Source organism: Aspergillus luchuensis, chromosome 8 (genome assembly GCF_016861625.1).
Source record: "Aspergillus luchuensis IFO 4308 DNA, chromosome 8, nearly complete sequence".
Lineage (NCBI taxonomy): Eukaryota > Fungi > Ascomycota > Eurotiomycetes > Eurotiales > Aspergillaceae > Aspergillus > Aspergillus luchuensis.
In genome coordinates, this window is record NC_054856.1 from 1,251,249 (window position 1) to 2,123,080 (window position 871,832).

At 48.7% G+C, this 871,832-nt stretch overlaps 315 protein-coding genes and 14 non-coding genes across 329 annotated transcripts; 141 read left to right on the forward strand and 188 right to left on the reverse strand.

The window, feature by feature from the left end:
• Positions 1-279: 279 nt before the first annotated feature.
• AKAW2_80445A (uncharacterized protein) lies at positions 280-3,051 on the reverse strand (the record flags this gene model as incomplete). Its single annotated transcript, XM_041681466.1, has 1 exon — positions 280-3,051. The coding sequence occupies one exon, from the start codon at positions 3,049-3,051 to the stop codon at positions 280-282; it is 2,772 nt and encodes a 923-aa protein (XP_041548406.1).
• Positions 3,052-4,293: 1,242 nt separating this feature from the next.
• AKAW2_80446A (uncharacterized protein) lies at positions 4,294-5,274 on the reverse strand (the record flags this gene model as incomplete). Its single annotated transcript, XM_041681468.1, has 5 exons — positions 4,294-4,624; positions 4,686-4,745; positions 4,799-4,879; positions 4,936-5,161; positions 5,220-5,274. The coding sequence occupies 5 exons, from the start codon at positions 5,272-5,274 to the stop codon at positions 4,294-4,296; spliced, it is 753 nt and encodes a 250-aa protein (XP_041548407.1).
• Positions 5,275-7,170: 1,896 nt separating this feature from the next.
• Positions 7,171-7,470, forward strand: AKAW2_80447S (uncharacterized protein; the record flags this gene model as incomplete). The annotated part of the gene is made up of 1 exon (XM_041681469.1): positions 7,171-7,470. The coding sequence occupies one exon, from the start codon at positions 7,171-7,173 to the stop codon at positions 7,468-7,470; it is 300 nt and encodes a 99-aa protein (XP_041548408.1).
• A 5,945-nt stretch (positions 7,471-13,415) lies between these two features.
• On the reverse strand, positions 13,416-14,597 carry AKAW2_80448A (uncharacterized protein; the record flags this gene model as incomplete). The annotated part of the gene is made up of 6 exons (XM_041681470.1): positions 13,416-13,581; positions 13,641-13,671; positions 13,723-13,790; positions 13,840-13,960; positions 14,009-14,384; positions 14,439-14,597. The coding sequence occupies 6 exons, from the start codon at positions 14,595-14,597 to the stop codon at positions 13,416-13,418; spliced, it is 921 nt and encodes a 306-aa protein (XP_041548409.1).
• Positions 14,598-15,440: 843 nt separating this feature from the next.
• Positions 15,441-16,955, reverse strand: AKAW2_80449A (GIY-YIG nuclease family protein; the record flags this gene model as incomplete). The annotated part of the gene is made up of 2 exons (XM_041681471.1): positions 15,441-16,870; positions 16,949-16,955. 2 exons carry the CDS (start codon positions 16,953-16,955, stop codon positions 15,441-15,443), a joined length of 1,437 nt encoding a protein of 478 aa, XP_041548410.1.
• Positions 16,956-21,630: 4,675 nt separating this feature from the next.
• On the reverse strand, positions 21,631-22,820 carry AKAW2_80450A (HNH endonuclease signature motif containing protein; the record flags this gene model as incomplete). The annotated part of the gene is made up of 3 exons (XM_041681472.1): positions 21,631-22,302; positions 22,338-22,495; positions 22,547-22,820. 3 exons carry the CDS (start codon positions 22,818-22,820, stop codon positions 21,631-21,633), a joined length of 1,104 nt encoding a protein of 367 aa, XP_041548411.1.
• A 746-nt stretch (positions 22,821-23,566) lies between these two features.
• Positions 23,567-24,376, reverse strand: AKAW2_80451A (gamma-glutamylcyclotransferase family protein; the record flags this gene model as incomplete). Its single annotated transcript, XM_041681473.1, has 1 exon — positions 23,567-24,376. The coding sequence occupies one exon, from the start codon at positions 24,374-24,376 to the stop codon at positions 23,567-23,569; it is 810 nt and encodes a 269-aa protein (XP_041548412.1).
• Positions 24,377-25,388: 1,012 nt separating this feature from the next.
• AKAW2_80452A (putative importin beta-4 subunit) lies at positions 25,389-28,956 on the reverse strand (the record flags this gene model as incomplete). Its single annotated transcript, XM_041681474.1, has 3 exons — positions 25,389-26,301; positions 26,518-28,846; positions 28,911-28,956. 3 exons carry the CDS (start codon positions 28,954-28,956, stop codon positions 25,389-25,391), a joined length of 3,288 nt encoding a protein of 1,095 aa, XP_041548413.1.
• Positions 28,957-29,958: 1,002 nt separating this feature from the next.
• On the reverse strand, positions 29,959-33,915 carry ncr1 (sphingolipid transporter NCR1; the record flags this gene model as incomplete). The annotated part of the gene is made up of 3 exons (XM_041681475.1): positions 29,959-30,062; positions 30,123-33,576; positions 33,640-33,915. 3 exons carry the CDS (start codon positions 33,913-33,915, stop codon positions 29,959-29,961), a joined length of 3,834 nt encoding a protein of 1,277 aa, XP_041548414.1.
• A 3,073-nt stretch (positions 33,916-36,988) lies between these two features.
• On the forward strand, positions 36,989-38,432 carry IPL1_2 (spindle assembly checkpoint kinase; the record flags this gene model as incomplete). The annotated part of the gene is made up of 2 exons (XM_041681476.1): positions 36,989-37,081; positions 37,143-38,432. 2 exons carry the CDS (start codon positions 36,989-36,991, stop codon positions 38,430-38,432), a joined length of 1,383 nt encoding a protein of 460 aa, XP_041548415.1.
• A 491-nt stretch (positions 38,433-38,923) lies between these two features.
• AKAW2_t80013A lies at positions 38,924-39,048 on the reverse strand. Its single transcript has one exon. It is a non-coding gene; the product is annotated as a tRNA-Leu (tRNA).
• Positions 39,049-39,385: 337 nt separating this feature from the next.
• Positions 39,386-40,360, reverse strand: AKAW2_80455A (uncharacterized protein; the record flags this gene model as incomplete). Its single annotated transcript, XM_041681477.1, has 3 exons — positions 39,386-39,660; positions 39,724-39,826; positions 39,881-40,360. The coding sequence occupies 3 exons, from the start codon at positions 40,358-40,360 to the stop codon at positions 39,386-39,388; spliced, it is 858 nt and encodes a 285-aa protein (XP_041548416.1).
• Positions 40,361-40,389: 29 nt separating this feature from the next.
• AKAW2_80456A (uncharacterized protein) lies at positions 40,390-40,740 on the reverse strand (the record flags this gene model as incomplete). The annotated part of the gene is made up of 1 exon (XM_041681479.1): positions 40,390-40,740. One exon carries the CDS (start codon positions 40,738-40,740, stop codon positions 40,390-40,392), a length of 351 nt encoding a protein of 116 aa, XP_041548417.1.
• A 76-nt stretch (positions 40,741-40,816) lies between these two features.
• Positions 40,817-41,357, reverse strand: AKAW2_80457A (uncharacterized protein; the record flags this gene model as incomplete). Its single annotated transcript, XM_041681480.1, has 3 exons — positions 40,817-40,819; positions 40,894-41,253; positions 41,310-41,357. 3 exons carry the CDS (start codon positions 41,355-41,357, stop codon positions 40,817-40,819), a joined length of 411 nt encoding a protein of 136 aa, XP_041548418.1.
• Positions 41,358-43,417: 2,060 nt separating this feature from the next.
• Positions 43,418-44,653, forward strand: AKAW2_80458S (uncharacterized protein; the record flags this gene model as incomplete). Its single annotated transcript, XM_041681481.1, has 1 exon — positions 43,418-44,653. One exon carries the CDS (start codon positions 43,418-43,420, stop codon positions 44,651-44,653), a length of 1,236 nt encoding a protein of 411 aa, XP_041548419.1.
• Positions 44,654-45,395: 742 nt separating this feature from the next.
• AKAW2_80459S (HET domain-containing protein) lies at positions 45,396-47,383 on the forward strand (the record flags this gene model as incomplete). Its single annotated transcript, XM_041681482.1, has 2 exons — positions 45,396-45,741; positions 45,795-47,383. The coding sequence occupies 2 exons, from the start codon at positions 45,396-45,398 to the stop codon at positions 47,381-47,383; spliced, it is 1,935 nt and encodes a 644-aa protein (XP_041548420.1).
• A 294-nt stretch (positions 47,384-47,677) lies between these two features.
• On the forward strand, positions 47,678-49,039 carry AKAW2_80460S (uncharacterized protein; the record flags this gene model as incomplete). Its single annotated transcript, XM_041681483.1, has 1 exon — positions 47,678-49,039. The coding sequence occupies one exon, from the start codon at positions 47,678-47,680 to the stop codon at positions 49,037-49,039; it is 1,362 nt and encodes a 453-aa protein (XP_041548421.1).
• A 2,364-nt stretch (positions 49,040-51,403) lies between these two features.
• On the reverse strand, positions 51,404-52,521 carry AKAW2_80461A (E3 ubiquitin-protein ligase; the record flags this gene model as incomplete). Its single annotated transcript, XM_041681484.1, has 2 exons — positions 51,404-51,513; positions 51,585-52,521. The coding sequence occupies 2 exons, from the start codon at positions 52,519-52,521 to the stop codon at positions 51,404-51,406; spliced, it is 1,047 nt and encodes a 348-aa protein (XP_041548422.1).
• Positions 52,522-54,222: 1,701 nt separating this feature from the next.
• On the forward strand, positions 54,223-54,408 carry AKAW2_80462S (uncharacterized protein; the record flags this gene model as incomplete). Its single annotated transcript, XM_041681485.1, has 1 exon — positions 54,223-54,408. The coding sequence occupies one exon, from the start codon at positions 54,223-54,225 to the stop codon at positions 54,406-54,408; it is 186 nt and encodes a 61-aa protein (XP_041548423.1).
• Positions 54,409-55,081: 673 nt separating this feature from the next.
• Positions 55,082-56,511, reverse strand: AKAW2_80463A (uncharacterized protein; the record flags this gene model as incomplete). The annotated part of the gene is made up of 3 exons (XM_041681486.1): positions 55,082-55,507; positions 55,566-55,772; positions 55,828-56,511. The coding sequence occupies 3 exons, from the start codon at positions 56,509-56,511 to the stop codon at positions 55,082-55,084; spliced, it is 1,317 nt and encodes a 438-aa protein (XP_041548424.1).
• A 5,005-nt stretch (positions 56,512-61,516) lies between these two features.
• rfeD (putative transcription factor RfeD) lies at positions 61,517-63,452 on the forward strand (the record flags this gene model as incomplete). Its single annotated transcript, XM_041681487.1, has 5 exons — positions 61,517-61,639; positions 61,874-62,042; positions 62,099-62,250; positions 62,310-62,717; positions 62,775-63,452. 5 exons carry the CDS (start codon positions 61,517-61,519, stop codon positions 63,450-63,452), a joined length of 1,530 nt encoding a protein of 509 aa, XP_041548425.1.
• Positions 63,453-63,941: 489 nt separating this feature from the next.
• AKAW2_80465A (uncharacterized protein) lies at positions 63,942-64,970 on the reverse strand (the record flags this gene model as incomplete). Its single annotated transcript, XM_041681488.1, has 1 exon — positions 63,942-64,970. The coding sequence occupies one exon, from the start codon at positions 64,968-64,970 to the stop codon at positions 63,942-63,944; it is 1,029 nt and encodes a 342-aa protein (XP_041548426.1).
• A 1,051-nt stretch (positions 64,971-66,021) lies between these two features.
• Positions 66,022-66,682, reverse strand: AKAW2_80466A (uncharacterized protein; the record flags this gene model as incomplete). The annotated part of the gene is made up of 4 exons (XM_041681490.1): positions 66,022-66,247; positions 66,335-66,363; positions 66,437-66,543; positions 66,616-66,682. The coding sequence occupies 4 exons, from the start codon at positions 66,680-66,682 to the stop codon at positions 66,022-66,024; spliced, it is 429 nt and encodes a 142-aa protein (XP_041548427.1).
• Positions 66,683-67,283: 601 nt separating this feature from the next.
• AKAW2_t80014A lies at positions 67,284-67,355 on the reverse strand. The gene has a single exon. It is a non-coding gene; the product is annotated as a tRNA-Gln (tRNA).
• Positions 67,356-68,614: 1,259 nt separating this feature from the next.
• Positions 68,615-69,975, forward strand: AKAW2_80467S (TauD/TfdA family dioxygenase; the record flags this gene model as incomplete). The annotated part of the gene is made up of 4 exons (XM_041681491.1): positions 68,615-68,890; positions 68,962-69,227; positions 69,291-69,551; positions 69,612-69,975. 4 exons carry the CDS (start codon positions 68,615-68,617, stop codon positions 69,973-69,975), a joined length of 1,167 nt encoding a protein of 388 aa, XP_041548428.1.
• A 157-nt stretch (positions 69,976-70,132) lies between these two features.
• AKAW2_80468A (anaphase promoting complex subunit 2) lies at positions 70,133-73,029 on the reverse strand (the record flags this gene model as incomplete). Its single annotated transcript, XM_041681492.1, has 2 exons — positions 70,133-72,448; positions 72,508-73,029. 2 exons carry the CDS (start codon positions 73,027-73,029, stop codon positions 70,133-70,135), a joined length of 2,838 nt encoding a protein of 945 aa, XP_041548429.1.
• Positions 73,030-74,196: 1,167 nt separating this feature from the next.
• Positions 74,197-74,724, reverse strand: PKR1 (V-type ATPase assembly factor PKR1; the record flags this gene model as incomplete). The annotated part of the gene is made up of 1 exon (XM_041681493.1): positions 74,197-74,724. The coding sequence occupies one exon, from the start codon at positions 74,722-74,724 to the stop codon at positions 74,197-74,199; it is 528 nt and encodes a 175-aa protein (XP_041548430.1).
• A 2,177-nt stretch (positions 74,725-76,901) lies between these two features.
• On the forward strand, positions 76,902-78,025 carry AKAW2_80470S (uncharacterized protein; the record flags this gene model as incomplete). The annotated part of the gene is made up of 2 exons (XM_041681494.1): positions 76,902-77,427; positions 77,508-78,025. 2 exons carry the CDS (start codon positions 76,902-76,904, stop codon positions 78,023-78,025), a joined length of 1,044 nt encoding a protein of 347 aa, XP_041548431.1.
• Positions 78,026-79,173: 1,148 nt separating this feature from the next.
• Positions 79,174-81,526, forward strand: AKAW2_80471S (putative C6 transcription factor; the record flags this gene model as incomplete). Its single annotated transcript, XM_041681495.1, has 6 exons — positions 79,174-79,272; positions 79,325-79,437; positions 79,502-79,587; positions 79,636-80,321; positions 80,450-81,207; positions 81,271-81,526. The coding sequence occupies 6 exons, from the start codon at positions 79,174-79,176 to the stop codon at positions 81,524-81,526; spliced, it is 1,998 nt and encodes a 665-aa protein (XP_041548432.1).
• Positions 81,527-82,609: 1,083 nt separating this feature from the next.
• Positions 82,610-83,455, reverse strand: med7 (mediator complex subunit MED7; the record flags this gene model as incomplete). Its single annotated transcript, XM_041681496.1, has 1 exon — positions 82,610-83,455. The coding sequence occupies one exon, from the start codon at positions 83,453-83,455 to the stop codon at positions 82,610-82,612; it is 846 nt and encodes a 281-aa protein (XP_041548433.1).
• Positions 83,456-83,761: 306 nt separating this feature from the next.
• AKAW2_80473S (phosphatase PAP2 family protein) lies at positions 83,762-84,889 on the forward strand (the record flags this gene model as incomplete). The annotated part of the gene is made up of 4 exons (XM_041681497.1): positions 83,762-83,908; positions 83,968-84,061; positions 84,125-84,464; positions 84,517-84,889. 4 exons carry the CDS (start codon positions 83,762-83,764, stop codon positions 84,887-84,889), a joined length of 954 nt encoding a protein of 317 aa, XP_041548434.1.
• Positions 84,890-85,059: 170 nt separating this feature from the next.
• AKAW2_80474A (NAD(P)/FAD-dependent oxidoreductase) lies at positions 85,060-86,437 on the reverse strand (the record flags this gene model as incomplete). Its single annotated transcript, XM_041681498.1, has 2 exons — positions 85,060-85,280; positions 85,345-86,437. The coding sequence occupies 2 exons, from the start codon at positions 86,435-86,437 to the stop codon at positions 85,060-85,062; spliced, it is 1,314 nt and encodes a 437-aa protein (XP_041548435.1).
• Positions 86,438-87,480: 1,043 nt separating this feature from the next.
• Positions 87,481-90,398, forward strand: optE (small oligopeptide transporter, OPT family; the record flags this gene model as incomplete). Its single annotated transcript, XM_041681499.1, has 12 exons — positions 87,481-87,753; positions 87,808-88,044; positions 88,107-88,253; positions 88,308-88,506; positions 88,563-89,077; positions 89,121-89,342; positions 89,397-89,450; positions 89,508-89,589; positions 89,643-89,759; positions 89,818-90,002; positions 90,060-90,110; positions 90,165-90,398. The coding sequence occupies 12 exons, from the start codon at positions 87,481-87,483 to the stop codon at positions 90,396-90,398; spliced, it is 2,316 nt and encodes a 771-aa protein (XP_041548436.1).
• A 624-nt stretch (positions 90,399-91,022) lies between these two features.
• On the reverse strand, positions 91,023-91,112 carry AKAW2_t80015A. The gene has a single exon. It is a non-coding gene; the product is annotated as a tRNA-Pro (tRNA).
• Positions 91,113-91,132: 20 nt separating this feature from the next.
• On the reverse strand, positions 91,133-91,204 carry AKAW2_t80016A. The gene has a single exon. It is a non-coding gene; the product is annotated as a tRNA-Arg (tRNA).
• A 528-nt stretch (positions 91,205-91,732) lies between these two features.
• Positions 91,733-93,538, forward strand: AKAW2_80476S (Zn(II)2Cys6 transcription factor; the record flags this gene model as incomplete). The annotated part of the gene is made up of 1 exon (XM_041681501.1): positions 91,733-93,538. The coding sequence occupies one exon, from the start codon at positions 91,733-91,735 to the stop codon at positions 93,536-93,538; it is 1,806 nt and encodes a 601-aa protein (XP_041548437.1).
• A 455-nt stretch (positions 93,539-93,993) lies between these two features.
• On the reverse strand, positions 93,994-94,865 carry AKAW2_80477A (uncharacterized protein; the record flags this gene model as incomplete). The annotated part of the gene is made up of 3 exons (XM_041681502.1): positions 93,994-94,071; positions 94,142-94,198; positions 94,293-94,865. The coding sequence occupies 3 exons, from the start codon at positions 94,863-94,865 to the stop codon at positions 93,994-93,996; spliced, it is 708 nt and encodes a 235-aa protein (XP_041548438.1).
• Positions 94,866-95,598: 733 nt separating this feature from the next.
• AKAW2_80478A (uncharacterized protein) lies at positions 95,599-97,535 on the reverse strand (the record flags this gene model as incomplete). Its single annotated transcript, XM_041681503.1, has 5 exons — positions 95,599-95,623; positions 95,704-96,023; positions 96,091-96,955; positions 97,021-97,427; positions 97,491-97,535. The coding sequence occupies 5 exons, from the start codon at positions 97,533-97,535 to the stop codon at positions 95,599-95,601; spliced, it is 1,662 nt and encodes a 553-aa protein (XP_041548439.1).
• A 1,392-nt stretch (positions 97,536-98,927) lies between these two features.
• AKAW2_80479A (uncharacterized protein) lies at positions 98,928-99,439 on the reverse strand (the record flags this gene model as incomplete). The annotated part of the gene is made up of 3 exons (XM_041681504.1): positions 98,928-98,992; positions 99,049-99,207; positions 99,265-99,439. 3 exons carry the CDS (start codon positions 99,437-99,439, stop codon positions 98,928-98,930), a joined length of 399 nt encoding a protein of 132 aa, XP_041548440.1.
• A 1,037-nt stretch (positions 99,440-100,476) lies between these two features.
• Positions 100,477-101,562, reverse strand: AKAW2_80480A (uncharacterized protein; the record flags this gene model as incomplete). The annotated part of the gene is made up of 1 exon (XM_041681505.1): positions 100,477-101,562. One exon carries the CDS (start codon positions 101,560-101,562, stop codon positions 100,477-100,479), a length of 1,086 nt encoding a protein of 361 aa, XP_041548441.1.
• A 706-nt stretch (positions 101,563-102,268) lies between these two features.
• Positions 102,269-103,803, forward strand: AKAW2_80481S (uncharacterized protein; the record flags this gene model as incomplete). The annotated part of the gene is made up of 2 exons (XM_041681506.1): positions 102,269-102,393; positions 102,447-103,803. The coding sequence occupies 2 exons, from the start codon at positions 102,269-102,271 to the stop codon at positions 103,801-103,803; spliced, it is 1,482 nt and encodes a 493-aa protein (XP_041548442.1).
• A 1,250-nt stretch (positions 103,804-105,053) lies between these two features.
• AKAW2_80482S (uncharacterized protein) lies at positions 105,054-106,319 on the forward strand (the record flags this gene model as incomplete). Its single annotated transcript, XM_041681507.1, has 1 exon — positions 105,054-106,319. The coding sequence occupies one exon, from the start codon at positions 105,054-105,056 to the stop codon at positions 106,317-106,319; it is 1,266 nt and encodes a 421-aa protein (XP_041548443.1).
• Positions 106,320-107,104: 785 nt separating this feature from the next.
• Positions 107,105-107,731, reverse strand: AKAW2_80483A (nucleotide triphosphate diphosphatase NUDT15; the record flags this gene model as incomplete). Its single annotated transcript, XM_041681508.1, has 3 exons — positions 107,105-107,257; positions 107,347-107,552; positions 107,644-107,731. The coding sequence occupies 3 exons, from the start codon at positions 107,729-107,731 to the stop codon at positions 107,105-107,107; spliced, it is 447 nt and encodes a 148-aa protein (XP_041548444.1).
• A 1,391-nt stretch (positions 107,732-109,122) lies between these two features.
• Positions 109,123-111,112, forward strand: AKAW2_80484S (uncharacterized protein; the record flags this gene model as incomplete). Its single annotated transcript, XM_041681509.1, has 2 exons — positions 109,123-110,277; positions 110,324-111,112. The coding sequence occupies 2 exons, from the start codon at positions 109,123-109,125 to the stop codon at positions 111,110-111,112; spliced, it is 1,944 nt and encodes a 647-aa protein (XP_041548445.1).
• A 436-nt stretch (positions 111,113-111,548) lies between these two features.
• On the forward strand, positions 111,549-112,739 carry CAP1 (F-actin-capping protein subunit alpha; the record flags this gene model as incomplete). The annotated part of the gene is made up of 7 exons (XM_041681510.1): positions 111,549-111,605; positions 111,673-111,691; positions 111,778-111,893; positions 111,949-112,038; positions 112,094-112,146; positions 112,207-112,344; positions 112,394-112,739. The coding sequence occupies 7 exons, from the start codon at positions 111,549-111,551 to the stop codon at positions 112,737-112,739; spliced, it is 819 nt and encodes a 272-aa protein (XP_041548446.1).
• Positions 112,740-113,019: 280 nt separating this feature from the next.
• AKAW2_80487S (PEX11 domain protein) lies at positions 113,020-113,804 on the forward strand (the record flags this gene model as incomplete). The annotated part of the gene is made up of 3 exons (XM_041681512.1): positions 113,020-113,176; positions 113,237-113,400; positions 113,460-113,804. 3 exons carry the CDS (start codon positions 113,020-113,022, stop codon positions 113,802-113,804), a joined length of 666 nt encoding a protein of 221 aa, XP_041548447.1.
• Positions 113,805-113,926: 122 nt separating this feature from the next.
• Positions 113,927-116,001, reverse strand: AKAW2_80486A (uncharacterized protein; the record flags this gene model as incomplete). Its single annotated transcript, XM_041681513.1, has 2 exons — positions 113,927-115,567; positions 115,621-116,001. 2 exons carry the CDS (start codon positions 115,999-116,001, stop codon positions 113,927-113,929), a joined length of 2,022 nt encoding a protein of 673 aa, XP_041548448.1.
• A 223-nt stretch (positions 116,002-116,224) lies between these two features.
• Positions 116,225-117,461, reverse strand: AKAW2_80488A (uncharacterized protein; the record flags this gene model as incomplete). Its single annotated transcript, XM_041681514.1, has 6 exons — positions 116,225-116,490; positions 116,551-116,842; positions 116,895-116,976; positions 117,029-117,240; positions 117,302-117,372; positions 117,428-117,461. The coding sequence occupies 6 exons, from the start codon at positions 117,459-117,461 to the stop codon at positions 116,225-116,227; spliced, it is 957 nt and encodes a 318-aa protein (XP_041548449.1).
• Positions 117,462-117,884: 423 nt separating this feature from the next.
• Positions 117,885-118,326, reverse strand: AKAW2_80489A (uncharacterized protein; the record flags this gene model as incomplete). Its single annotated transcript, XM_041681515.1, has 3 exons — positions 117,885-117,987; positions 118,044-118,187; positions 118,238-118,326. The coding sequence occupies 3 exons, from the start codon at positions 118,324-118,326 to the stop codon at positions 117,885-117,887; spliced, it is 336 nt and encodes a 111-aa protein (XP_041548450.1).
• Positions 118,327-120,537: 2,211 nt separating this feature from the next.
• Positions 120,538-123,779, forward strand: AKAW2_80490S (putative NRPS-like enzyme; the record flags this gene model as incomplete). Its single annotated transcript, XM_041681516.1, has 3 exons — positions 120,538-121,553; positions 121,603-122,605; positions 122,655-123,779. 3 exons carry the CDS (start codon positions 120,538-120,540, stop codon positions 123,777-123,779), a joined length of 3,144 nt encoding a protein of 1,047 aa, XP_041548451.1.
• A 1,144-nt stretch (positions 123,780-124,923) lies between these two features.
• Positions 124,924-126,514, forward strand: FPR4 (FKBP-type peptidyl-prolyl cis-trans isomerase; the record flags this gene model as incomplete). Its single annotated transcript, XM_041681517.1, has 4 exons — positions 124,924-125,013; positions 125,077-125,523; positions 125,579-126,251; positions 126,309-126,514. 4 exons carry the CDS (start codon positions 124,924-124,926, stop codon positions 126,512-126,514), a joined length of 1,416 nt encoding a protein of 471 aa, XP_041548452.1.
• Positions 126,515-127,089: 575 nt separating this feature from the next.
• On the forward strand, positions 127,090-130,150 carry AKAW2_80492S (uncharacterized protein; the record flags this gene model as incomplete). The annotated part of the gene is made up of 3 exons (XM_041681518.1): positions 127,090-129,255; positions 129,308-129,370; positions 129,422-130,150. The coding sequence occupies 3 exons, from the start codon at positions 127,090-127,092 to the stop codon at positions 130,148-130,150; spliced, it is 2,958 nt and encodes a 985-aa protein (XP_041548453.1).
• Positions 130,151-130,864: 714 nt separating this feature from the next.
• Positions 130,865-134,812, reverse strand: AKAW2_80493A (DUF3591 domain-containing protein; the record flags this gene model as incomplete). The annotated part of the gene is made up of 4 exons (XM_041681519.1): positions 130,865-130,952; positions 131,391-131,570; positions 131,656-131,712; positions 131,766-134,812. The coding sequence occupies 4 exons, from the start codon at positions 134,810-134,812 to the stop codon at positions 130,865-130,867; spliced, it is 3,372 nt and encodes a 1,123-aa protein (XP_041548454.1).
• A 1,790-nt stretch (positions 134,813-136,602) lies between these two features.
• Positions 136,603-138,092, reverse strand: AKAW2_80494A (GMC family oxidoreductase; the record flags this gene model as incomplete). The annotated part of the gene is made up of 2 exons (XM_041681520.1): positions 136,603-136,811; positions 136,880-138,092. The coding sequence occupies 2 exons, from the start codon at positions 138,090-138,092 to the stop codon at positions 136,603-136,605; spliced, it is 1,422 nt and encodes a 473-aa protein (XP_041548455.1).
• Positions 138,093-138,520: 428 nt separating this feature from the next.
• AKAW2_80495A (uncharacterized protein) lies at positions 138,521-138,901 on the reverse strand (the record flags this gene model as incomplete). The annotated part of the gene is made up of 1 exon (XM_041681521.1): positions 138,521-138,901. The coding sequence occupies one exon, from the start codon at positions 138,899-138,901 to the stop codon at positions 138,521-138,523; it is 381 nt and encodes a 126-aa protein (XP_041548456.1).
• Positions 138,902-139,837: 936 nt separating this feature from the next.
• AKAW2_80496A (GMC family oxidoreductase) lies at positions 139,838-141,499 on the reverse strand (the record flags this gene model as incomplete). Its single annotated transcript, XM_041681523.1, has 1 exon — positions 139,838-141,499. One exon carries the CDS (start codon positions 141,497-141,499, stop codon positions 139,838-139,840), a length of 1,662 nt encoding a protein of 553 aa, XP_041548457.1.
• A 1,299-nt stretch (positions 141,500-142,798) lies between these two features.
• AKAW2_80497S (uncharacterized protein) lies at positions 142,799-145,205 on the forward strand (the record flags this gene model as incomplete). The annotated part of the gene is made up of 2 exons (XM_041681524.1): positions 142,799-143,816; positions 143,881-145,205. 2 exons carry the CDS (start codon positions 142,799-142,801, stop codon positions 145,203-145,205), a joined length of 2,343 nt encoding a protein of 780 aa, XP_041548458.1.
• A 215-nt stretch (positions 145,206-145,420) lies between these two features.
• AKAW2_80498A (RNA methyltransferase) lies at positions 145,421-146,321 on the reverse strand (the record flags this gene model as incomplete). The annotated part of the gene is made up of 3 exons (XM_041681525.1): positions 145,421-145,665; positions 145,728-146,173; positions 146,236-146,321. The coding sequence occupies 3 exons, from the start codon at positions 146,319-146,321 to the stop codon at positions 145,421-145,423; spliced, it is 777 nt and encodes a 258-aa protein (XP_041548459.1).
• A 218-nt stretch (positions 146,322-146,539) lies between these two features.
• AKAW2_80499S (putative Golgi reassembly stacking protein) lies at positions 146,540-147,698 on the forward strand (the record flags this gene model as incomplete). Its single annotated transcript, XM_041681526.1, has 3 exons — positions 146,540-146,713; positions 146,780-146,863; positions 146,916-147,698. 3 exons carry the CDS (start codon positions 146,540-146,542, stop codon positions 147,696-147,698), a joined length of 1,041 nt encoding a protein of 346 aa, XP_041548460.1.
• Positions 147,699-147,980: 282 nt separating this feature from the next.
• Positions 147,981-152,161, reverse strand: AKAW2_80500A (NACHT domain protein; the record flags this gene model as incomplete). The annotated part of the gene is made up of 2 exons (XM_041681527.1): positions 147,981-151,769; positions 151,829-152,161. The coding sequence occupies 2 exons, from the start codon at positions 152,159-152,161 to the stop codon at positions 147,981-147,983; spliced, it is 4,122 nt and encodes a 1,373-aa protein (XP_041548461.1).
• Positions 152,162-152,891: 730 nt separating this feature from the next.
• AKAW2_80501S (cytochrome P450) lies at positions 152,892-154,615 on the forward strand (the record flags this gene model as incomplete). The annotated part of the gene is made up of 3 exons (XM_041681528.1): positions 152,892-153,214; positions 153,270-154,119; positions 154,169-154,615. 3 exons carry the CDS (start codon positions 152,892-152,894, stop codon positions 154,613-154,615), a joined length of 1,620 nt encoding a protein of 539 aa, XP_041548462.1.
• Positions 154,616-155,088: 473 nt separating this feature from the next.
• AKAW2_80502S (uncharacterized protein) lies at positions 155,089-155,771 on the forward strand (the record flags this gene model as incomplete). Its single annotated transcript, XM_041681529.1, has 2 exons — positions 155,089-155,603; positions 155,666-155,771. The coding sequence occupies 2 exons, from the start codon at positions 155,089-155,091 to the stop codon at positions 155,769-155,771; spliced, it is 621 nt and encodes a 206-aa protein (XP_041548463.1).
• A 439-nt stretch (positions 155,772-156,210) lies between these two features.
• AKAW2_80503A (MICOS complex subunit MIC26/MIC27) lies at positions 156,211-157,103 on the reverse strand (the record flags this gene model as incomplete). Its single annotated transcript, XM_041681530.1, has 3 exons — positions 156,211-156,852; positions 156,919-157,011; positions 157,077-157,103. The coding sequence occupies 3 exons, from the start codon at positions 157,101-157,103 to the stop codon at positions 156,211-156,213; spliced, it is 762 nt and encodes a 253-aa protein (XP_041548464.1).
• Positions 157,104-157,424: 321 nt separating this feature from the next.
• On the forward strand, positions 157,425-159,824 carry OCT1 (mitochondrial intermediate peptidase; the record flags this gene model as incomplete). Its single annotated transcript, XM_041681531.1, has 1 exon — positions 157,425-159,824. The coding sequence occupies one exon, from the start codon at positions 157,425-157,427 to the stop codon at positions 159,822-159,824; it is 2,400 nt and encodes a 799-aa protein (XP_041548465.1).
• An 844-nt stretch (positions 159,825-160,668) lies between these two features.
• Positions 160,669-161,859, forward strand: AKAW2_80505S (uncharacterized protein; the record flags this gene model as incomplete). Its single annotated transcript, XM_041681532.1, has 1 exon — positions 160,669-161,859. The coding sequence occupies one exon, from the start codon at positions 160,669-160,671 to the stop codon at positions 161,857-161,859; it is 1,191 nt and encodes a 396-aa protein (XP_041548466.1).
• A 490-nt stretch (positions 161,860-162,349) lies between these two features.
• AKAW2_80506A (M protein repeat protein) lies at positions 162,350-166,322 on the reverse strand (the record flags this gene model as incomplete). Its single annotated transcript, XM_041681534.1, has 2 exons — positions 162,350-162,375; positions 162,527-166,322. The coding sequence occupies 2 exons, from the start codon at positions 166,320-166,322 to the stop codon at positions 162,350-162,352; spliced, it is 3,822 nt and encodes a 1,273-aa protein (XP_041548467.1).
• A 1,466-nt stretch (positions 166,323-167,788) lies between these two features.
• Positions 167,789-170,167, reverse strand: AKAW2_80507A (uncharacterized protein; the record flags this gene model as incomplete). Its single annotated transcript, XM_041681535.1, has 1 exon — positions 167,789-170,167. One exon carries the CDS (start codon positions 170,165-170,167, stop codon positions 167,789-167,791), a length of 2,379 nt encoding a protein of 792 aa, XP_041548468.1.
• A 378-nt stretch (positions 170,168-170,545) lies between these two features.
• On the forward strand, positions 170,546-172,042 carry RRD1 (serine/threonine-protein phosphatase 2A activator 1; the record flags this gene model as incomplete). The annotated part of the gene is made up of 3 exons (XM_041681536.1): positions 170,546-171,177; positions 171,225-171,576; positions 171,626-172,042. The coding sequence occupies 3 exons, from the start codon at positions 170,546-170,548 to the stop codon at positions 172,040-172,042; spliced, it is 1,401 nt and encodes a 466-aa protein (XP_041548469.1).
• A 183-nt stretch (positions 172,043-172,225) lies between these two features.
• AKAW2_80509A (Saf4/Yju2 family protein) lies at positions 172,226-173,352 on the reverse strand (the record flags this gene model as incomplete). Its single annotated transcript, XM_041681537.1, has 2 exons — positions 172,226-173,283; positions 173,340-173,352. 2 exons carry the CDS (start codon positions 173,350-173,352, stop codon positions 172,226-172,228), a joined length of 1,071 nt encoding a protein of 356 aa, XP_041548470.1.
• Positions 173,353-173,948: 596 nt separating this feature from the next.
• On the reverse strand, positions 173,949-174,848 carry AKAW2_80510A (uncharacterized protein; the record flags this gene model as incomplete). The annotated part of the gene is made up of 3 exons (XM_041681538.1): positions 173,949-174,102; positions 174,160-174,237; positions 174,316-174,848. The coding sequence occupies 3 exons, from the start codon at positions 174,846-174,848 to the stop codon at positions 173,949-173,951; spliced, it is 765 nt and encodes a 254-aa protein (XP_041548471.1).
• A 532-nt stretch (positions 174,849-175,380) lies between these two features.
• AKAW2_80511S (uncharacterized protein) lies at positions 175,381-178,446 on the forward strand (the record flags this gene model as incomplete). Its single annotated transcript, XM_041681539.1, has 1 exon — positions 175,381-178,446. One exon carries the CDS (start codon positions 175,381-175,383, stop codon positions 178,444-178,446), a length of 3,066 nt encoding a protein of 1,021 aa, XP_041548472.1.
• Positions 178,447-181,729: 3,283 nt separating this feature from the next.
• AKAW2_80512S (uncharacterized protein) lies at positions 181,730-183,486 on the forward strand (the record flags this gene model as incomplete). Its single annotated transcript, XM_041681540.1, has 5 exons — positions 181,730-182,374; positions 182,437-182,629; positions 182,705-183,042; positions 183,121-183,381; positions 183,439-183,486. 5 exons carry the CDS (start codon positions 181,730-181,732, stop codon positions 183,484-183,486), a joined length of 1,485 nt encoding a protein of 494 aa, XP_041548473.1.
• Positions 183,487-183,910: 424 nt separating this feature from the next.
• Positions 183,911-184,321, reverse strand: AKAW2_80513A (uncharacterized protein; the record flags this gene model as incomplete). The annotated part of the gene is made up of 1 exon (XM_041681541.1): positions 183,911-184,321. The coding sequence occupies one exon, from the start codon at positions 184,319-184,321 to the stop codon at positions 183,911-183,913; it is 411 nt and encodes a 136-aa protein (XP_041548474.1).
• Positions 184,322-184,712: 391 nt separating this feature from the next.
• AKAW2_80514A (fungal specific transcription factor domain-containing protein) lies at positions 184,713-186,418 on the reverse strand (the record flags this gene model as incomplete). The annotated part of the gene is made up of 5 exons (XM_041681542.1): positions 184,713-185,154; positions 185,207-185,439; positions 185,496-185,915; positions 185,977-186,287; positions 186,337-186,418. The coding sequence occupies 5 exons, from the start codon at positions 186,416-186,418 to the stop codon at positions 184,713-184,715; spliced, it is 1,488 nt and encodes a 495-aa protein (XP_041548475.1).
• A 1,218-nt stretch (positions 186,419-187,636) lies between these two features.
• AKAW2_80516A (SDR family oxidoreductase) lies at positions 187,637-188,565 on the reverse strand (the record flags this gene model as incomplete). The annotated part of the gene is made up of 4 exons (XM_041681543.1): positions 187,637-187,804; positions 187,868-188,024; positions 188,088-188,195; positions 188,258-188,565. 4 exons carry the CDS (start codon positions 188,563-188,565, stop codon positions 187,637-187,639), a joined length of 741 nt encoding a protein of 246 aa, XP_041548476.1.
• Positions 188,566-189,086: 521 nt separating this feature from the next.
• AKAW2_80515S (FAD-binding oxidoreductase) lies at positions 189,087-190,797 on the forward strand (the record flags this gene model as incomplete). The annotated part of the gene is made up of 6 exons (XM_041681545.1): positions 189,087-189,474; positions 189,545-189,751; positions 189,811-190,143; positions 190,197-190,366; positions 190,431-190,649; positions 190,702-190,797. The coding sequence occupies 6 exons, from the start codon at positions 189,087-189,089 to the stop codon at positions 190,795-190,797; spliced, it is 1,413 nt and encodes a 470-aa protein (XP_041548477.1).
• A 1,140-nt stretch (positions 190,798-191,937) lies between these two features.
• Positions 191,938-196,326, reverse strand: AKAW2_80517A (uncharacterized protein; the record flags this gene model as incomplete). The annotated part of the gene is made up of 1 exon (XM_041681546.1): positions 191,938-196,326. One exon carries the CDS (start codon positions 196,324-196,326, stop codon positions 191,938-191,940), a length of 4,389 nt encoding a protein of 1,462 aa, XP_041548478.1.
• A 1,451-nt stretch (positions 196,327-197,777) lies between these two features.
• AKAW2_80518A (uncharacterized protein) lies at positions 197,778-198,608 on the reverse strand (the record flags this gene model as incomplete). Its single annotated transcript, XM_041681547.1, has 1 exon — positions 197,778-198,608. One exon carries the CDS (start codon positions 198,606-198,608, stop codon positions 197,778-197,780), a length of 831 nt encoding a protein of 276 aa, XP_041548479.1.
• Positions 198,609-199,848: 1,240 nt separating this feature from the next.
• Positions 199,849-201,028, forward strand: AKAW2_80519S (uncharacterized protein; the record flags this gene model as incomplete). Its single annotated transcript, XM_041681548.1, has 3 exons — positions 199,849-200,332; positions 200,421-200,666; positions 200,739-201,028. 3 exons carry the CDS (start codon positions 199,849-199,851, stop codon positions 201,026-201,028), a joined length of 1,020 nt encoding a protein of 339 aa, XP_041548480.1.
• A 1,142-nt stretch (positions 201,029-202,170) lies between these two features.
• On the reverse strand, positions 202,171-202,981 carry AKAW2_80520A (uncharacterized protein; the record flags this gene model as incomplete). Its single annotated transcript, XM_041681549.1, has 2 exons — positions 202,171-202,447; positions 202,527-202,981. 2 exons carry the CDS (start codon positions 202,979-202,981, stop codon positions 202,171-202,173), a joined length of 732 nt encoding a protein of 243 aa, XP_041548481.1.
• A 1,187-nt stretch (positions 202,982-204,168) lies between these two features.
• AKAW2_80521A (uncharacterized protein) lies at positions 204,169-204,783 on the reverse strand (the record flags this gene model as incomplete). Its single annotated transcript, XM_041681550.1, has 1 exon — positions 204,169-204,783. The coding sequence occupies one exon, from the start codon at positions 204,781-204,783 to the stop codon at positions 204,169-204,171; it is 615 nt and encodes a 204-aa protein (XP_041548482.1).
• A 1,331-nt stretch (positions 204,784-206,114) lies between these two features.
• On the forward strand, positions 206,115-207,020 carry AKAW2_80522S (uncharacterized protein; the record flags this gene model as incomplete). The annotated part of the gene is made up of 3 exons (XM_041681551.1): positions 206,115-206,653; positions 206,716-206,793; positions 206,855-207,020. 3 exons carry the CDS (start codon positions 206,115-206,117, stop codon positions 207,018-207,020), a joined length of 783 nt encoding a protein of 260 aa, XP_041548483.1.
• Positions 207,021-207,651: 631 nt separating this feature from the next.
• AKAW2_80523A (uncharacterized protein) lies at positions 207,652-212,150 on the reverse strand (the record flags this gene model as incomplete). The annotated part of the gene is made up of 6 exons (XM_041681552.1): positions 207,652-208,246; positions 208,303-208,917; positions 208,968-209,312; positions 209,365-211,025; positions 211,074-211,917; positions 211,990-212,150. 6 exons carry the CDS (start codon positions 212,148-212,150, stop codon positions 207,652-207,654), a joined length of 4,221 nt encoding a protein of 1,406 aa, XP_041548484.1.
• Positions 212,151-213,643: 1,493 nt separating this feature from the next.
• On the reverse strand, positions 213,644-213,993 carry AKAW2_80524A (uncharacterized protein; the record flags this gene model as incomplete). Its single annotated transcript, XM_041681553.1, has 3 exons — positions 213,644-213,723; positions 213,788-213,922; positions 213,981-213,993. The coding sequence occupies 3 exons, from the start codon at positions 213,991-213,993 to the stop codon at positions 213,644-213,646; spliced, it is 228 nt and encodes a 75-aa protein (XP_041548485.1).
• Positions 213,994-215,210: 1,217 nt separating this feature from the next.
• Positions 215,211-216,242, forward strand: AKAW2_80525S (zinc-binding alcohol dehydrogenase family protein; the record flags this gene model as incomplete). The annotated part of the gene is made up of 1 exon (XM_041681554.1): positions 215,211-216,242. One exon carries the CDS (start codon positions 215,211-215,213, stop codon positions 216,240-216,242), a length of 1,032 nt encoding a protein of 343 aa, XP_041548486.1.
• A 461-nt stretch (positions 216,243-216,703) lies between these two features.
• AKAW2_80526A (uncharacterized protein) lies at positions 216,704-218,044 on the reverse strand (the record flags this gene model as incomplete). Its single annotated transcript, XM_041681556.1, has 1 exon — positions 216,704-218,044. The coding sequence occupies one exon, from the start codon at positions 218,042-218,044 to the stop codon at positions 216,704-216,706; it is 1,341 nt and encodes a 446-aa protein (XP_041548487.1).
• Positions 218,045-219,211: 1,167 nt separating this feature from the next.
• AKAW2_80527S (uncharacterized protein) lies at positions 219,212-221,070 on the forward strand (the record flags this gene model as incomplete). Its single annotated transcript, XM_041681557.1, has 8 exons — positions 219,212-219,352; positions 219,406-219,430; positions 219,479-219,583; positions 219,644-219,719; positions 219,777-219,941; positions 220,010-220,367; positions 220,426-220,665; positions 220,720-221,070. The coding sequence occupies 8 exons, from the start codon at positions 219,212-219,214 to the stop codon at positions 221,068-221,070; spliced, it is 1,461 nt and encodes a 486-aa protein (XP_041548488.1).
• Positions 221,071-221,481: 411 nt separating this feature from the next.
• AKAW2_80528S (uncharacterized protein) lies at positions 221,482-222,670 on the forward strand (the record flags this gene model as incomplete). Its single annotated transcript, XM_041681558.1, has 2 exons — positions 221,482-222,071; positions 222,169-222,670. The coding sequence occupies 2 exons, from the start codon at positions 221,482-221,484 to the stop codon at positions 222,668-222,670; spliced, it is 1,092 nt and encodes a 363-aa protein (XP_041548489.1).
• A 2,155-nt stretch (positions 222,671-224,825) lies between these two features.
• AKAW2_80529A (uncharacterized protein) lies at positions 224,826-226,757 on the reverse strand (the record flags this gene model as incomplete). The annotated part of the gene is made up of 3 exons (XM_041681559.1): positions 224,826-224,921; positions 224,980-225,045; positions 225,099-226,757. 3 exons carry the CDS (start codon positions 226,755-226,757, stop codon positions 224,826-224,828), a joined length of 1,821 nt encoding a protein of 606 aa, XP_041548490.1.
• A 3,369-nt stretch (positions 226,758-230,126) lies between these two features.
• Positions 230,127-231,597, forward strand: AKAW2_80530S (uncharacterized protein; the record flags this gene model as incomplete). Its single annotated transcript, XM_041681560.1, has 2 exons — positions 230,127-230,240; positions 230,296-231,597. The coding sequence occupies 2 exons, from the start codon at positions 230,127-230,129 to the stop codon at positions 231,595-231,597; spliced, it is 1,416 nt and encodes a 471-aa protein (XP_041548491.1).
• Positions 231,598-233,877: 2,280 nt separating this feature from the next.
• On the reverse strand, positions 233,878-234,720 carry AKAW2_80531A (diacylglycerol/polyprenol kinase family protein; the record flags this gene model as incomplete). The annotated part of the gene is made up of 1 exon (XM_041681561.1): positions 233,878-234,720. The coding sequence occupies one exon, from the start codon at positions 234,718-234,720 to the stop codon at positions 233,878-233,880; it is 843 nt and encodes a 280-aa protein (XP_041548492.1).
• A 425-nt stretch (positions 234,721-235,145) lies between these two features.
• AKAW2_80532A (uncharacterized protein) lies at positions 235,146-235,920 on the reverse strand (the record flags this gene model as incomplete). The annotated part of the gene is made up of 2 exons (XM_041681562.1): positions 235,146-235,850; positions 235,918-235,920. The coding sequence occupies 2 exons, from the start codon at positions 235,918-235,920 to the stop codon at positions 235,146-235,148; spliced, it is 708 nt and encodes a 235-aa protein (XP_041548493.1).
• A 1,441-nt stretch (positions 235,921-237,361) lies between these two features.
• On the reverse strand, positions 237,362-238,257 carry AKAW2_80533A (uncharacterized protein; the record flags this gene model as incomplete). Its single annotated transcript, XM_041681563.1, has 2 exons — positions 237,362-237,675; positions 237,741-238,257. The coding sequence occupies 2 exons, from the start codon at positions 238,255-238,257 to the stop codon at positions 237,362-237,364; spliced, it is 831 nt and encodes a 276-aa protein (XP_041548494.1).
• A 1,198-nt stretch (positions 238,258-239,455) lies between these two features.
• Positions 239,456-239,752, reverse strand: AKAW2_80534A (uncharacterized protein; the record flags this gene model as incomplete). Its single annotated transcript, XM_041681564.1, has 1 exon — positions 239,456-239,752. One exon carries the CDS (start codon positions 239,750-239,752, stop codon positions 239,456-239,458), a length of 297 nt encoding a protein of 98 aa, XP_041548495.1.
• Positions 239,753-239,826: 74 nt separating this feature from the next.
• Positions 239,827-240,072, forward strand: AKAW2_80535S (uncharacterized protein; the record flags this gene model as incomplete). The annotated part of the gene is made up of 1 exon (XM_041681565.1): positions 239,827-240,072. One exon carries the CDS (start codon positions 239,827-239,829, stop codon positions 240,070-240,072), a length of 246 nt encoding a protein of 81 aa, XP_041548496.1.
• A 222-nt stretch (positions 240,073-240,294) lies between these two features.
• On the forward strand, positions 240,295-240,699 carry AKAW2_80536S (uncharacterized protein; the record flags this gene model as incomplete). Its single annotated transcript, XM_041681568.1, has 1 exon — positions 240,295-240,699. One exon carries the CDS (start codon positions 240,295-240,297, stop codon positions 240,697-240,699), a length of 405 nt encoding a protein of 134 aa, XP_041548497.1.
• Positions 240,700-241,084: 385 nt separating this feature from the next.
• Positions 241,085-242,444, reverse strand: AKAW2_80537A (uncharacterized protein; the record flags this gene model as incomplete). Its single annotated transcript, XM_041681569.1, has 2 exons — positions 241,085-242,243; positions 242,311-242,444. 2 exons carry the CDS (start codon positions 242,442-242,444, stop codon positions 241,085-241,087), a joined length of 1,293 nt encoding a protein of 430 aa, XP_041548498.1.
• Positions 242,445-243,794: 1,350 nt separating this feature from the next.
• On the reverse strand, positions 243,795-245,325 carry AKAW2_80538A (putative LysM domain protein; the record flags this gene model as incomplete). Its single annotated transcript, XM_041681570.1, has 5 exons — positions 243,795-244,258; positions 244,318-244,473; positions 244,527-244,696; positions 244,750-245,057; positions 245,110-245,325. 5 exons carry the CDS (start codon positions 245,323-245,325, stop codon positions 243,795-243,797), a joined length of 1,314 nt encoding a protein of 437 aa, XP_041548499.1.
• A 558-nt stretch (positions 245,326-245,883) lies between these two features.
• Positions 245,884-247,221, reverse strand: AKAW2_80539A (ankyrin repeat domain-containing protein; the record flags this gene model as incomplete). Its single annotated transcript, XM_041681571.1, has 1 exon — positions 245,884-247,221. The coding sequence occupies one exon, from the start codon at positions 247,219-247,221 to the stop codon at positions 245,884-245,886; it is 1,338 nt and encodes a 445-aa protein (XP_041548500.1).
• Positions 247,222-247,584: 363 nt separating this feature from the next.
• On the reverse strand, positions 247,585-248,348 carry AKAW2_80540A (uncharacterized protein; the record flags this gene model as incomplete). Its single annotated transcript, XM_041681572.1, has 4 exons — positions 247,585-247,598; positions 247,670-247,780; positions 247,856-248,167; positions 248,231-248,348. The coding sequence occupies 4 exons, from the start codon at positions 248,346-248,348 to the stop codon at positions 247,585-247,587; spliced, it is 555 nt and encodes a 184-aa protein (XP_041548501.1).
• Positions 248,349-251,979: 3,631 nt separating this feature from the next.
• Positions 251,980-252,082, reverse strand: AKAW2_t80017A. Its single transcript has one exon. It is a non-coding gene; the product is annotated as a tRNA-Val (tRNA).
• Positions 252,083-255,354: 3,272 nt separating this feature from the next.
• Positions 255,355-256,011, forward strand: AKAW2_80541S (putative choline kinase; the record flags this gene model as incomplete). The annotated part of the gene is made up of 1 exon (XM_041681573.1): positions 255,355-256,011. One exon carries the CDS (start codon positions 255,355-255,357, stop codon positions 256,009-256,011), a length of 657 nt encoding a protein of 218 aa, XP_041548502.1.
• A 550-nt stretch (positions 256,012-256,561) lies between these two features.
• On the reverse strand, positions 256,562-256,849 carry AKAW2_80542A (uncharacterized protein; the record flags this gene model as incomplete). Its single annotated transcript, XM_041681574.1, has 1 exon — positions 256,562-256,849. One exon carries the CDS (start codon positions 256,847-256,849, stop codon positions 256,562-256,564), a length of 288 nt encoding a protein of 95 aa, XP_041548503.1.
• Positions 256,850-259,002: 2,153 nt separating this feature from the next.
• Positions 259,003-265,489, reverse strand: AKAW2_80543A (uncharacterized protein; the record flags this gene model as incomplete). Its single annotated transcript, XM_041681575.1, has 8 exons — positions 259,003-263,077; positions 263,134-263,493; positions 263,550-264,179; positions 264,235-264,259; positions 264,319-264,492; positions 264,542-264,709; positions 264,759-264,866; positions 264,928-265,489. The coding sequence occupies 8 exons, from the start codon at positions 265,487-265,489 to the stop codon at positions 259,003-259,005; spliced, it is 6,102 nt and encodes a 2,033-aa protein (XP_041548504.1).
• Positions 265,490-266,343: 854 nt separating this feature from the next.
• Positions 266,344-266,655, forward strand: AKAW2_80544S (uncharacterized protein; the record flags this gene model as incomplete). The annotated part of the gene is made up of 1 exon (XM_041681576.1): positions 266,344-266,655. The coding sequence occupies one exon, from the start codon at positions 266,344-266,346 to the stop codon at positions 266,653-266,655; it is 312 nt and encodes a 103-aa protein (XP_041548505.1).
• Positions 266,656-267,758: 1,103 nt separating this feature from the next.
• Positions 267,759-270,451, reverse strand: AKAW2_80545A (beta-glucosidase; the record flags this gene model as incomplete). Its single annotated transcript, XM_041681577.1, has 3 exons — positions 267,759-269,345; positions 269,392-269,643; positions 269,693-270,451. 3 exons carry the CDS (start codon positions 270,449-270,451, stop codon positions 267,759-267,761), a joined length of 2,598 nt encoding a protein of 865 aa, XP_041548506.1.
• Positions 270,452-271,400: 949 nt separating this feature from the next.
• Positions 271,401-272,624, reverse strand: AKAW2_80546A (uncharacterized protein; the record flags this gene model as incomplete). The annotated part of the gene is made up of 3 exons (XM_041681579.1): positions 271,401-271,774; positions 271,845-272,462; positions 272,528-272,624. The coding sequence occupies 3 exons, from the start codon at positions 272,622-272,624 to the stop codon at positions 271,401-271,403; spliced, it is 1,089 nt and encodes a 362-aa protein (XP_041548507.1).
• Positions 272,625-272,975: 351 nt separating this feature from the next.
• MEU1 (S-methyl-5-thioadenosine phosphorylase) lies at positions 272,976-274,125 on the reverse strand (the record flags this gene model as incomplete). The annotated part of the gene is made up of 3 exons (XM_041681580.1): positions 272,976-273,373; positions 273,428-273,937; positions 274,008-274,125. The coding sequence occupies 3 exons, from the start codon at positions 274,123-274,125 to the stop codon at positions 272,976-272,978; spliced, it is 1,026 nt and encodes a 341-aa protein (XP_041548508.1).
• A 422-nt stretch (positions 274,126-274,547) lies between these two features.
• AKAW2_80548A (6-phosphogluconate dehydrogenase, decarboxylating) lies at positions 274,548-276,083 on the reverse strand (the record flags this gene model as incomplete). Its single annotated transcript, XM_041681581.1, has 1 exon — positions 274,548-276,083. The coding sequence occupies one exon, from the start codon at positions 276,081-276,083 to the stop codon at positions 274,548-274,550; it is 1,536 nt and encodes a 511-aa protein (XP_041548509.1).
• A 524-nt stretch (positions 276,084-276,607) lies between these two features.
• Positions 276,608-277,681, forward strand: AKAW2_80549S (sugar phosphate isomerase/epimerase family protein; the record flags this gene model as incomplete). Its single annotated transcript, XM_041681582.1, has 1 exon — positions 276,608-277,681. The coding sequence occupies one exon, from the start codon at positions 276,608-276,610 to the stop codon at positions 277,679-277,681; it is 1,074 nt and encodes a 357-aa protein (XP_041548510.1).
• A 171-nt stretch (positions 277,682-277,852) lies between these two features.
• On the reverse strand, positions 277,853-279,745 carry prnC (delta-1-pyrroline-5-carboxylate dehydrogenase prnC; the record flags this gene model as incomplete). Its single annotated transcript, XM_041681583.1, has 4 exons — positions 277,853-278,981; positions 279,030-279,391; positions 279,448-279,555; positions 279,608-279,745. 4 exons carry the CDS (start codon positions 279,743-279,745, stop codon positions 277,853-277,855), a joined length of 1,737 nt encoding a protein of 578 aa, XP_041548511.1.
• A 990-nt stretch (positions 279,746-280,735) lies between these two features.
• On the reverse strand, positions 280,736-282,626 carry AKAW2_80551A (uncharacterized protein; the record flags this gene model as incomplete). Its single annotated transcript, XM_041681584.1, has 5 exons — positions 280,736-281,098; positions 281,147-281,943; positions 281,998-282,107; positions 282,163-282,175; positions 282,242-282,626. The coding sequence occupies 5 exons, from the start codon at positions 282,624-282,626 to the stop codon at positions 280,736-280,738; spliced, it is 1,668 nt and encodes a 555-aa protein (XP_041548512.1).
• A 1,928-nt stretch (positions 282,627-284,554) lies between these two features.
• Positions 284,555-286,046, forward strand: PUT1 (proline dehydrogenase family protein; the record flags this gene model as incomplete). Its single annotated transcript, XM_041681585.1, has 2 exons — positions 284,555-285,141; positions 285,197-286,046. The coding sequence occupies 2 exons, from the start codon at positions 284,555-284,557 to the stop codon at positions 286,044-286,046; spliced, it is 1,437 nt and encodes a 478-aa protein (XP_041548513.1).
• A 598-nt stretch (positions 286,047-286,644) lies between these two features.
• Positions 286,645-287,691, forward strand: AKAW2_80553S (putative proline utilization protein PrnX; the record flags this gene model as incomplete). The annotated part of the gene is made up of 1 exon (XM_041681586.1): positions 286,645-287,691. One exon carries the CDS (start codon positions 286,645-286,647, stop codon positions 287,689-287,691), a length of 1,047 nt encoding a protein of 348 aa, XP_041548514.1.
• Positions 287,692-288,227: 536 nt separating this feature from the next.
• Positions 288,228-291,030, forward strand: AKAW2_80554S (Zn(II)2Cys6 transcription factor; the record flags this gene model as incomplete). Its single annotated transcript, XM_041681587.1, has 7 exons — positions 288,228-288,316; positions 288,417-288,551; positions 288,639-288,910; positions 288,975-289,060; positions 289,112-289,746; positions 289,798-289,968; positions 290,016-291,030. 7 exons carry the CDS (start codon positions 288,228-288,230, stop codon positions 291,028-291,030), a joined length of 2,403 nt encoding a protein of 800 aa, XP_041548515.1.
• A 278-nt stretch (positions 291,031-291,308) lies between these two features.
• On the reverse strand, positions 291,309-292,785 carry AKAW2_80555A (BUD22 family protein; the record flags this gene model as incomplete). The annotated part of the gene is made up of 2 exons (XM_041681588.1): positions 291,309-292,436; positions 292,534-292,785. The coding sequence occupies 2 exons, from the start codon at positions 292,783-292,785 to the stop codon at positions 291,309-291,311; spliced, it is 1,380 nt and encodes a 459-aa protein (XP_041548516.1).
• Positions 292,786-293,412: 627 nt separating this feature from the next.
• NUO31 (complex I 30 kDa subunit family protein) lies at positions 293,413-294,401 on the reverse strand (the record flags this gene model as incomplete). Its single annotated transcript, XM_041681590.1, has 3 exons — positions 293,413-293,463; positions 293,520-294,169; positions 294,239-294,401. 3 exons carry the CDS (start codon positions 294,399-294,401, stop codon positions 293,413-293,415), a joined length of 864 nt encoding a protein of 287 aa, XP_041548517.1.
• A 566-nt stretch (positions 294,402-294,967) lies between these two features.
• On the forward strand, positions 294,968-301,007 carry NOT4 (CCR4-NOT core ubiquitin-protein ligase subunit MOT2; the record flags this gene model as incomplete). Its single annotated transcript, XM_041681591.1, has 5 exons — positions 294,968-295,386; positions 295,465-295,833; positions 295,896-297,535; positions 297,722-297,829; positions 298,756-301,007. 5 exons carry the CDS (start codon positions 294,968-294,970, stop codon positions 301,005-301,007), a joined length of 4,788 nt encoding a protein of 1,595 aa, XP_041548518.1.
• Positions 301,008-301,230: 223 nt separating this feature from the next.
• On the reverse strand, positions 301,231-302,304 carry AKAW2_80558A (zinc-binding alcohol dehydrogenase family protein; the record flags this gene model as incomplete). Its single annotated transcript, XM_041681592.1, has 1 exon — positions 301,231-302,304. One exon carries the CDS (start codon positions 302,302-302,304, stop codon positions 301,231-301,233), a length of 1,074 nt encoding a protein of 357 aa, XP_041548519.1.
• A 1,509-nt stretch (positions 302,305-303,813) lies between these two features.
• Positions 303,814-305,880, reverse strand: AKAW2_80559A (uncharacterized protein; the record flags this gene model as incomplete). Its single annotated transcript, XM_041681593.1, has 1 exon — positions 303,814-305,880. The coding sequence occupies one exon, from the start codon at positions 305,878-305,880 to the stop codon at positions 303,814-303,816; it is 2,067 nt and encodes a 688-aa protein (XP_041548520.1).
• Positions 305,881-309,193: 3,313 nt separating this feature from the next.
• Positions 309,194-309,494, reverse strand: AKAW2_80560A (uncharacterized protein; the record flags this gene model as incomplete). The annotated part of the gene is made up of 2 exons (XM_041681594.1): positions 309,194-309,421; positions 309,480-309,494. 2 exons carry the CDS (start codon positions 309,492-309,494, stop codon positions 309,194-309,196), a joined length of 243 nt encoding a protein of 80 aa, XP_041548521.1.
• Positions 309,495-311,306: 1,812 nt separating this feature from the next.
• AKAW2_80561S (terpene synthase family protein) lies at positions 311,307-313,191 on the forward strand (the record flags this gene model as incomplete). The annotated part of the gene is made up of 5 exons (XM_041681595.1): positions 311,307-311,553; positions 311,746-312,143; positions 312,212-312,326; positions 312,381-312,673; positions 312,736-313,191. 5 exons carry the CDS (start codon positions 311,307-311,309, stop codon positions 313,189-313,191), a joined length of 1,509 nt encoding a protein of 502 aa, XP_041548522.1.
• A 277-nt stretch (positions 313,192-313,468) lies between these two features.
• Positions 313,469-314,269, reverse strand: AKAW2_80562A (SDR family NAD(P)-dependent oxidoreductase; the record flags this gene model as incomplete). Its single annotated transcript, XM_041681596.1, has 3 exons — positions 313,469-313,658; positions 313,707-314,115; positions 314,185-314,269. 3 exons carry the CDS (start codon positions 314,267-314,269, stop codon positions 313,469-313,471), a joined length of 684 nt encoding a protein of 227 aa, XP_041548523.1.
• A 3,506-nt stretch (positions 314,270-317,775) lies between these two features.
• Positions 317,776-318,739, forward strand: AKAW2_80563S (uncharacterized protein; the record flags this gene model as incomplete). Its single annotated transcript, XM_041681597.1, has 2 exons — positions 317,776-318,478; positions 318,549-318,739. The coding sequence occupies 2 exons, from the start codon at positions 317,776-317,778 to the stop codon at positions 318,737-318,739; spliced, it is 894 nt and encodes a 297-aa protein (XP_041548524.1).
• A 901-nt stretch (positions 318,740-319,640) lies between these two features.
• AKAW2_80564S (O-methyltransferase) lies at positions 319,641-320,448 on the forward strand (the record flags this gene model as incomplete). The annotated part of the gene is made up of 2 exons (XM_041681598.1): positions 319,641-320,160; positions 320,237-320,448. The coding sequence occupies 2 exons, from the start codon at positions 319,641-319,643 to the stop codon at positions 320,446-320,448; spliced, it is 732 nt and encodes a 243-aa protein (XP_041548525.1).
• A 1,990-nt stretch (positions 320,449-322,438) lies between these two features.
• AKAW2_80565S (Zn(II)2Cys6 transcription factor) lies at positions 322,439-324,279 on the forward strand (the record flags this gene model as incomplete). Its single annotated transcript, XM_041681599.1, has 2 exons — positions 322,439-322,531; positions 322,588-324,279. 2 exons carry the CDS (start codon positions 322,439-322,441, stop codon positions 324,277-324,279), a joined length of 1,785 nt encoding a protein of 594 aa, XP_041548526.1.
• Positions 324,280-324,568: 289 nt separating this feature from the next.
• Positions 324,569-325,522, reverse strand: AKAW2_80566A (PLP-dependent cysteine synthase family protein; the record flags this gene model as incomplete). Its single annotated transcript, XM_041681601.1, has 1 exon — positions 324,569-325,522. One exon carries the CDS (start codon positions 325,520-325,522, stop codon positions 324,569-324,571), a length of 954 nt encoding a protein of 317 aa, XP_041548527.1.
• Positions 325,523-326,538: 1,016 nt separating this feature from the next.
• Positions 326,539-327,988, forward strand: AKAW2_80567S (uncharacterized protein; the record flags this gene model as incomplete). Its single annotated transcript, XM_041681602.1, has 2 exons — positions 326,539-326,618; positions 326,674-327,988. The coding sequence occupies 2 exons, from the start codon at positions 326,539-326,541 to the stop codon at positions 327,986-327,988; spliced, it is 1,395 nt and encodes a 464-aa protein (XP_041548528.1).
• A 1,118-nt stretch (positions 327,989-329,106) lies between these two features.
• AKAW2_80568A (uncharacterized protein) lies at positions 329,107-330,654 on the reverse strand (the record flags this gene model as incomplete). Its single annotated transcript, XM_041681603.1, has 1 exon — positions 329,107-330,654. The coding sequence occupies one exon, from the start codon at positions 330,652-330,654 to the stop codon at positions 329,107-329,109; it is 1,548 nt and encodes a 515-aa protein (XP_041548529.1).
• Positions 330,655-340,286: 9,632 nt separating this feature from the next.
• Positions 340,287-342,187, reverse strand: AKAW2_80569A (uncharacterized protein; the record flags this gene model as incomplete). Its single annotated transcript, XM_041681604.1, has 7 exons — positions 340,287-340,599; positions 340,651-340,815; positions 340,872-341,149; positions 341,217-341,244; positions 341,304-341,716; positions 341,773-341,839; positions 341,901-342,187. 7 exons carry the CDS (start codon positions 342,185-342,187, stop codon positions 340,287-340,289), a joined length of 1,551 nt encoding a protein of 516 aa, XP_041548530.1.
• Positions 342,188-342,450: 263 nt separating this feature from the next.
• Positions 342,451-344,105, forward strand: AKAW2_80570S (uncharacterized protein; the record flags this gene model as incomplete). The annotated part of the gene is made up of 3 exons (XM_041681605.1): positions 342,451-343,217; positions 343,273-343,506; positions 343,565-344,105. The coding sequence occupies 3 exons, from the start codon at positions 342,451-342,453 to the stop codon at positions 344,103-344,105; spliced, it is 1,542 nt and encodes a 513-aa protein (XP_041548531.1).
• A 1,253-nt stretch (positions 344,106-345,358) lies between these two features.
• Positions 345,359-346,499, reverse strand: AKAW2_80571A (uncharacterized protein; the record flags this gene model as incomplete). The annotated part of the gene is made up of 2 exons (XM_041681606.1): positions 345,359-345,760; positions 345,846-346,499. 2 exons carry the CDS (start codon positions 346,497-346,499, stop codon positions 345,359-345,361), a joined length of 1,056 nt encoding a protein of 351 aa, XP_041548532.1.
• A 1,609-nt stretch (positions 346,500-348,108) lies between these two features.
• On the reverse strand, positions 348,109-348,606 carry AKAW2_80572A (DinB family protein; the record flags this gene model as incomplete). Its single annotated transcript, XM_041681607.1, has 1 exon — positions 348,109-348,606. The coding sequence occupies one exon, from the start codon at positions 348,604-348,606 to the stop codon at positions 348,109-348,111; it is 498 nt and encodes a 165-aa protein (XP_041548533.1).
• Positions 348,607-349,289: 683 nt separating this feature from the next.
• Positions 349,290-351,020, reverse strand: AKAW2_80573A (fungal specific transcription factor domain-containing protein; the record flags this gene model as incomplete). The annotated part of the gene is made up of 1 exon (XM_041681608.1): positions 349,290-351,020. One exon carries the CDS (start codon positions 351,018-351,020, stop codon positions 349,290-349,292), a length of 1,731 nt encoding a protein of 576 aa, XP_041548534.1.
• A 19,964-nt stretch (positions 351,021-370,984) lies between these two features.
• On the reverse strand, positions 370,985-372,687 carry AKAW2_80574A (MDR family MFS transporter; the record flags this gene model as incomplete). The annotated part of the gene is made up of 2 exons (XM_041681609.1): positions 370,985-372,241; positions 372,307-372,687. 2 exons carry the CDS (start codon positions 372,685-372,687, stop codon positions 370,985-370,987), a joined length of 1,638 nt encoding a protein of 545 aa, XP_041548535.1.
• A 700-nt stretch (positions 372,688-373,387) lies between these two features.
• AKAW2_80575A (uncharacterized protein) lies at positions 373,388-374,662 on the reverse strand (the record flags this gene model as incomplete). Its single annotated transcript, XM_041681610.1, has 3 exons — positions 373,388-374,200; positions 374,285-374,341; positions 374,405-374,662. The coding sequence occupies 3 exons, from the start codon at positions 374,660-374,662 to the stop codon at positions 373,388-373,390; spliced, it is 1,128 nt and encodes a 375-aa protein (XP_041548536.1).
• A 611-nt stretch (positions 374,663-375,273) lies between these two features.
• On the forward strand, positions 375,274-376,356 carry AKAW2_80576S (zinc-binding alcohol dehydrogenase family protein; the record flags this gene model as incomplete). The annotated part of the gene is made up of 1 exon (XM_041681612.1): positions 375,274-376,356. The coding sequence occupies one exon, from the start codon at positions 375,274-375,276 to the stop codon at positions 376,354-376,356; it is 1,083 nt and encodes a 360-aa protein (XP_041548537.1).
• An 893-nt stretch (positions 376,357-377,249) lies between these two features.
• Positions 377,250-377,840, reverse strand: AKAW2_80577A (EthD domain-containing protein; the record flags this gene model as incomplete). Its single annotated transcript, XM_041681613.1, has 2 exons — positions 377,250-377,588; positions 377,685-377,840. 2 exons carry the CDS (start codon positions 377,838-377,840, stop codon positions 377,250-377,252), a joined length of 495 nt encoding a protein of 164 aa, XP_041548538.1.
• A 1,022-nt stretch (positions 377,841-378,862) lies between these two features.
• AKAW2_80578S (putative hybrid PKS-NRPS biosynthetic cluster) lies at positions 378,863-390,877 on the forward strand (the record flags this gene model as incomplete). The annotated part of the gene is made up of 6 exons (XM_041681614.1): positions 378,863-379,791; positions 379,844-380,219; positions 380,270-380,914; positions 380,976-382,528; positions 382,585-385,657; positions 385,718-390,877. 6 exons carry the CDS (start codon positions 378,863-378,865, stop codon positions 390,875-390,877), a joined length of 11,736 nt encoding a protein of 3,911 aa, XP_041548539.1.
• A 434-nt stretch (positions 390,878-391,311) lies between these two features.
• AKAW2_t80018A lies at positions 391,312-391,383 on the reverse strand. The gene has a single exon. It is a non-coding gene; the product is annotated as a tRNA-Glu (tRNA).
• A 310-nt stretch (positions 391,384-391,693) lies between these two features.
• On the reverse strand, positions 391,694-392,656 carry AKAW2_80579A (uncharacterized protein; the record flags this gene model as incomplete). Its single annotated transcript, XM_041681615.1, has 1 exon — positions 391,694-392,656. One exon carries the CDS (start codon positions 392,654-392,656, stop codon positions 391,694-391,696), a length of 963 nt encoding a protein of 320 aa, XP_041548540.1.
• A 1,135-nt stretch (positions 392,657-393,791) lies between these two features.
• Positions 393,792-395,847, reverse strand: AKAW2_80580A (uncharacterized protein; the record flags this gene model as incomplete). Its single annotated transcript, XM_041681616.1, has 3 exons — positions 393,792-394,590; positions 394,650-395,317; positions 395,371-395,847. The coding sequence occupies 3 exons, from the start codon at positions 395,845-395,847 to the stop codon at positions 393,792-393,794; spliced, it is 1,944 nt and encodes a 647-aa protein (XP_041548541.1).
• Positions 395,848-398,459: 2,612 nt separating this feature from the next.
• Positions 398,460-399,875, forward strand: AKAW2_80581S (flavin-containing monooxygenase; the record flags this gene model as incomplete). The annotated part of the gene is made up of 6 exons (XM_041681617.1): positions 398,460-398,721; positions 398,773-398,837; positions 398,900-399,119; positions 399,170-399,216; positions 399,273-399,613; positions 399,686-399,875. 6 exons carry the CDS (start codon positions 398,460-398,462, stop codon positions 399,873-399,875), a joined length of 1,125 nt encoding a protein of 374 aa, XP_041548542.1.
• Positions 399,876-401,283: 1,408 nt separating this feature from the next.
• AKAW2_80582A (beta-mannosidase mndA) lies at positions 401,284-404,296 on the reverse strand (the record flags this gene model as incomplete). The annotated part of the gene is made up of 5 exons (XM_041681618.1): positions 401,284-403,583; positions 403,636-403,862; positions 403,916-403,996; positions 404,050-404,056; positions 404,113-404,296. The coding sequence occupies 5 exons, from the start codon at positions 404,294-404,296 to the stop codon at positions 401,284-401,286; spliced, it is 2,799 nt and encodes a 932-aa protein (XP_041548543.1).
• Positions 404,297-407,306: 3,010 nt separating this feature from the next.
• On the forward strand, positions 407,307-409,988 carry AKAW2_80583S (uncharacterized protein; the record flags this gene model as incomplete). The annotated part of the gene is made up of 2 exons (XM_041681619.1): positions 407,307-409,512; positions 409,573-409,988. The coding sequence occupies 2 exons, from the start codon at positions 407,307-407,309 to the stop codon at positions 409,986-409,988; spliced, it is 2,622 nt and encodes an 873-aa protein (XP_041548544.1).
• An 851-nt stretch (positions 409,989-410,839) lies between these two features.
• AKAW2_80584S (uncharacterized protein) lies at positions 410,840-411,959 on the forward strand (the record flags this gene model as incomplete). Its single annotated transcript, XM_041681620.1, has 3 exons — positions 410,840-411,195; positions 411,263-411,588; positions 411,643-411,959. 3 exons carry the CDS (start codon positions 410,840-410,842, stop codon positions 411,957-411,959), a joined length of 999 nt encoding a protein of 332 aa, XP_041548545.1.
• A 786-nt stretch (positions 411,960-412,745) lies between these two features.
• On the forward strand, positions 412,746-413,770 carry COQ5 (class I SAM-dependent methyltransferase; the record flags this gene model as incomplete). Its single annotated transcript, XM_041681621.1, has 2 exons — positions 412,746-412,932; positions 413,010-413,770. 2 exons carry the CDS (start codon positions 412,746-412,748, stop codon positions 413,768-413,770), a joined length of 948 nt encoding a protein of 315 aa, XP_041548546.1.
• A 682-nt stretch (positions 413,771-414,452) lies between these two features.
• On the forward strand, positions 414,453-415,802 carry AKAW2_80586S (uncharacterized protein; the record flags this gene model as incomplete). The annotated part of the gene is made up of 2 exons (XM_041681623.1): positions 414,453-414,839; positions 414,903-415,802. The coding sequence occupies 2 exons, from the start codon at positions 414,453-414,455 to the stop codon at positions 415,800-415,802; spliced, it is 1,287 nt and encodes a 428-aa protein (XP_041548547.1).
• A 1,130-nt stretch (positions 415,803-416,932) lies between these two features.
• On the reverse strand, positions 416,933-417,932 carry AKAW2_80587A (nicotinamide/nicotinic acid mononucleotide adenylyltransferase; the record flags this gene model as incomplete). The annotated part of the gene is made up of 3 exons (XM_041681624.1): positions 416,933-417,205; positions 417,267-417,540; positions 417,634-417,932. 3 exons carry the CDS (start codon positions 417,930-417,932, stop codon positions 416,933-416,935), a joined length of 846 nt encoding a protein of 281 aa, XP_041548548.1.
• A 2,348-nt stretch (positions 417,933-420,280) lies between these two features.
• Positions 420,281-426,512, forward strand: UFD4 (HECT-type E3 ubiquitin transferase UFD4; the record flags this gene model as incomplete). The annotated part of the gene is made up of 8 exons (XM_041681625.1): positions 420,281-420,375; positions 420,711-420,986; positions 421,042-421,136; positions 421,230-421,873; positions 421,944-423,555; positions 423,608-426,058; positions 426,113-426,262; positions 426,316-426,512. The coding sequence occupies 8 exons, from the start codon at positions 420,281-420,283 to the stop codon at positions 426,510-426,512; spliced, it is 5,520 nt and encodes a 1,839-aa protein (XP_041548549.1).
• Positions 426,513-426,916: 404 nt separating this feature from the next.
• On the reverse strand, positions 426,917-427,833 carry AKAW2_80589A (PaaI family thioesterase; the record flags this gene model as incomplete). Its single annotated transcript, XM_041681626.1, has 2 exons — positions 426,917-426,943; positions 427,030-427,833. The coding sequence occupies 2 exons, from the start codon at positions 427,831-427,833 to the stop codon at positions 426,917-426,919; spliced, it is 831 nt and encodes a 276-aa protein (XP_041548550.1).
• Positions 427,834-428,844: 1,011 nt separating this feature from the next.
• On the reverse strand, positions 428,845-431,245 carry mak5 (ATP-dependent RNA helicase MAK5; the record flags this gene model as incomplete). Its single annotated transcript, XM_041681627.1, has 3 exons — positions 428,845-429,699; positions 429,748-430,959; positions 431,012-431,245. The coding sequence occupies 3 exons, from the start codon at positions 431,243-431,245 to the stop codon at positions 428,845-428,847; spliced, it is 2,301 nt and encodes a 766-aa protein (XP_041548551.1).
• Positions 431,246-431,485: 240 nt separating this feature from the next.
• AKAW2_80591S (tRNA methyltransferase TRM7) lies at positions 431,486-432,784 on the forward strand (the record flags this gene model as incomplete). The annotated part of the gene is made up of 1 exon (XM_041681628.1): positions 431,486-432,784. The coding sequence occupies one exon, from the start codon at positions 431,486-431,488 to the stop codon at positions 432,782-432,784; it is 1,299 nt and encodes a 432-aa protein (XP_041548552.1).
• Positions 432,785-433,173: 389 nt separating this feature from the next.
• Positions 433,174-436,311, reverse strand: AKAW2_80592A (sulfite reductase subunit alpha; the record flags this gene model as incomplete). The annotated part of the gene is made up of 1 exon (XM_041681629.1): positions 433,174-436,311. One exon carries the CDS (start codon positions 436,309-436,311, stop codon positions 433,174-433,176), a length of 3,138 nt encoding a protein of 1,045 aa, XP_041548553.1.
• A 429-nt stretch (positions 436,312-436,740) lies between these two features.
• Positions 436,741-437,572, forward strand: FMP52 (uncharacterized protein; the record flags this gene model as incomplete). Its single annotated transcript, XM_041681630.1, has 2 exons — positions 436,741-436,779; positions 436,910-437,572. The coding sequence occupies 2 exons, from the start codon at positions 436,741-436,743 to the stop codon at positions 437,570-437,572; spliced, it is 702 nt and encodes a 233-aa protein (XP_041548554.1).
• A 300-nt stretch (positions 437,573-437,872) lies between these two features.
• AKAW2_80594A (uncharacterized protein) lies at positions 437,873-438,340 on the reverse strand (the record flags this gene model as incomplete). Its single annotated transcript, XM_041681631.1, has 1 exon — positions 437,873-438,340. The coding sequence occupies one exon, from the start codon at positions 438,338-438,340 to the stop codon at positions 437,873-437,875; it is 468 nt and encodes a 155-aa protein (XP_041548555.1).
• A 2,891-nt stretch (positions 438,341-441,231) lies between these two features.
• AKAW2_80595A (uncharacterized protein) lies at positions 441,232-441,555 on the reverse strand (the record flags this gene model as incomplete). The annotated part of the gene is made up of 1 exon (XM_041681632.1): positions 441,232-441,555. One exon carries the CDS (start codon positions 441,553-441,555, stop codon positions 441,232-441,234), a length of 324 nt encoding a protein of 107 aa, XP_041548556.1.
• A 733-nt stretch (positions 441,556-442,288) lies between these two features.
• Positions 442,289-442,507, forward strand: AKAW2_80596S (uncharacterized protein; the record flags this gene model as incomplete). The annotated part of the gene is made up of 1 exon (XM_041681634.1): positions 442,289-442,507. One exon carries the CDS (start codon positions 442,289-442,291, stop codon positions 442,505-442,507), a length of 219 nt encoding a protein of 72 aa, XP_041548557.1.
• Positions 442,508-442,766: 259 nt separating this feature from the next.
• AKAW2_80597A (uncharacterized protein) lies at positions 442,767-442,952 on the reverse strand (the record flags this gene model as incomplete). The annotated part of the gene is made up of 1 exon (XM_041681635.1): positions 442,767-442,952. The coding sequence occupies one exon, from the start codon at positions 442,950-442,952 to the stop codon at positions 442,767-442,769; it is 186 nt and encodes a 61-aa protein (XP_041548558.1).
• Positions 442,953-444,109: 1,157 nt separating this feature from the next.
• pre9 (proteasome core particle subunit alpha 3) lies at positions 444,110-444,880 on the reverse strand (the record flags this gene model as incomplete). Its single annotated transcript, XM_041681636.1, has 3 exons — positions 444,110-444,539; positions 444,605-444,789; positions 444,857-444,880. The coding sequence occupies 3 exons, from the start codon at positions 444,878-444,880 to the stop codon at positions 444,110-444,112; spliced, it is 639 nt and encodes a 212-aa protein (XP_041548559.1).
• A 369-nt stretch (positions 444,881-445,249) lies between these two features.
• Positions 445,250-447,024, forward strand: AKAW2_80599S (FF domain protein; the record flags this gene model as incomplete). Its single annotated transcript, XM_041681637.1, has 2 exons — positions 445,250-445,319; positions 445,373-447,024. The coding sequence occupies 2 exons, from the start codon at positions 445,250-445,252 to the stop codon at positions 447,022-447,024; spliced, it is 1,722 nt and encodes a 573-aa protein (XP_041548560.1).
• Positions 447,025-447,374: 350 nt separating this feature from the next.
• AKAW2_80600A (uncharacterized protein) lies at positions 447,375-448,199 on the reverse strand (the record flags this gene model as incomplete). The annotated part of the gene is made up of 1 exon (XM_041681638.1): positions 447,375-448,199. The coding sequence occupies one exon, from the start codon at positions 448,197-448,199 to the stop codon at positions 447,375-447,377; it is 825 nt and encodes a 274-aa protein (XP_041548561.1).
• An 814-nt stretch (positions 448,200-449,013) lies between these two features.
• On the forward strand, positions 449,014-452,018 carry AKAW2_80601S (putative PHD finger domain protein; the record flags this gene model as incomplete). The annotated part of the gene is made up of 2 exons (XM_041681639.1): positions 449,014-449,967; positions 450,030-452,018. 2 exons carry the CDS (start codon positions 449,014-449,016, stop codon positions 452,016-452,018), a joined length of 2,943 nt encoding a protein of 980 aa, XP_041548562.1.
• Positions 452,019-452,791: 773 nt separating this feature from the next.
• LUC7 (LUC7 domain-containing protein) lies at positions 452,792-453,775 on the reverse strand (the record flags this gene model as incomplete). The annotated part of the gene is made up of 3 exons (XM_041681640.1): positions 452,792-453,250; positions 453,337-453,668; positions 453,733-453,775. The coding sequence occupies 3 exons, from the start codon at positions 453,773-453,775 to the stop codon at positions 452,792-452,794; spliced, it is 834 nt and encodes a 277-aa protein (XP_041548563.1).
• Positions 453,776-454,237: 462 nt separating this feature from the next.
• gpi16 (GPI-anchor transamidase subunit GPI16) lies at positions 454,238-456,130 on the forward strand (the record flags this gene model as incomplete). The annotated part of the gene is made up of 3 exons (XM_041681641.1): positions 454,238-454,596; positions 454,658-455,052; positions 455,103-456,130. The coding sequence occupies 3 exons, from the start codon at positions 454,238-454,240 to the stop codon at positions 456,128-456,130; spliced, it is 1,782 nt and encodes a 593-aa protein (XP_041548564.1).
• Positions 456,131-456,373: 243 nt separating this feature from the next.
• On the reverse strand, positions 456,374-456,934 carry AKAW2_80604A (uncharacterized protein; the record flags this gene model as incomplete). Its single annotated transcript, XM_041681642.1, has 3 exons — positions 456,374-456,389; positions 456,485-456,687; positions 456,770-456,934. 3 exons carry the CDS (start codon positions 456,932-456,934, stop codon positions 456,374-456,376), a joined length of 384 nt encoding a protein of 127 aa, XP_041548565.1.
• Positions 456,935-457,779: 845 nt separating this feature from the next.
• AKAW2_80605A (uncharacterized protein) lies at positions 457,780-459,004 on the reverse strand (the record flags this gene model as incomplete). The annotated part of the gene is made up of 2 exons (XM_041681643.1): positions 457,780-458,460; positions 458,510-459,004. The coding sequence occupies 2 exons, from the start codon at positions 459,002-459,004 to the stop codon at positions 457,780-457,782; spliced, it is 1,176 nt and encodes a 391-aa protein (XP_041548566.1).
• A 988-nt stretch (positions 459,005-459,992) lies between these two features.
• Positions 459,993-461,750, reverse strand: AKAW2_80606A (putative nuclear membrane fusion protein Kar5; the record flags this gene model as incomplete). Its single annotated transcript, XM_041681645.1, has 6 exons — positions 459,993-460,015; positions 460,071-460,389; positions 460,435-460,491; positions 460,538-460,735; positions 460,781-461,598; positions 461,648-461,750. The coding sequence occupies 6 exons, from the start codon at positions 461,748-461,750 to the stop codon at positions 459,993-459,995; spliced, it is 1,518 nt and encodes a 505-aa protein (XP_041548567.1).
• Positions 461,751-462,224: 474 nt separating this feature from the next.
• Positions 462,225-463,126, forward strand: AKAW2_80607S (mitochondrial 54S ribosomal protein uL6m; the record flags this gene model as incomplete). Its single annotated transcript, XM_041681646.1, has 3 exons — positions 462,225-462,498; positions 462,571-462,684; positions 462,753-463,126. The coding sequence occupies 3 exons, from the start codon at positions 462,225-462,227 to the stop codon at positions 463,124-463,126; spliced, it is 762 nt and encodes a 253-aa protein (XP_041548568.1).
• A 205-nt stretch (positions 463,127-463,331) lies between these two features.
• AKAW2_80608A (3'(2'),5'-bisphosphate nucleotidase) lies at positions 463,332-464,585 on the reverse strand (the record flags this gene model as incomplete). Its single annotated transcript, XM_041681647.1, has 1 exon — positions 463,332-464,585. The coding sequence occupies one exon, from the start codon at positions 464,583-464,585 to the stop codon at positions 463,332-463,334; it is 1,254 nt and encodes a 417-aa protein (XP_041548569.1).
• A 25-nt stretch (positions 464,586-464,610) lies between these two features.
• On the forward strand, positions 464,611-465,273 carry AKAW2_80609S (uncharacterized protein; the record flags this gene model as incomplete). Its single annotated transcript, XM_041681648.1, has 1 exon — positions 464,611-465,273. One exon carries the CDS (start codon positions 464,611-464,613, stop codon positions 465,271-465,273), a length of 663 nt encoding a protein of 220 aa, XP_041548570.1.
• Positions 465,274-465,425: 152 nt separating this feature from the next.
• On the forward strand, positions 465,426-466,879 carry LSB5 (LSB5 family protein; the record flags this gene model as incomplete). Its single annotated transcript, XM_041681649.1, has 4 exons — positions 465,426-465,440; positions 465,594-465,745; positions 465,796-466,815; positions 466,867-466,879. 4 exons carry the CDS (start codon positions 465,426-465,428, stop codon positions 466,877-466,879), a joined length of 1,200 nt encoding a protein of 399 aa, XP_041548571.1.
• A 1,142-nt stretch (positions 466,880-468,021) lies between these two features.
• AKAW2_80611A (uncharacterized protein) lies at positions 468,022-469,926 on the reverse strand (the record flags this gene model as incomplete). Its single annotated transcript, XM_041681650.1, has 1 exon — positions 468,022-469,926. One exon carries the CDS (start codon positions 469,924-469,926, stop codon positions 468,022-468,024), a length of 1,905 nt encoding a protein of 634 aa, XP_041548572.1.
• Positions 469,927-470,984: 1,058 nt separating this feature from the next.
• AKAW2_80612A (MDR family MFS transporter) lies at positions 470,985-472,692 on the reverse strand (the record flags this gene model as incomplete). The annotated part of the gene is made up of 2 exons (XM_041681651.1): positions 470,985-472,429; positions 472,482-472,692. The coding sequence occupies 2 exons, from the start codon at positions 472,690-472,692 to the stop codon at positions 470,985-470,987; spliced, it is 1,656 nt and encodes a 551-aa protein (XP_041548573.1).
• Positions 472,693-474,593: 1,901 nt separating this feature from the next.
• On the forward strand, positions 474,594-475,102 carry AKAW2_80613S (uncharacterized protein; the record flags this gene model as incomplete). The annotated part of the gene is made up of 4 exons (XM_041681652.1): positions 474,594-474,600; positions 474,669-474,773; positions 474,835-475,014; positions 475,086-475,102. The coding sequence occupies 4 exons, from the start codon at positions 474,594-474,596 to the stop codon at positions 475,100-475,102; spliced, it is 309 nt and encodes a 102-aa protein (XP_041548574.1).
• A 396-nt stretch (positions 475,103-475,498) lies between these two features.
• Positions 475,499-476,628, reverse strand: AKAW2_80614A (DUF2011 domain-containing protein; the record flags this gene model as incomplete). The annotated part of the gene is made up of 3 exons (XM_041681653.1): positions 475,499-475,867; positions 475,954-476,482; positions 476,603-476,628. The coding sequence occupies 3 exons, from the start codon at positions 476,626-476,628 to the stop codon at positions 475,499-475,501; spliced, it is 924 nt and encodes a 307-aa protein (XP_041548575.1).
• A 1,036-nt stretch (positions 476,629-477,664) lies between these two features.
• Positions 477,665-478,392, forward strand: AKAW2_80615S (LAMTOR1/MEH1 family protein; the record flags this gene model as incomplete). The annotated part of the gene is made up of 3 exons (XM_041681654.1): positions 477,665-477,715; positions 477,863-478,023; positions 478,083-478,392. The coding sequence occupies 3 exons, from the start codon at positions 477,665-477,667 to the stop codon at positions 478,390-478,392; spliced, it is 522 nt and encodes a 173-aa protein (XP_041548576.1).
• Positions 478,393-479,505: 1,113 nt separating this feature from the next.
• On the reverse strand, positions 479,506-480,202 carry UBC8 (E2 ubiquitin-conjugating protein UBC8; the record flags this gene model as incomplete). Its single annotated transcript, XM_041681656.1, has 4 exons — positions 479,506-479,642; positions 479,697-479,878; positions 479,931-480,045; positions 480,100-480,202. The coding sequence occupies 4 exons, from the start codon at positions 480,200-480,202 to the stop codon at positions 479,506-479,508; spliced, it is 537 nt and encodes a 178-aa protein (XP_041548577.1).
• Positions 480,203-480,313: 111 nt separating this feature from the next.
• On the reverse strand, positions 480,314-480,618 carry AKAW2_80617A (uncharacterized protein; the record flags this gene model as incomplete). Its single annotated transcript, XM_041681657.1, has 3 exons — positions 480,314-480,431; positions 480,493-480,500; positions 480,586-480,618. The coding sequence occupies 3 exons, from the start codon at positions 480,616-480,618 to the stop codon at positions 480,314-480,316; spliced, it is 159 nt and encodes a 52-aa protein (XP_041548578.1).
• Positions 480,619-482,151: 1,533 nt separating this feature from the next.
• ATG12 (ubiquitin-like protein ATG12) lies at positions 482,152-482,906 on the forward strand (the record flags this gene model as incomplete). The annotated part of the gene is made up of 3 exons (XM_041681658.1): positions 482,152-482,404; positions 482,594-482,793; positions 482,847-482,906. The coding sequence occupies 3 exons, from the start codon at positions 482,152-482,154 to the stop codon at positions 482,904-482,906; spliced, it is 513 nt and encodes a 170-aa protein (XP_041548579.1).
• A 301-nt stretch (positions 482,907-483,207) lies between these two features.
• On the reverse strand, positions 483,208-484,318 carry AKAW2_80619A (3-methyl-2-oxobutanoate hydroxymethyltransferase ECM31; the record flags this gene model as incomplete). Its single annotated transcript, XM_041681659.1, has 2 exons — positions 483,208-483,828; positions 483,890-484,318. 2 exons carry the CDS (start codon positions 484,316-484,318, stop codon positions 483,208-483,210), a joined length of 1,050 nt encoding a protein of 349 aa, XP_041548580.1.
• Positions 484,319-486,297: 1,979 nt separating this feature from the next.
• Positions 486,298-488,516, reverse strand: AKAW2_80620A (protein serine/threonine kinase activating protein nimO; the record flags this gene model as incomplete). Its single annotated transcript, XM_041681660.1, has 3 exons — positions 486,298-486,423; positions 486,474-487,856; positions 488,001-488,516. 3 exons carry the CDS (start codon positions 488,514-488,516, stop codon positions 486,298-486,300), a joined length of 2,025 nt encoding a protein of 674 aa, XP_041548581.1.
• An 885-nt stretch (positions 488,517-489,401) lies between these two features.
• AKAW2_80621A (aminopeptidase P family protein) lies at positions 489,402-491,479 on the reverse strand (the record flags this gene model as incomplete). Its single annotated transcript, XM_041681661.1, has 11 exons — positions 489,402-489,431; positions 489,517-489,643; positions 489,694-489,812; positions 489,863-490,084; positions 490,134-490,167; positions 490,215-490,258; positions 490,309-490,701; positions 490,756-490,883; positions 490,936-490,968; positions 491,035-491,199; positions 491,272-491,479. The coding sequence occupies 11 exons, from the start codon at positions 491,477-491,479 to the stop codon at positions 489,402-489,404; spliced, it is 1,503 nt and encodes a 500-aa protein (XP_041548582.1).
• A 557-nt stretch (positions 491,480-492,036) lies between these two features.
• On the forward strand, positions 492,037-492,895 carry AKAW2_80622S (pyridoxamine 5'-phosphate oxidase family protein; the record flags this gene model as incomplete). The annotated part of the gene is made up of 2 exons (XM_041681662.1): positions 492,037-492,100; positions 492,159-492,895. The coding sequence occupies 2 exons, from the start codon at positions 492,037-492,039 to the stop codon at positions 492,893-492,895; spliced, it is 801 nt and encodes a 266-aa protein (XP_041548583.1).
• A 548-nt stretch (positions 492,896-493,443) lies between these two features.
• On the forward strand, positions 493,444-494,456 carry AKAW2_80623S (SIR2 family NAD-dependent protein deacylase; the record flags this gene model as incomplete). The annotated part of the gene is made up of 2 exons (XM_041681663.1): positions 493,444-493,774; positions 493,840-494,456. 2 exons carry the CDS (start codon positions 493,444-493,446, stop codon positions 494,454-494,456), a joined length of 948 nt encoding a protein of 315 aa, XP_041548584.1.
• An 857-nt stretch (positions 494,457-495,313) lies between these two features.
• Positions 495,314-498,757, forward strand: AKAW2_80624S (putative SNF2 family helicase/ATPase; the record flags this gene model as incomplete). The annotated part of the gene is made up of 2 exons (XM_041681664.1): positions 495,314-498,304; positions 498,353-498,757. 2 exons carry the CDS (start codon positions 495,314-495,316, stop codon positions 498,755-498,757), a joined length of 3,396 nt encoding a protein of 1,131 aa, XP_041548585.1.
• Positions 498,758-499,109: 352 nt separating this feature from the next.
• On the reverse strand, positions 499,110-500,481 carry AKAW2_80625A (phosphotransferase family protein; the record flags this gene model as incomplete). The annotated part of the gene is made up of 2 exons (XM_041681665.1): positions 499,110-499,570; positions 499,650-500,481. 2 exons carry the CDS (start codon positions 500,479-500,481, stop codon positions 499,110-499,112), a joined length of 1,293 nt encoding a protein of 430 aa, XP_041548586.1.
• A 1,209-nt stretch (positions 500,482-501,690) lies between these two features.
• AKAW2_80626S (uncharacterized protein) lies at positions 501,691-503,947 on the forward strand (the record flags this gene model as incomplete). The annotated part of the gene is made up of 5 exons (XM_041681667.1): positions 501,691-502,118; positions 502,175-502,422; positions 502,473-502,497; positions 502,632-503,213; positions 503,272-503,947. The coding sequence occupies 5 exons, from the start codon at positions 501,691-501,693 to the stop codon at positions 503,945-503,947; spliced, it is 1,959 nt and encodes a 652-aa protein (XP_041548587.1).
• Positions 503,948-504,022: 75 nt separating this feature from the next.
• AKAW2_80627S (uncharacterized protein) lies at positions 504,023-505,674 on the forward strand (the record flags this gene model as incomplete). The annotated part of the gene is made up of 3 exons (XM_041681668.1): positions 504,023-505,084; positions 505,142-505,301; positions 505,355-505,674. The coding sequence occupies 3 exons, from the start codon at positions 504,023-504,025 to the stop codon at positions 505,672-505,674; spliced, it is 1,542 nt and encodes a 513-aa protein (XP_041548588.1).
• Positions 505,675-506,270: 596 nt separating this feature from the next.
• Positions 506,271-507,823, forward strand: AKAW2_80628S (cytochrome P450; the record flags this gene model as incomplete). Its single annotated transcript, XM_041681669.1, has 2 exons — positions 506,271-507,345; positions 507,402-507,823. 2 exons carry the CDS (start codon positions 506,271-506,273, stop codon positions 507,821-507,823), a joined length of 1,497 nt encoding a protein of 498 aa, XP_041548589.1.
• A 1,463-nt stretch (positions 507,824-509,286) lies between these two features.
• On the reverse strand, positions 509,287-510,139 carry AKAW2_80629A (alpha/beta hydrolase; the record flags this gene model as incomplete). Its single annotated transcript, XM_041681670.1, has 2 exons — positions 509,287-509,634; positions 509,705-510,139. 2 exons carry the CDS (start codon positions 510,137-510,139, stop codon positions 509,287-509,289), a joined length of 783 nt encoding a protein of 260 aa, XP_041548590.1.
• A 611-nt stretch (positions 510,140-510,750) lies between these two features.
• Positions 510,751-511,962, reverse strand: AKAW2_80630A (uncharacterized protein; the record flags this gene model as incomplete). Its single annotated transcript, XM_041681671.1, has 4 exons — positions 510,751-511,025; positions 511,103-511,185; positions 511,251-511,732; positions 511,795-511,962. 4 exons carry the CDS (start codon positions 511,960-511,962, stop codon positions 510,751-510,753), a joined length of 1,008 nt encoding a protein of 335 aa, XP_041548591.1.
• An 891-nt stretch (positions 511,963-512,853) lies between these two features.
• On the reverse strand, positions 512,854-513,372 carry AKAW2_80631A (uncharacterized protein; the record flags this gene model as incomplete). The annotated part of the gene is made up of 2 exons (XM_041681672.1): positions 512,854-512,860; positions 512,918-513,372. 2 exons carry the CDS (start codon positions 513,370-513,372, stop codon positions 512,854-512,856), a joined length of 462 nt encoding a protein of 153 aa, XP_041548592.1.
• Positions 513,373-514,260: 888 nt separating this feature from the next.
• Positions 514,261-515,008, forward strand: AKAW2_80632S (oxidase ustYa family protein; the record flags this gene model as incomplete). Its single annotated transcript, XM_041681673.1, has 2 exons — positions 514,261-514,654; positions 514,716-515,008. 2 exons carry the CDS (start codon positions 514,261-514,263, stop codon positions 515,006-515,008), a joined length of 687 nt encoding a protein of 228 aa, XP_041548593.1.
• A 676-nt stretch (positions 515,009-515,684) lies between these two features.
• On the reverse strand, positions 515,685-516,829 carry AKAW2_80633A (class I SAM-dependent methyltransferase; the record flags this gene model as incomplete). Its single annotated transcript, XM_041681674.1, has 3 exons — positions 515,685-516,045; positions 516,134-516,263; positions 516,340-516,829. 3 exons carry the CDS (start codon positions 516,827-516,829, stop codon positions 515,685-515,687), a joined length of 981 nt encoding a protein of 326 aa, XP_041548594.1.
• Positions 516,830-517,407: 578 nt separating this feature from the next.
• On the reverse strand, positions 517,408-518,373 carry AKAW2_80634A (uncharacterized protein; the record flags this gene model as incomplete). The annotated part of the gene is made up of 1 exon (XM_041681675.1): positions 517,408-518,373. The coding sequence occupies one exon, from the start codon at positions 518,371-518,373 to the stop codon at positions 517,408-517,410; it is 966 nt and encodes a 321-aa protein (XP_041548595.1).
• A 1,149-nt stretch (positions 518,374-519,522) lies between these two features.
• Positions 519,523-521,969, reverse strand: AKAW2_80635A (uncharacterized protein; the record flags this gene model as incomplete). Its single annotated transcript, XM_041681676.1, has 6 exons — positions 519,523-520,466; positions 520,516-520,649; positions 520,705-520,861; positions 520,911-521,286; positions 521,346-521,728; positions 521,804-521,969. 6 exons carry the CDS (start codon positions 521,967-521,969, stop codon positions 519,523-519,525), a joined length of 2,160 nt encoding a protein of 719 aa, XP_041548596.1.
• A 706-nt stretch (positions 521,970-522,675) lies between these two features.
• On the reverse strand, positions 522,676-523,202 carry AKAW2_80636A (uncharacterized protein; the record flags this gene model as incomplete). The annotated part of the gene is made up of 3 exons (XM_041681679.1): positions 522,676-522,769; positions 522,836-522,980; positions 523,100-523,202. 3 exons carry the CDS (start codon positions 523,200-523,202, stop codon positions 522,676-522,678), a joined length of 342 nt encoding a protein of 113 aa, XP_041548597.1.
• Positions 523,203-524,057: 855 nt separating this feature from the next.
• On the reverse strand, positions 524,058-524,757 carry AKAW2_80637A (uncharacterized protein; the record flags this gene model as incomplete). Its single annotated transcript, XM_041681680.1, has 2 exons — positions 524,058-524,651; positions 524,713-524,757. The coding sequence occupies 2 exons, from the start codon at positions 524,755-524,757 to the stop codon at positions 524,058-524,060; spliced, it is 639 nt and encodes a 212-aa protein (XP_041548598.1).
• A 4,546-nt stretch (positions 524,758-529,303) lies between these two features.
• Positions 529,304-532,376, reverse strand: AKAW2_80638A (uncharacterized protein; the record flags this gene model as incomplete). Its single annotated transcript, XM_041681681.1, has 7 exons — positions 529,304-529,518; positions 529,584-529,856; positions 529,912-530,115; positions 530,174-530,180; positions 530,231-530,457; positions 530,512-530,806; positions 530,856-532,376. 7 exons carry the CDS (start codon positions 532,374-532,376, stop codon positions 529,304-529,306), a joined length of 2,742 nt encoding a protein of 913 aa, XP_041548599.1.
• Positions 532,377-532,883: 507 nt separating this feature from the next.
• Positions 532,884-535,059, forward strand: AKAW2_80639S (uncharacterized protein; the record flags this gene model as incomplete). Its single annotated transcript, XM_041681682.1, has 5 exons — positions 532,884-533,068; positions 533,141-533,465; positions 533,529-534,060; positions 534,125-534,232; positions 534,287-535,059. 5 exons carry the CDS (start codon positions 532,884-532,886, stop codon positions 535,057-535,059), a joined length of 1,923 nt encoding a protein of 640 aa, XP_041548600.1.
• Positions 535,060-535,597: 538 nt separating this feature from the next.
• Positions 535,598-536,094, reverse strand: AKAW2_80640A (uncharacterized protein; the record flags this gene model as incomplete). The annotated part of the gene is made up of 2 exons (XM_041681683.1): positions 535,598-535,603; positions 535,654-536,094. The coding sequence occupies 2 exons, from the start codon at positions 536,092-536,094 to the stop codon at positions 535,598-535,600; spliced, it is 447 nt and encodes a 148-aa protein (XP_041548601.1).
• A 1,356-nt stretch (positions 536,095-537,450) lies between these two features.
• On the forward strand, positions 537,451-538,249 carry AKAW2_80641S (oxidase ustYa family protein; the record flags this gene model as incomplete). The annotated part of the gene is made up of 4 exons (XM_041681684.1): positions 537,451-537,727; positions 537,784-537,894; positions 537,945-538,081; positions 538,145-538,249. 4 exons carry the CDS (start codon positions 537,451-537,453, stop codon positions 538,247-538,249), a joined length of 630 nt encoding a protein of 209 aa, XP_041548602.1.
• A 91-nt stretch (positions 538,250-538,340) lies between these two features.
• On the forward strand, positions 538,341-538,565 carry AKAW2_80642S (uncharacterized protein; the record flags this gene model as incomplete). The annotated part of the gene is made up of 1 exon (XM_041681685.1): positions 538,341-538,565. The coding sequence occupies one exon, from the start codon at positions 538,341-538,343 to the stop codon at positions 538,563-538,565; it is 225 nt and encodes a 74-aa protein (XP_041548603.1).
• Positions 538,566-538,891: 326 nt separating this feature from the next.
• Positions 538,892-540,027, reverse strand: AKAW2_80643A (malate dehydrogenase; the record flags this gene model as incomplete). The annotated part of the gene is made up of 4 exons (XM_041681686.1): positions 538,892-539,238; positions 539,306-539,645; positions 539,727-539,737; positions 539,808-540,027. 4 exons carry the CDS (start codon positions 540,025-540,027, stop codon positions 538,892-538,894), a joined length of 918 nt encoding a protein of 305 aa, XP_041548604.1.
• Positions 540,028-542,115: 2,088 nt separating this feature from the next.
• AKAW2_80644S (uncharacterized protein) lies at positions 542,116-543,353 on the forward strand (the record flags this gene model as incomplete). The annotated part of the gene is made up of 2 exons (XM_041681687.1): positions 542,116-542,218; positions 542,269-543,353. The coding sequence occupies 2 exons, from the start codon at positions 542,116-542,118 to the stop codon at positions 543,351-543,353; spliced, it is 1,188 nt and encodes a 395-aa protein (XP_041548605.1).
• A 217-nt stretch (positions 543,354-543,570) lies between these two features.
• On the reverse strand, positions 543,571-544,753 carry AKAW2_80645A (D-mandelate dehydrogenase-like dehydrogenase; the record flags this gene model as incomplete). Its single annotated transcript, XM_041681688.1, has 3 exons — positions 543,571-544,316; positions 544,369-544,444; positions 544,508-544,753. 3 exons carry the CDS (start codon positions 544,751-544,753, stop codon positions 543,571-543,573), a joined length of 1,068 nt encoding a protein of 355 aa, XP_041548606.1.
• A 767-nt stretch (positions 544,754-545,520) lies between these two features.
• Positions 545,521-546,897, forward strand: AKAW2_80646S (uncharacterized protein; the record flags this gene model as incomplete). The annotated part of the gene is made up of 1 exon (XM_041681690.1): positions 545,521-546,897. The coding sequence occupies one exon, from the start codon at positions 545,521-545,523 to the stop codon at positions 546,895-546,897; it is 1,377 nt and encodes a 458-aa protein (XP_041548607.1).
• A 337-nt stretch (positions 546,898-547,234) lies between these two features.
• AKAW2_80647S (MFS transporter) lies at positions 547,235-548,959 on the forward strand (the record flags this gene model as incomplete). Its single annotated transcript, XM_041681691.1, has 4 exons — positions 547,235-547,253; positions 547,358-547,440; positions 547,499-547,905; positions 547,978-548,959. The coding sequence occupies 4 exons, from the start codon at positions 547,235-547,237 to the stop codon at positions 548,957-548,959; spliced, it is 1,491 nt and encodes a 496-aa protein (XP_041548608.1).
• Positions 548,960-549,787: 828 nt separating this feature from the next.
• Positions 549,788-555,181, reverse strand: nscA (non-reducing polyketide synthase nscA; the record flags this gene model as incomplete). The annotated part of the gene is made up of 1 exon (XM_041681692.1): positions 549,788-555,181. The coding sequence occupies one exon, from the start codon at positions 555,179-555,181 to the stop codon at positions 549,788-549,790; it is 5,394 nt and encodes a 1,797-aa protein (XP_041548609.1).
• A 627-nt stretch (positions 555,182-555,808) lies between these two features.
• Positions 555,809-556,810, forward strand: AKAW2_80649S (uncharacterized protein; the record flags this gene model as incomplete). The annotated part of the gene is made up of 2 exons (XM_041681693.1): positions 555,809-556,018; positions 556,067-556,810. 2 exons carry the CDS (start codon positions 555,809-555,811, stop codon positions 556,808-556,810), a joined length of 954 nt encoding a protein of 317 aa, XP_041548610.1.
• A 401-nt stretch (positions 556,811-557,211) lies between these two features.
• On the reverse strand, positions 557,212-558,456 carry nscC (FAD-dependent monooxygenase nscC; the record flags this gene model as incomplete). Its single annotated transcript, XM_041681694.1, has 1 exon — positions 557,212-558,456. One exon carries the CDS (start codon positions 558,454-558,456, stop codon positions 557,212-557,214), a length of 1,245 nt encoding a protein of 414 aa, XP_041548611.1.
• A 451-nt stretch (positions 558,457-558,907) lies between these two features.
• AKAW2_80651S (uncharacterized protein) lies at positions 558,908-559,648 on the forward strand (the record flags this gene model as incomplete). Its single annotated transcript, XM_041681695.1, has 1 exon — positions 558,908-559,648. The coding sequence occupies one exon, from the start codon at positions 558,908-558,910 to the stop codon at positions 559,646-559,648; it is 741 nt and encodes a 246-aa protein (XP_041548612.1).
• A 391-nt stretch (positions 559,649-560,039) lies between these two features.
• Positions 560,040-562,538, reverse strand: nscR (Zn(II)2Cys6 domain-containing transcription factor nscR; the record flags this gene model as incomplete). Its single annotated transcript, XM_041681696.1, has 4 exons — positions 560,040-561,350; positions 561,404-561,910; positions 561,966-562,103; positions 562,161-562,538. 4 exons carry the CDS (start codon positions 562,536-562,538, stop codon positions 560,040-560,042), a joined length of 2,334 nt encoding a protein of 777 aa, XP_041548613.1.
• Positions 562,539-564,503: 1,965 nt separating this feature from the next.
• Positions 564,504-564,821, forward strand: AKAW2_80653S (uncharacterized protein; the record flags this gene model as incomplete). The annotated part of the gene is made up of 1 exon (XM_041681697.1): positions 564,504-564,821. The coding sequence occupies one exon, from the start codon at positions 564,504-564,506 to the stop codon at positions 564,819-564,821; it is 318 nt and encodes a 105-aa protein (XP_041548614.1).
• A 1,173-nt stretch (positions 564,822-565,994) lies between these two features.
• On the forward strand, positions 565,995-567,047 carry AKAW2_80654S (PhzF family phenazine biosynthesis protein; the record flags this gene model as incomplete). Its single annotated transcript, XM_041681698.1, has 1 exon — positions 565,995-567,047. The coding sequence occupies one exon, from the start codon at positions 565,995-565,997 to the stop codon at positions 567,045-567,047; it is 1,053 nt and encodes a 350-aa protein (XP_041548615.1).
• Positions 567,048-568,008: 961 nt separating this feature from the next.
• AKAW2_t80019A lies at positions 568,009-568,149 on the reverse strand. Its single transcript has one exon. It is a non-coding gene; the product is annotated as a tRNA-Leu (tRNA).
• A 116-nt stretch (positions 568,150-568,265) lies between these two features.
• On the reverse strand, positions 568,266-568,380 carry AKAW2_t80020A. The gene has a single exon. It is a non-coding gene; the product is annotated as a tRNA-Leu (tRNA).
• Positions 568,381-569,090: 710 nt separating this feature from the next.
• On the forward strand, positions 569,091-569,202 carry AKAW2_t80021S. The gene has a single exon. It is a non-coding gene; the product is annotated as a tRNA-Leu (tRNA).
• Positions 569,203-572,666: 3,464 nt separating this feature from the next.
• On the forward strand, positions 572,667-574,689 carry AKAW2_80655S (serine/threonine-protein kinase; the record flags this gene model as incomplete). Its single annotated transcript, XM_041681699.1, has 8 exons — positions 572,667-572,709; positions 572,766-572,888; positions 572,952-573,063; positions 573,134-573,338; positions 573,395-573,550; positions 573,601-574,055; positions 574,110-574,139; positions 574,191-574,689. The coding sequence occupies 8 exons, from the start codon at positions 572,667-572,669 to the stop codon at positions 574,687-574,689; spliced, it is 1,623 nt and encodes a 540-aa protein (XP_041548616.1).
• Positions 574,690-577,507: 2,818 nt separating this feature from the next.
• AKAW2_80656A (uncharacterized protein) lies at positions 577,508-577,993 on the reverse strand (the record flags this gene model as incomplete). Its single annotated transcript, XM_041681701.1, has 1 exon — positions 577,508-577,993. One exon carries the CDS (start codon positions 577,991-577,993, stop codon positions 577,508-577,510), a length of 486 nt encoding a protein of 161 aa, XP_041548617.1.
• Positions 577,994-581,949: 3,956 nt separating this feature from the next.
• AKAW2_80657S (FAD-binding oxidoreductase) lies at positions 581,950-583,643 on the forward strand (the record flags this gene model as incomplete). Its single annotated transcript, XM_041681702.1, has 3 exons — positions 581,950-582,012; positions 582,071-583,101; positions 583,154-583,643. 3 exons carry the CDS (start codon positions 581,950-581,952, stop codon positions 583,641-583,643), a joined length of 1,584 nt encoding a protein of 527 aa, XP_041548618.1.
• Positions 583,644-584,340: 697 nt separating this feature from the next.
• On the reverse strand, positions 584,341-585,512 carry AKAW2_80658A (beta-ketoacyl reductase; the record flags this gene model as incomplete). Its single annotated transcript, XM_041681703.1, has 3 exons — positions 584,341-585,011; positions 585,066-585,237; positions 585,288-585,512. The coding sequence occupies 3 exons, from the start codon at positions 585,510-585,512 to the stop codon at positions 584,341-584,343; spliced, it is 1,068 nt and encodes a 355-aa protein (XP_041548619.1).
• A 115-nt stretch (positions 585,513-585,627) lies between these two features.
• On the reverse strand, positions 585,628-591,907 carry AKAW2_80659A (type I iterative PKS; the record flags this gene model as incomplete). The annotated part of the gene is made up of 5 exons (XM_041681704.1): positions 585,628-585,881; positions 585,935-590,801; positions 590,857-591,198; positions 591,249-591,517; positions 591,568-591,907. The coding sequence occupies 5 exons, from the start codon at positions 591,905-591,907 to the stop codon at positions 585,628-585,630; spliced, it is 6,072 nt and encodes a 2,023-aa protein (XP_041548620.1).
• Positions 591,908-592,663: 756 nt separating this feature from the next.
• On the forward strand, positions 592,664-593,461 carry AKAW2_80660S (uncharacterized protein; the record flags this gene model as incomplete). Its single annotated transcript, XM_041681705.1, has 2 exons — positions 592,664-592,802; positions 592,851-593,461. 2 exons carry the CDS (start codon positions 592,664-592,666, stop codon positions 593,459-593,461), a joined length of 750 nt encoding a protein of 249 aa, XP_041548621.1.
• A 275-nt stretch (positions 593,462-593,736) lies between these two features.
• On the forward strand, positions 593,737-594,220 carry AKAW2_80661S (uncharacterized protein; the record flags this gene model as incomplete). Its single annotated transcript, XM_041681706.1, has 2 exons — positions 593,737-594,114; positions 594,176-594,220. The coding sequence occupies 2 exons, from the start codon at positions 593,737-593,739 to the stop codon at positions 594,218-594,220; spliced, it is 423 nt and encodes a 140-aa protein (XP_041548622.1).
• Positions 594,221-596,286: 2,066 nt separating this feature from the next.
• AKAW2_80662S (type I iterative PKS) lies at positions 596,287-605,469 on the forward strand (the record flags this gene model as incomplete). Its single annotated transcript, XM_041681707.1, has 8 exons — positions 596,287-596,457; positions 596,518-596,662; positions 596,730-596,998; positions 597,081-597,437; positions 597,498-598,461; positions 598,519-599,669; positions 599,729-604,387; positions 604,783-605,469. 8 exons carry the CDS (start codon positions 596,287-596,289, stop codon positions 605,467-605,469), a joined length of 8,403 nt encoding a protein of 2,800 aa, XP_041548623.1.
• A 229-nt stretch (positions 605,470-605,698) lies between these two features.
• Positions 605,699-607,508, reverse strand: AKAW2_80663A (F-box protein; the record flags this gene model as incomplete). The annotated part of the gene is made up of 2 exons (XM_041681708.1): positions 605,699-606,684; positions 607,346-607,508. The coding sequence occupies 2 exons, from the start codon at positions 607,506-607,508 to the stop codon at positions 605,699-605,701; spliced, it is 1,149 nt and encodes a 382-aa protein (XP_041548624.1).
• A 1,479-nt stretch (positions 607,509-608,987) lies between these two features.
• Positions 608,988-611,172, reverse strand: AKAW2_80664A (uncharacterized protein; the record flags this gene model as incomplete). The annotated part of the gene is made up of 4 exons (XM_041681709.1): positions 608,988-609,344; positions 609,417-609,708; positions 609,755-610,178; positions 610,227-611,172. 4 exons carry the CDS (start codon positions 611,170-611,172, stop codon positions 608,988-608,990), a joined length of 2,019 nt encoding a protein of 672 aa, XP_041548625.1.
• Positions 611,173-611,592: 420 nt separating this feature from the next.
• Positions 611,593-612,743, forward strand: AKAW2_80665S (uncharacterized protein; the record flags this gene model as incomplete). The annotated part of the gene is made up of 2 exons (XM_041681710.1): positions 611,593-611,665; positions 611,722-612,743. 2 exons carry the CDS (start codon positions 611,593-611,595, stop codon positions 612,741-612,743), a joined length of 1,095 nt encoding a protein of 364 aa, XP_041548626.1.
• A 1,009-nt stretch (positions 612,744-613,752) lies between these two features.
• On the forward strand, positions 613,753-614,666 carry PRX1_2 (peroxiredoxin; the record flags this gene model as incomplete). Its single annotated transcript, XM_041681712.1, has 3 exons — positions 613,753-613,933; positions 613,990-614,171; positions 614,229-614,666. 3 exons carry the CDS (start codon positions 613,753-613,755, stop codon positions 614,664-614,666), a joined length of 801 nt encoding a protein of 266 aa, XP_041548627.1.
• A 651-nt stretch (positions 614,667-615,317) lies between these two features.
• On the forward strand, positions 615,318-617,909 carry exg2 (putative exo-beta-1,3-glucanase; the record flags this gene model as incomplete). The annotated part of the gene is made up of 3 exons (XM_041681713.1): positions 615,318-616,382; positions 616,432-617,444; positions 617,498-617,909. The coding sequence occupies 3 exons, from the start codon at positions 615,318-615,320 to the stop codon at positions 617,907-617,909; spliced, it is 2,490 nt and encodes an 829-aa protein (XP_041548628.1).
• A 254-nt stretch (positions 617,910-618,163) lies between these two features.
• On the forward strand, positions 618,164-620,448 carry AKAW2_80668S (uncharacterized protein; the record flags this gene model as incomplete). The annotated part of the gene is made up of 10 exons (XM_041681714.1): positions 618,164-618,315; positions 618,374-618,387; positions 618,468-618,482; positions 618,539-618,694; positions 618,763-619,130; positions 619,187-619,448; positions 619,501-619,926; positions 619,973-620,079; positions 620,128-620,227; positions 620,306-620,448. 10 exons carry the CDS (start codon positions 618,164-618,166, stop codon positions 620,446-620,448), a joined length of 1,743 nt encoding a protein of 580 aa, XP_041548629.1.
• Positions 620,449-621,907: 1,459 nt separating this feature from the next.
• AKAW2_80669S (uncharacterized protein) lies at positions 621,908-622,645 on the forward strand (the record flags this gene model as incomplete). The annotated part of the gene is made up of 1 exon (XM_041681715.1): positions 621,908-622,645. The coding sequence occupies one exon, from the start codon at positions 621,908-621,910 to the stop codon at positions 622,643-622,645; it is 738 nt and encodes a 245-aa protein (XP_041548630.1).
• Positions 622,646-623,135: 490 nt separating this feature from the next.
• On the reverse strand, positions 623,136-625,002 carry BFR2 (AATF family protein; the record flags this gene model as incomplete). The annotated part of the gene is made up of 3 exons (XM_041681716.1): positions 623,136-624,663; positions 624,749-624,854; positions 624,945-625,002. 3 exons carry the CDS (start codon positions 625,000-625,002, stop codon positions 623,136-623,138), a joined length of 1,692 nt encoding a protein of 563 aa, XP_041548631.1.
• A 296-nt stretch (positions 625,003-625,298) lies between these two features.
• AKAW2_80671S (Mrp/NBP35 family ATP-binding protein) lies at positions 625,299-626,463 on the forward strand (the record flags this gene model as incomplete). Its single annotated transcript, XM_041681717.1, has 4 exons — positions 625,299-625,355; positions 625,411-625,546; positions 625,610-625,729; positions 625,799-626,463. The coding sequence occupies 4 exons, from the start codon at positions 625,299-625,301 to the stop codon at positions 626,461-626,463; spliced, it is 978 nt and encodes a 325-aa protein (XP_041548632.1).
• Positions 626,464-626,768: 305 nt separating this feature from the next.
• On the reverse strand, positions 626,769-628,864 carry AKAW2_80672A (lipase/esterase family protein; the record flags this gene model as incomplete). Its single annotated transcript, XM_041681718.1, has 2 exons — positions 626,769-628,809; positions 628,854-628,864. The coding sequence occupies 2 exons, from the start codon at positions 628,862-628,864 to the stop codon at positions 626,769-626,771; spliced, it is 2,052 nt and encodes a 683-aa protein (XP_041548633.1).
• A 1,714-nt stretch (positions 628,865-630,578) lies between these two features.
• AKAW2_80673A (uncharacterized protein) lies at positions 630,579-632,494 on the reverse strand (the record flags this gene model as incomplete). Its single annotated transcript, XM_041681719.1, has 5 exons — positions 630,579-630,890; positions 631,025-631,506; positions 631,573-631,858; positions 631,912-632,390; positions 632,452-632,494. The coding sequence occupies 5 exons, from the start codon at positions 632,492-632,494 to the stop codon at positions 630,579-630,581; spliced, it is 1,602 nt and encodes a 533-aa protein (XP_041548634.1).
• Positions 632,495-633,736: 1,242 nt separating this feature from the next.
• On the reverse strand, positions 633,737-635,159 carry AKAW2_80674A (uncharacterized protein; the record flags this gene model as incomplete). Its single annotated transcript, XM_041681720.1, has 4 exons — positions 633,737-633,980; positions 634,042-634,403; positions 634,460-634,757; positions 634,819-635,159. The coding sequence occupies 4 exons, from the start codon at positions 635,157-635,159 to the stop codon at positions 633,737-633,739; spliced, it is 1,245 nt and encodes a 414-aa protein (XP_041548635.1).
• A 608-nt stretch (positions 635,160-635,767) lies between these two features.
• AKAW2_80675S (uncharacterized protein) lies at positions 635,768-636,709 on the forward strand (the record flags this gene model as incomplete). Its single annotated transcript, XM_041681721.1, has 3 exons — positions 635,768-635,802; positions 635,850-636,127; positions 636,204-636,709. 3 exons carry the CDS (start codon positions 635,768-635,770, stop codon positions 636,707-636,709), a joined length of 819 nt encoding a protein of 272 aa, XP_041548636.1.
• Positions 636,710-637,316: 607 nt separating this feature from the next.
• On the forward strand, positions 637,317-638,398 carry AKAW2_80676S (uncharacterized protein; the record flags this gene model as incomplete). The annotated part of the gene is made up of 2 exons (XM_041681723.1): positions 637,317-637,721; positions 637,796-638,398. The coding sequence occupies 2 exons, from the start codon at positions 637,317-637,319 to the stop codon at positions 638,396-638,398; spliced, it is 1,008 nt and encodes a 335-aa protein (XP_041548637.1).
• Positions 638,399-639,178: 780 nt separating this feature from the next.
• On the reverse strand, positions 639,179-641,383 carry AKAW2_80677A (uncharacterized protein; the record flags this gene model as incomplete). Its single annotated transcript, XM_041681724.1, has 6 exons — positions 639,179-639,200; positions 639,258-639,747; positions 639,802-640,417; positions 640,489-640,554; positions 640,621-640,772; positions 640,822-641,383. 6 exons carry the CDS (start codon positions 641,381-641,383, stop codon positions 639,179-639,181), a joined length of 1,908 nt encoding a protein of 635 aa, XP_041548638.1.
• A 360-nt stretch (positions 641,384-641,743) lies between these two features.
• On the forward strand, positions 641,744-643,119 carry AKAW2_80678S (uncharacterized protein; the record flags this gene model as incomplete). Its single annotated transcript, XM_041681725.1, has 2 exons — positions 641,744-642,221; positions 642,275-643,119. The coding sequence occupies 2 exons, from the start codon at positions 641,744-641,746 to the stop codon at positions 643,117-643,119; spliced, it is 1,323 nt and encodes a 440-aa protein (XP_041548639.1).
• Positions 643,120-644,072: 953 nt separating this feature from the next.
• AKAW2_80679S (NAD(P)-dependent alcohol dehydrogenase) lies at positions 644,073-645,269 on the forward strand (the record flags this gene model as incomplete). Its single annotated transcript, XM_041681726.1, has 1 exon — positions 644,073-645,269. One exon carries the CDS (start codon positions 644,073-644,075, stop codon positions 645,267-645,269), a length of 1,197 nt encoding a protein of 398 aa, XP_041548640.1.
• Positions 645,270-645,374: 105 nt separating this feature from the next.
• Positions 645,375-646,721, reverse strand: AKAW2_80680A (putative zinc metallopeptidase; the record flags this gene model as incomplete). The annotated part of the gene is made up of 2 exons (XM_041681727.1): positions 645,375-646,633; positions 646,703-646,721. 2 exons carry the CDS (start codon positions 646,719-646,721, stop codon positions 645,375-645,377), a joined length of 1,278 nt encoding a protein of 425 aa, XP_041548641.1.
• A 2,540-nt stretch (positions 646,722-649,261) lies between these two features.
• Positions 649,262-654,157, forward strand: AKAW2_80681S (uncharacterized protein; the record flags this gene model as incomplete). Its single annotated transcript, XM_041681728.1, has 8 exons — positions 649,262-649,456; positions 649,521-650,302; positions 650,361-652,096; positions 652,168-652,478; positions 652,553-652,716; positions 652,789-652,838; positions 652,955-653,351; positions 653,407-654,157. 8 exons carry the CDS (start codon positions 649,262-649,264, stop codon positions 654,155-654,157), a joined length of 4,386 nt encoding a protein of 1,461 aa, XP_041548642.1.
• A 266-nt stretch (positions 654,158-654,423) lies between these two features.
• Positions 654,424-655,494, reverse strand: AKAW2_80682A (DUF3425 domain-containing protein; the record flags this gene model as incomplete). The annotated part of the gene is made up of 2 exons (XM_041681729.1): positions 654,424-655,298; positions 655,350-655,494. The coding sequence occupies 2 exons, from the start codon at positions 655,492-655,494 to the stop codon at positions 654,424-654,426; spliced, it is 1,020 nt and encodes a 339-aa protein (XP_041548643.1).
• A 1,156-nt stretch (positions 655,495-656,650) lies between these two features.
• Positions 656,651-658,741, forward strand: AKAW2_80683S (uncharacterized protein; the record flags this gene model as incomplete). The annotated part of the gene is made up of 1 exon (XM_041681730.1): positions 656,651-658,741. One exon carries the CDS (start codon positions 656,651-656,653, stop codon positions 658,739-658,741), a length of 2,091 nt encoding a protein of 696 aa, XP_041548644.1.
• A 701-nt stretch (positions 658,742-659,442) lies between these two features.
• On the forward strand, positions 659,443-664,430 carry AKAW2_80684S (uncharacterized protein; the record flags this gene model as incomplete). The annotated part of the gene is made up of 11 exons (XM_041681731.1): positions 659,443-659,649; positions 659,702-660,454; positions 660,511-660,790; positions 660,851-661,084; positions 661,138-662,031; positions 662,091-662,429; positions 662,493-662,616; positions 662,690-662,761; positions 662,818-662,924; positions 663,027-663,651; positions 663,749-664,430. 11 exons carry the CDS (start codon positions 659,443-659,445, stop codon positions 664,428-664,430), a joined length of 4,317 nt encoding a protein of 1,438 aa, XP_041548645.1.
• Positions 664,431-666,020: 1,590 nt separating this feature from the next.
• Positions 666,021-668,755, forward strand: AKAW2_80685S (OPT family oligopeptide transporter; the record flags this gene model as incomplete). Its single annotated transcript, XM_041681732.1, has 8 exons — positions 666,021-666,326; positions 666,390-666,950; positions 667,004-667,120; positions 667,170-667,451; positions 667,501-667,764; positions 667,818-667,995; positions 668,055-668,344; positions 668,420-668,755. 8 exons carry the CDS (start codon positions 666,021-666,023, stop codon positions 668,753-668,755), a joined length of 2,334 nt encoding a protein of 777 aa, XP_041548646.1.
• A 628-nt stretch (positions 668,756-669,383) lies between these two features.
• On the reverse strand, positions 669,384-670,213 carry AKAW2_80686A (uncharacterized protein; the record flags this gene model as incomplete). Its single annotated transcript, XM_041681734.1, has 2 exons — positions 669,384-669,778; positions 669,850-670,213. The coding sequence occupies 2 exons, from the start codon at positions 670,211-670,213 to the stop codon at positions 669,384-669,386; spliced, it is 759 nt and encodes a 252-aa protein (XP_041548647.1).
• Positions 670,214-672,775: 2,562 nt separating this feature from the next.
• Positions 672,776-672,848, reverse strand: AKAW2_t80022A. The gene has a single exon. It is a non-coding gene; the product is annotated as a tRNA-Lys (tRNA).
• Positions 672,849-675,049: 2,201 nt separating this feature from the next.
• Positions 675,050-675,649, forward strand: AKAW2_80687S (uncharacterized protein; the record flags this gene model as incomplete). Its single annotated transcript, XM_041681735.1, has 1 exon — positions 675,050-675,649. The coding sequence occupies one exon, from the start codon at positions 675,050-675,052 to the stop codon at positions 675,647-675,649; it is 600 nt and encodes a 199-aa protein (XP_041548648.1).
• A 2,919-nt stretch (positions 675,650-678,568) lies between these two features.
• AKAW2_t80023A lies at positions 678,569-678,641 on the reverse strand. Its single transcript has one exon. It is a non-coding gene; the product is annotated as a tRNA-Lys (tRNA).
• A 495-nt stretch (positions 678,642-679,136) lies between these two features.
• On the forward strand, positions 679,137-679,455 carry AKAW2_80688S (mitochondrial 54S ribosomal protein bL33m; the record flags this gene model as incomplete). The annotated part of the gene is made up of 2 exons (XM_041681736.1): positions 679,137-679,149; positions 679,286-679,455. 2 exons carry the CDS (start codon positions 679,137-679,139, stop codon positions 679,453-679,455), a joined length of 183 nt encoding a protein of 60 aa, XP_041548649.1.
• A 634-nt stretch (positions 679,456-680,089) lies between these two features.
• On the reverse strand, positions 680,090-684,423 carry AKAW2_80689A (uncharacterized protein; the record flags this gene model as incomplete). The annotated part of the gene is made up of 8 exons (XM_041681737.1): positions 680,090-680,127; positions 680,174-681,650; positions 681,699-681,749; positions 681,798-682,518; positions 682,575-683,599; positions 683,650-683,681; positions 683,732-683,964; positions 684,017-684,423. 8 exons carry the CDS (start codon positions 684,421-684,423, stop codon positions 680,090-680,092), a joined length of 3,984 nt encoding a protein of 1,327 aa, XP_041548650.1.
• A 1,187-nt stretch (positions 684,424-685,610) lies between these two features.
• AKAW2_80690S (uncharacterized protein) lies at positions 685,611-686,286 on the forward strand (the record flags this gene model as incomplete). Its single annotated transcript, XM_041681738.1, has 2 exons — positions 685,611-685,929; positions 686,009-686,286. 2 exons carry the CDS (start codon positions 685,611-685,613, stop codon positions 686,284-686,286), a joined length of 597 nt encoding a protein of 198 aa, XP_041548651.1.
• A 756-nt stretch (positions 686,287-687,042) lies between these two features.
• On the forward strand, positions 687,043-688,192 carry AKAW2_80691S (putative NAD binding Rossmann fold oxidoreductase; the record flags this gene model as incomplete). Its single annotated transcript, XM_041681739.1, has 2 exons — positions 687,043-687,369; positions 687,452-688,192. 2 exons carry the CDS (start codon positions 687,043-687,045, stop codon positions 688,190-688,192), a joined length of 1,068 nt encoding a protein of 355 aa, XP_041548652.1.
• Positions 688,193-688,831: 639 nt separating this feature from the next.
• Positions 688,832-691,064, forward strand: AKAW2_80692S (putative glutaminase; the record flags this gene model as incomplete). Its single annotated transcript, XM_041681740.1, has 2 exons — positions 688,832-689,267; positions 689,332-691,064. The coding sequence occupies 2 exons, from the start codon at positions 688,832-688,834 to the stop codon at positions 691,062-691,064; spliced, it is 2,169 nt and encodes a 722-aa protein (XP_041548653.1).
• A 638-nt stretch (positions 691,065-691,702) lies between these two features.
• On the forward strand, positions 691,703-694,192 carry AKAW2_80693S (uncharacterized protein; the record flags this gene model as incomplete). Its single annotated transcript, XM_041681741.1, has 4 exons — positions 691,703-691,711; positions 691,879-692,035; positions 692,131-692,242; positions 692,362-694,192. 4 exons carry the CDS (start codon positions 691,703-691,705, stop codon positions 694,190-694,192), a joined length of 2,109 nt encoding a protein of 702 aa, XP_041548654.1.
• A 192-nt stretch (positions 694,193-694,384) lies between these two features.
• AKAW2_80694S (uncharacterized protein) lies at positions 694,385-694,873 on the forward strand (the record flags this gene model as incomplete). Its single annotated transcript, XM_041681742.1, has 1 exon — positions 694,385-694,873. One exon carries the CDS (start codon positions 694,385-694,387, stop codon positions 694,871-694,873), a length of 489 nt encoding a protein of 162 aa, XP_041548655.1.
• Positions 694,874-696,358: 1,485 nt separating this feature from the next.
• Positions 696,359-698,267, reverse strand: yap1 (putative bZIP transcription factor AP-1/Yap1; the record flags this gene model as incomplete). The annotated part of the gene is made up of 3 exons (XM_041681743.1): positions 696,359-696,509; positions 696,571-697,727; positions 697,791-698,267. 3 exons carry the CDS (start codon positions 698,265-698,267, stop codon positions 696,359-696,361), a joined length of 1,785 nt encoding a protein of 594 aa, XP_041548656.1.
• Positions 698,268-700,778: 2,511 nt separating this feature from the next.
• AKAW2_80696S (uncharacterized protein) lies at positions 700,779-701,761 on the forward strand (the record flags this gene model as incomplete). The annotated part of the gene is made up of 3 exons (XM_041681745.1): positions 700,779-700,829; positions 700,885-701,620; positions 701,673-701,761. The coding sequence occupies 3 exons, from the start codon at positions 700,779-700,781 to the stop codon at positions 701,759-701,761; spliced, it is 876 nt and encodes a 291-aa protein (XP_041548657.1).
• A 315-nt stretch (positions 701,762-702,076) lies between these two features.
• Positions 702,077-703,466, reverse strand: AKAW2_80697A (uncharacterized protein; the record flags this gene model as incomplete). Its single annotated transcript, XM_041681746.1, has 4 exons — positions 702,077-702,482; positions 702,561-703,005; positions 703,058-703,094; positions 703,158-703,466. 4 exons carry the CDS (start codon positions 703,464-703,466, stop codon positions 702,077-702,079), a joined length of 1,197 nt encoding a protein of 398 aa, XP_041548658.1.
• A 572-nt stretch (positions 703,467-704,038) lies between these two features.
• Positions 704,039-705,872, forward strand: AKAW2_80698S (flavin-containing monooxygenase; the record flags this gene model as incomplete). Its single annotated transcript, XM_041681747.1, has 4 exons — positions 704,039-704,874; positions 704,927-705,460; positions 705,515-705,669; positions 705,736-705,872. The coding sequence occupies 4 exons, from the start codon at positions 704,039-704,041 to the stop codon at positions 705,870-705,872; spliced, it is 1,662 nt and encodes a 553-aa protein (XP_041548659.1).
• A 979-nt stretch (positions 705,873-706,851) lies between these two features.
• AKAW2_80699A (uncharacterized protein) lies at positions 706,852-708,315 on the reverse strand (the record flags this gene model as incomplete). The annotated part of the gene is made up of 4 exons (XM_041681748.1): positions 706,852-707,647; positions 707,701-707,809; positions 707,867-708,005; positions 708,058-708,315. The coding sequence occupies 4 exons, from the start codon at positions 708,313-708,315 to the stop codon at positions 706,852-706,854; spliced, it is 1,302 nt and encodes a 433-aa protein (XP_041548660.1).
• Positions 708,316-708,935: 620 nt separating this feature from the next.
• On the reverse strand, positions 708,936-710,797 carry AKAW2_80700A (uncharacterized protein; the record flags this gene model as incomplete). Its single annotated transcript, XM_041681749.1, has 2 exons — positions 708,936-710,163; positions 710,217-710,797. The coding sequence occupies 2 exons, from the start codon at positions 710,795-710,797 to the stop codon at positions 708,936-708,938; spliced, it is 1,809 nt and encodes a 602-aa protein (XP_041548661.1).
• A 923-nt stretch (positions 710,798-711,720) lies between these two features.
• Positions 711,721-712,965, reverse strand: AKAW2_80701A (uncharacterized protein; the record flags this gene model as incomplete). Its single annotated transcript, XM_041681750.1, has 1 exon — positions 711,721-712,965. One exon carries the CDS (start codon positions 712,963-712,965, stop codon positions 711,721-711,723), a length of 1,245 nt encoding a protein of 414 aa, XP_041548662.1.
• A 2,628-nt stretch (positions 712,966-715,593) lies between these two features.
• On the reverse strand, positions 715,594-716,929 carry AKAW2_80702A (uncharacterized protein; the record flags this gene model as incomplete). Its single annotated transcript, XM_041681751.1, has 2 exons — positions 715,594-716,864; positions 716,926-716,929. The coding sequence occupies 2 exons, from the start codon at positions 716,927-716,929 to the stop codon at positions 715,594-715,596; spliced, it is 1,275 nt and encodes a 424-aa protein (XP_041548663.1).
• Positions 716,930-719,852: 2,923 nt separating this feature from the next.
• Positions 719,853-720,911, reverse strand: AKAW2_80703A (uncharacterized protein; the record flags this gene model as incomplete). Its single annotated transcript, XM_041681752.1, has 1 exon — positions 719,853-720,911. One exon carries the CDS (start codon positions 720,909-720,911, stop codon positions 719,853-719,855), a length of 1,059 nt encoding a protein of 352 aa, XP_041548664.1.
• Positions 720,912-724,781: 3,870 nt separating this feature from the next.
• On the forward strand, positions 724,782-725,369 carry AKAW2_80704S (uncharacterized protein; the record flags this gene model as incomplete). The annotated part of the gene is made up of 1 exon (XM_041681753.1): positions 724,782-725,369. One exon carries the CDS (start codon positions 724,782-724,784, stop codon positions 725,367-725,369), a length of 588 nt encoding a protein of 195 aa, XP_041548665.1.
• A 239-nt stretch (positions 725,370-725,608) lies between these two features.
• On the reverse strand, positions 725,609-726,675 carry AKAW2_80705A (S1/P1 nuclease; the record flags this gene model as incomplete). Its single annotated transcript, XM_041681754.1, has 3 exons — positions 725,609-726,202; positions 726,295-726,386; positions 726,438-726,675. 3 exons carry the CDS (start codon positions 726,673-726,675, stop codon positions 725,609-725,611), a joined length of 924 nt encoding a protein of 307 aa, XP_041548666.1.
• Positions 726,676-727,641: 966 nt separating this feature from the next.
• Positions 727,642-728,736, reverse strand: AKAW2_80706A (uncharacterized protein; the record flags this gene model as incomplete). Its single annotated transcript, XM_041681756.1, has 1 exon — positions 727,642-728,736. The coding sequence occupies one exon, from the start codon at positions 728,734-728,736 to the stop codon at positions 727,642-727,644; it is 1,095 nt and encodes a 364-aa protein (XP_041548667.1).
• Positions 728,737-729,848: 1,112 nt separating this feature from the next.
• AKAW2_80707S (T6SS phospholipase effector Tle1-like catalytic domain-containing protein) lies at positions 729,849-731,202 on the forward strand (the record flags this gene model as incomplete). Its single annotated transcript, XM_041681757.1, has 3 exons — positions 729,849-729,882; positions 729,945-730,121; positions 730,184-731,202. The coding sequence occupies 3 exons, from the start codon at positions 729,849-729,851 to the stop codon at positions 731,200-731,202; spliced, it is 1,230 nt and encodes a 409-aa protein (XP_041548668.1).
• A 1,015-nt stretch (positions 731,203-732,217) lies between these two features.
• On the forward strand, positions 732,218-733,585 carry AKAW2_80708S (uncharacterized protein; the record flags this gene model as incomplete). The annotated part of the gene is made up of 2 exons (XM_041681758.1): positions 732,218-732,393; positions 732,451-733,585. The coding sequence occupies 2 exons, from the start codon at positions 732,218-732,220 to the stop codon at positions 733,583-733,585; spliced, it is 1,311 nt and encodes a 436-aa protein (XP_041548669.1).
• Positions 733,586-733,875: 290 nt separating this feature from the next.
• On the reverse strand, positions 733,876-735,141 carry AKAW2_80709A (uncharacterized protein; the record flags this gene model as incomplete). Its single annotated transcript, XM_041681759.1, has 1 exon — positions 733,876-735,141. One exon carries the CDS (start codon positions 735,139-735,141, stop codon positions 733,876-733,878), a length of 1,266 nt encoding a protein of 421 aa, XP_041548670.1.
• Positions 735,142-735,939: 798 nt separating this feature from the next.
• Positions 735,940-736,815, reverse strand: AKAW2_80710A (uncharacterized protein; the record flags this gene model as incomplete). Its single annotated transcript, XM_041681760.1, has 1 exon — positions 735,940-736,815. The coding sequence occupies one exon, from the start codon at positions 736,813-736,815 to the stop codon at positions 735,940-735,942; it is 876 nt and encodes a 291-aa protein (XP_041548671.1).
• A 995-nt stretch (positions 736,816-737,810) lies between these two features.
• Positions 737,811-738,542, forward strand: AKAW2_80711S (uncharacterized protein; the record flags this gene model as incomplete). The annotated part of the gene is made up of 2 exons (XM_041681761.1): positions 737,811-737,862; positions 738,409-738,542. 2 exons carry the CDS (start codon positions 737,811-737,813, stop codon positions 738,540-738,542), a joined length of 186 nt encoding a protein of 61 aa, XP_041548672.1.
• Positions 738,543-738,703: 161 nt separating this feature from the next.
• On the reverse strand, positions 738,704-740,214 carry AKAW2_80712A (uncharacterized protein; the record flags this gene model as incomplete). The annotated part of the gene is made up of 3 exons (XM_041681762.1): positions 738,704-738,766; positions 739,093-740,028; positions 740,089-740,214. The coding sequence occupies 3 exons, from the start codon at positions 740,212-740,214 to the stop codon at positions 738,704-738,706; spliced, it is 1,125 nt and encodes a 374-aa protein (XP_041548673.1).
• A 1,471-nt stretch (positions 740,215-741,685) lies between these two features.
• On the reverse strand, positions 741,686-745,224 carry AKAW2_80713A (pyridoxal phosphate-dependent decarboxylase family protein; the record flags this gene model as incomplete). Its single annotated transcript, XM_041681763.1, has 7 exons — positions 741,686-742,283; positions 742,338-743,362; positions 743,421-743,529; positions 743,592-744,153; positions 744,206-744,574; positions 744,633-745,002; positions 745,063-745,224. The coding sequence occupies 7 exons, from the start codon at positions 745,222-745,224 to the stop codon at positions 741,686-741,688; spliced, it is 3,195 nt and encodes a 1,064-aa protein (XP_041548674.1).
• Positions 745,225-746,247: 1,023 nt separating this feature from the next.
• Positions 746,248-746,800, reverse strand: AKAW2_80714A (uncharacterized protein; the record flags this gene model as incomplete). The annotated part of the gene is made up of 2 exons (XM_041681764.1): positions 746,248-746,413; positions 746,517-746,800. 2 exons carry the CDS (start codon positions 746,798-746,800, stop codon positions 746,248-746,250), a joined length of 450 nt encoding a protein of 149 aa, XP_041548675.1.
• A 317-nt stretch (positions 746,801-747,117) lies between these two features.
• AKAW2_t80024A lies at positions 747,118-747,191 on the reverse strand. The gene has a single exon. It is a non-coding gene; the product is annotated as a tRNA-Val (tRNA).
• A 484-nt stretch (positions 747,192-747,675) lies between these two features.
• Positions 747,676-749,046, reverse strand: AKAW2_80715A (putative MFS monocarboxylate transporter; the record flags this gene model as incomplete). The annotated part of the gene is made up of 2 exons (XM_041681765.1): positions 747,676-748,460; positions 748,527-749,046. The coding sequence occupies 2 exons, from the start codon at positions 749,044-749,046 to the stop codon at positions 747,676-747,678; spliced, it is 1,305 nt and encodes a 434-aa protein (XP_041548676.1).
• A 4,098-nt stretch (positions 749,047-753,144) lies between these two features.
• Positions 753,145-753,216, reverse strand: AKAW2_t80025A. Its single transcript has one exon. It is a non-coding gene; the product is annotated as a tRNA-Arg (tRNA).
• Positions 753,217-756,124: 2,908 nt separating this feature from the next.
• On the reverse strand, positions 756,125-757,037 carry AKAW2_80716A (uncharacterized protein; the record flags this gene model as incomplete). The annotated part of the gene is made up of 4 exons (XM_041681767.1): positions 756,125-756,269; positions 756,356-756,464; positions 756,528-756,606; positions 756,663-757,037. 4 exons carry the CDS (start codon positions 757,035-757,037, stop codon positions 756,125-756,127), a joined length of 708 nt encoding a protein of 235 aa, XP_041548677.1.
• A 974-nt stretch (positions 757,038-758,011) lies between these two features.
• On the reverse strand, positions 758,012-759,124 carry AKAW2_80717A (alkene reductase; the record flags this gene model as incomplete). The annotated part of the gene is made up of 1 exon (XM_041681768.1): positions 758,012-759,124. The coding sequence occupies one exon, from the start codon at positions 759,122-759,124 to the stop codon at positions 758,012-758,014; it is 1,113 nt and encodes a 370-aa protein (XP_041548678.1).
• A 255-nt stretch (positions 759,125-759,379) lies between these two features.
• Positions 759,380-759,742, reverse strand: AKAW2_80718A (uncharacterized protein; the record flags this gene model as incomplete). Its single annotated transcript, XM_041681769.1, has 1 exon — positions 759,380-759,742. One exon carries the CDS (start codon positions 759,740-759,742, stop codon positions 759,380-759,382), a length of 363 nt encoding a protein of 120 aa, XP_041548679.1.
• Positions 759,743-760,284: 542 nt separating this feature from the next.
• On the reverse strand, positions 760,285-760,749 carry AKAW2_80719A (uncharacterized protein; the record flags this gene model as incomplete). Its single annotated transcript, XM_041681770.1, has 1 exon — positions 760,285-760,749. One exon carries the CDS (start codon positions 760,747-760,749, stop codon positions 760,285-760,287), a length of 465 nt encoding a protein of 154 aa, XP_041548680.1.
• A 59-nt stretch (positions 760,750-760,808) lies between these two features.
• On the reverse strand, positions 760,809-761,392 carry AKAW2_80720A (uncharacterized protein; the record flags this gene model as incomplete). The annotated part of the gene is made up of 2 exons (XM_041681771.1): positions 760,809-761,328; positions 761,388-761,392. The coding sequence occupies 2 exons, from the start codon at positions 761,390-761,392 to the stop codon at positions 760,809-760,811; spliced, it is 525 nt and encodes a 174-aa protein (XP_041548681.1).
• Positions 761,393-761,904: 512 nt separating this feature from the next.
• AKAW2_80721S (tautomerase family protein) lies at positions 761,905-762,369 on the forward strand (the record flags this gene model as incomplete). The annotated part of the gene is made up of 1 exon (XM_041681772.1): positions 761,905-762,369. One exon carries the CDS (start codon positions 761,905-761,907, stop codon positions 762,367-762,369), a length of 465 nt encoding a protein of 154 aa, XP_041548682.1.
• Positions 762,370-764,938: 2,569 nt separating this feature from the next.
• Positions 764,939-765,127, reverse strand: AKAW2_80722A (uncharacterized protein; the record flags this gene model as incomplete). Its single annotated transcript, XM_041681773.1, has 1 exon — positions 764,939-765,127. The coding sequence occupies one exon, from the start codon at positions 765,125-765,127 to the stop codon at positions 764,939-764,941; it is 189 nt and encodes a 62-aa protein (XP_041548683.1).
• Positions 765,128-766,088: 961 nt separating this feature from the next.
• On the reverse strand, positions 766,089-766,565 carry AKAW2_80723A (uncharacterized protein; the record flags this gene model as incomplete). The annotated part of the gene is made up of 1 exon (XM_041681774.1): positions 766,089-766,565. The coding sequence occupies one exon, from the start codon at positions 766,563-766,565 to the stop codon at positions 766,089-766,091; it is 477 nt and encodes a 158-aa protein (XP_041548684.1).
• A 3,163-nt stretch (positions 766,566-769,728) lies between these two features.
• Positions 769,729-772,687, forward strand: AKAW2_80724S (putative C6 transcription factor; the record flags this gene model as incomplete). The annotated part of the gene is made up of 2 exons (XM_041681775.1): positions 769,729-771,101; positions 771,157-772,687. 2 exons carry the CDS (start codon positions 769,729-769,731, stop codon positions 772,685-772,687), a joined length of 2,904 nt encoding a protein of 967 aa, XP_041548685.1.
• A 621-nt stretch (positions 772,688-773,308) lies between these two features.
• Positions 773,309-773,389, forward strand: AKAW2_t80026S. Its single transcript has one exon. It is a non-coding gene; the product is annotated as a tRNA-Ser (tRNA).
• Positions 773,390-774,320: 931 nt separating this feature from the next.
• Positions 774,321-777,860, reverse strand: AKAW2_80725A (uncharacterized protein; the record flags this gene model as incomplete). The annotated part of the gene is made up of 2 exons (XM_041681776.1): positions 774,321-775,259; positions 775,347-777,860. The coding sequence occupies 2 exons, from the start codon at positions 777,858-777,860 to the stop codon at positions 774,321-774,323; spliced, it is 3,453 nt and encodes a 1,150-aa protein (XP_041548686.1).
• Positions 777,861-780,879: 3,019 nt separating this feature from the next.
• On the reverse strand, positions 780,880-781,513 carry AKAW2_80726A (uncharacterized protein; the record flags this gene model as incomplete). The annotated part of the gene is made up of 6 exons (XM_041681778.1): positions 780,880-780,922; positions 780,984-781,025; positions 781,083-781,191; positions 781,250-781,286; positions 781,341-781,381; positions 781,447-781,513. 6 exons carry the CDS (start codon positions 781,511-781,513, stop codon positions 780,880-780,882), a joined length of 339 nt encoding a protein of 112 aa, XP_041548687.1.
• Positions 781,514-783,654: 2,141 nt separating this feature from the next.
• AKAW2_80727S (uncharacterized protein) lies at positions 783,655-785,191 on the forward strand (the record flags this gene model as incomplete). The annotated part of the gene is made up of 2 exons (XM_041681779.1): positions 783,655-783,693; positions 783,743-785,191. The coding sequence occupies 2 exons, from the start codon at positions 783,655-783,657 to the stop codon at positions 785,189-785,191; spliced, it is 1,488 nt and encodes a 495-aa protein (XP_041548688.1).
• Positions 785,192-785,375: 184 nt separating this feature from the next.
• On the reverse strand, positions 785,376-786,900 carry AKAW2_80728A (uncharacterized protein; the record flags this gene model as incomplete). The annotated part of the gene is made up of 4 exons (XM_041681780.1): positions 785,376-785,842; positions 785,902-786,103; positions 786,159-786,197; positions 786,256-786,900. 4 exons carry the CDS (start codon positions 786,898-786,900, stop codon positions 785,376-785,378), a joined length of 1,353 nt encoding a protein of 450 aa, XP_041548689.1.
• Positions 786,901-788,923: 2,023 nt separating this feature from the next.
• AKAW2_80729S (uncharacterized protein) lies at positions 788,924-790,107 on the forward strand (the record flags this gene model as incomplete). The annotated part of the gene is made up of 2 exons (XM_041681781.1): positions 788,924-788,983; positions 789,037-790,107. The coding sequence occupies 2 exons, from the start codon at positions 788,924-788,926 to the stop codon at positions 790,105-790,107; spliced, it is 1,131 nt and encodes a 376-aa protein (XP_041548690.1).
• Positions 790,108-790,832: 725 nt separating this feature from the next.
• AKAW2_80730A (cupin domain-containing protein) lies at positions 790,833-791,285 on the reverse strand (the record flags this gene model as incomplete). The annotated part of the gene is made up of 1 exon (XM_041681782.1): positions 790,833-791,285. One exon carries the CDS (start codon positions 791,283-791,285, stop codon positions 790,833-790,835), a length of 453 nt encoding a protein of 150 aa, XP_041548691.1.
• Positions 791,286-791,624: 339 nt separating this feature from the next.
• AKAW2_80731A (uncharacterized protein) lies at positions 791,625-792,026 on the reverse strand (the record flags this gene model as incomplete). The annotated part of the gene is made up of 1 exon (XM_041681783.1): positions 791,625-792,026. One exon carries the CDS (start codon positions 792,024-792,026, stop codon positions 791,625-791,627), a length of 402 nt encoding a protein of 133 aa, XP_041548692.1.
• A 2,468-nt stretch (positions 792,027-794,494) lies between these two features.
• AKAW2_80732A (uncharacterized protein) lies at positions 794,495-795,316 on the reverse strand (the record flags this gene model as incomplete). The annotated part of the gene is made up of 1 exon (XM_041681784.1): positions 794,495-795,316. One exon carries the CDS (start codon positions 795,314-795,316, stop codon positions 794,495-794,497), a length of 822 nt encoding a protein of 273 aa, XP_041548693.1.
• A 1,163-nt stretch (positions 795,317-796,479) lies between these two features.
• On the forward strand, positions 796,480-797,214 carry AKAW2_80733S (YukJ family protein; the record flags this gene model as incomplete). Its single annotated transcript, XM_041681785.1, has 1 exon — positions 796,480-797,214. The coding sequence occupies one exon, from the start codon at positions 796,480-796,482 to the stop codon at positions 797,212-797,214; it is 735 nt and encodes a 244-aa protein (XP_041548694.1).
• Positions 797,215-798,689: 1,475 nt separating this feature from the next.
• AKAW2_80734S (cytochrome P450) lies at positions 798,690-800,521 on the forward strand (the record flags this gene model as incomplete). Its single annotated transcript, XM_041681786.1, has 5 exons — positions 798,690-798,920; positions 798,971-799,187; positions 799,237-799,305; positions 799,364-799,963; positions 800,097-800,521. The coding sequence occupies 5 exons, from the start codon at positions 798,690-798,692 to the stop codon at positions 800,519-800,521; spliced, it is 1,542 nt and encodes a 513-aa protein (XP_041548695.1).
• A 742-nt stretch (positions 800,522-801,263) lies between these two features.
• Positions 801,264-803,115, forward strand: AKAW2_80735S (uncharacterized protein; the record flags this gene model as incomplete). The annotated part of the gene is made up of 5 exons (XM_041681787.1): positions 801,264-801,439; positions 801,511-802,201; positions 802,270-802,429; positions 802,487-802,797; positions 802,861-803,115. The coding sequence occupies 5 exons, from the start codon at positions 801,264-801,266 to the stop codon at positions 803,113-803,115; spliced, it is 1,593 nt and encodes a 530-aa protein (XP_041548696.1).
• Positions 803,116-803,727: 612 nt separating this feature from the next.
• AKAW2_80736A (SDR family oxidoreductase) lies at positions 803,728-804,665 on the reverse strand (the record flags this gene model as incomplete). Its single annotated transcript, XM_041681790.1, has 2 exons — positions 803,728-804,578; positions 804,644-804,665. The coding sequence occupies 2 exons, from the start codon at positions 804,663-804,665 to the stop codon at positions 803,728-803,730; spliced, it is 873 nt and encodes a 290-aa protein (XP_041548697.1).
• A 1,806-nt stretch (positions 804,666-806,471) lies between these two features.
• On the forward strand, positions 806,472-813,994 carry AKAW2_80737S (type I iterative PKS; the record flags this gene model as incomplete). Its single annotated transcript, XM_041681791.1, has 3 exons — positions 806,472-806,642; positions 806,695-807,450; positions 807,506-813,994. The coding sequence occupies 3 exons, from the start codon at positions 806,472-806,474 to the stop codon at positions 813,992-813,994; spliced, it is 7,416 nt and encodes a 2,471-aa protein (XP_041548698.1).
• Positions 813,995-814,218: 224 nt separating this feature from the next.
• Positions 814,219-814,839, forward strand: AKAW2_80738S (uncharacterized protein; the record flags this gene model as incomplete). Its single annotated transcript, XM_041681792.1, has 1 exon — positions 814,219-814,839. The coding sequence occupies one exon, from the start codon at positions 814,219-814,221 to the stop codon at positions 814,837-814,839; it is 621 nt and encodes a 206-aa protein (XP_041548699.1).
• Positions 814,840-817,200: 2,361 nt separating this feature from the next.
• On the reverse strand, positions 817,201-818,834 carry AKAW2_80739A (uncharacterized protein; the record flags this gene model as incomplete). Its single annotated transcript, XM_041681793.1, has 3 exons — positions 817,201-817,559; positions 817,630-817,916; positions 817,975-818,834. The coding sequence occupies 3 exons, from the start codon at positions 818,832-818,834 to the stop codon at positions 817,201-817,203; spliced, it is 1,506 nt and encodes a 501-aa protein (XP_041548700.1).
• A 2,691-nt stretch (positions 818,835-821,525) lies between these two features.
• AKAW2_80740S (fasciclin domain-containing protein) lies at positions 821,526-822,768 on the forward strand (the record flags this gene model as incomplete). Its single annotated transcript, XM_041681794.1, has 3 exons — positions 821,526-821,747; positions 821,812-822,406; positions 822,464-822,768. 3 exons carry the CDS (start codon positions 821,526-821,528, stop codon positions 822,766-822,768), a joined length of 1,122 nt encoding a protein of 373 aa, XP_041548701.1.
• A 549-nt stretch (positions 822,769-823,317) lies between these two features.
• On the reverse strand, positions 823,318-823,921 carry AKAW2_80741A (uncharacterized protein; the record flags this gene model as incomplete). Its single annotated transcript, XM_041681795.1, has 3 exons — positions 823,318-823,414; positions 823,467-823,754; positions 823,821-823,921. The coding sequence occupies 3 exons, from the start codon at positions 823,919-823,921 to the stop codon at positions 823,318-823,320; spliced, it is 486 nt and encodes a 161-aa protein (XP_041548702.1).
• A 1,271-nt stretch (positions 823,922-825,192) lies between these two features.
• AKAW2_80742A (uncharacterized protein) lies at positions 825,193-825,577 on the reverse strand (the record flags this gene model as incomplete). The annotated part of the gene is made up of 2 exons (XM_041681796.1): positions 825,193-825,289; positions 825,348-825,577. 2 exons carry the CDS (start codon positions 825,575-825,577, stop codon positions 825,193-825,195), a joined length of 327 nt encoding a protein of 108 aa, XP_041548703.1.
• Positions 825,578-831,138: 5,561 nt separating this feature from the next.
• On the forward strand, positions 831,139-832,590 carry AKAW2_80743S (uncharacterized protein; the record flags this gene model as incomplete). Its single annotated transcript, XM_041681797.1, has 1 exon — positions 831,139-832,590. One exon carries the CDS (start codon positions 831,139-831,141, stop codon positions 832,588-832,590), a length of 1,452 nt encoding a protein of 483 aa, XP_041548704.1.
• Positions 832,591-832,644: 54 nt separating this feature from the next.
• On the forward strand, positions 832,645-833,166 carry AKAW2_80744S (uncharacterized protein; the record flags this gene model as incomplete). The annotated part of the gene is made up of 1 exon (XM_041681798.1): positions 832,645-833,166. One exon carries the CDS (start codon positions 832,645-832,647, stop codon positions 833,164-833,166), a length of 522 nt encoding a protein of 173 aa, XP_041548705.1.
• Positions 833,167-833,533: 367 nt separating this feature from the next.
• Positions 833,534-835,352, reverse strand: AKAW2_80745A (uncharacterized protein; the record flags this gene model as incomplete). Its single annotated transcript, XM_041681799.1, has 5 exons — positions 833,534-833,809; positions 833,886-834,548; positions 834,607-834,862; positions 834,924-835,142; positions 835,204-835,352. The coding sequence occupies 5 exons, from the start codon at positions 835,350-835,352 to the stop codon at positions 833,534-833,536; spliced, it is 1,563 nt and encodes a 520-aa protein (XP_041548706.1).
• A 1,153-nt stretch (positions 835,353-836,505) lies between these two features.
• Positions 836,506-838,248, reverse strand: AKAW2_80746A (uncharacterized protein; the record flags this gene model as incomplete). Its single annotated transcript, XM_041681801.1, has 3 exons — positions 836,506-837,458; positions 837,527-837,680; positions 837,733-838,248. 3 exons carry the CDS (start codon positions 838,246-838,248, stop codon positions 836,506-836,508), a joined length of 1,623 nt encoding a protein of 540 aa, XP_041548707.1.
• Positions 838,249-840,428: 2,180 nt separating this feature from the next.
• On the forward strand, positions 840,429-841,088 carry AKAW2_80747S (glutathione S-transferase family protein; the record flags this gene model as incomplete). Its single annotated transcript, XM_041681802.1, has 1 exon — positions 840,429-841,088. One exon carries the CDS (start codon positions 840,429-840,431, stop codon positions 841,086-841,088), a length of 660 nt encoding a protein of 219 aa, XP_041548708.1.
• Positions 841,089-843,221: 2,133 nt separating this feature from the next.
• Positions 843,222-843,662, forward strand: AKAW2_80748S (uncharacterized protein; the record flags this gene model as incomplete). The annotated part of the gene is made up of 1 exon (XM_041681803.1): positions 843,222-843,662. One exon carries the CDS (start codon positions 843,222-843,224, stop codon positions 843,660-843,662), a length of 441 nt encoding a protein of 146 aa, XP_041548709.1.
• A 728-nt stretch (positions 843,663-844,390) lies between these two features.
• AKAW2_80749A (acyltransferase family protein) lies at positions 844,391-845,653 on the reverse strand (the record flags this gene model as incomplete). Its single annotated transcript, XM_041681804.1, has 1 exon — positions 844,391-845,653. One exon carries the CDS (start codon positions 845,651-845,653, stop codon positions 844,391-844,393), a length of 1,263 nt encoding a protein of 420 aa, XP_041548710.1.
• A 699-nt stretch (positions 845,654-846,352) lies between these two features.
• Positions 846,353-848,002, reverse strand: AKAW2_80750A (glycosyltransferase family 2 protein; the record flags this gene model as incomplete). The annotated part of the gene is made up of 6 exons (XM_041681805.1): positions 846,353-846,623; positions 846,679-846,863; positions 846,935-847,165; positions 847,222-847,589; positions 847,662-847,787; positions 847,846-848,002. 6 exons carry the CDS (start codon positions 848,000-848,002, stop codon positions 846,353-846,355), a joined length of 1,338 nt encoding a protein of 445 aa, XP_041548711.1.
• Positions 848,003-850,758: 2,756 nt separating this feature from the next.
• On the reverse strand, positions 850,759-851,203 carry AKAW2_80751A (uncharacterized protein; the record flags this gene model as incomplete). Its single annotated transcript, XM_041681806.1, has 2 exons — positions 850,759-851,085; positions 851,144-851,203. The coding sequence occupies 2 exons, from the start codon at positions 851,201-851,203 to the stop codon at positions 850,759-850,761; spliced, it is 387 nt and encodes a 128-aa protein (XP_041548712.1).
• A 2,773-nt stretch (positions 851,204-853,976) lies between these two features.
• Positions 853,977-854,747, forward strand: AKAW2_80752S (FMN-binding negative transcriptional regulator; the record flags this gene model as incomplete). Its single annotated transcript, XM_041681807.1, has 1 exon — positions 853,977-854,747. The coding sequence occupies one exon, from the start codon at positions 853,977-853,979 to the stop codon at positions 854,745-854,747; it is 771 nt and encodes a 256-aa protein (XP_041548713.1).
• Positions 854,748-855,660: 913 nt separating this feature from the next.
• On the reverse strand, positions 855,661-857,217 carry AKAW2_80753A (cytochrome P450; the record flags this gene model as incomplete). Its single annotated transcript, XM_041681808.1, has 1 exon — positions 855,661-857,217. The coding sequence occupies one exon, from the start codon at positions 857,215-857,217 to the stop codon at positions 855,661-855,663; it is 1,557 nt and encodes a 518-aa protein (XP_041548714.1).
• A 593-nt stretch (positions 857,218-857,810) lies between these two features.
• On the forward strand, positions 857,811-858,624 carry AKAW2_80754S (SGNH/GDSL hydrolase family protein; the record flags this gene model as incomplete). The annotated part of the gene is made up of 4 exons (XM_041681809.1): positions 857,811-857,949; positions 858,005-858,044; positions 858,103-858,130; positions 858,226-858,624. The coding sequence occupies 4 exons, from the start codon at positions 857,811-857,813 to the stop codon at positions 858,622-858,624; spliced, it is 606 nt and encodes a 201-aa protein (XP_041548715.1).
• Positions 858,625-859,361: 737 nt separating this feature from the next.
• Positions 859,362-860,978, forward strand: ITR2_3 (myo-inositol transporter; the record flags this gene model as incomplete). The annotated part of the gene is made up of 2 exons (XM_041681810.1): positions 859,362-860,256; positions 860,314-860,978. The coding sequence occupies 2 exons, from the start codon at positions 859,362-859,364 to the stop codon at positions 860,976-860,978; spliced, it is 1,560 nt and encodes a 519-aa protein (XP_041548716.1).
• A 1,261-nt stretch (positions 860,979-862,239) lies between these two features.
• On the forward strand, positions 862,240-863,584 carry AKAW2_80756S (uncharacterized protein; the record flags this gene model as incomplete). Its single annotated transcript, XM_041681812.1, has 3 exons — positions 862,240-862,272; positions 862,324-862,633; positions 862,716-863,584. 3 exons carry the CDS (start codon positions 862,240-862,242, stop codon positions 863,582-863,584), a joined length of 1,212 nt encoding a protein of 403 aa, XP_041548717.1.
• A 1,243-nt stretch (positions 863,585-864,827) lies between these two features.
• Positions 864,828-866,339, reverse strand: AKAW2_80757A (prolyl hydroxylase family protein; the record flags this gene model as incomplete). The annotated part of the gene is made up of 2 exons (XM_041681813.1): positions 864,828-865,999; positions 866,054-866,339. The coding sequence occupies 2 exons, from the start codon at positions 866,337-866,339 to the stop codon at positions 864,828-864,830; spliced, it is 1,458 nt and encodes a 485-aa protein (XP_041548718.1).
• A 677-nt stretch (positions 866,340-867,016) lies between these two features.
• On the reverse strand, positions 867,017-867,810 carry RPL26A (60S ribosomal protein uL24; the record flags this gene model as incomplete). The annotated part of the gene is made up of 4 exons (XM_041681814.1): positions 867,017-867,256; positions 867,314-867,346; positions 867,600-867,712; positions 867,792-867,810. The coding sequence occupies 4 exons, from the start codon at positions 867,808-867,810 to the stop codon at positions 867,017-867,019; spliced, it is 405 nt and encodes a 134-aa protein (XP_041548719.1).
• A 1,346-nt stretch (positions 867,811-869,156) lies between these two features.
• On the reverse strand, positions 869,157-870,977 carry AKAW2_80759A (MFS transporter; the record flags this gene model as incomplete). The annotated part of the gene is made up of 1 exon (XM_041681815.1): positions 869,157-870,977. One exon carries the CDS (start codon positions 870,975-870,977, stop codon positions 869,157-869,159), a length of 1,821 nt encoding a protein of 606 aa, XP_041548720.1.
• Positions 870,978-871,832: the final 855 nt, after the last annotated feature.

The window sequence follows — 871,832 nt, forward strand, 5'->3', positions numbered from 1 at the left end:
CCTTCCGGGCCTAGCGCCCCTCCCCGTGACAGCGGCCCCGGACCCGTGACTAGACATTTGCTAGATATACGCTACGGTTGCGGGTTGCTATAGTCATCATATCTATGATCTACAATACTGACTCGCTCACATTTAAGGTTGCTAACTCTGCCACAAGTACTGCATATATCCGATTCATTATGAAAAAAAATACCCGATGAAACAAGCATATCTGCTAATAACAATTGCTGATAATAAACCTTTCACAGAAAGCGAAACAAAACAAGCATCCCAAACGGCTCATATGCTAGTAGTATGTTCAAGACAAAGAACATTGCACACCCGACCATGGAAGCCTTCTAGTCCCGAAGACTGGCTAGACCCTTGCGCAGATGCCAGCGCTGCTGATGTTCCGGGCATCAGAAGGACCCTCGATCCAATTTCGATCCACTCAACTGACGATACAAATTCGAATGTGATCTTGATATCGCCTTGTCCTGGGTTGATAGACGACTGTACCATCTCTTGTACCCCTGGTTCGTGACCACGTTCGTGGCCTGAAGTGTCGCCGTCAAATCTGAAGAACTCCGGTTCAGTCGGTGACGATGGCCGGGAGAAGACCTCATCCTCTGCAAGAGACATGCTCGACAACTTCACTGTCGTGCGAACATTGGCCACATATACTGTGGCATTACCTCCCAGCAGCACCGGCGGGGACAGCGGAGACGCGAACTCGCTAGACGGGAAGCTGGCTACGAAGCCAGTGTGAAACGGAAGGGTTCTTGGTATAGAAGCAGATGGTGTTGCCAGTTTGAGCAAGATGGAACCCTTTCGTATTCTTCCCAGTCGTGGCGCCTCCCCATTCGCAGTCAAGGGCAACGGTTCTATTCCGATCGTTCCCACTTGGTCTTGTGTCAGTTTTTGAACTGGGAGTCGCAGATTCCGCACACTGACTGCGCGGACACGTTGCCAGTATGCCTGCGGTGGGAAAGATGACTTCCCAGGTAGTGAGCCATGGACAAAAGAGGTTGAGAAATCCCCAGAAACGGGTCTGCTCCGATTCGCGCTAGAATGCTGAAGGCTGTCCAGCCGTTTCTCTGATCGACTCCTCTGCCTCTGTAAGCAATTTCCCGAGTCAGACGTGCTAGGCATCAAAGGTCCGACGAGTAGCTCGTCTCCTGCTGAAATGGATCCGTAGCGCACCAGTCCACAGAGAACCACGCCATGAGCTTCCTTCCTTTCTTGCTCCGCAGTTACTGAGTATACCTTGGAGGGCGGAATAGCGAAGACTTCGTCAATATCAAAGATATCTTCAGGGAGGGTGTAAGCAGCTGGTGTCTTCGACAATGAGATGTCCCGTGATGGGGGCTTCGCGGGAATGGGGAGGTATCGAAGAAGTCCATGAAGTTTTCCTATTCCTGAGCCATCCACCGCACTCGTTAGAAGGATCGGGACAGTCGATTCCCAGCTTTCTGTATTGGAAATCAACTTCCGCACCTCTGCTGCATCCTTCGGCTCCGTACGCTGTAGATCCACTGCCTGGGCGGTTGGAACGGACATCATCGCTGGCTTCTTGCCAGATGATTTGAGAGCCGATAGTACTTTCGCAAGATTATTCCGCAGGCCTGAGCGGGATGCCATGTCCATCTTGGTAATTACAACAACAGTAGGAATCTTCATCTTAGCACAGAGTTCCAGGTGTGATAACGCAAGTGTCATGTCTGCGGGCTGCTCAGCAGATTGGCCAGATTCCGCAGTAGCCTCATCATCGCAAGTTGCTGGGATGCAGAGAAGGACATAATGAGGGGCCCAACCGACCAGTCCTCGTAACGTGGACTTCATATAGCGTACTGAACCTGGTAGATCAGAGACAAACGCTAGACGCCCACCCTCCGAGGCGGCGTGGATATCATCCCAAGCTGCAACGTTGCCACAGGCATAGTTGATTACCTCAACAGTTTGTGCCTGTGGTTCATCTGCGGCATATCCGATCAATTCATGAGCAACAGAGCTGGTGATCCCTGACGAGATTTCATGCCGATGTTTCAACAGACCTAATCTGCTTGTTCCTCTTCCATTGTCAAGCACAGACGAGGTTAAAGTACCTAATAGAGAAGACTTGCCGGCCGCGCTGGGGCCAGCAATGGAGATACGGATCTGCTCAGTACTGGAGGAACTGCCTAGCGAGTCTCCTTCCTTCGTATTGTCAGGAGATGAATCATCCTGCGTCTGGCCTTTATTGGGAGACTTGACCCGATAAAAGTCCCAGTCAGGGCTTACCAACGCTTCTGCAACCCAAAGGCGCTCTGCATGGACCTTACTAGTATCCACGTTCTCAGAGTAGGGATCTTCAGCCCATTCGCAACTGCCAACATTCACTCTGCGTAGGACATCTATCTTGCATCCTAAGCTGGCGGCCATAACTTGCAAAGTGGACAAGCTCTCCTCCAGCTCATCTTGAGTGAGTCCAACAAACGTTCCATCATCAGCAACGCCGACCTCATACAGAGCACCCTGGCTCTCCTCTAGCCCGGGAAGTAAGCGAGCAGGTTTCTGTGCCTCCCCTAGCTGGGTTGTTGCTTCTGGAAGTACTGGTAGTACAAGATTTGCAGTCGTAGACGAATGAAAGGGCGATGACTGCTGTAATCGCCACAGAAGCTGCGTTGTGAGATGCTGCAGCCTTTGCTGACGGCTTTCAGTCGAGCGAGTCTGCTGCGGTTTCGGGTTTGACTCGTAGCTGGAAGGCGTGGGACTATCGGCTGACAAGCTTGCCCGGGAGTGATACGACCCTCCCACGAGGTGGCTAGTAGACATGGAAACATATGGTCGCCGAGGGCGTAAGAGCAAATGAAGCTTGTACTCTGTGGGGCCCTCTTGGGGTTCAGGGTCCAGTTTGGTGATCCCATAATCGGAGAGTGAATCAGGATCCGCGCGGTCCAGGTTCGTACTTGAACGTGCTCGAGGCACCGTGCGATTGCCAGTTGCTGAGAATTGAGGGGTCGAGGACCCTGATGTGGACCACGGAGAAGAGACCCGCGGAGGGTCAGGATCGTATGTGAACACAGATGCCATGATGGTAAATACAAGCTCGACAGCAATCAAAGGCCGGCAAATGTAGGTTTATAGACAAAGAATGGCTTGATATCTAACAGTGGGCTATCATTAAGACTCCTCGGTATATTCGGTGTGCTCGTAACTGTTTTGTGCTCAATAAATGTACTTTTCCTCGTGTGTAGTTGGTTGATGCTGTTAGAGTCATTTTGAGGTTGAATTGTACTTTGTCAAAGATTGATGAAGGGCGCGGATAAAGCCGTCGGAAAGTGGATGTATTCTCCAAAGAAGGAACCAGAAGAAGACTTAGACAGTTTTGAGGCGAATTGCAGCAGCTGGCGGTTAGCAATGACGCGACATCTTGGAGGGGAGGCTGATGGGTGAGTCACTTGTCCTTGGGATGCGACTATCCATCGGAGTAAATACACGGTGCCCCGATCGAGTACCCGCCTTACGACATGACTGGGTCAGGTGACGGGCCCAGTCATCCACACGTGCTAGACGTGAGGGGTTACTGCCTGAGGCCCTTAGTGTGGCTAAGCCGCATCGTATTTCGGCTGCAGGGGCTTTGGTTTCAGATAAAACGAGTAGAACAACAGTTGTCGAGGGGAACTAGGAAGCCTGGTCTCTTTTAGTGCTTATGGTCTTTGACCCAGCCTAACACGGCAATGATGCGTCCACTACTGCACTTTGATTAATGGAATGTATTTGGGGTCCGTGTTTGAAGCCCGCTTGTGCGCTATCTGTCTTTCGCCAAAATGTGTCATTAACTCGGTTTCTTCGTTCTCCACCGTGCTAAGAGACAGCCGGAAATGTAAATGGCGACCGTCCTTACCGCAGTATGCTTTCGGCAAGCGGACAATCCGATGTAGATGAATTGAAACTCCCATCCAAAGTGATCAAATGGCTATCCAGTGTAAGATATCTCACAGGGTATTAAACAAATGCAACTAAATAATACGACACATGCAAGAATATTCGTTCCGAGAAGTTGATATGCAAAAAGTGGACACTCCTCGCAGTGTCCATCGGCCCAAGTCCGTGGTGTGGGGCTTTCCCTCTTCTGATCCACCCATCATCTGTACACTGTACAGATCTGTGCTCTGTTCTGGGTCCGTCGCCTAGACGGTGTACTGTTAGAATACGCTGCTGCCCGAAACCCGACAGTAAGCCCGCATTCACGAGGTTCGGCGATGTCCTAGCCCATGTACCAGACGCTCATGCCATGTCCATGGCCCCTGACGCTAGCCTCTGTGTGGGGGTTTATTCGGCAGACGGCTCCCTTGCTACCCCCTTGCACTTCCCCTGAGCAACATGGATGTTTCTGGCCGTGGTGCGTGTGAACACAGCACCACAAATGGGACACTCTGCTTTGGCAACCACTCCCGACTTCTCTCGTTGGTGGCGGAGCAGGTTGCTGAAGGTAGAAAATTCACGCCCGTTGCATCCGTGGTCCCAACATTGAGGTTTTGGCCGAAAACTGAGAACGCGAACTTGATCTGGATCTGAGGAACTGGGAGCGGACTCGGGTGAGGAATACACTGTCCCTGATGGCATCAGGTTATGTGGTTGGGGAATAGAGTTGGGGGTTTGCCTGGTAATGCAATATGGTTAGTAGGTGGAACGAAGACTTGATGGCTAACGTGGCCACTCACGAGAGTGAAGAGTTCGGCGTTAGGTAGTAATCTGGCTGATTGACTAGGTATGAAGGAGGTCTAGAAACAAGTTAGCCATAAGATTCGTCTTCTGATGCACTCGGTCTCCTCACGTTGATGTAAAAGAGGGATCTGGCATGGTAGGTGGGCTGCCAGATACGGAAGCGCTGGGATAAGGATATGGAATGGAAGAACTATGAAATCGATCAATTTTCATCACAGTTAACTCAGGTAGTACGGATATTGGTACCTTCGAGGCTGATGTCGGCTCTGGGGCACACCCGGCTGTGGGGTGAGGTAATGTGTCGACGGGAGTCCTGGCTGATAGTAACTCTGTGAGGTGGCATGCTGAGGTGGATATGCTGCTGGGTAACCGGATTGTGGTGGAAGTGTGTGTGCCTGGGGATATGATTGTTGATCCATAGGCATTGAAGTCGGATGGAGAGGCTGGGGTGGCCTGTTTTGCCAGCCGTAATCTGCTCCTCGTCAGCGCCAATAATTCAAAGAGCTTGGAAGCCATGCTTGCGAACATACTCTGAGAGTTGTGTGCCATGTTGGTCGTCAGAAATGCTACTGATCCGGGATGCATCGACTGAGATAACAATGAAGAATCTGACGCCCTGGAGGGAAACGTCTTCAGTAAGTAACACTCAGAAGAGAAGGTCGTTTCTTTCAATACATACTGTGATGTTTGTGAGGAGGCTTGCGAGGGACTCCTTTGGGCCAGTCTTGAAGATGAGTCTGCTGGTTCAAGATCCCGAGAGATGAACTCGGACGGAAAAGGCGCCCTGCCTAGGTACTGATTCGGAGGAAGAGGCGATAGATGACTCCGTCCTTCTCCTGAACTGATGCTGGATATTTCGCTCCGAGGAGAGCTGTAGACTGAAGCAGGACTCGGTGTACCAGGAAGCCAGCCTGGAAGAGTAGACGCAGGTGCGGTATCCGATGGGGTTGTCTCAGACTTTAGCGGAACCGAACCACCATCAGAGTGAGTAAGATCAACGACGAAAGGTGCCGAGGCTGGTGATGGTACTCTCCAACTTCGTGGAATAGAATCGCCCAGCTGTCTGTGACGAACGAACGAGTCGCCTGGTGAGTGATAGAATTCACTGGAAAACATGGGTGCTCGATTTAAGTACGCCAAAACCACAAGAACAAGAGAAGCGATCAACAACTGAGCGAATAACAAGGATGAAGATAATGGATCTTTTAGGAAGATGATTCAAGAAGAAATGGAAATTGCAGAAGATCAACGATGGGGGGGGTGGGTTTTATTAAGATGTTGGAGAGATGAAGGAAGAAAAGGGAAATGAGGAAAGAAGTACAAAAACCAACAGGTGCTAAGTAGATCGAAGGAAAACAAATCAGGGTACGGAACATACAGTTAGTTAGGTAGTAGGCTTAGGCAGAGAATCCTTCCGGATTGACAGCAACTATATCCACCACGGGAGTCCAGGGAAAGTAAGTAGTGTGGTAAGTAGTAGGTTGGCCAGGACGGCGGACGGGTAGATGTAGGTAGTAGTAAATCAATTCGATAACCCTTTTTTGTGTTCCAGAAGCCCGGCTAGAAGAGAGTATTTAACGCCTGGTGGCCTAGTGATAGCCAGACGAGCGAGAGACCGAATAAGCGCAACGAACGGGGGCCGGGGATTACCTGGTGGTTCGTCTTTTGGAAACTGGCAGCTTATGGCGGGTGGGCAATGCGTGAGAGAGAACGAGGGTGGGTGCTGTGTGTATGTATTTTACCTGGGCTTATGCCACTAGATCGGAATAGTAATTACGCTTATCCTGGATTTTTTCGTATACGAATTACCGTGGATTTTCTCGCTATTTTTAATTTGTAGCTGAAAATTGAAAAAAAATATTGGTTCCCCCTGTTTTGATTATGGAGTTTTCCTGACAGGTCGGGATATTATTGTGGTTAGTATTATTTTTATTATTATTATTATTTCAAATCCTCTCCCGCGCACTCGATGAAAGGCGTTATGTGTGTGTCTGTGTCTGTGTCTGTGTGTGCTCTTTTCACTGCCACACATCGGATGCTCCCATCTAACTAGAGGGCCCTCTTTTTATTCTTATTTTTATTTGATTTTATTGTTTTACCTTTCCCTGTGATCTCCAACCCAACAATCATGACTGACCTGCGCGTTACCTCCTTGGATAGTTCTTGGACGTGGGGACGATCCCATCTACGAAACTTCCCCTTCATCTGATCATGTCCATCGGTCGCATTGTTGGTAGCCACAAGCTTCCCCCATTTGTGGTCTGATGATTGTAGAGCATGGAGAACCATCCATCTCCATCATCGTGTTAAGCGGGTCCGTCATTGAAGAACGTTCCTGTTGTTGAGCTAATATTAGTCGTTTAAACGGTGACCCAACGCCGTCGGACTTCACCACCCACCACCGTCACCACTACGACTACTGACTACTAACTAGTAGGATCGAACCCGGTTCATTTTCTGAGTTTATTTATTCCGGACAAGATGGGCCACGCCAGTCGGATTATGCTTCCCTCCGGCTCTGAGTCAGGGTACTCAATAGGGGATAGTCCTGCACCATCGCCACGTGAAGGTCCCAACAGCTCAATCGCACCCGGCCTGGTCAGCTTCAGTAGCCTCGAATTAGTTTGGATTGCAAGCGCCCCCCTGTCCCCTCGCTACTCCACTCTGGGAATAATGACGGGGTTAAAGGAGACCTTAGCAATTGACATCAGCAATCGTATCGCCCTAACCGGCCCGTCGATCGATACCAACACTTCTTTTCGCGAGCCACGAGAGGAATAGACTCGGAGATGGCGGGCTTGGGCTGAGAGCCGCCTGAGAAAGCAGAAACAAGCTCCTATCATAGTGGAAGAGCCGGCTGAAACTAGTTTACTCGACCCTAACCCCCTCTCGCCTCCCCTCTCTCTCCTCCCCAGTCTCCATCGGTTGTGGAAAGTTTTAGGGGGGGGGGGAAACAACTCCAGCCCCAAAAGGCTTGAGGGCGTTGAGCGTCACCGCCAGTAACAGGAACCGAGTGAATGATTAACAAGCCCCCCGCCCGATGATGCTCTGGTTTGTTTCGGCTCATCTTCCTTCAGAGGCGGCGTCGATGGATTTGTCGAATCCGCATGGTTTGGGGGCCAATTTCAGGATGCGAAGGACCTTCAATTCCCTGATTCGTATATCCAGGCGGGTCTGAAAAGTGTCCGCCGGGGCTAAAGGCAGTCCTGGCTGGGTAGCTAGTTGCGAACGACGCCGTCTGACATACGTGGAGTCGTGCGAGATCGTCATGATAGCAAGGCATGGCCTTTTAGATCCGGAACCACATGGCGATAAGCAATGGGCGGTTCAATTAATTCCTTCCCCGGGGCGATGCATGCTTCCTTCCCACATCCTCCTACCAGGGATTGCAATGTAGGGGAGCAGGGGGAGCCGGGACCCATACCACCAACCGTCCCCTCGAGGATTCCCTTCCCTCCCACGATCACTGGGAGGCTTTCCCGCGCGCACCACGCTGAGCAATAAGACCCGATCATTGTTTCGTCTAGCGTGCCTAGCCTCTGGCGAATGCATCAGGCTCAGAACTTTTGTTCTGTTCTTTTTTGGCCCCCACTGCCTTAGCGGCCGCCAGCCACGCTATGGATCCCGATTCTTACCGCTTCGGGCTTACCAATGGGCCATCGCGTGTTTCTGGCTTCGTCTCCCCTTTCATGGCCCGGCTTTGCAGACCTAACTAGAATCAGGCGGAAGAAAAGAAAAAGGGTCTTTCTGGATTATTCCGCCAGATGGCCCCCCCTTAGACACAGTGATGCGCCGCCCCTCCAGCAGAGCATATGCCCACTTACCGTTTTTCCCATACGCCGTAGAAGGGATGATTGGATACATCCTTCGTACTATATTCTGACAATGCTCAAACGCAATGCGCTGGGGAGATCGACAGGTTTCGTTTCGAAAGGTTACTTTCTGTGACGACAGCTTGGCGCATCGCTGCAAGCTCACGGATCCTCCTGTCAACTCCAGAGGATCGCTGTAATCTCCATAAATACTGTCTGGGCTATTATCACATCCCTGAGGCATTCTAGACCCCAGGTATCAGCATGTCTTACTACGGCCCAGTTTCTTTTTCCCCATCATTCTTCCCTAGTGTGGGTTGGAACGATCGAGGAGCGAGAGGTACCAGCAGATTGGGTGCGAGAAGATGCAGGGACACCAGAAGGACCAGAAAGCTCACCATATATTCTTCCAAAGTGACCGGGGCTGTAAGATCCGGAGGATCGCAAATATTGCCTGTCCTGAAAGCAGCCAACGGTGAAACGGTGGTCCGAAGGTGCTAGGTCGCTCACAATGAGGTCAAGGTTGCTGCTAACTGTTAGGGGAGGCGCTTTGGCCGACACGGTCAGACTCAGACCCGTGGACCGGCCCTAAGCAGGCTACCAATTACCAGTTACGTGACACGTTTATTTGCGCCCCTCAGAGTCCGGAGCATGGCGAGCGCCCGATTGTCCGATCCTGTGATTGCCTTGACCGCCACGGAAATGATCGGCCAGGATCAAGAACCTCGCTCTCTCACGGGAGGCAGTGGATGTAAATTGGTTTAACCGCCCGCTCGCCAGACGCTCGAGTAACCGAACAAATCCTCCTCGAAGGCACTGCCATTGATCCACCTTGCCAAATTCCCGTTCTCCTTATGGGGGAGAATGGCTGAGCAAATGAGCAATATTTTCTGAAATGAGTCTAAACCCAAGGTCAAATAAATTAACTCGCCCCTCCAAATATCGCGCTGATGGAGAAACAGAAGGGAGGCGACAGAAAAATTAAGACAAAAAAAATAAAATAAATAAGAAAAAAAAAAAAAAAGTCCAATAAAATCCCCTAGTTGTCACGAGGAATCTCCGTTTACGACCAAGGACATGAATCCTATTGACCAATTTCCTCCGTCCGTTTAGCTTCGCTGCCTTGCTCCACCGGAGGAAAGCCATGGGCACTGGCGGTTGACACTTGGAATGGTTGGTTGGCAGGCCGGCAACAGCGTCATTGAATTATGGGGCCCGTTCTCGGCGACCGCCATCCGAAGCGCCTGGGATCTTTTCCGCTCTTCACGGTGCCTGATCCCCTCGTGGATGTCGTGCGGAGACAGGGAGGGAACTGTGCACAGTCCAGCGCTTCGACGTACCGGCCGCAGCCAGCTGTCGTTGGGGGATTTGCTCCCTCCTGGCCGGGGACCACGCAGCGCTCCCCGTTGGGGAGCACCCGGCGATACGCCTGCATCGCATCACCAGCATCCGGGAGGCTCTCAATTACAATTACTACTTTTAAACGCTCTTTTTGACTGCCAGGCTAGCCAGGATCCGGCGATCGGGTCATAAACTCCACGTGCTGTGGCACTTTTATTGATCCTGCTAGGATTCCGCATGTGGCCGAGATGGGAGCCGTTCGAGGTGGGTAGCCGGCCACATGGTTGAGGTAACACCTTAAACCAAGTTAGCACTGCTACCTTGCCTCCCAAACTACTACCAATCTGATCGGGGTTTCTCACTACTAACTAACTACTAAGGCTTGCAGGGGTGGTCATAGTCTACCGGGATAAGAAGGGAAGCGAAGGAAGGAAGGGATGGGAGGGGGGTGAGAAACACACTCTTCCACGATCGCATGATCTGCTGGCTCCCTGACCGGGCTTCACTAGTTTCCTTTTTTTTTTCATTAGAGTAAGAAGCCATTTCCTCTCGACTCATACCAACCCCCTCCAATCGAATGACCACCTTTTGCCGGCCGCCGTTCGGCTCCAACTGATCTACCCATTCGACCCCTCTTTGTCTCCTGGACTAAAGCTGCTCTCCACGCCAACCCACATGTCTTGGACGTACGCGAGCTTTAAGCGCCAGGAATGAGCGGCTGAGAGAGTTACGCCATGCACTTTCGGGGTGCTAATGAGCCTCCAGCAAGAAGCGCCGTACGATCATGACATCGCCAATCCGATTCCAAATTGCTCGGGGTTCCCTATCAGCAGACAGTCCTGACCCGCCACCACCAAATCGTGCGCCTTATCGCAGCCAGCCTTGTCTCGTTTGGGTCACTACCACCTGCAGGCAGAGACTAGACTCGATCAAAACTAATAAAAATTAAAAGGCTGTTTTCCACCACGACCAGAAAGGCAGTCCCAGCCAACCCAACCAGAGCAAAGCACTAATGCCAAGCAGACAACGGCGGCAAACCGTGCCCTCCCAAGATCAGCGACGCACGTATGAACCAGCCTGTAGGTACCAACATGCATGACCGACCAACCCATCCAATCTACCCTGCATCACGGACCACCCAACTGGAGCGACCAAGCGCTCGGTTGATGTGATGTATAGAACCCATACTAGTAGATAGTATCTAGCTAGCTAGCCAGCCAGCAAAGATACGTAAGTCTAGACTCTTGACGTGTCTGGAACATGGTCAAAGCCCACCACCACCACCACAAAGCATGCACAGGAAAGATGCGAGAGATGCGCCAGGCTCCAACCAAAGAGATCATTGATGTGTGTAATAAAAAAACTCACCGGACCTTGAAATGTCAAATGCAAAATGTAAAATGTCCAAGCGTCGCGTTTCCAATCGATTAGTTTTACTAGACAAAGTGCAAAATAACCCCTCTCTGTCTGATTCTCCCTCCACCTCGGCTTGATTACTATAAACGCCTAGTTACTTGGTAGACTACTACGTACGTAGATAGATAACCAACTCAACTAAAACTAACTAAGCTAGTGATCCAGTCTAACATACGCACGATTTCGTCATCATCATAATGTTTTCATCTCTCTCTCTTTCTCTCTCCCTCCTACCCTCTGGTCCCCTCTCTATTGTGGGGATGTGTGGTTAGGTTCTGGACGATTGCGTGGTGGGGTAAGTACTAGACTAAAACTAGATATGCCGCATTCCATTCGATCTTTCGCTCTTTTCCCGACTTGTGTGTGTTTCTCCGGCCGGGACTGCATTTCCAAAGTTCCACTGCGAACGGTTTGAGTGAGACATTGGGCCGACTGTCCTTGGCTGATCTGATACTTTAGTACAAAGTTTGATTGATTAAATATGCCATATCTTGTTTTTTTTCTGTGTGTACTTCTTAGACAGATTCTAGTGAATAAAAAGAGAGGAATTTAATTCTCCGGTGTCAGTGTACCTGAGTAATAATACTATGGAGTAAATTAGTTAGTAGTTAGTATTACTTATGTCGCACTCATAAATGAGTGAGCGGATGATGATATATATTTTGAGCTACTGCTAATGCTAGTCACACTCCTACTTACTGTGCCACAAACGCAACGCATGTCATTTCAATCTGGCACTTCAAAATAGTAACTACTACTAAGTAAGTTACTAGTTGGATTACTACTACTAGCCACATCACAATTCTAAACCGAACTTGATCTATCAGTTACTACTTACTACTATAGTGACAACCACTATGATCGCACTTCCATAAGTAACCAGGGGTCAACCAACTAAACTTATAACTCCCTAGTTTCACCGACTAGTAAGTAGTCAATCAAACATATCAAATCCTTACTTTTTACTAGTAAATAAGTGAACATTAGTACCAATAACAAACAATTCAAATACTAATTAAAAATCACGAAATAAAAATGTCATAATCATAATAATAATAATAAAAGAACGATCAACACAACGACCCTATCGGCCCTCGCCGCGCCAAGAAAGATTCTTTGCAGATCCAAGGCCCCAGCCAAATTCCGTACGTACCGCTTCTACGTTATTTACCCCTGGATCGACTATAATAAGTAAAGTTTTAAACTCATATGGAAAGAAGATACATATACGTAGTCTAGGTACCGTACCCAATCTAGAAGATGTTTTGTTTTGTTGTTTCGCCGAAATAACCCCGAAAATAGGTTTTATTCAGGCGGGTAGTAGAACTACTTACTAGCCATGTCAATCATGAGAGAAAATGGAAAAAGTATCTAGCTAGGTACTACTAGGCGTAATTGCCGAGCCGTCGAATAGAATTTTTGTCTTTTACTCTGTGGAATGTGGATTATGATCGTGTTCTTGTGGATAATGCAATCAATTAGTGTGAAACGGGGGAGGGAAAGATGGGTTGACTACGTAGCTAGCTAGCTAGCTAACTTAGCTGGTTCGCTAGGGTATGGTTAGTTTGGTGTGATGGCTGAGGTGAGCTGAGTAAGACAAGAGTGGCTCCGATCTTCACTAAGTTAGTGAGTTGTTTGGTCTGGGGAGGGGAATTTAGGGACTGATTGGGTATGCTGGATGTTTGATCTTGGGGGCGGATTTTCAATGTTGTGATTGTTACCTGGATAGGTAGGGATTAAGTCATGGGTGTTGATGGAGGGAGTAAGTATTTACTGATTGGGAAATATTTGACGCTCGCCTTCTGTAGTATGTACTGAGTGGATGGCGTGACGTATTATTCTAAGGAGGGTGGATGTTTAGTATAAATATATGTATGGGCTTGTGAATGATGTGTTGTGCTGATAAACTGTCATATGATTATCTCTGACTCAATAGGCAAGTAGCAATATGCTCATGATAAGTAGGCGTGAATCTTATACATATTTTTACTCCAAACTATATTGCATGCTACTATAGTTTGCTTCAAATATACTCTTGATGATGGTTCGAACGTCATGGTATCATATACTCCTCATATAACAATACATATAGTACAATAAGCATCCTCCCAATCGACTGACTGCCTGCCAAGTCCCAAATCTCGTATTGACCGTGCCTTAACAGCTAGATTGCATCGACTCATTCTGCTTCGTCTCCTGTTCCCGTGGCCGCATTTGGTCCACAAATGAGCCTAGCCGGATAGAACTTCGGCGATATACATGCTTGAAGAACACTTTCGTAGGTGGTATACAGCTGACAATGAATACGACCCACATTTCGGTTCTGTAATCTGTCGTTAGAGCGATACGTATGGCGAGATAGAGAAGATGAGTGCTACTCACTGGTTCCAAACAATGACTGTTCCGATCTGCTCTATTATGTCTGTTAGCTCTCATGTCGCCGTGGACGAACAGTACTACTCACGGCTCGGATCTTCGATTTTCGTCAGAACAGTCAATTGAACAGTTTTTACTATTGCACATGCCCCTGCCCTGTTCTACGTCAGCATTGGTTCATTCGATAAGAGGGAAGGTGCAGTACACGACGCCAAATCCCATTAGTACGCAGAGACCGATCCGAGTCGCTATCGAGAAAGCGTGGACCCGAGCAAGGAAAGAAACGGGATATAACGCGAGTGCAAAGTCGCAAACAGCGGACCAAGCTGTCAATGTTAGACATGAACTCACGGAAGCGGAGAAGATACACTCACGCCCTTGAATATAACCGAATATCTGTATACGGCTGCGATAAGGACAATACCCCTTAGCATATGCTTCCCACAGCATCCTCCTCGGCGAGCATTGAAGCATCATGAGGATGGCAGCGACACAGTTCACGACGAGGTTGCTGCCCGCCAAAGACCAAAGAAATATGCTTCTGGCTTTGGTCTGATAACCTTGGACTTGTTCGAGAAAGGCGACAATGGTAAGCTTCCCCAACCCAATCGCAACGAGGGCAAGCAATTGGTTAACCCAGCCATATAGTAGTGCCATCTTGCTCTCGTTGAATGTTAGCATGTCTTGCGGAAGACCAAGCCCGTATGTAGCTCCGACAGTGATCATCGCCATGCTTGCAGCTCCCAGGGTCTGTCGCTTCGATATTAGCAGCAATATGGTAAGCTGAGGTAGAAGAGTACTCACAAATGTTGCTATCGCCAAATACAGGTCTTTCGCCACATTATGAATAAGTTTGGACGCAGCAACGCATCGAGCGATCATGAAGATGATCGCCAACCCAAATTCGACCCATGTCACAATGAAGAATGGCTGTCCGAAGCCATTTGGGTGCTCGTCGCTCATTGACTGTTGATTGCGAAGTATGCTAGTTTGTTACTATGGCGCAGTCGCTGCATTTCTAGTAAAACCAAGACCAACTTGAGTTGCTCGGCCAGTCGGGTGTGGTTGACGTGGAAAGAGATATAGTGTTGCTCGGCACAACGCAATTCTGAGTGCCCGCCACGACGAAATACAAGCTACCACCGCCTCATAAGTCGAAAGTAATAAGAAGACGAGGATTGTGACGAACCTTCCGGTGGATCCCAAGTTGAGATAGCTGCAATTGGGTTGGCTGTCAGGTGACGGACCGCCTACGTCAACACCCAGGGTCTTGGGTTTCTCCACAATAATAGAAAGTTTCTTTGAAGAGTCGCTGTTCCTGGCTCCTGAGAGAGATCTGGTATCACAAATCCCGATTTGCAGATACAGTGTGAGGTCGAGCCTCAGCTGTGCCTTGCAAGCATCCGGGTGGGCCGGGAATCCCTATTGACATCATCGCGGGTGGGTATCCCAGCATAACCTCGGAGCTACACACCAGCCCGCCATGACCGTCGCCCAGTGTTCGTTTGACAACCTAGTTTCGTAAAGAACAGTCGCTGCAACGATGGATGGAGCATATCCACGCCGATGACAGTGGTGTGTCGCGTAGATCACCGTATACAACATAGTGCCTATTACGAAGAGGAATGGACTTTGTTTTTTCCGACTTGCCCTGTTACTGGCCAGAGCGCATCTCAAGTTGCTTGTTTCCAATGGCATGGAATATTTCGACAGGATGCGCTGACCCAAAACATTCCATATGCGACAGAATGACTTTGTTTCTTTTGGTGCAGCGACAGACCGACGTTCCCGAATCGTTAGAAAATGTTATAATTGCTTTCTCTTTTTTGCAGGAGTATCTTCTTGGCCATGTCTGGTTGAGGACACCCCTGGAGATATAATGGATTGTCCCGAAGCTGACGTAGCTCTCTTACCGGTGTACTTCGTCTTAAATTCGCCCTGTGGTGCCTTGTTTTGGGAAAGGTGACAGAAGAGGGCGCATATGCATATAATAATGTCAGTCACGATTAACCCTCCACGAAGTTCGGAACTATGCAAAAGAGCAAAGATCATCGGCGCAATCAATCTGCCCCACACCATAAGGAAGAAACAGGTTGACAGTGCGGGTGTGCGCTCCCATACGGCCTCGGCATAATAAGGACAGTAGTACTTAACCTTGTCTAACGTCCTTGGTTCTGTCCACACTTTCCATCCTCTCTGAAGACATTCCTGGCAAGCAACGGGACTGGAATCTCGCTGTGAGCATGTAGCTTTCCTGCAGTTGAAATAGAACGAGGCCATTTTGTTATCAGTGAAACATTCAAGGCGATCGGACCAGAAAGGCTTCAGCTCGCTCTTCTTGTCATATGGCTCGTGATTTACTAGCCACCGCGACCAGCGTCCTAAGACCTCAGAGGCAGTAGCGTTTGAGCCATAAAAGTACTCCCGATGTTTCATACCATCACCGGGGCATATAGTATCACATCTGAAGTTCTTCAGCTCACTGTGGGCGAGCCTTTCGAGTCGTTTATACTCCCAAATAGGCATTTTAGGATCCTGTACCAACTCCCAGCCCTTGAGTTTGCATTGCTTGTCGAGCTCTTTTTTGCGGTCTTCTGGCCGATCCGTCGATCCAATCTTGAAGCGCTGACATTCATCCTTACTGTCTCGGTAAACGTAAGCATATCCCTTGTTGTTTTCGTTGTAATGACCCCGAATGATGTTGTGCATGTTAGAAAGAATAGCCTCTGTCGTAACTTTTGGTTTGTCGCCCTCTGCAGGACCCTGAATCTGCTCCTCTACAGCATCCTGAAATACATCATTCATTCCTGGTGATACGGCAGCACTCACAATGCTACCGCTGATCCTTGGTGTCTCACGTGATCGTGATAGAGAAGAAGGAGAGCCGGCCATTAGTCGCCGCAAAGCGGTTAAATTCTGGTCAGCTGGATCGGAATCTAACATGTATTGCTGTACTGTCATAGACTTCGGTGACGTAGAGTTTCCTGGGCGTTCTATATGTTCAGCTGAGGTTACAGAAGCCACTCCTCGTCTAAATTCCCGCCTAGCTGCAAACTGAACCGAAGGGCTTCGATCCCCGGGGCTTGTAGGTCGAGCAGGGTCACTCGAAATAGTAGCCACATCGGTAGGCGAAGGAGAGTCGGAAGCCTCGTCATTGTCGTCCGATAGCAGGCGTGAAAATAATGGAATGTTTCGAGGGAACGAAGGAGTGGAGAAGGGAGATGTCATAGTTGTCTCTGTGTCGAAAAATAGTTTGAACTTTCGCGCATGGGCAGATCGACAAAGAGGAGGGACTGTGGGGGATTCAAATAGACCAGCCATGACAGGGATTAACAAGGCAGATTCAGAGGTAGGCCCTGAGTATGATTATGCAAATCAAGAGAACTGTTAGTATGCGGCTGTGCTGGGTTCATCTTTTTTCCCTCACCCAAACCAGTCAGAATAGCTACCTCCCCTCCTATAGCCTTACACCAGTGTAACTTCCTTTACCCGAAAAGTGCATTGCATCGCTACACCATGCAGTAGTTGAGACGGCGGTAGTGTTAGCGCATTGCTTAGTTCGTCCGGACCACCCAAAATTAGACCCGTCGGCGCTTGGGAATGTGGCTTATCTCGAGACAACGGGGCGGAGATATTTCCCGCTTAGAACCGATCATATCAATGCTCGAGAAGCTTGAGCACTCTATGGCTGATTTGCTATGTGACTATGCTGAAGTTCCGATGCGTGAAGGGGGCATCCTTGTGTGGAAGTTGTAGATCCGGATACGTGGAGCGCAAGCAAGCGAGACGGATGCTGCCCCAAGGGTGTTACGGTTGTTAGGACTTAGGGTCGAACTGTTTCCCCTCACAAGATGTCTAATACTGACTCGCGTATGCAGCCTATTGTGGCTGGACAGGCATGCTAAACCCATCGTTGCTTAGCCTTAGACCATCCGGACGGCGCTAGTCTGGGGTCCCCTGCTGTTGTCTAGTTGGTGCCACATCTCAAGGCATCATATGGCAGGCAAATATGAAAATACTATCAACATTGCAGCCTTTATTCAAGATGACTGTAGGAAAGGCACCGACAAAATATTTGAGGCCTTGACTCTGAGGCTCGCCGTAAACCTTACACCACTAGTCAGGGGATTGAGAGCAAATTCTGAATAGCCCAGCTTAGAAGCTGGAATTTCAAAGCAGATTGATTAATCTGTGCTAAGACTTTTGCTATAGCCAAATCAAAGATGTATAAACGTGGATGGCAAGGGGTGGCATCAGTAATGGATGTACCCACTGCCTCCGACAGCCCATGACAAACTCCAAGTGCGCCCATTGAAAGTCGTATGTATCATCAAATTCGGAAAATAGCCCACAGGTTATTTGGACGCTATAGACATGGCCCGAAAATCAACGAGCGTTGGTTCTGCAAAAATGGGTTACTAAAGATTCTTGTTTATGGATCTGGGTCTTTGATTGACATACCACATCACAGTGCAAACGCAGCAATCGCATTCTTCATCTCCGCAGTCGCAGCCAAAACAAGGCTTAGAGACAGTCTTGATAGGTCGCTTAATGGAAGAGCCAGAACTGGAGGAAGGAAGGGTGAAGTTGACAGCGGAGGAAACGGACGAGGCAGCCATCGTGAGGTGCTTTTGAGATTTGATGCCTTGCAAATGTAGAATATTGTGATGAGGTTGAAAGCCGACCAGAATTAATTCTTGTATTTCACCTGGGAAAAAGAAAGGATCAGGAACGAAGCCAGACCAAGAACCAGAGATGACCCAAAAGTCGAGGAAGAAGAGAAAAGACGCCATCAACGTCACTGACCAGCTCAGGACCCACTAGACCCTTCTGGGGTTAGCCGAGCCGATCAGCTCAGGCAGCAAAGATCCACCGCCCATCTGTTCTCCACTTCCACTTTGACTCCTTCATCCGTCTACTTCCGTCCACTGCTCTCTCAGCTTCACACGCTGTAATCAGTCACTTTGCGGGATACTATATATCTCAGAGTCTGTACTCTCAGCTACCTCCATAACCTAGGCTAGGAACTACGTCTCCTGTGTATATAGGGCAGGTATTGATGAAAGTCTCCCATCTAGCCGGCGACAGCATCGGGGCGGTGCAGTACGGCTCGAAACCCAATCCGTCCAAATGCCTATCTAGCTGCGACATTACACTATCGCACGCTTGGCACTCCATATCATATTGAGATGCCTACTGAGCCTCAGCTGCTCCACATACCAACTTGAGTCGTTCCTCACCGCTCCGGCTTCATATAGCGCCAGAAAATTGGGATCAACATCCGCATCAACGGCTGCCTCATACGCCATCCGTTGGCCTATAGCCAGAAGCATGGGGCGACAACGGGGTAGTCCTAGACTGTTATATTCAGGAGTTCTATGGCCTTTGGCCCTCTCCAAGGACTCTCTCATCTCCGCAATGAACCCTGCCTCGTGTCGTCCCAAAAGGGTTGCATCTTTTGCATGATTATTGACGTCAAGTTCGTGATCTTTCCAGCTGGACACTCTACTGCCCTTATGGGTATCTCAAACAAACCTCCAAGCTTCTAGAGATAGGTAAGGTATGCTTGGAATAGTGTTCTATTCCAGATTCTGTACCAAGTAGAATTGAGACATTTTAGTCTTTTAGTAGATACCAGTATAACTAGTATTTACTTTCCCCCCTAATCCCAGGGAGCACAGTATTCTCAGGTGTACTGTCTGATGAGTTCAGAACCAACAAATCCTAATGCTAAAGCTGTAAGCCTTCCGCTTCGGGTCCAATTTTGGCAAAACCATTGTACCCGGCTAATCTCATTAGCTGATATATCCCTTGAGGGCTTTATCAAAGCCGTAATCGCGGAATCGAATGCATCGATAAGTGCATTACTGATTTTCGAAGCTGTCTAGCTGTCACCCGTCCTTCTGGAAGAAATGGCCGCGGAACCATTTGTTTTGCTATACTGTATATAGTGCTATACTCCAAAGGAGTACTGTTTCGGAAGATGATACATAGGCCTTTCTCTGTGTAAGCTGCATATTTGGCTCAGGATAGACGTTTTGCAACCGAAGGCAGAGCAAAGTGCGACACCAAATCCTGCAATGCAATGCTTATACTGAGAAAGGCGTTTTCTGTACCTGAAAAGTGTAGTACAGCACCCCACTTGGTCTTTCCAAGGCGCTTAGAAGTGGGTGAAATCTTCACCGGGCCACCAGTATCAGAGAAAAGTATTTAGCCTTATATCGATAAGGGCGCTGGTCTGTCATGACCTATTACACGACCCAGTCGAGACTTTGTCAGGTCGTGTAGGGCTTCTAGCGCGCACAGCCCCTAATACATAATAGATTGATTTTAGATCATCTGGCCAAATCGGGTCACTCACAAGTTTAGCTTGAGAGTTGTATTTCCTATAAGTGAGGGACAAGGAAGCTGCAGGGGCTTTGATATCTTTATTTCCTGATTGCTTGATCTATTTTGGTGCTCGGTAGAGTGTAAGAGCTGGGTGGTTATTCAAGCAGCTCTGTACGCGCCAGAGCAGTAGATAGCAGGTCAGTTTGTGATTATGAACCTTCTCTTGCACTCGAAGATGGCTAACTGAAGTCGATAGACAGTTTTGGGTGCTCTAGTAGGAGCACCATCCCATTCCACAAATAGTAGTCTTTGAATTTGGGTCATGGCCACAATCTTCACGGAGAACGATCTCGAAGCGGCTGTATAAGATCTAATGGACCGGGATTGGCTGCCCGACAGCAACTGGTACATCGGGATCATCAGAAGCGAGGACACAATCCTGAACTTGAAGTTCATATGGGGGCCACGGCTGATCCCTAACATGGCATTGAAACGCCCTGCGCTGTGGCAGTGAACATCTGCATGACCTAGTCAATTTGGCACGCGCGATAGAGGGTAACAGAGACGGCTATGTACCTGGCTAGATTCAAGATGAGCAAATATTCTTCTTTTTCCCTTCTTCCTTTACCTGGTGTGGTATCGAATGTCTCCTGCTCAATTATTTGGAATAAGAACGTGCTAATTTCCCTTCGTATATGTTGGCTGTAGTTTTTATCTTCATAAAGTGTATTCGGTTCTTTCTGGGTGAATTCATATTCCCATGGTATATGTGGATATACAATGAAAAATAAGGAAACTGATGATGGCTGTATAGAAGAATTAGTATGAAGGTAGGTCTGTAGCTACCTGGCAGGTTGTAGGAAAGAAATTGGTTGCTCTGAGAGGAAAGATGGGCAATTCATAAGAACGACCGAATGTAGAACGGTGAATCGGACTTGTGCTTTGCAAAACTGTGAAGGTATATACCATGCCCAGGGAAGAGGCACAGATTGAAGGGGGCAATATTCAACGATTGTAGAGTGATAGAGGCGATAAGTGAAATTCGCAGTGAAGGTTTGGGATATTCATTGTAACAAGTGCTTAGGCTGCTAACATCTGGAGGAAATTAGCAGCTGGTTATGCCAAATTCATTATTCATCTCTCTTGAATTAACGTGACGGATACAAAGGAGGAGACTTATTTGTCAAGCATTTGCTTGTCTAAATAGCTACCTTAGCTGTAGCGGACTGGAAGGACTTTATAGGGTTTATGCGGCTACGTCTCTCATAATCTGGACGGCAAAGTCCGTTTACGTGACGGATGACGGATATCTCCTGGTTTACGTGGTGGATGCGGTATTTGCCGGTAGATATTGTCATCAGAGCGTCTTCCAGCAAGAGGAATCTACCCTTTCTACTCTCCGGCATATTGTCTGGATGATAGAATATACCTATGAGAGAATTTAGATACGGTAGACATCCACCTGGCTGGAGTTTGCAGGGACGATATTATGTGCGGTCTGCTGATGAAGCTAGGAATATTCGTTCTGTTTCTGGCTATACTGTGGAGGTAGATAGTTCCTACTTCTGCTTCTAGTAGTCAGCAACAATAATGTGATGGGCTAGTTGGGATGACTACCTATTCTTTCCCGCAGAGTCTCGCCCCCTGAGTCTTCCACTTGTGCATCTCAGAAACCTTCCTCGCTATCCCAAAATGAGCCCTCATTCGACGAGAAATCGGGATAAAGCTCTTCGTCTGTGGCGTAAGTGGCACCACTGAGGGCAAGAACTCGATTTAGGACCCACTGCATGTCTAGCAACTCCATGGATGGAAGGGGGTGACTGTTAGGGTCGTTTGTTTTGAAGGTAAGAATGTCCCCAGAGCATAGCTTCTTATCTGTGGCAATATTAAACAGCATGGTTTCTTTTCCATCAACGGTTGTTCCGGAGAGCTTGCGAGACATACGACTGGGGACTTCGGTTGCGGGAATTCTCGAACGGTAGTTATAAACCGGGAGCCAGTAGAATTGCACCTCAAGTGATCTCCGATCCTCACTCAAGGACAGAGGTTTCAAGGCAAAGCGCGCTTTTTTCCATAATTTATGGGCCATATCCGTCATGCACAGGAGGTTCGAGCAGGCCTCTGTGGCTTCTGGGCCTGCAGCCTGATTCATCCATGCCATGACCCTCTCTTGGCTCCAGAATCGGTGCAGAGGAAACCAAAAGTTCTGGAGTACTTCAGAATTTATTCTTCCAAGACCGTTGGGGAGTATATGTGCGATTTCGACCGGATCACGGCAACCGGTGACCACGCAAGTGGCATTATCTCGCTCAGTGCACTTGCTGAAGTTAGCGGAGGACTGACCTGGTCGTATCGAATGTGGAGTTGGCTTACTAGTTTATTGGCTAAATGAGTGGCTGCTTCTTCTGCAGAACTGGGACTCTCTTCTGTGTTCAAAGTCAACCGACGCTTCTTGATCGGAGGCCCCTCGGTATCTGATTCTTCGTCTTCATAGGCCTTCTCCAATTCTTCTTTGGGCCGTGAAACCGCCCCTAATATTGTATTAGCCTAAGTCTGTTTGCAATGTATCAAACCCCACTTACAGGCATCAATTACTTGTGTTTTATCCTCACTCTTTGAGAGCTCGCGGTGCATCATAAAACCGTACGGTGAATTCCCTCCACAGGATGACACGAGACTTTCTAATTTCGAGACATCCGCAAACCACAAACAAGCCCAGGTGATTGAATCAAGCTTGGTAAGCTTTGCAGCACATACCAGCTGTGCGATCAGGCCATGCCGCTTTGGTTCACGAAGCTCGCCCGCGGGGCTTGGAATAGCTGCTTTACGTCGATTGGAGTTGTCTGCGGAGGCCATTGTAGCCGTCTCGGCTTGGTCAAAAGTAAGATAGGTGCCCTTCCAGGGTGACAGGACAATCTGAACCGATATCCGAAGAGGAGAATCAAGGGACGGATATAGTTCTGTAGATAATGCTGCGGACAGCAGAGACAGTCGAGACTATGACGAAGGACTTGGCTCCCAATCTTCTTACAGAGCAGATAAAAGATAACTGCGAAATGAGAGGTCGGATGGAGGCGAACGATGGTGCGCTAGAGCGAAGTATTCTCTAGGCAGTCGACAGTCACGATGATGTGACTATGAGTGTACATTGTACCCGGTAGGACAAGTAATGAGCCTCTAATAGTGACGTCGTGACCTCAGCGTGATGAAGGACGGGCTAGACAAATAGGCGCCATTTATCTTGTTCACAATAAGAGACTCGACTCGACTTGGATAATTTAGGCCCCTCCCTGCCTGTATACAGTCTTAAATGGTCAACACCGCATACCTAGACGGGCAAACGGCAGGCCCCAATTGATTAGGAGGGAATTAGGGTTGCGGTATTAATGGTAGTATCTACTTTGACAGAGAAAGAAGGTGCAAGCATCCCAGAACCTCCGAACCCGTGATCTATCTAGATATCTAGATGAAGATAAAGCACATCGACCAACCCGAGTTGCATCTCCAAGATCAAAATGGTCAAAAGATCGACAAAGATACAGATATACAGATACCCAAAAATTGACGCCAAAGGACACCCAACAACCCTACCAAAGCAAAGCCTAATCAACATCCCCCACAAACCTAAATACCAGCCCCTTAATAACCTCTCCAACATCCACCATACAAATATCACACCTCACCACCTCATAGCAATCCGTCTCATAATACCTCAGCATCTCCTCATCCTCCTCAGATCCCACCTCATACGCCCACCCCTCTACCCTCGCCGACGCATCTCCATCAACCAAAGCCTTATACTTGCCCCCTCCCCAGGTCCTCAAAATACCTCCCTTGACCACTGCCTTCTGATACGTCGGGCTCTCATCCAACCCCAGACTTTCAGTTAGAGTCTCCGGCACAGCCAGATTCCCATGAAAGAAATACCACACGGGGTACTCGCCCTGCTTCGGAAGAAACACCTCATCGGCATCGGTAGCTCGCTTCTGCGGAAGAATAGGGTCGATCTCACTACCCAGACAAGGTGCGATGCTATTTGCAGAGAGATCTTTAGGGGAGAGATTGATTCGGACAAATGTTGCGGAGAAGGTGCTGCCTGCGAGAGCTGAAAGGATATTGAGCTTCATGGCGCCGGAAATGAGGCAGAAGTTGGCAGTGGAGGTTTCGCCTACTCCTTCTCTAAGGATGGGGATTGTGAGAGACTTGGATAGCACTTGGACTTGAACGGGAGTGCTTAGAGGTCCTTCGAGCTTAACGAGGAAGGTCGAGTTCTTGTCCTTAGGGTGCAGGGTGGTGAGGGGATGGGATGTGTGGTTGTAGTACTGGTTATTCGAGGCAGTTTCGAGGATGATGCCGTTGTCTTCGTTGCTAACTGTAACAGCTAGTATCTCGAGCTTGGCTAGGAGGTCCATTGTTGGATCTTTTGTTCTTGTGAGTTTTTGAGGGTCTTGGAAGGATTGTATGGGTGGGAATGATATAAGACTAGTAGACATTCTTCTTGCCTTCTAGGGACGCAACTAGTAGGAAGTATTGAGTGATAGTGTAAATAGTTGAAATGGATGTTTAGAAGGGAAATATTGGATTAATTGATTCAATGCCTCATTTTCATCCATACCCAGAGTAAAGATATGAATATCTCTACGTAATGATAAGGCTTCGAGTGGAAAATATAGGTGTAATGACGTCGACAGGGTCGGGTAGACCATGCGAAAGGTGTCATGAACACCTAGATGAGTCCTGGAATGAATGTATCGTTCTGTTGTAAGCAGTGGTTGGGCTTCATTATGAACTTAAGGTACATCAACAATGAGGAAAAAGAACTGTGAGATACGTGTGGCCAACTCCCTGTTACTACTAATATATATCTAGTACTAGATTCCAAGAAAGAGGAAGCAGAAGTTCTATGATTCACTATTACAAACATCGTTTACATCACACGGGACTCAGTTCTTCACCTATTAATGGGAAGAATAGCAGTAGGCCCATAAAATCAAGTACCATGTTTGGCTGTTCCAAGAAATAAGTGGAGGACAAGTTATGAAAACGAGAAAATCAACCAGCATCATGGAGCATGAGACATGGGACATAATTTCCATAGAGTAGACTTAAAACATGCCACCGACAGGGGGCTAGTTCAATCGATTACCGACATTACACGACACATTACGAAAGAGATAGTACAAAGGCAACATGAACATACGAATCGGAATTCGATTTAACTCATAAAATATATACACCACTTTTGTTCATAATTCATAGCATGTCCAGCCATATTCTATAAGTTGTGGGTTCATCGCTCATTGGCTCCCCAGGGGTATCTTCTAACGTCGTCCATAAGAGTCCTCGTAGAGAGACCCGATCTATCCATTAAGTAGTATTTGGTCATCAAGCTGTCGTCATCCATCCTTTGTTTTTTCATTGCCTTTACAGCTGGTCGGCCCAAGGGGCAGCACCAGGCTGCACCTGGTTCAGCCACTTGACAAGCTCAACGAGCTCGGCCCGACGCTCCTCCTCCAGCTGGTCCTCATCGCTGAGAACAGCCTGGAAGATGGGAACGAGCTGAGGAGTGAGCTCACGGACAGTGGGGTCCTCCCACTTATAAAGCTGGCAGATCATGTGGTACAGGGGATCGTTCTCCTCGTAGTCGTTCTTGAGGGGAAGGATGGTGAGAAGGACAGGAAGGACATCCTTGATGGGAACGTTCTCGCGGTGGCGGAGGATCATGCGGCTCAAGCAGCCAGTGGCATTGTCCTGAAGACGGGAGACGTTCATATGAAGGCACTGCTCCAGACGAGACAGGATGGTGGGGAACTCCTTGACGATCTGGTCCTTGGCCTCGGAATGCTCGACGAGACGGCCAACGGCGTAGGCAGCGTTGGAGCGAGTCTGAGTATCCTCATCACCAAGGCGGTGGACAAGGAGCTTCAGGAAGCTAGCGGTGTAGGGGGTGACAGCAGAACCCATGCCGTTGATGCACTCGGCAATGACACCGACAGCAGTGGCGCGCTCAAGAGCCTCGGTGCTGCCGGCATAGCGCATGACAGTCTTCTCGAAGACCTTCCACAGCTCGGCAAAGCTGGCGCCAAGAGCAGCAGCCATACCAGAGACAACATCAAGACCGGTGTCAACAACAACCCAGTCGAATTCAGAAGTCTCCTCACCGGCTTCGAGGGTCTCCTCTTCAGGGCCGAACTCGAGCTGGCAAGGGTGCTTCTTGGTGATGATGTCAGTAATCATGGTGATCACGTTGTGGAGGGTGGTCTCGTTCGAGATCAAGGAAGGACCGCAGTAACGCAGGTTCTCAGCCATGTTGCGGTTGATGTCGGCGACGGTAGCACTAGTTGTCTTCTGGTTAGCTCTTGTAACCATGATGAAATCATACAGCAGAATGAATGTGTAGATAAATATCAGAAGGTTGTGAGTAAACGTGTTTCACATCATGCACGACTTTTGCGTGTCGGAGTGAGCTGGGTAAACGTGGTGATCATCATTTAAGATAGCCCGAGGGCGGGTATGAATAGGCATTGAAGAAAGAAAATTTTGGAATACATACCGATCGTCTTCCTCAGTCCACATCTTGACAGTGGCGGTCATGAGAATCTCACCAAACTTCTGGACCTCCTTGGCAGGCTGGACCTGAAGGGGCAGACCAGGCTGCCACTTGGCCATCTGGCCGCTCTCCTCAGCAATGCAGTACAGCATGGCGTAGGAGCGGTGCAGGGTGCTGATGGTGCTCTTGCGGACACCCTCGTAGGGGTGCTCAGCCAAGGGAAGAACCATCTCAATGGTCTTCTCAAAGTAGGGAAGGTAGGCAGACTTGGTGTGAGTGACGAGATCACCGATCACCTCGACGGCGATTTCCTTCTCCAAGGACAGAGGGGTGGTGGCAGTGATGTCATCCCAAGCGTCCTCATCGTCAACATCAACATCCTCGATATCACCATCCTCTCCGGTGGGCTCGTCATCATCATCATCGGCATCGGCAACACGGACCTTGCGGCCACCAATGGTCACTTCCTGACCGATGAGATCCTTGGCAGCGGCACCAAGCGAGACATCGAGATCAGTCTCATCCTGCTCGATACAAGCAAAAAGACCCTTGACAACTCCGTCAAGGAAGGGAGAGAAGTGCTCAACGTAAACCTTGGACATGGCACCCCAGAAGATGTAGGTGCTCTCCTTGAGGCGGGAGTGACCAAGGTGAAGAGCTTCCTCAGTGGCGCGCATGAGGGGCTCAACGTAAGGCTGGTAGCGCTCAGGACCGGCAGCAGCGGCCATCTCACCCATGGCGTCAGTGACGCTAGCACGAAGGTCGAGCTCTTCCTCGCTGTCCTTGACGGTAGCAAACTCCTGGAGGAGGTGCATGGAATCATCGAAGAAGGGGAGGAAAGAGTCACCAGCGGAGGAGGCGAGGGATCCCAGAGCTCCAGCAGCCAAGCCCTTGATACGGAAGTCGGGGTGCTTGAACAGGTTGTGAAGGATCGGGACCAGTTCACCCTGGTAAGGGGCAACATCCTTCTCATCAAGACCATCGACAACAGCGTCAATCGCACTGATACCGGCCTTCATAATGTCAACGGTAGGACCATCCTCCTCACCCTTGTACTCCTGCATGGCGCTGGCCAAGTTCTTGAAGAGGAGGGGCATAAGTCTCTCGTGCTCCTGGCTGAGGTCCTCGGCCAAGTCGTCGGCCAAACGAGCGACGGCGTGCAGAGAGGCCTGGCGAACCTTGGGCTCGGGGTCAGCAAGCAGCTGCAGGACCATAGGGAAGATCTCCTGCATCTGAGTGCTGATGAAGTCGGGAGCACCCTCGACACACATGCCCAGAGCCATGATACCAGCGCGGCGGTAGTCGGGGTTGCCGTTGTTGAAGTACTGTCCCAGGGTCTGAAGCAGAGGCACAACAACCTGGCTGGGAGGCAGGCTCTGTGCGAGGATGTCGAGGAGACCAAGAGCAGAACGAGCAGGAGTAATGTCATCATCGGCAGGGGAAGCATCTCCGAGCTCGGTGACGACCTGCAGCGCCGTGCGGGTCAGCTGCTCACCGATGCGCATACCCTGGATCTTGAGCTTGCGGTACTGAACGCACTGCATCAGGAAGCTGATGGCCTGGGTACGGACATCTTCCTCCTGCTCTACGTTGCCGGCCAGCTCATTCATGAAGATAACGAGGTCCTTGAGGTGGACGGTCAACAGAGCGGGGTCACAACCCAGAAGAGTCTGGAAGACCTCGAAACCCTGCATGATGCCGTCATCCTGCTCACGAGTGATAACATCCTTAAGGACGGCGACCATAGAGGGGATCAGGTTCTGGAAAGCCTTCACAGGAGCAACGCTCTCCTCCGAGTCGAGGTACATGGCGAGCTTGCTCAAGGCCATGAGGGTGTTCATGCGCACCTCCTCGCTCTCGGGGTCACTGATGGTCTTGCTGAAAAGCTGGAAGAGCTCATCAAACTTCTCCTCAAAAGCATCGCCCAGAGTCTCCAGGATGGTGAGCAGGATGTAGATGCTCACGGCACGCTCTTCCTTGTTACCGGTGCTAGCGGCCTGGAGCAAGAAGTTGGGAAGATCAGCCCACTCGCCATCGTTCAGGTCGATCTTAGCAATGGCAGAGATGACACGAGCAACCGAGTGGCGGACGAGAGAAGAGCTCTCGCCAACAGCAGCACGCAGAAGCTGTTCACGAATCTGGGGCTTCTGGCTGGCCTGAACGGAAACCCAGTGCTTGACAACCAGCGTCCGACTTTCGACGGCCGCCAGCTGCCTCAGGTTCGGATCCTCATGGCCGGTGGCGATCTGGATGAGGAAAACGAGAGATTCGGGGCTCTTATAGAACTCGCGCTGGAGAACGCCCGTCGCTTCCTTGACGTTGCCCTGGGAAGCTGAAGCAAAGAGTCAGCAATGCCTTCTTCGAAAGATAATCAAAAGGCAAGGTGCAATACTCACGGTTCAGGACGATCTGAAGCTGCTGCAAAAAGCGTTGTTGATCCATGTCGGACTGAGCAACTGTACTTTTTCTTTGCAATGATTTGTTCAAAAAAATAGCCTTGTGCAAGACAAGACCAGCACCTTCGTTTCAGAAGGTCCTAGGATTGAATGAGCTGACTGCACACAAACAGACAGCCCACAGGGTATCAAAAAAACACAAATATAGAACAAGAAAGAGATAAACACAAAGGAAAAGAAAGGTGTGAGAAGAGGAAGAGGGGGAGGAGTGAGAAAAGGAGAGAGAAGAAGGAGAAGAAAAAAAGCGAATGGAGGGGAAGAAAAAGGGAGCCGAAAAAAAAATTATGTTCGGGTGGGCTGTTTTACGGAGATACTCATTTTGCCTACTGTGGTTTAGCGGTAATTCTGGCTGGCTCGGGATGCCAATCAGGGGCCGATTCACAGGACTGGTAACATACCATACTGCTCTGACTCGGTGCCCAACTGAGATCGGCCACCGTTTGTATCCACTCGGTCCTTTTTTTGACTTTATTATTGTATTATTGAATTTTTATTTGTGGCCTGCAACGGTTCAGGAATCATTCACTGCGTGCATATGTAAACCACAACAAGAGTTCGCGTCTGCGTATGCGACGCCGACTCATAATTACCAAAAGGGCGGGACTGCCGCGCCTGCTTTTCTCCGTTACACAGGCGGAACAATAGTAAGTCCGGGATATTCGGTACAACCCTCAGGATAGATCACGCGTCCCAGCAAGAAGCCCCCCATGATTGTTTATCCGAGTAAATCCTACGCGTGTGGATGCTACTCCTACTATCCAGTGTACACCGAGTAACCAAGTTGCATTGACCTAACTCCGATTTAACCGTGCTAACTCCCGATCATCTTGGTATAACTTTCAACAATATATAGATGTGGTGTACAGCTTCATTTGACGAATCCAGTTTCAGGTCGCATCCGTTGATGATGGTAGAGTTATCAACGGTTCCGTAAGACGTGATTTCGTGTACTGCTGTATAAGACGGTGCGTTCCGGCGCTACGAGCGTCTAATATTCGTCAGAGTCGTAATCGTCGTCGCCCAGCAGGGAACGGTAGCCCCTGGACGCAAGATTCTCTTCAAGGCCGCCATCAGCCCCTGGGTCGGCATATCCTGCGTGGAGATAGTCAGTAAGTGGTCTCAAACTAGAAGAGATTTTGTATGTAAACATACCTTCGCCACCAAAATAGCTGAGTGCTACTGGCAAGAAGATGAGGGCATGGGTGGCAGCAAATAAAATCAAAGCCAGCCACACTCGGAAGTAATAGATCTCAAAAATCTTGCTGCGAGTGAAGGCCAACACGCATACTCCCAGGAGCTTGGTCACCGTGATACCACTAAAAACGCTGCCGCCTACATTGACCAAAGCTGTCCACGCACGCGCGTCTTTGCCCCGGAATTTGGTCGGCACCTTCTCCATAATAGCACGGGAAGGGAACATGAACGCGCGAGCAATATGTGCGCAGAATTCTACTGCGATGCCCACGCAGATAATCAGATTCACCAGTGAAACTGCGTTAAGCGACACGCCAGCTACAGCCATGGCACCCATAATGTCAACCAGGATCATGACGACGGTCGTAGTGACCACCGCGCCAGTTGCCACGGATCCAAGGATCGTGGAAGTCAATGCAAAGATAATCGCGACAGCGAAGCCCAGTAGTGTACCCGTGAGCCGTATGATGGAGACATATTGGTCGAAGAAGATGTAGGTTTTGGAATATGGGAATACATCGATTCCATGCTCTTTAGAGATGCCATCAGCTATACGGCGGGCCGAAATGTACGACTTAATGAAGTCATCTTGCGTCCTCAGGGGTGTGTGTGTGGTCCGGAAATGGCTGGCGTTGGTCATGACGCGCTTCTGATCGATAACTAGGGCATTGCTGTACGGAGCCTTGCCTCCCAGAGGACATGATGCATCGGTAGGAGATTCGATCCACTTCTCCACGTAGTGAATGAATTCATCTCCTTCAGGCATGCCGTAGAGCGAGATATTCCAGGCGGGTGTCCTGTCTTCGAAACAGATCTCGCCATCCTCTTTGCAGCAATCTTGTTGGGGGTTAAGCCAGTAGAAGAAATCATCGATCCAGCTAGCCGTTGATCCTGAGATATACGAAACATTGGACCGCTTCGACTCCTGTTCGAGTACAAAGGGCAAAGAGAATTCCTCGCATGTTGTAAAACGTCCGCATAGTTGTTGCTGGTGGTGACGTTCAGTGACATTTACGTTGCGTGTCACGAAGTAAACTGGAGGACCACTTCCAAAGTAAGCGTTCAAGTCGTCAAAGTATTGGATGAGATAAGAGTCGCTTGGAAGAGCGATGCGTTGGTCCAGGCCAAGAGCCACCTTTGGAATCAAAGCAAGTCCTGCAGTCAAAAGGCCAAGAAAGGTAATCACGACGATGACTTTGACCCTACGTGCAAGGAGTGAAGATGCATACACCTTGCGTACAAACACCTGCAAAGCGCTTTCGCCCTCCTGGTGATCGAGAAGCTGGTCTTCGGACATGCCGGAATGCGCTTTGCGAACGGTCAGGCACGGAATGCAATCGGCGCGGAGGCTTTCGACGCGTCTCTGGTTCAATGCGAGAACCGAAATGAACATGGTGATTTGCAAGACTGCGTTGATGAAGACTGCACCAGCGGCATAAACGGCAAAATTCCTCACAGCAGGCATTCCTACAAAGACTCCCATGACGAAAGCGACAGTCTCTGTAAGTGAAGATAGGAAGATACTGGGGCCAATTCGGCCCAGAGCACGGGCGATCCTCTCATCAATCTCTTCATCGGGATGACTCACGTTGATCCTTTCGAACTCGTGAACGATCAAGAAAATATTGTCGACACCCACTGCCAGAACGAGGAATGGAATGACCTCGGCAATGATCAGGGTGACCTTTATGCCAGCTGCAGAAAACAGCCCAACCGACGCTGAAACTGACATCAGAACGATGAGGATACCGACGATGCCCAGGGTAAATTTGGACTGGACCAATGCGTTTGCAGGATTGGTAAATAAGGATTTCCACGTAACTGTGACCGAACCCAAAGCCATGGATGCATATAAGAACATGATGATATAGCTGATGACCACGATTTTTGCGTCGGTGTTCGTGGACTTGTTCAACTCTTGCTCAACGCTGATCTCGGTAGTGAACGAGACACGTAGTCCACGCTCCTTAGCTTCCTCTTGTACCACTTCCAGGATGCGCCTGAGACTATTTTCCCAGTCAATGGCATTAGCTTCACCTTCTGTCCCCTGCGCGTGGTTGTCCACAACCCATGTTGTGATCAGTGCTTGGGCGTCTAAGACATCTCTTGATTCTCCATAGCCACCCAAGATCATTTCTGGCCTTAGTGGTTGTCCGAAGTCTGGGAGACAGCTCACGTCACCTGGTGAATCCGCGCAATGCTTAAGTCGAGCTTCCCAGGTGTCTGGGTCTAGGTTTGCCACCGATCCTCCAAAGTAGCCCGTCAGAGACTGGATGACACAGGCTTCACCGGTTGGCTTAGTGCAAATGTCATCGAGAATTAACCCTCGGTCAAGAGAGATCATGCGGTGCACACGAGACTCCACATCAAACCACCAACTCAAAGTGTCATAGCTCAGAACGCTCCCATCCCCTGACGATGTGTCATTAACAAGAAACGCTTGTTCTGCCCGGTAGAACGGTCCAAAATTGGCATCAAAGTAGGCCTTTTCTTGTGCCGCTGCTGAAGTTGGACTGACCCAGAGACGGACTGGGTCTGTCTCCACGGCGAATCGGAACCAACCAAGACTCAACAGAACGACCATGACAATACTGGACCCAATGGTAAAGCCCGGAAACCGAGCACAGGCACCACCAATACTGTTGAATACCCTGTCCAGCATAGAGTTCAACTTATACACATCGTTGGGCTGCTCAATATAACCACCTGCGCGAACAATATCACCTTCGTCCTCATCGTCACTGGGAGCGGGATCCTGCAAGAGTCTGACACGCTCGGGTTTCCGGTAGCGGCGTTCTCGGTAGGTGAAGTAGCTGGAGAAAGCGACGATAACCAGTAAGAAGACCGAGTAGATGAGGAGGACAGCAAACGACAGACAAGGCAATAGGCCAACATGGCAGTACTTGTCCGTTTCTATGGCAGGTAGCTCTGGACATACATCGGGGCAGTCAACGCAAGAACAGCGGAATGCCTCATCCGCGTCGTTGCACGCCTTCGGTTTGATCGGCAGTGGCTTCATTCCTTCAGGAACAGGGCCAGCAGGCTCGGTCTTGAAGTTAATCTGAAATGGGCTCCCTAAGAGCTTTTTGTCGCCCAGGAACTTCAGGAACTGAGTGTAGTTCTTGGCGCCGCCACCGATGAAGTCGATGGCTTTACCACCTGAAGCGCCATTCTTGACATTCTTGCAGCTGTCATAGAACCCGCTTTGATACTCTTCCGACCAAATGTTATCAATTTCGGTGACAAGTTGTTTTCCGCCCCGGGCCTCGTCGATATCGGTGACGTTGACGAACAAGGACTGGTCTGGGGAGCAGGTGAACGTGCAGAAGATGTTGAAGAAATTATCCTTGCACGCGGGACAGGACGCGATGATACCTTCGGCGAGTTTTAGATTCTTGGAAAGAGCATCGATCTATAGCACAACAAGTCAGCAGGGTCCAATGATCCGAGGATGTGGGGCATCCATGGAGCTTACTTGCTCATCCAGGCAGCAAACAGGACCTTCTTCCCATTTGCTGCCACAGAGGTCTACCAGCTTCTTTCTCACCGCTGCTTCGGGCTCCTGTGCCAGGCCATTATCCGGACAAGGAAGCTCTCCACCGAAGAATGACTTCTTCCCGCAATGGCCTCGGATCGCACAGCGACCAGGTTCATGGATGTTGGTGAAGCCTAAGCTCGGTTCGTCCCGGGCCCACGACTGAGGGAGAACGCCAAGACTTGCGATGAAGGGGATTAAGCGGAGTCCCCGCATGATTGGGGGCGTAGCCGGTCAGAGAAGCAAACGGAACGATCGATTACATTCAACAATGATGGAAATAAGGCGCGAAAGAGTTGAGAGATGAGAATGAATGAGTCGGGGTTGGAGAGGAAAGGAAGTAAATAGAGGAGGCGCAGGTCGGCAGGGAGCTTCCGGGATGACGATAAGCGGCGATGTACGTAAGCGGCGGTGGTTGGCCTCACCTGTCGGGCGCTAACGTCAGGCACTCCCCGCGATCATCCAGGAACTCTGTCAGGGACTGACAAACGGACCAGAATTAACTAGGACATCTGTGGACCTTATACGAGTAGGTTGGATCGGCTGAGCTAATTTACTCATTCTACAATTTAACCGAGCAATTTGCATGATCCCTGACACAGAGTTGTATGCTTATTTGAACTATACTACTAGTATGATATATTGCCGACTTGATCGGACTTGAGATTGACTCACCAGACCATCAACTACTAACTACTCGTCATGCGACACTCACCTGACTGAAAGCTCGGTCACACTACTAGAATAAGTCGGATGATGATACGTGGCCAGGTTGACCAAGTTGTCTTCTCTGCTGCCTCTCAGCAAGGGAGGACCGTCCATTTGGCAATGGCTATTAGTTATTAACATAATGACTGTGACATGTCATCACCGTCCCGAAGCTCCGATAAGGTTCGCTTAGGGCACTACTACCTGAAACAGCAGATCAACTAGAACGGCCTAGGCGACTGCGCCCTATCGGCCTGTGTCCATGTTCATACTAGTAGGCTGTTAATCACACTGTCCTGGCCGCATCGCACCTGTGTTGAACATTACTGGATCACGCAACCTTACAACAGAAATACCTGAAAGATGCCCATCTTATCGCGGCCATCGATGGTTTTTGCATTCAGTCACTACCCGAAGCAAGGGCTGACGGCTCATGCTCTTCCCATCCATTGTCTTGCTCCTGGAGCCTGCAACCGTTGGCCTTGTCTATCCCATAAGAATTGAAACCAGCTTCCCTGCTTCCTACAAACTATTCCGCAGCTAACGGCCACAATGTTTCTATTGCTTTCTCAATCTCAACACACCGCTGTAGCCTCAAGCTTAATCACTCATTCTTGGCTGCTCACTCGCGTTATAGTTCTATATGCCTGCAAGAACGCCGAATCACACTCTGGATCGCAGCTGAGATTACATACTAGTACATCACATGGAGCTCAAGTATGTGTTCATGTGTCACGGGGACTGACAACATAAAAACAGGGTTACGGCCTGCACCAATCCCGATTGATGCGTAAGAGAACACTACAAAGGTCTACCATGAGGATCTGCTTCAGCGATGAACTCATATAGAATTTCACGTCTGGAATGCGGTAGGAGACTTGATACCACTTTCAGAATCTGAACAATAACTCAAGCTGATGGCTGACATTTTAGCCATTCACAAGTGCCAAATATCCACATTGCAATCATCACTATTCTTAGTTGCTTTCCCATAGGGGAACCAGCCCCTGATTTCCATAGAACTGCCTGAAACAGATGATTACATCTATAGACTTGTTTATATGTGTCACATACAACCAAAGCAATACAGATCTGCACCAATCAGCCTGTCTCAGAGACGCAAGGGAAGTAGTACCCATGACTTACTTGATTGGAAGGGTGATAATTCACACCACCTAATATCGACAAGCGTGACCGTAGTAACGGAGATATATGGGATGGTTATACAAGATCTTGATCACCAGGCTACGAGGGGTTTATGAATAGGAGGCACAAGTATTTCCTCGCGCGTCGATAATGTCGCACTTCAAAGATTATTTCCAAAGAGCCTAAGAGACCGACCTCTTAAATCACAGCAGATACACTTCTTAAGCCACAAAGATGGGATCAGTCACCAAGGTTTTATTGGAAGACGGAATGTCGGCCTCGGTGACATTGAATTCTTCCTACGGTTTGGAAAGCTACCCTGTGAACCCGAACCACCTTGTCAAGCTCATTGAGGATGCAACCAACCGACTTGAAAGTCGTGTTGTGCGTACACCAATGGTTTCTCTGCACTGGATGAGCAATCCGTCATGGCGTGTATATGCCAAACTATAATGTCATCAACATACTGGCTCCTTCAAGTTTTGGGGCGCTTTGAATGCCACAGAGCTGACGAAGGCACAGTCTGTCGTAACAGCATCCGCAGGGAACCACGCATTAGGTATCTGTTGAGCCACTAAGATGCTAGGGATGATATTAGATCCGCACTATCTCATTTTGCTGATATTGCTTATCCCACCCAATGGAGACAATACGGCTGGGGCCATGGTGGAGCTTTGGTGACAATTGATTTCATCGATGGGATATTGAACAACAAGGGCTGGACGCATGCATCGAGTTTGTTTTATAATTATCAAGGAGGGAAGGCTTTCCTATCATGAAAGGTGCTGGATTTGGGTACTCTGTTTCTCGAATATCGGCCAGTCCAACCATGGCAGAGGACTCGGATCCTTTCTTGCGCATCTCTGATGGGATAGAGAGTGGCGAGGTTGACGCTTTGGTTCTTGTGGTCACTAGAGCGGCGTTGCAGTATGTGAAGAGATACTCAGGATGAGACATATAACTCGTTGATGAAGGACGTCTGTTATGTTGTTACGGTAGATTTATGCCCCTCTACACTGCATTTTACAATGTTTGGGGTCATGCATTTTCATTTGGACGGGCTGAGTGGAGCTGTGGGGTAGCAGATCAGAACAGGTTGGGGCACGGCGCTACTAAATAATTAGTCCGTCCCACACTGTATATATATATAGGGCAGATCAAGACCTAGAAGAGTTGTCTATACCTCGTAGAATTCTAAGTTATTCGTGATACAAACTTTTCATGTTTGCATCAACTGCGTACTTGACAAAGATGCTGCTGGTACATGGATTCCCTAGTTACCGCGGCAACGTTGATGCAGCTCGCATGACATGCTTACACATTGGCTTTCTACCAGTTCCCAAGCATAGCTCATACTGCACAAAGAGCCTCAATATTATCAGTCCCTGTCGGTTTTGTCCAACAAAGAAGCACCGTCACCGCAAAGGATCTAACCATGGTGACCGTCGCGCTTGAGACTCGGTTCAAGCATATGGCCATTGTCGATGAGAATGCTCACGATAGTGCAAAGCTCCAACAGAAAGCCAAAGTACGTTCGATCTAATCACCCATTAGCTGAATATGAGTCCACGAATGACGACAGAAAGCAGAGCGCAACTTCGACTACACGGCCGGTGAACCGAGTTCTACGACCCAAGAAGTCCGACGCTGTTCCTCATAATCCTACAACCACGAATCCTACCGAGACCGCGCCAACAAACATCCAACGAACTCCCCCGAAGACAAGTCATCCCCTCGCCTCTGTTGCATCGCAAGACACAGACGATGCTGCAAATCAAAATGACCAACATGCCACCACCGATTCCAAGACCCAAGCCACCAGGCAAAGCTCCGCACCCTCTCAACCTCCCCGACAGAAAGAAAGGCAAGCATCTACATCACAAGCTCGCCATCCTCTCTCCGTTCTATCCCAAGCACCGAACGCTACAGTTAAGCGCGAACAACACTCCACCAAGCTCACAAAACAACCAATACCAAGAATAATACATCTAGGCATGTTCGAGATCGGCAAAGCGCTGGGCAAAGGGAAGTTCGGGCGAGTCTATCTCGCTCGGGAACGAGACAGCGGATTTGTTTGTGCTTTGAAAGTACTTTACAAGAATGAGATCCAACAAGGGAGGGTAGAGAAACAAGTGGCCCGTGAGATCGAGATCCAGAGTAATCTGCGACATCCGAATATTCTTCGGCTTTTCGGACACTTCCACGACAGCAAACGGATAATCCTGATATTGGAGTTTGCGGGAAAGGGAGAGCTATACAAGCACTTGCAGAAGGAAAATCGGTTTCCGGAGTGGAAGGCTGCGCAGTACATTGCGCAGATGGCGAATGCTTTGCAGTACTTGCATCGCAAGCATGTTATCCATCGGGACATCAAGCCTGAGAATATTCTAGTGGGGATTCATGGAGAGCTGAAGATGTCGGACTTTGGTTGGAGTGTTCATGCGCCAAGTGGTCGCAGGCTTACGAAATGCGGGACGCTGGATTACTTGCCTCCTGAAATGGTTGATCCGAAAAAGTGCGATAAACCGTATGATCAGAAGGTGGACTTATGGTCCCTTGGGGTTCTATTGTATGAGTTTTTGGTTGGGAACGCGCCGTTCGAAGATACGCCAGTCATGACGCAGAGAAGAATCATGAAAGCGGATATGATAATCCCTTCTTTTGTGAGTTGTGAAGCGAAGGACCTCATCAGGAAGGTAAAGCAACCGTCCTCCCTTCCATGGTTCAGCATTATGCTAACAGAATCTAAGCTTCTTGTCACTGATGCGGATAAAAGAATCACTCTGGAACAGGTCCGACAACATCCTTGGATTATCAAGTACTGCTTCCAACATGTACAGGAGGAAAAAAAAGAAAATATACCTGGTCAAAAATCCTGAGTTAATAATACCCCTACGGGTTTGAAGCGAAGCCCCATATACTGCTGGCAGTAATCCACTATATAATAATAGATAGCTGGACTAGACAAGTCCTTTCAAACTTCAGCCACTGGCACTTGCTCGACCCAGTCTCTTCATGATTACTTGTAGTATATATAGTACGAAAGAACAGATTCACTTAATCAAGTCAGTTCAACCGAGTCCTGGTAATAGCATCGAACCAGATCCTTGGACCAGGGGACCTAAACACCATTACATGGCTTTCTCTATCACTTTAATTTCCCTCTCTCGTTCCGTCAGGGGATTAGTTCCCAACCAGGTCAACTTGGGGTAAAGTAAAGATATAAAGTATTGGAATCCTGCAAGTCCTTTCATATAGTACAAAAAAGCCCTTCCCATCTTCGAAATAATTCTTCGATGTAAAAAAGTATCTGTAGAAGAAAGGAAGAAACCCCAGGCCAGGAAAAAAAAATTCAAGTAGGAAAATCAAATGGTAAGACTGGGGTTCGAACCCAGGCTGACTTTCGTCAAGCGGAGTTTTAAATCGTAACCGAATAAGTAAAATTCGGAAACAACTCTCTTAAGCCGCTCGCCTTAACCACTCGGCCATCTTACCAGCATTGTCTACGGATATATCTTATTTGCTTTGTAGCACACTGGGTCATTGCGCTCGGATATATCCGCAGGGAGTAGTTAGCCGATAGCACTTCGCTGTCATATTGTTTGCTGTTTAGGTTGGAAGGTCTCTTTTTTGAATGGTGTATCAATAGTGATTGTCGGCTTGTTGTACTAGTGTAGGATAAATGCTTTTATTGGGCTGATGATGTAAGAAAAGGGGGACAAGTTCCATTTTGTAGCAAGGGTTGAAGGAGATTTAGTTGAACTGTAGGTCATGCAATAGTACGAGATCTAATCATATCATTGTTCTTTGATGAGCATCTGATAAAAAGTAGCTACAAGAAGTCGGTTCTTGATAGAACATTGGTATCTGTATATGGACAGGCGGCTAGCATATCCATGTTATCATTGATGAGATCCCAAAGCGATATTTCAGATGCGTTCAATCGTCGATAGCCAGTCTTGGATCTACAGAAGAGACTGTTATGCTCTGAAAAGTGGCCTTCGTGAGAGAATTCCCCCCAAGCGAGTACTGTGAGGTCAGGGAGACCCTCAGCACTGAATGCCCACTCCGCAAACTCGTATATGTCAAGGGGGTGGTACAATGGGTCTATCTCGGTGTAAGTCTTTGTCCCTTTGCAATCATTGACATTGGCATTTGAAGTGCACATACCACAGATATTCGAACGATACATATTCACCATAGCCGGTCCAGTAGCTCTGATGTGTAGAAGCTTGCATGAAGGTCGAGCCTGCAAGCCTTGTAACTGATTGACCTTGTGGTCTGGTTAGTGGTAGCTACAGGACATTCGATCACAGTATGTACATACTAGTTCACGGGGTGGTGTAGAGGTCCCAAAACAGGCCAACTGTTTATCCTGCAATAAGTGTTCCAGACCCGATGGCCAAGGCATGCCTTCGCCACCGAGAACTGGGTTACGTTCGTCCGCTAAACTATGCATGACGAGACGTTTCAGAGAGCTGCAACGGCGAATTGTGCTTATAAGGGTCTCCCGATTGATAGGTTCGCGGAGCATGAGACATAGAGTCTCTAATTTGGGAGCACTATGAATAAAGTTGCAGATTATCTTGGTTGTAGTTGTAGGCCCGCTATTGGTAAGGACAAGCTCAAAGTATTTAAGCTCCGTCCACTTCCCCGAGCTTGATGCTAGTTCTAGCAAGTTGAGGGATCCTAAGCATTTCCGCAGTTTCAAGGTTCTCAGATTCTCAGCATTGAACAAGAACGGCACCTCGGCGTCAGCATGCTCAAACGAAATAGCCGACAAGTCAAGGTATTCGAGCGACTGCATGATTATTCTTTCATTTCCAACTTTTGCATTCATAATCCTCTGAACAAAAAGTTGTTTGGCATTCCTTCGTCGCTCTGTCGGCGAAACTCATGAGTCCATCGATTCTTTGCGTGATCCCAATTAATAAGATCCAGTGTAAGCGAAAGTAGTTGAGGACCATGAGCTCTGATACACTCTTTGAGGCACTCAAAGTCGCTATACTTGTTCAGACCCTTCCAGCAAAGGCTTCTCAGGTCTTGAAACTGCGCAAGGTCAACGGAGCCCACACCTTCATGGCAATAAGCATCCGTGTAGAGTATAAGAGATCTTATCTTCTTCTGCTTTCTAAGAAGAGAGAACTCATTAGAAGAAAGTATCATATTTGGAATGCACATTCCCATATTCCACCGAAAAGTTCGTAATTGATCATCGAGGAACTGCAAATCGTTCAAGGCATGTATCAGATCAACAAATGAGTCACTATCGTCGGGCGTCTTTAATTTAGTACGCGTTCAATTCACTGACAGAGTAGAGCATGGCATTGTTTTGCTAACCCTGTCATCTGCATTTTTTACTTCTATTCCATCTTCAATACCACATTCTAGTTCATCTTCCATATATTCAAAGTAGTCAAATAGTGAGTCCTCGGTGTCGAATGCGTCGTCATCGTCTAACCACACATAGTCGTCATCCATTTCGTGATAGCAGTTTCGATAATGGATCGGAACCCTCAATTCAATGTCTCGTATATGCGACGCGTATCTTCTGGGAATTGAGTTTACGGCCGCAGCCGACTCTTTGCATGTCGCTTCCGGATCGTTGAAGACCAGGCACTGATAAAGGCAGGGTATAGCACAGTCCCGCAGGCGGGTGCACACCTCACATAGTTGCTTCAGGTCTTTGTGACTAGTTACCTTTAAAGATTAGCGTGTGAAGTCAAAGGGTCTTCAAAGAACCGTTTAATACTCACATAGCTCAGTATCATATTCAATATTTCCGTGGGGAGTTTGTCTAGCATGGTGATGACAAGGATTGTTTAACTTTGACGAAAAGGCGTGTAGGATTCAAATTGATGTGAGAGTTAGTGAGAGATGGAAATGGCAGGGAACACAAGGAACCCAGTGGGTCGAGGACTTAGTTGTCGGTTGTGGAGGATGGTTGGTGAAGGAAAAGTAAAATTGAGCAAAGCCGACAAAAGGGGGGAAGAGGTCAAGTGACTGCTGACTAGAAAAGCTAACTGAAGAAAATTCCTAAAACAGGCGTGGAGTGAATGGTCAGAAGATACAGAAACTTCATATGTCTCTCTTCTCTCACAGTTCTTCGGTGTTCATTTCGACTTCAATTTTTTAGTCTCTTGCTCTCCAGCTCTGATTAGCTGTTACTCTCAATAGTCACGGGAACATAATCAAGTCGAGACGATGTCCCTCTCTGGCAAGTCAAAGTCAGGAAATCAGCCACCCCTCATCTTTCACACTCTCCCTGACATAGATGAATCCCACGAAGCACCAGCTGCCTTCCTGCCCCGATTGCCGAGGTGCAATCGAAAAGCGACTTTCATAGCCTAGAACAATCTAACGTCGGATTGCAGTTGTACGGCCTTTTAAGAGGAGGGGGGGGGGGGGGATCCTTGACACCATCCTTTACGACCGCTCCTGAGTTTGAAGAGCATACATATTTATGCCTGGGCTGCATTGGCCGAAAGGTACTGACGCTTGCGCCATACTTCTCCTGACTAAGTCGGTCGCCATGTTCGAAGTTCATTGCTTGAATGACACTGCCAAAAAGTTAAAGAGAGTGTTATAATCTCCTGAAAATGTGAAGTCTACCGCCCAAGATGGGAGCCCTTTGATATTCGACGATTTATGGCTTTGGAACCAGCTTCAAGAAGCCAAGGATACCAGTCAAGGCTATAGATGCAAATATATTTGTGCTAATACCTCAGATATAGGACTTCATGAATCGGAGTGATCCACTTTAGGTTCCATCTCTGGCAAAGACGACAGGATGCAGAATACCTTGTCCTGTGGCTTAAGAGGCCGGGTCTTGATGAGGACAGACAGCAGTAGCCGAGTGAAGATCTGGCAATATATGGGCTCATACTCATCGCCAGGTTGTATAACCTCAAGTCTCTTCCCGCGATCGGGATTGATCAGAACGTCGGATGAATAGAACGATGATGGTCTCACAAACCGCGAACTGTCCATCGTGGTGGAAGGACCAGTTCAGAGGGCGTTATTCGGGGAGGAAGCAGTATTTTTAAAATGAATACGAGATTAGTAGCATGTCTTAGTGCTGACGGATTATCTCATAGGGGACCAAATATCCTGGCCTGTTGAGGGGATACGAAGGGCCATACCGAGAATCAACAAAGATCTACATCCCATCCTTCACTCCTTCCTGCGCACCCTTGGCTTTCATCGTTCTTGACATTCAGTCACACCAAGCGGTCAAAGCTTATTTCCCAATCTTCATCGATATCCATAACCCGGTCCAAGCGCATATCCGACCGATGCCCCGCATCCTATTCCCTAGTAGGTGCGTCACTGGGATGCAGAGGTCGATATTCGAGTCGGTTTTGGTTCAGCTGAGATCTAAAAGCTCTGAGATACACTATTTTATTGACAGCCTGGTGTTTACTGCATGATCGGGCTGTGAATTAGACGTGCTGTTGTTGGCGCGTTGTCCTTCCCGCCCAATTCAGCCTCGCTTAACACCCTTTAGCTTCGGCCATCATGCTTGCTTTTCCCACTATCGTGAGGTCTGCGTATCCGTAGATCACGATAATTCTTCACCTTCTTTGCCTTAAAAGAGTTCACCCGCTCAAAAGCTAAAATGCCTTCAACAAGGAAGCAGTATCACTGCTGTGTCGATCTGCGGTGTGTGATAGTCCCGCTCCCAGCCCGTACTTAGCCATTAGCCACCGCCAGCTAGTCCGATGCCCTGCATGATAGCCCGAAGCCCAACATGAACCGGCGCGCACTCTAGTTCCGTTTATTATAACTCTCGGGCCATAGCCTCCATGACCCCGGAAATTTGTCTCAAAGTTTATTGTGCATCTTACATCCACCACAAACGACCATGGTGTCCCCCGCTCAAAGCCTTCGGGACCAGTGGAAGGAGCCTTCCGACATTTTCACAGTCCTCCTAATTATCGGTGGAGACATTGTCCAGCAAGCCTTGGGGGCCGTATCAGGAGGATTTCTCACCCCGGTCGCATTTTCCTACGGATGGGTTGCATACGCCGTGTCAGCCCTTCTTTCTGCCACTGGTGATGGCCGGCTCATGCCTGAGACCCCTATCACTAATTTACGGGTGATTAATCTCAAGTCTGGCTACTGTCGCTGGAATCGATCATGGGTGCTAGGTCGCGTGTTTCAGGACTATGAGCATTGGATGCCGAGTGCGGTGCGTGAGCGATTGGAAGAGCATCCAAGTCAGAACAGTGACGAAGAGAAGAAGGTTCCGGGCTTGCTTCCGGGGGGTCGGCAGCCAGAGGTGGCTCTATGTGTGGCTGTCTATCACTGGTCTACTGAGGGAAACTCTCTGGCGCGTCCTGGCCATGACTGGGTTTGGTGGACAGGACTGCTGGTCTCACTCATTCAAATCGCCATCAGTGCTGTCCCGTTTGGGATCTACGGGGACTGGCGAGTCTTCTTGGTGACGGTCAGCGGGACCGTCCTGGCGTATGCCGCAGGGGCTTTGCCGGGCTGGCGAAAAGAGAAATGGGCGTGTCGGAGAGGGTCAGGGAAAGACGTGGCATTGACGCTGGGGAATGGAACCACCCATGTGGTGATTGTGCATGGAGGCCATCCCGATGGACTGGATTTGGAGGATCTGGCGGGAGCTGAGGTTCGACACTCAGGAGCAGCGACCTCGAACCGTCGATCTATATCCCGAATGATCGAGTCATGTAACACGACACGATTTCTGATTACATTTCTTGCCATTCTCTGGCTCGTTCTCTTGATTACTAGCCAAGCCATCGAAAGCCATACCTGGTACCTGGTAGGCGTTGGGGGGCTGGGCATGATCCAGAATCTCATTGTCGCTGGGGCACCGCGCTTCCCTGAGATGCTGGGGATTTCGATCGAATTGAGCGAAAGCTCACAGGGTACACCTTCAGTCTTCGCCGAGTACAAGGTGATGTACACGCTCATGGAGCTGGAGTTGGGGTATAAAGGATTCGGAAGAGCACTCTTGGCGGAGTTCTTTCCTGGCAAGCTGAGGGATTGGGAGGAGAATTGGTGGGCGCTTACGGATAATGAAGAGAGGCGAGTGATATTGGATGAGAAGAAAAGAGGTTTGCAACGATGATGTGTATTGGTTTTCTCCCATGTGTTGAACCTTGGCGTCTGAAAGATAAAGTAGTTGTTCCTGTGATAATAGATTATCATATTTTGACAACATTTTCCCCAGTGATCTTAGGTTTCCTGTGACAGCATTCGAGCAAAAGGCTTGCTGAGGTGCTCCACTCTCAACACGTCACAGCTGTTTGTGCTGACCCATTTTCATGCATCGGACGGCTGATAGCACAATGAATTTCTCCAATTAAGTGTTCAGTTCCATATCAACATCGGGTAAACGAGGCGGAGGCCCACTTTTCTGTGTCCGATGTATGCTTCCCAGCACCAAGTCATTTCCACTGTTAAGCACTTATCCAAATCACATTGACCCGGCTGAAACAACCCAGGAAACTGGACACATTCTATCGGTCATCCCTTTCGTACAAGGCTGAAAATCAACCTTGGTCTGCATTATGGTCGTATTCTTCTAGCCTGGAGACGAGAGGAGTATAATTTCACGTGACATTTAGGCCTCTAAGTTGAGAATTGGGCAATCACAATCACATCTTTGTAACGTTGCTGTCAAATTACTTGCCATCAATATTGAAAATACCCAGGAGACAATATTTTGAACCGTCTGCATTTGGATATCATCGATTCTAGGCTAGATCTTGGCCGTGATATCCTTTTTCCGCAACAAGCATATTCAGTCACCATCAATGTGTGGACTCATACCCCCGTCAATAGTCCGTTTCTTCAATGCTTTTCGTGGCATGACGTCGCATCCTTCTGTCTGCCAGCGTTGCTGGAATAGCCTATTTTTGAGAAACGGTTTCCAAGCTGCCTGGAAGGCTCAGTTTCAACCTCACGTGTCAGGCTTCTCCTACAAAGTGAGCCTGGGAGAAATCGCCATCTCTGCCAAACAGGGCTGCAAATGGTGCCAATTTCTCAACGAGCAGATTCCAGCTCAGGTTGGGACAGACGGTCCCCTTCATGCCGAGGCAGAGTATACAATCGCTGTGAGATTCCGCATGAGGTCGGGGCAAGAACAACGTACCCTTCTGGCCCTCTCGTTGAATGACATCTGGAGTCAAACCTTTGAGGTACATACAGTGGATGGTTTGTTCTACATGTCAGTAATTGTACCAGACTAGTGCAGCTAATTCTGACAGGTAATCCTGCTGCGGAGTTCATCCCCACACGCGAGGTCATTTGGCAGGTCAACTCCCCAGCTACATATGCTCATGCTGCTGAGCTTATCAGCGAGTGCACGACTGGGGGACATGACCAGTGTCATCATCGAGAGACCCTTTATCTGCCGACTCGAGTAGTCGATTGTTTGGATCCGGAGCATCCAAAACTTCATATCACTCAAGGGGGAGTGCCAGGGAAATACACAGCTCTGAGTTACCGCTGGGGAGAGGCCCAGCCACATCGAATGCAAACCCACAATCTCCAGTCATATTGTCAAGAGATCCCAGTCCATTCACTCCCTCAAACAATCCAAGATGCGATCCATTGCACTCAACAACTCGGGATCAGTTTTCTATGGGTCGACAGCCTGTGCATCATCCAAGACTCTAAGGAGGATAAAAGTCGCGAGATCCCACAAATCCGCAAAACCTTCCAAAACGCATTCGTGACTATCGTCGCGGCCAGTGCATCTCAAGTCAGCCAAGGCTTCTTGCAAGACCGTGAACCCCCACCCAAAGCAGTTTCGCTACCTTTCCGCTGCGACGACAACCGCATCGGCAGTATGTGGATCAGGGAGGGCACGATTGATCCCCGCGAGCCAATAGATACCAGAGCGTGGTGTTACGAGGAGAAGCTTCTTACCCAGCGTGCTTTGATCTTCACAAGTCGAACCGTGCGGTTTCAATGTCAATCGCACTACCTTAACATCGGAAACTCCAACATTGCAGCATGGAATGCAGACACGCGCCTTCCGAGCACAATGATGGAGCCAGAAGAAGGGGACTGGGCTCCGCTAACGTACGAAGAGAGTTCCGCTCTTGCGATTGAAAATACATGGGCCTCGGTACTCGCAGAATACACGGCGCGCGATATCACACAGTTTCGCGATCGTCTCATCGCATTCTACGGCATCGCAGAAACTTTTCATCGCACTTGGACTCATAGCCAGTACCTCGCTGGATTATGGAAACATAACCTCCTGGAAGACCTCCTCTGGGAAGCTGATCCGCCGCTACATCCCCGACCCGAGAACTACCGCGCCCCGTCTTGGTCCTGGGCTGCAGTAAATGGCAAGGTGCTGCGTGCGAATACTATGCACTTCTGGAGAGAAGATGTACCGGAATGTGAGATTATCGATTGTCAAATCACCTTGGCAAATGAGAAGATGCCGTACGGTGAGGTTACAGACGGACGGTTGCAACTGAACGCCTCGATGAAGAGTATTATTTGGCACCCCTCACAGGGGAAGTTCTATGCTACCAGCCAGAGGGATTCAGACAAGTCGGAGGAATTACATCCGGGCACATTACTGGGTAAATGCTATCCAGATAGTTTGCAAGAAATTGAGTCGGAAGGAATGCAGCAGGCTTATGCTATTCCGCTGCGGTCTTCCCGGAAGACATACCATGTTATCCAAGGCTTAATAGTTGTGCCATGTCAAGGGGATCATGAAAGCCAGTGCTTCCGCCGGGTGGGCAGGTTCGATGTCCCGTTGTTGAAGCTCTGGGGTGACTTTGATCCTGATACATTGTTTGGATCTACCCGGCAGCGTGTTGTTATCGTCTGATCATATTCCAGATTTTCGTCAAGCACGTAGCTCTTACACTGACAGTGGTTGGTCCAGTTAATGTGAGCAGTGTCGGAACTGATATGAATAATGAATTATGGAAGACATGGTGTAGGGGCAAAGGTGAAACACTGAGCAAGTAACCGCCCGGTCGGGCTCCCAATCGGGCCTGTTTAGGCGTCCCGGGGCTTGACCACTTCGGGTTCCCGACGGCGACGACACCCATACTTAACGATCTTGGATGCGTTCAGAGCAACAAGCTTTCAATCAGACTATACACTACCGTTTTAATTAATGAATGAAGTCATGGACACGAGGACTTATGAATTATCAGATCTTGACAAAGGAGGCTTCACCAAGACTGTAAAAGCCGTCCTCTTCTATGATCTCCAGGCCGCCACTGTTGAACCAGAGAGTGTGGTTTCCTCCTTATTGGAGGGAGTAAAGCACGCAACCCGCCAACTAGTACCATTCATGGCAGGCCATCTGGAATTCAAGGAATCCAAAAGGCTTTGTATCGTGACTTCCCCTAACAGCACGGTGGAAGTCAGCGTACGCCGATACACAGGCACCGAGTGCGAGCCTTTCCACGACTTGGCTCAGGACTCGTTTTCTCCCAGCAAGCTGGATTTGACTCACTTTCTACCGAAAGATCCAATCGCAAAGCACCCCGTCTGCTTAATCCAAATTAGTCTCATTCAAGGAGGGCTGGCCGTAGGGTTTCGAGTGGACCACGCAGCCGGAGACTGGGTATCTCTCAGCACCTTCATATCGCTCGTCTGTCAAAGCAGCAAGGCACATCGCGAAGGCCTGGACATGCCCACCTACACTCCAGACCTCAAAAGAGATCCTTACAATGCTCCTGCCCTAGATTCTACGATCTCGCAACAAGACCGACTCGCTCAACTCCCCCTGTTCCACATCATCGAGAAGAGCAAGTTCCAATTCCAGCCACCACCCCCAATTCGCGCCGGCATCTACCGCATCACAGAGCCCACCATTCAACAGCTCAAAGCTCGATGTACCCCTCACCTAGACCAGGTCGAGTACATAACATCCTACGACTGCATCTCGGCCCTCCTGTGGAGGGCACTCACCCGGGCCCGTCTACACATCCACCCCGACCAAGTCAACACTCCATCCCGCTTCGTCCACCCCATCGACGTCCGATCCCGCGACCCAGAGCACAAAACATCTCTCCAGTACTTCGGCAACGCTGTAATCGGTACCCTCGCTGGGCCAGTACCCGCCACCACACTCATATCCACCGGGGACCGCGGCCTTGCCGCAGCAGCTACCAAGATCCGTCAATCCATCCAGGCCGTTGACATATCTAAGATTGAACATCTCACGGCACTGCAAACCTCCCTCGCAGACACGGAGATGCTTATCCCAAACGCGGACTTTGCAGGCATGGATCTGTTCATGAACACATGGTATGCAGGGAGCGCAGCCAAGTATGATCTGGGAGCGGCGACAAGGCCCGTGGCGTTTCGGGTGCAGGCGGGGGTACCGGGGGCGTGCGCGATTATTCTGCCGGATCTCTCTGAGAGTGATACGAGGGTGTTTGAGGTTTTTGTGCAAGCGCCGGAGAAGGAGTATGAGGCTTTGGTGAGGGATGTGGACTTTATAATTTGCTTCGAACAGGTTGCGTGATTAATCAAGGAATATCATAGGCAGGGAATGAGAAAACGTCATTGTTTCTTACTCGTGAAAATTGTTATGCAACGTCAGGGAACTAGTATCAGTATCTGACAGTGCATACGTTTTCAGGTGTTATATTGGGCATGAAAGTGTTACAAGATAAACCTAGCACTCATCAAATATCCTTCATAGATCTGAAGGGGATGTTCTATTTTTTTTTGGAGAGAAAGGAGGAGGAGAAGCACGATCTTCAATCCCGCAAACGATGGCATTTTCCGCATCCATGTGCTGAGCGCTATTAGCTCTTCTTTTGTAAGGGCCCTTGAGACATGAACAGCGAAAAGAGCGTGGTAATACGCGGGAATAGCTCGCGGGTCTACCGTTCTATGTCCGTTGAGTGGTATATTGACTGAAGCTGCACCAACGAGCAAGGCATGCGTGGGTCTCACTATAGTCGCTGATCGGGTGAGAGCCCTTTCGAAGTCCGCAGTCTTGGATTCTTCGCTCATGTTTTCCGCAATGCTGAAAGACCCATTTTTTGGTTGTTCCGTAGCCTGCACAATGGAAAATTATCAAGTTGCGTTCGTTGTTGAGTCTCGCTTTCGCTGTATCTAAATCGGCATTTGTGTCATCCAGCTCCCATCTCACAGCGATCGAGTAGATGTTCTGATACTGCTGGCTTCGCTATTGGATTTCAGTGTTGGTGACGGACTCCATTTCCATGGATATCGGAAAGACCATGCGGGCATGGAGGGTAGTGTAGCAGCTACACGTAGTGTTTGTATGATTATTGTGTTGATGGTAGAAGTAGCGGAGGATGGGGGGTCGATAGCTATACTAGATGGTCTAACCATACAGAATAGGAAAGAACATGTAGTCATGTGACAGGTAGACAGCCTTGTGGCTGGAACCCTGACAGAAGGTGAATATATCAAATGTCCTTGATTCACGATGTGAAGAAACCAAATTCACAAAGGCAATCACACAACGACACTGGACGTGGGACAGTGCTAAGGAATCCAGGAAAATTTCAATGATCAATTTCGTTTCCGGACACGTCACTATGAGAATGAACACAGTCTTACCTCCGCTAGATCCCCAAAGCGACCCTATTTGTAATCACTGATAGGAGGCTCAGCATGACGTGGCTCCCGAGCTTTTTCCCTCCTTGCATTCTATGTAGATGGCTCTTACCTCCAAAGGTACTAGGTGAAAGAAAGATTGACGGCTGGAAGGAGGATTCATCATAGCCTGTAGAACCCCATGTCAGTTCGTCACCACAACCGACAAGAGGATCAATCACATGTCGGAGACTGACCTAATAAGAAGCTACAGAATAAAATATTTCCCTACTGACTGTCCCCCTTCTTTCAATAGCTTGACCAAGGACCCGTTTAGAAAACTGCTTTTCGTCACACTCATCAGGTGGTTCCTGTGAGCCTCGTCGTGAAACCTGCCTCTATACGACTGTCGACTTTCCAAAGGCATCATTTCTCCTGGACCATGGCGCCAATCTCGAGCTTGGGAATCCACGACTAGATACACGCGTCAGTTAGGTTCGATTTGCCAGCGAAGGTTGGATTGAAGTTTATTTGGCTATCCTTGTGAGACTTGATACATTAGGCAGCCTACCAGATTGTATATATCTTACATTCATTGAGAGAGTTTAAAGTGCAGTAGTTAGAGCACCATCATGTCATATAGTTTCTAGAAAAAGGTGATAGTTATTTGTAGTAGACTGTTAGTCATGGCCTTTTAATCAATGACATTTACTAGAACCTGAAAATATCCTCTTTGCTCTAGCGTAAGCTCTCTGAGTGATTGATTGATCGCCAAAGCCCTTTCGTGGCGAGGTGGCAGCTCCGCCATATGGAATTGAACATGACACAAAGATAATGAGATCCCGACAAGGCAGACATGCGCACATTCTAGGACTACAACTAATACTTCATCTGGACATGGAACGAAACAGCATCTCAGGTAAACATAAGTACTCCGCTACCTATGAAGCTCGTAAAGTACCACACTCTACACTGACCCTACCCAGCCACCCTTGAAACAGCATTTCTGGTAACAAGTCATCAAACACTCAGTTCTCCATCAATCAGTCAACAGTTTTGTAACCTTCTACGCCGCATCAAATGCGATTCCGTCGGCAGTTCTCACAAACTACGATCTGGCATTGGCGACACTCCAGGATGTACTTCCGGTGGCGTGCTCCACAGATCTCGCATTGAAATCCTTCCAATCCTGAACCTTCAAGACGCCGAAATCTGCCTCGGTGTTCGCACTCGTGATTCTCCCTCAGATTTGCCCGCATTCTTTGAACTAGGATATCGCGGATCGGGGGTGCTAAGGGCGCTGGGGCCTGACGGTCTACAACTTCTGCCGCTCTGGCGAGTAGTCTTCCCTCGTCCCAAGTAACGCATTCGCATGTCTTCCATTGAAGACCGCAGAGGTAGCAAAACTCAGCGCGACATTTGCACCTGTTTGTGAACAGGTAAGTAAGTAGAAGTGGGAAATGTGGAAGAAGTATATGCATACGTTATGTGGTAACAGCCGAACCCCAGGTCGACGAGAGCCCTGCAACGGAAGCACCGTTGCCATCCTTGGGCACTGGCTAGCGCCAGTGTAGCTTGCAGATCAGTATCCTTCACACAATCGTCGATGTGAAAAGCCTTTTTGCACATGGCACAGGTATTCAGGTTGCAGTGGGGGCACTCAGCACGGCCGGCTGTGATGTTTTGCGGTAGTATGAACTTGCCGCAGCTGGTATTGCTGCAATAAGTGCGGTCAGTGGTGGAGAACTCAATTTCCGCGCTCTTGAAATCAGACACCTCAGTCTGTGACATATGCTCCTGGACAGCTTCTAGATGAATCGGCATACGGCAGCATCGTGGAGGAAAGAGAGTTGAGTCCTTTGTCGCTCTTAGAAAGAGATCTTTGAGACAATCGTCACAGTAATTATGGTTGCAGTCCAATTGCTTCATCTTATGAGCGAAGAAACTCTCATAGCACACGCAGCACCGAGTTTCCGTGGCGGCAGACTTCTCCAATTCCAAGGCCTGTCTTTCTCTGTATGTCATCGAGGGGCCCGCGATGCACTCATCGTCACTGGACTGGGGCTCTGTGGCCGCTTGAGGCTGCTCCACAGCACAATCGGTTGTGGAAGTGTCCGAGTCATCGTTTCTTTCATTTATTCTGATTGCCAGACGTCGATCATCGCTTGCCTGAGCTTCTTCCCGTGTAATAGCAGCAATAACACGACTGTCGGAACGTACTGCCACAGCAATGCTCCAGGCGAGCTTGTTGTCCTCCAGTGACCTTAGGTGTGCTCTCAACTCTTGGCGATATGCTTGTAGATAGTCTTCGTCGTCATCGGCCCGACCTTTCCCTTTTTGAGAGTCAAGATACTCTTGTAACTCCTGAAGTTGCTGGGTGACAACGTAGATTTCGTCGTCCATCTGACTGCTTGATTGGTAGTGGAGTTCCATTGTGTAAGGCAACTTTGAGCGACTGTAGCAGCAAGACAACCGTCAGAAATTACATGGATGGCTGGCCATGCCTTTTACACATGATGAGGGATACCTTACTTGTCAACGTGACTGATGATGAAAGCTCAGAGATGGAGATAAGATTTATTGGATGAGTAGGTGATAATCTTTATATCCAGATGGCGTTTGTTAGGAGGCGAATGTGTGAGAAGAAATGGGAGACGGGGAGTTTCCGTGGGAAGTAGAAAAAACAAACAAAGTTTCAGCGTTTGTATGTGTCCCAGTCACTGGACATAAAAGAAATGAACTCCGCCCTCACAGCTCAAGAAGTAATGATATGGCCCAATCGGCACTGAGATCCGGTATGGTAAAATAGAGGAATTTTATCGCAGCCAACGGTTTTGAGACCATACGGTCTCATGAGGTGAGGTGTCAGTTCCGAGCCACGATCCACATCATTGCTGATTGTGGCTTCCGTAAGTAGATAGATGGTCCAGATGGAAAGTAGATAAACAGCGAGTAGTGGCTGCGAGCATGGCCTGCAGCTCTCAGGAGGAAATCACTTCATTTGTGAGATGTGTGTCAAACCAATTGACAAGTGAAGCCATTCGATCATTCATAGCACCCGTCATTCACTATAGCTTTCAAACAACCTCATGGCTCAGACTACAATTCTTTCTGTAGCTTCTCAATTCTTTCCACTCACTCGGCTCATTTGCAAGCTCACCTTTAAGAAGTCATCATAAGCTGACAGTTATATCCAGTCAAGATAACTCACAGAGCCAAGACCTGGGGTAAGTAGATGATAACCATAGACCCACTATATCAGCCGTCTCCACATTTTGTATGTCGGCTATGCTCATCACGAAAACTGCCAGCGAAATGAGGGCGATTTCACTCAGAAAGCATTGTACAGCTGCGTTACTAAGTGAAAGATGGAAGTGACCATCTATATTTCTAGAAGATGGTCAAACTGTAATGATCAAGCGGCGAGCAGATTTCCCATCCGGATACCCCCCTGACTGTAGACCAATGCACAGTATCGCTCTATCACCATCAGAACAACATTACGCCACTAGACACATCAATCAAGAAAAAAGAATGAGACGAATATGTACTCATTACATCTCCAACCCTGATATCCAATATAAATTCCTACCCCCTACCCCCTCCCCCCAACTCCAGTCCCAGCCCACCATCTGAACCAACACCCACCACCCCCAACCCAATAAACCCCCATCGGAAGCTCTCAAGGCGGTCAACATCCGAAAGTCCCCAAATTCGAGTCCTCCCCAAAGTTCGGGGGCTCTCGGCCGTTAACCCCCGAACCGAAGAAAAACATATACCAACAATCCAAACAGTCCAAACACACCAAACATTAGTAATATGTGAATTGCACTGTTTGCAATCAGAATGTAATTGGAGAACAAACATTCCAGTTTGCCCACCGCCCAGCATTGGGAAATGCGGGGAACCAATCAATGAATGAATGAGCGGTGGAGGCACAGCACGCCATTATGCGAATCATTTGCATTGTTTGTTGCGCTGAAGACCGTCTGTGTCCCTGCAGGGCAGTGGTTGTGGCATTCTTTCTTTTGACTCCTTTTCTTCTTGATTATATCTTCGAGGTTTTCTCAAATGGTTGATTTATTGATTATTAAACTGTGAGACTTGTTTGTGAAGAAGAAGAAAATTAACATCATGGCGACGCATTTCCACGACCCCGCATTATCGCCCTACAGTCCCATTGAGAGCCTGATGAATCCCTTGTCGTTTGTCTGGGAGTGGTTAGCGTCTTTCAGGTCAGAGGGAGTTCAGGATGAGCAAGTGACTCCTGATTCTAAGTCAGAGAATGCTGCTGTTCTCTGCAAGGAAGACATGATGTGACCGATTTTATGGATCGTTGCAGGGTGTGTATAAGTCAAGGTATGCCCCCCATATTGTGGAAGAGGAGGAAGAAGAAGGTCCTGGACTGGACTCTATGTTCATGGACAGAATCATGCTAACATCATACGTAAGTAGTTCATATCTCAGATAACCACCCACGACCGACTCCAGCAATATCTAACTATTCTATGATACCCCGATTGATTGTGTACGAAAAACAGAGAATGATGTCATTAGTGAATTCGGTGCTGGCCAATACTTCATGTTGAAGAGATTGAAGTCTGTGGAGTTGGACCATCATTATTGCTGAGCTGTCCTGGTGCTTCCTTCTTATTTTAAGTGAGAACTACTGGTACGGTTTATTACATGTGCTAATACTGAACAATGCCGCATAAGGCATGTATGTATGCTGTGGAACAAATGCAGGCTTAGTGCTATATACCTACCTATTATCATAATCTCCTAGGACCAATATTAATGTGAATTCAGTGTAGTACCGCTGAACAAACCAAAGGTCTCAGGATAACATGATAAGAATGAATTAATCTATCCAACAAACACATGCTAAACAAACTATATATCTCGCTAGAACCCATAAATAACACAAAACAAACCCTCTATCATCGTACAAACCCTTCTCTCAGAAGACTACTAGTAGTAGTAGTAGTCATACTCACAACGAAGCCTTCTCAATCCTTCTCCCCAACGCCCCCCTCGCCTCCTCACACATCTTGCCAACATCCACATTGGCAATAATCCCATTCCGATAGTTAATCGCCTCCTCGATCTTCTTGAAATCACTTCCTACCCCATCAGCCCTCCACTCATAGCAATCGCCAATGAACCGACTACTCTGCACCAGCCACTGAGACCGCTCGCGTCGGTTCTCATCGAACGCCGCCAACACTGCCTGGAGATCCTTGTGCGTTTGCACGCGCTCGTCTTCCAGCAGTGTTGCCAGCACGGCTGTATCCTCGATACAAAAGCCCGCGCCGGCGCCGTGGTGCGGCGAGGTAGCGTGCGCGGCGTCGCCGGAGATGCCGACGCGGCCTTTGTAGAAGGTTGGGACCGGGTGGTCGCCTAGGTCGAAGATGGCCCACTATTTACTCATCAGATTTTATTGTCTAAGGTAAATGGGGGATGGGGGAAATGCATACCACGCTGAGCTGAGGATCAGTCAACTTAAGCAAGTTGGTCACGTTGGGCCCGTAGCCGGCAAAGTCGCGGAGAACTTCATCACGGGTACCCTGGCGGGTGAGTCTGGGGTACTCGGCCCATTCGTCAGTGGTGGTGTGGAAGGCGACGATGTTGAGTGTTTTGCCGGCGTTCACGGGGAAGGTGAGCATGTGGCCGCCGGGGCCCATCTACACTTGTCAGTATTGTTTGGGTAGGTTAAGATCAGAAGAACTGGCCACTCACATGCATGCAAGAATTCGAAGCCAATTCCTCCCCGATCGCCTCAACCGCCTTATCCATCGGCACGAGACCCCGGTACGCATACTTGTGAGTGTACGACGGCTTCGCAGAAGGATGGTCCGCACCGACGATAATCTGGCGCACCTGGGACTTGATTCCATCACACCCGATGACCAAATCAGCTTCATCCTCGGATCCATCGGCAAACTTCATAATCAGCTTGCCATCGCTAATGCGCTCGTGAATATCATCCAGGTGCTTGTTAAAGCGGGAAATCTCCTTGGGGACGAGCTTGATCATTTCGTCGAGGAAATGCGCGCGGTGAACGCCGTTCTGACCGAGGCTGTTGGAGATGGTGAATTCGATTTTTTGGTGGCCGTTTTCTTCTTGACTAGTGTTCTTGCTGTTGTATCCGTCCAGATAGTCGAACCACACTTTTTGCTTGGTGGGCCAGAGGTTCCGCGTGCAGACTTTCTCGAAGGCGTTGTAGATGCCATCGTGGCAGTATTTCATGGCCTGGACGGCATTGGGGCTGAAGGAGACGCCGGCGCCTACTTCGCCGAATTCGTGCGCTTGCTCGTAGATGGTTACGGAAATGTTGCGGTGGTGGAGCGCAATGGCTAGTGTGATGCCTGCTATGCCGCCGCCGATGATGGCGACGTGGAAGTCTTTCTTTGTGGGGGACATAGTGTGGTGTGGTGTAGATGAATTGGAGAGGGTGTTGGTTTTAAGGTGAGGTGAAGTGATGGGAGTTAGCAGCGGCCAGGGTCCTCCAGGTCTTTTATCTACTAAGGCTAGAGGCTACAGATAGCTTGTTTTGAACGATGTCATTGCTTGAGATGCGTGGCGCGGAGAGTCGGATGCTGATGAGGCACGTCGGTACCAGGGGGACAGTGACCTCAGAGTCCATCGGATGCTGTCTGGCTGATCCCCGTGGGGCATCGGACACGGATATACGGCACTGCTGGCGCCGTAGCCGATGGACTATTCCATGATGCTGTCGAGTTGTGCTGATGGGTGATGTTATAAGCGCGCAACGGCAAACAAGCTTGCAAGTGATCGGAGCTAGTTGGTAGCTTATATGGAGGATTATAGGAATGTTGTGAGGGTGTTGCACCTCATCTGCGGACTACAGTCGGTGGTTGTGTGACGTGCCATATCCGATGGTAGGTGCGCTCCGCACTTCAACGGCCACCGCTATACAAGCTTTGCGGCAAGGCTGGCACACTTTTCTTCTTCTTTGTCTGTCTCGGATAGAGGAATGAGGCGGGTCAGCCCGGTATACGTGCGATTGTGCGATGTGATTCTGTCATTGTCTTGGTATCGTATGGTCGGATATGGAAAATTTTAAGGCAATTCGGCAGATGCGCCAGTGTTTCTAGAAGTGCGATCCGCAGTCTTGCACTGCCAATGTATACTCTGCAGTTGGCCGTGATGCAGTGCGACTATGATTGATAATATCCACGATGAAGATATCGTTTGTGGGATAGCACATATCACGGTTTGCCGATAGCGTTGACCTTCATCGGTTGAATGACCCAGACATACGGATTCCTACTCCATGAATTCCCCAGATACTTCCGAGTTGAATCTCAATGGTGGCACTTCAATTTCCATGGATCGATATGCATCTTCAATGCAGTGTTGAAAATTCTGATGAAAAAGGGGGCATCCCACTCGAGGAAGTATGGGAGGCTGGACTGTGGCTAGCAAAGCGAACCATACCAGGCAAACATCCGTGGGGGGCAATGCTTAGTTACGGTATGGTAATATGTGTAACGGGAATGGAAACAAAAACGTGCCGAAGTGGGGGGTGAGTAAGCAGAAAGGGTATCAAGGTCTGATTGGACGATCCATTGCCTATCAGCCGGCCTCTAATTGGGTACCGTGCATCATCCCCTGCTGCCAAACCATCCAATCATGATGCTTTGCGCACTGCAATATGCCCATTGAGGAAAGTGACCAGCTGCCGGCAGAACTGCTGCTGCTTCGATGTGCAATTTTTGGCGCCACCAATGCAGGCGGCTCCCCCAGAGACCGCGGCTTGGGAACCTCTTCCTGTTGGAACGATGCATGGTCCCCTGCGAGGAGTACGATGTACCTATCGTCCTGCATGAACATCGGCTGTGGTATTGGCTGGGTGAATGCAAGGGATCAGAGAAACAATAGCACTGTCAATGTTATTGTCAGCTCTTCTTGTCCTACAGTAGTCAGTTATGTAGTATCCAGTGTTAGTATAAGTCCCGCTCGGCCATAAGCCATGGTCATGGTCAGCGACACACTAATTACCAAGTACGGCCGTACATCGCAGTAAGCCTTGACTCGTGCTATGATAAAACCCAGGGGTCGAACCGCACGCTCTGACTGGCGGGCAATTGGAGGTTCATTTTTCCAAGAATAGAATTTTCTCCGCACGGAATGCGAAACTTTTTCCAGGCCAACTCTGTGTCGGTGAGGATTTTGGTAAAGCAACTGAAAGACCAATGGCAACCATGTGGATTATAGACCAGGTCAGAGAACAGGCATTATTCCTTGCATATCGAATTAGAGCCGTGGATTGTCGTGAACATTCCTCTGCAAGACTAGCGGCTGGGGGGAACAATCAACCATATCGGCTGAAGTCCGTAGGTGTCGAACCGAAGCTAAGCAGGCTACAGCAGGGCCGTCCCCTCATGTCGCCGAGCTAGAACCTCTTAGCCGCGTGTGCAGGTGCATAGACTTTCTTTGCCCCGACAAAGTACCACTACTTTGACCATTGACTTAGTATCCATAGAGGGTCAAAGACAGCACGGCCAACGGATCAGGATTTAAACAAGGACGGAGCTTTCCCCTCCCTTGTGTGCAGTCCAGCTAAGCGCGGGAATTCACGGCAACCAGTTTCGCTTAAGGGCAACTTGGGCATCAACCCCTCCACACCGGTGACCTGCGATAGTGTGATTCCGAGGCACCACTCTTCTCGGCCGTTGGACTGGTCCCTTGAAATCACCGGATCATGGGTGTTGTCTTTCCCAGGTCTCAGGTAGTAGAAACTATTTTACCCCTTTTTCTCTTTCCTCTCCCGGAAAGCGGAATTCCGCATAGCCATCAGCATCGGGGGGGGATTTTCCAGAGTCCAGACACAGTTAGCCAGCGATTTGCCCCAGCCTCCCATGGAATCAGCGGTGGCCACTTGTTTCGAGAAGATGGAAAAATTTCCTCTCGCCCATCGCCTGCTAAGGTACACCCGTTTCGAGAGCCCCACTCAGACGGGAATAAGGAACTGGAGTGGCGTCGCGCTAAACTAGATTGGACTCGCCACTAGTGGCCTAACTGCTTTGGTCTTAGGCCCTTTCCACTGGAAAGCTCCAGCTGGGAGCTCTTGTGCTTGGGTTGCATGGAAGCTCAACCTAGAGCTGGGGAGAGCTGGTGGTTGTGGTGGTGGTGGAAAATGAACCAGAACAATGAGGGGTAGGTCGCACATGGCCGGATGCCCAGCTTGTTCACTCACCACGTGATTCTACAATAACCCATTGGAATTGCCTAAACTGACTACCTGCGAGCAATGTGACCATTGTGTTGCATCGGTCATCATCCATCGAGGCCAACCCCCCATTCATCCGTAGTCAATACTAATTATGCTAATGCTGCAGCTGTCGCAAACCCCCTCAAGAATGGAGGGGTTCCACCGGCATTCCCGAAGTGCTGGTCATCGTTACCATACCGTATATATTCATGTATTGTATGGTATTTGACCAGCTTAGCTAGGTCAACCTGCATCTGTCTGAGGGACGGAAGGCTCGGTCGACCAAGACCCCGTCAAAGTTCAGCTGTTTGCCCTTTTCAAACGCGGACATGAATCGCACGGATCATATAGGATGGATGATTGCTGCTGGAAGTCCTTGCCGAGTAGCCATGTCCTTAAGTTATACCCTTGACTGACCTACGGAGGTGTCCGCCATCCCAACTAGGAAGGCAGTGCCCCTTCCCCATGTCACCCCTCCTTTGGCTCCGGTAATGTAATGTAAGCTTGACCCGGCTCTGAGCTCCAGTGGAGTGTAAGTGTCACAGACTTATCAGCAGAGTAGATCCGGATCCGAAGCCTTCTACTAGTGCCTCACTGTACAAAATGGACTGTCTAGTGATACTCCAATATACTGCTATAAAAGCAGTAAAGGATGAGATCTTGATTAACATTCTTTTTAGCAAGAGTACGCTCTTCAAAAAGAGTAATGTTCGCGACGAAGCGAGGACCGAAATTTCATGTGTGCGGATATCGCGCTGTCCCACACTTTATCGATAGGCGCAACCGGCATCAGATACCGCCACGGTACGAAATCGTATTACCGAGAAAGAGCACATGCTGTATCACCACCAGGATGATAATGCCTCATAGGGATTGATCGGATGAGAATGGCTTGAAAGACTTTTCTCCTGCTGCTTGGCTAACAAGCTATCGTCGTAGCTCCATGTAGCAAGCAGTCTAGTAATAACTTCTGGATACCTGCGTAGCTTAACAAGCCAACCAATATCTACAATCTCCCCCAAGAGCTTCCCATCGGATGTCCGTTATCTTGCCCGTGAGCTTCCCTCTTTTTTGCGCCCTCTCATCCGCGGTACGGGCTGTAGTAGTATGCTTATCGTGTCACCCGATCCAGTGCTCCGTGATACCTTATCCCAGCGCCTCGAGACCTACAAGTCCAGTTACTGATGCACGAGGACGTTTTCTGGATTGTTCACTAATCCTGGATCCTCCGATCATCCTAGCCAGTCCAAGCTACATGGGACAAGCCACGCGGTCGGAGTGCTTCGGACTAAATCTTCCCACTTTTTTTTTTCTTTTCCTTTTTCTTTCTTTCAATCATTCTTTGACTTTTTGTCTTGTATTGTATGTAAAATCATGTAATTTGTATGTGGATTACCATTCCCACCCTCCTTTTTTCGTTTTTCCCCTCCGGACAAGTCGCCTGCTGGTCGCCCTTTTTCACTTTTTCTCTCTTTTTTCCTTCCTTTTTTTATTTTTTAGGTCAGATTTCTGTTTTTTGCCTAGTGGGTCTTTGCCATCCCCCAATCCTTTGGCTGTCAATTTTCTTTTTTTCGAGGTCACTAGCCTATTCGTAGACTAGCTTGGCTGGACAAGACCTGTAATCGGCCTAGCTCCTTGACCTTGACCTTCCCCCCCCTCCCTCCCCCTTCCTGGACCTGACCGATTCCTCGATTGTGATGCTTTAGTTTCCTGCCAGTACGCCGGACGTGCTTTTGACTACTACTTACTACTAGTAGTACTGCTGCTGCTGCTGCTTCGGAGTACATTTTTTGATCTTACTACATTGATAGTAACTACCGCAACTGGCTCCGAAAAAGAATAGCTCAGCCTGGACAGCAACAACTAGGGCGAATTTATCTCCATATTACTCATACACTCTATTACTTTGCCGTCTAGCTTTCTCGACCACGGATTCCACCTCTTCCCCGATCCTTTTTCTCCTTCATCTTTTCGCCTCTCCAAATTACTTGCTGCTTGACATACTCATCGATTCTTTACCTTCTCCTTCTTGCGCTGTACATTGGAGCATGCGTTGGGAGGGTTGACGGTGCCCTAACGAATTGATCCTGATCTATTACTATCTAGTTCAGTGCTCCCATTCAAGCTTGCTTGTGTGCTTGTGCTGGCTCGCTGGCTTGACCCTCCAACCCACCCCGCCAGGACGGATCCATGCAGACCATGCCGCCGCGAGCATCGCTAACCAGCTCCTTCTCGGTCACCGACGTCAATAATGAAGTGGTGTGTCCGTTGAAGAATAACGATGGCTCCAATTGCCGGAAGAGATGTCTGGGTGTGAGTAGTACTCCTTCAGCTCGCTTTTCCCCCTCTCAGCTTTCCCTCCTGCTCCTTCTTCCCGCCCGCTATCGATCCGAGCCCCACTTTCATGCAATGGTCAGCAAGCAGCCTGCGCCTCTGTGCGAGGACCAGTGCGGGCGCAAGCTGGAGAGAAAAAAAAATAATATGATCTGTCGCATTACTATCCAAGCCTAATAATGCTTGTGGTTAACATGTTGTTCTGCCCTTCAGGAGAAGCGCTATCGCTCCATGCAGGAGCACATCCGGAGAGCCCACCCGAACCACTACATTCCGAAGCTCCCGGCAACCGAGGAGAGCTTCATCTTGATGGTGACCACCCCTCCAGACCAACGGGCCCATCTATCTCCCTCAACTCAAGCTCCATCTCGGCGACGCAATGGTCGGTCATCATGGCTGGAATGTGTGGCTCTCAGAACGTCAACTGACTGGCTATAGAAATTGCTGATCGGGATATCTACGTTGCTGACGCTAGCTCTCCGGCAACCCCGCGGGGCATTGACGAGACTCACCCCGCGGCAGCGACCGCCGCCGTCGCATTGGCGCAATTGCACCACAACCGTCTAGCTTCCGACTGGGATACGGACATGGTATGCTAGACTACTTTGTGAGCAGTAGAAAAGCCAAGATTGCCTAACTGGTGCGCTAGGAGACTCACTCGGACAATGACCGAGACCGCCTGCGATCCGTTGAACTGCCTTCCCTGAGGGAGCACTTCAAGCAGGAGGCTTCGCTGCCTCCATTCTCATCCCCTCGTCCTCGCGAGCTTCTCCCGTCCATTCTGACGCACTCCCCGCCCGGTCGCTCTTCCACCCTGCCTCCCATCCAGCATCGAGACAAGCTTCCTCGTCCTCGCAAGTCGTCCATTTCTAGAGCTAGAAAACCGAAGCATGAGCGGACCAGATCCAAGGAATACGGCCGACGCCCTAGTCTGGGCGATCGCAAGGCGCTTTCTGCGGAACCACAGACTGCCGCATGGGCCCAAGGCAAGCGCTGGGAAGACCTGATTGAGGCAGCTACCTCGGCCACGGAAGCGGATGACGATCACAACTCGGATGTACGTGCCTGCTATTTCCGCAGAACAAGCTCAGACATGTGCTAATCTCAGCCACAGGTTGGTCGGTCGCCTACAATGCCCCCGTTGATCTCCAACATCACTTCGGCGCCTTCGGTCGGCAATCACCGGTCATCGCTACCACCGGCTTTTCAACCCTCACCTGGACTGCCGCCACCGACCTCTCATCGGCCTTTCCCTCCTCCCGCCTATGCGGCGTCACCGCTACACAAGTCTTTAACGCCGCCGCCATTTGACACCGCACGCAGTCGCGATAGTGATTTGGAACCATTTCCCTCCATTGAATCCTCGCTGGATTCGGCATCGACGGCGTCAGGGAAAACCTACGCTTTTTCGAGTCACATGAGCACCTCCAACAACGAGTCTAGCCCGGTATTGAACATGTATCCTTCTTCTGCATCTCAGCGCCAGCATCATCGCTTTTCCAACCCCACCCCGGCGTCATACCGCAACAGAGAGATCCAAATCTATTGTGCCAGTTGCAAACGCCCGTGGGTTTTGAATGAATGCTACGCCTGTACGGAGTGCATCTGTGGCGTGTGTCGAGAGTGTGTCGGATTGTTCATCAGCAGCCCGCCCGCCTCTTTTAGGAATGTGACGTCGAGTCCGGGCAGTGCGATGTCCCACGGACCAACAAGCTATCCCAGTCCCCGAGGCTGCCCTCGCTGCCGCACTGTGGGTGGAAAATGGAAAGCTTTCCAGCTCGACTTCAGGTGAATACACCCTTATTCTTGATGTCTCCAGAGTGAAGCGCACTCTGGTGAGCTTCTGATTGAATTCTATGTTTTACGGATGTTACGATTAATGGCTTTGAGGGTGCACGGTTACTCAAAATTATGGAGCAATGACATGAGCCAGGCACATGAATCACCCAGTGGTCGATGAGTATATGATGTCGCCCTTGACTGTTTATATCTCGGAACGAGTTATTGAAGGGCTGGCCCGACCATGATTCTCACATGCCATGATAAGGAAATCTTATGAAAATCCGGGATTTTGGGTGTTTGGTAGGTATACAACAACGCTGGGCGGGTATATATACTACATGGTGGCATTGGTGTTTTGATCATGACAATTTTGGTTTATGTTTTTTGGATGATTTACGTGGGTCGCATTTACGAATATATTGAATATTGATGTAGTTTGATTTGAATAGATGGTGTCGTCATCTTTTCCCAATACTTCCAAGGCTTCTATACTACTCTCTTATGCCTTGCTGGGCCACCAGCTCCCACCCATCAACTGGCCCACCAGACCACCAATTAATCTGGTTACTCCCACGCTCTTCTCATCCTGTGCCTTGATCATGTCTTGCTTGTCATGCGCGCCATCTTCACCCGCAAAGAATCTTACCAGCACCTCCGCGGCTAATTTGGAGTCATCACCGCTTCCGTCCACGTCTCCAATTGCCGTCACATACTGCTCGACAAGCTCTTTCGCCCACCCCAATCTCCCTCCAAAGTCGACACATGTCTCACGGTTGACGAAGGAGTCGAATTCAAAATGACCTTGATAGGACAGAACACGTCCTGGACAATACAAGCCTTGAATAGGGCAAGGCTTTGATCCCCCAATGTTCATCCAAGGCGAGGGAAGCGCTTTCTCAGGTGAAGACTCAACCGTCACCCAATCCCCATGAATCATCTGCAGTCTCAACGCGCGCTTTCCCCTCAAGCAGGGAAATGCGTCCACAAACCCCTTTGTGAGTTCAACCTGCGCCAGTCCAGCTTCTTTTCCATTAGGACAACATCCCACCTTGACCTCATTGGCCGAAGCAGATCCCGCAAGCAAAGCCTCTGCAAGCGCCTGGTGGCCAAAACAACTTCCAAAGATCCGCACATGCGGATACTGCTCATACACAGTGGTAATGAACTCCAGCAACGGTGCAACCCATGACTGGTACTCAGCACCATACGTGGACGCCACTGACCCCGTAATCAAGATACCGGTGATAGGCAAAGCCAGCGGATTGATAACCTCCCCAGCCTTGGTCACTGTGGCAGTAGGCTGCGTGCTTAAACTAGCCAGCGACGGCAAATTACCACCAAGAGTGTCGAACGCAGTGGTGTGGATCTCAATATCTTCACCTCTTCCTTCATCTTCTGCAATCCGCCCCGCAGCAGCCCGAAGCAGCTTGCGAAATTGGGTACTATAAAGACCGCGAGCGTAGTAGACGTTCGGAACCGGGACGTCGACGTCCAGGACGGCGATGTGGAGATGTTTCTGGGTTCTCATTGTGTTCTGCGTGCGTGCGTTATAGGTTTATTGAGGGGTTTCGGGGAGTGGTGAGGGGTAGATGCGTCTGATAGAAAACTATTATCTAAACAGATTGGGACTTTGATAAGGCGAGAAAGAAAGTGTGGAACCGCGGACCCTGGGGATCGAGTTTCCTCTTTCGGTAGGTGATCGAGACGCGGGCGCGCCGCTTTAGGGTTGAATCTCGCTGGTTCGGGGAGGTTATTGCGATTTGGGTTGAGATGGCATTAAATTACTGCTTGTCAGAATGTTATGCCCATAATATTTATTTCAAAGGTCTATGGGTCCATGGGCGAGATAATACGTTGGATGTATCCAAGTTGGGGGTGTTCGCTACAGTTACTCTTGTACTACCTTCCAGCGGACTCAACTCGAACTGTCGTAAAAGAGCATATTTGAAAACAAAGAACGATCAATCCGAATAAAGAGGCAACACAAGTCATACTTCCATCAGCATTAAGCGACAAACATGTCATAATCATCATCCTGATCAAAGTTACCCACGCTTCAATAACCTTAACGCCTCATCCAAGCCACCATCCACGATATAGAAAGTCAAAACTATAACCTTGACCAGGTTTTCAAACATGTTCCTAGTCGGATTATCTCCTGCTGCGGATATAGTACGCTACGCAACCAGTATTACAGGCGTCTTTCTCTGGTTCGGGGTTATAGCCCGGAACTTAGTGAGTGAGATCTTCTAGCAAAGTCTACATTTATAGATCTTGTGGTTTAGTTGCAATGGATGTTGCTTTGATCGGAGTAGGTTGGACAAGGGACGCGCTGCTGTGTAGTGGTTACTACTAGTGTGGATGATACATATTGATGTGCGCTATGTTAGAATCATTGTGATTACATGAATAGTATTCTCATGTGCTATTCACCTTCCTAGGACATAACGCAAGTCTAAATGCCCACACAGCATAACTGAACTCACGGTTCGAAAGAAGACGAATGAAACAAACAAGAAGCTATGCCAACGCCAAATACAAACGCTAAATCAATAACTCCACACAAACACAACCACTATCTAGCAGGAAGATCTACTCACTCTCCCCTGCATCGCCCTCCTTTGAGATCCATCCCTCTCCTTACGCAAAACAGCCTTTCCCGCCCGCGAAAGAAACTCTTTCCAAGTGCCGTCGCCGTGAGCATGGATGGACAAGTATCTCGTTCCATTCCGGGCATGGAATCCAACCGTGACGACTTTCTGGCCGTCGGCTTTGTCTTTGCTTGAGAGGTGGGGTGTTGTTCCTCTAAATATGTATCAGTACTGATGAGTCAATGCATATCGAATATGGCATTCGGCAATATCATAGTAGCAGGTAGATAGATATACTCACTGGATTCTCCCCTCAACGACGCGGGGATACTAACAATCCAAACAGTGTTATTGTCTATTTGCCCAATACCTTGCTCCCAATTGTAATGTGGGATAAACTCACCCTTCTCTTAATAGACGTCCCCGCAAAATCTACTGTATAACTATACGCTACCCCGGCCTTTGCAGATAGCGTCTCCAGAGAGGTTTGTCTGTATGCTATTCCTAGGGCTATCGTGGTTTAGAGTGCCTTTTTTTTTTTTACGAGACTTGGACCAAAGGATTAATGGGGGTGATACTAACCCTGCGAGAGCGGATGTATCCAATGAGTAGTTTTGTATATTCCTCTTCGTCGCAGGATGTCAGCCATCGGGTAGGAAGTAGCTACTAGGTGGTTGTAGGTGAGTTGTGTTGCTCATTCGAGGAGAGGAGGTAGATGGTTCATTTAGATGGTAGGTATCTGGTTATTGGGGATGTAGACGTGGACACAAAGACTGTGCGATATATACAAGGGATATCAGAGGCATTTCATCTCGATACCAAGACGTCCTTTGATTAACTGAGTGGTACATGGTGGCATGGATGACCCCTCAACGTCATGCGGAGCAATGTACTGCCCGTTCTGACCGCTCATTTTCACCGCCAAGAGCGGCAGAACTCCATCGACCTCGCAGAGAAAAGTGCGGATATAAGCGGATATAGGCGGATAGAGTTTTTAACAGCTCCGAAAAAGTGAGCTCGGATTCTGTATATTTTTTGACCGCCTTCAAGAAGGTGGCAGAATCTGTTGTCATGACGGATGCTTCGCCGAATACTTAGATGGTAAATTGTGATTCAATTGGTTGGCTTGGTGCCTTTTCGACTATTATGAATGGTATATTAGATTCGGTGTGTGAGAGGAAAATAGTAGAAAGTGAAGAGCAAAAAGAAGAGACTCTCTAGACATCTCAGATGGTAAGTGGAAGGCAAAAAGGTCGTGCCCGGGATCGAACCGGGATTGCTGGAATCAGAATCCAGAGTGATAACCATTACACTACACAACCTGTTGTTGTGATAGTTGTCCCTACAATAGGATAAATAAATAGAATAATGATGTACAAACAGCTGTCGGAGATCAAGCTGCCTCTCCTCATAGTTTTCATGTCAGGATTGCGACTAATTGTATATACTTTGTACTTTATACCCCTTCAAATTATACTAGGTCTAGAATTGACTAGTCCATGCTTGATAGTGATATAACAGATCCTGTCGCCTTGCCTGATACTCCTTGATGCGAAGCAACCGGCATTGTAGTAGACAAAATAAATCAACACCATGGATCTTCAATCCGCATGTGAATGGAATTGAAGGGACTGGGTTACATGAGAATTATCACATTGTACCCAATTATATCAGACACAGTCAATCCACGCAGTGAATAAGTAATTAGTCGTAATCAGGTACCATCGCTCCGCAATAGAAAAGCCTACTACCCGATCAGGAAACACATGCCCTCATCCCATCCACTATCATGACGACCCCATCATCTCAAAACACCAATAAATGAGAAACATACGATCATACTTATCCCATCTCTCGCCCGAGAAATTCATCTTCAACAGTAATTACTACTACTCACTACCGGCCTACCGGCACTTTCTCCGCTGATCATCGCTCTCATATACCCGACCCTCCATGGTCTAGCCATCCACCAGCCATCGTCTTCCTAATAGTAAGTAAATCCTAACATCAATACGACTTCATCCACCAACTAGATAAACCAACTATCTCATCAACAACTACAACATACACCACCAAGAAGTAATCCAACACTCATCTAAGTATATTCTATGCATACCAAAATTCCAGCGGAATCAATTACAAGCCTTTCTTTCCCGCGGGCATCACAACAACCACAGCCGAGATTGCGCCATCGGCAAATCAACATTCGTGATCGCCGACCAACACCCGCGGCGCACTCCTCCTATGAGAAGTCGCAGATGGTTTCAACGTATAGTCAGGGCGCACGCAATTCCCCTCCACTGATGGTTACATCGCTTATCGTTCCGAACATGCTCGGCGAGTTGGCCAGGGGTTGAAGTGGGATGATGACTAGGATATGAGGGGGGAGGGAAAGGTTTCTGGAATGAGGGGTATATAAATACTACTGGTGTATCCTTTCTCTTGCAGCTACTTTCTTTTGTAAATTAGTACTGAATTACTACTACTATCACTACTACTGTTGGCGTTGGTATCAATCTCTGATTGATAAGATCTCATTTATTTATTTATTCCGTCTACTCTATTGAATTCCGACTCCATCATGGCTCTAACCCAACAACAACCCGCCACTATCCCCCTAGACGTCTTCCCCGACGGACTAAAAACCACTGGTCAACACCCTCCCCTCTACGAACATATCCATCCCTTCGATAAATTCCCCAAGGAGATTACTGGCCCCACGGTCTGGAAGCCTGAGGATTACAGCAATAACCCGGAGAAATGGACGCATCGGTTCACGGAGGAGGAGATCGAGGAGTTATCCGCCGCTGCGGATGGGTTTTTGGAGGCGAAGATTCCCATGACTGGTATTAGCAAGGTAAGCCACCTGTCTACTATCTTTGTTGGTTCTTCTGTGGTTCCAAGGTAATGTGTTAACGACGATGGTAGAGCAACTTCCCCCTCCCCAACCTAGCTGCCCGCCTGCACGAACTCCGCGCCGACCTCCTCGACGGCAAGGGATTCATCCTCTTCAAGGGCTTCCCTGTTGAGAAGTGGGGAAACCACAAGTCTGCTGTCGCGTACATGGGTCTCGGCACGTACCTCGGGTACTTTGTTAGCCAGAACAGTCGGGGCCATGTGCTCGGCCATGTGAAGGATCTGGGCGAGGATCCGACGCAGATCGATTCTGTGCGGATTTATCGCACGAATGCTAGGTGCGTATCACATTCCAGCTGTTGCTTCCGTGCCATCTATGGAGAGGGTAGCTAATTGTGTAGACAATTCTTCCACGCAGATGACTCCGATATCGTTGGCTTGCTTTGCATCCACCGCGCCAAGGAGGGAGGTGAATCTGACCTGTGCTCCTCGCACAACGTCTATAACGTCCTGGCGAAGGAGCGCCCGGATGTGCTCAAGACCCTCACGGAACCGATCTGGTACTTCGACCGGAAGGGCGAGACGAGCACGGGACAGGAGGAGTATATCAAGACGAGTGTTGTATATCTGGAGCGTGGGGAGAACCCTCGCGTTTATACCAAGTATGTATCCATTGTCTTCGATGGTTCGATGAGTGAAGGACTGTGCTGATACTTTTGCAGGTGGGACCCCTACTATGTGCGCTCTCTCACTCGCTTTTCCGACGCTGGAATCATCCCTCCGCTTTCGGCTGCTCAGGTTGAAGCTCTGGAGGTCCTTGAGGCGACTTGCAACCGCGTCAAACTGCACATGATCCTCGAAGTCGGCGACATTCAGTTCCTGGCCAACTCCCATGTGCTGCATGCACGCACGGCCTATGTTGATCACGCTCCGCCTACGCCCAGACGCCATCTCATGCGGTTGTGGTTGGCCACGCCGGAGAGCGAGGGCGGATGGAAGCTGCCGTTCTGGGATAGCAATGAGAAGAAGAGAGGTGGTATCCAGGTCGATGATCAGGCCCCGGTGGCTCCTCTGGATGCTGAGTAACGGGTCAAAACGACTCGATGATATTCATGTCTGTAATGTGTACGTTTAGCTTCAATACCATGTTAAACTAGTTATGAGAGTTTTGCTATACCTCAATGTACCTCATTATTCATGATTCATACAAGCTTGCCTTTTATGAGATAGATATAATATGCAATCACTGCACAATCTTGTAGCTGCCTCCGCTGATGATCTCCAGCTTTCCCTTTGACACCATCCCGGCTAGGAACTCTCGCAGCTCCTCGTTGCTGTATGGGAATCCTCCCGGAACGGCGATCTTCAGCATCATCACGATCCGTTGCAGTGGCATTGCGCCCTGGTTGGTCAACATGCCCACAATAAACTGCCAATACAGATTCATTTTCTCCATCGCCGCCGCTTCGGCCGTTTCCTTCGCTGCCGCTGCCGCCGCCGCATCTGCCTCGGCTGCTGCTTGTGCTGATTCTGCTGACTGGTCCTCTGCATCACCTGCTCCAGGTAATCCAGGCTCTCCGCTTGATGCATCGCCCTCTTCGCTCGGAAGGACCTCCAGGACTCGGAATGTATCCCGCTGTGTTTCCACGAGAATACGCTTGCTTACCCAGAAGAGACATGCGCTGCGCACGAGTGCAGTCGACATACCGAGTTCGCTGGCGAGTCCATCCGTTGTCTTAGTCACGGCCTCGTCCGACGACGAATTAAAGGCGTAGATCACTGTGGCTTGCCAGGTAGTAACCTCGTCCATGAACACGCGGTCCTCGAGATCCAGCTCCACAGTGACCTGTCCGAGTCCGTTCAACCAGGTGAGCTTGCGCGACTGCTTCAGCGATCCAAACCCTTGCGCGTAGCGCTGCTGGAGCGAGGAAATCTCCTCTGGAACATTGAACTCTAACCCTTGGATTTCAGGCCAGAAGAAGTGCGAGAGGATCTTGGCGTGAAGCTCTGGCATGTCTTCTTCATCCTCTGTTGCTCGTCTGCCGTCAGGAGTAACTGGCAGTTGAGCCTTGCGCTTTCCGCTCAATCCTTGGTCATTGCGTATAACGGCGTCAACACGGCGGGAGTCGAAGATATCCCGCAGCATGACTTCACAAGCTTGCAAGGCATTGTCACCAAAGCGTACCTTGAGAAGCTCCAGAACGGACATCTCCTGGTCAAAGTCGGCACGCTTCTGTAGTAGTCGCTCACCCAGCATGTTCTGCATCTCCTTGACGAACATCTCCTTGGACTCGAAGAGACTGATAAGGCTTCCAATAACGTCAGACGTTTTCGACTTCCGATAGTCTGGTGCCGCGTCGACCGGGTCGGGAACCCAGTTCATATCATCCCAGTCGAGTTCTCCGCTGTCGGCTCGCAGCGAGTTCTGGTGTGCTTTCGTCAGTTCGGCTGACAACTCCACCAGTGTGTCCGTGTGAGAAGCAGTTTGTCCATCAGCATCGGCCGGATCAGACAAGAGCCCGCCAACGATGACCTTGACGGTGTCATCGCGGTCGCGAAGGTATCTGCGAATGGGCCTAGCAATTCGATCCAGAAGCACCCCCTTCGGATCTAATAGGTTGAATGCCCGTATAATGGAGATATACACCTGCAGAATCTCGACAGTAGATGCACCTGGGTGCAACAATCGCTGGTTGAGAACGGCAATGAAAGAGTGCGTTAGATGGGATCGTGCTGCCGGATACGTAGTAAAGTGCCGTAAATCTTCGATAGCTCCACTGCTCGCAGGCCACTCAACAATGATATCAAAGAGTTCGCCTACCCGGAGAGCCCCAAGGCGAGAAATACCAATTTCCTGCCACTTCTCCACATCACTCAGATTCACATCGAGACTATCCGGTTCCCTGATCCCAGACTCTGGAGTGTTAATTATGGCTAGGACTTGGACGACCAGCCGCGCGAACACGTTCTCAATCCAGTGCCGTAAATGCTGGACGACTAGTGAAGGCCCTTCCCATTGCCCGGTGTATGCCGCTCGAATGAATTCGCTCAGCATGGTATCCATGACACTAGCAAAGACCTTCTGCGCCTTGTCGCCGCCCATGCCAACCATCTGTAGCCCATCAAAGAGCACCAGAAGGACCTCTCGAGACGCACTAACACGCGCATCCTCTCCAGCCATCAGGCTCATCCTGGCCTCGACAGAGGGCTCATTTCGCCAGTCCTGGTACGAGACCGAGAATTGCCGATCGACTTCCATATCATCAACGCTCCCTGACTCGTCATCTCTCTCCTCACCCAGAGTATCAATCCCCAGGATAACTAAAGCCTCCGTAGTAATAACATGTGTCAGCAACGTAGACCTCAACGACCACGGCAACGCATAAGCGACCATCATGTGGAACGACGTCCGGAGCTTGACGAACATAGGCTCTTGATCGGAAGTATCGAGAAGCGGCAGTAAGTATTCCATCAAATGCGAAAAGTATATCCTCCTTGCCAGCTGCAGGCATTCCACGATCTTATGTAGCAACCTTTCTTTCTGGGGATAATTCAGAAGCTGCATACTCCACGATCAGTACCACACATAGCTGGAGACAGCTTGGATGTGAGACTTACCTTATACAGCCCACCCCTGAAATTCTTCAAAAAGTGCCTCCGCATCTCATATGCATACCAATCCAGGATATTCCTTTGCGCCATATCCTCCGTCACATCCAAACCCATTGTAAAAGGCTTCATCAAGTACTCGAGGGCGTCCATCACCTCCCGTGTAGGTTTCTTGTCGCGATTCGTCAAGCGCAGAAACTTCGCCTCTCCTATATCCTCATATCGGTAGAGTATATCGAACCCGCAATCCGGGATGGCAAGGAACTTTGTCGCAACCTGCCAGGCGCGGTCCAATGTCACTTGGTCCATCCATGGCTCGTCAATATCGGTTTTATCTGACGTTATTGAAGATCGAAACTGCGAGCTGCTATCGCGGGTTTTCGTGCCGGAGGAGAAATTCGGAAAGAGAGTGGAGGTTGTAGGTCCGATTGCGAGGCCGGCGGATGGGAAATCTTCTAGGGACGCGGAGGGGAGGACGGAGTTGAAGACGCGTCGGCGACTGGTGTGGATGGTTGTGGTTGTGGATGGCATGTTGGCGGTTCAGCAATGGCTCACTCCATCATTGATCTGGATGAGTCGCGTCTGAGAGCACTCCTTCACCAGGATGCCATGGCTTGAGGGGTGTTTGTTGATGCCGGTGTTTGGCACCATCATGGATAATGTGCTTAGTCATCTGATCAACATGCTTATCGATAAGAGTTCCGAAAGAGGAAATGTGCAATCAGATGCATTGCATAGAGGAGCTTCAGAATATATAGAGCTAGCTTTGGCCTTGATTCCCGCCAGCATTAATTGCTTTGTATCTATTGAATATAGTACATAGGTTTAGTCTGGTCAGTATCTCGCATTTTGTGAAAACTGTTGATGCCACCAGCATTCTCAATCTTTGAACATTTGTAATTGGAATATATATAACGAGGTGCTACTATCAATCCAGCATCAAGCATTTTACTGAACTCAGTATGATGCTCTCGTGTCCTTGAGAAGGAAGCAAAGAACTGAGAATGCCCAAAACAGACCAACCAGGCAAATACAGCACCTTCTGCATGCATCTACATAACCTCGTTCTAAGTGTGGGTGGAGAGAAGGTCATGGTGTACATCCTCCTAGTCAGATGATAGACAATTTATGAGTCGAGACCTTTGCTCAGTAGCACAGCAATACTCAGCTCTCTCTCATATCTACGGCCATGTCTAGATTGGTCAATCCCATCGTGCCCCGGCGGGGTTTCCATGCAGCTTGAAAGCGGGGATCAAAACTTTGCATGAGATATCAGCAACAACACCCGCCCTCATTCATGTGAACGGGCAAAGGGATATCCGGACTACATGCAAGACCGGGCTTATAGCTTTGCCGCGGGACTTTGTTGCTAGAAGTCATAGTGGAAGCAAGAAAGTATCGCGGCCACCAACCTGGTCATACTATCCTGTATGCTGGACCATCAAAGTATCAAGTAACAGGTCTACATTTCATTCCATTGCCCGGCATGTATCAGTCATCTATAGGGTATCTTGCCGGTGCAGCAAACAGAATGCCTCTCTGGTATCTATATGGGACACAGACGGAAATGGTGTATGGCAACGAAGCCGTATCGGCCCATGTCCGACGCAGGATGGTCAAGAAATAAGTCGGGACACCACACGGGCCCCTAGGCTGATGTACTAACAATCCCTGACAATGATCCAATCCCGTGTACGCCTAGGCCGCCTTACCGTCATCTACCTTCTCCCACTCGCTATCGGTGCTTTGGTAACCAGAGCTCTCACCGCTGACGCTCAGGCGCTTCCGAATTTCGCCTTGTTCCTCCGGTGGCCGAAGTGTTGCCGATGCAGCAAGAGACCGAGGAGCGGAAGCGGTGGCAGCAGCACCCTTGTGCTCCGTTAGAAGTTCTGTTTCCGTATCGCTCCCGGCACTGTCGAGAGTCGCCGGGGTTTTCCGACTGCCGTCTGACTTGGCTTGGCTCTCTGCAGGCTCTTCCGATTGTTGCTTTTTCTCCGCCTCCTCAGCTTGCACCTGCCTAAGCTCCTGAGCGAACCAGTTGATGGACCACCATAGGGCGCCGGACAAGATAGACAGGACGAAAAAGTGGATGCTATAGGTGGCGAGGAGGAGGGCGAACAGGAGAGCCTGAAGGGCAGCGAAGGTGACGTTGGTCGCGATGAGGAGGGAGGGGGTGGGACCCGGGGTAAAGATGCTAGACCAGAGGTCCTCCATAAACGAGCCCATAATTTCGGATTACGCGCGATTGCGGCTAGTTGCGGGGAACGGCTGGAGACTTGGGGTCACAGAAAGCGGCTCTGGGGTAGGGGGAACTGTGTAATGACGTTGATGTCGGAAACTGGAATCCGTTGTTGTTGTTGAGTTTTTCTTCTTTCCCTGTGGACGGATAGTGCAACAACCTGTTAGCAAGGCCGGGATGTCGGGGATCGAGGATGACAAACTATGCAGCAAACCGGGATCTCAGTCGCAACTGCGGACCGGTGGCCAAAAACAAAATGCCGTTCGGAGGGGAGACGAGAGGATGCAGATGGGAAGGTAGGACGAGACGACCGGTAGTCGACCGAAGCAGGCAGACGGTCGGCGTTTGAGTCGAGGTTCAAGGTGGGGAAAAAGAGGAGAACGGGAACTGGATCCTAGGCCGATTTGCCAGGAGCTAATGGTGAAGTTTAAATCCCCGTGGGGAGAGATACAGCTGCTAACTATCGAGAGAAAGACACGGGAGGTAAGAATGAGAAGCTGGTGGGCTGTCGAGAGGGAGGAAAAGAAGGAATGAAGATATTGAAGGGGAGTTGACTCTTTCTGGGGGTGAGTTTGGAGAGCGTCACGTCACGCCCGCCCGACGGAGGGGCAGCTGCCCTTTCTTTTCGCCGTAACGTTACTACTCATTAGTTACTAATTTACGATTTAAGGCAGCGATGGGTGTGAAATACCCGGTTTATCATCACGGGACTCTCCCTTCAGGCATCGATCTCTCATGATCATGACCGCTGGATGGTCGGAATGACCGATCCCCAACTCACGACGGATATGCAGTGATAATGTTACTTCATTATACCTATCCTGCTAACTAAGAAAGCGCGGCATTTTGGGTTTTTGGGCCCGAACATCCCAAAGCCAAGTCAAGCTACAACTGGATGTATCTTCTTCCGGTAACCTACACGGCTACTTTGGTTAAACTTCCCTTGGATTGGCCCATCTATCAAATACCGCTGATCGGCTTTCGACCTGATGGCTTCCGCTTCGATTGCCGCATTCCGCCGTTTAGATGATGTAGTACTGAGTAAATGCTGGTAGTAGTTGCTCCTGCGGCACCTCCTGCACCCGCTTTCGGACATCCCAGAAAACCTTGTGATTGGCAGACTGAAGAGGTATCATCCATGAAGATGCCAGTGTATGATCCACGGCTGTTGAAGTACGATGACGAGGACATGGGGTGTCTTATCGAGTATATATCGGGGCACTCTCATGCGTCCAGCTCATTCGACCATGCGTTTAATAGCGGGCCTGTAGCCATGCGGATGCGGAGACATCCTAAAGGTAATCCTGGGGTTTGTACTCCGTACCACAGTAGTAAGTAGCTGGGAGACAACCGACTCCCAGATAGGACGGCTTTACTCCGACACTAAAACTGGGTGAGACAGGGTGAGACTTTCGGTCAATTCGCTCATCTGGTCGGAATGCGAGATGGTGATGTCCGCACGTGTTGCCGTCACGGGATGTCCTGCTTTCCTCAATTGGGAAACCGAACGAATATCTAGTCACAAAGTAATCAAAAATGACAAGCAAGGTTAAATCTTGGTGAGCTTGTCAAATTGGCTATATATCCTCTGAATTGGAAGCTGTTCGCTCTCTAAAGACCAAACCGGCTTTCCATGTAGTTCCATCCCATGCCTGCGCTTTTCTTGTGGATTCGAACCAGGGTGACTGCGATACGCTAAAACGGACCACAGTTTGGCCTCACCACCTCCACTTCACAACTTCCCTGACGGTCTCCGCCCGCCGGCCCACTTTCACCCAGACATTACGATTCGACATTGGCCTGCAGATCGCAGCTTAGGGTTCTTTTCTTCTCCCCCCTTCTGCTTCATGGCTATGGAATCGTCCGAATCCTACCGTGCTGTCTGCTGCGAATCACGTCGCTTCCCGGCCTCTTGAATTCCTTGGGCATCTGGTTCCTTCTGGTTGGCTGGCCGGGTTAACTGTAGTCAATTGATGTATCTATATAAGCTGCGGTGTAACTCGCGTCTCCTCTTCGCTTTCTTGGTAAATCAACTGTAAATCAACTCACGTGCTATCTTGATAGCGACAACAGGCATCGCTTTTGCGATCAAGCCGGGCCTACACCCATCCCTTCTCCTTGAATCAATCATCTCTCCTCTTTCTTACTCCCTTTTTCATATCCCATGATGGATAAGAAGCCTATAGATCCTGCAAAGGAGCTGTCTCCGGATGGTCGTTCATCCATCCAGGGGGGCATTGCTCACCATGCAGAGGACCCTCTCCCCGAAAGGGAACCTTATGGACCCCCAGGTATTAGGGGACTCATAGCAAACCCATTCGTCCTCATGTGTGCTGCTTGCTCGACGCTGGGAGGTCTCACATTTGGGTATGATCAGGGTGTAGTCTCGGTCATCCTAGTCATGGACCAATTCTTGGAGCGTTTCCCCGAGGTGAACTCCGGCTTTTGGAAAGGTTTGATGACAGCGATGATCGAGCTAGGGGCATTCCTTGGTGCCATGAATCAGGGTTGGATTGCGGACAAAATCTCTCGCCGTTATTCGATCATCGTCGCAGTTTGCATTTTCACGGTTGGATCAGTATTGCAGACAGCAGCGGTCGACTATGCCATGTTGACTGTCGCACGACTGATTGGTGGTGTGGGGATTGGTATGCTGTCAATGGTGGCTCCCTTGTATATCTCCGAAATTAGTGAGTATTATGACTGTTCCATACCGGGCTGGTTTCATGACTTGTACATTGAGCGTCAGCTGACCTGTAATTTCTGATAGGTCCTCCCGAGTGCCGTGGTACACTTCTGGTCATGGAAGAGTTGTTCATCGTCCTTGGAATCGTCATTGCATACTGGATCACCTATGGCACTAGATACATGTCTGGAGAGTGGGCATGGCGCCTTCCCTTCCTGCTGCAGTTGATCCCGGGTTTCATCTTATCGGCGGGTGTTATTGTACTGCCTTTCTCTCCAAGATGGCTTGTTGCCAAAGGAAGGGTCCAGGAGGCTCTTCAGAGTCTATCGAAACTGCGTCAGTTGCCTCCATCCGATAAGCGCGTCAGACAGGAGCTTCTGGACATCAAAGCCGAGGTTCGCTTCCATCAGGAACTCAACGCAGAAAAGCACCCCAATCTGCAGGGTGGGGGAATCAAGAATGCAATTTTGCTTGATCTGGCATGCTGGGCCGATTGCTTCAAAAAGGGTTGCTGGCGGAGGACGCACATTGGTGTCATGATGATGTTCTTCCAACAGGTGAGCAGCAAGATGCCTCAAAAAATCATCCCAGAAAGCAACTAATAATTCGGGGATAGTTCGTCGGAATCAATGCCCTCATTTACTACGCACCTACACTGTTCGAGACGATGGGTCTAGACTACAGCATGCAACTCCTGATGGCGGGTATCGTGAACGTGGGACAGCTGGTGGGTGTGATCACCAGTATTTCCACCATGGATAAATTCGGTCGCCGGGCTCTTCTGCTTTGGGGTGTAGCTATCATGGCAATCTGCCATATCATCGTGGCCGTCTTGGTTAGCCTCTACTCCGACAACTGGCCCGCACACCGCGCACAGGGTTGGGCCAGCGTCGCTCTTCTACTTTTGTATATGGTTGCTTTTGGTGGCTCATGGGGTCCAGTAGGATGGGCGCTGCCAGCTGGTAAGTGTCCACCCTCATTGAATGTTGAAAAGCCACTCGTGTCTAACCCATCGCAGAGGTGTTTCCTTCTTCTCTCCGTGCCAAGGGTGTGGCCCTTTCGACCTGCTCTAACTGGCTGAACAACTTTATTATTGTGAGTTAACCCTGGAATAACAGCAAGATACAGCGCAGTACTAATATGGATGTTAAATAGGGCCTGATCACGCCGCCGCTTGTTGAAGATACCGGATACGGCGCCTACGTATTCTTTGCAGTCTTCTGTTCGCTGGCCTTCGTATGGACACTCTTATTCGTACCTGAGACCAAGGGTAGGTCTCTGGAAGAGATGGATCAGGTCTTCAAGGATAACTCGAGCGAAGCAGAGCAGGCTCGTAGACGTGCTATCGAGGCAGACCTGTTGCATGAGGAGGAGCAGGCCGTGATAGAGGCCTAATGTTGCCTGTGAAGACGGTTGCACTGATCTACTGGTAGATCCAGTGCAGTTCAATTCTTTGTGTATAACATGACTATTTAGTTAGGACTTACGAATTTATGAGTGACATGAAATGAAATTTGCAACGTTGAGTAGATTACTGGTTGCTATTCTTGTCGGAAGATTTGGTTCTAGACCATCCTTATCTCCGCTTACTAACCTGGTAATTCCGGCCCACAGTTGCGTGTTTGTCAGCGGGTCGGAAGCTTTTCGCCTTCAGCACATCCGTCAGATTCCTATCTCCTTGCTATTGCCTTCTCCTTTGGATGCTACTGATCTACTACGGCATATATGTTCATTGCGGACATCATATAACATGTATCACTCTCCGGCACCTGCTGACAGGTCGGAAGAAGACTCCCAGAAGCATAGGAAGCGTATATCGAGGGCCTGCGATTCATGCTACAAAAGAAAGGTCGGTCTTGCTCTCTGAACGTGCTTCGGAGTAAATTTCTGACCTTCTGTAGATTAAATGTGATGCAGCTGTGCCTCAGTGTAATTGGTGCAGTCATCATGACATTCCGTGTACCTTTAACCGGGTCATTACTCGGAAGCGGAAAGCCAAGAGCGATGCAAAAGGGTATATCTCTTGTCTCCTACTAAAAGAAAATAGTAGCTGGAGCCTCATCTGACAGTGTATCCAGATCTAGAGAGAAAGAAACTCCCGGACTGGCTGAGCGTATTGAGCGCATAGAAAAGTTCCTTACGGAGAATCTTCTCAAAGAGCCTAGTCAGTATGCCGAGTCAACGACTAATCTCCATCTACTAACATACACAGCTCCCTCTGCAACACCACCTAGTATCGATTATCATGAATCTCCTATAGGGTCGCGATCTTCTGAATATACCCACGACTTTTCGAGAGAATCTTCGACCTTCAATGAGAAGTCAGGTTCTTCTTCGGTGCCTCTACATTTCGCAGGTCGCGAGTTGGGATGCATAAACCTGTTCACGGGCATTCCGTTACTGCTCCCAGAGGGCAAACAATGGGTTCAATCACGGACCGGACAAAATATTGCGCTCAGCAAGTTAGTCAGTTCCAACAAGCCGCCGTGGGAAAGACAACGGGCATTAACATCCAATGCGCTGGTGACGAATCCCCATCCCGAAAGCGCATTCGACCTGCCTGATCGAAACGTCATAGACACTTACTTCAGGCTGTTTTGCATGTCCTTTGTAAGGCGTATATTTCCAGTTGTGGATCCTGTTCTCTTCAAGGAAACTATTGAAAATGCTTATCAGCAACCACGAACAAGGCTTTCGTATGGGAAAGTGAGCACCAAGGCATGTGTGCTTGCCTTTGCCGCCTTTACATCTTTAGTACCACCTCTCGAATTTGAGCATGAGTTCCGAAAATATGCCCCTCTTAACAGTGAGACCTACTTCACGAGAGCACAATGCTTACTGCCTCAGGTTTTGCAAGAGTCTGCTTCGGTGGAGGGACTACAGGTGATATCGATGATGGTGAGTTCCTAATCCTCTAATCCCGCTTGGCCTCTGTGCCCATCCATGTCGGTTGCGCTATTCTTATACAAAGACCACACATCCCAAATCTCTAATTATACTTTCTCATTCGCTGACTTCATTGATAGTCACTCTTCGAGCTAGTAACCGGCAACTTACAGTCAGCCAGCTACTACGGTTCAATCGCAGCACGCATGATTTTCATCCTAGGCGGACACACTGCTAGTTCAATGCCAGAAAACCCGGAGACGCCGCAAAACGAGATCGCCATGAGGTCACAGAGACAAATCCGATATCTCTTCTGGCTCGGTTACACGATTGAAAAAGATGTGTCCCTTCGGACTGGACAGCCCCAGCTCTTTACGGAAGATAACTGTGACTTAACAATACCCGCCAGTTACAGTGAGACTCTATTCAATTTCCCGCTCGACTGCCGGCAAATACCTCCAGAAGACATGCCCGAAGATCCAGTCTTCCCAGTGGACATCCGCCTGAGTATAATCAAGGCTCGTGCCTACAACGCCCTGTACTCTTTCAAAGGTCTGAAGAAAACGGACGCCGAGATCCTGAAGGAAATCCGCGAACTGGACGACGAGCTCGAAAAATGGAGACTGTCGATACCTCTAGCATGGCGGCCTACATTATCCTTCGTGAAAGAAACCCCCGACCCGAACGCCAACATGCATTCAGTCATACTGCGGCTAAACTACCATCTCTGCATGACAATCATCCACCAAGCCAGTGGCCGATGCAGGGACTGGTCTAAGGAAGAAGGTGGAATCATGCACGGCGTCAACTCCAGCTTAGCTCTGTCCGTCGAAGCCAGTCGTTCAACACTACTCTACCTTCAAGCATCAGAACATGTCCTGATCGACGGTATGTTCTGGTACGTATTCTTCCCTCCACCCCACTCTTCAACAGCACCCTTTACTGACAACGATATATTCAGGACCCTCATCTTCTACCCCATGTCCGCCCTGCTAGCCATATTCTGCAACATCCTCCAAAACCCCTCCGATCCCCAGGCCACCAAAGATCTCGGCCTACTCAAAACGGCAATGAGCATGCTGGAAAGGATTTTCCTGCGCCAACCGTCCTCGGTCCATGAAATCGTGCATATCAAAATGATTGCGGATTTTGTGGCTGAGTTGTATAGACTGGCTAGCTGTGCGATTGAGAAAGCGTGGCATGAGCGTTCTGGCTAAGGATGGGTTCATCATATATGGGATTATTTGTGTTCTATGGAGAGGTGTACAGGTTATATACAGCTAGGGAAGACTTGGCTTGGCGTTTGGTTATATTATCTTGGAAGGGATAACTGTCAGGGGGCGCCCAAGGAGGGATTCAACATTGGGGGGGGGGGGGTGCTATGTTTTATCGATAAAAAAATGCGATTGGCTAAAATATAGAGAATATTTACACTTTTTTACGAGAAGAATTTTGGTTTCAAGAGATAATATATTGATGAACTATCATAATAGTAACAGAGTAGAAACCTAGATCTTGAACAAAGTCAGCAAGACAGTTCGAACATTCTTGTTGTGATTGCAAGCAAAGCAACAAAAGCGATAAAGCTTATTTCAGATATTATATGCGCAGTTATAATCAAAGAGTACAATTTGTACTTTCAGATGGGGTTGAAACAAAGATAATACGCAAATCATCATATAAGCCAAAGTAGGGAGACATATTGCTCGACTTACCAATACTCTGTGAATGTAATGTCAATTAAGCCAAAAGCTGGACCTAAAGGTTAAGCAGCATGTGAAGCATCATTAAGCTTTCCAATACCGCTCAGTCCTCAATGAACTAGCTTGGCCATTGTCGAATCTTCGTTGTTGTATGCGTGAAGAAAAGTTGCGGGAGAAAATTTGGTGGGAATTTAAACGCGCGCCGTTAGCGCCGCACGTGATCTTAGCGGAACCATGTTGTTCCCGACCGCAGTGTGGAATTTATGGGTATCGAAAAGTGGATGCTTTCCGGTCTGTGGTGCCCGTGAGGCGTGTATGTAATGTCTGGATGCTTGGGCCTTGGTCACTGTGGATTGTGTCTGCCTGTATTTGGCTTGATCGCCGGCCCTTGTTGAGCGGACTCAGTCCAGACTTGGTCGCGATAGTATAGATGTATAGCTCGTAGATTTCGCAATTTGGTCATATTTCCACCAGTACTCAGTACTGACATTGCTGATCTGCACCTGGGCTGTAGAATGGCAGGTGATGTAGCAGAAGCTAATAGCTCCCTCGTGGGTGGTTCCCGGATGAGCACGAGGTTATCGGCACTCGAGATCTTCAACCCTCAATCTTACCGTCCAGGAGATCCCAAATTAATTGTGCATCTTCGATGGTCTTTTGACTTGTTTCCGAGTCCTTTTTGCTGTCCTCGTCGGTCTGCTGGGGATGTGACTGCGCAGCGATGCCATCTGCTTCCAACCGTTCTAGAACACCAGTGATCTCGGCTTTCAGTTTGTCCATCTGCTGAATTTCTCCCTTGGTTCGACTCAATTGCTCTTCCATCATCATGATCAGGGATTCCCTAGCTTGGTGTGGTCTGTACAAATTCAGGAGATGGTGTGCGTTGATGAAGAGGTTGCGCAGGTCCTCCACTTTGGATTCGAACTGCTCCGGAGACACGGATAGAACGCCGACAAATTCGAGAAAGTTTAGGAGGAGAGATTTGCTGATTTTGAGGAGGTAGTATGCGTGGTTGAGCGGCCGGGATGGCCCCGAGGGCGATTGACGGTCGGTATCTGCCGGAGACGACGAAGGGTACAGCTGGGTGATGCCTTGATCTTTCAGGGACGGTAAAGCAGTTGAAAGCTGTGGGGATGCGTGATTAGCAGCGTTACGGCGAGGCAATGATCGAAGACTTACGTTCTGAAGCTCTCCGAATACGCTGTAATGACCGGTGTCAGGGATCGCTGGAGGGACGAGAAGCCGAAGCTCTGGTGGCAGATCAAGAGCGCGCAATTCGGCAGGTGACCACTTCTTTTTCTGCGGTTTCCCATCCTCACCTTTGGATGCCTCTTTCTTGACCTCCTCGAGCCTCTGCAGATTATCGGGCGTGAAGTGTTTCCATAGCGGAGGCGGCGGGGCAAAGGCAGTCGCGAGCGTCCGTTGCTGTGCGGCGTCGGCCATGGTTCTCTCGCGAAATTGACAGCTGTAGTGCGATAGATGAGTCGGGGTAGGGCTGGTAGCACGCGATGGACACGAGATCAAGAGGTGAATGCAGGAAAGAATGTGGACAGTCGAGTCGGCGGCGCAATGCGGAGATGTCCGGTGTTGTTGGCCCGTGCTCATGCCAGGCGGCCACTTGCTCTTGTTCATCATCCACTAACTAACCACGGCCTCCGTTGCGCAACTTCCCAACCACTCTATCCAGCCAGGCGCTGACTCTTCGCTGGTTTCTCATGAGCGTTGTAGATACGAACTGAGCGCCACAAAATGCCTCGCAGTGGACTTGCTGCTGGCTCAGCAAGCCCTCGCTCTCCTGTGAGAGAAGCAACTAGCACAATGTCCCGCTTGTATCAGCGCTCATACCCGGTCGTCGACGCTGTCGCGCTGGCGTGCATTGTAGCTGCTTGGATACTGGTACGCCATCAGACCTGCCGTTTGACTAAATCATGCACTAATCAGAATGTTTCTCACAGATTCAAATTTTTGCGACCCCATTTCATCGCATGTTCTCCCTGGACAATAAAAGTATCCAGTATCCCTTCGCTGTTGTGGAGAGGGTTCCAGTCGGTGAGATACTGCACCTGCCCTGTCAACGTCGACTTTTCCTGGATGCTTACTATCGGTTTACAGTTTGGTCTATCATTTATGCTGGCGTCATTCCGTTCCTTCTCCTCCTCGCCTGGGCAGCCGTGTTCCGTCCCTACCCTCACAAGGTCCAAGTGACTTTGCTGGGCTTTCTCATCGCACTTATGCTAACGAGCCTTATTACCGACATTATCAAAAACGCCGCTGGCCGACCTCGCCCTGATCTAATTTCTCGCTGTCTACCAAGGAAAGGGACCCCCAAGGACTTGCTGGTCTCATGGACGGTGTGTACTCAAACCAACGAGCACATCCTCCAAGAAGGATGGAGGAGTTTCCCCAGTGGCCACAGTAGCTTCTCATTTGGTGGGCTCGGTTATATGTCACTGTAAGCTTGTATGCCGCGACAACCCATAGAATAGCGCTAATCGTTTACCCAGGTTCCTTTCCGGTCAAATGCACGTGTTCAGACCGAGGACCGACCTCTGTCGCTGCCTCGTAGCCTTTGCTCCGCTTCTCTGCGCTTTGTTAGTTGCTATCTCTCGCCTGGACGATTACCGCCACGATGTATACGATGTTACTTGTGGATCGCTCCTCGGGTTGATGGTAGCCTATTTCTCGTACCGACGCTATTATCCAGCCCTTCGGTCAGTAACCTGCGACTGCCCATATGGGAGAGACGATATCATCGGACCAGATGGATTCTCCAAACTGCCTGGTGATGAGGAACAGCAGCTTCCGGGCTCAGCATCTGTTGCGCGTCAGTGGGATGCTCGGGAGTCATATCAACTTGCAGAATCTACATCCTCCTAGAGGTGGATGTCATTTGCCACATTTTCACCATCCTGTTTCTTTCTGTGATACCCTAGATTTTTGTGTTGTTGATGTACCGTTACTTTGGACGCTCGCCCTTATAGTAGAGATTTTATTGTATTGTGCGCTCAATGTTGTCAATTTTGGATATTCATTACTCATACCTATTCTTACAATTTGGAAATGTCCCTATGCTGTACACTGGTCCATTCCTTGACATCGTGGAAGTCCATCACCTTGTTAGGGCCTCCAAATCGTCCCAGAGTGTCGCTCCAGTTTCTATCCGAAGCAATCTCTGGGCTCCATTTGATGAGATCGTGGACCTTCTGAGGAACTTTACCCTCCATGGCATCGACAATCAGACTCCCGATGGACGGTAGGTATTTGTAGCCTATTAATGGTGCACGTTAGTAACGGAAACGCATCTTATTTGGGGCTATGGCGTGGCGTCTTACCTCTGCCAGAAGCACCACATCCCAGAATCAGTGATTTGTGCTGTGGGTGACGGTCAATGATGAATTCGCGGTTAGCGGTGTCTGCGCACCAGCAGATTCTCGCGAAGCTGAACGGACGGTCTGCCAATTGAGGCACAGTTTCTCTGAGAAGCGCGCGAACCCTCTTCTCGGATTCCAGGGGCACTTGTGTCTTCTCGAAGGGAAGACTTTGCAGCTTCCCATCTTGTGATCTGACCATGTTTGTGTATCCGGGATGCTCATCGCAGATCTTGATCTCCCCGCGCTCCTCATCCGGCTCAAAGAAGAAGCCCTTTTCGATATTGAAGATGACGGGCATGTCCTTGTATTGTGCACGCTCCTCGGGCTTCAGAGCGATATGTACAAGCGTCCAGGCAGTTGGGCGCAGCTGGTCCTTGAAATCCAAGAACTGCCCGGCATTTGCACCAGCACACAGGATCGTCTGCTCCGCACGCCAGATTTTGCCATCAGCAGTAACGGCACCCTTCACATCATTGTTCTCGAAAATAAGGGTGATGACTCTGCCTGCCGGCGAACCAGCAACGAACTTGACACCAAGTCTCTGTGCTTCCCTGGCGGCCGCGACGAGAGCATTCCGGGCATGAGCCCAGCCGGCACCGGAGCGAAGAAAGTAACCCTTCCACCCAGGGAAATCTCCCTTGAGCACAGCCGGAGCAAGATCACGGAATTGTTCTGGCCGCGACATCTCCACCAAGTTCGGGTCGGCTTCGGGCCTTACTCGGACACCAAGGCGGTCCAGGCCAGCTGATGTGCACGCAGACATGAGGAGGCCGACATCGTGGTAGTAGGGCTGGAAGAGAGGGTCGTTCTTCCATCCTTGGAACGCTTGTTCTCCCAGAAGCTCGTTCACCTCAATCTCATCTTTTCTGTTGCTGTATTGGCCGGAAGAAATGACTTTGTTGACGTCGTTTCCTGCAGAAATAGCGGAGGGGACAGGGTAAGGATCCAGGACAGTCACATTGGTGTAGCCTCTGCGAGCCAGGTGTAGGGCAGTAGAGCAGCCCCAGGTGCCCGCACCAACAATCAAAATGGAAGAAGATTTGGTGATTGCCATTGCGATGTAGTTTGGGCGCGGTCAACGATGTTGGAGGGGTTGAAAGAGAGATCGCTATGCCGCACCAATTGGATGGCTCTTGACCTGCACAGCTTTCCAAGTGAAGCAACTCTTTGACGGGATAAGAGAATCCTATGAAGGATATACGAGACGTGGCCTTTATACTACAGCATTACAATGGCGACGACCAGGGCATTGAATCATCAGATGTCGGGCTTGTCTTACCCACCGATAGGCAGGAAGGTCCACGCGGTGGTTATCGAGCGGTAGCGACCGCCCGGTTACCCTATGGGACCGATAAACACAAAATCTCCCCCCGCGTGCACTGTCCAACGCGTCTTATCCTGGCCCACCAAAGCTCAAACTCCAATCCTAGCTTTATCTTTGCGTGCTTGAATGGCCCGCCACTCCGCCGACGTCGGCCAACCAATTCGAAGTGTGTGCGGAGCAAGACCGAGAGCCCCCTCCCTGCCGGTAGTTGGCATGTCGAATCATCGCCACGAAACTATGCTAGATACTGGCGGATGGAACAGAGGGCTGCATTAGCCTAAATGCGAGATAGCACCAGAATGACCAGACTTTGGGCTGGTCGCAACAAAGTATTAGCCACTAGGTGCATACCGGCTATTCGTTCGCTTGGACCTTACCTTATTATTCCCCCACCCGTACAATCGTCTTGTGGCTTGCTTTGAGCTTGTCATGGGTCCAATAGCAGGCGTTGCCGCATATCTACTTCTTCACTTCTTTAAGTTCTTAGTCTCTTGCCTTTGCACGGCAGGCTGTCCTACGGGGATAAGCCTACTGTACAATGTATACTCTATCTCGTCGCTGCCCTCGGGCCCTATCTACACAGCGACATGAAATTCCGTTGATATGAGATGCCGGAAGAAGCCAAGCCGGCAGTATCCCGTTATAAAAGGAGGAATGGCCACTGTTGGTTGTCTTGCCATGCTTCCCCATGGCATCGGGAATTGTCTCTAAAACCCTTTCAAATTTCATTCTTCAAGGGACCAGGCAACCTTTGAGTGCCTGATAGCAGTGTCATGGCTCGCTATATGTCAGAAACCTCGCACGATGCAGACGTTGAGGAATATGCAGGGGACCCTACATTGCGCGACGACGGAATTTCCAAGAAGCCCGTGGCAAGTGCAGATGCCCTAGATATTGCCCTTGGCGACAGCAGCAATGTTGAATATACTATCGACTCGGACAATTCTCCTTACTTGGAAGTGCGAGCCAACGTTCCAAACACCGATGACCCTACTTTACCAGTCAACACATTTCGGATGTGGTTTTTGGGGGTTGTCTTCACCCTCGTAGGTAACCCAAGAGACATGTAATTGTATCTGGCACACTGACTTTATCCAAAGCTTGGTACAGGCGTCAATCAATTCTTCTCTATGCGGTATCCCAGTGTGACAATTACTTCATTGGTGGCGCAGCTGCTTAGTTATCCAGTGGGATGTTTCTTTGCCAAAGCCCTGCCTATTATGAGGGTGCGCTTGTTTGGGCGCTGGGACTTGGACATAAATCCGGACCACCACTTCAATATCAAAGAACACGCGGTAATTACGATCATGTCTAACCTCAGTTTCAACCAATCTTGGGTGAGTTGTCTCAAGTCACAGAGTGGCCAGAGTGGATAGGAGATACTGACAATATGTGATAGGCAAGTGCGATTATCCAGGCACAAAAGGTGTATCTCAAGATGTCAACACCTGTAGGATATCAGATCTTGCTCTCGCTGTCGATGCAGTTGTTTGGTCTTGGGCTTGCTGGGCTGTCATACAGATACATCATTGAGCCGCCTCAAATGGTAAGTGTGGGGAGGACAAACTCTGGGAAGATCTACACTAACCAGATCGCTCAGATTTGGCCTTCGACACTGGCAAACGCAGCCCTTTTTCAAACACTGCACAGTGGAGCGAACCCAATCGCCGACGGCTGGAAAATCTCGCGATACCGGTTTTTCCTTATTGTCTGCATTGGAAGTTTCTGCTGGTATTGGTTTCCTGGATATATTTTTACTGGACTAAGTACTTTTGCCTTCATTTGCTGGGCAGCTCCTAGTATGTTGGAATATACCTTGACTCGAAGAAGGGCTCTGAATTAACATGATATCTAGATAATAAGGTCGTCAACAATCTCTTCGGTATGACCACGGGTCTGGGATATATGCCCACAACATTTGATTGGAGCCAGATTGCGTATAACACATCTCCCTTGACCATCCCGTACTGGGCGCAGGCCAATGTCTTCGCGGGTTGGTTTCTGATATACGCCGTGGCGGCCCCAATCCTTTACTATACCAACACGTGGTATACAGCGTATCTCCCTCTCACGAGCTCTGATGCGTATGACAATACGGGAGGTATTTACGACTCGAGTCGTATCCTGAACAGCGAAGGAGTCTTTGATGAGGACAAGTACAAAGCGTATAGCCCCCTTTTCTTGCCTGTGACCTTCTCCTTGAGTTACGGCGTAGGCTTTGCAGTCCTGACGTGTTTGATCACGCACGTACTTCTCTATCATACGAAGGATATCATTCAGACTTTCCGGGGAGAGAACAAAAAGGATATCCATGCCAGGTTACTTTCCCAGTACCCTGATGTACCATGGTGGTGGTACGGTGCCTTGACTGTAAGCCTTACTTCCCTCTGATACGAACAAGCTAACAGTGTAGGTTATTATCGTTGCTCTTGCGATCATGACGCAGTATGTCTGGCATACGGGGCTTCCCTTCTGGGGCTTGTTTATCACGTTGGCTCTGGCAGCGATTTATGTGATCCCAGTTGGAACAGTATATGCTGTGGCAAACCTTAACAGCAACTGTCTGACCGTTCTGGGAGAGATCGTATCCGGCTATCTGTTGAAAGGAAAGCCACTCGTTCTCTTGATATTCAAGGTGAGATCTCAGGCTAAGACATTCATCTGCGAAGTCATCATTGACAAATAATAGTTTTATGCGTACACTGGGCTGAGCCAAGCCATGTATTACGGCGCAGACATGAAGGTTGGTTGGGCCTCCGGACATATTTGATAAGTGTCTCCTGTTGATGAATATCTGCAGCTTGGAATGTACATGAAGATCCCGCGGCGAACTCTGTTCGTTGCCCAGCTGGTTGCCTGCATTCTGGGAACTTTGACGCAGAGTGAGTGAATACTATACGTCCACTTTTTGACTGCAGACCGCTGATTCGGAAAGACGGGGTCCTGCTCTGGATGCTTGGAAATGTGCAAGACGTGTGCTCGGAGGACCAAGCGGACAACTTTACCTGTCCGCAGGGTCGGGTCAACTACAACAGTGCCGTTCTATGGGGAGGTATGGTCACTCTGTCGCTCCCACCGGCTTGCGCAGGAGTTTACTGACGATGGTACAGCTATCGGACCTACCAGACTATACAATATTGGAAAGATTTATTCCGGTCTGCTGCACTTTTTCTGGATCGGAGCACTGCTTCCTATCATCACCTACGCCTTGCGCAAGAAGTACCCCAAGTCCCGGTTCCTGGATGCTATCCACTGGCCAATTTTCTTTGCCGGCACGGGTAACTTGCCTCCTGCAGTACGGAAAACCCCCCCTTTGCCAAGAGTAATTTTCTATGCTAACTGATGACGGTAGACGGGTATCAACTATTCCACGGCGTTTGTAGTCAGTCTGATTTTCAACAAGGTGAGTCATCTATCTTCACGTTATGTTGAAGTGCGACATTCTGACCGCTTATAGATCATCAAAGGTCGCAGGCCTCACTGGTGGGCCAAATACAACTATGTGCTGTCTGCAGCGTTAGATTCAGGAGTTGCCGTTGGAGCCATCGTGATCTTCTTTGCTTTGACATTCCCGGGAATTACCTTCAACTGGTGGGGTAACACCGTCAATAGTGGGACGGTGGATAGCAAGGGCACGCCGTGGCTGGAGTTGAAGGGAAATGAGACTTTTGGGCCGGCGACATGGTCGTGAGCAGTATGAAGAGCAATTTGAGACACAATCAGAGGCTATTGGGTGGGTGGAAAAGGTTAATTAAGCTCGTGTGGGATGTTATATGGTACTTGTTAAGCGATACATGGTTTTTACTTCGAGGCATTGGGCTGATTGATTGCTTCTATTTATTTTGGTCGAGCCTCCAGAAATACTGCCAGAGGCAATGCAGATATTTATTTATTAAGATATAGGTAATACCCTTTACGCAGATTGTTATGGAAAATCATGATTTAGTGTGCGTAGTATAAGGAAATACAGTCTGCAAGATATGTCTGTCCCATAACTTTAGAAAATCTTGCAATCACGAAGAACTATCCAAGTATATCGTATATAGAGCCTTCCTAAGCTCCTATCTGGTACTGGATATATATATTCAATCCACTCATGCCTTCTTCGATGTGGGTTATGGTAGTTGTGGAACTCCCACCTAGATCCTGTATTGTTAATTTGAATGTGTCTTTACGCCATTGGATGTCTCTCCAATGCCATTCAGAGAGGTTAATTAATATCACTCCTTCATTCCTAGACCGCTCCTCCCTCCTTCCCCCTCCCAATAAAAGAGCAAACAGAAGAAATAAAAAAAACGAAGGTTATCTTTTTCAAGGCCCGAGCCGCGGATCGAACGCGGGACCTCTCGCAGATATGCTTGGGTTAAATCCCTAAGCGAGAATCATACCACTAGACCACCCGGGCTTGATGGAAAGAATAACCAATGACCTACGCAGGACTCGAACCTGCAATCTCTTGATCCGTAGTCAAGCGCCTTACCATTGGGCCAGCAGGCCATTTGATGAAAAATGGCCGCACTTTACGGCACTAAGAGCTAGAAAATAACAGATCTGCCCTATAGATCAAGTCTCCATCGGAACGGAATAAATCATAATTCCTGTTATCGGGAATACCCCATGTGTAGTCAGGCATTAGTCATAAGTGACTATCAGCGCCATGATCCCCTCGGGGATTGTGATAACCAACTATCTAAATCACTAGTCATAGTCTCGATAAGCCTCGCAGCCTCTTCAGATTAAGCCACGGCAGCTCTTATCCGGTCAGCTCGCCAGGCCAATCCGAGTGCTCATCACAGGGATCATCTCAAGCCCACCGTTGCCCCTCTTGGGTTCACCGTTCGGGGCTGTCCGCTGTGATCTCGCCACGGCTGGTGGTGGCTTCGACGCCGAGAGTGCACCTCTCCCTCCGAGCGAGGAGTTTTGTTGCTCTTTCGCTCCTGCAACCCGGAGCCAGAAGGTTTCCTTCCCCTTCTATTACTCTGGACCTTTGCCCGGCCATGTAAAGACGCCCCTCCCCTTAGTCGGATGCCGCGCAAGAAGGCTGCAGACCGCGTGGGTCCGGTCAAGACCCGAAGCCGCAGTGGCTGTAAAGAATGCCGCGCCAGTCGAGTCCGCTGCGATCTGAAGAAGCCGATCTGCAGCAGATGCCTTGAGAAGGGCTTAGTATGCTCGACCCAACTCGTTCTCAAGTGGGAGTCCGAGTTCGTTAGCCGCGGCTTGGCTTTTGGTAGAGCCGGCGTTTGGAGTAAGGCTCGGGCTGCCGGCGGACTTCCTCCTCCTCCTGGAAAGTCTTCGGCTGCGTTCCTCCTTCGCGATCAGGAATGGTGTCCTATTCCGCTTATCGAGTCGTGGGGTTTCGTCAATAGTGGGGTGTCGACTTTCGAACAGCCTTATGAGGTTAATGTTGCTTGTGATGAGTTGAATGCCCTTGTTGTCCGGGACAAGGGGAAGAACCCGGCGCTGGATGACCTGTTGGATGAGAACGCAGACTGGTCGTTATCACCATCGTCGTTGTCGTCTCCATCCTCAATCCGTGAGCTCTCCGATTGCTGCTCGCCTGTCCCACTTGTCTCCCCGCACCTGGCCCCGCCTTTGTCGATGTTCCCCAGTCTATCGGACTCCAATCAGGGTCGCCTCTTTGATTACTATCTCCAACAAGTGTGTCCCCGGACCACCGCTAGCTCGAAGCTATCTTCCCCTTTCGCCTCCATCATCCTTCCCTTCTGCATGTCCGCATCTCCAATTCTTTTCAAAGCCATTCAAGCTCTCGGAGCATGTCACTGGTCCCGCTTCGACTCAACTTACAGCGTGATTGGGCTCCGCCTGAAGTCCGAAGCCCTACGGGGCCTCCGCCATCGCCTCTCAACCGAAGGCTCACTCCTCTGCTCCGCAGACCCCGAGGTCCTGGCAATCATGATGATGCTATGCCTCTACGAGATTGTCGACAACTGCGACCAACGCTGGACAATTCACCTGAAAGGCGCCAAAGAATTGATCCGGATCCGTAGACAACAGCAACAACAACTAACCCCCTCCCGACCTCGCCAATCCCTCGACCCCGTCTCCGCATTTGCTGAGCTCTTCTTCGCCTTCCAGGACGTCATGGGACGCACCGCCTGCGGCGAAGAAGTCCTCTTCGGAACAGATTACTGGCAAGAAAACAACCGCCACATTGACCTCTGGATGGGCTGTAGCCCGGAGCTAGTCTCCATCCTTTCCTCAATCACCGAATTGAGCCGAACAAGACGCCAACTGACATCGGAAGCCGCTCGCAAAGCATTCTCCCACCGCGCCGCCTCTCTAGGCCGCAGACTCGAGAACCTCGTCCAGGAAACAACCGACGATGACGACAATAGCGATGACGAAAGCCTCCGTTCCGCCGCTGAACTGAAACGCCTAGCAGCCGTGCTATACCTTCACTGCGCACTATACGGCGCATCACCCTCCACACCACTGGTGATCGGCTACGTCCGACGCATCCTGCGCCTCGTATCTCACCTGCTTGACTCTGGTTCCCTCGTCAGCATGACCTGGCCTGTCTTCGTAGCGGCCGTTGAGCTGGACCCACTTCACGACGAAGTCTGGCGTGATGACACCGGCGAGAGCGTGGTCTATGGCCGGCCGTTGGTGTTGCGTGCGTTGGCAGCTATGGCCGAGTCGAGTGTGTCGAATGTAGCAAGGACGAGAGCTGTTATTGTGAAGATATGGCAGGCGAGGGACAGTGATATGCTGAAGGGCTCGCCGGTGGATGCGGCGGATGATAGTGTTGCGGGGTGTAATGACTGGGAGTGGTATGTTGCGCCGATTAGTACGGCGATGAGTTTGGCTTGAGGCGCCCTGTTGAAAAAATGAGGAAGTGTTGGATGCACGGGTCACCCCTGACATGTGCTATGCAGCTGCGGTGGGCAGAAGAAAGAGGGCATAGCGCTTTGTTTTGATTACTTGAATGACTATATGACTTGGAAGGTTTTTGTAGAATTAGGGATACTGTTTTGGGATTTTGGATTCAATGTATAGTGACTTGACTCAGATTGATATACTGGACATATTCATTCTTCCTTTACTTTATCCCCTTATCCGTAACAGCATAATGAGCCCAACTGACTTTTGATACTGGAAAAAGAGCGCCCCATAAAATAACATTCCCGAATCTCGCAAAAATTATATTCTTACCAGTAGATACAGCGATCGTCAAGACGTACAAACATAAGCACATAGGTATGTATATACGAAGCCCAAGCAGCATCAGATCAAGCGCATACTTCCTCCAAGCTCCCAATTAAGCATCACAAAACGCCATCGACTGTGTCCTCTTGACGCGTTTCAGAACCATCACCGCTAGCAGGAAGGGTATCAAGAGCCATCTACATCAACCAGTGTCAGAATAGCGTCAAATATGCCCCCACACATCTAATCCGATATGGAACAGCTCACCTCATCAACCGAGACCTTTATTTCCACATCTTTCACACAATTAATCCATCCAGGAAACTATCAGAGCATGATGATCAGCACCACCACCCGTAATAATAGTCTATCAATCAAGACTACTACTACTATTATTGTAGACTAGACACACACCCACCTGTGTGCGAGCCCAAACGACCAACCGATCCCCTTCTTCAAGACAGGACAGGAACTCAGCTTCCTCACCACCATCTTCCACTCTCCAAAATACAACATGTTGTTGCCAGGACCTTTGGATCTTATTCGAAGCCACTCGCTTCGCAATGGCCCCCGGCCTGGCTGGGTCTGGGTCTGGGTTTCCTTCTTTGGGGATGTCCTTGAAATGCAAGCCCTGGTCCTGCAAAACTTGGCGGAAATCTTCGGGTTTAGGCTTGAGATATGATGAAGGATTATCCGACAAGTCAGAGAGGAAGGAGGAAGTATCGTCAACATCACCATCTCGCTCAGAGCACAAGATGGACACATCGAACCATGACCAGATGCCCTGGCTTCTATCGCTGCACCATCCTTGGTCGTGGCTCGTGATGTTAAACTGGACGGCAGAGACTCCGCGCGGAAGGGGTGGTGAGATAAGGTACATTGCTGTCCATGGGTGAGAAGTCATAATTTCACTGCGTGGTGGTAGGAGCAGGATCTCTGATCGGCTGCCGTGTGGATGGAAATTTCTATGGCTCTCAGGAGGAGATGTCATTGATGGTAATGGAGACCTGGTCTCTTTGGTCGTACAAGCCACTGGACAAAAGGTTTTGGCGCTGGATGCTGAGTGGTAGGTTGGTGAGCTTTTGAGAGAGGAATTGAAGTGAAGAAGGGCCTTGGGGATGGGTTTGCCTTACTCATAAGCGTTCCTCGCAGCCTTGTCTTCTCGGCCTTGTCTTGCGGCAGGAATTAATCTGGCACTGACAGGGATCCTCGGATAGCTGCCACCTTATTGGACGCCTCATGTACTGTACTGAGACACCACCTACCATTGTGTGGACGGAGGATAAATCCCGCAAGGTGTACGCATAGCCTTGTGAGTTATGGATGTTTAACGGGTCATAATTGACGCTTCATTGATTGCGTTTTGACTCAATATGGAGCAGCGCTATGAGATAAATACACTGTTCCCTAGCTTGACCAAATTCCATACATCTAGGAATATATGCGGACGATGGAAGTATTGACCTCTTTGTAGAGGGAAATGAGGTAATTGTAATATACATCAATTTTAATGATACGCCAGATGGGATACCGCCGAGGTTTCCTCACTAAGAAGATATAGATAGTCACAAAGTTTCTGATACTGATCACTATTTCACCTTTGGTTTGTCTCGCACGCCCTCTGCTTTATTCGACCCTCAATGGTATTGATTTTCTAGTTAAGCTTCTGTGCCAGAGAGGAAGAAAAGGACTATAATCAGACCTGAGTCTGCCTCTCAAAGGCCTTACACGTAGCGATCAAATAAGGTACTGAATCAGTCCGTCAGTCCGTCGGTCCGTCAATCCATAAGCTATCATCGTGCCGACATGCATCTAAAGCACAACCATACCGCCGAAATAAATCGAATCGTTGGCTGCGGCGCCGAATAACGCAACGATATCCATCCTCGTGCTGTGCATCTCTAAAGTAGAACACATCGCTAGGCTGCATGGATACGAAGGCGTAATGCCCCACCGCTTGAAGTTCAGGGGGGCCTTCGGGTCCAAATGCCCATGCCAGGAAATGACGAAACGATGGCAGCTTCTTATCGCTAATATCATCCCAACAGTCGGAGTTTATCAAGTATGACTGATCGTAAAATTCTTCGCACCGTCTCAGATGGAGAACACGAATATTTGCTTTGAGACCTGGCGAGGTCAGAATAGACTTCTAAAATATGATCTATGTATTAGTCATTGCAAAAGCAGTTGAAAATATGAATAAAGTTGACGCGTACCAGGGTATCGAAATCATTGCTGGAGATGCCTAAAAACTCAAGCTTGGGACCGACGAATGGATTTTGGTCAGCACCCGTCAATTGCTCAAGAAAACCGGTTGCACCCAAATAAAGACCATGTTCCTCGGACAGGTATCCATCAATATGTAATTGCTGGCATACGAGCTTTCTCAATGTTTTCTTGTGGGTAAGCACAGATTGCCATATTGGAACTGGGCTTTCAAAACAAAGGACCGAGATGTACAACTCTTCTAGCCCCTCGAATAATTTAAGGAAAGCTGGTAGTGCAAGAACACTAACTTCTCCAGCTCGCCTCATATCAGTCTCTAGCGTCAAAGTCTTCAAGGCGATTCTGGATCCAGAGTTGAGAAAGTTGAGTAAGGCATACTCCCAGGATTTGCATAGACGCAGACTCAAGGATTGAAGTGAGGTGATGTTGAAGATAGATGAAAGCACGTGGGATATCGGAGTCAGATCCATGTAATAAAATGAGAGATATTGAAGAACGGGAAATTGAAAGGCTGTTCTCAAATCATACATGTCCAAGATCTCTTTGGCAAGCATTGATTGTATGGATTGCGTTACTTCATCACCAGCTATATCCGTGACTCCCAAATCCATTTGGGTAAGGTGGAACGCATTCGACTTAAGTGCTAGACACAGTTCACGAACATGATGTTCATAACATAGGTCAGGCCATGATATGCTTCTTAAACACGCAAACTTTGATAGCAAGATATCGCTGCCGCCAGCGGCACAAGAGCTACCTGTTCTTAGATGGATAGCTACAAGCTTGCGCTGATTCAGTATTAGATTTCCAGAGTCACCGAGAATTTCGCTGGGTAGACACGTTCCAACGTTCCAGCTGTGGTATAGCATTCTTATCTTAGCTGGTCTTGCTTTTGAAGATAAGAGATACTCTAAGCTTACCTAAATCTTTGGAGCCTATCCGCTGCACATCTTGAGAACACCTGCAGTAGCTTGGAAGACAGATAGCGTATTTCATCCCTATATATTCTTTCTTCCTTGTGATAGTCGTGCGCGTCTTCGTCCAATTCGTTGTTCGTCCATATAAATTGTCTCAACCATGTATAGTTGTGTAAACACCCATTACCGGGCGAGGAGCGGTTTTCCTGAATCTCGATATCTCTCATGTGCACTAATAAGTCAACGGGGAAAGCAGGTGCTTGGAGTAGAGAGTCAACATGGTTCCATGTCTCGCTGATTCCAGATCTATTGGAAGTTAAAGTTACAGACTTGTACAGAAGTGGAACTGCAATAGCGTAGAGGTGCTTGGAAACGCGGCACATGTTGTTGAGATCGTGGCGGGGTACGTACTGTGATATGTCAGCCGGCTTCGAAAAGGCCAATTCAAGCTGTTAGGCGCAGATTTCACTTACTTCCAGTGCTATGAGAAGAACCTCAGGGGGTAGTCTGTCAAGCATATTGATATTGACGATGAATTGCGCTATTCTTAGCGTGAAGTTGTCCTTGTCAGATTGGGTGAAGTCAGGACAAGAGGGGTTGGTAGCTAACAGTCGAGGTGCAGTATTTGAGTCTCTAAGACAGCGCAGGTTTCAAAACACAAGGTGAGAACGCGTAGCCGATATATTCTGAGGCTTCTTGAGACGTATAAGACTGACCAAGGTCGGGAAAATCTCATCACAGCAGCTCGTGAGAAGTGAATTAACACTGGATATTCACTCTAGTCTGAAGAATTTTCGAATTACCTGATGCAGCGTTCGCCCCGAACTGAGGCGTCGGAAGCGCAGTTTAGTGATAGGAGATGAAAGAGTGTTTGTTTGTATGTGTCTGATAAAGAAGAAGATCTAAATACATGCAGTAAAACAGATGAAGGAGATGTTGTGTTCGACCTCCCTCCCAGAGGGGAAGGTGCCCGTGGCAGCTGACCCCATGCTATATCTTGTGGCCTCTTTATGGCTCACCATAAGAACCTATAAAGTCATATATTCATTTAGTGAATGAAGGCGAATGATTGAACTCTTAGATGGTTATGTGATCTGAATAGTTTAGAAACCTACGTTGTATAACATACTATATTGGTAAATTACTGCAATACGAAGCTTCTACTACCGGATTATATAACAATAGATGGACAAAGTACTGTACTAGATATTCAGTAATAAAGTGCAGTAAATTATGGCTCATGGTTTTGGACTGTTTTTCTTTTTCTGGCATTTCCTCTCATCACGGGGAACACGGTGAGGATGGAAAGAGTTAGTACTATGAAAGGAATTAGAATAGTGTTTGCTTATCACGAATTTCACGTTTGTGATGGCAAAGAACTGTACAAGTCTGGCCATTACAACACCAGTAGTCAAAAAAGCCCAAAGAACAAAAACATACTTGTTCCGCCGGTCTGGATAACGGCTTTACCGAAGATCCCCACCAGCATGAAGGATTGCCAGAACATGGAAAGGTTGGTAAAGACCCAGATAACACCACCAAGCACTGTCAGACTATGTTAAATATATATTGGTCAACATCTTTCCCCAAAGAACCATGGTAATGGCCAGAGGGCACTAGCATGTCAACAGACTTTTGTCTTTTAGCTAGGGGTTAATTAGTCTTACTAGCCTAGCAGTTGGCTGCCGAGCTGACAGTCTATCCCAACTTGGCCGAGACAGCTGCGTTGGATATCATTGCTTCTATAGTTTTGCAGTATGCAGGGTATTGGAACTCTACTTCAAGTCCAATTTTGTTAGATTATGCTTCCACATTTCTTTGCTTATAACTAAGAGTACCCCGAGTCCGCCAAAACCCAGTGCCCTTATCTCCATATCTTGTCTTCATCTCTGAAAGAACATATAACCCATTTATTGCTTGTCACCAAAGCTCTCGGCCGGTTTGCGGCCGTCTAACGCCTTCTGGGGCATGCTACCTATGGCAAAATAATCAATGGGCAATTCTTATCATGGTGGAAGGAAGTAACTGTACATCGCTTCATAAATACTGCCAGTTTTAAGCAAAGCCCGAGAAAGAAGAGACCTGCAGAGACCAACAAAAGGATGCTAGAAGCGCTACCAAGGCTAGCATGGAGCTCCTTGATCTGTGCCAAGATAGGTCCCAACGGTTCGTTCTTCAAGCATATAAGACCTGTCACAGAATGAGTCTTTGAGCCAGATACGGAGAGAACATATTAGATCACTGTACCTCGCCATATAAGTGCCCACATAAAAAGACTGACACCACAGAGATAGAGGATAAGAGCAAGAAAAGAAGCAATCTTCTGTCCTCTACTCAAACCAGGGGACCTTTGCGAAGCCAAGACTGCTCGTCCCCCTAACACGAGGGCGAATATTGTGAATGCGGTGATTAGATCAAACATTCCAGGCAAGACTGTGTCAACGATGATGCCACCGGCGTTTGTCGTAGATGTATGTATGAGTGACGGATATTCAACGATAACGCGATACAGGGCTCTAAATATCTCGAGATGGATTGTAATCAAGTTGCACGTGCGAATTTAATCCAAAATATACTCTTGATATCCAGAAAAATTCCTCGCATGGACTCAAGGCGCGTAAAATGGCAACCTGGTGGTTTCCACCCCACCGGTCCTTATCTACAGAGGTAGTGGGTCTTAGACGCGTAAGCTGACTGGACGACGAGCAAGTTATATGTGCAAACTTCTGTCTCCCTCGCGCTTTGTTTTGTAGAAAGATTTGATCATAGCTTTCCCGAGTATTGGTTACCCATCTAAAGACGTGCTCCTAATCAGCGATACATGAGGCCCTTACATTGGACACCGGAAAAGTCCCAACTCTCCTCATAATCTTTAATACAAGGATTTAGACTATCTCCTGTTTCCTAATTGGCCAGAATAATACAGATTGATAATTATCAAATTCTGAGCCTACACCGGTATGTTTTCTACATCAATATATTATTTCATTATAGGCCGTATCAACCGGATAGTCAAGGCCATGCTGTCTAGTATTCAGCTAGAAATCTTTATTGAATGTTTCAACTATTATAGTCTAGCTGTACTCTGTTTTCTACCTCATACTCTATTCTCACCTTGTTCAGATCTTCAGCCTATATTTGCTACTGCATATGCACTGATCTTCGAGCCAGTACGATGACTTTCGCTTTCTGTTTTAGTGCTCATCTCTCGCCACTTTTTGCTAAATGAGTAGACCCGAGCACACATTGAGCGACCTGAAGGGATCACTAAGCATGGAGTGAGCGGAAAATTAAATGCCCTGAGCGAAAAACCTGAATAAATTGTACCCTAACTAAATAGTGATGTTCCCCTATCCCGTTCCTCCACTTCTAGTCCACGTTTGCCTGTCATACTCCCTAATAATCCAGCCTTGACATCACGACATCACAAAAATGATGAACGACTGATAGGTGAAACTATCATTTCTTCTGATGCTCAGAGGGCCCCTGGGTTTCAACGTCGTCACGAGTGAAATAATTATATGCCCAGTACGTCCCAGCAACGCCGAGCCCTATCAAGGCACCGATTTGACCTGCAGGATGAAGGAGATTGAATGAAAGAGCTAGTCCTGCACTACTTGGGACGACAGTAACACCTCCTGCCGTGGCTGCCCCCAGGGCCGCCCCTCCTCCCATTCCGAGTATCGCAGTCCCGGGGTCTATACTATTCGTCTTTACCGCGTGATCCCATTTTTGGCGTGCCTCCTTTGGCATGGGATCTTTTGGTCCCAAGTCAATAGGTGGGACATCCGAGGGCAAATGAACCTCGGGGAACCGGATCCCGTCGCCAGTTGTTTGCTCCGATGGCTCGGGGGTGCCCTCATCGGGAGTGCCCTCATCGGGGGTGCCGACAGGACAACCGAAGCGACTGGGATCGGGACAACTGAGGTTAGCCTTCTCCTGATCCGAGTAAGCCGCGTTATCGACCATCGAAGGTTGTCCGGGGAATAAAGCACCGCCCAAGCAGACAGCCTCCCTAGTGATCTCGGGGTCGGCGTAGCGGTGCATGTCCTTGAGAGGGAACTTCTGCACCTGGTGCGCCGCGTCCTGTATCTTCATCTCATGCCAGTTGGGGGTGTGTGCGAGCTGCCTGTAGAAGAACCCAGCAGACGTCTTTACATCCATGCGCTGCTCCGTTGTGAGTGGCACATTTCGGACACTCGCGGGATTCAGCGGACTCCGCTCATGAAATCTCATGGTTTGTTGCAGCATGCCGGTGGCCGAGCTATTGGGGTTTTTAGCTTCCGGGTTGAAATCCGACTCGCGATGTGCGGTCAGTATCACTATTTCGTAGGCCTTGCGGGCGTGTTCGGGTTTGATATGGCCAGCTCTCACAGCTTGCTGTATCTCGGTCGCGCATGCTAAGGCGTGTCTCTCTTTCTCCGGGGTGAGCTTTTGTCCTGGGGCTCTTCTCGCCCAGTCGGTCCATGCCTGGTGGTGTGCGTCTACATCCTGACGCGGAGGCACAGGCAGGTTTGAAGCACTTTCGGAGGTACTGGTAGACATATTGTCGGCGGAGTTGTATGGTGATATGGTCTTGGATAGATATGATAGGAAGGTCAAGGTAAGGATAAGATTTAAGATGATAGAAATGTCGGCTTGCTTTGTGACTTTGAGAGCCAGAAAGGAGTATGATTGAGAAGAGGAACACGCCTGGAATACACGGCCTTCTAGACATCTTATAACCTTCAATACCCAAGGTGAATGTAACCCTTCTTTGCTGTATACTTGAGCAACTGATGCCGCCAAGAAATAAGTTGAACTGATCAGACAGACCACTGCTTCATACGGACTAGCTGGGAAATAAGCGAACAAAAGTGTCGTGCATTAGCGCCATGCTATTCTCAAGTCGGCCAATCGAGCCTTGCCACGCCACCCTTCTCCGTCCGATAGCAAGCCTCACTGGACATTGGTGCCACGTCGGAATGGACAAAGTCTTTGGTGTTGGCTTCCTCAGTCATCCTATGAGGCTGGCGCTTCATTTGGTGTTAGCTCGCAAGAAGCCAGAAAGTTGAAGCCTCATGATCAATTGAACAAGGAGCCATCTGAATCAGATGCCTCAAATGATGTCCCTCCTACATCTTGATCCAACAAGATAGTCAATAATTCCTTTTTCTACCGCTTCCAGCAACATTCCGTGTATTATTAGAGCATATAACCCAATCTAATTAACCACGAGCACAGGTGGGCTAAATTGTTCTTGGTGTCGAGTATGGAACGCGCAAAAGCCTACGAAAAACACCGCTCGCTCATCTTTCGACTCTTCGTCACCGAAGGCTTGACGCACGAGCAGGCCAAGCTCGAGTTTGAGAAATTGGTACTGGAATCCCGGTTGACGTAAGTGGTCAGATGCTAACTATACGCTTATACTTATCAATCCATCCTGCCAGGATGAACCAATGGAAAACCTTGCTACGTAACTTGAGAATCTATAAAAACATCCGGGGCGAGAGCGCCGCTGACGCTCAAACTATCCTCAGTCAAACGCCTGATGATGGACACTGCCTAATCTTTCAGAATGGCGTGCTTCAAGATAATCATGACATTGCCCAGCATAGTCGCAGAAAACAGAAAGAGCCGAAGAAAAAGAAGAAGGCCACTTCTTCAAAGACTAAACGAATCAGTCTACCTTTCAATATCACCGCTCTCAGCAACCCGTCCACTTTCAGAGACTTCCAGTACCTTCTTTTCGCTACTCGAATCCATTTTGAGTGCTCGTTTGACACTGGTAAATGGGCGCCAAACCATCAGGGTCTTTATGCTAGGAGCCCGGATTTCCAAGCCCAGGTGATGGTGCTCAGTAAGCTACATAATCGGATATTCCATGCGTTGAAACACTTAAGAGAGGGACAAAATGACAAAGCTCAAGAATTATTACAAGAGACCTTCCCTCTACACAGATCAGTTGTGAGGTGCTCTCATCACCGACAAATTCCAGACATTCTTGGAATTCTTGTTATGGTCTGGAGATCGGGAAACAAGAAGCTACAACATTCAATTAGGGATGATCTGGTTGCTTTGGCAGCACAGAGCCTCCCGCAGAATGATCCGCGCAGATTGATGCTTGAAAGCCTCGGAAGGTTGGACTTAGACCAAATACGCCCTCTTTACTTAGCATTCGATGCTTATTGCCGTTCATTATGGATGGAACGAGCATCTGGCAGCATTATCAAAGCATATATCTCGTACAACCAAGCCCACTTCCCAAGAACAGACGAGGGTGGATTCTACAGCCTGTACGAGGGAATGACGCTCGGGAGTATTCAAAACACTCTAGCTCAGGTGGACGCCGAGTTAGAGCGATACAGCCATGAGAACATGCTGCTATGGCACACCGCAATCCAGTACCTCTGGAGTAGGAGAAGATACACAGAAATGAGCTACATCTGCGCACATTTATCCAAACGCATCAATCAGCTTGGAACAGACTTCGATTATACTCAAAACAGGCAACTGAACCAGGATGCCGCTACCACTTTTCTTCTTCTTGGTCTATCGTATGAAGTCCTGGGATATCCTTATAGCGCGAGATTGGAATTCGAACACGCGGCTCAACTTCGAGATAAAGTCATTTCTACTGACATGTGGGACCCAACAAGAAAAGCCGCTCTGGATAAGTGGGTCGAGATAGACAGACGGATTGGAGAAACACACACCGCCACCATCAGCAGTAGTTTGATCAAAAAGATGTACAGAACTGGTTCATCTGCCGATGAGCGCGTTCCGGCTCCACCCGCCACAACCTGAAGCCACCAACAGATTCAGGGGATGGGAAGCGTGTGGTTACTTGCTTGTTTAGCCCTAGATGGCCGTACTGACTGGAGTCAGCGACCTGCAGGTAGGTCAGTTCCAGTCATCAGCTTGTTAATGTTAAGTCTGGCCAAAAGTCCAGCTTCCTTGGTTTCTTATGTTCAACTTCCTATATTTTCATTCTCTGTTATCTTACATTCTGGATTGACGAATGGTTCGTCGGAGCTACTCACTACGATTGAGCTAGCAACATCCTCCTCAATCCGAAACTCATCTATCACCGGCGATTCATGTCCAGAGCTCTAGTGTAGAATAATTAGAGAAATATCAATGAAAAATCTGGAGGAAGACTGGATAACAGGCTGACCAGACGAACACATCAGTGATTGATTGCTCTTTGACTCATAGAGCCTGCAAATTAGAAAAGACCATAGCACCATTAGTGAAAATTGCTATCTGTGGCATTACATTAATAATAAAGGTGCTAAGGAGGAAGTTGTGCAGAGAATGGAGGGAGCCTTATAGCTCCTATCTTGTTGCTTTTGCGAGTAGTAGCAGAGGGGCCAGCAAGGGAGGGTTTAGTAAGGGGTTCTTGACGTGGCCAGAAAGACAATGATTTTTCGCATGATGCAGAGCAACTTGCGCACCAAAGATGGCTGTTATCGTACTTTGTAAATATAAATGAAATGTTTTCGGAAGGGTTACCCTCGGATGCAAGATGACAGACAGCAGCTCGTTAAACTATGCATTGTAACGCATTTCTCCTCTAACCTCAGAACGGATACGGTGAGCAGGTCTCATGCAAGGACTCCTTTACGAGCTGGCGTTGGGTGAAATTTAAGATTGGAGGTTCATAATGTACCCCTATATATGTTCAGATTAGTCGGCCCGGGGTTCATATATTGAATCTGGAATGAGACCTGTTGCGCTCTCGCGTCCCATGTGCGAGCTAATTTTACAGAATGTTACCTACCTCACGCTACGCGAATATCCGCTGCTCCCACATGCTCTCATCATGTAGCATTTCAAGGTATAGTACACTATCCTATCAATATCCAAACTGTTTACTGTTTCACCGCAGATCCCTCATCTCACGGGAAGTGAAATCACGATTGGCTAATAGAAGTATACTGATGTGTAGGACAATATTCAGAGCACCGACCGTTCGTCGATCTTCTTACTCTACTGAAGTTCCCAAACCATGGGAAAGAGTGTCTGAGAAGCAATACACCAGACCTCTTGATGGCATGGAGGCTGTAATGAGACAAATCTCTATCAGCCACCCGCCTGGTCGCCGAACATACGACGTTGCTGCTGCTGTCAAAGTCCGGACGCGCCTCACTGCGGATGAGCTAACCAAGAAGGGGCGACTAGCCTGGCAGAACCTACGATACAAGCATCCGTTAATGGCAAGCGCTATCGTCGACGGCAACTGGATATACAATGTGCCATACGGCAAGGAGTTAGAAGCCTGGACCGAAAAAACCTTCCTGTCCGTGGACTCATCCCCAAAAAGGACCGAGGATGTGCTTAATAGCTTGGGTCCAGCGGAACTTCCCATGTTGCTCCATCTCACAGACCGCAATGAGTTCTTGTTGAAATTTACACACTGTCATGCAGATGGCCAAGGGATTGCCATGTGGTACAATGATTTCTTACATGGGCTATCGCGTCCTACAACAGACACCACCCAATGGAAACCTGGAGAAGAGGTCAAGAACCTCCCTCCTGAGACGTGGGATGCGGCTGAGATCCCACGGCTCCCACAATCATGGGTTGAGGATCATCGAGGGTTCTTTCCGAAGAAGCAGCCCAAAGCACCGAAAACCTTATGCTTAGAAGCAAATCCTACAGAAGCGCATCGTCCGTCGATATACGAGTTCGAAAGATACCGATTCTCGGTTAAAGACTCAGAAACTATCATTGCCGGGGCGCGTAAGCGAGGAATCACGCTTACTCCGTTTGCTCATACAGCCATCGCCCTAGCTGCAAAGGAGCAGGCCAATCTACCTGATGGTGTCCAACATAACACAGTCCTGGTTTCAAGCCTCCGGGGACAATGCAAAGGACGGCCTGAACTTGGTAGTCATGCGGTTGCACTGCGCTTTGGATTGTGGCCTATTCAAGTAGGAATTCACGATTTCTCGAAAACGTCCAAGGAGTTGATGAAGTGTTATTCTTCCTACAAGAGCAATATGACGTCGTATATACCGATTATGACAAATGTTTTGGCCGACATGGATCCCGATGTCGTAAATGATGTGATGTCTACGATTATCTTTAGTAGCGTCGGGGACTTGTCGCCCTACATGAGGGCTTCATATGGCGATATTGAGCTGGAGGATTATTGGGCTATCAATCTTCCAGCAAATTCATCAATATTTATCGCTATGGAGTCCCGGTTGGGTCAATTGGAATTGAGGGCTTGTTATAATGGCGCTTTCTATGAGTCGTCTCGCATCAGGTCTTCCTTGGATTTAACAGGCAGGTTTCTTTTGGAGGCTGCTACATGAGCGTAACACTTTGGCATTGGTTCCTAGTTTCAAGTGTTTTCTTTCCCTCTCATACCTGACGAAGGCATGCATTGTAGTATGTGAAGAGTAATAATAATTGGAATGGATTGATGTTCACAAGACGACTCACATGTGTGAGCACCCATGTCGCTATATGCTAGATGACTTGGTAAGCAGACCTCGCTATGGAAGGTGGCATATAAAGCAACTCATGTCTACTTAAGAGTAATGACACATGTATCAGAAGACAGAAGACACAGAGCCATTACAATGACCAGAATCTACATGAAGTTCAGACAACCCCCGACGCAAGATCCTCTGGCAACGCGGCAGCAGCATAATTCTCAATAACCATCGCAGCGACGGTACCACGAAATAGCCCGCACCCATCCCCTGCAACAGAGACAGGTTTGTCCAACAGCCGAAAGTCCCCGATCCCTCTGGTGTACCATTCTGCAGCCTCCAGAGTTAGGTCAATCAACTTAGCCTCGCCGTCCACACCCGTGTCTGGGGACTTATCAGCCAGACGTCATGACTAACCGCTCAAACACCTTGTCAAATTTAGCTGTCACAGACGTATCGCCTTTGTGAAGACCATTGATGGCAATCTTAGAATTAGAGTTGGGCTTCATCATGGCTTTGGTTTCCGGGAAGGTTAATTGGAAGCCAAGACTAGGGACTAAGAATATCAACTGTGTAGTCACTAATAGCTAGAGACTCCCATTAAATACTTTTATGTAGTACAAGTAACAAAGTGTTTTCCAGCACTAAAAGAGATGAAATCATCATCGTCTAACAGGATGAAACCCCGGTCTCTGCTCGAGCAGATTGACCAAGGGTATGAACAGCGTGTGGTTGGAGTCTGGATCGCTATGATACGAGGAAACTTCTTCCCAGGTCACCCACTTCCACTGCTCACATTTGTGGGGTTCCAATAGCTGAAAGGAACGGTTAGCTGAGGGTGTATCAAGATAGCGTCGTTCTGGAGAATAAGGCCTTATGTGAGTTATGTTGCAATAACACTAACCTCCGGCTGCGCATCATCCCCCACAACAGTACAGCCCACAAAAACAGTAACATAGTGCTTCCCCTCTTCTTTCATGATATCATTCGTCGCTGTGAGGAACTGTATGTCGCGGACTTTGAGACCCGTCTCTTCTAGTACCTCACGTGCTGCGCAGTCTTCGAACGACTCGTTGAATTCGAGATGTCCGCCAGGAAGGGCCCATGTACCTGTGTAGAGGCATCAGGAACAGAATTGAGCTTAATGGTACCATCATACGACCAGAACGAACACCCGAACTCTAGATGGGGACTTACTTACCAGCACCATGACTGCTTTTGCGCTGACCAAGAACGATTTGTCCCTTGGGATTGATGACGAAGACGCCTACGCCTACTCGGGGATTCATAATGGGAGTGATTCGTAAGTGCGCATTGATTGAGAGAGGCGTGGAAAGTATTATTCTAATATGAGCCAATTGTGCGAGTTAGAGAGAGTAGAATATCGCTATGTTTCCCAAAGAAGGGACTTTTTACATGATATTTTGCGTCAGATAAGGCGGGGGTGAGAAATGGAAATTCCATTGTAAATACCAGATTGTATTAAATGGCGGGGTTGGGATGGAACCAAACTTGGGCTTATCAAAGCCGAGGTTAGCTACTGTAGTAAATTAAAGACGATGATCTACAGCCATTCGGGTGTCAGGTAGGATGCAATTTACAGGCCCAGAACAAGCAGTATTGTACTTTTCACTAAGGATTAGAATTACGCTCACAGAGAGATCTGTTGACACTAGCCTACATTGGTTGATGGCTGCATGAGGTGGCTAGCAAATACCGAGACTCGTAGTATAAGATCAAAATTAGCACCTAATGTAGACACACTATGAGATCTTCTTATGGAAGTCCTCCAATGAGACATGGGCGCTAAAGTGTATCATAGATTAAAGCCCTGGGATCCAGACTCCTCGTTAACCGCAAGGACAGAGTCCTAGGAACTAGCTTGTAAGATGGCTGGTAGACCATAATGCCGATCACGACCGCTTCTCTGACCGCCTAAAGCGGCAGAACCTAGTCAACCTCGCAGAAAAAAAGTACGGATATAAGCGGATATGAGCGGATATATTTTTGAACAGCTCCGGAAGAGGCGAGTTGCATTCTGTATAATTTGTGACCGCCTTGTTTGACCGCTCCAGGCCGCGGCAGAATATAATGCCATGTGCATGTGAGCCATTGCGGTCATAGGATCTTCACTAGTATGGTAAAGATACCCGGGGATCCAAACATGAATTTGAGATCGAGTGCCGATGCTCTAGCTCTACACTAAACTGATAGACTACTACCACTACAATAATGATTATAATGCCTAAGGCACCAAGACGATCAGGGTCCGCGCGCCAATCATAGGGCGAGCCTAAAGGCGGGGCAGATGACGGCTGATTGGCCGGAAGTGGCGGGCAGGACGTCAAGGGCGTCACCGGACTGGCGGAGGATTGGCCAACCTGAGGCAGGCATGGGCGTGCGGATGGCCTCAACCGCGTCTGGCGCTTTGCTTGATCTTTCCATCATGTGCTGATGTTTATCTTCGTCTCTCATCCATCCGGACCATAACAATAACTGCCATCCCACGTCTTATCCACGCCACACTGTCTCGGCTGTTCAAACCCTCTCCTTATCGTGAAACCTACCACCTAACTAACCGCCCCCGGGAGAAATTCGTGAGAACCTCATCATGTTCCATGCGGTCTGATACGCACAACTGCCACCGTGACACGTGTAAAAAGTGGTCTCAGTTGCAAACATGACGTCGTCTAGCAACCCTTCAACTCTATCCCATAGCCGGGCTATCCCATTCGCGAGTCGGCTCAGCGAACAACTGTCGCAGCGGACCGGGCAAACCAGTTCAGGCACCGATCCCGACCATGCCGGCGACAGAAACACACCTACACTTGGGCCTCCATTGCGTCCTTCACCGAATACTCGCTCGCTGAGCGATGCGGGAAAACCAGTTTCCGCCATGCCGATCAATCACGATGATTCCCGCCCGCCCAGCAAAGATGACTCCTCCCTCTCCTCCACCCCCGAAACGCCCCAGCGGCCGTCCATGCAGAGTCTCTCGTTGAACCTCTCTGCCAGATCCTCCGGACCTTTATCCTTATCCAATCGTGCCCCGCTTTCCCCGAAGCTTGATTCCTCGGCCATCTACGGCTCGCCGGGCTCCGTGCTGCCCCGTCGTTCCCGAGGCCTGGACTTCTCGCGAGCTTGCACCAATCTCCATCACTCGACCCTTGCAGAAGCGTCCCCGGACTCCTCCCCGACTGTTGGCGGGCGCGGTGTAAATATCCCGCAGCGGCGCGGCTCGCCAGCTTCAGTCTCTGGCCTCCAGTTCTCCACCTCGAACCCCGCCGACAAGGCCACAATCTCGAGCTCGGTATCCAGCGTCAACATGATGGAATCCGATACAAGCAGTAGTGAGGAGGATGACGAACCCATGATTGGCGACCGCGACGATATGATGATCACCAATACACCCCAGGCGAAGCGGTTGGGAGGTGGATTGAGTCCGTTTGCTGTAGGGAACGTCTCCAGCCCGGGAAATGAGTGGATGGGCGGCTATTCGCAAGCAGCCGCGAGTCTTATGAGCTTCCAGCGGGCCCGTTTCCGTAAGGGACGAAGCAGGCACAGCTCTAGCAGTGCTAGTGGCAGTTCCAAGCAGAGTCCGGGTCCTCTCTCACCACCCGTGATGAAGAGTATCGAAGGCCAAAATGGGGGCTACTTTGGCGCAGGTGCCCGACGGGCTAGTCTCAGCATGGGTACGCGGGATTTGCGCCTTTCAGATGTCAGCGACGAGGGTGAGAACCGCGGTGCGCGTGGGCAGAGCCCAAGCACGTCGAACTCCGAGGGCGGGCCTTTGGGGGTGATTCGACGGGCCGTTACCCGTCGTGGGAGCTTACTCGTAAGTACTTTATTCCGATCACATAGGATGCATCTGACTCTGTTAGCCAAAAACGAAAACCTTTGCGCGTATCCGGGCGGCATTAATGGAGGAGTCTGCTCCAATTGATAGCGAGGCCAAGCGAGAAGCGGAAGTTATTCGACAAGTCAAAGAGAATGAACCTGACGTTGAAGCGAAATCGCCGCTGGGGGATTTGTCGGCTCTTGACACGTCCACTCCTGTTGCTCACGGGCAAACCCCAGAGGAAATCCCTCCAAAGGCCGGATTGACGACACCGGACGAACCAAAATTCATCGACCAGGCCAACCGAAATTCGGGAGGAGTCGAGTTCTGGAATTCGTTCGACGAGCGCTACCGCACGCCGCCCCCACCCCAACGCCGACATGGAGCTTCATCGGTTTCGGAAGATGACCTTGCTATGGACATCACACCATCTACCACTGTAGGATCGACTACAGAATTTGCTAAACCGAGCGAACGACCCGGCTCGCGCAGTGAAGCATCTCAAGGCGCCCCGGCTGGGTTTGTTGGCGAGTTCAGGAGGAAACGCCGTCGGGATGATGATTTCGATCCGAACCTCTTCAAGCGGCGAGCGGTATCGCCAAGCATGAGCGCACAGAGTAGCCCGGTCATGCCTAATTCACCGGTGGTCAAAGACACGAGTCCCAGCATCTGGGGGCCACCAAGGTCGAACCTTGGCTCGCTGTTCCCCGACCGGCCTGTCACCGAAAATGGACCTCGCAATGGTAACAACCATACCGGAACCCTGAAACGAGTAGGACTGCATGGGATGAATGAAACCAGCGATGGCTTCATGAACATGAGCATTGAGTAGGTTGGCTGAGCCTGTCTACATCATTAAAACTATTAAAACATTCTTCGGTATCGACTAAGGATTCAATGCTGTTAGCGGGATCGGTTGAGTTTGGCGTTATCTTTGCATTTATTGGTGCTATACTTGGGACATAGCTTAACTGCATTATATCTAATCATAATTAACATTATACTGCACACTGAAGTGAATGCATCAGAGTTGCTTGTTAAATCTTAGTGATATAGTAAGTAGTGTTGTAGAAATGCTATACGGACAGCGGCAGGTCAGGGGCCACGTGCGGGCTCGGCGGGACTCGCGCTAACTCCGTGTTGACATCGGAGCTCCATCTGCTCACCCATCCACTGCCCCTCTATCCTTCGTGCTTAATCCCTTACTAGCTTACCTTTACCCTTTAACATACTCAACTCTGGCAGCTGAGTACATTCCATAATCATCCATGGCATCCACAACCGAACTCGCATCCTCCTTCATCGAGGGTGCCCCGCCCGGCGAGGTAGGCAGCTACCCCCTCATGCTCCTATACCTGCATGCCCCCGATCATAGCTAACAGCATCTATTAGCTCGCAGACGTCGTCGCAGGTATGCAATGCAATTCAGACCCTTCATTTCGATCGTTGCCATCAGCATCGTACCCCGCACCAAGCCCATACTAAGCAGCTCTACAGACGTCAAGGCTCTCACCTCCGACGGTCCCGACATCATCCCCTCCCTCGCACCGGCCTTCGAGCGCTACAATGAGACACAGCTGACGACCGTGAAGCTTCCCGGTGCGAGCCAGGAGGTACGCAGCCACATTCCTGATGGTGGAGTCGACCGTCCGTCCTGACAACCTCTAGGTCCTGATCAGCGAATACAACAAGCTCGAGGGAAACCGGTACTTCGATGTGGAAAGTCAGACGTCGTTTGAGGTGGACCATGTCACGCAGGTGGGTGGACATAAGCCATTAGCCATTGGGAAGACAAGGAATTGACAGGGAATAGGAAGCATCGGCAGCACAGTCATACGTCCTGGAGTCTCAGAATGCAGATTTGATGTGCGCACTTTCCCCTTGTATCTGACTCAGTCACAGGGTGTATTGCTAACAGGATTGCAGCAAATCTCTCCTCAAGTCCCTCTCCGCACACGCCACCGAACACTACCGCACCTGCAGCTACGGCGTCTACCCGATCGAGGACGATACCGCTGTGGCCATTGTCCTCGTTGCGAACCGCTACTCGCCCAATAACTTCTGGTACACCACCATTTCAGGTTCTGGATGATGAAATACTAATTGGCGACAGGAACGGTCGCTTCCGCGCCATCTACACTCTCCCCGTGAACTCCTCTTCGACCACCATCTCCGGCCAGATCAAGGTCGATGTGCACTACTATGAAGACGGCAACGTGGCTCTCAACACCAACAAGCCGGTGAATCTGTCGGTGCCATCCGTGGATGCCAGTTCCATCATCTCGCGCATCGCGGCTGCGGAGCGGGATTACCAGGAGGAGTTGAACCGGGCGTTTGTGAGCACGGCCGAGGGAGTATTCAAGGGGCTGCGGAGACAGTTGCCGATCACACGGCAGAAGGTTGAGTGGGAGAAGGTCGGAGGATACCGGCTGGGACAGGATATTGCGGGAGGACGGTGATTGTTGTAGATGTGTAGATTAGCGTTGAACAATTGTGTGAATTTGAAAGTGACATGTCACGTACATCATCCTCGTTGTGATCCTGATGGGGTGAATATGATAGATAAGCGGATACCGAGCCGATATCGCGTACCCGCCATACCAGCAGCCCCTTGGCAAATAGCCTAATTTATTCCTAGTACTTAAAGCGCGTCGTTACCCACCGCCGCCAAATAACACATCTACAATAGACCTTATTACCCCCGCACATATACCCCCAGAGCAATAGAAAGAAGCCAGAATGTTAGACCATTTATACCGCTTCACGCGCACCACCCCAGGTCTCGAAAAGACCCTCCGTCTCGTCCAATCCTTCTGTGTGCTTGCCCTGCAAATACCCACTCTGGAAAATGAGTCCATTTCGCGATTCACCACCGCCAAGACACAGTTTGCTTTGAGTTAGTTCCTCCATAACCCTACGTGGATACCAACATCAACTAGTATTGAACATCAAACAGCAAGACGCTTCCTCCGCTTCTTCAACTTCATCGACTGCTTCAACAAGGCGTTTGCCTTGCTGGGCAGTCCCTCTTCCGCTCATGGTAATGTCATCAAGACAGTCATTGAGATAAGTAAATGGTCCTGCTTTGGATGTTACTTTCTTCTGGAAGATTTGACTCTCGTATGTACTCCCTTCCTTTACTATGTGATCCATGATATAATACTAAAGCGACATGAAAGTTACACGCAACATCCATCTACCCAAACCCATACAACAAAACCATATTAACAGAAGCGAACAAATTCTGGTTCTATGCGCTGGGGTTCTCGATCTTGGGTGCTGCTTTTGATATTACGTTCTCTTCGGCGTCATCTGCATCTAAGACGAAGGATGAGAAGGAGAAGAAGCAAGCTCCTTCTTTAAACCGCTTCTCGCTACTGAAGAAGATGCTCTGTGTTGATGCTTGTGATCTGCTTATCCCTGGTACCTTTTTGGGGTGGATTGAAATGGGTCAGTTAGGGGTTGGTGTTGGGATGGTGATTAGTACCCTTGTTTCGGGGTGGGATATGTGGAAGGCTGTTTGATCTACCGGAGGGGTTAGTGAGGGTATATAGATCTTCATATCATGGTAGATATAGAGTGGAGAGGACAGGTGATCTGCGTAGAGATCTGAATAAACCAGTATCTATCTACTTAGTTCCTAGCTCTATACACCCACCCAGTCCTCCCTCCTCTCTTCCCCAATATCAGGAATCCCCATATCGCCAAATAAACTATTGAACAAAGCCACATCCACCGCATGCAAATCCCATTCTTCACTTCCACCACCACCGCCACTCCCTATGTCATCATTATCACTCCTCTCAAACCCAATCGTCCCATAATACGGAATGTATACATGCAAACTCCTTCCTCCATCTCCTACCCTCCCATCATACTCCCTTCCTCCCTTCCCATCCTCACCCATATTCTCCCTAGCCACATATCCAACGCCCCCAGCAGCACTCTCCTCCACCCCCAGTAAATGCCTCATTATACCCGCCAATTTCCCCGCAATCTCATCCGTCCCTGACCCTGACTCCACCATTTTCTCGATAATAGAGAGTGTCCGCTCCATCATCCCGCGATCACTCGGTCGACTATGCGCGAGGAAACTGACCACTGGAGCTACTCCTTCCTGATGCTCGTTTTGGAGACGACTCGAAGAGTCAATATGCGCAATACACAACACCGTCATCGCAACAAAAGCGATGAAATCCACCCCGCGGCAATAATAGTGCGCTGGATTGGAGGAGCGGAAAGCGATATACCGGGCCAGGATTTCCCGGCTTACGGTTATGATGGTCAGTTTGCTTTGGTCATATGCTGTAGTATCGTGTGATGAGCGGAGCATGTAGGGGACGTGCAGACGGAGGAGGAGCTGATAGTGCGTGAAGTGGGCGTTTAGGCGGAGGGTATTCTGGATGATGGTGGTTTGGGTTTGGTTGGGTGTTAGGTCTGGAATGAGCCACCACTGAGGAGGCATCTGGGCGGCTGCGTTCTGGAGCATTTGGTCAATGTCGTTCGTCAGAGAGAGGTTGTTGATGTCATCGTCTGTGCGGTGGAGGATACGGCCAGCTACGATGCAGTGCATGCGGTGCATGCGGTCTTGGGGTGTGCATGATTTTAAGGATTTTGGGGAGAGGCACCGTGGTTCGAGATTGGTAGGTGGTAGGCCGAGCATGAGGGAGAGGTAGTGGTCCATTTCGACGAGACGGAAACATAGGTAATCTGGATTCAGAGTGTTGCAGGTTGCTGGGTCGAGAGTCTTTAGGGATGATGTGGGGAGTCCGCGGTGGAGCGACAGCATTTGTGCGATGGCTGTGGCTCGGCGGATAGCTAGCCAGGCTTGATGGAGGTTACCAGCGTAGTTCTGGTATTGGGCTTCGAGCATGATGCATTGCAGGCCTTCGATGGAGGGCGTGAGCTCGTCGTTTGTGGTTACTAGTCTGGTGGCACGGGTGACGGCGCGGGTCATGATGTCGTGGTGGGAGATGGATAGGTTGAGGGTTTGGATGGAGGATGGAGGGATGCCTTGGAGAAAGATTGCCAGGGTGAGGAGTTTGCGAGCGATTAGGACGGGGTGGGAGTTTGGTGCTGGTGAATAGAGCATTTCTTGGGGAGTTGGTAGTTTGTCGTCTGTGGAGAGGGAATTAGGGACCCAGATTTCGTAATTCATATATACTGATATGCCAACAGGGAGATTGTAGATATGGTTGAGCTCCCTCTGGCTGGGCCAGGCCGCGAGAAGGTCGCGGTTTATGCTCTCATACGGGCCTCCGGGAATGTTGTTGGTTGGGGACGGCTCCTAGAGGTATCAGCATTGGAAAAATGAAATAAGTATTCGAGGACTGTGCTCACTTGATCTTCTTGGCTGCAGTTTATACTATAGTTGTCGAGTGTTCCGGAAGTTGGGGGAGTTTCGGGGCAGTCCCCAGGAGATACAGCTTCCGTGGCGTTTGAGCGAACCAGCTGTTCCAGGATCCTCTCCACTCGGTCAATTCGCGAATCGACCATATCTTTATTTGTAGTTATAGGGCTATCTGGGAGCTCCTGACTGATGCATTTTGATCCCCGTCGTCTGCAGTTATCGCAGTTGGCATTGGAGTAGGAGCTGAAGATACATCGAACCTTGCGCCGCTTGCATTCCCAGCAGCTCCTTGTGCCCTTGCGGACATTTCTCCGTTTCGCTTGTGAGTGCTCCTCCATGTTCGTTTCAGTCACTATCAAGCAGGCTTCCATGTCTCTCGGTCGAAACTTGAGGGGGCAGGGAATGAGATGCTCTGCGGAAGGATCTCGGACTAAGCTGTTGGATTCGCCCGAACTCGGCGGAATAACGCCATGCTCACATCAGCCCTAGTACAATACGCTATGACGGGAATAATGTCTCGAAAGACGTGTTATATTTACTAAGCTAGATAAACTTCCCCTCTGCGTATCCGTATCACTCTTCTCAGCCGGGTACTCAAGCCTTTCCTTTCCACGCATCAGTCAAAAACTTCTCGACGGGGGTAAACTCGAAGTCAGGCAGGAGATTATTCCATTGATCCGGAACAGCATAGGATCCAGCATTAACCGCCAAAAGGATCCTGCTGGTCATATATTTTGAGGCCACTACCGCCTGCTCGGGCGGAATGGAAGGATGATCCACTGTTGGTGTCCACGACGTCTCCCACGCCCCAGCTTCCAAGTCCTCCGCCTTCACTCGCTCAATGGTAAATGGGAGCCCACCTGGAGATAATGAGTCAGGACATATTTTTATGTATGTAAAGTTGTAGGAAAGAGACCCACCGCGAATTCTCTCCCCTAGAGCGATAAATTCACCGATGGAGATGTTAGAACCCTGGATACCTCCAACCACTGGCCACTCGCCTTCATATTCAACAGCTCTGGCCACAACTCTAGCAATATCCTGAACTGCCGTCAAGGTGATACGGATTCCATCGTCACCATCCACCAAGATCATTCGGCGGTTGGCAAAGTCGAAGGGGGTCCCGATTGAGGGCAGGTGGCGGGCCGATTGATGTGGATGGGTTAGATAGTTGACGAACACGCCGGGCTGAAAGAGGGTATACTCGAGGACCTGATTGAGTTGGGTTAGATGTTCCGCCTGGTGGGATGTTGTACGATCGTACCTTCTTATCCTTGTTCAGCTCTTGGAGATACCGGCGCGTTTCGCCTTTGTAGGCATACCAGTCCAGGTAGTCCAAGCGGGAGCTGTACAAGGTTAGTGTTTGGATGATAGTAGAAGTGGAATAAAAAATCTCACGAAGCCCATTCACTCGGCGCAAAGCGCTTCACTCCCGCCTGAACAGCCGCATCGATGAGGTTCTTCTGAGCGGTGCTTCCGGGATCATCCTGCGTAGTGATAAAGGAGAGAACGGTGTGCACTTCTTGAAGAGCCTTGGTTAGTTGAGTGGTGTCGTTGTAGTCGACATTGATCCAAGTGATGCCTTCGGTAGGTTCTTGGGCTAGAGTATCCTGCATAGACTGGTTATTGTAAAGATACTTCCATTGACTACGCTGCCCGGACACGACGAACCTTTCTAGTCAGAACAATGATTGTATGCTTCTTCGCAGCAATAAGGGCGTCGATAACCTCTCGGCCAACACCTGTTCGAGTGTCAGTGATATAACTGGTAAGACCAGGAACGATGGAAAAGTTCACCGCCGGAGCCTCCAGCAATTGCAACCTTGACCATTTTCGAAGTGGGAATGAGAAAAACCGTTGAAGTATAGAAGTCAATAACTCTTATGGTTTGTGCGAACTGGAATTGTATCTGTTGGGCTTAACGGTGCCGGAGACAGCTTATTTATATATTAGCTTGGACCGAGAGTTCGGCCGAAGTTATGGCACCATCGAATATCGAATCTTGAATTGATCTCATCCTTTGTATGACAAATTTACTTGCTTTGATGATTAAGATAGCTTCTACAAGGAAGTTTCGGTCGAATATCGGAGATAACATCACTACATACTAGCAGTTTTTTGCTTAAAGGTCAACACTACTGGACATCCGACGGCGATTGGCGTATCGTAGACATCAACCTTCTCAACGATTCAAGCTAAATCACAATCGAAGATACCCTGTGCACTGCAGCAAGTTCAGTAGCTCGGACATCAACTAGAGATCAGCATTGTTTCTAACGTCAATGCAGAACAGCTCTGTCTCAGCATAGATGTTCTCAGGGTCTCCACAGGCACTAGCCCAAAGGCGATAGTTGCAACTAGGAGAAAATATTAGCACGCATGTCTATTAATAATTATATCAGGCATAGCATACTTAAGAGGGACATCCATCGGTCCAGGTGGAGGGATGGTAACCTCATCTCGACCCATGACCGCGTATCGCAGGACTAGCTCGGTCACTGGAGGATAGTCAACGCGGTTGGTAAGGTAGATGCAAAAGGTCTTGTTCTCCTCTCCACTGCTTCAGTCAGCAAGTGTAAAGAAATAGCTCTGAGGGCAAAAGCTCACGAGACATGGGACCATTTGACCGTCAAGGGCTCCTTGAGGTCCCAAGTAGTCTGGGCTGGTTCACCGCCACCTGGCTTTTCCCAAAGCATGTTGATAGATCGATAATGATAAACTAAATATGTGAAATATTTTGAGTCTGAACACAGGTCAGAACGATGGCACGATATTGAGAGCAGAAAATGAGCAAGAGGAACTGCTCAATTATATACCCGTGGGTTTGCACAATGCCTTCGACAGAGGCAGGGATCCAGAAGTGCTTTGACCGAAGGTGACGACAATATATGACTACAATTGCAGTTAGTATATTTATTCAACTGTTGGTCTGTTAAACAGTGAGGTAAATCACGATGTAAATGTCCATCAGAGGCTGCCTAGGCGAGCGGAGATGCGCAACAAGGTGTAGATGCTGCCTGAGAGATGCAGATACGAGCATTTCACAGCATCCTATGGTTGCAGCTTGCGTTACAGAGGCCCAAGCATTGTCCATGGCGCTCTCCCTCCAGTACATGCATAGGTAAGATGTCGAACCAGGACGTACGTTTTATGGGAGGGCGTCTGCGAGATGCATATTAGGTCCATCCAGAAGCTCGTCGCCGCTTACACAATTGGCTGGAGGATAAAGCGTTCGGCTATCTAAGCTTCAGATATAAAACCTTTTGCTTCCCAGAGCTCGTTCCAGCAAGGATCTATAAGCTTACTATTGATCTGATTACCCCACTGTGTAACAATGGATGCAAAGGGTCCCTTGTCAATCTGATGAGCTCTACTCCAGTTTCGGAATGTGTGAACGCAACCCATAAATAATTTCTGTGTCACAGTCCATCGGCGAATAACCTTCACATTTCTCAGTATGCCCGAGACTCTCACACTCGCCACTATAGAATCATAGTACGTAAAGATCTGAGTCCTCACGGCTCGTAGTTCGAGGAATCCGGTTATTTTGCAGCCGGTCGCTACCAAACCTTCGAGAACTCCGACCAGAGATAGAACCCCAGACACGTTAACAGCTCCGATAGTCTGGGAGTGAGAGAAGATTCATTGGAGGGGGGATACCTCGAGGCTAAACAGGGGCTTATCACTTCGCGACATCTTCCATACCATACACTTTCCTACACGTTAAGAAATTCCTCTTCTAGGTCTTCCGCCATCTTTCATGTTTTTTCCTTATTCCTATAAAGCCTCCAGTGTCAATCAATGGCCTGTATTTGAATTGCTAACATTCCGAAGACTTCAAGTTACTTTCTGCACACCATAGCAGTTAGCACCATGCTAACTTTGAAGTCGTCATTGATGACCACCGGTGTGGTCTTCCCATGCGGTTAAAAGCCCTCAGTTGCCTTTCTTACCTGGCATCTTCTAGCAAGAATTTGGCCGATTCCAATTGCTTTCATATTTACTAACAGTCACCGAGAGACCTGGTAGAAAATGCGGTCTTCTGAACTGCTATCGTCACTTAAAAGATGCCAGAAACCTTTCGCAACATCAGCACAGAGATGAAAAAATAATTCTAGTCCCGATGAAATATGCTAATGTCAACAATCGATAACATGAGAGTGCCTGTGCCGTTCCCCGCCTGACAGAACTTTCCATGGAATTTTGCTTGCACGTGGTTAGTAAATAGCGGATATCCCCTCTACATATCCTGTCAGGGCAGGACATGCATCCGTAGCCAGTGGGATAGTGGCAAATGATTCCCGGAGAGGAATCCGCAGTGGATCTTCATGATCGGCTCACACCCCGCATTCGCCTTGTGAATATTCTTCCCTCTATGCTTCTTGTCATCTCGGAAACTTCTCCTTTATTGCATCGTCTGCCCCCATCTTGATATTCCATATTTATCTCACGGTTCCAGAACTACTCGGTATTGATTGCTCGGAAAAGTTGTTTTGTAGCTCAAGTATGCAATCGTGCAAACCCTACCCGGAAAACTAATTGAATTCACTCGAGTTGTAACCATAGTTCTGAAAGTCAAGACCAACAATATGACCTCTTATCACACTCCATTTACCCCATTTATTACATTAAATAACATTCAGATCTTTATATACTACGGCGTTCGATGAGTGAGTGCACTGTCTCCGGTGATGTTCGCGCAGAGGCAGTGACCGGATAAATATCCGATCAGCACTAGCATTTCCGAGCCCTCCATCACAGCATCGGACATCGTCTTCATTGAACAATAGGGTATCTGGGACTAATTTAAATACTGACATTTCTTCAATGATCGATCCAAGTTATTCAAGATAGAATTTGCTTACTAAATATCTTGTCTATGTAACAACAACAACCTAAAGATCAAGATGCTCTCTACAATCGCACCACACCCACCCACACTACAGGAGCCTCTGTCTAAAGGCGATGTCACTTTGCCTTTGGAATCCCAAGAGCCTTCGACAATTGACGAGCTTGTTCGTCAGCGTGCATCACTTGGGGCCGCTCAGCCCATCATCTCCTATCCGAGCCCCGGCATCGAATATGCGGACTATCCACTGCAGCAACTGGATGTCTTCGCATTCCGCGTCTCCAAGGTGCTATCAGATCGCATTCCGCCCCGGAAGTCGTCAGCTGAAACCCCCAAAGTCATCGCTTTACTGGGGCCATCTGACCTCAACTACCTGGTGATGCTGCTTTCCCTAGCTAAGCTGAGTCACAGTGGACTGCTTTTATCAACCAGGATATCCGTGGATGCTTACGTCTCGCTACTGGAGAAGACCGGGTCAAGGCATATCTTCATTCATAGCTCTTTCCGGGACACCGCTGAAGATATCAAGAAGCGGGTACCTGAGCTTGTCATTGATGAGATTCTGACTGAGGAAAACTATCACCATCCCATTACGGAGGATGTCGACACGAACCTGGTCCCGCACCTTGACCCGAAAATTGAGTCGAAGCATATCGCATGGATTATTCATTCGAGTGGCTCGACTGGACTTCCGAAGCCTATTTTCCATACCCAATCTGCCGCACTGAAGAATTACTCGGGACATATGAACATGTCGGGGTTCGTTACTTTGCCGCTGTACCACAACCATGGAATCAGCTGTCTCTTCCGGACAATTCACGCTAAGAAACAGCTGCATCTCTATAATGCCAATATTCCATTGACCAGGCAGTACCTGCTTGAGATTATGGGCTCGAACGCTTTCGAGATCTTCTATGGTGTGCCGTATGCACTGAAGTTGTTGGCTGAGACACAGGAGGGAATATCCGCTTTGGCTAAGCTTAAGGCCGTCATGTTCGGAGGGTCGGCATGCCCAGACTCTCTGGGCAACTTGCTGGTCGATAATGGTGTTCATCTCATCAGTCACTATGGATCGTGAGTGCTTCTCAACCGCATTGGAATATTCTTACTAACACACATGCAGAACTGAGACCGGTCAGCTCATGATGTCCACCAGGCCTCGCGAAGACAAGGGATGGGACTGGCTCCGCCCCTCTGACTATGTCAAGAAATTCTTGAGATTTGAAGAGCGCTTTCCGGGAGTATTCGAACTAGTGTGTCTAGATGGCTGGCCCTCCAAGGTCATGACAAACCGGCCGGACGGCTCCTACGCCACCAAGGACCTGTTTATCAAACATCCCACCATGGAAGCATACAAGTACTATGCTCGTCTGGACGATACAATCATCCTATATAATGGAGAAAAGGTCAACCCACTTGACCTGGAAGGACGAGTCCGGCAGCGCAGCACTGTTGCCGAAGCCATTGCGTTCGGAGCAGGCAAAGCTCAGATCGGACTGGCTGTCGTCCGCGCACCTGGCACCGAGTCACTCTCCGATGAAGAGGTCATTGACAGTATTTGGCCAGCTGTTGAGAAGGCTCATGAGGCGCTACCTGCGTTCGGACAGCTCTCGAAGAACATGGTTCGAGTGTTGCCTGCAGACACTCCCTACCCTCGGACTGACAAGGGCACCATCATCCGTCAAGCCTTCTACAAGAACTTCCAACCTCTGATTGAAGAAGTTTATGCCGCTGTGGACGCCATGACGGGCACATTGGTTATGTCCGAGTCTGAGCTGAGGGCCTTCCTTAGAAAGCAACTTCTCCAGATCCTGCCCCTCAAGGATTCCAGTCTGCTGACCGACGATGCCGATTTCTTCTCCCTGGGCATGGACTCCCTACAGGCCAGCCAGCTGCGCACTGTGCTCGTCCAGAACTTGGACACCAAGGGGCATCAACTGGGGCTCAACATTGCCTTCGAGCAGCCCACTATTGCCGTGCTCGCCCGCTTTCTAGCCGCTGTACAGTCCGGAGAAGCCCTCCCAGATTTTCAACCGATCCCTGAACAGATGCGTGCACTCATCTCACAATTCAGCCACTTTGAACCACATTTTCCACTTCCCAATGACCTTCCCGGTCGTTACGTCGTAAGTCACTTTTACCATCTCAACAAGTACATCCTCCTAACAATCACAGGTCCTCACCGGCGCCACCGGCTCCCTCGGCAGCCACGTTGCACATCAACTCGCGCAGAACCCCTCCGTGAACAAAGTCTACTGCCTTATCCGCGCCTCCTCTCCCATCGAAGCCTACAAGCGCGTCCACGACGCTCTCCAAGCCCGCCACCTCTACACCCCTCTCTCATCTTCCTCCAAAGCCAAGCTCATCGCCCTCCCCGCCCCAGCCCTATCCCACCCAACTCTCTCCCTCCCGGAAGAAACCTACAACACTCTCCTCACCGAAACCACCGACATCATCCACTGCGCCTGGCCCGTCAACTTCAACCTCCAGCTCAGCAGTCTCGCACACGACACTCTCCCCACCCTGCACAACCTCCTCACTCTAGCCCTAAAAGCCCAGCGCCCCGAACCCGCCACCTTCAACTTCTGCTCCTCCGTCAGCAGCGTTGTCAACAGCACCGTCTCCCCCATCCCGGAATCCCTGCCGGACTCCCTCACCGCCGCGCAATCCATGGGCTACGCACAATCCAAGCTCATCGCAGAACACATCTGCGCCAACGCCACGCCCTACCTGGATGCCCGTGTCCTCCGTATCGGGCAAATCATCGGCGACACCAAGCACGGGGTATGGAATGCCACGGAAGCAATTCCGCTGATGCTGAGGGCTGCGGTTACGGTGGGGGCGTTGCCGAGGCTAGATGAGAGGATGCGGTGGGTGCCGGTTGATGTTGTTGCTGGGGCAGTAATGCATATTACGCTTCACCAGGAGGAAAGTGCCGGGAGGAAGAAGGGGGTAGATGATGTGGAGGTGTATAATATTCTGAACCCGTACAGCTTCCATTGGACAAAGGATCTGCTTCCTGCTCTGAGAGCTGCCGGGTTGGAGTTTGAGGATGTGGAGTTCGGGGAGTGGATTCAGCGGGTGAGGAATGTGGCGGATCCGGAGAGGAATCCGCCGATTAAGTTGGTCGGGTTCTGGGAGGGGAAGTATGGGAGTAAGAAGCCGTTCAGTGGTTTGGAGTTTGTGACGGACAAGGCGAGGGAGAGGGCCGAAGGGTTGAGAGGGTTGAGTGTGGATGGGTTGGAGGGGGGGTTGGTGGGCAGGATGGTGGAGTGGTTTAGGGAGGTTGCGTGGGTTTGAAGTAGTATATATGGTATCAGTCAGTGGTTAAGTGTGTTACTGTGTTACTCATGTGGACTTTCTGGGATAGTCTGTTTTGAGATGATTATTTATATGGATATACTATGACTTTAGTGCGAGGTGAAGGCAATATTTAGACTATTTACTAGTAGGATTGGACATAGGTTGAATTCTATTTGCGCAGTCTCTTCGGCTTACAACAGTATTATGATTCTACTCGGCTAGAGTTCCTCAATACTGCTTTGAATACTAGACGAGGCCCATAAATTTAGTTAGAAGAAAGCCATCACTGTACTTAGTACTAGAACTTATGATGCTATAGCACGGGCTGGTGCTGGCGCAGATATATATAGACCACAACGGATCATAGTACCAGTAAGTATATTATTGAATACTAAGTGGTAATGGTCTATGAACTCAAGATCCTGATTACTACTTATACATCGAATAGAGCACATACCCACAATATAAAGGATTTACCGGCACTGGCTATCGCATTTAGAGGAGAGATGGAGAGCTGTGTTTACCTATATAGTAATTGTGTGCATGGGAGAGGAACAGGAAAATGAGTGGTAAATCACCATAACCGCGGCACTGAGCGGTCACTACTGGCATTATTTGATAACTGGTAGTAAAAAAGGCATTGAATTAAGTGGATCAGCAGCATGCATGAACCAATGGGGTCTGGCACACGTTCTTGTGGTGATAGATCGATTATCTGAAGTGACTGGAATGTTCTTATCCCAAACAGGAAACAAGCTCATCATGTGATGCCTGAAAGCGGTGAGCTGTTTCCACGTGACGTGGCAGGATCCACAGCGGTGAGCCGCGGCAGATCCGCCTTTTTGCTGTCGGTGATTGGCTGCGGGAAAAAGTCAGTAGCAGAAAAAAAAATAAGAGCAGCGGGAAACGGTTGCCATCGAAGCGGCGGGAGGTCTGCCAGCATCAAAACTTTTCCCTTCTTCCTCTTCTTCCTCTCCCCTTCACTTGCTTTTCCTCGTTCTTACCACGCTTTTCCGGGTAGACGATCTTTCTTTCTTTCCCTTGCATCATTTCTTGACCATCCATTCTTTGGTCTGATTTTTCTTCTTCTTTTTTCTTTACTATTATTATCTTGTTCGCATCTGTATAATATCTTGTCAAGATGTCCGGTGTTACGCCCGTTGCTGTCTACGCCCTGCGCGTCCCCGCCAATGGCGCTCTGATCCCCGCCGTTCCGGAGTTCTCTGCCATGGTCAGTAGTTGAAATTGCAGCCAGTGAGCCTATTGTATTCCTGTTTCTAACCGTTTGCGACAGTTCCGTGTCAGCATGGCTGCCATTGACCCCGATGAGGCTCCCGAGTACGAGGACGGTTTCGACTCCAACAAGCGCCCCCGTGCTACCCTGAAGCTTGTGCGCGCTCCCCCTGGTCTCGACCTCGAGGGCGAGGATGATGATGACGAGGACTGGGAGGACGACGAGGATGAGGATTCCGAGGATGATGAGGAGGTCAACGGTGGTCCCAGCGACAAGGAGAAGGCCCGCAAGCTCAAGCTGGCTGCCGCTCGCAAGGAGCTCGAGGATGCCATGGATGAGGATGATGACGAGGAGGACGACGAGGAGGGCGAGTTCGACCTCAAGGCCGCCATCTCCAAGCTGATCAAGGGCAAGGCCCCCGCCAACGATGATGAGGAGTCTGATGCCGAGTCCGATGAAGGTCTTGAGCTCGACGAGACTGTCATCTGTACCCTGGACCCCGAGAAGGTATGCGAAACTTCCGAATCTTTTTGTGCGAGTATGCGCGCTAACCCCCATGTAGAACTGCCAGCAGCCTCTCGACATCGTTGTTAACGAGGAGGAGCCCGTCTTCTTCAAGGTTACCGGTACCCACACCATCTACCTGACCGGTAACTATGTCATGCCCACCGACGACCACCACCATGACCATGATGACGAGGAGTCCGATGAGGAGGACTACGACCTTTCTCCCGATGAGGATGAGCTCGACATGGAGGACCTGATCGGCGAGGATGACGAGAGCGATGACCTCGACGACCTGGAGAACCCTCGTATCACCGAGGTCGACAGCGAGGAGGAGGAAGCCCCCAAGCTCGTTGAGTCCAAGGAGACCAAGGGTAAGGGCAAGCGCGCTGCTGAGCCCGAGGAGGCCAAGCCCGAGCCCGCCCTCAGCAAGAAGCAGCAGAAGAAGCTGAAGAAGAACAACGGCGAGGCCGCCCCCGTTGAGGAGAAGAAGGAGGCCAAGGAGGGCAAGGAGGCCAAGAAGGTCCAGTTCGCCAAGAACCTTGAGCAGGGCCCGACTGGCTCCACCCAGCAGAAGCCTGCTGAGAAGTCCACCGGCACCCTGGGTGTCAAGGAGGTCAAGGGCGTCAAGATCGACGACAAGAAGCTGGGACAGGGTGTCGCCGCCAAGGCTGGTAACACCGTTGCCATGCGCTACATTGGCAAGCTCGAGGACGGCAAGGTCTTCGACGGTAAGTCACGAGTCCTATAATAAGAGCAGAAGGTTCTGGTGCTAACTCTCCGTGTAGCCAACAAGAAGGGCAAGCCTTTCACCTTCAAGCTCGGTAAGGGCGAGGTCATCAAGGGTTGGGACATCGGTGTCGCCGGCATGGCTGTCGGTGGTGAGCGCCGCATCAGCATCCCCCCTCACCTCGCCTACGGCAAGCGTGCTCTCCCCGGCATCCCCGCCAACTCCAAGCTGATCTTCGACGTCAAGCTTCTCGAGATCAAATAGATCTGAGCCCCCCTACTAACATCTAGCTGTCTGTGTCTGTTACTCCATTTGGGTTTGCTTCACCGGTGTTTGGGGGTTCGTTCAATCTGACATCAGTCCTGTGATATCCGACTTGTTTTTCTCTTGCACAGCCTTCCGATGCATATTGGCAGGGATGAGGATATTGCAAGCCATCCAACTATCTTTGTCTAATAAAAAGTGTTTGGTTTGATTCATTTGGGTGCCGTCCTTGCTCTTGTAGTGTCTAAGTAGATGATGTTCAAGTAGAGCTTGCTCTGTTCCTGCCCTAAATGTGCAGTCTTCGTCCCGTCGTGCCTGCCGTGGATGAAGCCCTCTGCAGAGTACTCTGCCTTGTAGAATTTCTCACCATCATTCTCATATGTTCGTAAAGATGGTATGCCGACACATGCAGTATCTGAGTCCAACGTTGCTCTCTGGGGATTACCAATACCGCACATATCCCCAATCTCTCATTCATACCACTCTCTTTCGCTAAGATACATTATAAACCTCTTCAGGAAGCGCATGATTTATTCACTGGCCCGACTCACTCAGTCCCTGGATCCTCCATTGCGATGATCGTCCATCTCATGCCCGACACCGTCTCTTCCACTCCCCGTGGCAGCCCAGCACACCCAGACCTCACCATGGAGACCACCGTGGAACTCTCCGGCAGCGCCTCAACCATCTCAGCCGATGCAGAGTATCAGGTAGCCCAACACAAAAGCAATGGCATCCGGGATCGCATCAAGCAACGGAGCTCTAGGATCCTCTCTTTATTGGGGCTTCGAGGCCCCGGTGGTGGTAGGGCTGTGAATTATGATGAAACAAACATCCGAAGGCTGACATGGGACCTAGTATTGAAAACAGTGACAACGCGTGAAACTACTGTCCCGCAGAAACCTTCGAGCGATAGCAACCCATCACAGTCTTTTCACTCTCTTCCAATTGACAACCGAGCCCCATCTAGCAGCACCGCCACGGAGGAAGAGGAAGGCCATGAGGGCCTGCTGACTTGCATCACCCACAGCTGTACGACTCCATTGCCTGAGACATTTATGACATCTGTCACTCCGAGGGAGGCAGGTTCTCCAAAACAATCAGGCGATACAGCACGAGCACGGAAGTCGGAGACGCCTGAGCTACAGAGCGGTTCAGTAGCCGCGGTCAAACGAAGCAAGTCAACGCCCGCTGTCCTGACTAGTATGGTGTCTACAAAACTGTCCACGACATTCGGTAATCCCACTGTCATTCGTCGCTCGCATCTTCGTTCGCCGCTTAACATAATGCCAGTGCATTATGCAGCTTCCTCACCAGGTTCAAGCAGATTGGTGGAGAGCCCCAATGACAGCTCGAGTCCGTCGACATCTCCCATAAGCAGTGTATCTCCGATGGGTACACAGTCCACTCCTCCCACTTCTGAGGACCCATCACGGGGTTCGAAACAGGCCCTTGGCGGTCCAGCCACAGCTTTGCCACATCCTTCTCCTTCACCCCATTCGGTGGAAGAAGCTTTGAGTTCGACCGAAGTTTCAGGGACGTCGCCGTCGATTGTTACAGTCGAAGCTGCTGCCAATGCCAAGGTTTTCTTCGAGACCTACTTTAACAACGTCTTCTGCGGGACAGACCCCCGTTCACAGCGTCGCCAGGAGCTGGAACAATACATGTATGGACTGCCACTGAGTCACGAAGAACGAGCACGCATCTGGGACAACTGGATCACCCAGGAGCGCCATTACCTCCGCCAATGCCGCGTCCTCAAGAGTCGGTCCCATGGCGGCGGTAGCCATGATACGACTGTGTCTCTCGCTGGATTTGAGGTCATCAAAGTGCTTGGACGGGGCAGCTTTGGGGTAGTGCGCCTTGTGAAGGAAGAGAAAGCAGAGGTTACAAACTACGACGGCGACACGGAAGATAAGCTCTTGCGCTGGAGAAATGAAGCTACAAACACCCGAGCAAATGGGCCAGATTCCCTTCGGTCTACGAGTGAGGGAACCAAAAGCAGCCGACGTAGAATCATGACCGGCGTGAAGAAGGATGTCTTTGCGATGAAGGTAATTCGCAAGTCGGCGATGATCCGTAACAGCCAGGAAGGTCACTTGCGAGCCGAAAGAGATTTCCTGGTGGCGTCGGCAAAATCTCGCTGGATTGTACCCTTGATAGCTAGCTTTCAGGATCAGAACCACCTTTACCTCATCATGGACTACATGGTGGGCGGGGATTTCCTCGGCTTGCTGATGCGTCGAAACATGTTGCCCGAAACAGTTGCCCGATGGTACATTGCTGAAATGATTCTCTGCATTGAAGAGGCTCATCGACTGTGCTGGATCCATCGCGATGTCAAGCCGGACAACTTTCTGATCTCGGCCTCGGGCCACTTGAAGATCTCGGACTTTGGTCTGGCCTTTGACGGGCATTGGGCACACGATCAGGTCTACTACAATGACCACCGCCACACCCTCCTCAAGCGACTCGGGATCCGGGTAGACGGCGATGCCCTTGACCAGACCGAGGCGAAAAGGATGGCGGAGTCTTCCAGTGCGCTGGATCCGGTATCAGTTGACGACTCCGGGTGGACGCCCCCCACTGCTGGTCTCCTAGGATGGCGCGATCGCACACAGAAACGGCGGTTAGCTGGAAGCATCGTCGGGACCAACCAGTATATGGCCCCCGAGGTGGTTCGTGGAGAGCTGTACGACGGGCGATGTGACTGGTGGAGTATTGGCATTATCCTGTACGAGGTAAGACATACCCTGTTGCTAAGGAGGCTACAGATATTGATACCGGCACCAGTGCCTATATGGCTTCACTCCCTTTGCTTCGGATGATCGCCAGAAGACGAAGTTAAAAATCCATGTAAGCACCCCTTCGCTGGTGTGCAGGTGAGGGATGACTGAGTGCTTGAAGCATCATCTCCAAACCCTACATTTCCCAAACCGCCCATCCGATAAGCTCATCTCTGCTGAAGCAATCGACTTGATAAACCATCTTCTGCAGGAGAAGGAACACCGCTTGTCCTCCAGCAAGTATCGCGTAAATGACTCCGTCACCTTTCGCCTGGCAGCCAAGCATCCCCTTTATAGTATGGATCCCCGCAATAGAAACTATCGCGGGTTCTATGTATACCCCAATGACGCAACAGACATCAAGAACCATCCCTTTTTTTGCTGCATCAACTGGAATGAAATCCACCAGTCAATGCCCCCGTTCATCCCCAAGGTCAAAGGCTGGGAAGATACCCGGTACTTCGATGACGCGGGATATGAGCATGGTCACGACGAGGCCTCTGCAGCCTCAGACGCAGAACATGCTGAGCCCTCCAGCGAGGCAGACGAGCGAGACGAGTGCCACCAGAATAAGGGAGACCCGCCTCGATATCAGGATATTGACAGCCTGCTGAGTCCCGTCGCAAGCAAGCCACCCCAAAAAAACCGCCGCAAGGGGAGAGACAAGAAGCGACCCAGGGACAAGTTGCTGCGAGACCGCAAACTACGCATGACGGTCTTGGAGATGCGCAAGAGGGGTGCATTCTTGGGATATACCTATCGCCGACCTCATGCCGTTGCGATGGCATTGGCCCCAGACCGCGGGCGAGGACTGCTGGCACGAGGCCATTTGTCGGAGCTGTACGGATAGAGAGCAGGTGTTCTGATCTCCTCTGATATTCCTGTACCTTGTCATGAATCACGATGTATTCTTCGCACCGTATTCTTGCCTCTCATCGTTACTTTGGCCATAATTTCCTATCCAAACAAAACACACTTGTCTGGCTATGACGTACTATTGATTATCTTGCATGACAGATGCACACGCTATCTTTCACTGCAATGTCCAGTGCTAATGAAAATTTTTATCAAGGGAAAGGAAAGGTATCTTCCATTTTTCATAACTCAGACATCATAGAAAACATCCAACCATCCATCCCCGTCGCCTTGAAACTCCAGATGCAAGTGTCAGTCTGTCAAAAGCGACCCTCAATAATCCACCCAATGCAATGTTTGCAAGGCGAAGAAAGTAAACAAAGTATGAACTTGAAAAAAGAAGCTGTATTCTAACACCCACATATATGGAAGTGTTGCGTTACCTTGAATGGCGAGAATTAGGCAGACCAGCGAAAACAGACGCAGGTGAGAGTCGGTAGGTAGATATGTTGGAGTCGAGAAAAAGGTAGGGTATCACGAGAGAGGGGTAGGGAGAGAGAAAAGATACGAATTAGAGCGGTACGAGAGGTGGTCTTTCTGCATACGCGTACGGCGACGGCCGGAGAGGGAGAAGAAGGGGGGTGAAAGAGAAGATAGAGATAGGTATATCGTGGAGGAAGGAGGCGGAATGGTGTATGTTGTGAAAGAATCACAGCGCGGGCGGAGCACCCATCGCGAAGGCGGAATCGGTGACACGGTCTTCGGGTTTCATGGTACCATTGAGAAGGGGGCAAAGTCTGTAGGCGAGAAGAAATTGGTGGAAATTGGTTAGCGCGCTGCTTGTTTGTGATTTTTCCTTTTGCTTTTTGCTGCTGTTCTTGTGTATGAATTGTGTTTTGGTTTGCGCTTTTGTGTCAAATGCATATGTTGCATGAAAAGATCAATCCTTGCAGTGCGGGGGTGGGAGAAACTGCTGGTAAGTTGGCAGAAGGGGGTATGCTAGATGGGGGAAGTGTAGGATAGGGTAAGGGAATAGTCCTCTGTCTCTTGGGCCATAGTAGTCGGCGGGACCTCGACCTGGGCTGAGAAGGGCTAGCACCAGGAAATTACGAAGCCGAACCTGACAGTACGGGATCCCTGGAAAGGACTACGGGTTCTTGGTAAAGAAGGGGAGGTCGAAATCTGAGGGGTTGTTTGGAAATCCAAAGGAGGGACCTGATTTATGGCATACGCACTTTTTGTTTGTCTTGATGTGGCCGACTTGGCCGCAGTTAGCACACTTCCGTTGTGTCCCAGCGGATTTGCCGCCATCGGCCGGGGAGTCGCCTGCAGATGCGCGGGCTGCGCCCTTTTGCTTCTCGCGAGCGAAGCGTCGTTCCTTGTTGCGGTTGAGACGGCTGAGTTCGGCTTCCAGGCTGTGGGGGGTTAGTGCGTGAGTTGGTTTTTGGAGGGGATTGGGTGTAGGGGAGGTTGTTAGAATTTGGTGTATTTGGAACGTACAGCTTCTTGTTACGAGCGTCGATCTCCTTGTCGCCCGTTGGCTGAAGGGACTCAAGTCTAAGAAGGTCAGTTAGTCTGATAAATGTCAAAGGTCGATAGGGTGTGCTTACTTGGTGGTCAGTGCCTCCACCCGGTGCCGATGCTGGATGTAGTGGCGAATAACCCGGGGATCCCAGATCATTTGTTCCTTCTGGTAGAGCTGACCCTTTTCGTCTCTGAGCGTCCGCATAATGCGCAAAACCTTGCCCTTTTGGTCGGCGGGCATACTCATCCTGCTGAATTGACTCATCGTCTCGTCGTCACGGCGGAAAGGAGCAGGAGTGGGAGCCTCTGATCGTGGGGTTGGCTTGCCGAACTCCTCCTCTTCCTCGCGGTCAATGTCGCTTTCCTCGTCCGAATGTTCGACTGTTGAAGACAGACTGGCCTTCTGGGAATCCCAGATGCGTCGGATGGACGTTTCATATGACTTTTGCTGCCGGGCAACATTGTAACTGTGGCCCCCAAGCTCTTTGAGCCGCTGGGCATCGAGCTTATCTTCCACACTCTCGCCAACCGCCTTGAAGCCGCCCTTCATTGATGTCTTGATGAAACTGAAGCCTTCGCCACGCCCCGTAGGATCACCTTCACCGTGTAGCTTGAGCATTGCTTTGCCCTGCGATGCTAGGAGGAAATTGCGGGTTGCCTTCCAAGGTGCCATCTGTTGCTCGAAGCTCTCCCCTTCCTCGTCGCCATCTCTGTCTTCGTCTTCCCGTTCCTTTTTCTCGCCTTCATTTCCGGTTTTCTCGGCATCATTGCCGAAACCAGTGTCGTGCAGATGTTGCTGACCGACCTGCATAGATTCAAGCAGACAAACGTCCTCGGGCTGGACCCACGACCGAATCACGTCCTGCTCCGGCACAGGTTCCATCGGCACCCAGTACTTGGAGTCTTTGTCGTGCTGGAGGAAATCCTTGACTTTTTGTCGATTTTGCATATCGCTGGTTCCTGGGATGTGTGCGGTGACATCGCTGATAGAGAGCCGAAGGTCTGGGCTCTTTTTCAACAGGCGGTATACCAGCATCTTCATCCGGTTCTTGGCCACCGTTGTGACCTTTCGTGAATGGGGTCCAGGAATGTCTACCGACGGGAACTGTTGACCAGCAACATAGAGGTTCTCGATGTTACGGATGTAATAATCGCTACCACCAGAGCCAGTACTGCTACGCACGATCAAGAAGTCGGTCTTCTTGGCTTCGTGCACGAACAATGGGGCACGATACATAGAATTAGATATGGCCGGCGTCACCTCGCCAGGATCCACGTGTCCGAAGATGGAGAAGGGGCTCTTATCCTGAGGGAGGAGAACCGCGGTTTCGCCAATTTCGGCCTTGGGGCGAGTGGGGTCTTCCATGCTCTTTCTCCGGTAGTAATTGATAATCCGATTTGACATACCGAAATTCGACAGCACGAGTGGAACCTCTTCGGAGTATTCCACCAGCAGAACGTTGGAGTTGTCAGCCAAAGAGAGCGACTTTGTAGAGTCGTAAAGTTGCTTGACGTCCTTGCCCTTTTGGTGCTTTCGTTTGATATAAGCTGGGTTTTTAAACCAACAGGTCTGTCCAGGCCGGAAAGAGAGAGCAGGGCGATGGTAAGAACGCGCTTCGGCCTTGGACAGCTCGGTCTTGTAGTAAGGCCATTGCAGACGCAGGGCAGGCATACTGTGCTCCAAGGTAACGTTGCCCAGGGTACTGCGAACCTTGTTCTGATGGTTCTGTTTCAGCATATCGTATGCCTGATCGTTCGAAATGTTGTAACGTGAGGTCAGACGTTTGGTGACACTGGCATCCAACTCGTCCCGCTTGAGAGCACCCAGCGCCTTTGGCTTCTGCGCAGCAGCCTCCGCTCCTCGCTCGTCAAGGAGAATATGAGGATCGTTCATGTCAACGGTCACCTTTTGAGCAATGCGGGAAGTGGCTTGTTGCGGGTCGTCAATCACTGGTACATCAATATGGGACAAGGCGACGATTTCAAGCGGATCTCTTCCAATTTTCCGTTTCTTCGCGGGGCGAGTGGTTTCTAGAAGCCAGTCGTCTTCCATATCAACATCGGCTTCTTTGACCTCCGCCTCCTCAACGTCCATGATGGAGAAGTCATCCCTCACATCCCAGTCCGCGCAGACAACACGAAGGTCATGATGGGTTATACCCCCAGGGAGCACTTCCTCCGTATCTGTGTCCTGATCAAACTCTTCCTTGATCTCCTGTTCCTCCTCCTGGGCCGCCTCCAAGACGGGAACCACGCCGGAATGCTCCGACTCCAGCGAACGTTTGAGCGACTGGCCTCCAGACTTGAACGATCGCTCTTGGTCATGAGCCAATTCGATATTCACCTTGTTAGGGATGACCGGCTTCGGGGGCTTCAGAGGCTGCTTTCCGACAAAGAAGGCCTTCTTGTGGGGGATCAGCTCAAGGAAACGCGGAAGAGCATTCTTGTCGAACATTGGGAACAGCGACTGCAACAGCTCCTCGACATTCTCTGGCGGCGCAGGCACGTTTTCCGGACCATAAGACGACATAGCAAACAGAGCCTGTTGGAGCTTCCAGGCGCGAAGAGAAGCCGGGTCCATATCCTCCGCTGTCGGACTCAAGGCCTCATCTTCCTGCATAGGTTCGTCCTCGTCTTCGTCCATCGGCACGGGTTCGGGCTGCGCGGGCGCGGATTCGACAGGCTCCGGAGCCTCTGCTGGCTTCGCACTCTCACCTTCCTCCTCGAAGAACAAATCTCGTGTTGCGTCGGCATGTTCCGCTGGGGGAGAAGAGGGGCCATCGCCGAATAGGTCGTCCAGTTCATCGCGCGGTGGTTGTTGATTTTCGTCCTCCTGGCCACCGAAGAGATCATCCTCCTCCGCTTCAAACAAGCCTTTATCTGCGTCGTCTTCTTGTTCCCCGAGTCCATTTTCGGCGGGCGGTCCGGTTCGCTCTTCTTCTTCGGGTAGCTCGTCGTCATCGAAATCTTCGTAGTCCACCGCGTCGTCTGCCTTTTCGCCGGGTTCCAAGTCGCGGGAGAGGAAATCGAACGACATGTCGCCTTCCCCGAAGGGACCGTTCATCTGTCGCATCACATTCTCGAAGGCGGTATCCTCCGCGTCGGGCGCGGGGGGCTCGGTTGCGTGAGGCATTTTGATGATGAATTCTGAGATGGAGGATGGTGAGGTGAGAGATAGCTGGGAAAGAGAGTAGATATCAGCGCCCGGGAGACAAGGTGGTGAAGACGCGGGGCATCGAGTGGTGAATGTGAGGTGAGATAGAAAGGGCGCGCTTGTGAGATGGCATCGAGACGACCCTGTCTACCAGAGACCTGGACGGGTTAAAGGCGATGAAAAGGATAGCTCGATGAGCTCAACCTCGACTGGCCGAGACTCGGACAAGCAATAATGCTGTCTCTCCTTCGCTCCCGTCGGAGATTCCGGCTGGCTGCTAAGACCAGTCGCGCAACACTCCGGCTGTTTTGAGAACGGTTCGTGTCACGAGGTGCACTAGCTGGATTCGGTTAGTGCGATCTGCGGTTCGAGACAGCCCTCGACAACATCAATGATTCTCGCCCTCTACTTCCCTCAATCTGGAGTCCTGCTACTACGCACAATTCTGTCAGTAAACAGAACTTGGATCAAAGTCTCTTTACGTTTCACGCTTGACATTAATTGGCCTATCATCTCTTGATTCACCAAACTAAACCCATTGAAGGGTTAAAATATACTTTGCACGTTGCAAATATATATAGCTTTGAGCTAGTAATTTCAATGTCATTATCTTTCTCGCTGTAGTGCCCGATAACCTTTCGATTGATATGCTAATGGTACTAGAAGTTGTACTTGTAGTAGGGGAGGAAGCTGTAATAAAATGAAAGCATGATACTCAACTCCGAGCCATTACTACTGTGTGTAGAAGTAGTATACTCTGCCAATTAGGTTGTAACTCACATCATGCATTTATCAAAGCTCAAATGATTGAAGGGATCCGAAGACAGTATTTAGGTAGAAGTTGGGAAAGAGAGAGCCGACTACGAAAATAAGCAAAGGTTGAGTGCCCTAACACCCAAATACAAGTTTACAGCATTACTCTGTAGTATAAGGATAGCCGAGCCATGGTTCTATGTAGATGAGAATGCAGGGCTGAGTCATTGAATACTCTCGTGGATAGGGGGATGATCATATACACATTTCTCAGAGGATTTGGCTGGCTGAGATGCAGCACATTGGGCCTACAATCAGAGAACTGATGCTGGTATTTCGTATCTGACTAGCTTCTACAGTTCCCTGCGATCTATCTGAAGCCATATTTCGAAATATTCAAATTCCAATGCTTTTCCATCTTCAATACTAGGACCAGTCCATGATGATGGTTGAGCTTTTTACTCAATGTACCACAAGACTGGAAAAGAAAGCAATCTGGCGGTAGCTGTGAACGATTGTGGTGGGAGGTCGCGTATAAGTACGACTGAATAGATGATTGGATATAGTAAAAGGAGAGAACAGAAAAGAGAGACTGAGGAGAAAACATACAACGAGAAATAAACATCTGTACTAGTGGTCCTAGTCCTTAGCCACCGAAGGCATCTAATGATATGCATTTTTACAGGCCTTATTGCCGCTTTCTGGTTACGCTGTAAATACACATCACTATCAGAAAACCAGACTTGTAGTATTTCTCTATGAATGTGCCGCAGTAGGCATTGATATTTAATCCTTTGACACCCTTCAGCTGTAGTTGCTAGTTCACTACATTCTTTTAACTTAGCCGCCTGGGTCGGATCATCTTCCCATCCCAGACCGTATCCCCGGACAGAAAGTCGCTCAAGGATGGAAGAATCTTCCGATTGCAGTTTGTGGACTGGTGCTAATATCCCGTCTATATCTGTTTGTTGTTGTGACTGAAATGTCTAACTGGCACACTGCTTATCATCTGTAAGCTAGTAACTTTCCTTAATGAGATCGGAAGCCCTCTCAGCGACAGCATACAGAGTGCTGGTCAGATGGCCGCAGAGCTGGAATGGCAGGACTGATGCATCGACGACGCGAAGATTCTTGGTGCCATAAACCTTCAGCTCGGGACTGACAACGCCACCCTTCTCGCGGGGAAGCATGCTGGTGGTGCCGACGGGGTGGTAGTTTGTTCGGTCTGCGATAAATAGGTAAGTTAGCGACCATGCTGCAGATTTCCGTTTCGGGTTAATTATAAAGGCTTACAGTTTTGCTGAACCCACTTGGTCCAAGCGGCACTGGAAGCATCAGCGGGAAGCACGTCGAGGCCAGGAGTAACTTCCTCTCCTACAAGGCTGTTGAGAGGTGCAGTTCCCAAAGCCTTCCGAATGTATTGCGCCACCGTAATCTGAGCCTCGGCATCCTGGCTGAACATGAAGTAGTTGGGATTGATGGCAGGATAGTCAGAGGCGTTCGCGGATTGGATGTGTACGCTGCCGCGGGAGAAGGGAAGAAGAGGCCAGTACTCAACGGCGAAGGATTGCCCACTGGGAGCGAAGACGATCTCCGTATAGGGGACCTGGGACTTGAAAATCAGGTCGTACTGGTGCTCGAAGGCCTCCACGAGGTTAGCCTCCTTGACAGCGCCATTCGAGGCGTCAGCGACAGTCTTAGCATAGCTAGCAAGCTGGGACTTGACGTAGGAAGCCAAGGCAGTGGCGTTATCGCCGTAGAGCTGGTTCACAGACGGCAGGACGGAGAAGGTTGCCAATCCAGTGAGGGTGTCAACACCTTCCCAGGACAGGGCGTTGTTGGTCTGATCTTGTAGGTTTTCGCCGACCGTGGTGATGTTGACCTTAACGGGGATGTTGTGCTTATTAAGGATGTCGGGGTTTCCGATACCAGACAGCTCGAGCAGGGCAGGGGATCTGAGCGCGCCGGCCGACAGGATGACCTCCTTGTCAGCGTAAATGGTTTCCGTGCCGTAAGCGTTAGTAACTTCAATGCCGACGGCAACAGCCTCTCCTTGGGTGCAGTTGGCCCAGATGACCTTGTTCGCACGAGTATTGGAGATGATCTTCAGGTTCGAGCGGGCTTCATATGGCCAGTAATAAGCCCTGGCAGCATCTTCGCGCACGTTCATCTCCGGGTCCAGGGTGTCAGGGTGGCTAGTGAATCCGACCATCTTGCCGCCTTCAGAATCGGGGTTATGCTGAACGCCGAGTTTCTCAAAGGTTTGTTCGAGAACTGGGAAGACGCTGCCGTTGGTCATGGAAGTAGGCCAGCCGACCTTCAGAGGGCCGTCCAAACCGTGATAGCTAGCATTGTAGCTGGCACCTTGAGCGATCTGGTCCTTAGTGGGCACCTGGAAGCCTTCCGATTTCTTATAATATTGAAGCAAGTTCTTCCAGTTCCAACCCTCGTTCCCGAGCACTTCCCAAATGTCAATTTGTACGTCTTCGGCCCGAGTATAGGACATTCCTAGGGAGGCGCTACCGCCACACCAGCCAGGCTTCCTCCACACCGGCCTCCGCTCATGCCACACCCTCTACCTTCCATTTAGGATAAGGCTCGTTCCCTTTTAGGTAAGACTTGCTTTCTGGGTCAGGCAGAATACTACCGCTTACCACCTCAGGATTATTATCACCTGAGGCATAAAGTTTAGACCTCAGGCAGTAAAGGTTCAGACCTCAGGCAGCACATATCTAAGATAGGAAGGCGGTGGGGTTTTGCCTGACCCAAAAAAGCAAACCTTACCTAAAAGGGAGTACGCCTTACCTACTAAGGTAGGCGGAAGGCAGCTGGAGGGTGTGGCATGAGCGGAGGCCGGTGTGGAGGAAGCCTGGCTGGTGTGGCGGTAGCGTCCCCCCATTCCTATTGTAGGAGATTTAGTCAATACCAAAGTATCTACCTTGTGTTTGTAAGGGAAAGAAAGAATGACTTACCATTGATTGTGCTTGTACCTCCAAGTGCCTTTCCGGCACGGATAGTCTGCTGCAAGCCTCCTGCATATGTCTGGTTCTCGGTTTGGTAGGCCCAGTCCACCTCCGTCCCGAATGCCGTGCTGTAGCCCATGACATTAGACACATTGAAGTTGTTCAATGCTGATTCACCGGCCTCAATGACGGCCACAGTGACATCCTTCAGTTCCGAAAGCCTGTTGGCAACAACCAAACCACTGGTGCCTCCGCCGACGACGACAAAATCATAGTGAGGGGATGAGCCGGTGTGACTTTTGGCGGCTGCGCCTAACGAGAAGGCCGCGAGAGCAAGAGAGGAAAAAAGCATCTTGGTGATAGATGCAGGAGGGGTTGGAAATTATTGAATGCCTCCCTAATGATTACACTTGATGAGCAACATTACGATCAGAGACAGACCTTGTCTCTTTATACAGGCATTGAAGAGGGCTACATGTCTACTACCGATAGAGAGACTTCTAGAAAAAAACCTTAGAAGAATCCTAATGCTAAGACCGTGACCCACCCAATGTAATGCCGTTAGACTCTCGAACCGCTGTTCATCGTCAAAGTTTCTTCTCTTCAGCAAATGTCAGTGATCGGTCATGATTATAAAACAGCGGGTTTCAAGGGTCTTTGGGTCTCGCCACGCGGGAAGCTCCATATCAAAGTGGATACTCTGGTTATAACCAGCCAACCCGGAAGGACGGGTTCCTGAAATACGGATTTGTAATAGACTGATTAATCCTTAAACCGAGAATTGTAATCCCGGTTCTCTAATTCCGCTCCTCGGACTTGCCGCAGACCGAAATGAGGCGTTTTTTTGCATGCACGGCAAACCGATTTCAAAGCGCTATTGCCGGAGTGAAACCGAATCTATATCCGGCTTTCCGAAGCGGCATCCCGATTCCATACTTCAGCAGCGTAGGCAGCATTTCCGATCAGAGAGCACCTGTCGGCCCCCTGCGTATCTCATGAAATGTCATTCGGTTCGCTTCCGCTATATTCTCCGCCAGGGAACTACTTGAGGGATTTATCCGTTCTTACAACGGTCCATGAAACGAGGGAGTTCGGAGCTAGATCATTTTAGTGTAAGCGTGCCCTTCGTACCTCGGTGGCTGAGCAATGCCGGTAATTGCTAGTTATCATTATAGTTGTCAGCCATGACTACTTCTACAATGAACTAGGGTTCGTATGGGATAGAGAGAGAAAGACAACAGATTCATTCTCGTCAATTTTCCGACTAAGACCACAAACGTCCTACAGCCTAGTTCAATAGTAGATCCGCCGCCTTTTCTGCCACTGCATAAAGGATAGCCTGATAGTGCGCCGCCAGAGGCACAGGCAGCACACTAGCATCCGCAACTCGCAGTCCTTTCACGCCCTTCACTCGGAGTTGAGTGTCCACGACCTTGCCCATGGACGCCGAGCCACCTGGGTGAAAGAATGTGATCGCACCACTCTTGATGTTGCTGTCGATTTCCTCATCGGTGGACTCGAGTGTGATGGGTTCACTGCCCGGTCTGGGTACTTCGTGCTCCACCATATCTTGACCCTCCGGCGTGTTTAGGATGAGCTTGGCCACTCGCCGGATTCCGTCTCGGAAAATCGCTCGGTCCACTTCCTTGGAACAATAGTTGGGATCAATGACGGGTGCACTTTCCGGATTTGCATTAGCCAGAGTGATCTGGCCTCGTGCTGTAGGGGCCATCAAGAGGACAGCCGTGCTGATGTGCGTGCCATCCATGGCTGTTTCAAAGCCAGTTACGGCGCGACTCATCGGTGCGTAAATGACCAGAACCTCAGTGTGCGCAAAGCCCGCCTCAAAGTATGGGTGATCTTCGGGTGGATTTTGCCCGTCGTCTGCTTTGAACGCCTTGATCAACTCCTCTGCAGGAGTCTGTAGCGTCACGTTCCAATCATAAGGTACCCCCATGCCATACGCTGGACTATCCCAAAGGGGAGTTCCCATAGAGAGACCCTGTTCAGGGTGACGCAGTTTCCACCATTGGGGGAAGCACATGTGATCATGGAAGTTACGGCCCACTTCTGGGGCATCCACAAGCTGTAAGATGTTGTGTTTCACCAACTCTTCTGCAGGTCCAATTCCAGAGAGCATGAGAACCTGCGGGGTGCGGTACGCTCCAGCAGAGATAATCACTTCTCTTATGGCATGGTATTCTTGTCCATCGACGACTTGAACTCCTGTCGCGACCTGCTCACCATCTTGGCCTTTGAGAACCACCTTTGCGACCAAAGTATCGGTAACAGTGGTAATGCCTTGATGCCCGGACAATCCGTACGCCTCACTAGCAAGTTGACGCTGTCCTTCACGCCAGTTCTCTCCAAAGTGAGCTAGGCCGAGCGGGCTTCCAGCGTTGGCATCAGGGTTGAACTTCACGCCAAGTCGTTCCCATGCAGAGCGAACAGGCTCTTTGAGGGGATACTTCCGGTCCGGGCTGGTGAGCTCGACAATGGTATTGGTGATGGGGCCGCTGGTACCGTGAATAGCCTGGTCAACATTGGGATCGTAGTGTGTCTCGACGCGCCTGAAGTAAGGAAGTAGACCTTCGTAGCTCCAGCTAGAGTCCCCGACAAGCTTTGCCCAGAGGTTGTAGTCGGTAGCGTTCCCGCGGGTCCAGGTCCCGTAGTTTATAGCTGTGCCTCCACCCAGTGCCTTTCCTGCCGCGTTGTAGCATTCGCGATTGTTAAGATGTTTCTGTGGCACCGTGGTGTAGTCCCAGTCTAGAGGCGAGTGATGAGCACCGAAGCATGCCAACGGAGTGCTAGTGAGAGGATGATCGACCACGTTAGGTCCGGCTTCAATGATCAAGATCCTTAGTGACTCGTCTTTCTCAGCCAGCCGACCAGCTAGTGCACAGCCCGTCAGACCTCCGCCGACAATGATATAATCATAAGAGTTAGACATGGCTAGTATGATTTGACTATTATGACTAGTAACCGGAAATTGAAGAAGATGTGGATTTGCAAAGACGAGAGTAGGGCTATGTTAAAGTAGTGAATCTGTTGACAATCAATAGGAGGGTGCGGGGCTTACGGAGGTATTTAACTGTTCATCTCACGCAAGGCTGACCAGGCCAGCAAAGCCAAGACAGCTACGGAAGGTCGTAAGAGGACATTCCGTCTATTCTTGAACGTAGTACAATTCCAAAATATTCTCAGAGAATTAATTGGTTCTCATACTGCGGTAAACCCCTCTTCGTTGGCAGTCAACAAACAATTACAAGGAACAGACAAAGAAATGCGGCCGCACCAGCTCTAAGCCAGGCGCATTAGCCTGCAGTGGCACATATTGAACCCTGACTGCTATATCCTATCACCGCTTATGGGGACCGGTTTTGTTGCACTAGCATGCACTCACATAGGGCAGTCAAACAGCCATGTTACTTTGATTAACCAAGACTTACAGGTGCTTTGTCCTGTCACAAGAGGGGACCTAGTACGCGTTACACCCAATTATCGAAAAGGCTTATCCCAACAGCAGGCCGTACATCATGCCAGCTGGCAACGAACGTCGTCGATCATCGTGCCAACTGCAGCTATCCGCCAGACTCGCTATTTGGAATCGACGACTCATCATGTCTCGTGGCCTTTCACACGAATACAAACCCGCCCCATACAATAGTGCTAGCATACGAATGTAGCGTCAAGCCATATCCGGGATTAGTGAGTCGAGTGTTGGAATCATCGACGTACGTAAATTCATTTGGAGACATTAACTCATCTCATGTTGCAGACTATTAGAGAGAGCTCTCGACTCTAGAGAATGAGCTTAAAGAGATGATGTGAGCTTTAAATACATTGTATGGTTTAAAGGAACATACGTCGACAGATATCAATCTACCTGGATTCCAGGAGACCGGGTATATTCGGTTCGAAATCTCTGCCTCCGAAAACCCCAGGGTTCGGTATGAAAAGGTCTGGGCGGTTTATTATAACTTGTGCTTATGTTCATAGTGTTTCGGACAAATTCTAGGAATTTGTTGTAATGCCACCGTCAAGCGCAGATTACCCCTCTCCTACGGCGCCTATTGCAGCTTTGTGGTTGGCGGATGCGATGAGTCGATGAGGCTGAGGCCGCAGTATGCCGTTTACCATCATCATGAATGGAGCGACAAGCCACCTCACAAATTCGAGTTTTGACGAGGAATTTACAATACGATAAAAGAGGGTGAATATTGTTTTGCCGGTCATATTGAAAGGTGGAATGCGCCCTCGAACTCGAGACATGTTCACAATCGCAATATTTTGCTCCCTTCCCGTTGAGGCGGAGGCCATTGAATGCCTTTTCGATGAATCCTATGACCGGTTGAGCAAGTATTACGGGAAGCAAAAAGGTGATACCAATCTCTACATTAACGGGAGAGTCGGTAACCACCATGTCGTTCTTTGCTATATGCCAGGAATGGGAACTACCAACGCCGCGGCTGTCGCCTCAGCATTGCGAGCCAGCTACCCCAGGATTCAGCTTGCCCTAGTTGTCGGTATATGCGGCGGGGTCCCAACGGTTTCAAAGAGTGAGAATATCTTCTTGGGTGATGTAGTTATCAGTGACTCTCTGATACTGTATAACTTCGGCAGACAATATCCTGGGTCTTTCGAAAGAAAATCCGAGGTCCAGGAAGCTCTCGGAAGGCCAAACGCAGAGATACGAAGTCTCCTCAATGCCCTGAGATCAACTCGTTCCCGTAACGAATTTGAATCTCAAATTATGCAGTATGTTCGGAAACTACAAAAGTCAGATAAGAAGTGGTGCCATCCACAAATTGATGATATCCTCTTTGACGCTTCTTATGTCCACAAGCACCACCAAGAAGACTGCAATGCCAGTTGCGCCTGTCTAGTGAGTGAGACACTCGATGATATTTGTGAAGATGCTCTAGCAAAAAGCTGCGATGATCTCGGATGCGACAAAAGCCAAATAGTCCGCTGTCTAAAACCTGTGGAAAAAATCGGTGTCTCGGCCAATATTGGAACAGTTGCCTGCGCAAAGGCAGTGATGAAGTCTGGATATCACCGCGACAAAATTGCGAAAAAGGACAAGATTATAGGGTTCGAAATGGAGGGAGCAGGGGTGTGGGATATCTTTCCGTGTGTCGTGATAAAAGGTGTGTGCGACTATGCGGATAGCCACAAAAACAAACTATGGCAAGCATACGCTGCAGTGACAGGAGCCTCTGCAGCGAAGGCATTTTTGGGGTACTGGAGGCCTCAAGCTCGTCAAGGTTAGTGATGAATGATCCACCGATCTGACTTTTGGCTCACTGTTCGATCTTCTTATATAAATAGCAGAGAAGGGCTTGTCTCGTCACTTTTCTGTCCCTTTTGGCAGAAATCATCGTTTTGTGGGCCGCCAAGACGAACTTGCCCAGTTGGAAGAATGGGCTGTCAACCCTGAAGAACGAGGAAAACTCGCAGTTACTGGATTGGGCGGCATAGGTAAGACACAGATAGCTCTAGAGCTAGCATATCGCATGCACCACAATGGTTCCGACTGTTCGATCTTCTGGATCCCATGCAAGAACAACGACTCTTTTCGACAAGCCTGTATGACCAATGCACAAACGTTAGGGATTGAGGATGTAGATCCAGCAAAAGTGGAGGAGCAAGTTCAGGCCTTTCTCAGCCAGACAAATGATAAGTGGCTGTTAATCCTGGATGGCGCCGATGACATGGATATGTGGATGAACGGCAGCGGTACAACTGCACCTCTCAAGAACTTCCTTCCTTCCAACAGGCACGGTCGTATTATCTTCACTACTCGCAACCGGAAATTAGCCGTGAAGCTTGCATCGCATGATGTGATACATGTGGGAGATCTCGATGAAGCGGCCGGAGTGGGACTACTGGAGAAATCCTTGATCCAACAAGACCTAGTCGAAGATAAAGACGCCACGACCTATCTCGTCAAACAATTAGCCTTCCTTCCACAGGCTATTACACAAGCCGCGGCATACATGAACGCAAATGAGATAGGAGTATATGACTATCTGATGCTTCTCCATGAGCAGGAAGAAGACGTTGTGGAGCTTCTGAGTGAAGATTTCGAAAATGATGGGCGCTACGAAGCTTCTGACATTCCAATAGTCCTGACTTGGTTTGCCTCGTTTCGTCAAATCGAGAGGCTCGATCCGCTTGCTTCCGAGTACCTCTCACTATTGGCCTGTCTCGGCCAGCAAAGTATACCGGAATCGTTTCTTCCACGACCATTGTCGAGAAGAAAGATGGTTGAAGCCCTTGGGCTTCTAAAAGCCTATTCATTCATTGCTATCCGACCAAGTGATAAGTGCATAACCATGCATCGTCTGGTGCATCTAGCAGCTCGGCAGTGGTTGAGGAGTCAGGACCGCATGGAACTTTACACGCACAAGGCAGCAGAGCGGCTGGGTGAGGTTCTGAATGATGACGGTATCAACGAGAAACATCGGAGACTATACGTACAACATGCTGAATTCCTACTTCATGAACTTCATGTTATGGCAGTTTACGCGCACTGGAACATACGTGTCAGCTCGGGTGGTGATAAGAGTGGAGCAGAGGAAGAGGGACTGCTTTTGCAGGGGAGGAATACATTGTCCCATAGCCTGGAGCCATGGGATCCGAGATGTATGTAGCATACAGATGGTACTGCATTAGCATAGCCAAAGCCAGCAAACTGGCGAAATCGGAAAGAGAATGGAGCATGACATAGATACTGGGAACGGTACTGTACAATTAACGGCATGCGAGGACTCCAAGCAATGTTGGGAAGATTGTCCGATAGAAAAATAGAATGGGACAGAAGTAGTAGCAAAAGAAGAGAAAGAAGGGGATATCAATGTGAGCATCATTATTCAAGATTAAAGCCACCATAATAAACACACAACGCCTTGCTAGCACCTTCCATGCAGTAATGCATCACCACTGACTTTTGACCCTCCTTGACAACCTTGGCCATCTGCTTGACGTCCGATGTCCTGGGGAGATACAGAACCATGTGTTCTGTAAACATGGAGTACTCTTTGTAGAGCTTCGCTAGTGAGTATGGCTCCATTGTACTCAGGTTGAACACCATGTCAGAGCGATACCCGGGGCCTATAACAGATCAGCTGGCTCCCAAGACACCTACAAGGTTGAAAAGAAATGTGGGCACATACCACCCCATGGCGGACTAGCAAACAAGACACTATACGGTGCTAGATCCTTCAGCTGATTCTTGATAATCTCAAAACAATCACCCTCAAACCAGGTGATCTTATCCGCCACGCCGTAAATCTTGGCGTTGTGTTTAGCGCACTGTAGGACAGCGGGATTCTTCTCGATAGCGTAGACGCGCTTCCATCTACCGGACAGAGCAAAAGCGATGGAGTTGCCGCCCGCGCCGGCGAATGCATCTACTAGGATGCTGCGTCCTGCGGGGGCGGACTGAGCCATGTGTTCTGCTATTTTGCTGCATTGATGAATTAGTTGCTTAGCTCCTGCTAGTGGAGAAGAGAACACGTACTTTGCCACAGGCTCCGGTGTTACACCAAACCAGGCATCATCTGTCAGCCAGACACCCTCATCGTACTTGGAGAAGATCTTGTAGCGTTGCGCCCAGTAGCTGTTCCGCAGTGTTAGTCGATTTCGGTTCCGCAGCGTATAGACGAGGGATGATGATATTACTTCTGAATATCCCACGGCACCTCGCCAAGATCATTATAATGGTGTACCTCTGGAGGAGGAACCTCCACGGTAGGGTCCCGAGCCATGATCGCAGTATAAATGAAAGTTGATCAAGGACTGAAGCTAAAGGCGGAGCGCAATCGCATCGCGACGATATCAGCCATTGCGATAAGCGATAACCGGTGTTTGCAATGTTTGCAGCGCCGGGCAGCTCTCCACGTTGCGCATCTGGCTTTCCTCCGCACTGCCCAATGCTCCCATCCTCTCTCCCCACAAACATATACCCCCCTCCCTCGCAGCAGACATGTTCGGGGCTCTGAATCGGTTTATTGGCTTGGATGCCGAGCCTACCCGACAGGCGCGGGCCCAAAGCACCAGCGACAACTCGTTTGGCTTCCAAGTCCTCCGCAACAAGGATGCGGAGCTCCCTCTGGAGCCGTGGTTCGATTTCATTGTCGGGATTAATGGGCGGTTAATAGTGAGTAGACTTGACTCCTCAGACAGAGCTGTCTCTATGCGCGGGCTGGACTAACTACCTTATCAGGAGGACCCCGACCCCAACCTCTTCGCTACGGAAGTGCGCAACTGCGCCGGATCCAGCGTGACCTTTGAAGTCTGGAGCGCCAAGGTACAAACACACCCAATAACCTCCTCTGTACTCGACTAATACTATCATGAAGGGCCAAAAAACACACACCGTCTCCATCCCCGTCCCCGCATCCAACCCCGATCTGGGTCTGGCGCTCCAACTGGCCCCCCTCTCCTCTACCCAAAACATCTGGCACGTCCTCTCGATCCCATCTCCACTCAGCCCCGCCTACCGCGCAGGTCTCCTTCCACACTCCGACTACATCATCGGCACTCCGAGCGGGACATTACGCGGGGAATCAGCGCTCGGGGAACTCGTCGAGGACCACTTGAACCGCACACTAGTCCTATGGGTATACAACAGCGAGTTTGACGTGGTGCGCGAGGTCGAGCTGGTGCCGACACGGGGTTGGGGAGGGGAAGGAGCGCTCGGTGCGGAATTGGGCTTCGGAGCACTACACCGGTTGCCGGTTGGGTTGGGCGAGGAAGTCGAGGGACCCGGTGAGGTCGTCTTCGAGACGCGGGATGACGGCTCATCCGCACCGGTAGTGGAAGCTCTGGGTCAGGGACCCCCGCCATCTGGGCATTTCCTCGTCCCGGCGAATATGACCTCTCCTCCGCCGTTGTCGGGACCTCCGAGAAATCTGGCGGCGTCACCCGCTAGTCACTCGTCTGCGGGTCGTCGGCATAAGACGCGTCATACCGGGTCAGCTGCGGCTGTGTCGTTTGATGACTACTTTGCGGAGGGCGAGCAGAAGAGCAAGGAGCAGGACTTTGCGCCGTCCCGCAGGGGAACGCCGCTACCGCCTCCGCCCAAGGCTGGGGTGCGGTCACCGCCTAGCTCGGGCAGTCCGGCGCCAGCGGCTGCCCAATAGACTAGGGCTAAGAGATCAATTGTGTACAGTAGTCATGAAGATCGGTTGTTATGATGGCTTAATAAATCCTGTTATGCATTGTTTCCCAGTAACTAGGCCACTATTGCACTGCTGCATCAGGAAAGCGATATCAAGTTGATTTCTCATTCCCAATTCCGATCAAGGCGTGACTTGGCAGCGTTCGTTTTGGCTATTCAGTCACGGTGATCCACTTGTAGTCTTGCAGATTGGCCATATAGCAAGGGTAACCCGATCAAACAGGCTCAGGCGTTATGCCAACACTTATGTGTGATCTACTGCCTCGAGCACATTGACCACAGCTTCATGGCCGGCCTGCCGTGCAATCTCCAAGGCGCTTTGGCGGTTTCTATCCACTTGAAACAGTTCCACCCCTGGAGTACTGGCCAAAATGGCCACAATGCTCGCATGGCCCATCTTCGCCGCAATCCCTAGCGGAGTATACCCCTCTCTATCGCGCTGGTTGAGCTGGATGTCCGGGCAAGCTACCAGCATCTTCACGACGCTTGTGCGCCCATTACAGGAGGCAATCCACAGAGGTGTCTGCTCTGTGCGAAGATTGTATACAGGGGCTGTGCCATTCACATCCACGCCGATGTCGATCGAGAATCTTACAATATCATCATGTTCTTTTGCCACGGCCGCAGACAGGGGTGCTGTACCATCAACATCCACACTATTGATATCCACTCGGCCAGTATTTACCAGAGCCTGGACGATGTGATAGTAGCCTTTCGATGCAGCTCTCCAGAGCGGCGTAGTACCTGTCGCGTTGGGGCATTCCACATCGACCCCATCAGTGCTTGCAAGGATGTTGACAATTTTAGTATGACCATTGTCCGCAGCGGCCCACAGTGGCGTTGTGCCGTTCTGATCCTTGCGATTGAGATCGACTTGGCCGGTGGAGATCAGGATCTGGACTACTTCCACGTGTCCCTTGAATGCCGCTATCCCAAGCGCTGTATCGCCATGCATGCGTGGGAAGTTCAGATCGATTCCTTTCGCATTAACCAGGATCCTGACGATGCCGCTGTGGCCACGGCTCGCAGCTGTCCACAGTGGTGTTACGCCTCGACGACCCCACCGGTTATGAGGGATCCGACGGGTAGAGACGAGCATTGCCACAATCTCCTCGCATCCTTCCTCGACTGCTAGCTGCAGGGGCGTTGTGCCAATATGGGCTCGTCGATTGACTTCTGTTTTCTCGTGTCCAATCAGTAGCCTGACTATCCTCTCGTTTCTCAGGCGGATGGCTGCTTGCAGCGGAGTGGCCGCTCGAAATCCGCTGTGGTTCGGGTTTAGACCCTTCATGGTAATCATAGCTTGAACTACATCTTCGTGGCCGTTAAATACCGCTGCCCCCAGGGCAGAAAGACCAGCTATGTTTAGATGGTTAATATCCACGCGACCTAAGCTCTCAAGGTATCTGACAATCTCTGTGTAGCCATTGGAGGCCGCAGCCCAGAATGGGGTTTCCCCACGAGCATCACCCATGTCTAGTTCAAGGCCAGGATATTGGAGAATTGACTCGACAACTTCCATGTGCCCATTAGCGGCTGCTAGCCATAAAGGGGTTTCCCTGTTTTTGTTGCCCATTGACACGGCATGAGAGCCTTTCTCCTCTAACCGCGCCTGTTCGTGAAGAAGATGAAATATTTTTGCATGGCCCTTGTTTGCGGCAGCCAGATGAAGGGCCGAGTCTCCGGATGGAGCCATGGCAAAGATATCGGTGTGCGGGCCCGACAGAAACATTGGGATTGCTTGCACAAAGTTGAGGAGCGTAGCGGCTATTAGGGGGGTATAGCCGTCGGAATCCCTCTGGTTCCGATTTACCCGGTCACAGCCAAGAAAGCATTCGGTCATTTTGACATCTCTCATGAGTATTGCAGATGTGAGAGGTGACTTTCCTGACGGACCTACCACATTAGGATCCACAACATCACTCTGCAACAGGGACTCAACAACAGTGATATGCCTCCCATTGATGGCCCAGAAGAGCGGGGAATGTCCGGAAAGATCGTCGGTATGGAGAGCACCATGGACAAGGAGCCAGTCAACAAGATGCAGACTCCCCCATTGGCAGGCATGGGATAGCGGCGTCTGGCCAAATGAGTCCGGTTTGTCATAGCCGTGCGCCTCCAATAGGTTTATCAGGAGCTTGTGTAGATTTGGCCTAGCGGGGTCAAGACTCCAAATATGCTCCTGCCACCATTCCACTGCATATTGGTAGAGGGCCCAAGGCACACTGTCAGTTGCCCTGGAGGCTTTCAGGTATTGCATTAGACTATGGCCAACATCCTTATCATTGCTCTTCTTCGATCTCAGCAGCTTCAATGCAAAGTTCTGGGATTGGCGACGAGCGGGAACCGTCGAGTTGACCACCGCTGCTGTCACTGAGCTGGAGCTAACTTTAGGTGCCTTCACTGTCGACAACTGCCTAGAGAACACATTATAATTCAGGTAGGTGACAATAATCTCTGCCATGGTTTGATTTGCACGATTCGCATCAAGACCTCCTCCGGTTTGGTCGAATAAATATGTTTTCACACTATGATGCACTACTCGAATACTCGAGCTTTCTTCATCCACAGTAAGCAGGCTCCCACAGCAGCTTAATGTTGCATGCATGTCATTCAATCTCCTCGCGGGGTCCCAAGATGTCTTCCAAGGAATCACACCAAGGGCTTCTGTCATTTCCTCTGTAGTCAGTGGCCTGCATGCGATCGCAACCAAATCCAGAATCTTGGATTGATACGTGGCACCGGAGACGCTTGATCTTCTCAATATCGTGGTGTATAATGCCGACAGATCTTTAGGCAGATTTGCAATGGCATCTCGCACATCAGCGTCTGTTCTCTCCAGACACAGGGCTTCTATCTGCAGAGACGCCCACAGAAACATTCCCTGGGCTCCTTGAGAAAGGCTATCCCGGATCTCGAGAATAAGGGCAGGGTTGTTTATTACAAGCTTTTCGGATTCGAGACATCTCACCAACTCGGCGTTAATGAAAGCATCGATGTCGGATTTGTTATCTTCCACGGAGAGAAACTGCCGGTTCGGAAGCTGATTTAGTTCCTGTAGAGAGCCAGCGGGCTCTGGCCTAACAGACACACACAATGACAGCTTGATAAATTTCTGGATCTCCAGTAAAGATGTCAGAATGACTTGTCGCGCTTCCGCATCGCAGTGCATCAAGCCATCAAGGATGAAAAAGGCCTCGAAATGCGTCGGAAGTAGATGCTTTAGCAAAGTCACAATATCGTCAACCTCAAGAGAACGCTTGTCTCCGAGAAAATCGCGTGCAGCATCGAAGTCATTTGCCGATTGCAATAGCTGTCGCACTAAGGACCCTATTACTGTTTTGGGAGCCAGACTTTGCGTCGAATCATGCTGGCAGAAGAAGTACGCCACTACTGCCTTCCTTCCTACATCCAAATTGAGGTCATCCACCATATTGGCGAGAACGACGGACTTCCCCGATCCCAGCTTGCCTATGCACACGAGTGTACGCGATCGTAGCCCTTGTGGATCTTGTGGGGCTTTGCAGTGCTTGTACACAGCCGAGGTCTCCAGAATAGTCGTAGTACCAAGCTTGCGTATCCGCTTCCAGTCCTGTTCATAGTCATACGTAGAACAAGCATCCATTACGCGCTGGCGCGCCCTCAGCTTTCTTGCGTACGATTGAGATTCGAAGCGTTTAGTGACTTGAGACCTGAACCATGAATTATCCTCAGCTTCTAGGGATAATTGCTGTACCATAAGTAAGTTCACTTCTTCTTTGATGGCGGTCGCCCAGAGTTCAAGGTCGGATTGGTAGCCTTTCAGAGAAGCCGTCAAAGTAGAAGCCCACTGGCCGAAGGCTGTCTTCCGACTCAGCTTCATGACATGATGACATAGCTGCACAACGGTGATGAAGTATTCCAGCATTGATGTTCCAAGCCGTTGGGATTTGGGATAGATAGCACCCATCAGTTGATAACGAGGTGCAGAGCGGCCCACGGCCATGAGCATGGACGATAATTGTTCAAAGTAGGTCGAGTACTTGACAATGGACTGAAGACCCTATCAGAGAGGCTTTCCACGGAACGTCATACATGCTACAGAATACTTACCAGAAGCGACATTCGTACCACAGCCCAGATGCCACAGGCTAGGAGGCTCTGCGAGGCGCCCAGGACAATGTCCCCAAGTGCAGCGAACTCCTGCACCGCCTGAAGAATGTTTGTTAGCCGCGACCCGAAACATCGTACTTGAAGGCCAGCCGATCGGTTAATCTCCGCAGTCAACTGCATCACGTCACGAATACTTGGTGGGATTCCAGCAGCCTGGTATGATCGCAGGGTGGCCTTTTCCCGCGATGAGCAGTCGGCTTGAAATTCGGAGATAGCCTGTCCCAGACGAACTTCGGGTTTCAGTCTCGCAGCTTTGGTGAGAGCGGTCGCCATCGTGGACCCGAGCTGCGAGAAGAGTGACGATACATAGACCACTCCAGCAGAGATGGACAGGCTATGGTGGGTTTAGAGAAGGATGGATGAAGATGGTGAGCCAGGAAGACACGCAAGGCTGTGGTGGTGGAGGAAGGAAGGCAGTGCTGGTGCCGCCACTAAAGATGGCCAATCACAGCAGATTTCAGCCGTCATCGTGGAATCGAAATACTATTAATTAGTACTAGTAGACGAGATTGAGAGATCTTTCGTCAAATTAAACCAGTCTTCTTGTCGATGAAGGATTGATGGACCATCGATGGGTAGTAGTACTATGTGAGAGTAAGTACTACTGGTCGAGGTGGATAACCCGATCGCGGAACCAGCCCTGATACTAATAATGCGCATCCTTCGATTGGCCAACCCACCGCTGCTCCAACCATCGCAGCCCTGATCCTGTATAAGCCAGTAATTGGGCTCTCCTGGGAAGATAGTCGTGAACTGGACAAAGAAAATACCCATCAGGTACCAAGATCTGACCCATCCCAAAGCAGGAACCACACCAGGATTCCCACCAGTCAAGCTTAGTGCTGACACGCTCTTCCTTTGAGTTAATTTGACCGCCTCTGGTTCATGCATATAAGTAGCTCAGCTGTCATTGTCGCTGACACTTTCCGGAACCACCGTTGTGTCTCACTATTTGCATTCTCCTTCCCCCTGCAGCTCCCTAACGCCGTCAGCCCGGTCGGCAATGGCGGAGATGAGGCTGCGCACCGCCCTGGCCATCTTGGCCGGAATCTATCTCCTCTACAAACTTCTCTCCTTTATCCGCTTCTACATTATCGGTCGTCGCAGCGGATATCCCTTAGTCGTGACCCCTTTGTTCACGCGCCACTCGCTCTGGCAGATCGTGGGTCCGACCTTTCAAGTACAGCTGAAGCGCTATTTTCCCACATGGCTCTACGAACATCTGGACATCCACATCCACGGCTGGGAGTTTCGTCACAAGAATGCTATGCATCGTCGTTATGGCAAGATTTTTGTTATTGTCTCGCCTGATGAGTGCTCACTATGGTAGTCCATCGTTCCCTTGTACATTTGTTTTGACATCGTTCTGACTCCCATATAGGATCGCCGACCCGACCGTAGGCGCAACCGTCTTGCAGCGACGCAAGGATTTCGACCAGCCCGAAGTCGTAGCCAAATTCATGGGCTTTTTCGGACCAACCTTGATTCAATCCAATGGTGAAGACTGGAAACGCCAGAGGCGCATTATCGCTCCCCAGCTCAATGAAGCCATCATGGGTGAGGTGTGGGAAGAGGCCTGTCGCCAGGCCCGTGCTATGCTTGAGTATCTCCTGCAGCATCCTGGCGGCGAGACATTGACCGGGCTTCGCAGTATCGCCATCAACGTTCTCGGCCAGGCTGGGTACGGACAGAACCAGCCATGGTCACCTGACTTTGTCGAGACTCTGGGGCAGGATTGGCAGGACGCCAGAGTCTCGTACTTCAAGACGATTGCTATGGTCACGGACCGGTTCGTGGAGGCGGTCTTAATCCCAAACTCGCTGAAAGTGATGCCATTCATGCCCGAGTCGATTCGTCAACTGGGTCGCCAGATGTTAAAGGTGCCGGAATATGTCAGAGAGATTTTGGGCGAGGAGCGCAACACTAAATCGAGTGAGGTGTCTAAGAAGCGCCACAATCTGCTAGATATGCTGGTGCGATATGCGCAACATGGAACGGAGAGCTCTGCGAAGCTGTTTCTGTCAGAGGCAGAAATCAGCGGCAATCTCTTCCTCTTTACCGCCGCTGGCTTCGACACGACAGCCAACACAATGGGATATGCTGTGATGTTCCTCGCGCAGTATCCCCAGTGGCAGGACTGGGTGCGGGAGGAGTTGTCTCAGTTGGACGCCGATGTTTCGTCTTGGGGATACGATGTGTTTGCTCAATGCCCACGAATGCTGGCTGTCATGGTATGTGATTCAATATAGAGCAGTAAGGAATATCTGCTAACCCTGTCAGTATGAAACCCTCCGTCTCTTCACACCTGTTCTCCACTCCACACGCTGCGTGGTAACGACGCAGCAGATCGCCGATGCGGACGGCACACACGTGCTGACGCCCCCGATGGACGTGTTCATCTCGCAGCAAAGCATCCACCGGGACCCAAATGTCTGGGGAGCGGACGTGGATGAGTTCCGGCCCACGCGGTGGATCGACGACGCCGGTCAAGTGGTGACTCCGGCGAAGGGCACGTTCATTCCATGGTCGGGAGGGCCCAGAATATGTCCGGGCATGAAGATGTCGGAGGTGGAATTTGTGGGGACGATGGCGACGCTGTTCCGGCACGCGCGGTGCGAGCCGATGCAGAAAGGAAAACTGCAGCAGCAGATGGAGGACTCGATATCAAAGTTGACGCTGCAGGTGAGGGAGCTCCGGGAGGTGCAGTTGCGGTGGGTGCCAGCCTGATTATCTTGACAAATGAATATGTCGATATCCACCAGTAAGCCAATCCATCACAAACAATTAATCATACCCTAAACGAATAAGATCGATAAGATAGCAAATCACCCACCATTTCATCCTCTTCACGGGTTCGGCACTCTACTCCTCTATGGGTATTGGCCAATCATACGCCCGAGCATCCCGAATACTCGCAAACTCCCCCTCAAAACATACTAGTCTCTTTGACTCTCTCCTCTCTCTCCTCTCCCATCTTCGTCCACCATCACCACCGTAAGCTCAATTTGGTGCACCGGTCCTAACAAGACCCTGATCAACCACTGATAAATTTCCGATGTCTGTAGCTTAGACTACTTCCACCAACCATCCAGACCAACTAGTAGAGAAACACCATAGGATAAATATCAGCCCATCTTCCCCCTCAACTACACCCATCCAACCCCATCGACAGCATCAACCCACACACACACATAACCAGAATGTCCCCTCCCCACCTCCCAACCACACTCACATCCCTCCTCACCACCCTCCTCCTCCTCACCTCCTTCTCCCTAACAACCTACACCCTAACGACCTACCTCCACCTCGCGCACACCGCAACATCCCTCGTGCCCAAGGTCATCATCCACGACACCGCCATCATCGCCACAACATCCTACCATATCTTCACGACGATCCTGACCTGCCTCACATTCATCACGATCTACTTCCTCTTCCCTAAATTCTTCACAAAGTCAAACAGCAGCAACAGCAGCAACCCCTCATGGATCCAAAAGGCACTTACATCCCTCGCAACCCTCCTTCTCACGACAAGTCTCCTCGCCTTCACGGTCATCCTGGCTACCAGAAAGATGTCCTTTGGGGACGTGGGCCCGCGTGTTACTGTCTATTTAGATGAGAGTCTGGGCGAGGAGAGTCTGGTTTATAGGGATGATGGGAGGGGGGTTGCCGGGTTGGTGGTCGGGTGGGTTGGTTGGATTGGAGCAGCGGTTTTGTAAGTTGAATTCTGAGATTTGGATGGGTTTGTTGGGTTGTTGGCTAATTTTGTTACTCTAGGTGTGGGTTGATGATGGTTGGAGGGAAGAAGGAAGAGAAGAAAGGAGATGAGATGTGGGTGGAGAAGGGGGAGGTGGAGGAGAGTAGTAGGGCGGAGAGTGTGTAGGTGTGTTTGGTGGATATTAGGGATTTTGATGGATCAGGTTGTGTGGGTGTGGTATGATACTTTAATGAGGTGATGGGTTATGAGTGATGTTAGTATATGTCTAGTATGATAGTATCAGAATATATTATGTCGATCAATATACTACCACTAGTATACTACTTGGTTGTTTCTTGGCATATTGTTCGGTTATAGCAGTAGTACTGGTTCAGTACTGAATTGAGAACATCTGATGGTACTAGACTCGGTTTGAATAATCACACATAAGTAATACCCACTTTGATATGAAATAGGGAACAATGAACGTAATCCAGTGTTAACAGTGCTTTACCTTACTCTGTCTCCTGAAACTGCATAGTAAACGCTCATTCGTCTACTTAAAGTACATATGCAAGAACTAGATCAAATCAACCCATTCTAAAACACTGACACAGAGGCCAATTTAATGACCCTTGCTCACCACCTCCTCCAACTTCTTCCGCACATCTCCGATCTTCTCCTCCATCATGGCCCGCGCCATACCGCTGTGCGCAATCCCCGTGTACCACAGGTGCTCAGCCTTCTCGCGCACCTGCAGATGCGTGTCCGCCACAGCCGGAACCTGCTTCTCGTACTCCCAGACCAGATCCGACACGTTGCGCATGGTCACGGGCAGCAGGGTCCAGGCAGCCACGGTACCGAAGGCCAGCGGGGACGCCGTGCGCAGGAGGATACCGCGGTTCCGCGACACGATGGAACCGGCCATGGCAGCCACAACGACGTAGACTCCACCGGGGAGCAGACGTTCACCGGACTCGGGCGACGGGGCCAGGGAGGCGACGGTGTTGGTGAAGGCGTTCTCGATGTGCAGGGCACGCGACAGGAAGTTGTTGAACTTAGTCTCGACGGCCAGGGAGTTCTCGTACAGGAAGAGACGGGCCTGACGGACCTGAGCGGTCAGGATGTCGGTGGGCGTAGGGGAAGAGGGAGAGGAGAAGGGAGTGGACACCGGAGCTGCCGGGGTGGTGGTGGTCGGGGCCGGAGAGACGACGGGCTTGGAGACGGCCGGGATCTCGGTCGGGAAGTCATCGTAGATGGGTTTTTTCTGAACGTGATATCAAGTCAGAAGCGGATTCGAGCGAAAGCAAGCAGGGATATTCCAAGCACGTACAGCATCGCGAGGCTCCTCTGCAAAAGCCGTCTGCCGGGGGTAGAGGGCGATACCGCCAGCCAGAAGGGTGGCCGCGATGGGGGCCACAGCCCGCTGGAAGGAGTTAGCGGAAACTTCTTCAAGTTGCAGACGGAAGAAACAGGAGCTGAGGGATTTACCTGCTTCAGCATTGGCCGGAAAGACATGATGGGGGAGGCCAATGGAGGGAAGAAGTGAGGGAGGGAGGTGGAAGAGAGAGAGGCTAAGTTGGAGGTTCAAGATGGAATGACGGCCTGAGGTCGGCCGCCAAGCCTTTTTTTTTCGTGAGTTTGGCGGCTTTGCGGCTCGAGCCTCCGTCATCGTCCGCTTCTCTTTCTCTCCTTCCTCTTTCTCTTAACTTTCCCCTCACTCTCCTTTTAACCTTCCACCACCGTCTCGTGTGGTTTAATTTCTACCGTTATTTATTCTACTCATGGTATAATCTCCATGTCGACTTCCTTTCCCGTTGCCTCCCCCTGAACGCCATCATGGGAGCTCCTCTGCTGCTCCCACTCCGGCGTCGGCCGTGGACTTGCAGGACCTGTCTGCTGCAGGCCCGTCGCTCGCTCGAGACGGCCGCCTCGCCGGCGACTCATCGCACAGCCTTCGATTACCTTCCGAGTAAGAACGATGCCCAAAAGAAGTCCGATGACGACACCCTGCGCTGCGTCTTCGACTCGCAGCCGTTCTGGCGCGAATTTAGCCAGCGCAGTGCTGCCCACCTCAAACCTACCGGTCTAGTCCAAAATCAGTACCTGACCAGTCCCGATGGTTTCCGCGTCTTTGCGACCACCACCCTGCAGAAGTGCCAGGCTATCGTGGCCAAGGTGCTGGCCGGTACAACGCTGGAGGATTACCGGAGTATGGCCCGCGATCTCGACCGCCTCAGCGACTTGCTGTGTCGAGTCATCGACCTATCGGACTTCATCCGAGTCATCCATCCCGATCCGCGCGTGCAGGAGGCCGCGACGCAGGCGTACGCCCTCATGTTCGAGTACATGAACGTCTTGAATACGACTACCGGCCTCAACGACCAGCTGAAGAAGGCCGCCGCCAATCCCGAGGTTACGGCCCGTTGGTCCGACGAGGAGAAGATCGTCGCCCAGATCCTCATCAAGGACTTTTCCAACTCGGCCATCCACATGCCCCCGCATGCGCGACAGCGTTTCGTCAACCTGTCCAATGATATCAGCCAACTGGGAAATACTTTTGTCAACGCCGCCGAGCCGGCCAAGTCGCACGTGACCGTGAGCGCCAACAGCCTGCGCGGCCTCGACCCCATCCTCGTGCAGCAGATCAAGCGGTGGAACCGGACAGCCTCCGTGCCCAGCATGGGCCTGATTCCGCGCCTGGCGCTGCGGTCCGTCCACGACGAGGGCGTGCGGCGGGAGGTCTACTTGGCTACACGCACGTCGAGCGCCCGCCAGATCCAGCGGCTCGAGCAGCTGTTGGCCAAGCGCGCCGAGCTGGCACAACTTTCGGGCTACGACAGCTTCGCTCACATGACGCTGAGCGACAAGATGGCTAAGACTCCTGAGGCAGTGTCTAACTTTTTGACCTCGCTGGTGGGCAGTAACCGACCCTACGTGCAGGAGGAGCTGGCGCAGCTGCAGAGCATGAAGGGATCCGCTGGTCGGTTGCAACCATGGGATCACGCCTACTATGTCCATCAACGGGTACTGCAGTACTCGCAGTCGCGCCGGTCGCGGGAGCTCAGTGCGGTGCCCGAGTTCTTCTCCCTGGGCACGGTCATGCAGGGACTCTCTCGGCTGTTCGATCGACTCTACGGCGTTCGGCTGGTGCCCCAGGAAACGGCTGCCGGGGAGACCTGGAACTCGGATGTGCGCCGATTGGACGTGGTCGATGAGGCGGACCGCCACATTGCTGTCATCTACTGTGACCTGTTCTCCCGCCCCAACAAGCACCCGAACCCGGCCCACTACACGCTGCGGTGTGCACGTGAGATCTCCGCGGAGGAGGTGGCCGAGTGCGCCACGACGATGGATGCTTCCGCCCACCCCAACGATGGCATGGCCACGGCCGTTGACCGCGACGCCAAGACGCTCCGCCAGCTGCCGACGATCGCGCTGGTGTGCGACTTCCCGGAGCCGCCTGCCACAGGAACGGGCCGCCCGTCCCTGCTCAGCGAGCACAGCGTGCGTACCCTGTTCCACGAAATGGGACACGCGCTGCACTCGATCTTGGGACAGACGCGGCTGCAGTCCATCTCGGGAACGAGATGCGCGACCGACTTTGCCGAGCTGCCTTCAGTGCTGATGGAACGGTTCGCGACCGCTCCCGAAGTGCTGGCACTATACGCCCGTCACTGGGAGACGGATGCTCCTCTATCGGAGAGCATGATGCAGCATATGGAGAAGGACCGCACTGCGCACGGGTCAATCTACGGCGCGATGGAGAACGAGTCGCAGATCCTGATGGCGCTGGTCGACCAGGCATACCACTCCCTCCCTGCCGGCCAGGCCGCCTCCATCGACAGCACGGCAGTCTTCCACCAGGTCTCTGCCGAGCACTGCACCCTTCCCGATCCGACCGATACTAAGCCCCCGACCTCGTGGCAGGGCTTCTTCGGTCACCTGCACGGCTACGGCGCCACCTACTACAGTTACATCTTCGACCGGGCGATCGCCAACAAGCTGTGGGAGGACGTGTTCCAGCAGGGCAAGGCGGCGGTGGATCGCCGGGCCGGAGAGCGGTACAAGAATGAAGTGCTGCGCTGGGGCGGTGGCCGCAACGGCTGGAACTGCGTGGCGGGCGTGCTGGGCAGCGCCCATCCCGCCAACGCTGATGGCCGACTTGTTGAAGGCGGCGACGAAGCTATGCGGGAGGTGGGTCGCTGGGGATTGGGACGCGATGGTGTCTCTGAGTAATTTCATTGGTCATGTGTATGTATACTATTCAGATACAAGTGACATAGGCAATAGATATCCCTGTAATGTTATTTCAGCAATGATCAACCTAGTTTATCTTCACCGCACTACACAATACACACAACGGTATGCCACGCGAGCCCAGCCTACAATATGCCGGTAACTATGCCGCCGTGGCACAAATGCAGCGCCAGTACGACCTTGATCTCGCACCGTTAATGCTTTCTGCATGTGAGATGCATCCTCTGCCTACCTGCACCTGCATCCCCAGTTAATGAAAGAGGGGGAGGCGGGATGAAACCTACCAAGACAAACTGCAGCATGCCAGCCCCTGCGATTGGCGGGATAGAAAGCAAGGTGGTGCTGCTGACTTTCTATTAGGGTATATGATAAACCCGGTTTTGCCCTTGATTTAGGCATCTGTTCTCTATCCCTGTCGGGAGATCAACCAGTCTAGACTCTTATTTAACTCCCTTCTAGTCTAACCCTAGCCACTGAGAATACTGTAGTGCTGCTATGCTAATATTGGCGACTATCACGAGGTAAAATGAAATAATCAGTTAGTAGACCCTTGATGCTTGGCTTGGCTAGGAATACGTACGTACATGATTGCTTTGTTTGCTTGGTGGCTGACCTGAATGACTAGGTCTGACTCCTTGGATGAAATCTCAACTAACTACTACTACTACCATATTATCTTTCTTTATCCCTTGACAACTTCTTTCTTCTTTCTTCCTTCCTTCTTTCTTTCTTTCTCTCTCTACTTCGTACCCTCACCATACCACATACATAGCCATTCTCTACACTACTCAATCCTATTGATACATACATTCATACTATCACAATGGCAACCGTCACCTTCAAAGACGACCTCCCCAACACCACAACCACCACCACCACAACAACTCCAAAGAATAAAACAACCACCCTCCGCCGCTGGCTCACCTTCTCAACCTCAACCTCATCATCCCATCGCCGCCGCTCCTCCTCCCCACGCCCAAAACCAACACGCAGACCTACCCCAAAACCGACCATTAACACCACCACCAGTACATCAACATCAACATCAACAACAACCCGTCTCTACAGAAGAGTAACCCTCCCGCGCCGCTCCTCCAAATCCAAAACCAAGACGAGAACAATCCATCTTGATGACGATACACAACCTACATCGCTACTTACATCCATAAACACCACTACCAACACAGGCACACCCACGGCCCATCCAACAGATACTACAAACCCAATCACACCCCCACCCACCAGCCCTACCTCCCCCTCAAGCACTACCAATAACAAAATCCGCGCACGCTCCCCCCTCTCCCCCCTGTCACCCCTAAGTCTCAACTTCAGTACACTATTCAATCTATCCCCACGATCGAAAACCATCGAGGAATCGTCATCATCGACATATTCATCGTCATCGGCATCGGAGGTACATATCCCCCCGCCGACTGTCTCGCATGAGCAGCTGACGAGTTCGTATGCGGAGTATTGTGAGGCGTTTACGGAGGGGCGGACGGAGGAGAGTTTCCTGTATCAGGAGGAAAAGGAGGAGGGGGAAGATGGAGATAAGGGTGTTCGGCCGGTGAAGGAGATTGTGATTAAGGAGGAGAAGGGGTGTTTGGAGGAGAAGGGGTGTTTGGAGGAGAGGTGTTTGGGGAAGGAGGGTGGAGGGGGAGGGGGACAATGTGTGGACGATACAAAGGAGGAAGAAAGAAAGGGAAATGGTGATGGTGACAGGGCTATTCCGTGCAGTGATGATCAGAGGGAGATTCTACATTGGTTACGGGAGTCGGATGAGGAGCAGGATAGTGGCAGCAATGCTGAAGATGTACCGCTGCGGGTGTCTCCGCCCGCGAGGATCCTCACGCCGGCTCGATATGAACAGTCGCGGCGGGCGGCGAGACAACCTCAGCATGGGAAGCAGGAGCACCACGAGGATCAGCGACATGCGTGGTGGACTGCACTCCGGGTGGGGTGGACGCGCATGCGCCGCCGAACCAGCAGGGCTGCCAACCCCGACTACAATTAGACTAATTCCACGCTGCACTGCATAAGACAAGAATCAATCAATAAATTCGTGCAACGTCGCTAGCCCAATGGGATCCCCAGAAATGGCCGCAAGGGATGTCGATGCACCCGTCGGTTGCAATCACAAGAAACGCGCACACAGGGGTATCCCGAGCATCTTATTACATACAGCCTATGCCGATACAACAAAGGAAAAATGCCGCGACAAAGGAAATCTTCGTCCCCTCTATTCATAGCCTCACCATTGGTCATGCAACATTCCTTCACGAGGATCCCTCGTCCGCACCCTGCTCCGACGCACTGCTCGCCTTCTCCGGCTGCGGCGTCGTAGACTGGCTGGGTGGGTTAGGCGTGGCCCGACGCGACATTTCCGCCAGTTCGCCTAGGATTCTAAGACAGAGTCAGTAATCGAAGCCCTCCACACATGCCATAGGGAGGGGTCTTACCGTCGGTGTTCGTCATACCAGTCATCGTTGGACGTCCGGATGTGCTTAAGCTGTTCCTGAATGCTTGCCATCTACCAAAACCATGCCAGTCAGTAACCATGCCGGGTCAGGGAACGGGCCGTTGTCAGGTAAAGGGATGAAAGTGGGGAAGTCCTGTGGTAGAGGACGAAGTTAAACGGGGCAGTCCCACCGTTCCCTGGATGGATGAGCCAAGATCCTCACCTTCCGCGGCCTCCTCCTTCTCGCCCGCCCAGCGGCTACCCTCCAGCCCGACCGATCCGCCCTGCGTATCCTTCTCGGCCTTCAATGCCGCGACTTCGGCCTCCAATTCGCGCACCCGCTTGCGGTTGGCCGCGATCGACGAGTCCACCTCGCCCAGCTGGTTGAGGAGGGACATGTTCTTGTCAATCTGGCTGTTCAAATCGCGCTCGCCTTGCTCCAACTTCTCCTCCATGGCCCGGTTCTCCGTCTTGCACGCCTGGAGTTCACTCGACAGTGTTTCGTGCTGGCTCTTCAGGTTGGACAATTCGTCCTTGGACGCGGCCAGTTGTTGCAGGACAGCTTCCAGCTCCGACTTGGCGCTCTCCGAAGCAGCAAGGGACTGCTCGAGCTCCGCCACCCGGCTGCTCACGGCCTGGTGTTGCTGCTCCAACTCGTTCTTCTCGGTAAGGATGGAAGAGAGATCGGCGTTGTGCTTGCCCGCGAGCTCCTTGGATTCCGCAGCAGACTGCTCGGCTTCGTTCAGCTTCTTCTCCAGATCAGCAATGGTCAGCTTCAGACTCTCAAGGACCGAAACATCCTGAGCGGCGGCGTGAGCTTCGGCCAGCTGGGCGTGGACCTCCGCAAGGGCGGCGTCGTGAGTCTTCTGAAGCTCCTCGATCTTGGCCTGGTTGGTGGCCTCCAGATCAGCCCGAAGGCCAGAAAGCTTCTCGTCTTGAATGGTCAGGAGCTGTTCGATCGCCTTGCTGTGCTCAGCATCAGTTTCAGCGGACCGAGAAGTCTGGAGGGATTGCAGTTCAGCCTGGAACTGGGCCTTGGCCTCTTCATGCTGCTGCTGAAGCTCGGCAACCTCCTTAGCACGGGTCTCGGTATGCTCCGCGATCTCCTGGGCATGGCGCTGAAGAGCGGACCGGAGCTCGGCCTCAAGAGACTCGATATGCTCAGCGTGCTTGGACTCCATGTCACGGAGGGTGGACATGGACGCCTCATACTTGGCCTGCAGCTCGCTAAGCGCCTGCTCGTGGGAACCGCTAGCATTGGTCTTGACATTCTCGAGCGCGACGGCGTGCTCGGCCTTCAGGGACTCGAGCGCCTGTGCGTGCTGCTCGGCAACAACAGCGGCTTCCTTGACCTTCTCCTCCAGCTCCCGGCCGGCAACGGCGGCCTTCTCTTCCAAAGACTTGAGCTGGCTTTCCTGCTCAGCATCCTTGGCCTTGGTCTTGTCCTCGAAGGCATCCAGGCTCTGCTGCAGCGCCTCCGCCTGCCCTTGCTTGCTCTGGATCTCGTCCTGTAGAGACTTGATCTCGCCCTGTCCGGTGGAGAGCTGGGACTCCAGAGCCCCGACCTTCTCCTTGAGGGACTCGATCTCCTGAATGGCAACGTCCTGAGCAGAGCTGTTGCCGTTCTCGAGAGCTTGACGGGCCTCCGCAAGGTTTTGCTCGGTAGCCTCTAGTCTCTGGTTCAGAGCATGCATCTCGGCTTGGTGGGCAGCATCAAGCTCGGCAATCAGCTCCTCCTTGTCCTCGGCAGCAGCGGACTCGGCCTCCTCGAGCTTCGCACGGAGTTCCTCGAGTTGCTGGGAGTGAGAGGTTCCAGCGGACTCAGCGGCCTCCTTCGCAGCGGCGAGTTCCTGCGCGTGAGCTGCAGCGGCAGTAGCCAACGCCTCCTCATGGGCAGCCTTCAACTGGGCAATGGCGGCCTCGTGAGATGCTTCCAGCTCCTTGACCTTGTCGCCAAGCCCGTTCTCAGCAGCCGCAGAAAGTGCCTGTTCGTGACTAGCCTTGAGATCCGCGATCGTGGCCTCGTGAGCGGCTTCGAGCTCCTTCTGCTTCTCGCCGACCTTGCTCTCGATCGCCGCAGTCAGGGCCTGTTCATGTTCAGCCTTGAGTTGGGCAATGGCGGCCTCGTGGGTGCCTTCCAATTCCTTGACCTTGTCGCCCAGTCCACTTTCAGCGGCCGCAGAGAGGGCTTGCTCATGGGCGGCTTTCAGTTCCGCAATTGCAGCCTCATGAGCAGCTTCAAGCTCCTTGACCTTGTCGCCAACCTTGCCCTCAACAGCGGCAGCCAGGGTCTCCTCATGTTCGGCCTTGAGCTGAGCAACGGCGGCCTCATGAGCGGCCTCCAGCTCCTTGGTCTTCTCTGCGATCTGGGCTTCCGCATCCTGGCGGCCCTGCTCCAGTTCCACGTGCGCCTTCTCCAACGCGTCCTTGAGGTCGGCAATCTCCTGGTCTTTCTCGGCCAAGCGGGCGGCCGTCTCTTCGTTACCTTCGCTGGTCGCAGAACCCGCAGCGGCAAGCTGGCTTTCGAGCGATGTCACCTTGTCCTCCAGGGCTAGAATGGCATGCTTGGCAGCCTCCTCGGCGGCCCGAATCTCCTGCTGCTTGGCTTGGTCCAGCCGGTCCATTTCCATGTGCAGGTTTTCGACCACCTGGTCACGTCCATTGAGCTCGCGCTGGAGATCTTCCAGTTTCGCAAGGGTCTTGTCCAGGTTGGCACTCGCCTCGGTCAGCTGGCCTTTCTGCAGGTCAAGCTCGGCCTTCAAAGAGTCGACTTGCTCGGCATATCCGGCAGCTGCTGCCTTCTGCTCGGCGAGATCCTTCTCCAGCGCTTCCAGTTGGGCTTGGTGCGACTGCTTCAGTTCCTCCAGGGCCGCAGCAGTCTGGTCATCACCCTGAGCCGCAGCGGACTTGGCGGCGTCATCCAATTCCTTGACCGACTTCTCCTCCAGCTCCTTGTGCTTCGCCTCGACATCTTCCAACTGGGCACGCAACGCCTGCAGCTGCTCCTGATGGACAGCGGTCAGCTGTTCGATTTCGGCGGTATGCTGCTCACGGAGCGCCTTGGTGGCCTCATCGGCATTCTCGGAGGAATCGTTCGGGGCCAGAGACAGCTCGGTCAATTTGAGGTTGACTGCATCCAAATCCGCCTTCAGGCTAGTCACCGTGGCTTCGCTCTCGGCCAGCTTGGTCTGAAGTGACTGCAACTTCTCCGAGTCTTCCTCGGCACCCTTGGGGGCGGTGCTCAACCTTTTGGAGGCGGTCGTCGCTGGCCTCGTCACCGTAGACGTGGGTCTGGTGGTGGTACGAGTAGTAGCGGAGGAGGAAGTAGTCGGACGAGAAGTCGAGGTGGTGGTCGCCGGCTTGGTCAGGGGCCGCACCGTGGAGGCCGTGCTAGGGCGAGTGGTAGATGTTCTCTTCTCCGCCGTAGTCGAGCCCGCAATGCTGGAACGTCGGTCCAGAGTGGAAGTAGTGGACTTGACGGGTGCTCTCGTGGCCGAGGTACCAACCAGCGACATGCGCTTGGCGGCTGTGCTGGAGATGCCTCGCTTCTCATCTCCGGAGCTGGCCACCGACCGGTGGGACTTTTCGTCTGCGGAGCTGCTGACGGAGGCGCGCGACCGATGGCCGGCTGTGGTGGTGGTGGTAGAGCTCAGGGGCTTGCGGACCGTGGTGGTAGTCGCGGGCCGGGTCGGAGGCCTGTTCAGGGTGCTGCCGTTGGTCGCGGCGGAGCGTGTGGCCGAAGTTGTAGTTCTGGAAGGCCCGGACATGGAAGTGGGACGCTTAGTGGTGGTGGTGGTGGTCGATCCAGACAAGGGACGCCTAGTGCTGGTCGTGGAGGAGGGACTTTTCTTGACCGGAGAGGCCTTGACGTTCTCCTTGTCCTTGGAGACATCCGGGCTCGTGACTGGCTCCTCGCTGCCCGAGAGGATGGTCGAATCGACTGGAGTCGCAGGGGGCACGATCTCCGGCTCCACCTCCGCAGGAGCAACTGGGGTGACAGGTTCCTCTGTGGACGCCATGCTGTGGAGAAGGAGTTCGTCTGAGATTGGTGTGTAGGAGGGAGCAAGGTTCGCAGCGTTCGGCGTGGTTTAAACTTAACGAGGCAGTCTAACGAATTGGGAGCGTCCACGTTAGCTGATCCGACAACCAGAAGCAAAGACGTATGCAAGATCCCCAAGATGGAGGGGGCGGGGGAAGCGTTGGTGCGAGATCAATAGATATTGGATGTTGCAACCAAAAGAAAGAGCAACAGGTAAAGGGGGGCAAGACGATGTAAAGAAGGTCTCCTGGGGAGGAAAAAAAAGCACTTTCAGAAAGTTGGCCTCGTGGAGGGAAGCTGCGACGGAATAGCCGAAGCGGGTCTCCTTTTTTTCTGGCAACTCCGCAGACCACGGCGCAACGGAGAGGATCACGCAACACAGGACTGTTGGAGAGTCTCAATGGCAGAGAAAAGTGCAGAGGATGATTGCAGGCAGCTTGGGGGGTGGACGACAAGAGTAGAGGGTTTGAGGGGGAGCAAAGAGGCACGGTGGCATGGTTCTTGCAGGACCCCGGAAGGTGTGCAGATCAAAACAGTTGGGGTTCCGTAGTAAGTAGTAGTAGCAGTAGTAGTCACTCACCAGGAACTGCCGGGAGGGAACCAGAAAACCAACAACGGGCGGGATTAGAAAAGGGGGTAGCGGGGAGAGAGGGGGGATCAAAGAATTACAAAATGTTAAGTAAACAAGAAAAAGAAGCAGGGAGGGAAAACAAATACAGAGAGGTAAGAGAGTAAAAAAGACACAAGAAGATGGGAGGAGAGAGAGAGAAAAAGAGGAGGAGAGAGGAAGAGGAGAAAGGGGAGTAAGTTTAGTGTCTCTAGTAAATTTTGGGGGAGGGAAAAGGGTAGGGAATAGTCGAACCGGAGGAGAGGGAGAGAGAGAGAGGAGGGGGGGGGGGGAAAGGCGGAAAGAAGGGAAGAATGGAGAGAACCCACCGTATTGGCCTCAGGCATGGAATGGGCGGTCAGTCAGGAGGTCAACTGATCTATTGCCTGTCACCTCAATATAATAATATAATTCCCACTCACTATCCTCACTATCGCTTGTCTAGCGATCTACCATCGGGTGTTCGTCTCGCGTTCAGACCACTGCGCTCCTTGTCACTACCAAACTCAGTACTTGCAGCTGTTGTTGCTGCTGCTGGCCACGGTTGGCGTCTCCCAGCTAGGTTGATCCCATGGTTGCCATTGCTGGGGCCTCCGCGTGTTGTCCCCCCTAAACCGGCCGTAGAATAAACAATGCCCGTTGTTGGTTCCATGGTTCCGTCCACGTAGACTGACAATCACATTCCAATTTTATTCACGCAATTAGAGTACCCTGGCAGCAATCGCTAAGACTAACACCTAATACTAAAAAGGGAGAAAAACCACAAACTCCCGGGGTATATGACACGACTGCACTCAAAAATATCATTACCGCAGCCAACATAAATATATTTTCCATCCTCACTCCACCTTCAACAACCACCCCCAATCCCAGTGGTCTTCTCCCCTCCGCGCCATTTCCCGGATTTGCGGGAGCATTTGGTGATACAGTCTTTCGCTTTGTTCACGCACTTCCCTCTCCCCGCGTTGACCGATGCCATCGTGGTAGAACTCACAGATTTGATAGTAGCGGTCCGGACCTAGATGCATCTTGTGAGCATGCCGCGCTGCGCCTTCCTTCCTGCCAAGCAGATGAGCTTGAAACTTACCCTGGAATCGTTGCAAACCCTCGACAAGAGCGTAGCCCTCTTCATCTGTCCAAGCCTGTGCCGGAGTGGTCGGCTTCGTCGGTTTTGACTGGCCCTGCTTAGCAGTTCTTGTCGGCGCCTTCGCATGCCTATCAACCTCCACATCATTCCGTCGGTGGCCCTTTTTCAGGCGCCCGTTTTCAAGCGATTCAAGGAGTCGCTTCAGGGGCAGACGCAAGCCCGGGCTGACGGCCCGGCACGCCACATACTTCCCCCGAACAAGACCGCCGATCTGATTGCATCGCCCTAGCAGTACTCTCATGGCATGCTGAAAATGGCCGTATGCTTCCGGGAAGAGTCGATGATCCACGTAGTAAGCTTCAAAACAGACGAGAACCAGCCGCACTAACAGCGGGAAGATTTGGATCTCAAATTCTTCCACCAGTGCCCTGCCTCCCACCTCATCCCCTTGAGTCGAGAGTGTGTAAGCCTTCTCCAGTTGACGGCGTCCTTGTCTGTCAACCGTTTCAAGCATCTCGCTGCAGCTGCGCACGTCATACTCTGGCGGTCCAATATCAGACGCCAAGTACTCGATAATCCCTTTGTAGGCCTGGATTAGGGAGGATAATTCACACTTCAGAGGCTCAAACTCAACGTCAACTTTCTTGACATTGAAAGCTATGTTTCGAGGGTGCATGCTCTGGATGACCTTTTTCCAATTGGAGCCCTGGCTGTCAAGTTCAGAGGCTTCCTTGAACCACGCGCTATCTTCGGGGCGTTCAGCCCCATGACTCTGCTGATCCGGGTTCTCTTGGGTAGGTCCGTCCTGGGTGGCAGACCTGGCTATGGCTCCCGGGGAAGCAACTTCCGTAGCATGTCGTTCCCCACGGTGGTTAGCTTCACGGGAGCGCTGGGGATCATCGGCGGGACTCTCTCTGGGAATAAAGGAGCTGGCCTGCTGACGAGCAGTGGACGTTGAGTGTTCGGGCTCTATGTTCTGTACTCTGGCCGTACCCTGTGAGCTCGTAGTCGAGTGTCTCCGTTTCGTGGATTGCCGTGGTGGGTCTGAAGACCGCGGACTTGCTTCCGCAGAATGATGCTGAAGGTCATCCTTGGATGAGCTAGGTTCAGGAGAAGGCACCGATGATGAGGATGCCTCTGATGGTTGGTATGGTGGGTCATTGTGCTGCGTGGTGCCGACGACATTGGCTTCTTGTTCTAGTGTTCGCGTTTCATTATCCCTCGATGGTCCATCCGCTTGATGGTCCACCGTTTTTGAGATATTAGATGATAAAGGCGTTGCTGTACTTATCTCGACCGCAATTGTGGGAAGTCGCTTTGTCGCTGAAGCATCACTGCGGCTGGAGTCTCGCCTATCGGCCGGCTGTTCGGATGCATCTCTCCACTGATCGTTGCTCGTATCTTCATTTGATGCTACTAATGTTGGCTCTGAAGCTATGTCGCTGCCAGGCTGTGTCTTGGGTTTACGACCAGGAGTCTCCTGGCTGGAAGATGGCGGTGGGCTAGGCCGGCCGGTAGACTGGTGGGCGTCTCCATCATTATTTGAGAAAAGTTCCACTTCTGATGCCAGATCTTCGCCATCAAGCATCTCTTCGTCATTCTGGGACGATATATGATCGCCTTCATTATCACGTTCAGCGTCGCTTGACGAGTATTCTTCGGAACTTGGGCGTGGGGAAATTACGTGAGTGTTATCCCCGAGACCCTCTTCTGCCTTTTCTAAAGACTGCACCTCACCTGGCTCATCTGACTGATCGCCAGACTCGTGCTTGGATTCTGGGCTTTTGGGAGGCTGCAACATTTGATCGCTCCCATCCCCAGTGGATCCATCGGGCACGGGTTTCGAGAACCTTAATGACCGACGGGGAGTGACTTCAATCGGGTGGGCGTGTCTTGGCCTTTGGGGGACAGTTTGAGAGACCGGACCAACCTCATCAATCATGTCGGTAGCATCTCTCCTGACAGAGTACGTGAGCCGACGCGAGGGACGCGGGGTGGCGGGACCGGGTCGATTCGCCCCGGACGCAGTCCTCTGCGTGTTAGTATCCATGAGGCCATTCAAAAGGTCGACCGCCTGCAGGGTGGAATCGCGCTTCCTCCTCCGCTGCACAGGACGCGGCGAGTCCGACATATTGAACGCCCATGAAATGCAGAGACAGCAGCAAAGCAAAGCAAAGCATACCAGCCCCCTTGGAAAACAATAACTGGACCTAACTGGACCTAACTGGACCTAACTGGACCTAACTGGAGCTGTCAAGCCCGTCGGGAATCAGGGACGGCGGCGAAGGAGCTGGTTGGTGGGAAGCTTGGATCGCGAGGTGCTTCCCGTGATCGGCGGGCGTCATCACTTGGCCGCCTTATCGATAAGGCCCCGCCCCCTGCCAGATTGCGAGCCAACCTTCCTCCATCCTCCCCCCCACCATCCTTCATTTCCCTTTTCTCTCCACCTGCTTCCACACACGTTTGGATACCATCTATCCAATTCCTTTCGCACGCGCTTGGCTACATCATGGCCGCGGACCTCCCTTCAGTCCGTGTGTTGCCCACCCTCGACCCCGCGGTGGGGCACACATTCGCCGAGCCCACCAAACGCATCCACGAGCACAGCGATGTCTCCGAGTTTCTGTGTTCTAAAGCTTATGTCGACCTTATGACATTTCTCCTCCAGCTCAACCGGTCAATGTTTCCATCCAAGCTTGAGGATGGGCGCGTTCAGACTTGGCCCTTGAACTCTGATGCTGTGGAGTACTCCGCGCCGGTTCGCCAACTCCAGCAGCTGCTCTCCAAGCTAGAAGCTATTCTCGAGGAAGCTCCCCCAGATAAAGGCCCCCGTAGATTCGGCAACATCAGCTTTCGGAGGTGGTACGAGATTGTTGAAAGCCGTGCTTCCAGCCTCCTCGAGGAGTGTCTCTCTCCGGAGGTCCTCAATCGCAAGTCAGCGGACCCCGAGGGGCCTACGGCGGCAGTAGAGCTCAAGGCATACTTTCTGGGAAGCTGGGGAAGCCCTCAACGTCTAGACTATGGTACTGGTCATGAACTGAGTTTCCTGGCCTTCCTGGCTGGGCTCTGGAAGTTGCATGGATTTCCACAGAGCACTCCTGGTGTCGAAGAGAGAGCCATTGTTTTGGGTGTCATCCAGCCGTGGGTATACCGCTAGTCTCTGATTGAACGACACTGATTATTGCTAGATACCTTGAGCTAGTGCGAACAATTATCAAAACCTATACCTTGGAACCCGCCGGTTCCCACGGCGTGTGGGGACTCGATGATCACTCTTTCATCCCCTATATTTTCGGCTCGGCGCAGTTTGCTCCAGCTATATCTGAGACGGATCGAGTGCCAGAAGAAGGTTCTTTGCCGGATGCGCCTGACCCGACCGGTGTTGCCAAGGTGAACGTGGTGGAACGGGAACGTCGTGGAAACCTCTATTTTTCTGCCATCGGCTTCATCTACGACGTGAAGAAGGGCCCGTTCTGGGAGCACAGTCCAATGCTCTACGATATTTCTGGCATCAAGACCGGCTGGGCCAAGATTAACAAGGTATTTGTGGTGCAGGTGGGGATGTACTCTGTACACTAACTGGAGACAGGGGATGATCAAGATGTACAACGCCGAAGTGCTGTCCAAGTTTCCCGTGGTACAGCACTTCCCGTTCGGCTCTCTGTTCAGCTGGGATCGAGATCCAAACGCCATACCTCAGCCCTCTACCGTCCACACGTCGTCCGCGCCACAACCTCGACAAACCGAAGCTCCCCAGGCATCTGGTCCCGGAACTAAAGCCCCATGGGCTACATCTCAAGCTGTCCCTCCAACCAGCGGAACTGCCGCACCCTGGGCAACAGCACGCGGTCCGGCTAGAGGACCAACTCTGCCCGACACGTCCCGGCTACCGCCCGGCCCGATGGCCCCGACGAGGGCCCCATGGGCAAATGCAGCCCCAGGGCCGGCTCCTGGTGCTGCCGACCCTCAAGGGGACGTAACGACTAAGGCACCCTGGGCTAAATAATTGGCTACTCCTGCTTGATCGAGCATTTTCTGTACTTATACCCTTGCATGATATCATTTGCATACATAAGTGAATCGTAAAAAGTTGACATGCCGTTATGCCATAACTCCAAACCCGGGGTATCATCCGTTTTCAAAACCAACGCAACGCCTCGTAGAGATGCAAGAACTACCAGACACACATTCACTCCGAATCCGACGCATAGCTCACCAACGCAAGACTCGGACGGGGTGTCTCTCCCACCTCCCCAGAACTCTTCTCCATCTCCGAGCCATTTTCAGCACTCTCCTTCCCATCACCAGACTTACTTCCAGAGACAACCTTCCTCCTCTTAACCTCAGGCCTCCACGTATCGGAATCACCACTCAAAAACGGATCCACCGCAGCCCTCGTATTCCCTCTCAGCTCACTCCGAAACGCAGCCTTTCGATCCTCCAGCACCTCCTTAGCCTTCATCCTCTTCCCCTCCTTCTTCCCCCCACCAGCCCGCACCTCTTCCTCCCCAAACATCGGCTTCATCCTCGCCCTCCGTCCATCCACCGCACCCTCCCCGAAATCCACTAACCCGGCCCTGACCCGATCACTCTCAATCTCATCAACAAGCTCAATCCCCAAACTCAACTTATCCTTCAACTTCTCCCTCTCCTCCGCCTTCCTCTCCAACCCCTTCCTCTCCGCCCGGAAAACCTTCCTAATCCTGCGACTCTTCTCATACGGATCCTCCCAATCCCTCTTCTGTCTCTCCTGCAACTCCAAAATCCGATCTCGTTCCTCATCCCCGCGCTTCTTATCCACCACCTTCCCCTCTAACCTCTCCAACGCATCCATCTTCCCCTTACTATCCCCCCCAGTAACTATCTCCCCCACCTTCCTCCCCTCCTCATCAACTCCATAATCCCTCCTCCGCGCCCCCGAAATAACCACATACTCCGTGTTCTTCGGGTCCGTGTGTATCTCGATCCACCCGCCACAAGCCCCGTGCTTCATTCGAAAACTGTATACCGGGGTGCTGTAGTAATTCCCGATTTTCTTTTTCTCGGCGTTGAAGCGGACTCCTTGTCCGATGATGGTCTCGTGCGGTTGGCATGTCGTGCACCAGATCGCAAACGGCATCTCGAAACGGACGGTTAGAGCGCCGGTGGATTGTAGGTTGCGAGCGCGTGAGCCGAGGGGGTGTTTGTTGTGGAGTTTGTTGCCCGTTGTGAGGCCTTCTAGGTCTGGGGGGACGTAGCGTCCCATGTCTGGGGGTGGTTAGTGGGATGTGGATGGTGAGCGGAGGGGGGTGTATGGGACGTACTGAAGCCTTGCATGGTGGGCGGGTGGGTGTGTAGAATGTAGTATGTGGTGGTAGGGAGGGTATAGAGATAGTGCTCGGCGAGCCAGCGCGACGGCGGCGGTTTGGGGTGTTAGACGTGACGATAAGGTTGATGCGATGCGATGCGCATGCGATGCCGCTGCCTTGTTCCGAGGTGGTTTTGTGCTGATGAGTCAGCTGCATTATCGATGTGCATAAATTGCGTAGGTTTCAACGTCATCTCTCGGAATTGAGTACCGAAGAATCATGGCTCACGAGACTTAAGTAGTCAGGGGTGAGAGATATTGATTTAGGAGATGGAACTACAGCTTGATTAACTTTGGTTTTTCCAGTCTACGCAGATACTAATCGTACATTATCTGTGTCCAAATTCATCAGTGGACTCCTGATATCTTGCAGGCTTTCGAATTTATGTTATTACTCAAGATAGTACTCATGACTCGCAAACGATTAATCAAATCATATATTCTTTTGAATGTAGCTAGTGTTAAGATAGGAAAGTAACCCACGGTCAACGCCGACTTGATATCGCCACCTGGGAAACGTCTCCAGACTCACCGGACATCTTCTTTTATACGGAGATCAAAATCCTCAACCCTGCCAGCCTTCAACACTATTATTCCAAAGCTGAATAGAGAAAGTCGGGGACGCGGGAGGCTTGAGGAGGCCAGAGCCGTACAAGATTCCCTCCTTCCAATTGCACGGCGCGACTACTTCGGTGGGCATAAACCAGTTCACGAAAAACCTAGGCGGACTTGGTGAGCTTGAGGGAATTCCTCAGGAGTAATCTAGTATAACTTACAGGGTAGATGATTCGGGGACCCAGACCAGATCTTCACAGGTACGATGAAAAGGAAGCCATCCCCAGCTAGCCATTTTTCTTGAGAGAGCAGTTAGTGATTGTCTTCGGGTTATCTAACAACTAATCGGATAGTCAGGGATATGGAGGTCAGCTTACAGGTAGTTCTCCTTGAAAGAATTGCGAATTTGGTCACGGACACAGTACTCCATTGACCAGAAGATATCGTCACTCTCTTCGTCTCCCAAGCGAATACCTGAGACCTCCTCGGAGACCACCCAGACCATGAAACCCCCAGGCACTAGGCTGCCGGCCTCTTGTTTTCCCTCCGAGCTGTCCAAAAGTTTGGGGGTAAAGGTTGAATTCTTGAGCATGAGCTGGCGGTATGCTCTGACCTCACGGGGAACCCAAACGTTCGCTTGCTTGGCTCGTACTTCGGGGCGGTCGCCGACTGTCTCCTCTGTAGGTATCTGCTTGTAGATCCTCATATTTCCGTAAACTGGCGGCTTAGAGCCCACTTGTCGTACCTTCAGCAAGATGCAGGCATATGAACGACACTGCTTGACAGTTCTTTGCTCGCTGCCCTGCATAACCACCTCCTCTTCGTGACTCACAATGCGCCATCGCTTTTCTTCCAGCTCGACGACGACGCCTGGGCTCACCTCCTCCCGACCAAACCCGCGAGGAGACATGATTGTCACTATGGATGACCATGTTTCAGTACTAATAGGGATGGTGGAGGTATACTGGTCGCTGTGAGAATAACAGGCTGGGTTTTATGGTTTGTAGTCGTCATCATTACATGTGGAGGTGCGAACTACAGTGAAGAACAAGCGAAACAGCAAAATGCAAGCAACATGAAGAAAACGAATGGAGCAATAGAGTGATCGTATTGACTATATAGAGCGCGATGAGGTGCTTTGTTGTGGCGGCCTGAGCGCCAACCAGGTTGACCAAGCCTACATGACTGCCACAACATTACATTGTATGTCGCCAAGTGAAGCTGTGTGGACCACGAGTGATATTCAGGTCTTCATGTATAGATTGATGCTGTTAATAATGTAGTGGCTTCATGAGCAGCGCAATGAGGGATCGGCGCGCTAAGCCCCGCCTCCGCCCTCTCTCCAGCCCGAAAGAGTAAATGACAAGGCTGACAGGCGCTTCACGAGAGAATATGAAGGCCTGCCTCTCACTCCACTTCTTTTATTCAATTACACTGCGAGAATGGCAGGTTCCATCCAAAACATAGTGGCAACTCCGCTACATGCTGTTGCCGAGTCGAACATTGCTCTTGCCCATTTGAACTTTGATTTCTCACTGGTCAAAGTCGAGGCGCCTGCCGAACTTCAACCCGTGGGAAGACAGCTTTCTCAAGCCCGGCGACAGTCTGCGGAAGACGGGTCATTTCATATTCTGGCCCGGCGCCTAGGTGTGCTATTCGATGATGTTCTGCCGGACGTACCACTACTATTGGAGGCGTATGGGACTCGTGCTAGTGAAATAGCCCAAGAGACTTCCCAGAAATTACACCAACCGAGAAACATCGTGGATGGGTTCTTTGGAACTCATCTAGGCATTGATAGCACGACAATATGGGCTAGTGCAACTAGTGGCAGGTCGGTACTTCGCATTCATCTTCTCGCATGTTTTTTGGCCCGCATCTGGACTCATCAGGAAGCAACGGGGGTTTGGAAAGATATTGTAGAACATCGTCAGGCAATGATTAGAAGACAAGCTCAATCATCTGAAATTATGGATAACTACTTGGCGCAATTAGCTGCCGCCCATGAAATCGATGAAGCGCTACTAGCAAGCTGGGATTCCAGTGCTCGAGCCTGGTTACAAATTGCAGACCAAGCGAAGAAGAAAGAGCAGATCCAGGTGCAGTTAATTGTCAACAACCGTTCAGTGGCAGTAAAGGACCAAGAAGCTTCCGATGACCAGCCATCTCCGAAGCCAAACAGCTATGACAGTGTTATGTCTAACTTTAACCGCGCCCTGACTGCGATGGAAAGCTTGATCAAGGGGGAGCCCCAAAGAATAACAGACGCGGGAATCATGCTCGGCTTAACCTCGTGGCATCTCTACCCGGATTTGGTAGTACTTACATCAAGTACAAAGGAGATATCCCAGAAAGATCAACTGGTGAAGGAAGGTGGAATCGTCACTATTGCAATCGCTCCTGAAACTGGCCCGCGTGCAGATGGAGTATATTGGTCTTTGCCACTGGCGAGTCTTCGTTACTACGGCACTGTTACGCGAGAACGATCGACTATGCATGACTCCAGAATCTCAGTGGAGCAACTACAGGCCTTAGCACTTGGTGCTTCTTTGGGCTCCTATGATAATGCAGTTTCTGCTGCAAAATTCATAGGGTCACTCTGGAGACTCTTTCATTATATATACCAACTCAAATTGCATCAGATCGCCGAGAAACCACTGGAGCTTCCCGAGGACTTATCACGGTATAGTGTGGTTGACCTCATCGACGATCGGGAGTCGCTTAGGTCAATCATGAAACTGCTACAACTGATGTTCCCCCTCAGAGATGGCATCGAATTGCTGCTCTCGGATGACTCTGGAGAGAGACAGATCGCAATGCAACTCTTGCGATACGGCACCAACTATGGAAGATCCTGGCTTGGAAACGATGCAAGCTCATTGTCGGTGTTCCTTTGTCTAACCCATCTGCAACCCCTGCTCGGAATGATCGGATACTCTGGTGAACGAATCAATATTCTTCGCACGCTATGCTCCAAGCATCAGCTCAACCCGTCTGAATATGTGATTCGCTTCCGAACTCGGCACAACTCGTGGGCATTCTCGCCTATATTACACAACCATCCCGTAGGTGTTCATGGTGGCATGAAAAGGAAGCGGGATGAATATGAGGCATCAGATGCAGATATTATTGAGTGCGTCGAAGTCCCACCAGGAGAGGACTGGATTTGCATTGGTACGCCAGCGACATCGAGGGAACATGCTGTTCCAACCAGCGCACCTGTTGCCTTCGAGGACATATTTGCAGAGCTTATGGAAGACAATCCGCAGACCAGAGAATCCGTTCTATTTGACTTTGTGTTCGGTGATCATAACCTCGCAGCCGTTTACAGAAGGCGAACCATCCAGTCACCACCAAGTAATAAGCCACTTCCGAACACAGTTCCATTGTCAATGGTCCAAGATCTGCTTGATAAAAATGCTTTGATGCCCGAGAAGGTGGCCGAATACATATTGGACCGGTTCGGGTCGACACAAGCTCTTCATGAGAACTCACTTCTCGCTCTTGGACGGGTAATAGACTACTACAAACACTACTTGCCTCAGGTTACGGTATCTATGAGCGTCATAAAGAGCCCTGTGACCTCGTGGAAATGGGTCCCATCATTGTTGCACCCGCTTGATCTATCAGCCTCTCTCGCCACGCAGCAAGCTCGCGAAGGATCTATTCCTAGCTCCGTTTATTTGAGTTTACTATCTCGAGAACATGCATTTGCAGCAATCCTCCAGTTCGAGTCCGGTATAATCAGCCTGGATACCCCAGACCTTGCAACGGTGTTTGCAATTTCTAGTGGCAACTCACTTTTTATTGCGAAGCAACTACTATACGATCCTACTCCAGCAGATAGAATTGCGCCCTATGCTGTTTCTCATGCCATCGGAAATGTGGGGAAACCGGGCATTGCTATCCTCGTTTCCCCGCCCGAACTGGAGATACGAGAACACACGCTTGAGCGGTGGCGCCTTGTCAACCATCATCCATTTGATGGAAACCCAGTGGGTGGAAGATTTGACGGTACATCGCTGCATTTGTCATTTACTGGATGGGATGGGCCTGTGAGCTTGGATTCAACCAGCTACAGAACCATGGAAGCCTACTATCTTCAAACAACCATCTCCGTCAATGATGGCGGGGAGTGGGTGGGAGATGTGGATATCCTCAAAGGACTGACTGATGTTCAGTTCCTAGCTTATCCTTCTTTCTCAAGAGGATCATGCAATCACGATTCTAGCTTCCAGACAGCCCTATTAAAATCGGCCGGAATGGTGTCTATCGATTGTTGGGAGGAGATTTTGGATCCCCCTGAAGGTGTTCTCGTGCTCCGTTCGACACCGGTAACATCTAATGACTCCAGGAAGTGGCAATGGATGGTTCGATTAGCCGCTATAAGCATGGCGTCTTCCAAGGGATACAAATGCTTCTGTTTACCTCTAGATAGAGACATTTGCTGGACCTGTATTGTCGGACAGATAGGCATTGACGGAGGGAAGCAACTTGTCGTGTGCTAAGTTTGCGACATGATGCATATATAGGCTTTACCGGGAAAAAAAAAATGAATGATGGATGTATCAGGCAACAAACGTGCATTATCGAATGAGCACAAGCAACTCCACACGGTCATGAAACATTTAAATCTGACTCTGCCCATAGACAAGAGTGGGGAGCTTCGAATAGTTCATTGTCAAATATGAAGAACGGCAAACAAGCGAACACCATACACACGATGCTGGGAAAGATGCGTATAATAGCCCAAGTACCACAAATAACAACACCAAAGCCAATGAAGTGTCCGAAAGAACAGCAGAGTGACGAACTTAATTCGTTAACTCCCGGAACCAGACACCATTTATTCAACCGATCGCTCGACCAAGTTATGACTCGTTCTAGGATGCGGATCGATGTACGGAGCAGCCACGCCTTTCAGCCCTATCAACCATGTCAGCATGTAATCACAATATAACATATCCTAATCGCGCTCACCCTTTGAGAAATCAAGTATATCAACCGAGAAAAGTACGCCCATCTCTACCAACCACAACATCATCCGGCACCTTGAAGAAAAAAGATGCCAAATCGGACCCGCCACCCGTGGCGCCCCCCTTACTTGCAATTCCTCTATTCGCCGAGATATCACCGGTCCGGGTGGTCCTGTTCCCACTCTTACTGTAGTGGTGGGCGGTTGCAGTATCGGTCCATGTGGTCACATTCCTACTGCTGTTGTAGTTGGTGGTCGTATTACCGCAGTTCTCCGAAGTCGTGTTGCCACAGTTAGTCGAGGTGGTATTTCCGGTGTTATTGTTCCAAGAAAAGCTGTTGTGGCTTCCACCGTAGGGGGAGCCGCCGTTCCAGGCCCATGGGTTTGGAGTGTCATATCTACCTCGCTTCCAGCTTCTGTGACACATGATGTGGTGAAAAATCTGAGTATTGGGGATGATTCAATTCAGTGTTCAAGTAAGCACGAAGTAGTAAGTGAGAGAGAGGTGAGCTTTGGTTGGAGAAGAATGATCAATGCCTGCCATCTATGTGGCTTTGATTCAATTTATGGCCAGATATCTCATTACATCATTGCAGAGGCCTGGCTGCACAGGTACCTGAGTGGCTACTTTGGTGGCAAGTAGCTGAGGAGTTGGGTACAAGGCGTTCAGGTAACTCCGAAGTAGGGACGCAGATGCCGCAGCGAACTCAGCTTGGTGTACGCACAGCCACAATGAATGTATCCTGGGGGAATAGATATCGTACCAAATGATGCAATAGCACTTCGGAAGTGAACTGCACTGCCCGGCACTTTGAGCTGAATTCGTCCCTAAATCCATCAAATCTTAGAGCAGTACCGCAGAGCACACGAACTTCTCAAGTATAGTTCAATTGACGAATTAGGACAATTGCAGTGTATCTTTGACTGGCAATTCCGTTGCTCTCTTCCGAATACACATCTTTACTCTACAGCAAGTCCGATGAAGAAAGGCGGGCTGGTCCCAATTGACAGGGATGTGCTGGCTAGCTGCATATGTCGAGTCATGCCCTGTTGATCCCTACCGAATGGTCAAAAAGAGCATTAGCTAATATGCATCTCTATGTTGGCTGCAACAGATTAGAAGGCTTGGGTAGTGTTGCATGTTATAATACCAATATGGCGGTGGAAGTGGATCGGATATGTCTGTCCGATACGCCGATCGCTGGGACGATTGGACTACTCCTATTCCACGGCCACTCCGTAGACACGTCCTACACATGCATACGCTAACCATTGCTGCTCGCAAGCTGTCTAACAATGCCCGCGATCTTTCACTATGTTAGGGCAAGCTCATCGATCTGGCAAGATATACCCCGCGGAGAAGGATGAACAAATAGAAGAAAAAAAAAACATAGAGTGTGGCGATTGCTTCTCCACTTCGGTCAAGCTTCAAATCATCTAGCAGCCAATGTGCCGCATCTTGTCGATTCAAAGGGTCTTATTATCCACCGGCTCTCTATATTAACTCGCTCTTTACTCTCACTTACTTTGCGTCTTTCGCTTAAGGAATCAAAATGCTAATCAGACCGGGTATTTCGCCAGAGGTTTCCATCACGTGCAGACTTCGGACAATGTCAAGGGTGGAGATGGTGGCACGCTTGAACTCTGAGTACCCTCATTAGTCAAGAGGCCATGTGGCTAAGCGTGAAGGACACGGGATTTGTATAGCTGGTTCTATCAATGTTCCATGTTCTGGTGGCTATGGCACAATCATACATTAGAATTGTGAAGCAAACCTTATAGAGTGCGACAAAAGCTAGACACTAGTGCATTGTATTGTAGGCTACAATGTTAGCGTATTGGTGATACCATAGGCTAAAGGAACAGGCATGGAGCCTTATTCATATCGGTATATCAGTGGTATGTACTTAGGGTCATGTATGGATTTTCAGTTCGAACGCAGAATTCAGCAGTATAGAACGCTGAGGCGAACACCGAGGCGAACCAGGCTCGGCTGGTCTACAGCGAGACAGTTGCAATATTTGCAACGAGCAGACCCCTCATGGCTGCCTGACTTATGTACAGCGGTAAATCCAGAGACTGGCAGTGAATGCAACCCAGAACCAATAAACGGATGCAATAATTACAAATATAGCATATACGTGCAGGATTAGCCGCAAGATTCGGTGACATATGATGTGACAGGTACTAGCCGGGACTCAGCTGATTCTCAACTCCTGCGTTTGCGGCAGGACAGACAGACTCTCCCCAATCTCAAAATGTGACCTCCTATCAGATGTCGTCATCAAGATCGGGGAGCTGCTAACCCCGAGGGTGATTGCAATGTCGCCGAGTAAATTAAGTGTTACTTTGACGGGTGATCGACCGTCACAAGTAAGCCTTATCTGCAACCCTCCCGAGGACGGCTTCCCGTTCAGCAGCTTCCATTTTGAACTATTGGGGAATGATGGAAGGGTTTACCCTGTCTAGTTTGCTGCTACTTACGGTACGCGTGGCTAAGCTGACACCTCCTGGCTCGCCTTCGCCTTTCGGGTAGGATTTACTTGCTTTCATAATTCCTTCTCCCAGATACTTCGGGAATCAGCTGAATTAACGAAAAAGGACAAGCCTTACTAATAGAGACTAAACTTAGGACTGCGAGGTCTGGAGCATTAACAGAATGTATAAGGCGGCTGATCTCCCAAGCTATGTCACGATCGATCTTCTCTCCATTGTGCTCTTTCCACTTTTCACATACCGCACCACAGAATCATCGCGCCGCTTCCAACCCCCCAACCCCCAACCCCCTCTCCCCTGGTTATCTGAAGTCCTAAGCCATGAATTACCGTATCAAGAAGAAGTTCGGAAAACTTCACACCAAACAGTGTAAAGCACTCGCAAAACATGGTGGCAGGTGTAAGAAGCGCGCAAAGAGTTCCGGCTCATATTGCCAACATCACAAACACCTTATGCTGGAAAAGGATAAAGATCTCCCCCCACGCCTAATCGAAAGTCAAAATGAGGGAGGTCCTACATTAGTGGTGCACGATATCACACCAGATGAAATGGATATGTCTGACAGCACTGTATCGAGCGTTCCACTTGAAACGAACTCTGAAGATGATGCGCCAATGCGGGGTACGCCAAACTCGGATGCCGAGCCATCATCAGCCAACCCTGACCAAGATGGCTCTCAACGACAAGATTCAGTGACCGAAGAAGTTAGTACCACGAAGCCGGCCGGACTCACTGAGGGCAATGACAATACTGGCGCAAACTCATACCCGCTAAGGAGTCTCGACTCTCCACCCGAGGTTGACTTCGCGGAAAAGGAGGCTAAACGAAGTAACAACGAAAACCCTGGCTTCTATTCGTCAATCAATCAAAACAGTGGGAACACGATGAATATGAACTGCGGGAACACGATGCAACAGAATTGCGGAAATACCACCACGAATAACGATTCCTCACGAAATATTCGCGTGAGTATATGGCCGTGTGCTACTTGTTGTTTATTAGGATATATACTAACAGATTCACTCAGGTGGCTCGACAATATAAAACCGTCATCATCAATAAGTACGGCGGGTTCTTCAAGGAGGATGACCCGATTATCGAACAGCTGGTGCGAAAGGCAGCAGCTGAGATGAGGAATTTTATTCAACAATACAATGTGCCTGCTGGCAAAGAAACGGCCATGGTGGAACTGGCATTATTTGATATGGTTGTTGTCTGTGGTGAGTTTATTGACAATGCAGGGAAGGCTCGACCAATACCACTTCTGATGAACTAACATCCTTTGCGTGTTCTAGATAATAGTCTCTCTATGTATAAGTACAAGAAGGCCATGCAAAGGACATTGCGAGAACTTGTCAAGATCTCTTCTCTTCTCTTGCCAAAAGGAATTACGATCCAGTTTCTCAATACCAACGGCGACAAAAAGGATCTGTACGAGAACATCAATACGGGCGATAAAGTGGACAATATATTCAAGGATGCTAGTTTCCTCGATATCAAGAGAGTGGTTTGGAGCTCTCCAGAGATAGGCGACGTTGTCAATCGGGATATTGTCCATCCTATGATTATCAGGAAAGCCCGTGCAGGGGAGCTTAAGCGGCCGGTGATAACTATAATGCTTACTGACGCCGAGGTGAGGAAATCCCAATCTACAATAAGTCGATAAGGCTGTTGATATCTGTGCTGACAAGATCCGTAACCAAAATAATAGATACGTTCAGCTCAAGGCCGGCAGACACTAAAATCAACCATCCGCTCTTGTAAAAATGCACCTGAACTGAAGGAGTATGGTAACAACGCAGCACTCTTTGTTCTCTCTCGAGTCGGCAAGAGCAAAGAGGGAAAGGACTTCGCCAGCGAGCTGGAGAGGGATAGTTCAATTAATGATATCCTACACTGTTCTACAGACAGTCTGAATAAGTGGGAGGCAGACTGTCTGAAGATGGGCAACGAGACAAGGTTTACAGGCAAGGTGAGTACATTTGCACCCTTTCCAGTCTTCTACGCATCAGACACTGATTGCACACAGCTCATTGAGCTTTTTCTTACTGCATTGGACCGCAATGGAACTGCCTGATCGGGATCAACTTCCCCACATCATTCCACCAAAACCAATGCAGTTGATTTCAGACAATTTCTTTGGATTTTCCAGAAGTGTATAACACTTTCTTTCTTGAGAACCTTTCGTTCTTAATACAATCTACCAAGTATGATATTCAAGAAATTATATAAGGTGCGATTATAAAGCAATGCAATGAATCGGGAGAAACGAAAGTGTAGTGAGAGTGTGGTAAGAGACAAGTAAACCTGTAATACAGAGCAATATAAAGGATATAAATACTGCTGAATAACTGGATCTTCCTTATTTTATGGCCATAGATACATTCATGATTCATGTCTAATAGCTGATATTCTTCGCCACATCATTCCAACCAAAACCAATGCAGTTTATCTCAGACAGTTTAAAAACCCAGTATCAAATCTAACCCCAATACCTCAACCTATTTTGCTCTCTCTACCATACCCTGCAACATCGCCACATCCATCGTATACAAATCCGACCCATCATCAGCCAAAAACACCGAAGGTCCTCTGCTAACCATCAAAAGCTCCGTTTCATGCTCAAACGGGAGAGGATCATGAACGGCTCCCTTGCTCTCCGAAACGTAATCCCCCTGAGCAAACGCGCCTGTCTGAGGGTGGGCGCCACTTCCTTTGAGAACGTAAATTTCGGCACTCTCAACATGCCGATGGCGAGGAAGGAGTCCACCGGGTTCGGCGCGGACCATGATTGTGTATTCTCCGGTCTCGGGAACTAGCTTGACGATTTTGATGAATACACTCGGGGCAAGCGGAAGCCATTCCAGGCTGTCGCAGTGGACCGTGAACCCTGCGTCGTTCTCTGAGTGCATGTTGGGCGATGATGGGCTGTTCACTTTTTGTAGGGTGGTGGTGTTGGCTTGCTTCGGCTTTGGGATTGGTTAGTCGCTTGTATGTGAGGGTTGGAATTTTCGGGGAGTATTGGGTGCGTACTTGAGGGTTTTGAATGGTAGTATTGTGTCCAGGTAATCTTTAAATTATTTTTGTTAATTATCTTATGAATGTGAGATATAGATTTGTGATGATGGACAAGGTAAAGTGGAGCTAAACTTAATATAGAATAGCCGACTACCCGAGCCACCGGAATCCCGAACGAAAGAAGACAGAGTCCGAATGCCAGTCGAGACGTCCGCTGTGATCCCGGCTGACTGATTCCGCCCCGCCCCCTATCCCCGGGAGAGAAGAAGAAATGGAAACCTCCATTCATATTTCAAAAGGGTCCATACTACTACTAAGCCAACCCGCTGGAATCTGGCTATTGAAAAGCTGCCACATCAGCCAGTCGGCTGAGGCGTCCAATTCCGAGTTCGGTATCGGTTCATCATTTAGCCCGAAATTGCTATCGAAGGAGGCGCTCGGAGGAATGCCATCCATAGTGACAGGTTCCATTACTTGATTCGGGGACGATGCACGGAGGTTTGATGATATATTTTCTGGGCCAGAAGCCCCTTCTTGGAACAGCGGTTCGCAGAGATCTTCCAACGACTGGAGAAGGTTTAAACGTTTTCCAAGGTGTGGATCTTGCTTGAACTGTGACAAACTCTGCGTTATTTGTTGAAGCAGTTTGAAATCGTCATGATCTAAAGTTCCGATGATATTGCAGATGACCACAAAGAAGGCGCTTAGTGGGTAGAAGAACAAAGTCCTGTTCAATAGTCAGCAAATGAAATTGAATATGTCCAGGAATTTCAACGAACCATGTCAAGAATGATGGATATGGCTCTTCAAATCCCGGCATTTCCTCCGCATGCTGCTGGATAAAGTGAAATGCTCCAAGTGACTGTCTGGCATGTACGAGACATTCCCTGTGTATCACTGGACTAAACGAGTTTTTCAAGCGTGTTCGGTCGATCTCGACCATAATCGCGTAGTAGCAGAAGTCGACCGCAACCCAATCATGTTGTACCATTTTCGGGAGGGATGCACGATTCTAAATGGAGCGTTGTCAGGGGTGGAAGCAACTATATGTGGTCCCGGTACACGTACCGATGGCATTTCTCGAAGAATGCTCTGCATCCTGGACTCAAGGAGCTGACAGGTCTCCAAAGCCTGGCTATCCGGAGTATTCCTCGTGTCGGAAGATACTGCATGTAATTTCCCCTGAACCTGTGCGAGGTCAAGCAGGACACGTAAAAGAGTATCATATGGCGAACATGGGTCTAATACAATGAGATCCGTCGGGGATACATCAAGATCAGGCAATGACGGAGGGCGACTGAGAAGGGAACTTAACGTCCGATCCAGATAGTAGCACCAGTATACCGCACTATATACCTCTAACTCCGAGTCTGAGCGCGCTGGTACCCTGCGGATCTTGTGGTAGTTAAGAGATGCAATCTGTCGGGCAGCATAAGAGGTAAGGACCCAACATTGGTTCAGCCTCCCCAGGTGCTGCATAAGCAATGCCTACAGATACGATGTCAATGAGGGAGTCTTCGCCAGAGATGTCTGCGACTCAGGGACTTACACTCGAGAGTAGAGCTTGTATGGTCGAGAGGTCTGGCTGTTTGAGTATGCTCAGGTTCTCAATGCTCCGAATTGTCGCTGCGATGTAAGTCGACCTAGATTGGGACAGCTGTGATTTCAGGAGCGGGCTGCGCACGGTTCGTGACACCTGATATATATGAAATATTGCTTTCACATATATGCAAATGCTATACTGATGGAGACGTTGACCTTGTAGCCGAGGCTCACTTCGTAACAAGGCTGTAGCCATTTCTTCATATGTTTTGCGCGAGATGTGATCCGGCCACTGAATGCACATCGATTCCGGCGGCCCTAATTTCATCAACTATGATCAAGACATAACAATGCAAGAAACTCATACCTTGTAGGAGCATAAACAACAGCTCTCGAGGGGGTGCATCAGGAATCGAAAGGGCGGGATCGTTAGGCTGAAACTCTTCCATGATTTCGTCCGAATGTTGAGGCTCACTCTCTGCAATTTGGCTCACGAGTTGGAGAGCAGAGCGAAGTATGGATTGTCTCCCACGGTCGACATGCCTTGAGTCATTTAATTCCAGTTGGATTATGTTTTTCGCCTGTATTGCATGATAATTGGGGCCCTCGACGCTGGGTGTCGAGTGCGTAGGCGTGGTTAAGGATCGCTCCCTTGAGTCCAGAACTTGGTCGTTAGGCTGGCTGTGCTCTATAGCGGTACTTCTATTCACGTTTCTTTCCGCTGCCCTACGGCCTGATTGCCGGTTGCTTCTGTAGTTGTTCAGCGCACAGAACCCAGAAAGACGACTGCGACAAGCTGTCACACTTTACCTTTGTGTCTGTGGCGGCTGTCTTTCAAACGTTACTATGTTTTCTTGGGGCCTTAGGGTGCTGCCGTTCATTATCAGTTACTTCGTATGTATAGATTACCCTTCAGCATGACATGAATGACAGCAAACCTTTGGTTTCTCTTCTTAGCTGGCCGTCCGCGCCGCCGGCGTTCGCATTCCACACCGGCATCTGCACAATTGGCACAGTGCGCTCGACGATCACACTTTATCTGTTACATTGTACTGTTGTCAGATTCAATAGGTGGTTTAAGCCTGGTATTCACGGTATTGCAACCTTCTTCGCATGACATAGGTCACACTGTTTGCTCTGATTAGCGTCTACAGCTTTCCCTGAGTATTCCGGCCTATGGGGGTGAGCAGAACATACCGCGGGCAGAATATCCCCAGTGACTGTGAGATCTTCCGGCATTGGCAGCAAGCTTTACCGGAAGTTCTGATGTTCTCATGACCGACTGCAAATATCCTGAAGCTATAGTTGCAAGAAATGCTGAGTGTCGAGCGTGCGGAGCGGGAAGGGAGGGGAAAATCAACTACCCGGCCGGCTTGCTGACTGAGCATTCCAATCGCAACCACCAAAAAAGCAAACTCCTAGCCACATACTCCCTAGTACTATATCATGAGATTTCAGCCTTTTTCAATCCAATTTCTAACAAGTACATAGTGCGGAGCTAATTAAAAAGCTCTGTGGGCTGTTGCTTTTTCCAAAATGGTAACAAGATGTTTCGATGCCACGTTTGATTCCCTACTGTGTAGTTGCGCAAAATTCGGTCTCTGGTCTGTTCTATCTGGACATATGGTGCTAATAATACATAGGGGAAATTGATCTGCGCTCCCGAACTACCAGGGGACGTCCTGGCCTTTATAGGCCTCCCACCCTGGGACATGAATATTTTTGAACCGGCCATTGTCCACACGGTCTGCGGACATAGCGATGTTTAAGACCGCCTCTGCACCTTGAGGCACGGTCAGGTCGGCATGCTTCCCACCCATGTCACTTTGCAGCCACTTTTAAGTGTCATTAGCTTCTCTGGTATTGATTTCCCAGTAGATCGGCAAGTGAGAACTTACTCCAGGGCTGACTGCGAGGAAAATAAATCCTTCATCTTGGTATGACAGCGCGTATTGGACCGTTAAGGCGTTCAGTGCTGCTTTGCTGATCTTGTATGCCGGGCAAGGAGCGTATGATACTTCGCGCGCACTGGTAATCGAGCCATATGCACTCGAACTGTTTAAAAAGCTGTAAGCACCTGGTCGAAAATATACCTATCTCATTGCATCTTATGCTTACATATTGATGATCTTCTTGACCTTGCTGTTCTGCATCAAGGGAAGATAGTGGCGAAGGACGTTGTGTGTTCCAGTTACATTCACTGACAACTGGTAGTCGAGGTCGGACCTATTAGGTTGAGGTCAGTCTCGGAAATGCTCCCAAAAAAATGGATCCACTAGGCTACTTACATTGACGCTAGTTTTCCATGTGTCTCACTATGAACTCCAGCGCAATTAATCAACATGTCCAGACTGTTTTCGTTTAACGCTGATCTGACTTGCTCGGCTGATTCAGCGATCATTGACTCCTCAGAAATATCCAAAGCAACAAAGACAATGCACCCATTGGACTGAGCGATAAGTTCTGTAAGTTTCGGGCTGCATTTCCGCGCCGTTGCAATAACCAACCCTCCTTCGAGGCAGGCTCGGGCAGATAGCTGCCTCACTAACTCTAAGCCTAAGCCGCGGGAACTGCCAGTAACGAGAAAGTTCGACATCTTGGAAGGTAGCGTCTGTATGACGTTCGATCAGTGAATCTTATTTCAAGAAGCGCAAGGCATCAAATTCTGTAGCAGATTTTATGGAATTAAAAATGAGCGTACAGCGAAATGTCTTGCCCCCTCGCCTTGGAGATCTTCGTCGCCAACGGTCCGGTCTTCCGAACTGGAAGGGTAATTGGTAACTAATCTGCGGGCCCACTTTCCCGATGTGTTCGGTCTTCCCTTCACAAATGTACCATATCCGACAACAACGTCAAACCACGGCGGTCTGGCCGAAGAAGCCTGTTATTGCAAGACCTGAAATGTAAAATCAAACGAAAAGAGCAGGCTCTCCTGAAGGTGAATGCAGATCTTCAGCGCTCTAGTATGACGCAAATTCAAGGAACAATGCTCTTTCGGCCGCGGACCTACCACAGATATATAACCGCCACAGCGGGGTACATATTGCATACTACTACACAAGTCCATTTCGCAGAAGTCCGATTCACCAATTGATTGAAACCAAGCACACCCTCAATATGGCCGAACCATGCACCGTGCAGAATCATCTCAAGATGCTGGAATCATTCCTGCATCCAGGTGAAATAATTCGTCCTACTTCCCCAGATTACCAATCGAGAATTGAGACCTGGGCTGCCCAAAAACAACTGAATCCTCACATTGTTCTTCGACCCACATCTGTTAACTCTTTGAGCAAGGCAATCGCCTACCTTTACTCCACCAATCTGGACTTTGCTATATACGGCCATGGGTTCATGTCCGCATCCGCAAGCGATGTGTTGGTGAATATGTCGGCGTTCGATGGCTTTCACCTCGATAGAGATTCGGAACTCGCTACGATCGGAGCTGGACAGACATGGTCAGATGTCTATCAGAAGCTGAGTGAAGTCGCACCGGAATATGGAAGTGAGGATTCTACCTTCAATCTTCCAGATCACGTATTCTATGGGCGGATACTGACACAAAACTAATGCAGTCGTGGGAGCCCGCACCCCTTGTGTGGGCGTTGCAGGCACTATCATCAGCGGTGGCTTTTCATGGCTTTCCAGAGAGTACTCGTGTGTCTCAGACCCAGCGAATATGCTGGATGCAAAAGTTGTGAAGTATGATGGCTCGGTTGTTTGGGCATCCTCGGAGCCAGATCTTTTGTGGGCATTACGTGGCGGCGGAGGTGGCTTTGGCGGTGAGCAATACAAAGTCTTTTATATTTGGAATAAACAGTTACTAACGCGCAAAATGTAGTCGTCGTTGAGGTTGTGCTACGAGTGTTCCCTTATCCCCAGAATATTTGGGCTGGCCCGATTCTGATACCGCGAGAGCAGCTCGAGGTAACAGCAGACGAAATTGCCAAGTTTGTTTCTCGACCTCTTGATCCGAAGATCTCCATGTTTTTATACGTCGTGAAGAAGCGGCTGCTAAAGTCCATCGGGGCGGACTCAGATATGTTGGTACTTCATGCTTTTGATGCCTGCGGGGAAGCGCATGGTCGGGCCAACTTCCAGTGGGCACTAAGCATCCCCGGAGCTATTGACCATACCAAGGTCACCACCTTTGCTGGTGTTGCAGATTTACAGGGTAAGGCCACAAGCTTGAAAGTGCTGGTAAATGTATGCTCATTATTAGACAAGATAAGGTGCATATTGCCAAAGGCACCATGAAGCAGTTCTGGTCGCCGTTGCTTCTACGAGAACTTTCAAAGGACACCATCATCAACGCTGTTCAGTGGTCTGAAGATATCGGAAGACTGGACGAATCGCTCGGTGACTGCACCTATTTGATCTTTGAGCTGCTGTGTTCGGTAAGTCACAGGAACCGATAAATCCGCAGGAAAATACTTCAATCTTACATACTGAATGCTCCAGCGCGACCCCCCGGGAGGAGTAGCCAGCTGCGCCTGGCCACGACCTCAAGGGGTCAAGCATATCTTGCTTATGGGTCCCGGATGTCCGGCTGATGCAGGACGTGACCACGAAGATCTGGTACGAGATCTTGCTATCAAGGCAGGCTCCACCGTCTTGGGGGAGAATGCAGATCTGCATTACCTTCCTAATGGGTATGAAAAGTTCTATGACGCGAGAAAGGTAAGTCTGAAGACACAATAATCGTCTGACCTGCTGCTCATTCGGGAACTAGATTTGGGGACCACATTTCGCTCAGTTGCAAGATTTGAGAACAAGATATGACCCGCTGGGCAGATTCAAGGGGGCAGTTACTCACTCTCATAAATAACTCACTAGTCAACTATGTTATTGGACGCATATGACGACAAAAAGGGGAAAGGAAAGGGAGAAAACAAGAAAAGAAAAACAAAATCAGAACCTCAGGATTTGCTTGGGCAGTGAAAGCTAATGGCATGAAGTGATTTTCTTCGTGTGCAGGAAGTCTATACTCAGGATAATCGGATTCAGTAGTTAGTCACTCTCCTGGGCCTCCAGTATGACTACACCTTTCATTGCGATATCGGGACCCCGCTAGTTTAGCATGAGCATTAGTTAGCATAACCCAATGCTTAGTCACGCGTATAAAGTTTCCGGCGCTAATCTGCACAGCGGACCCTGCAGATCAGTGGGTTTCAGACAGCTCCATCTTATCTTAGCCGGTCACGCATAACAACGGGATTGACTTCTGGGCCGGCCCCACCCTGAAAGTCGAACGCCCGTGGGGCGTATTGTAACACTAGCGTATACGAATGCGCCCGCACGCAACCTCTAGTTTAAATTAACAACATTTTATAAATGAAGACACTGCATTGCAGAAGTTAATGTATCTGATATATGCAACGGATGACAAACCCATCATCTGTTAGCTAGGAACACTACAATCAGGCACAACCCCAACAGCTTGGATTCGTGCTGCCACAAAGGGGAAAAGTGTCTACTCCCTAGTGTTTCCCGCAAAGACGCAGTGAAGCTTTGGGTGAAATCGTTGTTCCATGGGAGTGCGAGAGGTACGAGAGAGCTGCTAGTGCCAGTGTGTCTGAAGTATGTAAAGTTCCCTTCTGGGCTCAGGGGGGTGGCAGTACTTGAAGCGTGATTGCGTTACTGAAGTAAACTCCGTGTGTAGTACCATCTACTATAGATAGTGTTGAGGCGCGATTTTACGTGTGAAGCAACAAAAAAAATGCAGACACAACGAACGCAAAGATGCAGCAAAAGAGTGGTTGTATTAGCTATCTAGGTGCGCGCAGCGAAACAACGCGAGATGGTGCTTTGCGTCGGCGGCCTGCGTGCCACGCACGTGACTAAGCCTACATGAATGCCTCAACACATAGTATATAACATCACATTCTAGTCAAACAAACATCTCCATCTCCTTCGCAAGATAAGCCGACCTGTCATTTTCGGCCAGTAGTATAGCGCTTACAAATTCCTAGTATATCCCCCACAGCACCGGCTCACTCTTTACATTACCATTGCAATCCATGTTTCCCTTTGCGCCGATCAGCCCATCCCTAGCAAATTTGTCGATGGAATCATTGATAATATCAATGACATCCTGCCCGCCGACCTTGAAATTGACATTTCCGTTGGTCTTAGTAGCCTCAACGCCAAAGTGACAGGATGCGTGACTGGCAATCTCGCGCTGGTTATGGCCGACAACCTGGGTCGTCCAGCTAGTGGATGCATCGCCCTCAATGTTCTTGATGATCTGGCGGCAGTCTTCTACCTTTGGTGATGCATCGCTAGTTTGGTCCACAAAGGTTGACTCACCGCACTCATCTTTACCAGGCGGGATATCGCAGGGCCAGTTCGGGCTTGAGTCTCTGTCGGCCGTGTCCCAGGATTGAAAGGCGCGGGCGGGGCTACAAACAGGAATCCGCATGAAGCCGGGCGTTGTAACATCAACGTCTATCAGGTCGGACATGGTGCCGTGGTTCGTAGGATCTGCTATGCTAGCGCCGTTTTCCCTCCCGTTAGCTATCCAGGTCCGGACAGAGCCCTTGACCAGCTCGTTGATAGTGATGCCGTAGTAGCTGTTGTCGCCAGAGATGTATTCGATTCCCTCGGGAGCAGAGAATTTGCTGTCTCTGCAGACCGTTTGACAGGGGCCGGAATCGTTGATGATCTTGCAAGTACAGTCAGTCGCATGGCCATCCGGATATGCGAGGTAGTATTGTCGATTGTCAACGCAGACACCCGTGGCATCAATGGTATCGTCGTCCAAATACTCGCTGATGTTCGGGTCATCGTCGCAAGACTGACCTGAATCAATGATAAACGTATAAGATCCAGCTTGGCGCCACAATGCGGGCAATGCAAAGCCGACGACGCACTTGTTAATATTGGCGATGAGCTCATTCTGAGGATTTACAGTGTCAGGGGGATCAACATTCCTCTTACCCTCGATGAGCTTGCCATCTGATATGACTTCCCATAGGGTTTTCATATTTTCTGGAGAACCGCCGAAAAGACGTTGAAGCGTGCGGGAGGTGGTATTGGACCAGCCATACACGACCTGCCCCATATAGGCTGAGAATTCGTCCTGGTCTTCAGGCGACCAATCGGCCTTACCCGGAGGTAGTACGTCCTTGGCGGTAGTTGTACCTTGTCCCAAGAGGGTCATAGTGGTATCTTTTGCATTGTCCAGGGCGCTGCCAGAAAACCAATCGAGATCCTTCAGCATTGTGTTGAACAAGGGCCCAGCGGAGCCTAGAGCGCCAAGTGTGACCATGTCTATGAGAATATTGAGCCAAGTATCGTCTCTCTCAGGTGGGACGGGCGCGAATTTGTTCTCCATATCATCGAGTGCCGTACCGACAATACTGAGAGACTGGAATAAGCCATCGTAGTATTTCTTGTACATATCGTGAATTTGGGCCATTGAGTAAAGGATGAGAAAGGCTGCGGGACCAGACTGGCCTCCGTTTGCACCGTCTTCGCAACCAATGGAACTGCAGCTTGTGGCCTCTACGTCATCGCAGGCATGATACTCGAAATGGGTGGTGCTCTCAACAGATTGCATGAAACTGATATGGCGCGGGTGATCGGTGTCATTCCAGATTCGGATAATGTCACTCCATGCTGTATCTGTATCCATGTTCTTCCACCGTTGTGAGGGTGTGAAGTCGAATAGATTTGCAACATTATCGTCAGTGCAGTCATACGAGGTCCAGTTTCCGGTACGCGTTTGGTCAGCCTTAGGGTCCTCCCCTGCTTTGGCGAGTTGGATGAAGTTGGCCCAGCTTGTCGCCGGCTTGGGAACATCATGATAGGTTTGCAGGTCGCTGGCCCAGTCAGAGGTTCCACCCAAGCCCCAAGCGCTATACAGGGTGGTGCGCGCCTTTTTTGTGGCGGCGCTCATGTAGCCGACCCATTCATCCTTGTCGTAAATGAGAATGTCGCTATTGCTGGTCGTGTCAACATAGCTTTTGACGACCCGAGAGGGATCTTTTATAATATCGTCAATTTCCGCCCCAGCAAGGTAACCAGCTGTATTAGTACATTTGCCCTTCTTCGCGTCAGAATCTAAGCGGTCGCCAGTGTAAAGGCATTCCGGGCCCCAGCAATTAGGGTCTGCCATCTTGAAAGAACGACCGTAGCTTGTCACACCAACAATAACCTTTGCGCCAGGGACACCTGCCTTGGTAATCATTGCCAAAGACTGTTTCGTTTCCGTCAAATTAACCTGGCTGCGCAGACAATTACCCGTATCACAGCCTTCCTGTGAGTTGCTGTTATGCGCATCCCACTGGCCGTGAAGGTCATAGGTCATATAGACAATGTAGTCGACGATCCTAGCCATGTCCTTTATAGGAAACTGCTTCAGGTACCAGTAGGATGCCGGTGCGGCAATGGAGACAGACTTTCCCGGCAAGAGATTTTTGAGAACGACAAGGAATGCCAGGTAGTTGGGACCGTCTTCCTCCGTCCCAGGGTCATTTTCAGGAAGGTCAGGCGCCCCCGGATATTCCCAGTCGATATCGACACCATCAAGATCATTGTCCTTGATAAAGTTGGCAATATTTGTCGCCATCGTTAGCCTGTTCGCCGGTTTGACACCATTACGGAAAATCTTGTATGTTTCAGGCATGGTTGAGAAGTCCCACCCACCAATCGAAAGAATTCTCTTGGTTCCTGAGATTTTCTTGAACTCGCCAAAATTGTAGGTGGACAATGTATCCCCTGTCTCGACCTCCCAAGAGTCGGTCAGTGTTCCGAAGCCGAAATGAAGGTGCGTGTATTGCGAGGTATCAATCTGCGAGGCATCCTGAAAGAGGCACTCCCTACTGAGGCAGTAGCCTTCATAGTAGGCAATTTTGACATCCCCAGACCCAGATCCTTTCACAACATCCATCCCACAATTCGATATACAGCCGTAGGTTCCTGGCTCAGCCGTTCCCGGGGCCCCAGTGTTTGTATCAACGCAGAAGTCCGCAGTTATGCCGCATTGGCCCCATATATTACAGCATGCGTTGAGCGGACAAGGGTTGAGGTCGGCAATGTTCGAGCCATTTGTTGGCGGGATTGTGCCTGGCTTTTGGGGACCACACTGAGCGTTGGAGATCTCTGCGGGGAAGGGCGGAGTTCCTTCACTCAAACACATAACCGTATCTTTGAACAGAAGCTCGCAGCCATTCCAACCCCAGGTGTCCTTGTTAAAATTCTCAAGATCATCGCTGCTCAAACTGTATTCCGCAGCGAGGCTGTCGCAATTGTCATCGGCCTGGACCTGGTATGCCCTACAGGAGCCGTCTTCGTTGGGCTGGGGACGAAAATCAGGAAGATTTCCATCAGAGCAGCAAACATGCTGCTTAGGCTTCAACGTGGAGCAGAAATCATTGGCGGGGTTGTACTTCGTGAAGTCAGCGCCCGAAATGCCGCATTTCACTGCCAGGTCTGCACAGCTGTTCCCAGCGTCAACCTGTACAGTTGTACACTCGCCACTCCCCCTTGTAATTATCTTCCGAACCAGATTGCGCCCTAAGTAAGTGGAATTGGCCGCGGTAGTGTGGTTGCCATTCAGGAGCGGCGTAGTGAATTTCACCGAGCCCGCAAGCTTGACAGATCCGGGGAACGATAAGCACGTCGCATTAGCCCAAGACTTGATTGCACTTTGTATGGGAGCAAAGGTTCCATTGCTCGTCGCCATAATACCGAATACATGTGTGCTATCGTAGCCTTCCTCACAGAGCTGCATAGCTAAGCTAGGGGTGGAAATGGCAAGATTGCCCAGGTTGTCCTGGAAGAGCTTGAGCGCAGACTCGCTGAGCCCTTGTTTCAGCAGACCCTGGCCAACATACAACCCGATTGTAGCTTGACCAGACTGGCCATATATGATAGATGGCCTATCGGACTTGCCATGCTCTCCATCGGCATAGTGGCGCATCTGCCTAACAATTGACCGCATCCCAGCACCCGCCAGACCGAAACCCTCCTGCCACCACCCAAGTTCAAACTGAACATCAACGGGCTTGCTAGAAGTAACATGAGTGGTAGTCGCCGGAGAAGTGGCGAAGTCCGGCCCGTATGAAGAGCAGGCCTGAATGCGGTGGGTTCTTTCCCAATCATCAACATTGTCAAACAGGGAGAAGTCATAGAAGATCGTTTCCTTGCACTTCCGGATCTGCTTGAAGCCCGAGTACACCGACCAGTTCCCCGTATTGGGCCCAGCATCACGGCAGCGCTCAGGACAGGCGGAAGCACCGCTATTGTAGCTCTGGCTGGCAAAGCTATGGAAGCTAGGGCTTGCGATAGCTGAAGGTGGCCATGCGGTCAGCACGAAGGCTGCTGCCACACCGAGCCAAGTGAGGGCCACCATGGAAAAGGAATAAAGATAGAGAGAACCTTGATGAAAGAAAAAGAAATAAAAATAGGAAGGAAAAAGAGTCAATAGGTAGGAAAGAAGAGGAGATGTATCAAGGCAAAGACCGTGTGTGAATGAAAAGAGAATTAAAGGAAAGACTGTGTGGGCTGTGCCGGAAGGAAAGAGCGTGACTGAAGTAGGAGTCGAACCATGGGAAGGAGAAAGGATACCGACAATGGGAAAATATATACTATTTATATAAGAAACAATAACCAGGATTCCAACATCGAGCACATGGAAGTCTCTTGCTTCCAAAGCTCCGAAAGCGGATTTCACGATCCATCTCGACCGGGCGTTGCACGCGACCCCCCACGGGTCTGTTCGTCTTGCGGCAGGGACACATAGCAATCTAAGACATACCATGGTTGCTGATTGGGTTACTGTCTATCTTGCAACTGTGTATGAGTGGTGGCTTCTCGCGAACCGACACCTTAGTTATCCTTGGCGCAATTTCTCTGTCAGCTCGTAAGTCGAAATTGTTGGGGGTAGGGCGGCGTTATGACGGGTGGCAGTAGCGCGGGAAATTCCCCACAACTGCGGAGGGCGAGCTTCCTGATCTGACAATAGCGCAGGGTAGGGCGATACCTAGATAGACCGGAGAGGTCTGATGACATCCAGGCACAGGGAAAAAGGGGGGTTAGAATATACCTAGCTGAAAAGCAGTCAGAATTGCGAAGAAGACTATGCTTATGAGACAGGAGAATGGGTTTATATGGATTAAAGTTGATGAAGGTTTTGTTCCGTGTCTTGACATAGTGAAAATCCCAACATTGACGCTCATTAATGAAAGGAGATCCAGTGGTGTTCCAACCAACTTGAGTGGACTTCGCAGGCATGAAAGGGTCTCTGATATTTCCCCCCTCTACCGTCGAATCTCCCATGTGCTATTATAAGCTGTGGGTCTGTATCTTGACCGTAAACTCTAAAGGTTGCACTAAATTCTTGAGGCACAGTCCGGCATGGAAAGGATGGGAATGATCGGTGCGCACCGGCCTCCGTGATATCAGCCCACACCAAGGCCAGGTAGCGGAGGTAGGACTCAAAATGAATGTGAAATGCGGGTAGTGGGTGTGTGGTGGAGGCCAAGACAGTAGTATAAACTAGTGTTAAAACCGTTCTGGCCCCATTTACAACTCTTTTGATTACTATTACTTGATAGTGTGAAGATAGCCTTAGAGAAATCACTTGTGATCTACGTAGGTTGGATATCACACATTGTGTTAACCAGATACCCTTTATGTTCTATTATTGTGGAATAGAGGCGGTAAGATTCAAGAAAATTATGTGAGTTTCACTAAAGATATGCTGCTGACTATCGATTCCTTGGTGCTTTTGAAAGACGATAGGCGTAGGCACGAAGAAAGTTTATCCATGTTGGCCTGAGCTACACATCAGCAAATATCTATCTACAAGACGGCAAGGCCCAAAGCTCCAATTACCGTTAGCATTCCACATACACCAAGTATAGCCGATTGTGTAGCCCCATTCTCCTCTTTAGAACAGTTATCAGGGGGAACCGGAAGGTAGCACAAGCGCTGCTGCTGAGTGGAGGCCATGCTCTCGGCGGTATCCTCGTCTATCGCAATACGACAGGGGTCTGGGGTAGAGGTTGTAGGACTGGCGGTTGTATTTTTGGTAACAACGCACGTGTCGCGGTGTGCAGAGTTGACCCACGGAAGCGTACTCATGACCGTGTCGGTCACATTGATGACAATCCCGTCGGGGCTTCCGGGGCAGGTTTCATTTGCCGTTGCTGCGACAAGATCCACCTCTTTGATGCTAGAATTGTTGATGTAGAAGCCGTCCGTCCAGTGGTAGTAATGTTCAGAGACTCCATTAGAATCAGAGCCCCGGTTCAGCGCTTCCACATTGCAGCTTTGCCAGTGCAGCTCCCATTCAATTATCCAACTACCGGATGTATTGAAGTCGTTTTGGATGTACTCGTAGGCCAAATAAGGGTCTGCACTGCCAGACCAGTTTGTCCAGCTGAGATCATGGCTGCCGAGAATCTGGTCGTCCAAGTCTGCGAGCTCATCGCCCTTGCGGAGCATGTAACTGATCCGAAGGTTGAGAAGCTCTGCCTTTTCCGTGTTCTGCACAGCAAAGACGAACGGGAACCACTCGGCTGGAGAGTATGAGGCCTCGTTGCGAGGGAATACCAAGTCAACCTCGACCGCAGGCGAGGAAGTGATCAAGGCTCCGAATACTATGAGCCATTTTGGTTGGAGAAAATGCATGGCTGACGGGTGTGACGGGCCGAGCCAAAAGCGGAAGTTGAGGGACTTGAATAGCGCAGCTAGAAATGGGAGACGCGCTGACCTTGCTCAATAAGACGTTCTGGCTCTTAGGGACTTCCGGTAACTAGTAGCAATGAGGCAGGGAATATTGAGAATATTTGTAAAATATGTGTGTCGGGGAAGGGAGTGAAATAGGGGTCCTTGGCAGGTAATCTCCCGACCCCTGTCGCCCGAGACTAACTGATACGTCTTGAGAGCGCACGAGCGGTTCCTCCGCCCGAACTAACAGGAGATAGCGCAGGTCCGGTCTTGGACTTGGGTCAGGTCATCGCCTCCGCCAAGGTGACATGGCGCGCCAAGACGATCTAAAGAAACATCGGAGCGGAGCGAGGAACCATTCAAGCCTCTGTTTTCTCGGCCAAGCCTTGGCGCTGCGGGTAACGTTACATTCGTTTCCCAAAAAGTGCGCCAAATGGTCCCTGGCTACTCTTCCATTTTACACGGGCCTAGCCTTGTAAGGTAGTCGTAGCCAATGTGGACAGGCGCTAAAGGGAAGCCATGATCCCAGCCTTGCCGGCTGCTTCCGCTCCTTCCTTACCATACTGGGAAGGTCGCTATTGCTAATTTCGCTTACATTGGTGCTTCATTAGTTCATTCTGAATTTTCGCCTCCTGCCTCACGATTATATCCATTGGACAACTGATCCCTCGCCAAGGAGCCGTTACTGCGCTAACGCAGCATACACACCACATGTACGCTACATGCTCTTGATCGAGGTCATCCCCGTATCAAATTCTGATCATGTGCACTATGGTCTTACCCATTGACTGAGTCGTTATCAACCGGGTGTCTTGGTTTTAATGCCTAGTGTCGTAGACGTCGTCCCCTCCAGTCCATTCAGCGCAGGAACTATCATTTAACGCCCCACCATCATAGATAGTTGTCCATTTAGTCATGTAGACTGCGCGGATACAGGGATAAAGATGATAGGACCCAGTCTAACAGTCCCGGTCTTCGGCTCGCTGATTGACAATGGGAAATGACACATTCGACGTGGGGGAACAAGTCCATTGGCATCAAGCCAATACCAGTGGAATGGTTAGTTGTGTCCAGATGAGTATATAAGCCAGTGTATACCCTTCAAATGTTGCTGATCATTACCTCATTCTCTTCGGCTATCCTCTATAGGAGGCTCGTATCGCCCTGAAACTAGCAAGACGCCGTTTCCATACCAAGAGAAATGCAACTCAAGTACCTCACTGTCGCTGGACTTGCTCCAGGCCTAGTCTGTGCGCTGTCCAAACGTACAATTGAGTGCTCCTTTACCACGGCTGCTAGCAAAGGTGATACCTGCGATAGCTTTGCTGATGTTTGGGGGCTATCTATTGAGGGCCTTCAGCAGCTAAACCCTAGTATTACCTGCCCGGATCTTGATACGACCAAGTTGTACTGTGTCATCGGAACCGTCAGTGACGATACATCAAGCGCCATGTCTACGACAACGATGTCTTCGTCTACGACGTCTAAATCTTTAGTCACAACTCCCAGCACCATCACAACCACCACCGCAGCTGTGCCTACCAATTCGCCTGCTATGCCAGGCATTGTCGATAACTGCGATGGGTTCTACAAGGTCTCTTCTGGCGATCATTGTGACACTATCGCCGAGACATATGGTATTACCACGGCTCAGCTGTTGAGTTGGAACAGTGAGATTAATGATAGTGAGAAAGCCCTACTGGCCCATTTTTTTTCATTGACGACGGGAGGGACTGTGATATTTTGTTACTGACATGCAACTCATTCAATTAGGCTGTTCAAACCTGTGGTTAGACTACTATATCTGTATACACGTCCCGGGATCTACCACAACCACTCCTGAAACGCCCGAGCCGACCGAAGACCCGGGTTCCAGTCCGACTCCCCAAATGCCCGGCATTGTCGACAACTGCGACGAGTACTATAAGGTCGCATCTGGCGACAATTGTGAAACTATCTCTAAATCCTATGGCATTTCCACGGCCCAGTTCAAGAGCTGGAATACCAAGGTCAACGATGGTACTCATGCCTCCCTATTCTCCCTCTACGCTCACATAGCAGCAATCTAACATATTCTGTCCTAAACCCCAGACTGTTCGAATCTTTGGCTTGACTACTACGTCTGCGTACACACCCCCGGCACAACCACCACAACGACAGCAGCCCCAGGCCCCACGAACGACCCCTCAAGCCCGACGCCTCAGCTGCCGGGCATAGTCGAGAACTGCAAATCCTTTCATCTGATCAAGGATGGAGAGAACTGTTGGCCCATCTCTAATGAAGAGGGAATCACACTTGCGCAACTCCGCGAGTGGAACACGGACCTTAATGCAGCATGCGATAATTTGTGGTTGGGATACTATGTCTGCATCGGTGTTTGATTACGCCCTGGCGTCCAAATTTGAAGGTTTTGTGTACCCATACATTTGACCGCTCTTAGTATAGTGTAAGATTTGAATGAGTTAACCAAATAACTGATTGCTTCTTCTACACAATGAAAACAAAACCGGAAAGACGTTCGCAGATCCCAGGGCCGCCCCATCTGTAGACCCGCCACGGGCCGAGCCGCATCCTTGAATCCAAGCCGTGGCTGAACGTGGAAATTCAGGGTCCTTCCAATTTCACGTCGTGTATATTTCCATATTCCTCCACGCTTTGAGGGGCCTTAAGCCAACAAATTTTTGAACAGTTCTGAATAGAGAACCGGGTGGCGCATTTTCTGGATAGATAACGAGTGGCCTATGACAATTTAGTCGGTGTTCACTCATTCCCGACGCTGGAACTCTGATTATTCAAGTTGTGTAACAGGAGTTTCAGTAAGCTGGATATTTCAGGTCGCTCTTCTAGGTTAAGAAGATTGACTGAGGCGTCATCTATGATCTGGTATTGTAGTGTCCACTTTTCGAACATCGATATTTAGGAGAGCATGAACAGATTGGTAGTTTATTGGGCCGATACAAGGTCTCATATTTTCTCTCGGTCGCCATGAGGCTTCAACTCTCTGAATTTTTGCGAGCTAACATCAAATAAAGTGCTAGCTTCACAGGATGACTGAGTAAGCCAACACCAAACGCTTTCCCCATTTCGACGTGGCAAGGCTCTTTGCAGTCTCCTGAAATCTGCTGGGAATAAAAGGGGCATGTGTACGAATGAAAATGTATCCTGTCTTGAGCACAATGACAATATCTGTCTGGCTAAATGCATAAATTCTATGTGGCAGATGAGACCCAGTATTGAGGTATCTAATGGCAATTTAACCTGGATAACAGTAATTGATCTTAGTAATACCAGTATAAAATGCCATCCAAACTTGAGATTAAGATACGAATAACTTGTACATAGAGCCATTGCATCCTGCGTAAACTTGGAGAACCTGGCTAGTATCACCTGCTAATATAGCGACGCTGAGGGATTCCTTCGCCTAAGATTTACGGCAGGCATCCCTTGCAAAAAGAACGCAATGTTTAAACTAGTCAGACTGAGGTCCGTAGACTCCAGTTGTTTTCAATGCAGCAATGCTAAATCAAGTCTTCCTTGGGGGCTGCTTCTCCTTCTTAATAGGCTGATGGGACAATGGAATGTCGCCGGACTTCGGGGTTCGCTTAGGCTTCGAGTACTCCTTCCGCCAGATGTTGAATGCTGTCACGTACGGACTGTCCTCGTCGATCCGATAGGATGTGGCTGAGTTGGTATATCCAAGGCCCGCAAGATCTACTAAATAGAGCCTGTCTGCCCGAGCATCGTAATGAAGGTAGCTTGGGTGTTGCTCAGTCAGTTTGTAGTCATTCTGGCGCATGAGCCTGCCAGATAGTCAGTATGCGTTAGTTCAGAATGGAGAAAGCCCTTTATTTTCTGTAGCAGGATGCGAATTTAACTTACTCTAATAAATGCGCTAGTTGCTTTCTGATACTCCTGCGCTGGGTGTCGGTAAGCTCCTCTAGGATATCATCAACGTTCTTCCCAGGAGGAAACTCCATAACGATGAACTCAAGGTACCCTCCAGGAAAAGGCATCCAATCAGGCTGTTCGTGGGTCTCGTAATTAAGATACTTCGGCCCATATCCGTGTGTAGACAGAAGGTCTATAGCCTCCACTTCATGGCAGTAGTGCTGTTCAGCAACCTTCAAGGTCTTGTCCAGATCTTCTATGTCACAGTCTTCCGGGTCAAGTTGATAGCGTATTTTGAGCAGGTACTTTTTGTCCTGTCGCTTGGCTATTGCTAGAACCTTGCGCTCACCAACTTCCGCATCGTCATCCTCGGTCAGCTGCCTCACCACTTTGAAATCTTCCCCCTCGATATCGAAAATTCGGTCTCTGAAGCTGAAGCTCCACATGGTTTAGATCGTTGTATGATGCTCTGCCCGCTCGAGGAAAATAGAGTTCGACTTTATGCCTTAGGCATATGAAGGCGTGGGACAGGGGATGTGAAATTGAAGGGAGGAAATCGGAGACAGGGGATCAACGGGGCGGAAGACCTTCAGTGTTCGTATGTGAGTCACTACCCGCATTCATTCACTATGACACTCTACCAATGTCATTATAGGTACGTCACTATCCATAGATTGCTCTATTCTTACCATTACTTATTTCGATTCTCATTCAAACAGGCCTCATTGACATTACATGGTGCATCTTCGGTCATTACTGCTTAGGGGGACGCAAAAAGACCTGTTACTGCTACCTCCGAAAACGTGATATATGGCCTTTTTGCTCTGACGAGCATGGTATTGTCTCAATCAGTCAATCAGACCGTGGCTAGTTAATCCGGCTTAGAGTGTATCGCTTATCACCCTCAGTCTGCCTAGGGTCAAACAGTACATTCGGAGGCTGGATGAAGGTCGGCCTCTTAGTGATTTTGTCGTTGCTATGCGTGTGATGGTTACTATCAGAAGATGGAGTACAGAATTTCTAAGAAATCTGAAAATCGTTTCTGGCTAAGGTGCATGCCTATCTAACTCCAAATACTCCCCCTTCCCTCTACCAGATTATCTTACGAAAGCAGAAATGATCAACTAAATCAATGAACTTCCGATTTCAACGCAAACAACCCAAAGGTTAGCTCACAATGCAAAACCTCAAACTCAGAAGAGGTATTTCGAGGGATCAGCTCTTGCTAATTTCTGTCATTCCGAGGTTTCATGACACTGAAGTTAGGAGGACCTCCCTCTTAGATTAGGTGGGTTTCTCGATCATGGTGTGCCTTCGAGTAGTCTGGTTATACTGTTAGAACAATTTCGAAGCACAAACAGACTACTACTTACTAAAGGTTTGCCATATCTGGCAGGGTAGTAGCTCCTTTCTTCATCAGCGCCCGCGATGACAAGAGCCAGTAGGCATTCCCGGAGCGATAGGGCAGTAGACGTTGAGACAGAACTGGCACTTATTGGCTGAGACACGGCCAAGTGGGTGTCATCGACCCTTTTCAAGAACCAAGTATACTCATAGACCGTATAGATGCCATACCTGCAGTGATGGTCGTCCATGTATCGAGCGAGCTGGCCTATTCATTCAAGAACCTGGGTCAGAATACTGACTTGGATAACCCAGTTAAAAATGAGGAAGACTCACCAGACTTTCGAGCTATGAAACTCTTCCAAGTTTCTTCCTTTCCTGGCTCAAACGCCCAGTGCGTCTTTACCTCGCACAAGGCTCGGATCGTGTGACGCTCGTCCTCAACGATGACGATGTCTGAAACCAGAGTTCCCTTCTTTCCCCCTTTCTTGACCACCTCATCTTCGCTCTCGTCACGATCGTGCTTCTTTTTCTTGTCACCCTTCCGGTGGTTAACCCCCCACTGTGAGTCACCAAAGAACATACCCAAATTCAGGTAATTCAAGGCTTCACCCACGGGGTGTAGGGCGCTTTGGACGAAATGACCCTGCACCTCTAGATCATTTGCTACACCAAAGGTCTCGTTTGGTACAGCGGGCATAAAGGGATAATGATTCCCACAGTAGGGATTAGACAGAACCTTTATCTCTTGGGTGAAGTTCTCCCAATCCAGGAGTTGATCTCTGTGGAGTCTGAACTGTGAACCGTCGGGTTTCAACGTGCGGCACTTCTCTTCGTTGCGTAGGTGAGGTAGAGGCGCCCAAATTCGCTCAAGATGGCCGCGTGGCAGTATGTTATTGGTCATCGTCTCGATTTTCTTCGACTGAGGAAATCTACGTTTCAGTTCTGAGTTCGAGAAACTTAGCTGACGGAAGCACGAGGCACAGAAGCTATTGGAACAAAAGAAATGATCAAAGGTCTGCAAGAAGAAGAACCATTTGCCCGTGCTTTTACATAGACAGTGCTATTCATATATAACTATTCATTTCAATGGATAGCTTCACTCAGAATGTATTCACTTCATCTCCATGTATTCTCATTGAATATATCTCTTTCCATTAGAGCACGACTATCTTCTCAATTCAATATTGAAGACCTGATTGATACATGATGACAGCCAAATTCGACCTATTGTACGCGGATGCCTTCGTAGAGTAAAAGTCAAGGGGCTTTGCGATACACGTGTATAACTGTTCGAAATGACGTTTCCGATGAGAAAGATGATAGGATAAGTAGTAGTAGCATAACGGGGCTTGACTAGTTGCCTCGATCTGCAGGTTATTCTCTAAGCCGCTCGAGATCAGTCTATGTACAAAACGCTAAGATGTGACAAACCATGGTGTTGACCATGGTCCGTAACTCGCCATACCATGTCCATGACAGAACCTGCAGGTAGTTCTGTGGTAGAAAGTCATCAGGCAACGCTGTACAGAATTAGATCATTTATGGACTAGCTTTGCAGTATGAAGGTTACGAATGCAACTCTTTTTATGGGCGCAATAGTCTACTCAGGGCATCCGTTTTTAGGACAGACCTGATAAAAAAGGGAGGCGCTACCGCCACACCCACCAAGCCTCGTCCACACCGGCCCCTGCTCATGCCACATCCTGCTGCCTACCTTAGAAGGTAAAAGATCACGAACGCCATGAGGTGCTTGTTATGGCGGCTCGAACATTAACCACCTGACCAAGCCTACATGGATGACTGCCTACACATCAACCGATAACTATATTGTAATTTCTGTTAAGAGACGATATACCTTTACATAATTGAGGTGAGTGGTTACTATTCATATGTCAATACAGGTAGATTGCAGCTAACCGGAGTATAGGTCACCTCGCGGCATACATGACGGACCCGGAATTGCAGGCTGGTTTTCGCAGCACATACAAGGAAGGACCATTCACCTGCCAGCATAACCAGACAGTCAATCAATACTTGTTAATTGTTGGTAGTGAAGCTTGACCTATCCTCAAAGAAGCATTGTTCTACATCGGCATTTAAGCGGCAACATATAATGTAATAATGACGACTATAAACTCTAAGGCCCCGCCTGTTATTATGACAACGGTGAATATACCTCTACCATCCCCTCTTTTTTATTCTTAAGAGAAGTCACTTAATGTGAAGCCCATCATGTCACCTCGCTGGTTTGGACAGGAAGAAGTCCGCCCAGGCGTCGTCATTGAACTCGAAAAGCGATGGCGCGTTCTGCGCCGGAAGGAGGAGCATGCGTTTCAGGGCAGCGAACAAGACGATCCTCGGTGGAGTGGGCCATCGTACGCTTGCATCCAGCTCAAGGTACAACAAGTGGGCTCTAGGATCATTCCGCCTGTGAATGGATACATGAGGATCTACAAGCAAATTCCTACGGAGGAGACTGTAGCTGACCGGCCCGAAGTCCGGGCACAGCAAGCTAAGACCGTTATTCCCCCTGAACTTGATGCATACCGCCAGCTCATGGACAAGGGCTCAACCTTTACACCAAGGCTTCTGGACTCAATGGAACAGAAGCAAGATATTTATAGCTTTGTGCCGGGGGGTTTTGTGGTATGGATTGTCACAGAGGAAGTCTCGGGAGTGCGGCTAGGAAATGCGGTTGGTAATGAGACTTTCTGGTCAATGGAGCCATTTGTGCGTGAACAAATTCGCGTTTCGTTCAAGGAGAGCTTCATGTAAGTGGTCTGTCTAAAACCAATTGCTATAGCTGTTGATGAGCTGTCCACCCCCTTTTCAGAAAAATGACTCGCTGGGGCTGGATTCCCTTATATGATCGCTGTAGTAATCTTGTCTGGGACGAGAACTCCTCGACTGTGTAAGTTAAATCAGTTCCTAACTCATGCTACGTTCATTCAAGCTAACAAGTTCTATCTTAGCTTCTTCGTCAATTGGTTCCAGGCAATTAAATTAATCACACCCCAGGCCTGGACTGAACTCCGTTATTCTAGTTCTGGACTTGCTAAACTTCCTGATACTGATACTCAAGACTTTCGGTACTCATATTCAAGTTTCAATGGGAACACAGAGGGTTGGGAATGGTAATATAATCAATTCTCAGACAGGGAGTCGACGGTGTATACCTAGTCGTGAGGTATTGGGGTCTTAAGCCTGGGTTGTCCATCTCAAAGGTAGCATAGCCGACAAATGGATTCGTGGAGGCGACGGTGTGGATGATATTTGAAATAAAGGCGTAAGCAAAACGATAGGATTGTCATGTAATGAAAGCAGAGAATACAATGAGAATGACTTTACTACGAAAGAGTTTATCTTCGCAAACGTTTGGCCGCTGCTGATATTTATCATATGGAGCTTGATTAGTGAAAGCGGCAAGGTCTAAATCTAGGCGAGACGATTTTTCGAAGTCTATATATAGCCATTTACAAATAGCTCTCCTGTCGCGGCAATTTCAATGTCTCGTTCGCAATGTGGAAGGTGTGAAAACAGACAGGGTTATCGTCGTCAACCAGCCGAACAGTCAGTGCTCGACTGAGGGATTCCCTGTTAAATGGACCCTGACTTGGGAATGTATTTCCGCTGGCGGCGTTCACGACGAGTCAAGGAAATCGAAGTATGCGGTGTCTGCATGCAATGTGCCAGACCTACTCCGTTTCTGGAGGTCGAAGTCGGCAACGACAGGGTCCATCTGAAGCGGGTAGGTGCGTGATTCTGTGAATTATAGGTCACCCAGGTCTTGGGCCTCATGTCCATCATCAGATAGCTCATTCGCAATTGTATCATTTGCATCGCAGGCTGATATGCTGTCGCTGCGGCAACTTGACCCTCGTATAGCATGGCTGTTCTCAACAGAGGTCTGGTCGGTAGGATTGGAAGCGTCAACATCGACACCGGACAAGTCCTCCGGTGTCTCAATGGGGACTATACCAGCCCTATCTAGGATAAGAGAAACATACTCTACCGGCGCCTGTAGAATACTTTTCATTAGAGTTAGTGCCTTTTCGCTGTACGGTTTAAATATTGCCGTAGACGGCTCCGTCAGAATCCACTCCAAGAGATCTTTGTGTATTCTGTCCAGGAAGCAGATGTACTGGGCTTTCGCATCCCACGGCACATAGATGTGCAGCCCATCCGTTATTTCTTCGATATGTATCTCGCCCTCCGAGACTTTCGCTTTGATTTCCTTCCCATCCTGCTGTAGATGTAGTTCAGAGGTGATCCCATCGGTTTCGCGAACATCGATGTTCTTTAGTAAGTCGTAAAGCGCCCGCTCTCCGTCCGCTAGTCGTGGGCTCTTATAATGTACGGCAATTCTGGTACTGATGTTAATGGGTTTGCACGTTCTTGCAATTTCATCGATGGAGCTCACCGCAGTAGCCCGTAAGCCTTCTGAGATAACTTTCGATCTGGAGACGTCAGCGACCTGTAAGAGTCGCCCGTATAGCAGGAAATCTCCTTCACGCAGGACGAGATATAGCGTGCCTCAATCTTAGCCCATTCGATGAAAGGCTCTAGCTGCAATACCTCTTCAGTACTGAAATCAAGGAACAGGACTTTGTCGAAGAAATATTGTGACAGATGTTTTCGGTCAGAGATGGTGAAGTCAACTGTAGAGCTGCGCAGCTCTACGACACCGTTGGGATACCTCACTGGGAACACTCTACTTTCGAGTAGGCTAGTCGAACTAGGTGGATCTTCTTCACTCTGTAGGTACGAATTCAGAAGCCAGATTGTATCTTTGACCTCGTTGATAGGTGTCATCCCGCGTCCCTGCTCAAGGAGCTTGCTGTACACCATTTCCGCTGTCAATGTTGGAACACCTAGTAGTTCGACAAAGAAGTCTTGCAGGTCTTTGTACAGGTCCTTGAGCGTTACGATCCCTCTGGTATTGGTGACAGTCGACCACAAACATTGCGATGGGCTATGCCATTCACCTGTGGCTTTCCCGTTACTATAAATAAGTTCCCTCATTTCGAAGTTCCGCCTAGAAGATGTAAGTTTCACTGTCATCGAGCGGCGATATAGATGACTTACCGGACTTTTTCTGCAGTCTCCTTATTCATCTTCGGGCGGCACTTATCTATTTCTCTGTACAGGATTAGGATTCTGTCGACATTGTCGCAGCCCTTTGCAGATAAAGAGTTCAGCTCTTTCAGTAAGTCATTCAACCCAACGTTTGGTATACCTAGCGTTTTGTTGAAGAGCTTGGCAAGACAACTTCCATGCTTCACGTGGTTGTACTTCCATTTTAGAGGGATCTTGCATTCCATGGCTTGGGGCGCTTCCCACAAGCAATTGCCTGAGGACTCCCAACACGGCCTTTCTGCCTCGTCATGTATGTGTGGTACATAAATGATGTTTTGAGAAGCGAAAGCAGTCCTAAGTAGACAATCAACATATCGAAAACCCCTCGAATGCATTTATACTATACCGAAGCAATGAACGACAATAGTCTGGTGTTGAGGTCTCACTGTACTGAGCCTGGATGCGTGCATACAGATCGTAGACACGCTCGGTCTCATTGAGTGTTGCATCATTACCATCACTAGATTCCTTGATAGACTGTAGAGCTCGCAGGTAGGCTTCCAACTCGGATTTTGGAAAGCCGAAACCCAATGCTTTAGCCATATCGTTCAGTTCAGAAAGCCAGGTATTGTCGATTTTAAGCCATGGGAAATCATCTTCCTTCCGAAGAAATTGTCTGAGGTATGAAAGCTCAGGAACCGGGACATATGTCTCGCCCAGACAATAGCTCGATCCACTCTCACAGACAACTTGAAGTTTTAACAACTTATCAACCAGCTTCTGCTTTTCCAGGAGAGCAGCATCGAATTTCCAGTTTTTGACCAAGAACCCTACAAGTCTCTCAGGATGATGCTCGGCTATGAAGGTACACTCTGGGCTCAACCGGGTTGAATCTGTAATTGGAACGGTGTTGCGGACCTGCAGTGACTCTGACAACCACGTCATCCATGTCCGGCGTTCCCCAATTGGCTTTATAGGGCGGGGTTCCATATAGCGACTATGTAGGATGTAAACGCTGGGCCTTGAACTCTTCCCGGTCCCGGCAGGTTTCGTCGGCGTGAGTAATTGCTCGGCACTGTACAAGTCCTTTCCAGGAAAGTAAAAGGTATGTGAATCCGGCTCCCGGTATCTGTTCTGCTGGTCTATGAGATCTATGTCGCTGTAGAAATGCGCAGAATCATTTCGGCGGTCAAGATGGGCCGTAAGGTGGAGAAATTCCAGCTGTGCTCGAGAAACGTCGAGGTCAACCGTTTTGTTGTAATTGGTACGGATAATAGCATCTCGAACCCGAGATATCTTCGGATTCTTAACACCAAGTTGACTGAATAGTCTTTCTCGGTCGGGGTTCTTCTCAGCTCGCGGGTCTACCAAACGCATGTTCACTTCGGGGATGAGGTAACCGTTACAGTGAGAATGGTAGATGCGATGGGCCTTTATGGAAGTTGAAGATCTCCATTCGCCGTTAGTCAGGGGGATAATAGCAAGCGCAGACACCGATTTGGGCCTCTCCTGGTAGGCTGACATCAGGACCCTAGCCACACGCGAATGCCAATCATCATCTTTGACACTGGAAGATCTTATCAGTGAGTCGTCGCGGCTAAGATCCTGGCGAACCCTTTCCAGGAACCCATAATTGCTCATATAAACAAGACCGTACCCCGTCAACAAATTCAAGTCTCTTGGACGATACTTAGGGGAGAGATACTGTTCCGGCTTCAAGTCTCGCAACAGAGGATCTCCATTGCTATCGAGCATACTAGAAGGTAGTCTTCGCGTACGTATGATAGGGTGCAGTTCGCTATGAGTTCTTGTCCAAAGAACATCAGACATATTTAGGTGAGCATGGATATGGGCACTCAGTTCTTGCGAAAAAGAACCACGGGAGAGCTCATCGCGTCTTGGGAGGTATCTCATCCATTGATACTGTAAGGTTGGGTGTTGGCAAAATTCCTGCACTGCTGTAGCAAGCACCAGGCCTACATAACTGAGTAAAGTGGTATTCCGGGTTGAAGACAGAGGTATGTCCTGTCTGCTGGCGTCGGTATCAAAATCTGCATGAATCAAAAACTGAGACAAATTAGTGATGCCCTTGAATGCTTAGCCGTAGTGTCTCACTGGAAGCCCCATATTTCTTATCGGGAGAAAGGCATAAAGTAGCTGTGCTTCAGTGATAGGAATGGAGGTTGCAGTCATTGGGAATGCGAGAACGACCTCTGACTTTGTAGAAGCCTCTGGGCACTTTCTGTTCTCGCTTACGGGAAGTTTGTCCAACGTGATTTTGGTGATATGGTAGTGTCGAGTATCCACGTGAATATGACCGTTCTCCCTTTTTTCGTCCAGGAGTTTACCCCGAGATTTGCACAGGTATTCCAGTGAGTAGAGCATACTACACGTTTCCTTACTTTCATCATCATAGAAGGCAACGTCGATTCTTTCAATGTTTTTCATAAACAGAAGAAAGGTCGCCTGAAGCTCTTGGAACTGCTGGCGGGTCGTCTCGCGTTGTTTGGCAAGGATTTCTTCTGGGCCTCTCTCGTGCAAGAACAGCGTAATTCGAGTTATGTCATTTGGCACCTCCTCTTCTCTTTCCTGCCAGATGGGTGAAATCATGCCCATCCCCGAGTCGCCAATCCTGTGCTGTAAATAGAATGAAAGTTCTCCCGACTGGATGAGAACTTTCCACGCGACCATGAATACTGACTTAAACCCAATGTCTTTTTCTCCAATATATCCTTGGACACTAGTCTTTGAACTCTTTCCGATATTGCAGATGGCGATCAGATCCTCTGGCGTGAAGCCATCCTCATTACATTCAAAAACAATTTGTCGCGGGTAGACGCGAAATGAAACATAGGGTGCTTCCGAACGGGATTTGGCCTTAGAGTAACTGTTATCATCGGCATTCTGTAACAGCTCGAACACAAACCGAGCACTGCTATTATAAACATCTTTGGCTAATCTTTGATGCCAGTCAGATCAGCAATTTCCTTCCAATATGAGAGTGCTGGGGGTAAGGATTCAAAATTCATACGTCAACACAGAAGACCCTATCATCTCGTCTTTTTTCAGCATGGCTTCCTCGACCTCTCGACGGGTATCCTGGTCCATCCGTTCCAGTATTTCCTCACTCAGATAACCACGGCCCCTAGCAATGCTCCTAACGAGCTCACGGGCGCTTTCACGGGATTCCATTGTTAAAAATGCCTGGTACGATGGATTATATTGGGTCAGTTAAGCTCTGCATTCAGCGATTGCCCTCAAATGGACACGATTTCGGTTGAGGAGGGCCTAATACACGGCTCGGTGCTGGGTGGGGGATGTTAATTCCCAGACCTCGGACTAGAGGGCACTTATGTACCTTGACACGAACTACCAACCAGTCTACCGCCATGAATCGACCGACTGCTCTTAACCCCGCCCCCAAAGTCTTAGTAGTTCCTTCACCCCTGATACGGGCCACCTATCAGCTTTGGACAGTACTCCACATCTGTCTTGATCGTCCTCGAGCCAACAGCTCATTGGGTAATCCAGGTGATTGTACTGACATTAGTTTAGTGACCGATAATGAGTCAATTCCAAAGGACCAAGACTAATGGGCCGTTAATGTTAATCATTACGAACTTTGAGGCACATGACAATAATTCCGCTTACCTCCGGTCTCCCGAATCGGGTAAATCGCGAGGCTGAGCTACCACCTTCTTTATTGCTGGAGGCCCCGTTCCTCCCCTCCGCCACTCGACTGTAGGCACTGTCGCCATCATAACAGTGGATGTTTCATCTTCCAGGGCTTTGTAGCGATGTGAGCATTTCCTGTCATCGACGAGCCCCTCGCCAATACCGGCCTTTCTAGTCATTATGGCCGAAGTCGGGAAACTTCTCCAAAATAGTTTTGGAGGGCATCAGCTTCCCATTGAGACTGGTGTAAAGATTTTTGACTTTGTTACCTAGATTCCTGGTGGTTCGTGCATACAGCGGTACGGCAGTTGAATCGCAGGCACGCCATGGGAGCAAGGTCACCTCCGCAAAAGTGCTGCGCAACCCGTTTTGAGCCGGAATGTTCGCTATCAGACGCGACCCGTCCGGTAAAGGCATTCCATGATCCCAGCATGGTAGTCGAATATTATCATCGAGAATGAAGCAAGTATATGGCCATCTGTGTCACTCTGAGCGGCAGCGTGACAGAAGCTGCACCGTAAAATCTCAACGTGCCCTGCTTGAAATAGAGCATGCTTTGGCAAACCATTCTATGAAAGCAAACTGTTTGCTGATGACAATCCTCAATTCCAGATACTTTCAGGCAGATACGTATTGCGTCCGTGAAAAGCGCCGGATTTGATGACAACAGGTGTGCTATCTGACTGAAGCACACTGCACGAAAGGCCCACAAATGCGTCATTGCTGTGGCGACGGGGAGGCTGTAGAACCACAAAGACCCGGCTACCGCCCCATCAGACCTTGGCTGGGACGGAAATGGCTTTACTGGCCAGCTTAGCGGGCCAATTATCGTAGCTTGCAGAGACTGTTCCCACTTGTCAAGATCCTGCAGACTATTTATCAACTCCGCAAGGACTCCTTCATACAGGTGTCCCTTTTCTTTGAGGGGGTGTGAATCTGTAGTCTGGACTCTTCGTAAGATAGAGGGCAAAATAGAACCGTGACTCAATAGTGTTTGCAATGGTGATGGTTCATGAAATGCAAAAGGTATTGTCCGCCACTCGACCGAAGAAAGGAACGTGTCTTGACGGGAGATGCACGCCTCCAGTATCTACTTGTATATTAGTCTTGATGGATAAAACACGTAATAGTTGGGAGGGATGTGTCATGCGTACAACTAGGGGCCGGAAGCCGATAAAGAGCTGGTGCGCGATCGGTCCAGTAAATGACTCTGGTCCACACATTTCCATCATCCGGCCAATCCCTCTGATATGAGCGATCCAGCCCCCACGGGAGGTAGGTACTAACCACTTGCAGGTGTCAATAGCCAATTTTACTCTGGTTGAATAAAATGAACGTTTTGCCTACCTCGGCTAGACATAAGCACATAAAAGCAGCAGCGGATTCATTGCAGCCACCGTCATCTTCGGCGATTTTATTACTCAAAGCATGGACAGCTTTCGTGTATGACTCGGCGCGACAGAGGTCCCATTGACTGCGTCTACTGTCTCTATTTCCCTTGGCTATAATTGAGTAGCCTAAGGTGCGGAGCGACACTGACAAAAGGGTTGCACTTCTGCTTGTGTCCAGAAGCAGAGGGACAGTCTCCAACCAGGGGCTACACAGGGTTGAGAAGTGCTGTTTGGGGCGGCCATATCGCTCCTGGCTGTTATAGTCGGGAGTAAAATACTCCGTCACTAAAGCAAAGAATTCCTCATCTGTCGACCATCGAAAAGCCGAAAGATTTAGTATGAGACACCCGGTTGACGATCCGGAAAGTGATAGCGACGCCTCACGTGATATAGGGCTTTCCAGTGGTCCAGAAGAGATGATTTGTTGTCCAGAAGTCTTGGGCGGAAGAAAAGTCACCTCTTCATATCCCGGGCAGTCTCTCTTCGTTGATATGCATTGAGAACAGGAAGGACGTTTTCCGTCGCACTAAGGATTTCACATTAGCGAATCCTTGTCGCAGAATATTTGAGTTGAGTAGTACAAGAGATTTGACCGCGTCGGCGTCGGCGACTCACCGAATATTTCCTTTGCCGACAGTTCTGACATACTGAGCGGCTCTTTACTTTCATTTTGCACCTACTCCGTACTGCAGTACGGCGGAAGGCGGAGGAGCTAGCATGGCGGGAGTGACACAACCAAGCAGAGAAGCCGAGACGCGGGTCATGTGGTTGTGAGGCGGTTGAGATTTGGCGAATCCCCAGGATTAGCAAGTCTTGGCACCGAATACTTCTTCTTATGGTTAGCGTGTAGTGTGGGTCTGTGGATCTCGGCAGCTCAGTCGGAAGAATCGCCTGCCTTTTTTTCCATTATCATTCGACAACATGGCCCATTTCCGCTCAAAAGAATTCGAAAGAGGTTGATTTTGAATTGCGATGATGGAAGATGACCAAGCATACATCAGGAGCCATTTTGCTCGCAGATATCACAGCGGCAGTTCTGGTTTAGTTGCAGACCAAAGATGCTATATAAACTGTGCGATGTCCGCATGAAAACCTCTCACCAATCCCTGACTTTTTCAATTACTATTTTCTTTATCACCTCGTTCATACATCCCACTGTTCATTTCTGCTACTAGCAACTATCAAAATGAAGGAAGCACTTGTCTTTCGCAAGAATGGGCCCATGGAGGTTAAGATTCACTCCGTGCCTATTCCCAAACCCGGACCGGACGAGATTCTGATCAAAGTCGTCGTTAGCGGCACAAACCCCAAGGACTGGAAATTCCCTGACTGGATGGATGCATTTGACGGGAAAAACACAGGTGACGATATTGCCGGCTATGTACACGAGGTTGGCAAAAAAGTCTCTGAGTTCAGAGTCGGAGACCGAGTGGCTGCCTTCCACGATTATATGACACCGCATGGGAGCTTCGCAGAATACGCCATTGGGAAAGTGCACGCTACCTTTCACATCCCACCACATATCTCATTCGAGGAAGCAGCTACGGTGCCTTTGGCTGCATTGACCGCCTCGATCGCACTGTTTGCACGCTTGGGCCTACCTGAGCCATGGCTCGGAAACAAATCTTGGGCCACCAAGCCTGCAGGAGGAATTCTTGTCTACGGTGCTGCGACAGCTGTCGGATCATTTGCGATCAAACTGTTACAGAAAGCAGACATTCATCCTATCATCGGCGTCGCTGGAAGGGGTATGGATTATGCTAGGAGTTTGATGAACAGTGAAAAGGGTGATGTCGTTATTGACTACCGGGACGGCGAATCTGCGATCGTACGGGGAATCCGAGATGCCATACCCGCTGGTGAAAGTCTTCAATATGCACTAGACGCGGTCAGCGAGGCATCGAGCTTCCAGGTGGTTGAGAAGGTTCTGGACCAGACATCGGGCGCAGTGTCACTCGTGACGCCGGAGGCACCTGAACATTTATTCAGCACGATACGGGTTGAGTTCAGCAACGTTGGAAGTAGCCACGCGGATGACAAGGATTTCGCTTATGTGTGGTCGCGAATGATTAGCAGGGGCCTCAGTGAGGGTTGGCTCAAGCCTCATCCCCATGAGGTAACGCCAGGTGGTCTGGAGGGTGTAGAAACCGCTCTGAATACCTTGAAGGCCGGGAAGGCTAGTGCTGTGAAGTATGTTTTGAGGGTTACAGAAGAGTGAAGGAAGGTAGAACGCCAGTCGGACTTTCACTATAGTTTCAAATCTAAAACCATTATAACTTATCTCTGTCCCAAAAATGACTACCATGATTGTAAAAGTTACAAGAAGACCCCAAGCGCCTCGCGATATTCAGAACTACTTCAACAGCCAGGTCAATTATCGAAAGGGCATCTACGCAGAGTATGTCCACAGCGCTCTGAAACGGTAAAAGCGCAAGAAAAATAACCATTATCCCCGAGAAAATACGATTTGATGAATATATGAGATAATATTAAGCAGCCTTTTTGGGTACCCCAGAGAAATGCTTTCGTGTGAATTAGCTTCCCTTTGCGCTTAGGTTTCATGTCGCATGCAAAGCAATAGCCCGGAGGGGAAATGGAGTTATCATATGAATCTCTATTGAATGGTTTCGGGCGATCATAAGTCGCCATTCGATGTAAAGCAAGGTTTGTTCACCGGTTCTAACTACGGCAGGTATCGTACAGAGGATCAACCGACAGCCAGTCTGCGTTCTTGGAAACAATACGCCCATCCTTGAGAATAGCCACAAGATGATGTTGTATGCGATCAAGGATGGTAATGTCTTCCGAAGGATTAGATGTCAGGATTAGCATGTCCGCAATACTTCCCTCTCTAATGCACCCGAGTTGGCCTTCCATTCCCAGATACCGCGCTGCATTCACAGTTGCAGATTTCAGAATGTCCTTCGCACTGAGAACGCTGGACCTAATCGAGAATTCTTGGTTCTGTAGGGGATGCAGGCCAGCCAAGAGGTCGGAACCATAGCATATCATTGCGCCTGCCTTGTGCAAGATTGACAAAGCTTCTAGACCACTATCCAGAACTTGTTGATTCTTCGCCTGGCTGAAATCATCCAGGAACTTGTCAAAGGGTGGCTTGGACATGCCATAATAGGTAACCAATGTTGGAGTAAAGACAACGCCCAGATTTGCACAATACGCCGCAGTTTCCTCGTCGATGAAATTACCATGCTCAATGCCTCGAACACCATTATCAACGGCATGACGGATAGCCTCCACAGTGTAGGCATGTGCCGTGACGTAGGTCTTGGACTGCCTCGCCGTCGTTGTGATTGCGCGAATCTCTTCGGCAGTAAACTGCAACATATCAAGCGCATCCGACGGTGTTGCTACACCACCACCGCACATAATCTTCAAGAAATTGGCTCCTTGTCTGAGCTCGTCGCGGGCAGCCTCCAAGCACTCGGGGACACCATTGCATACCCGTGCCAGTGCCGGGCTGTGACCGCCACAACATTTATACTCGGACCCCTGATAATTGGCTCGCAAATCGCCGTGTCCACCAGTTTGCGAGAGTGCTTTGCCAGCAATGAATAGCCGTGGCCCTGCAAGCAAGCCTTCTTCGATGGCTTCGCGGAGGGAGTAGTCGGCACCACCGGTATCGCGGACCGTGGTGAATCCTCGGAGAAGCATCTCGCGTGCAACAAACGTGGATCGATAGGCGATGGTATTTGGACTGGCAGAAAACATATCCTTGAGAGACGGAGAACCTGGAGTTGCCGTAATGTGCACATGGCAGTCGATTAAGCCGGGGCAGATATACTGTCCTTTTAAATTCACTGCATCGGGAGTCGCTACATCCCCAGTCGATACTTCCATGATACGCCCATTCTTGATATGAACAACAGCATCAGGAATTATGTCACCAGCTTCCACATCCACAACATTGGCATTGTAAAATATGATTTCCGGGGCTGCGGCTCGAGGCAACCATGGCTTGCTCTTATTGTTGCTACTCATTGAATCAGCGGGTAAATGCATGTTGAGATACGTTTGATGTCAGGAAAGAGACGCAAGCGATAGATTGCAACCTGGTTCATGGAATTCAGGACGGATTGATAAGGCCCTTTACTCCCTCGTTACTGAATTGCGGAATTCTATCCCGACTGTGTGTTGAATCACTTAGTCTCCCGGTTACAACGACGGGAATGTTGAATCATACCCCTCATCTGTGTGCGGGGAAACACTGATAGCGGAATTAATACTGCCAACCGAGGCTAGCTCGCCTTAAAGTCGGCCGAGGATAACAACGGTTAGCGATATGAGATGGCGTAGCTACTGACATTCTTGGCGTCTTGATAACGCATAAGTCTGGCAACTGTAGATGGGGTGTCCCTCACGTCGATCCAAGTCATGCCAATTTAGTGTCTCTTAATTTCACTGCCTGTATGCACCATTATTCTAAGCCATGTCTCGTAAATATCGCTGTCAATGCCAATTACTATCCTCAGCATGACACGGCCGAATCCTGGACGGTTTTGTAGAGGCATACACGAGGTGGGGAAATACAATCCATGGGAAAATGAGGACCGCCTTATTACTAATTACCAATAACCCCAAGACACGATAGGCTGTGATCTTAGATAGCCGGAAAAGAAGTGATCAGATTTGTATGATAAGAATAATACACTGCCTAATTCTAGGGAATGAAATGAAATGATCTAAATTGTAGAGTCAAACGTTGATATCTGGGCTTTGGCATGATAAAGCCTTTCACGCTGTGATCTTCTCAACAAGTAGCTCTTGCATAGTGTCATCTACTATCATGACGGTGTCACCTTTGGAGCAGCATTTGCTCAGGCGGATTCTGAGTCAGAATCTTGGTCACAAAAGCTGCACTCTCGATCTGCACCAGACCATTAAGCTAGCAATATCTTTATCAGCTGCAGATACCCAATAAGGTACTCCGGAAATATATCCGAGTGCCACCATGTCATGTAGTTGCAGAAACTTGACACGTACTCCCATTTGCCGAGAAGTGATCATATCTCAGTGTTGGGAGATTTACCCCGCATGTCACGATCAAGAAATGTACAACGCACTGGGTGACAACATAGCTGCGCTGGCCTGCATAACTGTAAAGGTCATTCCCACTTCGCCGGTAATTTCACACTAATCACATCACTCCAAGAGTTACCTACCATACTGATGATGGAATTCGAACTTAAGACGGCGGAGCAAGATGCAACGAAAGATCTTAACATCGATATCGGGACTATTCAGTTACATTTTACGGCGGAGGAAGAAAAACGCGTAGTTAGGAAGATCGATTGTTTCATTCTACCATTGGTTGGTGATCCCTTTCCTGTAATCCCGACTTCATGCTAACACCGACTTCAAAGATGTGCTTGGTGTTCTTCTTTCAATGTAAGTAGCCGGATGAGGACTTTAGGTCTGCCCTGGCTGACATTTCAGACCTCGACAAGCAGAGCCTTAGCTACGCGTCGGTATTCGGGCTTATTGATGACCTTTCTCTGGAGGGTTCTGAGTATTCTTGGTGCTCATCATTATTTTATCTCGGTAAGAGATACGGTTGTTCTGTTGTAGGATTAGCAAACTGATGCGCGATGCTCTCTCCAGGTCAGCTAGTTGCAGAGTATCCCTTCATATACTTAATGAGCCGGCTGCCTCTTACAAAGTTCGTTGGTGCAACAATGTAAGTCCGCGGCTAGAATTGACAATTTCGTTGAATTCTAACCAGGTTCACCGACAGCGTTCTCTGGGGTGCCGTGTGCATGTGCCTTGCGGCGCCAACTAATTTTGCAGGGTTCGGGGCTGTAAGGTTCCTCCTTGGAGTTACGGAAGGGGCTGTCTCTCCAGCATTTGTGACCCTCACTAGCATGTGGTACAGAAAACAGGAACATGCTTCAAGAGTGGGGTAAGAAATCGAATTCAGAAAGGCTCCGTTGAGCGATACAATTTACTTACGTCATAATCAAACTATAGCATCTGGGTGACGATGAACGGCCTTGCCCAAGTCCTTGGAAGCCTGCTCATGTACGGAATTGGGAAACAACACTACCCGCGGCTGGAACCATGGAGGGTTCTCTTCCTCGTCTGCGGTGCACTTACAGCCGCCTTTGGTGTCGTCTTCTACTTCCTAGTGCCTACCGGTCCTCAGAAAGCATGGTTCCTATCCGACAGGGAGCGAGAGGTCCTACTGGCGAGAATGGCGCAAGACAGAGAAGGAGGTGATAAGACCGATTTCTCAAAGTCACAGGTGAAGGAGACTTTATTAGATGTCCGAGCTTGGTTTATCTTCGCTTTCGGCATCCTCGTCACGATGCAGTCGCCAGTTCTAACGGTATGCCTTCATTTACTCTCTAACCATTTCCTCGATGAAGAAAGCTCACGCAAATCAGTTCGCTTCCTTGATTATCAAGAACCTCAACTACGATAAATATCAAACGATGTTGTATACCTCCCCATCAGGAGCCGTTCAAATTGTCGCGATCTGGATCGGTGTACTCGGCTGCCAACTCCTTCCCAATAACCGTAGCTTGGTGGTCATTCTACTCTCCATCCCTCCCTTGATTGGCAACATACTTCTCTTAAAGCTTCCACTTACGACAGGATGGGGACTGATAGTGTCTTCTTGGCTAGTACGTTTTGACCCCTCTGTCTCATATGAAGCGTGCGCTTACCCGTGATGCTAGGCGTCCTGCATCTCAGATGTGATGGTCATCCTTCTTAGTCTGAGCGCATCAAATGTAAAAGGGAATACGAAGCGGGCGATGGCCAACACGATGTATTTCATTGGCTATTGTGTTGGCTGTATCGCAGGTCCGCAGCTGTGGCAGACAAATTCCGCGCCCAGATTCTTTGAAGGGGTAGTTACTGCAATTGTAACCTGGTGTGTGCTGGTACTAGTTATGGTCCTTTATTGGTACTTGTGCAGGGCTGAGAATCTGAAGCGAGACCGGGAAACCAGCACTTCTGCCGAGGTGGTTTTGCATACCGAGGATGTAACAGATATTGAAGATCGACTCTTCCGCTACAGTTATTGATAAGACTCTAGATTTGGAGGACTGTTGGGGTGGGTCCGCCATGCTGAGCAGTATTGGATCAGTGGCTTTGTGGATCTAGGAGACAAATACGGATACAGTCAAATATAGTCACTAGCAATCTATCTTAATTATGTTTCCTGGTCGCTAGCAATTGCCACAGCAGTCAAAGATACTTTGACCAAGGAGAAGGAACAAAAGAAATTATCTTCTCCAGAAGGCCGGGAGTTACATTAACCAGTAAAGTTCGATAAGTTAGGAGCTAACCAACCAACAAGCCTTACTAGCTCTAGCCCCCCCCCCCCGTCCCCCTCCCTGTTTCAAACCATCCTTTTACCCCAACACTTTGTTTATCTAACATATAACTCCATCTGTCTCCATTCCACCCCAAACCCACAAGAAGAAAGAAGGAGGATGCCCCCCAATATATTCTCCAAGCTTCTCCGTCCTCTCAAGAAGGACGCAGACCCAGATCCCAACCCTCCACCCCGCCGCACCTCCCCGGAAGCCCCCGGAATCCTTGACACCAGCTGCACCATTATTACCCAAAACCAAAAGCAAAGACGGTATAAACTTCCTATCCCGGACCCCGAGTACCGCCAGCGCCAACTCCAAACCCTTGCCACATCATCTGCCAGACCTCAAAACCCACAGTCTCAAAGCGCATTCTTTTCCAGGCTACCACTTGAGGTCCGTAATATAATTTACAGGGAGCTATTTGGTGGGAGGAGAGTGCACATTGATTATCTGTGGAAGAGACCGTCTGCTGTTGTCGCGCGGCCGCCGACGGGAAAAGACAAGGGGAAGAAAGCCGATGCTCATTGGCAATGGTGGCACCGGGTCTGCGCGGTCAGCGATGAGTGGGTGGATGATCGATTCGAGGAGCGATGTGTGAATGCGCTCTATGAGCGGGACGAGACGCTGGCTTGGGGCTGGGAGAAAGCAGCACCCCCGGGAACCAAGTTGCAAGGCGTGGCGGCGATGCTGACGGTTTGTCAGATGGGGTGTGTGTGGCTTTCTTGTTCCTTTTTCCTTTACCCCTTATTTCCTATTCCCTTTGGTAATCTTGTGTGAGGCCCTCTCTAACTACAGACAAAAAAGATACACCGAATCCCTGCCCATCCTCTACACCACAAATACCTTCGTCACAGGCCCCAGCATGGACACCCCCTTCATCATCCGGCGTCTTCTTGCGCCCCCCTACACAGCCCTCATTACCGGCATGGACATCGCAATCACAATGGTCATGCCCTACACTGCGCCTCCGGATCTTCCTGGAAACTGGACGACGGTTTATCCCGCGTTCTTCGATCTGCTGCAGCATTCGTTTTCCGGTTTGCGTCGCCTGCATTTAACTATTTACCTTAACCCATGGGAAAAGAGCAAGAAGCCTGTTACTGAGGAGTCGCTAGAGGGGTTCTTAGCGCCATGGAAAGAACTTGAGGCAAGTCGCGAGTGGACAGAGTTATGTTTTTTTGTGCCGGGGGATTGGTTTGAGCTTCTGAGGGGGAGGTTTGAGACGCAGCTGGAGAGGCAGACTGAGAGGAGGTGGGCGTTGAAGAGGACGAGCGTTAGGCCGCTGGTGGTGGGGAGTTGTTTCTAGGTTTTAGGTGGGAGTGTATTGTTTTGCTTGAACTTATATACTCATAGCTAGATGAAATCTTAATTCACTACTCTAACTTTAAAATTTTAATAAGAAGAATATTTAGTACCCTTTTTAAGAGAGATAGTTAGACAACGTAAAAATATTATACTGTGATTATTTATATTGATACAAATCTACAGGGTAAGCACTTCATAAGAATTTATATTATATACTTTATATTCAGGAGAACCTGCAGATAGTCTTGAGGTTATAAGAAGCCGCCCATAACACTGAACACACTGTGTATCTCTCGGTGCTCCTCATCTCCGGTGGTGATCATGCCTGCTACCCGCCGGCAGTACCGGGTTGCCGTACTCCCGATTATGGTAAAGTAGATGAATATCACTTTCCTCCGTCCACTCCACTCACCTCACTCAGACTTATGCAAGATCTCCCGACGGGCTGGAGCTGCACATTTACCCCGCGAAATCTTGCCTTCCCCGGAAAGTTGGGGTAAGCGGGACCGGGAAGCCAGCACTTCTGCCGAGATCGTCTTGCATACCGAGGACGTCACAGATATCGAATATCGGCTCTTCCGCTACAGTTATTGATAAAGCTTCGAGCGTCGGAAATCTGTGGGTGTAATATCGAGTCCTTGGGTGTTCAACCGAGGACTACCTGAGTATGCTGAAATGCTGGAACAAGTATCGTGCACGTAAGATCATGAAGAATGAAGGATGCTTGATTTTGCGGACATGTGCATATCATGACACCGTCTATTTTGATTGGTCATCTGTGATTCTACTTGCATCGTTGTACATGTGAGATAGATACACGCGGCTTATCACGAGTTGTAAATCTGTGCTAGCTTCAGATTCAGCCTGCTGATTCAAGATAAGTAATACGCCGCTCGCGCACAAGCCTACAATCACGGATCTGACTACTAATGAGGCTAATTATTGTATCGCGATTCAGCAGGACCTTTCTTGCCTGGTATCTAGAATTACTGGAATTACCCGCTAATTTGAGAAAAATATTACAAAAATTGAAAATACGTAAAAGAGATTTTGTTCATGTTTCTTTGCCTTTTCCTTTGTCTACAGCCCTTATATACCCAAATACATTTTCTTATTTCTCAAATAAGGTATGATATCATTGTTCTTCTTATATCCCCTTGTGCCTGGTATGCCTATGCCGTTAATCTTGAATGTACGTATCTAGTCTTGCTGTCCTGATTCGTCTATTTTGATCATATAATACTTTCCGAAAACTTCTTTTGATGACGTAGTAGTCCTGAAATCAGTTTTAAAAAGTGTTGATGAAACCTGGTACATCAGAGAATTAGAATAAAGAAACTAAAGGTATTAGAAGAGTATATCAGATTTTCTTAATGAATTATTATTTATAAGTATGCATGTGTGGGAGTGGTAAACACACGAAGCATAGATACTGTCTTCCTGTCATATCTTAACAGCAATGTTAAGTACATACGACCACGGGACAATGGTGAGGTGAATTGGGGTGAGTTACACAGTCGCAAGGGCCAATAGGCTATGGCTCAATGAGTCTCGCTTTCCTTTCATGGATCAATTATCGCGCTCCATACGGTAAGACTCACGACACTCGGATGATGATTTGGTAGTAGCACAGCTCATGGTTATGATCTGACGAAGCTTCTGCCCCCATTCTCCAGGTCAAAATAGTGTCCATCAGTTTGGAATGCTTCAGTGTTTAGCATCCAGTCCACGTTTTATCCCGATTACCTCTGCGAAGATTGAGTTATTGTCCGCTTCTTATAGCATCTAGCTACCGATAATTAGCAGTAATATGTTTCTGTGGACTAGCAGGTAAGGGCCAAGGTGAGTATTCATCAAGTTCAATCTAGTTCATCAATTTATGCGAGCTTGTTTGAGGGCTGTGTCCATTTGGGACCTACGGTCTGGCAGTGTAGATGCTTGGTAATCACAGCAAGATCCCAAACTAATAGCAATCCTCCAAAGTAAAATATTGAGATCAAAGCAACACATCGGGAATCGCAAAGTAGCCGCCAAAATCAAACAGATATTGACATCGAGTAGAACTAAATGACCGTTCTCTAATGTTATTGGGCACAAGGTACTCCTTGTACTTCGAGTAGTCGTTGATCTCAAGCTCAGTCGAGGTGCTATACACCCTAGTGACCTTCCCGTATGCGGCGGGTGTGCGCAAAAAGTTCTTCCTGCATATCTTCGGCGATCCATTGCTTGATGATAATATAGTTGCCGTCATTCTAGACATGTTTAGAACTAATTCAGCCTCGCTTTTTGGTAGTTGTATACGGAGCTCACCTCATCCCAGTCCCATGGAAGGTGGTATGCCATCAGCGTGTCTGGAAGAAGATACTTGCGGTGAACCTGGAGTTGAAGATCAGAAATGATCGCATGGAAAATTGTCTGAGTGAGCTTACCTTGATCCACGTATCGCGGCGCTGCTGCTCGTCCTCGTCCCGTCCCTTGTCTTTCTTTGATGTCTCTGCTCTCTTCCTCACGATCCTTTCAGTTTCCTCCTCGGTATAACCAAACTCATCCCTCAGGTGCTCCTTGGATTCATTCAATTCATTTTCACGTCTCTTGATCTCAGCAAGCTTCCACTCCTCTATGGCTGCTTGCTTCATCTTACGCTCCTTCGCTATTCTTTCTTCTTCTTCCTTCCTGAACTTCTCCTCAAACTGCGCCCGCAATGCTTCCTCCTCAATGGCCCTCTGGTACTCTTCTGCCACTTCGAGACGCGGCCTCTTCATTTCCTCATTCTCAGAACTCTTACTTTCGGCGGCCTCAAGTCTCTCAAGAAATTGGAGCTGGTGCTCACTGGGCTCGAGTCGTTCAATTTCCTCCTGGAGGCTAAGATCTTCGAGGTCTGTTCGCCGGTCGATCTCCTCCTGCGGCCGAAGGTGATCGAGGGCTTGTCGCAGCCGTTGAGTTCGTGGTGGAGAGGCACTCGCAGGGGCCGCTTGACGGGATCTTGCTCGGTCTCGTGCTCTGGGATGTCTTTCTACGTTGCTTGATCCTCCTGTAGACATTCTTCGGCCTCGAGTTTCAGGTTCTTCCGCGCCCTCTGGGGCAACCACATAGGGATCGAGCCCAGTAGCTTTTGTAGCTGCATCATCCCTACCTGAAGGTCTCTTAACGTCCAGGGTCAAGGTCCCATTTTCGCCAGCTCGCACACTGATGGTCTTCCCTCCCAAAGACCCTTTGGGAAAACACATCGTTTTCCCATTCAGCGTCATGAAGATATCATCGTCTTCTCCAAGCTTTGCACCACTTTCGGTTTCCTGGCCGCTATCCGATTCTCCATGCTCTGGTTCGTCGTTCCCGGATTCATCGTCGAGGACTTCATCATCCTCTGTGCCCCGAGGTAGCACGAACAGAGACAGCTCTTCCAGATGGCGACCAACGTGTTTTTCGAAAGAAGCCATCGGAAGCAAATCTTCAGCACATAGCGGACATGCGTAGCTTCCTCGTACATCCTGGCTCGCCATGTGTGTTTGACGAATATGGCGATACCAGGCCTTCCGGCTCTCGTAAAGTTTGTTTTGTGTCGGACAACCGGAGAAGATGCAAATATACGGCGATAGGTCGCGGAATATATGCCTTGCCCAGGCCTGCCGGTCTTTCAATGTAATGATATAGTAACAGTAAGGGCATTCAAACGGTCTTCGTTCTGCGGCTTCTCTTGGAAATGCAGGAATTGCCAGTTTCTCGCCTCCGGACAGCAGACTGCCTGCGTATGAGGTGAAGGACGCATCGGAGTTGCTCATCAGGTCATCTGATTTCTGACCGGGTGTCTCCAGTTTGAATGCACTTGCGACAGTCTCTGATAGTTGTACTGTGGTATTGTCATCGGCTCCAATGTTCAAGCCCTGATTGAGTTTTAGGTGATGTCTCTCTCGGTATTTCAGGATCGCTCTTTGCCGAGCCATTGCAGAGCTAATTCGCTCAACAAGCTGATTCTCCGCCTGTGGATACTTATGTGACACATGCTGATGAAAATTAAATTTGAAGGGCTCTGCATCGCTCTTCTCGGTTCCGATCAGACGGTCTTGTTGGGCGGGCTTGCGGACCGTCATGGAGATGTCGAACAGCTGTGATACCTTGTTGACCAGGCTCTCGTGGGCCTCTGAAACAGTCAATATTGAGTCTGGCGGATTATCTAGATTCAACTCTGTGATGAGGCTTTGCAAGTTCTCATCCAGCTGGTCGTCTTCTACATCTTCCTTTTCTCCACTGAGGCTGTTTCTTAACTCTGCAAGGAGTTTCTTTATCGCCTCTAAAATTCTAACGGTCTGGTTCTTGATATGCGAAGCATCCCTCAAGCGATAATCCAGGGATGACTGGCCAGTCTGACGAGCTCCGATGTTGCCAGCCCAGAGGCGCAGACGCCCGAGTTCGTCTTTCCACGCCCGCAGTGGCACTGCACTCTGACTCTGAACGAAGGCACCGGAAGTGATCAGCTCGTGGAGCTCCTTGAGACAAGCCCGGGTCAGGTCAGATATTGTAGACACGATATAGGTTGATGCGGAGAAGTAAAATGGAAATTATTCTTATTATTACTGTGATTATGATGCTTATGCGCAGTGCGCGGTGCGCGGTGCGCTATTGGGCTATACCCACTACGGCGACCGATTCAGACAGAAGGGTCAATACTAGAATACAGCGTAAGCACTAGTAACTGCTTACATTTCTGCCAGCAGAAAATAAATTGACTTGCTTAAATTCACCGTACAACTGGCTACTTGTCCCGAACACCCTTGCTCATGTGTTGTACAACAGGACCCGTAAAAGTGGGGCGCTGGGTCCTCAATCTAGCAGACAAATGGGAGCAGAAATATCATATTTACCTGACAGGATGATTGGAATGTCTTTGTCCCTTCTTCTTCCCCTTGCCTCTCGTCTAATGGGATTGGAACCTCCTTATCAGCCTCCTCTTTCTCGAAGTTGATTGGACGAATGACAGCCTGTCCTCGTGCATTATCCTGTCCTAATCAGGAAGACCTAGCCTCTGCTGCCCTAGCTCCACCCAAAATTCATCTCGTATACAGTACTGATGAGCCCGGCCAGGCCATTTACTATTTGCGCATTCCCCACCGAATTCGCCTGGTACATGGCGGCATTTGGGAAGGGGGCAACAGCGTCCTTGTACGCTGCGGCATGTGTACAAGGCTGGACATGTCGTACGCCCCTTGATTGAAGTAGCAGATAATCGATGTACAAGGGACGATGCTGCTCTATATTCCTGGTTGATATTCTGCCACGGATCTAAGGAAAAGGTTGGGTCAGCAGCTGTCATTCTGCGTCGGTGCGGACATAGGCATATCGGGCGTGCGGTGGTGGTCGTCGTCGCCGTCGACGTCTTTGTTGTCTTGGTAGGCACTGGCAAAACCCTCCGTAGGTTTTTGAGGGCTTGGTGAGAAAGGAGCGGATGGAGTAACTGTGACAGAAGGTTGACATCCTGCCTTCCTAAACCAAGGATCATGTTGAACTAAGCTTTGGGATTGATTAACATGTCCAGATATATCTAACATTTAATTTCTAAAGGAAAAGGTCATATGCAGGCTGGCAAACTCTAATAAGGGGATTTAGGTCCAGCTATAAATTTTACCTACTGAGATTTTTACCTTTATCTATTATACCATTTGGTAAGTGATCTTATTAGAGAATAAAAACATACCATATTCTCGTACATTTGTGCAAAGCCTTAACAAGCTCCATATTAGACTAGAAACCCTGGTACTTCACTCCTGCAGATGGGAATCTACGATTTACACAAGCCTTCCACAAACTAGATGTGGGCGGCTAGGTTGCACCTAAGTTATGGTCATGCCAAGAATAAACAAAGGAAACAATTTGCAGGCAGACATGAAGAACATAGATGGCATTTAAACCAAACCTGATTAGCAAACTAGAGGTTTGAATATAAAATATAACTTGGCTTGCTAAAGACCATATATATATTCCTACTTCTTCGAGTAGTCTAGTATCAAGTAGTATTAGGCGTACAAAGACTCAGTTTATATTGGTGTATTAGTCCACTGGATTTTATGGCCAGTACTCGTACCTAAAGATAGCAATCACTTACTTGAATTTACAATAGAGACTATTGAAGTTCATGCTGGGCTTCAGAAAGTAGGACTGCTTCTCAACTCTGGCCTGGCCATGCAAAGCAAGACTGATGTTGAGTAACCTTCAGGGTCTCCAAGAACTGTTAGCGAGCGCTTACAGCTTTGGGGGAGCTGATACCCATTGATCCATATAATATACCAAAAATATGCATTAAGAGCAGCGTATATCTCAATACCGTACGGGGCTAGCTTAAGGTATCCATCAATAGACGAGAAGAAGTTAGGGCCAGGGGTAATATAAGCGCCACGATGCTGTTGGATATTTTGCCACCGGTAGTTTGTAGCCATTGGTGCTAGTTCTCTGGATGTGGAAACAGCCGGTCACTTGTACGCAGTTGTCTAGCTTATGAGAGGTGTACATATTGTTCATTATACCTGGCGATAATGAACCTTTTACTTTGAAAATGTTAATTAAGCATTCTCATACCATTTTCCTGAATTTGACCGATTAATGCACCGTGCGGAGTTTCCATAAGACCTCATTAACAGTTGCTAGGTTAGCAAAGGTATTTGTGGTTTGGCGGAGGAAACCCTGGGGCTACCGAACGAATCGCAATTTACGAGCTTGGATATCAAAGCCGTCTGAACAGAGAACTTGAAAGATCTTTTCCTCACCCAGGCCAACTGGTACATAAGGATCTTAATCCGATAATGCAGCATTTCAGCAGTCCATGCCGTACGATTTTAACTTGGACATTGTATTGATTAGAGGGTAACTTAGCAACAGAACTAGGGACGTTGCCTATTTGATAGAGATTCGAGATCTCTTCCCGATAGTGCTCTAGGACGATAGTTGGACGAGCCATTATAAACATTTTAGAAACAAGAACTAAAAATAAAGTAAGCGGTTAGAAAGGCGGTATGCAAATGCTTAGATTGTAATTCGGTTTTTCCCTTTTGTCCGGATAGTACGCCGTAATTCACAGTGAGGCTGAGCTAGCTGATGCGGGGTCAAGTTTGTCGTTATCGTGATGAGATTCGACACCAACCCACATCTCCCGAAACAAGGGATTACTGCGTTGCCATGGTCTCGGGTGTTGAAGCAGTCGGGCTTGCGCTCGCTCTTCTCCCCTTCTCCCGCTCGTTGTGAACCAGCTTGACAACTACGCCCACGGCATCGAACAGATCAAGAGGCTGAGTCGCTACCAGCGCACACTGGAGGACTTTGCGCTGCAGCTGGGCACTCAACATAGGATCTTCCAGAATAGTCTCCAACATGTCCTCGATGAAGTGGTCGACGACGACAACCAGTTACGCGATTTAATCGGCGACCCGGATGGGGACGGCTGGAAAGAGCCTTTGCTGGAGAGAAGTCTCATGGCTAAGCTGGGCCGCGATCATGCCTACTTCTTTGCTAATGTCGTAAGCCTGCATGATATGCTCAGACGTCTGGCAGTAAAACTGGATATTGATGTTACCAGGGGACCGCAGGTATGCCCTAACTTTATTTTACTCGAGTGACATCTGACCTACGAAATATTTTCAGAATACGCCTCCTTCAAAAATGCAAATTGTCCTCTTTCTGAAGGTCCTTTCAAAGGCCACGTATGAGGATATGCTGCAGAGAATTAGGAACCTGAATGACGTCCTCAGAACATTGTTAGACCAGTCTGCACAGCTGGAGGCGAGTCGGCAGAAGCGCAGTCCGTGGCGACGACTGCTCCCTCGATTTCAAGAAGCACGAAAGAACGCAGAGGGTCTATTCAGAGCCATTGTCGGTAGTTCCAACTGGAGCTGTCGGTGCCAGAGCTCCCACAGCGCCCATCTGCAGCTCCAATCCAACCCCTTCGCCGAGACCCCGAAAGTGGGCAAGACAGCAACCTACCGGATAACCTTTTCCAATTCAGACAACGGTACAAAGAATTCGTGGACATGTAGGGAGGTCGAATTTGAGCCGTACACATTTGATCAACCTTTGGCACCAGTCACCAACCATGCCCTACCGACATACAGGTCAAACCAACAAAAGCCGCAAAAGCCTAAGGTTCGCTTCAAAACAGTCGAAGTGGATTTTTTTGAGTCAAAGGAGAAGTCTTGCAATGTTCCTCCCATCGCAGACTTCTGTACTGTACTGTGTCGCGGTGGGGCTCACACACAACCGCCGACACAGGCCGTGGGCTTCATTGCCGATCAAGTGAGCTCGAATGTTCGGTACAATATGTACTTCATCAAATGCTACCCAGAGCCCATCCGGCTTCAAACACTGCAGCAAACATTGCCAAATAGTAGTAGACGCCATCGGCTGTATATCGCCGCCGGTCTTGCGTGCGGAGTGCTCCAATACCACGGCAACTGGTTGAAGAAATACTGGGACAGTTCTGACATCCAATTACCTGCAGATGATGGTGACGACGACGATGCAACCGATGACGTTTTACCAAGCGATCTCTACCTCCCCTGGTCTCTAAACTCCCAGAATTCTCCATCAGCACCCACGGATATCAAATATACGCAACAATCCCCACTCGTCCGCAATCAAGTTCTCTTCCCACTCGGCATAGCTCTGACCGAACTCTCCCTGGGAAAATCTATCACCTCTCTCCGACGACCCCAGGATGAGCAAGGAAACGAAGACTCAACCCGGTTCATCACGGCATTCCGCGTCCTCAACAGAGTGCAGCAGGAAAGTGGCTCAAACTATAGAGACGCCGTACATAACTGTCTTTGCTGGCTGGAGGTAGATTCGCCTTGTTTGGATGATGAGAAGTTCCAGGGTCGTGTGTTTAATGCTGTCGTTGCTCCGTTACTTAGGGACTTGGCGCACTTTGAGGGAGTAGGTGCGCTATGAAATACTACAACATACACTTTGTCTGATAAGAGCTGGTCTAAGTATAATGGAATGAAATTCAATTCCTGATCAAGTAGTCTTCTCTCTCGTTCTGCTTCAAGGCTCAAGCTCAGGGCGCTTCAAGTTGGGGAAGGGCTACCCGCGCTGATGGTTATTCTTGTGCCTGAACCAGAAGAAAATACTGTAAGCACAAGCTGGTGGTCGACGTTGCGGTTGATACTGATAGGGCGCTCATACAGTGAACACTAAGGACGTAACAGATATTGAGGATCTTCCACTACAGTTATTAACCAGGCTATAGGTGCGGGAGCACAGTCAGGGCGGGTACGCAATACTAAGCAGTATTGGATCAGTAGCTTGTATATCCAGGGAACAGATAAGAGTACAGTTAAATATAATCAGTAGAAATTTATCTTAACTATATTTTCTGTTTACTAGTATTACTATAGCAGTCAAAAAGACTTTAACCAAGGAGAAAAAATAAAAGAAATTATCTCTTATAGAAAATTATGTTCTTATAATAAACTCATTTCTAGATTAAAAATCTAGGACTATTTATAAATAATACAGAAAGTTCACTGTACTTATATTTATATATTCCTGAAAAGAAATTGAGCAGCAAGGTCCACGTCATATACCTTGACCAAAATCTAAACAGCTATTTCTAATAACTTGGCATAATATATCTGTGACTGTACAATCCTCCAATACTAACTGTTCAAATATTATATGTCTTTTAGTACCTCTCATTACTTCAGCTCATACTGGAATGTTGGGGACAAACTAGAATAGTTTAGAATCTTCAAGAATTCATCATGATAAGTTTCATTACAATATGGACATCTTCAGATGCAGATGGGTTTTCCACGTCATATTTGGCAGTATAGTAGTATACAAAAAACATATTCATTTTTCTTGCCCCAGATGCCATGCAATACCAGTAGGCTGCTGGATGGTGAAGACAAGATATGTGGCCATGTCGTACGTCGTAACAATCAGATTCAGAATTCGATAGAAGGTCGAAGAGCCCCAGATGTGGGATTGTGCATCTAATACATTTGGTAGGCAAGTTAGTCGGGGGTAGTTATGCTTTCACCTTACCTTAGGACTGGGAACTTAGCAGATCGCTCTCAACAAATATATGTTAGTGGAAGTGACCTGCAGAAATGCTGTTTGACTAAGTTTGTATTTTGTTCAATTGGTACAACTCATACTGTCAACGAGGCATAGAAAAACGTGTCTTTCACAGGACGCCACTTAGGGCGAGGCTGAAGTCATTTTTGGATAAGAACTGGAGAGAGCAATATCCCGAGGCATACTGTTGTGGATATGGTACCTTATTTGAATCCACAATAGGTCTCTGATTAGCTACATCAAGTACATACGACCATAGGGTGTGGAAAACAGGGCTTCCCGTCCGCTCAGCCGTACTTAAGCCACACGCCGGGAGGTTAGTAGTTGGGTGGGTGACCACCAGCGAATCCCTTCTGTTGTATGTTTTTGATAGCTTTTCAGAATTCTGATTGCTATGCAACAACCTGAACAAGATTCCAGAATCGCCATCATCAGTAGTGGCAACCGGTGCTGAGTGTTGTGACGATATTAAGGTGCAAGTAGTTTCCATTGTGATTGCGGTCGCTACGTTCCACACATTATAACCACTCAATAAAGTCAGGTGCTTATAGATTGATACACCGTGAAGAGGGAAAAATGAATGAGGAGTTATTTTGATTGGTTCACGGAAGAGATGAATATCCTTTTGCTCAATAGTTCAAAACGGGTATGGAATTAAGCTCAGCTTCCAGGGTACGACCCAGGTCCCAGTAGTATGATTTACTTGCGCCACCAACAAGTACTGTGTATGGATATGAAAGTCTTCAAGAAAGCATTGACTTGCGCCACAGTTTAGAAACGGCCAGCCGATCAGAGCAGCGAAACCGAACAACAACACCAGGCTCCGTGGAGACGGGACTATATGCGTTTTCAATTATTGCGTTTAATATTTCACAATTGGGCCTCCGATAGCCCGAAGGGGAAAGCATCTTGTGGAGATGGAAGCGGAAAAATTACCCCCGCAGGGCTTTGTGCCAGCGTTTAATGTTCATGCTAGTACAGCAGGCGATTGAAGATGAGTTTGACTTTAAATCCATTCAGCTCTTCAGCGACTCCATATTATATGACAAATTTCTAAAAAAGTGATCTCTTCTTTGAACATACATTGTTGATTTAATGGCCAACTGCCTGCTATCCGCCTGTTCAACATATAAATGAAGAAAACCCCTAAGCACTACCAGTGCCCCCAAAGATACTCAAGAAAAGCCATATGCCAAAGCAACTTAGAAGCGGAATGGTCAGGTTATCATCGCATCCCAAAAGATTGACAAATTCACTCCCTGCCGCGACAAGCCCGGTTATAATACTCATAATTACGACAGCCCAGGGACCTGTGATAGCCGAACAGTCCGGGTGTGGTGGCATTCCTTTAGCATCATGGCAAAATGAAAGAGATCCATCGAACATAGACGTCCGTTCAAGGCGGTATTGATCAGCCCCAACATAGCTCCAGAATGCTGCAGCAATCAAGCCCGCAGAAATACAGGCGGCAAGAGTCCCAGCCAAACTTTTGCCGTCGCGTAGGTAAACGGTCTTGGTGGCGTATAGGCGCCCGAATGTAGCAGCCGCTGTGTCCGCAAAAGATAGAATTAATATGCCCATCATGGCAACATCAACTGGGAAGATGCGCATGACAAGGTAGGTCCCTAGCAGATAATATATTAGGGAATTGTAAGAGTTGGCTTCTTCCAAGCGCATCAGAAAGCCAACCACCCGGCGGTAGATGGCGCTGATGGAGATGAAACGGTGACGCAATGTGTCGCCGGCAGCGAGGATAATTAATGCGTTAAGATTCCGGTTGAGGATCTTTTCGATAACAACCCCTTGAATGTGCCAGTAAAAGATAAGAACGCCGACTGAGATATGGAGTAGCTTGCGGGATATCTCGTAATTTTGAACCGTGTTGTAGAGAGCTTCATTCGTCGGAGACTTTGGTTGCGTTGAGGACAGTAGGTGGCCTAGGTGTGCATGCCACCGGGAACTTGAGAAAGTGATGTTTGTAGATGCCATATTGTCGATCAGTCTAACATGGGGTTCTTTCATTTCGGTCCGGTCATACGGGGCTTTGGTGGGATGTTATAGTAGCAATTAGTAAGCGTACCCTTGGGGACGAGGCCTGATACTTTCTCGGCGTCCTGGTCATGAATCATGAAGATAGGTACATGCTTCCTCGCGGTTACACCATCGCAATGGATGTGCATTTTAGAAAATGTAACAGTGCATCTGTCAGACTGGGACTGCGGGTCTCAGGCTAAATTCTACTGGGAAACGGGTTCCCTGGTATCAAGGACTACCCATGATTCACAATCGAGACTTGTAACAGTGGAAGACACTCGTTGGTATTACTTTTTACTCTTTATTTCTTCTTGTTTATTATCTGAGCGAGACTGATAGATGCGGCAGGGAATGGGCACTCCAATGGCCTATAAATGTATTCAAGACTGTGGCTGTGCCCTAGAGGCCTCTAACCGATGGTTTGATTCAAGAGGTCTATCCATGCTGCGCGTAGCAATCGCTACAGTGCACACCAGTCCCGCCCCTCCAATAATCGTCAGGACTATGAAGACCCAACGAAATCCATAAATGAGCGCTTCCTCAACGATCCGCCGCTGTACGGGAAGCGGTGAATTCATTTGCAGCGCTGCTACATAACTTGTAACATTTTCTGCGATGCTGGCCGCAACCGCAACGTCAGAGTCTGCAAGGCGGTTTGTAATGAAGTTCTGCAGCAATGTCCCTTCAATGACAACACCAAGGGTGAAACCAAGAGCCCGCGTGGTTGTGTATATTGCAGTCGCGTATGCAACATCTTTGCCTGGTACCACTGCCTGAGCGGCGAAGAGGAGCGAGTTTAACAAAACTCCATGACCAGCGCCCACTGCAATAAGCTTTCCAATAGAACCCGCAGTTGAGCTTTGCAGACTGACTGAACATAGCAGTCCAGTGCCCAGCAATGTTGAGACCCATCCGACGAAAAGCCAAGGTTTGTACCTTCCTAAGCGTGTCATCAGCAGAGATGCCGCAAGAGCGGAAGGAATCATGGTTCCCAGCATAGCGAGCAGTATAGCACCCGTGACAAGCGGTGAATATCTTTTGATGCCCTCAAGATATAGCGAACATGCATATAGCGTGCCGGATAGCTGCATGCAGGACTATATCAATTGACTGATCATAAAAGCGTGACTCGACAAGAATGTATGCACTAACCATTATGCCTTGTATGATAGATGCGAGATATGAGGCTAAGGAGGAGTGATTTCGAAGAACCGTAGAACTCTGGTCCCAATGGCCCCAAAGCAATGTGAATGCAAGGCCAGCAGCGCCTATGCACAACGGGAGCAGTGTGCGGAAACTGCCCCAACGGTACAGGATCCCGCCCCACGAAACTGGTACCAACAGACACATCAAACTACCCCCAAGGAGTATACTGCTGACCCAACTAACCCTGTGCTTTTTATCCAGGATATGCAAACGCAAAGCTAACCAAATAGTAAGGAAAGCCCCAGTGCAGACGGGGAACGTAATGTAGAAGATCCATCGCCAGCCTTCGTGGATATTCTGAGCTAGCGCACCCCCGCTTACTGGACCTAGCATCATGCCGAGCGCTGAGGCAATCTGGAGTAGACTCGTGTATTTTGGTCGCTGTCTGAGCGGGAATATATCTGTCGTTATGACTTTTGGAAGGGATAAGAGGCCTGCACCTCCAATCCCTTGGACTGTACGACCGGCAATGAAGGGTCCTATACTTTCTGCCACTGCAGGACCAACCGCACCGGCTGCGAAGAACAGTATGGAAATTAGCAATACGCTTTTACGCCCGTATACCTCTGATAATGAGCACATGACTGGCTGTAGAGAGGCCGAAGGCAGAAGGTACGCTGTCTGTCCCCAGAAGCTGGCCGTGGCACCTGCATGGAGATCTTGGGCAATCACCTGCAGAAATATTATGAGCCGCGGCGTAACCAGATGCTGTAATGTAGGATGTGCTTACTGAGATTGTCGGAGCAAACGCAGTGGAGTTAAAGGCTGTAAGTACGCTGATGGTAGATAAGACTAATATGGTGGCATACTCGGCGCGCCCTGCTTTCCAGTCTAATGCAAGATTCGTCGTCGAGTTAATTTGCCCTTCTTCCTCAAAGTTGGCGTGCACGATAGCTGAGTTCCTATCCTCGGACTTGGAGATCGGAGACATCTTTCAGATGGTGTAACACTTCATCGCCGTAGAGGTACATGCGATATCATATATTCCAATGTCGTTCCACAATTGCGAGATGTTGCTCATCTAGCGGCAGGGTGACAGTTACATGCCGATCCATATTAAGACCCTGATAAGTGACTTTTTCCGCGGAGGTTTCGTTATGCAACCATGGTAGTACTGCGAATAGTTTATCAACATGACTAAACTGCTTTTTGTCGGAAGCACTGGTCACTTGCGTAACCATGTTTCTAGCCCACGTTTCTTATGGAAATGGATAGTTACAAAATGCTAAACAATCTTCCCGTCATATCTAGTTCGACAAGATACCAGTCCTCAATGCAACATGGCAGGATCAGGATGCAGTGCAACCTTGGTTCCATGCTTGCTTGCGCATGTAAACGTCAATAACTTCTGCCACTCATGAGGATCGCGCTCGCACACGCGATCGAAATGTTATACCATTCGCACTGTCGTATACGTTGCCTGCATAAAGCCCATCCGTTGGCCTATACACAAGCGAGGACCGCCACCAAAAGGAATATATCCCCAACCGGGTCTAATGCCTTCCCATCTCACTGGTCTGAACTCCTCAGCATCATCTCCAAAGGTGTCTTTGTTTCGGTGTAGACTGAATAGGTCAAGAACGACTGTCTGGCCTTTGGCTACCAAGATAGGACTGTTTCCGTCCCTTCCACCACCAGTGGGTAGAAGGGTATCCTTGACGGCGACTCTGGCGCTTCTTGGAACTGCGGGATAGAGCCTGAGAGCTGTTCGGGCATGTTTAGCTGAAATACGTCACATCAATGGCGTGTTTAGATTAGTATTGACGTACATTCCTTGACAACTGATGAGACATATTTCAGTCTTTTTATCTCTTGTATGGACGGCGGCTTTCCGTCAAGGGCTGCTACATCGTCTCTTAGCTTCGCCCAAATGTCTGGGCGACGAGCTAGTATATGAAACTGAATACTGAGAAGGGACGCCGTGGTATCTCTTCCTCTCACGAGCACACTAAACAGTTGATCGACTAGTTCGCTTTCATCAAAAGTATCACTGATTAGCTGTTTTAAGAGAGAGTCTGGTAATGGCTTGTCCATCCCTTCGGCTTCGTGTGTGCTCAGAGCGTTCTGCGCGAGCCTCTTCACAAAGGCACGGCTTTTGGTCGTAGCAGACAATACCCGAAATTTCTGCGAGGAGCTCAAATACGTGAGACGCCCCCATTTGATCATGTGGAGTGCGCCGGCCTGAGCTTGATCATAGTCTCTACGGAACTCAGCAGATGAATCACAACCACTTGTTTGCGAAGACTCTGCTAGCTGGCCAAATATGATGTCGCAAATGATGTCCATCGTCTAGAAATGAGAAAAACTGCAATGTCAGCTATTTACTCTGCACTCCCGGGCCGTAGAAAGGAACCTCACCATTGAAAAGAAAAGCTCCTGCAAATCGACCGTTTCATCAGCTATTCGAATTTGTTCGAGTAACCGCGTAAAATGTCTTTCATAGAGCTGATAGTTTACAGCTTGAATCCGTGTCAATCCATGCTTTAGTAGTATCCGTGACCGCTTCGACGGCTTTTCTGTAGCGGCTAGAGCCCCTCCTCCAAGGAGTGGACGGAGAGCCCTGATCCTTGATTGTCCGATGCAGTAATCGCGCGCATTTGTTGAAAGTATAGTTTGAATATTTTGAGGATCAACTGTGTAGGGCCTTTTACTGGTAAAAACAAAAAGCGCGGAAGGTGGCTTCGTGGTTTTAAAATCGCCTATAAGATTCAGATAGGAACAAATGGGCTTGCGAGACACCATATAGCTTTTGAAATCTGTCAAGCCCAAGAATGGGGTCCTTGTTCTTATCGGTAGGGGGCGCTAAACAGCCCTGTTGTTTCCGCCATCGATATCCTTTGATAGTCAATACCTGTCGTTCGATGGGGCAAGAAGGGCTTGCGGGAATTAGGGTATCCACCTCCTCCGCAGTTTCCGAAATAAAACTACTAATAGTAGGTAGAGTGTTGTTAATTGAAGGCACGCTATCCAAAAGTGTATTTGCATATTGCACTCTAGTGATTGGGATCGATCGTCCAGTATAGGTTATCGTGTAGTGAAAAAGGGTAAGTGTGGAAACACAAGCTGTCAGTAAATCGTAGAATGCTATTCAAACTCCTCCTCAGTCATAGATTACACATATGGGAATTTAGATGAGCTAGCAATGTAGCAATAAGCAAGATAGATTAATTATCAAAAAGACAGTCTAGACTGCAATGTAACCTAGATATAAGGTTAATAGCCAGCAGATCGATACTACGTTACAATTACCCACCGTATTACCGTTGATGGTAACCATAGCTCTCGGAGATGTGACCATAGTTCCTCCGCGGACAATATGAACTTCTCTGTTAGCTGACTCGAAACTAAGAAGTATTAATATCGGGCTAGCATTTAGTGGATCAATCTATCGCAAGTGCCATCAGTACACCTAGATTTGTGCCTTGTGTCCCCAATCGAAAGATGTTCGTCAACACAGAAGCCCACTTCTCCAAAAGACAGTCAGTCAGTCGAGAGCAAGGTGGTAGTGGATCACCAACATATCGCTTTCCAGATCCTCCGCAGCCTTGCCAATACCCGTCATGCCTGCTTGGATTGTGTGCCTTTGTAAGGGGGTGCGATAAATTACATATATCGAGCGGCTCTTAGCTGTCCCCTTCATGACCAAAAGGAAACGGTTGTTTTGAAGCATGGACTTGGGCATGCGGCTAAATTCGTGATTTTGAGACACCCGTGATTCGATGCGTGAGATATCACCCATGTCTCCATCTTCGATCTTGCCGTGTTGACCCTTTCTTCCCATAGTTCGCTGAAGCAGCAGCACTTGTCAAAGCCCTCAATAGCCTTGATTCTGGTATTACCAGTTCCAACGGAATAATGGTGCGAACACCTCGCCTCTATGACTTCGTAAACGATCCATGTATTCTTGTTTTCGAGGACTTCAGCGGATCCATGACTTTGCAAAATTTCTTCAACGACCGGCCTGAAGGATACAATGCGGCCATTGCAACCGCGATTGGCAATTCCCTTGTCGAGTGGCCGTCGTGGTTCCATACTGAATCACAATTTGCAACAACCGAAGAATTGGCGATGACTGTCAAGATGAACAGCAATGCCATATGAGAAAGGTTGATGTCATGGTACCTGAAGAACTTCTTTGATAAAGTACAGGCATCACAGGCACTGTCAGCTGACAGCCTCATGCGACTCGTGACACATGCCAAGGCTTTCCTGTCAAAGGAATTGGACCAAAAGAGCGGGAATAACTCAGGCTTCATCCACGGGGAATACTCGCCAAGAAAGTATGAATTTCCCTCTCCTATCTAATAGTCCCGCTTCTGACATATGTACAGCACGCTCATACAGTACACTGCAGAAAATTCGAATGATATTACTCTCTGTCTTGTTGACTGGGAGACATGCCAGTTCGGTAGCTATTTGCAGGACATTGCTCGCTTCATAGCGGATGTATATGTCCTATCACATTTTAATGGGAATGATTTCAGCGTGCAGCTTATGAATGGTATTATGAAGGGTTATAGGCGACTAAATGGAGAAGAAATCTTTCAACTCGCAGCCTATACTGGCATACTTCTTCTGAATTGGGAGTTTGTGATTGTGGACGACGGCCCTGGTGGAAACGAGTTGAAGATGACGATCGCCGCATTTGCGGCAAATGTCTTTTTGAAAGCTTGCGGAAAGGATAGAGAATGGTTCAAAAATGGCGATCTGAGATGTCTGTTCAACTAACACCTATTTTTGCTTTCTTGGAAACTCATCCTACCTTTCACTTCCAGCTTTATATCAAATTCAGGCTGGGTCGGATGAAATTCATCGGCTTGTTTTGTTTTGGCATATTAGCAGATGCCTACGTATTGAATCTCAAGTGCCATAAGAAACTTCCCATCCACCATATAATGCGTACTGGTGCATTTCGACCCTCTTCTGGTCGAGAATATCTGCAGCGACAATACTGGAATTGGTTTGCACTTTGTCGTGGTCGCATTGCAACAAAAGGCTCTCAGTATGTCTTTAGTCACATTGGAATTTTGTTCTCAATAGTATGACGCGTATATTCCTACAAGAGACTTGTCAACAGGAAAGCTTTGTGCGCCAAATAAAGAACATCATTTTGTCAACAAGACCAGACAATCCAGGAAAATACACGAAGAAGCACATTCATCCGCCTTGAAATCACAAATGCACATTCCTGAACATCCCGGTGCCGAGAATATAATTCATATGGTCCTGCGTCTGCTGTCTTGAATAAGACAAAGCCCTGCAGGGCTTCCTTGGGGCTAGAATCTCGTAGTGCGACCGTCCTATGCTCAGAAAAGGAGAATGATGTACCGAAAACCTTGAACAGTTTACTAATCCAATGCTGCCCCTCGTAATGCCAGCTTTCATACAGCCAGGCGACACGAGGGGCCCAAGGAAGCTTCCTCAAGGCAACGATGGCATCGTATAGTTCCTTCATCGAGATCCTCCCGACTTTGCCACTCACCGCGTGAACACAACCCGTGGTTCCGTGCGCTAAGTGAACGAGCAGACGGTCGACAACAACGTCAACCGGTACTTCGTCTATGGTCGCGTGATTTGCGGGATCGTGCATAGTACTGGCAAATTGTAACTCAACGGCCGGAACATTTGCCAGCGCAGCCGCGACGACGGTAATTGGTGACGATGTAAGGACATTGTAGCCAGTGAATGGGAAGTACTCTGCGGGCCCAATGATTGATGGACGCACAATGAGTAATTGGTCGTATCTCTCTGCTTCTGTGAACATGGCCATTATCAGTCTCTCTGACAGGTGTTTGGCATAGCCATATGCCCAGGGGAAATCATTGACGGCGTATTCAGAAGTAGTTCCCAAGGCTTGCAATTCCTTATATTCTTCCGAGACCGGGCGAGAGGCCTCATTGGAGAGAGGATATATTCGCTCTTCGACGGTCACGTCCTCCTCGGATGACAACATGTGCAGGTGAGAATTCGCGTACGCTGTCGAGACATAAACAAATCGACTCAAGTTGTAGCATTGCAGGCCAAACCTGGCAACTGCCTCCGATGGCTGGACGATTTGTTTACAGGCTTTCGGAAGAGTCTGTGTCAGATTGATTGACGACGCTGCATGTATCATAATGTTCACTTCATCGCGTAGCAGGTTTAATTGATCATGGGTCAAGGCAAAATCAGGCTCGGATATGTCTCCATTCAGCACTGTTAGGCGATGATGTTGAAGCAGCCAGCCTACAGTTGCGGTCGGCAGGGATTCACCCCACTTCTGCCTGCCTCGACTAATGAAATAATAGTCAGTAGTTGAACGTCACAAACATATCTCTCAATCCACACGTTGCCGATTACCTTTGGCCTCCGCGAAGGAGGAGGTATATGCGCTTGCATTTCGCATCCGACAACAGACGCAGCAGCACCGCCGTTCCCAAAAAGCCAGTGCCTCCGGTGAGGAAGACCGTCTTCTTGTCGTAGTATTCCCACATGTTAGCAAATAATTGGGTTTTGCGGTTTCCGAGACTTAAGTGGATCAGCAAAATATCGGAATTATATGGGAGCCCTGTCACGACATAACCTTTACCTCTCTACCTTACAGTGTTCGGATTTATATGGCCTCGACAATACGGCTTCACCCGCCTGGTGTCTCTGAGCTCGTTTTCTGGCTTGAATTGATGATTTCGGTAGGGGGAACGTTAGGGTACAGGCTATTCCAATATTGTCAGGTAGTATCAAAGCAGGTCGAGGCGGAGGACATAGCAAAGACCCACATCAAGACGGAGATCGTTACACAGAAATGCTACCACTACCACCTGAGTTAAGCTTGAGTACTGGCATCCACGACGAGTCAGTGTGTAAGAGGCGCTATGGTTTCGCCGGTCTTAGGCGCGCATCGCATTTGGCTGACTAATCGGTATTTTTGTCCCCGTTGAACTTCGGTTTCTCAGGATGTTTTCCCGTTGTCTTGGTCACGTCAATGGTTTCAGTTACATATGGCCAATTTTTTAAGAACCTAGACTGTAACGCTAGTAAGTATCACTCTCGAAGTAGTACCATGAATGGTCTTCGTCCGGCCATAGTGGATAAGAATAAGGTGGTACTGGTAGCATAATGTTTCGGTCCCGTTGGATACTCCTAGTGATAGTAGTAGTCCGCGGAGTGGGGCTGGTAGCGACATGAGAGTGCACTCCATGATGATGTTGCAAAAGCTTCCTCGATTAAGTTTCCTTCGTATCATCATTTGGCAAACAAATTGACGACCAAAGGATCTGGAGGTGAAGTCAGCCAGGGTGGAATTTTTATATAGCGCAACGGGAGTTTGGCGACACCAAACCGCTTAGGAATCTGCGCCACCGACACTATGAGTATATACACGATTTTGAGAGGCTTTTTACATATATAATCTCCGAGAAATCTCTCTGCTTCTAAGTGTAGACAGTATTATACTGAATTGTATTACAATCGTCATTCCGGATTCGTGCTCGGTTGCTGTTTCATTACTAGTAGTACATAGTACGTACTACCAGGAGTTCTACGGAATATATATCGTGCTCTGATGGCGTGAACCGTAGTCCTAGCAGAGTGAATGTCTACTACACTATAACTGCCTCAGCATTGAAGTCATAGTATAGTGACTGTTGAAACTGTCTTCATTTCCTAGAAATTACTCGTTCAGCCTAACCTGATTATTTCATTTGATCGACTTGGTTACACAGTCGACCTAGCGGTCCGGGCCGTGAGTGCCCTAACCCTGTGTGACCCAGATGTGGCAATTATGATTATGAGTTTATCGTCCCTGAACCTTGATTCGAAACCAAACCCGCAACCCTGAAGAACAATCAAACACCCACACAAACCCAATACCCCAACCACAGGTTCGCACACGATGAACCCACGTACGGATTCCACGTATTAAACTGACCCGCAGTAATACCTGCGTCCTGCTTTATCGACCAACAATTGTCCTCATCAGCTACCAAATGCCACTTATTGCATGTATTGATCGTGTCTGGTATTGTCGCCTGCTTCTGTGTGGCAACACAGTAATAGTAACCTGGTTGCAGGTTACTACAGTCTGACCTGACAGCTGGATTCCACTCTTCGAAGAGGGAGGTGGTCAGGTAGGTGTATTTGTCATTGACGATAGACCAGCAGCTGTCGCCGGATCTGGCTTCGTAGTAGGCTGAACAGTCATCTACTAGGCCCGACTGGGTAGGAGATGGAGCGCTGCTGGTAGGTGTGGTACTGCTAGCTGTTGATGTGGATGTGGAGGTAGGTGTTGTGGTGGTTGCGGAGGTACCACCTGGAGTTAATTAGTTTGCCTTGCAGAGAGCAGGCTACCGAGGCGGAGAGTATACTCACCAGATATACCGACGCATACCCAGTAATCAGCTTCCAGGTTACTACACGTTGTTCCTACAGCTGGATTCCAGGAGTAGAAATCGCTTAGGCTGATGTCGTAATTGATAGCAATGTCAGAGCAAGTATCGCCGTGTTTAACATAATAGTGTTTATTGCCTGCCGTGAATTAGTTGAAGTCGGGCGGCGATGATGATGGAAGGGGATTATACAGTTTGATGCGATTCCCGTCTGCTCGGGTAAGTAAGACCCTGTAGTAGTAACCGCTGAAGCAGTATTGGTAGCAGGAAGTGTAGTCTGCGACGCCACAGTGGTGGACCCAGTGACACCGATACAGACGTAATAGTCTGGCTGTAGGCCGGAGCAGTCGGACTTGACGGCCCTGTGCATCGTTTTAGCTGTTGAAAAAGTCTCAATCAAGTGGTACGCTCTTACGGGTTCCAGGAGTAAAACTGGTTGAGCGTAAAATTGCCGTACGAGTTGACAATTGCCCAGCAAGAATCGCCCGATTTGACGTAATAGAATGCATCACAGCTCGAGCTCAGGCCGCTTTGAGTCGGGGAAGGGCTACTCGCACTAGTGGTTATGTCTGACGCAGATGTCGCCGTGGTAGTAGGCAGGAGCGTGGAAGATGTTGTAGACATAGTGCTGGTGAACGAGGGTGTGGTTGATATAGCTGGTGCACTAACACAGTAGCTCCAGCCTTCTTTGAGGGCACAGTTAGTGATTGAGAGAGAAGGGTTCTGTAATCCATTAGCCTTGTCCGTCTTCATGATAGGAAGGACCTCGTCTTACCCAGAGAGTCAGCTGTGTAGCCGTGATTCCGTAGTAGCTCTCAAGGTCCGCACAAGTATCTGTTGAGCCAATAGAATTCGCCCAGTATGTACATGCACTGGCCACATTGGGGTCAGTATTACCAGTTGGGAAGTCACCATTGTCAAATCTCTTGTTGATGGCAAAACCATGGACGGATGCGAATATGGCGAGGGTGAAAAAAGGAGTGGAAATCATTCTGTCCAAACAATTGAAGCTACTCGATTACTTGTCTTTCGTTAGTAAGAGTAGGAAGGGGAACCGAATTATAGACCTAGGGGCCATGGCTAGCGGTGTTACATATATATCTCAGTCTTACTCCGATGCCGGCTCTCCGTGGCTAACAATTATCAAGATAACCTGGAAAAGTGTTTAATTGCTACATATTGCCCACCTGCATTACCTGCATTAGTTCGCTTAGTGCTACTACCTCGCTACCTTGCTCGGCTTTTCGGCAGCTCCCGCAGAGCCGAATCTACCCCGTGGCCACCGTGTCCTTCATCTACGGATAGGGCTCAATAATCATACGATACTATGAGTTTCCGAAGTAAGCACTTGAATAGGGGGCTTAGCACCAAGAAATTATCTACCTTTATTCCTTAAAAATTAATCAGGTAATCACTTAATCTTTTCCCATTATGTGGCCTTTCTACAAAATTTCTCTACTTCTCATCAACCATTATGAGAATCTAGCTAAGTTCTGTATACATAGAATTGAACCCTCCTTGCCCTTGCTGCTGAGTTATCTTGCGGTTATTAGGACACGTAGAATCTACTATACTCGCTGTTTCTCCAATACTCTCGTTCGAGTTCCGAATCGTAGTCACCGTCAGAGTCGTTGTAATCATCATTAGATACAGCCGTAGCCCACAAGCTCTCTGGCTCTGGCTCTCTAGTTCCAGAAGTATCAATAATTCCCTGTCTCCGAGATTTAATATCCCACATGGATCCATCCCGGGGCCTGGGATTATTAGGGTCCCATCCAAAGGCGTGCCACATGTTGATAACGTTTCCGTCATGTAGGTCGCGTTCTGCGAAAGGTGTCAAAAGCGACACAGCCTCGGTAAAATTCCTTTCAGTGGCAAGTTCCAAGTCTCGTGGGCCGGGAAGGAAGCCTTTGTCGAGGAGGAGCCTCAGGATGTCAAGCCGCTCATACAATATAGCCATAGCAACGGCGCTATACGCAGTACCGAGAAAGAGACCAGACGGCGGATACAGCTCACAACATACATCCTTGATGGCCCCATTATCGATCAGCAATTCAGTCATTTCGTAGTGGCCGTCTCGAATAGCTGTGAATAGGGCTGCAGAACCGTAATTCACCAGATCCATGCCGTATGCGAGCAAGAGCCGAAGCGTATCGCGATCGTCTTCATGGGCAAGGTGACACACCGCATTATCACCGTATAGGCCAAGGCCATGATCTAGCAGCAGCCGTATAACTTCCGGCTGCTTGGTGACAATAGCCCGCTCGGTTGGGCACGGGCACTCACGAGGCCCCGGACGTGCGCCAAGAGCCAGAAGTCGGGGGAGGATGGCGTTGTAGCTGGCGGCCACGGCGACTCCGAGGGCAGATGGGGCGCCGCTTGATTCTGTTGCAGGATCCAACGGGGCCTTGTGAGCAAACATTAGCTCGACTAGCTGTTCATCGTGCTGGCGCAGCGCCCAATGCAGGACCGACCGCAACTGTGCCGGCGATGCCGTTTGGCCCGACCGGGTCTCCCCAAGAAGTGTTTTGAGGATTGCGGTGTGGCCCCCCTGGGCTGCGTATAACAAAGCATTATTCTTGGCCCACGGATCGATGTCCCTACTGTTCCGAACCTTCCTTTCCACGTACCGGGGAGAGGGAGAATAGGCAGAAATGTCGGCCCCGGCAGTGAGGAGCTTGGTCACCAAGCGAGTCTCTCCCTTTTGGGCAGCCCAAGGTAAGGCGGAGCTCTCGTCATGTTGAACATTGTATTCGCAGAGAATAGAGTGTATCGCGTGATACAGGCGCTTATTCGTCTGCGTCAGATGACTGATATCGCGTTGAGTGGTTAGGTATTCAGCCACCCAGCGTAAAAGTTCTAAAGGGAGGTTGCTAAGGGACGCCATCGTAGTAACAAGTTGTTTTGCAAGAAATTGGGGTGGCGGATGGTGAGGAAGGGCCAACAGTCATTTAAAGAAGCGCCCGACCGATGGACTAGTTGCTGCCCACTAATCCACTAACTAACTAGTACGTAGATAGCTCCCGCTCCCTAATGAACTAACTAGCACAAAATCTATTTACCCAGCCGGGCTATGTGGCCCTGACCAGCTAACTAACTAGTTAACGACACGATTAACCCGACTACTTCACGTAGAATAATCTATATCCATATACTCTTGTTTATCTTGACTCCAAAAGTCCCAAAAGGGTTTTTCCCCGCAAATTCCCCGCGACCAGTTACAGGCGGAGTAATACATGGCTAGGGCGAATTACGTGATACTGTCTGGCCCAGCTGTCAGCAAAAGTGCGGGAATCCTTACATAGATAACGGTAGTTGGGCGGAGACTGTATTACCTACGTTGCGATGAGCCCCAGCTGGATCAATTTTTGACACGGCCCAGACGCCGTTTCGTTGATACCCATCGATGAACGGACCTAGTGGGAAAGGTCGAAGCCTTAGGTCCTCTGAGATTTTATCCTCCCGGTTAGTTATCCGGGAAAAAAAAAAACCTTTTTCTCGTGAGAACCGGGACAGCTTACTGGTCTGGTCGTCCCCAAGGATGCCACGGCAATGGGATAGCTCGTGTAGTAAACTGCCTGCTGCGGTGAATTTCTTGATGTAATCGACATGTCGCCCTTTCAGGGTGTCAACAGTATTGTCTAAACTGCTCAGAGTCTGCGACGTCTTTGCATTGTCGAAAACCCTCGGGCAGATGCAAATTTCGTCTTCTACAGTGAGCTTGTTCCAGATCTGCCATCCGTTGCCACCCCCATTCTCGTGGCATAGTCTTCCGGGCTCCGGCAATATCATATAGGGCTGGGACTCTGTCGATCTGGTATCTCGATACACGCCTGGTTTGGACTTGTACGTCAGGCAGGGGAAGGGAAATGTGGCACTGAAGGGGGAACACTAACGGGTGTCCTTGGTACTGAAGTCTTTATCAAAGACATAGAATTCATCACCACAGTGGATGGTAAGGTACAGCGTTCCATCCCGCAAGGCGTTGCAGATGCGGCTGTAGACACCTATCATGGAACCTCCGATGGTCAGATTTTAATTATGGTCATTAATGGTGGATGCATTGTAGATCCACGGTTGAAGATAGCAGCACGCCTTTCCCGTTAGGGCTAATGAGCAGCGTTAGAGGAATATGCTCCTGAATGGAGCTAAATTAGGCGTTAATCCGTCAATGCTCATGCTATGTGGGGCTTGTTTTCCCCTCAAGCTTATTCTTGGTCTGACCCAGTGGTACTTCAGCTTGCCAAGCGAACCTCGTCTCCGCTCATTCCCGACCAACTTCCAAGGTTCTTGGCATTGTCTCCAACGATTCCACTCCGCCAGAACGTCTTGAATTCTTATTTTTCTTTTATTTTCCCTCTTTTTAATTACTATTTATCGACGCTCTCGTAGATCCGAACGTATGTACTTACTGCCGAGCATGTATGATGATTTGTGAGAAATGCTGAAAAGGGAAAAGTGGAAAATTCGAATCAGAAACATGATCAGCGGTCATAGCGCATTGCTCTTTGACCTGCGGAAACACAGATTTGGGGGGAAGAAAAAAATTGTGTCCAGCTGGTCATTCGGGATATACCAGCAATGCTGATCTAGGCTGGCTTCACTTACAGCATCCTCAATCACCAAGGAAAGTCTGCTGAAACATGTTGCTGGTAAACGTTCAGTGTTGGCCTTCAGCAGAAATACCTACATTGAGCTAAGATCCTGTGTACGGCATAAGGCACCTCGACCATACTCACAGTCCTGGAACATACCACTCAGAAGAAAAGCGATGTATACCAACTCAGGCTATGTCTATACATGCAATGACTCAAGAATCTGAGACGCACATCTCTCAAGACTTCTTTCGCATATTAAGTCCTTTCATCAACCAGGGGTCCATTAGAAGTTCTACAGCGGTCGGGCGATCTTCTGGATTCCACTGCAAGGCCAATCGCAACCATCTCAGAAACCCCTCGACATCTTCACCTCGGATATCGGCGGCTAGCTTCTCGAATGACCGGTCGGGTATAGGTACTAGATTTTTCCAGTTCCCTGATTCATCCCAGAAAACCCAGCTCATGTTTGCTCTTTTCACAAGTTCGGGTGATAAAGGCCCAAGCAAGACTATAAGTTCTGCAATATGAGCTCTGTTGTCCCAAGTGTCATCTACAATCTTGCCATCAATGATTGTCTTGGGGCTGATAATATTCCAGGCCTTCTAAAATGGGTAAGTATCATGTGAAAGCCAAATAAAGAATAGGGTAGTTACTTACTACTATTCCAATACTTCAAATATCCACCTTATAATCCCAATTGGATTTGAGAATCACTTCAGGAGCACGATAGTAGTCTGGCATGATATTATTATACTGTTCCTCTTCAGTAAAGCGGGTCTTACCTAGGTTACTGAGAAGAGGAAGACCATCTTTGGTAGGAAAAGGTGAGCTTGTATAAATCATTTAATCTTGTAGAATCTTCCTCAGAGCTGGCTTGAAATATATTTGCTCTTTGAATTCAGATAGTACCTCGGGCAAAGGCGCAGGGAGGAGGAGATTCTTAAGTTATAAATCTTTATTTGGGATTAGATTTACAGGATAGTCTAGATGGAATAGGCATTTCTTACCTGTATAAATAATGTGTGCCACGGAGTGTAGAAAATCTAGAACACTGAGAAGTTGGTGAATGGCTGGTTTTATTCCTTCAAGAGTCATTTAGTAGCCATGTTTGAGCTGCAGGAGATTGGATGTATTTATTCCAAGAGCTTGGTAGACCAGACAAAAATAGCAGCCTTGAGTATTGCTTATGTAAAAATAGTCTAGTAGCTTGTAGATATACTTCTTGCCAGGATGGTCTGTGTTGATAGAGTTGATGTGTTTATAGATATTAAGTTCATAGTCTCTTCCTTGGCCGGAGATATATATCTTTAGGATAATATTTATAGATTTACTGGTTGCTCAGCACTGATAATCTGTAAAGATAAATGGGATAATATACGCCAAGTTATGAGCGAACCAAACAGTAGAAGTCACCCCGAATCCTATTTTAGCGATGGCTTGGTATCTGTTGTTGAATATTTCTCCCTGCCGGACAGGATAATATTTTTCAGGAAAATATGTTGGCAGTCTTTCTTTCTCAATCTTGATTCCCGGATCAAGAAGCTGAAATTCCGAAGTCGGAAATGTCCGCGGAGAGCATTTCCATTTTAGTGATGACATAGCTGTGCTAGAGCGTGATCGGGTGTGGGGATAGGGGACTAAGAGGGTTATTCTGGTGGAAGTAAGGATTGAGAAGCGCGATCGAGTCAAGATACGGGAAACGTATCCTGGGCAAATGTTCCAAAGGTTTGTCATAGTTACAGGATTAAAGGAAGGGCCACTAGCAGTTGTGCTTTACTAAGGGAACGGAAATAACATTTAGAGCCATGGGCGAGTCCGCCGTGAGCCAACATGCTATGGTGTTGGCGGCTATATCGCCACGTGATTACGCCGCCATCACCTGACTGCTCGCTGGGACTTGCAGACGAAAAAGAAATGCTCAAATCTTTAAAAGATACTTTATATAGATATGCCCGAGCTGTATCCGACGATCTTCTGGGAAGAACCGTGCGCTTTTGTGTGTACTCATGGGATGGGTAATGAGTGACTACTTTATAGGGTAATAGAAGGGTAGCTGGCGCGGTAGTAGGGAACTAAGTTAGTTATTTTATTTGCTGCTCAAGGCAGGCTAATGTTCAGGAATAGCAACTGTCAATATAAGGTTTGAAAAGACTCAGTGTCAGTTCTTTTGGGTCAAATAGTATGCACGGATGAGATTTTATCAGTCCCTTGGCCTCGACGGTCGCAGTCCAGGCCTTCGAGAAGTGCTGAAACACTCAAACTTTATATATAAATAACACTGATTTGTGTAGTTCATTCAGCTAACTTATATTGATATTCTCCATCAATAAATCTCGCTATGTGAGCTTTGCCTATGTCATCACGGCCAGCAAAGTAGATAGCAGTTACTCGAATCGGCCCTTGGCTTAGAATATATTTTCCCCTGAATTATGAAGCACATCTGGCCACAATCTACTTAATGTGAGACCCGGGTCATCCCATTTCCATATCACGTGACCTACCAACCTCCAAGCATTGCGTATGGCAAATTCCCGAGAGATAAATCAAGAAACAGAACTTACTAGGAGGTAAGACGGGACAGGTCGAGGGGCCCATGGGAAGTGCCGGATTACTAGAAAGAAAGTTAGCGAGGGAGATAGGTGAAATAGGAAGAACCTGCCGAACGGGTATTGAGTCCCAAAGATATATAAAGTGGCTCGATCCCAGAGGAGAAGATACTAGTTTTCCTTTCTTTCTCCAGAATTGTTATTCTTTGTGAAAGACACAGACTTCTTTTTGGCCTGTTTAGTCAGCATATTCTTCAGGCTGTCACACTCAATGGATCCTTGGACCGCAGCGAGTATGATAGGATGGAAGGTATCGAATGATGAGTGAGCGCAACGTATTCTAATTCACGCTCTCAAATGCTTGATGATACCATACAGAATGTATAAAGAGCGAGCTGCCGTTGTTACAAGGTCATGAGAGTACGCTGCCTTGCCGTTCTCTGATAGTCCTTGTAAGAAGGACGAGGGGGACAAAAAAGTTCTTGGAAGGGTAAAAAATGATGACCAATGCAGGGATCGAACCTGCGACCTTCTGTGTTCACATTTATGTAACAATTATGTTGCTTATGTAAGACAGATGCCATAACCACTAGGCCAATTGGTCTATTTCTTATAAAATTGTAAGAGTTCTTAACCTACAAAAGCAGTGGCAAACAAGGTAGGGAACTCGGTACGGACGAGTGCGACCCAAACTCCCGCGAGGGTAGTATAAGCGCTGACTCGGTGCAAGGAGAAGCCGCCCGAACAGAACAAGAATTGAATAATCAATCCCAAAGCTAGAATTACCCGAGCAACAAACTAGCCTCCTGAAAGCTACATACTAAGATTTCGACTTGGTAGATGGCGTAAGAAAGTGCGGTATTCCTGTATGTCCTTTGAGACACACCTGGCTCGAGATATTGCATCTACCAGTCAGAAACCATAAGTCCAATCCGACCTTACAAATATTGTACTCCCAAAATGCACACAGAAGTTTGTCTCCGGTGCTGCGGGCGAGCTGGAGGCTCTAAAGCAGCAAACTGAGAGTAGGCCCAAACACACATGGGTAATTGACACAGAGGTTTACGCTCGGAAAGGAGGCATGTATCCTATCCGCTTCCAGATTGCTAATTCATAACTAGACGGGAAGATATTACTCAGACGTTTAGGGACCATGTCACACAATGGGGAACAATGGAGAGGTATATGCCGATATTGTTCTGGCGGTATAATGGCGACAACGGCTGCAACAGTGGTGAGGGTTGTCCTCGGAGTAAGAGTGTCTGGCTATAATCAAAGGCACCTTTACTGGTCGCTATATCATGTAGGTGGCCAAGGAGTCATGTAAACAGTCGGTGCTATTGTGGACATTGTAGTTCTTGTTGAGAGTTTACCCGGATGGAAGGCTGGATGGAATTGGGGTCTCCAAAATTACAGATGAGCGCTTTCTGACCGCTGGGCACGCTACTGGCCGGGTAGGCTCTTCCAGAAGGGTTGAAACCAAATTATCCAATTGCAATGATAAGCTAGTCACCTTCCCTACATCGGCAGACAACATTGATGTTGTAGTAGAGCCAATAATCTGAACGATAATCCCACATACCCCACACGCGCAATTATCGGATGCTCAACCCTGATGTCATAGAGCCAGGTGATGTATAGCAAATAGCTACATAAAGAAAGGAAGTGTCCTGAACAAGGTCTAGACTTGAGGGAGCATCAACTGTTCTGTGTAGCCCATGAAGGTTCAGACACATGACACCCATGGGCTACACTCATGGATGTTGGCTAAACCGGGCCTGGCGTACTAGCTTTAATGGTATACCACATACTCTGACAGCTAGCATTGTTCACTACTAGGTAGGCGCAACCCCGGGGGCTATGTTAATCTGCGTGTATTTGATTATAGCCTGGGAAATATTGCGAGGAATATGGCAGAAGACAATTTGGTGGTTACCATCAACTTTCCAAGTGTACTCTGTCATTCCAGCATCATAGTTTGAATGACTAGACTAAGATACGGGAACACATAGGCGGTAACCGCGACGTATGACAGTACAAATTATGAGGCAAGATAACTGCAAATGATTCAGGCGTATGACGCAGATGAGCCATTCCTACAGGAAAGAAAGATTCAAGAAAGAAACCGAGAGTCGAACCCCCGCCTACGGTCCAAAAATTTTAGCTTCCCGATGTGTCTGTCTAAGGTGACGGTCCATCGCCATACCCAGGCCGCTGGACTATATCTCTGATTATATACTATTTCAGTGGAACATAGCCTATTACCGGTCTGGATTCACATAGTATGGCCGTGAAGATAAGGTATTGCTTGTCTTGAGTCAGGTTTGATACTATCTCGAGCCCAGGCTCTCAGGATATGAGATGCCGTTCATCGCTCGTCGTATGTGAAAGTAGTAATTGCAGTAGCCTTGAGCCCTTCAATGCTTACGTTACATTAATCAAAAATGAGGCTACCTATATGGGGACCTTATATTGGTGCGTGAGGGCTTGCCTACGGCAGTAGAATACTACCAAGACGAGGTTATATTGATTATCCAATGGCCAAGTGAATGCGTGAAGACAGTGTCTTTTATATGTGGAGATAACTTACATGTAGGTGCTGGTATTCACTTTAAGAGAGTGGTAGCTTATTTAATTCTTATATTGGGCAGAATCAGTCCATATTATGCGAGCGTGTACTATAATTTACCTTATAAGTAGCCCGGACATTGGCCATCTTCATGATCACTTATCCTCTTTCACAAGTACTGGCCCTTTTCTTCCGCCAAACAGAACTCTTAAATACTAAGCTTGATGAACAGGTTGAGTAGAGCGATCTTGCTAATATTAAACTTAAATAGAAGAGAGGTTACCCTGCCCCGTTCTTACTCCCTCGCGCGCCGGCCTCAGGTTAACTGACCGATTAGCTGATAGTACTCAACCTATAATCAAAGAACAGCAATAATCTCCAAGTGGAGTACAGTCTTCCCTGCAATGTTACGCCCTCAATAAGCCGCACTTGCAAGTGTTATGGGCCCCAGCATGTACTACTGTCACAGTAGCACTTGTGATAGTTCTAATGATAGGTATATTGCATATTTGATATCGAGGAAAGATATGGTTATTTTAAGCATAAGCAGGGCGACGTTAAAAAACAAAAACTGTTGTTGCCTAGACAGATGGCCGCGCTGATGACTCACCATGCGCACAGCCTTATCTTTAATGCCATGTGCTCAGCCAATAATGCAATGACACAGTTTCACCATGACTGGACGATCAAACAAAATAGCAGACCGTCTTATCTAAGCTTCAGCCTCTTTGATGTTACATATATTCTTCATTGCTTGCCAACCTAATTTAATAACAACACTGCCCCCCGGAACCCTTTTGCCCTCAGACCAACAAAATGGCATCCTGCACAACCATCCCTGTGACAATCTCAAAGAATAGCCATGATGGCCTACTACCAAAGGCCACAGCTAAAACCATCATCAGCACATTTTTGCCCCGCGAATGGCCGCATGTGGACCCAGACACCCTCACAGTGACACGCACCACCGGATACGCAAATACAAACTGTATAGTGGAGCGACCGAACACACCGGGCAATACAACATACTTGGAGCCATTGAAGGTATTCATTAAGATCCACGGTGAATTTGACGGGAAATCGAAGTCTTCGAACATCTAGTTCCCTCCAAACACGAAGAAGCGCAATTAAGCTTCGAGTACGGCCAATCTGGCCATGGCGCAAAAGTGCTTGGCTTTTTCCAAAGTGAGAATGGCATCTTCGGAAGGGTTGATGAGTACTTGGATGCACGTACCTTGGTACCACAAGACGTTGAAAATCCCGAGATCCGAGCCGATGTTGCGAGAGCTCTTGCCACCTTCCATACTATGAATACGACCTTACTGAGGAAAAATTCGGTCCAAACGTACTATGATACTGTCACCAGGGAGCTTGACAAGTATCATGGAAAGGACAAGCTGAGGAGACTAGCTCATGAAGGGGGTGTCTGTTTGGACCACCTCGTGGATTATGACTTTGTGTCTAGACTCCGACGGGTTATAGATAAACTGGAATCCATCGGAGCGAAGGAGGGCTGGTGCATCCATGATTTCCAATTCATGAATGTCTTGGTGAGGAACAATCCAGAAGTGGGAGAAGGCAAAGTGGTTCTTATCGACTTCGAATTCGTCTTTCGCAACTACCGGGCGTTCGATATCGGTGCACACTTCCTGCAAAAGATGTTCCAGTGGTTCAACGAGGAGAGCCAGATAGCGGATTGTCGACCTTACTCAGAGGAGGAAAAGAGGCACTTTTGTGCAGAGTATGCAAGCCAGTGGAATGAGAAAACAGGTGACTCGGATACAGGAGAGGAGGTCTTTGAGGAGGCTGAGCTCGGGTATATGCTGGCTATTACATTCGAAATCCACAATATGCTTTGCTTCATGGATCAGGATGATGACAAAGATCCGTTGAATCTTCTGTCGCTTGACAAGCTTCATAAAGAGTTCACCGACCAATATGCGAAGCTCGGGTTGGGACGCTGAACAGTGTATGCTAGCGTGATACTGAGGTTTTACTTAGCTGCCGCTTAAGGCGTCTACACTAAGCCTTATGAGATCCTCCTTGACAATACGCCCTTAAGTGTGTTTGGTGGATTATTCTATTCGACGGCGTCATGCAAGTGTCAACTGCAGGGCGTACGAGCCACATGGCCGATTGGAGGCGAACAGCCCACCCAAGTCTGCATTACAAATCAGACACATATGGCAGTCTCACTACGTACCTACTGGCCATTGATTTGTATGCCTCATTGTTTCAATTATGACAGAATACTCTTACATATCAACAGTCACATGTAATACTAGATCCCTCCGACAGAGGAGACATGGCTTGATTGCATTATTAAATCTCATTCACGCGAAAGCTACCCACCATGCATGTACGCCTGCAATTAAACAGCCAGGTTATCCCTACTCCGCATCTCCTCAACCAATTCAGCATAATCACCATCCCCTTGCTTCGCCAACTCCTCGAACTTCGGAGCATTAGACTTGAGCCAACTACCAACCTCTCCAGCATATAATTAACACCCGATTAGCCTAATCCCAACAAAGACTGCTTTCCACACTTAAAGCCAACGTCTGCATGATCAAACAATAGTATCTGTACCCGCGGCAACAGAAACCCGCTCTCCGTGCCTGTCGTGATTGCACCCAACACAAACACGGCATTCAGTTGTCTCTCCTTGGAACCCTCTCCATTCTTAGTGGCAACTTTATCCCAAGCCTCCAAGAGACGCTGTGCAAGGTCATCAAAGTCGGCCATTGTTCGTGTCCCACCCGTCCGAACATACGCCATGATGAGGTTGATGGCACGCTGCATCTAAGTATTCAATTCAATTCAATTCATATTCTTATACCTGATCAAGCCTGCTAAGTAAGATGCTAGCTATGCAGGTGCTTCACCGTTTGAAGTAAAGAATATGACTCTGAACACCTAAAATCCTTAAACTTGCAGCAAAACATGAAGCAACACACGCTGCGGCGTAAGAAGATCACTGCTGCAGCTAAATATAACTAAATATATACTAAAACAAAGCATAGTTATACAGGAATGGATATAAATAAGTATTATAACTGGTTGGCTAGTTATCTATAAGTCTATCCTCTCTATTCTTTGTCTATGTTCCTGCTTCCAACATATATATTCTATCTGATATATATACTCTTTCTGCTGACTTAAATAGGATATATTTATTTCTTCTATCTAGTATTTTTAGTATTTATCCCCATGGCCCTGAGGCCTACGTGTTTCTGGCCAGAATCAGGCTTTTCAGAATTAAGTTTAATCTGGCTGAATTGCCCGAGCAGGCCTGTTTAAAGTATAAATTCAGTGATATAACAAATTGCCTGCGGGTCTGATATAATTAAATTATAGTCAGTAGTAGGCCCCAGATCTATATTTGCGGTGATCTTATTAAATATCTAATTATATAGTCCTATAAAGCGGGAGCACATTAAAAGTATATACTTAGAAATCTAGAACTCCTTCTTACAGCCGTACCAGTTACTCTCCTGCACCTTAATCTTGTAAAGAATACATATAAGTCTAATCCTCTGTATGCGCATCTGTATAACTATAAATATATATGCCTTAAAAATATCCTTGTAAAGTATTAATATTTTTTTCTCAGAGAGGCTTTCTACCAGCCTTCTTATTAATACTGCTATATATTCTACTTTCTACTGCTTAGCCCATCTTTCCTGGAATTTACTACAAATAGTTCTCTTAGCAGCGGATGCGAGCCAGATTATCTGTTATTCTGGCCCGGCCCTGTATTCCACCGCCTGCTTTACCTTAGAATCTGTGATCTTGTTTCCCTCAACCCCTATATAGACAGGAATCCAGTGGATTGTTAGGTTAGTGAGGCCTGCACCTTGCAGAGCTCTGAACCTGTTGTAGATGGCCCTCACGTATAGCTGTCCAGATAGACGGCCGGGAGCCCCTACCGCCTGGATCGCAGCCTGACTGTCAGTGAATAAATGTGTCTCGCCAGGGCTGCACCTCGGCAGGGTGGCTGCATCTAAGTAGAGATGTTAAACGACCCCACTTCTCTGGTAATATGGACTGCTAGTTACTCACCGCCTTGCCCGACACATAATTATACCGGATATTGGCATCTATGAAACGAATGTTCACGAACAAGCTAGGTGTGGCAAACTAGTGAGTGTGGATGTGGGTGATGGCCTGGACAAGTTCATCACGCTGTAATTTGTTCAGGAGGATGCTGTGCTCGATTTCATACAATGGCATTTTGCTGGGACTGCTGCTTGGTGGCGTCTAGTAGAGAATTTATGTAGCCTGGGACAGTGCTGGCTGTGGAAGCGTGATTATTGTGGTTGTGATTTACATGGGGTGCGCAGGGAACCTTAGGTATTCGGACTCCCCGCATGGCCCCTCACTTTGGACAGGGCACTGCATATTAACGTCGCCTGGGCTTATCATATCCATACTGATAGCAAGATCATTATACACTCCGATATCTTTACCGCGGCTACCGACAAGTACCCTGGGGTGTACAACATAGACGAAATACCTATGTAGTCATGCTCTGCAAGGAATGAGGTAAACTAACCGTGAACCAAAGGAAGGAATGAGACTTCATCAATCTGAATCCTGCAACTAATTGTCATCAGTGCAAGTATCCTGTGCATTATAATCACCCACAATCAGTTCATTATCTGTTGAGGCATCCATATAGGCTTGGTCATGTGCTTGGTGCTCAGGCCGCTACACAAAGCACCATTTTGTGTTGTTTTACTATGTGTACCTAGATAACTAATACAATCACTCTTTTACTTCATTAGTTTGTGTGTGCTTTTGCTGTTTTATTAGTTATTACAGATTATTGTCTACGAAGAATTGTTTATAGTTTTATTCAATCTCTTTCTGTATGCTCTTTCATTCGGTAGACTGTATTAAGAGATTTATATATATTTGATTAATGCTTAGCACTCAGACTACTATATAGAACATCATTTCGTGTTGTGTCGCTGCACGCATCTAGATAGCCAATACAACGTCTCTTTTGCTTTGTTTTGCGTGCATCGTTGCAGTTTCCTTGCTTTGCCGTAAATTCGTGCCTTTGTATTATCCCCCATGAGCATCCGTATCCCCAACTCATTACCAATTCTCTCCGCAACCTGTAAGGCCGTCCCAAACTCTCCTCCCTCGGCATCGACATCCGCATCCCACTCTAGGAGCACTCTCGCAACGCACCGATGACATTCCAATCTGCAGGGTTCTATGAACTGAGCCTGCCAGCAATCTTTTTCCCACTCCTGTGCCATTACCGCTATGAGCGGCGTACCATAACTCCCACCCCGAGCATTGACATCTGCACCTTCAGAAAGCAACAACTGCACTGTTTTCCAGGACCCAGAGACGGCTGCTGCATGTAACGCTGTCCCATGCTCTCCTCCCATGGGATGAACATCGGCACCATGCGAGATAAGGACGTCGGCTCCTTTACTGTCCTTCTTCATGGCGGCAATGTACAATAGCGTTTCTCCCGTTTCGGGGTCCCTAGTGTTTGGGGATACCCCTTGCTGTAGCAAATACTCGATCATGGGTTCCGTGTTAAAGGGGAAACAGTGTTTGATAAGGCGAGAGCATATAGTTATTAGCTCGGATGGATTGTCAAATTGCGAGTCAAGAATTAGTCGTGCACAGGCGACATGGTCGCGACTAATGGCGACTTTCAACGCTGCTTCAACAGTTGAAAAACTGTGTGTCGCGTACTGGAGCAAAACAGAGACGATCTCGGTAGATTCTTCTCTCGACGCAATGACTAAGGGCTCACTATCGCCATTTCCATCGACGCCTTTGCCGAAAAATAATGGCGTCTTGAGCCTCATCAGTGCCTTGATAGGGGATACGTTGTTCCGTACTCCTTCGATAGCAGCAATAACGGCTGACTTGATATCCTCGGTTGAAGGGTCATATTTGTCAGCCACGTAATTGATCTTATCAAGGTCGCCAGTTTCCGATGCCCAAATCAGGAACTGAGGATACAGTTCAGGGTCGTTCAGCACCTCATGTTGATGGTAGTCCAATGCCTTCCAAGCATCAAGGCTCCCTCTTTGTACAACGTCGGGGACGATTTCTCTGATCTTGTTTGGCAGATCATTTGAGTCTGCCCCTGCGCAAAGCAAGATCGGGACTATATCTATCCAGTTTGGTGGGTTGAAACCCCGCAATGTGTGAGGCTCGAAACTGTGCCAGGTATGACCAGGGTTTCTGACCTTCTCAATTGCAATGTCAAGCCAGAGATTGCCATGTTCGTCACAGGAGTCCATGTTAGCCCCATGTTGAAGTAAAGCTTTGACAACAGCACTTCTGCCCCGCTTCGTAGCTACCGATACTGCATCTGGCCAATTCTCCAGACTACAATGCTCCAGTATTTGTGTCACAATCGCAGCGTATCCTTCCGCACAGGCATATTTGAACACACCGTCAAGTTGTTCCGCTTTGAATCCTGCATTAAATGCTTCTTGAACCAACATTGTTGAAATGTACTCCTTCTTACGGGCAAGGCTCGCCTCTACGGCTGATGTGAATGTGTCACGAGACACATATCCCCACGGGTCATATTGAAATAGCCGCCTCGCCGTGGACTCATGGCCCGCAAAGCATGCCGCGAACAAAGGGGTCCAATGTAGTCTTCTGAGATCATCTTCACTAAAGGAGACGAATCCCTCCAGGCGCAACTTACCTTTCGCATGAACAGTTGCTCCACTGCTGAGAAGAATTGCGACGGCAGATTCCTGTCCATAAATGGAGGCGTGATGCAAAGGTCTTGCAACAATTTCGTTATCACGCTCGGGCTTGCCGCCTGAATTCAAGTCGCCGAGTCCTTCGCTGGACGACAGGACGGAAGTGCCATCGACTTTAGCTCCTTGTTGGAGCAGAAATTTCATCATGTGCTCGTCCCCATTCTTTGCAGCCAGGCAAAGCGCCGTTTCAGAATTGCTATCGGCTTCGTCCACTCCTATACCATGATGGACCAGCAGCTTCACTATGTCGAGATGTCCGGCCAACGATGCAGCTTGCAGCGCATTGCCGTTTTTTCGTCCAGGCGACCTCACATTGGCTCCCCTGTCAAGTAGCAACTTCACGATATCAATGTGTCCTGCATTGCAAGCTACCTGGAGTGCATTTCCGTGCTCGCCTCCACGATCTTCAATATTCGCTCCACGCTTCAGTAAAAACCTGACTGCCTCATTATGTCCTCGCTGGCAAAAGACCTGTAGGCAGGATCCAAACAAGTCCCAATGCATATCTATCCATGCACCTCGGGACAAGAGAACATCTGCAATACCGAAGTGACCCCCTGCCAAGGCCGCCTGAAGCGGAGTCCCAAGTGTCTCTCCTTCCGCATTAATATCGACTCCACTATCCAAAAGACACTCCACCACAGCGAGGTGTCCCCCAAAAGCCGCAATCTTTAGTGCGATGTACGCAAACCATTTGCTATAATCATCTCGTTTCCTCGCGTCACGAGAGTCGATAATTGTCCCCTTAGCTAGGAGCAGTTTGACTGATTTGACGTCGCCTCGTCTAGCAGCGACCTCTAGCGGACCTAAGTCCGTAGGAATGTCCAGCTCCTCACTTCTCTCTGTCCAGGGGTCCAAGGCCGATGGACATGCCCTATCACGTGGCCCTAGGTCGAGCCTAGCACCAGCTACGAGAAGGATCTCGACAATTCTTTCATGGCCACCGTATACGGCAGCTTGCAGTGCGTCTCGATACCGGCCCCCGTAGTTCAATGAAGCACCATGATCAATCAAAAGTCGAACGGCCTGCTCATGACCATTGAAGCAAGCAGCTTGTAGTGCATTGCCAAAGTGCCCTCCACAACCATTTACAGATGTATTGTGGGACAGCAGCAAAAGCATCATGTCTAGTTTCCCAAAGGTGGCGGCCGCTTGAAGTGGGTCACCTAACTCGTTATCCTCTATATTGGGGTCAGCTCCTTTATCAACGAAGTATCTCGCAATGTCAAGCTGATTGGCTATTGCGGCAGCCCGCAACGGGAAGCCAAAACGTCCGCGAGCGTTAAGATCTGCTCCGGCGTCGACAACCAACTGCACGAGAGCAAATTTACGACCAGCGATGGCGGCAGCGAGAGCATTTCCAAAGTACCCTTTTACTTCATTGACATCAGTGCAGCTCTGTAGCAACCGTTTTGCTTGCCTTGCTTTGCCACCGAAGAGAGCGACCTGGAGAGGGTCAGGGCGGATATTAGGTGTGAAGCTGCCAGCCTTGCCGGCTAAAAGTCGCTCCACTATCTCAGTAGATCCTTTGAAGCTGGCGGTCTCTAGCGCATCATTGAATTGGATTTGTGTGGCAAGATGGGGACCACTGTCAATCAGGATTCCGGCAATATTATCATGGCCACTTGCTAGAGCTGCTTGAAGTGGACTTGAGTACTCGCCTTGCTCAGTCGGAGGGGCAGTGACACCGCGGTCAAGCAGAATTTTGACAACGTCTTTATGGCCACCAAATGACGCTGCTTGGAGTGGACTTCCATATTGATACCCGGGTCCGTTGACATCAGCGCCCAGTTGAAGTAGTTTCCGGACTACTTCACTGTAGCCCCAGCGAGCAGCCAGATACAGGCCTGAAGTTCCATGTCTATTCGTCTGATTCACATCAATTATTCTGATGATCTCTGGACACTCTAGAGCTTCGGAAAGACCAAAGCAGCAGACTGTGAACAGGGTTGACGGTGGCGAAGCCAAGCACGCCTCGAGCTTCCTCTCAAGCGCGCTACTCCATTTGTAACCCCGCTCGACTGGACGTTCATCAAGAAATTCAATCCAGTCTTCGAAGTGCTCTTCTTCAGTGAGAAATTCGATGATGGGTTTCTGAATTCCAAGTCTTTGGGATGATCCGCTGAGCTGCTCCACGTGGGCGGGCCAGTACTGGGTTGCATATTGTAATAGGCCGTCCTCGCTGAAGTCTCCCCAAAGGTAAGTGCCTAAGCACCTCTGGGTTATTGTTGAGTCAGCTTCAAGGATAGAGTTATCGGACAATGATTCGAGGAACCTGTGTATAAGCCGTCAGCACAATATCTGCTCCACTCGTTTAGTCCAGAATCTTACTCTCGGACCGTGGCATGGGCAAAGCGGAATGTGTCTGCTACGTTGTCGATGACAACCAGATTGCAGCAGTAATCCATGATGAGTCCTGGTGAAATGGGAGTAGAGCCCATAGGGGACCTGCTTACAGCCGCAAGAAATTCGGAGACTGAAAGCTTTCTTTTTGCACATAACAGCCATTGAAGACTCTGCAGGGCGACCGTCTTCGGACCTTTACCTAAGCCTTGGATCCGTTCGTAGATGACTTCGTAGGATTTATTCAACGTTGGGGGAAAAGATGTGATTGCTTGACGGATACTCTCAACATCTTTGATTCGATCAGTGTCACTGATACTTTCGAGCTGGAGCCTCACCCAGAGAAACCTGACACAATTAGCATCAAAGCCCTGTGACGACGATAAGAATCGGGCTCTTCTCACATTCCTTGTGCACCTGCCACGAGCTTGTCTATAATCTCTTCCTCGAGCCGCTGCAATAACGGTATAGGCTCTTCGTGCATTCTTGACCATCTGTGCATGTAAGAGTGGACTTCGACCCGAATAAACTGGCTTATATCTTCTTCAGTAACGGTAGGTGTGATCTCAAAGATCTCTCCTCCCTCGAAGTGAGCTGCTATGTCCGTTTCATGTCGACTAGACACAAATATCTTAACAATATCTCGACACTGTCGTCGAATCTCTTTGAGAGCTTCAATAAGAATGCCACGTTGCTGCGAGCTGCACTCATCCAGTGCATCTATGACAATAGTAAGCGGCGTTCCTCGGCCAATCTCGCATATCAGCTCAACGCATTCTTCGACTGTTAGTGGTGCTGGCTTTTCTCCAGTGTGGCTTGCTTCTGCTCGTCGTACTTGATAGGCTTCGACTGATGGGAGCCTTATTGTCCTTTCGCCTTCGATCAGCGAGACCTGTTTGAGCAAGGATCGAAGTATTTCGCGTGCGTCGCTACGTTCCGGCTCTGCGGGGCTTTGCGAACAGAAGAAATGAGCAATCGGTGCTGGTTTGGATATACCACTGCTCTGCCGGTGTAGATATTTGACTACAATCGCGCTGAGGTCATAGGACATCAGTAGGCATAAGTATTCTCACTGCATTGGAAACTTACGCCAACTTGGTTTTCCCACAACCCGCTTTATTCTCAGTCAGCTTGTAACTGTGAATATACAATGAATGTTTGGGTGCGACTTACGGATTCCATGAAGCCAGAAAGATTCAGAAATACTCGAATCCTTCCAATTCACGAAGCATGGCTGCTTCAAAAGCCACTCCCCGGAACCCGGGAGTACAGATGCCAAGGTTTCCCTGTAGTGTTGTTGTACGGAGATAGTAGAAAGCCACTGTAGGAGCTCGCTCCTCTCGTTTTCTGCTTGAAGTCAGTTCCGGTAAATCATATGGCTTCTTAGCCATGGTACCTTTGAGCGCAATGTGCAGGTCTGACATCTCATCCGCAATCCTAACTATAGGTTTATCGAGGTCAGCTAGTGCTTCATCCAGTCGCGTCTGCATATTGTCGACACCGTCCGCGACAGAGGTCACAGTAAAGAGTATTTGCGAAATGCTATGATCGATGTTCTGGATCCCTGAAGAAGAATTAACAGGTTGATGCGAGGTCATCTTGTAAGGACTCACGGTCGCTGTCAACTAAACCCTTCATCACTAGTACCTTCTGCTCTGCAGCCTCCATTTCTTTGACCGATTCTTGGAGAGACTGCCGAGAAGTCAGGTTCCACACACGTTCTATGATTGCATTGTCAACAGACAAGACCTGGGCTCTACCTCACGGAAATATTCCACCTACTCATGCGAGACCCATCATAGTGTTTCTTGGCCTTGCAAAGGAATCCCAGGACCGCCGAATACAGCTTCACCAGTTCCTCTTCTAACCCCACCTTCGCACCAGTCGTTCCACTACTATGCCGGATGACTAGGGCTTCAATAATCCCGCATCTGGCTATCAGTCGGGTTGCTTTTTCGAGGCCCTCGACGATGGCACCAAAGGTCTCGAATGCGTTGAATGTTAACTGCAGCAGTAAGCGCACACCTGCCCATGGCAGTGCGGCATGGACAGGATCATATTGGACAGCCGCGTCCACCACCTGCATGAATTTCTTGACGTGGGCAGCAATTTTAGCGCATACATCGCGAATGACGAGCTCTTTGCCCCCGATGCTGATAGTGGTCCATTTGTCTCTTTTACATCGGTCGCGTTGGGTTTCGAGGGCTGCCAGTATTTCGGTCAAGATATGCTTGGTATCCGGTGATGATGTATTGGGGATCTTTAGAACCCGCCGGTCCTTTTCTGAGAGAGAGGATAATGCGGTGGCCCAGAGTGAGGGCGTTGAGTTTGCAAAGATGCTCATTGCGAGACTCGTTCTCTCGAGCGCTCACCATCAAAACTAAGCTCACTGCGTCACAATCACAACGAATTAGGAAGGAGCGTTGTGTCACATTTGTCGAGAAAAAGGCGGGGAGGAATGAGAGTAGCACATAATATATGTGAGGAGGGGTGAGGCAGTGCATGCAGGCTGACAGTCACATTTGGAAGGAGAGCCTCGCCCGATGGTGCCCGATGCCGCTCGGATCCAATGGGGGTGGCCTAATCCTGCAATTCCATCTCATCACCCAAACACAGAATAGCCTCAGCTTTACGGACGTACTTCATAAGGCCCTAAGCACCAGAGCAGTGAAGTGTTGCATATGATAAGGTAAGAGACTTGCCCGTGATCAAATTTAGGGTTCTGCTTCCAGGAAGTATACGAAACCAAAATACCTTATCAGATATATTACCGCATGGGTGTGTTTTGATATACAACTCATCACACTGGATACCATAAAGCATCGCAAATGTGTTTCTCGACACACTGACATGAAAGGCGTCTAGACTGCAGGAACTAACGACCTATCTTACTTCATATGCAGCAGAGAGGCGGTCGCCATCGATGTATGAAATTGACATATGATGTTGCTATCATCCACCAGCAGAAATTATTCTCCATGCTAATTCTTGCTATTTCATAAACCCGGGGTAGACCTGTTCGAGTTCCTCACCTCCTCACGTCATACAGGGTAATCGATATGAAAGAAGCCTTCTTGATCTATAAATGCCATCCACTACCCCAGTCACCTCCCCTCAACGATCCATCATCCAAACACCCTCACCCTCAACTCATACCATTACTACCCCAAAAGAACTAACACCATCTAAAACCACACAATGTCCAAAACCTTCTCCACAGACCTCTACAGCGACCACAGCGGCCGCCACCCCTCCATGGGCGACCTCAAGAACCGCCTCTCCGTGCAAGTCAAAGACAAGCTTGCTAATGAAGTCGCTGAAGACCCTCGTATAGCCTACATTAACTACGAAGGCAGGATCCGAAAGGTCAAAGAGCACGGCAAGCTTTACGAGAACCCGTCGCACGAGGAACTCACCTTTGGTCCGGATGGTTCTGATACCGGCAGACATGGTTGGCATGGCTGGACTACTGCCCATTTGCGGGTGACCTTTGATGCTGAGGATATTTGATTCGTCTTTACTTTATGTTTCTTGGAATGGGAACTGAGGGATGAGGAGGGGAAGAGGGGGGTGGGGTTAAGTGTTTCGGTACTTTGACGCAGAGAAAATGGCCTTGGATGGAGGAAGGTTTAGGTGAAAGTTTGAGGGAGATTGAGGTTTTAATACTTTCAGGCTCTCTAGTCACCTTGTCTTATTGTCAATTTTATTTGAGTGGGAATGTTCATCTTAGTAAGGCTGGAAGTCTAGCTATAGCAGAGTGTTCAGGTTTGTTTTTTTTTTTTTTTTTTTTTTTTTTTTTTTTTTCTCCATGTTGGCCACTTAACACGTATATATTATCTTATGAATGATATCAGTATTATGCTAGTAGTAGTGTGGGTGGTTATTCAGAGAGTATAATTGTCCGCAGTAGCTACATCATTATATATACTTTCGGGTTCCCTGGCAAGGAAGGCTTCGACGAAACCGGATATGGGTCTGCTAGGCTGCAAGGTCACAAATCTTATCTTGAAAAGCTTTAACTATAGTCTTGTTTCTCGATTTCCTCGCAAAGGTTATATTTGTCTTAGCGGAGACTACAGCCGAATGCCCGCTGACGAGAGGGCATACTTCACCCTTACCATGGTTCTCGGCCTTGAACACGAGCTAATGGGGTGTGCTTGCATGGACCCTGATTATTACCGCGTAATCTCGTAAGTCAAAATATGACCTACAGAACGTTTCGAAAATTTACTTTTGGTAGGCTTAAATGAGTTTAAACATACGAGTCGGTGCCATGGGACGGAGGCATCTCTAGTGTTGGCTACTACTACGGGGATATACAACTGCTTCACTAACCACCACCACTAGGCATATCACTTCTTGTTGGTAAGTTGAACCAACTATCGTAGAGCTGGCGGATGCGATGGTAATGCGAGCCTTGGGCTTTCACTTGCAGAATCAAGTAATGAATCAAGTACGACCATTTTCATCTTACTATCTGTTAGTCGGAAGTAGAAATGTGGTCCTTCAAACGGACATACCTCGACAGCTACTATTGTAGGTATCAATAATGTATATGGAAACACCACATAATTGAATCCACTTCAATAACAGAATCCAAACACTACACCCACCTACACCCCCTCACACCCAGCCCCCACCAAACAACTTCCCCTCAAATCCCCCAAACTCTCTCCCACCCAGAACCTCACCCCCTCCCCACCAACCGGAACCCTCCAATCCTGCACCTCTACATCCCAGATACTCACATCCTTTCTCGTGACATTCATCACGACCGTCTCACTCTCCCCGGGCTCCAAAATACCCGTCTTCTCAAACTGTCTCAGCTGTCTTGATGGCGCATCGACCCCCAATGCATCAGTCGGTAATTCCACATATAACTGCGCAACAGCACGACCACTACAGTTCCCACTGTTCGTGATAGTAACTTCCACCGCGAATGCAATGTCCCAGAGAGCGGGATTGCCGCCGGCACCGCCTCCAGCTCGGGGTGCGGGTTTCGGAGTGGTGGAGTAGCCGGATGGGTAGGGGTATGAGGATGAGGAGGAGTTCGTGACTGATTGGGGATTGTCGAGGTAGGGGTACAGGTAGCGCCAGATGCGAGAGAAGGAGGAGGGCCAGGCGACTTCGGATGGGTTGGGGATGGCGGTGGAGTATGATGGTGTTGGGCCTTTGGATGGACGGGCTGGGGGGTAGGCTGTATCTAGCTCAGTGACGGTGGTGAGGGATGGAGTGGAGTAGGTGAAGGTGGTGTAGGAGAGGCCGTGACCGAAGGGATAGCGGGGGGTGATGTTGGCTTTGAGGAAGTGGCGGTAGTCGATGTACAGGCCTTCGGTGAAGTCGTCTTGGATTTGTCCGAAGGCTTGGTCGAGGAGGCCGACGCTGGAGGGGTAGTCGGATTCTTTGTAGGGGATGGTGTAGGGGAGGTGCCCGCTGGGAGAGGATGAGCCGAAGAGGATGTCAGTCAGGGAGTAGCCGGCTTCTTGGCCGGGGAGGTGGGCAATGAGCACGGCTTTGACGGGGTCAAGGTCAATCCAGTTTTCAAGCAGGATGGGGCCGACGGTGTGGACGATTACGATCACGGTGGAGAAGACGTCCGCGGCGGCTTTGACGAGGTCGTCGCCGTTGTGCCAGGCGTAGAGGTCGGCGGTAGTGCGGTCGCCTGGGTTGTTTTCGACGGTGATGTAGTTTTCGCCGGAGTCGGCGTTGATGAAGACGAGAGCGATGTCGGAGGCGTTGGGTTTGAGGTTTGAAGGGAAGGAGTCGGTGATGTAGAATTCGGCGGAGGAAGAGAGGTTGGCGATGGCTTGTTGGGGGGTTACGAGATATGGGAGACGAGATGTGCCGCTGCCCCAGCCCATGGTGAGGACGCCGTTGTCGCAGCCCTGGTCGGTGCAAGAGTTGAGCCCGTTGGAGTTGGGACCAGCGTCGGTGCCGAAGATCTTGAGGGAATCGGTGGTTGAGAGAGGCAGCGTGTTATTCTCGTTCTTGAGAAGGGTGATGGCGTCGCGAGCGATGGCATGAGCGGTGATATTGTGGTTGCCCTGGACGTTGACATATTGGTTGACCACGCCGCTAGGGGAGAAGAGGGCGCCGGGATAAAGAGGGCCAGTCTCGTCGAGGGTGTTACTAGAGAAGTTCGGGAGAGGATAGTCCTCGTCCTGGCCCATTTTATACCAGGTCGCAACGATGCGCGTGACCTGGGAGTGTGAGAAATGTCCCTGTGAAAGAGGTGGTGGTACTCACCATGTCATTGAGGCGTTCGACAGGGACAGTACCGTTCAGAATAGACCGAGAGAGCTCCGAGCCCCAGTAACTATCTCCAAGGAGCGGAATGCTGCCATCGCCCGGCATACTCATATCCAAACCAGCCAATGCAGACGAGACACCACCGAGTTGAGCGAGCCAGTCTGTCACGACGAAGCCTTGAAAGCCGAGTTCATCCTTGAGGATGCCATTGATGAGCATACTATTTTGGCTGCACGCTGAGCGGTTGACCTTAAACCCAAATTAGCGAAAAGTAATCGAGTCGGAGAAAAGCACCAACATCATTATACGCCATCATCACAGACCCCGTCCCAGCACGAACACCCTCCGCAAACGGCCACAGATACAGTTCATGGAGTGTCCGATCATCAATATTTGAAGAATACCCTTGCGTGATGACACTACTCATGCGATGCATCTCCTGCTCATTACCGATGAAATGTTTGAGACTCGCGATCGCCCCCGTACTCTGCATGCCCTGGATGGTCAACGCACCGCCGATGGCCTGAAGACTGGGATCCGCGCCGAATCCCTCCCAGTTACGGCCTCCCCTGGGCTTGCGAAATGTCGGACCGACAACAGGGCCCAAGAGTACATTGACACCCTTGCCGCGAGCCTCTTCTCCGAGCTCGACACCGCGCTGGTACATCAGCTCTTTATCAAACGTTGCGCCCACCGTAACGCCAGGAGGAAAGGCGGTGTTATGATCCGAGTTGCGGATGCCCAGCGGGGAGTCATGCAGACAGAGATTCGGGATACCGAATCGAAGCGCGCTTCCTGTTTGGCCCGCACAGGGGCCCATGAACATGCCGGTTCCGGTAGTGAGATTCACCTTCTCCGCCAGTGTCATGTTGCTCACGACCTTTTGCGCCTTTTCGTACGCACTGGCCCAGTCGGAAAGCCAACCGCCGTTGGGGGCTGGGTAGTAGGGGGGTGAGCAGGCGCCATCGTCTCGAGTGTGTAGGGGAGCGGAGGAGGCAGTCGACCAGGGGATAATACCTGCCAATAAGGCTAGATACAGAGGTGATTTCGCGCCCATGGTTGACTGTGCATGCGACGACGGGGACGTACAAGAACTGGAACGTACCCGGAGACGTCAGTGCGGATACCAGGCAGGAGATATACGCCGACGTGCTCAGTTCCTTTCTGCCTACAAGTTTCCAGACTAGACTGGGTCTACCTGCCATGGATCATGGGGTCCCAGCTGGATAAATACAAAATCGTGGTCATGCCACAGCACAATCGGGTCAGGCCCAATGACAACAAGGCCAAGGGGTGTAATGGCGACGCCATGTGCGCACGCCAAGGAAGCATAGTACTGCTCGGTCGCAAACAAGATAGAGGCATTGGGACGGGAAAACGCAGGGACTGGGGGAAAAGAGCAAGTGATCAGCGGGGATGGCGAGGAGGGCCAACCCGGGGATGGAATGTCGGAGGGAAGATCCGTGTTTGCGGGCGGAGCAGATGATGAGGAACGGTTCATTATTGCCCTCATTTCAGCCGAAGCAGGGAAAGGATCATCCTGGCTACACATTAGCCGAAGGAAGAAACTGGGCCATGACAGCGCGGGGAATCTGCAGGATGGCTGCAAGTTGGTTGCACGGGGGACGTTGCAGGTTGCAGCTGGCGTGTGACGATCAGCCGAGGCTATTGTTAGACATATGCATGACTTCGCTTGCGCCGTTTGGGAGATGATCATCGTCCACTATCTTCATGAAGGCGATGTGAATGGAGAGTTACGGTCCGTGAGATCTTCAGGGGCAGTGGCAGACAGCCATCCATGGTTCGATTCGAAAGGAAACAGGAGCCACTGATATTCAAGTACCTAACTACCAACCAGAAAGAACTATTCGCCGTTCCTATCAACGCCTGGCCTATCCATGCATCCAACTCAGTCGTAAAAACCAACCAGCAGCAATATGTCATGAAAGAAAACAGAAAACTCCATGTTAATGCCCAACCATGAGCCTAAACCAAAGCAGCGCCCGTCAAAGGCCGCTAATCACCCAGTCGTAGTCCAGGCCGGTCGCTTCCACATCAACCTGCTTCATGAGGTCACTAGTCTCCGGAAACAATGCACAGGGGCCCCGGGGACAACCCAAGTCTTCATGAAACAGGCGGGTGCACTGAGGCTCGCCCACATCCGAAAGGATTCGTAGCAGATATTCAATGCTCCATCCCTCAAACGGGGCCTCGGGTGGCGGGAAAAGATCCTTTGGCTTCATCTCTGTCATCAGCTGTCCAACGACCATCGCGTCGCAGGCCGCACAGCAGCCGCCTTCCTCGAGGATAGATTCCATGCGCTGGTAGAGCGAGATGACGAGGGCGTCGACGTGCTTCTGGCGAAGGTTATCGATGTGTTCTATTCATGTCATAGGTCAGCGTCTTGCAATGACAATTGTTGAAGTAACGAAAGAGAGAATGATACGCACCCAGCAACAGATCAAGAATCGGCAGTCCTTGTTTCAAGATCTCCCCGGTACTTCCTCGGATAGCGACGCGAGTGATATGCCAAAAGAGACTACGATGACGGAACACCCAGGCGATGTAAATCCACTTGACCACATCATTGTCGTATGCCTTAGGGATCGAATCAGACATATTCATGACCCAGATTTCGCTGTAAGCCATCATGTTATTGTAACATCCAAAGTGCTCAGTCAGGAGAGCAATCATGCACAGGGTGTCTGGGGTAACGTGGCGTGGGACATTTGGGGCGCGACCGTGAACGGCATTAAGCAAGACGAGCAAAGCACCAAGGTTATTGAATCGAGGGGGAAGAGCATCAGCTTCTTTGATCTTGTCCTCACTGTTGATCTTCACTTGGAAGTAAGGGCAGGTGTGGGCGAGTTGATCTGAAGATACTCTGATTCTAGCCTGCACGGTGCGGTTCTGAGAGACACTGTTGGTGGCTTGCTGTCCATGGTTGGAGCCAATCAGTTCATGTTCGGGTGGAGCTGGGGCACTGCTCCGTCTGGGGAATTTGCTGATGGTGTCGACAATTCCCTGGAAGTAGGTTGGAACAGACCGGGTTGTGCGGTGGGTGGGATCTGAACAGTGAAATGGTGCATTAGCATGAACATGAATACGGGATGACTGATAGATCGGCACTCACTGAATCGTGTCAGGCGCGTATACATCTGCTCACCATCCGTTTCGACCACGAGGAGCATGTCCCCGCGGGCGTCGATGGTCGTATAGTTCAGATCCATGGTGATCCGGACTCCGGTGCCGCGGTGTGACTATGGGATGATGAAGATGCAGGTAAACATCAAGATCGCCGGGGCGAGCAGAACACTGAACTAAAATGCAGGAGAGGCGCTGGATTTACCGAGTTGTCTGTGAACCAGTGAATAGCTTGCCAGTGAATAAGGGCACACTTCAGTCATTACGCAGTCGACCATCATTACACAATACGATATCTAATACTTCTTCGTGACATGGTATTGTATTCTTTGTATTCTCTATATGCCTCGCATCATGCATTTCGTAAGTCATGATGACCATAATCTATCTATTCATAGATATCCACTCGTATGCCAGCCCGCCGGTCATCGGTGGCCCTAGTTGAAGTAGCCAGGGAACAGCCAGTTCATCCGCTCGCGAGCCTCGGGGCTCCAGTTGGGCTGGGCAGTGCTCATACCGAACTTGACGGATCCCTCGATGTGCTTGGCCTGCACCAGCTGCGAGTTCTGCTCCGCGGCCAGCTCGTCCAGCACAGCAGTCACGAAGCGCTTGGCGTTGACGGCGTTGGCCTTCATGTTGCCCATGACCATCTCCACGGTCACATCGGCGGTCGACTCGTGCCAGCAGTCGTAGTCAGTGGACATGCAGATCATCTGGTAGGCGATCTCGGCCTCGCGGGCCAGCTTGGCCTCGGGCAGGCAGGACATGTTGATGACGCTGCCACCCCAGGAGCGGTACAGCTTGCTCTCAGCGCGGGTGGAGAACTGAGGTCCCTCTATTTGGTAATCAGTAATTGCGACCCTTATTCCAACAGACCATTATCACATACCCATGCAGATCAGAGTACCGCGGTCGTGCAGGACGACACCCTCACCCTCCAAGCTGTGTCCACAGGCCCTGACGACCTTGGCAACACCCTCATCGAAGGGGTCACCGAAGGGAACGTGAGCGACGACGCCGCCCTCGAAGAAGGTGAAGGGACGGATACCCTTGGTGCGGTCGATGACCTGGTCGGGAACGACAAAATCACGGGGCTTGATCTCCTCCTGCAAGCTACCGACGGCGGAGAAGGCGATGATGGTGCGGACACCGATGGAGCGCAGAGCGGCGATGTTGGCGCGGGCAGGGACCTCGTGGGGAGCAATCTGGTGGTGCAGACCGTGACGGCTCAGGAAGGCGATGGCGACCGTCTGGTTGTTGTGGGAGCACTTGTGGTGCAGGATGGTAATGGGGGAGGAGGGGGTGCCCCAAGGAGTCGAGATGTTCAACGACGCAACCTGGGTGAAGCCAGGGAGCTCACGCAGACCAGTACCGCCAATAACGGCGATACGGACGGGCTCTATGATGGTAAATAGCGATCAGTATGGATTTGTCAGGAGCAGGATGCGCCGGGCGGGGATCGGACTTACCGTCGTAGGTGGAGGGAAGGGCGGCCATTCTTTGGGCGAGTTGCTTTGCGGACTCGATTCTCCTGAGGGGGCGGGATGGAAGAGTGGACAACAGACGGCGCAGGGCAAGAAATGGCATACAATAAGAGGAGAGAAGGAGGGGAGGAGACGGAGTGATTTGAAGTTGGAGACAATCGCAAATCTTCCATAGCGGGGTCATCGCCCAATCGGGTAATCCGTTTCCGCCTGAGGCGGCAATCTTTCATTGCGCCCCACGTGCTGTGTCCTCAGGCATCATTCGTCCATCATCTCTATTACTTGACTGGCTTTACTCCTGTCGCTCCAACTCTCTTATTTTTCGCTTTCTATTGTACTTTATGTTCCATACTTTTAGGTTGTATGACTGACCACAAACCCTCTATAGTCTGTATTTGACCCATATTACGCATATCGAAAGAGGACAGAAATCCCCGAATCTATATACTATGGAAGTATCATGACATGTGAATGTCTCTCATTACAGCATTATCTTCTTCCCTATACAACGATTACATCTCTGCATTAGGCTGGACGCCACTCGTAGTGGTGAGGTCCCTTCTTCACCGGCCCCGGATCCTCTCCAGGTACACCCGGTATGTAGTAGGCGTGGGCGCCAAACAGATCCATCTGCGCCTCCATGAACTTCGTAGGCAGCATCGTCCCTCCTTCATACTTCAGGTACTCTAACGTCGCAGACAACGCGGGAATGTACTGATCTGCCACTGTGGCCGCCAACACCACCTCCTTTAGCGCGTCGAAGTGCTTGTGCAGCTCTCGAGCGACCTCGTCCAGGAACTTCATATTGGTCAGATCAGGACGCATGAGCGGTTGCAGGAGATCAGCAATAGCTTCAGACTGAATAATACATCCTCCACGCCAGATCTGAATACACTTGCCGAGATCGACGTTCCAACCCTCATCCTTGGATGCGCGCGCGATCAACTCCAGTCCCTGGCAGAACGAAGCCAAGAAAGAGCAGTAGACGGCGCGACGCAGTTTCTCGATGAAGTCTTTGCGATCCTTGATCTCTATAGACCTGGGGCCGGGGATGTTGAGCTTCTTGGCAACCTCCAGTCGCTCAGCGCGATTACCACTAGCGATGCGCATATAGTGTGCCGTGGCGAGCGTAGGACCGGCCACATGTCGGTTCGCAGTCTCCATAACCGACCAGTAGGGCGTTCCTTCGGTGTCATCGTCGTCCTGTACGACTTTGTCGAGCACGTCATCCAGCACGTAACCGCCGTTCTGACTGGCGCCTTCGCCTTGGTAGTCGCCTTGAGGAGTCTTCTTCGTGCGCAGGATCTGCACACCAATGTCGAGCAGAAAGTTCTTCCGCAGCTCTCCCTTCGTATTCCAGTCTTCAAAGATATCAGAGATCTCCTGATACTCCAACCCCCACCCCCAATGAAGCAAAGCCCAGGCCTCCGCCGTGGTAGACAACATCCCCCCTTCAATACCATTATGGACCATCTTCACAAAATGACCCGAACCAGCAGGTCCCACATTCGTCACACAAGGCTTGCCGGTCTTTTCATCCTTGGCAGCATACTGCTCCAACAACGGCAAGACAAGCTCAATCGCTTCCGGATCTCCGCCAGGCGATAAACTCGGGCCATGGCGGGCCGATTGATACCCGCCCGAGACACCCATGCCGATCCAACTGACGCCGAGTTCCTTGCACCGTTTCTGTCGCTGCTCAGTTCGTCGATAGTTCTCATTTCCACCGTCCAGGATGATATCTCCCTTCTTCAGATCATTCTGGATCATATCCAAAACGGAGTCCGCGGGATCGCCATGGGTGATAGAGAAGATAAAAAGTTTCCGTTCCCCTTGACCTTCCAGACTCTTGGTGAACTTGTCGATCTCGTAGAAGCCTTCCACTTTCCCCTTGCCGCTGAATTTTCCTTCGTCGTACCATTTCTTGATCCCGTCGACGTTTTCGCGCTTCACGTCCCAGATGGAGACGTCCAGCCCGAGCTCCGTGAAGGCGAAGCTCATCATCGAGCCCATGTTGCCGGCTCCGACGATGCCGATTCGCTTGAAGGAGTGAGACGGCATTATTATTGATCGATTTTATTGGAAGTATATTTAATTGCGTTTACAATGAAACATTGTTGAGGGGTTGTGTGAAATGAAGCATTTTTAAGAGCTGCCGGGGCGCGGATAGACCAGGCACTACTACTACGCACCCGTTACATCATGGGCAGACGTCATGGCATACTACTATACAACCCATCCTGATAGATTATAATTATGGTATGATCATTAAGTATAATACTCATATAATAATTCCCACTTATCCGATCAAAACCTGCTGCACAATCCACTACAGTATCCAAAGTACCTATCTGGAAGCACCGGAAGCCCTAACCTCAATCAACGGCCCGGTTACATCATCCTGAACGAACCCAAACCAACCAACTCAATTGCGACCATCCAACTATCATCACAGCCAAATTTACCTGGCAATCTTTATAACTAATCATTACCACAATTAAACAACTCCTACAACTTCAATTCCCAAACACCACCACTCCCACAAACAACTAAATCACAATACCAACATACCAAGAACAACAACAATGTCCCCCACACCAAACATCGACATCGACATCACCTCCATCCCCCTCAGCTACGCAACCTGCTCCCTGGGCTCCCCCAGCACAACCCCGCTAGAAACCAAACTCACCACTCTCCGCTCCGCCTCCTTTACCGGCATCGAGCTCGCCTTCCCGGACCTCCTCGCCTACGCCAACACCCACAACCCCGGCACCACCCAGATCCTACCAACCGACTACCCGGCCCTCATCCACGCGGCAGCCTCAATCCGCTCACTATGCGAATCCCACAACCTGCGGACCATGATGCTCCAACCCTTCGCCAACTTCGAGGGATGGCCTCGCGGTTCCGCAGAACGAGAGGACGCGTTCTCCCGTGCAAAAGGGTGGAGTGAGATTATGGAAGCGTTGGGGACGGATCTATTACAGATCGGGTCGACGGATACTCCGGAGGAGAAGCTATGTAGAAAGAATGGTGGTGTGGATAGGGAGGCAGTGGTGGAGGATCTGCGTGAGCTGGCTGATTTGCTGGGGAGGAAAGGACAGCGGATCGCGTACGAGAACTGGTGTTGGAGTACGCATGCACCGAATTGGAAGGATGTATGGGAGATTGTTAGGGATGTGGGGAGGGAGAATGTCGGGTTGTGTTTGGATACGTTTCAGACGGCTGGGGGAGAGTGGGGGGATCCGACGGCTCCTGAGGGGGTGGTTAGTGGTGGTGAGGATGATGTGAGGAAGAGGTATGAATATAGTTTGGAGGAGTTGGCGAGGACGGTTCCTGCCGAGAAGATCTTCCTCTTGCAGGTGTCGGATGCGTATAAGCCACTTACTCCGTTTGAGGATGAGGTGGTGGATGGGGCGAGGCCGAGGGCGCGGTGGAGTCATGATTTTAGGCCGATGCCGTATCATGGGGGGTATTTGCCTATTGAGGAGGTGGGGAGGGCGGTCTTGAGGACGGGGTTTAGGGGGTGGTTTAGTATGGAGATTTTTGATGGGGGGAAAACGGGGGAGGAGGAGATTGGGGATGTGGAGGGGTTTGCGAGGGAGGCGATGGGTAGTATGAGGAGGTTTTTGGAGAGGTGTGCGGAGGGTCTTTAAAGTAGTAGTGTCAGTCTAGTGTAAATTTACAGGTATAAGTTTCCGGTGGACTGGATATATATTAACTAAACTATTCATACAACAATTTTACCGAACGCCACATATGCAAAACTCGTGGGGAATATGGAATATGCCAAATAACCATCTCTCATCACCATCCTACTCACCCTCCTAAGCATCGTTGCTAGGGTAGGGAACCTTGTAGGTAGGGACAAACTCCTCCTTGATCGACCGCAGACTCACGAAGCGGGACAGCAGGTTACCACTGCCGGCCTTGTCGTTGGTACCACTGGCACGGGCACCGCCGAAAGGCTGCTGGCCAACAACAGCACCAGTGCTCTTGCAGTTGATGTAGAAGTTACCGGCGGTGTTGCGGAGGGCATCGTCGGCGGTGCGGAGAACCTCACGGTCCTGGGCGAAAATGGAGCCGGTCAGACCGTAGTCGCCGGTCTGGTCAACCTTCTCGCAGATCTTGGCAAAGTCGGCCTCGGTAGCGTCAGCGTAGGTGTGGATGACCAGGACGGGACCGAAGAGCTCGCGGGAGAGGAGAGGGTGGTCGGGGTTGGTGGTGTGGTAGACGGTGGGCTGGATGTACCATCCCTTGGAGGAGTCGTAGCTACCGCCGGCCAGCAGCTCGAGCTCGGGGTCGTTCTTGGCCTCGTCGATCACATTGGCCAGCTTGTTGAAGGAGGCCTCGTGGATGACGGGACCGCAGAAGTTGGTGAAGTCAGAAGGCTCGCCAACCTTGATGTTCTTGGTCTCGGCAACGACGTTCTTGATGAACTCGTCGGCAATGGAAGCGGCCACGTAGGCGCGGGAGGTGGCACTGCACTTCTGGCCCTGGAACTCGAAAGCTCCACGGACAGTCTGGACGGCAGCGTTGCGGACATCGGCCGACTTGTGGACCAGGTGGAAGTTCTTGCCACCGGTCTCACCAACAATGCGGGGGTAGCTGCGGTACTTGCCCTCGGCAACGCCGTTGGCGATCTGGCCGTAGAGGCTACGGAACACAGCGGTGCTACCAGTGAAGTGGAGGGCAGCAAAGTCGGGGTGGTTCAAGACGGTGTTGGTGACCTCCGCGGCATCACCGGGGACGAACTGGATGACGTTCTTGGGCAGACCAGCCTCGAGGAGGATCTGGTGGACGAGCCAGTTGGAGGCGATGGCGGAAGGAGAAGGCTTCCAGACGACGACGTTACCCATCAGGGCGGGGGCACCAGCCAGGTTACCGCCAATGGCAGTGAAGTTGAAGGGACTGATGGCGTAGACGAATCCCTCCAGGGGGCGGTATTCCACACGGCTATTTAGGTTAGCTATGATCCCTTGACTGCTGGTAAGAGTCACTCACTTCCACACGCCAGGAGCATGGTGAACGGGCTGCTGAGCATACAGGTCCTCGGCGTACTTGACACCGAAGCGGAAGAAATCGCACAGCTCAGCAGCAGAGTCGATCTCGGCCTGCCAGGCATTCTTGCCCTGGCCGTGCATGGTCAGAGCCATGATGTCATAGCGGTATTTGGTCGAGATCAGGTCAGCGGCCTTGAGAAAGATGCTGGCACGATCGGCGAAAGAGGTGGCAGCCCACGACTTGCGAGCCTCGAGAGCGGCGTCAATAGCAGCCTGGACCTCGGCGGCGGAGGCGTTGGAGTAGGTAGCCACGGGCGCATGGGAGGCGGGGTTGCTCTGGGTCTCGACCTGGGAGCTCTTGATCTGCGGGGAGTTAGAATTATCCAATTGTTTCGGCTACTCGCATGTCTGCTACTAACCTCCTTGCCGGCAATCACCAAAGGCACATTGAGGGGACCGCTCTGCTTGGTTCTGGCGAGGGCCTCCTCGAGACCGCGGCGGTCAGGAGATCCGGGGGCGTAGTGTTTCTGCGATTGAGTCAGTAAGCTTGACGATGAGCGCGATTTCATGGTTACTCACGTTAGGCTCGTTGTCAATGCGAGGAACCTTGAAGGTGGCGTAAGAGCCCATAGCACGAGCGCTCGTGCGGGCAAGGGAGAGGGAGGGGCATTTGGCGAGGGAAAGGCCCCGAGAACGCAGGAGCAAAGAGGACTGCATGATGGATTGTGCTCTTCCGAGTCGTAACAACTGGATGAGGACTGAATCCGAGGGGATGAAAAGTAGGAGAGATGAGGAGAAAGTGAAGCAGACGCGGGGAAGCTCCGGTGATATAAGAGGCCCGGTTACTGCCGGCCGTGGTTAGTCAGCGCGTAGGATCCTCCCTGGGTGGCACAAAGTACACTGCAGTTCAGAATTCAGAGAGACAAGGTCCAATCCAGCTAACCAACAAGTGATTGTCCTTGCAGCGTACCGGCAACCAATGGGCCGGGCAGGAAATGCAGGTAGATCTGATACTCTGCTGTCGCGCTAATCAGTACCGCCGGCTGGATTCCGGGTGGAGCTGCCCACCGGCCCGGATACCTCCACCGGCTGCTGGCCTTCCGCTGGTATTCATTTAGTAGGCAGATGGTGCTGGACACGCACGAAAATCATGACTAACAGGAACCTGTCTTTGTTGGATTTTCGCATCAGTTATCGCTAAGTGAATTATGTGAAACTGAATTGAACTGTGTTGTGGTCTGTGATGCCAGCGGTAGTCTGCCTCCGCATTGATCCCCCGCATTACGAGCGATCGCTCTGGATTCTCCGCTGTCTGACTCGCCTCCAGAAGCTAGAAGCTGGTTTGAATGAAACCCAGATATGAGACACTAATTACCTTACATGGCGTCAATTGAGAGCTCAAAGCACCTCTAGAATTCATGACGAATGCCGAGTTTGATCCATGCATGATGGCTGCATACCGACGAAATGACCAGAATACGTGGAGCGGCAAAAAGAGGCGGCGATGAATACCGCAGCAAACCGACGCGTGACTTGACCACCTGACCTCTCTGCAAGACAGCTGCTACTCTTTTCGGTAATTGTGAACAATGACAAATATACAAGCCATAAGGCTTCCATTCTTGGCTATAACATTCAATCTATGTACATGTGTCGTGCCCAGAGAAGTTGCAAATATATCCTTCTGACTCAAGTGGTGAATCCTGCTCAAGCAATCCACCACCACACCCTCTCCAGCCAATTACGCGGCTTCCGCTCAAAGTCGTTCTCGCAGAGCCGGTCGATCTCCTCCTTGCCCGTGAACACGTCAATCTCCGATACCTTGGTCATCCATGGGGTCCGGTACCACACTTTGTGGCCCACATAAAGGGCCAGGAAAATGGCTATCACGATATACGACACCAGAAAATCGGCAGCAGTGAAGTTTCCGGGGAAGAAAACCGCGTATCCGTTGGTAATGGTCAGGAGGGACACTATCAGAATCACGTAGTATGTGCCGTAGGGCTGCAGAGGAGTCTTGAAAGTGAGCGTGTCCATCAGGCCGTGGTAGGTCAATGCTTTGCGGAAACGCTAGATTTCGTCAGCCAGGTCTGCTAAAGATCGACGGAAATAACTTACCAAATAAGCAATACCAATGAGCACCCAGTTGATGAACCCTCCCACTGTGGTGATGTTCGTGAACCAGTAGAAAACATTTTCTCCCGAGTCCGACAGGTTCAGGAAGGACAACAAGCCGACTACCCAGGTGATGAGAACTGCCACGTAGGGCACGCCGTTGCGGTTGCACCGGGTGAAGATCTTGGGGGCCTGGCCGCCACAGGCGAGCGAATACAGCGTTCGAGAACCAGCAAACAACCATGCATTACCCGAGGACCAGGCTGAGATTAGAATAGCAGCGTTGACGACGTGGTTCAGACCAGAGATACCGGCATTTTGAATGGCAATGACGAAAGGACTGGCACTGGCGCTCGAGCTACCGCTGGCAACCGCGGACATGAGTTTGGGATCATTGTAAGCCACCGTGACACCAATCACAAGGGTTCCCAGAATGTAGAAGGCGAAGACTCGGTAGATGAATCGGTTGGTGGCTTTCGGAATGTTGCGACGGGGCGCTTCAACTTCACCAGCAGCAGTGGTGATAAGCTCGGGGGAGAAGATAAAGGAGAAGCCAGACTTGATGAAGGCGGTCCAGAAGTCGAGGAAGCGACCGGTGTTTCCGCCCACCAAGTAGGGCTTGAACGCGCCCGGTGTGTCCCAGTAGCGGAAGCCGAGTCGATCATGGTTAGGGCCACCACCAAAGAAAAGCACCACGCCCAGGATAATTAGACCAATGATGGCAAGAATCTTTAACGTTGCAAACCAGAACTCGGCTTCTCCATACCATGACACCGCAACGATATTTAGAAGCAGAATCACTGTGGTTGTTAGAATCAATCTAAAAATGCGAAATAGATTAGTGAGGGACATACCGAGGAGGATGATGGTGATCCACACCCCAACATTGATGGAGGTAGTCCAGTACTCGATGATGATCCCGGCAGCCGTCACTTCACTTGCCAGTAACATGGCAAACGAGTACCTAAGAGGCATAGAGATTAGATTGTGTTGGTGAACGGAGAATAATGTCAGCCTACCAATAATTGTATCCTAAATCAGAATTAGCTTATTACTGCAAAACTAGCATACACATGTCAGGTACAATGTCAAACATACCAGCAGCGAATCCGATACTAGGCTCCGTATAGCGGCCAATCACATAGGGCACCGAAATGCCCTTGATGGGCAGATAGGTGGTCATCTCGCCCAGCACGTTCATCACAAACCACACCACCGTGGACATGGCAAAATAGCCCATGAACAGTGGTGCTGGGCCCACCGTCGACAGCGTGGATCCGGAACCTACGAAGAGACCGGTGCCAATACAACCACCGAGAGCAAGCAGCTGCAGCTGTCGAGAGGACAAACCACGCTGGGTGTCTGTGTTTGGCCCATGGTGGATCTCGCCCTTGAGGGCCTCGGGGTCTTCATCAACATATACGGGAGGAGATGTCACTTCATTTGCGGACTTCTCAGAGTCCTTGAACGTCGGTGCACCCATTCTGGTGTGTACAAAAACGAATGACACACTGAGGCGAGTGAATAGAACAGTCGCAGATGGAAATTGGCTACGGACGTCTTATATGGGAGCCGCAAAGGCGACCAGCTGGCCCGTCTCAGCAAACATGCTTATCAGGACCAACACGAAATGACTTTGAGCTACGGCCCGATGGCGCAAAGTCTTCCAGAAGGACACCATCATTGGCTCCAAAGGACTTTTGGGAGGCGACATGCGGGGGTTTGACATCTTATCTCTAGTTTGGGTTTACATACGAGCAGTGTTTCTCGTTAGAAGATGGGAAGGTTTGGTGGCTGCCACAGGTTCCCTTATCTGCCTGGCTGGCGGGCGGGGATCGTCCGACGCGGCAGGGACATGGATGCGATATCAGGTTATCTGGCTTGCTCATTGTTTGATATGGATCGGGTTTTCCATTGACGATTTAAGCTTCTATAAAGCTGTCAGAAGCCGGCGGCGTTCCTCGTGGCATTAGAGTAGTATTAGACTGCTGCAAATCCGGGGTGGTTCTCCGCACCACTGTGGGCGTATTCTAGAGCGTGAAAAGAGCTGAATCCACCGCGAGGTTGCTGTGACTAAGAGAAACTGCAACATTGCCAGACCTGTTGATGGAGTCATTCTGTTACCTAATGGCATGGTTCATCTTTGCTCGTTTGGAAAGCTTGACCCATCCAGGCTGGCCATCCGCTGCCATTATTGGTGTGTCGGGTGCCTCCCGGTGGAGCTTGAATGGAACCTTCCAGCACTAAGCCAAACAAGGCTAGTAATACATTAATGCCTGACTCTACAGGCATCATAGAATATGGTGCCTGGTGGCGACATTTAAAGGCAGATTCCGTAGCTGTTTCTACTTTGTACCCAGTACACAGTAATAGCCAGCAACAGCGATGTTGTTCAAGAGGTAAGAGGGCGTGATACTTTAACCTGACTACAGACATGATCGAAAAATACAGTATATATCTATCAGTGAGATCGGCCTGCCTGTATGCCCTGCCAGGGGTACACATTAATTTTCATGCTGGCATAGTAACAATGGTCTCTAGTGAATCTGTAGCCCAGCAGCACGACCGGGCCGGTCAAGCGGCGACAGCTCCGGTGGGGATGAACCCACCGGCCCGCCTTCCGGTCATCGCCAATCTCTTATCGACCACTTATCAGGGTTATCGCCAGATCGATAACCTGGACTTTTTTTGACCCCTCCAAAAAGTACAGGAAACAAGGATGGTTAGGGTTTTGGGCACGGGACCCTTGGTGCTTTTGTCTATAGTTGGAGATACTTTCTCATTTGCTAGGAAGCGTAAGGCGTAGTCAAGATCCAGTCAGAACGCTCCTATGAAGTAGTGACACACACCACCCCAACTCCAGTTCATCGGTAAGCTCGAGCGAAGCCTACAGTAGCGGGCGATCAGGCGTAGATCTAGACACAACTGGCCGGGTCAGGTGCAACAATGTTATAGTTGGCCACCCTTTCACTGCAACGCCACCCGCATAATCTCCCAAGTCACGGCTAGCCAGTTTGCATTATCTAACGTCACGGGGATGGGCAGCCCCGACAAGAAAAAAAAGAAAATGAAAATGATAGTAATGCCGTGTCCGGGTTGTTCCTGACCAGGAGAAAGAAAGCCATTGCTGACCGGCTTTCAGTCCACTTCCTGCCCGGTTTCCACCGGTACGGGAACCGCTTCTTTCCATCCCCCAATCTACTAGTTACACTAAAGAAAGATCCTCCACTTGCCATACTTCCATTCCCTTGCGATGCATTTCATACCACTACAAATTCCCCTCCTTTGTCTCCAGACCGAAGAACTACTTATTTCTATCACCGCTGCGTGACTCTTCAGTCTTCCACACTCATCCTCCCCTCCCCTTCTTGCCACCTTTCTTGTATACTCGCCACTTAATCTACCATCATCATGAAGGCTGCCCGCCGTCCTATGCGGGTGCTCTCGAGCGTCCCCTCTACATACTCGTCCGCCAGATACGTTAGCCGCACTAGCAACCCCAAATCTTCCGCCGCTGCGTCCACCCCCACCAACAACCTGTTGCAGCAGCAGGCTACCGTTCCCTCCAACGATGCATCGGGATCTCCCCTCGCTAAGCTCCCCATCTCCTCCGTCCTGCGGTCGCTGGTGATCCTTTCCGTCTCCTCTTCCACCCTCCTCTTGAAGCCGTGCATCTTTGCGCTCTCGACCCTCGCGCACCCCAAGACCCCCGTTCTGGACGTCGCCAAGAACCCTCTGTTGAACGCGCTCGTCAAGCACACCTTGTACAAGCAGTTCAACGCCGGTGAGAACAAGCTCGAGGTGCAACAGTCGATCCAGGCCATCAAGCAGTTGGGCTACCGGGGTGTTCTGCTGGGTTACGCTCGCGAGGTCCTGGTGGGTGAGGGCAATGTCGACCCTCGCGATGAGAAGGCCGCGCGGGCGGAGATCCAGACCTGGCTGGATGGTACCCTGCAAACCGTCGACATGGCCCAGGAAGGCGACTTTGTGGCCCTGAAGTAGGTTTTCTCCACATCTTACTCGAATTGGATCATGTACTAATCTTTTTCACAGGTTCACCGGTATGGGTACTCAGGTGCTCGAGTTCTTGCAGAAGCAGGCTGCTCCCTCCGAGTTCATGGATTACGCTATCACAAAGGTCTGCGACCTGGCCATCTCGCGCAACGTGCGCCTACTCGTCGATGCCGAGGAGCAGGCTGTGCAGCTGGGTATCGAGAAGTGGGCTCTGAAGTACCAGAAGTACTGCAATGCGAAGACCCCCGGCCACGCCATTTTCTACAACACTTACCAGGCCTACCTCCGCTCGACCCCGGCCACCATTGCCAAACACCTTGAGGTTGCTCGCCAGGAGGGTTACACTGCTGGTGTGAAGCTGGTTCGTGGTGCTTACCTGAAGACCGAGCCTCGCCACCTGATCTGGGCTGAGAAGGAGGAGACTGACGCCTGTTACGACGGTGTCGTCGAGGCTCTCCTGACTCGCCGCTACAACTCGATGCTGCAGCCCGCCTCCGAGGAGCACAAGACCGAGCTGCCCCCTGTCAACGTTATCATCGCCACTCACAACCGGGATTCTGTTCGCAAGGCCCACGCCATCCGTCTTCAGCAGGCTGCTCGCGCCGAGAAGCAGGGAGTTGATCTCAGCTATGCCCAACTTCAGGGTATGGCCGACGAGGTCAGCTGCGAGCTCTTGCAAGGCTTCTCCAGCGCCGATGGGCCCGCTTCCCAGGAGACCCCGAACGTGTACAAGCTTCTGACCTGGGGCACTGTCAAGGAATGCATGGGCTTCCTGATGAGACGTGCTGTGGAGAACACCGAGGCGGTTGGCCGTACCAAGCAGTCGCAGGAGGCTATGCTTGGAGAGCTCAAGCGTCGCGCTCGTCGCGTGTTTGGCTTGGGTAACTGATGTTGTTCTATGATACCTCTTGACTCGCATATTTGTTTTGGCTTTTAGCCTTTTTGGCGCATTGTGTGGTTTTGTTGGCTGATTCCCTAAGCGTGAGCATGCATGTAGATGGCGTTAGAAATCTGATTTACTCTTTCATGATAACGAAGCTCAACCTGAACTAGTTTACTTGGTGCTATCATAGTGCGGCATAGATAGCCGCTAAACCACGTAGCGCGCGGCGGTGATGTCAAGAGGGACAGTCGATCCATTCCCGACCCCGCGTTCCTCGCATCTACAACGTATTCCCGACTGCAACTTTCGATCGCAACAGAAGGCCATCCGACATTAGTGCCGGCGAACTAGACCTTTCTTCGCGGTACTGATGTCCGATGATATCCGTGTCCCTTGACATCCAGGCACTTCAGTTGGTCTATCTCCGACATCGCTTCCCCGGGTGCCGAGGGGCTATCTGTCTATAAAGGCTGCTGACCATCTATCAGGCACACAACTCACAACCAATATAACTATTGGCTTCCCATTTTCTATACTCCATATCTCGCAACCCAGTTGAATATTACTGTATAGGGTTGTTACATCGCCAACATCTTCCTCCATAATGCGTCTACTCCCTGAGCCAGCGGTCGCCCAGATCCTGCGACAGTTGACCCCTACACAATGCCATGACCTTCTTGACGCCCTCTGCGAGGGTCTTACGACTGTATCTTCAGAGTCCTCCACACCCAGCCATGAGCGACTCATCCACCAACCGCTCCGCAGCACCATCGTCACCAAAGACCACAATCTTTCTCTCTTCATGCCTGTGTCCAACACGGTGCACACCGGCTTCAAGGTTGTAACCGCCTCCCAGGCCAACGGCATCATCGGCGTCATCAACATCTTCTCCCCAGAAGGTAAACTGCAAGGTCTCCTCAGTGCTGCGGAGATCACAGCCTTCCGCACCGCCTTGGCGGTGATGTCGCTGTTCATTCGCTGCACAACCATCAAGAAAGAGCACATCTTGATCTTTGGCTCTGGACGCCAAGCGGAGTGGCATGCTCGACTAGCCCTGCTGCTCGTTCCGGACCAGACTAAGAGAATTACATTCATTAACCGCGGTCGCCGGCGACTGGAGGAGCTGGAGCGAGATGCGATCGCTGATCTACGGGCTGCTCATCCCGACAAGACCTTTGCTACGCTGGTCAAAGAAGATACTCCAGATTACGAGGAACAGCTACGGAATGAATTGGGTGCTTGCGATGTGATCTTCAGTTGTACGCCGGCGACCGAGCCAAACTTCCCGTACACCTATCTCCAGCCGTCCAAGCAGCGGTTCATCTCCCTTATCGGCTCGTACAAGCCGCATATGCGAGAGATTGACACTGAGACACTGCTGTCGGGCGGAGGGAAGGTCTACGTGGACTCGAAGGAGGCGTGTCTGGAAGAGTCGGGCGAGTTGATTCTGGCGGAGGCGAAAGAGGATCAATTGGTTGAGATTGGAGAGCTGTATGGTCAGATTGATAAGGGTGAGACTGTTAATGTGCCGGAGGGATGTAATGTGGTGTTCAAGTGCGTGGGGATGGGAATTATGGATTTGGTGGTCGGGAATAAGCTGTTGGAAGTTGGACGGGCCAGAAACATTGGTATGGAAGTGGATGGGTTTTAAGAAGCATATTAGCTCTGCTACTAGAGCAAATAGCCCCCCTAAATGGGCCCGATCATGGTTACTGTAGTGATGATCCATCTATATCCGTCCTCCCCAGTTGTGATGGCTGGCCGGGCAGCCCTGCAGCGGCCAGTTGAGTCACGCGAGCACCCTATTTAGGTACAAAAGATAGCTTAACCCATTACCCAATGACCGGCAACTATCTGGAATGCGCTAACTCCCATAAATTTAGAAATTGTAAAAAAATAAGAAGATTGGTAAATGGAAGACATTCCCCGGAGGTCTCGGCGGTAGATCGGCGAAGGCATGGCTGAGTGAGTGAGTGTGCCGCCTTTTCTGATCTTATCAGTAAGAAAGAAAGATTGGGAAGGGCCAGAGGATCCCCTTCTCCTCCTCCTTCGAACCCCGGGGAAATTTTCTTGTCCTCCGCAACCCACGCAACCCCAACTTGATCCTCTCCCCTCTTGCCTTATGCTTTTTCTATAATTCTACGATGCGCCTGCCTCTCCATCGGCCTCCCTGAACTCGAAACTGCCATGGATGTGGGCCCTGCTACCCCTGCTGGTCTGGGCCAGCAGAAACGACCCCGCGTTTCCGAGGAAAACCGCAAAAGAGCGGTGCGAGCGTAAGCTGCATCCATCCCCCGATTTTATCCCCAAAATGCCCCCGTCGGGATTATCGGGGATTGTTGAGATCTCTTGGAAATGTATTACTGACTAGTATAGCTGCGATGGATGTCGTCGCGTAAAGGAGAAATGCGAAGGAGGCGTCCCCTGTCGCCGATGTCTCCGGTATCGTCGGCAATGCATCTTCACTCACCCCGATCAGGCCGAGAAGCTCGCTCGCTCATCGTCCGTCTCGTAAGTCGCCTGATACCCTCTTTCTCAATGGTTATGATACTGCAATGTGAGTTGTGGAGGCTGATAGACAATTTGCGATGGGGTTAGGCTCCTAGACCGCACCGTTGCTTTCAACCAACATGAAATGCTCGAGTCGGAACGTGTCCGCTACATGGAACGCATTCTTCAACACTATGTCCCAAACATCTCGTTCGATATACATTCTCTTCGGAAGATGGCGGAGGAGCTAAAACATAAGCATCGTCCCGCTGGAATGGAGGGTGGGCCGCCTTCGATGCAGCTGGATGGCGAGGAGCTCGAGGATTTGGCCATCGATGATGAGGACTTTACCATCAAGGCTTTGCCGGATAATACTACCCGTATGACTCTCTGACTTGTTTTGGGTTTATTGTTGCTGGTGCAGGCTATCTGACTGGTCGGCAGAATACTCGGGAGAATTCTCATACCTGAATTTCTCCATGAAGATTAGACAGAAGATTGACGAGTGGATGAAGACGGCAGCTCCGGAGGTAATCACAATCCTTCGCAGCACTCTTATTCTATTGCGCTGACGGTGATAGGCATCGACCGAAACCGAACCGTTTGAAGAGCGATGGCGAGCGACTCAGCTACAGTCGGGTTCAACTTTGGTATCGACATCAGTCACCTGTCTTCCGCCCCGTTTTGTCGCCGACTTCCTTGTCCAAATATTCTTCAAATATGCACAGACCAATAATTTTTACGTCGAAGAAGATTGGCTGCGAGATAAGCTTAATACATGCTATACAGATCCGTCCTGCTTGTCGTCGAAGGATGCCGGCTCGGTTTGCGCCATCCTGATGGTCTTGGCTGTCGGAACACAATTTGCGCATATGGAATCGTCCATTCCCGTCAATCGTCTCTCTTCCAACTCGGCTTTCGATGATGACCATCACTTTTCCGAGGACGATGTCGGTCTCACTTTCTACCAGTTCGCATCGAAGCTGTTGCCAGATATTATCGCCACCGCAAATGTGCGAAGCGTGCAGGCCTGCCTACTGATTGGAACGTATTTGTTGCCACTCGATACGTCTGGACTATGCTATACCTACTTTGGTCTGGCGCTGAAGATGGCGATCCAGAATGGTATGCACCGGAAGTATACGGGGGAAGGACTATCGCCGCGGATGATTGAGATTCGAAACCGTGTGTTTTGGACTGCGTACACGATAGAGAAGTAGGTTATATGGCAGCCCCCTTGATTTCATCCGTGCTTACGATTTTGTAGGCGTGTCAGCATTCTTCACGGAAGACCAGTGTCCTTGTTAGACGCAGACGTCGATGCCCCTTTTCCCACTGACTTTCAGGGCTTGACGCCATCGGGACATGTTTCGAACGATACGAACATGGTGACACTCATCAAGCTAACCCTCAAACTCGGAGAAGTCGCGAATGAAATGTATGTTTTGACTCCAAAGGGTACTTGAATATTGCTAACGCTAGTAGATCCGTCCTTCGCAAGTCCCGAAAGAACCAGCAACAAGATTGCTTGGAGAGGCTCCTGAATCTGCGGAAGAACCTAGTCGACTGGTGGGGAACGCTGCCCGAGGAAACCAACTGCAGGGATCTCAACCCAGCAGGGCCACTATTCCGCTCGAACGTGCACTTGAAGCTCGACTATTGTCTGACGCGTATCTTCCTGGGCCGGCCGTTCCTCTTCAGCACCAACCGGGCAGTCAGCTCCGCCACATTACCTGGTGCTCCGGTCAAGACACCATCAGGTCCCGCTAAGAACCGCTCCACATTGATTACGGATTGTGTAGAAGCCGCTCTCGAGATCATCGACCTATGTCGACTCCTTCGCGACGAGCGCGGTCTTGCCCGTGCATCCTTCACCGAGTTCAGCTCGTGTCGGGCTGCTTTACTCGTTATCCTAGCCCAAAGCTTGACCAAACGCACCGAGCGCCTCCGTGAAGCCTTGGACAAGGGTATGGCATTGATCAAGATCATGTCCATGGGCGTCGGCTCTGCCCGCGCTGCAGTAAGCGTCATCGAAACGCTAGAGCGAGCGATCCGTCGTCTCGAAGAATACAGCCAGACCCAACCCCAAGGCAGTACCGGTGTCATCGAATCAGCATACGACCGGTTCAAGAACTGGGAAATGCTATGGAAGACCGGGCCCATCTCCCCGGAAATCGTCCCATTCCAAGAGCAGCAATATCATCATACTAGCAACGGACTCGCCCCCGTTATGACCCCTATGACGGGTGGTGCATCCACTGCGAACGAGCCCGTGGAAGCCGATGTGGGCAGCGCGAGTCTTCCCGACTCCTCGGAGTTCTCTGTTTCACATCCTTTATCGCAGATGCCGCACTTTGGCCTCGATCACTTTGTCTCTAATCTGCCCCAGGAGTTGGGAGAGTTTACTGCCATCCCTTGTTTTGAACCTGACGGCCAGCCGAGCCTTTCTGGGGAGATGAAATCGGCAGATACGCGGTGGATGAATTTCATGAATGATTAATTGCCTTTAGGCAAGTCGACTTTCGTTGTGATTGAATTCAGCGTTTCCGTTTGGCTTTTCACGGCTGTTATATTGTGTTGCGTTGTTTATATGTTGATCCGTGTGTAAGAACCGGATTTCAGTTTCAAGATACCTAGACAGTATGTATATATTGTTTCACAACTACTAGTGGAAATAGCAGGACAATAAATATTTCAGATAATTTTTCAACCATGATGATGGTGATGATATAACAATTATCTACAAATGCTCTACATACGGAAATAGGATATCTCCCACTAATCAAACGTAACCTTCTTACCCTGGAAAGCAGCAGTGGCCTTCTGCTCCTTCGCCTTCCTGGCCGCCTCCCACGACGGATGCAACGGCTTGTTATCTTCGGGCTTCTTCGCTGGCGGTCCACCACGCTGCGGCCGTCCAAACTGCTGGTGTTGCTGCTGCGGTCTCCCTCTATTACCATGCTGTCCACCGCGTCCCCACCGCTCACTCCCATCAGTCGCACCCCGCCTCACATCCCACCCACTATCACGTCCCCCTCCCTTCCGCTTATTCTTCTCCTGCTTAACATGATTCGCTCCGGCTCCGTACTTCTTCTCCCACAGCGCCCGACGTGCCTGCTGACCCATGCGGTTCTTGCGTCGTGGGGGCTCGTTCGCTGCCGCGCCGTCTTCTGCCTCATCTTCGGACCCGGACCAGTATCCGCCCATTGTGAGTGAGGGGAGGAAGGTCGTGCTGGTCGCGGGCGTGGAGGAGGCTTTGCTGGTTGCTTTAGGCTTTTTGCTGGGTGGGGAGGAAGGGGAGGGGGAGCGGGAAATGGACATGTTAGAGGGGATTTCTTGGTCTTCGTTGTCTGATTCTTCTTCTTCCTCCTCCTCCTCCTCCTCTTCTTCTTCTACGTCGCTGATCTCGTTCGGATCGAGATCTTCGTCGCCTTCGGATCCGTCTTCGTTCTCGTCGCCGGAATCGGGCGCCAGGCGCGCGTCGAATTGTGCGTAGTCGATGCTTTCTGCGTCGGAGCCGGCGTCGTCCATGTTGATGTCTTCGTCGCCGCTTGGCGAGGCAGATGCGCTTGTCCGAGCTGTGTCGGCATCGGCCTTCTTCTTGCTGCTGCTCTTCTCTTCCTTGGAGGATTTCTTTTCATCCTTCTTCTTCTTCGCATCCGCAGGCTTATCCTCAATGCCCAATAACTTGCGTATCCCCTCCATAATCCCCGGAAACACATTCTTCACTGGCGTAGACTTATACAACCGTGCCGTGACGTTCGCTTCGGCCGTACTTTTCGGTCCCTCCGCGGATAACTTCTTCTTGTCTTTGAATTGGATGAAGAGCGGCGACTCGGCGATGCGTTTCGTCTTGAGGAGTTGCTTGAAGAGGTATTTCTCCGCGGTGGCGTGGGGGTCCAGTGTCTATTATCATTTTTGATTCAAATGTTAGTGTTAAAATCAAGACGTAGAGATTGTTGATATGTGAAAAGATAGAGAGGTGATGGATGGATGGATGTACCTTAACAACCTGAATCTCCTCCGCAATCCGACTCAACGTCCCCTCTTTCTTCTCACCCTCTTCCTTCTGCGCCGTCTTCTCCCTCCGTCCGAGCTTCTGGCGCTCGAAGCCCCGCGCTACCTTGAGCGCTTTGGATAGCGTCATCACGCCATATTCGAATTTCTGGAATAGTCGGGTTACTTGCAAAGATTGGCTCCGGTCGTGTGGTGTGTATGGCGATTCGGAGAAGTCTGCGAAATTGCGCTTCCCCATTTTGCTTGGTTTGCTTTTTAGTCTTGGAATTTGTGAGGATGATGTGTGTGGTGTTTATGTAGTGAGAAATGATGTAGTCGGTTTATATTCGCGGTGAGGGCAATATGCGGGGATATAATCTGGGTTATGGCTTCCAATGTTGATTTCAAGATTATGATAGATTGGAGTAGTTTTTCTTTCTGGTCAGGGAACTTTTTCTGCCGGTCGGAGGAAAGGGCGGTGCCAAGCGATGGAATGGGATGGCTTCGCCGCCTTTTGGTTCAGTTTTGGGACGTGAGGTGGACGGGGCGTTTTGCCGTTTTGGGTGTCTTATTTTTGGGGGATGGTTATTGGTCCGTTTCACGGGGGATGATTTCATGGGGGTTTGTTGATTTTATCTTTTGATGTGGGGTGGAATTGGGTCAATTGGGTGTAGATGTAGTACTCTACAAATTTTTGAATGAGAAAGTTTTCGAATTGTGTGCAATGTAAGGATATAATTTCATAATCTACGATATCATAGCGCGAGTCAACCTACTTTGAGAATTGGCGACCCACGTTAGAAGTTTGCGCGAAACCAACGTCAAATTCAACACACGGTATGTACATACAGAACCAGTAAGGAAAGATAATACGATTACATCTCCTCTATTTCTTTTCCTCCTCCTTCGGCTCCGGCTTGGGGGTGGGCAGCTTGAACTATTTCATCAGTTAGCATCATCCTCACTATCGCACAACTTGATATATAGACATACCGACTCAGGAGTTCTGTCAGTACCCGCACTGACAGGCTCCCAGGCAGTAGTACCACCCTCGAAGTTCCGGAACGCCTGCGTAAGCTCCAGAGGCTCAATGACAATGCGCTTCTTCTCCTCACAGTAGCGCAGCTCCGTGTATCCAGTCAAGGGGAAGTCCTTGCGCAGCGGGTGACCGTCGAAACCGTAGTCGGTCATGATACGGCGCAGATCGGGGTGGCCGGTGAAGAAGACACCGAACATGTCGTACACCTCACGCTCGTACCACAGAGCACCCTCGAACAGACCGGTAACACTGGGCACGGGGCTGGCCTCGTCGGCGTAGGTCTTGACACGGATACGCGAGTTGTAGCGAACGCTGAGCATGTTGTAGACGACCTCGAAGCGCTGATCGCGGGTGGGGAAGTCGACACCGGTGATGTCCGAGATCTGGGTGTATTCGGCCGCGGTGTGGTATTTCAGGAAGGTCATGGTGGGGATCAGGCCGGAGGGAGGGACGTAGATGCAGAGCTCATCCTTCCACACGGAGAACTGCTGGACGTGCTTGGGCAGGCACGACATGATGTACTGGCCGTACTTGTGCAGACTGTCCGCCTTGTCCTGGTACTTGTCGGCCGGGTTGATGACGGGGGCGCGAAGAGGTCCAGAGGCTAAAGAATTGTGTTAGTGGTGTAGATCCTGCAGTGTCAATGGTCGAATCCAGGTGCCATTGGACATACGGGGACGCTGGGCCTGGCGCATGTTGGGAACATCCTCTGAGATAGGCGCGGTCGAGGCCTGAGTGGCCTTCAGAGCGGTCGTGGTGAAGGTACGGGTCGACCGGACGGCGGTGGCCAGGGAGCGGCCAGATCCCAGCCGCATCAAGGAGCGAGCAGAGGCCATGATGACGGACAATTGCGGGTGTGAGACGACGGGGAAGGTGGAGGGAGGGGAGAGCAGCGGAGGTTCCTCATCCAAGGAGCTTTTGCCGGTCCAGGCGAAGTTGTCGCGGTCACGTGAGTACTGCAGGTTTGGCTGCTGGAGATGACATAAGCGGCGCGGACAGCAACAGCAACATATATACGCCTCAGGCTGCAAGGGCAGTCAAACAGTGCAAACCCGCGCAAACCCCATCAATCAAAGCTTCACTTCTCTTTCTCGCTCTTCGCCTCCAACTCTCCCTCTTCCTTTGCGTCTGTGTCCCTCCGTGCTCCTTCTTCTTGTCCTCCTCACCTTTACCCCACGTTTCGTCGATCTACCATCTTCTTCCTCCCTCGGACTCTTCTTTTCGTCCCTTTTCCTATCTACCTCTCCTGTCTCGTTTGACGTTCTTTTTTTTCTACCCGCTTTTCCTCGCCCTCTACCTGCTGCCCCCCCTTCCGCCCGGGTTTGGTTGATGGGTGTTAGTCTTGGACTGTGATCGCCGTCTTGTCCAGTCGTCGTACCGTTGCACAGCTTCGTCACTCACAATGTCAAATCGCCAACAGATTGACTCCGTCATCGATGATGACGACGAGTTCTGGTGCGTCCGCTTTCCACTTTTCCTACCCGTCGGGTTGTCCTATGACTGGTCAGTTGGGCTGACATCTTCGTCTTCTTTAGCCCCCTTTGCATCGAAGAATTTGATCTTTCGGATAAGAACTTCAAGCCTTGCCCCTGTGGGTATCAGGTACGCATCCTTCTCGCCTTGTACTCCCTCGCGAATCAACGGCCCGATCAGGAGATCGCTCGCGTCGTATGCGATCCGGAGCGTCGCTAACAGACCCCTCCAGATTTGTCAATTCTGCTACAACAACATCAAAACCCACAGCGAAGAAGGCCGGTGCCCCAACTGCCGACGGGTCTACGATGAGAGCACCATACAATACAAGGTTCCCGATGCCGACGAGTATGTGGTCACTCCTCGCTCTTGTTCCCACTGTCCCTTCCCGCGTCTTGGCGCTAACATAGCAACCCGCAATTTTAGATTCAAAGCCGACCTGGCCTTGAAACACCGCAAGGCTGCCGCCGCGAAGAAGAAGGAGGCCGAGAAACGTGAAATCGAGGCTTCCAGTCGCAAGAATCTTGCCGGTGTCCGCGTCGTGCAGAAGAACCTGGTTTACGTGATCGGTCTCAACCCCACGATACGTGACGAGAATCAACTCCTCCTGACTTTGCGCGGTCGAGACTACTTCGGTCAATACGGCGACATCGAGAAGATCGTCGTGAGCAAGGCAAAGCCTGGTGGCAACCCGAATCAGGGCATTGGTGTCTACGTCACGTACGCAAGGAAGGCCGACGCAGCCACTTGCATAGCAGCTGTGGATGGGTCAGCCAACGGTGACCGGGTGCTACGGTAGGTCGAATTGTCTACCTTCTTGATGTTCTGTTCACAAAACAACGTACTGACCGCTCTAGTGCCCAATATGGTACGACCAAGTATTGTTCTTCCTTCCTGCGTAACGAGCAATGTCATAATCGAAACTGCACCTTCCTGCATGAGACTGGTGAGGACAGCGACAGTTACAGCCGGCAGGATCTCTCTTCGATGAACACCTTGTCGAGTCAGCGTATCAACGGTGCCCCCAGCGGTCCCACCCACTCGATCCCTCCGCACGTTGCCCGGTCCTCCGCTCAACCGATTTCGCAACCTATGCGCCGTCAGCCTAGTAGGGATGACGCCGCTGGTAGCCGGCCACCTGATGGGTCTGCCCTGCCATCGTCGGCAAGTTGGGCGAACAAGGACGCCGTGCTCAGCAGGACGAGACGAGCAAGTTTGACCGGCAGCCAAGCCTCGCAAAGTCCCCGACCCGCCATCGCCACGGTGTCGCCCGCGGTGGAGGAGGCGAAACGCGTGGAGAAGCAGTCTACAAATGCGCAGGAGCGTGCTCAGGCTCAGGCCCAGGCCCAGGCCCAGGCCCAGGCCCAGGCTCAGGCTCAGGCTCAGGCTCAGACACAGGCCCAAGCTCAAGCTCAAGCCCAGGCTCAAGCTCAGGCGCAGGCGCAGGCGCAACCGTCCCCCTCTTCTGAAGCACGATCCTCTCCGTCCAGTTCCCCCCCGACTGTCCAGACGCCACCTAAGCCGGAGACGCCTCTGTTGGATAACTTGGTCAAGGCTGTCAACTCTCCAGACTTCAAATTCATTTTCTCGGCGGCTGGTCTGCCTGCGGAGGAGGTTGCCCTTATTGAGAACCACCCTTCGTTCATCGATCCCTATGGTGGTGTGAAACGCCGAGCTATGCGTGAGAAGGCGGAGCAGGAACGTGTCCGGCGAGAGCAGGAGCTACTGCAGTCTGCTGCTGCGGAAGAAGAGAGCCGTGAGAGCGGAAGCCTGCAGCTTGGTGGCGAGCCGGATGACGCAGTGCCTCCGAGAGGCCGTAGTGGTCGCGAATCTCATGGTGCTATTCAACCTCCCTCTCAGCAGGGCACGACGACAAACTCCGCGGTTGGCTCCCCCGTCTCGGCAACCAGTCACCAGTTCCAGCAACTTAACCTGGCAGGCCGTAGCTTGACCCCTCTGCAGCAACAGCAGTTGCTTCTCTTGAAGTCTGCCGGCAACCAACAGGCTGGCCTGGTTGATCAGCTGCAGGGTGGACTCAACTCCGCTGCTCTTGACCAAGCAGCCCAGGTCCGTCAGGGTCTACTCCAGAGCCAGATGGCACAGTTCAATGCTCTGCAGGCCCAAAGTCGCCAGAACTCTCGTTTCACCTTCGCCAATGAGGCCAATGCCAAGAACATCCCTAATGTGCGCATGTTGAGCCAAATGCAGGCTGGTACTCCTAACCCGCTCGCAGCCCCTAGTCCTCAGCATGGTCTTGCTGGCAACTACTTCACTAGTGGCGTGCAGGGTCCACCCCCCGGGTTGAAGACGGCGGGTACTCCGCCTATCAGCGGCGGCGGCATGTTTGCCCAGGGTCACGGTTTCACAACGAATGCCAATGTCGGTTTGGGATCCAACCTCGGAAAACAAGAAGCCAATCCAGAGTTGATGCGTGAGCTGCTGAGAGGCCGCAGTAGCGCAAATGCCGGTGGTTTGCAGGGTCAAGAGGCCGCTAAGCGTGAGTTCATGTTTCCTTTCCTCCAACAGCACCAAACTCCCCCTCCCCTGACTCCCGGCAATGGCCTTCTCAGCTCTTTCTATGGTGCTCAGGCGGGAAATTATTCCGAGTCTGGTCCACAGAAGCAGAAGAAGAAGGGGAAGAAGCACAGACACGCTAACACTTCCTCCGGTGGAGGCGGTGTAGTAGATCTTGCGGACCCGAGCATCCTACAGGCGAGGATGCACCAGGTTGGTGCGAATGCTGCCGCTGCTGCTGCTGCTGGGCAGGCGCTGTACGGGAGTCAGGGTCAAGGTGGGTACAATCAGGCCATGATGTATGGCAGCGGCTTCAACCGCTGGTGATTGTTTGCCCCCCTTTTTCATAATTCATTAATAACCCTCCCTCGCCTTTCACTTCTATCCCTGTTGTTTATGATGACTACCCTTTTTGCATTTTGTTTCTTTTTGCCCATGCTCCTTTTTCTGTCTCCCTTGTTATTTGATGACATGATATCATATTTCTCTAGATGGGCGTGGGATATGATTCTTATGTTTCAGTTTTCTGGACTCATTGATTCGATGTTGAAAACTTTGCGACATATTTCCACTCTGCAACGAAAGCATTAAGCAAACGGCTCTTGAAAACAACAAGAATTCGGGCTAGGCGTGCCTTTGGCGTTTATCTTCATGATTGTTTTTTTCTTGTTTTCATGTTTCTTTGTTCTGCCACGTCATGTTTCTTTTTTGCGTTTTGTCTCCGGCTTCCGTGTGGATGGGAGGCGTCCTTGCACTTTATGGGCACATCGTGTCTTCTAGGTCCACTGCGCTTTGGTGGCTGTCGTATACTTTGTTCTTTTGCATCCAAGCTGGGTTGATCTATCAGCATCTTGGTGGCCCATTCGGTCTGGTCATGGCTTTATGTACGTTAACCTCCCTGCCCTGGCTTTCGATAAACACGAGCAGGGCCCTCTATGCGAAACCAATTTCTCACAATTATTGTTCTATAGACAATATGCCTTGTGTGTCCGTCTGGTTGCATCGGCCGGGACATTTGTGTAATTAATATGCCTGCCCTTCCGTACCTTTGTCGTCTCGTTTTGTTTCTAGGAGTCCACGGGCACGCCCTTTTTCTATCTGTTTCTGCTTGTCTCGTTGGGAGGGGTTCCTTTGCGTTATTCTTGTCATCCGCCTCACTCACACATCGTCTTGCAGACGTCAAGAAGCTAACAGCGCTTCTAGTGGACGAAGAATTCCCTCCTCTTGGAGCTCAGCCAAAGGACAAGCGTCCGGTTGACAGCTTTGGCTATCTCGTGCGCTCGCATTTCTCCAGTGACTCGCAAAGCTCGGCCCGTGCTGGAACCCCTACCCTGCCTCCGGGACTTCCTCTACCACACGCTCATCCCGCATCTGCCTTGTTTCAAAGTCCGCTCAATCCATCCAGTCCGGTCTCGTCGCCATCTGTGCCGCCAGGTCTTAATCCGCCTTTCCATCGGCTAGGCACGCCGGGCCAAGGACTACAGGAAGGCTCTCGCCAGGCCTCTCCGGACTTGAAGGACACTCCTGACAATGCCCCTACCTCAAGTCGCGTCAAGAATGCGTCCGAAATATCACTCGGCTCTCCTGTGCCAAAGTCAGCCAACAAGGCTCGCGCCCAGCAGAAAGGAGATTTGACGGTCGCTGCTGACAAGAAAGCTGGCTCTTCGAAGGCTGGAGACAACAATGAGAAAACCTCGGCGCCTACGGGCAAAGTTAAGCCCATAAAGCTGGAGCTTCCCTTGGGTACTTCTCAATCTCATGATGCTCCAAAGCCCGATACACCAAGTCAATCCCATGCTCATGGCCCGGTGCCCACTTCGACGATTGGTTCCCGTCCGAATACACCTTTGACTGGGGTCTCCCGTGTTTCCGACTCGTCCGCTCCCCGCCAACCTCGAGTTCTCCGTGTGGTTGACACGCCGAAGACTGAAACTCCGCCGCCCCCATCTGCCACCCAGTCTGTCGCGTCCATACCTGCGGCAACAAAAGCGCGTTCCAGACGGCCAAGTATCTCCTCGCTCAGCAGGCCCGATACGCCCGGCGACCTGGGTTCGGAAGCCGATCTTTACACTTCGGCATCCGTGTCCCGTGCTAACTCTCCTCCCGCTTCGTCCAGAATTGGCTCTGCACCTGTCCGGGCGATGACCAAGAGCCAGGCTAAGAAGGAACGGCGACAGAAGGCCAAGGAACTGGAAGCCAAGAAACAAGAGGCCACTGCCGTCGTTGAGGAACCCGTGCAGGCCCCGATCATCGGTCGAAAGCGCAAGACCAAGAAGACTCCTGTTAGCTCGAACGACTCGCCGGCTACAGCTCCGGATAATACTGAGACTGGAAAGTCTGCCAACGCCGCAGGCTCCGATAGCAATGAGAAGACTAGCCAGCGGACAGAAGCGGCCAAGAAGAACAAATCGAATGAGAAGGCTACGAAGGACTCCAAGGCAACTGTTACCGAGGAGAAAGCTACGGCTGAACAGAAGGCACCTGCTGAAGCATGGCGTTCTAAGAACACGGTTGAGCAGCTGATGAAGGACGCCGAATCCAGCGGGGTCCCGGTCAAGGAGCTCTTCGCGGAACGCACGTCTCCGTTGCAGGTGCTTCTTGCTCAGCTTCACAAGTCTGCTGAATTAGATCTGAACAATCATCCCCTTTTCAACCCAGCCAACCTAAACCAGCGCTTCGACATGAAGTGCACTGCGGATGATTACGACATTCTCAAACAGCCCATCGAGTTGACCGACGAGCATCGCAAAGCATTGATGCGCGGAGAAGCCATCCGTGTTAACTCGGATTCGAACATGCTGAAAGACCGATGCTTAATCAGTCCCCGCGGGTGCGTCCTACACCATCTGTCGCCAGAGGAAGAAGAGCGGTACCTCGCGCTTGAGAAGAACATTGCCTGGGCAATTGATACCTTCCAGGAGTACTCGAACGTGCCAATCACGGAACCAGATGTGACCAACCGCGGTGGTGGCTTGGACGCACTGTTTGCTACCCCTGAGAACTTCAACATCTGCTGGGTCGACGAGACCTCGGCTGGCCTCACCTCTGGCTCTCCTACTGCCGGGATGTCCCTCTCTGACGCGAGTGGCTCCACTATTCCCGCGCCTCCCAACGTTTTGTCGGCCATGGAGGCGGACAGCACTCGCAGCCATAACTGGGCCATTGCCAACACCGCCGAGCTGGTCAATGCCACTGCCACCTCTGTGCGGTCCTTCGCTGCCGCTACTGCCAAGCACATGCTCGGTGCGGCGGGGGTGGTCATGGGCAACATCCCAGACCTGGACGATGTGGTTGGAATGACCAATGAGGAGCTGCGGTCGTTCGCTGTCAAGTCGCAGAAGGATCTCGAATCGTCTCGCAAGGAGCTAGACACGATCGACAAGAAGCTCAACGCCCTAGTGAAGCGGAACCGCAAGCTTGCACAGCAGGCTCTTGCGACTACCGTTGACGCGTGAACCCCCGTTCTGTCCCTATGACGACTGTATTTTAGTAGATCTCTTTCAGCATGTTTCCTGCTTTCTTCTTATGCTGGCTTACTACTACCCCTGTATTCTGAACCTGGTTTCTGTTCATGCTGTATGATGCTTGTCTCCGTAATTAGACTTTACAGGGGAATACACGAATCAATAATAATACATTAGACTATACGGATCTTCATTTATATACTAGTAACTCTATCTACGCACTCTCATTAGGCCGGAAGACCACCTTCTCTCCGGAAACACCCTCCTTATTCGTCTTCAATGCCTCCTCAACAGCCCCCAACCCACCAGGCACCACCCGCACACGATTCGGCACAAACAAGCCCTTCGCAATCCACCCATCCTCACCCCCGAGCGCCTTCACCATAGGCTCACTAATATGCCTCAACTTAGGCGAAGCTCCAATACCCAAAATCGGCCGAATCTCCACCTGATGCTCCCCCTCCTTGCCCAGCTCCTCCGCCTCCTTCTCCGCACCCAACACCGTAACCACCGCCTTCGCATTCCCCTTACTCTTCTTCGCAATCTCCACGCCCAACACCTGCGTCTCCTTCATCGAAATCGCATCATACACATAACAAATCGGCACCTCCCCAGCGGCATCCACAAAGTCCTGCGCCTTAGCCACCTTCCGATCCAGCACCACATGCGCCCCCAACCCCTCCAAATGCTCCTTATGCACAACACTCGCATTCGTGATAATCTTCGTGAACCCGCTCAACCTCGCAAACTGAATCGCATACTGTCCCACACTCGACGCTCCGCCCAGAATAGCAATCGCCTTGCCCTTGCCTGCCTCGGATCCGCCCTCAGCCCATGGCGCAGGCGTGATCCCGTGCCCTGTGCTGTCGTACATACCCGTCACAACGGCCACACTGGCTAGACTGATTCCCGCGGCTTGCTCGTCGGAGATGTTCGAGGGGGTCTTGGAGACGAGTTCTGCTGGCATCACGCAGTATTGTTGGAAGGTCGACGCGGCGTAGTTGCCGATTATGCCCTGGAAGAAGACCCGGTCGCCGGGCGTGAAGGTCGAGACGTTGGGGCCTACGGCGGCGATGGTGCCCGAGGCGTCGGACCCGAGGATCGCCGGGTATTCGGTTAGGAAGAAGTTGTAGTCTCGCATTTTCCAGTCGACGGGGTTCACGGCCGTGGCGGTGATTTTGATTAGGACTTGGTTGGTCGAGGGGGTCGGGAGGGGTTTGGTGGTCAGGGTCGTGGGCGATTGGGGGGTGGGCACGGTGGCCGCGAGGTAGGTGGAGGGGAGGGACATTGTTGTTGTAGTTCGTTAGTTGTTGGTGGTGGTGGAAGTGGTGTGGTTGGTGGGATTTGAAATAGAGTGCTGACGGGCGTCAGTGATATGGAGATCAGATTATAGCTCGTGAGGGGTAGGGTTAGGGGTACTTTAGTTTAGATGATGATGTTATATAGGAAGCCAGTGTCTGATTTGTAATGAGGTCATGGACATTAGTCATCGACTCCACTGGGGCTGTTGTTGATCTGCGTGGGCTTTGTTATGCGATGGATGTTATGGATAGAAGTATAGTGTCATTGAGCTGACGGCCAAAAGGAGGCTGTAAAGAGTATGAGTATACATCTGCATGCCACCAAATACAAATATGTCGTGTACATTTTGTAGAACTCAAAGTCATGACTGCTGAATTGCAGAACTGTGAGCCGAAGAGTAACCAGCACATTTGAATGAGCGTTCAATACATGCAATCATTCTAACGACAGTTCTAGCGACGTATTTCTAGTAGTTTCCATTACTAGGTACGGATCTCTTGCGGAGTGGTGAGTGAGACTGGTGCCGGGGTTTTAGTCTTGTGTCGGGATCTATGGCAAGCAGCTGCAGTCAGATAACGTCTTTACTCTTTTGTTTGGGTTTGGCATATAAACCATGCAACCCAACATGGTCAGTGCAACAGTAGCATATTAATATTAATAGTATCAGATTAATAGCAATTGCTACACTGACCTGCATTTTAGTCAAGGGGAATGCAGATGCTGTTTGAAATTGTTGCCTAGGTTCTAGAGTCAGGGTTATGAGTACTGCTAGTTGGAAATATATATTATTGCGTCAGTACTACCAGTTCATCCGCATGTCATGATATCTAGTACTCAGCTAGTACTATTGCAGAAGCAGTCAGTAGATCAAATTCAGGAAAGTTGTACCGGGAAATTAAGTAGAAAAAGGGTCAATATCAGCAACAGGATCGATGATACTGAGGAATACAATCGATCTCTGACAGGCTTTCTCGGCCGATTCCTCTCTTGGCAAGTGTGGCTTGACGGGGAAACTTAGCCGCAGCATTTGCGGTAAATTACAGTACGACGTGTCACATAAATACCGCCTAACCCGATATGAAGTACAGGCCCTAAGTATGCCCGAGGCGAGCCACAGTGTGGACAGACCGACTCAGGCTATAGTAGCAAAAACGAAGTGTTTCTCAGTATGATAGACATACAGAGTAATATCACGAAGGTCGGGGATAGCAGAGTGAGAACTTAGAGAATAGGTACTATATGTGGAAAACTGCGGCAGGGGGAGTTTGTATTTCAAGTCTACAGGTCGCACATTCTTGTTGATCTAGAGAGAAAAGAGGAACTCCTATTCTTAGTAGTAGCCTGGCGAAAAACCTGACCACGTTTCGAGACAAAGTAGACGCAAGGTAAGCATTTGAAGATTGTAAGTATTATAAAGTGAATCTGAAGTAATCATTCCTATAACTAATGCTGTATGGAATGTTCTATCCTAGTCTATCACCCTGTTGCAACAGAATTAACTCCAAGTAGTGTCTGACAAGTCCTTGCGAGCCCTATCGCAGTTGGACAGTCCAGCATGAGTATAGCAGAGACCAGCCACTCCCGACGCCCACAGCGCACCGGACTCCCACATAACGATAGCCAGATCCCACATCTCGAGGATCTTCTGATCCTGGGGGTAAGCCACCTGGGCAGCGAGGGTAGCTCCGACATATTCATTCTCGGAGGGTAAGGTATCACCGCCCCTGACGTAGGCGAGAACAGGCTTGACGAGAAGGTCAATGACAGCACGAGTCTCCGGCAAGGGCTTAGAGGCAATGAGGGCCTCAAGACGGGCCTCGGCGCTGGCAATGGCACGCTCACCACGCTCGATCTTGGTGCCATTTGCCCGGAAGTGCTCCAGGGGAGGTCGCTCGTCAGGGACAATCGGAACGACGCCTGCATCGACAGGGAGATCAGTGCGACCGAGGAGAGTGACAGGGCGGTGGCGGCAGTTGGAGAGTTGCCACCAGTGGGTGAAGAGAAGGCAATTGGCTGCTGGGTTGTAGGGGTCGTTCTCCCGGTACCAGATCATAGCGCCTGTTATGCGGGCGTAAACCTCGGCCAAGGGGGCTTCCTCCAGGGATCCTCGTGTCAGCGAAGGGATGATGTTGCTGACTTCACCGCATGCTACATCGGCTCCGAGATCGATCCAGTCGTGTGCGACACAACCCAGACCGGCGATGGCGGCCATGTGCTCGCTACCACCTTCATCATAGTAGACGTGACAGAAAACTGCGTCAGCCAACTTGTACCGGGCCAGGCGGGCAAGATCGTCCCACACAACGATGGTAGGACGAGAAGGAATTGGATGGGAGTCCTCAATGACGGTCTTCTGGCGCAGACAGGAGTAATTGCAGCCCTTAACGAGGCTGATGTCGGTAATGTGCGGGCCAGCATAGGCGGACTTTTCAGCAGCAGCAGCTGCATCAGCAAAAGCAATAGTGAGTTTGTCTGCCATGGCAGCGCTGTGGACACCAATGGAGTAATCCATGACAAAAGATGCGTCCATGGTTGACCATAAACCAGAGATGGAACCGCCGTAGACACCACGGTTGTATCCACTTGTCATGGCAAACACACTGGTGTTGAGGATGGGGCCCTGGCAGTCCTCCCCGGCAAACAGGTTGACTGCGGTTGGATCGGATGCGACAGCCACACCACTCAGCTTGGGTGCGAGAGGCTTGCGGGCAGAGCACCAACTGGGCATGTCGACTGGACGCACCTCGGCAAACACGACACGCTCAGGAGCGCCGGTCGCGATCATTCTGTCGCGGGCCTCCAAAAGAGTCGAGGCGTCTGCGAGCAAACCGGCGGCACAATCAACGGCATCTGCAACACGTGCGTTGCGCATCCATGAGACACTGGAGACAGCAGCCAGAACACCGTCCGTTCGAGGCGTATCCTGGCGGCGTGCCACGTTAACGGTTGTCGTGAGGGTGTCGGTTTCAGCGTCATACTGCTGAGAGAACTTGCTTGCTCCGGGTTTGGCAGGACCAATACCGTGTGATTTGAGTGACCAGGCGTGAGCTCCTCGAGGGGAATCCATGTTCACTCCCTCTGCCGCGACATGGGCTGTACCCCAGGTAGAGGTAAGCCGGACGGTAGCAGCAGGGTCAGTAGCTGAGAGCTCGCCCGTGCGGTCAGCCCAGTGGGAGAAGACAGGAAGACAATCGAAAGCAGGCGAGCGACTGAGACCACCGCTGACAACCAGGCCCGGTACCAGGTCAGAAATGGGCTGCTTGAGGTTCCTGACTGGCATACGCTGTTTGATCTCCTCGGAGCGCGCGCGGAACTCGTCGATCTTGGCCTGGCTCTGAATGGCAGGCTCGCGCAACCGCATGCCCAAGCTGGTGGGCTTAGTGGCAACACCTTGAATTCCAGATCTCAAGGGAGAGGCATTGGCCGGGTTGGAAACGAACTCGTTGACATCCCGACAGGACATGCGCTCGAAGAAGAGAGGCTGGTCCTCAGCTCGTGGGTCGACGAGACCACCCTTACGAGCAATATCGGGGAGGTCATTTGTTCGCGCAATGTATCCCATATTGGGAAAGGAATGCTTGAGAGATGGAGTGGTCTCTCGGTGGCAAGGGTAGGGCAAGGAAAGATGAAAAGAAAAATCACAGAAAAAAAGAGGGCGGAGAAATCGTTCTCTCAAAGAGTTTCAAGACAATGACTTTTCTTGAAGCCAGATATCTCTGAGATGTCTGGGTTGATTCCTATTCATGGCCACAGCCATGGTTGGACTCTTTTATAGATCGAAGGAGGCTCGCCAAACAAAGGTCACAGCCGATTCAACCGTTCAGCCCATCCTTCCGTCGAGCCAGCCGTTCAGCCCAGACACGGGCCAGCCTGTGAGCCATGATTCAAGAACCACTTCAGCCAGCCACCAGTGCCTTGAGACAAGCAGGTCAAGCATAAGTGTGAACTCTAATGACAGACTCCTTGGGTTTTTCTGGTGGGGTTTTCTCGATTAATCCCCGGTCAACAAACCCCACATATTTAACATTATGCTATAAGATGGCCACTCTACAGAAGAAAATAGAAATGAAAATTAAACAAGTAAATGAATAGAGAAAAATGAAAGAAAGGAAAATATACACAAATCATGTCAACATTGTCTCCCTACAAGAGATGTATGGGGCACCGCGTGTAACCCTTCTCCACCACGGTGTTTCCGATCGAATCAAATGCATCAGAAACCTCTCCCTCGACCAGCAGTGAGCAGCTCCACCCGTGTGTGCTGACATGTTGCTATCTCCACCTGCTTTGACAGACTGAGAATAGCGCTGCAACACTCGAAACCGCAACGACACTCTACAGTCTGTGCCCCTCTTCGGCAGGCTGTCATATCTTCTCCCTTGTCGGCACCTGTTCGATTAGCTTCCGAAAATCGCTAAGTTCCAGAACAAAGACACCTATCGTGGATATGAGCAAGTCCTCGTGCTCCCCTCATCAGACCAGTTAGAAGCTTGGATCTCGATTGAAATTCGTTCATAATCTTGCCTAGTCACCCCCTGCTGTCTTGTTTGTATTGGCCATTTGGCACAGCCCCCTTCCCTTCTCATAGCCCCGCAGGGCAAGATTTCCCCATTCCATCCTCCTTTGCAGTAATTACAGTTGTCTCTGAAGTGCATCCCTTCTACACAGCATGGTCCAGGCGCTTCTGCAAATGAAAACTCTGCTGAGCATCGTAGGAGATTATCTGGTCGTCTGTATAGCCTGTCACAGGTGCCTCGTTCACGCCACTCCAAGCTGAAGCTGAAAAAGACCCACCAGCTGAAAAGAAACTAGAAGTTGGGGTATGCAAGCCTTGCAACTCTTTGACATATTACTATTTTTACCCTCTCTCCCTTTTCGGACTTTTTCTGAACATGCATCAGCTTTTCGTGTTGTGCTCTACACCGAAAATCGGCCAAGGGCTTATCGTAGACAATATCCCCCCTAGCTATCAAACCAGTCGTACGCTTCAGACAAGAAGAAATTCGCCACCTAATCTGACCATTACACAATATTACCTGGCTAGATTCAACTTGCAACTGATTCTGCGACGATCAAGCCATGTCCCCGTATACCCCACTATTGAAAACGTTGATATAATCGTGCCAAAACCTCAGCTGATATGCAATCCCCACCATATATAGTAGCCTACTCCTTATCTAGCCAAGTGGACGGGTTTCATAACCGCCCTAACCGAAGACCAAGTACGCCCTGTCTCTGTTCTAGGGCGAAATACAAGTCAGTCTAGCTCACAACTTTGGTCGTCTTTACGATACACTCGTCCTATTTGCAATCATGTTTTCAGCATACGTATGCTCCTCGGCGTTCTGCTTTCTGGCGCCTACACCAGTCCTTTGCTTAACCGGTCTTTTGATCATCATCCTGATGTCGCTCTTTTTTCGGTTTGTTCTCAGGACTGAAAAGGTCGAAAACATTCCCAGCGATGCGATAATGAGCAGGCGACGTATTCGCTACGGACACGCCAATCACACCAGCTGGGCTTCATGAGGGGCTTAGGTGGCTACTCGCATATTCCAAATAGTACGTAATATGCTTCCCTTAGTAGTATCATTCAGTGTGCTATAGCTGGCAAGTTGAGTTGACTAATCTAGTCCTAGAATATTGACGAACCGCACAAGTCTACGACATCGCTCACCTCTGTTTGTTCAGACCATAGGGGCTTTCCTTAATAGTCACGAAGTTTTATACATCACGACTAAAGGCAGCTGTTGTGTTAGCTCTTGTTTCCTTTATTATACCGTTGTTCAAGTCGAGTCGAAGCACAATCTTAACATATTCATTCCCAGCCCTTCCTCGTATAGACTGCCGAATCGTACGCCCTCTTTATCGAATACCCATAGTATCAGCTCGTACTTTTCCACAGTAAGAGTCAACTTCGTTTCGTTAACATAAGGAAAATTGGGTATCATACATAAATTTCAGTGCATTATTCCACCGGAGTCCATTCCAATTCGTTCCTTCCGGTTGGAGGTTTTAACCACGACATGACTCAGATCCACGAATCAGCTTGCAAGGAATGCTACATCCGACAGATAGATCTGCACCACTAGATTACTGGACTGTCAGCCTCTTAAAATCTAATAGTCGCGCCTGTTACTCATCTCAACGAAGAGAGCACATTGAGTATAATGCCATCGCTCGCAGTCTGCTGTCAATTCAAGGTTATGTCCGATTGACCCTTCACGCAGCCGCAAGTTTTGTTGGGATTGTGGAACTGTTCTCCGGCTGAACTTTCCTTGCGTGATGGCACTGCATGCATGTGTGATGAATGACGCATGGCAGTGCTGCATAATGCATGTATGTCCCACCACGGTCATTCGTCGGGTTGATGTTGATCAGACTGCGCCACAACACCCCCCACCTCCGCGGAACCTGTTATCCCTTGCGCGTTGGAAGTTGGGGAGCGTTCGTGAAGATTATATTTAGGTGATCTAATTAATCACTATGAAAAGGAGGTTCCAGAACAAGAAATGTACCTCATAACTGATTTTTTTGCATGCCCGGTAAGTCCGAAAAGAATGTTGTCATCTTACTGCAGATACACTCTATGTAGAACTCTCTCTAGAGATGTGCTGTAAAGATTGACGTGCATCTTGACTCAGGTGATGATCGTTAAGGGCCTGACGCCTGACCTTTGTTCGCGAAGTAGCAGATAAAGAAGATGCAAAAATTCTGAATACTAATGAAATTGAACTACAACGGGAAAGGTGTTCCCCCCTCATAATTCAAAATGTATGGTATGGTCCTCATTCGCCTCTCCCGCTGTGAAATATCGCTCCCCGGTGTAGCTAGCAGTAATCAGTAGAATGCAAAATTTATCAGCAAAGATATATGAATTACCTCCAATGAGTGAGCCCCATGACAATGTTTCTGCATCCTTCAATGAAAATATCCGCAACAGCGCGGTGTCTTCCCTTGGCAGTCTGCCGCATATCATCAGCCACTTCATAGAAGCCCCTTGCTGATTCCTGAGCCAGCATGAAGGCCACTTTCATTGCCTGGTTGGCTCTCAGGTTTTCGTTCAGCATGATTATCGGAACGAGGTTCTCGACTTGTCCATCTTTCTGTTACACAATGTTAGCTGTTCACAACACGACAGCAAATTGACAGGTACCCATATACCGCTTCCTTCCTCATTGAAAACATATCATTTTGCCTGTGCCAGCTTAGCAAAAGGCTAGTACGATATTTGCTTGAGCTCACGTGTGGACAAGATACGAGGTATGCTTTTGAAGTAATCTCATGTTCGTGTCGTCTAGATCTCGGCCTGAGATATCAAAGCCATAGATAAAACTACGCAATTGTCAGCCCCTGCTCGACACAATATTTATGTCGACATACGGAATAGTAGCGATGACAGGATAAACTCCAGCCGTGCGTTCTCTTCGACACCAGTACTGCTGTAACGATGGAATTTCATCATCGGAATAGATCGAATCCACACAATCAACACTCGACACATAGTCTATCATCGCTGCTAGCATAACTTTGCGCGTCACTGGTTTGGTGACAGTCAGTATAAGACGAAAAACAATTGGGGAGGGGCTCAAAACGTTCTTTTTGAGCACACTTGGCGGACATGTTCTGCTATCTCGTCCCAGCAGTTTAGTGCATTCTGGAGTTCTTCGGAATATTCAGATAGGTCTGGATACTCTGCTTCATGACAGAGGACATGCTTGAAATACTCGATAGTGGTCTGCTTGTACTTCTTGATAGTCCCTTGGTCGTGGGTAAGAGAACCACAGTCAAATACTTCATAGGTGTTTCAGCTCAGTATAGCGCTGGGGCATAGCAGACGGGAACCCATACAATCATCCCATATGAAGTACTTGAATCATAGTCAGCCGAGTTTCAAAACTCTGGAAGGCACTCTTACCCAAGTAAACCACTTGGCCACCGTACAGAGTCTTTCAAAGGAAGAATTTGCGCACATGATTGCCGCAAATGTTGTGCAATCTGCTTTCTGGAGCTTCCGACATATATCTGGGTTCTTAACAAACCTTTTTGGTGTGAGCTTGGAATTTGCTTGTTCTCAGAATTTGTGAAGCGCCGACGTACCGTTCAATCCACGGATCAGTAGAGTCATCTCGAGCTCTCGCATATTCGGGGTGCAACTTAGGAGTCTCGTCCGGGAACGAGGAGCAAAGATTTGGTAGAACAGCACATTGGCCTTTGAGTGATTGACAAAGCTCTTGGCGTCGCTCCATGGTGAACTGCTCATTCTACTTGACTTAGCATTCGATAGTTGTTTATGCGAGATACGTTTAGTATTTGTAATTCTGGATGTTATGCAGGACTACCGATGTTATGTATTTGGAGGTATTAAGGGACCCATACCCAACTACCTACTTCAAAAGTCGCAGCTCTGGTGGGAGTGATAATACATCAGCCAACAGCATTCTGTGCTTTCGAATGTACTGATTCTGCTATCTGTATTATTTAGCACATGCCCCTTGAACTTAAGCTTTCAGATCTGCGCTCTGTCTTAGATGAGAGATAAGGTCATGACTGTCCACACCGATTTAAAGCGCGGTTACACAGCGTAAATGCATCTACCCCTTGTTTCCTTGAGCCCGGCGTCCAGCCAATCTGGCTTTGCAGAACGCTCGTATCCTAAGTCACTGGGTGAAAATGGTCATCTTTTATAATAGCCGCAGTTCATTTCGGCGTCGTGTGACCGTAAGGCCTTCATACCTTGCAGACCACATCAGAGCGGTCAGGAGTTCGCAACACGTAGCCAAGGGATCACGTCGATCGTGACTGCCGTATGAGAACAATAAATGGGCGCAAGATTCAAGACCTGAGTGAAGCCATATCATATCATTCGAAAGTACAACATTCCGTGAAAGTTCATTGACAAAAATACTATTTTTGTTCTCCTTATCGTTGCCGATTTCGGTGTATCCCTTACTGTTAACCTTTCTAACGAGCTTCTGACTGAAGCCCAGTATGAGCTCCTCTATACTAATTCAATGTGCCCAAGACCTCGTTGCCAAGGTCGCCTCTGATTCAAAGTCACAATATGGATTGTCCTCTATGGCTCCATCTATCTATGACACTGCATGGCTCGCTATGGTCGAGAAGAAGAAGGACGAGGGGTACGAATGGGTCTTCCCAACCAGCTTCGAGTACCTCCTCCGCGAACAAATAGATGGTGGTGGCTGGGATCCCCTCGAAGGTGTTACCAAAAGACACAGTGAATACCCCGAGAATATCTGGATCTAAGATTGTGTCGTCCATTCGTTGGCTGCCCTACTCGCATTATGCAGACATGTCCGGCGCTCTTCATCGCATTACAAAGAACCGTTACCCGATGATATCCTGTTCAGACTGTTCCGTGCTAAGTCGTTTCTTGATGCCAAACTGCAGAAATGGTAACCGGACGAAGCGATTCATTTCACGGTGGAACTGATTGTTCCGGTTCTACTCCGCCTTCTGAGTGAAGAGGGTGTGGATTTTGACTTTCCTGCAAAAGTGGACTTGCTGAGCAAGTATGCCGCAGCAACTAGCATTGACATTAGTTGGCTATACCAGGGCCCTTGCAGTATTCCATTGTTTTCGCTGGAAGGGTTCGTGAGGCAGCTCGAATGGAATAAATTGGGAAGTCTCGTTACTTCTGCAGGTATCACAGCCTCTCCTGCCTCTGCGGCCGCGTATTTGATATACTCTCCTACGTGGATTGATGAGTGTGAGGCGTATCTTCGTCACATTGTGTCACAAGGCCAAGGGAAGGGAAATGGTGGTGTCGGGGGAGTATATCCTTTAGAGGTGTTCGAGCCCTGCTGGGTAAGTTGCATTTACTGAAGCGAGATAAACAAACCAGCGGAGTGTGCTTCTAACACATTAATCTGTAGGTTCTGTCAACGTTGCTAGAAAGCGGCTTCACAGTCGACAATTTGGGTACGGAAAACGTGGGCGATCTGATAGAGTTGATTCATAGATCTATGCCGCATGGCGTGGCCGGTGCTAGTAGGTATAAACCAGATACTATATCTACCCCATAATTAACTCGTAATCCTTCAGCGAATACCTTCCTCCCCGACGCGGACGATACAGCACGTGCTTTGATGGCACTCAATAACAACGGCTATGAAGTTAGCCACGCAAACCTAATCAAGAACTTCGAGGGGGAGGACTGCTTCGAGACTTTTGATGACCGAATGCCCCAACGTGTGACGAGCGTGAGCGTCAACGGAAACGTTCTAAACTGTCTGCTATCGTCACCCGATCCCAGTGCATACACCCCACAGATAGAGAAGATTGCCAAGTTCATGTGCACGAAATGGAGCAAGGAGAAGATGCTTAATGATCATTGGGTAAGTGGGCTGATATGTAATATTGCTTTTGTCTGGCTTGGCACTGATCAATTGTTCTTTAGAACTTCTCCGAGTACTATGGAATCATGCATATGGCCCAATCATTGGTCCCGGCCAGGGTCCTTTGGGATCAGGGATGTCTACCGGGTCTCACAGAAAATATCATTCAAGACCGTATTCCTCAATGTCTGCAAGAGGTATTGAACCGTGTGATATGCGGACAGAATAACAATGGCTCCTGGGGTAACATACACGGGGCCGAGGAGACAGCATACACAATCATTACTCTTGCCCAACTAGCGTCGCATGCTGCAATTGCCAGTGACTACAGTAAAGCCGACCTGGCTATTGCTAGGGGAAAGCAATTTCTGTTAGAGACCTGGACCATGGGACAGAAGCCGGACAGGATCTGGACGGGGAAGGTCATGCATGGCATATCGTATGTGCATGATGCGCATGTGCTTGCTGCTTTGAAAATTAATCGGGTAAATTTGGCTGGAAAGCGAGGGTTCTTCTGAAGAAGTGTGTACAAACCCATCGTGAAAACAAAATCATTCGTTCATAGTACTTGAGGAAGTTGCTGTTTGAAAATGTCCCGGTTCATATCGTACAAAAATTCCATATCGGTTCAAGACACATAAGGCTTCTGCAATTGCTTTTCGAGACTAGCGAGTTCAGTCTAGACAGGCTTTAGATAAACAAATAAAATTGTGCAGCAGACTCCCAACAATCTCACATGCCTATACAAACCACAAATATGATCCAGTCAATGATTACTGAACCCGTTACTGCAGTTCAGTACAAATAGCCCCCATCCACAGGGTATGTAGACCCCGTCACAAATGAGGTTTCCTGGCTGAGAAGAAAGGCGATCACGCTCGCTACTTCTTCCGGTTTAGCGAGCCTCTGCATATCCGACATTAAATTCTCGGGGATTTGATGGTCTTTGAGTGTCTTCTCAGTAAGTGGTGTAGAGACCACCGCACTGAGGAGGTCAGTGAGACACCACAATTGGCAAAAGAGGACAACTTACGGTGCCACGCAATTCACCCTGATATTCTTCGGCGCCAAATGCTGAGCAATCCTCCTCGTCAATCCCACAACTCCATGTTTACTGACTGTGTATGCCAGCCCGACCCCTGCAACAGCTGTTAACCCTACGATACTCGAGACATTCACAATAGATGCGCCCTCAGAAGATGCGTTCCTGGCCTGCGCCCGGACACAATGCATCACCCCCGTCAGATTAGTCCCGATTATATGATCCCAATCTGCAGCGTCGAGGGGATCGCTCGATAATTGCTTTTCAGCGACTCCTGCAACGTTAGCTGCTCCGTATAAAGGACCCAGTTTGTCTGTGCTTTTTTTGATCCACGAGTCGACCTGTGCGGAATCGCGGACATCCAACGCTGTTGTTAGAATTTGTGACTTAGGGCTGTTCTCTGATTCTATAAGTGCCCTTGCTTTTCCAAGTCCTTCGGCGTTGATGTCTGCTAGTTATAGGGCTGCACCACGTTGGGCGAGTAATCGAGCGGCGGCTAGGCCGATCCCAGAGGCTGCGCCCGTTACGGCGACAAGTTTGCCAGCAAAAGACATGATAATCGATCAAAATATATGCTGAAGGGGTGAGGGTATAATTTCTTATGGATGTCAAAAACCTAACGGCATTATATCTGTGCGGAGCGAGCAATTTATGCGAGGATCCGACTCACCTAACCCTTTGAACGCAATCTCACATGCCTTCTGTTGCGAACAAGCATGATCTGCGTCTGTACGTGACCTGATCGGGAAATTCGAAATGTGCTGTGAAGGCATGTTTGCACTACAGCATGACAGGCCAGGACTAATTCCTTTAAGAACAGATGCCACTCAAACTCGTGGTAAGATGCGAATATTTCTCGGTGTACACACCATACCAAGAGATCTATCATTTTGGGCTGCTGCCAGAGTCTGGCATTGCACCATCTTTATTTTTGGTGTTTCAGTGCGGAATAACAAAGCCTTCATTCCTTCAGGCATCTTAAGTGGAGCAGATATGTAAGTATATATATATATATATATATATTATGATATAAGCATGCTTCCGGAAAGCACTAAGTGGCTAATATTCTATGAAAGAAATAGTCGAGCCTACTTTCTTTGAACCTTTCTGAAAGGTTAATAAAGCAGCTACTCCATTGCGGAGTAGCTCTTGGGCGTGTTGCTGACAAGAAGCAAGAAAAAAATCATTATTGACAAAAGCTAGGTCTGCAAGTCTTGATATTCAGAATTCAAAGATATAAGTAATTCAGTTAGAAGTAGATCAGAACAGCATTCTTGTTGGCTAGATCCTGAAGTATGTCTATCAGTAGCATAATCTGAGTGGTCCAAATAACAAATGATCTGATGAGCCGGTCTTTCTTTCAGGGACTTACTCCAGATAAACTTTCTCAAAGTATTGATTCTTATCCATAATTCATACCATAGTGTCATCTCTTACACTGAAAAGCAAAATTACATGTCTGATTATAACGTAGCCCACGCTCGAGCGCGCCACCCCTTGAATCGCCCACCACCACGACCACCAACCTACTTGATGTTTTTTGACCTCGATGATTATTCTAGAGAACAATAGCCTTGACATGGTCAAACTACACGAAATGATGGTCTCCTGGTGCATGTTATTCTTTTCATTACCGTAGCACTACCTAAGTGTTGCTGGTGAAAGCGAGGAGGGGTGCATGAGGGAAGATGATGGGAACTCAACACTTAGGCTTCTTGGCTTCATGAGGATGTACTCCTAGCTATAAGACTAATAATAAACCGAACTAGGATTATAGGCCTCTAGACCATGGAGTAAATAAAAACTTCTGTTATAATACATATTGAAATTACTGGGAAAGAATACATAAAACTAAATACAAATATGTAACAGAAAGATTGGCTGCCGATTATTTTTCAAAGGTCATGGCTCTGCACTCGGCTGTACCTTCTAATTTGGGATATGATCTTTTACCAGGCCAGGACTTCCGGTGCGTCAGTAGTAAGTTAGTCTTATGACATACCCATACGCCAGAGTAGTCCATCCTGAATAACTGGTATGTTAAAATACCAGCTATGTACTGCTTGTTATATGACAAAACCAAGGCTTTCTAGGAAATGACTAGCACTAACGAGCCGGGGCTTTTTCCCTCCCCTTTCCCCTCTTTTACTTTCCGAATCCTCTCTGTATTAATTGTGTAGTATATTATTTTACTTCAAGATAATAGATGCTCTTACCTGCTGGATCATACTTTATTGACTTGACCTAGGTTACTATAAAGTACTGATATCTGGAATATATAAGGTCTGGCATTGCAAGCGGGGAGGTCAAAGTACAAATAAACAAAAAGCGCCAGATACTTTCAGTGTGCGATGTATAATTTATGCGTCCAAAGTGATGTTACTAACTGCGATTATCTGCCACATACACAAGATTTAAGCTCGCTATAAAGTAGTAGTAGTCTATCCCCACTCGGTATACGAAACAGTACTAGTTAGACTGCTGATAGTCTAGTAAACTTAAATTTTACTTTAACATACTCTGATGTTCTACAGTAACCGTCTAAGATGCCAAGCTGAGGATTGTCTGTCCGGACCTTAGTAAACTCTCTTAAGTGGGTATTTGAATACGACTTACTCACAAGAGTCCCGGATAGTTCGGATATCTAGTCCTGTTGACCACCTTCTGGAACGCACTTGCCATATTAGGTCAGATATGAATTCCAGAATAATACTGTATTTATCCATATTTAGTTACTAATAAAGGTTATTGACTTGCTGAATATACCTCATTAGTTATGTCAGATGCGACTTGGAGAAACTGCAAAGTAAAAAATAAACTAAATATAACTCAATCTATTTTTTTCAAGTATGTACTAATTTTCATGTACTTTTATAATCGGGCCAATGTTGGAGTGAGTAATAGCTTCAGCGAAGTAGCGATAGATATACACACCCAACATTCTATACAATCTGGTAATCTACTACATTAAGTCATAACATGGTCACGTATTGGACCAGATTTCAAGAGACTACGTCAGGCAGTTAGCGGGATGATGTGTGCTGCGTGAACATGTGGGAAGCTGGATCATGCATTCAACCAGTAGCAATTACAAAAGTTGATGGGGCAGTAGAGATGTGTACGACAACGTTTTGGGCAGTGTTCAAGGACGTTTAGGCGTGTTACACGCCACCATACCTACACCTTGCCCCGGGCCGAACCATAGAGAGTGTGAAGAAGCAAAATTACGTAGATGGAGCCATATTCCAGAAATTAGCCAAGAGGTTCACGCCACCATATCTAAACTTTGTCCGGGCCGAACCATGGAAGAATTCAAGGCGGTGACAGTGATAGATCAGGGGGAAATCAACTATAACCTTCTTTTCGCGGCGTAGATCAGCTCCTCAGTTGGATGACGACCGAAGAAATTGGCTTTAGCTTTAGGTCCTAATTATAACCGGGGACCATCCGGAGCTCCCGAATCTGTGTACAACTCAATTGGCCAAGTCACATAAGTAGGCCGGTTCGTCCAGCTGCAAAAATCAGGCATCATGCAAAAACTTATAATAACTTATCTATCCAAGATGACAAAACCCCAGGATGGGAATCAGCCTGAACGGCGCTCAACACGGACTACTCTTCAGGAGACGAGCAGCGACAACACTGTTGATGTCCGGCCTCCCAATGGTGGATACGGGTGGATTTGTGTGGGCTGTATCTGTTTGATCAATGCCCATACTTGGGGAATCAATGGCGTGAGTCTACACACTCTTCTATACTCGAGTACTTAGACTGATTTGAATTTGTTTCAATCAGTCCTACGGCGTGTTTCTGGCACATTACATCTCTGCTGATGTGTTTCCCGGAACATCTTCCCTAATTTATGCACTGATTGGAGGCTTAACGGTGTCAATGTGCCTTGTTATCTCTCCCGTGGGTGTTCTAACCACTCGTCTCTGGGGAACCCAGACGACACTTCTAATCGGCGTTTTTTTTTCAAACCGCGGGCCTCGTGGCGGCGTCCTTCAGTCATAAAATCTGGCAGTTGGTTCTCAGTCAGGGCCTATGCTTTGGATGGGGTATGGGACTGATGTTTGTGGCTTCTTTCGGGATTCCCGCGCAGTGGTTTACCACCAAGCGCAGTCTTGCCAGTGGATTTGCGACCTGTGGTAGTGCCTTAGGGGGCCTCATATACAGCCTAGGCGCAAATGCTATGATCGAAAACATCAGTCTGCCCTGGGCGTTTCGTATCCTCGCTATCGTTTCCTTCGTCGTCAACACCGGAAGCTCCCTACTACTTCGTGACCGCAATACGCAGACCAAAAATCGGCCCGCCATATTTGAAATTCGTCTCTTAAAGAACTACAATTTCCTTTTAGTTCTCCTTTGGGCTGCTTTCAGCTTGATCGCTTATACAATTGTGCTGTTTTCGATCCCCGACTACGGAGAGAGCGAAGGTCTTTCAGCGGACCAAGGGGCGCTGCTAGGGGCACTGGTTAACCTTGGGCAGGTGGTGGGGCGGCCGGGAGTTGGCTTTTTGAGTGATCGATTTGGCCGTCTGAATGTGTCCTCAGTGATGACCTTTCTCTCAGGCCTCCTTTGTTTCATCTTCTGGATATTTGCCAGGGAGTATGTGTCTATCCTAGCCTTTTCGCTGGTCATTGGTTTGTTCGTCGGGACCTTCTGGGCCTCTTTGGCTCCCATTGTTGCTGAGGTGCTAGGACTGCATGAAACAATCAATGGGCTGAACATTTGCTGGATGGTTCTGGTAAGTCCAGTTACTGGTAAGTTCTAATTTCTTCCTTGATCTGATGACCTCTTACCTCTTCTTGTATGCTCTAATCATGGAAACAGTTTGCGAGATCATTGGCCTAGTTCTGCGAAAGCCCGGCGGGAATGAATATTTACATGTCCAGATCTTCACTGGCGCACTGTATGTGGCTGCCTCGCTTTGTTTGCTCCTCCTGCGTAGGCAGATGGTGCGAAACCGTGACCTGAGCAAACCCGGCGCCGCTGGACTTATATTTGGATTCACCAAACTGTGAGACAAAAGGCATGGCTTTCTGCGTTTAAGTTGCTTTTCGCACGTATACCAAATAACGCTCTTCATCGAGTCGGAGAAACATACAATGGAGGAAAGGCAAGCGAAGATTTTGAAGCCGGGCGCCATAGGGTACGCGCCAAAAGTTTTGAGGCACTTAGGCCAGTACAGGCCTTGACGAGCGCACTAAGTTTGTCCGGATGTTTAGTGGATATAGCAGCAGATAGACTATTTCAATATGGCGGGTTTTCTCTGCATATTTTTCAGGATGAAGAAGCTTCATGCGGACAAGAGACCAGTTGATTGACTCAGTTAGGGTAAGAGAACCAGAGGAGTTGAGGAGTGAGAAATCGCCTAATAGAGCCGATTTTCACCCTCGTACTGAGCATGGTGGATACATGCAGGCAAATAACAACATACAGAGCAGGCTAGGTTCTAGGAGAACATTCCTTTAATTTGGCTTAGTTGTGTCAACCACAGATAATTTCCACTCGAGCAGGGGTCAAGCGCAGGCCTTCTGCAGGTGAAGTACTGCTAGGAAGGCATAGGTCCGCGGAGATCTTTTCTGCCGGCTCCAGCCGAGAACAATCTGCGTTTTGCCTTCATGCGGAGCACTTGCAGAACTCCGAAGTTAGTAAGCAGACCCATACAAGTGCGCCCTATTTATGTCATGTTTTGACTCAACATTTAGTAATGATACAAAGGTGTTAAAGTATTTCGGTAATTTTAAAAGCCGCAATGCATGGTGTCTGTCATGTTTCCCCACCCGCGGGCAGGTACATAAGATGCCATCCAATCCACTACTAGTCAGTTAGCTGTCACTCATCAAACTACAGCATACAATTGCCACTCATCAACAAAACAAGCCGTAACAACCTGCACGCGTCCCTTGCACAAGTTCCATCATGTCTTCCCCCGTCGACGCCGCCGCGCACATCCTCAACCTTCTTTCCAGACTTCACTGCATCTCCCTCGAGCAAGAAGCCGCCATCTCCCGCACTGACAAAGGCAAAGTCTTCTCCTCTGACGTCCTCGGTGATCTTGAGGATAAAGCCCAAGAGCAGAATCCCAGAGATGCATTCGATCAGCTCATGCTAGACAAATTCATCGCTCTGGACGAGGACAAGTGCCAGTTTGTTTACCAACTCATCAACGCTATGGGAGCTACGAATGTTGTCGAGGCAGGGACGAGCTTCGGCGTTAGTACCATTTACCTGGCGCTTGCTGTTGCAAAGACCAAGGCTGCTACAGGGAAGGAAGGCGTTGTTATTGCTACTGAGAAGGAAAAGGAGAAAGCTGAGATTGCAAGGAAGTACTGGGCGGAATGTGGTGCTGTAGTGACTGATCAGATTGACTTGAGAGAGGGAAACCTGCTCGAGACGCTTGCACAAGGATTGCCGCAGGTTGACCTTTTACTTTTGGATAGTAAGTCTGCACCCTATTCAATATTTGGGATATTTATTTCGGCGAGGGGTGAGCTGACAAGTGGGTTTGTGTATAGTCTGGTCTGCACTCTCTCTTCCAACTCTCAAGATAGTCCAGCCTTACCTTCGCTATGGTGCTGTTGTTCTCACCGACAATACGATTTCCGGTGCCAAGGGGTATGCCGACTTGCTGGCGTACATGCGAAACCCGGAGAATGGGTTCCGGAACATGACTTTACCTTTTAGTAATGGCTTCGAGATGAGTGTATATATGCCAGATGCCAAATAATCTGCTTGCTTGGAAGGCGGGGTTTGATAGTCGAATCGATCTCTATGTTTTCTATTACGGTGAGTTGTACTGGCAAAAGACATGCGAAACAAGTTATTAGATAAATTCCCCTCTGAATCTGCATAAATATTGATACTCATGTGTATGCTATTCTACTACGTCAACTGAGCTTGTAACCAAGTTATATAACCACAATGATATGTATAGTATACTGCGCTTTAGCACTGATGGTAGCAGTGGATACCACAAGGGTCAGCGGCAACACCACCAATTCCCAAAGAATCTGTACTACAAAGCAGAACCATGTATTTCAGATAATAGTGTGTTTATTGGCTGCATTACAACTTCAAAAACCGCATTTGCCCGATACCATGATCGACAGATTATCGTATGCTAAACCTGATCCCGTTAGCATCGTTCCCACACACCCGATCGGGGCAAGCTCCTTCCCATCGGGTTGAAGCTCTGGTCCTGCCAAATACTGCTCAATTCTAGTTACTCGTACTTTATGAGACTTGTCCACTTAATAGTTGGCTTTGGCCTCCTTGATTCCACTAGTGCTCGTAATATAATTGCCTCAATCGGCAGACGAACAATCCGAGAAAGGAGTGCAAACTGTTCATTGAGAATTACCGTCATGGTGGACTGAAAGTTACGCTTCTTCCTAGGCAACCCTATCGTCTGCCCGATAAATGAGGATTGCTTGTACCGCGGGCCAAAAATCCACACTCTCACTCTCTCTTATTGCCTAAAGCATTAAGTTTCCTGGTCCTACATACCTGCCTACGTGCATTGCTCAAGTATCTGCTGGCGGTGAGTATTCTGTAAGGTGAGTAACGCGGCACAAAACGAAGGTCACAGGAATGACTCTGACATAAGGCAGGCATCGTGGTTATGGACTGACGGGGCTCTTTCATGACTATAATAGATTCACCTTTTGTACGCTTTTGCTGCTTCGGAGTCAATACTCGCAGCAGAGATACGCTATTTAAGCATATAGTTCCTTGAGTACACAATCTGGAAGGATCTTATTTTCTCACTGTGGGTAAGGTAGGGGAAGTCCCCGTATCAGTGTTGCAGAATTGTTAGTAACACTATTTGAAGACGTTTATAGAGGAAAGTATTTTTATGATGCATCGTTTACTGACATCAGAAAGTTAGCAAGCCCAGTGAATTTGGCTTTTGAAGGATGAAAGTATTTACCAAACATCTGGCTTGTAAATGTCTACTGGAGGCCAACAATAAAATTAGCTGTCTGTTGCGACTCCTTTTTGATCTCGAACGACACGTACCTGAGGTTTTCTCAAAGGATGGCCGGTATTATCATCCATCGCTCTACTGATAGATTCGCGCGCCGCCATGCTCCGACACCTGCAGGCATTTCAAGATACAAGCTAATGAGAGTGCTTATCGGCCCCTTCAGGGACTGAATTAATAGTGGTTCTAGCCGATGCTAAGCCTTGCAATCCCATTATACATCCCGGTATTCCATCGTACATTAGATAGATGGACGCATCATTGATTTGAGAGACCATACAACACTGGGCCAATGTCAATCCTTCCCACACCGTAAATAACAGGAGAGATGTCTGTATTTGATCTTCCAGAGCTTTGTGAATATCTTCGACTGAATGATACATCGTTGGGTTTATACGCGTCATGTTTCGAGCGAGCAAGCCTGAAAATAGTATAGATGATAGTGATGCTCGAATTATACCTTCATAAGGCGGGTGTATGGCCATATAGTTACTTTCAAGTCTGAGTCTCACATGAAAGATACCAATTACATGCTTATTTCCCCTAATTTTTACCGTTGTGCTGAGGTTGTTAATATGCAGCTCCGAGCCATAGATCTTTGGAGGTGCTTGACATACATCACGTGACTTGCCACCCCTCCCCCTCAGGGACAATTTCTCTCGAGCCAGACGATGCAAACCATTATTGACCGTATTCTCTTTTCCCTTCTGATGGACGATTCCTAGTGGCTTTCATGATGTATCTCCCTGTCAGATCTAGACCCAAGAAGACCGATATTATCCGGTCACGCAATGGGTGCAAGAGTTGTAGGCAGAGGCGAACCAAAGTGCTTCCCCCTGGATATGCTAGACACGGCTCTTTTGATAACTGACATAAGGCTAGTGCGATGAAAATCAACCCACGTGTGGGACCTGTGCCAGGTTAGGCAAAACATGCGAGCGCTTTTCTGAGGTTGTGCAATTCCGTGTTGTGACTTCCTCAGATCCTCGAACCCCAAAGAAGCTGAGAGGTAAAGACCGCCCTCATGCACCTCTAGGGCTAAGTCACGCAGAACCTGGGAACGTCTGTTGTGGCAGTGTGGATCTGATAAGGTCGCTACAACATACAGAGCGGGACGTTTTCTACCTTACTTACTGGGAAGATCAGTGCCTGCCAAGTCTGCATCCCATACTCTGCACCTTTACTCAGTCAGCAGCGGCAAACGCAATGTTGAAGAATACAATGCTAGCCCTGTCAGCATGTAATCTCAGCCGCCTCAGTCCAGAAGACAGAATGCGCTCGGAGAGCTCTCACATGGGGAAGTTCAGACCCAACTTAATCCATCAGACCAGAAGTCAGCTTTACTATTCAGCTGCAATAAGCAGACTGATTAACACGCATCAGCTTGATGACCGGCGGGTAGCGATAACTGTCTTAGCCGTTATTGTTATCCTTTCGTATATGGAGTCTTCAATGGCTAACTTTACGGCCTTTTACTGTCATATGGATGGGATCTCTCGCTTTCTCACCAATCTGAATGATTATGTTCATGACGAGACAGTTCGGGGTCTTCTCATCACATGGATGCAAAGCCGGCTTTCGGTTTGGTGGACGCGATCCTACTTTAGCTCGGTAAAGCTGCAGCGACTTCTGCCATCGATCCCTCTGCCACGAATTCTTCAAGGACAGCCAAAGTCCTTGCATGAGCGCCGTGTCGAGATTATCAGTATAATGTGTGACTCGCATTATTTGAGTACTGCCTGCATACTTCGACACTGGGACTGTGATCAAAGCATCGAGACCGTAATTTCTGAACCATCAGATGAACCCGGCACTGATGCAGTGCATCACCACCTGCTCCTCACCCAACAAGTCCAACGTCTAGATCGCTGGATCCAGCACCTCCCATCCGCCGAACAGCCATTGATGGATTTAACCTCAACAGGCGATGTTACCACTCCACTGCGCTTCATCTCCCACGACGCAGCCCTAAACTACGCTTATTACCTCACCAGTTGTATCCTGCAATGCCAAAATAATTTCTGTACTCTTCCTTCAATATGCCCTACTATCGCAAGAATGGAAGGCCGAACAACAGACTCTTACATTTGTCTACTCCTCCGCATTGCTAAAGCCTCGCCCCCCGTCCATCACCTGACCAAAAATACATACACAATCGGCTTCACGAACCTTCTTCTCACCGCCCTCCTCCGCACCACGTCCGTTTCCCTTGCTATCGAGATCCAGAATTTTGTACAGAGCTTGGCCGACACCCTACCAACAGAAGAAGGCGGGTTCCCAATATACCAAGCCCTAGAGGTAATCAAGTTGATCAATGTGCGGAAAATGGCAGGGAAGGATGTGGTTGCTGTTTCGCAGCCGGTAGATGATCATGGTGGGGAACCAAAATATCAGTCTTATAACAGCCAGGCTATTCGGGATCTGTTCTTCCATGGGAGGGAACGCACGGGAGGCGCTTTATTCACGGAGCGAGTGGTTGTTTGCCGTCCAGGAAAATCAAATGGAGGAGAGTGGAGATGGGGAAGAGGAAGAAAACGGCCTGTTATCTATGTATCGAGGTCTGATAAATTCTGATCTTGACTAGTATGATCCGTAATTCTACCCTCAGCTCCCTTGATGTCCAAAGGATGATGGTAACATGAACTTTGTTGTTCTCTAAGCTAAGGACCGATCGTAACCTAGTATATAGTCAATGACACGCCTTAAAGCATCATGATAATACCCCGGACTTAAGGTTTCGTTGTAGGATTTGCAACAATTTTCAAGTTCAGTTTATGAAACCTGACCAGTTGGATAAGTGTAATTTGAAAGTTACTAGAAGGAAATTGCATTATTGACACAAGTCTCGTCCCGGTGACCACTTTCAGCTATCTGTGTACAGGTTTCCTCGAACATACTTCAGACCAGTATCACAGCCCACAGTCACCACTGTTTTCCCAGGACCCAGTTGCTTAGCCAACTGTATTGCGGCAACCACATTAAGACCCGAAGAAGTGCCAACCAAAAGACCCTCCTCCCTCGCTAGTCGTCGACACATGGCACGCCCTTCCCCTTCATCGATCGCCCGTGCCTCGTCATACCAGTCTTTGTTAAGGAGAGGAGGAGGGAAGCCAATACCGATTCCTTCCACCGAGTGCTCGCCGCCATGACCCTTGGTCAAGGCAGGCGCCGAAGCAGGCTCAAGCACAGCTACATGGCACGCCGGCCAGCTCTGCTTCAGAGTTTTCCCGACACCCATCACCATCCCTGCCCCCCCAACTGCGCCACAAAAGGCGTCAATAGGTTCCCCAACCTGTGCTAGTATCTCACGACCAAGGGTCTCGTAACCCGGAAAGACATCGGGATTGCTGAATTGGTCGGCGTAGTAATAAGAAGAATCCTTATCCTCTGTGGCAATTTGGCGTGCTCGCTCCCGCATACAAGGGATCAGCTGCGGTGTGATTTTTCCATTCTCACTCGGCACGATGTCCAGGTGCGCCCCAAACGCGGTCATGGTGTTGAGCTTCTCCTTCGCGAAGGCATCGGAGGAGACTACACGGAAGTTGTAGCCCTTGACGGCGCAGACAAAGGCGAGGGACGACCCGGTGCTGCCGCCGGTAGCTTCCAAAACTGTCATTCCTGGGCGAAGGTCCCCACGATGCTCTGCTTCCTCGATGACTGAGAGAGCCATGCGGTCCTTGTACGAGCCGGTAGGATTCAAGCTCTCTAGCTTCAGGAACACTCGAGCGCTGTTTGGAGGGACCACGCAGGTCAACTGAACACATGGTGTGTTTCCAATTGTGCCGAGGGCACTGTCGACACTTGGTAGGACTGACATTTTGTGGTACGTAGGAGCTGATGCGGATAGAGAGAAGAGAAGATGATAGGATGAGATTGTTAGAGGAACTGGAAAGTATGGGGATGTGTGTCGAGTGACTCAAAATTTAGTGTGGGAGTTACTTGAGATCTTCTAGCCCTACAGTCAAGACGCACCACTAATAGGATGGCCCTTACGACTTCAGGTTACTATGCGATCCAGAGTATGGAAAGTTGCGGAACTCTGTCGGATCGCCCTTTTCCACTTGCCACATGACCGTGTTTCACCAACCGCATATGGAAGGTCCAACCAGATCTCATCTTGGATAAGTGGCTCTAGGATATCCATGACCAGCAATTTCGTCCGACGTCCGAGTGGTTGCAATCGATTCTGTACTTTATCTAGACTACCTATAGATGGTTAGCGGAGAAGACGTGGGAAACTATCCCGGAATGCCAAGCCGGCGATTCACTACTGATACTAGCCTATTTGGGAGTACAGAAACGATGCTAACCGGATATGGTATAGCGTTGTTAAGTAGCGCCACCCGCAAAATAGTAGAGTAATTTGAAATAGTAATTTTCAGAGACCGCATCCCATCTCCACTTTCCCGGCTGGAACCATGAGGCCAAATCACATGGCTGACGGCAACTGTGGCAGATAGGGCCATAGAATGACAGTAATATACTGTATTGTGGTTGTCATCTCTCGGTCTCTTCGTAGAGAGTTCGGTGTTTGAGTCATTCAAACAGCCTTCGGGCAAAAACATGAGGAAGAGCCCGCGGAGATGCAAGTGTACATGTTGAAGTTAGTAGCACATTGAACCATGGACAAAACAATTAGCAGGGCTGTAATTCGGAGATCAATTACAATCGGGGAGCAGTAGCACAAGTCCGAGATGACATAATATCCACTACTATGAGACAAGCTATAAATGACCATATGCTCTGGCGCAGACTTTACTATCTCCAACTAGTCAGTGTTTCAACGTCAAGAAAGCCAAGAATAACCAACTGCTATATACGAGTGCGGCTTCAATGCTCAAGACGATGAACGCACCAGCCAGTGCCGAACAGCGTTCGCCCACAGAGGCTCCCAAGAACGAGCACTCGTGGAGGTACGTCAACCTTACAACTGCTAGCATTGCTCTCGGCTCCTGCTGATCTCCTTAGACAATATGTCCTTATTGTCCTCTCGGGATTTATGCTTAACTTCACAGGCTGTGGCGTTGTCTTCGCCTATGGAGTTTACCAAGCCGAGTATGAGAAGATGGCCGTCAGCAAAGGCACAGCATTCACCGGAGCCTCGTCCGCCGAGATTACACTGATTGGAAGCTTGTCATCAGCCATGATGAAGCTGGGTGCGCCCTTTGTGGTGGCATGGTGCAAGTGCTTTGGTCCTCGCATTGTGGTTTGCGTGGGAGGTCTTATATTTGGGGTAGCAAATATTCTCGCCAGCTTTGGAACAGCATTGTGGCACTTCCAACTGGCCCAAGGCCTACTTCTGGGAATCGGCAGCTGTCTTTCATACATGCCCTCGATGATCGTGCCGCCCACATGGTTCTCAAAGCGCCGCGGCCTCGCCCTTGGCATTATCTCCGCGGGAACCGGTATTGGCGGTCTGGTCTTCGCCCCCGTGATCCAGGCTTGTATGGATGCTATGGGTCTTCGGGATACACTCCGCTTAATAGGCTGCTTGTCGACGCTGCTAATCTGTGCCTCAGGCGCCGTTCTGATCTGGGAACCCGCTATGGAGAAACGCTTGCTGGAGGAAGTAGCAGCCAAGCCCTCCTTAGTGTCTCGCCTTTTCCAGTTCCCCCTGCCCCCCTGGTCCCTGGTCCGGCAGCGCAAGTTCATTGCCCAAGTGCTCAACGCAGCCTTTCAGAGTGCAGCTTACTACACGCCCATTTACTACATCTCGTCGTACGGGCAGACGTTGGGCTACAGCGAGTCAGATGGAGCCAACTGGACTTCTCTCAGTAATGCGTGCAACGCCATCGGTAAGGTCGCCGTCGGGTACCTGGCCGACTATATTGGACGTTTGAATTCCTTCTTCCTGGTCACTCTTCTCAGTGCTGTGGGTGCGGTGGCACTCTGGATCCCCAGTACTTTGCTTGGGTCCACGTTGCATGACGTGGCGGCGGCCAAGGGCTGCTTCATTGTGTTCACTATTTTCTACGGCCTCTTTGCTAGTGCCTATATTGGGCTATTCTCGCCGGCTCTCGTGGAACTCTTTAGTTTGCAGGAGATGCCCCGCATCACGGGTATCATGTATATGGTGCAGGGGGCAGCCGGTCTAGTGGGCACCCCCGTGGCGGGAGTAATGGTGCGCACATACAACGGGGAGACTACCTCGCGTAGCTATCTGGATATGGCTGCCTTTGTCAGTGCGTTGATGGTGGCATCTACCCTAACGGTTGCATGGGCCCGAGTAGAACAAGGATTCGACCGTATTAGCGGCCGCCTTTCGTGGACATGGAAGCAGTAGGCTTCCGTGCTATTATCTGAAATCAATAAGTGTAATCTAGACGAAGATATCTACATTACACCCCAGTACAGGTCGTAGCTAGCAGGTGATCCCGACATGCTCATGGAGCCTTTTAACACCCGTAATCACCGCCCCGGTCCATAAACTCACATGGCAAAATATCCGTCTATGTGATGAATTACGCGGCGTCATATGGACCGGATGGTCAAATACTACTACTATTTCGCCGACACAACCGCCAGTGGACCTCGTGACGTCAAGTATATGATCTGGGAGAGAACAGCTGCAATAATCAGAAGTCCTACAGGCTGGAACCATCCATTACTGTCGGCAGGGCTCGGCTCTTGAAGCGGCTGCGGAACTTTCGGCCCGCAGTCATAGCACGCATTGGAAAACTCCGAGTGAGATTACCGACTAGGCAATAAGGAGGGAGGCAAAGGCAAAGGCTGATCATTACTCAGTAGCTATCAGAGAGACGTAAGCGGCTAGCCACGGCTCCCGGTGGAAAAGAACCGCGGCATTTGGCTGTTACTGGTAGGGCAAATACCCACATCCAGGACCTATCGGCCGAATAGGTCTGTATCGTGGTCTCCAAATGCCGCAGTATATTTTTTTGAACTTGGATGATGGATAGGGCCAAAGGAAGGCCAAGAATCCATCTTCAAACCTGCATGCTCACTCTGAGGAACTCTTTGCGGTTTCATGAGTTCCCCAAGCCCACTTCTACGGTAAGCAGTGAGCCGATTGTCACAGGCTTTTCCTCGGAGCCGTGGGCATGCCCATCGTGAGCTCCCAAGATCGCTTAGTACCCAGTTTACGTGGCGTTAGTAGGGGCCCCAGTGGCCAGAACATGCTGCTCATTGAACTGTTTAGAACAGCATCAGTTCTGACTGAATGATTCTAGCTGCCAGCGCACTATCTCTTACTCTGTAGTATTACTGGTAACAGCAGCATCAGCCCTACAGCTCCTACATTTAGTGTTGTATCGTGTGCTGGGGCATTCTGACACAGCCTTCATTATATTACAGGAGGTTTGTTGTCGTTCGACTTTTCAGAGAAACAACATTACTGCTATTTGAAATTGATTACATTCGGTACTAAATTTATAGCGGACGATCCTACTCCGACCTCTTCGAAATCGCAGGCAAAAAGCACCAACAGACAACCATCACCGCATAGAGCGCCAAACAAATCGGATGCAGGACTATCGTCCCCACCTCTTGTGACAGAATACCTGTTAGGAAGGGGAATACTGCGCCTCCACTACTTCCCAAAGCAGTGATGAAACTCATGCTACTCAGCTGAATGCTCCCGGGTAGTAATTTCGCAAACACGGCCGTCGAGCATGGATACATGGGCCCTAGCAGCAAGCCCACGACCGCCACCGCCACTGCGTCGCCGACGATGTTGGGGATCAGCCAGGTCATGAGCTGGAACGCTATCGCCCCGACAACCAGCAGTCCTACGACAACCTTCTCGCCGATTCGTTTTGCCGGATATACAAGGAGGAAGCGCCCGAGGGTAATCCCGGCCCAGAAGCCGGCGCTCACATAGCCGACATTCCGCGAATCACCTCCTCGGTAGTTGATAAGAAATAAGACGATCCAGCCGGAAATAGAGACTTCGGCTCCTTGGTATGCGAAGATAAAGAGTGATCCTAAGAATGTTGTGCGATTTCGAATGGCTCGTTTCAGGGTTTGGAGGCGCATGTGGGAGTCATGGGAATTATTCTCGTTTGGCTGATCCGTCTGAGAAGCAAGGGGCGGAGATGTTTGCTGAGTGTATGCCCTCGAAGCGGCACCTTCGTCATCATAATTGCGAAAGACGACAGCCGCGAGCAACATGTTGGACGCCGAAATTACCAGTGTGATGAAATAGAAGTATGTCCAGCGGATGCCGTGAGACACCATGGCCGTGGCGAATAGTGGTGAAATCACTCCGCCGATGCCATATGCTCCGGAGAAGAAACCGAGGGCTGTGGCATAGCTGTTAAGGTTAGCGCAGAAAACGTTGTTCAGCGCGATGCTCAACGCCATCCCGAACCCGAGCAGGAGAAACGCCGTGACCACAACCGGAAAGGGTGGGTGGCAGACGATGGCAATGTAGCCCGCCATGATGAGACTCATTGAGAGGGCATAGCTTTTGGCGTGGCCGACTCGGGTCTGGATTGTGTGTGTCAAAGGCGCAGCAAGAACGAATCCGACGGCGTTGGCGATGAAGATCAGGGAGATAACGGCGTAGCCAATTTCGTAGTCTTCCTCGATATACGGAATTAGGGCACCGGGCGCACTGTCGTTCATTCCGTTGCCGAAGTTCATGAGGCACGCACTGGCTAGTCGCCAGATGGTGTTCCTGCGTGAGAGTGTTGGGTTTGTTATTTCATCTGTGCCTGGAGCTCCGCTGTCCTCTGCTGCTGCTGCTGCTGCTGCTGCTGCTGCTGCTGCTGCTGACGGCGCGACGTTGAACGTCTTGCCAAGTTCGGATGGTTGTTTCGACCTAACATGTCTTGAGCGATTATCTTGTTGTATTCGGCTTCCGACTGGTTCAATGGCATTCAACTCCAGACTTGACCATGTTGGTGGGACATGGTCTTGCGGGACTAAGGCGGCGCGCGGAATATGTGGTGTTGGTTCTGCTGCGGAGGGCCTCGCACTCGTGCTGGTCATGGTCAGTTGGGCAAGCAAGGATATGCTCTTCTGAAAAGATACACAAGGCGGATGTCTTGTGGATTACGCTGATGCAAAGAAAACTGCCCGACGCGATATTGAGGGAGAGCAGGGTTATGTTCTGGGAGGGTATAACCGCGGAAATCCATCGGAGGATTACAAATCAACCGGCTCGTCCAACAAATCCGCTGGATGTAGTCCGGGAAGTGTGAACTAAAGAGGCACGAATACGTTTGTGGGGCGCTAGTAAGAGGGTCATTGGTACATTACAGAGATCCTACCGCGGGGGCCCGGTGGGGAAGCTGCGTGATGAGGAGGATTGAGCCCTTAGATTTATCTGCTTGGTTCAGATATAGAGTCTAGGGCAAATCTGGTTAGCATCGCTCTTGTTCACCGCATTCGGTGTATAGTTCTCAATGTCCTACTAGTCTATAATAGAGGGAATGCTAACGTGGTTTCCTTGCAGGTAAATTCTTGACCTGAAACACACAAGGGTATGTGAAGAATTTACCTTACATGTAATGTAATTGTGGATTAACATGGTATTGCTGCCGAGGCAATGTACGTGCTCTACAGGATTTGATTAATTTTATTGCCATTTTTAAACGATTTGTGAACCAAAATGGATCGAGTAAAGCGTGTGATGCGTAAACAGAGAACGTATGTAAAGCTCATGCTTGCTGTTAATGACAGTGGGATAACTTGACCGCGGTACATGCAAAAGAAGATCCCTATAATATTCCAGACTTTAGGACATGGATGAGCTGCATCATCCGTCTTTGCCTGCAGGCATCAAATATCTTCGGGCAGGAAGGATTAAACATTATCCAGCCATTCGTCTTGGTGTTCAGTACACGCAACGCAACGGCCGGTTGCCCGGGCATCGTTACACTTTGCCTGAGGACCAACAGGGCGAACCCAATTTGACTTGCCTGCCTTGAAAAAGAATCACGCGGTCATCTATCTCGTTTCCAAAAAAGACTCGGTAACGGTCCATGTGCTTGATTACCGTCTCGCTGGCAAGTCGCGCACCAGTTCAAGATGCTGCAAACAGTTAAAAAAATATGCTCAGAAAGTGGCAGTTGTTCGATAAAGAATCTTACTTTAAATCTAAGACTCTAATAATCTTCATATTTATCACCTGAGTCGAAGTTACTAATTCTTACTCCTGTAAAAAGGAAGACCTGCAGTATAAATAATATAAAAACTTTGAGAAGCTCATATATAAAAATAGAATAATTATATATTTATATAGAACTATAAGATCTTTGTAGTTATTTATTATAAAAATAAAATTCTATGTTTTTATATTTTTAACCTCTTTCTCTTCTATCAAGTTTTCTTTTTAATCTACTTCAAATCGGTCAGTACAGACTATTATTTTACTAACACTAGCAGAAAAGTTTGGAATAAAATTTTGGAGTAGATATTAGCTAACTAGTTTACAATACATAAATCCTAATTACTGGATTGCCTACAGATGGATTCCAGCTAAGTATATTAAATATTATATCTGAAATCTTCCTTCAGAAAAACTGCCAGGATTATAGTATTAGTAGATAACTAAGCTATTATTTTTAATATCAGCTGACTAGAGTAGGTGAAAATAATTATAATATATTATAATTATTAAACAAGATAGTGGTATCCAAGTTTTAGTACTTTCTATAATCTATATAACACAGTAAAAAGTAACCATGTGTGATAGGATCTACTTGTCAGGGTAGAAAGCCTGTCGACTAGGTAAGGAATCAGCCACGAAACGCAGTAGATTGATCTAATAACGACAAAGGTAGTCTATATCCACGAGATAGACTGATCCTTGAGGGATCAGTAGCTCCTTACAAAGGAATCGGCACCTTATAGGTGTCGGGGAGGTATAGAACCTCTATCAATGACCTCACGACTCTTATAACCACTGTAATACGTCATTCCGATGCCCAAGGCCCCGATAGCTAGGTTATTCTATTACACCATGTAAATAATATATTTATAGTCACTTTCCACGCAGAATTCACTACTAAATTATAAAACTGAGTTAATTTGATTACTAAGATACAAAGCCTAAGAAATTAAAACTCTATAATACAGTACCATATCATTATTATAATATTTAATATCTTACAGAGAATAAATATAAATATTAAAATATTTAAGTTTTATAATAAAATTCTTACATTTACTTAGGTCTCCGCAGGTTCTTTTCAATTTTATAATAATTTCTAGTTTTAATTTCAGAGTTACAATCTGCTCAGGTAGATTAAGTTATTTATAAAGATTAAAAAAAATTATATTCTCCTGGATTCTTTTATAATTATTTCAATATTAATCTTATAGACTAATAAATCAGCAGATTCAGAAGACTTTCTATAAATATCATTTTTAGTATATTATATAAATATGAATAGATTATCTTAGAGGATTTAAGCAACAAGGTTATAAGAGTAAGTATAATAAGATAATTTAAAGAATATATATTTTATTTATATATAGTAAATATAGGATCTATTTTCTTAAAGTATTATTATTAATTATCTATAAATAACAAAGTATTTACAGATAGCTAGTGGGTCATATAATAATACTAGCCAAACCTTGCGACAGGACTGTTATCAGTATGGACATTCCTTGCGATAACTTAATCACGAGGGTTATAAGGATCTATGTCCTTACTCCTAGAAGCAGTTTTAGTGGTGTAACCAATACCCAAATTTTCCTTAATGGTTTTCTCTTTTGGTCTACTTAGTTAGTACATGTTTCATGTGATAGGATCTACTTGTCAGGGTAGAAAGCCTGTTGACTAGGTAAGGAATCAGCCACGAAGCACAGTAGATTAATCTAATAATAACAAAGATAGTCTATATTCATGAGATAAACTAATTCTTAAAGAATCAGTAATTTCTTGCAAAGGAATTAACACCTTATAGATATTAGAAAAATATAGAACTTCTATTAATAATTTTATAACTCTTATAATTATTATAATATATTATTCTGATACCCAAGATCCTGATAATTAGATTATTTTATTATAAATAGTATTTTCTTTCACTGGGATAAGCCATCTAGCTTAAATATTAAAGATAATCTTATATATTTCTAATTCAGAATAGTGTGGATCCGATAACAAAAGATAAAGAATCTATAAAAAATATTATAAAAATAAGGTTATATACTATTTCTGTATAGCTTTGAAAGTATTTAATTATATTTATATAAATAAATTAGTAGAAGAGAAATATAAATAAAAGATTTTTTTATATTATTTTTCTTTCTTCTCTTCTTTTATTCTAAAATTATTATTACTTTAGTAGTTCAGCATTATTTTATTTATTTCTTATGATTTTTTTATTAATTTTTTATTATTTTTGTTATTATATATTAATCATTTAGTGATTAAGTATTATTTTATATTTATTTCTTACTTTATTTATCTTTAAATTACATGTTTTATATTAAGTTTTTTAATATAACTAATAAAATATACTATCACTACTGTAAAGCTGTGATAAATTAGTTATATATTATTTATAATATAATAATTAAACTATACTAGCTATAGTATATATATTATCTTTATATTTTAATAAAGAATTTTAAATCTAGTAAAATAGAAGTGCAGAAAATTTTTAAAATTAATTATATTTTTAATAAAGAGGTATCTATCCTGTATTACTAGTATTATAATTAATATAATAACTGTGAAATAATATAGATTTATAGACTTTCTTTAATATTTCTGAGTTAATATGACTAGACTTCTATAAGAGTCTTAAAAAATACTGTTAAACTAATAAAGTTTCTAGATTAGTACTATACTTACTTTTTTTATAATCTAAAAAATAAGAAGAAAAATATTTTTATAAATTTTAATTAAAATATTCTTTATACTGTTAATAACTGTATTATATATTTAAATAAGATTTTTATCTAAATAATAATAATTTATAACTGTTATTATAGTCTCTCAGTCACCCAGAAATTAATATATAAGAAATAGCTTAATTATTAATTATTATATTAATATTTTACTAGTATTATATTATTAATTATAAAGTATTTCTGGCTAGATATTATAAGATTATAAAAATTAATATTAAAAAACTATATTTTATGCCCGGTGATCCCGGCTTTATCTTATAGATTTTAATAAAATAATTATTTTATAATAGTATTTTAGCCGCGGTTAGCCTATAATTTAATAATAATAAACTAGCTAAAATTCTTGACTAGATATTTAAAAAATTTCTAATAATTTTAAAAAAGTTATAAAGGTAGCCCGCCTCTAAATTATAATTAAATTAGTATTAAATAATAATAAATTATAATTATTAATATATATAAGTACAGCCTGTCACCTTATAATAATATTTTAAGATATATTTATTAATATATTAATAAAATATTATTTAATTAGTTTATTATTAATGGCTGAGCATAGTTCTGTAAGTTATTTAATAATATTTTACTAGATTTTCTTTGGTTATTGTAGCTTCTGATATATTTTCTAATATTTTTTAATATTTTTTTATATATTTATCATATTTTTGCTAGAAATTTATTAATTATATTTACTTAGCTATTCCTTTTATTTAATTAAATAGTAATCTTAGCTATTATATTATTAATAGTTTTTAATTTTTTTAACTTCCTATTTATTCTTATTATCTAAATTAGATATTAGAAGTAGTTTTTTATATTCTTAATTAATATTTTATAGTTCCAGTAAAAAAATATAGAATATATTATAAATTCATTTATATTTCTTAGATAAATATAAGCGATATACTTGGGATCTGATATATTTAAAAATTTAAAAAAATTTTATGAATTTCAGGACTAGCTTTCTTAATTTTTTAAGTTATAAGTTCTAAATTAATAACTTAACTAGATTTCTTTCTTTAAATAAGAATAGCTTTTTATATTTATTATAATATTTTTTTTATTTTTTTATAATTATTTGCTATATCTTCTATAATTATTTTTTTATTTTTTTAAATTTTTTAATTTTATTCTGTACAGCTGGGATCTTTTATTATTAAAAATTATTCTTGATTCTGATATAAAAGTCTAGAAAATAATTATATAAAATATAATAAAAAGATATGCCCGTGGTTATATTATTTATATTATTATAAATAAATTAGATAATTAGTAATATTACTAGCTAGTTAAAATTAAACTAGTTAGAATAATATTAAAAATAATATTTAAAAATTTAGTTTATCTGTTTTATTTAGCTATTAATTTAAGAATAAAATATAGTTAATAACTTTAAGATTATATAGCTGTTATATACTAAATATAATTAAAATTTATTTATAAAGATTGATTTTTGGTCAGATATAATATTTAATAATAGTTTAAAGACTAATTTTATTTATTTATAGAATAATTCTATAAGATTTAAAGCAGTTATCATAGATAAAATAATAAAGAAAAAATAATATTTTAAAAATTAATTAATAATAACAAGAATAATATTAATATTTTTTTTATATTAAATAATTAAAGACAGTCCTGTAATAAAGTTTATTATTAATTTATTAAAAAAATAAGATAAAATTAGTAGAAATTTAAGAATATTATATAATTAATACTTTAAAATAGTATTGTCTTGGTATATTAAGCAGATTTAAATATATTTAATTATATTATAATATAATTTATTCCAGTAGAATTTTTTATATAGTAATATTTTTATTCTTATTTTTTTAAAATATCCTATTAGTAAATTATTATAGTATAAGTAAATAAATGCCTGATATAATATTTCTAAAAAAAAGATATAATAATAATTTTTAAAATATAAATAATTTATAATTCTTACTGTCCAGTGCTTTTAGCTTGATTATTTTTATTAAATAATAATTTTTTATTATTATATTTCTAGATCTTTATTCTGTAAATATAAGATTATATTTTAGAATTTAGAATTATATATATCTAAATACAGAACTTCTGTAATATATACTTATAATACTATAAATTAAAAAATAAATCTTTTTTAAAATAAATTCTTTTAAATAATCTAATTAATTATTTTTATACTGGCTTAACTATTAAGATTCTTTAAGTTTAATATAATATAAATATCAAATCCAGGGTAATTCTGTATATTTTAAGATTTAAATTAAGATTTATTTTTAGTTAAATTCTTTACTATCAGGGATAATATATCTATAAATTATTTTTAAATTAAAATTAATAATTTTTTTTATGGAGTGGATTCTATCTGGAATTCTAAAAATATTCTAAAAAATCTATTTACTGGATTTAACTTTTCTATTTTATATTTAATAATAAAATTATAAAAGATTAGACTTATAAGTCATTAAGCTTACTTTTTATTAATTCTGGTTTGATATATAAAGAATTATAAATTTAAAAAATTAAATAAGATTTTAATTATTTAAAGAGCACCTTTAAGATACTATTATTATTATTTAAAGAAATAAATAATAGTAAATAATTCTTAATCTAAAATATTATAATTTAGTTCAGTACCAGAGAACTTACAAGATTAAAAGATAATTAAATAGAATATATTTTTATTATTAAATTAAAATAAGATACTGCTTATTTTTTTCTTTAATATATTAATTTCTAAATACTGTAGTTATACAGGATTAAAATATATTAGTAAAAGTACTTACTGAAAGACAGTAATTAAGTAATAAAAAGTAAATTATTTATATAGATTTAAATAAATTTTTCTAGGTTTTTGACCATTAACTGCTTTATGAAATAAAGAAATAAATAATAAAATAATCTAGAAGTAATTCTAGATAAATTAATAATAGAAATTATAAAATTTTAAAAAGATCTGGATATCATGGTAACTTTTAAAAATTAATTATAAAATAATATTATTTATTTATTAAGAATCCATGGATATTCTAGTAGTATTAATAATATATTCTAGAAATTTAATTTAAGATTAGTAAAATGAATACTTAAATAACTTTATATAAAATTAAGTTTCTTAAAGTCTTTCTAGTACTTAATAAATATATTTTATATAAAATTTTTTATTTGATAAAAAGATAAGAATATTATTAAAATATATTATATAAAATTCATTGAGGAGTCCACAAAGTGTTATATATATATAATTTTAAAAAATTATAAAAATATTAATTAGTCTAAATAATATAATAGTATATTTAAAGTAGCTGTATTAGGTATAGAATATTATCTTTTATTTATTATTTTTCTTAATATAAATTTAATAATAAATATTTTTAATATTAATTTTTAAGAAGTATTTACTGCCTGAGATTTTATTAAAAATCTCTGAGATAAAAAATAAAGAATAATAATTCTTTATTAAAATTTTATTAAGACTTCTGTAGTTTATACAAAGATATAAATTATTATTTTTTTTTAATATAAAAAAAATAAAGATTCCTGCAGAATTCTTAAAAGATTAAATTTAATTTAATTTTAGATTTTTTTTAATATATTTTTGTAAGATCTTGAGTTCAGCTTCTAATAAAAAATATATAGATTTATAAAAAAGTATTTTATTAAATTTAATATTAATAGTATAGTCCGCAGGGCTATAAGAAAAAAGTTATTAGAAAAAATTTATAAAAAATATATTTTAGAATTTCTAAAGTTTGATTAGAATTACTTCTAGATTTAAAAATAAATTAAAAGATCTTTTTTCTAGAAGTTAAATATTTTTAAAAAGCTTAATAATAATATATACTTTTATAGAGTTTTAGATTACTTTATTAAATTAAGTAATAAAAAGAAAAAAGATAAATAATATATTAAATTATTATTATTAATTTTATACTGATAAGTTAATACAGAAATTCTGAAATATAATTATTAATAATAAAATTAGACTGCTATACAGGTAAAAATCTTAATTAATTTTTATATAATATTATTTAAAAGTACAGGTACTCCCCTGTAAATTAGTAGTAGTAATAAGAATTTTCTATACTCTATAAATAAAAGTAATAATTTAATTAATAGCTTTAATTCTAGATACAGTAACTAGAGTATATTAAAGATTATAAATTTTAATAAATTAATAATTAATAATATTTATTTTAGTATAACTGTCTAGATCTATAAAGATTTTAAAATTATTTTAAATATAAATAGAAATATAAAAATAATAAGTAGTCTTTATTTTAAAAAAAGAAATTAAAATTATAAGATTTATTCTAATTTCTTTATTTTTTTCTTAGAATCTGATAAATATTGATAGATTTTAATAAATTAAATCTTTTTATTTTTAGTAGGATATTGGTTTGCAAGGTATTAAATATTATTATATATAAAATATTATAATTAATTACTATTTTTTCTAGTAGGATTCTTCTTGTAATTTAATATATTCTTTTTAATTTATTAATTAAAGTAGCTTTAGAAGTGCTTGTATAATTTATAATTATTAGATTAATTATTATTTTACTTATATTTCTTTTTATTATTCTATAATTTATAGTAATAAATAGTAATGGCTACTATTTTATCCTATTTCTCTAATAGATAAGAAATATATTTTTATATATAATAATTAAAATTGAATAATAACTTAATAAAGTAAGATAAAGCCCTTTTTTTCTTAATTTAATAGAAAAAATATTATTTTAAAATATTAAAATAAATATGAAACTCTCTTAGATCTTAATTATATTATTAATAAATTTATTTAAGTTAGGCCATGATATCTGATTAAAAAATAATAATATTTTAAATTAAAATAAGAATTTAATTCTTGAACTAAGACTATGATTTTTTAAGAGATTATTTTATTTCTAGATTTTTATTATTAATAAAACAGTATTATCTCTACTTATATACTAGATCTATATAATTAATAATAATAAGAATCTTATATTCCTCTGATAAATATTTTTTAAAAGTTTTTTAAAATATATATTCTAAATTAGTGATCCATTCTTGGTGTTTCTTAAAATTAAAATTTAAAATAAAATAAAAAATATTTTTAAATTTAATCTCTTTCTTATTTCTTTCAGATTTAAAAGAGAATTAATAGTATCTAAAAAATATTTTACCTAGAGAATTATATTTTTAAAAATAAGTTATTCTTCTTTATAAATTAGCAGCCTGTTCTAATTAATAAATATAATTTTTTAATTATTAGATTTTCTTAGCAGTAAAAACTGTATTTAATAATAATTTAAGATTAATATAATTATTAAATATTTTTTTTTTATTATTTTTAAGGGGTGGCATCTTCCTTAGATAATTAAAATAAAAAGAATTAGAATATAATAGAATTTACTTATTAGAATAAAAAATCTGTTAACTAGATAAGAAATCAGCTATAAAACATAATAAATTAATTTAATAATAATAAAAATAGTCTATATCCACAAGATAGACTGATCTTTGAGAAATCAGTAATTTTTTATAAAGAAATCAGCATTTTATAAATATCAGGAAGATATAGAATCTTTATTAATGACCTCACAACTTTCATAACCACTGTAATATGTCATTCCAATGCCCAAGGCCCCGATAGCTAGGTTATTCTATCACATTTCAACATTATATATATTCATATTAATATAGATCTATCGTTGTTGGAGTAGTTACCATTACCATGATTTTGTCTAATAGACTGAACTGTACAAATATAATATTCATATCCTATCTTGACTTTCAGCCTCTATTTCTTTTATAGACGCCAAGAAACGGTTCAACCCTTCTTCCAGTGCCTCTTTCCCTACCGTGAACGTGATACGGAACCAGCCGTGCTCTTCAGGTAAATATACATGACCAGGGGCGATCATGACCCCGTTTTTAACGCAGATCTCTGCGATCCTCAGCTCGCGCTGTAGATTAACTGGAGCGTCGGGCGAGGTCACCCTCACGGCGCTATAGTCTGACTGCTGCGCAGATGATTTGGAGACTAGTAGGTGACGTAAGTCGACCCAGACAAATAGTCCAGCATTCCTTGAAATTGATTAGTACATCGGACAATTCAGATGGTCGTTTCACACTTACATCTCGTAGTAGGGAATTCCATGCTTGGAGAGAAACGCCGTTATCATCTTGTACCGGTCTACCATGAGGTCCCTCTTCTGGGTCATAAATCTTTCCACCCACTGCTTGTCCTCCATCATGGCAGCCCAGGCATCTTGCAGGACATGGGGCGACCAAGAGAATATACTAGCAATAAGATCAGTGAGCAAAGTGCAAAAAAGAGGATCATCATTGCAACACACCCAATGCTGGACATTGCACCCATGATGCCTTCATTATTCGTGCAGACAAAGCCCATGCGCAGTCCGTTGGCACAGAAGTCTTTGCTTGCACCGTAGAGGATATGCATGCGGGCTGGATCAATAACACCATGAAGGTTCAGAGCGAGTATAGAGGTAAACGGAGTGGGCTTTGGGATCTTAGGATTCGGAAAGACAGAAAATGCATAAATCTCATCTGAGATGAAATGCAGGTCGTTTTTGCCGCAGAAAGAAGCAAATTCACGCAGCGTTTCAGGGGGCTAGTGACACAGATCAACATTAAACATGCTTTCTAATTCTTTTTTGGTGGGCGGTGGGGAAACAAACATAACATCTTCCCAAAGGATTGTGCGGGCTAGATTTTCAGGTTAGAGAACTGCAGTCAGATTCGATCACATATGGGAAGTGACTGACTTGGAAACTAGTAGGGCGCGAATGTTGATCCCTTCGTCTTTTGCTTGGCGAAGAGCAGTTTCAAGAGCTACCTTGTTCACGTCCGGTAGAAAAAGGTCATCCAGGCCCGTAAACCCCTCGATTCCTTCATACTTGACCCCAACCACCCGAACATTACTCCGGTTCAGGATGTCGACCTTGAAGCCGTTGTACAAAGGCTGAGGGATCAAAATCCCATCCCCTTCATTGCAAATTGCAAAAGTTATTCCATCAATAGCGCTGGCCAGGCCGGGAGTCACAAGAATATTGTGATAAGTGGTATGTTTTTGAGAGTGAAATCTCTCGGTCAAGAACGCAGCTGCGGCACGTCGAAGGCGTCGGGAACCACGTGGACCAGTGCTGTAAGTTAGATGTTCCACTGGCGAAACATTCATCTATTCTCACAGCAATTAGCGAATTACAGGGAGAGGTTCGGCTGCGGAAGAAAAACCTGTGCACGGAGAAATTCGCCAACCTCCTTATGCATGAGACTATTCTCAGCAAGGCGGAGAATGACGCTATCGCAAAACAGTCCTGGTCAATTTTCAGTTCTGGAAAAGGGACGGCAATGAAACGTACGTCCCGGCTGGATTGGCTGGCGACCATGGGTCTCCCATTGACTTTTCTCGTGGGCCCCAGACATCCCGGTATGCATAGTTACAAGCACCCCGTGTGGACAGGTGATACTTGTTCAGCATTGATTGAACATGTGCGTCGTTGGCGACTGAACCTAGATTAGAATTCATGGCAGGCAGCACGGCTCTACACCCAAGAATATGAAACGCGACTTTGCTGCTTGTGGATATAAGAAACTGGGCTTTTGAAAGAAAGGCTCGCTCCACCCGTGTCGGGGCGGCCGCGGGCATATCGGGACCTGTCGGGGCCCGCTGGGACCGAAGGTCAACTTATGGTTGATGACGCACTTGACCACATAGGAGGAGACATCCGAAAGACATAGCAAACCCAGCTCAATTACCACCGATTACCCGCCCGGTTCGCTTATGTAACCGAGCCGGGTCCTGCTCAATCTTATATCAGGCGGGAATTCTTAAGTGCTACAAAGTGCTACACCAACTGATCAGATAGTCTGGCAGACCTAAACCCAATTTCAACGAGCCAGGTTACCCGAATGTCCGAGGCTAATACCGCTCTTGTACAGAATGAGTCGAGCTCTGCCGCATTGGCACATGACGGCACAATCGAGCAAGTGCAACTGCAGTTCCCGCAGGCTGGCCGCTACAAACAGATTGCGGCCACCATTCAGCTCTCCACAGTCACGCTGACAGCCAGCGTGATAAATGGCCTGATCATAGTTGGTCTTCCGACCATAACCAAGGATCTGCAGCTTCCAGCTTCCTTGTCCCTCTGGCCGTCATCGGTGGCGAGTCTTGCTACTGCCACAACACTTCTTTTAGCTGGTTCCATCGCTGATACTATCGGTCCACGGTGGGTCGAACTTGTTGGATCGTTTGCTAGCGGCGCATTGATGGTCGGCCAAGGACTGGCGCGGAATGGCGAGGAGTTGGTGACTCTTAGAGCTTTGCAAGGAGTTGGACTAGCTATGCATCTAGCCTCCTCGATATCTCTTCTGGGACAACTGCTGTCTCCGGGGAAGAGCCGTAATCTGGCCTTCTCGTGCCTCGGACTCAGCTTGCCCCTTGGCTTTTCGCTCGGGCTGGTTGTTGGAGGACTCATGATTGATAGGATTGGCTGGCGACTAGGCTGGTACATATCCGGAGGCATGACTCTCTTCGTGTCTGTCATAGGCCTCTGGGCGTTACCATCAAATACTACCACTAGAGATGTGCACTATTTTCGCGCACTTGCAACAAGGGTGGACTGGGTGGGAGCTGCTCTCGGCTCTGCATTCTTGGCGCTACTCTGTTATCTCCTCGCGTAAGATACGGGCCAGCCCTAATTCTTCTTTCACCACTGACCAGGCTGACTATAGGATACTGAGCGTAACGCCATCGCGCTTCAAGTCCGCCCAATGTATTATAATTGTATGTCTGATTGCTCTTGCCCTACCGGCATTCATTTTCTGGTCCCATTACCAGGTCAAAGTTGGAAGACCGGCCCTTATTCCCAATATCGTGTGGAAGAAGAGATCATTTTCCAGTGTATGCGCTCTAGTGGCGCTATCAAACGGAGTGCTGAATGCCATGGAGCTTTTCACCAGTCTGTAGTAAGCGATCATCATGCCTATCAACCCGTGTTTGTGCTTGTTTTTGACCCCGACACAGTTTCCAGGAGATTCAAGGTCTGTCAGCCATACAAGCTTCCATTCGAATCCTGCCTAGTCTTGTCTCCGGTATCTTCATGAACCTGATAGTAGGCCTCTTTGTGCACCGAGTGCCCGCATTCTGGATTGTTACGGCGGCCACAATTGTTTGTGCTGTGTCGCCTCTGCTTATGGCTCTCGTTCAGCCTTCTACACCATACTGGGGCAATGCTTTCTTCGCCCAAGTCCTGCAGCCTGTCAGCTTCGGTGCGCTCTACACGGTCGGACTCATAATAGTCACGGATTGTTTTGCCGAAGACATGCAAGCCTTGGCTGGCGCCGTGTTTAACACCGCCTCACAGTTTGGTAACGCTATTGGATTAGCTGTGCTTCAGGTGATTTCGAATGTTGTCTCCAAACATTCGGATGATCAGGAAAATCCAGCCTTGATGGACGGGTATCGCGCCAGCTTCTGGACAATGTTCGGATCGATGATTCTCTGCACTGTTCTTGGTTTTTGGGGCCTGTACAAGGCTGGCAAGGTCGGTCTGAAACGGGATTAAATTTGACAATCTTCAATAGCTTGCACAGTAGATTAGATTGTCACTGCTAAGCGACATATCTATTCTACTCATGTATTTGACGAAATGGTGGGACAAGCAGGCTTGGTCTCAGGGACTGACCGAATATTTTGGTGACTAATGTCAGTGATCTGGCTGTTCATACATAACAACCTATTCTGTGTCTTAAAGGCAGTGTTGAAATACCAAAGGTAAACAATTAATATAGATATCTTGTATATCATGTTCCGTTGAACCAAATATTATCTCATCTCTAAGTAACAGTATAACCTTTCAATCCAGTAAGCTTGGCCGAACGAACAGTTGGCCTGCTTAGCTTGCGGTGTTATAAAGAGTTCTTCTGACTTAACCAACGTTGTACTCAATAATGTCAATATCTATCACTTTTGCAATACTAGCTGAGAGGTGCTGGCTGTAGTGAATTTATGAATAAGCAGCTTTACTTCTATGTACCTTCTTAAGTTCTGTTATGAAATATACTGGCAAATACGGGCATTACGAAGCTGTATTATCTATATAATAACTGTTTAGGAGCGGATACCTTTAACTAGTCCCTCTTTTTGGGAACTGGATCTGTAATACTTTCTTACACAGCTAGTTAAATATGACCTCAGTCTAGTACATATTCGGGGAGAGATATACCCCGCTTCTAGGAATAAGCATCTATCACAGCCTACCGGATAATTCTGAAGCAAGGATCCACACCTCAACATATTCTGCCTGTATCTTTTTCGGTACTGTATTTATTCGTAATGAATAATATAGTGTTAATTTCGTTGAAGGAGGCGAGCTTTCAAGTATGGATTTTCCACATCTTATAGATTAATTCGGTCTAATGTATTATGGGAGATTACTAGTTCGACTGTAGGTCTTAGATTACTATAGCATCAATACTATTTATGTCTTGCTGGTTTACCCTAGAGAAGAACTTTACTATTTAATTATATCCTCATCATCTGATATAGATGGTCTTTTCAGGTAGCTTGATTCTACTATTTTATATTTCACTAATAAGAGAGAAGATCAACGTTAACCTGACTGAAAACCGGGCAGACTGTACAATATGATACCGATTGTCTTACTATTCATGCTATCCTTGTTTACAGTTCAGCCATGGTACCATAAACCTCTCGTTCAGTCCGAAGTCGGGTTAGCAGAGCTCGGAAGTGGTTAGGGTAATTTTCGCAGCAGCCCTAGTACACTTCTCTCTGACATCGGTCACACACAGATTGAGCTCACAATGAAGGCTTGGTTGAATAGCTTAGTGATTGCATGAAACCTCTCCATCCGCGGAAACTGGTGATGTCCTTCGCATTATCAAGACCGTTCGGTTCACAAATAAACCCGTGCACCCAGGATCCATCCTGCAGCTCAATCGACCCGATTCCCAATGGGGCTTCAATGGTGCTGAGGAAACTCCCCACTGTTTTGAGTGGCATGTTCCAGACTTCCACCTTGATCGACTCGCCCCCATCCACTACTCGTTTTAGACCAGGCTTCTGTACGGACGAATTCGTTTGCAGAGCGAACAGCTGGTAACATGAAGCTGTGCGAGTGATGCTTCCGAGAACCGCGCCGCGCGACACCAGGCCCTTGTTAAGAGGAAAGCCAGAAAGATGAGCTCCAACCACAGCCAGCTGCATCGAAATCAGAGGTGAAAGGTGATGTGGGTAAAGTCTCTCGATATTCAAGGCCAGTGGCTCCCAACAAAAGTGGAGCCACAGAAAGCCATTGGCGTGCCAGTTCAAATAATCGTGGTTCTTCCCATGAACCAGCTATCAGCGTAATACCGAATGGAAGACCGTCTTCACGAAAGTCAGCCGGGATAGCCACTGCTGACCAGCCCATGAAGTTGACAAAGTTCGTGTAAGTGCCGAGCCGACTGTTGGCTAAGATCGGAGCCTCTTTGAGCGTCTCAACAGTAGGAAACGTGGGGGTTGTGGGCACCAAGACTGCGTCGAAAGTGCCGAAGGCATGTTCAATCTGGCGTGAGAGCTCTTGTCGGTAGTACTCCTGCTGGAAGACGTCCACGGCTGAAAATTGCTCAGCCTTAAGAATGATAGCTCGGACGACTGGGTCCATAGCCTCGGCTGCTTCGGAATGAATAAATCTCTCGATGGCAGCATATCGTTCTGCGACCCATGGTCCCTCATACAATAGACCGGCCAGCTTGAAAAGTGGTGCAAAATCGACCGATTCCAATTTCCACCCTAATCGCTGTGCCTTCACCAAAGCTGCGGCATACGCTGAAGCTTGTTCGGAGCAGCCGAACCATTCGGGGCTTGAACAGACAGCCAGTGTTGGGTGTGACAAGAGTATGCTGCGAGAAATCTTTGTGACACAGTCTGCTCTAGTCTTGGAATAAGCGTCTTGCATGTCAAGTCCTTCTACCAGCTGGAAGACCAAGGCGGCATCCTCCAATGTCAAGGAAAAGACCGAGACACAGTCTAGTGAGCGACACGCCGGTAGCAAGCCTTGTGTACTCAACGCTCACCGAGTCGGCTTAAGGCCGATCACATTGTTGAACACAGCAGGCACCCGGCCTGAGCCGGCCGTATCAGTCCCCAATGCAAACGGAACTAGTCCTTGACTGACGACCACAGCACTCCCTGAGCTGCTCCCGCCACTCACTCGTTTCGAGTCAAACGCATTTACAACTGCTCCGTATGGTGAGCGAGTGCCGCTGAGCCCTGTAGCAAATTGGTCAAGATTTGTCTTTCCCACTACAATAGCACCCTGTTCCTTAAGCAGAGACACAACAGTTGAGTCGGCAGTGGCCCTTTCTGTCCCGAAGGATGGGCATGCGGCTGTTGTGAAGAAACCGGCTGCAGCAATGTTGTCCTTGACCGCAAATGGAACGCCAAAGAGTGGAAGCTCTTTACCCTGGGCGCGACAGGACGTGATATAATTCCATTGTTCGATTATCTGTTCCGGTGTTGCCAAAGAGATCCACGCGTTTGATGTATACTTTTTGCTCGCTCAAGCAAAGACAGGATGTGGATTGGTTCTGAGGTGTTCTCTTGCAGTGCTCGCCATTGAAGGATTGTCACCGGGCGGTGCTCTCCACCCACTGCGTCGAATTTCGGCATCGTAACTATTTGTGCAATTTTAGCCGCAAACAGGAACCAAGGAGGCTTTGAGCGTGTGAATCAATTATCAAAATGACAGCCGGAAAGGGAGGTGACTAACTAGGGATTGCTGGGGCTTTCTAGTAACGCTACTACTGGTTTCGAATTATGACAATACAGAAACACAAGCACTTACCAACATTGAAAGTCATCTTACATCCATGTCTAGACCATTCCCACGTTCTATAAATGTGGGCCCAGTACTATCAGATGCCCGATGCATGCCGCTTGGCCGACCAGAGCCCGATAGTGCCCGCCGCATCCCGTCGGGCTGGCCTGGTGGGAACTACTGTTCAATACACAAAATACCGTGGTATACCGGGAGAGCGCTGTATCACTGAATATGGACAAATTCTTCAAGAACCTTGCCGAGGGGAACGGGGCGATTCCGATTGTGCACCGACACTTGTTGATTATTTCAGACCATCCACACCACAGAAGTTTACTCTATGACAAATTTCAGATTCCAGGACACTTAATGGAAGACTGATAGTTCGGTGAGGAATAGAAAAGAAAACGGACGCTCTGAAGACTGCTAAGTCACAAAGGAGTGATAGTTACATGCCGATCGATGTGAAGACACTTTAAAAGTCTGCAATGATGACTGGTCACCGATATCGTGGTATATACATTGACATATAGGCTTCTATTTCTCTAGAATCCTACTCGTTTCATTCACCAGCAATATTTTCCCTTGATCCCAAAAACATTACCCATGACGCTGATCCATCGCATAATCCTTAAACAGGCATGACCGTACCCGGTGGGTTTATGTGACATTGAGGTGCTCATATCACTGGACTGATCCTTGGTAGTTTAGACAAAAAGAGTAGCTCAGAAACAGGAAACAAATATCGCTATAGGCACAAGTAAACGCAGAGATCAGTCTCGGGCGGGTTGATGTCATGCTCGAAGAACATCTCACTGACCCAGCCTCGATGGTAGGTCTTGTGATTGATGATATGAAGGAACATCCCACCGAAACTCATCTCTGCAGGTGTTCCATTAACGTATTTGAACATGGACCGCTTGCCGAAGCTTTCGCCGTCCTGGGCTTTCGCCCAATCAATATACCACTTGTTGAGCTCCAATTGCTTTTTGATCAGCTCGTCAAAATCAGGGTATAGTAGTTCGCGGCGATTCGAGAAGCCGTGCTCTTCATTGAGCAGATGAGCACGCCAGATAAGGTCGACCTGGTGGTTGTGGTTGAGAGTGCCAATCATGGACTGAAAAAGTGTCTTGCGCGCTTGATAAACTGCTCCTTCAGGTAGTTGTTCTTTAATCGCTTTAAAAAGCACCTGGTCGGCCCAGTTGTTATATTCGGCCAGCATGACGGCCGTCTCGGTTGTAAGCATGCTGGGTAGTTCTCTGGTTATTGATCTCACAAAGATGTCAGCTATATATTTTGTAAGAAATGGATACTAGCGGCTCTCAACCACTCACCGTGTCACGGTCGGGTAGTCGCTTCTGTAGATGTTCGAAGCAGCTTGTCGATGGTCGAAAGTCAATAATAGTTTCGGACACGTGATCCACCCGATGACTGACTGGTCAGCAAACCGATATTCTACTAGTAAAAAATTGAGATAAGAGTTCTTGAATTCAGTATCAATTCCTGCAGGCGGGACAAGGCGGTGCCTCTTCGGAGCAAGGTCTCCACTCACTCCAGGATCAGGAGGCCGACGCCGACAGGACCTTCCGCAGGCCCGCCTTGAATTGTAACCCGGGGTTCGCCCGCCCGTCTTGCTGATGTAATCTAGTTGGGTCCCGCTCGACTACTTAATCCGCGAGTTCGAATTTAGACTAAGCTTGATTAGGCGGGATTTCTGAGGTTCTGCGAGCTAGCATTCTACCAGCTTCGAGTATCGAGCCGAGCCGAGTTCTGATTAGCCAAAGCTCGAAACTGGGTCGAGTAGTCACATGACCACCTGACCCAGCGGATACCCGCCCGACTTGTGAATTATCACTGTCTCTCTATAGCAAATTCAAGGCTTTATCTGCTTCAACAATATTGACTAGAGAAATATGTTTGATCAAACCTTCAGGTTCCTCCAAGATCCCAAGGAATTTCCAAGTCTTCAAGTTCCTCGGTCAGCCATGTGGCAGAATTGTTCTCTTGCAGTGGCACACTCGATGATTCATTGTTCTTGGCCGAGAGCAACGAATGTGCTGGATCTCCTGTGTCCACTGCATTACTCTGCAGAGCTCCAAGCCGCTGACGATCTCCTGGAATGGCATCAAAGTCGGGCTCCAAGGCCTTCCACTCATCCCAGCCCAAAGTCTTTAATCGGGCAAGCGTGTATAACACCCACTTGCCCATTCTCACTTTGATTCTAAGTTGCCATTCAAACTCATTCATGAGACCCTTGAGTTCGTCGGATTCCTCGAGCGTGGTGCTGGTCACTCTAAGAAGCGCCAGAAAACAACCGAGAATGACACCACAGCTACCGGCAGCGAAGAACCAAAACGCTTCCATGTGCTCAGGTTGTAGCTGAGAGACAAGCTGGACCAGGTTATAAGCACGTTGTCGTAGAGCGGTCCGAAAAATCTGGGCAAATTGACTGTCAACGCCGGCAGGGGACCTTTGGATTGCCCAAAGCATGCGCCGATCGAGGACAGCTGTGGTAGCTTGAAGTGCAAAATGAAAAAAGCCGCTCAAGCAGAGCCGGCCTTGCTGCAGGTTTTCAATATTGAGATTAGGTGGCAAGTTCTTCAGTAAATCGGCCAGATCATTTCCTAAGGGCTTTCCTAGGGCGAGCACTTGCTGGGGCTCGGTCACAGTGGCCAGAGCCTGGACTGAATATAGCTGTTGCAGCACGCGAGCAGTGATAGTACTTAGTTTGGCAAGCTCCATGAAGAGAAGCTTGCCATTCTCTATGCTCGAGCTACCACCACCGTCTCTTCCGGCAACCTCGTCTGGGCTGTTCTCTGAGAAATCGCATGTCTGCAAAGGCGCAACGGCCCAGTCCCTCATCGAAATCAGACAGGGTCGGCCGAATACCATTGCAGAGAAGGAATCTTGGATGAACAATGCCCAGGCCAGTCTCCGTCGAAGACCTTTTTCCCAATCCGGTATAGCCCAGGCAATACAATCAAGATGAAGGCCTAAATGTTGACCTAGCCCAATCAGCGAAGCCGTGAATGACCATGTCCAAGAATTGTCCGCAGAAGAAGCATCTCGACCACGTTGCAAGAGTAGAAGTCCTGCCTGAATTGTGTTCAGCCGAGGGTGGTGCATTGCAGTCTGCACCGACTGGGAAGCAATCCTGACCAGCGCATCCTCGTCCACCTTCTCCTCCAAAAGGAGATCTGCATCGTAAGCCCACCAACGTACAGCCAGGGCATAGACAGCCGCCAGTAAATGTGGGACGATTTCGCGATACGTCCGATTGTACTTTTCGATAAAGACCTCCTTGTGCAGGATAGGGAATGATGGGTGGATAATGCGGAAATACAGGTTGACTAAAGCAGGTCCGTGAGGATGAACTAGTGCTTCGATGTTATCAATGTCCACTTCCTCTTGCATTAAATTCTTAGCTGCATGCTGGGAAGATACCGCATCCGGGGTCATTTGGAATAATATCCCTTCGTGAACTTTACGCATTGTTCTGATATTTGAGGCATGCTGATAAGTGGCATCCAGACCATTTCGGTCAGCGGTAGCTATTGATGCGGACTGTCCAATGGGACAAGTATGAAGTAATTGCCAGTCGTGTTCTCCGCCAAGTCCAATAAGCTCGGAGGACCGGCCCTTCTCCAGGCCCAGGCTCATGGTCAGCAGTGAATGTCGTGGATAACTGAAAGGATTTCTGTCATCCTGCTTGGACGAAAGCTGAGGTGGCGATGCTGATGCGATCCCATGCGATCGGGATGGCCTTGTAGTATTGGGGGGGGTCGCTTTTCGTTGTGCAGCACTGGAATATCCAGCCTCATTAGGCGCCAGTGCACGCCGTTTGCGTGGAGGAGGCTCCAAGAAAGTGCATAAAGAGATACCGAGTCCCTGACAAGTCGTGCAAGACGGTGCGCCATCCAATATTTTGCATTGCTTCTTCCTTTTTCGGCAGACGTCGCATGCCCTCATCCTGCTTACGGGCGCCAAAGACGTCTCTGAGTTTATCAAAAGATACCTACCAGGGCGAGTAAAGTTCGTTTTGTAGATGTAAAAGGCCCATGTTTAGAGGTGCACATAGATGATGTTGAGAATAGCTAGCTGCACCTGCAGTAGACAGCTGCCCGTTTCTGTGGAGCCACGTGACACGGCGAAGATTTCAGGTGTGATTGTCATAGGCCAATCAATGCCTAGGTCCTCTCTAACATAGTCAATGGGCGGGATCGCCACACAAGCGGGGTAGCCACCAATCCCTTGGTTCTGAGTTCTGTATAAAAACAGATGTGCTTTTATCCTCTGACAGTGGGTGAAGATCCATTTTTTCTTGATGAATCTTTTCAAAGAATATCAAGAAGATTCATACTTCGAGTCATTATAAATAATGTAACAGATTACTACAGTGTAGTAAGACTACTGAGAGCGGCGTGCTTCTTTACTGAACAATGATTAGTTGCACACTGTAGAACAACCACGGTAGGAGGTTGTAGAGCCTCCAGGTATTACGCAGTCAATCTGTACGCGTTCTTTATCGTTTGCTGTATTTCACTCAACTGTCCAGTCCGGGTCTTATCTAGACCCAGTCATCGCTAATTATAGGGCATATATCGAGGATGAGAATGTTAATTTTGAAATCTAGGCTAAATTTTTCAAGGAGATTTCAGATCCATGTCAAGGTGGAGTCTGGTGTAAAAGATATATCCTGAAAGTCTCTGTTACAATTCTTGTATGGGTTTGCAGTAGAAGTACAGGTAACTATATAATAGTATCTGATTACTAATTAAACGTGATTTTATAGCAATTTCTTTCTAATCTATAATATTCCTGAAGTACTTTAGCGCTTAAGAACATAGGGATCATCGTAACCGAGTTAAAGCTATTTATTTATAGTTACTAGTAGAGTGTTTGCTAATGTTATATCTGTAAGATTGTATAAATCCATCATATTGGTCTTGCATATTTCTTCGAGCTATCTGAGTTATGCAGTTTTATTAGTAAGTTAGTATTAAATAATATTCTCCAAGGCAAGGAGAAAATGCTGACTGGTAAGGATACTGTACTATGTCTGGAGGAATACTGTGAGACCCTTGCCTCCCATGCTTCTCACGTGACCCCTATATTAGCTGTCATATAATCTAACTTATTCTGATAATCTATAAACAGTATCAGCCGGTAAAAGAACAGGAAGCTACTAATAACTAGTAGATAGAGTGGTTAACGGCCAGGGTAGGATAGGTTAATAGAAAAATTTATACCTGCTGTCAGATTAATAGTTAGATAAAAGATTTTCTTATACCTAACCACAGAATAACTAAAAATGGGATAGTTAACTATCTTAATTATTTTTAATATTAAGATTTATTTACTATACTTTTTTAGATTATAATACAGATAAGATATATTTAGATTAATAATTATTTATTTTAATTATTTATATTTTTTTAAATAATTAATACAAGACTAATCTTCTTGATTCTAAAAATAATCAGAAGAAAGAAAATAATATATTTTATTTTATTTTAATTTATTTAATCTAATATCACCTCAGGTGATAGTAAAAATTAAATTTATAAAAAAATTTATTCTTATAGCCTGAAATAATAGTAAATATATATATTTATAATTCTATTTTAATTATATATTATTTATAAATTATAAATATTCTTTAAACTATTTCTCCAGGCTGGTAAATTTCTCTGAAAACTATTTTATATATTAATAAATAAATTTATTATTTTTTTATAAACTTAAAAAGACTTTCAAGTATTTATAATAAGTTTAAATACTAAAAATTATCTATATTATTTAATTATAATATTCTGTATTATTCTGTCTATTTAATTTATTTAAAAATTTATATTTTTTATTAATTATAAATATAAAAACTTAGACAGTATTCTACTAAGATCTATAAAAAACTTTTATAAATTTTATTAATAATATTATTATAATAATTATAAAATATTTTTATAGAACTTCTATTTATATTACTTAATAAAATCTAATTATTTATTATATTAAAAATATTTTATATAATAATTGCTAGATACTGCAAAATCTTATTTATAAATAAAATTAAAAAATATCTCTAATAAAAACTTATTATTATTAAATAGTTTCAATATATGTAAATGTGATAGATTATATTTATATTAATATATATTTAAAAATAAAATAATATTATACTAATTAAGTTTTTTTATTCTTTATTTTTTTTAATAATTTATACAGATAGATAGCCTATTATATATTAATTATAATTATTAAATTTATTCTCAGAAAATACTATTAAATTCTCTTTTTTTATTTTATAAATTTTTATAAATTATAATAATACCCGGACAGAAAATAATTTTTTAATTTATATTATTTCTTTTTCTTTAAATCTTAATATCAAGTATATTATAAAGTATTAGAAAATTATTTTATATTTAATTTTTCTGAAAAAGATTTTTATTTTTTATAATTAATAATAAATAATTATTTTTAACCAGACTTATGTACAAGACTAAAAATTATTTTTTTATTTTAATTAAAAAAAATAATAATAATATAAACTTATTTTTAAGAAAATATATTATTTTCTAATAAAATTTTTTATATTTTTTATATTATATGCTTATATATTCTATAGTATCCAGTAGTTAATAACTCTAAAATTAATTCTATAAATTATTATTTTTATAAAAATTATAAAAAATAAATATCCCAGTACACCTCTAAATAAACTATTAGATAGATACTGGATAAAGAATTATTATAAATATATAAATATTAATAGTATTTTTATAAATATTAATTTAGAAATCTTATTTTTATATAAAATTTCTGGACTTTCTAACAAACTAATATTATTAATATTTATTATATTATCTTTAAACTCCTGCTATCTATAATAAAAGAAATTTTCTTAATTAAATATTATATTTTCTTATTATCTGCTGTCTGCTGTTTTATATTATTAAATATATCTAATTTAAATAAATAATTAATCTTACTACTTTAACATTCTTTTAAATATCTATTTTTTTATTAAATATAGATAAAAGAGTATTTTTTAAAATTCTCAGAAAAAATATATATTTAATTATTATTAAAATTTCTAGATAGCAGGTGTATGTTAATTATAATTAAATATTAAATTAATTTAGATTAAAAAATATTTTTTATTTTAATTAAATACTTTTTGATAGAGGATATAGATTATTATAAGATTTTATTAAATTTTTAATTAATATCTGGATTTTATACTAATAAGAATTTAATTAAAATTATTTTAAAGATTTTATAAAAACACCACTTTATTTACTAGTTATTAAAGATAACTATTAATAATATTAATAATAATAATATTATTTTTAATATTATTATATTAGAATTTCAGGCTCAGTTTAACCAGAATATTTATTTTTATAATATTATAATAAACGTTAATTTTATAAAAATTATTTAAAGCTAGTATTATATTTCCTGTCTAGTTTATATTATTTAGTTTTTTATTAATATCTTTCTTCAGAAACTCTGAATTAAGACTGTAAATAAAATAATTAAATATATATAAAAAAATAATAATAAAAAACTAGAAATCTTTTCTAATATTTCCTAGATAATTAAAAAAATATATAATAAAAATTATCTATAAAAAACTTTTATAGAATTCTCTAAGAGTTATCTATAAAAGCTTTATATAAAATACTTTAAAAGTTATCTGTAGAAGATTTTTATAGATAATTTTTATAATTTATTTATTTTCTTTTATTTATTTTTTTAATTTTTAATTATAAATTTAAAAAATTATATATTTTGTAAATACAAGTTCTTAATATTAAAAGAAATTTTAGTCTATTTAATAACTAGAGTCTGCTTCAATATATTATCTTTTTTTAACTATAAAATTTAATAAAACTTGATCTATTTTATAATTTATATATAATTAAATTATATCTAATTATTAAGAGCTTTATCTAGTACTAAAATTATAATAATATTAATTATCTTTATCTTATTTTTATAAAATAAAAGCAGTTAAAATATCTGTTTAAGTTTTTATATTTCTTTTTTCTTTTTATTTTTTATTTATTAGAGAACAGTAAGTCTATAATTTATAAAATTTATAATATTTATAATAATTTTTTTAATTATTTTAATTAATTTATTAATTAGCTAATACAGAAGCAGGTATTCTAGAAAAAAAAAATTCTTTAAAATCTAGAAAATATATATTAAAAATTTTATAAATACTATTACTAGACTTACCAGACTGAAGATTATATTTATATAATTATAATAATTCTAGACTTTATATTAAAATTTAAAAAATTCAAGAAAAATATCTAGCTAGATAATGATACTAACTAATATTTTAAATATTAAATTATTTTTAAAAAAATCTTCTATTTTTACTACCAGCAGAATTTTATTATTAATATATTATTTTTAATCTTTAATATATTTTTAAATTTAGATAAGATTTTTTATAATATCTTAAAGCACCAGAAGCTCTTATTTTTTATAATAATATTTAAGAAACTCAAGGTTTATCTTAATATTAAAAATATATAAACTATTAAAGATTTAAATATTAATTTAATTATTTTTAAAATTATATTTATATATTAATAATTATCTAGAAATTATTAGATATTCTGATATCTTTATTTATTAAAAATCTTATTATAATCAGTTTTTTATTCTTTATTATATAACTAGAGACTTTTTAACTATTATAATTAATAATATTAATATTAAATATTTTTTTAATAATTCTTAAAATATTTATTACTATTACCAAAGCTGTTTATATCCTAAGATTGTTAAAGTTTTTATACTTTAGATATATACTAATTACTTTACTATTATTAAAAAATATTAAGATATTTTTAATAATTTTTTTTTATTCTATTATATTTACAGCTGAGAATCAGAAAGATAATAAATTAATAATAATTTTTTATATTAATAAAAATAAGAATCTAGATAATCTTAATAATAATTCTAAAAATAAAATATTATTAAAAAAAATTAAATTTTTTTTCAATTTAATAATATCATATGTACCCAGGTATAGATAGATACTTAAATTATATAATTCTTTTATTATTATAATTATTAACTAAGATAATATAAAAAATAATTTTAATAATAATTTATATATTTTTCTCTAGTAATCTAATATAATTATATTTAAATTTCTAATATTATCTATAAAAATTTAAATACAGGAGTTATTAGACTGCTGGTTACTAGCTAAAAAATCTAATTATTATTAATTAATATTTAATTTAATTAATACCTGTTCTAATAATACAGTAATTAAAAATATATTATTATTAATATATTATTCCTGTAAAGTTACTATATAAATTATTAATTAATTTATAATTATTAATCTTCTGAGTATACCTGACCTTTTTAATCTGTAATTAAAATTAATTAAAATAATCTTTTAACTGTAATCTATTCTTAACTATACAGTTAAAAGGATTCTTATATCTTAACCTAACTGTCAGGTTATGGTTAAGGTTAGGTTAAGGTATAACAGTCAGGTATAACCACTCTACTAGTAGATTCCGGATTACTATTATGATGCCTAGAATGGCCATGAGTCATGTGACCATCTACTATCAAATCTATTATTAGAAATATATTCAGAGTATACTAATAATCCTGGACTATAATCAGGTCGACTGTTGAACTATCCTGAGAGATATATAATATAATATATAAAAAATAGGATATATAAGGATACTTTCTTATATATTTAATTAATTTATTTTTTTATACTTAATAATACTATTACTATCTTCAAGTAACTATATATTTGGGAGCTTAGCTGCAGAAATACTTATTTATATTTACTTATAAATAATTATATAATATTATTTAGTCTTATTTCTTTTTTTATTTATATTATTTATTAAATAATTATTACTCTGATACCTTCTGTTGGCTGGTAAACCTATCTCATTACTAATTCAATTCTTATTGAATTATCAAATATCAATAAATCCAGAACAATCCAGATCAGCTGCATTCTCCATATAAATTGTATGGAGTTTCCAGCCTAGAAGAAAAAATATGGGCCAGATTCTTTTACACATGAATCCTTGTGTTTCTTGATATCATGATTATCATTCTGATCATTCACTACTACATACCCTGCTTTTGACCCTACTTTCTTCATTTGATGATCAAACATCAATAATTCACTCATGATCTAGATCATCAGTGAATTAAACATAAATAGGGTCTCTTTACCTCTAGCCAACTCTCCCTAAGCAAGTGAAGCCATTTTTTCATACACTTCCTATCTCAGGACCCACTTATTTCCTATTTAGGAAGTGGTTTGCTTCTCTTTGACTAGTTTGTTAATTATATTCATCTTTATTATTTTGATATCTAGCTTCCTAATTAGGACTAGTGTCATTTGACCTGATTATCTATCTTTATTATTCTGATATCTAGTTTCCTATTTGGGACTAGTATCCCCCGACTTGATTATATAAGCATTATAATCATATTTTATATTACTGGACCCACTTCTTTCTGCTTAGGGAGAATCATATTCTTTTTAGGGCTAGTGGTACTCGACCGCCTTCCCTTTTAGGCTTAGTGCCACCCTTGCCTTCCAACAATAACTATAAGTAAGCTGGAAATTACTTAAATCTCAAATTAAAAAGAAATATTATTTATAAGTTATAACTTCTGTATATCAGGTTCTTTTCTTAAAATTTAAATTTAAATATATCAAAATGCTATTACTCTCTGTTATAAGTTTACTATCTTCTTTTATAAACTTTATAAAAATCTTTGTATTCTCTAGTCAGACTCTTTAGAATTCAAAGTTATTTATATATAATTTTAATACTACTGGATTATATAGAACCATAATAAAATATATGAAAAGTAAATTTAAGTAAAAAGGCCCTCTCCTGAACAGAAAAGAATTTATATAATTATTAATAATCTTTAAGAAGTTTAATATATCTGCTGGAATCTAATTATTAGTATATATTTTTTATTAAAGTCTTTCTAATAGATATATTCTTAGTAAATGATTTCTCTTAAATTTCTGTATTATATCAACACATGCTGGTATAAGATATAATAATTTATATAATTAATCTTTCTCAAGTAAATAACTTTGAGTGACAGTAATATAATCAGCTGCTGTAATTCTAATAAAATCAAGAAATTCTTTAAAATGATTTTAGACTACTTAGTTATGAACATGTGATAGGATCTACTTGTCAGGGTAGAAAGCCTGCTCACTAGGTAAGGAATCAACCATGAAACATAGTAGATTAATCTAATAATAATAAAGATAACTTATATCCACGAGATAAACTAATTCTTAAGAAATTAGTAGCTTATTACAAAGGAATCAGCACCTTATAGGTATCAGAAAAATATAAGACCTCTATTAATAATCTTATAATTTCTATAAATTTTATAATACGTCATTTCAATGTCCAAGATCCTGATAATTAGATTAAGAAGAGTATTATTTATAATACTCTTCTTTACTGGGACAAGCCACCTGGCTTAAGTATTAGAAATAATCTTATATATTCCTAATTTAAAATAGTGTAGATCTAATAGTAAGAAACAGGAAATCTGCAGAGATTACTATAAAAATAAAATTACATACTATTTCTATATAGCTTTAAAAGTGTTTAGTTATATTTATATAAATAAATTAACTAGAAGAAAATATAAATAAAAAATTTTTATATATTATTATGTTTTCTCTTCTTCTTCTATCTCAGAATTATTATTTCTTTAATAATTTAGTATTATTTTATTTATTTCTTATAATTTATTCATCAATTCTTCATTATTTCTATTATTATATATTAATTATTTAATAATTTAATATTATTCTATACTTATTTCTTGATCCATTTATCTTCAGATCATATAATATATATTAAATTTTTTAATATATCTTTTAAAATTATTTTTAAGAATAAGATTCATGTATTACAAGGACAGCTTATTAAAATCTGATATTTTTTCTATATATATTATTTATATACAGTTAGAGTGGTTAACGGCCAGGGTAGGGTAGGTTAATGGAAAAATTTATACCTGCCATCAGATTAATAATTAGATATAAGATTCTCTTATACCTAACTGCGGAATAGCTTAAAAATAGAACAGTTAATTATCTTAATTATTCTTAATACTAAGATCTACCTGTTATACTCTTTTAGATCTTAATATAGATAAGATATACTTAGATTAATAATTATTTATTCTGATTATTTATATTTTTTAAATAATTAATACAAGACTAATCTTCTTAATTTTAAAAATAGTCAGAAAAAAGAAAATAGTATATTTTATTTTATTTTAATTTATTTAATTTAATATCACCTCAGGTGGTAGCAAAAATTAAATTTATAAAAAAAAATTATTTTTATAATTTAAAATAATAATAAATATATATATTTACAGTTCTGTTTTTGCTATATACTGCTTATAAATTATAAATATTTTTTAAACTATTTTTTTAGGCTAGTAAATCTCTTTAACAATTATTTTATATATTAATGAATAGACTTATTACTTTTTTATAAACTTAAAAAAGACTTTTAAATATTTATAATAAGTCTAAATACTATAAATTATCTATATTATTTAATTATAATATTTTATGTTATTCTACCTACTTGGTTTATTTAGAAATTTATATTTTTTATTAATTATAAATATAAAGATAATTAGACAGTATTTTACTAAAATCTGTAAAAGACTTTTACAGTTATTATTAATAATATTATTATAATAATAATTATAAAATATCTTTATAAAATTTCTACTTATATTATTTAATAAAATTTAAATATTTACTATATCAGAGATATTTTATATAATAGTTACTAAATACTGCAAAATCTTATTTATAAATAAGATTAGTAAAAGGTACCTCTTATAAAAATTTACTATTATTGGTAGATATTTTTAATATATATAAATATAATAAATTATATTTATATTAATATATATTTAAGAGTAAAATAATATTATATTAATTAAGTTTTTTTTATTCTTTATTTTTTTTAATTATTTATACAGATAGATAGTTTATTATAAATTAATTATAATTATTAAATCTATTTTTAGAAAATATTATTAAATCTTTTTTCTTTATCTTATAAATTTTTATAAATTATAATAATACCTGGATAAAAAATAACTTTTCGGTTTATATTATTTTTTTTTAAATCTTAATATCAAGTATATTATAAAGTATTAAAAAATTATTTTATATCTAACTCTCTTAGAAAAGATTTTTATCTTTTATAATTAATAATAAATAATTATTTTTAACCAGATTTATATACAAGACCAGAAATTATTCTTTTATTTTAGTTAAGAAAAGACAGCAACAGTATAAATTTATTTTTAAAAAAATATATTATTTTTTAATAAAATCTTTTATATTTCTTATACTATATATTTATATATTTTATAATATCCAGTAATTAATAGTTCTAGAATTAGTTTTATAAATTACTATTCTTACAAGAACTGTAAAAAATAAATATTCTAATATATTTTTAAGTAAATTATTAAATAGATACTGAATAAAAAATTATTATAAATATATAATTACTAGCAGTTTTTTTATAAGTATTAATTCTAGAATTTTATTTTTAAATAAAATTCCCGGGCTCTCCAGTAGATTATTATTATTAATATTTATTATAATATTTCTAGGCTCCTGCTGCCTATAATAAAGGAAACTTTTTTAATTAAATATTATATTTTTTTATTATCTGCTGCTTGTTATTTTATATTATTAAATATATTTAATTTAAATAGATAATTAATCTTACTATTTTAATATTTTTTTAAATATTTATTTTTTTTATCAGATACAAATAAAAGAATATCTCTTAAAACTTTTAGAAAAAATATATATTTAATTATTATTAAAGTTTTTAAACAGCAGATATATATTAATTATAGTTAATTATTAGATTAATCTAGATTAAAAAATATTTTTTATTTTAACTAAATACTTTCTGACAGAGGATATAAATTATTATAAAATTTTATTAAATTTTTAACTAATATTTAGATTTTATACTGTAAGAATCTGGCTGAAATTATTTTAAAAATTTTATAAAAATATTATCTTACCTACTAGCTATTAGAGATAACTACTAATAATATTAATAATAATAATATTATATTTAATATTATTATATTAAAATTCTAGATTTAACTTAACCAGGGTATCTATCTTTATAATATTATAATAAATTTTAATCTTATAAAAATTATTTAAAACTAGTATTATATTTTCTGTTTAATTTATATTATTTAGTTTTTTATTAATATCTTTCTTCAGAAACTCTGAATTAAAACTATAAATAAAATAATTAAATATATATAAAAAAATAATAATAAAAAGCTAGAGACTTCTTCCAGTATCTTATAAATAATTAAAAAGATATATAATAAAAATTATTAATAAAAAACTTCTATAGAATTTTTTAAAAATTATTTATAAAAATCTTATATAAAATACTCTAGGAGTCATCTGCAGAAAATTTTTATAAATAATTTTTATAATTTATCTATTTTTTTTTATTTACTCTTTTAATTCTTGATTATAAATTCAGAAAATTATATATTTTATAAATATAAGTTTTTAATACTGAAAAAAGTTTTAATTTATTTAATAACTGGAGTCTGCTTTAGTATATTATTTATTTTTTAATTATAAAATTTGATAGAACTTAATTTATTTTATAATTTATTATATAATTAAATTATATTTAATTATCAAGAACTTTATCCAGTATTAGAATTATAATAATATTAATTATTTTTATTTTATTTTTATAAAATAAAAATAGTTAAAATATCTACTTAAATTTTTATATTTTTTTTTATCTCCTGCCTGTCAGAGAATAGTAAGTCTATAATTTATAAAATTTATAATATCTATAATAATTTCTTTAATTATTTTAATTAATTTATTAATTAGCTGGCATAGAAACAGATATCCTAGAAAAAAAAATTTTTTAAAATCTAGAAAATATATATTAGAAATTTTATAAATATTACTACTAGATTTACCAGATTAAAAATTATATTTATATAATTATAACAGTTCTAGATCTTATATTAAAACTTAAAAAATTCAAGAAGAGTACCTGGCTAGATAATAATATTACTTAATATTTTAATTACTGAATTATTTTTAAAAAAATCTTTTATTTTTATTATTAATAGAATTTTATTATTAATATATTATTTTTAATCTTTAATACATTCTCGGATTTGGATAAAACTTTTTATAATATTTTAAAATATCAAAAGCTCTTACCTTCTGCAGTAATATTTAAGAAGTTTAAGATTTATTTTAATATTAAAAATATATAAATTATTAAAGATTAGAATATTAATTTAACCATTTCTAAGATTATATTTATATTAATAATTATTTAAGAATTATTAGATACTTTAATATTTTTATTTATTAAAAATCTTATTATAATCAGTTTTCTATCCTCTATTATATAATTAGAAACTTTCTAATTATTATAACTAATAATATCAGTATTAAATATTTTTTTAATAATTTTTAAAATATTTATTATTATTACCAGAGCTGTCTATATCCTGAAATTATTAAAGTTCTTATATTCTAGATATATACTAATTATTTTACTATTATAAAAAAATATTAGAATATTTTTAATAATTTTTTTCTAGATTCTATCACATTTACAGCTGAGGATTAAGAAAATAATAAATTAATAATAATTTTTTATATCAGTAAGAATAAGGATCTAGATAATTTTAATAATAATTTTAAAAATAAAATATTATTAAAAAAAAATTAAGTTTTTTCTTAATTTAATAATATTACATATACCCAGGTATAAATAAATACTTAAACTATATAATTTTTTTATTATTATAATTACTAATCAGGATAATATAAAGAATAATTTAAATAATAATTTATATATTTTTTTCCAGTAGTCTAATATAATTATATTTAAATTTCTAATATTATTTATAAAAGTTTAATACAGAAGCTACTAGGCTACTAGTTACTAGCCAGAAAATCTGATTATTATTAATTAATAACTAATCTAATTTATATCTGTTCTAATAATATAGTAATTAAAAGTATATTACTACTAGTATATCATTTCTGTAAAGTTACTGTATAAATTACTAATTAATCTATAATTATTAATTTTCTGAATATATCTAATCTTCTTAATCTATAATTAAGATCAGTTAAAGTAACCTCTTAACTATAACCTACCCTTAACTGTATGGTTAAGAGAATTCTTATACCTTAATCTAACCGTCAGGTTACAGTTAGGGTTAGGTTAAGGTATAACAGTCAGGTATAACCACTCTATATACAGTAAATACTAACTTTAATATCTCAGAAAAAATATTATATAATATTAATTATTATTAAAATACTTATGCCTCTGTACTATACCATTAATATTTTATAAAAATATATATATATATTTCTATATATATTACTCAGTTCCTTTTACTATGCTGAATATAAAATTAATATTAATAAAATTTTTATAAATATACTAGATAATATTCATAATTTTACTAATATTTTTAAATAATAAATAATTTTAATAGACTCAGATTAATAAAATACAGATATCAAGTATATTATTTTTAAAGAAATATTAAACCTGGCTATTATATATAACTGTATAAAATTAAACTTATACTTATTAATTTAATCTGAAAAAAACCTGAAAGACTATTTAAATAAATATATTTTATAAATTATTAGAATCAATAATTAATTAATAATATTTTACTAGAAAAATATACTAAGATATAATATATTCTTTATTATTTATTATAAAATAATTAATTTATTAACTTTTTTTCTTTTTATTAATATTATTTCTAAATAATATTAAGTTTTTAAATATAGTACCCTGCTGTATTTAATACCAGAAAATAAAGATTATATAATCTAGATTTCAGTTCTGAAATACTACCTAAATATTATTATTAATATAATTTATATTTAATTTCCTAATATTACTAATAAAGCTATATTAGATAATAGTAATAAATTTAGTAAATATATCTTAGTTTCTAAAATTAATAAATTTATTAATATATTTCCTGTCTTTATTCCCAGTTTATAAGAAAATTAAAAATTTTAATTTTTAATCTTTAATAAGATAATTATATTACTAGATTAGATTAATATTAAATCATAACAGATAAAATTATTAATATATATAAATATAATCTATCATCTTATAATAATACTTTTAATATATTTATTAATATATTAATATAATATTATATATTTTTAATTTATTTTTAAGACTTAAGCTTATTCTAATAAATTAATTAATAATATTTTATCTGGTTTTCTTTAACTGGCATAATCTTTAGTATATTCTTTAATAATTCCAAATATTTTTCTATATATTTACCATATTTTTGGCAGAAATTTATTAATTATATTTATTTAGCCAGTCTTTCCACTTAATCAGATAATAATCTTAATTATTATAATATTAGTAATCTTTAGTTTTTTTTAATTTATTATTTATCTTTATTATCTAGCTCTGGTATTAAAAGTAATTCTTTATAATTTTTATTAATATTTTATAATTCCAGTAAAGTAACATAAAATATATTATAAATTTATTTATATCTTTCTAGTAAATATAAATAATATACTTAGAATTTAATATATTTTAAAATTTAAAAAATTTTTATAAACTTTAAAGCCAACTTTCTTAATTTTTTAAATTATAAATTTTAAATTAATAACTTTACTAAATCTTCTTCTTTAAAAGAGAATGGTTTTTTTTATTTATTATAATATTTCTTTTATTTTTCTATAATTATTTATTATATTTTCTATAATTATTTCTTTATTTTTTTTAAATTTTTTAATTTTATTCTATACAGCTGGGATCTTTTATTATTAAAAATTATTTTTAATCCTGATATAAAAGTCTAGAGAATAACTATATAAAATATAATAAAAAATATATTTATAATTATATTATTTATATTATTATAAATAAATTAAGTAGTTAGTAATATTACTAGTTAATTAGAATTAAACTAGTTAAAGTAATATTAAAAATAATACTTAAGAATCTAATTTATTTATTTTATTTAATTATTAATTTAAGGATAAAATATAGTTAATAATTTTAAGATTATATAATTATTATAGATTAGATATAACTAGTATTTATTTATAAGAATTAATTTTCAGTCAGATATAATATCTGATAATAATTTAAAAATTAATTCTATTTATTTATAAAATAATTCTATAAGATCTGGAGTAGTTATTATAAATAAAATAATAAAAAAAATAGTATTTTAAGAATTAATTAATAATAATAAAAATAGTATTAATAATTTTCTTATATAAAATAATTAAAGATAATCTTGTAATAAAATCTATTATTAATTTATTAAAAAAATAAGATAAAATTAATAGAAATTCAAGAATATTATATAATTAATATTTTAAAGTAATATTATTTTAATATATTAAATAAATTTAAATATATTCAGCTACATTATAATATAATCTATTTTAATAAAATTTTCTGTATAATAATACTTCTGTTTTTATTTTTTTAAAATATTTTATTAATAAATTATTATAATATAGATAAATAAATATCTAATATAATATTTTTAAAAAAGAAATATAGTAGCAGTCTTTAAAATATAAATAATTTATAATTTTTATTATCTAGTACTTTTAATTTTATTATTTTTATTAAATAATAGTTTTTTATTATTATATCTCTAGATTTTTATTTTATAAACATAAGATTATCTCTTAAAATTTAAAATTATAATATATTTAAATACAGGATTTCTACAGTATATACATATAATATTATAGATTAAAAAATAAATTTTTTTTAAAATAAATTTTTTTAAATAATTCAGTCAGCTATCTCTATACTAGTTTAATTATTAAAATTCTTTAAACTTAATATAATATAGATATTAAATCCAGAATAATCCTGTATATCTTAAGATTTAAACTAGGATTTCTTTCTAACTAAGTTTCTTATTATCAGAAATAATATGCTTATAAATTACTTTTAGATTACTTATAAATTATTTTTAGATTAGAATTAATAATCTTTCTTATAAAGTAAATTTTACCTGAAATTTTAAAAATATTCTAAAAAATTTATTTACTAGATTTAATTTTCTTGTTCTATATCTAATAATAAAATTATAAGAAATTAAATTTATAAGCTATTAAACTTATCTTTTATTAATTCTAGTTTAATATATAAAAGTTTATAAATTTAAATAGTTAGATAAGACTTTAATTATTTAAAAAGTATTTTCAAGATACTATTACTATTATTTAAAAAAATAAATAATAATAAATAATTCTTAATTTAAAATATTATAATTTAATTCAGTATTAAAGAACTTATAAAACTAGAAAATAACTAGATAAAATATATTCTTAATATTAAATTAAAATAGAATACTGCTTATTCTTTTTTTTAATATATTAATTTTTAAATACCAGGATTTTATAGGATTAAAATATATTAATAAAAATATTTATTAAAAAATAATAATTAGGCAGTAGAAAGTAAATTATTTATATAAATTTAAATAAATTTTTTTTAGATTTTTAATTATTAATTATTTTATAAAGTAAGAAGATAAATAATAAGATAATTTAGAAATAATCCTAAATAAATTAATAATAAAAATTATAAAATCTTTAAAAGACTTAAATATTATAATAATTTTTAAAAATTAATAATAAAATAATATTATTTATTTATTAAAAATTTATAGATATCCCAGTAACATTAATAATATATTCTAAAAATTTAATTTAAAATTAATAAAATAAATACTTAAATAATTTTATATAAAATTAAATTTCTTGGAGTTTTTTTAGCACTTAATAAATATATTTTATATAAAATTTTTTATTTAATAAAAAAATAAAAATATTATCAAGATATATTATATAAAAATTATTAAGAAATTTATAAAATATTATATATATATAATTTTAAAAGATTACAAGGGCATTAATTAATTTAAATAATATAATAATATATTTAAAATAACTATATAAAATATAAAATATTATTTTTTATTTATTATCTTCTTTAATACAGATCTAATAATAAATATTTTTAATATTAATTTTTAAAAAATATTTACTGTCTGAGACTCTATCAAGAATTTTTAAAATAAAAAATAAAAAATAATAATTTTTTATTAAAATCTTATTAAAATCTTTATAATTTATATAAAGATATAAATTATTATTTTTTTTTATATAAAAAAAATAAGGGCCCCTACAGGACTCTTAAAAGATTAAATTTAATTTAATTTCAGATTTCTTTTAATATATTTTTATAAAATCTTGAGTTCAGCTTCTAATAAAGAATATATAAATTTATAAAAAAAATTTACTAAATTAATATTAATAATATAATCCGCAGGATTATAAGAAAAAAATTATTAAAAAAAATCTATAAAAAAATATCTTAAAACTTCTAGGGTTCTACTAGAATTTTTTTTTTAAGAATTAAATATCTTCAGAAAGCTTAATAATAATATATATTTTTATTAAATTTCAGATTACTTTATTGAATTAGGTAGTAAAAAAAATAATATATTAAATTATTATTCTTAATTTCATGTTAATAAGTTAATATAAAAATCTTAAAATATAATTATTAATAATAAAATTAAACTGTTATATAGACAAGAATTTTAATTAATTTTTATATAATATTATTTAAAGATATAGATACTTTTTTATAAATCAGTAATAATAATAAAAATCTTTTATATTTTATAAATAAAAATAATAATTTAATTAATAGTTTTAATCCTAGATATAATAACTAAAATATATTAAAAATTATAAATCTTAATAAATTAATAACTAATAATATTTACTTTTATATAATTGTCTAGATCTGTAAAGATTTCAAGATTATTTTAAATATAAATAAAAATATAAAAATAATAAATAGTCTTTATTTTAAATAAAAAAATTAAAATTATAAGATCTATTTTAACTCCTCTACTTTTCTTTTAAAATTTAATAAATATTAATAGATTTTAATAGATTGAACCTTCCTACTTTCAGTAAAATATTAATTTATAAAATACTAGATATTATTATATATAAAATATTATAATTAATTACTATCTTTTCCAGTAGGACTTTTCTTATAATTTAATATATTTTTTTTAAATTAATTAATTAGAATAACTTTAGAAGTACTTATATAATTTATAATCATTAATCTAATTATTATTTTATTTATATTCTTCTTTATTATTTTATAATTTATAATAATAAATAATAATAAATACTATTTTATTTTGTTTCTCTGGTAAATAGAGAATATGTTTTTATATATAATAATTAAAATTAAATAATAATTTAATAAAATGAAATAAGGGTTTTTTTTTTCGCAGTTTAATAAGAAAAATATTATTTTAAAATATTAAAATATATATAAAACTTACTTAAATCTTAATTATATTATTAATAAGCCTATTTAAATTAAGCTATAATATCTGACTAAAAAATAATAATATTTTAAATTAAAATAAAGATTTAATTCTTGAATCTAGACTATAAGTTTTTAAAAAATTCTTTTATTTTTAGATTTTTATTATTAATAAAAGAATACTATTTCTGCCTATATACTAGATTTATATAATTAATAATAATAAAAATTTTATATTTCTTTAATAAAATTTTTTTAAAAATTTTTTAAAATATATATTCCAGATTAATGATCTATTCTTAATATTTTTAAAAATTAAAATTTAAAGTAAAATAAAAAATATTTTTAAATTTAATCTCTCTTTTATTTCTTTTTAATTTAGAAAAAAATTAATAATATCTAGAAAATATTTTACCCGGGGAACTATATCTCTAGAAATAAATTTTTTTTTATAAATTAGTAGTCTATTTTAATTAATAAATATAATCTTCTAATTATTAGATTTCCTTAATAATAAAGACTATATTTAATAATAATTTAAAATTAATATAATTATTAAATATTTTTTTTATTATCTTCAAGAGATGGTATCTTTCTTAAATAATTAAAATAAAAAAAATCAGAATATAATAAAATTTATTTATTAAAGTAAAATGTCTGTTAACTAGATAAGGAATCAGCTATAAAATATAATAAATTAATTTAATAATAATAAAGATAATCTATATCCATGAGATAGACTAATTCTTAAAGAATTAATAATTTATTACAAAGAAATCAGTATCTTATAAATATTAGAGAAATGTAGGACCTCTATCAATAATCTCACAACTCCCATAATCCTTATAATACATCATTCCGATGCCCAAGACCCCGATAGCTAGGTTACTCTATCACAGAACAACTGACATTATCAAGAATATCAGAATAACTTACTGGGATATTTCTTACTATTCACTAATAAGTAGTATAAAAATAAAGAGTTAAGGGGGGCATATATTAATAAATAAGATTCGGATATTATTATATAATTCAATAGCTGGAGTTAATGATGTAATTAAATATGAAATTATCCTTCTTATGAATATTAGTATAATAATAAATATAAACTTGATTTTATTTATTTAACTATTTCTACTCAACATGCTAGGTCTATAAGGGGAAATTTAAAGTATAAAAAATAGTATAATCAAAAATTTAAGAAAATAGAGGGTGATTAGATATTTATATAAGAAATATGGAATCTTAAAATTTTTCTTAAGTAAAGAACATCCAGAATACCCACCATAAATAAAGATTAAAAGAAGAAATTTAATATTAATAATAACTTTAGTAAGTATAAATATATCAAGTTTAATAATAATATGTTAAATTTTCTCTTTGCAGATATTTAATAAAATATATTAGTAAGATAAATATTAAGCAGAATTACTGGGTGTAGAGTATTAGGGACCTAGGGTTCAGGTAGTTCAGCTATGCTTTAGATAAAGGAGGATGAACAGGATAAGGAGAAGATAGTACTAGTGTTATATTTAATAAATTATAAAAAACAGTTGAATACTAATATATCATAGAAGGGATTCGCTGATAATTATCTACCCAACTACTAACCTCCCGGCGTGTGGCTTAAGTACGGCTGAGCGGACGGGAAGCCCTGCTTTCCACACCCTATGGTCGTATGTACTAGCACAATATCATATTAGAATGATAAGTGACACCTGGGAAAACCGCAAGTAATGAGGAAAGCAGAGGATGGCCGAGTTTGATTGGTCTTGTTGGGTACCCTCCATGTCATTGAAGAGTAGGTAGCAATAGATGGATATGGAAGATGGGCAGGGTTGGCCACAGGGCAAGCAAATAATTCATTGTAGTCTCGTATCGCTTTGGGGTATCTGTCTTGTGCTCCAGGTGTCCGACTCTGAAGCGATGTGGTTCCGCCATGGTTAAGGGGGCCCATACTTCATTTCATCGGCCATATTTAGAAGGATTTTGCCTTTCGGGATAGAGGATTATATATATAGTATTATTTCGCATATCATCTATCAGTGTGGCTCTAATACATTATGGCCGTCATAGGATATAGCTACGACGTAACTACTTATTCGGCCCCTCTTCCACGACGCCTAAATCATCCTTCTCTTCCATCTGGTCTTTCTCCTTCAATCCAAATTCCGACTCCAGCGTCGTGCGCAACTCGACCTCCTTCTCCAACCAAGCAATGATGAAGCCCAACCCGGCAAAGACGACCGAGATCTGCCACACGCGCTGCATCGCCCCGGTATACGCCTCGATAATCGCCGGCTGCACATCCTTAGGGAACGTAGACACAAAGTCCCCGGATGCCTGCTCGTACGCTCCACTAGAGTTCAGTATAGCTGCAATACGTGAGTCCTTATCCAGTCCGGCAGCCGCTACACGCGAGGCGAACTGATTATTGAAGATCGCAGCGGGGATAGCGACTCCCCACACGGACCCCAAAGAGCGCAGAAAGGCCCAGGTGGCAGTGGAGGCGGCGACATCTGTCTCAGCTAGTTCAGCCTGAGCGGCAGGGAGAGTGGAAGTGATAACGAAACCGGATCCGATGCCTGCAAGGAGTTGAAAGCCGGTCCAAGCACCGGTGCTGGAGTTTTTGTCGAGGAGACTAAACAGGCCCATGCCAAGGGCCATAAAAACGAAGCCGGCGATTTGGATGGGCTTGTAGCGTCCGGTCTTCGTGAGGACTACGCCTGCGACAATGGCCGCAGGGACTGTGACGATGACGGTGGGGAGGAGTTGCACGCCGGAGCGGATGGGAGAGCTGCTCTTTACGCCTTGGAAGTAGACAGGCAGGAAGTAGATTGTCCAGTAAAGGAGCATGCCGTGGAGGAAAGTGAGAGTAAAGGCCGCCAGGGAGGTCCTATTGGCGAACAGGCGGAGTGGCATAGTGGGTTCGGGGCATAGCTTAGGGGTTGCTTGGATAGCCGGGAAAGCGACCAGAAGGCCGAGCAGGCCGAGGACTAATGGTACAACTACATGCCAGCTTGACCAGGAGTAGGTGGTACCTCCAAAGCTGAGTGCGATCAGGATGGCCACGACCGAAGCGATGAGCAGCCCGTTGCCAAGCCAGTCAATGCGCTTCAGCTTCTGGACCAGTGTGGTGTTCTTCTGATACTTCACCTGAAGGAAGAGAAGCATGAGGCCTATGGCCGCCCCTGCGATTGGCAGACTGATATAGAAAGACCAGCGCCAAGTGACATTCTCGGTGAAAGCGCCTCCGATAAACGGGCCAAGAGACGAGCCCACCGCGAAGACGACGAAGATGAGCGCCATGATCTGCCCCCGCTCGCGCAGCGGTACGAGGTCACAGACAACCTGCAGCGAATCAGAACAGGAGCAAAAAAAGCAAATAAGGGGAAGTCAAGCTTCAGGGATCGTACAATATCCACCAGCATGTTGACTCCTCCCAGGCCCACTCCCTGCACAGTTCGTCCGGCAATGAGCATGCCGGAGGATGAAGCGCCCCCGCTGATTCCACTCCCAAGGGCAAAAAAGGCGACGGCGGAAATCAGCGGCCATCGTCGGCCCCAGACATCGGCGAGTTGGCCATAGAGAGGCTGGAAGGCCGTGCTAGAGAGGAAGAAAGCATTGACAAACCAGATATACGACTCTCCGGCGTTCAGGTCCCGAGAAATGGTAGGAAGGGCCGTCGAGGTGACAGTGGACTCAACGGCCGTCAGTAGCGAGGTAACGGCGCAGCCCGCAATAATCAGCCAGAAGCGCCAGCCCCTCGAGGAGGAGGATGAGGGTTGTGCTTCCATGGCTGCGGGAGGATGAGGGAAGGAATGGGAGGCGCAGGCAAACTGTGAACCTTTAAAGCGCGCAGGAAGAAGAAGGCTGAGCCAGGATGAGTAGAGATGGGAGTTGAGGTTTCAGCTGAAAGGTTGAACGGGAAAGGGGCTCTGGGCTCCGTTTACTCGGTCCAGATTCTGCCTCGATGCGACGTGTGTATTATACCGTCTGGTATGCACTGGTACCATACAGGTTTTTTCAGAAGGAGCAAGTCTACCAGTCGATATTAAGGTGTTGGTCTGGAAAATGGTGCTAGCGACACTCGCAGGACGCTAACCCTACAGACCCTGGCTGATAGGTGGGGGTGCGCAGGGGATGCGCAGGATGACAACTTCTCAACGGGCCAATGGTCCGTCACTCGGCCTATTTACTAGCGTGGACTATGCAGTGAACAAAGAGAATCCTTGAACAATTACAAAAAAATCATCATGGATCACATTCCTTCGCTTTGTGAACTGTTGGAACATCTCACCTTCCTACTTCGGACTTCAGTACCATCGGCATTGCTCTTCCGGTCTAGTAGTTAGTAGTAGTTGGTAGAGTTATGATAGACCAATGGGAGTGCACTGAGAAAGATCAGAGACGGGCTATCGATAAGGCTAATTTATTTACATTTAGACACGGAGTCCATGAAAATGGAGAGCTCTGTCAAGCGAAATTGCACGATAATCATGGCTGATGCTTGTTCCTCCTGCCCTCCTCAAGCTCCAGCGATGGATCAGCAGAGTTCGTCCATGGGCCCGATTCCCCCTCATCCCAAGAACTGTTAGTCAGCTCAGTTACACTATCGAGGCGCTGCGCATGTCTTTGCCCTTTGCCTTGGGCAACCCGACCGTTCGTCGACATCATATACCCATGTGGTTTGAACGGACGGCGGGACTTAGATACCGTGGTTGATTTCTGGACCACGCGCAGCAACGGCGCTGATGCAGGGATACACGCTGTCACCACACCCCAGCAGAGCTGCACACTATTCCACATATAACTGTCCGTGTCATCCCAAGACAAATCTCCCCCGTTCTCTAGTTTCCATGAATAATAGAAACGCACCGCCGAGATGGCTGTCACGAACGCACCCAACGAAAACGTAAAGATCACCGCAGCCTTCTTGCGGCACGGCATCTGGAGATTCCAAAGAACAAATACCGGGACCAAGAGCATAACCACTTCGGAGAACAGATCGAGAAGTAGGGGAACGCCCAAATGCAAGCGCTGGGGCTCGCAGTGTCCGTGCAAGGGCTCCGGGGGTTCAAAGCCGAAGATCGGATATACGCGTAACCAGAACATTTGAGGTGGTACGCAGGCGCAAATAAACGCGACGGTAGATCCGACACCTAGCCCCGTGCAGAAGACAAAGAGGGCCCAGATGGTGTAGCGTAGGGATCTTATGATGGAGGTGAAGGCGCGCTGGTAGAAGAAGAGGATAGAAAGCTTGTTGAACATGAGGGCTGCGGCTTGCAACACGGTAACCACATAGCCCATCTATGTTTGAAGAGAACATTTAGTTACATGACTAGACATTCCACCTAGGACCACAGAGAGGGAGAGTATGTTTTCCAAACTCACCTCGAAAATGAACGCCGTTCTCTCGGGGGGATGGGGATCCTCCTTCATAACCCAGTACTGCATGAACTCGTCAGCCCTACTCTGCTCTGTTAGGCCATTTGGTTCTCAGGTATTGCTAACCTCATGGCGACCTAGTCCATTCTTCACAGCAGCAATGGTGCAACTGGACACTGCCAGGGCTAGTATGGATGCAAATATGATAAGGATACTATCTGGTGTGAAGAGGCGGCGGATGGTGGCCTGGGCCACGAGGCGGACCACAGTAGCCAGCACACAGAAGAACATGCTAATGATGCATGCTGCCAGAACCTCGGGTCCCCGATTCTCACGGGAATGGTTGCTCAGAAGCGCATCCATGGCGCTGGTATTGTTCGCCATACTGGTGGAAAGCAAGGCTCCTGTACAAAGTACCCGCCAAAGAATCCTTTGGAGAAAGAAACGTGGTTGTGAGAAACTTTGGGAAATAAAACGGCCTCTTTCGAGGTCCTTGATAGATTGCCTATCAGCCTTCTTTCCTTCCCCTCATCCCGCTTGAGTAAGACTGCGTCTTACATGCATGCTACTACATGGGGGCCACCGGCTCGCAACAGGTATGTACCTCTAAGAGAGAAGCAGGCGGCAAAGTCGTGTTGCGTGTGGCTGGCCTTCTGCCCCAAGAGCCGGCAGGTTTTGCCCATAACATGCAATATACCCGTGGGGGCTGAATGCGCCGCTTGAGAATGTGAGGGGTTGCCAGCAACTTCATTGCTTGATGACGTCGGGGAAGGCCCGGAGGGCCTCAGTGCTAGATAACTGCAATGTTGCAAAGTAATGTTCCATTCTTCACTAATGGAAGAAGGCCAGATGCATTGGACAGTCCTCTAGGGAAATTGGGAGGCGTGACAAGGACCCGTCAGGATTGCAGGAATACGCAGTAAAGTTGCAGTGTATATAATCCAGCCAAGTTCCGACACTATTGCTGCATCATTAGGTGCCAAAAGTTCACCATAATGCCCGCGATACCTACGACGCAGAGTGCATTGGTGGTGCAGGGGCCCAACTCCCTCCGATGTGTGACCGACACCCCTGTGCCGTCCCTCGCAGGGGACCAGATCCTGGTGCAGACTAGGGCCGTTGCACTCAACCCGTCTGATTGGAAGATGCTCGATGCAGCTGCGGCCACCCCGGGCGCAATTAGCGGCAGCGACTTTGCTGGAGTCATCGTTGCATGCGGAGAAGAAGTGCAGAACATGTCAATCGGCGAACGTGTCTGCGGCTTTGTCTTTGGGGCCAGTCCTACTAGTCCCAACAATGGTGCCTTTGCAGATTATATCGTCGCTCACCCGAGTCTCTGCTTTCGAGTGCCTCCGACCATGACTTTTGAAGAGGCTGCTTCTGTGGGTATGGGTCTGATGACTGTAGGACTACTCTTTCGTTCGCTTGGCTTGCAGACACAGATAAGCCTCAACCCTGATTCAACGAACACAAACAAGCCATTTGTCCTCGTATACGGAGGCTCAACAGCGACCGGCACTATAGCCATTCAGATGCTTCGAATCCATGGCTACCAGCCGATCACGACATGCTCACCACGGCATTTTCCGCTCGTAAAGCAGCGGGGGGCCACGGCAGCCTTTGACTACGCCTCACGCACTTGCAAGGAAGACATCCGTGCTTACACGAAGGGTACACTGGCGTTTGCTATGGACTGTATTGCCGACTCTCATGCCACAACGGTGTGCTACGGCGCTATTGGTGGGGATGGAGGCCGATATTGCGCATTAGACCGATACCCCCCTCGCCTGGAGGGTCGCCGGCAGGACATCCAACCAGAGTGGATTCACAGCGCCACTATTTTTGGGGAGGATGTCCAGCTAGCAGGGTCTTATCATCGCACTGCACGGCCCGAAGATCGCGAATTTGCTATTGAGTGGGCACGTCATTGCACCCACGTTTTGGCACGGGGGGACTTACAGACCCATCCACTGCAAGTGCAGAAAGGGGGTTTGCCGCGAATTGTTGGCGATTTGCCTTTGCTCCGGAGTAAGCAGATTTCGGGCCGCAAATTGGTCTATCCTGTGGGAGGCGCATAGGTGATACGGCGGTAAATACTCCGTAGAAACACACCAGGGCAGGAGTGGAAGTTCCGCCGAAGAATACGAGTGGTCAACAATGTCCGGCAATGTTTGTTGAGCACGTTTCTGTCTTGGCTGGCAAAGAAGGCGCAAAAGAGGATTTGTGGTTTGCTGTTGGACGACACGCGTGACTGATCAGGGCGTTTTGATTTGTGCCGTAATCTGTTCTTTTGAGATTATCACTTATGGTAACTGTTTGCTTGGTTTGTGACTGGTTAGTTGAAATTTAACAAGGATTCTGCAGAGAGAGATGGCGAATCATGCCCCGAGCTAGATGCTAGTGCTTACCTCTTTGGCGGCATCATCGAGCTAGGGCTGCAAGTTCTGGTGGCTTCGTAAGTCTAGGCTTTTGTTAATCACAGAGAACATGTCTTCAACGGGCAGTGATGGATCCACTTGCTCTTCTTCTTCCAATAACATTCCATCATCATCCCATAAAGTCTCCATTTGGATGCTGACTGACAGTTTGGCATTTAGAAGGGCCCAACTCCGCGTGGTTGAAAGGTATCTAAAACTCTCTAAATTAGCATGATGCATTGTGTCAGCGCTAAACCCAAAAGGGGAGCCCAATGAGTGCATTCTTATCACCAACAATGTTTCACTTAATTAGTACAGCAGAAGGCGATAGAAAGGGGATAACAAGGGGATAACATGCATAATAATTCCATTGAGTTATAGACAGGCACCACTTACTCCACACTGATGTATTTTCCGAGCAGGGTAAGCTGCAACCCCAGGTCCTCACTTTACGCAGTCTATGGCCCAGCTGGTCCCACAAATAGTACAAATCACACACGTATCTTATTGGTGGAGCTAACTAGGTATTTGATGCTATCTTCTCTATTTCCCTTTTAGATGCGGATGCCCTCGGGAGCCGAAGTGGGCTTGCTATCATGGCCAAGGCTAGTGAGCTCTTCAAATGTACCATAGTCGGCCTCGACCACCTTGCCATCCTCCACGAACACCTCCTCCCACCCCGCAGTCAACTTGGCGCGTGTCTGGTCACAGATCTCGTCCTCTCCAGCCACGAGGCTCTGGAAGTCTGGGTCTGTCACAATCGCCTGTGCTGTCTCCGCATTCGGCACGTACACACACACCATGATGTCGTGATCTTCGATCTCCCAGCCTGGACGTACGGCCCAAGGGATCTTCTCAGTGATAAGCCTCTTGCTGGCGCTTGGAGTGTGGTACTGCTCGAAAATCCCTTGGTCAGCATATCTGCCTCAATACACATTTTTGGAAAGAGGACCCCGGCGGGGGCTTGGCAAGTTGATAGTATAACAAACCTGGCACACTTTGATGGCGCCATGGCGAGCCTGTACGATGGCTGCTTTAGGGGCATGCGACTTGCTGGCGTATTCGTGGAATTCTTTCTCAGAGATTCCTTCCTTCTTGTAGCGGAAGGAGGTCAACTTGAGGACCATTTGCTTCTTGGGTGCCATGATGACGAGGGAAGAAGTAGAGTAATAAAGTGGTTCAGTTAAGGAGAATTGAATGTAATGGAACAGTAAGAAGTGTTGTTGATGTTCAATGTCTAAGTGAAGTTGTCGTGAGGGCGCATTCGCAACGCTATATATATTTCTGCCATCTGGTTCACAGCCCCCAAAACAAAGGATAGGGTAGTATCATCCCACCTGAGGGGTTATCTTCCGTGAAGCCACCACTTGGCTTGAAGCATCCATGATCGGACATGCCAATGTACCCATTTGGAGATTTTGGGGCCAATTCCAGATATGAGCTCCGTGTTGCCTAACCACTGCGTTCACAGCAACGTCGGGGACCTGGTGAGGAACATCAGAGAAATTCCCGATCTCCTCGTGTTGATCATCGTCACAACTAAAGTCTTACCTATGTCAGTGCTAAAATCTTATCTACAGTAGTCTCATCGGTCTCACTGCCTAGATGGTCGAGTTACAGGGTGGGGCTGCATGCCAATACTACGCTCCTTTCAACTTCTATGTGTATCCGAGGAGGCGTAACGGTCCGGAGGGAGGAAAGATGGACATGGTCATAACAGGTACGAAACATGACAGAATAGGGGCTGTATATTGTTAGTATGATTGGTCTGGACTCAATATTCGTCTCAGTGGGTCATTATCTCACTCAGTATACTGCCTCAATCGCCCTGTACTAGCCGCCTGTACGGAGCCCTTGGAGCTATCTCTCCGAATCAGGCTATTAGGGAGATTAGCCTCGTCGATAATATCAAATTACACTGCCTACCAATATCGGCGGACAAGTCGGAATATCCCTTGTTGGGAGAGGCTCCGTAGATTATCACAGGCGAGCTACGTTTGGCTCCGGAGTCCGTCAAAACTACAAGGGTAGAATGGGTTCCCCTCACGTCCCCCGCTTACAGTCTTTAGAGGTGCAAGGGGCTTGGAGTTGTTTAGCCTGCGCGTTATTGTACATTGTCTTTTTTGCTGGTTCCCGGTGATTGATTGACTTTGCAACTGGGGACATTATGGCACCGGAAAGAGAGCCTATTGCCATTATTGGGAGCGCATCGCGCTTTCCTGGCAACGCTACCAACCCACAGAAGCTCTGGGAACTTCTTATACATCCCAGAGATGTGGGAAAGGTGATCCCCGGGGACCGATTCTCCGTGGATGGATTCTGGAACGTGGACGGGTCCCATCATGGCACATCTAATGTCACAAAATCCTACTTCATCGAGGATGATACCCGTCGTTTTGATGCGAACTTCTTCAATATCAATCCCAGAGAAGCGGCAGCCATCGATCCCCAGCATCGAGTACTGCTCGAAGTCACCTATGAGGCTCTAGAGAGTGCAGGTCTCTCGATTGACATCCTCCGAGGGACTCCCACAGGGGTTTACGTGGGCCTTATGTGTGCCGATTATCTCGACGTCCAGTTAAGGGATCCGGAGGCCCTCGCGCAGTATCATGCCACAGGTACAGCACGCAGCATTCTGTCCAATCGGGTGTCTTACTTCTACGACTGGAAAGGGCCCTCGGTAACTGTCGACACCGCGTGTTCTTCTAGTCTCGTGGCTGTCCACCAAGCAGTGCAAGCCCTGCGCCAAGGAGAGTGCTCCACGGCTATGGCAGCGGGTGTTAATCTTATTTTTGGTCCCGAGATGTACATTGCGGAGTCGAATCTACGCATGCTGTCGCCAACAGGCAAGTCCCGCATGTGGGATTCCAGTGCCGATGGATATGCTCGCGGTGAAGGTGTCGGAGTAGTGATCCTCAAGAGGCTCGGAGATGCCCTCCGCGACGGGGATCCCATTGAATCTGTGATCCGGGAAACGGCAGTGAATTCAGATGGACGCACGAACGGACTCACCATGCCATCCTCGGCCAGTCAGGCGGATTTGATCCGTCAGACCTACCGACGTGCTGGACTCGACCCTACCAAAGCATCTGATCGGTATGTCACACTCTCATCATTTGTCTCCCATTTGCTGAGATGACCTGTCCAGGTGCCAGTACTTTGAGGCTCACGGAACGGGGACGCCCGTCGGCGACCCCCTTGAAGCCGAGGCCATCCATTCGGCGTTCTTCCCTGAATCCAATGATGGCTGTCAGGTGCAAGAGAGCCAGCTATATGTGGGGTCCATTAAGACAGTTGTCGGTCATACAGAGGGGGCAGCTGGAATTGCAGGCTTGCTCAAAGCATCCTTGGCCCTGCAGCATGGGATCATCCCACCGAACCTACATTTCAAGCGGCTAAACCCCAACATTGTACCCTTCTATGACGGCCTTCATGTCCCCACCAAACCGATTCCATGGCCACCGGCGCAGGTTCGCCGTGCTTCAGTCAACAGCTTCGGTTTTGGGGGCACCAATGCACACTGCGTAAGCCACCATGTCTCTTCCAATGATCTGGTTGCTAACGGCAATGACAGATCCTCGAACATTATGCACCTTCCGTTCATGGAGGAGCAAAAGAAGGCACCGAAAAACCAATGAATGAGCCGGCGGTTGAAAGCCCGCTGATTAGCTTGCCATTCTCCGCCTCATCCCAATCGTCCTTGGCCCGCTTAATACAGCAATATGCTGGCTTCATCGCCACCCACCCCTCGGTCGATATGCAAGCAGTATCCTTGGCGCTACAGAAACGCTCGAATCTCCCTTTCAAGCACTATGTCACTGGTCTTTCCCACAACTCAATCTTACAGCAGTTACAAGACCCTCAGTGGAAGCCCGGGCCTTCCGGTCGAGGTGCTGAGGCCCACAATTCCGCGATCCTCGGAGTCTTTACGGGTCAGGGGGCGCAATGGCCCACCATGGGTCGTGAGCTGCTGCTTCGGCCCGGTCCGTTCACGGCGACCATTGATCGCCTCGATGATATACTCCAGCAGCTGCCAGACCCTCCTACATGGTCTCTACGGCAAGAGATCCTCGCCGATCCGGACACATCTAGGTGTCAGCAGTCAACGTATGCCCAGCCACTGACTACCGCTGTTCAAGTAGCCTTGGTCGACCTGCTCTACAGTGTTGGCATTCGCTTCTCTGTGGTGGTTGGACATAGCAGTGGTGAGATAGGTGCCGTAAGTTGGTCCATTGCCATCGTGACAATCCTAGATCTAAACTAACTTAACCGCCTTGTAGGCCTACGCAGCAGGCTGCATCACGGCGGAAGCTGCTATCACAGTAGCCTACTATCGCGGCCTCTACTCACCGCGTGCAGACCCCGGGGAGGGCGGGCCTAAGCGGTCAATGATGGCCGTGGGGATGGGATTTAATGAAGCCACCCGCTTCTGCACCCAACCCGAGTATGCTGGGAAGATCTTTCCGGCTGCGAGCAACGCGCCCTCCTCGACCACGCTGGCGGGAGACTTGTTCACTTTGGAATTTGCCAGAGACGAGTTGACCCGCCAACAGAAGTTCGCTCGCATACTTCGGGTCGATAAGGCCTACCATTCGCCTTTCATGGAGCCGTGTGCAGAGCCTTACATGCAAGCTCTCCAGGCGCGCAACTTTGCATACCGCACCTCTGGCCCGTCTTGTACCTGGATATCCTCTGTCCATGGCTTCGAAATGGATTGCAGCTCGGATTGCGTGAACGACAGCTACTGGCTGAAGAATCTTCTTCAACCGGTCCTGTTTTCGGATGCTCTATCACAGGCCATCCGGGACCATGGTCCCTTTAATTGCGCGATTGAGGTTGGCCCTCATCCAGCGTTGGCAGGTCCAACCGGGCAGACCTTCAAGGCGCTCCAGCAGAACGTACCTGCCTACCAAGGTGCGCTGACTCGTGGAGAAAATGATGTTCTTCGTCTGAGTAAGTGTCTTGGTGAGGTATGGAAGCTCTGCGGTCCATCCTCTGTCGATCTCCGGGTATTCCAGAGTCTCATCAATGGAGAAGACGGCACCCTACCAGCGATGCTCCCCAAGGTCCTTCCAAGCTATCCGTGGGACCACGAGCGACCGTACTGGCGGGAGTCGCGCGCTTCGAAAGAATATCGCACCCGGGCACCTTCTCATGAGCTGCTTGGCGTCTGCGTGGAGCAATCTGAGCAATTATGGCGGTGGCGAAATATCCTGCATCCGCGGGAGATCCCATGGCTGCAAGGCCACGAATTCCAAGGTGAGATGCTATTCCCAGCTGCAGGATATTGCATAATGGCGATGGAAGCGGCTTTGCGCTTCTCCTACCCACGGCCTGTACGTCTCCTGGCGCTGCGTGATCTGGATATCCGTCGCGGGATCAGCATAGATGGAAGCGCCGACGGCATAGAGCTCCGTTGCCACCTCGGCCCTAATTCCACACGAGAGCCAAAGGACTCGTCAGCCTTGGAAATTGTTAATCTCAACTTCACCTGCATCGCTGGTCACGTCGATGGCTCCGATGTATTGACAACTAGGTTCACCACCCGCGTCCGACTAGAAATGGGAAGTCCTGACCTCACTGTTCTGCCCAGAAAGCAGCAGCAGTCTCCGGGAAACTCCCCTGTAGACATCGAACGATTTTATGGGTCCATGTCCCGGCTGGGCTTGAATTATACTGGGCCGTTTCATTCTTTGCTAGCCAGCGAGCGGAGGCTGTTCCACGCGTCGGCAACGGTGGCCCACGTGCCATCTTCTTCCTCCTTCATGCACCCGGGCGTCTTGGATACATGCTTTCAAACCCTTTTCGTAGCCTTTGCATCTCCGGATGATGAGTATGTCCTACCAAACCTACGTTACTTTCCTATTGCACTTACTTACACACTTGCAGGAGCCTTCGGACACCTCATCTGCCAAGGGAGATCCAATCTATACGATTCAACCCAGCAGTCATCGCCCACGCGGATCATCCTAGGGGCTCTCCGTTCCAGGTCGAATCTTATGTCACAAAGGCTACGCCTCCCACTCGGAAAATCCCGTCAGACATGGTGGGTGACATTGATGTCTATACAACAGCCGGTGATTGTGTAATGCAAATTGAGTCGCTGCGGTGTGTTGCGCTAGCAGTCACTACTGAGAAGGACGACCGTGCTATGTTTCACCGCACTCACTGGGAGATTGACATCGATGCAGGAATGGTCGTCTCCTTCGATAAGCCAAACACGGAGTACTCAACGATCCTGGAGCGATATGAGGCGGTCGCCCGTCAGGCTATTGATGGCACACCCCCGGCTATTGGCGACATAGTCTCTCCGGAACTGCAGTTGATTCAAAAAGCCATATCTCTTCATTTTGCACCTCCTAGTGAGGTCCCCGGGGCCCATGCGGCCTTCAAAGCGGCGCAGAACCGGTACTGGAAGACAAGCGCCGGGGCCCAGCGAATGCAAGAGTATGTCGTGCGCACTGTGAAGCAGGTGACGCACAAGTATCCTCGCATGCGAATCCTCTTATTCCTCGGCGGAAATGATGATGTATCTGTTGCACGAGGCATACTGGACGCTATCAATGGTAACTGCACGTCTCTCATACTCACCGACTCGTCTTCAGAAACATTGAAGAGTGCAAAAGAGCGCCTTAAGCCTTACGGTGATGCCGTGCAAGTGGAAACTCTGGACTTGGGTACGTCACCACCTGAGATTTTATACGATATGGTTATTGTCCAAATTGGCGTGTTGGGTGAGGGGGCTGCTTCGATTCCCCTAGGATATTGCCGTCGCGTCTTGAAGACCGGTGGCTTTCTGCTATTCGGTTCTATCACAGGGCGTGGCAACTTCGCTGGTTGTCTCCAAGGGCGCCTCGTGGACGACCACAGTGTCAATTCTGAACCAGAACGTATTTGGGAAGCGCTGCTTCAGCAGTCCGGATTTTCCGGCTTGGATAGTGTTGCCTATGACACCGGAAACCCGCGGTTACACTGCCACTCCCTAATTCTGTCTCGGGCCATGGATGCCTCCTTACAGTCTCTCCAGCACCCGCTTGCTTATCCGGACCAAACAAACGAAGCCGTAGATAAGGACCACGTCCTCATCATTGGAGGCCACATTGGCATTGGGAGCCGAGGATTGCAAGCACTTCGAAGCCATTTGTCCAAGTGGAATCGGGGATTCACCAACGTCGCCTCTCTTGAGGATCTTGGCAGTTACAAATCCCAGAAAATCCCTAGCCACGTTCTATGCCTGACCGACGTCGATGCTCCCCTTTTCCAAAACCTCAGTGCTGAAAAATTTGCGGCGCTCCAGATGCTCTTTCAGGATACTCACAATGTATACTGGGTGACGCGAGGATTCAAACAAGGTGATCCTTATAGTGCCATGACCGTTGGTCTGGGGCGAGTCGTGCAAACAGAATTGCAGGGTCTGAATCTGGGCTTCCTTGACATTGACGCGGTGGATGAAAATGGAATCACCCAGATTGCAACTCGGTTTGCCCAGTTTGTTAATCATGGCCAACACAGTCATGCTATCAGCGCTGAAACTAGCCTATGGTGCCAGGAGCGGGAGGTCTCCCTTGAGAATGGCCTGCCCTACATCCCCCGCGTGAAGCATGCCCAAGACATGAATGCTCGGTTTAATTCAGCCTTCCGGGCGATCGAACAACCTTTGGGGCTTGATGCATCATTGGCAAAGCAGTCCGATACTGCTTCAGAGCTGGAGGTTGTGTCCAGTGTTATTGCGCGTTCCGCCCATGCTCTTAAGCTCACCAATGAAGTCGACGCATATCTCTGTCTCGTTAATATCAAGTGTACAGAGGGCGATCGTCTGGGATTAATTATCTCCTCGTCAGCTGAAGAGAAAGTCGTGGTATGCAAACGAGACGACATTCTTGACATTGGTCCCCGTCAAGACCACAGAATCAGTGCCCCTGAGATTTTGAGCATTCTGGTAGCATTGCACATATCTGAGCGCGTTCAGGCATCTCTTTGCTATTCCACTACACTTGTCTTTACAAATGATCCATGGCTACTAAGAGTCCTCGCCATGTCCAGGGAGTCCGATCAACGGGCACTCCTACTGGCCACGTCCGATGAGGGAGCCATGGAATGGGATAAGTCGATCATATATGTGCATTCACATACACCAACACGGAAACTCATGTCTATGGTGCCACAAAGCGTGAGCAAATTCATCAACCTAGACACCGAGTTCCAACCTTTGCATGACCGTCTCCTCGCCGCGATCCCAAAGACATGTGCTACCCACTCCGCCAATGATTATCTCTCAGAGCGAGCGTCAATTGGCCATGTTCTCTCACCATCTCAGTCATCTAGAGATGTGCTGGACATGCTCTGGACCCAGTGGCTGATATCTTCGGCAGCCTTGCAGGGTATCATGCAGCCCGACACCGTCGTTCCTCATAGTCACTCAGCCTGCGCTGTCAAGTCTTACACTCCCCAAGAGAACCCCCTTGTGACCGTCCATCGCCTAGATCCCAGCACAATCCTCCGCCGTGACGCAACATATCTCCTAGTCGGAATGACCGGAGAACTAGGCCAATCTCTCTGTCGGTGGCTAGTAGCCAACGGGGCAAAACATCTAGTCATCGCGAGCCGGTCCGTGAAGCCCGTGCCGTGGCATGAAGAACTACAACAATCATCTGGCTGCCAATTGATGACTTTACCTTTAGATGTTTGCGATATGCAGGCTCTGCGCATTGCACATCAAACCATTTTGCAATCCATGCCGCCGATTGCCGGCGTGGTGAACGGGGCCATGGTCCTGGCTGATGCAATATTTGTCAACATGGCGTATGAAGACTTCATTCGCGTACTGGAACCCAAAGTTAGGGGAAGCAGGAACTTGGACGAATTATTCTCCGGGAACGAGCTCGATTTCTTCATTATGCTGTCTTCCACGGCATCCCTTATTGGGAATGCCGGGCAGAGTAATTATTCTGCTGCTAATATGGTGAGTGAATATTCCTTTACAGGACTTCCTCTTGTTTCCACTTCATCTAACACACTACAGTATATGAAAGCACTCGCTGAACAGCGCCGCAAGCGCGGCCTTGCAGGATCCTGCTTCGACATCGGCATGATCCTTGGCGTCGGTGTAGTCTCGCGCGAGCGAGTTTACGAGGAGCCACTGCGCAAGGCAGGACTAATGCCCATTGCCGAGCCCGATTTCCATTGCATGTTCACCGAAGCCATGTGGTTGGGTCGGCCCGACATGTCTACCAATTCCTCCTCTTGCTTTTCCACCGGGCTCCATGTTCCCCCGGGCCCAGTGCGGCCTGCATGGTACCATGATCCCCGGTTCTCACATTTTCAAGTTCCCGAAGAGGACGCCAGCCGGAGTGCAGGCGCTGTAAAAGATGCTGCGGTGACCCTCGGGCAACAGCTCCGGTATACCTCTGAATTAACACGTGCAGAGGACCTTATTCAGGAGGCTTTCGTTGTGAGACTACAAGGTTTACTCCAGCTTACAGGACCGATCGAGGATGTGGCGCGTGCCCTTTCAGAGCTTGGGATAGACTCACTGCTCGCTATCGAAATTAAGACTTGGTTCTTCCAAGAGCTGGGATTCCAAATTTCTGTGATGAAGATCCTCAATGGCATCTCTGTCCGTGGTGTATGTCGTGAGGCAGCCGAGCACGTCTTCAGGGCTAAAGCAGCGGAGAGTGATGAGGGGGCTTCAACTGTGGAAAGTGTGAAGGTTCTGAAAACACTAGAGACTCCAACTCCTCGGCTGCAAGAGGATGAAGCGACTGAAACGATCTCAACGGTCGCCCGCACGCAGGAAACCCCTTTCAGTGACACATCGTCGCAGACAAGCCACGCCGTTGAGACCCCTACTTCTTCCCAAATTTTGCCAGTGGCTGGCCTGTCTACTCCGACTATGGCGGCAATGTCCACTGAGCAGGAAAAGATCTGGTTCATGTTGCAATCCGTGGATGATCCGGCCATGTACAACTGTACAATCCAGTATGAGCTTCATGGCCCACTGGACCGGGTCCGCTTTCAAGCAGCAGTCACCGAGGTCGCGCAGAGGCACGAGTCGCTGCGAACCGCCTATGTTACTGATCCCCACGATCAAGTTCCCCGGCGCGTGATTTTGGGCCAGCCTCAGATTACATGGAGGGAGGTCGGTATGAAGAGTGATGACAAGGACGTGATCGCAACAGAGTTCGAAGCCCTGCAAACCAGAGCGTTCGACCTCGCTAAGGGCCAAACCATGGCAATCACTATCCTCAGCCACGGATCTGCACGCCATTCCATCATCTTTGGCTATCACCATCTTATAATGGACGGTGTGAGCTGGCAAATGGTGTTGCGCGAGTTTGCTGCCGCCTACAAGGACCGTCAGAGTCTGTCGCCAGTGGTCGCTCAATACAGCGCGTTCTGCAACCAGAAGGGTTCGACCAGCGAAGCTACTACACCCGCATGGAATGAAGGGCCATCTTCAACAGATACAGACGGTCAATTGCCCGACGATCTACCCTTATTCCCATTTGCTCGAACAGGATTCCGCACCCGCACGCGCACGAGCTATGAGACCATCCGCGTCAGCTCGTACCTAGGCACAGAGGACGCGAGTCGAGTGCGCTCCATCAGTTCCCGCACCGGTGCCACTTCCTTCCACATCCACCTAGCTGCCATTCAGCTCCTCCTTCAACAGACCCTCGAGGTAGACCGATTCTGTCTCGGAATCGCCCACGCTAATCGCAATGATCCGCGCTTTGAACGGGTCGTTGGGTTGATGGTTGAGGTCGTGCCGCTGATGTTCGAACCACAACAGGCGCAAGGGTTCAAAGACCTGGTCAAGGATACCCGGTCTCGCGTGCTGGGAGCATTGAGCCAGGCTCATGGTAGTGCAAAATCATCCCGTCCCTTTGATATTGTCGTCAACTACATTGCCGGTGTCACGCACGACATCATGTTCGATGAGGCGGTGTTGAAGTACTCGACATCCGAGGATGCTCGTCAGCCGCATGACTTGGTCATCACCGTCCGGGATAACCCTGACGGCACGACGGTCATTACCTTCGGCGCTCTCGAGTACCTGTACCACGCGCATGATGTTCAGCTCCTGTTGGACCTCTATGTGCGACTACTAAGCTCCGTGTCCCTGAACTCGGACCTCAAATTAGAGCAGTACCGATGCTTGGAGCCGTTGTGTCTGAAGGCCCCGAGTCAGCCGCCCACCAGCCAGGCAAAGTTGAGCGCCATCCAGAAAGAGTCTGATCGGCTTACCCAGTGGATTGCCAGAATCGAAGCAACTTATCCGGATACAGTCGCACTGAAGGATGCTAACGGGAGAGAGCTCACCTACGCCGTAATGGAGAGCAGAGTGCGCTCCATTATGGACATTCTCCTCGCAGTCGGAGTTCAACCTCGAGCATTCGTGGTGGTGGCGTGCGGGCCGTCCGTCGACACCGTCTGCGCCTTGTTGGCTATCTGGCGGCTTGGGGCAGTCTATGTTCCTGCAGACCTCGAGCATGGTGTAGAGCGGCTGTCCCTCATCCTGAAAGACTGCAGTCCCGCGGCTCTAGTGTGCCGCTCAAAAGCGGGAGTGGAGCATTTCATGGCCGATCAGGGGCCCCAAGTCGTGGAACTCAAGATGCATTTGCCGCCTCCATCTCCTGCCACGCTGGACTACGATCGATCTACCGGGCAGGACCCGGCCATCTTGATCTATACTAGCGGAACAACCGGGGTGCCCAAGGGAGTCTTGCTCAGCCATGATAATTTACTGTGCCATTTTGCAGCAGTGCAACAGGTATTCCCCGTTGATCAACCGGTAGTCTTGCAGCAGAGCTCGCACAACTTCGATGCATCCTTGTTCCAGATCTGCGTTAGTCTGCTACACGGAGGCACCCTAGTCATGACCAGCAATCGTCAGGATCCGATAGAGCTTGCCGAGTGGATGGTACGTGAGAAGGTCAGTCTTACTCTTGGCGTCACATCCGAGTATGCCCTGTGGCTTGGTGAAGCTGCCTCCGTGCTCAGAAAGTGCACATCTTGGCAGTATGCCCTATGTGGTGGGGAGAAAATGAGTTCTGGCACACTTCAAGGCTTCTCGGGACTCAATGTCGCCGGTCTGAGACTTATAAACGCGTATGGCCCTTGCGAGGCCTCTGTCGCCTGCACGATGGGAGAGATTGACTACAAGAGAAATAATCTCCATGACAGTCACGATCCAATCCCAGTTGGGCAACCGCTGCCAACTTATGCGATCCACATCCTAGACGATCAATTGCAGCCGGTAGCCGCTGGATGGCCAGGCGAGATTTGCATTAGCGGGGGCTCCGTGTCATCATCTGGTTATTGGAATCGTGAAGACGAGACTTCTGCCCGTTTCCGCGTCTTCAACGGCATCCGAATCTATCGGACTGGGGATTACGGCCGCATTCTGCCGAACGGTAACCTAGAGTACCGCGGGCGACTGAAAGGGGACTCCCAAATCAAGTTGCGAGGAATGCGATTGGAACTTGAGGAAATTTCCAGTGTGCTTGTCCAGACGTCCCAGGGTGTTTTACGAGAGGCTGCAGTTATCGTCAAGGGCCACCCTGAGCCATACCTCGTAGCATTTGTGGTCTTCTCCACCTCCGGCTCTCCGGCGAATGTTGGCTCTTTCCTCGATGCATTGCGTAGTGGCCTTCCACTTCCCACATACGCCAAACCCACGGCGATCACCCCTATCGACCGCATCCCGCTGACCACCAGCGGCAAGGTTGATCGTACAGCCCTGGCTAGACTCGAGATCCATCAACACCAAAGCGTATCGTCTACGTCCGGAGCGCTAAACATTATTGAGATGAAATTGAAAGAGTTATGGCAGGAACTTCTCCCAGCGACGGGGCTTTCAATCACACCGCAGTCGAACTTCTTCGACCTGGGAGGCAACTCGCTGCAGATCCTAAGGCTGCATGGACGTATTCGAGCAATCACGAAGGTCAGCGTACCCGTGGTGCATCTCTTCCAATGCTCAACCCTGAGTGAGATGGCCCAGTTGATTGGAGCGGCCACAAGCGCGCACCGAGCATCATCCCCGCCTCTACCAGCACCAGCAGCTTCCATCCTCATCGACTGGGAGGCCGAAACCGCCGTTCCCAGCTTCTTCAACAACCTGATCACCATCTCAGATCCTCACACACAACTACCATTCAACCCACCCCGAGAGGTCATCCTCACCGGCGCAACAGGCTTCTACGGCACTGCTTTCCTTGACCACCTCCTCTCAATACCCTCCATAACCCGCATCCACTGCCTCGCTATCCGCCACAACGCAGACGGATCCCCCCGACAGCTTGAGCACCTTATATCCCCCAAGGTCCATCTCTACAGCGGCAACCTCTCTCATCCGACCCTCAACCTCACAGAAGCCGAAATCGCTCACCTCGCCTCCACTGCCGACTGCATCATCCACAACGGCGCCGACGTATCATTTGTGAAGCCGTACTCGGCGCTGCGTGCTCCCAACGTGGACTCCACGAAATTCCTTTTCAATCTCGCCATTTCCCGCGGCATCCCCTTCCACTATATCTCCACTGCTAGCGTGACATCCTTATCTGGGAAGGACGAGTTCCTTGAGTCCTCGGTAGCCAGTTATCCCCCACCCATGGACGGATCACCTAGCGGACATACGGTGGGCTACACGGCTAGTAAATGGGCCAGCGAGGTATTTCTTGAGAAGGCTAGTACAGTATACACCGATGTGCCGGTGTGTATTTATCGTCCTACTGCTATTACTGGAGAAGGCGACATGGCCATGGCAGCGACGAGTGGCGGTGTTATTGAATCTGTGTTAGATCTGAGTCGGCGGATGAGAGCTATCCCTGAGACTTGGTCCTGGAGGGGTTATATTGATTTGATTGGGGTGAAGAAAGCGGCTGAGATGGTGGTGAGGAGGGTTGTTGGTGGTGATGAGGCTTGTGCGGGTGGAGTACGATATTCGCATGTTTGTGGGGAGAAGCGGTTCAAAGCGAGTGATTTGAGGATGTTCTTGGAGAAGGAGGAGGGCAGTGAATTTCAGCAGGTGGAATGGAAGGAGTGGTTGATTATGGCAGCTGAGTATGGGATTGATGATGGCGTTGCTGCTTATTTGGAGGGATTGCGGGGGGAGAGTGGGAGTTCTGCGGAGTTGTTTTTTTTGCCGTTATTGGGGGGTGGATTGAGTGGTTGTTAGGGGTTTGCCTTGTAGCAGTCATTATTCTCCATCTATTATTATACTTTTTCTAGTACAATATTGATCCACATTGCATCAGCTTCGATATCATTTGTATACTCTAGCTCATAATTTTTTGATAATAATATTGGTCCTCCTATGGTTGCGTGGTTTGAGTTCTCGTTATAAATGGTTTTAGTTCGTTATATATAGTAACGGCGCCCTAACAATCATTACCATTTAAGTGCCAAGATGAGATCAAGTCTGACCCAACGTAGCGTGACTAGTAGTTTATAGTGTAGCGTGGAACTGTCGAGCATAATAACAAGAGCAAAAAAAGACAAAATGGGGATTGTCATTATAGTTGAAGAAAAGATAATTATTTTGAACAGGAATTTCCATTGTGGAAATTAGTGTTGTTGTTTACTGCAGAAAAAGAAAAACAAAAAAAGAAACTCCGATGCGGGGAATCGAACCCCGAGCTGCCGTGTGAAAGACGGCGATGTTAGCCGTTACACCACATCGGACTTGTTATGTGGGTCAAGCGATCAAGAAGCATTATATTCTAGGATTACTAAATGATGTAAGCAACAACTTCGCTTTGGGGAGGGAAAACAACCAATAAATGTCGATTTTATTCTTTACCATTGGATGTATTCCTTATTCTTCAGATTCTTCACCAAAGAAATCTGTTTGTATGTAGTACGTTTGGTTTGCCAATGCTGAGCAGAGGCATAACTGGTGTATTGTGATGATGCTGAGATGCGAATTTTTAGGAGACACCAGGTCTTGGGAGTGATAAGCCAGACTAGAACGCCAAATATGAGATATTTGGCACTACCAACCCCATAATGACCCGCCATCATACTCATTATGCTCTCTCATCTTGAGAGTTACCTCCCACGTCCTGCCACGCTTATCTTTCAAGTTCCATTGCGCGTTGGTAAGGCCCTGCGACTGAGCCGAGTCAATCAATTTCCTGACCAGACGTCCCTGATTCTTTTGGGAGTACAAGAAGTCAAAATCTCCCCTGCTCGACGCTCGCTCGGCGGCACGTTTGAATGTATTCTCCACTTCCTGTGCAAGGTGGGCCGACGAATTATAGATGACCCTCATTGTCTCTGACACTTGCATCGCGAACGAATTTGCTACTGCCTCGAGCCCTTCCATCCCTCCTGATATCCGCTCGAGTAGATCGGCCCTTTCGAGATGGATGGATTCTGAGCTGTCGAATTCTGTGAGAGGCATTGCGGCGTTGCTCTCCAAGCGGAGGACATGATCAAGCTCAGTGGTGATGAATATGTCAAAGGCTTCATCGTCATAGGTACCGTCGTCCGCGTGATTGGTGATGTCAACTGTGCGGAAGAAAGCATGGGCAATAGGGACCATAATATGGCTTCTATCCTGCGCAGGAAGATTGTATAGGTAATTGGTCTCAAATCCTTCATTTGCAAATACTGTGGAACCCACGGTACCGGGGATAATCTTTACGGATCTGCCGACGACATTGTTAAGACCATGGAGGTTCAAGCAGCCGTTCATGTTCTCGATGACTCCGAGGATGGATCCAGTACAGTCGTCATTCTCGTACACTATAACTGAATGTTGGTCGTCGTAGATATTGTCAACCTTCACTAGTATTGACTTTGCATCAATAGTATTGAGTTTGCTGCATGCAGTAGCTCCTGCAAGCCGATGGAATCCAGTTTCAGCTTCTGTGCAGCGATTGCCTGTGTACTCAGTTAGACGGTACCCGATAGTTGTAGCAACGAGGACCGAGAGAACCAGCAAATGAAGCATGTTGACGCAACGACCGGGAGAAGACAAGAGTGATGAATTAAGCATGGATGTGTAGGACATTCTGGGAACAGTCCCTTTCTCACGGACACTAACTTGAAGGTTGTGACCCGTCAACGCTGAATTTATGTATGACATCGCCCAGTTAATTTATACCTCCGTGCCTGACGGTCGTGGAGTCCCGCCTTACAAACTTCCCCTAAAACTTAGTGCCAAATGCACTTGCGGGATGTTCCGTTCTTCCAGCAGAGGAAATGATATTCCTCGGTGTTCTCGAAGTCTCAACCTTATTGAGGCGGTCCTACCCGAATACTTCTCTCAGTTCTTACTCACAATAAGCCTCGCTCGGCATATCTTGCCTGTCCTTGTTCAAGTGAGCGTTCACATCTCAAGGATTACTTGCCGACAAAGACTAGTGCATGTTCCAGATTAAGTGAAGTGGTATCAGCCGAAATCAAGAGAGCGTTCCAACTGGTACTGCCGCTTTAAAGTAAGTTGCAGAACCAAGAATCTGCAAGGTTTAGAGATCAAGGAAGAACTGGCGTTGCCGGGATTCCAGAAGCGGAAGGACCGAGACCAGCCCTCGAAGGGTAACAGTGTCCAACTGCCCGACCGCAATTACTTCACTTGGAACAGGGGAATACAAGAATCATGATTGTTTCACCTAGAACTACTCTGATGCTGTGTAGCCCAAGGTAACCTTTGGGAATCGCAATGTCTCTGGTTGATAGTTAGTAGGGTATTCCTAAGACTCCTGTAAGCGGGTACTTTTGGTTCTTGTGCTGTCAAGCAGGTCGGATATGGTTGCCATGGGACTTTTGGATTGCTTCTGCCCTAATATCCCTCGTCCCAAAAATGTCATTTTACCTGTAGTATATTCTTCATATCGTGCATGTCATCCTGGATTCTATGGCAGGTACATCATTGCGAGTTGTGTTACTAGTATTTAGGATATTTGCATGAGCTCGTACATTCTGTGTTACTACCAATTTTGACTGAGACCTAGCTGAACCATTATTGACTCCAGACCCTTAAAAAGCCCACCGTGGTCCTATAACATTACTTTCTCAAATGACGCCACAAGTATAACATCGAACCAGACCCATCCGAGATCATCCTGCCTACCGGCATTGGCATCTTACAAACCCTCCCCCCATGCGAATGGATTGGTGTAATAATGCCCGATATAGTTGTTGAGCATGTCCCAACCCGCAAAAGCCAAAGCGCCCGTAGAAGGAGTCATGCGCGCCTCATCACGAACCCAGTTTGCGAGGCCTTCCCGCGCCCAGAGAGTGTAGAAAGCATGCAATAGACCGTCAACTATTATTGCACGGGCAGAGATGTAACCCAGCATTACAATGGCTTGGGACTCGATGGGAAGGCGAAGCGACAATTGATAATGCAGAACACTAACCAGGTAAGTCCATTGCTGGGAGGGTGAAAACCGACCATGATCGTGAAAGACGAATCGATCGATGAGTGTTTCCTGATGAGAGCTGCGCAGTTTCGAGATAATGAACCTGAGAAGCACTGTTGCTATCCCATCTTTGTCTGTATGGTGGGTTGATATGGGCTTGCTGGCTTTATTAAAGCTCGCCGCTATGGAGGAGCCTGAAGAAGCAAGAAGTTTCTCCAGGAGGGAGCGATCGGATACGCTGAGGTAGCGGGAATTTGGGTCCGAGCTTGTGGGACGCACTGCTATTTCTCTATCAAAGGCGGTTTTGGCGTCTGGGTAATCTGTAAATGAGGTATAGAACCGTGGAGTCAAGGTCTCGATTTTCAGGACGGGTCTAGGGTGGGATGTGGGAGGAATAGGAGAGTTGAACGTAAGGCGATCGAAGTTTATCGATCTTTGGGGGATGTACTCAATGCACAATGGGAATCTACAATGAGCTGCGAGTTGAGAAAGGTATTCTCGAAAGAATAATTCCAAAGATCTGCCACATGTGGCAGAAGTTAGAAACATATACGCAAAACAGAGGGAGATTTGGCTGACCTCTCAACATCGGTTTCCTTTCGTGGATTCGTCCCAGGGTGGACCTCAGGTCTCTGTAGATATTTCAGATTGCCACGAAAGCGGACCCGCAAAGCTTCTTTGACAATGCGAGGCGCAGATAACGCTCCAACATGCGTCCAACGAGCAATGAAACGAGCAATATCCCAACCACTGGCCTCCAAGGGGTCGACGGGAGCACCCCAAGATGCGAGACGACTTGTGACTTTCACCTGCCCATCTGGGTTGTTGGAGCTCAAGGTGGACTGGAGGTATGGCCCTCTGAGAATGTCCACAGTCTTTGCAAGCATGTATCCTCCAACCTTTTCGAAAGGAGAACCAAAGATTACTTTATCCCAATACCCTTTGTAGTATTTTCTCTTCGAAGCAGGGGAGAGAGAGCAGAGAGATACCGACTCGCCGGTCCCCTTGGCCGAAGCTATAATCGTCGATGGAGGATGTGGCGTCTCATCAACAGGCATGCCGTCTTCAGTCAAGCGGAAAAAAATGTTCCTCTTCTCGTAAAAAGAGTTGTTGATCTCCATAATCATTGCAGTTAACTCGCGCGTTGGTGAATAGAGGTACCAGTAACTGATTGCACTTTTCTGCCACCATAAAAATCGCGGGACGCTGATCATGTAAGCGTATGGGAATTCCTGAGGGTTCTCGCCCTGACAAAGTTAGTTTGAGATTCAGAAAAGTGAAGAAAGGACTCAAATCTTACTAGATTATGCAGGAAGATATGCAACTTCTCTTCAAGCGTTCGGTCACCGCTCCCAGGTTCAAGATAGTAAGCCGGGTCGATGGTAAACCAGCATTTCTCCAGAAAGCTCTCCGACGTGGGCTGATTGTCAATAGAGATGAGATTTCCAATTCGACCGCGAAATCCCACTGGAATACCTATCATGAAATAGTCATACCAGTAGTTGTATCGTTCAGTTGCAGGAAACCTGCGTGCATGAGACAGCTTGGCTGGAAACAAAAGAGGCCTGCCTAGGAAATCTGGTCTCACATGAGGGTTGTGCACAATCAAGTGCTGTCTCCATAAGGCGGCAATAACTAGTCTAACCAATATGAAGAGAATGCTAGACACCGCGAGGAAGATTAACAAGCCTAAGATCTCTCGCAATCCAGCGTCTGTCATCTTCAACATCAGATGCGCTGCAACGAACACCAAGTACACAAAATCCTTGAAAAGCATGATGCCAGAAAAGATACCGACGAGATGATGATGTTGAAAAGATCGTGATAGTCACAAGGGTCCTGATGCTAACTTGGTATAAACGCCGGATGTACTTAAACCCCTCCCCTCAAAGCCACCTGTAGATCACGAAGCCGTAGCCCGCCTCCTGACTTCCAGAAACATCAATATGCATGCAATGTCCCAAAAGGAAAGTTGGAAGTTTTGCTATCGGGTATATTACTGCCTCGCAGCTGGCATGTGCATGTCATTCGGCTGGCAGAAGGGCGAAATAGTACCGCTACTGGGCAGTCTGAATGATTCGACTCATCCCATTTGCTACTAGGGTATGACAGCTGCATTCACCTAACAAGGAACGTACGCACGTCGGCAACTCCGAAAGTGCGGATGGGTAAGCAATTTGAACATTCATGGATGCAAATAGATGTATCTCCGAGGAGGTTGGATAGTTCAGTATGGTCAGAAATACCATCCCTCTCCGTTGGAAAGGGCCGCAAAACATCACGTTCCCATCACGAAGTGGAGCGACCAGTAAATGTGAGCAGCTGGAGTCATTGTACTCATATCAAAAACTAAGGCCAGTAGAGATGTCCAAAATGGTGAGGGAGATATTCTACCTCGTACAGATTTGGGCTGTTTGCGAATCTCGACTAGCTCATGTTAACCACAGTTCCTTACGCAGAACCTTGCGTGTTGATGCAGTATTACTTCACGGTTATTTCACAAGAGATCCATGAAAGCAACTAAACATTACGGATGACGAAAGGCACGTACTACGGACATATCTCGAATGTCCAGAGTAACTGGCATAAGATAGGAAATATGAAACATGTAGGGTGTCGGGCAACGCACACAGCGTAAACGGCATGCATCATGCAGTCCACTGATTCAGGACACAGTATTGACAGGCGTGGTGATATAGACTGAAACAAAGCCCTGTCAAAACACGCGGATTCATAAAAGGAAAGTCCATGCGAATCGGCCCTATGCAGTCAACATCTGGGCTCCGCGGAGGATGAAAGCCCCGACACGACGGCATAGTATCCGAGTATGTACTTCGGTATTTGCCGAAGACGAAAACCCTTAGTGCGAGCTGAGTCGAAAAGAATAGAGTATGATTTGCGGTTCGAGTCATACACAGAGTGGATTGGTCGCACCCCACTGAGCTTATTCGGGTGGCAACAACGACGTTGATCTCCACTGGTAGATCATTAACCAAGAAGTCACAAATCAATATTTACACTCGGTTTGACAGCTATCCAAGCCATTACAATAACAACTCGGTTGATAATGTGCACAAGATTTCGACCGGACACTCCGTCCTGGTGGTGTCCCTTGCTTGGCATTGGTCCTATCAACAGCACGCACCCAATCTGTGTCATCGTAATATCTTCCCCTCAATCATGACCGCAACTCTGATACATGAGTACATAAATGGCAGATGACGCGGGGATGGATCCATAGTCAATATATTGTTGTCTCCTTACGAAATAGTGTCATCGGGACGGTGTGTAGTGGAGCGAGGGAGCGTTTGTGCCGATCTACTCGGTGCCCGCAGCAGAGCCCGATCGTGGGTTACGATGGAGGCTGCATCGGAGATATGATCTTGTCGCTTCAGCTGCCCCGCCATGCTAACATAAGTTCGGTCAAACGTAAGCATGTCTGATTCACGATCGATATGTGAAAGTAACTGAATGGGGTAAGAGTGGGCGTAGATCAATAGTGCTTGGACACCGTCTTACCCACCCTCCACTGTTCGTGCCCTTGTCGACATCATACAGATAACACATTATTCTAATCAAGTTATCATGAGGTATCGCTTTCGTAAATGGTACCTGAGTGGACAAACGAATTAACTTCAGCTATCTCGTTTTGGGGGCCAACTGCGGCGTGATGTCGTGGCGCGCTAAGCAGTGGTCCCACCCAGCCTAACTTGGCGGGCCAGCTGTAAGCAATAAGATAGTAGATACGGCTCCAAGAAACTTCGAGTTATTCCAAAAGAAGAAGGCGTTTTGCGAACAGTGATGAGCGGTGTTGTGCAGTTGCTGAGATAATTTTATCATTCTCCTATATAGATCACCATTCGCCTGCCAGTACCACAAAGGTTTAAGAGAGCCAAATCCCCAAAGGCTTTGATATATCATACCTCCCGTCATCTTCTCCTAGAAAGGTCCCATGCCCTAAACCCACTCCACTGGTCTTTTCTTACCCCTCTAACAGAGGATGTTTCTCCTTACCATGGTGTCCAGTGCCTTTCGTTCTTCCCCCAAGGTCATCATTATCGGGGCTGGGTTTTCTGGTCTGGCGATGGCATACCAACTTAAAAGAGAGCTAAAGTGCGATGACTTTGTTATATATGACCGAGAGGCTGGATTTGGTGGGACTTGGCTAGCAAACAAATGTACTATCGAATATGCCTTCTATTTTTATTAGCCGAAAACACGGTCGCTGACATGAGCTTCTCAGACCCAGGGTGTGGAGTTGATATCCCAGCTGCGTTCTACAGCCTCTCCTTTGCGCCCAACCCAGATTTCTCGACTTTTTTCCCGAAGCGTGATGAAGTTCTACAATATATCAACAATGTAGTCTCAAAGTACGACCTGTCTCGCCACATGGTGGGAAATACAGAATGGATAGGAGCATCCTGGCAGGACGTCGATAAGACCTGGTTGGTTAAGCTGAGGAGTACTACTTCTGGCCAGGACTATACACAACGCTGCAACATATTAGTATCAGCAGTTGGAGCTCTGACGAATCCTAATTCGCTGAACCTTCCCGGCGTTGACCGCTTCCAGGGAGACATTATTCACACTGCCAGGTGGGATCAAAGCGTGTCGCTGCGGGACAAGAATATAGTCGTGCTTGGAAATGGAGGTAAGCTGCATTTTGCATTATGAGAAGAAACCACTAGTTGACACCTTCCAGCCTCAGCAACCCAGCTAGTACCAGCCGTGGCAAAAGATGCTCGGTCGATCACTCAATTTATGAGGGTTAGTTCCCTACTTTCCTGCTTTTGTAGGGTGACTTCCTAATGTGGGATGGTCATATATAGTCAAAACAATACTTTCTCCCAGGAGGAAGTAACGCCGCCATAAGCCCTTTTTGGCAATTTATCTTCCGCTACGTACCCGGCGTACTTCTTGCTGTCAGATTCCTTATCTTTCTATATCTCGAAACATCAACACCCCAGTTCAACCTGACCAAGACCGGGGCGAAGATGCGAAGAGAAACAGCTGAAGTAAGCGAGCGTTACGTCAAAGAAAATGCGCCAGGTGAGATACGCTCTACATGTCGTCTGAGCTACTCTCACCTCAAGTTGCAGAGAAGTACTGGCCACTCCTACTAGCCGACTACCAAGTCGGATGCAAGGTACATATTCCGAGTAACTTCTACAAAGCATATAGGCTGATCAATTCCTGATACAGCGAAGGGTATTCGACCATGAAGGTTACGTTTCAACATTAAATCGGGATAATGTTCGCCTTACCGACGACGAGGTTATCGCTCTTAGCGAACGATCCGTATCCACCAAATCAGGAGCAAAATACCCAGCAGATGTAATTGTTTTAGCCAACGGATTCTCCCTGACCCAATATGATACCGAGCTGTGCGGTCGCGGGGGACGCAGTCGACAAGAATACTGGAAAGAAGCCGGTCATATCACGGCTTACGACAGTATCGGCATGTCAGAGTTTCCTAACTTCTTCTATATCCTGGGGCCCAATTCCGGTCGCGGGCATACATCTGCGGTATTCTCTATCGAGAAGTAAGTAGACATTCTGAGGCCATAGCCTATCAAACATTCCACGGAGGGAAAAACTTGTTAACCGTGAAATAGCTACACCGACCTAATAATAAGGATCATCAGACCGATAATAGCCGGATCAGCTGTCTCCGTGGAACCCGATATGTCACGCGAAAATGCATACAACGAGCGGTTGCAGGCTGCGCTGAAAAACACAGTGTTTAACAACACATGCCGCAGTGTAGGAAACTCCCACACCCATACTGCAGAATCAGCCCCTTAAAGTCGTTGATGATGCTGCTCTCCCAGTTTGTTCAAGAGCGCCCGCTGATCATAACCTGCCTGTGTAGTGGTTCATCGACCCAAAAACCGGATACAACTGGATGATATACCCCTGGAGCTCCTTCTACATGTGGTGGACGACGCATATTGCAGGCCTAGAAGGGTGGGTCTATGAGGTGAGTGTGCTGATCTTATCAGAGTTAAGCATATGGGTGTCTAACGCAATATGCATGCATAGTATCCTCAGACAAAAAATATGTCCGAGAGCTCGACTTTTGCTCTGTGTCTGCGCACCGTACTACCCACCTTTGTTGTCTGTCTAATTGTCGGAGCGTATACCTATCTTAAGGATTCATGCGGTGTGTTCGTTGTGTGAAACTACGCTTGCCTTTCTGTGAACTTTTGGGATGCACAGTTAAGCTCTGTTTTATATAGGTTTAGACCGTCTGAGAAGCGTTTTATGTTTGACTATTTACATCGACGTTCTCCCATGTCAACGCTATGAAATAAGTATAGATAAAAAGGCTGATATTTCAAAAGATAGTGAAAAACGCAGTACCGCTATGTATAAGCCATGTGTTGCTGCCTTGAACGGCTTATGCAAGGTTCGGGTCAGGTGGCCATGTAGCTGTACATGATTGGCGCCGTGTCTTACTACTTTCGTCGGTTTGCGTCTTACCTAGCAGAATCCCAAAAAAGAAATGGGGACGGAAGCCTTTCGATATATCCTCCTTAGGACAATTCAGCAATGATCAAATTTCTGCATATGTGTGAAGAACTAACGGTAAATACAGATTAGCCAGGCTGGAAGAACTGAGAAGCAGCATAAAGGGTCGTCTAATACAACACAGAAGCTACTCTTCAATAAGATTTTACCTCCGAGCGAATAGTTTTACGGACTATCTGCCAGTTTCCATCCGCCGTGGGGCCCCAGGATCCCATTGCCTGTACACAATCAGACATCACTGCCAATATCATGCTTAAACACATCCCCATGCAGATGATACGCCTCTTCCTTCTTTCAACGAAACGGGCTTTCAGTTGAAAACAAAGTCCCAATGGACTCAAGCAATTGACTACAACTCTTTGCGATAGAACACGTATACCGATTCTGACCCGCAAGCGAAAGGATCTCCGTGGGGAGTGGGGGGAGGGCTATTGTGCCCCAGGTAGATGTGTGGCTTAATTCTTTATTCAATATGCAGATGGTTGACTTAAACTTGATTAAATCCTGACTTGGTTTACCTTATATTGACGAGGGTGACCAGGTTTGGCGAGTTGGGGGAGTATCTTCCTTCTGGGAGGAAAACAGTCAATCGTACAGATCGGAAGGTATTTGAGAACAGAGAATAAGTGGTCAGATGACATGTACATGCTTGGTATTGTGACTATGTGGATTTTGTTGATAATCAACTCTGAACCTTTTGATCCCAGAGACTCTGCACAGTGATGTTACGAGCCCATGCCCCGTTAGTCGTGTCTTCCAGAACGTTGAACTCAATCTCTTTCTTCTCCCCTGGTACCAAGACGAACGCGTTCTCCTCGAAGTATCCTACCACGCCCTCCGGGTAGTCGAGCCACGTGTATAGTGAGACGCCGGATGTAGCTTCTACCGTGACAGTTGTCTTGTTCAAATTGTATCCCAGCTTCAGTCCAGGGTCAACAATCTTCAAATCCTTTGGCCAGGAAAGCGTAGCGTGATTTTCATGAGTGAAGTTGGTGGCCTGGTCTGAGTTCGGAAGACGTCCGTGAGCCGAGAGCGAGAGCAGAAGAACGGCATCCTTGATATCCGGCAAGCCCAAAGAAGAAACATTTGTGCCATAGACACGAGTGGTATTCAGTCCGCCTACGGTAAATGGAACCGATCTAGGCGTGCCTGCATTACCCTCAATAGGGCGGCCTGACAGGTCCAACCAGGTCAAGTCCACAGTACCTGCTGCAGGGCTCCACAGGTCGGAAGTAACATAGACATCGAGTGATCCTGTAGTATAGTTCCAGAAAGGCGAGACAATAACAGGCTGATAGATATCTCTCATAACGTGGTGTAGAACCTTCCATCTGCCCCCGTACTCAATGCCTGCCCATGACGGCGCTTGCCAGATGTCTTCGAGCTGCCAATACAGGGAGCCAAGCTGGCGCTCAGGCAAGCCACTTCCCCGACGGTAGAACTGGATCTGACTCTTGTACATATCTGCCTGGAAGAGCTGGGTGGCGTGGCACCAGGCGCTGAAGTTGGAGATGTGGTCGGATTTACTCGGGATCGGGTAGTAGCTTACCACGCCCATGGTCATTTCGCCCATACCAGTGGCCGAGTTCGCGTAGTTGTCTGTCATGAGACCGCCCGCGGGGTCGTGGTGGTTGCGGAGCATTACTACACTGCTGTTGAAGTAAAGATCCTCAGTGTCAATGGCTTGCTGCCAGGTCTGGAGGCTGGGCATGCTGTGGAAGCCGAACTCGTTCGCAAAGCGGCCTACTGGATAGGAACCATAGTCAAAAGCCACACTAGTGTCGTAGTCGTAATGGTCGGTGTCGCCGTAGTATGAGCCGGAGGTAGTATTGTCGTAACGTTCAGCCATAGGGACAGGAGCAGAAAGATCAATGTAGAGGTACCCTTCAGTTGTGCTGCTAGGGGAGTACGAGATGGAGCGGGTATTCTCGTAGACCAGAGGTAAGAAGAGACTGATGTACATCTTCTCATACTCTCCCACATAGTAGGCATATGAAGACGGGGCTGCATCCTTTACACGTGGGAGCATCAAAGATTCGATTTCATTTCCGCCAGCCCATAGAGCCAGGGAGGGATGGTGGTTCACTCGTCGAACATTGTATACTATCTCGGCAGCAACGTTCTCGAGGAAGGCGTCGTCGGAGGGATATAAGGCGTCACTAAACTCGAATTCACTCCACAAGAGGATGCCCTTTTCATCGGCCAGGTCATAGATGTAGTCATGAAGATATGCGCCGGAGGACCACACACGGAGCATATTCTGGTTTCCTATAACGACGGCATCAAACAGCCGTGACATCTTCTCCTCTGTGACACGAGTCCAGAAACTGTCTGGTGGGATGAGGTTCGATCCCTTTGCGTAGAACTCGTGACCGTTAACTTCGAAGTGCCAATTTGCTCCAGGAGCAATTCCTTGTGCGCGCTGTGTCTCAGTAATATTGCGCTGGTTGAGGAAAATGGTGCGGAAGCCCGTCCGTTTGGTTACTTTGGCCAGAGTCTGGTTTCCGCTACTATTGACGGTAATGGACACGTTGTAGAGGTTCTGATCGCCGAGACCCTGCGGCCACCACAACTTTGGAGTGAGCCCATCGAGAACGGTGACACCGGTTATGGACTTGCCAGCCACAGTGACATTGTTCAAAGTACGTGAAGTGAGGATCGTGCCAGAGCGAGCGTCGCGCACTTCAATTGACATGGTCGGTTTTGCAGGAAGTGGACCCAGAATGTCGATGCTAGCGTTGACAACCCAAGGTTGGCTTTGGTCTGGCGGGAGGTAGTTAATCTGGCCCTTTCTGTAGATATCTAAGTCTGTGTTCAGGACATAGGCGCTTTGCTCCTCGTCTAGCTGAACGATATATGCAGGTTTCCACGGGCCTGCGGGCGCAAATGCTGGACCCCAATCCCATCCAAAGTCGGACTGCTCTTTGCGCATAAACCACCGGTTTGGATACTCATAAGTGAGCTGGACATCATCAGGCCATTCTACGAACAGTTAGCATGGCCTGGCTTTGCTGGCCTCCCAAATTCAACTTACTTTGCGAATTAGGATCTTGGGCGATAGCATCGACAATGTTCGGCGCGCTCCCAAAGTTGATGCTCAGAATAGGATCTCCTTTGCAGGACCCTAGAGCTGTGGAAACATCGAACGCATACTGGCGAAATTGATTGTCTGTGGACGCAATCTGCTGTCCACAAAACGAGATGGTTGTGAAAGTGTCGAGTCCGTCGAATACCAGCCAAGTTGAGTCATAATCATCCAGGCTATTGAATTTTAGTGTTGACGCATTTAAGTCATAGAACTAGTTGCTACTCACAGGCCTTTGATGGGCTGACTGGTATAAGTCCAGTTGGCGGCGGCGATCCAGCGAAGATTGAAATCGTTTAGTCCATGGTATCTGCAACAATATTTAGTGTCCCATTCGGGCTCATGGCAGATCAAATCACTTACGGTTCATCTATTGGGTAGTCAGCAGTTGTATAATAGAGAGACTTGACTTCCAACAGTACTTACCAATTACTCCGGCCCTTAGTAGGTCCAAGTGAACCTGCGATGGGAATTCAGCAGGAACTGTTCGATTCAAAGCTCGACTACTAAGAGTCCATTGCACACTGCTCAAGTCATGAACATGTTGACCCAGCGCTACAGGTAGGGTTGGCGCTATTAGGGCCGCTGCTAATCCGATGCCTTGGCGCATGGCGTGTATCTGGAAGAAACGCGATTTGCTCTAGAAAAGCAAGGCTTAAATTCCTACTCAGCAAGGGATCATTGAAGCATATAAATGCGACAGCAGGAGCTGAACGCGAGTTCAGTCCTACGTGTGCGCAATATTTGCAGTGACACACCGAAGCAAATACTTAGTCAGTGGAGCAGGAGTGTGGGACGCATAGACGGGGATAAGTCCGTGATGAAAGAGGAAAGAAGACGATCTTATGGCACCACGGCAACCGGGATCAGGCAACAGGAGCAGAGCAAATTATGTCTCACGCTATGCGAGGAAAGAGGGAATTAATCGGCTAATTTCAAGGCAAGATTAATTAAGCTAAAGGCTCGAGGATGGCGAGTGGTCGACGGCAGTACTGATCTGCAGCAAAGGAGGGGTAGACAATTACTAGCTAGACTGGAGTGGTATAGATTGGTTACATCTTGGCTCAAGCTAGGGTTCTGGCTCAGGAACAAATGCGATGCCGCGGACAGGCGTGGAAAGGAACGACGAGTAAAAGCAGTATCCTAGCGAGTGCTGCATCAGTGACACTTTTTTACACTCTGTATATCTATTATCATTCTTTCATAACCTCAGTGTGATGAATCTTTCGCGTTCTCTACTTACAAGATCTTACAAGGGGCCGATGGCACAACCCGCAGGGTTTGGCCGGGTCGGACTATCTCCGCATCGGCCTCTGCTCGGGTCTCCACCCGGGCAACCCTGAATGCCTCCCAAGTCCCAACAGCGGGCTGGCGTGTTTAGCGCAATGGTCAAGGTCAGACCAATGCACTTCTTGATTAGGATAGCAAGGACGCAGAATAAGCACTAAGCCTCTTGCTGCTGCAATATAGATTAATGAATCCTATCTCTTGTTTCCCACCGGCAACATAGTGTATCTTTTTTTTGGCGACTAATCATTTAGTTTCGGCGTGTTTTGGCTTCTCGGAATGCTGAGAATACACTTACAGGAATGAGCCAATACCTCGAAAAATTCGGCCAGGTGCGAGAGAAGTGCGTGCCTTACCTGCGAAAGTAAATATTGAAGATGGATCTCCAACCTTCTACACTGCACTATTCATTTGCGGTCTTTAGAATTCACCCCTTCCATTCCGGTACCTAACGCATTCGATCCCACCTTCACAACTTGCTTCTCTCTTCTCTTCGCCAACCACCAAATGAAGTCCCTGGAGCCTTGCGGGAAGTCAGCTTATGGCAGTACTACCTTGTTGTTGCAAAACTCTATCATACTTGATGCAGGCAATCATGGCCCTCAATACTGCCGACCGCTCGGGTTTAGCAACTTGCATTCGGAGTGTTTGACCTGGATAGCATCTTCTGCGCCGAAAGTGGAGCGAAGACGGTTATTCAGATAGTGACAATAGAGTTACGGTCGACGTCCCGCTGTGTTCTGTTCCTTGTTAATCCGCATGATTGACGAAGTATGGCAGTTCTAATAATCATACAATGTTTAACCCTATGAGCCAAGCCAGAGTGCTGGTAACTATCAGAATGCGCTCGAACAATGGTTGGGAAGCAAAATTTTGTTACGAAGTGTCGTGAGTCTGAAAAGCATGTGGTGCAATAAATCCATACTGAACACCGGACAACCCGCATAATACCCCTCAAGACAGACGATTGAGCTTTGGCTTAGTACGACAGTAATTTTCCACTAATTCCCAATACCACTCGATGAATACGGGCACCTGGGCCTCGCAAATATTCTCAAGCTGCTCTGAGTTACCTGTTTCCCAATGGTAGAGCTGGTTCCGTAACGTTTGTTTTCTTAACTACATTCGAATCCACCCCTGTGACAATTTATGCTGTCATCGACACCACTATGATTTTTTCGGCTCACTGTAACCCTGAAGTGAGAATTGAGACTCGACATGATGAGAGAGCAGTTTGATCATATATTTTGGTTGACCGTCGCAAGTGAGGATTTGAGCACCCACGCAGCAGTCAAGACGGCTGTGGTGGGACCTTGTATGGGGAGAACGAGCTTGTTTAAGGAAAGTATCAATACTACAGCCGGCAAATGAGAGAATCTTTCAAAGGCCATCTACTTCATGATGCACATTAACTTCTCGGATGAGACAATTGCTGGAAGATGTGCCATTTTGAACGCGCGCGAAGTTATGTATTCCTCTACTGAGTAAGCCCCAAGACAGACCTCTACAAAATGAACGTGTGGCCTGACGGAGCAGCCAACAAGATGAAGAAAATTTGGAAAATTTTTGGAGAGCAGCTGAGCGTAAGGTTTATCTAAGGAATTCGAGAATCCTCGACAAAATGTATCATCCGTGTGGCGAACCCTCAAACCGCAGCTCAAAACGGTCGGGTCTTGAGGTACCAGGCAGGTACCTCTGCGCTCGGCCTCGAGATTTTATCGACATGTTACGCCGTGCTCCTGGCATACACACTGCTTACTTGTTGCACAAAGTTCTTCATAGAACTATTCTCTTCCCAGAGGTTTGTTGACTTGAATCCGAAGAAAGTCCTGCGTTCTGTCACACTCAGTTTGTTGGCCCTACACATTCCAAAGCCATGAGCCTGAAGACAAGGCAGCTTACCTCGTAGTCTATACCCCAGCGCACGATATGAAATTCGAATCCACGACGATCTAAATAAGAATAACAGTATGAGTTGACTAGTGACCGGGAAACGTGTAACTAACTCGAAACACTGGAGAAAATCCCTTCTGTTCCTGTGTTGGGTACTTGCATATGCCAGCTGTACGCCAGTTGTTCACCCTCACTTGGCCCCGCCGCTAATCCAGCCCAACGAAGCCGAAGATATCAACTTATTCTTAAACACACTTTTTCCACAATACCCTCGAATCCATCTGCTGACTATCGGCCGGAACATCGTATCCTCACGAGCTTAGCTGTATAGTCAGATTCGAATTGCCTCTCATCATTCGTCGATTGCAGTTAATTCATATTGAATTCCATATGCCCGTTGGAACGCCTTCTGTCAGCTAGTCAACAGATCGGGTACCATTATGCGCCTGATCAATGTTGATACATTCAATCTGAAGGAATTCTATGGATCAGTGCCCCGCTATGCTATACTCTCACATATATGGGGAGCCGATCACGAGGAACTGTCATTTCGCGACATCACCGAGAAAAGTATCAAAAGACAGAGTTTACCATTCAAAGTCGCGAAATGCTGCGAACAGGCAAAGAAAGACGGCATTCAGTATGCATGGGTTGACACCTGCTGCATTGACAAGACCAACTCAGTCGAACTCGGCGAGGCAATTAACTCCATGTTCCGATGGTATCATGAAGCTGCCGTTTGCTATGCCTACCTAGCCGACGTCACCATTGAGGATAATAACCATTTCCCATTGACTCAGTTCAGTTCATGCCGCTGGTTCCAACGAGGCTGGACTCTACAGGAGCTTTTGGCTCCTGATAATCTTCGCTTCTTCGATTCGGGGTGGCGCTACCTCGGAACAAAGGCAATGAGATCGGGCATTATTGACCGCAAATTCAGAATACCGCGTCGGTTCTTGCAAGGAACCCCGTTAAGTGAGGCAAGCATCGCTCAACGTATGTCCTGGACCTCCAACAGAGTCACAAAACGGGACGAAGACATTGCCTATTGCCTTCTTGGAATCTTCGATGTGACTATGCCGATGATCTATGGTGAAGGGACTGATCGAGCGTTCACTCGTCTCCAGCAAGAGATCATGAAAAGCTCAAGGGATGAGTCAATTCTGGCGTGGGGTCTTTCCAGCCCGGAGCATCATCTGTATAAATTAAATGTTGATAGGACCTTGTCAGCCGGTGTACTTGCCGCGTCCCCCGCTGACTTTCGAGGTTGTGAGAATATTGTTCCGCGTATGAACGGGACCAGGTCTCCATGCACGTTCCAGATTGAAGGAGGCTTGGTTCGAGTCAATCTATCTCTACACCAAGGCAGAAATGGGCTTTTCGGCTTGCTCAACTGTGGGCTGTTAAGTCCGAACACTTTGGTAGCAATCCCGCTTTTGAAAAGCCAGTCGAATGAATACTACCTTAGGCCACAAGATCATCCTGCAGTGATTTACAACTCAATTGCGACTAAGACATCAGCTCAGCCGGTCCATATTCTGATTGAACGGCATATGAAAACACCGCCGACAGCTAGCTATAACAATGATTTCTTTGTCGAGGACCCTATCGAAGCAGGGTTAGAACTTATTGAAGTTGAACCTCCAGATTGCTGGTTGCAAGGTCGGTCTATTATTACGACATCGAGTGACCCTGCTGATCATGCTGTCCAAAAGCTCTGGACCCGGTTCCGCTCCGGAGGTGAAGACTCCAACGACTTCCTGGTGTTGCTCGAGTATGATACGCAGCGCCCCCAAGCGGAGGCTCGATGTCACGTGATGATATCTTCCAGAGCCACGTCCCTCCAAGATCTGGCCCAGAGATCCGGCTCTATAAGAAAAGAAGCATTCGGTAAACAAAGTGCCAGTGATGGCAAGCTCAATATCCAGGCAAGCGTGGAACGAGACAACATGCAAGAGATATTTGTGGTGATATTAGCCGCCACGGCGAGTCCGCCCAGTGTCACCATTAATGCCACATTCGAGTTGGAAGTACTGACATTCAAGCTTGAAGTGGAGGGCGTCATGAAAGCGGAAGATGATTTGCGCCACGAAACAGACAACCTTAATCAGCATGAATGGGATATAAACTCCTCCTTAAAATATGCCAAGGCAGGCTTGAATGACGTAGAAGGGGAAATGGAAAGGTTCAATGCGCTGAAATCCCGGCTACTCAACACGATCAGCAAAGCGACACAGGATACAGCAAATGTCAATACCCGGGCGGAGGAACTTAGGCAACGGCGAGCCATTTTGTCGGAACGCAGACGGTCACTTGGAAGGAAAATGGATGATAGGCATCAAACAGTGTTGGAGACTGGATATGGTTTACCCCTGTATCAAACTGGAGGCAGGGCGGCGGAAGCTGAGGCCGAATTTGAGGGATTGGTGAAAACTAATATTGATTTAGTAAAACACATCGATGATATGTTAAGGTGTGATGCATTTCTTCGACTATTTTTCTCCGATAAAAAGAAAAAGGGTTTCCTGATATACTTATGGAAGAAGGCCGAGCATATGTATTCCGGCCACGGGTTGAAGGCTCACTACGAAAAGCCTATGGCCTTGACAGTCAAGACGTCCATATACCAACAAGTGTTCTACTGCGGTAAGTTTTGCCAAATTCGATCGCTTATCTAGCTTGCTTAACTCTGGCGGTCATTTATAGATGATAGCTCAGGGATGAGATGCGAAGATCGTTGGGATGTCCAGAAAGAACTCGTCAAGAAGTTGGCCGGTGTCACCACTCAACTGCTCCCTGCGGGCGAAGGTGTTGGGCTAAGTTTTGTTAATAGTGAATTTGATATATTCCCTAACCTCGCAGTTGACCAGGTGAAGAAGATCTTGGATTCCGCGCCATTGAGCCCCAGTGGCAACACTACAATTGGCACAAACCTAAGATCTAGAATTCTGGAGCCGCTAGTCTACAGCAAAGTCAGTTCGCAGAGACTTGATAGGCCGCTGCTCATAATTATAACTATTGGTGGTTATCCGGAGTCTAGAGCTGAATCTGAATTTGTGAACGCTATCATCGAATGCGGCAGGAAGCTAGATCTCGCTGGATACCCCCGCCGCAGTACGTAATGTTCTGCAAACCCTCTCTTTCCAACCTAGCTAATTGATCAATCTGCAGCTGTGATGTTCATGATCTATCAAGTCGGAACAAGCAAAGAGACTTCGAAATTTGTACGACGCCTTAAGGATGATCCGGATCTCTTTCCTATGATATCCGTATTCTCGGAGTGGGAAGGTAGGTCAAGAGCTCATCCCCGCAGGCCAAATAATATGACATCTAAAGTTCTGCAGGTGGCGTCACAATGAAACATCTCAAAGGCAGTTATCTCCAAAGACCTATCTTTGAAGTGAGTCTGGTCTTTCATTGAATATCTCTGGCTCATCTGCCCGCTTGTCGTCTACTTACAAATTCTATCTTCTTTCAGAGAATGATGTACCCATCTGATTTCCTCCAACTCTCTGGGGTCAAGTCACCTTAAGCGGCTACAAATATTTGAGACTGGTGTTGTTTATCTTTTCCGTCACCTGCTGTCCATCATAGAAGCTACGATCAACCTAGGTGGTTGATTCATATGTGTCAACGTAGTTGACTTCTTGATGCTATCAGATATTTTTCGTTATGTTTGCAAGATATAGCAGATTTCACTATTTGAGCTTAGTCATGGTTACCAAGAGACTTAACAAGGGCAACAATATTACGGGAGAAACTTCAGATCCTCCTAGAAGACACAGCTTAATTGAGTTGATAATGTCAGGCGGCAAGTCATCATACGCATCTGTGGCACTGAGATGGAAGACTGGCAGATAGAGAAGATGATTGGCAGACGCCAAGCATGTGGACGTCCTGGCTGCATGACTGGCCGCCTCATCCCTGAGCCCTTGGCATCATTTATCTCTGCCATTATCAACAACAACCAGAAATGTTTTGGCTTCAGTCACGTACTTCTCTAGTATCCAGTATACGTGCAAACCTTTCCATATTCTCACGTAATCTACCTTTGCGCTATAGAGCCCTACCTAGTTCGTCTCATCCAGTCGAATGCAGACCAACATCCACGATCGCGTCTACAAATCAAACCATACAACGCGTATTTCCTATATCAAGATTTGAGGTCATTGATCCAACAGAAGAGGTTGAGGAAGAGACTCTACCGACCTACGATGTCAAGACATACTACCCCGTCCGTCTTGGGGAAGTTCTAGATGGCCGCTATCAAGTCGTTGCCAAATTAGGCTATGGTGTCACATCTACCGTCTGGCTCGGTCGCGATCTAAGGTACAATTCTTTCCAGTCTAGTCGATAGTTCCAACTTCGGGACCCTTTGCTGAAAGTATGGACTCAGTGATTCCAATCATGTTGCCTTGAAGATTTATGTGTCTGGTACTCTGAAGAGTAGCAACGAACTCGCCGTATACGAACGCATAAACGCAGTTGAAACAGACCATGCCGGCAAGAATCTCATTCGTCAACTATGGGATCACTTCTTCCTAGAAGGTCCCCATGGCCGTCACAAGTGTCTCGTGCATCAACCGCTCGGGCTTAGTGTAGACCAATTCTTGTACTTCTTTCCGGGGAGGGTGATGAACCTCGACGCTTTGAAGCCTTGTCTACGGCAGGTATTGGGGATAGTTGATTTTCTGCACACTGAAGCTAGGGTCATACACACCGGTAAAGTGCTACATATTCAATTATACATTCCTTCCATTACTGACCATTATGCAGATCTACAACTGAAGAATCTCCTACTTCCCGGAGATCCTAAGAATTTCTCGGGTCTCGAAGACGCAGAGATTGAGGCCCCTTCGGCTAGGAAAATACTTGGCCCTGAGCGCACAATCTACACCAGCCACATCGTTGTCCCTGGAAATGGATTGCCATTGCTCAGTGACTTTGGAGAAGCTCGATTCAGCGATGAAGAGCATGACGAGGATATCATGCCAAATCTTTACAGGGCTCCCGAGGTGGTGCTAAAGATGAACTGGGATAGCAAGGTGGATGTGTGGAGCATTGCCCTGATGGTAGGAGATTATGCTTATTGAGTTCACCCTTCATTTATGTATACTAACTTCCATGCAGGCCTGGGATATAGTCTGCTCTACCACGCTATTCGATGGCAGAAACAGTGACGGTGTTTTCGATGATCGAGTTCATCTTGCCGAGATGATTGCAATCATGGGGCCCCCTCCCAACGACTTCATCAAACGAAGCAAAGTAGGCTCGGTTTTCTGGGATAAGGATGGTATGTTGATACTAAGTGGACCTGCTATATGGCAGCATGAAGCTCGGCTAATATATACAATTACTAGGCAAATGGAAGGACCTTGCCCCGGTGCCGAGCATGACACTTGAGGAACGGGCGGCTGATATCCAAGGACCTGACAAGGAAGGATTCTTGAAACTTATGCGAAGAGCGTTAACATGGGACCCTAAGGACAGACCAGCTGCCGGAGAACTGATTTTTGATGAGTGGCTTATGAAAGGATTGCAGCTTCCGGCTCATCTGTCGAAGCACACCTAGTTGTGATGCGATTTTTTTTTTTTTTGGCTAGATTCATTGTAAAGTGTCGAATTTGGCGAATTATACCCGTTGTAGCGAACAAGAGGAACTCTTCCTATTTGTATACTTGAAGGCGTAGTTGGGCATTTCGATAGTCTAGTACGTAGGTGCTCGATAAGTGAAAAGTGGATCCGGCGGAAGAGTTGGGGGAAAAAAGACCGGGCGGGTGCCTGAGGATCCGGAATCCAGAACGGCTTCCGCATTTGGGATTCTCGTTCTTCTTTCCGCCGACCAACCGTTCATCCAACCTCACCTCAGTCCAGCCATCATGTCGTCCCGCACCGTCTGGAGGAGCCTCCAATTGCAAGCCCGGAGACGATTTATTGTCCCGGAGACACCATACCGCTGTTTCTCCTGCACACGACGTGCCCAGGATCCGCCCAAGTTCAACCAGGATGATCGCATGACCCATTTCGGCTTCCAAAATGTTCCTGAAGCGCAGAAGGAGTCTTTGGGTAGGTTTATCTGGGATATTTTGCATCTATAAGATTGGAGAAAGAAAGGGTTTACTGATGTTTGTGCCAATGTTTAGTGGGAGCCGTCTTCAGCTCCGTTGCCTCGTCCTACGATGTGATGAACGACATGATGTCGCTGGGCATCCACCGCCTGTGGAAAGATCACTTTGTCCGCTCTCTCAACCCCGGATCCGCACTTCCCTCTCGCGAACACGATACGGCCGGCCGTGGTTGGAACATTCTCGATATCGCCGGCGGGACGGGCGATATCGCGTTTCGCATGCTGGACCACGCGACGAACATCAACAATGACCACGAGACCCGCGTGACGATCGCCGATATCAACGCGGACATGCTGGCGGAGGGTCAGAAGCGCAGCGTGCAGACTCCTTACTACAACACAAACCGACTGTCGTTCATGCAGGGCAATGCGCAGTCCATGCCTTCCATTCCGGATAACTCGGTGGACCTCTACACTGTTGTTTTCGGTATCCGCAACTTCACGGATAAGCAGGCAGCCCTGAACGAAGCGTTCCGTGTCCTGAAGCCTGGTGGTGTATTTGCTTGTATGGAATTCAGCAAGGTCGACAACGCCCTGTTCAATGCGATCTACAAGCAGTGGAGTTTCAGCGCCATTCCCATGATTGGTCAGCTGGTGGCCGGTGATCGCGACAGCTACCAGTACTTGGTGGAGAGTATTGAGCAGTTCCCTAGCCAAGAGGAGTTCCGCGGCATGATCCAGAAGGCTGGCTTCATGATCCCGGGACGTGGCTTCGAGAATCTGACGGGTGGAATTGCCGCTATTCACAAGGGTATCAAGCCGCTCAACCGGGCTTAAGAGGGGCAACTAAAAGGGATGGATGAGTTGTTTCAGACAGTGTACAATAGCATATCTTTTCGCCACTGTAATAATATTGATAGTCAATTATTGACATGGAAGGCAACTGAGCGTGTCCGGAACGGTAGCGGGGAATGGATCTGCAAGACATCAGCAGCGTTGCGGATGGTGTGATGGCGGATTCCGAATGGCCGGGCGGAGACCGACTAAGTAGGGATTAGAACTTAGAAGAGCGTAGAAGGATGCATGCATCGGGATCTAGAAGGTGGTGCAAAAGGAAGAACAGATTTCATTTCTAATCGTTCGGGGAGGTGGTCAGCTCTAGCAAGCGGATTGGAGAAGGACATCCGATCCGAGGCAACTTTTCTTTATCTCTACTTAGTAGTCTAGATAATCAATTCTATCACCAAAATCAGCCACCCGGACTTTCCCTTCCCTCCTCTCTTCCTTTCCCCCTCCACTTTTTTTGTTCTGTTTCGCCCCCCCACCATCGGATTTCTCCTCCTTTCCCCTCCTCATCTGCGTCTCCAGGTTCGCGTCCGGGATCTTTCTTCCCAGGCTTACCTCCTGGGAGAAAGGCGCCGTCTCACCCTCTTTCCCTCTCTTTCTCTTCCCCCCACAGAATGGTTTCATGACCATGGGGCACCTGAAGCAGCCATTCGCGATCCCGCTGTCGCCCGCCATGCCCCTCCCGGAGTCCAACCCCTCCATCCACGATGATTTCCTCCTTCCGATGACTCCTCCAGATCCCTCCGAAGTCCCGCTAATGGGATCCAAGGACACTGCGCCCGTGGCTTCAGCCCTGCAGGTTATCGCGGCGGAGCGCGCCGCTCTGGCGCATCTGGAGCACATCTACCAAACCGATCCGTTGGCTCAAGATAACCTCGCGCGCGCGGTGGCTCAGATCGTGCACACCATCAAGCATGGCGGAAAATTGGTCTGCTGCGGTGTCGGCAAGAGTGGCAAGATTGCTCAGAAGCTGGAAGCCACCATGAACAGCATGGGGATCTACAGTGCCTTTTTGCATCCCACGGAAGCCTTGCACGGCGACCTGGGCATGATACGACCGGTAAGGATGTCCTGGCCTATATGTGAGGGTGAACCACACACTGACTGAATCTGAATGCACCAGCATGATACACTATTGTTAATATCTTTCTCGGGCCGCACACCGGAGCTTCTGCTCATGCTCCCTCACATTCCTTCAACCGTCACGGTTATCGCCATTACTTCTCATATGGTCTCGTCAACTTGCCCTCTGCTTTCTTTCCACCCCTCGAACATGGGGATCCTTTTACCAGCACCGATCCACGAGGATGAAGAGACCTCGATCGGCGTGTGTGCCCCGACCTCGTCCACCACGGTAGCCTTATCGCTGGGAGATGCATTGGCTATCGCTACGGCTCGGCGGCTACATACAGCTCCTGGCAGAGGCCCAGCGGAGATTTTCAAGGGCTTCCATCCTGGCGGGGCTATCGGCGCTGCGTCCATGGCTTTGACGCCTATGAGCATGTCATCCGCATCAAGTTCTGCCGCCCCATCAGACTATATTCCAGCCCAACAGACCACGAACTCATTCCCGCAGCCAGACGGCAAACCCAACCAGCGGCCACTTGTCCGTGACATGCTCGTGTCACTCGATCAGATTCCGAGGGTGTCTGCCTCGGGTAAAGTCCGCCTTCTGGACATTCTCCTCACTGCTATCCAGCACCCCAACGCCAAGTCATGGGTTCATCTCTCACCGTCCGAAATCGTGCCCCCACGGCATCTCCGCTTCGTCTCCCAGAGCAACTATGTAGATATGCACGTTTCTGCCTTCACTGAACTGGGTCTCCCTTTCGGGGTCTCCCGCAAGGACTGGTTCCGCCTTACCAGCTCGAGCACCATCGATGATGCGCGCCGGCTGGTCTCCGAGGCCGGTGCATCCTCAGGCACCCCCGTGACCGTGGTAGCCGTCATGGACAACACCAACCCCGACCACTGTCTCGGGGTCATAGAAGCTGAGGATCTATGGAATGATTGTGATGACTAAAATATATTCATATCCCCTCCCCACTCTGACCCTCCTGATGATGTATATGAACTCATGCCTGATTTTTATGTGTCCTTTTGCCTTTTTGTCTTATAAATATTCCGTTTCAACCACAATAGATAGCTTTGGGGACATTTATCCCATACCTGGAATGGGTTTGTCTGCTGGTGGGGTATGTCGTCATGTTGCAACCTCAGCATGTTTTCAATCTTCGACTTTTCGGGTTATCTATATTTCTCACATACATATTATCACTAGTCTTGTGGGGACCCTGTTGATGTCCATACCCACCTTCATACATACAAGATTCCTCCGTTCCTTTGAATTGACTATAGGAATGACTGACTTACTATCCTTACTTAGCACTAGATACCCGATCTCTCCGATCATGATAGCAAAAGAAAATAGAAATTTGATAACTTGTTTAATTGTCCGATTTCAAGTCTAATTCTACCATCATCTTTGTAGGTAATCATCTAACGTATCGGTACACATATCTCAAATCAGCCGGGAGAAACCAAATAAACAGGGTATAAACATCATCGAGGGGACATGATAGCAGCACACAGAAAAGCAGGCCGAAAAAGAAGGAGGGAGGCAAAATATTAATCTATGGTATCTTCAACGCATTACTCGTAACACTGCGGAACGCCTGATATAATCAAAAGGACATAGCATCAAAACATGACCTGAGTTCTTTTTTCTTTTGGAAACCGACGTCCACCATTATAGGTGGGGAATAAGGAAGGGGTAGTTCATGTCCCGTTTCACCGTGGTATCCGTGCCCGGTCGGGATCAAAGGGGCGTGGATGTCACTGGAGTGGTTTATCAAGCACATTTTGAAGGAGGCAGGATAAAAAAATGACGAACGAAGAGAGAGAGAAGAGGTCTATGTTACAGCGGGGGGTGTGTTGATGACTCTGGCACCGGGCCGAGATATCCCGCGCGGTCTTTGAACTGGGTATCTCAATGAGTTCATGAGACGACCGGGGCTGACTCTGTTACAATGGATGCCCATTTGTTCTCTTTCTCTCTCTTCTGCCTGTGCTCGAGTCTTCCTGTGGTGGTGAAAGCGGGACGACTCGGATAGTTCGTTTCAAAGCGGGGAGTGGAAATCACCGGAAGGCGATTCACCCCGACGATCCGGGTTCTTGTCGGCCTTTGCCCTTGTCGGTCGATGTCGTGCTGTCGTCCTTGTAGAGGTTGTGTTGTTCAATGTAATGGATTACAGGGACGGGGATCAGGTATCGGACGCTCATGTCACGTCTCAGGAACAGACGGATCTTGGTGCTGCTGACGTCATTTTGGATCAGTTGTTGAATAACATGAATGTTTTTCTTCCATGTTTGCAGGGCAGCGAGCGCTTCGTCAATGTCGGTTCCGGTGCGTTCCACGATGAAAGTCTGGAAAAAGAATTAGCGGAAATTCCAGAAACTGGGATGAAAAGTGGCAAAAAAAACATACGCCGTATTTTCCGAGGATGTGGTCAAGATCCTTTTCGCTCCAGACTCCAGGAGTTGACATGGTATGGACCAGATCTGCACCTGCCAGCAGAGCAATCTGGATGGGCTTGCGAGTACCATTGCCGGCCTCGATGCCCTGTCGTACAGTGTTGATCTCATGATCAAAATGGTCCAACACCACGGCTGTCGGTTGGTACTCCTTCTGCATCGGTTCCCACGTATCAACCATCAGCCAGTCGGAGGTCTGATCCACGGCGAGTTGGCACATAGCGACACTAGTAGAATCATTGCAGTTAGCGCATGGACGAAGGCGGATCGTGCGGGATGTACGGTTGGTAGGATGGCAGGGCGGGACACAAGTGTCTTACCGATGTTCAGCGCTAGCCAGACCGGCCTTACGATAGGCGTCAGACACGGGGGATAGGTAACCCCCGACCAGTTCAAAGTCCGTGCTGAATTTGACGTAATCGGCGGCCATTTCGAACATGCGCAGGTGCAGGTAGGTGATGGGTGAGAAGGAGCCACAGGCCACCAAGAGGAGCGGGGTCTTTTCGGGGTCGTCCATTGTGCGCTTCAGACGAAGCTCCGGGAAGGTGTAGTCGTCCATCGGAGCCGGAGGCAAAGGCGAGGATCGCCGGTGGACATCGTCACTGATTGCGTCGGTCATGGTTGCAGGATGAGAGGCAGAATGGTGTCCCAGAGTGGTGGGAGAGGCTGGGAGGGACCAAATCTGGGCCAAAATCGATGAAAATTGGTTGGGAGAATGAGTCGGAGACAGACGGAAGAGAGATCAGGAGGGATGGAATGGCGAAGAGAGATGATATGGACGATGGATGAGATTTGAGTTCGCCGGTAAAAGGATGGGATGCGGGCGCAGGGGGGTTAGTCAGCGTGGGGGAAATGCAAGAGGCGGGCGGGGAAGAAAAAACGACCAAGACGGATGTTCGGTGTGCCTCGGGGCGCGATCACATCATCAATTTCACCGTATCGAGCATTTACCACCGAGCCCCGGTGTGATCCTCTACCATCCTCTTACTTATAGTATCGTCCCGCACCTTGGACGCGCAGGCAATCATGGTGTGCCTAGCAGGCTGTCATTCTCCCGCCTAGCTAACCTGGAGTGTTTGACTCTATATAATAACGAGAATGGCACCCCAAAGTGGTATATGTCCGTCACATACCCACATACCCGGGTACCGGCTATCTATCTCTCTATCGATCGGGCCCAGCACAACAGCCCTGTGAGGGGGTACTTGATGTCTGTCATCCATCCTATTTCACTATTCTACCCCTCAAGGGCCGGTCTGGAATGGCATCCCTTGAATTAGCCTCCCTGCAGGATTCTCCTCTCCCAAGCCAGTCAGCTCCTATCCACACTTCCTATAACAGTTGTTGGCAGGCATCCCCCAATTGTTTGAAATGGAGTGAGTCACCATCCCCCTGGAGACGTCCAGTCACTCCGCATGGTTCGGGAAGAACTGCTTCGCCTATCCACTCCATACACGGGCAGAATTACCCTGTCTTGCCGCAAGATTTCCCCAAAAGAATCTAGGTCGTTAAGGTGGAGACCAGCCCGACGCTATAGCCATTACGGTGCTGTCTATTGCCCCATTAGGCATAACTATCATCTCCTCAACTCTTGCATGCATCGTGAATTAACCGTGGATTAACGGAATTAAAATGTTCACACATCCGACCGGGTAATGAATCCGAGGCACGCACGCGATAAGATTCAATGAACCCCTCCCGCGCAGATGCAGTCATCTGCAGTTCTGCACTGGGTGGAATGTCACAGATGTGATGCTCTTATAGGGAAATATGCAGATCATGGCAGTATGGCCCGACACCAAGGTACTTACCGAGTAGCTTGGCCAGCTCTCTGCATCGATCAGGAGGGGGTTTGAAGCCAAGTGGTCGGTTTGCCTACCTTCAGTTATCTTATATCATACACAAAGTACCAGATGGGTATAACTATTATGATTATCACTGCCCCTCAGGTAGCCAATTATAACTTATAAATAGTATCAAGGAGTATCAGCAAGGGGCCTGTCACGCTACCCATCTACAGTATGGATTTCATGTGAATATGCAGTGATAGTAGGTATTGCTCAAAGATATGGGATGACACCTCAGTGGTAACCTCCCGAGGTCTGTGGATTGCAACATTACCATGACTAGTGGATATGCATTTGCCCGTTCAAGTCCGACCACAGGCTACATCAAAAACGGACATGGTTGATGGCTACCGAAGATAGTACCATATACATTTAGCGGGGCTGTAGCAGATTAGCATGAGGATTACTGATATATACACCTATTCTAGCCCTTTGGTCCTTGGCTACTGGGATGGTTCATGTTATTAATCAGCTTCTATTGCAGATAACTACTGGACAACAAGAATACATGAAGAGGTCAGACCCCTGTTGACCGCGTTGGTCCAGATGAACTAGTTAGACAAAATCTGCAGGTTTGAATTGTGGTTTATTCCGCACCGAAAATCCCAACAGTTTGGGGGTCTATATAGGAAAATGCCGTAACCTCTCTAGTGGTGGTAGATAGTGGTTGAGGCTGCACTTTGGCTGTCTGACGCCTTCCGGACTGGCTTCCTCAGGCCGGCGTCACTCACCACCGCCAACCACGTCAATCATCTTCCCCCCCCCCCAAACTCCGTCCTTCACCATCACCTCATCCACCACCACTTCCATTTCACCCCGATTCACGTTCCTCTGTTCTCAACAACGACCTTTACGATCATCTGCACTTTCTGGTATATATTATTAATTGATCACTCCTTTGTTACCCACTGAACACCTTTGTTCTCTCAAGTATCGCCCCCTTCACGTCCTCCCCGATCGGCCGTCCCTCAGCTACAACCCTCCCCCAGATCGTCGACGGAACCCCAATTCGCCATTCTACCCACGCTTGGTCAACATTCCCTAGGGTAACGGATGGCGGGTTAACGGTGACAAGTGACGAGCGAGCCCTCCTTATCTAGCTCTCGTTAGCAATCAACATATGGCCAGACAAAGGCCCAGTGCTCACCGCCAGGACCCTCTTGAGGACTCTTCCACTCAGCCAACCTCTGCTGGACCTTCCGCCACTGCCGCTAGGTACATACTTGATCTCTTTTCCCTTCACTCTTTGGCCCTGTGCCCTGTGACCTGATCTTGGATTCCTTCCCCCTCCTTCGTGGTACCCCCGCAAGAGCCCGTTCCCTACAGGCCTGTCCAACTGTCTGGGTGGATGGAGAGCTCTACCCACCAGCTGCGTACTCGACGGAAACCATCACCGTCATAATCGTTTGCTATCTGGGTCGGGTGGGAATTCCCTCATCACACTACACGCTGTTCTTCTGCTTCCATCTTCATCCTGATCGCCCACTCGACACTTCCCACCTCTGTCCCCACCCACATCCTGGAAGTGAACGTTTTCTCATGTCCTCCAGAATCACTCGCTCCGCCGCGAGAGTAGCTGCAGACTCTCTTCCGTCTACCGGCTCTGGTCCCTCTCCTGCGAACGCGGCCGCTGGTTCGGCTTCAAACCGGAAGCGAAAGGCCCCTGCGCGACGTGATCGATCGGTAGACGCCCCGGAACAATCAAATCCCTCCTCACCTCCCCGAAAAGCCAAGCGACAGCGACGTGCAACTCCCCCTCGAGCGGCGCAGTCACCTGCAACCACCCGCCGCGGCACTCGCAATCGTCCAGCGATGTCCCAATCTGGGTAAGTTACGATCGGGATCTTGAGAGTATGCGGGCTGACTGTACCATGATTTTAGTCCTTCATCACATCCCGCCGAGGATTCATCAAGGAATCAGACCTCCCCTCCGGCGTCTAGACGGAAATCAAGCAGGAGCGGGAAGGTGTCACAAGGTGAGAATGGAACGGCCCGGTGGAGAACTTCTCCAACCCTGGGAGGCACATATCTGCGCCTCCGTGGATAGAACGAGCTGACTCTTGTGATAGATAATGCCTCAGCAGCTCAGTCATCGCCTCGTCGACAAAAGAAGCGCCCTTCCAGAGCCAGTCCCGACACGATTATGAAGGAGGCGGAAGAGGAGATGGAAGATCAAGAACTAAGCGAAGAACGGGATTCTTCTCCTCCAAGTGATAGCCACGAGGGAACCATCCCCTCTGGTCTGGATGACGATGACGACGAGGATGATGGGGACCTTTTCCACAACAGTCTGTTTGGGTCGCGGAGCCCCTTGGGTCTGCAAAGCACCCTCCGTGCTTTGAGCGGCATGATGTCGGGCATGTCTTCGCGTTTGCGAGATATTCTATGCAACCTGAGAATGAAGGATGACCCGTCCATTCAGCTGATCGCTCTGCAGGAGCTCTCTGATCTACTACTTGTATCAAATGAGGATAATCTTTCCGGCCAGTTTTCCCCAGATCCGTATGTAAAGGAATTGGTCGCCTTGATGCAGCCAAGCGATTTCGGTGAGGAAAACCCGGAGATCATGCTTCTCGCATGTCGCTGCCTGGCCAATTTGATGGAGGCCTTACGTGGCTCCGTGGCCAACGTTGTTTACGGAGGAGCTGTCCCCGTCCTTTGTCAAAAGCTGCTGGACATTCAATTTATCGATTTGGCTGAGCAAGCTCTCAGCGTAAGTCGTTCCTTGATCTTTATTATCTGTATGCCCCTGTTTGGGTTGGCAGGCTAACTAGTCGCTGCAGACTCTGGCGAAAATATCCGTGGATTTTCCAGCGTCTATCGTTCGCGAAGGGGGCTTAACAGCTTGCTTGACGTATCTTGATTTCTTCCCAACTAGCACACAGCGTACGGCAGTCACAACAGCCGCTAATTGCTGCCGCAACCTTCCTCACGATTCGTTCCCCGTCGTTAGAGACGTCATGCCCACTCTGCTCAATGTTCTCGCCAGCAACGATCCCAAGGTTGTTGAGCAGGGCTGTCTATGTGTCTCTCGCATTGTTGAGAGCTTTAAGCATAAGCCAGAGAAGCTGGAAGAGCTCATCGAACCTGCCATGCTCAAGGCTGTGCTTCGGCTGCTGTTGCCCGGCACCACCAATCTCATCGGGCCACACATCCATACACAGTTCCTCCGCGTGTTGGCCATCACGTCAAAAGCGAGTCCGAGACTGTCCGTTGAATTGCTCAAGATGGATGTGGTCGACACTCTTTATCAGATTCTGACGGGAGTATCGCCGCCGGCAAACCTAGAGGGCACCGCTGTCAAGATGGACAGTGTCCTTGTTATGCAAGCGCTTATTCATCGCCCCCGCGAACAGGTGTTCGAAACTCTCAATGTTATTTGTGAGCTCTTACCGGGTGCGCCAAACCGGTTCTTTCTCTCGGCGGATGGTTTGGCTGGCTTGCCTGCTGAGGGCGATGCTGCTCGCCAACCAAAATCACCCAAGGCCAAGGAATCTGAAGAGAAACGGCGCTCGTTGCTTGTGGACTGCAAGACGGAATTGAAGCGCTTCGCGATGATCTTGCTGCCAACCTTGACCGATGCTTACTCTAGTACTGTTAACCTAGAGGTGCGCCAAAAGGTCCTGACCGCTCAGCACAAGATGCTGCATAACCTAGATGCCAGCCTGATTGAAGAGGCATTGCGGACGGTCCCATATGCGTCGTTCTTAGCGGCCATCCTTTCACAGAAGGACCACCCGAGTCTGGTGTCCTCTGCGCTGCGCTGTGCAGAGATCTTGTTTCGGCGCTTGGAGCATGTTTATCGACACCAATTCCACCGTGAAGGTGTCATTTCCGAGATATTCAAGCTTGCCGAGGGACCACTATCCACCGAAAAGCAGGGGAAGTCAGCGAGCGATTCATCGCCTGCCCAGGATGCTGCTGTGGACGCTAAGCCATCCCACGGTGGAAACGATGCGGTTGGCAGCGCGGAAGACAATGGTGGCGACGATGCCGAGGGAGGAGATGATTATGATGAGCAGGACGACGAAGACAACGACGATATGTCTGAGTCTGCAAGCTCCTCATCCTTCTCCAGTCATGCCCTTTCTGCCAGAATTGAGAACGCTATGCGAGATATTGTTATCCGCGATGCTCGTGCCTTCGTTGATCTCTACGAAGCCAGTCAGGGAAGAGATATGCGGGACAAGGCTTTGGAGACCCTGAATGAACTCAAGACCCTTGCAACACAGATTGAGGCGTTCTATGCTGGCGAAGGTGAAGAAGACGGCCTTGCGCTTTTCAAAAAGCTTGCAACCTATTTTGATGGCGATGCACTGGAAAGTATCACGAGCTCTGAACTCCTCAACTCCGGTATCATCAAGGTGCTGCTCGATGTATTCGGAGATTTCCAAGGTAAGTTATGTACCAATTTCATTCGTAGACTCCTTGCTCACTAGTCTATTAGCCACTTCCATGCGCGAGGCTCGCGCGGCTTTCCTACAAGCTTTCATGGGATCGACCATTTCAGAAAAAGCCCAGAGTCAAAGCACCGCAACCACGCCCTTCAGTGTTCTCATTCATAAGCTACAGGATCTACTCAGCCGGACTGAGCATTTCGAGGTCTCCACCGTCAGCCATAATTCATTGGAGAATACGCGTAGTAATGCCGCCTACATGCTGGGCAAGCAACTCAGACTCAAGTTGGTGGCGGACGAAGATTCGGATATTCCTCGCACGTATCGAAACATCATGGTATCCATCCACGCCATAGCAACCTTTAAGGCTCTGGATGATTTCCTTCACCCTAGAATCAGTCTTACAGATCGGCCCAGACCATCACGCACGCGTGAAACAATTCTCAACCAAATCGCTAATGCGGCGCGTCTCCGGGATCAGCTGGCCGGTGGAGAGTTCCCTACTAGCGATGCCGCCGCCACGCCTCGAGCATCATCAAACACTGGGAGACCACAGCGCCCAGGAGAGACACGCTCAGGTTCCAACGATTCGCCAGCTGAGGGACGTGACCACAGCTCCCGGTCTAGGCGGTCCGGTCGGCATCAAGCTTCAGGTGAAAATGAGCACGAGAATGAACCCCTGGAGTGTGCCGATGAACGGCAAATGAGTGACGACGAAGATCCAGAAGAAGACGGCGAGGACGAAGAACTGAACGCCATCGTTGATGACTTGGAGGACGATCTCTCGGATGATAACGTCCATGACCCCACTGCCGTCAACATGGAGGTGGCATCTTCGGGTAAGGTCACTGCTCGGAAGGAAGACGGCACTCGCGTGGCTACTCCCTCGCAAACGACGCCAGCATCCAAATCATCCGCGTCTGCTTCTAGTTCTGCGCAGAATCCTCCAGGTGGCAGTTCGCTGGCAATGGCCGGGCGGCCTTTCGCCTCATATGCGGCTGCTATGGCATCGATTCCGACTGACTGGCATATTGAGTTCAGCGTGGACGGTGAACCGGTCTCGAACGAGACCACCATTTATCGCGCTGTTCATCACAACCGCCAGCACGCCGAGCCCAATGCCCGGAATGTTTGGTCTGCCGTTCATACTGTCAAATTCAGACGGGCACCAGGCCCGCCCCCACCGGAGCCTTCCACGCTCACCCAAGGTACATCCGGTTCTACACCGAGGGACGATACCAATGATATGCCCGCATCGCTCAGTCAAGACCAAACGACGGCATCCATCCTCCACTTGCTTCGTGTCTTGCATGAGATGAACACCACCCTTGATGATATACTTGCAGAGACCAAAGACCTGGTCGCTCTCACGCCAGAGCCATTGGCACAGTTCATCAATACAAAACTCACAGCCAAGCTCAATCGACAACTGGAAGAGCCACTTATCGTAGCAAGCAGCTGCCTTCCCAGCTGGAGTGAAGATCTCGCCCGCCGCTTTCCGTTCCTCTTCCCATTCGAGACACGGCATCTGTTCCTTCAGTCGACGGCGTTTGGCTACTCTCGCGCGATGATGAGATGGCACAACTCTCAGAACGACGACAACCGCAACGATCACCGGCGCGATGATCGGCCTATTCTCGGGCGGCTACAGCGACAAAAAGTACGGATCTCGAGAAGCCGTATTCTCGACTCTGCTATGAAGGTAATGGAGTTGTACGGTTCTTCACCCAGTGTGTTGGAAGTTGAGTACTTCGAAGAAGTCGGTACCGGTCTTGGTCCCACACTGGAGTTCTACTCTACCGTATCGAAGGAGTTCTCAAAGAAGAAGCTCAAGCTTTGGCGTGAGAATGAGTCCGTCCACGGCGATGAGTATGCCTTTGGCAAGCGTGGCCTTTTCCCGGCACCCATGAGTGAGGAGCAAGCCGCTTCCGAATCTGGCAAAAAACAGCTTCAGCTATTCAAGTGTCTGGGCAAGTTTGTTGCTCGGTCCATGCTCGATTCGAGAATCATTGACATTTCTTTCAACCCGGCCTTCTTCCGAATCGCTGCCAGCTCATCTTCTGTTGCCCCCTCTCTTGGCACGGTCAAAGCAGTTGACCATGATCTGGCAAAATCGTTGCTTTTGTTGAAGTCGTTTGCCGACGCTAAGAAGGCTGTGGACGACAACCGGACACTGTCGAAAGCCCAGAAGGCTCAAGCGCTGCAGCAGATCGAGGTGGGTGGAGTCAAGGTCGAAGACCTGAGCTTGGATTTCACCCTGCCCGGCTACCCGGCTATCGAATTGATCAAGAACGGTTCCAACATCCCCGTAACAAACGAGAACGTTGATCTGTATGTCGAAAGGGTGATAGACATGACTCTGGGTAGCGGTGTCCAGCGACAGGTAGAGGCCTTCCGGGCCGGATTCTCTCAGGTGTTCCCCTACTCCGCGCTTCGGACGTTCACGCCACAGGAGCTTGTCATGCTGTTTGGCCGGGCTGAGGAGGACTGGACTATTGAAAGTAAGGATCCGCTTGTACATGTAGTTCTGGAGATAGCTAACGGCTTTTCTGCAGCTCTGATGGACTCGATCAAGGCCGATCACGGTTTCAACATGGACAGCCGAAGCGTGCGGAATCTGCTTCAGACGATGAGTGAATTGAACCCTCAACAACGGCGAGACTTTTTACAATTTGTTACTGGCAGTCCCAAACTCCCGATTGGCGGTACGTACTTTGCGTTGTGATTATATGGGAATTATATACTAATGAATATACAGGTTTCAAGAGTCTCACCCCCATCTTTACGGTGGTGTGCCGTCCCAGCGAGCCGCCTTACACGCCAGATGATTACCTGCCGAGTGTTATGACCTGTGTCAACTACTTGAAGCTTCCAGACTACAGCAGCCTGGATGTACTCCGCGAGCGGCTGTCAGTTGCCATCAAAGAAGGCCAGGGAGCCTTCCACTTGTCCTGATTGTTGCACATAAGATCTGTTGATCCACTCAAAGTATGCTATGGAGGATCTCGAATGACGCAAAAAGAACACGAATGAGCACTGATTGTGCGTCGGAACGATAGCTAACTACATACCCTTATGGTTGCAAAAGGGGGTATTCATGCAATGCCTAGGGCACTTGTCTTTTTGGGTGGGGGGATCTGCGTTCGGGCCACATTTGTCTGCTATCTGTGCCTTTGTGGGAAGGGCGTCCGGGGGTGTTGCTTCATGCTTCCATTTAGATAGAAATGCCACTCGTATCCGAGGCCAGTGAGTCTATTAGTCTGCTGATGTATCTATCTGTTGATTACATAGGTCTATAGTCTATCGCACAAAAAAAATGAAAGGGTATTGTTATCTCCTGTCTCCGCCTTTTTCACGCTTCAATTCCGATACAGCGGCACCATGGACTACACAACACCAATCAGTCAGCCATCATCCTATCCCTCCATCCAACTCAACTCCAATGGGGGAAAAAAAAAAAGAAAGAACTTACCTCCGCAAACTTCGGCTCCACAAACAACGCCCTGGCCTCCGCCACGACGGTCTCCCCTTCCTCACCCTCCCCACTACCAGGAGCAGGCATACTCCTCATCTCACCCTCCACCCACGCCTTCCTCCCCTCCACCTTAACCGTCTCCGCCTTAAGCACATACACTCGCTCCGGCAACGCCGGCTTCCTAAAATCGACATTCAAATTCGCCGTCATGCCCAATCCACTCTTAAACGAATCCGAGACGCATCTCGCGAACGCTTCATCGAACATCACGCTCAGCAAGCCTCCGTGCACATACCCAGGGTGTCCGCAGAGTTGCGGCCCGATATGAAAGACCGAGATGAGGCGCGCGCGCGGAGATTCCTTTCCTTCTTTTGTTGTTGTCCCCTCCTCCTGGGAGGAGGAGGAGGAAGGTTTGCGGTTGACAATCGAAGTGAACATATACGGCGGCACCGTCACCTTGTTCGCGCCGGAGAGCGTCCCCGCGACGAAGTGGTTCGGCCGGTGCGAGGATTTCATGTGTAGATGGGGACGGGATTCTTTGTAAGAGGGGTTCGACCGCAGGGATTGCACGAGGGGATGCGTGGTTATGAGATGTTCGGCTGTTGAGAGCGTCGATTGAGGAGGGGTTGGGGGCTGGTCGAGTCGGTCATGGTAGGAGGGGAGCGTGGAGGGGGATTCGATGGCTGAGGAGGCGGCGCCGGCTTTGATGGTGCGGATTTGGGTGTGAGGGATGATGAGGTGGGTGGGTGGGCGTTTGGTGAGAAGCCGGGTGAAGGTGGTAGTAGTGCGTGGGAGGGACATTTTTTTGATTGATGTAGTAGTAGTAGTCAATGCTGTTGGTATGGTGTGGTCTTGATCTTAGTGTGTCTTGGTGGTGGTTAGTGTTGATCATGGACACTAGTATGTATGTGTAGGTTTCATAGACGGGATGATGTCTGTGGTTGTTGCATACCTTTTCCTGAGTTCAACTCACATATATATATATATATTAACCTGAGGGTGCCTGTTATTGCCTCGAACGATACGAATGACAAGAGATTCTGCTTCTGCAATATGCAGAGCCTAATTGCGTTCGGGCAGAACAGGGAAAAAAAAGATGAAAAAAAACCCTGGCCTATCCGGGAAAGTGGGTCCCCCACCCACGTGGAATTTCATCAACGTGGATTGGTCTGGCCAATGGGAGGCGGGGGTATGGCGCTAGTTGGGATGGCTTGCAGGGATGAGGCGCCCAACTTGCAGGGATCGGGTGGGTGGGGCAGATCCGGTGTGTTGGGATTGGTTGAGTTATGACGCGCCGGTGTGTTTTATTTGAGGAACACCTGTTGCTGAGACGAGGTTAGAAGGTGTTGCCGGTTCTAGGTGGTTTCCTGGTTGGGGAGGTGTCTGGTGGGTATAGTTTTTAGGGGTGAGGTATTTTTAGGTTTGTTACTACGTACTTACTACTTATATTGTATATGATGTGATGGAGTCGAGGCGAATAGGGGATAATAGTAGGTGGGTTTATACTATTCTATCTCCACTTCTCTTTGCTCGGTCGAACGGAGTTTATTAGGCTATTGGTGATATACCGCTTTGATGAAGTCATACTCAACTGACTGCGTGCTTTCCAAGCCCATACTTACTACTAGTAGTAATACTTTTACCACTTCACCACATGTTTATCCACATGGTGGGCTCTAGAAACTTCAAGAAGCGACAACATGATCTTTCTTCTGTCGAGCTTGGTGTATGAACGATCTACTAATCCCTATTGACTGATTCTCTCTGCATGTGGTATATGAACAACTCTGTACAACGTAATAGATACAAGCATTAGAAATCCAATGGATCCACCTGGCCCAGGAATGAATTGTTGCCTTCTCCACGCAGCAACGCCTCAATGTCCACCCGTCCGGACGTGAGGTACCGCTCACTCACACCTACGTTCACCCGCTGAGACAGCAGATGCTTCAACTCCGCCCGCATGGCCGCCAACTCATTCTTCGTAACTTCACCAGCCTTGCGCTGCCGTTCCTGACGCCCACGTCCGCGGCCGCGACCACGGCCCTGGGCGCTCTCGAACTCCTCGCTATCATACTCAACCCCAAGGTCCTCTGCTGCCTTTTGAAGCCAGTTATCTTCCGCGGAGATCTTCTCCTTGGCGATGTTGGAGTCGGTAATCTTGGCGGCCAAGTTCACACGATCACGGACTCGGAGGACGACCCGACGGTCGAGCTCCAACGATTCAAGCGGCAATTTCTTGCCATTGGCCATGTTGGCGTGGACTTTGGCGGCCAGACGAACCACTCCGACCATTTCCTCCGGAGCGCAGATGATCACACTCTTTCCGGATGCACCCGCACGGGCGGTACGTCCGGAACGGTGGACGTAGGTGTCGGCTGCGCGGGGAGCGTGGTAGTGGATGACAAAGTCAATGCCCTTGATATCGAGACCACGCGCAGCAACGTCGGTGGCGACGAGGATGCTGCTGGGATTGGATGTGGGCGAGGAGAATCGCTCCACTGAACGTAGACGCGCTTTCTGGGCCATGGAGGAGTGGAGTGCCAGAGCGGGAAGGCCGAGGTTCTGGAGCAATTGGGTGAGACGGCGGACGGCGGAGATCGAGTTGGTGAACACAAGTGTCCGGTGCTTGGGGTTGTAGAGCAACAGAGTGTAAAGATAAAGATCCTAGGTTCGATTAGCATATGAATAACCTTCTGCAGCGACTGCACATACCTTCTCCATAGCTCCACATTCGACAATGCCTTCCTTGAGGCCTTCGGCCATCTGCGAGACCGGGTTGACGTCAATGAACTTGGGCTTTTCTTCGCGGAACTTCAGTTTCTGGAGGAGATATTCCATGGACTCCTTGTTGCTCATGATGTCGCCTCCCGTCCAACGCGCTTTGCCGGCTAGCTTCTGCTGCAAATCGCGGTGGAATGTAGCGGAGAAGACCAACGTCTGCCTCTGAGCACGAGCATCTTCCTTCTCTTCGTCTTCGCTATCGTCGCCACCAAAATCGCCATCCTCAACGCGATCGAGAGCACCGAGGATCTCCTCGGCTTCCTTGAAGTGGCCCTCGCTGAGAAGTCTGTCCGCCTCATCAATGACAAGGAACTTGATGTCACTCATCTTGCGGATCAAACCCTGGCCACTGCTAAGCACCTCCCATACTCGACCAGGAGTACCAATCACGATGTCAGCACCAGCCAACACACGCTGCTGCTTCTGGACGGACAGACCGCCTGTAAGGAGTGCAATGCGGGCACTGGAGCCGGGGGCGTGGAGAGCAAGCTCGCCAATATGCTTAGCCAATTGATGTGCCAATTCACGGGTGGGAGACATAATGAGAGCAATAGGGGCGGAGTCCTTCTTCTTCTCTTCCTTGCCAGCGCGCAAGTCCTCCCGTTTCTTCTCAAGATAGTGCTCGAGGATGGGGATGCCGAACGCCAATGTCTTTCCGGAACCTGTCGACGCCTTGCCGATCACATCGTGGCCGTCTAAGATCTGGGGAATGCAGGACTTTTGAACAAGAGTCGGTGTGGTGAACTTCATCTTCGACAGACCGGTGAGGATCTCAGGAGACAACCCAAGCGACTCCCAAGCAGAAACATCCACGCCATCGTCGTCCTCTTCATCTTGGAGTGCAGAAAACGAAAGTCCAGCCTTGATGCTCTTGTCCTCCTGGTTTGATGTAGTCTTCTGCTTTGCTTCTTTCTTGGCTTTCTTCTGCTCTGCCTGCCTGTCCTTCTTGGCCTTCTTCTTCTCCTCGGCCGTGGGTTTGCCGGCTTCCTGCTCGTCTTTCTGGTTTTCCTTCGGTGCAGTGTCCTTCTTCTCGGTCGCTTCGTTGTCGCTGAAACCGGACCACTCGTCGTCGTCGAACTTCGGTTCTTCCTCCTCTGGCGCCTTCTTCTTCAGGATCGATTTCTTCGGTTTGCCATGTGCGGCCTGGATGACCCATTAACACTCTCTCCGAACACCACCAGTTAACACCACATACCTTGAACTGGAGTCCTTCACTTCCACCCTTGATAACCTCTACTCCGTCAATTTCTTCCAATCCAAAGAAACCACCTGCATCCTCAAGCCTATCAGGCAGCGCGACCTCTTTCCAGTTAAGATCATTGACGGTGACGAGCGGATCCTCGCTCTCCTCAGCCGCGGCGACATCCTTCTTCCTTTTTTTCGCTTGCAAATCAGCTCCTTTCGAGCCGCGCTGTCTCTTCTGGCCCATAATTGCAAAAATACACCCCAAACGGATCCACAAATTCCAAGATACGAGGAGAAACAAACGTCCGCAGCGAAGGTGCAGCCGCCGAAGGGAAGAAAAAAAAGCGGCAGAAAGCCGCCATACCGCCCAGCACCAGTTAATCTTATCGCCGCCCCACGAGAAAATCCCCCTCAAATCCCTCCTCCAGACAATCCATCACCTCAATTCCCTCCAACCTCAAAACACCCACCCCCCACCGCCACAATGGGTAAATCCTCCAAAGACAAGCGCGATGCCTACTACCGTCTGGCCAAGGAACAAAACTGGCGCGCCCGATCCGCCTTCAAACTGATCCAAATAGACGAGCAATTCGATCTATTCGAGCACGAGAACCCAGACAAAGTCACCCGAGTCGTCGATCTGTGCGCCGCCCCGGGCAGCTGGAGTCAAGTGCTGAGTCGCGTTCTGATCAAGGGCGAGAGTTTTGGTCGCCGCGCCTGGGTCGAGAAGAAGCGCAAGGAAAAGGAAGCCCTCGAACGAGTCCGCAATGGCTCAAACACCACAACCACCTCATCAGAAGATACCGACATGACCGAACTGAAACCCCGCAAGAACGTCAAAATCGTCTCCATCGATCTTCAACCCATGGCGCCTCTCGAAGGCATCACCACTCTCAAAGCAGACATCACCCACCCCTCTACCATCCCCCTCCTCCTGCGCGCCTTGGACCCAGAAGCCTACGACTCCACCTCCACCTCTTCTACCCCCTCCGCCATTCGTCCCCCTCACCCCGTTGACCTGGTCATTTCCGACGGCGCCCCGGACGTAACAGGCCTGCACGACCTCGACATCTACATCCAATCGCAACTACTCTACTCTGCACTCAACCTCGCCCTGGGCGTCCTCCGCCCCGGCGGCAAATTCGTCGCCAAGATCTTCCGCGGCCGCGACGTCGATCTCCTCTACGCGCAACTCCGCACTGTGTTCGAGAAAGTCAGCGTCGCGAAGCCGCGGAGTAGTCGCGCTAGTAGTCTGGAGGCGTTCGTCGTGTGCGAGGGATTCATCCCGCCTTCCATCCACGCTGGCACGGACGCGCTGAAGAACCCTATCTTCGGGGGCGTGGCTGTCCCGCCTCCTGTCTCAGCCGACGGAAACGTCGGAGTGGAGGTCATCGAGAGCGAGGACGACGATGCACGCCCCGTCAAGCTGGCCCGCTTTGCTCCGGCCGAGGCGACTCTAGGCGCTGCGTCAGCGGAGTCTAGTCAGACAGAGGCGCGTCTTCTCCACGATGACTCGTTGGCGTCGGTGACGCCTACGCCGTTGGCGTATAAGTCTGCCGGTGAGAAGTTCGCTGTCGAGAACAGGTGGATTCCTAGGTTCATTGCGTGCGGTGATCTCTCGGCTTGGGATTCGGACGCCTCGTACACGCTGCCGCCGGACCATGTCAGTTTGGATCCGGTGCAGCCGCCTACTGCGCCGCCTTATCGGCGGGCCTTGGAGTTGAGGAAGGAGAAGGGTGGTGCGTATGGAAAGACGAAGTTGGGTAGTTTGGGACGGGCTTGAAATTAGAAGTGATTATCATTGCGGCTGCTTTTAACGATATCTTCTTGTTTATAGTTATGGTTACGAATTTGTTCCTTTTCCGTTTTGGCGGGGTAAAAAAAAGTTGGATGTGCTTAGACTAACTACTACTTGGCTGCTAGATGGACAAGGGCGGATGGATATAGCAGATACCCATAGATTTGAAATTTACGATAGATGATGGTTATGAGAAGAGAAATAGGTCATAGAGAAAATGCAAAAGTCTATTTTGAACTGGTAGATCAGGTGTCTCTATGCTGGTATGCGCTAAACTCAAACAGGACGGACAGATCATCACATCACATCATGTACAACGCACGGCGCTAGATATCCCCACTCTTCTATGGTCATAACCTTTTTTCAACCACTCCTTAGTACACTTCAAGGACGTATCTCTCCTCATCCTTCAACTTCTCGATCTCCTTGCGAGAGTCGACCTTCTTGCCCAGGTTCTTGGCCTCAGTGGCGATGGCCTCCTCCAGCACGGCGGTGACATCGGGCACGGGCCATGTGGGACCGCAGAGGTAGAAAGCACCCTCCTCGCGGATGTAGGCCTGGATAATTTCAGGCAGAGTCTGGCGCATGCGATCCTGGATGTAAATCTTCTCAGGCTGGTCACGAGAGAAGGCACGACCCAGGACGGTAATGACACCGGCCTCCTGGTAGGCCTCCCACTCCTCACCGTAGCAGTACTCCTCGCGCTGGTGACGGGAGCCCATATACAGCAAGACGGCACCAATCTCCTTGCCCTGAGCCTTCTCAAGAGCACGGTGCTGGACGAAGGCACGGAAGGGAGCCAGACCAGTACCGAGACCAGCCATGATGAGGGGCTGGGTGGACTTGGGGGGCAGCTTCATCACACTGGACTTGACGCTGACGGTGACGGGGGTACCGGGCTGGAGGCGGCTGAGGTAGCGGGTAGCCAGACCGAAACGGTCACGGCCAGTGGGGTCCGACCAGGTAACCGCAACGATCATAAGAGCAACGGTGGTGGGGGTCACCTTCTGGCAAGAAGCGATGGAGTACTCACGACGCTTCAGGGGACCGACGATACGGATCAGGTCGTGGAAGTCAGGCTTGGCCGAGGGGTACTGGAGCAGAATATCCGCGAAGGTAACGGTATCCACCTCGGAACGGCGCTTGAATTCCACAGCTCCGTCGGGGCCACCGAGGGTAAGAAGATCGGTCTTCTCCTTCTCGTCGTCGGCGAATTCGGCCAGAGCTTCGTAGAAGCGCTTGGGCGGGCGACCGAAGATGTCGACGTTCTGGACAAGGGCCTGGTAGACGGTGCGGTTCTCCAGAACGGCGGGGTCCTCGCGGCTGGGCACCTCGACGACATCGTCGGCGTTCAGGCCATAGAAGGCGATGAAGTCCATGACATCCTTCGGGTCGTTCTCAGCGTGCACGCCCAGGGCTTCACCGATGTCATACTTGAGGCCAGAGTCACCCAAGTCGAACTCGATGTGGAAGATGTTACGATCGTAGGTGACAGGAGTAAGGCGTCTGTTCTCCTTGACGTGGACAGTGAAGGTCTTGGTAGCCGTCTCAGGACGCAGAGCATTCTTGGTGCCGTAGGCCTCCTTGAAAGCGAGACCCTTGGCAGCGGTCTGCCAGTCCTTAAGGTAGGAGGCAGGCTCGGTCTCTTCCTTGTCGAAGGACACGAAGCTGTTGGGGGAAATGTCCTTGGGGAGCTGAGCAACCTGGGCTCCCTCCTCGGGAGTCTTCCAGGCCTCGGGAACCTCGATCTGGCGGAGAACCTTCTCAAGTTCCTTGCTAACATTCTCCAGGGCCTCGGCATTACCGCCAATAGAAGCCAGCTTCTTGATGCCCACGCTCTCCTGAGAAGGCAGAGCCACACGCAAGAAAGCAACCTGAAGGACCGAGGACTCAGAGGCGGTCTCACCGGCAACAGATGGGTCGACGAAGTAAAGGGAGATGCCCCGCTCAGCGACAGCCTGGCGGAAAGCAACGGGCAGTTTCTTCTCGAGCTCATCGTCCTTCACGCCAGGGGCGTTCACGATGACCTTGCCGTTGTCCTTGACAGATGCGGCAATGTCGACGTCGCCAAGCAGCTTGACGTCTCCAACATAGGCAGTGTCGGCAGCAGTGATGGAGTAGGGGGCATCGACAATCTTGGAGCTCTTACGGATGTCAACACGGACGACACCTCCCTGGACGAGGTTATCGTGGACCTTGTTGGTGGTGACATTGCTTGCTGAGTCGGCAGCCAAGGCCTGGGAAAGAGTCGTGGCGACGTCGCCACCAACGGAGGTGTCAACATCCCAGAAAGTGTACTCCTGGACGGTGGCAGGGTCGAGCAACTGCAGGGGCTCGGACTCAGCACCAGCCTGGACAATAGGCTTCTCATGAACCAACTGGAAAGCGGCAGCGGTGTTGATCAGATCCCAGCGCTGAGAGCGGGCGTACTTGATATCAATGCAAGCCGGGGTCTGCTCCCGATCGGTGGCGAAAGTCAAAGCAGCAAGGACATCCTCGTACAGAGCAGAGCGAACACCCTGCTCCTGCACAGCCTGTTCGTCAGAGACCTGGCCAAGTACACCAACGGTCTTGACCGACTTGGGCAGAACGCGCAGGAATTCCTCCTCCACGAAAGGACGGTAGACACGGACGTTGATTACTCCAACGCGAACACCGTCCTTAGCCAAAGAGCGGGCAATCTGAGCAGTGAGGGATGCCTCGACGGTACCGAAAGCAACCAGAACGGAGACGGGCTCAGCGTGGCCGTGGTACTCAAAGAGGCCATAGTCGGTTCCGAGCTCACCGTTCAGGGACTGGAGGAGCTCGAGGAGCTTGCCCTGAGTGTCGAGGTGACGACTGCGGGAGTCTTCGAGGGTCTTGCGGACGGCCTCGTAAGTGCGAGAGAGACCAGCCTGGTCGAGGACATCAATGACGCGGGTCTCTTCCCGGCCGACGCGGACACCGTCATAGATGTGGACGGAGGGCAGAACCGAGGACAGAAGGGTGGTGAGCAGAGCCATGTGCTGAGACTCATGAACAGAGGCACTCGACACCAGACCCAGGCCAAGCTCTTCGGCAAGGGAGAGGGCGGAGGCATAGTCGGAGACAAGGCCGTCCTCACCGGCATAGTCGACAGCGGCGACATGGGCAGCAACGGGGCTAGCAACGGAGTACAGGAGAGACAGCTGCTCCAGTGCGGCACGCATATAAGGGAGAGTGGCCGAGGAAGCAACAATACCCTGAGGGATGTGGCGCTTCTTCAAGTCGAAGTCCTGGGAGAAGATGTAACCGAGGGCAATGTTACCGGCACCCTGGCGGGTCTCCATGGCCTTGATCTCAGGAGACTCGCCATTGGCGTTGATCTCCTGCTTGGAGGACCATTCCCGGAGAGCAGCATCCAAGTCGAAGGACTCCGGAGAGTAAGAGAAGATCTTGTCGCTCAAGACATAAGCGACTTGCTGGATGAGGGTCTGGGCAGTGACATAAGTCGGACCGCCGAGGGTCGACAAGGCTGGAGAAGAGGAGCCCATGGCGGGGGATTCTTGTCTGAAGATGGGGGAATCAGCCAGCCGATACCACCAGGATGAAGACAAGAAAGACAAGAGGAGAGGAATCAGCAGCGCCGGATTGGGAGGGGCGATGGGGGGATAAAAAGCCCGTCGCCGCCGCCGCTCTATAGAAAATCCCAGGGGATCTTACCCCATCCGGCTAGTGGCAATCACGCAATTTCTTATCGATAGATCCTGGAGGCGGGATCCGGTGGCAGAATATCTCCGCTTTCGGCCTTCCCCGCATTAGTCAGTGACTGTAGTCCTGAGGCATCAGCCATCTGGACCCGCCGATAAGTGGTGATTACTCATCCACGATAAGTCGGTGGAAAACGTCATCTCATCTTCCTTACATGTAGTTATCCCTTCCTGCACCAATCCAGTTTGGTATATAACAGCTGCTAGTCTAACATGGCCAACGTCGCACTGCTCGGCTGCACCGGCATGGTGGTAAGCAACTCATTCTACATCTACCTTAATCAAAACTAGCCCGTTCAGCACAAGTCAAACCTACCCTTCAAATCCGCTACGTAGTCCCCGGCAAAAAGCAAAATCATCTATCTAATATACTTATTTACAGGGGAGCCACATCCTCACCCACCTCCTGGGAAACTCCGCTGTGGCACGCATTGACACTATCTCCCGTCGCACCCCTCAACCCGCCACTGCCGCGCCCCAAGAAAAGCTCACCACCTTCGTGTCCGACGACTCCTCCAAGTGGGCTTCGCAGCTCTCCTCTCTGACCCCAACGCCAGACATCTTCATCTCCGCATTTGGAACCACCCGCGGCGCAGCTGGTGGCTTCGAGAACCAATACAAGATCGAACATGGTCTGAATGTTGAGCTGGCCCGTGCGGCGCGCGATGCCGGCACCAAGGTGTACGTGCTGATCTCGTCGACCGGCGCTGACAAGAACTCATCCTTTGGATATCCCCGGATGAAGGGCGAGATTGAGGAAGAGGTGAAGGCGATGGGATTTGAGAGGACAGTCATCTTGCGCCCTGGACTCATCTCCGGGGAGAGGCAGGAGAGTAGGCCTGCTGAGGCGGTGATGCGGGGCTTTGCGGGTCTTGTTGGCAAGATTCATTCCGGATTGAAGGATGGATGGGCGCAGGATGCGGATGTTATTGCGAAGGCGGCGGTTAATGCGGGAGTTAAGGCTTTGAATGGCGAGGTTCCGGCTGGGAGTGAGAAGGTGTGGGTGATGTACGGGAAGGATATTATTCAGTATGGGAAGGAGTAGTAGCCTGTTTAAGAAGGGTTATTGTACTATGAACTATTTATATATGCTATCCACAGTGCTTTATGAGGTAATTTTTGGTTCAAATGTCCTCTATTTCAGCAACTAATGAAGTAACAATACTACTAACACCAATTACTCTCTCAAGCCTGCGAAATATATATATATATCCCACTAAAGACCAAACAAGCTTCTTATTATATCCAGTACCATACCATACACAACCCAACCCAACAAACAAGCACTTTCACACACGAGACAATTTAAAAACTAAATGCAAAGTCTATACAACACCTCAATCCTTTAATACTTCCTATTCCCACCCCTCACCTCACGATTCTTCTTCGTCCACCCCCTCGAGCTCGGCCCCTCCTTCTCAGCATTATGATCGGGACCTCCCTCCTGCGGCGGCCTCGCATGACTGACTTCTGAGTTCCCAGGACTCATATCCAACGGGTTACTCACTTTACCCTGCTGCTCAGACTCCTTCTGCGCCTGCTCAACCTGGCCTTCGGGTGATGTGTTACTAGGGTCAAAGGCTGCGTCGTGGCCCGCGACTTCGCTGTCCGTGCCGGTGTAGGAGCTCTCAGATCGCTGAGGATCGAGGACGTTGCGGTCTCCGGATTGCGTTTCGCTCTTTTGCTGGTGGGTTGTGCGCAGCGGTGCGATGGTGCGGAAGGTGCGGGTGGCGGGTTGGAAGGTTCGAATTCGGGTTTGAGCTTGGGTGGTGCGTTGGGCCAGGCGGCCGATTGGGGTGATGCGGTTGAGCATGGTGGTGTGTAGGTTGGTGGAATTGTTTTTGGTTTGAGAGGATTGGAGTGGAATGTGTTTCAAATGTTGGGTCTAATGGTGATGGCGTAGTAGTAGTGGTGGCGGATGTATATAGTTCTGGGAGCAATGGTTAGCCGGTGATTAGATGGGCTTTGGGGAATTGCGTTAAATGTCTTCGCGTACATGTTTGAGAGTAGTATTCTGAAAATAAATTCTAGGAGAAGTGATATTGAAGAGGAATACTTGGGGGTGGTGTTGGAACTCTTAGAGGGAACTTGGCTGGACTACTATCATCTTGACGTCATCTACATTGCCCGGGTGCATGCGGCCACGTGATCACCGATGTATATCCGGATGTATACCTACTGTTCACAAGGAAAGGGCTCTGATTTACGAGGGCAAAAAAAGACGATAAGCGACAGGGTCCTTCCAGATAGTCTGGTGAAAGAGAAACGCGTCTCAATGTATGGATAATGTGAACTACAGGGGAAAATGGCATCAGCCCATCACCTACCACCTGGGGAACGTTTCTAGACTAGCGGCGTGATCGCCTCGCCTCAAAGACATGGAGCAAGGCAGAATTCATGTTCCCTCCTCTCCGATCGTAGGCAGCCTTCCTGGTAAAAGTGGATGCCTTGTGCTTCTCCTCGTGCCGGGAAGAAGTACGGTGCTGTACTCATCAGGTCGCCACAACCGGGAAAAGCAAAATGAATAAAGTCTGTCCATCGGAGTGATAGACTTGACACGTCAATCATGCTACACGCGGATGCCGCCTCAATTAAGCCCAGACTATGGAAATGCGATGGCACAGTCTCCGTGCATTCGGTAAATACCGCCTGACGCAAGACTCCAGTATGTAATCAGCATGATCATGCAAACATCCCGGGCTAATTGAAGTTGCCTCATGGTTCAGGCTTCTGTGCTGGACGTTGATAATCCCCAAGGCGGGGATGTTTATGGGCTGGGTCATGGCCTCACGCATAAAGATCATACCCGATTGGGAAACACAGGGAGCTTACGCCGGTCGAGGCGGATCGATGGACAGGATGAAGAGCACTGGGTCAAAGCCACAAACCGACTTGTGCAACATGCAAGGCTGAATGCCTCAGACTTGAGGCCGCAGAGGAATAATTGCAGGTGCCAACGTGCAGATGCGAGGACCCGCTATGATTCTTCCCTGCTCAAGTCAATCGGACTTGTCTAGTCTAGGCGTTTTGCGGGCTAGAAAGCAATGACAGGGGTCCTCTTTAGCTGCATATATCTCCCGTCCAGCTGAGCCACTTCATTGGCTACAGCGTGCTGAGACCGTCGAATATGCTTTCATCCACTGACCAATCCAAACTCGTAAGCCGGAAACAGAGGGAAACGCTTCCTTACCTTAAATTTTCGAAAGGTCGTTTGACATATTCCATTTGTTGACTGCAAGAAAAACATGTATGCGTAGATGCGCAGAGGGCTGCGGTCACGTTACAGTCACGGGATTGAAAAATCCCAGTATTTCGGTGCAATTATGTGGGTCACAAAATCCAATTTCAACGTCGTGGATAGATCACTCGGCTTCAGAGTAGAAAAAACGTAGAGTTTCCGGACAGTTGCAGCCCAAAAGAAACTCACAAACATCAGGTGTAAATCGAAAATCCTGGCAGGTTGGGCAAGGACGATTTACCGGAACTATCGAGCCAAATCCTGGTTACGGAAGTACAATTGCCACAGGCAAGGCTGGACTAGAAACATCCGAAGTAAGACAGCTCGCAAGAGAAGGCAGATGGGTGGCAAATCGCATCGCGAGTACCGAGATTGAGCAGCTCGTGAGTGGCAGAACAGTTGGTAACCGGTGTTGCCTCCAGGTTGCGGCTGTAAGCCAGAACCGATAGTCGCTGAGTTGGCAACCGACATCATTCCATGCTCAGATTCTCAGCACACAGGGAATCTAGTCAGGTTGACCGACGATCCAATGCTGTGATGGATGTACAGACGCATGAGAGAGTTTCATGCAATCATCTCGAAGGATGTCCGGACAAGCGGAAATTCGGGTACATTGACCCCCTATAGGCCAATGCTGAGGAACTGAAGGCTGCCTTGCTCGAGTTGCTATGGATTCTGTACACCATCTTCTCGTCGAAAAACCCCCTCTTCACCACGAAAGGCCGAAATTTCGAGCACCTCGACCAGACGAAGCGTGCCACGTCAGTCAGTCTCCGAGCTTTAGTGCAGCTGCACGGGTTCGACAGTAGGTGCACCGTACCACAGTCAGTATCTGCCATGGCTGATGTACAGAGCCGACATCCTATCATATTGGCCGAGAAAGGCAGGCAAATGAAGATAAACCCTGCACCCGAGCGGGGACACATGCGGGATTATTCGTCTGCAGATGTGGGAGATCAGCTGAAGAGAATCAGTCCCTAATGGAATATTGAGCTCATCATGCAACTGCATGTCATGTTGACTCCCGAGGTAAAATCCAAGGAAGCAATGGACGCCAATGAAGGGCTTCTAGTGACGCGTCTTTCGCCACTAGATGCAGAAACATCTGGTTGATATCAGCCAGACGGAAACATGCGGAGTACACGAGATGACCATTGGCACGGGGGCCAGAATCCTGTGTGGACCAGTGTTCGGGATACATGGTAGAAGGAACTTGGTAGGGTTGCAACCAGGTGACAGAACCCTGACCCTTTGGGCATACTAGGTGTCAGGTAAAGAGTTGAGAGGGGAAAAAGTAAAAAAAAGTAAAGTCCAACTGGGCAGATGTCTCGGAGTCACCCTGCCCTCGGCCCAAAGTCCGTATCAGAGGTTATGACACTAGGCCAATTCGCGAGCGGACTAATTGGTTGTGAGTGACTAGCCACAAGGTTATGGTGGTAAGGCATCTAACAAACCAGACTAAATGATCATAGCCGTAACCACACTGGTCCTGCAAAGCGAAACTCTGCTTTTTCCATCCACTCAAGACGGGACACTAGGTTTTCTTTCTTGGATGCAGAAGGGGGCAAAAAAGGTTTGGACGGTGAGACGGACGGCCTGACAGCTGGCACAAAATAAAGAAACGGTTTATTTTTCTCATGCAGGAGCTTTGATTCAGTAAGGGTGAGGCATGTCTTCTTCTCGAAGGACGACTCCATACGCAACGGAGACGCAGAAAGGAAGCGGGGATGATCGTTGGAACAACCAAGGCTGCAATGGCAATCCCAGCCAGGAGGACGAAAACCGTCCATATCAAATGAGGGATTTTCGAGGGGTCAACCTGATTCAGGAGAAATGATACCGCCACGACAGCAACACGCCTGCATCTGTGAAGCATCCACTGACTACAACTGACCTGATTAGGAAGGTTGTGGATAACTTGTGTCTCCACAGCTGGAAGACCCCAGCATAGCCAACCGGAAAAGCACTGGATGTGATGTGAAAGTGATAGCAGAATGCCGTAGTCGATAAGCCATCGTATGTTGAGGGGTTGATCGACGGTTGACTGGTAGAGTACGAGAACTGGCTGGGCCGTAACATAGAAGCTTCCTGCGAAACATAAATAGGACCCGGGGCCTACCAGTCGATTGAATCTGGATCATTATCCGTTTCAGACTCAGCTTCTTCAAGAGTTATCGCGAGGTCTAAATCGTTGTTCTTCAGAATAAGGTGTTTCGTTTTAAAACAACCGGTAACCTTCCATAGGCCTCGTGCAAGCTTAGCCTATCAAACCTCTGCAGCGCGGCAGGAGCATTTGGCAGAGCCAATAGAACTCAAAGTAGCGACGTGAAACAACAAACTGTATCAGCAACAAGTGAGTTTGACCAGGGCTTGATCAGTATTTTAGCTGACCATTGAATGATAGGGATGTGTTTCTACAACCAGAAGAGATTTGCATGCGGAGACTGGAGCTGGACAAGTTTCGCTCACCGCTGCAACTATGAGTACCGCACTGGGGAGACATGCGGCATGAGGCTCGTCAGTATGACTGAGTTTGAAACAACACTATGCCGCTTGTGCGAGAAGATCGAAACCAAATACCGGCGGCGAAGCGCCGAGGTGGAACGCTTGAACCGATGGAAACGGGAGGGAAGCACTCTCGTAGCGTCCATGGACCGGTCACAGAAGCTCGTCATGGAGCTCGAAAAAGAAATTCGCCAACTGCAGCGGGAGCGTGACGAGAGAAGAAAGGCACTTTCATGAAAGAAGGATGGGAACTTTTCAGGGGCCATGCGTTGGGCCACTTGCTGTTGCTTTCGTTTGTGCTTAGGATTCCCTCTTTGGTACTGTCTTTCGGTTTCAGACCATATTCCTGTTTGTAAATTCTGTGCCTCACAGGGGCTGTGTCACTTGACACCTTTCTTTTCCTAATATTTCTTTTTTTCCTTTTTGTTTCTGATGATCGAATGGAGGTTGGTTCTTCACGCCAGGCCCATGCAATGGTTGGCCGGGAAAGTGTGAATCAAGCAATCTGCTGTCGAGGATTCATAACATCCAATGAAAAGGTTTCATTTGTGCAAATCTGGTACCTTCGTGCAGCGTTCACGAGGAGGTGTTCCACATCATAAGCGCCCATGTCCTTAACGAGCGGCTCGCCAGACCAAGGTAACCAGACTCCTAGGACAATTGGAGCAGAAGTAGGGGCCATTGTGAGGAGTGGGGTTAGAGTCGGAAAGTCGTCAACCCATATACCATATCAAGTAGGCCAACTGTACGAACTGATTCCTTTTACCATGGTTGTATCATGATTGTTGATAGCAGAGGCTGGCGAGATTGGAAAGGGAGATACGGAGCTGAACATGGAGTTGTGTACCCCGCGTTTAGGCGGACCATCGCACGTGATGGTCTCCTCTCCACACCAAAGCTATTAAGTTACTGATTGCCTTCTGCGGTCTTCAATCTTCTCATTAGAATCCGGAAAGAAAGCTGACACTGATATCTCACTATTGCAAGTCGGTGGGTTTGACTCATCTTTGAGTGATCCTGGGAGTATGCATAGATATTCTCTCCATAACCCCGCGCCTACGATGCTTCCATGACACGGCCGTCAAATTCGCAAGCAGACCGGACAGGTTGACATCGAAACACATTCACAGCCGGTGCATTCGCTTGGTGTTGATGTGGTTGTGTTACAAACGAGATACCAGCTTGGATTCTGGGGATTCTGATATATATGGGGCCTCACGATCTCATTAAAGTTCCGAAACATTCAGCATTTGTTCAAGCGCCCAGGGTGCTGGAGGGCTTGATGACTACGTGGACCATTCATGTCCCAAGATCAGTGATGGCTTTGGGCATTTCCGGTCGACAGACGCGAGTGTAGACCTGCAATGAATTGCCCGATGCTTAATTCGACATCAAGGCTTGCCACGTCACCCGTGGCCGACGTCAGTTGCGCTTCAGATGCAGCTATAGGCCTCACCCGTGCCGTGAGTGATTTGGAGCGACCTGTCATACGAGTGTACATATACGAGACTGTAGAGAATCTACATCGTAAACGTTGGGCAGAAAAGTGCGCGATTATTGCACAGGAAACATGTGGGATTATCTGGTCAAGTAGCAAAGTCGGGTCGTCTTCTCATTTATTTAATCTCGCCAGCCTCGGGCTCGTCATCAACCTTGGCCAGCCCATGTTCTTTCAGAAGGGCATTGATCTCATCAGCATTCCACAGGTGGTGGTAGATCTTGCCTTCCGGCGTCCTTCCCACCGTAGCAAATTCGACTGTAGGGGCCAACGCATTAGCACAGGTCACGGTACCGTGATAGCGTGGTACCCATGTACGGGTAACCACGGACAAGGATCGGTCATGACTTACTCTTCTCACTGCTCAGCTTGGTCGAGTCCATCGTCTTGCTAAGAACCTTAACGGCCATAGCGCAAGCTTCCTTCAGATCGCAGTCCTCCTTGTAATCTTGCTTCAGCAGACTCTGAGCACTAGCATTGTTTGCTCCCACGCTAGTTGCTTTCCAGCCACCGTAGTTACCGCTGGGGTTGCTCTGGTACAGTTGGAACTCCCGGAGAGGGTCGTAGCCGGCATAGATGAACGAAACACCGAAGGGACGGAGACCACCATGCTGGGTGTATCCTTGCTTCAAGTCGCACAGACGACGGACAAGTTGCTCGCAAGGAATTTCTTCGTTGTAGGTAAGAAGATACCGCTGGGCAGCTTGTCGAGCATAGTTGATAAGGATGTTTGCGTCTGCCGTCATACCAGCAACAGCACAGATCATGTTGCTGCCCAAACATTAGATTTCCAGCTCACAAAAAGACCTGCAACGCGATGGGGCTGTGATGCATACTCGTTCAGCGTGTATAGCTTCTCCGCAGATGTGTCCTGCTCCAGTAGCTTGCTGGTGACCTTCTTCTCCGCTGCGAGGACGATTCCATCTTTGGCCAGAATTCCTAGGGCGGTACCGGCATGCGAGATGGCTTCTAACGCATATTCAACCTGGTAGAGTCGACCTTCGGGGGAAAAGATGGTAGTCTGTGGACGGACGTCATCGGGTCAGCTAAAGCTCCCAAGGAACGACGGAATTGGGAATCAGGCATACTCTGGAATCGTATCTCCGTGACATCTTGAAATCGACGTCAACTTGAGTAGATTATGGAAGAATAAGTATTTGTGGAGGAAAGCAGACAGAGGAAAGGGAGGATTGGAGATGAGGAATGAGTGACGGGCGAGCTGTGCAGGAAGGTCGGATGAGCTCCCGCAGAGTGGTGACCAGGCAACTTCGCCCTGGCGCGTCCACCTCTGAGCGTCCGGGCTGACCGTCAGTCCGCCAAGCTCGGACCACCCGAACTCTCATTGCGAAAGCTCTCGGCCTGCGCGATCCCGCTCCGGAAATCTTTCCTTCGCGCCTCAAACTGCAACTGAATGTCTTGTTATACTATTGTCACTTAATTGATACCTTTTCGCGCACTCTCTTGGATCCTCTGTGGCTGCAATGCTCAAATCTACGTATACCCCGCCCCCTCCGTTACCTCCAGGATGGACCGAACATAAAGCTCCTTCAGGTTTGATTACCAGTTACCCGGATTCCTCTTAGAGTCGCTCTAATCCAACCTAGGTCATCTGTATTACTACAACTCGCAGACAAAGCAATCCACATATACGAGGCCCCAGGCCACCCCCGTACAGCCTCCGCCCGCAGCAGCACCAGAACCCTCGAATAAAGCGCCATTCCTAACTCCGGATACACTGCCTCCTTTCTCTTCGACTCCCTATGCCCCTCATGGTTTTGGCCATGGTGCTGCACCACACGGAGCACCGTTCGATAGTCAGCCACGTGGAGGCTTTCGTGGGGGTAGAGGCTACCATGACCGCAAGCCCCGTGGGCCACAGGATAGGCCGAAAACCAAACATGACATTCCTGGCTGCGCGCCATGGGTGCTCGTGAAGACGAAGCTGGGAAGGAGATTTGTCCACAACCCCGAAACAAATGAAAGTTTTTGGAAGATCCCCCCAGAGGTCCTGATAGGGGTTCTTGAATATGATCGCTTGGAGAGAGAGGCAAAAGAAAGGAAGGAGCGGGGCGAGGATATGGAAGTTGTCGCCAAAGAAGAACCGAAAGCTAAGGTGTCCGATCAACCACAGCGGGAAGAAGCAGAAACTGGTGTTGCTCCGGCAGCTGGGGAAGAGAGCGATGAATATGAGGAGGTCGAAGTTACTGACAGCGAGGGTGAGGAAGAGCAACCTTTCAAACGACCGAGAACCGAAGAAGGGGACGAGCAGCAGCCGTTGGAGTTTACGGAAGAGGATATGGAATACCAATTGGCGGCAATGGGAGAAGAATATGGCCTTGACCCTGGCGAATACGGCGAACCCGGAGAAGAAGAATGGGAAGAGGGCGCAGAGGGGCTTCCGCTCACGGAGGAGGATGCTACGGCCTTATTCCGTGATCTTCTTGACGACTATCGCATTAACCCATTCTCCACGTGGGAAAAGATCATCGAAGAAGGCCGAATCATTGATGATACCCGCTACACTGTGCTACCAAACATGAAAACGCGCCGTGAGGTCTGGTCCAACTGGAGTCGTGACCGGATTCAAGAACTTAAAGAACGCAAAGAGAAGGAAGAGAAGAAGGACCCGCGCATCAAGTACCTGGCCTTCCTGCAGGAACACGCCACACCAAAGTTGTATTGGCCCGAGTTCAAGCGCAAATACAAAAAGGAACCCGAGATGAAGGATACGCAAATGTCAGACAAAGATCGAGAGAAGTACTATCGCGATTTGGTTTCTCGACTGAAACAGTCAGAAAGCACGCGAAAGTCTGATCTTTCAGCGCTACTAAAATCTGTGCCACTACACGAACTAAATCGCTCATCTAATCTGGAGGCTCTCCCTCCGTCCATCATCACCGATCTCAGATACATCGCCCTCACGCCTAAAGTGCGGAATCCGCTTATTGAGGCTTACATCTCTACCTTACCTGCTGCTCCAGAAAGCGACATGACCGCCGAGGAAAGAGAAGAGCTAGAACGGAAGAAGGTTGAACGTGACAGACGCGAGAAAGCGCTGGCAGAACGAGAGAAGCAGGTACAAGAGGAAAAAAGAAAGCAAAAGGGCGAGCTTGTTCGCGGTAAACATCTTTTGAGAGAAGGGGAAGCGGAGATCGAGGAGGCTATGAGGATCAACAGGGGTGGACTTCGAAGCTACATAGAAGCCGAAGATCAGTCTTCCAAGGGCCAAGGCGAGAACGCCAGTCAGCAGCCATGAAGAATCAGAAACGGCAGCCTCTGTGATATATAAAGTATACTTATGATTGCAAATGACTGTAAAAATACATTTCCATCCTTTCTGGCTGATCCAGTATACATTCTCTCGCATATAGGAGTTTCATCGTAGATAGTATGTTAAGAGTACAATATGTCGCTGCCCCATCATGAAACACGGGATACCGCCCACGCCGATAAAAAGTGTAATGTGGCCCATTAAGAAAATTAAGAGCAATGGCCTGTGATTTCACATAGCTTATTGGGTATCACTGTAAGTAAGAAAAGTCCGGGACCTCCCTCGTATGAAATGACGCCTGTATTCCCCACACCCGACCCTTAGCCGCGTTAAATTCATTTGAATCTCCAATTGTCCCAGTCATCGTCATAATCATCATCGTCGTCTTCATCGTCTTCATCTTCATTTGCGTCGCCTGCAGGTGGATTTTGTTGGTCCCCTGACGGGCTAGCAGCGGAAGGAGGTTCGTCCATTCTCTGCATTTCTGCATCTTCCATGGTCCTTAATTTCCTCAGCTCTTCACGCTTGTGCTTCAGACGTCTGACGCGCTCTTCTAATTGCTCCATTTCATCGAATTCGTCTTCCATAAATCGCGCTGCATCCTCCCTTTCTCCTTCGACCTCAGCCTCACGGCTTTTCTTGATCGCTTCGGTCTCTTTCTGCTGCTGGGCAGCGAGCTCGTCTGCAGACACTGGCGCTGCTGATATGGTCGCTTCTGCGGCGAGCGCAGCCGGTCGATGCGGCATGCGGGTGGGGGCGACAACTTCGCGCTCGAAAGCGGCCCATTCATCCTCATCGATGGTTTGAGTGGTCGGGGCAGGCGGTTCGGCGGCTACAAGAGACGTATCTGATGGGTGTACATCGGGTTGAGCAGTTGGCTGCTCAAGTGCGATGTCAGATGGCGGCTGCGGTCCGGCGATGTCTTGCTCTGATCCCTCGATCTCCTCCTCCTCCTCGATAGCTCGTGCACTAGGTGGTTGTACGGTATGCGCGGTCGACGGACCAGATGGCACATTTGCCCTCATCCTCTTGCGCCTCAAATCATCTGCTGGGTCTACCTTGCGCTTTTTGGTCACACGGTTCGTTGCGCTGCTCCCTGCCTGGGATGAGCCCTTGCGGGCGGCGAGCTCATTCCGGAGTAATGATCGAACATCTGCCATGGTCTGTACTGAGTAGCGGTGGGATAGTAAAAGATTATAGGTATTGATTTGATTTTAAGATGAGCTCTAAACAACACGTCAACTTTGGAGAGGGGGGAAAGTAGCACGGGCAAGAAGATCGTGAAAAGTAAAAGACAGTCTATGTGGGGATCTGGAGAAGCTTTCGAGGGCGCCGAAAAATAGACGCGACGAGAAGGAGCCGGACTGGCGCCTGCCAAGCCATTCTCCGCGGAGCCGCAGTCACGTGCTCCTGACTCAGCATCCCGATCCAACCGCGACAGCATCTCCTCTCTTCCCACCATCTGTCTTCTTCCATCACCCAGCATCCCCCGCTGCTCGTCGCTGGACGTTCATTCCATCACCAGACACTCCTGCGAGGCGATCCTGCGAAACTTCAATCGTCAGCTCTCGATTCACTCGGGGATAAGCCGCCTCAGGCGCTGCGCAGTCTACACGCGACCCCGCTCACGCCAAGCATTCACGCTGCGCGCGACAGCATTCAAACGAGACTCAGCACCACCCAACCGCTTGGTGTGACACCACCCACCGGCGCCCACGCGTTGTCTCTAGACTAAAAATCGCTGGAAGTGCAAGGACAAAGTAATACCTGCGTGGACCGGGCAAACAAACAAAAAGTGCCACTTTCCAGAGCCTTCCTCTGTGTATTACTTTAGCCCTTCTGATGCCGTAGAACGAGATTTGGGTGGCGTGCGCAATCCTTTTTTTCATCCCTCTATCTCAGACCTTTTACAACCCCCAAAGCTTCGCGCCGTAGAAATTTGAATACCTTGCTATCAGCTTATATACTTCCATCATGGCCGGTAAGCTCTTGTATACCGAAAGTCGTGCGACCATTGTCGGCCTTCCCGATGGGTGGCGACTGGCAGCACACTCCACTTCTCGTCGGGACAGAAAGCTAACTACTAAGCCAGATGAACCACGACGCTCCGGTCGCTCGACCAAGGGCCAGCACAAGAACCTCGACATGATCACCGAAACGCCCGCGAAGAAGTCCAAGGCGAAAGCCCAGCCGAAAGACAAACCTCCCAAACCCTCCGTCGAACCGACGCCTGCTCCCAGCGAAGAAGAAGAAATCATTCGATGCATTTGTGGCGAATATGAAGAGGAGGAAGATGTTGAACGCGACATGATCTGCTGCGATCGATGCTCGGCCTGGCAACACAATGACTGTATGGGTTTGACATACGCGAAGGGGGAAGAACCGGACGAGTACTTCTGTGAGCAATGCAAGCCAGAGAATCACAAAGTTCTTCTTGAAAAGATCGCGCGTGGTGAAAAGCCTTGGGAGGAAGCTGCTGAAAAGAGGCGCAAGGAAGCCGAGGAGAAGAAGGCATCTCGACGCAGAAAGGGCAAGAAGGGCGGCCGAAGAGGCAGACCAAGTGAACCCAAGGCGGCTGAGCCTAAGACAAGCGAATCTAAATCGGTCGAACCTAAGACCAGCGAACCTCCAACGACAGAGCGCAAAACAAGTGAGTCTCAGGCAAGTGAGCGTCAGGCCAGCGAGCGCAAGGCTAGCGAGCCCAAGACAGAGACCAGCACACCTGCGCGCGCTGCAACCTCTTCAACTCCCGCTCCAGCCTCCACTGCTGCCCCTGATGCGCCTGATGCGCCTCCTGCGCCGGCTGCACCAGTTCCTGAAGCCGAGACGCCAGCTCCTGAGAAGAATGGACATGTTCCTGAAACCCAGTCGACAAGCGCCCAAAAGCGCAAATTCGATGAGCACCAAGAGGCCCAAGTGCCTGAACCGGTAAGTTCTCGTTATTTCAGTATCATCGGTAGAGGAGGGTTCTGCTAACACTGACACACCAGGGACCGAAACCGAAGCAGCAGAAGATGTCGCCGCCAGCACCTGCGACGCCTGTGCCAGCTCCCGCTGCCAAACCGGCTCAAGTGAAGGAGGAGCCCAGTGCGCCTTCTTCCCGGAAAAGCTCTGCTGCAGGGACAGCAGTGACTGATAGCTCGAAATCCGCGGACCAGCTTACGCATCCGTCCCGCAAGAGTGTTGCCAAAGCTCTAGTCAAGTTATTTGTAGAGCAGATTACTCAGGCCCAGGAACGAGGATCGTTCCAAATTCCCGAAGGGTCCGGGGTGAAATCGGTGGAGGAATTTGCCCGGCAACTTTCTCTCTCACTCGAGAGCGCTATGTATGAGAATATATGCGGAGGAACTGGGGAGCCCACAGAGCCGTATAGGTCACAATTGCGGACGATCATGTTCAACGTAAAGAAGAACCCTTCTCTACGGGACCGTCTGCTCGTAGGTAGTTTATCTCCCGATGCCCTCTCTAAGATGAGCACCCAAGACATGGCAAGTGAGGAGCTGCAGCAGAAGGATGCCGAAATCAAGCGGGAAGCCGAACGGCAGCACATCATCGTGCAAGAACAAGGGCCTCGCATTAGACGGACCCATAAGGGTGAAGAGTTTATTGAAGATGATAACCACAATGTCGCCAGCGAGCCCGTGTTCTCGACTGCTGCCGCTCGACGCAGTCTGGCTGATCCTGATGGCAGCTCCGCTGGCCAGAGCCCAACCACCCCTGGGCCCCAGGCTCAGACTGATGACACCCGGAAGGCATCGAAATCACAGGATGTTGACACCAAGATGACCGATGGTGTCACCACTCACCAGGACCACTTCCCCGCGCGGGCTCATTCTCCCGGTGGCACCAGCCATGAGCAGGTCTTCCCCGAAGTGTCTGCTCATATCCGTGAGCAGCTGCCAGCAGCCAAGGCTCAGGCTGATGCTGAGATCGATCAACTATTAGGAGACGATGAGCCCGACTCACCCCCCTACTCACCAAAGGACTTCCATGACGAAGGGTCCATCTGGCATGGCAAGGTCGTCATGAATCCGATCACAGAGTTCACTTCCTCCGCGAAGCATGTCGGAGGAGCTGACTTGAGCGGACGCATACCATGGAGTCAGCTTGCTCCACCGACACTGTCCATTGACGGACGGATTGAGATTGCTCTCGCCAGCGAGTACCTTTGCGGTCTACGTTTCAGCTCCTCAACCGATGTGACTGTTATCTCGATCAGCCGCCCTGACTCCCCTAAGGACCGTGCAGGGTTCGACAAGCTATTCAGCTACTTCCAAGACCGTTCGAGATACGGTGTTGTTGGCAAACATCCCTTGCCAGCTGTCAAGGATACCTACCTTATCCCTATTGAAGCAGGCTCCACCAAGAAGCCGGAGTTCATCGAGCTTCTAGAGAACAACGCTCTTGAAGATCCGACACCGGAGCGCGTCATGCTCGTGGTCTTTGCCGTCAAGACTGGCGATTCCAATCCGCCATCCGTGCAGCCTCCTTCGCACTTCCCGAGCCAGGAGCCCGGTGCTTCTGCCAGTCCATTGACCGTGGCAGCGGGGACGCCTCAGCAGGCGCATTTCCTGACTCCTGGACCGCCGCTTGCGTCCCAGTTCACACCCACTCCTGTATCATCTTACGACGGAACGCCTCAAACGCAAATACCCTATGGGCATCAAGCTCAGTCACAACACCAACAACAGCCACCACCAGCAGCTCCACAATTCACCTCCTACCAGCCTCCACAGCCCAATCAACCACCCCTCACCGGGCTCGCCGCCGCAATACAGGTCCTCGGTGCGCAAGCCAATACACCCGCTATTCAGCAACTTCTATCCCATGCCCCGAACGCAGACGCTTCCCAGCTAAGCGTGGTCCGGGATATCCTCCTACGTCGACCAGAAGTCAGCTCGAACTACACGATGTTGATAGAAGAGTTAGCAACGGCGACCAGGACCAACGGACACGGTCCACAGCAGAATGCACGGTAGAGAGACAAATACCAAAAAATAAAAAAGAGAAAAGGGGGAAAAGGGTGTTTCAACACTGCCTACTGTACAGTAACGTCTTTCTTCTCCCATATCTTCGTTTTCCATTTTCTTTCCAGGGTTATCTCCGGGGGCTTGGTGTAATTTCTTTTTTTTCCGCACTGCTATTCCCATGTGCTGGGGTAGGGCTTTTTCTTTCCAAAACGGGTATTTGGGCGACTTTACGGGCTGCTTATCTATTTGATCTGTTCTCTTTGCTTTTTTTGTGCTTGCCGTGAACAATGGATTTCATGTACCCCCAGCGAGGTTTGTTTCAACACTGGGTTTGTTATTTTATCCCTTCTCCTTTTTTTACTTCTTCCTTTCTGACTCTGGAATTTCCCCTCATCTCATCTTGTTCTTATCCGCATGCTGTTTTACATGCGTTGAAGTTGTATGTCAAAATGAACACTATCCTACTATTTCATACCAATTTTCTCTATGAAGACTTCACATACTTAAGATAAGTAAACAGCTTGGCGTACTGCCAATATAATATTATCGGAATACTATTACTACTCAGTCCCATTGCCACAAACTCACACTGGGGATACGGGGGCGAAAGTCGAAAGGAGCTGCAGTCAGCCTGTACATGTTTATTATATTTTTATTTAATCCGTAACATCCCAGACGTAGTAGTAACAAAAACGCCTGCGCTATGCAAATCCAGACAAATTACAGCAGCATTGCAGAATAAACTCCAAGAAAAGAAAGAGACAAGACGCTTCATCAATATTTTACCAGCGAGGTCCGCGCTTCTTGTAACCACCACCGCCATACCGAGGACCACGTCCACCACCGGAGCGTCCACCCCAACCACCATCATCGTCATCGTGGTGACGAACCGGCGGAGGCCGTCCCTTAAGCTCCTCGCTGAGCTTCTTAAACCCCTTGCGCATGTCCGAGTATCCCATGTGCATCTTTCCGAAGAAATGGTCCGCCAACCGACGATCGTTATCGAGACGACTCAGATACGCGCCGCAGACATCGCACACTTGCAGCTTCTGATGACCCGACGGGCCGGAGGTATCTTGTAGGTTCTTCAACTCGCGTTCACATGTTTCCTTTTGGTGCTTCGCGGTGCGGATCTTGTGCAGTTCGTTCAGGGCCTGTGCGACGGAGCCGGTTTCGCCCAGCACCGAGATCTCGAGGAGGCCCGTGTTGATGGTTTTCGTTAGGTCGGAGATTTGTTTCAGCTATTATGTTAGAGATGTGGTCAGCTACATGTCTTCTCTTGGCCGCTTGAGATATCCTGTATATCGGATGGGAGTGTATGCCTTACCAAGTTGTTGGTCTGTCTGATCTCATCCGGGGTCTTTTCCAAGCGTCGCTGAGCGGTATCAATACGTCGGTCACAATCATCGATGTATTTCTGCATGTCGCGCATATAGTCGTAATCGAATCCCCATTTGGCCTTCTCGGCCGCCGAGGCGGTCTCATACTCCGTCTTCAATCCTTCGCTGTGAACTTTCTGGCATGGACCCAGATCTTGCTTGGTATTGGTGAAGAGGTCATGCGGACAAGTGCCGACAAGATACGAGCGACAGACTTTCGGATCGGTGATTTGGAGCTGCGCATTGCGAGAAGGAGCGCCGGTACCTATGAGCTGGTCCGCTGGAAAAAGAATTGCATTAGCTGTTGTTTAGAGCTTGGGAGAAGCTGGAGATGGGCAACTTACCTCCCATGAGCTGCTCAAGCAGCTTTCTCTGTTCCGCCGCCATGATGGGATGATGCCAGAGGGAGAATGGAGGGTGGGGAGAGCACGAATGGTCAGAGCGTAACTGAGAGATTGAATGGAGATTGCGATGGAGAGTCGAGATTCTGCGGGCGTGGCGCTAACCGCGGCTGGCGCTTATATAAGTTGAACCGGAGCCCCCCTGTCGATTCCCGCTGATTTGCGGAGTACAGCTCGGCCTTTCCATCTTACTACTAGTTGGCGACATCGGTGCCATGATCTGGACACTTTGACGCTTGATACATCTTATGCAGGCTTGATACTGTCGCGCGGCCCCGGTCAGCCTGTTATTCAGCTTTGCTTGAATTAAAACGCAATCGACCGTTCTTCTCCGCCGCTCGGAGGACTGAACTTACACACTCCGTGTATGGCTTGCTAGTGGTAGTGAGGTACGCGATAGAATCACTACACAGTATCTAGAACTTTCTGCATCGGCAAGCATGACGTGATGACGGTCCTCTCTCTCCTTACTTTACTTTTCGTTGTCGCGCTCTCTTCGTTCACATCGGCGACTTCCGACTATCACGAGAGCCTATACCTCCAACCACTCCCGCAGTCATCCTTGTTAGCATCTTTCAACTTTCGTGGCAATGAGTCCCAAAAGTCCTTCGATGAACGCCATTTCCGCTATTTTCCGAGAGCATTAGGTCAGATCCTACAGCACGCCAACACGAAGGAGCTTCATCTGCGGTTCACTACTGGACGATGGGATGCTGAGAGCTGGGGTCCCCGTCCTTGGAACGGGAGCAAAGAGGGTGGTACTGGTGTTGAGCTATGGGCATGGATAGATGCACCCAATGATGAAGCGTATGTGTGACCGGGAAGGAGAGGACGATGTAGCATGTGCAACGATACTGATGGGCATTAGGGCCTCCGCAAAATGGATTACCCTGACTCAGTCTCTGTCGGGATTGTTTTGCGCCTCGCTGAATTTCATCGACTCAACCCGAACCACCCGCCCTGTTGCTTCATTCGAACTAATGGGAGACCATCCAGCTTCCAGTAATCTGCATCTGCTACACGGGACACTTCCTGGCGAGGTGGTCTGCACTGAAAATCTTACGCCATTCCTGAAGTTACTTCCGTGCAAGGGCAAGGCAGGCGTTTCCAGCCTTCTAGATGGACATAAGCTGTTTGACGCTTCTTGGCAGAGCATGTCTGTGGATGTCAGTCCTGTCTGTCCTCAGCCAGGAGAGTGTTACGTGCATGTCGACCAGACCGTGGACATTGTCCTTGATATTGACCGGTCGAAGCGACCCCGCGGTTAGTTTATTGGCACCTGAGGTCTGATTGATATACTAATGGCTACGCAGGCAATCCCATTCCGCGACCTGTACCTTCTGATCAACTTGCATGCGACACATCCAAGCCCTACCATTCCGAGGATACCTGCTATCCTTTGGAAAGCACATCGGAAAAAGGCTGGAGCTTGACGGAAATCTTCGGACGCACCCTCAGTGGCGCTTGTCCTCTCACGGATAATGCTTCTCAAGAGCCGGTCTGCCTACGGGTGCCGCATGAGCGCGAGGTAATTGTTACTCCAGGTGCAGTGGAGACTAAGAGGCCGGATGGCTTCACTCGCTGTTTCACTTTGGAGCCTTCTACTCCGTTCGACCTCACCATCCCTGAACAAGAAGTTACCACTCATGTGCCACTTGATGAGCCTGTCTTGAGCGCGGAGAGAACGATTGTTGGTCACGGCCAAGAGCGCGGTGGCATGCGGATCATCTTCGACAACCCGTCTGCCTCCAACTCTGTCGACTTCATTTACTTTGAGACCCTACCATGGTTTCTACGACCATATGTCCACACACTGCAGGCTTCTATCACAGGCCGCGATGGACTACGCCAACAAGTACCCGCCTCACAATTCATCCGTGAATCCTTCTACCGACCGGCCATCGACCGAGAGCGAGGAACACAGCTGGAGCTGGCAATGACGATACCTCCGGCGTCGACCGTGACTCTCACATACGACTTTGAGAAAGCGATATTGCGATACACAGAATATCCCCCGGATGCGAACCGCGGCTTCAACGTCGCTCCCGCCGTAATCAAGCTCGATGCAGCGAACGGCCAAAATCACCCGATCTATATCCGCACCACCAGCCTTCTTCTCCCGCTTCCCACCCCCGACTTCAGCATGCCATACAACGTGATCATCCTGACCAGCACCGTCGTTGCGCTCGCCTTCGGCAGTATCTTCAACCTCCTTGTCCGTCGCTTCGTGACGGCCGAAGAAGCCTCCGCGTTGACCGCGCAAACCCTCAAGGGACGCCTGGGGGGCAAAATAGTTGCCTTACGGGACCGCATCAAGGGCAAGACAGCCAAGAAAGAATAGACAAGGCAAAAGAGCTATTATAAACAATACATCCATCTTGAATGTGACATACATGCCTATACCAATACAATAAACCAATCACATCACATTAATCTTACTATCAACGCCTGCTTGATCCATTTTAACATCTCTCCCCAAATAATACCCAATATACTTTCAATTTTCAAAACCATATGTCATTTGATACCGTTCATTCATATCATTCATAAACGCATCCCCTCCATAACGAAAAAAGAACCCAATTTACTCCGGATAAAGACTATAAACCAAACCCCACCCCATCAGCCCGCATTCCAAAAACGGAACAGCCAGAGCATCAGGAAGGAAGGAAGGAAGGAGCGGCGATAAGCTTACAATCCCAACTTATCCTTCAGCACATTCCAACCGGGCAACGCATCCGACCCACCAGGCTTCGTGCCCATGAAGCTATGATCTTCCGTAGCACAAGTTCCCTCTCGCTGATCATGTCCTTCATCCCACCGACTCATGAACTTTTGCTCTGCGGCTTGCTTTTGCTGCGAGATGCCTTGCAAGGCAGGCGGGGTGAGAATTTCGGACTAAATCACAGATTTATTAGCAGTACTTTCCAAGAAGAAGAAGGTAGATAAGAAAGGGGCGGTTGGGTAAGGTAGTACGTACAGGAACCCCATCGTCCGACGACGTCGTCTGGTTCGCTGTTCCTAGACCTCCTCCCTTGGGATAGCCCTCGTCGCCCCAGCCACTGCCTCCGCCGGAGTTGTTGGCTGGTGTGGGTTGGGCGCTGGCGCCGCCGCGGGTGGAGCCTGGGAGACGGTTTTGGGACATTTTGTGTGTATATATATATATATATTATAATGTGTGTGAGGTTTGAGAAAGTAATTTGTTCTGGAGATGAATTCGTTAGTTTGGTTCATTGGTTCAATGGTTTAAACTTGGTTTTTAGGGGCGATGTTGGTGACGTTTGTATATGTATATATAGTTGGGGTAGATGATGGTCGGGATATATGATATATCCTTGTTTTCGTATAACCAGATGGCTATTTAACTTACCTAGATGTTCAACTTGAGCTGAGTAGATAATAATGATAAAGCTATCTTTTTCTATGATCGAATTGGGCGATTTATAGTCGAGAATATCTCTCATGAAGGGCAGTGATCTCATCATGAACAAACGTCATAGGGGTCTGCTTGATTGGCCGGTTGTTGCCACTCGGCTTAGTCAGGATGTTATATCCATGGAAGCTAACTACGCAAGAAGAACTGCCACGATGGAGGGCGTTCTGGACTGTGTTGATGGGGCATTGGATGAATGATGATCGCATAGTTCATGCAGAGGTGATGTCCTATCTAATACGGCTAATTCGTATACCCCCAAGGCAGTGGGATGAGACTCGCCTCTATTGCGGTGCGGTATAGGTATGTACATCACGTCATAGCTAACCAAGCAGGTATAAGCAAAGCTTTCATCTCTTGAAGGGATGAGGAGATTGAAAAAGACGCATAGTGACGGGCAAGGCTTTCGTAGGCCATTAGAATGATATCGTATCAAAGCAAGCAACAAGTACTGTTTAGGGGAATATGAGTGCAAGAATTCATGTGTCTTTGGCGCAGATTGGAGTTGAAATCATATCACAATGATCCGGAAAGCGGGCAGATTCGTAAATGTATGATTACTGAGACTCGACTTGATCGGCCCAGGAAGCTCCCGCCACTGGTGACAAGGAGTCCGACTTGGGCAGATCAGGGGTAGCGGGCGCTTCCTCACCAGCCTTCTCCTTCTCTTTCTTCTCACTTCCAGGTAGAGAAGGGAACTCAGACTCGTTATTGATCACTGGAGCAGATGCTTTAGGCTTGGTTTCACCCGAAGCAGGCTGATCAGCAGCACCATCGGACGCTGCAATATCTCCTCGAGGCCCGCGATGTCCACCGCGGCCACGTCCACCTCGACCACCACGTCCGCGGCCGCGATGATGAGGAGGACGGGCGTCTTCACTGGCTTCTTCACTGGGCTGGGAATCAAAGTCGCGTCGGGCGTACCCAGACACACCGCCGTGCATACCTCGTCGGAAGCCACCCCTGCCACCACGGGGATTGTAATGTTCCTCCTTCTTCTCGGCGTCCCACTCCCTTCCGTTCAAGGCACCCAGTTTGCGCAGTCGGTTACGCTCCCGTTCATTGTCCATGGCCTTGCGATGCTGGCGTTCCTGGCGTCGCTTTTCTTCGGCGACCTTCTCGCGCTCAAGGAACGACGCTTGGTCTGCCTCAGCTCGAGCATGTGCAGCGGCAACTTTGGCAGCGTTTTCTTTGGCGGCAGCGATGCGACGGGAGAGTTCTTCCTCCGTAAGCTTCGGCTAGTTACGAGTTAGCAAGCATACATATAGACATCGCAGATGCTCCTACCTTTTTTAAACCACCTGTAGCACTTCTGTCTCCGCGAACCGCAGGCACGCGCGGTCCCTCTGGAGCTGCAGCCTGCTTGGGATCCGACGCCGTTGTTTCCTCCTTGCCATTCTGATCTCCCTCAGCCGGCGACTCCGGAGTCGAACCCTCCTCAGTCTTATTCTCATGCTCAGGAGCACTTTCGACGGGCTTGTTCTTCACAGCCCCATCCCCCCGACGGCCTCCATTATGCGATCCCCGCCCACCACGTCCTCTGCCTCGACCCCGTCCTCGCCTTTCGCCTCCACGAGACCGTGATGATGGGGTATCAGTTCGAGCAGGTGGCGGCGCATCGCTTTCGACGACAGGAGCGGGGGCAGGTTCCGTGTGGACTTCGGGTTCAGGTTGCTGTTCAACGGCGGGAACGGGGACGATCTCATCGTCGAAGAGGTCATCGCCACCTCGAGTCTGCGCGAACTCGTCCATAGCAGGTGCGTCGGAAGTGGGATCGGTCATTATCTTGTGTGACGTTGGAGTGAAAAAGCTGGGTGCGCTCCGATCGCGGGTTTAATGCGACTGTACGCGCTCACGATGCCGGACGATACGACCAATAAAAACGACCCGTGGTAGCTCGAGTGGTGAACCAGCGATCAAGGCTCAACGCTAGTCGCGGGGAGCAAGTCAGCTTATCACCAGGCAGAAAGGAAACCCATCCTGTATGATCTTCCACCGAGCAGGAGCTCACACCACCTTCAGAGCGTGCAACCACCCCCTGCGCCATCCACAGCAATGTCTCGGGGGGAGATCAAGCCAGCTAACCTTGCTTCGAAGGTGGCGCTCTGGGGGAGAATACCGCAACCCCAGATGCCCGCTCCAGCTGCGAAGGCGGTCTGCGTGTGGACCGGAGACGTTTGTTGCGGGGGTTGCGATTGATGTCTCCGGGAAGAATGGATATAAATGGCTGTGTAGGGATAAAGCACGTACTGTATAAATATTTCTTCGCCTGGTCACAGAGTTTCTTCAGACAATTGAGGTCGAGATCGAGATCAGCGAGGCTGGGAGGAAACGGCGAAGGGTGGAGGGAGACTGACTGCTGATCGGCGGGCGCTTTTCTGCCGCAGAATACCGCTGTTTTCTGCCCAGTTATAACCCTAAAGGCTCAGGCAGTCCATCTGGACTAACTTCTCATCCCTTGATCATACTATGCCGTCTAGCTAGTCAGTATCATATTTATTCCCGGGTAGTCTATTAGCGGTAAATTGACATATATCTCTATAGGATCTGCTATGATTATCTCTTTACTCAGAGGTTTACTATTCTCTTACACCAATGTAGGGAGCGGCCCTGACAGTCCCTTAGTGCTACACTAAGGTGCTATCGCTTATTGCAAACTATACTGAAAACAAGACGACCATATAGTGTAGCATTTTGATCACTGATTACCATGTTATAGATATATGACAGCAATAGCATAGAGCGCCACGTTATGCTCGTGATCATGACATCATGAAGCAAGTAGAGAATGATCTGTGATCTATGTCAGCAACAAGCCTAGGTCATGCATAAGCCATTGTATACATACATACGGAAACAACGAGTAGCACTATGGCTGCCCTAGGGCTTTGTGCACCAACAAAGCCGATTAAAAGGCTATACACAGGTGTAAGGTATGAACCTAAGAGACGTCTTGAAGCAGGCACCTCTTGATATCGTTTCACGGTGTCGTCGACAATTGTCTGCAGGTTCGCAGCTGCGGCCGTTGTTTTATCGACAAGAGCTTGGGAGGTCCGCATATTCGTGAGGAGATGCTCTTGAAGTTCATTCTGCCCTAGCTGAGCGCTGCGCAGGTCCTCAGCGATTACTTGAGACCCACTTAGGGCAGTTTCAAGATTACTTAGGCGCTGAGAAGGTTAGTTATTTACCCATTCCAACAGGTCACTGCTAACCTTAGATATGTCTTGCTCTTGCTGAAGTATTTGGACAAACCTGCCCGCAAGCCATTCCTGACACAGTCAATCTCTAGAAATTTTATGGAAAGGCAGGGCTTACTAGGGCAGAGTCGAAGTTTGTCACCGTGCCAGACAGCTTTTCCATGTCGCCTTGAACGTCTGAAACTAGGTCACTCATTGCGAGAGCATCCTGCAGTCGAGTCACTGCTTGCTGTTGACCCCATGCTGTGCCTTCATCCTCAACGAGCTTCAAGATGTGCCGTAGGTTTTTGACATCTTCCGCTGCGTTCGCTATATTCTGCTATACGTCAGTCATAGCCCTAGCAAGCGGTGAACTACTAACCTTGTCAAGAGATGCCGTGCTGCCATGTAGGTTTCTAATAGTGGAAACCACAGGCTCTAGGATCGAGCCAAGGTGGACACCCATGTCGAGGATCAAATTCTCGAGCCGAGCTTTGAAGTGTATCTCCGTCTCCTCCATGCTAACTACCAGCTTGCTTCTCATGGCTTCGACTAATTGCAGGAACTCCTTATATTGAGAAAGCCCAGTAGCGGCCACTTTCAATGCTTCCTGAAGCCCATGATCAAGCTTTATCGTGCCTTCAACAATAGACCGGTGGAGTTCAATAATTTCCTCCCTTTCATTCTCAAACCTGGCGGCTTGGCATATAACCACGGCATTTTGCCTACTGTTACTATAAGATGTCCACCACTGGGGCCGTGACTCTAGAGAACGGAGGCAGGACTCCAATTGTCCTTTGGTTACGGTTTCTGCAGCATTGAAGTGGATCTTATAACCGGTGGACAGCCCGAAGAGCCCTTTCTTCTGCGGCAGCCGCATAGTTATAGGGTGACATGAAGTGGGAACTGCAGCACCCGCTTCATTGAGCTCACATATGGCAAGTCTTGCCGCGTAAATCGAGCGGATGTGCTCCAGCGTCGTAAATGTGTGTGGGTCCGGCTTGTCAGATCTGCCCCCGATCGACTGGCAGGAAGTAACCAGTTTGGAAACTGCCATTTGATGGCAAGATGGAAGAGTCTGCATTGTCTGCAGAAGTCCAAGTGCATCTGAAAATAGTACTTCACGCTGGTGGCTTTTGGAAGTCAATAAAGAGGCTAGATCGGCGTCCATATTCGAATTTCGGTGTTCGGCCGAAAGCACTTGCTAGTAGGTTAGCGTAAGCCAAACCAAGGGTGTAAGCAGACGTACCATCCATTGAGCTAGCAGAAACTGTGGCATTGCAGATGTTTAGTATTAGTATCAGGTAGCGTAACAAAGTGAAGGACATTCTAATGCCTGTGCTTCCCGGCATTTTGGCTGTGGTGATATGTCGCAACCCTGGGGATGTTAGCGGTAGAAAAGCGCAGAGGCTATGCTAATTAGAATAGCAAATATTATCAGCAGAGAAGAGAACAGAATAGCGATTGGATGGTATACAAGTTGCGAGCTAAAGTACGAAGCAACAATTGAGATCTTAGCAACAGTCAAAGCAACCGCACATCTGAAGCCGTAGTACAGGAATGAGACACCCGGTGATCACATCAAAACAAAAGATAGAACAAGAGATCAACTCAAACTAGGGTTTAGAGAAAACATATCCACAGTTATTCAAACAATATTCTGTGATGTGGAGGAAGTAAAAGGGAAGTGAGAGCATGCCATCTATAGAGCCCATCACGTGACCACACACTAACCACATCGGGAGTGCAAGATCTCCGGACAAAATCAGTCGGCATCGGAGTTCCCAAGCACTTATCCAGACCTCAAATCCACAATTACCGTCGCCATGTCATGTTACTTGTCCCAGAGCTGCTTTAGGCAGCTTGCGCGGAGTCCTTTGAGACAAGGACCTCTGCCCAACTTCCTCGTCCCTGCCTTGTCTCACCCTCTCCGGACACAACCTTTCTCGACCACGTCCCCGGTACAATCGCGAGTTGGCGGCGCCGCGATCACGGTGCCCCCGGAGGTGTCCCTGAAGTTCATCGACCTTCCTCAGCCCAAGACCAAGGCCAAGTCTGTTGACTTCCCTAACATGGCCGTTGAGGTCAAAGGTCCCCTGGGTAAGGAGCAATGGCTACACTTCATAACGGCGGCGGCGGAAAAGCGGAGCGAAACTGACATTTGAGCGCTAGGTGAATTGTCGCTGAACGTCCCTTCCTACGTGAAAATCGACTACGATGAAGCCCTTCGCAAAGCTACTCTTGCCGTTCAAGACTCAGAGATCACTCACCAGCGTGCTATGTGGGGTGCGTTACTTTGTTGGAATTGAATTCATTGCTGGATCATAATTGACGAGGGATTGTTTTTTTTCTAGGAACCATGCGCGCCCATCTACAGAACCACATCCTCGGAGTTTCGGAAGGTCACATTTGCATTCTGAGTTTCGTTGGTGTCGGTTACAGAGCTACCATTGAACCCACGGCGACCACCGTTGAGCCCCAATACCCCGGTCAGCAGTTCGTGTCCCTGAAGGTCGGATACTCGCACCCCATTGAGCTGGGTATTCCCAAGGGCGTCAAGGCCAGCACACCTCAGCCGACTCGTATCCTGCTGGAGAGTGTGGACAAGCAGCTTGTGACCAAGTTCGCGGCGGAGATCCGCGAATGGCGCAAGCCGGAACCTTACAAGGGCAAGGGTATCTTCGTCAACGGCGAGACGATCAAGCTCAAGGACAAGAAGATTCGTTGAAATTGGCGTCTATATTTTGGGGGAACGAAACTGTGTTTATTATTTCTGTACATGTATATCCGAGCACGGTTCTTTTGGTTCGCAATTGGTATCCTTTCTTTTTATGTACTTTTAGAGACGCATCTAGCGTGCACGGTCTGACAGAACTGATCGAGAATCTATTACATTCATGATAGAAAATCCCTTTATCGTCGTCACCTAGCCCTTACAACTTCAGGACAGTCTTCACCGCACCGATGACCTGGTCCTGAAGGGCCTTGGGGGCCGCGACAACTCCCTTGTTGGCCGCCAGGGTCCTGCCCTTGCTGAAATCCAGTCTCTGGCCGTAGATATCCGTCACTTGACCACCAGCTTCCCGCACGATCAGGTCACCCGCGGCGTGGTCCCAGATCTTCTCCTGGTAGTCCTTCCGCACCGGCAGACGCAAGTAGATGTCACCAGCACCGCGGGCAATCGAGCAGTACTTGGCCTGCGAGTCCAAACGCACACTGGGGGAGGTGATACCAAGAAGCTTAGCAACGGCGGCGTTGTCGTCCTGAGCGGAGTGACCGGCCTCGACACCCTCGCAGAACACGGCCTGAGCGATATCGGGGACGGGGCGCATGGAGATAGACTTGCTCTCAGCGAGAGCACCGTTGGTGAGGGGTCGGCTGATAGAACCAAGACCCTGGATGGCGGAGAAGAGGACACCCTTGCCGGTGCCGCTGGACTGCTCGGCGCCGATGCCCGCGGACATGGTCTCGGCGTCGTTGATAGGCAGGTTAGGGCAGCCAATGGCACCAACCTTGACATCACCGTCTTCGATCAGACCGAGACAGACGGCGTACTGACCACCACGCAAGAAACCCTTGGTGCCGTCGATGGGGTCCAGAGCCCAGATACGTCCCTTGGCACCACCAGCGCTCTTGCCCTGGTCGATGATGTCCAGCATCGCTTCTTCGCTAGGCAGAGGGCCTCCCAGGAGGTTGTCGCTCTCGGTGTCCACCAACTTGATATCCTGAACGAGTCTCCAGATCTCGGCGCTCAGCGCCTTGTCCTCGCGGAGGCTGCTGGCCTCCTCTTCGGCGACGATCTCGTCATTGGGGAAGTTCTTGCGGATGGCTTGGATGATCAGAGCCTGGGCGCCGAAGTCGCCAATGGTAACGGGTGACTTGTCATCTTTGGAGACGGTGCCCTTGGCCTTCTCGTTGAAGACCTTCTGGGTAAGGAGGGTGGCACGCTGGACGGCCAGCTCGGCAATGTAGCGTTCTTGTTGGTAGGACATGGTTGTGGGTTGGGTATAGGAGGAGAAGGAGGGGGATAGGTGGGGGAGGGATGGGAGCAGATGAGGGCGGGTTTTTAAGATGAAGCTGACACCCAGTAGCAGAGTGGAGCAGAGGACCAGACGGGAGAAGATGGAGATAGTACGCGGCCTGCGAATGGAGCAAGGATCTGCCGAATTCGTTGACCAGAGACCCATGGAATTGGGATGCTAACGGTGGCGAATGGTTGAGCAACAGGATACGAACCGTCCGTGTAAATTATTCGAGCAGTTCCTGCGTCAAACGAGGTCCAACCACTGGGATCAGAAATGCTCGTGGGATTATGCTTGTCCTTTCAAACTCGCAGGAATGAAGAAGCCCGGGATCGGCGTGGGCCATGGGGGTGCCCCAGGCGCAAATCAGGCAAATCAGGCACTGAGTCGGAAAGTTCCCCCGCACTTGTCCCAATTGGGACAGGCAAGAGGGGCAGTCACGAGATCGGGATGGAATCAACACCGCATGACGTTGGAGGCGCCGGTCCAATCCTTCGTCTCTTGCAGTTGCTGCAGCTCAAACGGCTCCAACGCTGCTGGTCTGCGAGATCAATTCACTGCCGAGTGGTCTGCCAATGCAAAGCTACTCCTCTTAGTGCACCAGGTCCTTTTGTACCCCCCGCCAAGGCAGCAACAGCGGCTATCCAGTTGGCCTAACACGTCACCGTTCTGCTTCGTCCCTGCTGCGCGCTGGATAGATATCTATCTCTCTAGGCACCGGGAAGGGTCCCTGTTGGGTAAGACCATTGTGGGCTCACTCTCTTGCTTGTCGGCGGCATATAATTGTGAGCACCAAGAGGACAAAGGGGGTTTCAATCCACTGCGTCTCGTCTCGCGACCCACCTCTCCTTAACCGGGTCGATCCTCCTGTATGTATTGGTGACAATTCGATACGTATCTGAGAGTTCCAAATATCGTTTTCACATATTTGAATACTTGCGGGGCTGTCTCTTTCTTTGGTTGTCATTGAATATCGACTCTATACACCTTGTCCGGTGCTTCACCATGTTTCACTCGTCGGTAAGTCGATTTGGCAACTTCCCGCGGCCTAGCCCAATTGGCATTGAGAACAATGTCAATTACACAACACTCACATCTATCTGCAAACTCACAGACATGAATGTGGTTCTATCACTCGCTTGTTCACGGACTAATATATGTACTCATTTATAGAAGCCGTATTCGGCTGTGACGGTCCAGATCGAGGTCCTCACCAGCGAACAATATGAGGTGGAAGATTCCAGTGGAATCGTGGATCTTATCGAGGCCATTCGCATCCAGGCCAGTGGTCCTACGGAAGCGAGTCGCGCTTTGCGTAAGAAGCTGTCAGTGTAATTCACTTCCTCTGCTCGACAGCGCTCTAACGCCCTCCCAGCAAGTATGGCAATCTTCACCGCCAATTGCGAGCCCTTACAATCCTCGACTTCCTAATCCAGAACACCGGCGACCGCTTTCTGCGGGAATTTGCAGATGAGCCCTTACTGGAACGACTACGAATCGCTGCGACCGACCCGGTTTCCGATCCCTTGGTGAAAGAGAAATGCAAACAGCTCTTCGGGCAATGGGCTGCCTCATACAAGAACACTCCCGGCATGGAGCGGGTTACAGGTCTCTACAGACAATTACCGAAGCGTAAGCAGCCGGCTACTCAGGCAAAAGCCAAAGTGTTGCGAGATGCGGGGCAATCCGACGAACCTACGATGGGCCATACGGTGTCCGTGTCAGCCGGAAATGGACCTGCTACAGTTCTCAGTGGCCCCAAACACAAGCACACATCCAGCAAATCGTCCCTCTCATCTTTTAGGAAGGAGAAGAAGGAGAAGAAGACACTAAGCAGGTCTTTCAACCTCGAGAAAGAGAAGCCGGAAATGCTACAGACCCTCGCATCAGCCTCCGTCGCCAGCACCAACCTCCTCAACGCCCTCAAGCTCGTCAACCGCGAAACTCACCGGGTCAGCGAAGATGCCGAAGTCCTCAACCGGTTTGAGACTTGCAAGACATTACGGCGCCAGATCCTGCGATACATCCAGCACGTGGAAAGCGAGGAATTTCTGGGTAGTTTGATTCACGCAAACGAAGAGCTAGTCACCTCACTTATGGCATTCGAAGTCTTAGACAAGAGTGTAGACTACGACAGTGACAGCGACCAGGACGTCCTGGAGACGGGATGGACCCCTGACCGCGACGACCTGCCCGACTCATTCGCAGGGCTGGTTGTCAACCCTCCGAAGCCACCTCGTCCCCCTCGCCCCTTGAGCATATCTGTACCATCCTCATCAAGGAAAGTCTACAATGACAGCGAGTCAGAGACGGAAGACGACGATGATGAGGACAATCCATTCGGCGACCGCAACGCCATTCGCACCCCTGGCATTGAGAAGCATGAACCTACCTGGTAGGTTTGTCTCCTACTAAATAATTAGATCTACGCCTAATACCCCAGCAGGAGAGAAGTTTAGACGAACACTTCCCTTACCCGCCTTTTATCGCATCACTTGATATCAAATCAACCCAACTCAAGCACACATTCCATTCTGAAACGGCCTGCACATTTCATTTACGACAAGAGAAAGAAGTATGAACTCCGCAAGGACGGCCTAACATTTGACGTCACTCCATTTCCCTTTTCTTCCTTGACCTTTGTCCGGCTGGTGTCCGCATGGCATGAGGCGCACGGGGTAGTTGTTAGAATGAATTTTCTGTATGAAGTAGTACCCTATGATTGATTCTGCTATACCAATGTCACCGAAAGAAATCAGTTCGGCAAGGGGACCGGAGAACCTCCAGTAGATTCGTATAAAATGTGTACCCGGCTGCACTCACCTAGATTCGTGAGCGCTTATTAGTACCCTCATCTCTAGTACCATACTCATGTATCTCATGACAGTCACTACACAATGAAAGAGTGAAATGGGTTGAATTGATGTCACGGTACAATACTACTACTGCTGCTGCTGCTGCTGCTACTTGAATGATAAAAGTAAATTACGGTTGTAAATAGTTACTAACCGGTTTATTTAGTTCATTGGCCATGATGGGTAGACAGTAGTACTATGGTTTTCATAGGTTATCAAACTAGTAATATCAAATATTATATGTTCGGTTAAGTTCCCTCTCAGGAACCGCTGATTCTATACTATTTTCCACATATCTAATATTTTAACAGACATTTGGCCACATCATTGTGAGAGGTGTAATGGAATTTAGATCCAACAGGCCCAGACACTAGTACTGCTTAAATGAAGGATGAAAGTAGAAAAGCATTGCCTTTTGCCTAGTATCCTACAAGGTAGGTACAACGATCAAACCAGCGCTAAATACCGAGTTCATATTCTTCCCCATGCATGATAGCATGCATTGCAATGCGATAATATATACCAGCCCGGGCCCTCCATGCAAAGTAATAGAAAAAATAAGTATGAACAGAAGGACGATGGAATGGTAGAAATGACGCCAGCGGAGAAGAAACAAAAACAAGAACGGGGTATTAAAAAGTAACTTTCAATGATGTTTGTGAGAATGGACAAGAAAGTAAAGAGCAAGAAAGGAAAAAGAAATGAGGTATCTTAACAAGTCAGAGTGTGAAAAAAAACCTTATCAATCACAACACTTTCGTCTTCATCCACTCACTCGTCCCGACACCGAGGTTAAGCCCGTTCCGGGCCCACCATTTGCGGACACGCTCTTCAGCACCAGAGACCGGGTCCGCGTCTTCGAGAGCTTCTTCGATGTCGCAGGTTTTGAACTCGACGCGGAGTCCGCTGCGACGCCACCATTCCAGGACGTTGTCGTGACCATTCTTGGTGGGCCCGACGAGAACTTGGCTGTCGAAGATCATCTTGGCGCCTTTCAGACGGTACCAGAAGTCGAGGACGTGGACGTGGCCGTGTGTGCTGGCAATGCGGGCAACGGATTCACCATGGGTGTAGGGGATGCCAGAGGCGTCCCACCAGGCTAGGGAAGCGGTGCGGCCAGATTGGGCAGCAAGGAGGACGGATTTGCCGACTTTGAGGGGGATGGGGTTGGAAGGGGGTGCGTTGGCCGAGGCGGCTTTCCACCAAGCGAGGACGGCTACTCGGCCTTCGGCACTGGCGGCTTCAAGGGCGCGCTCGGTATACCGAAGTTCAAGGCCGGAGGTTCGCCACCATTCGAGGACGTTGACAAAGCCGGCACGGGAGGCTCCGTCCATTGCGTCGGCGATGTATTCTTTGTTGGGGAGGGCGGGGGCATCGCGCCACCATGTGAGGATGTTGGGGTTTCCGTAGATGGCGGATGCGCGGTATGGCAGGTTGGTGAGTCGGGAGGTGGTCCAGAGTAAATCGAGATGGTTTTCGGTAAGGTAGGAGAGGATATCGGTTCGAGAGAACTTGAAGATGAGGTGGCATACAAGGTCGGAGAGGGGCTTCCATCGCGGCAGGCTGTCAATGCGCTTTTTGATTGCGGCGAAGGATCCTCTGAGAATGGTATATTCCAAGGAAGCTGGGGTCGACATCTTTAACAAGTGATTTTGCCATTCCTTCGGCACGGGCAGGTTGGTTGGAATACCGACTGCTTTTGCGATTTCCCAGTCATGTAATTGGTCTTCGAAGATATTGAGCCATAGCTCCATGGGTAGTGAGCGCGGGCCATTTTCCGTTTTATTGCTTCGATGCAGGAGGTGTCGCGATATTGTGGACGCCGCATCACCAGGCATCTGCTCCGAAATGCCGGTCGGGTATGTAGAATCTGTAAGCTGGCCAGGCTTGGTGGAGACCTGAGAGGACGATAGACCCAAAGTTCGTTCGAGAACTTCATGTAGTTCTTTCAAGCCTTCCCATGGTAACTGAACCAGCTCCTCCGGACTGACCGATTCCCACAGCACCGGTGACACCACACTTATCCATGGCCAGAACTCTGCCACCTCTCGGAGTTGCCTTTTACTCAGTGGATGATGCCATTCTGAAACCGTCATACCAGGGATCAGCACCACCGGCTTCGACGAGATCCAACCCCGCAGGAGCGCCAACGTCAACGTGTTGGTCAGCCCATATAGCATCGACCCCAACGCTCCAGCATCTATCGGCGCAACCAGCAGCATGTCAGCCCACTCGCACAATTCCGCCGCCTTGGCCTTGAGCCATTTCCGAGCCCCAGTCTTCTTTTCGAATGTTTGACTATCCACCGTGTCCATATAATGGGGAACCTTGCTTGCGCCCGACAGAAGGGCGGAGGGTTCGTCCGTGATCAACCGTATTTCGATATCGGGATTCTGAACCAGCGATGGAAGTATGTTGTCGACAAAAGCACTCTCGGTGGAGAGGAGTAAGCGTTTCCGACGAGGAGGAGAAGAGCCCGGGGCTTCTTGTATTTGATTATCTATCTGCATGGGGGTCGTAGTGGTATTTTCCGTCAACTTTCCTCCCATTTCTGTAGTGATCTCCATTTCCGACGACCAGACACCCTTTGAAACCACCGTTGCGACACCAGTCGAGGTCGAGGGGAAACTTGCGCCGAAACCGACAGCCATGACAGTTGAGGAAAGAACGGGAAAAAGAAAATACTATGTCGTAGGAAACGATCCAAGACGCAGATCCCGCGGTAATATAGTCCAGTCACGTCACGATTCGATTCGTTGGAGAGGAAAGGGAGAGCGCCCAGAACCTGTCGCCTGCAGGGATTGTGCAGCCAGCAAACCCCGGATTAGTCTTTTGGTGTACCGTCAAAAGAAGAAATCGCAGCCAGTGCGCAAGAACGGCGAAGGAAATGCCCTGCAACAGAAAAAGTAAATCCAAGCAGGTGACGATTGTATGAATATAAAGCGGCCAGCCGGGGCTAGCGGTCGATCAATTGCAACCCAAAGTAAAGCTCTCTCTGTCGCTTTCACCCTCCAGGCCAGACCAGTAATTAGGAAGCCCAAGCCATGCACAGCAGGACGAGGGCAGGAACCGGACCGCACTGCGGATCTGGAAGCAGTACGTGTTGAGTGACGGGTGGGCTGATCGGACAGGCTAGGGAGGAAGCGGTGTGCCGGGTTGAAGCAGCAGCGGGACTTGCAGGGCGAATTAATTAGTTGTTAATGAAATCCAGTTAGCAACGGAGCTTGGGCGTCAAGTGTCCAAGATGTCTGCCGTCGCCACGTCTGCAGCGCAACTTTCAACGCCACCCAGGGTATCGTCCAAGTATCGATTTGAGGGGACTCGGGGATGATCGGAATGGGAGGAGACTAAGGAGAGAGAAGGGGGAAAATTAGAGGAGAGGGAAAAAAAAGAAGCGAGAGAGGAAGGAGGAGGAGGAGAGTCGTGCCACTGCTACCTCAGCGGAGAGGAATATGTTTCGTCTTTCAACTAATGGAAGATCCAGAGGCTGCGCTGGAGAGGAACTCGTGGTTCGTCTGCGGAAGAGACCGGCGCTTATTGGCGGGTGGGCGGTGGACCCTGCAGCCTTGACCCGATGATGATGTCGCTATTACTGTTTGTTCTGTTCGGTGGGAATGGTCGGTACAAGTAGTCTGAGTGGTATGTTCTCTATGTCTTACGCTGTCTCCAGTTTTACATATCGCCCACAATCAATCGCCATTCTCTACTTTTATTCTTCTCTCCGCGCCAAGTTCGAATGCAGCTTGTGCTCGCGCATTCCCATACTGACTATCGCCCCCAGTACGCTGAGTCCCAGCAACGTCAGAAACACGGCGCGCAAAGAATCCATGTATGAATCCAACACCCCCGGGATCCAGTCTGCGGGGAGCTTCCTGATCTCCTCGAGGCTATCGCGGATCCGTCCAATCAGCGCGCCAGCGTGCTCGCGATCTCCAAACCGAGACCATAGTCCGGTTTTGAGGATATTCTGGAACACGGCAGAGGCAACGGTGATGCCAATGGTGCTCCCCGTGCTGCGGAATGCGTATGATGCGGATGTGATGACGGCATGGTGCTCATGGTCTACAGCAGAGATGAGTGCCACCAACGTAATGGTCAGCATACTCCCATAGGCAGTACCCATCAGGAAGAAGTAGATGAAGGGTAGCCACGACGGGGTCGTGAGTGTCAGCGTGCAGATCAGCACATTGGAGAGAACCATCAGAGTCATGGACACATAGCTGAAGATCTTGTATCGTCCGGTCGACCGCATCAGAATCCCCGAGCCCAGGGAGCCGAGAGAGGTGCCAATGGCTTGGGGGATCAGTCTCACACCCGCACTTGTGGCGGACAAGCCTTGGACCTGAAAGAACAATGGCAGGTAGAACAAAAGCCCAAACACCGCCATCGTGCTGAACCAGTTGGTCAGGCAGGCTGAGAACACCGTGCGATCCAGAAGCAACCGGACAGGAATGACCGGTTCGGACGCGATGTTGGCCTCGACGTAGATGAAGAGGCCAAAGAAGACCGCGGAGAGCGGCAACGAGACAAGAATGAGCGGGTGCGTCCACGGCACCTGGTTGCCTCCAGTGTTCAACCCCAGCAGGAGCAGAACGAGACTGGCAACCAGAGTGAGAGCTCCGAGGAAATCGACCCGTTTCAGTTTGGCGTTGTCAGTGGTCTTTACCGGTACGCGTACCGTGGTCGCTACGAGGATGCCGGACACCACGACGAAAGGGACCTGGATCAGAAAGGCCCATCGCCATCCCAGAGTGTCATTGATCCAACCGCCAAAGACACCACCCAGTCCACTTCCGGCTCCATAGCAGATGTTACCAATTCCCTGCCAGACCCCACGTTTCCGTAAAGGCACCAAGTCGGAGGTGACAAAGGTCGAAATCGCAGTCAGTCCGCCGCCACCGATACCGGCGATGACGCGCCCCAGTACAATAGTCCCCTCGGTTTTGGCCAGGCCACAGATCAAGTTGCCCGCTGCAAAGAAGATATTCGAAAAGACCAGCCCAGTCCGTCGAGAGAAGATATCAGTAAGACGCCCACTCAGCGGTTGAAAGGCAGCATTAGAAATTAGGTAGGAGGTAGCGAGCCAGGATAGCAAAGTGAAGGACTGGAAGGAAGACGAGATGGGAGCAGTGAGAGTAGCGACAATTGTAGTGTCTAACACGGTCAGCTCCAGCGGAACAGGCACCGGTAGTAGGACAGGTCATACCCAAGGCAGCCAGGAAGACTCCTACCCAGATACTTCCCAGGACGAGAATGAGCTCTTTCGAGCTGGGTTCATCGGCCAAGGGGACCTCGGAGTCTACCGAAGGCACCGCTTGTTCATTCGGCGAGCGATCCCCAAGGAGGGGCGTCTGTTCAGACACCGGCTCTCCTCGAGGTCCATTCGAAGCCGCTGTTCTGGATTGATCAACACGCATACCTGTACCACCAATATTCTGGGTCGGATATCCATACAGCGGTGGACCGGTTGAGTTGGGTTTAGGTTGGTGTGCAACGCAACTTGGCGGAGCGGCGGTAATTCGGGCGGCGCTCCGATAAAGAGCGGGCGATAACGCGACCGATCATTTGCCGCTTCCAAGCTTATCCAAATCCACCATGACGGCTCCGTCTCCCCCCTTCGTAGCTTTCGGCAGACTGAAGCCCTCGACGAATCCCAGGGCACTGAGAATGGGGCGGTCGGACACTTGCCCTTCCACGGTTATTGCTGAACCTTGATGTGAGCTATCCTCGACTTTTCACGGGTTTCTAACCATGGCTCTTCAGACCCGGTCGTATTTACGATGGATCAGACTTGAACAGACGCTTGGTCTAGTTCCTTCCCCCCTCCCCCCCTGATCCGATGAACAGGTCTGAATCTCATAATCATTCGAAGCAAACAGGCAAGTCCTATTTTTGCACTCGACCTATCATTCTATTTCTGGCCTCGTCGGTCATGTCACCCAGTACGGAGTAGACAACCACTCATTTGTCACTGGACATCGACTGCAAGCATGAATGAAGCACCAATGAACGTGACGTGGAATACTAAGTTAGAGCTGAAAGCCAGGACCATAGCCTTGACGAGAGCTGCACACACCATGTCGGCCGACTGTTGAACAAAAAGCCTACCTATGGACTGGCAAACGGCGCGCCGCCAAGATTGTCACTGGCTAACGGGCGCATCGTGCATGCAGAGATGAAACAAACTAACAATATACAAAGATTTGAAGGAGTCAACCGGACCTTCTAAGATAGAGTGCACCAGAAATTTCCAACCCTCAGAACAAAATCACCACGGCGATGTGAGTCCCATTGACCTGAAGTAGGGCAATTTCCGTGCCCTATATACAAGGTCTCCACTCACGGCAACCCAATCCATCTAATAGTCCCAAATAAGCGCAGAATAAGGATTGTTCGCGAAAGTAAAAGTGGGGCCCGTGATGGACTACTAGATCCTCGTACATTTTCTCTGTCGGGGTTTTATTGACAGCGCTTGGTCAATCTCACGATAAGGGTTGCCCCTGAAAAGAAGAGCCATGAGGGGGTAAAAAAAAGAAAAAGTCGCTTCCAGGAGGAAGGGAAGCAGAAGATACTACAGTCACAGTCTACTCCTGACTCGTACTCTTCATGCACCACCCCCCTGGCGCTTGGACAGAAAGTACGATGGTCTCCATAATTCAAGTTGCTAAGTTGCTATTCTTGAGCAGCAGCAGCAGCCACCACTGCAAGAACAGGATAGTCGAGCCGGGATCAACTGCTCCGTTGGCAATAGATGCGCGAACCGAGGGTTACTAACGCGGCGGGGTGCCGATGCACTTGCCCATCCCTCGTATATTAACTCCCTAGATAGAGTCGTTGTTTGGATAGACCCAGGGGTTAGCTAGCTAGAGAAGAGAACTAGTTAAGTAGTCATGACTAATAGGTAAACCTTTAGATGACGGCGCCAGTGGATCAGCAGCAGTGGCCGGCGGGGACATGAAAGAGGGGGGGTGGGAGATGAGGCAGGATGTTACTGGATAGCTAGTAGGAAAAAGGGTCCCTGAAGCGAAAAGAATAGGAGGCATCGAAGAGCAGAACAGATTAAGGGCGCTGGCGATCAACATCAGGACCGTGCCCCCCGTCACGTGGAGGACACATAACTACGGCCATACGAAGCCTTCTATTTTTTTTATTTCTTTCTTGTCCTTGTCGTCTGTGTTTTGAACTTTTCTTTGTTCTCTATACTACATCTCACCGTTGTGGTTGTTGATCCTTCCTTTCATCATCCCTAATCTACTCGTGTATACCGAACGGATTTCCCCTCCTTTATCTCCCTACTTCTACCCCTCCAACAGCCAACATGCCTGGTGAGTGAAACCCCGCAGATCGTCTTGCGTACGCGCGTAAGGACTTTTCAACTGACCTCGCATCCTAGCCTTCCTCAAGAACATCAAGAACAAGCTCAAGGCTATCTTCAAGAAGAAGAAGACTGCCGAGGAGAACCCTGAAGGCGCTGCTGCTCCTGCTGAGAACACTCCTGGTATGTTCTGCCACTCTCATAACATTCGCCACGACCAGTTACTGACCATGTCATAATACAGCCGCCGACAAGCCCGCTGAGCAGGCTCAGACCGAGGGTGTTTCCGCCGCTCCTCCGACCCTCGAGGTGACGGAGTCCCCGGCTGGTGAGGCAAAGCCTGAGACGGAAGCTCATGCGGAAGCCGCTGCCGGTGCATCTGATGCCGCTGCTAAGCCCGCCGAGACTGCTGGAGACGCAGCTGGTAAGTCGAGGACACACGCCCCTCGCCAAATGGAACGAACGAAGAATGACTGATTGACTGACCCTGCGCAGACAAAGAAACCAAATAATCGCCCTTAGGCTTCAAGCTGATGCAGCTCTCATTGCGTGCATCATCCACTCCTTCGCCCGTGGCATCATTTTCCTACCCTTTGCATCATCTTCTCATACCCCAGCATAGACTGCGCTGATTTCATTTTGTTGTTGTTGTTCTTCTCTTGTTGATATCCACCTTTTTCATATACCCTGTACTGCTTTCAATAGCCATGCGTATTCGCATAGTCTAATAATTCAGTCTGTCCGCGTCAAGCAAGATCTTACTTAGCTCACTCGTAGTGTATTGTGTAGCAAAAACTAGAAAAATCTGATTAATCAAATCCTTGATTCGATATCAACCTGGGTATCATAAGCCGAAACTGAGCTAGAAGAACATACATACATCCAAGAACCATGACTGAAAAACCCCCTCAATCACTACCCTCATCCGAAGACACATCCATATCCATCTGACCAGCAGCCGGAGCCTCACCACTAGCAGCAGCAGCAGCAGCCTTAGCAGCCTTCTCCTCTCTCGCCTTCTGCCTGCGCTTAATCTTCTTCTCACGATTCTTCCGATTCCGCTTCTCCGCCTCCAACAACTTCTTCTCCTCCTCTTTCTTCTTCCTCTCCTCCGCAGCCGAAACCCGCTTCCGCAACTGAATCCGGCGCTTCTTGCCAGGCTTCTTCAACGACGTCGGCGCCCGTTCCGCGGGGTCCTTCGCGCACGTCACCGCCGCACCCTTACTTTTCTTCTCACTCTTCAACGTAACAACCCTCCAGGGCAAATGGCACCCAGGCTAGATAAAGTAAACCAAGTCAGCAACAAAACCTCCGCCATGACAAACCAACCAAAAGAACATTTATAAAGAATAGAATAACCTACCCACGAAACCCCCGAAAACCCTACAACCTGCACCCCCGAAACAGCCACATCCTCAAACTGTCTTCTCTTCTCCCTCAACCTCTCTTCCTCCTGCACCTTCTCCTTCTCCCCACCGGCAGCCACCATGATCTCCGGCGCAGAGAAATAATACCCCCATCCCCGAAACGGATTCACAAAGCGTCCATCTTCCACGCCCACAGCGCCGGGTGTCGGCGAACGTACCCGAATGCGTAGTTTCTGGGCTTGAGTTGTGCTAGATGACTCGACAGTTGCTGCTTGGTCTTCGTTTTTGGATGAGGATTTGGTGGGACCGCTGAAGAGTCGGAATTCGAATTCTTGTTCTTCTTCTTCGTCCGCGTTGGTGGTGGGTTGTGGTGTTGGGTTGTCGTCGGATGGGGGCGCGAGAAGAGAGTCGATGTCTAGGAGGGCGCCAAGACGTTGGTGAGCGTCTGTCACGGAGGATTCCGGGGGTGGGGAGGGTGAGGGTGAGGTGGATGTTCGTTGGGATAGGAGGTCTTCGCGACGGACGCTGTTGTTGGGTGGTTAGTGGGATTGGAATTGGAATTGGGATTGGCATTGGGATTGGGATTGGCATTGGGATTGGGATTGGGGTTGGGATTGGGGTTGGTGGTGTGGCGTAGTGGCGTACCGCTTTGCGCTGGGGAGGTCGAACATGTTTGCCTCCAGTAATTTTGTGTGAGGTTTGGGTTTTGGTAGAGGAGAGTGGTGGATGATAGTTGAGGGTTGATGGTGTGTCTGCGGTGGAGTGAAAATTGTCGGCGGATGTTGGTGAGTGGTTATTTCCACGGGCGGGTGTGGTGCGGCCACGCGTTCGGAGGATTGATTGGTATCTCTGTGCCCTATGGAGTTTGGTATAGAGTGGATTGATATTAGACTTAACACTTTATTGCTTTTGTATTCCAAATTTAGTATATGTGATATGCAAATGAGAGGTTTGATTCATTATATCAGTAAGAATATAATTGTTGCTTTGTAAGACGTACTTGCGAAGCATACAATTGGGTTTTCTGTTCTATGGTGAAACAGTTCCGGGTTAAAGGCCCAAATAAATTCATGCGACCAGTAGCCATTAGTAAAGTCTAGTTGAATCTATGGAAAAAAATGAATATTAAACCAGGATACATAGTATAAGCTGTTGACTCTGAAAATCAAAGATCATACGACAGCATGTTGTTCCACCAGACATGTGATAGTATAACCCTCTAGTAACCACGGCACCTCCTGGCGTGACATTCAACGGGGCATAAATCCAACACTTGAGACCATTGTAACTATTTAGAAGTTCAAGTTGGCTGATAAAGAACCTCCAGTGACTTCAATGGCCGACAATCAAGGCACTCATACTACATCTACCCGATTCCGATGACATCGGCTCGCACGGGCCACCCCCAACCCACCGAATTATCCAAACCGTCACTCCCTTCAAGTCACCCAAGATCTCAATCACCTAACTAACCAACCACGCATTCCACCCTCGCAAATCATCTTCGCTTGAGCACCACCGCCCGGCGCGTTTCTACTATCCAATTCAGCATCCAGACGCTCATTCCAGTCATTCATTCGCCTTGCTCTTTTTTCACCACGACCCGATACTCCCGTTTATAATCAAGCCGTTCCAACCTCCACCACTACCGTCATTGAACATCTCTCCTGCGCCTCCACCTCTAATCCGCCGATCTGATCAGCACAAATGGGTATCTGCGCCTCATGTCTAGGACGTAATCGTCGGGAACCCCACGATGTAAGTCCAATACTATATTCTTCTGCCGCAAAAAGAGAACAAGCGCACGCCAGCCAACACTCCTCCCTCCCTTTGCGCCCGACTCCACCAATTCTCTTCGCATCCATCATCTAGAACCCCAAAACTAACCTATCTCCCTCCCTACAGCCCAACCACCCCGAATCCTCTCGCCTCCTTGATGAAGACATCTACCAACCGGGCTACGGCTACGGCGCCCTTAACCAAAGCGCCCAAGGCAATCACCCAGACCCTAGCTACCTGAAGCGCGAACGAGAAGCCCTCGAAGCAATCTGTCAACGAATATCAGAGTGAGCCACACTTTACCAGCATGGCAGATATCGAACTCAAGACTGATAATGTGCAACAGCTCCGTCATCGACATCTGGTCCCTCCAACCCCAACCGCACCTCCAACCTCGCGCCACCCTCCCCAGCACCGTCCCCCCTCCTTCATCCTCCGATGGCGATGCGCCACCCGTCAAAGTAATAACAACTGACTCGCCACCGGCTCGCTCAAAGAAACAATCCTCTCCGACTGCAAAGGCAGGCGGCACGGTCCCGAAACACTGGGGCGAAGTGGTGATAAATACGCGCAAGAATCGGTCGCGGCCGGGGTCGAGTACGGATGAAGACGGTGCTGCTAAGAGGGATGTATTCGGAGTGTTGAAGGTTACATGATTACTGTAACTATTTAAAATGGGGGAAAAAGTGACAGATGACGGCAGGTCAAATGTGATAGGTGCCGTGTGGTGTTGTGTTATCGGGGTCGCTTGAGTACTAGATGAAACACACGGCTGTGGATGGATGGATAGATGGACGAACGTGACGGAACGGACGTGACAGCACTTATCGCACTTGACTTGACTTGACGTGTTTGATTGATTGTTTTTGTTACCCCCTTCTTTTTTTATTTCTATTCCTGCTTTTTACTCGTTTCCTCTTTCTTGCCTGCTCCTTTTTTACACATCTCCCCCCTTAATACCCCTTTTCTTTTCTTCGCGCATCGCGATGGGTCGCCGGCGACGACAGGGTCAACTATGTTGTTGTTATTTTTTTCACCTCCCTTTTGCCATCGGCGCTGTTGATTACATTTCTCTTCTCAGCTTTTTCTTCTTCTTCTATTCTATACCCTTGTTCTGTGCCTAGGCTGATGCTGAGGCTTTTTACTTACTACTTCTCTCTCCAGATCTTTCACTGTGCATTCATTCATTTCCTTTGTTCGTTCTTGTGTTGTCTAGTTTGGTTGAGTTAGATCGCAGAACGCGCTCGACGCCAGTACAGTAGTACTGCTAGTACTAAACAGCTGAAAAATAAAACGCTTGCTGTATGATATGGAAACATACAATACGATTTGAACAAGACCCCATGCTATTCTATGCTATGATACTAGAGTTGGGATATAACAATAATGCTCCATTAGCGATATACAGTCTTTATGTTGGAACATCTGCGAGTGGTGGGAAGTAGAACAGACACTGCGGAAGTAACGCTGCTGTCGAAGAGATACGGATTAGCCGGTCAACTTCCTGCACTTGCACACCCCCCACGTTACGTGATCCGATCGCCCATTAGCTACCTTCTCTTGCGACTGTCGTACTAAGTCGATTGCTGCACTTTGAAACGACTGAACTCCGCCAGAAACGCCTTCCCGCCTGACACCCAAAAGATAAAAGCAGCAATAGTAAATAACACCGAAAACAGATAATAGACAACGATGCCTATGCAATATACTGGTGTGAAATGTCCAAACCAAGACGCGAATGGTCTAAGACAGACTGAACTGCGGCAGAACTAAACGTCGTCCATTGTACCGGCTGGCTCTTCGCCGCCGGACTCGTAACTGCCTGCCGAGCTCAGTTCGTCTTCCGACTCTGTGTCTTCTCCGGCTTCGTCGACGGCCTCTTTGCTGGCGTACTTGGCTACGTATTCTAATTACAGGTCAGCTTGGTTGAGAGCATGTTGCAAGTGGTGTGATGACGTACCCTTGACCTTTGCCTCGTAGCTTTTCGGCTCCCGCATGAGCATAGCAGCTGCTTCACCGTTCAGAGGGTCCGAAGGGTTGGGGTAGCGCAGGAGCTGAGGAAGGAAGACTTCGAAAATATTGATCATATCGTACATGGGCGACCATGTTTGGTTTATGACATCCAAACAAACGGAACCCGACCTAGGCAGCTGGTGTTAGCTGGAGGAGATAAGAATTGTCGACACTGTCTTACAGCTCATCGATGTTCGGGTGGAAAATCCGGTTCACAAACCCGATGCTCGGGCTCTTGTATGGGTATTGATCGGGTAGTTCGACGTGGATCTTCCAGTGGCCACCGGCGAAGGGTGCTGGCTATGTCAGCAGGTCCGGTTTGCGATAGTCAGACCTTGTATGGATCTTACTCTCTTCCGGTCCCTTGAAACGCACGTAGAACTCTTGCCTAACATGGAGAACAGTCAATATCAGTCGGGTATCCAACGATTGTGGGGCAAGCCGGGTCTGCATACACTACAGTTCAGAGTCAGTATCCAAAAGTCGGTGGCAAAAGGCTGTGGGCACTCACTGTTATCGTTGACCAGAGTCACCTCATAATCACTCATCAACCTATGCAAACCATCAGCACAAGTCCCCCAGAAAGCTGTTGATATGTCCCATATCCGAAATCGCGTTCTCATTCCTCCCCGAGTTGAAGGAGATATGGTCGGTGCCGGATACGGGGAAGGGTGCGTACATCCTGCCAGAACGTCAGTCAGTCATCGATAAGGTATGAGCGCAATAGCGGTGCGAGTGCATACTTCATGACCTATAAGTGGAAGAATCTCAAGCGTTAGTCTCCTTCCGCCACCACTTTCGCCGCAAGGGCATGAGGGGTACCGAGGGGTACTCACATCTGTCTCAATTCTCCGCTTAGGGCTACTCATCTTGAATGACTTGCAGATAAAGCAGGTAGGTATGAAGGTAAGAGTAGACCTCAAGTCCGTCGACACCGAATTATCTGGATTCAAAGGCGAATTGCGCAAGTGGGTGGAATCGAAACTATCCCCAAGGTCGAAGCGGGGAAGCAATGAGCGGGGCGACTCTGGGTAGAGATAGGGCAGATCAAAGGAAGCGGTAAAAGTGCGGGCGAGAGGGATCGCAATAAGGAGGGTATAATAAGACCGAGGAAAGAGAGAAGAAGTGAGCAAGGCTGGGACGAGAGGCGGAGTCGCTTTGATCAGAAGGAAGTGGGCGAGTTGTTGAGGCGGGAGAATTGGGAGAGAAAGGGAAGAGAGGGAACTTAAGAATGGGTTGTGGTGGTGGTAGTACGTAGTATGACTGATAGCGGGGACGGGGGGGATGAGGTGACGGGCGCTGGTAATGACCGGTAACAAGTGGTCACTGGCAGCGCTTCCACCCAGTCATTCGGCGCGTATCAATCAATGTTCCAGTCAGCTGGCCCCGGAGTCACGTTCGCGGTGTATTTATAGTTTCTGTAAGTGAAAGATTCTATTGTCATGTTACTGGAGATCCCGAAAGTTATCTCTCTGCTCGTATGAACAGTCAAGGCACTCTCCGACTACCAATAGTTCTCTTGTCTACGCATTGACAGGGCTACCCGATGCCCAAAATTCAATCTAGCCGGCCGGGAATGGATGATCGTCGCTAATGGGTCCCCTAGCGGAACGCCGGGGAACAATCCTGATCTCAATAGTGAACTGGCTAGTTATCTGATTCTGGGACAGTGTTGCTTGGTGTCTCCGGATTCACACCTATTTCTGCATCTTACTGTATTCGTAAGAACGTCGGAAAGCCTCGTTCAGTGCAGATTGACCAAGAGTCAAGACAACGCGAGTGTTCCAATGGAGACAAGGGCCCGATGATATGCATGCATCATCGCTACCTCATGGCACTAAAGTCGAAATTCGCAGTGGGTCTTTCTCGGTTGGCGCTTGACAGATGTAACTCTGCCCGAAAAAAAGTCTTAAATCCGCTTTTCGGGGTAGCGATATTGTGCTATTGTAGTGCTAAACAGCTAGGCAAGATAGTAAAGGTGTTGCTTGGTTGAATGGGAGCATACCTCTTGGGCGACAAAGTATCAGGATTGGCTAGGCAGTCCACCCCTGCTTTAGAATGTACCGGTGGTATCTGGATCTTGGCAGCCCTGAAGATCGCTTTGTTCTTCATATTCGAACTTACCATGGTAGAGAAAGCGTTGATGGAAGGATGATGAGTGCCTGCCATTTGATTGGACCACTCCCCTGCCTCAGGTGTCCATCGGCGCCTAGCCAAGGGAATGGAACATCAACAACTCGCATCAACCTCACCATCAACACCAACATCTTCTGCACACTCTTTCTTCACATTCCTTATCATCTCTCGCTGTTTCTACTCATAATATACTGTCTGCTGCTTTATCTACTCATCTAACCTCGAGCACAAGTTACACTACCCAGCGTTGACTCCTATCGCCAAACATGGATTCCCCATCACCCCAGGGCCCCTCGGCCCAAAACTCACCCAAACCCGACCAAGCCAAACTCACTCACAGACCAGCCAATCGTAAACAATCTTCTGATTCTTCCTCAAATACCCAAAATGCACCTATACCAGACGACAAGCACGGTGCCGATTTGCCAATGACCATGTCCGCCTCGGTGGTGCTAACCAGCTTACCCCGCGATGCCCATCAAGCATTGGCGGACGCTGAGGCTGTCGATACGGGAAAAGGCAAGTAAAACCACTACCAGTACTACTACATTTTCACTGCCCCAATATGTTTCAAATGCTCCCTCGTTTACAATGATGAGCCTGTTTCGAGCTCCAGACTGGCCCCTCACTGCTGGCCCCCATATCTATTTACGCCATGCGGCTTATCGGGACAAGCCATATGTTGACAGAAAACTAACGGTGCACCAGTTACCGTTCGCTTTCAGCCACTGCCTTCAGCTCCCATCCTGAAGAACCGTGTGTTCAAAATCAGTGCCTCACAAAAGTTCGAAACAGTCGTGAAGTTTCTCAGGAAGAAGCTGGACTGTAAAGAATCCGACTCGGTATTCTGTTATGTCAACAGTGTGTTTGCTCCTGGATTAGACGAAGGTGTGGGTGGTTTATGGAGGGTAAGCCGTCTTGATACGTGGATCTAAGCCACTCGTTTACTTACAACATTCAGTGTTTCAAAACTGACGAGCAACTTATCGTTGCTTACTCTATGACGCCCGCTTTCGGCTAATGATGAGCAAAGGTTGATGTGGTTTAGTGCAACAGCTGTCTGGACTATTTACAGGTAATCTTGCTGAACCAGATACATCTCAACAAGCTAACATGGAATGTGAGTAGGAAGGCAACTATGCGCAAAAATCGTCAAAGGTCATTTGACAATGTATGAGAATTATGGACATGAACATGAAATACCAAGGTATCACAGAAACGACTTGCCGGACATGATATGCATTATATGCTGCTTCAAAGGAGTTGAATCAAACAACGCTTGCAGCATGAGACACTAGGACTCAGGGTGGGTTCCTGAGCAATTATTCTTTGTGAAAATGCTCGATGGCCTTTTCAAACTCGGCCAATTCCTCCTTCGCAATGGGGTAGGTGTATTCTTCGGAAGGATACGCCCGGCTCTTGACTTCATCACGGTATTGTTGGATACCCCTAATAGCCTCTCCCCAGACGTCGCCATACTTCTTGACAAATTTGGGAAGGAACCGGCCCGGGGGATAGTTTCCGGTCATATCAATCTGGACCAGGACTTGTCCGGAACATCCGTTTCCAGCACCAATGCCAATCGTGGGGACACGCAACTTCTTCGTGATGAGGGCGGCAATCTCAGCGGGCACCGCTTCCAAAACCATCATGAATGCGCCAGCCTCTTGGACAGCTAGAGCATCCTTCAGAAGCCTCACTGCGCTGGCGGTCGTTTTGCCCTGAACCCGGAATCCTCCAAGAGCATGTTGACGTTGAGGCGTAAGCCCGATGTGACCGCACACAGGTATACCAGCTTGCGTGATACGTTTGATGGACGGGGCCATCTCAGCACCACCCTCGAGCTTTATAGCCTGGACGCGACCCTCCTTCACGATGCGGATGGCAGACTGAACAGCCTGCTCGGGGGAGACTTCATAAGATCCCATAGGGAGATCGGCGACCTGCAAGGAAACCGCACGTTAGTATGAACATTCTCTCAAGAAGAATGGTATGGGCACGAACCGTGAATGCACTCTTGACAGCACGTGCAACACTCCGACAGTGCAACAACATCTCGTCCATGAGGATCTCGCTCGTATCCTCCATGCCGAGGGCGACCATGGCCAAGCTGTCACCGACCAGGACCACGTCCATCCCCGCCATCTCCGCAACATGGCCACTGGGGAAGTCATGCGCCGTAAGCATCGTAATTGGCTCACCCTTCTTGTAGAGGTTCCGTAACGTCTGCATAGTTACCTTCTTCCGGGGATTGGCCGAGGTGGCCCCCAGCGGAGAATGAGAGCTATACCGTTTCTGAAGCTCCGTCGGAGCAGGAGTGGCGATGGCATGTCGGCCGGCGAGAACCGAGAAGACTGGAGCGGATGCAGCCCGACAGCGAACGGACGTCCTCGCCAAAGGCACTAGCAATTGCGCCGATAATCTCGAGGCCATGATGATAGCAAAAAGCGACGTATAGATATGAAACGAAGCAGAATTCGCTTTGAGAAAAAAGAAGAAAGAAGAGCGACAACACCAGTCGCCCCTGAAGAGGCAAATTTAGGGAAAGCTGGAGGCAAACCGCAAGAAGCCGAAAGCAGCAAACACGCAGGTACGCACAAGCACCGATGGGCGTGGAAAGACCGAGTCGGAAAACGGAGCGACGGGCCAAAGAAAAAAAGGGCTAATGTCGTCACTACCCGTGGGCAGCAAACTAAAAAGAATAAAAAGGGAAGGGGAAAAGAAGTTCCTTCAGGTTCTGGATCGTTATCAAAAAAGAAACTTATTCAATACCCCACATAAACCCCTGGCACAGTCACAATGGTTGACACTGAGAGAACACAACAAGAGGTTCACAATAAGAAGTTAAGCTGAAAAGCAAATTCAGTAGTACATAACATCCCAATAAAAGTTTCCTACCCGCCACCCCCACGACCCGAGGTCTCTCTTATATAACCCAAAGCCCTGGTATAGATGATGCCGCGTAGTCCGGATCATCCACCCAGAGTGAACATCAAAGTTCCCAAAAAACCTTAGCTTATTTAATGGATGAAAATTAGTTAGTGCCAATCCCCCAACATTTCGTCGGCATTATTCACGCTTTACCCGATGCGGATGGATTATGCTCCGTCTTAGGGGCGGATACTTACATGCAGGTGATTCCACTGCTTTCTTCCTTTTTTCTTTTCTGTTTTTCCGGGCCGAGGATTTTGGGAGTGGGCCGAGGTTGGTGCGAGTCAGTACGTAGTGATACAAGTTACTGTGTAGATTGAAGAACTGGAAGATTTAATGTGGTTTTATGTTTTTGCTGCAAGGATGGAATTAAAATGGATAGTGTGTGTGTGTGTGTGGGTAAGTAATAGGTTTGTTCCATTTATATGCCTACAGCCTATGCTCTAGCTACTTCTGTAGTTATAGCTAAAGGCTAGTAGTAGTAGTAGTATAGTGACACACGATGTCCAGCCAACGAACTTGAACTCATAGTGAGACACGACATCAGAAAGAAACAAAAAGGTGAAAAGAAGAAAAGAAAATAACCACCAAGCTCGTAAGCAGCAAGCAAAACAAAAATCTCAACATCAACACCAGTCCAGACATGTACCGCCATGTCTTTTGTATGCAACCAACCTCCCCTCGGTTTATTCGAGTACATCCATCCATTCATCCATCCATCTGCCCATGGTATGGTAAGAACAAGAAAAGGCAAAATGCAAAAAAAAGATACTATATAGGAAAAAGACAGAAAAGAAAGTAAGGGAGAGAAGAAAAAATGTATGCAATCCTCGACACCATTGAAGTATAAGCTTGTCTTCCCAATGCGCGCGGTGTGTGTGCATGGATGCATGCATGAATGTATGTATGTCCTGGATGTCGCTGAGTCCCATGTGTCACCTGCCTTAGTTCATTGGTTCGTTTTGTTTATTGTTTTTGTTTTTTCCTTCTGGTTCCTCATTTCCAATATGATTCTGTTTCTTTCTTTCTGTTTTTTCTGTACTGATGTGGGGTTTCCAAAATCTTCTCAAAAATTCGTCGCTGGCGAGGCCGTTAGATGCTTTTCATTCATCAGTCAACAGTATGCAGGGATATGGCATGCAGAATCCAAGGACGCCGATTGTGCACCAATTACAAGGGGGGACCGAATTGTGAATGGAAGTGGTGATAGCATATAAGGAAAGGGGAGGATGAAGCAATAGAAATGCAGTATTAATCGCATCGTCTGTCGATAGTTGTACGTAGGCTTGGACAATGATTGGATGACGGGTGTATATGCCAGTGTTATGAAAAGACGAGCTGAATATCTTCACATATTAACACGGCTGAGCGGCTAGCAGATCATCTCCGCGGGCAACGCTGCAGCCAGTTCAGTCCAGGGAAATAGACGAGCCGCAACGAATTTCATATCCTTTCCTTTCATTCTCGAACGCACGGCCTGCTTATAACCCTGGGACTCCTTCCGCACCAGATTTCACAGGCCTCTCCAGCTGATAAAGTAAGGCATCGAGCTCGGCCCAGTTCGCTCGGTTGGTCGCAAAGCGGCGGTGTTTTCGGGTCACAATGTGCTGCCAAAGGTTAGCATTGTCGTTTCTGAATCTAGAGCTTCCAAACTAACCTCTTCAAAGTCGTCGAACTTGTCCCTGCAGTTCTCACAGTAGCCTGGCTTAGGGTCTCTCCGTCTCTCCTTCTTTTTCGGTATTATTATGGTTTTTCGATCACCGATCCGCCGCTTAGGAGCGCCACTGTTCTCCAATTGCGTTGATTCCTCTTCCGGGACGTTTACAAGCTTTTTAGGCGGTTGCATATTGCCGAGGCTGTTCTCCAATGGTTTCGTCTTCAGCGGTGCGGATCCATCTACGGCGTGGTGTGATGGAGGCACAGTGCCCGTTGCAAGCCCTCCGTTTCCTTTTTCGAGCACCTTTCTCTTGAGTTCATGGACTTCCTTGCTCAGGCCAGCCTTGGCACCGGGTGCCGCAGCAGTCGATGAAACCATTTGCGAACGAATGGCGGACGTAATATTCGAGGGTTGTACACCTGATGCGGCAGGTTCACGGCCATGGAAAAATGGCCCCTTCCGTTGCGGAGGCGGAGGCACGAAGCTCTCGGAGCTTTTCCTGGGCGATAGTTGCTTTGTGGACTGAGTATCCTGGAGTTCAAGCTGGGGCTCAAGGGGCGCCTCTTCTGTTTGGCCCAATTCGGGAGTCTTATCCTCGGGCTTTGTACCCTTCCTATGAGTTTCTGGTGCATTTAGTTTCGCGTCTGGAATGTCTTGTACAGGAGCAGCATTAGCAACAGCTCTTTCGTCCCTTTCCTGTCTCTCCGTCCTCTCTTTTATACGGGCGCGTTGGCGATCGATGTCTTTCTGTGTAGGGGGATCCTCAATGAACGGGCACTTTCCTAGGCGTGCACTTCGGAATTGCGGCCATATACCATCCTGCCGCCTTGCAACTTTCGGGTATTCTCGCACCATCACAGGGCGCGTCTTTTCGTCCATGTCGTGGACATATATGAAAGGGCCCTTGAACATAACCAGCTCCTTCAGGACCGAGAGGGGATTGCGATCCGACGGGCCATTCAACTCATTCTGAAGCACTTGCGAAAGATCGTTTTCACCCCGAGCCCTAGCATGACCACCAGCAACATTGCTGTTTCGCGTCGCGTGGCCATCATGTCCTCCGACATCGCCATCATTGATCGCCGTGATCATGCGCTGCAGTTTCTCAATCGCCCAAATCTTCATTCCCATTTGGCGGGCTCTGTGCAAAACGTCCATGCCCTTTTGTTCCCGTCGTGCATCATTTTTCAAGGTCATATGAAGGTGGGTATCGGCGCACTTCTCGAGCAGGGATGGGTTTACTGTTTGCAGTGAACCATCCGCCGCCGCTTGCTCCGCCGACTCCGCATTGTATTCAGGTGCATTCGTAGGACCGTTCTCCGGAGGAATAGGACGAGACGTGACGACGTGGGTCACTAGACGCGAGAAGAATTTTTCTTCACGCTGTGACAAATGAAGTCAGTAAAGTCACGCAGTCGTATAGGAATTACCTCCACCATGGACCGGTGGGGCATCGTTGACCCTCCGCACGCAGTTCCGATAGGGGAATCATGAAGTGCTGGAGATGTCAGCCAGACGCAAACTTACCGCTCCCAATGCAAGCACCTGTCTAGAGCTCTTGCTGCGAACATCTTCCGGGATGCTATCGAAGTAAAAGACAAATTGAGGAAACGCCTTGCGGTAATGCCTCTGCCACTGCCGGATGGAATCGAGAGTCTCCGCGGACGGCCTCTCGTGCCTCGTGCCTTTCATTTGTGACTGTCGTTCTTTATCTCTCACAGCGACCAGTTTCCTTTCGAATGCACTCGGCTGAGCATTATTCGTGCGCCGCAAGAACAACTTGGAGTCGGTATTTTGGTATGCGGACGCCCTGGTCCGGGATGGGGAACGAGCGTCCGCCTCCTGACCGTCCACTACCTGCTTCTTCGGAGGAGGCTGGCCGTAAGGGATGTCGATCTGGTTACTCGTTGGACGTAGACGTTTGGCAGGCACGAGGCCTGACCTGTGAGGGGAATTGGTAGCATTCGGCACGTTGGCAAGTGGTCGGCGAGTCGACATATTAAGCGAAGACCGAGGCGAAGGTGGTACGAATACAGCTGCCATGTGGTAACAGAATACAAGGCACTATATGAGCGTGAGTTGCTGTGAGTTGGACACCAGCAAGAGAGAAAAAGGAGGGGCACTGGAGGCGAGCACGCGATGCGTTACACGTCTCGACGGGGGGGTGATTACTCGGTTAGAAAAAGGCCATTGTCGACGCGATAGATGAGCAAATAAAGAGCGGCAGTGGGAGTTAGTGAGAGAAGCAGAAAGCCATGCCCTAGGAGAAGGGGAAGCAATGCAGCAAAAAACCCGCGAGAGTGTGTGGGGGGAAGGAAGACAACAGAGAAGGGTCTAAGGGAGACACAGATTGAATGGGTGGTGGTGATGATGGAAAGAGAAGAGAGACCAAGCCCGACTAGACTAGTAGAGAAACGACTAAGCGTGTCAGGGAAGGTCGGTGGAGCCCCGGCGGGTTTGTTTTGGCTCCGGGATGTGCGCCGGACAACCACCGCCCGGCGCGCAGCATGAACCATTCTTTCTTTTCCTCCCATTCATTCCTCTCTGGGGCTTGCTGGGGTTACCCTTCAGCAACAATCTGCACCGATATCCCTTTGCTTAAGTGAGGAAGTTCTCTAAATGATTGGGTTTGATGATTGTGCCTTTTGTAATAATTGGCACGTCTAATCCAACCTCCTCTGCTTCCTCTATACTACTTCGTAGTACCTGTATTCACGCCCCACGCGTCCACGCTTAAGTGCTGACTGCTGACTGGTGACGTCTACACGAGCCACACGAACCACCAAAACCGGCTTGTCTCTTGTTTACTTCTTGCTCAACTCGGCCATTTTGTTTGCTATACCTCAATCTTTCGTTTTCACTATGTTATATATGTTACAATCTTATGCAAGGGTATCTAGCTTTACACAATTTCGGCCCTCGTCCATCTTAGTCACGAAGGGCCTCGATATCATCGACCTAGATAGCAGATTCGTCAGTCAGCCCAATAGTTCGTCACCACAACCACGGTAACATGTCTTTTCTCTACTGGAATGATGCTTACCTCTTTAACTGCCTCCGTGGTCAATACAATGGGACTGTCATCTCCAACACAAACACTGTCTTCAATCCGGATGCCAATGCCCCGGAACCGTGCCGGCCACCGCTCATCATCTGGAACGTAGATGCCACTGCACCGATTGTTAGCATGGTCAACCTCACAAAGGGCGTCGATACGTACGGCTCCACAGTGATACATTGGCCTGCCTTGAGATTGTACCCTCGGGAATACCCAGAGCAGTCGTGCACGTCCAGGCCAATATAATGGCCCAGGTGGTGAGGGAAGAGAATGCCCATGGCCTATATCTGGTTAGTATCGAAAAGACCTCGCGAGAAACTGGAAAACCTACGCCGCCGGAAACATCGAATCCAAGTTGTATCAACTGGTCTCGCAGGCCGGTCTCCGCAACGCTATGCAGCCGGTCCAGGCTGAGCCCAGCATCTTCGCGGCATAGCGAGACACAGCTGCGATGCACATTCAGCACGGCATTGTACAAGTCACGCTGAGGGTCAGAGAATTTGCCGTTCACTGGCCAGGTTCGCGTGATATCGGAGATGTAAGTGCCTGCCTCCTATAAATCAGTTAGTCTCGATAACGGCGGACGGACAGGATCCACGTACACCACCTCCGTCAACTAGAACCATATCCCCGTCCCTGTAATATGTTAGTAATGCAATTACAATGGCTCTTGTGGCACATACCTCAAAACGTCATCGTTTCTCGTGTAGTGGATGCTCAGGGCGTTCTACACACGTTAGTCGCACGATACCAATACCTTCCCAATAGGTGACTTACAGAACCGCCTGCAACCACTGGGACAAAGGCGCTGTTATCGCAGCCATTGCGCTTGAAGTTATACTCCAAGAAAGCAGTCAGATCTTTTTCCTTGGAGAACGTCTGCCTCATAGACTCCGTAAACGCCCTTCCAGAAGCCTGTCCAACACGACGCAACTGCACGACCTCGTCCTCGCTCTTAAAGACTCTCATTTCATTGAGGATGGAGCGCAAAGGCTTAACCTTGCGGTGGTCGACTATCTTCTTGAGCTTTTCGGAAGCTCCCGTAGGACCATAGAGGTACCGATGCAGAGATGACCGTCCAGGGTTGAAAGCGGGAATGTCGGTGTAGATTTCTGTCGCATCCGCAAGGATCTTAGGAAGAAGGTCCCCAATACGTTCGATGTCACCGGACTACCAGCGCCGTGTTAGTGGCGACCAAGGAAGATCAACAAAGTAAATTCTTACTTCATCCGCATTGAAGACATCAATCGCCGCGCGGGTACCGGAACGAGCACCGTCCCAAAGTTCCGCCTTCGCATCCTTCTCCCTGCAATAAAGGTGGAAGAGATGGTTGTTCCCGGATCCGTCGTTCGCTGCTTATAATGAGCGCCAATTCCCAAACAGAATGTCGTAGTTAGAGCTCACCGATGACAGCCAGCGCATTAGGTTCGTTAAACCCTATCCATACAGAGCTATGTCAGCGATATCTGTTGCCTGTAAACAAGGACGCCATGTACCACCCACCGGTCAAGTAAAAGAAATTCGAGTCTTGTCGGTATTCATTGAAGATGCCCGAAGCCCGGTAGGTAACCTCAGCAGCAGCCAGCACAGCGACGGCATACTTGGGTAGTTTGTTCGCGAGACGAGATCGGCGCTGGGCATACTCGAGAGCCGTTATTCCGGGTGTCACTTTAAGCTGCGTTAATACCGTATATATTATGCGTCATTGTAATCCGCGGGAACTGAAGTGATGTTACGCACGCTCTCCGGGCTCCAGTATATGGGGGTGTGTCTCGTGTAGCGGTTGGCCGAATTTGAGCTCCGCGGCGGAGATCGAAGCGTAAGTACGGCGAAGAGCAGGCTGTTGGAGCACCGGCCGGCTAAGATGCGAAAGGGAGATTCGAGGTGCCTGGCGACGAAGGCAACGAGGCCATTGGCGAATGGCTGCTTTGCATGTCGACATCATCATAGCAGCACCATTGGAAGGTGTTGGCAAGCTTGTCGAAATAGTAAAGACTGGCTATCTGGCCCGCGTTTGGTTCGGAAGGTCGGCGGTGATTGCGAGACCTCCGAGCGTCCCTTTGGTTTAGCCCGTTCGCTGGTTGCCTCAGGCTGGCAGCCCCGGTCGGCGGCAGTGACCAATCAACGCTGAGGAGTTTGTGATAGACTCGCATACTCCGCTCTGTCTGGATAGGCTGGAAGCTGCGATTGCTTCCCACCTTCTTTCTTATCTCGGTCTTGTACAGCGTACCACAACCACGAGATGTCGGAGGAGTTTGGGCCAGTGCAGTACGACCCCAAGGGTTGGGTTGTTTTTCGATGTAATTACTCGATGACTCAAGTGGCTTTTGAGTCACGTTAATGAGATGCTAAGGTGGAGTACAATATATATTTAGTAGAAGCAAACTCCATCGAAGATATAAGCAGGATTCGTTGCTCACTCGAGTGCTCCATTACTTTTATGCTAGATGGTATTTAGTAGTCAGTTATTCATTGTATATATTGTTCGATTCGTCAAATTCAAAAATGGGAAGGACCTTAACATACCCCAAGCGGCCCTCGAACACAGTTAACCGCTACAAGCATCGAGGTATACATTCAGTTCATCCCCTACTTTGCATCGAGGCACTTTACTAAGAAAACTGCAGCAACCTATGACCTGGGTGCCATTCATGAAATCATCAACTCTACCCAAGTTCTCCATGTATCCTTCAGCCCTGGACCATCGGAGCCCTTCCCTGCAATCCTGCCTATGATCGGACAAATGGGATCATTCGACTACCCTTCAGCTGGCATCGACGAACCCCTTGACTGTTATCTCCATGGCTATGTCAGCTCCCGCATCATGAACTTGGCTCGAGATGCCGAAGGAGAAGGACTACCCATCTGCGTGGCTGCTAGCAAGGTCGACGGGTTGATCTTGTCTCTGACACCGAACTCCCATAGCTACAACTATCGATCTGCAATTCTCCAAGGTTATGCTAAGTTGGTTACTGACGAAGCCGAGAAACTTTACGCCATGCAGCTGATCACCAACTCGGTGCTCTCGGATCGTTGGGCGCATACGCGTGTTCCACCAGACCGTGCTGAGATGTCCTCGACCGTTATCCTCAAGGTTAAAATTGTGAGCGGCAGTGGTAAGATTCGAGATGGTAGCGTCTCGGACGAGAAGAAAGATACAGGCAGTGAAGAGATCACGAATCGAGTTTGGACTGGTGTTGTCCCTGTTTGGGAGACATTTGGCGAGCCTATTCCTAGTACGGGGAACAAGGTTCCTGAAGTACCAAGCTATGTGAAGTCATTTGTTGCTGCAAAGAACGATGGAAATCGTGCTTATGCGGAGAAGGCCGTGGGAATTGAGCTGCCACAAGAGGAGCAACATTGATTGTTGAAAGGGATAATGTGCGGGTGATGTACTTAGATTGCTATGGGATTTCTGCTTCATATACTTAACTTCTGCTGTTCTATCGTGGGGAGAAAGTATAAATTGCCCAGCTTTGGACCCTGCGGGGTATTGTAGCCTTGCTGCTGTGTCATTGCAACCTCTGATCTGCACAACGCAGGGATGGTACTAATATACATAACTCGTTAGTCCCGTATTTGACTCCTAGTAAACACTAGAAGATCCAGTGAGTAGCTAAACTTATTATTCGGTTCACTTGACGAAATAATTATACAAAGTATAAGGCACGATTGCATAGTTTCAAGGCGACCCCACGTCATCGGTACCATTAGCGTAAGGCCGACTCCGCAGAACTTCAACTTAGCTACAACTTCTCCAAATGACTGACTCGACACACAACCGCTCCCTTCTGAGGGAAACAGACATTCTTTCCCCCAGATACACAGCAGTGTAACCTTGCGATAACACATGATTATCCTATATCCAGTGTCGTGCCCAGTCTAGAGCTTCTCTTTGATCTCTAGCCCGCCATGGCTCCTCCGGCTATCCCCGCAGCAGACCTCAGCTCTTTCACCACCTACCTGAAAGGCTGCAGGCGAGTAATTGCGTTATTAGGCGCCGGTATTTCTGCATCATCAGGTCTTCCCACTTTTCGAGGAGCCGGTGGTCTATGGCGATCCTACGACGCGACAGACCTCGCAACGCCCGAGGCGTTCGATGCCAACCCAGACTTAGTATGGCAGTTTTACAGTTATCGGAGGCATATGGCCCTAAAGGCACAGCCCAACCGAGCGCATTATGCTCTGGCTGAGCTTGCCCGAAAGAACAAGGATTTCATCACATTGAGCCAGAACGTGGATGGTGAGTTGTACTCGTGTCCTTGCCCTGAAGTGGCACCTCACTAATTAGTTGCTTGGTCTATCCAGGCCTTTCGCAACGAGCTAGGCACCCGCCGCATCAACTTCACCTTCTTCACGGCTCCCTCTTCACAGTGAAATGCACATCATTCTACTGCAGCTATTCCCGCGAAGACTTTACCGACCCAATTGTCCCCGCTCTCGCTTTGCCAAAGAAGCTAGAACCATCCGCAACAGATAAAACGGGCGAAGAGGCTTCTCAATCCATTTCTAATGCACTAGGGAACAATGAGGATGTGGAGGCTGATGTGTCGGACGAGCGTGTTCCTCTTTCCGCAGTGCCTTATGAAGAGCTCCCCCACTGCCCGGAGTGCAAAGACGGGCTTCTACGCCCTGGGGTGGTGTGGTTCGGAGAGAGTCTCCCATTACATACAATTGATTACGTGGACGAATGGTTGAACAAAGGGAATGTTGACTTGATACTGGTGGTAGGTACGAGTTCGAGGGTATACCCTGCAGCAGGATATGTGGATAAGGCTCGCAGTAGAGGAGCTAGAGTGGCAGTGGTAAATATGGACCGCAACGATGTTGGCTCTTCCGGATTGAAGCCTGGAGATTGGTTTTTTGAGGGTGATGCAGGTACAATTGTTCCGGAAATTTTGAAGGGGGTGATTGGCGATATATAATCATCTTTGCTACTATTTCTTCTATAGCTGAACAGAGTACAGCGAAATCCGAAATATCTTATAATAGCTTCAAATGTCTCACACTACGCAGATCTAGAATGACTCTTATTATATAGGACTACTGTCACAGATAGCTTAGTAACTTCCATAGTGTGACTAATGTTTACGGAGAATGTCAATCCATAGCTTACTGTATTCATGGCAGCGGGAAGGAATACAAACAGGCAACCTCAGTTAATCGCTACTGTGGCTCACCCTTTTCGCCTGAGCTAGTTAAATGGGACTGCGGATCCAAGTCAATAATTCCCGCACATAAGCTTCAGGATTAATCCAATGTAATTCGTGGAGGTGGATTCGTCCTTGCTGTGTGTACCTGAAGCTGTTGTGTGACCTGTCACCCCGCTGGGTGGGTGGTGGTTGCTGGGGCAATGCGGCCAAACCGAGCGATAGCGCTATCGATAAAATGTGGCATGCCAGCGCTAAACAGAGCCGATCTCCGTCAACACGTCCAAAGCCCCTCCCACTACTCCGGATTTCGCCCTTCCTAGCCTCTTTTGCAATGTCATGACCTGATTCAAGTAAGTAGGCATCTAATATCCCCTCTATCCTTCCATACGGAGATAAATGTCGATAGCGAGAGTCTCGTTGCAACCCCGCGTGACGTGATGTGCTGACATTCTGCCTCGTCTACAAGAACAGAAAAGATCTTACTCGCCATAATCACGATAGACTCACTATATCTATGCAACCTAGATCTCGATAATACAGCCTCAGATACCCCCCACTGTGTCCCTCGGCCCACGACGATTAACCGCCACCGCCTAGCTTCAGCAGGAAGTTCACCAGAATAATACACCATGGCCAAAGAAAGCGACGCCCCTGCGGACCCCTTCACGCCTAGAAGGCCGCAAGAACAACCCCATCGTCCTATGTCACATCATCCTGAGTTCGGAAAGCCATCTCCTATTCGCCCAGTGCATCATCAGAGTCACCACTCTAGCAACCCCTTCAACATCCCTAAACCGAACCAGCAACGTCCGGAGCATCACAGACATCAGCCCCGGCCGCAAAATCCTGCCCACAATGGTGCCCCGCAATATCGTCCCCCCACTACTCCAGGGCCTAATAACTTCTCAACCCCCAGAAGAGAAGGGTTTGATCCATTTAAGCCCGTTAGACCGTCCGCGTACAACAACAACCGCTTCTCCCGTCCCGTCGAAAGTGGAGCTGTTGAGATTCGACGCCCAGAGAACTTCACGTTCAATACACCCCGTGCCCCCAAGACATTCTTCGCCTCGAAGCCCTCTGCCGTTAAGATGACGAACGCATCGAAGAACCTGAGGAACTTTGTCGACTTGACTGGTGAGGGTGGTTTTACGCCAAGTGCACGATCTCGAGGCCCGGGATTTGGCTCTATGGATGTCAACGGTTATGTAGACACGGCCAAGGCGAATGAGAATATCAAGGCTCTGTTGGAGGGTGCTTTTGAGGATGAAGATGAGAAGGAACCCAAGTCGAAGAGCAAGAAGAAGAAGGACAAGAAGAATAAGAAGAAGAAGAACAAGGAAAAGAAGCAAGAGAAGTCCGAGAAGAAGTCCCAGGAGAAGGAGTCGGACGCTGACATCGATGATCTTGCTGCCCAGTTGGGAACTGTAACTGTACAGGAATCCAATACTGCGGATGAGAGCACTGATGAATCGGAAACCGAGTCCAACAAGTCCCCTGTGAAGCAGAAGGTCAAGGAAGTCGTGGAAGTCAAGGAGGTGGCAGAGAAAGATGTTAGTGAAGTTGAATCGGAGAATGAGGAAGATGACGATGAAGAGGAAGAAGAAGAGGAGGAAGAGGAAGATGATGGGACAGTGGAAGGCTTGAAGGTCAAGTTACTGCCGCATCAGCGGGAAGGTGTCAATTGGATGTGCGACAAAGAGACTGGCCGGAAGAAGACCAAGGGAGTGCTTCCCAAGGGTGGAATATTGGCAGACGACATGGGTCTCGGTAAAACTGTTCAAGCTATTGCTCTGATGCTATCCAACAGAAAGCCCGCCGATGGTCTTAGGCGGCCCTTGGCTGATGACGAGGACGAGGATGCGAGCAGTGACGATGAAGAAGAGAAAGAAAACCGCAAACTACCGGCTGGACTGAGCAAGACGACTCTGGTCGTCGCTCCCCTAGCCCTGATCAAGCAGTGGGAGTCTGAGATAAGCGATAAGGTTGAACGCTCGCACAGAATGCGGGTTCTCGTATACCACGGAAACGCACGGGCTAAGGGCACGGACAAGCTTGAGGATTATGATGTGGTTATTACCACGTATGGCACCTTGACCTCGGAGCATAGTGCTAAGGACAAGAACAACAAGAAATCCCCCATCTTCTCCGTCTACTGGTACCGGATCATCTTGGACGAAGCCCACACAATCAAGAACCGCAACGCAAAAGCAACACAGGCTGCCTACTCTTTGGATGCAGAGTACCGCTGGTGCCTTTCGGGAACGCCAATGCAGAACAACCTTGACGAACTGCAGAGCTTGATCAAATTCCTACGTATCAAGCCGTTCAATGACCTGGCGGCATGGAAAGAGCAAATTATGAAGCCAATAGCGAACGGCCGTGGAGGTCTCGCCATCGAGCGTTTGCAGATCTATCTTAAGATCTTCATGAAGCGGCGCACGAAGGATATTCTGAAGCAGAATGACAACCTCAAGCCTGGCAAGGACGGGGAGAAGAAGTCATCTGGCTTCCACATCGTCAAGCGAGAGGTTATCAAGGTCGAAGCGGACTTTATGCCGGGCGAGATGAACTTCTACCAGCGCCTAGAGCAGAGAACAGAAAACAGTCTCGAGAAGATGATGGGTGGTGAGAAGGTCGACTATGCTGGCGCTTTGGTGTTGCTGTTGCGTCTTCGGCAATCTTGCAATCACCCCGACCTTGTTAAGAGCGACCTTGCTCAGGATAAGGACGTTCTCCTGCAAAACGGGCAGTCCGGCAGCCAGAAACCCGCCAAAAATGATGAGCTGGACAGTATGGCAGACCTCTTCGGGGCACTGAGTGTTGTGTCCAAGAAGTGCGATATCTGCCAAATGGATTTGAAGAAAGAGGAGGCGTCTGGCGGTAACAGCAGGTGTAAAGAGTGCGAGGTTGCGTTGAATGCCGACCTGACTGATACCGGCAAGAAGAAGAAGAGCGGTCGGAGGTCGATTATTGATCTAACAGAATCACCATCGGCCCACCGCGGAGAGCCGCAGGTCATCCGGCGGAGAAACAGACGAGTAGTATTAGACAGCGACGATGAAGAGGAGGACGATGGCGAGTGGCTTGTTCCAGAAGATCAGCGCGGAAAGTCGAGCCTTGGAACAGCTGGAGGCACCGATGATGAAGACGCAGAGGGTGGTGGTGAATGGTTGAATTCGGACGATTCTGACAGTGACGACGATGGGCCTGAGTCTCCCTCTCGCAAGCCAACAGGCATCAGTCGCCGGAGCCCTGAGGTTGAGTCTGACGATGACGACATTTACCTGAATGCTGGAGACGATGATAACAAGATTCTGCCTTCGACGAAGATCCGGCGTCTAATGAAGATTCTGAGACGTGAGTCCTCAGACCACAAATTCATCGTCTTTTCGGTCTTCACCTCCATGCTTGACAAGATCGAGCCATTCCTGAAGCGCACCGGAATTGGATACGCACGATATGACGGAGGCATGCGGAACGACCATAGAGAAGCCTGTCTCAACAAGCTGCGGAACAACAGTGGCACAAGGGTCCTTCTCTGCAGTTTACGCGCTGGTGCGCTGGGACTGAACCTGACTGCCGCAAGTCGTGTGGTCATTCTAGAGCCCTTCTGGAATCCTGTATGTTTACCACTATCCTTCAAAAAGACATTTACTAACCCCTTCTAGTTCGTTGAAGAGCAGGCTATTGACCGAGTCCATCGTCTGAACCAGACCGTAGACGTCAAAATCTACAAGATGATCATCAAGGGTACCGTGGAGGAACGAATTATCGATCTGCAAGATCGCAAGCGCGAGCTGGCCAACGTTACCATTGAAGGCAAGACTGCAGCGGCCAAGCTAACGATGAAGGATATGATGGCTCTGTTTGGCAAGGACGCCGAAGCACGTTACAACGGCGACCCCGATCTCGACCTGAATCAGACAACGAAGCTGCTGAATTCCGGCGCTGATAGCGCCTCGGGCTCAACATATGCCAGTGAAACGCAGACCTCTGGCTCTCGTGATCGAAGCCGTCAACAGGCGAAACGGAGTTCTCGCGGTGAAGACTCGGTGTATGGTAGACGGTGGTAGCATGATTATCGGTGTAGCATGATTCGGAATGAGTACAATTGGGCGTTAGGCTGGGAGGACAAGCTATCGGTTGGACATAGTTCAATTTCGGGATTCACCTTTCTACCTTATGAACAGGGCTTTTGGGCGTTTAGAATTCATACGATGTTCTATCACGTTATGTGTTAGCTGTCGGCTGGTCGACTGCCTTGAGATATGGAAACAATATGCAGTAAGCTTGACCTAGATTGTAGATCTCTAACACTTCAGTGCCTCGGGCAAAGCAAATATCTGCCAACACTTCAACAGAACACAGCATACTTCGAAAGAATCCACAACACCACCCATACACTCACTAATCCACCAAAACCCACTACAAAAACCCTTCTAACCCCTCCATCCTCTCCACAACCTCCCCCTCAGCCCCCTCTCTCGCCCCCTTCCGCGCCTCCTCACTCATCCTCTTCACAATAAACTCCGCAGCTAAATGAAATGGACACATGCACAGCTCCAGCCCACGCCACCGACACAGCACCTCCATTCCACCGATATCACTAGGCCGTGCCACCCCCCGTTCCACCAAACAAGCATTAAACGTCTTCCCAATCCACCATAGCTCACCAGGAATATCACCATCGCTAAAATCCCCAGAAAGCAGAGCCTGCGCCAACCTCCCCTCCGTCGGATCCTCCCCGTAAGGACCCATTACATTACCGCCTAGATCCTGAAGCGAGACGAGGAACTCATGAGCGGGGTGTGCGATACAGGCGAAGTCGAAGTCGATGAGGGCTGTGAGTTTGCATGTGGTGGGGTCGATGAGGATGTTGTTCATTGCTGGGTTATCAGGTTAGTTAGTTAGTTTAGTTCCGTGGTGGGTACATTGGGGTGGTCTGTGGGGTTTGGGGAGGAATACTCAAGTCACCGTGGATGAGGGATTTGGTATCAGGGTCCGAAAGAAGGCCAGAGAGGGAGAATCTGTCGATGAGGGTGTCGAGACGGTCTCGGATGCCATTACTTCGCCATCCGTTGATGATGGGGCTAGAATCGGCATCGTGTAGCTCGTGCCGTAGGCGTGCCTTGAGGAGCCCCGCATATGTAGACCACGGTCCGCCATTCGTGGTGGTCATCTCCGCACTGATGATTCCGCCGTCGGTGGAGGATAGAGCGAGTCCACCGTAGGTGATTCCCTCCGGGAGTGGACATTTCCGGAGTCCAGCGAGTATATCTGCGACTTGCTCGATGATGGATTTCTTGGCTGTCTCGGACTGAGAAGGGAAGAACTCGTCTAGTGGTACGCCGGACTTGTATTCCATTAGTGTCCAGGGTAAGTCATCTGGATGAGTAGTAGGCTTTGAGCAGAAGGTATATATTTTGGGAATGAGAGAGCGTAATCCGGGTCGATGTGATTCGAGGCCCTGACAGGCGAGAGACATGGCGGCGATTTCGTTCTCGATGCGGGAGGCGTGTGGGTTGATGCCCATTGCTAGGGGGTTGCTCATTCGGAGGATGTATGTTGTTGTTGTTTCGTCTAGTGGGGAGGTGGTGTGGGGGTTTGGGGGTGGGAATGAGGTGCTTGAAGGGGGTTGGGATAGTTCGAGCTTGTAGATGAAGTTGTTGTAGGGACAGGGGCCGAGTTCTTGGTATGCGATTGGGGTGATCGTGGTGATTTGGAGGGAGTGGTGTTGTGCGATGCGCTGGATTTGCTCGAGGCGGGTGTGGTAGGTTTGGTGGTTGATGTCGGACATCGTGGGGATTGTGATTTGGGTGATGGTGGGTTGAGATGTGTTATGTGCTGGTGGGGATAGTAGTATGGCTACTTATATTTCTATAGTTACGAGTTATAAAGATGTTCTAAGAGCAAGGGGGATATAAGCATTGTCTGCTTATCTTTGCGCGAGTCTTTCATATATAGAAATGCCAGGGGTATAGGGTTAGCTCCGCCGGAGTCCGATATGAGCCTACGAATAGAAGGGTAGTTATTGATTGCGATACCGGAAACAGACTATCTAGTGTGACTGCTGGGGGCCTGTTGATTATAATACTTGCGATAACATCATTCGCAGAGAAATCTCTGATGGTGAGCGCTACTACTGTCGATGTAATTAAAAGTCAAAGCATGGACGGACTTGGGATAGGAATAATGTTTCCTCATCAGAAAATATCCCCACTGAACTCATACTCATAATCTATGCCCTAATCGGGCCCACTATATAATGAAAATCGGGGAATGGAGGTGAACAGAGTGTTCACCCCTAGTATGAAAACCTTCTTCCAATCTACTCAAACACGATCTACTATTGGTATAAAATAGCGGCTTGCAAACGGTTCAAACTCCAGTCGGCTGCGTCCAGCAAGTGGCACAAGGCTGACTGGATGGGGTAGCGCCATATTGTATATCAAATAGCTGGAAAAGACACCGTAGTACTTCGTAGCCTTCCCAGTTAACTAGCAGTGTGCTTTCTCTTGCTTGTCAAGCTAGATTTCGATTCAACATATCTCCGCCCGACCTCTGTAAGTGCCATCATGGCAAAACTGCCTCTTTCTAGGATTTATGTCTCATTAGAACCATATGATCATAAGTCAAAGCATAGTGATCACTTTACTTGAGCTATAGTTCAAAACCGGACTGGATTGGAAAGTATATCTTTGGTATGATAGTAGTAGTACTACTGCATGCCCAGCCGGGTGGAACCTACAGAAGCGGGCCATATAAAGTGGATTTCTGAATGCTGGTCTCTAGTACCGTTCTTGAGCTGCTTTTTATTCCTCGTCTCGTTTGAATTGATAGCATCTCTGGCTGTAGGCGCACCTCCCGTCGGATCGGGCCGCTAAGAGTGCCCAATACCCCTCACTCAGCTGAACCTAATTTAATGACCGATCATTCGGCCGGCAGGATATAACCATCAGGATATCATTCGATGGAGAATTGACCTGACAGTGCTTGTTCACGCACTATGAGCGACCCTCTGAGTATCACCGCAAGTGTAATTGCCGTCCTTGAACTGGCAGCCACCACAACCCGCTATCTCAGGGAAATCAAACATGGAGCAGCAGACCGACTCCAGTTGCGGGATGAGCTACGAAGCACCACCTACCTACTCGAAATGCTCAGAGACCGTATTGATGATGCTGAGGATGCGGCCGTAACTTTAGGCATGGGGAAGTCCATATTGACCGAGTCTCTTGTGGGTCTTGATGGTCTCCTCGTTCTTGTTCAGAGTGTGCTGCAAGACATCATCTCTCGGCTCTGCCCGCAATCAAAATTCGGTCAACGATCGTTGTCTTTGACTTGGCCATTCACCAAAAAGGAAATCACGGAGAAGCTGGCTTGCCTGGAGCGCCTAAAGAGTAGTCTCAGTCTCGTCTTGCAGAATGACCTGATGTATGGTGTTCTCAAGATCTTCAACATTTGAGAAAGTGCTGATTACAGGACGTTAGGAAAATGGTGCAGTCATCGCATAGAGAACTTACAGAAATCGGGCAGAAGGTCAGCCAAACACAATTGAAAGACGAGGAAGATCTAAACGAGAGGATCTTGCTCTGGCTTAGCCCCTTTCCCTTCCGTAAGCAACATGATGCAATCCTGGAGACCGTGCAGGCGGGAACTGGTGGCTGGTTTATGAAACACGAGAAAGTATGCAATTGGCTTGAAGGCAATATCAGCGTGCTTTGGTGTCCAGGAATACGTAAGTACTGATACTTTTACACTCCGGTGAAGCTAACTCCGGTTTGCTAGCTGGCGCTGGTAAAACACGATTAATGTTAGTACATTGACTAAGTATTTTATTTTTCCATTCTCATTCATTCATATATATATATACATATATTATTGTCCTGTGATTTGTTTGGAATATGTCCCTCAGATATTGCATTGACAGCTGATGCATCATATCAGGTCTATCGTTGTTGATACGCTCGAGCATAAGCTGGCCTCGAAAAACGCTCTCTGTACGTACATCTATTGTAATTATGGACGCCGAAACGAGCAGACCCCGGTTGCTCTTCTTTCAAGCTTGCTGCTGCAAGTACTTCGACACTCGAAAAGCGGGACAGTGCCATCTGAAATATCCTCGCTTTATGATTCGCATAAAAAACTTGGTACCCGCCCTACCTGGAAGGAGTTATTCGATATATTCACCAAAATGACCTTCGAATATGAGACGACTTACATCGTGATCGATGCTCTAGACGAATACAGCGAAAGTGAGAATGATGCTTTGTGGTTTCTATCCACCATCAGTTCTATTGGCTCAAACGTTAAAATCATGTGTAGCTCACGTTTCTCCACAACCTTTGATGCATATTTCGATTCCTTTGAAAAGGTAGAAATTTCTGCTCGGGACGAAGACATTGAACTGTTCTTGGATTCGGAAATTTCACGGCTTCCCACGCTGTCGAGCCTATCCAAGCATCTTCGAGCCGAGCCAGACTTGAGAAGACACATCATTGTTTCCATCACGGGGGAGTGCCAGGGAATGTATGCAACCAGTAACATATCAAACCGAGGACTGACGACGTTAATATGTGAATACTAGGTTTCTTCTCGCAAAGCTACATCTCGAGTCGCTTCTCCCGAAAATCAACCGGAAGGCTGTGCGCTTGGCTTTGGCCTCTCTTCCAGGAACTTTGAATGATACTTACTCAGATGCCCTCAAAAGGATCCGTGAGCAGCCCGCCGAGATGGTGGAGCTAGCAGAGCTCGTTCTGCTCTGGGTTATCTGCGCCCGTCAGAACCTCACAGTTATGCAGCTTCAACATATGTATGCCATGCTGGAGCTATCGGAGGAGATGGCTCTTGAAGACGACGACCTCCCAGACGGAGATGTCCTCACCGCAGCTTGTGGAGGTCTCATTACGGTTGATAAAGAGTCGCAAACCATCAATGTTATCCACTACACCGCCCAACAATACTTTGAAATTTCCCTTGCGCCGAAGTTGATGGCTGCCCGAGTGAATCTCACAAAAATTAGCTTGGCGTATCTGGTGCTGCTGAACTTCTCGACTGGCTTCTGTACCAGTGATACCACCATGGCACAGCGTCTGAGAGAGTATCCCTTCATTGAGTATGCCGCCAAGCATTGGGGCTCAGAGGTGAACCTTATCGATGCAGGCGAGATTTTGCCAGACCTCGAACGGCTTTGGTCTAATCCTGTGGCGGTTGAAATGACTAGTCAAGTGTGGAGTCTGTCAAGCGCTCGCTATCCCAGCTGAAGCCAGGAGTTCCCTCGAAACTGCCCAGCTCTCGTGCTCGCCGCAGTCTTTGACCTTCCAGTTATTCTTCGACAAATGATTGCAAACGGTCATGACATTGAAGGTAGGGGGTCCGATGAAGAGACTGCCCTTATCCGGGCCACGACATTTGGCCATGTCGAAAACGTGCGTACATTACTAGAGCTAGGAGCTGAAGTCGATGCTCAAGACTACATGAATGAAACTGCTCTACACAGAGCTGCCCGGAAGGGACATGAAGAAATTATCCGTGTGCTAATAGGTAAAGGTGCCGGAGTGAACAACAAAGCGTCCAGCAATTGGACAGCACTCATGCTTGCTGTGTCCTGTGAGAGTCTTAACGCCGTTCGAATCCTTGTCGAAGGAGGCGCAGAGCTGATGTCGGAGACGGAATGGGGGGACACAGCCTTGACTATGGCTTTGAGAAGTGGACAGGAAGATATCGCTGTCTTTCTTGCCGAGCATGGTGCTGTTTTGCCTCGCGGCTTAGCGGGGCGTCGAGCTTTCATCATAGCTTGCCAGAGAGGATTACAACACGTAGCGCAGCGCCTAACACTTGATTATGAAGCGGTTGCTGGAAGGCCTTTACAGCGGCAATCGTCGCGGGTTATAGACGGCCTACCTCAGGTCGTACGTGAATCACCGCAGGGAGAGTCAACTGCTTCTGGAACAGAAACCGAACCGAGTGACGAGGTCTCGCTGGGAGAGCTGATGGAGCAGTATGACATAAAGACCGGGTTTGATCAGCGTTACAAGATAACGCAGGAACTCAGGACGGGCCACTCTGCCACAGTACACCTCTGCACTGACAGAGTGACAGGCATGGCGTTCGCAGTCAAAATTTTCGAAGGTGGAACTCCTGGAAATCCCCTGAGAGCAAAGGATTTCAAGGATATAGGTGGTGAAATCCAACTGCTACGCGAGCTCCAGAAGCACTATCACCCAAACATAGTGAGGATGATAGATGCATTTGCAAACTTAGAGGGAAATGATTTTCGCCTTCTTCTAAGTGTTGCGGTAGAAGGGGACCTCTTCGACACTATCAAAACAAGGGGAAAGCTTACTGAAAGTGAAACACGGCATGTATTTACTCAAACACTATCCGCCATCATATTTTTGGTAAGCCTTACTTGTTTTACCCTAGTCCATGCTGACTCCAAAGCTGACACAATATAGCATGAACTTGGATGGGTCCACCGAGACATTAAACCCGAGAATATCTTGGTATGCGACAAACACCTTTCAGTACAGTTGAGTGACTTTGGAATTTCGAAAAAGATCGACGCAAAATCAGGTTCTGATGAATTGGCAACAACCTTGTGTGGAACCCCCAGTTGTATGTATCCTAGTCCCTGGACACACATCGAGGCACTTGCTAACCTGGCTTAGATGTGGCACCAGAAATACTTGTAGAGACACCCCACCGCCGATATGGACTCGAGGTAGACATATGGTCTGCGGGTGTAGTTTTGTACATCTGTCTCTGCGGATTTCCTCCATTTTCCGACGAGCTTAACACCCCGGAACACCCCTATAACATGGCACAACAGATAAAGATGGGTAGATTTGATTATCCATCACCTTACTGGGATCCCATAGGAGATCCTGCATTGGATCTCATTGATCGAATGCTCACCGTATATGTGCCTGACCGCATCTCAGCCCGAGATTGCCTCACTCACCCCTGGATGTGTCAAACCCCCAATTGATGCAGCGAAATTATATGTCGCTAATAGCTTCTTGGAACTGTCAAATAGTGCAGCAAATCACCCTTGCCAAGCCAGTGCACTGCGATCAGCTTTCTCATTTACTGAATTAGAAAAGACATACAAAGATCGTTAAAAGAGAAAGATTTATTGTTATTATTGGTTATCCAAGCAGTCTGGCGTATCCATAGGCATAGGCTAGATAATTAACCTGAGGTTGGGCGGAATGACGGAGATAAATAGGCTCAAATAGAGGGGGACGTTATATAAATCAGCGCTACAGAAACAACTTAGCCCCTAAACATCAGAATCTGCTTTTGTGCTCTCACTATCGATTGCTAATTGCATGATGATATTAACATCAATCAATATTCCAGATTCACTCTCGCAGATCAAGCTTCATTCAATAATGACCTCACATATTACCGGCTGCCTGATTCCTCCTTCCCATCGTCACGCTAAATTCTCACCTCCAATCATTCACTATACGCCCACGTGATTCAACCTCACTACTGCTGCCTGAACAGCATACATAAAACACCCAGAAAGCAATCATTGTTCACTTTCCAGCTTTCATGTCTTAATCCATAATAGCCATCATGGATATCCAACCTAAACTCATCATCTTCCTGCTCGCGGCTCTAGTTATCGCCAGCGAATCCTTCCGACGCTATCTCAAGCGCCGCCAATTCGCCCGCCAGCATGGCTGCCAACCAGTCGCACGATCTTTCAGCAAAGAACCCTTCCTAGGCCTCGACACAATTCTCGGCACAATGCGCACAAGGAAAGAGCACCGTATCCTCGAGCGAAGCCGCAACCTATTCCGCACACTCGGCAACACCTTCACCGTCAAAGAACTAGGCCGTAGTGCAATCGTGACCATCGAGCCCGAGAACATCAAGACAGTCCTCTCCCTCAACTTCAACGACTACAGTCTCAAGCACCGCTACGAGGCAATGAAACCTCTTCTGGGCGAAGGCATCTTCAACACGGATGGTCACCACTGGGCCACATCTCGCGCGCTTATCAGGCCGAGCTTCGCCCGCGAGCAGGTGACTGATCTGCGTTTGCTGGAAGAGTTGATCCAGGATCTATTCGCGTTGCTTCCGAGGGATGGGAGCACGGTGGACCTGCAAGAACTCTTCTTCCGGTATACGATTGACTCCGCGACGGAGTTCCTGTTCGGACAGTCGGTGGGCGCGCTGAAAGAGGGCCACTCGGAGGCTGGGTTCGCGGAGGCATTTCATTATGCTCAGATGGCGATCCCGATGCGGGGAATGCTGGGTCCGCTTGGTGTCATTTTCCGTGATCGGAAGGCTGAGGAGTGTAATCGCATCTGTCGAGACTTTGTGCAAAGGTTTGTTGATGAGGCTGTCTATGCGGCTGCGACAAGGAAAGAAGATGAATCGCTGGAGACGAAGCGGAGGTATATTTTCTCGCATGAGCTGGCGTCACGGACTTCCGATAAGCAGCGCATTTTGGACGAATTGATGAATGTGCTTCTAGCGGGGCGAGACACGACGGCCAGTCTTCTTGGGAATATGTTCTTCGTGCTGGCGAAGAACCCAGCTATTTGGGCGAAACTGCGCGCTGAAGTTGAAACACTGCAGAACCGGCCGCCGACGTATGAGGAGCTGCGCGGTCTGAAGTATGTTCAGTGCTGTGTAAATGAATGTATGGATCCCCATCACCCCTCCCCTTTGTATGACCTCACTGACCTGAACTAATAGCTCTGCGCCTTCACCCTGTCGTCCCACGCAACGAACGCGAAGCAGAGAAAGATACAGTCCTCCCTGTGGGCGGAGGCAAAGACGGTCTTTCCCCTGTCTTCGTCTCCAAAGGAACGATCGTCGCATACAACGTCTACGCTATGCATCGTCGACCGGACATCTATGGTTCAGATGCAGAGGTATTTCGCCCTGAACGCTGGGAGGATGGGAAGTTGCAGCCGCGCTGGGGCTATTTGCCGTTCAATGGCGGACCACGGATCTGTATTGGTCAGCGCTATGCCTTGACGGAGGTCAGCTATGTTCTTGTGCGGATGGTGCAGGAGTTCCGCAGCCTGGAAAGTCGGGACCCTGGACCATGGGTGGAGGGATTGGGGCTGACGCTTTGTTCGAGGAATGGGGCGAGGGTTGGGCTGATTCCATGACATACACATTGATCTAACTGGATGGTAGTAAGATGCGATATGCAGTAATAAGACGCATGCAGGGTCCGCGTCTGAAGAGGAATAGATCTGACCTGATAGTCAGCGTGAATTAGGCCTGTCGCTACTGTCACTTATTGCCGTCTTACATCAAACTACTCGCTGATCTGCATGTACTTTAGCGAAGCATTAATCTAGCTTCAGTGATAGTAATAGAAACTGATACGACTGCAACGATACAAATTAGCGCTTATGTCGGACATTAGCGTATTTCTTCCCACTCCTCTTTGTGGTGGACTAATTAGACTAAATTCTGACACCTCGCAGAATATGAGGGGTTATATAGACAACTAGCAGGCCATACAACCAACGAGGGAGAGGAATGGAGATTAGGTCCTAACACGTTCCGTGCAATATGCCCCTGGCTGTGATGACCTTCCTTCGACAGCAGAGAGAATCGTCTCCGATGCTTACTTCAACAACGCTACGTGAAGCTAATGCACGTGTCGCTGTAACCGGGTAGATCGGAAGAGGGGAGAAAGATGTAACCATGTAAGCCTCTCCTCATTTATCCTAGACTGGGTATTAACCAGCTAGCTGTACCAGCTAGTGGCTCATTGGCCAGTTAGTGCGTGTCCTGCAGCATGGTATATTGACCTAATTTAGCGCTTGACGGCCACTTCCATTCCCCTCCATTGTGAATCTACCAGTCAATGGTAAGTCAATGTAACACACCCAATGCTAAATGATGACTGCATTCATTTTATCACAGGATAATGGAGACATTGAGATGTCTGTAATATTTTGGTATACTAGGCTGGCTGCCTGGATATAATCTCGCCCTGTCGGCCCTTTCCGCCCACAGCCTCCCCCGCCTGCCCTAAATCTGTCAGGCCCACTTAGATTGGACGCTCGGGGACATCCTTAGTTCATCCTTGGCGATGGACAGATAACCGAACAGAAGGAAAAGGTACGGAGCACTCGGAGTACGGAGTAGTCGGAGCTAAGCCACGTTTCTATCCCTCCAAGTGTTTATCCGCGGAGTCTAGTTGCTTGAGGGTTGTCTGTCCCCGTTGAGGGCCAACGAGCCTCAGCCTTGTCCTGTTCCTTCCCACACCCCTCCCTTTCTCGACTGGCCAGCACACCAAGCAGGGGTATCCACCCCTCTTCCCTCTCTTGTGTGTCTTGTGCTTGTTGTACTCCACTACCCTCCTCTTCTTCCTTTCACCGGCCCACTGCCCCTCATTTGGGGCACATGCCTTCCTTCAAGTTATGCCCGTAGGAAGCGGGAGGATGGATAAGCAAGAGGACAACAACAATAAAAGAATTTATCTGCCAATGCGACTGAACACATCCCCATATTAAAGCCACATATTGGACTAAGTAACCTTGGCGAATTCTCTTACATTCTGAAACAACATTGCAAGCAGCTTAATACACACCCAATTTTTCACAAATGTATCTATCTACTCCCACTGCTTCACCAACTCCAAAATAGTCTTCGTCAACTCCTCCGGAGCAGACAATTGCGCACTGTGACCCGTAGCCAATTCCCTCGTAATCCACTTAGCACCCGTAGCCTGAACCATAGCCGTCTGGGCCGGGTAAGGCACCGCGCGATCCTCAGTGGTGTGGATGTAAGCGATTCTATCCTTGAAGGCCTCAGAGCCCCAGCTCGCCTCAGGACAGGGACTCGAGAAAGAAGTCAAGCCCTGACTGAGGGAAGTCTGGCAAGCCGCGTCGGCAAGGGTGGGTTCAACGTCGTAGAAGAGAGGGGGCTTGGGCTCGTCGCATTTGAGGAGGTTTTGCTCTTTCTATTCATTCATTGCTTCTCGTTAATTCTATCTGGAATTGGTAAGTGGGAAGGAAGGAAGGAGCACATACATCCATATACATATGCGGGGGCAGATTTCCACCAAAAGAATCAATAACACTCAACCCATCACCACCACGAGGCAGAATGGTCGCGATGAAGATCTGGCCAAGCACAGAAGTGGACTTGCCCTGAGCGGCACGGTCGGCGGGTCCGAGTCCGCGCGCCGCCGCGCTAGCGGGCATTCCACTGTACGAGTGGCTGATCAGGATCACATCTTGGTTGCCGACGTCCAGGAGAGGGAGGATCAGTCGGTTGCGCACGTAGTCGGTGTCGTCGGCCGCCGTGACCTGTCCTTGGGCGCCAATGCTGGGGAGGAGGCCAGTGAAGGCTCCGTAGCCGGCGGATTGGAGGAGGTGCAGGAGGTGGGCGTAGTGGGCTGGGTTTTGGGAAGCGCCGGGCACGACGACGAGGGCGGGCTTCTTTTTGTCGGTGGGGATAGTCATGATGTTGAGTGAAGTAATTATATGAGGATTAGAAAGGGGGGTGTTGAGGTGAGTGAGTAGTAGTAGGGGAGCTTAGTTCGGGTGCTGGGAAGAGGGGGGTATGGGAGAAGTATTTATGTCTGTAAAGCGAGGGGTGCCCTACTTCTCCTCCGAAGGCCGGCGCTTACAGTCTACTTTAGTTGTGTAAGATGTTCTTTGTTCAACGGCTCAGTGGGTGAAATAAAAACACGTTTGTTGGATGGAGTCAGCCAGGGTGAGTCTGTCTATTGCTAGAACGGGAATGGGTAGCTCGAAGCCAGTCGAGTAGTCTGACGCGAATGACCCACTGTCCGCAACTACCCCTGTATGTTCCCTCAAATGGCTAGAAGAAGGGATGGCTGGCACAGTCACTCCTCTTCTTGATTTAGACTGCTGCTTTTTTAGTGGGGGTTTTCATTGCTACAAAGCCTGTCTTTGAAATGTGATCATTGTTGCTCCAGTGATATTGAACACCTTGGGCTGAGGCGATGTGACTACAATTCAATCCACAGGATTCGATAACATACACTAACACTACATATTTTAAGGATGATGATAATGATTGACACGGCCATCCCACCCGGCAGTACTCTTCACACCTCCAACAGTTCCACCTCGCTTGACGTACTTGGTGTCAATTTCTTCTCGTGCCCACGCTGATGAGAGTTTGCCGACTGCATATGTGACTGGGGGAGGTTGCGCGAGTCGTGGAATTTGGTTGATCCCTCCTTCTTGCTGCTGAGAAGCCGAATCCATTGCTTGGGCCCTCGCCAGTTACGAAGCAGAGGTCCCAGGGTAAGCATGGAGCCCACGACGATGAAGATGGGTGGCTCAAGGAGCGCCCACAGAATGTTATAAATGAAGGGTACTATAACAGAATTGAATACCTCGTCAGCAAACGCGTACGACTTAAATAGTTAATCCGATGAAACCGGGAAAACATACCCTCAAACATGCTACTGATAGTCGCGGGCTCCTTGGTCCACTGGACGGCGTAGTACAGTCGAACAAGTGATGCCGCCATGCAGCTATTCCACACCCGACAATTAATAAATCATCAGAGGGATCGACGGGAGAGATTAGGATGGCTTACGTGCTTCCCAAGACAAAGATCACGGACATAAACAGCTTCTTTGATTGATCCATCTGCAATTTCTGTACGGCAGCGATTGGAAGTGCCAGCGTCAGAAGATCGAATAAGCTATTGCCTGCAACATAGCAGATAAGAATCGCCGACGCGTTAATATCGTAGGGGGCGGTCGGGTCCCATTGCAGGTAGACCGGCCATTTTGAGAAGATAACCGCCAGTACAATAGCCAAGGTGAAGCTGGAAATCAGTCCAATAAGCACATTGCTCGCCATGACAAACGGACGGGAGATGCCGAAGATCCGCCGGTAGAAGAAGAGCAAAGAAACTTTGATGACTCCCATTGTGGCGATTTGAGCATTTTCGCAAGCGAAGTTTATCTTCAATGCGAAGATGATCGCCTCCATGGTTGGCTGATACTCAGGGTCTCCGATGCCGGTAACAGCATCGGTGTAGTCGATGATAATGCTAATCCCACAAGAAAGGATCTAGTGGCGAACATTGAATGTTAACATCATGAGTGATGGGGTGGGATGGTGATATGACTTACCAGGGCGATGATAATTGTCCAGTCATCGGCACCCAAGTAGAGCTTGGAATATATCCGGGCGTAGACACGGAGTGCAACCGCCAGAATGGCCAGGACACCTAAAATTGTGGTCACAATAATGATCGCCTTGGCCGTACTGGTAATACCATGACCTTCATAATACAACATCTTGCCGGATCAGTTTGCAGACAAGCGGTATAGAGAAAGAGGGGATTAAGCATTGATGATGGCAGAGGCGCGACAGCCAAAAGCCATTCCCTTATAATAGCTTGGAAGGGAAGAATGCATGTCTCTCGGCTGAGGCGTGAGGGCGCAGGAGACAGCCAGGCTGAATAAATGCATAGTTAGCCCATTATCTGTCTTCCACTGTCCGTCTGACTGTAGCGACTGTATAGCCCCCATGCGCCAGGATCAGAGGCACACCACGTCTGCAACATGGCTGTCGACATCATCAGGTAAATCATACTAATAGTGGGGGCCGAAGGATTCGTCTGCAAATACGTGACAATGGCCTGTGAGAAAGGCTGCAGAAACCACAATAGCCTTGTCAAGCTGGTCAGGAGGGGGTGGATGGAGGAGGGAGGACTATGTTGCAGGGTTACAACTCCTTCGAGGCAGCGAAGCTAGTAGTGTATTACACAGCCCATTCGGCTTAGGGTACTCGAAGAGAAACACGAAGGATCATGGTGTCTCCGAGTCTCCAATAGAAATTGCCAAGAAAGCTACTAATTGGAGCATTTTCTCGAACAGCATTTGTCAGGCGGCCCGAGGGAAGTCCGCTCTAGTTTCTCATTGCTCCGGGGAAAAGATGGGTCTAGTGCAGCGGCGATTTCATCTTATTCGATAGTCTGACTACGCACTAGGACACTGTGTCAGATTAAGTAGTGGGAATTCTTCAAATCGATCTGTTTATAGACCCTGAATTAAAAGTACTATCGACCGATTCAGTTTCCCCCGCACACTAGCCAGTTTCCACAACAACCCCTCTTTATGGCGCAAACCAGTGGCTTTAGCTTGCGTGTCTGCAGCCCAGAGGGCGAAGCCTGCTTACTACCTCGCTTAAGCACTGTTTTCATGTCAGTACACCTATTGACCGTGCCAAGAAGGGGATAGAGGGACTTACGTATTCTCGTAAGTGATGAAGCGACTGTTCAGGACAGCCGAAGGATCGCGTTCCTCGACTTCGTCTCTCTTGCTGACGGAGTCCTCGTACGTAATGAACCGACTGTTCAGCACAGCAGAGGGATCACGCTCTTCCACTTCATCTCTTTTGCTGATGGCGTCTTCGTAGGTGATGAACCGGGTGTTCAGCACAGCGGAAGCGTCACGTTCCTCGACGTCATCTCTCTTGTTGATGGCGTCCTCATAGGTTATGAACCGTGAGTTAAGCACCGCCGTGGGATCACGTTCCTCAACCTCATCTCTCTTATTGATGCCATCCTCATAAGTAATGAACCGCGTGTTCAGCACGGCAGAGGCATCACGCTCCTCAACTTCGGATGGAGCTGCGACAGGGGCCGCCCTGGCAGAGCTAGCCAGGGTGAGAAGCACCGCGAGTGCGCTCAACGCAGTACGCATATTGCAACAAAGTGGGAAGTCAAAGACTAAAAGGGTTGCTGATTTGGATTTTTAAGAGCTTGGGGAAAAGAGGAAGAGATGGGTAGAGAAGTTGATTGTATCCTCCAGCACGTAGGGACACTACGAACCTGACCTCGAACCTTATATGTTTTTCGTACTCTCTGCGATATTCTAGGGTTCTTGGTGTACGCCTGCTTACCAAGGCAGTTCCATACTAACCTTGTCGGATCTGGAGTCCTTTTTGTTGGCGCCGGGCCAAGGGAATCGTGAGCGGCTGCATCGAATGCATCCATCCTCACATCAGCCCATCGTAGACGTGTTCGCATTCACTCCAAAGCGGGGTTAGCGTAGTATCTACTTAAAATCTCACTGTTCTAGGGTCTCGCAAATGAAGATGTATAGGGCCTTTGACTTTGTTGCTGATGCGGCAGGAGCGGTTGGTCAAAGGCCAATGATCACACCAAACGTCGAGTAGTCATTTCAGTCATGCATGAATAACTCTCGCCAAGTACTTCCGGACACTCTGTCGTTGCGACGCACGGAAAACCGGCACCATTTGGCCCCCAATGGTGATGCCCAGGTCAATGATGAAGTGCATCGATGTGAGTGTGGAAGGGTAGGGCGGATGAAGGTAAAGCTCGCTCCGAGGAGAATAACAGTCTTGGCTAGTTTGTGGATGCCCCCCCTCCACCTCGCTGTTACTTCTGCATTGCCTTCTCTCCAAGGCAATCTCCCACAATTTCGTTTGTAATCTACGGAACATTTTGTGCCGAGTTATCCCCTCCGGTGCTCTGCCTTCTCCCTCCATCAACATTCTCTGCATTTTGCATCTTCCTACTCCTTCCTACCTCCACCCCACACAGCCATTCATCAATCCTTGATATCGTCATGGCCGGAGCCAGGCTGGATGACAGGCAGAGCGAAGAACGCCTCATATCAAGTTTCGATGAGGAAAACTTCCTCAAAGACAGTCGAAGTCCTGGGGCGAGAAGGTCACGATGGTGCCGGTATCACCCAAATGGGACTCTGATTCTATCTTTGTGGACTTTATTCCTGTTTATAGCTTCTATCTATCTTTGGTCAACAATAGCTCGTCATCGAAAAACAGCTGCCGCTTGTCAATGCGATGACTACCTGCCCATCGATTCTCCAGCCTTAGAGGCCCTCGAGAACACAGGTCATATTGAAAGGTTCGACGGCAGCTTTGCAAAGCCCAATGCTTTCAAGGGACCACCAAGTCCTGCTATTGATGCTGCCTGGGATGATATAACTTATGCTTCAGGTGATTTATTCCGAACGAACCCAGATCCAATGAACACGAGGCTTACAATCTTTCGAAATAGGTGGGGTCATCAACGTTGATGAGCAAACACTTCAGCACATCAATGCGTCCGAGTACTCTGTTGGTTTGGCTGACGAGCTCGGTGGCGGCTACATGGGCTCGGTGGAAGTTCTGCATCAGCTACATTGTCTGAATATGCTCCGCCAAGCGAGTTACGAGGATTATTACAGGGACAAGCCGGGTCCATGGGAGGATAGCCCGCAGATCCTACGGCACCATCTTGGTAAGTTATGTCTTGGGAGACGTCCGAACAAAATGAATGATTCAACAAATGTTGACAAACACCCGAAATAGATCATTGCATTGATATCCTACGACAGAAGGTAAGCTAGAAGGGAGTTTCGAGCTAATTGTTTGGCATTATGCTTGAAAGTCTCTCAGGCTAATGGTTGTGACCCGTCAAATAGTTGATGTGTGATGCGGACGTTGGTATCCTGACATATGTGTGGGTGAAGGGGCATAAAGACCCATTTCCAGACTTCAATGTGTATGAAACGTCCCCTGCTTCCCTTTTCCATCCACCAACCCTCCGAAACATATAGCGTTCCCGAAAGAGCGGAAATATCCAGGTACAAGGCTAATATTCAGTGGCATTCGCAGGCACCATAAATGTCGCGATTTCCGCGCAGTCAAGCAATGGGTCGGGCAGCATCAGCTCTATACAACACCCGAACATGGCATTGAACGCCTTCCTGGAGCAAAGGAGATGCCTAGCCCACCGTAGATACTTGAAGTTACACAGACTACTATCTGCTACAAATCGTAACTCAGAGTTTGAGAACTACAAACTGCCCGCCCAGCAAGCAGTAAGGGGCACAAGTCACGGCGCGTATTATTTCGAATTCAAGTTATGTCAATAGACCTCCCACAAACTCAATAACCAATACATCCATCAAACGAGCATGTTCTAGAGGATATTCAGGTGCGAAAGGCATTTCACAAATTCAGATAAATCTCCAACACAGCCAGGTTATTTCTTTTGCGCCACAAGATGAGGAAAGATCCCACCCATTCTGACACGTTTAGCCTCGATAGTCTCACTAACAGAAGTCTTCAATTTGCGCAGTTCATCCAGTTCCGTCTCCCCAGTATTACCGTTCTCAACTGCAGTTTCATTCTGAGACTGTTGCTGTTCCATTCTCATGAGCGCAGAGTGCAGGAAAAGGTTGACAGAGTCTGTGAGATGGTCTGAAAAGTCGAGGGAGACCTCTGGATCCCCATCCTCCTGACAGAACCCTCCGGGACGTAGATTGAAATGGAGGATATTAAGAGCATCTTCTCCATTGGAACTTTTGAATGAGAGAATTCTTTGGAGCATAAAATGCGGCAGGCTGAAGAAAAACGAAGAAGGACACAGATCAGCCGATGTGATCAAGTGACAACAGAAATAAGAAAGACAGTGGTTGGGTAAATACTCACTAAGGTACTAGGTCACGAGCCCGTCTCTCCAGATCAATGATCTCCAGTGCTTTGAGCATGTCGGGTGTTTCTGGGAAGAGTTTGAAAAGTCGGGCTTCGCTTTCTGTCCACTGGAGATAGCCTCCTGGCTCTGTACAACAGACAAATAAGATTAAAATCAGGCGAAGTATACCAAGCTGGTAATTGGACAGGGAGTAACAACTTACTCAAGAGTTGCAATGCATTCTGGAGCGCTCGAGACAGCTTCTCCTCCGTAATTGCATAAGCAAGGCCGCGGATATTGACGAGGTCGAATTGCCCATGATAGCGGGGGTCAAAAGGTTTAGTGCAGTCATGCTGCACAAGTTGGATTCCCGGGGTGGGGTTTTCGGGGAACGCGGCTGCGTTCAAGTCAAAGCCAACAAGAGACGGGAGGGGGGTTGTGGCTGGGGATTTAAAGGCCCCAGTTCCGTTTGCAAAGCCTGGAGAAGATAGGGACTGAGCTACTTCCCGCAGCCAGATACCAGTTCCGCAGCCGATATCTGCAACCCCGCCCTTTAGTGCTGACAAAGGGATGGAAGGGTGTATGAGCTGATTGTTGAGAAAGGTCTGCTGGATAAGATTGTGCTGTCGGTTTAGTCGCTCGTGTTCTTCTGTTTGCTTGGAACGGTGGGAGAGGACGTATGTCTGGTCTTCGGACTCCGCAGAGGAAAACATAGTGAAGAGAGAAATACAAAGTAATTTAATACTGGTAGGATTCTGCTGCTGAAGGAAGAAGGGGTTGAGCAGATGCAAAGGCAAGCTGGGACGGCGAGGATTGCTCCCTGCTTTATATTGCTAGCTGTACGCCGTCACAAACTAGTGCTTATGCATAAGTAGAACGATTGAAGGTAGTCACTTGTCTAGTACCGCGGAATTATATTCCCAAGTTAGGGTAGCATCTGCTCTAGTCGGACCAATGGTATGTTTCTTCTGACATGCATTGCACAGGACCTATGCATTCGTGTGCACCAAGTCTTGGCACACCCATACAATGGAGTCTTACTCCTAATAAGTTCGTGCAAATGACAAAATATATACATATCTCAGTGAATTGTCTTAGCAAGATGTCGAAGAATACTGGTTGGTGGAGGGTGTATCGACCGTGCTATGTCCATAGTAGAGGGGCATCATACAATCATCTTCTAGCAAAGTCAATTACGGCCGAGCACATTGGTCATATAATATATATTGAACACAACACTGAGTCCATTGAAGCCCCAGAGCCACTTGAACACTACAATTCAGGTCATACCCTAGTCACCTTTTCGAATCTTCTCATACTCCGGCAAAGCCCACTTCACCATCCACTCCGATTCAAGAATTTGCTTCGTCGTGCTTCGATGTTCCGGTCTAAAAGCAAACATCGGCCGCAACATCGCAAAGATAGCATCTCTCTCTTCTGCATCAAACAAAGGCGTTCCTACTTCCTGTCTAGGCAGCTGCACACTATCCTCAAATCGATCATCCCAAGAGCGATATGGATTCCGCTTAGTTGGCTTCCCATCCTCGGTAAAATTGTCTGGTCGCGCGTCCCATCTCTTCCACCATTCGGGAGGCAAGATACCTAGAGTGTCTACATGCTCACGGGTCATGTAGTCTTCCGTTGCGAGAAATCCTTCGAAAAGTTGCCTCTGAGCAATAATAGTCCAAATGGTGCAGGCAAGAGACCATATGTCTGATGAAAATGACAGTGGTCTATTTGGTTCAAAGCGAGCTTCAGGAGGACGACTGACAAGCGGAGTGTGAGATTCAGACTTTGCTTCTTTGGGGGAAAAGGCCTCGCCAAAGTCTGTAAGTAGGATTCTTGCCTCTGGAAGTGTGATTTTCTCGCTTGGTGCTCCAAGCCAGATGGGTGCAATACCGTGGGATGGAACACCAGGAGGAAGCAGTTTGCCATCTAGATGAACCACAGGGTCTAGCTCAGGTGCTCCGTACTTCTCATATATTTCTTCGGGTGAGAGTTGATCAAAGCTGGGTGGCGATTTGAGCAGGACATTGCCCATGTGAAGGTCTCCGTGGATGAACCCTCGGGCATGCACATAGTCCACCGCCAGAACTAGTTGTGCAGCCAAAGCCCGGGCTACATTAATCTGAAATAAGCGGACCCATGATCCATCTTTCAAGTCGGAGAGGCTAGCCCTTGCGGGAGAGGTAACATTGCAAGTGTGTTCTCCGTTTGGACCATGGATGGTGAATGTATTTAGAATCGACGGAAGCATTGTTTTGCCCAGATGATCGGTCGTAAGATGATGCGGATGCGTGAGACTGGCTAAAATACCCGCTTCCTTGGGATTGGAGTCGGCCGTGCAGACTTTCACTGCAGCATACTTATTGTTCTGCTCATCACGGGCCAGCCATATGGTGGAGTAGGAGCCGTGTCCTAGCTTATGTAGTATCCGGTATCGGCCGTGAAAGTGATCTCCAATCTGTATTGGATGATAGCCTCCTGGACAATAGTACTCAATTCTCTCCACACCTTCGAGGGGTTCATATAAGATGTGGGGATTGGAATCGTCACCTGTGGGTGTTGATCTGGACGCGGTGCTAGCAAAGACGCGACGGGTTGGTATGCGCGTTATGTGAATAGGTGAAATGCCATGAGGACACAGGGTCAGCGGTCGCAATGATCGAATTGATGATAATGACAATCCTCTCATGATCATGATGTTCACGGAAAGATCCTACTGTCGCGTTACGCCAGATGATTCACCCCTGGTGTGTATATCTTGGCGGGAGCGGTGGAATGCGGGAAGATGCAGATCCCGGTCTGTGCCTTAACAGTGACGTTGGGACATATCTCTTTTCTGTAAGTTGGTAACAAAGGAGGAAAGTTGTTACTGCAAGGGTAGCACTTTCCGGAATACGGTGAGTAACATCGATCAATAGTCAGGGGAGGAATTTTGTACTCCATATAAGGGATGAGTCTAATTCGAGTCAGGTCGATGGAAGCTAGCATACTAGACTAGAATATTGAACGTAAGAAAGGAAAGAAGAATACATATATATTATATGAATAATAAAAGTAAGTAAATAGAATAAAATAATAAAATCAACAGAACTATGAAATGTATTCTAATTATATTTCTCTAAATATTATTTCTTAATGGCTATTATTGTGGAAAGCCAGTGAAGATTTGGAAAATCTGGATCTATACTCTTCCTATTTATTTGGTTTACAATCGAGAACCCGTCCATACGTAACGTGCTGTTGTAACTTCAATTAAGTTTAGGTAGTCCTACCACACATGCTACCTTGTAGACGGCTTCCAAGAGCCACATAGCGAACCTCTCTGGGGTCGTGATTATGAAATCACCAAAGCCTCAACAATTTAATGAGCTATATATTCCATAACGCCATAGACAAGCCCCTAGGACGACTGAACCGCAATAGGGAAATCGGCAATATGCAGCTTTGCCGAGCCGTAAGGGACCAAGCGGATCTTACTCGGCGACCCAGAGACATTTGGATACTTAGGGGGCACCGCAGCGGTCCCCGAGTCCTCCTCCCAGGGGACCAGCCATGCATCCGCGAACAAGGCAACGGGGGTGGCATTTTTCGCCCAGATGGGATTTTGTAGTTGTCCATCGCGATCGTAGACCTGCTGAACAGTGACCGAGGTCGGATCGATAGCATACCGCCAAGCAGAGGTTGGGTCGAGCACATAGTCATGTGTCTGCGCCACGATCTGGTCTGCTGGCAGTGGCTTCAAGGAGGAGTAGTTGAGGGGGCTGTGGTAGGTGGAGTTGTAGTCTATGTCTAGCGCATATAATAATGGGCCGTAGTAGATGGCTGCGGTGCCGTTGGCTGGTGACTTTGTGACCTGGATGCCCATCTCTAGCTCCACAGCTATCTGGGTAGTTCCTTTGGTGAGGTTGAAGGTTTGCAGGTTATTGGAGGCCGAGGAGAGGGGTTTGGACGATCCACCCGCCAGTGAGTACTGAGAGCTCGTCTTGTTCACCCAGTCAGGGATACGGACAGAGAATGATAGGTCGGTGGTGGCTGTGATTGCATACTCCAGTCGGCCGGAGAAGGGGTAGTTGGTTGTGCATGCTATGGTCACGTTGCCTGCAGCAAGGGTCGTGCTCAATGTTTCGGGCCCCAGTAGTGCGTGAATCACATGGCTGTCTCCCTCAAGGACATAAGAAGCGGCCACATACTTGGGATAACCCTGGCCATGGTTTACGGTGCAGCAAGGAAAGTTGGGCTCGAGGCCATAGCTGTTGGCGTAGGAGTTCACGTTGGCGAAAGGGACGGCACTCAAGTTGCGGGACCAAGGCTGATTGACCTGCTGGACATATTGATGTGACCACCCTAAGAAAGTATTAGCTGGGATATCTGTACTAGGTGCTCATAGACTTACAATTCGGTGATAGCGCTGCAGGGAGGGAGTTGAATGCGACGCGCTCGGCTCGGTCTGCGTATGCGTTGGTGCCGTAGAACCGATACAGATAGGCCATAGAAAACATCATCTCAACCGATATGCAAGTTTCCGAGCTGTTTCATGTCAGTACCAAATGGTAAATTTGAAGAGAGACGAAGACACGCATACCCTCGCTCGGGACTGAGTCCGCCCAGATGCTCATCGGCCGTGATGCTCCCAGCAAGTGTCGACTGGTAGGTGGTGAGCAAGTTTACCGCTAACGCGGTCTGGTCCAGCAGGGAAGGATTTCCATTCATTCGGTAGAGCACCGTCGGATACCGTAAGCCTGTCTCGGTCAGCACTACCTTCCAGTGCCCTAGGGCTCAATTGCATACCTTCCGCTAAACTGACACCATGGGTGAATGAGCTGGTCGTGATATACGGCGTTCCCAAGGTAGGGAAAACGCCCTCCACGAAGAAGGTTGTCCAGTCCTTCCCACCCGCGACACCACCGGCAAACATAAGCTCTATAGTCTCCCAGATTACTTCTGAGTTATTTCGTGGATAGTTCTCATACAACCACTGCAACGACATGGGCAACTCATGCGTCCGGGCTAGTCCAAAGCCGTAGGGATCAAACTCGTCTCCAAGCGTCGTGTTCTCGATGAGGCCGGTGAAATTGTCCTTGAGCATGGAATGAGCCAGGATGGTAAACTTATGCATCGCTGTTACAATCCGGTCCGTCTCGGATGGATCTGCTTGTGCGTATTGCTGGACCGCTGGGTCAGAGCCAAGCACCACATGTACACATACCAGACATATGCACTCACCACTAAGCCAAAGAAGAGCAGACTACGTGCCCAGATTCCTCGAGTTTGGTGAGTTTTCTCGGGCCCCAGCCATCCATCTTCAGCTTGATTGTCAAGCACGTAATCGAGAAATTGCTTCGCCTGAGCTTTCAGGCGCGCGTCGTCGATGGTCCAGGCGAGGGGGACAACGTAGTTAAACCAGTAGGGCGCTGCCTCGTCTAGCGTGCTGTACTCCCAATCACCCCCGACCCATGTTGATCCAGCCACAAAGCGGTAGAAGTCGTTGAGATGGCCGGCCAATCCATTTGCTTCGAGCTCCAGCTGATCATGCAGCCAGCCTGTGGCGGTAATTGTACCGAGGGGAAATGTGTTATACTTGAATGGCTCGAGTGCTTTTTCCATACCTAATTTTGGTTGTTATATGTTAAGTAGGGATGTATATGCAACGTTTTTCCTAGGATGGTTCAGGGTTGACTCACTTTCAGTAGATATGCTGGCTGTTGCTGTGGAGCTCAGATGCAGAGCTAAGGGCAACAATTGCGACCACTTCATATCTATCATTACCTGCTGAAAGCCTACGACGCCCAGCTTTGGAGAAGGTCGGGCGAAAGATAAAGAAAAGAAGCTCGGCTCCTTCTCCGGCATTTAGCCCGCCCTTGCTTAGTTAGGTGGAGTATTCCCCGCATGATGGACGGCCGGGATTCCTGTTTGAGTTGGTGGTTTTTAAGAGGCATGCGGTGAGTCTCGGGTGAACTTATGTGTTTTCTGAAGGTGGACGGCCGGTGTCATTTCAGAGATGGCCTAGATTAAGGAGGAGGAACAGGTGCCCTATATACACAGACCCGCCAAAGCAAAGCCCACTATGTCGCCTCACAAGCCTGCGTAATCAACTAACATACCGATTTACTAGGGCTTCCTGGGCAAACAGTATCATAACTGTCGGTATCGCCGGGATTTTCGTAGATGAAACACTGGAACATCTCCGGGATTTCACCCGAGGGTCGAAAGAACTGGATAATCATGGATCTCACGGATCATAAATTTATTTTGGGCCAAATGCTCCTGGTAGGCGATGAGATGCACTTAGATCCCACTCAGGATAACGATCTCCTCAGGTTGTCCCTTCCTCTGCAGTGCTTATATACTGACCCCTGTCCTCATGCCAGACAGCTAGTAATTTAGGCTGTGGTTGGCACGGGAGTGAGCAGATCGACTTGGTTCAACTGAGCTTGGTCATGCAAGGGTTCATAATATGAGAAGGTACGCTGGAGGAGAGACCCCTGAGAGCAAGAATATCTGACAATGTCACTGTTACCACTAGAATCTCTAGATTGGATACAGGTACTCTGGATCAATCGCTGCTTGGATTTACGGGAAGACTGATCCAGTTCTCATAGTTGGGTCCGAAGTGCACATGATTGTTGCCCTTGAAAACGCTTTCCGGCCTGTTCGATTGTTATTCAGTATTATGTGTTACAATTATTCCATGGAACGTGCTGTCGTTAGCTTACCTGTCACTTGGACCATTGTGCTGGAACAAACCGCTACCAGCCAGTTCAGAAGCGCCGATATCTGAAACGAGGCGCTCACCCTTCTGCAACACGACATTCGTAGGCCGCAGTTCCACATCCACAGTGTACACCTCATTAGGGATAACTGGAAGAACGTCGGTGGAGTAATAATCACGATAAGGCAACCAAGGGCGATGGCGCGGGTGCTGAGGATTGACTTTTCGTAGACTTACTTTCAGGAAGCCCTTTGTCACCGAAGCTCACTCCCCGGTATTTCCCGTGTAAGACACTTCGCCGCCAGACGATGAAATGTGGCGGAGAAAGTAGAATAGATCCATGTCTGTAGGCGTGGTTGACTGCCAGCCATGGCGACTCACGGAGAGATTGAGCCGAACTACGATGTGGCCTGTGATTTCTTGCTCCGAATCAAACGGACCTGAAGTAGAAGAAACAAAGGCCTATCACTTTGAAAGATACAGAAAGCACGCAGAGCATCTACGACGAGCTGGTCAGGGCTATGGTCGTCGGTTGTCCTCTTCATCAAGCTGACAGGACTAAACCTAGCAAGCCGTCTGGTCGAGATACAAACACTGGACAGTCGCATTCATTCTAGAGGGAGAAAAGCCGAATGCCGAATAACCGGAGATTATGGATCACGGTTCCATGTCGGGATTTTCTGACATGTTGTAGTGCATTAGGCGATACTGCCCTCCGTTCTGCTGCTCTGGTCCTTTGTCATGGTACCAATTGGGAGGGCCGCCATCCACTACGCACCCAGTTTGCTATGGCGAGTCTCTGGAAATAGTCCCTTTGGGGATAGATATCGGAGAGGTAAACCGAAGTCTTTTTGACACATAACCCATAGTTGTGTTATAGCATGTGAGTACATGATAGTGCAAATAAATATGATCTCTATCAATATACCCCGTGAATTGAATAACCTAGCGAAGATAATATAATCACTGATCACTTAGTTGTGCTCATACCGCCTACTGAATATAGCTTACTATGCTTCCCCGGTCACTGTGCGTCATCAAGGCGACATTGTCCATCATCCTATTATTGTTCTGTAACGGAAGTGATCGTGCCGAAGAATATACGTAGGAATGTAAATCAATCCAGCTTGAATTTTCGCATGACAAATTCCTAACCATACTGCAGTTCTTCCCCCTTAGCTCCTTCAGCCGTGAAGTTCTGTGGCCAACAATAGTGGCACTCAATATCACGCTTCAGGCGACGCCTCCCGTTGTCCTCCCACCTTCCCCAAAGGATCACGGATATCCCCGCAAATAATCTTCCAGCAAGTCTCATAATCAACAATCCCTTGGGAGTACCGATGTTCAGGGCGACACAACAGCTCCAGAATCTCAAAGTCGCAGTGTTCGACGGCAATGAAAAAACTATATGAGTGTTTGAACGGGACCCTCCACTTCCACCAGATATACCCGTCCTCACAAAGCTTCCCTTCTCCGAAGACTTCCTTATCAGGCTCGTATTCATGTAGGTCATCCCACATTGATTTCTTCATCCCATAGTGTAGCACGGTCGTTGAGTCCACGGCCGACTGGTCGTCTAGCACTGCCATCCAGTTCTCCACAATCATCCCTTGTTCAGATGGTGGTCTTTCCGAGAAGAAGCGACGGAAGTACTGACGGAGCTCGTCGTCTGTTTTGCCTAGGAATCCTGTTTTGAAGTCTTGAATGGGCGCTTCCGTTCCCCATTCGTCCACCTCTTTCTGCTCAGGATAACGGACAAGCGTAAGAAACGGACAGGCATTGTCAGCCGTCTGGCTCTCATCGAAGAGCTGATTGAAGATCTATTCCAGGAGGTTAGCTAAGCTTACTCAGACGTGTAGAGGAGAATGTCATCTCTCGTACACTTGCTGGCATGTTTGCTGTGAACAGAGTCATGATATCGGACATTGTGAGTGGATTAACAGCCAGTGGTTTTGTCAATCTTGGAACGGATCAGCGCGGAGCTCCTGTTCAGTGGCATTAGGCTTAGACACGGAAGAGACAGCTGGGATAGACGTCCTTAAATACTCCTATCACCGCTGGATGGCCAGGTTGGGTAAGGCGCGTATATGGTGAATATGCGGTGATAGGCGACACGTAACACACCGCTTTTAACTCTTCGGCTACATGCCTGTCAGATGCTGCAATTCAGGGGCGAACCGCTGTCATGTAAATTAGTTGTTCAGTGATGAGTAACGTAGTCAGCCAATGTGAGCTAGATGTGCAGGAACTTTGAAGAGAGCCTTATGTGTGTGTGTCACGTAAGCCAACGCGTCAAGAAGGGGGAGATCAGACTGGGAATCCAAGCCGCGACGGGCTCAGAAATTGCTTTGTTTGACAGCTGGAAATTCATGTCGGTCAGGTTCAGAGGAAAGCTCGAGTCTAGCACTGTTGTGATTATTACGGACTTTCCGCAACTAGAAGCCTAAACCGGTCGTATGCGGTTTTGTCTCCTTTGAGCATCTAACAGACGCCTAGGCAGACATTGGTCTGTCTACCTTGTTTGCTATGGTGCTAAGCAGGCAAAGATCACGGGTATTAGCCTCTCTTGCAACATGCTGTGCGACCGAAATTAGATTACAAGTTCCTTGCAAAAGCATGCTACTTCAGTAATGACCCAATGAAAAGCTTCTATGGCTCTCTGGGGGATGTTAGGCCCCAGTTGAGTAATACTTGCCCTTGGTGACAGATGTAGTTTTGGGTTCTCGCAAATGCGGTTTTCTGATCCTCGAGGTTTACTACTCGTGAAACCAACACTTTCCCAGGTTTTGCCAACGACTCAGTCCTTTTCTAGCAGAATGGATGCCAATATAGCCATCTGGCAATCACGGGCTGTTAGGATACTCAGACTGAGATCCCTGACAATGACTGCCTTCTACCTACCCATTTTTCCATCCACCTACTTTTCTCCGATGCTACCATTTCGAAGTTATTCTCTAAGCACATCTTTTCAATGATGGGTCACATCTGGCAATCTCTTGGTCAGCCTATTCCCCTTCAGTTGTCACCAATTTCTCAATGACAGTGATACCATGTTTCATGAAGGCTCTTGTGCCTTTTCACGTCCCTGATACCCATGTTGGATTTTAAATTTGCTTATCCTTTTCAGTATACTATGCTGCTCTCCGTTCACAATTGCAAGAGAAAGTCAGCAATTTCAGCCCCAGTGTGGTGCCACAGACATGTCCTTGAATTTATTTGTGATGTAAGACCTGGAGAGATCAGGAGCCAAATACAAAAGCAAGCTCTCTCCTAGCTCTCTGGAGCATCTCAATGTCCAAGGGACGTATCAGTGCTTTAAATCAAATCTTTACTTAAGGATTAGCTCATTTTATACACCTTCTATCTCTTTCAACATGCGGGTCTTCAATCTCCTTGCATCTTTCTTCTGCATAGGGAGCATACACTTTACCCACGCAGCCCCAATTTTAGCCCCTGATAGTGCTTCTGCGACCAACTTAGATAGGCGTGCCCCTCCTGTTGCTGGTTCAAGTAAAGCCTACCCCATTGCGGGAACCATGGAGGTTAAGAAAGAAAACGCTCTACCTTTTGATGGTGACTGCTATGCTATCTTATATCTGGAAAAGAAACTAATCTTGTAAGCCTCTGGCACTAACCCTCAGAACCAATACAGCAGTGAACATTTATCTGATAGACACATTCTCTTCAACCACCCAGCCAGCACGACGGAACAGAGAGTGATCAAAATCGAAAGGATGCGGGTGTAAAGAAGAAGTTCCCAGGAAGCGATGGCACTGGCCTATTCTGAAACCCAACAGTGGCTAACGTCAAGATCCCTGGCACTCTATATGTATCTCCAGAGGAGTTTTCTTACGCATCAACTACTCAGGGTGGTTATCAGTAAGCTCCCTGATGATGATAACTACTTCGCGTACTAACCACTATATAGGGCTCTCCTTTTCCCAGTAACTGAAAAGTCCCAGCATTCTCAGGGCGGATCAATCAACAGCTTCTACAGAAATTACCAAATCCAACCGGCACATAAAGGCCAAAATAGCTGGTATCAAATTACCGGGTGGACTGGGACCCTCGGGTAAGATATGGCCTTATGTCTCTATGCCCTTCTTCTGACAAATGCTTGTTCTGAGTATCAATCAGTCCCTACTGCAAGGCTCTCCGGAATAACAATTCAAAGCCTAACAAGGATGATGCCATTTGTAAACCGGGTTCCAATGGCAAGGGCAAGTGGGGATTTGATGTCGGCGAATATGCTTATACTTACGATGGTCACAGCTATCGAAAGGCTAAGGGGAGCAAATAAAAAATGTGACGAAGATTGGTCTGATGTGGATGTATTCTGTTCTATGAATTTGTATTATTACCTTTGTATGAGAAATAATCCTCGTCTACTCGGATAGAGAACTTTAGATTGTTGACTCTACTCAGGTCGTGTAGATGGCTTTCGCGTACCGATTTAAAGAGATAACAAAATATAGGTCATTGTCTATCAATCAGTTAGGCGTATCGATACTAGCTTACTTCTATCCCACATTTTCTTGCTTGAAAACCATTATTAGGGCTCGGGATACCAGATGACAACTTCCCAAAGTACGAGAATTTGATACCTACATGCCAAAGCTCTTTCTTGCAGAGTAAGTGTTGTTTATTATTTATCTACCGTATGTATTGCCCCACCACAAGCCGAAATACTGCCGATCATAACACTTCCATCCAGCCCACATCCCTGAGCGACAACGGCCCGAAGCGCCTTCCTCAGTCTACCAAATCATTGTCGGGCCATGTTAGTACGTGTTAAAGACTCCTCAGTCTTAGGCCCTATCCCTTATGATGGGGGCGTTGTATTGGTTAGCAAAAGCTCGATCACTCCTTTGGACCCTGGTGGGCTCGCTGCTGCTATCGTCACAACAAGAACCTTCAGGCCCAAGAAGTTTGTCACGAGATATTGCTATCTAGCACCTTTCACCTCACAGATGCTCTCCTACCTTCCAAAGGCATGCACCCAAACGGCTAAGCATCTATCCTCAATGACTCCGCAAATGGCACTACAATTGCCAAGATCCCCGATTTGGATACGAAATTGACCTCTCTTTCAGCAACGTTGGGTTGACAATTGTTTGTGAGCTGGTGTTGATATCTGTCAGGATAAAGTTTGAGGCAACGTGTCCACAGCAACCATTGCTATCCCTAAATGTCTCCACTCAATGAGTAGCTAGTATTCCCAGCTGAGAAGAGTAAATTAGGGCAGTTCAAGGAAAGCCCTTGGTCAGGCGAGTCAGTAATGTATTGATAGAGTCCCGTCGCAAGCTGCGCTTTCTACAGCTAACATGAAGGCAACTTACGTCATACTTGTTCTCCTTTGCTGAAAGTTATGAATACGTCAGGGACTACGTCGGAGTCTTTGGTTATACCTGAGAATAAGGTCTGTTTTATGGTGTTGAAGGAGCATGTGGCGGCTCGGGCGCTTATTTTACCACTGTTCTATAACGTGTTTTTCAGCGACCTTTACTTCTCTTATACAGCATACCTTTCTATCATTTGACTTACCATAAGCATCCTCTCGATTATATGGGATTTGAAATTATCATCCCGCCTTCATTATTATAGAGACCATTTCGTTTTACCTCATTTCGTTTTTGTAAGGCGGACAACCGGCTCTGAAGAGTCGCTGATACTAACCGTAGACATTAGAGCACTTTAATTTTGAGCATACAAGGAGGAAAAAGTGTTCGAGATCTGGGGATTGGGGAGGGGAATTCGGCCGCACGAGGAAATTAAACACTCATATAGAGTTTCAAGAACACTGACCACTATTTCCCAAATGTGATTCTCGAGTGTTACTTAATGATACGCACTCCATTATCGCTGGTAGTTGAAAATGGTTCTCTTGATACTGGAGCATATTAGCGAGATAGGAAGTAATATTGCAGGTAATGCAGTGCCATAGTCTGGCAGATTAACAATAGATTATGATGATGGCTTCTTAGTTCGGGGGGTCGCTACCCCCATCTATTAGTGATACCGGGAGTATATCCGAAGACCTGAAACAAGCTAGAAGCACAGCTCGAGATGAAGAAGCCCTCAAGAAATCGACCTCACTTATCGGGTAGAGCGTATATGGCTATCAGCAAAAAATAATCATTCATCACGGTAGACAGCCATACCCCAGACCAATATTTTGGAAGACAATCTAATCTGATATGATCTAATTCTATAATTACGTCCACGCGTCACCGGCGCGTCGAATGATTGGTCTGTCAGGTAAAGTGGATTTTCGCGATTGTTTCGACTTCTCGGAGAATAGGGGGAGCTGATTGGGTACCTTATTGTAAGCTGATAAGTTGCAGAATGATGACCTAAGTATTGGTGAATGAGATGTTAAGGTGTGAGTTATCGGAAGGGAGGTGATGAGTGAATGACCTAGATGGTATGGCTGACATCATATGGTGTCTATGTGGCATGTTTGTACGTGACCTCAAGTCCTGCGGATATTACCGGCTCTAGCTTTAGCGTGAAAGGCGCGATCCTCTTCATCAATACCATGCACAGTAGTCAAGTACTGCTTGAAGTCCCTCGTCATGTTGCACACTTGCTCAAAGTCTCGCTGATCCAATGTCGGGCCGTCGTCTTTGGACTTGTCTTGTTTTTGAGAGAAACGGTACTCGGCGAGGGCAACGGCTGTTTGAAACGCTAGAAAGAAAAACTATGTCAGTTTCTTTATTTGTATGAACAGCCAGAATGGGTAAAGACCATACCATTACGAATCTCCCGTCCATTCCATTGCATTTTGCTAATCACTTCATCCTCCAAGACGTAGGACTTTGCACGTCGAGTCACAACAAAGTCATTGCGCTCGTCGGTCAACTTGTCGAAGAACTGTTCCCAGATCGTTCTCCGGTTTTCTTCGCTCAGATTGTCGTACCGAATGACGACGTGAATTCGAGAGATGAAGGCATCATCAAAGTGGCCGACTCGGTTAGTCGTCAGGAATAGGATTCCTCGATAGTATTCGATGCATCGCAGAAATACTTTCGGAGTCATGTGTGAGTTGGAGTTATCTGAGTAATACTCTAACAAACTTACCGGATACCAGGCTATTGCGCTTAAGATCTGTGATCTGTCGCCTCTCTAGATAAACATCCGCCTCATCGATGAGCATAACCGCACCCCATTGTTCGGCTAGTCTGAACCATTTGGACAATTGTTTCTCCATTACGACTTCGTCCGTACCGATGTCTCCAACGGTCAGCGATAGTAGTGCTCGTCCGGTGTATTCAGCTATACACTCTGGGTTGGGTCAGTGATGATAGCGACGTGCTGTCATTTGATCGTGTATGCGACTTACCAGCAGTCTGTGGTCGTCAGTGAGGTTCCGGTTAAATCTGGGGAGGATACAACTTACAAAGGTTTTCCCCACACCCGGACTGCCATGAAGGAGGAATATCTGCCCTTCACCTTTGTTCTCAATGAAATCGGCTCCCCAGGATCTATTGTGTTCGTCGCTTCTAGAATCTGTGTATTTCTGCACAAGCGCGCGGATCATCTCTTTCCTCGCTTCCGGCATAACCAAGCTATCAATAGCCCTTTTGTTTACTTTCGGCTCCCTACAATACGCGACGTTCAATTCCTCTGCAACCGTTAGCGAGTCGTTGAGAAAGGTAGATTCGGCATGGTAGCACCCACCCCATGTCCTGGACTTCAACACAAGTCCATAGAGTACCCGGCTGCAGAGTAAGTAGCGATGACGAGCACCTTCGGAGGACTCAGGAAGCTCAAGATCGGTATCCACTCTCGGGTCCAAAAGGTCATAAGCGGCCCACCGGAAGCCAGGCAACGGGTGAGGTTTCCAGCCACGACACTCCTCGCAGAGGCATTTGGCTAGCCCGTCGCCCATGTCCTCGACTTCACAAATGTCTGGGGCTGTATATTCGTGCTGTGCAAAATAAGAAGCCGAGTCGACATAGATGCGACCTTGGTACTGTCACAGATATCAGTATAGCTTATGCGATTAATAAACGCGTGCTTACCTGTCGCTTAGATGGACCCAGGAACTCGCCCAAGTAGAACACCTGCCTTCCTTGAAGAAGCTCATACCATTTCCGCCCAAGATCCTCCAAGTGCCTTCGAGTCTTTCCATTGTCCTGTCTATCGATGAAGTGGCACGGAAATATTTTGAGCGAGGTGACTTGTCGCTCACCATCGAAATGTGCGATAGTCACGGTTTTGGAACGCCTCCCGACATATGTACCATTAAAGTCAAGGTTCCACAGCTGGACAATATACGGATGAGTGAACTTGCGACCGGTGGATGAAAGCAACGTTTTATCAACTTGCATATATTGGACCACGTAGGCTGACAGTTGACCCCCAGACTCCATATACACAGTTTCTCCCGGCTTGAAGAGTAGCCACAGCATTCGGAATGTGCAACGGTTCTGGGTGTGTCGGGCTAGTTCATCAGGGAGACGATCTTTATAGAATGAGTCTTTTACATAATCAAGCAGCAGGCCTAGCTGATCGAATGTCTCCTTGTCACACATCGGAATGGCAGGCTCACGGTCTGCGGCATCTTGCTGTGGGGAGCCAACATCGTTTTCTCGATATGTCGCGCGGTAAGCTTCAAGCTCTTTCAGATGATGACCGACTAAGCAAAACGGCTCATTGAGTTGGAGATACTCCCCACCCAGTCTTTCAGCCGGGTAGTAAGTTACAGCACGGGCCAGAGCATTGAGAAGAGTCTTGGAGAAGATGGTCATACGGGTCGAACGGACCCCAACCTCGATGGTCGGGTTCGTTATGATGCCATCGTGTAGAAGGCCTTCGACTTCATTTGAGTATCTGTGCGGGTCCGGGGGCACAGACGTTTCCAAAACAGTAGTGACATTGAAAATAACGCGCTGCTTGACCTCGACGCTTTTCGGAATGACTGAGCTGTTGAAAGGACCTGACCATGGCACTGTGGTGATAACGTTGCTCCCGGCGTCTAGATATTCCAGGCAATAGGTCACAATGGAAGAAGGATCAGTTGTGGAGTCCTCGTGGAACTTGGGCGCTGAAGCCGATTGCTTTGCTTCGCTGTTCATAGGCAAATGCGGTCCCGGTTGGTTGTCATCCTGTTCGTTGCTGTGTTCTTGTGGGTTATTGAACTCCTGCTGAGTCCATGTGGGCTGCGTCCACATGACCGTCAAATTCTGGCCGCACTTGGGGCATTCGCCAAATCCAAAATCTAGGAGGGTCGCATGGGATCGCCCATTCTCCGGACAGTATAATGTTGCCCATGACACCTGATTATCCTCATATTGGTCCTTGGTTTGGTCACTGGAAACACCTCCCTCTCCACCAGTTTCTGTGACTTGTTCCTTTGCAGAATCCTCCTCCAAATCGGAACTCGGGGAGTGCTCTGCTCCTGTCCTTTGATGTGTTTTGGCATTCGACGAGGCAGAGTCTGATTCTGCACTCACATTTATGCTTATGTTAGTAGGGGAAGTTGAAACCAAAGTAGTGCCTAAGGTCATGGCAGTCACGTCTCCTACGGTGCCGTGGCTCATGGTTCTTTTTGCCGAACCCTGAAACAAGTCGCAAAATTGAAATTTATGTAATTGATGATAAAAGAATCGACTCTGGGTGTCCGCATGAAGTAATGTCGGTCCGCCTTTTATACCACTAAACATGTTAGTTCTGGCTGAAGGTTACTGCATGGCTTATCTTCTGATCCCACCATTTTGTGGAGGTTGAGAGGCTTAGCACTCCACTTAGCGCTCCATTCTCACGCCCAGCGCTTATGGACCCGTGTCTGGCGGCCATACCACCCATGCTAATACGAACTTTCCCTGTTTTCCTCTGCCTTGGCGACTGGTCTGCTGGCACTCAAACGGCCACGGAAGAGGCTGAGTGGGGGCGTAAAGGCATGGGATATCTCTCAGTGCCCAATGCCCAAGCCCTCTCCGCCCCATTAGACGACACCATCACCATTTCGTCTCCTATATCTAACACGCCACATACAACTAAAATTCGACAAGACTTGAATTTTAGTGACTCCAGGAGACGAGAAAGCAATGCAACAACCACCGATATCCTTTCTGATTAGGCGATATAGTATGAAGGCAGAGCAGGAAACGCCCAACAATCCGCTCACCCAGGCCCTGAGTACCACGATAAAACAGCGGGACGAGATCGAGACACAGTCTCGGGTGCAGGCGGAACAATGGAGCAAATGGCTCAAATTCGGGGATACCACAGAGTAAGGCCCATCATGCAACCAGGCATGTCTTTTCACGTAGTAGCATTATGCTGAGACTGTATGATTCACCAGTGACGCAGATTTGAGGCGGCTTGAAGATGGTCGGAAGAGCATTGTAGAGATTTGGCAGCAATTTCGGGAACATCATCCTGAACATTCAAGAGTGGGCTCTGATCAACTAGTCCCGGAGATACCGAATATTGCCACGTTGAGAAATATCGTCCAGGACGCCCAGATGGACTGGCAGGCTAAGAGAAGTAAAGGACTGGGAAAGGTCAAGAGCTATGTTGTCGACTTTCTGGAGATGATGGACGACCATTCTTTTCTGTTCAAGTTCATCCCGACCGGAGACAAGTACATCAGTCTGATCACGGGCGTTATATCGTCAGTCGTCAAGGTATGCGATCACATCCGGAGAGCACGAGTTGGCCATGAGCTCAAAACATCTGCGCGTACTTAGATATGTGCCAATTATAAGCGAATTGCCGAGGGCTTCTTTTCCGCCTTGGTTGATCTTAGCAGTGATTTGAGGCTCGTCCAAAAAAAGACGGATATCTGGGACAGCGCAGACATGAGGACACTCGTCGTGGACTACTACGTGATGGTCTTTGAGTTTCTCTGCAACGCAATGTCATGGTTTAGTCGACCGCGCCATCGATATCGGACGATCATTGATAGGAGCTCTTATGACCATGAAGTCAAGGACTTGGTTGATCGCATGAAATCGGCGGTTGCACGGATCCGTGACGAAGCGACACATTTGGCAGAGAAGCAGGTCCTGGGAATCAGCAGCAAGCTTGGCCAAGTGCTCGATATTGTCAGCCCACGGCCAATTGACGTCTCTGGAAAATTCTTATATCTTCACGTTGTGGGAAGTGAGAGTCGAGACGACGACCGAAATGCGACGCAGGCGAAGTTTCACCGCTTGGGTCAGCTCGTGGGAGCATGCTCACTTGAAACGCTGCAAGAGGTTGAGAGGAATGCTAAAAATGGTAGGACAACTACCTGGCCATAACTTAAGCCAACTTACGAATGGTAATCTGATCTGTGAGCTAGATCCACAGTCGCTAAAGATACGTGAGAAGAGGGAGAGCCTGACGGATGTTAAGCCAACAGATGTTCAAGCTACTGAAGTCGAGACATGGAAGACTGAGTCGGACTCTGGTAAATATTGTTGCGTTTATCTGTTTATTCTACCTTCCTAATAAACCATCCAAGACGCAGATGAGACATGCACGCGCTACGACATTCAGAAAGCCACGACAGCCCTCATGAAGTACACTGACGATGGGAGAGAAGAGCTTTCCCATACACTCCGAGGAAATCCATCTTCTCTACTTCCACAGGAAGTATTGAGTGAGATCCAGGATTGGATCAGGAGCCCACGGTCGAAAATGATCTGGCTCGAGGGGGTCCCGTCATTTAATCATAGGTCCAATCTCTTCCTGGCAGCCATGCAGCTGTGCGCTCTGAGCACAAGGGCACAAATTCCCTGCATCTCATTCTTCTGTAAGCCAAGGTATAATTGCGACACGGATGTCTCGAGCCAAGAAGCCTCTGTCATCGCGCTTTTGTACTCCATAATCGCACAACTTGCGCGTCTGCTCCCCGCAGACTTCCACGGTGCCCCAGAGCTCCTGGCACATTTTGAAGATCTTGATGGAACGATAGGATCTACCTCCACTGCGTTGAGGATAATCGAAGGCCTCCTGGTGGATGCACCACCATCAATTATCTGGGTCATCAATGGACTTCATATGGCAGAGAGCTGCGGTACTATTAACATTCTGGACGACTTTGTGGCCATGCTGCGTGAGCAGGAGAGATTGCGGCTTTCCAAGGTATGCTTTACGACTGATGGAAACAGCCATACCCTGTTGCCGGCCATGATGGTGGATGAGCGAATAGATGTTTCTCGCATGGCTCTGGCAGGCCCTGGGGGGCAATTGCGTGGAGGGGGAGACATCTTTGCCGAGATGAACAATTGGTAATGTGTAAATCATTCACTGAAGATAAACGTTTCCTCAAGGGGATGATAACATTACTCTTTAACAGAAAACCTTTGGATTTATCCTTCTCATCATCTTCTTTTGTACAGAATTAAACCTATCAGTTTATACTAGTACTCGTCTTCTAAACCATAATTCCAGAGTTTGATCCTAGATCTACCCTATCCATAATGAGCTAAATGGCGATTACGTACTCGAAGAATACCTTACTAAAGATGCACACTACAATGAAACATTGAGGAGACTGTTTACAGGTACCTCCTCGCTATGAAGCAAAAATGTTATGACTTGTGTCCTTTGAAGCACTAAGGCTCAAGAATAAGTGACAAGAAAAGGCCAGACCTTGTCGGAAGTCGCACGGATACAGTACCTTGCATGTTGAATGCTGCGCCAGGCAACAGGATGCATCCGTCGAAAGCGTAAATGGTGAAAGAGTCCGGCTTTGGTAGATGAACCGCACAGTGAAGCGTACATCAAGTACAGCTTCCTGCAGACTTTGTCACCTGCCAACGCGCTATAGCTACGCCTATACAGTTTCATTAGCATGTTCACTGCTCCAGAGGGTAGGGGTATTACCTTCCAATAGCCACCTCCACGACCATATCCGTCACCACCACGACCATATCCATCGCCGCCGCCTCCACGACCGTAGCCATCAAGCCACTCTCGCTTAGCCTGGTAAGATGTAAGTACTCGCTTCTTTTCATGAGCTGGATTACCACTTACCAGACCGTAACCATCACCGCCACCACCGCCGTAGCCATCTCCACCGCCACGGCCGTAACCATCAAGCCATTCCCGCTTACCCTGATATAATTTCAGTATTTCTTCCTTTCCACAAGCTGGATTACCACTTACTAGACCATAACCATCACTGCCGCCACCGCCGTAGCCATCTCCACCGCCACCGCCGTAACCATCGAGCCATTCCCGTTTGTCGTTCTCCTCCGGAATAGACGCTCCGGGTGCCGCGATGGCAAGCCCGATAAGTGCACTCAGCCAGATAATCGAACGCATTTTTTTCAACTTTTTCTTATTGATGGTGGTAGTATGCTTGATGATTGTTACTGTGCTTGTGAGGCTTGTTGTTGTTCTTGAGATATTCAGATTGCACCCCCAGATTCCAGGTCTAGGCCCACATTATATATGGTAGTCTGGTCTCACATCGTGGACCATCTCTATGAGGCATTTACGCCCCTCACCACTTGAAATATGCTTTTTCTTTTGAATTGTCTGAGGACAATGCTTGTCTCCATCATGTCCGTGCGGGGACCGGACTCACTGTCATGTGTCAACGCACTGACCGTTACACTGATATTTTGCATCTATATAATCAGATAACTGGAGAGATATGTCCCGATATCATGTATATTGTGAGGCAGCGGGTGGATATCCATGCAATATTGAACTCAATAAGCAAATTGAGCTGTGGCGAGATACTTGATGGTTGCGCTAGTAAACTAGTTATTATGCATTGTACCATATCTGACTAAGATTCGGTGCCTTTTATGCTTTTTCTGGGGTGAGATACTACATGTTCTCTTTATATCGGGAAAGCAAACATTGAATGACAGTGAGGACAGAATAGCCATTACCATATGGAAACTTGGGCTCGACCTCTGCTGTACTACGTCTATGAAGTCTTTTTACAAATTGCGAAGCCGATCGGTGAAGGCAACAGCCATTGTAGTCTCCCATATTGCTTTTTCTTGTTATTTCCAAGGCATGCGGGTGAAGAGACAGTCATGGTAAGTTTGTATATTACTTTTTTATGCGGTTCCTAACATTTGCCGGTGAAGGAAAAAGTCGTTACAAACTCCGATATTGCTTTGTCCTGGCTGCAGATACAGTGCGTGACAGCTCAATGATCAGCATGAACAAGTGCCACAAAACAGTGATCGGATGTAGTAGTAAACTTGCAACTCAAATAGAGTACGTATAAGGGAGCAAGGCAACTGATGACAAATCTCTAGGAATTGTGAAAGATGTGGCCTCTCGGACTAAGTTTGAAACCAGATTGGGTACCATGCAGTATTAACACCTTTTATCTGCACCATAACGTTCGTGAACCCCCCTTCCACAAATTGCCTTGTGATCTGCGACTATAAAACGATATTCTTTGTTCATATCGCTTACACTCCAGAGAATCGGGAAAAGGTTATCGATATGACGACACGCATATTTCTGGTGACCTAATGAAAATTGACAATTACCACTTTATCCAATCAAAACATAACCCCTCGCGAGGTTGAGCTAGTGAGAGGGTTTATATGACCGAAAACATAACCCGAGTCAAGGGTATTACGAGCCACTCGAGCCATTCTACCTCAGAGGCATTCTGAGGCCGTTCTGTAAACGACACGAGAAACAGAAATGAAGGATGCCGCATATTGTCCAGTTGACGATGGCAGTGACTGCCGCGGGAGCAGCAGTCTTGACAAAGACGAATCCAGACGAGTGCTTCTTAGCAGACCGTTTGAGGACCATGTGGTTCACTCCAGTCCACCCATGAGCCGAAAGTACTTGTTCTTCGGATTGTTCTGTGTCGTTCTACTGATGTTGAATACTGTGATGCTTGTTTTCAACCTCTGGACAACCACGCCCCATTCCCGCAAAGAAGGCTTCATTCAGAAGCCTACAGATTACTGGTGTAGGTACATCCTTTGCTTCGACTTCTTTACGCAGATTTTGATAGGTCCTGTACAGTGCCAGGCTTTGAAAGTGGAATCGTTTACGAGAAACGACAATTCCATAGCGCCCATTCAGAATACGCGGGTGTGGGACCGGAGGTAGATGCCAAATGGCACGACTTGACAAGTTAGAGACCAGACACTCCTTCCTTGTCAATTTCTAACAGCCATTGGTAGGAGGTGCAATGGGCATCAGTCGCCAGCAGCTGACAGCATTGAACAATCATCCCGATGTTGCAGTACAGATCGAAAACGCTGGCCCTGACCAAGAGTATATGGCGACCTTTGACGTTCTTCACCAATTACACTGTGTTGTGAGTATTGTGACTATGTGCGTGTTGAGATATATAGCTGATCACGTCGCTTTTTGTTGTTAGGATCTCCTGCGGAAAGGTATCCACATGGATTACTACAAAGACAAAGATGAGCATTTCGTGAATCAAACAGATGAGCGTATCTTCTTTCACTTAGGTGGGTCTTAAAATTAATCTCTTTCGTTTTCGAGCTGCGGAGTACAGCACACAGCTAACAACTTTCCCAGACCACTGCGTTGATATCCTTCGTCAGACCCTAATGTGCAACGATGACCTCTCCTTGGTGACTTACAACTGGGTGCAAGGCTTGGACATCCCGTACCCGAACTTCAACACGTACCATACCTGCAAGAATTGGGACACGTTCTTTGCGTTGAACCAGAAGCTCGATGTTAGTGCCAGGTGGGAAGGTGGTAAGGTTGTTGAGGAATACCCGATACCAAGAAAGCCGGAACATGTCGATGGCATGTGGCCACCTCCTTGAAGGTCTTCCAGTAGAATTGAGTCATGAGCAAAGGATTACCTGGATGGCGCTCCTTTTTACCACCGGTTCGATCTCCAGATTTGTGCGTATTTTTGGCCAATATTTAGATCTTCTTACCATGATCTGTTGCTAGTATATAGTGAAGTTAATCTATTTATGCGTCATCACTTCTTACAACAATGCCACTTATTTACGCGAGGGAGCAGTGAATGGGATGTAGCATAATCCATAGTTTTAAGGCACTGTATCCAGCTCTACAAAGCAACCCGAAATACATACATCCCATAGGTTATTATCAAGTAGACTCCCACGCCGGAAATCTATTCCTACTCCAAAGCCAACCCCGTAGCAATATCCTTCTTCAACCCCTCGATAGCAACACCCAGAAGCTTCCTCTCATCCTCAGAAACCTCACCAAATGACAGCGCCTTCGAAGCCCCTGTCTGTCCAATCTCAACCTTAACAGCAAAGTAATCCACCCCAAGCTTGGCCGCAATCTCCTCACCGCCAGGAACACCAGGAAGATAAACATAGGCTTCCTCGGTAACTGTTTCTCCACCCATGGCTGCCAAAATAGCCTTGACGAAGCGGAATCCCGCATACGCCATGCATGTAGTAGCACTTCCCGCGCCCTGCTTACTCTTCACGATCTCGTCACCGCCGAATTGCACCCCTTCAATTCCATTACATTAGCATCTGCTTCCCGAAGGTAATGAATACTTATATAATGGGAAACATACGGTTAATGACAGCCGCCAAAGTCTCCTCATCAAGGTTGACCGGTGGCTGAGCCTGACTATAAAGTGGCAGTATGGTAGCTCCGCTGTGGCCACCGATAACGGGAACTTTATACGCCTTGGGGTCGGTGTTTGTGGCATGTGCGGCGAAAGTAGATGCCCGCACGACGTCTAGGGTAGTGACGCCAAAGAGGCGAGTCGGGTCGAAGACACCTGCTCTTTTGAGAGTCTCGGCGGCGACGGGGACGGTGGAGTTGACGGGGTTGGTGACAACGCAGCAGAATGCCTTGGGGCATGTTGCTGCGACTTCGGTGAAGATTGAGCGGATGATGTGAGCATTTGTCTAAGTTTAGTCAGATGGTGGTTATTTTGGTGAGGACGTAACACTGGTATGTGTAGCCCTGTTGTATAGTCGTTCGCTCACCTTGAATAAATCTAGACGCGGGCACCCGTTAGTAACCGGTCATTACTATATATATAAATGTAAATAGTAGTCGTCACTCACCATCTCTAGTCATACCCGGCTTACGCGCAATACCAGCCGTGACAACGATGACATCAGCGCCGGTAAGAGCTTTTTTCAGTCCATCATCAGCCGGAAGATAGCCAGTAACCTTGGCTTTGGTGTCGATGTGCATCAAGTCCGTAGCAATGCCCGGGACATGAACAATATCGTACAAGGCAATCTCATCAAATAAATCACTCTGAATAGTGTCAGCCAGCATATTCTGAATTATGTTCATTCCTATAAATTGTTTGTCGATCATACTGTTTTGCATAGAAGACTGAGGGGCGTGCCTATCTGGCCCGCGGCGCCAAGAAGTGCAATTTTCACCATATTGATGATTTGTATGGTTGTTGTATTTGGATCAAATTGGCAGATTTATTGAATCGATTTAATGACCGAGATCCTGCGTTAGCAATGGAGTAGACGATATCCTGTTCTTATTACTGGCGTTTCTACGGTAGTACACATCATGAAACATGCTGTAAGCTCGGTGGGTGAACGTTCACCCGTACGGTCCAAGTATAGCCGGCTAGCCTGGGGAACTCGACACGGCATGCCTGGCTGATTGTTCTTCAATTTCAACCGCATAGGATTAGATCATGATTCCTGAGCTTGGATTACAATGCGGGATGATTGAAATGTTCTACCGGTATTGAGAAACCACGATTTGAGAAAATTATATTTTCTTCGGTTCTTCATGGTTTTCCAAAGCCTTTCACAAAACTCCTCAGTAATGGCCTTCTTTTGTTACCCGGCTGCTGCTCTACCCGCAGTGTAATTGTTATCAAAAGCCTGGAAAATGGGGTTTGCCATAAAAGTGCTGGGCTCGGGTCGGAGCCAGATTCAATCAATAACTTAGGTCATGGCTTCGGGTTGCACTAGTCCACAGCCATATGTCGTGAACTTGGTCCGCGCTGTCGCCAGGAAATCAAGGTCGTTAAGCCAGCCGTGGCTGCGTTGCCCGAAACCCAGAATCGAACTGTTCGCATATAATATAACCATCACGGCATGAGTTGCTTCAAGTATGAAAATGATAAGGAATTCAAGACAGCCTTAAATCCTTCAAAAACCTGGTTGGCCGTTCTGTCGAAGCCGCAAGAGGGGGGTACTAATATCGATAGTACTACGTTCGTCGGGTCTATTAACTCTGCTTTTTAGCTGGGACAGGTTTTGGGAACGATGCATGGCTTCTCTTTTGGGTCTGCAGGCAAGTAGGTAGTATGGCCCTACTTGGGCATACGAATTGCGAATGTCTTTCTTATTGTTCACTTCTCCCGTTCGATCAATGATCTTTGAAGAAGCTTGCAGTAGGTAAAGGGGTTTGATTGCCTTGCAAGGTTTCCGAATCCGTCGTATCGCACCTAGCACGCACACTCTCACGCGTTAACTACTTATGCTGTTTCAGGAAGGGTCAGCAAATGATCAAGCCAATCGTGTGTAAGGTATTGGCGCTTATATTTTGGTACTAATGCACCACCAAGTCTAGCCGCAACGAACGATGGTATGATATTGAGCCCTGGATATGATTTCCCCGCTTCACTATACACGTACTCAACCGTCGGAGTGACTGATGACTAGGAGGATCATAAAGGGCTCTATTGTTGGTGGCTGAGAGCTGAGAAGGAGAACTGCGCTGAGGTGAAGGGGGAAACAAAAGAGGATAGTATGCGGCGTAGCCACCCTATATGGGTGAAGCACATCTTGGATATGTGCTGTCATCCATTCGCCGGTTTTCGTATCTAAAATTAGATGGCATGGACATGCAACTGTACTATGTTGCCGTCGAGATTCTACATTAGTGGCCTGCGTGGACCTCTTATTTACCGCCGCGGTCGTTGCTGCTACTGCAAGGGATGGACGAATTAGTGCTGTTACTTCGGTAATTTCTACCTGGCGTGTCTCGAAGCTACAAGGCTAAGTCAGTTGTCACAATGTGCGTGGTCAGGACAGAACGATTCAGGTCTCGGAATCAGCGTACAGACCAAAGCCAAGCAGCCACTAAGGGCTTAGTTCCCCACCACTAGCGGGGTAGAGTTACTCTGTACGCGCTGGCAAGCATGGTGTGCCGACGGGACACTAGATTGGATAACGGGAAAGCCGCCGCTGGATCTTGAACCATGCATGGGATGTCGCTCAATGCCAATCACGATCGATGACCTGTGGCGGGTAGGCGACTTATACTATTGGTTTCCCAAGTATGCGCGCAGAGACCTTGGTTATTTTGTCTATGGATTATAACACACTTCATGAGTCTTCCACGTCAAACCGTGGAATTCCCGACCGGTAGTCTGTTCTTCATGAGAAGATGCCGAAATTGCTTCAATCTCGGAGATGCATTAGGCGCGTCTTCTCCTGTACACTCGACATTTGCGCCAGCACGCAAAAGTATATGAAGAAGAAACGGATTAGTACGTTTCCTCTTTCTATGTCATTTCGTACATAAGCTTATGCGAAACAGGGAAATGGTTCGATGGTCTGCTAAGGAGGGATAATGGCGAACAGGCTGCAGCAAGCGAAGAAAAAGAGGCGACCCTCAACGAGAGGAGCCTAGCCACTGGACTGTCGACTTTGCAGACTGTCGATGCGATTAAGACAGCTGTCGAAAGCATAAACGGCAATTTAGAGCGCTTAATCGCCAGAGCTGGATGCATTGACGAAAGAACCGCAGCAATCCGGTCGATTACAGATACCATTCAAGAGAAGACTCAAGAAATCCCATCCAAACAGGACGACCTGATGGACATGCAGAGGGAGATGATTGGTATGCAACGAGTAATCATGGACCAATTGTCCGAGCAGGCCAAGTTATTCAGCCAAGCGCTGAGATTTTTGGAGCCACTTCAGATTGGAAATAATTTTGGCAAGGAAGCCCGGACGAGTCTACTGAAACTTGACGTGGTTAAGTTGCGCCTAACTCGGTGGGGGAGGTTTGTGGGTTTGACTGATCTGAACGATGTGGGGTCTGCTCACGAAATAAATCTCGCTCGTGAAGACATTCCAGAAATGCAAGATCTCCTCGGTGAAATACTGGAGCTGATCAGGGAAGCGGATAAGCTTTCGGGCTGCTTCAGGAATAAGAATCCCGCATCTCCGAATATGGATCCCAGTCAGGAGCTGGCCAGAACCTCTGAATCGTCTCATCAGCAAGTCAATGATATCATTGGGGGGCAGGAGGGTGAATTTATTGTCAACCAGAATGAGGCCCTGGCCATTCACGAGATGAAGGATTTCTCGCGGTTGATCCAAGACATAGGTGGTCTGGTCAACGATTTGACTGAATTATTCCCAGCGGAAAATAAGCAGTGCGGGATCTATAAGAATGAAGCTTCACGGATGGACAAGGTCAAGATTGGTCTGTCACTCCTTAAAGAGACTTATGCTAGCCAGGATGGTCTTTCGAGTGAAACAGTTGTCAAGGCCAATCAGCCTACGATTACCTACAATAACTGTGTTATCTTCACAGGGGAGAACTTTGGAATCCAGATGGGACATAACGCTGGCACAATTGACAACGTGCGATTCGACCAGCAGAGTCGGTCGTGAAGATGCAATGATCGAGTGATGTATGTCTGAATCATGATTTATATGTATCTGCATGATGCAAGCATTTTCAGAAGAATTACTCTATATATTCTGGTAGATGATTAGATCACCTTTGGACAGCCGCTAATGCAAACAACTCAATGCACAATTGTATTCTTTCGAATGTAAACACAAACACAAAGTTACGTCTGACAGACAAATCAAGTTATCCACAGTTCTAAGCCTTCCCATTCACCAACCCCCAATGCTCCGGAACCGGGGACAACAACACCTCACCCACAATCGCCCGTCTCGCATTCTCCATCGCCCACTCCTCCATCTTCGCCAACGTTTCATACGTATGTGTCCCAATATGCGGCACCAAAAGCGCACGTTCATTCTTCACGAGTCTTTCATTGATCTCCGGCTCCCTCTCATACACATCCAAGCCAACAGCACCAATATGCCCACTCTCCAGGGCATCAGCCATAGCAGCCTCGTCAACAATAGCACCACGAGCCGTATTGATAATCACAACGCCGCGCTTCATCTTCGCGATCTCCGCTGAGCCAATTAAATGCTTCGTATTCGCATTCAAGGGCACGTTAATACTGATGAGATCACTCTCAGTGAGCAGTTTCTCAAAGGAGACGTACTCGGCCCCGGCAGACAGATCAGCAGACAAGGGACGACGGTTATGATAGACTGTCTTGATTCCGAAAGGTTCGCAGCGCTGTTTGATAGCACGGCCGATTCGGCCCATACCGAGGATACCTAGCGTCTTTCCTTGAGGGTCGTGGCCGAAACCTACGCCTTGTTTGAAGGTCCCGGCGTGAAGGGAGCGAAGTGCCGGGTTAAGGTTTCGCAGAGCACCCAGGAGTAGGAGGATAGCTAGGTCAGCGGTTGCATCTGTCACTGGGTCCGGGGCGTTGGTGACGATGATGCCTCGTTTGGCGCAGGCTTCGGTGTCGATGGGGTCGTAGCCTGTGGTCATTTGTCAGTGGTGGTTTTCTAGGATGTTACATGACTCACGTACCTGCGCCGTTGTGGAAGATGTATTTGCAGCTTGATGGGAGGTGGTTGATTAGTTCGGCATCGAACTTCCCAGCTACCTTTAGTAAAATATTAGTTTACTGGGACCAGAAGTCTGTACAATGGGTGAGGATATTACTTACAGCACCGCTAGCGGATGTCCGATAAATGGCAAAGATGTCTTTATATTTTCCTGTGACATCTTTGCAGAACTCCTCCCGACTTTTACTTGTCACCACCTCTGTGTGAGCATACTCCTGGAGCTTCTCGTAAAACGGCACTGCGTGCCTCACGGGATTGAAGAAGAGAATGCGGGGCTTAGCCGACGACATGGTTCTGATGGTGCTGCGAGGGAAGAGAGTCCACGCTGCTTTCTGTCCGAGCCTCATGTTTTATGGCTTTGTTGGCGATCAACGTATTACGTTTATCTATCTTTAATTTGATATTTGAAGGAAAGATTAACCATGGCGGTTGTCTGTCCCGAGCAAGGCATTTGCCGTCGGAGTAGGTTACGGCTAAACCTCCTCCACCCATGGTTCAGATTTCGGTGCCATGGCAAAACGTTTAGGCTCATCCTCACAACATTCGATGCTCATGTTATGTGCTATGTATCACTTTGTACATTCTGAATGCATGTTTATGGAGCAATCTGGGGTAATTTTGCGGGGTATAGCCAAGTTTCTGAGCTTCGTAGCGTCTGATTCCACATGATGCTTGACAGTACGTATCTTTGTTGAATGTTATGGGAGTGTGTAAGATACTATACGCTGTGTTATTTAAGAACTGCTTTTAGATCCTTTTATTTTATTGTTCTCTTCTATCCAGAGACTCGCTGGATCTCATAATCAGAGGTTATTCGTTCATGTGCACAGTTTCATCAAAATATATATTGCACCCATCGTGTCTACCACCACTTCCTCGTCAATATGACTTTCGCAAGTCTCACCGGCTCATCGTTAGCTAGAGCCCGTATATGTCTTATAGTTGCCCCTGCATTTCTCCTATACGGCTACAATCAATCCAATATAGGTGGAGTGCTCGATTACCCATCATTCATCAAGTATTTTCCACCGATAGATACGAGTAACACCACTGGTTCCACCAAGAACCACAATGCAACCATCCAGGGCATGTTCACACATCCATACTCCCAACAATGTTCCTAACCATCTATTTCATAGGAACCGTCGTCGCCATATACACGATCGGATGCCTCATCGGCGCCCTCTCGATCACCCAGCTTGGGAACCGCATCGGACGACGCAAATCCCTCATGATCGTTGCTGCAGTAGCTACCATCGGTCTAGTCATACAGGCTACGTCCTACCATATAGCTCAACTTGTCGTGGGACGTATAGTTTCCGGGATCGGGATTGGTGGTGTGAACGCTGTCGTCCCAGTTTGGCAGAGCGAGTGCACAAAGCCCAAGAGTCGAGGGAAGAATGTCGTTGTTATCGGCGTTTTCATTGCCTCAGGAGTTGCCATGGCTAGCTGGGTGAACGTGGGGCTCTCGTTTGTAGAAGAGAGTGAGGTATCCTGGCGCCTCCCTCTGGCACTACCAATCGTCTTCACCCTGCTGCTCCTGGCATTTACCCTGTCCTTCCCTGAATCACCCCGCTGGCTCATCAGCAAAGGCCGCAAGGCAGAAGCCCGCGGCGCCATGCACGCACTAGCCGACAAGCACATAGTTAGCTACGAAGCGATTGACGCCGAAATCGAAACCATCTCTCTCGCTCTCCGAGAATCATCTACATCAGAATACGGTTTCGTCAACTTCTTCAAACGGGGACCTCAACGCCTGTTCTACCGTCTCTTCCTCGCCGTTGCCGTCAACTTCAGCGCTCAAATGACTGGTGCCAACGTGATAACCTACTACGGAAAAACCATTTTCCAAGAATCCCTAGGCCTCGAAGCAGAGAAAGCAGCTATCCTGAGCGCCGGCGTCCTAACATGGAAAATCTTCGCTGCTCTCTCGGCCTACCTTTCCGTTGACCGCTTCGGCCGCAAACCACTCTTCATCGTGTCCGCGTTGGGGATGGGTACATCCATGGCCGGACTCACTGGAACAGTCTGGGCGATTGATAACCGGTACACGTACGGTGCTAGTATCGCAGCGACGTTTTTTCTCTTCTTCTACATGTCTTTCTTCCCGCTTGGGTTCTTGGCTGCTAATTTCTTGTATGCGGCGGAGATCGCCCCCCAAGAGCTGAGGATTCATTTGGCGGCGATTGGAACGGCGACCCATTGGTTGTTTAATTTTGTCATTGCAGAGATTACGCCCATTGCGTTTGCGACGATCAGGTGGAGGTATTATATTGTGTATGCGGTGATTGGGTTTAGTGTTGCTCTTATGGTTTATTTCGTCTTTCCGGAGACGAAGGGTCGATCGCTGGAGGAGATGGATCGGTTATTTGGTGATCCGGAACATTGGTGGAAGGTTACTGTATATTCGAGGGAGATGATGGGAATGGAAATGGTGGAGGTGGATGGGGATGATGTGAAGATGGACGCGAGTCATATTAAGAAGGCTTAGTTGATATGAAGGAAGCAAACGGTTAAGCAATGAGCCGCAATCAAACACGCGTCTGTCTGGAATGGGACTAGTTCACGTTGCACCAACACGTGCTGGCCACTAGCCCGAATGAGGCAATGCCTATGCTTGTGGCCGCTAACAGCAATTCGCTGCCTGAGGATTATGGCTACTCGGGTTTTAAGCCGTCTTAAAAGCCGACAGGAATCAGGTATAAGAGAGTCTGCACTTGAGCAGGATTCCCTTCTTTCTTTTCATTTACTATAATATCAATTTCATTCTACTAGGATCAGACACTCTTCAACCGTTTGTTTTGTGCTCTGAAATCAATCGCTGCAAGATGGCAGCCAAAGAAGGAGGTATGTCTCCCTTCCGTGATGCGGACCCATCCATCTCCACGCCAGCCCTATGGAACATCAACACCAGCCAAGACCCTAACTAACCATCACTCAACCATCCACAGAATCAGTCCCGTCGGAGGCCGCTCCATCCCAAGTATCCCTCAACGACACAAGACGACTCTTCCCAGACCAAGATGCCCACCTAGTTAGTCTGCTCCCCATACCAATATCATCCACATACTAACAGTGATATACTACTATAGGTAACATGGGCCATGGACGACCGCGAAAACCCCAAGAACTGGAGCATGAGCAAGAAATGGGCCGTAACCATCACCGTATCGCTCTTCACCTTCATCTCTCCCGTCTCCTCTTCCATGATCTCCCCGGCCTTGACCAAAATCGCGAAAGAACTCAACATCACCTCAGAGGTGGAATCCGAATTAAGTCTTTCCGTCTTTGTTCTCGCCTACGCTGTCGGCCCGCTATGCTTCGGCCCGCTATCCGAACTCTTCGGCCGCGCCTACGTCCTGCAATGTAGTAACTTGTGCTATGTGGCGTGGAACCTGGGATGCGGGTTCGCGCAGACATCGGGGCAGTTGATCGCGTTTCGCTTCATGAGTGGCATTGCGGGAAGTGCGCCGTTGGCTATCGGCGGTGGTGTTCTCAGGTATGCCCTTCCACTTCCCTTCTTTCTTTCTACCCACCCCCCTTTCCTTTCGATCAACTAACATTGTGAAAGCGACTGCTGGAATGCCGACCAACGCGGCAAAGCCGTCGGTATCTACAGCCTTGCCCCCCTCCTCGGCCCCGTCGTTGGCCCCATCGCGGGCGGCTTCATCGCTGAAACAACTACCTGGAGGTGGGTCTTCTGGGCCACGAGTATCGCGGGCGCTGTGATCCAACTCATCGGGCTGGCCTTCCTGCCCGAGACATACGCGCCGACGCTGCTAAAGCGACGCGCCCGAACCCTACGCCAGAAGACCGGTGACGAAGCATACCACACTGAGGCAGACACCCAGAACACAAGTCTGATGTCGACGTTGCAACGTGCCCTCGTTAGACCATTCATTCTCCTTACTACGCAGCCCATCGTGCAGGTCATCGCGCTGTACATGGCGTACCTCTTCGGGCTATTCTACCTACTCCTCTCAACCTTCCCCCAGGTCTGGGAAAACGTCTACGGCGAGAGCGTCGGCATCGGCGGTCTGAACTACATTTCCCTGGGCATTGGGTTCGTGCTTGGTGCTCAGGTCAACGCGCGCGCTAGCGACCGCATCTACAAACAGCTTAAGGCGAAGCGAAATAACACCGGTCTTCCTGAGTTCCGGATCCCTGCTATGTTCGTGGGCTCGTTGTTCATCCCCGTCGGGTTGTTCTGGTATGGGTGGAGTGTGCAAGCACATATCCATTGGATTATGCCTAACATTGGCATCGTGTTGTTCAGTATTGGGAGCATTGTGTGTCTGCAGTGTATGCAGACGTATGTGATTGATAGTTATACGAGGTTTGCGGCGAGTGGGTTGGCCGCTGCGGTGGTGTTGAGGAGTCTGGCGGGGTTTAGTTTTCCGTTGTTTGCGCCATATATGTATAACAAGTTGCAGTATGGGTGGGGCAATAGCTTGCTTGGGTTTCTGAGTATTGGGATTGGGGTGCCGGCGCCTTGGGTGTTTTGGTTTTGGGGCGCGAAGTTGAGGGGGATGTCGAGGTATGCTTCTGGTTGAAATTTCTCTCTTTGGTGTTGAGTGTGTGATTGGTCGTTTTTGTTGGTTTGTTTGTGCGTGGATTAGATTGGGCTGGGTTTGTTTGTTGCTGGTTCGGATTGGTTATGTATTAGATCTCCTCTCTCTTTTTACTCTTCTATGTCGTGTTTAGATGAAAAGTCAGAGATGTTTTTGTTGGATAAGCTGGCATAGCTATTAATAGCAGTTCTAAGAATACCAATCTACTTTCCTTATTAGCTACTTACACCTTCCCATGAACATCTACTCATCATAGAAAGAAGCCTCTCAATAGATATTCCATTCTTTTCTTTTCATTGCATTTCATATTTCTATACTTAATCGAGCCGACCTAGGTAAGATGCTAGCTATGCTGGTGCTTCACCGTTTGAAGCAAATAATATGGCCCCGAACGCCGAATACTCCATGAACCATCATGGAAATACATCCACTATAATAGTAGTTGAGAGACATACATACCCTTTCTGTTCACCCTGGTTTTACCACCATATCAACAATGCCAAGTCCCCAGTATAACAGAGATCTATTAGTTTACTAAACATCGGTATGGACTCCAACTGAAAGATTTTGAGTCCTTGTAATTTAAGGTGTCTAACATCATTCTTCTTATGCTCTAGTAACCCCTTTCCGTAGCCCCCTTCATACCTATCCGCCGGAAACCTTTCGAAATTAGTTCCTGCATTTACTCTGATATTCTAATCAAGTGCTCGGAAATGATAGGTCACAGCAATGCAATTACTCTCTACTCCTCTAGTTACAATGTCCAACAATACAAGAAGCAAACAGCCAAAACCAACAAAAGGCCAAACATCAGCAGTATTGCTCCAACCATCCCGTCAAGTCCCCCACAGTAGGACATTCCAAGAACAACGAACTCTTAATCTCCAATCCCATCTCACTCCTCAACTTCTCCGACAGCACCAGCGACATGAGTGAATCCACACCCAGCTGCACAAATGTCGCGTCCGCAGTAAGCTCTGACACACCCAGGCCTGTCTCGTTGGCAATCAATTCCAGACACTTGCCGGCCACACCAGTCACTGCTGAGGCATCGGCGACGGGGGCCTCCTGTTCAGTCGTGGGGGTTGCGACGCCGCTGGATGAGGGAGAAGATGAGCTGCTAGCTGTCGAGGGTGCAGCGGATGTGAGACTAGGAAGCTGGAGCTGGACTTGCTTCTGCTCTGTCTTGGCTGGCTTGGAAGTAACAGTCTCCGTGGATGTAGGAGTGGGGGGTTGCTTCTTCAACACTGGAGCAGCGGCGGGAGCAGGAGCAGGAGCAGCATGCGCAGCGGCGTTCTTGTTCGGCGAGAAGAACCGATCCATCAACAAGCGGGGCACCCTACGGAACTTGAGCTGCTCCACGACACCGATGATTTTGTCCTCGCGGAGGATGTACAAGTCACCTGCGTACATGTGGGCCTCGTCCGGTATGGGGAACATGCGAACATAGTTACGGTACTTGCCTCCGGGGATCAAAGGCTCCGTCATGCGGCAGCTACCGCAGCCAGGGGTGACGTAGAAGAAATCCCTAGTGTTGGAGGCGTCACTTCCGTTCATTACCAGGCCTGCAAGGTGCGAGACGCTGTCGATCCAGTGGGGAGGGGTGTGCCAGGTGCCGTGGCGGTCGGTGGTAAGGGTGATGTCGGAGAAGGCCTCGTAGTCGTGGATGACGACGCGGTCCATGCCACGGTAGCGGGGGGCGTAGTCGACGACGTTCTTGAAGAGGGCGTAAGCGAGCGGCTTGGAAAGTGTGCTGGCTTTGTTCTCCGTGGCCATGTGCTGCAGGGCGTCGATGCGGCCCTGGATGAGGTGGGTGATGCGAGACCATTCCGTGGACCAGGCAGCGCCGGTTGGGTCGGCAGGGTACTTGATGCTGCCGGTGGCGAAGGGGGCTGCGGCGCGCTGGTTGGTGGTGGCATCGACGTCGTACCAGGCGAGGGACATATGGCGGGTGGGAAGGTCGAGATGGGCTTCAAGGGCCAGTGGTTGCGGGGTGTTCGAGTTGGTGTTGGCAACTTGGGCGTGTTGGACTTCGAAGTCGCATAGGTCCATGAGGACGTTGTCAGTGCCCGGAACCAAGCGACGGTATAGGTGCTCGCCGACGGTCATAGCCATGTCTGTCCAGATGGAGGAGGTGGCGACGCCGCAATTGTTCATGGTGTGGCCGTGCACGGCTTCGAGGAAGTCGGGGTGCTGAATGTCGGAGATGGCCTTGAAAGTGGCAGTGGTCTTGTCGACAGATTCCTCGGTGACTTGGTGGATCAGGGAGGTGCGCAGAGAAGAGACGGAGGGAACATCGGTGATAGCGCGCTTTTGGCTGCTGCCGTTCTTGATATGCGCCTTGTCCAGGGTCCAGGTTCCCAGGTACTGGATCCAGTAGTTGACCTCGTTCCAGCGGTACTTGGGCAAGCGGAGCAGAGAGTAGGCCTGCTCGTCGGGACGGAAGTACTCGGCCCAAGAGGGGGTGCGGCCAGCCAAGTGCAGCGTGCAGAGACTCTTCGCCATGGTGGCAAAGTTGTCCTCGTTTCGGCGGCAGGAGGAGACGATACGTGCGCCAGGCACCAGGCTGCGCACGAAGCTGGCGCAGATGGGGTGCGGGCCGATGTCGACCCAGAGGGTCTGGTTGTTGACGATGCCGAGCTCCTGGGCGGCGTCGATGGCAGTCGCGAACTGGACGGGCTCGCGGGTGGCCCGCACGATGTACTCTGGGTTGATGGACTTGCCGTCGAAAACGACGCTGCCCAGAAGGGGAGAGAGGACGGGGACGCTGGGGGTCTTGAAGGGCACGGCGGCGACGGCCTTGGCGAGGCGTTCCCGGACGGCGTCCATCTGCGCGGTGTGAAAGGCAAAGGGAACATCGACGTTGACACACTTGATGCCTTCAGGCTCGAGCTTCTCGCGGATGGCACTAAGGTCTGGGATCGATCCGCCAATGACGGTGTCCTGGTGTGTGTTCTGGCAGGACAGCTCGTAAGTGGGTGCATCAGGGCCGGTTCCAACCAGACGCTCAATGTCAGTGATGGTAGCGCGCACCGAGAGCATGGCGTGGCTGCCCGGGGTGCAATGTTCCTCGATGAGCTGGGCTCGGTGGCCAACCAGGTAGAGAGCATCCGCCGTGGAGAGCACGCCGGCGACAGCCAGGGCAGCATATTCGCCCAGACTGTGGCCGATCACGGCGTGAGGAGCAGGAATTCCCAGGAGGAGCAGCCAGAGCCTAGCCAGGGCAATCTCCACGATCACAATGCTGAGCTGCGTGACCAGGGCCGTAGAAGTTCCCTCTTCCACCTCGCCGAGGATGACCGGCACAATAGAGTGAAATCCCAGTCGCTGGGACAGGTGGTCAAGCTGGCGCACTTCAGCGCGGAAGGAAGGCAGAGCCTGGAAGAGACCCTGTGCCAGTCCAGCGTAGTATGCACCCTGGCCGGTGAAAGTGAACACCACAGGGGGAGCTTCGGTGGGAATAGGCCGGATTTGAGACACGGCGTCGTTGTTCACGGCGTTGCGCAGGAACTTTTGCAGGGCGGGAATATCGCTGACAGCAGTGGCCACGCGCCAGCTGTGGTGCATGCGCCGCGCACAGGTCGTGTATGATAGGTCACCAAGATCGGTTTCCGGCTTCTCGTCGAGGTAGGCAAGGAGAGTCTCCAAGTTGGCAGCCAAGGACTTCTTCGACTTGGCGGAGATAACTACCGGGTGCGTCGAGCGCTCCTCAAGGGCCACAGTCACCTGCTTCTCAGGGGCATCTTCCAATACCAAGGTTGTGTTACCACCGTGCGCACCGAAAGAGTTCACAATGGCGCGGCGAATTTGGCCTGCAGCCCGGGGCCAGGCAGTCTTGCTTCGAGGCAAATGGACCTGGCGCTGCTCGAGATCCGTGGGAATGGCCGGATTGATGACAGTGGGGATACCGATGTGAGCAGGAATCTCGTTTTTCTGGTACATAAGCAGCACCTTGAGCAGGGAAGCAATACCAGCGGCCGCCTCGCCATGTCCGATATTACTTTTCACCGCGCCCAAGTACAGCGGCTGGTCGGCCCGACGACGATGATTCCGGGGAGCGAAGACATCTAACACCGATTCAGCCTCCTGAGCGTCGCCTGCCTGGGTACCGGTGCCGTGCAGCTCAACATAGCTCACATCCAGCGGGTTGACAGCCGCTTGGTGCAGCACCTGGGTATAGTTCTCCTTCTGGGCGCCAGCATGGGGGTGGGTAATGGAGATAGCCTCCGCCGAATGGTTGGTGGCAGCGGATAGCACAACAGCCAGAATATTATCATTGTCTGCTTCCGCATCTTCGAGACGCTTGATCACAACAGAGCCAACACCGTCGGCACGGCAGTAGCCGTCAGCAGACTGATCCCAGACCTTGCACTGGCCGGTGCGTGACAGGAAGTGGCCGTTGCCCAGACCAGCGTAGTTATCGGGGTCAGTAATGATGTTCAGTCCGCCGGCCAGGACAGTATCGGCTTCACCAGCCCACAGAGCAGAACATGCAGCCTGAACGGCAGCCAAACCGCTAGAGCAAGCTGTGTCCAGGTTGAAAGATGGGCCGCCGAACTTGAAGAAGTAGTTGATGCGACCGTTGGCAAAGGCACGCTCACCACCAGGCACGGCGTAGGTGCCGATGTTCTGAGACGCGTTCAGCTCACGCCAATCGTCACTGGCCTGTCCATAGAAGGTGGCAATGCGCTTGGGGTTGGACGAGGGCGTGCGGCCAGAGACAACACCTGCCATCTCCAGGGCTTCGTAAGCGGTGACAAGGGCGAGACGGTGCATGGGGTCGGTCTGCTCAGCCTCCCGAGGGGACATGTTGAAGAATCCGGCATCGAAGAGTCCGGGCTGGTCGATGAAGTTGCCAAAGGGAGTGCGCGTGGCGTTCTCGGTCTCGCCAGTCGGGTCGTAGTGCGTTTCAAGGTCAAAGCGATCCGCAGGCACCGTCGTGTGAGTATCCCGACCCTGTGCAAGCAGCTCCCAGAAGAGGTCGAGATCATTAGCGCCGCCGGGCATGCGGCAGGCCATGCCAACAATGGCCAGCTTCGAGTCTGCGCACGACTTGGGCTGACGTGCACCGTAGTCCTGGAACACCCAAGGGATAAGGTCGGTCGTGCCGATGGTCCGGTCAGGGAAGCAAGCCTCCAGAGCTTTCAACAGACCCTTAAACAATAGCGAAGTGCGGTAGGTCTCAATCTGGCACTGTGTGGCATCAGCACAGCGCTCAGTACGGTCGAGGATACCGGCCGTGATGTTGTCCAGAAAGATGGTGCCAGTCAGCAGCTCTGTGCTGATGGCGCGGAACAGCTCAGCGGCCGTGGTGGCCTCGAAGGGCTGTCCAGACCGCGACGAGAGTAGTGCCAGCTGCACCGGCCGAGAGGTGGGGATGACGGATCCACTGGGGTGAAGAACACGATGGATGGTCTCCTCGTCATAGAGATGGGCCGCATGGCAGAGACCATCATACACAGGAAGGGCAAGAGACTTAGAGTAGCGCAGGCGCTGAGAGGCCCGGAAGGCGGCACGGATGCGCGAGGGAGGGCCGCTGACACTGACAGAGGTCTTGTCGGCAGCACTGATGAACACCTTGAGCAGCTCGGGAGTGCCCGTCTCCGTGTTGTATCGCGACAGCTCCTCCTGCAGGTCGGATGCTGTCTCGCCGGTGACAACATGGGCCCAGCTGAGCAAGCTGCCGTCTGCCTGCGGAGCTTCCAACTTGCGGGAGATATCGTGGACGTAGACGCCCAGGCGGAAGGAGACCCGCACACACTCAGCACCGTTCTGGACCACCTCAGCCAAGTGAGTGGACAATGCGACACCAGCGGCGGCGAGCAGGCCAATACTAAGACCAGCCAAGGTGGTTCGGTCTGCGGAGAGGTCCCAGACACGCTCCTCGGCCTCGTAGTGGCCAATAAACATTCCCAATTCCAGAATGGTCAGCAGGGCGCTTTCCATAGCAGCTCCCAGAGGGCCTTGACGAAAGTCGACCTCGGTTAGGGGCATCAAATTTTCGAAATGAGGCACCAGCTTCTTCAGCGGCTCGGGAAGCTGGGCAACTTCATTCTGGAGCACGCGAGTGGACTCCTCCAGAAAGGTTGCCAGCTGGCGAAAGCGCCGGTCCTTGCCGTGTCGGTGCAGACCGCGGAAGAGGGTCTTGAGATCGTCATTGGGGAATTCGTTTCCGAAGAAGACCAGCTTCGTAGGGGCAGACATGGTGATTTATTGGTTGATTGAATTAGATTTTATTGAGTGAGAGGGTTTGTGGTTTTGGTGAGGGAGGTAATTGCTTTGCTGTGCTGTGATGTGCTGTGTTGGACTGAGATGATATTTCCAGCAACGGCGAGGTTTAATGCTCTCTATATACCCTTCGTCGTCTCAGCAAAATGAGTCTGAATCTGCGACCGAATCTCGTGAATTTCTCCATGTCCGTTTCGGACAATGAAGCTGAGTCGATTCAGCATCTTCATCTCATCATCATCGCGATGCAGAATGGGGCCATTGTCGGACGGCATAGTGACATCGCTCGGGTTTTGATTCTGAATCCTGCAGAATCCCTCGGCAGATAAAAGTCGGATTTTAAACTTTGTTTCAGGTACTCTGAGAGGAATGATAGTATTCGTGGGATTGGATGACGAAGAAAAGTGGCAGGATCGGACGGACAAATGGGGCTGATGTCAGATTTGCTCGGATGGCATGGCCTCCACGTGTGTCCGATTAAACTCCGTTCCAGAACCAAATAGAAGCCTTGAAGATAGTATAGAACAACAAAATGGGCCCAGTTCAACCATATCCAGGATTTGACGGGATGAGTGAATAGTCGCTACGAGCTGGTATCTCAACATGGCCTTCCGTATCCCCTTCGCTCAGTCCTTCTGGCAGGAATACCTGTCCGGCCAGGAAGCCAACCTGCCTCGTCTTCCCGAAGTCCAGCAAGTCACCGAGAGAGTGATGCGCATTCTCGGAGGCAATCCCGGGCGCATGCAGCTGCAAGGGACCAACACGTACCTCGTGGGGACGGGCAAATTCCGAATTCTCATTGACACCAGCCAGGTAGTCCACCTCTACCTTCCTGCTATGAATACTTCTAACGCCGAACAGGGTGAAGCAAGCTGGATTCAAGCTCTCACGGAACAACTAGAATCCAACGGTCTAGAAATCTCCCACGTCCTGCTCACTCATTGGCACGGCGATCATACCGGCGGAGTCCCCGACCTCATCAGCTACAACCCCGAACTGTCCTCTAGAGTATACAAAAACACCCCCGATCTCGGCCAACAAGCCATCCACGATGGCCAAAAGTTCCAAGTAGAGGGCGCAACTATCCGCGCTGTCTTTACTCCCGGCCACGCCTTTGACCACATGTGCTTCCTCTTGGAGGAAGAAAACGCCCTCTTCACCGGGGACAATGTGTTGGGACACGGTTACTCCGTCGTGGAAGATTTAGGGACGTATATGACCAGCCTGTCACGCATGGCGGACCTCAATTGCGCGCTTGGATACCCAGCGCATGGAACACGCATCGAGGATCTTCCGGCTAAGATGAAGGAATATATTCAGCATAAAGAGTCGAGGATGCGGCAGGTACTGGCCGCGTTGGAGAGAAGTCGGGCGAGGATGGCAGCGACCGGGGGAGGGCGTCGTGCCGGCGCTTTAACGTTTCCGGAGCTTATTAACTCTATGTATGGAGGAATTCCGGATGAGGTTGAGCAGGCTTTGACGCCGTTCTTGAGTCAGGTTTTGTGGAAGTTGGCGGAGGACCGGAAGGTTGGGTTTGAGGGAGAGCCGAATCAGAGACGGTGGTTTGCAGTGGGGCAGCCAGCTGCAGCTGCGGTGAGGTTGTAGATTCATTTCAATACTCTGTTTGTAGTTAGTTGCTGTTCTTGTTCATACCAGTTGTTGTGCTGAATACAGTCCTTCAGTTTGAATAGCTAGACCAATGCTCCGTGATAATAAAATCGTGGCTTACTCTCATTCTTGACCAATATGTCGCAAGCACAGTTCATGACTCGGAAAATCAGATTCATAATCCCATTATTGTTACTAGAACAGTTGTTCCTATTATAGTTGACGACCGAACATAGTATTGACAATTCTTATATTGTGGTAAACATAGCAAACACTATATGGGTTATCCCACAAGCTATCAATTCACTGCATAAAATCAACTCCAAATTCAGTGGGAACGTAAATGAACTATCTCGACATCCAGACATAACTCCCAGCACACCAGATACAGCTGTTAATCAATGAGCCTCCACTTCCTTCATCGCAGTCATCATCTTCTTCTTTTCCGCAATCTCCATCCACTCCCTCATAGGCCGATGCAACTGGAAGAACCTCTGCCTAGACCTTCTCACAGCCTCCTGACAGCGTCTCCACGCACGATCATAGTACCCCGTCACAGCAGCATCCAACTCCCCTTCCTTACCCATCAACGCCTCCGCCAGCTCCACCGCATCAACTAAGGCATGATTACCCCCTTCACCTCCGAAAATCGGCATCGCATGCCACGAGTCCCCAATAAACACTACACCTTGCTTCTGCGCAGCATTCACATCCTCCCTCGTCACCGACACACACCGACTCACCCAGTTGAAGACCCGATGAGTCGGCAACGCCTCAGCATTAAGCAGCTGGGACCACGGCCTCGCCAGATCCCGAGACGCAATTTCCTCTAGCAGTGCCGGAGGAATCTGCTTAGCCTCCGCGGCAGAGACATGCGGCCGATAGAGGGGATCCTCGGTATCCTTATTGGCTATACTCGGTCTCGAATACGACCAGTCGAGATGGACATGCGTCGGGGTGATATTACAAACAGTAATGGGGGTATTAAACCCATCGCCCACACCAGCCAGAATATTCGATGGTCCGGAGTGCGGACGGATCAGATCATCGAATTCCTTGCGCGGGAGTTCCAATTCGCCATGGTACACCACCACGGGCACAATATCCGGGCTCACATGAGGCAGGATCTGAGAGCGCACGGTAGAGTGCACGCCATCAGCTGCGATGACAAGAGAGCCCTGGTATTTTGCGCCGTTCTCGAAAGTGGCCGTCACGTTGCCCATTGAGCCCTGCACGCTGCGGAGACGGTGGCCGTAGCGGATGTCCACTTCCTCGTCGCCGCTATCGGCGATCCAGGTGCGGAGGGCATTCCGGTTTGCCCGCACGATGCATTGCTTGACTTCTGGGTCTGGAGCGACTAGCAGGTTTCCGGTATGGTTGTCCCGGAGGGCTTGGTCGATCCAGCCGGTTCCGCCGAGGATGCGGTCCGGGGCGACGCCCCGGGTGAGACTGCGGAGGGGCAGGTCGCCCAGGGCTGTAAGGAGGGAGGTGTAGCCCCATTCGCGGAGGCTAATGGCGTAGCCTTGGGTGCGGTCGGGGGTGGAGGCTTCGAAGACGATGTTGGGAATGGAGGCGTTGGTGAGAATGCGGGAGACGGTGAGGCCGGAGAGGCCAGCGCCGATGATGAGGATGGGAGGGGTCATTGTCTTCGATCAGTAGAGAATAGGCAATGTGTTGTTATGGTTCTACTCTTCATGACATGCTCTATTTTATCACTTTCTCTCAATTTCTGCCGGACGGATTAGCATTCGCTCGGTGTATAGTCTGACTAGATGTGTTTGGCCCCCACGATGGGAATCCGATCATGACATTATCAAAAGCCGGTCGGAGTAAATTCTTAGTTGTCCGCTCAGTTTTGCGTCGGATTCTAACTCTATTCCTGTTTCTGTATCAGTTTCATGTCCATGTGGCATGCAACTGCGTCTTTGACGTTTTCCGAAGTCCTGTCCGATCTGACACTGTATACTCCCCGAGGAGGGAGTATAAAATGTCTCTCCGCCACGAACAACCTCACCATCATAGCAACGCAACCACTCAAACAGCAAGCAAAGCTCATCACTTCAATCAATCAAATCTTTACTCAATCAATCCAAGATGTCCTCAACCACCACAACCACCACAACAACCTCCTCCACCCCACCCAAACCCCAACCCCAACCCCAAGAACAAATTTACACCCCCTGGCGCCTCTTCATCTACGACATCTGGGTCCTCGGCATCGTAAGCACCCTCGCCTGGGGCTGCCGAATCAGCACCTACCTAATCCCCTTATTCCGGTCCAACGTGGGCAAAAACCACCTGGACATCGGCGCCGGCACCGGCTATTACCTTAACCAAGCGCAGATCCCGTCCAGCACGACCCTCACAATCGTGGACAACGAAACGCACGCACTCAACGTGGCCCTAGCGCGCTGCAAACACCCCTCCACCCAAACCCACGGCATGGTCACCGACATCCTGCAACCATCCCCCTTCCCCGACACCTACTCCACCAACGAAAAGCAAAAATTCGACTCCGTCTCAATGTACTACCTCCTGCACTGCCTGCCCGTCCCCATGGCCAGCAAATGCAAGATCTTCACGCACATCAAGAAATACATGACGGAGGACGGGGTGGTTCATGGTGCGAATGTGCTGGGTAAGGGGGTCAGGAAGGATAATTGGTTTGCGGCGATTATTCGACGTGGATGTTTGAATCATGGGGTGTTTCATAATGAGGAGGATAATGCGTTTGAGTTTGAGAAGGCCCTTAGGGAGAATTTTTGGGAGGTGCAGACTTGGGTAGTTGGGAGTGTTTTTGTTTTTAGGGCTAAGAGGCCGATTTTTGATGCTTAGAGGGGTTTGAGTAGTGGCTACTGGTTTAGTGCTTAAGGGTGGGGATGTGGTAGGGGAAGGGAAGGATAGAGGGAGAGGTACGGTGGTAGATACATGGGGATCTTTTGCTGTGTTAGGCTTAGAGGAGCATTTAGTACTCGGTTTTGTTTCAGAATTGAACAGTCTGCTTACTGTATCATCAACACCAGGGAGAACTATAAGTAGTTAAGCACTGGCATCGGCTTTTAATCGTCTTTTGCGGGTTTTAACCCCTCCACCCAGAACTACTAAACAGGTTCATGTCTTGTCCGAAAGGAATCGCCAAGTGTGTCTAGATTAAGATTCTCGCTTCGTTCACAATCATATCATCGTTACTAGCAAAACAGCACTAAACAAGCCACACCAGCTACTATTAACTCCCCCAGTTCATATCAAAGAAGAACATATCCGGCCCCGCGATCTCATTGAACGGAATCCCCGAGAACAGCTCCTCCCACATCATATCCGCCCCCGGATCCATTCCGTCCGCTACCGCCGTCGTCGTTGGAGGTACCCCGAAGAGCGAAGGGTTGTCCAACGACGGCGGCGAGAGCGCCTCCCAGGTGGATACCGGAAGGAGGGACGGCATCCCCAGATCCGCAGGCGGGGTGGATCCGGTGGGCACCGGCCAAGAGCAACCGGACACATGTCGGTCATCATTACTGCTCTGCGGCCGAGGCACGCCCGGGAATGTTGGCGGAGTGGCTGGGCTCCAGTTGGTGCTAGGGAGACTGCTCGGTGGAAGTGCGGCTGGTACCGCCAGTTTCTCTCTCATACGCCGCATGAGTTGCCCGAACGGGCCGCCGAGGGACCGTCCCAGCGTCGCCTCATGCTGCAGGTACGACGACTCGAGCAGCGGCCAGGCGTACCGCACCAGGGCAGTGTCGCTGCTCACGTAGCACTCCGCCAGAGCCATGGCCAGTGCGTACCAGGGAATTGTCACGTACCAGCGGAAGCCCTCGGCGCGGGGATCTGTGTGCATGAGCTGCGCTTTCTCCAGCACGGGAAGGCAGAGACGCAGCAGTTCGGTGTTACCCTCGCGGCGAGGCGGCGGTGCTCGTCCGTGCCACTGAAGCGGCCGCGCGGCTGCCAGTCGTACCGTCGCGATTAGACTCTGCGTGCCGTGCCAGGTGAACCACGCATACGCAGAGGTGCCGGGGTCGCAGAAATGGAGGAGTCGCAGTGCTTCTTGTTCAAAGTGCCGGGCTTGCTGTTGCGGCCAATTGGGGTCGCATGTGCGGGAGCGGGATGTTGAAGTGCCGGAGGTAGAGGATGCGGGTGTTGAAATGCCCCCATCAACCTTGCGATCGTGTTGAGCAAAGTTGAGAAGACGACCCGTACGCTGTGCATGGTAGGTAACCAGCGCAAAGGTCGTGTCTGTCAAACCCTCCCGGTTGGGGTCGCAGTGTGCAGCCGTGGTCGGATCAAAGTCCGAGTCATTGATGTGGTGAGGAAGAGCTGTGGATGCCGACTCGTCGACGCTGATAAGTGGCTCGGATGCCTGACCGAATGAGGCCTGCAAATCCATCAGGCAAATGGTGAACCACAGGCGCCTCCGCATCTGCTGATCGAAAAAGGTCTCTGTCTCAGGATCTAGATAAAGACCGAGGCCTTTTCCGATTCGTACAGCCAGCGCGATCAGAGTCCAGACAGCTGGAGTCCGATCTTCCGATCTCCTAGCTACCTAAAGAAAGTCAGTTTGATTTCGCTCCTTTCTGGGTCAGGTCCGATTCATACCAGATACAGAATAAACGCTTGCAGGACGGTAATATCGCGGCTGGTGAGCAAACCTGCACGGCCAATGGCCGTCTCACAGGCCACACGAGACTCAGCCAACAAATCTGCCTTGCTGGCATGAAACATTACTGAGCACTGGTTTTCCGTCATGCTGCTAATAGCCGAGTAGCAGACGGCGGAACCCAGTGCCTCTACTGAAGGGTGGCCATCGGCGTACGCCAGATAGGGTTCGCCCTGAACCATCCATCGGTTCAGCGACGGGCGATGGAGAATCTTGATCACGGGGTCGACTTGTTGGAGGTACACTTCACAGAGCTGACGAGCGACCACCGGGTTATGCAGCGGACTCATGGACCGTAGGGCTGCAGAAGGATTGCTAGCCCCCAGGCCAAGAACCCCGATTCCGTCATCATTGGGTGGCTCAGCCTTGGCTGAGTCGGAGGAAGGGATCGGGCCCTCTTGTCCTCCGGCCAGCGATGATTCGACCACATCGCGGAGTCCGTGAATCTGCATGTGTCCGCGTCAGCATTCTTTCCTTCCTGGTCCAGGTTGGCAGACCTACTTCATCCACCAAGTCGGCCCAGAACTGATCGGGCCGTTGCAACATGAGACGCTTAGAAACAATAGAACTATTTAGGATGGGGGAAGTATTAGGATCAGGAGCCGTTTGGAATGTGGAAGTGTCGGATAATTGGACGGACTGGTCATTACCGAGGTCAGCATTCCGCGAGGCTGAAATAGCAGGGGTGTAGCCCACCTGTTCCCGCGAAGTTGCGGACGGAGTTCGTGTATGGGAGTGGGAGCTCATCCCCTGGATGAGAGCTTCTAATCGGTGTATTCGTTCCTGGAGATCCTCATTGACGGGGACCGTGGGCTGGATCATCCGGTCGGTGTCCCCAGGAGCTGATGTGGGCGGAGGCGATGACACTCGACGCGGACGAGTGGCATGTCGGCCTCGGGGCAGTCGTGTGCGATAGATGGGGACACAGACCGTGCCCGAGGCAGCACAGTTGGTACATGGGGTGAGCTTGTCGCACTTGACCTTGCGCTTGCGGCAGAGTTCGCAACTGAGTTGGGGAGTCGTGGTGGTTTTTCGCGGGGGTAGCGATCTGGCCGGGGAACTGCGTTGTTCCATCACGATGATCGAGCTGACTCTGTAATTCTCTCTCTTTCTTTCTTTGTCTGTCTGTGTTTATCGCTTTTTTCACTCTTTTTATTGTTTCTCGTTTCTCTTTGTAGATAGATGGTGATGTTGAATCTTCGACGTTGGGATGAATTGCGATGACGATGGAAGAAGTATCTCTTGTTTGTTCGGCGGCAAGAGATGATAATAATAAGCTGGATCCGGTCATCCGCTAGACGCAAGGAAACGAACGACAGGGGTTGTGGACAGGTAAGTTAGTAAGTAGTATGCTGCAGCATATTCGACGCAATCCTCCCAGGCAGGCCAGATCCTTCTAATTCCTGTTGCGATGAATCAGAAGGAATACGAAACGACGATGGGGGATCTCCGCACAGGACGTCAGCAAGCCCGCTGGTCAGGGCTGGTGCATGCTAAGCCCACCCGGGCATATGCACCCATTCTGGCCCCCATCGCAATCCTGCTTCCATCGGCCTTGTGCTGGTCGCGGTGCTTCTTGCTCCCGCATCCCGCTGAAACACTCTAAACCTTTTTGCCCGCTATTGTGGTCAGATTCGAACTCAAGATACCTTCCTCCCCTCGCAACAAATATGATTCGGTTATTGCTCGGCTGCAAGTCCCCACCCCCTTCCTTCTTCCCCTCTTTCTCCCTCCCTCAGTCAACAATTCCTGCTGTGGTTCAGTCCCACCCTCATTTCGTAGTCACCTACAACGTTCTTCGCGTGGGCAGACCAAGCACAGGCAAGATCGGCCTGAGTGGTCGCCCTACCAGTCCGGTTAGAGGTTGGCGAAACTGTTACCTACTAGGTTCCTCCACCAGACCATGATCTTATCGGTTTGCTCGTGGCGCTGCGACCACGTGTGACCGGGCGATCTCGATCGATTCTCCTACCACCATAGTACTGCGTGGTCGGTCACTATCCCTAGAAAATCCCTCGTATGGAGATAGTAGATATTATCTCTCTATTCGCTTCGACTAACTGCTAGACTAAGAATCACTTCGGATATTTTAAAGCTTCTACAATGGCGTCTTCCGGAATCTAAACGCCGATGTTAGATTAAGCAGAATCTATCCCGAGGCATCGGAGGTTATCACTCTCCGACGAAGGAATGCCAGAATCCGTGGCTATTTTCCACCTGCTACCAAGTGGAGCCTTGATGATCCCTACCCGCAACAGCGATGGGACGAAATCCGAGTCTGTTTGGTGGGGAGAGCGTGTCAGATCGAACGATCAGCACTTTGCCACCTTCTACTTCTGTTTAGCATCACAGTATCTCGATATACTTTCCTCGTGTCCAGCAGTTCAGGGCTACTGGAGGATTCTCCCGGCAACCCACCCGTCTACCTTCTTGGGGCTAAACCATTCTCTCAATATTTTTCACGCTTCATCCCACCCTCTAACCTAACTTTGACTTTACTGGTCGTAACCCAGACGGGATCAACGCCCTGAGCCGGATTCTGAGCTAAGCGAACAGCGTAGCCTGCAGAATATGACAAGCCAGTTAGATATGATATCACGGTGTCGATCAGACTCCCCTCACAACAACCAGATCGCACTGTCTCCCACGCGAAACACATTCCTCTCTGGCCCACGAGTAGAGACATCCCCTGCGGCATTCTGATACAAATGAGCCACTGCAAGCCGTCAGACCACAAACTCCCTCTCGTATATGTACATAAGATGGACCAGGAGCCGTGTCGATCCTCACGGCTTGCTTGGTCACCACAAAGCATTGGACAAGCCTTGTTGGTTATACTTGGCTCTGCTTCAGTGAGCGTCTTCTTGAGCCTTTGACGACCAATACGAGCCGCACCTACTTATATCATCCCTTACATTATCTGCAAATGAAGTAGAGTCTCGGCTGACCAACCAACATCATCCCAGTGCCTACTTGTTTAGGATCTGATGTGAAATTCTCGAGATAACAGACTTTGCAGTGAGTGGTCAAAATTAGATCATGTCGCGAATGACATCAGAAATGCGGTCGAACAACGTGTCGGTCCCGCTCAGGTTCGACAACAGCCGTGGCTCAGCTTATCAGAGTTATGCAGGATCCTCTCTCGCCTCCTTACGTGTATTCGTGGCAAACCTAGACATGAAACAAGTGTATCTTTCTTCTTTTGACATCTTCCTTAGCAGTGTACTATTGCACAGCCTGCCTTTATGCCTCTTCGACGATACTTCGTCATCAACACTATTTCGGCATGGGGCTGTGATGCTGACTCATGCACAACAGGCAACTAAGCATGAGGTTTGTGCTTCTGAAACCAACTAGCTAGGTAATTCTCTTATCAAAGAGTTACCTAGACAGGTAAGCTTGCCTGTGTGGTGTCAGAGCATTCACATAGTCAAGCTACCTCTCGCCTACTCAAACAGGAAATCAACTTCACTTCTTACCCAACAGCCCGTTGTTTTAGGCAACTATCTGTGGCTTTTGCTATATGATACAAATTCCTGTAGAAGGTCTCGATTGTTTGATTGAAACATGGGCATCCTCACCATCCCTTCTTAGCCAACATAACTGTTGCCCGAGCCATGTGAGCACTAGATTCTGTGTTGTACACCTAGACTACCCGGGCGCAACAGAAGCAATTATGCATTCCTGGGCACTGATTATGCTAGTCAGCGCTATAAGGCCCTTTGCTATTATGCATTTCCTTCAATGCTTGAAGTTCAATGTTGGAGTAGGCAGCCATCCAATCTCAAGTTCGGTTCTAGTTTGATTTTACTCTTTTACAGCTGATCTGGCAACATCAGACTACTGAAATAAGCTCGTCTGGTGGGTCAGTCGATGGTGCCGGGTCTTTAGCGTATGCCATCCACAGAACTTCCCCTTGCTTAGGACGAGCAATGGTTCAAGAGACACGTGGTCGCGCAATTCCCAGGACCTGCGAAAAGCAAGGGACTCTAATTTGCGGTAGTCTCTGAGCTGAAAACTAAATCATGAGTCTAGATGCTTACTTAGCATTCGAGATTCCTGTCAACGATGTCGTGGGGCACATTGCAGCATTCCTAATGGAAGTAGCGGTTGCAATGTAACTTGCTGATTCACGCCGGATCTACCCAGGTCGCTACTGAAGATACAATTAAGATGCGATCAGCTGCTACTGCATTCCAAGCATATCATGCATCACACCAGTAAACTAAAAGTCCCCGCCAACAGACGTGGTTAGCATTCCACGTGCAAGCACCGGGGAGAACATGCCGCACACCGACAGAAGTTTCTGGCATCCAAACTGTCAAATCAAACCCCATCCACAAGTGCCGGCATTTTGCAGCCTCTAGTGGAGCCATCACTTCTAACCGAGCTGGAGAAGAATGGTTCCTGGGATATCCGCATGCTATTCGGAGGGCGTGGAGATTCCCCACCATCGCCTGATCCAATCCCTTCACGTCATGACTCATACACTTTTCTCCTCCCAGTTATATCTATACTTCGGCACCGTCCATGGTCCCATTCATTTCTCAACCCTTAAATGCAATCGCATCTGCCTCCATCGAATATATAGTATCAACAATCAAAATGTCTCAATCCCTCCGCTTCCTCACCCTCGACGTCTTCACCACCACCCCCTACTCCGGCAACCCGCTGGGCGTGGTCTTCCTCCCCACCAACAACACCATCACACAATCCCAAAAACAAACTATCGCCCGCGAATTCAACCTCTCTGAAACCATTTTCATCCATCCCACAGACCCCGCCACCCCCTCCGTCCGCAAAATCGACATCTTCACTACAGACGAAGAACTCCCCTTCGCCGGCCACCCCACCATCGGCGCAGTCTCCTGGTTCCTGCAGCATTCTCCGGAAGAGTCCGACAGGAAAGATGTCACGACTCTTCTCACGAAAGCCGGTCCATTCGCCATTTCTCGCGTATCGCCTTCATCAGATGGCGGCGTAGTGGCCGCTCAAATCGCACACAACGTGCACATTCACTCCTCGCGGTTCCCGCTGTCAGAGATGCTGAGATTGCATCCTTCTCTGACCCCTTTCCTCTCCAAGGAGAAGCATGCTAGTTTCCCCGTCTTCTCCATCGTCAAAGGCATGAGCCAGGTCTTGGTTGAATTGCCCAGCTTGGAGGCGCTGGCTGCCACGGAAGCCCCCGTGAGCGGGGAAGTCATTCCCTGCAAATCTGTCTCGCAAGGCGGATACCTCGATGAGGGGTGGGAAGGTGCTGGTCTGATTGTCGTTTACTTCTATGTTCCTGGGGTTCATGATGAGGCGACAGGGAAGAAGGTCATCCGGTCGAGGATGTTGTTGAGGAACTTTGAGGACCCGGCGACGGGCAGTGCGGCCAGTGGATTGTCGAGTTATTTGGCTCTTACTAATGCTGGTGAGGGGAAGGTCGAGTATGATATTGTGCAGGGAGTGGAGATGGGAAGGAGATCGGATATCAGTGTTGCTGTTAGTACGAATAGTACTGGTGGTGAGAAGAAGATTGAGACGGTGGAGTTAAGGGGAAGTGCGGTGCGGGTTATGAGTGGGGAGTTGGTTGTTTGATTCTTCGATTGTAAGTAGGTAATTGTTTTGTTGGTTGGGATAAAAAAAAATTTGAAATTGTCTTTTTGGGCATACAATGAGCATTTAGTAGTAGCAGTAGCAGTACTGATAGTACATCAACATTGGATTAAAGCTCCAGATGCTGCGTGAGGAGGGTATAAAAAAGACAGCTAATAGTTATTTGGATAGTTATTTGCAGTTATAAAAGGTTATTATTAGTTACATTATAGTTATATAAGAGCCATAAATACCCTCCTTCGTCTCTACAAAAACCTACAATTTATTTTTCTCGTTGATCAAAATATCGCTCTCATGAAGAAACCATAGTCACATCTCATAATATACTTTGGGCAATAGATAACTCTCTTTCCTTCATTCTCAGTGCTGGTCAATAGTACCATAGAGTCCCCAACCGCGGAGTAAATATATATTGACAGCCCGCCCCACCCATACATCCCATATTATGATCCAACTTAAGCACACCTCACAGACCTAACTATAAACACCAGTACTAAGACACAAAGACATAGATAACCAAGATAGTATGATAGATCCATAATACTGCACATTATGACCCCTATCCATTTAACCCCGATTGATCCCTGCATGACATCCCCACGAGCTTAGACTCAATCCACCCGGGGGAGAGGGACAGAGATAGGCGGTATGGGGAATGGATATTAATAGTCTGTGAAGTTTATATAGGGTCTGTGTTTCATATATTATTTTCAGGATGTTCACCTACTGCTAGGATTTGAAGTATGCAGTAGTAGTGTTTGTTGTACTTGTTATTCGTCCTAATAGTGATAGATAGATACAACGCGATATGTTAATAGTACAAGAGTTGAAGAGCAATGATCATAATTGTCCGTATGTCATAGTAACGATGATAACAACTAAATAAAGTCAACAAACATGAAAAGAAAACAAACAGGAGGAGGAAAGTGGGGAAAAAAAGAAATGGCAAGAACGGGGTTCGAACCCGCGCCTCTTACGAGATCGCATTTCCGCCAAACGATTTACCAGTCCAGTTCTAATAAACCAAACCAGGAAAGTTTCAACGACTTAAGTGCGACGCCTTAAACCACTCGGCCATCTTGCCTATTCAGTACCTTGTTTTTCCGAAAGTTCGGATCAAGAGAGGGTTGGGGGTGGGGCTGGTGGCAGGGGTGAATGACATGTGATCAAAGAATGAAAATCAATGGATAAAAAAGATTATGACAAGAGTGGGACTCGAACCCACGCCTCTTTCGAGACTGCAATGCTATCCAGCTGTTGCTGGACAAGATATTTCACTTGAGTGCAGCGCCTTAGACCACTCGGCCATCTTGCCTGTTGATATCGATTGCTTCGCATTGTAGGTATCTTATTGGGAATCATGATGGAAGGGGGGTATCATTGTAAATGGGAATATGTTGTGTTGGTTTTGTACTCTGGGTTTGGAGGATATTTTGGGGAGTATGGAATCTACAGATGATTGTATTTGATCGATTGACCGATTATTTCTTTTATTTTCGCTCGATCATACGATGGTGTAGTTAGGTGGATAGTATGCTGAATTTGAACAAACTAATATACATGCCTGTGGTTTATTATATGTGGGCTACCATAGAAAGACACATTTTCATATCCATCACCACAGCGCATGGATGGATGAATAGCGCATGCAGTAAAAGGAAGTCTTATTAGTTTGACCATCGAATAACACTATACTGTAGGCTGGGTCCATGTGGTGTTGTGTATCCAGTGCAGTTGTAGATGAAATGTGGGTGGGGAACTACTCATCTTCACGGGCAAAAGCAGGGCGACTGTCACATTCCAGTCCCGCGTACACAAATAACCTCGTGCCTTTTCCTGAAGAAATGATGCTGTTTTCCAGTAAGGCTGATCGCGGAGAAAATTATCTTATTGATGAGGGACTTAACGGAACTGACAGGTCGAGATAACAACACTGTATCTTGACTTCCGAAATATGACAGGTCCATTTGCTTCGAGTGTATTTCCTTGCAGTATATGCCACAAAAGTGGCAAGTTAGTCATCAAGGCAAGATGGCCGAGTGGTCTAAGGCGCTGCACTCAAGTGAATAGCTTGTCCAGTTCAACTGGATGAATTGCAGTCTCGAAAGAGGCGTGGGTTCGAGTCCCACTCTTGTCATATCTTTTTTGCTCCTATTTTTGCATCCACATGTACCCCGTATCGAGCGCGTGCAAGGAAAAACATCGGCTAGGGCCATAGCAAATCTAACTATAGCACCGGGGAAGACATCCGGCAGCTGTCCTAGCTTTGAACATACCGAATATGACCGTGGCATCCTGAAAGCGGACTACGGGGCGAGGATGCACCATGCCGAGACGGAGTAGGGGGAAAGCTAAGTTTGGTGTCGGGGAGCCTACGCAGCCAAGTCTAAGCTCAAAATTGTCTAGATTCAGAAGATCAGCACCGTTGGCGAGACGAAGCTGGATGGGATGGGCGGCCGGGTCCACCAAATCTCTGGGCTAAAAAGGATTTGGGGGTCGGACCCGCCCCGCTAAGTGGATGATCGTGCGGTGGGATTAATCAATAAGCATCAGCAGGTTGGGAAGCCAGTATATTGGGACTCCTGCTCCTGGGGAGGAAGTGAAGCTTTTTGATGCATCAAGTTGTTTTCCGAAGGATACGAGGTGATGGTGGCAGTCGTTATAGTTGCTGCAGAACCTTAGTGCAGGCATGGGGGTGAAGAAGGGATAGTGGATTGGCCAGCGTGGGCTGCGTGGCACAAGCAGATAGAGTGCAGCACCCTGGTTGCTTTTACGTTGACCGGGATCATATCGATGCAGGCGCCCAGGCCACGGCGACCTGAAACGCCAGACCAGGTTGGACCGGGATGAAGATGCAACTAGCGTGAGAGTCAAACCAGCCCAGATGATCTGCGAATTATTCGTAGTTCGTGCGAAATATAGGGGACATCTATCTGACTTATGGCGGGCGAGAGGATAAGACAGAAAGAGGCTTGAGGCCTGTCCAGACCAGATAGAACCCCTCCCAGGCGAAACACGCATGGGCAATTTGGATGGTGTACGAAGTGTGTGTGTGGTGACTCTGGCCCCAACCGCCACTTCATCAGCACCAAGGCTGGGCAGCGCATTCCCATTGGTATGACTGGCCAAGTGGTCGCGCGGTTGGTCAATCAAAAACGTGGCGGCCACGAGCTATAGCCACGCACAACCTCAGAAAAGGGTTTCCAGGAGGTCTGACATGGGCCAGGCCAGAGGTACTATGTACTATGTAGTCAGAGGGATACTAGTTCTGGGGCCACTCGGCTGGCATGTAGGGGCCATTCAGATTGGGGATGGGGGTTGAAGGCACGAGGCGGAAAGGATGGCGGTGGGAGAGAAAGAAAATCGAGAAAAAAAGACCAAATACCAGACAGATGGTATTGACGGGAAGAAAGTTTGGAAGAGGCGGAGAAGAGACAAAGAACAAGCAAAGGAAGAAGCAAAGAGGCGCACAGGGGATTTAAGGGAAAAGCAAACTCTCGGTCGGCAGCAGTGGGGAAGGAAACAAGGTGCTTCGATGGATGTTCCTTGCCTGGTGCAGGTTTAGTAGGGTTCTGGTATGTTGGTAAAATTCAAAAAAATTAAGAAGGGAAAAAAAAGTACGACCGACAAGGCTGGCAAACACAAACTATTGCTGCATCAGGAGAGATAGATAGTACAGCCCTCCATCTGCTTGCCTGCAGGTGCAGATTTTCCAGACCTCTTCGGCGCATCATCCCTTCTAGCGATGTCACCCACGGCGTCCACCACTTTTAACTTAGTTAGTGAAGCTGCTGCTCTCCACCGCAGGCCCAGTCTTTTCTGTTTGACTTGCTCCATCCAGGCCGTCTCCCATTCGCATTTCGCCCTTGCGACTCCATAGTCTACCTCCGTATCTCTTTTTCCACTTGCCGGCGCGCCTTTCCCTCGTGGGCCCAAGCGGCACTTCTCCTGGGTTTAAACCATCCCCTTTTCTGTAGTCTCCATCAGAATAACTCCATCTCATTTAACTAAGTGAAGGAGTAGTAGGTATCTTCACTTGGGTAAATTTTTTTTGAGTAATTCTTATTTTTACTTTCTTTTTAGAATTATTATTTTCTTTTCCAATTATTTGGTAGTATTAATTATCCTCCACTCCGTATACCCTAATCCATTTCCTCACCGCCGCTATTTCTCTCTCTTTTTGTTTTCATATTATGTCTTTCCACATCTCTTCTTGCTAGTCAAGATAAGTCTATTTTGTAGAGGTTTTAAACTGGTCAGAGCTTGTAAATATACACCGTGTCTTACCGTGTAGCCGGTTCCAAGCCACGAAGGTTTTCCATCCATCGCTTCATCTTGGATTTCTCCAGACTTTCGACTTCGCTTACCCAGTGCCGACCCAAGAACCCCTCCGGTTGAACCCCATAGTTTAATCCAAGTCATCTGGGCCATTACGCCTCGTATTGGGGACAGCTCATCTTCCCTCTATCGCTTCGTCTCGCTTTCTCTCTCCTCTTCCATACAAATTTCTTTCCCCCTTTCCCTCCTCTTGTTTCTGTTTGCATTGGAGGTTTCTGCATTGTCGTATTCCTTCTGGCTGGGTTCCAGAACGAAAGCTAATACCGTGAAGAAGCAAAACAAGACCAAACTCAAAAAGAACAAAAATAATAAAAAGGTAAGTTAGAGAAAAACCCAAGAATTAAAGAAAACATCACACCTCAAACTCCATCACCATCATCATTTGCAAAGTCCCTGGGCCCCATCCTGGTTGGTTTCGTCAGCAGGGCCAACTGGGCGAGTAAGGGAACTTTCTGCGCGGTAGTTTTAGTGTACAGGCGACCGACTACTTTCGGCCCGCCTTGCTGGTCAGAAAAGTAACTAACTTAACTCATCATCTTCTCCGTCTTAGGGGCTGCCCCCGTTCCTCTCTTACCTTTTGGCTGCTGCTGCTGCTGCTGTGCTGCCGCTGCTTGCTAGTACTTGTTACTCGGAATTCCATCCCATATTCCACTTGCTCTTTTCCGCCCCCCTTCTCCCTCTCACGCTCTCGCGCTCTCTCTCTCTCGCTTCCCCCCCGACCAGGCCTCCGTTTGGTTGTCCTCGTCGGGACTTTCCATACTTGTCTTCCATCCAAGAACTCTCTCTACGTTTTTTTTTTTCCCCTTCCCTTTACTTCCTGCCATCACCGCTCTTCATTGGGGTATGTTTCACTTCTCCCAAAGTCTGCTGCTATCTATCTCCTTTGCGAATCGGGAAAATGAGCCCCTCCGCCCACGTTCCCCCGGCTCAATAGACCTCTGCACTCTTCCCGCAATTATTTCCTCCTAACTAACACCTGTCTCATCCTGTCTAGGTCTGCATGTTCATACCTCATCTTCATCGCCTATAAAGTTCCTATCCTTCTCTCCTACGACCTCCCTCAATCAATTCGACCCCCCATCCATCCCCTACTCCCCCTCGACCACTCCCTCTCCTCTCTCGATTCGCCTCTGCGATATTTCTCTCGACTCCCACCCCTCGCACTCCATATTCCAACGTCGAGAGTACTGTGGTTCCAGTGGGATGTTGCTATTGGTGACCGAGAACAAGATCTCCAACGTCTGTGGTTACACAACTGTCTAAATGGGAAACTCGCAAGGGAAACAGGTGGCTGCCACCGATGAGTGTACGTATCGGGTTGGCAGACAATAATAGGCGGCGGAGGGGCTGACAGTGGCGCAGTGAACTTGAATCAGTTTCGTTTGTTGCGGGTGGTTGGCAAGGGTGCGTTCGGCAAGGTTCGCATCGTGGAGAAGAAAGACACCGGGTTGACGTTTGCGCTGAAATATATTCGGAAGGAAGAAGGTATGTGGCTGCCGATCGAGGGCCTCAATGCACGCTGACATTAGATGCTCGTTTCTTGGGTAGTTGTCCGGTCGGAAAGCGTACGAAATATCATCCGTGAACGGCGGATGCTCGAGCACCTCAACCATGCCTTCCTTTGCAACTTGAGATACAGCTTCCAAGACATTGAATATATGTGCGTCCTGCAATAGCTCTCCCAACACGACACCCCCATCATCCGTCCGCAGTCACTGATAATTGAGAAGTTACATTGTGGTGGATTTGATGAACGGCGGTGACCTCCGTTTTCACATCTCGCGGAAATGTTTTACGGAGGAGGCAGTGAGGTTCTGGATAGCTGAGCTGGGTTGCGCTCTGAGGTACATTCATTCGCAGGGAATTATCCATCGTGACGTCAAGCCGGACAATATTCTGCTTGACTCGGAGGGGCATGTTCATTTGGCCGATTTTGTAAGTCTACCGGTCGCATGCGATCTGATGATTCGAAACTGACCTCCGCGGGACAGAACGTCGCCTCCGACTTTCGACCCGGCAAACCTCTCACAAGTAAATCGGGAACACTGGCGTATCTCGCTCCGGAAGTGTATGAAGGAGGCGGATACTATTGCGAAGTTGATTGGTGGTCACTTGGAGTTACATTCTACGAGTGTATCTACAACAAGGTATGTCACTTCACTTTTTTGACGGTTTGGTTCATTGCTGACTCCTGTAGCGCCCGTTCGAAGGTCGGAGCCAGGACGTGCTCAGCGAAAATATCAAAAAGGCGCAACCAAAGTACTACGTCACCAACCCCGCGGTCTCCGTTCCCTGCCTCCGAGCAATGTCGGCGTTTATGGAAAGAGATCGGTCGAAGCGAATTGGTGCGATCAGCTTTGAGAGCTTCACTTCGCATATGTTTTTCGCCGACCTCGACTTTGTTGCCCTGGAGGCGAAGGAAATCCCGCCCGTGTTCCGTCCATCCAGCGACAAGACCAACTTTGACGCCACATATGACTTGGAGGAACTACTCTTGGAGGAGGCGCCGCTCGAGGCCAGAGCTCGCCGGCAAAAACCGAGAGCCGAGTTGCGGGAGGATGCGACGGCTAAGGAAATTCGCGAGGACGAACTGCATCGTCTCATTGAGACGATGTTTGAGCCCTTCGATTATACAAAGGTGAACTACGTAGGGTACGTTGGTCTCCAAGCAAACGGAGATGGGGATGCCGTGCTAACCAACACCAGCAACGCTGCGGATGCGATTGCAGCATCAACGTAAGTTCTCCTTGCCTATCTTGTCTTGTGGCTTTAGCTGACCCTGGCCAGAAACCCGGAAGAATGCCTGCCGATCCACCAAACGCAGTCGTCAACGCATTCCCGACAAGTCTCACAGCCCGACCTCTCCAGAAACTCGCCTCCTCTCCGAAACGATGGCTCTGTCAGTCACTTGACTCAGCCTGACACCCCGTCTCCTCTCAGCGAAGCCCCCACGCAAGCCTCGCTACCTCCTCCACCCCCACCGCCGGCCCCGCCCTTCCACCGTCCCTTGCCACCGACTGCCGTGCGCCCGCGGGGCGCGACCCGGAAACAAAGCAAGGGCGGAGGGGTACAGATGGTGTTGGAAGAAGCGGGTAGCTGGAGCGAGCTTGCGGATCATAGCTCCACCCTGCCTGCCGAAGGCTACGATACCGGGTCAGTCAAGGGGAAGGGCTCCAATAGCGGCATGCTCGCCTTCCTCAGCAGGAAGAAGGGGCGCGATAGGAGCCCCAAGCCCCAGGAGCCCGGTGTGCTGGGTAAAGAAGGCGCCCGGCAGATTATCAGCTGAAGGGCTGGCATTATACCCGGAGGAGGAACGCATCGCTATGACTTGACCACTGTTGGACAGTTCGATAGAGATTTTTTATTCTTTGCCCGTTGAGAAGCTCGCGCTTTTTAATACGAGATAGCATGTCGCCTATCTGGCCGCCTTTCATTCAGGGCGTTGACATGAGAATCGCACACGACTGGGCCACCGAGGTTCGACTCGGACAACACGCCACCCCGATCAAAAGCTTGCTTTTGGGGAACACCCAGAATTACCAGGCAACTTCCAACCATGCCAGAGTGATTTGTTCATTCGTTTTTGTTTGCTGGCACCGGCCTTGACCGTGAGAAGCCGCGTTGCAGGCCGAAGCCGACATCTGACGGCGTCTTGGTATGACAGCATATCCATCATTCTCAGTCGTTTCTCGCCGTCCCGAATTCTTCTTTATGGGACTGGTTTTGTCATTGATTTCCCTGGATCCAGCGCAGATCAGGTTCTTTCTTTGCACTTCTATTTCCTTGATGGTGTTGGCTCCGGAGTTGTACAGATGGGAGTGGCATATGACGATTTCTAATTCATCTATCCTTGTGACATACCAACGATGGTCGAGATGTACCGTTTTCTTCTCTAATTGTTTGATTGTGTTGATTTCACCCCGTTTGATATCTCTGGCGTTTTGCATACCCGGTGAATAGTCGCGGCCCCGACGTGGAATGTACCAGGCATCATGGAGACGGGGCCAGACCGGGAATTACCCTTGTAACTAATGACGTTTCTCCTTTCATTATACCTATAGACCTGAATGGAGCATTGTGATCGGCGATGTGCCTGGATATTAGCCTCGATGTTAGTGTGCAGAGTTGACAGTAGGATCCCGATGCTAAGCGTACTGCATTCAGATATGCCAGAAGGTTTGTCTTTGGGTTTAGCAGACTGGATCTTCGTTGCGTGTGATCGATCTAGTACCTTCATTGCCTCGGCTGCCTACTGCCTACTGCCTACGGAGTATATCTGGCATCTTCTTCATCGGAACATATGATCTGACCTGAGTTTTAGGTTCTATATCATCCGGATATTGGGCGCAAGTCTCCGAGCACCTGCAGACGTTATTGATGCGACCTGTCATGATCGCAGCAGTTAATACTATGCACTGGACATTTATATATTGGCTATCGGTGATGATGTCATTCGGAGTTCTCAGTAATATACTTCTCTAATTGAGGCTGTAAATTGTCAGACATCCCTGCCTAAGCCTGCCTGACATATTATTGAGACTGCATCATGACTTAGGTCCATTGGTGAGTGAGTCTATCCCATCGCAGAAGATATTGACTTGCCTGGTTGGGATATTAATGCCTCAGACAGAAACTACCTCTCATGCCAGTAAATCACCATCTGTGATATGTCGTACGTATGGCATAGAAAGAGCCCCAGTTCCATCCTTCCGTTTCAGCTCACAGACCGTCAGTGTGCTCTGGCGCTTGCAAACGCTCTACACTGTTCTCCGGTCAGAACATTGGCAGTGAGATTGCTACATGCACAGCTCACTTCACCCCAATACCTACAACACCACCACCACTACCCCTATCACTAAGTCGAACCCTATTCTCGCTTAGCAACTCCTTCCCAAGCCATCAAACTTTATTGATCTCAAATCGGTGTAACCAGTTCCCATCCCTCCACACACCTACATGAACAATCCACCCAACCATCAGCCAAGACCAAAGGATCGTACTAACTAGCCCGACAATCCCCCCCTTTACATAAGAGCCCCATCAACAACGAATTTTCTACCAGAGATGTTTCACTCCACTCTCAATCGCAAGACAAAAGGGATTCTCAGCCACCGCACAGGATCAGCACAATCTAGCCTCCATTCCCGATTACTCAGTCGTATACGACAGAAGACCATATACGACGGGCACGTCTGCACACCGCCGGTGACATGCCATCAGTATACGACTCATGTATAGCGTTGATGATGAGGCCTCGGCCGCGGCGGGGACGATGTTACTTCGGACATTGGTGGTCAGGGGATATGGATTGTTAGTAGCCTGCGGGAGGATTTCGTAGGAGGGGGATATGTTGATTCGGTTGGGTGGATGTATGATTATATACCATACATCTGTCTTGGATATATATATATATATATATTAGGGGCGTTGTGCCTTTTTTTCTATGTAGATAGTCCCAGTTGTACTGCCCTACGATGGAATATTGGATGGCCAGCTGGGATTCTTAACTAGGAGTCGTAATAGAATATCATATTTTTTTGAAATGAGCATTTTTATACAGATATAGAAATTCAGCAGGTCTTACTTTTTATGATAACTGGACACATGTATGAGCTATTAGTATACCTTCAGAGGATAATATAAGACTAGCCTTAAAGTATTCTATACTAGAGCTTACTTTATCTTCAGCTTAACTGCTGTATCAGAATGTGATTCCTTTTATCGAAGATGAGGTTACTATAAAGACCGATACGTTATCTATGATAACTTTGGGTGTGATGTTGGCAAAAGCAGCCAAGTGAGCTGCCGAGTTGATACCCTTCTCAGATGTATGATATATTAGACCCTATTATAGTGTTAGAATGTACTGCACAGATGACTTGCATAGTTGACAGTAAGGAGTGCCACGTGTGAGACGTGAAACATTGCCCTACCAGCTGTGCTAAACAGCATGCATCAGTATCACGATTGATACTACTACATAACCCATCTACAATCCAAGACAATAATACTCATCATGCACAGCATAGAATACCATACCCTAACTATATACAAAAAGCGTACAATACTATATACATCATCCCAACTACTCCTACCAACCCTAATCACTCACTTCTTTCCTCCTTCCCCTCATTTTCATCACCATCCCCCTCCACAACAATCACCACCTCCTCCTCCCCATCCTGCTCCTCCCCCCCATCATCCTCCTTAACCCCCTCCTCCCCACCCACCTCATTCTTCCAACTCCCCGCATAATGATGACTAACCAAATACTCCCCCTGCCCCTGCGGCATCCCGCCCTGCAACGCCGCAAAGCTCGCCTGAGGCAACACAAGCACATCCCCGAGCAACACCCCGCCCTCCCCAATCCCCTCAATCTCCTCCTTGCCCACTCCGCGTCCCACCTCCTCACTAATCGTCTCTAACAACGCAACAGTAATAGCCTGCGGCCCCGTCACATCCACCACATCCGGAATCATCTCCATCGTCACCTCGCCCACAGTCACATTATTCTCCCTCGCAAGCCCCTCCAACCGTCCCGCCACATACTCAATCGCATGATAGATATGTCCATTCCCGGCGGTAGACATCACCGTCCACGACGCAAACTGCCACCCGTCGAACTCGATCCCCACGACCACGTTCGCTGTGGACGGGATCGGCCATTGCGATATAGGCACTTCGCAGGATACGTCCAGGTCGGACCAGATCCCGCCGTCGATGTAGAGGATTAGCAGGCGGAGGAGGTCGGCGCGGAGGATGGGCACGGAGAGGGAGGTGTATAGGTCGGCGATTTCGGGCCAGATGGGTCGAAAGTTCGTTTCCACGTAGGCGAGGCTGGATGTTTCGGTGAGGATTTCGTGCCGAAGGTGTGGGTTTAGGGTTGTCCAGGTTGAGATCCAGGATTCGGCTTGCGAGGTGAGGCCTTTGGTGCCGGTTTTTTGCCAGAGTTTGTGCGGGATAGAGTGGCTGGTTGGTTGGGGTTGGGGGTGGGTGTGGGTTTTGTGAAGGTAGGTTGTTGTGGATGTGGATGTGGATATGGATGTGGTGGTGTGGGTGGTGATTGTTGCGAGGGTGGTGGTTGGGAATAGGGTTGTTGGGTCTTCGGTGGTGGTGGTGGTTATTTAGGTTGGTTGTTGTGGTGGTAGGTGTATTTCTTGTATCTCTGCTGCCGCTGGGCTTGGGGTTGGGACGATGGTGGGTGAGATTGGTACGACGGGTTGGCGGATGAGTCGGTGGAAGAGGTAGAGGTTTAGGAAGACGAGGGAGAAGATGAGGATGGCCGTAGGTCGGGTTAACATGGTGGACATTATGTTGCAATTTAGTTTAGTTGTGATTGTGGTAGTGGTTGGTCGTGATCGTGGTAAATGTCTATTGATGCATCGCAGGATAGCCGTTCAATGAATGTATGAATGAATGTGGATAGTTAATAAACCGAGTAGGAAATCTGCACAAAACAATATCCGGAAATCTAGAGTACTGTATGGATGGAAAGAATGAAGAATAATGAATGACTAGGTGAGTTACACCTGAATTCTGCAGGGTCCACGCCCGTCTTAAAGGCGTCCAGCTGCATTCTAAGAAAGGAGAATTAGCCCTGTCCCCGACTAAACATGGCCAGTCAGATGGACCTACAGACGCCACGGATGGACCCTCCGGACCCTCTCCGCTGAGATGGGGCGATGGCAGCCGATTGGCTTCCCGCTCTGACTTAGGGTCCAGTGTTGATGAGATTGCTGGGTTCACCGCGTTGCTCAGAACCCTGTTGCACGCTTTTTCTCTTTCGAGTAAAAGAATGATGGGCGTTTGGCTGTGCAGGTTGGTTGTGCTTGGGGGCTGGAAAGCAGGCTCGGACTAGTGGGGATAGTGTAGTTTTACTTTTTCTGCTGATGAATACCATGCCCGGATGGAAGTCTTGGTATTCACTAGTTGTGATGTATTTGCTAGATATTGGAATGTGAACATGAAAGAAACAAAGAATTCCATTTCCCTATATTCTATCCTTTTAATGTATGTCAAAGTAGTTATAAGTGGTAGGACAGGCAGCCGGTGACATCCGCATGTAACACAGCAGCAGTCACGTTGCGGCTGTACCCTGTTGTAGTATCAACCGGACATCCAACCAACATTGAGGGTAGAGTGATAAGCTGCTGATCTGCCAATCTAAGCAGCCAGTCTGTATTGAGAAATGGGGGCGTCAGGTCAGATAAGTTAGTCTGGTGCGGTGTCTTGTCTTAACTCTTGAGACTGAGAGTCGTGGCCGGATTGGGTGGAGTCTATTTTTAGCTAAGTTTGAATTGGGTTGGGTTGCCTGATGGGTGACAGAACCTACACAGTTACTACTGAAATCTTCCTTGCAGTAGTTTATCGGTGCCTTTATTGAGGACTTACAAACTGAGTGTGAATCTTGACGGAAATTCTTCAAGCACAATGACGAGTCTCTTGTTTCCCCCTAAGCAATTTGTACAATTCACACATCACAAGGCAAAGCCCAGACCCTGTAGATCTAACCAAAGTCTAAGACAGTCTGACATGACTTTGCTCTGATTGGCCCATGACAAATGCTGTCTCCATCGCAGCGGTAGCTAAGAACCACTGTATCCGGTGATCAGCGGGCAAGAGTTTCCACCGCGCAGGGCACGGGTTACTGAGAAAAGGCGAGTGCCTGGTTCGGGAGATTCCTGGTGGGGGGCTAATAAATACGAGGGTTTCATTTCCCTGAGATAGATGGCCTGGTGGGGGCCGCTTGCGGCGAAGGGAGATTAATTCGTGGATAGGTTTGCCGTTTGGGGCCGGGAGTTCACCTAGGTACTGACTGGGGAAGATTGGTATACATCTGCTTGGCATATGGCCGCTGTCAAAACTGCTTATGCTTGGGGGCTTCATGTTTCGTCCGTTTCAAAATGCAATTCGAAGCAGCAGCTTCAATCCTTCCATGGGGCCATTATTGCTGTTTCTCAGTTTGCTGACGCCCCTCTTGCCGTGTTGGGCGGTGCGGCTGGGTTCTGTCCGCCTTGCCATACGACGGGCAGTTTACTACCGCCTTGGACAGGGCGACAACGAGATGTAAATGAGTAGTGTCAGAGGCTGTTGGGAAAGTATCCCTTATATTGTAGAAGTAGCCTTCAGTAGGGAGTACAGTTCTGATATGAGATTCGTGGTTCATGGAAGAAAACAACAGTACAATCCAGCCATGATCATGCTTGAAATGCACCCGATGTTCGTACCAGGACTATGATTATAATTCAAGTAGGTAATTTACGCTATGGACAAAATCTCTCCATTGGTCTCAAATGTCATGCATACCAGTTCCCGGATTATTGATTGATTCTAAGGGATATCGCAGCTGATAGAAGGAAAGCAGCATCCAGGCAGCAAGGCTTACACCAGGCGGGAGATCAGGCACCAACAAAAGACAAGCTTTTCTCAACCAATCAAAGAAGGCACTACCGGCGGGGCAGACCCACTGCCATAAACAGAAACGGGAGATGAGAGTGACACTCATTTCCCAGTTCACAGTGAGACCGGACTTGACAATGACTCGCTCGCTCCGTTATTGTATGATGGTCGGTCTGAAGTGACCACTGATTTCAGCTTGCTGAGGCGGCAAATTGTTGCGTCTGCTTGATCTTATTCCGATCGGAGTCCCGAGGTGGGGTGTATCACCATATGGTGATGTTGGCTAGTTGCAAATGAAGAACTTCTCGTCTGCTCCGTCCAACTTGGGCTACGTGAACCATAAATCCTTCTTCAAAACTGGGCATGGAAGCTGTTGCATGGGTGTGAGATTAAAGGAGCATCATTGTCAACACATCAAGATCATCAATAACCCGAGCGATTCTCACCACAATGCTGGAGACTCTTTGTCTACTATGGGGCTTTACTGATAACTGGCAACTTCATTAGAAAATCCCACCTCCTTCTCGTGTCTTTAAGTATCTATGGTGTTACTTGGGGCTCTTAAGCAGTGTGTGTTCTAATAAGCCACACAAATTGTGTGTCTCTTAAGTCACTTACCGATTCTGGCGACATGGTGATTTCGGGGAAATGAAAATGTGAACAACTACCGCTGTCTTGACAGGGACAGTAGATATTTGATGATTCACTCATCGTAAACACAAAGAGGCTGTCGAGATGCTACGTCATACTGTCTCTAATAGCCTAAAGCCGTCCCCGTTGTTCTATCCACAGTACGTATCAACACTGTCTCTTCTAGGTAGAAACAACGAGGAAAGGCTGGTGGTATTAAATACCACCGCACTTACAATGCGGCCCCGAAAGAACCTGGTCCCGGTGAAAGAGAAATATTGCCATGGCAAGGCTGGAAGAGCGGAGATCTCCAGTCACATTTGGGAAAAAATAATCCTTGTCTACAAGTGGCAGGGGTGAATGCCGCTAAGTCTCTAGCCTCATGACCACCGCGTACGACACTCACCCCGCCTATTTAAGCCCTGCGGCGCTCCTTCCATAGTGTATTCCCTTCCATCTCTTATCCTAGGCCACCGATCAATCCACAGAGTCTTCCTGCTTGAGTTTGTCCCCAATTATGGAGCAGGTCCCGCTCGTTGGCAGCAATGCTACTACAGCTTGTGATTTCCCGGGTGCCTGCGTAAGTGTGATTATAGCCCTCTGCAGAGTAACGAATACTAATCCCGCTGTGTGCACAGTGCCTCGCCCTGGCTACAATTTTAGGACAGGACAAAGTTTCCTTTGCCGACATTGCTGCTTATGAAGCGTCCCAGGGATCGTACTTTGCCCAGCAGAATAGCGAGCTTCAGCCTTCGTGCGTGGTGTTTCCAGACTCAGCCGATGACGTATCAATTGCCATCACCACCATATTAGCAATATCTTCTGGTGTACCTGATACCCAGAAAGCGGGCTGCCAGTTTGCGATTCGCTCTGGCGGCCACAATTCCTTCGGAGGCGCATCCAACATCGATAATGGCGTCACCATTGATCTGCGCGCTCTCAACTCTATCCGGATACAGGATGCTCCATCACAGAAAGATGAGGATGAAGATGCGCAAGACAAGGAGCCACAACACACAGTCCTTGTCGGAGCAGGCGCTACATGGGGCGAGGTCTATGCCCTGCTCGATCCGTTGGGTCTCTCGGTTGCAGGAGGCCGCGCTGCACAGGTCGGGGTTGGCGGGCTGACCCTCGGGGGCGGCATCTCCTACTTCTCACCGCGCTACGGGTGGACGTGTGACAGCTTGGTCGGCGCAGAGGTGGTCTTGGCTAACGGCACAATTGTATATTTGGATGAGGACCAACATCCGGATTGGATGGCAGCGCTACGCGGGGGCGGCGCTAACTTTGGGGTTGTCACAGGCTTCAATTTGCGGACTTTCCCACAGGGTCTTATTTACGGCGGGTTCATCTACCACAGCACTGAGACTATTGACGCCCAATTACGTGCCTTCGCCGAGCTGGCTGATCCCAAGGCCGGCGCGAGCAGCTATGATGAGTATGCTTCGTTGATCACCAGTTTTGGGTTCGCCGGAGGCCAGGGGGCTGCCATAGTGAATAGTGTTGTGTATACGGGAGAGCTCGAGGAACTAGAGGATGATGGAGTAACACCGCCCCCAACTGTGTACAGAGCGCTTTTCGACATCCCACAGTTGTTCAGCACCGTGCGTGTGGCACCCATGCATGAGGTGGCTATTGAGCAAGGGTCGTTTTCACAGAGCGGGAAACGGTAAGAATATCTTTCTTCATCTGATCTTTCAGTGCTGACGACAATTACATAGACAGCTAAGTGTAGTAGCAACGCATGGCGTGACCCTTTCTATGTTGAATGCGACCTACCTCCGGTGGAACTCCAGTCTGGTAGCCGTACAGGACGTGCCAGGCATTGTGTGGTCGATCTCTCTTGAGCCACTACCTCCGGCAATTTATGCGCGGGAACCTCCCGATCATAATGCTATGGGATTATCATCCTCCGAACAGCCTGAGCGGCCACTAGTGGTGACCTTACTGAGCGCCACCTGGGATGACGCGGCTGATGATGCCCGGGTTGAGGAAGCCGCCAAGGCGCTGTTTTCAGGCTTTGAATCGGATGCGTATGCATTGGATGCATATAATTCTTTTGTCTATCTGAATTATGCGGCGCAATGGCAGAACCCGATTGCTAGTTATGGCCCTGAGAGCGTTGAGCAATTGCAACGCATCAGCCGTGAGGTAGATCCAACGGGCGTCTTCCGGAATATGATGCCAGGGGGTTTCAAGATACCGCTGTGAATTGTGATTCTCCCTCGTTGTTTCTTATTGACCTGTTCTTCAGTATAGACCTCAATCCAGATATGCTTTCGGAGCTTGTTTAGCACGAGTGAATTACGAAGTAGGCATTATGAAACTGCTCATCATTATGGGTCAATAATATCAGAGCCGGAGGTGTTTATATCCAGCGTTCTTTATATGAATGTGAAGCAAAAATAGTTATTGAACACGATATCCCCTAAATGCGCCCTCCTTTACTCTTCTCTGAAATCTCATAATATGGAAATTAACCATTTATATGGTTTCTATTTCATGTCATAAGTATTTCATTTGAATTAGGCATCAATACCTAGAGAGGACGTAAATTTCTCATGATCGTCGTTACAAAATCTGTGAGCCCAGATAATATAAGGATCTATGTTTTAGATTCCTTAGGCGGCTAAAGGCTTGTTTTCGTTCGTAGATGGCCTCCATCCGAGCTAAGCAACGATCGACTGAAAACGAAGCTATTATGGCAATAATATCACATATATATATATTTGAATGCGTCCGTCGCTAAGTATTGCAACATTTTAGAGCCTATGCGCCCAGCTCTCAGGTACTAACTGGCGATTACCCAGACGAATAATTTCAGCTGAGAGATCTAGGAATGTGGCCAAGTTTATAATCCATAGAAAGTACTCATTGCAATGATCAAGACAGCCAAAGCCAACTCAAACTAATCCTCCCACTTGTCATTTGAAGCCAACCGCGAGTTCTCCACAATGGTCTGCGCCAAATCCATAATCGAAGAATAGTTCACAATGTCCAGAATGGAGACATCGGCTTGGGCCTCCTTCAAACACCATACGCGAATATCAACAGCAGTTAAGCTGTCCACTCCGTATCCACTGACAGGCTTCGATGCGTCAACGTCCTCAACTTCGACCATCATCTGATTCGCTAGCCGAGCCCTGAGCGCGTCCGTCACTGCCTCAGTGGCAGACGCTCGGCTTGGCGCCTTCTTAATCTGTTCCGATAATGCCGGACCGGATTCACCGTCGTCTTGGCTTATCGCTCCGATTCGGCTTAGACGGGCCAGCCGGGCGTTGGAAAGAGTGTATGGCACATCAAGACCCTCGGCGGCCAAATGTCCACCAGTAGGCAACCCCAGAATGATCTGCGGGTTGCTGGACTTGCGGGTGTTTTCGTCACTGCCCATTGTTGTTTGCAGAATACCGAGAAGCTCGTCACCATTGAGACCGACAAAACCGAGGGATCTGATAAGTTCTGTGATATCGCTTCTCTGGGCCATGTATCCTATGTCAGTTACTGGCCCGACATCAATCGACACTGCAGGTAGACCCCGTGCATGGCGATGATGTGCAAGCGCATCAATGAAGGTGTTTCCTGTGATATCTGATTAGTACCCGAAGACATGAAGCCAAAGGAAACAAGACGAACCGGCTGCATAATTCCCCTGGCCATGCAGTCCGGCAATACCAGAAGCCGAGGATAGCATAACGAAGAAATCTATTTCTGCTGGTGCAGTGAGGTGCAGATTCCAAGAGCCGAGCGCTTTGATTTTGGTGCTTAGCTCCCATTGATCGGGTGTCATTTGTTCAAATGTTGAATCCTGTGAGGGACGTCAGTCAAATGCCGCTGCAAGAGTCGGGAAATTCTCACGGCAAGGGCCATCGCGGCCTGCACAATTCCCCGAACAGCCGGTAACCCGTTCGTCGCCATCTGCTTCATTGTCGCTTCGACCTGCTCCAAATCACAGATGTCACATTTGTATGCTACACCGTTTGCCCCTTCGGTAGCGATTTCCTCGAGTACCCTTGGGGCATCATGATGATCTGAACCGCTGCGTGATAAAAATACCAGAGTTCGAGCACCTCGTTGCACCATCCACTTCGCAATATGTTGGCCAAGCCCGCCAAACCCTCCAGCTATGATGTATGTGGCATCTGCATCAAGCTTTGTTGCCTTGATTGGGGGTGGAATGGCCAAGACTTGGTTCTCATCATTGGCCTGGAAAAACTATCTTGCCCATCTGCTTGCCGCTGTGCAGAAGTCGGAGACCATCAGAAATTTCTGAAAAGGTCATGACATGCAAAGGGGATGGCGGGTTACAATTGTTCTCGAAATAAAATCTCATCGCATTCTCGAACAGGGTCGCTGCGCGCGGCAGATATTTGTTGTATAGTTCATGGACATTGATAGAGAAAGATGCCACATTTTTGGGAAGAGGACCCATGTCAAGCCCGGTATCCTCGACTGTCATGTCTTAGCAAGTACAAGAGACAATGATTCGATGATAAGATACTCACCAGTACTATTCAATCGTATGTCCACAAATCGTCCAAACGAAGCCACGCATGATCGTGAATGTTGAAGCTGTTCACCTGACAGCGAATTGAGTACAACATCAACACCACTCCCTTTGGTCAACCTGGATACTCCTTGAGAGAAGCTGAGATCGCGGCTGTAAAAGATGTGATCATCCTGAATGCCGTATGTATCCATGAGGTGGATTTTCTTCTCTTCTGACCCTACGGTGACATACACCTTTGCGCCCAGATTTAGTGCGATCATGATGGCGGCTTGCCCTACCCCGCCAGCCCCCGTATGGATGAGAAGGCTCTCGCCACGTCGCAGTCTCGCACATTCAACTAAGGAGTGATAGGCAACACAGTAGCTGACTGGCAATGACGCTGCCACTGGAAAGGGCATCCCGAATGGCATCGGCTGCACCATGGCTTCTGGAACGCGAGTGAAATTTGCAAACGCCCCGGAACTCCAAGCCATGACTCGGTCTCCTGTTCGGTATTTGGTGACAGCTTCGCCCACATTGCGGATGATACCGCTACACTCATGGCCGAATGTAGGGTAGGCGACTTGGTCAAGAGCTGACAGAAGATCATGCGAGTTAAGCCCAGTTGCCTTGACTTCTATCTCGACAGTGTCAGGGGACAAGGATTCTTGGTGGCTCAGATCATCCCGAAAATGAATTGACTCAAAGACCCCCGGCGCACCCAGGGAAAGACCCAATGATCTTCCCAGTTGTTTCAATGGCCCAGGCACTGGCTGAGGTCCGTCGCGAAGAACTGAATAAAAGTCATTGAGCCTCTTATTCATTCTGATACGCGGAATCAGAATTTGACCACCACGCGCCGTGAATTCGTGGTCGATATCCCCGTTTGCAATGCGTTTCAGAACACCCATAATGATGCTAGCACCGATATGGCTATGAGAGTCTTCGGTATCCAAGTCAAGTGTCGTCAGTGATAGTTCGGGGTGCTCATGGCTAACACTCCGGAAAAGCCCCGTTACCAATGATGCTTTGGGGTTACTGCATTCAAAAGTCGCCCCTGCCGTTACCCAGAGTGTGCCCTTTGACTCAAGAAGTAAACGTTTGAGGAGCAAGAAATCCTTTGCGTTAGAATCAAACAGTATCGGGCGCTCCAACTCCGGGAGAAATAGGCAGAATTTGCCTCCGAGGTCTATCTGCTCCGTACCGCATAGAGTGGCATGATGTATGCGTATACCATGAGACTGTAGCTGCTCTGTCAGACTCCTCGACAGCTCACCAGGGCGACAAGGGCCGACAAGCAGAATGTCTTTGGGAAGGGCGCTGTCCAAATCAGTCGCCATCCTTGAGCTAAGGAACGGAATGGAAGAGGCGGCACTGTTACGATCTTCCGAAGCCACGTATTCGATGTTCGTCAGGCCTCTCTCTGCCAGGCTTTGTATCCACGTTTCTCGAGACTCACTCGAGTCCTTTGCGAGAAGTACAATGAGAACCCCGTTGGCTTTTAACAAGCCTTTGGATTGCTCAATTGCGTTCCCGGCTGCCGTCCGTCCGTCCCCAGTGTTGATGATGATACAGTGGTATGTTTGGGACGATAATCCTTGCTCCTGCCAATCTTGGCTCAGGGCCAATGGGGTGGCATGAAAATATGACCCACGGGAATGCATCCTTTTCTTCAATAATGCTGCTTCATCATTTGATCTGGTGGCAGTGTACTGCTCCAGTAACGGAACTGATTCACCATCGTGCCCCTCAAGCGCATCAAGAAGCCTCTCTGTTACATTGCCATCTCCGGCACCTATCTCTAGAATCTTTAGATCAGAAAATTTGTGTCCGAGAAGTCTGATGAATGATTCCAAAGGTCCCATTTTGTCTGGACCATCCGCTGCAGGATTTGACAAATCCAGTTTGCGAAGTTCCTGGCTCTTCAGATGCAAAGCATCTTGTTCCCAGTATATCTCACTTGCAATTCTCTTCTGGGCTGTTTCCAGACCATCTTGACCCTCAGAGCTAACACCACCTCCTAGGCGAGTGACTTTGATTCTGTCCAGGATTATAAGAGGCTTTTCCCTGTTCTCAGAGAATGCCCGAATGTTCAATTCTGCATCTCTTAGGCCATGTCGTGTCGCTGAAGAGTGTGCCCTGAGGACCGTGCCCGGGCGAGCCGAAATACCCGCGGATATAACCAGTCTACCGATGGACGTGGGAATCGCTGGTCCTTTTTCTCCGTCTCCGTGATTTAATATGGCAAGTGAAGCATGGATAACCGGATCGAGAGTACAGGGATGCACCAAGTGGTCGTGAGTGAAGTTGTGCGGCATCTTGCTCCTCACATCTGGTGTTTGAACATCGAAAACCATTTCTCCCTGGTTCAATCGGAGGTTGCTGACGTTCTGAAACGTTTCACCGAAGCAGAGATCTAGTTCAGATTGTTCTGCATAGAAATCTTCAGACGACATGGACCGAGAGCATCTTTTTTCTACTTCCTCATATTCTGATCGATACAACATGGTTGTCTCCTCTTCTTCATTCGTAAATGATCCCATGTTTTGATTGACCTTATACTGTACCCGCAGGACGCCAGTGCAGTTTTGTGACCAGGGATTGTGGCCAACACGGGAATATATCGAAAATTCTTGCCATCCCGAGGACTTTCGGTGAAAATGCACCATCGTTTCTGCTCCCTCTTCTCCCTTGGGAATAATAATGGCGTTTTTAATAGACACATCACGTATCTCGTACGCCTTTATCGCCTTGTCAGGGTCTGCCGTTTCCCTCGCGGCTTCCAATGCCATGACAAGCATTCCGGCGGCGGGATAAATTACTTTACCTTGCACCTGATGATCTTCAATCCAGGGGTTTTCGGAAGGGCGGAGGAAATGACGCCAGCGTGCATGGGCGTTGTTACTCTCGTTGTCCCTGATTCCAAGGAGGTCCTTCCTGGGGAATTTCTTGAACCGGTATGCACTGGCTACAGCTGATTCGTGCCAATATCGATTAGAATGATTCCACGGATAGGGTGGTAAGTCGACAAGAAGCTGAGTTGTTTCGCTTGGATCAGGGGTATTTGCGGCAACAATATTAGAATCGTACCCATGCTGGAAAAGAACACCAATCGCCTCCAGGAGACTTTGTGCTGCATCCTTGTTCCGATCCAAGGCAGATACACTAGTACAATCTACCTGCATTGCCTTCAAGTTTTGTTTCACCGGTCCTTGGAGGGCACCGTGAGGGCCGATCTCAAGCATGAGGTTGACATAGGAATACCCCTTCGGGCGCTTCGATCTCCGACTGCCCGAATGGTTGATAAGTGCTTGCATTGCCTGAGAGAATTTAACCTGGTTTATGAGGTTTGTCACCCAGTAATCTCCACCCAAGTTACAGTTGTCAATTGACGCTCCTGTCACACACGAAAACATCTTCGGTGAATCCGGTGTCTCTGGAAGACCATGCACATCTTTCAGAAGGTCTCGGTACATGTCCTCCACCACCTTCATATGTGCTGAGTGATAAGCTCGATTTACCCCAAGCTTCTTAGCTAGATGGCCATCGGATTTTATGAGCTTCGCAGCATCGATAATCGCAGGAACGTCACCAGACAGGGTAACACTGTTCGGACTGTTGACACAGGCAACGACAAGCTTTCCAGAGGACACCTGTTGAATATAAGACTGAGCCTCCTGCTCACTAATAGCAGCCGCTAACATATCACCATCAAGGGGATGGTCTGGGTCAATGTCTGGTGCTATCGAGCACACCTGACCGCGATAATATGCCACTGTCCAGGCTGCCTCTCGGGTTAGGGCACCCTTTGCATAAGCAGCGGCTGTTTCTCCACCAGAATGACCAATCACCGCCTCAGGGGGCCATATGTCCCAGCTTTTCAGGAGGTCAACCATCGCCACTTGCAATGCAATGCAAAGAGGTTGACTGAATTCAGGAGGATTTATCCTGGAAGATTCTGCATCACGAGAGAGCTCTTCCACAAGTGACCACGGGCAGCCCAAAGACTCCAGATATTGGTCGGCAGCTCTCAGACTATTGGCATATACGTCGTAGTGCATTAATCGGCGACCCATTGCATGGTGCTGCGCACCCTGACCAGTGAAAACGAGGGCAAGCCTGGGCCGCTGTGATGATCGGACAGCAGGGGCTATATCAACTTCGCCGCTCGCAATCTCTCCTGGATCCGAGCAAACAGTGAACGACCTCCATGGAAACTGCGTGCGCCGCTTTACTGCTGTATACGCCAAGTCCGACAGCAGTTTCGACCGCTCGACTTGCGTGAGCATGCCCGACTTTCCATCGAGAAATTGTTTCCATGACTCCGAAATTCGTTTCAGCCCGCCTTGCTCGTGGGCCGACCACAAAATCAACTTCGGAAACGGTTGCACATAGCCATGTGTATCTCGCGATAAAGTGAGGCTATTTGCATCATGCTTGTCACGACACAGGTCAGGGTTTTCGGCAAGTTTCGCGGGTACATTGGAATTGTGACGGCCCCTGCCAATATTTGCCTCGAGATAGGAGTAAGCATCTTCCAGGATAGCGTGTGCATTAGCACCAGCAAATCCGAACGAGTTAACACTAGCTCGCCGTGGACCTTGGTCTGGCCATGGAGTTACTTCCGTAGGCACGGCTAAGTTCCATTCCTCGGCGCGAATACGGGGATTGAGTTTGTCCAGCCAGACTTGAGGCGGAATTATGCCTTTTTCAAGAACATAGACAGTCTTTATAAGCGATGCAAGACCGCTGCCGCCTTCGAGATGACCGATGTTTGCCTTTAACGATCTCACCCAGAGTGGCTGACCTGGCGGTCTCGATTTTCCAATGGTCTCTCCCAAGGCTTGGGTTTCAATTGAATCCCCTGCGACTGTTCCAGTACCCTGCCGGTTATTAACACGGTGTTCTCGAGCAGGCTTAGAAATAGTAGCAACTTACATGTGCTTCAAAATACCCTGTGTCTCTCATTTGCAATCCCGCCTCTTCGTACACCTTCTCGATCAGGGCTTTCTGCATGTTCTTTGATGGAAGTGTCAGGCCGGGTGTATTCCCATCCTCGTTACTTCCGGTATTGCGGATCACTGCACGAATGACATCGTTGTCTTCGATGGCTTTATCTAGTGGTTTGAGCACCACGAAACAGGTACCCTCCCCACGACCGTAGCCATTAGCCTTCTCATCGAAGGTCTGCGACTTGCTATCCGGGGAGACCATCTGTAGGTTGGAAAGCTTCATGTAAATCTCTGGGAACGAGATGATGTTCACACCACCCACAAGCGCCTGGTTCAGTCAGCGATAATTCCCGTGGATTTCAATTCCGAAGTACGTACCGTTTCTGATTCACCAAGCCGAATACTTTGACAGGCAAGATGGAGTGCTATGAGAGACGAAGAACATGCTGTATCAACTGTCATGCTTGGGCCAGCCAAGTTGAAGAACCATGAGACGCGATTCGAGAGACATGATGACTCGGTCCCTGTTGCATGATAAAATGGAAGGTTATCGAGATCCAAGTTCTGGAGGAGCTGGTAATCATGGTTGAAGCACCCGACGTAGCAAGAGGTGCGAGATCCGGAGATACGATCCATAGTAATACCCGCTGCTTAGAGTCAGATTTGTGGAAAGACCTTATGGCTGAAGAAGACAAACCATTTTCCATAGCCTCGTATGCAACTTCCAGGCACATTCGCTGCTGGGGATCCATGGCTCTCGCCTCGGAAGGGGTGATAGAGAAAAATGGCGCATCAAATTCATCGATATTTTGGTTCATGAAGTGGCCACCACACGAGTTTGAAGTTCCTGGGCGATCAGGCTGCGGGTGGTAGAATGCATCTGCGCTGAATCTATCTTTAGGCGTCTCCGAGAGCGTGCTTTTCGCGTTCAGGAGGAGTTCCCAAAGCCGATCTGGATTCGATGCGTCCCCGGGGAATCGGCCCCCGATGCCAACGATGGCAATGGGCATAACTGGACTGTCCTGTTTGCCTGGCATGGTGGATTTGTGCTGGAAGAATGGTGTAGATGTTTGCGTTTTTCAGGTATAAGCTCGAAAATCCCAACTTACTATAGTTATCGGAGAGATGGTAGATACAGTATAAGTAAATTTAGTGCTGAAGTGATATTTATTTCTTTTCATGTACATTAGTCTCGGGGAGCAGCCTGACCCTTCAACAATTATCTAGAATCGTTCCAGTCTGGTATTGTTCCAGGGCAGTTTGTCATTGTAACATACTGAACAATACAAAAAGGTAAAACTCCACACCGTCAGTGGCAATCTTTGGACTATAAGCAAGAAATCAGTCTACGATCTAGTCATACATCTCCGCTCGATGCAGATTGACGTATTAAAGAATGGCCAGTATCCAAGTCTAGCTCAGCAGTCAGGCTTCTGGTTCAGCCAACTGATGTACCTATCTGAATAAGGGGCACGGCATCTTGCATGGATCGTCAACGGTCTCTCTGTATTTGGCGCCGCACCTCATGCACCTTGCCACAAAAGTCTGATTGCATTGTTGAGATACTAATGATCTGTCTTGGAACGTTGTCAACATTCCACATCATATACTCTCAGGTGTCCCTAGCTGACATCACGTCATGAAAATCTATCGGAGCATCTTCCCGTTGCTTTGTATGGAGACCGTAGCAGCATATTCTATTTGATGATTTAGACTGGTCCACCATACCATCTTAACAGCAGTTCCATTCTCCGATTACACACTCTCTAAAGTGAGTGATCTTTCAAGAAGACATGCGTTTTCTCTGCCTCCATGGTATCGGCTCAAACGCCGAAGTGTTCAACGCCCAACTATCCGCGATCCAGGCGGCTCTAGGGTCACAGCACGAGTTTGTCTTTGTAGATGGTGATATCCCATCTGAGGCCGGACCAGGTAGGCTCACAAGCCTGTATAGCACAAACGAAGCTCATCTTTGCACAGGCGTGTATGGAGTCGCCGAAGGGCCGTACTTTTCGTTCTTCAACCTTCCTACTGCGTCTCAGATATACGACGCCTTTGAGCTCATTGACCAGGCCTTAGAAGATGATGGTCCTTTCGATGGCATCTTTGGCTTTTCACAAGGAGCCTCTGTGGCTGCTTCCTACCTTCTCAGGAATCAGGACGCGCATCTACCATTCAAGTGCGCCGTCTTTTTCTGTGCTACGGCGCCATTCAACGTGGAATCGGCGCCATTCCGATCGATGGATGACGGAACCTTCAGGGATGAAGCCACAGGTGAAGATATCACGGCGGAAATAGCAGCGAATATTCCTGATCTCTCGGATCGAAAACATTTTCCCTCCCAAGGAAAGTCTATGATCCGACCATACCCGTCTGACGGCTCGATTCAGATACCACTACCAACAGTACACGTCTATGGTAGGAATGATGGATACTATCCACAATCCCGAAACCTTGTCGAAATGTGTCAGTCATTCGACAGGGAGGTGCTGGAGCATAAAGGGGGGCATAGCATTCCTTGGGAGCAAGGGATGACCAGCCGTATCGTTGATCTTCTCAGGAGGCTAGTCCATGCTGTTGACCTGCAGTAAAGTAGGCTTGGCGCATTTCGAGGTAGATACATTACTGGATACGGGTATCGTGTTTTTGGTTGCAAAGCCGCACAGCAGGAATTAAGGTTCGTACAGATGCAGATGACCCATTCAGGTAACAAGGCGCTATCGAATATTCCATGAGCCAATACAAAGAGCCTCTGTGTTCCTAAAATCATTATCATCTTCCTCGTTGTTGCCAGACGTTGTTCATCGTCAATACAGGGAGTTGCCACCGCCTTCTCCGTACGAAAAACTGAACCTTCACATTCAGTATGGGATCGCAACATGACATTGAGCAAACTTTACTTGGTTCTTGGTCCCTCCTTGAACTTCGATCCCAGCTCCAGGATGGCGGCGAAGTCTTTCCCATGGGGAAAGGCGCTCGTGGTATTTTGAACTACAACCCGAACGGCCGCATGTCCGTCCAGCTGCAACCCGCAGTCACCAAGAAAGTCAAGGAAACCGTAAATGACCTTCTGGCATACGCTGGCCGATATTGGGTTGAGACGCAGCCCGACGGCAGCGTCATGGTGAAGCATCACCTTGAGCTCTGTTCCTGGCCTGAAGAAGATGGCTCATATCAGTCACGGAAGGTGGAACTCTTTGAGAATCAGCTCGTGCTATCATCGCCAGCTCATGTGAATGTTGAGGTAAGCCCTCTTGTCACGTATGTTTTCGAATGGAGCTGACTTTTGTGGGAAATCTAAACAGGGAATTGCGCAAAGAATAGTGCTGAGGTGGCAAAAGATTGAGTGATCAGACGTCTGGTTTCCGGGAATGCACAATGCTGTATTTGTGAAACTTAGTTCCAGCAATTTGAACCAGGCCTCCTTAGACGAAGTATATTTTGTCGTCAGCTGTAATGCAGAGTTTGGGCATTTAGGCAGCTCCACTTCTGCAGAGAGACGGATAAAGCAATCTTCAGTAGCCTTCGAGAATCAAGCTGAAAAGTGTCTCGCATCGGGGGATGATTCTGAGCAATATAGACTCTACCAATGACAAACCAGGGAATACACAGAAGGGCCCACATATATTACAGTAGTAGGCAGGCATTGGGGCTGGCTGAAGCTTAATTCGATGGAAGTGGTTATACCTACCATCACATCGCCTCGTAATTATTCTCACACCTATCGTCAAGTTCTAGACAGTCAAACCCTACCCAAATATGGCATCATATGATCTCCTCTACATGTTCAACTTCATGGCCAATTCTAGGGCTATGAAGCTGTGTACACTTATGAAACTGCCTTTGAACTCCCTCTAATTCTTTCTTGCCCATATCATCGCTGCAGCAACTCTCAATGAGATAGAGCTAGAAGAAATCAAAAGCTTTATACTCTGTGGGATAAGAAGGCCTAAAGTTCCTTGCTGACTATACCATGGGCAAGATTCCGACATTGCGAAGAGCTGACGGCCTTCATATCTTCGGGTCAGATGCAATAACCCTGTATATTTCCGAATCAGCACCCTGTCGGGACCAGCTTCTTGGCCACGGTGCTACTGAGCGGGCCCTTATACATCAGTGGATCTGCATGGTCAACAATGGTGACGTGGCTTATGTTGCCGTTGGTCCAATGGCGACTTGGCCGAAAGAATTTTGACTAGAAGATTGAAACTATATTCATGGAGAAGCTCGAAAGGGGGACTAACGCTTTGGAGAACCGTTTGAAGGGGCGTACTGGGTTTACAACTACTCTGCATTGACCCTGGCGGATATATCCATGGCATGCACCTTGTACTGGGGATTCAAGTCTATTATCGACCGTGAGATGCGTCATACTTACCCTCACATCATGGGATGGTATTCGAGGACTTCGAGCGACGATGGAGTGAAAAGCGCCTTTGGCGGGATTGACCTGATTGAGAAACGTCAAATATCGCCGCAATAGTTACATTGCTGAGCTATGATATTTATCAAGGCCGTCTCCTGAGACTTGTAACAGCCAGTCCTTTCAATTGAATCTGAAAATTTGTATCATATTTGTTCACCTGAGAGCATGCGAAGTTGAGAATGTCCGAACTGATGAAAAGAACACCTTGCTTCTCTGACACCACTCGCGAGAATACCCTGACTCGTAAAGGTTCCTGTTTACGCAAGGGGTCACAATATCCCTTTGTAGAAATATGCAGGTAGGTCCGGTATATAAGATAGTTATTCCTGCTGGCCTGGCTGAAGAAGGCAAGGCTTCATGGCGAGCAGTGGAGCAATGTGCTTGAAACAATCAGGCTTTGATGGCTTTCTGGCTTGGAGATCCATCAAACATTGCTTCGGTCGGGGGCATCATTATTCAAGTCCTCGTTTTCCGCCATGATGCTAAACTTCGGTGTCCGCATGGTACGTACCTGTTGAATCGGTCCTTTTGATTCCAATAAGGTTTAAGGGAGCTGATCACATCGAATTCGGCACACCCTAACTCCGCGGCAGGACTGGGTAAAGTATACCACCAGCTTTGAAAGTATGCAATCAAGATTGATTATACATAGATCAGGCCTTGAAGACAGAATTCGTCTGTATTCACTGTATAACAGATGTATTTCCGGATGATCGTATTATTATCGTCATGGGTCCACAGCGAGCGAGGTTGCAATGGCTAGGAGGCATTTAACTCTCTGCATTGTCTACCCTAAACAGCAATCGCCTCACCCACAACTATTGGGTGCTGGATGCGTCATAGTAGTCTCTCATCTATGCTCTATGTTGCAAGAAAGGTCACATATATCTGAAAAAACAAAGACAAAGACGCAACTCGCTACCGACTTCAATCGCACCACTTACAGAAAAATCTATCAAACTGAGAGACTTCCAACACTAGGAAAAAATCATGGATTCTCTTGCTGTTATAGGATATGCCGTGCGGTACCCACAAGACGCCAGTGACTCTGTGAGATTCTGGGATATTCTGTTGAAGGCCCGGGAGGCAAGCACTGCATTTCCAGAAGACAGAATCAACCAGAAAGCATTTTACCATCCTGATCCTGACCATGGAGGAACGGTATGTATGCAAACTCTGTCTGGGCCTGCGAAGCTAATGGTTCGTTTCCTGGCGTTATAGATTCATTCCAAAAGGGCACATTTTCTCAGAGATGACCCAGTTAGCTTTGATGCTGCGTTCTTCAAGATGAGCAAAACAGAGGTCTTGAGCCTAGACCCCCAACATCGTCTCGTTATGGAAAATGTATACCACGCATTGGAGAATGGTAAGTAAGGCTCAGGCCATATTATGGAGACACTATAGCTAGACCCAGCTGACGAATTATTATGAAGCTGGAATTCCAATGGAGGCTGCCATTTCATCCAACACATCGGTATTTGTGAATGGCTACAACCATGATCATGCGGACAGCCTGAACAGCGACCCAGAGACAATACTCAAGTACAAACCTACCGGAACTGAGAACTCTATGATATCCGGGAGACTCAGTTGGTTCTATGATTTTCGTGGGCCTAGTTTGACGGTCGAAACAGCATGTTCCGGCAGCCTCGTTGGTCTTCATCTAGCTTGTCAAAGCTTGAAGACAAATGAAAGTGATATGGTAAGTCAACTCGGGAAAATATCGAGATTGTATTAAAGTTGACTTCTGTGGAACTTTTCTAATCATGCACACTCCTTTCTAGGCCATAGTGAGCGGTGTGAATGTTATTGGATTCCTCCCACATATGGTTGGTATGGACTATTCCGGTTTCATGGGATCAGAAGGGAGATATTTCGCTTTTGACCACAGAGCCGATGGATATGCCCGTGGTGAAGGAGTAGGCACGGTGATTTTGAAACGTCTTTCAAGCGCCGTGGAGGATGGTGATACTATAAGAGCGGTTATTCGCGGTACTGGTTTAAACCAGGATGGCCGCACACCGGGGATAACATACCCCAGTTTACGGTCGCAAGTAAGACTTATCGAGACAACTTACCAGAATGCAGGACTAGACACGGAGGACACATGTTATATAGAGACTCATGGCACCGGTACCCAGGTGAGACTTACAATCTGATGCTGCGGAATTGACGACCCTCTAATCATGAGACTGTCTCAGGCTGGAGACTATGTCGAAGCGTCCGCTATTAGCAGTGGATTCAAGACACCTACAAGAAGCTTACCACTCTACGTTGGTGCTCTGAAAACAAACATCGGTCATCTGGAGGGTGGCTCTGGGATTGCCGGCCTCATCAAGACTATTATGATCTTGGAGACAGGCGTCGTCCCGCCCAACGCCAACTTCGAGAAGCCAAACCCTAAAATACCAGTGGATGAATGGAAGCTCAGCTTACCCATCCAGTGTGAGGCATGGCCCACCTCAAAGCTTCGACGTGCATCGGTCAGTTGCTTTGGGTTGAGTGGAACCAATTCCCATTGTATCCTAGACGATGCATACAATTTCCTCCGCAAACACAAGATATCTGCGAAACATCGAACAAGAATTGGTGTGCCAACGCATGATGAGCTTCGATTTCTTCAACAAGGATTTGATGATATAAGAGATATGACGCATCCAGGCGATGACAGTCCTCCGGAGAGAGTTACATTTAGCCCCAAATCGCCGATGCCCGTTTCTCTATCTCAGGAGAGTGTTCATCCGGCTGGAGGCTCTCGGTCTTCCACGGCCCTCTTCGTATTGTCTGGATTTGACAAAGACTCGCTCAATCGGGTTATTTCCGGTTTAACCGAATACATAAATACGAAAGGTCGACTATCATCTGAGGACGAGAGGAAGTTTCTGCGTGATCTGAGCTTCACGCTGTCGCAGAGGAGATCACGATTCAATTGGAGAGTATGTCTCTTGGCCAAGTCCATCTCACAACTACAAAGTCGGCTTGCCAACGACTCGCTTACGCCTCAACATGCGCGAGTCTCCTCAAGACTTGGCTTCGTCTTCACTGGGCAAGGGGCTCAGTATGCAGGGATGGGCCAACAGCTCCTTGCTTACCCGGTATTTCGCAGGTCAATCGAAGCTGCTGAAAGATATTTTCAGTCCCTGGGTGGTGAATGGTCATTACTGGGTGAGTAGCACACCAAACCAAAATCTGCCATATTCGGGTACTTACGTTTGTTTGTAGAGGAGCTTGGGCGGGACAAGAACAGTACCAGGATAAGTGAGCCAACCATCGGGCATCCAGCGTCAACAGCAATCCAGATTGCTTTACTTGACCTACTGACAAGCTGGGGAATTTCCCCCACTCGTGTCGTGGGGCATTCTTCGGGAGAAATCGCTTCTGCGTACTGTGCCGGCAAGATTTCCAGACAGGCAGCATGGAAAGTCGCCTTCTTCCGTGGCCAGGTTGTCTATGGCTCAATAACACGTCCAGGATCGATGATGGCTGTGGGATTGAGCCCAGATGACCTACAGCCATATCTTGAAGAGGTACAGCAAAGTGATCCGAACGGGGCATTGACTATTGCATGTTTCAATAGCCCGAAGAACCAAACAGTATCCGGCGACAGCACCATGGTCGATGCCCTCAAGAGCTTGCTGGACGCAAAGCGAATATTTGCACGAAAGCTAAATGTGGGGAAGGCCTACCATTCTGAGCATATGAAAGTGTTCACCGAGAGATACCAGGCTTTCATGGGCTCATTGGAGCAAGGCAACACGGTTTGTCGAGAGCAGCCCATTGCTTTGTTCTCGACCTCTACAGGTGACATACTTCTGGATCCATCTATGGATTCCTCTTACTGGTGTGCGAATATGGTGAGTCCCGTCAAATTCGAACAAGCTCTCCGGGCATTGTGCTATAATCCTTCCGAAAAGCAAACATTACCGAATGATGAGCACGAAACCCCTCTGCAAATAGATGAGCTCATTGAGATTGGATCACACGGGGCACTTCGAAGCGCCATCACAGAAACAATCGACATGGCGCAGGGGATAACCTACCATTCAACCTTGGATCGCAATGCTTCTGGACCTGATGGTATCTTGCAGACCGTTGCAAACCTTGCCTCTAAGGGATACCCTGTTGATATACCGAGTGTGAATAACGCCGAGGAGCTGCATAGAGACTCGGATCTACTTGTGGACTTGCCGCCCTACCCCTTCAACCACGAAAACAAAGACATCTACGAAAGTCGACTTGCGAGAAATCTCCGCTTACGACGGTATCCCCGACATGATATCTTTGGAGCACCAGCTACTGACTGGAATCCGCGTTATCCAAAGTGGCGGCATTTTCTTCGGCTCAGTGAGAACCCTTGGCTCAGACAGTATAAGGTGCGACTGAACTTTGCAGCCAATTTATATTTTATGTTCTCTATTCTGATCTCATTTAGCTCGATGGTCAATACGTGTTCCCACCTGTTGGGTACATAGCCATGGCAATCGAATCCGTAATGCAGGTAAACAGTAGAGGAACGACCATGAAGGGTCTCCATTTGGAGAGAATCACCCTGGGTCCTTTGCTAGCGCTGCCGGATGATGCACAGGGAGTCGAGCTCAGTCTGTCACATTACCCTGACGGCGACGGTAGTGAATTGACACGGTTCCAAGTCAGCTCATACAACGAAAGCCAAGAAGACTGGACTGAGCATTGCTCTGGCTACATTAGTATTGGCTATGAAGATGAGGGCATGGTTCATTCAGGCCTTGTGGATACCCATAAAGTTGGAGAACTCAAAGGAGACCTCTCTTACCAGAGACATGGTTGCGAGAGACATGTCAAGTTTGACGATATGTGCAGAAGCCTTTCATCCTCCGGCTTAGAACTTGGGCCCATATTCCAGAACCTATCGTCCATAAGGGTGAGCGGTAAAAGGGATGGAAGATGCATCGGAACCATACAAGTACCTGATGTGTCCTCTGTCATGCCGAAGAACTACATGCATCCTCATCTACTGCACCCTGTCACTTTGAACGATTTCGGAATAGCCGCTACTGCTGCAATACACGACTTGCAGCCACACAGTACGGCGATGAAAACATTCCTGCCCTCTTTTATTGAGCATGTCTGGGTGTCTACCGAAATATCATACGAACTGAAAACAAAACTCAATTGCGTGGGCACAGCTACAGCAACGGGTCTTGGCAAGTATAGCTGCGATATTGAGGCTTCAATCGACTCCTCATCTGCCGAACCCACGATATCCTTCAGCGGGGCGCATTTTGATCTATATGAATCCAAGATCCAGTCCTCAAAGACAGATCTATTGCCTAAATTCTACTCTGTTGAATGGAAACCTGACATTCATCTTCTTACAAACTCTTTCTTCAGCCAGCTCGCCAAGCCGCCAACGATTGAATCCGCCAGATACAGGGTGGAATGCCAGTGGTTCACCGACCTCCAGCTGGCCTCGGCACTTCTTTCGACTGATGCGCTCATGAGCTTGAAGGAAGTGGATCAGACCCAACTTGAACCCCATTACCTCCGGTTCTACGACCTTCTCAAAAGCATTGCTGCAGATATCCTGACAGACTCAATGCCAAGGGTGCCTTTCAAAACATGGCAGAAGTACGCTCAGGATCATGATCTTAAAGAACAACTCTACCGTAGAGTGGAAGCTCGCGATAGCGATGGCGCACTGTTAATGCGGGTTGGGTCGAATCTTGCATCTTTCTTCCGCAAAGAAGCCGATCCACTCTACGTCATGTTCGGACAAGATGATCTCATGTCTCAGTACTACAAACATGATTTCGAAATTGGTTCCATTTCCGAGAAGCTAGCACTCTACCTGGAGCTCTTCCGGTGGCATAAGTCCAATCTTCGCGTCCTCGAAGTTGGGGGCGGAACGGGATCATTTACAGCGCATGCGCTCACTAATCTCTGTCCACCGGGTATGGACAGGACAGTGTCAGAGTACGTGTTCACTGATCTCTCTCCAGGCTTTTTCGTGAAAGCGAAGGAGTCACTTGATGAGTGGGACGATATCATAACGTACAATAAGTTTGATGTTGGGAACGACCCCATATCCCAGGGGTTCGACCCAGGAACATTCGATCTGATTGTGGCAAGCAATGTACTCCATGCAACTCCCGATCTACATAGGACGTTGAAAAACATCCACAGTCTTCTCAAGCCCGGTGGAAAGCTGGTATTCCATGAAGGTGTCCGCCAAGATACTTCGTGGACCAACATATCGTTCAGTTCACTGCCAGGCTGGTGGCTGAGCACCGAGCCTGAGAGAAGATGGTGTCCCTATGTGCCAACAAGTACATGGGATAGGTATCTCCGTGAGTCTGGCTTTTCCGGGCTGGACTTGGAGTTCCCGAGCTCTGATTATCCAGAGTTTTCAAAAATCAGCCTTATGGTCTCAACTGCTAGAGAAGGAACCAATATCTCTCGGAGCGAGGCAAACGGTGTTATCATCATCATCGCGGATGATCAAAGCTCTACTCTGGCCAATGAGTTCCAGAGCCAGATAGAATATCTGGGGCCCCATTGCCCCATACACACACTGGCGGAAGTGGAAGCTGTGGATGTGCTAGATAGGACATGTGTGCTTTTCATGGTGTCCAATCCTCCTATCCCAACAGGTTCGAACATCGAATCATACAACAGGCTAGAAAACGTCCTCTTCAAGTGCAAAAACATTTTATTAGTCACTAGAGATTCAACAAATAACCCAGCATTTGATATTTCAATCGGACTTATTCGAAACAGACGATTGCAGCAGGACCCTGACAACTCGAACCTTGTTACGGTTTCGTTGACCGATTCAGAGGTTACCCAGAATACAATTTCCGAACTTTTGGTCAGAGTTTTCAAGCACCAATTTCTGTCAGGTACCGTGCCTACAATCAGAAATGCCGAGTATCGCATTGCACAGGGGGTCATTCTTACGAACCGTGTTGCTCTCAACGCCGATGCCAATTCCACCATTGGGGGTCGACTATCGACACCACGGTCAGTTCCGCTAACATGGGGCGACATAAATCGGCCAATTAAACTCATAGGCCATGGCCGTTTTGTCTGGGAGACCGATAACCTTCTCTCCGACAATTTTCTGGGTGAGAATGACGTGGACCTGGACGTTAAAGCCGTCGGCCTTGGCTCTCGAGACGTCCTAGCAGCGACAGGAAAGCTTCCCCAGATGACCCTGGGAGAAGAAGGTTCTGGGGTGATAACCAGGGTCGGATCATCCGTTAAGGAATTTCAGTCCGGCGACCGCGTCATGTGTATCAGTGACACTCAAGCAGGGAGAGAAGGAACGCTGAGGACAGCAATACGGATAAACTCGTCTCTGGTCACCCGCATCCCCGACAGTCTTACCTTCGAGGCTGCTGCTGGATTACCTGTCTCTTGGCTGACTGCAATCTATTCTATCAGCTACGCCGGTAGGTTGATCACTGGGGAGAATATCCTGATTCACTCTGCTGCGAGTAGTATTGGGCAGGCGGCGATCCAGTATTCCCAGTCTCTCGGTGCAAACGTATACGTGACTGTCTCCAATGTCGACGAGAAACATTATGTCGCACGGAAATATGGAGTTCAGGGAGATCGTATCTTCTCCAGCCGTCCTACTTCCTTCCCGGCCCAGATCAAGCGACGATTACCGCGTGGGATGGATGTCATCATATCAGATCTATCCGCTGGGACTACTCAAGGTTCAGTGAATTGTCTGGCACCTTTTGGCAGACTGATAGCCATCGGCAATGGCGGGGTGCAGTCAGTCCACAACATCACTGCGTTATGCAATATGGATAATATCACGATATCAAAAGTGAACCTCAGTTCTATCGCCAGTAGCCGCCCGGCAACTATCCAAGATATTTTCCGAGAGGTGATGCGGCTAATGGAGGAACATAAGATTCGTTTTGAACCTCCTAGACGAGTTCTGACGTATAGCCAGATACATCAGGGTATCGAGACGCTCCAGAAGGATGCAATTGCTGGGGAAATTGTTCTTCGTCCTTCTGAGGATGTTGTTCAGGTTGTTCCTGAAATTCCGAGACCATCCCAGTTGGAACAAAATGCATCCTACCTCCTCATAGGAACACTAGACTCTTTACATTCCAAGCTCGCTCTTCGGATGGCAGCTCGAGGTGCTAAGAACCTGATACTCTTGTCTCGTTCACCGGGCTTGGATAGGGAGGATACACAGCAGCAGATTCTTGATACCTTGCGAGAGCAAGGATGCGAGGCACATATATACCACTGCAACATGTCTGAGGCGTCCGAAATACAGTCTCTGATTGCCGACTGGCGCAGTCAGCTTCCCCCTATCCATGGAATCCTTGAGTCGACGTATTGCATGGGTGCTTCTAATCAGACTGTTGCCACGCATTCAAAAAGCAGCTCTTATAGTGTCATCATGGAGTTGCTTAATTTGCACAATGCCATCCCATCTGTTGATTTCTTTATCATGATCTCATCGATGTCAGGGCTTACAGGAAGGGTTAACGACAGCGACTTTAGCGCAGCCGGTGCCTTCCAGGATGCACTAGTTCGTCATAGACTCTCACATGGCTTGCACGCTGCAATTGTCAACGTCCGGGACATGAAAGAGGAGGAGATCATAGCGGCAGTGGACTATATGACGGATATTCGAAACCCACCAACCGTGGATTCCTGTCAGATGGTCTGCAATGTCCCAACCCCAGCATCATACAAAGACTTAGAAAAGCCACTGATGAGATATTTGTCCACTCCCTTGTTCCATCAACTTCCTAGCTTCCGTTCGCGAGTGGCAAGCATGCCAACAGAATCCGCGAGAAGACCTAGTGTGGGCGACCTCCTGAACAAGACCAACAACACCGAACAGGCAGCAGCTATCGTGTCGAGGGAGATTCGACAGAAGTTGTCGAACCTTCTTAATGTCACCGAAGACGAGATTAACGAATTTCATGATATTCGGACCAATGGGGTCGACTCTTTGATTGAGATGGAGTTCCGGAATTGGCTGGAAAGAGAACTCGGCACAAATATTTCGTTGGAAGATTTGACCTCAAAGAGCATATTGGAATTGAGCACACATGTTGTTACAGCGTCACCGCTGGTATCACTTTACTAAAGGTGTCGATACCGGGCTGGGACAGAAAGCATGGGTATATTGGACATATACTTCAGGTGTGGTTTGCATGTGCACAAGATAGGCTAGACGGAAGTAGTCATAGTCCTCGATGACCGGCAAATGATCATCTATTCATTCGCGAGGGGTTATTCGTTCCGGAATTCTCATTAACAGTGGCTCAAACTTGTGAGATGTTTATTATTCCTTCTTTGTCATTTTATCTCCCGTCCTGCCTTATACTTGGCGGAAAGCAGACCAATATCAATGTGAACAGGTAGGAAAGCAATATATATACCGACCAATTGGGAAACTCGGCTCTTAAGTCGGAGGCACTGAGCGCGGCAACAATTGCCCTTGCGAGCTGACATCTACGGAACCAGATCACCTCTGCCTTCAGTGACGCCGAGACCCAGTACAACAGCGACACTGACAGCTATGAGCTCGACATCGACGCGCTCAGCGGCGAGTGGGTCGCCCGTTTCCTGGAACTGGTCGAAGCCGATAACCTCTCGAGCCTGGATAACGTCACCTACGACACCCTCCGCGACTGGATGGAGCTGGGCTGGCACCGCTATGGTGATTCCCTACAGACTACCTACCCCGACCTGAGCGCCTTTAAAGAGGCTGGTGGTAAGATCATCCACTACCACGGCGAGTCGGACCCCAGTATCCCGACTGGATCCTCCGTTCATTATCACGAGTCCGTCCGCAAGATCATGTATCTGGATCTTACTTACAACCAGAGCACGGACGCTATGGCTAGCTTCTACCGCCTGTACCTGGTTCCTGGCGCCAGTCACTGCGCCACCAACGCCTATGAGCCGGGACCCTGGCCCCAGGATAACGTGGCGGTGATGATTGACTGGGTCGAGAATGGAGTGGTGTCCGTTACCTTGAACGCGACTTACCTCTCGGGCGAGGAGAAGGGCAGCAATGCCCAGATCTGCGCTTGGCCCCTCCGTCCCTTGTGGAAGAACAATGGCACGGTCATGGAATGTGTGTACGACCAGGCCTCGATTGACACCTGGCAGTATGACTTCAACGCATACAGCCTGCCACTTTACTAGACGGACTGGTACCAGTCGGATCGTTCTGCAATTTGATATACCATCCTGGGATGGGGTAGATCGAAGTTCTCTGTTCGGAACAGTCGGCTAAGAGAAGGGGAAGCAACGGCAAGCGAGGTGATGTCGTTGTAACTATCATTTATTTCGGTACTTATCTGTATTTAAATACTAATTTAGATGGTCCAACAGACCAGCGCAAGATATCTTCCACAATACATAAATTATGCCTTCACTTGGCCCGATCAAAAGACATAACGACGTCCCTCTCCTTGAAATACCCTCTGCGACGCACAAACTCCGAAACCTTGGCAACAGATGTCCCCATTTCCCGCAACCTCCACACCTCCTGGGCGTTCAGACACTCTCTAAAATGCCCTATAAAACCCTCATGCGAATAAACCCTATCACGCAAAGCCAAGCCATCAGCCCCAAAACGCATGCCCTTCGTAAGACCCTCTTCCAGAGAAAACTGGCATCCAGTGCAACAAACACCGTGCTCGATGCGCCCACTAGCCCGATCAAGATAAGGTAAGGTAGTCGTCGCCATGAATGGCAAGTTGGAATATGATTTAGCCGCAGTCCAAGTAGCTTCTTCATCACTAGTAGGCTTAGACCCAACCACCCGGATAAGATCGTCCATAGTCACTAGTTGTCTCCGTCCCTTGCTCGATACCTCCTGCATGGAGCAGATCCCCGGGATGGTCCGAAGAATCGGAAGTGACTTGAGTAAGCGATATGCCTTCGAAGCTGTCTTACACTTCGACGAAATATACCATTTCGCATCGGCGTAAGGCACGAGCCGGGGCAGGCGATCCTTCTGGATACATGAAAAGCAACAGCGGAGGAGGGTCAGGAGGAAGAGGAAGCCTCCAAATGAGCTGCCGCAGAGGAGACAGTCGCGCGTACAGAGCGCGGTGGACAACTCGGTAAGGGTGCATTGGCTTGCTCCTTTAGTTCTTAGAAGTGCGCAGAATGAGTCGAGTGCGTGTGTTGTTGTCTCCCGGTAGAAGCGACTGGTGCTGACAATTTGTTGGGCGCGGCGGCTGACTTGGCGTGATCGGAAGAGGGATTCGATGTCGAGGTAGAGGCAGATTTCGTGTATGAGTTCTAGGTGTAGGTGTGAGAGCTGGCCCAGGCTTGTGGATGGTGCTTTGAGGGGTTGGGTTATAGTGATGCGGACGGATTCATGGGCGCGGCGGTTTATGTGGATGACTGCTAGGTCGAAGTCGCGGCGGTGTTAGGAGGTGAGCTTGATGATCTCATCTTCTGGGATAGTTTCGGGTTGAAAAGGGATGGTTTGTACTTTTTCGGGGTTCATATTCATCTTTTTTGTTGGGGAGATGTAGTAGATTGGATTTTGGAGGAGGAAGGGGAGGAGGAGCTGAGACAGATGGAAGGATAAAGAGGGTGATCCTACTGCATGTGGTACAGTTCAGCTAAATGCTTAGTTGAAGTGCATTACCAACACCTGATCAATGTTTGACTTATCATGAAGGTGATGGTGAGGTAAATCTGAATGCTATCCTTCCCTATAGTTCCTCCATCGCATTCGTGTACGATGCTTAGATCAGGAAAGGTCACAATGAGCAGGATATCAACCTTCCTATAGCTCCTTCCTAATCACCAAAATAAACTAAAAGCCCTGCACTATGCATAGCCCTGGGACTTCCCAAACCTTCCGAAATATCCAATCTCAGCGGACCAACCAAAACCAAGTAGATAGAGATTCCTAGAACACACTTGAAGTCAGCACATGTCATGATAGTCAAGGAATATATCAGAGGAAGCCATATGCATACCATTTCTCATCATTCAGTAGCCATAATCTTGTCGCCTTCCTGCACTTCCTTGTTCTCAACGTAGGTCGTCGGCGCACCGGGAGGTACGAGGTGGTGCCGGCAATAATTTGGCGAGGTTTTTCCCAATGCCTTTACGGAGGGGGCGCATCTGACATTTGTTCCCTGGCGTTCCTTACACTGAATAAAGTCCATCTCCTTCTGACAGCCGCAGGAGAACGCAATCTGCAGATTGGTGCACATGTTTATGTGCGGGTTCTGGCAGGGTATGAAGATTTATCAGTCAAGTTGCTATGTCGACGTGACGTGAAGATTGAGCGGTGGTTAAGCTGGTTGTAAGGGTTTGAGTGAGCTTGAGAGTGTCGAGTAGTCGTGTGCTTGGCTGATGGTAGTTATTGGTAGATAGTAGTCGTAGATGAGATAATACCGTATGAGAGAGGAAGGAAATGGAGTAGAGTACTTCAGGTAGAGAAAGAAGAGTGAGAGAAGCTACAGAAAGATCTATTTAGGTGGAGGAGAGGGAAGAGCCAAAAGACAGAGGTCCAGCTTGAATAGCCCTGGCGTCTGTATCAGTTTGGAATTGAGGTATGAGTCTCGTGTGAGGAATGTATGCTGTTTAAATATTGAGATAGTATAGTTCAACCCGATCAAGGGGATCTGGTCCAATCAGCTACCAAGTCGACGTATATCTGAACCCTGAGTTGCTTTTCCTTCGGTCCTGCTTTATATGCAGGAACCCTGATCGAGATCCTATGTCTGACCCTCAGCTGTGGGATCTGAGCTTATGGTGAGATCCTTTCTCAGTAAAACTGTCTTCAACACTAAGCTGCCTGAGAGTAATCCAAATGAGGTGGTGTGGCCAATTGATTGATCCAGTAGAAAATGAGGTCGAGTTTGTATGGGCTGAATTATATATCGTAAGCCCGTGCAGGTGTTGGTGACTCGTATACTCGGAACAATATGATACGTCAGCAATCTTCTCGCAGTGTGGTAGAATCTAGCCTAAAGCTTGCGAAGCACACTAATTTAATGCTGGAAATATTTGCGGTGAGGAAATCAGCACAACGGAAGAAACAAGAACGATTGATGAAGAGTAAACCGTAGTAGTGGTGTCTTCAGTTGCGGAGTACCTCGGTATAGTAATCAATAATGTCACTGTGGTAAGAAGTTTTAGACAGAGCCTCCGTAGCAGATCTGCGAGATGGATGGTTGAATGAAGTAGCTCAAATCTGAGTCATACTTGTCGATTTTCCAGAAATGGAAAAGATTTCCGATAGGAATGACAAGGACTAGCAATGTGTTAGCTAGAAATATCTTAGTGTACCCTTCCAGATAATGACAGCTACCGACGGCAGATACATCGGGTCCAATAGTAGTATTTGGATACTAGAGCTATGGATTAGCGGACAAGTGAAGGAGACATGAAAGTACAACGGTCTCAATCCACTCATTCGTACAATATCAGAGTCGCGTGATAATAGGAAGGTGAAGCCTCTCAAGTCGCTGTCGTCCCCCTTCATACAGCCTCTGACCTAGCTAGACCTTTAGATCTGGCCCAATAACCATCCGCTGGGTTTTGATTTTTACAAGTTCAAGTGAGACATTGACTATAAGCTGACGCTTATCATATGGTTCGTCTGACAAGTAGACTTGTTCTACAGCTCTTCACATTTGACAGTAATCCGCTTGGGTCTGAATAACCTTCCTCCTTTCTCCTAAGCTTCAGTCACCAATACCACCATCCCAATCAACCCAGTCAAACGTGTTCAGCAACTGTAAATGTGGATATTGCGGGAGCTCATCATCCAGAAACGGTGCCACAGACTGCGGCTGCTCAACTCCAGGCGGATCGGGATCCAATATCCGGTCCAAAGACCGACTCAGGATCCTCCGTATGGAACGTACGATGCCCTTGCTGGAAGCCTCAGTCTCGATCCAGTCCAGGCATACCACCAGCAGGCTAAGGTTCTGAATGATTGGTGATCGTGGAAGGCGTATTTGACAGCTTTGCGGGTGTGTGGCTTGTCGCAGGAGCTCCAGACAGAGGATGCCGCTTGCTGGAATCGCGTACGACATGGTCTTTTAGTCGTGTTAGAGACAAAAATAACTGTTTCGAGTTATATCATAGATACATGGAACCCGAATACGTACCAGCCACTCAAAGTCAGCGTACAGACCAACAAATCGGTCTTTCTTCCTCCAGAAGATCAAGGTCAAGTCCAGCATTTCATGACTCACTTCGACAAGGTCTTGCCCGGTGACGATATTGTGTCGCTTCAACAGCCGTTCCAAGAGAAATAGGTTCAAGAGATATTCCAAACGCGTAAGGATCTGTGCATAGAGGACATATCCGGAAACATTGGTGTTGCTGAGCTCGGACTTTGAAAATTGAATCACGGAAGGAAGTTGCACGTATGTGTCATGGGACCGTTGCTTTAAATTTCTGGTACTAATGTTAGAAGGTACGTGCGTGGCTTGGAGTAACGCACATGGCCTTATTGACGGATCCATCAGCCAGATTATCCACTGAACTTTCTAAAACCTCCAAGACCTCATGTCGGATACGAGCGAAGCTCGTGCGCGATCGTAAGATTGTTGTAGAGTAGATCTGGTTGTCTTTGTTCCATCCGCGGGAGTCTAATTGCGCAGTGGCAGACGGAAGATCGCTAGACAATAGGGCATCATCACTCAGATCTAGTGGCAGCCTGGTAGATGAATATGCCCGACTCAAGAGAGGGGGGCGCCCCGTGAAAGTCGAAATGACCTTGTCAATATTGAAAACAGCGGCATAGAGCCTCCTTTTCAGTTCGTGAGGGAGACTCACAGTTTCTGCCTCTGTTTCAAGCTCGCGATGAAGTCCGAGAGAAGTAGTCACGGCGACTAGCTCGCCATGCTGTGTCCAGTGGGAGAAACCTTACTTGGGTTAGACAAGAGGCATGTTTGATCTATAATGCCACCTACTCTTGTCACCGCTCAGAATGCCCTCCAGAATATTATGCTTGTACAACAGATACACAAAAAGAAGATTGATGGAGCCAAGCTGTTTGCATAGATCAATGCATAACGATGCACAGCGTTTGAAGTGCGTCATCAGTTGTTTGGCGTTTGTAACAGATGAATGTGCCTGACAATATTCGGCGACCGCTTGACTTTCCGACGACGAGGAGATTGCTCCGCAAGCCCAGTAGGTATACAAAATGCCAAGAGTTTCCCATCGCATCCGTGTCCCTGTAAAGGAGGCCAGCCAGGCGTGCGGATCCTGGTTTTTTTGTAGCGGTATTTTGCTATTCCGGGTGAGAATTGCAGCTGTTTCCAGCATGTCTTCTTCCGACCGTCGTCGTAGCGCTGGCCGGAAAGCATTCCACATTCTGTCCGATGAGTGATGCCCTGCCAGCCGGACCCAGCCATCGTTGGGATTGATGTGGCTTGAAAAGAGCATGGAGCAGTTACGCTCCTCCGGTATATGGCTCAGAATCCGAGCGCCGAGCTGCACAAGTGGTGTGTCAACTTGGGGATCTGGGGCCGGGTCTCGTCGTATTCCTGAAGTTTTGTTGGCATCCTCCAACTCAAAGCAATCACCATGTTCCATAAAAACCGAGGTGAAGCTCGTTGGACCTAGGTATTCGTTCGAGCTTTCGATAAGGGGCGTGCTCCGGTCCGCAACCCGGTGGTTCCCTGGGGATGCTGCATGGACCTCAGAAAATGGGACACCTGGTCCTACAAGTGATCGTGGAGTTTCCTCCGAGGACGCGCATTTTGTGCTGGTCGACTGTGACAGGTAGATGCATTCGAGTGAATGCTTCTGGCATCGTTGACATGTCGGCTGATTGTGATCACAAGCTAGTTTCCGTCTGCGACAGGCCTCACAGGCAGCCCTGCGACCGTTGCGCCGCCGCAGAGGAGGCATAGCACCGAAGGTTACCAGATAGCACCGACACAAATCAAAGAACTTCCACAGCGTCGGTGTAGATTATGCTAGTCGTTAGTGCCGGAAAGCCACTCGGCGTTCGGGATGACCATAATCATTCCCGATTGGCTCTGCCCCGATAAGCCTCTCCGTAAGGCCTCAATATCCTGGTAATCAAGCTGGTCATTGGGTGGTGCTTCATTCGACTCTGGGTTCCTATTAATTATTTCGTACAGCCGAAAGCCGATTCCGATATCCGTACCTTACGGCCAAACAGCATATATGCATGTGTTCGACTCGACACCGACATGCCATTCCAGTATCCCCAACGATCTATTCAGGAAAATGGTAAGATCCAAACTCCAGGTACATATACATAACAATGCAGACGATGCGCTATGCGTGTTCTCCGACGGGGATATGGTCTCAGGCGACATCAGTATTCACGTGGAGAACAATAACCACTACTCCGATCTGGTGATCATGCTTGAAGGTAAAGTCCTTACATCGCCTACTGGAGAGACTATGCTAATATTCTGCTTTATACAGGGGTGACCACAGTATCCATGCAGCATGAAGTAGGAGTCAAACTTCAGAGCACCCAGACTTTTCTGCGTCTCAGCCAGAAGACGCGAATTGATTCTCCTGGGATCTTCCCATTTACATTCGTCATCCCATCAGCTCTGCCCACTGAATCATGCAGCCACGTCGTGTCCGATCCACTCGTGCGATACGCGCATACAGCGCTGCCTCCTTCTCTAGGGGGCAAAACTCCATGTGCCACCGAAAGCAACAAAACTGACACTCTTACCCCAAATGCGGTACAGATTCGCTACTGCATCAAGGCAACTCTCCAAGCTTGTCAGCAAGACCACGAACCGGTGCTCAGCACTATCAGGGAGATATATGTTATTCCCACTCTTTCGTCGGAGAGGCCACCCCCGGCCTTCACTCCTGCAAGAAGTGACTCGGATAAGCCTTCTCAACTGGCTCTGGAAAAGCATAAATCCCCAATGAAAGCCCAAATCGTACGTAACATCTTCCGACGAAAAGAGGGCCGCCTCGTCAGTGAGGTCCTGCAGGCAGGACCGCTTACCATGCACCTTCACCGACAACGACCTACAGAGGCCACAATTCCCCTTCGACTCCGGTACTATTCAGACTCGGGAGTTCATCCTCGCTTACACAATTTGACTATTTCCATACGTGCATCGACATTTTTTGGTCTGTCTCCTAGCCCGGATATCTCTTATCAAAACCAAAGTCAACAATCGAGTGTTTACACGAAGAGTCTGCATATCGCCACCCAAGACATGTCCAATACAACATGGGAGGCTACGCCATGCCTCACAGAAACGGATCCACAGATTGAGATGAAGTATGAGGCCCTTGTTCCGGTGTCGTTCAGTCTCTCCCCCGACAGACCTTTCGTGCCCACTTTTCATTCATGTGTGGTGGGCCGAAGCTACGAGCTTGAGGTCCGAGTATACTATCAAGTTGGAAGGGAAACGATCTTTCCACGTCGAATTACGACCACTCTGCCCTTGGTAATTACGATGAGCAACAGATAGAATTTCTGCATTTGAGATTGTATGTCAGTTTTATGGATTGCTGGTATGTAGTCCCGAGTATATTATTTAGGTAGGCCAGGAATTTTCAGGGGGAGGGGAGTCAATGACCATAGTATTGTTAGTGCTCTAATCTATTGGATCGTTGTTGGCTGGTATACTATAAATTGCTCGAAGACCAATATTGATACCTCTACATCTCTCATGGGAATAGATTGAATACGAAATACAGGGATACTCCTTCCAAAGATGGACATAGAATTCAGCATTACTAAAGTACAATGATTCCCATTAACTAGGTCCTTCAGTCCTTTTTCGACATTCCTGCAAAAAGCAGCAGCACACCCGTAGCTCCAATACTAACCCCTGAATATAGCTGCACACCCAGATACGACCCCGTATCATCCAGAATGGCACCTGCAACAGGTGAACCACACAGGGACCCCAACCCACACAACACCGAACACATACCCATTCTCGTTCCCAAGGTATCAAGCTTTTCCATGATAACGGTCGTTTGTTCCGACTATCGATTCCCAAATACAAAGGAAGGGAGTGAGACTGCTCAGTATGGTATGTGGACGGCTTGACTGCTTCAATGTTGATATATATCTGAGTCTCGGCTCTCGGCTTCGGAGTCAAAACACCATTCGGAAACAAGACTAGCAAAAAAGTCCCTGTCTATCTGTTCTGACTTGGCTGTTCACCCAAGCCCGAGCGTATCGACCTCGCCAAGGTTTGAATGGTTCTCGATTAGCATGCCGTTGATACTAGAGGATGAGTGGATCTGTGGGCATACAAGGTAGAGAGGGCTAAATATTTAAGCGCCTGGCATCCTCAGGCAGAAAGTATGCCAATGTCTGGTAGGAATCAGCACGTGCTAGCAGCCGAATCCGGTTAGTGTCCCCCCCACTCGCTGATGCAATCACGCAAACAGCTTGTTGGAGCAGTGGAAGCTCTCGGAACGCTTCTTCTCTCCTCATCCCATCTCAATTGCTCCAGATCAAGCACAATGGCATCAATTCTCCCCCGTGTTGGCTTCCGCGCCTTGACCGCTCTGCCCAGAGCCACCCCTCTGCCCCGGGTGTCTTTCACGCAGCTCCCTCGCGTGCAGCCCCGCGTTCAGCCCCTCACTCGCCGGTTCCTTGCTACCATTCCCCAGGAACAGCCTCGTCTGCGTCTCGGATCGACCGGTAGGTCTACCTATTCAACTACCTTGCACCACTTGGATGCATACTGACCGGCGTAGCCCCCAACTTCAAGGCCCTTACCACCCATGGCGAAATTGACTTCCACGAGTTCATCGGCAACAGCTGGGCCATTCTCTTCTCCCACCCGGCCGACTTCACCCCGGTCTGCACCACCGAGCTGGGTGCTTTCGCCAAGATGAAGGATGAGTTTGAGAAGAGAGGCGTCAAGATGATCGGTCTGGTGAGTGGTCTGGTATTAGAATTTCGGGTCTGCCGCTGACAGTCAATGAACCTCTAGAGCGCCAATGACCTCAGCTCCCACGACCAGTGGATTGATGACATCAACGAGGTTGCCAACACCAACGTTCAGTTCCCTATCATCGCCGATGCCGACCGCAAGGTCGCCTTCCTTTACGACATGGTTGATCAGCGCGACTTGGACAACATTGCTGAGAAGGGCATCCCGTTCACCATCCGCTCCGTCTTCATCATCGACCCCGAGAAGAAGATCCGTCTCACCATGTCGTACCCTGCCTCCACTGGCCGCAACTCGGCCGAGGTCCTGCGTGTCATCGATTCCCTGCAGACTGCTGACCGCAAGGGCATTGCCACTCCTATTGACTGGCAGGTTGGCGAGGATGTGATTGTGCCTCCTTCGGTGTCGACCGAGGATGCCAAGAAGAAGTTTGGCGAGGTGCGCGAGCTGAAGCCGTACCTGCGTTACACCAAGTACTAAGTGCCTGGGTGAAGAGAGGGATTGTAACAACATTAAAATGTGCAACAAAAATATATATCAACGGAATAATACTGTTCTAGAACACCTCCGAAGTACAGAAGGTCTATAATGTAGCCAGTCAGGTGATAACTCCCCAGGGTCCAGTCCCTGAATAGCCCGCACTAGTCCCAATCCAGCCACACCCCAAAAACCACCGTCTCCGCACTAGACCCAAAACAGCAAATCCAATACAAAAAGGGTTTCAAATCGGGCGAATTTCTGTTTATTGCCAGACGCGCCGCCGCCTCGAGCTGACATGTCCTTTTTCTCTCTTCAATCATTCAATTGTTCCCGGTACCTGGCGATCCCGTCTTGGTACCTCCGAGACTGCTCAGCTAATTAATTAGCCATACTCCGGAGATCGTATCCCATCTCACCCGATCTCCCGTACATTCCGTCCACTGTTCTCCTTCAGGGGCTCTCCGTCAGCGTGGGACGGTGGCAGTTCTAGACTGTAACCGGCGGGGCAACCCAACATTCCACACTGTGTTCTCGCCCCGGGACACCCGGATCTGCCGATTGGATTTTGATTAATTTACTTTATCTGACGCCCACATTCCTTTATCCCTTTAGGCCTCTTATTCGTTCCGATAAAGTTCCCGGCTGCACTGCATGCCGAGCCACTCCCGCAGTCGGGACCGGTTGAGTCCCAGCAGCGAGCTGGACGATGCCGATCCCGTTTACTCTCCCTCGGTGTACCAGAGGGAACATTATAATAACAATGATTCGTTGTTTGACTCCGCTGAGGAAGACTACGCCCGTGCAGCACGAAATGTCTATAGTTACGAAACACATGATGAATATCACGACGACGATGATGATGACGATGCCCATGAGGATGATCACGACCGTGAATACGATGATAAGTTTGGGGAGCCTTGGGTTCCGTTACGCGCTCAGGTCGAAGGTGATGCATGGAGAGAGGGGTTTGAGACTGCCATTCCCAAGGAAGAGGATGTCACTCAAGCGAAAGAGTATCAGTACCAGATGAGCGGGGCGCTTGGCGATGATGGACCACCTCCCTTGCCATCTGATTCCCTAGGTAAGGGAAAGGGGAAGAAGCGATTGGATCGAGAGACGCGACGGCAGAGGAGGAAAGAGAGGCTTGCGGCGTTCTTCAAACATAGGAACGAGGGCGCATCGGCGGGATTGGTCAGTGGGGATGCCCTGGCAAAGCTGCTTGGGTCACAGGATGGCGATGAGGATTGCTTGAGCCATCTGGGTAGTGAGCGCGCGGACTCGATGTCACAGAAAAATTTGGAAGGTGGCAGGCAAAGGAAACTTCCGGTTCTGAGTGAGGAGCCAATGATGCTACGGCCGTTTCCTGCCGTAGCGCCGACAGGACAGACGAAGGGTAGGGTGGTGTCTGGGGCTCAGTTGGAACAGGGAGGCCCAGGTATCGAGATGCGACATCGTGGTGGAGGTGGGCCGCCTACGGAGGGATTGCTCCAGAAAGAGGGTGACTGGGATGGCAGCACGAAAGGTTCTTCTGCCTCTGCGAGGCCGTCGTTCTGGAAGCGCTATCACAAAACCTTCATCTTCTTTGCAATATTAATAGTCATGGCAGCTATAGCGATCCCAGTGGGAATCATTGAGGCAAGAAGGCTTCATGGAACGAATGGGGGCGACAATACTTCAAATTCTAATCTGAAAGGGATTAGTCGTGATAGCATTCCGGTATGTTTGCTCTACTTTCCCATGCTTGGGGAGATACTGACCATAACAGGCCTATGCTAGAGGGACGTACCTCGATCCCTTTACATGGTACGATACCACTGACTTCAATGTGACGTTCACAAATGCCACCGTTGGTGGTTTGTCTATTATGGGTCTGAACTCGACGTGGAACGACTCGGCCCAAGCGAACGAAAACGTGCCACCTCTGGACGAGAAGTTTCCGTACGGGTCGCAACCTATCCGCGGTGTCAACCTTGGAGGCTGGTTGTCGATCGAGCCCTTCATTGTCCCTTCGCTTTTCGATACCTACACTTCAAGCGAAGGAATAATCGACGAGTGGACGCTATCCGAGAAACTCGGCGACTCGGCTGCCTCAGTCATCGAAAAGCACTATGCCACATTCATCACCGAGCAAGACTTTGCTGACATCAGAGATGCCGGTCTCGATCACGTTCGGATCCAGTTTTCATACTGGGCCATCAAGACATACGATGGCGATCCGTATGTCCCAAAAATCGCATGGCGCTACCTCCTCAGGGCCATTGAATACTGCCGCAAATACGGCCTCCGAGTCAACCTCGATCCCCACGGAATCCCAGGGAGTCAGAACGGCTGGAATCACAGCGGTCGACAGGGTACGATCGGCTGGCTGAACGGGACCGACGGAGAACTAAATCGACAACGATCTCTCGAGATGCATGACCAGCTCTCGCAGTTCTTCGCACAGGACCGATACAAGAACGTCGTGACGATTTACGGCCTCGTAAACGAACCGCTAATGCTTTCCTTGCCTGTCGAAAAAGTCCTCAATTGGACAGTAGAAGCTACCAACCTGGTACAGAAGAACGGTATTAAAGCTTGGGTCACCGCCCACGACGGCTTCCTCAATCTAGCGAAATGGGATAAGATGCTTAAAACTCGACCGAACAACATGATGCTTGATACCCACCAATACACCGTCTTCAACACGGGCGAGATTGTCCTCAACCACACCAGAAGAGTGGAGCTCATCTGCGAAAGCTGGTACTCGATGATCCAGCAGATTAATATTACCAGCACGGGGTTCGTATCCACCCCAGTCCTTCCCACCGTCACAACTTACTGACCTTATCTAGATGGGGCCCAACCATATGCGGTGAATGGTCCCAAGCCGACACCGACTGTGCTCAATACGTTAACAATGTCGGCCGCGGTACTCGTTGGGAAGGTACCTTCTCTCTTACCGACTCGACTCAGTACTGTCCCACAGCCAGCGAGGGAACCTGCAGCTGCACGCAAGCCAACGCTGTCCCTGGCGTCTACTCGGAAGGATACAAGACGTTCCTCCAAACCTACGCCGAAGCACAGATGTCGGCTTTTGAAACCGCCATGGGGTGGTTCTACTGGACCTGGGCAACGGAGTCTGCAGCACAGTGGAGCTATCGGACGGCGTGGAAGAACGGCTACATGCCGAAGAAGGCCTATAGCCCAGCCTTTAAGTGCGGGGATGCCATCCCTAGTTTTGGCAATCTGCCGGAATATTATTGAGACTTCTGTCGTCTCATGTTGGCTTTTGGCGTCGGTAGTCGTGTATTATGGTTTTTTGAGCGTTTGGCATTACATATAGGTTTTCTTTCTAGATTATATATTTATGAATATCAACGAAGGTGGTTCAACTACTGAACCTGTTGAATCTGTAATAAATGCCAAGAATGGCCCTTATCAAAAAGTGACGGTTAGGCCCGACCGTGGCTCGGATTCCTTCATTTAGCGAATGCGGGGATTTAATATGGGATGCGGGGATGGCCCCCGACCGATTCCAGCCTAGCCCGCACTCTCACCTCTACAAGGCAACTCTTTCCGTGTTTCCTCATCCATTTTCTCACGCTCTCAATGGCACCAGAACCCCCATGACCCCATCACGCAAAACACGACATCGTCTGATCGCTGGCTGGTATTTACCCAACCACTTATCATCGTCCCTGGATTGCTACGCTAACCCATCCCTTCAGTCAAAGATGTCGAAGTAAGCTCCTAGACCGCCCTCTCACCTCCACCGAAGGTGATGGAAAGATTCGTATAGGAACTAATTCTTCTCTTGTTTAGTCCGTCATCTCAAGTGTTCGTACTCCCCACGAATAGGTCTATTGTCTTGAACTGACACGTCTATCCTACAGGCGACACCAATTCTCCCGCGTGCAGCCATTGCATCCGGGCAGGTACAGACTGCGACAGAGGAATAAACGTGCGCTTCCGGAACGGACTAGACATCTTTGGTGATGATGATGCTCTCTTCCCGGAGAGGGATTTGTGGCCATACTTGATGGGTCCACGTTAGTGATCCACCCCTTTGTCTCTTTGACAGCTGGTGGTGTCAAGCTAACCTTCTCAACTTCTGAAGTGAGGTTCGTTGACGAAACGGTCATCATCAAACAATTGTATGAGGCGGAAGAGCCAGAGCATAATGGCCCAACAGAGCAGTCTCGTGGGGTCAATGATGCACCTATAACTCCAGTCGGAATTGTCGAGTACCATGGCCTCGAGCAGTATACGTCGCCATTGACGGATGATACACCTCCGATACAGACTCTGTGCCATGATGGTCGTTCGTCTGATTTAGAATTGTTGATGGGAAATGCTCTTCAGCATTCTGACCGAGTTACGGGAAGAGAGTTACAGATTAGTGACTTGGTGCAGGAAAAGCGGCTCTCATTCAATGAGAGAGAAGCGAAGTTGATGCGGAACTATGTTGAGTATATGGCGTTGTGGGTATGAGCAGATTATTGGTGTTTCAAGTTCCTGTTTCTGCCGCTGACCCCTCAAAGGCAGATATAACCGACCCTCATCGACACTTCGAGATAGAGGTACCTGTGAGAGCAATGCAGGATCCCGTTCTGCGATATGCGATCTTCGCTTTCTCCTCTCGCCATGTCGAGCGACAAAAAAAGGGAAACGAAGCGGAGGCGCTGCAATATCATAACCACTGTCTGCAGCTGCTGATTCCCACATTATCTGGAACTGGTGGTGATCTGACTGATGTTGTTCTTGCTACTGTTGCTATCCTTCGCCAACACGAGGAAATGGAGTGTATGTGATGCCGTGCTGCCACAGAAGCATTCACGGCGCTGACATTATATAGATGACGACAACCAATTCCATCTGACAGGGGCAACTCGTATCATGAACACTGTCTCCTCATTTGGGTCCTCCGGAGGATTGGGTGAAGCGGCAGCCTGGCTCTGTCTTCGTGAGGATATTCATGTATCGCTGATCTCGCAAAAGCCCCTACGAACAAATCTGGAAAGCTTCCACCATTCCGATATTTTTCTAAGAAACGATGATTTTGCGTGGGCAGCTCGGATGGTCTTCCTGTTAGCCAAAGTCCTCAAATGTGCTTTCAATCAGATGTCTTCGCCAGAATACACTGCGCTACAGAGTATTGCGCAGGAAGTTGAAGACTGGAATTCCAGAAAGCCGCCGTCCTTCCAACCCCTGCGTGAGCTTCCTCGTGGAAAGAATGTCTCGCGTCGGTTCCCAGAGATGTGGATGTTGCTACCGGTGCATGGTGAGTATTCCGACATCTGCCTGCTTTCGACTAATGTCTTTCTTAGTGGTCGGAACTCAGTACTACCATATCGCCAAGATAGTTCTTGCCTTTGCTTGTTGCCCAAGTCCTCCGCTTGCTTACGAGAGTTTCAGAAATTCGCGAAACATCGAGGTACGTTGGTGTAATCTTAATATGGTTCTATCACCTGACTGTACTCAGAAAGCGATACGCTATCACCTGTTCATGGTGCTGGGATTGGCCAAGTCAAATCCCAAAGCGGAGAATACGCTGTTCACCGCACGGCATAGCCTAGTGGCGTGTAAGTGACATGGCAGTCGAGTCATGTGGCATGGACTGAGCGCAAACTTTTCTTCTACTCGACTAACTGTGGCACTAGGGGGCTGGGTCATTCGGCAAAAGACGGACCAGCAGGCTGCCGAAATCCTCCTCAGAGAGATGTGGACGAGAACGGGGTGGGATGTGACGGCATCGATCCAGTCCTTACGAGAGCAATGGGCTGACGAAGAGACGGACAGTTGAACTGACCCGAACATATACCGAAATCCAGGCGCTGTAACTCAAAGAGTGACAGGTGTATCATTCGGCAAAACGGAGCACTATGCGCTGTGCCACCTATCTCGGGATAGGTCGACTCCAACAGTCCCAGCACGTCACCAGCTATTGCCCTTGTGCTGAGCCCAATCAACTGTGGATCTCGGCCAGGCAGCAGTCGCCCGCATTGCCCCTGTGATGAGTCTAACCACGCTGGGATCCCTGCCAGGGTAATCGATGCAGAAGCGTTAGCAGTGCGTCTCTGTGCTGGACTCTCGCTTTCTCTATCAGCTCTTATTCGTCCGGGCATATGCACCGGTGGACTAGCACCATCTGATCAAGTGGCTAAAAGCTTAAAAGGATGATATGACCGCCGGGATCTGTGACGCATGCCGATTGGCAGATAATGGCCGTAGATATAACTGGCGCTCACGCCTGCTGGGCTGTAGACGTCACATTGGGCATGATTCTACTGCACCAACACATGCGACAACCAGTCGATGCAGTTTCGCGGACCAGTCGAATCCAGCCCCAACCTTGAGACTTGATCTGAATCCTATCGGGCACCTCACAATCGGGCCTCATTGTAGCGGTGTAGACATGACACAAATGGCAACGGATCTTGAAATCGCGAACCTAAATGGCACATCGTGCACGCCGGACACCCTGCATATGGGTTCGCCTATCACGCGGCGCCATTCCCATGCATGCTGCAGAGACTATCGCGCCACGGAGATTGCCGGCTCCGATAGGGTCCAAGTAGAAGCAACATGAAGCCTGGACCGAAACTTCGAGGCAGATTTCAGTATTTCCAGAAGACTTATGGTAGTTGATCGGAGGAGTATTATCGGGAGCCCGAAAACGTCCACTTCCACCGGGTAACAAGCCAAGCAGAGCCCTAATCCGGGTGGATAACAACGCGTATTCGACGTGGAGCCAGGCGGAAATGCAACCATGGAAGCCGGAATTGAGAGCATCGCATCCGCCTCCGTTTTCATCATTCAGGAGCGCCTTCAACAGCACTAGCTCCTTCCAGTTCCGCCTGATCGACTGGGGCGAAATCAATAGTCAGAAGTGTGAGAGGTGCCAGGGGAGGCACGTGAAGTCATTGATCATCCATTTGCCCGCCTCGGTTCCGAGTCACGGCTCCGCATATTCACTTGTTGGATGCAAAATGCAACTAGTTAGTTCCCTCCATACCCCTGAAGGTCATTTGCACATCTCATTTCCACACCCCCTCCTCTTCTCCCTTTTTCCCCATCTTTTTTGGCCACTGCTAAAACTACTAAAGAAACTCTATTCCCGCGCTCCCGGCCCAATGGACTGTCACTTCCCCCGCATCTTGCAGAGTGCTAATGCCATTCCTTCTCTCCTGCTGCTGCTGTTGCTGCTGCTGCCAACAATAACATCTCTCTATCTATCTACTACTTAGCCATTGATCGAATCAATGCCTGACAACAACTCGACCTCCTCTTGGCCAGTAATAGGCCGCCACCCCTTCTCATCCTTCCGGTCCCTTTTCACCTCTGCCGGTAAAATGGATAAGCCTTGTACTACTCCGACTAGTCTTTCGGAGCCTCTACTACCCAACACCAACAATACTACTACTATTACTACCCACCAACCATACACACCATCACAACCACAACAACAACAACAACAACCAGACCTATTCGCATCCGAAATATCCAAACCACTCCTCCACTCACCACTACTATCCGAACCAGAAACACCCACCGAAAACAAAACCGCCTCATTCATCTGGGAAGACATCAACCCCCCAGCCGAGTACTACCTAGCCGACAAATCAACATCAACACCACCCTCACCACCCCCAACCTACACATACTCCCAACAAGACCAACAACAACAACAATCACCACCACAAGACAAAGAAAGCGATCCAACCATGATCGACACAACCACCAGATCCATCCCTGTCTCCTCCCTTCCAGGCTACAACGACGTCAGCGGCGCCGTCATCGTCGACTACGACGGCTTCCCGCATTTCCTTTCCCCCCAGGAAGAAGAAGAACGGAAAATGAAGCTCCAGCGTGCTGTACAGGAGAAAATGCTCGGTCTGCCGAGACAGACCAGCTTCGAGTGGGAAAGACCCCTGTCTGCTGGGTCGGCCGCCGGGTGGTTGCCGAGGTATTCGCCTGCGAAGAGGGGAGCGCAGCGGTGATACCTACTGAACCACTGCGGCTTTTATTTTATTGCTGATTTAGAAGGTTGGACTCTGTGCTGGGCTGGGTGTTGGTCTGTCTGTTGATGGATTGAGATGCATACGTGCCGACCTGCTGCTTTGCGCTTTGCGCTTTGCGCTCGATAGGGGAGTTCGTGGATGAGGATATATCCGAGGGTGTGGATACTCACTACCTTACCTATTGCGCTGCAGCAAAGCATTACGATTAATGAATTATGACCGATACGACCATCCCCAAGAGGGAGAGGAACAGAGGGCAGACGAATGTCGGGGAGGTCGAACCAAACTGTGACTTTTGTTGTTGTTGTGTTGTGTTGTGTTGTTGTGTACCAATTCCACATACCATACATAGTAATCAATCCAAGCTATATACACTCCACACTTTTCCCCCACTAAACAGCTCTTAGATATAAGAAAAAAAAAAAAGGCAACCAATACTATACACCCAAAGTAAGTAAGCAGGATCTACTTAGCTCCTGAACAACCGCAATCCACCCTCCTCTCTATCCTCCTCACTTTCCTCCGCACCACTCTCTTCATCCCCACTCTCCTCCCTCAACAACCCACTGGCCGTCTTACCCAACAACGACGCAAAGAACTCCTCACGCGCATGCTTCGTCCAACTACCACGATCCTCCGGCGCCATGAAATTCTGCAACTTCTCATGAACATCGAACCGCATCTTGCGGCCCTTCGACGCCCGCGTATCCACATCCCGCTTGACCTTGTCCTTCCGCATCCCCGTCACAGGGTGGATCGCTGCTCCGCCGCGCGTTGGCAGTTGTATGTGCAGGGTATCAAGGCCGTTGGTGATCGCATCGGAGGAGGCCATGCGCTGCTCGACGAGGTCGCGGAGTAGAGATTGGTAGAAGATGGTGTCGTCGTAGATGGGGGTAGTGGCTGCTGCGCCTTCGGCGGCAGTGGTGGTAGTATCTTGACGGGCGCGCTTAGCAGCACGGGAATGGTCGCCTGTCTCGGTCGCGACCTGGGCGTCCAGGACGGCGGTGATGGACTGCGCGCCCGAGCCAGATGAGTTGATGAGCTTGCCGCGGGTGTTGGCGGCGGTTGTGGCAGTCGAGCCGCGGACTTTGGCGGACCATTTGTCGAGGATGGTGCGGCGGTGGGTGGTCGCAGCGGATTCGAGATCGGTCATGCGTGTCCAGAGCGTCGCGGTGGGAGTGTCGGTGTCGACGCGCTTGCGCTTCTTCGGTTCCTCTGTGCTACCGTTGGTGTTGTGGGCGTCGGCGAGCGCAACGCGCAGGTCTTCGAGCGTGGACCAGAGTGCCAAAGCGGCGGATTCGGCGGAGGTGATGGCTTCTTCGGAGTCGGCGTCGGGGGAGGTGGCGGCAAGGGAGAGCTGGTTTATGGCTGTTAGGCCCTTTTGGAGCTTGATTCGGGTGTTGAGGAGGGCGTCGAAGGTCGCGCGTTGTTGCTTCACGGCTTTGCCTTTCGCGGCGTCGGCTTTGGCCGCTTGCGAGATGCTCGCCGCGATGGTCTTTTGGTCGGTTGCCATCAGGCGCCGGAGTTCGTCGCGGTCGTTGGTGGGTTTGCGCGATTTGGAGTCGGAGTCGGATTCTGACTCTGATTCTTTCTCTTCTTCCTCGTCGTCATCTTCGTCCTCCTCGTCTTCGTCGGAGGGCATCTCGTCCTCGTCGAAAGATCCTTCGCTGCCTTCAAGGTCGTCCGACTCGTCGGTGTCCATGTCGTCCAGCTCGACCTGCTTCTTTCCTTTCTTTGCAGACTTGGATGGGCGCTGCTCCTCCTCCTCGCTCTCGGAGATGTCCTCGTCATCCTCGTCGCTACCCAGTTCCAGATCTTCATCTTCATCCTCGTCGTCCTCTTCCTCCTCGTCATCATCATCATCTTCATCCTCATCACCCGACCGCGCCGCAAACGGATCATCATCACTATCAGCCTCCAACGCCGCGCGACTCACTTTCGACCCAGCATACTGTTTTCCGAGGGTGATGGGATCCTGCTTGCGAAGCTTCGCTTTTCTGCAATGATACAATAATTAGAACACGCCCCATGAAAACTAGACACCAACCCATAAACAAAACGAGACATGAAGAAAAAACCTACCCAACAGCCTGATAATGCTCCCTCCCGGCATTTTCATCCTCACCACCAGCAGCACCCTCTTCATCACTATCCTGGTTTCCGCGATCAAGATCCTCAGGGTCGTAGTCTAGAAAAAACATCACCATAGTCAGAACATAGTTCCCCCCAACAACAACATCAAATATCACCATCAACAGGATTAGAATTAGTAAATTACCTCTCGGAGTCAAATCCTCCAACTCCGCCATCTGTTCCGCCAGAGATTTCGGAGCCATGGCTGTGATTGCTTTTGGTTCAAGGAGAAACAAAGCAGAGTGATGCAAAATAACCTAGAGCGCAGAAATTCAAGACCGCGAGACTAGTTTTCCCTTTGCAACTTTTTTTTTCTGCCCGAGATTTCGGGATGCGGTGTCGGGGTTACCTACCATATTGGGAAATGGTTAGGTGGAATGGGGAGGGTTTTGCCGGCGGTGAGATTTATTCTGGCAGTATTAGCTTCCATCATTTAATCATAGTAGACGGTCTTCAACTACTTACTACTTCCAACTTGGTTGATTTGGAAGAGTTCATCATGTTGGGGAAACGATTGGTCTCCACATTTCGGAGCTTGCAGCATGAGAATCCTCTGGTATTACTCATCTCCTTCGAAATATTGGGGATATCGGTACTAATAAGGTACTCAGGGCCTCCCTCGCTCCGGCACGCCGCCGTCTCTCCGAAGTCGTCGCGGGCTGCCCGAGAAGCGCAAGATCCGCGATGTGAAGAAGGTGATTGCTGTGTCTTCGGCGAAGGGTGGGGTGGGGAAGTCGACAATAGCGGGTATGCTTCCATACTACCCTGTTCAATTACACAGATACTAAATTATATGGGTACTATCAACAGTCAACCTCGCTCTCGCCTTCGCCCGCCGCGGCATCCGCACCGGCATCCTCGACACAGACATCTTCGGCCCATCAATTCCTACTCTGTTGAACCTATCCGGCGAGCCTAGATTAGATGATAGTGCGTTATCCCACCTACGGCTTTTATAAGGGAATCCTCAACTAATGAATTACCCGGTTGGAATCATAGAAAACTGCCTCCTCCCCCTAACCAACTACGGCCTCAAATCCATGTCAATGGGCTACCTTCTCCCCAGCACCCAAGCGCCCCCCACCACCGACCCGACCGAACGACCCCCCATGGACCCAACACCCATCTCGTGGCGCGGCCTAATGGTCACAAAAGCAATGCACCAACTCCTGCACTCCGTATCCTGGGGTCCGTTGGACGTGCTCTTCCTTGACCTTCCTCCGGGAACCGGCGACGTGCAACTCACCATCAACCAGGAGATCATTCTCGATGGGGCAGTGATTGTGACAACGCCACAGGATATTGCGCTACGGGACGCGGTGCGTGGTATCGGCATGTTCCAGCGCATGGATGTGCCAGTGCTGGGGATGGTGAGGAATATGGCGTTCTTTGCGTGCCCGGAGTGTGGGACGCAGACGAAGATCTTCTCGCAGGGGAAGCATGTGCATGAGGGGGCGGATTGGGGGGTGGAGGCGGAGTGTAGGAGGCTGGGTGTTGGATTTCTGGGTGATGTGCCGCTGGATGCGAGGGTTTGTGAGGATGCCGACCGGGGGATGCCGAGTGTGGTTGCTGAGGAAGGGAAGGAGGGGAAGGAGGGTGTGAGGAGGAGGGCATTTTTGGATGTTGCGGAGCAGGTGGCGAAGAAGGTGGGGATTGAGTGGTAGGTTTGTATTTTTGGGGAGGGGGGGAGATGAGGATTGTATGTATAGTATGTGTGTATGATTATACCCAAAATGTGTTATGGTTAATGGTTATGTGATTGCGGTATGTACAGTCATGCAGGTATTCAAGATGGTGTATGTCTTTGTAGTATTCGACAACGGGGTATTCCAAAACAATAAAACGACATAGAACAGTGGCATATACTCGCCATGACTCTTGCTGAAGACGCGCCAATCGCCATGTCGCGAGACAAGACGCAAAAGTCCAAAAGGCATATATCATCAGCACAATCCCACCGGCTAGCAACTCAATAAGCCACATACTCCTCAGCCGTCTTGAAGAACTCGCGATCCGGCATAGTCGGACGCGCGTGTTTGTCAACCTCAGCACTGCCATTTACACCTCCAGCATCACCATTCACACCACCAGGTACAGATTCGGCATCACCGGCATCCGTCGTCGACAGCGCATCAAACGAGCGATAAGCTGAGTCGCCATCATCGCTCATCAGACCCACCACACCACCGGCGCGCAGTACAGCGCGGGTACTGGCTTCGTCGACACCCGTGGTCGTCACCGCAAGGGATTTCTCATCGCCGATCGTGCTGCTATCTTCAGGGAGCTCGGAGGTAAATTCGCTGCGGATAGTGCCGGACCCAGCATGGGATAGTGGCCGCTGGCGCAGTCGTGACCATACGCCATCTGATGTGGTGGGGATGGCCCCGGCTTCACGGAAGAGCGTCCTTGTGCTAGCGTTTTCGTCGAGCAGCGTCTTCCCCTCGTATTCGGGGAGTAACATAAGTCGACTGCTGGATTTGCTCAGGGCTGTACCTTGCGGGGGAGAGGTTCCCAGCTGATCAACTGCGTCAGTTGACGCCTTGTGGGAGGTTACGCTGTCTTTTTCTGATTGGGTTGGAACAATGACGATATTCGTAGGGTGCGAGGCAAGAGTAGCCGGTTGAGAGGACGGGCGTAAACTCTCGGCTTTCGATCTGTTGGCCTCGTCCATTGACGCTCCGGCGCGCCCGGCGTCGACACTCTTTCGCTTGACCTCGCAGCCTTTCTGCTGTTCCTTTGCGATGGATCTCTCGTCTTGCTTGCTCGCCAGTCTGCTCCACATCGTCATGGGATAACTCTTGCGGCCGGTCTTGGAGGGCAAGACGCCAGGGGCATTGCGTCTCGCAGCAAGTGAACTGGGTGGAGGCAACTCATCCTTGAATGTCTGAAGGCCGTACGCCAATTCCTTGATCCGCTGTCGCTGAACCCGGAGCTTGTCTTTGGCGAATTTCTCGTCCCATTCCTCCTTGGCTGCCAGCCATCCACGGACAAGTTTGGGGTTGAAGGTACCGACTTGGGAGCTGGGGATCTGGAGGACGGGACACTGAGACGGAGGATCAAGCGGGTAGATATTGCCCCGTTTGTCGACTCGTTGTCGGATCATGCGGTCTTTGAAGGCCGGTAATGGATCGCCTGCCCGTCCGATCGATGCGACTGCGGTGCCATTGGTGGTACCGTTAACAGCGTCTCCTGGTTTGTCAGATTCGCTGGATGACCCGGACTGCTGATCTTCGATTTCCACCTCCTCTTTCTGCGCACATGCCAGAGCCCAGGCCCCAAATTGAGCGATCGCCCGGTACATATACTTCGCGGGACGTGTAAAGCTGAGAGTGGGAGCGACGTGGCAGAGGTCGTCCCAGACTTGTAGCTGAACATGGGTACCGGGGTATTTGTGAAGAATCTCGCGTGATGGATCATGCTCGTCGAGGAACTTGTCACTGGGCGGGTATGCTGTGGGGTTGGCGGCCTTATGTGCAATGTAGAACTGCTCGTCTCGTAGCATTTCACCACCTCCGCTTTGGATCAGCAGTGGAGGTAGACCTCCCAGTGATGGCTGGAAGACAGGGGAGACGAGAGGATGAGACAGAAGCTCGTTAGTAGTGTACATGTGAATCTGGTCCTTGACCTCCACTGTCTCCCCATCAAGTACCACCTTGACAGTCTCGTGCTCGATGTCGAAGGCACGTTCCGCGTTGGTCGCGCTGTTCCTACGGCTCGAATAACCCTTCGCTGCTGTTTCTTCGGCCTCGCTGTCATTCGGTATGGCCTTGAGAGCCTCACTTTGGCTGGCTGGGTGTTTTTTGAGGCCTTTCTTGAGCTCACGCAGCTCGTCCGCGTTTGGCGGGGGCCATGCAGCGGAGGGTTTATGTCTGAAGCCATAGGGAGGAATGTAGTCGCCCGGGTTGTCCGCGACAATGCTCGGGAACGAATGCGTAAGGTCCACCCAAGGGGAAATTAGGATGGCACCCGCCGGCAAAGGCAGGCCTTGATCGCGACAGATGACAAGCATCCTACCAGAGTCAGCGTTGCTCTTCCACCGCTGCGCTTTACCTACGAGAACACCATTCCTCCACCGGCCGAGTCGCCGGCAAAAATGATCTCTTTCGGATCATGATCCTCCAGCAGGTACAGGTATGCGGCCAGGGAGTCTTGTAGACTGCACGGGAACGGAAATTGCGGCGCCAGACGATATTTAGCTGGAGATCAGGAATTAGCTTTTACGGTCCACGGGTCGCATCCCAGTAGATCCAGAACTCACTACACTAAGTTAGCATTGCATATAAATGAAAGATAGCCGATAAATCTTACCGTGCAAAAACCCGACCCTTAAGCTTCCTAGCGTGCCGCTGCATCTGATAGCGATGGGTATCCAGACTAGCGAAGAAGTACGCCCCACCGTGGATATACAACATGATCCGCTTTTGGCTCGGATGATCGCGACTGGTCTGCTTCCGCTCATTGTAATCATCCTTCATCTCGATCCACTCTCCCTTGAGGTCCTCGGCTGGTCCACGCCATTGCCACCACTCACTCCCTCCAACCCGTGCGATGCCCTTGGGACCCAACTGTTGGTTGATGGCCTTGGCCGCTGACGAGAGGTATTCCTCCGACACAGTCACGGTTTGTAGTTTCACCCAATGGGGCGCGGGCACCTTCTGGCAGGTAAAGGCCTGGAGATCCTCGACGGGATGTTTGGAGGCATAGACAAGGAATTCACGCAGGATGCGGATGGCTTCATCGTAGGTGACGTGCACGTTGGGCTTCTCACGAAGCGATTTGCGATGAATATACTGGAGATAGAGGATCAGGGTCAATGTCAGAGTCAAGGTCCATGAACTATGACCCAAGATCAAACAAGATGGGGAAAGAACAGTGAAGTGACAGCGGCAGGGCGACCCACATGCGAGATCAGGGTCTGGAGGACGGCCGGAGTGAGGGCCACACTCAGGGCAAAGGTGTTGAGTGGCATTGTACTAGTCTAGAGCGGGGAACAGTCGACCAGGATACATGGCTCGAAAAGCCAGGTATAAGAGAAGGTGAACGAAAATTGCAGGGGTCAACAATAGTAAAGAAGGATAAAAGATGAAGATTCAAAGTGGAGGACGCGAGCGGGTCAAAAAGAATGAAGGGGGGAAAGAAAGGGGTGGGAGGTGGAACGAGCGTGCATGCAGCGAAAGAGGGAGAGGAGAGAGCGAGATTAAGAGAAAGATAAAGGAGAGGAAAGGGACAGGAACACGAAGCGATTGCCACATGTCATTGGGCACTGCATCGTCATTGCATTGATAGTCAAAGTAAGTAGAAGAAGAGAAGTGGAGAGGGTTATCCAAACTCTCTTCAAAGATCCCGACCGGTCGGCGGTGATGTCATGGGACCCCCCGTCCCTGGCAGCCCCAATCAATTCAATCAATCACCGCCACTCAACTGCCGGTCGATGACTTGTTTCTTTTGCCAACGGATGTGCATCTGTAGCTGCTGCCAAGCGCCACGCGTTGCAGCAGCAAGCCAAGTCTGCACTGTGGATTTTCCCTCAGCCTCAGTCTACCCGTTTCCTCCACTGCGCAGCCTGCTGGTCGTGGCGTTGACTAGGAATATATATATTATAGTACTACTGGCAAAGAGACTCATCCCCATGAAAGCTATATAAGATACTAGTAGTACTATTTATTGATTAAGTTACAGTTGCATATTACAACTCCAATAAGACAACATGTTATTTGAATCGGTACTGGAATATTGTAAATGATGACAAACATGAATACGCGAACTAAGGTCAAATACACTAGTGCCCACAGTGGAGGTTCCATGAATTGACTGCATCTTCGATCACATCCTTGAAGTAGGCCTGCTTGGTCTCTTGTTTCTGCGATGTACCAGTCCGTTGTGAAATGGGTGTGCACATTTCCACAAGTTTCTCAGGAAGAAAGTCATTCTCATCATCATCATAATCTGCCTGATCAGCTGGTTGCCAGCCTGCTGCGGCACACATTGCACCAAGCCGACGTAACGTCCACTGAAGAAGATCAAGTAGATCTATATCAGGTAGTGGAAGCTTTTCAGGATCTTCAAGATATGCGTGGCCAAAAATTGCTAACTGCAGAGCAATTTTTCGTCCTCAGTACCGGGTGAGGCGTCAGCAATTGCGGTCGCCCGTACATTGCTCATTGAAATATGCATGCCTTCGCGAGAACGGAGCAAGAGGTTTTTGTATCCTAAAAAGTCTCTTACACCATTATAAAACTGGGTCGCGGTGAGTAACAGTCCGAATCCGGCGTTCAGCCAAGCACATGCCAGGGACAAACCTGACAGGGGATTGCGCAGCATATGTGCCTCGTCAAAGACAGCAATCCCAAAGAGGCCACTCAGGTCATGGGGGAAGCTAATGGGCATTCTTGGACTCGATGGATCATATTCATGCTTTGTCTTGGCGCACCATGCCTTGACGGCTTGCGGACCATGTCGGCTCTCGAGCGTCTGGTACGATGTAATGATGATGGTCCGGGCACTCTCAATTCCACCTGTGAATATCGAGTGCTTGCGGGTAAGCTTGTCTTTGATAAACTCTGCGCCTTGTCGGCGGCCGTCTCCGTAATACAGCGGGATGTTGAAACTGTCTGTGATGGAGCTGATCTCGTCCACCCACTGATCTATGAGATGGGGCGGAACAACGATAAGAGTCGGACGGCCTATTGGTGGCCCCGTGTCATTTTCTGTGGCGGCGTGAACATTGGTTCAAATTCTATATTTTTGCATAAGCTAGGGTTCTGATAGGGTACTCACATATAGCAGGAAGCCAACAGCCTCCCATGTTTTACCCACGCCCACAACATCAGCGATTATTGCGCCTAGGACTAGGCCCAGGGTCATTGTCTCCATGATACGGTTTATACAAACGGGCTGCCAAAACACCAATGCAGTCCCTCGGATCATGCCTCCGAGTTGCGGGTTCTCCTTCTTGATACCGAGGTTGGCACAGGCTTCATCCTCATTGTCACATTGGTATTCCTGAGCATCCGACCATTTTTCGTGCAATGCAATTCTGTTGTAGTCCTCAATTGTGGGCTGTATCAAATGATCATTCAAATCAGCGCCTATACCGAAAACCGCAGTCCCACCGCTTGGCTTCTTGATCTGCGAGGGACTGTGCATTTGACAAGGATGTTCTTGAGGGCCCATACCGCTGCCTCCATTTCTCCGGTATGGAGGCCCAGCCGGTGAAACACGCCATCCCGGCGACTCAGGTTTTCCGTCCTCACATTATACAAAAAGTATGCCATGTGATCATTTATGTCCCAGTTAGTTTTGTCAACATGTCTCCGACTGTACTTGGTGTTTCCCCGGGCCTCCCCTCGGATCAGTGTCTCTTGCACACGGGCTAACCCGGTTCCGCGCTCGGTATCCCCAACCTTGCTAAGGTGCTGCCACAACTCCAACCAGTAGGGCTTGACGAAATCCAACTGCAACCACTCTCTCCATTCGCTGTCTCCGTCCAGCTTCAAGAGCTTTATCAAGCCTTTCTTACCTCCTCTGGCTATATCCGCAGCTGATATCTCGTGCGTCTGCGGTTCTGGGGGGCTCTTTCCCTTGTCTGCACCTGTTAGGTCCATACTATTAGTACTGTGTCCTTGTGTCATCTGCAAAAGCCATTCACTCACCGCCCGACCAATTGATAATATCATCAATATCGTCGCCTTCCATATTGACGGGCTAGTTTTCTGTAGGGGAATCCATCAAGACAGCAGATATTTAGTGACAGGTGATGAGGAGAGAACAGATATGAACGCAAGGGATGTAAATGAAGGGGGGTGCAGGTAGATGTGTTAAAGAAAGATTAATGAGAAAAGAGGTAGGGAAGAGAGATGTAGAGGAGGAGATGAGAAAGTTTGTGATAGTAAAGAAAGATTGAAGTGACGGTGAAGAAAATGTGGAGAACCTACTTGAATAATAAAGAAACAGACACAGTAGCTCTTACCTGATAATTTAGGAAAGAAAAAAGTAATGAGCTTTCTACAGTAGTAAATACCTATAAAATAAGCCTTAACTAGTTGTAGCCCTAAAATATAGCTTCTATGCAGCTTAAATAAATTGGTATAAGTATTATGTAAAATATAAATGAATGCTTAGTTACTATGCATTTTAGTCAGTAAATATCTTGAATGGTTGTGTAACTAGCCATAACTCCTGGCAACTTATGCCAGTGGCCTACTTTGAATACATTATCAACAGTCAATCCATATATAAGTACAGGGAGCATCAAAGTATCGCAGCTCCAGCTGCAAGGCTGTAATACTAATAATTAATTAATTTCATAATATTAATATAATTAGTTGCGTAGTTTGGTTATCTCTGATTAATTCTTAATCTTATAGCTTTGTAGCCTTGTCTCCAGGAAAGTTTTATAGTAAAATCTGATAGCTTCAGCTGGTTTAAATTTGCTATTAGTTGGGTAAGTACAGCGATTCTCTTGTAGGGGCTATGCTAAGCAATATACCAAATCCAGGCCACATCAAGATGGATGTCATGGGACTCTTGTCCCTGGCAGCCTTAATCAATTCAATCAATCACCGCCACTCAACTTCCTGTCGATGACTTGTTTCTTTTGCCAACGGATGTGCAGTAAAGAGCCACGCGTTGCTGCAGCAAGCCAAGTCTGCACAGTGGACTCGCTCTCTCAGCCTCAGTCTTGCCATTCTCTCCCCTACACAGCCCGCTGGCAGTGGCGCTGAGTATAAATATATATTATACTAGCATAGTACTAGTAGAGCAACCAGCCCCCATGAAGCTACTATGAAAGAGTCCTGAGTAGTACTACATTATTTTGACAGAGTTATATGTTCCCAGAACAAAATATGTTACAGCCCCGGAGGCAGAGCAACTCAGGCATATAATCTTATCATCATATAATGTAATCGGTGATTAATTCCCACTGCATAGTAGCTATCAACTCTTCCCCTTTTTCAACAAGTTTAACAACCCTACAAAGAAGGCACCAACGTTCCATGCTATATCCCAGTCATCGAAAACTAACCTTGCAATGGCTATGCTCAGCAAAATTAGTATTACTGTCACAAGTAGCACCATATGCTGCAAATTGCCTTCCCAATTGTCGCCGATCATCAAGCCGCGAAATTGAACTTCACCCAACTCCGGACAATGCCAAACATTGAGTTTTGTCAGAATATCTCTATTGATTGAAGATCAGTACTTCTCGATCATAGATATTGACGAAGGAAGGAGACCCATACTGGTGACCATGTATTAATCTCTCCCTGCTAAGGAGGTGATTGTGTGCAGCAAGCTTAGCTTGAAAGAAGCACTGGGTAAGTATAGGCCGGAGACTGAGTAACGAGAGCTCTCGTTCCGCTCTGAATTTAGTCCTCTCAGGGCATTCTGCATAATCCGCATAGCTCGTTACACAGTCATCATGACAGTACACGGCCCCAGTGGAAGCTTTATACGGACAAGGCCAATCCTGAGGCTTGTAATCCGCGATGACTTGCTCCAAATGCTTCCTTTTGGCAACCAAATCTTCACAGTTATATATACCAACATATTCAATGCCTGTCGATCGACGACCCCTGGCCAGTTTCTGCCCTGATATAGAGATCTTTGGTATTGCAATCAGAATAGACACCTCATTCTTTATTTTTGGGAGCCACTTACATCAACAATTTCCACCTTATTCACACAAAACCATGGCAAATATTTCGCCCAAATGCCTCTCTGTGCGTAAAACTCCTGGGAAATTGCTTGCCACGCGGTAACCTCATCAGTTGGGTCAGTGATCACCACCGGAACAATCTGGCAGCGCTCTTTTCTGCCCCAACAGATAAATATTACGGGGAATTCTTTCTCAAACATCGGCTTGAAGAAATCTCCCAATTCCTTTCTCCGGATTTTATGGGGACCAGGTGGGCGGTCCGTTGCACGTTGCTCGAATAGAGTGTCCGAGCTATCTTGCCTTGGGCATTCTCAACCACTGACTTTCATGCTTGATTGTGTTTCTCGAGTATGGAGCATACCTTCGAACGCGCCGAATCCTACGCCCCGACGTTTGGGAGGTATTAGGCACCGAGATGCTTGCTATAGGTGGGGGCGCATGAATACCCCTAGTATTGACGACCGGAAGTAAGTAGTTCTCTCGTGAGTTCCTCGGAAGGTGTGCATGCATCCTCAACATATCAATGAATTGGAGGCAACGCTGAGTCTGAGTCAGATCTCCGTTCACGGCGGGATAGTCTGCTGAATTGCTGTGAAGGTCTCCATCATCATATCGTGGTCGAAGCCGTGCTCGATTAGGCTGGCTCACGACTTGCATTTTGACTGCGAAGGGGTGAGTAGCAGTAAATTGAAATACCCTCATATTGATTGCCAGAAGATACTAAGGACAATATATACACGACGATTAACCCACATCTAAGTACCAGGGAGCGTCAAAGCCTCGCAGCTCCAGCTGCAAGGCTGTAATACCGATGGTTGATCAATTTCGCAATATCAATATGTTTAGTTGGGCAGTTGGGTTATCCCAGGTCGAGTATTAGCCTTGCAGCTTTGTAGCCTTGTCTCCAGGAAGCCTTACAGTGAAATCCGATAGCTTCAGCTGGTTTAAATTCGCCATTGGTTGGGTAAGTGCGGCGAATCTCTCGTAGGGGCTATGCTAAGCAATATACCAGATTATTTGGATAAATCCAGGCCACACCAAGATGTCGACAAAATTGGGCATAAAGATGAGGCTGCGACAGGGATAGCAGATGCGCTCAAATGAGAATTAGCCTTGCCAACTGTTTTACCCCTCCTCACCCACGTCGGCGGCAAGCACAGAAGTATGCAGCCTTGCTTCTTTTGAAGCGGGGTAACGGCTGTGTTATAAAACCACCTCAGGCTATCGAAGGACAGGCTAAACCAGGCTTCAAACTCATGTAAAACCTCTATATTCTGTCAACTGAACCCACGTTTCGTTTTTAGTCGAAAATGGAGCCACGACCTAAAACCTCTCAATATGCAAGGTAAACACCTCTCCACGTCATGATAAACTTTACTAATATAGACGAAGAATTTTCCGAGAACGACCGATCCAGGTGATTGTAGGGAGTGCAAAGAGCTCCTATTTTGTCCACCCCGAGGCCTTGTCATGGTGCAAAAACTCAGCACTAAGTGCGCGAATCGAAGGGCCGTGGAGGCAGCACGGAGATGAAAGTCCAATCGACTGGTCCGACTTTGATGAGCAGACAGTCGAATGCGTCTTAAGCTACCTTTATACGCAGGACTACTACGTCCCTGAGTTGAATTATTGGCCTGATGATGATTGCAAAGACGACAATGACGGCAAAGGTAGGGCGCTTCCCGCTAAAGTTGAAATCGGTGGTTTATTGTACCAGGATTGAGCCGTTCCATCTAACTGACACAGAGTTCCTTATATCCGCACCTGGTAGTCCAAAACCACCTAGCCGGCCACTAACGCCATTGAGTGAGTGTCTCGAGGTCGGCCTACCGGCAGATACTTACCTTACTGCTGCGGACGCTTGCACCTACCGAGGATTTCGGGATCCTCCCAACGATAGGCTTGGCACTGAAATTTTGGTCCATGCGAAAGTATATTGTTTCGCACATCGTTATTGTATCCGCGAGCTTGAGGCTTTTGCACTACAACGTCTGACAAAAGTTCTCATTGTCGTGGATATAGAAGAAGACGCTGTGTTTCCGTCTCTCGCAGATGCTATCCGTATTGTCTACGATTCGACCCCGGGCGCGAATTTGCAACATAATCCTGCTCGGAATTTGTTATCTCAGTACGTTGCATTGCATTATACTAGGTTGCCAACCGAGAGCTTGGATCGGGTTATGGCAGAGGGCGGTGATTTCGTGGTTGATTTATCACACAAGTTGGCTAGACGACTGAGAACGAGGTCCTAGGTGCCCAGTCTCTGAAGAAGAAGATGGATGAGCTTCAATTACAGATAAATGCACTGAAAATAGGTCTTCAGGAACACGAAAACCAGCTTTGAAGTGCTACGAAAGAATTGACAATGTGGCAGAATCGAAGACGGATGTTGGCATAACCTGGGAATGCCTACACTTGATGCACCACATCATAAAGCGGGCTGTCTCAAACTATTCAATACACTATATGATGGCAATTGACTGGAGTTCTGGGTATCGTTATATAGTAAGGATATTGTTGGAGGAATTGGAATGGGCCATGGTTCAATGACTCAGCAGGTCGTATTCGAAGGACCTGATACCCCACAGTTTTCTGTACCTTGTCACCGATTTTCTCGAGAATAATGTATGGCCACTATGAGCTTACGGCAACACCTTCTCCTCTCCTCGTATCTTCTCTGGTGATACCCTCGTGTTCCTTTAGCCCAGCCATAACATCCGCATCCATCCGGTTGAACCTTAGTTTATGATCTCAACATGACGACACTTAGCGCATCTTCATCAACTGCTCTCGCTTCATGAATTAAATGCATTGAAACTTGTCACCAGAATAAAACCCTCAAGCTTATCAGGAATCAACATGCAACAGCAACCTGATGTATACCTCGAGTCTCACAAACAGGTCCTTAAATGGACCAAAGAGTTGGAATTCTTAGGCTATATCCTCTCAGAAATAGTTGACCCAGATGGCCTCGAAGAAAGAGGATATTATTGTCACCAGGCAGCGGACCTCCCTGCAATTGTCGATACCCTCGAATGTGCTTGTTTCCAGCCCAACAGCAGGCTTCGATGTGTATTGGACGAAAGAACTTCGAGACATTTCAGAAACTTACTCTTGAGGTCGAAGCAAATTCGCAATGTGATGGCTCACCATCTTTCGTTGACTCATGAGAAATTATTGGCCTTGGGAAATACAAAGGAGGAGCTTGAACGGGAATTCCAATTTGCTATCAGTCAAGTCGCATCGAGATATAACATTCAACAGGTATATTTGATTGGAAACCATACTTACTGTTGAATTCAAAGCACTATTTAGTTTTACGCTCTGACATATGTCAGGTCACTTGGTATCCCGATGACACTGAGTTCAGCGGATCATCACACCGTCATACTGAAGCCATCGCTTTGGGCAGTGAGCCACCACTATACCAGCGCCAGAGAATCCTTGCATTTGAAGCAGGGCCATCAAATATGCCGAAAAAGAACAAAAAGAAAAAACAGAAGAAACAGGAAGAAAAGGAACGGACAATGATGGAACAGGAAGAAAAGAAACCGAAAAAGAAGAAGCGGAACAAAAAGGCGACAGAAGAAAGCCGAGCGGCCCATTTGATAGCTCTCGAGGCGTCCTTGAGACGTAAGCTTGGTAAAATTCAGAAAGAAAAAGCACAGATCATGGAGGCTAAAGCTCGCAAGCTTCAAACATTGGAGCAAACATATCGTCAGAGGTGGCAGGAGAGAATGGAAGAGATCAATCGCATTCTTCTTCTGACGAAACATGAAGAGCGAGACCTAAAAGTCCAATACGGAAAGATATTTGGCGAACCATTTGGAGCCAATGTTAGCACAGATGCACTTTTTATTTTGCTTCTCCTAGCCTTGAGCTCTCCGTTGTGGCTTTCTGGATTGATTGTCCGCAAATTTGGGGTACAGATTGTGAGGTGAGGCTGATGACAGATCCATATCATTGAAGGCGCAGCTTGGGGAATGAAAACATGTTGCTCGTAAAAGTAACTAATGTTTATCATAACATAAGTCTTATGAATCTTTCCAATCTTTCAATTGCCTTCCACCAACTTTCACTCTGAGCTATAAGCATCTGTGACCGCAAACGATACGGTCACCTGACACCTTGAGACCGGAACTAGCGTTGCTTCAACATGATATCCTACAAACAGCGCGCACACCAATAGAAAGTAGCAATTATGTTTGTGGACTAACATCATTGTGCCCGAGGAGGATTAGGATATTGGGTCGGGAGCCGCTGAGGGGACATTGCGCTGAATTCTACTTTAGTGAATGTTTGTAGATTTATCACATAGTCGCATTACTACCCGTACAAAATCAAAGCTCCTGGATTAGAAACGAATCGTTAGATACTTTCTGAGGTACCTGATTCCCGAGGCATTAATATACTGCCTTAGGTAGTATATTTTGGTCTCAGGCAGAAATGTACACAATCGACAGGCGGTAGGGGCAGTGCTGGCTTCAAAGCCAGACTTTCCTAATGAGGTATGTAGCGTCTCCTTTATTATGCAGACCATTTGATCTTCAAAAATAATCCTACCTTACAAATCCTACCGATGTATAGATGTACAGATAATATAAACAGACAAGTTCTTGATAATAAACATATTACCCCAGCTTCTAAAGAATAAATTACATGAATGTCTCCCCATCAGCATCCCACAGCATCTCCTATCCCTAGGTAATACTTCTTCCTATTTAGGACACGCAGGTGCATTTTCTATACCGCAGATTAGCCAAATTTCTTTTTCTTTCTGTTTGGATACTATCTACTTACCCCTTCTTGCACTTCTTCTTCTTGCAAGACGAAGAAGAAGAGGAGGAATCCTTAGTCTCCTTCGAAGACTTGGTAGTGGTCTTAGTAGCCGTCTTCGTGCTCTTAGTTGTGGTGGAAGTCTTGGTGGAGGTGGTGGTTTCCTTGCTCTTTGTCGAAGTCGAAGTCGTGGTAGTGGTATCCTTAGTCGAAGTATCCTTAGTTGAGGTATCCTTGGTGCTCGTATCCTTCGAGTCAGGAGTAGCCGTCGACGTGGTCTTGGTGCTAATGATAGTCGCGGTATCCTTGGCCGAAGATGAGCTAGACTTGGTCGTTGCGGTCTCGGTATCCTTTGGCTTGCTGCTAGTAGACTTGGTAGTCTGTGCTGCCTCGGAAGACCCAGAGCCATGCTTGCTCTTGGTTGTGGTCTCGGCTTTGGTGGAAGTGCTTGTCGCAGGCGTGATCGTCGCCTTCTGCGAGGACGATGTCACGGTGGACTTGACCGTGTGCGAAGCTAGGACATATCAGCATCGAGCGATAGATTTCTTCCTGTCTTTGAAGAACTTACCAGTCTCCGAGGCTGTGTTTGCGCTTCCAGTCTGGCTCGGCGTAGCCTTGCTAGAAGCAGAGTGGGACTTGACTGCCGAAGAGGACGGCGTAGCAGTAGGCGTGCAGACAGCCGCTGACGAGGCATCGCGCTTGGCAAAGGCAGTGCCGTCAGTTGCACTCCAGTCCAGCAGCCTGCCGTTGTCCCATTTCCATGATGCAGTAGGGTACTTCTCGTTGAAAGCATCGAGCGCCGTGCCGTAGATATTCTTTTTTCCAGCAGACTCGGTGCTAGTGACTTGTGCCGAAACCGATGAGATGCGGGTCGAGACAGCCGCCGCCTGGGTACTCAGGAACTTATCCATCCAGCTTTCGTATGCACTGGCCCAGCCGTTCTCGGGTTGCGGGAGGTCGAGGTCTTGGTTGCAGTCCTTCTGTTGGTTCATGAGCTCATCAATTCCAAGGAAAGCTTTATACATGCGGGTGTTGGCGTTCTTGAAGTAGGTGGCGACGCTGTTGTCGCGGAGCATCGAAACAACCACTGCAAGCGTGTTCATAATGCTCAGCGCGCTGCCCTGGCGGGCGTCTCCGGTGCCGTCGACCGAAGCCATGCCGCTCAAATCTTCGCTTCCGAACATCTGAGCCGATGGTCAGCTATCATTTATTGGGTGGGGTAAACTGTAATGGGAAAGGTGCATATAAAACTTACAGGTGCTTTGTACGAATTCAAGCGACTGTCCATGGCCACCAAGTCCGGATACGTCTCACCAGGCAACTAGCATTCTGATTAGCCACCGGCATCACAATATGGGGGGTGACTAAACAGGGAATAGATACTTACATAACTGTAGAGCTTTTGAAGCCGGGGCTTATTCACTCCTTGCTTGTTCTTGAAGGTTGAGTCGATTGTGAGGAACCATTCTTTGAAACTCTCGCAGAATTTGTACTTGTCAATCATAGCCGTCAAGAAGGCATCAAGGATTTGGAGCTCGTCTAGAAATAGTTAGATAATGCATGGACTCTAAAACGAATGACCACTCACAAACATGATCCACATTAATGTGTGGCATCTCCTGGTTGTTCTTGTTGATCTGGGCTCCCAGGTCGAGGTACTTTTGTTGGGCACTTGCCTCAACATCGTCCCAGTATCCAGCCGTTGTTTGCGGAACATCAGCTGCATTGGCGATCGTCGTGAACGTGACGGCTGCAGCGCAGGTGTCTAGCTTGGGGATAAAGTACCCGAGGAAGCTATAACCGCTGACTTTGTTTTGGCTAGTTTGGATATTCTTTGAACGAAAGTATTTGGGCTTGTAGATCGTCTGCCCCAAGACGCACTTGCCGAGCTTTTCAGTCTTGGTATGATCGCGGCGATCAAAGTAGTTCAGACCCCGCCGTCTAGTCGATGAGGTAGTGTCATCCTCATTCTGCTCGATATCATCCTCCGTGAGAGTGGTAGGGAGTGTATATCGCCAGCAGGAAGCCTCAGCGCTCGCGCTCGCACTGGCAGCAACCGCCGAAGATGAGGCCTCTCCACGTGGGATAACAGAGGCTGTGGTTAGATTAACCAACAGCAATAAAAGAGCGACAGCTTTTGAACCAGCCATGGTGAAAAAAAATTCAAAGGATTGTAAAAGAGTGGGTTGTGTGATGGTGACAGCAAATACAGACAGGGACCAGGCAGGTATTTATCCTACGCTGGCGACATTACGTCCTTCCTCATCTGTCGGTATATGGCTCTTGACCCTTTCAATGCCGAACGTTTGGGGGCTATGATGTTTCAATGTTGGGGCCAAACCGCGAGGCTCAGCAAGGATCCGAACGGGAAAAGTTAGGGCACGAATTGGTAGGATCAGCCACCGCCCCCAGCCTAACCCGCTTCTTAATAATTACCCCTTCCTTTGTCGGCTTCCCACCGAACTTCATCTTTCCAAGACTCCCAAGACAACCTGAATCAATTGATCCACATGCACATCTTTGACTTACCACAAGAGCTTCTGGAAGCCATCTTGGCGCAGACCTCGCGTGGCTCTCTCGCCAGCCTCGCGCGGGTCTGCCAGCGCCTCCGACCGCTCGTCGAGCGCATGTTGTACCAGTCAGTGTACTTGCGCAACCACGACGGAGAAAAGTTCACCTACGCGCTGGACTGTGTACCCTCCCGTGCCGATTATGTTAGAGAGCTTCTAATTCACTATCATTACGTCGATGTTGAAGATGAAGAGGAGTACTATCCATTGTATGCGGAAACCCTTGCTCCGACGATCGGACGTCTCGTAAATCTACGAACGCTTGTCGTCAAAGGGCTCGAGTTCGACGCAGACCGAGAAGAAGACGACGAAATTATTGGGGGATATGAGAGAGTCATTGCCGAAGCCGAGAAATGGGACACTCTCTTCGCGCAATCTGCTGTGCCGGGCGCGCAGATCCTTCCTTCGCTTACAAAATGTCTGCCAAACTCTCTATCATCCTCTTACCTCATATGCTAATAATATGACCAGGTGTGATGATCATGGATGACATTGCGCCCAATGAGCCAGCTTGGGACTTTAGTCTGAGGGGCGCCGTGCTGATCCATCCGCACCTCCAAGACCTGACCATAGTCGGGGGCGAACTTGAGAGCCTGAAGAACCATGTGCCTTCACCACGATCGACGCCACTCGAAAGGCTAAACATGTTTGGCTGCGATGTGTCTCCCTCCGCGATGGGCGAGTTGTTGTCGCTGCCGCGCGCCTTGAAACATCTGACGTATAAAGGGGCGCCATGGTGTTACAGGCCCACAAATGTTATGCCGAACAGGCAAATATACGTTGACATGATTAAGAATCAAGCGGATTCCCTCGTGAGTCTTGACATTGACTTCTATCCAGGGGTTGTTGACAATCCCCCGGTAGACTTCACTTCCCTGAAGTGCCTGGAAGAACTTACCGTTGAACCCGATGCATTGAGAGGCACCGGGCAATACGACCCGAAGAACAACACCAAACTATGTCTGTGGAACAGCTCCGAGCTTAAATGCCAGCTTCCTCTGAGCCTAAAGCGTTTAGTGCTTTTTCTGTACACCCCGAAGAATCCCCCAGATTGGCGTACCTTGATCATACTCTACAATTGGATCTCGCGGGGCAATTTGCCAAACCTGGAAACGATCACTTTTCAGATCGCGAAGCCGTGTGAACGCGAGATATTAGACCGATCTATTGGAGACAATGAGCGGTCAATTGGCCAGGCTTTTGAAGAGGTCAAAGTGGAACTGCAGTTCGAGCTGGTCCCTAACAGCAAAAACGACGGCTACGAGCTATTCAACTGCCCTGACTGCGGCATTAATTGGCGAAACATGCATGCTTGATCTGAGCCTAATTTAACATCAAACACATCCTTGCAGCACTTGAGAGAATACATCCATCAGCGTTTGATATATTCTGCAACATACTCTTCTAGAGATGAAACACGTCCGCACATTATGAGTAAGCAGTAGCTGTAAGTAACAAATTAGTAGCCTACAGGTTAATAATCTCCCAAAACAACCAACAAAACCACACACCGTACACCAAAAAGTCACACCACCGACAGGAATCTTCAGTGACATAGGGGCCAAACCTCCCACCCCCTCGTATAATCACCGCACAGACCAAACACCAACAACCCAAACAAGGTTAAAAAACAAAGTTGTTGGTTGCACGTCCACGCGACACAATGGGGTCTAGACGTTTCTGAAGGATCCGAAATCTGGGGCCAAATGGCCATGATTGACGGGTAGCGGTCTATCAGCGTGTATGAGGGGCCCCACTGGCCCCTGAATATCATGATTTGCTTTTGGGCTGGGTACCTGCGTCGTTGGGCTGCTCGTATTTGCTGGGGGTGGTGAGTGGACGCGCGTTGAGATGGGGGTGGTGAGGGGAGGGGAGGGGAGGGGAGGGGAGGAGGTGTTTGGGTTGGCTGAGGTTTTGTGATTTTGGCATGGGAACCAGGAGAGGGATTGCCTATGTTTTATGTATTGTGAAGGTCATGAATTTGGTCTGTGGAGGTCAGAGAGGAAAGAGAAGACGGAAAGTTTCTTTTGTGTCTAGAGCAGGCTGAGATGGTGGTGCCAGAACTGCGGGCTTATTGTCACACGGTGAGGAGGAATATCGGTTGCTCCTTGTCATTGCATGGTAACCTGTCAGTTTAACATATTTATGAACCTGTAAATAATAATACAGCATAACTCAAGTTTTCTGGTATCATTTCACTCTACAGAAACACCAAATTCATCGAGTATTGCAATGGATCAACAGCTGAAGCTGAAGCTGTCGCGGTCAAATGACGTCTTATCTTATCGGCGCAACCAGTCATCCATCTAACCGCACTAATCCCGATCCGGCCGATGCAACGCAACATGACAGCCTTCATCTCCATCTCCATCACCACTCCACAGCAACAACAAACAACCACCATCATCGTCATCATCAACAACAACCACCCAAAATGGCATCCCCATCCACCCACCCCCAAACAATGCAAGCCTGGCTCTACAGCACCACGCACCCAACCCTCGAACAGAACCTCACCCTCACACCTAGCGCCCCGACCCCACCAGCGCCCAAAAACACCCAACTCCTCATCCGCGTCCACACCTGCGCCCTGAACCCAGCCGACTACAAAGTCCCCGCCATGCCCGTGATATCAACCCTACTGATCCGAAAACCCGCCAGCCCCTGCCTCGACTTCGCCGGCGAAATCGTCTCCACGGGCCCGAACGTCCCCTCGACCCTCACCCCGGGCAAACTCGTCTACGGCACGCTCCCCCTCCCAACGCAATTCGGTCCGCTTGCTGAGTATGTTCTCGCTGAAGCCGAGCACGTGCAGATAATCCCAGAGGGGGTGGAGGTCGATCATGCTGCGACGGTGGGAGTAGCGGGGCAGACGGCGTGGCAGGCCATCGCGCCGTATGTGACGGCTGGAGCCGGGGATAAGGTATTGATTGTGGGAGCGTCAGGCGGGTGTGGGATCTATGGGGTGCAGATCGCGAAGGCGCTGGGGTGTGAGGTGACGGCGGTGTGTTCGGGGAAGAATGTGGAGTTTGTGAAGGGGTTGGGGGCGGATGAGGTGATTGATTATACGGTGGAGAATGTGGTGGAGGTGGTGAAGGCGAAGGGGAGGGTGTTTAGGTTGGTGGTGGATCATGTGGGGGAGCCGTGGGAGTTGTATCGCGAGAGTGACAAGTTCATGGTCTCTGGGGGTGTGTTTACCCAGGTTGGGGCGAATTGGATGCCTACGTTTGCGGTGAGGTTTATTCGGCCGGGGTTTTTGGGTGGGGGAAGGATGAAGTATGTGCCAATTTTCTGGAAGAGTAATAAGAAGGATTTGACCAAGGTGGGAGAGTTGATTGGCGAGGGGAAGGTGAAGGTGGTGTTGGATAGTGTGTTTGGGTTTGAGGATGCGCCGAAGGCGTTTGAGAAGCTGCGCGGGGGAAGGGCGAGGGGGAAGGTTGTGGTCCGTGTGGTGGAGAGGTCGTGAGGGGGGTGGGGATAGTGTGGGGATGGATGGTGTGGGTTGTTTGGCATTGATTTCATGGCGTCGTGTTTGATTTCATTAAGGAAGGGCGGGTGCTATGTGACAGGTTCAATTTCGCTTCAAGAATGTCAGCGCGCCGAGAGACATGGCATCCACGGCGGTTTGGAGGGTGGGCTGGATCACTGGGGCGAAGAATGGCGAGTGATTACTCGGGAGATCTTTCACAGTGTCATTCTTGACTGCATTGTCCCATGTCTCTGGATCAATCCCGCCATAAGTCCACATCACGTACGGCGCGTTCACGGCTCTAGCGAGTAAGGAGAAATCCTCGCTGGCACCTGCCGGATCAGACTCGATGAGTCGCTTTCCGAAGTAAGAGCCGAATGTATTGCATAAAGCTCGCACGGTAGCGTGGTCGTTGATAGTGGCCGGGGTCGACATGACATGGTCGATTTGTGGTTCCTTCTCGCAGCCGGCCGCCTCGCATTCGGCGCGGATGATGCGTTTAATCGCACGTATTACGCGTTCGCGAATCGAGTCGTCGCATGTCCTCACATCAAGCTTGAAGTCTAGGGTATCCGGGATGACATTGGCCGCTATGCCAGCTTGGATATAGCCACAGGTGACCACTGCCAGTTGTCCCGGAGGCACCTCGCGCCCTACTATGGTCTGCAGCTTCAAGATGATGGCAGCTCCGGTAACAACGGGGTCAATGCATGCCTCTGGCGCCGAACCATGACCGCCCTTTCCAAAGATGCGCACATTGAATGAATCTGCAGCGGTTAGTAGCCGACCAGAACGGACGCTCACTGTGCCGGCTTTGAGTGGCATCACATGCGCTGCCAATACCACATCCGGAGCGGGTATTTTGTCATAGAGACCGTCATCTATCATAGCCCTGGATCCTGATAGGAGCTCCTCTGCTGGCTGAAAGAGGCAAATCAGAGTCCCCGTCCAATGAGTTCTGGCGGATTGTAGGAGGGAAGCACTAGCCATCAGGCTGACGACGTGGGTATCATGACCGCAGGCGTGCATTACGGGGACCTCGACCCCGTCCTTGTTTTTGGCGACTTTCGTGCTTGCGTAAGGAAGTCCTGTTTTCTCCTGTACGGGGAGTGCATCCATGTCGGCTCGAAGTAGGATTGTCGGACCAGCACCATTTTTCAGAATGCCCGCGACGCCGTAGCCGCCAATGTGTGTATGTACCTCGTAGCCGAGGTCTTTCAGATGCTGCGCCGCAATGGCAGACGTGCGTTCTTCACAGAAGGACAATTCAGGATTGCTGTGAATATCACGATAGATGTCTTCGAATGGCGTCAAGTCAGGACGGGCTTCCTCGAGTATGTCTTTCAAAGCCGTTTCGGAGGCTGTGACGTCAATCATTAGCTTCATTGACTGGAATTGCGCGCAGTGGGAGACTGAATGATTATACTCACCTGCGGGTCGAAGCTGCATGTTGAACAGGAGAATACTTCAATTGAGATTAATTGATTGTCTGTGGATAAATGTGTTCTGGGTATCCTTCAGACGTCTCTTATGGAAGATTGCTAGCCCTTCCGAGCATTCACCGAGGAATTGACCGGGTGCAAGCGGGGTAAAGTGTGCTTTGTCTCAAGGAGAATTTGGCCCCATAGTTTGATAGACACATTTGCCGAAGATAGCATGTTAGGAGGGGCCTAGTGAGCCATTGTCATTGTAAAGTGGCCGGAGTGATTGGAGTGGGACGGACGACTCCAACGAACAAAGTAGGAGAGGATGATGCTCTCGGACCCCGTCGGCTAAATGCGCCACTGCTGGTTCTCCGTTTCCAATCGAACCCCGCCCCCAGCGGTTCTATTGTAACTTCATGCTTATCTCCCCCCAGTTTTAGTAGCTCGGCTATCGGGGATGCGGAACCATGGAAGCCTGCACCGCAATGCCGGCCTTTCCGTTGATTTCCCGGGGTTTGATCGACATGAATATATGTCATTGGCAATTGTAGCGAACCTGGTTGCAGATTTATTTCTAACCCGAAGACCGCTGCTGTGATCATGTCGTTCAGTGACTAGAATACCGCTTAACTTTTAGATCGGGCATCTCCTTACAAAGACAACTAGACGGAGGATATTTTGCAACGGAAGATGACGGTCATTCAAGGTCATTATCATTCACGTGCCTGTACGCTGGCAGTATTTAGAGCAGAACATAATAATATAGAAATACCCTACTTCGTCATTATATCCAATCCTTCTCTCTACAGTATCACTCTTATTACTGTGTTCGATCAACCCGCTATTATCCCCTCAAAGTGCCTAAGCGCGTTTGATGTGGAACTCGCTGTGGCGCGGTATTTAGCGGTCGGAAGGTGACAAACCAAGTCTTAAAGCACGAAGTATCTGCTCCATCGCCGCGAATCAAAGACGACTGTCAAGGGCTCACTGGGAGAAAGCTCATCTCCAACATCAGTATGTGTCTCTGATTCGGGCTCTCGGTCCAGATAACTCCCTTTAGCACGAGGAATCCAGAAAAGGGTATCCTTGTCAGGTTCGTAGCCCATATTCTCGCATAGAGTATCACAGAACATTTTACACTCCTTGTCTGATGGCCGTTTAGCCCATCTGTTATTAATTCGGGATAATAGAACATTTCATCTTCCCGCTTGTGGGAATGCATTGTGGTCTTTCATCTGGCGGGCCGAGTATCACTTGTGCAATGAGCTGTAATGTGCCAAGCGTAGATTAACTTCTTTCTATGCTTAAATCCTGTAACCAATCTTCTTCCATATCTTTTCCCACTTCGTCCTCAAGGTAAAATTCAATCTCGGTACGCGTTCTTCGAAGTGCTCAGACGTCTTGCCTGTTAACCATGGTGGGTGCTTGTCTTGTTGATGTTTTTCCTTTTGTCACTTCGAAGAGGTACACATTGTATCCGTAGCTTAAGGTGTATCCGTGGTTGTAGAAAGAATCAGGTTCACGAGGTTGATGAGGTCAACTGTCCATGGTCAACAGCATGTATTTATGTCTTCGAATGGAGTCTCTTCCTCTATTTGTTGCATGTTCTATGACAATATTCACGTTTTCGTATAAGAATCACCCTTTCCACCAAAGGGTCACTGCATTGTTAGGGCTGACCGGACGGCCTTGTTATTTTATAGAGCATTATATCTAGGCAATAAACAGCTGAAGCCAATACTGACACCAAGCAGACGAAAAGAAATGTATCCCTGTAGCTACTGCAGTAGGAAGATGCTATATCCGACCAGATGTTCTTGATTTTATTCTTTGGCTCATGGCAATTGCAAGAAATTGAGCAAGGAGGTCGCAGTGCTGTCTTAGCTAATCGGGCGCAGTTAATATGTGGAGGCCAATCAAAGTGCTGTTAGCCGTCTGTATGCACTTGGCCAATTTTAGTGGTTGACAAGATGAGGACAACGCAAGTGGAAGATGCTTGATAAGGGTCTTTTGGTGGTATTGGCACAATGCATCTATGACCCCACCCACTTAAATTAATAGGCCATGGCCTAGATTGCTTATCAACCCTAAGGATTCGACCTTATCATTGTGGTATGTCTGCCTAAATGCATGGCGGAAGATCCCGCCAACATGTCACAATATGGCGTCCTGTCGGTGAATACGCCAGACAAAGCGCCCTAAACATGCTAGGGTCCAACCAAGAAGCTACAAGGGGCTGGCTGCCTGGTAGCTTATCCCAGAAGGTGTCTAGGGTGTAAAAGATTTCGATGTTAGTGCCTTGACTCGGGCGCCCTCGATCACAGAGCCGCAAGTCGTTATCTTGCTGTCTAAACTCTAACCATATAACATGAACCATATTGCAAGAAGGCCTTCATCTGGGGCTTCCCATGAGACTTTCGGCATCTCCCGTAGCCTTAGGCCTAAGCCTCATATTAACTCTTTCAGCTCAACTCGTTGCTAGCACCCTGACAACGCGCAACAGGCACACTGTGTGCCTATAGCCAGCAAAGAACACTCTGGGCAGGAGTTTTCTTTTTGTGCAAAATGCCTTTCACCACCGGAAAGGAAAACTTACTCCAGCTCAATCGGAATAGCTTCGACTTCAACCTTCAATTTGAGCAGCTATTCTTCTCCATCATACCGTCTGCATTATTCATTGTCACGTCATTATGGCGGACGTTATGTCAATTTCGAAAGCCTGTAGTTGTGAATGCTCCCTTATTCCAGCTAATAAAACTGGTACGTCGTCCCCGACATCTCACATGTAGCAACAATCATATGATCATTGAGTTGACTATTGCAGGGTGCCATCACAACCTATGTGGGCCTTGAACTGTCCCTGCTCGTCCTGGTTGCGGTTGGGTCATTCCAGGTGACCACAATGTTCATCGCTTCTTCAATCCTCAACCTCGTATCGGCCCTGTTCATGATAATACTTAGTGTCTTGGATCATAGCAGAAGTCCGAGGCCGTCGACACTACTGAGCAGTTACTTGTTTCTGACTTTCCTCCTGGACGCGGCTCAAGCAAGGACTTTGTTCCTGTCATCAGACAACAGAATCGAGATCAGCTATAGTAGTATATTCAGTGCTGCCCTAGCCCTCAAGGTATGCATTTTACTACTGGAAGCTCAAGAAAAGTCCAGATGGATAGATTGGGACGAAAAGAAGCACAGTCCAGAAGAAACAAGCGGTATCTTCTCGCTTGGCGTCTTTTTCTGGCTGAATAGGATGTTCTTGAGGGGGTATAGGAAAGTCCTGGGGACCGAGGATCTCTATCCCCTGGATAGCTCCTTTGATGCTACGTCGCTCAATGAGGAGTTTTCCAGAAACATGGACTACTCGAAGCTCAAGGGTGATAAGTTTGGCCTTGTGAAGGTGCTGGTGCGGACATTGAAAGCCCCCCTTCTTTTGCCCGTAATTCCACGCCTCGCTTATCTCGCTTTTACCTTTTGTCAACCACTTTTACTTGAAAGGCTGTCGAACTATTTGTCCCAGCCCCGACTCGATGCGAATACAGGATATGGATTCATCGGTGCTAGCCTGTTGATTTATTCGGGGCTGGCTATTTCGTGGGCGTTCACATGGTATGATAACCCGGAAAGCATGCTGACACTAGAATGGACTACTCATACATAGGTGTAGGTATTTCCATCACCGGATGCGTACTATGGCGACGTCTATGCTTGTCACAGAGATCTACAAAAAAGCAACAACAGCGCATATCGGAGCTGGTGATGACAATGCTGTTCTAACACTCATGAGTACAGATATGGAGCGGATAAAGATGGGCTTAAGATCGTTGCACGAGATTTGGGCAAGCATTATCCAAGCTGCTCTGGCCGGATGGATGTTGTATACAAGACTTGGTGTCGTGTTTGTCGCACCTATGGGTGTTGTTATTGTTTGCTTCTCCGGTTTGGCTATTCTCACTAACTTTACTGGAGACTCGCAAAGAGCCTGGATGGCAGGAGTTCAGAAACGTGTGGGTCTCACTGCTACAGTCATTGCCAGCATGAAGAACTTGAAAATATCTGGTCTATCTGCGGCCATTGGCGACTTCGTGCAGAGGCTTCGCGTTGAAGAATTAGCGGCGGGTGCCCGCTTCCGCCAGCTAGCCATCACTGCGGCCCTCCTTGCCTATATTCCACAATTGATGAGTCCGCCACTGACCTTTGCCTTCACGACACGTACTCTGGATGCAACAAGGGTGTTTACGAGCCTGTCCTTTCTCACTCTCTTGACCAGCCCATTTTCGCAAGTTTTTCAATCTATTCCTGGTCTTGTCTCAGCAATAGCCTGTTTGGGCCGCATACAGGCCTTTTTGGAGTGTGAGACTCATCATGATTTTCGCCAAGTCTTCGCGAAAATAACGAGTAAGACGGACGAAGTGAGAGGAAACGATAAAAGCGACTTCGATGGCGGTCTAGATGAGCTCCACCACGTGGAAATCAAAAACGGTTGGTTTGGTTGGGAAGCAGACAAGTTTGTCTTGCGGGATGTGAGTACCCAATTGCCTAAAGCCTCGCTCACTATCGTCGTGGGACCTGTTGGCTCTGGTAAATCAACGCTTTGCAAAGCACTGCTTGGAGAAGTCCCTTTCAGCAAGGGCAATGTGATCATAAGCACTATGGCTACTCATGCTGGGTTTTGTGATCAAACTGCATTCCTCTCAAATGGGACCATAAAGGAGAATATTGTCGGCTTTTCTCCTTTTAATGAAGCGAGGTACGAAGAAGTCATCGACGCGACAGCTCTGAGACATGATATAGTCACTCTTCCTCAGGGTGACGAAACTAACATTGGATCTGACGGAATTGCTCTATCCGGAGGCCAGAAACAGCGTGTTTCTCTCGCACGAGCTCTGTACCTGCATTCCGAGCTTTTAGTGCTGGATGATATCTTCAGTGGCTTGGACGCAGACACAGAGGAGGAAGTATTCAGAAAAGTCTTCGGACCGGATGGCCTGCTCCGACGACGACGCGCGACAGTTCTCTTATGCACTCACAGCATCAGACATCTCCCTGCGGCGGATCATATAATAGCACTTGGCAACAACTCTGTCGTCGAGCAGGGCAGTTATGCTACGCTGGCAACAAGGCAAGGATATGTTCAGCGTCTAGGATTAACGGAAACCGGCAAAAGCGATGTGACACATGAGAAAGCGCCATCGAAAAGGACAATACGGAGCTCTAAGAACGACGTCTTAAATAGAACGATATCTATCACTTCATCACTGGGATCCAATATGCAGCAATCGCGGCAAGTAGGCGACAAAGCCGTATACAGGCATTACTTCAAGAGGATGGGGCTGTTTGTAGCCGCATGCAGTGTGATCTTCGCCGCTTTGTGGGGGTTCTTCATTAACTTTGCAACAGTTTGTGAGTGCACTCAATATTATGGTTATAGAACGCCATAGAGATCGGCTTTCTGACTCATTCTCGTGGTGCAGGGCTCACCTACTGGACCGATGATATTGGCTCCAACCGACCGGCGCATTCTTCCGCATACTACGCTAGCATCTATGCTACGTTCCAAGTATGCTGCATGATATCCCTACTTGTCACGGCGCTCGCGCTCCTCATTATTGCAGTGAAACGAGCTGGTGCTGGTCTACACCAGGAAGCCTTGCGAACATTGATCCAAGCGCCACTTCAATTTTTTACCAATACGGATACGGGAATCGTGACAAATCTGTTCTCGCAGGATCTGAATTTGATAGACACGGAGCTACCCGAGGCCACACTCAACACCATTGTTTGTGTAAGCATACCTTTGAGTGACACTCTAAAAAGCCCTGGAGAAAGTCTCCATTTGTTCTGACACGTGTCTCTCAGGTTTTTGAAGCGATCGGACAAGCGGCTGTCATGCTCACTTCGTCTTTGTACTTGGCCATCAGTTATCCTTTCCTTGCTGCCCTACTCTATGTGGTTCAGAAGTTTTATCTTCGGACATCAAGGCAGCTGAGGCTCCTCGATCTTGAGGCTAAAAGTCCCTTATAGTGAGTCTACTTATTTCGTACCATTGTCTGTCAACCATGGGAGTTCTTCATTGTTCTGACAAAGACATATAGCACGCATTTCCTTGATACTCTCAAGGGCATCACGACTATCAGAGCCTTCGGTGAGTAAGCTATGGCATATGTGTCCGACCTATGGCCAACCTAGTATCCTCCTCATGCCTGCTTCTATAATTGGTTCTCGAATGATACAGTGCCGTGCTAACTAGACACTGTACAGGCTTCCTTACAAACGAAGTCGAAAAGAATGCTCGCTTAGTCAATAGCAGTCAGCAGCCTGCTTATCTTCTGCTTATGATCCAAGAGTGGTTGAACCTTGTTCTCAACCTTGTGGTAATGGTGATAGCAGTGGTGCTGACGATATTGGCTGTTCGGCTTCATTCAAACTCCGCCTTCGCTGGTGCATCTTTGGTTTCACTGATGAGCTTCGGAGATAGCATTTCCGGTATTGTCATCTTCTACACAAAACTAGAGACGTCTATTGGGGCAATCGCGCGACTCAAAGCTTTCAAAGAAACCGTGAAGCCGGAGGATACAGACAGCGAGGACATAATCCCTTCTGAACAGTGGCCCCAGAGTGGCATAGTCGAGCTGAAAGGCGTATCCGCAAGTTACGGGTAAAGGAGCTATCTTTCCATGCAAACGCCACCATGTAAAGCTAATGCTCACCAGGAGTAACCCCGCTGCTGAGAATGGATCAAACCACACGCCCACTCTTGCCCTCCGTAACATTCAACTTTCCATCAACGCCGGCTCTAAAGTTGCCATCTGCGGACGGACCGGCAGCGGCAAGTCCAGCCTTATTGCCCTCCTGCTTAAACTCCTCCACCCCCTCCCAGAAACGGCCATGAGCGCAACCATCGACAACACTCCGCTCCACCGAATCAACCGACCTACCCTGCGCCAGCGTATCATCGCAGTTCCCCAGGAAGCCGTATTCCTACCAGACGGTTCCACCGTACAAGCAAACCTAGACCCCTCCTCCGTTTCCACACCTGAAGAATGTCAATCCATCCTTACCACTGTGGGGCTGTGGGATTTTGTTCAGGATCGTGGTGGCTTGAATGCTGGCATGAGTGCAGGCACATTCAGTGCCGGCCAGCGCCAACTCCTGTCGCTTGGCCGTGCACTTCTGAGACGTCGTGTCCGGGCAAATAAAGGCTCAGACAATGGGATACTGCTGCTGGATGAGGTCAGCTCCAGTGTGGATCATGAGACGGAGCGAGTGATGCAGAATATCATCCGGACGGAATTCAGACACTATACCGTCATTGCTGTGAGCCATAGGCTGGACATGATCATGGATTTTGATCGGGTGGTTGTGATGGATACGGGGGAGATCGTGGAGATTGGAAACCCTGCCGAATTGGCGGCGCAGCCGGGGTCTCGGTTCGGAGATTTGGTCAGTACAAGTGCTAAGTGAGTGATAGCCGTATGAAGCTACGGTGTGGTGTCTGTAGATTTCCGGCTAATTAAAGCGTGTGATGTTGTTTTCCTTTGTGTCTCCAACTTTTTATGAAGACGAGCTCTTCTCTACAATATATAATGATCACCCTGGAATAAGTTTGTGGCAGTCGGGACCTTAGCGAACGCTATACCAAGTGTCATGAGCCATAATAAAGCAATGAATAAATGCGTTTTCTTTGATCCATTGTTCCTCATTTACTGTCTCCTAGAATGAGTCTGCAACTATGTCTGACCTAGTTGACGATACACCTTGGTCATCGAAAACAACGGCCTCTCTCCTCTCTTCGCTCGCCAATGATTCGTCGACCACATCAAATCCACACACCCATGTATCAACCGGCCCCATTTCTTCAAGAACCCTTCCGTAATCTCCCAGCTTCTAGGATCAGAAGGCTCTCCCCAGATAATCAACCCAAAGGGTCCAGTGGAAGTTCCATCCCAGAACCCCATGATATCCGTACACAACTCCTCATCATCCCAGTCATCACCTTCCCGAATCAGATTATTCCTCATGATAGGACACGGAAACAAGTCAATCCAAGTGTGGTGAGGACTTAGGCGCTGAAGCTCCGTGGGCCGTAGACTATCTGGTAGAGTCGTAGCAACAAGCTCATCATGTCCAGGCCTCCCAAGTGAGAAGGGAGATATCGAGTCGTCTTTCATCCATTCCCATGTAATGCCAAGAGTAGCCATGTTTGCGACGAAGCCGCGATGGACATTCATCCTCGTGAGGGAGAGGAGATGGTCTGCTTGTGGGCAGTTCAACTGATAACTGGAGTGGAACTTGGCTAATTGTTGTAGTAAAATGTTCACTTTGTCTGTGCTAGGCATCTTAGCGCATAATGCATCGATTTTGGCTTGAGTGGATCGTGTGTTCCGGGTGGTTATTGTTGCTTTGCTATCTTCGCTGCCATTATGGCCTGTGTAGAAGCGGGTGAGGGTTGTGAGTTCGGGTTCTACATCTTGTCCCGGATGAGGTTGTGTACTTTGTGGCTCGCCAGTTGACTCTATATTCGAGGGCGTTTGAAGCGTTTGGACTGGATGGTAGTGTCCGTTCGAAGGGATAGAACGGGCTTGCGCGAGTCTTGCCTTATAGCCTGGTCGAGCATCAGCGAGTGTCCTCAGAATCAATCATGACGGTGGCTTACGACAGACTCTCTGATTCAACCGATTCTGGCGCTTCCTACGTTCCTTCGCATCCGATACACCGTACCAGTCATCATCGGGGAGTTTCTCAGCGACATAGATGACATGCGGATTTGCTGACTGCGGGGAAGCGTCGCGGGCCCTCATATTGGACGATTAAGTTATGACTTCGTGATCAGGAATAGTAGACTCCAGAAAAATGAGTGAATGTAGATTGCTGACCGCTAACAGATTCTTGCTTGCTCAAGTTCCAGCCAGTGGCTACAAGGTTGAGGTTTAAATCGGACTTTAGCACATTAACTTTGGTAACTCCGGGCCCACTGGCCGTTTTGGGGGGGCCAATGGCGCTAAATGCTGACCGCTAGCATTTTGAACCATTCTATCACGGACCCACTCAGGGTTTGCCGAATGAAATACTCAGTATTGGGGATAGAATCTTGATGGAAGGCTTGGCTAACATATACACGCCCAGGATGCAGGCAAGTTCGAGGTTAGACACTAGGTTTATATACCTGTCCCTGGGAGCTTGCTTACCAAATTTATATTGTATATCTTGACTCGCTAAATGTGCATTATTGGGAGATGACGTTCCGATCTCTGAGCTGATACACGTTTTAGATACCTCATCGCATTGGAAGAGGTGAATCACTTCAACCTGATATCATTACGTGTGAGTAAATGTGTCATTTCTTCATAGTATGCTCAAATGCCAATCATTGACCCTGTTTCTACCCACGATCATAGTTGAAATGGGTCCAAGATATAGATGGAAAATAGTAAAGATCCAGCAGTGGATTCTTCCATCCCCATCCCAGGACTTATTTAAGGGAGAAAAAGCTACTCCATACCACTTCCCTTCTGATGTATTCATGATCGAAATTTGTGGCAGAGTCCAGAGCACCACAACTTCTTCTGTTTACTGCGCGTGTGGTGTTGAGTTTTGGTCTGTCTATTATATACATAGCAGAGCTCAAATCACCTTTACGCGAAATGCAGTGGTCAAAGGTTCATCATCTTTAACTTTGTGCTGTACGGTGGCCTATATGACCTCAGGATTTCGTCGAACAAGGGTCTGTGTGAAATATTGGTGCTCAGAGTCGTCTTCGTCATACCTATACAGCACCGGAAGTTCTCCCATTGAAGTTACTAGTAGTATTGCTTATATCAAGGAGACAACACCTTTGGGTCGTTCGGTTGTGGCTATTATTACCAAAATTTTCCTTTGGTTTCGATTGTTCTCTTACATACTAATATTCCTGCGCACTAAGAGATCCCTCGGTCAGGATAATAACCCTCAGTTAACATGAACATGTCCGAGTTAAAGAGAGAGCTCTGTCGCCGTTGCAAAAAAGGGACCAAAACACTTATGGCTGCCGTTCGCGAAGGGCACAAGGAGTGCGTGCAGATAATCCTGGCAGATCATGAGAGGTTCCCAGTATCTGACGCCACGAAGGCCCTCGGATATGCCGTGCGATACAATCAGATTGAAATTGCTAGGCTCGTGCTTGAAGCAGGGGCAAATCCAAGCCCCGAATTGGACGGTGAAACATGGGAGACCTCACCCCTTCACTACGCGACCGACAAGGGCAACCTAGAGATGGTGAAGCTCCTACTCGAATTCAAAGCTGATGTTAACCAGTTAGACCTGTACACCCGCATGACACCCCTGACTACTGCTACAGAGCTGGGCCACATTGGAATCGTCCGCTGCTTGGTGGAATCTGAAGCTGATGTCAGTCTGAAGAAGAATGCTTACGACGAGGCACCTCTCCACGTTGCTACACGGCTTGGGCACCTGGAAATCACCCGACTCCTTCTCTCACGAGGGGCTGACGTGGACATACAATGTTCAGGTGGATATCCTCTCTACTTCGCATGCAAAGGTAACCATGTTGAGGTGGTCCGAGTCCTCCTGGCCAACACTCCTAAGCCGGACCTGTACCTAGGAGGACGAGAGCAACCGTTGTCGATGGCAATCTACCACGGCTACACTGAGATCGTCGCCCTGCTGTTGAAGGCCGGTGTGGACATCAACCGCGAGTGCCAGGACCCTTATACTCTGCTCGAATGGGCCATAAAGCATAACTGTGAAGGCGCCGTACCATTGATCCTGGAGTACCAGCCGAAGCTAGACCGGGAATATAGCTCGGGGATAGGTGTCTTGCACTTCATCAACCAGAAAACCAAAGTGGCCACTGTCAAGCATCTAATCCGTTGTGGCGCCAATCCCAAAGACGCGAACAAAAAAGGGGAGTGCGCGATCTGGGTCGCCGTGCGGGCTAACAATGAGCTCGTCACCGAATATCTGGCGTCAGTTTTGATCGGACAACTGAATAAAGTCGTGGGAGAAGGCACAGTTTTCCATATTGCATGTCGTTACGGGAGCCTGAACATGGTGCGCATCCTGGCCGAGGCTGGGGCAGATGTCAATTTTGCGGCACCGGGGGGTGGCGAGACCCCGTTGCAGGCGGCCTGCGGCCGTGAAGTCGATGGCTCCAAGTTGAACGACACCCTGGAGGTTATCCGGTATTTGATTCATAATGGGGCCCGTGTCAACGATGGGGGCTGGAATTTGCGATCGCCCTTGCATAAGGCGTGTTTGAGTAGCGCGCCAGAGGTCATAAAACTTCTCTTGGCGGAAGGAGCTGATGCCGACTGCAAGGACTCGGTTGGGAGGACTCCTGCTCGTCTCGTATGTTATCGGGGGCTAGAGTACTACCACGCATTAAGCCCCAGTATCAATGCCCTCGTGGCCCGAGACTCGATGGGTCGCACGGCATTGCACTACGCCGTGATTAGTGGAGTCGTGGAGCTGGTGGAGGAGGCCCTGGAGGGCCACAAACAGCATCCTGGTTATCAGGACACATATCTGGGTTTGGTTGTTAAAGATGGATGGACGCCGTTGCATTGGGCGGCAAGATGTGTCTCTCCTTTGACTGATAAGAGGAAAGATATGGTTCCTATGATAGAGTATCTGATAGAACTAGGTTACGATCTCGCCGCTAAAGGTAAAGCAAGGGATACGGAGTGGACGCCAGTGGAAGTCGCGATATATCACGACGCTGACCAGGAGGTCAAAGAACGCCTGGTGCCGGATGATCTCGAAGTGAATCAACTGCTACCTGGCACTGATTTCAAGCGCAGTTTCTTCTGTGGCGGTTGCTTTCTGCCCGTCGTCGGTTTCAATATGAAGTGCCAGGTATGTGATAATTTCTGGCTCTGTTTCAAGTGTCAAGCCTATAGGGAGTCCTTGCATCCTGCGGATCATGATTTGGAGCAGTTCTGTGATGAGTACGACTGGGGGGCGAAAGAGTGGGTGCCAGTGGAACGATACATTCCTTGTGACAGCCCTATTCTCACTTTGGAACTACCGGCGGATTCTCCCCTGGCCTAGAAGCTGAGCTTGTCTTTCGAACACTATGATTGGGATGCATGTTATGGGTGAGAACGATGTCTATCCTCGATCGTAGGTATGAAAGATGGATGGGTGGCAAGCTAGTGCTAATTCCACCTTTCTGATATCATCAACACATCGATGCCCAACCTTTCCCTTGGAACAAGCATAGTGTGGGATGAAAACTTCCCCCAGTATCAAGTGATAAGATAACATACAATCTTAATGAACCAGTGTTCCGTGCGCCGGAGTCCGTAAGTTAGCCCGACATGATTTCAGGAGTCCATCCCAAGATAAGATGGCTCAAGCTTGGCAATGCTTGTGCTTTTAGTGTCTTGCCCATTGATTGTAAGTCCATTACAGGCAGGAATTCATGTCATCTTTGACTAGTCGATGCCAAAAGAGTCGTAGGCCGGTAACAGTGGAACCAATCAGATAATTATAATTCGCTAGTCGGAGATAGTTTGGTAGTGGCAGCTATCTGCGACTAACGAGCCAGGGGTCCTGTTGTGCCTACGGTGGTAAATAAATTGCAAAGATAAGGCATCTGAGGTTCATTGGGTCACCTGAATTGCGTATGTTCCCGTAGTGTACTAATAGTATACTAATTGCGCACTTAAAAGGAACCATAGCACGTATTTCTTCACCCCAACATCCCCATTGTTCCTTCTTCTTTCCTATCATTGTACCTGTCAACTAACATGGCATGCGCCTCAGATAGTGACAATTTCTTTGGTCCCCGTGTCAGCCCCGAGTGTCGTCCATTCGATTTCACCCTGCTTTTTGAGGATAGTCTCTTTGGGCTGCTTCCAGCTGCACTCTTCCTTGTTCTGGTTCCCCAGCGCCTGCAAGTCCTTCGTAATTCTCAAGTCAAGTTGCACTCTTTTCGGTTGGCAGTTGTAAAGCTGGTAGGTTATAGGTAATACTGCAAATGATCGTTGACTGAATGTGAGCCTTTAGATACTGCTGGGTGTACTGTTCGTTCTACATATTCTGTACACGGCTTTGCGTGTCGAAGACCCGGATCTCCATACCCGCGCAGGACTTGCCTCGGGAATTGTGAATATTATTGCGACTGGGGCGGCAATTTTGCTCTCATTTTTCGAGGATCAGCGCTCGGTAAAGCCATCCGATCTCTTAGTAGTCTACTACTCAACAGAAGTACTGCTCTCACTACCCCAGCTCCGCTCGTTGTGGCAGATTCCTACAGCCAGTGTAGCTTGTCGAACATTATGGACCATCATTCTCATTTTCAATGTCGGAGTACTCATTTCCGAGTCCACACATAAATTCCGGTTCTTGCGGCCGATGTATCAGAAACCAACTAAAGAAGGGGTTTTGGGATTCTGGGGTCAGAGCTTCTTCATTTGGGTGCTCCCGGTTCTTCAGAATGGATACTCAAAAGTGCTGGGAATTGACGACATCCCAGAAATGGATGCCGATCAACGAGCACAATCAACTCAGGAACAGCTAGAGAAGGCTTGGGGAGCTAGGAGTAGTAATCATCGGCTGCTCCTTTCTACTTTCTATGCCTATCGCAGAACATTCCTGTCAGCAATCGTGCCTCGCCTATGTCTCTCGGCCTTCAGCTTCTGTCAGCCATTCCTCATTACCGCCACAATTGACTATATACAAAATGACAAGACGTCAAATAGCAAGAATCGCGGTCAAGCCATTGTAGGGGCATACGTTCTGGTCTATTTAGGCTGGGCTGTAAGTGGTCTACGGTTATAATAATCGACACACCCGAGACTAACATACCCTTCAAGATCTCCACCGCGGTGTATTGGCGCCAAACCAATCGGTTCAACACAAAGGTTCGCTCCGGTTTAATTGCTATGGTTTTCAATCAGACATCACGTCTCAAAGCCAGCGACATCAACGATTCCGCAGCGATCACTCTCATGGGAACCGATGTAGAAAGGATTGTACAGAGTCAGAAGACAATCCACGAGACATGGGCCTCGGTCCTTGAAGTGGGTATCGCAATCTGGTTACTAGAGCGGCAGCTTCTCATCGCCTGTGTTGTTCCAGCGGTTATTGCAATAGGTACCTACTATTCCGTTCATGCGAGTCAATAATTGACCGAACTCGACTAACATGGGATAGTCTCGGTGTTGGCCATTGGGCCAATTTCTAACAGATCAGGTCAGGCTCAAAAGCTATGGGTTGAATGCGTCCAAGCGAGAGTGACAGAGACATCCAGTATGCTACGAGATATCAAGCCCATCAAGATGCTCGGTCTATCTCAGGTCATGTTCCAGACTATATCCAACTTGCGGAAGATCGAGCTGAAGACTTCTGAGCGCTTTCGGAAGTTGCTCATATGGGAAATTGTCATATGTAGGGGAGAAATCCATCTACTTGATAGCGTTGGTAGACTGATTTTTCACCAGCTAATGTGCCGACCGACTTTGCTCCGTTTGCCACCTTCGCCATCTATACTATAATCGCGGTCGCAACGCATAATAAGACACTGCTTTCCAGTCAGGCTTTTACATCGCTTTCGCTGATATCCCTTGTGACCAGCCCACTCCTTACCTTTATCCAGTCTGTTCCTGCTGTGCGGCAAGCGATGGCTTGTTACCTCCGCATTGAGGAATACTGTGCAAAGCAGTCGGAGTTACTCGGCACGTGTACAGGGTCGCCCACACCTTCCTCTATTCATGTTGAGATTGCAGTGGAGTTGCAATCGCTCCAACCGAAATCGGGATCCGAGAACGTCCCAATCTCCTTCGAGCGAGCTAACATTGCATGGTCCAAGTCCGGCGAAAACAAGCTTCACGACATAACCCTGCGTGTCGGACCAGGGGTTACCATGCTGACTGGGCCAGTGGGCTCCGGAAAATCCACCTTGCTCTCTAGCCTACTAAGGGAAACGGTAGTAACATCTGGAGACCTACGGATTGCAGATTCTCGACTGGCATACTGTTCCCAAGTCCCTTGGATTATCGATGATACAGTTCGCCAAAACATTATCCTCGGGTCACGATTCGATCCCAAATGGTATGAGGTGGCTATTTGGGCTTGTGGTCTCAAAGAAGAGCTGTCGAATATGCCGGATGGAGATCTGTACCGTGCAGGGACCGATGGCCTTTCACTGAGTGGCGGTCAAAAGCAGCGAATTGCACTGTGCCGTGCTATCTACTCGAGGAAACGACTCGTGGTCCTGGACGACGTCTTCAGCGGTCTCGACCCGAATAATAACAGCATGATTGCTACACGCTTGTTTGGCCCAGGCGGATATTTTCGCAAATACGGGATGACTGTTCTCCTAGCAACTCATACAGGTAAGTTTGTGACTTTCCTTTTTTCGAATGCGAAGACCATGTATCCTTACATTGGAAAGACCGCCTACTCCAATATGCAGATGAGATCGTCGTTCTCGAAGGAGGCAGAATCGTGAAGAACGGGTCGTTCGAAAACGTGATGCAACTCCAAAACCCCGCAAGCGCGGACAGGTCCCCAGTGAGCACTGTCGATATTCCTGAACACGAGGAGACCACGACTCAAGAGGATGAGGTGAACGACACCGCTGCAAAGCCTTCAGTTCCAGACGCTTCGAGCCCTCTACGACGCGAAGGGACTTGGATGGTGTACAAGTACTACTATCAGAGTGCAGGGTTCATTCCGTTTGCAACCTGTCTAGCTTTCGTTGTTGTGGAGGCAATCAGTGGGGATTTTAAAAGTACGTCCAGAGTATTTATGTTCCTCTTTTACATCTCTCAGGCTGATGTCTCGTCTTAATTAGCTCTATGGATCAAGTGGTGGGTGGAGACCAATGAAAGGAGTCCTAACAAAGACGTGGGTATGTATTTGGGGATATATGCTCTGCTCTTCGTGATACAGCTAGTAGGTACCGTGGGTGGATTGTGGTATGTACATTCTAATTATTCAAGACAATTTCGTCGATTTCTGGATAACTAATTTGCACCATGACTGTCACAGGCTTCTGATCATGAACATGATCAACAACACTGCATTAAATCTCCATACAGATCTTCTGTCTGCGACACTCAGGTATGCTCAAATAATCTCTTCAAATTTCACATGTCGTTGCTGACCATTCATGGCAGTGCGCCGTTCAAAGACACAGAAATCGGTGCCTTAACCAACAGATTCAGTCAAGATATGGAATTGATTGACATGATGCTACCGTTAGTGGCATCTATGTTCTTGACGGGTAATGTTCTTCCCCCTTTTCCATATTTGCCTTCTATTAAACTACCGAAAAAGCGGGGTTTGGGGACGGCTGGGTTTAAGAAGCTAACGCCAATCAACGTAGGATTGGCAAGCTGCGTGGTCAAACTGGTCATTCTCTGCATCGTCAGCAAATACCTAGCAGTTGCAGTCCCTGTGCTTCTGGCCAGTATAGTGATCCTCCAGAGATATTACCTTCGTACTTCTCGACAGGTGCGACTACTGGATCTGGAAGCCAAGGCGTCTCTTTATACGCATTTCACGGAAGCAGTGCACGGAGTCACCACTCTCCGGGCTTTTGGGATGGAACACTGGCTCCAGGAGAAGATGCATATGCTCCTCAATAATTCACAAAGACCCTTTTATATGCTGTACTGCATACAGCAATGGCTGACACTTGTAATGGGCTTGATTGTTGCGGCTTCGGCAGTCATTATCGTTGCGATGACAACCTCTTTGGCCGACCAGTATAATGGTGCAGCGGTCGGTGTCGCCCTTAGCTTGATTCTCACCTTCAACAGCACGATTTCGAGCACTCTCCGGTCATGGACTAGTCTAGAGACCACCATCGGGGCAGTTTCGCGAGTTCGTCGATTTGTGCAAGACACTCCCCGTGAGGCAAAAAATGACCCGGTGGGAGGTGTAGTCCCTCGAGCACTGGGTCAATCCCAGTTCACGATCGCATTCGACAACGTAACAGCAGGATACGGGTAAGCTTTCCATTCCTCTAGCCACCTAACCTCTGCTTTCAACCCAATCGCGGGTGTCTCCTGCTCTTCACACAAGGCTAATATTCCATACTCATAGCCAAGCTAGCCCACCGGTCCTGAAGAATCTGTCGCTCACTATTCGCCATGGTGAAAAGGTAGCCATCTGCGGAGCATCAGGTAGTGGGAAGTCATCTATAATAATGTCGCTTCTTCGTATGAGCGAGATCCAATCCGGAAAAATAGCGATCGGCGGCTGCGACATATCGGAGCTCGAGAGACAAGCTATTCACTCTGCTATCAACGTTATCCCGCAAGACCCGTTTCTGCTCTCCGGCACTGTTCGCTTCAATCTGGATCCGTTTGGAATGGCCACGGATGAACGCATCACTTCTGGGCTCCAGAAGGTAGATCTGTGGAGTCGAATCAGCACCGACGGGGGGCTAGACATGGACATGTCCAGCATCTCAACCTGGTCAGTGGGCGAAAGACAATTGTTTGCGCTCGCCCGGGCGCTTGTGGTCCCGCGGCCCATCCTCATCCTCGACGAGGCCACTAGTAGCGTCGACCGAGAGACAGAAGCATTTATGCAAGAAATTATCGAGCAGAATTTTCGCCACCAAACCGTGATTGCTGTCATTCATCGCTTCGCTCACATTGATCGGTTCGATCGGGTAGCGTTCCTCGAGGATGGGGAGATGCTTGAATGCGACGCGCCGCAGGCATTGCTGGGACGGGATTGCAATTTCCGGCAGCTATACCGAGCCTGGGAGAGAGCATAGATTTGGGTTATGTTATTATTTCATGTGATAGTTTTTATTGGACCGATAACAAACCTTGGCAAATGTGTCGCCGCTGTCTGGGGTCTTATCCAGCCAAGAAGTGCGGGTTGGAACTTTGTTCGTGTTGGCGATAACGGTTGGGGAAGTGTTTATCGGCAGGCAGATTGCCGCAGGCATTGGCTATCGATAGGATCGTCCCTCGGTGCTATCTGGCTTGGCATCTTATGCCTATTTCTATGCATGGGAAACATGATTGGCTTGCTCTATCTCAAAGTCGGATTAGCCGAAGCAGCCAGGCAGACACCAGGTGGACAACCAAGGTGGGGAGTGAAAATCTTTGACAAAAGCAGCATTGTAAAAGGTAGCGACCACGTGGGACACAGCAATTAGGGTCTCCATCGGAACGGCCAGGTTTCGGTCGGAAGTAACCCTGTGTGATGCTCAATGGATCGCTTCTCACTGGATGGATATTCTCCTCGAGAGGGGACTATCGAATGGCGCAAGACCCTATCCCGATGGACAAATGGGTCAATGGTGGTCTGATACAGCACACCTGACCAATTCCAGATTATTTCAGGGATTGAAATTGACCAGCACACGATGAATGGATCCTGGCTCGAGTGCCTTCGTCCATTTCCTTGAACAGGACAAAGGGTTGCACCAATCCTCCGCGAGAGAGAAGAGCAGGGACCTGGGTCGCACTGGTGTCGCCACTAGCGCGGGGGCGTACCACTTCGTTGACTGCATGGATGGCGAGCTGAGGTGTGCTGCAGGAGCTCCGTAGGAGTTCCGACGCCTGAACGGATTCCCTTGGCTCTCTGTTTTCTCTTATCGCGCCCAGCATCGAACTTCCTCTGAAGGGGAGGCCTATAATCCCCTCTGCGTATCTGGATGCGCCGGTCACGCCCTAAGCCTTATCATATGTTCTACCGGGCCCCCTCAATATATGCATGAATCTACTAGAGTGAGGGAAATCAGGGTAGTATTTGATGTACCAGGTACCAGAAACCCCTGCACCCCTCGAAAATTAAAAAGTGCCACTTATTGCTTGGGGCGAAATTGCCGCTACGGAATGGCGTCAGCAGCACACGCGATGGCATCTCCAGCAGCCCTTCAAAGATTTTACAACACGCGCTACAGTTCATTCGGATGTAACCCGGAGAGCCAGGTGATTTCCCGGTAGAATTACATGCTTTCGGTTCATTCCTGCACCAATGGTGACCCGAAGGAGGGGGGACTAGCAGGTCGGTTATCTAAACTCGGTCCTTCGCTAGGTGAGGGGAACGAACGTCAATTGGAGGGTTCGGAGGCGTTCGAGAAGAAGCGAATCCACCGGCGCAGAGGCCGGAGCGTTGTGCATCCAACGACCTCTCACTAGATTCCCCTAGCCCTGTCGCAGGGCCGCCTCCCAGTCCCTTTTCAGCACGATGGCTAATCGCCGTGGTTTGTGGTATCATCAATTCACTCGTGGCATGGCTCCCATGGCAATTCACCCTTATCAGGGTGAGAATATATAAAGACCCCTAGGGACCACCTTGTGGCAATGATTTCTCCTCCCCGTGCCTCTGGAAAAGTGAGCCCCCTGCCAACATGTCTGCAATCACGACCGGTGCAGCCCGAGAGGGTGACGGCGTCTCAATCCCCCACCCTGATGCTGTCGATGAGAAGTCCGCTGTCACGGTGCTCGCTGGCAAAGAAGACCACAGGATCACCGGTGATGAGCTGAGCGGCGAAGAGGACCGCGAAAGCGAAGACGCTATTATCATCACTGGTGCAGACGCTGCCGCTCACCTGCTCCCACTCAGAGATGACTTCGACCCTGCCTTGACATTTCGGAGTATCATTCTCGCCTCCGGTCTGGCGTGCTTCCAGGCGGTCATGAACCAAATCTACATGGTAGCACAAGACACCTTAGCCGTCGTGCAGATGTGTTGACTCCCTGCTGACACCTGTCCACAGTTTAAACCTACTGCCGTCACCATTCAAGGAACTTTCATCGTTCTGATCGCTTACTTTGTCGGCAATGCCTGGGCCAGGTTCCTCCCCCGGGGTGATAAGTTTGAAGCGCGTTGGAGGGAGAAGGGTGGTCAGGGAAAGCTTCCATGGCATATTCGGTGGATAAAGTTTGTGAATCCTGGACCGTGGACTCTGAAGGAGCACGCTATTTGCGCTATCACAGCCACATCTGCTTCCAATGCCTCTGTATCCTCGCAGGTGTTTGCGGCGCAGAACCTCTTCTATAATATGCCCTTTAGTGCCATCACTGTCATCTTCAGCATCATTTCGATCGGTCTGTTCGGTTATAGTCTCTGTGGCATTATGCGACCTATTGCCGTCTGGCATGTTGAGGCGGTCTACTGGAGTACTCTTCCTACGGTCAAGACCCTTCAAGGGTTGCATTGGCAGCAGGTCAAAAACTCCAAGCCGCTCCGGTACTTCTGGTATGCCTTTACTGGCATGTCGTTGTATGAAATTATTCCTGCATACATATTCCCGTGGCTTAACTCCGTTTCTATTCCGGTACGTTGTTCATTCCACCCTTGGGTGTGTAGGGTGTACTAACGTAGCTCTAGTGTCTAGCTTCCCAGAAAGCAACCGGCAAAAAGGGCGCTGTACTCACCAATGTTTTCGGTGGGGCCACCAATAATGAAGGGATGGGTTTATTCTCTCTCAGCTTCGACTGGCAATATGTACGGATGATAATTTTATCAACAAACTCTCAAGGCTGACTTGCGGCAGATCACCTCCTTCCAAACCTCCCTTCCTCTCAAGCTCCAGCTTCACCAGGACATTGGCTTCGCCTTCTGCTTCATCATCATGGTAGCCATATACTACGGAAACGGCTGGAACGCCCGATCCCTTCCATTCATGTCCACGCAGCTTCTCATGGCGAATGGTACTTCGTATCCGGTCGCCAGCGTCTTCCCTGACGGCGTGCTCGACAAATCTGCGTTGGCTAAATACGGTGTACCCAGACTAACTGGAACTTTTGCATACGCTATGTTTATGGCCAACGCTGCTGTAAGTTCGCCAGAAATATGTGCAAGTTAATCCCTCTAATCTCTTCTAGATCGGAGCCCTCATCATGCACTGTATCATCTTCTGGGGCGGCGATATCAAGCGGGCCTACCAGAGCGCCAAACAAGGTCGCTACGACGATCGTCACCACGAGCACATGGCCAAGCATTACAAGGAAACCCCGTGGTGGTGGTACGTTGCGGTGCTTGTCATCAGCTTTGTTCTCGGACTGGTGGTGGTTCTCAAGGAGAATATTACCCTCCCCGCCTGGGCGTACATTGTCTCATTGATTGTCGGAATCATCATCTCGCCTTTCGTAAGTACCCCCATAACCGACACTCCTACTCCCACTAACAAAGGTATTTGCAGAGTACCATCCTCTACTCTCGCTACGGAAACGGAATCGCGACCAACAACCTCTCAAAGATGTTAGCAGGACTGATGCTTCCCGGGCGCCCCGTTGGAAACATGTACTTTGCAGCGTGGTCCCACAACGTGATCCAAAACGCAGTGAACCTATCCAACGACCTGAAGATGGGCGAATACCGTAAGCAGCCATCTCACAAACCCCCATATTCCTAGCACAAGTCTAACCCATTCCAATAGTAAAAATTCCCCCACGAGTCATGTTCCTCACCCAAATCTACGGCACCATCCTGGGCGGCTTCATCAACTACGCCATCATGATCTCCATCGTGACCGGCAACAAAGCCCTCCTTTCCAACGGCAACGGCAACTCCTCCTGGAGCGGCGCCACCATGCAATCCTACAACACCAACGCCGCCTCCTGGGCCCTTGCCTCCTACCTCTACCGCTCCGGCACTCCCTACGCCATGGTTCCCATCGGTCTAGCCATCGGCGCCGCAGCTGTCGTCGCCCACCGTCTCTTCTACTACGTATGCCCATTCCCCCCAATACCCCCATCTTACCACCCAGTCCAACTAACCCATCTATCTATGAAATGTATACAGTTTGTCCCCAAAATCCGCAACTTCGACGTCTCGGAAGTCAACATGCCGCAATTCATCCAATACGCCGGCTACATCCCCTACAACCAATCACAGACATGCGTGCTCTTCAGCTGGGTCCTCTCAGGCCTCTTCGTGCAGTATTATCTGCGGAACTATCATCCGAGGATTTTCAAGGATTACTCGTATTTGATTACGGGTGCGTTTGATGGCGCTAGTTTGACCATCGTGTTTATTCTTTCGTTTGCGGTGTTTGGCGCTGCGGGTGTCGCGCATGATTTTCCCTCTTGGTGGGGGAATAATTCGAATGGGAATTATGATTGGTGTCCTGTTACTTAGGATGCCTTTTTCTTCTTTTCCGGAGGAAGAAGTTGTTGGATGGGGTGGGATGGGGAGGTGGAGGTGTGGATGTTCATACTCTACTCTGTCTTTTGTATGTAGTAAATAATCTCAATAGGGGGTGTTGATTAATGAATATAGTTATATGGATGGATGATTGTGGTTAATTAATACGTAGCAGCAAACTCCTCGATTATACAGTAGTAGAAGATGTTTATTCTTGTGGAGATCGAAAGGGTGATGTGGGATTATATATTTCTCAGTTAAGACGGACCAGATCTTCATTTCGAAGATGCTTATGTTATGACCTAGAAGAATTCCCTCTTAGATAGCCCATAATATGTGCACATTGACTTTTCTAATAGACAGTGTGTCTGTCCATCTCGTAGTGTTTCCTGTAATTGGTGGATGGCTTGTGGATATATAACTACAAGTCTCACATCTCAACGACACCAAATTAACCATGTATGAAGTCATCTGCATATTTTCACCCTCTCATAGCCGACCCGCGGCACCCTATCCCAACATCATAAACAAATAAAAAAAATTACTTAACAGAAAGTACCAACCAGTACCCCCAGGAGGCCCGCTATATGCAAAATAACCATCCCTAGAAATGCAATGTTCATCACCGATACTCCGCCAACTCAGCTTTCGGAGCATTATTCGAGGGTAATTCCACAGGCGCAGACTGGCCATCTAACTCGCTCACTGGGGCGGAATACGGCTGTTGAGTCTGACTGTAGGCGTATGCCGAGTATTGAGGACTAGGGTCCTGTGGTTGGAGATGCATCTGTGTCTGTGACTCTGGTCGTTGCTTATTGCGCCGTCGCAGGAAGTAGAAAAGAAGGCCGGCTATTGCTGCGACGCCGGCGACACCGCCGACGACGCCTCCGGCTATTGCGCCCGTGTTGGTGCTTGAGCTTGAACCTGAACCGGAGGATGCTGCTGTGGTTGTTGCTGCTGATGCTGTGGCCGTTGATGCGGATGTGGATGTGGGGGCTGAAGTTGCGGTTGAGGAGGCTAGGAGGGGAGGATTGTATGTTAGGAATGGATCTGAAGGTATCGATCTGTCTTGGAGGTTATGTACTCACTTGTCGCGATCAACCTCAAGGCGCTGTAACTGGCATTACCCGGCGAATCGGGGCTCAAGCAGCCCACCCAGTCTGTCCCCTTGAGTCTGAATCCACTCTCGTCTTCAGTGCAGCAGAAATACCCATCGTAGTCGTACATATTCCAGGAGCTATTGGCGCAGGTGGCAGGTTTGATCTCGGAAGTGCAGTCCGTCCAAGTCGGACAGCAGACATTGTTCTGTATCGAGTACTCTTTTCCGGGACATTTTGACCCGGATGGGCAGCAAGCGTGCCAGGTCTCCCATGTCCGCCCGCATCCGACTTCGTCGCTGAGACATGAATTATTGCGACGAATGGCGTAGCCTTTGATGTCCGAGGTAGACATGGTGGTAGTAGGTTTAATGAATGGGACTGGGACTGGCACTGGATCTGCGTAGAGGACGGTAAAGGGCCGAGGCAAGGCGCATTCTCGGGGCCGAAAGGATGAGAGAAGAAGTTGAAGAAGTAAGGGGACAAGGCTGATTATTTTGTCGAATGCGCGCGGACCTGCTTGTCAGACGCATTTCGCTTATTCAGCTCCAAAAAGCGATCCTGATTCCTGGGGGCGCTTGGCTTGCCCTAGTTTGATTGGGATCATCTACTTTTGGGTAGAGATACGAACGGGCACGGGACTTATGTTTCTGTGCCGATCAGGGTCCACAGTGCGGGATGGAGTGTGTGTTGTTTCGCCAATTTGCAGAGTTTTGCTTTATCTGATAACGGGGGAGTTGCTGTCAATTGCACGTGTATAAATAACTCCGGTCGGCATGATTCATGGTAGCTAAACTAGACGACTGCTGGGTTATGCTGAAGGTGGAGGGTTGGAAAGTCAGGGTAGACATCGTATGAGGAGTCCGATGGACAGCACACTGCGAAGCGGCAGGGCAGGTAAGCAGAACGTGTGATTTTATCATCCGGTGTGTGCGTAACTCGAGGAATTGAAGAGTCATCGGCTGCTCAAGTTCAAGCATTTTGATATATGTACTTTGTCTACTCTCCTGATTCGCTGCCATTGAGCAATGACCGATCTTTGTTGAGCAGCAAATCTTTTCTGCAACGACACAGTTATCTAAGCTTCCAACTCGCCGACTCACTTGGGCTAGAGAAGCCCCACTTTGAATGATCATGAAGCCAATTATGATCCGAGTTGGAATGGAGGCACGCGAACAGAGGAACACGGCAACATCCCTGAAAAGGGACCACGTCCGTGCACAATGGGTCGTCCCGCTTTCCCCCGTTTAGCATCGGATTGTCCGAGAAGAGGCTCCTTAGATCGTGCTGGATAGCCGAATCTACCGGGTGAGGCGAAACAGCTATGAGGAACATATACGTTCGTTTCATTATCCAGCGGTGACAGGCCACCATTATCGCTCGTCTCTGATTCGTTATACTGGTATGGATGCTGAGTATGAGCGGATAATATATCCGTTCATCACATCGTGGGTTGGACAGAGGATGTGTATTTTCAATTGACCTGGCTATATCTCCCTGACCGTTGTGAATCACAAATGCCTGTGTCAGATATGCGATTCATCTTGGGGCTTTGATGCCGTAATTGTCCCAGTTAATAGAGGAGTACGACTTCGTCAAAGTGTTGGGACGCGGTGCGGGATGTCGTTAGAAGGGTATCGACGTAGCACACCTGCATGTAACTCGATGTCTCAATATGTTACATCCTCTGCTTTGCTGAAGGGTGCACACGGACACGATCGGGATATCTGAGCTGGCAGCCCGTATATGCCTCATTCATCCAGGCTACCGATCGCAAACACTTGTTCAACATACTCGTCTCGGTAAAAGGCTGCACCTGGCAGTACGAGTAACATCAGGCTGACTGCAAGGATCTATGTAGTTGTTGGTCTCTCACCAGCCGTCTCCTAACCCGGATAGTAACAAGGAATTCGGATGGCGCTATGGATAAGTTGTGACGCATGCCTCGATACCAACTCACAAAGCATAGCCGAGGCACAGACCAGCAATGAATGTAGCTGACTAGGTGGGACAGTTTGAAGGACCAGGATATAGACGGTGGCCTGCCTTGGGTCGTGGTACAGGTCTGAGCCTCCACCCCGGGAGGGTCAACGTTGGAGAGGGTACTGATGCTGAGTCTGGAGCTGGGATGTGTGCACCACTGATACGCATGTGTAACTCGCCTCTGCGTGCTCGAGTTTAAGGAAACTGTGTCTGTGTCGCTCTTGCACGGCAACTCGATCTCTGGACTTCCCAAGCTTGGACACTCGCGGATGGTCATTGCAGCTGTAGCATTGTCCCCGTTGAGACTACAAGCCTTGCCGGTGAAGATCCTGTACAACCACGGGATGGTCGGGGAGGCTTTCTCGATATCCAAGAGATATTGATCCTGGTTTGTTACATCAATGGGTGCCATGCTATTGCGCAATTCGGTAACTCGGGGGAGTTGGCAGGTAACTGAGTCGGACTACAGCTTGATCACCGAAATGCGTGACGTATGTCCAACCTCCAGAAATGGTCATCCTTCAGAGACATTGTTTTGACAATTCATTGTGACACTGGCTGATGTCGTCATTGTTGGGGCTGTGTATCCTTGAGAAGCTTGTCGAGTAGCTGTGGGTAATTGGGTATGCATTCAGCCGACGGACTAGGTATGCAGCCTTATGGGGAGGAAAGGGACTGCTACGCCACACAGCGTCAATTCCAACCACTCCGATATCAAAATCGACGATGGGGAAGACACAGTTTATTCGCACAAATCTGAAAGTGCAAGGATATCCGATAATCTATTTTCCGAGTCGACTCCTGTTTGCAGTGTAAGGCTGAGAAGCTGCGATGATTGGGTAAGTGGATCAGGTGGAGCGACCGAAGCTTCCGAACCAGAAATTTTCCAGTGACATCGCCCACCACATGCGAATCTTCAAAATGCAAAAAGGAAAGCCCAACGCGGGGCTCGAACCCGCAGCCTTGAGATTAAGAGTCTCACGCTCTACCGATTGAGCTAGCCGGGCTAGTTCGGTGAAGGAAACATTCTGTACACGGTATAAGACGGCAACAACAACTACAATTCGTGTTACGATTACTATCAGATGGTGTCTTGGAGCCTCTTTGCGCTGTTGTCAATAGAAGGTATGGAGAAGGTTGGCGCCTAATGAGTGGCAATCGCAAGGCAGACTTTTATATTGAGCATGGTGGGTACGCCCATCATGAGACAAGCTATCCGGGCTTCACCAACACTCGTTATATACATCCGCCGTAGGCATTGGCTCTCCCGGGCCTTCCCAACTGACAATCATACCCAGTGAATAGACGCGCTGGAGCCTAGCAGGCTGAGAGACCGTGGTCTGAGATGCAAAAAAGCCGCAGGGTGGACACCATGCGCATGCTCGTCATGCCCGTTGCGCCATTATCGATCCGACATTCACAAGACAGTCCCAAGGGACTGGAACGGTTGCTGTAGCCTGAAAAAAGCGAGGGAAATGGTGGACAGTAGTACAGCAAAAACGGAGAGCTGAAACGAAAACGAGCCTCCGGGAAAGCTGGCGTCACCGCGATAGGATACGAGGTGACGATTTTCTTGCGCGCGCGTCAAGCGAAACGAAAAGACAGAACCGATCGGACGGTCGATCAGTGATGGAAGGCATGGAACCATCAGCACTTGCAGGATGCATAATCGCACGCAGATACCTCGTGGGTTGAACTGTGGCTGTAGCGCCGGAGTGGCAGAAAGGAACGCTCTCGGCCAGTCATCCTGTGGCTGAGGCGCAGCAGGGTATCGAGACACATGGTCTCGATGATTTCATGGCTGCTAGCGTAAGGGGTAGTCTGGGGCTCAGACATCTCCTTATCACGAAGTTGGCGATCATGGGGCAGCTCGTATTGAATCGCTGGGGAAACAGGTTCGAAACACCTATTCTTAGCCGGTCGCGATCGCGGCAAAAATAGAATAGAAGCGATCGAGAGGACGCCAATATTGTAGGCTACCAACAGAATGGAACCGAGCCATCTCTCGTCTCAGATGATGCAGGTCAACGGGGAGAGCGGCTGCATGGCTAATGAGCATTGGCATGGACATGGGAGAGTTAACGCATGAAACGGACTACCGCAACGATGAATACTGACCAACAATGGGCGGAGGTGAGATGGGGATGCTGACGGCCCCTGAAAGACGGGCGGATTATGGTGTCATGAACTAGGGGAGTTCGTGTTGAGAGACCAGAGAGGAGGAAAGGTGGCTACTACTGGCGTGCGGCTTAGTTTCTAGACACGAGGAGTCAAGCCACAGTTAAGGCTGGCCACATCTTGAAGAGCACTTCATCATCGAACTTTAACCCGATGACTCGACCCTTCCCCGACCCTAAAACAGGTATAGTACTCCCCTCCTGGACTGGTTGAGTCGGTCATTGCTAACTGTATTGTGTCTAGTGTGTCCACTTGCCATGACCATTCAGTCCCCGAATGGAGTCACAGGGACTGGTTAGTCTGACAGGAGGGTTGCTTGGGACCAAGTTAGGGCCAATCATGAAAGCGGGTGAGGAGCGAACGGGTTGCAACAGGCGCCGGACCAACAACAAACTACAAGTTAAGAGGATCAGCACTGCCTGCTTTGCACCAGCCACACTCCCCATGTCTAGTATTACTTAGTGTATTCGTACTAGTCCCAAGCCGTCCTGAGGCAGGCTGCCGTTGAGCCTTAGCAGTCACCCGCAGGCTGCCATTCCCTCCACCACAGTTTCTTACTGTTTGCTAAATTCCGAAAAAAGAAATTCAGAATAAATTTCCATGTTGCTAAACTTTTTTAGTCTCTCCGCCTGTGACCCATTCGTCATGGCTGCTCCCGGGACCACTGTCTCTCTGCTCTAACATTCACTGTATGCCAATCATGGATGCCTTCCATCCTTCTCAACTATATAACTTCCCTCTCCCCCCCCAATCAACCTCCTCTCATTCACTTATTCACTACACACTTCTCTCAACCATCCAGATATATAATCCACCAAAGAGACTTCTACATCTCTACTACTCACAACTTCATCGCATTTGAACAAGCCCAAACTACCTTGTTATAGTCCTCGTGATCCATCCGCCAGTCACGCTGTCGCCCTCCAAGTCTCTCCGTTTCTGGCCCCCCTTCTACTACTCCATTCAGGAGACTCTTCGAATCGAAAGACCTCGTTATCGCACTCGAACACCCCTCCGTCGTTCAGCAACCATGCCTGCTCCTATTGAGCAGCCCTCCGAGCCCGTCGTGCTCGTACGCGACCCCGAGGACGACGAGAGCTACGTGATCTCTGCCTATGAAGGCCACGCCGACCACTGCACTCGATGTGCGGACCCGATGACCGCGTACGAAGAGAAGCGCTCGCTGTGCAAGCGTGGTGCCCAGTATGCCCGCGACGTGACCGAATACCTCCGCAGCAAGAACGGAAAGATCTACTCCGTTGTTGACCTTGAGCGCAACCGATCCACCCTGGTCAGGGTGCCCCTGAAGTGCGTCGCTGTTCGCCAGCTGCTCCTAGCAATCGAAAATGGTCTGCGTGTGAACACCAACGAGGAAGTCACCGCTCGCGAGCGGCCGATAATCAGCCATGAGCCAGCCCCTGTCCGCCGGACTACCACCCAAGAAGATGTGGCCTGCACAGCAATCATTGAGCGAGAGCCACGCTCTCTGAGGCGTCACCGGGTCATCGTCTACACCTCTCCGCGGAGCTCTCCCAGCCGTGGGTCTCTGTATGAGGCCGACGCCGCTGACCGCATTGCGCGTGTCAACCGGTCCTCGCGCATCTACCGGCCGAGCGACTACTACCGCTGAGGGACATGAGCAGAGCTTCTGATGCATTCATTAAGGTTTTCACGCATGCGCAATTGTGGATATTCTGCGGTGCAGACAAGTCACCATTATTATCACCAACCCGGCCCCGTCGCAGCAAAGGCTAGACCAGCCTGCGACACTGGCACGAGCTAGACCCATACCCGATGGTAGCCAGCTTATCTATGGGTCCTCGGGGATATTATATTTATACCCCGCCTAGAGATTGGCTACATCCTTGTTGGAGGAACTGGATTCCTTGCTTACTGTTCTGTTACCGACCTGCTGTCTGATTCTATCCTATCCTGTTTTGGGGTGAAGACGAGGAAACGAACGAAAGGAACAAAAACAGGCGAAAACACAAAAATCACCCACCAAAAAAAAGAAAAGGCAGGCAAATGGAGGAATTTCCTTCACTGTTGAGCAACCAGGCTTCAATCTGCACACTGCAGCTCTGACTCACTCCTACTCCAAGTGGTCAACGGGCACACCCACCATCCGATGGCTGCAGCTCACCTGCATGCAGTCCGTCCCCCGACCGATGATCCACCCGGATCATCCCCTTCCCCTCATTTGGTCTTTTTTCATCGGAGAACTCGAACGAGTTACACCCATTATTTCCTTTGTCTCTGCCATGATTCGTGCTTACGCGTCCAATAAGTGATGCTGTATTCTAATATGAAATTAATTCAAACACTGCCAAGTGGTCTTTCTGCAAGTCTCACTCTTCTGCAAACGTAGCCAACCAACTCTTTAACTCCCGTTACTCTGCATGTGCATAGACAGCCTCATTTGTCTGCCTAGTGCCTACCTAGCCATTTAGCCACATAATCTACTTCTCCTCTCCTCCCCTATACTATCATCCTACTATACCCTCCCTCGGCACTGCGGCTCTATCCCTGTCCCCCGTCCCCCCTTAGCAGCTAGCTAGCCAGCCAGCCAGCCAGCCTCTAACATTCATCCGCGCAAAGTTTATTTCCCATCGTGCATTTCCTTCCTTCCCTCTTACCACTTATACCCCGGTACACCGTACATGAACATACATTGCGAGTGAGTGAGTGAGTGAGTCATGCCAGTTAATCTACCCTATTGGCTCGACCTACTAGTAGACTCTGCACTGATCCTTGTCCCAGATGCATACTTACTACCTACCTACCTATCACTACTTGTCCAAATCTTTGGAATAACACTGCACATGAAACTCCCACCACAACACAACACAACACAAACAAATTCGATTTACAACATATGTACTAAGCCAGGAGGTTGGTAATTATTACCCATTTAGATAGGTTACTTAGTTACTAAGTATCGCACCGTTAGATTCCAACCCGCTACGTGGTTCCTCTGTCACTGTACCCTGTGGATCAGAGTCCCCACTGCGGGTACTCCACTGGCTCTGGCCTCGACTCGAAGTCTGGGTACTTTGGGTACATGGTGGGGATAGTAGCTATACTTAGTGGGTATGTAGTGTATGCCACAGTGACAGCGAGTGACCGTTTGACTGTTCTGTGTAGTGGGTGGTAGAGGGTGGGTACTATGTACGTATACGTAGTAAGTAAGATAGTGGTGGTAGTGGTGGTGGTGGTGGTGGTACTTTTGCTTCCGGCCGGATCAGCGGGTACTAGCCCGGGTGCTAGTATAGTAACATGTTGTGGATCATGTTGATACGGATGGGATGGGATGTTGTTTCCTGTTGTTAATTAGGTACTTCGGGGGTAGTAGTATGGGGCTGTTGGGCAGGTACTGCTACTATCTAGATACTTACTAGTCAGTTAGTAGTGAGAGATTGCTGTGTCTGTGCTGTACGTAGCTACTAGCTAGCTAGCAACAACTACTAAATATAGTTGCCATCGGCAGTTGAGATAGCTATTACCGGGGTGTGCTAATACCCTTTTCGGTTATTGTGGATAGCTTCAAGCCCAGAATCTATTGATCATTGGCAAGTACTAATGTATACGTCTATCGGGGAAAAGATAGAGATGGGGTAATTCTCCGAAGATAGTACCTACTATGGAGCTATAGCACGGCCCGGGGTTAGGCTAGCTCATCATCATCATCGTCCACAACATTGCTGGTTTGATTCTGAAACCTGAAACCTGGCTAGTTGGCTAAGAGTGGAGAGGTCAAGTGCTGTCCAGACTCTGGACTAGTGAGATCGACGTCTGTTATCGGGTGATTTAGCTATGTTATTCATGGGGAGATGTGTCTGTGCGTCAGTCTAGAGTGGTCGGTGATGATCATAATAGTAGACGATATTGGACAGAATAGGTAGGTTACTGAAGAAATGGGGATCCACTTGGATGTACGTATATTATGTTGGAAGGGGGATATATGCATTGAGGTCCATGGGACAGAGACAACAAGTACGTTATCACACCATCGTAAGTGAGTTTGTAGTATGCTGTCAGACTTGTCTGGACACTTGCTTGTGGGTCAATGGTTGGAGAGGCGCTTGTGTTATACTTTATGCTGTGTACTGGGTGGAGAGAGAAGCCAGCAATGGTATCGAGGTAGCATTGAACATAGCATATGCGATGTGTGGCTGTTGACCTTGGGGAGACAGACGGACAGGTTCCGAGGTGAATTCAGGGCTGCACTATGTGACTGACCACTGTGGTTGCGTAGCATGGGTAAAAGGTACTGGGATCTCGTAGATGCCCTAGGCAGCTAACAAGGAGCGTCAAGGTTTATGTAGTAGAATTCTCGAATGTTACGACAAAGAGTCCCTCAGTAAGAAATGCGCTGAGACGCTCATGCGGCAGAATATTACGAGTAGTGTAGTCGACCTTTCTTCATCGAGGCCATCCGTATTCACACAAAATCCACTCAATTGACAGCTAAAAAAAAGCCCCACAGCACAAGGACTAGTAGCGGATGCTTATGGATCTAAGAGAACCAACAATCGAAAAACAAAAAGAAAGCCCAACGCGGGGCTCGAACCCGCAGCCTTGAGATTAAGAGTCTCACGCTCTACCGATTGAGCTAGCCGGGCTAGTTCGGTGAAAAGGGCTTCTTTATTTTGGCTGAAGACCCTAGGACACCTTCATCGCGTCCACACCTGGGTCCAGCTTTCCATTTCTCGAATACAGTATGTCCAGCTGACCTAGTTTGGATGTCAGTCGAGCCGATGTCAACACACCATCATGTCTGCCGCCCCAGCTCATCCCTTTCACTGGCCGGCTGGCATTCCACCAGATACTAGTATTTAAGTTGACCCTAAGTAGTGGCCATATTGATCGCGCCAAAAGTATCTCAGCAATTCTCAAGTACACAGCTTAGACCCATTGTACCACGTGCAGTCACATGACACATTCCCAACTATAACCCACCACTAACCAACCATCCCCAATCAGGAAACACCCCCATCACGTGCCCGCATCCCAATCCAATCCTCCCAAACTTCTCCGGCGCAACTCCGCAAGTCCCTCGACTCGAAGCCCAGCCAATCCACCCCCTCAAGCTTAATCTCCCCCAAAAGCACATCAAAATGGCCAAGAAAGGTACGTTAACACATTCCCCATGGCTCTACACTTGCGCCGAAAATTCCCACAAAGCTCGACTGCACCGGCAGCAGTAACACTGCGGAAACCCACCTATGATGATGGATGATAACTAACAAAAGATGGCATCATACAGTCAAGTCGCGCACTATCACCGTGCGTCTCATCTCCATGGCCATGACCGGTTTCTATCGCACGATGATCCGTCCCCGTACGCACCGTCCGCTCAGTATGCTCAAGTACGACCCCGTCGTGAAGAAGAAGGTCCTGTTTTTGGAGGCTACGAAGGGTGGAAGGAATAAATAAGCCATCTTCACATTCCGGATACTATTATTTTCTTTTTGTTTATTCGGTGGTTTCGTTTCGAATACCTGCTCGGGTGGACGGTGTCCATATATCTTGCTGGGAGAGAGTGGGTGGTTAAGAGGCAACTTCTGACGATAGTTGCGCTTCGCTAAGCTTCGGCTTCTTTTCTACGGTTAACCGCTACGAGACGACTTGCGAGATACCGATACCAATACCGATACCGTATCTACCGGCTGGATTTGGGGTGAGCCATCACAGGATCTTTTTTATCGATATGAGACGATCATGTATATTAGACGGTGCAGTGGCGAGGATGGTCGTGGAGGCTGGATCATAACGACAGGCTTCCGTGGACGTTCGAGCTGTGTATCTTTTTCGGTGTTATATTGTGGCGTTTAGAGCAAGACATTCTGGGTTGAATCAATCTTCATTTATCAATTTATTTGTGTTGACGCATATAACATTATTTCGAAAGCTTCAGACATTCTGTGTTGCGGAAATTGAGGTAGGGATATGTTTTTCTCACCTCCCGATTATCACGCCGGGTAAGATAGAAGGTGCACAAATTGAAGAAAAACAGGTACAGAGTCATTCTTCCCCCGACTGCTGTCTGACGTATTTGTCCATGTACCCCTCAGGCTCCTCGGCTGAAGCGAGCATTGTAATGATCACCTATTGGGTTAGTGTGCTTGATTTGACTTCTTATCCTGCGTCTTACCTCGTGTCTTTCGCCCTGTTCCCTTACCTCTAGCTGCTCGCTTTAAATTGGTCCCCTGGCTGGCATTCAATGAAGAAGGCCTGCTGCTTCCGGAAGCAAGCTTCTTGGGGCTCGGCTTGCGCTCGAAGTACTCGCTGACGGGCTTTGTTTGTGGCTTCTGATCCACAGAAGCCTTTGCTCGTTTGCTTCCAATGGAGCAAGATGCGGTAGCATGCGCAGCTTCATCAGCAATCTCATTCCTAGGTAAACAGGTCGATTGTTCCTCAAGATTTGCCAGTGTTCGAGTCGCGGGTTGACGAGCCCTGGCATATGTGCGTCGATTTAGACGGGCTGGTCTGTCCTCGATAGACTGGCTCCGCCACTGACTTGGACTGATATTGCTCCTGGCCGATAATTTACGTTTCTGCCCTGGGGATGCTGTACTCTGTGCCTCGAAAGTGACGCCTTTTGATTTAGTTGCAGTTCCTCTAGTGCTGCACTTCGTTTCGAGTGCCTTCTCATCATTCATGTCTTGAGGGTCTGGCTGGAGCACTTTGCTCTTGGCTGACACAGCGACGCTGGCTGATCCTGTCGATTGGGCTTCGACGGGCTTGTTAACCGAATGGACCTCATTCGGAACCTGTTGCTCTGAAGTAAGAAGTAGCATAGCTGCAAGATCATCCTGGTCATTACCGAAGACAGAACTATCTGTCGGTGACCGTTGGCGGAAGCTTGAAAAAGGTACAATATTGGGGTTCTGCGCGGAGCAGAAAGACTGTTTTGCGGCGTCGTTTTCTGTCGGGTTAGCTTTTGCTGGGAAGGGCGAAGAGATAATGCTTGCTTGAAAACTTTCTGCTTTGTAGATCACTTCTGTAGCCTTGTAGACATCCTGTCCTAGAGTCGAACTTCGCGCCTTCGAGCCACCAACATCTTGGTTGCCACCAGGAGATGAGTTCAAGGAATTGCAGGCGGCATCTCTGCTAATAACTGTGCGCAAACTAGTTTCCAGGCTGCTCCATGCTTCCGAGGCTGGCTGATCAGGTGTGACAAGGCCCGCTTGACCAAGCGTTGCTTTCAGTTTGTTCATCCACTTCTCGGAATTTTGGACCCTTCTGAGTAGTGATTTTATCTCTTCTGCCGCCCTCCCTTTGCTGCATTCGAGTTCCGCCTTTTCTGAAATCGTAGCCTTGAGCTGTGACTGGATAAGAACACACTCATCTTCCTTTTTCTGCAACTCCTTGCAGAGCATGTCATGTTTGCTTTCAATATTCTCGATCGACTTTGATCCCTCTTTGCTGATTCTGGAGCATTCACCCTCAAGACATGAAATCCGGTGAGCAGCTTCTTCAATCTGATGCTGAAGAGATGCCTGCTCCGCCGCGCTCGACGACGCCACCTCTTCAAGTCTTGCAGCTTCGTGCTTCTCCTCCTCTAGCTTGGATGTTATCTCAGATAGGTCATTCTTGAGACGCTCATTCTCCTTTTCTTTGGACCCAAGCTATACTAGTCAGCATCTTGACAGTAACAGAGTTTCATGCTTGCTTACCAGGAGTTCCAGTTCATTCACTCGCTGCTTCATCTTGTCTTCGCGCAGCATCTTTCTTGCATCAGTATGTTTCTGCCCCTCAATCGTATTGAAACTTACTAGATCTCGCCGTGTCTCAGCCAACTGCATGGACACCTTGCTCAAATTTCTCTCAATCTCTGATTTCCCTCGTAAGAGTTCATGGATCTTCTGCTCGTATCTTGCTCGATCCTGTTCTCGGGAGACAACACTAGCTCTACTGAGCTCTTTACGGACTCTTGCCTCCACAGACTTGACCTCATCCTTCAGTGTTGCTACTTCCGCTTCGCACCTCCGGACGCGAGAATCATCATCTTCCACCTTTGCTGATGCAGTTTCCAGCGATCCTCTCAATGCCTGATTTTCAAGATCCTTGTTTCTCAAGGCTTCCTCGGCCAACTTGGACTGTTCCGACAAACTTTGGATCTTTCTTTCCATTTCAGCAAGTGTCTGCTCAAACCGTTGAGTCTCTTCTTTTAGAATCTGTCTCTGGTCTGGTAGCTGCATCGCCGATAGACTGGCTTCCAGAGCTGTAAATTGATCGAGAAGACCGCTTTCCCTCGCCTCTAGCCCCTTCATTGAGACGTTTATATCCTCATTGGCGGCCGCCAATTCTCGAAGCGCGTTTCGCAAACTCTCATTAGTTTCTGAATCTTTCGAAATCTTTGCCACAAGCTGATTTTCGCTAACAACATGCTTCCCGATAATCTCAGTCTGTGCTTTCAGACTCTCGGTCAGGCCTGCAGTTGCCTCGGTCCCCCTTGCAATACCAGCATCCAGCTGGTGCATCGCCGAGTCCATGCTAAAGAGCCATATTAGTTAACTGACAGGATTCTACCCTCAAATTATCAAGCTTACCGTGCTGCGAAGGCGTGGATAATGGCTGTGCATGCTGCTACGTCAGCCTTTCCTGACGAGGTACCCTCCCACAATTCTCTGAGTGAGGCTAAACAACCGCTGAAATCACAGCTCAGACCCTCTTGGAGGGCCTTTATGGAAGCAACATGTTGATCGCCCAGACTTTTTAAGGCAGCATCGAAACCCCCTCTGATCTCACGTTGATGAGACATAATCTTGTCCAATTTGGTGGACTGAGCTCTGGCACAATTTTGTATGTAGACTTCAAGAAGACTTGATCGTTTCTTCTCATCCGACAGCTGCGTCAAAAGGTAATTCGATCTTTCCTCGGCATCTTTCAGACTTTGCTTGAGCAGGTCGTTTTGGCTCTCCACCTTTGAAAGTTCACCCCGTTTATGTTCTGCGTCAGTTGAAACCTTAGCTAACTGTGCTTTCGCTTCTTTTATGCTGGTGCTTATTTCATTTCTCTCAATCAACAATTCTTTCCTTGTTCCTTTGAGCTGAATAGCCTCCCCACGTAAACTCTGAAAGTCGCAGCCAAGTTCATTCAAGAAGCTTCTAAACTTCGCGAACTTCGACCTCCATGTTTCCATGCGGGACTTGTAGACTTGGAGCTGAGATGATTGCTTCTGGATATGCTGGCAAGATTCTTCCAGTTGGCCTTTCAGTATATTGTTCTCCTCTGCCGCCTTTTTAATCTTGGCCTCCATTTCCTCTTTCATATTGGAGGCGACCATTGCACTTTTCTCGCGATCTCTGATACGGTTGATTAGCAACTGGAATAGATCTTCTTCTGATAATTTGGGTTCTCCGTCTTCAGAGCCACCAGTGGATAGGAGTCTGGCACTGAATGTGCTTTTCTTGTTTAAACGGCGACGCTTTGTGATTCTTGATGTTTGATTTCTACCAACCAACAAATTTTGCTCGGTCGCTTTGCTTTGATCTGGTCTTCTCAGTGATTCATCAGAGATACGTGCGTTAACTGCCTTGCTTCCATGGCCTGTCACTTCGTTTCTTTCGGTGTTCTGGACTCTCGTCAGCAGGGAAGGAGAGACATGATTTGTTTGCTGCCTACTTTTCTGTGTCCCATAGAAGTGGTACGTCTGTCTGAATTAACAGGTCAGTTACAATCACTCATTTCATTGTGCTGCACATACTGAGCGCTGCATCTTCTGGGGGGATTGCCCCTGAATCAGCGGACGAGCGTTGGCCGACTTGGGGCACAGAACTAGCTGCAGCATGCAAATCGTGCAAGTCATGCCCAGCATGCACCTTGCCCTGTGTTGTCTCTAAAGAGGTGTCCTCTGGTACTTGTGGTTCGAGAGATCCATTTCGCGGATTCACGTTTACATTACGTGTGCTGGTATGCGAGTTCGCTGGATATGAAGAACTGTACATCAAACGAAGGTTAGCCTACCAACAACTGTCAGGCATATTACTACCTTTCTTTTCCTAGTGCTTTTCGAGTGGCAAAGGATACACCTTTGCCACCATCGAGATGAGCATCAGCCCCAGGAGGCATGGTATTCAGTGAGGAGCGTTTTGCTGGCTGCAGGGAGAACAAATTTGGACCCTGAGTAGGCCTCTGGAAGCAAAAAGCTGTCATGTCAATACCAGAACTCTTGGGGCGTTCCATGAGTAGTGGGGAAACCTGTCTACTAGGCATCTGTCTCTCCTCCTCTGAGACCGTAGTTGCTTCGAGCTCTGGCGGGAGGGGGTCATTTTGATCTGCCAAATGCAAGAGTAGCAATTCTTCCACCTCGTCATAGGTAGTCCCATCGGCGAGATTCGTAATATCGGGGCATACTGTAGAATCCGCCTCGGATATCGGCTCTTGCTCGTTCAGCATCGTGAATGACTGAGAAGTTTAATTATCAGATCCTGGGTTTTCAGTGTCTAGCAAGCGACGGGGGTTTATAATAACACAGTAGATAAGAAAGTGACTAGCCTTGTAAAGATATGGGTTCCTGAGGGCGACAGCACAGAAGAACACAATATAAGTTGCTGTTTTCACGTCTGTACTCTTCGTATGCGTAGTTCACAATGCAGTCTCCCTCATATGGCCCGCAAGTCTTGTGAAGAGAGAGGAACGGGACAAGAAGTATCCTGAGTGACCAAAACAGATAACCCCTCGTGACTTGAATAGTGAAAATGCACAAACGGAAGCCAGTGGCTGCCGAATCGAGCATGATAATGTCCTGTTGTTATTTCTACCGAGGCTGAATTGTGACTGCACAACATACTGACAAGTGTATGTGTCACTGGTACTGTTACCTACTAATTACTAGTCATTGTGGATTCAAGCTAAATAGCCATCTAACATCACTGTTTTTGCTACCTGACCTCTATGAAATCCAGGATGTCAATCGTTGACATTTGGATCGGTGTCAGGTTAAAGAAAAGACAGTTGTCTTACAAGGCCGACAAGGCGCCTCACCGGGCCAATTATGGGCTGGAAAAGATGGCACTGCCATCTATTCCACACCTCAATTATCACTGCCATATGATAATACCCAACGTATAGCTCTGCCATTCCCTGGAAGATCAAGGTCACAAGATTTCTCTCCAGAGATATGACGTTCTGCAGAGCTAAATTTGGTGATGTCGCATTCGCTTTTCTTGTAGCGCAGGTGTATAATTGTGATCATTCGTCCAAATGGTCCGACGCAGCCTCACTTGCGCCCGAGCAAATGCAGAACGTCTGAAGACTTATGGAGCCATCGTGCATCGGCGGCCAAGCCACCTTTATAATTGGACACTCATCAAAGTCTATGCAGAGATGGTGGTTGCAGTTGGCGCCGGTATGCCACTAAGTGAAGTTCCGCGTCTCCGATTTGACGTTTGCGTTTCACCCTCAAACCAGTGAAACTGCATGATCCCGGGCCTTCCCACACAGTCAAACACTCCAGCCCATCTTCAGGATTAGGCTGTCACAGTTAAGCCTATCACAGAATAAGATGTCGTAGTGCTGCGTACACCAGCAGAATCTTCACAAATCGCGCACCCCTGTTGACCCCATCAACTCCCATATATGATATGCTGAGCGCTCTCGCCATGCCTGACTACTCTCACCTAATCTTTGATTTTCAAGTATCAGTTATCGATTCAAATAATCTCTCGGCGTATCTCACATTTTGTACTCCAAACATGATCGGCGTCTCCATGTACTCAATACAGCCTTTGTGGTTGGTGTTATGTGTGCTATCATCACCAGCGGTCGCAGAAGGTATACTTAATAGTGTCGACAGCCAGGACGGAGATGGAGAATCAGAGTCATCTTCAACGACGCAAAATGTTTCCTCTAAAGGAATGATTATTTTATGCACCATCGTGGCATTGGTGTTGGTTATCGGTGGTATGTCTCTGAGAATTGAAACAGAATCAAAAGTGTTGGTTAAGTGGTCGAACAGGCACTGACAATTCCGCTGTCATAGTACTATTCACCGTTGTGTTCATTACTGTAAAGAAGAGGAGCTTGAAGACACCTAAATCAGCCACCTTACCAGATGAAGCAGTCACAGAGGCCACGGAAAGATCGTTGAGTGGCAATACACCGACCGAAAGGGACGGATCTAGATCCCAACCTTTGAAACACGAAGAGATTCAGCCAGATATAGAGAAGAATGCTGGCGTTGATCCAAGCCGACCGCACAGAAATGCTTGGATGAAGCAAAGAGGATGGGGATCCTACTTTTCTTTCGGGCGCGCATAAAATCATCTCACAGCCACATCGCTTCGTTCAACTCGGATATTTCGAGCGATCCAGTCAAGAGAAATTTAATTGAGAGCAGCTCAGCGTGATGGCTTTCTTTCCGGTTGTTGTACTTTTCATAATCTTTCTTGCCGTGCCATCATCCCCCACCCCTAAACCCCTTGATGTACATTTGGAGGATACCCCGCACTCAGTGAATCTGAAAGTGAGTTCTATATGGGGTAGAAGCTTGAGAATCAAGGAATGACAAGAATGATCACACCGATAGCCACCCAGTCTGTCTGTAGGGGAGCATCAATGTTATGGAAAGCCTTGCCCAAACAATGTTGAGTGGGGACGCCCCGCGGTGTGTTGCAGAGGATCATCCAATCAGTCGCGCCAATTCCATGCTTTGTGGATGACGGCAAGTCTTTCCGTCTGGAGTGAGCAACTCCACCCGTCTTGGTTCTACACACTGTCTATCGAAGCATGAATCTCTCTCCGCTCCATTGCATAAACAACGCAGAAACTCAATTGCTGCCCATCTACAGAGAGGAAATATGGGCTTGGAGGTTGAAGAAGGAAACTTTTCCCATCAGCATGGCTGGACTCAGGACAATGTACTTTGAAGCCTCCAGAACATATAAGGCCTCTGGATCTCCCCCAGTAGGTTTCATTTCCTTCCCCTCAACAAAAGATCTTGTGAACATCTTATATTGAATTCTCGAAGCCAATCTCACTCTTCTTCTTCATTTACGTACAGACTTCTATCTCACAATGCCTATTCAAAAGCTAAAAGTTGGTATGGCTGGTCTGGGCCGGATAGGCAAGGTCCATGTCCATAACTTCCTTCACCAAACCCCCCGGGCCGAAGTTGTCGCAGCCTTCTCCCCCGACCCAGCTGAAATCACATGGGGCAGACAACACCTAGAGCCGTATGGAGTTACATTATATGACAACTACGACAAGATGCTGGAGCACCCCGGCTTGCAAGCAGTCGTCATCGGGACGGCAACCTCGGTACATGCCGAGGAGACAATGAAAGCTATCGACAGAGACCTACACGTTCTTTGTGAAAAGCCATTGTCAATTGATGTGGAAGTGGTATGTCTCAATTATCTAATAAAACTGGATCCCTAGCCGTAGTTACCCCTCCCACACTTGCATATGGCTAACTCCTTGGTAGTGCAGAGCAGTTGCGCAAAAGGCCAAGACTAAGCCACACTTGAAGGTGATGTGTGGCTTTTCTCGGAGATTCGATGACTCCTATCGCGAGGTCTACGATAAGATCAGCCAGGGCATGATCGGGCGTCCTTCCATCGTGAGAAGCCAGACCTGTGACAAGTACGACCCCTCGGGCTTCTACGTTGCTTACGCAGCGTGGTCGGGTGGTGTGTTTGTTGACATGTCTGTGCATGACATCGACTTGACTTTGTGGTTCATGGGGGAAGACTCGGTTCCTAAGAGCATCTCCGCCCATGGCATCACGGCTGTCCAGCCTGAGTTGAAGAAGTACAAGGACTACGACAACGCCGTCGGAATTGTCGAGTTTCACCATGGCAAGATCGCCTACTACTACTGCTCTCGAATGATGCCCCACGGACAAGAAGATACGACGGAGGTTATTGGCACCGAGGGGAAGCTGTCTGTGAACATCAACCCACAACGCAACTTTGTCAATTACTACCACAATGGAGGCATCACTCGCGAGGTCCCTGCCAACTTCCACGGGCGCTTCGGAGGTGCCTTTGTGAACGAGGCAAATGAATTCACTGCCTGTTGCTTGGATAACAAACCACTACCACTCAAGTTGTCCAACGCAGTCAAGGCTGTTGAGATTGGCGCATACCTTCAGGAGGCGTTGGTGACAGGGAAGCAGATCCACTTCGATGAGATCGGCAGAAGGATTGAGAAGTCTCAGTTGTAGGATGGATGGACTAAGTATTCAGTCTGCTGCAAGCTTTGGCTTTTACTTATACTGTTTGAATTTAAAATATCTAAACGTGTTAGGAATACCTCATACTGCTTCCTCACTCTGTATTGTACGTAGATTAGTTCAATTTAAGCTGGGGAAAATGGCACTATTCCAAAAACGGCATCCCCGCATTCCGGGCCTTTTAACCAGGGAGATCATCGAATCATCGACTCATGACAACCAGCCCGTCCCAGCGCTTCCATGGTAATTAGTCTGCAACGCGACCAACATGGTGTTTATCGCCGATGGTGTGACTAGCTCCACTGCGTCGTCAAAGGTGCCAGGGGCCGGGCGGGTTCCTGAGCGCGTCTGGCCAGGCTGCCACGCCAGCTCAAGCTCCAATGACGAAATGCACGGCTGACGACGCCCACGAGATCGACGAGAGAGCTCCATCCAGCCAGCCAGGGGTGCCTTTTCTCCCCATTGAACTTCAGCACTGAACTCCGCTCTAACCCCACTCTCCGTTTCACTTCATCATCATCATCATCATCCTCCCCATCCCATTGCTGTCTTCCATGCTGGCGGACAGTAAAATTCCCATTATATTTGACTACCTCCACGGCTGGATCTCCGGGAAGTAGTTACTTCAACATGTATCTAGACTTCACCAAGAGCCTCGGTATTGGCTCGCTCACTACCATGCTTCTCTCCGCATTTTCCCCACGAGAGCGTGCTCTCGTTGATCATCAGCCAGCGCTACCTCCATCCTATCCGCTGGCTGTCCGGAGTCCCTATCTCTCGTCATGGATGCCCAGCGATCAGGTTCAGACATTGCCGTATGCGGAGCCTCAGTTCTGGGCGGGACAGAGTCTCACCTGGTCGGTTATGGCTCGCGTAGATGGCCAAGCGTACAGTTTGATGAGCGTCAAGAATCCGGGCGAGAACATCCGTCCTGCTATCGTTCGAAGCGCCGAGTATACTGCGACTCATTCGGTGTTTACTCTTTCCGCTGGTTCGGTGGTTTTCACTCTGGACTTTTTCTCGCCCATATCGCCCTCAAACTATCTGCGACAGTCCCTCCCTTTCAGTAAGATATCCTAACTTCAGCTGAGCTTATCGTATTTCAGTAAACTGACCGTTTGGTGGGAAAGGCTACTTGACCGTTTCTGTATCGGAGGGTAATTCTAAGAGCATTCAGATCTACTCTAGTATCGACGGAAGATGGACGGGCAAGCCACAACACACTACACGTGGTTTCCGTGAGATCGGCTCCACGGCCGTCTTTTCGTTGGGGTTGAAGAACGGCGTCCCTTACTCGGAAGTAGATGACATGGCCACTTGGGGCGAGGCGATCTTCGCCTCTCGCCCAACTTCTAGGTCTAAACTCTCTTTCTCATCTGGGAAACGGGGCGATGTGCGCTCTCAGTTTGTCAGTACCGGGAGGCTGGTCGACAACCGCCAGTCATGGGCTCCAGGAGGGATTGTAGCCCTTTCGCACGACTTAGGAAGGGTTGACAGTGGAGAAGCAGTGACATTTGCCGTTGGACATGTGCGCGAAGAGTCCATTAATTACCTGGGCAAGCCATACACCGGATATTACCGATCGCAGTACCCGGATAGCCACGACGCGGTTTCTTACTTCCTTGACGACTATCCCGCCGCTCTGCAGGAGTCTCGGGTGCTCGATACGGAGATGGCCAAGCAAGCCAAAGCGGCAGCTGGTCAGAAGTACGCCGATATCGTCACACTGTCGGCTCGCCAGGCGTATGGAGGGATAGAGGTGACCATTCCTAATGACACTCTCGACACCACCGATGTTCTGGCATTCATCAAGGAGCTTTCCAGCAATGGCAACCTCAACACAGTGGACGTTATCATGCCCGCCTTCCCGATCTACTACGTTCTGGACCCGGACTACATCCGCCTTCTGCTGGAACCGATGATGAGGTACCTGGCTGCTGGCCGCTGGCAAAAGCCGTATGTGATCCACGACATGGGCAAGCATTACCCCAATGCCATCGGGCATGACAATCAAAAAGCCGAGCCAATGCCGATCGAGGAATGTGGAAATCTAATGGTACTGATCCTGGCCTACGTGCGAGCAACGGGTGACACCGAATGGGCCGCCCAGTACACTGACCTCCTGAGGGGCTATGCGGACTACTTGGTCGATAATGGTGTTGATATCACCAAGCAGCTGTCTTCCAACGACGCGGCTGGTGCACTTGCCAATGAGACAAACCTTGCCATCAAGGCGGCCGTCGGTATCAAGGCATTCGGCGAACTAACGGGACTTTCCGAATACTCTGAAATCGGCGAAGCGCGCGCGGATCTGTTCTTCACCCAGGGCCGGGGAACAGACGGGAATAAGACACACTTCGTGCTGCAATACCCCGACAAGCCAGCCTCGTGGAAGATTCCATACAACCTCTACCCAGATGTACTGTTGGATCTTCAGACCTTCCCCAAAGCGGCATACGAAATGGGAAATACCTTCTTCAAGTCGGTTCGAGCCGAATATGGAGTTCCGTTGGATAACCGGCAAGACTGGGCCAAGTCGGACTGGAACATGTGGTTGGCAGGCACATTTGACGCCGACACTCGGTCTGAGTTTGTGGATGATCTCTGGAGTTTCATGACCAACGGAAAACACAACTGGCCGTTCTCCGATCGGTACGTTGCCACATCCGCCAAGGGACGGAGCCCTGGGGTGCCTGTATTGTGCCGAGCTCGCCCAACAGTGGGTGGTCATTTTGCCCTGATGGCACTACAAGGGCCCAAATCTCTTCAGGCTGCTGTGTCGAGGCAGATGTTTGGTGAAGGGGGCAACAAAGGAGGCAGTGGCAGCCAGGAGATTCTTTTGAACCAGGGAGAGAATCTGTAGACTAGGCAGAGACTCTTGTGTGTCGCAATATCAATTGTGAATACAGTATATATGATGAGGTAGATTAGAGGTAAACGGGTAATGCCCATCATCGCATGAATTAGCTGCTGTGCCAGTGCTGTCAGGTACTTTCCTGTTTGGGCCCGACTTGAAGTGTCACTTGGGCATTGTGTAGATTTGGGCGAGATCTACTTAGATAGATCGACCCTGTGGTGAATGAAGTCTAAGGAAACACCCGCTGCAGAGATTTCTCAAGTTACTCCATAGAAATCAGCCCATTCACCTATCGGTGTTACTCCTGGTCCTAATTAGTTACTGCTACTTTTTTCCTAGTGGTTGTGGGTGGTGGTGGTGGTGGTGTTGTTGTTGTTGTCCCTTGCGCCCGTTTGCTGGAAAGCTGCCCCTGGGGCTTACATAAGCGGGGAGACATCACTTCGGCTGGCAGCGACTCTGAGTCTCTCTTTCGCCGTGTTCCAAACCGCCTCGTCGTGCTTGCTTCCTTCTTCCCCCCAATCGTCTTTCTTCGTCTTCTTCCTCTTCTCTCGCCCCGTCTCTTTTCCTTCTCCTTCTGCCTCATCATCAACTACTCTTGACCTTTTCTTTCTCGCTTTTCCGACCACTACTTCCAGTCCCTACTCATGGCTTCTGTAAGTGCTCCCTCTCTGGTTTCTGCCCCCGTATAGCTAAGCTGTGATGTGATGGCTGTCCAACGTCATGCCCCCCTCTGAAACCGCGCGTTGGCGATCCTCCAACGCGCTCAGATAAGATCTTGTCCATCTCCGTGCTGACCTCATGCTCTTTTTTCCTTGTCTAGCCCCGTCCTCCACACAACTTCGGTCCTCAAGGCTATCCCCTCCCCAACGGTGCTGTTCCTTCTGGTCCCGTCCCCGGCGCCGCCCCTCTCCTTCCCAACAATGGTCGAATCATTCAGAATGGTCCCGTCAGAGTGCTGTGCATTGCGGACGTGCGAGGTATGTGCTCCGGATCTAGCTCCGGTAACGATCCCGGATTGGTAGACCCGATTGAGCTGATTTGGGAAATCTGTTTTGCTTTTTCCTCGGCGCAGGTAATCTGAAGTCCTTGAATGAGTTGGCCAGGCAGGCCCGTGCAGACCATATCATCCACACTGGTGACTTCGGTTTCTACGATGACACTTCGCTCGAGCGCATTGCAGACAAGTCAGTGACTTTCCCCGTCCCCCGATTCGTGAAGCTGCCTTCCAGCCGCTAGAGAGCTTTCATGCATGATAAACATGTGACCCGATCGAACTAACACCAATCTGCATCTCGACTATTAGGACTCTAAAGCACGTGGCCCAATACTCTCCCCTGCTCCCCGAGAATGTCAAGCGCACGATCGCCCAGACTCCTCCCCAGCAGTCGATCAAGCAACGATTCACCCCCGATCAGCTACCCCTCTCAGAGCTTCCTATGCTGCTCGACAAGCGGCTCACCCTCGATGTTCCTGTCTACACTGTCTGGGGTGCCTGCGAGGATGTTCGCGTGTTGGAGAAGTTCCGTTCGGGAGAGTACAAGGTTGACAAGCTGCACATCATCGATGAAGCCAACTCGCGGCTACTCGACATTGGCGGTGTGAAGCTCCGTCTCCTGGGTCTGGGAGGAGCTGTGGTTATGCACAAGCTGTTCGACAATGGCGAGGGCAAGACTACTATTGCTGGTGGTCAAGGCACCATGTGGACAACCCTGCTGCAAATGGGAGAGCTGATTGACACAGCAAACCGTGTATACGACCCCTCAGAGACCCGGATCTTCGTCACGCACGCGTCGCCGGCTCGTGAGGGCATGCTGAACCAGCTGTCGGTCACGCTCAAGGCCGATTTCTCCGTCTCCGCTGGCTTGCACTTCCGTTACGGCTCGTCCTACAACGAATTCTCCGTCAACCCCTCCCTCGACCACTACCGGGGCAAGCTCGCCGCTTCCAAGGCTTCCTTCAATGATGTGTGGGAGACTGTCCGCGGCGAGGTTGAGGCCGCCATTTCGCAGAACGAGGCTCAGAAGACTTTGCTTGACAATGCCCTGGAGGTGGTCACCAAGATGCCTACCGTTGCCAACGGTGGCAACCCATTCGGTGGACCTGCTGCTCCCGGCAACGCAGCTGGCCAGGTCGACGAAAGCGCCTTCAAGAACATGTGGAACTTCAACTTGGCGGACGCAGCATTCGGCTTCTTGGTGCTTGAGATCGAGTCGGGCCGCATCGCTACCGAAATGCGCGCTCAAGGATTCAACTTTGCCCACCGTACTGGCAAGCCCCAGCCCGCTGGCCCAGCCCAGCCCGCTCCCGTCCCCGCTGGCGCCCCCGCTGGAATTGCCTCGCCTCGCGTTCCCGGAGCTGCTCCCCAATTCGGTCAGGCCCAGCCTGTTCCCGCCCGCACGGGTCCCCTTCCCCAACAGCAGGCCCCGGCTCAGGCCAAGGCTCCCGCCGCCGCTCCCGCTCGTACATCCCCCGTTCCCGTGATCCCTAAGCCTGCTACGCCGCAGCCTGCCGCCGCCCCTGCTGCGCAGCCCGCCGTGACGTCCCCGGAGAGAACCACGACTACTGAGGCCAATGGTACCGCTCAGCCTGAGAAGCCCTCCGAATCTCCGCTGCCCAAGATTGAGAAGAAGCAGAGCAACGGCCTCTTCGTCTCGAACGTTGAGAATGAACAAGCTGTGCGTGATCTCTTCCCCGAGGAAGACAAGGCCAAGATCACAAAGATTGAGAAATGGGGCAAATACAACAACCATGTCGTCCACTTTGCGACTGTCGAGGAGGCCAAGGCTGCTCTCGATCGCCAGCCTGCCGAGCACAAGAAGCCTACCCCTGCCGGTCAGCCCCGTAAGCCCAACATCAAGTTCTTCGAAGACCGGGGCAGCCACCGCGGCAATGCCGGTACGTGGCAGAGCAGCAACCGTGGTGCCAACGCGCCCCAGCGCGGATACCAGAGCGGAGGTGCCAGTGACAGCGAGACTAACCGCGGACGTGGATTCCGTGGCCGAGGTGGTGCTGGCCGCGGCGACCGGGGCGGACGGGGCGGCCGTGGTGGTCGCGGTGGGTTCAACAAGGGAGGCGCTCCGACTTCAGATTCGGGACCAGGCGACAAGCCCGCTGCAACTGGAGGCGACGCTTGATATGTGTGATTGCGCCTGATTCCCCGTTCTGATTTCATGTCCACCTTTGTTTCTCCAATTCCCCCATTCTATCTTTCTTTCCGAAAGTGTTATTTTCTACCCTCAGCCATCTCTTCTTCCTGTCCAATGTTTTCATTAATCTCACGCTTTTCGATCGGTATTTTAATTTTCTATTGTTGTGATACTTGCTAAATGACGTCTTTTTCTCTTTTCACCTTGTTCTTGTCCTTTTTCAGCGAGATGTGCGTCAAACTTCTTTTCCCATTCATCTTCCTCTTTCCTAGTAGACACTTCGCGCTGGCGACGGGATGGATCGGTTACTTTAACTGCTCAATTCCATTTCCCACTCGGATCTTTAGGACCCCAGGAGTCGTTGGTGCGGATCCGAAGGCAGAAGCAGAGGCGGAGACAGAGAGACACAAGCGGAGTTGCAAGCAGAAGCAAGCGGAGGAGGAGAGGTGGGTGTGTATGTGTGCTATCGAACTTGGTATGATATTATGGTCTTTGATTTTGTTGGGTGGCCGCGGGAAACGGGAATACAAAAAGCGAAGGGATATTTTATCTGAGGTTACTTTGCGAAAAACGAAAAAAAGAAGAAACAAAACCACAAAACGGCCAACGGCGAGGATTCTTTTGTATTCTATATTCTCCTGGAACGTACCAATATCGATACCCTTGTAACTTCATGCGGTTTGTCTACTACATACTATGAAGTAGCGTTCTATCATCCGGTAGTATCCAAATAGTACTAGTGATAGTAGTAGACTCAGCTTGAGTTTGTTAGGTTGGTAGGTAATACTACAGCTATCGCGAAGGGTACTTATTCTGGACAATATGATGACTTATAATCCTACTACTTAGTTCTCAATTTCGTGACCATAACCTGGCAAGTGAACTATATCGTAAAGATTAGAGATAATACTTAATATATATATTGTAAGTAATCTGAAAGGAGGTCGGTCAATCATCGTACTATCTATCAGACGAGCTGAGAAATGTTTGATTAATCGGTGATTAATTACTTATATATAATACTACTTAGTCTGCAGACTATCCATTACCATAATACTGCATGTTGAACTTTACCATAACGGGGTTATTGTTTTCAGTTCTCTGTTCTCTCCTCTCAGACTTCTACTACTACTACTACTACTACTACTACTACTACTACTACTACTACTATTACTACTATTACTACTATTACTTACAATGGGTGAGTGAGTGCTGTCAGGATATATTTTCCGGGCGAGTGCGGCGGTCAGGTACCACGTACTTACATACTAAGTAGTACGTCATACTAAAGACGGTTTGAAAGGGACACTACTTACTACTTACTACCACGACTAAAAGGTATGACTGCAATTGCAACACATGATGGGATAGTTGAAGGATCAATGAGGGCATCAATGACTATGATTAAGAAAGAATAGTATCGGAGAAGAGAGAATTGGCGTCTTATTATTTCATGGCTATACAGAGATACTACCTCACCCAGAGACATACGCCGATTACGCCCAAATAGACTTGAACAACCCTTTCGCATATTTCCAAGGGCATGTAGGTAGACAGATAGATTGACCAAGCAACATATCACTCGAAATCCGCCAGCCACCCAGCTTTTTGAGTACATGTGGCGTGGTGGGCTGAAAGATCAAGAACCAGCGGTGCATATACATAGGAACAAGCACGCAACCCAAGTGTTAAGATAACATGAACGAAAGAATACTCCAACGGTGATGGTGTACAGTCTGCCAAACCGAAGCTTCCTATATTGCATTAAAATTTTCCTGTGCAAACCACGCCTCCTGTTCGCCTGCAGTGGTCTTCGTGAAAGAAAAAAGAAGAAGATAATAGAGAAAGTACAGTCATAAAAGTAGATGGAGAAATGTAATATGTGTTGGGGAGGTTATTGCTTTGCTCCAAAAGTCTTCCCATGAGAATTTGTCCAATCGAAGATTGCGGTAAATAACCTGGAGTACTCCGTGAATTTTCACTTTGGGTTCGTGTGAAAAACTTCCCATATCCAATATTCCCTTTTGTCGTAACGGCGTCAACAACAGCTTTGCATTACATGTATGGGTATCTGAAACGCAGAATGATGGCAACGAGGGCAGTATGCGGCGGGCAGCGCAGGTGCGAACTAACTTATTGTTTCCCCTCGCTTGACTATTTCGCCCGCCCCATGATGTCGTCAACATCTTGCTGGTTGACGACCACACCGCCCTCCGAACACCGCGCCTTCATGCGTAGTTCGGAGCAAAGATGATCGACATCGAGCTCTCCGTTGCGGAATCTCTCCATGGATTGCAGACGATCCCTTGAAAAAGAAGATGTTAGTACAAATGTAATTTTTGGGGGGTCCAACAGGATAATCATACCATATCTTCGTGCAACTCAGCATCTGAGACTTATCTTCTCCAGGCACAACCTCTTCATCCAACTTGCTGTCGATCTCTGCGATCAAGTCTTTCTTCGGGGGTTGTTGGGTGGCCGCTTCCGTGAGGTTGTGTGAAGGGCTTCCCAGATCGGGCAGGGGGAAGGCATCGTCAAAGAATGTTCCAAAGTCCTGAGACAGGATTGCATCCTGAGGCTCACGCCAGTCTCCGAAGAGAACGGGATCGAACTGGCCGCCGTTCTGCTGAGCGAGCGTATCCAGACCCGCAACATCCTCGTGGGGAGCCTCCTGATTAGGGGTATTTGACGCGCTTTGGCTGTTATGCCGGACGGCTGGAATGGGGTTATTGATATTGCCACATGCCATGCCAAGTTGCGCGCAGAAGGATTCCTCACCATCGATGGTGGTATAAGTGCAGCCATCATGAGCACCGTGGTGGTGATGAGCCTTAGTAGCAGGAGAACTAATAGTGGGTTCCGGGGATGTGCCGTTGGACGAAAGACTCTGGCTCTGGTGGGAATCGGACGAGGAGGATGGCGAGTCAGTCGTAGAGGAATCATGCGTAGAGGTGGATTGAGCCGTGCCGTTGTATAAGGACACCTTCGGAGTGGACTTCCTCGTGGACGCAGGAGTGGAACCCTGGTGGGACACGGAGCTGGGAGTCCTGCCCGCGGGCGCACCGTTGGACTGAGCACTGCTCAGGGAGTTACGGCTCACAACACCTGGCACACGGGAGTCATTACGCGACGTTGCTGTGGATGGCTCTCCTTTAGCACTCTGCTGCGCCTTGGACAATTGGCCGTTATTGAAAATGTGGGAGCCCGGAAGATCCCCGAATTTGGGGAAGTCAAACATGAAATCATTGTTCTGAAGGCCATACGATCCCTTGTTGGGATAGGCTCCGGGGATGGCATTCATGGCAGAGACACCAGTTCCCGTGGTCAGCCAGGAGAGACGCTTGCGATACTCTCTCAATTCGACTTGCAGGCGGTCGATTTGAGCACGGAGCAACCCATTTTCCTGGTTCGCGTTGTCAGAAGCCTTCTGCAGCTCATCTACCTTCGTTTCCAGATCCTTCAAGTGTTTCTCCTTGCGTTCACGGAACGCTCGCTGCGCAGCCCGGTTCTGTGCCTTCCGCTTCTGCGAGTTTGTTAGTGACACGAGACTCTCGGCGCCCACATCGCGATAACCGAGCATACGTACCGAGGTTGGCTCGGAAGTCAAGGGCTTCCTTCCTGGCTTCTTTGCCGCCTTTTCATCGCTTTCTCTTCGCTTCTTGCCGGAAGCTTCATTCTCATCCGCATCGCCATCGATGTCCTTCCTCTTCTCTCCCGGCTCCGGTTCCTCCGATTGCGGTAGGCTCTCGGGAAGATCACCAATCAGGTTCTCGGAGCCTTGAAAGTCAAAGTCCAGTTCGGGGTTGAAGTCCAGGAAGGGACTTTCATCATCGCCATAACCCAGACCACCCGAGTGAGGGTTAGAGGGGTCGAATGCAGGACTCATATTGTAACTACCTGTGGTTGCAGGGGTAGACTCGGGGTCTGACTTGGAAGCCGGGGGGTGGGGATTATTCTGCTGTTTTGCGGGCGGATTGTTGGAGGAAAGAGCAGCCAGGAGGAGATCTTGCTGATCTGGCGACAGGTAAAGACCGTGCTGATAGAGGGAATTGTAGTCGGCCATTGTATTCAGAATATCGCAGTCGATAGTGATGATCAGAGCGGGAAGGTGTTGAAACTGTGGGGAAGTGTCAAGTGTTGCTCAACAAAGGTAATCTCCAAGTAATGATAGATTCGATGAGAAGCAGGCCGGGCTTCCCGCCCGTTTGTTGTATCGATAGGTGGCCCCCAGAGACGGGTTGAGGAGGAGGGGTCCCGGTACGATGACACCGGCAGAGACCAGAGGAGGGGCACGAGTTTAATTTTTCGAAGACTGAAACAAACCACCAACAGCTGTCACGTCACCGTGAACTGCAAGTAGAGTTGTTGGGGGGAAGCAATTTGAGTCTGGAAGACTCTAGAAGGTGTTGGGGAGACGGAGTGTTGCGGGAGAAGTGAGATTCGGAAGACAGATGAAGTTGAGGATGACAATGCGTGAAGGAGAGGCGCAAGGCAGGCGAGAAGCACAAGCCGCAAAGAGGTCTGTCTGACGAGCCAAAACGGGGCTAAGGAGAGGCAGACCAAAGACGAATCACAGGTCGTGAAAGAGGGCGAGAGGGCCGGAGGGGAGAGGGGCTGGTAAGTGAGACGAAGATGGGAAGAGGAGGATGATGCAAGATGGATGAGAGGTAGGGGGATGCAGTAGGGCGAAAGAATGCGAGACCCGTCGTTAAGGGTCTAGCCGAATGGAACGAAATTGTGGCACCGGGTAGGGGGGGGAAGATTGGTTCTTGATGCGGGTTGGAAGAAAGGAAGAGGGGGGGGGAAGAGAGAGAGCGTGAGAAGAGGAGAAGGAAGAGGAGGCCGTGGATGGAACAAGACAAGCCTAGTAGTGAGTAGTAGATGGAATGGAATCTTCGACTGAACTAAGAGGGGGGCGATGGCCTCGAGGGGCGGTGGGTAGAATGGAAGATGATGATTGGCTATGAAACCCTGCAGAAGGCAAAAAGTGTAGCCTGAGGTGTTCTGCCGGTGCAAACCTCAGGCTGCGAGTGGGGAAGCCAGTGACTCCTGCTTAGAAATCCAACCCGAAAATCCTCTGCGGTTTTTCTCTCTTCGCCCATTTGCTTCTTTACCACTTCGGCATTGCTTGGTTCCTTGGTTGGTCACCTCTTCACAATCATCAACCTGACGATGGATTTAAGTCTCGCAACACTCTTCAGCCTGAAACTGGTACGAGGCACTAGTATTTAGTCTCTGCCTCCTATCTAGCTAGTCTATCTACGCCATCGCTAGATAGGTAGATGTCTGCCCCCCTTCCTGGCGAAATTGGGACTATCCTTTGTCTGGACGATGCTACTCCGTACTAAACGAACCGATCGACTGTCTCACCCAAGAAAAGTGACTCATGGGGCGCCACTTTTCTCGGACGCGGACACGGGTTCTTTCGTTCGCCGTCACCTCACCGCCCCCCAGCTTCAGTGTTAAGACCAGACAGACCCTCCGACTTTCGGTGCTCATGCTGATGCCTATCACTCTGCGATCTCGGATGCCTCGGAAGGATTACTGTATTCCAAATAGTTGCCCGTCAACCGCGTGTTTCTCCATATGAGTATTTGTAGCAGCTAGGAATTATCTCGAGTGCACCTCGTAAGCCGGGGATAACCTAGATTATTTGGCCAGAGCTCCCCTACTCTCGGTCGAATGCATGGCCACCCCGACCGATCACAACCGGGGCAAGCGGTGTGAAACCCACTAGGGATCTGGATCTCCGATGCTTAAGGTTTAGCCTATGGCAACGAGTAGTCTGCCACGGCTGACGAGTCCTAAGATTGGATGGCCATTGATCTCCCCGCCCTGTTTTGACTGCTGGACTGCCGCTGCCACTGCCCCATCAGTATCAACTGTTGCTGTAGCCTGTAGCCTGTAGCCTGTGGCATGTGGCATGTAGCCTGATAACGCGGTTGGACGGACACCTGGCAGATCTCGGGCCAATTATCACCCCCATCGGTTGGCCTTTGTTCCGCAGCCGAATGACGTGAGGATCGACTGTGGAAGCGGACACCAACCAGGTGTTGACCCGTTGACCCGTAGCTTAGATTGTGGATGCGGGCGTGGCCTGAGATCGGAGCTTTTCTGGACTTCGACGGCCTGTCTTTAATGTAACCGTGGGGAAGTCGAACCGGGACTAGATAGTGACCGGCCCAAGCCTGAAGTTGCAGGAATTATTGCTACTTTGCCATAAGCGTCAGTAACCCAGAACGTCCACTAGTGAGTTAGTGATGAATGGTACTTTGTAGCAGGAGCTAGCGAACGCAGATAACGGATAAGCTAAACATGTGATTTGCGCCCATGCATCTGTGGCGGTGCGAATGCACGTGATAGTCACGAGCCGCAACGGGGCCCCCGCCACAGCCCAGTCTTATCCCCAAAGGCGACTTCTCTTATCTGCAAAACCTCAGATTTGCTCCAGCCCGACCGCCACTCCACCCCAACGACTGCCATCATCCTGCGCACTCGCCATTCTTTCATCCTTTGGTTTCCCGCAGGACGTAATTAATTACCTTCTCTCTTTACTGCCTTTAATAACACAACAATGTCGGACGTCGCTGCCCTGGAGGCAGAAGTCAAGGAGTTCAAGCTCCAGGTACGCGCCTACATAGCCATGACCGTCCGTCCGTGACTAACCGTCACTCTCCCAGCTTGAAACCGTCCAATCGAGTTTGCAGGTAGACCCAGACAACACGGAATTGCAGAGTCTCAAAACTGAGCTGGAAGAACTTATAAACCTCACCGAAACATCCATTGCCGAACTCAAACCTCCCGCGCCTGCCGTGTCCCAGCCGCCGGCGTCCGCGGCCAAGGACAATAGGGCCAAGGATTCCTACGCTTCTCAACCAACATACCGCAAACCGACGGTCGAACAAACGGACGAACCGTCAACTCAGACCTCCTTTTCCGTGAACGAGCACGTTCTCGCCCGGTGGGTGTCGGGCGACAACTCGTTCTACCCAGCGCGTATCACCTCCATCACCGGCTCTGCGAGCAACCCCGTGTATCTTGTCTCGTTCAAGTCCTATGGGACGGTGGAAAATCTAACCTCCAAAGACATCAGGCCCATCTCCGGCAATGACTCGCGAAAGCGCAAGGCTGATGCAAGCTCAGGCAATTCCTCATCACAATCTCCGGCGCCGCCGCCGCCCCACTCGAGCGTGATCTCCGCCGCCGCGGACATTAATCCCGCGTTGGCCAACCAGGCGCGTAAGGAGCCGAGCAAGGTGAGCGATGGGCCGGCGCGCCCGGCTAAGGTGCCCCGGAAGGTGAAGGCTACGCGGGAGCTCGAGGCGGGCAAGATGAAGTGGAAGGATTTTGCCAGCAAGGGTAAATTGGGTCGCAAGGAGAGCATGTTCCGCACGGGCGATGGAGTAAATGCCCGAGGTGAGTGGACTCTTCCGATAGACCACGTGCGACAGCACACTGACTGCAATAGTGGGCTTCACTGGCTCTGGCCAGCAGATGCGCAAAGACCCTGGACGTTCACGACACGTCTACCAGCAGGGCGAAGAGGAAGGCTACTAACTGGGCCTCAAGATGGATGGGCTTCACTCTGTTATTTTTCTGTCCCTACCGTGTGTCACATCGCTAACGGGCTATGGTGTCAGATCTAGTGAAGCGAGCCAGTCGTACATACTATAAAATTTTGATATCCAGACGCATCATTGTTAATGATGTGATGCGACATTGTAGTAACTTTGTGTTCATGTCTACTTTTGGATCACTGTTCTATTTGTAGCGTGCCATCTAGCTGGAAACCCTGACGATGATCAACTGCCACTCGCCCAGCTACATTTAGAGTGACACCACGGAATTGTCATCCGTATTATGCCAGTGCTATTATAACGCTCTTTTGCTCTCCTCGATCACTTGGAAGTCGGTTTCAACCAGGATTCTGCCTTCTTCACTCTCGTCTTCCCTGCGCATAGAGTCCATCTCAACTCGAACAGTCTGCGTTGCAAGCAGACTTTCGTCCCAATCCCTGGGCCTCCTCACGGGGGCATCCTTATTTTGACCGGAAAGTTTTTTCTCCGAGCTACCCAGATACTTTCCCACACGCGAGCCGAATATTCTATAAATGGTGTACCGCAGCAGGGGTTGCAAGGTAGGCAGACAGGCACAGACAATTCCGATGCACGGCTCCACACTGGACCAGATGAAGACATTACCCATGATCCAGGTGATATCCACGGACCTGCTAAGAAACGTCATGTAATAGATTCGAATGAGACTCGCCACGCAGACACTGCAAACAACGTTTTTGTATCAGTTATCAGACAGGATGAGACATGGGAACGGACAGGCGGGGCTCAGCACGACATACAAGCTGCCAAGTAGAAAAATGCTGCAAACCAAAACCTTCTGGGTGGTTCGCATTTGAAGCCCCCAGATAAGTGGCATGGGCACCAGCAGAATGATCACGTCCGTGGTCACATTTGCAGCGGCGTTCCCAATATAGAATGGATAAAGATTGTAGACGCAACGGCCGCCAGCGGGATCAGCATACTGCGTCCAATAGTATGAGACAGGTCGGCAACAGACGAGGAAGGCGACGGTGCAAGAAAACCAATATCCGATAGTCAATGCGACGCAGAACCACATCGCCTTGTTCATTCCGAAAATGCGACGGTAGAAGAGGATGACCGAGAGCTTGATCAAGGGCACGGTAACGACGTATATGAGGACATATGCGAACAGAATCTGCACCACCTTGATCACATCGTCTAGGGGTATAGCCCATACATGCTTTCCAAGGCCATAATAGCCTCCTGAAGATGGCTGGTCAGTACGCTTTCTGGGTGTTTGATCGGGCGAACGAACCGATAATGGTGGAGACGAAATTCGCAGTCACAGACAGCTGCAGCCATTATGATCATCAGTATCTCCGTGTCGTGACTGAGGAATGGCCACAAGTACGTACCAAAGCAGCAACTATCATCCAATCATCCGCGGCAATGGAAGCTTGTTGCACCCGCGTTCTCGCGAGAAATCGAAAGGCAATGGCGATGGCCGCCAGCACGTATGTGACACTAACAGCTGCGTTGTTCACTCCACGCCGGCTGGCTGTCAAGTCCGTCCCTGAAGGAGGATCCCCGAAGACGCTGCTGGACATGCCTGCTGCCACTTGCAGAGGAAGACATATCGAGTGGACTGGAATGTACCACCGGGCGCTTAAGATAGAAACCAGTTTTGACACGCGACCCTGGTTCAATAATAGGCCGCAATGCATCTAGTGCGCCAAACCGGTCAATCACATTCAAGTCTTAGGGCGTGGCACGCCGCTAGGATGCTCTAGCGATCCTTCCAGCCCCTTTCCTGACAGCTCCGTCGGCCCCCAAACCAGGCGGGCCGGCGGGTCCGTGTCTTTGACAGCGGGGTGGCTTCAGTCCCGGTGCCCTTTGCCATCTCGAAGGCTCAATTCAGCCGTTTTGAACGTTAAATTCCTGCGAGATTTAGCGTCTGACAGGTCCGGGATCCTACCCGCCAACGCAAATTTCTTTCAATCACGTCCCGCGTCGTACTGTATTGGTAGACTCGCTAAATGGATTCGGCGCTAATTTATTATCCTGCGAATCAATCGGGCCTGTAGACTTACCTATTAGGGTAACCACTAATTGAGACCGGCCTTTTAGTTCCTAATACTATAAGGCTACGGCCGGGGGAAAGCCGGAAACCAAAGGACTGCGAGGATATCATATAACTAGTAAGGGTATCCCCTGTTTCGAAATCTTGGCTATTGCGAGGGCGAACCTGCGTGTCTGCAACTCCTGTCGCAAGATTGAGGATTTCTTTGCCATCACCATGCCATCCAGAGAGTCCATCCCTACTGAATCCACAGCATATGCTGTAGATACCAAGCGATTTGCTTTCACTCCCCGAAAACTCAGAGTCGTCTGCATTGGAGCGGGATTTTCGGGACTGATCCTTGCACACAAGCTCAAGCACGAGCAGCCTCTTGAGTTTGTTGACTTCACCATCTATGAAAAGAATCCCGAGGTAGGGGGTACTTGGTTCGAAAACATCTACCCTGGTGTAGGCTGCGACGTGCCTGCTCACAGTTATGTGTTTCCCTTTGAGCCCAATCCGTCCTGGTCCCAAAGCTATGCCAAGGGCCCGGAAATCGAGGAATACATCCGATCGACAACCGAAAAGTACGGACTGAAAGAGAAGATCGTCTTCAACACTCGACTTGTCAAGTCTGTTTGGAACGAAGAACGTGGTAAATGGAGCCTCGAGCTCAACCAGAACGACACAACTGTCTACGATGATGCAGATATTCTCATCAATGCCGGAGGCATCCTCAATCGGTGGAAGATGCCCAAGATTGAAGGTCTGAACCGGTTTGAGGGCAAGCTCCTCCATACAGCGGGCTGGGATTCGGACTACGACTGGTCCGGCAAGAAGATCGCTGTCATTGGTAATGGTTCCTCGGGGATCCAGATTGTGCCTGCGCTGCAGCCAAAGGCTGCCCGGATCGTCAACTACATCCGCCATCCAACATGGGTGTCGGTCAATTTGTGCCCGGACACGACCAGGGATGGAATGGGTACAAACTTTGTATACACCGAAGAAGAAAAGGCCCGATTTCGGAATGACCCTGAGGGTTTTCTGGAATACAGGAAGTTTATCGAACGTTCGTACGTTAACATCCACCCATTAGGCGATCTACTACTAACCGCTTACGCACAGAGTTAATACCGTCTACAAGCTGATGCTCAAGGGATCCGAGTACAATCAGATGCTATACACAGCCACAGAACAATTGATGAGACAGCGTCTTAGCAAGAATCCACACCTAATCAAGAAGCTCATCCCCGACACTGCTATCGGATGTCGTCGTCTTAGCCCCGGAGACGGATATCTAGAAGCCATGCAGGAGCCTAATGCAGAGTGGTGCTTTGATTCCATTGAGAGCATCACCAAGACTGGCATCCAGACCGCCCAAGGTGAGGAGGAATTTGACCTCATTGTCTGCGCCACAGGTTTCGACACCACCTTCATCCCTGGCTGGGAGATGGTAGGTCGTAATGGTCGTCAGCTCACTCAGGACTGGAAGACGACACCCGAGGCATATTTCTCCATCTGCTGTCCTGGCAATCCCAATCATTTCATGTTCGCCGGGCCTAACTGCCCTATTGGTCATGGAAGCGTCCCTCAAATGCTAGCCTGGACTGCGGACTACATTCTGCAGTGGGTGAAGAAGATTGCCCGGGAAGATATTCAGTGAGATCAGACCTTACCTATCATGAGACGTTCTCAACCACTCACAATGTCTAGCTCCGTTGTCGTCACCGACTCCGCAAACCAGCTGTATAACCGCCATGTCCAGGCAAACCTGAAACATACCGTCTGGAGCTCAGGCTGCACTGCCTGGTACAACAATGGCTCGGCTGTCACGGCCATGTATCCTGGCAGTGTTCTTCACTTCAAAGGTAACCCAGCCTTGATCTATACCCCAGGAATTCCATCAAGTGTGCTGACACGTATGATAATTGCAGAGGCCATCTCTACCATCCGCGGTGAAGACTTTGATATCCGCTACCAAAATAACGCTAACCCCTTTGCCTATCTTTCTAATGGTGAGCTGGAGTGGGAGAGAGCAGAAGGGGCGGATTTGGCGTTTTATTTGAAATAGGCTGGTATTAAGTGGGCTACTTAGTAATGGCATGTATATGAATAAATGATGAGACTGATATGGTGTTTCAATGGTAATTCTATCCTAATATACTAGTGGAACTCCCATAACATATGATGAATACTCAGTCGACACAGCCTATTCTCACTCATTGTCCCGCACCCTCCCCTTTGACCCTAAAATCCACCACAACCGCAGCTATAGGGTCTATATTTAGACCGAGTGTTATCTCTTTTCTTTTGCTTCTTATACTCCAGCATCAGTTATAGCGATCCTGCAATATCAAGCGTCTAAACTCCGGTGCTCAGAAAACCTAATCTGGTATGGAGCAAGTTTTGCTACAAGATACATTGATACTCCGAACCCAATCAAACTTTACTCCTGAAGCTCGCCCTATACTTGACAAGCACATAGTATCAGTTCTGGCACGGTTGAAAACGGTCCGTTACTTCTATACTCTGACAAGTATATTCCTAAACTTTCGTCTTCTACACACCGTACTGCTCAGATACCAGACTCGCTCATAATCCCAATACCACTCGTTCTATCCTATTTGCATATCCCGCCTCTCCTACATTCCTTCAGGCCATGGTGGTTATTGGGTTGATTAGGCCCGTAAAATAAACCCGTGACAGTCTGGTTCGCTTGGCCAATTAGGCTACCAACTACTAGGCCAGAAGAGATATCCCGTTGAATTTCGGCATAATTGGGGATGGTATTGTCCCATGAATTTATACTAGGGCAGTATATCAACCCACTGTATTTAAAGAAATAACCAGGGAAAATTCAAGGGTAATCAATCAATGACCATAACTCGATTATCCTTCTGACTTGATTGTTGATTATTGGGCATTATCGATCACCGCGCCTTATGAGTGACACCGGTATACGCCCTGCGTTTCCCGCGACTAACCGCAGCCTCCAACAGTTCTCACCTATCAGTCCCCTTTCCACAGATCAGCATAAATTATTGAACCACTTAGAGCTTCGAATAGCCATTGATATTCCTCTCCCACTGCTGATCCACGCTCAGCCGTTCATGATGAGGCACTCCCTCCCACGCCCTGCGGAACGTCGCAACCCTCGACCCCCAATCAGATAATCTCTTGTCAATAAACGCCGCGCTAGCTTCAGCAGTTTTCTTTACCAGCTCCATTGGAAACATATGGCCACTGGGGAGCACGACTTCCTCAACAAGTCCGCGCGCTGCACCCCCACTACCTCCCAGACCCGTACCGGTTGTTACCACTTTATCCCGACGGGCAATCGGAGAAGACAGATCCGACAGTTCCCCAAACAGATAAAGAATAGGTGGTTTCAGATGAGGCAGTCGACGAAACATCCATGCCGACTCAGGTCGGTAAAAAGGATAATCAGCATCGTGGTCATCCGGATGCATTTCCTCTTCAGGGTTACCGCGGGGAAGCCCGGATCGCTCGTCAACATACGAAGGCCGTACGAAGTAGAATAGCTCTTGTGCCTTGGTTGTAGTCAACGTAACGGCGGATGGTCCAGTTTCGTCCGTGACGGGATGTAATGGGGTGGGAAGGTCTCGTAGCCCGTACTGGATCCATTTGTCGAAAACGCGGGAATCCCACGTCCGATAGAATGGGTTTGACTTGAATTTCGCTGCTGCTTGCTCGCGTGAGGGCCATATGTCTCGTCTATAAGTAGATGTCTGGGCGAATTTGCGGCCTGGGTTTTCGCGCTGTATCACCGGGTCGAGCAGGATAAGACCCTCGAATAGGGATGGATGCAATAAAGACAGGTGGGCTCTGGATTATCATCCATGAGAAATGGGCGCTTTGAGCGGATCGAGCATACTCACAGCTGCATTCCACCCATACTGTGACCGATGCCAACAAGTGGTTGAGGGATCTGGTCCTGAAGCTGATTTATCATGAACAGAAGATCACGCCCGTGATCGAGCCAATCGGCTGAATTGGCGTCAAAGAATGTTCAAACGGCTTGTGCGGTGCGGGACGAGAGCTCACGATCATGGCCTAAGATGGCTTCATTTAAAATACCACTCTGTCCCTGTTGAGCAACATCTGCAATCCAAATTGATCGGATGCGTCTGTTTTGACTTGCGAGGTGCTTGTAAAGGTCATCCCAAAGGGGTTCGTACAGTTCCTTATGCACAAGTTAGTCATATTGAAAACTAAAATGTAAGGAGTTGACTCACCTTTGGAAACGCATTTGCATGCGCCCCAATAATGGTGACATCCCCTTCCTTCGGGTGTGGATTATCGAGGGGAATGTACTGCTTAACAGCAAGTCGCAGCTCGTTTTCATGACCAGCTTTCACGGCACCCGGACGCTGTCGGACATTTTGACACCGAGCTGTGTGCTCCACGACGCGAAAGTGGGACATGTATTTTATACATGGCTGTATGACGCGTAGGCTGATTGATCGGAAGCCCTTTGGCTGGATCAACATCATGAGTAGAACGTAGACGCAAACAAGAGAAATGAAGACAATCTAGCTGTGTAATATATAGGGCCGGGTTGATAGTCTCCTCGAAAAAAGCCGAGGTTCAGGGAATCGTCCACCTCATCCACAGACTAAAGACTAACTAGGCAGGCGTGATCTTCGTTAGTAATGCATTTCTCCAAATTGGAGAAGGGATACGCCCTACCTGTCAAAGGCGTGGTTATTTCACTGTGCATTGAGAGTACTCCTTCTAAGTATCGATGCGATCAACACTAATTTTATCATATTTGGGGTGAACCTAACCGACCGTCAATAAGTTGGCAATAGGCTTGGTATGAAGACCAAGTATGCTCAGCGTCCGCCAATGGGTTATGACAAGACAAAAAGTTCATCAAGCCACTGCAGCCCGGCAAGTCTCCTGGATACTGTGTGATAAAGTTCTCTACCCCCCCAGAAACAAGGAATAGGCTAGAGGAATCATGGATCATTTTGATGGTCCGGCAGTGTCATTTTGGCTTAGTTCGAGGGGCGTGGCGCGTTCCAAGATTTAGCAAGTATCTATTCTTGGGGAAAGACATAAACAGTCTTAGCTCGAGTAAGTTGGTTGCACGCTGAGTGTCAAGACACTATTACAGTATAGCAAGGCCTGAGAAACATCCTTCTCCCTGAGTTACCACCGTCTTCTTCGTTCCAGTTACCAGATACACACATCCACCCAAGTCGGTGACATAGACCCCATTCTTCGTCAGCTTCAATCCAATAGGCTCATGGAACTGTCTCGCGAGTATTTCCACCTTATCCCCGATTGTCTCTTTATCAATATCGCCACTAAGATCAACCCGATTCAGGGAGCACCCCATAGGATGCTCACCGCGATCTGTCCAGTAGAGCATTTGAGTCTGCGTATCGTACTCCAAATCAATCGGTTCTGGGCATCCCTCTAGCAGACACTCTACATCAGCTCTGTTGTTGGCAGTTTGCCCAGCAGGAATATCGATCCCCGCACGGAATATTCTCCCCTTTCCGGACTTGCTCGGCCCTTTCTGAGTCCAGTAAATATGCCTATTCTTCCGATCAAGGGCCACACCCACGCAAAACCGCATCATATCTTTCCTTTCTGATGGGACTTTCAACGACCCAGTTTGAATCAGTATCTGATGATCAGTTCCATCAAAATTGCACCGGTGCACACTCATTCCCTCGCGATCGCAGAAATACAATTTACGATCCACATCGTCGACAATGAGCTGTTTGGGTGTATAAACCGTTCCAGGCTTCAGGAGCGTGTGAACATCACTCCCATCGAGCTTAGCCGACTGCACAGACCCGTCACAGGCAGAGAGGGCGTGTCCCATGCTCGTCCAGAACATCCGCCCACAAGAAGGAGAAACATCAATTCCATCTGGCAAAGATAATCCACTGACAAGGGTAGTTCTTTTTCCACTCTTCGGGGAAACTGCAAGAATACGACCTGCTGTCCTCGCATCATGCAGTGCGTTATTATCCCCGATACCAACATCCAAGACATAAAGCTTCTCAGACATGCTGTCCTGCTCGGCGGGATACAACCCACCGGACTCGCACTTGTCACCCAATCGCCCTTTGTTGATATAGTTCTCACGTAACCAATCAACCGATTTGTCCCCATCCAGCCCCCTTTCCTGGATGTAGTTCTCCTCGATAGCTGCAACAGTATCCAAGCCAACCTGATCCATCAGCTGACACGGCTGGCCACTCTTTGGGCGTTGAAAAACTTCCTTCCATAGTAGGTCAATGTCATCGGGGGTGCTAATTCCTTCAGCCAGAATACTCAGGATCTCTCGCTTAATGGCCGCCCAAGCACGGCCAAATACAAACCTGCATCATGATTAGCATCGATACCCCAGAGCTAAAAAGAGAATAAAACATACCCTGTACTTTCCCTCCGCACCATAAACGGACGCATTCCACATTCCTCCAACACCTTCATCATTTCAGCCATCACCTCTTCTTCAGTCGAACCACAGGTCATCACCTCTACTGGTCGCATCTCCGGCGGCATCATGAAATGTACATTCATCACTCTCTTCTTTCTCTCCTCACTCAAGCCAGGAACCATAAGCCTTGATTTGAAGGAACTCGAATTCGACGCGAGAATACAATCCCCAGGCACGTATCTATCCACTTCCTCGAAGATTCGAATCTTGATAGGGAGCTGTTCTGGAGTTGCCTCGATGACTAGCCATGCATTCTCAACCGCTTTCTTCAACTCAGAGAAGAGGGATAGCCTTCTCCGCTCAGGATGCGGTAAAGGCGTCAGTACAGTGAATGCCTCGCCAGAGGATTTGATAAATGACTCAGCAGCGGAGAGAGCATTGTGATCAGGATCAACAAGATGCACGGTGTAAGAGCCAGCGAGAAAGACGGCCGCGATCCGACGACCTAGAATACCCGCCCCGAGGACAGTAACTGGTCTTGAGGGGTGGTGTGTGTGGGCTTTGTGGAGCGTCATGGTGAGTTATGTCTGTAGATGCCAGTTGACGTTGGAAGCACTTCACTTCTGGCTAGTCTAGTTGATAATATGTACTCATGTATATTGATTATATTCCAGATAACTTGCTACATAAAGTAGTAGAAGACGATAATAAACTTCGTTAGTGCCCTGCATATCCTGGTTTCCGGCATGCCGATAACCGGTTCTTAAAGTCTGGAAACCCGCCTGGAAACGGGCGCGGAGAGGAAAGCAGCGCAAATCCTGGGACTTTAGAGCTGGATTGAAATACTTGATGCTGATCGGACAAATTTTTACTTTAATCGTTCTGGTAGTTGCTTTCCTGGACGTACAAATATCGATGTCATCATCGTGAACTCTGTTCTAGAAACTCTGAAAATGTCAGTCGATGGATGGCAAGGGGGTGAGAGGATACAATAAGTTTGAGATCTTTGGTTGATGCTTCCTTGTGCCATGCTGTTGCTATACTTCATTAAGAAAGAGACGCTGTGTCTGTTTTCAGTATTATTTTGTGGTAGAATCATACAGAGATTATAATTGATCTGGGATGGTGGATGGGACTTGTTCATCGTCACGACGCCATGGCCCAAGGAAAAGCGTATTGGGCCCTACTACTTACTATATTTAACTACGAACAAATCCTATATTACGTGATAGAATCTCCTTCCTTGTCTTTTCTCATATATGCTACGCAGCTGTACTACCTTCGGAAGAAAGTTACTACTTTCTGATCAAGGTGTTTTGCTGGGGCACTTACTGATAAATAAAAACAGAGCTACAAAATAACCACGCATCCAGTTTTTGTATACTGTATAGCTATCATAAAGAGTCTATCGAATTGTTTGTCCATAATGCATATCTCATATCCATCTCATAAATAAAGCCCAGCATGCACCCACGCTTATACTCATCACCAACATAATCTACACCCCCAACTGACTCGCCACAACAGGATCATTCCAAAACGCGCACCTCTTCACCAAATCCTCACCGTACGCACCCCCCTTACCACTCCCAGTGAATCTCATCTTCGGACCACCCAAGACCTGCAACTCCGGCGTAGTGGAACTAGTATTCGCCGCATACGCCTGCCCCCATCCCTTAACACTACCCCTAGCACGGCTCGGATTGCCGTAGTACGCAAACGAAGCCCAGCTAGCACCCATCTCCGACGCAAGCTTCCGGTCCGATGCCGTAGAAATATCCTTGAACAAACCACCCGTAACTGAGTTAAACAGATACATGATATCACTGAAGTGCGGAACACCGTAGTACGTCATGCCCGAGGACTCAAACACCTCCGCAAAGGCCGTTTGGTTAAGTGCGTAGAGGTAGTTCGAGACATTGGCGGGGTTAGTGGCGTACTTAATGTTCGTCTGGATGGTCAGGAGACTGGGACAGGTGAAGTCGAAATCGCGATGCATCTGGCTAGCGCGGAAGTAATGCGCGGAGATGTTTGCAGATGGGTCCGGGGAGAAGTCTGAAACGGGGTAGAGGTCCAGGGCTTTAGCGATGGTAGCATTGGAGAGGTTGGGGTAGCTGTCCTGGAGGAAGGCGGCGATGTCGGATGAGGAGTTCAGAGTCGTGGAAGTGAAAAAAGCGCCGTCGTTTTCGCACCATCCGGAGATGAGGTCGATGTTGCGGGCGAATTGCCCGGTTCGGAGAAGCTGCGAGGGGGCATCGGGGATGAACGATGAGGGGGCTGTGGGGATGAAGACGCCCATGCCGCCCATTGAGTTGAGGGAGAGTTCGTAGGAGTAGGCCGTGTTGAGGAGGGTCTTCATTGGGAGACGACGCAGACATTCCAACTCCTCTCTGCTGGAGGACGCGGTGCAGTTGACCAGGTTGGTTAGGGTGGCTGTGTGCTTGCTTGAGGTGTTGGTGGTGGTTCCGGGGTCGGCGTTGGCGCCGCCTGATTCCATGATTGCGCGACGGAAGGGCACTTTGGGCACTTTGCCGCCATAGGCTGTTAGCTGCAGGCCGACGCCTGTTGCACCGTCACTTTCGCCGAAGATGGTGACCTGGTCTGGGTCGCCGCCGAAGGCGGCAATGTTGTCTTGGACCCACCATAGGGCTAAGCGCTGGTCCAGCAGACCGGCGTTCAGCGAGTCAGATTCGTTTAACGCAGGTGATGAGGCGAATCCGAAGATGCCGAGACGGTAGTTCATGGCAACGTAGATGACGGGGACATCCTTCTGGGCGGCTCCGTAGACCAGGAGGCTTGGGTCATAGGCAGAGTCGTAGATTTGGCCGATGGTGTCGCCGCCGCCGTAGATCCATACAAGAACTGGTAGACGGTCTGAGGAAGACGTGTTGAGTGGCCGATCGACACGCAGCGTTAAACAGTCCTCAGATATCGAAGTGACATTGTCAAAGATGGGAAAGTCTGCAATAGGTTCCTTTTGCTGGGGACAAGCTGCACCGGACTGAGTGGCATTCACCACAGAGCCGGAGGGATAGTTGTAAGGTTTCGGGGGAGCAAAGCGGTTGCTCCCGCTCGTGTCTTCACCAAAGCGGATGTTGAGGAAGGATTCGGGTCAAGTTGCTCGCCGTCCCCTTGAACGAGACGTTGGAATCACGGAGGTGCACTGTAGGGATTATGCTCGAGAGCAAAGGGCGGGCAAGGCCCAATATACACACTTCTCCAAAAAGAAGAGAGGAAAGTGAGAAATGCATTATTGGAGGTAATGCTGGGTTGAGACAAGAATCGCATTGTTGCGGATTTTGAGGCCCTTATATGCGACGAACTGCTCAGCCTCGTGGCAGGGAATTGATGATGTCAGGGTTTGAGACAGTGAGACCTGGCCGGCCATAATTGGCTGGACGTCAGAATTTCCCCATCGAGAAAACATCGCGAGGATCCCATGGTAATTCCAGGCTCTTCTCCGAGCTAGTTATGGTCTTGGTATCAGCACTAGTGAAATTCTTTCCATCGAAAAGCTTCGATCGGCACGCTGTGCCTCACCCTGCGGTGCTTTTCCGGCTGCAATGCAATGCGGTCTGACTCAGCCTCATTATCAGAATTGTCTTCATTTTTGCCTGAAGCATTGCAGTGGGTCATCAATGAGTAGGTTACAACTAAAATTAGGGAACTGATCTCATCTTTCTTTTTCAATGGACTACTGATACATCTATATTCAGGTGGAATCATAAGACGTGAAAGGGATGAAGGGGATTATGGCCCAAAATGATGACCTCTGGGCGTATATCGAGTCAGGCCATATCGCGAAGATTGCCAATGATCACGGCCTTAAGTCGTTTACGGTCGGACAAGTACGTTAGAGTACCTCTGGACACTATTAGATCTAATATATGCTAGAATGACTTGGATCGCCGGATGTATTATAAGGACGAATATCTCGTTGGTTGACCACAAATCCTCGACATGTTCGAAGATGAGGACCGCATACAGCAAGCTGATTTGTTTTACAAATGGCTCAGAAAAGCATACTTTACAATATCAAGTGCACACAGTATTCCGCTTGCCGCAACTGAATCTTGGGAGGACTTTATGAAGATTGCGTGGGATGAATGTAGTGATGGAAATCCTGCAAGTGATTCAGTACTATGTACGACCTCATTATATTCTTCACTCCTTGTTATGTCACAATGTTTAAGTTAATAGTTACTTTTACTACCAATTGTATCCAGATTTATAAACTGTTGCTTTCTTCAGTGGTATCTTAAAAGTTCACATAATTTAGAGTAGCTCTAATTAGCTGTGAAGACACTGAAAAGATAGCACTCATCTTTCAATCTCAATTCTGTACAAATCCACAATTATGAAAGCAGATTCTATACTTACAGCTTCGTTCCTATATTGTGCGAGGAAGCGAGGACTTCCCTACCAAGCGGCGTATGACGCGATCAAAGAAAAAAAAACTGTCGAGTACAGGAATCAGCTTGCTTCGTATTCCTTGAAAACTGAGATTGTGACAGATCATGAAGTTGAAGTTACATGTTAGGTGGAGACGCAACCCTGGTGCAAGTGTATATATATTTCTAGATTAACCGCGATAATGCCTCGCATGGTCCCATACATTCAACCCTACTTATGGTCGACAAGGCCCAATGTAATCCTGGTGATATATTTGCACTCAATATGTTTCTTTCGCGGTCCACTAAGTTGAAGTTGAAGTGAATGAAGAGAACCAGTGACAAAAGAGGTGGGCCTTGTGCTAGGCCCGCGTTTTACAACGGGAATGTTAGGGACTTGAAGTCGTCGGACGAAATATTGGATGACCGGCCTTTCATGAAGCTGGCGACTTAGGTTCACAGTATGGTATGGATACCGAATCCACACAATGTGAGAATTACCTCGGACACCGCGCAAGTGACCATGTATTAGGAGAGTTGTTCTGCACTATCCGCCTCCTTTCTCTCTCATTGTAGTCAAGAATCAGGATTTCGGGCTTTAATCCGGTGGCCAGTCATAGAGCAGGCCAGATATTGTGCGCCGCCTTTATAGTCAATCACCCAGGAACTCATCGATCAAGCGGGATGCAATCTTTCAAATCCACCTTAGCGAGCTCTGCGAATGTTCCGTCACGCCATGTTTGTCGCATTAATCTTGGTACCATCCACTAATGCATTCCTTTCCATTCATTCCATATTCTTATACCTGATTGAGCCCGCTAGAGTATCCATAACTATCTCATACACCAGCCTTGAGTAGAGTCTAAGCGGATGTCCGATCGATAGACAAGTATAACTTGGTCCAAAAAGGCCGCTGTGGCTGTTCATCCAAGTCTTATTATTTCTACTAGTCCCAACTGAGGGGCTGGAGCTCAGGTTAATTATGACAAGGCTATACAGTACCCATAATCATGCATCATCAATACGACAGCCACAGCACCAAGAACTGTGGGTGCAGCGTAGACAATAATATAGAAGATAAACAACCGGACTAGTGTCTTCTCCCACCACGGCGGGGCCCCTGGGTACTTAGTTTGGATCCTTTGCCTGAAAGGGGCAAGGATACCCCCAATCACAATCCCACCCAGGAGCCAGGTAAGGACGGCAGCCTCTTTGAAGATAGTGGTGTTTTCTCCCGCTTGTCCATCCGTGTAGGCAAAAATAATGATCACCGGCACTGCACCAAGTATGAAAATAATGATCCCAGTTGCAATAAGAGACTTTAGGCCATATCTGTCAAACCATTTCTCGTTTTCATTTGCGATTGTGTCAAATTGTGTGTATGCGGGAATTGACTGTTTTATGGCAGAATTCTGGACAATTGTCACGCTGTTTCCGGAGCAGCTTAATTGCAAGTCGCCCTGCTGCACAGTCCTAACCTGAACACTGGGCATATTATTATTGCGATAAGTTAGCCTCCCAACAGTTCCATCGAACCAACGAACACTTCCCGGGCCATAGGTGGTTCCATTGTCAGTAAGGTTTATATTTTTCACCTCATCGAGCTCATGTGACTCGACCAAATAGAGGGTTGGATAACCAGGGGTAGCAACGTTTCCGGCAAAATTGATTGCTGACATGACCAAGTAAGGTAGAGGTGTAAATCCGTACGCTGCGAAGCCGTAGAGTCGGATCTGGTCCTGGTCATGACCAACAGTTTTGATCAACGTGTAGAGAGCATAAAACCCTTGCACCACTGCGACTATGGCTTTTGGAAAATTGTTGGTAGATGATATCTGGATATCTCTGACATTCTGTAGTGGCTCCACGCTGGCGTTCGAGGGTAGCATTGCCAATTTGTAGCCAGCAGGAAGATTGTATTGACCGTGTACTTCTCTGCACCGAAATGTGGATGTAAAATCTATTTCTTCAAGATTGCGACGGTCGACTGAGATTTGTGCTTGTCCGCCGGCATGAAGGTAGACATCCCGTAATGTTTGACCAGCTCTTGGCGACCATTGGTCATCTCGAACAACCGTACACAACGCACCAGAGCGAGCAGCCATGCGAAGAGGATCTTGGTAATACCAGTTGCCGCACCGACAAATGGCATCTAATCCTCGATAAATCCCATAGTAAGGATAAATCAGAGCGATAACAACATTAAACAAAGCAGAAAACATGTTCTCACCAGGTATAGACTTCACAGATGCTGCATGTGCTAAGTAATTCACAAGAAAGAAGACAACGATCCGGTACCATGGATTAGGCACACATAGCAAATGAGGATTACCATGTTGAAATGCATTGTCTGGAATTGTGAGATTAATGTTTTGTGTTTGGCAAGTAGTAGATTGCTCATAAAACTCATTGCTCGCCAGTGAAAATTGAGATGGTAGGACTAAGATGCCATTAGGTAAAGGGAGTATCATAGACCATATGTTGGACTGCATGCTGAGAACAGTAGATAAGATGTATAAGAAATTCCTTAGTTGATAATTTCACAGCTTATTGAGTTGGCTCGGAATACTAAAATTCGAGGAGACATCTAATTTTCATGACCGACCTTTAAATAGAAGTGACTTCTCTTCGTTGAACAATTTGATCATTCTCTGTCTGGTATGTTCCTTATGTACGTGAGCGGAAATATGACGAAAGATACTGATGAAAACGGCACTCTACTCGTGATGAATACGAGGCGAGCAAGCGTTTCCTATGGACCATCCTTTCTTTCCGAACATCTTTACATGACTTCAATAAGACGTCGGCGGATCAAGCACAGGGTCTGGAACATGAACTTATGCTCAATAAGAGAAGGAGTTGTAAGGCTAGACCCTACGCCAAGTTCCATGACCATCTGATGATAGTTCATAGTTGTCCCGAAAAAGCTATACAGATATTTAACCTAGACTTTATTACCCTTGAGATTAAGTTACGAAACCTAGGCTGTATTTGCTAGCAGCGTAGGGTCCAGAGAGGACACTGCGATAGCCTCCCAGCCTTGCAACCTGTTCAGAAACCTTAAGGAAGTTTTCATGTGACTGCGATCATTGTACGACAATATAAGGAATAATGGTTTAGCCTCAACTTCACCAGAGTTCCTGCTTAGGGCTGACGTTGTGTTGAGATTACCGGTGGCCACTTGAGCTATTTATGAGATATCACGCAGGTAGTACCTAGTAAAAAGGAAGCGGAAGTACTCCTTCTGCTGACAGGACCTACCGTATCAAAATTGGTATCAATAACGACAGGGTGAGACGACTAGTAGAGTTAGCTAAATAGTTAATATTGTGGTCTGAGTCACTAGATGTTCCAGGGCCAATTAGAAACTTTCCCGCAGAATGGCGGTCTGACCCATAGTGTCAGTAGAGGAGTTCCGATGTCCTATTTCATTTGGTGCCAGATAATTTCAGTTTCTGAATAAATTAAAGAGAGGAACAGAGGAACAACGCCTGTTATATTCATGTCTCTCCACTGATAATAAGATGTGGTGGTGTCAAACAGTCCGCCATAACTACCTGTCTAGCAATTGATAGGTGTAAATAAATGCACAGTGTGGTAGAGTTCTCTTTACAGTGCTCAACGATTTCTTCCCACTCTAGAGTGGAGAGATAGTTTTCATAATTCTTGTCACAAAAAGCAGGCTAAAGGAATTATTAGTTTCATTTTATTAATGTACAGTCTCTTTCACCACAAACAAGTGTGGTTGGGTTCATGCTACTCCGTATTAAGGGATACATCTCATCCGCAATCTTATGGAGCAATAAAAAAAGTGGGTCTTGGCCCTTTCATTAAAGCAGTAATACGCACGCATAGATTATAGATCTTTAAAACGGTTACTTTCTTCAGCTCAGTGTTGATTTTACTTTAACTGTCAATGAAGAACATGTAGAAGGGGGGCGGCATGAGCTTCGCGATTATATACTTTCTCTAATCCCTCAAATATGAGTTACAATAAATCAAGCCCAATCCATTCATTTCTGCCAGCAATGAACTGTCTCTTCTCATGGTAGTAGACCAATTGATGGTTGCATTGCCAGCCTTGTTCATGCTTATCTTAGAGTTAGTTTGGCCGTCACTGCTATTTGGCTTTATAAATCTCCGTCCATTCTTTGATAACATTATAACTCATAATGTTATCAAAGAATGGACGGAGATTAGTTAATTCCGCAACCCCAGCGGAGACAGGAAGGCCCCACCCGCCAGATCTTACTGATCCTGTCCTCTGATTCTTAATGATTCTTAATGACATTGAGAGCATTGAAGCAAGAAAAAAAGATATAAAGACATACAACAGAAGGGATTCGCTGGTGGTCACCCACCCAACTACTAACCTCCCGGCGTGTGGCTTAAGTACGGCTGAGCGGACGGGAAGCCCTGTTTTCCACACCCTGTGGTCGTATGTACTGTAATCAACATTGGAAGGAGTGATATAGAGCAAAATGCGAATGTTTTCTGAAAAGAGTGAAATTCTTGGAAGTCCCGCCGAAGAATCCTGATCAAACACAGCATATGTAGAACACATGAAGATCGATCTTCAGACCCAAGCTGTCGTGGGTCGGCATGGAATTGCCGCGCTACTATAGCGCCGCACGAAAGTCTCTTACATTAAAGTCGGCTGGAGATCATAAGATAGAGATTCCCGAGATATAGCTAACCATGGCAGGGTATGAATACGACGATGCTCTGATTACATGTGGCTGTGAATCGGCCTGGAGTCTCTAACAATTATTTCGCCCATATGGTATCAACATCATTGTTCTTTCCAGTAAGGTTCAGTTAGGGTATGGCCAAGGATAGATCACAATTTCAAATCCACCCAGAATCTGTTCTACCTTTTGTCTACATTAGTCTACCAATCGATTGAGTCGAATCCTCCAATGCAATCTGCAGATCATATTCCACGGCGGAGCAGTGTTAAAAGTATTTTGAGACAATATCTGATCAATCAAAAGCTATATATGCTGACAGTATGCAGTGATAGCATAAATAATATTGACCCGTGAGGTCAGTTACTGTGGCTTTTGGCTTTCGAAGTAATCTAGAGCATTCCATAGTACCTCTGCGTCAACTGAGATATACCCACATATTGACGTCCAAGGACCGTATTATTTATCCAAGAAGCTTGTCCATGTAGATTAAACCTTCCTAGTGAAATGCCACCAAGTCTTGGGAATTCGGTTTTGTCTATGCAACGCAATCAAAAAGCTATGTAAGAGTCCACCGTCAAAAGGTTCAACGCTCTGTCTGATTCTAGCTCTTCTCGATACTCATAACCACCCATCCACATAGTAACCTGATACCACCAGCTGTCTCTCCCGAAGCGCATTGCTGTCGTGTATTCCCAAAATTCGGGATACCAACCTCCCGATTCCCAGTCGAGAAAGCCAGCCAAGTGCCCATCTTCATTGATTAGAATGTTATGAGCTTTGAGGTCTCCGTGAGTGAACTTGACTTTATAAGGGCGCTGTTGTAACTGCTTCGCAGTAGCGAATGTATTATTGTAATCGTCAACAGATATGAAACCATGCTGAGATGCTGGTGCAAAAAGGTGCTGGTAGAATGATTTGTGATCTTTGAAAGGACCCATGATGTGGTCAGGGACGCGCGAGCTGCGGAGGGCCGTTCCGATAGGCGAGCAGATAATATCCTGACTTGGTGGCTCCCACTCGCGCATAGCGTGGACGCAAGTCTTCAGTTCTTCAAGCCACGGACCCTCGTCAGCAACCTCCAAGGGATCATCGGAGTTCACAAGACTGAAGCCCGGCAGTCTCGTCATGAGTATCGAGACCTCTCGGGTCAAGTGAGGAGTAACGTGCTCTCCGCAGCTGAGGACTCTTGGGACTGGAATACCAGCTGCTCGAGCCATTTGCATTGCAATGACCTCCTCCACGCTCGTCCGATCGGTCCATTTTAGAACGAGTCCAAACGGCAGCTGGATAATGTGCGGGTCAAAATATAACCCGAACAGGTAGCAGTAGCACCGTGAGAAGTGGTAGAGCAAACCATGTGCTTTACCCCAAAGCCATCTGCTATTGGCGCCTGGTACGGCGGGCACTGGTGGGGTTACTCTTTGGACTGTAGTAACAGCGGGTGCTGGCCAGGTATAATCCGGAGTTATGATTGACGGGATAAGGGAGAGCCACATTGTGAACAGAGCCCTCCAGAAGATGAACAAGTCAACATTTCTCGGTCGCTGTAGGAAGTAAACAAGGATATGCCGGACAATTGATCTTGCGGTTCCGACATGACTCTGCATGTGTTTTCTTTTAGTGATCATATATTTGGCTAGATAAGGGTATAGATATGCAAACACTATGGTGAAACAGAGAGATACAGATTCGTCCTTGGTGGTTAATGTGGGTGGCAGGTATGAATTGCACTCTAGACCCGTAAAACTGAGCTAGTCTCCAGCATGAGGCATTCGGAGTACTACTAGGCATACATGCCAAGGGCAAACTCATTAGCCATGTCCAAAACCGAGGCCACAAGATGATTCAATGACCTCGACCATGGCCTCTAATTTATCCCGAACATGACAATACTGATTGTCTCAAGTCCGCCTAACTGTTTAACTCATTCTTTACCCTATTCCACACCATCACCATAGATATGCTAGCAGCTTCAGGGTAGCTATTCAAGGGCCACTGATTATTATACCTCCATATCCACAATATAGGGCTTGTTAGTGATCTCGTTCGTAGCTGTCATAGCTGTATGCCTTACATATAGTCTATCGCATATCGCCCAGCCTTTATCACCTGGCGTACCGTTTGGACCCCGATCATGCACTTCTTGGTGCAACTGTGAAAGACCCAGTAGACAGCAATTGATCTGGTAATTTCCATTATTCGGAGAGTATCTTGAGCGCCATGGATTAGATCGGCAGATGAAATTCCAGCCGTGATTGTACAATTAACTTAGTTCCCCACCCTGTGCCAATCAAACTAGGATCACACGTATAATGATTGAATCTTGTATGATCCTTTGCCAATATTCTTCAAACACACGTGGGAATCCTGGAGGCGATTATGAACGGGACATATCAACGCCAACCTGTTTCACGAAGATCTCCTGTAATACTGCCTAATGCAGTAGCTCCATTACTCAAACGGATCGATCTTGTCATATGGAATCTTACATCGGAATATAATGCTATTGGTGCGTTTTGGCAGGTGACAATGCATAGCCGAAGGCCGTACGACCACGGGTAGTCGTCCGAAGCTCTGATACACCTATCATCACCTGGACTTGAAGCCAAACGCTTGGTCGCAGAGGTTAAATGCTGGTCATTGTTGCAAGTATACAAGACGTTACACATCCCCAGCGCTCTGGTAAAATTGGGAATCTGCTTATTTTTCGCGCACCTCTTGAACATACAACACGATTGTCAGCCACATCAGTATGGCTCTCTTGAATCAACCGTTAACGCCAAGGAGGCAACTCGGATAACAAATCCATTTTCTCGTGTCCGTATACCCTTGTGAGGAAGGTTTGGAGTAGGAGGCCTGATGTATACTAGCCAATTGTAAAAGCATACTTTGACTTCAAGATCACACGAGGTATCATGGGATACATCCACTATCCTCTTTTCTCGTATTGGCTTCACGTTTCAGTCACTCGTGGGCAACATATGAAATGCTAGATCTGATTAATTAGCAGCAATAATTAGTGAAACATTGATTCAGGATCACGAACTGGGAATCCAACTCCGCTCCGTCCATACAGATGCTCATCTCGTAATGAGAGTGGCTGTGCCACGTACTAGACATAGATCCCTTGACTGTCATGATCAAACACCAGTCAAACCTACAAGGTAAGCGAGTAGAGCAGCGTGAGAGTCGACATGGCTGGTATAAGAAGGCTGGCTCTCCACGAATTTGATCAAGCCAATGCAACATCCATCAGAACCCCAAAAACACACTCTAAAGCAAGATAATCTTTGTCCTCATCATGCATCTTATTCCTGTTGCTATCGCCACCCTTCTGACGACTGCCAGCGCTATCGCAGTTATCAAGCCCGCTGCCGGTGACACTGTTCACTGCAACCAGCCATGGCAAGTGTGCTGGACCGCGGTCAAGTAAGTATCGCGAACGACTCGAAACTTTGAAACATGGTCTAGTGCCCTAGCTAATGTAATTACATTCTCCAGCACTGATCCGCCACAGTTCTGCCTCTACCTCACCAACTTTAGGGAATTCCCTCCCCAGATCGTCGATCTCCTCAGCCGGACGCCCATCACAACTGATGGTGGGGGCTGTGTGACGATTCCTCCGCCAAGTTGCCCCTCCCCCCTTCGCACAACGTATGTGGTAGACTCAATTTTAGTACCGTTCGTGGGGTGCGTGTCCAGTATTTGCTGAAATGAAGTTTGCGTCTTCTAGTCCTTATCGCGTCCGGGCTGCTTCCTGTTCAGATTCCAATACTATCTACGCGGAGTCTGGGGACTTTACTCTCCTCCCTTAACTTCCTGCCTCTACGGAGAGAGATGTACACGGAGTGGACTTGTTTAAACGACGGGCCGTACTTTGGTTAGCAAGAAGACTGATAGGAGGCAAGTTAAACTAGTAATCTGTTCTGTTCAAGGGCAAGCTTAGTATGCCGCAAGCATGGGGCAAATCGCAACATCGCTAATCATAACTGGCTTCAACAGTCAGTTCATTCGTTTTAAGAGTTTCACTTTTGTTAGGTCATATTTTTTTCAAATTTTAATTAGTTCCTGCTTTTTCACAGTCTTTTCCTTCTAGGAGGAAGGATACCCTAGGTATCTGATAACTTAGTCGAAGACACAGGACCAGCTGCGAGTCGCTTCAGTAACTCCAGGCTGTATAATGGTGATATTAAGTATTCCAGTATTTTATAACCAGCGTTGATGATACATGGTTGAAAGCTTGGATCAGTACTTAAGAACCAACTCAGCAGGTATCTCACATATAATCCCGATGCTATCAACAAAAGAGATGTTGTTTTAATGGGCAATTTCGGTCATCTGTATACGGAGTCTCCATGAAAATCGAGCGAAGAACCTGTAACCGAGTAGTCTCTCTGACACCGTGCCTTTCAGGTATAAAGGCAAGTAAGCTAGTTACCGATGATATATATGACAGTACATCTTCACGTGATATATGATCACTACGGCAACAGACAGTTCGTGCTTGTGGAACGCTTCTTTCTTCCCAGATGCGCAAGAGGCAGCTTCGGAACCATCATCAGGCATCTATCATACCAACTGACCATGAAGTGTCATGCCCAGATACTTGGGCGCTCTATTCTTTCCTCAACACCTATTAGCCAACCATGTTTCTCCCCACCAAGTGTCAGGTCGCCCCACTGTCCCCAGAAGACCCACTCAGGCTTATTTGCACGGCATAGTTTCACAAAGCCTCAGGCTCGCGTGGAGTACAACTGGATCATGGGGGTGGAAAAACTTGAAGAATATCAGCCTGGAGGTTACCACCCGGTTATGATCGGTGACGTGCTTCATAGCCGGTACCGCATCGTAGATAAACTAGGTCATGGTGGTTACTCTACCGTCTGGCTCGCTCGAGATACTGCCCTTAAGAGATATGTCGCCCTGAAAGTCAACACAGCGGACGCGCATCCACGGGAGGCAAGGGTACTTAGGACACTGTTTAAGTCATCCTCATCCTCAGCACCTCCTGCCCACGGACGCAGCTTGATACCGATGATATTCGACGAATTCCAAGTACAGGGTCCAAACGGGATACATGCGTGCTATACTACAGCCCCCGCACAAGGCAATCTTAGGGAGATCTCTTTCAGCCGACTTTTCCCCCTTGACGTGGCTCGAGCGCTGTGCTATGGACTTACACAGGCTGTTGCTTACACGCATTCGCACGGATATGTACACGGAGGTTCGTCAAGAAGGCCCTCTCACGACGTGGTCCCCATGAGCTAATTACGAACCTACTGAATCAAGATATTCACCTAAAAAATATTATGATTAAGCTCGCATCTAATTTTGACAATCTTTCTATCAAAGAATTGTAAGAAGGTTATGGGGAACCCGAGACAGTTCCCATCTCGCGCTGCGATGGAAAGCCCCTTACTCCTAATATCCCAGCTCAAGCGGTGAAGCCTTTATTTCTAGGAAAATATGCCGAAACAATGACGCTGGCCGATGTACGTCCACTTCTTAGCGACTTTGGCGAGGCCTTCGCTCCTGCCTCAGAGGTTCGACTTGGACAAGACTGCCACACACCTCCGGCCTTTCGCTCCCCAGAAGCCAGATTTGAGCCACAAAAGCCGCTTACATATTCTTCGGACATCTGGAGCCTAGCTACGGCGATATGGGAGGTTATGGGAATGAAAGCTCTCTTCAGTATTGATATGGTTCCCGACGATGAAATTGTGGCACAACATATCGATGTACTGGGACCACTGCCAAGGGAGTGGTGGCTGCGTTGGGAGGGAAGAGGCAAGTTCTTTACGGAGGATGGGCATCCAACAGACGCATATCTGGAGAATAAATGGCCTCCCCTTGAGGAGGCATTCGACATAGACATACAGAAGTGGAGGAGAAAGTGGAGAGGTGTGGTTGAGGAGGAAGAGAGAGCCGCGTTTGTGGATCTGATCCGCAGGATGTTGCTGTTCCGACCGGAAGCGCGACCGACAGCTGAAGATGTGCTCCAGTCAGAGTGGATGGTCAAGTGGGCGTTGCCGGATTATGAGCGAAGCTTGAATACATCTCCTTGATATGATAGGTATGCAAGGAGGTAAATATAATTACTAGTATAGCGAGACTCAACCAGATATTTACTCGGCTAATTATGACCTAAATCAGACTTGCGTCTCTTTGTCCGTAATATCAACCAATAAGAAGAATATTTCTTTCTTTTCATCAATGATATTATTACAGGACAAGCCTAAACACATTAAAGCATGACAACAAAAAACACTTTTGCATCAGCTATGTAACAGACCATATCCCGACATTAGAGATCACCCTGAAGATGGACGCCTCTGAATTCATCGGCCGCTGCCCTAGCTGCGAGGGCATTGATCCAACCAGCAAGACGTATAGCCGCCTTGAAGATCTGTTCATCAACAATAGGCGCAGCTACCTCATAATACTCACCACCCAGATCATTCTCCTCAAGCCACTCAATTCCCCTTTCCATCACAAAATCACAATTTAGCTGATTTGATTCCGTCGCCCACTTCTTGATGCATTTCAAGGGTTGTCGAGTAATTGCACACTCGGTATCAATTGGTCGCGGCCTATTTTCCTGATGGAGTCTATCGGCCCACTTCGCTGACGCCAGCCGTTCAGGATTGTGTTTGAGACTGTGCTTGATGCCATTGATTTTATGTGGAATGGCAGTATCCCAGACTGAGTGTAGGTTCCATTTTTTGTTGTCATCGTCGCACGGAGCCTTGGCATCGAAGCAGACACGAATATCATTCCCACCTCTTGCCACTCCCGTGACGTGCAGTGGTTGGTGTAGGTCCCCAAAAAGGTGAATTAAAAACATCAAGGCCTCCTTTTTCTCGGTCTCATTGGCTTTCTTGTCCGTGATCTGATGAGTCTATTGTCCCAGAGTGTTAGAGACCGAGGACGCAGAGGGATGAAAGTAAGAAATATTTCGTGTCAACGATATTGTGGATACAGGCAACTTACCATATTTGCCATCAGTGAGATGATACAGCCTTCGGCAGGGCAATCATCCGGATATGAGACGGAACATGAATTTGGAGGTTCGTCGTTGGGGTCTGAAGCCAAATTAGATGGTGAGTGGTCCATATACTATTCATATAACATACTGATATAATGCAAGGGTCTAGTGAGCGGTCGTTTCCACTTGATGGTGTCCGCCCACGTTGCGGCGTCAGAGATATCAAAACCTTTATCGTTGGCGAGAAGCTCATTTACGAGATCAGAGCCGGTACGAGTAAGGTGTTTCTCAGCCAAGTAGGCGATAGCTCGATGCCCAACATCTCCCCAAGCGATCGCTGGTTGCACTGACAGTGTGCAGATTGTGAAAAGAAGGAAAGCCCGCATTGTAATGGTACGTGTCGTAAATCTGGCCCTAAACAAATATACAGTAGTTTTGGGGGTACAAGCACTATACCAAGGGCATTGTCTTCTTATAACATCGCTCCGGCTAATAGCCCAGTTTTGTAAGAGCACAGCAAGCGGGTACCTACTAACTACATACCAATGATCATCCAAGAGCCGTCACAATGACATTATTGGTTCTTGTAATACAACCTCACCGTAGATACTGTGTCAAGTGCGGAGAAATATGTACTGAGGTTTCATCATTGGAAGGAGATGAACAAAGAAAAACTAGCTACACGAAATCTACTCCCGTGGACAGCCAAACTACAGGGACCCACGGTACAATATGGCTCAATCGTGCTTAAGAGTTCTATGCTTATCCGGAGCAAGAAACCATGGTGTGGTTCGATCTTGAATTCTAGCCGTGGCCTATTCCTTTAAACTTTATCTCTCCAGTGGATAAGGCTGCCGAACACACCACGTACTGTAATCATTTTCACACTGCCAATTATTGAAGTCTAACTTTGCCGCATAAACCATGGATCATTGACAGTTTAGATATTTTACTTTTTTTTGCGAAGAATCCTTTCTATTACGACGTTTTTGTGTTAAACAATCTAAACGCTATACCTCGGAGGGCGCGCTGTGGCCGCTATACGGCATCTGCCATGCCTCGCTACAAATCTTTAGTAATCGAGACGAGATTATTTGGCCTTTTGCAAAGTTTGCTACTCAACCCATATCCCGCAATATGCTTCCACAATTATTATTTTGAGCTTAGTAGGTTTCACATCGAGTAGCAATATTTGACAGTCTGGATCAGCACTTCGCAAAACAAAAATGAGATGGATGAGTAATTTTGCGTCACGGATTTTTTTTTTTCAACGCTCCCCAGCCTAACATTTTACGACATTGTCATCATTGTAAAGACAGAAGTACCCACCTTGGCTGCAAAACGCCTCAATCTCAATGTGCAAAAACTATCGGACGACCTTCTGTCGCTCCCTGCCGAGCCCCATAGCTTACCCCGTCGACCCTCAGTCCCTCCTCATTAAGTAGGGTGATAGTATCACCATTTTCAGAAAGAGGACAGTTTGACAACTCGAACCTTTTCATAGCTCGAGAGTCCAAAGCTGCATTGTGAGGGAGCGCTTGAGTTTGACCAGCAGCATTATGAAACCTCCATGATGCCAGGGCCACTCTGTGATTTGTAAGATTCTCAAGCGTGACGAACTCTTTTTCTTTGGCAGACCGGTCATCTCTGCCTCGTGGATTGATGAGTGCTTCTTTGATAGCCACCGAATTCTCAATGATCTCCTTGGGTAGAACGTCCGCCCAGGTAACGACGTGCTTTGCAAAAGCATGTCCATTGTGGTTATCAGTGTGAACTGCTTGTGATGCGAATGCAAGGAAAACGCCAGTCCAGTGATCGTCGTACTCAATGATAAGGCCGCCATCCTGAAACACGCCATCATCCTTGACAAAGTGCGGAATATTGCCCTGGTTCATGTGAACATTGTGGATTCCGTTTCTGGTGTTGAACATAGAGCCGAATAGATATATTGTAGCTTTGTGGTGAATTGCCTTTTTTACCTCAGGCTCCAGGACATCAATTATATCGTTATTTGTGCCAGGGATGTCATGGGGAAGAACACGGCCGCTCTGTGTAGTGAAGAGGTTCCCTCGGATGAAGTCCAGGCCTTTACCATCGAAGTCGGTGAGTTCTTCAATTGGGTGGAAGCCGAAGTCTAAATTAGATAGCTTCTCGGCGATGGGATGCTCGACAATCTTGTGATTTACCCAATAGGCAAGCCGGGACTCCTTGCCAGTGGACTTGATGTTGATAGCTGCGCGGAACAATCCAGGGATCTCCCTTGGCTTCTGCTTGTTTGGTGGATTGCCCTTGTGTTTGTGTCGGTAGTCACGGTCGAATTGTGGCATTTTTGCATTATTGTCATGGTAGTACAGCGAGAGATGGGGGGATCTGGGGTCCTCAAAACGATCTTCCAGCTCGTAGTGAGCTGGAAATCCCTTCCAGATTCCGTAGTCTTTGACGGGCATGGTGTTTATGAGTTATGTAGCAGCGTTGGAATATATATTAGGCTAGTAGTATTGTTTAGAAGCTAAAAGGAGCTAAGGCTAAGTCCAAGTGCAATGGATCTAATATATCTCTGGGAATTTCGAGGAGGGGAATGTGGAACGAACCACGCGTTTGCCCTCATAACCGTTTAGATTCAATCTCTTCTAGTCTGGAGCGGTCTACCGTGTTGCATCTTTGGTGTTCGGTCGGCCTCCAGCCCGTTCCATGGTTTCTATGAGCCAATATAAGCTTATGTTGTAGTGTATTATCACGCCGACACATTCACGTGGACAACTGTACGGGATCAGGCCACTTCTATCTTTTAGTGCAAGGTATATGCATTTTAATTAATCGGATACTTACATGGCATCCGTGTTATGCCCTAAATTAAATTCTGAGGAAGAGATACCCAAGGGAGCAATAATTTCTGGATTGACAATATATCCCGCACATCAAGAGCCTGATGGCGCTGCAAGCAGGGATCCGTCCACCTCAATGTGCCCTTAGAGGCCTCTTGTAGCACCACAAAAATGGTTCATATTTATAGCCTGACGCCTCACGTCGTTTCTGTTTCATTTGAAAAGAAGCGTCCGGAGGAGGGCTGTCAACCTCGTATTCGTCGATCCGCTAACTCTACTATTTAAAGTTACCCGTATTCAACGCCACCCCCTCCTTGTGGGAATGGCTTCCGCGAACCAACCTTTCATTCCTTATTCATATTTGTACCTACCCCAGATTCTCATGACCCCAATACCTTGTTTTACATTTGACTTTCCTCGTGATGAGGGATGAGGTTTGCGCTGTAGGAGTTCACTCCGCACCAGCTGTAGCCAAGGAACGCCGCGTCGGATCACCAGCATCTGCTGGATACGAACGAATCTTGGCTTCGTCCAAACTTGCCCAGTCTGCGGAAGACCTCGTGTTCGAGGGCAGATGATGTGAGGCTGACAGCCCCAACGGTGGCTGGGGCTCAGCTGAGGTCTCGTCAAATCCAAATAAATAGGCGTTCTACGAGGGAGTTCATAATGGGCGGTAGGGAATAGCATGTGAAACGTGCACTCGAACCACAGAATCCCAAATATCCACATGCAAAATGTCACCTAAACGTCTCATTGTCTGCTGCGATGGTATGTTCGATTGAACTACTGCAGGAAGCTAAATCCGTGCTAATAATGGTCGGTTCTCCCAGGAACCTGGAAAGACTCGACAGCGGATTCTCAGGAACCTCCGTCGAATGTTACGCGGTTGACGCGCACTCTAAGCCGCGTGGCAGTCGTGGAAGAGAATGGAGTGAACAAAGAAATTCCTCAAATCGTCTATTACCAGAAAGGCGTTGGGACCGGTCTAGCCGACAAGTATTTCGGAGGTACGGTGTCTAGACGTTGAACCCGACCCGTGTTCCATGGGTATTTCTAACTGATGTACTAGGTGTCGCCGGGATCGGAATCAGTGCGAACGTTCGCGCCGCCTACGGCTTCCTTGTGGATAACTACGAGGAGGGCGATAAGATCTACTTTTTTGGATTCTCACGCGGTGCTTATACCGCCAGAGCGATCGCGGGTATAGTCTGCGAACTAGGGCTGTTGACTCCCCGAGGCATGGACAATTTTGCCACGGTATACGATGACTTCTACGACCGAAAGTTGCCGGTGTACGATGAGGAGAAACGCCGACAGCTGGGTTTCCGCGACCCCCTCCCACGGTTCACAGTAGAGATTGTCGGGGTCTGGGACACGGTCGCGTTCCATAAGCCCTGGATGTTCGGAAACTGGTCAGGGGAGAAACTCGAGTTTCGCAATACGCTGCTCTCTAGAGAGGTCAAGTATGCTTTTCATGCACTTGCGCTGGACGAAGAGAGAAGCGCCTACCAGCCCACACTGTGGCATCAGCCAGAGAATGCTGATGGCCAAGAGCTGCTGCAGGTGTGGTTCTCTGGTGCGCATACAGATGTGGGCGGAGGAGGGCAGGACCCCCGACTGGCGAATATCACACTGGCCTGGATGATCGCGCAATGCACCAAGCATAATCAGTTGAGCTTCGATATTGAGGAGTACCTCTTCGACCGTCCTCCACGACCTTTAGAGACAGACACAGCTCCATGGGCGACGGCATTCGGTAAAACAAACACGGGAAGCTTCGCTCGGACGGTAGAGACCATTCTGGGCGGGAAGTCAAAAAGGACTCCTCTCCAGTATAAGCAGACTGGTGATGGAAATCCACAGCCTACCAATGAGGTGATTCATGCTTCTATCGAGGACCGTGTATTGACTGGGAAGGGAACCATAGCTGGGGCTGTACTTTGGCCCTCGCTAGTAATTGAACGCCTAACTCCTGATCAAGAATGGGTACTTGGCAGTGGAGGCAAACTTGTGCAAGCGCCAGTGCTGAAGCAGGAACTGTTTATGAAGGGGAGGATTCGGACTGTTCATGTGGATGAGGTAGACTGATGTACTAAGTCTAGGTGTTTCGTGTAGTAATAGGGTATTCTAATTTAGCATGATATCCTTGTGGCAGTTACTAGACGCAGACGGATAGCTTTGGCAGTAAATCTGATGTTAAAATGAATAGAAAAGAATATGTCAAATCGTCTACTATGTAACATGCCAATACAGTATATATCCATTAACGAGGCATGTATGCGCATTGCTAAAGAGAATGATGATGCCCGAAAGTACACACCATTGACTGCTCCGGCGCTAAACGCTCGATATCAAGGACAACAACGCTTTACTGTATAGAGAATGACAGCTAAACTTCTCTTGGCCACTTTTTCCTGCTTTGTTCAGTTTCTTCCATAGTGCCAAATGTAAGCTTTACCGAGATCAGCCAACAGAAAGCACCATTTTTACTCACCTACACGGCAATGGGTCTAGTACTGAAATCCGATAGGGCAGTTCGTTAACTATAAAATTAAAGATCCACAATTAGCGATAGCGCTTATAGAACAATAGATCGATATCTAGTACGCACCAATTACTGTCCAAGGCACTGCCTGCCTACCCAGTCAGCTCAGATCAGAACCAATAAAACTGCCGCTCTACGGTCATTTTTGACGCTAGGCTCCACCAATACGGCGAGGATGTGATCCTGCCGTCCGCTTCTAGTCCGATGGTCTTGAGATCGACTATTCGAGATTCACGAAACTATGTAATTTCTTAGGCGACCTGTTGCTCATTGGTAGTTACTTCGTATCAGGACTCGTGGTATTGCATGGGCTGTAGGTCAATGAACGACCTGCTACCCTATCACGCAATAATCCATGATTACAAACCAGCAGGACTAAGACTGGGAGTCAAAGGCCGAAGAGCCGATAGACAGCTCAGAGATGACAAATGTACTTGATGATAGCTTGGATGGGCTTCTATAACTGACGCTGGAGTAGCAAGCATTTTGTTACATCTTCTAGTGCACGTTCTAGAGCTTTCAAACTCAAAGGTCATGTCTCTAACCCAAACCACCAATATGCATGCCAAATGCCGCCCTCCGGCAGGTAATATAACAGGTAGTTCTGGCTCTTCAGAGGCAGAAAAGCAGACGACCACAGAGGCGGTGGATACGGTTCCCCTTCCACCTCCTGATGGCGGCTTGACGGCATGGCTACAAGTCGTGGGGGCATTCTTCCTATTCTTCAACTCATGGTAAGTGATGCGATAAATTTAGTCATAGCCCATAACGCCAACCAACTCATTTCTCAGGGGCATCCTGAACGCCTACGGAGTATTCCAGAGCTACTACCAGTCCGACCTAATCCCCACATACTCATCCTCCGCCATCACCTGGATCGGCACTGTGCAAGGCTTCGTCCTGTTTCTGGTTGGGGTGATTGTAGGCCCCATCTTCGACAAAGGCTTCCTGCACAGCTTAATCGCCTTCGGAACATTCATGGTAGTGTTTGGCCTGATGATGACCTCTCTCTCAAACCAGTACTATCAGCTCTTCCTTGCGCACGGCATCACAGTGGGTATCGGCTGCGCATTTCTCTTCCTACCCAGCATCGCTATCGTCGCCACCTACTTCACCTCACGCCGCGCCCTCGCCACCGGAATAACAGCGTCAGGAGGCAGCATCGGGGCGGTGGTCTACCCCATAATGTTCCACAAGTTGATCAGCCGGGTAGGGTTCGGGTGGACGACACGCATCATTGGCTTCGTGGCGCTAGCCGGACTGACAATCTCATTGCTCGTATTGAGACGGCGGTTACCACCGCCAACGAAGAGCAGATCATTACTGGACCTCGCTTCCCTCAAAGAGCCACCCTTCCTCATATTCAGCTTCGGCCTCTTCTTTTGCTTCGTGGGACTCTACTTTCCCTTCTTCTACCTCCAAAGCTACTTCAATTACTACTTGCATAGCAACAGCAGCCTGGAGTTCTACATCTTCTCTGTCCTCAACGCTACCTCGGTGCTGGGTCGCATCACCCCAGGCCTCATGGCCGACCGTATTGGTGGCCTTAACACACTAGTACCTATCAGTCTCCTTGCGACTATTCTGGCATTCGTGTGGATTGCTGTCCGCAACGTGGGTGGGGCTGTCGTTTTCACTTGTCTCTATGGATACGCTTCTGGAGCTATTGTCTCCCTGCCGCCATCTATCTTGACACGCATGTCCCCGACTCTGGATGTTGTGGGCACGCGCCTGGGCATGATCTTCATGTTTGCTGGTTGTGGGTTCCTCATTGGTACTCCGATTGCTTCCCTTCTGTTGGATCTAGAGCAGGGTTGTTTCTGGAAGGCTCAGCTGTTTAGTGGTATGTTTGTTGCTGCTGGGACGATGTGCTTTATTGCTCTGCGGGTAATGCTGTGGCGGCGAGGTGGCGGTTGGAAGATTTGAGACCCATGGAGTAAGAGAAAAAACTTTTAAATTTATACACCACAGGGAAGCTTTTGGTGGCGACAGGCAGAGCTAGTACAGAATATATTCAAACAATATGGCATTGTAAAGGAGGAAGCCCGTGTTGTGATATTTTATATTACTGACCCCGGACTATATGAACAATACGGAAAAGAGAAGAATAGATAACTCTAATGAAATTGAGAAACAATCCTGATCGCAACCCCAGTCCTGCTGGTTCGGATCTTCACTTGCTTTATTGAAGTCTAAATTTATCTCGCTTTCAAAGCTCAGGAGCTAAGGCTCCGAAGTAGCCATTCCCTCCACTCCTGGTCTCTGACAATAGATCCCACACGAGCCTCAAGCCACTCGGTATTTCCCCAGAAACCCCAAGATGCCTGGAACCTGCACCAGTCCACTAGAGCTGTTTCCCAGTGTCGTACAAAGGTTTCCCAATCATACCAGCGCTCTCCTTTATCCTGAAGCAACATCCTATGGTAATGCTCCAGCAAAGCTCGCTCACCTTCACACATCTCCAGTTGTTCTGGTAGCAAGTCGTCCTCATCGTCAACAAGCATCTTCAGTGGAACTGAGCATGTGAAGAGTTTAGCCAGGTCACAAACTCCCAGACCTAATCCGACATATTGAAAGTCAAAGAACGCTACTTCATCTCCCTTGGTTGTCGTAAACAGGTTCTCCGATTTCACATCACCATGGATAAACGACTCCATCTGCCTTCCACAGGGTGTCAGGAGCAATGCAGCCATCTCAGCCACGGATTGAGAAGACCCATTTGGGGCTGTACACAAGATATCGGACCACTCCGAGTCTGTATCCTCCACCAGCGAAGCGTACTCCTTCCGGCGGGTCGCCAAGTACGTGTACCCCCCGTTAAGCCACAGCGCATTCCCTGTCTCCGTCTTCCCCTGCTCCCGCCTTCTCTTCGCTTCCTCAAGCGGCGGCAAAACATACCCATCCAGTCTCCTGTCGTCAGACAACAGCCCCCACGACCGACTATGGAACCGCGCCAACCAATCCAGCGCCCCATAGACCTGAACACGACTCAACACGCTCCTCTTCTCCCCCGCAACTGGGAAAGCAGGCCGCAAATCAACCATAATCGTCGCCATCAAGCCACGAAGTTCCTCTTCACCTTGTTTTCCATGCATGTCTCGCGTCGACGCCAAACATTTAGCAACAGCAATATCGTCCCCTAGTCGGGGGACTACATCGCTGTAAAAGTACTGCTCCACCTCATAACTTAGCATTTTCCGGAGATGTCCCTCATCTTCCTTACCCGCTGCTTTGCGAGGCGGTGAAATGAGCTTCAAAATCAGAGGGAATGTGCTCCCCGCGGTTCTTTTCGAATCCACTCCGCAAAGTTTCCCGAGATGCTCCGCCGCTTCGGCGGTTGTGGCTCGGGCGGTGAGGGCACAGATGTGCCCATACCCGGCCCACAGGGTCTGGAGGGTGGTACAGGAGACGAGATCGAGTGAGTGCCACGACAGCATGATGCTGGCGACCCGGGTGGGTTCATTGGTGGGTGGTGTGGGCATGATAGATATTCTTTAGACCACTGTTTATGATATTTCTGGGTATGGTTTTTGATAGGCAGCTTAGGACAACGTGAGATCCTACTGATAAGATTAGAGAGAATCTAAATCTTGGAATGTAGTTTTGGATTTCCATGGGAAGGAAGTGCTAGGGTGGACCATATATGCCAGGAGTGCAGTATTGTTCACGTGAGTATTGATGAAGTATGAGATACGATAGATGCGACACCAAGTGTTGTGACATAATTTAGTGAACGGTGTTTCATGTACAATCAATCAACCTACTTCTTAGTACATGGCCACGTATACATGGGGAACCTTAACGTATTTTGGGGCTTGAGGACTACTTAACACTTATGAACCCCGGTTCACTACACTATGTGGCAATGTATACTTGGAAGAATATTGTATAGACGAAGCCAATTCGGGTATAGACCCCAATCTCTTTCTAAAGGCCAAAAGGTTGTCTACAAATATTGCATTTCCTATCCAGGAAATCAAGGATAAGAGATGGTTTCAGCTGAAGGCAAAGCTTTGCAGATACGGACTGGTAAAGCCATAAAAGATGTAAGAAGGCAAGAATCATTATAACTAAATGAGGACGCAGAGAACAAGGTCTCCGTAATAAAAGTATAAATTAAAGCCACGAACAGACGAATGAATCAAATAGCTAAATAAGAAACTTGGAGTTCGTTTGACACCCCACTCCAGAAGTAATTGCGCCAGAACCAAATTGATGCAGACACCCTTCGATGTCTCAAGCACACAGGTACCCAAAAAAGTGACTTTCTTACTCTAACGCTACTTAGTGCCGTTCTTGAAAGTCTCACCAGTGGAAAGCATTTTTCCTGATTCTTCATCTGAGACTCCAGCTTGTGCCTTTGAGAAACTCTGACCAATCTCGGACCCCCCAGTGTATCTAGTAAGGCCTTGGTGTAAACTGTGGAGTACGTTATTAGATCCGGCCCCTCTGCGAAAAGCTTTCCAAGTAGTGCGGGCCGATTGAGATGATTTTCGAATTTCTTTGACTGCAGATGGTAGAGTAAACAAAATGACCAACAATATCACGAAGGCGACAATTGTGCACACAATCATCTGCCGAATCAGATCTCCCGTCGGCTTGGCTTGCATGCTAAAGAAGCTAGTAGCGAAGGACAGCGGAAGAAAGAAAACGGTTGAGTAGGTGAAGTACTTGATGTTGTCGTTCTGTCGGAAGTTGCGATCGTCCATTTGCTGGTTATAAATGGCTGTTGTGATTTCTCGATGGGAAGTGACTGATTTTCTGAGGGACGCCACCCGCGTTTGACAGACTTTGAAGTCCCGCACCGCACTTTCACCGAGGAGCAATGACCTCTGGACTGCTTCTCGGTACTTGATCTCATGTCTTTCAGTCCACCTGGGCTGATTGCCTCTGCGGTTCTCCTCCCGCACTCTCCATTCTTTGATCATTTCGTATATGTTGTTGAGATCTTCGGTCAAAGTGTCAAGTACTTCGTTCCATGATATCCACACTCTGTGTGATTTGAAATACTCATTCGGTGTGAGCTTATCCAAATCCTGCATGGCTTGCTGAAGATCTGTGTGGATAGCTTCGCAGATTTCTGAGGTGCTCATATTGACCTCGGTGAGGACACGATAGAACAACAACTGCTCCAAGATTCTCCGCTTTTGCCACATCGTGTCCCGCAGTCGAGGAAGAAGGCTTTCAGATCTTGACTCAAGGGAGACAAAAATTTCGTCATCGGCTCGATGTGAACATTATAATAGCTTTCAAAAAAATGGCAAGTCCAGTAGTGATCAAAGATGTCTCCCAGAACCCTGAAGCTAGCGGATGCCCGCAGAAGTTCCTGATCGTTGTACTTTGGCGACCATCCCCTGATTGAGTTATGAAGAATTGGGCATCTTGCTCTGCTTTGTTTCTCTGACCTGGAAAACTGTAGAAAGCTGCAATGAAATTCAGTCTCCCACATGTTAAGATATATGCTTGTTTTTTCGTGCAAGCACAAAGTCCGCTTGGCGTGACGATCCAGAAAAGATCTGATGCTCGACTGTTCGGCTTCAGGGGACGACAAATGGCACATCAATGCGGTGTCTATCAACGGACAAAGAAACCAAAGGAGTCTCTTTTTAGCATTATCAGCAGTACGAAACCTGCAAAGTAGATTCCAAAGATCTTTGATATCGCTAGACTCCTCGGTAGTCCGGTTTCTATGCCAAGACTTCTCCGTGGGCCTTCTCCTGCTGATATCCACTAACCAATGCTGGTGAATTTCTGGATCGGGGGGTGTTAGTGGCTCATAAGTAGTGCCTGCTTCTGCCCGCTGTTCCCAGCTCCTGTATCCTCTTATAATTACTTCTTCGTCCTCTTGCTTGGAGAGTCGTTGACTCTGTAATATATACCGCTCCCATAATGGGTCAAAACGAAGGTGGACTCTGTCAGGTTGCCAGGAGAGGAAGATAGGATAATTGTATAACCACTCTCCTTTCAATAGAACTAGGCTCCTTTCGTCAAGCCGGTTATTAAATGGTGTTCTGCTCGTAACGATAGTCTGTCGGGTCGTGATATCCTTCATCGTGGTGTGCATTTTCTGTGGCGTTACCTTGTCCCGTGTGCTCCATATGATGTACAACATTTCGAATGGAATATGTAGGTTGCGATCCCGATAATAGTCATGGGGGACTGCTTCACTGTTGCCATTGATGATGTTGGAAAACAAGCCATTGGTGAGTACCCCGGCTTTAACGAACTTTTGCGCCTCCTCCAGTGCTTCTGCTGGTTGATGCAGAGTGTTGGTTGAGAATCCTTTGACAGCCATCAGAAGCCTCAGGCCGTAGCGTAATAAGTTGTCTGATTCAGTGTCGCGTTTGGAGGGGAATAATTTCTGGGCATTCAGTGTCCTTTCCCAAGGCGCGTTCATGTCGTCCAAAAACAAATGTCCTCCGAACTGGTAAAACAATGCTGTGTCGCGCGAGTGGAATTCAAATCGACTCTCCTGTGGCGATCTTGTCACTGCGAACATTTTTCCACTAAAGATGTTCGGGTTCGTGGCCGGGAATCTATTAAAAACCTCCTGTCTTACCCTTTCCGGGTCATACTTCTGTTGCAATCTTGTCATCTCTTCCTGATTGTATTCCACTCGTCCATTTTGGCTATACCTTCTTGCCAATCGGTTTATACCTTCCTTTCTGGTCTCCACATTCCATCTGAGCATCGTACTTAGAGCTTTCAATGCACCCCAAATCCAGGCTTGGTCGTCTAATCGGTAATAGTCCATTCCAACTCTGCGCCCGTGACGCCAGACGCATCCATTCCTCGCATCCTCCTGCTCAAGCTGTTGAAGCCATTTCACCACAGCAAAACCCTCGCCACTACCAGCTTCACTCAAAAGTTCAATAACATCTGAACCATTGTTGGTTTGATCAAAAACACGATGGTACTCATAAGCTTTCAGAATTTGAAACGGTGTATCAGTGGGCCCATCATTCAATAGACGTATTGAAGGGGGCATGATTCTACCACTTATCCAGTAGTTGCGGGCATATTTCCCTTCACGTACCTCTGCCTTTAAGAATACCCATCGGAGATGGCCCAAGCAAGCATCTCGTATGCGGTTTCGGAGTCCGTGGTCTTTCGGGATGTTTTCAGCGACCTCAACCAGAAACCTGAAAGCAAAGCTCGTAATCTGTCAGCTGTGGTATGTTCATGCCCGAGCGCGAGACTTACTAGCTAGCCGAGTGACAAATCCGGTGCCCCGACAAATCACCGCAAGTCAAAGCAAGTATTCGATCCTTTGCGAGTCCTTGCTCTCTTCCTTTTCTAGCTGCCTCGTAGTCCCATATGTAGTCGTCACATACGGGAACCATGCAAACTGAAAGGATATTTTCCACATTTCTCTCCACAAAAAATCCAGATAGTGGACGTTTTCCGAGTGGAAATTCATTTGGTAGGCTAACTCCCTCCCCTATCGTTCGCCTGAAATATTCGTTGACGTCCAAATCCTTAGCCGTCAATGTAAGAAGAGCGCGATTGTCTGCTTGCTTCGAAATGAGAGCCAATCTGTAACCCACAACTAAGTCTGTATAGCCCTTTGGCTTGATTTGTATGTCTTCTGTCTCAATCCGGTCTATTGTCCACGGCTCTCCGTTCACAAAGAATCCCACCACTGCGGTCACACCGTCAGGCTGGCGGGGCTGTTCAGCGTCATTTGCTTCTGTGCGTCTTGCTTTGTGGCGATATGCCCATAGACCTTTCGATGCAAACTCATGGATTTTGACAAACCCGTATCCGCCAGGTCCAGCACCTTCTGCGTAACGCTGGTCGTCATTGTCATCATCGTTAAACGGACAGTCTCGACTGACGAAGTCTAGTTCTCTGATACGAAAACCAAGGTCCTTTGCGAGAGATGTGCTGATAGAGTTGCAGTTGCTCTTATTATGCAGTCGGGAGTGTGCTATCACAACACCTTCTTTAACAGCCCATTGCTGTTCGAGTTTCCACCCCTCTGCCTCACTTGTCAAGCGAGGCCAACGACTGCGTAGCCACTGTATTCGCAGGTCATGGTTTTGTGTCGGGACTTCTAGGCCTAGACCAAAGCCATATCCAATACGCTGCATATGCGTAAACGTCTTATTGCGACGGGAAGCCAAGAAGGGCACGGGGAGCGATTCATGCTCAATCGAAAAAATAGACGACTGGCCACAGCCCAGATATCGCGATATCTGCATACACTCACCCCTATATGTCAAGCTCACAGTTGTCCCTCCATCCCCAAAAGGCAGATGGATAGACTTAACGTCTTTCTTCTCAAAGTCCCTGTCAGAACGATGCTCTGTTAGTTCCCCAGGCTGGGGCTCGTACAACGTGAAATCCGAAGGTTTCTGTGCGCAACCCTGTACCAAACTCGTGAGCGATGCATGGAAAAAACTATGGCAAAGAAGAAAATTGCCCACATATTGTTTAGCAATAACGGAGTCCCAAAGTTGAGGGAAGTAGTCCGATAAGACAGTATTCTCTATTAAGATATCCTTGCCTTTTGTATCCCCGCTTAACTTGGGGAAGGCTGACGCGCTTTTCATTTTTCCCTTCTGTGGAGAAAGAGACTGGTTGGTTCCTTGTTAGATTACCTTCGTCCTTTGTGAGGGCCAATGTGTTTCTGAAATAATTTGCTATAGCCGCCCGGGAACATTTTACACATCGGTGGATACGGGTGACCACCTACTAAAATATCAACCCAGGAAGCCTCATTTCTCATTGCTTATTCTGGCTACGTCAGCCGAAAGTCCTTCTGGACCACCCGCCAGGTCGCCCCCATTTTGGTGCCCAAAACCTTCCTAGTATCATTTGATCAAGGCCTGTCAGATATGCAGGGATTCTTCTACTTTGTGCAGTTCAAGAGCCCCTTTTGGTCCCGTTATTGGATACGGTCTGTATCCCTGCCTTTAAGAGGCTTAGTATCGCCCCGGACCCCCAGCTCCGGTAAAAGTCGTTTAGTAATTATTTAGGTCGGGTAATGAATGTATGACAGCCTTGCTTGCCAAACCCCATGAGTTCACCTTTCCCCGCTCGCCGCTCTATCTGTCTTTTGGGATATCATGATCAGTGACTCTGGTACACTAGTATACAATCTTCAAAACGAACGTACATGTTATGCTCTAGAAAAGAATGCTCATCGCATCTAGCCAATAGCTTTACGAAGATAAGGTCAACTGAAAGGATCTGACCACAAGCGGAGAACGGAAGTTCGCAAAAAAGCAAATTGGGCACCCTCAGCTCTAAGTGGTTCACGCCACCAACTCTCCAGTCCAATGAAAGAGGTCAACTAGGGTCTGCAAAGGGAAAAGTGCATTTTGACATTAGAAAGGAGGAGTAATCGGGTAGCAATCACGCCCAGCGAAAAGCAGTACTGCAACTAGGAAAGACCAACACGCAACGACTTGGAAATGAACAAGAGGACGATTCGGTTCACAGTAATTCTTGCATTTATCTGGAGATCCCTTTCTGATAATTCTAGTTTAGCTCGCTTCTAAAAAACGACCTCACAACCGCCCCCCACAAACAGAGTAGGGGGAAAGTGAAAAGAGACATCCATAGGCTGGAAGCTTCTGATAAGATTTGGTGATGGGTGACTAGTGTACTTTCTAGCTACATCAATGCACCATCTGACATGCATTCTACCATAAGACTCAAATATTATTGTCAATATGAAAATACATGTGCTGATCAGCGCTGGTAACTACCGAGCTTGGCGGGAAGTGTGGTTATTCGGCGTAAGTTCTCCCACAGGTACGCTTCCGAACCACCTTACAGAATATTGATTTTTTAGTACTGATACTTGATTGTGAGGCTCTTTGACATGGCTATCATACCAAAACCTAGGTTACCCAGATATTTTGTCTGTTCATTAATAGCACGTAAGCTCTGGATTTGGGCTCTTCCTGACCCAGTGGGCACTTGTGTCCAAATATACCATCGGCACGAAGGGCCCCCAAAGTAGAAGCTGAATATTGGTTTTCAGTGGCACTGAGAATGAGATTTAAATGCCACGCATTAGTTAGGTAACCCCTTTTCCCGCACAGTCAACTCAGCCGGCCAATTTGTGTTCAACACACTTCCGATTGCATCAAACTCTTGCTGCCAGCCACTGGGGTCAGGCGGCACCGATCCATTGGGGTCATAATTAACGGATTCTGCATCCACCTGCACTTCGTTACCCAGACTCATCGTACCTTCAGCAATGGCGTTGCCAAGGTTGTTCAGTAAGCCTGGACCCTCTGCCCAAGCATTCAATGGATCTTCCCACACCTTCACCCGCAGATTTTGCGAGCCTTTGCGGAAGAAGAATTTATCAGGCAGAGGCTCATGAATTGGTTGCATAGCTGCTTCAGGATAATCTATTAAACCTAGAATAAGCCCGTGATCTAGATTGTCTTTAATCTTGTCTTTGGTTGCTTGATCAAAATGAACGCTGTCTGCCGTGAGCGACGCGTTGGGGGCGCGGAGCATCATGTGGCTGATGTGAGCTTGATTTTCAGTCCCGTAAAGGTAGAATGGTGTGAAGCTCTGGGGATAATCATGATCCCGATGCTGTAGGTTGAGAGGTCGGCTCTTCACAATTCTTTTCAGTGTCACACCCGTATACAACCTCCTACACTGGGGTTAGCTTCTTCGATCCTCAGCAAAGTTAAGTGGGGCAATATACCTATGGCCATCTGCGTAAATATGTCCTAGAAAGAACAATCGACGATCTAGCTTATCCGGGCAGTCATGGAAGTGGGGAAAATAGGAAAGAGTTTCTTCTTCAGGAACTTCCGGTTCTGCTTCGCCTATACTGTGATCCTCATCTTTATCCCGACCTTCTTTCTTCCCCTTTTCTGTCGACAGTGGCCTTGAACTCTTCCATGCCAAAAGTTTCAACTTCTTTTCAAGGTTGATGTTGTGATGTGACTCCAAGGTTATCTGCTTGTATTTCCCGCTTCTTTTCAAGCTCACGTAATCGTCTTTGTGCCATATATCAGCGGTCACAATGATTTGCTCCTTCTTAGTCGCTTCATGGAATGAGGGCTGGTAAACCAGGAATACCTCATCCGTACCCTGCATAAGGAATGATGCCTGCTGACGGCCCTGTTTGTTGCGTTCCCGACTAACAATCACCTCCTGCATCACAACTTTCTTAAACTCTCGCATCAACTCATCGATGAATTTCATATCCGTAGGAAAGGGGCTCATGACGACGTTTCGCAAGACAAATAGATTTTGTGGCATCTTCTTCACTCCTAGTCTGTGCATAAATTCTTGTGCGCATTCGCCGTACAACTCAGGCTCAAATTCCGTCGAGGTCAAGTATAGCGGTCGCGTGGTCGGGTTACTGTCTGAAGAATTAACGGAGAATCTGTCAACAACCCTCTTCATGAGATTGTTTGCTTCTTCCAGGTCCTCGTTTAGGTTTCCATTCTCATCAAACCAGTTCAGAGCAAAGGCGTTGATGTTCAAGTCTGATCCCAACTCGCGGAGCAATTCCATCAGCTTTCCATCCTCGTCTGCTGCAGCAATGTCGTCATTTGACTTTCTTAGGATCTTGTCTCGAATGAGGTCCCTTTCTTTTCTTGCTTCTGTGGAGAAGTAACCATTTCCATTTTCTGCGGGCGGTCGATTCAAGGGAACGCAGATAAACATCCGATCAGGGGTGTCATTTTCATCTCCTATCGCGGCCCAGTACGCTGATAACTGGATTGTGGTTATTAGCCGATAGTCCTGGCCCCCTACTTGAGGTTAAATTACTTACTCTAGCACTGGTAAATGCCGCCTCTCCAAGGAGTGCTCCATAGCCGTATTGATCGAGACCGATGGTTTTGTTTGAGAGCCACGTCGACATTGCTGCAGCTCCTGGCTTACTGCGCGAACATTAGTCTCATAGGAAAGCCGACACGACTCGGTGCTGCAAAGCTTTGCTCACCTTCCCTCAACGCCGAAGATGCCCATACTGGAGTCTACATTTCCTTGAGAAAGGTAAGGGCTGGTCCAAGTAACCAAAAACCTCATTCGGCCGTCCCGGTACACCAAGCTGCCTGCCGGGTATGGAACGTAACCGGCTTTGTGTGGGTCAACTGTAATAGAGTCCACGTGTTTGAGGGCTTTGAGGTCCTCAGCTGTTTGCCTTTTCAAGGTCAAACTTGGAACAAACCCTTTGGAAGTCGTTTGGCTCTTAAGTTCTTCAGCTTGTTGCTCTAGCTCTTTACCTCTCGGCAGCATGGTGGCGAAATACCCACCCCATGCCGCATCGGCGTGGAGCAAGAATGACATTCCCATCTTCTCGAAATCATCCCTGATCTTCACAATCTCCTTCAGGTTGTCGACAGCACCTTCTTCAGTTGATCCCATGATAGCAACAACCCCATACACGGGTCGCTTTTCGTCGAAACAGGTTTGAAGTTCCTTTCGTAGTTCCTCGATGTCGAGTCTCGCCTCTAGGTCAACTTTGATTCCATACATAAAGTCGGAGCCGAGACCAGCGATTGCTATTCCATACACAGTGAGCTCTAGCGCGATCAAAGATTGGGGCCCACTTACCGGCGCCTTTGGGCCAAGAGTAATGGCGAGTTTTTCCTACCATGTACCTGAATGGGAACTTCACGTCGTTGGTAACATCAGTTTCCAGGAAATCCTCTTCCAGTTGGCTTTTACTAATATTTTGGATATTGTAATCCACCATCACCTTATCCAGAAAATCATTGGAGATATTATGGTGATCATATAGATGCTGGGGAATGCCAAGCACGGTGTCAGGCCGAAGATTTAGCAGCTCCCATGCGGTCATCTCATCAAATATTTTGGTTTCGCCCTGACAGTTCTCGATCTCGAACTTGCCAGTCAAAAAGTGCAGTTTTCCTCTCTTAATAGCAAGGTAGAGCGATAATGGGTAGTATTTCAGGTTGCGGGCTGGTAAGTCCTTCAGTAAGCTCCCATCACGAAAGTCGCACGGGCTGCCTATACTTACCCACCCAGATAGACTCCAAATTGGCGATTGTCCCATCAGCGGTGATGTGACCCCATCCCCGGGGCGACGCATTGGGGCCAACGTCGTACCCAAACATCTCGCAAAGCTGCTCTCCGGCTTTAATCTCCGCGTAGGTCGTGAATGGACTTGCTTCTAGAGCAACATTGTTCGGGTTGTACAGCATAGTCATGAAATAGCCCAGAAGAGCTGGCATGGTCATGTCGGTGCACATATGTCCTTCATATCTAGGTGACCAGAACGGAATTGACTGCTGTCCCATCAGGTGCGCAACTTTCTGTACCACCTCGCTGAAGTTCTTCACAATCAACTGGTATAGGTCCTTGTTCTTTACATCTTCTGGTATGAATGGCTTTTACGGATTAGCTTCTCCTCATTCGACAAGTCGTGTTGCCTATGCTTAGCCACTTACTTTATCATCGGGGAAGTAAGCTAATCTAGCATTCTTCAGTTCTTCCAGTATAGTTTGGATATTTTTCTGGAAGTATTCGAGGTTTCCCGCCTTAGGCCCAATGAAATAAGAGCTGATAATCTGGTGATTGCGATCACGCTGCTCAGGAGTACCGGCCGACATGGTTGATAGAAAGACCTTAGGTATAGCAAATCAATATAAAAAATTTTCACGGACACAATCCTAAGCCTCTTGTGTGAAGTTTTTTTTCTTTTCCCATCTCTTTTTCCTAACTACTGAACCGAAATATATGAGTACCAGCGTCCAGCATGGAAGTCGTCAAGCTGAGGGTGAATGTAACATTGCCGACCGGAACCTGTTCTTATGTGGAGAACATCTACACTGGAATGTCACTCAGTGCACTCACAGCGTCATCAACGCAGCATGCATTGTCTCTTCAAGGCAGTCAAGACCATGTTCCTTCTATTAAGCTGTCTTCATCATCATGCTTATCGAGGATATCCCTTCCCGCATATTGACATCCCTTGTTCCACCCTTCCGACCCCCAAATTAGCCCTAAATATGTCCTACTATTCGGACATGTCCGTAGTTCCTGGCGCGTGCGCATGTAACCTTAATCACATATCTTAACTGGATTAAGGTTGCGGTCCTTTCCTCAGACAGGAGTGGCTTGACCTACCGTACGTCAATTTGTCTCATTACCGTGGAACACTTCCCAGATGAGGTAATCATGCAACATTAATCACAATGAGAAAGGTGGGCGCAATTGGGAATTTGTTTATTTCCTTCTCACCACCCGTATTATTCCTCTGTAGTTACGTCCTGGTATTGGCATTACTCGGTCAACCTTGCTGTGCTGTAAATTACCATTTGTGTTGTTCGCGGCAGGGCGCATCAACGCCTCCCTTCAGAAACCAATGCCAGATTTAATATCCTTGAATCCGCCAGACAAAAATCCTTTACTCTACCGCTTATGCCTTATTCTTTCAACATACCATATCATCTGAGCAAATCCGGTCGGGCACCTGGATACTCATATCCCTAGCCAAGTCCATACGTGACACGTGACATGCAATCGTACACCCTCACCGCAACCAAGACACAAATACATCACTACACATTCAAATAGATCGTCGCTGTCTAAAACGTTTCATATCATCATACTGTAATACACATGCAACCTCCTCACCTCGAACCAATAAACTCGCTCAGCTTCTCCTGGTTAAGAATCTCCCCCTCAACAAGCCTTCCCGTCTCCACAACCTCGCCATTAACAGACTCATACCGCACCAGCGCAGGAATGTTGTTCACATTCCATCTTGTCCGGTAGGCGTTCTGTGGGTCTTTCCATCTACAATACCCCGAGAAAGTAAGGCGGGTGAAGTTAGCAAGAACGGACTGACATAAAGTCTATATAGAACAATAGTAAAAGGAATGAATAGGGTATATCTTACTCAGGCTTCTGTCCAACCTCAACAACTCCAACTTGTGGTCCTTCATTCCCGGAAAATGCCTCCTCAATCTTAGGCCATGCGGCACGGACATCCGGGCACCACGCTTGTCCGGTAGCTGGGTCTGCGGAAGACACGAAGGCAAGGAATAGTTTCTTGTCCGCGGGGACCTCAAGGAGGGTCACCGAGGCGGGGAGCTGGAAGTTGGAGATGAGTGGCATATTTATGGTCTTTGTAGGTTTGAATAATTGGGTGTAGATGCGGAGCAGTGATGAGGGGATGGGCATTTCAGCTGGGCCTGTAAGCGTTTACTAAAAATAAAAATGACAGTTTTTCTGTAAGTGGGCGGGCGGTGAGGGGTTTCTGGTGGGGTTTCTGCCGGGAATTTGTACAAAGATGATGATGAAGCTCACGTGTATTTCTTCTCTTTACTAAATCATAGCTGGGCTAGTTTCACAAAGTGGGTAGAGCGATCAGGCATAGGTGTTAGAAGGTAGAATTTTTTTTTTCAAACCTAAGAGAAAGAGCGGTCCAGCAGAGAACAAGGAACGATCACCTCCTACTCGACGGGAAAGGGGGGAAAAAATTAAGGAAAGAAAAAGGATGACCAGACTGGGGCTCGATCCCAGGACCTTATCGGTGTTAACGATACGTGATAACCAACTACACCATCCAGCCATGCTTGTTGAAAGCTTTTGCAGATTCTAGCCCTATGAGACTGACATTTCTTGCTTAGGATAATCAAACACTAAACAGTTGAGTATTGTTAAAGCCACGGTTTTGATAGCTTTTATGTCCCAGGAAGACTGAATACCGAACACACTTACTGCACCTGCTGTGGTGAGCTTGTGTCATAGTAATCGTGGAGAAGATTTGGTTGTGGTTAACTCATCCCAGTCATACTTGACCGTTTCCACTTGTTCCAGCACGGAAAATATATACTACCACTGGGTTCGCCGAGAACTGGTCATAATCAAGCGATATTCTCCGCCTCCAGTAAATTGCACCAACTTAACTAAGCTTCTACTATTTTTATTTTTTTGTTAAAGTTTCTATTTCCATTGTCGGCATATAACAAAGAGAATCTACATTCAACAACAGAAGAATGTATACAACTGCCATTGGCTGTCGCTTAGTTGATCCTGCAATCATCAAATTTGAACTAGACAACGCCACTTTCTCGCTGGGCATGATCATATCTCCAAACTGCCTTCATTGGCACCAGAAGTACTGCCGTTGCCAAAGCCATCACCATCGCACTAAACAATTGCATACCCAGGAATCCGTTGCTTCCGCCATGCCCCTCCAGGGCACCGCCGATAGGCGCACCGATCAAAGCACCCAAACTAACAGCAAACCACTGCATGCCCATACGGGTCCCAATGACTGATGGTGTGGGCGAAATGACCGGATGGGCCATCAGAACCGGAGTAACGGCGACGAAGCTGCCAGTGAAAATGCCGAGGAATACAGAAAAGACAATACATCCGGCAACGGTCTGAACGCCCGTCCAGCCAAAGAGAATAATGGCTGAAGCAGCCATGCTGGTATACAGAACCTTGCTGGGACCAAAACGAGAAACTAGCAGAGGGCAAACGACACGGCTGATACTGGAGCTCGCGTTGAATATCGACACTATATAGACGCTCAGGTCCATTGAAGTGTGCAGCACGGACTGGGCAAAGGAAGGCAGGAGAAATAGCGGGACGAAGTAGGACACGAAGAATAAGAAGTTCACTACTGCATAGGCATCGAAGCTCCACTCCTTCAGTGCATGCCAGTGGATGAGCCGGCGTGGCGCACTGGGTTTTGGGTTGGTTGTGGTTATCAACAGCGGGACGGCGACACATGAGCAGGCCACCTGGATAAAAGCCAGGGTGCGTGCTGTCCAGGGGAATCCGATTTGTGGCTGCAGACGGATGAACAGAATTGGGAAGACGGTTCCGCCTGCGTACCGGTATAGTGAGCGAGACTACATCAGAATCGGAGTATTTGTAGATCAGGACAACGCACCAATGGTGGCCCCAGACGACAACAGACCGACGGCAATGCTGCGGCGTGTAGTGAACAGGGTGGAAGCAAGTGACAAGGCGGGCACGTAGATCAAGCCACAGCCTATGCCACTACAGACGCCCTGCGATAGGAATACTTGATAATACTCTGTAGATAAGCTCAGCATCATGAATCCAATTACGTTTAGGAAACAGCCGACAATCATCAGGGAGTGCAGGTATCCCTGATCGAAAAGCGGCCCCGCAAAAACGCCCGTAGAGACCATGAAAAAACCTTGGATAGTGCCTATCCAAGCGATGCGCGATGGGGAACTGGAGCGCAATAAGTCGGACTCGTAATATGCCTGGAAGGCCCCATATGCGGAGGAGTAACCATAGGTTGTGGCGAAGAGTAGAAAAGAGGCAAACACAGCAGACCACCCAGCGACTCCTCCATTAGGCGGAGCAGTAGCATTATCAGCAGCAGCAGAATGGCGCTGGTCTTGCTGGGGACTAGAACGTCCAGACTCCTTCGATTCCATTGAAAAGAAAGAAAAATAGGCTTTCTACTCCAGATACTGAAGCTCTGTTGTGAGCGAGACATTTATGTTCGATGCGAGGATACGTGATCGAGAAAACCGGTGAACAGAAGACTCATAATCTTTGTCCCTAGCTTTCAAAGAACCCTTTTAGTAATCCGAAGAGGCAAATATGCAATTATTAAAGAGAGCCGATATAGTCGCCATGATATGGGCACGCATGATAGTATTCTTCAGCTTCTCCGATCAATAATTCTGCAGCTACGGACAACTATAGGACTATCAAAGCCGAGCTCCACTGATTGCCGGCCAATGAAAGTTCACCATGAGCATGTTGGAACCTGAGATCGATCGCGTAGATCATATGCAAGGCAGATCATCTGATAAATTGGCTATGATCTGCGCCCAGCAGCGGCGGCTGATTGGACAAGCGGTGAGGATCGTGCTGAAGAGTGCAGTTAGGTATGCAGAATAGCTGTTCAAGCAGGTTTGCAGCGTGGCAATTGAGCTTAAAGAAATGAATCAAGGTAGACCTGCAGCAAAGCATCTGTAATTGTATGCTTTCATTTTGACGCTGGGGTGAATCTAACCCACATCTTTAACCAGACGAAGAAGGAGCACTGAGCTCAAAGAACTCAGGAATATTTATCTAGAGAGCCACGTGCTCACAGAAGTCAAAATTACGTTTCGGAGTCGCAACTGGCTCAGTCTAATCCTACGGGCGTGACGCTCATTCAATCGTGTGTTTCCCGAGTATGCATCAGACTCTATAGAAACGAATTGATCTTAGGGTAAAACCGACAGTACATGTACTTCAGATTCACCAATCCATTATGCTAAGAGAAAGAGTTCATTGCTTAAATGTGTATATTTCACCGATTACCGATTCTGCCATCTTTTCACCATACTTCCCAGTCACTTCGCTCGACGCAGCGGACCATCCGCCTGCTGAGACCAATACTCGCTCCCTACTGCCTTTAACGCATAAAACCTATTAATCGAAGAAGGGGGGCATAGGACTAGGTACATACGTACCAAGCACGATATAAAACGTAGCGTCTGTCCACGTCGGATTTACCAGGCTTGGGCGTCGTACGGGGTAAAGGTGTTCTTCAGTAATGAAATTACTAAGTCTGAATAATGGCAAGCGAGGAGTGGTGACGCGGACATCGGCCAGGAACACCCTCCTGATTTCTTTGCTTTTTCTACAATATCACAATTCTCTTATATCACGATCCAGGCCGGTCCAATGGATCAATCGGAGCCAATCTTCACATATCATGAAACCTCGAGGCACGTATTGTTAAGATTTCCTCATAGAATGAGTCAGCGGAATTACTATCGAGGTAGTAGATATGGAGGTATCTGGTGCTTACTGGGAAACCTGACAGATTATCGCTTTATATCCTCTAATATGCATGACTATGTGACATCTTATTGGGTCACAACTCTGACGGGGTTGGAAATTTAGGAGTGAAGGCTCAGTAAGCGTCTCGGCAGCTTACTTTTGGCTGATCCCTCTACTTATGACGCCTATTAGTCTCTGCATGTATGATGAACATATATCAGGCTCGCTAGAGCGCACCAAGTAAAGCAAGACCATATGAGGGGCAGCCGGAAAATTTTGATTTATTATAGGCAAAGGTATCCAGTGCAACTGCTATATATCATTTCATGAAGCCTGGGATGAGACGGCGAGTCCCCAGCATCAGATTGTGCTTTTGCGTGGTGTAATAGTTACGCGAAACATATCATCAGCCACGGGCATTGGTACCGTCGCCCTTCCCCTCGAAGTATCCATTCTAGGAAATGGGTGCTTTCCGATCCCACCAAGTACGTCCACGTCATAGCGGCACAAAACAATAGCAACAAAGTACATCACAAGTTGCGGTGCCATTGCCACGCCACCGCATTGATGAATTCCATCACTAAAGGGTCGGTAATACCTTGAATTTGCTAGTCCCGGATTGTCAAGGAAGCGTTGATATTTGAACTCCTCCGCATCAAGACCCCAATGGGATTTACTCATTTGGAGGCGGTCATAAGGGATGAGAAGAGTAGAACCCTTCTTTAGGAGATAGGGACCAATTTCTGTATCTTCAGAAACATGGCGAAATACGTGTGGACCGGAGTGGATGCGCATGGTTTCCTCAAAGGTGGCCTTGAGGATTGGACAGCACTCAAGCCGTGCTGGGATGTCGGCCGGCGTAATGGGGCTGTTTCTCAAAAATGACTCTTCACATTCTTCCCGTATCACTGATAGCAGACCAGGATTATGAAGAAGTCTGCACAAGAGCCAAAATGCAACAGTGGATGGATTGTCGAGCATGCTGTATCTAGTTTAGTGACAATTTTCCAAGCACTTGTTCCAAAGCATAATGAGGAAACTATAAACTCACCCCCAATAAATCCAAACAAACATCTTTGCCAACTCTTCCTCTGAAACAGCTGCCGAGCGAATCTCATCTTCAGCCATAGTCACGAACTCTGCACAGCCAATTTTCGCTTCTCTGGGTAGGGAAAAGTATTTGGCAAGAATGTGTGTTAGCTTGTCACAGGCAGCGTAAGCTTTCGGGGCAAGAATCCTAGGACGTCTCGTAAAGATGGCGTATATATTCGTCTGAAAGAGAAACATGTTGTCCACCACCTCTGGAAACATATCTAAACACACTTTCCCCATTGCACCATCACTGATGGTCACGATAAAGGCATCCACAATCCATTTGAAGAATGAAACCTCGTGCGGCTCAGCAATAGATCTTCTCAGTGGATCAGAGGCAGCCAAAGGCGTAAGAGTCCTATCCATCTGTGCCAGTATATTCAATGTGAGAGGGTTACTCTGTGGCCGTGCTCGCAGAGCCCTTCGTACGTTCTGGGTGATCGAGCGAGGAATTGGCTCTGTTCTTTTGGCAGTGATTGAGGACCACAAACGAGCTCTCGTTGGGCCTGGGATACCAGATGCTGCCATCATGGTATCAAGAAAATGGTTGTTACCCATAGACTTGTTTTGCTTGTGAACCTCAGAAATCAGTCTTACATCTTGGACCACATATAGAGATTGACCACCAACTTGAAGGCGAAAGGTGCCATCTTCGGTTTCTAAATATGATCTGTGACTCTGTTAAAATTAGAAGTCGTGCTCTTGCTCTGGGAGGCTCTTTACATGGCGTTTTCTATGGTCTTATCGGTGTTTCTGAGGAATGAGAGAGTGTGGCCGACACCTAAACAAAATTAGCAATGTCTTGGAAAGGGCACAATCAGAGTATTTGTAATACAATCACTTGCCTGGTATCCAGTAAGGAATCAGTGGCGGTTCTCGATGATGAACGTGTCGGCTACTCCACTGTCTTATCGCATACCATAGACAGTATATGACAATCGCAACACCGAGGAGCACGTAGTTGCTTGAACCAGACACGACCCCCATAAGAGCCATGGTAGTTAACGACTCTTTTGCTATGATGTGAGCCTCGAAACAACAGGAAACGTGATCGAACTATAGGGTAGCTTCCGGATGTTGTTGTTCCAGTAACCCAAATAGCAGATAGGATGTTTAGATAGATATATGGTCTCTTTACGGGAACGAGGGTATCTATGACATGTCAAATGGACTTTCCCTGGTATTTGCCTTATATTGCATAGTATAAGCACAGATGGATTTGGAATATCGGAACGTGACATTCAGCTTCTCATGCGACCCTCAACCCCCGAAGGTATATGGCCAAGGCAGGTTTGAAATATTCTGCATGTTATGCACGCTGGATAAGCACAAATACTTAATACAGCGCTCAACGTGCGGATTATTGACTCCTTGAATAGGCTCATTAGTTACCGGTGAAATGGGAACATGTCAAAAATGGCGTTCGGTGGGTCCCTGCAGAAAACTAGTATATTGCAGGTCGGCCCAGACCGCGAGACTGACAGGCACGATGCTATTCGCGACTTGGAATGATCACTCAAATCTATGAACATCCTTGGTCGAGGTTTTTTGTGGCAGCTTTGTGATTGTTAAACAATATTAACTGTTTCTGTAATGTCAGGCTTTGTCCGAATTTCCGATACGAGCTAGGCCAGGTGCGGGTTGGGAGAACCAAAAAAGAATGACCTACGCAGGACTCGAACCTGCAATCTCTTGATCCGTAGTCAAGCGCCTTACCATTGGGCCAGCAGGCCAATTGTTAAATATTTGAGTGAATATATTGTTGGATATATCAAGCCAATAGGCAAAGGCGATAGATCTTTCCCTTTGGTTTCTGAATCTACCCATGAATTTGAGCAATCACAAGAGTATTCACCCCAAGGTGATTATCATGCTCAAGTACATTATGCTACCCTCTTTCTTATGGAATTGAAAGCAATTGTTGTTTTGAATTAGAATTAACCCTGTATTTTTTTAATATTACTCCTGGGGTCAGATATAATGGGGTCAACAACTCGGCTCAATATACTCTGGTAGTACTATCCATCGTGAGTAGTAGTACTTTTGTTACATATCGACGTGGTACTTCCATTAGCATATGCCACTGCCTTTCTCAATAGCTGTCTTTTTGTGCATCATGCAGTAATATTGGATTATCCATTACCAACCAGAGCAGAAAGTAAGACCTGACTGAAGCCAGCACCAAAGAAGAGAGGAGGGAACAGGCACGGCCGATGGACAGACATTAGGCTTACCAGCACCAGCGACGCTGCAAGGTTCAGCATACATTGAAAGAAGGAAACTCTAGCCAACCCGGCCTTTTTGGCAAAGTGTCATTACCCTCCATACTCTAGCGTTTTCTGCAATGCAGAGTAATTGCTTCGAATGTCATGCCGCGCAAACTTTATCTTTAAGCGGAGTTGTCTCCTGCCCAAGAACAAAAGAATGAAATGGAAAAAGACACAGTAAACAAATCAAAAAGCCCAATCGACCACCCCAGATTGTTATGCATGTCAGCCGTAGTCAAGAAAGACTCTGCCCAAAGGATGAGAGTATTTCCATGCGAAATAGTAGGGTATTATCGTCTCTTACCATCAATGAAGGAGGAAGTATTAGGGAGAAGCTAACAATATCAATAATATTGGAATTCTACGGAGCAGAAATAATCAATGCATGATGCAACGAATGCTGTTTGTTATGCGCACTTCTATAGTGGCTCTTCCACGTTCTGTTCTATTGAACCTAATCATTAGGTTTCTCATAACTGATATACATTATATGAAGGTGTAGTGGGAAGATATCGGATACCTTGTCGACTATTCTGTAAGCCAGTACTCTTCCAAATTATAAGGAAGATTTGAACAAGCGGTGTATATCTTTATTGCATCTGTCTTGCTGTTTGCAGGGAGCGGCCACGGACGGGTGATGACAAGGTTCGGGAGGCAGTTACCGCCAAACTGGACGGGCTCCGGTCACACCGCATCTTTTCATGCCATCGGCTATTAGAACCTGCAAAAGATGCAATTGCACTGAAATTTAAGGAATTGTAGGTACCGATAGACCAACTTACTACGTAAGCGTCTCACGGCTACTGACATCTGTGGCTCCGACTGACTATCTCGGGGGCCAATGTGATGTGTTCTGGAAGTATGCAATATTCGATCCAGAATATTGTGAACTACACAGCATACAATATTACTGTCTGTCAAGAAATAATAGGATTATATAGTATAATACTCTCACACAAATACTCACAGATATTGTGACTTACAGTTTTGCGCCATGGGTAGAAACTTGGACTCGATATGCGCATATATGCCGCAGGTCGTAGCTCAGCTCCATACCGTGATAAGCGAAGGATGTGATGTAACTTCCTGCTTTCTAGGTCGTCGCGGGTTAACATGAATTCAAACCTACCCTGACTTGGGTAAGGGGGTGTCTCAATCCATCCATGACCATGACAAATTCCTGTGATAAGACTGCTCCTGCCAAATATGGACAGAGAAATGGCCCAGGCAACATCCAACCAAGCGAGGCCATGGGTATGTGAGAAACACAACAACCGCACTACACACGGATTGTTTGCTCCCTTTAGCCCGCGATTGCTTCATTACTATGTGCTAATTCTCGGTCCGGTACTCAATGCTCGAGTAAATAGCTTTTCATTTGCGGGAACTACGGAAGTGCTGTCCGAACATGTTTGTTTACCCCTGACGCTGCATAACCCGCGGTTTGCCAGGCTAATAATATTGCGCATCGCCTTTTCGGGCGCTGTCGTTATTTAAGAACGAACCAAGTCCACGGCTATATTTCAGTCGCAAGTATCGCTGCGAACGAATGACACTGCGGCCATAATCATCGGAATAACACCATGGACGGCTTTGACGCTACTCAAGCTCCAGCTGCTTACAGAGCCGTTGAGCCCATTGTTAATATTCTGACCTTAACCATGACGTTGGGCTGGCTAGTCAAATACGCTGGCATGATTCATATTTCTTTCAAAGAGAAGACATACGCAATGGGCATTATGCCTCTCTGTTGCAACATTGCCTGGGAATTTTCTTACGGAGTAATATACCCACCAAAGAATCTCGATTGGAACTGAGCGTTACGGTAACTGCGCTTATATTCAACGTCGCGATCATGTACAGCGCCATGAGACACTCACCCAATGAATGGTCACACGCACCCTTGGTTCAACGGAACCTTCGGTACATCTTTGCCGTGTGTACTCTTTGCTTCCTGACTGGACATATAGCTTTTGCGGCATACATTGGTCCTGAGGTTGCATATACATGGAGTGCGGCGTTCTGTCAATTGCTCCTCGGCACCGGTGGCCTGTGTCAGTTGCTCTGTCGGGGAAGTAGTCGTGGGGCGTCGATTCTTCTGTGGTAAAACACCTCACATGGTCTGAACCCAGCGCGAAGCTGACTCTCATATCACTTGTAGGATATCGAGGTTTATTGGTTCTCTTAGCGTAGTGGGTATGGCTGCGTTACGTTGGAGGTACTGGCCTGAGGTATTTGCCTGGCTGGACAATCCTCTGATTTTGTGGTCGGCGGGGATGTTTCTCTTTCTAGATTTGTCATATGGCCTTTGCTATTGGTACATCCTGAGAATCGGAAAGAAGGAGGCCTTGAGACAAAAACACCTTGCTAAGTCTCAATGATATTGTGGATAGAGCATAGTGCCGGTATAGTTCCCGCGTATCATATCGGACTCAATCAACTTGGATGCGTCCAAGGTTCGTCCATCACATACTGCAATGGGGTGATCTTCGATCGGCCCACTTATTGGTCGCCAGAGTCTATTTAGATGTCAGGTACATACGCAATTAATAGTCTAACCGCTTGGGTGGGTCTTCTGAAAGAGGAGGATAACCTATGAACTCACATTATCAGTTGGACTCGCCCAGAAAGAAGGTGTTGAGATTCTTCCGGAAGATGATTGCGTATACGCTCCATTAAAGGAGTCCCAATCTCATCTCGAGTCAGAAGTGTGTCTTGTCATGTCAGCACAAACATCCTTCTGACGCTCGCCGCCTGATGTACTGTATGTAGCTTACCTATATGAACCTGTCGCGCAAACCCCTGCAAATTCGGGTTCCTTGTCCTTTTCTCTTTTGCGCTCTTTTTCTTCCTGATCTGTCGAAAGTAGGAGTTTAGCGGCTGGTATATAAGATGATTGTGTTACAACGTACTTTCCAATCAAAAATCATAACTTCACCAGCCCCGTTAACGTGTTCCTTCAGAATGGCTTCGCATTCTGGCAAGAAGATATCGTTGACCTTCTGAGGATCTGAGTACTCATAAGACTTTGTAAGAGTCGGTGCGAGGCATCTCTTGTAGACGAAACCGTTCGTGTCAAGATCGAACGCAGGAGCTTCACTCAGTCCCCTAATATCTCGGATAGTCTCAGGATGATCGGCCACATGAAAGACTAAATTCGTTGTCTTGTCGCGATCGATGTTGCGCTTTCTTCGTCCAGCAAATACACCAATTCGATAAGGGCGTGTATGGGTGTAGCTGGGTTGCCATTGGAGGTATGCCAGTCTCGCTTGAACATCCCTAGCCATTATAGTATAGACCAAATTCGGTCAGGTATCAGAAAGAAAACAAAGAAGAAATCATAAAATTATGTATGAACTTAGTACATATTTCAGTGCCCCAAAAATACTCATTTTATTCCTACTTAAGTAACTTTCTGGTTTGGCCCCTGCATACAGCCTCGAATTACTGTGGAGCAGTTCCAACAAACGAGCTAGCCTGATCTGCACCCCGATCATTATGAACTAGATAGCGCAATGACTCACTAAATGTGCCAAGAATCTCTCACAGCCTTAAAGGAGTCATCTCCCCCAACTTCAGAGGCTGCGCTAACCCCCAAGGCTAAGATACTTGGCCAATGGCGGGAGGTAGTCTATAATTGTAAGTTAGAGAGTGGGTCTCTTGCTTGGGAAAAGGTAACATTATAATCCATTTTGTCGCATTGAACCCCCTTTCGCTCGTTCCACCCACACCATGCGGATGACTGGTTTATGCAGTCACTATGGCCATCCCTGTCGACCTAATATATTGCTCTTTTAGGAGTCAGTAATGGGGTATGTGCGACATTGAAATCCCGCGCATGCATCAGGACATGCACGCAGCATTGACTCATGTACTCGGTCATTCATCCATGCGTGAATGCACACCGACCGACAGAATCTTCTAAATATGGTGGCTGTCTCCTTTCAAATCGCCTCTGATATTGTACCAGAATCAGTTCCGTCTCTGATGGTACCGCGATTAGACATCATACAGCCGTCGGGTTCCTGGGCTTGTGCCCAGAAGAATAAGATCATTTCACACCTCCCTTAAGTCCGCAATAGTATTGTTCTACACCGATTTCTGGACATTTAGGGCGCTTTTTGGCACCTTCCGGGCTATATTATGGCTTGACAGAAAGCATTGCGGAGAAAGTTATTATGAGGTGTATAATGCAGACAACATGCTGACAATGCTGGAAAATTCGAGAGGATACATCTATTCACCTTCGTTTGCAGCCTCGCTACAACTTCCCCTGAGAAGGACTAAAACCTTCACTAAACGGATAATCAACATACCCCTTCGGCGACATGGGCGTATAAAACGTCGGCCGATCATACTGATTAAGCGGTAATCCCTCTCTCAATCTGAACGGCAAGTCCGGATTCGCCAAGAAATGTCTCCCAAAGGCAATGGCGACACGATACGCGGGATGCGCCCGGAGGGCCTCAGTAGCCGTCTGGGCCGTAAACCCGCCCGCGAGAATAATAGCCCCCCTATCCCCAAACGCCTCATAGAGAAACGACTCATCCTCCTCTTCAGTCTCATGCTCCACCGTCGTTGACCCCGAGATCCGTGGCCTCACCACATGCAAATAAGCCAAGTTCAACTGCGCCAGGCCACGCACAAGATGCGTAAATTGCGGTCGGGGATCAGGCATCCGCATGCTCTGGAAGGTACTCCAAGGACTAATGCGATACCCGGTCCTCTGGGGTCCAATGGCATCCGCCACGGCTTTCGCGATAGCCAGACCGAATCTGGAGCGATTCTCGATGCTACCACCCCATTGATCAGTGCGGTTGTTGCTCACGGATTGTGTGTACTGGTCGGGAAGGTAGCCGTTCGCACCGTGGATCTCGACGCCGTCGAACCCAGCGGCGATGGCGTTCTGCGCTGCGCGCACGTAGTCGGCGATGTAGTCGGATATATCTCCCTGTGTTAATGGGGTTGGCGTGGGACTGGATTCGCTCATGGGGATGTCTCCGCTTGAGACTACGCGGTATCCGCCTTCTTTCTGGAGGACGTCTGGCTTGGCGGCCCTGCCTAGCGCCCAGAGTTGGCAGAAGATGAAACTTCCTTGGCTGTGGACGGCGGAAGTGATGGTCTTCCATTGAGCGATCTGATCATCGCTCCAGATCCCGGGGACATGGCCCATGCCGCCGGCGCGGGCGGAGATGAACGTGCCCTCGGTGATGATTAGTGTGCCGGGGACGGAGGCACGTTGCGCATAGTAGTCGCGGGATATGGGGAGCGGGACATGTTGGGCGTCGGCGCGATTGCGGGTTAATGGGGCCATTACTACTCGGTGGTGTAGCTCGAGGTCACCGATGCGGATGGGTGAGGTTAATTCGGCCATGATGTGGGATGCAATGTTCAAGGGATTCGAGGTTTATGTGCGGGAATTACAGTAGCTGAGGTTTGGGTAAACTGGGGGTATAAGTAATATATCAGACTTCGGGGACTTTTAGGTTGATCATCACGAAGACCTATATATCAATGATGGGTCGGAGACTTTTGCATGTTTAACATTAGCCCGAAGAATCCCCATTATTAATTGCTGCTTGGCCATGAAGTCATTGCGGTGCGGGTATCCGCCGGCTGCCGAGGCTTGTTAATCCGCCGTGGTGTATATCGTGGCCATCAAGGGTACTTGGGTGTTCCTTTCGTCAATATCGCACTGGTTGATGCAAATAGTATCCACCCATACAATCCGACGCCTGGATTTACGCCGAAGTTGGTACAGAGCCTTTGCCACGTTGGGTTTTACGTAGAACGCATTGCCATCGAGGAATATATGCTCAGTGGCATCTTCCGTTCCCCAAACATATGAAATGGCTTCGAACTCTGGGGAATCATCAAGAGACACGGTGTGGAGGGAGCAATGGATCGGACCCCTTCCGACTATTGAGCGGTGAATGGAGAGCAGTCGGATTTGTCGTTGGTTTGGATCCAGTGTGTCGTATTTGAAGCTCATTTTGTAAGAAGAACTAGAGTAGTAGAAGGGGGATATCTATTCGTGCTCCTGGGGGTGCTTATGGTTACGGCGGCAGAGATGCGAGGAAGTAAAAATTGAGGTCGGCCGTTATGATTAGGACGATCGTGCACTGTGGCCTGGAAAAAAGCAAATATGAAGATAGCGGTCTACAGCTCCAACTTAGGCAGCTTTAAACTGTACTAGTGCTCAGCTCGTTGGGGGAGCAGCCCCTCAAATGTGCTGACGTGTCATAAATCCGGTTGTTTTATCTACCTTAACAGTCTTTGTCGGAAGCAACCCGTGAGTCTGATGGTATTCCTCTGGCCCAAAAGATCAAATATCAATCACAGAAATAGTTATAGTATTGCTATCAGCCTCGAATATCACCTTACCCTTATGTTCATCCTTAGTTTCCGAAGGAACACCCACACAACATTATAATGGGAAGATTTCCACGCCATTTGCCTAATTACCAGCGTTCTCCTTCAACTCCAACTGCTGCTCAATAACATCCCTAATGATTTCTTCCTCCGACCTCCACTTCATACCAGTATGCGATCAGCAGCAGTGGTATCCAGCGCCCAATGCCCCTCGAAAGGCGGTTCCAGCTTACACTCCACATCTGGACACTTTTCTTTGATGAAATTTGCTGCATGCTTCCAGGACACAGACGGTCTTGATAAAATGAACTCTGTTCCACTCTGGACATCTTTATCCAACACTTTGATGTGTGCATCCGCGACATCGTGAACATGCACCCAAGCATTGGCGATTTGAGTTTGGCCTGAGGTAATCGACGACCAGAAGAGCGCGTTCATGCCACTAAGCTCGCCCAGGGTCTTCTGAACCATACTAGGTCCCAGGACGTATGTCGGATGGAGTGTAATCAGGTTATAATGTGGACTGTTGTTCTCCAAAAAAGATCGTGTCGCTTGGTGCGCAAGGATCTTCGATGCAGCGTATTTCAGAGCGTGGCCGTGAGAATCTTCTGGGAAAGACATGTTCATGTCGACGGGGATAATTTCTCCGGTGTTGTCTGCTATGCGTTGGTTATCATTCAAGTAAGCTATCTCTTATGGTACTCACCCTTTATCGAGATATCCTTGGTAAGCAAAGCAGTCACGGGAGCCAGCGCAAGCACAGAAGACATGACAATGACTTTCTTAATCTGAGCAAACTCCAAAGCAGCATAAAGAATCGCCTCGGTGCCTCTGACTGCCGGTTCGACGTAGTCCTGCTTGAAGTCGTTTCCTCCGCCGGGAATCGGAGAGGCAAGGTGGAAAACATAATCTACACCTTGAAAGGCATCTTTGAATGATTCCCGCTGAGAGATATCAGGTATGATACATGTTTCAATCTTGTCACCATAGCCAGGATGGAGCTCTCTCAAGGTTGCTTCCTGCTCTGCTCGGCGGATACTCAGACGCACGCGGTACCCGGCTCTGAGTGTAGTAGCGACGACCTGCGAGCCGATGAAGCCGGTTGCACCGGTCACGAATATAAGAGGTGTAGTCATTTTGATGAGTGCAGTAGATCGTGATTCTCTGAGATAATAGCCATCTTCTACTATCGAAGCCCAGCTCCTACTATATACCTCGCAAGTGGTAACAGTAAACAAAGAGCATTCCAGCACCTGCTTTGTAACTCCATGAGCAGCAATGACGACAAACGTGTAAACATCTAACTGACTGCAACCGGATGGTTCACTAATCTTATAAATCTTGAGGCGTTCGTATAACCCGAGTCACGGATGCTTTTTGTGGAAGTAAGCTTCGGCATGGCGCAGCACTCCGAAGAGCGGGTGACAAATCCACCAGAATTGTACCAGGGACCCTTACCTTCTGCTATATCGCTGTCACCTATAATCCATCTAGATCGTTCCATGCAACTTGATCTTCCCAACGATCTGAAATTTAAACCTTGACTGAGATCTTTATCCTTGTTATCGGCCCGATCACTAATCATATTCCGATCAGTAATCATAGCACAACTTTACGTGTCTTGTAATATCACTCAACGCTCAGCTTAAGAATCATCTGGCGAGCAGATAAATATATATACTCAAGCATCAGCATCGGCTTCGTAGACAACACCCAGACCTCACTATCCAACCCACCCCCAACCTTCAAATACACCCCCCACCAAGTAATATACATCTCAAAATGCCCCTCTGGCAAATCTACCACCCACCAACTACCTTCACCTCCCCGTCATCCAAGCACTCTTTCGCTTCAGACATCACCAAGTTCTACACCGAACTCGGCCTCCCCGCCTTCTACGTGGTCGTAAACTTCATCGCGACACAACCCGAGGATGTCTACGTCGGAGGCACACCCAAACACCCCACCGACGATAAACCCTTCGTCCGGATAGTCATCACGCATATTGCGCTGCATGTGCCGGATTCTGACGCTGCATATGCACGCACGACGAGTCGGTTGGATAGCGTTATGAAGCCACATCTTCTTGATAAAGGGTACGATTTCGAGTATCATGTTGATGAGACGGATAGACGCCTGTGGAAGATTAATGCGTTGGTGCCGCCGCCGTTTGGGAGTGAGGGGGAGAGGGTGTGGATTAGTAAGGGGAGGGCGGTTGAGTATGAGGGGATTTCTTCTTCCATCTGATTGATGTCTTTTCTTTCGGTTCAAAGGAGGCGAGTTGTTGTAGTTGGGTTTGGGTTGAGGTCATCGGATTGTAGGGTTGATTGGGGAGAATGGAAGCTATGCAGGTGTATTATGGCACAAAATGAATGGAGCATGGCAAGTAATATTACATCATGTCTTTCAAGTCTTTGAACGCTATAATGCCTAACGGTGTGTAGTAGCTTGCGGTTAGCTGATGTTCTAACCAACCCCGGGTGATGGTTCTACTAGGTAGTAAGTATGGGCGGAGTGTCTGATATACATACAAATGTATGTAATATTTATAGATTACGTCTAAATGCACTATTAGGCTAAGCTTTCAATCCATAGCTTTTATTGGTGTATCATTCCAGCTATATAGTTAATGGCTCAAATGCCAATAACGTTGCTATAGCTGTCCTCCAGCACAAGATTCAATTCTACTAAACCTCCAGTTCCAAAAAGTGAAAATACGTCAAACTACTTGCGTCTCCCAATGAGTATTCGATAATTAGCATTCATTTCCCGTAAGACCTACTCAGCGACTTCATTATCAATGATAGAACCGGACATGGAGGTGAAAGTCATAAACTGCAGTTTTAGAAACCGGCCCGCTTACCAAATTGGGTATATTTCCGCTATATGCGCATATCGGAATAGTGAAATCAAATTTCAAGTGCAGAGGAGAATTGTTATCGTTAGATATAAGATGATACTCTACTAGATGATTCCTGGAAGAAGCTTGCACAGGATACAGAAGGCTGTCTGCACATCAATAAACAAAATATACCGGCAACTGCTTACGTGCAGCGGATGGACCTCTTCAACCACGGCAGAGCAAGAAGGAAAACCAAATACCCTAGGAGTTGACGTGAACAGTCATTCAGATGAGAAACTTTAATGAATAAGAAGTTTCCTATGTCACTCGGAGCACCTGAAATTGGCAGCATCGTTCTAACCAGCTGAAGCTACTTGAACAAACATCGGTTAGGAATCAGCGCCCTCCCCATAGACAGAGCCAACCACCGTCGGAATTCACAATGATCCCGGGAGCCATATCCCGGGCAAATACGGGAGTCTGATCTCTCTAGCTATGTGTCCTGATGGGAAGAGACATCAGTAGAAGACTAGACTTCCTACATACCTACGCTGTAAGACTAAGGAGATAGATGTGATAACCGGTCCCTCGTTGACTTCCCGAGTATCTTATTCTTCGGGGTGTGTTCATCCTTCCCTCGGGGTTTCTATCTCCGGCGGGGGGGGGGATGCTCATCTCGGGAATATCTCTCTCACAGTATCGAGATGTGAACGGCAGTCCATAATACTATCTGTCCATTTCAGCAGACATACCAACCGCCGTAGAACCACTACTCCTATGTACACATTACATCCTGAGACAGGGCCGCGTGGTTTACCTTCCTGCTAATATTGAAGATAACCCGATGAGATTAGATGAAATGAAACGAGATGAGATCGATGCTACCCGGCCAGACCAACCCCAACCCGAGGCCTCGACCACCCAGCCATCCAGTTAGCCGTAAGTGAGCGAAAGCTCAAGCTCAAGCTCCCAGCTGATGTAAGTCTAGCCCGATAATCTCACATCGGCGACCACACGACACGACACGACAGCTCAGCTGGTGCCTAGATACGTAGTAAGCACCCTCCTATTTTCCCGACGGAGCTAGAAAACGGGCTCGCCCATGATAACCTCGGGAGATCACTCTGGAGGACTTCGGGCTGGCGGGGTGAATCTCTGACAGCTGGGGTGAGTGGGTTGGGATTGTTCTGTTATCCGGGAGTTCCGATTTCGATGGATCAATAGTTATGTTTATGTTATGTATACGATGTGCTTGTTTATTTTCTTTGAATCCGAGTAAGATCATTTCCACGACTTGGGTTGTGGCTTGGGTGAGTCGTCTACATGGCTGAATGGCGATACGTATCTTTTGCCGACGTCCACTGCATCACAGCCGACGAGGCCAGATAATCGTCTACTTTGAATTGGATGGGTGGCGAAGTTTGTTTTCTCCTCCACACCTATTTTTTCGACAATTCCGATTAGGGTTCGTATCGGTTCACGTGCGAAGTTGGGAACCAGGATTTGAACCCCGGGGGAAAGAGAAGAAGAAGAAGAAAGGTACTTTGGTTTTTCTTCTTTTACTCCACATGGCTGGCTGGCGTTGGAGAGTTTCCCGATGGGAAAAAGTAAGTTTTGAGTTAAGACGATAAGGTGAAGCAAGCGACGAAAACGGAATCTCCATTAGTTATCGTAGCTGCTGCTGCTGCTGCTGCTTACCAAGACGTTTTGGAATGGTGGAAATTATTAGCACTTCGCCGGTACTAATAATACTTACTATCACTAATAAAGTAATATTGGCAGCTGTAGCAGTGTCTGGCCGTCCGGCGGATAATTCTCCGCCTCCGCGCCAAATGATGGGATGGGATGGGATGGCTAAAGGGTTAAAAGGCAATTGGTAGCAACCCCGGAAAAGACTTATGCCCAGCCCACTCCACCCCGGGGCCGGAGGTGACTCGGGCAATTTTTTTCTTTTAGTGTGATTATTTTATTTCTCTACTCCGTAACTAGCCCCAGCCGGGCGTCAAGCCAGCGCGTGGCATCCTGAGACGGGAAGGAAATAAGTGGCGCCGGATGAGCGAATGGGAGGGCTGACAGGGCCACCTGTAGGATTGACGCCATTACTACAACGGGAGTTGGCTCGTCCTTGGCGCGGTGGATCGGCTTCTTTCGCGTGGTGGTCATTTTGGCTTTTGGGTCTTGTTTGGCTGGGCACAGAGGCTTAGGGTCGCCGAACTAAGGCACGCTGGAGGGTTTCGAGATGTCATGGGGTCACATGGATGACATCGTTGCTCGGTACAAGTCCGTGGGGGAGAACAGGACTTTGTTGCTTGTCCCTCCACCCTGGGTGATTCCCGTAGTTACTACGACCCTGGACCTGAGGTGAAGTAGCATTGTTGTTCCTCGGGTCGGCGGCCCGTTTGGTGAATATATACTGCCCAACATCCCGATGGTCCATGTGACAATTGTCACGGACTCCCCCAATGTGACAGGATCGACACTCGGGGTTGCAACAACACTGCAGGAGATGCAAACGCTGACAGGCTCAGCTCATCCTTACCCCATGGGAAACCCCGACGAGGCGCATGCGAAAGTTGGAGATGACAGCGGGTGAATTTACTCGATTCAGTAAAGCAGGGATGAGGGAGCTCTCACAGTCTGATCAGGATGATGATGATGATCATCATCATCGTCAGAGATGAACAAGTCGGTGATGATTTTGGTGCCGTGAGCGTGTCGGAGAATGCTCCGGGGATGTCCGACTCACCCGTTGCACCGCCAAGAAGTGTTTAGTCATGGGTATTTTGGCTGACTTGCTGGAACGAGAAGAAGAGAAGAGAAAATGGAAAGGAAGATGGTGTGAACTCTGGCCAGAAAAGCAAGAGTCCGGAGGGTAATTGCGGGGTCGGTTCGCTTGTTCTGCCTCGGGTGGCGGTGGAGACCAATCAGCATCGCCGGTTGGCCCGACTCAGCGGCCACGGGACAACCGGTTAAATGCAACGCGGGGACTTGCCGGCGGTCACCGATCGGTCGGCTTACTTGGTTCTGTGGGTGTTTGGTTGGAACTACGAACGGGGACTGAAGTAGGGTAAAGGTGAGGTGAGGTGACGGGGAACGGGGATTAACCCAGTAAGCAACATACCAATTAGGATAACCCGTAGACGGAGAGACCATCGAAAATCATCAGAGAAATAGTCGACCCATCAATCGGAGAGGTCTGTTCAGAACTGCATGATTCATACTGTAGGTAAGTACTTCTCTGTACAGTCGGAGAGAGAGCACGGTCGGTCAGCAGCCAGTTGCCGTGTCGATCGGGAATCGTATCCCTGCCCCAGCCAATCTTGCCCAAACGGGACGCAGACACTTTTGCTGAAGCAAAGTCCTGCAAGACCAAGGTCCATGGCCCAGCCCAGGCGGATGATCGTGATCTCATCTCGCTTCTCCCCCGCGGGGAGATCCGATGCAGGGGGAAAAGAAAAAGTGAGGGAGGGATGACGCTCTCACGAAAACCGGCAGGACCAGCAGCTCTTTTCTCTTCCCTTCCCCGTTGTACCCTGGCCCTCGCTTCTTTCAGATGCGTCGATACCCGAGGTTCGTCAACCCACGATCGGGCTAGAATCATTTGCCGTCCGTGTCTTTCCCCTCATTTTTCGACCCTTCCGTTTGGCCTGACTGGGGGTGGTGTCGTGATGGTTTTAATTGGAAGGTGGTCGGTGTCTTGGCCTTTCATTAGTCTGCAAAGGGAATGGACAAGGTCTGTGGGCTAGGAGGTTAGACTTTTGAAAATTCCGGGGTACGGTGGTCTGCTTTTGTAGTACGTAGTAGTTTATTAAGTAAAGGAAAAGGGAAAAAGAGTTCAGGAGGTGTGGGTGGGATGAGTTGGTGTGTCTTGTCTACCACAAGAAGGAAGAATGGGCAGCAGGAGTAAGCAAGTAGTGAGCTGAGCCCTATTCTCCTCTCTCTCCCTCCCTTTCATTCTCCTCCCGCAATCTGGTTGGGTTTCTCGGATTCGGGGGTATTGTCGTTTTGGGGCCTCGCGTCATGCAATCCCCGGATTTTGTAACGGTTTACGGGGCGAACTCCATTCCCATGCCATGCGAGGTATAAGGGATCTGACCTATTAATATAAATCCGGGGAGGGTACTACACTTGCTGGAAGGTTACCTATGTTCGACCGACCCTTTTTTTTTTTTTATTATTATTATTATTCTGATTTTAAAATACTAGGGAAAGTAGTGTGTTTGACCATGACACACAGCTACTAACTGACTACTCACCGGGCGAACTCAAGGGCCGTCATGTTAGGTAATGGAATGGGCAGATGGCGGTCAAGTGACGTTCCACAACACGGCTGCTGGTAACCGGCATCTCGGTCGGTCGGTACAGGTACGAAAAGGTAAACCCGGAGCCATCTTATGTAGTCACTTTTTTAGTGATGAATGCCCAGTTCTTTATTGATTAAGCTCTCTCCACGTAGATAATACCATCATCATCATCGTCATCATGAATTTGCTTACAACCGTGTCTCCAATTATGTGGAAGAGGGATGACGGGGATGGAGCAAAGGGCATGGAAACACAAGCCACTTGAACCGAATGGCATTCGGTCGGGCCCTCCGCGCCAACTGGCAGCCGAGCGAGAGAATCCGCGTTGGGTAAGATTGGATACGCAGGCGTGACCCCATCAGCGCCACGGGGACAGGCCTTCTCCGGACGGAACCCCAGTATTGGAGTCAGGCATGGCTTGTAAGGTAATTTACCCGAACGACGCCTCTTCTCAAAACCAATAATTTATTCTATTTTATTTTATTTTCTACACTTTTTCCACGTCCCTGGGGAAACTGAAGGTGTTGTGTGTTGCTCTCTTCACCTCACCTCTTTCTCTCTCTTGTTCTCTTCCCCCTTTTTCCCATCTGACCACCCATCGAATTTCATCACCACTATCCCAGTAAGCAGTGCTATTTACTATTACCCTTCCGTCTACTTACCTCTTTTCTTCTTTTCTCCTACTTTCTCAACTCACATTCTCCAAACCACTACTCTTCCACTACTCCATCTCTCGGCAGTCGGAATCTGGCTCCACCATTCTCCGGCCGCTCGGTCGCGTCCTTGCATCCTCAGGCCGCACTAACCCGCTCCGGACTAACTTGGGTCGGGCCTCCGCAAATGCGGATGGGCCTTGCCTGTTTGGGTCGATCCGTTCTGCTGGCTGCTTTTTTCTTTTTCTTTTTCTTTTTTTTTTTTTTTTTTCCTTTTTCTTTTTTTTTACTTTTTTTCCCCCCCAAAGTCAGTCTGTTGTCTCGCCGTCGGCCGGAGTCATCCTGTTCTAAACCTGAGGCGACGGGCGGCTCTCACCATTCTCCTCTGCCTCTGGCTCTGGCTCTTCCCCTTCCCCCATCTTCTTCCTTCTTCACGAGCTTCCTCTGCTTCCCTTTTCTACTTTTCCTCTCCTCCTTCCCCTCTTCTTCCTCTTCTTCTTTTTCTTCTCGTCATTATTTCCCCTCTCCTCTTCCCCACAACCGAAAATCCCCATCCCTCCCCTTCCCTAATCCACCCGACACACATCCTTTGGGCTGATTGACCTTCCCCCAAACTTCACGTTGCCGGTCCGGTGCCCCGACCCTGGGCCTCACGCTACTTCGGCCTCCCCCACACTCCGCGTATTCCGTTCTAAGGGGAATTTTAGTCAAAGCCTGGAGGAACACACACTCGCACTGTCACGCACACTCATTCCCCAACACCCAGTATCTACTACTACTGACTACTACTACCACTACTCGTACTTCTTCCCGGAACCAACCAACCCTGTCTGTCTGGTGGATAACTACCATCGGCTGGCGGCTTTTATCCCTACCTTGCTGCTTGCTCTCTCTGCTTCTTCCCCCCAAATCTCTCCAGTCCCCACTCTAACCTGACCCTCTTACCCGACTGGACTCCATTCTCTCTGCCCGTTACCCACGTCGCACATTATTGGTGACATCGTGGGTTGAATAATTATTCCTCCTTCCTCTCTCTCCATTCTTCGATTCGGCTTCCCTGGCTTTCATTTTCCCGTTCCCCGGCTGTCGATTTATTCATTATCCCACCCTTCGCTCCACTCATCTCCCTCCCTCCCTCACTCTTTTCGTTTTTCCCTCTGCCTTCCGTTTGCCGCCGCCCACCCTTCCATCCTCTCTGATCTACTAGTTAGTACTTCTGTACTACTACCGCTACTCCGCGCGCGCGCCTTGTGTCTGCCTCCTCCCGACATCATCCCCGGTATCTAGTCGGTGTTGTGATTGCACTACCCTCCTTGCTTCCTCGTCCAGATTTCTTTCTTTTTTCTATTTGGCATAAGAGAAGCCGACGCCAGCAAAGCGCGGTTTCCCCAAAATCAAGGTCAGTTCCTACCGTGGGTGGATCCCTCGTGCACACATATAAACACACATACACACACACAATCCCTCTTCCTCTGTTCATTGTTAGTCGGGGTGGTACAGAGTACTGACGGCAAAAATACGACAGCCGCGGCCGGTCATCGCTGTCGCCCCTTGCGACCCAGACCGTCTGGAGTCTGGTTCGGAATCCCGGGGAAAAACTACCGGAGAAATACGGCGGACGTGAGGACAATCCACTCGTGTCAACAGTGGTCCCGGGGACGGCCTTGTCCCTCCTCCTCTCCCTCCTCTTCCTCACCTTCTCCTCTTGACTTTCCCCTACCTCGTCGCCTGTGATCTTCACCTCCTTCCCACCTACCCTGCCGGAGAGACGGGCATCCCGTCTCTCGCGCCCGCCTCTGTCGTCACAATGCGATCCAGTATCGCCTGCGCTCGTTGCCGTCGAAGCAAGATAAAATGTGTCAACGCCGGCATCGATACCACCTGCCGCGCCTGTGAATCCTCCGGTCGAGAATGTGTATATCCCGCCCCCGCCATCGGGGTGGGCGGTGGTGCGGCCAAGCGAGACCTGGCCGCGCTGGCCGAGGGCGAGGAACGGAACAATGATTGGGATAGCCCCAAGCGACAACGGTCTCGAAAGGCCCCGGGCATCTCCTCGTCCGCCGCAAAGGACGGCGCCCGATCCGCACTCGATGTGCTTGATTCGGCGGTCCTGACCACCAAGGTCTGGGATGCGGTCTTCGATATTTTCCAGTCCCACTTTGCGACCATGCTTCCCTTCCTGCATCCTGCCTCCTTCATCGGTCAAACGCGCCAACTCTCCACCACCTCTACCAATCCGTCCACCCATCCAGAGCACTCGCGCGATGCTGCGCAAAGTCCGCCTGCGAGCAAGCCGGATCCCAATCCGCTGATTCCCCTCGGTGTTCTCGCCCTCACGGCTCGTTTCCATCCCCAACTGGTCGCGTTCCACTCTCCACCATCTCCCGGAAATCCATCCAATCCTCTTGTCGCCTCGGAGTTCTATGCGACGGCGTTGCGTAGCCGGCTGGCCGGCGTCGACGGCGCCAGTCTCGCGGTCACGGACCTCACCCGGGTCCAAGCATTGCTCATGCTGGCGCTGCATGAATGGGGCATGTGCCGCGGCAAGAGCGCCTGGTTGTATGTCGGAATGGCCATCCGGCTCTCCCAAGCCATGGGTCTTCCCTTCGAGCTGGAGAATGAGCTGGCGTCTCGCGACGGGCCCCGGTCGCCCGTACTGAAGACGGAGGTTGAGATGTTCGGTCTATCCCGTCGGCCGGTGGAGCCCAGAGAACAGACCTCGGATGATATCATCGCGCTAGAGACGAAGCGTCGCACTTTCTGGGCATGCTTCATTCTGGACCGTTGCTTAAGCAGCGGCAAATATCGACCGCGTATGATCCGTGTTAAGGAGCTGGGTATCCAACTTCCCAGCGATAACGCCTTTGCGTTTGGAGAACGGGTCCGCACGTCCCGTCTCAGTGAACCGGCTGCCCGCCGCCCGCAATCGTTCGGCTCCCAGGGCGTCCAGATTCCGAGCATCCGGCAAAGTCTGGGTGCTCTCGGTGACGACCGGTTACCGAGTAATGGTGCTCCCGATCCCAAGTCTTCGTGGTCGCCTGTCTCGCGACGTAAGGATTCCAGTGAGGATGAAATTGATCGATGGGAGGTTGGTGCCGAGGAATCCGTGCTCAGTCGGGTGATTCGTATCATCCGCATCTGGGGAAGTATTGCCAAGTGGTCCTGCGCTGGGGGAAGAAGGTAAGCTGCCGCGTTAAACGGATCGTCCACATCGAAAGTCTAACCCCAGCCACAGAAATGAACAGTTGCCCCCATGGCACCCAGACTCGCGTTTCTCGCAGCTTCGAGCGATGCTGGGCGAGTTCCAGGATAGCCTCTCGCGCAACTTGCAGTACTCTCCACGGAACACGGATACGCATATCATGTATAAGAACACGCTCTCCCCGTATACGGTCATGCATGTGGTCTATTTCCTGTCGGTCATTGTCCTTCATCGTGCGTATATCCCATTCCTGCCCCTACGATGCTCGGAGCCGGTTGGGCCTTTGGACGAACCGCTGTTCCCCGTCGAGAAGCCCGGTGTGGCAGAGGCTTTCTGGCGTGAGAGCGCTCGGGAGCTCTTCAATGCCGCCCGGCAGATGATTGATCTGGCGGTCACCTGCCAAGACCGCGGCGTCCTGGTCGAGAACCCTCTCGTCGGGTTTGCTGTCTATAACGCCGCTTTCATCGGCGTGTATGCGGCCCATTTCCCCCACATGGATCCGGATGCCGCTTTAGCTCCAAGAGACCGTAACACTCAAGGCCAGGCACAAGCCCGTAAGGCCCTTGACATCCTGCGCGATATGCGGCTGCGTCTGAAGATGGCGCGGGGGTGGTTCCGCACCCTCAACCGGCTGCACAGTTATTTCGCCAAGGTCAAGCGCGATTTCCGCCGCTCCTCGCGTAAAATGGACATGGATGGCGTTGATGTGCATATGAACGGGGTTCGTCCGGTGCGTGAAGGCGGCGCTGGTGGAGGCCTTGAGGAATTCAAGCTCTTGGAGAAGTTGTTCTTGGAGTTCGGTATTATCGAAGACCAACTGCCTGATAACAGTGCGGAGGATGATGGCCTGGCAGCAGTCAGCGATCGGGCTACCAACCTCAGCGATGCGGGCAGCAATGCTGTCCGCAGTGAAACTGGAGACACGGGCGAGCCTCCACTGGATGGTGCAGGCGGACGCCGTGAGTCTTGGGTACCCATCAATAGCCCCGGGATGCCGCTCCCTGGCCCGGATGGGGAGCGACGGCCTAGTCTGCCTTTGCCCCCAGGCCGCTCCTTGCAGTCCCAGTCTCCGTACTCTCTACCATCTCTCCAGCACCATCCTGACGCAGGACTATACAACTCGTCTTCCCCCAATCTCCCATCTCTGGGACCCCCTGGCCCGTACGGTGCCCCGCCAACAACGACGGCAACAGGGTCCTCACAGTATGGGGCACCGCCGCCCAACAACCGTTTGCAGCCTCTCAATTCGTGGCTGAACAATCGTCAGCAGCCTCCTCCGCCTTATTCGCAGTCGTTGCCGCCCATCAATGCGGCTACTTCACACAGCTTGCCATTGCTGCCCCCACCTGGCTCTGTCGGCCACCCGGGAGCGTCACCACCGGTAACACTTGATGGGCTTGACACGGTCAACACCAATGGGTTGTGGTCGACCAGCCTGGGCGGAGATGATGTGCTGGCGTTTTTGGAGGGATGTGAATACGACCAGCTGCCGGCGACGACGCCGTCGGAGGTCGGTGTTCCGGTGGGGTGGCTCAGCACGGTGTGGACCGAGTTTGCCCGCTGATGGGGTGGATACATGCTCCCCACCATTGCATTTTGCTTTTGTTGCTTTGCCTTGATTATCTCTTTTTCCTTTCCTCCATTCTTTGCTGATGATTGAGCGATCCTTCGTCTGTACCATTATTTCTTATGTGTGCGGCTTCTGTATTGTATGAATATGTATGCGCGCTTCGGCGGACTGACGAGACCACGCGACACTTCTGGGATTGACGCGATGTTTGAGGGAACGCGGGAATTTCTTATTTGTTTGTTTTCGAACTTCGGACACCTGATCTGGGAAAAAATTGGCATGCGAGGGCCGGATGGGTTCTGATTGATGTGATTTGGATTTGATTCCCCTGGCGCCCCTGGTGCGGGTGACGAAAGGATGGAATGGGATGGGCCGGGTTTATGAATGTTACTTTGATAGCGCGGCGTCTGGCTGGTTGATTACCTCAGTATGGGAGCATCTAGTACCAGGACATTCTATCAACTTCGTTGCTTTCGAGCAGATACCAATGGATCAGATGAGTAGTTGTAGGCTATGCTTATCTAGATGTCTAAATGTGGGGTGTCGGTGAAGCATTCGATCTGCAGTAATGCCGTGGATTATCTATCGTCTAAATGGTCCATCTTTCATCAAATAGTCAGTGTGGCCGAGTGGTTAAGGCGATAGACTAGAAATCTATTGGGTTCGCCCGCACAGGTTCGAGTCCTGTCGCTGACGTTTTTTTTGTTTTTGTGTTTCCTGGCTCCACCTCGGGTCGGTTCCACGGGAGCTTCAATTTAAGCTCCCGATCGATAGTCCGTCTGTTAGTTAATCGTCGCTCAACCATGTGGTTTGCGGATCATCGCATGTGACTGTGCCATGATTTCTTTGTCTTGATTGTCTCAGTCTTCAAATCGTCATCATCAAATACCAGGATAGCTATGATATTGTCTTTTCTTCATGTTGGATTCTCGTATGTTGTTTTGGGAAATGGACTAGTTAGGTAGTCTATCTAGTAACTAGATATATATTCTGCTGTTACTACAGCCCACAAAAGGTATATCGAACGTCGGTCCACATTAATGTCCTTCATTAAGTTATTATTATTGTAAGTTATTACAAGTTTCTTATACTAATAGACAAACTTTATCGAACTAAAGCATATAATATTGAATTAATACCCCAGAAAAAGCTTAATCGCCACGCATCTGGGAAACTACTAGACACTAGCGCAGGGACTGCGTGGGTTCTGGGCTTATGTGCATGATTTTTATCTTATCGGCACATTTACCATAAGGGCTAGGATATAATAGACCGCAATACTTCATTAGTCTTATTCATTAAGTATAACTGCATAAGCCCTTAGATTATTTTCATAACTATCATAGGCCGCATGTTTTCCTCCATTGTAATATTTTCACTGATATGCCACTAGTATTCTTCATCCCACTTTTATTTTAAAGATCCTACTTAGCACCTGGGCAAACTATCATAGTAAAATACCCCCGGATTTGGAAATCTCTTATGTGCCGCATTCAGGCATTTCTCTTCAAACACAGTCAGCTATGTCTAAAGGTATTTCTTCACTCTTCCAGATATACACGTCCCCTTTATTCTCTATTCCGAGAAACCGACCCATCATTCTAGGGAGCTAAAGTATATCATCTTCCTACTGACCATCTCGTTGGTCGTCGCTGTTGCGACTACCTCTGTCGCGACGCACACGCCGGAGCTCCTCCTCAACCCACGTACGCCGAGCGCTTGCAGCAGCCAATTCTTCAGCGGCGCGGGTAAGTCTATACTGGCTCTCCAGTTCCTCGACTGGTAGTGAGACGAGGTTGCCACGAGGAATTAGATCAACCTGAGGCAGACCACCCCGTGTGAGCAGCCAGTTGTCGATGGCGCTCGAAGGGGAGCGAGACCGCTCGCGGTACGTCGCTTCGCGATGAGGGGGAGAGCGGGATCGCTGGCGAGCATGCCAAGGAGAGAGGACAGGAGAGGGCGGACAGCCGGATTGCTGTACGAGTTGCCGACCTTCGGAGTTCTCAACGTCCACCATGCTGACATCTTCCTCGATGTCCCTTGATTGGCTTGTGGATGTTGGCGGACGAACGACAGGTGGCTGCCGGGACGGACCAACGGGCATGTTTACCTGTGGCGTCGGTCGAGATGGTGTTCCTGGTCCTTCGATCTCAGGAACAGGTCTAGCAGACGGCCTCCAGCGCGCTGTAGAGAAGGATCCACCAGACGGTTGGGCGGGCCGTTGGGGAGGGTGAGCGGGGACGAGTGCGGAGGAAACGGGGGCGGAGGAGACTGCGGCCGTCTGGTAGATTGACCGATCAGGGCATTTGTATTCCACTGGCCCGACAGGGTTCTCATCTTCGACTGTGGCTTCACCGTGCCACACCATGGTATGACCACGCCTGCTCGTGTCATTAAGAAGATGGAGAAGGAACCTGGCCGTCTTGCCTTGAGACTTTTTGATCTTGTCAAGGGCGTCTTTATCCCAGACAAAGCGGTTCCCGACAATGACTAGGACCTCGCGTGCACGGCTCAGTGCGACATTGAGTCTTTGCTGATCGGCGATGAAACCGACATTGACGGGGTTCTTCGACGGCTTCGTCAGCATGAAGATGACCATAGGAGCTTCTTGACCCTGGGATGCATCCACAGTAAGATTATCCCTGCAGCTTACCCCGTGCTCGCCCATGAGCCTTCCGACCAAAGCTCGCTGTGCCGCATACGGAGAGATCACCATGACATCTTCTGGACGAATATGTTGACCGTCACTCGTCCGATAGGCGAAAAGGTTCTTCAGCAGGTGCACAGCCACCATAGCCTGCGACTGGTTGAACCACGACTGGCTACCCTCAGCGCGAATGGCCTCCCCAATTACGCTGATGAAAAGGCGGCGAACTCCCACCACACCGTAACCGCGGAAGTAGTGACGAGAGCGGGTGAAGGTGTCCCAGGCCTTCCCGACGCGCTGTTCGCTGTCATTGTTGGGACCCAATCTCAGCGCACCGTTGTAGATCCACCGGTTGAAGATGTCAAAGATGTGGCTGTGACTGCGGTAGTTGGTCAACAGCATCGTGCAGGGGTAGTCTGCTTCGTGCAGCCTCTCCATCAACGACCTCTTCAAATACAACGCGCCCTCATTGGTCCCGTGTTCTGAGACAACAGTTGGCGGCGGTTGCTTCGGGTCTCCAATCAAGACGACCACCTGAATCGATGGGATGGTCAGGGCGATGGTAATTTCGCCTTCCTGGCATTGCCCTGCCTCGTCGCAAATCACGAAGACAGGTTCAAAACCCGAACGTCTTAGAAGATCCTGGGACGCGTTGCTCAAGGTTGTTGCAACGATCTTGGCGTTCTGCAGGACCTTCTTGACGCAGTGTTCGTAGTCCCCCTTGAGACCCTTCCGCTCTTCCTTGCTCAGTCGTCGCTGCTTGTCGTCTGCAAGGCGTTCTAATAGAGACCGGGCGTACTTGTCGGTGGTGGCGTGTTCCTGGGCGTACTGGATGGCGAGGACGTGAGCTTGAACGTTACTCAGGTTGTCGCCCTCATCTGAAGATTCACCACCCCTCGCTCTTTCGAGCTGGTATCGCGGTGTGCGGAACCGGACGAGCTGGCCACACCAGCCTCGTAGTTGCTCGTCCCGTTGGAGGGCTTTCATCACCGCCGCAGCAAGGTTGTCCACACCCTTGTTGGACCCAGCAACCAGGAGGATCTTGCAGCCAAGCGCTGCCGCTGTGCAGACAATCGCTTTGGCCGTACTGGTTTTTCCAGTTCCCGGAGGACCTTGGATCAGGCTGACGCCGCAGACGACTCTCACCAGCGAAGCCTGAAAGGCCTCTCTTTGGGCCCCATCAAGTCGGAAGGTCTGTGAAAGGTGACCTATCCTCTCCCGCTGAACATCCGGCCGGACGGGCGACATTTGGTGGACATCCAGGGTGAAGTAGCCTTGGTTTCCTTCCTCGAGCTCGGTTCCATGGGCAAGGAGCGTGCGCCTCAGCGAGAAACCTCGACCCTGGTTTCCTGAACGATCCCCGAAGACAAGAGCTGATTTACTTGCCTCGCCAAGAGCCTCAATCTGGGCGTCAATGGGCATCGTGTTTGCCTCTGCTGATGTGACGATGGGAGAGTGTACGCCCGGTGCTAGTGTGATCTGGCCTGTCACGCGGAGAACAAGGTCAGCACTAGAGTCACTCTGGGTGACAGCTCCCTGATCAGCAAGCTTCGTATCCATGGCATAGGGGACACCACTGAGAGCCCACTCGAATTTCACCTTGGTGCCCTCCTGCAATTTGGGGACGACCACTTTGTCACTGGGTCGCACTGGCAAGATCTTGATATGTACCAGGTGCGTGCTACCTGGTAGCCCGAAATCACTCTCAGTGCACCATGCCTCATGCTGCCGGGTAGGATTGAAGACGTCAGAAACTTCCCGCACTTGCTGGTAGCGTTCATTCTTAGAGGCCTTCAGAAGACGGCAAATGCGGTCGTTGTCGTCGAAGAACAGGGGATTGTGGGGTTGCCACTTGATGTATTCCCGCCTGTCTTCAGTATTTGTCCAGAGCCATGGCATCTCCGGGTGCCGCTTGGTAACGTCTGACTCTGGGTTCTGGCGATAATACCAGAATCCTTCTCCATCGCAGTCTTGGTGCACGAGATTGTGGAGTTTCATTGAAAAATCGAGCGCAGGCGAAACTTCAGTGTAGCTGTTCTTATATTGAAGAAAGATAGATGAGTCGCACTTCGACCACTCGATGTTCCGGAGCTTTCTCAGTTTTTCCTTGAGCTCTTCATCCATCAACGGCCTTTGGACCTTGGTAAACACAGGCGAGCTCTTGGACCTTACTGCGTAATAGTATAACTTGTCCTGGGCAGGGAGAAGCGGACAGGTTGTCCTCAATGTGTTGATCCAGTCGTCGGTTTGTGCCGCTTCACCTTCGATCCCACAATGAAAGTGAATTCCCTGAAATGGGAAAATGACCTGTCCCTGGTCCTTATTTTCCAGGCAGAGGGCGATGTATGGCTGCTGAGAGTCTAAGACGACCTGGACCTTGGCAGTCATATTGATTTTGTCCCCCTCAGATTCAATCACAAGGACGCATTGACGCCATGTGCAGGAGCTTTTGTAAAGCCCTTTGGGGTAGTCGCTGCCCTGAGGGCGTTGGAACCAGTCTGCGGTTGTTGGCTGAGACATGGCGAATTCGACGGAAGAGGCGGAGATATGGAGAGGTGGAGGGAAGACGAGGCGGATACTTCTGTCTGTAGCAGCCAATTGTTAGAGACAGGGACAATGTAGATTGGCTATTATCGCCTCAAGAGTTAGGTTACTTACCTGGTGGAGGAAGATGGTAAAACCACACTCTGGAAGAGAGGCAGCTGATAATTATATTAGTCAATTTTTGGAACATTCACAATGGCAATGGTAGATGTACTTACCAAAGGTAAATGAGTAAACCACATTCTCGAAGAGAGGAGGCTGATAATAATGTTAGTTCAATTCCTGGACCCTCCGCAATGGCAGGTATACTTACCAGGGGTTAGTATGAAAACCACACTCTCGAAGAGAGGCAGCTGATAATGATGTTAGCCAATTCCTGGACCCTTTCCAATGGCAGGTGTACTTACCACAGGTTAATAAGTAAACCACACTCTCGAAGAGAGGAGGCTGATAATAATGTTAGTTCAATTCCTGGACCCTTCGCAATGGCAGGTATACTTACCAGGGGTTAGTATGAAAACCACACTCTCGAAGAGAGGCAGCTGATAATAATGTTAGTCAATTCCTGGACCCTTCGCAATGGCAGGTGTACTTACCAGGGGTTGGTATGAAAACCACACTCTCGAAGAGAGGTGGCTAGAGATTATGTTAGTCAAGAATGAGAGATTTTCGTAATGGATGGCGGGTATACTTACCAGGGGTTAGTATGGAAACCACACTCTCGAAGAGAGGTGGCTGGTACTACCGTTAGCTATCTGATATAACTTCATGCCCTGAGATCGATGGATGTACTCACAACGTTACCAATATCAAACCACACCCTCGAAGAGAGGTGGCTGAGGTATGCTGTTAGCCAATTGATACCTCCCGAAACCTGTGACCTGCTCGTTGTACGTACCACAAGCACACAGGAACAAAAGCACACAAGAAGAAGCCAATGCTCCCTGGGAGCAGAACTGCTAGTGGTAATCAGCTATTGTCTGTTTCCCTTCCACAGACATCACGGTTTCACCAACTCACACAGGACAGACGACGCGTTACTCCTCCGGGAGGAGCCAAAAACTGTAGATCTAGTCAATTCAGGTCCAAAATGCGCAGGGGTTCAATATTATCGTACCAGATCACAGCAAACGAAGACACTAGTGGGGGAAATAGGGGAGGGAGCGCAGGCCGCACGCAGAACACTGTCGACGTGATGCGTAGGGAACGAAAAAGCAAGAGGAGAGGGGAGGGGAGCAGAGATAGGCATCGTTGTGGGGAGAACAAGCGAGGGAATATGTCTGGTTTGCTTCCTCGTTTCCCTTTTCAGCGAGAATGGTCTTTCGAATACGAATGTCACTTCTATTTTTCCTTTTCTCTCTAGCAAAAGATAAGACTCCACACCTACTTGGATGAAGCATACGGCGTATCGTAACGTACTACAACTATTTTCTGGCGTATCAGAGAATCATGAGGGGCACCACCCAGTCTCGCTCAATATCCTCACAGCCTTTCTGGACTATTTCTCGTTGACTGACGTTCGATATTAGGCAGATGCTTACATTAAGAAAGACATGAGCATTTGATCCATCTGAAGTAACTGTGATGAATTATTAACAAGACGGTCATTGTTGGTTGCAACGCGTCCTTCTTCCCGCTACCCGGACATGATTGCGGAAGCATAAGGGGTATAACCCGTCGCCCAAAAGGGTTGGTCTGGTCAGATGGATTGGACAATATAGTGCACGCCAAAGCCAGCCATGTATGTAATGCTGATGAAGAAGAAAACGAAGAAGAAAACGAAGAAAAAGACGGCGATGATAACGATAATCATAATAAAGATGAAAAAAGAAAGGAGCAAAAAAGAAAAGAAAAGAAAACAACAATAGGAAAGAAATGGCCTTCATAATCGCCATTACAGGGTATTGTAGTCTGCACAGTGGCAGGGTGAAAGTGGGAGATTTGTACACAGAATTTGGCTATTGCGGTTCGCATGAATAAAAGGCCTGATTTTCAAGGCTTCAAGTTCAATTCATGGACTGTGGTATGGAAGCCTGAGATCCTCGAGAATGATGCGGTGAGGTCACGTAAGCAGCAGAAGGTGGCGAATGATCAGGCGATGCCTGGCCAGAGTGTTTATCTCAACATCAAGTGCCAACTTCACGAAGATATGAAAAATGAGAATGGCTGTGAGGTGGGCTATACTGACAACTCATAGCCGTTACGGTTACGGAGGCCAAGAAATCCGGCATGAAGTTGTGGAAGGTTATTGACGAAGGGTCGCTGAGCGGGTGGTGGCCAGTACCACCCAACCGGACTTTATTGGAACAATGACTGCTTCGAAGAGAATGAGCCGAGAAGGTGAAGGTCAGTTAGTTGGTAATTATCGCCACAGTGAGCAAATCTGCCACAACTATCAGTACCAGTATCAGGATTTACCTCATGCGAGGGAAGGACCAGAAAATCCTATATAAATTGATGAAGCAACGATAACTAGCCAATCTGTGCCGGAAGGGCTAATCGTGTTCATCCCTCCGTTTGCCTCTTACCGCGCTTTGCAATTTCGCCAGCCCAAAGGAGAGTGTTCAGTTAGTTCTAGGCAGAATAGACTATGGAGGGAGCCAAAGGGTATCCTGGCGCAACTCGTGTAGAGGTCTAGCCTTACGGATGTGGAGTTTCCTTTCCATGAGAAGCAAGAGGTTCAGTGGTATGGAGGTAAGGAGTGGCTTGTTGTGAGCGTTGGCCGGGGTCAGTAGAGGTCTATGCTACGTGCAACTCGTTCTAGTAAATAGTGATAAATGCCTAAGCTCTCAAGCTTGGGAGTACAGTAGTACTATTATAAGCTAGCAATAAATCCAATCACAGTACAAGACACTAAATATTCAATACTATGGTCCCCAACCCCCCTGTAATCAAACAGACTTGGCGGAAAATCCTCAGTCTCCGCCAGCGTAGACACAAATCGGTGTAACACTCGGGAAGAATAAAGTCGGGTATATCTGAAAGACATGAGCGCTTACCACAGGGTCTGGCAGACCATCACATCTCGAAGAGAAGCGCTACAATTTAGGTTAGTGGGTTGCTATGAAGCCTCCTTGGCAAAGGGACATGTGTACTCACCGATATTTGCCAAGATATACCGCATCCTCGAAGGAATAGCGGCTGATAGCCTTGTCAGCAGGTTGACAGAACATTATCTTATGGAGACGGAGTGCTCACCAAACGTCTGGAACCAAAGAGCACAGGAAGACAAGACCCTCGAAGAGAGCTTGAACGAGTCCCGCTATAGACGCTCGGATGAATATATCGTACTCCCGAAGAGAGGCCGCTAGCGCCTGTCAGTACAATGCCATTTGCACCTAGGCAATGAAGGCTCGTAAACATACACAGAGAAAGCAACGAAGTGAAGCTCTCAAAGAGAGCCTTTTACTAGGTCAACAGGAAGATGTGAGTGTCGGACCGGACAGGAACGCTCACTAAACCTCGCCCAAATACACCGCACTCTTGGCGAGATGCGGCTAAGACATGCTGTCAGCTAACCTGACTCTATAAAAACTTGGAAGAAACTGCCTGTGTCACGTACCCCTATTATCGAAGCAGCCAAACCGACCGACGCTCACGAGGAGCAAGACTACGTCGCGAGCACTCATGGCTTGATTGTGAACCCGAATTCCATGGATGTCTAATCAACACGCGAAACCGGGAGAATACCCCCTGGGATGAGGGTCGTACCTATACAGTAAGTTAGTCGGCCTCTTACTAGGACACAGCAGAAGGGGGAAAGGAAGGGGAAGGAAATCGGAGTCGAAGACGCGATGCTCAACAGAGTAGAGAGAAGAAGGGAGAAGATGGGACCGTGGGGGAAGAATAAGGCGTAAGCGAGAAGGAGTATGTCTGGTTTGCTGTCCCGTTGCCCTTTTCGGCAAGAGCCACAACACGTGCTCTTCTGCTTTCCTCAAAAACAAGGCAGTCACTCACTTGTCTGAACTAGGGGGGTGTTGTATTGTGAACCGGCAAATACTCCTTGAGGTCATCAATACCGAGTACTACCGGAGTAAAAGCATAAGATACGCAAGTCCCTTGGGGGTAACGAGTGCTCATCATGCAATACTTAGGGAAGGATCACTCTACCGAACATAGTTTCTTTGAGAAGGTAGACGTATATCTTGATATACCGGCGCCTACAGCAAAGAACATGACCAAATGGGGAATATCCGCCATGAGAAACGTGGGATTGAAGTATACTATAGCTGACGTATATGTTGATCATGGAAAGTAAATGGCTATTAAGAGCTGGATACTATAGATATTTGAGACTTGAGACATTGGGATAGTGAGAACATAGGAACCATGAGACTGAGAAAGGAAAGATGATGAGGAAGGGAAGAAGGTTTGGGAGGAAAAGTGGACGTATTTATATCCGTGGGAAGACGGTGACTGGCTTGCTTCCTATGGTGAAGCATGATGCTTCGTGTGAAGGAATCATTCATATAAGGCTCTTGAATTGATGGTATCCTACCTCATTACTGCACTTAACGCATTAACTCAGGGCCTACTAACTATTCATCGGATTATATTCCCTCCTCCGCGTCAGCTAAGAACAGTATTTTAGTATGCTTCTAGTGTTATCATGGTTATCGCCGTCTTCGAAATACTAACGTGTGACTATAACATCACCACTATCTGACTGCGTTTATACCACGGCCGAAGGAGATTGGAAGCCACGTAAATTGCCGACTCGATAGGGATTTGGTAGACTGTGACAGCAAAGCACTTGGCGCACAGGTTTACTTTACTGCAGAGCCATTCAATTCTCAGTCATTCAATTCATGATCAGAAGACATCTGGCACTGACGGGCTTCACCCAGGAAGGCTTCACTGTAGTCAATCCTCGAAATTCCCTCCTACAATGCTTCCCAGAATTCATCCATATTTTGGCCTTATTACCATGCCGAATTTCAATTCCATGTTCAGAAAACTGGGCGAATTGGATGAGCCGAAATTCGAATATTGGAAACACCGAACAAGTTATAAGCGCCATAATAATTTCTATGAAAATTTATCGAAAAGACTTGTCGGTTCAATATATATGTTGTTCCTCGTCTTGATACTGCTGCTTCAGCTACTATGCGTCAGTATCCTCAACATCGGCATCACTCAGCTGGCTAATATTAGCAAAAAATAGCTTGTCCTCATCCCTATAAAATAGATAGGGGCTCTACATTTCCCCATCCATCAGCATCCGATCAATATTGCTTTACTGACCTCCTCGCCAGCATGGCTTCCTGCTAACGCGTTGGATGAGAGAACTCCACGGGACGCCGTGTCTGCTTGCCCTTGAATCTCGACATGAAGAAGGCAACCTGTATGCTCCGCATGAATAACGCAAGGTCTGTGTGGATACACTTGCCACTCGCGATTCTTGTCAGAATGGGCGGCGGAGAAGTGGACATATCCCTCCATATATCACTGTTCACCGCGAGGCTGAGATGCTGTCTGTAACACTGACACTAATGATGGCTAGTGCTTACTGTGGGGATGTATTGATGCTTTGGCTTTATATCATTGATCCGCAAAGAACTGTACGGCAGGTCAGTTCGGCTTCAACCAATCACCCATGCAGTCTAAATTGGACTAAAATAAGTAGATAGCTCAGGCGTTGGAAAAAATCCCCACTCGTGCTATTTTGTGCCTGATTGCCGCCCGGGGGATTTTCACCCCATCTCTCGCATGACCTCTCATCATCCTCTGATTCATAATCCTTTTCCTCTATCACCGCACACTCAGCACAATGGCTCTCATTGCCATTGTAGTCCTTCTCTCTATTCTCGTAAGTCTGTCTCGTTCCAAAAGACGCACATCATATCTGAGAGCAATAGTACCTCACCACCCTCATCATCTACAACCTCTACCTCCATCCTCTTTCCATCTACCCCGGCCCTCTGCTCTGGCGTGCATTTCGCTTCCCTTTCATCCATGCCAATATCAGTGGTCACCTGCCCCATCGCATCCGGGATCTTCATACCCAATATGGCGACATTGTCCGCGTCGCCCCCGACGAACTATCTTTCCTCGACCCCCGAGCCTGGCGCGATATCTACACAGACCGCGAGTTTGTCCGTCCCCACCAATACAAGGACCAACCTCCCGGAAAGACTGCTGCGAACTTGATCGCATGCTCGGAGGAAGAACATGCTCGTCTTCGCAAGAACCTCGCACCGGGGTTCTCTGAGAAATTTACCGCGTTGCAGGAGCCGATTGTTCAGAAGTATATTGACACGCTATTCGACAAGCTCGATGCGAAGATTTCTACTAAGGAAGGCGAAAAGAAAAGTGCTGACGTGGACCTGGTGGAATGGATCAATTACCTCGCTTTTGATGTGATCGGCGATCTGACATGGGGTAGCTCATTTGGATGTCTGGAGGGACTGCAGTATCATCCGTGGGTGCAAACTGTCAGTCAGTTCAAAGCTGCTATTATCGTCGGGTCGATAAAGTTCTATCCCATGCTTTACCGGCTGCTTCTGGCAATTACTCCCGCAGACGCGCTAAAACCAGTTATGGAGATGTGGAAAGTCACGGACGAAAAAGTCGCACAGCGAGTGGCAGCCAGTTCAGCTGGTGCTACTTCGACCACACACCCAGATTTCGTGGGCACAATGATAGCTTCAAAGGCCATGACGCAGGAAGAAATGGAAGTCAACTCGATGATGATCGTCGCAGCGGGAAGCGAGTCAATCACTACCCTTATCACAGGTATCATCAACTACCTCTTGCGAGAGAAGGACCAGAAGACCCTACAGAGATTGGTGGACCTCCTCCACCAGACCTTCTCCACAGAACAAGACATAACAGCCACCCGGCTCAAGTCTCTCCCGTACCTCGATGCAGTCCTCATGGAAGGCATGCGGCTTTGCCCCACTATCCCGGACGCGATGCGCCGACAGGTCCCGCGCGGTGGAGCAACAGTAGCCGGCCAATATGTACCCGAGGGGATGATTGTCTCTATCCCTCCATTTGCGTCTTACCGCGCGGCACGGAATTTCACTCACCCGAATGAGTTTGCGCCAGAACGATGGTTAGAAGAAGACGAGCGGTTCCGTGGAGACAGTGCGAGACAGAAGGAAGCGTTCAATCCGTTTTCGTTGGGACCACATAATTGTCCGGGACAGAATCTGGCGTGGATGGAACTGAGACTTATTCTGGCGCGACTTCTATGGAGATATGATCTGTCTACAAGTGTGGAGTTGCCGATTTGGGGAGAGCAGGGGATATGGTGGTTTTGGGATAAGAAGCCGCTTGTTGTGAAGGTTCAACGTAGTCATTAGGATATTTATGCTACGTGCACCGTGTTTAGGTATGAACTGACTAAACTAAGAGGCAAAAGTTCCTGGGTAAGGATGATATTATAATTATTAGCTGGCAATATACCTCAAGTAAGTACGACAAGCCAATTGAAGTATCCTCATCATTCAGACCTTCTCCTACTTGATGCGATAATCCTGTAGCCCCTTAAGAACTCCCAGCCAAGGCGCTAATCGGCGCCACACCAGGGAAGAACGACGCCGGAATGGTAGGAATCGGGATTGAAGCCGACGTGCCAAACGCGGTGGTCAAATCATCAGTCATAGTGGGGGCCTCGTATCCCGTCGGAGCAGTGTTCACATAAGTAGTTGTAGTGTAAGGAGTCGAAGTGCCAGTGGCAGAGTCGAGGCAGTAGCCGGATCCGTAGGCATTCTTGCAGACATACTCATCGTAAGCACCTTCCTCAACCCACAGGTCGATCTGGACGAGGTTGATCTCGGTGCAAGGAGTGTCTTCAGGGCAGATGACCCGGATAGGCGGCCGGGTTTCGCCATCGACGGCGGTTCCCGTCCAGTTCTGAAATGTAATGTTGTGGTAGTTGATGCCGTCACCGTCGATTGCATCCATGCTGCTCCAGTAGCTGTCGAGGTCGAGGGAGTAGGCGTTTCCGTGGCCTATTTCGTTATTAGGTTGTGTGTTGGGGAAAAAATAGAGAAAAGATAGGGTTAGGTACCAATGAAGTTCTCAAAAACGACGTTGGATACATCGCCCGAGCCACCATTGCTCTTGATCATCATCATCTGGTTCGAGTCCCAGGTGTAGACATTGCGGTAGACAATGTTGCTGACGTTGGCGCCGGAACCGAGGGATCCGATGGCACATCCGCCACTGGAGTTGCAGTAGATGTTCTCGATCAGGAAGTTGTGGGAGTTGGTCTGTTGCGGCTGGAATTAGCACTTTGGCAGTTGCAAGACATCGCTGTTCACTCACCTTGGTTGTGACACATTCGTCTTTGTTGGTGACCATAATCTACCACATTGTTAGCTTAGCTAAAACAAAATGAAGTCTGAGGGACAGCAGCACACACATCGTGAATCCACATATTGTCACCATACACATCGATACCGTCCAGACCACCGTGGTCGGCACCGCGGATAGCCATATTGTACACTTCTCCATTGTAGCCGCCGTCAATGACGAAGTGGAACATGGGCGAGTCGACCAATACCAGGTCATGGACGGACCAATCCGACACATCGGAAATGTGCAGCATCCGGGGACCGGTGTAAGTATCATCACGGTGGTAAAGGTAACCGCTACCCTGAATAGCACCCGTTGCGTTTGAACTAAAGAGCTCAAAGTCACTGCCACCGCTTATCTCGAACATGTATGACTGGGAGGAAGGCGACGAGTCGCGGTAGAGGACGCCATCGAGCTGGATAGCCCAAGCAGACCCATTCTCCAAGGAGACCCAATTTTTCAAGAGATAGTCACCCTCAGGGACGTAAATGAGACCGCCGCTACCGCAGTCAGCAAAAGCGTCGATAATGGGTTGTCCCACGTCGGTGGTGTTATCTGAGCTGGCTCCGTAGTCCAGGACATTGCACGTCTTGACGGCGGCCTTGTCTGAGACGGAAGTCAAGGGTCCAACAGATCCTGTGAGTTGGGCGTGGACCGAGTTGGTAATTGAGAGAAGGTAAGTTGCCACGAGAAAGGAGGTTGACAAGGTCATGGTGCCGGTTGTTGAAGAAATTAATGCTCAATGGTAAGTGAGCGTGATATATCTAATAAGTACTATCTCTGGCGGGTAACATTGCTTTAATCGTCTTATACCCTTTCCTTCGGCCGGGAGAGCCCAACTTTCTCCGATGATCGACAAGAACTATGTCTGCAAGCCCCTCCCCTTGAAGCCAGAGACCCTGGAGAAACTGTTTAGATTTCGCAAAACTTTCATAGGTTCCACCAACAGGAGTGTCACCCTGAATGACATTATTCAATGACCGTTGATCTGCTGACGGATATCCTGACATGGCATGACTCGCCATAGGACGAGCTGACGCAAGTCAACGTTGCCCTGCCCCTGTCTCCACACGGTTCGATATTAACCGCGTGCCGATCTCTCCAGATGTTGCTTAACTCGGCCTGCCATCACCCGAAGTGCACGGGCCAAGGGAAGAAGTCCTCGGTATTATTGTGGCTATAAAGCCCGAGATGAGGCATGATCTCAGGGTAATAATTTGTATCTGCGGTTCGACGGCGTGTGGACTTGTCAAGGTCGACATGGGCATTTGGAGGAATTCAAGGTAGAGTCCGAGAGGAGACAAACAGGAATGTTGGCGAGTATCTCCACAAGTGGAGCGGATTGGACCCTGCTTGGCTTTTAAACGAGGAACGGCCCACCAACCGTTGGTTTCACGAACACCTAGTTTGGTTCCTCGGATATTCCCCTGGCCGTGCGATATCCTGTGCGCGGCACACCCCCACACTGAAGTAATTGCACCCTGCTGAGTGTATATTGCAATGATGAAATTTAGACAAGCCATGATTGGCTGCTATGGGCTTCTGCAATGTGGTAGAGTGCTCGAAGCTACATAGGAGAAATGATACACTGGTCTTTGTTTTCTTCACTGGTGCTTCCTTCTTGTCTCGATCATTACCCACAGCGCCAATATCAGATTGCTTAGAAGTCAGTAGGCCTTTCCTATGAGTGATTGCCTATTATGAAGACGATAATATTGAGTGTGAAAGTAAACCAATTCATCACAATAATATTTCAAGCACTTGTTCACAGTTGAGCTTTATATAGAAGCTGTGAAGGGTTTCGCATATCGTAATCTATACCCGATTCGGCTAGGGGTTGGAGTAATGGCTTTGGCTTCGGCAGTTCGGGTCAAGTCTGACTCCGCGTCCATGAAGTTCCTGGAAACCGTTCATCACAAAGTAGTCCAAATCATAATGATCAAAAAAGGAGAAAGGAAGTGGATGCTGCGGCAAAAGCCGCGTCGGGAAAATATGAGGTAGAGGACTCTTTATGATGTTGCTTGGTGAGTTGTCACGTGACCGGGGTTTATCGTACACTTTAACATTGGCAGTTTTCCGTCACTGTCAGCTGAATGACGGCACCGGAATTCTGAGTCGAAGCAGCAGTTGGGGGTTGTATGAAGGGTGATCCTAATATGAAGGTAAAAACGATTGATCTAGTGCTACCAGAGTGTTTCTCTGGTAAAGGAACAGTGTTATAAGATTTCAAAGACACCTTCTCAGAATATCCAACGGTGTACATCATAATGCAAGTCTTCCAGCTTTGTCTGTGACTTATTAGAGGTCCACTTAAGAACCTAGTGGGTACTTTTGGGAGGCATACAATGTCACTGTAGCCCCTCCGCCTGACAGACTCAAGTCCCGTTCAATATAAGTAGAGGTCGAAGAACTCATTCTAGCCTGACTATGGGTGTCTATGGAAAATTATCAGATCACAGACAACCCCAAAATCACGCACTAGTCATAGCTTAAATTACCTCATAGCATTCATATCCCTACTTGGATATTGCATCAACTTGAGCTTTTCACATAGTTATTAGATAAATGTTCAGTCATAAAGGGTGGCCACTTACGATAATGTGATCCGCCCCCATCAAGTTTCCTAGCACTACTCGCAGACCGCCGTCTACTTATTCCCACATCATACCAACCATCGCACTGATTTCCAGGAAGAGAAACTCCATCTGCTCCTGTGCCTTTTTGTCTTGCCCATCATGGCCGGAAAGGAGAACACGCGTGGTATTTCATCACTTCCCCAGGAACTCTACGATGAGGTGAATCTTTTTTGTCTCTGTCTTGTTACCGTGACTCGCTAAACATGAATTAGGTTACGCTTTTCTTTGCAAATTATGGCCTAGAGGCTGAAGACCGAATTGCACGGTTGATGTACCTGCGTTTAGTCAGTGTGTCATTCAATCGAAGCGCCACTCGAGTTCTGTTAAGTGCAGTACGCTTGAGTGTGAGTCGCCTATTAGAGACGCCTCAACTTCTCCACGTGCAGTCTCCGAGCAGCATAAAGTCCATATTTACGAGCGACCTCCGTCGATTCATCCGCTCCCTCACAATTTTTTCGACTGGTTCGTTGGCTAAGGCTGTGAAACGACCTCATAACAATCTCTATCGATGCCTTAAAAGACTCCCTTTATTGCAGTACTTTGAAATTGACTACCGCAGCCAACACCCGCACGCAGTGGTAAATATGCTCTGGGCCCTTGAACGTGCGCACCGATATCTTCCCAAATTAAGAGAAATCAAAATCGATTTACCGGAGTACAGTTCACTCAGATATCGGGCCCCCTGTCTCCGCAGGCTCGAGGGCGTTCTACGCACATACCTGCCTCAACTTCAACACATTGATATCACATTTGTCTCTGACTGGTTTCAACTCATGGAAGATTTTGTAGACCAAGATTTCCTTCATCTTTTCCGCCTTGGCCGTGGGCTAAGATCTATCCGCCTAGTGGGTATCAACACCTGCGCCAACTATCCTGAAATCTATAATCGGAAAAGTTGGCTGCACCCAAACGCTCCAATTGAGCACATTGAACTAGATGACTTTATTGCGCCATTCGAAGTTCTAGCAAGGATATTCAACTATGAGAGAACCTTGGTGAGTCTGGACATCCGCAGAGTGGCCCTCTGGACGGGTGAATGGAGAGACTTTTTCCTAAAGATCCGCAAATTCCCGCTGTTGTCACATCTGCATATCTATCAATGTTATTATGCCGATGAATGGTTATTATTTACCCGCTGCTTAACCGAAAAGGATGAAGATGCTGCGCAATCTGCTCGTGAAATGACAAAGAAGAGGAGCGAAGGCTTGCCCCGGGGACAAGTGAGGATGATATTTCCAAGCCAAGCCGCGCGATTGAGCAAGCATGGTCTTCACTTGCACTGAGATGCACTTTGGATATGCTACTTGCCCTACCACTTTGGTTGAACTTATTTGCTTCGAAGGCAAAATCGATTCTTTATTTCTCTAATAACCCGGTTAAGTCCATGTAGAGAGCCCCTATTGCGATGCTAGCTCTCTAGTCGATATTCGAGAAGCGGCATGAGGGCCCAGCCGTTATTAGCAAAGCCTACAGACAGATACTCGGCCCCCCTCAACGACAGCAAAGTAGACTCAGCCCTTCTGATAACACCTGCATAAAGCTATATCTTTCGGCCCGTTTGAGATCTACGATGCATGGAATACCTGCGGACCGGGTACATAATTAGATTTCTGGCGATGTGTCTCGCTCAGCGGTATCTTTGATTTCTGGCCTAATAACTGGCAGTCCGGAGGTGATCCACGCCATATCTTATGGTGTTCAAATATTCGACATCATACAACGTCAATAGCCTGCGTTCGCATTGTTGGGGGCTTTCATCTTCGGGCATACCGATGCGTATAATTTCGGATATAACGTGGAGATATTCTATGATATCAGATATGAATGAACGTGGATTCAATGTGCACCGTCATTAACCATCCCCGTCTTCTGTAGTATCATGCATCGACACTACCGAGCACCAACCAACACTAGGTTCATATAGGGTACGGGCATCACCCAATATCGAATCATTTAATCAAGCAAAAAGTCTCACCCCAATAGAACAGCCACACCCCAACCCCAACCCCTATATCTTAGCCCTCACCTTCTTCTCCCCCTCCTTCACCCCCATTCCCTCCTCAAACCGATAAACCACATCCCCAAACGACCCCGTCGGAAAGACATAAAACCACTCCAACGGCTCCCCACCCCGATTAACAACCCCATGTTCGGCATCCCCGGGAATAAACACGACCGTGCCCGCAAAAACCTCATACTCGTTCCCATCGATAAAGACATGCCCCGAGCCCGAAGTAATATAGTATATCTCCGCTTGGGAGTGGCGGTGGCGACAAAGATGGCCTGTGCGGGGAGGACAAACTGCTAGACCGGCGCACATGTCGGAAGTCGGGGTTTGAGGGGAGGAGAGGAGAGTACGCCATGTTAGGTGGCCATGGGCGGGGTTTGGGAAGGATTCGGGTGGGAGGGAGGTAATGGCTTGGCGGTGGTGGATGACGGGGTGGGTTTTTTTGGTGGACATTTGTGGCGTGTTCGGTGTTGAAATGGGAGCTTAGAGGGTGAGGATGGTGAGCTAAATTTAAGGTACCGGGGGATTATTAAATCAAGTGGAGTAGCCTCGTATGACGCACTGGGTGAGTTGGCACCGGAGGGGTTCGGAGGTGATATGCAAGTTTGATGCATGTCCGTTAGGGTGGTTTCGTGCTTGTGCTTCAGAGAAGATGATTTGCTCTAACCAAGACAGGTATGCACTATCACTCTTGGAAAGCGGGCTAGGCGAAGGAGTGACTGGATTCGACTAACTGAACGTATCTAAAGCACCAAATCGCTCGGTTACCCCTCATACACTATCTTCTCCGCATCAATGGATCATTGATTCGGCAACCAGTAAATCAGACCAAAGATCGACACATAGAGTCATAACCCGGATCGGAACCTGTCGGCTTGCCAGCTCCTTGTCATTCATTTCAGCCGCATACGAGACTGTAACTACAGCCCCGGTGAGATTCGCTACCTCGGCCACGATAGCTGCAGATCGAGCCGCACCAGCCTCTTCTCTGGTAAGTTCATACAAATGGTACGACGTAGCCATCAACTTGGGAATGAGAAGTGCCTTGAAGACAGCACCCACTGTCCGCCCATCACTCGGTAGCAAATCGGGGAACTTGCTCGTGGTAGCCGCAAGCTTGCCATGGACGGGTGTGAATCCAAGAAAGCTGGTGGCAATATCGAGTCCAAAGCAAACGCGTGAAAGCACCTTCATACCTGAGTCCTGAATGGGATCTTTGGGTGCCAGGAGGTTGATGGCTCCCACGCTTGCCACAACTATGAGCTTGATGACCGCTACCAACCCGCTGAGGGTGCCTGAGCCTGCATGAACAGGGCGACGTTGCCGATGAACAGTACCATTCCGCTTATGGCATTTGCGTACACGTAAATGACTGCTGAGTGGTTTGGGAGAGCGCGCGCGGAGAAGTTAATATTGACGAAAATAACTGTCTCAACTCGTCCCAGCTGCTGGCTGCGATAAGAGGAGCAGAACAGTCATCGTCGGGGAAAGGGGGTTCGTTGTTTATCACCTTGTACACAACAGTATAGCCGACAGTTCCAATCCACATGAAATCATCCAAAAGGAGATATCGGTGACTCCCAAGAGACTGAAGATGTCGGAGATGACGGGGATATGAAGCTTGGTATCCAACAGGGACATGGCCTCATCGGCAAAGCTTTGCATGAAATCAATCAATGCATCCACAACTACCTGTACGCTCAATAGCACGCCATCCACGAATATACCGGCTAGGCGGCGCAGTACCTCCTCGGTACTTAGAGAGCTGAAGTCGGTGGCCAAAGTCTTCAGCCGACTGTAGAAAGCCCCCAGAACCTCCCCTTCTGCAGATAGTGCGTCTAGCAGCTTAGTGACCAGGTCTTCAGTCACGCTTGCCTAGGGAGCGTCACCAGCGATAGTAAGGTCGTTGGCATGGTTGCGGAAATGAGAAGAGAAGAGCTGCGAGCCCGATGTCTGGCCCTCTGCTGGTTGACGCTGCTGCCCGCGCGTCTCGCTGGCAGGGTCCCCGAGTTTCGACCAACTTCTCAGCTAACATCAATATCGCCACTGCCCGATAACTGGCGTTATTATGCTAGCAAATACCCCGGTCGACTATGTGGATCTGGCGGATCTGTAAATTATACTCGATTAGACTAAACAAGTGGGGTTCGAAAGGCCAAACTACCATTTTGGCCCGATGGACATTGATTATCAACGTCACTCAAGTAAACAAGTATCAACGTCGCAAATGCGAGAGTGCTTTAGGTTGCCTATAGCATCGAGTTGCATCAACACCGCTCCTATCACACAAGGAATTGATAGATATGAATGAAGCACATCAGCCTTTTCTCAGAACATATACTTTGTGCCTCGCATATATCACATCTCTCCGTCCTCAACTCATATTCCAAACCAAAGGATCAGGTGACCCTCGCTGCAGTGAATGTCTCAGCATGTATTATTCCACGTATCCCACGTAATCCAATGGTAAATTACGCCCCCCTACTCTGGCTCAGGGACCTTCAATATAAACAAGATCTGGAATCCCCACAGTAGGACAAACCTGGGTGGTCTAGCGGTTGACCTTTCGCGTCGGGCCTTACATGGCACTCTGTGGGAGGGTCCCGCGTTCGATCCGTATCGGGACCTTGTCTTAGACTCTGAAAAGTGTCGCCTCTTTTTTTTTCTTCTTCTCTTTCTTTTACCTGTTGGTCTATGGGATCATGAGGCCTCCCAGAGGAACTCAGCTTGTTTATGTTGCTCTTCTGTTGTTGTAAGTGATCTCACAACTTGATGGTTTTGATCTAGAACGATGCTACCAGCCAAATTGCGCATCTACACGCAGATCAACTCCCTACCATGATTAAAGTTACTTGGGCTGACCCGGATGGTGTGGGAATAAAGTACCAAGGCTCCTTCCCATGGAGTTTCCCGTCAACAAACACCAAGGAACTCCAAAGTTAAGGTTCGCGGTCTTCTGACCTCGTATAATGTTATCCTATCAGACCCTTCGACTGTACCCAACGCAATTCGGACCATGGTCCAGACTAGCTCCATCCGTGTGGAAAACTCAGCCGAAGGTATAATTCATCTATGGATAGTGCTTCGGAGCATAAGCTGGTTACGTGGCTCCTCATGGGTCACCTCAACGTTAGCTATGGGGACATATCACATATATAGGAAGATTGTATGTGATCGGATTATTTATTTTAGCTTACTGTGGCAAAACTAGGATGGTCTCCGTACCCAGGAAGAGTCACAATGTATAAGAACACCAACTTCCACTGATTTATTGGATGTCAGATATTTCTGACGGAGTAGAGTACAACAAAGAGGAAAGACATTCCATCGTTGTGACTAGCACATCGTATCCCAGTGATGCTGTAGGCTGGCAAAGGACAACATTGTAGATACCGGGCTCGCAGATAGATTGTGGCTGACGAAACCCATTAAAAACTAATCACAAAGAGAGACAAAAAGAAGGAAAGAGAAGGAAAAACAAAAGAAAAGAAATATTAGATGCCAGTGCAAGATTCAGAACGTCCATCCTGCTAGGAGCAATGGAAGAATTCGAAACATGGCTTTTTGTGAGTTATTGAATGCCAAGATTCGCATTCATCACTTCGCTCCTTCATCGTCCCAACAAGGGTTGGTTATGAATGATCTCCAACACAGCTGCCAGATCAAAAGGCGTAGGCATCCAATATAGCTCCCGTCTTTACCAGATCCTCATCCTCGACAACTAGCCAGCCTTTACTCTTCATTTCATCCACCAGCTTCTTCTGCTTAGACGAGGCCGAAGAACGATTATTCGCCTTGAAGGAAAGCTCGACGATGTAATCAGTTCTCTCAGCCAAGGAATTCACCATGTGCCAAACCTCAAGGCCGATCGGCTTACCGTCCCACGACCCGGAGTAGCGATCAACATGAATCGGGCCATGAATGACCGACCGCTGCAACGCGTAAGTACCCCAGTCATGAAGTTTCCAATGCTTGAACTTGTTTGGCGCTTCCCTGGTTATCATCTGCCGCAGATTGTCTGCTTTAGGGAATTCTAGTTCGTTGGGTAGAAATCCATCTAGCTTCTTCTTGGTGGTCATTGAGAGCATCTTTTGTTCGTAACCCCATTCAACTTGTGCCTTGAACTCCCGACTATCACCAGTGGGCTCATTGTTGAAACCCTGCAAATTGGCGTGGATGAGAATGCTATCAATATCGCTGTTTTTGATTGGGTAGTGATGTCTGTACGTAACTTCGACAGCGCTATCGCCTTGAGCTTTGCGGGCGCTAACGCTCCAGCCGGCCCCGAACATTTCCTTGGTTGGGGTGTCGAGAAATTCTATGATCTCCATGATGGGGCTCGGCTGCATGTTGAAGGTAGATTGGACGTCATTTTTCAATTCAATGCTCGGGGTGAGGATTTCGGCTGGTTCGAGAACGAGTCGGATTTCGTAGTCAGGCGCCTTGTTTTGTGGCAGTATACCTGACGGGCGCAAGTGACTCATTGTGACGGATACTCGTGGGTGACTTGGTTTTTAGTGAAACGGTAGTTGCAAACGCGGTGCAGTAAACAAGGTGCACGAAACGGGGTGCACGGAGAGGGTTGCAGGAAACGGGGTGCAGGAAACGGGGTGTAGAAAACGGGGTGTAGAAGTGGTGGTGATAGCAAAGCTGGATCAATGACAGTGTTTATATGTGGAAGTGAAGCGTAGTGAATGACCAGTGTGAAGCATGGTATGAACTGTCAGTGGAAGCTGGACTTCCCGTTTTCCTGGGCATAAATGCTGTGCATGTTTGCATTCACTGTATACTCACTTTTTTCTTCTAAAGAGGCCGCCATCGGGAATTGGGGCATGCCAAGGTCACCATGCAGTAGTAGCAACGCATTACTTCACGGCTCCTCCCGAGCCACAGACGGCTGAGAGGATCTTCCCAGACCCCACATACCTCTCATGAGAAAAGTTTTCATTGATATAGAGGTTGGATAAAGCCTGCCGTGATAATAGGTTTACCGGGCAAGAGTCATGTTGGCCTCATCGTAGGCTGGATGACGACTTGGTAAGAGACTCACGATATTGCATTCTACATGATGGTCTCGAGAGGAGGCTGATCAGTTCCCCCAAGTCCTCAGGTGTTAAAAGAGCAATAAACTCACATATTGGCGCTAAAGTAACACACGAGACCTTTAGCACCCAATTTGTATGAGTAAGGCTAGATAGATGCCAGATTTACATGGGTACTGTCACAATACTAGCTTGGTGGATCCGTTGCCAACACTGGATTAGCGCTGTGAAGCTTAAATCTGCGGGGTGGATCTCTGCCCCGCTCACCCCGCCGGACCCGAGGTGCAGCGTCGCACGGTCGGCATCTCGCCCTCGGGTCGCGGTCGGTCTCGATGAGTCTACACCGCAGACCTTCCCTTCTGACAGGTTGGAATACGAGAGCTAGGAAATATACTACTTCACCGAGTGCTTGCTTTTACGCCATAGTTACAATAACCTCTCACTTAGTCCGCTGAGAAAAATGCTGAGTATAAATAGCGACCCAGGGAAGGCGAAAGCAGCAACGATCTGAACCTGCATCATGGCAGTAGCATTACTACCAGTACTAACTGACAACTCGGGTGACTAATATACAAATCGGAACATTTTGCCAGTACCAAACCACCATGCCTGTCCCCCACTACGGTGTCTGGGCTTGTCGCCCGTTTGACTACTACGCCGAGGGCCGTGGCCAGCCCACGCCACACATCTACCTCTACTTCAGAGACGACTCCTCTGGCAAGCGGACTGCTGCCATTAATGTCAAATCCAGCGGCAAAGAATCTCGTCTGGTATACTGGGTTGATAAAGACTTCACCCATCCGATGACCGACAAACTCGACGCCCTGGAGCTGGGATTCCACCTGATCCAGGATCCCAACAATAACCATAACAATGGCACTCAGCATCGCCACCATAACCACCGCCACTTTCGCTATAGTCACTATACTCCACAGCACACCGATCTAGAGGGACTTGACTTCTACCGCACAAAAGGCCTCGTGAACATTCTTGCCGGCGAGATCCTGAAGCACGACATCGACGGACCTGACAATGACATTCTGGATAAGCTGGAGCCAATCATCCAGGCGGCTATTAATGATGAAACAGCCACTGCCTATATTTTCGGTGCTTCGTTTGGATCTGGAATTCATAACATTCATATGAACCAGGGCAGTCTGCCCAAATATGACAATGGGATTTACTCGGATGGTGGTTTGTTGTTCAAATTCTCTGATGGGCACTGGGAGGCGGTGTTTCTGGCCTTTGCTTCGCAGAGACTTCCTACGGGTGATGATGGGGAGGCGGAGAGAGGTAGTGAGAGCTTGTTGCAAATTATTCGGGAGGCAGTCGGGTCCTGAGGTCTACATGATGCTGATATAGTGTATGGAATCATTTTGAAACAGGTTGCTACGTAATTGTATGGACCAAGATGCAGCTCTATTAAGTGTGGCATTTTGAAACCCGGTTTGATTGATTGCTCTGCTAATGACTGCCTACAGTTGGGCTTAGTGCTAATGAACCTGTCTGCTCAGTAACATTTTAGGTTATATGATCAGAAATGCATTCAGTGGCCTGGGCAGAGGATTATTTTGGCGAACTTCATAGGCATTATCACACATGGTCAAAGACTATGTGGTTAACAGAGACTCTGGTTACTGACCAGGGTGGCCAGGAGAATAAACAAAAATGTGTAACTACGTAGCCGAAAAAGCTAACTGGTGTAGACCAGGGGTATTTGTTCTACTTGCTGTTTGCGAACATTATGTTTGAGACCACTATCAGCGGTCCACAGATGCCTCCCATACATAGACAAAAATTAGTAAGTAAGATGGTTTTGTAGGCCTACTAGATGAGCAGGCGAACAAAAAGTTAATAAGAAGAAAAGACTTTTAGTGAGTGCTGCTTGAAATTTAAGTTTTCCTGAGCAAGCGGGCCGAAAATTAGCAAAAAAGAAAGCCCAACGCGGGGCTCGAACCCGCAGCCTTGAGATTAAGAGTCTCACGCTCTACCGATTGAGCTAGCCGGGCTAGTTCGGTGAAAGGAGTTGCCTTGAAATGCTACATATTCCTTACTAGAGGCGCCTGGTAGGCAAAACAAATTGACTTGGTGTCTGGGTTTTTGTGCCTGGGGGGAAATAGCCGGTTCACGCCCCTAAAATCAATTGAAACATGCTGCTTCACTGTACATAAGGGTCATCAGCGCCTTTGGGACATGAAAACACGAAAATTCTACTGACCTCAATTCCCTTCAGCTCTCGTTGTAAAGTGGAAATGCGCGCATGGAGATGACTCTACCTGCATACGCCCATCACAAACTGGACTGGTAAAGCACATAATCGTTCTCGAGTGGACTGGGAATATACCTTGATATCCTTTTGCATTTGGTGAGCATCTTCCTGGCAGAAGTTCAGCTGGAATGTGGCGCTCCATGCGCCATACCTTTTATCAAAAGTCCCCTGCATGTTTGATGCCACACTGTGCACACAGGCCGTGAGTATGGTCGAAGAGACGCCGACAAATCCCTCCGAGCTCGATTAATGCACGCATAATACCTTTTTATTCAACTATTTGATGCTACGCCCGGAATGTGAGACATTAATGACGCGATCTGTTCAGGCCAGGAGGGTCACTATCCCGTCAACAAGGATAGCTGGGAAGCCGTAGGGTGAAATATACATGACAAACATCGGATGTATCGATAATGAGGACGATACCAGACCGATCTAAATTGAGCGCTCGCTCGGACTGCAGCGATTATAAATTGAACTTCCAGTGCCCTTCTCTCACCCTTTGGTGTAGCACAACCGGTTGACTCATTTCAAATTGCGCCCGCCATGGAACTCAGTGTCAACGCCAAAGAGCATGGCAACCCTCTCGGGCTAGGCACTTTAATGTGCCTGCTTTCTCTCATGCTCATCTTTCTCCTTCAATGGAGGGATACATCCGTCTCGCAGAACGGACTGCCCCTGATTAATGCAAGGAGACGATTTGAATTTATCGACTTGCTCGCTAAGAAACGTTTCATCACAAACGCACAGGATCTGCTCAAAGCTGGACTGAAAAAGGTAGGAAATTCGTAATTCCCAGCGATCAATGATCAGTTGACCATCTCAAGGCAAGTGCATTCAACATAGTCACCGAAAATGGGGTCATGATGGTCCTGGACCCCAAATATGCCGACGAGATCCGTAATTCGAAAACACTGAGCCTCCGAAAGACTCTAATAGAGGACATGCATGTCAATGTTCCTGGGTTCGAGCAACAGATGCAAGCTCTGGAGGATGATGAGATCTTTCAGACTACTTTGAAGACAAAATTGACCCGGAACTTGGGTGGGTTTCTGTCCCATACCTGTGGAGTATCAGCAACTGACAAGAACAGAGGATCTAAATGAGATACTGTCTCAGGAGGCAACGGTCGCATTGCAGGAACATTGGACTGACGATTCCGGTATCATTAATATTGTTCACCATTTTCTGTATGTTGTGATAAAACTAATAACTACCAGAATGGCATGAAATCCCCCTGAGCCGAACGATGCTCAAGATCATCGCTCAAATCAGCTCCCGAGTCTTTCTAGGCGATAAGATTTGCCACAACCCCAAATGGTTACGGATTTCCGTCGACTACTCCATCGACCTATTCCAAGCAACATTCGAACTGCGCATCTATCCTCGCTTTCTGCGCCCCTTGGCGTCCAAGTTCCAGCCATCTTGTCGAAGGCTTCGTGCCGACATACGAGAAGCCCGAAGCATTATCGAGCCGGTCATAGAGGAACGTCGAAAAGCCAAGGCCATCGCAAAGCTGGAAGGGAGAGATCCAGAACGTCATGAAGATACAATAGAGTGGTTGGAGGACGTTGCGAATGGAAGACAGTATAATCCTGTCTCTGCGCAGTTGTTGCTTTCCAGTGCGGCTGTGCACACCAGCTCCGATATGCTCACGCAGGTATTATACGATTTAGACGGGCGGGAAGAGCTCATTGAAGCAATGCGAGACGAGATCAAATCTGTCTTCAATAATGGTTGGGAAAGGTCCTCGTTGGCGAAGCTAAGATTGATGGATAGTGTGTTGAAGGAGAGTCAGCGCTTAAAGCCAATCAGCAGCGGTATAGCATCCCTTTATTTCTCTTTTCTCACCCCTTCATCGTATAAGCGACCCTTGTATACTTTAATTTGCCTTGACCTGTTCTTGATGGCTTTGGTATGAAGTGTCCCTAAGCTAACATACCCACCACCAAGTCTCCATGCGCCGCATGGCCGAGGCACCTGTCACCTTATCCGACGGCACGATCATCCCGAAAGACTGCAAGATCATTGTCCCTTGCCTCCGACAATGGGAAGAGAAATATTATCCTGAACCCGAAACCTTCATTCCCGATCGCTTTCTCAAGCTCAGAAACGAGCCTGGCCACGAGCACACCGCAGCGTTTGCTAACTCGTCCCCGAATCACTTGGGCTTCGGACTGGGCCGACACGCATGTCCGGGAAGATTCTTTGCGGCGAACGAGATAAAATTAGCGTTGTGCCATATCCTGCTGAAGTACGACTTCAAAGTTGTTGGGAAAAAGCCCGAGACGATAGTGTTTGGGACAATGTTGGCGGCGGATCCGAATGGGGTGATTGCGGTCAGAAGGAGGCAGAGCAAGGAACAGGTTCGTCTGTAATTGCAGTGAGCTCTGACAACTGAACACTTATGTTAGTTTTCGGCGTACCGCGGTACTTATCAATATATACTCCTGCTCAACTCTGTTCTCATCTGCCCTGTTAGTCTCGTCTTCCTACCCCTCATAAGCCCCGTGCCCCGAAGATCACTTTTATGACCAATAACCGGGGATGGACTTCGCGCATGATGGCAGATACTGCATGCTGCAACCTCTCGTGGACCAACATGTCGTGCGCGATCGGACCATCATTATGTTGCTCAAACTTTTCCCGTCAGCATTTGATATTCACTGAGAAGGCCATGTCACAAGAAGGGTAGGAAGACTCGCTCGTCAACCACCCCACTTTCTTAGGCATTTAAATCGGAACATGTAGATGTAAGAGCTTCGAGGGCCGTCTAGGCTCGGTGAAAACAGAGTTAGCAGTCACGGAATTATCAGCAGAGGGCACGTCACTGCTGTCTCCAGCTTAGAAGTGGGCCTAGTGTGCAGAAGGAAGAGCATTGTTGTATTTTAAGGTGGATGTTTGGGAGACGGATGCTAATAAGCCTGCGAATCGCTAGTGGGGTTTTGGGAATAACGCCATCATGCCTGCAGCTGAACTCATCCACTAGCAGCTAGCCACCTTGGCGGCTCGAGAGAATTTCGGACGGAAGCCGCAGGGATTCTACGAGACCACTGACATATAAGTTATTTCGTCTCGGGCGGAAGTTGATGGGTTGGATGATTTGGATTTTCCGTCGAAATGGGCCGCGACACGATTTCCCAAGTGACAGTCGAGACGGATGCGTCTCGCTCTCACCATGAAAGTCCCAAGGATAACGAGAGACTCACAGTCAACGAGAACCATGTACTTCAAGAACGGAGGATTGGTGTGCTGGGAGCCATCTCTCTGGTTGTTAACAAGATAGTTGGCGCTGGGTAGGTCCATCGTTCAGTCTATTCACTCCGCCTTTCCGATCTAGATCTTGAGAGTTGCTAACGGCTAGTAGAATCTTCTCTACACCCTCAACTATCTTCAAGCTCTCTGGCAGTGTAGGATTGTCGCTGATACTCTGGGTGGTGGCCGGAATCATCTCTGCCTGTGGTGCCCTGGTGATGCTGGAATTCGGCAGCGGGATGCCTCGATCGGGAGGCATCAAGGTGTATCTGGAGCGATGCTTCTCTCCGAAGCAGATGCAGACTTGCATCTATCTTTTCTTCTGTTTGTTCTTACAGGTCTCTGCAAGCAATGCGATCACTGCCTCGGAGTATCTCCTATCAGCTGCTGGGGTAGACTCCACGACCTGGAAGGAACGAGGGCTAGCAATAGCGGCCGTATCATTTGCTGTCGGCGTCCACACCTGTGCTCCCCGGCTCGGGCGCGCAATGCAGGATTTGCTGAGCATGGTCAAGCTCTTCACATTACTGTTCATCGTGTGTACTGGATTCGCAGCTTTGGCTGGCCATCGGCGCATCCCCAACCCTCACAACTTCGACCTGAAAACATCCTTTGAAGGCACTTCGAAGAACGGATATGACATCGGTACGGCTCTGCTGGACGCGATATTTTCGTACCAAGGGTACGATAATGTGAATGCGGTCCTCTCCGAGGTAAAGAACCCGGAACGCACCCTCCGCATCGCACTCCCATCCGCCATGGGGATCATCACGGTGTTGTACGTTCTCGCTAATGTCGCCTATGTAAGTTTTGCCCCCAGCTGAGATATACTCAGGATATGGTGACCTAATTCTCTTTCTCATTCCAATAGTTCGCTGGTGTATCCAAAGAAGAATTCCGATCAGCCAACGTCACGATTGCTGCCAGCCTATTCCGCAATGTGTTCGGTGAGACAGCCGCAACGCGAGCCCTACCCGCTCTTGTAGCTTTGTCCGCTATCGGCCACTTGTTGGGAGTTGCGTTTGTCGTCCGTAAGTGACTCTTCCATTATTCCTATATACCTGTTTGGCTAAAAGTCGTTTATCCAGCGCGCTTGCTGCAAGAGTTAGCGAAAGACGGCATCACCCCATTTCCAGACATCATGATGCAGAACCGACCGTTCAAGACCCCGATCGCAGCACTATTCGTCCATCTCTGCGTCACGATTCTATTTATCTGTGCTCCACCAGCAGGGGATGCTTTTTCATTCGTCATTGGTCTTTCCTCGTATCCCATGTGCGCCCTCTTGACTGCCATTACGGTGGGTCTGGTGAAGATGCGATTGACTACATCCGAGGGGTGGTCGTCGTCCTACACTGCGCCATGGCCGGTCATTGTGTTCTACTTAGCCGCCAATGTTGTAAGTTTACTTCGCCATCCTAGCTTTGACATGTTAATGTACTAAACAGAGATGGGTTTGCAGTTCCTCTTGGTCATGCCTTTTGTTCCGCCAAATTCGAGCACATCGAGTATTCCTTACTGGCTTAGTCCGGTAGTAGCCCTGGGGATTCTTGGGCTGGGTGTGATATACTATCTACTCAGATTTGTTCTGTCGCCATGGGTGTTTGGCTACAGTCTTCGTCCAGTGACCAAGGATTTGACTGATGGCTCGCGGGTCGTACGCTATCGCATGCAGAGGAATAGTTCTCATGAGGGGACTGCCGAAATATCTTACTAATCATGCTGTGAAGGTCGTGATATTGGCATATATCGGTCTAGATTAATCCCACAACCTTGTATCTGAAATGATGGAGAGTTTGTATAAACACTTAATCTTAATAAGCTGTAAGTTGAAAGCGAAGTTCCAGGTGTGGTGCTCAAATGAGCATCATCATCGGGCTCTAGCATATGCTACCACAACTACAACACAGGGAAAAAAAAAAGGGGAGGGGGGAACCATCGAATGAGTAAACAAATAAAAAAATAAATAAGGATAAGGCGAAGGAAATACTATACCTTCAGGAGGCATTCAACTACGTTTACACGACGAAGGATAAGTTGGAATTCTAGGCTTGGCATAGGGGTTCTGGAAATGAGGCAAGGTGATATCCCTTGTACGACACCGGGAAGGAAAGGTTATACCTAAAAGGTCACACTTTGACAAATACCCACGTTGAGTTCCTGAACTATTTCACTCATTGGCTATGTACGTGGCAGAGATCAGGCTTCAGTGTTTGGGAGACCTCTGTTGTAACTCACTTTCCGGTTACTTCAACCTCGACTACCATATCTATAATCAATCTTCTTGAGATGCAAGAATTTAATGAAAGCTATCCTTGATGCTTTCGTATCAAAACGTGAACCTCAATTTGAGCTTGTCTCCCCGGATAATTTCCTCCCGGCGAGCATTCAGCTCCAACATATCCCAATTGACACTGATCAAACGCCCAGCCAACCAGTCCCGACGTTCTTCAGTAAGCCAAGAGATAGTATCTCCACACAATCTGGGGTTGTCGACGAATATATCTCGCTCACTCTCAGGAATAACTTCAGCAAGCTTAGTCATGACTATCCCAGGGTGTATGCAAAAGGCCAGGACACCCTGATTGCCAACCTTGTGCATCAGGAAGTCTGACAGGCGGAGCAACGCAGTTTTGCTAATCTGGTAGGACGACATCCCATGACCTTCCGATATAGCGCCAATGGAACTGGTGATCACAATTGTTTTCTGCTGTCCCTGAAGGACTAGATTGAGGAAAAACCGAGTCACAAGGTATGTCCCCTTGAGGTTCACCTCTAGTGTCTTCCACCATTCCTGCGTGTCGCTTTCCAGTATGGGGCAGAGAGCATGCAGGCGGCCAGCATTGTTGACTAGAATATCCAGGCGACCGAAACACAGTTTGACCTTCTCAGCGGCTTTCTTAACAGCGCATTCGTCGGTAATATCTAACTGGAGCTTTAAGACGTTTGGCTTCTCGTGTCCTGCATCTTTCGCCACTTTGTGGATCTCCGCTTCTGTCTCATCGAGATTGTTTCGTGCGATCAGAGCGATAGCTGCGGCTCCTCCCTTGGCAAAGGAAAGCGCAATAGCTCGGCCGATTCCACGTGAGGCTCCCGAAACGAGAATTGCTTGGCCTTCATGGTGACTAGTGGAGATCGGGGCGTATGTATCGTGGTGGATGGTGGGTGTGTAACCCAAAACTGGGATCCTGAGTTCATTACTTGTGTTTTGCCAATAAGGTGATACAAGCATGAGAAAGCCTTACAGGTTTCGTCAAAACAAAGCATTCTGATCTGTATGAGATAGTCGTCTGCTAACTTGGGTGTTCACGGCTCCGTTAAGGTCTGGCCCTGGTCTCGTTTTGGGTGTATAGCAGCTTTTAAGTTAACTAAAACGGTCATATGAAGGGACAAGAATTGTTCTTGGCTTGGCTTGCTTTTATTATCTCTCAAGTAATCATGGCAGTCCGATTACACTTGCACGAGAAGAGCCACATGAAGAGATTCAGCAAACAAGCTAGAAATGCCGATCAGTGGAAACAGCGTATGGATCCCGTAATACCTCTGAAACGCTATGGCTAGAGGGATAAGGAATTGGTCTCTGTAATCGACATGCTGGACATGTAGAAAGAGTAGAAGGAAACAAGGATTCTCATGTATGCTGCCAACCTAGGTAAGACAACAGAAATAGGCAAGGGGGGGCTCATCGCTGCAGGTTACACAAGAGCGTTCTGATAAGCGTTGCAATTTCCTCATTAATAATAGGAGACCGAGGTATCTCATGGGTACCGTCATGTGTGTAACATTGCCTGCGAGTCGAATCACACAATGCTGAAAGCTCCACCCCTGCTTCGTATCGTGGGTCCTTGGATCCGTAGACATGGAGAGTTGGAATCGTGATCGTCCATGGCCCCGCGATATCCGCTCGCAGTTCTTCTTCTGTGATCTCATCTTTCGCAAGCGAAGGCCCTTGCCATGTCTCCTTGCTGGTTTGATGGTGGGTTTGTAAGTCTAACGTTAAGCGCGATATTCTGTCCCTCTCCCAGGTGTCTTCTGGAATGTCAAATCCGAGACTGTCCATAACTGTCAACGGAGGACCCCCAGAGAAGAAAATGGCGGCCTTAACCGGCGCTAGTGCTTTGGATATGCCTGCCACGTCTTGAAGTAGCATACTGGAGACTAACATCGCGCCCTGCGAGAATGCCATCACGGCATCATAAGGGCCATTGCGGGTGATATAGGTCCTGAGCCACGAACAGCTATCTTCGATACTTTTGAGGTTGTCGCTGTGCCAGTATGCATAATATGGGGGCTCGTATACAAGCCCTACACCTGCTGCTGGTGGACTGGGAAGAGGGGCATCGGGGAAATCGTATTGAACGGGAAGATCGGACAGAAGTCCCCGAAATATTTCTGACAAGGTAAATCAATTGTTCATGCGATAAGATACTTGATGATGGGGGGCCAATCACCTGTTTGCGACCTGAACACTTCAGAGTTGCAGCCCTTCCCATGTAGACCGAGAACTCTGATCGGAGGGGACATGCTTTAGTAAACCTGGAACTATGTAGGCTAGCGGGCAAGGGAGAAGAGATAGTCTTGCTGAAAGCAGAACTGTAAAGAGTCTAAAGATATTCAGAGGTGTGATCTATATCACTTCGCCCAAGATGACAAGGAAGCGGTGTGCTGGCTGAAGGTGGTCCAGGAATAAGGCTTCGTACAACATGGACAGGCTGCAAGGAGGCCGCACATGATTTTCAAGCTTTCTAAGCAATTGCAACATCGGCTACGAGGAAAGTTTCAAATCAGCATGGACAAAGTTTGTAAACCTGCAGTTTCTCCCAAAGGAAATGTTAGAGACGTAGATGACGCATATCGGATGGCCCGACGGCAATTACGTGTATAGTAACCTGCGTTTAGTGCATTGACGTTGACCATAATCTGAGAGCACGTAAAGCCACTCCCAATGGACTGGACTGGTCTGCTATCAGGTACACGCCATCGAGGTTCCTCGATAAATGCCAGGACGTTCACCCGTCTGATGCACACCAATAACCAAGAAGCATACTGACTCAGCGGCCCTTATCTTTCAGTATGGATAACCCCCTTGTCATAGTTGGCATGGCCTGCCGAGTGGCCGGTGCAAACAGTCCAAGCAAGCTGTGGGACAACATTTTACAGAAAAAGGACTTGCGCAGGGAGATGCCCCCAGAAAGGTTCAATGTCGACGCCTTTTACCATCCAGATCGCCTGAATAACGGAACGGTAAGCCGTCCTGTTGCAACAGAGATGGACAGCCAGGATAACGCTGCTACAGACCAATGCGCGCCATGGCTACTTTCTTGACCAGCCATTAGGTCATTTCGATGCCGAGTTTTTTGGGATCTCGGGAAAGGAAGCAGCTGCAATGGATCCACAGCAGAGAATCCTCTTAGAAGTGGTGTACGAGGCACTTGAAAATGCGGAAATTCCTCTGAAGGACATCCGAGGCACTAATACCTCGGTGTACTGTGGTACCTTTGCCAATGCCAATGACTACAATTCACTACAGGCAAAGGATCTCGAGAATTACCCTATCTATGCGCTTACTGGGACAGGAAACCCAATCCTCAGCAACCGCATTTCTTACCTGTATGACTTGAGAGGCCCTAGTATGACAATCGACACAGCCTGCTCTTCGTCACTCGTCGCGTTCCATCTGGGATCCCAATCATTATTGAACGGTGAATCTAGCATATCCATTGTCGCTGGAACAGCCCTTCAATTTGCACCGAACATCTATCAGACAATATCAGACATGGGTTTTCTTAGTGATGACGGCCGTTGCCGCTGTTTCGATGCTCAGGGTGGTGGCTATGTACGAGGCGATGGTGTATGCGCAGTCATTCTAAAGCGTCAACTTGACGCAATTTCCACTGGGAACAGAATCCGAGCAGTGGTGCGAGGAACAGCAGCAAATCACGATGGGAAAACAGAGGGTATTACACTACCATCGGCTGAGGCCCAGGCTGCCCTGTTCCGAACGGCCTACCGCTCTGCAGGCATAGACCCGGTGGATACCCAATACTTCGAGGTAGGTTGCCCATGAGACTCTTTGAAAAGCCCATGAAGCTGATCACAAGTTCCAGGCTCATGGTACAGGCACGAGAGCCGGTGATCCGCGCGAAGCGAGGGCCATTGGTGAGGTCTTTGGAACAGAAAGAAGGAAGGAGCCGATTTGGGTTGGCAGTGTCAAGCCCAATATCGGCCATCTCGAAGGTAAGAAGCAAGCGAAGTTCATCATGAGTTGCCACACCACAAATGACTCACGAACATCAGGCGCTGCCGGTCTCTCTGGACTCATAAAAACCACACTCGCTTTGGAGAAAGGATTAATCCCGCCTAACATGTTGTTTCAAGACCCAAACTCGGATATTAAGTTTGAACAATGGAAGATCCGGGTGCCAACGAGTGAGACTGTTTGGAGCACCTTGAATGATATGCCGCGCCGTGCCAGCATTAATTCTTCTGGATATGGAGGATCGAATGCTCATGTGATCCTTGAGGGCTATGATAGGAACAACCGCGCCCAGGAAGACGAACTTGACCGTCTCTGGCCAGCAGAGAACCGATCATTTTTACTTCCAATTACTTCCCATAGCCCAGATGCTGGGGCCCGTGGACTGGAAGCGATAATAGAATATCTGAATAATAAAGATACGTTACGCATAGCCGACTTGGCTCATACTCTTACCACGAAGAGAACGCTGCACCGCTGGAGAACATGTTGCATCGGCCACGATTCACAATCGGTTGTTGAGGGCTTGGCTGCAGCACGCCCTACATCACGCTGGGTGGATGCAAGTAGCCCTGTGAAGCGAGTAGGTTTTATATTCACCGGGCAGGGTGCTTTGTCATTCGATACTGGTAGAGACTTGATCGAGCAATTTCCCTTGTTCCGTGAGGTCCTGGAAAAGTGTGATGCGGTATTACAGTCGCTTCGAGATGGACCTTCCTGGACCATTAGAGAAGAGCTCCTGCGCAGCCAGGATGTCTCCAGACTAACCGAGTCCCAATTTTCGCAGCCAATTTCCACCGCCATACAGCTCGCCTTGGTGTGCTTATTGAAAGCCTGGGGAGTCACTCCCACTGCTGCCTGTGGACACTCATCTGGTGAGATCGCCTGTGCGTACGCCGCTGGGATAATCTCGCTCGAAGCAGCGATTGTCATTGCTTACTACAGAGGCGTATATATGAGCCGAGGAACACAGACAGGTCTATCTGGCGCCATGATGGCTGTTGGAATGGGGCAGAGCTCCGCTATGCAAGAGGTCCATAGCTTTGAAGGCCGCCTGAACATTGCTGCAATAAATGGTCCTACAAGTGTCACAATATCCGGAGATAAAGATGCTATCATCGAACTCAAAAAGTCATTAGATGGTCGTGGAGTATTTACACGGCTGTTGAAGGTTGAGCAAGCATACCACTCCCATCATATGGTACCCCTCGCACCAGGATACCAACGCGCCATCGAAGAGCTCTCAAGCTTCAGAACCCAGAGTGCTAGCTGTCGCATGTTTTCCAGTGTCACAGGACGGGTGTGCCATGGAGAAGAAATGACAGCTAGTTACTGGGCTCAAAACATGGTTTCTCCGGTCCGTTTCTCGGATGCACTAACAGGAATTGTCTTGGATGATGAGGATCAACAAAATGTTGATGTCCTTCTTGAAATTGGACCACACCCTGCGCTGAAAAGCCCAGCCACAGAAACAGTTTCTTCCCTGTCACTGACACTTCCATACTTTGGAACGCTATCACGCAACCAGTCCGCTCAGAAGTCTTTGCTAGAAGCGATCGGACAGATGTTTTGTCTTGGATATCCCGCCAATTTGGAAGCAATCAACCAGAGACAGACCGTCGTCGACGGTAGCGTTGTTCACCAGCCAGCCTCTGAGAGGCTTTATGACCTTCCTTCCTACTCTTGGAATCATAAAGATTATTGGTTTACGACTCGGTTAGTGTCGGAGCACGTACACCGTCCATGGAAACATGCTCTTCTCGGTGCCCCTGTTCCGGGCTCAATGAAAAGCATGCCGCGGTACCGCAACTACATTCGGCTCAGCGAGCTTCCCTGGCTGAAAGACCATGTAATCGACTCCAAGGTTGTCTTCCCCGCGGCAGCTTTTGTCTGTATGGCGATCGAGGGCGCGGTACGGATTGAGTCTGAGCGAGTTAACATGAAGATGATCAAGGTCAGGGATGTTTCCATCAAAGCGGCCCTAACTTTACGGGAAGACTCGGAACAAGGGCTTGAAATACTGACGGAGCTCTACCCCGCCACAACCTCGTCGCGCACCACGTCGGATACCTGGTTCGAGTTTGTAATAATATCCTACGATGAGGCCAATGAGGGGATAGAGCATTGTCGCGGTCGGATCAGCGTCGATTATGGTCTTCCCCAGCCAATCAAACCAACCAAAACATATCCTCACCCAGAGGATTTGTTGGAGAAGTCAGACCGCTATATGACACCCTCGGCACTTTATTCACGACTCGAGGACCTGCATTCGGTGTATGGTCCACGGTTCGCCCTCATCAAAAATGATGTCTCCACGGGAGATGGGTTTGGTGTGACAACAATGTCTTTCGACCCCAAGTTTCAGACACCTCACGAGCTCAGTCAGAAAACAATCATCCACCCAACATTCTTGGATGCCTCTTTCCATGTTATGTTTCCTGTCATTGAGGCACTTCTGAACAGACAGATGTCACAGGCATTTGTGTCCACCTTTATGGGGTCATTGGACATCTCAGGCATGCTTGTCAAGATCGCCGGCACATCGGACGTGCAATATTATAACGTTTCTACATTCACGGAGCTACCTAGTCCCAGGCTTGCAATTAATGATATCATAATAGCTCAACCAAATGGCAATATTGTTATCGAGGCACGCAACATTGAAGCTACTGCTGTGGAGACGCGGAGTGCGAAGGCGAGCAACCGAACCTTGTTCTTCCGGCAGCGCTGGCAGCCTTGTTTCGACTTTCTGTCAGAGAAATCCATGATTCCTTTGGGAAGCAGAGAACAGGATGTAACTCAGCTACTAGACCTATTCAGTTTCCAATATCCTATGGCAAGGATTCTCTACATCACCTCCGAGCCCAATAAGGTGCCAGCTATTGTTGAGGAATCTCTGTGGTTCAAGGGAACTCAACGGGCAAGGTTCCAAGGACTGAATATTTGGGTGGTCGGGAAGGCAGATCAACAAAAACTTACATCGTTCAACAAAGGTTCGATTTCATCTACTGAGCCTACCGGCCGTTATGATCTGGTGGTAGTCGATGCCAATTTAGATCACTTCGGGAATCCGAAGGTTTCTGAATTCTTGAACGACTCTGGTGCAGTCATGGCAAAGGCGTCGTTTACTGGAGAGGGTGCTATGGACCAAATCCTTACACCTCAGCCGTGGGGCATCTTCAGACCTGTACATGCAACGAAACACGCTATCGCTCCGCCAGAAGTAACACTTGTCATGCCAGCGTCATATCGACGGTCGGAGAGAACCGCAGCCGTTCAACAACACTTACAATTATCGGAAAGTATTAACATCGCTTCCACGATGGAGCTCCAGGAGATCCCCAAGTACGGCTTGGTCGCATCGGTAGTCATTGTACTCGCTATCCTTGATGAACCATTTGACTCCACAGACGACACCTGGATTGGCCTTCGGGAACTGTTACAGACTGAAAATATCAAGGTCATTTGGGTGGTTGAGGGAGCGACCATGGAGTGCGAAAACCCAGACCAAGCTGCACTGCTCGGGCTTTTGAGAACAGCGCGGAACGAAAACCCAGATTCATTCTTCGTGTCACTTGACGTGAAAGACAAAAGCGCAGCTGATTCAATTGCCGAGCGAGTTATCGAAATCACCACGTACGATAAACAAGAAGAGGAGTTTGCTGAGCGAAATGGGCAGATCTACATTCCACGAGTGGAGGAAGATGTGGATCTCAACCGAAAGCTCCCCCATGGTGTAGGAACCGAACCACGACTTGATAGATTCGGTGATTACCCAGCACTCACGCTTCGTATTGGGCAGATTGGGCTTCTTGAATCTTTGCATTTCGTGGAAAATCAGGATATCCTGTCCCGTTCATTGAGCGATGATGAAGTCGAGATCAAGGTTGCGGCGTCATCGCTCAACTTTCACGATATTGCAGTTGCCACGGGTATTATCCAGGACTATCAAATGGGCGACGAATGTGTGGGATTCATCACACAAGTTGGTAAAAGTGTTGATGAAACGGATTTCAAGGTAGGAGACAGGGTTGTTGCTTTCAGCCCGGGAATGGGGGCCCATGGCACCGTCGTTAGACCACCAGCCAGGTTCTGTCACAAGGTTCCCAGCTCCGTGGAACTTACTGAGGTAGTGAGCCTCCCGGTGATTCTTTCTACGGCTCTATACTGCCTTGTGGACATCGCACGCCTACGGTCTGGGGAAACGGTTCTGATCCATGCAGGAGCTGGTGGTGTGGGGCAAGTAGCCATTCAGATTGCACAAAGCATCGGCGCTCGGGTTTTCGTGACTTGCTCTAAACCAAAGAGAAGTTTTCTTCGCGAGCGTTATGGTCTGGCTGATTCAGAGATATTCTCCTCCCGAGATGATGGATTCACTGCTGAGATCCTCGCCGCAACTAACGGCGAGGGTGTAGATGTCGTCTTGAATAGCTTGGCCGGTCATCTATTGCAAGCATCGTGGGGATGTATCAAGAAATTTGGCCGCTTTATCGAGATCGGGAAGCGTGATATACATCAAAACTCAGGCTTAAACATGGAGCCATTCCGCCGCAACGCCACCTTTGCGGCCGTTGACATGGTGCTCGTGTTTCAGGAGCGACCGAGCTTGGGCCGCGAAATACTTGCCAGGGGCCTCGATATGTTCTGTCGTGGCATCATCAAACCCCCTTCGGAGCTGCATACGTTTTCCTTCGGTCAGGTTGAAAAGGCCTTCCGGATGTTACAACTCGGTCGCAAACCAGGGAAAGTGATACTGATCCCAAAGGACGATGACACAGTCCTCGTAAAACCGGCCCCATATCAACAACTTCCACTCTTCATTCCCTCCAAAACATATTTACTTGTTGGTGGACTCGGAGGACTGGGAACTGCCCTTGCAGAATGGATGCATCTTCGTGGCGCGAGGAAATTCGCTTTTCTCTCACGTTCGGGTGCAACGACCCCGGAGGCTCGGAAAACTATTACCTGGCTTCGGTCGAAGAGAGCATTAGTCGATATTTATCAAGGAGATATTGGTAATCTGGCTGATGTTAAAAGCGTTGTGGATAGAATTAGCCACAGCCTCGGAGGGATTTTCCACATGGCTGTTGAGCTCCACGATGCCATGATCCGCTCTACTAGCTTGACGCAAATTCGGAAGTCTCTGCACACAAAGTGCCAGGGAGCCAAGAACCTCCACGAGGCTACTGCTGGTCTCAACCTTGACTACTTCGTTTGTTTCTCGTCAGTGTCTGACATCTGCGGAAACAAAGGACAGGGAGCTTATGGAGCGGCAAATGCTTGGATAGACGCCTTTATGCGGTGGAGACGTGAGAATGGCTTTGTCGCAACTGCAATGAACGCCGGTACTGTCACCACTCGCGGTCTAGTTGCGAACAATGTCACAGCCAAGCAAAGCTTGGAACGAAGCAAGTGGGATATTCTCACTGAAAAGGAACTTATGTATCTGGCAGAGTGCGTCACGCTCCAAGAGCCCCACCCATGTCCACCAGGTCTGGATTGGCATCAAATAATAGTCGGCGTCAATGTCAATGATCCTGATGTATTCTGGGCGGATCGATCCTTGTTCCGCAACCTCTATGCCAATAGAGCCTACGGGAAGGGGTTAACAACAGCAAATAATGCCAAGAATCTCGGTTCCCTCATTAAGACCGCAGGTGACAAAGTCACCTTGAATCAGGTTGTACTGGAAGCCTTTTTGGGAAAGATAGCATCTGTTCTTGGTGTTGGGGTCTCATCAGTCTTGGCCGACAAACCTTTATCTCACTATGGCCTCGACTCCATTATAGCTATTGAGTTTCGGAGGTGGTTCACGGAGGTCCTTGAGGTCGACATATCTATGTTTGACATTCTGGCGGCGAAGTCCATTCATTCTCTCGTCTTGAAAGCCACTAGCTCAATGTCGACAAACCTTGGTCACCAAGGCCTGGGGCAGAGGAAACATGAAAGCACTAACACTCCCTCGTCCATCAAATCCAACATCTCAACATCAAAGGGGGAAATCATTCGATCGCTTACGCAATCTAAAGCCCAGGCTCCTTTGTCCACGTATCAGATGAGCTTGGCGAAGTTGATCAGAGAGGATTCGAATATGTTGGCTGTTGTGAACATTCGAGGCATGCCCTCAATCGAAGGGCTAGAAGGCGCCTTTCGCATTCTCGTCCACCGCCACAGCGCGCTACGTACAGCTATCCCGAACCTTGGGCATCTTAACATACAGTATCACATGGCTACGGGCAGATTCAATTTCATGTTTTATGACATGCCCAAGTTGGACAACCCGATCGACTATATCGAGAAGTCAATGAGGAATGGTGCAAGCTTTATGATGTCATTGTGAATGATCAGGATACAACAACTGTCAAGCAACCTCAGCTTACATACGGGGACTTTGCTTTGTGGCAAAGCGCTCGACTGAACAGCAAGATGCCATCACATGCTAGGAGCATCAACGGAGTCTGCAGCAGACCATGTCTGGACGCTATAAGTAACTCAGCTCCCGTTAATCAGCTTCCAGGCGGAGGAAGCGATCGAAGCCGCGTTACCCTCTCCCTGGCGCCCAACATGTTCTCACGCATGAAGCGAATAACAGCTTCTGTTGGAGCTCTGCCTGCCCATTTCATACTTGCAGCCCTGCAAAGCTTCTTGCTCTCGCAGAATTGTGTTTCAGACACATGTATTTTCGTGGTCGACGAGGGAAGGCCTCATGTGGATGTAGAGGGAATGATTGGTTGTTTCACCAGAATTACTCCCGTCCGGTTTTCCATTAGGTGGAACAGTATCCTAACCTTCGAGGCTCTACTTCAAAATGCTAAAGAATCTGCAACTGAGGCCATGGAACATACAGACGTGGATATTGCACGGATTGAAAGACATGGCTGCATCTCTCCTGGAACCAGAGAAAGCTCTACAATTACGCAGGCTGCCCTTCAGTATGAGAACTATAACCAGTTTGGGACTTTCCAAGCCGCGGACTTCGATATGTCTGTACAGGACCACATGCTACTGCCATTGCACGTGCCTATTTTCTTGAAAGCTATTGAAGTGGGTGAAGAATTGATGCTTTTGATGGATTGTTCGCTATTTAGTATTCCTCGTCCGACTGATGCAAATGGGTTTCTGGAGTCGTTCGTGAGTCATCTCTCATCATTGATTCGTGATCATCGGCAGCCTGTGATGCCTTAACGGCAGGTGTCTGTCATGTGAGATCTGGGGATAAGTATCTGTCAAGCATCGGCTTCATATAAGTTTGATGATGAGCTAGAGGTTCGGAGCTAAGTAAATTGCGATCATTAAAACCAGAATGTATAAAATAACGTCTCTCCTATGTCGTGGCATGCTTTGCTTCGTCCTTACTTGTGCTTATTGCGAGTTTGAGGGACATCAGAGCGTTCCGGGCCATATCAATGTAGAACGATACACAATAATTGGGAACAAAGGGGGATAGACCGAAAGTCACTTTCTAACTGCTGTGCCCTTCTCCTCTGCCATAGACAGAAGGTCTTGATCTGCAGAACCCCACCCCGCAGTAAATCTCCGCGGATGTCTCAGGCTTCTCTTCTACTGTGACGAGACAGGAGGCATTGGCCCTTCTCAATTGTGAGGAAAGCGATGCTGTGTTACTATGTCTCCTTGTCACTGAATGCATCCTCAGTATATTAATGGTATAGATGTGCAGAGTCATGCTCGTCAGGCTACGTGTTATAGTGATGTCTTGTCTCACCGCTTCTCATGCCTATGGAGAACATGAGGTCTCTGATTCAGAGGACCGCCGTGACTACCGGAATGTTAAAATAGGGACACTTACTCTAGACTATTCAGAGTATGTCATGCACACATTAGGAAAGGATAAAAAGGATATAAATAATGAACTGTCGTCAAGGAAATAGCAGAGATTGTATATATTGTCTATCAGCCTGCTTTGTCATAAATTTGACTCGGGGAATCAACTACTAATAGTGGCCTTTATGGCAATGTTGGTGTTAAACACACGTAGGCTACTTTTGGTGTGTCACAAATTCAATTGATATCAGTTGAGCAAATAAGTGCTCATTGGATGCCTGCATTATCTCTGAAATTCGTATACGGCGTTTGATCGACGCTGCATGTCCGCGGGGTGGCTAACTCGGGGTATGTGGGGAAGGGTGCGGGGGACGGCCAGCAGTTGACCGGGGTAACGCCAGGACGAGGTTGCAGGCAGGGAGACTGCCATGCAAGGGTAGTACGTTACGGGGTATGGAGACCAGTAGAGTATGAAAGCGAATCAAGAAGAAAAGAGACAGGGCTGAACGGAGACAAGACACGTCAATGCAGGGGCCGTCAAGCTGGGGATGTATCCCTTTCTTCGAGCTGCCATTTGTCAGATTACATAGAGAGTCTTCAATTGCAATGCAACTACTGCAATGGGACGTGGTGGCATGTACTGGCGCTTTTACATAGTCGAACAGTGGCTGGGGAAATAACCTTTCATGATGATTCCCGAATCCAATTCAGACATGCTCAGTGGTAAGAGGATCTCAACCAAACAAAAAGCAATATAGTACTAGTGGAAGAGATCAGTAGCTGGCAATGACAGTTTTGAGGGCAGTAGAACTTCCCATACACCATTGTATATCTCACCGCACCTGGATGAAAGTTAGGAGAATATCGTATGACTGTCCCTTGCATTTATTCTGGAACGACATACCACGACTGTTCCGGTGATCGGGTTGTAAGCAGTCATATTCTACGACATGTGAGTCGTTCACTCTAACCTTTGCAAGTATATAAGGGAGTACAAAGAAAGGACCTCGCCGGTCATGATCTCCAGAGGTTCACCCATAACACCACTGACTCAGCGACTCTGAAGACTCGTTCTACATTACGTATGCCTCTCTCCTGAACCCAGAAGCCGCTTTCCTAACTGCTACCCAGACCACCAACCCATCATGCAATTCTCGTGGCTCGTTTACGCTGCTTGCCTCGTAGGCCTCTCTACGGCCCAGTGCGGCAAGCAATGTGCTAACGCTGGAGACTGCCTCATCTGGCCATGCGGCACATGCAACCCGGTAGGTGGTTCTCTTGGGACCGTTAAAACCAATCTGACATTGGACAACTTTCAGGACACCCACCAGTGCGAGCAGACACTCCCGCCGGCAAATTGAGCGGAATCAACGGTATTCAGAATAAGGGGCAACGTACTTAGATTCCCTGGCCTTAGTATAGGTTTTTGTCCATTCTCTCGTTGAGTGGTTTTCCCTATCTTGTCATGCGAATGCAAAGGCCACGGAAATGGATCTCAGAAACTACCAAAATACTATTTCTTTTGCATAGAAGTATTCTGTTTCATCTTCCGTCCTGATAAATGTTTCCATTGAACTTTATCATATTATAAGCCGATGCTATCTTCTCAACAAAATAACGTAACTCCAACCGGTCAAGGGAGATGTTCTCTTTCCCGAAAGAAGTGACTACTGAGCAATTATCCTGTAAATACCCTAATAGGACCAACGCTTGTATAGTATAAAGGATACTTTACAAATAGTATTCAGCAAACTATCCTAGCTGCTATCTAGACCTTCGCATTTGTTTAATATGAAGAACGTGCAAAGTTCCATTGGCAGTATTATCATCCTCCATCAACCTGTCTACCAGGCGGCGAAAGCTTTGTGTCGTATCTAAAGTATCGTTGCCGTCTTCAGGCCACGCAGCAGATGGATGCTTTATGAGAGCCTTGGCAACACACCAAAATTCTGCAGCATGGATAATGAATCCGGCTCGTTTGGCAGTACCTGGTTCAATCCCTTGGCACATTGAGTCCCAGTGGATCTTCCACCGATTCAATGCACGATCCACCGGTTCAAAGACACGAATGTCATCCATGAATGTGTGCAGGGCTAACAGGTCAAATAATACACATTGTATCGCTAGGATAATGTAAGTCAGGGTCTATAGATGTCTAGAACTGGAGATAGGAAAATTTGCCGTGCAGCATACCGGAAAGGACAAGAAATGATGCGAATATAGTATTCGGAAAATATGCCCCATGTTGAGGAGGTTGGTCTTCGGGCCTCATGAAGTCGCGAAGAACGGTCCGCAATCGTAAAGGTACGTGGGGCTTCTGATCCTTCAATGATAGTTCCTCCCATTCAACGGCATTGTGAGCATGGAATAGGTCATCTCGTTGCGGTATTTCGAAAGCAATCTCATCGAGTCTCAGAAGGCTCGGATAGCGAAAGAAGATAACGCAATAACAGTCCAGCAGGTAGATGCCTGCCATGACTCTGATACATAATGTAAGCCCAAGTGAAATAAGGAATTCAGAGTTGATCTTTCGCCCACCTGACAAGACTTTCACGGAGAAAATATGTGTCCCAGTCTGAAACACCAGGAATAAAGTCATTCGTAATCTTGTTCAACTCGAGCATACGAATTGCAGTAAAGATAGTTGGCATGCGTTGCAAGCGAATGCGTCGTATGCTATCTTGATTTTCCTTATAAGACTGCAAAATAACGACAAGCATTGCAGCTTGGAGGGTTTCTAAAGTGCCACGGGAATCGAGGATGTCAGTATTTCCATGTAATAACTTCTTGAAAGCTAGTCCTTCGAATACTAAGTGTTCGGTGACGTTTGAGTATGTTGCCAGATCATCTGAGCGGTAAGGGTTACTGTAAACCGCCCCTAAGAGTACCATTGTCAGAACAAGAAGATTGGAGGTTTTGCTCAAGCTGAATGCGGCTGCATTGATGTAGTGTGTGTGGAATGGATTGTCGAAGAATGCTTTAATGAATTTGTCGATGTTAGAAGGAGTAAATAGCTGGCGGGCCTTATCGATGTCCAGGGTTTCTTGACCCAGTGCATCTTGCTGTTCGGAGCAGGTGAGAATTCTTAGGAGCTCGGCGGAAGTGCTCTCAAGATCTGCATCATCGAACGAGTACGTCGCACTGGGTTTTGAGTCGCATGGTGGGTCAAGATTAGCAGTACATATGAAAGAGTGAAACATCCTTTCCCAAGGATCTGTGAGGAAGTATGAAAATCCCGGTTGATGGTTCACAGCACAACAACCAATTTGCGGATCCGCACCCGTACATTGAGACAGCAGGCGGAGACTTTCGTATTTCGATTCACTCTCTACATTTGTATAATGTAGAAGAAACGGTATTGTCAACTTTGCGGGGCGATGGCATGGCTCCCCTTCCATTGATGGATTGATATCTTCCGGCAATTGACGAGTTGTGCCTTGGCTAGCCTCGGGGAGTCTGGGTGACTGCTCGTGCGTGCGGCTGAACGAGCAATTCAGGCCCTTTTGTAAGCAGGCCTCGCAAGGAAGCTCTTCGTCACAAAATATTCGTGCCGTAGCGCAGGCGTTACATGATTTTCGCTTTCTCCCTGGCTTTCCTTGAGTGAGGGGTTGGTAATCTCCCTTGTGCCCGCATCGTTGAAGATGGCGACGTAGAACGTCCCTGGTGGTCAGAAGTAAGTCAGAGCTATTAATCCACTGATACTCCTCCAATGAGAAATACCTTCTGAGATAGGCACCACCACAGAGTGGACAAATTAGCTTTTCCGATGGTCCGTCTAGCTGTTATTAGATGCCGGAATGAATGGAGGGCCGGCGTCGCTTACGACTCGCTTCATGTCGACGCAGGTGGCTTTTGGTAGAGAAGGCTTTTTGGCATACAGTACATCTCACAGAACTCCTTTCACGAGTAGTTCGCGTACTCGACGGACTCTTGTGTGGCATTGGTGGATTCGTCGACGGCATGATAGAGTAGGTGCATGAAACGGCGAAGTGAATTTTTGGGGAGGTTCGGCGGGAAGGGTTGTAGCACATGTGGGGACGGTGGCAAAAGACCAGTTGAGACCACTTCATTCAATCGAAGCTGAATAGACCCCAACAAATCTGTTGTTCCGAGTCAATTTGCATTTGTCAAAATTGGAATAACCCCTGTGCGTATCTACGGAGCTTTTGTGCATGACGTGCACAAAAGCAGTGGGGATACATTGACCCTGCTTATTCCGCTGTGCCGATTAGTCGGGAAATCCCACATGCTAGTCGGGAAATGATCCACATCAATGTATACCCCTTCCCTGAGGCTCAGGTACCAGGAGGAATATTTTCGTAACCCCATCGGTCGCAATTGTCTAGGACATCATGAACTATATATCGAGATTTGGCTCATCATTTAATATCAGCAATGGTCCGTTGTTCCTCGCAATTTGGGAGACTTACTGACTCAACAGGGGCTCTATCCCAATGCCTCCGATCGCGTTTGCGCCCGACTTTCGTGACGCCTTCTGAATTTTGCTTTTACCCCCGCCGTGACTTCTCTTCGAAAAATCTTAGGGCGGCTGCCACTTCACAGCAAGATCAGGGGAGCGCTCCATCAACTTCTACGGCTCTTTCAGCCGAGAAACGGCCTATGAACATGGCCGAGCACGTCCTGTAAGCAGTCCGACTTGCTCGTCACACCAATGAATATTGTGCTGACTTTCCAAAGTACGACATTTGATCAGATAGTTAACTGGGCCCGTCAAGGATCCTTGTGGCCCCTCAGCTTTGGTCTAGCGTGTTGTGCGATCGAAATGATGCACGTTTCAATGCCCCGATACGACCAAGATCGCCTGGGAATCATCTTTCGAGCTTCTCCTCGACAGTCCGATGTAATGATTGTTGCGGGGACTGTGACAAACAAGATGGCCCCGGCTCTGAGGCAGTGCTATGATCAGATGCCTGAGCCAAGATGGGTCATTAGCATGGGTAGCTGTGCTAATGGTGGAGGGTATTACCATTATAGTTATAGTATTGTTCGGGGAGTGGATCGCATTGTTCCCGTGGACGTTTATATCCCTGGCTGCCCTCCTACAGCGGAGGCAACTCTCTACGGAGTATTTCAGCTACAGAAGAAGATAAAGAGGACCCGGGTTACACGGATGTGGTATAGACGGTGATTGCTGCGGCTTCGTAAATTGCCACCCCATGCCTATCCTGGCTCCCACTATCGTTTATATTTGCGCGGTTTGAGCTACATGTTGGATATATCAGAGGAACTCGGTTTGAAATCTAACATCAGCATCTTACGTATCCCAAGTGAAATGCCCGTCAGAAGCGGGGTCCCCTCTTCTGCAATTGACATGCTAATCGTAGTAATCACATATGGTATTTCTCCCTACCAATCGAGTTGTTACTGTTTTCTTCTCCTTGACGCGCTGACTCGAGATGTCTCGCATCATGCAGCAGTGCTACTGAAAGTGCCGAGTCCAGGAAGGAGCCGATTGGCGGAAAAGACGACGAAGAGCTTCGGGGCCACACAAACAAGCAACATACAGTCAACATCTAGCCCGTATGTTCATGTAGGACGACGAGGCTAGCTTCAACTAGTGGAACGTGGCTTATCACACGTGCCCAAAGCATGGTCATACGGATGGGCGCCGTACATGGGCTAGACTTGTGGGTGTGTGGAAGCAAACCCGCGATTGGCCCATAAGTGCCATCGCCGATATAGTAATGTTTGCTATGCCTTTACGTTTTAAAATCAGCCTGTGTGCGGAGGTCAGCACCATTTGATATAGTGCACTTCGGCTTTTCTAGCCGTGTTTGATGACTACCCCGCAACATGAGCACGGGGATTGCGGTAAGTAACGGAGACAAGCTTCGCACTTGGCAGCCTAAGCTTTTACGTTCAACAAGTAGTCTGAATGGTATGAGATGCTTCGGCCGTAAGCAGTATTATGTCGACGGCAGCCTCTCCGACAACAAGCCGACCAGCTCTTCTATGACTCTGATGAAGACCAGCGAATATAAAAGGCAAGCACTGTCCCGTATTACTGGAAAACAAAATCACCTCAGTTCTCTTCCTGGCCCCATTCCAGCGTCAACGACTCAGACATCATGGCTGTTCTTGTAACCGTCGCAGCGTTAGCTGCAATTGCCAGTCAACTGGTTACAGCCTCTCCCCTCATGGATACCCTCCTGCTAATCCCCGACTTATCTACCTACGCCGAGGTGTACAACCTGACCGGCGGTATTGTAGAGATCAATCCATTGTTTCTCAAACGCTACAACTACGACGAAGACAAACGTAACTACACATTCCTTGCTCCCACTAACGACGTAAGTGTCTTATTTACTCTATCAATTTACCCGTCGCAAGACGTAAACCTAATTGAACGTATAGGCATGGGCCAAGATTCCCAACGCCATTTTCGATATCCTTATGACCCAACAAGCCTACCCCTTAACCGAGGCCCTCCTGCGCACACACATCATCGAGGCTGGTCTCACGGCTTCTGAGCTTGTCAAGGTATCTGAAAGTGAGGGTGCAGGAGGAATATCTACCTCACTCCAGGTGTCCAATACTGCCGAGCAATACCACAACGGGGTTCTGACCAAAACAGTCCAGGGATATTATATTGACTCCGTCACTTCCTCGAATGGCACTGTACAAATCGACGATCAATCTGCCATTGTGATGGCAAATATTGTTGCAGACAATGGTCTGATCCATGCAATCGACCAGGTTATTGACCCTTTCCTACTTTATGGTGGTGGACCCAGCAATCGTACAATCGCACCGACAAGTGAGACAACAGACTTAACCATCGGAGAGTTCTTGACGAGTGACTCGCGTCTTGTGAACTCATCGAAGATCCTTTTTGAGAACTCCCCAGATACGTTGCGTCGGTTGTCGAAACAGACAGGCAGTATGCAGTTCTTCGTTGCTCCACAAAATGAGGCTTATGATCTGATGCCTACGATCCTTCCCATATTCCGTGAGTTCTCTCACATCGTGAAGCCACAGAGCTATTGGCTAACGTCAACTCGAACAGATACTCTTGTCGCGCCATACAAAAGCCCATTTAACACTCTAATGTGGCAATATGGCTGGCTTGACAGTGATGGCGATACCTTTGCGGGTCTGAATTTCAGCAGTCCGGTCACAGTAGCTAGCGACATTACAGGGCTCAATATCACTGTCACCCAAGAGGAGAATGCCATCTTCATCATGAATGCAGGTCTCGTCAGTCAAGTGAAGGCAACCAATGGGTACCTGTGGGTTGTGGATCGGTGGTTGGATCCACTGTATCAGGCCTTTGGTCCCATCGACCGATTTGGTACACCAGAGTGGCCATGAGGTTGGCGGTTTTATTTGCTCTTATTGGAGGTGTCTCATAATTGCTAGCCGAAAGAGGTATTGGTTTACAATGCTACATATTCTAAGCATGACATATGTTAAATGCTGAGTGACAGAAATTATTTCTGAGCTTAATCAGTATTGTTGCTTTTCGAAGGGACTGCTTTCCTTAGCATCGGAAGCAATTGTATACAGTGCATAGCATGTGCGCAGCTACCGAAAATGGCGATCACGACACGTCCTTTTCGCCCACCTCATGCGGCAAAGTTTGAATGCGAATGGTACTCCGAAGCCCGCGTGAATTCAATGATTCGGTATGTTCCCAATATGTGGTTTCCGAAACTTACCAACGGCGAGACATGGACGGCATTTCCGTGCCTTGGGGAGAGCTTCGATTTAGATTTCTCATCGAGCACATTTGGGGCCTTCATGGCTCGATAATAGTGGCTAGATGAAATACACTGTTATCTCATCGTATACGCCTATCCTCCGGAACTGCTGTCTTGAAACCTGCCGATTCCACACCAATCGTCGGCTGTGAATACATTATCACCCTTGTAGCCACCTATCCGTGAAGTATCCCGTCACAAACGCAAAGACACCCTTATGAATAATATCAATGACTTGCTCATTAATAGGCCAGGTCCTATAGCCAGTTAGTATCACCAACGATCCTGTACACAGTAGATGCAACTCACCACGGAAGCGCCCCAACACCCGTAACATTTTCCAGTGTTTGATCGATCATAAGCCGTATGGCAACGAACATAAAATCCGCGAATGGCCCGCGAACGCCGTATGCGCTCATAAATGCTCTAATTATTCCCGCAGCTGCTCCCTGTCCATAATGCATCGCCATGTTCAATCCGAAGCGCTCGGAATCGGGGCGAACGGGTAGTCGCAGAAGACGCTCCAAAGTGTGACCCGGTACATATGAATTCGGTCGCCCGGTGAAGTATTGCTCGATCTTTTCACCTACTGTCATTCTGTCAAGTGGTCAAAGTGGTCAGGCTATTGGTCGCTCTTTGTTATAAGGTGGTTATTGGACTTACGCAGCGACGCCAAGCAGACCCGCTCCGCAGCCGTAGAGGATGCAGCTCCCTAGTGAGGACGGTCGGGGCGGCTGCTCGGGAATTGTGGTGCGACGGGACATGTTGTTTGCTTGAATTAGTGATAGAGTATTGATTGGTATGTGGCTGGGGCTATGAATCGAAGTTGGTGAGGGAGGAAGATGATAGCTGATATAGCGAACCGCGGGTTGCACTGTATGGCGTAGGGATGACGCATGTGAGCTTATCCAGCAAGTAACAGCCAACCCTCCAACAACCTCCCTTCGACGAGTATCAAGCATTGGGATAGCTTATTAGTGGGCGCATTAGTATGGTTCATGCTTTTCCTCGTACGGATTGTAGTGTATTGGGGAGGTGTCATAGCGACACTTAAAATCATACGGGGATCTTATAAGTGAATGCTTTCAAAATCAAATATACCATACAAAGTGATGTGTATGGCAGAAAAAAGGGACAAACTTATTGAAGTTCTTGTTAAATGATAGGAGGATGGTCTGGGCAATCGTGAATACAGGAGGTATTGCTAGTAGTTGACTCCTTCTAGCCACACTATACCCCGATTACAATATATATCTCACATGCAGTGTACCCCATCACCCAAGATCTCAAGACCGCTGATAATCGAAATCGCAAGAACTGGCCCGTCAGAAATACCAACAAACTTATTCAGCAAGGGGGCTCCTTCCAGGCTCAGGGCTTATAGCTGGTTTCCAGCTCTTTTCCTATTCCCGTGTTACATTTGCGAAGATTTGGTAGGCACGGAAGCCAAGGGGGCAATTTGTAGAATTAGCCAAGAATAACATGAACGTTTCAATCAGGCAAAGTCCAATATAACCCTATCCAAAGAATGAGATGGTACATACGACCATAGGGTGTGGAAAACAGGGCTTCCCGTCCGCTCAGCCGTACTTAAGCCACACGCCGGGAGGTTAGTAGTTGGGTGGGTGACCACCAGCGAATCCCTTCTGTTGTATGTTTTTGCATCCAATTTCTATTATTGAAACGAATAATTTCACTGTGCAATATGCAGCTAAGACAGGTTGGATTTTTGATTGACGCTCATCGTGGTGACAAGTGGTGCTACCAATTACTCAGTTAAGAATTCAAAATTGGAGAATGCGTTAGCACATAAGAATTGGATCAGCCATCTGAGAGTATTGGCATTAGCGATCGTGGAGAGCGATCAAGAATAACAACTAGTCCTTCTCAAATTCGGCCCTACGCAATGTAAACATGAATTTAAGCTCGATAGCACTTGTACCCAAACATATAATTGAAAGGCTTTCCGGCTATAGACTCCCATCAGGCTAACATCATCAGCCCACTCTGACAAAGTGCCATGTGACCGGATATCTTATCTTTCATCCTCAACCACGTAGGGTCCCTGCAAGACCTGAGCATTTCTGGTGATGACCCGACGATCTCCAATCCATTCGACCTTGAAGATGGCACTAGCTCACTACATCAGTCCCTTGCATTGAATAACAAGCGGAGGACTTCTTAACTTACTGGGCCTTTCCTCCATACATCTTCCCGTCATCCTTGGACACGACGCGTCCCTTCAGCGCGAAGCCGATCGTGCCTCCACGTCCCTCTTCGTCGTTGACATCAGGCGTGGCAAGGGCTTCGTGAAATTCGAAGTCGAGGAAGGTGTAGCGAGTGCGCCACTCTTGAACAAACTTCTTGAACCCGTCTAGGTCCAGTCGCTCGGAATTCCATCTATTGCGGAAGAAGTCCATTACGAGATTAGATAATCGATAACTCCATCCTTTTCTCTGGGGTTTATATGTGCAGGCTTAATGTGGAGATATGGGGTATAGAGGTCGTGTGGAGCGAGATATGGGAGAGCGATTGCTTACTCAAACAACGCATCAGAACTGTAGTTGTCATCTACTAAGGTCATGGCTTCTTCGTCGGAGGGGACCTCGTAGATCAATCTTGACAAATGCCTGATTTAGCAACAATACGATGGAAAAGGGGTGCGTGAATGAAGATCATACCGTTGAATGCGTTGAACGAAGAACAGCAAAGGGATCTTCGCCTCTCCCTCCGTGGGAGTGGCGATCGTTTTGGGAATGGGAAACAACATCGCTGCGGCAAGGATGCTAAGATGTTTTGGTTTAGAGTGTCTTGAATTCGGGTAGAATGACATTAACTTAGGCCGATCGCTTGTGTGATTTATATGTTGTTGTTCTTCAAGCCGAGCAGGGATTCGCGTTGATGCTATACGAAGATGACTATGATGATATCACAGTACACTCTCTTGGCAAGAACCCTGAATAATGTCCTTGGTTGAGCTTAGTGTACGATTTGCGTAGTGTCAGTCGTAGATGGAATTTCTCGTATTGAATGACAGACAACTTCAATTCGTCCACTGATTTTCAACAATGTCTTGTGCAGCCTAGTGGGTCATTCTAGCCATGTGTGACCATACTGTATCGCATCCAGCGTCAGCCAAATCGTAAAGAAAAGGGAAGCTTGGTGCTGCAATAACATAGTTTGCCGATTGAATTATGAGAAAATAACAAGCATTCGTCACCTGATTAATACTCCAACTTGTTGTGTGAAGACCCGCTTACCGTGTTTCACAGTCTCTGAAGAATTAAGCCTATTATTTCCAATCAAAATCGGGTATAGATATCCTCCCAATATCAGAAAAGTCATCGTCGCTAAACCTAAAGTTCAAGGCGGTGGCATTGTTGAAGAGACAGATTCGGTGATGAGTGAGTCTGCCATTTGACTATTTATAATTCGTTGTCAGTATCCCCAAGCACTAGGCTGAAAGTCCTCTGAAGTAGTACTGATTATCAATCAAGGCGTATAAGTGGTGTCAATTCAAGGCTATATGGAAAAAAGCCTGGGTAGACTGACTGGTCGGGGTCGAACTACATCATGGCTGGTTTGCACGTCTGGAGCAATAATCCGTAGATAGTTCAAGCCTTTTTCGCACGAGTAGCTTACATTGAATCTGAATAGCTTTCGACGTAATACTGTATATTATTCCCCGTTTCTCCAAGAAACAAGATATCCATTGCTCCGAGGTAGTACACAGAGCCAATCTGGGTTCGGCGGCCGATACCTTGAACACGGCCCTGTCCCCTGTCCCCTCGCCAACGATGCTTGTATCTTCCCTCTCACTAGCTACGAAACAAGGTTTCTCAATGCCAGCCAAATTTATAGTTTCAAATATTCATTATCCCCTTTCTACTTAGCGTGGGCTCATATACACATGAGAGCAAATAATTTGTCATTGTCTTAGCACTTGACCGTTCAGCTGAATCCGGACACTTGGCGAAACGTCCTTGTCAGCAGCTAGGTCAGCTCAGTACGAATCTTTTAATACTATAAGACGGCCAATGACATCAGCGAGCAATCATAGAAAGGTTGGGAGCCTGAAGCATCTCAACTAAATTCGCAGTTTTCCTCCCCCCCTTCCTGTCAACACACTGACCGGACAGAATCTCATCCCACAGCCAATTAATTGTTAATTAGCAGAAACGTCGTCCCCGGTCCGAGGAGGGGAGATGACCCAGGCGAATCGGAAGGGGACCACGACCACCAGAATGCAGCACCGCGTGGCTCGACGCTCGACCATGCTCCGTGAAGCTGAGAGCTACGACAACCAACATCACCAAATAGGCGATCAATTCATTCCATAATAGAAGTCCCTTGACCTATCGCCGGGAGTACAAGCCGGGGGTAGAGACAGCAGGGGCACGAAGTTGGCAGACGGGTGCAGCTCTGCGAGTTAGGCCCGGGTGAAGATAGAGGGGATCATTACTGTAGAGAGCGAGACGCCTGGAATAGAGAGGTGGAAGGCTACGCTTAAGAATGGAGATTATGTGATTAATGGGAAGGCGAATGCCAGTGAAGGTCCGCTAGGCCAACATTCCAGGTCCCCGGAAGCCGGGCCATGTCATCCAGTACTTCCGTGAGAAGCTGGGTCGAGCCGTCGAGGGAAGTACAGTCCCAGGTGCCCAGAAAGCCCATCACCCAGAGGGAAATAAAGAGAGACAAGGCGGACAAAATAGTCGACATGGTGAGTTTTGAGATCATACGATAATTGATGGTGATGTTCATTAGTCAAGCGGGAAAGACGTTGCCTGTATCTAACCCTACGCAAGATTATCATTCACCCTCACTGACCCCACCTCCTTTACAGGATTGCTTTTCTGGTTCATCAATCCACAACAGCTGTAAATCTTCTGGATGTCAATCTGCGCTCTTCCCCGACGCGGGGACTGCCGCCGTCTTGTCGACGCGACCATGAAGATCTTTCGACCGTGTCGGTATATGGAGCTGACAGATACATGTGGCGCATACTCAGGGACTGTGTGAGGCAACTAATAGGTTTCAATCTTCATGTGGTACTCAACGATCATTATGCTCTATCCAATCAAGTGCGGGCCATCCCACATGGCATGTCAAGAGCCTCCCTTTGTCCTGAAGTGGAAATTAAAGCCGTTATCGATAAAACTCGGATCGGATCGGAGCGGCCGGTTTTGTTGCCGATTTGCCGAGCTCCCCCTTTTTTCGAGCAGGGTTTTCTATGTTGAGAGAAAATCCAAAAGCGTTCATCTCGAACACTGTCAGACCCTGAGACCCTGATTAACAGGGCCCTATGCCCTTCATACCCCCTGGGTTTGAATTTACAAGGTAAATGTAGACAACAATAATGAATAAATAATCTGTCCCCCGCCGTCTGCTTCACTCAATTAATGTCTCCGATCGACTCTGCAAATGGCTGCAACAAGCTTCGCTCACCCGAACCTTCCAATCCTAGTGGGGCCCACATGAACTTAACCCAAAAGACTTCTTTTTCCCTGGTTCACTTTAACCTGAGATATACTAGAGGAAAGCTAGCAGTTAGCACTAATACTAATTCCGTAGACTTCGCCAATATGGTGTCTGAAAAGTGATCATAAAGAATTGCCTGAGCCAGCGATGCAGAAATTTTGCTGTCCGTCCTGGTGAAGGTCCGTCATTTGTGTCCTCTGCTTCTTCGACCATCCATTCCTGTCCCTTCCCCCCCAGCTCGTGCTTGGTGTTCCTCCAATGATGGATTACATTCCTTGTTCTTTTGATGCCTTCATCGACAATTTCTTGGCGTGTTACCGACCTTGCTATTCAGACTATCTCCAGCAGTTGGTCACCAACGGGACCTGTGGTACCAACTACACCACCCTAGCCGCCAGCACCGACCGCTCCGATTTGAAATGCATTTGCGAGAATGCGGACGGGGTCTCTAATAACTGGACGTCGCAAGTCCTAGAATGCACGCACTCTTCGTGCAATGGGACATTCAACTACACCCGGTGGGCAGACAGTATGTGGAGCTACGACAATATGTGTTATTACGCTTCAGGTATCTACTTTCCAAAAGTTTCTACTCTCTCACTCTCCTTCTTTGTTCCTCTACCCCACGGCTTTTTTTCTTGGTACCGGTGACAAGCACCAGCTGACTTGGAAGCGAAAGGCACGGCGGGGTATAAAAAATGTTCCTCCTCGGCGGCATCCAAGACCACGTCCACCACTGGTTTGATGATTGGACTATTAGCGTTGAGTCACTTGTTGCTGCTTTGAATAGAGGAGCCAGAGGAAAACTGTGACTTGGTTTACTACCGACTTTGTTACGGGAGAGGAATGTTGGACGGCCCCCCCTGCTACCCCTGGGTTGCTGGCTGCTAATGCGTCGGCAAAACGGGGTTCGCACGCTCAAGCCCTGCGCAGAGACAAGGATAGTGAGGTATGATAGGAGAATTGCTACATAATACTGTAACATATCTCCTATCTACTGCTTTATACACGCCATATCACCCGACATCCATCGAAAATATCCTCTTTTGATACGTTCATGATAGTCTTTGGGTTTTAATTCGTAGTTGCATATGAGACTAATGACAATGGGATATGCGTTGCATTTGCAGACTACTGGGGATTATCTGTCGGGAGGGGCGCACAAAACAGAAAAGGGAAAGAAAAACAAAGCATTTGTCGTTCCGACACCAACACGAAGACAATTCAATGTTCCCGATTCCTGAGCATTGGCAAAATGTGTGGGACACGCTCGCATGTGTTGTACAAGTCACCATTCATGTCTGTCATCATGTATTGAGTTGGGCGTCTAGCTTTGTCTAGGCGAATCAGAGTAAGTGGCTATGAATATTGGTCGGCGACCAAGCTGCGAGTAGAGGACCGACAGTCCACGCATGTCAATCAACAACCCGAAAGCCCGCATGGATCCCTTTAGCCCACTGGGGGCCTGTTCTCTTGCAGGGAAGATCTCTCCAGCTAGGGCTACTTTGATACGTACATACGAAGTGAGGCTGTAGATAACCTTTCCTGGTTGGAAAGTGGAAAGTGCTTGATCTCTCTTGGGGCTACTAAAGCTGCTTGTCTGTGGTTTGGAATTATGGGATCTAACCAATTACGGCCCTGATTCGATTCAACCCGAGTCAGCTCTTTGTTGTGGTGTGATTTACTTCGGGATCAGGTTCCCGCCCCTACACTCTACACAGTATGGCGACATGCATGAATTGCGCATGCGTGTCTACGACCACTGCTTACTAACCACGTAGTGACCAGTCGCTCATGATTAGGAGGATAACATGCGAGGATGCTGTAATATAGGAAAATGTGCGGCCTTCTCTACACATTTCTGTATGCTGCACGGATAAGAAACGTATTCGAAACCTTCATAATATACGGATTACCTCTTCCACTAGTTCATTCCTTCATACGCCCACCTTCAGAATGTACGAAAGCATGGTCAGTGGTAAGCTCCGGATTTCCGATGCTGCACGAACCCCCATGATCAAAGTCTTACAGGGGTCATTCCTTTAGCAGCCTTGTCAGTGTGTGCCCAAGGCTAAAAAGGTCGACGCGCAGATCTTCTAGGGAGGGGTCACTATTCTTTAATGAGACACCAGCGAATGATTGGTCCATGTTGAGGGGTTAGAGCTGATTAGGAGATAGACAGTGCAGCTGAGGTTGGAATAGGGCCGAAGGTGGGGAGTAGTTGACGTGTTCCATTCTATGCGCAAACTTCAGGCCCGACCCGTTCGCCGATCAGATGGTCCCCGATCGAATCACCACACAGCGGTTCTCGCGCACAGAAGCAGGACTACTCCATAGAGCTGCATCTGAAAGCCCCTCTCATGAAGATCATCTCCCAAAAGGGATCTTAACATCGACCCCGATGGCTTCGAACGAGAAGCTTTCATCAACTACAAAGGCACCAAGGGTCTCTGGTGGTTTCATGGATGAGGTACGATCAAATTCATTCCTGTAACCACACACCATGCTCAGAATGTTTCCTTCAACTAGGATTTATGTTCTCTATCTTCTTTTACTTCCAGCATCCAACGTACAAGCATTCAACACGGTCCACACAAATTGCACGCTTCCCGCGCAACACGCCAACTTTGTGACAGCCCCGAACACCCGTGGCACCTTGCAAATCCTATGGTCGTCCCTATTCACTATCCTCGCCTGCACTTGGACTGTGCTTCATCTCAATGTTCCTGGGTATCAACAAAAACCGAAGGAAGATGGCATTACAGGCTGGCTGAAAGGGATGGTGATCAAGTATCTTCATCCAACTAAATGGTTTCTCCTTACTGTGCTTGCCCCAGAAGTTCCTTTCGCAAAATATTGGGATGACCAGGTTCAAGCACATTCCCTGTTCTATCACTACGAAGACATTCTTGAGGATAAGCACTGGACGAAGACTCATGTCCTGTTTGCCAATATGGGAGGCTTTGCGGTGAAATATAAGGAGAAGCGTGAATCTTATTCGACCGGCGAGAAGATGAGTGCGGGAGATCTATATAACAGCCCACCCGAAACAAGACCTCCCTTGGAAAACAATACGTTCCTACCGGGGAGTTCGGGAATATTGAATCAGTCAACTCCGGGGCCCGCCGGCAAGGATCCCGCGGAAAAGTTCGATAAAGTATTCTATCTGACAGCCACCGAAGCCCTGAAACTCCTCTGTAAAAATCAAGGAACACCTATACCAGGGCTAGATAGTGTATCAGTGGAGGAGATCAACGATCGTTCGAAAACGGACATCTTCATGCGCCTCCTTGCTGTGGGTCAAATCCTTTGGGTGGTAGTTCAGATCATTTCGCGAGGGGTTTACGGCCTGGCCGTGACCCAACTGGAGGTCACTGTTGTTGCATTCGCATTCTGTGCAGTGGGGATGTATATCGTCAACCGTGGAAAGCCCAAGGGGGTAAACTGTCCAATCCTCTTCGAATATTCTGGGACGAGGGAAGATTTAAAGGGGGAACTATTAAGGTCCAAGATTCCAACCTCTACAAAGATACACAACAAGTGGACGTTCTATCAATGCAAGTACTGTAAGATGGAGAAAACCAGCAGCAGCAGCGACAGCAGCGAGAACAGTGGCAACGACGAGAATTGCGATAACCACGAAGAAAACACCAGCAGAGGCACAAATGAGAGGATTGAAAGCAACAAGACAGAGCCCCAGAATAATAGTGAGGAGATAAGCCTAAAGGCGCTTATTACTGCTGCCATACGAGGAGTTCGAAAATGTCTTAGGTCTCCTCGGGCTTCGGGCGAACCAATAGGAAATGGATTCATTGACGAATCAGAAGACTCAAAAAGATCCGGTGAATTGCTCACTGACATGTCGATGTTCATCAGCAGTATGATTTTCGGGGGAATTCATCTTATTGCCTGGGATTTTGAATTCCCCACCACAGTGGAGAAATATCTGTGGTGAGCAGCGGCATTGTGGTGTACCATTTGTGTTCTAGCGTGCACACTGCTTTGTTTCATGTTCGTCAGACTCGAAAAGGTTATCGTCGCCTTGACTGAATGGCTTAATCATGTCCGCTCCTCAAACCCCGCGAATACCAACTCCAGCGACCCAGCTGAGTCGGCCCCGAAGGTCTCGAACACGAGTCTCAAGCAAGACTCATCAAACATCAACGCAGGTCTTCATGCAAAGTCCAGTCCCAGTTCGAGTAAACGCCCAAGTCCAGAGACCCAATTGTCGGCGACCCTATCTGAGAACCAAGCATCGAAGAGGGATGAGGAATCACAAGAATCACGCACACAGCCTAACCGTGGTTTCATGGCATTTCTTTCGAGTCTGGTGGTAGGCCTTTCTGGTCTGCTCTTCATTCTTGTCTCGTATATGCTTTACATATCACTGCTTATATGCGGGATTGCAGGTGTGCTTGCCTATATTGTGGCGAGATTGTTTATTGTTGTCGAAATGTTTAGGACATTGGCCTTTCTTCCGCAGGACGCTTATGTTGCTACTTGGTCCTCGGAAATTCCTAATATTGGTTAAGCTTTATATACTTGAGGTGAGAGCTTGCTACTCTTATCTATACTCCATCTTTGACAATAGTAGGAAATGGCGAAAGTTGGAATTATACCAGTACATACCCCAGCTCTTTCCTCCATTCTCCTGATACATGGCATATACCTGGCTGTAAAGACATGGAGTTCTAGTATCTTTTGAGATTTCTCGTTTCACGTACTCCAACATCTCGTCAGGAGCTTACATAAAATTTAGAAGGCCAGGTTAATTTATTGAAACAGGACTCGAAAAGAAAGTTAGACTGAACATCAAAGCCCAATGAAGCGAGACTATGAGTATCACACGACCCCCAAAAGCGCCAGCTTGTCTGGCGTTACACAAATAAGTACTCAACTTAATAAACATACCTAAACTGAGAGATTTCCTTGTCTGTTTTGTCTAGCATACCAGCAATATCTCCATCAACTTCCTCATTGCCGTGAAACGATGGGTATACTCTGTCGCGACGTCGGTTCTCCCACACCAGATAGAAGCGAGCTGCCCCACATAGAATGATTCCCACGGCATAGCATATCATAATAGCGAGGAATCCAGTGGTGTAGGTAGGCGCTTGACTTTCAAAGAATAGCTGCGGTCCGACAATATTTCCAACACAAAAACTGATCAAAATCTAAAGTTTGGAGTCAGCATCTACTGGCTCCGAGAATGCTACTTTCATAAGCAGTCGCAAAGCGAATTCAACTCACAGCTGTGTTCACCGTCATCTTCTTAGTAAAACCCGCAACATTACCCGATGACAAGCACATAGTTAGAGGGAAGTTGGCAGCAGCGGCCGTCATGAGTAATTTGCCGGCGAATCGACCCCACATGAGATGAGCTGGAAGCTCGCGTATCAGAGCAGTACCGATAGTGGCGAGACACAGGTTCCACACCATCCAGTAAGTTCTAGTATTGGTAAAATATGAGCTGCCACCGGTGGAAATAAGAACGGCGATAAGCATAGCCAAGTAGCAGGATGCTTGAAGAAGAAGGGAGTTGAAGGTGCTGAATCCTAGACCATTGACGACTATTGTACCGAACTTGGTATTGGTCAATTCTGGGTACGCTAAATACATAATATGGGGCGAGGACAGCTGGTAACTCACAGTAGTTAGGGCACCATTAGGCACCTGGCCAAAGAAGGTTATGGCACATAATAGCCATGTTTTAACATCTAGAAAGGCTTCGATGCACTGTGTCCGCTTGAACTCGCTGCTCTTTATCCCAGTCATGTTCATCCTCACGCGAGTCACAGCTTTCAGACTATCTTCGTCGCTCATAAACCAAGCCTGCATAGGAGTATCGGGCATAAGGAAGATGAAACAGATGGACCAAGCTACTGTTAAGCTACCGAATAGTAAGAATACGACCTGCGAGGGTTAGCAATTGTCTCTACAATAAAGAGAGATTTCGTCAAAAGCCTCTTACTTTCCAAGGTGCCATGCTCTGAATATGTCCAATCCCATACGCAATCAAGCCCCCGGTTATACCAGCGAAACTGTTTCCAATGAACCATGCGGCTTGTGTCAGCGGCTGCTCAGATCGCTTGTACCACATGGCAACAATGACGCTTAGGCCTGGGGCAATGGCCGATTCAGCTGCGCCGAGAAAGAATCGCTCAACCAGGAGCCCCGCAGCACTGTCACAAGCGGCCGTTACTGTCAAGATCACCCCCCATATACATCTGTATTATTCCAGTCAGTATTATAATCTCCGTTCAATGCGGTTCTGTGTAACTTTCTCACATTGAAATAGCAATTGTCTTTCCCACATGCCAGCGGACCATCAACATAGCCGCCGGGCATGCAGCAACCATGTAACCAAAGTAGTAGATGCCGCTCGCCCAAGCAAACTCATCACCACTAAGATGAAGGTCGCCTGGAAGGTCTAGAATGGATGTGAATGAGAGAGCCTGTTTATCTAGAAACTGTAACATGTACGAGATGGACATGAGAGGTAGCAGGCTGTGAGGACACTGTTAGTTAGACAGTGTGCTTCTTCTCGGGGTCTGGGCTGGATTCGCACCAAATGTCGATCTTTCGAAGAATCCTTCTGTCTTCCTCCGGGCTGAGTAGCTCGGCTGCTGAGCCAGACTTGACGAGCCCTTTCTCAATTTGAACATTATCGGAGGCTTCTCTCCGGGGTCCGGGCTCTCTATTTCGCTCCGAGGCCATGGTAACGTAGCAACCCGTCGAGAGAATAAGATGCAATGATGAGGAACAATTGATTCCATCAAGATTGACTATTATATAGAGCAGTATGGCTACCAAGCACGGCCAAAAATGTAACCGTCCACCTGGGAAACTTTTCTCCTTTTCAATGCGCCACCGAAAATGTTCACGGCTGTGTTCGGCCAGCAAGCCTGTGTACATGTTACACAACTTATCGGAAAAGTCATATGAACCAGGATATATCCTGGAGACTTCGTGTTTCACAAGATCTGTGCGACCTCTCATGGTATAGCAGAAGATTCTGTTCTTTGTTCAACTTCCCCACATACACGCGCCTCCACCCGCGGCCTGAGCTTTTTTTCAACCCGTCATTCATATGCGCGATATACTATTTATGTTTTGCACGTGTGGTTCAATGAGTCATTAAATACCCGTGCATTGATGGTGTATATTATAGTATTGACTACTTTCCACGCGGTCTGTGCCATAACGAGTGCTACGTTACATCTCATCCCGACTGTCGTTGCATCTCAGTCAAGCCTTCTCTACGATGGTTCAATGATCAGTATATCTCCTTCTTCTAGGAGCATCATGGCCATATCCTGGCTATATCCAGACGCAGGAGTCCAGAAAATTGGGCATAGAATCCAGTTTTCATTGACAATGTCGACGAATGTGTGGGTTCTATTAGAATGTCTCTCATCAGAAAAGGTGACTCCTTGTCAACATCTTCAATAGCGGTAACTCAGCAAGACCGAAAAATGCGAAATATGACAGCAGATCTACAGAATCTGGACCAACTATGTAGCATTTCCGGCTTACTGGTCAAAAGCCAATTCGCTCAGGTGAGTTTTGCCAGTAACTAGTTTAGGTTGGAGGCCCGAGGCCCTATCCAGCTCTGTCTCTCCTTTCCAATTTCTTTCTTTTTTAAAATGCTCAGTGAATCTCCGCTTACGATAATATGGTCAACCTTTTGGGTCTTGTGTTCAAAAAGTTCATTGGGCTCTATCGTAGCAGCCCTCTATATGTGTTTCTAGTCATAATCCGTATATACAAAGTCATAATTCCAAATCTATATCACATCACGCCAGCATAATGTACAGTCCAGGTCATCCAGCCCCAGGCTTCCAAATCTAACTGCAACCTTGCCATCTCCTTACGGTGCAGCATCCTCCTTACTAACCCGATGGCCCTGGTTAGCCTTCCGATCCGACGCCAGCGTCTGGGCAAACTTGCTCCTCTCGCGAATGTGCGGTCCCTTCCAATAGAAGATGTAAATTGGAAGCACCACCAAGCACGAAAGACATGCCAGGATAGTAGTAGCATATTCCACATGCCACTTGTCTCCGATATTCTCATACATCGGGGTGGTATACATAGCCGCAATACCCGCTAACAGATCACGACAGAAGGCATTTCCGCCCGTCGCAGAAGCAGAGTACACACCATACGCGGCGACCATGTAATCAACTGAGGAAAGGTAGATGGCGTAGTTGGCGATACCGACAAGGGTGGAGAATATCATGGATGCGATCCACGGAACGCCATACTCCTGACCCAAAGATGTCCATGCGAAGCCGAATAATCCTATCGGTTCAAGCAAGGCTAGATAAAGAAGCCACTTGAGTCTCCGCTCAGCAGGTAGTGCATCGTCTCCCTTCGCGTCGCGGATTTTCTGGTCTCGCCAGAACCATGGAAAGTATGAGAAATAGGCAATCACGTAGCCAATATTGATCGGGATGACGGCCCACGCTTGGCCGAGGATACCAAAGCCCCAGCCCTTTTCGTACACAATGGAGAAACTCTCGAGGAAGGTAAAAATCAGGGAGTCGGAGAATCCGGATAGGAGGGAGAGACATAGGACGATGGGTTCGCGGAGGAACATGTAGAAAGGACGGATCCAGATCTTGCCGGCTTCTTTGAGGGAGATGCGGGGGCTTTTGAGCTCGTTGGGTCCGTAGATGTTCGGGTCTTCGCCGGATTCACGGCGGCGCTTGGCTTCGCGGTCCATGATGATTGTCGAGCGGCTTTCCGGGACGAAGAGGAGGATTACTTCGACAACGAAGCCGAAGATCAGCATGATCCAGAAGAACCATTGCCAGTCGAGGTCTGCCAGATGAACGGTCAGTAATTTGTGGATAATTTACGGTCGGCTTTCTGAAAAGGAGGATACGTACAGCGCTCAATCGGTCCACCTATGACACCTCCAATACTTGTACCGATGCAAGACGATAAGACAATAAATGCCAGAGGGAACTGCTGGTCTTCGGCCTCGTAGAGATCAGCAATAAGACCTAGGGTGACACTACCGCCAGCGGTCGAGATTCCACCCTACAGACATGTTAGCATGACATAGTGCGCATTCCAGACGCAGGGAACTGACCAATCCACGAGCAACAACAATAGTGCCCCAATTCGGCGCCAAGGCAGCTGGAATTTGCCAGATATTGATAAGAAACATGGAAAGCTGAAGAATAGGCCAGCGTCCAAATTCTTCACTCCAAGGCGCCCATAATTCACATCCAATGGAATAGGTGATCAGGTAAATCATCTGCCCCGTCCGGGCTTCCTGCTCCCCAATATTGAATGCCTCTGATAACGGCTTCACAGCATTTGGAAAGACAGAGGTGTTAAAGTTCATAGATATTTGGACGCATGCTATGGCCGCAAGATACGACCATTTCTTCCATCTCGGCCAGCAGTAGGCCAGCTTATCGTAGCAGTCGTTCTCCTTCAACTCGCGTCTTCCGTCTGAGCGTATGGACCCCGTTTCTTTCTCGGCGCCAGTGAGCCCAAATGCGGGGACAATATCATCCCCGCTATCCTGGCTGTCTTTCCCCTTATCGGAAAAGGAACTGCGAGATGACTGGGTCTGGGGTTGCTGTTCGTGGGGATACATAGTGTGATGTCATTAATTGATACTATCACACAGGAACAGGCAAAGATAAGAAACTATTCCTCTCTTAGAGTGGTCTGACACGGCTGGATACCCTGCCGGTCGTCTGATAGATATACCATCCTGCCTCAATCATTTCATTCTAGATGTTGTCATACTGGAGCAGTTCCTTTCCAAACCGGATTTGTGATTTTGGGGTTACAGTGGGGCGGGCCGGGCAGATCCACCTGTGGATCATTGCTGGGGAGAAGTTCATATGCGCCCAATCAAAACGTCGGCACTCGACTCACGATGCACCCTCGGGCTCACTTTTGATTTGTTTCTATGGCTTCCGGAGGTCCGGCTGCTCCATACCGATGCACCTAACTCGGAGTAACACACTGCCCGATATCCACCGTAAGCACAGAGCACCCGGTATGATATCATCGTTGTGGTTCTGCATTGCGAAGAAACGAACCTTCGCCACACATCCATTCTTTCTTCTTCGTGCATTCACCACTCATATTTGACCTGTTGCCTAGCAGAATATCGTCGAATTTCGGTCTCTCGGGATGCATAAGGAAATAGCAGCACCGGAATGACGTGTCCTAGTAATGTGGCTGATATTTCTCCAGGTACCATGCATAATGACGCTCCTTGCATCCCCTTCGGTCTGATAATGTTTTTCGGATAAATTCTCCTTCATGTGCTGTTGTCGACGATGCTAATTTGATCAGTGCATGTTTATTCAACTACATCTCAAGCTGGAATGATGTCATAGTACCTGTGTCTTCGATAAGTGACACACCACAACACTCACTTTTCTTGAACATTACTAACAACAATTGACACATCTCGTTCATTACTCGGACTGCTGTTCTCCTGCCTAGGCGATATCATGCTGAACGACAAGTAATCCTTAGATCCAACGCAACAAGCTTCACTCACGATGAGATCTCATACTGCATCTCTGGAAGATGATAATTCGTTGTAGGGGAGCGATTATCTTGAAAAAGTGGACCCACATTCCTGCATAGAGAACACTGCTTGTCGTGAAGAGATACATTCAGCACAAATATGAAAAAATGCCAATAATTATGCAGATTTCTATTAACAAGTAGCCAATTTATCTCAAAAAAAAAAAAAAAAAAAAAAAAAAAAAAAAGAAGAAGAAGAAGAAGAAGAATACTGAGTGCCAACATCTACTGCTGCTACCTTCATCATCAGAACAAGCTGTCACGCCGGCTAGACATTTTGCGCGCCATCTGCCTCACAACAAGGACTCTTCTTAGAGGCTTTGTTAGTAGTCTTCGAACCACTCCCGCTAGTGTTTTCTCGATACCCATAGTCATGACCTTCAGGCCACAAACTCGAGGGTTCAATGATAATACCATCAAACAACACCACGCTACAGTTGACAGGCGTAGCAAAGGAAATAATAAAAAAAAAGTTTAACAGATACTAGAAGCTCGAATTCTATGACAGTATAATACAATTATGGTCAAAGTTTGACACACAAACTATATACTAGGGGTTGTGTATCTTGAAAGTTTGTGTTCAGACCTGCCAGACACCTTGGATATCCTTACTAAGCAATCATTACTAAGCATAGGGCCAGGGAATATCTTCAATGAGAATGACTGAAAAACTTTCTATGTACGGTCTACAATAAGCTTTACATTCTTTTTAAGTGCAATCATGATGTTTACAGGGGATACAAGCAGTCGTTGCATTTATTATTCAGTGCAGGGCGTTGTAATATCAACGCTCCCTCATTTCCGTCTAAGTATTCGCCGATTTCCTCTCTCCAAGATAGATAAGTCACATTAAAGTCATCGAACAAAGTTAAACACTGTAAAGTCAGGTCCCCTCGGGGTTCGATTATAACCCCAATCAACGTCTCATTCCACTTCTGAAAATACTTCCACTGGGTCTGAAAATAGAAAATATTTCGATAGCTCTCGTATATACGGTGAGTCACCGGCTTTAAGCGGCCTTTAGCGGGTTTTACGAAGCGTCAACCCCACTGACTAGCTATATATGAGCCTGTTAAACCCCGCATCAACTAGTTCCGATATGGGATATTTGCCCGAACATAAGCACATATATAAGTGCTTATCCCTTCCAGTGAGCCAGATCCATGTGTCACTTCCGAAGCACTGAGATAAAGCCATCCTTAGAGAGCAAAACAACTCAACGCCATTATGAAACTCTACGACTCTCCCGCCCCCAACCCCATGGCCGTCCGCCTATTCATCCTCGAACGTGGCGGTCTCAACCTCGACGTTGAAGTCGTTGACACTAAGACTCTTCAGAACCGACGCCTTCCATATCGCGCGATCAACCCTCGCGGGGAAGTCCCCGCCCTTCAACTTGATGACGGCACGATCCTGACTGAAGTCACGGCCATTTACGAGTATCTGGACGAGATTGCCGCTGGAGGTACATCGCTCTTTGGAAATACGCCGGAAAAGCGTGCCGAGACCCGCATGTGGCTGAGAAGAATGGATTTGGAGATTTGTCAACTGGTTATTGCTTGGATCAGGAATGATCCTGCTACTATCGATCTCTATAAAGGCCATCGAATTCCGACGCCTGAGGCGAGAGTGAATCAAAAAGTGATGATTAATCAAGCGTTGAACATGCTGGATGATCAGTTGGAGGGGAAGACTTGGCTATGTGGGGATAGGTTCTCTGCTGCTGATGTTCACTTTTATGGGTTGATGAAATTGATGACTATGAGGTTCTGTGATTGGGTGCTGTTGCCGGGACGAGAGAACTTCCTGGCATATTGGAAGAGACTGGATGAGCGTGAGGCTTCGAAGAAGGCTTTGCAGACTTTTGCGGCTAGGGTTGAGGTGTAATGCACATGCTGGGTCTCTGAGGGATAGTTCCTGGATGATTATATCATTGACTCTCCACGACTAGCAACCGGATATAATGGTGTCAGGCAGTTTTGTTACTAACTCCCGAACTTATACAGACTACCCATCTAGACCTTTGCTTGGCTGCAACAAGCTGCTATATTCTGCTCATTGTCGCTGGAACCGCGCTGGAACTTCTGTTTGGTCGAGGCACTGGAGAAAGACTTTGTGTTCAGAGAGAGACCATTATATGACGTTCCTCTTTCAATGACTGTTAAATAATATTATTGTCGTTTCCATACATGTAGTGGTTCTTTATCACACTTGCTTATTTCAGGTCGAAGCGGATACTCCCAGACCTCGGCAGCGCTGAAAGAATCCCCAGAAGCAACCGCTGAGGAACCAAAAGCGATGAAAGGTCGTCCAGCACCAGAAGGGTAGATATATTTTGAAAACCAAATGGCAATATCAAATATTAAGAACTCCCTTTGAATGGCGCTTTTATTCTTCAATTGCGATAGCGCGGTTGATTCCAACTGCAACCTTCCCCACATGTTTGACCCTCCAGTGATGCGGAAATAGTATCCGCACGTAAACCGAACTCAATCTCACATCTCACCACATCTTCCACCGTCACCCATCTACCAAAGACACCAATTTATAACAAGGCACAGTAGCAGACAGCTACAATTATCAATTATTCCTACGCATGTTTTCTGGTGTCTAATAAGGCTTGAACGGCGCTCAATGTAATTCTCATCAGCAGGAACAGCCAGGAGAGGCTGGGCTCTTTACCGTTGAAGAATGTATACGGTGCCCCAATACAATACCAGTTATTACTAGTATAATCTAATCTAGTTAGTAATAATTAGTTGTAAACATTGAGGATATAGACGATCAAAAGTTTTGTTATGTATCAAGAGCAAACTATTATTACTGACTAATCACTCTAATGAATGTTTACTGGTAACAACCAAGTCCCTTCCTGGCCTAAATTTAAAGTGAAAAATGCATATTGCTTGACGGCCTTGGCAACCCATTCCTCCGCTTAATTACCAACTGCACCAACAACTAGCATTGGAGCTTGATTGGTCTTCTGGCATATCGTCCTCACAACAATTTGTTTTGCTCCTTTGAGATTACTTCATTACATTTTCTTGTATATTTATTTTTCGAAAATATTAACTTCTCCTGGCCGGAAAGTGCTCATTGAATAGTTGTCATCAGAATTATTTACGATTCGAACATAGACACAAGCTTATGTAGGCCATTTCTCAAGACAATACGCACATTCGTACAGGCGGTGCAATTGAAAATCCGTCAAAACAGTTATTGTAGCCAATTTTCAAGCGCTCAAGTCCGAGTCGAAGCGAGAGTTTGAGTTTGAGACAGCAATCTCGATACGCCCTAATGCCCCACATGTTCACGTTCTCACCATCCGTTGTAGCCGACAGAATTCCGCATCGAATGATTCCAATTTTCTACGATTTTTGAGCGTTGAGTAGCCGCAGGAGCGACTGCTACTATGGAGATGAATACTCTCACCGGGTTTTCGGCTTTGACCTAATGAATTCATGGCTGTGTCTCAGAAGTCTCGTGTAATTGGCTTTTGGGTAAGTTGGCCCCCAAGTCATCAGATTTAAGGGTCACAGCCTCGAGCCCATCTATGGTTGCCCTGCGTTGTGGAATAACCTGTGTAATCCTTCTTCGCACACTCTCCACTACGCTGGAACAAGCTTCAGCCACTAAAGCGCAGAAGTCATTTATGGCTTTTCTAAGTGGCCCGTAGGGCCTAAGATCAACCCACTGTACCCGCTTTCTCTAGACTTTTGGCCCCTTTTGGCCCCTTTGGCCCCCAACATCCTCGCTAAGCATTGCCGATACCCCAAACAAACCGGGGCAATAAGCCATCCTCCAGCAGCACTCTAGATCGGTGGGACCATCGAATTCATGTGGTATGATGCTCGGTTCGAAGGAGGGAGAATGAAGAGACGTCTATAAATCGCGACACAGCCTCTCTGTGTGGCCCTCAAGATCCGTTCTCCCCAGTCATCCAAGAGACTGTTTCATTCTAAGCCAAACTACTACGACTTCCCTCACTTGTCCAAACCTACAAGAGATACAACCGCAACAATGAAGACAACCCAGCTCATCCCATCCCTCCTCCTTTCCCTCGTCCCCACCCTCACCCTCGCCGATGGTGTTCCCTCGGGCGCCAAGCTCTGCGTAGGCCAAGGTGCCGGCAGCTGCCAGTTCGCTGCATACCAGCTCCAACCTACCGACACGTGCGAAGACCTTCAGAAGAACGCCGCCTATATCTACGACCACGAATGCAACCTCATCGGCCACACGGAGAACTTCGCGGAAGGAGACGCCATTGACTCGCAGCTGCCGTATACTGTCGATGTCAAGAACATTGTCGGCGGTCCCTCGTGTGCGATCAAGTACGAGATTGCCTACAGTGATGGGTTGTACGGATATGGAATGCCCTCTGGTGGTGTTTGGGGCAGCTGTTCTGTGAGTGGCCACCAGTGCAACTGGTACCGGGTGGCGTTTGATTGCCCTGGATTTTAGAGGGATTTGGATTTGATCTCGTGGGGTGAGACAGCGCCAGCGTGCCTAGTCTGGACTGTTCAAGTTCTCTGTTTAGTTTGTATATATTGTTGAGGAAATACCAGTTGTTGTGGGAGCTACTGCTGATACCAGCGTCGGCTAGAGTAATCATCCATCAATAACCAACGGAAGATGCTACAATGGACAGATTTCTTTCCGGAATGACACCTCCAACCAGCGACTCTATGATGTCTCATTTCTTTTTATATGATTGATGCTCTTTCATGGTGCCAGTAAAACTATCACATGACCTTGAGATAGGGAAGTGTTGCTGTGTTACCGCTCATGCAATACGTCCTTCTCTTTATTCCAACATCACCTTCATCGACTTCTACTCTCACAATGAGGGAGCCAGTAGCTCTTCCCTTCCAGAGCCCCCACTTTTCTTCCACTCCTCTACCTACAATAGCCGAACTCCACGCTTCACCAATGTTCTGTTGGAGGCAATGGGCTCTAAGGTTGGTGAAGTGTGCTTGTATGTTTAAAATGAGAGGAACAATTTCTAGAGCACGCGGCAAAGAAGAAAACAAAGAAAGACGAAAGATTTATCAGATATGCAAAGGCACTTCACTTGGTTTGGAATCATCAAATATCGGGTTTAATTATCATACTGGACGCGACAGATCGGTTCGGTGTCAAACAGCCGTCTTTACACATTTAAATACTTCATTCATAAATCTCTGTGACCTCTAATCCCGATGCCCCTTCTGATTTATCCACGACTCAATCGACTTCGAAAGTCGTTCGATCCGCGGTTCTAAAACCCGAACATACAAATCCGCCATTGCAATAACTGCCGGTCCTAGCACCATCCAAGTCAAAGCAAACACCACAACTAGAGCACGCATATTCTCATCTTCCTCATGAGGAGCAGGCCAGGCGCGTCGCTGGGTCAACCACCATATGCGGCTTCGCAATGCCCAGCCCCACATCTGATACACTGAGATGTGGATCAAGTACATGGGAAAGGATATTCGGCCCAGATACTGAGGAACGCGGGTAGTAAGCACGCGCTGCAAACGAGGACTCTCCATCACCACGGAAAAGAAGCACACGGCGCCGATACTGAGCCAATTCTTTCGGACTTCTGTCCACGCACCGTACTGCGACCAATGGCGTGTTTGTAACTTTGAGAGGATGCGGTAATCTGGCGGATAGTCGTCTTCTGAGGATAGACACATGAGATATAGTGCAACAGCGGAACGAAGTATGTAGGAGGCTGTCCAGCGGGTTATTATGGGTTGTTGTCTGGCGAAAGTCCGGAGCTCGGCCAGAGTGAGTCCGGAGATGAAGCAGAGGATATACCATTGCCCATACCAGAGCAGATAGGCGAGCATGAAGCTTAGACAGATGATTCGTGCTCGAGGTCGCCACATGGATTGCATGAATATTGTGAAATATATGATATAAGATCCGTGTAGCTCGAGCGGCATCGTCCATAGATGATTGTTGATTTGAATATTCCACTGGAGTTGGATGATATTCAACATGTCCATGATATGCTCGAAGAGGTAGCACACATGGCTCCAAGGAGACTTCCAGGGCGTTATACGACCTGAGACCTTTTTCTGGACCCAGTCCTCGTACATGCCTAGGTAGAAGAACAACTGGGTGCAGCTGGCTATAAGTAATAGTGGCAGGTAGAGACGGAGCGGCCGGCGTAAGATGGAAGATCGAAGACGGTCAACAAGCTTGTTTGGCTGGTTGTCTCTAAATTGGAGAAGTCGACTGGAGATGGCATAGCCCGATATTACCATGAAGAGAGGAACCATGGCGTCCATGGCCCAGAGGAGACGGATCGGGGGTAGCTGGATCAATCTTCGGTTCTCATCAGCTGGTTCGGCCCAAAATGTCCGGAAGGGCATTTTTATCTCTCCACAAAAGAAATGGTTGACGGTCACTATACTGGCAGCGATGCCTCGCAGACCATCTATCCATTGTATGCGGTCCATTGTATAGAGTGTAGTGATATTATCATGGTCTGGGACTTCGGTCGTAACGTATGCCCAAATATCGGACGATCAACCATGGTTACAGGCTTAAGTATAGTTTTCGGATCTCAAACACCGGGCAAATCAGTCCAAGTAGGAAACAGCAGTGGCTTGAAATGAAGCTATAGCATGATGCATTTACTTGGCGTTCTGCTGAGGCACTCGGTCACTTTCGGATGCCTCTTAGGACTCACCGCTTTTTGCTCATATCATCATACTAAAAATATAATTGATAAGTCCGTTAACCCCACACTAGTGTGGCTCCAGTCATGCAGGTCACTCACTGCTGAAACAATTAATCGTCCCGATCGATACATATGACGCCACCTACTCATCATAGTCTTACTTCTAGTCTATTCCAAACTCTATCTTGCTCTAAATTTTCAAAAGACGCAGTATATGCCGCCCTATTGAAGTCTATATAAGTAACTCATCATTCAGGAGTCGACACCAGACCCACACATCAGGGGACATCATCTTCACAGCAAACAATCAATAACATGATCATCACAACATACCCACCAGCTATGTGTCACCTACTTCTCTCCGGTTCCACAGCCGCGTAGATGGTATACAAGTCCGTATAGTACCGGAAGACCCAGTGTCGAGCACCTGTAGCTCTCGATCCAATGCTTCCGGCACTTTCACGCCATATGCCAGCTAAGTTTTATTGATCACGGCGAATCCCTTTGCTGGGGACATCATGGTCGAAAAAAGAGCCATAATATGCACGATATGCACTACTGGCCACAGAAGCAGTGTCGTGACAACATGATAGAGCATGGATGTCCACGGCAACCCTATCACACTGAAATCTTGCAGCAAGCAAGCCGACACAATAGCGTGAATGCCTGCTGCATCGTTGAACATGATAAATTCTCGGTACCAGGTCGGGACAGCAATCCTCTGTCCAAAAACACCAATTAAAGGGCTGAATGTTGGTCAGACTTCGTAAATGCCGATATCTTAATGGTAGTGAGACTTACAAGATCAGACTTCCTATCCCACCAAAAGCCCCTGCAAGCAGAGCAGCGCGCACAAGGAACCTATCAAATGATCCTATTCCGGTAAACCAGCGTCTTCTTTGCTTCCAGAGGTCTGTGAATGTACAGGGTGGCTGTTCACGCACTATGGCATGAAGCCAGTCAAATTTGAAGCCTTGCGCTGCGGCCTGGAAAGGCAATGGTGCTCTTAGTAGATGTTCTCGATGACTTGTCCTGAATAGGTGAATAGCCAACTTACATGGTACGCAAACCAGTAGTCTTCACACACATTTTCCGTATCCCAGGTAACTTTATTCTCAACCGCTCCATTGATCAAGATCCATGACCCATGGACCCAACCTAGGAAGGGGCGGCGAAATAGCCGCACGGGCAGTTGAAACCGGCCATAGTCCTCAGTCACTCGCATTACCTCTGCTGCAGATGTAAACGCCTTGTCCCAATGGCCGGTTGAGGTATAATAGATGGTGCCCTGGAAACACGGTTAGGGGAAATCCACCATGTCTTGATAGAAAAAGAGTTCCATACCATGCCATAGTCTGCCGTACCCTTCTCAATGAAGTCCAGTGACGTGCGCATAACACGTTCATCTATTTCCGATTCCTCATCTAGATGCAATATCCAATCTTCTTTGGTGAAGTTGTATTTCTGGCGAAAGAACTCTAACGCCCTGGCCTTGAACTTAGCCCTCTTTGGAGAGAACGCCCCTGGTACTTCATCAATTGTAATGTATGATGGCAGCTCTCTTCGAAAGTGTTCATTATCGGCACTGTCAAGGACGACATGGAACCGAACTGATGGGTGGCTTCGCTGGGTCAGAACATCCCAGCAGCGAGTCGAATTCAATACTGTTTGCACATTCGTTCCCTTCGTCACAAGACAGACATGCAGTGTGCCTAGACGTCGTATCTTAGGGCGGTTGGCATACTTGTTTGATCTGATGGGTAGGCACAGGCCGAGAGTATTACCAAATGGCGGCATCTGTAAGAGAAGGATGGCTCCATATAGGACCAAATGCTTGATTGCTGAACTGTTCCAGCCATCGTCGGACACCTTGACCCAGTAGCCGATAGCATTGACGAATTCTCTGTAAGCTGCGTAAATATGTCAGCAAGGCACTCGTCAATCTAGTGATGGGGAACATATGCTTACAGTAAAACACGAGAGCAAGAGTAATTGGGAAGACGATGTAATTGTACTCGAGAATAGCATATACGCGGTTAGAATGTCTCCATTGTGGGCTGAGTGCTTTCTTGATATCGCTGACAACCGCCATCTTGGATATAATAACAGAGGTGCCCCAGATCATAAATCCTTCGCGTTCATTCAAAACAATACCGGGCTCGTAATGACATTAAATAGTTACAAGTCCGGGTAAGTATCGTCGAAATTCTGACTTTGATCTGATACATAAAATGTGACAGATCTTGTCGAGATACTTCGTGCGTCTGAACTCGTCTAATCCACTGCATATCGTTGAATTAGCGCATTGGGTACACAAGATCTGCTGCAGCAACACATCTGCAGCTAGAGCCATTGTATAACTAGTCGCCTTCTTCACGCTTTAGCAATGAATAAGCGTGTCCTCATTTCCTGCACCCTTTTGCTTACTATTGAACCATAATTCAGATGGAGGCTTTTGTTGATTGTAAAACGGTTATCAAATACTATTTGAACCAGGCGTGGCAATTATTTTCCAGCAATCATAAGAAAGAACCATACTAAGCACATTGGAGTATGGACATACACAACGCGGGGAAACCTCCGGAGCAGGATTTCAAGCTTACTCATGTAGCAAGTATTGAAGAAAAGCAAGACATGCCAACAATTTCAGCACGAGCGAGCAGAGAGAAAGTCCTGACTTTGACTCTGCTGCTGCATATCAGTCCGGCAGTCATGACGCTAGCTCTGGTGCTCTCCTTGACCACTGCCCGTGTTCTCAGAGGTAAGTCATCCTTTTCCATGGGAATGCATTTCCCACAAAGACCGGTGGGGTTGTGAACTATAATGGTCAGTCTGTTCACAAGGCGGAATATGGAGACATCAAGTCTCCGAGATACAACAACAGTATTCACTGAGAGCTAGACGTAAAACTCAAACTTAAATATCAAGGCTCCTCTTTCCTTGGTATCGTGCGACATCGGAATCTCTAGGTGTGTCTTCGCGCGGCTGTGCATTCAGGATAGCTCGGTCCGAAATTTCGACACGATCAGCTGGGCATTGTACTGAATACGTACATGCATGAGCTGACATTGATCAAAAATTATAACGTAACTCCCGGTCGCATCGGCCACCCGCCCGCGCCGGCCACCCAGTACACCGCCCTAGAATCATTGTACTACTAACTCACTGCTTTTGATAGAAAGAGTGGTTGCATGTAGGAACGTGTTGGGCTTTCTAGGGCGGTGTACTGGGTGGCCGGCGCGGGCGGGTGGCCGATGCGACCGGGAGTTATGTTAACAGGAAGATGAACAAACAGATTGAGGAATGAATTAATAATATGTAAAAAAAAGAAAAGGGCAGAAAACATACAACAGAAGGGATTCACTGGTGGTCACCCACCCACCTACCAACCTCCCGGCGTGTGGCTTACATGCAGTCAGTAGTCAGGTGGCTGCATCTAAAGAATATAAGCTGGTGCGCAATCTTAATGCTCGTGTGACTAGCGCCAGTATACTATAGACAGGTGCAATTCTGTATGAGCACTTACATTTCTAGTATAATATTTCTTTTATAGTACTACAAGATCTATCTGGCAAGAAATCTGTATAACTCTATTAGCCTTTCACCCCTTCTTATAAAATAGTCTAATATTTTGGCATATACACTTCGCTACCGTCCATAATAGGCAGCAAGAATATCTGCGTCTGCCAATAACAAGACATAGAGCCTCTATTGACTAAAACTGTTTTTGTTAAATACACGTGATTTCAGCCTGGTTATTGACAGACTACTTTAGTCTTAACAATCTCCATTTGAGAGATGAGAGATTAGCCGGTGAAAAGGTTACTTCTACTTACAGAAAACTGCACTATGAGGATAGCATCATTACTTAAGAATACTGATTATTATAATATAGACTTGTCTCTGAATTCTAGAAGTACAGCACTGAGCACTATACTGAATAACCAAACACTAGACTGCAGAGCTTCATATCACTGGATTCACTAGTCTTCCACAGACACTTCCTCTCGCCAGGTTCTTCTGCAGCTGTTTTTAACAGCGAAATATAACTAGAGAATAAGCACATATAATAAGTAACTGCAGGGGATTTATTCCATAACAGGAATCCAGAAATATAGGAAATGGAGGGTAACTTATCGCAAAAGTCTATCAAGATATATGAGTATGATAAATACCTGATAATTCTAAAAGCAGCTGACCTGTTATTGTGTAGAACTCTGAGTGCCGACCTGCACCGCGAGGGACACTTATGCTCTCTGTTGACCAAGCCAGCAAATAGTGGTATCTTCTAGTATAAAGAATGCATCACTTGGCATCAATCGCTTTTCTCATCAGGACCCAATTAGTAATTCCCTCGGTAGCAGTCGTAACCTGGAGTGTCGCCACGGCAATTGCCAGATTCCACCAAAATCGCTCTCCCACAACCGCTCCATGCTCTATTAGCACCTGCGCAGGATTGACAGCTTCTTCGACTTTACTTATCAAACCGTGAATAGGTTACATAATAGTAAGTTTAACACTCCAGGGACCTGCTCCCCACCATTTATATACTTTTTGGAGGCGAGCAGCCTGATTCTGTATCCTCTGAGGATCTCGGTGGTCTCAAAATGTCCACTGTCGAAAGCGCAAGTTAAGTATCCTTGTTCCACTGTTTACATCTACAAAAGGCCCACTCAGAGCGAGTTCCGAACCCGCGATTGCAGATCCAATGTTTTAAACGCGTGCAATCTCCATGTCGTCACAAAACGAACGTCACCTATCCTTAAGCTTGCGAAATATGCTGCTCAGTGTCCAAGGACAAGCATATATTACTCACATCCGTTCTGGCCGCCTCTTGCCGATCCAACCTATTGCCTCTTTGAAGTAAAGAGGGTGCCTGTATTAGTCATGGACCACTGCGTGTGGGCTGACACGCCGAATGTGATGCCCGTAGAAGTAGAAAACGTAAGGAACGAAAGCCATGACGGCGCTGATCGCCCCGAGAATGCTCAGTGTATAGTGAACTCCAATGCTGGAATAAATAGGGCCCCCTGCCACAGTAATTCCACCTGATGCAAGGTATCGAGGCATGACAAGCATGGCAAAGGCAGATGCAGCACCCTTCTCGTATGCGTCAATCACATATAGATGAGCACTGATGAAGACGGTTGTGATGCCAAAACCGAAAACCGCGGACGCGATAATTGAGCTCCAGACGCTAATATGGCGCTAGGGAATTGAGCTATCAGTCAAGTATTTAACAGCTTAACTCGTTCTTAGCACTTACATAGGTGGTCCAGGCCATCCAAAATAGACTGATTGGGATAGCCGGCGCGCCACCAAGCATCGCGTACCACAATCGAGTCTCAGGGTGGATTCGAGATATTCTTTCCTGCTGCTTCCTGGAAACATACCAGACGAATGGGACTTGTAAAGTCACCATGGCCGACCCGATAAACATTGCAATCCAAGTAACATTGTTCAGGCCCTGGGAAAAGTGATAGATGTCCTCAAAGATGAATCTGTATCCTTCCAAGAATAGGAAGAGAATGATATAAATCACGATAAGATATAGAGACGTAAGAATAATGATGGGCTCAGTCATTATCCAGATAAAAGGTCGAGTAATTGCAATCTTTAGCCGTTGCCAGAGAGTAATTTCGCGTATTTCCATTGGCCCTCTCCAGCACTCCTGGCCAGAATACTTTCTGAGTGCTGATGCTTTCCAGGTTAAGAGGAGGTCCTGATGTGTTTCCTGTTGCAGAAATATCATAACAGTCAACATCAGTCCTCCGAAGATTAGCATGATCCATTCCAGCCAGCGCCATCCTAATGTCATGGGGATATAACTTCCGATAACCTGACCAATCATAGGACCATTGAATGCGGGAATCGTATATATAATAAATCCGTATGTTTTTTGCAGCGGGTCCCAAATATCTGCGACCGTTCCCCCTACACATGTAAGGGGCGTGGCAGCAAATAATCCCGCAAGAAAGCGAAAGATGAGATGACTCTGGATATTCGGGGCGAGTCCGGCCGCCATAATCCAAATAAGGAAGACCACCATGGTCACCATATATATCATGTTCCGGCCGAATGTCTCCGAAAAGGGCCCAGAAATGAAAGATCCAATTCCAAAGCCAATCATGAACAGACCTGCTCGCGCTCAGTATAAACCATGCAAGGCTTTGAAGATGGGGGATGTCTATTTGGACCAAGAAGACCCACCAGTTGTCAAAGATCCAACCACTGTAGAGACCCCAAAATATTCACTGTATTGAGATACGTCAGCTGAATCGATAGCGGAAGCGGCGGTGCACGATAGCCCGATCAAGGACACTAAAGCCGTCATCGCAGACTTCCGCCATGGGCTGTAGTTACGTGGGTTCAAATGGGAATCATAGTCCTCCCACTGTGCAACGCGGATTTCTTCTGAGGGCACTCCTGTCGGATTTTCTGGTGGGATATCATGATCTATCATCACGGCGCCGGTCAGCAGCGATCTCTTCCATATGAGTGCCGTGCTTAAAAGAGATGAACTTACACAGCGGCTGGCTGCGAATTGAACCATTTCCTTGGCTTTCGGACGAACCCAATGCAGCAGCGTCTTCTTTGGAAGTTCCATCAATGTGGAGTTTAACCGCTTGGTGAATTCTTCTGTATTGCAGATAGGCCTGCATAATGAGCGTGATATTGGCGGGCGGCGTCTGCTGGGGGCTGTAGAGACGATGCTGCGAAGTCAACTTAGAGTATGTGGTAGAATAAAGAAGCGGACATAGTTGCCTGTGTCTTCAATGGAGATGAATATAAGATCCTGGATAATTGGGGGCCTCTGCTCCAGGCTTTGGACAGCAATTGATACGAGCCAATTGGAAGATGGTCCGGTAACCGAGTCGGCCGGAACTGCATTTGATTGGATTTCGCTCCTTCCTCCCGAACTACAGCATTTTGCGTTCAAGTACCCAAGTCCAACTTGCCCATGCGCAAATCGCCACTTTCCGGTGTAATTCAGCGTCCGAAATTAAGATCGGTCCGCTGCCACCATGGTGGCATTCCGTGCTATCTAAGACTCTGATGCACTCCTAGTACCCAACTAACGGGTTTTCCCCTACATAACTACATACTTCCTACACTGCGGCCACGGCAAATCTAGTAGTGTGTCCTCCGAAAGTCCGCTAGAAAGTCTCCCGTGGAAAATGAAATGCCAGCTGCACATGGGGTGCGACTATCAACGTCACTGAACCTGACAGCGTAGTAGCGGTCTCGGCAACGGTGTTCATGCCTACTCTGGATGTTCTTTCGGAAAATGGTCTCCCCCCGCCAGCCAAGTTATTCCGGAGATATCAGTTTTTACCTGGGACAGCAGACAATAGTCTTCCCATCTGGCATCGATGATTTTCTACAGTTAGTCTAACTGCTAACTATTTTTGTCTCATCTCCACATACTGCCTACTCTAATGCGGAAGTTTTATGGTATCATTGGCGAGTGCCCACAAACACAAACGGGGGAAGAAGGTAATCGCCGAATATTGTGAGCCTATCGGACTATAAGTGCAGCCCAAGTACATCCGGTCTAACGGTCATTCTGTCCCTGCCGCTGGGTTGCTTGTTGTAATAGCGTGCGTCACATAGGCACAAATATGTCCTTTGTGTACAGAACTCCGCCCAAGTTCACTTCAACAAAAAGATCTCTTCATCCCTCGCTTGGAGTCTTCGGTGTAGAACTGCTCTTAATTATATTCAGGTTTCTTTTCCCAATTCGTTTCCGTGGTTTCGTCCCCAGCCTCATCCAAAACCAAATGAGGGTTCACACGTTCGTTCGGCGAGCCAGAAGTTCAGGCTATTCCCTATCCGGATTCTCTTTCACAAAGATGTCGCTCCAGATGGCCTCCGGGTAGCTTCGGAGCGCTGTCAGATGCCGGTAGCAAACACCGAACCGGGCATGTTAAAATCCCCGCCCCTTCCCAGGCCACGCTTCGCATTTAACTTTCCATACACCTCACACCATATATTTTTGCCCACCCTCCCGTTTTCCCCAGACTGTCTAATCAACCATACTCAGTGACACGAATAGCCTATTCTTGTGTCGACCATCTTGTCAATCCCACCTTCTCCCCATGTATCTCCGAGCGATCCACGCCGAATCCCACATTCCCACCCTCCGTCAGTTTATTAGGGATAACCCTCTCGGAACCCTTACCACTGCAATCGCGTCCACGGAGTATCCGCTTCTGCAAGCAAGCCATATCCCATGGGTTCTCGATGTGGCAGATAATTCAAGCGAGTGCGAACTCGGTGTTCTGCGAGGGCATATCGCCCGGCAGAACCCTCAAGCGAAAGCCTTGATCGAGTCGGCTACTTCTATGATCCCCGAGGGGAAAGAGGGTGGAGTACAGCTTGAAAATGAAGTTCTAGTATTATTCACTGGAACTTTCCATCACTATGTGACGCCAAAATTCTACACGGACACGAAGCCCGCGACAGGCAAAGTGGTGCCGACGTGGAACTATTCTGCCGTGCAAGCATACGGAAAAGCAACAGTATACTTTGATCGTGGTGTCGAATCTACGGAGTATCTATCTCGCCAGATTAGCGATCTCTCCCAGCATGCCGAATCCTCGCTCATGGGATATACTGGAGGCGACGAGAAGCCAAGTCCCTGGAAAGTGTCCGACGCCCCCGCCCGTTACATCGAAATTATGCAGAAGAATATCATCGGCATTAGGGTTGACATCACCCGCCTTGGTGGGAAGTTTAAGATGAGCCAGGAAATGGGCGAGAAGGATCGCGAGGGAGTCATTGAAGGATTCCGGAGCCTAGGAACGGAGGCTGGTACGGAGATTGCCAACATAGTGGCCGAGAGACAGGACTTTATGAAAGCCAAATAGGGAAATCATTTGTCTTCAGGTGTACTGAGATTGAAATCTTGTTTCTACTGCTGCTCCGTTAAGAATTTTATATTTCTTGACTTGTCAGCCTGGAAACCTCGCTACAGCAGGCCCTGCAGCATGGTATGTGTGCTGCTTACGCAGCAGCCCCATGGAATAATCGGTCCGGGGTACGTGCCGCCAACATCTCCACAGCCATACGCTGGTACCCGCACAGACGAGTTTATACCCAGACCCTCTCTTACTATGGCCTCACTTCACATGTCTCTATTTGGCAAGAACTTGGTCCAGATATATTTAGGACCCGTAACTAACACGGAAATGAACGGAGTTGACTAGAATATTCTCGTTTCGTATTGTTACGGACACCCGTCCTCTCCCACATTCCAGATCACCCACCCTCACCTTTTCTCTTGCTCTACTCCGTGAGAGCTGCGCGCCATGGGACGCCACCTTGAGCCCTGGAAGTATACGCTTATCCACGACATGTTACGCCGAATAATTTACTAATTCACAGGGCGGTTATGAGAAGATCAGGGTCGTTGAGATTGCGCCGCCTTCTGTCGTGACGGATCTCCACCGCGAACGGGACGATCACCATGAAAGCACAAGAAAAAGAATGTGCTTTCTGTGGAGGAGAATATGGAGATTGTTTCGGTCAGGCTCGAGCGCGGCGACGAAATGATTGCTCCGGGTATGAGTGAGGATATTGCAAAAAAAATGGCAGGCGGAGTTTGGGTCTTTAAACCATACTTTGTCTGGGAGTCCTTAGGTCCACCCCCATGATCCAACCCTTGTTAATGTGCATATTACTTGAAAGATGATGTAGGCTCGGAAACATGACCCAGCACCTAGTGCAGTGAGATAATTGAGCTGCATTCTTCGTGGTTGAGCTACAACGGATACATGACATCTATACTAACTCTCTCCTCCATACTTTGAGAGGCAACGGTCCTGGCAGTAGATTCGTAACTTCAACCCGATCCTGTTCCCACTGCGCATGCGGCAGAGCAAAATCATATCGATGCACAACAGTCGCAAGCATAACGCTTTGCTCCAGATATGTGAGATTCCGTCCAATACACGCTCTTGCACCACTACTGAAAGGCACAAAAGACGATTGCAGCTGTCGACTCTCCTCCCCAAGCCAGCGCTCAGGCACGAAGGCTTCGGGGTCTGCAAAGATGCGCTCGTCATGGTGTGCAACAAACGATGACATTGAAACCGATGTGCTGCCGGGGACAAAGGTTCCCAATATCGTAGCCCCTTCCGGTGGGGTGCGCCGCGGCAGATTGTATGAGAAAGGGGGAGTAATGCGAAGGCTTTCATCCAGACATGCTCGCAGATATGGGAGGCTTTTCACTTTCTCGTACGGTGCTACCGCGGTGTCTGGATCGAGGACAGCGTCCACTTCTTCCCGGAGGTTAGTCAGACATCTCGGTGTTCGCAGCAGCCAGAATAGCACATTGTTCAATGCAATGGCTGTGGTCGCAGAGCCAGCGTCCAACAAGACTGCTACCTCGGACGCAATCTCCCCCCATTCGAGGTTCCGAGGGTTTCCATCCTTATCATCCATCAGGTACTGGAAAAAGTCATCCAACTTCTCGCCTTGAGTCGTGCGAGCCATGCGTTTGGTCGCTTGGTAGTTCACGAAATCGCCCCATCCTTGGCTCAGCTTCCACAGCTTCCGGTGGGACGGTAGGATCCGTGTCGTGTACTTGCTGTTGAACCCATACCACTTATCCGCATAGGCGATTCGGGTGTGTGCTATCTTGGATGCGTGCAAACATTCCCGGAATGGCACTTGATATTGAACCCCATCCACCGTCTGAGCAGTCACAAGGTCACTTCCAGCTCGAAGTAACCCCAGTTTCTCCGACAGGGCAATATCAAGAATTGCATCAATCGTAAAGAAGTTTGACCACGCGCGGAAGTCGAATGTCGTATCTCTCGGATCAGGTTGCTGAGCTGTTTTGGACAACGGCTCCGTGCAATGCTTGTCACAGGCTTCAACAAAATGCATCACTTTCTCCGCCACTCTAAATTCCCACTGCTGCACGTTTTTCATTGCAAACGCCCCAGACAGCATCTTTCGTTTCCGCGTATGGTCCTGCTTATCAATGACGTTTCCCAGGTTGAAGTGCGTATCAGCTTCGGTTTGGTAGAACACGTCTTTGACGCATTTGGTGCCGTGGCCGTAGATGTCTTTGAGGGCATCTGGTTCCCCGTAAGAAAGCGAATTTGGACCAATGCGGATGACAGGGTATTTCTTATGCATCTCGCTGAGGGACTTCGATCGGATCCCTCCCCGCCAGGTCACTAGACACCAGCCAAGGTTGGAGATGCCGCAGAGGAGGTTGTAGTTCGGGTATCTTCGTAGGCCTTTTGCATCGCGGAAGTAGTCCCAGATAAGCTTGAGCAAGTACAGGGAGAGAATGAACGCTCCGGTAAGAAGCTCTAGAGTGTACATTTTTGGGGATAAAAGGGTGTGATTTGAGTCAAAGCTGTTTAGCACAGTCGATGGTGACCAAGGAAATATGCACTTAGTTTTATCTATCTCTTAAGGCTTCGAACAAACCGATAGTGGCTATAAGTATTTCCTGGTCACAAGAGCATACTGGCACGTCGCATGGCGTCTCGTTAGGATGAAAACACCTTCCAAATCCATGAACCTGCTACTCCATCCGTCTGGCAGGTTAATCAGAGACGGTTGTCTGAACTCGGAACCATTTCCCGCTGTCTATTAGCGAACGTGGTTTGTACAGAAAGCAATCCATCTTCCCTATAATAAGACTAGACATTCTTCAAAGTCCAGAAAAGTTACTCTCCTTGGAAGAAATAGACCTGTCGCTTAGAGGTCATCGCGGATCTACATATTAAGGTTTAGCCAAGACTTGCCAAAACTGGACATTACCTTCCCGAGTATCTATAGCATCACATCAACATTATGGACCGCGAAGTACAAGGTTAAAAGGCACTGTAGGGATTCAATATTTGGTATTTGACAAAGACTCTTTTTTATCCAGTTTTAGTTTCACTTACGACATACCAAAACGCACTACAATGACCGAACACGTTTCCCCTACTGAGGACCAGGCCTTGCACCAGCCGTATGGTCAATTCATTCTGTTTGGAGATTCTCTGACGGAGATGTCGTCTAGCCAGGACTACGGGTTTGGGTTTCACGCAGCACTACAGCATGGTATGCATTCAACCTCTCCATTAAACATGTATACTACCAGCTAACACTCAAATAGACTATAGTCGTCGTCTAGATGTGATTAACCGCGGGTTTTCGTACGTATATGCAGGGGATCATTTCGTTAAAGAATGCAATAACTTACTCGCCCTATAGTGGTTACAACACCTCACACGCCCTTAAGGTCTTACCGAGATTCTTTCCTTTTCAAACAGCATCTGTCAAAATAATGGTATTGTTTATCTCCTGCATGACAAATATCATAACTAATTGAAGCAGACAATCTTTTTCGGTTGCAACGATGCGTGTCTCCCTGGAAACTACCAGCACATTCCCCTAGACATTTACCGCGAGAATTTGAGAGAAATCATTCAACACCCTGTTGTAAAGGCCCAAAACCCCAGAATCCTTATCCTCACCCCACCTCCGGTCAACGAGTACCAACTGGAGGCCTTTGACGCTTCCGAAGGCGTACCTCACCCTAGCAGAACCGCAAACCAGACGAGAAAATATGCGGGTGCTGCCAGCGATGTTGCGTTGTCGTTGGGGGTTCCTATTGCCGATCTCTGGACGGCATTCATGGAAGCTGTCGAATGGAGAGAAGGAGATCCTCTTATAGGCTCCAGAGAAGTTCCTAATCACGAGTCGTTCCAGCAATATTTCACTGATGGTACATGATTCCCTCTAACTTCACTCCCAGGTCCATATCCAACCGATACTAACGCGCAATAGGGCTTCATTTGACTGCGAAGGGATATCGACTTGTCTATCGGGTTGTGAGGGATACTATTAAACAGAACGGGCCGGGATCTTCCTATGGTTTTTCCGGACTGGCGTGTAGCCCCGATGAATAATGTATGACTCGTTAGTCAAGTTAGACAGGACAGCAAGGGGTAGTGGACAATTAGAGCAATGATCTCCTAAAATCCCCTAAAACCATTTTTGGTCTAGACTTATTCTGGAGCTTTCTCAAGTATTCCATCCCGTGATAAAGGATGCGTAAGTGAAGATGGATACTACCCCCTCACTGTTGTTACAGAAAGAGAAAGATTATCTTCTGTGTCTCATCTGATGTGCACGAGCCTATTCTCCCCATATCCCACTCGCACTATTATGAAAGCAGCTGGAAAAGCTACTAAGGAGGGAAAGGTAAGGATTTCCGACTGCGTTACCTATATATGGCAAGTCCCGGCCGTGTTGTCTGGATATGGCAATATATTAGGCTTCCAATCCTGCCCTGGAAGCTCCTTGGCTCGCTAGTCTAAAAAGAGGCTAACAGTATCGACCCCGGACTCCCATATAATAGAAGCCAGTACTGATTATTCACAAAATCTCGCTGTAAATCCCCTGGTATACCATCTTTCAATAAATACTTTGTCTTAAGTTACATGAGCCTAACACCAACACAACAAGAGATGAATTTGTTGAAGAAAACCGAAGAGCATGAGTTGCCCAACAGCGATCATACCGAAGTGGCAGCAAAAGATCCAGCTACAGAGGTAGACGATATCGAGAAAACCGATGCCGGCGCCTTTGTCTGGCTAGTTGCATCGACTGCTTCCATTGGAGGCATGTTATTCGGCTATGACACCGGCATCATCTCAGCTGTCCTCGTGTATTTGCACGACGACCTAGGTCATTTTCTATCCCCTAGCGAAAAGGAAATGGTTACATCCCTGTGTTCAGCTGGCTCGTTTGTCGGCGCCATAATCGCCGGCCTGACGGCCGACAAATACGGTCGAAAAGGGGCCATGTATATCGCATGTGTTCTCTTTACTGTCGGTGCCATTCTCCAAGCTTCTGCATACTCTATCCCTCAAATGGTGGTGGGTCGTTTTATTGTGGGCTTTGGTGTCGGGTCCGCAGCTATGGTTGTCCCTGCGTATATCGCCGAGATTGCACCCACCAAGTATCGTGGTCGGATGACTGGCCTCAACAATGTCAGCATCACTGGTGGCCAGGTTATAAGTTATGCTCTAGGGGCTGCGTTTGCACCGGTTCCCTCCGGATGGCGATATATGGTCGGCCTGGGTGCAGTCCCCAGCTTATTGTTCGGGGCTCTTCTGCCGTTCTGTCCAGAATCCCCCCGTCAACTGGTCTATCATGGCAAACATGAGCAAGCCGCGGGGGTACTACAGCGAATCTTTCACAATGCTTCTCCCGAGCAAGTCTCCGCTAAAATCCGGTTAATCGATGAGACGGTGCAGCAGTCTCGGCTTTTGGACCAGAGTCATCGCCGGCGGGCTATAGTGAAGCAACTGCATACGAATGCGGCATATTTCAGGGCTCTAGTGTGTGCATGTGGCTTGAGTATGTATCCTCTTCTTGACATTATGTGGTTCCGGGTGTTCTAATCTCAAATAAAAGTGGTTATCGGACAGATGTCTGGGTTCAACGTGCTGATGTACTACTCCGGCACCCTATTTTCACTGGTCGGCTTCTCCAACCCCGTAGCCGTGAGCCTGGTCGTCTCCGTCACGAACTTCGTCATGACATGTGTCAATATGGCCGTAGTGGACCCTTTTGGCCGTCGCCGACTGTTGGTATCTACCGTCTGGGGGATGGGTGTGGGCCTCCTGGCGGTCGCTGTCGCTTTCCTATATCTCCCTATTGACCTGGAAACACTGGAAATGCAGGAGAAAGAGGTGACCACACCAGCAATAGTGGTTCTTGTGTTCATCATCTGGTTTGTAATTTTCTACGGGGTGTCAATTGGGAATACCGCCTGGATGAGCACCGACTTCTTTCCGATGGAAGTGCGCGCAATTGGGTCCATGTATATGACCTGTTGCTGCTGGGGGTCCAACCTGATCGTCTCCTCCACCTTTCTCTCCATGATGAAAGGCATCACTCCCTCGGGGGCTTTCGGGTTTTATGCGGCTATTTGTCTTATCGGCTGGGTGTTGATCATACTTTTCTATCCGGAAATGTCTGGTCTTACTCTGGAGGAGGCGCAGGAGGTTTTCCGCCACGGATTTGGAGTCAAGTACGCCTCTGCATTGCGAAAGGCCAGGCGTAATGGCAGCTGTTAGTTCATTAGAGAAGATCACCTTTGTCTCATACACAATTTTGAAAATCAGAATTTACCGTGTAGGATTCGCATGCAACCCCGCAATCCAGTTGGTAGGATTGCATAGCGGAATAGATTACCCCACAGAGAACTGAGTTGATATGCGGGGGCTTTGCGGGGACGCCCGCTCGGCAAACCCAGCAAGGAAACTGTCGGCGACAGATGCGATACTTCGGGGGATTTCTGGGATTTGTGCTTCTAAGAGAAACTGCCTCTTTAGGCCGACTTGCCCTACACAGTCCTCGCATTCTTCCCTGTTCTGTCCCTGCGCCAGAGCCCATTGAGCAACGGTACACGCAGAAATGACAGTGCGAGCAAAGCCCAAGCTGCCTCCATGGTAAGCATACTCCAAGACAGGGAATAATTTGTTCGTCAAACTTACTCCTTGAATCCACAGCAAAAATTGTCGACGTAAGTGAATGCGTCTTCTCGTGGCCCCAAAATTGCGAAAGATCTTATACTAATCGAAAAGCTCTTTTAGGACAGCATAAACAATGTATGTAAAGTGACCATTTCATTGGAGCAATTGACCTGTTCTATATTGTCTTGTGTCTGGTAAGGCATATAATACTAATGTGTAGGCAATTGTTCGATAGGTGACCGTAACCAGCCAAGCTGTCTTCGTTGTCAGAGAACCGGACAAGTCTGTATAAGGGACAGATACAGAGTCCGGTTCTGCTACAAGTCTCAAGAGAAATATTCTCTGGACTTTCCGATAGACCAGAAATGGCTTTCAGCTACACAAGCCGGTATGATCCATGGCTCCTTTCCGACTTTCATCCTAAATGCATATTGTGAATGTCACTGAATGATGTACTTATCTGTATCTATAAACAGGGGCCCCTGAATTTATAGACGAATCAGAATATATCTCGAGACATTATGTTCAGGAGACCCCTCAGAGAAACCCACTATCAATCTCTTCGGAGAGAACACTCGTGGACACCACGATAGATTTGCAATCACTCCTTGGTCCTCCCAGTCCCGGTGTAGCAAATATCACCGAAGACGAATTGACATTCTCCTACCATCAATCTCACTGTACTATCTCTCCCTCGAGTGATAGGTATTTGATTCTCCGTTGAGACTAAAATAATCTTTTACTTGTTTCTATACATCTGTGTGCGCTGACTGTTTCTCGATGTTACAGTGAAGAGAACCGACACTTGCACTCACTAACAAACCCTCCCCAACCCCAATTTGACCCACTTGAAGCCTGTCTGATGCATTATTTTGTTAATCAATTGGCTCCCTGGGTAATCTCCCGGTCTCTGTGCTTCCCTTCTTTGGTGCTTACACACATACAGCTCGACCTCTACGATACTGAGAGCTACTTCGCAACGATTGTTCCACAGCGGGCGCGGACATGCCCTCCTCTCCTAAATGCAATTTTCACTACCTCTGCCAAACACCTGAGTCGTGTGAAAATGTATCATGCTCGTGGACAATCCAAATACGACGGAAAAATAATCGCCAACTTGACAGCTGAGACAGCCATCCACTACCATAACCATTGTATTGAGCATTTGATTTCGTTGCCGGAGAGCCTACCGGAGATAGAGAAAGAAAATCTACTTGCTGCGGCAATTATTCTTCGTTTCTACGAGGAGGTGGACGGTAAGTATAAGGCTGTATTTGCTGAACAGGCCCGGCCTTCTTCTGTTAGTGACTGAATGTCTCTTATTTACTCGTCATACAGCTCCATCCATAGCAGAGGACATGGAAAATGCAGTCAGTGGCATCCAGGTTTTTCTCAATATTCACACCATGTCAACTTCTCCAGATAGTGGGAACCTCCATGCCGCATATTGGGTAATACTACGTCAGGAGGCACTTACTGCCTTTGCAAAACAACGCCCCTTTCGGATTCCGCTGGGTCCGTGTTTGTCTTATCGGTCTTTTGAGCCCGCAGATGACTTTGTATGGACTAACAGGCTTGTGATTCACCTTGCCGATGTGCTGCAGTTCTGCTTTGGGGTGAATGAGAAGCTCTCAACTGCGGCCCAGCAAAGACTATCACCTCAGAAAACCACATCGGAATCAAGCACTGCCAACACGGATATGTCACTTTCTGAGCGTCTTGCTCGCTATGACAAGCTAGTCGCTTTTGGTACATACTGGGAAGAGCACAAGCCTCCTTCGTTCGTGCCGATCTACGCTCGAGACCCAGACTGTTTACGCGGAGAGGTCTTTCCAGAAATTTGGTTCCTTGGAAGCTGCCATGCGGTTGGAATCCAACATTTGGAACTCGCGAGGATCCTACTCACTGTCTATAACCCGAAAGTTGTGCGCTTGGGATTAAACCGGCAAGCAACATTGCTTTCGATTGATCACGAAGTCAAAACGATAGTATTGAGACTCTGCGGCATAGCTACCACACATCGAAGTGTGGTTCCTGCACTTCTTACAGCATGTATAGCAATTGCCATGTGTGGGGATCGCTTCACAGACCACTCACAGCAAGAGGCTCTTCTGAGTATTTTAGTCGAGCTCGAAGAAGAGCATGCATGGCCGACAAAAGCTACACAGATACAGCTGAAAGATGTCTGGGGATGGAAGGATGGGTGAGGATAGACTCAGTTTTGTAGTAACGTGCCAGAGGGTGTTCCAGATAGATATCATATTCAAATCGCTCCATGGGCCTGTTTATACATGCGTGGAAGCAAAATTACCAGATACGGTCATCTATCACGTCTGGCTGTTGAGAAATTCATCATGTAGGCCATCGTTCACTTTCTCTCCTCTCACATAGAGTATACCAACCCCATCTCCCCATCATGATTCACTCCTTCATCTAAACCCACTCCTTTTTTCTTATATACAACATCTACATGTCTACCTTTGACGTCATCGTTCAAGGTCCGTGTTCCCCTTTGTCGCATTCAAACCGCAGTCTAGCCCGACAATAATAATGCCCAGGGCGCCAACACCCAACTTTCATTTACTTAGTTAGCTAAGAGAAGGTATATGGTCAGGTAAAAAAAAAAAGGAAGAAGAAAAAAGAGAAAAACATACAACAGAAGGGATTCGCTGGTGGTCACCCACCCAACTACTAACCTCCCGGCGTGTGGCTTAAGTACGGCTGAGCGGACGGGAAGCCCTGTTTTCCACACCCTATGGTCGTATGTACTAGATCTCTTGCTGACTAGGATCATATAGTGCGTTGTTTCTCGCTTAATTGCGAAAAGGGAATGGTTGCATTCCAACCCTCTTCTCTCAATAACGCCAGAACCTATGAGATGCTGTGGCACGTGATTGTTCATATCTACGGAGACAATGACATTACGTCAGCCCGATAGGGTTCTGGCTCATCAATGACTGTTAGATCGATAGTTCTATGTTGTGTTTGTATAGCATTTGTCTTCATAGTGAACTCGATTTGAGGCTTACCGAAGCGTATGCTTTGCTATAGCAGTATTTGAAAGGGCATTAGATTTCGCACTATTCATTAGCAGTTAGTCCAAGAGACTCGGATTCAATCACTGGTGTATAAGTAGCATTGAGATACGGTGGAATATATATAACAGATGCAGCAGGATGAACATGACACTGCTGATGAACTGGTAGCACGACAAAGCTCGGAGCGAGGTAGCACTTATACTAGAGTACAAGCTCTTTTGTTCTAATAACCAGTGTAGCATTACAAAGAGGATTTGTTGTGTCAATGTCTTCAGCATAGTAAATATACAGTACGAACACCCTCCACATCATATATTGAACATGATATAGCTGCAACATATATGAAAAATCACACTCCAATCTGGTATCTACTAATCTGTCTGTATATACGCATATATACTGGTATCTATTTTTACTCCTCGCTAGGCTTAACGTCATACTCCACATCCGTCCGAATGATATACTTCGCTCCCTTCCTCACTCCCGTGCCCTCATGCAATAATGCCCCGTTCGCCTCTCCGTGTGGGAAAATGGCAACGGCTCCCATGACAGGGCGCACGGGGTATGCATTTAGCGTCCCTTCCCTCGCGGCCGGCATGAAAAAAGTTGTCTCACCGCCCTCGAACTCATCATTGAGATAGAGGAGGAAGGTATACATGGAGCTCTGCTTCTTATCCTCCGGCGAGGCATCATACACATATGTATCATCGGGAAGGATACCCGACGGCGGCCAAGCGCCGTCAATGTGACACCGGTACTCGGCACCAGGGACGTATCGGTATACCCGGAAACGACGGTTGATACCGCGAACGAGACGACCGTTGATAGATTGCGGGACGTACTTGGATATACGTGCCCAGAGCATGTCGTGGAATGTGGTGTCAATCACCCAGTAGAAGTTGTGGGCGAGGATGCTCATGTCGCCGTCTTCGCGCATGGGGACGTCGGGCAGGAAGTTCACGGATTCGCCGGCGGCGATAATGGCTTTGCATTCTGACGGGGTGAGAACGTTCAAGGCCAGTCCGAGGCCTGGGACTGCGGGGTGGGGATGGTATGTGATCGATGGGCTAACGGGGTCCAGCGGGACGGCGTTGGGAAGTGTAGTATAGAGAATAGCGGGGTGATGGTTCGGAGGTTTGCGGAGGGGGCCAGGCGTCGTTTCGATAATACGAATGGCAGCGGGGTCTTTCGGAGCTTCGTTCAAGATCGATTTATCGAGGACGGAGGCATATACTTGAAGGGGTGTGGTCTGGGGACGGAGGTCCCAGATGGACTGGAAGGCGATGGGATCGGTAGAGTCGACTGCATTCGATCTGAGGTCGATGGGAGTGCTGACACGTAGGATGGCATCCAAAACGCCGAGGAGTTCCAGGTCCTGAGGGGTGCGCTCAAGGGAGGCCTTCTCGCGGGCTTCGGGTTGGGTGGAGAGGCCGCTGACGACGTCGAGATCTCGTACCCAGCGACACAAGGCTCCGATTTTGGGTTGTTCACCCCGGATTCTCATCTCGGCAAGCAGGATCTTTGCTTCCAGGTATCGCTTGTCGGCCAGGGCGCCGGTGATTCGTGCGGTCAGGTTCGCGCCCTCTACCGAACGATTAATTGCCACTATTGATTAGAGACAGTGTAACAGCAGCATACCGGCATTGTTAACGCCCGTCGTACAGGCTTGACGGAACTCGTAGACCGCCACCCGGAGATCCTTGCATGCTTTCGACTTGGTCAGACTGGGGTACTGAGTCAAGGTCGTGAGCGTCTCAACGGTGATTTCGAGGTCCTCGTCGGGGACGACGGTGCTGAGGTTTTTCGGCTCTCGACTGGCGCCATCGGGAGGGGGAGTGAGGACCGTGGATGCAGCCTTGGGGACCTTTTGCGGGAGATCGGCTTGGGCGTTGCGCTTGCGCTTGGCAGCTTTTGACTTGGCCATCGTTATCTGTGATGGTGATGGCCAGCTGGGGGAACAATGGCTGCTGATAACTGACGGATAACCGGTGGGGATGCGGATTTCCCACAACTATTTTTGCGGCAAGTCGAGAACCCGATTATTAAGCCTGGCCGACCCGCCGTGGATTCTGGCAGTGGCACTACTGAGGAATGACATGCAGGAAGTGGACAATCCAGCAAGAATTACAGTTATATCCAAGGGGTCTGAAGATGGCCAGAAGGGATAGGCTACTGTGAAAGAACAAGGGGCAGCATCGCTCTACAATCACGAGTGCAATGGTTTCAAAACTGGGGTTGATTCACAATGCCGGGAAGTGCTGACTGGCGAAAAGGTCCGGACGACACCTTCTATCCCAATATCTATACCTGAGATAGAAAAAGCACCGTGCTCTGCCGCTCCGTCCGGAGATATAAGGTAGTCCCCAGTAACGGTCGCAGCAGCCAGTCCACCGGATAGAACACGCAAAGTCTCTGGGGGGTGCCGAATTGAAGTAGGTAGAGGAAATTGAATTTTTCGTTTTTCATTCATCAGAATACATCATGTTTTATAGATATATCCCGACTGTAGGCAAGATCCCATATTGTTCGCGTCTTCCGGAACTCCCGCGTTATCACTGCCATTTGCCAGAGATGAACTAAACCTCACAAAAATCCCCCGATTTAAGCGGACTTGGCCTTGACGGCCTCACGACCCTTGCCAACACGCTCAAGGATGGCCTCACGGTCCTTGTCGAGGTGGAGCTTCTTGATGACGACCTTGGAGGGGTGGAGGGGAATGGGGACGCTCTGGCCGTTGCTCTTGTCGCGGCTGATGCGCTCGACGTGGATGGCCCACTTCAGGCGGTAGACGCTGGTGACCTTGCCCTCACGGCCCTTGTTGCTGCCACGGACGACCATGACCTTGTTCTCAGTTTAGCGAGTGGATTAGATGTCGGGTTAGAATCAGCCTTGGCTCACCTCGTCGTCCTTGCGGATGGGCATGGAGCGGACCTATCAAACGACTTGCGTTAGAACCAATTTCTCCCAGCGTTGTTTCGTCATGCCTGATGTCTCGGATTGGATGCTTGTCGACTGGATCTGGTTTTTGTATCTTCCTGCCAAATCCCCAACTCGCTGGCCTGATCCAGCCTGTCCCCGACCGGAAAGAAAGAGAAAACCATGCCAAATCCATCTCCGCACACAAACACACCAAATCCCAGGGGCTGCAGAAAACAAAGAATCACATCGGTCTGATCGAACGTACATTGTACTTGGCGCGGAGCTCGCTCGAGAGAGGAGCAGAGAGGATAACGCGGCGCTCGCTGGAGGGGGCGTTGAAGTGGGCGGCGCGCGACTTGCGGCGAGAAGAGGCGAGACCTGAAATCATCACGAAGTTCAAATTAGTATGGATTGGATTGGCGAGATCGAGAAAAATCGACAGAACAGGACGACGCACTGGAGTTCCTGACAGCCATTGTGAATATGCCACCTAAAGGTCGTGGGAGAACTCGGACGGGTGTCGTGAGGGTCGTCGGAAAGGTCGTCAGGAAGAGTCTTACTGCTTTGCTGGATCTGTTTCGTTTGTGGCCGAAAATTCGGGCTGTGCGTCACATGACCCCCCGCTTCGCCTAGCGGCCAGGTCCGGCGTTATGATTGGCTAGCGTGGGTTTCCGCCCGCAGCCATTCTCGATGCTGACTGGAGCCCGGCTCGATTGCTCCTTAATTCAGAGGGTACAGTACTAGGAGTATTGATTATTGTAAATGGTAGGAGGAGATAATTGATGGAACGGCTAAGAATAGTTACCATGTATACTGCACTCTGCATAAATCATGATATCTAGAATTTCTGGTAAAGTATCATCTTTTTAACTAATTATATAACCTTCGAAACATTTCTAATAAATTGTTGTATGCTTTTGTCTCCATTTCTTTACACTTATGCAGGGGCATTTAAAGGTGCTCCCCGCAGGAGAAACTGGCTATACTCCCTACCCGATTAGGACAGGTAATAGGGCTGCCCCGGAGTTGATATACCACCCTGGTATGTTCTTCCCCAGATAAGAATAATTTGATGGTGAAGATTATCCAATTCGAATCGCTTCGAAATATGTAGTAATTTTGCTTAATCTCAAGCTAAAAGCCCAAAACTTCAGTCATGATTGATCTCCTGATCCCGAGGTTCATGACCGTGGAACTATATATAATGGGTCCTACTTACTAGTATACTAACTGACTCTAATCACCCACTTCTGATCATCCATCGATCGGTTCATCACCATTAATATCCACGTCCTCGCCTTAGCAGCACTACTACTCTTCACTCTCTTAGTGAACATCCTCAACTAATTGGTTGAATCCCAATGAGAAGGCTCATCGGAGCCCTCATAATCACCTCACACGAGGCTACGATAAGATATGACGAGATCGTTGAACACGTGACACCGCGCATCATTATCCTGTATCATAATGCTCACAGTACTTATACTCGAGTGGACTTAAGATATTAAGTGCGATAAGACACCGTCATCGATACTTTCCATATCGACAACTCCACCATGCCAATCGGCTTTGTATGCAACACCTAAATCGTTTAGTGGCATTCGTTATCGGCCTGCGCCTTATCTACCCCTAGATTACCCGACTAGTATGAGATGACCATTAAGCAGACGAAATGCCACGCTGAACTGAAGAGCAAAACAGTATTATTATCATTACTAGTTACTATCATCATATATCATCATAACAAGATAGCCACCAAAACAAACCCGAACCCATGATCTGGAGAAGATATCGATCGTTCCAAGTCTAACCAACCACCATTCTACTTCGCCGTGAACCTACTCCTCGCCCTCAGCGTCGCCCCAAACCGATAAAGCGCAAACATTCCCGCAATGCAACCCACTGTCAACCCGGCCAGCAGACTAATTCCAGGTCCAACCCCTAGATTGATATACAGGGGACGCGCAAAGAGCACCGCACCACAAGCCAGCGCACTGCGCATGAGATCATTCCCTGCAAACAGACTCGCCGCGTACTGCGGGTACGTCATGGGGATGTAGATGAAGATGCACTGAATCACCACGTAGATGCCGATCGTGTAGATCAGGATACCGATCACCGAGACGATCCAGTGCACCGAGGTGCGGGAAGTCCATCCGAAGAGGAATAGTCCGATGGGAGGCAGGAAGCAGGCGAAGAGGGCGGGGATGAGGCGTCGTTCGGGGGATTGGAGACCCTGTGTGCGGATCTCAGGCTCGAAGATCTTATTCAGGTAGATAAAGTAGGCGGGGACGGCGATGGCAAGGGCCACTGCAATGCTGAGGAAGACGAGGCCCATCTGGCCGAGGTTGAAGTGGTACATCTCGATGTAGACGATGGGGAAGACTTCGAAGAAGGAGTAGTAGATGCCGTAGATGAGACTGGTATAGATATTGACGAAAAAGATAGCGGGGTCGAGGACCACGATTTGCAGGGGCCGGTAGAGTGCTTCCATGGCCACTGCGGTGAAGGTGAGCTTCTTCTGGTTGATTTCCGACTGGGAGAGGAGTTTGTCGTTGCCGGTCAGTCGGCGGAGGCGTCGCGCGCGCTGGAGGAGGATGGCGTCGGGGAAGGTCTCGGGGAGGAAAAAGAACATCACCACTAGGATTGGTGAGGACATCCAGACCGTCTCCCACAGTGACCAGCGCCAGCCCTCGACGGGGACACTGAAGCCGGAGATGACGGGCCCCAGGGCAGGGCCCAGAGTGGCAAAGGCAGCCCATGCGGAGAGACCGTATGGTAGCTTTAGGAGACTGAATACATCGCCGATACTGGCACCACCGGTCGCAAGGCATGGGCTGCCGAAGAAACCTTGAAGAAATCGGAGGACGAGCAGGCCTCCGAATGTGTTGACCACCGCAGCACCAATGCTGAAAAGGATGAACAGGAGGAAGGTGATGATGTATGGAGGGTTGCGTCCGACACTGGGGATCTCGCTAAGCGGGGAGAAGATCATCGGGCCGATGCCGTACCCAAGAACGTACAAAGCCAAGCCTAATGATGCAGCTGTCGAAGAGACTCCGAACCGTTCTTGAATCTGAGTCGCGCTGGGGGTGTAAATGGACGAGCCCATGTAGACGACCAAGGTGTAGAGATAGATCTGAGAGACGACGACTAGCTTCTTGGTAGTGGTCCAGTTCTGGGGATTCTCGGGATCGCGCGTGGTATACCAATCAACCAGGATTGTACCATCTGCGGTCTTGGTAGGTGCGATAGGTCGGCTAGGAGCCTTCTGCAGTGCTTCTGTTTGCGTGGCAGCTGTATAGATACGTGCCAAGTCCGTTTGGGTCTGGACCTTTTCCACGTCCGCCATCGAAGGCACGCGGGTCAGTTCAGACGTGTCCAGGGTTTCTCCGTCTGGAGATTCGGATCGAGAGGGTTTCTCTGTTGTATCTTCGCGTTGTTCATCCTCCGCGTCGGATTCGGGCTTCGGGGACGGCTCGCCATCCCCTTCATGAACGAACAGTGTCGGGGAGGCGGCTCTGTCGGCGTAGCAATGAGGGCATTGGAAGTCCGGACGTTCCTCAGGGTGCAGTAGAACTTTATTTCTGGTTATCCAGCGCAGCAGTTGGCCGGCTGTACTGTTGCGGATGAGGCCTTTCATTGGTCAGAAGACTGTGTGCTTTTCTTTCTACTGAGTAGATGAGAGATAGAGGAGCTTGACTGATGCGAGAATGCATATTCCATGAGCGCCATCTTCGTGGATTTATACCTATCGTGAAGCTATGCTAGGATTTTTGTTCGAATTATTCAGCGTTTGGACAAAGGCACCTTCTGCTTCCATGGACGAAGGAAGCGGCCATTATTCAGCCACCAGGTGTCGTGCTGCATTGGTGGTGGTTGCGATAAGATGTCGACGATTACTGATCAGAAACGAAGCCACGCCATCATCGACAGCTCTAGATACGAGAAGATGCAACATGAGTTGGACTCGTGTTTTCCATCGCATTCGGTTGGCTGGCTTGGTAAGCGTATCTTAGAGTTTTAGCAGCCCATGGAAAATCACGTCAGCCCTAGTAGCGTGGGAAAAAAGCATTGGCAATCTGACTCAATAGCTGACAATTAGATGTCAACCGTGCACCAAGCGCAGAGAATGATCTGTGCAGTTTTCGGGCATTAATAATGACCTGTCAATTTTAGATTTCGCAAGATTACTGCGAGGACAAGCTCGGGGTTCTGTTATGTCAACACGCATACTCGGGTGGAGAGCCTCCCATCTCCACTGACTGGACTACTCAAATAACGTATCTCTTCGGAATGATCCCCACACGGCGCATGGGAATTTGAGGCTCATCTCCTACAGCAGTAGTGAGCAAGATTGATTTGACGTGTCGCGGCTACACAGGCTAGATGATCACCGCTTATCAGCCTCATCCTTTCTATCCCAAAGGTAATTCCGACATCAAAGGCCTGAGCAAAACATCAAATCGATTGCCCTCTGTCAAGCTTCTTACGCAAT